At 37.8% G+C, this 964894-nt stretch overlaps 20 protein-coding genes and 1 long non-coding RNA gene across 24 annotated transcripts; 9 read left to right on the top strand and 12 right to left on the bottom strand.

Moving 5' to 3' along the window:
• Positions 1 to 13590: 13590 nt before the first annotated feature.
• Positions 13591 to 28409, bottom strand: LOC134672059 (splicing factor Cactin-like). Of its 2 annotated transcripts, XM_063529959.1 has the most exons (8): positions 28295 to 28409; positions 27874 to 28203; positions 20530 to 20767; positions 19922 to 20096; positions 19237 to 19436; positions 18811 to 18906; positions 18576 to 18665; positions 13591 to 13836 (listed from the first exon to the last, which is right to left on the bottom strand). In XM_063529959.1, coding segments are annotated over exons 1-8 (1164 nt in total). In that variant the 5' UTR covers positions 28297 to 28409; the 3' UTR covers positions 13591 to 13803. The 2 variants fall into 2 exon arrangements, with proteins under 2 accessions (XP_063386029.1, XP_063386028.1); XM_063529958.1 differs by having other exon boundaries at positions 13591 to 18665.
• A 5094-nt stretch (positions 28410 to 33503) lies between these two features.
• Positions 33504 to 62973, top strand: LOC134672116 (inhibitor of nuclear factor kappa-B kinase subunit epsilon). The gene is made up of 9 exons (XM_063530030.1): positions 33504 to 33956; positions 34044 to 34535; positions 35037 to 35264; positions 37852 to 38139; positions 38248 to 38460; positions 46690 to 46889; positions 59700 to 59886; positions 60534 to 60665; positions 60957 to 62973. The coding sequence occupies exons 1-9, from the start codon at positions 33702 to 33704 to the stop codon at positions 61146 to 61148; spliced, it is 2187 nt and encodes a 728-aa protein (XP_063386100.1). The 5' UTR covers positions 33504 to 33701; the 3' UTR covers positions 61149 to 62973.
• A 29-nt stretch (positions 62974 to 63002) lies between these two features.
• On the bottom strand, positions 63003 to 506466 carry LOC134672067 (protein VAC14 homolog). Of its 3 annotated transcripts, XM_063529967.1 has the most exons (15): positions 506452 to 506466; positions 71554 to 71712; positions 71302 to 71452; positions 69803 to 70033; positions 69151 to 69368; positions 68744 to 68864; positions 68273 to 68396; positions 67838 to 68067; positions 66993 to 67119; positions 66431 to 66536; positions 65881 to 66055; positions 65512 to 65630; positions 65199 to 65278; positions 64849 to 64996; positions 63003 to 64432 (listed from the first exon to the last, which is right to left on the bottom strand). In XM_063529967.1, exons 2-15 carry the CDS (start codon positions 71652 to 71654, stop codon positions 64297 to 64299), a joined length of 2067 nt encoding a protein of 688 aa, XP_063386037.1. In that variant the 5' UTR covers positions 71655 to 71712; positions 506452 to 506466; the 3' UTR covers positions 63003 to 64296. The 3 variants fall into 3 exon arrangements, with proteins under 3 accessions (XP_063386037.1, XP_063386036.1, XP_063386039.1); XM_063529966.1 differs by lacking the exon at positions 506452 to 506466 and having other exon boundaries at positions 71554 to 71737; XM_063529969.1 differs by lacking the exon at positions 506452 to 506466 and having other exon boundaries at positions 67002 to 67119; positions 71554 to 71737.
• Positions 72936 to 99117, top strand: LOC134672172 (E3 ubiquitin-protein ligase AMFR-like). Its single transcript, XM_063530072.1, has 10 exons — positions 72936 to 73375; positions 82250 to 82507; positions 87162 to 87314; positions 88286 to 88438; positions 90642 to 90778; positions 95923 to 96033; positions 96402 to 96553; positions 97960 to 98060; positions 98367 to 98566; positions 98958 to 99117. The coding sequence occupies exons 1-10, from the start codon at positions 73079 to 73081 to the stop codon at positions 99115 to 99117; spliced, it is 1722 nt and encodes a 573-aa protein (XP_063386142.1). The 5' UTR covers positions 72936 to 73078.
• On the top strand, positions 91806 to 92472 carry LOC134671663 (uncharacterized). Its single transcript, XR_010099245.1, has 2 exons — positions 91806 to 91966; positions 92127 to 92472. It is a non-coding gene; the product is annotated as an uncharacterized LOC134671663 (long non-coding RNA).
• Positions 101783 to 102353, bottom strand: LOC134671662 (dolichyl-diphosphooligosaccharide--protein glycosyltransferase subunit DAD1). Its single transcript, XM_063529491.1, has 2 exons — positions 102071 to 102353; positions 101783 to 101967 (listed from the first exon to the last, which is right to left on the bottom strand). Exons 1-2 carry the CDS (start codon positions 102276 to 102278, stop codon positions 101837 to 101839), a joined length of 339 nt encoding a protein of 112 aa, XP_063385561.1. The 5' UTR covers positions 102279 to 102353; the 3' UTR covers positions 101783 to 101836.
• Positions 102464 to 103375, top strand: LOC134672055 (proteasome subunit beta type-1). The gene has a single exon (XM_063529953.1). It carries the CDS (start codon positions 102584 to 102586, stop codon positions 103280 to 103282), a length of 699 nt encoding a protein of 232 aa, XP_063386023.1. The 5' UTR covers positions 102464 to 102583; the 3' UTR covers positions 103283 to 103375.
• On the bottom strand, positions 103462 to 106950 carry LOC134672053 (trafficking protein particle complex subunit 11). Its single transcript, XM_063529952.1, has one exon. It carries the CDS (start codon positions 106784 to 106786, stop codon positions 103478 to 103480), a length of 3309 nt encoding a protein of 1102 aa, XP_063386022.1. The 5' UTR covers positions 106787 to 106950; the 3' UTR covers positions 103462 to 103477.
• On the top strand, positions 107095 to 108234 carry LOC134672052 (SAP30-binding protein). The gene has a single exon (XM_063529951.1). It carries the CDS (start codon positions 107209 to 107211, stop codon positions 108064 to 108066), a length of 858 nt encoding a protein of 285 aa, XP_063386021.1. The 5' UTR covers positions 107095 to 107208; the 3' UTR covers positions 108067 to 108234.
• Positions 109108 to 146104, top strand: LOC134672086 (zinc finger TRAF-type-containing protein 1 homolog). Its single transcript, XM_063529993.1, has 6 exons — positions 109108 to 109495; positions 111162 to 111400; positions 115337 to 115548; positions 116088 to 116248; positions 143508 to 143710; positions 144345 to 146104. The coding sequence occupies exons 1-6, from the start codon at positions 109283 to 109285 to the stop codon at positions 144370 to 144372; spliced, it is 1056 nt and encodes a 351-aa protein (XP_063386063.1). The 5' UTR covers positions 109108 to 109282; the 3' UTR covers positions 144373 to 146104.
• On the bottom strand, positions 148171 to 154644 carry LOC134672274 (WD repeat-containing protein 89). Its single transcript, XM_063530172.1, has 8 exons — positions 154396 to 154644; positions 154030 to 154253; positions 153748 to 153923; positions 151882 to 152043; positions 151323 to 151424; positions 150697 to 150788; positions 150254 to 150356; positions 148171 to 148311 (listed from the first exon to the last, which is right to left on the bottom strand). Exons 1-8 carry the CDS (start codon positions 154542 to 154544, stop codon positions 148171 to 148173), a joined length of 1149 nt encoding a protein of 382 aa, XP_063386242.1. The 5' UTR covers positions 154545 to 154644.
• LOC134672114 (translin-associated factor X-interacting protein 1-like) lies at positions 160355 to 166812 on the bottom strand. The gene is made up of 11 exons (XM_063530028.1): positions 165675 to 166812; positions 164375 to 164509; positions 164045 to 164220; positions 163647 to 163822; positions 163212 to 163338; positions 162904 to 163012; positions 162533 to 162696; positions 161730 to 161925; positions 161295 to 161447; positions 160752 to 160929; positions 160355 to 160527 (listed from the first exon to the last, which is right to left on the bottom strand). The coding sequence occupies exons 1-11, from the start codon at positions 166608 to 166610 to the stop codon at positions 160355 to 160357; spliced, it is 2523 nt and encodes an 840-aa protein (XP_063386098.1). The 5' UTR covers positions 166611 to 166812.
• On the top strand, positions 168042 to 247262 carry LOC134672272 (ran-binding protein 9). The gene is made up of 14 exons (XM_063530170.1): positions 168042 to 168289; positions 225307 to 225471; positions 225929 to 226119; positions 230674 to 230858; positions 231307 to 231419; positions 232430 to 232587; positions 233143 to 233230; positions 234103 to 234234; positions 236829 to 236900; positions 239613 to 239811; positions 239947 to 240055; positions 241164 to 241275; positions 241640 to 241804; positions 243034 to 247262. Exons 1-13 carry the CDS (start codon positions 168124 to 168126, stop codon positions 241771 to 241773), a joined length of 1824 nt encoding a protein of 607 aa, XP_063386240.1. The 5' UTR covers positions 168042 to 168123; the 3' UTR covers positions 241774 to 241804; positions 243034 to 247262.
• Positions 221045 to 221781, bottom strand: LOC134671661 (uncharacterized). Its single transcript, XM_063529490.1, has one exon. It carries the CDS (start codon positions 221713 to 221715, stop codon positions 221068 to 221070), a length of 648 nt encoding a protein of 215 aa, XP_063385560.1. The 5' UTR covers positions 221716 to 221781; the 3' UTR covers positions 221045 to 221067.
• LOC134672119 (esterase E4-like) lies at positions 255799 to 261756 on the bottom strand. Its single transcript, XM_063530033.1, has 3 exons — positions 261570 to 261756; positions 256614 to 257857; positions 255799 to 256014 (listed from the first exon to the last, which is right to left on the bottom strand). Exons 1-3 carry the CDS (start codon positions 261729 to 261731, stop codon positions 255801 to 255803), a joined length of 1620 nt encoding a protein of 539 aa, XP_063386103.1. The 5' UTR covers positions 261732 to 261756; the 3' UTR covers positions 255799 to 255800.
• LOC134672072 (neuroligin-3-like) lies at positions 271918 to 286777 on the bottom strand. Its single transcript, XM_063529974.1, has 4 exons — positions 286665 to 286777; positions 284105 to 284290; positions 280049 to 281316; positions 271918 to 275277 (listed from the first exon to the last, which is right to left on the bottom strand). Exons 2-4 carry the CDS (start codon positions 284273 to 284275, stop codon positions 275094 to 275096), a joined length of 1623 nt encoding a protein of 540 aa, XP_063386044.1. The 5' UTR covers positions 284276 to 284290; positions 286665 to 286777; the 3' UTR covers positions 271918 to 275093.
• Positions 294526 to 300006, bottom strand: LOC134672076 (acetylcholinesterase-like). Its single transcript, XM_063529977.1, has 3 exons — positions 297219 to 300006; positions 295137 to 296416; positions 294526 to 294739 (listed from the first exon to the last, which is right to left on the bottom strand). The coding sequence occupies exons 1-3, from the start codon at positions 297390 to 297392 to the stop codon at positions 294577 to 294579; spliced, it is 1617 nt and encodes a 538-aa protein (XP_063386047.1). The 5' UTR covers positions 297393 to 300006; the 3' UTR covers positions 294526 to 294576.
• LOC134672085 (cholinesterase 1-like) lies at positions 300055 to 302759 on the top strand. Its single transcript, XM_063529992.1, is given in 4 exon segments — positions 300055 to 300234; positions 300538 to 301850; positions 302074 to 302203; positions 302205 to 302759. Coding segments are annotated over 4 exon segments (1665 nt in total). The 3' UTR covers positions 302247 to 302759.
• LOC134672071 (esterase FE4-like) lies at positions 302871 to 305825 on the bottom strand. Its single transcript, XM_063529973.1, has 3 exons — positions 305628 to 305825; positions 303980 to 305286; positions 302871 to 303513 (listed from the first exon to the last, which is right to left on the bottom strand). The coding sequence occupies exons 1-3, from the start codon at positions 305787 to 305789 to the stop codon at positions 303345 to 303347; spliced, it is 1638 nt and encodes a 545-aa protein (XP_063386043.1). The 5' UTR covers positions 305790 to 305825; the 3' UTR covers positions 302871 to 303344.
• LOC134672073 (cholinesterase 1-like) lies at positions 310120 to 314555 on the bottom strand. Its single transcript, XM_063529975.1, has 3 exons — positions 313770 to 314555; positions 311070 to 312343; positions 310120 to 310758 (listed from the first exon to the last, which is right to left on the bottom strand). The coding sequence occupies exons 1-3, from the start codon at positions 313947 to 313949 to the stop codon at positions 310590 to 310592; spliced, it is 1623 nt and encodes a 540-aa protein (XP_063386045.1). The 5' UTR covers positions 313950 to 314555; the 3' UTR covers positions 310120 to 310589.
• A 340201-nt stretch (positions 506467 to 846667) lies between the features above and the next one.
• On the top strand, positions 846668 to 963790 carry LOC134672093 (transcription factor sem-2-like). The gene is made up of 2 exons (XM_063530001.1): positions 846668 to 847051; positions 957706 to 963790. The coding sequence occupies exons 1-2, from the start codon at positions 846926 to 846928 to the stop codon at positions 958423 to 958425; spliced, it is 846 nt and encodes a 281-aa protein (XP_063386071.1). The 5' UTR covers positions 846668 to 846925; the 3' UTR covers positions 958426 to 963790.
• The last annotated feature ends 1104 nt before the right edge of the window (positions 963791 to 964894 follow it).

The following is a 964894-nucleotide window of genomic DNA, read 5'->3' as shown; positions in this document are numbered from 1 at the left end:
AGTTGTTACTACTTGGTATATTGAAATGTTTTTTATTTATCAGTACTCTAAGGTTATTTGGCCTATCATACCTATTCAGACTTCCCAGTTTATGTCTATATTCTAATATTATCGCTAGCTTCACTTTATCATATACATTCATTATTTTACAATGCTGAAATAACTCTTCATAATTATGTTTATATTTATATTTAATTTTTAGTGGTACAATGGATTTAAGAATTCTTACCTGTAGGCTATATATTCTTTGTAGGTGAGTTTTGTGGGTTCTACCATAGCTAGATATCCCATAATTTATTACAGAGTCAGCCATAGCCATGTATATCAGGCGGAGTGTATTATACGGCATTTTGTTTTTAAGTATTGTTAGATTACTGAATACAGCTCTTAGTCTCTTACATACATGGTCAATGTGCGGGCTCCAGTTAAATTTATTATCTATAATTAGTCCAAGGTATGTATGCTGTTCTACTATATCTAGAGCCTCACAGTTGCAGCTCGAATCTGACCCATGCAAACAAGAGTGTTTGTGTGCTATAATCTTGGGTACTATGTCAGTTTTGATGTAGGGTGACCTTATATGCAGTATTTTGGTTTTTTGGTAGTTGATGGTTAATCCTGCGTCATGGGACCATTTGCATAATACATCAAATTCGCGCTGCATTCTGCGTTGTGGCTCTAAGATGTCCTTATCAGCTGTTATTAGACAGGTATCATCAGCAAATTGGTATACAGCGGCCTCCCTGAATATGTTACACATATCGTTGACATAAATTAAGTACTCGGTTGGTCCGATTATCGAGCCCTGCGCTGTGCCTTGAGTAGACTGCAGCAGCTCGCTTTGTTCTCCTGCAATACTAACCGTATTGTACCTATTTGTGTGATAGCTTTTTATCAAGTTCAGAGCCGGCCCCTGTACACCACTTTGTTGTAATTTATTATATAATTTATTCAGATTTAGGGTATCAAATGCTTTGCTGAAGTCAATCATGACTGCTAGAACATGTTTTTTCTCATTAAGGTGCATATTAATCTCGTCTGTAAATTGTGCTAGTAGCTGGGTAGTGTTTTTTCCCTTTTGGAAACCAAATTGTTTTTCATGTAATATTCCATTGCTGGACAGAAAGTCATTAATTGATTTACCTAGGTGTACATATAAAGCACTTTTATCAGGTAACTCATTAAATATAACGTATGTTACTATTGCAGAAATTATTAGCTCTATGTATCTATACGGTGCAAGTGCAGTAGCATCAGTAAGAGCAAAAGCTTTTAATATGAAGAACAGAATTAGGTTTGAACTTATTCCTAAAATCATCAGTAATACTAACTCCAACAAGGAAGGCATATGCCAATAAAATAACAAAGGTGGAGTGGAAAAAATTGTTGTTGTTAGAGCTGAGTAAAATAATATACTTATTATTGTCTCCTTCATTACAAGCTTCTTATTAAGTACATCTAGTATAGCGAAGATTAATGCGGATACAATAAAAATAAGAATTTTAGGATTAAAATCCTCACTATAAGCTTTAGTAGTAATAGCAATACCAATAAAACCAATGACAGCTACTACCCATCTTTGCCAAATTATATTTTCTTCCAGAAAAGGAATTGCAAGAAGCATAACAAATAATGGTATTGAGAAACCTATAATTGTTGCAGTTACGCAGCGTCTTACGTAGGCGACGAACGCGCGAACGCGGCGCGGCGCGGCGCGGCGCGGCGCGGCGCGGCTAAATCAATCCTTTGATGCACATAGAAGTGTCCTACGTAAGCGATCTCGTTGCGAACGCGGCGCGGCGCGATTTGCACGCGAATGTCGGGCGGCGCGGCGAGAGGCGGCACGAAAAAAACAAACCGTTGTTGCATATGGAAGTGTCCTAGGTGAGCGATTTTGACGCGATGGCGGCGCGGCGCGGCGGCGGCGCGGCGCGGCGCGGATCTGGCGCGATCAATCTATTTGATTTTTAGACGCGAATATGACGCGGCTAGAGGCGTGGCGTATATAGAATTACCGGCTTTGATTTGATTAGTCGACTCCCGTTTGATTTCTTTATAGGTTTTCCTGTAATCAATAGGCACAAAACTAAAAAATATTCAAATTCGCGGAAATTGGTATAAAAGACGTAACTCCAGTAGCGTCTATGGCACTTACGATCCTATCCCGTCGTAAAGCCAATTTTTGCCAAAACGGAATTAATACCTAATAATAAGCAAATTAATTAAATAACCACCCGGGTAATTGTGTACTTAGTTTTTGAAGGCGGTGCCAAATCAAAATGCCAGTAAACCAAAATTTCAGACAACGAAGAACGCTGCACGTACTTGCATAAAAAGACATAGTTTACTCATAATTTAAATACGAATTTTCTAATACACCGTGTCTGCGTGCGGCCAAGGCGGTCGGACTCGGGAGTGTCTCCCTAGTCGGACAAGGCCGCCGCGCCGCGCCGCTTCGCTGTGGGAGTAGGACAAACCTATACGTATCAACGTTTTGTTTCTTCCTCACCGCGCCGCGCCTCGCCGCGTGTTCGCCGCGCGTTCGCCGCACCGCGCCGCGCCGCGCCGCTTCGCGAAGTGTGAGTAGGACACACCTATACGTATCAACGTTTTGTTTCTTCCTCGCCGCGCCGCGTCGCGCCGCCGCCGCGCCGCGCCGCCGCCGCGCGTTCGTCGCCTACGTAAGACGCTGCGTTACTATTGGGCAAATAGTCAACCCATAGGTCCATAAGGTCATTCCACAAAACAACAATGCACCTCTAGTTATTTGAATAGATATTCGACTTGTTTTACAAACTCCTATTCCATAGTAAAATATAAAAGGTATAAGAGTAATAGTGCTAAATAAAAAACGGAAAAAGATTATCTCAAAACTTTGAAGGTGTAAACCGAGACACTTTGATATAGTATCATTAACTACACTACTAAGTAAGCTAAGTATAAACCAGATAACCCCAAACAAATAAGCTCTTAGTCTGTGATCCATAAAACTCCAAATTTAATATTTTATGAGATAACTTTACTGTACAAAAGATCAATAATAGAAAAGGTTTCTTCTATCTACTGTTTAACCATATTCATAAATAATTAGTAGAAATAATTTGAGAAGTGTTATATAAAATGCAGCTTTATTGCATAATTTTAATAAACAGAAATGCTAACTGATTTTTTTGTAATATATGATAATACTTGCGAATACTATCACATTATCAGGAAAAGTAATCGGGAGTACTGACGGCTGTGGCGATTTTACCAACTAGCTCCTCTGCTAGCATTAGCAATATGTGTTTTCAGCATCAATTTTAAAAGCATTAAATTTGAAGTTTATCAAACAACACGAATTAGCAGCAAAACTTTATGAAAATGCTTCAGTTGAGTCAGCTAAACAAGGATTTAGAATGGTTAATATATTGACTATTTTTACTTGTATCTTAAACACAATTCAATTTTCACAATCACTCAACTCATCGGCAGTTAGGCCACTTGCTCGCACGATAATATCAATAGCAATACCTGCCTTAACTAGATCTTTTGCAACCTTGATTTTCTCTGCTTTTTTAACTTTTTCCTTGCCATTTTTCATACTTTCAGATAGAGATTTGACTAGTGATTCTTGAATCTCACCTTCTCTGTACTCATCCATTAAACTCAATAGCTTTTTGCTTTCTCTTGTTTTAGGTAGCAGAACTTTAATATTCACTGATAATTCTCCTGCTATTTCATATAATTTATCTAATGATATGGGCAGTATACCCTTTTTCATATTCGTGTATTTCCTTGAGTGTTAAACCAACTTTGTTTGCTAAATCTTTTTGAGTATACCTTTTTATCAATCTCCATTCTCTTATTCTTTGCCCTATTCTGTAATATATAGAATCAGTGCAGATTTCTTTCTCTGTATTATCATACTCGTAAATAGATAAGCCCGTTGCCTGGGAAATAATATCAGTAGAAACTCCTTCTTTCACTAGATTTTTTGCTATTTCCAACCTTGCTTCTTCTTGATTAATTTTTTCACTAATATGGACAAACCTGACTAATGAAGGTACTATTTTACCTGACTTTTGATTCTCATATATTTTTGCTAGATAGAGTATTTCTTCGTCTTCATCTTTATATTCTCTTACTACTACTGATTCAGGTAGCAGATCTGTAACACTAGCTGATAATGCTTTTGCTATTATATATAATACTTTAACAGGAATAGCGTTATAGCCACTTTCATAGCTGTTTACTTCTTGGTATGTTAAACCTATTTGACTTGCTAATCCTATTTGAGTATGACCTCGCATTAACCTACAATTTTCTATTTTTTGTCCTATTCCATAACTAACATTGCTTGCAGAAACAAACACATATACCTCCATTTAAGAAAAAAACTTTATTGCTATAATTTTTTTACGAGCTATCCATCTAAAACCATATCAATAGATAAACCTACCGCTTGCAAAATAATATCAACAGGAATTCCCCCTTTTACTAGATCCTTTGCAACTTTGATTCTTTCCGCTTTCCTCACTTTCTCCTCACAAATACGTATCCCTTCAAACAAAGATTTTATTAGTGCATGACGTAGTTCTTGGCTCTCAATTTCTTTGTATTCTTTAATCAAATCCGGTAGCTCATTTTCCACTTTACTACCTTCATCTTCCTCTGTTAGTAGATCTGTAATACTAATCGATAATGTTTCTGCTATCTCATATAATTTTCCCAGTGGAGTAGCTACGCGTCCTTGTTCATAGTAGCTCATTTTCCACTTTACTACCTTCATCTTCCTCTGTTAGTAGATCTGTAATACTAATCGATAATGTTTCTGCTATCTCATATAATTTTCCCAGTGGAGTATCTACGCGTCCTTGTTCATAGTAGCTCATTTTCCACTTTACTACCTTCATCTTCCTCTGTTAGTAGATCTGTAATACTAATCGATAATGTTTCTGCTATCTCATATAATTTTCCCAGTGGAGTAGCTACGCGTCCTTGTTCATAGTTGCTTATTTCGTCACGTGTTGTACTCATTTTCTCCGCTAAATCCTTTTGAGTATACTCTCTCACTAGTCTCCATTCCTTTATCTTTTTGCCTATTTGGTAGTAGATAGAACCAACTTTTTCTTCAACACATTCATCAGCAGACAGACCAATTGTTTTTGCAACAATATCAACAGAAACTCCTGCCTTAACCAGACTCTTTGCAATTTTTATTTTCTCCGATTTTCTACTACTTTTCTCACTAACTTGGACAAATTTGGTTAGCAAACAAAACATCTTACGTAACTCCTGATCGTTAATCTTTTTATATTCTCTTACTAGATTTAATATTTCTTCTTCATCTTCAAGACAGCTTTTTGATACAGGTACAGGAATAAGATCCGTAATACTGATTGATAGTGCCTCAGTTATAGCATACAACCTTTCAATTGGAACTCTACGATTCCCTTTCTCATATCACCCAGTATTTTACACCAATTTTCTCTGCTAAATCTTTCTGAGTGTACCCTCGCTCTAACCTCCAGCTTTTTAATTTTTCTCCCACTTTATAATCTAGACTTTTTTCCACAAAAAGAACCTTGCATATAATATTTTCTATTATAGCTCAAAGGCTCCAGATATAATAGCCAGACTCTGGAACCTTTAAATTGATGAATTAAAGTGCCCTACAAGTTTCTTTACTATTTTCACGTACTTTGTCTGCCCATGAAAACAAATTTTCACTTACTTCCTTCTGCTTTTCACTCCATATGCCACATCTAGTGAAATTACCTTTCTCTACTGCTTCTTTAACTTTCATTCTACCAAAAAGGCAGTTTTTTCCAATTTCTTCGCCTCTTTTTTGCAACTCAGCCCACATTTCCTTATTTGCTACTCTAACCTGCACCTGATCTGCCTCTTGGTACAATATAATATTTAGCTTACCAACGCTTGTAGGAAATTCTAACATGACAGGGCTACCATCTGAAATATCAGTATAGTTTCTTATACCTCCCTTCTCACTTTTAACTTCAACTGCATTATTGCCAATTTTTAAAATATTACTTCCTAACTCTCTGTTTGCTTTCAGTACTTTGGCAACTTCTACCTTGCTGTCCTCAGAGAATTCCACAAAGTTATCTAAGTGGGAAAAGTCGCCTCTCCCCACTCGACTTCAGAACCGTACGTGAGACTTTCGCCTCATACGGCTCCTCTATAATTTGGTGCTTGTCATGCACACTTTCTATGTAATTCATCGTGACAATGTCCATGTAACAAGGATAAATTCCTTTTCATATTATTACGTCTGTTTCGGTCAATATGATGTGTTTCTAAGATATCATCATTTTTAAACCAAAGTTGACAATGACCACATTTACCTTGTTGTAACTTCAACAATTTTATTACTCTTGGAGGTTTATCTGGTATCTTCCTTAAACGATTACCCCAATAAACCCAATCACCGTCATATGGAGATTTGGTTCTTTTCACTTTGACATGCCTTTTAATAGCATGATCTCCGTGCTTAATAAGAAGAACTTTGTTGTTTGTCATAAATCGCCAATTATCGTTTTTATACTTTTTAAAGTATTTATTTTTAATCCAGTATCTTCCTTTGGTTGGGTGCCTGTAGACTCACTGCCATTAAGTTAAGGGAAAGAGAAGTTAAGATTGGACAAAAAATTTGAAGTGATTGATAATTGGGTAGGTAAAGTTTTTTGAAGATAGGCAAATTATATTTTTTCCCCATAGTATTCATTATAGCGATCACGGAAATGCAGCTCTTTTATTTTTATATCATTTTATTGATTAAATATAATTTTTTAAATGATCGATATGACGTTTGTGATGTGAAATGGCAGATTCGAGTAATTAATTCCTTGGCGCGTAGTAAATGGGACGAGATAGAAAAAAAATCGATGTCAACTGTCAGTGTCATTCTTGGAAAATAACTTGCAAATAATTGGAAAATAATGGTCGGACGAAACATTTGTGTTTTCTTGTAATTGGATGTCGGTGTGCTTTCTAGAATAAGTATTTTTAACGTCCCTAGCACGATCAACACGGATATTTTGATAATGATAACGATTGCTTTCGACTACTTGGCACTGCTTCTTGGAGAACATTTACACATTAACACCTCCACCACGACTCTTGGACTGCTACACGAGTCATTTTGGATCTCAGTATCAACACAATAGATGGAGACGATCCCGGAAACGTTCGAATGGAAATAGAATATTACAGAGATGAACTCAAAGTGCGTCGTACCGTCTTGTAGGAAGTACAGACGTTACTTTCCAAATTCAGCGTATTTGAGCACACCAAAGTCTTTAACAGCGATTCGGTGCCAAGTTTTGAAGATATATTGGCCAAAATGGTAACTTATACGTTTGTGAGGACTATATAAACGTGATTGTTGTATTATACATACATAATGATTAAGATTGTAATAGTGTTAATAACTAGGTCGTTATTGGCTATTATATATGGGCTCGGCAAGGTGTTCACAATATCTGAACACGCACGCCCTGATAATAGAGGCGTGTTCAGATATTTATGAGCACCCTAGCTGCACCAATATATCTGATGGCGACTGTACTTTAGAAAACTTATAATATAAATCCAAAATAATATAATATAAATCCAGTAAATTTCGTTTCGTTTTATTTTATAAATCCACAAATTATTATCCTTAAGCATTAACATTACAACAGTATATAGGATCACGCTGTGTGGCGTGCCCTTGAAGAGAGTTGAGAGCTTCAAATATGGTCAATATGGATAAGTATGTCTGTAGGGTAAATGTGCTTCACGTTTGGGGCCTGTTTACATATTGATTAGTGTTGATTGCGGGTTTAATACATTTGCCACTATACACAAGTAGCAAGTGTATCAACTCGCAAAAAGACTACATTTTTGCTTCCATTGAGGTATACATAGTAAGCACTATTCTCAAATTATGTGAGGAAATAAAACAAATTCAATTTAGTAAAGCGTATTTAATAGGGGTAAAGTGACGCGAATACAATTAAAAAAACAACGCATAACTATTCTTAGTTTATATTAAATGTAGATGGCTTTTTAGTTTTCACTTGGTCACAGAAATACGCTAAAAACCACTTTCAGAGTAGGTGTTTCTTGCGTTTTGGCTGTCCTTCTTGTGTCCTTCCACAGCATGAGCATGTCGTAAGTCCTGTTGTATTTGTCCCAGGACTTAGCAGGAAGCTAGTTATTCATTATTAAGTTTGCTTCTGCTTTAAAATGAGGCGGTGCATGCCGTCTATTCCAGGTCGTTTTCGTTTGAACTTGAACTCATTTTGTTTATTACGAGTATTAAAATAACAAGCGGTAACTTATTGAGTATTGCACAACGAATAAACTTTGCCGCCTTTTATTTGCATATTTTTTAAAATTATATTACCATAGATACAAAGCATACGGTACGCGCATGCGTCAATCCGCGCGCACCGCGCAGAGCCCTTTCGCGGTGCTAAAGCGGTATCCAGACGGGACTGATCAAATCGGTCGATTTGATCAGAAATGAAATTGGCGTCAATCTCCAATTTTAGATTTATGGTGATATTAGACCCATTTAAATTGAAAAAATGCCCCATAACGAAAATACTAGCCTCACAAATTGGTGTTCTTGTGTCCGCACCTCATTTTATTGGTCATTATCGGCGGTTGAATTCGGCGAGCCAAATTGGCGTTTGCGTCCGTACGTCCCGATTCGATCGGGCAATTTAATCAGATTGGCGAAAAATTGACTAATTTGGATACGCCTTAAGCAACATCGAGTTCACGATAATTTGACATATAATAATAATAGATTTTTAGCATAAGTTGCATTTCATAAAACTTAACCCAAATCATTTGTACATTTTCAAGTCAAAGATAAAGACATGTTGGTTTTAAAATTTTAATAAGTATAGACCATAACATTGTCATGATCTTGTAACATTGTTAAAATAAGAGAGTCTCCCATTTTCATTTTATTGCATTTTTTATAAAATGTCTTTAGATTCTCGGGATATCTTGGTCCTAATTCGATTGCTCTTTTTTATGGAAATAATTATATCCTTCAGATTCACAGGATGCTCGAGGCTTAGCCGAATAACACTGCAAGGAAGTATGTCATGGCTCAATGGTTCTAATTAGCAATCAGTATAATACCGCCAATGAATGTTTACATCCACCTGAAAATAAGAACAACATTCATAAAATGAGGATAACCACACAAAACTAACAGATGGTTGAAATTGTTAGAAAAAATTAGACCGATTTCTTGTTTACGAACTTAACAGCTCATGGCAATTTAATAATAAAAATCAAAACACAAGTGAAGAAAGTTTTCTGTACCTATGTATTTCACGGATACGTACTCCTGTACGGCCATTGCTCCTCTAATTCAACGGCATTGTGCTTATCACTGTTATGATAATAATTTCAAATTTGTAGAATCTGCTCGCAATTTCGTATGAACTCGCTTATTTTTCTTGCAAAACTCTGTCCAAGGGTCAGCGTAGGGGCCGTCGTGTAGGGGTGGGGAAGAAAACGTTGTCCAATAATTTATGCAGTGCCAAGTTATCGAAAGTAAATTCAATCTTTGTCCAAATACGCGCAGATGTCGTGGGGAATCAGAAGTCCGTGGGTCGTGCTGAGGTCGCCGAAAATCTCAATGATAACATTAATAGCAATTCGCAAGGTAACATGAGGCTTGTCCGTTATTTTTCGGGAATGAGAGCTAAGTGACACTGACAGTTGACATCGATTTTTTTTCTATCTCGTCCCATTTACTACGCGCCAAGGAATTAATTACTCGAGTCTGCCATTTCACCTCACAAACGTCATATCGATCATTTAAAAAATTATATTTAATCAATAAAATGATATAAAAATAAAAGAGCTGCATTTCCGTGATCGCTATAATGAATACTATCGGGAAAAAATATAATTTGCCTATCTTCAAAAAACTTTACCTACCCAATTATGGTAAATACTAGGGTGAATTTTTAAGAAAAGGGAGTCTGAAAAGTGCAAGTTATTTAAAAAAGTAATAATTGCAGGTTATTTTGCAAAGAATGTACTAATGCAATGATACTGAAAAGATATCTTGAATTTAAAACACATGTTTTCTAGCTCTTTTCTGGTAGTTGAGTGAACGAATATCAGATATCTTATGACGATCAACTCTTTTCCCTTTTCTTACCACTAAAGTGTTCATCAAAAATAACTGTGATAGTCGATCCATAATGCAGTCTATATCTGACTCTGTAGAAAAAATATCAAAGGCTAAGTTTTTAATCGCATTAAATGAGACAGATTTATTGATGCTTTTTTTTAGTTTACTATTCTGTGCGCTCAATGTCTCTTCATCATCTTCTATCATGATACTTTCTAGATTACTGATGAAGATAGTTTACCAAAAATCCTGCTTGATAGTTTCAATACTTTTTCCTGTGAAATTCTCTAAATTTAATCTTCCCTTCAGCCCAGAAAAAAATGTTTCTACTCCCCAGCGCAAGTAATATAATCTCTCAAACTCTTCGACTGTAAAACTTTGCTCATCTAACAGAGATGTTACTAACACTTCAACTTCTCCAGAAGAAAGTATTATTTTGACTAACCTGAATTTCATCTCATCAGGTAATCCTAGCTTTCGTAGCTGTCTTGCTACTTTAATAGGTGCGGTAGACATTACCACCGTACTAGATGGGCTTTCCGGCTTAAACATAGCGTTTATTTCATTGAAAGACGAACTTGGACAGCGAATTATATAATTGATTTTCCTTCCTGTAAGCTCAGCAAGAAATCGATAAGATACGTATCCTCTATCACAGATTAACAAATCGTCTGATTTTATGGATTCAAGCATACCGATCGCTAAATCAACCTCATAGCTGTCACCTCTACTTAGCACAGATTTTATTGCAATATTATTTAGCACATCGTAGCAAACTTCAAAGGTTGCACTTGTATAGTCTTCAAATCTCTGGATTCCATTCCATACTGCTCTTGAGCCAAACTCGCCTATTATTTTGTCGCTCTTTGGCAGAATCAGTATTGAAGCATCAAATGGCAAGTACTCTGAAGCCATGGTGGGTTTTAAATTCCTGATCTTGGTAGTATAGGGAAACTATATCATCATTTAACTCTGAAAACGCAGTATGCTTTAGCTTCTTTCTTGCTTAAGTAAATGCACTTGCCGTAATTGTGTAATCTTTTCTTGTATGCAGAACAAACTGTAATAGTTTAGACTTGATCTGACAGGCAAACAAAGTAAGATAAAAATATAGACAAGTTTTAAAGGAGTGTCAGATATGAATACAACACAAGAAAAAATACTAAAACCAAAGTTGGGATTGCTAGAACTTGCAAAGCAATTAGGAAATGTATCACAGGCGTGTAAAGTAATGGGATATTCAAGGGATACATTTTACCGCTTCAAAGAACTGTATGAAACAGGAGGAGAAGAGGCTTTACACGAGATAAGTAAAAGCAAGCCATTGTATGCAAATAGAGTGTCGGAGGATATAGAAAAAGCAGTAGTTGAAATAGCAATAGAGTTTCCAGCATACGGACAAGGAAGAGCAGCAAACGAACTGAAAAAGAGAGGAATTCTCATCTCTGCAAGTGGAATAAGATCAGTGTGGCAAAGAAACGATCTTGAAAATTTTAAAAAGAGGTTAAAGGCATTAGAAGCAAAAGTAGCTCAGGATGGTATCATTTTAACAGAAGAACAGATAACAGCTCTAGAAAAGGCTAAGGAAGAAAAAGAGACCCATGGAGAAATTGAAACAGAGCATCCAGGATACTTAGGTAGCCAAGACAGTTATTATGTTGGTAATATCAAAGGTATTGGACGAATTTACCAGCAAACCTTTGTTGATACCTATTCCAGAGTTGCTTTTGCTAAGCTTTACACAGAAAGGACTGCTATCACAGCTGCAGATCTTCTTAATGATAGGGTAGTACCGTTCTTTGATGAACAGAAAGTATCATTGCTACGTGTTTTGACGGATCGTGGTACAGAGTATTGTGGCAGACCTGAAAATCACGCTTACCAGCTATATTTAGGGGTAGAAAATATTGATCATTCTCGAACCAAAGCTCGTTCTCCACAGACTAATGGCATATGTGAAAGGTTCCACAGAACTATGCAAGATGAATGTTACAATATTATCTTTAGAAAGAAAATTTACGCCTCTTTGGCAGAACTTCAGTTAGACGTAGACCATTGGGTGCATTCTTACAATAGATCTAGACCGCATTCAGGTAAATATTGCTATGCCTATGCAAACCTTTTTTGATAGTATGCATATTGCTTATCAGAAAAATATTGATAGCATTAAACAGGATGCTGATTTTGGTTTTGACTTTGTCAATTCTTCTGTCAGTTAATTCATGCCTGTCAGATCAAGTCTAAACTATTACAATGCTTGTTTTGCCTACTAAATCTTTCAGAGTATATTTTCTCTTTAACCTCCAGCTTCTTACTTTTTGTGCTATTTGATACCTTATCGAGATATTTGCCATAAATATTATACAAGTTAATACTACCAAATAAAGATATACAAAATGTTTGCATTTTAGTTGAATATTTCTTCACAATTGTGTATAATTATTAATGCTTTCCAGGTTAATTTGTTATGGATTTTTCTAAATTTCTTGATGCACGCAACGACTATGCCTTCAAAAGAATATTTGGTACCGAAAAGAATAAAGATATTCTTATTCATTTCTTGAACGATATTTTGGGCTTTACTGGCTTAGCTGCTATTCACGATGTTGAATTCTTAGCTACCATTTTGGACCCTGAAATTGCCGCTAAAAAGCAGAGTATTGTCGATGTTCTTTGTAAGGACTCTCAAGGTTCCAGGTACATCATAGAAATGCAATTCACTAAGACCAAACGCTTCGAAAAGCGTGCTCAATATTATGCTGCTAAAGCCTACTCAAGTCAAGCTGATCAAGGTGATGATTATCATAACCTCAAAGAAATTATCTTTATTGCTGTTGCTGATTGTATTATTTTTCCAGATAAGGCTGAGTACAAATCTAATCATGTCATTTTAGATCAAAATAGCTTTGAACATGACTTAAAGGATTTTTACTTCGTATTCATAGAACTACCTAAATTTACAAAGACAAAAGAAGACCAACTAGAAAATATAGTAGAAAAATGGTGTTATTTTTTCCGATATGCAGCAGAAACAAGGGAAGAGGATCTAGATAAGATAGTTGGTAGTGACGTAATAATAAAACGAGCTTATGAAGAGATGAATAAGTTTAATTGGTCAGAAGAAGAGTTACTAGCATATGAACAAATGAAGAAACGCATAATGGATGAGATTGCTGCTTTTGCTCAAAAATTTGATGAGGGTCTTAGAGTTGGTCATGAAAAAGGTAGACTAGAAGGTAGACTAGAAGGTATCCAAATCGGTCATGAAAAAGGCAGAGCTGAAGGTAAGCAGGAAGGTAGGGAAGAGGGCAAAAAACAGGCTAAAATAGCTGTAGTTAGAAACTTACTTAAAGCCGGCTTATCTGTTGACTTGATAGCCCAATCTACTGGACTTTCTAAAGCTGAAATTTTACAACTCAAGAAAGAAATAGCTTAAAAACTTGGTGATCTTATTAATTGATTATCTTTTGTTGTATCACTTAAATAAGTTTCAGGGTTATCATCTATTACGTCATCAGTTTCTTGCCCGTTTTCGCTCCAGTTTACGGTACTCTTCCGGGTTTTTCTCTTAATTTTAGAATCACCTTGTTGTAAACTACCCAAGTTTTGTTGTTGCTCCGTTTTACCGGATGAATTACTCGATGCATTAGTTACTTTGTCTCCTTTACTAATATTCTGTTTATCTAAAAAAAATAGGAGAAGCTTTTTTAACTTGTTCATGTAATATATCAGATATCTTATAACGACCATTTTTGATGAGATTGTTTAAATATTTTGTTTTGTTTCCCTGTTTATCAAAACAAAGGTCATGCAATCTTTCAAAAATAGAACAAACATCAATTCCTACTCCATGTAGTATTCTAGATAAATCTTTCGGCGTAAAAAGCTTTTTCTCGGCCAAGAAGTGAATTAAATAATTTTCTTCATTAAAACAAACTTTATGAAAGTTTCTTAAAATAAAAGTGGCATTATTTCCCGACATGGATAATATATTAGATAAATCACTTGGCGTAAAACCTGCCTTACGAAAGTCACCTAAAAGCTGTGTTTCGTTTCCTTTCTCATCAAAACAAACATCATGAAAAATTTTTAAAGCAGGGCAAATATTAGCTCCTGCTCCATGCAATATCTTAGATAAGTTACTCAGCGTAAAACTTTCTTCCTCGCTTAAGAAACGATTTAAGTATCTTTTTGTGTCTCCTATAAAACAAAAATCATGAAACCTCTTCAGACTCTTTTCTAGATTATTCTTTGCTCCACTCAACATACTACATAAATTACCCGGCCTAAAACCTACCTTACAGAAATCATCTAAAAGTTTTGTTATTTCTCTTTTCTCATTAAAGCAAACAATATGCAATCTTTTTAAGATAGAAGAAGCACGAGCTCCTGTTCCACATAATGCAGAGGATAAGTTACTTGGCCTAAAGCCTGCTTTATAGAAATCATCTAAAAGTTTTGTTCTTTTTCCTTCATCATTAAAACAGACATTATGCAATTTTTCAAAAGCATATCTAGCTCTAGTTCCTGCTTTACTTAAAATACTGGATAAGTTACTTGGCTTAAAGCTTTTTTCTCCACCTTTTTCCTCAATAAAAAAGTGCTTTAAATGCTGTTTTCTATTTCCTTGCTCATCAAAAAAAGTATCAAATAGTTCTTTAAAAGCTTTAGAAACATTAGCTCCTGCTCCATGCAAAATACTGGATATATTAGTTAGACTCATTCCGTCTTTTTCTAAAATTTTTAAATATTGAGTTTTATTTCCTTCTTCATCAAACCACAGATCATACAAGCTTTTGAAAGCTGCTGCAGCATTAACTCCTGCTCCATTCAAAATACTAGACATATTAGTTAGGTTTATCCCTTTTTCTTCTAGAGTTTTTAAGTATTGAGTTTTATTTCCTTCTTCATCAAACCACAGACCATATAAGTCTTTGAAAGCTGTTACAGCATTAGTCCCTACTCCATGCAAAATACTGGATATATTAGCTAGATTTATTCCCTCTTTTTCTAGGGTTTTTAAATATTGAGTTTTATTTCCTTCTTCACCAAACCATAGGTAATATAGATTTTTAAAAGCTGTTGCAGCATTAGCTCCTGCTCCGCCTAAAATACTGGACATATTAGTTAGACTTACTCCTTCTTTGTCTAGAGTTTTTAAACATTGAGTTTTATTTCCTTCTTCATCAAGCCAAAGGTCATATAAGTCTTTGAAAGCTGTTGCAATATTAGTTCCTGATCCACCTAAAATACTGGACATATTAGTTAGATCTATTCCTTTTTCTTCCAGAATTTTCAGATGTTGAGTTTTATTTCCTTTCACGTCAAACCATAGATTATATAAGTTTTTAAAAGCTGTTGCAGCATTAGTTCCTACTCCATGCAAGATATTGGACATATTAGTTAGACTTATTCCTTCTTCTTCTAGAGTTTTCAGATATTGAGTTTTATTCCCATTTTCATCAAACCACAGATCATATAAGCCTTTAAATGCTTTTGTAGCATTAGCTCCTACTCCATGCAAAATACTGGACATATTAGTTAGATCTATTCCTTCCTCTTCTAGAGTTTTTAGATATTGAGTTTTATTTCCACCTTCATCAAACCACAGATCATATAAGCCTTTAAATGCTTTTGTAGCATTAGCTCCTACTCCATGCAAAATACTGGACATATTAGTTAGATCTATTCCTTCCTCTTCTAGAGTTTTCAGATATTGAGTTTTATTCCCATCTTCATCAAACCACAGATCATATAAGCCTTTAAATGCTGTTGCAGCATTAGCCCCAGCCCCACTTAAAATACTGGACATATTAGTTAAATTTATTTTTTCTTCTCCTAGAGTTTTTAAATATTGAGTTTTATTCCCATCCTCATCAAACCACAGATCATACAAGCCTTTAAATGCTGTTGCAGCATTAGCCCCAGCCCCACCTAAAATACTGGACATATTAGTTAAATTTATTTTTTCTTCTCCTAGAGTTTTTAAATATTGAGTTTCATTCCCATCTTTATCAAACCATAGATCATGTAAGTCTTTAAATGCCGTAGAAGCTTTAGCTCTTGCTCCACTTAAAATACTAGACGTGCTAGCCAAATTTACTCCTTTTCTTTCTAGAGTTTTTAAATATTGAGTTTTATTTCCTTCTTCATCAAACCACAGATCATATAAGTCTTTAAACGCTGTGGGGGCTTTACCTCTTGCTCTATTCAAAATACTAGATATATTAGCTAGATTTATTCCCTCTTTTTCTAGGGTTTTTAAATATTGAGTTTTGTTTCCCTCTTTATCAAACCATAGACGATATAAGCCTTTAAATGCTGTATGAGCTTTACCTCTCGCTCCGCCTAAGATACTGGACACATTAGTTAAGCTTATTCCTTCTTTTTTCATGACTTTCAGATATTTTTTTCCTTCTCCTTTAATTAAAAAACTTAAGAACTGATTAAATGCAGGTGTTCCTTTTTTACCAACCACACTTTTAGCAAATTTAATTTCTTCATCAATGTTTTTATTTTGAATTTTCTGATAACTAGATCTATTATTTTTTATATCTTCCAAAAGCTTTTCCATTATTCCTTTCGTAATAGGGCCAAATTCATGAGATTCTGACCAACGTAACGCTACTTCATGTAATTTCTCGTAATTATATGGAATATCAGACTTACCTATCTCATTTCTAATAACACTATTCAAATTTTCCCTATTAGGTTGGTTAACTGCAAGTATTAGTTTATCTAAAAATTTCTCTTTTATTTCTATTTCATTATCATCAGAGAGTCTTCCTTTCTCTTCTTCTTTCTGCAAAGAAGGTGGAAGCTTTAATAGACTTAAAAGTTTCTCTCTTGTTGTTCCTTCTTGCACAAATTGATAAAGACCATTCCCATTTATACACGAACAATTTCTTAAAATTTTATATCTTTTTTCTCGAATATCTATACTATCAAATTTTAAAGGATAAGAATCTTTAGATTGCCCTTTTTTTAATTTTTTTTCTTCTGTAAGGTCTAGATCTGCATCAGTATAGATAATAAAATATTTTATATCCTTATCATTTTCTAATTTTTCAATGAAAAGAGTAAAATATTTATTAATAGAAAACGTATTCTTTCTTTCCTGTCTTTTGGAGGGAAATAACTGATCATAACCAATATTACTATCTGCATTATGAGCTTTTACATAAGTAACTCTATCTTTATAATTAATAGTAATATTATTAGATGTATCACGGCTTTTTTCCTCAAAACTTATGGAAAGCATGTTTTTATTCAAGAACATTTCATGCAAGAAGAGTATTAATAAATTGAATTCATATATAACTCCAGATATATAATTCTTAAGTTTTTTATCCTTTTCTGGAGCTGTTAAATCACACAATATTCTTTCTTGTAATGCTATATAATCGTCTTGAACTTTACTATTTTTTTTTATTTCGTTTTTAACGATGTTGTTCAGTTCTTCTCTATTAGGCTGATTAACTGCAAGTACTAATTTATCTAAAAATGCTTTTTTTGTTTCTTTTTCAAACTCTTGAGAAAGTTTTCTCCCTTTTATTGCTTTTCGCATAGCAGGAGAAAATTCTAATTGTCCTAAAAGTTCTTCTCTTGTTGCATCATCCTGCAAAAACTGATAAAAACCACTCCCTTGCGTATTATCATTTGTAAACAAAAAGTCTTTTAAAATGTCACATTCCTCTGTATTTATGCTATCAAATTTAAAAGGATAAAAATTTCTCAACTGTCCTTTTTTTAATTCCTTTTTTTCTGTAAGATCCAAGCCTGAATTAGTATAGACAATAAGATATTCTACATTATTTGATAAACTATCTGATTTAGAGATTAGATGTTTAACAAAACTACCAAAGTAACTATTAATAGAAGAACTTCGTCTTTCTTTAGTAAATAATTTAGCATAGCTAATATCATTATCTATATAATATTCGTCTACATTTTCAATTCGTATATGAATAGACTTCTTTTCGTAACGAAGAACAATATTACTAAACATATCAATTTCAGAATCTTCAAACGCTAATGACAATGAAGGATATTTATGTTCATACGTAGACTTTCTAAGTGAGCAAAGCACTGACAAGTCTAATCGATACATAAGCCCTATCAAATGATGAGGAATGTATTGCTTAGTTTGACAAGTATTATCTAATTCATTCTGTCTAGGTTCATCTTGTAAATCACTAGGAGATTCTAAATCTTCATTATTAGCAACATTTACATCCATGCGCGCCCTTTTTGGTGCTTTATTATCTTTATCCATAACAGAACGCCCACGTTTTCTACTTGTTTTATGATTTTTCTTACCTGGACCCCTTGAATGACTACCTTGTTTATGCGAGGGGTTTTCAATATCTTGTAATGGTGTAGAAATGTAAGATTGAGAAATATTGTTTGAATTTGAACCTACCACATTACCGTAAGCTTCCTCTCTAGAAATCTTCTGCTCGATCTGCGATTGTAATGCTTCTAGCTGTGCGCCCGTCTTGCCTTTGAAAATCTATAACAAATATACCACGTTAATATATGCGTCCGACTTTAACAAAAGCCGGTTTTTTTTATTGCTGAAATAGTCTAAGAACCACCACATTTCAACCAGTCAAATGAAGTCATAGCGAAATAAAAATAATCGATTGATTACATACCTGTGTGACGTCATCGGCCACGCTCTGGTGCACGGTGTCCCGATGTACCGCTTCATGGGGCTCTGGTGCAGCTCTCCGTAGCTTCGCTAGCTCGTCCTGTCAAACAAAAGAGTTAGATTAGCTTTACTTTCAATAAATCTTGATTTGATTCACAACATTCAACTGGTTCTGTATTTTGTTATAAGAGTGAAATTTCCCCTCATGGGCCACCATTATTTGTAGAAATTAAAATTAAATAATTATTTATTTCAGAAATTAAAGAGCACATTTTGGACAATCGTAGTTGTCATCTTGATCCTGAGATAAAAAAATATTAAAAGTGTTAAATTAAAACATATCTTGTCCCAGATGTGGCAGATGTCAGAGTTAGTAAATAAAATATAGGTACTTTGGTATTTGTATGAGGCTCAATATTATTATTTTTACCTGCACAATGGTCTCCACATCCTTCCAGTACCTCTGGTTTTGCTCCTGCTCTAAAGACTTGTACACAGCGATGTCAGCCAACAAGTCTTCGAGGTCCGGAGCTTGGAGTCCGTTGAGGTAGGTGTAGGGCTCGTGCATTTCGAGCGCGTCTACACACTGCTCTGAGCCCACGTACCAAGCGAGTAGGTCGATAGGCTTCGCTGTGGATATAAGATGGGCATTAGTATTAACATAGCGTCAATAATTGTTTTATGTTGCTTCACCTAAAAACTAACTTCCAAATAAACAGCAGTTTAGAAATATCTGATACGAAAAGTTTTTTTTCTAATTATAGTTCGTTTTTTTTAGCATTAGAAAGAACTTGCAAGAAGGTAAGCGATCTTGACATGTCTTTTAGTTGAAAAACGCTTTTTAAAAATCAAAAACTATTACTTATGAAAGCAGAAGAATATAAATGATCGTATTAGATTCATAATTGTTACATATTTGCCGTAACTTATATTTAAAATGTGTTTTTCAATTAAAAGACACATCAAGATTGTTTACCTTATTTCTAATGCTAAAAAAAACGAACTATAGCGAGGGTAACATACTCTGGTACAAGTGAAACGCGTCGTACCACAGTTCTGCCTTCCAAGTTTTGCCTCACTCTCTAATATTCCTGTTAACTATAGAATAAACTTACCTCGTCCATCACGGATGCGGATCTGCGAGCGCAACCTAGCTTGTTGTAAATGGAACGCGTCTTCCTGCCGCGCCCACGAATCAAACTGCGCTGCCTCGCGCGCCCTGGCCGCGGCTGCTGTCTCTGCTTCGCGAGCCGCGCGCTCTGCCTCGCGCTCTAGTCGACGCTGCTTCACCTACAGGGCAGGAATGTGGATGTGAAATATGGACACAACACTTATACGCAAAATTATCTTGGCAATTCTCCTAACTGGTGGCCTGAGCAGGTTACTGAACTCACAGTATTGACAGCCAGAACCACAGAATTAGAAACAACTATCAAGCATGGAATCAACTGGTGACAGAAGCCACCAGTTTTCAAGATAGAATTGACCTTCAGTAATTGGTTATTGTTTAGATGAGTTTTACTAGTACAGATTTTTTTACAAATACTGGGAGTATTTAGTAAATTAGTACATGATTAAAGAAGTGATGGCTTTATTGTAAAAGCCAAAGAGAAAAATACTTAAACACAAAACATGTTTACAAAGTTACTAATATCCCATACATAAACATGCAGGTGCCATTTCATTTCATCTGATCAAAATATCCACTAAATTCAATATTTACCTTTTCCAGCTCAATCTTATTCTCAAGTTGCTTCTGCCGGTTCATAGCTTCAAGCTCATCTCTGCTGACCGCCTTCACACCTTCCTTAGCCAGCTTCTTGGTCCACACGAACGAGTGTGTGAGCGCCGAGTCTCCGAACGGATTGTCTTGGTTGGTGTAGCATTGATACTCGTTGTCCCAGCCCATGCGCTCGCGGCGTTTGCGCTCTTTTTCTTGCTTCTCTTTTAGACGGCGGGCTCTGTGTATATAAAGTTCAGATCATCAAATAATACTTCAGACAAAAAGTAAGGCAATGGCTCTATTTTCTAGTTACTGATATAACCAGATGTCATAAAAAGCAACACAAAAAAAAGAAATTTTCTGTTACACTTAGCACACAGACATAAGAAAAACTAGTAGGTATTGCAACACATAGTGCAATAATAACTCAAGTATGGATTTTTGTGAGTTATCCCAAAAAATGTGAACAAATCGTCGCCGTAGAGCGAAAAGTCACCAAATCGTTCATTGGTCATTTTTGGTTATGAGGGTTTAAAGAAAAAATAATTAAAAAAAAAAATACTGAAATTATCTTAAGGTGGTTCGCCTAGGTTACTCAAAACTTAACTCTCGCTAGATGGCACCACTTTTGCAAAATTTCAGGTTTTATTTTTTTGTGAAATGGTCATGGTATTTGTATACTTAAAAGTATGTTTCGCGCACTCTTTAAATAAATATTGAACAATTAAAGTAAACATTGAATACTTCATTGTGCAAAAACCACCTTTTTAATTCGACGGAGTGTTGCTGTCACGCTTTTTCCTAGTATTACTCACACATGCAAACAGTGTTTCCGTGATCCTTGTAGTAGACAATTTCACACAACGTAAGTATGTTGCATTGCAATAGCGTAACGGTATGTTCGTGGAAATAACTACGTGCAAGAGGATTGGGGTTCAAGACTGGTGCGAGTAGGTAATTTCTTTTTGTTTCTCCTTTGTGTTATCTTACCTTTAAACGAGCAATTATTATATATATGTTACTGTAAAAGCCCGAAGTACGGCAAAACCTAGGATTTACCGGTAAAACCTAGGTTTTACCGATGCCGATCGGTAAAAGCCCGAAATGTTAAATCTTACTAGTTTACTTCGGGCTTTTACCAACACCGATATGGTAAATCCTAGGTCTTACCACGGCAACCGGTAAAGTTTGAATCATGCACTGATTCTTGAGATTATTAGATGAAAAGTAGGTAGGTTTGGATCTCCCGGTTCTGCTGAAGGTGAAAGAGAACTCTACTAGCCTGCATCGTGGCTAGGCACCCAGGTTTAGGTATAGTTAACTTTAAAACCGAATCTGCAGCTGGCCACTTTATTGAGTAATAGAAACGCGTTCCGTATGTGTTTCGCTTTCCAGATGACCAGGGTGCCTAGCCAAGGTGCCAATGGTTTACGCTCCGTAGCGACTGAGGCGCAGCCGTGTCTGTCGCATTAATATGGCAGAGTGATAGAGAGAGGTATTACCCTAACGTTCGCTACGGAGCGAACGACTGGCATCATGGCTAGGCACCCAGATTTAGGTATAGTTAAGATTACCGCCGAATCTGCAGCTGGCCACTGTATTGAGTAATAGAAAAGCGTTCCGTATGTGTTTCGCTTTCCAGATGACCAGGGTGCCTAGCCAAGATGCCAATGGTGTACGCTCCGTAGCGAACGAAGCGCAACCGTGTCTGTCGCATTAATATGACAGAGTGATAGAGAGAGGTATTACCCTAACGTTCGCTACGGAGCGAACGACTGGCATCTTGGCTAGGCACCCAGATTTAGGTATAGTTAAGTTTACCGCCGAATCTGCAACTGGCCACTGTATTGAGTAATAGAAACGCGTTCCGTATGTGTTTCGCTTTCCAGATGACCAGGGTGCCTAGCCAAGGTGCCAATGGTTTACGCTCCGTAGCGACCGAAGCGCAGCCGTGTCTGTCGCATTAACACATTCAACACCAAGAACCCGACTGTCGGGTACACTGTTCGTAGCGACTACGCGCTACATACGGCGAAACCGTGGCTACGCGCTACGAGCGTAACCCGTAGCACTTAGTGGTAATGAATGTGTTAATATGGCAGAGTGATAGAGACAGGTATTACCCTAACGTTCGCTACGGAGCGAACGACTGGCATCTTGGCTAGGCACACAGATTTAAACGCTTTTTAAAAATCAAAAAACTATTACTTATGAAAGCAGAAGAATATAAATGATCGTATTTGATTTATAATTGTTACATATTTGCCGTAACTTATTTTTAAAATGTGTTTTTCAATTAAAAGACACGTCAAGATTGTTTACCTTATTTCTAATGCTAAAAAAAACAAACTATAGTAATAATTGTGTTTTTCATTCATAGACAAAATCCATTATTTTATCCACAGGAAATTTTATATATCTCTTTTTTATTGCAGTGAGGATGTCCTGATTGTAAAAATAAGAGAGATTAGGTAGAGTATAATTTCTAATTTTCTTTGTCAAAAATAAACGAATACGTGTAGCCCATACCATACTTAATCAATCGATTTATGATAATAAGAAAAATTAAATAAAAATAAAAAAACAATACGAAATTTAGATGTAACAAAAATACAAAAAGTTATGTTCCAGCATACAATTGACTGGGGATCGAACCGGGAATCTTCCGTTTGTAAGCAAAAAAGCGACTGTTTACATAACACGCCATGATAGTTCTTAGCTAAGCTGACGAACTTCGGGTACTTATTCTCGCTTAGGTCAATTAAGTACCTGTCAAACGTCAGTGTCAACAAAATTGCACTAAACATGACGGCACTCCAAATTCGCGCCGTGGTCAGCCCGGCAACGTCGGAAATGGTATGGCAACGTCGCCAATGTATCTGTACACGACATTTGTGACACACACATACGTAAAATTGATGAAAATTTAACTATGATTTTTGCATGATTTCTGTATGAAACATTGTTTTCCTGTTAATTTCGCGCAAACGAATATTCGAAGGAAGATAAATGCGGAAATATTTATGTACTAATAGTGTGTAGTTACTTAATGAGCTTTGATTGAATTTTGTATGAAAATCGAACCACCTTAAGATAAAATTGTGGTTTTATATGTGTTTATTCATTGGAAACTGCTATTCTTTGGGCTCAAAATGGATTTATATTATTCACACTAACGATTTAGGAGCTATAGGCGATAATTAATTTTTGCCCTTAAATATTACACCTTAATTATGACTTAGTGATTTTTTGAACGAAGTTATTGATTTTTTGCCCACATTTTAGTGCGTCTAGATTTAACTAAGTAAAGTTAGTCGTATTATGACTGTTGTGATAAAGTGAAAATACGTGTTAGTTAAAACTACTTACTATAATATTTTTTTGGATTCTGTTTAATTTAAGGATCAAATGAAATCACGTCATTTAAAATTATGCGAACACTTTATTAAAACAAATCAAATTAAAATGGACTACAAATCAAATAAAGTTGACCTACAAATCAAATTAAAAGGACTGAACACAGCAGATGCTGGAGCTGACTCATACAAATATTTCTCCTGAAATAAGTCCTCAATCTCCAATGTCTATGTTGCTTCTTTGTCTTCCAGGGTAGCTAAAAAATTCTGAAATAGATGCAACTAATTAGTTACTAAGCCAATTTGCGGTTAAGTTGGATTAGTTACGTTTAAGGGATCATCACGTTAGAACGAGGGCTTAGCGAGTCCAGGCCGTTATCAATGCGCACTGAAGAAAATACCACCCTATTACAATCGCATGTCGTCGGCCTGGACCGTTCTCGGGCCGAACACAGCACGTTACCGTTCTAGCGTGAGTCATCTTTAAACCAGTACGGTTACCATTACCAACGTAATTTACTTTCTATACATCCCGTTTGCACTAATATGCGAGTGCGAGCGAGATGTATAGAAAGTAAATTACGTTCTCGACGGCGTTTATGTCAGTGACAAACTGATGGTAACCGTACTGGACCTCATTTAGCATGATGCGTAATATCAAGTGGTGCATGACATGCTCTTATGTATGCGAAATGATTGTTGATGATCGCTTTAATGATGATGCACCTCAGACTCTCACCTTTAAGTGTTTATTTTATTGTATGCTTCTTTAAAAATTAACAGCTAATATATTTATATATGTATTATGTTCGCGTGCAAAGAGAGTTGAAACGCATGCTAGCGTTACACATCAGCACACAGCTTCCATACGGCTAAAATAGTCGAATTAAGAATAGTGCTTCCGTGGTACATAATGACAATGACATTATTTTTAAATAAAAGGAAGTATATTATAAAAAGTTATCACCGTTTTCAGCACTATGACATAATTCGGTAATCGGTTAGTGATATTGATGATAAAAACACAGGCTTGTTAAACACACAACACAATGCAGGCAACACCAAGTACGGTCACAAAATTTAATTTACAGTACATATGGTGCTACATTACCGCACTAGTGCGATAATAAGCACATTACGTAACTATGTCAAAAATTTGACGGGCCATATTATGTACTGTAAAACGTTATACGATACACGTGCGAAAAGGTAATTCGCAACTCGTGTCGATTTAAAACACTCCCTTCGGTCTTGTTTTAATTTATCGCCACTCGTTTCGCATTTCCTCTTTTCTGCACTTGCAATGCAGCGTAATGTAGGTACTATTCTTCCACACTTCGTACCTTTGTCACAGTGACAAGTTGACAACCAATAATGAAAGCCGCCAGAAATTTCATGTTGTTCTCACTGTGACAAGGTACGAAGTGTGGAAGGAATTAAATTTCGTGACCGTACAATCATCTTAAATACGGATTATTATATTTTAGTAAATAATTGAGTAAACATGTAATGGTTATTGTAGTACGAGTATGTAAAAAAGCATTTTGTTATTAGGCACACACACCCACAAGCTTTAGTAATCACACCGATATAACAAAATTTTACTTGTTTCGTTCCACATAATCCTGTTCCTTTTGGCTTACCCGATACAAGTACTTCTAAACTTGAATCTATGAAATAGCATTTCATTTTATAAACAGTTTTTGATAAAAAAAAATTACAATATAATAACAAACTGACACCAAAAACACTTACCTCGTTATCCAAATCATCTTTCTTTTTTATCAAATCCAAGCGCGTGTCGTACTAAACTTAATCTCGGTACACGCAATTATTATGTAGCAAACAGTAACTACACGTAACTAGCAAGCTACTGTTACACATGCTCTAAAGTATCATGCTAAAAAGCGTGCTATTAGTATGCTCAATACGAGCATGCTTATGAGCAGTTTACATTTGCTAGCAATAGGTATGCTAGTTTTAAGTTTGCTCCTGCATAAGCATGCTCAAAGCAAACACTTCAATACACATGCCATTTTATAGCGTGCTCTCTCGCTCTCTGTCGGTTCAAATAAAGCCATGGACAATCAAACAGCTATCCGTATGGAGCTGAATAAGATCATCCTTTTGCTGGCGATGCAATGCATCCAGAAGCTTATATCAGCTCGACAAAAAAAGAAAAGAAATAGAAAGATTTGGGTCCGTGATTGGATATCTAGCAGACAGGACTTCGGAGCAAGTGCTCAGTTGCTTACAGAAATGCGAATAGAAGATGCTGCGGGTTATAAAAATTATTTGCGGATGCTACCGCATCAATTTGACTTTTTACTCTCTCAAGTTGAAAGCGCTATACAGAAACAAGATACTAGCATGATCAATAAGCAAACCTGTTCACACGCGCTAAAAGCACTCCCCCCTCCCCCTCTCCATCCGCGCTGCAGGTAGCATGACCAAAAATCGCACGACCGTTGATTTTTGAGCAAACTCAAAATGAGCATGCTCATTATTAGCAATGTTTCGACACACATACTACTAAGTAGCAATTGCTCAATAGTGGCATGCTTTCGTGCTAGTAATCAGCATGTGTAACAGTAGCTTCACTGTCGGCTCATGCGCAACTACTTACTGGCAGGTCGACGCGGCGGAGGGAGCCGAAGCGGTCGGTATCGGTGCGGAGGACTGCGGTACTGGGCGAAAAGTCACCAACTTGCGATCGAATTTCAACCAAATCACGTCGACGTACAGTACAGTCTTTATTGTAAAATTAATTAAATATGATTAATTATTGTATTATATATTTTTTTGTAGGGCAAAACTCATTAAAATTGTATAATTAATTATCGCTTTGGTTAAATGATATACATTGCCTTACAACTTTGAATAAAAAATAACTAAATAGAGTTAGTTAATTTTCGCTTTCACACTTTTGACATACCAGGTATTCAAAAAGTAACTAAGTAAATTAAGTGACTTTTTGAATGAGGTTCTTCGTGGTTAAATAGTTTAGTAATACTTAGGGAAAAAATAACTAAAATGACTTAGGTACGCTCCTAAATAAGTTACAAGAAGTTTAAAAATGTATAACGGAATTAGGTATTTTTCGACTAAAATATTGAATCCCAAGTGAGTTTTTAGTTAGTTCTTTAACTTTGTAAAATTGATACTGTGATCTCTATTGCTACCGCAATAAGACTGAAATTTGGAGAAAAAAAATGCGATTTTGATGACATTATTAAGTCAATTTTGGCCATTTTGTGATTTGGTGACTTTTCGCTCTACGGCGACGAAATATACAAATGAATAACATTATGGTAGGGTAAGTGCGTCAGTTAACTGTCCAATGCTTACTGCTTACTGCTAGCCTTTCTCCGCAGACGTTTTGTCTGGTTGCCCTTGGCATAGGCCTCTCCCATATTCCTCCACGCGTCTCTGTCCAGAGCCTGTCTTCTCCACAAGGCTCCAGCCACCTGCCTGAACTCGTCTTCCCATCTCATTTTTTGTCTACCATCATTCCTTTTTCCGTCTTTTGGGTACCATGTTGTGATATCTTTTGACCATTTTTCTCTTTTGTCTCGGAGCATGTGGCCAGTCCACTTCCACTTTAGTTTTTTCATAGTGTGGTTTACGTCGATTATTTTTGTTCTCTTTCTAATGTCCTCCAGTTTTATTCTATCTCTAAGTTTAACCTTCAACATGCTTCTTTCCATACTGTTCTGGCATACTTGGAGAGCTTTCCTTTCCTTGACAGTTAGGGCCCATGTTTGACATCCATATGTAAGGCAAGGAAGGATACAGGTGTTAAATACTTTGGACTTAATATTTGTTGGTATTTGGTGGTCCAATGCAGTGGACAGAAACAGGCACTGGATGGTGTACACTTACCTTTCATGAGTTTTAATTAAATACCTTTTAATTAAATACTCAGAGAAATGAGGATTTAAACAATAAAGAAAAAGCTAAATCCAAAATATATGTACTAAAACTTTACCGTTTCTCCTCTGGAGTCTCATTAGCCTTCTGCAATTCTTTCTGTTTCTTCCTCTCCTCTTTAAGCCTGAGGCGCTCCGCCTCCAGCCGCTGCAGCAGCCTCAGCTCCTCGTCCGTGTCACTACTACTCGACGAGCTGCTGCTCCTATTCTTCTTCTTCTTTTTCTTTTTACTTTTCTTATGTTTACTCTTCTCCCTGCTGGGTGACCTGTGTTTTGATGGCGCGGGTGATCGCGTTCGCGACTTTTTGTGTTCTTTTCGTGAGCGATGGCGCTCCAATGAGAGGCTGCGTGAACGCTCTCGGCGTCTACTCACGTCGTGCCTTGAAGACCTGCAGGAAACAGCAGATTAAAAGCATTAGATTGCAATTAGAACATTGTTTAGAAGTTAACATGTGAATTATTTGATGATGTAGTACTTACATTTGTAGTTATTAATGATCCTTATACGTCTTAATATATTACTTTTAACATGGCCATTACACAAAAAATGTGTATTTCAGAGATTTTAGAAAATATAACGCAGAATACAGCAGCCATGGACTTATAAGATGGACTGCACTGTCACTTTTTTTGCCATACTAAATTGAACTTTATCACCGAGCTAGAAAGACGTTCGTACCAGACTAGAGAAAACGGTCCACTTGAGATAGCAAAGGTGGGTCGCGGTGTTTCACTCGCACGTGTTGCCAATGTTAAAAATATACCATTGTGGTAGTATTCATATCAATATACTACTCAAATTAAATAACTTCTTATATTATTTAAATGCTATATTCAGAGTAAGGTTCTGATAACTTTTAAGAAATTTGTAAATAAGTATGATGTCAATATTATTATCTGATTTAACCAAGCATGTGGACAACAAAAAAAACATTAATTTTGGTGTGGTAGACATTGTAGAAACTTTGAATGTTAATTGGTATCCCTATCGTCATGACATGTTATCAAAACACGTGAATGCAAAATTTCCTAAAAATGGTGAATAAATGTTGCGTTAAAGGTTGTGGGAGTGAAAGAATTTCTAATTGTGGAATATTGTTTCACCAGTGGCCTATTTTATAAAGCTACAAGTTACAATTTACAAGCGGAAGTCTCGTTCTAACACATAGAGTTAGAAAGAGACTTCCGCTTGTAAATTGTAACTTGTAGCTTTATAAAATAGGCCACAGGAAGCCACAATTATTACATTTTGCGATAAGAATACAAGACAACATTGTCAAACTCATTAGGGTGACTATGATGTCGGCACGATGAGAATCAGTGTTACACAATTTTTATTAGGTACTTAAGTAAATTTATATAAATAGGTATGTATTTATTTCGGCATGTTTAAATTGGTGAAATGAGAGCCAATACAGAATAAATAATTGCCAAAATTGAAATCCAAAGTCCATAAACATTACAGACATATACTGGGTCAAGCAAATCTTGTCAGTAGCAAACGGCGGCAAATTTAAAAAATCGCGGGTTAGCAACACTGTGATCGAATAATTCGAAAATCGCGTGTCATCTGTGTTTTATCTGTGGAATGTGGATCGCGAATGACAGCCATCATCTTGTTTGTTTACAATGGTTTACAATGTTTACATTCTGAATCGATTCTATTTCAAGAGATATTTCTGCTGTGTCACCATTAAATACCAATATATTAAATAAGACTGTGCTTAATTAAAGCTAAGGTGCCTACAATGCCTACAGTGCCAACTGAGAAATCTAATAAAATATGAAAATCCAATATGACATCTACCTGCTGAAGCAATGATTTTATTCATACATTCTTGTTTAACGGCATTTTATTTTGAGATCTTCAAATTAGTTAATCATTTTTATCAACATCACACAACACACCGCTTTTAAATTGTCCGTCCATACGTATTAATAACAATTTCAAACATTTTCAATAGAGAATCCGCGAGTGACAATTTGAATTGACGTACGTGACAAGGCGCGCTCAGCGGAAAAAAAAGTTTTGGTTCGATGTACATTGCTGCTTTTCTTAGCGCAATACTACTCTTTGAGTGTTGCCCTACTTTAGTTTGCTTTACATTGCTACTGACAAGATTTGCTTGACGCACTATATTTATGCATTGTTATAATAATAATAAACACATTGATAATAAAAGAAAAATAGAACTTTATCGTAATTTACTGACTTTTGGGACGATACCAGAAACGTTACTGGGAATTTATCCTCTTTGGAAAATTTACTAAGAACGGCACATCACTAATTTCTTTACATTTCACGACTCTTCTCTTTTCGCACAGGTGGCCTAGCACCGTGAACACCGAAGTTCGCAAATTACGGGCATCTTTCTCTTTTACTCCTATAAAGGAGTAATTACAGTAACAGAGAAAGATGCTCGCAATTTGCAAACTTCGATGTCTATGGTCCAGTGACAAGCGTCCTAGTTAAAAACGATAGCAAGCGGGCGTAGCGGACCCACGCGACCCTCAGGCAGTTACGAATTTGCCCTAAAACCGAGTTGGCCCGGGCCTAGGGCGGCCAGATATTTTGGGCGGCAGTCTATATGATGGGTGCTGAGAAAGGGGGGGCGGCTAGAGCTTGCTATGTAGGGCTTGGGGCCTAAGGCGGCAAAGACTGTATGTAATTCCTCCACTGTCCTGAGAGCCTACCCCGTTGCGTCTTTGTCGCACTTGTAAATTCGTACGTAAGTGTGACAGAGAGGCAACACGTCGAACATGGTTCACAGTAGACCCTCTGGTTCTGTCAGCATATTTGTCTCTCTATCTCTCTCACTCATACCTGTGTTCTTGACAGACGTTACGGCGGACCACCTTCCTGACGATCGACCATGTTCGTGGTCCAGTACCTACGCCTACTAGTAACAGCTTTTTTTCTTCACTTGGTCCCTCAATACTGAGGATCGTGACATCATATCCTTCTGTTGAAGACTAGGTTCCTCCATAGGGTTCTCTTCCTCGCCAAGCGCATGGCCTCGTGCAGTTTTAATTGCATAGGTGCCGTAATGTGAACACACCATTTAGAACAACTAAATTAAGTACCTAAGGTTGTGTGAAGCGTTTTACAGAAGAGAAAAAACTATATCCATCCCTTTTTAGGCGAAAAGACAGTATGATTTCTATTACTAATATAACTATGCACGATTAAGAAAAGATCCTGGTCAAACTATATATTTAAATGTTATCCTAATATCCCACATACATAAGACGTATGGTCACCCTAATTAGAAAGAGATACAACGGCCCACCTTGACTATCTCATGTGGACACACTTTTTGGCCAATGTCCGCCATCCAGTTAACTTTCTATGTCCATGACAGCAGCCGAAGCCAAAGAGAATATAACCCAAAGAGCATATAACCCAAGGGCCCAACCTTTTCTGTTCTCTTTCACGACGCAGCAACTAGTATCATTTCTCTCTCCTCGCTCTTTTAAAATGCCGTTTGTCAAAAAAGGACAACCATACTGTTGACAAGGTGGACTTCAAATCAAGTGTTGCCTTTCTTGATGCGCCCAGGCTGTGTATGTGTGCGTAAAAGCGTATATGTGTGCTCTTTTAGGGATGTGAAAAGTCGATTTTAATCATGTTATATATCGATAAACGCTACACAGCGGAACGAATTAGCGATTAATTGAAGCTTCAATATCTTCGTTAAACATAAACATAATTGAAATGCTAATGGATAATTAATATATTATAATATAATAATATAATTCAATTATTGCGGAACACCTATTTTAGGAGGTATTTATGTACTTTAATTAAATATCTGTACTTTTCCTGTACGGTAGACACCGAATCATTGGGTATGCAGACGACCTAGCCCTCCTGGGAGAAAACGAGGCGGATGTCCGTAGGGCTGCTCAGAGCCTAGAGGAAGAGGCAGTGAAGGTTGGCCTACGAATTAGTCAGGAGAAAACTGAGTACCTTCATATGAAGCGATACAGAAATAACTCTATTCGTAGGAAAGATCTCACTATAGGACAAACCTCTTACAAAGGTGTAGAGAAATTTAAATATCTTGGGTGTATCGTCACAGACAGCAATCGGAGGGAAGAGGAGATCCAAACCCGAATTCAGAACGCTCTCCGGTGCACAGCTGCTCTTCACAAAGTGTTGGTGTCCAGGCTAATGACCAGAAAGACGAAACTCCGTATATACAAAACTATAATCAGACCGATCTTGATGTACGGATGCGAAGCCTGGACCCTAACACAAAAAGAGGAATACGCACTGCTGGTGGCTGAACGGAGGATCTACCGGAAGATACTGGGACCCACTCGCGGAGAAGATGGCTCGTGGAGGATACGCAGGAACCAGGAAATCGAAGATCTAGTGGCCGAGCCCAATATAGTAGGAGAAACGAAAGCCTCAAGACTCCGATGGCTCGGGCACGTGGTCCGTATGGGTGAAGATCGAGCGGTTTGGAGAGCGTACTCGGGCCGTCCGGATGGTCGACGACCGGTTGGGCGTCCTAGGTATCGCTGGTGCGATGAGGTCGTGAAAGATCTGAACGAGCTCGGTGCCGTCGATTGGACAGAAACGGCGCTAGACAGAGAAGCATGGCGTTCCTTAGTGTCAGAGGCCAAGATCCACTTCGGGTCGCTGCGCCACGGCAGTAAGTAAGTAAGTACTTTCCCTTGGTTCCCTGCTGGGGCGTGACTATAAAATTGTGATCTGATAACCACAATAAAGAATAAAAGCGTTTTTGGTCATTTTAGGTATCGTTAAGCCTTTGAAGTAAAATTAAAATTGCAAGAAATGTCGATAGTTTATCGATATGACTTTATCGACATGGCTACAGCAACGTGGGCCGCATTGTTAATCGTACACTAAACAAAAGTGGCAACAGTGACAGCTCGCTGAGACACCGTCTATATATATATTATGTCTATGATATAGCCACTACGTTCGAAGCAAAGCATCTGCCATAGACATAATATATATATAGACGGTGTCTCAGCGAGCTGTCACTGTTGCCACTTTTGTTTAGTGTACGATTAACAATGAGGCCCACGTTGCTGTAGCCATGTCGATAAAGTCATATCGATAAACTATCGACATTTCTTGCAATTTTAATTTTACTTCAAAGGCTTAACGATACCTAAAATGACCAAAAACGCTTTTTTTCTTTATTGTGGTTATCAGATCACAATTTTATAGTCACGCCCCAGCAGGGAACCAAGGGAAAGTTCAGATATTTAAATAAAATACATACATACCTCCTAAAATAGGTGTTCCGCAATGATTGAATTATATTATTATATTATAATATATTCATTATCCATTAGCATTTCAATTATGTTTATGTTTAACGAAGATATTGAAGCTTCAATTAATCGCTATTTCGTTCCGCTGTGTAGCGTTTATCGATATATAACATGATTAAAATCGACTTTTCACATCCCTAAAAGAGCACACATATACGCTTTTACGCACACATACACAGCCTGGGCGCATCAAGAAAGGCAACACTTGATTTGAAGTCCACCTTGTCAACAGTATGGTTGTCCTTATTTGACAAACGGCATTTTAAAAGAGCGAGGAGAGAGAAATTATACTAGTTGCTGCGTCGTGAAAGAGAACAGAAAAGGTTGGCCCGGTGCCAAGAACTGTCACCCTATGTCACCCAGTTTATCTGTCAAATCGAAATTTGTTGACGAAAGTCGAAAGCGGAGTGAACGTAATTATTAATTGGAGTAATAACTGGACAATGTTTATTCAGTTTCTACATTAAAATTTACTTCTAATAACTAGCTCCTCGGCCCCATGGTTTGAAGTGTAGGCTCCGTCTTTGGAGTAACCTAATTTGTAACAATCAGTAGTGCAGTGTAACTTTCGAAAATGTCCTTCCTTCGGGGCTCTGAGAACTACGTGTGGTGCACGACTAGCGTGCTAGGTAAAGGCGCAACGGGCGCTGTATTTCAGGGTGTCAACAAGAACAACGGCGAGCCCGTAGCCGTGAAAACCTTTAACCAGCTGAGTCACATGAGGCCTCATGATGTGCAGATGCGGGAATTTGAAGTGCTGAAGAAGGTGAAACATGAGAACATCGTCAAGTTACTCGCTATTGAAGAGGAGCAAGAGGGCCGTGGCAAGGTATATAACTAGTTAATGCTTTAAATTTTGTTCTTGTTGTCATTTCTTTTATCTTTTACTACTACTATCAAATGTTTTCATGTCAAGGTCATTGTCATGGAGCTGTGCACGGGTGGCAGCCTCTTCAACATTCTTGACGACCCGGAAAACACCTACGGCTTACAAGAACATGAGTTCTTACTTGTTTTGGAACACTTGACAGCCGGCATGAAACATTTACGTGACAACAATCTAGTGCATAGAGATTTGAAACCCGGAAATATTATGAAGTTTATCAATGAGGATGGAACTACAACATACAAACTTACAGACTTTGGAGCAGCTAGAGAACTACAAGAAGAAGAACAGTTTGTTTCTCTATATGGCACAGAGGAATACTTACACCCAGATATGTATGAGCGTGCAGTGCTTAGGAAACCAGTGGGGAAGAGTTTTGGGGCCACAGTGGACTTGTGGTCTATTGGGGTGACTTTGTACCATGTGGCGACAGGCCAGCTGCCTTTCAGGCCATATGGGGGTAGGAGAAATAAGGAAACCATGTTTTATATCACTACTAAAAAGGCTTCAGGAGTTATAGCTGTGAGTATATAAAGCCTAAATATTTATACAGGGTGTCCCAGAATTCGACGTCAAGCCGTAAACGGATGATAGACCAAGTCATAACAGTTATCATAAAAATACAAAAAAAAATCCAACTCATGTTCTTTAAAAATTATGGTCACTTTAAAAATTCACTAAAAAATCCACACCCTGTAATTATTCATTCAAGATTACACAATAATAAAAAAAATTAGAATAAATTATGGAATTTGTAGTAACAAGAGTTAAAGAACCATTACAGGGTGTGGATTTTTTAGTGAATTTTTAAAGTGACCATAATTTTAAAAAACATGAGTTGGATTTTTTTTTTGTATTTTTATGAGAACTGTTATGACTTGGTCTATCATCCGTTTACGGCTTGACGTCGAATTCTGGGACACCCTGTATATATAGAGTTACCTCTAGCAATTAAAATGCTAGAGGTATTGAGGTTTAGTATGAATATTAATTCACAATTTCAATCACATATTTTTATTTAAGGGCACACAAACAACAGAAAACGGCCCCATAGATTGGGCCAGAGAGCTCCCATCCCACTGCCAACTAAGTGTTGGTCTCCGCAAACTGGTGACACCATTACTAGCAGGGTTACTGGAAGTGGACCCGCACAGGATATGGACGTTTGAGCGGTTCTTCTCCGAGGTGCAGGCTGCCACCTCCACTACGGCTGTACATGTGTTCCATGTTAACAAGGCTTGCAGTGTTAAGGTATGTTACAGTTTTATGTAAATTAGTTGAAAATTATGACTGTAAAAAAACTTATTTATTTTCTCAATGTTAAATGGGAGAATACATTGAAATGATATATATTTTATCATCATCTGAGAACTATAATGTAATTCAAGCAAGCTAATAGCTAGGTTGATGAATACTCTCAACTAAAGAAACCAGGTCAAACATGTGGTTTTGTGACGTAAAATATTTTCAAATCATCTAAAACACATCCAAAATGAATTTACAGGTTACATATTTTATAAGAATAAATAATCTTGGCTCTGTAAAGAGTACCTGATTTGACTATTGTGTAAATGTAAATAAACTTAAGTACTACTTTTATATAAAACAACAATAGCCTACACTGTTTGTCCTTACAATATAGTATTGAGTTTAGCTGAGTGTGCTTAAACAACAATGCTCTTTGTTGCAACACTCTTTAAGTTACATAATATAATTTTAACACAAAGCATATCATTGTTTTTGTATTAGAACAATGATTTTCCTAAATTATTTGATCAATAATAAGAAAGCTTGTGTTGAGTGTAATAGGTAACACTCAACTAAATAGTTTATTTAGGGAGCAGGCTTACTTATTTGAGTATTTACTCAAAAACTAACTACTTTTCATAAGTTATACATCCTTCACGCCAATATAAATCTTTAGCCTGTTTTGTACTTGAAGTAATTGAAGGATATTAATTATAATAAAGTTTTAAATTCCATTTATACATTGAGGGTTTCAATCCATAAAAACACATATCATCACCCACACTGTGAACTGTACAGTCACCTGCAATAATATGTTACACAACGAAGGCCACAAAAGCATCTAACACGATCTTATTTGTAGAGCCGTAAGAGCGTATTACATATTTTTCTGGCCTCCGAAGAGTAACATATTATTGAAGGTGACTGTACATCGGTGGACCTTATGCCTTTTGTAATAAGGTCCACCGAAGTACAGTTAGGAGTGTTGCTGTTTGTACATAATCCAGTGACCCACATTCATCTCCAACTCTCTAGTTTTCGAGAACGTAAATGAGCATTCATGCATGCTGAATGTGTTTTCATTTACGAGTGTGGTTGTAAACATGAGCATCTAATTTCCCGGGCATGAATCAGCGTCATTATCATTAGATTACGCTTGCATAATTCATGGAGCCCTGTAATATTCCCGCAAAATGCGACCGCATCGACACAGTTATAATTATAACTTGCGACCAGTCATTTAACTAACGTTTAATACTACCAGGGTCCGTGTACCTAACTGTTCCTATGTAATACTATGTATAAATAGTAACTATAATCATAATAACATTGATGACACGACGTTATGAATTAATTAATTTATAAAGTGCTCATGCATTTTTGCTGCTGGGTATCTTGGATGTCTTGGATGCAATATAAGATCTCTATCTCTATCTAGTATTGTATACATATATCGTACTGGCTTTCCAATGAATATGACGGACGTTAGCCACTGTTCCCATGATTTCCAAGAGAATGTTTGACTAATCATTATTTTTTTTAGTTAATACATATTGTATTTTAAACGTTAACACAATGACGGTTTGTTACTGACATTGCTGTTTTTGTACTTGACTATCGGAAGTTTCTGCGCTCGCTATATAAGAGCTGATTAAAAGTAGATAAATGTTCCCAAAGTCGGACCAAAAAAAGTCTGCAGCGGATTTGATAGCCCGCGCAGTGCAAGTGTCATTTATACGTCATAATTTCATAGAAGTTTGACGTTTAAAATAACACTTTCACTGCGTGGGCTATCAAATCCGCTGCAGACTATTCTTGGTCTGACTCTATAAAGTCTCGATACTGCGTAAAGTGTTAGCTGTGGTTGCGCAAGCGGCGCAAAACAATAGCTCACCTTGGCGGAAATTTGAGCGGCCGCGGGTGAAGGCTGATCGAAAGGCTATGGATTATGGATGCCTCGTTTACGGCATTTCGTTTTTTATTTAACTAGGTACTTAGTCATAGTTCAATTCTTTTGTAGAAGAATTCTTATTGATATAACGCTTTTATCGCGACCTGTAGTGTGTTATTTCACTTATTTCATCACCTGTTCATACGGCCACCTTTGCTATCTGTCAGCAGATCAGCTCGATGTCACCATAAGTATTGTATCGCCGAATCGAACGATAGGAAGGGCTAATATTTATATAGCTACCATCAAGACCTTGACCCACACAAACATAGACTCATATATATAATAGATACTATATAAGCTTCTAAACTTTGTGAATTTATCTGTATATTTGCATGCTGTTTTGTGATAGCGATGAAGCTGGAACACTTATGAAGTTATGAACCGAAATTAAGACCTTCAACTAAACTCCTATTCTGCAGATAAATGAATCTGAATCTGTAAGTTTTACAACAGTAAGTAGGTACTCTCTGTATGTGGTGACAAAAACTTCGGGTATTATTGTTTTGAAACCGACACATCGGCGATTCCAACACATATCGAAATACGCAAAATAGTAAACTGTCTAGTCTTAATGAAATTGATAATATTTAATTAGAAATCCGCGATGCGATGGTTATTTTCTCCCTTGCCCGTCAGGTATTCATGAAGCCCGAAGACCGTTTCGAGCAGCTCCAAACCGCGCTCCTCGAGCAATGCGGCGTCGTCGCCGAATCACAAGTTCTACTCTACGCCGACCGTCTGTTACTCAGCGAAGTAGACGAGAACACCCCCGGACGGAGCTACCCCGCCACCACCGCCACTGAACCATTACTGTTGTTTAACAAGAGCTCAACGAGTGTGAGCTTAGCGCCGGAACCTGATGCGCCCAAGTTTCCAGTCTTTCCTAACATCGTTTCTGTTGAAAACGACGCTAGTCAGGCTAAGGTAAGACGTTTACACATATACGGTTATAGACGCATTGTCTGAGAAACTTATCTCGTAGCACCGTAACTATCAGTATTGAGTATCCATTTAATACTTTTTTTTCCGTAGACGGCATGTAGCGTAGGCCACGTGATTAAGCGGCGAGTGGAAGCGCTGGCCGCAGCCTCGCAGCTCTGCGGCGCCGCCGTGGCGCGCTGGGGAGCCCTGCTCGGCGCCCGGCTGGCCGCCGCGGCGCAGCGCACGGACGCGCTCGCCGCCCACGCGCAGAGGCTCCACGATGCGGCGAGAGCGCTCGATCTACTGACGCAGGTACAGAATACTGCCCTACTCACACAGGTGCAAGATACGCACCCTGGACCCCTTGTCGCCCGGTTGATGGTCGCTTCGCAGCGCACGGACTCACTCGCAAATTACGGAGATTACGTCCTTAATTCCTTAATCGCGATTATATGTAAGTTTTGTCAGGGTCGCCATGTAAAGAAAGGAGTTGGAGTCGAGTGCAAGCGAGAAAATATAAAAGATATCTATATTACCGCATTCTATTCAATTTTTAAGACAACAGTGATTTTAGTCATTGAATACATGAGTGTATTTAATAGATTATAGAAACTATTCAAAATTTCATCAACATCCAATTTAAATCATAGCTCAATAGTGGGACCGGATTTTTGCACTAAAAGTTTTGATAATTCTAAAGTTGAAAAAGTGATACTTATCTGATATAGGACACATTTTTAAGCATATATGCTATATATGATGAAAAGTTAGAACGAGCGTTAGATATAAATTAGGTATTTATATATTTTTAGTAATGATTTTTTAATATTGAATTAAAGTGCAATGTTTAAGTTCCATTGTTTATAATATGTATGACGCTTTATAATGTAAAATTATTAGAAATTTTTTTAACGTGCTTCTTTGTCAAACTACAATTAGCTTATTATTTTGTCGATATTGAATTAAAGTTTAATAAATCCACAACAACATATCTAAATTTATAAGTTAATAGGCAAGCTAAAAAGCTAGAAGAATAAGATATATGCTATAGAATTAATATACGTTTTTTGTCCTATAAGATCTAATATTGAATTAGAGTCTGTAAAAATAAGTCTATTACTATAAAATAATATACGCAGCCATATTATGGAAAGTAAGAAATTTCTGTGTGTAGCTTGCATTGTAATAGTAAAATCTAGTTAAAAAGGCGCGAAATTCATACATACGCCGCGCTGGTCCGTCAGTCGCCGGCGCGGCGCTCGAGAGCCTATCATAGCCTACCTATACCTCGCCCCTCGCCCCACCTCCCGCTCAGTAACACTGTCTGTCTTTTCTTATCATTCATTTGTTTGTTTACCGTGCACATATATAAATTAGATGCGGACATTACGTGAAATTAAAATATCTTATTAAGTAAAAATACCTACAGCTGGTCAATCAGATCTTGTCAGTAGAAAGAGGCGGCAAATTTGAAAAATGTAGGTGCGAAGGGATATCGTTCCATAGAAAATTTGAATTTCGCGCCTTTTTTTAGTGACAAGATTTGCTTGACCAGCTATATTTCATTATCTTGACTAATATTGTAATAAAAATGTACAAGATATTCACAACTATTTTTTACTATACATAGTTTGTCAAAGGACTGTCTCATTTCAAACATAGACAGGGAGAATCATCATACTATCTTTGACTTACACTAGTACTAGCACCCAAAAGAAAAGGATGAATATAGTTTTTTGTTTTTATTTACTGACAAATTGGTTTGACCAACTATACCTATTTCTGGTTCCTATTGTCATGTCCTGTCCTATTCAACGTCAATATCATAATATGTATATTATAAACCAACTGATCAATATTACACGGTAGAGTCTGTGCGGAAAGAGAAGAGTCGTGGGATTTGAGGGCGCGCCAGTACTATTTTATGGTTTTTGCTATGCTGACAACACTGGTCACGTGATTATAGTACGACACTAAAGTTCATGATACTTGAATCCCTTTTGTTCCGGTTTTTTACCACGGCTTACTAAACGGAGCCTGGTGGTGGTGTCGGCTCGTCAACTCAATCCTCTGATTTAGCGCAGGCACTAGTTTTCTTTTTAAAACACACTTGTTTTTATGTCTCAGATACTAAAAAGTGACAGTGCGATTGACAAAACTGCTAAAACTAGTTAAGAATCTGCCCAATACAACTGTAATTTTAGTACCAAACAAGATAGAGTCTCATTTTATGCACTGCCTAATCTGCGCAGTCCAACAGTTATTAAAACCGGGTAGATCGGGTAGAAATTGGGCAATAGAACTGTAATTTAATTGGGATATATTTCACCCATTGTAAACTTGACTTGTAATGTATGTGTACATTATTAATAATAAATATGAATATGAATAAAAATAGTGCATAAGTAGGTAGGCCTTATTGGGATATGTCCGGTTCTCTCATCTCACGATATTTTACTTCGCCGAAAAGTCACTGTTAAATATGAAATATAATTTCGTAACTAACAGAACCTACAAACAAAGAAATATTTTATTAGAAAAAGTTTTATGCAGAACCTAGTAAACGAACTTACAAATAAAGAAATATTTTATTAGAAAAAGTTTTATTCTTTGTAATCGAAGTCTGAATTAAAATATTCAATGTCACTTATGTTTGAGCTACCTTCAGAACAACCAGAGACACTCATAGAAATAGAACTATCTTTATCTGAACTGGATGTGCTTGAATCCAGCACGTAGATTACGAATTCTTGCATATCACCTACTTAGCGGTCTTTTATTCGAGATACCGTAGGTACTTTTACACAATCCTGAAAAAGAAATTACATATAAATATGCATAAAATAGCAAGTATCAAGACTATTTGTCAGTTATTTTAAAGATCATGAATGACCTGCATATTTATGAAAATTAATATATTTTGAATGAATATACTTACCGATTATGTACCGGAGACAAGTTACTTAGGGGGCTTATTAAATAGGTAATTATTTAATATTAAATACAACATCAATACCCGCGAATAGCGGAAACACGTTCCGCGACTTTTTGTAAGTCGATAGTCGGCTTTTAGCCGTTTTCTTCCCGCTGACAAAACCGAACAATGTTAAATATAATTTTCCTTGTGGTTTTATGTACGGTTTTATCGTGTTTTGAAAATATTATATACATATAACTTGCGGTTTTTGTTAATAAAAATATACAATGACAGAAGTTTGTTTACTTTTTACAAGACAGGTGTCAAAGGTTTGATTGCCATATAAAATTTAAAATGTTAGTTCCCGTTTCTGCCACGACTCTTCTCTTTCCGCACAGACTCTATACATCCTGAATATACAATAAGGTAAGTGGCCTCACTTACCTTATTGTATATTCCGTGTGGGCCGTATATGCCTATATACAGCCCACCTTAAATTAAAATGGTTTTTTTTAATAAACAGGATATGAAGTATGAAAAACTCACTCAAATAGGTTTCTCATTTATTTAAGTTTCTTCATTATACCAAAATAGTTATAAAAATATCACGATACTCTTGGAAAATATACCTTTTATAAAAGTCCTATTATGGGCCTTATTGAACACTACCAGTGTATTACTTAATCCCGCAAAAAATAATCATTTTGACTGTAGGTAATAACAGATTTTATTGTTTTTAACTTAAGAGTTATACATATACAAATAACAATATTTGATACTTCATAACAGGAGGATTTATTTATAATAAGTGAAAATAATTATTTTGGGTCTTAATAACTAAAGATATAAAAATTGTCTAGTTTACGCGAAAATAGTAGGTAACTAAACATAAATCTTTATTAGTTACAGTAGTCTCATCTTTTAACATCTGGGGGCACGGCAGTGCCCCCGCCAAGACGAGAAAAGCGCAAGGGCACTATCTACCTTTTCTCGAAGCGCTTAGTCGTTTTTTGGAACCCTCATAACTTGGGGTTGGATTATACCAGATAAACAAAGTTCTCGGACTTATTAAGCATATCAATTGCATAGCTCTTATACTTTAGATTTTATTCATATCTAAAAACTTCGATTTCGTCACTGACTCACTCACTTGATGATCATCAATACCGGGTACTTCCTGAAGTCCTCTAAGAAGCTGAAATTTGGTATGTAAGATAGTTTTAGTACACAAACAACAAATAAATTCAAAAAAAAAATTATCCCTAAGGGGATGAAGATGGGGTTTAATTTTGTATGGGAAATCAATAATCGCTGAACCGATTTAGTTGAAATTTGGTATGTAGATAGGTATTGTTATGGGGAAGGATATAGAATAGATTTCAACCTCAAAGTTTACCCTTACGGGGTGAAGGCAGATTTCAACCCCAAAGTTTACCCTTACGGGGTGAAGGGTTATATGGGGAATCAGTAAGAAGTACAGAGCGTGTAACAGATGCTCCCAGATACTTATTTCAGGATTTTTAATAGTAAATCACCCCCAACCCTTTAAATTAGGGGATGGAAGATTGTCATAAACAACTTACAAAAAGAAGTGAAATCCCATCAAAAACATTTTGATGTACAATGTTGCCCAAACGAAACCATAAGGCTCGCACTGTCGCACTGGAAGCTTGGCTCGACAAGAGATCTGACAACTTTTTGACAGTGCGAGTCTTATGGTTTCGTCTTAGCAACAAAATTTACATGAAAATGTGTTTGGTGGGATATTTTTTTACAGTAAAAATATTTATTCGTAACAGTAAGTATTATCTTTTAACATAATTTTTACAGTACATCTGGTGCTACATTACGACCGGTGCTATAATAAGCACGGTAAAACACTCCCTTTGACCGTGTTTTAAAATTCGTCACTCGTTGCAAAATATCTATTTTTCGCAATTCTATCGTAAAAGAAAAGAAAACTAACGAAGAGGTTTTACGCATACGAGGGCCGCACTGAAAGTTTTGCGTAACTTTTGAATAAAATCTTTTATAACCATAATAATACATTTATTGTTTCTCAAAATGTTTCCCTTTACATTCTATGCACATATTCACTCGCTCAGACCATTTTTGGAAGCATGAGGCCCAATCACTTGACTGCATGTTTTCGACGTGGTGATGAAACGTAGTAACTGCCTTATCCGGGGTCTTAAATGTCAAACCCCAAATTAAATCCTTAATTTTGGGAAATAGATAGAAGTCACAGGGTGCAATGTCTGGATTATAATCCGTATAAGAGACATTTTCCACGTTTTCGTAATTAAAAAATGTTTTTGCCTTTATTGCGGTATCGGTGGACGCATTATTATGACGCAGGAGGATGCGGCTTCTCAGTCGTCTCTCGCGGTCTTTTTCAATGACTGCGGGCACACAAATGGTAGTGTACTACTCAGTATTTAACGTTCTTTTATTATTTAAAAGTACGGTACTAAAAAGTCGCGTTTAAAAAAAACAGACGATCAAAATGTTTGGCAACGCTTTTGGCTTGTTGAACTTCTATGGGCCTCCTGTCACCTTCGAAAGACCCATTGACTGGACTAATGCCTTTTTTCCGGATCGTAGCAGTAAATCCAGATTTCATCTCCTCTAACGATGTTATATACAGCATTTGAACTTTCTTGCTTGTACTTACGCAGCATTTCTCGGCACCAGTCAAAAAGTACCTGTTTCTGGACTGAAGTTAATTCGTGAGGAATCCAAAGACAACAAGGCTTCCCGACTTTTAAATATTCTTGTAAAATCTTTTGTATTTGTCTCATACCTATCCCTAATTGTCCTCAAATTTCGTCATAGGTGATTCGTGGGTTTTCTTCAATGAGTCGTCTCACAGTAGCCACGTTTCCTTGAATGATCGCCGTGGACGGTCGACCTTCACGAAAATCATTATCTAGAATAATACTGTCTCTACTAAATTCACCATACCAACGCCTCACGATGCTCAGATGTGGTGCTTCAATCCCAAAAGCAAAGGCAAGCACTACACTCTTGCGGAGTAAGCGAACTTTTAAAATCATAACAAAATCATAGCTCTAAAAATATTTTCGCGTTAAAGCCACGTTCAACGCACTGACTTACTTTGACAAGCCATTAAAAACAAAAGACGATCGATTTGTCGCCAACATTTGTCACATTCCATAATCAAAAGCCTGTATTTTTTTTAAATATACAATTCATAATTTAAATGTTTACCAGTGGCCAGTAGTGCAAAACATTCAGTGTGGCCTATGTAGTAGGAGAGAGGAGGAGTTTGTTAAGAACTATAGACAATAGAAGAGGAAGGATGCTTGGGCACCTGATACGACACGACGAATTTATCAAAAACATCATAGAAGGGAAAGTTGAAGCAAACAGGAAGAGGGGAAGACCAAGGAGAGCGTACATGGATTAAATAAAGGAAAAGATCAAAGTCGTGTCGTATCGGGCTGTCAAAGAGAAGGCGGAGGACCGCCAAACATGGAAATTGCTCCACCGACAAGAGTCATACTCTTAAATATATGATGATGATCGTAAATACCTACCTATGTATTAACAAAAAAAAGTCACTTGTAATTAGTTACTGCCTTTAAAAAGTATAAGTGCCTCAATGTTATTAGACTTTTTGATTCTTTAAAACGTCTTTAGGTCAATAAAGCAAGTGAAAAATTATTAGAGTTAGACCAAGAAAAGTCTGCAGCAATTTTGACAGCCCACGCAGTGCAAGTGTTATTTATAAGTCATAATTTCATAGAAGTTTCTTCAAATCGACCTTATTAATAAGAGATTAAAAATATTGAAAATTATCTTAAAATATTTTAATCTAATATTTAATCTCATACGTTCAATAAGGCCCGGGACTAGACCTTTTTACCTGCACTGACAGTGGGCCTTCTTAGCAACAAGTACAAATTCAGAATAATTGGGAATAATAGGGAGCAACTGCTATTTTTGAATGCTGGGCCTTGTTACCCGCCGGGCCTCATATGCCTGCACCTCACCTACCTTATTTATTTGTTTTACAAGGGGAAAAGTTGTTGATTAACCGCTCGTGCTAATATTGATACCCAAACAAGCGAAACATTTTTTTTTATTAAATAGGAGGCAAACGAGCAGACGGATCATCTGGTGGTTAGCGATTACCGCCGCCCATGGACACCCGCAACACCAGAAGGGTTGCAAGCGCGTTGCCGACCTTTAAGATGGGGGTCTTTGAAGGTTTGAAGGTCGTATCGGACAGTTCATTCCACAGTTTGGCTGTGCGAGGCAGGAAGCACTTTCACAAATTCAAACATTCTAAAATTGAACCACGAGCGTAGTTAGTGGTTCGTAAAGTTGAACCTTGAGCGTAGTGAAGGTTTCAAGGGACGAAGGTTAAATAAAATTTTCACCACATCAGCTCGTAAAGGCCCTCTTGATTGTTCGTAACGGATAAGAAAAGTGGCATTTAATTTGATGCAAATTTTGAGTTGTTACCGTAGGTAAATTGGATAAGTTGTTTGGTAATATTGACTTTAAAATGATAAATATTGAATAACGTCAGTTTGAAATTGATTTTATGATAAAGTAAATATTATCGGAGATGATCGCTCTTAAAAAATATATGTCGCTAGTCATTTATAACCTAAAAGCGCCAAATTACGCAAAATTATATTGAAATGACACCTGTGTATTGAATTTGAAGAATACTTTAACAAGGGTAGTTATCTGTATGACAATGCACCTAAAATAATTTTCAAATGTATCTATTATTTCTATAACTACTTAACACGATAACGAATTCTACGTAAACGAAACCGCGGGCAATCCCTAGTACATAAAGAAATAAATAAGGGAAGGTAAGTTTCCATTAGTGTACTGTGTAAAATAACTATTTACCATTGATAATAATTTTATAAACGCTTTGCGTATTTTTAAGGGCACCGCGCTAACCGCTAGCCCGCGACCGTCGATCGCTGCCTCCTGCCACGGCGCACAGCGCCTTAATATAAGCTCGGAATGCATACTTACGTATCAGTATTTAGTGTCGCCGTGATTTTATATTTCTAATCTTTTGTGTGAGAAGTAAGATCTTTATTATGACCGTGTAATATTAACTCTACAAACTTTAATTCAATATTGGCTATACTGCTTAACGAGAAATCAATATCTAGACAAGCACATTGTCTACATTTCTAACTTTTTACATGTATACTAAGTTGATAGATAATATCGTAATTTTGCAATATCAGCTACTCTAATTCTGTATTTTCATAATAATTCCTGTTTTTACGTTCACCAGAAAGCAGCTGTTCCAGATTTCTAAAAACCGAATAGTGTGAATAAATTAAAGTGTTATTGAATATGTTAAAGTTTTTTGTAACTTTAATTTTATATTTACATAGTTATTTAGCAAAAATTGAAAATTTAAATATGGCCGAACGCTCCACCTAAAATTTTCTAACTTTTTACATGAATGTTATTTAACATGCTTACAATAACATATCAAAAAAGAAAAAACTTTAATGTTATCAAAACCCATTTTTGTTCCACCGCTGGTCTATCAGTGATGTTTTTTTATCATTATTATTATTGATCAGGTGAACAAGCACCACGGTGGCGGCGCCGGCGCCGGCGCGGAGTCGGAGCCGGAGTGGTCGGCGATGGCGGGGCTGCTGGCGCGCGAGGCGGGCGCGCTGCGGGGCGCGGCGGGCGCGCTGGCCGCCAGACACGGCGGCGCCGGCGCGCCCGGCCTGCGCGCCGAGTGGGCCGCCGCCGCGCGCCAGGCGCCCTGCGTGCACGACCAGCGCCTGCACACCCGCGCCAAGACCCTCGTCGAGCGGTGAGTACGAGCCGGAGCCGGAGTGGTCGGCGATGGCGGGGCTGCTGGCGCGCTGGCCGCCAGACACGGCGGCGCCGGCGCGCCCGGCCTGCGCGCCGAGTGGGCCGCCGCCGCGCGCCAGGCGCCCTGCGTGCACGACCAGCGCCTGCACACCCGCGCCAAGACCCTCGTCGAGCGGTGAGTACGAGCCGGAGCCGGAGTGGTCGGCGATGGCGGGGCTGCTGGCGCGCTGGCCGCCAGACACGGCGGCGCCGGCGCGCCCGGCCTGCGCGCCGAGTGGGCCGCCGCCGCGCGCCAGGCGCCCTGCGTGCACGACCAGCGCCTGCACACCCGCGCCAAGACCCTCGTCGAGCGGTGAGTACGAGCCGGAGCCGGAGTGGTCGGCGATGGCGGGGCTGCTGGCGCGCTGGCCGCCAGACACGGCGGCGCCGGCGCGCCCGGCCTGCGCGCCGAGTGGGCCGCCGCCGCGCGCCAGGCGCCCTGCGTGCACGACCAGCGCCTGCACACCCGCGCCAAGACCCTCGTCGAGCGGTGAGTACGAGCCGGAGCCGGAGTGGTCGGCGATGGCGGGGCTGCTGGCGCGCTGGCCGCCAGACACGGCGGCGCCGGCGCGCCCGGCCTGCGCGCCGAGTGGGCCGCCGCCGCGCGCCAGGCGCCCTGCGTGCACGACCAGCGCCTGCACACCCGCGCCAAGACCCTCGTCGAGCGGTGAGTACGAGCCGGAGCCGGAGTGGTCGGCGATGGCGGGGCTGCTGGCGCGCTGGCCGCCAGACACGGCGGCGCCGGCGCGCCCGGCCTGCGCGCCGAGTGGGCCGCCGCCGCGCGCCAGGCGCCCTGCGTGCACGACCAGCGCCTGCACACCCGCGCCAAGACCCTCGTCGAGCGGTGAGTACGAGCCGGAGCCGGAGTGGTCGGCGATGGCGGGGCTGCTGGCGCGCTGGCCGCCAGACACGGCGGCGCCGGCGCGCCCGGCCTGCGCGCCGAGTGGGCCGCCGCCGCGCGCCAGGCGCCCTGCGTGCACGACCAGCGCCTGCACACCCGCGCCAAGACCCTCGTCGAGCGGTGAGTACGAGCCGGAGCCGGAGTGGTCGGCGATGGCGGGGCTGCTGGCGCGCTGGCCGCCAGACACGGCGGCGCCGGCGCGCCCGGCCTGCGCGCCGAGTGGGCCGCCGCCGCGCGCCAGGCGCCCTGCGTGCACGACCAGCGCCTGCACACCCGCGCCAAGACCCTCGTCGAGCGGTGAGTACGAGCCGGAGCCGGAGTGGTCGGCGATGGCGGGGCTGCTGGCGCGCTGGCCGCCAGACACGGCGGCGCCGGCGCGCCCGGCCTGCGCGCCGAGTGGGCCGCCGCCGCGCGCCAGGCGCCCTGCGTGCACGACCAGCGCCTGCACACCCGCGCCAAGACCCTCGTCGAGCGGTGAGTACGAGCCGGAGCCGGAGTGGTCGGCGATGGCGGGGCTGCTGGCGCGCTGGCCGCCAGACACGGCGGCGCCGGCGCGCCCGGCCTGCGCGCCGAGTGGGCCGCCGCCGCGCGCCAGGCGCCCTGCGTGCACGACCAGCGCCTGCACACCCGCGCCAAGACCCTCGTCGAGCGGTGAGTACGAGCCGGAGCCGGAGTGGTCGGCGATGGCGGGGCTGCTGGCGCGCTGGCCGCCAGACACGGCGGCGCCGGCGCGCCCGGCCTGCGCGCCGAGTGGGCCGCCGCCGCGCGCCAGGCGCCCTGCGTGCACGACCAGCGCCTGCACACCCGCGCCAAGACCCTCGTCGAGCGGTGAGTACGAGCCGGAGCCGGAGTGGTCGGCGATGGCGGGGCTGCTGGCGCGCTGGCCGCCAGACACGGCGGCGCCGGCGCGCCCGGCCTGCGCGCCGAGTGGGCCGCCGCCGCGCGCCAGGCGCCCTGCGTGCACGACCAGCGCCTGCACACCCGCGCCAAGACCCTCGTCGAGCGGTGAGTACGAGCCGGAGCCGGAGTGGTCGGCGATGGCGGGGCTGCTGGCGCGCTGGCCGCCAGACACGGCGGCGCCGGCGCGCCCGGCCTGCGCGCCGAGTGGGCCGCCGCCGCGCGCCAGGCGCCCTGCGTGCACGACCAGCGCCTGCACACCCGCGCCAAGACCCTCGTCGAGCGGTGAGTACGAGCCGGAGCCGGAGTGGTCGGCGATGGCGGGGCTGCTGGCGCGCTGGCCGCCAGACACGGCGGCGCCGGCGCGCCCGGCCTGCGCGCCGAGTGGGCCGCCGCCGCGCGCCAGGCGCCCTGCGTGCACGACCAGCGCCTGCACACCCGCGCCAAGACCCTCGTCGAGCGGTGAGTACGAGCCGGAGCCGGAGTGGTCGGCGATGGCGGGGCTGCTGGCGCGCTGGCCGCCAGACACGGCGGCGCCGGCGCGCCCGGCCTGCGCGCCGAGTGGGCCGCCGCCGCGCGCCAGGCGCCCTGCGTGCACGACCAGCGCCTGCACACCCGCGCCAAGACCCTCGTCGAGCGGTGAGTACGAGCCGGAGCCGGAGTGGTCGGCGATGGCGGGGCTGCTGGCGCGCTGGCCGCCAGACACGGCGGCGCCGGCGCGCCCGGCCTGCGCGCCGAGTGGGCCGCCGCCGCGCGCCAGGCGCCCTGCGTGCACGACCAGCGCCTGCACACCCGCGCCAAGACCCTCGTCGAGCGGTGAGTACGAGCCGGAGCCGGAGTGGTCGGCGATGGCGGGGCTGCTGGCGCGCTGGCCGCCAGACACGGCGGCGCCGGCGCGCCCGGCCTGCGCGCCGAGTGGGCCGCCGCCGCGCGCCAGGCGCCCTGCGTGCACGACCAGCGCCTGCACACCCGCGCCAAGACCCTCGTCGAGCGGTGAGTACGAGCCGGAGCCGGAGTGGTCGGCGATGGCGGGGCTGCTGGCGCGCTGGCCGCCAGACACGGCGGCGCCGGCGCGCCCGGCCTGCGCGCCGAGTGGGCCGCCGCCGCGCGCCAGGCGCCCTGCGTGCACGACCAGCGCCTGCACACCCGCGCCAAGACCCTCGTCGAGCGGTGAGTACGAGCCGGAGCCGGAGTGGTCGGCGATGGCGGGGCTGCTGGCGCGCTGGCCGCCAGACACGGCGGCGCCGGCGCGCCCGGCCTGCGCGCCGAGTGGGCCGCCGCCGCGCGCCAGGCGCCCTGCGTGCACGACCAGCGCCTGCACACCCGCGCCAAGACCCTCGTCGAGCGGTGAGTACGAGCCGTGTACGGTGAGTAGGCACATGACGTGTTGGGTATTAGGGTCAACACGTCATGTGACATTTAGGTGACATTTAATAAATAGAAAATATATTTAATAAAATAAACAATAATTCTAAGTACATTTCATAAAGGTCACCTAAATGCCACTCACGTAGGCCACTAGTATATAAGCACCAATTTACTCAATAAAGGAGTTCAGTATTCAGCAGACTTTCATAGTATTATTTGCTACCCGAACGCTCCACATTACATGGCGACCCTGCCAGTGGAACTGCTCAGCAGTTCTGGTATCACCACCTTCCGAATCGTCTAAGTTGCGCCGTCCAGCCATCTAGCCAGCCAGCCAGCCACCCAGTCAACCAGCAAGCCAGCTATCCAGCACCACTAAACACAGCACTAGACCCTGAACAACTATGGAACCGAGCACAGCTTCAGCCCAGTGCAATACGATCACAGTAGCAATAACGGTAAATACTGAAGGACAACCAACGAGAACAGCAAGATGGACAAGGAAGCAGCCACATACCCGCCGTCGATCCCAACCGCCAACCCTGCCAGTACAGCGTACGACTCAGCACACTCAGCAACACCACCAAGCCACGTCAAGGAAGAAGAATAAGGGGCAAGCCACACGCCACATTCAAGAAGACCAGGAGGAAGACTGGACGAAGGTACCAACATCAGACTAAATAGCCTTCTTTACACATTTTTTTTCTTTTCCCTCTATCTAAATTTATCATTAAGTATCTATTAAATCAAATCTATAATCTTAATAATGTATAAACTATTCTTTAAACATGCAGATATTGCAGATACGTCTATGAGCGATATTTCAAATTCTATTAATTTATTAATTATAATTAATTTACGATTACTACTTGATGACGAAAAGCAAAACATGAATATATGTTAAAAAAATATATATTCACCAGTTGACCACAAGTAATTAATTTTAAAGTACATCCGAAAGAGTCCAAGTAATTGCCGAAATATAATAAATTTAAATAATACCTACTTAATATTTAACATAAAAAAAAACCCAGTAAAAAAAAATATATATATATAATTATGTACGTATAGATAACATTAAATATCAAAAACTTGTTAAACTAAAACAATTAATAACGCAAAAACATTTTCTGATATCCATCAATAATTTCAACCAGTGCATCATTCGTTAATTAAAACAAATAAACAAAAATTTAAACAAACAATACACATATAACGCGTCGCATGGTTAACTCAAAAAACTTTACACAATCAGCAACATTAAATATCAAACACGGGGGTGCATTCCATTATTCCCATCTTTGCAATTAACGTATATTATATATTTTAAAGACTATAAAAGAAATATAAAAAAAAACACCCGTTACTAACAATAACACTAACATTAACATCATAATATCATTATTTAGCTTCGTTAAAAACAAAACAAAAAAAAAACCTAACAGTAACTTTGACTAACTGACAAACACTAGAATCTACTATTCCACACATTAAACAACATCACTTATGGTCTATTCAAATTATTATCCAATTTAACGTTCAAAAATTTAGCTTTCACACCATTTGGTTTTCAGTAGGTAACATATTTAATACATTTTTGCAAATGCCCTCTTAAAAAATTAAAAAAAAAAAACCTAATCAAATCATTTCACTATTGCAATTTTATTAACCAAACAAACTTTTATTGGTAAAATAGAAGTATTTTACATGTCAACAATTTATTCCTAAATACAAAACACATTAATATTTTATACATGAAAACATTGCTTACACAGAATATCATTATTATATTAGGACTAATAATTTCAACTTATAATAATTTCAATATATTATAAAAAATTCATATATTTAAATAATTTTATTTTATATATTTTAATACCTTTAATGCGATTTATAATCTATTTCTTTTTAAATTATTATTACTATCCACTCAATTTAAAAATTTGACATCATTTTTTTTTTAATTAACAGTATAGCTTATTACTATGACATGTCATGGTTATCGTCAATCAAAATGTATAGCCAATCTGAGTAATTTTTTTTTCCTAAAGTAAATAAATAACATTCTTACATTAACTTACATTTATATATCAATATTATTCAAGCCACGAATCTACTACTTAACTAATTAATTATTGCATAAAAATAAGAAAATACCATCGGCCACTCACCACTCTCATATCCTTATAATATTCAAATATAAAGAATAATACAAAAATTAAATTAGATCATTAATATTCACATCTAAATAATTGCCAATAACAACAAAACATACAAAGTAACACATAACAACACTAAATACTAATCTATTTAAAAATACGATTAATGGAATGCACCAGCCTTGTGAAGGCCGCGTCACGCGTACTCGTCATACGTCACCCAATACGGATGCAACACATGCTATGTCATCTTAAATTTCGAGTACATAAATTAAGGAAAAAAAGAAAGCAATAAACAGTTCATACATTTGACGCATTATTAGAGTTTTAAACTAAAAAATTATTCACAACATATGATATAAAAATTAAGGCATCAATTAGGTAATACGAGTAGGTATAAAATAAATATAATGAAAGACAAATAAACAAAATAAAAGGGAAGGAAAAATCTAAACATCACATTGAAAGAGCTAAATCAGATAAGTGTTGCAACCAACAATTAGCCTGATCAACTAAAAGTTATTGTGACTCTTATATGCTTTAAGTTTTCAAAGTGATGATTTCCTTTCAAAACGGGGTAGCTCGTGGAAATAAATAATGTAAGCAAGGTACACCAGGATACAATACAACCAGGCAATAACCCTTGAAACCTAAACAATTCGAGCGAGCTCTCAATTGCAGCGGTCCTTGGGCACACGGAAAGGTTTTTTGTTGTTCCGATGTGTGAAAACAACTGTCTGGCAATGCATATTACGCGTAATATGTATCAGCGCGCTATAATAAATAATAAATTTTTGTATCCTCAATAAATATGTTGTATGTAAAAAAGGTCGGCCGACCGAGAGCGCTATTGAAAGGCGCTGTGTACTTTTTAAAAGACAGGTGACAGGTATCACAAAGTCAGCTTACATTATTAGGTCACAATGCAGACATTACAAAATGGCTCATTGGCGATCAATTCCTACAAAAATAAACAAATTTTCCACAAATCACGAGCAAACTAAATTCTAAAAAAAAAATAAAAAGATAATAATAAATGAAAACCCCAGGGAAAATAATAGACACTATAACACAGAAAAACATTTTTTTTTACAAGCACTGAATCCTTGAGACATCATGATACGGTCGAGTTACCTAGCATGAAGGTCCTTGGACACATAGTATGTTTATTAATATAGACATGTGTTAAAAACAGCCTGTAAAAAAATATATATATATACCTATATACATACAAATATCAAATACAGCATTATACTAAATAAATAAATAAAATCAACTATCAATCATAAATCAAATCATAAATCATAAATCAAAATAGAAAAGAAAATAATTAATTAATACAATAGATGATATACTAAATATATTTATGAATAAAACTAAATTAAGACAAATAACATTAATTATAAAAAAAAACGTAATACCAACATTAAATAAATACCTACAATTGATAATACAGTGATAATAATAAACAAATCAATTAAAAAAAAAACGAACTTAATTAAAATAAGTTAAATTAATGCAAAAAAATCATACGTGTAAAATATAAATACAATACAAATACACTTTGTATTGTGTCCATAATATGTATAATAATAAGTTAATGACCAGTTTACTTGTCAAAGAGAATTCTCAAAGATACCTAACAACCTATTTGCCATACCTACAATAGGTCAATGTATAAAAAAAAAACAAACAAACATAAAATAAATAAAATAATACAAATAATAAAATAATAAAGTATTATATTATACTACAATACGAGTTTTTCGTCATCAATGTAGAAAAATCATTTTTAACCACATAGTCATTAATGTTATTATTACCCAATGTATAAAAGAGCCATATACTATTATTTAAAATCAGTGAACAAATATTAGCATTAAGTAAGAACAGATTGTAAAAAAAAAAAAACCCCCAGTCATACAGCACTAAAATAAAACAACACACATATTAATGCAACCATTCCATAGTCAATGACATATTATAAAAATTATATATCAAATTCTCAAATTATTATATTTTTCGGCATCTAAAAATATCAATTTACACTAAACCGTAATTTTATATAACAAATAAGACCCAATTTATAATTTTAACCCTTATTCCATAGAACTTAAGTATAGATCGCAAAAGTCCCAGGAGGACGCTAGACATAATTTAATTAAGACAAAACAAGTTAAAAAATAAAAATATACAAAAAACAAAAAAAATATATAAAAAAAAACATTCATGTAACTATAACGTAGGAGACTTAATATTAAAAAAAAAAGGAAGATAGAGATAACATGGACCCAGTATACACGGAACCCTACACAGTAGCACAACACCAAGGTCAAACATTAAAATTATTAGTATCAGGAAAAGAAAACATTGCACACCAAAACAGAACAAAGCACTATTACCATTAAAACTCACCTCTTCGGCACACCAGACACGAGAAACACATACACACACAAACACACAAGTCAAATTCAAACGTAATTGCAAGTTCCATGATCGACACAAATCCGCGAAGTAAGCGACAGAACTGATCTAATAATCTAACAATCCACATTTCTTATTTTACAAAATGCAATTTAAAACCGATCACATTTAAACTTACCAAGCCGACAGAATCCATAAAAGGATCTCCATCTTCCTTATTAGAACATAAGAAAGCAAGCAACGCATTGTTTACAGTATTATATCTAATGTCACATAGGAATAATTGTAAGACACATACTAAATGTCAATACCGCACTTTTAGCTATAAGATAAATATAGTCATGTAACCTTTTAGGATAATTAATAGCAGAATAAGCAAAATAATAAACAACGACACCAAGGTGTTTATTGTAATTAAATAGCAAAGTAGAAATACGTAACGGGAAGTGAAAAGCAAGTATTGTAATTACATTTAGAATATAGAGTAGATAATTTTAAAACCTATTAATCTGTCATATGTTAACCAATTTTTTATTTTTTATTTATTATATGTTAAGTGAAATATTTCCAACATTGTAAACCTTTAATTGTTTAAACCGTAATTTATCTTTAATCAACTTATTAAAATGATCCGTTAAATTATTTTATTTAACAATAGATACCTAATTAAAATCATATTCTAATTAATATTTAAAATAACCTTGCTTGTTTCTTTTTTTTAAAGGTAGCTTTAGTGTCTTTATTTGTATGTGCATATACGTTTTGTTTTAGATTGTAAGGTTGGCATGTATTGGAATATTTTGAAATTAATGTCTTAGATTAAGTTATTATGTACACTGAAATTACGACAAAAATATATTGTAACCTATTTTTGTCTCAAAAAAAAACGGGGAAGGTGTACGGTGAGTAGGCACATGACGTGTTGGGTATTAGGGTCAACACGTCATGTGACATTTAGGTGACATTTAATAAATAGAAAATATATTTAATAAAATAAACAATAATTCTAAGTACATTTCATAAAGGTCACCTAAATGCCACTCACGTAGGCCACTAGTATATAAGCACCAATTTACTCAATAAAGGAGTTCAGTATTCAGCAGACTTTCATAGTATTATTTGCTACCCGAACGCTCCACATTACAGCCGGAGCCGGAGTGGTCGGCGATGGCGGGGCTGCTGGCGCGCTGGCCGCCAGACACGGCGGCGCCGGCGCGCCCGGCCTGCGCGCCGAGTGGGCCGCCGCCGCGCGCCAGGCGCCCTGCGTGCACGACCAGCGCCTGCACACCCGCGCCAAGACCCTCGTCGAGCGGTGAGTACGAGCCGGAGCCGGAGTGGTCGGCGATGGCGGGGCTGCTGGCGCGCTGGCCGCCAGACACGGCGGCGCCGGCGCGCCCGGCCTGCGCGCCGAGTGGGCCGCCGCCGCGCGCCAGGCGCCCTGCGTGCACGACCAGCGCCTGCACACCCGCGCCAAGACCCTCGTCGAGCGGTGAGTACGAGCCGGAGCCGGAGTGGTCGGCGATGGCGGGGCTGCTGGCGCGCTGGCCGCCAGACACGGCGGCGCCGGCGCGCCCGGCCTGCGCGCCGAGTGGGCCGCCGCCGCGCGCCAGGCGCCCTGCGTGCACGACCAGCGCCTGCACACCCGCGCCAAGACCCTCGTCGAGCGGTGAGTACGAGCCGGAGCCGGAGTGGTCGGCGATGGTGGGGCTGCTGGCGCGCTGGCCGCCAGACACGGCGGCGCCGGCGCGCCCGGCCTGCGCGCCGAGTGGGCCGCCGCCGCGCGCCAGGCGCCCTGCGTGCACGACCAGCGCCTGCACACCCGCGCCAAGACCCTCGTCGAGCGGTGAGTACGAGCCGGAGCCGGAGTGGTCGGCGATGGCGGGGCTGCTGGCGCGCTGGCCGCCAGACACGGCGGCGCCGGCGCGCCCGGCCTGCGCGCCGAGTGGGCCGCCGCCGCGCGCCAGGCGCCCTGCGTGCACGACCAGCGCCTGCACACCCGCGCCAAGACCCTCGTCGAGCGGTGAGTACGAGCCGGAGCCGGAGTGGTCGGCGATGGCGGGGCTGCTGGCGCGCTGGCCGCCAGACACGGCGGCGCCGGCGCGCCCGGCCTGCGCGCCGAGTGGGCCGCCGCCGCGCGCCAGGCGCCCTGCGTGCACGACCAGCGCCTGCACACCCGCGCCAAGACCCTCGTCGAGCGGTGAGTACGAGCCGGAGCCGGAGTGGTCGGCGATGGCGGGGCTGCTGGCGCGCTGGCCGCCAGACACGGCGGCGCCGGCGCGCCCGGCCTGCGCGCCGAGTGGGCCGCCGCCGCGCGCCAGGCGCCCTGCGTGCACGACCAGCGCCTGCACACCCGCGCCAAGACCCTCGTCGAGCGGTGAGTACGAGCCGGAGCCGGAGTGGTCGGCGATGGCGGGGCTGCTGGCGCGCTGGCCGCCAGACACGGCGGCGCCGGCGCGCCCGGCCTGCGCGCCGAGTGGGCCGCCGCCGCGCGCCAGGCGCCCTGCGTGCACGACCAGCGCCTGCACACCCGCGCCAAGACCCTCGTCGAGCGGTGAGTACGAGCCGGAGCCGGAGTGGTCGGCGATGGCGGGGCTGCTGGCGCGCTGGCCGCCAGACACGGCGGCGCCGGCGCGCCCGGCCTGCGCGCCGAGTGGGCCGCCGCCGCGCGCCAGGCGCCCTGCGTGCACGACCAGCGCCTGCACACCCGCGCCAAGACCCTCGTCGAGCGGTGAGTACGAGCCGGAGCCGGAGTGGTCGGCGATGGCGGGGCTGCTGGCGCGCTGGCCGCCAGACACGGCGGCGCCGGCGCGCCCGGCCTGCGCGCCGAGTGGGCCGCCGCCGCGCGCCAGGCGCCCTGCGTGCACGACCAGCGCCTGCACACCCGCGCCAAGACCCTCGTCGAGCGGTGAGTACGAGCCGGAGCCGGAGTGGTCGGCGATGGCGGGGCTGCTGGCGCGCTGGCCGCCAGACACGGCGGCGCCGGCGCGCCCGGCCTGCGCGCCGAGTGGGCCGCCGCCGCGCGCCAGGCGCCCTGCGTGCACGACCAGCGCCTGCACACCCGCGCCAAGACCCTCGTCGAGCGGTGAGTACGAGCCGGAGCCGGAGTGGTCGGCGATGGCGGGGCTGCTGGCGCGCTGGCCGCCAGACACGGCGGCGCCGGCGCGCCCGGCCTGCGCGCCGAGTGGGCCGCCGCCGCGCGCCAGGCGCCCTGCGTGCACGACCAGCGCCTGCACACCCGCGCCAAGACCCTCGTCGAGCGGTGAGTACGAGCCGGAGCCGGAGTGGTCGGCGATGGCGGGGCTGCTGGCGCGCTGGCCGCCAGACACGGCGGCGCCGGCGCGCCCGGCCTGCGCGCCGAGTGGGCCGCCGCCGCGCGCCAGGCGCCCTGCGTGCACGACCAGCGCCTGCACACCCGCGCCAAGACCCTCGTCGAGCGGTGAGTACGAGCCGGAGCCGGAGTGGTCGGCGATGGTGGGGCTGCTGGCGCGCTGGCCGCCAGACACGGCGGCGCCGGCGCGCCCGGCCTGCGCGCCGAGTGGGCCGCCGCCGCGCGCCAGGCGCCCTGCGTGCACGACCAGCGCCTGCACACCCGCGCCAAGACCCTCGTCGAGCGGTGAGTACGAGCCGGAGCCGGAGTGGTCGGCGATGGCGGGGCTGCTGGCGCGCTGGCCGCCAGACACGGCGGCGCCGGCGCGCCCGGCCTGCGCGCCGAGTGGGCCGCCGCCGCGCGCCAGGCGCCCTGCGTGCACGACCAGCGCCTGCACACCCGCGCCAAGACCCTCGTCGAGCGGTGAGTACGAGCCGGAGCCGGAGTGGTCGGCGATGGCGGGGCTGCTGGCGCGCTGGCCGCCAGACACGGCGGCGCCGGCGCGCCCGGCCTGCGCGCCGAGTGGGCCGCCGCCGCGCGCCAGGCGCCCTGCGTGCACGACCAGCGCCTGCACACCCGCGCCAAGACCCTCGTCGAGCGGTGAGTACGAGCCGGAGCCGGAGTGGTCGGCGATGGCGGGGCTGCTGGCGCGCTGGCCGCCAGACACGGCGGCGCCGGCGCGCCCGGCCTGCGCGCCGAGTGGGCCGCCGCCGCGCGCCAGGCGCCCTGCGTGCACGACCAGCGCCTGCACACCCGCGCCAAGACCCTCGTCGAGCGGTGAGTACGAGCCGAAGCCGGAGTGGTCGGCGATGGCGGGGCTGCTGGCGCGCTGGCCGCCAGACACGGCGGCGCCGGCGCGCCCGGCCTGCGCGCCGAGTGGGCCGCCGCCGCGCGCCAGGCGCCCTGCGTGCACGACCAGCGCCTGCACACCCGCGCCAAGACCCTCGTCGAGCGGTGAGTACGAGCCGGAGCCGGAGTGGTCGGCGATGGCGGGGCTGCTGGCGCGCTGGCCGCCAGACACGGCGGCGCCGGCGCGCCCGGCCTGCGCGCCGAGTGGGCCGCCGCCGCGCGCCAGGCGCCCTGCGTGCACGACCAGCGCCTGCACACCCGCGCCAAGACCCTCGTCGAGCGGTGAGTACGAGCCGGAGCCGGAGTGGTCGGCGATGGCGGGGCTGCTGGCGCGCTGGCCGCCAGACACGGCGGCGCCGGCGCGCCCGGCCTGCGCGCCGAGTGGGCCGCCGCCGCGCGCCAGGCGCCCTGCGTGCACGACCAGCGCCTGCACACCCGCGCCAAGACCCTCGTCGAGCGGTGAGTACGAGCCGGAGCCGGAGTGGTCGGCGATGGCGGGGCTGCTGGCGCGCTGGCCGCCAGACACGGCGGCGCCGGCGCGCCCGGCCTGCGCGCCGAGTGGGCCGCCGCCGCGCGCCAGGCGCCCTGCGTGCACGACCAGCGCCTGCACACCCGCGCCAAGACCCTCGTCGAGCGGTGAGTACGAGCCGGAGCCGGAGTGGTCGGCGATGGCGGGGCTGCTGGCGCGCTGGCCGCCAGACACGGCGGCGCCGGCGCGCCCGGCCTGCGCGCCGAGTGGGCCGCCGCCGCGCGCCAGGCGCCCTGCGTGAAATATCAATATTGAATAAAGTATGTGTGTTACAGATTACGTGAGTCTTGGCAGCACCTGGTGCGCGACCGCGCCACGCGCGCGCTCACGTACAACGACGAGCAGTTCCACGTGCTGGAGCGCATCACCGTGGCCGAGGCGGGGCGCCGCGTGCGCGCGCTGCTGCAGCGCGCGGCGCCCATGGCGCGCGCCAGGGCCGACGCGCTGCACGACTGGTACCAGGTCAGTTGCAGCTCGTGTTTCAACTACTTTGAACACTTGAGTTCTTTTTTCTTTCAAAAAACGTATTTTTTACTACGTACCTAAGTTAGGCCGGTTCTTGCCAACTATTTACCATCTTGCATAGTTAGGGCTCCCCCTACATCTAGCGTCTTTCGAGCGTCGGCGTCTACTACTCTATGGCCGCTGCTCGACGCAACGTCGACGCAACTGCGCAGCGACGTCATTTTCCATAGCGCTGACCAGACGCCGACGCTCGAAAGACGCTAGATGTGGGGGGCCCTTACTTGTACCAAAGAGGATTTGAAGTAGAGAGTTACTGTCATGGTAATTTATGTAGCTACAGTTCATTTACTGCCATCTTTCGACAGAAGATTAACACTGTTTGAATACCATTTGACTTTGATTCTTATTCTTTAACTGATATGTGTTAACTTTTTAAATATTAATATTCACGCCATCTATTAACTTAACACATATCAGTGAAAGAATAAGGATCAAAGTCAAATGGCGTTCTAACAGTTTTATGTTCTGTCGAAAGATGGCAGTAAATTTACAGTGGCTACATAATTTACTTTGACAATCTGTCTCTATAGACTTTATTCTCTTTGCTGGTACTGTTTTAAAGTCGATTGTCGAATTGTCTTCAGGTGGCGCAAACAGTGTGGCTTCAAACGTGCATATTGGACAAGGACGCGAGCGGCGCGGAGCTGAAGCTGTTGGCGTTGGCCGCCAGACTACAAGACGCCGAGCTAAGAGCTCGTGTACAATTACAAGACCATGTATGTATACCTGTATAACCTTTTGTACGAAGAATAATACTGATAGGCCATTTTTGTGTGATTTTCCAACATTTAAAAAGGATTCATTTTGCCTATCTTGTAAACCACCACTCTTTTGTGTTCGTTTGTGTTTTATGGCATATTTAATTTTAAATAATTTTAATCTTTTCATTAAACTGTTTTTTTCTGTGCCAGTAGAGATCAAAGTACTCATATGTAGCTAAAATGTCCTATACAAATAACACACCGCCGTTTACACATAAAATAAATAATGACTGTCGAACTTTTCAGCTAAACAACAAAGTAGCGGATCCTCCCTCGGACAAAGCCAAAGAGGCGGCGCTCGGGCGCGGCGGCGTGTCGGCGGCCGGCGCCGGCGTGCGCGCGCTGCTGCTGGCGCACGACGACCTCGCCGCCGCCGCCGCCGGCAACGCCGCGCTCGTCGCCCGCCTCGCCGCGCTCGCCGCCGACCTGCAGCCTTAGCGCCGTCCCGAGTTCCGGCACGGTGCCCGGTGCCCGGTCCGGTGACGATAATACGGCCCACAATCGTGTGCGACATCGCAACTTTACTCTAGACCAAAGTGACGAATGTAAAATCAGAGACGGTCAAAGTCAGCGCGTGGTTAGTGAATCCGGTGTGCGATACGGTCGCGAGCCCGTAGTTGAGCGGAGTGATGACAAATGTCACGGCCCGGACGGTGAACTTTGCGAGAATAGTGCAGAGTGCAATGGGAATTATGATGATAAACTTGAGTGTGAACAGTGTAGTGAAAGTGATAGTAAAAAACTTCAGGACCGATTTAATTATGCAATAGAGTGTAATGGAAACGATAATTCTAAACTCTCTGAATGCAATGGTAACTATGCTAGTGAAACAGACAGTGAAACGACTACAGACAGTTTGAGTGACAGCGAGACTCCGTCTGTGACATCGGGTGTTGGGACGGTGATCCATGGGTCGGTGAGCTCCAGGGATGTGACCTCGCTGGATGAGGAGGTCAAGGAGAAGAGCCGAAAGTCGGCTTGTGTTGTTACATAGAAGAAATTAAAATACTATTAGAACTTGCCATTTTAATACATATTGGCAAAAATTACTGACGATATAAGGTCAGTCTTGAAAGTTGGTACATAAAGTAAACCAACTTGAATGTGAAATGCTAGGTCAAATATTCAAAACCCTTACAGGAAGATTGATCTGCATTTTTTTTATTAAAGGTTGTTTACAGTACGGTGCAACCGACACTAAACATGCCAACACAAGTGTTTTCAGATGAAAAATATTTAATATTTTAAAAAGATTTGAAACTATTTTTTTATGAATTATAAAAAATCGAATCAAATATTATATTTAAGTAATAAAGATCTCTTGATACATCCTTCCAAATAGTTCCAAGAAGTTTAAACTTCCATTTATTAATTATTCGAACTGAGAATAGATCTCAATCATGTATTTATGCTAGGTAGCAAAAGAGTATGAAGATATTTTAGACACTATCCAAAAAGCAATAAGTATATTAAGCACATTGTAGAATTTACAAACCAATAAAGTATAGTTTAAGGCCAGGATGCCAAAATCACCTCAATTTAATTAATTTATTGCACTAACTATTTTGTAAAAAGACATGTAGTGTAATAAGTAGGAAGATTTACTTAACTTGCCCCCATTCATAAAACTTTACAAGGCTCTTTTAGTTAATTCATGTTTTATCCCTATTAGTTGTGTTTGCTCAGAGCAAAAAAAGGTCAACCACGGCGTTGCATGAACAAGAGATTTCCTTTAGCGGGATTGGTCCTTAGGACCCATGGAAAGATTTTCTAAAACTCGCTTGCCTCGCCCGGGACTCGAACAGACTAAAAATTCCAATAAATAAAAACTCGCAATTTATTAATGTTAATGATAACATTTCTCCAAAAAACATTAGGTCTTAACACTCGTCTGTCGTACAAAATATCCATAAAATCTAATATTTAGTACTCAAGATTTTTTTAGACAAGCCAAATAGAAGAAAAAAAGAAAAATTCTTTGAATGCAGTTTTGTTTCTTTTTAAAAATAAAGGAATGTCTCCTTTAAGTAAAATGAGCCAGCTTAAGGATTTAAGGTAGTTTCTCTCCAGGGCTTATCTTTCCACACTGTATATTTGCAATGGTGCACGAGTAACATTTCGGTAATATTTTTTTTTAATTTTTATTATATAAATGTGAGTATTTCTATATTGAATTATCATAAGAAAATGGTTTATTGTAAAAAAATATTTTAATGTAAATAGTAGTACTTATACAATAAGTAAATAAATGAATTATTATAAAGATTCTAGTTTGAATAATAAAACACAATGTGGAATGTACACATAATATATTTCTGTTTTAAATAACAGTAATAAAATAATTTATTGAGTAACCTAAGCTTAGGTACATTCAGCCGTTGGCTTCATTACGCTTTTCCTATAATTATAAAACACATTCCGACAGGGAATTGTCCTCTTTTATAAACATTTATGAATTGTGTACGGGTGATCAACCATATCTACTAGTGCATTATTCATTTTTTTTTCACAAATATCACCTCAGGTACGTAACTAAAAACAGAAACTGAAGAGGCCAAAACCCATGTCATTGAAACATAATACAAAAAGTACGAATTCATTTCATAATCACGGTATCATCACAAAATCATGAAAATAAATAGATCATTGATTTCCACAGAAAAATCGATAAACAACGTTTTGTTCTTATTGTATAATGCCAGTCATTGATTCAATAATAATTACTTAAATATGCTCAATTCGAAAATTAAGCTAGTACACTAAAATAAGGTGACTAAAATTTCGGTTTGACCCTTTAGTAGTAAGACAACAAATATGTAGTTTACCTAAAATTAAATCTTTACTAAATACAAGCACCGCCTTTAGCCGACCATCGGTGGACCTTATGTTGTTGCAATAAGGTTTACGAATTGTCAGGTGCAGGCAATATCTTGGTATTGTATAAGGTTAAACTACAAAATACCTACTAGTATTATTATCATAAGAATGAATCCGAACGATCTAAGCATCTTTATTAAGCTGCTATGTATGTACGTACATATGTACGTTTTCATCACTGCAATGTAAAGCATTTTTTACATCGTAAAAGCATCGTTGTAGCATTTTAATGGCGCCTACGTAACCTAGAAATACATTTTGCCCGAAACGCCGGAAACAGAATAGAGTCGGCGTGACCGTCTAACAATATGTTCAATTTACAAAAAGAAAACTTGATAGTCTTGTCGTAATTTTATAGCATCTACTTTTTATTTAGTAAACAAACTGATCTGTCTAATTTGATTTGAATTAGGTATAACTACTTAACCTCGTAACGTTTTGAAGCGCCCATGATTCGAAAAGATTTTATATCAAAATGCACTATTAAATGCGTCAATTTAAATGAATGACATAGGTACTCGTACGTTCATACGTTGTCAATGTAGTATCGTATTTTGCGATAATCGGGAAATATATTCAGAGTGCTAAAACACAACTAGCGGTGTGCGGCAACTGAATTTACTTAAAAACCTAGCCACAAGAGGAGAGTTATGTTTCTGTCTGATACTTGTCTGATACTATCCTATTCTATCTGTGAATTAATTTCCCGCTATGAATAAGCGGGGTCTCGCCTGGGGCGCTCCACGAGGCGGTAGGCGCGGTGCGCGGCCTGCACGCGCCGGAACTCCCGCAGCAGCGCGCCGAAGTCGATGCCGGGCGCCGCCGCCCCCGCCGGACCTATTGTTCTGTGGACACAGTCAATTTCATTCTATGACAAACCTAAAGAGCAAATACCTCCAAAAACAAGTATACTTAACATAAAAGGAGGATAGTTAAATAAACTAAGTGTGGGGGGGAGGCCTTTTCCCAGCAGTGGGACACCTTATAGGCTCGTTAAAAAAAGGCGACTCCGTGTCAGTGTGATTTATACGTAATACACGGAGTCTGTGAATTAATATTTCGAGTTTTTCTCGAGTTATTGGCTCGCTTATTAAATTTTGTTGCTGACGGCGTAGCGGCCAAAAACCAATCAGAGGTGCTTACAAGTAATCTACGTTTAAGAAAGCAAATGTATGAAGAAGAAAGTGCCGATTCGATTTGGTAAGGCGAACGTTAAAAGAATTGCATTATAATAAATTAAGTATTAAAAAAACGATCGTACAGTGCTGGTCTGTCAGGAGGGGGTGCACATTGCAACCGCCGGCGCAACGTGTGGAAGGCCTCACTTTGCGGCAACAACATCAGTAGACCGTAAAGCGCACCGCGCAGCTCTGCACTTTGGGATCCGCTTAGCAGCTCTAGGCGCATGTCTGGAAATTAAGACAGGTGAGTACGGCATCTAATGGGATAATCTTGTCGGCGTAGGCGTAAAGTAATGCGCCAATTTTGCCAAATAAAAAAATATTTTACTATTTTCCGTAAAACCGCACTGAGTGTGTAAGCTTATATAGGTATGTGAGAGGAAATCTATGGTATGCAATGTAGTAATAAATAATAATCCTATTTACTCACAAGCGAATATAGGTGACTCTATGAGTTGCACAAGCTTGTCTAACTCTGTTAAGAATTCCACTGTGATTTCCAGTTCGCCACTAAATTCTAGTTAAGGAATAATATAGAAAATACACACACCACCACTACTATTAACCATACACTTATTGCACAGTTCAAGAAACAGATCAAAAGATACTATCACTATAACAGACGAAACTTAGCATGATGTCAGGTCATGTCGTTACGCTGTTTAAATAGCGTTAAAAAAATAGTTTTTAAAGTTATTCATAAAGTTCTACATTTCTATGAAGTGATGATCAGAAAAGGATACAAAGTGGATATGAGCGCATTACAGTGCGCGTAATTGTGTGTAAGTAGACACAGTGCGAGCAGCGATACCGGCGAGTGGCACCAGCAGCGGTACAGCCCCGCGAACAGCTGCTGCGTCGCCTGAGGACCAAATATCAACATTTTGAAACTGCACTTCGGTCGCCAGAAGGCGTTAATATTATTCTGCAATTTTATACTGGCACGCCGATCTTTTAGGCGGCATCGGCGTTTTCATTTCGACTTTTCGTCATTTGGTATTTCTTCGTGTGCGCGCAGATTTTTTACCAGCATCGGCGTTTTAATGCTGACTTTATCGTTATTTGTATCAATAAAAAAAAAAATTAATTATTTTATTAAATAATATTGTTACCGGCGCAGTAAAATTGCGCAGCTGTAGCCTCAAGTCCTGCAACTCGGCCGCCGTGAGCAGAATAATGCTGAGTACGTCCACTACGGTGGCCGCGAATTTCAGGTTCGGTTCGTCTACGAGGATCTTCGATAGGGCCTTGTAGATATCCTCCGCGTTTAGGAGAACACATAGTTGCCTGTAACAAAGTATAGTTGCCGGTAAAGATTAGATTTATTTATTTCAAATTGAAAATTACTTATTTCCTTCACTTAGCACGAATTTATAAAAAGATCGGCTATCATATAAAGAAAATAATAATATAAATATTCCCTTGAGACTTCCCAAAATGTTTTTAAATTGTATTTACCGAAGACGCTGTGAACGTAAAAAATCATCCAATTTTAGTATGGACACGCCGACGCCGTCAAACATTCCCGCCGTAAATTCCAAATAAAGTTGTACGTTCAAAACATACACTTTGGTCAACCAATAGTTTGACACTACCATTTCACTAGAAGAAAACGTATATGCGTTAATGAAGTTGCCATGAGGTATTGAAAGAATTTTGTACCTAATTATAAACGCTCCCCGGTCTTCAAGTAAATTTTCATCAGCAGCTAGCAGCCTCAGTAAAGCTTGTAGGAACTTGTAATAATAGGGACTGGATTCTAAATCGCCTGTAACATAATTATTAGGATTATTAATTAGGTAGCTTTTATGAAATAAAAGTAGCTACTAACCACTAAAATTGTCACTGTTATAAAACAGTTACTGAAGATTTACTACGGTGGCTCCAATAAGGCACAGAATAAATAATAGTAAATAATAGTACTTCAAGGACCAAGGTACAGAAGATTCACTCTCTAACAAAACGATTCTGTTACGATTAGGACAGATATGACCGCTAGGTGGCGACAGCGCTACGCGCGGCTTATGGATAGCCACCAAAATTGGTGTGGGACGGATGTACTTGTAGCTGTTGCAAAGCGACGAAATCGCGGAGTGAGCCACGCCTGTCCAAGGTTACATCCTCAATAGGATAGGATGTAAGTCGAGGAAATTAATCATAATAATTTTTCCTAGCCTATTAGTTAGGTTCTCCCAACCTTTATCTGATTGACTATTACCCGTACCGGGACTACCAGGAGTGCAGGTGCAGATCTCGGCGGTGACGGCGAGACTGCGGCGCACCACCTCGTCCGCCGCATCGGTCAAACTTCCAACTGCGCTCACGAATACTTGGCCCGATTGTGCTGACATCTACAGCAAGGGACAATGGGTAAGTTTTTTGTCAACATTTTCATTTTGGAAACAAGCTTTTATCGCCAACAAAATAAACTTTAACGATCTTAGGAACTGTTTTATCACCTTGTTCCGATGTCCACATAATATTGCATTATTGGTATCCTCTTTATTTATTTTTTCGTCTTAAGTTAGGTTATTTATAATATGAATATAAAAGTAAAATATAAAGTATTAGTATTATCATTATCATCCAGGTTTCAAGAGTATACCAAATTTGAGCCCTATCGGATGTAAGGGTCATAAAATGGTTTTAATTTAGCTTCCATGATTTGACTCCTATTAAGAAGCAGTGGTGGCCGGAAGCAGTGGTGGCCGAGTGGATATGACGTCTGACTTTCAATCCGGAGGTCGCGGGTTCAAATCCTGGCTCGTACCAATGAGTTTTTCGGAACTTATGTACGAAATATCATTTGATATTTACCACTAGCTTTTCGGTGAAGGAAAACATCGTGAGGAAACCTGCATACATCTGCGAAGAAATTCAAAGGTGTATGTGAAGTCCCCAATCCGCATTGGGCTAGCGTGGGGACTATAGGCCAAGCCCTTTCGCGCACGAGAGGAGGCCTGTGCTCAGCAGTGGGACGTATATAGGCTGAAATGATGATGATGATGATGAATTTGTTATATCTATTAGATTTTTATGTTGACCCAATAATTATTTAGGATCACTCACTTGATTAGGCATCTTATTGTAAAGATGCAGGAACCACTCCAGCGCAGCCACCTTCGTATGCACCGAGCTGTGGTGCACCATCTGTATGAGTATCCCGACCACTGCGTCCAGGTTGATGCGGCCTCTGTCTTCCTCGTCGCCTTCGTCTGGTCCTGGGGATGATGAGGGGGACTCCGCTTCCACCAGCTTGGTTAGCTGCATGTTCACTATTGTGGCGGTTTCTCTGATGCCTGACGTTTGTTGTTAAGAACTTTAGTAAATTTGTGGGTCAATATACGTACTCGTACGTCAATATTGTCATTTTTTTTATTTCGTCCAAAAAAGTACTTATAGTAGAAAAATAAAAAAGTTAGTAGTAATCGTTGAAAAATATACTACTGGTATGGTATGCTAAACGGTAAGGTTACTAAGTTATCTGAGTGAGGTAAAGGATACTTCTTCGCGGCTCGTCGGAGTAGGCGAGGCAGGGCAGCGCGGCGGCCAGCACTCCGGACGCGTAGGGAAGCATGGCGGGGCCGGCCAACTCCACGAACTCTTTGATCCACGTAATCGCTGTCAACTATCAAAATGAAAACAATATAACTTTCTCATTTAGTCATTGCTAAAAAATCACTATCGATAAAGAACCAGAAATCTCAAAATTAAGCATTTTTAACTACGCCATCGAATCAAAAACCTCAATTTTCTTAAGCCTCAAAATATATCTTTGAGTACTTTTAAAATTTTATTTCGCATTCAACTTTTTGACGGTCCCGCCGACGCCGTTATACGCCGCCGCCGAAAATATGCAGGTCGATGAGGTGAATTTCCAAAAAACCGTACGTTTAAAATAGAATGATAATAATTCATGTCATTTATAGTTAAAACCGCGGTAGGTTGACAGTTCGTTTTTTGAATTAGGCCGACCTGCACGAGCTCGTCCGGTGATTGCGCGTGCGTGATGAGTATGTTGATCATGGCGGCGAACTCCACGCGCGCCGGCTCCTTCTTGATGCTGCGCAGGAACTCGCCCAGTTGGATGTCACACCTGTTCAGAATAAAAAAATAAGTTGAGAAATTTATTCAGAGTAACACTACTTTTCTTAATACGAGACATAAAAGAGCAATTAGCATCTAAGACAATTAAAACCATTGAGAGTACATTACGCTGTGATAATGACTCAAAGTAGGTATTTTTTTGTTTTTACTATATTTGAGCTTATGAATCTTAACACAGCCATTACTTATATATTTAATTAGTAATTATGTACTAATAATTCTTTACTGACAGTGAACTTGTCTTTGCTATAATGAATGTAGAGAATATAACGTACATGCGGCGGATCTCTGCGTGCACGTCACCCAGCATCACGAGCAGCGGATCGAGCAGCTGCGGCAGATGCTGCCTCAGCGGTAACGCCGGCACGGAGTCCAACACACTCAGCCACGACACGCAGAACTGGCGCGCGGCCGCGTGACGCGAGTACATGCGCTCGCGGAGCATCGGCACGAACGCTGACACGGAGAAGTCGGGGCTTTCCGTCACTATCTCCTGCAATCAAATAATTACTTGTTTATTGACCACTGGATGAGATTTCGCTGGAGGATGATTAAATATTAGCAGTTTGAAAGATTTGTTATATTTTAGGGTAAGATTTTGTAAAATCTTGTAAAAATATAATTTAATAATTTGTTTTTGTCTAGAAGTTAGCTCCGTCACGGACCGATTTGATTACAAAGCCGGTTAGCCGGCGCCGTATAGTATTCGTGCTCTATCCATTGTTGATCGCGTTTCATATGAATTGTATAGTGACGCCGCCGCCAATTTATTTTGTCCACCACGCCGTCTCCGACTAATATATAAAAAATAATAATAAATACTTAAGACGTAAAATAAATAAAGAGAATAATTTTATTTGTTTCACAGCCATGCTTTGCTGAAGTTTTTCAGACCAAGCTTTGTATATAACTTTAGATGTGTTGTACCTTGACAAGTCGGTCCAGTAGTTCAGCCCCCTGTTTAACTTGCGGTTCCGGATCAGCAGCCAATTTCGCCAGTGCGTCGAATAGAAGAGGGAAGTGTGGCAGTGCAGCACCTCGGGCCACTTTAACCACGTTGAAGAGTGCCTCGGCTGCTTGGTAACGCACGCGAGACTCGCTCTCGCTGAAGCAGGCCACGATCGGCTGGATCAGCTCCGGCAGGTATGCTATGCAACCCTGCAGACATTTTTGTAGTTAGTATTAAAATTGCCCAATGAAACAGTGATAATGAAACTACCATTGAATAAAGTAACTTTTTGGATTATGTACTTGTACTCAATTCAATTTGCATAACTCAAAATGAAAAATATGAACCCATGTATAGGATCATAATTAATTAATTTATGAAAGTGCCCATGCAATTTTGTGTCTTGTTGAACATATCTATTTTTTTATTGCCAGGTATAGTTCAAAATTCAAAAAATTATAATGAAAGAAGGCCTCAAAGGCTCTTTCACATATCAGTACAGTCAAAATTTGGAGGTGTCCAGGGGGAGAGGATCGAGCTGAATCTTACCAAATATCGATCATGAGGGGATGGGGAAAAGGGGTAAATATTAAAAATATTATACTGTCAATTATTGCCTCGGCTAATCTTTACTTTATGGACCCACGATTTGGAGGCTGTCTTTGGTATGAGGGGGTAGAGGGTATAAAGGGCTACCCCCCAGTCCAACCCCCATGGCGAGGAACCCCATGATGTTTATGGAGATATCCATGGGTAAAGTTTGTATGAAATTACTATGAAATAAAGGAGAAATGTCATAGCAGATGTCGATAGGTGCCGTTTAGTGTTAATTTACGAGTATATTACCTTTTATACTACACCACCATCCAAAAACTCAAGGTCACGAAATCTTATGGTTACCAAAATCTCAAGGTTTCCAAAATTTTTGGTTACCAGAATCTCAAGGTCACTAAAATATTTGGTCACCAGAATCTCAAGGTACCCAAAATGTCAAGGTCACTTAAAACCGAATCAGAGCACCCCACTATCCACGTGGCCTTGTCTGTCCTACCCCTAGAGAGCAATTCCAAAAACGGAGGCGCGGAGGGAGGGCAGCCCTCACCCACCGTGACAGAGCGCAGGAACGAGCGAGGCGAGCGGCTTAGGCTGGCGACCAGTAAGCCGAAGCTGCGGAGCAGTGTAGTGAGCATGCTTTGTCACGCGAGGGCGGAAGGGCTGCTCTTCCGCAGCACCGGAGTTAACCCAGATCCAACAGCTTCACCCCTCCTCCCTTCAAAAATTGCTGTAATCCCTTATTTCTTAGTAATTCTATACAAACTTTAACCATGAATATCTCCATAACCATGTGGTTCCCCGCCATGGGGGTTGGACTGGGGGGAACAGAATCTCTTCTATGAAGAATTTAAAGCTTAACATTTAGTCTTCATTGTGAGTATTAATAGACAAGTATATTCATATGAATGCTAAGTGTAGCGACCTTCCCAAGGCCGACAGCGACGGAGGAGAGGCCCATGAGTGCCCCATTTTTAACATTGGGGTTAGTAGACGCCATCAGGTCTTGTCCCAACACCCGCACCAGCCGCTTGATCTGGCTCGTGTTGTTTGCGTCGCTGAAGTCCTTCACCATCCTGCACACACAATACCACACCTCTGCTTCAAACTGAACGTCATCCACCTTAAACTTGTATAAAACTATAACAAACAAAGATAAATTAGGACAAAAACAAACTTTTCTATTTCGACTCCCGCGAACTTCCTTTTATCGTATAGTTTGTCACATAGCCCACGGACGCAAGCTATGCTCAGTGGCGCGTAGTCTCTCTCCGACATTTTCAAAGATATAAGATTGTTTCAAGACATAAAATAAATAAATTCTTTGGGAAAAAATCTACATTGATGACTACAACCGCGGCCCTAAGCAAATGTCATAGTGACAGTACTCGTTCGTTGAGAAATAGTTACGATTAAGCTGATTTCAATGCAACAAATTTAAAATAACAAGTACAAACTTTTAACATGATAATTGTTTTACAGTTGGAGTGGTGATGTAATTATATATTTGCTAAAATTACATTTTGATTAAATAAATGAACATAAGTATAAAAATATATTCGATCGAAAGTAGTAAATTTCTAAACGAAATCGTATGATGTCTATTCCTACGCCCGACACTAGGAGTTTCTCCGTTCCAAGCAAACAAAATTTGAATGTGTATTGAATTTTTTTGAGATAATATGTTATGTACCTATAGTGTTAAAATTTATTTTTCAATCTAAATCAGCGACGGTTTTATACAAAATATCATTTAAATGAAAAATCCGCCATAAATTGTGCTATCAAATTGTACCGTAGTACGATGTTTTTAATGAGAACGTGTGAATAACTCGGCCATCTCTCACTCGCACTTGTCATTCCTGTTTATCTGACGTCAAGGGCCCAACCTTTTCTGTTCTCTTTCACGACGCAGCAACTAGTATCATTTCTCTCACCTCGCTCTTTTAAAATGCCGTTTGTCAAAAAAGGACAACCATACTGTTGACAAGGCGGACTTCAAATCAAGTGTTGCCTTTCTTGATGCGCCCACCCTGTGTATGTGTGCGTAAAAGCGTATATGTGTGCTCTTTTAGGGATGTGAAAAGTCGATTTTAATCATGTTATATATCGATAAACGCTACACAGCGGAACGAAATAGCGATTAATTGAAGCTTCAATATCTTCGTTAAACATAAACATTATTGAAATGCTAATGGATAATTAATATATTATAATATAATAATATAATTCAATTATTGCAGAACACCTATTTTGGGAGGTATTTATGTATTTTAATTAAATATCTGAACTTTCCCTTGGTTCCCTGCTGGGGCGTGACTATAAAATTGTGATCTGATAACCACAATAAAGAATAAAAGCGTTTTTGGTCATTTTAGGTATCGTTAAGCCTTTGAAGTAAAATTAAAATTGCAAGAAATGTCGATAGTTTATCGATATGACTTTATCGACATGGCTACAGCAACGTGGGCCTCATTGTTAATCGTACACTAAACAAAAGTGGCAACAGTGACAGCTCGCTGAGACTACGTCTATATATATATTATGTCTATGATCTGACGATTGGCTGATGTGTTATTAGCTCGCAATAGTTCGATAAAACTGCGTGCAAACCATTAATTACGATCAAAACTCATTAATACAGTGTTGTAATGTGTAGTGGGACGTAGTGTCGTATTGATATACAATAGTGTATTTTTAAGATGCCTGTGACACTTATAGATCGGTTGCCCTTGCCGAACCTCAAGGTTTATACGGCGGCGAGTGTTTCCCTGCTGTCTGTGGCTGTGTACTATGCGTTGAGCGTGACGGGCGAGGCCGGCTGGCGAGCCAATGCGACGCTGGCGCGGCCGGAGCCCCCGGGCGAGGCGGGGCTGCAGCCCGCGGAGCGCCTGCAGCCCGCAGCGGGGGCCCCTGAACTCCTCAACAACTCGCGGATCATCTCCGAGCAGGTGGCCGACGTACTGGCCTTCATGATGCAGGAGCCACTCTGTATGTGGGTAAGTCAACAGCCATGCTCATTAATCCAGTACATATTATTAGAAAGTTCTCAGCTGACTACTAGTGCTGTAACTCAGATCAGGTCAATAGATGAATCACGTCAGTAAGCCAAGTTTCTTCTCAAGGAAAACAGTTAATTATCCTTATTAGGCTCTTGTAGAATAGTTTATAATGGAGCTGAATAGGAATTTCAATAGATTGCAACGTGTTTTGTTTATGTCATGCATGTATGTAAACAAATTATTGTTTACAACTTGTTTAGTTATGAATGGTGTTCTTAATTATAGATCCAAATAACAGTTTTAATTTTCTTTATAAATAGTTTTATGTATTATTTAATGAGTAATCAGTATGTTTACATATTTATATCTTTTATCTTATATTTGTTGAAAAGAAAGGGTTTTTTCACAAGTGTAAATGTCACCCTCACTATTACAGCAAAAAACCAAGACACAAACAAATCAACTCTTATTATTTATGACTAATGCCCAGATTAACAATCTCATACTTCCTCATTGCTTATTTTTATTCCGGGAGGGCTAAAATTAATTTAGCTTCACTTTAGTCATCTGAATTACAATTTAATTAATTAATTTATTAATCTCTTGAAGGGTCATGTTCAACCGGTTTAAGTTAACACCTAATTATGAATTTCAACTGTTGTTTTGGTTCACTAATTATCAGTTGTATAATGATTGCATTTGCAAATTGTTAAATAATAAGTTATTGCACAAGTGTAAACTCATTTGCAGGAAATTGCAGATGTATCAACATTTTATTAATTTATGTGATTATGTTTAACATAATGACAAACTAAAGTGGTATTCATTTAAGAATGAGATTAGAATAAACTGAAATGTCATCATCATCATCATCATACAGAAATAAGCCCTTTCTCTGAAGATTTTTAATCATTTAAATATTTGTTTATAAAGAGTATTATATTTATACCATGAAAAAGTAAATTATGCAAAGTTTGAAGACATAGGCTGGTGATTCATAATGGGCCCATACCCTACCTACCTAAAAAGTTATTACTTAACAAAAAATATTTTTAGCATTAGAAAATACCATGTAACAGTATTACAATTTCTTCTTCAACATTATCTTTATCAATGATGCAACACCTGTATTATATAATATTACACATTAAGTAATTTTATATTGTTTCCTGTTAACTGATTCACCTTGAATATGTATTGGTTTAACTTAGAATCAATTAACTTTAAATAACATTAGTGAATAAACACATCTATTTTGATTTGATTATGCAAATGCTAATGTGGATGAAAAAGTAGAGGTAACATTAGTATGTCAGTTTATCATAAGTGTTTAATGAATGTTCATGCTGCTGATAATAGATAAGGTTTGTACAAGGCCTACCAAAGGATTCCCAGAAATATTATATAATAGTTTTAAAGAGTACTGCAACACTTTTATGTGGCAATTAGTTGTTTTTGACTGTGTTGTTAATAGTGTAATAAAATTCTTAGGTATAAAATAATACTTTGCATCAGTAGCATACGTTAGAAACGGTAAACTAATGTGTGCACAGTCTACAATTTTAAATTTTACGGTTTGTGCACATTGTTAATAATATAATGTTCAAATAATTTTATTTCAGAACAAAATTAACAATAATTTACTTTAAAACCGGAGTCACAGCCTGACCCTAATTTACATATAAATTGCGTAATAAAAATGTACTAAAAAGTGACCAATCGCTGACCGCAAGTCACCGTCACGCGAACACGCGACGTTGCGTTGTTTCATGATAAAACTGCGTATGTTGGAGTCAGTCGGCGACCATTGACACAATTTATTGACTAACTATAAGCCTTATTGCATAGATATACGGTCTATTCAGGGTCAGTATTGTGGTGCTGATACTATTACTACCATAGGTGAAGAACACACGGACCGCCCGCCGCGGCAGCTCTCGGTCGAACGGCTTGAAACTTTGTATCACGGTGTAGAAACTGTAGGTAATCCGAATAAACCGGACCGGACATAGGACCCCGCTCCACCGCGCGGACGAGCACCGGAGCAGCGGCGTGCCACACCGCTCCGTGTGTTCTGTTCTTATCTTTAGTCCAGGGGTTGCCAGCAACATTTTTTTTACGTGCATACACAGCCTAGAGTTCACTTACCATTTATAAACCTTACCAAATGAGATTTTACCAAATGTGTTTCAACACAGTAGTACAGATGTTACCGTCATTTTTTTGAAGCCCCAGAAGAGCGAGTTCCGTTGTTCGGAACTTATCTTTCAATCAGCTATCGCGGTTCTGAGCGGTCATTTGCACACATCTAGAATCTAGATCAGCGGTCGGCAACCCGCGGCCCGCCGACCTCTCGCTTGCGGCCCGCGAGCTACCTGACTATTTTGTATGTAATTCTGACGAACGACAATGTCTGCAAAGTCACAAATATTACCAAAGTGCGGCCCGCGTCATCTTCGTTAACTACTATGTGGCCCTTGGCTGCTAAAAGGTTGCCGACCGCTGATCTAGATCATACTATTCCAGAACACATTCTAGAGTTTCTAGACTAAATATCGGGACATAAATACTAACATAAAGTAATGTAATCATAACACACATTTGAACAGCTGATAACATAAGTATAACAGTCCAATATCAACATTATCGCAGAACCAAAATATATTTGCTCGCGGCCAAAGTTTGTTTATATCTTACGACATTGTGACGTCACTATACACGTCACACTATCACATCACGAGAGTCTTATCAGCACTCTGTCCCATTCTATCCTTAGTCTGGGGGGATCGTGTGAAAGAAATAGAACATCGTTTTGCGACGGTTATGCCCCTGGTTATTTGCCAACGCAGTTATTGTGAAAATGTCGTATTTGTCTACAAGTCCCATTGAAACATACGTCCTGGCGTTACTAAGACGCACATAGTGCATTTCACATATAGTGGAAAGATGCCAGAATTTAATGCAACTGTATAAGCACTTAGGGCGTTTTGCTTTCAGATATTGTGTTGGCAACCGCGGTGATAAACAAATATACTTACATTGTTTCTTGACTATTTTTTCCCAAACAACATCCAGTAAAAAAATAATCACTAGTGTGACTAAAGTGACTAGCAGTGGATTCCAAAAACTGAATCGCCTAAAAATATCATATTAAGTTCAACATACGCAAATAAATAAACAAATGCACCAAATTTCCTGAGTAATTCCACCATAGAGGAGAACAGTCGGACAGACATACGAAAGCGTTTTTGTCTTAACTAACATGGAGACTTTATAGACCTTCGCTCTCGCTCGGTCGATTATAGGAACGAGCTCTGTTATATCTGGAATAAAATAGAAGCCAGATAACAAGCTTCAATACCTCAGTTGGTTAGAGCGATTGGTCCGGTATTCCAAAAGGTTGGGAGTTCCAATCTTGCATGAGCCTTGCAAGATTCGAACCGTGAATATTGTGCTCTTTCGAGAAAATCACAAAACAAGCGATTTTGCGTATTTCTCGTCAACTATATATAAATTGGCATACACGACAACGATAAGAATAGAAGCTAGAACACGTAATATTGTTAATGCTGCGTAGTTTTTATTTTAGAAACACTCTGTGTGTTGCATGAAAATAGTAAAAGTTATGACTCTAAACGGTATACCTATGTCAAATAATTAATCGACCACCAGTGCGAGCGAGATGGACTGCGATCGAGTCTATGTCTATGCACTTATGCAGTCACTAACGTAAACGTGAAGTGACAACTCGTGGTACGGCTACTTGAATAGGTACGTTTGCAAGTCTTGTCTTGCCGCGATGGTGCGACACCAAACATATGTGAAGAACTTTTATAAGATAGAAGGCAAACGCCTGATTTTCGTTATCCTGTCTCTCCAACTCCATTCTCTAATCCAAATAATGCCTTTCAATCGACTTCAAGACCACATTTCAAATGCCTCCATTGTATTACTGTACCTTGAACGCCAAGAAACATATTACTGGCAAGTGCCAAGTCGGGGTAGACACTTTTACAGACAGTCACTTAAAATCGAGGAGCTATTGTACTTTGGCCTCATAGCAGTAACTCTTAATTGAATTGATTTAATTGTTATCAAAAAGTCATTATTATCGTAACTACAGGTCGCTCTCGGGTTAACGCGAAATTATAAATAATAATAACTAGGGATTTCTCCGCTTCCTCGTCTAAACTAGCCGTTTCCTCGGCTTCGTCGGTAAAGTGTTTAATATGCTAATTCTACACTCAAGAGCAATGTAGATGAGGTATATTCATCACATTTTATACAGTTTGAGATAAATCAATATTTACTGAATACGATCAAGTATATCTATCTTGGCATATAAACATTTTCTAAAACATTCTAATGGTTCTTCTGCAAAAATGTTTTATATCCCTGATGTTTAATTCCTGAACATATAACAGAGATACTTTGAAATTTTCTACACATATTTCTCCTTCCCTCACTCTTGAATTGTAATATCATGTTAATAAACTGTATTAAATATATCCTAATGAAAATCCTTGAAGGATATCGTACAAAAGCTAGTAAGTTTAGCCCTGACTAACCTTACGTAGGTAATATTGTTTCTTATATTAGTTATGATACAAGCCCGTAAGTATTGTGTATGGTCAGTGGTCACGTAAATGGTTTGAGCTAATAGACCGGTCGGCCCCGTTCTCTGTCACTGTCACTTGATAAGTAGACTTTATTTCTCTTTTTTATGTAAATGATAATGTACCACAGAACTCTTTGTATGCACATGAATTCAATACCTGATTTTATAAGGTCCTGCATAAAAACCTAACAATTGCAACCGATCGATCTAACAATAGGCTTTTTTTTCAAATCATTGTCTAAACTCATATTGATTGAATTCATTAATTGACACTTCTTTCTTTATCGTGTGAGTATTTTTAGTATCTCTATATAACACTGCCTTGTCAGATAGTGTAGGAACACTATTAAGAACACTATGTAGGAACATTTGTTAGCAAAACCCTCTAGAGGTTCACGCTCCGAACTCCGAACCATTTGCGCCACAGACCAACCCCTAGGCGGTTTTCTGTGATTTGCACACTTCACTTGCACACTTTTAGACTTCCACTACACTTACTAGCTAAAGGTTCGGAAAATAACGCCTAAGACTCCGCGATTAAACGTTGCTTAAACTGGTTAGTCATTACTTTCACTATCTACTAGCCAGTCGCGGTTAATTCCGTTCATACCCAGACAGAAGATATATAAAACGTACATTTAGCGCCTCAATACAATAAAGCTGATAACCCTTACCTTACGCAACCTCTTTGCAACTGTGTAAAGTTAAGATGACAAAGTTTTCTTGGACAATTATAAACAAGACATTGTGTTGAGATCAACGGAAAGCACGATAAACAAAACAAACTAAGTACCTACAGTGGAACCTGGATAATTGCAATCTCAAGGGACCGGCCAATTTTTCTCAATTAACCAGGTTTTTCATTTAAGCAGGTCGTGTCAATTAACGAGGTTCAAAAAATCGTTGTGTCAATTATAGAGGTTTTCATTAATAGAGGTTGCGTTCTGACAAATTTCTTTTATGGAGGTGCAAATAACCATTTTAAGTAGATTTACACGCTTACATTCTATATATTGCTTCCGTCTATACTTGCACTTTTACACTACATTAATTACCACTTTATTTTCTTATCATTTGGGTTTAAAAAATTCCCTTGAATTGTAGAAGAAAGTTTTATTAGAATGTAAAAAGCATACTTTGTTTTTTATTGATCAAAACTATTTCACCTACTACAGGCTGTGATAGATACCCAATAAATAAATTAAAGTCTGGATGGAGATATAAATAAAATGATCATTGCTATTAAAATATTGTTTCTGCTGTATACAACTACATTATTTCAATTACAGAGGTAATAAGCAAGACTCGGTTCAATAATAGAGGTAAAAACAAGAGCAAAAATAACGGATTTTTTTAGCACAGTGTCAATTATAGAGGTCTTAAGTTGCGATGTGGTCAATTATAGAGGCAAAATTACGAAAAGCACTAAAATCTAAATTGCAATTATAGAGGTTCCAAAATTTCAATTATAGAGGCCTTTTGGTCTCAAGGGACCGGGACCGGACTTTTGGTTGCAATTATTGAGGTTTTCCATTTATCCAGGTGCCAATTAACCAGGTTTCACTGTATATCGTACGGAATGAGCTGAGGAAAACACATCTAGGAACTTTAAGACACAGAATAAGTTATACATACCTAGTTGCAAGTAAAATAAACATTATGCTTATACGGTTATTGAGCCAACGTAATAACTTTCTATAGGTATAAGATATGTAACGTATTATTAAGTATACTGTTTGGCAATAACTCTCACTTTTCAATAGTGAATGAATTCATCGTGGGCTCGCTTGAGAGTCGAGAGCCCTTTCACATTACTGAGGGCCAGTTGCACCAACCACACTTGACTGACTGATCAAGTGATCAAACTTCATCAGTTTACTATGAAACTTTTCATATAATATGTAATTTAGCGAACGATTTACCATTGACAGACAGTTACCCTTGTGTTAGACTTTGTTTAGAAACGGAAATATGTAACTAATTGTCATGTTCCACACCTAAAGTTAAAGTGACTAACCAAGAGTACCTTTGACTGGATCAAACTGGGCTACACAAGTACACACACAACACACAATATAGGTAAAATAATTTTATTTCTGCCCTCTAGATTTTTAATTTGTGTGTCTTGCATTCTTGCCTTGTTTTCTTATTCAACTGATGAGTGATATTGCCTCAAGGATAAAAAATTACACCATCCAACATGGGAATTATAGTTTTTACTGACTAGTCTGAAGTGTGAATCATAACAATTACGCGTGACCTTTGCATGCTAGGTAACGTATTTTTTATTGCCGCTTTTTCCCCATCATTGGTTGTTGAAGATATGTTATCAGTATAACAATGCTCAGAGGGGCTTGCAAACTTTTTGTTGCACTTTCACCCTTATGCAGCTTGCAAAGGGTTCACCCTCCGAGAAGTTGAAAACCGTTTGGCACGCACTTGACGCACTAGTTGGTAAATCTATATCGCAGAGTAGCACTCGGCTATTTCAAACAATCAGCAGCCGAAGAGCTTAGTTGACCGAAGCGAAGCGAAGGTCTACGTTTTGACTCGGGCGTTTTGCTTTTGTATGTCCGGATGTTCTCCTCTACAGGTCGCAATTCTTAACCGATTCTCGTGAAATTTTGTAACCGAATTCTATGAACCGATAAAATTTTTTTGTCGAGCCATTTTTTGAAAATTTTTCAAAATGGAAAAGTTGTGATAGCTCGCACTTATACAAATAGTCGAATCGGTATCATAAGAAAGTATTATTTTTGAGACATGTTTATAGACTAAATGTCAAAAAATTCTGAAAATTTATTTCGCTGGTTTTGGAGGTAAGTATTAAGATATTTAGTTTTGTATGTCCGGATGTTCTCCTCTACAGGTCGCAATTCCTAACCGATTCTCGTGAAATTTTGTAACAGAATTCTATGATTCAATGAAAAAAAATTGTCGAGCCGGTTTTTGGAAATTTTTCAAAATGGAAGAGTTGTGATAGCTCGCGCTTAAACAAATAGTCGTATCGGTATCATAAGAATGTATTCTTTTTAAATAACCCTTTACCAGGCCAAGGGAAATATTCCACCCACATCTTATATCGGTTACCGTAGTCAGGTTTTAACTCCAAACCACCTACAAAATATTTTGTCAATCCCTGAAAATATTATTTTATGATCTTCATTCACAACACGCTTCTAAATTGCGTAATATATCTTTGGCAGCCATTTCAATTCACTTGAACGCTAATTTCAGCAAACTACGGAGAAATTCGAACACTTTCCATAATTTCTATGAAACAGATGTACATAGATCGAACAATTTTTTGATATTTTGTAGATTTTGAGTGTTGAAAGCAAATGTAATCGTAAACATTGCTAAATATTCATGCATTATTGTGTATGACCAGAATTAGGATGTGGGTTGACATTATCCCATGGCCTTATTAGAGTTTAACTGTGTGGGAGCTATTTTTCCCATGGCCCGGTAAATTGTCTTGTCATGTCATAAAAACTCACGTAAGTAATAAAACAGTTTTTGTGTTCAACCTAGAGCGAATTCATGTGGTTCGTAGGAGATTTGGAGTTAAACCTTGACTATTATAACCGATATAAGATGTGGGTGGAATATATCCCTTGGCCTGATCAAGAATATAATAAGACAAAATCTAGTATGACAGTTCATTACTTAGACAGGCGATGGGATAACCGTAACCCACATTTTTATTTCTGGTTTAGAGGAAGATCTCCGACTTTCATAAATACATTTTTTACAAGGCGTTCAATACGGTTGCAACAGCATATAAAGTACGTATTAAGACACGCTGGTTCTTCGGGGCCTGGTAAAGGGTTAAGACATGTTTACAGATTAAATGGCCAAAAATCAGAAATTTTATTTTGCTGGTTTTGAAGGTATTAGATATTTAGTTTTTACTTGAGAATGAGTAGCTAAATTTCGTCACCTTATGTAAGAACTATCATAGTGTATTTTGCAAACGTTCGCTTTTTTTGTTTGCACGGAAGGTCTGGGTTCGATCCCCAGTAATTATATGCTGGGATATAACTTTTTGTATTTTTTACACTTAAATTTCATATCAATTGTTGTTTTTTATTTTATTTTATTTACTCAGTTTTAAGCTCTGCTCGCGAGGTCTACAGCTCACAGAGCCACTAGTAAAATAATTGCTCTAAGCTTCGCCTAGAGGATTCCTAGTCTATGACCTACCTATGTTGGGTGTGCGTGGTTGTAATGTTGACTGTCATTTGTTCCAGACCGTAATCAACATGTCGTACTGCCTGCTCGCGCTGCTCGGGTGGGGCGTGCAGCGGCTCGTGTTCGGGCGGCTGCGCGTGGCCGAGGCGGCGCGCGTGCGCGACAAGTTCTGGAACTACGTGTTCTACAAGTTCATCTTCGTGTTCGGCGTGCTCAACGTGCAGTTCGTGGACGAGGTGCTCATGTGGAGCTCCTGGTTCACCGCCGTCGGCTTCCTGCACCTGCTGGGCCAGCTCTGCAAAGACCGGTTTGAATATGTGAGTGGTTTACTTGACAAATTACATTGGCAAGGCTGAGATCCTTTCTGATGATGGCGTTTGATCTTGAGTTTATTGCAACACGCTATGTTGGATCACATTTGACTAAATAGCATTGGATTCTAATTCTAACTGATGGATCACCTTGAATCTTGTGACATTTACAGTTAGTTGCACAAGTGAACCAATGTTCACTACTTTGACATGTACCTTTACTTTACATAAAAACGATAACTAATTAATTTTATATTTCACTATTTTCTGTTAGTGTACTATATAGAGATGGTCTGCCATTACATAATTACAGATTGAAGCAATGCATTTTCTCTATAAGGTCATATTAGTATTGAATCAATTTTGCTCCGACCTCTTTCGATAGCAGGCCGTTTGATTAATCGGACTTAAAACTAAACTTATATCCGATGTGCATTTATTTTAATGATGTGTCATGATATCATTCACGATTTCTCTTGAATTGATTGACTTCGTTGTTAATTGAAAATAAAACGTTAGCCATGAAACCGTTTACCAAGCCTATCAATGATTTGATTAAAAAAATGTTGGAGGAAGGGCTGTCGACTAGGAAAATAGCCAAGAAATTAACCGTAAGCCAGTCGGCTGTGCAGAGAATAAGACAAAAATGTACAAAACCTTTGAAAAAGAACAGTGGGGGGCGAACAAAAAAGTTAAGCCCGCAAGACACGCGTAGAATTGTACATTATATGGTCACTGGCGAAGCAAAATCCACATCGCATGCCGCCTCACTCTTACGAAAACAAACAGGAAAGGTCGTAAGTAAATGGACAGTGATAAGAAGTCTTCAGGGTGCAAAATTCCGAGCAGTGGAGAAGAAAAAGAAACCGCTTATTAGTAAGAAAAATGTAAAAGCTCGACAAGCATTCGTGAAGAAGTACGAAACGTGGACAGAGGAAGACTGGGCGAAGGTAATTTTCTCAGATGAAACTAAAATTAACAGATACTCAACGGACGGCCGTCAATGGAATTGGAAAAGAGAAGGAGAAGGGATGAATGTGCGAGATTTCATACAAACTGTTAAACATGGAGGTGGTAACATCAAAATGTGGGGCTGTATGACTTGTTTTGGACCTGGTTCTATTCGTAAAATTGATGGGATAATGAACAAAGAGATCTATCTTGACATATTAAAGAGGCAGTTAGGGGAAACGCTGGAGAATATGCCGTTCCCAGTCAACGAAATATGGTTTCAACACGATAATGACCCTAAACACACTGCAAAAGTTGTTAAAAAATGGTTGTCTGAACAGGGTTTTCATGTGTTAGAATGGCCAGCTCAAAGTCCCGATTTAAACCCCATCGAAAACCTATGGTCTATGTTAAAAAAAGCGTTAGTGAATAACTACGACTCACCGCCATCGTCATTACACATATTGTGGGCTCGAGTTCAAGAACAATGGGAGTTACTGTCGCCTGCGTACTGTGAAAAAGTAGTAAAGGGCATGGGTAAGCGTTTGGCTGCAGTAAAAAAGGCCAAAGGACTATGGACAAAATATTAATAGTGTAAAATTTCTCATAAATATATGGTGCAATACTGATTCAATGTTTATCTTACTAGGAGGAGCAAAACTGATTCAATGTTAATTTGAGTATAAAAGTTTATTACAGTGATTTCAAACTTAATGATTACACTTAAATGTAAGTTAATAGTGTACAGTTTCTTATAATAAAAGTATTCAAGCGAGACTGTTTATCCCTTTAATTTTTACACGATAAATATATGAGAGTCATTGACATTGGTTCACTTGTGCTACTAACTGTATATATTCAGGAAAGTACGTGACATGAAGATCTGGGACGATAATTTGTCAAGGTATTATCAGTTTTTAAGCGTCCCACCACTGCGCACACCGCACAGGCGTCCACTTCAATGACTGTTTATATTGGGCTAGTCCTCAAACTAGCTCCAAATGTTATAAAAAATGTAAATATGAATACAACTATAGCGTGCTTTATGACTTTTATGAGACAGCTAAAGAGAGTAAGTATTAAGGTACCTAGATTATTAGAACTCAATAATAGCTAACTGACGAACTAGAAACACAATATCTAACAAACACAGATTTCAAAGACACGCAATGGCTAAAATACGATACAAAACATGATATAACATGCAATACCTTTAGTTCACTAGGAACGTTAAATTTGCATAAACAAGTTCCGCCAAATGTCGTGAAGATAAAAACATTGCGTAACGAACTAGTCTAGCACTTGTTCGTTACCTAGGCGAACCGGACGTAAAGGCTCATTTAGAGGGTGCGAGAACTCTCATGCTGGGGCTGTTCATAAATTACGATATATCATCTACTTTTGACGATTTATTGACACCAAAAATCATGCTTCGAATGACCCCGTTTCCTCCTACGTCATGCTACCATCATCCGATGTCTGAGCCAACCATTTGAAATTACGTAATTTATGAATAGCCCCATATATGTATGTAAAAGCGGCCTGCCCCGCTCACGCGCCGCCCGCAACACGCGCCTGTGTGTCGGAGCCTTTATAGTTAAGATGATATGTGATCACGATCGGAACCGAAGAAGTAAAAAACATTGGCATTTGCAAATTTGTGACCTCGAAAGGGAGCAATGATACAATCCGCTCTTCACCTTGCCGGGCGATTTGTGCGTAGATTAAGACCTCGGTAAGGTCATTCTAAATATTACATCTAATTTAAAGTTCCTGTCGTGATATTGTCTGCCTTGAGCGACCGCGTATGTGTGAAGACAACGATATGGCATAAATGATCATGTGACAGTTAATGCTAGTTAATAAAAAGCTTGTAAAAAATTATGGAGAGCGTTTCAGTCGAGTACCGTATTTAGGCAACGAAGCTTGCTCAGTGACTAAATTGCCTAAGTGAGGTACGAGATGTACGGCGAGCTGTGATTGGTCAATTTCATTATAGTGACTAAACCGTATCGCAATGAATGTTATAGTTGAGTTGGGAGCCCATACATTAAATTAAAAGTACCCAATTGCAGTTTGGTACTCATACGAAATCTTAATTCAAGAATTATAGTCGACGAGTAGAAATTAGTATTTTATACAATCGTGATAACTTGCTAGTTGTTATACGCTACTTCTTCAAATTCCAATTCGCAAACCTTGTTCCAAAGACAAAGGTCCGGTCCGGAATGTTCCTGTTATTACGTATAATATATGTGCATATTTTAGTTAAACGGAAGCAGTTGAATAATGTTTTCTAGCTTGCTTTTTGATGCGTCTTATTAATAAAGAATAATGCGTTGTTTACGGTTTTGCGTCACCTTGATCCTGATCCGATTCCCAATTGTATGCAAATGGAAGATATTCATTGACGCGGGCGCATCGCGAAAAGGGCAATAACATCCGCATAACACTGGTAATAAACCTATATTTTATCTATGTGGTGTACAGTCACCTGCAATAATATGTTACACAACGAAGGCCGCAATAATATCTGACACAATCTTATTTGTAGAGCTATGAGAGCGTGTCACATATTTTTGCGGCCTTCGAAGAGTAACAATAATAAAAAGAGTATATAATTATAAGTCTGTTTATATATCGCTGTGATCCAGAAATTCCTGAATCAACCCCAAAGTATTGTATGTAAATCGCTGACGCAAAGTATAATGCGGATATAGGTATGATATAATAGGTCGGAATTCGTACCTCGATTAATAGGTCAGGGTCTAGGTCCTTGTGACAATCGGCAGTTTATATCTAAGAGGAGTTAGGTAAGCGTCCCAGGGCTCGATGCTATGTACAACAATAGTTGGATACCCTCTGCTACCATCTCTATTGCTAATTGGTTTAGTTTTAAGGGTGACATGTACTGGGACAGTGTGGAGCTGTGGAGCACTCGGACTTCTACCTAAGTTAACACAATACAGTGTCAGGATTTAGGAAGGAAGAGTACCTATACGTTTTGTTTAAAGGTCCACCGATAGTATCTAATTAAGAGAGTTACTTTTAGTAAATACTTTGTTTATAGAAAATGAATGTCTAAATAACGTAAACGTGATATGGTCCGTAATAAAGCCATAATGATAATGAATTCTCAAGTCACGTGCCGCGACCATTATCTCAGTTCACAACCGAGGCCCTAACAGATACAATTAAGTGATCAACAGTAGACTCTATCTCCTTGCAATAAGGGTTACAAATGGGAAAACTGTGGTGCCTAATGACAGTTATTACATACAATAAAGAATGGGCACTCGGCCATCTTTAATGAACTTGTTCCGCAGGAAAATGAGACATTTTCCTTTTTCGAGCCCGGACTTTGGTATTGGTGATAAATGTTATTTAACGGTAAACTAGACGTTAGCTGATAATTGTGATATTAGATGCGGAAGATGAATAAGAAATAGGTGAATTAACTTTAATGTAGCAATTTAATTGCAACTTTCAACGTTATCCATGCGATGTTACTCCTTATATCAAAAATTGTAGAAATGTTATATCAGCGCGGCGGCCGTAATAAGGAACAAGTGGTGAATTCAATGATTATTAGGTTGACAATGTTGAGATAATAAGAATAACTGCTCGCAAAACCTTCATTATAAATCCTTTTCCTCCGCTAATTCTAGATTATTTGGCAGCCAGTATATAATTTAATGTTCTGTTCCAGTTATCGTCCTCCCCGAACTCCGCGCGCTGGGCGCACGTCCGTCTAGCAGCATTGCTGACGGCAGTCGCAGTAGCAGCGCTCGGGCTGTTAGCGGCCGCCGCGATATGGGCGCTGCCCGTCGCCAAGGACACGTTCGCGTTCATGGCCGCTGAGGTGAGCTGCAGTCTAACTAGCAGCATTGCTGACGGCAGTCGCAGTTGCAGCGCTCGGGCTGTTAGCGGCCGCCGCGATATGGGCGCTGCCCGTCGCCAAGGACACGTTCGCGTTCATGGCCGCTGAGGTGAGCTGTAGTCTAACTAGCAGCATTGCTGACGGCAGTCGCAGTAGCAGCGCTCGGGCTGTTAGCGGCCGCCGCGATATGGGCGTTGCCCGTCGCCAAGGACACGTTCGCGTTCATGGCCGCTGAGGTGAGCTGTAGTCTAACTAGCAGCATTGCTGACGGCAGTCGCAGTAGCAGGGCTCGGGCTGTTAGCGGCCGCCGCGATATGGGCGCTGCCCGTCGCCAAGGAGCCAAGGACACGTTCGCGTTCATGGCCGCTGAGGTGAGCTGTAGTCTAACTAGCAGCATTGCTGACGGTCTGCGGGTTCAATCTTATCTTCTATAGCAGCCATTCTCAAAGTGTGTTCCGCGGAACCCTAGGGTTCCGCAAAGCCTCTGTTGGGGTTCCGCGAAAATATTTGTAAGAAAAAAACCAGCTCTTCTAAAGGTATATCTGGTCCACAGTGATGAACAAAAATTTATTTGGGGCTCCGTCAAATATTTCGCTTGTCAAAAGGGTTCCGTCACCAAAAAAGTTTGAGAACCGCTGTTCTATAGAATGTAAAATAAAATATATTTTATGATGCTAAAGCTATACAAGGTTTAACTTACCAACCTGGATAGGAGTCAATTAAACGGTAGACAGAGACAGATGTTATAATCATCACATTATGTCGCTCACTAAACGTGCGAATAAAAGCATGTTCAACGCTGTCTGTCTAAAGTGTCGGCATAGAAAAATCTCGATCATCGCGACTCTCTTCTTATTGCCGGGTAATCGGACAGCTGCTACAGTAACTGATACTCGTACTGAACTATCACGAGCGTTAGGTATACCTTCTTACAAACCTTATTTCTTCCGCAGTGCATCCTGGTGCTAATAGGTGCCGTGCACGTGATGTCCCGCTACGTACTCCGCCTCTTGGACTGCGACGCGTCAGGCCCCCCCGCCTACTACACGCACCTCGCCTTCGACTCGGCCGCGCTCGTCGTGGAGGCGGCCCATGTGCTACATATGGTAGGTACATCAGTCCTGGTGCTAGTACAGATCTCTTGCTATATACTGAGACTCTTCGACCTCCGCCGCGACTCGACCGCGCTCGTCGTGGATGCGGCCCATGTGCTCCACATGGTGGGTGTTATTCCTGCAGGTAGAGGTGTGATGTCGCCACATACTGATGTTGGACTGCAACGTCACGCAGCGTACTACGTAGGCGAACAACACGCGAACGCGAAGCGAAGCGATGCGGCGCGGGGTGAATCAATCCTTTGATACCTATAAAAGTGTCCTACGTGGGCGATCTCGTTGCGAACGCGAACGCCTTGGGCCCGCCGCGCCGGGCCGCGTCGTGTTCGCGAGTTGTTCGCTTACGTCATGGCTCCTCTACACCAGTGTTTTTCAAACTTTATGGTGTCACGGCCCTTTATGACCACAAAATTTTTTTCGCGACCCCCATACCCCGTTTTCTACGTTTTTCTATCTATATAGATATCTATAGAGTCTGTGCGGAAAGGGAACAGTCGTGAAATGTAGGGGATTCCATACATTCTACGGCTCTTTTCTTTCCGCACAGTCCATCAATGGTCGATATCAAAACAAAAAAAACCGGCCAAGTGCGAGTCGGAATGGCAAAAAAATCACGTTTGTTGTATGGGAGCCTCACTAAAATATTTATTAAATATATTCTGTTTTTAGTATTTGTTGTTATAGCAGCAACAGAAATACATCATCTGTAAAAATTACAACTGTCTACCTATCACGGTTCATAAGATCCAAAAAAGCGTTTTGAGGAATTAATTCCCAGCAAGCTGGAAATCATTTTAATATCTTCATTTGGTCCTGAGTTTGCTCCATCCCAGGAGGTGTGGATTAATTTTCGAAGCCTTGGGAGATACATTTTACCTTGGATTGAATTGAGCCACTCCAAATAGAAGGAACCCACCGTCAAAATTAACATCACTACCAGCAAGCTTGTTGTGGATCAGACATTGGTAAAAATAGTTCGGATTTTAACACGAAGTTACCAAAAAAAAAACAAATTCAAAGTGGCTGCCATTTTTTACGATGTATGACTAGGTACTAATTCATATTAAGGTACTTACTTTTCGGATCCTCAGATATCAATTTTTATCATGATTAGAGCAAATTTTCCTTCCGACGTACCGTTTTTGAACTATACAAGCAAAAAACTGAAAAAGAGCAGCATTTTTTCCACAACTCGTGGAATGGAGCAAACTCGGATTACACTAAGGACCCCGCAGCAAACATAGGGAAAAAGTGGTTTCAGTTAAATCTCACGAAATTTTAGTATGATTTTAATTTGGCTCTCCTGATTATTTTTTTGTATGGGCCCAACTCTCTCGGAAGTATACTTTCAGAAATAATCAAGTATATAATTTTCTATTTACGCGACATGTTTTCTAAAATCGATATATTGTTATGACACGCACTGACAGTTACTGACGTTATAAGGTGCAGTTACCAACTGTCAGGAGGAGGATTTACGTAAAAATGGTTAACAAACACATATTTTGTATAAAACAATTACATTGATTATTTCTGAAAGTATACTTCTGAGACAATTGTGCACATACTAAAAAATAATCAGGAGAGCCGAATGAACATCATTCTAAAATTTCGTGAGACTTAACTGAAACCACTTTTTCCCTATGTTTGCTGCGGGGTCCTTTAGAACCAAATGAAGGTATTAAGACGATTTCCAGCTTGCTGAGAATTAATTCCTGGAAAAAATCTAATTTGACTTGCCTAACAGATCTTAACTTATTTAACTTTTTAATAAATACAGTTTACCTATATCTAAGAATGTTTTGTTTTATTGATATGTACGTTAACGACCATTAAATTTTAAAGGGTTGGAATATTTTTAAGTAAAAAAATGAAATCTGCTTTCCATAAGTTTCTTTCAAAGCTGAGCTTCGCGACCCCCCTGGACAAGTGCCGCGACCCACACTTTGAAAAACACTGCTCTACACGATGGACTAGCGCCGGCCACTCCAAGGGACGCAGTCATGCGGTAGAATGAGATAGCAATATCGCTTGCTCCCTCTAACGCATAAATGTGTCCGTTGGAGTGGCCGGCGCTGGGCCATCGTGTAGAGGAGTAATCAGACGCAGCGTCAGCCTCGACTACCACACACACGTCGCCTTCGACTCGAAACGTCTAATGCAGTCTGATGTGAATCTTTCCTAATGTTACCAGGTGCTGTGGAGCAACGTGCTGCTGAGCATGGCGTCGCTGGTGCTGCTGCTACAACTGCGCCATCTATTGCAGCAGTTGCAAGCAAGGCTGAGGAGACATCGCAGATATACTCGCCTGCAGGCTCACATGACTACTAGGTATCACAAACATATCCTAGTCATAATTTATTTATTTCGGCCGTTAATATCGCCCACTGCTGACCATAGGCTAAAAACTCAAACATTTAGCAAATATGCTATAAGTATGCATGTTTGCATGTCAAGATGCAATTTTCATACATGCAATAAAAATAGATCGTCCACTATTATATTCAATTCAATTTATTTATTTAAAATACTACAATGGCCCATAATAATGGTAAGTAACAATTAAGATTAAAAATCAATTATACAATCAATTCAATGCGAATATTTATAATTACTTTCCACTCCCAAAATAAACCAGATCTTATGACTTATGACATAACTTCGAATGGAAAATAAAATATGCAAACAGATGGTAATCAGGTAAAAAAGTGGTGATACAAACAAGACGCGTCATCCCAACCCAACGTACGCTTTTACAAATTTTATTATTTGTTGAACTATTGATAAACTATCAATACCTAAGTAAGTAGGACGTATTTGATGATTAACGATTCGTTAAATTTATTTATAAGTTCTCGTGGTTCTTTTTGTAAGTATAGTATAATTAGATGAAGATTGTTTCGGAAATACTTATTAGTTGAGATGATGTTGTACGGACTATGCATGAAAAGATGGACTAAGGCTACTAGGAAGTGTAATACCTACGGTTGTAAACGTATAATAGGTACTTAACATTATACAATTGGGATTGTTCTTTTTTTTTAGACACACATTTTTATTTTATTTTCTGAAAATATAGGTTAATTTAAGATACTAATTTGAATGATTTAGTAATTCATGGCTCGGTTGAATATTTATAATTTTTTGAAAATATGAGATACGACTTTTCGTAAATTACATGTCGTCGGCTGTTTGATAAAGCACAAGCAACAACAAGCATTTAAAAAAATAGTTGTCATTGTCAATTCACAATTGATTGTAATGTCACCTGTCGACAATGTCAGTGTCACAAGTTTCTATAAATAATATCGTCTGTCTGGAATGGAAAACTTGTTTAATTTGATTCCCTAATTAAATCATTAATTTCAAAATACCTACGCTATAAATTTGTGAAAGCTGATTCCAGAAATCTGCCTAAGTTATATAATATAACTTAGTTTTATTGGAGTATGTATCCATATAGCTTCCAACTCCAAGCATAACTTGGCTGAAATACAACAGGGGAGCAAAAATACAAATGTAAGTTACATCATAATATATTTTAACTGATTCGATTTGTAAGATTGGATTCATAAAATCGTGGGTACTTTCTACCGGCTTGTCACCATTGTTTGGATATTGTACTATGCTACTATATTAGGAACATGCCAATTTCGCTAATTATATCCTATTATTTCAGGTCATCCTGTGATTCCTATTGAGATACAGCTGTGGGATATGTAATGTACAAAGGAGATTGATTTTGTTAAGGCACTTGGGCCCAGAACAAAGTTGAGCATTTTGTTTTGAAACGAACGTCATATTAATTATTAATCGTCGTAATACTTTACTACCGTAAATAATGCCTGGGAACAGAGTAAATAACAAACCATACACTTCTCTTATGGTTGGTCAACAAGAAGCCATCATTGTCAGCTGCTCGTGCAGAACATGATAAACATACATATATGTAAAGTTACTATTTTTATTTTGGAAACATATATGCATATATTTCCTAAATTAATAAAAAAGTAGGTAAACCAAAACATGTTTTATTATTCACAACTCTTTATTAACTTGAGTCTTGTCCACCATGATATCAGTAGCTTGAACCGCAACATGTACCTGGAAATTAGAAATTATATCTTTAAAACAGTTTCAGGCTGAATTTTGAGTATGGCTATGTATTCTTGTATATTGTTTCTTTCTAGTAGGCACCATCTCTGTTTAACGGTTTGCCTTTTGATACTCTGGCTACATTACCATGGAAAATAAGTAGGTAAGATGACCCTACCAACATTAGAGCTTTTAAATAATTGTAGTAAAATATATATATAATATTAATTTTATACTTACATCGACGTGATCCTCACAACAATACTGTGTGTAACACTTGAAGTAGGTAAGTATTCTAAGTTTAATTCACGGTATCATCACGGCATCTTTCACGTCGTAGGTCTTCGTGGATTCGAACTATTATTTTTGTGAATCATTCCCACACGTAGAAACAAGGTTTATTTATGATATATTAAGCAATGAAATCTACTGTTTAGGTATCAATTATAAATCAAATCGTAACAAACCAGCGCAGCGGTTTAACTGAAAAATATGCTCTTTGACTGAAAATTTTAATTATGACAATCGATGACAATGATAACTTTGACAATTACGTGAGTGACGGATTTATTTACTATGGTTCGATAACTTTTATTATGCGATGACTTTACATTCAGCCCAGGAGAAGGTCAAACTAAGGTCATAAGGATATTTGTTGAAATATCTTCAATCCTCAATTATTATATCGCAGCAAATGTCGGAAACTGTTTAAAAACCTTATATCTCGAAATGGTTTTCGAAATAGAACATTTGAAAAAAAATGAACAATCCTAATTGGAATCGTTTTACTGCAGTCATTCAATCAGTTTTAATTTTAATGAATAAAATACACCACGGAAATAAAACCGACCAACATAGCGCTTTCTATGATTTTAAATCCACACAAACTCATATAAAAGAATTACTACAAACTTAATACAAAATCGTTTTAACCTTTAAAAAGTGACTTAATATGTAACTCGATAAAATAGTCTAACGATATAATTAACGATTCATAAATATTCACAGTCAGTCTGTTATTTTTATAACAAATCGATCCATAATCGATTCTAAGTAACTTCATCACGATGATAGTTATTTGCGACCGCAGCCAGGGATTCGTCATGACACCGCAGTGCCCGATAAGTAATCTGTTCGGCCATTAGCATAATACGTTACCTTACCTACTACTCGCCGTGATCAAGTTAATGTCGTATTGATATGCGTTGCGCAACTTTTTTCCCATTGTACTAAGATCCTAAGACTTCTACCAAACTATCCGTACATACGTTGAAATAGAGTTTGACTGTAGTTAAAATATTAGAATATTAAAAAATATGGGACTTATAAAAAAAAGAACCTTAAAACACGTTTAAAGAATCCTATATCTTTTATCTTTGTCGGTCCCTCATTATTGAGGATCGTGACCACTTGGTGTTGCAGTTCCTGTGATTTGACTCCATGGGTCTCGATCTCCCGTAGCCCCCATCGCTTGACGGTAGATGTATGGGCGTTATAAATACCTTATTTTATTATTATAGAAATAAAACCTATTGTTTCGTTATATAAATAGAAAAATAAAGATTTTTACCTTATTAAAAAACCTATTATTGTTCTTGCGAGCCGATTGTGATCTACCCAGAATTCTTTTCTTTGACACGTTCATCGCCTTCTTAAACTATTGATGAGTACCTATATCGCGATTCTGATATACGTTTTGAATAAGTAAATTCCTAATTATACCCCAAAGTAGGATACCGTAGTAAAGTATAGCCTGGGCGTAGGCATAATAATAATAATAATAAGCCGCTCACACCGGTGTTGCCCTTGAGCCATCCTAGATGTCGCTTTTTTGTGGGGGCCCATCTTGTGAGGGCGAGTCACCGTCTGCCGGAAATAAAATTGCATACCGTTTTATTAGGCAGGCGTCCGGTTTTTTACCCCATAGCTCAGTACTAGTCCATCGCTTTCACCCAATAGCCTAGTTCATTTTAGATTTCATCAACTCTCAATAGCCCTTACACCCTGGCGGGTGCTGCCTCTGCGTGCGTCCCATGACACGGGTAAGGGCAGCATCCGCTCGGTGTACCCCTTACATTTCATTAAAGTGTCAAAAGGGCCTCTACGTGTTGGCTTCGGCTCCGCGCACGCCTCCCAAAGGTCCGGAACACCATTGTTCCGTGATGGGAAAGACATACAATAATAATAATAAAATGCTTTATTGCACACTACAAAAGAAATGGTACAAAAGTATGAACAGGTACAAATATGTAGGTAACAACAGGCGGACTTATCGCTAAACAGCATAGTAAGCGGTTAACTTATAACAATTTGTAAATATATAGGTTTAAAAAAAAACTCCAACAAAAATTTATTACATTAAAACAATCATAAGTACATAGGCAAAGGGTTAGGTAATACATATGTGGGTAGGGTAGAAAAGTGGTTTCAATCGATGTGTGGAAGGGCGGCACCGTCGTCGAACCCAAGCCACCTATATATAGGTTTTTTCATTCAAACAGCGCACATAAATCTTAATAATATATTTGTTGTTAATATACCATCGTTGTTTAACAATATTTTAATTCTAACAACAAAACAAAACTTAAAGAATTTTATATAACAGAAAAACAATCCTTTCAAAACTTGAATAAATTCCGGTAGGTGAGTGCGTCAGCGCCTCATTACAGTAATTGTTTATTTATTTATTGTAATTAACAGCAAACAGTAAATAGACATTTAACCTCCAATAATTAAAATACCACTTGTTGAGGTGGAAACATTCGACAACTGGTTATGGTTGCGTAAATATAGGAACGAAATGTTTATGATAATTAACTAATTACATCAAACATTGTCTATGTTGTAATTAATTATGACTAATGAGTTTATGACGGTATTGACCGGTCGCGTAAGTCTGAGGAATGTTCTAATGAAAAATCTATAATTACGTAATTAACAAAAAGAGCAAACTCGGCAAACAGACGATTTGATAAAATAAATGAGCATTCCTTAAATATTTAGGACTTTAAAAACAAGGTTCGTAAATTTCTCTATTTGTGAGGAACTTTTTAACGCATATGTCCTAACGTGGAGGAAACGAGGGGAGGCCTTTGCCCAGCAGGTGGACACCAAAGTAGGCTAGGTAAAAGAAAAATGTCCTGATGCCTTGAATAAGTCTGGATCGACTTTTTTTTTGTGTGTATTGAAATGATATACTTTCGAGATACTCCCGTTGACATCATATAGGATCTGACGATGGATTTCCGGAGAATAAAGGGAATTCTTTAAATATTGTAGGTTGCAGGTCCACGAAAAATGACTTTAGTATTTTATTAGATCTTGTGGTAGAATAGGAGCTGAGTAGAAAGTTTTCTCAAATGTAATGTCGTTTGTTACAGTTATCCGATGGCGAGCAAGGAGGAGGTGGAGAAGAATCAGGACAACTGCGCCATCTGCTGGGAGCCCATGAAGGAGGCGCGCAAGCTGCCCTGCGACCATCTCTTCCATAAGTAATTTCTTTATCTCAAGGCGTCTCCGCCATTTGCTTCGGTTTACTAGGGTTCACCACATTTCTTTTCGCCATGCATTGTTTTCTTTATTAGTTGTCAAGCGGACCCCGGGCTCACATGAGTCGTGGCAAAATGCCGGGATAACACGAGGAAGAAGAAGATGCATTGTTTTCTTTGCACCACATTTATTGACATCGAATGAAGTCGCTTTTAATTCTGAATGAAATCTTCCTATACGTAGTACTCCTCGCCGTGTCCGTAGACAGCGACTCCTCCAATTGTTTTTATTATAATGGCGAGGCGGTGACACGCTGTATCTCGTCGGTTTTGTATATTTGTGTGTCTAATTGAACCACCATTGTTTGCAGCTCGTGCTTATGTCAGTGGATGCAGCAGGACGCGTCGTGCCCCACGTGCCGGCGCGCGCTGGCGGCGCGGCCCCCCTCACCCCCCTCCGCCGCCGCCCCCGCCCCTCCGCCGCCCAACATGGCGCCCGTCAACCACCTCTTCCAGTTCCACGGTGAGTCTCGTGTGTAGCCGCCGCCGCCCAACATGGCGCCCGTCAACCACCTCTTCCAGTTCCACGGTGAGTCTCGTGTGTAGCCGCCGCCGCCCAACATGGCGCCCGTCAACCACCTCTTCCAGTTCCACGGTGAGTCTCGTGTGTAGCCGCCGCCGCCCAACATGGCGCCCGTCAACCACCTCTTCCAGTTCCACGGTGAGTCTCGTGTGTAGCCGCCGCCGCCCAACATGGCGCCCGTCAACCACCTCTTCCAGTTCCACGGTGAGTCTCGTGTGTAGCCGCCGCCGCCCAACATGGCGCCCGTCAACCACCTCTTCCAGTTCCACGGTGAGTCTCGTGTGTAGCCGCCGCCGCCCAACATGGCGCCCGTCAACCACCTCTTCCAGTTCCACGGTGAGTCTCGTGTGTAGCCGCCGCCGCCCAACATGGCGCCCGTCAACCACCTCTTCCAGTTCCACGGTGAGTCTCGTGTGTAGCCGCCGCCGCCCAACATGGCGCCCGTCAACCACCTCTTCCAGTTCCACGGTGAGTCTCGTGTGTAGCCGCCGCCGCCCAACATGGCGCCCGTCAACCACCTCTTCCAGTTCCACGGTGAGTCTCGTGTGTAGCCGCCGCCGCCCAACATGGCGCCCGTCAACCACCTCTTCCAGTTCCACGGTGAGTCTCGTGTGTAGCCGCCGCCGCCCAACATGGCGCCCGTCAACCACCTCTTCCAGTTCCACGGTGAGTCTCGTGTGTAGCCGCCGCCGCCCAACATGGCGCCCGTCAACCACCTCTTCCAGTTCCACGGTGAGTCTCGTGTGTAGCCGCCGCCGCCCAACATGGCGCCCGTCAACCACCTCTTCCAGTTCCACGGTGAGTCTCGTGTGTAGCCGCCGCCGCCCAACATGGCGCCCGTCAACCACCTCTTCCAGTTCCACGGTGAGTCTCGTGTGTAGCCGCCGCCGGCTGTCCGCTGCTGACCAGGCACCTAGCCGAGAAATAGGGGCCTTCCTCATTACCCGTCGATCATTATTCTTCCAGCGGTCAACATTCTTGTCAGTACCTTGGTGAGTTACCCTGCTGGATGTGTTCATTTCTCGTAGAATTATTTACCGGGTCAGAAAGAATAAAATAAATAAAAAGACTGGCTAAACTTGGCATCGTCCGTCACTTTCTCCCCGCCGTAACCGAGCGACGTGCCACGATACCGAACTCTTTCATAAAATTTAGAACTAATCGTACTTATTTGTTTTACATCTTAATTTGTCAGGCGTTTGACCGACGCAACGTATTAACAATTTCAATTTTATCATAAATGTCATAATATTGAATTTGTCAGGTATTATTAAATGCACCAATAAACACAAAATTACCGTTTATCATCGATCCAAATGGAGTATAACAAATAAATATTATTATAGGCTCTCGATACGTGTCATGGCTGCCGAGCTTCTCCGTGGAGGTGACGCGCGTGCGCCGCGAGCCTCTGCCGCCCGCTCAGCTCGACGCGCTAGCGAGACAGGTCAGTTACGTTTTATTGTATTTTTCATTTAAAAATCTAACGAAGGGCAGGTCTGTCGAGTTGAAGGCTCGTTGAAGTCTTTTATTCTGTTGTTTTGTTATATGCTCGTTGTGATACGTGTTTGGAGAAATTCATTACAGTTCAGTAATGGGTTTTATAATTAATTTATCATAGTCAATTTAGTCTCCCATGAGCCGTGGCATAATGCCGGGATGACGTGAGGAAGAAGAAGTCTACGTAGGAATTTCAAATATGTAAATCGGCGCGGAGAAGAATAGTGTTGTGTATGTATGAGTTTTTGTGCAGGTGCAAGCGATGTTTCCGCACTACGGGCTGGCGGCGCTGCTGGCGGACCTGGCGGCGACGCGCTCGGCCGACGTCACCGTCGACAACATCCTGGAGGGCCGCCTGCCGCCGCCTCCCCCTCCCCCTCCCCCCGCCGCGCCCGCCCCGCCGCCACCCCGGCCCGCGCCACCGCCACTAGTCGAGGAGGAAGACACTCAGCAGTGAGTACCCGCCGCCTGTATTTCAGACCGAGTGTGCTCATCCTACGGGTTCGCGTAGAGATCAACCCTTTGGCAATCGAACCTGCGGCCCGCTTATTCGACGTTATCAAATAAATGTTTCACGGTTTTCAAATAAATGTTTCGAAATTTATTTACCAAACGGAATCACATTTTGGTCTAAACCGTAAAGCGAACATAAACTAAAAAGTAAATTCTGTAATCTGGAATTTGAAACGAAATGTTTATTACCAAACAGTACCAAAGCTAATTTCACAGTCAAATTTTTTTTTTTTTGTTATTCGAATAAAAAATATAAATTATTTCATCTAATTCTAATTTAATCGAATCTTAAAAATAAAGTTACTCTAGTTAATTTCCTAATATTTTTCAGGGAAATCACAACAGAATTTCCTCAAGACTCCTCCGAACGCGAATCTAACCTGCAACGACGCAAACAACTACTACTTGCGCGAGCGAGACGCCGCTACCTCTCCCGTCCCGCTACCGCAAACGCTGATAATCCTGCCTCTGCTTCCACACCTGAGAGCTGAGTCACACACACACAGACATAACTACAGAAGCGACGCGAACATTGTACCTTAGTAGAAAGTAGCTGAAACTCGCCGTCTCTTTCTTACTTTTAATATTATCCCACTACAAAAAGAGATGGTCTGAGTTAATTATTATCGTCAGCTATCTACTTTGTCATTTATTTTTTGTCGTCAAAATCATTCATTAATGTGAACCAATCGAAATATTTATGTAACGAATTCGCATATATACCATCGAGTGACTTTATTGGTGTTCGGTCACTTCGGTCCCCATCAGACATATTGGAGTGGCTGAGGTACTCAATAGTCCATTGTTACGGAGTAAGATTGTGTTGCTATTGTTGCGATATGTTGGTCACTTTGGCTGTCACTATTTATTGATGCTGACTGTACGAGCTGCCTGAGATTTTATAAAAACAAAGCAGAGGTTTCCTAAAGTATAACTCTGGAAAACCCACTTGAATGTCGCGCCTTTTTCAACTGACAGAAAAAGGCGCGAAATTCAAAGTTTCTTTAGGATGACAACCCTTCGCGCCTACTAGTTTGGCATTGAAAATTATACCATTAAAAGGTTCTCATTTGACAATTAAACCAACTTTTAATTGCATAAATGCACTATACTAACCAAGTGTTTTTTGAACATCTTAGTACAAATTTAATTTCTGGTTGGAAGTTGGTGTGCCAAGTAAGAATACATGGTTATGATATTTTGACTTTATATTATTAAGACAAATATTACACCTCCAATGCGACCAACGAAGGACCTGGCAGATATTTGTGACGTTCCAAAAGGCACCGCCCTATTGGTATCAATAAGGACGATTTCTAATTAAATTATTATGGTAGCAACATCTTATTGACTACCGAAAATGAGCTTTACTTTACTTTAGCTTGGAAATGTCATAATTATCTCTAGAGTATGTGACCGTTTTTTCATCTTTTGTGATAATTTAGTTAGTTTTAACAAAATAATATTAAAGTTATATAATGGCACAATTACAATGATCCAGTAAGTGAATACATCTGATCTGAATATACAATCGCAAAAATCAATTAATTTACTATTTATAAACCTTCTTGCATTGAAATAAGGTCTACCAGCGATTACAGGCTGCCTCTGTCAGTACATTGACCTTCCTGAAGTGATTGTATGAGTATCTATGTGATTGAGCCATTACATTACTTGGGTAGTGTAACGAAGAGTTCGGAACCGTTATCTCGCTGCTTGCTCGTGACGTCACGTCTCGGCGTTTCGGCCCTAGGGCTTGTTGCTTTTAGCGACAGAAAGTTTATTTTTCTAAGTCTTTGAGAGTGTATTTTTATATTGACAATGTATAAATTTCGCGTCCATATTAATGAAATGTTGATCATTTCTCTCTACCCATTCAACTAGGTGATTTGGGGTCATGATCCCGAATGTCAAAAATGTATTAAGATGGTCATACTGAAGGTTTCCCATGGGACCAATACGAAGATCATGTAAAAACAAACCTACTCCTGGGCCTCCCACTTGTTTCGTCTATTTCATTAGATTTTTTTCGTGATTATGTGCTTAGTCCCACAGGGAAATTTGACTAGTATGAGTATAATACATATTGAGTATGACCACTATAACCTTGACAGTCAAGTGTGACTATCTTAACACATTTTTGACAGTCAGGATCGCAACCCCAAAATCACCCAGTGTTATTTATTTAAGTTTTTTGTGGCAGCAAATAGTGCAGTGTTGCTGTCGCGTCATGTCACCGCTTACTGCTTCACCTTGACATGTCCAACTAAATGTTGTTGTGGTTATAAATGTAGGGCCCATGTTAGAGGCTCTGGACTAACACCATTTTGAACATCTCTTTGGACTTGATGTTGAATAGTTTTAGTATTAACAGTTTTTTAAATTATAGACTATTTTTAAATCATGGGTTTTATATGGAGTAAATTTTAATAACATTTAAAATGCAAAAACTGAAATAATACACTATTTAGTCTTTCAAATGTATCTGTATAAAACCCAGTTTTAAAGTTAAATATGTATGTTATGAATTATCATCACCTTTTTACGATGCTTGAATTTTTTTAGTCCAATTGGACATAATTTAACTATCCCATATGCCCTAAGCTTATATGTATCCTGCAAAAAAACTAGGTTTCAAAATACTATCTATAAATATATAAAAAATTTAGGTTCCAAATTCTTTAAGTTTGTATAATAGCAGATTGATTTATAACTATAATTCTAGATTATTTAGTACTTAAAATTGTTGGCATTCAGTTACAGCTAGCCCTTTGATTTATTTACAATTATCTTTAAGGAATATTGTTTGAATAATTATTGTAAAATTGATTCAAGACTAGTCAAATAATTAAAATGAAAAGAATTCAATTGAACTTGTTTTTGCTCTACCTAATTATTTCCCAGTTTGTTTTTGGTAATGCAAATATGTTGATACATTCCATTCAACCACTTTCAAATACAACTAGTTGGAGAGTTTATCTAAATTACCCCATTAAACTATGAGTTATTTGAATATATAAAAGTTACACAAGCAAGCTAAGCGCTGGGCTCTGTAACATAATGTTAATGTCAGATATTTTTACTCACTGCCATATAAGATCAACAAGCAGCCCTACCCTATATTACTGAAGCTGTGTTGATGAAAATAAATACGTGTTAGTAATTATAACATGTATTTCTTATTAAATATAAAATTTATTATAAATGAACTTAACCTATGAAGTTGATGACAACAATGTGCAAAACAAGGTGAGCGAATATGAAGTCGGCGAAGCCGCGCTCGGCGCTCAGTCCTTGGAATTCATTCTTGTTTTCGGGATTCACCTGGAGCCTCAGGCACACTGAAAACAGAAAAACAATAGGGTGAAGTCGATTGATTGATTGATGTAATTAACTTACGAACTTGTTAAGTTTAGGCTAAAAAGCAATGTCGCATGAACTTACCGGCGAGCACGAATGAGCTGACTGTGGAAATGAAGCCGCTCAAGAAGGAATTGAATGGGAATGTGCCGACTAGGCAGCAGTACACAAACTGAATCACGGCGGTCAAGAAAATGTACAGTAGGTAGGCGTCGATGATTTTCAGCTTCTTGGATGTCTTGGTTGAGTACTCCTGGTACAATTTGGGAATTACGGACATTAGAGAGGTCATTTTCGTGGAGTTTTAACCAATTCGTGAATAAAGTCGGCTTTTTCAATAAACTACATACACGTCATCCACGAATCATAGACAGATGAATTTTTTTTAACCAAATGTCAAAAGCTATGTTTGAGACATGTTTATAACCATTGCAAAATAGAAGAAAAATATCCTAATTGAAATTATTTTGTTGGTAACACTGCATTAAATGTCAAATTTGCAATAGCTGCTTGTGCGTGAATTTGTGCATGTCATCGAATTAAACAAAGTTTTGTACTCATTTCAATAGCCCGATTAAATTTTAATATAAAACAACAATGTTGAACGTCCAAGGCAACTTCCCTGAGTACGCGGTACCCGGCGCCGTGCAGCATCGCTTCGAGCCGTACGCCGACAACGGCGGCAGCGTAGTCGCGATCGCCGGCGATGACTATGCCGTGATCGGAGCGGACACCCGGCTGAGCACGGGCTTCTCCATTTACACGCGCGAGCAGAAGAAGCTGTTCCAGCTGTCGTCGCGCACGGTGCTGGGCGCGACGGGCTGCTGGTGCGATACGCTGACGCTCACGAGGCTGCTCGCGGCGCGCATGCAGATGTACGAGCAGGAACATAACAAGCCAATGACGACCCCCGCCGTGGCGCAGATGCTCTCCACCATGCTATACTACAAACGATTCTTCCCATACTACATCTCTAATGTGTTGGCTGGCTTGGACGGAGAGGGCAAGGGTTGTGTGTACAGTTATGACCCCATCGGGCACTGCGAGCGCTCAAACTACCGCGCCGGCGGCTCTGCGGGCGCGCAGTTGCAGCCCCTGCTTGATAACCAGATTGGTCTGAAGAACATGCAGAATGTAACTGAAGCGCCTCTGCCTAAGGAAAAAGCTCTGGCTCTTATCAAGGATGTGTTCATCAGTGCGGCGGAGAGAGACATCTACACTGGAGACAGCATTTATATCCTCATAATCACAGCTAATGGCATTCAAGAGGAGAAATTTGCCTTGCGTAGAGATTAAGCAATCTATATTACTAAATAAACTATAAAGAAAAATTGTATTGTATGCAAACCTTGTGATAGGTATTTTTAAATAAATAACATACATAACAAATAACTGCATTTATTATTTAAATAATAAGGTAACTACAATAAAACTAGATATTTGTTTAATTATTTACATTCCAATAAAAACGAAAGTAACATCTCATAGATTTTATTTCTTGTACTTAGGCATAACAAATATATTATCAGGAAAAGTTTTGTCGAACATCTCCCGGAGCGCGTCTTGTCCAGGGTGGTCTCCGACCAGTGCTGCTTTTAGCCTTGGGGGTGACGTGTTCCCAGCTACCAGTGGGTGGATGTTGTAACACACCTCTACACAATCTCCTGGGGGCACTGTAACTGACAGCTTCCTATACCCCGAGAACATGTAAGCATCAGACCCTTCAACTGTTAGCATGAGCCTCACAGGGCTGCTTGACTTTCCGTACAATATGCACTTTAGTGGCACGGAAGTCTGTAGCTCTACTACTTCAGGATATTTGACCTCTACGGCTATGGGACACTCTTCAATAGGCAGGCTGGATAAGGCAGTACTGCTCATCACACAGTGCCCGGTTGTATTACTTTTCCGCCGCCATTTGATATTATATAATCCCACCCTAGTGGGATGATCTTTGGGCTTGTATTTCGCTTGAATACAGATAGCGTCCACAGCCGTATTTTTCTCAGCTACTTCTAAATTACTAATGCAAGACTGCGGTTTGCTCTCATCGGCGTATTTGAAGCAATCAACTACTTCTAGCTCCGTATCTACTATCACCAGATCCCAAGGACTTAGGATTTTAACATTAGGCATGACAATAAGAGGGTCATCTATAAAGCACTTAGAGATAGGTTTGAAGTTCATAGCAACGAAGTTTGTAGAAACTTCAAACGGCTTTACTACGGGTATTTTTGTCGTAAAGTCCTTGACACATTCTAGCTTGGAGACTTCTGGAAGATCAATGAAGTACGAAACTTTTATTTGGACAGTGGTTGTGGAAGTTCTGCTAGTCTTCAAAAAGAATGTGCTGGAGTGTGTGGAGGACTTGTCAATGCTACCAGGTGATATCTGGAGAGGCTGGGTCTGAGGTTGTCCCGCTATAAGGCTTAGCTCGGTGACCGCCTCGGGGTTCTGATTATCAGGAGTGCTAAGCAAGGAAACAGTGATTTTGACGTCGTAAACAGAAGTGTTTTCGTCGTTTGTTATGGTGAAGGTGGAGGGGAACCACTCGCCCTGCAGCGCGGGGTTCTGGTTGCTGACGCTGTTGGACAGGCGGCACTCGCGCGCCACGATGTGGGCGATCGTCGAAGGCACGATGCAATCAAACTCGTAATCAGCTTTAGGGCTGTGTATGAAATGTAGCAGCTCAGGGTGGATAGCTTCCATGTTCTTATTCTCTTCCATTTTAAAGTTCATGACGATTTTCCGTTTCTTATCATTATCTAATGCGAAGGAAATATTTTTGATCGTAATTTCTGAGCCGTTATCCTTGGAGTTGCATTTGAATTGGCACAAGAATCTCTTTACTTTACCGCCCTCTAGCGTAATGGTGCTGCCGCCGTCTGTTATGGGAATCTCGATAGTTTCCGTGCGACTCGAAACTGTAACTAGAACTTTCTTGACCACGAGCGTCGTAGCGTAAGAGAGTCGCACGTAAACTCCGATTTCGATGGTTTCGTCCATTTTGTATTTCTGCTGGGTGAACTTTGGTTTAACCTCGAGGACGCTGGAGATGTTCGCCATGTCGACATTGACGGTAAATGGTTCGCGCTCGGCTGCCGCCCGCCAGAGGTCGGCAGCACGCGCTGCGGCCGCCGCGGGCAGGTCCGGCTCTGCCGAGGGGACGTCCAAATTAAGCACAGCCATAATATTCTTGAATATCCTGTCCTTATCATTGTTTGGCACTTGAATGTGTTTAGACAAGGCTTCAAGAGACAGTTGGACGTAGTCTTGCACCACAGCAGAGAGATATGCGCACTGTAGCGCGCGATTTAGCACGTGCGACGCAAGGAACCACCAGCGCTCGCGCCGGTAGTCCCACAGCATGTGGCTGAGCAGCGTCAGTGCCTTGCCGTAATCCGCGCAGTAGTAGTACTCGTTCGCCATCTCAACCACCAGCTGTTTTCGCATGCGCGGCGAATGGAACGTCTTGAACTGCGAGATAGCACTGCCTAGAAAACTGATAACCACTGTAGAGTGATTGAAGATTCTCTCGTTGTATTGCAGTGCCTGTACAGCAGCTTGCTCTCTCTGGGGATCGTGAGGGTCGGCGCTGAGGCGACCAGGCCTCCATGGCCTCTGTCCATAAAATTCTACAATACCTTCTAAAGGATCAGGCGGGGGAGGATACTGGGTTGCCTCAGCACAGACTGACCGCATCGCCTGTCTCCTCTTCACTGTGAACTGAGCCGCATGCTGGTAATAGAAGCCAGGGTGTTGTGACTGTATTGCTGGAAGCCCTGCACGTATTGCTTCATCGAATAACTCTCCAAAGGCACTGTACTGTCTCGCAATCCATGCATAGTGTTCAAACAGCAGCTCTGTAGGGCCAATTCTATTTTTATACCTCTCAATGTGTGTTTTGAGCTGTGCTATAGCATCTCTTGCCATGTTTAAGGCAAATAATAGTTTACAGAGCTTGTAGTTGATGTAGCCCGCTACAGTTCTCACCTCGTGCATGTTGGTGTCGACTGCTCTGGTTTCCAGCAGGTTGTTGTAGGCATGGAGATAGTGCTTGTGTGCAGTGCTCAGGTCCTGTTTAAGTTCATTCAGGAAGCCTAACTTAAATTGGTGTCTCACAAAAAGATACTGGTGTGTGGTTTTGTTGAGGTGATCTCGGTGTTGCTTTATGTTTTTAGTTTCATGATGATAATAGTTCTGTGCAATATCGTAGAATGCGTTTTCGAGTCGCACTATGTATCCCATGAGATGATCATTGTGTGGTAGTACAAAAAGTGCCTTTGACTGAATTTCGCAGGCGGCACAGAGGGCCTGCGCGCGCTCGGCGCCCAGCATGTACTCGGACGGCGGTGGTGTGAGCCCGTCCTGCACCACGACTACGGCGACGCGCGTGGAGTGGCCCTCCACGGCCGCGCGGATGCTCTGCACTCGAGACGCGCACTCAATAATTTTCTCGTTCCACTGGGGGTCATTCCACTCCATGTCATAAAAAATCACGACGACTGAGGGCACGAGAGCCACGCGCTTCTGAATCCAGTTCTTCTTCAGTATGCCCTTGGGAATGTACCATTCGTAAGAGTTCCGCTTTGGCTTGACTACGGGAAACTCGAATGTATTCTGCAACAGCTTGAAGCGCACCGCGGCGCGCTCGGCACGGCGGTTGTTGCTGAAGGCGTCCCATACGGCCTTGTGCACGGCGTTGTTCACTGTGTCCAGCCCAGAGAGCCCTACCAACGCCAGGGGCTTCAAAATGATCTCGGGCGGAAACTCCGTCGGGTCACTTGGCTGCGTCGCCATCACGCTGCTGTTGTGTAACTACTATCGACACATTAACTAAGACGATCGCTAGCCTATCACTTTGTTTAAACGTCTCACTGGAAGCGTATCATTATTTTTCATCAATAATTTCTAATTTCTACATTCTCCAACACCTCCATCATTCGTCAAAATGACAGTCAGCAGTATTGCGTTCCGTTCTACTTCAATTGAAAAAACCGAAACGGCATTACCGCACTGCGACAACTGCCGTTACTGAACGAAAACAGTGATCCACCTATTCAATGCAATTCCTAAACGCATTAAAAAAATAACTTGTCAAAATATTTGACGTTCACGTTAACATATTCTGCCATGGCATTTTACTATTTTGTTAAAAACTTTTTGTAAAATTGCCCAAATTCATTTCCTCACTGTGTTTTACTCTCAAATATTAACTCACTATGACATCCCAAGCCTTAGCTTCTCTCACAGCGACGTATACTGATTCCGAAGGCGAGGAAGACATCGAGGAGCAGACCCCCGAGAAGGATGAAGCCAGAACTCACTCTGCGCCGCCGAGTCCGCGGCGCGCCACGGACGGCGACGGCCCGGCGTCGGCGCCCATAAGCCCCAAGAAGCAGCTAGTGTCCTACGTCGACGAAACGATGGTGTCGGACGAAGAAGCGCTTTCACCGGCCCCAGGCAGCCAGGACGACATGCGGCGCCTCTCCATGGAGACGGACACGGACGAGGCGGTACCACGCTCCGACCCCGACGACTCGCAGGACGGCGCCAGCATCCCCCCCGAGCCCGCCGGCAAATGCCCCAAGGAACTCCAAGATACTATTGCCAAGTTCTACAACCGTATGCTCACAGAAGGTCTTGACATGAACCGTATAATTCAAGATAAGAAAAACTTCAGGAATCCTAGTATCTATGAGAAACTCATTCAATTCTGTGATATCAATGAGCTGGATACAAACTATCCACCTGAAATCTATGACCCTTTAAAATGGGGCAAAGAATCCTACTATGATGAGTTGGCTCGGGTTCAAAAGCTAGAAATGGACAGGAGAGAAAAGGAAAAGAAAGAGAAGCTAGCTAAGATTGATTTCATATCTGGAGTGGCCAAGAAATCAGAGAGTGATGATGAGAAAAAGCGGAAATCAAAATGGGACCAGGCGGCACCTAATGTCGGATCCAAACCTACCATAAAACAGCCCGGTCTGTTGCAGCAGCCCCTCACTAGCAACGTCACTGGTACCAAGGGCACTGTTATATCTGCTTTTGGATCTTTACCTAAGAAACCCAAAATTTGATTGGATGAATAATTTGTTTGCAACTTCAACTGAGCAGTGCAAGTGAGGTTAGACATTTCTGAAGAAATTGTACTTTGTATGTAACTGTGGAATTCATTTTTGTAATTCTGTGCTCTATATCTTATTTATAAGTATTAAACATTAAAATATTAAATTTATTACAATGTTTTGCTTGTTTTGTTTTAATTCCTTACTTGAGTAGCTTATTACTAACATTGCATGTATTCAGGTTCTATGTCAATAACAATATCAATTAATATTAAATTTAAAACTGGTTTCTCAGGAATTGTTCAACTAATAAATTAGACAACATTTATCAACATGCAAAATCTAGGTCATCATCAAGCTGCATTCACGAGAAGACTCAAACAAAAAAGTTTATTTTTCCTAATGTTGGTCAACATTTCTAATCTATTCATCCGGTAGCCCCCATTCGCACGACAGCTTTTTTAACGCGCGTTGAAAAAGCGCTTGAATCTTGAATTTTCAATTTAACGACCAAGGCTTAAAGTCGAAAATCCAACAACGCTTGATAAAAAGCGCTACCGCTGTCGTGTTAATACATACGGGTTATCATAGAGGTACCTAGTGTACTACACAGACTATACTAGGTCTATGCGCCCCGCATAGTATGCGGGTTATCCATTTGTGTCATTCAAACGCTTTTTTAACGCGCGTCAAAAAAGCTACCGTGCGAACGGGGCCTATAAGCAGGGGTGCGAAGCTCCTGACTTCGGCCAAACTCGGCTCCGCTCGGCTCAGCATTGCTCCGAGCAATTTTTAGGGTTGGCACCACTTGACTTCCTTTTGCGTGCACGACCACAGATAAGATAATCACTTGAATTTTGACAACCCTAAATAGCCGAATGGGATAGTGTCATGTATTAAAAAGGGATAGCATGATTCGACCCTGAACCGCTGTCAAACTTCGGTTTTGTAGGAAGCTTCCTTTCTGTACGGTAGTACTATTATTTATTCTGTGCTATAAGTTTCTCAAACTGCTCTATTTTCCAAGTAACGTAAAATGGAACGTTTCGTCGCGTTGCGCAAAAAACACACAGGGTGGAGGGGGGCGCTATATATACAAACAAAACACGTCAATTTTATATATGTACTTTGCTTTATCTACACAGTGCAACGAAACCTTTGTTTGTGTTCATCATCTGGCGCAGTTCTCGGTTGTTTTGATTAAATCTGTGTTTGTTTACGTCGGGCAATGGCCGAGGCACCCGAGAGCGAGCCCGTGCCCTCCGCGAGCACCGAATCTGAGATCGCAGCCGCCCCTCCTGATGAGAAAGACGAAGAGGGCCCGCTGCCCGAAAAGCGCAGAAAGTTAGATAAAGAGACGAGCGAGAAGCTCGAGCACAGGCTGGGCGGCATCCTGTGCTGCGCGGTCTGCCTCGACCTACCGCCCGCCGCCGTCTACCAGGTATTCCTAAAACAGCTGATCGCCACGACAAAGCCGTCAGCTGTTTTACCAAAACATTTTCTATTGCATCCTCTCTTTGTTACGTAAGGGCCGGGCTCGCGAAGCGCGCCGTGGCGACGCCTACACGGCGCGCGGCGCGTGTCTCCAATTTGTGGCCGTAAAGTATTGTTATGGCGTCATGATCATGAACCTTTGTGAATGTATGTACGTCGTAGTCGCAAGCGCGCGCGCTTCTGCGCCATTGCCCTTTGTTCCGCCCTTGAAGGGCGCATTACAAAACTGTAATTACATTTTAATGCATATTGTGTAATTGGGCGAGTATTTGTATATTTATTGTTAAGACTGCTAGACTATGTACTACACAGGTAGATGTAATGGACCTAGCTGTATGGACTCTTGTAGCATTTCAATTGAATAAAAAAATGTTTAAGAGATTTGGCCCTTTTTCATTTAGAAACCCTCCCCTCATCCCTCAGACAAACATCAACAAAATACAAAAAGAAAACTCTTTTAAAATTACATTATTTGACATTCCTAGAATTTTATTTGTTTTTATAATATTTCAAGTTCTTGTGAAATTTTAAATACTAATTTCATTCATTAATAACAATGTTGGCAGTCATTATTTTATTACAGTTTAATTGATAAGTGAATATGAGTTGAATATTTATTAAGTATACTTTTTTCTTGAATCGTGTAATTCAATAATTTTAATGAAATCTATAAAATTGATATCATCAGTACTAAAAATACTTTATGAGTTTTATGACTCAGACTGTGACACAGAAAAATAGAATTCTTCTTTGTTTTATTAAGAGTTGTATGAACACTTTTATCTATTTATTTTCTGTTCCAGAGGTATTCCTATGCATTAGTTTACTTTCAGGGGCCATGCAATGAAGGTCCGAGGTAGTCGACAGGAACACATCAGCATTGTTCTATACTAGAAAAGATTAAAACCGTCCTGTCAATATTTTTGTAACTCAAAGATATTAACAGGATTTTACACATTATATAGCAGATCACATGATTACACCGCAGTTCGCAAAAAAAAACTACATTATAAGAAATTGTTTAACTGCATTTTACTACTAAAGGACAGTTAAACAATTTGGGATTACAAAGTTTAAATTTCGAAAAAACATTTAGCCACACCATGTTTCTTTCTAATTAAAATGTTTTTCTGATAATTTTAGCCTTTCCATGTACTTGTGCAATTCAAAGTTGGTAATTGGTAATATTAAAATATGTGTATAGGTCCAAGTTTCTCTACTTAATCTAAAGTTATTCCCTTAATTTTGTTTAACTTGAAAGTAAGGTTATCATTCAAATATACCATTATTTTAACAAGTTACAGCTACATTACAAAACATTAGTTGCATTTTCTCATTTGTTGGTAATCTGTTCAGCATTGTGGTTTTATATAATAGCTGAACAATCTCTATGATCACCTCAAAAAGAGATGGCTGAGTTATTTTCTATTACCACTTTTGAAAGGGATCTAACAATTGAGAAAATGTAACTTCTGCTAGCTTATCCTCTAGCCGCCCAGATGCCTTGTATTTTTAATATTTTTAACAAATCATAGTTAAATACAGTTTAAATTTCTGAGCGGCTAAAGGTTACTTCCAACTGAATCCCCCGCTGAACAATCTCCCACCCACAGTGCAGCAACGGGCACCTGATGTGCGCGCCCTGCTTCACGCACCTGCTCGCCGACGCGCGCCTCCGCGACGAGGCGGCCACCTGCCCCAACTGCCGCGTCGAGATCTCTAAGACTTCTGCCTCGAGGAACCTGGCGGTTGAGAAGACAGTGTCTGAGCTGCCTTCGGAGTGCAAGTACTGCGCTCAGGTGTTCCCGAGGCATTCGCTACAGCATCACGAGGAGAAGATCTGTGAGGACAGGTCAGTCATATTCCTTTAGCAACTACCGTAAGATCTCCTTTGGTCTTGAGAAACCTGGAATTCTTATTGAACTAAAATATTGGGTGACATTCTTTCAAAATGGTATGCTTGGTAAAATTATTGTATGTAAGTTTATATTATACCACTCAATTTTTGAGTGTTCTGTGTCTTAAACAGAAACGGAATGACCACAGTGTGTGGCTATATTCCACAGAGAACGTGACGCCTACGTTTTATTTAAAAAGCTGTCATCTAATAATAATAGGCCACTTTTGAAATAAAACGCATATACCTATAATGTAGTTATCGCAAAGATTTCTGCGCCTATCCTCTATATCTGTGTAGGCATGTATGAGAAGACGTTGACCGCATGTAACGAGATAAGACCACATGCTAGATTTCTGTAAATATATACTCGTACCTACGTTTCAGTGAATACTGCTAACTAGTATTATGTATAAGATAGCGACTGTAACTTCAACTTTTTGCAGCCCTTCGCAAGGATTCGTATTCATTTGGGACTCGAAATAGGTCTTTTACGTTTCCACTGAATTTTTAGGGTGTTTGGGCGTTGTAGGTAATATTGATGTTGCAGTCTTTCCATTTGTATATTTCCTTTGCATTTTCTTGATTAACTCTGTTTGATCCTCTTCTACTTTTCAATCATCTTCTCCTGATGAAACTTAGCTTTACACTCTGTTCTTGTTCTTGTTTTATATACCAGTATACCTTACTAGTAAAGGTTGAACTATCAGGATGAATCAAAGGTAGCTACAGTGTACATGTACCATAACATATACCGATACCGACATACGAGTATACCGATGTACACTTACGAGTGTTGCTGTTTGCACTAACAGCAATTTAAATGCTGCAATTAAGCTAAAATAAATGTATGATGCTTTTTTAATTTATAATATTAAAGACCTTTAGTTAACCACATTTAACGCAAATATAGAGCTTAATTTACTTATTACTAAACTATTAGTAGTCAATAGGCGAGTCCAAATAGACCGAGCTCCTTCGCGCGGCAAGTTCCTCGCGAGGCGACTCGTTCTGTGTGGACCCGACTAAGGGCCAGTTGCACCAACCACATTTGACAGACTGATCAACGTCAGCCGGCGCGCCCTGGCGCTTTACTATGAAACTTTCCATACATAAAAATTTAGCGACCTCTTTAATGATACGAACAGTTTGGTGCAACCGACCCTAACAGTGTCGACGATGGTATGTTCCCCCAGGCAGTACAAGTTCTCCCAAGTAGTAGTGGGCGCCCCGCGGCGCTCGTGGGGCGGGCTGGGGCGCCTGGCGCAGGGGCTGTACGCGCTCGTGGCGGCGCTGCGCCCGCGCGGCTCCGCGCCTCCCCCGCCGCCTGCCCCACCCGCGACGCCGCCCAGACGCAAGAGGTACCGGGACGCATCACCAAGCTTGGACTGAACTTAACGGGGCGTATCTTGGCGAACTTGAGAAACCACCATATACTGCTTAACAAGATTGATGTTTTAATCGTGATTGTGCTTTGAAATGAGGACAATCACAATAGTTTCAGACGTATTTTATGCCGAATCAAAAACAATTATTTAATCAGAAACTATTTTAGTTGATAACTTTAATGCTTGCACCAATTCTAAACCTTGCAGGGATGCGTTTGCTGCCAATTTAAAGAAAGAGTCATTCAGCGCTTCCGATTTAGAATTATACATACCTATTTATCTTACTTACCTCTTGGTTTATGTACTCGTATCTATACCTATCTATCCATATTATAGGTAGGTATTTATAATCTCGTAAAAGCGTGAGGAGACTATCTTTTAAAGTGAGATATGAATACATACCTATAAAGTCTGTTTTTATATCCCAGATACTAATATGACAATCCGAATTACCCAATTTACCCATTCTGCCCAATCGAACTGATATTTTAAAGTGTGCGATATATTAAAAGAAATGTTTAAATACTTTAACAGATAGCCGCCCCCTGCATTCTGAACTTGCATACGTATAAGACTTTATCAGTGGAAAGTTCAAGTTCGCCAATGTATACCCGATGTCCGATATGTAATATATAACATACATGTAAGGCTCCCTGTTCGCCCACTAACGCTAGGGGATGCTTGTCCGCTTGGTGACTGCGTGTCGGTACGCATGCTCTGTCTGGTAGAGCAATCTCTGTGCTTGTCTTGTCTATCTCATGTATCTATGTGACAGTTGCATCAAGTTTTCAAAAAGTTGGAGAAGTCCAGTGGGAAATTTCAGAAAAACTTCGCAGGAAATAAAATAAAATTTCACTTTGGAAATGAAAAATTACAACCCCCGTACAAAAATATGAGAAGTTCTGAATTTTTTCCTCGTGGAAATTTGGCATTTTGGAAACTTTCCGACGACACACTAGTACTCTCATAACTCTTCTATGTTTTATTTTATGCAAGAAGGTATCAGTTAAGATAAATTGAACATTAAAAATTGAAATAGGATTTTTTAGCCCGTCTGACCCAGCACCGACTTTGCAGTGCCAAAGTGGCGATGTGCGAGTATAAATTTCAAATTTCTATAGGTTTATGGTGGCATGTACGGTCACACTCTGTCCTTGTAAAAATCTGTGCAGAAATCTGCTTGGTTCGACTATATATTATGACTAATGCCGTAGGTAGAGGCGGCGGGAGGAAGATGATAACTGGCGGAAATAATATTGAAGAAATTTAAACCTTATACAATTTTATTTTAAGTTAAAATTTCTTAATATCTCGAGTTATCAACTTCTTCCCGCCGTGTACTAAAGGGCGATGCATTTTCTATCACTTTATTTGTATTTATCTAATATTCTGAGATAATCTGTGTTGTGCTATCGGTGTCTAATTTTATTGCATATGCACTCACTTATTAGCGAATGCATTGTAGCGAGACTTCAGCTTGGCTTGGCATTTTAGCCACGAAACGATCTCTCAGGCAGCCATATGTATATCGGTTAAGAGAGGGCGGATAACGCAAAATTGTACATTATTTACGTTTTAATGTCAAAATGCCATAAGAAAATCACACGGAAACTAAGGGTACTAAGACTATTAGTAAGGGCAGGAAAGATCCGCGCGATGGCCATATCTTCCTTCGCATCAGGCGACGTTAACTATAAAACCGTATACGCCATAACATGGGCTCGACAACTCCACGCCTTTAGGAAATTGTTAAATACCTTTACCCATTGTAATTGTCACGTTCGATAATCATGAATATCATGATGGTTGTTGAAATTACGACGCGCCATATCCATACTGATGAAGTTTGCCTTTGTTTATGTAAATCGAGAGGGTCCACGTGTCTGGCGAATCAGTGGCGAATGATAACACGCGCTGAATGGTTTTCATCGTTATCTAACATAATTACGTGTAGATAGTAATCTAGGTACCTAAATACCTATTATACGACTTAGTTCACTTCGTAAACCTTTTTACTGTGGGTCTTTGTTTGTCTGTCGGCGTGTCTTCGTTGGCATTTATGTCTATCTTTTGCATGTACATACATATGTTCACACTTACAACACAATACTGAGAGAAAAGGATAACAAAAACACACTTAGAATTACAAAAATAAACTTAATCCGGGGACAAGGAGAGTTAATAACTAATAGGAACAAATTGACTTTTGCAATTTCTATTAGTTCTTGCAATTTCTATTATCTGTTTGTTGAAATTAGATTTAGGATTACTGAGCTGTTTGTAGAAATAAATAAACTTTACAGAAATAGTGAAACGTCTATAATTATTACTAAACTTCATTTTTTCCCCCAGTACAGAACTGTTTTTTAATTCCTGGTTTAGTTTACTAATGATTTTTCTCTCATAGTGAAGTTATTGAGCTTATTGCGAGGCTATTTCGATTTGTAGGCTCCCCATTATGAGACGCAAATAAATTTATTGTATTATTTCCCGATGTCCCCAGACTGACGGGCTGCCGCTACGCGTCCATTGGCTGCGGCTGGCGCGGGCCGGCGCACGAGGCGCGCAACCACGAGGCGACCTGCGCACACCCCGGCAAAAGCGCCGCGGAAGTCGTCGACGTACTAGCTGAGAGAGAAAAGGCGGCCAGGGAAGCTAATGCGGTCTACACGCAGGTGTTAGATTTGCTCTCGTATGAGAAGATCACCATCAATGGTGAGTAGATTAAAGATCATACTTTTTTATGGCGAGGACTGCAATCATGAGGCGACCTGTATGGAGATGGAGGTGGTTAAAGCAGCAAGGGACGCCGTGGTTAAAGCAGTAAGTGGAATATACGCAGGTCCTTGCTGTCACGGCAAACAATACGTAGCCTCTGCGAAAAGCTAAAAGTCAAAAGGCCTGCTGGCGAGGCTAATCTCGCATCAGGAAGGTCAGGAAGGCATCTTTCTCCTTTAGCTTGAATTCTATAAACTCTTCTGCAAACTGCAAACATATTTAACTTCGTCAGCTAGTTCAAATATTATGGAGTTGCCAATCTAAAATTAATTTACAGATACTTTAGTCACATTTGAAAAGTTCATTTTTTTATCAAAATATGTGACGTTCCACGGCGAAAGGCACCTTATGGCGGCTGGCGCTTACGTCGCATAGCGCCGCAATAGCATTGGAGCAGCGTTAATAATAGCGTAAGCGCCAACCGCCATAAGGTACCTTTACCCGTGGGACGTCACATATCTTATCTGTGATTGCAGATCTGCAGTTGAAACCGTACCGCACGGAAGAGTTCGTGCACAAGCTGTACTACGAGACGTCCCGGTTCAACGCGTTCGGCCACCAGTGGGTCGTGAAAGCCTTCGTCAACCGCAACCAGCGCGACCCCACGCAGAGCACGCAACGCGAAATTACATACCAGGTAAGATGCTAGGGGTGACAATAAAATATTTATCTTATCTTTTGCTAGACCGGACGGGGCCTTCATACATATTTTCTATTTTCCCTTAGTCGCTGTTACTAAACTCGCTAATTAGCATTAGAGTACTCCCTACCTTTATATGGTTCTAGAGTCCGTGTAAGCTGACTTGCATCGGCTTGAACAGTACAGAGTGAGGGAGTGTAGTGTAAAGACGCTCCCTCATGACAAAGCGTGGCAATGTCTTCATTACTGTAAAGGTGGTGACATTGCGTTCCGACTGAACATCTAGCGACCTTCACCAAGGAGGAGTTTTGGCCGAAGGGTGTCAAGTTCCGGCGGTTCCGCGGCCGGCTCCCTGACACTGCGGGGTTGCGAACTGCGTCGCAACCATAATTGTGTTTTTAGTTTTAAGATATATTTTGTAATAATATGTATGCTAGTTTTAAGGTATTTATCTATGGGCCAATAGTTGCCTGAAAATAAATGTTTTCATTCAATAAATGTTTTCATTGCAAATTCCATGCAGAGTTAGCTTGGTCCGACTAAGCCGTTTTCAGTCCGTAGTCCAATGAAAAATTAAATTAAATATTATTTATTATCAGGCAACTAAGGCCCGTAGATACATACATACCTTATAAACTAACATACATACAATTAGTAAAAATCTTACAAGCTAAAAATTATTTCTGCGACACGGCGGTTTTAGTTGTGTCGCATGTTTCGGTGTAGGGTTTGGCAGATTCCCACGGAACCAATCCAAATGATTAAGTTGTTAACCCTTTACCTACGGGTGTCAACCAGAGTTGCCAGTAAGGCAACACCGCTGCAGTACGGGTGTCAACTATAGTTGATCGAAGTAATGGTCATGTTCAACATTTTTTTTAAACAAATCGAGACCTTGTGGCTTGGTAATAGCGGTCACATTATGCACTGTGATTAGTATAGATACAAAGAAATAAATATCATAATATTTCGGTAGATGGCTCTGACATAAACATAATTTTAAAATTACCGCTTTTTTGCTGGCAACTGGAGTTGACACCCGTACTACAGAGGTGCTAATAATTGAATTCAATATGGCGGACAATAGTGTTGTTTTCAAATTTCATCAACTTCTTGTAGTAGAAGAGCCGGCCGCAATTTTTTTAACCGACTTGATACCACGATGAAATACACAATGGGAAACCATAAAAGTGATGCTAAGTCCGAATTCGATAGTCTGCCACGGCGGAACTTGCCGAAAGTACGAAAAAGAAGGCCACTTCCGGTGCGAAAAAAGGGGGCTGATTTAACCCATCTGATACCGAAATAATAATTATGGCAGCAGTTAGAAATTTACATGTAGACACATAAAAGCGAAGTCTGCCAGTATTTTTTTAAGCCGGAAGTGCTTGGCAGACGCTCTCAAAGGTGGCCAACGGGACCCCTAATTTAACCCATCTGATACCACCATGAAACCAATTCCAGTCGGTAGGTATGAACCCTCATGTCAGGAATATATAAGTCTGCCAAGGCTATTCCTGCCGAAACACCTTGGCAGACGAGATTATGTAAGCAAGGTCGGCATCGGTTACCCTACACTAACCCATCTGATACCACCATGAAACCAATTCCAGTCAGTAGGTACGAACCCCCATTTTAGGAATATATAAGTCTGCCAAGGTTTTTCCTGCCGAAACACCTTGGCAGACGAGATTTTAAGCAAGATGACCATCGGTTACCGTACACTAACCCATCTGATACCGCCATGAAACCAATTCCAGTCGGTAGGTATGAACCCTCATTTCAGGAATATATAAGTCTGCCAAGGCTTTTCCTGCCGTAACACCGTGGCAGACGAGATTATGTAAGCAAGGTCGGCATCGGTTACCCTACACTAACCCATCTGATACCACCATGAAACCAATTCCAGTCGGTAGGTATGAACCCCCATTTTAGAAATATATAAGTCTGCCAAGGTTTTTCCTGCCGAAACACCTTGGCAGACGAGATTATAAGCAAGATGACCATCGGTTACCGTACACTAACCCATCTGATACCACCATGAAACCAATTCTAGTCGGTAGGTATGAACCCTCATTTCAGGAATTTATAAGTCTGCCAAGGCCTTTCCTGCCGAAACACCTTGACAGACGAGATTATGTAAGCAGCATCCGCATCCGAGCGATCCGTATTTTGGAATTATACAGATTACGGACATTATTAATAGCTGTAGCTGTAGGCTTATTTATTACTTTATGATTATACATATTTGTATATTATTATGTTATTAATAAAATATATTTATAATTTATTAAACCTAAACTTAATACATTGGGAATTCATTACCTGCTTACGGCAGTAGTAGGGATTAGTGGGTGAGTTCTGGCTCACTGAGCCAGGCCAACATTACAGTCCCTCCCCCTTTTTTCCCTTGTTGAGGCCCTGCAACCTTGCCTTGAACCCAAACTAATGTCATTGTAGCTCGAATCTAACCTAATCTATTTTTATTGCGTTTAAAATATTTCAATTATCTACTTTTGCAAAGTTAAATGTTGTAATCTCTATTTCGCAAAATGGAATTTTAATGTGACTTTAATGTATGTGCAGTCTACTTAGTAATTGGGTTTAAAGATATAAAAACACACATTTTATTTCCTATCCTAAGTATCCTATCCTAAGTTTATTCAAATAATATTCTGAACATATATAGTAACATCATTACTTATTCTGTGTACAGTGGAGAAAACGAATGAAATCATGCAATTTGATTTTGCTATTTTTAAATAAAGAGTAACCAAACAGTATTTTCCACAGTTGTTGGTAATGACCATCTCTTACAATTTCTCTTCATGAACATTTTATGATACCTAACCTAACCTTCCAGTTTTCGCCCGAATTAATCAAAAAATTCACCAACACCATTTACACCAACCAGGCGTCAGGTGGCAACCGGCCGGAAAACACATAGCCAAACAAAAACCTCTCCAAATACCATGAAAGTACACCAAGAATTAAATGCTATAAAGGTTAGGGCGTCCCCCGTAAGCGACGGTCAGAGGCTATCAAATGCGAATGGAAATGCTAAGGCGTACCCTGTAAGCGACGACAGACACTGCGCAAATAAACTGCGCATAGCTACATGGAATATTGGTTCCCTGACCGGACGTAGCCAAGAACTGGCGGAAACCTTACAAAGAAGAAATATCAATGTTTGCTGCATCCAAGAACTAAAGTGGAAAGGCTGTAAATCCCGTGACATTGGTAGGGGTTACCAACTTATATACAACGGAACGACAACCAAGAGAAACGGAATCGGCATTGTCCTGGACAGTACACTTAAGCAGAGATTGATTAACGTAAACAGAATCAGCGACAGGTTGATGTGCATCAAACTAGCCCTGGATAATGGCCCTGCTTGGAACATCATTTCTGTATATGCCCCACAGATGGGCTGTAATACAAGCGAGAAGGAGGAGTTTTGGGATGACCTGGATGATCTCCTGCAATCTCTGCCCAAGGGGGAGGGACGATTGGTGGCTGGCGATCTAAATGGCCATGTGGGCCATAAGGCACCACCAAATTCAAATATTCACGGCAATTATGGCTACGGGACCGTAAATAGCCAAGGCACCACCATAATGGAGTTGGCGACCCAGTTCGATCTTCCCATAGTAAACACGTATTTCAAGAAAAGGGAAGAACATTTGATCACGTACAAGAGTGGAGGAAAGCATTCCCAAATAGACTACTTCCTCTGCGATAGATCTTTTTTGAAATACGTAAAGGACTGTAAGGTTATTCCTGGCGAACCTCTTACAACGCAGCACAGAATTTTGGTGGCCTGCCTCACTCTGCCGAAATGGTTCGCTAAGCAAAAAGTGCAAAAAAGCCAGCCACGAATAAAATGGCAAGAACTGTCTAATCCCGTAGGCGATATAGTCAACAGTAAGATAATAGAATATCTAAAGAACGATATAAGCGAGGCTCCTAACAACGCTAGCACAATTTGGCAAAATTTTCACAATTTCTGCACCGTTACTGCTAAAACCCATCTGGGAATATCGAAAGGCTTACTAAAAACAGATAAAGACCCAAAATGGTGGGACGATAATGTAAGGAAATTGTAACGGTGCGTGTAACGAAGCGTTACACTATCGACCTTCATACTATTTCTGGCACCATACAAATTCTAAATTCCTTTTTGAAATTCAAATCCTATTCCAAATTCCATTCAATGATTTTTATTTTCAGTTCGATCACATACTTTGATCGATAAACATCATTTTATCTAACGGACTGTACTTCCCAAGTTTCTAAACACGACCGTTTAAGTGTGATTTTTATTAGTAAACGTAATAATTCATAAGTGCGTGCAGTTCAGTATAGTGCTCGTTTTGTGGCCCTGCACACCTTCCAGATATATATCTACATCATCACCAAGGCACATATTGTAAGTTATTTGATTTCTAACCTTCTGAATTACGAAAGTGTTTTTATACATACCTTTCTGTTAACACGTAACCTGTATTGTTACAGGTGCCTTTTTATATAATTAATAAATACCCATCATCGCCCTGGTTCCCGACTTTGATTACCTTCCATCATCCTGGTGAGGCTCCCATCTGCCCCCTCACACTGGCGCCATCAACGTGATCAAACCCACCCGCCCTACGACGCAGAGCAGCCCTTCTCTTCGTGCCTCCTCCGCTACGCTCGTGCTCCTACTCCACGCCGACGCCTGCTACTTTTTGAAGACATATTTTTTTTTTATCAATTTTATATATCTTGTAATAGTTAGCATAAGATTTTTTTCAAAATTCTAAAAGGTTATAGTCGACCCAACTCAAATTTTCGCAATATCTCTCGGCCTAACATCATTTTATTTAATTTTCTATTTTACAACCAACCTTTTAACTAATCCTCAACCGTTTAACCAAAATTCCCCCCTTAAATAACCAATTACATATACATCTATCATCATTCATCATCTTATACCAATTTATCTATATCTATTTTCTAATCCCTATTATGCCAACGTCCTACGCTTTTTGTCGCGCCACGTAACAAAACTCTTAACATAGTGATTACACAAAACATCTATCACATACAATTACACAATCCAAGATTTCCACTGAAATCTCACAAATTGGTTTCAATCCTAAGTGTTTTTAAAACTCCTTGGAGTCACTGAAGTGCGAACCAATCCTGACTTACGGCAGTACTGTTGGAGATAATCCGATAGCTTATCCTTCACCCGATTAAATAAATATACACAACTAAGCCTAATATCACAATAAACTTCTCCTTCGATTCAATAAAAAATAAAATTTAATAACTACATATTTTATTTATATTGATAACATCAATTATTCTCTTCGTGATAGGTATCCACTTTAATAAACAATGAATCCAGCACTATTAAATAAACCTGAACTCATCTATGAGCTCAAACTCAGGAACATTCAGTTCCCAGCCACCGCGCAGGCTGATGATTTAAGACAGCTCCTCACTCCAAATTTATTCGCGGACCCGTGTTCGAATCTCTCCAGCCCATATGATCTTGAACAGGATATCACCGAAATTAGCAGATGCCTCACAATAGTTTCTTCTCAGCTACAGCTTGCGACCACCAACCAAGCGAAGCACGATAGAATAGCGGTTTTCTTATTTCATTTATATAACAGAATAGAACGTCTCTCTATTACCACTGAATTATCTCCAGAAATTATTGACAACTATTCGAAAATATGCGAATTATTGTCAAAATGTCAAACAAAATTTAACATGTCACAACCGTCAACAACAACGTCAACTTACGCGTCAGCAACCTCTTTGATAGATGATTCCACAAATTTAGACCTACTTGCTCGAAAATTAACCAACCTCTCTGAAGCAAAACCAAGCGATTTTAAAAAATTCAACTATAAAGGCGATAGTTGCCCTTATGATTTTATTCGAAACATCGAAGAGTTTGCAATTGCGCGTAACATTGACGACAAACGCTTACACAAATATATATACGATTTTTTATCAGGCACTCCTTTAGATTGGTATAGGTCAAAGAAAACAACCCTTACAGATTGGAAATCATTTAAAACCCACTTCTTAAAAGATTTCGAATTGCATGACCATGACCACAACTTACTACAAAATATACATTCCCGTAAACAAAAACAACATGAACGAATAATAATGTATTTTTCAGCCATGGAAGCCCTCTTTTCCAAATTACATGAACCCCTTTCTGAAAAACAAAAAATAGATATCCTCCGTAGAAACATGAGCCCTTATTACAGTTCCAGATTAGTTCCTACAGATGTTACGTCTATAGACACATTATTCCAATCGTGCAAATGGTACGAAAGCTGTAATACTACCTCTACTTATAGCTCTAGCAACTATACCAACATTCAACAAGATTCTAACCATACCCCCCCTTCCCAACCGTACATACCACCATTCCCATTTAATAAACCGGTCCATACTGTAACAGCACCACCTTCTACGTTACGTTTAGTGATGGGTAGGACATCAATTTAAAATGAGTTTGTATGAGTACCTCATTTTCTAAAATGAGGTGTTACAATGTCTTACTTCAAATGAGGTGAGGTACTAGCATATTTTCAGCGTCGACTATTCCATTAACTCCAAGGGCAACAAAAATATTTAATGTATATACATATTTATGTATTCATCACTTCCTTTATAAATAAATAAGTAGTAATATTTCATTGGAGTGCAATTCTGGAGGTTAAGAATAGAACTTTTAGGAGAAAGATAATTTTAGAATCAAACTAAGAACATAAAGTACCTAACTTAATTTGCTGCTTTTATGAAACTTGTTCTAATGTAGCTCTTTTTTATTGTTAGATTGTTTAGACCTCCTCCTTGCTACTTGATATAATTTTAAGTATAATAATCACTAGCGACCCGCCCCGGCTTCGCACGGGTTAGCAAATTATACACCTAAACCTTCCTAAAGAATCACTTTTGATAGGTGAAAACCACATGAAAATCCGTCCAGTAGTTTTTAAGTTTATCGCGAACATACAAACAAACCCACAAACAGACAGACGCGGCGGGGGACTTTGTTTTATAATATGTAGTGATATATTTCATAAGTACCTATTAACCATAAAACTACCACAATTTTTAACAAACTAAGGAGAACAAATTCAATATTTTCACAATCATTATTATATAGAAGTGACTAACTTACCACCTATAATTTAACAGTAATATCATCAATATGATAATAAACATAAACAAAGCACCAATCGAGCCGGCCGTACCGTCTACATTTACACTTCATTTTTTCATGCAAAAGGCACCAAGGAAGATCCGCGGGTATATTTACTGGCGAAAACTATGTCCATATTTTGTTATGATTATAAGAATTATTACTAGGTATTAGGTATTAGAGAACTAAAATTAGCTCTAGAGAACTAGAACGAAGTACGGACAAAATAAATATAAATATGTCATAATCATAACTTGTCAGTTCGAAGACGTTTACAAAGAATGTTAATAAAAAGTATTGCAAATTCAAATCGGTATAATTTACATCTACATGTTTATTTTACCTATGCAAATTATACTTACTTTTTATTTAATAAACTTGAAACTTATTGAAATTATCATAAATTGTGTACGCTACCGTATTATATTTCAATAATATTTTAGTCACTTAAAGGATTTCTGTTTCTAACCAAGCTTCGTAAATGCCCGCCTGGTATACAGAGGGCGTACCGCGAACCAAGTTCGTCATGTTGCCTCCCTGTCACACTTACGTACGAATTTACAAGTGCGACAGAGAAGCAACACGTCGAAATTCGTTTTGAAGATTGATTTATCGCGCCATTTTGACACGTAAGTTAGGATCAAAAAGGCGTAAGATGTATGAAAGCTTGCAGCGCTTACGCTTGTTGTCTTTCGTGTTTAATTTTTAACGTATTTTCGGTGGTGACGCGAGGCGATATTGAAGTACGGCGCGTGTCTGTCTCACTCCCTCTTTGGATATTTCTAATTCGTTGTTTCATTTTGAGGTATTCATGTCACAAAGAGCCGGTGAGCGGTACAAACTCAACGCTTTTCTCGGTGGACCTTTTGTCGTTGCAATAAGGTTTGTAGTTCGGCAGTTGACAGTGTGGACCATTACCTCCATTACTCGTTTCTTCATTTGAGTTTCGAGTGTCGGCGAGCGGGTGAGGGGTGAGCACCTCGAGCGCCTCGCGCGATCCAGGGACTCTTTTGCGAGGTTATGAGGAGCGTATGAGTTTTCAGGGTCGCGAGTGAAATTGAAAGGATAAGAGTTTTTTGAAATTTGAAGTGTGTGAATGATTTGTGTGGCAAGAGGTGTTTGTGATGCGCGCGAGTAAATGAGTAAAATGAATAGAGGTGTGATGTAAGACATTTTTACGGTATGAAGTACTGCGACAAATTAACAAAATGAGCGGTACAAATGAGGTGCTTCACGAGTGAGCGACTCAACACTAGTTACGTTACTCCTGTCCGCGTTGCAGAACAAACGATCATTCTTTAGATATTTGTACAAGTAAAAATATAGTATGCTTCCGCTGTGGCAAACAAAATGTCACTTTTGCAAAATGTACAGTTTGCCATAAATTTCCAAAAAACGCATAAAGGAGAAAAGTAACTTAAATAAAACTACTGCTACAGAATGGAACCAATGGTTAGATACCATTAAATTATTTATGTCATCATACAATACTACATCAGCACTTTTCACTCAAGATCCATACGATGAACGACCTTATGTCAACATCCAGACAAATAATTTAACTTTATGTGGCCTCTTAGACAGCGGCAGTGCTTTAACTATTTTCGGAAATAATTCCCATAAAATTCTCTTATCCCACAATTTTACCATAAATTACGACCATAAAGTCGTAGGCTCTGTAGCCGACGGCTACCCTATATACTCTATTGGTACAATTCAACTACCAATTTCGTACAAAAATATTGTGGCTATTATTACCGCTCATGTTATCCCTACTATAAAGCAACCCTTGATTCTAGGCACAAATTTTTGGAGAAAATTCAATATAGCTCCCCACATATTACCTGACATAACGTCATATTCTGATAAACATATAGATACCCTAGTTATTTCCACCTGCGACCAACACATCACTAATTATGACAACCTTTCTGAAACTCAACAGTTAATTTCAGATACTATTATTGAAAAATTTAAAAATATTTCAACAGAAACCAAACCCTTAGGACGAACCCACCTCATTGAACATCACATAGATACCGGTGACCATCCACCAATCAAACAGCGATGCTATAGGCTTTCTCCAGAGAAACAAAAAGCTTTATGCAAAGAAGTTGATGAAATGCTAAAGCTTAATGTTATCGAACCCTGTGAAAGCCCATGGCTAAACCCTGTCATAATAACTCCTAAAAAAGATGGAACGTGGCGTTTTTGCATCGACAGCCGTAAACTAAATTCGATTACGCGCAAAGATGCCTACAAACTCCCACTCATTTCTGACATTCTAGATAATCTAAAAAATGCTAAATATCTATCATCGATAGACATAGCAAAAGCATTTTGGGAAATACCCCTACGCCCTTCTGATAGACCTAAAACTAGTTTCCATGTACCCTCAAAAGGCATGTACATGTTTCGCGTAATGCCTTTTGGATTGACTAATGCCCCTGCTACCCAACAACGCTTTATGGATGCGTTATTCCCTTCTGAAAACCTTGATAACTCAGTATTTACCTACTTAGATGATATTATCATCATAAGTAATACTTTCGATGAACACATCACTTTACTTAATAAAGTTTACCAAAGGCTAGTACAAGCCAACATTACTATAAACTTCCCCAAGTGTTCATTTTTCAAAAAAGAACTTAAATATCTTGGTTACATAGTTAATGAACACGGCTTTCAAACAGATCCTGACAAGGTTAAGGCAATACTTAACATCCCACCTCCCACAACTCCTCGAGAAGTTAAAAAGTTCCTAGGTACAGCAAGTTGGTATAGACGCTTTATCCCCGATTTCAGCACAAAGGTTGCACCACTAACTAAACTTACCTCCACTTCCAAAAAAGCACCTCCATTTAAATGGACATCACTAGAAGACAATGCCTTTAAATCCATTAAAGAAGCTCTAGTCTCTACCCCTGTTCTTGCTTGCCCAGACTTCTCAAAACCCTTCGCAGTCCACTGTGATGCATCCAGCTTCGGCATCGGTGCCATGCTGACCCAAGAATTTGATGGCGTTGAGAAACCCATTGCTTATATGAGCAAATCCCTAACTGGTCCCCAAAGAAATTACTCAATTACAGAAAGAGAACTCTTAAGTGTCTTACTAGCCCTAGAACATTGGCGTTGCTATCTTGACAACGGCTTAAAGTTCACAATCTACACAGACCATTCCGCATTACAATGGTTTCTCCATCTAGATAATCCAACCGGACGTCTAGCCCGCTGGAGTATTCGTCTATCTACATTTAACTTCGAAATTAAACATAAACGTGGTAAAGATCATCTAATCCCTGACGCTTTATCACGCTTACCTTCAGTAGACGTTATTAACTACAATAGTTCTAATACCAATGACGACTGGTATAATAATATCTACGCTAAATGCAGTTCTAACCCCAACACCACTCCAGATTACATAATACATAATAATAAATTATACCGATACTCAAAAACCCCTTCGTTACTCCAATCAGAGTATAATTGGAAAGAAGTTATCCCACTAGAGTACAGAATACCCATTATCACAGAAAATCATTCCACCCCAACTTGCGCTCATTTCGGAACATTTAAAACATACAATAAAGTTAAATTGAAATATTTTTGGCCAGGAATGTACAAAGATATTTCAAATTTTATTGCCAAATGCGAGACTTGCTTAGCTTGCAAACACCAAACCCAACTAAAACTTGGCCTAATGGGTAAACCTAAGCAATGCTCTCGACCCTTTCAATGCATTTCAATAGATTTGATCGGCCCCTTGCCTACTACACTAAAACACAACAGATTCATCTTTGTCGTTACTTGCTGTTTTTCAAAATACTGCCTCCTCTTTGCGATTAAACGTGCTACGTCATCAGTAATCGTTCATATTCTAGAAAACCTAGTTTTCCTAGTGTACGGAATCCCACAGACCATAATTCTTGACCATGGTCCTCAATTCGTTAGTCAAGAGACAACGGATTTATTCCACTCCTATCAGATCCCAAAAATACACTATTGCGCAATTAAATGCGCCCAACCAAATCCCGTGGAGAGATATAATAAAGTTGTTACCACAGCAATATCCTCATTCATACAGGATGACCACAGGAATTGGGATATCAACCTACATAAGATACAATTTGCTATTAATACTTCCGTAAATGAAACAACAAATTATACTCCTTCTTTCCTTGTATTTGGTCGCGAATTAGTCACATGTGGATCAGCATACGATAAATCTGATCTCACAGATGATATTATATTCGCGCCCAGAGACGAATACGCTGATAATCTTGGTCTTCTCCAGCCTGTCTTCTCCGAAGTACAAGCCCGTCTTTGGAGAGCGCACCAAACCAATTCTTCATCGTATAATAAACATCACCAACATTTCGAATTCAACGAAAATGACATCGTCTGGAAACGAAATTACGCAATTAGTAATTCTCCTAAACACTATTCTGCTAAACTTGCACCCAAGTTTATTAAATGTTCTATCCTAAAAAAAATATCACCCTTAGTATATGTCCTACAAGACATGTCCGGCAAAATGCTCGGACGATGGCATATTAGAGACCTTAAACCTCTCCCCAAAATTCTAAAATAAATAATATACTGTTTTTCCTTAATTAGATTCTTATTTGGCCCAAACTTAGCTACTTTTCTCCTAAGCTCCTAACTTGTAAAATACTGTATATAATGTTATACATTTATAATTATATCTCATCCCCATTACACATTTCGGACTCATTACATTTCGTACATACCTACTTAGTACGAATTTATACGTTCATTTATACTATTTAATTTATATAACGTTATATTACGTTCATATAACGTTATTCAAAGCTAACTCTACCAGAGTTAGAACAATACTTATTTATATATTCCTTCCCTTTCCATAACGTTCATATTTACGTACTTAGGTACATACGTACCGTACAGTACATTTATTAATTCCATTAAGGAATTATCTTATGATATTTTGTAGTAATCCTACATTCCATACGGCATTATTTTGTTGAATAAATTTCAACAATCGTACTCTTTGTAGGTACACATTATTGTAGATATTATATTTAGATTCATTAATATTCAGCGGGTGGTTACTGATTAATAAGCCTTAATACTAATGGAGAGCGATTTAATGAGTACGTCCTCTACTTAAAGGAGTACTCTATTGAAACTTATTTTGGTTAAACAATTAACCAAAATTTTATAAGATGATGTATGAATGACCTTTGGTATGCATGTTTAAATCGCCTCTCTTGTATGATAAACATTGTATATAACATCCCCACCTTCTAAATTTATCACTCATACCCATATTCATTACATTATATTTACATTACGGAAAAATCCTTTGGCCATAAGCCCCAGGATTTTCCCTTCCAGGGCGACCCCGGTAGTGTAACGGTGCGTGTAACGAAGCGTTACACTATCGACCTTCATACTATTTCTGGCACCATACAAATTCTAAATTCCTTTTTGAAATTCAAATCCTATTCCAAATTCCATTCAATGATTTTTATTTTCAGTTCGATCACATACTTTGATCGATAAACATCATTTTATCTAACGGACTGTACTTCCCAAGTTTCTAAACACGACCGTTTAAGTGTGATTTTTATTAGTAAACGTAATAATTCATAAGTGCGTGCAGTTCAGTATAGTGCTCGTTTTGTGGCCCTGCACACCTTCCAGATATATATCTACATCATCACCAAGGCACATATTGTAAGTTATTTGATTTCTAACCTTCTGAATTACGAAAGTGTTTTTATACATACCTTTCTGTTAACACGTAACCTGTATTGTTACAGGTGCCTTTTTATATAATTAATAAATACCCATCATCGCCCTGGTTCCCGACTTTGATTACCTTCCATCATCCTGGTGAGGCTCCCATCTGCCCCCTCACAGAAATCACTTATAGAGAAAAAACATGCATTTAAAGTCTGGCAGAACACGGGGTTGGACTGTGACAGAGATACATATAACATCCTTAAGAAAAAGGCGAAGAAAATGGTCGCTACCACAAGAGCCAGTGCCCAAAACAACTTTTACAAAAAACTTGAAGATGCTAGATAGATAGATAGATAATTTCTTTATTCATACCCACAACATACACGGCATTGAAAAAGTACAAGACAAGAACATGCAAAACAACTTAATTACTAAAAACTATTAACTATTACACTAAAAAATTATGAAGCCATGTGTCGTGGCACAGAAAAGGCGCTGGCTCAGCATTGTGATGCGGCAAGCCACATCGCTGGTATTCTGCCAGTACCTTACATACAAATATGCAACGCTTATTTAAAAAACAGTTCATTGGTACGAGAAATATAAGACAAAAAAAAAACTACTGTGCAATTTGTGTGTGATGTGTACATTATTGTGTGAGTGTATGTGTGTGTGTGTGTGTATCTTTGGACATTTGGTAACGTTATAGTATTAAAAAGTGCGGTTGGCTAAGTAAAAAGTCATTTAAGGAGAAAAAGAAAAAGAAGGGAGCAAGAGTGAGCTTAAGGCATATGCTATTTAAAATTGTTGCTTTTGTTGGTTAAGAAGTTGAAGTCGATGTTTTATTTTGAAAGTCGCTTTGCTCTTTAATTGACGAATTGGTGGTGGTATATTATTCCAACATTTGGTTGCGCGGTACCGAAAACTCCCTTTAAAAGCGGCAGACCGGTGCTGAGGAACCTGTAACACTATCGCTCGTGACGCTCTCATTTGGTGGTGAATGTTACTTTTTGAAAACCATAGGAGTTTCTTATAGAGATAAGACGGCTGCTTGGTTTGAATTGTGTCGAACAGCAGGCAAGCGAACATAAGCTCTTGGCGAGCAGCCATTTTTAACATACCTGCATTGTTCAAGAAAGGTGTGACATGCGTACGAGGGGGTATTTTAAAACAAAATCTGGCACAAGCATTCTGAACCCTTTGAATAAGACGCCACGACCGAGCGTGAAGGCAAGAACCGTAAGCTGCAAGACAATAATTAAGTTTTGATAAAACAAGAGCTTCACATAGTCTCACTCGCAGGGCTATAGTAAGAAAATTTTGAATATTATATAGGACTTTTAAACGATAAAAGCAATTTCGAACAATGTCCACCACATGTTTTTCGAAACGCAGATTTGTATCCAGCAAGAGTCCAAGATTTTTTGCTGCGTCGACACGATCCACTTTCACGTCATCAATCCTAATGTTTGGTTGTTTTGCAATGATGGCATTAGTTTGATTTAATGATCCAAGCACCATATATTTAGACTTCATAGGATTAAGGACCAAGCAATTCGCAGAGGACCATTCTGAGAGTCGTTTCAGATCCTCATTTAGCTTTAAAACCGCGGTAGCGAACTCTCCAGGATGAAACGATAGAAAAACCTGCAGATCATCCGCGTAAAGATGGTATTTACAGAATTTTATGCAGTTGATAATATCGCTGCTGTACAAAATGAATAAAAGAGGCCCCAATATTGATCCTTGAGGCACTCCTCTCTCCACAAGAATGGGATCAGACACCAAGCAATAACCATCGTTTTTTGTCAATTTGACTATTTGCTTTCGGCCATTAAAATAACTATGGAACCACCGTATGGTTTTGTCGTCAAATCCATAGTATCGTAATTTTGAAAGCAAAAGTGGAACATTTATAGAGTCGAACGCCCTGGAGAAGTCCAACAAAACCAAGACTGTACCCTGCCCAACGTCCTGTGCAGCCAGGATCTCATCTATAACATCGAGAAGAGCTGTAGTAGTGCCTCGTTTTTTCCTAAAACCTGACTGCTTTTCGGGTAGTATGTTATTAGAATCGAGATATTTTGAAACCTGATCATAAACTACTTTTTCCATTATTTTAGATAAGTAAGGCAAAATACTGATTGGGCGCAGGTCTTTCAGATCCTTTGGATCATTTATTTTTGGGATCGGCCGTATAATAGCAGTTTTCCAAACTGAGGGTACTTCAGACGTTAAAATTGAAGTATTTATCAAATCTGTAATAATAGTCAAAGTTTGTGGAAGAGTCATTAAAATCATGTCAAATGTTATTCCGTCGTGGCCCATAGCATTGGATTTAGTTGTAAGTAATAGTTTTGCCACTATGGTCTCGTCGATGGTACTCAAACTGAATGTGGAGGAGTTGTGCCGGTGGTTATCAAAGTATGCCAGTGAGGCATCATCCACAGAAACATTACCCGGAACATTTAAAAAGTTTTTATTTATATTTGAAGGATCATTGAGATCCTGTGGCAATTCAAAGTTGTTCTTAAAATCTGGAATTACATGATGCTTTAAATTTTTCCACAGAGTTTTAGGTTTATTTAAATTATTATTAATATGTTGCTCAAAATAAGCTTTTTGTTCATAGTACAGACTAGTGTTTACCAATTTTTTCAATGTCTTATAATTATGTTTGTCCGATTCGTCCTTACTCTGTTTAAATTTCTTTTGCGCTTTGTTACGAAGACTTATCATATACCGTATGTTCTCAGTGAGCCAGGGTTTGGGTGCCACTTTTATTACTTTCTTTTGAATTGGAGCTAAAAAGTCAAGAATTTCCAAGATATAATCGTTAAATAATGCCAATTTGTCATCAATATTCTTTAGAAGAGAAATATGATTCCAATCCAACTGTTTTAGATAAGTGTTGAAGTTGGACTGCTCAATTTTATTTAAGGACCGACCGTAATAAACGGTTGGGGGTACCTTGCATGTTTTAACGTTTAAGTTTATGAAAACCATTGCATGACCGCCCAATTGCTCAATATGGTCCACCTCAGCATTGATTATGGTAGAATCCGTGCAAATAAGATCGATAAGCGTAGAACTATGGTCAGTAAAATGAGTTTGCTCTGTTATATGATTTATTAAGTTATTACACTCTAAAAATTCTTGTAACCGCTTAGTTTTATTATCATTCACATCTAACATGTTAATGTTGAAGTCACCGCTCAAAATAATACGGTCGTATGAGGAAAATGACACAATTGTTTCGCTTAAGGTGTCCAGAAATACATCTATACTTAACCATGGTGGACGGTAGGCAGTGCCAATAATAAAACGAATTGAATTTATTGTAATTTTTAACCACATCTGTTCAACGTCCGGGTGGGAAGGGTGATCACAATTTCGAACATTTAAACCATTCTTAATATAAAAACCTACTCCCCCGCCACCTTTCCGCGTGCCAAGCTTACGAGGGACGTGGCGTGGCGTGGCGTGGTTGGTGCTACAACCGGAACCGAGATATTCAAGCTAGCTAAATGCCGTAACAATGCCACTAAAGATATTAAACACAACAAATATATCAAGGATAACTCTGGAAGGCTCTTGACCTCCGACGGGGATATAAATGGTAGATGGCTCGAGTATTATCACCAATTGCTTAACGAAGAATTTCCACATAACAAGCTTACACCACTTTTACCCATCTTGGGACCTGTCCAAGATATATCAATGACGGAAACTAAGATCGCCTTGTCCAAAATGAAGAACAGGAAAGCTACCGGACCCGACGAAATACCAATCGAAGTGTGGAAAAAAACTGGGTTACCAGGGGTACAGTGGCTCACGAAGCTAGTTAACACAATATTTCTTAGCAAACACATACCAGACATGTGGAGATCTAGCAATCTAATACCATTCTACAAGAATAAGGGAGATGTGGCAAACTGTGGTAATTATCGGGGCATTAAACTCACTTCGCATACCTTGAAACTGTATGAAGGTATACTCGTTGACCGACTTAAGAAACTGATTAATATAACACCGAACCAATGCGGATTCAGTAGCGGAGTGAGCACAATAGACGCAATCCATACGGTCAAGATCTTAATCGAGAAATACAAATCCAAGAAACAGGACCTTCACATGGTATTTGTTGATCTTGAGAAGGCCTTCGACCGTGTACCACGAGAACTCATTTGGCAGGCATTAAGAGCGCAAAACATCCCAGAACATTATATAGAGGCTATACAGGACTTGTACCGGGACATAACGACCCGAGTCGTAAGCCCTGCAGGCGTCACGGGTGACTTCGAAGTTAAGGTTGGTGTGCACCAAGGCTCGGCACTAAGCCCCCTACTCTTCAACATAGTCATGGACTATTTAACTAGAGATTTACAGAAACCCGCACCATGGACACTGTTATACGCGGATGACATAGTCTTGATTGCCGAGTCCCTCCAGGACCTACAAGCTGAATTAAATGGGTGGGTAACAGCCTTAGAAACACAGGGACTTAGAATCAGTCGGGAGAAAACCGAATATATGTTCTGCCACTTAACAAATACAGGGCTAAGTACCACTGCACCGCCGTGTATCGAAGGAGTCCCACTCAAGCAGGTGGAGTCGTTTAAATATCTGGGATCTATAGTGTCACCGCAGACTACCGCAGAGAAGGACATCCAGCACCGAATCTCATCAGCCTGGCTTCAGTGGAGATCACTCTCTGGTGTCTTATGTGATCCCCGAATACCTATAAGAACTAAAGGTCAGATCTATAAACAAGCCGTAAGACCAGCGTTGTTATATGGATCAGAATGCTGGGGTTTAAGGAAAGCTGACGAGCAAAAACTTCACACTACTGAGATGAAGATGCTGCGCTGGGCGGGCGGCGTCACCAGACTTGACAAAGTACGAAACACATACATCAGAGGAACATTTAAGGTCGCTAACGTCAGCGACAAATTGGCGGAAGGCCGCCTACGCTGGTATGGCCACGTCATGAGACGTGATGAAAGCCACATGACAAGAGCTGTACTAAACATAAGGGAGGGTAGCCGAGGCCGAGGACGACCCCTCATAACTTGGAGCAGCACCGTTAAAAGAGACATGGATATACATCATATATATTTTTTAGGTTTGTCATTCTCTTATTTTAGAAGTTGAAGGGGGGGGGGGGTGCACACAATTTACCACAAGTGTCTCTCGCGCAAACTATTCAGTTTAGAAAAAAATTATATTACAAACCTCAATATCATTTTTGTTTTGAAGACCTATCCATAGATACCCCACACGTATGGGTTTAATGAAAAAGAAATTTTAAGTTTCAGTTCTAAGTATGGGGGACCCCCAAAATTTTTTGTTTTTTTTTCTATTTTTGTGTTAAAATCTTAATGCGTTTCACAGAATACATCTACTTACCAAGTTTCAACAGTTCTTATAGTTTCGGAAAAAAGTGGCTGTGACATACGGACGGACAGACGCACAGACAGACATGACGAATCTATAAGAGTTCCGTTTTTTGCTATTTGGCTACGGAACCCTAAAAAGGAGGTATTAATTCGGTTTCGGGGCGCAGTACTGTGACGGCCCTGCTTGATGTCACGGACAACATTCTTTGCTCACAAGATAAGGGTATGTGTACACTGCTTGTGCTACTTGATTTTTCCAGGGCATTTGACTGTATTAATATAGACCTGTTACTATCAAAGCTAAGTTACTATGGATTTGATAATAGTGCTCTGCATTGGTTTCATAGTTATCTCACATTGCGGCACCAATATGTAAAGCTGTCCTCAAGTGATGGACCGGCCAAAGTCTCAGGAAAAATGCCCCTTTCCAGAGGTGTTCCGCAGGGGTCGATACTCGGCCCAATCCTGTTCATCTTATATACAGCAGACATACCAACTCACATCACACACTGCAAGTATGTATCATATTTATGCAGATGACATACAGATATATATTACTTGTAAACCTTCTGAAATTGACACTGCTATTCAAAAACTTAATGTAGACCTTGCAAGTATAGCCTCTTGGGCTTTAGATAATAGTTTAATGCTCAATCCTTCTAAAACAAAATATCTAATATATGGCACCAAAAATCAGCTGAACATAATCAGACCTACTGTAGATCTATTCCTATCAGGTGAACCCATTGAACGCGTATATGAGGCTCGAAATTTAGGCTTGATTATGGACAGCGAACTTAGGTTTGAGAAACATGTTACTGAATTTGTTAGAAACTGTTTTTACAGGCTCAAACTACTATATAATATACGACCATTTATCAACGAAACCTTGCGCACTCAGTTAGTTGAAGCTCTTGTTCTTTCCAAATTAAATTATATGGATTTAGTGTATGGTCCACGTCTCCTATCAAAAACAAAGCGACTTATACAGAGGGTGCAAAATGCTTGCGCCCGGTTCTGCTTCAATATCCCACATAGAGGCCATGTGACTCCTTTCTTAAATAAACACAGTGTTCTTAAAATGCTGCACCGTCGAAAGCTTCATCTAGCTTTCTATTCGGCATTGTAAAATACAAATCTCCGTCATATCTTTTTGAGAAGTTGTCTTGGATGTCCACTCGTAGATCACTTGGCGCACGTAATTGCAGCGTGCAGTTGGTAACTCCTCGACATGCTACAGCTGCCTTCCGTGGGAGTTTCAAGTACATGGCCACCCGTTGCTGGAATAACATTCCACCCCCTCTCAGGAACCTAGAAAGTATTATAAGTTTTAAAGCCAAACTCAAAATATTCACACTACAACACCAGCGGCAACAGGAAACTTTAAGGCATGACACTAGTTGCTTTTAAGGTAATTACTGGCGAATATACAGTACCGGTCAAAAGTTTAAGTTCACTCTGCGAAATAAGGTTATCATATGTAATTATGCTCAAATATAGAATATGTTTTGAATTTCAAACGTTTAATTGTTTCCACGACTACCAAATAACAATAAAAATACCTCTTGGAGGAATCGTTTTATGTTATTCGGAAAATTTGATCCATTTAATATTTTTGTTCCGTATTTCCTATGAGATTTCGTGAAGTTAGAAATCATTTAAAATGGGTCGCAAAGCCGATTTTAGTGTCGAAACTCGTGCTGTTATTGTAACTCTGTCAAATGAGGGCTACACGACGCGGAAAATCGCTGAAAAAATGAAGGTTTCTCAAACCGCTGTCGTGAGTACTTTGAAACGAAAACAAAAAACCGGTCTTAATTGCAGTCGATCTCGATCAGGTAGGCCAAAAGTCACGTCTAAAAGCGAAGACCAATTTATTTGCGTGCAGAGCAAACGCCAACGTACTCTAACTGCTCCAGAAATTTGCGAAGAACTCAACGCCACCCGAGAACAGCGAGTATCGGTTTCGACAGTGCAACGGCGTCTGCGAAACTATGGTCTAAAAGGTCGTATTGCTGCCAAAAAACCCTTGTTACGTAGTCAGAATAAAGTTAAGAGGTTGAAATGGGCCCAGAAACACAAAAACTGGACGTCTGAACAGTGGTCTAAAGTTTTATTTTCTGACGAATCGAAGTTTGAAATTTTTGGAGGGAGACGTCGTCAATATGTTCGACGACAAGTAGGCGAACGAATGATAAAGCAATGCGTGATGCCAACAGTGAAGCACGGTGGAGGATCAGTTATGGTCTGGGGATGCTTTGCGGGTGATAAAGTTGGTGATCTCGTGAGAGTCAATGGCATAATGGATAAGAAAATGTATTATAACATTTTGCAACGTCACGCTTTTCCATCTGGAAAACGGATTGTAGGCAGAGGTTTTGTTTTCCAACAAGACAACGATCCCAAGCATACGTCGAAGTTGTGCAAAAACTACATTTCATCCAAAGAGAACCAAAAAGAATTAAAATATATGGATTGGCCTCCTCAATCGCCCGACCTCAATCCGATTGAGTTGTTATGGGATGAATTGGACAGGCGTGTGAGAAAAATGCGGCCAACTAATAAAGAACAGCTTTGGGAATACCTATACATTTGTTGGAATAAAATTTCGACATCAACACTGCAAAAACTAATTACGCGAATGCCGAAAGTGTGTATGGCAGCATTGAAAGCAAAAGGCGGATATTTTGAAGAGTCTAAAGTTGGCAAAAACTGATCTTTTTTTATTTAATTGTGGTTTTAAATTAGAGAATTACCTTTAATTTATTATGTAATAAAAGATTATTAAATACTTTTATTAGTACATTGTGTTATAGCTTCATTTAACCGAATTTACAGAGTGAACTTAAACTTTTGACCGGTACTGTAACTACTCGTCAATAATTATATTAAGGTAATTATAATTATAAATAGAATATTTTTAGATTGAATTTTAATATGTATGTCCTAAATAGCAAGCAATTGTATAATAATAAATACCTGTTTTTATGTCCTTTCCTCACTGTAAGTAACCCAATGCGTCTGTATGTATAGTTTTGCTGTCATATCCCTTCTTTATCGCTGTCTGTTTGCGCGTGTGTTTTATCTGCCTTTTATGTAAGAGATATTTTCTTGATCTCTCCTTCACTTCTCACTTTGGTAAACAGAATAAACAGTGTGTTTGGTAACCTTTTTTAACGTTAATCACGTATGTAGTCTTATTTATTTATGTTGTTTGTTTGTATCCGAATATTTGTAATGTTTTCACAGTTATTCCATGTGTTTTATGTTTGAAATGTTCTAGTATTCTCAATTGTTATTGTTAGCACCCTGTCTGCGCGGCATTGCCTTTTAGGTTATCTGTCATTTGTCACACCCGTAGGCCAGATGGCGCTGGCAGCCGCCGCATGATTGCGTTCAGTTCTACGAGGCCGTGCCGTACAGCTGCGATCGTGGCCCACCAAAATGGACTCGCCGGAAAACCAGCGCCGACTCTCGGGTCAGCATTATGCTGAGGCGAGCCCATTTCGTGGTAAACAATTTGTAATTATGTTTGTATTAAAAGCCTTGCATGTTACTTTTGTATGTACACTAAGTTTATCACGAAAAATAAAATAAATGATTTATGAAAATGTTTTTTTAATGTTTGATATCTCCGTCATTTCGGGATCGATTTTGAAAATTCTTTTTTTAGTTGAGTTGTAACTTGTAAGTATATACATACAGATTGGTTCCGTCTTTGTCAAAACCCAATACTGATGGTGAGATTTATGAGGAATCGAGGGCACTCTTCAAATCTTCTAGGTGAATGAAATGATGATGATGATCCTTCCGGCCGATTTCGACCATGGCGACCACTTCGACTCCTAGTTAGCTCGGCACTCGTGCGCCCGAATATGGCTGACATAGCCGATCTTGGAGGTGAACCTCCGCGCACATTGAGGGCACGTGAGAACACCAGCCACATAGTGGTAGTGAATGGAAGCAGGCTGGCGCGCTTTCAGATCATCGCGTTGTGTCGAGGTCAACTTTACGTTGCTTCTCGAAATCGCGCACTTTGTCATGCACCAGCCTGCGCCACTCAGGACGTTGTGCTACATATAGTAGTAGGGTGGTTCACGTTTGTATGGGAAAAATTCAAACTCTAGCTAGAAGAAGCGGCACCCCCTTATTTTGTTACATTTATTATGTTGACAAAATACACCAAGTTTGTAATCTTATCTTAACTACAAGGGGGTGCTCAAACACTTAGAAATTTTTCAAATTGTATGAAATCCAAAAAAAATAAGTTAATAAAATTCTGAATAATACTCTTTTTTTTGGGTTTCAAACAACTTACAAAATTTCAACGTGGTGAGGCGTCCCCTTGTAGTTGAGATAAATTACGAAACTTGGTGTATTTTATCAATATAATAAGTGTAACTAAATAAGGGGGTGCCCCTTAGGAAAAAAAATGTTTTTTGAACCACCCTAACATATAGTGATACTGGTGTTTTTATAAACAAACCAAGCATTTACATTCAAAATTGTGACATTTGATGAAGTGAAACTGCTGATGATGATCAGAATGGAACTCTTCAACGACGCATAGCTCATGTTTGGGGATTTGTCCTCTTCGTTATGTTTGTTAAGCACGTTAGGTTTTTAAGTCACATTTTCGTCAAGCTCAAGTTCTAATGATGGGACACATAAAGAATCGAGGGAACTCTACAAATCTGAATGGCATTGTATAGTGACTTTTGTATTTTCATCAGGCAAACAAGGATTTACATTAAGAACAGTGGCATTTGATGAAGTGGTATTGCTGATGGTGATCAGAACGGAACTCCTCGACGACTTGTCTTTTTCTAATTGATTGTTAAGCAAGTTACCCCACTGGCAAAACAAGCAAGATTTTGAATTCGACTTCTACCTGAACCTGGACCCGGACGCGGACCCGGACTCGAGATCGCGAATTCGGACACGGACCCGTTTTCTATTTGGTTGGTGTAAATGGTGTTGGTGAATTTTTTGATTAATTCGGGCGAAAACTGGAAGGTTAGGTTAGGTATCATAAAATGTTCATGAAGAGAAATTGTAAGAGATGGTATCATTACCAACAACTGTGGAAAATACTGTTTGGTTACTCTTTATTTAAAAATAGCAAAATCAAATTGCATGATTTCATTCGTTTTCTCCACTGTACACAGAATAAGTAATGATGTTACTATATATGTTCAGAATATTATTTGAATAAACTTAGGATAGGATACTTAGGATAGGAAATAAAATGTGTGTTTTTATATCTTTAAACCCAATTACTAAGTAGACTGCACATACATTAAAGTCACATTAAAATTCCATTTTGCGAAATAGAGATTACAACATTTAACTTTGCAAAAGTAGATAATTGAAATCTTTTAAACGCAATAAAAATAGATTAGGTTAGATTCGAGCTACAATGACATTAGTTTGGGTTCAAGGCAAGGTTGCAGGGCCTCAACAAGGGAAAAAAAACTGGTCAAGTGCGAGTTCGGACTCGCGTTTCAAGGGTTCCGTACATCACACAATTTTCAACAATTTTTTTTTGTACATCAAACGTGACGTGAGTGAAACGTCTTGAAAAACCCGAATGAGTCAATCAAAAACCAGGTGTAACATGAAGTTTTCTGGCGTGGTGGCTTATATTATCTCTGCAACTATGCAAAGTAGCTTAGATAGGAAGATTAAATGCCGAACAGTAGTACAAGGTGTCCAAATGCGAAGCGCAAGTGTTTTAAAAGGGCGAAGAGAGATAATACCTACAGGGTGGCCAAAAAATAAATGCATTCCCGTAGCCGGGGAGGTTTTCGGATTATACTGAGCTTTACAACTTTTACTATGGGACCCCAACCCCGAAATCGCGAAAAAAAATGTATCCTCCCGTAGAAAACGGACCAGCCAAAATGTATGAAACAGCCAAATTTTTCCTCGCAATTTCGGGGTTGCACGTTGGCAACGGGAATACACTTAGTTAATTTTTGGCCACCCTGTTTAGTGCTTTTTAAAACACGTAACAATAGTAACCTAATCAATCAGTACTACACTTGTACCAATGCGGCTGTGTGCCAGATACAGCCTATAGTCACACCAATAAAAGTCTGCAGCGGATATGATAGCCCACGCAGTGTAAGTGTTATTAATACGTCATAATTTTATAGAAGTTTGACGTTTAATATGACACTTGCACTGCGTGGGCTATCAAAATCGCTGCAGACTTTTTACGGTCTAGTCGTATTTTTTGTCGTCATTCCGACTCATGCTTGAAGTTAGCTTCAAGCGTGAGTCGTAATGGCACGCCTCTTCGGGACGCTTCGGGCCTTCGGCCTTATGCGGATATCGGTCTAGGGCCTTCGCAAATAGCTGTCTACATCACGTTTCACTTAAACTATTGCGGCTGTGTCCCTAAAAAACCTAAACCGCATTTTTGTTCTTAAATCCGACTCACGCTTGACGGTAGATTTCTAACAGGTTTTCCTGTCATCGTTAGGTAAAGGACTATTATGAGTAATTTTTTCAGAATTTTAGACCCTGTAGTTTAGGAGATAGAGGGGGGGGAATGGTCATTTTTTGTCTTATTTCTTGAATAACTTCTAAATTTTTTATTGTAAATTTATAAAAAAAATATATTTGAGATTCTCACAATGAGCTCTTTCGTTTGATATGTAACACGACATAGTTTGCAAAACTTTGTTTTTAAATTTTATCTTTTACCCCCCAAAAGTAGCCCTTATGTTTGAAATTCATTTGTTGACGTTACATATTCGTCTTTGGGTCACAGACTTACATAAGTGTACCAAATTTCAACTTAATTGGTCCAGTAGTTTCGGAGCAAATTGGCTGTGACAGACGGACGGACAGACAGACGCACGAGTGATCCTATAAGGGTTCCGTTTTTTCCTTTTGAGGTACGGAACCCTAAAAAGGGGGAGGGACTGTAATGTTGGCCTGGCTCAGTGAGCCAGAACTCACCCACTAATCCCTACTACTGCCGTAAGCAGGTAATGAATTCCCAATGTATTAAGTTTAGGTTTAATAAATTATAAATATATTTTATTAATAACATAATAATATACAAATATGTATAATCATAAAGTAATAAATAAGCCTACAGCTACAGCTATTAATAATGTCCGTAATCTGTATAATTCCAAAATACGGATCGCTCGGATGCGGATGCTGCTTACATAATCTCGTCTGTCAAGGTGTTTCGGCAGGAAAGGCCTTGGCAGACTTATAAATTCCTGAAATGAGGGTTCATACCTACCGACTAGAATTGGTTTCATGGTGGTATCAGATGGGTTAGTGTACGGTAACCGATGGTCATCTTGCTTATAATCTCGTCTGCCAAGGTGTTTCGGCAGGAAAAACCTTGGCAGACTTATATATTTCTAAAATGGGGGTTCATACCTACCGACTGGAATTGGTTTCATGGTGGTATCAGATGGGTTAGTGTAGGGTAACCGATGCCGACCTTGCTTACATAATCTCGTCTGCCACGGTGTTACGGCAGGAAAAGCCTTGGCAGACTTATATATTCCTGAAATGAGGGTTCATACCTACCGACTGGAATTGGTTTCATGGCGGTATCAGATGGGTTAGTGTACGGTAACCGATGGTCATCTTGCTTATAATCTCGTCTGCCAAGGTGTTTCGGCAGGAAAAACCTTGGCAGACTTATATATTCCTAAAATGGGGGTTCGTACCTACTGACTGGAATTGGTTTCATGGTGGTATCAGATGGGTTAGTGTAGGGTAACCGATGCCGACCTTGCTTACATAATCTCGTCTGCCAAGGTGTTTCGGCAGGAATAGCCTTGGCAGACTTATATATTCCTGACATGAGGGTTCATACCTACCGACTGGAATTGGTTTCATGGTGGTATCAGATGGGTTAAATTAGGGGTCCCGTTGGCCACCTTTGAGAGCGTCTGCCAAGCACTTCCGGCTAAAAAAATACTGGCAGACTTCGCTTTTATGTGTCTACATGTAAATTTCTAACTGCTGCCATAATTATTATTTCGGTATCAGATGGGTTAAATCAGCCCCCTTTTTTCGCACCGGAAGTGGCCTTCTTTTTCGTACTTTCGGCAAGTTCCGCCGTGGCAGACTATCGAATTCGGACTTAGCATCACTTTTATGGTTTCCCATTGTGTATTTCATCGTGGTATCAAGTCGGTTAAAAAATTTGCGGCCGGCTCTTCTACTATTGTCGATATGAGAGTACGGCGTGGGAGTGTTTGGAGTGTTATTTTTAGTGTTTTTTACCGTTTTTGGTTCAAATATTGGAATTTAACATCTTATGAAATCATTATTAGGTACTATTGTACCTAATAATAATTTCACCACAATCCTAACTTGTTAAATTTCAGTTTAACATTTACTAGGTTATCGATATATCGACAAATGTGTCGATAGACGCACATCACTATTTTCCATAAGTGGCAAATTGTTTTCGTGCAACGTTTTTTGTGATTGATTTTTATGCATTAATTTCATAATTATCGTTATTTAAGTGTTTATTTGTGTTAAGTATATTATAAACTAATGTTTTTAAACGTAAACTTGTGAGATCCGCGAGTAGTAACTTAAAAATCTTCAATTTCTTAGTGACTGGTATATTGCTTAATAGCAGAAAAAATAGTGAATATTATTACTCCAAGTGATTATTTATTGATTAAGCACATTATACTTATTGTGTGTGTGAAGTTTTAAGTGTGTAGCTGTAATACATCAAAAGTTACAAGTAAGTGAAATAATGCCTAACCGCTGACTCTCGTCAAAACATGCCCGTATTGGGCGGTGACGGAGCGATTAAATAGCCCGTAGGTAAAGGGTTAAAGTAAAGCAACGAAACGGCAGAAATATTTTTTTGTAAATCTAAATCGCAATCGCATGTAATTTCCAGTTAATCCTGAAGAGCAAGACGCTGTCGCCCCTGCACGTGCAGTGGGTGGGGCTGCGCGGGCCGTACGGCGAGGCGGGCGTGCGCGCGCGCGTGCAGCAGCACGTGTTCGCGGACGACGGCCCGGAGGCTCCTCCGCAGCCTCTACCGCTGCACGACCACGCCGACACCAACAGACTGCTCGCTAACAAGGCCATACACTTCAGGTGACCGATCAGAATAAATATAGAGCTGCGACTCGCCCGTCCCGACATCGAATGCGTCCTCGTCTATAACACATCACAAATCACATCACGCGAACTAGGAAAATATAAATAAAAAATCCTATACGGCCATTCTGACACTGAACGCGTCTCCAATTTAGACGAAATTAATAACTAGCTTAAATCTAAAATTTACAATTCATCGTTTTATTCAAATCATACAATTACATAAACCATGAATACAACTAAACCTAATAGAAATTAAAACTTATACCTAAACATATTCAATCATCAAATTAATAAATTAAAAAAACACAAGTCAAAAACAAAGCAGTCAACCGTCAGTCAAATATTCCACCCCGCGTCATCCCTGGCGCAAAGGTGCCCAAAACGCTTGCCGCATTACCGCGCTGAATCGCGATGGACAACCTCTGCACCAGGAATGACCCGGAGCGGGGATCCAGGCCTCTATCTCGCAATCGGTTCCCAACCTCCTTAAAAAACTCTCTAGCCTCTGAGCACCAACAGCCAGCCGTTTCGACTGCCAGAGGCACAAACAAATAGCCGTCCAATTTAGACTGCAAAAAATATATGTACAAGTGTGGACAAATAATAAAATACCGCCCTATCGTTCCAGACTCATAATGTTCCTGACGTCGAAGTGATCAGCTGGGCCCGCGCTCGGGCAGCGGTTCCTGCAGCGCACGCGCCGCATCCTGCTGCTCGTGCGGCAGTACTGCCTGCTGGTCGAGGGACAACTCAACCGATATACTCCACGGGAAATACTTCCGTGAAACCACCACAGACGTCTGGACTTAGAGGGTCTACTGCCAATGTCGAACAATCTCGTTAGTATCTGCCTCTATCGATCGTTCGAATATGCAAGATAGACAGGCAGATATAGGCAGACCGTAAAAAGTCTGCAGCGATTTTGATAGCCCACGCAGTGCAAATGTCATTTTAAACGTCAAACTTCTATCAAATTAGGACGTATAAATAACACACTGCGTGGGCTATCAAACCCGCTGCAGACTTTTATTGGTGCGACTATAAATTTTATTTTTTCAATATTGACAGTAGGCCCTCAGAGCCTGATTATTTATTGGATCTTATTAACGTCTATAGTTAGTAGTCGTGAGTTATAGGACTGACTAATTTCCTTGACCATGGACAGATTAATAGCCAATGGAAGACGCACCCTACATAAGCTGTAGTTATCAGAATTAAGAACCTTTATGTAACGGAAAATAATTTCTAATCTATGGCGCCTGGTTTTTAGGGTTCCGTACCCAAAGGGTAAAACGGGACCCTATTACTAAGACTTCGCTGTCCGTCCGTCCGTCCGTCCGTCCGTCCGTCCGTCTGTCACCAGGCTGTATCTCACGAACCGTGATAGCCAGACAGTTGAAATTTTCACAGATGATGTATTTCTGTAGCCGCTATAACAACAAATACTAAAAACAGAATAAAATAAAGATTTAAATGGGGCTCCCATACAACAAACGTGATTTTTGACCAAAGTTAAGCAACGTCGGGAGTGGTCAGTACTTGGATGGGTGACCGTTTTCTTTTTTGCTTTTTTTGTTTTTTTTTGCATTATGGTACGGAACCCTTCGTGCGCGAGTCCGACTCGCACTTGCCCGGTTTTTTTCTTTACAAAATAATCAGATGCCCAAGGTCGGTATTCCAGCTGTCCAATATCTTGGTCCAATGTGCATTGCGTCTCACTCTCTCATCAAGCAAAATGTGAGATGCAAATACACATTGGACAAAAAAAATTTACAGGTGGAATACCACCCATAGACAATAACTGAATTTATTCCGATTTTTAGGATTCCGGTTTTTAATTTCTGATAATTTCAGTCCGTGTAGGATGCACCCGAAATCGGGTTTTAAATTCAGGTGAGTCTGTGATGCTCCTACCCTAATACACTTGTCCATCTATTCCCACAGATAGGCTTTCAATACTATCTCCTTACCCTTTTTATGTCTTGTCTGTAAATATTTATGTTTTTAGGGTTCCGTAGCCAAATGGCAAAAAACGGAACCCTTATGGATTCGTCATGTCTGTCTGTCTGTCCGTCCGTATGTCACAGCCAGTTTTTTCCGAAACTATAAGAACTATACTGTTGAAACTTGGTAAGTAGATGTATTCAGTGAACCGCATTAAGATTTTTACACAAAAATAGAAAAACAACAATAAATTTTGGGGGTTCCCCATACAGAACTGAAACTCAAAAATTATTTTTCATCAAACCCATACGTGTGCGGTATCTATGGATAGGTCTTCAAAAATGATATTGAGGTTTCTAATATATTTTTTTTCTAAACTGAATACTTTGCACGAGAGACACTTCCTAAGTGGTAATATGTGTGCCCCCCCCCTGTAACTTGTAAAATAAGAGAATGATAATACTAAAAAAATATATGATGTACATTACCATGCAAACTTCCACCGAAAATTGGTATGAGCGAGATCTAGTAAGTAGTTTTTTTTATACGTCATGAATCGTGAACCGCAATTTTATTATGTTACTTGCTGCTACGGAACCCTTCAACTTCATGGGCGAGTCCGACTCGCACTTGGCCGCTTTTTTCTTTGTCATAAGCCGCTCTCTGACGCTTTTATTAGAAACAAACATCTCCTCTACCGATATTACCAAAATGTATAGTGATCAGTATATATATATTATGATTATCTATGGGTTTCATTGTCTATGGGTTTGATATTACGGAGCGGAAATTGCCAAACTACAGTCAAAACGTTTTTATGCCATCGCCTTAGTATTTTATATAACTAAGTCGCGTAAAATTATATGAAACGGGCTTATAGCACTGAACAAAAGTTCAAAACATATATTTTATTTTTGCGTACTTTGTCATGTAAAATATTATTGCAGGCACAAAATGTAGGAAGTAACTTGTCGGTATGTTTGTATGTGAGGCGGAAAACTGAAGTTTTATGTTAATGTGTATGTAGTTCTCTAATATTTTTGTTTTAGAGAAATCTTGACTGTTGATTAAATCATGGTTTGAATGACTTTACATCACTCATTATACTTTTTCTTTCTTTTTTTAAAATAAAAGTGTTCGAGATTAGACTATATTTGAGTACAAATTTACATTAATTGGGATTTAATTTTTAGGCTAATTTTATGTGTGCCGTCATAGAGTAATAAATGTTTATATGAATAATGCATGGAAATGGACAGAATTGTGAAATGAACTTTATTTAGATAGAGCTTAAAATTATGATATCTCATTGATGTTATATTTTAAATTGTATTATGCTTTATAAAGCAAAAGATATTGTTTATATCGTTTTGAAAGGAGTTCTGTATCGGGTCGAATTAAGAGATTATTATTAATGTTTAGAGTTTATTTTTCGGGTCCTTTTCACGAAGGTGCAACTAGATGGCGACACCGGCGTGTTTTATTCAGTGTTGCCATTTCATATTGCAAAAGATTAACTTTTTTTTAATAGTCTTTCCAACTGTCATTATTTGGGCACGAAATTCGGTCAAGGATGGCAACATTGATTAATTATCTGCCTTTTATAAGACTGAAATGGTTGGACGGACTATGAAATTTAATGTGAAGTAAAAGAAATATTGTTGACTTGGTGGTAAAACCTTTGTGAGACGGATTCGTATAGATGTGTGCGTGGTTTAATGTATTTACACTAGTGTGAGTGTTCCGTTAGTCGTAACAGAATGAATTTGCGTTTATTCATATTTGGCTGCTTAGTGGATAATAAAGAGATAAGTTATTGAATTATTGATTTTAATTTATGCCCCAACACTGATATCATTACGTTTTTAGCGCCTTGCCAACGAGCGTTGACAGTTACTTTAAAAAGCTCGTATCTTGTAACTTGGATGGTGTCCAATGTGTATTGCGTCTCATATTTTGCTTGATGAGAGAGTGAGACGCAATGACATTGGACAGGTGGAATGTCCCCTTATGTGTTGCTTTGGATGGGTATATTGAATGGGTAATTTTTTCATTGTATTTCTAAGAGAAATTTATCTGAACATACTTCTTAGGTCTTATGCTAACCACCGTTTAAATATTCTGTATGTATTTTATACAATCGTGATATAATAGAGAGCTTTTCAGTCGAGTACCGTGTTTAGGCAACGAAGCTTGCTGTTGGCTAATAGGTCAAGCAATAAGAAGGTATAGAGGGAAATGCTAGGAACACAAGAAGTGAGGTACGAAATTGAAAAGCTTGATTATGTCACCATTGTATACAATACTATACCGCGGCGAGCTGTGATTGGTCAATTTTATGATAGTTGACTAAACCGTTTCGAAATGAATATTATAGTTGAGTTGGGAGCCCATACATTAAAAGTACCCAATTGTAGTTTGGTATACGAGATCTTAATTCAGCAATTAAAGTCGACGAGTAGGAAAAATAAAATAATGAAACAGTAGTATATTTATGTACAATATATTGGTCAGTAAGGCTTGTGGCGCACCCTCATCTTGTGCATGGAGCTGGCTAGCTTGTGTCCGAGGCCGTTCTGCTCGGGGGACTCCCCGCGCGGGGCCCACACGCTGATGAGGCCCGACTCGCCCGTCGTCACCAGGATGTCCCTCTGTGGACAATCGATAAATATCAGGGGAGGGGATGTGTTACATAATTAACATAATATATTGTATCACACCGTAGAGATATGGCGCAAAGAACAACACGCAAAACAACAGACCACCTGGGCCCAGTTTTATAAAGTTACAAGTTTACAGGCGTTTACTGGCAACACTTGCACCGTTTTTTACAATTTGCGTTTTATAAAAGTACTGTGTTACAATTTTACAGGTTACAGGTACAAGTGCCTGTAGCTCAACCATAGACGAAAATACGGGAGTTTTATAGTTTTAAACTCATAATCGAACAAGCGTTTTATAAAAATATTGTAAATTACAAGTGTAGATTGGTACACTTGTAACAAAAACTTACATACGTCTTGAGTCCTGTAACAGCACAACAGCAGTTACTTGTAGACTCGTTTTCTGAGAGATTTTAAACTTTACTCTTTATTGTTAAGCACCAACGCCAACGATTGTGCCAGGGCATGCATACTTTTCCATGCACCTTATCAGTTTTTGTTAATGTATCTGAAATATATAGTAAATAGGAAATAAAGTGACAATATGTTTGATATTGATTTTATTGACGATTCGTTTTATTTTATCTACTAGGAAATGGTAAGGGATTATTGCCGATATTTGTCGTTGATTTATTAGCATTCGTCTCTTTATTTAAGTATAGTGCATTCACATTATGGTAAAGTGTACTATTCATAATTTTCGATACACACCGTATTTATCTTTGAGCCGCTACCGAAACGATACATTTTAATGTAAGAATGTGAAAGAGTACTTATTTACATGTTATTTACTTATTACTTAAATATTTCATTAAATCTAACTAAATCTGAATCTGAAAACGGCCCAAAAAGTATATCCTTGGCATGGAACGCCGCTCTCAACCACTCGATTTTTCCTTCATTTCTGGCCATTTTTCCAGTAGTCAATATTTTACAGCAAACAAAAACACATAATTTAGTAGAGAACCGAGTATCTATGACACACGTTTTTTTTTTAAATAGTGATGTCCTTCACACCTGTAGATTTCACATGTAATCGAGATTGACCGTGGTTCTTTACAACTGTAATTATTTATGTGTATTTATAAAACACCTGTAGCCGTTCACAGTGCATTACAGGTGCCTGTAGCCTGTACTCTTGTAACCTGTAACTTGTAACTTTATAAAACTGGGCGAAGTTGAAGTTGTTAGAGCCATAAGTTAAAAGAAAAAAATAGTAGTTTGTGTTACAAGGGATCAAAATGATATATTTCCGTCAAGGGCGTACTGCATTGTATCCTGAGCGTAATGAAGGATTCAAGTGTTAACGCCCAAGACGAAATAATTTTGATACCGTGTGACACATACTGCTTTTCACACCATCTATGAGGAAAATAAAAAAAACTTAGTGTTGACACAATCTGATGCTTAAACAGATTATTTAAGCTCTTAGAGGATATAACCAACGGAGACGCCATGTCTATAATTTTCGGTACAAAATAGTCTGCCGTTTTTTGCGGGGGAGGGGTATCAAATGTATACGTAACCTAAACATAGCCGTGTCAGATAAACGTCAGTCCATACATGTGGTTGACATGTCGTTGACCATTGGCCGCCTATTTTCGACAGAGGGGAACGCCTGTTAATGACCACTCCGTTGGTTATATTCTCTAAGTTTAAGCTAATAAAATAATGTACAAAAAAAATTAAAAATAATGTGCTTGAACAGAAAAGTGTCACTTTCTTCCCTGATAGGAGGGATCAATCCTAGCAGGGAAGAAAAAGCTCATTTCCGAATAGGTGGTGTGAAAAAACAATTACTTCTACAGTTTTTATGCCTATCAAAATTGAGCCATGTAATCTTCATAACAAATGCTCCATTGAGCGTGAGAGAGAGTTGTCGGAAAGAGAACATGAAACCTAAAAGCTGTGTGTTGTCGGGTGTACATACCTCTGCATTGTAGGCGCAGCACCTCACGACCTGCTTGTTCCCGGCGAAGTTGGTGGTCGGCTGCAGCTTCTTACTGGTGGCCGTCACCGAGCGGAGGACGCTCCTACAACATTATTTACATTTACAAATACTCTTTATCGCACACCTCAATAAAAGAAAACAGAAACACAAGCAGAGTTAAACAACGGGCGGTCTTATCGCTAAAAAGCGATCTCTTCCAGACAACCTCTGGGCAGCGAAAATATTGTCTTAAGGTTTAAGGTTTTGCCGTAAACGTTTCATATAAAGCTGCCTTTGCAATAAGTTGCTTGTTTTTTGCAATAACATTTAGGAAATGTCAGTTAACAGTGTATATGTTTCACATAGATAGAGGGAATCCTGTTTTTCATAGCCACCTGATGATATTGTATCACGGCGTGCGGTGGTAAACGAGAAGGCCTTACCCTGTGCCCGCGTGTGATCCGGCTAAGATGACGCACTCGCCGTCGGCCGAGCGGTACGTGTCCACCAGGTAACAGTCGTCGCCGCGGCTACGCTGTAAACACAAAGTTATTAATTCATTTGGTGACCTTATCTCAATAGACGCATAGCAAGCTGCCTCGAGAGGAAATTGCCGCGCGAAGCAGCTCGGTCGGTGGAGACTTGCCTCGTCCGAGGCAATGCGGCCGCGAGTGCGTTTACTTTGCCAAAGGCACGTGTATACGGCTCGGTCGGCTCGTTCTGCGTGGTCCCCGCCTATTAAAATAAGGCTTATGGGCAGTCGGCAGTCAACGATTTATTTATTTAATCTTTATTGCACAAAAGAAAATACCATCGTACAAAAGGCGGACTTAATACTATGAGGCATCCTCTACCAGTCAACCTTCGAAGACGACGGTATACGGTAGCGGCTTAATCTAGTTGTACTATAAATCGAACCGTGATGGGCAGACACTTGGCAGATTTTACGTTTTCCAGTAAAAAAAAACATTTATTCAGAAGAAATAAACCCTATTTTACAAACGTTTTTCTTCTGCCAAACTGCAGGGCAGTTTGTTGGCAGAGGGAAGGGGAAGGGGAGTTAGCCTACCTTGATGGTCCGGGAGATCTTGTCGCGGTCGTAGCTCCGAATGAGGTCGCCGCGCTCCGTGTCCCACACTTGCAGGTCGCTGCTCTGAGTCACGCACGATGCCTGCCGTGGACAATAAATAATTGCAGATGGATCGAATATCGAAACATATCCTAAGTTTAGGAATTTTTAAGTTAGCTCCTTGATGAAATTAGTCTAAATCCAATGTTTAACTGGTTATCCTTAACTTTTGTTGCCTAGGTGTTAAGAAAAAAATAAGGAACACAAGCAGTAGGGATGTGTGTTAGAGTGGTATTCCGCTTGTCCAAGATCTTTGTCCAATGTGTAGTTGTGTCTCACATTTTGCTTAAAAAAAGGTGACATGCAATTCAAATTGGACAAAGATTTTGGACAAGCGGAATACCACCCTTATGACCAAATTTTAAAGCTAAATGTTGTTTAGAGCTTTGCATACAACATAACATTAATTTTATTACATATAAAAACCTATATCACCAAACTGTGTAAGTTTGACTAGTCTTTTCTATAATTTAGAGTTTTCGAGTGTTGCATCGTATACCTGTGTGTCACTAAGCCACGTGATCTTCTCTATAGAGTTCTCCACATTGAGTGAGTATGTGAGTGCATCGTCTTCATTGGGCTCCATGATGTTGAAGATGTTGAGAAGTCCATCATCTGATCCAGATGCTAATATGCTGGGTTTTTTCTTGTGGAATTTCACCTGGAATAATAATGAGACTTTTAATTGAATAAAAGGTAAAAGACTTTTAACAATGTTGTTGCTCATAACATAATAGAGGATCGGCACTGAATTTACTTAAGTCCTACTTAAATGGTAGAATACAAAGGGTCGATGTGAATGGACAGCGATCACCTGGGTCATTGGTCTCTATGGGTGTACCACAGGGGTCAATATTGGGGCCTTTCCTGTTCCTTATTTACATAAATGACTTGCCATTCCTTGTTAAGACCCACCATGATATAGTATTGTTTGCAGACGACACCTCACTTATTTTCAAAGTCAAACGACAGCAACAAGCTTACAATGATGTAAACAATGCTATTTCAAAAGTAGTAAATTGGTTCAATGTTAATAATTTAATGTTAAATGAGAAAAAAACTAAATGTATTAAGTTTGTCACTAGTAGTAACGTAAGGCATGTGCAAGCAAGTGTCATTGTGAAGGATGAGGAATTGGAATTAGTTGATAGTACAGTTTTTCTTGGTATAACTTTAGATTCTAAACTCCAGTGGGGTCCCCATATTGCTACTCTTTCGAATAGACTGAGCTCTGCAGCTTTTGCAGTGAGCAAAATCCGTCAGTTAACTGATGTGAAAACAGCTCGATTAGTATATTTTAGTTACTTCCATAGCATTATGGCATATGGTATTTTACTGTGGGGCGGTGCTTCAGAGATAAATACCATTTTTGTTCTGCAGAAGAGGGCTATTCGAGCAATATACAAAATGAATCATAGAGACTCACTTAGAGATAAATTTAAGGAAATTGACATAATGACAGTGCACTGTCAATACATTTATGAGAATATTCTGTATGTACATAAAAATATTGTAAATTTTAGGAAAAATTGTGAAATCCATAATATTAATACTAGAAATAAACATAAGTTCGCAGTGCCCTTCACTCGGCTCCATAAAATTAAAAAATCATTCATGGGTAATTGTGTAAGATTTTATAATAAACTTCCAAACCATATTACTGAATTATCTATTAATAAATTTAAGAATTATGTAAAGCGTAAACTTATTTCCAAAGCTTATTATACCACACAGGACTACATGAATGATAATACAACGTGGGATTAATTGTTATTCGAAATTATTATTTATTTATTAGGTATATTTGATTATTGATGAGGAAATTGATATTCCGATGTAATACTATCTACTTGTTTGTTACTTATGCTTTTTTTGACATTTAGATTTTATTCTAGAAATTCTAGACTAGTATTTTTTTATACAATTTTTTTTTTAATGTTTGACGATCCTTTTGTGAAATTCTTAGTGTTAAATTTGACATGTATAATAATCCAATTTTATTATGGAATAATATTAACATCAATAAATTGCTCTGATAATTAGATTAAGATTAATTACGATTCATAAGAGCTTGTTGCTAGGCCTACATGAATAAAGTATATTTTGATTGATTGATTGATTAACATTGAGACAAATTTTATAATCACTAAAGAAAAATATACATAAGAGTTTGATGTTTTGGTGTAAGAAATTAAAAATATGGTACAATGAATATGTTTTCTATTTTTCTTTCTAATGGCTGATACAACTGTTATACAATATACATGGTGTAGCAGAATAGCACACGCACACTTTTAGAACTCTACTAACACATTGGTCATTGAAATTGATGAACACAAATGTAGATTGAAGATTGAACACTCACCTGAGTGATATCATCAGTGTGTGAGTTCCAGTAGCCGCCCAGAGGCTTGGTTATGCGCTGATCCCAGAACACAAGGTACGCATCATTCTGCACTGTCTGACTGCCAGCACAGAGTACTCGGCTGTTGCAGGACACGTCCATGCACAAGTATGGACGGACTATCTGCTCTTCCTCATCTGGAAAAATCAGGTTATGTTTTATTACATTTTTACAATGCATTTTCCCTCTAACTTACGCCGTAAGTGCCGCGAAATGTGCCCTTTTATGTGTATCTAAATCTACCTTTATACTCCTGCACACAGCTCCCACTAGACCTCGTGTCCCACAACTTCACCAGCCCGTCCTGCCCACACGAATGCAGGAGGTGCTCCTCTTTATGCAAGAACACCACATCCGTCAGCTCCTTCTTGTGGCCGCTGAGCTTGCACACCTTGCTCAGCGACGTGTTTGTCAGCTGGTATACCTCGATACTGTTGTCTAATAGAGTAACGGCTACTTTTAATGACCTGGAAATCAAATTCAGATGTAAACATGTGGTAAACGTTATAAGTGAAAAAGTATAATATAGCTAGTAATGTTCGTTTATTATCGCATAAAATTAATTGGAAAATGCTTTTAAAAGTTTAACTGACATGATTCAGTACTCACTTAGTTGTGGCTAACTTATTTATATACGATTTCTTAAGCGACACTGCAGTTTCTGTTAATAAATTGTATTTTTTACTAAACAATTGTTCTATCTCGTCTGCCCCTACTATGTCTCGGTCCTCCTCTTCTGTGTCAATTATGTCTGCCATTCTTTGTAGATTTTAAACGTAATTTCATATAAATTTATTTGAAAAACTGCATGTAAACAAATGTACACAACACGTGTGTAACTAGAAATTTCACGTCAGTTTGACAATTGACATTTTTTTTTTTTTTTTTAAATTTATTGAAGCATTGGCAACACGGCCATCAGCTTAAACATGAATATTACATAAACAATTATAATATTAGAACCTTAACTACATAAAATATTACACACACAACTTAAAAAAACTATCAATCCATATAACAAAAGTGTCGGACATTTACAAAAAATACAAACAACAAATTACATAAAAAAAAAACAATTAATTATTTACAAAAGGCCGAAAGTGTTTTTGGCAAAGTCAAATATAACTTTATATAATACAAAGTGCCTTAAAAGTTCTTGTACGGATGTTGGAATTTTTGTGTTTTTTAATACGTCACTACAAGTGCAAATAAATAATAATCTCTGAATATTAAAAATGGGGCAATTAAAAAATAGATGGTCTAAATTACAATTTTTAGCGGGACAAAAGTTACAAACAGAAGTAGTTGATAATTTTAACCTAAGAAGATGGGCTGGGAAATGGCAATGGCCAAGACGCAGCCGACACAAACTTTTAATAAACTCTCTGCCTGAGTAAACGTTCCCTTTTTCGAACCAGGCAGAGGTTGACGGGTCGGGCTGAATCTCAGCCAGCCATTTCCCTTTAATATTTCTGGAACTATTTAAAGAAATTTTCCACCGTTTTAGCATGATATCTTTAAGAGATTTGAATAAATCCGTACGAGGAACTTTAAAACTACAAATTTCAGAATTCACTGTATGTTTAGCAAGAGAGTCAACAATTTCATTGCCCAGTACACCTGAATGACCAGGAACCCAGCAAAACTCTACATTGATTTTACAGTTAGATAGATCATCAAATAGCTTTCGCAACTCATAAATTAAATAATTAGCGTTTGCTACAATTTGTTTTGATGAAAGAGCTTGAAGAGCACTCATAGAATCAGATAAAATCAAAAAGTTATGAGACGCAAAATCATTACACTTAATGTACATCAAAGCATAAATCATGGCTAGAATTTCGGCTGAATAAATTGAAAAATAAGTATTACAGGAAAATACTTTGCCTGAATTAATAGAAGAATCATAGAAAGCAAAGCTAGTGCGAGTATTGGTTTTAGATCCATCAGTATAGATCTTAATATAATCAGACTTATCATTTAAAAATTCGTAACATTCATATTTAGATTTAAAATTAATTATAAAAACCGGAATATCTCTCATTAGACAATGGTAGCTGTAAGTAAAACAGGGCAGGAGTTGGTACCAAAATACAGTATCTTGAAACTCAAAATTTAAATATGTAATCGATTCGCTTAAGGTGTTACTAAAAGGCATTGATATTAAATTATAATTGGGAACAGTAAAATCCTCCAAATATCGACTCACAAGAACATTATCGGAACTGACTAAGGAAAGGCAAAATTTGTCAATAAGGTAAGTTCTCCTTATAAATAGTGGCGGAACACCGGATTCCACTTCTAAAGAGTTTATAGGGGAAGACATCATAGCACCAGTGATAATACGTAAGGCTCTATTCTGAATGACATCCAACTTTTTAAGCAAATGACTAGATGCGTTAGCATAGAAGATGCACCCATAATCAAATTGACTACGAACCATAGAAATGTACAACGTTTTTAATATCTTTGGGTCAGAGCCCCAAGTGACTCCGACTAATGACTTCAAGACATTTAAGCGAAGCTCAGCTTTTTTACAAATATACTCAATGTGCTGAGTCCAAGATAATTCAGAGTCTAATATTATACCTAAGTATCGTTCAGAAGTACTAAATGGTAACAGAGTGTTGTTAAAATAAACTTTAGGGCGAAATATAGAAGCATGACTAAAAATCATAACTGAACTTTTTGCTACGTTAACTTCCAGTTTAAGTAGATTATGTAGTAAATTATATATAGTTAATAAGCACTGATTCATTATAGTCTCACCGGCTGAAATATCATCACAATCTAAGTATATAACTAAATCATCAGCGTAAAAGGAATACTTGACGTTCGTAGGGATACGTTTCATAAAGTCAACGAGGCTCAAAATAAACACTAAAGGAGAAATAACAGACCCCTGCGGAGTTCCTTTGAAAGTAGATTTGGGGCCATATAAATTATTTTTTATTTTAAGTGAGACACAGCGGTCATTTAAAAAATTGAAAATCCAATACAGAACTGATCCAGAAATACCAAGGTTGTGTAAACTTTTAATTAAATATTCATGATTAATGTTATCAAAGGCACCTTTTATGTCCAGGAAAACTGCTAAAGTTAATTTATTATACTTCATATTGTGTCTGATATCACCTAATAAGCAACCCAAATTATACATAGTATTTTTGCCTTTACGAAAACCAAACTGTAATTCTGGAATCAAAGAATTATGTTCAATAAACCATTCAATCCGATTCTTTAACATAGTTTCAAATAACTTAGCAAAACAAGAAGTAAGAGAAATGGGTCGATAAGCATCTAAACTATTAGAATCCTTATTTGGTTTTAAAATAGGAACTACAAATTGAACTTTCCAGATAGGCGGGATTTCCTTATGTAACCAAAGCTGATTGTAAATACTAAGTAGAATTTTCTTTACATTAATAGGTAATTTTTTAATAACTGAATATGGAATGAAATCAGGGCCAGGAGACGTGTTCTTTTTGTTTTCCAAAGAAGCTTCAAATTCATAATATTCGAAGGAGTTGCCGATCCATCGAGATATTTCGGAGCCTTCAGAGGCAAAAAATAAATCTAAAGTATTACGATCAGGGTCAACGCCATTAGAAGAGGCAATTTTATCTAAAAAATCACGAGCATTAGAAGGGTTGTCCAAAAATTTGGATCTTGTAGTGTTATTGTTTAATTTGGCAAACTTAAATCTTTTAACATGGTCCCAAATACGCTGCAAAGGAGTCATTCGGTTAAAGGAAGAACAAAGTTTAACCCAACTCAATTGTTTTTGTTCAGAAATAATTCTTTTCTTTCTAGCATCAAATTGTTTATAAAGCAAATAATTCTCCAACGTAGGATACTTTTTATAAGAATATAAGGCATATTTAGACTGATTAACGGCCCGAGAGCACAAGTCATTCCACCAAATAAGAGCTTTTCGTTTTTTAGTATGGCAAGCATACGATTTCTTTGGAAATGTCAACAAAATGTCACACAGAGATTGCATGAAGTTACTGTAACTATCCAACGGATTAGGTGCTAGTACAAATGTGGCAAATTTTTCGGTGCAAAGTTTAGAAAAGGTTTCCCAGTTGATTTTATTGAAGTTTATATTTGATACTGAAGGAGGAGTAACGGTAGAAGAGTCGATATCCAAATGCTGTGGAGAAGAGCGGCCTACATCATTAACAATAACTTTAATTAGAATTGGGAAATGGTTACTACTTAAAAGGTCATCGTGGACAGAAAATGAACAACTAGAACTAACCGCCGGCGAAGCAAATACTAAATCAAGAGTGTTACCTTGTTGACCAAACGGGGCAAAAGTGGTTTCAGAGAAATCATTTAAACAAACTAGGTTATATTTGTCTACAAAAGAACTAATAACATTGCCTCTACTGTTATTACGACGGCATCCCCAAGCTGAATTATGAGCATTAAAATCGCCTATGAGCAAGTAATTTCTACTGGTAATTTTAGAAAATGAATCAAGTAACATTTTTAAATTGAATTTACCATTAGGAGGGGGAGGTATATATAGACAGAGTATCTCAATAACAGTAGAGCCAATGATAACAGACAATAATAGGTTTTGAAAATGATAATTGGAAGGTGTGTTAATCAGAGTGAAAGAAAACTTATCTTTAACTGCCACTGCAATGCCACCATGAGGACGATCAGAATCTCGGCGCACAATTCTGTAACCTGGTAACTTAAAAGATTTGGAAGGTTCCAACCATGTTTCATTTAATAAAATTATATCAATGTTATTGCAAGAAATAAAGTGTTTTAATTGGTCTATTTTAGTGATGATGCAGCGTGAATTCCAATGAAAGATATTAAGGCTATCAATGTTAGTATCACTATACATTATTGAGTAGATAGATTACTAATTAGAGTTTCTTTTATTACCTTACTACATATAGGAGCATCAATATTCAGTTGTTTAGACTGAATTAATTCCAATAATGTTTTAGTAAAAACATTTAATACCTCGTCAGAATTAATCAACTCTGTAAACAGAGCTCTCAAATGAGGCCGCTGGGGGGGCTTTTTGACCTGTAGGTGTGACTGTGGTCTGGTAGGAGCACCGGGAGTAGCCGGAGCCTTGGCCGAAACTGTTGCATATGTAGTCTTCCCGTTTATTCTATCCTTCACCTCTTGATTTTTAGCAGCTTTGACAGGACAGATATTACTTACAGCCATGTGAGGGCCGCTGCAGTTGACACATTTTAAGTTGGATTTGTCTGTACAGTCCTTGAATAGATGGCCAGCACCACAAATGGAGCATACCTGGGGGCTCCTACAGGAACCACGTCCATGGCCAAACTTATAACATACGTAGCACTGGCGAATTGGCTTCACATATTCTTTAACATCGAACCAGATGTAATCATAGGTTACATGATCAGGCCGTAGCGAGCCTAGAAACGTAATCAGAACTGTAGGCGTAGGTAAAATTGAGCCATCAACAGCATTTTTCCTTGTGAATCGCTTGACTCCAATGATCTCGGCACTCGACTTCAGGTCCTTCAAAAGTTCTTCTTCTGTAATTTCAATTGGCACTTTAACTATCCCTAAGCATTCTAGGTGATCATAAGGGATTCTAGCTTGCCAGCTATGTGACTCCTGCATCTGGGTATTTAAAAGAAAGTTGTTGGCATCTTTCTTGTTAGTGAAGAAGACTTTGATCATGAAATTTCCAATAGGTTTAACATGGCTTAGGCCAAGACACGTTTTCAGGATACCTGTGGTCTGCATCACATCAATTTTGGTATTGGGCGAAGACATTGACAGTAAAATGGGGTATTCTTTCTTATTGTCTTCTGTGTACATGTGAGTATAGTCCTTAAATAGGCCTCTTTTGTTGGATATAAAATTTGCCGCCATTTTAGTTGGTGGAGACTGTACCCCTTCAACAGCTTCACCCGATTTGCGTTTGGCGGCATGCGCCTTGCCGCCGCTATCTTTACCCATCACCCAAATACTTCAACTCGAATTACTCGAAAAATGGATAAATTTAATCAAAAGGGCTATAGAAAGAATTTACAAAAATAATTTCAAAAATTCCGCCTGATGTCGACGAAGTTCCCGCCCTTTTTTTTTCGCGTATCGTATCGTGTAGCCACAGATAAAGAATATCGAATCGTATCGTGTATTTGTCATACACTGAAAAAGCGGCAATCACAATTGACATTGAATGGCTGAGTGTTGCACCTTATCGGTAAATACCGAAATAACCAACTTACTCTGTTCTAGTCGGTTTTAAATGTTGCTTAAATAGCGTTGTTTTTTTTTTAATTAATTAATAATTATTTTTACAATTTTAAAATGCGGGAAACATAAATTAAAAACTTATTAATATTCTTATTTATTATTTTGGATTATAGAAATATGATTGATAATATATAGTCTGGTCTGGCAAACCCTTTCCGTCAGTAGAAATAGAAAAAAGCGGCAAACTTAAAAATGTAGCCGCGAAGGGTCTTTGTCCCTTGTCCCATAGAAAAATTGAATTTCACGCCTTTTTCTACTGCTGACAAACTTGTTTGGCCGGCTGTAATAATACATATTATTTGTAAGTAGTTCTCCGATGCGTGCTACGAGAGCGCGGGCCAACGCGCTCAATGTCCCCAGCGGCGAGTCTGGCGGCCAGGGTCCGGAGCGGCAGCGGGCTGATGCTGCTCAGCTCCGAGACTTGGTCGGAGAACGCCCAACGGATGTTGCGGTCCATTCGGATATGATCTGAAAAAGTATTACAATGATGGCTCGGTAAAGGCCTCGTGATAAGAGTAGTAGGTATATGTATAGTTTATACATGGTGAGATAAATCTTAAGTAGACACTGATAACAACGTCTGAACAATATCAAATTATTTAGTTATTATAATAGGTAAGTAATTAAGTCAATATTTTCCAAATTTCCGTGTTGAATGTATTAGCAATAGTTGCAAAGTCAAGATTGAATACCTATCGCCGGGTCCACAATAGCGAAGGCCCGCTTGAGTGCGTCCACGGTGATCATCTTGCTGCCCTGCCCCTTGCCGCCTAACTCCGCCAGGACCTCACGCAGGTATTTGTCCTGAGCTTGTTGCCGTTGTCGGTACAGCTCCCGCGCGAACTCTACGCGGTCGAAGCCTTCCTCGTTCTGGTGAAGGGAACAATGGTTAAGAATAGAAAATACCAGAATCCTCAGAGAGATGGACGGATTTAGGGGCATCGCAAGTATAACGTCTAGGCATCAAGAGTTAACGTCCACGAAGACTGTCGCAAAAATTAAAATTCGAAGGTGAAGTGTCTTCATTTCTATTGTGCTACGTAATACCTGGTAATTCGCAGGTATTCTAACATTGGTTTAGTTATCATTTGTTTTTAAATTCTAACCTAAACAATCGAAATCTATTTTACTTACTAGAGATCAAGTCAAGGTTGGGTGTGGTGGGTTGGGTATGTATATATAGTTAGTTAGTATAGTTATAGTTAGTTCAGGTGGGAGTAGGCCTCAAAACTTGCCTCTTGGAACAGTTTGTCCAGGTTAACTTCGATGTTGTTCAGTTTCAGCTTCAGCTGCTTTCGCACTACGTCGCAGAGATTGCGGATGTCCACTTCGCTCTTCAAAGGAAATTGTGCTTTGGCTACTTTCTCGAAGTCTTCTATGGAAATAGTCTGAAAACAAAGTCGTTAGGATATATTTGTGTGGCTTCTCTGACACAGTCAGGATTAGAAACATTATTTATTTGGAGAACTCTTCACTATAATCCTGAAAAGACAGTTGGTGAATTATTAATGACAACTTGACAACTTACGAGTTCCCGCAATCCGACAGCGATAGGTGACCAGAGAACAATCAAGCAGTTAATCTTTATCCCGCCGCTTAACTGTACGGCGTCTGCTGCTACTACCGTCGCAACCAAATCTAGAGCAAGAAAGGTGCATATTCTGTCTCACCTCTCCATCCTTGCTGACGCGATACAGCTGGTCCCTCAGCGTCTCCCACTGCGCGCGCAGCGACCAGTAGATGTCCTCGCTCAGGTGTCCGTGCAGCACGCCCCAGAACAGCTTCACTTGCGGCTCGTCCAGCATCTGCTCGGCGCCGGCGCACAGGTTGTATGCCCATTCGGCACGTACTGACACTTGCTGGTATCTGGACAAAATTGGGTAAGAACTTGAATACCTAACTGATCAATAAAGGAGTTACATATATGTTTTTGCACGCAAAAATAGCTCTGTTTTACTGTGTAGAAACTACTTAATAAACATGATGTTCAAATATTCTCATTAAGGAAACTGTAAGTCTAGTTTTAAGAAAGGTTCCAGTGTTATATATAACTATGAAAGACTGTTTGTTTCTTAAATAAATAAATATATATCCCCTGCTGATTTTTCGTCAAACGCTTCCTGCTGAGAGGGAGAGAAAAAGGTATATGTTAGGTATTTCCCTGTTCTTAATAGCCCCTTTAGGATTCATGTGGCAGTGGTATAGTGTAAAGGTGGACAACCTTGACATGTTACAATAGCTACACAAATTGACTCACTATATGGCGTTGGAGAGATGTTGCAAAACCAACTATGTACTTAAGCTATGCTATAATCACCAAAGAAAATGAAACCACCGGCAACATCTCTATGGAGCCTTCATCATGAATCATGACCACCAAGATCGAGTGATCGTTCAGAGTTCAAGAATATGATGACTCGGTACTCAACAGTATGATAACCGCGTCAAATACAGTGGTGCGGTTTCGGGTTACCTGTCCTCTAAATACTTGGTCAGATACTCTTGCATAGGGATGGCTTGTCGCCCCTTGCCACGCCACACGTCCGTTATAAGCACGCTCACTTCACGCCGGGATAGTCGTATGTTGCGGACCTTGCCAGTGTAACGCAGGTACGGAGGGATTGCAGGATCCGTGCCCTGTGTCCAATGAAATACATTAGTGCCGACTGCAGACTATGCATTCGCCAATGTGAAAAACCTCTTAAGAAGGAAAGTTTTCCAAGCGGTACCACTACTCTTAAGTTCAACACCGGCAACACCAAAGCAATAATAAAAGGTAGCAATGGACATTTAGCTGATTTAGCATTTAAAATAGTATTGTTTATCTGTAAATAAAATATTTACTAGGCCATCAAAATATTCCAAGTGATCACTTTCTGCAGCCGGTCCCAGCTCCTTCAAAAGCACTCTGAGAATATCTCTCGAGGACAGGCCACTTGCCAGCTGCCACCATCTGGAAAGATTTATTGAATGGATACGTATGTATTATACAGGAAACCTAAATGATCTATAGTGTCCTCCATTCAGAGGTGATCGACCGTCAGAAGCTGTCTTGATCGTTAAGCGTCCACATCACTTTAGGTACCTATTGCTTTAGAAAATTTTCTTGTTGACAAAATATAATATCTCCATAGTTATCCTAGAGGTCTAACCTCTCCCGGCCTCCGCTGATGAAGTCTGCGCAGATCTCCCACCGCGGCCGCGGCGTGCCCGCGCGCTCCAGCTCGCTGCACCGCTCCTTGCACTCAGCCAGCTCCTCTTCGAGGCTTTTCTTGCTTGCTGAACAGTAAGAGCAGGAGTTAATATGATTTGAGTTTCTATAAGAAGAGTATTATGGTGCCGTGCCTGGGTAATATCTCATGCGCTTAATTCTAGAAGTGTTATTAAAACTTGCTAGATGCTACAACTACAAACATCGTATACGATTTGCACATCATACTCTTTGCTACCTACACCAAACCATTATGCTACACCTAAATCACAATTAGAAATTAGGCTCCATTATTCTTAACTTTCGGAACACAGCAAGTCCATGAAGTTTTTGATAAGCTATATGAATTGTCAGTTAACAGAGTGGATGGTAATACCTAAAACCTTCTTATATTTTTCCTGCAATGCCCCCAGTTCCGCCTGCAGCTCGCCAGCCCGCTTGTCGAGCTCCGACCACTTCGCCTCCAAGCTATCGAACTCGCGCTGCGGGACCGTTTGCGCGTATTGCTCGGACATCTTGTGGAGCTTATGTTGGGTTGAGGATAGTTGCTCCCTGCAACAAATACAATGGACTGACAGTCGATATTATTAAGTATTGTACCTACTGACATTGCTAAAGTCCTCCCCTGCTAGGATCTTGCTAGCTAAGTCAAGTGCGTGAATCAATGCGTTGCCAACTAAAATCGCTGTAGCCAAAACAAGTCACTGCAAAAATTAGACTTCGACAGAACTTTATCGCCGATTCTTAAGTTATGAATCGTCGAAGCGCACTCACCTGCACCGATCTAGTGCGATGCGCAGTATGACGGGGTCTTCATGAGCGGTATCAGCAGGAGCGCTCTCCAGCTCTCGCAGACGTAGCTGTAGCGACAGGTTCTCGAAGTAGAGCGTGTAGCGTGCGTCACGCTCGCGCGCTAGGCTGAGGTATTCGGAAAAGTGTTCGTCTTTTATCTGCAAAAGATTTGACTATAAGGCAAGATGCATCTAACAAGGACAATACCTAAGTAAAAGGTCTCCTAGAACAATTAGATGAGGGTTTCAAGGTAAATAAAATGAAATAGAGATGTGTGACAAAAGACGTTACAGAAAGTGAATGCGTCTCAACCTTTCCAATTTCCTTCTTGAGCTTGGAGACGTGAAGGGTGAGCTCCTGGTTCTTGGCAAGCAAATCTGTCTCCTTCTGCAGCGCCTTCATTTTCTCATCTCTAGCTGCCTTGCGCGTCGATATGCCGAACACTCTCTGGAATGTACGGACTTTAGAATATCTCACTCGCTTTTACGGGAAATTCATTGCTACCCGAATGGAGTTAACTCTACACATCCCCGCTACTATTGATGCTGACTTTACTAGTAGAGCGCTAGAACCTATACCTACCTACTAACAATATGAACAATAAATATTATGTTTGAGGCATAATTCTACTTAGTTACGTCGGTACATTTTAATTTAAATCACATAAAGCTGTGATAAATCTGTCTGTCTGGGTTTATCAGATTTCTCAAGTTTTAAAAACAAACCAAATTTTAAGATTAGATTACACACAGACAGCCTACTCGGTATTATCATATCACGTTTACGATTATGTCATATTGCAACGGAGATAACGATTACATAGTTTACATACATGTAAATGTCATACCTAATAAAAACGTTATTGTGTTGCTAACTCAATTACACCATCTATTTTTAGTTAACTCTTTAACCGCCAAAGGCGGCAAGGCAAAATAAGCCTTCATGCAATCTGACAAGGTTCATGATGTGCCGCGCACCGCGCGTTCAAAAAGTATAGACACCACATAAGCCCCAACTGTACGAACACTGTTAACAGACCATCAATGGACCTTATACCTTTGCGATAAGGTTTAAAATAGCCATTCAACAACGTGGATGATGGTGCATATAAATATGTGAAGTGAAAGTAGTTTCACTACACGATAAGTAGGTCAAAATTCAATTAATGTGAGGTATCGGTCGGCGATAAAATGCTTCAGTAACGAATAACTAAGTGTTGCTTGTCCATAGGTACAAGATATATTTTTAGAACATGAGAAGTAAATGTTTGCTATTTGTCTACTAAATAAACTACTGCAGTTACTTGAATGATAAATACTATATTTAGTTTAGATGATAAGACCGAGAAATAGTGTGATGAAAATACATATTTAGACTAAAACTAATGTTTGATTTTTGATAACATTTTTATTACAATGTAATAACAATCAAAGTTACAACAAATAATACTTCTTAGAATAAGTCATGATAACATTATTAATTACAATGTACATTATGGAGTATATTAGTGAAGTTAGGCGCATGTTGAGTGTAGTACTTGTATAGAGAGCCCTGTGTGCTCGGAGATATGATAAACAAGTTTCTATTGTTTCTTATCACACCAGCTCTGTACTTGTTTGCGTATGCTTTTAATATCTTCTGCATACGTCCTGCAGCAGCCTCCAATGTATTTAACACCCAAGTCTAACCATTCATGGACATAATGGTCCAATCGTTGCAACTTGTCACCCTCAGTCCAGCCGAGGTCCTTGTGGTACTTTTCTCCTGAATTCGGGTATACTATAAGGGGTATAGGTATCATCCTGTTATCGTTTATGCCGTCTAGTAAGTGAACAATGTTAGCCGGAGCTGTACAGTTTGCTCCAACAGCTATAATTTGATCTGGATTCAAATCATAACATTTCCTTGCAACGGTTTGATAATCTTCACCATGGGAAATATGTTTCTCATCTTTACAACTGAATGACAGCCATGCTTTAGTTTCCGGGTAGTCTTTTAACAGTTCAACAAGCATCACAGCCTCCTTTTCACATGGCACTGTTTCAAATGCAAGTAGGTCAACTCCAGATTCTATTAGAGCCTCAATGCGAGGTCTATGCCAGTCTCTCATAGTTTCAGCCGACGTGGTGTCGGCATAGGCGCCGTTGTACTCTGAACCGTCGTGTAAATGCGCGCCATATGGCCCCACCGACCCAGCTATCAAAGGGTTTTGATTTGAAGTATTATTATTAGCATATTCCTCAAGGTATACTTTCCTCGCCTCTTTTGCGAGTCCCACAGCACTTTTGATCAAATCTAAGCCAGCTTCAGGCGATATACCAAGGTATTTTACAAACCCTCCGACGGAGGCCTGATACGTGTTGGTCATGATGATGTCGGCGCCAGCCTTCAGGAAGTCGAGGTGTGTCTTGTAGACATCGCGCGGGCGGGTCTGCAGGAAGCGCGCCGTCCACAGAGGGTCACCGTCGACGTTGTCGCCGACGTGGCAGGACAGCTGCGACGAAAACCCACCATCCAAAACTTTAATCTTGGACGACGCATCTGCCATATTTCGCGCTACAAACGTTTGTACAGTACAAAATGTCAAATGCACTTCCGCGGTTCCTTAGAGGGAATGAGCCGAGATAGTTGAGTGTTTCCGCTTATATTATCAATCGTTTATCGCGATATGTTTGGTTTGGAAAATGTAAACAAAAATAAATGATACGAAAAAAGTGAACGTCACATAATGTCACCTTGACAATTGTCAAAACCGGTTTCTTGTTTAAGGCATGATTTAAAACGACTGCGGTTAGTGATGTGTTTAATTAAGGGGAAGTGCTGCAGTTAAGACTGTACTGGACAAGACATACATGCTGTCCTTCTCTATCGTACTTACATCTTGAATCAAGAACTGTGATATTCGTTCATCTCTGACAAGAATGGCATTATCGTAGGCTTGTTTTATGTCAGTAAGCGTATCTGAATACGTGACGCTATATTTTATGAGCTCATTAAAAGCTTCCCGGTAAATCTGAAACAAAATAATATAGTAAACTATCCCAGTTCAATATAGTAGTAGTAGTAAACTCTTTATTGTACAAAAAGACATATTAAAAATAACATACAATTAGCAAGAAGTACAAAGGCGAACTTATCCCTTTGAGGGATCTCTTCCAGTTAACCTTTGAGTAGATGAGAGGAGAGAGTGAAAAGAGGGTGACAAATGCAGCAAAATGTACAACAAGGTACCAGAAAGATAAAGGATATAAATACATACAAAATTTATAGGATAAACATACATATATTACACAAAAAGGAAAGGGACAATATAATAGTGTCTATAGACGACCGCACCGGATCGCGACCTTGGTGCGGTGCGGCGCACGTACGATAGTGTGTAAGGTGGTCCGCCGTACGACCGATAATGATGCAGCTATAAGTGAGTGCGAGAAAGAGATATTTTGACCGCACCAAGGTCGCGGTCCGGTGCGGTCGTCTGTAGACCAACTTTAGTGAATAAAAATACGCCCACCTCAAGCACTTCGTCGTGATATTGCTGCTGCGTTTGTAAAACTTCACTGGATGATTTCTTAACATGTTTTAATTTTAATGCCACTGAAGAGTTTATCTCTTTTAAATATTTTGGAGAATTATTTCTGTCGTTAGTCGTCATAACTTATGTTAAAATAGGCAAAGTTACCTAGAAACTTTTAAGTGGTTTGTTGTAGTGATTATCTCGAGATAGTGTGATTAACATTGATAAATTGTACAAGTGAAAAATTGATTGAGCAATGCATCCATTCGACATTTTAGCAAATCTGCTACAAAAAGTAGCACTCAAATATATGAAATGTTGAAAATTACTATAAAGAGGCTTCGCGGCTTCGCTTCTTCTATTTTACTTTGGTAGTTGAGGGTTGAGCGGTTTACGGTTTTTCCGGTTTTGTCTATAGTCATGGCTGCGGTGCTGCCACCTGTGGGGCGATAGATGTAATGTAGTGGATGTGACGTCATTGACATTACTGTCCGACGGGAATGGGAAATCAGAAATGGCTGCGATAGGTAGTGGACGGGGAACGATGGATTCCCAAAATCAAGTGCAAAGTGATACAACTGTAGACCGTTTAAAATTACTTTATCCAAATGTGAATGAAGAAGAAACCCCTTTGCCGCGATCATGGAGTGCCAAGGACAAGTTCAGCTACATCGGGCTGTCGCAAAATAATCTCCGAGTGCACTACAAAGGTAGGAACTTTCGTTTGTTTATGGATTGAGTAACTCGCTAAACTTCATTAAAACACTTTATACTTAATCTGATATGCTTGAGGACGCGAGCAACTGCGTAGTTATGTTGCAAAATATCTGACGTGTCATAAATCTCTCGTAGAGTTGAGGCATCACATACAAACGTAGAGTGTAACAAAGAAATCAGCTGATCGCATACTTTGCATCAACACTTCTAAATAAATGATGACTACTCGGTCCCGTAAATTCTGCCTGTAATCGTGTTTGTTGCGCGTTTAGTTTCGTTAAGAAAAAGCTAGCATTGGCCTAAAATGTTAGATTTCTTGCAAAGGTCTATCTGCGTTCATAGTTAATTCTAGTTTTACTAGTTAACGAGATTGAGATACAGGAGCAAAGGGAATCTGTTATTCAATGCCACAAAACTTTGGGATCATGGAGTGTTCTTATGAATCTAATTGATTCATGTCACTGTTTTTCCTTGAGACCTATCAGCAATAATCAGATAAACACAAATTACATTAATGTCAATAAGATGGTGTTCAGAGTAAGTCATTTGACCCTGATAGTTATTTAGTCCTATATGATTACAGTTAAATGTATTAATATTGTTAGTTGTTATGGCTTGAGTGGTATTTTTCACATTATTATTATAATCACATCGGAATCAGTGTTTTCGATGCTCTATAATGATTTTGGTGGTAAGTGTATGCTTGACCAATTTGCGGTGTAAGATTTGATAAACATACATATTGCATCATAATTAGCAATCTTATCATTTATTCACTGCATTAAACTTAGACTAGTTTGTATGAATTTATTAGAAAATAAATTATATTTATGGTAGGTTTCCTTTTTGCATAGGTATCATGTTTCTAAAGCATTAAAGCATACTTTTTTATATATCCTCTAGTGACCCAGAGACCTGTAAATAGGTATGTCCTTCAATACTTTCTATTTTGAATCTTTATTTTAACACATTCGGTCGAACAAGTAACAACGTCTATAGATGTTGCCTGAAATATCTTAACAACAACTTAATTGAGTTTGCGGGTCTGAACGTGTTAACAAATCAAAATTGCAGTTGGCAAGATTTGAATTCACGGCAGCTAGAGGATATTTACTTATATCATGATGATGCAGATATTTATTTTTATTAAAAACAACAATAGAGGAGGTATGCATAGGCCATACCAAGGTTGAATGTTTTGCTTTATGAACTTAGAACAATAAATATTTGGCAATCCATTAACATTCAACACAATAAACACCACAAAGAGAAGAACATATTTAATCTCATAGCATGCAAGTGAGGGTCATTAAGTTCACAGTACGTTTTAGCCCATTAGATGACGGGTTTTTAATGACATCAGTATTTTGTCGGGTCCTAACCTGCACCAAGCGCCATCGCGGTCGGCAGGGGTTATCATATCTCAGATAAGGTTGCTGCGGGCTGTAGTAACCTTGAGTCCATTAGCACTGGCTAATTCTGCTCATGTTTATTTTTAATTTAATAGGTATTATTTGTACTATCCTCTAAAAAAAAATGTTGACCAGAATTGTATTAACATCTCTTATGAGTCTTATGACTCTGCAACAGTGAATGAGGAGTTGTCAGTTTGGTTTGCAGATAAAGAAGAGATACTTAGCACAAGGAATTTAGTACATTGACCTCCTGTTTCTATCTCTATCGCACGGAGACATTAACAGCAGGCATCATGAGCCGAGAGAGAGGAACAGGCAAGGCGTGTCAATGTATTAAATTCCTTGTGCTAAGCCTCTTCTTCAGTATAAATTAGGATCCATTAGTAATGCTCATGTAAGATTTAATATTTCTGGAAAATAAGGATTCTGGCCATCTCTATAAACTACTTATGTCTTTTTACGCTTTAAACTCCACTGTTATCTTTGAAACAAGTAAAGTATAATAACCAAGTTTTGTTACCAACACTAACTGCTATTAGTACCTATTCCAAAAAGGCCTGAGTTAAACTAACACAAAACAAATTATCTGGAATAAGATGTATATACATTAAATTACAATATAAATTATTTTTAGCGCTTCTATACCTACGAATTTGTTATGATTGAAAAACAAGTATTAATTATACACAAATGCTAGACATAATATTGATACAAACAAAAATTAATAAGTGTAGCCTAGCCTTTGATGGCGTAAATTCACTTCAGTTTGTTATCTAGTTGCACTTTGCGCTAGTTGCGTATTATCTTTACTCAATATGTAAACTGAAAGTGAAGCGACGCAACGCAATAACAAACGAAGCTAGTCAGCTTTAGGGCCTATCTTCTCCGTACTATCTGGTGCTGTCCTGCTCAGGTGGCCGAAGAACTAAGTATGCATTGGTGCAAACAGTGGAGAGCCTCGTTAAGATATATCTTATCCTATAAAACGAGGCTCTCCACTGTTTGAACCAATACATACTTATCCTATAAAACGATAAGATATATCTTATCCTATAAAACGAGGCTCTCCACTGTTTGCACCAATACATACTTAGTTCTTCGGCCACCTGAGCAGGACAGCACCAGATAGTACGGAGAAGCTTCTGATCACTGGCCGCATGCCAGCAAAGCGTGGAGGTATGGCCACGCGCTGGGCGGACAGAATAACGTTAGAGATAAAAGCCACATTACAGGTCATTTGAACTAGCATACACCGAGCCATTGTCTAATAAAACATGGTCTTCTTTTCCCAGAGTGACACAAGCCTACGTCACAATAACATGGCCGCTGTATATAGCGCTATCGCTTATTATCATATAGCGCTGTCGCATGATGACGTAGGCTTGTGTCAGTCAGGTGACCTAGAGAAGACGGGAAGAGAGTACCAGGCGGAGTATATTATTATACCATGCACCGAGCCCAAGATAGAGCGGCTCTGAGAGCACTGGTGAGGAGTGATAGGTACGTTAGGTACGTAATAAAGGTACAGTCAGCAGCAGAAGTTGCTAAGCGGGCCAGGTGCTCAAAATGATTTTGACGCGACTTTATTGTTAAGGAAATAAGAGCGTGTCAAGGTAAATTTGAACACCTCGCCTGCTTAGCAACTTCTGCTGCTGACTATACTTGGAAAAACAACATTATAAGTATTATAACTAAGTAACTAAGGCAAGTTTGAAAAGTTACGTAGTCAATCAAGTACCTATACTCGTATCGTTATGCCTATGCCTATTTATTATTTGACACGCTCTGTGACAATTTTTTCTATAAGTACTATAGGTAAGTGTAGGTGTCCTATGTGACGTTAGATGATGTCACGTGCCAAAGACGATTTAACGGTGTAAATAACTATCAATTAGTTTTTAGGGTTCCGTACCCAAAGGGTAAAAAAGGGACCCTATTACTAAGATTCCACTGTCTGTATCTCATGAACCGTGATAGCTAGACAGTTGAAATTCTCACAAATGAAATGATGTATTTCTGTTGCCGCTATAACAACAAATATTAAAAACAGAATAAAATACTCATACTCATTAAATGTTTAAGTGGGGCTCCCATACAAAAAACGTGTTTTTTTTTTGCCATTTTTTGCGTTTTTTTTTTATTATGAATGGGCTTACTCATGGCCACAGACCAGAGGCCAGATGGCGTAATGGTACGGAACCCTTCGTGCGCGAGTCCAACTCGCACTTGGCTGGTTTTTTATAGCACTATTATTCGTCCAGTAATCTACCCGCCCAGTAACAGTCCCAGTCCAGTAATAAGCCCGACTTGAGATAGGTAGTGATCATTTTAATAATTACAAAATAAAAAAGTATTCGTAGTTAGCGACAGAAATCGTCTGCTGCTGCTGCTGTCTGCGGTCGGGTTCCTATGCTGGTATCTTTAGGCGCTGTTAGCATTCAAAAGGTTACCTTTTCAAGCTCCACTTGGAACTAGAAAGAAACATTTCTATTCCTCTAATGCTCAAAGGAAAGACTTCGCATGACCAATGAAAAGTAATACGGTTAAAGTAGCCTAATCAAAGGGCCACATTCTCGGGACCTCGGAGCCGGATTACCGATTCACGCCAATTATGCTCGAATGGCCGAGCATAATCGACTGTAGAATCGATTTCGTATTTTGTACAATACGTAATTAATGAGCTTTTGATCTTGCGAATCCCCATGACTTCACCATTTTGAAATTTTTTCAATAAATTAATCGGTAATAAAAGTATAATTAATCATCGAACCTGCTCACAAATTTCACACGGATTCTGTCCAGGAGCGTGAGGAGAGCTTCTTAATTTTTTATTTAATTTTCAAACATGTACCCAAAAAGCCTGTTCAATTCAACACAAAAACAGTCCATTTGATCTAAATCCACATGGAATTAAGGTAACAGCTGCAAAATCCGTCCAATGGTAGTTGGTCGCGTTCCAAATATGCCCTCACTTCCAAAAAGTCGCTTTTACACCTGTTTAATTGGCAGTCTAATAATAGTTATCATTGTTATCAATATCTATGTTCATGGTTCTCAATAAAACTCTACTGTATTTAATTTGTAAACAATAGAGGAAACCATAATAGTAGTGTTGATCTGAAATCCTTGATTTATTCTGATGTTCTCATAAATCAAGCACAAGAATGAGAGCTATTATTCCTTAGTCATTGAGTAACCAACGCATGGGGTTTAAATTCTACTCTTCTATAAATGGGTTCATTACATACATGAATGGCATCGTGTGTACAAGAATGAGAGCTATTATTTGTTATCCAATGAAATGAAAGACATAGGAATTTCTCTCGTTTCATTAAATTTAGTAAAGCGTGGCTTGTTATTCCTGAATCAATGTAGGTTTAGGATAAATTAGTCTGGCTAGGTAAGCAAGCACTAAGCATTATGTCCCTCTGCGGTATAACCGTAGATTTTACGAGGCAACTTTTGGAGCGAGGCTGCCACGGCGCACTGCGGGACTTAAGGCCGAGCCACACCGGCTGCGTGTGCAGCACGTTGCGTGGCGTGCGCTGCGTGACGTGCGCAGCACCCCTGTCACACCGGGTGACGCGCACGTCACGCAGCGCACGCCACGCAACGTGCTGCACACGCCACGCAGGCGCACGCTGCAGCTCAGTCATGCGTGCAGTAAAATAAAATACTCCTGCGACAGTACCTACATCATGTTATTATAACTCCCGTTGCAAATGGAAGCTGCTCACCTAATGCCGCCATTGCAATTAGAAGAAAAAATGTCTCATATTTGAATCGAGATAGTTGAGAGTACATAATATTGTTCACCGACGCAAAATAGTTCACAATACAACAACCTTGTTTTCCAATAGTATCGTTAATACCTAAAATCGATTCTTTCCCACAGGCCAAATTATTTTTTTAAGACGTATTTGTGGTAATCTTTGTGCTATATTGTATATATACATTCATATTAACGAAAGATTTTAATTAGTTTTTCTTTTATCACTGAATCCGTATTAAAAACCAGCACGCGCACCGGCCGAGTTGTAAATAAATACAAGTGGCTGCGCGTGTACACGCACAGCACCTATGCAGCACCGAGCTGTGCGTGTCCGAACCTGCTCGGTTCGCCCTCTCATAGGGAACGCAGTTAAACACAACGTCATCACTGCACGCAACGAAGCGACGTTGCCGCTCCGCTGCGTGGACGCGTGCACGCAGCACGCAGCCGGTTTGTCTCGTCGGAGCTGCGTTGCGTACAAGTCACGCGTACGCGCACGTCACGCACACGTCACGCAAGCGGTGTGTCCTCTCTTATGAGTTTTCATATTCTACAACGCAGCGGGACGCGTACGTGCACGCGCACGTCACGCACACGCATCCGGTGTGGTTTGGCCTTTAAAGGTCTGCTGAATGTCGAACTTGTCCGCATGATGGAGACAAATTTCAATCTGATATTAAGGCAGATATTGTTGCGTGCAGATAGAGTTTAGTTTGGCATGTATGGAATCCCACGCGTTGCCAAAAGGCGACGGTAATGTTTTTGTGAATACATGCCTTTAGATTCATTCTCGTTAGAAACATCCGTTCCTACACATTTGATACGCCTGGAGCACACAATAGCAGGATACCGTAGCGAATACAGCTGGCATTTTGACACGTTGTATACCCCTTTGTACAGTTAAATTTGTCCCGAAATTCCTGCTTTTCCAACAAACAATGCCTATTACATTTTAGAATTTTCATACCAGTTTGCCTCCTAAGTCGATCATCGTCTTGCGGAGACCACAAATGTCTGCTTCAAAGCCTTCTGCCGGGACGTATCGACCCGCCGGTTGTTGACCGTGCCGAACCTGCACTTTCCTAATTCCGCGTCTAGACTCAGGGCAAAGACCAGACAACAATGCAGCTCTTAATGCAAATAACTTGGAATAGTCTGCGTTTTATTTCGGTCGGTGTTGGTCCTTTGAACGCGGGGTTGTCGACCGACAGTTGATCGACGGGTTCTCTGCCGATGGCCTGAGCGATGGCGTGTCCGCCACACAAATATCTGAACACGCCTCTATTGTCAAGGCATTAGAGTGCGCGTTCAGATATGGTGAACACCTTGGCCGCTCCGATATATCTGATGGCGAATGTACACACGGCAACATTGCTGGGCTTTTTCACATTCACATAAAGTCTAATTCTTTAAATCTTGTAAGTTAAACCAAAGTGGTTTTAAACGCCTTATCCTTATTTACAGTTTCTAAAGTATTGTTAGCTACCAAAACGGAAGTTTAACCCTTTGTGGGCTGTCAAAGCTCGTAAAAGTTGGGATAAACCATTAAGACCGAGAAGCAGTAATGAAGGCTCAATCACGGGTATTATTAATCTAGCGTTCGCCGCTCGAGACCTTCGGCCGGAATTAGTATAGTAGCGACGCAGAATTTTAATGCGAGCGACATGGCAACGAAGTGACTTGCCTTTTTAACGCTGTGTTTTGTTTACTATTGAGTCACAGTTAACTGTCTGCTTTTGGAATAAAACTGCGTAAATAGGATAGGTTATACATTAAATTGTATCCGATTAAGTGGCCATTTATTGTCCGGGCAAGAAAGGGCAATAAACGAAACTACAATGTCAAGTAAAGTCACACGTAAATGTTTACGTAGGTATTCTAGTCAATAACAAACGGAGGGATACGTCGGGATTTTTATATAATACACTAATATTGGTTAGGTACACGCCACACGTACACGCTCAATGGTATTTTGTTTAAAATGGTAATTGCGGAAACTGACTGATCGGGACCTAGCCAAAACAAAAGTCAAATGTATCGGGATGACATGCTACGAAAAGTCGCGTGACAGGTCGTTTCAATCTATCAAGACAAAGAGTTACCTAATTCAAAGCTATGGCCAAGACTAAGCTTTGAATTAGGTACCGCTAAAAAGATTGACACTGATATCGGTAGCAGATTTCATACAAGTATCATGGAATTGCCCATCTGGACGAGGTGCGGGCCCGCGATGCCTATATCCCGCTGGACCGGGTTCATTGACCTGATTACTCGCACTCGCCGACTATTGGCTCGGCTTAACAAGTTAACACGAAACCCGATCGGTTGTTGTGGGAATGTTCCCGAATTTGCATAAGTCTTGTGCGGGAATTAACATTTCAATAACTCGCCAAGGTGAGCACGTGCTCAGGGAGCGATGATCCCGGCTTTTAAAACGTAAACAAACTTTTTTACGCATTAAGTATAAACTTGGAGAATTCATGTCATGACACAGTTGACTGACTTTTACTGCAAGGAGATAAAGTTGGTCACTTTTAGGCGATTTATATTTTGATAACTTCATTCTTCGTGTGGTTTATTCATACGACATCCTTTGAAGGAGTGTTTTTATGTTGAGTAGCGTACCTAGTGTATTGTCATTTCAAATAAATAGAAAGCGGTATCAACGAAGGTTTATATTAATTATGCTTCTCTCGCCATATTGTCTGGACTGAACTTTAGTAGAAATGCTGTCTACTTACAGTATACATACCTACATGATGCATGTAATTGTAAGTCGCGGCCTCTTAGGGCCTGTTTACACATTGAGTAGTGATTAGTGTGAGTTCGTACATTTGTCACTAATCTCAAGTAGCAAATGTATGAACTCACTAAACACTATTAATCATCGTGTAAACACAAACCCCTAACCCCTTACCGTTTCACGATAATTCTCGTATAACGTTTGTCAAATGACAAATTACGGGAATAGGGTCGAGTTAGGGACTTCAGTTGCTGGTGCGTCGTGTGTAATCAAATCAAATGCCATCTCGGCATGTGGTCTTGCACTGGTTTCAATTAGGTCTGTCACTTTGCTAAAGGGTTTAATGGGCAATGTTACCTACAAACGAACCGCAATCATCGTGCGTCTTCCTCGCTTTGTCCCGGCTTTTCTTATCGGGGCAGCACTATTGAATATGATTGAATACCCCAACAAATGGATGTTTTTATGTGATTACATATTTTGATTGGTTTGGCGTAGCTTTAGAATCTACAGAACAGCTCTGGACCAATGGAATCATATTAAATTGAAGCAGCAATTTGAGATGGATCCATGATAGATCTGTCCTTTTTACTGAATACTGGTTTTGTAGCATCCATTTGTGTAGCGGTGCGGTGTTGATCCGTGCCACACAACACAAGGTCACTTAACAGGACTCGTTCTGTCATCGCACGATGGCCTAGCCCTAGGGTTCATAAAGGATGCACGAACCTAAAACACTTCCAGGACAGTAGCGATCGATCGTGTCAATGTACGTCTAGTCCAGTTTGCGACATTGCTCTTGTAGTTACAAGCTGTCGGAAACCTTTTTAGTTCATAGTTAGTTAGTAGTATCATTCTGTAGTTTATGTCGGTGGTTCGTTTCAGTGGAGATTTTGTCACTCGGCATTTATCGTATCGTATCACATGTCATGCCATGCTCCTGGCAACCCCACTTCTAACTTCTTAATCTACTAAAAAAATAAATGTAAAAATCTAAAGGAGACTTAAAAGTACTTAGGTATCAGCGAAAATGCGTCGTTGAAAATTCTTAGCTCTCTTCTTATTTTTTATTCTTACTGTAACTAGAGTCTGGCTAGCCAAAAATTGTTGACAGATATTTCGTTGTTGTATCACCAATTGTCTATGATTTAAAAAAAAGCTAAAAGTGAGTTGTCAATTTATGTCATTCATTCAAATTGTTTGCGGTTTATAAGGGGTTTATTGTAAATAATATTAATAATTTCTATACTGAGTGATGTTCGCAAACTATTATTTAAGCTCGTAAATAATTACGACAATGTGCGAAGTCGACGTGTAGCGTTGTATAACGAAAAACTGCAATGTTTACAACTCCTAACCAAATGTAAACAAATTAGGAGGTTGGTGCTCTATAAATATTTTGATACTTTAAGTACTAGTTCTAACATTTGCCTATTACTTTGATTAAGTACGTGAATTTATTAATGCCTGAATCTCATAAATAGGACAAGTGTTTAAAAAAACGGATAAACTAAAAGTTCTGAAAAATATCTATAAAATCTAAATATTGGAACGTAAACATATGTGTATGTTGTTGACTGTACTTTAAATAGTGGTAGAAATTATGTAAGCTGACTTTGAGTGCACGTAAACTTTTATTTAGCTTATTTCCATATGAAATGAAATGAAAAAATATTTATTCGCTAACAAGCAATATTTAACAAAATACAGGTTGGTGTCCCTTTTTAAGTATAAAAATACCTGTGTTAAGGAACACCGCTCTTCCTTAGTGATTAACTACAAGCTAAAAGAAAAACTATGATGATAAGTTTAATAACAGTAAAGTAAATATAGGTACCTTACTTGTGCACAGAATACCAAAAATATTATCTAGTATCAAAACTATAATTCCTACTAAGCAAAGTGTGACCAGCCCTAGATTTTTTGAATTTCCCGCCAATAATTTAGGTAAAATTTCAGTAGCCAGACTCTAAAACAATTCATTCAGCCACCCTTGCCAACCGAAAGGAAACTGTTTTCAACGAAGTCTCATTAAGTGGGTGAAGTATACGAAAAAAGCCTTAAATGCCCTGCGCGTGCAATATAATAATGCACTCAGAATGTTGTTGGGGCTGCCCACATGGTGTAGCGCATCGCGCATGTTCGCCGAGGCCCATACAGACGATTTCCATGCGGTTATGCGAAAGAGAATCGTCTCGATGATGGGTCGGCTTAGGAGCAGTACCAACAGCATTCTGGATGTCATTGCAGAAAGGCCTGAGAATCCTATACTGGCGCATTGGATTCGCCAAGTTATAGGCTTTCTTAAATTTAGAAAATAGATTAGGTTATAGTTTAATGTATGTACATATACTAGGTGTAAAAATTAACATTAGTTCCTAAGTTATACTAACAAATATGGATGCAAATCTGAAATAAATATTTCAATTCAAATTAAACCCCCACGCACCCTACAGTGCGTGAGTGCATTTACTGAATCCGCCTAAAGACTCTGGGAGCGAGGCTCTCTTTCAATACTACGCTTTATAATAGCTGTTACAAGGTTCATTTTAACTTGAGATAGATAGAGAAGGCTCGACTTCTTATTGACGCATGCCGGAAAATTGGCCCTGAAATGTGCCGTTCAGTTAAATTATACGAACGCCGGTTCTCTTTAAATGTGCACGTAAATGCTCTGTATGTACCTACAGGCTACATTCAGTGGCGGAATTGGCTGCGCAAAAGAACATCCCCCAAGAAATTATTTTAGGATTGTTCTCTTCATATTAGATTCGCGGGTCATTTGCAATACAAGCAATGTTTTGCTTAACTTTAACAAGATTTCCCCAATCATCACAAACAGCCTGATATTTTTTACTAAAAACAGGATCACGTAGTTTATTGTATTCCCACATGGAGATTCATGAGTGCCTCGTTCATTCGCATTCAGACGATCCTCATGAGTGCCTTTTTCCTAAATACCTAGCCTATGGCAAACAGCGAACCTTTTATACGTTGGTTCAGTACTTTCATTTAATTTGTGGATATACACCGTAATGAATATAGGAACCCGGCTCGCCAATGATGCCCGCGGATATTTCATTACGCCCGCTGATATCGTGGCAAAAGGATTCCGCTGAATGCCGTACCCGAGCTCATGTCATTCCCCAATTCGAGGCCTTTCAATTATGCTGTACTGTCATATACGAATACAAGTACCTACTGGCGTTTGTGAAGCAAAAGTTAAGCCTCAATTAGTATTCAGAACAGTGAATTTTTACAGGGATTCTGAATATGTTATGAATACAGTAATAAGGGTTGAAAGGTCAGATAGCAGTCATTTTAAGCATATTGCTTGATCCAGCATGTCCCGATTAGATACAGAATATAGATACCTTAATGGACTCTAGTTTTTGTTGGACTAAACCAGCAAATCGCAAAATAGAGAGCTAATAGAGAGATGGTGAATTTAGACGACTTTAACGACAAAATATTTACGAATTGCGTCACATCGAATCTGCTACATATTTTTAGACAACGTGCACATACAGATAGGAAACGTATAAATTATATTAATTTAGCATGTCTTGTGGTATTTTGTGGTATGTGGCCTCGCTTCTTCAAGTAGCGCACAAATGACGACGGAGAATGCCTATTTCAGTCAACTAAACTTGTGTCGCACAAAGTTAGTAACCTGAATCTTCAAAAATTGGCAACAGCAAACAGCAACACTCCTAACTGTACATCGGCGGACCTTATTACAAAAGGCATAAGGTCCACCGATGTACAGTTAACAGTGTGAGCGATGGTACACAAAGCGACGTTTTTACCGTTCCATCATAAATGTAATTCGGCTACCCTTCATCGTAGACTTCACAGCAATTTTGATTATTTCATACCTATCTAGATCGCAGACAATTTGATTGCGTTATGGTGGCCCCATGCAGTTTAATTTATTCTGAGGCGCCTCATTTCGTTGGGAAAATACGTGCTATCCGTAATTATATCGAATACGTGCGGAAAATGGCTCAACCAATTGATAATTCAACGCACGTAATGTTGATTAAAAATGCGGTGTATTTTAATGACAAAGCTCAACCTCTTGTCTCATGAAGTCATGACAAGAGGCTATTTGAGGGCAGGTTTAGGACTGAGCTTTAGGTTATCAACAATTATTTCTTAATTTAAATTATTCTATAATTTTTTTATAGATAATTTTATTCTCTGTTGTTTTATTGTTTTAGTAAAAGGGCCCATTAAGCCAGCCACAAAAATGAAGCCACTAGACATCCATGTATAATTTAATTTTCAAGCGGATGCACAACGTCTATCAACGTAATGTAGCATAATTTACGGTTATACGACAACCTGCTTTCTTTTTATTGTTCACGGAGCTTCATTATATAGAATTAAAGGTACAGCTTTTTTCAATAATGGAGAGTATTAACAGTCTCTTGAAGTACTGTGTGTATATTGCGTCCCGTGACTCCCGGGTCCCTAAACGTAGGGCATTGACTCTTGGGGTCACGCTGGGATCCCCTCGTTCGCTCCCCTGCTATTCAAATGCAAGATGTGTGTTGCAGAGTTCCTTGTGCATGTGTTTTAATGAGTGGTGACAGGTAGGGGCTATTATTTTATATATTTTTTAAAATTATCAGCGCACACAGTGCAGTAAGGTATCATTAGTAAATGGACCGGGCAGTGTCATTGTTAGAAGGAGTATGTTTGTTGAAGTAGTTTGCTAACATTTTGGCAATAACAAATAGGATATTATCGAAGTAATATCCGGAGAGCTACTTATTTAGCCTCTAGTTGAGTTTTGTTAAGACAAAGTAGCCAAATATTGTGCATTCTTAGCGTTTGGAATGGTTGTTCAAATAATACTACAAAAATAATAGACTAAGAAAGGACTGTTAAGATTTGTAAAGATCAATTGTTGTTAAACTTTTTCCCACTATAATCTCATTACATTATTCGTAACGTAGCAGCTTGGTAAAAAGACAACAAAGTACAATCGTCCGGTATAAAATTATTGATTGACGTATTACTTTCGACAAATTACCGTCGTCCACTAAAGGCTTGAATTATGTGTGGAACACATCTTCAAGTCACTAATTATTTCACTAGTGCTGATACGTCAGTCAGTCGATATTGATGAACACAATAATCGGCTGTAACACACCCGACATGGGTAAATCCGTCTCAGTTTTCCTTTATCTCCCTAAAGACAGCTCAGTAAAGAGCATTGTTGCTAATAGATCCCTTGTCTGCCGTCCTTTCGTGATTCTTTGCTTCATTACAACCTCTTACAATCTTTAGACGAGTTACATTATGTTAAAGGTCTGAACCTTGTTAAACGTTTTTAGGTCTACAAAGTACAAATGTTTACAATATTTACGCTGACTGCATCGCATATAAGCAATTTAGTTAGTTAGTCCCTTTGTAGGGCTGAAGTCGGCACTGACATGCAAGTGTAGGTAATAGAGTGTGGTTGTAACTTCATTGCCGCTTTCAGCTTTTGACGTCGCATGTTGTAGTCCACCATACAGAATGCACGAATAGTATTTATATGTCTCGAATTTTGAATGCAACGAATGCTGAATGAATGGAATTACTTACAAAAAAGTTTGGGGAATATGAATTGGTCAGGCAGTTGTGTTGCGTGTGATCTGTTTATACGATGCGATAAGTATATCTTCCAATGGCAATAAAAAGTCTTGTTTTCCACTTTAATTATCAGGCTTCGTAATCTTGTAACTCCCTCATTTGAAGGACATAAACAGATTGTGTTATGTAAAAGTACCTTCGGATTTTAGCGTTTTTTACAGTCAGCATCAAATATATAGTGGCGAACAAAGTGACCAAATATATCGAAACACATCCTTTTTTCTATGAAAACAAAGGTGTGTTACGATATATTTGGCCACTGTGGCCGTCACTATCTATTTGTTGCTGACTGTACTTGACTCTAATAAAACTAATGTACAAACGTGACGTGACTAAACAAAATTACAGCTGTTTTTCCATACACTTAGCGCCTAATAGCGAGTTATCTCACAAAGATAATAGTTGATGGCATTACAGATTACACCATGATACCATAATTTCCTTTTTATTTTTATTCGTTTAGCGACTGCCTGTGCAAAATTAATTTGCCGGTTATTGTGGAAAGATCGAATCCCTCGATATTGACATGTAGTGCTGGTTTTCCAATATATTTAATCAGCGTGTCTGAAAATGGGGATAATTACCACTGGGATGAAATTAAGTTTTGATTTGGGTAACAGGTACGTTAGATTTCAGATTTCAGATAATTTATTCGTAAATATCACATACATATTTATAAGTCACATAATAGGTACACACAGTTCATAATTAGTCAATTAATTACATTATAAGGTTATATTAAGCGTAATTGGATTTAAAAATATGATATTAATTACAATACAATAATAATTGGCCCGCGGGGCAGTTTGTGGCGAGCTGTCGAGGAGTAACTATAGCCCACGGACCCGAGTGCTCCAGCTCCGTGTACTGAGTCGCTCACGCCAGTGTTGCGCCTGGCCGTCTTTACGATGGCGCCTGAGATGCCCATCTAATGAGTGGCGAGTCACCGCCTGCCTCGATAACACTGTATAACACAATGTTATGGCAGGTGTCCGGAACTCTTAGCAATAGCAATAACCCAGTCTTATTTTTCACCCAAATTTAAAAAAAAATCGTGATGCGTGATGCTGATGTGTTAATGTTTGTGATGGTCACTAATAAATGTATTTATTTTTAATTAAACAAATGATCATAACTCTAAACCCAAATTAGCCCGAGGCATTTTTCCAAGACATTTTTGTTGTAAAACAAACCCCAGGCTCCAAGATGATGTTATAATATAATTATGCCTTTAACTTGTACGAGTCATATTTACCGCTTATACCTAAACTCGTTTTTCGAATTAGCTAACGCTCGGTGGGACGAACCGTCACGTCTCCAAGAATGCAAATCTACTAATAAACATGCACTCTTGTCTAGACAGAGTCGTGATGACGTATCCTAGCCTACTTCCTTCAGCTATTTTTATTTAGCGACTGTTATTTTTCAACTGTCTTCCCGAATAAGGATTAAATCTACCTTTTAAATTAATTTTCTTTTCTTTTGCCTATGTAGACTAACCACAGATATATGTTATGGGATCTTTAAACTCCTTCACGTGATGGTTGTTTTGGATAAAGGTTGATAAAACTGCTCCTTCTTCAAAGTTAACACAACCGTCTGACCGAAAATATTTCCAATAAATTTGCATTCGTCGGGTGTGCATAGACACGTCGGGTGTGCATGGACGAGTTTCGGTCCAGAGTCTATTTGTTATGTCCTGTGTAAAAATTGACTTTAAAGTTTAGAATATACACAATTACACAGACTTTTTTCAGGCCCAAAGTAGTCGTCTAATGTTTTGTGTTACCTAATATTGCTCAATTTATGCCACAACCAAAAAATATGACGTCTCTTTCAGAAACTAAAACGTAAGATGTGTTAGAAGATTATTTTGATTTTATACAATCACTTTGTTTACATTACTCAGTGTTCATTAGCTAGTTAGACCCATCCCTCTTACCATTGTATACATATGCTGAATTATTCCAATACCTAATTATGCAGTCTGGTCCCTTTCCATCTGCCTAAACTTCAAATGACTAGCGAGGAGTCCATTGTCTCGTTAAACTGATGAGCTATCAGCTCAAGTGCACACTGTTAACTGACGATTCGTATACCTTATTGTAAAGACATAAGGACCATCTATGGTCAGCTCACAGTGTTGAGTGTACTGGAACGCCAATGGGCCACGTCTCGCCGTCTGGACCCTAATTGTTCACATTAGAGTTGCTCTGTCGATTGTCAATCGATAAGTGGTTTCAGTTTAGATAGTTATCAGTGGTACATTATTGTTACACGTGTTAGAGTTAGCATCAGTATTGTGTTTCGTAAAACCATTATCTTAGTGCAATGGAGGAATGAAAATGATGAATGAAATGTGCCAAAAGAAGGAACGTTACCAAAGTAGCAAAGATTTTTACATTCACATTACTGTTTCGGAAATTCTTAAATTTTCGATATGATTTTTTTTTCTTTTCAAATAAAAGCTTTGTTTTCTGTAATATTTATAGTAATAATATTAAATTTTTCATTTTGGTAACTACATTTGTAGACACGTTTCGATGTCTGGGTCGTAATTGTTCACATTAGAGTCGATTGTCAACCGATAAAAGTGATATAGAAATTTTATTAGGTTATCTATAGTAGACGATTGTTATACTTAGGACGAGCGTGCGAATATTGTTTTATCTCCTTTTTTCGGTAAAGATTTATTAGGTCACCTCAAAGTTCTGTTTAGTCGGAAGCATTCTAATCGACACAGACAAGTAAGACATGAGACGGACAGAACTTCAAACCTCCTTAGCGCTCAATAGTCGAAATTATTCTGGTAAGGAAAGAGGGTCAAAGATTATGTCCAGAATTTTTGACGTGACGTCGAATTATGGAAACCTTTTTCTTCAATAATTTACTTGAAGCGAGGTTTGTGTTACTGCCCGAGTGATCTGCGAATAGTAAAGCATTAACGAGGGAGCCGAGCAGCTTATGAGAGCATTACTGGAGTCTATCCTATTACGGAGCCAATTAGCCCGTCGCTGCGTTGGACGAACGGTAAAAAAGAGGGCTTTTACCACTCCGAGTTGAGAGGGGTTACGTGTTTTAGCCAGACGTCTATCTCAAGAGAAGAAAAGAAACCGATTTGTATATTACAAAGTTGAACCTTTTAAAAGATGTACCTTTTTTCGGCTACTCGCAATCTAAGCAATCTTTCTCTTCTTACAGTTGCGTTGTATTATTTATTATTTTCTCATTCTGACTCGTCAGGAGTTAGCAACAGTTTCAGATCTTGATAATGACATCTTACGACAAACGAAAGAGTCTAAGGTCCACCATTCCAATTTTGTAGCCGATCTATAGGTAACTGAAACTGATAACAAGAGTAAATTTAATTTTAAGTTCACTTCAACAAAGCCCATATTTTATGAATCGCAGGAACCAGAGGATAGTCGTTCGTTCTGCGCCACTTAACGATTGAATATGCATTGTTCTCTTGCGCTTGTTACATTGTTTTAAACTACATATATTTATCGCTGCTCTTCGCTCACAAATTGTGCATACTTGATGTTACATTACATTATCCACGCTTTTTCAACCATTAGGTTGCGACGCCTCTATAACGGGATCGCCAAAATCTCTCTCTTTTAGTGCCTCTCCAACTAGTGAAGGTTGGCAGTCAGCTCCGCATATTTCTTCCGATCTTTGGCAAGGTTGAAAAGCTCATCGGCTCGGCTTTCTGATTCCGGTCCATTCCCCGAACATGATGTTACTCGTAAGTAGCCACGATGTCTCTCTACGACCAGTGCCTCTACTATCAGTTGGCAGAGTATTTTTCACTTACTTTCAGTGAATAAACGTGCCGTGAGTCACGTTTTACGTTTCTTTACGGTCTTATGTACCTAACTTCACTCCACTCCAAACGATGCTGTCCCTTTCTAAGTATACTAAAAAACAGAGCAAGAGTTATCGGAGTTTTATACAGCGCCTCTAGGATTCACCTAAAGAACTAAATAACAAAATTGACACATTTTCTCACGTCTACGTAATTTACTATCTATGCATCTCGCTCTCGCATATTAGTGCAAGTGAGATGCACAGAAAGTAATGTTACATATACTGATGGCAGCCGTGAATATGGAGGGTAGAGGTAAGGAGAATCCTTTATGACTTTATGAGAAAACTCCTTTATGGGAGAATATTTGCAAAAACTGGGCACGCTGTCAGCTATTATAATTTTTCTAAATCTCTCCAGAGTAGCGAAAAAAAGAAAACCCATAAACCTAGTTTTTCATTGTATCAATACCGTACACAAATACCGTGCACAAGATGGACGGACGACCTTGTTAAAGCCGCCGGAAGACGCTGGATGCGGGTGGCTTCCAACCGGTACGAATGGAGGTCCAAGGGGGAGGCCTATGTTCAGCAGTGGACGTCTTATGGCTGAGATGATGATGATGATGATGAATACCGTACTAAAAATCATGGGGAATGGAAGATACTCGTATTTACAAGTGGAAAAACGTTTTCTCTTTTTGTATGGACGATTACGTAGTATACTTCCCTCTTAAGGTTTTTGACGGACACTTTTTCATTATTAATTACATGGAGATTGTATTCCTTACCTCTACCATCCACTAAGAGCATTTAGAAGGGAGATGTCGTCGCTGTCATTTTCTTTACAAAACAGCCTGCTGATTTTTGCGGGGGAGGGGACGTCAAATGTATTGCTATTTCTACATGATTTGTAAGGTACAAATAGCCATGTCAGTCCATACAAAAGTTTGCACAATTGTGCAAGTTTTTCGGCAGAGGGGTAAGTAATAATGTCAACAAAAAAATTAAGAGTATACCTACGAGACTACTACGACTATGATATTTGATTTATTCGGTTGTCAATATAAAACAAATGTAGGTGTTCTTTCTTCTCACGTATGAGACGCCATTACTATGTAGTCTTGCTTGAGATTAATAAACATTACCTATATGGTGTTAAAACAAGCTTTTCTTTCCTGCTTGGAACCCTAATCCTAAATCCTAACAGTAAGCACTCAATGGCCACTCCAGTTATTAAATGCTCTAAGACCAATTTCGTCACTTTGTTACTGACTCAACCTTCATTCTACAATTTTTTAAAGATGTGACGTTGCCATAGCTACGGAAATAATAAACACATCAATGTTAGTAAACAATGTATAAATTAAAATATATTGTATTCAAGACAAAAATTGCAAAATATGATAATTACGTAAACATCATTAATAATAGAGTTAAAATTATGACTTTGCGTGTTAAAAAATAGGAAGCAAAGTATACGGCGCGATTATACAGGCTACTTTTGGCTACATATTTATTACCTATAATGAAAATAGTACACACATGAGAAGAAATCTTAAAATATTAAAATAGGTATGTATTATAATGGTCCGCATCATGACAGCGGCCGTCTCCTACTGCTAAGTAACATTATCTAATAGAGTGTGCGGAAAGAGAAGAGTCGTGAAATTTAGGGGAGCCCATACATTATACCTACGACTCTTCTCTTTCCGCACAGACCCTACGTATGACCTTAATAGCGATCTTAATTTTATACTACCTATAATACCTATATGATCTCGAGTATATTTCAGTGCCAAGCGCCCCATTTCCAATACGAAATGAACCCACGCAGCGGGTTTTTGGCAATAAATGTGTTTTAAATTTTCAGATTCTGAACCACCAGTAAAAGTTTTTGAAGAAAGTTTTATATTTCTTGTTACCAAGTTGACATGAAAAACGAGTACCTACCAAACACAATAATTTGAACAACGGAAAATAAAATAATACTTACTTAGTAAAGAAAAATAAATAAACTCACAGAACATTTGTATGTTTTATTTTATTTAAGAAAATAATGCTTAATAAAATACGTAGCAATTCTTGTGTACTATGTGTATGTTCTTACTATGACTGTGTTATGTGCACCCAGCAACAAAAACAGCAACATGTCTATGTACCGCTCGTTGTATTGAGCCTTAATTCTTAATACATATGTAACTTCTACATGCATACGCATGCATACATGATGCAATCCGGGTTTTCAGGGAAATGTTGTTTTCAATCAGCTTCTTGCCTAAAACCAAAAACTGCTCGTAAGCAATGTGATTTTCGCAAATGTAGCAGTAGAAATAGGAAAATATGATGTCAAGTATAACTCATTACCTTTGTACTAAATCAGCCTTTTATCGAACTATTAATTGATTTATCCCTTAAAGTTTTGCTTGAAGTTCACATACTGTTATAAATTTATACATATTACGTTGAAAATTGCATTAATATTCGTGAAAAATCTGCGTATTTATTGTGTTTACAAGTTGACAGAAATGTCACGTTGGAAACGCACGTATTTTTCCATAACATCTGTCAAGTTTACTCGCGTAAAGTATTTACGCAGAATAATTCTGGCTCAGTTTTCATTATATAATTAGAAAGAGAGCGTTTTAGGTGTGAAGTTAGGCAAGTATGGAAAACTCGCGTAAAAACGTTTGTAACTCATGGTACAAATTGAAATTTTTAGTTCTTTACGTGACCGGTAGAGGCACTGTACAATTACTCCATACATTTTCCTTAACTTTCTCACTATCTTCACTTCTCACTGTCATTCACGGAACTCATAGTAGAGCTACAGAACGTTTTTTTGCTATTGCAGTAGTTTAGCCGTGAAAATGAAAAGATAAAGTCAGGCATACAGTTCCTTTCACATTTATCATATCAGTAGATACCTACTTATGTATTAAAGCATAACCGCACCAATGTGGCGATAATGGGTAAAGCATTGTTCCAGATCCACTGTTTATTTTATCACATTTACATACATTCCCTAGCTTCGGGTTACTTGCATTCAATGGAATCAATAATTTGCCTGTGTTTTATTGCATACCACTTTAAACCTTACTGCTCTGATGATAAGATACACATACTAGCGTTTTTTAGCTTGTGTTTCTGCCCGGCACAGTATTAATTTATTTATGCATTCTTTTGTTACAGTAGCTAAAGATAAAAACTTAATATACATGAAGTGGTTAGTGTATTTTATATTATATAATTTATATTCGTAGACGAGTTGACATTGATTTGTCTCTGAGGATAATATAAACATTTCTAATCAATCAATAAAAATAAAAACAAATATTACTTCATGCATTGTATGCAAATGTTACTTAAGAATTTTACTTTACCGAGATTTATAAATATAATGTTAGTCTGTCTGCCTTGCATACAGTGGCGGATTTGCCCTAAGGCACAGTAGGGCCTAGGGCGGCCAGATATAAAGGGGCGGCAAATTGTGACAAATAATTCGCTGATGGTAACAAGAAATAACTCAAAATGTAGTCAATATTATGGGTGCCTTGAAAGGGGCGGCTACAGGGCCTGGGGCGGCAAAGACTGCAAATCCGCCACTGCTTGCATAAGTTGACTTAAGAGACAGAAAACGAAATATAGGTAGATAGGGCCCTCAGTTGCCTTTTCATGGCTAAACTTCTCCACTGATTTTCCTTAATGACTCTTAAGCCTGTGAGTGGCCATATTTTATTGAAAATACACCCCAAAAGCCTGGAAGGCAGGGGATTATGACCCAGGTCGAATCTCACATGGCGACGCGGCGGACACATTCAAGTAGTTTAAGCATTTCGTTTATTTATTGTAATATTTATATTAGACATGAACTGAATTTAATTCCTCCTGCATCCAATTAATATAGAGCCTCTGTCGCAATCAAACATAACAGTTTGATTATAACATGCTATGATCAAATCAACTCGCTATTGGTGGCCTAATGAAAAGTAACCGAGTGGGAGCGAAGGGCGCCGCGGGCGGAGCCGGGTCACGGTCCCTAGCTTACGAAACTTACGGCTATTACTGCTTCCGCATGTACAAATTGTACAATTGGCATCATAAGTATCATAAGTTCTAATCTAAAAGTATTGACTCTGTGAGCGGTAGCGGTAGACCTCGCAAAGACAAAGAAAATGCTCACCAAATTTAACGAGAATCGGTTGAGCTGTGCGATATGTAAAAAAAGCAGGAGAAAACTTAAACAGAACCATTAAAATTACAAAGTCATACATTATTAAGGCAAGTCTCATTTAAAAACCTTTCGGCCTTTTAAAAGCGCAGTCTCAATAATTTATTTTCTTTAAAAGGCCCATAAGATACACACAACTTCTAACAATCAACAACATTTTGCAGTCTTGAGAAAACAAAATTAAGTTGCACCTAAGATGACAAATTATAATTTTCTCTGAGCCCTACTCGTACCATTATTAGACTGTTGAGTTATTTCTAGTCCTCGTTCAAGCCCTATGAATTGTAGACAAGAAGAAGAGTAGATAAAACTCAAGACAGACAGGGAAATGAAAATAAACCTGTACTTAGTAATCGCGAAGGTAACTACAAAGACAAAGCAAACCAAGCATAAAGGCTTGAGAGACGTCACGACGTTTTATACTCGTATTGTTGAACTTCTAATAAATACTATTCAAGTGTTGCTACTTTGTCGATGCGATACATTTTCTTGATGGTATTCTTGCATCTCTACTTCAAATGATTTGAAGTGTACCTAAACTATTTAATTTCCTGGCGCGCTGTTAAAACTGAAGGTTTTCCGTAAGACTTAATTGTTTCAAGTCACAATATTCTAAACGTCGGTTACCGTTTTGATCACGCAATTCACGAAGTTTCCTACATTTTCATTGCCGTAATCGATAAATTTTCTTTGAAGATAATGACGATTGATTGATTGTTCCCATTGTTTGCTGAACTTGTTATAAAGGAATACTAAAGTTGACTGAATTCACTGAATATGATCTACACATATCTATTGAGACTGTAGAAGTGTAGAACTGTAGATAATCCAAATTATATTTAACTAAACCAATCTATAAGCTGTAATGCATATACAGTGGAACCTGGATAATTGCAATCTCAAGGGACCGGCCAATTTTTGTCAATTAACCAGGTTTTTCATTTAAGCAGGTCGTGTCATTTAACGAGGTTCAAAAAATCGTTGTGTCATTTATAGAGGTTTTCATTAATAGAGGTTGCGTTCTGACAAATTTCTTTTATGGAGGTGCAAATTTAACCATTTTAAGTAGATTTACACGCTTACATTCTAAGTATATATTGCTTCCGTCTATACTTGCACTTTTACACTACATTAATTACCACTTTATTTTCTTATCATTTGGGTTTGAAGAAAGTTTTATTAGAATGTAAAAAGCATACTTTGTTTTTTATTGATCAAAACTATTTCACCTACTACAGGCTGTGATAGATACCCAATAAATAAATTAAATTCTGGATGGAGATATAAATAAAATGATCATTGCTATTAAAATATTGTTTCTGCTGTATACAACTACATTATTTCAATTACAGAGGTAATAAGCAAGACTCGTTTCAATAATAGAGGTTTCAACAAGAGCAAAAATAACGGATTTTTTTAGCACAGTGTCAATTATAGAGGTCTTAAGTTGCGATGTGGTCAATTATAGAGGCAAAATTACGAAAAGCACTAAAATCTAAATTGCAATTATAGAGGTTCCAAAATTTCAATTATAGAGGCCTTTTGGTCTCAAGGGACCGGGACCGGACTTTTGGTTGCAATTATTGAGGTTTTCCATTTATCCAGGTTCCAATTAACCAGGTTTCACTGTAGCAGGTTTTGTTAAAATTGCACAGGACAAAATCCGTATTTTCCGTAAAAAAAAACTTATCCTATAGGTCAATCATTCGAAAATAATATCTCTATTGTTAAAATGTGTGGTTAGTAGAAACGTCTTAAGGTATTTGTAGAGTTTGACATTTTAGGAACAGGACTTTTCAAATTCAACCATCTACATGAATGCTGTGCAATCGATTTTTTTCCCTAAAATTACCAGAAATTTACGGCTTTCTGTACCGCTTAGCAACAAAGGATCCCTTTGTCTCAAGTCAAAAAGCCCCAAAGGGCCCAAAGGCCCCTGGAGATTAAATGCGCATCCAACAACAAAGCCACAGAGGGCCGCAGAATCGATGCTAAAGGGCTGTCCTTGCTTGCGAGCGGCCGAAATGGTGCATCTAGCAACTGGGTCAAGCTCGGCGCGGCGGGTCGGCTGCCACGTGTTGCCCCACTCCCCTCACTCAGAAACAACCTGAAACAACTCCTCGCGGAGTTAGCTTTAGGTATAGATTCCTTTGAACTGCCTATTCACATTTGGCCTTGCCTGTCGCCCGCGCGTCTCGACACCCATTCCATTATAAACTTTGATACGTTGTGAAAAGATGCCATTTAGTACGCATACCTGAAAGCAGTTCGAATGTTTTGATGGTGTATTTGCATTATTACAAAAATACGGAAGTCAGGATAGGAGGTGTTATTTATGTTTGTTGTTATGTTAAGTAATACACAATACACTATTGTTGTTTCACTCAACGTTAACCTTGTACTTGAGATTGCGTCATATCATGATCTGAAAATTGTTTAACGGTGACCTACTTTCTTAGTGGAAACCAGTACATCAAGTCAGTCATGAAGTTGGCGTCCCAACGGGCTTGTTTCGGAGAATTAGCTGTTTATGGGTTAACTGGGATCGCATGATCGATAACTATGTAAAATGAATTCTGCTGTATATTTATTTAGCACGAAATGCAACCCAAGAGCTACGGGATACTATTCAATTTGTAGCCTCTATCAAGAAAAAGGTCTACTTGAGTATGTTTGTACAATCTGACTCCAAAACTTGCGATGTTTTATGTCGAACTATCAGTTCCTGAAAGTTAATTAACCCAAGTATCTAACAATCCAGTCCCAATTACTAGTTAGATGTTCGTTCGTAAACCTATTTCTGTTTCCCCCAATGTTTATCAAACGCTGCTTCCCCAAGTTTCCAAATAAAAACAAAGTGGCTTATCGTCTATTCGATTTTCCCGCTTCCGTCAGGGAGGAAATATGAATAGCTTGAGTTAACGGTGTCAGAGCGACGGCGTAAACAACTTTCCCTGCTGGCATCACGCAGGGAGCTCTCTTCTCAAAATTATATGGTCAATAGATATACATAAGTATATTATTTCGTCAAGTCATGAAGTCAAGTATGAGTGCATTAGAGAAAGTAAGAGGATTCTTATTCTAAGTTCTAATAACCGAGTGTAAAGTCAATTAATTCGTATGTAAAATGGGTATGTTTACTGTTAGTACATAACTAGGTACATAAGTGTTTTGTAAAGCGTCATCTAATTTGGCCGCATTTGGCTTTGCCCAGCTAAATGCCTAAAAGTTGAGCTTACCCAATCAGAATTACTTGGGACCCAAGTTTATTTGCTAACAGCTCATGAAAAGCCCAGCTCGAGCCAAAATCTAGTTCGCAAATATTTGTCCAGACACGACCAATTTCCAACAATAGGCTGAATTTGGTCCGAAATCCGGATATTTCGCCGTGACATTATACAGCTAAGCAGGTGAATTGTGCAGTTATCTTGCCTTTCAGTGCCCCAGTTGCGGGGGCCTTGACCGCCCCTCCCCGATGAGGGGGACGCTTCGGCACATTGCTCCTCAAATTTATGTCTTGGGGGCTTAAATATGATTCACGGGTAACGCATCCCGAATTACTTGCTCCCTTTCGGTAGTTGATTTTTGGAATTTTATGAAGGCCAACGAAGGATATTTATTTATGATAAAAATGTAATATTTTGAATATACGATTTAAGGATGTTTTTCTCCTGAGTACAATTTTTATAAAGTGGATATTTACAAAAATTTTATCAACCACTCTTGAGAGTCCGTGTACAATGTACATTAGGTTGTACACATACAGAATAAAACTTTTTGTAAATCATCAATCTTTATATGGTCGTCTGCTCTTTCTGAATTGAAAATTTCTTATTCTATACGATCAAATTATATTTTATTTTATACCGTCACATTAGTGCCACCCATTAAGCAAAGAGAAACATCTCGAATATCACTAAATATAAACTTTAGTACGCAGGAATCCAGAAACTTCTGGCGCCCGTGCCGGGTAATTAGGTTCCACAGAATGAGCAAAACTGTCGTTCTCTATTAAATTCCCGTCGTATTTATAGTCCACTCCGTTTAGTCGCTTCGGAAATTCATAATCTCCCGTGGTCTTTCTTTGTTTCCTCAATACCAGAATAGCAACGTTCTAAATTATATTTACAATCAATTTGTTTTCTACATTGAATTGCGTCATTTGTTTTTGACAAACATGAAATATACATTACAACAATATCAGATTTTGAACATGATGTTATAAATGACGGATTCTCTTTTAGGTGACTACACAAGAAGAGTCAGAAAAAGATGTACCCAATCCTAATAACGCAGGTATTTAGCTTTTTTATTTAATTTTTTAGCGAGCCTCTAATACCTGCGTTATTACTGTTATTAGTATTGGTTACACCTTTTTCTGGCTCTTGTGTGTTTACATAACCAGTGTCATAAATTTCTTCTTTTTCATTCTCTATTTCCACTTCTTTAATATGTTTTGTGAATAAATTATCTTATATTCGAAATGGTGTTTATATTTTTAACCTTCTTGTTACAGGTACATATTCTGGTATACCGCAGATAGCAGGAACATGTATTATAGTCGACACAGTTAAGTGACTAATCGTACGCCTTTTTGCAACGACATAAGCTCTACCCATGGTCAGTTAATAGTGTTGTCGTTAGTATTTGTTGGGCGGAGCGCCGATAGTACGTTATCGTAGGGTCGGTACAGCTTATTTATAGATTTCAGAATTATTAGTCGCTTCGTATCGAACCTCAGCGTACTTTTTTGTACTAGGTGAATTTAATAATCATTTTGGTTCAAATATTCTATTCCTCCGCAAATATCCATTGATGTAAAGCAATATGACTATCCTCCAGAAACACCTCATACTCATGTTCTAAACACATCTCTTGTTTAATGTTTAAACTAAAGACTAGCTGACTTACTTCATTAAATACATTAAACAACACATAAAACAATAGGAGCCAGTAAATAGAAAAACAAATATTTTTTATTTACTCACTATCTTATAAATCAAATAACGCAGCCGTACAGGAAGTTCACACATAACAACTACTGCATTAGTTAAAGATATTGTTATTCCATCACCGTCACCAGTTGGCATTGTTGGCAGGTTGGCAATTTTTGCAGTCTCGCGACTCTTGCACCGGCCAGACTCGATGTCTCCGTTCATGTATTTTTAACTTCCCCGAGCTCCTCGAACTTGCCTTGTTTGCATTCCGGCCAATAAATTGCCAATGTGTTTCACTTTATCACTGGAATATACATATGGAGACGTTCTTGAAAGAGGGGTCAAGAATACCGTAATACGACGAAGACACATATGGATTGAAATGACGCAAATCACGCAAAAGATGTCAATACAATTGAAAATCAGTAGTCTGCCAGCAGCAATGATTTGACAGAAATATAGTTTTAATAAAGTTTGTTATTTCCTCATTTTGAAAATGTTCAACGGCCTTTTTTTCTCAAAAGGAATCCCCTTTATACAGGACTGGTGTTTGGCATAATCCCATCGAATCCGATATTTTGTTTAGGTTTTTCATCATGTCCACAGATTAGCGAGCGATGTGGGTCGAAGCCAACCAACCGCAGGTCAAGTTCGCGCTGGTCGCTTTGCTGGCAAACGATTGCGAATCTTATTACGTTGGCTAGCGAGCCAGAACTCCTTAACCGCGAAATCCTCGGAGTCATGCGTTGTTTAACTGTATTTGTAGCGTTCTACGGTCATTAATATGCCAGTTTTATAACCAGTTTTGCGAAACACAAAGATGCAGCACTTGACTGTCTTTGGTTGTTTCTGTTTAGGGGATAATATCAAGTGGATGGGCACGCATATGGTCATTTATATGCGGCCACTTGTCACTTTTCAAATTAAGCAGGTTTTACGGAAGACCTGCTTATTTGCTCCATTTCTCGATTGGTAATTCTCTTTTGTTTTCTATAGAGACAATAATATAATAAGGTTTGTTTATCTAACACTATTCGGGAAATGGACCCTTTTGTGAATATGTCGGATATGGCCAATTTCTTTATTCTTTTCATACTATCTCCTTTCACAGTCTCCTTTTTTATCCACTTGTATTTTAGTTGTTTTAAACATATTATAATTTAACTTTCGCCGTGTCACCCCTATATCTACCTACCATTTCAAAGATTGCGATTGTTTCTGGGTCCCAAGCCGTTTTCATCAAGGACATAGCGTCAGCTTTCCCGGGGTCGATTGCCCGGATCTCAATATAAATGTGTGTCAAGGTCGGGTCAGCTATAGCGACAAAATTTTACCTGTATTTTCCATCTCAGTTATAATATTAAGTAGGTATATGTTTTCCTCTTCCTATAAGCCAGATACAGCGACTGTGAAACTTTAGGAAAATCTGAGCAGAAATTGAATTGCCTTACTGAAGGTTTAAGCTACCTATAGAAGGATGTATTCATGTCCTGTCCTTTGAGACTTAGACTGCCGACGCTCGGATGGTTTCTTTACTCGACGATAACGGGAATTCTTTACAGGTTCTCCTGTCTATTAAATAGTAGACAAGCTTGTAACTATGTACAAAAGTATGTTATAATATCTGGGACACTGTTGCCATATTGAAAATACGAGTAATTCACATTTCATTGTTTTACGAAGTTGTATAACCATGTATTGTAATTCCAAATCTTATATATTGCAGGTCATTCTTTGTGGTTAGAAAGCTACTAAACGTCTTTTAGGACCACCCTTCCAGTTCCCTTAAATGTCGTGTCACTGCTGTTTCAGTTTCGTCGTTACTACCTGCTGTCACGGCATCCGTAGCCAGACTGTACGAGTAGGTACGAGAGACTTTTCCATTTCCATGCGAAGGAATTTCTTACGCGGATCAATTGCCAATCGCTATTGATTTTTAGGGTTCCGTACCCAAAGGGTAAAACGGGACCCTATTACTAAGACTTCGCTGTCCGTCCGTCCGTCCGTCCGTCCGTCCGTCCGTCTGTCACCAGGCTGTATCTCACGAACCGTGATAGCTAGACAGTTGAAATTTTCACAGATGATGTATTTCTGTTGCCGCTATAATAACAAATACTAAAAACAGAATAAAATAAAGATTTAAATGGGGCTCCCATACAACAAACGTGATTTTTGACCAAAGTTAAGCAACGTCGGGAGTGGTCAGTACTTGGATGGGTGACCGTTTTTTTTTTTTACTTTTTTTTTGTTTTTTTTTGCATTATGGTACGGAACCCTTCGTGCGCGAGTCCGACTCGCACTTGCCCGGTTTTTTTGGTAGTCCTTGATGTATGGCCTACAGTTAATCCTGTTTAACTTTAAATACCGACAAGTCCCAAATGTTGCCGTTTCCTTTTAACAGCTTTTTTCTGCCCCTGCCGACCCTCGTTCGGAACTTTGAACAAAACTTCCTATTTACTTTTATTATATTTTTTGTCCCTAAAGATTTGGAACAAAATGATGTGGATTTTTTTCATCAATTTGACATAAAATACACAAGAAAACAGTGAAGGTTTAAATGTGACTTCTACAATTTTATCGCTTTTCTGCAACTTGCTAATGAAAAACAACAGGACTAGGATAGCTGTCCCGTCAGTCCCGTGTCTGTTTTCCAATAAAGGGACAGCCAGGAACGTTTACTCCCATCGTCTATCTTTAGATTTCCCGTTCAATCGTTTTCCGATTTCAAGATTTTCAATAAAGATTTCGCTTATAAGTTGCAACGGTTCAAATGACGCTAAAGGCGATATTTATGAGACTGGACGGCGAGCTGTAACGTTAGAAGTCTCCTTGAGCGCGATCTGACACCAATCGGCCGCCCCTGGGGGCTGTTTCTAGGCTAACCTAGACTGCTCTTTACAAAACATTATCCCTAAGACCCCTGTTTTCTTACACACGATATAAAGTGCCGCCCTGTACGTTTCTGGGTCACCAAGATTTAATTCATTTTGAGTACATCAGCTTGTTGAGTAAGATTATGGCGGCATTGTTCTTGGCTTTCATGGTGACCTATTTTGCGCGTGTGCACAAAGGTTTATTGAAAAACGATATAACAGTCCAGTTGTAAGTTGTGTATACCGCAGTCAACTTGAGATTCTGTTGGCATTTTCGTTCAATACAGTTAATGTATTGGGCCGAGTTATGTGGCAATCCTTGTTCGGTGCCATTTTTCACAGACGTGACCGCTTTGAAAGCTGGCCGAGACCCCGACTCGGATTTTGCTCAGTCATTTGACGTTAATTTAAATCGGAATGATACTACGCTACGTTTCAGAGCAAAATTTAATTCGCAAAACAACATGTAACTGACACATTATATGATTATACCTCCTCCGTTTTGCATATCACGTGAAATATTTAACAACCACACGCAACTATACGTAGTACATAGTCACTACATAGTACAAAAAGCAAAAATATATTTATGAATATCGCTAAATTTATTACGGAAAGCATTTATCAGATTATCAATATATAAAAGATGTGTGTTCTGCATATTTTACATTTTGTATTGAGCGATTTATTTTAAGTATTTTGCATTCTATCCTCCCTTCGTCGTCCTTAGCGCTTTTCCTGCTTATCTCTTACCTGATCCTAAAATTTGGAGTACTTTTTTCCTCACTGTTTACTTATCAGATCTTTCAACTAGCTTGTTATACTTTTTCCAGTTCCTGTTGTCATTTTTTCTAGGGATGAAAATGTAGATTTTTTTGCCCTACAGCGGCCGTATAAGCGGACGTACGATATGTACGTGACATCATAAATATGTGTACGTTTCTGCGCTCTATTGCTCAGAAATAAGGTTCTAAATTGGTTATATATTTATGTTGACTGAACACCGTAAATGTCAGTTTGAATCTTGTTAGTAATTTCCATCCTGTTAGGCCTAAAGTCGTATCTTCACTCGGTTCCCATCCGCATATGCTGTTTCTGCTCGAGTTGGTGACATGTTCCGCATGTTCGCCACTGTAGCTCTACTATGAGTTCCGTGAATGACAGTGAGAAGTGAAGATAGTGAGAAAGTTAAGGAAAATGTATGGAGTAATTGTACAGTGCCTCTACCGGTCACGTAAAAAACTAAAAATTTCAATTTGTACCATGAGTTACAAACGTTTTTACGCGAGTTTTTCATACTTGCCTAACTTCACACCTAAAACGCTCTCTTTCTAATTATATAATGAAAACTGAGCCAGAATTATTCTGCGTAAATACTTTACGCGAGTAAACGTGACAGATGTTATGGAAAAATACGTGCGTTTCCAACGTGACATTTCTGTCAACTTGTAAACACAACAAATACGCAGATTTTTCACGAATGTCAATGCAATTTTCAACGTAATATGTATAAATTTATAACAGTATGTGAACTTCAAGCAAAACTTTAAGGGATAAATCAATTAATAGTTCGATAAAAGGCTGATTTAGTACAAAGGTAATGAGTTATACTTGACATCATATTTTCCTATTTCTACTGCTACATTTGCGAAAATCACATTGCTTACGAGCAGTTTTTGGTTTTAGGCAAGAAGCTGATTGAAAACAACATTTCCATGAAAACCCGGATTGCATCATGTATGCATGTAGAAGTTACATATGTATCAAGAATTAAGGCTCAATACAAGGAGCGGTACATAGACATGTTGCTGTTTTTGTTCCTGGGTGCACATAACACATAGTAAGAATAAGACATACCGCAAGACCTATTATAATATTTACACAAGAATTGCTACGTATTTTATTAAGCATTATTATCTTAAATAAAATAAAACATACAAATGTTCTGTGGGTTTATTTATTTTTCTTTACTAAGTAAGTATTATTTTATTTTCCGTTGTTCAAATTATTGTGTTTGGTACCTAGGTAATCGTTTTTCATGTCAACTTGGTAACAGGAAATATAAAACTTTCTTCAAAAACTTTTCCTGGTGGTTCAGAATCTGAAAATTTAAATAAGATTTAAACACATTTATTGACAAAAACCCGCTGCGTGGGTTCATTTTGTATTGGAAATGGGGCGCTTGGCACTGAAATATACTCGAGATCATATAGGTACTATAAAATTAAAATCGCTATTAAGGTCATACGTAGGGTCTGTGCGGAAAGAGAAGAGTCGTAGGTATAATAATGTATGGGCTCCCCTAAATTTCACGACTTTTCTCTTTCCGGACACTCTATTAGATAATGTTACTTAGCAGTAGGAGACGGCCGCTGTCATGATGCGGACTGAAGCGAACCATTATAATACATACCTATTTTAATATTCTAAGATTTCTTCTCATGTGTGTATTATTTTCATCATAGGTAATAAATATGTAGCCAAAAGTAGCCTGTATAATCGCGCCGTATACTTTGCTTCCTATTTTTTAACACGCAATGTCATAATTTTAACTCGATTATTAATGATGTTTACGTAATTATCATATTTTGCAATTTTTGTCTTGAATACAATTATATTTTAATTTATACATTGTTTACTAACATTGATGTGTTTATTATTTTCGTAACTATGGCAACGTCAAATCTTTAAAAAATTGTAGAATGAAGGTTGAGTCAGTAACAAAGTGACAAAACTGGTCTTAGAGCATTTAATAACTGGAGTGGCCATTGAGTGCTTACTTAATTGAGTCATTCTATGTAATCAATGTATGGGAAAATGAAACAAATTAATATAGTTTTCAAACCTGTGTGACGTGATACATCTAGGTGTACTGTTTAAAATTCACCACTCTCCCCCCCCCCCCCTCCACCTGACGCTCGACCCCCCCCCCCCACCTTGAAATGTGTCCCCGTTGGTAGTTTTTTGGCATTCTCACGAAAACTATAATAGATATCAAAAAAGTGTCAAGGACAGAATTAATCCTCATTAAATTTAGAACAAAAATGGTCTTATGTGTTTTATTATAAGTTGGACGGTATTCAAGCTATAAGTACTTGTATAACCTTAAAATAACAAAATAACCATACTAGTATGACGAAATGCAGAATATCTTCAAAACGGCTTGACCGATTTTAATAAAATATACCTAAAAAATCACCGCAGTGAAGCCAGCTATCAAACAAAAGAAACTACATCAAAATCGGTTCATCCGTTTCGGCGTTACGAAGTCACAGGTAAACACAGAAATACAATTTTTTTTCAACTGCACCCAATAATTTTGTAAACCGATTAATTTTGATCAATTATTTTAATGGGATCATGTCCCTTGAAGTTTTAGCTTTACGAAAAGTTAAAAAACATGGAAAACGGCCCAGTATTTTTCAAATTATCGGCATTTTCCCGATTTGTGAGTGGTTTCGTGTTATCACGCGCACGAGTTGCCCTTGACCCCTATAAAACGGGGGGTAGGGGAGGGGTTGTTATCAGTCACTTATCAGAAGTTGACCGGTACACATATCCGCATATTTTCCCGTAAAGAAGACCTGTCAAAAATGGAAACCACTGAAGCTGAAGTCCGCCAAGTCGTCCAGCTCAGCTCCTGCAAGAGGGGCGTAGCTAACGTTCAGTAGCTGCCACGCTGAATTTAAGTCAATCTACAGTTTGCAGAGTTTACCAGAGGTTCCAACGGACTGGATCCTTTACTTCAAGACCAAGAAGCGGCCGCAAAAAGTGTACATCAGAGAGGGACGACCGCTTCATTGTCGCAACATCTCTCCGAGATCGACACCTGACAAGCGTTGCCATCCAGCAGCGTCTGCGTGAGATACGAGGAGTGGCTGCCAGTGAGTGGACAATAAGAAGAAGACTTAAGAAAGCGAACTTGACACCCAGGAGGGTCGCGCCACGGCCCCCGCCAGGCACGAAAACCAGCTCTGTTCGCGCGTCGTAGGAAACGTCGTCCCAGAACATCACGGATCCACCGCCATAGGCGACCCTTTCGGAGAAGCAACATTGGGCGAACCGTTCTTCTGGCCTTCTGTAGACTCTTCCTCTTCGATCACATCCATTCAAGCATATTCTGCACACGTCCGAGAAGAGAACTGGGGTCCATTGCTCAATGGTCCAGTCCATATGATTTTCTGCAAACTCTCTTCGGGCTGTACGGTGTCGCGCCAGCAATCTGGGCCCCGTTGCAGGCCTCCTGGGTGTCAAGTTCGCTTTCTTAAGTCTTCTTCTTATTGTCCACTCACTGGCAGCCACTCCTCGTATCTCACGCAGACGCTGCTGGATGGCAACGCTTGTCAGGTGTCGATCTCGGAGAGATGTTGTGACAATGAAGCGGTCGTCCCTCTCTGATGTACCCTTTTTGCGGCCGCTTCTTGGTCTTGAAGTAAAGGATCCAGTCCGTTGGAACCTCTGGTAAACTCTGCAAACTGTAGATTGACTTAAATTCAGCGTGGCAGCTACTGAACGTTGGCTACGCCCCTCTTGCAGGAGCTGAGCTGGTCAGCTGGACGACTTGGCGGACTTCAGCTTCAGTGGTTTCCATTTTTCACAGGTCTTCTTTACGGGAAAATATGCGGATATGTGTACCGGTCAACTTCTGATAAGTGACTGATAACAACCCCTCCCCTACCCCCCGTTTTATAGGGGTCAAGGGCAACTCGTGCGCGTGATAACACGAAACCACTCACAAATCGGGAAAATGCCGATAATTTGAAAAATACTGAGCCGTTTTCCATGTTTTTTAACTTTTCGTAAAGCTAAAACTTCAAGGGACATGATCCCATTAAAATAATTGATCAAAATTAATCGGTTTACAAAATTATTGGGTGCAGTTGAAAAAAATTTGTATTTCTGTGTTTACCTGTGACTTCGTAACGCCGAAACGGATGAACCGATTTTGATGTAGTTTCTTTTGTTTGATAGCTGGCTTCACTGCGGTGATTTTTTAGGTATATTTTATTAAAATCGGTCTAACCGTTTTGAAGATATTCTGCATTTCGTCATACTAGTATGGTTATTTTGATATTTTAAGGTTATACAAGTACTTATAGCTTGAATACCGTCCAACTTATAATAAAACACATAAGACCATTTTTGTTCAAAATTTAATGAGGATTAATTCTGTCCTTGACACTTTTTTGATAACTATTATAGTTTTCGTGAGAATGCCAAAAAACTACCAACGGGGTCACATTTCAAGGTGGGGGGGGGTCGAGCGTCAGGTGGAGGGGGGGGGGGGGAGAGTGGTGCATTTTAAACAGTACACCTAGACGTATCACGTCACACAGGTTTGAAAACTATATTAATTTGTTTGTCTGAAAACATATAATGACTGTATTAACTGTTAGGATTTAGGATTAGGGTTCCAAGCAGGAAGGAAAAGCTTGTTTTAACACCATATTGGTAATGTTTATTAATCTCAAGCAAGACTACATAGTAATGGCGTCTCATACGAGAAGAAAGAACACCTACATTTGTTTTATATTGACAACCGAATAAATCAAATATCATAGTCGTAGTAGTCTCGTAGGTATACTCTTTATTTTTTACCTGACATTATTACTTACCCCTCTGCCGAAAAACTTGCACAATCGTGCAAACTTTTGTATGGACTGACATGGCTATTTGTACGTTACGTACAAATCATGTAGAAATAGCAATACATTTGACGTCCCCTCCCCCGCAAAAATCGGCAGACTGTTTTGTAAAGAAAATGACAGCAATGACATCTCCCTTCTAAATGCTCTTAGTGGATGGTAGAGGTAAGGAATACAATCTCCATGTAATTAATAATGAAAAAGTGTCCGTCAAAAACCTTAAGAGGGAAGTATACTACGTAATCGTCCATACAAAAAGAGAAAACGTTTTTCCACTTGTAAATACGAGTATCTTCCATTCCCCATGATTTTTAGTACGGTATTGATACAATGAAAAACTAGGTTTATGGGTTTTCTTTTTTTCGCTACTCTGGAGAGATTTAGAAAAATTATAATAGCTGACAGCGTGCCCAGTTTTTGCAAATATTCTCCCATAAAGGAGTTTTCTCATAAAGTCATAAAGGATTCTCCTTACCTCTACCCTCCATATTCACGGCTACCATCAGTATATGTAACATTACTTTCTGTGCATCTCACTTGCACTAATATGCGAGAGCGAGATGCATAGATAGTAAATTACGTAGACGTGAGAAAATGTGTCAATTTTGTTATTTAGTTCTTTAGGTGAATCCTAGAGGCGCTGTATAAAACTCCGATAACTCTTGCTCTGTTTTTTAGTATACTTAGAAAGGGACAGCATCGTTTGGAGTGGAGTGAAGTTAGGTACATAAGACCGTAAAGAAACGTAAAACGTGACTCACGGCACGTTTATTCACTGAAAGTAAGTGAAAACTACTCTACCAACTGATAGTAGAGCTACTGATACCTTTGTGGCTTGAAACGTCATGTCACCGCTAATTCTTTCCGTTAAGCGACGCTCGGAACTCTCACTATACGTGTGTAATCTAATTTATAGTAATCGTTCACCGTAAGGCTGCAGTAATAGTGTGAGTGGGGTCTCTAATTATGTATTTATTTACTAAATCAGTATCATGTGATCACAGGCTAGTTTCTAAGTGTTCTTGGTGATGGTTGCCGGTGCCGATCCATAGAATAACCACTTATTATTAATGTGGTTACATTTTTAAACCCCGGGAATTGTAAAATGGGTAATTCAGCATGTTGCTGAACTGCATAACAGTCCAGCGCTGGTCTTTCGTTCCATTCCATTTAGTGATCCAAAAGACTCGAGCCCTGTTAGCTCTTTTTTTAGGGCTCGACTCATCTCTTGACGCCTAAAAGGCTAAAAAGCCTTTTCTATTTAATTATAATTAGTAAAATAGGCTTTCAGCCTTTTAGGCGTCAAGAGATGAGGCGAGCCCTAAAAAAAGAGCTAACAGGGCTCGAGTCTTTTGGATCACTAATATCATTGCAGCCGTGAATGTCGCGGTGTTGTCAATCTTTTTGAACGATTTCACCCTTCTGTATTCGAATGTAGACAAACCCGTATTCCATCATGTTTCTCCTCTTCTCATGTTAATTGTTTCACAGACAAGATAATCTTAACCGTACAATATATGTACACGTCCTACTTTACAATTAGGCCGGTTTCGCCCCAGCTCGTAATGAGATCTTCAAAATGTTAATTATTCAGTCCCTGACAAACTCTCAGCCTCTTCTGTGATGATATTCCCATTTCCAAGAGTTGATCGCTCGAAAGGACCACTATAACTATACCTCGGTAGAACGGGCATCTGTGCTAGTTATTAATTAAATATCGACTCAAGTGTACGATATCGATAACGATACCGACAAATCATGAAATCACGTTAAACCAAAGGTCCTTCAAGAGTAGAGGGCAGCTAAGAATAACAAAATTAGTTTCGCGCTCTTGCAATGCAAGAGCTGAAGTCTTATTAACCAAAGGAACGGGTCACTTCGTATTTAAGTTTTATACAATGGGGCCTCGTTTGTTTAAACTGGATCTTCCATTAACATGACTCGCCAGTGCTAGTAAATAATGCAAACACGAGTCTGCTTTAATTCTGCTCGTAATTCTGTTTATCACCGTTTACTCCATTATAACGTTACACGTCTCTCGTGTACGTTTTTGGTTTGTGTGAAAATGTATTCAGATTTAGGGCTGCCATCCTATAGGTATTGCTGATGATGGACAAGAATGTCAAACAGATACTGACAAAAAAGGAGACACTCTTTTATTGCTTCTTATCGTTTTGCATGTCTATCAAATACTTCTCGAGACCTTTCTAATGAAATGAGCCTAAACTCGATGTGTTTGTGTTTTTCCATTGAAAAATTCCGTATGCTACCTTTTGATTGTATCATAAGATCAGATCCATGTTAGTAGCTAACCTAACCATGTGCAAACACCTGCCACGTGTTGTATCAATTGTTCCTAGATGCAGGGTTCCAACTTGAGCCATCTACAATCACCGACACGTTTTCTATTTGATAAACATCTTTGCGTGGATATAACATTTATCATTTACTAATAGTGGCTGCTCAGTAACATCTGCAGTTCATTTCTAGATTGGTAGGTATTAGACTAATAAAGCCCACGACGAACTTTACATTGGTTTTCCTTTAGCACACAATAATAATATGACTTTATATGTTGTTCTGTTTGATGATATCGATATCGAATCGATATATGGGCGTTTGGAGATTCCTTTATCCGCAGAAGATAAAATAGAACGAAAATCACACAAAGTAGGTAAATACTAAAATAGCAAGACTGTGTAAAACATAAATTGTCAATAGGCTTCGACAAAATGATAGTCTTATTCACCAATTTTTTTATTGTTATGGTGTGTACTCATCTTGATGTGCCTATCTACTACATCAAGATTTTATGCATAAGTAATCCGATGTTAATTTGGTACTAATAGAGGATCCCTTTGTCTAGGTCTTTTTAATTTAGTGGTAATTTAGCCTTAAAATTTAAGCATACCTACATTTACATTTTTACTAACATTATAAGCATAGTATTGTAGTATGTAGTTATACATCGGCTCCATAGCACCACTTGCTCTTCGCTCGTACGCAGCGCTGCGCTGTGGATGGATGCATGTCGGACAGATAAGTCGACGCTTTTAGATTGGCATTATACATTTACTTCTATCCACAACTTTATAATGCCTTATCGACGCATTGATATTTATCGATATCGATGAAAAACATGTCAGAAAGTTCAAAATACTTGTGTTCTCAGTTGTGGTTAAAAGTAAAAATACAATATGTCTATGAGCTTATGTTCTTGCAAGAATTGATTCTGTTCTTCAGTTGTTCCATGGTTTTATTGTTACAAACTAAAATTTAATTTAATTTTAAACAATGTCGTCTGTCGCTACGAAACCCACTAATTTTATACGCCGCTTGCTCGAAACTTTAAGAACTCGTTTAGTTTTAAAATTCACTGTTTTAAAAGTGGTACCATGTTGGCCTACTTTGACAGGATCGATACTGACAAAAAACGTCCTAAGCTCATAGACACGGATAGTATCATTTGGGAGAAACGCAAATGGTCATACGATTATGTGACTCCGGCAATCCACTTCCCTATTTGCTCAAATATTCTTGTTGCGTCTCTTTGAAAAGACACAGAGCCGTATTTGCGAAAATAAGGCAAAGTGAATTGCTGGCTCAATAACTCGCCATAAAATCGTCAGATTTTTCGAGTGTTTCGTAAGGGAGCTCGATTTATTTCATGGCGATGCTACTTCCAATCATTTGCGCTCCTGGGGGTTTACCGCGAAATCGAAATTCGTGTCACCTTTTCTGTAACTCCATTACAACAAGAGTGAGAGTTGGAAATAATTTCCGAATTTCGATGTTCGCGATATACTTCGGATACTAATCCACAGATATCTTCGTTCAGGAATCATCGTGTAGCCAGAAGCGTAAGTGGTGTATATGGGGCCCCAACATGTTCTGTATAATGGACCGTGGTTTTCTCTATTTGTTGGAAGGTGGGACGCAGGGTCCGGGACGAAGACCCCACCTGCCATATCTCCACTTACGCCTCTGGATGTATCGTATGTGAATACTATAATATCCTTAGGACTGCAGCAAATATGTGTTTATCGATATCGATACTTTAAATAAATGCGCGTCACTCCTTAGTTGGAGCTTTTTGTAATTTTTGGGACGTGTCATTTTCGATCGATATTAGTAAAGACTATGCTAAAGTCTAGTGTTTTCCCTTAATTATCTGTGACTAACTGCTTGCTATCGTGCTTTCCTTAAGGCCATCATTTATACGTGACGCTTCCTGCAGAGGGCCTACCGCGAACACCGAAGTTCGCAAATTACGGGGAACTTTCTCTTTACTCCAATTAAAGGCGTAATTAGAGTGACAGAGAAAGATGCCCGCAATATGGGAATCTCTGTGTCCGCAGTAGGCTCTCTGATCGTTCGTTCGACTTTACAATACAATTGTAATGACGCATTATAAATGAAGGCGTAGGCGACGAATATCGCAGTTTACTGAGATATATCTGGCATATCTTGGCAAATAATGTCGCTGAAAACAGTAAAATCGCATCTCATATTAGCTCGTTCGCCCCAGTAGAGTGATGTATGCAACGGAATCTATAGACTTACCCGATTTTTGTGTATTAAATATGTTTAGGGGCTAGTCAACTGCGCTTGCGTTGACTCTGCTGTATTTTTCGTTGCTTCGTGCCTCAATGGTTTACCCCTATTGTTGCTTCACTATAATATGTCCTTGTAATATTTTCCTGTCTTCTAGATTTTATTACGTGTGTATATTTTCCCGGTTCACGTATCTTAGTTATATCATCTCATCCGTGACGATAAATAACCCTGTCAAACGCCGCAACGAAGATTGCACATGCACATCCTTTATGTTGTATTGAAAACCTATTAGCACCAAAAGAGCTGGTTGCACCAAGTTTGTTAATATTCTGAGTTACGTTAACTGTCGTTGGTGCAACCGGACCTAAGTCCTCTGGAGGCTAACCTGGAAAGCACATGAGTGAATCACTAGTTGCCATCGTCACGTAGTGTTGGTTAAGACTAGAATTCTTTGAGTTCTCTGCTTTTAGACTGGACTCGGTTTTTCAGATTCTTATAATTAAGTTGATGCTTAAAGCCGACCACTGACTAACAGGCCGCCGGACGATATCGGCCTGTCAGTTAGAACAAAAATTTGACAGTTCCGAACAACTGACCGGCCGATATCGTCCGGCGGACTGTTAGTCAGTGGCTTTAGTCCTTCTTAACTTGTTAGAGATCAGATTATTTTGTAGAGACTTGAGTCCCTTTCACATCAACTCTCAATCTATTTACAAAAATCAAAATGCAATTGTCTTAATCTTATAAAATTGTTGACGAAGTTTTTATTCGGAGGCTCGAGTGTTTTTGAGTTGCCGGAGGGCTTCGTTATTTTTCTTTAATACTTATATGACATAAATAATCGCTCATTAATCTCATCATGCACGCCTAAAATAGTTTCATTTACAGTAGCAGAAGCGATTCCATTTAGCTTTAAGTCCCCTTCCAAACCATCTACTTACTCGAACGGTGGGAATACCGCCAGGGCCGCGGTACGCGTATGAGAAGCGTACTTCTAAATCCGTCCGCGAAAAGCCAAAATGGCGGCATCTCGCCTTCCGCTTTTCGTATTGTTCTAATCGATTTTTAATGCCTGTTGCATTTTTAGTGTTTAGTTAATATTGTAATAACCTAAATCACTACTCGCTACACGCTATCCAAACCTTTAATGCTAAAAATCCCCTAATAAACTTTGCTGAGTGAAGACTGCACCAGTTGTTGGCCCAATCTAAACCTACCTTTACTTTACCCTTCTTTTTCCGGAAGCCGTATAGAAAGTAATCTTACTTTAATTGAAGTAAAACTAATTGTATATTCCTCTATGGACTCTATATGGTATACCTACCTTCACAGCGTATTGACTACAGGATGCTGCCTGTTTCGAATTTCGCTGACGTCTGAGCTGAACGCAATTCAGTGGTTTATGGCCGGCGCCCGATCCAGTTTGTTTATGCAGCTACATTTCTGTCAGCCTACGTTTAATTAATATGGAATATTTACAGAAGGCACATAGAGAGGTACTTGGAAATTGCTCCACCGACAAAAGCCAACTCTTGTAAGGTGACATTCCTTATGAAAACATGACTTTAACTGGGACTCTTTTTTTTTCTAACTATATTGAAAAAGACCTTTTTTATAGGCTGTTGTGACACTTGTGACCATCTCATATTATTATGATACATTCAACCGTTAAGTCATTCGTTAAGACCTTGGGACGTTTACAAATACAGCAGGAAATGACTGCCTCGTAAACTTATTTGTCTATTTATCTCTACTGGTACACTGAACTGACATATCGTAAACCTTATTGTCAAATATATAAGGCCGAATGAAGGTCAGTTCAGATTGTTGCTGTAAGAACACGTGTCTTCACTTAATACCTCATTAATAAATAATAGATTTCTCTGTGAACGTATTCTGGGGTTGGTTTTTCCTAATTTGAGTGGAAAAGTCCCGGTGTATTAGTCATGGAAAAGCTTTTTCCATCAGTTTTGTTTGCTTGTTGTTTTTTTGTTTATTACAAATCTTACACTTTTAAATGTATCTAATGATGTCTAATAGCCAACCAGTGTGGCTACCACCAGTTTGGCAGTGATATAAACGCTATCAAGAACGTAACTTACTTTCTATGCATCTCGCTCGTACTCGCATATTAGTGCGAGTGAGATGTATAGAAAGTAAATTACGTATACGTTGGCGTATAAGTTAGTTTTGACACTGTCAGTCACTCATGGTACGGGTACAGATTATTATAACGTGTCGTGATGTGCAAAAGTGAGGTACAAGTCTGGCAATAATACCTATACGATTAGGCTTTGTTGAAATTGAAGCCTTCAGGTGAAATAAATCGACGTGACTTTTTGACTTGTGGTTTCATGTCTCATTTCACTTGCTTCCAGGAACTCTGTTTGTAATTACGATTGCTATTTCGTATAATATCAGCTCCTTGAGTGAGGTGAGTGCTCAAGCAAAATATTATAAGTAAGATGGAATTTTGAAGGCCTACAACACTGTCTTGTCATAAAAAATAAAAGTAAAATAAAGTATATAAAAAATGTCCTATAAGTATATAATATTTAGCGGAAAACTATGGCTATCAAATTTGCACATATTATATCGCAACACATTTTTTTTCATACGAATAATAATGTGTGAATGGGGTTGGCCGGTGGAAGTTTTTAGCAGATGGCGCCATCATAGCTTGCCCCGTCAATCCCTAGAATTATGTCAAATTTTTGTTTTTTTAATACCCTGGATGCCAGCCCTTTAAGCCAAATCTCATAGAAAAAGGAGCAAGCTATGATGGCGCCATCTATGCAAACCTTTGACAGTTGCCAACCCCATTCTGTGTCGTTATACATATTTGGCTGCCAGTATCTGTTTGACGCTGACCGTACGAGCTAGATGCGGACCAGATTTTAGACCAAGTTTGACTATTCTACTACGAGAATCGGAGACCATTATCAGCTTTCCTTGAATCGTTCGCTAGCTAAGCATCGTCAATACACGAGAGCCGTGGAAGTCATTAGGGGCGGTGACTCAACCTTTCCCAAGTTATCGTGGGTCAAGACTCGAGAGCGGCCGTTGATCGCATCAGTCGTGTTGCACACTTTATTTTATTTACGGAATCCTTTAATCTTTCGGCTTTATCTTTTATGGTTTTATGTGAATTATAGCTGCTATTTCGGCGAGCATTTCATTTGCTTGCAATTTTGTATACCATCTGTGTATTGGCAGAGGAAAACTAGTCTGAAGGAGCATTCCAGAACATTCAGCATACCTATATTCTCAGATCACCTAGCTGAAGTCGCTAGTCCATTACGACGAGCCAGATGGTCTACGGTAGCAGCTAAGTTGTTTATCGCTACGGATAAAGTACCCATTAGGCGACTCACGTACTATACTTATACTGTAGCCGGATATGATATCTTTATATGTATTTACGCGCCATCATATTATATCCGAGGAATAAGTTGGAAGTGCCATCCATTGGTGAGCTTTATTCTAATCTCTGGCTCCTGCACCTCTAAATATAGCGTAGTGTAGTTGGACCCTTGTATTTAAAATTGTACACTAACACTGTTTTTTATTTTTATGTTATTTCTACTCAGAATCACGAACTTTATCGATCTTATAGTATGAGAAAAATCGTGTCGCAAGATTTTTTTTATTTCCATTCATAGACTTTGTATGATGGTAACGTAATGAAGAAACGAATATAATGCTTGGAAATTTTAGTACACTTTATTTCTCCTATCAGGATCGAAGGAGCTTATGATTTTGATTAGAAATAACATATTTGAAAAAAAAAAAAGTTGTGGTGTACATCTTGAAATAAATAGTGTCATAGTCGTCATAGACAAGTGATATAGGTGTTATTATAGTATTATCCGCACTAGAGCTTGAATCATCTTCGCACACGTGCCGGGTCGGTAACCTGTTGTTTGCTCCTGCGCAGCCCGCCATTCACAACGCTACCATCATCGCAGTTCTCAAACAAACCACTTAAACTTGACCCTTAAATCAGTGACAACCTGTTGTGACAACCGTAGAGTGGTTATACTGGTTTAATCTATCTTTGACTTGGCGAGCAGCTGGAATAACTTTAAATCCAACCGCCCACTTGTAAAGCGATGCGTAGTAGCACGTAATGGGTAAACTGAACTACGCCGCCATTGTTACGGCCCAGCGGTTTGTTGGTAAACTCAACAGATATTTTGGTCGTTTTGGAACGACATTCGACAGATGATGTTTGCTCGAATGCGTAATTCGGTCAGAACGAGTGAAAACGTGTAGGTTGTTTTTTTTTGTCTAAGAATTTCAGTACACCGCTCGCGCTTTCATCTTGTAAGTGTAGAGAAGACCGTCTACCTGGCAAGACCGTCCACAAGCTCTGTCATCGCTTCTAACCGTTGCGTACTCTACTTACAGCAGGTTGGTAGAGCAGAAGGAGCGAAGGTCTTCCTTTCTGACAGCGTCTGGGAGAAGTGGGTACCTACGGTACAAAAAGGTACGAGACTTTTTACCTTATGGTGGACGGTCTTCCCAACAAAAATGTTTACGTTTACTTTATTATCCCGTTTTCGGCTTATCTACTAACAGCTACATTTTTAATTAAAGGGCCTTATGTCTTTGAGACAAGAATTGGAAATGAACATTATAAAATAGGCGATGGTATATGGCTTTAATCTCCCAATCTTGCTACGTTATCTTAATTACGGGCCTGAAAAACCCATGTCCATGTTACCCAATAGAAAAGGTAGGGTTAGGGACTCGGGAAATGAATTGTCAGTCCCTTTCGGTCCGATTGCCCTTTGCTGCTAAACTCAATAATAAAATGTGTTTATTTACGAAGCAAATATCGTAGTGTTGTGACCTTGTTCGATATCTCGTGACGTCGTAGAATTTCGACCTTACCTACACGGATAATTGATATTCGTATCTAAGTATTGGTAGGAAATGAAAGTGTGGTTCTGCCGGTACAGTTAAAGGTTTTCTGCTTTATTTCAATGTATAAGCACGATTAACTAAGCCTAATCAGCTGATCACCTGATTCGCTCATCAAGCCCCGATTAAGGCTTTTTTTATGAATAAGGCAGAAAGTATGTTGACGGTCAATTAAGTGGTGTAAGAGGCTCTTAATACCTACAGTTTATCTTTTACTCCAATTAAGGCGTAATTGGAGTGACAGAGAAATCTTTCTCCGTCACTCCAATTTGCGAACTTCGGTGCTCGCGGTAGGCCCTCAGTTATATGCGCAATGTCATTAAACTCTTCTTTGTTTGCCAAATATTTTAAAGATTTCGCTGTATCTGAATTTTTTATTGATTTCTTCCCAGAACTTGGCACTGAAACGTTCATAACAGGTCGAAGCCGGATTGCAACTGAATTTAAAATTAGTTGAACCTGCAGGCAAATTCCAACGCACACTCAAATCAGAACCCCTAGTGTAAATTACATTCGGTAGCGTGACGTGCGTTCGCGTTTGCGTTATGCCTATTTTTGTTCATGGAATTTTGAATTGCGCGCCAAGCGGGACGTTTTTATCAGGAAACCGTGCGTCTGCGGCCAGCCTAAGAACATCTTACGTTTAGTAAAATTCCCTGACTGCAATGCATCCTTATTAGTTCTCGCATCTAGCCAACTATTTGCTCGTTCCGGCGTTTGCAGCCTCGGCATGCACCGTCAGCTGTCTAAGGGTTTGTGACGTCAGCGACCATTATAGGACCTAGTCCATTTCTCCACATTCAACCATATGTCTTAAATAACAAGGTTCAATTTACAAATGGCGATACGCGCAGCTTAATTCGCCTCCGATATTGAATCGCTGAGTAAAGTTATGGGATAACGGTAGGACAATCAGCTTCGTCTATTGCAAATATATCTGACAGTAGTTTATTTAGGCTCCGCCATTTTGAAAAAGTTCCAAAAACTGAATCGCCCAAAAAATCTATTTATGCCTACAGAACCTGCGCACAAATCTCAGAAAATTTCACGAGAATTGGTTGAGAAACGCGATCTGTAGAGGGGAACTTCCGGACATAAGTAAGAATTTTTGCTTAAGGTGAGGTATGCCCGGGGAAAATTTTCAGATTCTGTCAAATTACCCCATTTCACACACAAGCACACGTCACGCACACTACCTCACTTTACCGGGACAGGTCAGTGACCCATCCTATTTTTTTTTAAGATGCAAATGAGAGTATTTTGAGTTTCGTCTTAACAACTAGCCTCCTTTGAGGAAGAGAAACTCTAAAAAAGTTCCATTGAAAGAAGGAAGACAAAACAATATATTTTATGTTGCTCTCCTTGTCTGTTCATGTCACATGTGACGTACTTAAATGTAAATTAACTAAATAATCGAATTCATTAGATACTCGAACTAAATAAACCGAATAAATACAGAAGTCGTCAAATGAAAAAAGTTATTTAGGTACTACTCTAATTAATAGGGCTTTCGATAAGGCACAAATCAATTCAATGACAATTTCATTAAAATCATATGTGTATTCCGATGATATTATTATTATATAACTTACCTTAGCTTAGCTTCAATTTGTATATATTTAGTTATACTACCTAGCTACTAAGCAAAATTTGCATGCTTCTTCAAGTGAAATATAGGGGAGAGCGGGGTCAAAGGTAACTGCGGGTGGAAAGTAACTATTGCTCTGTAGGTTTATCTAATAGACAAAATACCACTCCGCTGCTATTAAGCGATAGACAGTGGTGCCCCCTTCACTCAGTCAGCGCATTCAGTCGAAACGAGCGCCACGTGCTATTAGGTTGTGTGAGAGGACGCAACGTGACGCAAAATTTTTCGAATCAAAAGTACGTTTTTTGACTTTTAGTTCTTTGATATTTATGTTGTATTAAAATTCATACATTTTCTGAATATTTGCATATCCCCTAGAGTGGCATTGTCTGGCTAGGTCTCTATGGTGGCGGGGAGCCGGGAGATGGACAGATATAACAAGCCGTTGAATGGCGGCGCCTCAGATTTAACGGTGGCTTGAGGTTGAGTGGTGCGGCAAATTTAGAAAAATATACGTCAAGTGGCGGCGCCTCCATGGGTGGTCATCGCGAATTTGACGTGTGCTAGAAATTTGACCAATTCTCAAAAATATGTATGATTGAATTGAATTCAGCATAAAATAGCTTTTTTGATTGTATAGGTACCAATGAATTTCATTATATTTATTTGAATTATGCTGGACTTGATCAAATCTCATATTACCAATAATTTTTTCTTTCATGTATAAAAATATGTATAATTAGGAAATAAAACAATTGATTGAAATAAAGCAGTCTTTATGACAAAACATTACATTTAACACGATTCACACAGTTTATTTCACTTTTTATCACTGCATATTCCATTTGTGTACCTTTGTAAGGACAATGTTGTTAGCAAATAAATTTCTGGTTTCTGAATGTTCGCGGCTCGACGGTCGGTGCGTACGAGGTCTGGTGGGGCGTGAACATCACGCCATTTCTAAAAAACATTATTTTACGCGGGAATTCAACCTTTAAGGAATACCATCCTTGTTTAATGAAGAATGCATCTTGCAAAAGTGAGCAAGCAAGGCATAGTTTTAATGGTTTTATTTTAGGCGCAAAATACGGCGTCGCACAGAGGCCGGGAGACGGTCTCTGCCACACTCTGGGCTTGTTGTGACGGAACCGTCTCCCGGTTCACCGCTAATTGGGGAGTGTCTGGCTCCCGGCCTCTGCCACGCAGGGGCATGTTTTAAAAATGGCCGTGAGGCCGGGAGCCGGAGGTGGGAGGCCCTGCCACCCGAAGGGATATTGATTAGATTGATTGCAATTTATTTTTCTCGCACACGTTGCGTTTCAAATTCAAAGATATCTTTCATGTTTTCAGAAAAATGCGGTCGGGTACAAAAGTAACAAAGCCATACAAAAGTAACATTTACATCCCATACAATATACCTATTGGATCTATGCCATATTAGTAAACGATGTATGCCATATTTGTAAGTGAAAAAACTCTGACCCCTGAATTATCTGATTAGATAACATGTTTATAAGACAATAATTGATCTCATCACTTGAAATAAAAACAATTTCTAACGAGGAATTAATATATATTTGTTTTCTTAAAATACTAATGTTTATGTAGTTGAAATGCAAATATTAAAGTGTGTTATCAATAATAATTTACATAATTAGTAGGTACTTTTAGGGTTCCGTAACTCAAAAAGAAAAAACGGAACCCTTATAGGATCACTCGTGCGTAGGGGTAAAACCGTGCGTATTTTATAAAACCGGTTTTTCGGTTTTTGTGAGATTGCAAAACCGGGTTTTCGGTTTTTTCGGTGATTTCGATCTTACGTATAATTTGTAAAATAAGCAATTATTTTTAGGTTCAATGTTTTGATATTACGTCTTCCACGACATTTCTATTTACTTTACCAAGACCATATCATTAAATTAATCCAAATCCATCAATAAAGTTTTTAACTAAGCAGTAATTCTAAACCGGTTTGCCTAAGCAACCTATTATATGACAACGGTGTTGACATAGTCCTCCTTCTGGAAATACACCGCTGATGATGCCCAACTCGCTAAACGAGATAAAATACCGGGATTTGATTTGGTAGCGGCATTATAATACCATAAACAATTAATATAGAACTTCGACATGCGGCCGGTCTTCTCTTACTGCCCTGGTCAACGTGATTTCAAATAACATCGATGGCAACAATATCGCCACCACGATTATTCAAATCGGCGGAACGCGGATATGCAGCATATATAATCCTCCACGTAGCTGCTGGCATACTCCACGCCTTCCTTACTTGGAACACCCATCCCTTTACATTTGAGACTTGAATAGCCACCATACCGGCTGGGGATAACGGAAATCTGACGCCAACGAGAAGGCGATCATGGACTGGGCAGATAGGAACAAAACAACACTGTTTTAGTCGTTTCTCACAAAGGCAAAGGAACTTTCAAATCAGCTCGATGGAGAAGTGAACCCGGACCTAGTCTTCACAACAAGAGCAATAGACGGTACCCCAGTGGCCGCCGAGCTGTACGCGCTAGCGGATTTTCCACACTCTCAACACAGCCTAGTATTTGGTGTCATAGGTCTGAAAAGGTCTGAGTCGTATCCTGCCTAACACCACATCGCGGAAGTTTGCTTATGCTGATGATGCCCTTGTGACACAAAAAGACAGCTTGAAAATTGAACTAAATATCCTGGAAAAGGACCTGGATCTATTAGATGACTATTTCTCTCAGTGGTGTTTGTGCCCCTGCTCTTCCAAGACCGAGGTGTTCTGCGTTCACCAGTGCAACAAACTAGCCAACACGGAGCTGATATTAAAATTCAGAGGCAATCTTCTCCGACACAACTTTCTTCCTAAATATCTCCGAAGCATCCTGGATTGAAGCCTTAACTTCAAGGACCATCAAAGCAGTCTATCTGCAAAACTGGGCAAATAGATATAACGTTGGAAACTAAAAAGCTGTTCATTTATACAATTAGTGCGTATAATGTATTGTTTTTTTAATTTGCTCTTCAAAATAATGAAACTATGTTTACAAAAGTGTAAAATCGAAAAACTCGAAAAAGCCGGTTTTATTAAAGTAAAAACCCGGTTTTGACAATTGGCTGTAAACCCGGTTTTTCCGGTTTTTTCGATTTCGGTGAAACCGGGTTTGTGACGCCTACTCGTGCGTCTGTCTATACGTCTGTCACAGCCAATTTGCTCCAAAACTATTGGACAAATTAAGTTGAAATTTGGTACACATATGGAAGTCTGCTACCCAAAGACGGACATGTAATATAAACAAATGAATTTTAAGTATAGGGGGCTATTTTAAGGGGAATATGAGAAAATTAGAAAACCAAGTTTTGCAAACCATATCGTGTTACATATTAAAAGGGCTTATTTTGAGGATCTCAAATATATATTTTTTTATAATTTTATATAAAACAGTTTAGAAATTATTTAAGAAAATAGGCAAAAAATGACCGCCCCCCCCCTTATCTCCGATAATATAGGGTCTAAAATTTTGAAAAAAAAAAATACACAACCTTCTACCTTTAGATGACAGGAAAACCTATTAGAAATCTAGAGTCAAGCGTGAGCCGGACTTAAGAAAGAAAACGCGGTTGGGCTGTTTTAAGGACACAGCCGTAATGGTTTACGTGAAACTAGCTGTGGACAGCTTTTTCGAAAGCCGATAGCCGAGCTACGCGTAGGGCCGTAGGCCCAAGCATCCCTCAGAGGCTTTTTAAAACGCACGGCCGAAGGCCGAGTTGCGGGAGGTTAGTGCTCAAACACAGAACAATTATAGTTCAATTGTCTGAATGCGAAGGTCGAAAGCCCTGAAGGCCCGGAGCCTCCGACAAGTGCATGCTCCCCTGAAAGGAGATTGTCGATTTTGTTCTATCTTTTGCTAAGGGGTCATCCATTAATTACATTACACGTTTAGGGGGAGGGAGGGGTCAAGAAAATGTGACATACTGTGACATGGGGGAGGGGGGAGACACAAACTTTGTGACGTCACTTTAACTTCATCAGTAACCGAAAATTTATTTAAATTATTTTATTCGCTGTACATTTAAATAACAAGTTTTTAAAACGATAATCGTTTTTATTCGTTTAATTTTCTTTCCTTAGCAGTGTTGGGTTATAAAATTACTAATATTTCATCATCTCAGCCATAAGACGTCCACTGCTGAACATAGGCCTCCCCCTTGGACCTCCATACGTGCCGGTTGGAAGCGACCCGCATCCAGCGTCTTCCGGCGACCTTAACAAGATCGTCTGTCCATCTTGTGGGTGGACGTCCTACGCTGCGCTTGCTAGTCCGTGGTCTCCACTCGAGCACTTTTCGACCCCATCGGCCATCTTCTCTGCGTGCAATGTGGCCTGCCCATTGCCACTTCAGCTTGCTAATCCGGTGGGCTATGTCGGTGACTTTAGTTCGTCTACGGATCTCCTCATTTCTGATTCGATCACGTAGAGAAACTCCGAGCATAGCCCTCTCCATAGCTCGTTGAGCGACTTTGAGTTTTGAGATGAGGCCGATAGTGAAAGACCACGTTTCGGAGCCGTAAGTCATCATTTCTAATATTTATATCGTCAAAAATATTTTGATAAAATATTTACAATACTTAGGTGCTTACTTAATTCGATTTGGCGATTTCGTAGAAAAAATGTGACGTCACACTAGGGGGAGGGGTTTGCCAAATGTGACCAAGTTTTTTTTTTTTTTTAATTACGAATGGCCTTACTCATGGCCACAGACTAGCCGAGGCGTAGACGTGGCCTACGATGGAGCGAGCTCGCCCAGAAGGTGCCTGTTCACTCTTGATTTGAAGGTTGCCGGGTTATAAGAACACGGAAATATAGACGCCGGCAAGGAATTCCATTCCTTGGCAGTGCGCATAAGGAAAGTAGAAGCAAAGCGCTTCGTGCGAATTGGTGGAATATCTACCAAGTAAGGATGGAAACCGGCCGTGCGTCTGAAATGTGACAAGGAGGGGGGGAGGGGTCAAAAAACCTAGAAATTCGTGTGACGTAATTAATGGATGACCCCTAAGCGATTGGGCCCAATACCTATACATTACTGGAAAAACGCGTGAGAAGTCTGCAACTAAGCGTGAGCAGGTCTTGATAATAAGAATTGTGGATAAGCTCTGTCAGGGCCACAACCGCAATTGTTTACGTGAAACGTGGTGCGGACAGCTAGTGCGAAGGTTGATGGCCAAGCTCTGCGTTGGGCCGAAGGCCCGACGCATCCGAGAGAGGTGCACCTCCACGCAAGGTCGAAGCATGACCTTTAGGAGGTTAGTGCTCAAACAGAACAAATAATTGGTTTAAGTACGAGTAGCTAAGTGAGAAGGCTGAACTGCCGTATATCGCGACCATCGAATTTCGCAAATTGCGGGGATTTTTCTATTACACCAATGAAACCGTAGGTAATTAGAGTGACAGAGAGAAATGCCAGCAATTTGCGAACTTCGAGCTTCGATTTCCGCGGTTATAGCCCTGTTATCTTGAATTAACAGAGATACACCTAACAATGAAAAAAAAAATGTAGGCACTATGCTTAACATAATACTTGAACAAAAAAAATGGGTAACTAACTATCCTAAGATAGCCAGCTGTGTGTGGACAAATTGAATAAACAGTTGAATGTACTTAAGAACTTCGCTTTGCTCGCTCGTTCAAAAATGTGTGCAGTACGGAACCCTTGGGACGTGAGTTCGACTCGCACTTGACCGGTTTTTATTTTGATTTGATATGTCATATTATATTAAATTACAGCCCACTGTGTCTTGTTACTTTTGACCCACAACGTGTTACTTTCTGCACGCCAACGGGGTGATTAGTAACAAAAAAGGATTTTTTAAAAACAAAATACACAATTATAATGTTAGTCAAGACGTTAATGTATAGATCATGCACTGACGTTATATATGATACTTTAAACTCATCAAAATAATAAGGGTTAACCAGAAACTAAGGTCAAAGTACAAAGTGTTACGTTTCTCCCCGCTCTACCCTACGCATCCAAAATTACTGTCCACCTATGTTCATCACTATACATATGTATTTTTTGCAAATAAGTATATGGTTATCTTTATCAATAAATTAAGTCCTGGCAGGGTGGAACTTTCATTTTGGCGGATTCTTTCTCTCTGCATCTGACTGTACCTATAGCTGTTACGGCAATTTTTTGGTAAACTTACGGTTATATGTTCAGACTCTGAATCTCTATAGTAATTTAAGACGAAAATATTTAAAATATATGGACATACCTCTGGTCCTTGAACTACGTCCAAAGAGAGGTATGGGAATGGGAACTGAGAATGACATCTCGCTTCGTGTGGTAGGGCACAGCACAGCGGATGTCATTCCAGATCTAGAGCAGAGCTCAACCTTACAGAAATCTGCAGCCAAATAACACTAGCACTAGACTCTACTCATAGTGTCCTTCCTGCCGGTGAGTATGGTTGCCAGTTATCAACGAGGGGTGCGGAGTGTTAGACTCGGCAACGCGCATGGAGTTGCAGGCGTCCAAAGGCTACGAAGATTGCTTATCATCAGACGGGCCGGGCCGTATGCTTGTTTGTTAGCGACGAGGTATCTTCTTCTTCTTCCTCCTTGACCTTTTCCCATTTACTTGGGGTCGGCCTTTCTTGTCCTTTTCCTCCATAATCCACGATTTTTGGCTATTTCAGCGTCTGTATTTACATCTTTCATGTCTTTTTCGACTGTCGTCAGCCAGGTGGCAGGTGGTCTTCCTTTTCCTCGTTTTTGTGTCGGCATATTTAGGGCTATCTTAACCATATGATCTTCTGGGCGACGTAGAATATGCCCGTACCACCGGAGACGATTTTCTTTAAGTTTATCAGATATTGGTGCGACTTTGAAACTCCCTCTAATAAAGTCGTTACGGATTTTATCCAACAGTGTGACTCCTCCTGACCAGCGTAACATGCGCATTTCTGTAACATGCATTTTATTTATTTGTTGTTTACATGTTGCCCAGCATTCCGAGCCGTATAAGAGAGCGGGTCTTATTGCACTTTTATAGATTTTCCCTTTTACTTTTATTGGCATTTTCTTATCGCATATTACGCCAGTCAGTTCTCTCCATTTTTGCCAACCTACTGTGGTTCTATGTGTGACATCTTTATCGATCTTGCCATCGTTGCTGATAATGGATCCTAAGTATTTGAACTGGCACACAGTAGGGATTTTTGTTGCGCCGATGTAGATCTCAAAGTTGCTGGCGTCGGAAGTGCCATCAAACACACACGACATATGTTCAGTTTTCTTTCTACTAATCTTGAGCCCATTTTTTTCAAGTGCATCTATCCAGGTGTTAAATGTGTGTTGGAGGTCGTCTATATCCTCTGAGATGAGTGCAACATCGTCCGCGTAAAGGATGTTCCAAGGTACGGGTTTTTGGCAACTTTTCGTGAGGTAGTCCATTGTTACATTGAAAAGTAACGGGCTGAGTGTAGAGCCCTGGTGGACACCGGTTGTTATGGAGAAACTATCACTTCTACCTGCTGGGCTCACGACTTGCGTCTTCACATCTGTGTACATATCTTTTATTAGCGAGATGTAGCTTTCCGGCACCAGCTGACTTCTCAGTGCTTCCCAGATAAGGTCACGAGGGATATGGTCGAAGGCTTTTTCCAAATCAATGAAAATCATGTGTAAGTTCGTTTTGTTGGCTTTTGTCTTCTCTAGTAGTATGCGTATAGTTTGTATAGCATCCGATGTTCCTTTTTCAGCTACAAAGCCACATTGATTTGGAGTTTGGTGTTAGCGACGAGGTATAAAAAATAAAATTAAATATGCACAGAATATCATTGAATTAAAAACTTTGTTTTATTTTATAGTAAATTAGTATAACACTCGATACACAGGCAATCACAATCCAGGCCGCAGCGATTTTGGGCTGTAAGCCTCGTAGGCCAGTAGGTATATATCGGCCTCACAAGCCGCAAAAACTCGCTAGGACTGAGTCTAGACCGTAGCCGTTTATTTATTCTTGATTTCATGAAGGTTTGCAGAACAGTACGTAACCGCATTATACATCTATCTTAGACGGACCTCACAGCACCAAAACAGGTTTACCACTGCACGATTTTCAAGTAGTACACGAAATATTTACATAATGTTCCGTATTAATAGGTAATATTTGAAGATCAAAAGTTCTGTAACATAAATACAAGATCACAACATTGTCTTCACAGTTCATTGACGTTGACGTACAAAAGTACGTCAAATAGGTATGCAATATTAATACCAGCATAATGAAAATTAATTCCAATCAGTAAGTATGAGTCTTCAAACTTTTTTCATTCTAAGCCGGGTTTCAAGGAGCAAATTACTTAAATGATATTGGAATCGTATTGTTTTAAGATAGTTTACTGCCTTTTTCAACCATTATGCCCCAACAAATCAAATCTAAGATGAGACTCGAGCTCCATCTGATGATAATTATTTACCCTGTTTTTTTAAATAGTATTTGTCTACTGGTATACTTTTTCGTATATGTATATGATTTAACGTCGAAATAAATGCCAAAATCAACTGTCATTTTAATTAAATTTGCGATACGTGTGCTTTGATCCGAGCCCAGCGGGCATCTGATCAAAGAAGTTGCGTGCACGGAACCGCTGATATCATATTTTCGAACTTATTGAAATTAAAAAAAAAAGTAATCCTGGTAGTCGCTCAAGCATACAATTGCGCGTTATTAGAAGCAATTTTCATATTTTTATCTTTTGTGCACAAATTGTTACGAATCTTGAAAGTCCGTTTTAGACCTATGTTCGTGATCGTTTTCTATCGAGCAAAAGTCAAAAACTTAGGATTCTAATCACTCTAATCAGTAGAAAAAGCCCTCAAGTTTGCTAATTGAATGTATGGCAGCTGTATCGTGATCCAAAAAAGAGCTACGGCTTTTAAAAAACTCCGTTTTCTGAACTCACTGCACCTTAAACGTAAACGGAGATCTTCGCTTGGGTCTGTAAGCAAAATATTACTATAGGTAGTCATTCTTTGACTACTAAGAAGCTTACAAAACTTCTTTCTCCCTTATTGCTTATCCTGAACGAATTAAGAACGTGCAGGCACTAGCTAGCGACACTTTAATACAATAGACGTCAGGCAGATGAAGATAGGGGCGGTTTCGGAATTCACTGCGATTACGAAATTCGGGGGGACTTATTGTTGTTTAAGCACGCACAGCTGCTTTTCTTTAAGGTTAATGTTGGGTTGCATAACTAACATTTAAAGTAATAAGTGACTAATGCTCCCAGAAGCCGAGGTTTAAATTATCTGATCTAACTTGTCTTGTTAATTTTGTAACGATCCACATGACGTCAATCGCAAGCGCCAGTCATTTTAAATAAAAGGGACCAATGTGTTAAATATATTTTTTCTATTTCTTCAAAAAATATCCTCAATCTCTACTTGAGTCAAATGCAATACCAATACACAGCTATCAACAGTGTGTCTAATTGATATCGGATATGGAATCGTGAAGGATGCGTGTAACATGAGCGAGGACGGCTCTAAGTGGCTTGTTGCGATCCAACTGCAGAAAACTCTACACTTTAAGTATTTCTGCAAGTTGAAGAATGCTGTGTTGTTTATAGCTTCTGTGGGATCAGATACGTAATGTGAGGAATGCGTTGAGTTAATTTATAGATTAAGTAAGTACACTTATATTAATGAGACCATTGTGATTCCTTTAATAACAACAGCGACCAGTGTTATGGGGCGAGCGAGTCGAAAGAAATTTTGCCTCGGTAAAGTTGGGTTTCCACTCCGAAATTCCCGTTGATGATTTGGTGTTTTCTGTAACGGGAAAAATCTCTAATGGCTCTCGAAATACGCCATTCTGCAGATAATTCTTCTGGTAGAAAAATGATTGGGGGTTTTTATTGAATCATTTGGCATAAGTACTTTCGGTTTTAGAAATATATCATCTATCAAAAGCGTTATCCATGCTAGAGAAAGCCATTTGTTCTGTCTTGGGGACTCGGCCGTGTCACTCAGATCAGTCGACAGGATTTTAGTACTTTAACAAATGCAAAATTTTATAGTTTACATTGTTAGTGCATAACCTGTAAACTAATAAGTTGCAGCAACCTTACATGCTGACCGTGTGTTACATCACGCATGACAATGGCCATTGTTAACTAAGAGCTAAAAGACCTCCTGTCCGAGTCCTGATATTAGTCCTATCTATCTTAGTTCTTAGTCTTCAGCCATACTAAATAATGTTTCGAAACTTCTTTCGCACTCAATCTCAAGTGCATTTTGTAAACTGCTTACTTAATAATAATTGGCTACTTTCCTACTAGTCAAATCAGCTTCTTTTTGAGAACTGTCAAAACGATTTGCTAATATGGAATTTATATGAAAACGTGTGTAGTGACGTCAAAGTGAACTCGCCTACTTTCTATACTTCCATCCGATTTATTAAATATAAATTATGTTTAAAAATAACTGCTATCTATGTTTTTTTTTTAAATTATCTGGTGCTTTATTTCGTGTACGGTGTGAAATAAATTATTTTAAGTATAGGAAAGTACCCAATTACAGTAATTTTTTCTTATATATTTTATCGGATTGCGGCGTCTTAGGTACCAGCATCTCTGCGGCATAATCGAAATACTAACATGTCGCTACAGCCTAATTGTAAACTATTGCTCATGGCGCGACTCCTGACAGTACTTTTAATGCTGCTTGAAAAATTTGAGCAGCAGCATGATTAGAAGTAGGAGCATGAGGAAAGCGTTTACACGGTGTCTCATGTTCCCTGCCCTGCTTATTTCACTAGCGTGTGTATCATATATCAGTATCTTATTTCGCGATGTGTTGTTGCAGGCCACGGCAAAACACACAAGGACGCGGCGAGTGTCCGCGCCACACACCCCATACCCGCGGCCTGCGGGCTGTACTACTTCGAGGTGCGGATCGTGTCCAAGGGCCGCGACGGGTACATGGGCATCGGGCTGTCGGCGCACGGGGTCAACATGAACAGGCTGCCAGGTGAGACACACACACATACACGTACCCTACACACTTACAGCATAACATTATCACAGTACTAAGCGAAGCACTTGAAGCAAACGGCTATAGTATTTGGTGAAGTCGTGCGTATCAATTGTATTCAAAGGCCACGAGGAGGAATATGTGTCCATACAGGCATATGGACATATATTTAAAGAAACGAGGCTCAACTCGACTGTAGATACGTATATATATCAGAGAAGTAGTCAAGTAGGTATGCGTGGGCTTCCATGAGCCATGGCAAAATGCCGGGATAACGCGAGGAAGAAGAAGAGAAGTAGGTATGCGTGTGTAGAACTTTTAACTACAGAAAACTAAAAATGTTCCTCCAATATATGTGTTTTTTGACATTAGAGATATTGAATTCAATTGAATATCAAAATTTACGCAACGCAGCATAAAAATAATCCTCTAACTAGAAGAAATGATGTTCCAGGCTGGGACAAGCACTCATACGGGTACCACGGCGACGACGGGCACTCGTTCTGCTCGTCCGGCACCGGGCAGCCGTACGGGCCCACGTTCACCACCGGCGACGTGATCGGCTGCGGCGTCAACCTCGTCGACAACACCTGCTTCTACACCAAGAACGGCCACCATCTGGGCATCGCCTTCCGGGGACTGCCGGTCAGTGCATACACTTATCAAGATCATGCCACTTAGGCTCCGGTTGACGCCGTACGTCACGCTGTTTAAAAATGTCTCTATCTTCCTATACAATGTGACCAGGCACGTACAGTCAGCAGCAGAAGCTAAGCGGGCGAGGTGTTCAAAATTACCTCACGCGCTCTTATTCTCTTCACAATAAGTCGAGCCAAGATAATTTTGAACACCTCGCCCGCTTGGCGACAATTGCTGCTGACTGTAACGTGTCAACTGGAGAACTAGGCTTAAATATATGTGCGTCACAATGATATCATACCCAACTTGGATACGAGTATCTCTGGATATTTCTGAAGGGTGACTTTCAGGAGCGTAAAAATTCAAAACGAGTGAGAAGTCATTCAAGGGTCAATATTTCGGTCCTCAACAAAACTGCCAAAGACGTCAAAAGCGCCCGCGGCTACAACAACCCGATATCAACTGTCGGGCATTCCGATTTCGACAAGGTTCAAGATGACGCGCCGCACGGCGTGGCGTTTAAAGGGAACGATTGGCTGGTTCATTCATGTTTATTTTATCTATTTAAACTTTATTGCACAGTAAAAATTGTACAAAAGGCGAACTTAATGCCAGAAGGCATTCTCTACCAGTTAACCTTTGGGCCAAACAGAGAACAAGTAGTAATAGGTGCAAGAAAAATTAAAAGTACGAAAAATTAACTATTAAGTATACATTTTTATGTTGAACAACATACAATTTCAAATATATATATAGCTATAATATACTTACTTATACATACATAATATACTAACATACATATGGGTACATATAATATAATATAGTATTATATATATATATATATATATATATATATATATATACCTGCCTTCAGATTTTTATGAGACTTAGCTAAGAGACTTTTCTAAAAGATGTCTGCGCAACTTGATTTTAAACAAAGTTTTGGTCTGACTTTGCCTTATCTCGAGAGGGAGGGAATTCCAAAGACGAATCGCATGCATGGTGAAGGAGTTGGTCATGGATCCGGAGCGATACAATGGAACTGACAGAGTTAGTTTTCGGGAGGAACGTAGCTCACGGCCTGGCTGTGCGGTAACAAATTGGAATTTAGACCGCAGGTACTCCGGTATCGCTGGGTCGTTTATATGTTGTAGAGCATACACAGCACCCTGAGGCACCTGCGTTCCCGTACACGAAGCCAATTAAGTTTCCGTCGAAAGGCAGAGACATGGTCGTACTTGCGGAGGCCGAAGATGAATCTAATACAGCTGTTTAAAAGTCTATCCAGTCTGTCTAAGAGTCCTTGTGAAAGGTTGGTAAGGCACACATCACTATAATCAATGACTGGAAGCACAAGAGCCTGAATGAGTAAAGTTTTAGTACTGGCCGGCAGGAAATGTTTAAACCTGTACAATGCTCTCAGGGTATTTGTAACTCTGCGACACACGTCAGAAACCTGTGGCTCCCAAGTAAGGCCCCGATCAATGATCAACCCCAGGTTTCTCACTTGGGATGATAGTGGTATTACAGTACCCTCAAAGAGAATCGGTCTTACATGTGCGAAGTCAGAGAGAGAAACTGAACGTGGGCTCCCAAGAACGATAGCCTGACACTTAGACGGGTTGACAACGATCCCGAAATCATTCGACCAGGATGCTATGCTAGAAAGGTCATTATTTAGGCGCAATACAGCCTCATCTATTTCATCGATCTTAACTTGAGTGTACAATTGCAAGTCATCGGCGTACAGGTGATATGAGCAATTTATGAAGGGGGTAATTAAATTAACAAAAATAGAAAAAAGCAGTGGGGAAAGTATACCGCCCTGCGGAACACCGGAAGAGAGATCGCACCAATCAGATAGTGTCCGATTGGCTCGGGTGGCCTGTCGACGACCGCAAAGGTAGGACGCAAACCACTCGGCCGCTGATGATGAAATATTGATATGGTCTAGGGCGGCAAGGAGAAGTTCATGATTTACAGCATTAAACGCGTTTGAAAAATCTATCAAAACGAGAACAGTGACAAGGGATTCCTCTATACCCAGCCGCACATCTTCAATAACCTTAAGTAAAGCGGTAGTTGTACTATGCCCTGAACGAAAGCCTGACTGAAATGGCGAAAGAATATGGTTATTGGAGATGTGAGTGGACAGTTGCTTGTGCACTATGGCTTCCAGGACCTTAGACAAAAACGGGAGAATTGAAATTGGGCGAAATTCTTTGAGTAATGAAGGGTTGGGTACTTTTAAATAATAAATAATCATTTATTTCAGATCAAACAATCCATAGAATTTGTTAGTTGTCTTAAACTACATACCTAATAACTAGTGTTAGTATTAACATTATCACTAATTAACCTACACTACAGAGGAAATGCAGAACACACAGGTCGCCCAGTCAGAACCACCAGGTGCCTCCATATTCGACAGTCGAGTCTATCGGATAATACTTTCAGAACGCTGTTGGGACTACTTCTCGCTCGTTGCATTAAGGACGCTGAACGCTTACGCAAGATAGCATGGAACCCGTCAGTGCGCGCCTCTGCAAACATCATCGAAGCACTGCAGAACCGGGACAGCCCCAACAGCATTCTGAAAGCATTATTATATTGCACTCGGAGAGCATTTGCGGAACGCTGGGTGTATCTAACCCATAGGCTGCTCGTGTAGAATGTCTGACTGTAGGCTTTAAAGAGCGTTATTTTAACCTTGTCTGTACAGCGAGCGAACCTGCGTGCCAGCATATTCCCACGAACCGCCAAAGCTCTCCGCTCTCTCTCCATATCCATGTCATCTCTTAGGTCATCGGTGACAATGTGACCGAGATACTTAAAATGATACACCCTCTTGATTTCTTTCCCATCTAGCATGACTGAAGGAATTTCCTCAGGAATTTTTCTGCCCGCTTTAAAAATCATTAGCTCGCTCTTGGAGGGGTTATACTTCAGCCCATGGGCTTTCGCATACCTCTCACATATCCCAATTAGTTTCCTCAACGCACTGATCGATGGCGCCAGCAGCACCATATCGTCTGCGTAGCTTATATTGTTTATGAACACGCCGTCAATAGAGCAGCCGACATGGGCGCCGCTTAGCTCACCGATCAGAGCGTTAACATATACATTAAATAGCAAGGGAGACGTTAGACCGCCTTGTCTTACCCCACACTCCAGTTTATACGGCTCAGACAGTTGTTTGGCCCATCTTACACAGTTTGTTTGACTTCCGTACCAAAATTTCAACAACTGCACCAACTGACTCGACACGCCCATTGCCCCTAACTTTTTCCATAACAGATTGTATGAAACTAAGTCAAAGGCTTTGGACAAGTCGAGGAAGCACGCATAAACTGGAGTGTTTCTATCAGTATAGTAGCCGACAGTTTGCTTGAGGCACAGAATAGCACTCTCAGTTGATAAGCCCTTGCGAAAACCAAATTGAGCGTCATGCAATTTGACTTGTTCTTCTAAGTGTCTGTTAAGCAAACTGTCGAGTACCTTACCCACAACCGTTGCAAGAGAGATCGGCCTGTAGTTGCCTAAATCGGACGCATCACCTGTCTTGCTTTTTATAATGGGTACGACAAGTGTTTGTGTTAATTGCGGTGGCAGAAACGTATGCACAGTACAAAGTTTAAAAAACATACACAGTACCCGAGACAGATGCGGCCCCGCATGTTGCAAGTGTTCGATGCTTAGCCCATCATGCCCCGGCGATTTACCTCTCTTCATCGACTTAATCACCCAAGCTATGTCCTTCGCGCTAAATGTAAGAGGTTGGCCAGTATCATGACAGGGCTCCACACTTTTGGGAGGGGGATTACGAAAGCACTACGCCACAAGGATGGAAAAACACCTGTAAGCATGGAAAGATTGACGACATGCGTTATAATTAGGGTTGCCAGATGGTCGGGATTTGGCGGGATTCTCCCGATTTTTAGCATGTGTTCCCGATTCCCGACAAAGTGTAAACTGTCCCGAAAAACAGCTTCACGTTATAAAACAATTTCAAGTTCCGAACTGTCGTCGAGCGAGTGAGCTGACGTAGTGCCAATAATGTAAAATATCGTTGTTTTTAATACAATTACTTTAATTTGAATGTATTTTTTTTCCCGACTTAAGTCCCAAAATCCCGAAAAATTGATATTGTTTCCCGATAATAGCGCCTTTCGATCTGGCAACCCTAGTTATAATAGGCACAATGCATTCAAGGATGCGCAATATCATGATCCTGCTTAGCTCGTCATGCCCGATTGCATTTGATTTAACAGAATTAATTATTTTTCGAATTTCATCATCAGAGGCCGGAGTGAAAGTGAACGTAGAACGAGAGGAGGAAGGTAGGGCACGGAGGTACGAGATACTTTTAGATGTAGTGGCAGGGTCTAGCGTAAAAGATTTTGAAAAATGCATGTTTAAATCATTTAAAGAAAATGATGATAAATTGTTAGAATTAGTTGACGATTTCCCTATACCAATAGTTTTAAGAAATTTCCAGGTGTCCGCTGGTGAACATGAAACAACATTTTCTTTTGTTCAAAGTAGTATATCTGTTTCCAGCCCAACCTGTACCCGACGGTGGGCCTGCAGACGCCGGGCGAGGTGGTGGACGCCAACTTCGGGCAGCAGCCGTTCGTGTTCGACATCGAGGACATGCTGCGCGAGCTGCGCGCGCGCACCCGGCTCACTATAGACGAGTTCCCGCTCCCGGACGCGCAGGGCCAGTGGCAGCAGGTGTTGCACAGGCGAGTCTTTGCTTACTGCTCTAAGTTTCACAGACATACTGACATTTCTTCCGATCTGAAGAAGGAACTTGTCTTTGTTGGGATTAGTCCGGTTTCTTCGGCTGATACAGATATGAGAGTCGCATCATAAATAACCGACGAAGTCGAATGCAGTGTTATATATTATATGACAATTAGCTTTTAGCACCCCTGGGGTGATAACTACATAACTCACCCCCGAGGAGTGTCATAGGAGGTGGTGCTTTGCTGGATCAAGATGGCCCGGTCCGTTGGTCGCTATTCCAGAAGGTTTGGGCACTTTCACGATCCTTTTACCAGCGTTTCACCTTGGGTCTCTTGCTGATCACCTGACTAAACTAAGAATTGGTCAACACCTTGTCTTATTAGTACAAAAATTTTGTAATGTATACAGTTCCGTTGATATTTATTGGAGTACTGTGCATTGCAGGATGGTGTCCACATACCTGGTGCACCACGGGTACTGCAGCACCGCCACCGCCTTCTCCCGCGCCACCGGACAACCCATACAAGAAGACATACAGTCTATAAGGAACAGACAGAGTGAGTCACTGATAACATGACAGGCTGACGACGTGAACAGGAATACGAGGGACAATGTCTCTCGTCAGCTTGTGTATACAGCGTGTTTTCTTTAACAGGAGCAATAAATTAAACTGTACCATTTGTTCAGCAACTTTTGAAAATAACTCATGTTTTGATTTTTATTACACTTTAAAGTTTATTCTAAGACGCAATGTATTGCAAATTTTGTTATGTTAAAAGCGTGACAAGTAACGTCAAACACACTGATGTCAGCGTACATTGAAGACAATATTTATTTTGTATGAAAAAGAGGGGGTCTAAGGATTCATAATTTTTGAAAGTTTGAGGAGTACAGCCTTTAGTTTAATTTATTGCTCCTGTTACAGGAAGCACCCTGTATGTTGTATAGAAATAGGTAATTCCAACTTGTCTGACAAGAAGATATGATTCTAAAATTCTGGTCTGGATTTAAACGTTACGGCCATGCCAAGGTCAACATTCCATAAAATTTTACTCCTTTTTATTTTGTTTTGGGTTTTGAGGCTACAATTTCCGAAAATGACCGTTTTGGATTCTGAAATACTTGACCGCCGTTTTTTTTTCTAAAATTCTTCCTTAGTTCAATCAAAAATCTAGACAATCAAAATTACGCTTTAAATTTCTGCCCTTTGTACGAACGTTAGATTTTATTGCCTATCATGGTGTATTCGTTTGTACAGTGGCGTTCAAAACTGTATGGATAGATGTCGACCGTAATGCCTTAATAAATTTAATAATACATATGTGACGTTCCATGGAAAAAGGTACCTTATGGCGGCTGGCGCTTACGTCGCATAGCGCCGCAATAATATTGGAGGGGCGTTAATAATAGCGTAAGCGCCAACCGCCATAAGGTACCTTTACTTATGGGACGTCACATATTAAGGTTGAAACATCTCCATGCACTTTTGAAGGCCAGTGTACTTGTGCTGCAGCTTATTGATAATGAGCATAATAAAATGAAACCATTCGTGTATCGTGTGTTACAGAAGTATCGAAGTTAGTGTTATCGGGTCGCATCGGCGAGGCGGTGGAGCTGACTCGGAGGCTGTACCCGGGGCTCCTAGAGCGGGAGAAGGAGCTGTTATTCCTACTTCAATGTCGGCAGTTCGTCGAGATGGTCAACGGCACGGAGCAGGGGGAGGCTGTTAGTAATATTATCAAATATATAAATATGAAAATGTGAGCCAAAAACGTTACCATGGCGAGTGCTACGTCATGTATGACGTTTCTCTGAGAAAACTATGTGCAAACTTGGTGTGATCAGAGTTTACGTCAACAAAAGAATAGACATTTAAATGCATGCTAATTTGCTAAATTTGTAGATAATCGGTAGAGTGTGTCATTTTCTTAAAATTTTGATATTTCTTATAATACTTCTCAGAAGTTGCCTAATAAGTATTACGTATTTAACATATGATCTGTATTCAAAAAGTTATGTTGTTAGAGAATCGTCATCGTCATCATCATCTCAGCCATAAGACGTCCACTGCTGAACATAGGCCTCCCCCTTATGGGGGGTGAGTGCCATAATCGCCACGCTTGGCAGGCGGGTTGGCGATCGCAGTCGAGTACACCGAATTTAAGGGACGCTGCTGCCCGTCCACCGGTGGTCTTGGACGTAGTTTAAGGACATACCCGGGGTCTCGTATCGGTCCCCGAGAATCGTGTAATGGAGTAAATAACCTGTTTGTTGTTCCAGGGCTGTGCGGCGGCGGAGAACGGCGCCAGCAACGGCGTGGCCACCTCCGTCATCTCGCACACCAGCCGCGCGCCCAAACACACCAACGGTCACTATCGCTGTTTTTACTTTTCTAATTAGACCTTAGAGGATATAACCAACGGAGACGCCATGTCTATAATTTTCGGTACAAAATAGTCTGCCGTTTTTTGCGGGGGAGGGGCACATCAAATGTGTACGTAACGTAAACATAGCCCTGTCAGATAACCGTCAGTCCATACATGTGGTTGACAGTCGTTGACCATTGGCCGCCTATTTTCGACAGAGGGGAACGCCTGTTAATGACCACTCCGTTGGTTATATTCTCTAAGAATTAGACCATCTTGTTTTATATTCTCTGAATCTTCTTTTGGTTTTCTGCTGACGACAACATAAATTTTGTGCAGACCAGCTAAGAGCCAACAGGAGTGGTCATTTCTCCATACAAACGTACTCGACTGTTTCCTCCGCGGTCTTTGTAACTAGAGCAATGACTTTTTCAACACAGATTAATATTGTCAATATCTGTGTTGGACCGTTTTGATTTTTTTGATATTTTTTTTAAGGCACTAGAGCCCTTCAAAAATGGCCAAAATGGCCTAATTGACTATGCCCCAATGAGAGGCAATGGGAGAAGTGGTATTCAAAACTGATATCTATTAGCCAAAAAAGCAAAACGGTCCGACACAGATAATTTCATAATCGTTTAAATTTCCTATGGCTACGATTGGTTAAGTTTTGGAGGAGGAAACAGTCGAGTACGAAACCTCGATTTATGAGATTTTTACGCAGGATTTTTCGCCTAAGCTGCAATTGTCCCTTGTCGACGGATATATTCACCTCAAAATTGAGAACGGGCTCAGCTTCTGTTTCACCTTAAATCATACCCATAGTTTACCTGTACTAAATATTGTCGAAATGACATAGCGTGACATATTCCAGGTGTGTCGGAGGGCGGGTCGCGGTCCGGGTCCGGGTCCGGGTCGGGGTCGGGGTCGGGGTCGGGCAAGGACTCGGACGTGGAGATGTCGCCGGAGCCCGACCACAAGCACGACGCCAACGGCGCGCCGCACGGTACGTGGCTAGGGCACACCACCAACACTACTGATACTGACCTCACTGTCCCGTGTGTCCTTAGGTCTATTTTCAAGTTACATTTCTTTACCATATATGTAAAATAGGTAAAATTTACCTCTCTAAGTGTAAAATCAAGAAATGTCTAAAAAACTAAGGTGTCCGGTGCACAAATATGTTTGACGCGGCGATGACAAACAAGCACTTCGTGCAAAAGAAAATTTACTACAATTATTGTCTAATATGGAAAAGGAACAAATACCATGAACTGTAGAATAAGTGATACCTAAAACAAAGTATGTGTATGTTGGGATCGAAATGGTCCAACCGGCCCAAAATTGGGAGTGATGTAGAGGGTTTCAAAATTTATTATATCTATAAACAGTACACTATACACATAAACAGTTGAAATATTATTTTATACTAGTAATATTAATTATAATGATTTTATTATAAACAATGTATTACTAATGTGTACATTATTATTTGTATGTAATTCCGCATTTGATTTCCAATTATGAATTATTTGCACACCACCCCATCCATACATATAATTTTGTTAGAATCATACAATAACATTCGACATTATTTATTTTATTATTTGCTAGTTGCTTTGTGTTTTACCCGAACGTTACAATAAAGTGGATATCAAATCAATAATAACTAACCACGTTTATATATGATGAAGGCCAACATATTATTATTGTATGCCACAATTGTTTTATATGTTTTATCATCTTATAATTTATTTATTTTATTTTTAACAGAATATTGAACTTAAAATGCAGCTCGCTGCTCAAATTGATTGGAAAATAAAATCCAAAAACCGCGACTTTGGTACAAAAGTCCTTATTTATAGTAAAGAAATTATTAATGGTAGAAAAGATATGAAGTTGAAAAATCATGCTTTCGAGTTTGACTGCTGAAGTAAATAGCGCTGTGCGGCGCCATATATGCCTTGTGGTAACTGAATTGTCGAACTTTTGACTGCCAGTGTTACCACATAGTGTACATGCAAGGAATTACATTTCTATTCCACTTCGTTCCTTGTCATTGTCACAGTAACAATCAGGTCAATTTGAACGTACGCTGTTATCAGAATGACATCTAACTAATATCATTCTGTTTTCGTGCATTTCGCTCGTACTTGTCCATACATTAAAAATTATGATGCCAGTGTACGTTCGAATTGGCCAAAATAATATATGAGGTGAGATCCCTAGCGGCTTTCATATTGATTGCCACTGTGACAAGATACGAAGTAGCATACAAATTAAAATTCTTGTCTGTATGGAGTTTTCCAGTGACATTTACTATAGTTCGTTTTTTTTAGCATTAGAAACATCTTGACATGTCTATTAGTTGAAAAACGCTTTTTAAAAGTCAGTAACTATTAATTATGAAAGCAAAAGAATACAAAATGATCGTATTAGATTCATAATTGTAACATATTTGCCGTGACTTATTTTTAAAACGTGTTTTTCAATTAAAAGACACATCAAGATTGTTTAACTTTTTTCTAATGCTAAAAATAACGAACTATATGTCAAATTCGATTCAGGAATTTTCGTTCAACTGAATACCTCTTCTACTATTAATAACTCTGTGTCGGATAGTGTTGAGTTGGCATGGTTTAGTTGAAGTCCCGGCTTCGTGGCACCGCATTAGAGCATCTCATCGCACCTAGTCGCATGCTATTTATTTACGCTGTCGGATCATCGCTTGCTCGCTAATCTGCGTATATTTTCGGTACAAGATGTTGGTTTCTTAACATATTCTAAATCTTAGTCATCAGTTTCTCTGATAACCTATTTTTTTTTCAACAATCTCTATCCAACAATATTTAAATCTTAGGAGACGGATTCCTGTTTTATCCATCCCAAAGAATCCTTCATTAATAAATCTGTTTATTATCTTTTGATTTACAGTTTTATGTTATTCGTCCAATCCAAATATATTATCCACAATAATATATTGAGAAAAGAACGTTTCGTATCGGAAACCTATACGCAGTGCTTACTTCCTACTCCTACAGCACGAGGTTTTGACCCACTGATGTGACAACTTGACATATACATTATTTGATGCTGTATAAATGTCAATATGTGACAATATGTGGGGTCTTAGGAAAATGTACGTCAGCCGCCGCACGAGAAGACAACCCGTTCCCCGTGACCCGGGTTAATAGTAGTTGGGCCATATTTAATTAATAGCATCGCATTGTAAAAGTAATTTAAATTATTCTCAACAAATAACTTGGAAATTGGTACAAAAGCCGGAAAGGAGGATAGGCCGTTTGTTGTATAAGATTGTATCAAAAAATTTTACTTATGTATATTATAAGGATCGCACATAAACTGTAGGAGTAACACTCTCAAGAGTGCTAAAGCTTTTGTTTTGTCAGTGTTAAAGCTTTCAAAGGTGGCAGACTCTCCAACGAGCATAGTCTCATTATAGTGCAACCTCCCTCCAGTGCCATTGGCCGCTATCTACTATTTAACTAGACGAGTGTAGAGTGTAGTGAGGGGTCGTGTTCCCCGTGCGGCGGCGGCGGGCGGGGGGAGCGGCGCGGGTGACGGGCTGTTGGGTTGTAGGTGCGGAGCCGGTCAAGGGCATGCCCGGCGTCACGGCCAGCGTGCACCAGCTCATGCCGGACTTCCACAAGGGTTGGTATCGACGACGACGTCACGGCCGAGGTCACCTGATCACCCCTCTCATGTCTGAGCAATCCTTGAACAGTGCGACCGTTCGTCGGATATTTCAAATGTCGAATATTTGTGACCAAATGTCGAATATTTGTGACCAAATGTCGAATTTTTGTGACTGAATGTCGAATATTAAAAGATAAATTGTCGATTATGTTACTCAGTGTCTAATAATATGAAATCTCGTTAAATGATTTGTAATTTAGTGTTGAATGTTTACGCGATATTTTTAAATATTTGGGACTAATCTTCTAATACCTGGTCTAACCCGCGAGTATTTTGAGAATTTGCGGCACATTTTAGATGTTGGTTTGGAATTTACACTGTAAATTTGACGAACAGTCGCATGAGTATTGTGAGTGCATACATGTGCATTTATGACGATGAGCATGATCACGTGACTGCGTCCGTCACGGAACGGCCGTTCGGTGTGTTGGTGGGCTCGCTTCAATCTCATCATCCTAATGGACGTCGGCCATTCCTTGACTTATACATATATCATCATATTTAACTTGCTATACTGGCACAGTTAATTAATCATTAGTAAACCTTATTGCAAAGATATAAGGTCTACTATTGTGCAATTAATCTTGTTGTTAAAACAAGTCAATAATGTGAGATGTTTGTAAGACAAGGAATTTGAAATATTAATCTTCATTATCTTTAAATACCTGTTTCCTTCCTGATTGAAAACCCCTTTAAATGTATCAATAACAATTATATTAACATATAAATCTTTTGTGTTTTTATTATTCGTCACTAACTGACTTTAAATTATTATTCTTTTTATTCGAGCACTAACTTTAAACTTCTTCTTAATCTTCCATACGAGTTTATTTTCTTTTTTTCTCGGTTTTAATACTAAAGTCATCGTTTTGTTTAACTTCCTTCTTATTAATATTAATAACCCCTAACTGCTCTCTTTCTCATATTTCAATCTATCTACCCTTCTCTATCTCCCCATATTCCAAATATCATATCACTACTTTCGTCCATCGTAAACCGTAAGTATTCGTAGCTTGGAAACAGTAAGTAAGTACTGTAGTTAAGTTCTAGTTTTGAAACCAGTTGTAACTTATTTGCTTTGAATATGTTTTTGTACTGTAGCTATGTGTCAGTTGAGACTTGGTTTGCATGGTTTCGGAATAAAACAAGTAATTTCTATAGAATACAAAAGTATTCTGATTTTCCTGTGATGTGTCCATATAACACGAAGTTGGTATCGAGACCGTAATAATTCTTCCATCAATCTATACTATACTTATGTGATAAAAATGCGCTTTTTCTGATACATTGCATCCTCCTTGTACTGACACAATGGTCAATTGGTCACAATATTTGATGATAATTGCTGATTTTATTGGTGCAAGTTATATACAAGTGTTACCGTCAATTTACCAATGTCAAATCGCTATGAACACGGGTATATCGTTTGAAACTTTGCTGTTTATCATGACATTATTGAAAAAAAAAATCTGAACGATTTGATCAATAGCAACATTGTAATACTCTAAAAATGTTGTATGGGTGAATTATTATCGATACTTACTCAGTATTCATTGTCGACTAAACTAACATCGATATGAGCATGCAACAAGGTACGTCTCGCATGCCGATATGCTTTATATCTATCTACGTATACATGTAAATGTAGTATCGTATGTATGACTCCTACAGTATCATCATATTATTGGTCTCGGGGCTCAAGTGCATGGGTGTGACGGCCGACCATCCGATCCACTGGTTTTCTTGCACAGTTTCACAAACGTCTATTAGAACTAATGTATTTAAGAGTTGCTATTACATTATGAAAAGAAAGTGGCAGCAGATTTTGTTGGCATTGGATATAATGAACGTTTGTAGAGACACAAGACTGGGTTTTGTAACATTCTTTAGTGAAAATGTATAAATGGCTGAACTTTAGCGGAACCTTGATAACCACACCAAACGTAAGAGAGGTTACCAGTCACATTTTCACGCGGGAAACCTAGTACCGATTACTGGGCTTAATCAGTGTTCTAAACGAACCCCCAACCTTGCATCGTTTGTGATTAATGTTATATCTCTGAATATGGAATTCATTTCAAGACCATAAGTGACCATATAAATATGCATATTTATGGACATTGTGGCATAAAAGCTCTTAGGTCCAAGGAAGATTCCAAGCTTAGTTGCATTATGATTAGAATTGAATTTTACCAACTATCAACACTTTAGTGGTCTTTAGACGCTCATGTATTTATTTAGGCTTACAGAAATGCTTATACATTAACTTACTCAGACGCTAAGACTTTCCAAACGATTGACCTTCTAAAGACAAGTTTTTTATCTCCATTAATTCACGAACTCATTTCAATTTCGTCTCAAGTTAATATTTTGAGGCCATATTTTTCTTTTTAAATCGGAGAAAGACCCAGCTTTCTAGCCATTATTTTATTTGAGGATGTTAATCTCAATTTCAAGCAGTATAATATCGCAATACTTATATTAGTTTTAAATAGCCAGCATATAAGTGATTTATGGATTGATGGCAAAATATGTTACGCTTTATCACAATTGATTTATTGTGAAGAAATGAAGCCAATACCTTAATATAGGGGTAACAAACTGCGTCATTCTCCGATATCACTGTCCAAACCTTCTCGACATGTTGTAACATGATGCCGTGTGCAGACGCAGAGGGTTGCGGCAACCGCGCCTCCGTGGAGAGGATGCTCGCGTTCGGGCGCGAGCTGTACGCGGCCAGCCAGAAGCTGAGCCAGGACAACTACCACAAAGCCATGCTGGAGGTATGTACATACCCCCCTCCCCGTGGAGAGGATGCTCGCGTTCGGGCGCGAGCTGTACGCGGCCAGCCAGAAGCTGAGCCAGGATAACTACCACAAAGCTATGCTGGAGGTATGTACATACCCCCCTCCCCGTGGAGAGGATGCTCGCGTTCGGGCGCGAGCTGTACGCGGCCAGCCAGAAGCTGAGCCAGGACAACTACCACAAAGCCATGCTGGAGGTATGTACATACCCCCCTCCCCGTGGAGAGGATGCTCGCGTTCGGGCGCGAGCTGTACGCGGCCAGCCAGAAGCTGAGCCAGGACAACTACCACAAAGCCATGCTGGAGGTATGTACCAACTACCAACGGTCTAACACAAAGAAACTGGCCATGGATAAAATGTTTTATCCACGGATAATTTTCCTCCTCTTAGGGGTCATCCATTAATTACGTCACACGTTTGGGGAGGGGGGAGACACAAACTTTGTGACGTCACTTTAACTTCATCAGTAACCGAAAATTTATTTAAATTATTTAGTTCGCTGTACATTTAAATAACAAATTTTTAAAACGAAAATAGTTTTTAATCGTTTAATTTTCTTTCCTAAGCAGTTTTGGGTTATAAAATTACTAATATTTATATCGTCAAAAATATTAATAATACTTAGGTACTTACTTAATTCGATTTGGCGATTTCATAGAAAAAATGTGACGTCACACTAGCCCCCTAGGTTTGCCAAATGTGACCAAGTGTGACAAGGGGGGGGGGAGGGGTCAAAAAACCTAGAAATTGGTGTGACGTAATTAATGGATGACCCCTTAGCGCGGTTCCATCCTGAAGGAATCCGGGATCTGCTTTTTGCAACTGTTTCGAAAGACGCACTTTTTGGTCTTTTTGAATGACCAATATCCTAATCAAATTTGGCGAATATTTATAAACCGTTGTTCGGTGTAGGTTCCATTCATTTTTTGGTCACAATTACGCTACGTCTTACGTAGGCGAACAACGCGCGAACGCGGCGCGGCGCGGCGCGGCGAAATCAATCCTTTGATGCCCATAGAAGTGTCCTACGTAAGCGATCTCGTTGCGAACGCGGTGCGGCGCGATTTGCACGCGAATGTCAGGCGGCGCGGCGCGGCGGCGGCCGCTTTCGCCGCGCCGCGCCGCGCCGCGTTCGCGCGTTGTTCGCCTACGTAAGACGTAGCGTTATAAAGTCGAATTTAGTAATGTGACGAATTGTTGCATATTGTGACCAATTGTCGAATATTGTGTCCATTTGACCAATATTTAGATAAACAATCGGCTCTGTTGTCGAACAGTAAATATTTTGACAAATTGGATATAAAGTTCAATTTTTATTGAATATTTTGATGTATTAAATGTGGTGATGATGAATTTAATCGAAAGCGATTTATTTATGAAGCGTAATTTTAAATATATTTTCATATATTCCAGGACGCGTTCAGTTTATTGGCGTATAGTAATCCATGGGACAGCCCCGTGGGCTGGCAGCTCCAGCCCGTCAGGCGCGAGGCGGTGTGCGAGGCGCTCAACTCTGCCATATTAGGTATACTATAATACGAGTATTTATAACTATTATAATAGGTAATTAGTTGTAATGTAAAATATGTTTTTCTGCGGCATACTCGCGACGTAAGCGAAGCGAATTGTCAAAAAAAAATCACGTTCATGTCATCCTGGAAGAATTTTCTAGTGATTCGTTATTTTCCGCTCGGTCGCTCAATCCACCGACCGCTTAAATGAGTCGCCGTACGCCTACCGCCCGCACCGCGCCCGTGCATCGTGCCTCCCCGTCGCCCCCGTACCGCGCAGGCGAGGACTCATTAAGGCGGTCGGTCTATATAGTGGAGGTTTTGATATTTGTACTTTTGTGGAAGAATTCGATGAGGAAATGCTCATGTTATGTCCAGAATCAATGGGCATGCAGTGGACGTCGCCGGTGGAGGCGTGCGTGTCGCACTCTCGGGCGCTGCTGCGGCGCATGTCGCGCGCCGGGCTGGGCGCGTGCGCCTTCGCCGACCTGCCCGCGCTGCTGCGCCGCTGACTGTACACACCCGCGCTCGCTCCCCGGCCAGGTATGCCGCGTGTGCTGACTGTACCCCCCGGGTATATAGCGTGCCCGCTGCTGCGGCGCATGTGGCCGACCTGCCCGCTAAACTGCACACGGGGCTCGCGTCTCCCCGTAATTTTTTTCTACTCGTCGACTGTTCTTGAATTAAGATTTCATATACCAAACTGCAATTGGGTATTTTTAATGTGTGGCCTCCCAACTCAACTATAATATTAATTACGATACGGTTTAGTCAACTATAATGAAATTGACCAATCACAGCGTCGCTCGTGAATCTAATTTAGAATCTTGAGCGCAGTAAGGGATTCAAAAGCGCACGAGATGTAAATAACTTTGATCTCGTGTAGTAGACAAAAAAGAGGGACAGAGATAATAAAACCCAAGAATATCGAACTTGTATTAGACCCCGCATGTTAAAAATGACATTTGACTATAAAGGTCACTTGAATGACATTTTGAGTGAGACAAAATGACTCAGTGAGCAAAATCGCATTTTGCTCACTGTTTTTAAGAAGCAAAGTACCCTTGTTCGAGCTGCTGAGGTGAAAAATTTTGTGTTTCACTCGGGGGTAAATTTTGTTTAACCCTCGTGCTTTGAAACCCTCGAAACGCTCAAAATTCCATTTTTCGAACCACTCGCTACAAGGGGGCAAAGTTATTGTTTAACCACTCGTATTAATATTGATACCCGAGCAAGCGAAAGATTCCAAAATTGAACCACGAGCGTAGCGAGTGGTTCGAAAAATGGAATCTTGAGCGTTGCGAGGGTTTCAAAGCACGAGGGTTAAACAAAATTTGCCCCGGAGTGTAACACAAAATTTTTCACCACACCAACCCGAAGCAAATATTAAATGTAAAATATCAAACAAAATCAAAAAATGTTATTAAATATTTATCATCCAAAATCATCATTTAAAAGTCAATCCTACCAGCAAACATAAGAAAACAACTCAAAATTAGCATTTGATTACTTTGCCTCACATGTGAATAAAATGCAACTTTGCTATCAGTTTTTGAAGTGCAAAGTAAGCCTTTCCGAGCTGGTGTGGTGAAAATAAACTATTGTTGACTCGTAGAAAAAGTATTGTATACATTAGTGATAATCAAGTTTTTCAATCTCGTACCTCACTGTACTCGACTGAAAAGATTTCTATTATATCACGATTGTATAAAGTACCTACTATTAAATCTCTAACTAACACATTTCACACCTAAACATATTTTCGTTTTCAGGTACCAGGCGGCGCCTCCGTGCCCGCGGTCCACCCGCGTCCTCTCGTCGGTAGAGGGCGTTAGCGCCGCGAGGAACGAGCCAGTGTTTAATAACCTATCTATTCTATAAATGCCTATAACTATAACTTTTCACATGTACCACCTATTGGTTTGGTTGTTAGAAGTAGGGTTTTATCGGAGGATGCAAAATGCTCAATAACTGCATATTGTGTTCAAGTTGTTAAACACTGGACCGTTCCGATATAACGCCGACGTTATGTTCGATTGCATAATGAAGTAGAAGCAACACAGTTTGTAAACAAGGCCTATTCCCATTGTTCCCCGCCCTGCAGTCTCTATTGTTCCCATTGGAGATTAACTGGTGGTATCAATGGGAATAGGCCTTAAAGATTAACAATATGATAAAAAATAGCCAAAAGGATTATTTTGAGAAAATACATTTAAAAAAAGCTGCATTTTGATAGAAAAGTTCTGTAGTTTGGTAAAAGAAAGATGGTTTTGAACTGACAATAAAATTATTATGGCCCATAAATTATGGCCCGTAATTATTAAGGAAACATTACATAGCTCTTTTTAGCCATCTCATTACTCATTATCACAACATACTTTCATCAGAGAGAAAAACAAACAAGGAAGGAGGCGCAAAACAGATTTATGAAAGTGAAAGCTAAAATTGCTTTACTTAATGTGTGTGTGTATGTCAGAAAAACAAGATTTTTTGTTGTTGTAATAAAAAACTACATACTTTCAATCTGTACAGTCGTCATCACATATATTGGAGCGGCCAAGGTGCACAAAAATATCTAAACATGCTCTGTAACGTCTTTATAATAGACGTTTAGTTCAGATATTTGTGACACCTTGACCGCTCCGATATAACTGATAATGACTGTACAATCTGCGACCTATGAAAAGCAGTAAATTGAATATGAATAGAACTGTATTTGTTCTGCAATGTTAAACAAAAACTATTACTTCAATATGCAATCCGAGGCGTGGACAGTGACGTGCGGGGGAAAAGAAGCCGAGTGACTTTGTATATAAAGATCAATTTACCTTAACGAATTAACGCACACTCAATGCCTTAAGTGACGTGTGAAGTGAACAAGTGAGTGAAGGAGTTTACGAGTACGAGTGATCGTTGTGGTTTATTTTTAAATAATGACTGCGCTGGTTACGGTGGATCTAGAATTGGTGATCTGTGACATATTTTAACATATTTTATATTAATAGCTGGTACAAAAGTCAATGCATGTAATAATTTATTTTATCGGGTAAACGGTAACTTTTCGATGTCAATGTTATTGATAGAAAAATTGGATATCGTACATATTGACATCCGAAGAAGCGGTACTCTTTGCCTGAGAACCCATAGAATTATTTCAATGTGAAAAAGCTGTACTATTTTTCATTATAGTGTTGATTTTAGTACCAGCAGCTTAATTGCTTCAAAGACTTGCTGTAAGGGTAGATTCAAGTGTGAAATGAAATATTTTTGAATTATTCTAACAGCAGCTCTTAGTAGGCTATAAATCATACAAGTTCCCAGATTACATATTCTAGATTCACCAGCAACCTCCTTGTAATAATAAATAATTGCGTTGGTCCATATTGTTGGTTCGTCAATCAGTTTTTGTATAAGTTTTATGCGTAGGTGTAGACCGGCGAGCGCCGGTCGCAGTTCCCGGTCGCACAACGCTGCAGTCACATTTACTACTTAATCAGCATTTCTATAGAGAACTAAAGAAATATAAATCAGTTGTCTAAAAATCATTTTTGATACAATCTCTTATTGCTGACTGCACTTGTCTTTTAACAGGCACTTAACCAGACAGTTGTCTCAAATCCAAACACAATTAGTTTGCGTTGTTTTACCACAGAGTTCCTAAGGCCATGTTCTGTGTCCATCGAATCAGGCCTATAACCGCGAACATCGAAGTTCGCAAATTGCGGGCATTTTTCTCTGTCACTCTAATTACGCCTTCATTGGAGTAAAAGAGAAAGATCCCCGCAATTTGCGAATTTCGGTTTTCGCGGTAGCCCCTCAGCTCGATGTTACCACAATATCGGTGTCACCCAACTTACATAAAGTGTCATTCTATGGAACTAAATAAACCGCCATATTGAAATCATCATGCAGTGACTTCAATATGGCGGTTTGTTTACATAGTTAGCAAGTTCCATCGAATGACACTGTTAAGTCTGCTGTAATGCTGTCTGTTAAGACAGCATTAGAAGTTGCCAAGCGGGCGAGGTGTTCAAAATAATCTTGACACGCTCTTATACTCTTAACAATAAAGTCGCATCAAGATCATTTTTAACACCACCGCCTAGCAACTTCTGCTGCTTACATGTTAAGTTTCAAAATAGTGAAGGGGTTAAAATAAATTTAAGGGAGGAATACAATAGTACATATAACTTAGTTTACCATAGTCAGTTTTTGTTTGTAATATAATATTAGCACCAATGTGAGACTGCATGCGTTGTGCGTCCGGCTGTACGTGCATAGTGTATAGATATATCTAACAAGAGAAGGACAGAGCGTAGAGTAAAGCAGCGATAGAGCGGGCGGGGCCTCACGTCGATCAAATAGTCACGCGTTTTCTTCATTTATACATCATTTGGCTATGTCAATGTAAATTAACACCAAAATATAAGACTAAAATACATTAAAATCAATATCACTGGCGCTTCTAACGCTTAATTTCAATTTGTATCAACTGATGTATGTAAAAGTATGTTTTTTATGTATGATAAATGCGGAAGGCATGACCATGGCTTATTTCATACATATTTTGTGATATGCGTGATTTTAAATTTGACGGTCGTATCTCTGTCAACGAATACCTATGTAATGTGTTCATAACGTAGCGCTAGTTAATAATTAAAACAAATGTGTAATCATACTTTCACTGGGTTTGTTTATTTGTATACATTTTTTATGAAACCCAGCATAGCTAAATATATTAACAGTAACCTTTTGAACGTCAATGATATCTAAAGTGGTAGTAAGCTATCATATCTAGGTTGTTAGTCTCTACATTTGTACAAACTAAGCTTACACACTTTTGTATCTTCTCAATTTGCAATAAAATATATGAATTTTCTAAGCGTCGTTCAATTGGTTATATAAGAATATATTATTATTCAAACTTAAAGGAATCGCTTTATTACCTTAAGTCAGACGCGGGCCTCGCCAGGATTAACATAGTTATATGATACGCCAGAGTCCTGCGTGTATATGCTTAGTATAGTGCTGCCCTCGCTCCGCGCAATGTTCGCAGGCGCATGGTTTCCCGATGTACCGAGGGGGCTATTCCGCTCTGCGTGGACACGTCGCGGGGCTATTCCGAGGGTGGCGGCGGCGACGCGCTGCACGGATCGAAACCAGCAATAAATTGGGGCGTTTTTAGAAAGGGTTACTTTTTAGCCTTTTGGAAATGTTATGTTATACTTCGAAATATTCGTATATTTCGTTTGTAATCGTAATTTACGTTCTTTAAAAGCTATTATACATATTGGAGAGGACAGAAATATGTTAGTAATCAATGTAATTCTCTGCGGGGGAGTCGTATGCCGAAGTTATAACGACAAACATTTGCCAATACATCATAGTTGCCAAGAAAAATGAGAAAAAAATAATATATGTAGTTCTACTGTTCTAATTTTGGCAGTATAGTAGAGATATAATTGCTAGTTCAAATATATTTGCAATTAATTGTACTTATAGTTATAGAATTATATTACTACCAGTATTTATCGTCTCTAGTGGATGATTATCATATCATATGGTATTAACCTTTTGAACGCCAAACGGCACATCCATTTGCCGTGCCGCTGACGCCACGGGGGTAAAATTTAGTTTTGTGAATAAATAATGCCAACCTAAAAGTGGGGTGTTTTTCGGTATATAATCATCAAAAAACGATCGACGTCAAAACTTAATTTATATTTTTTTCCAATTATAAGTAAATAACAATAACATAACATTTCCAAACATAAAATAAAATAAAACCTATCTCTAAAAACGCCCTCTAGCTTTGTGTGTAAACCTTTGTAAGTATAACGAAGCTTCATGTATATATGGGCGTGTTGTATGTACTGTACGCTTGTCGTGTCGTGTCGTGCCGTGCCGTGCGACGCGCCGCCGCCGGGACTGTAAATGATCCACAATATTGTTCTTATATTGTATTGTTTTCTTTTTTAATAATATATTGTGTTTAAACGGCGTTGCAGCATTTTATTTACCCCTGAATTCTCAACATTATAATCAATAATTATTATGTTAGGGACCCTTATGCACCCTAATAGGTGGAATACCAATTCCACCTATCCAATTTCTTTGTCCAATGTGTGATTTGCGTCTCAGATTTTGCCTAATGAGAGAGTGAGATGGAATGCACATTGGACCAAGATATAGGACAGATGGAATACCACCTCTATAGTACAGTCATTATAGATTTTGACCCGTGAATAATTAGTTCTTGGAGTTTTTTTTCGTAGGTCCCTCGGGGGGGTCACTGGGAGTGTAAATTCAAAAAGTAGGCTGAATCAGGCTCCTGCGTATATTCGAAAAATGTTTTTTTTTCCAAAAAAACGGTTTTTCTTCTATAACTCGGCCATTTTTGATTTTACAGTAAAACCGTAAGGACATAAATTGTAGGAAATTTGATTCTCTACAAGTTAGTCCAGTCATTATATCCAAAAAACCGACCCTTCCCGTGAATAATCAGTTCTTGGATTTTTTTTCGTACGTCCCTCGGGGGAATCACTGGGAGTGTAAATTCAAAAAGTAGACTGAATCAGGGTCCTGTGTATATTCGAAAAATGGTTTTTCTTGAATAACTCGGTCATTTTTGATTTTACAGTAAAACCTTGAGGACAAAAATTTTAGAAAATTTGATTCTCTACAAGTTTGGTCCTCACAATTTTTCTTCTAGGATCGATATTTTGGAAATAAAATTTGAAAAAAGCGACAAATTCAAAATATTTTCAACATCTCGTTTATTTTCAACTTTACGACATAAATGAAGAGGACTAAACTTGTAGAGAATCAAATTCTGAACAATTTTGGTCCCCACCTTCTTTCCCCCAAAATCGATATTTTAGAAATTAAACCTGAAAACGCGACAAATTCAAAATATTATCATTATCTCCTATGTTCCACGCTTTACGGCATAAATGAAGGGAAACAAAGTTGTAGAGAATCAAATTCTGAACAATTTTTGTCCTCACGGTTTTACTGTAAAATCAAAAATGACCGAGTTATTCAAGAAAACCCGTTTTTCGAATATACACAGGACCCTGATTCAGTCTACTTTTTGAGTTTACACTCCCAGTGATTCCCCCGAGGGACGTACGAAAAAAAATCCAAGAACTGATTATTCACGGGAAGGGACGGTTTTTTGGATATAATGACTGGACTAACTTGTAGAGAATCAAATTTCCTACAATTTTTGTCCTTACGGTTTTACTGTAAAATCAAAAATGGCCGGGTTATTGAAGATAAACCGTTTTTTTTGGAAAAAAAACCATTTTTCGAATATACGCAGGAGCCTGATTCAGCCTACTTTTTGAATTTATACTCCCAGTGACCCCCCCGAGGGACCTACGAAAAAAAACTCCAAGAACTAATTATTCACGGGTAGGGTCGGTTTTTTGGATATAATGACTGTACTACTAGGTATATCTGATAACGTGATAACATCTACAGATGCCAAACAAGTCATTTTCAAAATTTTCTAACGGTTACGTGATTTTAAAAACATGACTAAGACTTTCCTAAAGTTAGACTAAGAAAAGTCTGCAGCGATTTTGATAGCCGCAGATTTCATACGTCATAATTTCGTAGAAATTTGTTGTTTAAAATAACACTTGCACTGCGTGGGCTATCAAAATCTCTGCAGACTTTTCTTGGTCTAACTCTATACACCGTGTTTTTATTGAATTCCGTTAACTTCGGGGTATGGTTAAGTACATTTAAAATAACTAAATGGTATAGTTAATTATCAAAAAAAAAAAAATTTTTATGAATATGTTTTTCCAAAAAAATAAAGTTTAAAAAGTAATTAAATGGAGCATATAGCGTTGTTATAACACGGGCATTACATTTAACTCAACCAAACAATTGAAATCTTTGACATATCAATGTCATTTCGAATATCGATCGACCGAGATTGTACTTAAGTTTAGTAGCAAATGTATGAACTCATTCTAAACACTGATCAATATGTAAGGCAAGTGTACACGCTTGTAGAGACCTTATAGGAAAAAAATAAATTATTGATTATCTCCGAAATGGAGTTAATTAGAATATCGGTGTCTTTGAGAAAGTTACTTGATTTAAGCTCAGGAATGCACCCTTGAAATTAACGGAAACAAAAAAAAACACGGTGTACATATTACTAATCGATAAAGAAGTCCAGTAATTTAATTTTCACTTTAATACGACCGAAACAGATGTCTGGTTTTCAATGCTGCGTAGGTACTGGGAAGGATAAGGACCTATTCATATACCTAGGTACCTACTTACAGCTTGATAATCGGTGACAAGGCAGATTCATTCTACTGTGTATAAGAAGGTAGCTATAACTATTATCACGAAATCCTCAGGCTTTAGGCCTGTTGCAGGTGTTTTTTTACGAAAAAACGAAGAAGAGGATGTAGACAGTAGAGCCTATAGATCTCGTGTAATTAATTATCAATATTACTTCCCACCCTTCCAATACTTAAAATTCACGCATTATGGCTCATAAAACCATTAAAATTGAAATATCCCTGTACCATTCACCTGAAAGGCTCAATAGGTGATTACGATAATTTTATGAGAAACCTTTTCGTAGAGAAACGCATAGATTAAGTATTCCCCATGAAATGATATCCCACGACCAAGCTTTTCGGGTTATTCCCACATGTTACTGCTGGGATTTTATTTCCTTACCTTTGACTATTGACAACTGAGGAAAAAAACAGTACGTAGGTACCTAAGTACAAGTATTAGTTACCAACTCCAAACCAAAGTCTTAAATCACCAACTTAAGCTATAGCATAGACAAAGCTATAGGGTATCGTCTTGGGTCGTCTCATTCGTTTTTCGTCAAGTTCTTAAATTAGTCCTATTCTGCTTTCGTCACTCATTCTACATTGAAAGCCACCGACGATTGTAACGAATGTAGAATGAGTGACGAAAGCAGAATAGGACTAATTTAAGAACTTGACGAAAAACGAATGGGACGACCCAAGACGATACAAGCTATAGGTAGATACACGAAAAAAATATACAGTTATAATTTTAAACTAATTACGAGTATAACTAACATATCACCTCAGATAATCACATCACAGTCAGAAATAATTACAAGTCCAATAAAAAATCACTTTCGTGGTAACTCCTCGGATTTTTTCAGTCGTTTCCAATGGTTACAGTTACAGATCAGAAAGGTAACTGCTGAGAATATCAAATAGTTACCAGTGGTAACAACTTGGTTTCGGCTGGGAATAATCCTGCTTTTCATATGAAATAATATCGTTTTAAAGACAACGATTCATTGAATAATTATGTTAATTGCCGCAGTTATGGACAAGGTCGATAAAGAAAGGGAAATGATTGGCGCACGCACCCCGAGCTGACGATATAGTCCGGGGGCCGGCTGCATGAAACAAACCTCATCAAAAAATAGAATATACCTACCCTGTAGAGGTACCTGACATTTAGTAGATTCCAACGCACTTGGTCGGCCTAGGCTTAACCTGGCAGATTTTGTACAAATGGCAAAAACGTTGGACAAAAATTCATCAAAAAAAACCTCATCGAAAAATAGAATGAAACTTGTATGGTAGGATACCTGACCTTGAGGACAGTAAAAAAAAAGTGGTCGGCCTCACCTTAGCCTGGCAGTTTTTGCAGTCCGACCAGATTTATTGGGTCACGTGAGAGCTACAATTTACCTCATCGAAAAATAGAATGAAACAAACGGATTATAATAGCTTAAATAAACCTGTTGACGTATGTCTTGGTCGGCCTCACCTTAACCTGGCAGTTTTTGCAGTCCGGCCAAATTTATAAAAAAATCATCAAAAAATTTTTATCGAAAAATCGTCTGATACTTGTATGGTACGATAGCTGCCTTTGAGAACAGTAATAAAAAAGGGGTTGGCCAAATCCTGTGTTGGCAGGTTCCTGTGTCCGACCAATTTTGTGGTACCACGTGAGAGCTACAATTTACCACATCGAAAAATAGAATGAAACAAACGGATTATAATACCTAAAATAAACCTGTTGACGTATGGCTTGGTCGGCCTCACCGTAGCCTGGCAGTTTTTGCAGTCCGACCAAATTTGTGATACCACGTGACAGCTAGAATAGGACCACACATGCTGTATTCCATACGCATCATGACTTTGTACCTATCTGATGGGCGGGCGTATATGAAACGCCTTCTTGTACGTGCAGGTGATCCAGGTATACACCAAAGCTTAGTTTTCAATCGAACACTTGTAATATAAGAGGAAAAACTGCACGTGATCCTTCCAAAATTTAAATAAATGGTAAAATGTTCCTCCACGATGTTCTCAACGGGCATCTAGACTGCGTTGGATTGCTGTCACAGTTAGGGCTCCGCGCTCCCACGCGCCGAACTCGTCACACCACACTATTCCATATTCCCTGTCATCGTACCAATTATGGCCAAAATTCTATTCTATTAAATTCTGAGTAGAATCGCACGTACCTATAATAAATCGTTCCAAAACATTGACCCTTTCTTCTCCTCCAGACGTGTTTTCAAATCACAAATTGCAAAGCAACTTTCCTGGTAGTCACGCACTATCACACCCACTTACACACATACACCCACCCACCCACACACACACACACACACACACACACACACACACACACACACACACGAACACATAAATTCCAATAAATGCATACAAACTAATAGATTCGCTCGTTTATGTAGGTACTGTATGTATTTTTATTTTACTATTTTTTATTTATTGTTTACGCAAAATTAGAGCTATACCTACTATTTTAGGATTTTTTTTCCAGTTTACAGTTATTATTAATTTTTTCTCTTTTTCCTTGTACCTTAAAGACTTACAAATTAAGTTATATTTACGATTCTTGTACAGCACAAGTTACAAGTCTACCCACAGATGGTTTTTTATTATGTATAAATTACAGGAAGTTCTGTAATTGGCTATGCTATAAGTTCTCATGTTTTTTGTATATTATTTAATGTAAACGCTGTTGAACTTCTCAATAAATATAAATAAATAAAAATACACAAGATAACCTCACATGTATTAAGTGATTATCTTATTGTTATTTCTTCGACTCGCAAAGGCGTTATGTGTCCTTCAAACCATTTGATCTTATACATTTCATCTCTTAATGTCCAGCCACAATGTGTTGCATCAAATTTGATGCAAGTGGATTCTGCCGCACACTGCCACATTGAATTTATGAAAGCCGCCCGTAACAAGCCATACGTCAACAGGGTTATTTTAGCTATTATAATCCGTTTGTTTCATTCTATTTTTCGATGTGGTAAATTGTAACTCTCACGTGGTACCACAAAATTGGTCGGAGACAGGAACCTGCCAACACAGGATTTGGCCGACCATTTTTTTTTACTGTCCTCAAAGGCAGCTATCGTACCATACAAGTTTCATACGATTTATCGATAAAAACTTTTTGATGATTTTTTTATAAATTTGGTCGGACTGCAAAAACTGCCAGGTTAAGGTGAGGCCGACCAAGACATACGTCAACAGGCTTATTTTAGCTATTATAATCCGTTTGTTTCATTCTATTTTTCGATGAGGTAAATTGTAGCTCTCACGTGACCCAATAAATCTGGTTGGACTGCAAAAACTGCCAGGCTAAGGTGAGGCCGACCACTTTTTTTTTACTGTCCTCAAGGTCAGGTATCCTACCATACAAGTTTCATTCTATTTTTCGATGAGGTTTTTTTTGATGAATTTTTGTCCAACGTTTTTGCCATTTGTACAAAATCTGCCAGGTTAAGCCTAGGCCGACCAAGTGCGTTGGAATCTACTAAATGTCAGGTACCTCTACAGGGTAGGTATATTCTATTTTTTGATGAGGTTTGTTTCATGCAGCCGGCTCCCGGACTAATAATTTATATCGAGGGCGATAAATCGAGCTGGGTTGCGATTTTATTACAATTTTGTCAGTTTAATGGTTTGATGAATCCAGTAATATTGGGTAGTTTAATATTTAATTTCTGTCCAATAATGGTACAATTATAACATTTTAAACGACGTCCTATACTGTCAGGTGCATTAAGGTATATATTAGACTAATTAATAATAGACTACTTATGTCGTAACTTTGAAAGCGGATAAATTATGAAAATCTGTAATTAATCGCTTTGAAAACACGCTTCTGTTACAGTGGAGTGGAAAGAGCTTTTAATTTAGTAGACAATTGCAATTTTCAAGATTATCCCGTTTTCAAAGTTACGTGGTTCGTCTTGTGTCGCCTCTCGCTGCTTTCCCCCCCGGGCCATGGCCCCTTTGGCTATATAGAGCAAATACGCCCCTGCCAATATCGAATATCATAACCCAGCCCAGTATTAAGTAGAGAATTTAAAATATAATATACCTAGACTTTCACACGTAGGTACCTAGTCCGTAGTGACACTGTACATATTAGGTACTTGTGTTTTACACTTGTATGTAAGGATATAAAAGCAGGTATATATAGTATAGATCTATAGGTACGTAGGTAGTAAAAAAAAACACATGTTAAGTAAACAAATATAAAATATCTTTTATTAATAGGTCGTAAGTACCTATATAAAAAAGACTTAAAACTACTAGGTATATTAGAATACCCACTATATACCTATAGTAAAACGACTACACATATTAATATTATTTACTTAATGAAAACCTACACGGATAAATTACCTATATTTCTTATTTAATTTATCGCCCGTTTTGGGTACTTCTCATTTAAAACACTTTCTTCAAACTGCCGATATACCTACGGTATCAAGCTTCACCAGCCTTAATAAAATCTCATTCCACTCGTGCATCAAACGAAACCGCCCGGGAGCGCAGTCAAAAATGCACGTATTGGCAAAGTTGGGTATTGAGCAAAGTTGCTTGTCCGTATATCAGGGGCGCGAATAAAACGGGCACGTGGTATCTTGTTGCGATAGCGGTCCGGCAGAAATTGAATGAAAACATTGAATATTTATTCTGAGACGATGCCGCGCTGCAGCTCGCTCGGGGCGCCCAAAGAGGGGCGACGCCAGAGGGGGGCTGTTTTAATGTACAAATGTTCGACTGTGTTTTGCTTTATTAAATGTATATAACGTAGAATATAAATAGATAGTTCTGACCTTAACAATTCTGAACTGTGGATAAAAAAATAATAGGTAGAGTCAGACCAAAATAACTCTGCAGAAATGTTAAATCGTGCAGGTGGTATTTTAAACGTCTAACTTCTATGAAATTATGACTCTACATAAGAAACCAGTAGTAGAAGAAACATGCATCGATTAGCTAACGCGAATGGTTCATGAATCATTTAAAATTACTCGACATGATTTTCTCCATAATGAAGCTTTATCACGATAAAACCCGTAGGTACCTATTAATATTCATAATATATAATCTATCTTCATATGTCCGAGATTTACGAAACTTTTGTAGTTAAAAGCAGTAAGTCACAACCCATTTTGTATTTGAGACAAGAAGCGCTTTTATACTGAAGTTATACGCTCTGCTTTTCACTTGATGATCGGCGTTTATTGCAAGAAAAATATATAAGAATATTACGTAGGTATTTCAAGGAGCTCAGACGAAGTTCGCGTCTGTGGCGCTAGTCTCTGCGCGGCCCGGGATCATCTTGCGGCTCTCCTTTTAATATTTGATCTGCATATTTATAAATCGCGGACTGTTGGCTGTTGGACCCGCGTGTTTGCGGATTTGTAGTTTATTTCCTGCTCGTTTGTGTTACACACGGACAGCTACGAAGGACTAGCTCGTTTGGCCTTTGAGGAGCTTTGGTAGCGAAGAAACGAAATATTGTTTGACTAAGTACCTACTTTATATTCTACTTCAGTTTGAATATTGTGTGCGGCAGATAAATTAAGAATACTAGTTATAGCTAAAGTTGGAATGAATGAGTACCTATAACTAAATAGTTATCAAGATAATTGATCTACTTATGCTAATGCTATTACTATTAGATAATACTACCCTTTTAGAAGATCGGTAAAGTGGCATTCTATGGAACTTGCTAACTATGTAAACAAAAGTCACTTGTCATTCATCATTCAGAGACAATTTCAATATTGTTTACATAGTTAGCAAGTTCAATAGAATTTTAGGTATCTATTTAACTCGTTATTAAGATTACAAAAGTTGCATTATCCACTGTACACACACATCCACTGTACGTCACATACAGGTTGTCCCAGAAATGTGGGACTTGGGTGTGGATTTTTTAGTGAATTTTTAAAGTGACCATTATTTTTTTTAAAACATGAGTTATATATTTTTTTTGTATTTTTATGATAACTGTTATGACTTGGTCTATCATCCGTTTACGGCTTGACGTCGATTTCTGGGACATCCTGTATGTATGTGACGTTCCACGGCAAAAGGTACCTTATGGGGGCTGGCGCTTACGTCGCATAGCGCCGCAATAATTTTGGAGCGGCGTTAATAATAGCGTAAGCGCCAACCACCATAAGGTACCTTTATCCGTGGGACGTCACATATCCCTACTCTTTTCCACAGCGTTCTTCACTTTCACATGGCACGAACCCTTTCTGACCGTATCGGCACAGCAGTTTCAACAGCAGACGGCCTTGATGTGACTCTGGGGCGGATATCACGGTGGACTGGCGATCCAGGCGTAACGTGGGCGTGCTTAGGGATGCGTTGGCGCGCGGCCAGAGTACTGGGAGTAGTGGAGTCCGGTGGGGGGTGGGGTCGCTGGAAAAATTGGTTTTGGTAAGGTATGACTTAGCAACATTACGATACCTATATAGCTATGACGTCTTAGTGACGTAATATGTAAAGTTTCTTTTGCATAAGTCATCATATTTAGTTACTTACAAGTTAATAGTGTCGTGTCATAAGGCATGCTGAGAGTATAAGCCAACATTTTTATGTATCTACATATATCCGTGCAGATGACCACATAGCAGGCGAACTTGCGCAACTCAGTTTGCAGTATCATTAACGAGCTGCGCATTGCCGTTTTGCAATGCATGTTTAAGTTTGTGACTTGGTGTAGGTTTCTAAATATCATTAGTGAAAAAATCATTCGCAAATTGATAAAAGATGATCCATTCTGATTCAATCGTTTTTTTGGATTAAGTGGATTTTTGTGACTGATCACGGAAGGATATCACGAAAAAATGTCAATTCATAGTGATAGTTAATGCTTCTGACTTTGTCGCAATACAAATTATACAGAAAACTGTTAAAGTTTGGGGTAGAAGGCGCGAAATCAAGAAATATGCTCCATTTCCTCGCATTTCAATTCACGCACTAAGTCTGAAGCGAGTTTAAGATTTCACAAAACTTACCCAAACTTCATAAAGTTAGCCAGCATAGTAGTCAGTCGCTCTATGAACAGTCTATCCTCAGACGACACGGGCAGCCCCAGCCCCGCCGGCTTGAAGATGTAGAAGATATCGTCAGAGTGCGACGCGCCTCGCAACCCTGCCTTATACCCGATCAGCCCCTTAGCAAAGTTCCGGCCGCCTTCGTATGAAAATATGTAATTGTACACAGGCGCTGACTTATCCACCATCAGTTTCGAAAACGCATTCACGGATGCATACGCAATCCAGTCTGAGTAATAGTTCACTACACCTTTCACGTTTTTACTGCTAATCTTCTTACCCCCAAAGTAATATGAGCGTAGTTTTTTTACTATCTTCCTCTTCTCTAGTTTAGAACACAAGGAAAACACTGATGGTAGTCTTTGGTCGAATTTTGAGTCCCATTCTTGAAAGTCCCGATCGCTGTTTAGTCCGTAGAACAACATGCCTTCGACGTCTGCGTATCCAAGAACCATTGGGATTGGCCTAAAAGATTCAGACTGAATTACTTTGTAAGGAGTATCCCAAAAGAAAGACTCTGGAAAATTGACATCTATACATGGAGAATATTTGAAATATCTGGTGCTCACTGACCTATCGTGCGTGGTTTTTAATAGATCTTTCAATGTCGCGTTCATAAAAGTGTTGTATACGTCTCGTTCAGTTTTGACTAGACCGAGTTTACCAGCGTCTTCAAAAGCTGGTTTTAAAGGCTCCAAGTTAAACGCCCAAGGGCTTAAAGGGGTTCCGCTCATAAAGATAGCTTTATGAAATAACCCATCACTAGATTTGGAGAGTAAATGCATAGCAGCAGCACTAGCGCCTGCACTCTGTCCCGCTATCGTCACGTTGTCCGGGTCTCCTCCAAACGCACCTATATTCCTCCTTATCCACTTTAGAGCCGCAACTTGGTCTTTCAAGCCTAAATTGGAGACTCCATTTAAGCATAAGAAGCCTAATACTCCGACTCTATAGTTGATAATGACTGCTATTACATTTTTGGTGACCAGATACTCAGGATCGTAGTGTGCTTTAGTGCCGTAGTAGTAGGCCCCTCCGTGGATGAATACCAGGACTGGGAGCTTGGAGCTGGTGGCCGGAGTGTAGACGTCCAGGTGGAGGCAGTGCTCGGAGCCGAGCGTAAGGAAGGAGACGCTCTGTGCGCACGCGCCGAAGCGGTTGACGGCGAGAAACGTGCCGCGCCAAGGAGGAGGGTCTCTCGGAGACTGGAAAGAAAGGAAAACATAAAAGTAAACTGCGAGTAGGTATGACTGCTGTATAGGGAATTCAAAAACTGGATCAGATTGAAAACCGGTTATTTAAAAAACCGGTCAACCGCTTAAAATCTGGTTAAGCGGTTAAACCGGTTTGTTGGAAAACATTTGTAAACGTAATTTTTGTATAGGTACATATTTAGCTTTCCTATATTTAATTTCCATAGCTTAACATACATAGTGATAAGAATATAAAAATAAAATAAAATGGGGTAGGTAAACTAGTTATAATTGACTAGATAGCAAAGACATTTTTTTTTATTTATTTAACATACACACAACCATCTTTACAGGCTATCCTAATTCGACAGTATGGAATTTTAACACAAAAGAAACTAAACAACATAGGTACATTATTACAAATTACAGTAACACAATACATATAACGTGGCCTTTGTGAATTCGTTCAAAGAACAAAAAAACAAATCTAACTCGATTAAGGGTCCGAATTGCGCGCGGAAAGGGGGCCTGGCGAAGGAGTTGCGTTCGAGCGCGCGGCTCGGCCAGCAGGCTCGGCCGCCGCCGCCGCCACACATACCGCTCTGGTACGTTCAAACGCACCTCTGCCAGGACTCCAGGATTGCACAACTTCCCTCGTACCAACTTAAATATATATGAAGCTAGCCCCAGTTCCCTTCTAACTCCAAGTTTATTGTATCCTACCATTTCTAACACGAACAATGTAGGATGCATTAATGGATAAAAAGGGGACATGTGATCAATAACATCTAAGCGACTTAAAATCGTTTTCACAAAGTGACCTTCTTTCACAATAAACTAAACGAGGCTCACTCACTAGGTACACTAAGCTAAATAAAATACTATTTATATTTAACGAGGAGTAGGACAATAATTATTAAATTACTACTCATAAGTGCTTGTTGAACAACCTGTTTGGTTTATAAGTTCTAACACTCGGGCTATATGAAATTATGAATAAAGTAAATTTGAATAAAATGATACAGGACAATATAGGTAGTTAGTTAATAGGGTATTTTATTTTCCTACTAGTCAAATCATTTACTTTTTTAGAACTGTCAAAAAGATTTGCTAATATGGAATTCGTGACGTCACGGTCAACTCATCTACTTTTTATTATATTTCTATCCGATTTATTAAACAGAACGTGTGATTAAAAATAACTCCTATCTGTGTTTTTCTAATAATTATCTGGTGCTTTATTTCATGCATGGTGTAAAATATGTAATTTATTTTAAATACAGCATAATATAATACCCTATTGACAACCTGTAGAGTAATATTTATCATTATGTATTTGAATTCGTTTAATTTCTACTTTAGCCTGTCAGCAAACTTAGTTGCGCAGGGCATCAAAAAATCATAAATTAGTACTCTTTATTATACTGCGGTTTTTTTAATGTCGTCTCGACGCCTATATCGCAGGAAAAATCTTAATAGCGCGAGTCAACCGCGCCGGCCGCGCGGCGCTAGCGACATCTCTCGGAGAACTCGACGCCTTGCTGTTTATAGGGCTTAACCCAAGCGTATACGCCGTATACCCGTTACTTGGCGTGTGGTGCATACGACGCGACGGCAGCAGTTATAATATGTATTCAAACCCATGACAGTTCCATCAAGTCGCCTTTGGATAGAATATAACAAAATAATTGAAGAAATAGGTTTTTGTTGTATTTATATTACTTAATTATATATTATTTTTTTAAATAAATCATAAGAGTTCCGCGAACAGTTTTGTGCGGAGTTCTAAAAATATTTCAAATATTTTAGCAAATGATTTTATAATGAGACATGTAGTAAAGGTTTATTAAGAGTCACATTAACCTAGCCGCCGCCATACAATCGAAGTTACGTCCTTTATAAGAATATAATTTTTACATACAAAATTTCTACTCGTTCTATTTTCTTTGTGTATTATATTCATGCAAAGTTTCATGGTATTTAATTAAAGCATGTCATTGTTAATTCAGAGCTTAATTTCTATTATACGTCGAGTTCATAAATATGTATACATTTCTTCACCTCAACCCATTGCAATAAGGTGAAAAACGTATACATATTTATGAAACCGACTGTATGCGAACGTTTTATTGGTGGCGGGTGCGTGTAACTTTTAAGAAGAAAATGGACCGCTTTTCCTTCCAAACGTAATCCCATTTTACTCTCAAGATATAAACATTAAGAATAAAGATTATAGAGTAACCTCCTTTTTCAAACATAAAACTTAGCAACCTTATCCTACACACTTTTGTTAAATGTCGTCTCTGTCTAACAAATATTCATGTCGTGAAGACAGATAGAGACAAACGATTATCAACGGTTTGTTAAATTCGACAGACTATGATTAATCACCATGTTTTTAACACAATAAGGGTAAATTGAAAAAAAAAACATCACTTTTAAGCCACATATTAACTATAAAAAATTTTGTTTAGAAATAATTATGGTTTAACAATGTTTCTCAGAAAATGTAAGATACTCATTACGAAACTAACATTGTTTATAAACAAAAATGTCTGCGAACATTCTACGTTGCGCAGAACATAAAAAAATTTGCAATATTAATTTATATTGCATTTTGACTTTGACTTTGACTTGAAAGATATTAGTACTGTCGCAACGCCTATGTCACAGGAAAAATCTTAACAGCGCGAGTTAGCCCCGCCGCTCGGTGGGAGCTAGCGACATCTATCGGTGAATAGCGTTAGTTTGAGTTCCGCGTTGCTTTTGTACCGCATTATTAGTTAAAACAAATTTTACGAGGGCTTAAAATTTAGGTGTGGATTCAAATCATTATAATATTGTGTAAAAATATTTTTCATAAAGTCAACATCCAGGGACGAAAATCGGACTTCATTTGTATCAAATGCAATATGTATTTATAATTCTAAAACTCTCATGCTCTCAACCAATTCCCTGTTTGTTAGTCTCCGTTGTTCGTCCATTTTCCAGTACAATATCCTGGTTCGTAAGTTACTTTATTCGTCTTAAATTAAATTAGCTATTCGTCAATTGCCAAGTTCGTTCCAAAGCATTATGCGTTCGTAGTTCGTAACACAAGTCTCTCTAGCTCTACAGTTCTAGTGCAAACAAATTAATTGCTTACGGTCAAAAATATTTATCATGTTTATTAGATTTTTTAATACGACTAACGCTTGATAACACCAAAAACAACACTGAACATTGTTCTGACCCCTATGCCGCGCCGCCCGCGCGGAGCTAGCGCCATCTATCATCGTAATGTTAGACCACTAGGAATTGGTAAGTAAGATGGCCCATAATCACAATATAATTTTTTTAAGTGATGCTGTTTTCACCAACATAATCCAGAAATGATAACGATTAATTAGAGGTTCGTCTCAATTTGATATACTCCAGTAGGTATAGGTGTGTATACATATATTTATCGATGGGCCACTAGATTAGACACACTACACACAAACGTCCTCCGAATGTAGGAAATAAACAAAATATATTAATGTTTAGACCCAGCTTTAATGTGTTCAAAATGCGCATGTTTTAAATGTTATAAACATAAAAAAAATTAAATTAAATTTATTTAATTCTACGAAAAAGTATCGCGAGTCACGATTCCACTCCAATATATCTAGGGATAAAAAGTAATGCTTGTGCATCGCTAAATTACTGTAGTGGATTTATTAAAAACTTGTCATATAACACTTACCTGAAATCTCTCACTGACAGCATAAGGTATCCCATAGTACCTCCGCTGGCCAGAAATGCTGCGGAGTCCCCTCAGCACCCCCTGCTCGACCCTGACCTCTGGGGTAAAGATACACACCACCGCCTTCACGTAACACAGTGCTAGTATAGTCCTTTTTCTCATTATGTCCACTCAATATTATTGTGTACTTGTCGGTGCATTTTGTTTTTCTTGCATTTGCCTACTTAAGGGGTAAGTTGAGTGGTCACATCTTTCCATACTAAGGGGTCATCCATTAATTACGTCACACCAATTTCTAGGTTTTTCGACCCCTCCCCCCCCCCTTGTCACACTTGGTCACATTTGGCAAACCCCTCCTAGTGTGACGTCACATTTTTTCTACGAAATCGCCAAATCGAATTAAGTAAGTACCTAAGAATTATTAATATTTTATCAAAATATTTTTGACGATATAAATATTAGTAATTTTATAACCCAAAACTCCTTAGGAAAGAAAATTAAACGATTAAAAACTATTTTCGTTTTAAAAACTTGTTATTTAAATGTACAGCGAACTAAATAATTTAAATAAATTTTCGGTTACTGATGAAGTTAAAGTGACGTCACAAAGTTTGTGTTTCCCCCCTCCCCCATGTCACAATATGTCACATTTTCTTGACCCCCTCCCTCCCCCTTGACGTGTGACGTAATTAATGGATGACCCCTAAGCACGCTCGTATAACTACTAACGTGATCGTTTCTTTCCACCGTAACGTGGTTTTGAATTCTAGAACAATGATGTCCGTGTCGGACTTTTAGCTTTTTTGATATATTTGTTTTTCATTTACAAGGCAAGATAAGGGTTTAAAAAAAAATGCTATTTAATTTTATTACGATTCCGCTTTGATAGGTATGATTTTGCCGACTGCCATTATAGGCATATCACGCTCCCCAATACCCATACACACGACGCATCATGCCACTACGATCCACTACGATAGGTACCTACACTAATCAAACCTCATCTTAAAGATAATACGAGTATTGTCTAAGAAAACTAATCCAAGAAACACTATGCGACCGCAATATTGTCCAACACGAAACTAAACACAATGACTTCACTTTTATCTGCACTTCCGACCAAACTTGCCTTTTGTGAGATTAAACGAAGTGTGCATCTAGCGAGATGCAACCGCGAGTGCATCGAGGGAAAGTGCAGTGGTTATGCAAGCTGGCTGCAGTGGGCCAGGGTGGGACGCTGATGGCGGTGGAAGGTCAAGATGATCTGGATTCTGGATTTAGAAACAGGTTAGACAATTTTATTCTAATAAGGTCGTAGGCCGTTTGGAAATAATTAGGTATGCTATTGTTAAGTGCCTTTATTAAGAGCCATACAAACCTCCGCTGCCATACAATCGAAGTTACGATCTCATTTCAGGAACAAGTGAAATATTTTTTTAAACAATTCTTGCTAATTTGTTTTTATTTTTCCAGTAAAAAAACTACTAATTAAATTACAAACCGAAATTAATGTCATACCTATAGATAAAGTTTTTCTTCGGACTTATATACACCGTGTTTTTTTTTATTTCCGTTAATTTCAAGGGTGCATTCCTGAGCTTAAATCAGGTAACTTTCCCAAAGACACCGATATTCTAATTTACTCCATAATTTATTTTTAATAATATATCTCCATAATCAATAATTTTTTTTTCCTATAAGGCCTCTACAAGCGTGTACACTTGCCTTAGGGCCGGTTTACATATTGATTAGTATTTAGAATGAGTTCGTACATTTACTACTAAACTTAAGGACAATCTCGGTCGATCGATGTTCGAAATGACATTGATATGTCACATATTTCAATTGTTTGGTTGAGTTAAATGTAATGCCCGTGTTACAACGTTACACGCTACATTTAATTACTTTTTAAACTTATTTTCTTTTTAAAGCAAAAATTTTTTTTTTTTGCAAATTGACTATGCCATTTAGTTCACTTTTACGTACTTAAGCATACCCCGAAGTTAACGGAATTCAATAAAAACACGGTGTATGATGTTTATTTTGATAGATTTATTCTATACTCCTCCAGAACGCAACAAAAGCGCGGAAATGTAAGAAGGACGCATTTCCATGTCCGCCCACTTTATAACAATTAGCGACGGGTATTTTTCTTTATTACAGCCGCCGACTTAATTGCTCTAAATAAATGAATTGTTTGCTGCGTTTGTTTGCACTCTCATTGGCTGAATGTGCTTTAGCTATTTTCTTTAGGAATTTAAGTTAAATATTTAGTTATTTAGTAAGCAGTTTAAACATTTTGACTTGAAAATAAAATCGGGTTTAGCGGTTTACCTACGCCTACATATACATAATATAAGAAGGTGCCGACCGTCCAGTCCAATCTATTTAGTTTATTTTTATTTTTAATGTTTGTATCTACCTTATAAATAAAGAATTATCAATTTCTGTATAATCCAGTATATTAAAGTTGCAGTCCTACCGATTTCCTAACTTTTGGGTCTTTGTCACATATAGTTCTATTTTGCTACATATTCATAATATTCATATTAACCTAAGCGGCAAATGGTGGCCACTTTTTTCGTTTAGGTGACTGATGAAGTCTGTCGGATGAAGTTTGAGTTGAGATCTTTTACAGAGTATATTTTTGCAACAGCGAATATTAGAATAGAATAGAATAGAACAGAATAGAATAAAATACAAAATAAATTTATTCAGAAAACGCTTAAATTTAGATATTCCATGATATTACAACTCTATTACATAATGTCTTGCCATTTTTCATAGTAGGTACAAAAAGCACCGCGAGTAGATTAGCTGGCGCGGCCAAGTTAGGGCCATTATTCAGTTCCATAGTCGTCAGGTAAGTGCGGTTATACGTGTCTTGGCCGACAGCGCCACACGACACAGAAGCACAACTTTTATTACCTACTACCATATTATAGCGTTTCATATTATCATATTGCTACGGTACGTGTAGCGTTTTAGTCTAGGCTGCCTAGGTCAGTTCTAAATTAACAATTTTTATAATTTGTTTTGATATAACCAAAGAGAATTTGAAGTAGAGAGTTACTGTCATGGTAAATTATATAGCTAGGTAGCTACAGTTCATTTACTGCCATCTTTCGACAGAAGATTAACTATAGATTAGTTAGTTTTTTTTAGCATTAGAAAGAACTCCACAGAAGCAAGCGTGCAGTTTTTAACAGGCTCTTTAATTGTTAATAATTATTGAATTATCTAATGTAGCATGGTCAATACAAATAATTTACTTCAAATTATTACCGCTAAAAGTGCCGGATTTGGAACCACAAGCTTACTTCTGCGAAGTTCTTTCTAATGCTAAAAAAAAAACGAACTATAGCTCGTAAAAGTGGGTTTGTTGGAAGTTACGTAAATATACTGTTTTTTAATATACTTATTAACTTACAGGGAACTTTGTTTCTCATGCAAAAAATATATCTAATCGTATCTCTAGGACGCCCATCAAGAGCTATCTCTTCTGTTCCGTGCGTATTGTAACATAGCGAATACAGGAGGCAGTCGTAACTACCTTAAACTCCTAGTAGCGGCAATTTGCCTCGCGACCGGCGGCGGCCATATTGCCAACTTGCCTTGTGACTAGTGTGTGATCAGTGTCATAGTCACTGTAAAATGTGTCGCATCAGCTGTGTTGCCGCCCGCGAGCCTCCCGCGCGCGCGCCCTCCCCCCGCCTCCTCCAAATCACGTCATCGTGTTTACGCGGATGTCGTCGCCGGTCCGAAAGTCGCATCGAACCGGATTAGTGTACCTGTAAAGGGTACTGAAGATCGAGCGGCTCCCAAGGAGAAGCTCCCTGTTGCCAGTGTGGATGAGGAGGATTTCACACTGGTATCGAGAAAGAAGAAGGCGCGCACGGCGCCTCGTAAGACTCAGTGTGGTACCGCCGAACCGGCTAATTCTGGCTTGCGGATTGCTACACCGAGTAAGGCGCTGTACGTATCGCGCCTGCATTATACCGCCACGGCTGCTGAAGTGGTGGAATATGTACACCAGAAGACCGGCTACACGCTGAGGGTGTTCCAGCTTCGATCGCGCCACTACGTGCACTTCAACTCTTTTGTGGTGCGCGTGCCGCGACCGCTGCAGGAGACCATCGAGTGCGCCGACTTCTGGCCGAAAGGTGTCGTCTTTCGGAGGTTCCGGGGCAAACTGCCGAATCCGACACAAGAGCAGCCGATGCAACGGAGCCACGCCGTTTTATCGTCTAAATAGTGTTTAGTTTTAAGTTTATAAACTACATATGTATGTTAGTCTGTAAGGTATTTGTAATATGGGCCTTGTTGCCTGAATTAAATTTCTAAATAAATAAAATAGTCTAATAAAACATGGTCTTCTCTTCCCAGAGTGACACAAGCCTACGTCACAATAACATGGCCGCTATATATAGCGCTATCGCATATTATCATATAGCGCTGTCGCATGATGACGTAGGCTTGTGTCAGTCAGGTGACCTAGAAAAGACGGGAAGAGAGTACCAGGCGGGGTATATTATTATACCATGATCAGTGTGATTGACGTGATTCACTGGTAGAGGCTGCAGCGGTATCATGGTCGCATTTTTATTACCTGTCATGCCATGCGTCACTTTCGCACTTACGCACTTAACGCACTTATTAGAAAGTGACAGGCATAGCGACAAATGATAAAGAGCCGACCCTATTGAGGCTACTTATTAGCCCTACTGATTCGATCGAACGATTGGGAGTCCGATCCATATTTAACATTTTAACGGCTTTGATTTTATTTTGATACGACCTTGATGATAGCTCACGCTGGTTGGTGCAAGCGAAATTAAGTGAAAGTTGTGCATGAGATACACCACCAGCACAGAATAAAAAAACTAAAACCGGGCAAGTGCGAGTCGGACTCGCGCACGAAGGGTTCCGTACCATAAAGCAAAAAAAAAAACGGAAAAAAATGCAAAAAGAAAACGGTCACCCATCCAAGTACTGACCACGCCCGACGTTGCTCACGTTTGCTGTATAAATCACGTTTGCTGTATAGGACCCCACTTAAATCTTTATTTTATTCTGTTTTTAGTATTTGTTGTTATAGCGGCAACAGAAATACATCATCTGTGAAAATTTCAACTGTCTAGCTATCACGGTTCGTGAGATACAGCCTGGTGACAGACAGACAGACGGACAGACGGACGGACAGCGAAGTCTTAGTAATGGGGTCCCGTTTTACCCTTTGGGTACGGAACCCTAAAAAACAATCTATTATGTCAAACGCGTCTATTATGACAGATATAACCGCTAGGTGGCGCACGTGCGAGCAGGCGTCCGTTCCATAGCAGAGCTCAGCAACTACTATGGCTAGACACCAAAATTGGTGTGGACCGTATGTACCTGTAGCGACGCGACGAAATATCGGAGTGAGCCAATTCTGCCACCTTGACTGGTGGTTGTATGATCAAAGTCAGTTCAAAACCATTAACAAATTTTTATATTAAAGTTGACCTCCATACGTGAGTATAAAAAAAGCCATAAATACTATTATTGTCTTGCATTTGAATTGCACCAGAACGAAGTCGACGAAATGTCGATATCTCTTTAAAAACAGAAAACGAGTCCTACGATAGCGGAGAACGTTTTTATAAGGAGTTCTAGTAAAGAGGGGCTATTCAGGATGGAATAGGAATGGGGCGCAACGAAGATATCTTACCAGTACTTTGAGTTCGAGGCGACGATTCGCCGATTGATTTTAGAGGTTTACCCTGGGAAAATACAGTTCTGTAGCCGCCGTGCAGGTCAGGATCTCGACGACTCAAATAAAATAATTTTCCAATGGTACTGGTTAACAAGGGTTTCTTAACTATACGGTTAAATGCAGAAGAGGTGGTTATTGTATGGAGGCTGATGAGTGATTTAGCGAAATTGAACAGTAAAAAACCGGGCAAGTGCGAGTCGGACTCGCGCACGAAGGGTTCCGTACCATAATGCAAAAAAAAACAAATCAAAAACCAAAAAAAAAGAACGGTCACCCATCCAAGTACTGACCACTCCCGACGTTGCTTAACTTTGGTCAAAAATCACGTTTGTTGTATGGGAGCCCCATTTAAATCTTTATTTTATTCTGTTTTTAGTATTTGTTGTTATAGCGGCAACAGAAATACATCATCTGTGAAAATTTCAACTGTCTAGCTATCACGGTTCGTGAGATACAGCCTGGTGACAGACGGACGGACGGACGGACGGACGGACGGACAGCGAAGTCTTAGTAATAGGGTCCCGTTTTACCCTTTGGGTACGGAACCCTAAAAAGGTGGTTTAGATTTAGGTGCCTCTAATTGGCCGCGATACAGGGTATATGGGGCCAAATTCGACACGTACAACTGTCAGATTTCGCATCCACGTCTCATCAACAGTTGATTTTATTGCATACTGAGTGTTGATTCCATCAACGGTGGATAATATCATTTGGTACAACCAAAACTCAACTCTAAACTAAGGGTGGTTCGGTTTGGTTTGCTTGTCACCCTAACTGTGGATTGTTAATGTCAAATTTTGACATTGTACGTATTCGAGAACTTATGATTTTTCCCACATCAACGGGAGATCAACACGATACGTCAAACGTCGCTTGTCGAATAGGGGTCATGGAGCGCTCCCGGCGGCTGCGTTTAGCTACTGCATTAGGAATGTATCGAGATTTTATACGAATAAAAGGTTGCGTTCGCAATAAGTTCAAAGAGCAATATTTAAGGGCAGGGTAGATTATTTTCTGACCAAATTAGGTAGGTAATGTAAATTTGTGTACAAATTAATAGTTTTACATCTCTATTTCCTATTGCCTAAATTCAAACTTTCCACAAAACAAGACAATTTGTGAAAGATTGGCCCATAATATTTATTAGTTTGTGTTTTCAGCCTTCAAAATACTGCCACCATTATACACCGTGGCCTCTCGTCGCACGCCACACGCCGGCAATCCGCAATGGACCGGCTCCGTGACTGCAGACGTCATGTTTACTAAGTAGATCATATATCAGCCTCATCGGCACCCGCTAACAGGACGATGAGATCAAAATACTGCCACCATTATACATCGTGGCCTCTCGTCGCACGCCACACGCCGGCAATCCGCAATGGACCGGCACCGCGACTGCAGACGTCATGTTTACTAAGTAGATCATATATCAGCCTCATCGGCACCCGCTAACAGGACGAAGAGATCAAAATACTGCCACCATTATACATCGTGGCCTCTCGTCGCACGCCACACGCCGGCAATCCGCAATGGACCGGCACCGCGACTGCAGACGTCATGTTTACTAAGTAGATCATATATCAGCCTCATCGGCACCCGCTAGCGGGACGATGAGATCAAAATACTGTCACCATTATACACCGTGGCCTCTCGTCGCACGCCACACGCCGGCAATCCGCAATGGACCGGCACCGCGACTGCAGACGTCATGTTTACTAAATAGATCATATATCAGCCTCATCGGCACCCGCTAACGGGACGATGAGATCAAAATACTGTCACCATTATACACCGTGGCCTCTCGTCGCACGCCACACGCCGGCAATCCGCAATGGACCGGCACCGCGACTGCAGACGTCATGTTTACTAAGTAGATCATATATCAGCCTCATCGGCACCCGCTAACGGGACGATGAGATCAAAATACTGGCACCATTATACACCGTGGCCTCTCGTCGCACGCCACACGCCGGCAATCCGCAATGGACCGGCACCGCGACTGCAGACGTCATGTTTACTAAGTAGATCATATATCAGCCTCATCGGCACCCGCTAACGGGACGATGAGATCAAAATACTGTCACCATTATACACCGTGGCCTCTCGTCACACGCCACACGCCGGCAATCCGCAATGGACCGGCACCGCGACTGCAGACGTCATGTTTACTAAGTAGATCATATATCAGCCTCATCGGCACCCGCTAACGGGACGATGAGATCAAAATACTGTCACCATTATACACCGTGGCCTCTCGTCGCACGCCACACGCCGGCAATCCGCAATGGACCGGCACCGCGACTGCAGACGTCATGTTTACTAAGTAGATCATATATCAGCCTCATCGGCACCCGCTAACAGGACGATGAGATCTTGAACGAGGTTTGAGAATCTTATGGTTGGTGTTATTCAGGTGTTGGCAAATTTTTGAGAAGAGGCAAGGCAGTAGAAATCGCCAGAGGGCCTACCGCGAACCACGTTCGACGTGTTACCTCTTCGCACTTCGGATTTATTTTTTGAAAATATACCAGTGTCTTTTACATATATTGTCTTTTTGAAGACCTTATCTTTAGAAGTAAAGTTTTTAGAATGATTATATCCGAACTGAAAGTTCTTACGAACTTGTTGGAGGAGCGAGTCTTTTATAGAAACTTGAGCCCGTTCTAGTTCCCGAAGGCTCGAAATTTTTGTTACAAATTTTAAGACACGTTCTCCTTAGTAAGGACTTCTTACGTACTTACTTACATACTGGTTCAAATACTTTTTTTAGTATTAGTTAGTAAATATAGATTTTATAACCTTAATTGCGTACTTTTTCCTTATCGTCATGTTAAAATCTTCTACATCTTTAAATTATGGACATTATGGTATACCTACAGTACGTAAAATATATCAAAATCGTTATTCAAGAGAGGACGCCGGGTTCCCCGAATGTTTTTGACCCTACTAGTAGGTAGGTACGATTTATGTCTATATTTAAGTTTTATTAACCTTTTCAATAGGTTTTCAAAAAAACTGGAAAATGGATTCGACTCTAGATTTATAAAATGGTTCTTTTTAGACGCATAGTCTCATAAAATATAATTATTTCTAGCTAATTAAGACTAGTATGACTCATATAATTAACCCCAGCCTGACTCTTGCGTCTAACCGTTCGTAACTCTGATTAACAACAAGGAGAGACCACCACGAGCTATTTAATAATACATTCTTAAATAGCGAGCAGCTGTCATGATCAGAGGCAGCTCGTTACAAGCAAGTTGCTCGCAGCAAGTTACTCGCCCGGCAAGTTCGCGATGCAGTATCGTTTGAAAAACTTTCCCTTTGTGCGCAATTATGTACTCTACTACTAATGTATGCTTTAGTTTAACTGCACTTTTGATAACGGAATACAAAAAATAATAATAGAAACGCTACCAAATGTACATATGTTTATGTTTATGTATACGATATCTTTACGATAAGCTGATGATCAATAGGACGCGTGAACGCCGGCAGTGTGCGATACACCTACTTCCACCTCGACATGCTACATCAGCGTTCCGTGGTAGTTTCCGATATGCAGCAGCAAAAATTTGGAATAATATTCCTCCGCCAATAAGGAACCTGCAAAATGTTAACACTTTTAGATGCAAACTCAAACAGTTTATGTATTTACACCAAAAATCACAGGAAACTTTGAGTCATGACACTAGTTGCATATAACTTGTTTTGTCTCTCGTATTTATATAGACTTACCGTTCGTTTTTGTCCCTTTTGCTTTGCCATATTGCTTCTTTTTTAACTTCTTTATAATTTTAAGTTACGCTTACTTAATATTGTATTGTCCATCTTCTTATAGTTTAATTTTTTCCATGGTGCGACCATGCCATGCCATGCTTGTAGATAGTTTTAGTTACGCAGGTTTGAGGTTATGCAAGTCGCCGCTGGCGCTAGCAGCTGCAGGCAAGCGTTGACGCATGGTATGGTCGCGTTCATAATTTTACGTCTACCATAAATTTTTGTCTATGTTTATGCTTTTCTTTTCATTTTGTTTTGTTTATTTTCTGAATTATTTTTCTTGTATTTTGTAATTCCTGTTTTCTTAATTATTTTTTCTGTGTATCTTTTGCAATGTTTTCAATATGTATCTTTTTGTGTTATCTGTCGTGGCATCACCGAATGGGCCCTACGGAAGACCAGCGCTGGCTTTATAGCTAGCATCATGCTGAGTTGGGTCCATTTCGTGATGCACACTTATTGTTCTTTTCTGTTCTTGCTGTTGTTGTCTGTACATGTTCGTACATGTTTTGTGATCGTCACGAATAAAAATCTTTTATCTTTTTATACCTAATTGTAAATATTATCAATAGCGTGACGTGACGTACTCATTTGCGTTAAGCATTTTTGTATGGGATTTTGAGTTTCTAAAGCATCCCGCTTTGCGCGCTGTTTAAAATCCCATACAAAACGAAACTCAACGTAAACTGTCAGATTTAGAATGTTTTTGTAATAATGTTCTATGATTTATTGTTTATTTATTTAATATACTGCCATGCAATCCAAACTAAGGAGGGAATAAAGAATAGAAAAAATATTTAAAAACGAGTGATGTTCATTTAAAATAACGATTTATTGCACAATTCCTGTATGTCACACAATGGCATTAAATTACATTTAAATATAAATGTTGTATGCTATTCTAGCTTGTTCTATACTAGTCAGACTAGAGATATTATCACACCGTAAATATCGTTCGCACAATAACATTAAAGGTAAAGTTTTATGGACTGAAGCACTATTATTTCAACTCTACTGTATCAAAAAGTATTAGACTAATTTTCCCTTTATACCTACTCAATAGCAATAACAATAACTACAATATAACCAGTGTCCAAGCCTCACACCCATACATCAGAATGGGGCGCATAGAGTGGAGGCAGATCTCCGTGAGTTCGGCGTCGGCGAAAGCTGGCGGGATACCGCTCTGGACCGATCAAAGTGGCGTGCTCTTGTGTTGGAGGCCAAGACTCATTTTGGGTCACCGCGCCAACAAAGTAGTAGTAGTAGTAGTAGTACAATATAACCAGACATAGGAATCCGCGGGGCAAATTGTGAAATAAGACTTTATGTTTGGCACTTATGGTACTAATTACAACAAAATTTAGGCTGTTTTAAAACGATTAGCCAATTAAAAAATTTTTTTTTAACTATTTTGTCGTAATTAGTACCGTAAGTGCACAAACATAGTCTTAATTCACAATTTGCCTGGCGGCTTCCTATGTCTGATTATAACCAATGAATTATGACTTTACAGGCCTGTGCACACCGGCTGCGTGTGCGTGACGTGCACGTGCGCGTGCGGAGTTGTAGTATACAGATCCTTATGAGAGATGGCACACCGCTTACGTGACGTGTGCGTGTGCGGCTCCAACATTCTAGCGCACGCACACGCGAACGTCACGCACACGCAAGCCGGAGTGGCTCGGCCTTACAAGTACACTAAAAAAACTACATATACAGATCACCTTTACTATTGAAGAACCTATTTAGCTATGATTCACGCTAGAACGGCACCTGATGCATTCTACAGTGTGTTACTGACCTGGGGCTTTAAATCCAGTAGTAAGGTCCCATAGTAAAAGTAGCTCAGTTTAGCGAGTAAAATCAAGCCCTGGAATTAAAGCCCCATGGTCAGACACATACTGTATAGAAAACGAATCATCGGACCGTTCTAGCGTTATCCTTTATTGATCATGTTAATAAATATTGTAGTTATATTATACTTAAATTAAATGTGAATAGATTAATAATAACATTGGTAACCAGCAAAGATTCATTGATTGCACAAGAATCTGTAAAGTCAAAGACAAATTAATATATTTACCTTACTTATTTGACAGCGAATTGTCGCTTCGAAATTCTAAGTCTAATAGTCATTTTATAAACATGTTAGGGCGATGTACAGCGGCTACGGCGCCATCTAGTTTAATTGTGAAACTCGGGAGCACGATTAGTTCTAGGTAGGGAATGCAATCCCGCATGAGGAACTCAATCCCGGTATTCCGCGGGATTGCCATATTAAGTCCCGCGGGATCCCGGTATTTGCGGGATCCCGCAAGTTAGTATACAATTTTACGAATTAGTACTAAATATCTTCTTCTTCCTGGCGTTATCCCGGCATTTTGCCACGGCTCATGGGAGCCTGGGGTCCGCTTGACAACTAATCCCATGATTTGACGTAGGCACTAGTTTTTACGAAAGCGACTGCCATCTGACCTTCCAACCCAGAGGGGAAACTAGGCCTTATTGGGATTAGTCCGGTTTCCTCACGATGTTTTCCTTCACCGAAAAGCGACTGGCAAATATCAAATGATATTTCGTACATAAGTTCCGAAAAACTCATTGGTACGAGCCGGGGTTTGAACCCGCGACCTCCGGATTGAAAGTCGCACGCTCTTACCGCTAGGCCACCAGCGCTTAGTACGAATTAGTACTAAATATGAAGGTTGAAAACAAAAAGTAAACTAAAATTAGAAATAGTACATTTTGTATTAAAAGAATACGGTATAATGACAGTAATCAAGAATTTAAAAACGTGTGTAAAGGCTTAATTAACGCGATTTCGTAAGTCCTGTACCACTCGTGGCACACACAATGTTTTTCATCACACCTGTGAGGAAAAAAGAGGGAAAACAATAAAAAATCTGCCTAATTTCGGACGTACCTACATAACAAAATTCCCTGGGTACAATACAAAATTAAGATTTACGGACCGCGTCGTCTACGTAAAATAACACCTTTTACGAGCAAGTGTGATGAAATAAATAGACAAATTCGGGTAAAATGCTCTTCCGTGTCATTACCCCTTTCCTCCGTAGATGCATTTAGGCTCCGTGAAGAATTTTCGCCAGTAGGCATGTGCCCGAGCCTGTGCTCCTTGTAGTAACACGTAAGAACCACGTCGCTCTTCGATCCCGCAAATCCCGCGGGATCCCGCTTAATTTACGAGCGGGATTAATCCCGCAAATTGCATGCGGGATCCCGGTATTTCGGGATCCTGGTATCCCGGTATTGCATTCCCTAGTTCTAGGCTTTACATCTCTACAAACAAATTGTAGTCTACAATCAATAATTCTTTGATGGTAAGTAACATTTCTTTGTGAATTTATCGATTAATTCCAACACTACTTACTAGATGGCAACACTTAACGCATGTATCTTATAGGTCAACCTATACCTATCTAATTTTTTTACTTTCTTTTTTGGTTGTAAAAATAACAACAGTAAAAATCGCATCACAACACTGTTTCTGTTGTAAAATATTGTTAATTTAACAGTCTTCATTTTGCGCACAGCACTATTTTCGAATATTCCAAAACTACTTAAAATTATTAGTTCAATTCGGTGCGAGTGCAATCAATAAATAGAGAAAACCAAGAAAAGTCTGCAGCGAATTTGATAGCCCACGCAGTGGAAGTGTTATTTTAAACGTCAAACTATGAAATTATGATGTATAAATAACACTTTCACTGCGTGGGCTCTGGGCTATCAAAATCGCTGTTGACTTTTCTTGGTCTGACTCTAATCCTGACAAAGGACTAAACATCCTGATGTCCCTGTTTGTAGCCAAGGGTTACTGGGACCCATGCAGTTCTTCTATATTAACTGCAGTAGTCTGTAGGTCTACTCGTAGTTCCACAAGTCTACACCTACAACGGTGTAGTGCCAAAGACCAGCCATTGTTGTTGTTGTTTTTCGTGATCATGAAGACAGAGAAAGCTGCAAGTTTATTGAAACCCATACAGTTTCCTCCTATACTTGCTGTAGGTCTGGTTCCACAGGTCCACCGTCGCGTAGTCCCACAGCCTAGCCGTGGACAGTTGTCCGTCGATGACTAGAGCTGACGGGTTGCTGGCGCGGCCGGGCCGCCACCGGAACGGCAATAGGGGTGATGTCGTTGGCGTTGGGTCACTGAAAATAGATAGAAATAATATGAATAAAGACCTGAACAGCTATCTCGAAAACCGAAATTGGCAAATTGCGGGGATCTTTCTCTTTTACTCCAGTGAAGGCGTAATTAGAGTGACAGAGAAAAATCCCCGCAAACTTCGATTTTCGCGGTTATAGCCCTGGACTCGTTTGCGTGTACTTCACACGTGCGGGTTGTAATATACAAATTCTTATGAGAGCCGGCACACCGCTTCCGTGATGTGTGCATGCACGGCTCCACCATTTTAGCGCACGCGCACATCAACGCACACGCAGTCGGTGTGTTCTGGCCTTAAGTAGTGTTTTGATTTTTACGCGCCATCATTGTTGCAGATGGCGCTATTTATTATGTACTTTTAGGTTTGTCTATGAAACTTGTTATTACACGACTGCCCAAACAAAAAGAGTGTATTGTTTTCAGCGTTCATGTTTGTATGTATATATGTATGTGAGTTTCTTTATTCCACCATAACTTCTGAATGCCTTAACCGATTTAGATGTATGATACATCATTAGAATCCTTACATCATCCCGACTAACATAGGCTATGTGACGTTATTATAAAACCAATATGGCGGACGTAATACACAAAATTGCGTCACGTTTAGAAAAAAAAATCTTGCAATCCTATCGAGTGGGGTCTCAAAATGAAGAGCCTTGAAAGACGATTTAAAATATATATGCAGCATACGCGTTTAAGTCTTATTTTGGTTAAATAAGGATTTACAAAATGTGCTAAGAAAAATAAATCCTTATATCTAATTTAGTGAGCTATCAAATGAAAGGGTATTGACTGGTGATCATAAAAATATATACAAATCATCCATATGATTTGTATATATTTTTATAAGGTAAAAGGAACTAAACACAAACAAACACAAACACAAAACATGTTCTAAATCGCGCTATTGAAATCTAAACCTGTGAACTTCGATTTAAGCGATAGGGTTTGAATAATTTATGGCTTATTGAATTCTTATATTTCTTGTGAATAAAATTGTACTTGACTACTAATTCAACCCGACTGTAAAATAACAGATTTTGATTTAACACTTGCGTAGGTAGGTAGGTACGTACCAACCTCAATCATTTCTTCTTAACTTTTGTACTAAACTAATTTTCATAATAATAAGAAGTATTTAAGTGACAATGTTTATACATATTATGTCTTTCTATACTTGTATAGGTCGACTGTAACAATAGAAATGTCATTCTATGTCTGAACACCAAATTAAAGGCGCACCAAAGGTAAACTTCGCGTAGGGCCGAAAGCCCGAAGTGTCCAAAAGAGGCGTACCTACCTTTAGTATAATATTGTACGCTTACCAAAGCCGACTGCCTTCGGCGCCCTCATACTCAAAACGTTGGGCGTAGCCCGACGTACGTTGCGCGCTGTACGCTTACCAAACCCGGGCGCCTCCGGCACCCTCATACTAAGAGTGTCGGGCGTAGGTAGTCCGACGTACGTGGCGCGTTGTATGTGTTCCATAACCGGGTGCCTTCGGCGCCCTCATACTTAAAGCGTCGGGCGTAGCCCGACGTACGTGGCGCGCCGGACGCGTTCCAAAACCGGGCGCCTTCGGCGTCCTCATACTAAGAGTGTCGGGCGTAGCCCGACGTACGTGGCGCGCTGTACGCGTTTCAAAACCGGGCACCTTCGGCGCCCTCATCCTAAAAGAGTCGGGCGTAGCCCGACGTACAAGACACGCTGTACGCGTTCCAAAGCCGGGTGCCATTGGCGCCCGCATACTTAAATCGTCGGGCGTAGCCCGACTTACGTGGCGCGCCGTACGCGTTGCAAAACTGGGCGCCGAACATACTAGAGTGTCGGGCGTAGATAGCCTGACGTACGTGGCGCGCTGCACGCGGTCCAAAGCCAGGTGCCTTCGACTTTCTCATACTAAAAGTGTCGAACGTAGCCCAACGTACGTGGCGCGCTGCACGCGGTCTAAAATTATGAGTCTTTATTGTGGACCTTCAAACCCTCATGGCCATTATAATAAAAAATTTCTACTTCTTTCTAAGAAGTTATATTTAAAAATGTCGAATATCCCAAATTGTGAACACATCCACACATTGTCCACAGAAAAGAAGCCCGGACGTATTCCGGAACGGTGAGCTTAATTAAAAGGTCCCAGTTCCAGAAGCTAATATCCACATAAAAAAAACTTCGTGGACAAACTAAATGGCCGGGGGAAATTTATATACCTATCTTAAATCATAGTTTTATACTTAGTTTTTTTCACTAAAATGTTTAAAATAAAATAATTAATAAAAAAATTAAAAACACGACTGCTGCATTTTAAAGCGAACTGAAAAGCTAAAAATAATGTTCATATGTTAGTTACATAACTTTATGAATCTAAATTGGAATGTAAATATACACTCACGGTTATTCACAGTAAATACTAAGGGTAATGCTCATTTATGACCGTGAATGTAGGTACGTGTATATTTAATTTCTATTGCAGTCGGGGGACCTTTTGAATGAGATGCACTTAGGCACACCAAGGTCCCCCGATTGTAATAGAAATTAAATGTACACGTACCTACATTCACGGTCATAAATGAGCATTACCCTTAGTATTTACTGTGAATAACCATGAGTGTATATTTACATTCCAATTTAGATTCATAAAGTTATGTAACTAACATATGAACATTATTTTTAGCTTTTCAGTTCGCTTTAAAATGCAGCAGTCGTGTTTTTAATTTTTTTATTACTTATTTTTTTTGCTGCGGCTTATAACTTCCTGATATATCGTCTCCAAGACTTACATCTGTACCAAAAACTTGTGTAAACACCTATGTTTCGCTCGAGGCATATGAAATATTACGATTCCTTGCAAGTGCTCTTCCCGACCTGACTCGACATGTTTGGGATCCCTTGCCCTGGTTTCGTCAGGATACGGTTTTCACGATTCAGATAACATAACATGTATCGATTTGATGATGTCGTTAGGCTATGCATGACCGGGAGGGGAGGACAACCGAGAGAATTCATTCTCATTCATTTTATCCAGACACAATTAAGTATATTATATGTAGGTGACATAAAAACCGTTTATAATCAATGATCTAGATGCTATTTTAAAAGAAATTACCAATGGTGATTAATCTCTCAATATAATAGTAAGTAAAGGTAGTTATGTAACATTGTTTGAAACAAGCCAATATTCTTTATCTTTTTTTCCCTGTTTCTGGTATTTAAACAGTCTTGTACTAAGCACTCCACCTGTACCGACCCGTAATTAATACTCGTACTTACCTCTAATGCATGTAAAACTCCCTAATTCTATATTTTCCTCTCCAATGCATGTAAAATCTCTTTAATGTTATATATTGAGATAGAAAGTAATGTATCTCTATCAAAGAATCATACATTTTATTTTTAAGCGGCTTATTCAAAGAATTTTTTCGCCAAGCGTACAAGTAGATTATGTTGTCATTGCTTAATGATGGTGCAATGCTAGTTTATTTAAATTGCTTGATTGCTACCAATTTCTGCGGCCCCGTTTATACTCTGATTTATACGTACTGACTGACCACAATCCACGTTGATTTTTCTATAGGTAGGCAGGTACTTCCTATTTCGTGCTGTAATATAATTTTAAGTTAAAAGGAATAAAAGTATAGTATCTATCTTCTAGATTCAACCAGATTCTAGATTCAACGGATTATTACTAAATGAAAATATTATATTTTCTTTTTTGTCCCAAATGGATTAGTAAAAAAATAAATTAATTAATGGAACCATAAATCTAGTGCATTACATACCTACATCAGTAGTTATGGATAAAGATATATATTTTATAGAGACAAAATGAACTCTCTAGTGCTCGCTCACTGGTACAACCGCGACACGACCAAATTTATGTGCTGTTTTGTTCTGTTTTACACGAGCTATAAATTTATGGAAATTGTATGAGAGACGTGCCTCGCGGACAAATGAGCGCCACCTAGCGGAGTATTAAACGACTTTGTACGCGTGCGGTGCATCTAGTCGTGTATTCAGGAAAATAGTTCGGAAGATACGATTGACATAGTTTCTGGAATTTGTCTTTTATGCTGACAGTCTTGTAGGTAGAGGTAGGTAGTTTTGTATCGTACCTACTGGTATAAATGCGCTAAAACGACAACATGCTTAAATTATGCATTTTATTGGTGTATTCCCACCCGTCCCCGCCTGGTACAGATGGAAATAGGCGCTACATACAAATCATTCCCATTTGTGCTCCCTTGTATGATTGATATGCCCATTTTATTTTTATTTATTAATGTCGCGTGGCTTTGCGATTATATTAAAAGAAAGGACATAATGTTAATTAATTAATTAAGCTGTCAACCAGCTAATCTCGACGAGTAGGTATGACGTAGGTCTGCTATAGCAGTAAACAAAGTATCTTGTTTTATGTGCAAAATTGTAAAAACACAATGGGAGGTAAAAAGTTGTTAGTTAATTAACGGGCCATTTAAATGTTTTTTAATATTTTGTACCTAGTACCTACCTATATTAATAGTTGTAAGTAGGTACACGCGCGGTATGTACATACCTACTTTACACCTGGCAAATAATACTGAATCTAAAGATGATTACCTAACTTATTAAAAACATGGATCGGTGCATTTTCTTGGTTTCATTTTAAAGTTGCCTGAAGCTCGCTGTAGCAACCGACTCCCATAAATTGGCGACGAGCGATTAGTGACGTTACGTCTGAAAATTGTAGAATAAACTAAAGATAGCAAAACTTACCCGTATTTGGCGAAGTTGGTCCAAAGCGTGACCATGCGCTTGATCATGCGCCGCTCCAGCTGATGCGGGAACGGGATAGAATGAGGCTTGAATAAGTAGAACAGCTCATCGGCATGAGACGCCCCTCCCGTCGCCCCGTACCCCACGATGATCTTCGCCATGTTTCGGTACCCCCCGTACTTGAACAGGTAGAAGTATATCGGCTTATCTGTCGTCTTTGCGTATAAGTCCGACTCGATCACTGATGGAAACTTGAAATGCAAATCTGAATACAAATCCACCATGTTGAGGATTAGTTCGTCTTTTTCTGGGGGAAAATAATGACTCTTTATTATCTCTACTGTGCTGTTCCTATCCAGTTCTGTAGGAAACTCTAAATCTAGATGTAAATTTTCTTTGGGATCTATCGATTTCAGACTATTTCCGTAATCTTTAGCTACAAAGTATATCCCTTCGTTGTCGTTGAAGCCTATTATCATAGGCACTTTGGTGTAGTTTCCAGATTCGATTATACTTGTAGGGTATTCAGTGACTATAGGTTCGATTCCTGGCAGATTTTTCTCAATGCAAGGTACAAAGAGAGTGTCAGATGAGACGTAGTTTTGGTTTTCCAAAGCCTTAACTTTTATTAGTTCGTTTATGGTTTTGTTTCTTAAAATATCGTATATTTCGTAAGGATCTTTGGTATTATATCCGAATTGTTTGACTAGAGCGCTAGCTGTCCTTATAGGATCATGCTGCAAAGCCCAGGGCGCAAGCGTAGATCCACTCTGAAGTATAACTCTATGGAAGAGTCCTCTAGCGGCTTGTGAAAGCACTAAAAAGGACGAAGAAACAGCGCCAGCGCTTTCTCCAAACAGCGTCACGCTATCCGGATTTCCTCCAAAAGCTTCTATATTATCTTTGATCCATCTCAAGGCAGCTACCTGGTCTTTGAGTCCAGCATTTCCCGGCGCATCCTCTGTTCCTAAACATAAGAAACCTTCAACGTTCAGTCTGTAGTTGATGCCAACGAACACAACTCCGTGCTCGACGAAGTAATCAGCTCCATAGAGAAAGGCAGAACCAGTTCCCTCGAAGAAGCATCCTCCATGTATATAGACCATGACTGGGAGGAGTTTTCCCCTGGTCCTGGTGGGGGTGTAGACGTTGAGCTTGAGGCAGTCTGGGTTGCCGATGATGACGGTGCCCATGATGGTCTGCGGGCAGCGCGTGTTGGTGTTCACGGCTTCGAACACGCCGCCCCAGGCTGGCGGGGGCAGCGGAGCCTGGAAGAGGGAACGAAATATAAGAGTTATATGATGAGTTATTATATCAAGAAGCCTTGTGTGTAAACCTCTTTTTAAACGGAAAAGGAATGAAATAGAATATGTAAGTACCTACATTTTTAAGTGTTAATAACTGTCTCATTTTACCCGTGTCTTATATTTATCGCACCGGACTCAAATTGTCCTTAAAACACAAATTCTCTTTAATAAGGAAAAATGCAAATTATCTTCATGAAAGGGTAGAAATTGTAATTATACAAAGTCGACTTTATGGTGATAATCAAATGTCGACAGCAACAGCATTACTGTTGCAACGTTGCTGCGGCAACGTTAACGCTGCCGCTGTCAATCTCAATTTCCTTGATACGTTTTGCTGTCATTTCCGCATTAGGCACTGCAGCTATTAGAAAATGCAGTCCGTTGATCTTCATGTCAAAAGTGTACTCGTAGGTAGATTATGAGGTTGTTCGATAGTTGCTTTTCGTAAAGTGATAGCTGGACTTACAAAATTGCCACCATGGATTACCGGGTGTCAACTAAAGAATAGTTAAACGCGTTTCAAGATTAATTATTCATTAGCTGCATACTTCCACGTTAATTCTCTACGTAATATACTATCAATATTACACAAATTACATAAATTCTATATACGACATCGCCGTTTTGAATTTTAACCGGAAATCCTCCGTCACTCATTTTATCAATGAGAATGACAGTTACATTGCCCGCGTCATCGACGCAGCAGTAACGTTGCAGGCGTTGCAGTAATGCTGCTACAGTCGTTATCCGAATGCTACCTTTAACCGACACGGGCAAGGCAACGTGATGGTATAAATAATGACTTGCCCTGTCGGTAATTTTGCAGTAATTGCTCTTCATTTATAGGTCGTATTTAATAACCGGTAATTCTGGTACCTATGTACAGTATGTACCTAGAAATTATGTTAATAGCAACTGATTATAACTAAGTAGAGCGAGAGTAACAGAAAAAGGGCAAGTTTTATGAAATAATAGCTTTTTCCCGCGTCTTCTGTTCTGTCTAATGATGATTTTGACAAAAACTAATCCTCATCAATGGCATTGACTGTGACGTAAAAATAACAATTTCCAATTCCGCCCAGAGGTTTCAGGAAAGTACTAAAAAAATAAAGATTCCGGTTAATTGGGAAATTCTTCCTTCGACACCTTAAAGTCGGTTTCAAATTTATAGAAATGACAAGTGTCACCTTGCTGAAGGCTGAAGATGTAAAAAATAGACTAAAGTGCAACTATTGGATATATGAACGTAGTCTAATAACTATCAAATTTAAATTTTAAAGAAACCCTTAAGCTACGCTAATCATACGATTTTAAACCATTTTATGCAAAAAATGCCTCACATCATTTTGGAAAAGAGGTGATTCTCTTCAAACTGCTGGATCGATTTTTATCAAACATAGCTAGAACGCGAAAGGAAACTCGCTTACACGTAAAAAAACCGCATCGAAATCGGTCCATCCTTTTGAGAGCTACGATGCCACAGACAGACATTGGCGTCAAAAGTATATCATCCTTTGCATGGGGGTCAAAAATACAAAAAGTGAGTAAAAATACAAGACCTAGAGCTACTTCTTAATAAAAGTTGCTCTTGCTCTAGACTTGTATTTTTAGAGTTATGGCATTTGCCTTATAGTTTCAATTGCCCTGGCCTACCTTATAATGATAATTTGCAATTGCAATGCGACAATGCAATGATGCAGTGACCGAGCAACCTTGTCCTTGCCAGCGGCACTGCCTTGGAAACGCGATTATTCATTTACTGTCGTTTCTCCAACTCGTAGTTTCGTGGTAAGGGCACCTGCGTTTCGACATGTCATGCTATGCGCTCAACGACCTTCTCTTGACCATACGGGTTGCCATCCGCGTAAGTGTCAAATTATATTTCGATAGGTATAGTCCGACAAGAAATTGTAGAAAATGATTGAGGGTGCCACTTCCTACGTCACAATTTTGACGTCATCATCATCATCATCTCAGCCATAAGACGTCCACTGCTGAACATAGGCCTCCCCCTTGGACCTCCATTCGTACCGGTTGGAAGTCACCCGCATCCAGCGTCTTCCGGCGGCTTTAACAAGGTCGTCCGTCCATCTTGTGGGTGGACGTCCTACGCTGCGTTTGCTAGTCCGTGGTCTCCACTCGAGCACTTTTCGACCCCATCGGCCATCTTCTCTGCGCGCAATGTGGCTTGCCCATTGCCACTTCAGCTTGCTAATCCGGTGAGCTATGTCGGTGACTTTAGTTCGTCTACGGATCTCCTCATTTCTGATTCGATCACGCAGAGAAACTCCGAGCATAGCCCTCTCCATAGCTCGTTGAGCGACTTTGAATTTTGAGATGAGGCCGATAGTGAAAGACCACGTTTCGGAGCCGTAAGTCATCGCTGGTAACACACATTGATTAAAGACGACGACATTGACAAATTTTGACGTAAATTGCTGAAACAATTTAGTATGGATTTAATTGTTCCATTTATTTTCTACTATATTATGTCGTACTAACTATCTTACATGTCACTACATATGTAATTTAAGGGCAATTTTATTTTGCTTGACCATACTTTGTATTTATTACATTTTAAATAGCAAGATAAGAATCGTTGATAGAAAACGAACATAGAAATGTATGGAAATAGTCATGTGATTTTATTTTCATCTGTCATTCCGATAAAATCCTTTTTGTTTCGGCGTTTATAGGTGACGAGTGTCATTTGGCTTAGCCCCCAGAACGTCCCGTGTAAGAATCTCACCTTGAATCGATTATCATCGTTGACAGTCCCATAAGGAATACCCAAGTACTCGACAAGCCTGCCGTCGCGCGACACGCGCCCGCGCACATAGCCGCTGCGTGTGCGCACAAGCGGCGCCGGCTGCTGCAGAACTGTTGCTGCCACCAGCGAGAACAGTGCTAGCCACTTCATGTCACGGCCCGCCACCTGGAAAGTACATAATAAAGCTTTTTATTTATATAGGTGGCAAACGGGCAGATAAACCGCCTCGTGCTAAGCTTATCGTCGCTCATGGACACCTGCAATAAATCCGGTGGTTAGGTAATAGGTTTGCGAACGCGAGGTCGCCGGTTCGACCCTGGCAGTGGCACTGCACTGTGCAAATGTCACATTTGCCAATACATTGGTACTTGTATTACAACTTAGAAACAAATGTAGTCCGAATGAACCGACTTGAATATAACAAAGTGAGTGAGTGTCATCATAAAAGAACGTCATATTTGAATAGAATAATAATATGTTGCATCGATTCGCCATTCAAGGCGTTCGAGAGAATTGTGTAAAAAAAAGTTCGTCAACTAGATATATATAACATTATCAAACTGCACAACGGGACTTAATCGCGTATTTAAGTTTTAAGATTTACCTCCGACGTTTCGAGGACGGCGTTGTCCCCGTGGTCTCGGAGAAGACTGCATATATAGATAGATATATGTGTTAAGTATTTTTGACTTGACCAACGTTGAAGCAAATCAAATAGACGTAGATATAGGTATGGACATGGACATACTCGTACTTTCGATGTGTAGAGATACTTACAGAGCTTCCGATGTATTCTATCTCGGACGTCCTAATTATTACAACTGATGTAAGAGTGTACCTAATTATAATATGTACTTATTGATAATTAATAATTGTAGTTATTGATAATGAAAAAAATATAAGCTTTGTAGCAAAGCCCAAGACCAAAAAATGCCCATATTAAGTAGGTTAGTCATATATTATATGTATAACTAAAAAAATGAATAGGTGCCATACTTATTACAGAGAAACATTTTTTGGACATATTTTGGAATTGCGCTTATATTCACCTATCTGTCCATCAACGTTAATCGATATTTGACAAAAAAAGATCGAAACTAAAACCCAAAACAACCCATACACTACACACAGCTTAAAAAATAAAGAAACAGTCAAAATAAATATTCGTATATAATAGTAACCGGTGAGCAAAAGTCGTTTTATTTATTATTGTTATCAGTTCCTAAGTTCATGGCTATGTTTATTTATTTAATACTACATAATTATATCTGTTATCTTTCTATGTCAAGTAAGTATATTGCACCGAACAGTATCGAAGCTAAACACAGTCTCGCTTTAAAAACGACAATCAATAACAATAACTTAACTAACGATATTTGATACTTAACTAATTAATTAATGATTATAAATGAAAAAATAAGATAAAGTCTCCCTTGACTCAACTTAGGGACAATTGAGCTTATTGATCATCATAGGTTTTGAAAAACTCAGGCGAAATTAATAGAGTCCGGCCGAAGTTTCGGTTTTGGTAGGTTTCACCATAAAAATGTTTCGCATTGGCCGAAAAAAATGCGAATCCTTTCGGCCGCACCGGAACTATGTTTTCACCACACCAGCTCGGAAAGGCTTACTTTGCACTTCAAAAACGAATAGCAAAGTTGCATTTTATTCACATGTGAGGCAAAGTAATCAAATGCAAATTTTGAGTTGTTTTCTTATGTTTGCTGGTAGAATTTACTTTGAAATGATGATTTTGGGTGATAAATATTTAAAAACATTTATTTGGATTTGACTTGGTTTGATTTTGTTTGATATTTTACATTTAATATTTGCTTCGGGTTGGTGTGGTGAAAAATTTTGTGTTTCACTCGGGGACAAATTTTGTTTAACCCTCGTGCTTTGAAACCCTCGCAACGCTCAAGATTCCATTTTCGGACCACTCGCTACGCTCGTGGTTCAATTTTGGAATCTTTCGCTTGCTCGAGTATCAATATTAGCACGAGCGGCTAAACAACAACTTTGGCCGTTTGTAAAATAAATAACTATTTCGGTCCGGAGGTACGGTTTCGGCTGAAACAAGTGCAAATACGAACTTAAACCTCGGTTTCGGCAATAAATCCTGCTTCGGTCGGACACTATAGATTATCCCAAAGCGCTATGGGGAGATAAAGGTAATGCCAAATAATTTATGTTCAAAAACAAAAATTATAAACAAGCAATCAAACTTTTATTGATAAAATGGAAGGACTTTATATGCCATAGGATATCACAAAACAAATCAATAAAAAATAAAAAATAAATAAATAAAATGTTATTCATTTAGGTATGAACTCATTAAGTCATTACATTACAATAATAATTACATGCTAAATACTATTTATAAATTAAAGCTATAACTTAAAAAGTAGGTACTAATTAAATTAAATTAAATAGGTACTAATTAAATTAAATAATACTCTACCAATCGTTTTACGTCATTTTACCGTACCGAACATTTTACGTCACAACACTGATAAGTTGATAACAAACCAACACCTACCTATTTATAAGTAGGTAATTCAAAATTCCCATAAATCACTGCACTTTTCCACTATTTTCCACTACGTTTTTCTACGGTTTCTCGTAAGCGCGCGCGCCGGCAGCCTGCCGAGCTTATACTCCTTGTACCACATTCAAACACTTGACTCAGGGTGCGTCTTGCTTTAAACTAAGTAAATTGAACCTTATAAACTGTAGTTAGAATCTAAATTTAAATGACAGAGCGAACAGCGCGCTCGCGGCGCGGTGAGCTGCTGCTATTGAAATATAGAATTTAATAACTGTATTTAAGGTCCAAATTCTTTTGGCCAGTAACACGCGTGAGTCCAGTCCATGTGATCTCGAGTCGAAGGCGGACCGCTGACGCAGTTGCCCACAATTATGCGGAGGTCAGAATGTCGTTAACTTTTTTTTTTAAATTGCTAATGCGCAGGGCTTGTGATTATTTATGCCAATTGATTTATATTGTGATATTGTACATGGTGAACATATTAAACCCAGGCAGCTCAGTTAAAAAAGACGATATCAGGAAAAGCCTTTGTCAAATCAAAACAGTATAGAGAGAATAGAGCGTTTATTCGAGGCAAAATAAAAGAAGAAAATAACAAGTAACATAGCTTAACATACTTATAAGCCACGAATAGGTAATTAAACATAAACCAGTACGTTTTTTTTGGATGTAAAATAAAAGCAATGTATAATAACAGTGGAAAGTTTTCATAATTTTAATAAGTTCTGCTTGTAATTGATAATTCTTATTGTTAAATGTTTTTTTTTTATAAGTTTATACTTAAGTAGTATAGTTTTTTGTCGCAGTTATAAAATAATGATAATTTATAACCCATATTTTACCGATTTTTTGGGTCTGATGTGGTTCTGGAGCCCAATTCGGATGTAGGAACTTGGTGCGGTTGTGCACTGGATTTGATACGACTTTGAAGATCGTCTTGACGATTGGCGTGCATCTCACGCACTTTATCAACAATTGTGAAATCTGAATCAGCTCCTTTTGATATTAAGGAAGTCGTCTGAGTTGACGTTTTGATAACGGCTCGGTGCGATGCGGTAGTTGTGTCACTAAATGGACTTCATATCGATAAGCGCACAATTTTAAGATGTCGCAATCACGGGTTAATGACCTGTTATCACTCTTGTGCGTTACGGTCACGTTTTTCAAGGGCTTTTATTTATAAGTTGTTTATGTTACAATATAACAATAATATAACTTTATTTGGCTTGTATATTAAATAAATGCGCAATAATTACAAATCAATGCGCCATGTGCCGTGTAGGTAGGTACCTTACCTTCTCTTTTTAGGATTCCGTAGCCAAATGGCAAAAAACGGAACTTTTATGGATTCGTCATGTCTGTCTGTCTGTTTGTCCGGCCACTTTTTTCCGAAACTATAAAAACTATACTGTTGAAACTTGGTAAGTAGATGTATTCTGTGAACCGCATTAAGATTTTCACACAAAAAAACAATAAATTTTGGGGGTTACCCATACTTAGAACTGAAACTCAAATTTTGTTTTTCATCAAACCTATACGTGTGAATAGTTTGTGCGAGACACTTCCAAAGTGGTAAAATATGTGTCCCCCCCTCACCCCCCTGTGACCTTTAAAATAAGAGAATGATGAAACTAAAAAAAATATATGATGTACATAACTATGCAAACTTCCACCGAAAATTGGTTTGAACTAGTAAGTAGTTTTTTTTAATATCTACGTCATAAATTGTAAACCGCAATTTTATTATGATACTTGCTGCAGCAGCTGCTGGTACTGCTTTTTTTATATGGGCGGCAAACGAGCAAAACGGCCTTATGGTAAGCGATTACTCATGGCACCTGCAATACTAGAGCGACTAAAAGTGCGTTGCCGGCCTTTAAGATGGGAGAACGCGCTTTTCTTGAAGGCTGGAAGGTCGTTTTTAAACGCCCCAAACTCTTATAATAATTAAAAATTAAACGAAGGGATCTAGCTGTGGTTGATATGCATCTAATTATGTCAAATTATTTTCACTGATGTTAATATCCAGAGAGGAAAATGAGGAGTACGTTTGTTTGAAAAGGCGATTTCGCGGCGGTCGTCCACTTTCGCTTTAAACCACAGAGATCGCAATATCTCTGATAACGGCATATATTCGTCCTTGACAGCAGCCGCGGCCAATGCCGCGTGTCGCAACTAGTTGGTCAATCTTGCGCAGGTTTGCCAATATCGACTATTTGCTGTTCAGTATCGCGGATATGTTTCCTCTATGGAAAGGTTAATTCCGTTTACTAGTCCGACTGCTAATATCTACTAATAGTCTGTTTGAGATCCTGAAAACGGTAAAAAATAAAGATACTACTCCTAAAAATACGTGTGATACCTCATTAGTTTCGTCATGATGTCTAGAAAAATGTATTCGAAGCGTGTATTAGCACACAAAAAATATCAAAAGTTATAAACAAAAAAAGGGAGGAACAAGTAGTTATTTTTTATTTCTCCAATATCTCAAAAAGTATTAATAATTTAAGAAACCAAAATTAAGTTGAAATTTGGTACATATATGTAAATTAGTGACCCAAAGATGGACATGTGTTTTTATAATTTTGAAGTTGTTTAAGAAAATAGCCAAAAAATACTATTCACTCCTTTATCTCCGAAACTAAATTTCGAAAAAAATACACAAAATAGTTCTTTACCAATAGATGACAGGAAAACCTATTAGAAATGTGCAGTCAAGCGTGAGTCGGACTTATGTACGGAATCCTAGAAACGCGAGTCCGACTCGCACTTGTCCGTTTTTTTTCTTTCCTTCTTGTTGCGCTGTGCTTTAATAAATGAAAAGTTTGAAGCAAGGACCTTAATATTAATATCGGATAATTATCATATCAAAATCGTACTTCTGAAATCTGAATACCTTCCTAAAGCAAGGGTCCTTGACATCAGCCGCGAGTAGGGTTGCCAATCGTACTATATTATATAGTATTGTACTATATTTTGCCTCTCTGTACTTATATACTTTTGGAAAAATATATAGTACGCTAAAATACTATATTTTCGATTAAACGTATATTACACTCATGTTTAGTATTTTATCTAAAAGTACTATATTTTTTGAAATGTAGGTACTATATTTTTGATGCCTTATTCTGAAAAATACTATATTCTACCAAAAAAAAGTTGGCAACCCTAGCCGCGAGAAACGCGTTTCAACTCGTGCGCAAGTTTGGCAATATCCAACTGCCCACTTCCCTTTACAATCGGAAGGTTAGTTCCGTTACTTTACGAAGCGGGCTAGTGGTTAACAAGCGTGTCTGAATTTCCATCTGTAATTTAAACCTAACTTAACTTTATTGGGCCCTAATTTTAATAATATGCTTTAGTAAAACCATAAACATAATAAGTATCAAACGTACAATAAAAGATAACCTAAAATTAAAACTAGTTTAGTTAGTTTTAAACTTTTAATAAATGTTAAATCATAGGTAGTTATCTGTTGTACAATCGCTATCAGATATAATGTAGCCGCCAAAGTGCCCAGAAATATCTGAATACCTACACCTTTATTATTCAGATATTTTTGGTTTACACTTTACAGGGTTAGAGGGATTAATAGAATTAATATTTGAATATTTGGAATGGGCTCATAGCCAGTAGCCTGGTTTTGATTTAATCATTTGTTACGGTTTTGTTTTTATTTTGATACGATCTTATCTAAGTCAATGACCTTGGTTCTTTTGTGGTTTGTAGATGCATCGGTACTTATTGCGAACTTTTTATGGCTCTTGAGCGAGCATTGCAAAATGAACTAGCCTTCAGTCTATGTAAAGATGCAATTGAACAAACAATACAAAAGGTAATTTATTTTTTAGAAAATTAAATTCTGGCAACAAGGCCCATATTACAAATACCTTACAAACTAACATACATAATGTATTTTATAAACTTAAAACTAAACACTATTTAGTCGACAAAACGGCGTGGCTCCGTTGCATCGGCTCTGGTCTTGTATGTGTGGATAATCACGGTTCATATCCCGGTCGATACAAGTTTAGTGAAATTACGTAGGTACTCTCATCATCATCATCATCATCATCATAGGCCTTTTCGTCTATATCAGACGATTTATGGTGTAACACCGTAAGTACTCTAGTGTTTTGCTAAATATTAGCTGTATGTTATTATATATTTTTATTTGATTTCTGCAAATCGAAAATATAGGGAAATGATTTTATTAGCTAAGTAGTAACTATGTATGTCTACCTTTCACCATCCCACTAACCCGGGGTTAACCGGTGAAACCACTAACCCGGTATCAAATTGTACTGGTAACCATGGTAACTCCAGGTTTAACCGGTTAATCCTGGGTTAGTGGAATGGTGCAATCGGCGCTATGGCAATTAATTTGTATCCTTATTACATACCTATACCTATTACAGAATGGACCTAGGTCAGGAAATGAATGCTCAAAAAACGTTGTAGAGGGAAATGCTAGGAACACAATTTTTGACTCCGTAACTTTGTTTGGACTAGTTAGAAGGTGAACATATCAAAAGTCCCCGGCTGTAGCCCCGGTGCTGGGGGGTAGAGGGGGGTAAGAAGGTCGAATTTTTCGGTTTTTCATTGATATCTTGGAAACTTTGCGTCTTAGCGACATGACTACTAAGACAAACCGAAAGCTGATAAAATTAGTTACAAGTTTTATCCAGTCAAGTTTTTCGATATCTTGAATAGTTTTTGAGATACCCGCTCTTGAAAGTTTATTTAGGGATTTTAATTTTATCTTGATATCTACATCAGTGAAGCTGTTAGGCCATGTTTGGTATCATTTTTGTATAAATCGGGGGTGCTGAATTCATTTTTGGTATCACATTGACACTATTCCGAAGTAAAACCAAAATTTAAAAAAATATATTTTTTTAAATCCCTCTTCACGCTTAAACCGCTGAACCGATTTCGTTGAAATTTGGTATAGAAATAGTTTCAGTCTCGACACGGGACATAGGATAGTTTTTATAACCATAAACATCTTTTGAAGGTATGAAAAGTGGGGTGGAAATTTGTATGGGGAGTCAATAACCGCTGAACCGGTTTAGATGAAATTTAGGATGGTATACATCTGTGACTTATATGAAAATGATACCAAGCATGACTTCAAACCTTACCTTAAGCAGTATTAACCTCAAGAATTCAGTTTAGTCGACGAAGTTGAATTCCCCCCATACTCCATTTCACAACTTTAAAGGATGATTATTGAGATAAAAAGTATCTTATGTCCTGCCTTGGGACTCAAAATATCAGTATACCAAATTTCAATTAAATCGGTTGAGCGGTTTAAGCGTGAAGAGGAATTTAAAAAAAAAGGTATTTGTTTAAATTTTATATGTTTTTTCTTAGGAATGGTGTCAATGTGATACCAAAAATGAATTCAGCGCCCCCGATTTATACGAAAATGATACCAAACTCGGCCTAGCAGCTTCACTAAGGTAGATATCAAGATAAAATAAAAAGCCCTAAATAAACTTTCAAGAGCGGAAATCTCAAAAACTATTCAAGATATCGAAAAACTTGACTGAATAAAACTTGTAACAAATTTTATCAGTTTTTGGTTTGTCTTAGTAGTCATGTCGCTAAAACGCAAAGTTTCCAAGATATAAATGAAAAACCGAAAAATGAGACCTTCTTTCCTCCCTCTACCCCCCAGCACCGTGGCTACGGCCGGGGACTTTTGATATGTTCACCTCCTAACTAGTCCAAACAAAGTTACGGAGTCAAAAATTGTGTTCCTAGCGTTTCCCTCTATAACTTCTTATTGCTTGGCCTAGAAGCGTTGAAACTTATAAATTTGGTATTGGTATTTATAGACTATGCAAAAGTTTTATATGTACCTATACATAGGTATACCTAATTTAAACTAGTGGTAGTAAAATTAATAGTTGCAACCAGTTATGTACTTACACTTGTCCTATTCACCATCGGCGCCATTGCGAATTCCGCTCGTACTTCAAACACCCTAATCTCACAACACATCACAAGACACTTTAGTCAATAACATATTGCTAAGTCACCAAAACTGTCAATAATAATCTTTACAGCGCCATCTAGTTGTAAAATGAAACGTTAAATAGAAAACAAAAAGTCGTTACTTTTTAAACTTTTACCACAACGCCATCTATCTGCGGCACAAAGACAATAATCAATTATATTGGGTATTTACGTATTTAGGATGATTCGCGAGAAACACATGAAAACCCGTGCGGCGCGTGCGAGGCAGCTTCGATACTGCGCGGGGGCATCTTTCCAATAGGTAACCCGGCGCAAGCGAGTGTTAAGCAAACCAGTATTACACATATATGCTCCCTTAATGACCAATGCACATTTGGCATGAAATTGATTTTTTTGGCAAATATAGCGTAAAGGGTTTTTAATTTTTATTTGTTTAATAGTTATGTTATGATACAGTGGAGAAAGAACATTAATTTAACTCAATTGTATCATTTAATTTTCAGTTGGTTTGAGATGAAGATCGGAACGTGAAAAGATGCCCGAGGTGTCGCTAGAACGACATGGTGGGGGCAGATTTGCGCGAACTCCGAGGTTATGGCTCCTCTACACGATGGGCCAACGCCGGCCACTCCAAGGGACGCATTTATGCGTTAGAGGGAGCAAGTGATATTGCTATCTCATTCTACCTCATGGCTGCCTCCCTTGGAGTGGCCGGCGCTGGCCCATCGTGTAGAGGAGCTATTAAAATTGGCGAGAAGTAGCTCAGAACCGAGAGAAGTGATGCTGTCTTGTGTCGGAGGGCAAGTCTCATTTTGGATCACTGAGCTAAGTAAGTATACGGACCGTCATTCACGAGAGGTGTAGTTATATTTTTCTAAAGATAGAAGTATAGTTATATTGTTATATTCGCCAACAAACTGTCTACAGTTTGGCGAAACTTTTGTATATCTAAACATAAGTATATTTTTTGAAATAAATAAATTAAAAAAAAAATACTGGCGGTTATCGTTTGGAATGTGCAGCCTTTCACAAGTGCAATGCGGCCTCGAGCCATGCGCCAGCGCTGACGATTATGCGCTGACGCCCATGGAACATGGACCCGGTTTTAAAACCGATTCCCGTGAATAGGGATTGATCGTAAAACGATTTTACTTTTAGAAATGATTAAATACTTAAATTTTATTAGAAGTGCTTCTGGAAGAAAACTCTTCCTCTAGTTTTAAAGTCGTTTAGATAAAACGCCGTTGGGTGTTTACCTAATAATATGTTATAAATTATTTAAGTACCTAATTTCCTTAGTTTAGGGATCGGTAAACCCCGGCTCACGGGCCGCATGCTGCAAACAATAGCGGCTCTTCTACGCCCCTAAAATTTTACTAATATAAGGGCTACTCAAAACTTGAGGCTCTTTCATGTCCCCAAAAGTCTCGCAACTGATGATTTCTACTGTAGCTGGCTCTTTTTCCAAAAAGATTCCGAACTATAATGGGAGGACTATTTGACTCGTCAAAGCAAAGGATTTGACCTGGCTACCTTACCACAATGATGACTACTATGTCACACCTGTCGTTTCATCGAATTAAATAGGCTCCCTGATTTTGTGAATGCTTGTAATGTAATGGTCTAATGATATTGCTAGCGCCATCTTGTTTGGGTTTGGAAAACAAACGTGAATGATATTTTTTTACAAAAACTTCCTTATGCACATTTTCTGTTTCAAATTCTATTCTAATAAGCTATAAGTAGGTATTTACTGAGCTTCTTTTCGTAATTATATTTCCAAGAAACGAATAAGTTGAGGTAAGAACTTATTTCATTTCACCTACACGAAACGTTAAATGTTTGAGTTCAAAATAATTAACGAAACTGAAAGTAATTAAAAACATATATTTAGAGTAAAAAACCAACAACAACACAATTATTTTCTCCTAAACTTGTTGTACGTTTGGTTCCAGAACGTCATCGCCTTTTCCTCCCATAGAGGGCGGTAGTGGAAGTGCTTGTCTATGACTAGAAGGCGGGCGTCTGTCCGGGTGCTTGGCGGCCATTTTGGGAGAGACGAGGGCGCTGGAGTCGGGTTTCTGTTAGAGAAACAATCAATATAAAAACAATAACCAACAGTAAAATTCTTGTAGTCCATTGAATTATCTTAGCCAAGTAATTGCAAAGTCTGGCTTTAGTTTGAAAAAAAATTGGACATATTATTCTCCCGATGCCAAACCTACAAAAAAAAATCACAAAAGTTTGACGTTTAAAATAACACTTGCACTTGCTAAGTAAATCGACCATTATACATATATAATCCTTGCAAATTTTAAGGTAGGTAGGTGTTTAATTTAAAGGTAGGTTCCCAATAGGAATACTGTCAGTGTCGAGACTATGAAATCTTGTAACTAGGCAGGTACCTACTAGTATATGTATGAATATATTACTATATATATTTGATGCCAATACCAGCCAATACGTATAGAAACTTACCCAAATTTTGCAAAATTTGTCCACATTCTACTAATAACATCCACTATGTCTTGTTCCATCAAAAAAGCAGTAGGGAAAAGTGGCTTAAACATATAAAAGAGTTCATCAGCGTGTGTAGCCCCAGGGGCTTTCCCCCATCCGCAGAAAAACTTGGCCACGTTCAGCCAACCATCGTAGTCTAATCTATATGTGAATATTGGCTCCGTACTTGTCTTGAGAAGCAGGTCTATTGTGGCTAAGACTGGATACGTAATCCCAGAATCACCTTCATAATGAGAGAACTCCACAATAGTCTTCTTTGAGATTGCTTTATCACCCATGTATAATTGCTTTAACTTATCAGCTATAGCTCTTTTCTCTTCTTCGTTTTTAATGTCCAGATCTCGTGGCAAGGCTTTGTAAAAATCTAATTTAGCTATTGTTGTGCCATTCTCTTTAGCAGTAAACATATACCCTTCTGCATTGTTAGAACCTACTATAATTGGCACTTTATGATAATTCCCCTTAGATATAAGATTAAAGGGTTTATCTGGCAAGAATTGCTCAACGCCTGTTATGTTTGTCTCGACACAAGGCACGAAAATGTTTTCTGATAGGACTATGTCGCCCTCTTTTCTTGGCACTCGAGTTTTCATCAACTGCTGATCGGATTTTGTCATCAATGTTTTGTATAATTCGCTTGTATTGTCTGTAGTATAGCCAAACTGTTGAACGTATGATTTAGCGACTTGTAAAGGCTCAAACTGAAAACTCCACGGAGCCATTGCTGTTCCGCTTTGCATGATGGCTTTATGGAACAGTCCTTTCGACATAGATGATATCAGATGGTAGGAAACGGAAGCTGACCCAGCGCTTTCTCCAAAAATAGTAACATTATCAGGATCTCCACCAAACGCTCTAATATTCTTTTTGATCCATCTTAAAGCCGCAACTTGGTCTTTCAAGCCAGCATTGCCTGGGGCTTCCTTAGTGCCTAAACATAGGAAGCCTAGGATTTCTAATCTATAGTTGAATGTGACGAGTATAACTCCATGCTTGACTAAGTACTCTGGGCCGTAGAGGAAGGGAGATCCAGAGCCATCTCTAAAGCCTCCGCCATGGATGAACACGAGCACTGGAAGGGGTGACTGAGGATGGGAAGATTGGGGAGGAGTGTAGACGTTCAGGACGAGGCAGTCTTCCTGGCCAATTATGATGGAGCTGGTGAGACGTTGGGTGCATTTGACGTTCTCGTCGTAGGCTTCGAAGATGCCGTCCCATTTTGGTTCTAGCCCGGGTGCCTGAAAGATTTGAGAAATATTTTGTAAGTCCCGTTCGTATTAAAAATATCTGGATATAGGTATAGGTACTTAGAGATATAGCGAGCTGCAAAAATGTATTCGATCATAAAGTACTTACTATGCATTATGCAATTTTGTAACTGTGTGTACACCCAGCTGCAAAAGTGCTTGGCCACTTTATGAATAAATTTCATTCATAAATAGTCAACTTAATTTTTGCAACTTGCTGTGCAATAGAAACAAAGTGAACCGTTTTTTTATTGCTCATTCTAAACTTAGCTATTTTGTCATTCACTGAATATTTATAGGACAGTTCCAGCTAATTTCTTTACTACGCCACCGTAAACACAAATGACACAAAATACGTTCTGAAATAGTAATAGAGTAATTTAGTCATTAAGTGCAATTGCTTCTCAATCTATTACGTGAGTAATTGCTAAATGATAGAGTACTGTAATTGGGGATATATTCGTATATTAGTAATCTAGTTTTTTGTAGTATCTCTTCAGAATAAATAATAGTACTATCGTACAGAAATGACACTTCCTACAAAACCGAACTTTGACAGCGATTCAGAGACGAATCATGCTGTAACTTTCTAATGTATGTCAATATTCCTTTCGGCTATTTAGGGTTGTCAAATTTCAAGTCATTATCTTATCTGTGGTCGTGCACGCAAAGCTCAAAGGGATGTCAAGTTGTGCCAACCCTAATAATTGCTCGGAGCAATGTTGAACCGAACGGACTCGAGATGATAAAAAGAGGAACGTATTAGCTTTGCTGAATAAAATAATGATCTAACCTGAAACCGACTATTGACAGTCGCATATGGTATGCTCAAGTATGCGACGTGCGAGCCGTCATGCGCGACGCTCCCGCGCAGTAGCCCGCTGCTCACGCGCAGCGGCGCCGTCGGCTGCCGCGCCAGCCGCGCCGCCCACAGCGACCACAGCACTAGCCACTTCGAGCTCAACATGGTTTACCGGAGTAGCGACATCTGTTGAGAATATAGTGTACAATTATGTGTCTATAATTCAATAAAGTCAGGCCAAGAGCATACACTGTGTGTTTTCATGGTCTGTTTATACTTTAGTAGTTGATGAACATGTAGGTCATGCAGGATTTAAATCAACCACAATATTTGAAATTATAGTTATTTTATTTCACCGAACTCGATTTTTCTATAAAATAGTATACTTGTGATCGCTGGCTATCTCCTACACAGTCTATCTTTCTTTTTCTTAGGTCTCCTACTTTATAATATAGTCAATTTTAACAAACAAAAAAAAGGGAGCTAGTACACTCAGCCGCAAATTTGCATGGTCACTTTATGAATAATAATTTGTACATAGAATTTTGCAGCTCGCTGTTCAAAAAAATGGCAATGGAAAACCACTCTGTATAGCACTATGTATTACCTATTCTGTGCAACAGGTGGAAAGAACGCTAATAAGCAAGCAAATGTGTGTCACACGTTTTTGTCGTGTGTCGTAACCGGCATACAAACAATGATAGCATTGATAGCTGTTCAATAAGTGAGGTGTTTAGAAACTAAAATTAATACCAATACACTGAAGGGCAATAGAATCGAAACACTTTGGTTGAAGATTTTCATAGTCGTTTGTGTGTATTAGTAGGTACCTAAAATGTTAAATATATTTATCAAAAATGACTACCTAAAGATCATCCTTAAATACTACCGGTTTTTTCATACATGATATAATAATATGCATAACTCTCATATATAAGGGCACACAATCAAAGGTAATATTTAGAATCATGAAATGTGATACCAATTTCAACATAATGCTTATTACTTTAATCTGTGTCTTATAACTTAGATATTTTTTCTTAATCTACTTGGTTATTGGTCTTTGTTTACATACCGATTTATTTACCCGCTCCATCATTAACACCAGAAATGTCTATACAATTTTTGAAACATTTCACCCACCTTAAAAATAGGCAACTCAACTTAAATGACACAACTAGATTATCGTAGATCGAACAAAAACAAAATTAAATGAAAGTTACAAACATTGACGATGTACGTTCGCATCGCACCGGTCTTGAGCATGCAATGCCGAAGTGAGTCAATGTACAAATAGCGACGCTCCTGACAGACCAGAGGTAGGCTTTATATCGTTGTAGTAAGGTTTAAAATCAGCTAATGATTTTAACGATGGTAGGTAAGTGCCTGACCGGTTTTGCTAACGATATACGGGTTTTAGTAAACGTCGGAATATAAAGGAAATTACCACATTTCGTCTTTTGGTTTAATCTCTCTTTTTTATATTACTATATTACAAATAATATACCAATGTCAATTTACAAAAATGATCTGTAATTTCAGTAAGAATTGTGTAATAAGCCGCTCTGTAGGTATAATTACCTAATAAAAAAATACTTTTAATTGGCTGACCGATGCTCGTATTTTACAAATTAAAAACGTACGTAACTACGTAATTACGTAAATTACAAATAAAAAAAACCCCAAGCAAACAACGCAATTAAACGGATGAATCGATTTTGATAAAACATGTCATAGAATCTCCCTCTCGATTAGAGATTCTAGTCTGATTGGCGGGCTTAAATGCCTTAAAGTACCAGCTGCTACCAGTTAACCAATGGTCAATCCGTAACGTATATGTACAACCGGAATAAGAACTAAAAGCAGACATAAGATAAAAGTCATATATTAAAGAAATTAAACTATTACAAAAGCATTATAAACTGAAAATAAATGTCATATACTAAGAAAAAGTGACCAAGGCCTCCAGTGCCCCAGGCTGGAATCAGTGGATTTTTCAGTTTAAAATTTATATACATAGTAGTGTTTCTACTTACTTGATAAAAACAAATTAAAATATTTTTCTGAAAAATACTTTAATTTGTTCAAATACTTCTAGTAAAAGCATTATAAGCACAGCATGTAGGTATATATGCTTATAATAGTGTTGTATTAGTTCAAAACACATGAATTAACTATCAGCTCGATCAAATTTCAAGGTTCGTTGTTATCACACGTCATATCCCCGAAAAGTAGTTTGGCAGTCCATCAGTTGTTATTGATTACTTAACCTTAACGTCACTATGTTTCTGCGATTTTTTATTTATTAATATTGGAAAACATTAGAGGTTAGTTTTTACATATATTGTACTTAGTATTTGAGGACTTCATGTACTAAGCAGAGGAGAAAGTAAGTCTTATTTACCTTTTTGATATGTTTGCATATTCTAACAAGATTGATGCTGTATTACATTTGCTTAGAATTTTACTTGAATATTTTTATACCTAAAAATCGAAAACTAAAATTCTATTAATCCCTAACGCCGCGATTCGGGAAATTATCTTTACTAAATCGTATCTAGTTAATCTCTAATTCATTTCCTGAATCGCACCGTAAGTCTTTTACAAAAATTGCCCTAACTCATATAGGTAACAAATTTTCCATAGGTGTCAATGTGAAACAGCCAAACCAACATAATGTATCAACTTTTACTTTTTTTGTGATGTTAAAGTTTGTCATCCATGCGCATGAGCACAAAGTGAGCATGTGCGGTAGCCGACGAATTATAGGTACATTATGTTAAAGAATACACCATAATCTCAACAGATGGCGTCACTCCGGTAAACCATGTTGAGCACGAAGTGGTTAGTGTTGTGGTCGCTGTGGGCAGCGCGGCTGGTGCGACAGCCAACGGCGCCGCTGAGCGTGAGTAGTGGGCTGCTGCGCGGGAGCGTCGCGCGAGATGGCTCGTGTGTCGCCTACCTGGGGATACCGTATGTCACTCTTACAGGTGACAGTAGGTTTCAGGTTCGTTCATTGTTTAACTCAACCTTAGCAGACCCTCAAAAAGGGCCAAACTGTAAACCAGCGATTACACAAGTCTAGCCCATGCTGAGCTTAGTAACCACGGCCAACATGTATTTGAATTGAATCAGAAAAGGTGCAATTTAATCGTTCTGACATTATCATGCTTCTAGGGTCATCGCCATATACTTATTAATTATCTACCAATACATTATACAATATTAATGTAGTAGATTGTAGAAAATTCAACTTGATTTCTTTGTTGTTACTTCGCAAAATACCTACACGTTTTTCATTCTATTTCAGGCACCAGGTTCAGAACCAATTTGGGATGGCACATACGAAGCTATTGAAGACAATGTAATGTGTCTTCAATGTCAAATGAATCCTTTTACAGGAGAGATTGGAAATAAATCTGTGGGTCAAGAAGACTGCCTAAAGTTAAATGTCTACACACCTGCGTTCCCTTCACACTCCATGTTGCCTGTCATGGTGTTTATACATGGCGGAGGCTTCATAGAAGGCTCAGGCATACCTTTACTCTACGGACCAAACTATTTAGTGCCTAAAGGAGTCATATTGGTTACGTTCAATTACAGGCTAAACCTACCAGGATTTCTCAATCTAGGAATAAAAGAGGCTCCTGGTAACGCTGGAATGAAAGACCAAGTGGCAGCCCTCAGGTGGGTTCAGAAGAATATTAAAGCTTTCGGAGGAGATCCAGATAATATCACAATTTGCGGCGAGAGTGCTGGCGGTGCCTCGGTGTCTTACCACTTGCTGTCTCCAATGTCCAATGGACTTTTCCACAAAGCCATCACCCAGAGCGGTTCTTCTCTATGTCCGTGGGCTTTGCAAGCGAACCCAGTTCACAATGCTCACCGAATAGCAAAAAGTTTGGGTTACGATACGGAAGACCCTCATGAGTTGTACAAGATTTTGAACAATCTGCCGTTACCTGATCTAGTTAGTATGAAGTTACCAAAAGATTTAAGACAAACAATATTTTCTGAACTCATTTACGCCCCTAGTATTGAAAAGAATTTTGATGGAGTTGAAGCTTTTCTGACAGAAGAACCATACCAATTATTAACGAAGGAGAATTATACCAAAGTACCATTAATTATAGGATCAACAAATGAAGAAGGTTATTTCTTCATAGGTGTAGATGATGCGGTAGTATCTAAATCTATCCTCGATTTTAAACTCGCATTGCCTAATAATGTTGAATTTCCATCAGAGGCAGAGAAAAAACGAGTTGCTAGAGAAATTAGAAAAATGTACATGGGTGATGAGCCTGTATCAAAGTCGCCCTCAGCAACTATAAAACTTTCAGGATACTACGGGGATCCATTCCTAATTTACCCGTCTTTGGCAGAGACTGAGTTATTACTTCAGTCAACTGATAAACCTATCTACAACTACTTTTTCAAGTACAGTGGCTGGAGGAACGTGGGCAAAGCCTTTGCGGGAAGAAATTTTCTGTCGGAGCCGGGAGCGACGCATGCAGATGACTTGTTTTATTTGTTTCATCAGCCCTTCATGTCATGGTTGGCATGGTTTGACAAGGAAATGATAGAGAAAATGACGACTTTGTGGACTAATTTTGCAAAGTACGGGTAAGTAATAAAGTATTCACCGCTTTATCAGACTACTTATATTTAAATTGTCATTTTGATACCTTTTGAACTTTCGTCAAGGCAGTGAGCCATATTAAAAATCCAGGTCACTTACATTAAAATGCAATGCCATAAAATTTAAGAGCTGTATAGTTAGAGTGATATATTTTTGGCTACTCCTTGGGGAAAAAGGTCAGAAGATTAACCAGGTTTTCTGTTCCAGCGATCCAACCCCTGTAACCTCAGAGCTCCTGCCGCAGCGCTGGCTTCCCTCGACGGCCGCAGACCCTCAGGCCTTTGTGCTGGATCGAGAGCACTCCACCGTCCCTCTGTGGTTCAAGGAGTCGCTCATAAGTATACTGGAGGGACTTGTACTACAAATATAGGAGAAAATGATTGTTGTTTTGGTTCTTATTATAGATGATTATAAAAATTAGATTTACTTTGTTAAAGTTACCTGTGGAGAAACTGTTGCTAAATAAATGTGCCATTTGATTGGCTCACAAAAGCTGTGTGAGTATGAAAAGATAAAATAAATGAAAAATGGCACCGCTTCACAATGAGATTCACCGTTATTTAGTTCAGACATACCGTACTACTAAAAAGCTAATTTCAGCACATTTTGTGTGTAAACGTGACCTTCTGATTCAAATTTAACTTAACAGACTAGCCAAAGACAGGCGTGGCTCACTCCGCGATTTCGTCGCTTTGCTACAGGTAGCTAAAAGCCCATCCGTTCGACCCCAATTGTGGGGTTTGCCATAAGCCACGCGTGGCGCAGTCGTCACCTAGCGGCCATATCTGTGCTGATCGTGACAGACGCGTTTTGTTAGAGAGTGAGACTTCTGTACCTAGTACTATTATTTATTCCGTGCCAAAGATAAGAATACCTACTTACTACAGCCGTACATTACATTTAGGCAGGCAACAAAAGCGAGATGGTACCTAGCGCCTATTACATATTATAAGCAGGGCAGGGCAGAACTATTATCATCTTAAAGAAAACGAAAATTATGTTAATAAAAAGTCTCGGAGTTTATTAAATCAATTGTCATTGTGAACAGAGCTCTTTATTAGGTACATTCAGAAAATAATTTAGCTTGCTTTCAGGGTAAGTGCTTTGCTCAATCAATCTCATTAATAAAATACCTACGTACAGTGCGACATAAAATAGTAGAAATTAAATGAGGGCGTCACTTTCTACGTAACTGTCACACAGTTGACGTAAAATGCTTAAAAATGACAACAACTTATTAGAGTTCGACCAAGAATAGTCTGCAGCGGATTTGATAGCCCACGCAGTGAAAGCGGATTTGATAGCCCACGCAGTTAAACGTCAAACTTCTATGAAATTATGACGTATAAAAAATGACACTTGCACTGCGTGGGCTACCAAATCCGCCGCTGACTTTTTTTCGTCCGACTCTAGTACATTTTATTTCCATTTTATTTTATGTCGTACGTAATTAAGACTTCACGTTTGTACTTAAACATTTATAACCGTCTATACTTAGTGTACAGATCTCTCCAATATTTCAGTGAGTCCTTGAACCACAAGGGAACAGTGGCGTGTTCCCGATCCAGGACGAAGCTCCGAGGGTCTGCAGGGTCCGTGGGGAGCCATCGCTGCGGCGCCAGCTCTGAAGTCGAAGGAGTAGGATCTCTGGAACAGGCAAGACACGGTTTTGACGTTGTCATCTGTTATTATAAGGACGTTTTTAGAAAATTATATGTTACAGGTTTATAATTATAGTTTATTGCGACACATTAAGTTCAGATAAAAAAGTATGCATATATACTACATAAAGTAATGAGCGGCCGTTGGGGTAAAGCATTTAGAGAATTTTGGTTGACAGGTAAAACGGTCACTGATTCAAATACCGCCACTCGTTTCGAATTTCCTCTTTTCCGCATTTGTATCGTGAATAATATTAACTCAGGAGTTTAAGTAGGTCAATCGTAAGTTTTCGATATTATACAGTAGTATATTAGCAGCAGTAGCTGGCAACCTGTATATGGGTCCCGGGACTGGTTTTCTATACAAAATCAGTCCAGAAATCGAGATTTCATGGGACTCGTAATTTGAGCCCCGATGTTCACTCGATAAAATTACATTTCTAAAAACTCACCCATGTTTCGCAAAATTAGTCCACAAAGTCGTCATTTTATCTATCATCCTTTTATCTAGCTTCGCTAACCAGGTCAGGTAGGGCTGATGGAACAAGTAAAATAGGTCATCTGCGTGCGTCGCTCCAGGCTGAGAGAGGAAGTGTAGGCCTCCAAACACCTTGCCCATGTTCCTCCAACCGCTGTATTTGAAGCAGTAGTTGTATATCGGTCTGTCGGTTGACTTCAGTATTAGCTCTGTCTCAGCTAATGACGGATATGTCATAAATGGATCTCCGTAAAACTTTGAAAGCTTCAGTGTAGATGATTTCTTATTTGATATAGCTTCATCACCCATATACATTTCTCTTATTTCTTTTGCAATTCGCTGCTCTTCTGCTTCTGTTGGAAATTTGAGGTTATTTGGTAATGAATGCTCGATTTTCCCGGTGATTTTTGATGAGAAATGTTTCTCTGCGCCGATAAAGAAGTATCCTTCTTCATCCGTAGTTCCGATAATCATAGGGACTTTAGTGTATTCTCCATTTGACAATAACTGATAAGGTTCTTCTGTTAAAAACGGTTCAACATTTTCAAACTGCCTTTCTACACTAGGTGCGTAAACCAGATTGGAAAACAACAGCGTTCGTTCATCTTTAGGAAGTTTAGCCATAAGTAGTTCTTTTATAGGTTTCTTATTGAAAAAATCAAATAATTCATAAGGGTCTTTAGTATCAAATCCAAAAGATTTTGCAACTAAATGAGCATTATATTCTGGGTTGCTTTGAAACGCCCAAGGGTTTAAGGATGATCCACTTTGTGTTATGGCTTTATGGAAGAGTCCTATTGACATTGGAGCTAGTAAGTGGTAAGATACTGACGCGCCGCCAGCGCTTTCACCAAAAATCGTAACATTATCTTGGTCCCCGCCAAAAGAACTGATATTTTCCTGAACCCATCTTAAAGCTGCGACTTGGTCTTTCATCCCAGCATTCCCTGGCGCCTCTTTTATCCCTAGATTCAGGTAGCCTGGCACGTTTAATCTGTAGTTAAAAGTTACTAAAATCACTCCTTTTGGAACTAAATAATTTGGGCCATATACTAGTGGCACTCCCGATCCTTCGATGAAACCTCCTCCGTGTATAAAGACCATGACAGGTAGCTTCTCTGCAGGAGGTACAGGAGTGAATACATTTATATTCAGGCAGTCTTCTTGTCCTGTGGGTCGCCCCGGTAGACCCCCAGCAGGGAGAACGGGACACTGTGGGCAGATGACTTTGCCGTCAAGAGCGTCATACACGCCGTCCCAGGTTGGTTCGGGCCCCGGAGCCTGAAATAAAATGAGACCTAAATTATAGACTCGTATGTATTTCGACTCTAGATGAAGAGAGTTTTGCTGAATTTGCGTTTTTTAGAACTCTGTTCCTGTCTTGTCATTATAAGTTTCCACTCAACTCAACCCCTCCAGGTGGAAAGTTAGAAAGCGGCAAGGCTAGGAAAATTAATAAATTGATGCTAGTGATATTAAATTCTTATTAAATGAAAAAAAATGCATCCAAATCTTGCAAACAATGTATTTTAGCGTTATTTGCGAATGGCGAGAAACTATAATTTTGCATCGCATTTACGAAAATAGGACGCACTCTTGTATTATTATAGTTTGATACGCACCTGAAACCTGTTCTCCGGCGTGACAGTTGCATAGGGTATGCCGAGGAAGCGCAGATGCGAGCCATCCTTGGCCACGGTGCCGCGCACGAGTCCACCGCGCACGCGCACCGGCGCCGTCAGCTGCCGCGCGCGGGCCCATGGCAGCCACTTGCTCATACGCATTGCTGTCAAACTAAAAGGTTATGGTATCTAACTATAGTCTGGCAAACCAGTTTTGTCAGTAGAAAAAGGCAGACATTAAAATATACGAAAGAAAAAGTGATTAAAGCTTCTAGCACCCAGGGCTTCAATCGAGCCTGCATCGTCTGAATAAAAATAGGTATTTTCATTAAATAATTGAATTTGTTTCTTGATAGAAAAAAAAACAGAAATATATTGATTCAAACTACTTGACTCGACTTTTACTCACCAGATTTTCAGGCCATATATAAACGTAAGCTTTACGCGATTAAGTCCTGTGTTAGTTTTAAAATTAAAAGCAGATTTTTTGAACAATATATAGACGCCGACTTTGTATTTTGTACTGATAAATTGGTTTGCCAGTCAATATTCTAAAAAATCTTTGTAAAGCATATAAACTCTTGACTTGGTAGTCGTAGCAAGTAGGTAGATGCATTTAGTAGCAATTGCAATTGCAATTCTGACTGTCTTAATGCACACGCTACGTTTCATAACAATATTATAAAGGTGAATAAAGATAAAGTGTGGTCCGTTCATTTTGAACACTCAACCGCTTAACAACTACTTACTACTATGTCATTATCCACCCTTAATAATCATTGAACCCAAGGTCAAAATCATTAAAGTAAACATAAAACTCTGTGGTTAATACGTTTGTTGTATTACATTGTTGCCTATCTATTGTGATGCAAGTTTCTGATAGTGTCTGTTCGGAAAGAGAAGAATCGTGGAATGTATTGGGCCTCATATGTATTCCACTTTTATTATTTTTAAAATGTTAAGTTAAGCAAATATTTATCCTTTTTTAAGCGTCCTTAATAGTTTTTGTTCAACTCTTTTTACCTTCTTCTTGTCCTGTTTTTTCTGACGTCACTCCGTATTTATGGGTTGTTCTTAAGTTTTTTTTTTTGCCTGTAAGAATAGCGTTATAATTTTTAAGAATATAAGTAAACTCTATATATATATACTTCTCAACTTCTTAAGAGTATAAAAAATACAAGTTCGAAATGTCACGGAACGTGTTTGGTACCTATGTACTTATGATATATGTAGGTACCTATCTAACAATATGTGAAAAACAAAACTTTTACGATTTTATTTTCTGGACGCAATGTAAATAAGAATCACCCTTATTAAATTTGATTTAAAATTCACAACGAATAATCACGCCGCGTTTTGTATACTAATTGGTAGCGGTCCAAAATATACGATGTAATTTCAATCATAATTAACTATTTTTACGGTTTAAATTCAATCAACACATTCTTACTTTAGTAAAACGAATAAACGTTGTGTACTCGCGGTGTAGCAACACAAACTGAACCAGTCTAATCGTCAACGTTTTGTGTATAAAAATACACTCTTAAACAGCATGCATGTGCTGCAACTGAAAATTATCTCTGTGGTGGTAGTAATAAGAGTTTATTTTAATTTACGACTTTTGCGATAGCATGTTATCTGCATTTCTTACTGATTCATGGGGTATGATAGAATTTAATAAGTAACTAGACATTGACTTGATACTTACTCGTACTACGTCAATTCGATGACAGACATGACATGCCAAAAGAATGTACAATCACCTGCAATAATATGTTACATAGCGAAGGCCGCAAAAATATCTGACACGATCTTATTTGTAGAGCCATAAGAGCGTGTCACTTATTTTTGCGGCCTTCGAAAAGTAACATATATTATTGCAGGTACTCTATCTAGACAGTCGAGCTAGATGGCACTATAGCGCGCCATTTTGTGGTACAGTCACCTGCATTAATATGTTACAAACCGAAGGCCGCAATAATATCTGACACGATCTTATTTGTAGAGGCATAAGAGCGTGTCACATATTTTTGCGGCCTTCGAAGAGTAACATATTATTGCAGGTTACTGTACTTAAATTGTGAAACGTTGACTTTAACCCCCTTATTAATAAAAGTTAACAAGTCTTCAATTAATTAGGTATTTTTGTTTTCTTTTTTTTACAAATACAAATAATTTTGAGTCAAAATGACAGATTAAATAATTAAAATTGCTGATTCAGGCTTGCAGTGCGTTTATGAATAACACCATTAATAATTAATAATACATTAGTACTACCAAAGAGAATAGATAGTGTAGAGGGGTCCTGTCATATTAAATTTTGTAGTCACTGTAAATTTACTGCCATCTATCGACACACGACTAAAACTCAAAATAAAGACGTATAAAATTATCAAAAAAATGTATATATATGGATAAATGATTTTATTATTTTTATATCATTTTGACCCATGTTCATTCACTGATATCTACGTGTTAAAATTGTTAATAAATATGAAACGGTGTCGTCACGCCATCTAGCCGAGCATAGTCCAAAGGTGTGTGCGCCATCTATCCGAGAATGACTTATTCTTGATTTCCGAGGCACGGTTTTTTCTTAGACTTTATTCATCTTATACGAAGTTACATATGTATGTCTTTGGTACTACTTAGTACCTAAGAAGCCGTACAGCGACATCTGCTTTTTAGGGTTCCGTACCCAAAGGGTAAAACGGGACCCTATTACTAAGACTTCGCTGTCCGTCCGTCCGTCCGTCCGTCCGTCCGTCCGTCCGTCCGTCTGTCACCAGGCTGTATCTCACGAACCGTGATAGCTAGACAGTTGAAATTTTCACAGATGATGTATTTCTGTTGCCGCTATAACAACAAATACTAAAAACAGAATAAAATAAAGATTTAAATGGGGCTCCCATACAACAAACGTGATTTTTGACCAAAGTTAAGCAACGTCGGGAGGGGTCAGTACTTGGATGGGTGACCGTTTTCTTTTTGCTTTTTTTTGTTTTTTTTTTTGCATTATGGTACGGAACCCTTCGTGCGCGAGTCCGACTCGCACTTGCCCGGTTTTTTATTTTAATCCGACGAAAGGTGAAATAATGAAAACATTTTAAATGTATGTCTAATTATCTATATACGCCTATTTAACGGACGAATAGAAAACAAAATACCTGCTTTATCTACCTACTTATCTGTTATACACAAAGAGAAACACTAGGTAAAGAAATAAATAAATGCAATAACACATTTTTACCATTCAGATAATTGGTAGAGAAGGTCGTTAAAATGACGTAGGTAGATACCTAATCGATAGCTATACTCTCTACACGTGATTGAAATATTATGTTTTTGTTCTTTGACTTTGATTATGATGTCTCTTATCGCCTAGCCGCCCATAAATGGAATCAAGCCGAGACACAGGTAAGTAATTTTGATTTGTCAAAATGATTATTATTTATATATTGATCAAATAAGTAACAGTATTACAGTGTGAAACCAAGGTACTGTGAAACTACACAATAAAAGAAAAGACAAAGAAAAACAATACACATATAAATAAAATATGTTCCTTGGGGTTTTGGAAGGGTGCTAGTGTGGGACGCTACCTGCGTAGACACTCTGGCCCCTTCTCACCTCACGGGAACCAGCAACCAAGCAGGTGCGGCAGCTAGAGCGGCCGAAAACCTCAAATTGCAGAAGTACAGGGGTCTCGGCCCCGAGTATATTTTTATGCCATTTGGGGTTGAGACCCTTGGCCCGTGGGGTCCTAATGCTGTAAAACTTTTTAAGGAGCTTTCGAAAAGGATTGTAGACTTCACTGGTGACCGAAGAGCTGGCAGCTTTCTCGCTCAACGTATTAGCTTAGCAATACAGCGGGGAAATGCTGCCAGCGTCCTCGGCACCATGCCAAAGGGGCCCAATTACTTAGATATATTTTAATTTTATCTTATTTTATTTAGTATTAGTTTTTAGTTTTAATTTAGTTTTATTTTATAGATAAGTTAGTTTATTTTCATTTTTAATATTTGTATCTACCTTATCAATAAACTTTTCACCCAATAAAATTAATTAAACATTAAATATTTATGTAGATTGAAAATGCAATGGAATGGAAGACCTTTTTATAGGCTTCTGGGCAGATAGAGGTTAACATTCTTGTCGCAAAAGACGCAAACATATATTCAACAATCAATATTTGGCCATTGGATTCCAACAACAAACTTATTCTTATTGTAAATATAATTGGTAATAAATCAAATAATAATTAAAGACTAGCACTTCCTCACGACAGTCACATTTGGCTTAGTTTCTGTTTTCTGGAATTCACAATGTGATATCATGTCACCCCAAACTCTTCTGTCAAGTCAAATGTCTTTATACTTCTGGATGATGACCGTCTGACCGAAATAGTCCTGTTGCCCGCGGTATTTCTCTTAATAAATCTCTCTAATAATAATAATGTTCTCTTTGCAACACCTACTTTTTCGATTAAGTCTGTTTCCGCTACCCAAAGGTTGTCTGGAAGAGATCGCTCTTTAGCGATAAGACCGCCTGTTGTCTGCCTCTATATTTAATCAATTGTATTTTTCTTTTGTATCTTTTTACTGAGGTGTGCCAATAAAGAGTATTCTATCTATCAATCTATCTATTTCCGGACTGATACAACATTCAACCCTTCAAGAAAAGAGCGTACTCCCGTCTTGAAGGCCGGCAACTTGCAATACTCTGGTGTTATATTGTGTCCATGGATGGCGGTGATTTTCTTACAATCAGGCGACCTATCTGCTTGTTTGCTTTCTAAACGATATAACAATATTATATCTCGTGAAAATCGCAGAGAGCCATTAGACTCCAATTTAACATGAAATGGCAGCGCACGACCGGTTGGTATGATCCTCGGCCAGTCCCGCCCCCCTATTACCAAATGTTGACGTGTTTCAACCGTGACGTTAATGACTAATCCCATCAATGTGATCTATATTCAGTGTAGACTTCGTCCCAGTACTTGAGCGAGCTACTCGACCACAGCGGACGAGTAGAAAGTTCCTTGTCTATTACGAAGGCTTCGGGAGATGACCGGTTGGTCGGCGGCCATTTTAATGGCAGCAGCTGTGATGTTTCTGGAGTTGGGTCTCTGAAACAATCCAGATGAGACAATCACAAGTACAGTCACATATTATCGTCCGTGTTCATGGTCATAAATATCATAACATTAGACGGTACCGATAATAGGCCGACTATTGTCTTAAGTCAATTTTTTTAAATTATTTACAAACACCGAGAGCAGATAAAATAATATAAAAATATTTAAAATCGAAAACGGAGATATTTTTTTTTTAATTGGAAAAAGGTAAATATTGGACTATTGCTACTACTACTACTGCTGAAATAACAAGTAAACTGCTAACGGATAGATACCAGAAATGGCATCTCTAAAATACATACCCAAACTTGGCGAAGTTTGTCCACATAGTGGACATTTTCTCCATCATTCTCCATTCAAACATATTCGGTATCAAGAGCTGCTCAAATAAATAGAAGAGCTCATCTCCATGAGTAGCCCCAGAAGCTGTTCCAAATCCTGCCCACACCTTGGGAACGTTCTTCCAACCTGCGTAGTCAAATACGAAACTGTACACGGGTTCATCTGTCTTGTTCAATATTAGTTCTGTCTCTTTTAGGACAGGGTACACGAAAAATGGTTCCCCGTGAAACTTGGACAGCTTTTCTAAAGTATGCTCAGATATTGTGACATTGCCTATGTACATTTCTTTAAATCTGCACGCTACTTCTACCTGTTTCTCTTCTGTAGCAAATTGCAAGTTGCAAGGCAACGCTTTAGAGAAGTCCATGTTTGATAGCGTTGTTCTATTCTCGAAGCTAGTGAAGAAATATCCTTCTTGGCTAGTAGTGCCTATCATTAAAGGTATCTTTGTGAACTCCCCTCTCGATAACAGTTCATAAGGTTCCTCCGTCAAAAATGCTTCCACACCTTCAATTTTCTTCTCAACGCAAGGCGAAGCTATCATTTCTGATACAATGCTGGCACCGTGTTCACGAGGGATTCTCGGTGTAACAAGTTCTAAGTCAGTCTTTTTAGCGAAAAAATTGTAGAGGTCATGGGGATCTTCGGATTCATAACCCATTACTTTGGCCAAAGAAACGGCAACTTGTATTGGCGATTGCTGGTATGCCCATGGGGCTAACGAGGAGCCACTTTGCATTATGGCCTTGTGGAACAGATCCTTAGACATTGGAGATAATAAATGATAAGACACCGATGACGCCCCAGCGCTTTCTCCAAACAGAGTTACTTTGTCAGGATCGCCACCGAACGCCCTTATGTTTCTCTGAATCCACTTCAACGCTGCTACTTGGTCTTTTATTCCGGCATTTCCGGGGGCTTCTTTGATACCTAGGCAAAGGAATCCTTGGACATTGAGCCTATAGTTTATGGTGACGAGAATAACGCCTTTGGAGACTAAATTTCTTGGTCCATAGAGTGCTGGCGAGCCTGAGCCTTCCATGTAGGCTCCGCCATGGATGAAGATCATGACAGGAAGAGGGTGGGTGGGGGTGAGAGGGGTGTAGACGTTTAAGGTGAGGCAGGCCTCCTGGCCGCTGAAGAAGTTAGTCCTGATGTCCAGACGTTGGAGACAGCGGATGTGGTCTCTGTCCGCTTCGAAGGTACCGTCCCATTTTGGCTCGGGACCAGGGGCCTGGAAATAAAATTAGACTTAAAATTTTATGAAAATATTTCAGTTTTGTGTTCTTTCACAGGGCGCCGTACTTATGCCCTTAAGGGATTCATGTCGAATTTGAATTAAAAATGTAGGTCGTTCCAAATATGTACGTCAGTCGGCCAGCCAGTCATTCGGACTATGTCAGGTCACCATAGATGTTAGAAGCCCCGAGAGTGTCAGTATCAGTCGCATATTAATATTTGTTAGCATTTTTTGACAACACACCTTAGCGCGATATTAATTGGTGACTTCGTTTTCATCCCAGAGCCCAAATTTGCTTCCAAAGTGCAAGAGCTGAATGTATGAAATAGTAGAGTTCAAACTTGAACAATATTTTAGGATTGAAGAAGCGCTAAAGTCTGACCGCATTTTTATATTCGATTAGTCTATTAAAGTGACATTCCATTTCCAACTGCAGCTGCAATACTGTTCATTTTCTATGGCAATTGACAATGACAGCGACGCGTTTCCATAGTAAAATGAACAGTATTGCAGCTGCAGTTGGAAATGGAATGTCACTCTTAAGGGGCCCACAGACTACCAGTTTGCCGGACGATATCTGTGGCCTATTTTATAAAGTTACAAGTTACAACCTACAAGCGGAAGTCTCTTTCTAACCCTATGTGTTTTATAAAGCTACAAGTTACAGTTTACAACCGGAAGTCTCTTTCTAACCCTATGTGTTAGAAAAGAGTGAGACTTCCGCTTGTAAATTGTAACTTGTAGCTTTATAAAATAGGTCACAGCCTGTCAGTTGTTTGGAGCTGTCAAATTTTGCGTTTAACTGACAGGCCGATATCGTCCGGCGGACTGGTAATTAGTGGGCTCCTTTAGGTAATAGAAGTGGTTTGCTTGTCGGAATGATACGACTCGTAGAAAGCGTTATGTAAGACAAGAAGAACTTGCATTTCCTGTTCATAATTACTTATCACGCGGACGATTCAGCCTTGGATATAAAGAAAGATATTAAATCATGTAGAAATAAAATATAAATAAGTTTTTGGTTTGTCATTTTCGATGAAAGCTTTTATACAAATTCACCTCGTTTCAAATAAATGGTTCTCTCTAGTTCGAAAGATGAGCATTATTGTCTATATATTAACGCATTCTTTTCCAATTTACTGCCAAACAAAACCTATACGGTTTTTGGGGATAACAGCGTATAATGTTTTGACCAATCGTCAAGTTCTAAGTATATGATTGTACGAGTAAGTATATTGTTAATGTTGGCATTATTGTCATATTTCGTCTTTTACTCAATCAAATCCTCTAGTTTGACTTCTCTTTCGGTTACTCTATTAGGCCGTAGTACTCAACCCGGAATTTATATAGCTCCGTGATGCCAGCTCGCTTAGTAGTTTGTCGTCAGTACCGTTACTAATGCTAGAAATGTAATGGTTACCTTAAACCTATTCTCTCCCGTGACAGTAGCATAAGGAATCCCCAAGTATGCTACATGTGAGCCGTCATGCGCGACGCTCCCGCGCAGCTGCCCGCTACTCACGCGCAGCGGCGCCGTCGGCTGCCGCGCCAGCCGGGCTGCCCACAGCGACCACAACACCAACCACTTCGTACTTAACATGCTTTTAATACAGCTTTTAGCGTCCACAATTAGGAACGCGACACTTATGGAATGTCACAGTCGTTCATTTAGTTTTAACGGCTAAACACTAATGTACAGATATTTTATGATAGTTTTTAGTTCAGGTAATTAATGTTCATAGTGTCTGACATAATCGTTTTTTCACTTTTAATTACCTTCTATCTATGCACTAAACAAATAAAATCACAGAACTAAACTGGAGGGAAATGTCACAAAGCGTTTTGCGGTATTTTTTTTAATTTATCCATTTCAACAGGTCCTCACTGGTTCGTCTTCAGGTTTTTCCGCAGTTAAAACAAAAATTACTATTTAAATTGATGTTTTGTAATTATAAACACAGTTTGATTCTTGTTATCACTGCAATCACGGTTAGGCGACATTTAAAAATACTTATTTTCTCACAATATTGTTTGATTACTTTTTATTCCAACGCCTTGACACTGACGTTTCACTGGTCAGTGTGTTTCACCCGACTGCGCGCGGTCAATAAGGTTAATGTGTTTACTAAACATGTTTGTGTTCGAAGCGCGAAAGTTGTCAGGTTGCGCGAAAGTCTGATAAGATGCGCGTGCGTTTGTTGCAGCGATTGGTCGCAGACTGTTTGGTATTGGGTCTTGGGTGGGACTGTTGGTAGGTATGCACTTTTAACTTGTAAGTAGCTAACCGGTTTGTATTGCATACGTACATCACATGCAACACTGATCATAATTAAAGTGCAGCTTAGTGGTTTAAGGTGGAGTTCAACCGAAAAATGTAAACAAATATGGCTAATTTATAATTAATAAAAGAAAAATTATAATACCTTAGTTCAAATTATACTCATAAAATTAATATCTACTACCTCGAAATTCTTTATTTCAACTTAAGATTATAAAGGCCCGAAACTCATTTATTATATAATAAGTTATAAAATGAATATAAAACTAAAATTAACTATAATTACAGTTAACTAAAGCTAAAAAATTAACTGGAAAGTTAATTTGGCTGAACAGAGTTACTTATAAGGGATTTCCTTCGTTGTGATAATTTCTAGATAATTATAATCAAAAAGTAGCTACTGGATCTGTTACGTGATTGCCAACTTTTTAATTTTGCCTACATTTCGAAGAGTTATTATAAGTATGTTCATTTTGGCTACTTTTCAACTCATCTATACTGATAGTTACATTTCGCCAACTTTATGTCATTTAACTTTATTTTTCCTTATTTGCCAATGTTATTAAATTGACCCATTAACAGTCTCTGTTTGTCAATCTATAGACAGTCGTAGATAACACTGAAATGACAAAATTAAATTTATTGACGTTTATTTATTTACCAATAAAACATAAAATACATATATATTTCTTCTGCTAAATAAAATAACATATTTAACTGAATGTTATATTTGTGTCTTAAAAAGTTAATAATCTTTAAAACTTATTGAATAATCGAACTTTAGACAGCGTTTCTAAGTCAAACCGTGCCGTAACAAATTAACTAGTTTGCGCAAACACAACAAATGTAGAGCCATTTTGTTTTGTTTCTTTTTTTTCACTCTCTCTGGTTATAAGAAGTCAAACCTGTTCTGCTAGTTGCTACATGACATAATAGATGATGACCGAGTTTTACCACTTTTAATACATACCTACCTACATATTTATGTCTATAATTTGAACAAACATTTGCATTTATTTGTTAAGAGCGGGCGGCGCCCATGAAAAATTAAATTATTGAACCAAGAAAAATCTGCAACGATTTTGACAGCACTCGCCCTGCGTGTTATTTTAAATGTCAAACTTCTATAACATTATGACTTATTATAACACTTGCATTGCGTGTGTTATCAAAATCGTTGCAGACATATCTTGGCCTAACTCTATGAAAGTATTTATTTTTCGATCAATCGCGCGGGTCGCCTGGCTAGCCTGAGTCATCGCTCTGAAGTGTAAAGCGTCGGGAAACGTTACCGCTGCACATTACGGGGCCGGGCCGGCCGCGCCGATAACACGGCTTATGGTAAACAGCGGCGGGACCGGTTCACCCGGATTTACGGCATTTACCGGATTTTTCCGGTACTGTTTTAATCTTTATTGTTTTCGAGTGCCGCCGGATTTGAGAGGGTTTGGCTTTTCGTTTGTTTATTTACTTGTTTCATTCGGATGACGGTCGCAGTGAGAATGATATGTGTATGTCTGAAGAAGGACGACAACACATTAAATTCAATAACACTCTCAACTCAAATCCGCGCCCTCTACTTAAACGATATTTTCGAATTTCGAACTATAGCGCATCACACAAGGAGCGCTGGTGGCCTAGTGGTAAGAGCGTGCGACTTTCAATCTGGGGGTCGCAGGTTCAAACCCCAGCTCGTACATACCAATGAGTATTTCGGAACTTATGTACAGGTACCTACCCGAGAATCCCGCCAAATCCCGTCCATCTGGCAACCCTAGCTAGGGTGTGGATACTGATTGCTGATGACTACAAGTATGAGCAGCTTGAGCTTGAAGCATGCATTTTTATACCTATCGTAATCACAACTATTAGCACGACTTCACGGTTATACCCAGTGCTGCCAACTGAGATTTAGAAAAAATGCTAGACTAATGTCTAGATTATGCCAAAATTATGCCAAAGAAATTTTTGAAATATGCTAAAATATCACTTGAAATTGGACACTTAAAACACATACATTTTTCAAATTTGCCGCCTTTTTCTACTGACAAGATCTGCTTGACCAACTTTATATGTATATAGACCGTCGACGTCCATCCGTCCACAAAAGTCAAAATTCATATGAAAATATGAACTACATAAGGCGATGGCGCATATTGTTGCTGCCAAGTTAGTGCAAACTTGGCTGAGACTAATTTATGCTAAAAAATATGCCAGATGCTAAATGGAAAATTTTGGTGCCAAAGCGAGTGAAAATATGCCAGGTCTGGCATCATTTATGCCAAGTTGGCAACACTGGTTATACCTACATAACATAAGTTCCATAACCTGCAACTGAAAGCAGATTGCCTAACTATTCACGTGTTTGAGCGCCGTCATTACCCGACAGTTCCATTCACCCGCTCACTCGTTCATTCACTCCGTTCATTCGCGGGTTTGATAAGCGCGGTAAGAGGCTTACATGACGCATTCGAACTACACAAGTTTCAACTGATTTGATATCGTTTTGACATTTACTTGTATCACTTTCAGTACGTTAATGAAGGTTAACAGCCGTATTCGAACAATGATATACGTCAAGTACTAGATATTGAAACGATATGGATGTCTGTGTCAAACAAGTGTCAAAAGTGACGTTTTTGTTTGAAGAATCTAGTATTTGACGTATCTGATTGTTCGAATACGGCTGCAATAGTCTTCAAGTATGCATATTATGCAGTGGCGATGGCGGATCATGATTCTTTAATATATGGCATTTTTATGGTGCTTTATATCATTGGCCCTATCTGTAACCGCGTAAGGACACAAAGCAGCATCTTATACAGATTTGAGAATTTATGGCATCTCCAAGACTCCATCATGCCCCTTAAAATAAGTCCCAACGTTTAACCCTTCAAATGCGCTCCGATAATACATGCGTGTCATATTTCACTCGGACCTTATGGCCGTTTATCGCCACGGCAACTCGGCAAAGTCCATTGAGCCGATATTGCGAGGGTGGATTTAAACCAACACTGTTAATGTACGCATGCCCTAAACAGATAAAAATGGTGACCGTATGTTGGTTTGTTTTTAAGGATAGCTAACTCCCGTTTCTAAAAATAAATTGTCTTATTACCGGTCAAATTAAACTTACGAAATTAAAATTTGAGACCGATACGACCCTCAAACCATCAAGAAAAGACCGTAGCTCCTCCCTTAAAGGCCGGTAACGCAGTTACAACCCCTCTGGTATTGCAGTTGTCCATGAGCAACAGTAATTGCTGACAATCAGGCGGGTTGTCTGCTCGTTTGCCTCCTATATCCCAAAAAACAAGTTTAATTGAAATATTTCTATCTTTGATGAGTTTCGGAGTTTTAAAGGTGCAGTTACGCTGTAGTTATTTGACTCAACTGTACAGTACGGCTACCACCAAATTGACAGAAACGCCATCGTAAACGTAATTTACTTTCTATATATCTCTTTCGCACTAATGTGTCAGTACGAGCGAGATGCATAGAAAGTAAATTACGTTTACTATAGCGTTTATATCCCGGGTATGTCCTTAAACTACGTCCAAGAGCACCGGTGGACGGGCAGCAGCGTCCCTCAAATTCGGTGTACTCGACTGCGATCGCCAACCCGCCTGCCAAGCGTGGCGATTATGGCATTTACCCCCCATAAGGGGGAGGCCTATGTTCAGCAGTGGACGTCTTATGGCTGAGATGATGATGATGATAGCGTTTATGTCAATGCCAAACTGATGGTAGCCGTACAGAGCGCACTAGCGCAGCTTAGCAACAATGGCAACGTCAGAATATTGTAATGCCGTGCAAGATGTTTTGTTGTATTATGTATACTCAAAGCTGCAGGCGGCGGGGTATATAATTATGAAGAAGGGATAACTGTCAGTGATACGTGTCAAATAAGTTTTAGTCAAGTGTACCGTTTTTAATAGTCAAAAGTTAGTAATCGAGCTTGTAGCTATATATATCCTAGCCTAAGTATCATATAGCAGAATAAACCTATGCTCCTGAGATCGACATCGCTATCCAGTTGACACATCTATGGGACAGGACAGTCAGGACAGCTCCGACGATAGCTAGCCGCAGGTAGATAAGCGGAGTTATGCGGGTCCGAATGGGACACTTGCACCAGGGTACCTCGTGTGGGACACTACGGCGGCGGCGGGCGGGTTAATGCTGTATCCTAATGTTGTACTGATACAGTGTATAAACAGGAGAGTTCATTTTTTTGCGATTGTTTCCATATTCATCCCACAAAAGCTTCGTGATTCGTGCATTTTATTTATAAAAATATTTTTATAGTAATTAGAAGTCAGAAGTTTGGAGCATTTTAAGAGCTAGGGATCGATCGATCTAAATATTATTACAACTATATATTTGACACAGTTTGAATAGTCTGCAATAGACTCAGGCCGCGTAGCCAAGATGCCGATCGCTTACGCTCCGTAGCGATCGAAACGCAAGTGTCACTGTCGCACTAATATGGAAGTGTGGTCTCTCTAGACATAATGGTTTTCGTTGTCGAAGCGATAGCGATTGTAACCTTGGCTAGGCCGGCTGGTCAGTGATATTATTGGGAGACTCGAAGACGCGCAACTATACGTCGAAAGAACCGAGCGAGTACCCAAACGTAAGGATAGTGGACTGGAAAATACAAGCTCTATGCGTGATACGGTTGGTGTTAAGATAAAGATAAAAAAGATAAAAAATAGTTTAATCAAGTAGGCATATTTCAATGCGCTTATGAACGTCAAATAAACCTTTACCGGCTCCAACCGTACACCTCTGCCCCGAGAAGATTTAAATCCCCCCTCAATTGGAGGAGGGTATCCCAATATGGGACCGGCAACAAACTCGGCGGGACACATCTTTTCAAAACATTATTACATCTTATAATTAACATGCATTACGAGTAATTAAGAAAATACAATTTAAATTATGTATGTATGTAAGTACATGAAATCACAAATACGTAGCTCTTTCAAAAAACATATCAAATCTTACAAAAGGAAAAGAAAATAAAATCAATAAAAGAAATGAGAATACATATTATATGAATCTGACTGATTGTTATGAGATGCTTTCATACAATTTGATGTGCTTTCTTACCTGAGCTGAGTCACCTTTAACTCTACACATAATACAATGTTTTTAATTGCTACTTGTCGTTATTACAGTTTCTGGTTTGGACCATGCATGTTTGTCTGTCAAGTAGTCCTCGACTCTGTAATAAGTCACCTGCACTAGTATGTCACTCTTCGAAGGCGGCAAAAATACGTGACACGCTCTTAGGGCTCTACAAATAAGATCGTGTCAGATATTTTTGCAGCATTCGAAGAGTAACATACTATCGCAGGTGACTGTACCTAACATAAATTATTCATTATTATTGTTACAAAAGCAAATAATTTACGCATTCACATATTATTTCTGAATTCAATACATACTTCTAATTTCTACTGACATTTATTTTGACATCATTCCGATTTTCGTCGCTCTTTTGTAGCCGCTAAATTGGTACAAAAACTAACTAGCGAACTTTAATCTGTGTGATATAAACACAGCTCAGGCCGCGTACTCGCGTAGCCAAGATGCCGATCGCTTACGCTCCGTAGCGATCGAAACGCAACTGTCACTGTCGCACTAATATGGAAGTGTGATAGAGAGACATAATGGTCCCAATGGACCTAAAGTCTGAAATAAATTATTATTATTATATTGTTTCTCCTTTTTGGACTTCACGGGCCTATAAATCCCGGTCTTTTGATAGGCTTGCGTGGGGATATAGATCCAACACGTAGAGGCCCTTTGGAGAGTTTTAATGTCATGTAGAACACCTGCTGGAACCCGTTCACAGGCGCAACAATAGACACCCGTGAACCGGTCGCAGCAGGCATTGGGGCTATTGTAGAAGAAGTGAACAGTAGGTATACCGGTTTATGGATTGATGTTTGGGTGGACAATGAGACTGGGCTATTGTAAAAGAGGTCCGGACACCTGCCATAACAATGTAAACACCGTCATCGAGACAGGCGATGACTCGCCGCTTACTAGATGGGCCCCTGAAACTGCCGTCGTAAAGACGACCAGGAGCAACATCGGTGTGAGCGGCTCAGGGGTGTCGAGAGGTGTGCGCCGCTTTCTACCCAGTGGCTGTTAACAGCCACTGTGCCAACTCGCGTCTTATGCATCTTTCACTTCCACCCCTGGAGCATATAGCTCTAACGACTCCTCTCTGGACGGCCAATTAAGGCAAGCCAGAGCTGAGAGTCCTGCGGGTCTCCTTGGGGTCCACTCCGACCGACGAAGACACGCCGGAGACGGAGACCCTGGCCGACTCTCGGGAGTACTCGGGTCCGTGGGGTCGTTACTCCCCAACAGCTATTATTATATTTATTTTTGTTTTTTTTTATAATGGTTTTCGTTGTCGAAGCGATAGCGATTGTAACCTTGGCTAGGCTGGCAGGTCAGCTAGCATAAGTTGCGTTCTCGCGCGCGAGTCACGGCTCGATTCGGAAAATGAATTAGATTTCGACTAGACTTCAACAAGTTACGATATGGATATACGATATAATAATTTAAAGATATTTGTAAGATAGATATGTCAAATTTGACGTTTCCGCGATTCTGGAGATCCTGTTGAACGATTTCGACAAGTTATGACTTAGATATCCAAGTCACATCTATTCGATAACTAATGTAGATCTAGTTGATCTCTAAATCGTCTCTAGATCTTGTGATTATCTCGAAATCCGAATAGGCCTGTCACTACGTGAAGTCCCGCTACATAGATGTATGAAGTCGCGAGCACGCAACTCATGCTAGCAGGTCAGCCAATAGAAAACTCGCTGGTCGCCTCTCCTTAGACCACGGCAGACCATTCCACCGGTCAGATTTGCGGCGAACCCCAATAATTCTAGTTTTTAGTTTATCTTGAGAAGGGTCCTAATGACCGCTCTGTGTGGACTTCATAATACATGCGCAGGGAGAGGGTTAATATACAATAAGTACTAGTGTTTAATGGTTTCGGGCACTTAACCCTTTACCGCATATGAAGACATATATGGCGGATACGATATTCAACTTTATTGACAGCTATTAAAGTTCATGTTTAAAACAATATTTTTTGTTAAGTACATGCAGTAAGGGGTTAACTGGAGGACTCATGAAAATGTAGGACCTTTTTATATTACAACATCGTCATTATAAGTTATTACCACAATTTAAATATTCATTACAATATTCAAGAGTATTCGTGAATTATTACGAGAGAGTGTATACAAAGAAAACAGAGCGTGTAGGAGTTTTGTATGTAAAACTTCTAATCGTTTTAACTTCTTTACCAACGAGAACTAGTACAGTCACCTGCAATAATATGTTACTCTTCGAAGGCCGCAAAAATATGTGACACGCTCTTATGGCTCTACAAATAAGATCGTGTCAGATATTTTTGCGGCCTTCGTTGTGTAACATATTATTGCAGGTGACTGTACCAGACATAGATATTAGGTATTTGTAGTGTTGGTTCATTTTAGTGTTCGTGGCCCGAGTTAGCACACGAAATGCATATGACTTTTAGCAATCTAGTGCTTTATTATGTATTAAACAAATAATAACGTGACTATTTAGAGTTTAATTACATTTAAACACAATTATACAACAAACTTAATACAAGTACCTTATAAAATAAATTAACTAAAACTAAACCTAACAAAAAAAACCCTAAAACCTACCTTCTAAGCCTAGGCCCCTCGGCAGGGTGCCCATCGCACAGGCAGCATTCCCGCGCTGTATAGCGATGGCAATCCTTTATATCTATAGCAATCTATAAATGTGGGAACATTCTTGCCGGGTGTTCCACCCTAGCGTCACAATTGGCTACTTTCTTTCTAGTCAAATCAGCTTCTTTTTTAGAACTGTCAAAACCATTTGCTAATATGGAATTTACATGAAAACGTTAGACGTTACAGTCAAATCACCTACTTTTTATACTTCCATCAGTTCCATCCGATTTATTAAATATAAATTGTGTTTAAAAATAACTAATATCTATGTTTTTCTAATAATGATCTTGTGCTTTATTTCGTGCACGGTGTGAAATAATTTAAGTAGAGGAAAGTACATAATAGGGATGTTTCCTGTACTTAAAATAAATTATTTCAAACCGTGCACGAAATAAAGCACCAGATAATTATTGGAAAAACATAGATAGCAGCTATTTTTAAACACAATTTGTATTTAATAAATCGGATTGAACTATAAAAAGTAGGTGAGTTTACCGTGACGTCACTACATTCGTTTTCATATAAATTCCATATTAGCAAATCGTTTTGACAATTCTAAAAAAGAAGCTGATTTGACTAGTAGGAATGTAGCCTATTACATAGGCTACATACCGGCTTAGCTAAAAACAAATGACAATCGTTGATAGAAAATTCCAAACGAAAATACATAGTCACTTTATCGTCTGTATTTTTTTTCTCTGGGTGTTTGTCGATTTACGATTGTTATCTTGGCTTGATTTTTTTTTCAAATAAAGGATGACTCATGTTAGACCGGGCCGTGTCCGGGCCGGAGCTTCCGGCGTATCGTATTCTATGGAAAGCATCACGTGATCGGCTTTCATGTCATAGAAAAGTAAGTGCTAGAAGCTCCGGCCCGGACACGGCCCGGTCTAACGTGAGTCATCCTTTAACCGTACCTACTTTGTTATCTTCAATGTTTACAATAAGTCTTCAGAGGGGCTATCGCGAAAACCGAAATTCGCATATTGCGGGGATTTTTCTCTTTCACTCTAATTACGCCGTCATTGGAGTAAAAGAGAAAGATCCCCGCAATTTGCTAACTTCGATTTTCGCGGTTATAGCCCTGAGTTCTAGGCTCTAGCGTAATGCAGCACTATTATACTGATTAAAATTTTCATGTAAACGTTTTTTACGAGACAACAAAAAAATGGCGAAACAGCTGACAAAGTAAGGGAGGGCCTGAAAGGGACGAAACGCAACTCAAGTGTTTGCTCGTGGTCAACAGACATATATGCCAATAGACGACGCGACGCGTCGACTGCTTTTTTCTTGCAAATCGAGTTATAATTAAAATCGACAAGGCGCATGTAATACCTCTGGAGTAGCAGGCGTCCATAGCTTACGATAACTGCTTACCATCAAGTAGGCCGTATGTTTGTTTGTCACCGATGTGGTCTAAAAATGCATTTATTTCAGACGAATATGTGTCCATAGTTAGTAAAAAGTAAATACTTAATTAACTATATTAGTGCCTAATTTAAGTGAAGCGACCAGTGTCTGATTAGGCTCCTGCACCCCTCCCCGCTACCGAGGAGGCTGTTGCGGCAAGACTCGAACTTGCGACCATCGGAACACCGCGGTCCAATCGCTACTGCCAACTGAGCTACGGAGGCTTACCAGATGTGTGCGAATCTTTCCATTCCTATAATAGGGTAAGACCACCAGTGAATGAACACTTAAGCAATTATCCAAGTTTGAAAAATCATTGCTCAGCATTCATTAATAATTGGAATAATTAACTGCAATTTAATCAATCCTCATTTAATAAATAAGAAAGTAATTTCTGCGATTTTTAATCACTTTCATAGTTTTTGAGTTATACCAGAATTTACTAAAAACTACCCAAAAACCTAATGAATGAACATAAAAACTAGTGAATGAACACCGAAAAACCCAGTGAATGAACATTATTTAACTCTTTTTAATTAGCATAATAAAGTCATTTTTATCACAAACACCGTTTCCGGCTCTATTTTAATAGGTATAGCGGTAGCGTTTATATCTTTTTATCCCTCCATATTGACTGCGAATCGATTAGAATGTAATAAAATGATGGTTATTCACCAATAACATTGAAACCCGTTACATATTAGGAAAAAATAAAATCAACCATTAAAACAAGAACCAACGTGCATATTTTGATGAAAAGGGGTCATGCTCATCAAATAATGCTTAAAATAATAAACTTGTCACTGCATTGTTCGTGGTTACACTGTTCATAGATAGAATTAGTAGAAATGCAATAAATGAACATGCCAAATTTTGTATTGTTCATACATAGGCATGACAAATCTAGTAAATGGACTATAGAAATTTGGTTTGTTCAAATACTGGCTAAATGAATCAGGATCGTTTTCTATACAGAATCACAAAAAACAAGCTCAATACGATTGCGTTTACATATACATTTGGGAAAAAAAATGAAATCTACGCGACACCAGTAAATGAACACACTGTTCATTCACTGGTTTCAGAACATTTGATGAGCCAGTAATGGAACTATAAAAAATAAAGACTTAATCGCATAATACGCCGACAAAGTGTACATAAATAGAAGGTTCAACTCTTAATCTAACCAAATAACTAAACTTTGTACTGGTAAAGATTAAATAAGCACTTCATATGTTGCTCCAAACGTACACTGTTCTTATCTGGGATCTAATATTTCCATACAAAACTTCAAATCCGTAAACTTCAAACGCCAGTGACATCCTAACTGGTCGAAAATAAATTTATTACGGGTTGTCATTGCATAGGAAATAGAGTTGTTAGTAAGAAAAAAAATAAGACAAGTGGAAGAAATTGCTATATTTCTTATTTTAGACAAAAAACGTGAAATTGTTCATTCACTGGGGGGTGTTCATTCACTGGAGGGTTTACCCTAATAAAGCATCATTCATTCATTCATTCCTTCCCATAATGCTTAAACGCCTTAAGGTGGCCTCTGTTTATTAATATATTAGAGAATGGTAAATGCGTAGTCTGATCCCCTCCTTTTGATGCTGACTGAACATGCTTGTTGACATAGTGCATTTGGGTGATCTTTGTTTATACATGTCTGTGTGATGTAGCTATACTTATGCATATTTATAGTTATGGTGCTGTTTGTGTTAATTGGAGGTGGTTGCACTTATATGTAAAGTTTGCCGGCGGAGGGACGCTAAATGACGGTTACACTTAATGGTAAGTAGTTGAAGTTTGTTTGTTTTTAGGACACCCTTCTGTTTTTTGGAAAAATAAGATTATTTTACAGAATATTTACATTGAGTTGGAGTAATTTTGAATAGTGCTCGAGTGGAGACCACGGACTAGCAAGCGCAACGTAGGACGTCCACCCACAAGATGGACAGACGACCTTGTAAGGTCGCCGGACGACGCTGGATGCGGGTCGCTTCCAACCGGCACGTGTGGAGGTCCAAGGGGGAGGTCTATGTTCAGCAGTGGACGTCTTATGGCTGAGATGATGATGATGATGATGATGAATTTTGAATAGAAAAATAATAAGCTTTTTTGTTAATAATTTCGTTTTTGATGAAAGCTTTAATCGCTGACTTTAGTTTTATTTCAACAGCGAACCAAAACTCACCGAGACAAATCTAACAAACCCAAACACAATTAGGTTGCGTTGTTTTATCACAGAATTCCTATGGTTGACTTCCGTGACCGTCATCAGATCAGTTCCATGTCATCATAATATTGCACTGTCATAAGATTTACACATGTAGGTAGGTACCTACGCAAAATGTCAGCTCAATTGGAACTAACATTCTGACAGGGCAAGTTAAGTCAAAGCTTGTAAAAAGCAGCGCTCATTCCGCGACTGTGGTACAGTGTACCTGCAATATGTAATATGATACTCTTCAAATGTATGTGACACGATCTTATTTGTAGAGCTATAAGAGCGTGTCACATATTTTTGCGGCCTTCGAAGAGTAACATATTATTGCAGGTGACTGTACCATCACTCACACTGTTGACTGACAGTTATTAAACCTTATTACAAAAGACATAAGGTCCACCGATAGATGGTTAAGAATGTTACTGTTTATATGTTAGAAATGTAGGATCATCATCATGATCTCAGCCATAAGACGTCCACTGCTGAACATAGGCGGAGGCATGTTTATAGCAGTGGACGTGGATGGAGGTCCAAGGGGGAGCCCGTGGACCTCCATTCGTACAGGTTGGAAGCGACCCGCATCCAGCGTCCAATATGAAGCATCCGAAATGTAGGATATCGGTTACTAATATCCATAGCTCCGTCTGCACTGTCTGGACGAAATTCATTAGATCTCATTACCGGAGACGGATTGCGAGAGCATCGCCGATAAAACCGTCGCGATCCATCACGCTATAGGAGCACGATTCGGGAGTGGTTACACTGCTTACAACGATACAATAAACGTAACGTGTGTAGATGATGATGATGAACAGTTAGTAAGCTGTCAGAGATGAGCGGAGGTGAGAGGAGAAGTGCGAGAAGCAACCAATAGCATTGTTGTCATTGTCTTCTCCGCTCTGCTACATTACAAATGATATTGGTTGTCTTTGTCTTCTCCGCTCCGCTACATTACAATCTATTGGTTGATTCCCGTCTCCTCTCCTCCGCCCTAGTGGAAAGCCTAGCCTTTCGATAGATTGCGTATACGTCCAGGGGGTCTAGCCAAGATAGTAATCGTTCACAGAGAAACGACTTTGACTAATTCGATGTGCGAGCAGTAACGTCGGCAGCAGAAGTTGCTAAGCGGGCCAAGTGTTCAAAATGATCTTGGTGCGACTTTGTCGTTAAGAGAATAAGAGCTTATCAAGGTAATTTTGAACACCTCGCCCGCTTAGCAACTTCTGCTGCTGACTGTACGTGCTTGCACCTCCTAACTATACGAATCCCTTACGGGATTCTTCAGTATGTATCTTACAGTATAAATATTGAAGTTTTTTTTTTTTTTTTTTTAATTATGAATGGGCTTACTCATGCAAGTTTTTTTTTGAAGATTTTTTTTCTTAGAGAGAGATGGTGCAGCGGAATATGAGTATATAAAAAGATCCCTAGTTTTTAAGTTTAAATTCTAGAGTTAGAATGATAGGTAACAGTGTGCAACAACATGCAATTGGAAAATCATTATTTCCCGACCGGCGACTGCCGGAAGAAATTACACAAAGCAACAAGCTTTCCTCTGCCCGGGGACTCTATAGATCTAGATCCAGATATTCTAGATAGTCGTGCTTGCATTGCTTTTACTATTAACTAGGAATGCTTGGTTCGATCAGGGTTTCTTTTGATTTAAGCTAGATTGTGAATGTCTAATAAATAAATCGATTAATATCCATATACCTAATTAAGTACATAATATATATAATAAACATATGTAAAATACAACACCTTCTATACTATATGTTACTAATACATGTACTTAACTATTGCACTCAAGTATAAGTGTTATATGACTATTAATTATTTAACATAATTTCAATATATTTTATTAAATGTTATAAATATATTTACGCTTTCATGGTGGGTCGAAGTTTTAAATAAACTTAAACAAAGGGTAAAACGGGACCCTATTACTAAGACTCCGCTGTCCGTCCGTCCGTCCGTCCGTCCGTCTGTCACCAGGCTGTATCTCACGAATCGTGATAGCTAGACAGTTGAAATTTTCACAGATGATGTATTTCTGTTGCCGCTATAACAACAAATACTAAAAAGTACGGAACCCTCGGTGGGCGAGTCCGACTCCGATTTTTTTTAACCAGTGATTGTACATTTTCCAGCATTTTTGGTGCAGCGGAGTGGTGTTAACGGAATTGGTATAGATAATTTCAACTGAAATGGTAAATTAAGCTGCTTATAACTTTTTTGTTAAATTCCAAAATGTTATACGGAAATGTGGGCTTATTACTTTCCTATTATATATCAAATTGTTAATATAGAATCGGCTCCCGAGCCCAGGGCTATAACCGCAAAAATTTAAGTGCGCAAATTATGGGCATCTCATCATTCTCTGTCACTCTGATTAAGTCTTCATTGGAGTAAAAGAGCAAAATCCCCGCAATTTGCGAATTTCGGTTTTCGCAGTACCTAAGCCCTTAGCAATGCATCATCGACATTTTTTAATAAGCTTCGTCCTTTATTTATCTCTGGATGGTGCCCTCTGCACTTGGGGCCCATAAAAAAGGCCCCGTGGATTGGACGTCGGGTATAGGGGTGAATTTTGTGGGGGAAATACAATACCCTTTTACGAATAATCCATAATGACTTACAAAATGAAATGTATATTCAAGTATTGAAGTTGATTTTAATCATGTCTGTTGGGCAAAATGCATCGATACATATAAATCATCAGTTTATTATATTTTTTTGTTGTTTTTAATTATATATTTTAGTGTCAGTGTTGGTAACTGTTTGAGCCTAGTCGTTAAATGTATTTGGTTAATTTTGTTGTTTTTTAATAGAAAAAAATAACGGTAACAGTAAAGGTAAATTGAATGTCCGAAAAAAATATAAAGACTGTTTAACGCACAAAAAACAAGAAGTAAAATAGGAGCACCATTCTAAGGTTACAAATTGATCTTAATTTTATGTTACGTACCTACCAGCACACTTGTTAACCAATTTTAATTTACTCTTATACCTATAAATGAGATGCATTGCGAGGGATGTCAAAATACGATCAAATTTAGATCAATTTGCAAAGTTACAATGCCGCTCGAACCTCATAAATAGATTGAATACAAATTGCTTCTTTACGGGCTACCGAAAAACAAATAAATAAAAAATCTCCTCCATCAATATTTCATCATTTTAATATCTTGTTAATATTTACTTTTACGAAATTGAAATAAAAACAAACAAACAATTTCTTATAAAATATAGCAAAGTTAGCTTAAACATCAAACTCCAAACCCCTTGCCATAACTTTCCATTCATTAAAATGTATATCTCAATCCCGCCAACAAAGCAAATAAGGTTGCCATTATAAAATAATATAAAATCAAATAAAATCGATCACAATACGAACACAAAGTGCCTGCCAACGACACAATAGCTAAAAAGCGCCACTATAATTGCTACCCTCCTTTGTGACTCCGCGCCACTTCAATTGAAAACCCAATAAAATACCGACTACCTCTTATTACTAGTCACATAAAATTCAAATTTAAATGTCTGTGAGGATTTAAACAGTAAAATGTAAAGTGGTGTTGCATGAAACGTACAATGAGACCGTTCGACGCGAAGAGTGGTCGATTATGTAAATTTTCAAATTTGGAACATTCGAACGAGTTTGTTTTTAATTGTTGGCTGTAAATTGTTTCTTATGTCATGCCAGTTGCAGATATTGTGGAAATAATAACGGAAAAACAAAAGGTTATATACACGATGCTTTTTATAATTTGTAGGTATGCACTCCGAAGCTGTTCATTTTGTCAAGTACTGGTCAAATAGTAGTAAACCCTCGATTTTAGTGTAAACGCGTTCTCCCTAGTTAAAACTATCCTTATTGCCTCAGTACAAACGGCGGCAAATTTAAAAAATATAGATGGGCCAGTCTTCTTAAGCCTAAAAAGGGGGTCAACCTCGGAATGAGAGATAATAAGCTGGAAACTCGTATACACCTTCGTTATGACGTATTAAAGGTTCTTTTAAACGAATTGACTCCCATAGAAAATTTTAATTTCGCGCCTTTTTCGGGTGTGCCAGATTATAGTTTTCTGTAAGGCCTCGGCTACTGAAAAATCCCAGTTAAGACAATTTTTCGCGAATACCCTAGGTAAAAACTAGTATTCCCTAATTATTAAAAAATAATTTTAGTTGTAACAGCCCAGTTGTTAAAAACTGTAGACGTCACAAGAAGAAGGTACTGGAGGGTTTGTTCACTTTCTTTAGTATCTATACTTGGTCAAGCAGATCTTGTCAGTAGAAAAAGGCGGCAAATTTGAAAAATGTAGGCGCGAAGGGATAGCGTCTCATAGAAAATTTAAATTTCGCGCCTTTTTCTACTGACAAGATTTGCTTGACCATCTATACAGGGCGTCCCACGGCTATGCCACATGGGGGGCATTTCACGTCAAGCGGGCAGCGAAAAAAGGGTAACGATCCGGATTTTGTTTATAACTGGGTTAATTGAACATGTATGTGATCTAAAAAAAATGGCATCTTTACTTTTTTTATTTATTGCTTGGTTACGATTATATACGACTTTAAAAAAAATACAAAATCTGAGTAATGGATTTTTCAAATGTCGTGGATGCAAATCATCAAATGCATTTTAAAATAACTTAATGGTGTTTTATATAGAATAATAATGTTATTTCTTGAAAATGAAAAAAAAAGTTAAATTTAATTTTTTTTTCATATAGTAAACTGGAAGTATATATTATAAAAAAATTTTTTTCTAACTTCGCATTTTTTTATTTTTTTTATTTTAGCATAAAAATGTAGTTTATAACCTGGAAATGTTATGTAAAAAAAATTATAGTTGTATCTTGAAATTCGTAAAAGAAACTGATCAAAAAACTATGGTGCTGCACGGTAGTCACGGCACGTTTTCCTGAGTTGTTTCGTAGTGCGGTGATATCAAGTGTAACATATGGTTTATAAGTATGCAAAACGGCTATTACTATTAGGATATTATTAAAATTAAGTATAATACTTCTATATTTTTTATGTTTTTTCATTGGGCACTTGGAATAAGTAAAACAAGAGAGTAGCATGTAATAAAATCTTTTATTTATTTGGTTATTTTAACTACTTTAGAGTCTGTGGTAAAACTGGTCCGTTTTATAGTTATACCCTCAGGTGTCGGTAGAAAAGCGTGGTATTTTTTCGTTCCAGGAATGGTGATAGCCCTGTCAAATCGTGGTTGCAAGAACAGTCTGTGTTGCTGTATATCTTCCTTGGCACAATAAAATACTGCTGTTTCCTTTAACGATGTTCTCGCCCATTCATATAAACGCAAAGGTGTAGTTATTGCTCTGTTTGTTGGCATTTGAAGGCTTGCACGAGTTGCTAGTCTTTTCAGGTTCCCGCCAAGACCATCGCAAGGCCCCTTTCCATGTGAAGTTGCATGAAAATGAATTTCTGCTTCAATGCCAAAGTCATCTTTATAACAATGTATATTAACAAAGTTAAATCTGTTTTTAAAATGTTGTGAGGCTCCATCGGTGCTATACATAATTTTTGTCACTGCAATATTTTTTTCTGAGAGATGTGTGTGAAATATTTTCTGAAATGCGTAAAATGAAGCTGTATCGTGCTTTAGATCATCGGATATCATTACAATGCTTCCGTGTTGTAATTTATTCTGGTCTTTGTAGTAAAATACCGATGTTAGCAGCGTTGACTGATCATTATTCCAATGAAAGGACTGTGCGGAATCTTGTATAACGAAACTGTAATTTTCGGCAAAATCGCATTGGACTAAGATTTCACCTTCAGATATTGTCTCTTTTAGCTGTTTAAAAAAGAGTGCTTGTTGTTCAGCGATATATGCATGTGGTTTTAGGATATCTAAAGCATTACAAAAGCTATCCACAAAGTCATCTGCGGGAAGCACTTGGGTGACTATCGAAAAGCGGTCCGTTCCCATCCATTGTTCATACTGAACGTTTGTGATGTTATTGTCATCAAAAACATTTTTTAAGTGATCCCGAATCGCATCCAATCCAGGACAATCGTTACAACGTTCAGTTGGGGATGATTTAGATGTCATCAAGTGACATTTAGACGTAGGGTTAGGGCACATCATTCTTCGCAGGCACTCTTTATAACAAGCAAGGTGGATGTTGGTTTCTGCAGTAAGTGAATCTATATTTCCTCCATTGAGCATAAGTTTAACATTCTGGTGATATGTACACACACACACAACGTGGGTTCCGGAATCGCCAGCAAGGACACACTGTTTCGGCCTGAGTGTGTAAAACTTAGTTAAGCCTACCTTAATGTCAGGATACTCATTTTTAAACTGTTGATACAACTCATTAATGTTGCACATCAAAAGTTGTTTCTGCAAGTGTGTTCTGCCGTCGTGCGTTTTGACAGATACAAAATCTTTTTTTCCAGGCATAACTCTGCTAATATCTTCACGAAGATAAAATGCTCTGACTAACTCTTCTGTTTCGACCGGTAGCTTACGGCCACTACGGGAATTGGGTGATGCCAAAACGCCAAATTGATCCACAAGTTCCTTAGCCTTTTTAGCTTGTCGTCGCGATGTCCCAAATTCTTCTGCGAGTTTGCTTTCACTCCAAGACTTTGGAGCAATAGTAAGTATTAGCATTTTCTTAGACGCAGATGTAGACGGCTCATTGTATTTCTGTTTCAGCTGACACAGAATTTCCTCATCTGCTATAGCTATGTCTGTTTGAGTAGAAACAGTTTTACGACATTCGTCTTCCGGAACAAATGAATCACTTTCTTGGTGCTGTGAACAATCAGTTGATATCTGGCTACCTTGAGACGACTGCGACTGCACAATATCGGGATTGTTTTCCGGCGATATTTCCTTAGAAAGTCGTATTCTGCAGGACGTGCACACGTAAACAAATGCTGACAATCCCCACTTCTCAGCTAAACTTGTAGAAATTTTTCTCACAATTTTAGTTCTCGGGTGAGATGTTAATTTAAAAGGATTATAACATCGATCACCGTAATAATTCATAGTATTCAAATATTGAATATTATTGCGACTAATAATACGACTAATTGCAGAAAACAGAACACAACGCGGTAGCGGCCTAAGTGACACTAAGAGGTAACGGAAATTCAAATATCGAATGACGCTTGCATAGCGTCACTATCTATCTCTTTCTAGCATATAACGTCGATATGAGGTGATAACTTACTGGTACCAATTATTTAATAAGAGATTTGTTTATTTAATTATGTACAGTCAGCATGTACATGGAGATAAAACATTGCTTCTCATTTTATTTTCGTATCACAAAAGTAAACAAGTGTTTTTCATTAAAATACTTATAACATATTGCAGTGTTTGCCTATGTTTGCCATTTAGACTGCCATATTAAGCAACATTTCCGTACGGAGAGACGCGTAACCTAGCGCAGTACCTTCATACATTGATCACATGTCTTCTACGAATTTCAAGATACAACTATAATTTTTTTTACATAACATTTCCAGGTTATAAACTACATTTTTATACTAAAATAAAAAAAATGAAAAAATGCGAAGTTAGAAAAAAAAATTTTTTAAATATAAACTTCCAGTTTACTATATGAAAAAAAACTTAAATTTAACTTTTTTTTTCATTTTCAAGAAATACCATTATTATTCTATATAAAACACCATTAAGTTATTTTAAAATGCATTTGATGATTTGCATCCACGACATTTGAAAAATCCATTACTCAGATTTCGTATTTTTTTTAAAGTCGTATATAATCGTAACCAAGCAATAAATAAAAAAAGTAAAGATGCCATTTTTTTTAGATCACATACATGTTCAATTAACCCAGTTATAAACAAAATCCGGATCCTTACCCTTTTTTCGCTGCCCGCTTGACGTGAAATGCCCCTGGAGGGAAAGTACCCTGAATATTGTAGATGGAACATTTTACTGAAAGAAGACATTATTTTAATTTAAAAAACAATTTAAACTGCATTCATAGATTTTTAAATAATTACATGATTGAACCGGGAATCAAACCCGCTACATCAGAAAAAAAATCATCCTGTAGCTTTATCATACCGATCGAAAGGCTTCATCATAAGGATTATTTTTTGCTAAATAACATAGTGTCAGAAACAAAAGGAAGACCATGAATTTTAACATTTGATGTGAAATTTAGCGAAATAATCAAAAGAGTGCGGCTATGTATTCAACAGATTGAGACTCATTTTGAGGATTAATAAATTAAATTGATTAATTTGGAATTAAAAATGTTAAAATTCATGGGCTTCCTTTTATTTCTGACACTATGTTATTTAGCAAAAAATAATCCTTATGATGAAGCCTTTCGATCGGTATGATAAAGCTACAGGATGATTTTTTTTCTGATGTAGCGGGTTTGATTCCCGGTTCAATCATGTAATTATTTAAAAATCTATGAATGCAGTTTAAATTGTTTTTTAAATTAAAATAATGTCTTCTTTCAGTAAAATGTTCCATCTACAATATTCAGGGTACTTTCCCTCCATGTGGCATAGCCGTGGGACGCCCTGTATATAATATTAATTTCGTTTTATAAAGCGACCATATCTAAGTAGACTAGGTACAAAGCTGATCTTTACACTCGACTCTACAAACATAACTCTCTCTAATGAGCGCTCCATACAAAAGTATTAATTATTTGTCCGCTCGACAGATTACTGAGATTAATCGTCATGGCGACGGTTCACGGTATAATAGAACTGGACTAGTGATGGGCATGGGAATTTGCCTTAGTCATATAGTTAAAATTTACTCTTTTGAAAGAAAGGAAGAAAAAAAATGAAAATACATTTATTTAACATCGATATTGTACAAACATATGACAATACTATACAAATAACACATACAACAAAAACTAGATATATGCCAAACAGGATTCCCACTCAGCATATTGCCACGGCAAGCCATGACGCTGATTTTCAGTGGGTTCAACTTCAAACAAAGCTACAATTAAAGGCCTGTGCACACCGGCTTGCGTGTGCGTGACGTGCGCTAAAATGTTGGAGCCGCACACGCACATGTCACGCAAGCGGTGTGCCGTCTCTCATAAGGATCTGTATAATACTACAACACTGGACGCGCACGTGCACGTCACAAGCCTTAAACTAAATAAAAACGAATGACAACACACACGTAAAACATAGATTATAGAATACCGACACAATAAATTATATATAAATTAGATCAATTAGACGGTAGTATAACATTTTTCCCTATCATCATCTTCCTCGCGCGATGTCTCGGCTTTAGGCACACGGGAGCTTGGGCTCAGCTTGGCAACTAATCCCAAGAATTGGCGTAAGGGTAACATTCTTTTTCCAACGACAGCTGCACTACTGTCAATTTTACTATGGAAATTGACAATGACAGCGACGCGTTCAGTACCGGTAGTGCAGCTGCGGTTAGAAATGGAATGTTACCATAAGTAAGCACTATTTTTTACGAAAGCGACTGCCGTCTGACCTTCCTACCCAGAGAGGAAACTAGGTCTCATTCGGTTTAGTCCGGTAGTCTTACGATGTTTTCCTTCTGAAAAGCGACTGGTAAATAAATATAAATTGATAAATGCCTGGTAGAGAATGCCGTGTGGCATTAAATCCGCCTTTTGTCTCTGGATATTTTAATAAATAGATAAACTCACGAACCGGGATTGGGCTGAACCATGCAATTTTTACCTTTTTCCATATGTTAACAATAAAAAATATTTTTTGATCGTAGTATTTATTTTCTGTTTTTTCGAATTCAATGTTCAAATTTCTCGAGGAAATATTTTCGTAAATAATCAAAGACATGAGTATTTACTTCAGGAACAACATACGCACATCACTATTCCGCCATTCATTCACTGACCGAATGGTTTGCTCGTTATTTGAGTGAATGTAACTCGAATAATTGCGAGGGGTTTAATTTTGCTTTGATTTGCGGTATCATGTTTAGTTTCATCTGACTCAATGGCAGTTTGATTCGTATTGGTATTATTAAGAAGCTTATGTTTGCACAGTCCAATGGGGAAATAGGTACCTATTTAAAGCGTATTGAAACTCAAACACAATGAAATTTGCAACATATGACGCAATTATTAAGGTAAACGTACTAGTGCTCGACATGCTAATGCTCAGTAGATGATATCTTGCTCTTGCTGTCACTATCGACAATGACTTAAGTATAAAGATACAACCTTTACAACTTTTAAGAAAATAGCGTATGTCCATCTTAAAGGCCGGCAACGCATTTGTATCCCCGCTGGTATTGCAGGTGTCCACGAGAGATGGTAACTGCTTACCATCAGGCCCCTGTTTCACCAACGTGACACTCGTGACAGGTGCGACGAATTGTAAAATCACTGTTGCTGACGTCACAGGCATCCATAGGCTACGGTTACCGCTTACCATCGGGCGGGCCGTATTCCTGTTTGCCACCATCATTGTATTATTAAAAAAACTTTATGATATCGAAAAAAAAACAGATATTTATCTTGCTAAGTTTATGACAATTGTCACAAGAAACACTACAATTGTCACGAAATTCCGACATATAACTCATTACCTGTCAAGAATTACCTACAATTCTTCTAAATCTTTCACAATTGTCAGAAACTTCGCAGGAGAAATATCTGTTTTATTCCGATATAATAAAGTTTTTTTAAATAATACAATGATGGTGGCAAACAGGAATACGGCCCGCCCGATGGTAAGTGGTAATCGTAGCCCATGGATGCCTGTGACGTCAGCAACAGTGATTTTACAATTCGTCGCACCTGTCACCGATGTGAAATTGGGGCCAGGTTATTCGTCTGCTCGTTTGCCTCCTTTATAAAAAAATACTTGGCTTAGCACTTCGCATGGTTGCTTGTTCCGACTCCAGTACGTGAACAAAAAATGCCTTCTTTTTTAAAGTCGGCTAAACTTGCAATACTCGGAAAATACCTAATTTGTTTTCAATAAAATCTCTCCCAAACTGAGCCCTCAACATAAACCTATTCAGCCACTATCAGATTCCAAAGGCTGCCAGGCGAAAGTGACACTTCAGATGAGGGGGTTAAGTGCTTGTTTGCGTGACGAGGGTGTCGGGGATAATGAAGATGGCTGAAAAATGGCCGCCTTTTATGTTGGCTGTTCATGAGCAAACTATACTGGCAAACCAAAACTTTGCTGAGCGCGGAATTAACATTTTCTATTGGTGAACCCTTTGCGTCTACATTTTTCAAATTTGCCGCCTTTTTCTACTGACGATTTTTAATTATAGATATTTAAAAAAAATCCCCTTTCAAGTAAAAAAGGTTTCAGATCGACTCTATTATTTTCTTATATTGTCGTCGGATACTGCGATAGTAATTTTCCAAAAATAATTATTATAAAGTCTGTTGTTTGTATGTTAATTTTAAGTTTGTATGTTTCAAACCTTTTTTGAGCCATGCATGTAAGTTGATAGATTTAAATAAATACAATACAATTTATTTATATCAGTACAAAAACATATCGATATCGACAATACCTACTCAAATCGCAATAAGGCTGTAAATATATATATGTCCCCGTCTGCCCGTGAACAGGCGCATGTACCCAAGCCCTTATTACCTATGTATGGCGGATTACAGACTTTTATAAGGGCCGGGTTACACGGGGTAATTGTATAGAGTTATAGTTCGTTTTTTTAGCATTAGAAAGAACTCCACAGAAGTAAGCGTACAGTTTCTATCAGCCTCTTTAATTCTTAATAATTATTGAATTATCGAATGTAGCCCGGTCAATACATATAATTTACTTCAATTTATTACCGTTAAAAGTGCCGGATTTGGAACCACAAGCTTACTTCTGCGAAGTTCTTTTTAATGCTAAAAAAAACGAACTATAGTGTGCCTAATGCGGTTTTTATATTCGGCTTAACCTGGACCCTTTAAAAGGACATGTACACTTCAAAACGAGTTTACGGGGAAATTGGACCTTTTGAAAAGATAAATAGTTCGGTTTTCACGAGAAACTAAGAGGATGTTTAGGATTAAAAGTATAGTCTGGGTATGTTACTATGTCCGATATACAGTGAAACCTGGATAAGTGAGATCTCAAGGGGCGAGCAAATTTGTCTCACTTAAAGAGGTTTTCCACTTACCCAGGCTCCCAGTTAGCCAGGTACAAATAAATTTCTGTCTCATTTACAGAGAATTCCATTAATAGAGGTGAGAATAGAGTATATTTCAGTTATAGAGGTGGTTAATAGGGTATTTAGTAATTATCTTTAAAAATAAATAAGGTAAAATAATCCTTGTCCCTAAATATTTTTTTAGTCTGTTTAAATATTTCTTTGAATTAATTTTGAATGATTCTCCAAAGGATAGATATTTCAAAATTAAATTAAATTTGATACGGACTTCAATGCGTATTAGAAATTTAATAAATGAAAAATTATTTTTTCGTGTTACTTATCAAAATTTCAGCTTTCGTTTCGATAGTTTTAACTACTTACATAAATTAACTAAATCAAACTTGAAGTTGTTTAGACACAATTAGGCAAATGCGGAATTTGTGGATTGACTAAGAGTTAGTAAGAATACGGGAATTGTTCAATGAAGTCCAAGTTAGAGAGGTCATAGATTGACGTTATCTCAGATACAGAAGTCAATTCCCTATATAATTCCAAAAAACAATTAGGAAAATGTAATCTTATAAATATAGTCTCAGTAAAAGAGGTAAAATACACTCTCTGTCTCAGTTATAGAGGTAAATGTGACTATAAAATCACAATAACGAATCCCAGTTATAGAGGTTCGTTTTTTCTCAGTAACAGAGGTAATTCAGTGCTAAGGTGTCGGGACCGCACCATGAGTCCCAGCTATAGAGGTTTCTCACTTATCCAGGTCCCACTTAACCAGGTTTCACTGTAACTGCCAATTTCCAGGAAGTAAATGAGCCGGTTTACACGTTTCTTTTTATTATTAAACAAAAAACAGTACATAATAACGAACGTAAGAAATAAATTTAACATTAAAATTAAAACTTAACTATAAATCTTAAAGTAAACTAATAAATAGAAAATGCTTCCTGTTTGTTTTACTTTCAATAATATTTAAGTAAAGTTTACTGTTAATTTTCAATTAATGGTAGGTAAGTAATGCAGAAGAATAATTACCGATATGAATGATCCAAAGTGATAGTTTACCTTGTGTTTTATTGAAATTACACTTATCTATATTGTATTGTAAAGACAAGGGAACTCTATCTATCCACCCTTTACCGAAATCTGACAAAAACAAAATTCGACAAGGAAAAAATCTACCCATTTATAGTATTAATTGGTAGAATATTTTTCCTTTCCTGCCCAACATTGGGCGATGCCCAGTGGTCCATGTGCCCAATGTTAATTGTGTCTTGAGCCCACGTAACGCACAGTTGTCTGTCGCGGGCAATTGGGCCCAAATGGCCCGCGACTCATTTGAGCTGTTTGGACGAGGCAAAGGTTATGTTGCAGAGGAGGCACATTATTACAAATATGCTATTTGTAATGTGTGTGTGTGTGTTTGTATTTGTTATTTTATTTGTGTGTTCATCACAAATATTTGTTTCTGAGTTATGGTTGTTTCCTATGTATATAGTATTTGTGTAATATATTCTATGTGTATTTTATATATATCGTCGCCATAATACCCACAACACAAGCCTTATTGAGCTTATTTACTATGAGACTAGGTCGATCTGTGTAAAATTGTCCTATAATATTTATTTATTTATAATACATATTACCCTTCTAGGGTCCATGAGGTACATGTATAATGCTGTAACAACTCATGTTTTACCATGATGCAATAAATGATTGATTGATATTCATTGATCTGCGCAATTATCCATTTTTCTTTTAAGTTATTTGAACTGTACAATTATTTCATATTTAATTTTTTTTTTCGTATATGCACAGATACATTACACGTCAAATTTTTACGAGAAGTTAAATTTTAAGTATTCTGAATTAAATAAATTGAATTGAATTAAGTATTTGTGTGGACCCACTGGACCTCTAACTATTTCTCTGTCAATATACTACCTATATGTATAAATTCTTGATTCGGTCGTGGACTCTTGGATAGTCCGCAAACTATGGCTAAGTACTACATTGCCTCAGAGAGGCATGCATATAACGGACTATAAACCTATTTTCGAGCTTTACAGTCTGTCAGTGACTACTCTCCGCTAAACTTTGGCTGCTACATTGCCTCCGTTTTTTTATATATTTTCCTAATAAATACACTCTTTTGACTTGTTACGTTGTTACTTTTACTTTTTTATTTCTCTAATAATCCGATATCTAGGTGAATGGAATCTATTTTATCTGTTGTTCTTTTTTATAAGTACAAATAAATAAATAGAATAACAAATGTTTACTTTTGCTCGTAGTTAGGTGTAAACCCAAAGAACTTGACTATAATTTAAAGAAAAAACGGGTACTTATTCGCGTAAAACTTACGAACGTTTCGAACGTGACGTTACGTTCGTGATAGTTCATAAATCATTTATTTGTTTTAAAATTATGAATGAAAATCGTGTTATTTTAAATCAAATTAACTCAATGCTCCATTTAGATTAAACACGCTATATCTAGGAGCCACATATATAATAGATAGGTACAAATATATTCTCTACGATCTGGGGACCTCTAAAACACCATAACATAAGAAATAATCCCGATATTAAATGTGGGGCAATAACTGCCCCTAAACAACGCCCCCCGCCGGGTTATCTATGGTTATGGGGTCGACAAATTACAGCTGACTGTACAAATGTGAAGTTGGCTATTTATGAGAGCTAGTTTTGGATTAGTTTTGATATGATATCACTACGAGTATACTTTAACTATAGACAATATTATGTATTATAGGTAAACTATTTATCATCACCATAAATACTGTAAGGGCATCTTGGGCACTTGCATCATCCTACTAACCCGGAGTTAATCGGTTAAATCTGGAGTTACAATGGTTACCAGTACAATTTGACACTAGGTTACCGGTTTAACCGCTTAACCCCAGATTACTGGGATGGTGCAAGTGGGCCCTATAGCAAACCGTTACGTTACTGCCCATAAAAAATGTTCCACGGGTGTCACATCCAAATTGACTTTACTATCATAATATATTTTATCTACGCACATATCATTACTGCTCTAAAATGCATTCAGAAACCGTAGGAAATGACCAGCATTATCACAACCAATTTTACTATGAGAATTTTCTTATCTGTGGTAGTAGGTAAAATTTGTACTTTAAAGTTATAACTTTACAGATTTTTGTAAGGTTATGAGTTTTAAATTTGGAACAGCTGTCAAAACTCAAGTGGGTGTCTATTCTAGTATCCATAGATATTAAAACAATTAGGATTGTTCATTTTTTTTAGACCCCCATTTTTATTTTATTTTCTGAAAATATAGGTTAATTTAAGATACCAATTTGAATGATTTAGTAATTCGTGGCTCGGTTGAATATTTATAATTTATTGAAAATATGAGATACGACTTCTCGTAAATTACATGTCGTCGGCTGATTAGGATAATGCACAAGCAACAACAAGCATTAAAAAAATAGTTGTCATTGTCAATTGATTGTAATGTCACCTGTCGACAATGTCAGTGTCACGTGTTTCTATAAATAACAATCGTCTGGAATGGAAAACTCGTTTATTTTGAATCATTAATTTCAAAATACCTACGCTATAAATTTGAGAAAGCTGATTATAATATAACTTAGTTTATTGGAGTATGTATCCATATAGCATCCAACTCCAACCATAACTTGGCTGAAATCAAGGGAGCAAAAATACAAATGTAAGTTACCTACATCATATATATTTTAACTGATTCGATTTGTAAGAAGATTGGATTCATAAAATCGTTACAAGCGTCCATTGCTAAAGGTAGCTTAGCACCCAGGCGGTGCTTTCTACCGGCTTGTCACCATTGTTTGGATATTGTACTACATACTTATACTACTATATTAGGAACATGCCAATTTTGCTAATTATATCCTATTATTTCAGGTCATCGTGATTCCTATTTAGATACAGCTGTGAGATATGTAACTGCACTTGGGCCCAGAACAAAGTTGAGCATTTTGTATTGAAACGAACGTCATATTAATTATTAATCGTCGTAATACTTTACGACCGTAAATAACGCCTGGTAACAGAGTAAATAACAAACCATACACTTCTCTTCTGGATGGTCAACAAGAAGCCATCATTGTCAGATGCTCGTGCAGAACATGATAAACATACATTTAATGTAAAGTTACTATTTTTTTTGGAAACATATATAACATATTTCCCAAATTAATAAAAAAGTAGGTTAACAAAAACATGTTTTATTATTCACAACTCTTTATTAAGTCTTGTCCACCATGATATCAGCAGCTTGAACTGCAACATGTACCTGGAAATTAGAAATTATATCTTTTTAAAGCAGTTTCAGGCTGAATTTTGAGTATGGCTATGTATTCTTGTATATTCCTTCTTTCTAGTAGGCACCATCTCTGTTTAACGGTTTGCCTTTAGATACTCTGGCTACATTACCACAGAAAATAAATAGATACCACGACCCTACCAATAAAGTGAGCTTTTAAATACTTAATTGTAGTAAATTAATATTAATTTTATACTTACATCGACGTGATTCTCACAGCAATACTGTGTGTAACACGTGAAGTAGGTAGGTATTCCAAGTTTAATTCACGGCACCATCTTTCACGTCGTAGGTCTTCGTGGATTCGAACTATTATTTTTGTGAATCATTCCCACACATAGGAACAAGGTTTTTGATATATTATTAAGCAATGAAATCTACTGTTTAGGTATTAATTATAAATCAAATTGTAACAAACAAGCGCAGCGGTTTAACTGAAAAATTTTGTTATGACAATCGATGACAATGATAACTTTGACAATACGTGAGTGACGGATTTATTTACTATGGTTCGATAACTTTTATTATGCAATGACTTTACATTCAGCCCAGGAGAAGGTCAAACTAAGGTCATAAGGATATTTGTTGAAATATCTTCAATCCTCAATTATTATATCGCAGCAAATGTCGGAAACTGTTTAAAAACCTTATATCTCGAAATGGTTTTCGAAATAGAACATTTGAAAAAAAATGAACAATCCTAATTATCGATACGAAACGTCAATTCGGTATATTTTTGACGTGAAACGTCTTTAAAAAGCCGTAGTAGAGGTGCCGGACCAAAAACCAAGTGTAACGAAAAGTGTTATGGCGCGGTGGCTTATATCTCAGAAACTATAATACCTACAAACATAGTTTTGATATAGATATACAGGGCGTCCCACGGCTATGCCACATGGAGGGAAAGTACCCTAAATATTGTAGATGGAATATTTTACTGAAAGAAGACATTATTTTAATTTAAAAAACAATTTAAACTGCATTCATAGATTTTTAAATAATTACATGGTTGAACCGGGAATCGAACCCGCCGCACGAGAAAAAAAATCATCCTGTAGCTTTATCATACCGATCGAAAGGCTTGATCATAAGGATTATTTTTTGCTAAATAACATAGTGTCGGAAATAAAAGGAAGCCCATGAATTTTAACATTTTTAATTCAAAATTAATCAATTTAATTTATCAAATGCTCAAAATGTAGTCTCATTCTGTGGAATACAAAGCCGCACTCTTTTGATTATTTCGCTAAATTTCACATCAAATGTTAAAATTCATGGTCTTCCTTTTGTTTCTGACACTATGTTCTTTAGCAAAAATAATCCTTATGATCAAGCCTTTCGATCGGTATGATAAAGCTACAGGGTGATTTTTTTTCTCGTGCGGCGGGTTCGATTCCCGGTTCAACCATGTAATTATTTAAAAATCTATGAATGCAGTTTAAATTGTTTTTTAAATTAAAGTAATGTCTTCTTTCAGTAAAATGTTCCATCTACAATATTTAGGGTACTTTCCCTCCATGTGGCATAGCCGTGGGACGCCCTGTATAGAATAAAGTAGCCATTACTCGGAACAGTACGTGCCGCTGACATAGATGGCGCTGATTCTGCGCTAGAGACGACGTATTCGGAGCTAAAATGACCCCTATTTTCAGTGTTCATTTAGTAATGACTCATCAGCCCATTAACCGATTTCGGTAAAATTGGTGCCATTTGATAGATCTTATTTTATTTTAATGAAATATGAGTAAAATAAAGTACGTGGAATTATAATAAGCTGCTAAAACATAAAAATGTGACAGTTTTTACAGAATTTTTATCACTGCTCTTGTTTGAGGCCACCGTGTGCGAAAAATAGGGCGCAAAACTGACAAAATATACCTGAAACAGTAAGATAAAGCTATAACGGTTCTTTTAATACCACATTTACCATAGTAATACATGCTCATCTCCTCAAATAATGCATTAGCATCTAAGGCGGCGCGGCGGCGCGAGTTACTTTGATAGATCACATATAACGTATGACGGCTGCTTGACAATCCCGAGTTCCTAATGCTAGTAAGTATATAGTAATCTTAGTTAGGTACTTTCTGATGTAATGGGTAAAACATAATTGAGAAAAGGTCACTTCTGTGGACAATAGGTACTATAAAAGGTAACGACTGTGGTTCATATATATCCCGTTTTTCTCATTTGAGTCTCAAGTATTGAATGAAATATTCTGTCTGTAAAGGTGCTGCGTAAAAAAATGCTTTTAGATTCCCTTAAATGCGATGGCTACAGGAAAGACACGAACGAGTTTGCTATAAAACGTGTATTACCCGTATAAAATATCTATTCTCGTAATTTTGGTGTGTTATTTACACAAAAAATTGTACCTAATCGTTACATTCATTACTCCAAAATGAATTGATCATTTAATTATTTAAATAGGTGTGACGCTGTAATTAATTATTTTAAAATCACCCATCAAATGCTGCATTCAAGTTCATCTAGATACAGTGAATCATTATGACCCCAAATAATCTTTACAGATAAAATTTAGATATTATCCAAAATTATTATAATACATCACGCATTCGCGAGATGTGCGACTTCCGTATTCAAACAAAAAGCAATAGTACAAGAGTCTAACTAAATGCGAAGGTCGAAGGCTGCGCTCTACGTAAGGCCGAAGGCAAGAAGTGTCCAGGATGTCAATGCTTTAACACAGAACAATATTACAAGTGTCTAAATGCGAAGGCCGAAGGCCGAGCTCCGCGTAGGGCCGAAGGCCCGGAGCGTCCAGTCTGTCAGTTCTGTGTTTAACCACTGACATCCTGGACGCTTCGGCCTTCGCATTTAGACACTTGTACTATTGTTCTGTGTTATAGCACTTAAATCCTGGACGCTTCGGGCCTTCGGCCCTACGCGGAGTTCGGCCTTCGGCCTTCGCATTTAGACACTTGTACTATTTTTCTGTGCTAAAGCACTGATGTCCTGCACGCTTCGGGCCTTCGGTCCTACGCGGAGCTGGGCCTTCGCATTTAGACACTTGTACTATTGTTCTATGTTAAAGCACTTAAATCCTGGACGCTTCGGGCCTTCGGCCCTACGCGGAGCTCGGCCTTCGGCCTTCACATTTAGACACTTGTACTATTGTTCTGTGTTAAAGCACTAACATCCTGGACGCTTCGAGCCTTCGGCCCTACGCGGAGCTCGGCCTTCGGCCTTCGCATTTAGACACTTGTACTATTGTTCTGTGTTATAGCACTTAAATCCTGGACGCTTCGGGCCTTCGGCCCTACGCGGAGCTCGGCCTTCGGCCTTCGCATTTAGACACTTTTACTATTGTTCTGTGTTATAGCACTTAAATCCTGACGCTTCGGGCCTTCGGCCCTACGCGGATTTCGGCCTTCGGCCTTCGCATTTAGACACTTGTACTATTGTTCTGTGTTAAAGCACTAACATTCTGGACGCTTCGGGCCTTCGGCCCTACGCGGAGCTCGGCCTTCGGCCTTCGCATTTAGACACTTTTACTATTTTTCTGTGCTAAAGCACTGACATCTTGGACGCTTCGGGCCTTCGGCCCTACGCGGAGCTCGGCCTTCGGCCTTCGCATTTAGACACTTGTATTATTGTTCTGTGCTAAAACACTGATGTCCTGGACGCTTCGGGCCTTCGGCCCTACGCGGAGCTCGGCCTTCGGCCTTCGCATTTAGACACTTGTATTATTGTTCTGTGCTAAAACACTGATGTCCTGGACGCTTCGGGCCTTCGGCCCTACGCGGAGCTCGGCCTTCGGCCTTCGCATTTAGACACTTGTACTATTGTTCTGTGTTATAGCACTTAAATCCAGGACGCTTCGGGCCTTCGGCCCTACGCGGAGCTCGGCCTTCGGCCTTCGCATTTAGACACTTGTACTATTGTTCTGTGTTAAAGCACTAACATCCTGGACGCTTCGGGCCTTCGGCCCTACGCGGAGCTCGGCCTTCGGCCTTCGCATTTAGACACTTTTACTATTTTTCTGTGCTAAAGCACTGACATCTTGGACGCTTCGGGCCTTCGGCCCTACGCGGAGCTCGGCCTTCGGCCTTCGCATTTAGACACTTGTACTATTGTTCTGTGTTATAGCACTTAAATCCTGGACGCTTCGGGCCTTCGGCCCTACGCGGAGCTCGGCCTTCGGCCTTCGCATTTAAACACTTGTACTATTGTTCTGTGTTAAAGCACTAACATTCTGGACGCTTCGGGCCTTCGGCCCTACGCGGAGCTCGGCCTTCGGCCTTCGCATTTAGACACTTTTACTATTTTTCTGTGCTAAAGCACTGACATCTTGGACGCTTCGGGCCTTCGGCCCTACGCGGAGCTCGGCCTTCGGCCTTCGCATTGGCGGTCCACACCACGTTTCACGTCAGCCATAGCGGCTGTGTCCCTGATACAGCCACTCTCATTTTTTTTAATATAAACCGTACGACATTTGATGTCGAGTGGCATGAGAATAGGGACTTCATTCTTTTGTCTATGAATTAAAAAAACTACGGATGCGTGACATTTGTGAAAAAAAGTTTTCATTTACCGCCATTTGACTTACAGTTTCATCTTTTAATTACTTTTAGGTTATAAAATTGATTTGATAGTTGTTTTTAAACAAACTTTAAGCAAAAGTATCGTGTAAAATGAGTGATAAAAAGATATTTAGGAGCCGCCACCTCTCAAATCTGCGAGTTAAGTCAGACAGCAACGATGGATGTCGGTTGAAATATGAGGTTAGTGAATATATAATAGAAGGTAATAATATGTGTGTAGATAAAGTAGTGTATGTAACTGTACATAATAAGGCATTAAAACACTCGTGTGATCCTTAAACCCACACTCGTATTTTAATGCCTTTCATTATGTAGCAGTCACATAAACTACTAATAATTTGTATGTAGTGTAATGAAATGATATTAATGATCAAAGCTAGAAAAGTTATCGTAAAGCAAGGTTAAATGTGGCGCCTGAAATTATTTTCGTAGAAAAGTTTCACTAACGCGTATTGCTCAAATTTATAGCGTTCTACATAATGATAATTAGAAAGGCCCCCGCGGTGTATTGGGATTATTTGTTTTCCCATCTAGTTTTTCTCGAGTGATAAATGTCTATTTTCATGCCAAGAATTTCTTGCCAGAAAACCTTAATTGTGAGTAAATCTGTGAAATAAAGTTACGGCGGCTGGTTTTTCGCTGCATTTTAGAAATCCGACCAGAGGGCTTACCGCGAAGCATGTTCGACGTGCTGCCTCTCTGTCGAACTTGTAAATTCGTACGTAAATGTGGCAGGGTACGTAAATGCAACACGTCGAGCGTGGTTCGCGGTAGGCCCTCAGGGCTACAACCGCGAAAATCGAAGTTCGCAAATTGCGGGCATTTTTCTCTGTCACTCTAATTGCACCCTCATTGGAGTGAGAGAGAAAGATCCCCGCAATTTGCGAATTTCGGTTTTCGCGGTAGCCCCTCAGGGTGCATAGACACAAATAGCGTTTCGTTACCTACGTTTTTCTGCGAACGCTTGTCACCTTGGCTGTAGAGAACAGCCGGGCATACATATATACCGGAGCATCGCCGTAGCTAAAACGGAGACGTTCGCTTTTGCTTGGTTGGCTTTTGGTTGGCAGATTTGCTCTAAAGTGTATATGGAAATGATGCATCCTCGGTGCCCTAGAATTAGCTATTCCGCACGAATGTTTAGTATAAATAATTGGTTCTTCCGGACGTAGGAGCCAATCAAATTACTCCACTTGTTAGTTGATTGCACACGGACGTGGAACTACGAAGATGGGTCTGGACACATCAGTAATGGAGCTGGCAACTGTCAAAAGTTTGTATAGACAGCGCCATCATAGGTTTTACCTGTCTCTAGTTCAGTTCTGTGTTTTGGCTTAAAATACTTTTAAAAAAAACACTATTAGTAGGATAGGTAAAAATCTATAAGTACTAACGCAGTCTGTAAAATAGTACGACCGGACAATTTCATTCCAATATTCACACACACAGTTGACAACACTATATGGTCTACAATATGGGTATTGAATAAAAATTTAGGTTTGTAAAGGGTTCACCACGGACATTATTTAGGTGTCCATAGGCTACACGTAGGAGCCAATCAAATTACTCCACTTGTTAGATGATTGCACATGGTCATGGAACCAGAAAGATGCGGGTGTCTGGATACTGCATAATTTTTTTGGAAGATGTCAATCGATTCTAGAGGCATTGTATAATTTCTCCATACAAATCTGTCTTGACTTGAGTAACGTACAATTGGCAATCTCATGGTAAACAAGTTGGAAATCGCAAAAATGAGAAAATAAAGATAAAACATCTCTGATATTCACTACTTATTTTCCTTTTGGTTAGTTTAATTTAGTTTTGTAATACAAAATGCACATTTAATGCCATATGAAACAAAACAATATTCATATGGATACGTTCTAAATTGAAAGATACAGCGTATTAATTGCAATTTCAATTTTGACTAAATTTACTTTTACTTTACTTTAGATAGGCGGACACAGAGGGCCTACCGCGAATCACGCTCGACGTATTGCCTCTATGTCGTACTTGTAAATTCGTAAGTAACGGCGCGATTCGGGAAATGAAATAGATCTCTACTAGACCTCAACAAGTTACGATATGGATAATTTAAAGATATTAAATTTGTAAGATAGATATGTCAAATTTGATGTTTCCGCGATTCTGGAGGTCCTCTTGAACGATTTCGACAAGTTATGACTTAGATATCCAAGTCACATCTAGTCGATATCTAATGTAAATCTAGTTGATCTCTATATCGTTTCTAGATCTTGTGATTATCTCGTTCCCCGAATACGCGTGTAAGTGTGACAGGGAGGCAACACGTCGAACGTGGTTTGCGATAGGCTCTGCTTGGATGTTGTACATCATCATATCAGCCCTTTATCGCCCACTGCTGAGCATAGGCCTCTCTTCTAGTACGCCACTTATCCCGGTCCTGAGCTAATCTCATCCAGAAGTGACCCGCAATTTTCCGGATGTCGTCCACCCAACGAGCCAACGGACAGATGACGGACGAGATGAGAGAGACGAACGGATGATGTACAGTAAAAATAAATGGATTTAGCAATTCTGGTATCACAAAGGACATCCTCAATTTTTATTAAAATCGAATTTGATTCAGCAAACTTTTTAATCCCGATTTGTTGAAATTATATGGAATCGCCCTGATGCCGCATCCAAATTCGGTGTGTGTAGGGCAGATTCTTAATTAATTTACTAGTTCTTGTTAGTTATAAAACAGCGCGGTCCAGTCCGATTGGCGCTTTTGTTCGCCTGCTCTGTTTTCATACGGATCTAGGAGGAATGTTTGAAAACAAACGACATAATGCAGCCCTGCAGAAAATTATGGATGGTTTTAACCACGTGATAAAATAACTGTCACTTTTTAACACCGCGCGATACAAAGTGACGGACACCGTATTGTCACGCTATCACGTAGACAAAAACGACCATTGTATCCGTACTGTAATGTCTTTTTCACCACACCAGCTCGGAAAGGCTTACTTTGCACTTCAAAAACTGATAGCAAAGTTGCATTTTATTCACATGTGAGGCAAAGTAATCAAATGCACATTTTGAGTTGTTTTCTAATGTTTGCTGGTAGAATTGACTTTTAAATGATAATTTTGGATGATAAATATTTAATACATTCATTTGGATTTGATTTGGTTTGATATTTTACATTTAATATTTGCTCTGGGTTGGTGTGGTAAAAATTTTTGTGTTTCACTCGGGGGCAAATTTTGTTTAACCCTCGTGCTTTGAAACCCTTGCAAAGCTCACGCTCGCTACGCTCGTGGTTCAGTTTTGGAATCTTTCGCTTGCTCGGGTATCAATATTAGCACGAGCGGTTAAACAACAACTTTGCCCCCGTGTAAAACAAATAACTATTTTATTATAGGTATGTATAGGAGGCAAACGAACAGACGAATCGTCTAATGGTGTGCAAAGTGCGTAGTTTCACAAGAACACGCAAAAAAGGCACTGCATGATAAATTCTGACGATAGCCTGTTTCTTGGAAGCCAGTCGTCAAAGTGGCCTAAAAGCCTATATTGGGTTACTAAAACACGTTGCCTTCTGAATTATTGAAATATTTGTAACATGTTAAATGTGTCGCTTAACTTCAAACTCGGGTAAATCCATTGGACCCTCTCAGCAAATATCTACCCTATTACGTTTTCTTAATACCAAAATCGCATAATCTGACAGATGGATTTACCCAAGTTTGAAGTTAAGCGACTCAAATGTTCTTCGTTTATATATTTTTTACTCATGACAGAAGCGAGACAATATCTATGTTATTTGTTTGGTGTATTGAAGACCCTAATGATTATTGGATTGTTACATGTTTTTGCAATGCCATGAAAAAAGTACATGGAAACCAGAAGGAGACAGAGAGGAGAGTTGTGACATTGTCGATTTTTTTGGAGTCTATGGACTATTTAATAACGAGTTCGCAATAGCGCGCGTTAGGACAGTCATTATAGATTTTGACCCGTGAATAATTAGTTCTTGGATTTTTTTTTCGTAGGTCCCTCGGGGGGGTCACTGGGAGTGTAAATTCAAAAAGTAGACTGAATCAGGGTCCTGTGTATATTCCAAAAACGGTTTTTCTTGAATAACTCGGTCATTTTTGATTTTACAGTAAAACCGCGAGGACAAAAATTTTAGAAAATTTGATTCTCTACAAGTTTGGTCCTCACAATTTTTCTTCTAGGATCGATAGTTTGGAAATAAAATTTGAAAAAAGCGACATATTCAAAATATTTTCAACATCTCGTTTATTTTCAACTTTACGACATAAATGAAGAGGACTAAACTTGTAGAGAATCAAATTTTGAACAATTTTGGTTCCCAACTTCTTTCCCCCAAAATCGATATTTTAGAAATTAAACCTGAAAAACGCGACAAATTCAAAATATTATCATTATCTCCTATGTTCCACGCTTTCCGGCATAAATGAAGGGAAACGAAGTTGTAGATAATCAAATTCTGAACAATTTTTGTCCTCACGGTTTTACTGTAAAATCAAAAATGACCGAGTTATTCAAGAAAAACCGTTTTTCGAATATACACAGGACCCTGATTCAGTCTTCTTTTTGAATTTACACTCCCAGTGATTCCCCCGAGGGACGTACGAAAAAAAAATCCAAGAACTGATTATTCATGGGAAAGGTCGGTTTTTTGGATATAATGACTGGACTAACTTGTAGAGAATCAAATTTCCTACAGTTTTTGTCCTTATGGTTTTACTGTAAAATCAAAAATGGCCGAGTTATTGAAGAAAAACCGTTTCTTTGGAAAAAAAACCATTTTTCGAATATACGCAGGAGCCTGATTAAGCCTACTTTTTGAATTTACACTCCCAGTGACCCCCCCGAGGGACCTACGAAAAAAAAATCCAAGAACTAATTATTCACGGGTAGGGTCAGTTTTTTGGATATAATGACTGTACTACGTTTGTTAGACCAAGTTACGAGGTAACAAATGCGCTCTGTTGCGAGCTCGCTAACAATGAATAGTTCCAAAAAATCGACGATGTCACAATGAGAATTGAGACAGAGGAGTCTCTGTCATAATTTACTTCGGTCTCTCCAATACATTTGCTAGAGCAGACTTCAAGCAAAACGTTAAGGCTCCTCTTCACGTTGGGCCAACACCAACGCCAACGAGGGACGCATTTATGCGTTAGAGGGAGCAAGTGATATTGCTACCTCATCCTACCGCATGGCTGCGTCCCTCGTTGGCGTTGGCGTTGGCCCAACGTGAAGAGGAGCCTTTAGACAAGTCCGTGTCCGTGTCCGGGCCGGAGCTTCCCGCGCATCGTTTTCTATGGAAAGCATCATGTGATCGCCTGTCATGTCATAGAAATGTAAGCGCGGAAAGCTCCGGCCCACACAAGGCCCGGTTTAACGTGAGTCATCCTTTACAAGTTTCCAAAAACTTGCGTGTGAATGGATTTTCATTCATTCGAGTAATAAGTACCTACCCATGCACTTCTGCAGCTGAGTGTATATCTATGGCTTACTTTCAAATGTACCTACTGTAGGTATATCATATCAGATATAGCCTTTAATATGTAATCGGGATGAGATATATTGGTCATTAACTATGAATTTAATATGCCTATGATGGCCGTCTTGTATGCTATTGTGTGAAGGATAGGGTGACAAAGGCGTCTGTGTTTATAGGAATTTCCCGCTTCACGAAACTTAAGGGGACCTTCGCGGGAAAGATTGCCTAATACTCCCATATGTACATTTGCACCTAAAAGTGATAAGACTTATAAACTGACGATCACGATGTTGTCATAAGAAATTATATTCTTTGTGACAGGGGTCTACGGAGGCCCATAATTCAATTTGTTTGACCGTGCACGTGCTTATTCCTTATCCTTTTTTCTAAGCAAAATATGAGCTTGCGAGATTGTAAGAAATTGGTAAATAAACTTCCTCCTGAAGACTTATGATGGTTGCGACTGTATGATATTAAAGGAAGAGAAAAGTCGGACCAAACTAACTCTGCATGGCATTTGCAACAAGTGTGGCAATGTCGTCATTAATGTGTTTCTATGAATTTATAATAATACTCTTGTTGGTGGTGTTGGAATGCAGCGGATTGGCCCCATACTTACAGGGCAAAACATTTCGGATCCCCGAGAGACCTCCCCGAGGAGGACCTCAGGGGAGTAGGAACTCAACATCAAAGGTTTGATAGGATTCCTCGAGGAGCTGGGCTGGCAGGACTAGCCCGTCCCCTATCACGTAAAATAGGCGCAAGACGTTAAGTTGCGGAAAATCGCCTGGGGCCAAATTCGACATGTACAACTGTCAGATTTCGCATCCACGTCAAATCAACAGTTGATTTTATTGCATATTGAGTGTTGATTCCATCAACGGTGGGTAATATAATTTTGTAAAACCAAAACTCAACTCTAAACTAAGGGAGGTTCGGTTTGGTTTGCTTGTCACCCTAACTGTGGATTGTTAATGTCAAATTTTGACATTGTACGTATTCGAGAACTTATGATTTTCCCCACATCAACGGGAGATCAACGCGATACGTCAAACGTCGCTTGTCGAATAGGGGTCCTGAACTACAAATACAATAACACTCTCTCACTTTGTTCTATTCAAGATACGGCCCAATTTGAACTATCTTACGTATCTTACGTCAAATATTGAGGTAATATTTGGCGTATCTTAAATAGAGATGCAACGGATAGTTGTTTGGCCGGATACCGGATACCGGATATTCAGCCTGATCATCGGCCGAATTTCGGTTTTACAGGTTTGACCTGTTTCCTAGTGAACGTTCGCGCGGACTTTTCATAGGTTCGAAATGAGTGCGCGTGCAAGTCAGTGGAATGTTAAATTGTTTTAAAATAATTAACAAGTACGATTAAGATCAAGACTGTTTCTTAAATCCAATTAGTTTACTCCGAAATCAAGCAATTTTACTATCTGGTATCCGGCCGGTACATTCCCGGATAGGCCGGATACCGGATAGTAACCGAATATCCGGTGCATCTCTATAATCTTAAACTTAAAGTTCGAATGCAGACGAATGCCGTCAGTGCAGACGGACTCTACAAAATTTGAAGGCCCCTTAAGTTGTCGGCTAGTGTTATAGCAACTGTGTAGGTAGTTAGCAAGCACTAATTATCCTAATAAGCGATTATTCGCCTCAGTAGACGCCCACTATGCGTCTATGTCATTACGTGACTGCCTAACGCCAAGAGGGCCTGAACGATTTTGAGTTAAACGTATTTATACGTAGATACATTCCAAATAGAACGTTATTTTGACATAGATAAAGTACAAAATTGAATTGTTTTTTTTTTGCAAATAAAAAAGAGAACCTTGTGAATTATTTAGGCTTCGGTGGTTGCTACCCACATTTGTATTACCTAACCCTTTGCCTATGTATTATTTATGATTGTTGTAATAAATGCTTTATTCTATTTGCTATATAGGCAGTATATAGGTATGCCAACGCTTAGTATAAAAACGAAACCAGATGTTCGGTTTTTGCGTGACTGAGTAAAATCAAAATCCAGAAAACTAAAATAAAATGATTTGCTTTTTATTGTCATTCCTATTTTCACTTGTGTTTTTATTATAAAAGTATACAGCCAAGATTTACCTAATTGTTCTAATGGCTATTAAAATATTATCCAAATGCAACAAATAAGAGGCAATCGTATCACCTCTCCATGTTTTTCCTTTACCGGAAGAGCCAAGAATATCAATGGCGGAGAGTGGAGCTGGAGAAGTGTCATACTTCCGGTACAGGCAGGTAAATAAGTGGGCAATATCGCGAAGCTTCTAGACGGTTAGGCTGACTGTACATTGAGACGGAGATTAACTCGGTTGTAGCAGTTCTACCACAAAAATAAGTGTGAAAGTTGGATATTTGATGTTCCTTAGGTACCTAAATAGTCGAACGAATTTGAAAGATTCGCATGCACTGGCACACATAAAGTTCTATGAAGTCGGGTCAAACAAAAAAACTTATCCACATGAAAAGGTACTCCTTTTATTTGGATAAGTATGATAAAATCATTACCTACAGTCACCACAATGAATTGTTATGCTATTTCTCAGGGTTCTTGCCAAACAACGAATTTAGCTAGGACCCTAAATAAAAGTAACAAGTAAAAACTAAATATCTTAATACCTCCAAATCCAGTGAAATAAATTTTCTGAATTTTTTGACATTTAATCTGTAAACATGTCTCAAAAAGAATACTTTCTTATGATACCGATACGACTCTTTGTATAAGCGCGAGCTATCACAACTATTCCATTTTAAAAATTTTCAAAAAATGGATCGACAAAAAAGAAATTATCGGTTTATAGAATTCGGTTACAAAATTTCACGAGAATCGGTTAAGAATTGCGACCTGTAGAGGAGAACATCCGGATATACAAAAGCAAAACGCCCGAGTCAAAACGTAGACCTTCGCTTCGCTTCGGTCAATTAAAATGAGTTTTTGGCAAAAATTTAATTTTTGGTACAAGCTTTTATAGCTGACTCTTTTTTCATACAGGCAATTAATACTCATCGAGACATTTTAGCATTAGGCTAGCGTGGGGACTATAGCCCTTCCTTTGACGCATGAGAGGAGGCATGTGCCGAGCAGTGGGACGTATATAGGCTGATTATTTATTATTTTAACACAATTAGGTTGCGTTTAATAAATGCTTGTAATAATAAGAACAAACTCGCTAAATAATAAATATGCTCCCTGTACACTACCAGGTTAACCCACAATAATCTCGCGACAGTCGCACTTGCTTGCGACTAATTGTCGCACCTGACGCAGGCGACAGGGAAATTAGACAAGCAGTCTAGAACTTGCCTAGGACTTGGTTATTAGCCTCGTAAATCCCTCAGTTTTCTGCGTTCATGTGTCGCGAGCATTCGGTTTGAATTAAATCTATACTTTAGGACATTTAGGTGATAAAGCACTATTTCTAGTTGGTAATCAATTAAGGGGGAGACCTATGTTCAGCAGTGGACGTCTTATGGCTGAGATGATGATGATCAATAAAATAAATCTAAAGGATGACTTACGCTAGACCGGGCCGGAGCTTGTTATGTCGGACGCCTCGGCCTGGGGACCGATTTTTGAATTTCGATCGCTCGAGTGACGAAAATAGGTGGAAAACGCCGAAAAGCTCAATTATGAAATACGAGCGATCAAAATTTGGAATCGAGTGGCATTGACCACTCGATTTCAATTCTATTAGTAGAATTTAAATGCCTAGTAGTGGAGATATTATTGAACGATCGGCTACCGGCACGGCCCGGTCTAGCGTGAGCCATCCTTTAAGGTGACGTTCGGATGTCATCAACAGCTGCATTAACTGTTGCGGTGTCATTCATGCCGCCGCTGTATCTGTCAATTTCCTCCATAAAATTAGTCACGATCTAAATTGTAAGTGTGGTGCTTATGATTTATCGGAATCGTTAATTTTTGTAATGTCACACAGAAAAGACGCTGATTTCCCGAACGTGTGTTGACACAAATACCAAATGTATGCAGTTGGCTTCAGGAAGTGCAACTACTATGCACATGAGTACCTATTCAAAACTAAACGAAAGGGATAAATCATAAGCACTACACTTGCACTTTACAAAGGCAATCTCCTAAAGTACTCTCTAGTGCAATGAAACGGGTACATTTTGCATAGAAACACTAACAAAAACACGATTCCAAGTTGACTATATTTTAGAACTGAAACGATAAGAGCTAAAATGTTCACGAACATATTTGTTTACACTTTTAGCTTTTATCTAACATAAATTGACCCATAAACTAATTGAATCCTTAATGGTGTCGTATGGATTCAAAATATACTAGCGTTATTCCTGCAGTCATGCGACTCGACACTGCTTTTGACTGTATTGCTGCCGCACATGTCAAAAATCCGGACAGAAACATCGATTTTGACATTTTGCGGCAGTTAGCGCTAACCTAATACCTAGCGCTGCAGTAGGTAATGAATCTAAAGTGGCGTAGTCTGAATTAAGATTGTCCCCAAATTTTCAATAAAAACTTTTATTCTGGTTTACATTTGTAACTTCCTGAGTAAGTGTAAACCACGGCCAGTGTAGTGGTTGGACATAATAATATTCTCAGAGTTCTTAGTAATAGAAAGCGTTCCTAAAATGAGCGAAACTCGGGCCGTTTAGAACTGGCGCAGTAGTTAACTGGAAGAGATCCCAGAAGGATTGTTAGCCGTAATGTTGCTTATGCGCATTCGACGTAAAACATCAACTACAGAAACTTTGGACATCTCAAGTGATTGTAATTAATTTCAATTTGTCTAAAGAGTCACATGAATATATTGTAATGTTTAGATAGTTATTTCGTCTCTGATATTTATCCAAGTAGCAATAATATGGTGTTAATTACTTTGTAATATTTAATAATTAATTGCAAAACATGCTGTGTACACTTGTTTTGGATCTCGTGCTAGATTTAAGCCATAATGTGCAATTGTATCACCCATGATACGATGCCTGTTTGGTGTACCTACCTAATAAAGTAAAGCAAAAATTAAAAATCCGCCGCCAAAATAGACTGCTCTAATTTTGAAAGGACTTGTTTTTAAATTACATGTAACCTCGCCTGAACATTAGATAGATAGATAGATTTATTTATTTCATAATACAGATTACATTATAAATTGCATTATATATATATGTTGCTAAATTTTTTATACAAAGAAAATAGAATGAGTAGAGGTTTTGTATGTAATACTGTGTAAAAGTTTGCGCGTAGACTGTTAAAGGCAAACGCCCCAAGGCCCCTTTTTACACGGTACCCCGCAGTTGACCTTATTTCGCGGGTCACACTTGTACGCTGCATTGCGTAGCGCGTCACTGCAATAAATCCAAGGATTTGAATAATTTAACCAATCCTGCGCAAAGGGATGTGATTGTGTTGCGAAAAAACAGAGCTCCATACATATCTTTATTTAACTTTGGTAGTACGAGTATGTTACTCGTAGTTTGTTTGTTAAGGTAAAATTTAGTACGGTATCGTTTATTTTACTTTACTACATTGTAGTTAATCTGTTGATATACATATTTTGCACTCGAGGGTCCTAAGATTAAGTCTAAGAAGGGTGCTAGCATGGGGTCTATAAAATTGATGTGCACCTACTGAAAATAGAATTTTGAAATATTAAAACTTGTCTATACCGTTTTTTAGCACTAGAATTAATGAAAAAAGGCATTAAAACTGTGCCTCCAGTGTAAAAGGGTTAAACTCAAAAAATGTAATTTTTCAGTATGGCCGAAAAACGTTTCAAACCGTGTTTTCTCTGCATTGTTTCTAAAAAAATTAGGTTTTTGTTTTTAGTTTAGATAGATTGAGTCATGAATTATAACTTGTCATTTAAATTAACCTGACTTATGTGAAAGTAACGGAAATATTGGCTTTCAAAAACAACTTATATCCCTTTTCACAAAAATAATGAATGTGTGAAAAGGTTAAACTGCACTTTCTCTAGTGCTGCTAAAATCTTTTTGAACTTTTGTGTTGTGTAAAGAAACCATTTTGGGAACTAAATATTGCATTTTTTTTAGATCGATGGTACAAAAAACAAACCAAAGAGAATAATATCAATGTAATTAAAGAGTGACTTAATATATTTAATTACTCTGTTGAAATTGTGAATGGTTACTGAACAGAGTAATGTTGTACTGTAGTAGTATATTGTACTGACAACAGAGCAGTTGTACTTGTTTGTCTTACTTCCCCATCTTTGTTTTTTTTTTTGTTTTTGTTGCATAATTATTTCATAATCAGCCTTTTAGATGTCTTTTCTTCTACAGGACTTTCTTTTTGATATTTGACTTCCACCGTTTTGCACTAAAAAACATTATATGGAAAGGAATCTAAGTGAACATTAACCATAATCATTAACTCAATTTAGCGAAACTAGATGGTGAAAAACGGTCAAAGTAAATTATTTATACCCCTTTACACATCATGACATCTTAAAAAATGTTTGTGAATAATAAAAAAACTTAAGGTTTACCGTCATTCACGAACTAGACTCGGTAGTTGAAATAGATCTAAGTGAATTTTGATTTCTTTACACCGAATGTTTCTTGAAATGTAGTTTATTCATTAAGATTAAACTTTACTTTAACTATCGTTCGTAACACGATTCTTAAGTACCAATTTTTTAAATGAGATTATATAAAAATAAATCGTTTTAAGATTTTTGGCAAACTTAAACCCTTTTGCACAATCGATATCTCAGCAATTAGAAGTCGTAGGGCCGTGGGTGTCAGCACAAAAGATGTAGTTTCATGTAATAAACCTTGTACTGGCAAAATTTGTAATTTGGACAAACTCGAGTTTAACCCTTTTACACTGGAAAAATATTAACTATTACTTATGGAAACCAAAATAATGTAAATTCTACATGAAATTAAAGCTCTCCAAGGGGCCTCTACGTGTTGGATCTATATCCCCACGCAAGCCTATCAAAAGACCAGGATTTACAGGCCCGTGAACCCTAAAATGGAACACAAATAATACAAATATGCTAAATAATTGTTACATATTTACTGTGACATGTTGTTCAAAAAAACGAAGTATAGCCGCGCTATTTCATAAATGGGAGTTTCATCCCGGGTTCTTTATGATCCAACCGGAAAAAAGATAAGGAACATTTTGGCAAATATATTTTTCTTTTTAACCAAATTCAAAAAGACTCTAAACATTATATATCATACGCCCCAAAAATAACATCTCCGTCAAACGCATGTTTTCTTAAGCATACAGGGGGCCATGTCCCAAGTGTGTGTATTTAGTATACCGCAAACACATGTATTAAACATGCCGTACCTGAATTCTTATTCCACACAATTACCGAGCTTTCGTCTTTAGGAAACCATCATATTTCCGATCATGTGTATACAGAGTGGCAGTGTCATCGGGTACTTTATTGTAAAATGAAAAGATGTGATGTTGACTATAAGAAGAATAATACTACGAACAAGTAAGAATGAAATTGTAAACACCAATATCACGTTAATACTTATCATAATTTATTTTGCTATATATTTACATAAAAAAAATCGGGGGACTGAGTTTTCTAAAGTTTTTTGAAACTTTTTTCTACTTACTTCCACATTTAAAAACTTGTGATTGTTTTAAATTAATTAATTCGCAGGCAGTTGGTAAAAAACAAAATATTATTATGTACATCCCAACAACGCGACGGATGTATTTTCTATTGATTGGCCCGGCCCCGGCCCGGTCTAGCGTGAGTCATCCTTTACCTACTGCCTCTCAGTTCAAAGGTTGACTTATAAAATAACAAATAATTGACAAAACTATTTTTCAGAAACTTAGTCACTCTGTTCTCCATAGATTTGTTTATCACCACAAGCGATCAAACTTGTTGAAAATTTATAAAATGACTTGATTGAAAAAATCAGTCTGGCCACCTTAAGAATCGATATTGAGCAAAAGTCAGGACGACTCCAACTCTCGCCTGCTCCTGCGATCGGAACAGCTGCTATCAGAGCTTTGATCTACCACTTTGATGTACTGATTGAGAACTTTCCCAAAACACAAAGCGTCATAACTCCCCGTAAACCCTTTCTAAAACCAACTCAAACTCTATTACGCTAAGGTACATTTTCGAACGGAGCTATCACTTTCAGTTAGGGTTGCCAAAAGGGGGAATATCTTGTGTACTTTTTACGTCATACGTGATTTTGTAATGAGCGTCGGGAGCGCAAATAAGTGTATCATTACACGTTCCTTTTGCTGTTTGATGTGTTCTCTTGGGGACGACGTGTTCCATCTCGTTTTTCCATGTCTCAGGATATCGCTGGTTTAGATAAATATAAAAAATAACCTTTAACAAATACAGAACTGACTTTACGGAGCAGTGTGCTACGTGTATCAATTTTCTCGTCGTCATTGGCAGCTCTTTTCTACAACAGCAAATGTCCGTTTCCGGGACGAAATGTATAGGAATAAAATAAGAACTAAAGCACCAAGGGCATAAGTATTTAGAAGAGTTCTCTCGATTTCTCCAGGATTTCTCTTCTATCATCATCATCTGCTAGTAAGAGTTGCCTTTTCGCGCACGAAAATACATATAGCGCGACTTCAAGTATGGGGATGATGTCGCGCGCGAGAACGCAACTCATGCTAGGAGTTATCACGGTTGTTCGTGATGTCTACAGCTCACAACGACACTTTTTGAGAAAAACTAATATTTACCCCCTTATTCATAAACACGCTACAAACCTCAATTAGTTAATAATCGTTTGTCTTTATCTGATGCCATTTTGACTTGTATTTGTAAGAAAGGGATAAGTAAATCATAACTTTATTGAATTGAAAACTTCTTTAGCGGCGCTGAGCACTTTTTGAGGTGGGGAAAAAATGATAAACTCGATTCAGCGTAACGCGTAACGTAACGCTGACGTCATGTGTCACGGACTATGTTATTCACCAAAGAACTTTAGTCATAACGTATCATAATCAGGTGAGTTATTTAAAACTGGACTTTTATATTAAGCAATAAAGCTTAATGTTCTAATCTTGTACGGGCTGCAATACGAGGATCCCACAGTTACGTTATAACTGTATATCACTCAAAAATTCAATAAAGCTACATCTTGATGAAATCGAAGAAGTGAAGTACTGGTGAATAAAACTCAAAATATCACGATGACATTTAGATGCGAGGTCTGCAAGGTAACTTTACAATTTCTATTCCAATTTTAAACAATTAACGCTACAAATTTAAGCTCACCGGCTAGCCATTTCGGAACTAAAGTTTTTCAATAGAAAGGAGGATGGGTCAATTATACATAGTGCTGCAGACATTTTGGACTAGTCATTGAGTTTTCACTTCTGTCAGCACTCCCGGAGTGCAACCCGTTGTTTTTTTTAACTAAATCAGGACCGTAAAGTTTTATGAATAAGGGGGTTAAAAGATTTGAGTTTCTTGCGCCGGCATCTTCTCAGGGCTATGGTGTGGTGTTAGAATCGATTGTAGTTTAGTTAATGACTGTACTGAGCCATTATTGGAGTGGTGATATCACGGGCTGCCATTAAAATTAATGAAATCGAGCCTCTGCGGTTGATATTTGACAATATGTCGGAAATTAAACAATAATATTATGCTTCAGTAAGTAAATAATGTTACTCAGTTAATGGAATGCAAATAATTTGTCATGGGACAGGAATTTTTTGTAACCGCCTTTTTCAATTTGTGCTTATTTGTTTGTCATGTGTGCTCATTAATAACGAATTGCAATGTTAAATTGTATTCCATAAAAAATATCCCTAATTTAAAAACGTATATAGTCGCACCAATAAAAGTCTGCAGCGGATTTGATAGCGCACGCAGCGTAAGTGTTATTTATACGTCATAATTTCATAGAAGTTTGACGTTTAAAATGAGACTTGCACTGCGTGGGCTATCAAATGCAGACTTTTTACGGTCTGACTACACCTAAATCCTTACTTTCAGTACCATTACGTACTGTCACAGTGACAATCGATATGAAAGGGACCTCATACTACTTATTGTCATTGTGACAAGGTACGAAATGGTACTGAAATTAATGACCGTGCGATACACCTTTCTGCGCTCCAAAACTAAATTACCACATGTAGGCTTAGGGTTGCCATACGTCCGGATTTGTCCGGACATATCAGGATTTTTGACCCTTTGTCCGGATTGCGGCCGGACTTGGCCGGTGACCGGATTTTTAGGAACGACCTTATAAAAAAATGTTTAATTATATATTTATTACAAAGTTAACACAGTTTTCATGAATGAAAGGATACATAAAAGTATTAGTAAGTAATCAACGAAAAAAATAATATTTCTTTCAACGATACAGTACATCGCAGAGAGCAGCGCGCCGCCGGGGCGTCGTTCAAGCTACGCCAAATTTCTGTTACAAGAAATGTCCGGATTTTTAGGGTGATGTCAGGATTTTTATCAGGACATTTAATTCTTCCATATGGCAACCCTATGTAGGCTTCGAGCAACACCGGCTTGTAACATTCTCCCCTCTCTCTTCTCAACTAACCCTACTACCCCTACTCAGCTAGACCTAGACCTGCCTAAAGTACTAAAAATTCCAATAAGAAAATATAAAAATCTAAAATTCTTTAAAATACCGTAAACCGTAATTACCTGTACTAGTTATTATAAAATAACGCAAATAACCTAAATAAATTCTAATTAAAGAAGTTAAAATCTTGAATTGGATCAGTAGATTGGCCAAATGATCATCTAATGTTTATGTAGAACCCTTCGTCGTAACCGTTAATAGTAACCAAAATCCTTTTCGCATAATAGGAAAGAGTTTTGAATAATACGCCTATAAATCCTAATAATGTTAATTAATTATTAAACCATGAATTATCTCAGAGTAAAATATGTCATAATTTTAAGAATCATAAGATCATTGCAGGTTATAATAATGTTTGACTTTATCAGATTAAGTCTGTAATAAAATGTAATCAATAAATCAATAGTAAATATGTCATAATCGAATAAGTCTGTAGTATGTCATAGTCAAATTGTCTGTAAAGTATGTCAATGTATGTAAAGTTTGTCAAATGTAATAGTCAATTGGTCAAAGTACAATTACTAATAAATGTCACAATATTTTGTTTTTGGGGTATAGATGTCGCCCGCCTCCGCGACACCCGTGATCATCATCCAGTTGCAGGACAGAATCCCCGCCCCAGTTCTGAAGGAACTATATTGTGGTCCAGAAGGGACATCTTTTAATAATGACAGGCCATCACCATCATTCGACCATATCATTATTTTGTGACATTTTTCGTCAACAATGAGAGGATATCAAAGGGACAATTTAACATAACGAAATACTGGTAGTAGAGCAGCAGTATTTGATCCACTCTAATTCTCCAGAACTCTGCAATTTTGTAATACATTTTAGTAATCAATGAAGTAATATTAACCAAACTATAATTGTAGTCATTTTGAATCACACTTTCGGACCAAAATAAACCACGGATCTTGCATCTGCCTCGATCTAGCCTGGATAAATCACTCATTGATATAATTTCAATAATATATATGACCCTGTATTTTTAAGGTCAAGTGTGAAAATCACAGATAATCTGCAGAAAACAGAATGTAATCATCATACAAACTGCTAAGGGACAGGCAAAACAAATATTTCTTTGTAAGCAAATTGATTCTACAATACTACATTATATTGTGGTTATTAACTTTAGTATTTCCCACAATATATTTCTACCAGTAGCGTTGCAAGGGAACAAATATATACAGTCATGTCATAAGTAGTCAAGTTTGTCAATAAGTCATAAATAAGTATATGTAATAAAGTCCTAACAATCCCTAACCCCAAACTACATCCTAGCTAACTCTAAACTGAATTTAACCCATAAACCCATAATAATGAACAACAAATGCAATAATATAGCCATAAATGTATCGAAAGGGAACCTAGCTATCTACTGTAAATATCTAATGGCTTTGATATATTAAATTTATAAATCTAGATCAATTCTACAAAACCCTAGACCAAACAAATAAAAACCTAGCCCTAACAGCTATACTATCCAACTATTCTACCGAAATATTTGCAAACTAGCATCCCGGGATGCACATTTAATTTACTCGCGCAATTACTCGATGTGCAATGAGTAATTTCTAAGCTATAGCTAACTAAGACGAGTGAGGAAACTCGATTTCGTCTAGACCCTATTCCTCGTGTGCTAGCCATACTTTCACACAGTGGGTTGGGACAGCGAAAGTAAGGCCGGAAAGGGGTAATATAAAACTGAATATATAAGTATATAGATACGGGATAATTGGACTAGAACCTGGCTTCTTTAGGAGGTCTAGATGACAACCCAAATCTTCCAGATCCTAGGGGGTGAACCTGTCTTAATAAAAGCAGGAACTGCCAGGCCCCCACCTGGTTTTTATCCAAAACACCGCAAGTTAGTAATCTGCGCTGTAGTTGCCACCGTTAGGTTACCTGCACAACTTACTAACCCCCCAACACTATGTTGGATCGGAACTAGTTCTCTCTATCCCATAAGTATGAACGAAATAACTCACTAAACTAAATTAAAATTAATATATAGAGTATTCCAACCAAGTTCATTTCAATGCTTAATATCACTAAAATAAACCAGGCCAAAACACTACACATATTAAACACAATTAAAACACAAACTAATTAATGTTCACTGGAAACAACTCAAGACTATACAATATTTAAGACTCTATTGATTTGTAACCTAGACTTCACTTAGTATATTGTAACACACTAGCGCTTGTCTGAGCACAAATCAATAAATAATTAAGAAAACTCTATGAACAAAATTAACTTTACAATATTAAGAAGTCTATTGATTTATAATTTAAACTTTACTAGTACAATATTAAATACTAGCACTTGTCTGAACCACAAATCAATAAACAACACAAAAAGAATTAAACCCACTAAAATTAACACAATTTAAATTTACTTCTCTAAAATTATTCAAGTAAAACCCCACAACAAATTACACTATATTATGCTCCAATCCAAACTCTACCAGCATCATGAGAAACTAGCAAAGTTCAGACTAGGACACAATATAGGCAACCTAGATAGACCTAGCTCCCTAAGCTAGAGAAACACGTCCGACGGTCCGCGGAAGGCGACCAAGAATCATCTCCACCTGACTTTATGGACCCCTACTATGATCCTGAAACCCCACTTCCTTAAACCTGATTGGTATTCCCAATAACCAATACTGAATTTCATAATTTCGTACAATCCTCTCACTAATTACACCTTATTCCCTAATTAAAATAAGGTCCAAATTGACCTACTTTGGGGTGTGGTTTAAACTATTTCTTTTACGCCTATGGGATTGACACTACAGTTTTTTATTCTAACCGCCTTTGTTTTTCTATATGACACATATTGACCCGCTCCGCCCTTTTGTTAATTCTTTATAATATGGTTCAAATTTGCATAGAATATTTTAACCAAAACAAACATTATTCATCCATTTTACGATGACGTTTGAAATCCAAGTCGACACACTTGAAACTTAAGAAACCAAACTGATTTTTTAACAGAATTTTATACCACAAAAGCGTTATGACATTGAAATAAAGTTCAAATTATTTTATGAATAAGTTTCTTAATATTTTGGTTTACTATTAATCACTAAGCTCTTGAAAACTATACCTAGAATTTCAGACGAAATGGCTTACTTGAGATATGAGAAGAAATATTACCGTGGGACACAATATTGAAATTTAACCGACTTAAAAATAGAACAATACTATGTTCACATATAATGTTAACATGGAAGGAAGCCGCTGACATGTTACAATCGCCTCCCAAAATTTGCTGTAGCTTAAATATATTAACTATATATTTGCGAAAGTAAATTTTCGAAACAAAACAAAACAATAAAAATAATATAAATTAAAAAATGATGCAATTTGAATATAATAAGAACCCTTTTAACATTCTTCCCTTCTGTGTGTGCCCTTTTTTTTTGTTGCGGCTGTGTGTGGTGTGTGTTTAAACCAAACTAAAGAATGGACATTTCTGAAAGAATAAGTTTCTAAGTTCAAACATGTTAGAAATAAACAATTAAAAAACGCAACCAGTTCAGCTTGCCTCAACAAGAAAATAGAAGTTGTGCTTGTAGGACATTTGTCCTAACCTTCTATCGATCCTAATGATACATACGACGTTTCCGACTTTATGTCTATATTTTAGCGACCAAGAAAGGAACAGACGTATCTCTTTTTAAGACAAGATTGAACCTTTTACCAAGGAGCACACTTTGCCACTCGAGGGATTACTATTCTTTAAAAGATTTAATTCCAACACCGTAACTCATGACAGTCATGACTTAAATCTTCAAAAAGCCTTTCCCAGATTGGAGCATGCACATCAATAACGGGACGTTAAAATAAAAGATTAAACTATTGTTTAACCTTTCGCTTCTACAATGAAGCGCTAAATAAATTGAATTATTATAATTTGTTAAAATTCCTAAATAGTACTGACCAATAAAAAAGCACAACTAATCAATAAACTGATTCGAAATGAGCTACATAATACATATTATCATTAAAATTAATCTAAGCTCACTTCGCATTATGCTTTTCCATGAAGAAAGCACTATGACGTCACATTAATGATGGGTGTGTGAGTTCTAGATCTGATGTTGTGTGTAGTGTAGAGATAACACGGAGGCAGTTTAAAATCTGCAAGTATGCTCTTTTTTTTTGTAGCGAGCCTAACCTAACTCCAAACTACCGTGTTACCTCCCTTGTATAGTGTAGTGTTCCAGTCAGAATGTCAAAAGAAAGTATTTTGATTTTAGTCTTGCTATTTTCTCAGGGCCCTACATACATTTTTTTTTTTGTTTCACCAAACATTCGTCATATTTATGCTTCAACATTCTCACTTTCACACGCCCCTGAAAATCTAACAAAACTTTCGCTAGTAAAATAATTAAAATCAAAGAAATGTTAATAATATGTATTTTTTATGAAAATTCACTGTTAGCAAACATACAATCAATACATCTATAAAAAGGTTTTTTTTTCTCTATTACTCATTTGAAAATACTAAAGCAATATACTACATAGTCAAAGTTTATACCATCTTGTAAAAAAAAAAACTAAACTACATCTACTTGCTATAAAATATAACTATGGAGAGCCAAGCAAAATAATAATAAACATATTAAGCTTTGAATTTATTTAAAATTATTTATTTAAAATATTTCTGAAAAGAACCAATGGGATAACCAAATATAAAAATAAATAAACTTTAAACTATATTTAGAAATTACTAAAAATTCAAAACGTAAATAAAGAATAACTAATATGTTTGCAATGTAATATGTAGATAATACATTATTAATATTTCTATTTTAACCTAACCTACTTATTGACCAATATAAAGTACACATTGAAATTTTAGTATTTATGTTTATTTTAGTCTATATTTATTAATTCACATGTAATTAGATCAAAATGCAAAACCAAGTTACCTAAACCAAAACTTGTCAATCACTGCAAAAATCGACCCTATTAATATGTGTCATAAGCTACAACAAATTACCTGTTTGCTTAAAAGTCATGGAAATAAAACTATTTAAGTCAAACGCAAAATTGTGGCTTATAGAAAAATATTTTACTGTATTATTTACTCATAATTATTCCTAGCATATATGAAGTAATTAGTAAATTATATGTGCGTGAAAAAATGTAAGTACCTTTGAGACTACCTGAAAAGGTATTCTCAAAGTAACTGAACGTGTAATTACATATATACTATGTAACCCGATTCATATCTGATATAGGTACCATAAGAACGTTGAACTTTAAAATATTGATTACTAATTTATGTTTTAATTTATTTGATATCACTTATAGCTCAAAAATTATAATACTATTAACAACCTATTTTTACACATAAGAAGAATAATAACAAAAGTTATAAGCCACTTCAATAAACACTAATATATAAAATAAAGCAATAGATTAATCGCGACTGAGTAACTCTCGCATTCCTATACCTACTCAAAGATTTCGAAAATAAATAGATAGATTCATTCATATAATGCCGAGCGAATATGCACCATACTGTAATGTGCACAAACTCCATTGCGTACCAATAATCTAGCCCACTTCGTTATGTTCATAAAACCCGTCTATACGAAGTTATCTATAAGTCAATGAATCTATCCTACCAACTTTGTCAAAAAAGTTTGTTTAATAACGCAGTGTTAACAAGATTGAAAGTAACATCCTATTATATTAGTGAAATATATAATTAATGTTCAATTATGTATATAAGGAATTAATTAATATACCTTGATGAATTAGACTGTTATCGTAACCAAATGTAGTGAATCTATTAAAATAAAGTTATCCTAAAGCACTAAGCATAAAACCAACCCTTAGATATGTAAGTAATTAAATTTATTTGAATTAATTCCAAACGCTATTCCCTACATTATAAAAAAAATAAAAACATTTAAACTTTAACTTTGCGCGACAAAGCACACTCCTATCATATTGCACTCAAGTGGTTGGCACAACACTTTTTGTAATTTCTTTGAATGACTTAAACTTTAAACTCAAATTTCAGTCAAGTGGCCGGCGCGACGTGTTTTTGTTAACAGTCTAACTATTCTCGATAACTTTTAAGAATGTCTCGAGTGACGCCGATAACAAATTAACCGTAAACAAACAGAGTTAAAATAATGTATTAACTTTAACTTTGGTCTCCTAATAAGCAAAAATAACTGCATGATAGGTAAGTAAACTAGTAATACTTCTAAATGACTAACCCTAGTATAATTTTTAAAATTTTATAATACTACACTTTGATCGAACGCATTAATGAAAATGTACTAATAGTATGTATGTATGTATGTTTATGATTTATATTAACAGAAATACGAGATACAAAGTTACAAAGTAAATTAATGCAACAAAATGAACTTATCCCTGAATAATAATCTCCCTAGTTGTACAATTTTGATAGGTAATTAATAATATTATGTATAGTATATGACCGAATTTTAACAGTTATTAACTTTTATTTATGAAAACAAATAAAATGATAAAATGATGACGTTTAAAAATTTGCTACAAAAACAGGTAATTCATATTATCTACGTATGTTCAATCGTGATACTATCGTAATAAAATGTACCCGTATTTTTTTTCAACTTTTATTAACTGACTGAAACTATAAAGATGTCAATATTGTCCTAATGAAACTGAAATATTGAACACATATGCCGAAAACTACAATACTCAACTAGCCTTACCAGTTGAAAATGATAATGTTTTGTGATTAGTTAATTATACTAAAATATACGTACTAAAACGTTTCTAATTTTGATTATCCCTATTTTAAGCTACGGCATCTAGGAGTCGAACCCAGATTTTACTTATTGTAATTACACAACCGACTTCAATACAAACTTAGACATATATGTAATATAAACGAACGTAAAAACGTATTGTGAAATTAGTTTTATTACAATTTGATGAACTAATATTACACAAACTAAAGCTAAACTTAACATGGTATCATTATACGCTTAGTGAACCTTTTATGTTTAATTTATATAAGACGAAATAATATATAAATATATAGACTTGTGTCTATAATTTCTAAAATCTACATTGTACATATAGAGTTCAAATCAAAATCTAAAAACAACAAAATTACAATTTTAGACCATGTTAAGCATAACTACGTACGCCTCCCCATGTATACAACTTTAATAATTTTAGCACTTTACTGCACTAACAATTATTTAATTATTACAAAATATATATTTTTTTTAACTCAAGTATTTAATCGCGTAACTAACATGTAAAAGCCATGACTAAATTGGCATACGCATAAAAATTGTACTAAACATAAAAATCATAAAACCGTTCTTAATTCACTCAATAACTCTATTCCATAATATGCTATCCATTTTCACGACAACAATTGTGTTGTTATAATCAACCGTTTACACTAATCAACTATAACAACAACTTTGATCCAAAACAAGACATGTAACTCAAAATGAAAATTAGTAACGTTAATCAAAACAAAAAAAACCAAATTAAATAAACTCGCGGCACAATTACAGAAAAATATGAATTATTATAAAATATACATAATAAATTAAACTTTATCCTGGACTCAGGCAACAATTTGAATAAATATACGAATTATTATAAAATAATAAACTTAATCCTGGTCATGCGAACCAATAGTACAAAAATATGAATTATTATAAAATATATATTATAATAATTTTATCCTGGTCACGGCACCAATTGTAACATTCTCCCCTCTCTCTTCTCAACTAACCCTACTACCCCTACTCAGCTAGACCTAGACCTGCCTAAAGTACTAAAAATTCCAATAAGAAAATATAAAAATCTAAAATTCTTTAAAATACCGTAAACCGTAATTACCTGTACTAGTTATTATAAAATAACGCAAATAACCTAAATAAATTCTAATTAAAGAAGTTAAAATCTTGAATTGGATCAGTAGATTGGCCAAATGATCATCTAATGTTTATGTAGAACCCTTCGTCGTAACCGTTAATAGTAACCAAAATCCTTTTCGCATAATAGGAAAGAGTTTTGAATAATACGCCTATAAATCCTAATAATGTTAATTAATTATTAAACCATGAATTATCTCAGAGTAAAATATGTCATAATTTTAAGAATCATAAGATCATTGCAGGTTATAATAATGTTTGACTTTATCAGATTAAGTCTGTAATAAAATGTAATCAATAAATCAATAGTAAATATGTCATAATCGAATAAGTCTGTAGTATGTCATAGTCAAATTGTCTGTAAAGTATGTCAATGTATGTAAAGTTTGTCAAATGTAATAGTCAATTGGTCAAAGTACAATTACTAATAAATGTCACAATATTTTGTTTTTGGGGTATAGATGTCGCCCCGCCTCCGCGACACCCGTGATCATCATCCAGTTGCAGGACAGAATCCCCGCCCCAGTTCTGAAGGAACTATATTGTGGTCCAGAAGGGACATCTTTTAATAATGACAGGCCATCACCATCATTCGACCATATCATTATTTTGTGACATTTTTCGTCAACAATGAGAGGATATCAAAGGGACAATTTAACATAACGAAATACTGGTAGTAGAGCAGCAGTATTTGATCCACTCTAATTCTCCAGAACTCTGCAATTTTGTAATACATTTTAGTAATCAATGAAGTAATATTAACCAAACTATAATTGTAGTCATTTTGAATCACACTTTCGGACCAAAATAAACCACGGATCTTGCATCTGCCTCGATCTAGCCTGGATAAATCACTCATTGATATAATTTCAATAATATATATGACCCTGTATTTTTAAGGTCAAGTGTGAAAATCACAGATAATCTGCAGAAAACAGAATGTAATCATCATACAAACTGCTAAGGGACAGGCAAAACAAATATTTCTTTGTAAGCAAATTGATTCTACAATACTACATTATATTGTGGTTATTAACTTTAGTATTTCCCACAATATATTTCTACCAGTAGCGTTGCAAGGGAACAAATATATACAGTCATGTCATAAGTAGTCAAGTTTGTCAATAAGTCATAAATAAGTATATGTAATAAAGTCCTAACAATCCCTAACCCCAAACTACATCCTAGCTAACTCTAAACTGAATTTAACCCATAAACCCATAATAATGAACAACAAATGCAATAATATAGCCATAAATGTATCGAAAGGGAACCTAGCTATCTACTGTAAATATCTAATGGCTTTGATATATTAAATTTATAAATCTAGATCAATTCTACAAAACCCTAGACCAAACAAATAAAAACCTAGCCCTAACAGCTATACTATCCAACTATTCTACCGAAATATTTGCAAACTAGCATCCCGGGATGCACATTTAATTTACTCGCGCAATTACTCGATGTGCAATGAGTAATTTCTAAGCTATAGCTAACTAAGACGAGTGAGGAAACTCGATTTCGTCTAGACCCTATTCCTCGTGTGCTAGCCATACTTTCACACAGTGGGTTGGGACAGCGAAAGTAAGGCCGGAAAGGGGTAATATAAAACTGAATATATAAGTATATAGATACGGGATAATTGGACTAGAACCTGGCTTCTTTAGGAGGTCTAGATGACAACCCAAATCTTCCAGATCCTAGGGGGTGAACCTGTCTTAATAAAAGCAGGAACTGCCAGGCCCCCACCTGGTTTTTATCCAAAACACCGCAAGTTAGTAATCTGCGCTGTAGTTGCCACCGTTAGGTTACCTGCACAACTTACTAACCCCCCAACACTATGTTGGATCGGAACTAGTTCTCTCTATCCCATAAGTATGAACGAAATAACTCACTAAACTAAATTAAAATTAATATATAGAGTATTCCAACCAAGTTCATTTCAATGCTTAATATCACTAAAATAAACCAGGCCAAAACACTACACATATTAAACACAATTAAAACACAAACTAATTAATGTTCACTGGAAACAACTCAAGACTATACAATATTTAAGACTCTATTGATTTGTAACCTAGACTTCACTTAGTATATTGTAACACACTAGCGCTTGTCTGAGCACAAATCAATAAATAATTAAGAAAACTCTATGAACAAAATTAACTTTACAATATTAAGAAGTCTATTGATTTATAATTTAAACTTTACTAGTACAATATTAAATACTAGCACTTGTCTGAACCACAAATCAATAAACAACACAAAAAGAATTAAACCCACTAAAATTAACACAATTTAAATTTACTTCTCTAAAATTATTCAAGTAAAACCCCACAACAAATTACACTATATTATGCTCCAATCCAAACTCTACCAGCATCATGAGAAACTAGCAAAGTTCAGACTAGGACACAATATAGGCAACCTAGATAGACCTAGCTCCCTAAGCTAGAGAAACACGTCCGACGGTCCGCGGAAGGCGACCAAGAATCATCTCCACCTGACTTTATGGACCCCTACTATGATCCTGAAACCCCACTTCCTTAAACCTGATTGGTATTCCCAATAACCAATACTGAATTTCATAATTTCGTACAATCCTCTCACTAATTACACCTTATTCCCTAATTAAAATAAGGTCCAAATTGACCTACTTTGGGGTGTGGTTTAAACTATTTCTTTTACGCCTATGGGATTGACACTACAGTTTTTTATTCTAACCGCCTTTGTTTTTCTATATGACACATATTGACCCGCTCCGCCCTTTTGTTAATTCTTTATAATATGGTTCAAATTTGCATAGAATATTTTAACCAAAACAAACATTATTCATCCATTTTACGATGACGTTTGAAATCCAAGTCGACACACTTGAAACTTAAGAAACCAAACTGATTTTTTAACAGAATTTTATACCACAAAAGCGTTATGACATTGAAATAAAGTTCAAATTATTTTATGAATAAGTTTCTTAATATTTTGGTTTACTATTAATCACTAAGCTCTTGAAAACTATACCTAGAATTTCAGACGAAATGGCTTACTTGAGATATGAGAAGAAATATTACCGTGGGACACAATATTGAAATTTAACCGACTTAAAAATAGAACAATACTATGTTCACATATAATGTTAACATGGAAGGAAGCCGCTGACATGTTACAATCGCCTCCCAAAATTTGCTGTAGCTTAAATATATTAACTATATATTTGCGAAAGTAAATTTTCGAAACAAAACAAAACAATAAAAATAATATAAATTAAAAAATGATGCAATTTGAATATAATAAGAACCCTTTTAACATTCTTCCCTTCTGTGTGTGCCCTTTTTTTTTGTTGCGGCTGTGTGTGGTGTGTGTTTAAACCAAACTAAAGAATGGACATTTCTGAAAGAATAAGTTTCTAAGTTCAAACATGTTAGAAATAAACAATTAAAAAACGCAACCAGTTCAGCTTGCCTCAACAAGAAAATAGAAGTTGTGCTTGTAGGACATTTGTCCTAACCTTCTATCGATCCTAATGATACATACGACGTTTCCGACTTTATGTCTATATTTTAGCGACCAAGAAAGGAACAGACGTATCTCTTTTTAAGACAAGATTGAACCTTTTACCAAGGAGCACACTTTGCCACTCGAGGGATTACTATTCTTTAAAAGATTTAATTCCAACACCGTAACTCATGACAGTCATGACTTAAATCTTCAAAAAGCCTTTCCCAGATTGGAGCATGCACATCAATAACGGGACGTTAAAATAAAAGATTAAACTATTGTTTAACCTTTCGCTTCTACAATGAAGCGCTAAATAAATTGAATTATTATAATTTGTTAAAATTCCTAAATAGTACTGACCAATAAAAAAGCACAACTAATCAATAAACTGATTCGAAATGAGCTACATAATACATATTATCATTAAAATTAATCTAAGCTCACTTCGCATTATGCTTTTCCATGAAGAAAGCACTATGACGTCACATTAATGATGGGTGTGTGAGTTCTAGATCTGATGTTGTGTGTAGTGTAGAGATAACACGGAGGCAGTTTAAAATCTGCAAGTATGCTCTTTTTTTTTGTAGCGAGCCTAACCTAACTCCAAACTACCGTGTTACCTCCCTTGTATAGTGTAGTGTTCCAGTCAGAATGTCAAAAGAAAGTATTTTGATTTTAGTCTTGCTATTTTCTCAGGGCCCTACATACATTTTTTTTTTTGTTTCACCAAACATTCGTCATATTTATGCTTCAACATTCTCACTTTCACACGCCCCTGAAAATCTAACAAAACTTTCGCTAGTAAAATAATTAAAATCAAAGAAATGTTAATAATATGTATTTTTTATGAAAATTCACTGTTAGCAAACATACAATCAATACATCTATAAAAAGGTTTTTTTTTCTCTATTACTCATTTGAAAATACTAAAGCAATATACTACATAGTCAAAGTTTATACCATCTTGTAAAAAAAAAAACTAAACTACATCTACTTGCTATAAAATATAACTATGGAGAGCCAAGCAAAATAATAATAAACATATTAAGCTTTGAATTTATTTAAAATTATTTATTTAAAATATTTCTGAAAAGAACCAATGGGATAACCAAATATAAAAATAAATAAACTTTAAACTATATTTAGAAATTACTAAAAATTCAAAACGTAAATAAAGAATAACTAATATGTTTGCAATGTAATATGTAGATAATACATTATTAATATTTCTATTTTAACCTAACCTACTTATTGACCAATATAAAGTACACATTGAAATTTTAGTATTTATGTTTATTTTAGTCTATATTTATTAATTCACATGTAATTAGATCAAAATGCAAAACCAAGTTACCTAAACCAAAACTTGTCAATCACTGCAAAAATCGACCCTATTAATATGTGTCATAAGCTACAACAAATTACCTGTTTGCTTAAAAGTCATGGAAATAAAACTATTTAAGTCAAACGCAAAATTGTGGCTTATAGAAAAATATTTTACTGTATTATTTACTCATAATTATTCCTAGCATATATGAAGTAATTAGTAAATTATATGTGCGTGAAAAAATGTAAGTACCTTTGAGACTACCTGAAAAGGTATTCTCAAAGTAACTGAACGTGTAATTACATATATACTATGTAACCCGATTCATATCTGATATAGGTACCATAAGAACGTTGAACTTTAAAATATTGATTACTAATTTATGTTTTAATTTATTTGATATCACTTATAGCTCAAAAATTATAATACTATTAACAACCTATTTTTACACATAAGAAGAATAATAACAAAAGTTATAAGCCACTTCAATAAACACTAATATATAAAATAAAGCAATAGATTAATCGCGACTGAGTAACTCTCGCATTCCTATACCTACTCAAAGATTTCGAAAATAAATAGATAGATTCATTCATATAATGCCGAGCGAATATGCACCATACTGTAATGTGCACAAACTCCATTGCGTACCAATAATCTAGCCCACTTCGTTATGTTCATAAAACCCGTCTATACGAAGTTATCTATAAGTCAATGAATCTATCCTACCAACTTTGTCAAAAAAGTTTGTTTAATAACGCAGTGTTAACAAGATTGAAAGTAACATCCTATTATATTAGTGAAATATATAATTAATGTTCAATTATGTATATAAGGAATTAATTAATATACCTTGATGAATTAGACTGTTATCGTAACCAAATGTAGTGAATCTATTAAAATAAAGTTATCCTAAAGCACTAAGCATAAAACCAACCCTTAGATATGTAAGTAATTAAATTTATTTGAATTAATTCCAAACGCTATTCCCTACATTATAAAAAAAATAAAAACATTTAAACTTTAACTTTGCGCGACAAAGCACACTCCTATCATATTGCACTCAAGTGGTTGGCACAACACTTTTTGTAATTTCTTTGAATGACTTAAACTTTAAACTCAAATTTCAGTCAAGTGGCCGGCGCGACGTGTTTTTGTTAACAGTCTAACTATTCTCGATAACTTTTAAGAATGTCTCGAGTGACGCCGATAACAAATTAACCGTAAACAAACAGAGTTAAAATAATGTATTAACTTTAACTTTGGTCTCCTAATAAGCAAAAATAACTGCATGATAGGTAAGTAAACTAGTAATACTTCTAAATGACTAACCCTAGTATAATTTTTAAAATTTTATAATACTACACTTTGATCGAACGCATTAATGAAAATGTACTAATAGTATGTATGTATGTATGTTTATGATTTATATTAACAGAAATACGAGATACAAAGTTACAAAGTAAATTAATGCAACAAAATGAACTTATCCCTGAATAATAATCTCCCTAGTTGTACAATTTTGATAGGTAATTAATAATATTATGTATAGTATATGACCGAATTTTAACAGTTATTAACTTTTATTTATGAAAACAAATAAAATGATAAAATGATGACGTTTAAAAATTTGCTACAAAAACAGGTAATTCATATTATCTACGTATGTTCAATCGTGATACTATCGTAATAAAATGTACCCATATTTTTTTTCAACTTTTATTAACTGACTGAAACTATAAAGATGTCAATATTGTCCTAATGAAACTGAAATATTGAACACATATGCCGAAAACTACAATACTCAACTAGCCTTACCAGTTGAAAATGATAATGTTTTGTGATTAGTTAATTATACTAAAATATACGTACTAAAACGTTTCTAATTTTGATTATCCCTATTTTAAGCTACGGCATCTAGGAGTCGAACCCAGATTTTACTTATTGTAATTACACAACCGACTTCAATACAAACTTAGACATATATGTAATATAAACGAACGTAAAAACGTATTGTGAAATTAGTTTTATTACAATTTGATGAACTAATATTACACAAACTAAAGCTAAACTTAACATGGTATCATTATACGCTTAGTGAACCTTTTATGTTTAATTTATATAAGACGAAATAATATATAAATATATAGACTTGTGTCTATAATTTCTAAAATCTACATTGTACATATAGAGTTCAAATCAAAATCTAAAAACAACAAAATTACAATTTTAGACCATGTTAAGCATAACTACGTACGCCTCCCCATGTATACAACTTTAATAATTTTAGCACTTTACTGCACTAACAATTATTTAATTATTACAAAATATATATTTTTTTTAACTCAAGTATTTAATCGCGTAACTAACATGTAAAAGCCATGACTAAATTGGCATACGCATAAAAATTGTACTAAACATAAAAATCATAAAACCGTTCTTAATTCACTCAATAACTCTATTCCATAATATGCTATCCATTTTCACGACAACAATTGTGTTGTTATAATCAACCGTTTACACTAATCAACTATAACAACAACTTTGATCCAAAACAAGACATGTAACTCAAAATGAAAATTAGTAACGTTAATCAAAACAAAAAAAACCAAATTAAATAAACTCGCGGCACAATTACAGAAAAATATGAATTATTATAAAATATACATAATAAATTAAACTTTATCCTGGACTCAGGCAACAATTTGAATAAATATACGAATTATTATAAAATAATAAACTTAATCCTGGTCATGCGAACCAATAGTACAAAAATATGAATTATTATAAAATATATATTATAATAATTTTATCCTGGTCACGGCACCAATTGTAACATTCTCCCCTCTCTCTTCTCAACTAACCCTACTACCCCTACTCAGCTAGACCTAGACCTGCCTAAAGTACTAAAAATTCCAATAAGAAAATATAAAAATCTAAAATTCTTTAAAATACCGTAAACCGTAATTACCTGTACTAGTTATTATAAAATAACGCAAATAACCTAAATAAATTCTAATTAAAGAAGTTAAAATCTTGAATTGGATCAGTAGATTGGCCAAATGATCATCTAATGTTTATGTAGAACCCTTCGTCGTAACCGTTAATAGTAACCAAAATCCTTTTCGCATAATAGGAAAGAGTTTTGAATAATACGCCTATAAATCCTAATAATGTTAATTAATTATTAAACCATGAATTATCTCAGAGTAAAATATGTCATAATTTTAAGAATCATAAGATCATTGCAGGTTATAATAATGTTTGACTTTATCAGATTAAGTCTGTAATAAAATGTAATCAATAAATCAATAGTAAATATGTCATAATCGAATAAGTCTGTAGTATGTCATAGTCAAATTGTCTGTAAAGTATGTCAATGTATGTAAAGTTTGTCAAATGTAATAGTCAATTGGTCAAAGTACAATTACTAATAAATGTCACAATATTTTGTTTTTGGGGTATAGATGTCGCCCCGCCTCCGCGACACCCGTGATCATCATCCAGTTGCAGGACAGAATCCCCGCCCCAGTTCTGAAGGAACTATATTGTGGTCCAGAAGGGACATCTTTTAATAATGACAGGCCATCACCATCATTCGACCATATCATTATTTTGTGACATTTTTCGTCAACAATGAGAGGATATCAAAGGGACAATTTAACATAACGAAATACTGGTAGTAGAGCAGCAGTATTTGATCCACTCTAATTCTCCAGAACTCTGCAATTTTGTAATACATTTTAGTAATCAATGAAGTAATATTAACCAAACTATAATTGTAGTCATTTTGAATCACACTTTCGGACCAAAATAAACCACGGATCTTGCATCTGCCTCGATCTAGCCTGGATAAATCACTCATTGATATAATTTCAATAATATATATGACCCTGTATTTTTAAGGTCAAGTGTGAAAATCACAGATAATCTGCAGAAAACAGAATGTAATCATCATACAAACTGCTAAGGGACAGGCAAAACAAATATTTCTTTGTAAGCAAATTGATTCTACAATACTACATTATATTGTGGTTATTAACTTTAGTATTTCCCACAATATATTTCTACCAGTAGCGTTGCAAGGGAACAAATATATACAGTCATGTCATAAGTAGTCAAGTTTGTCAATAAGTCATAAATAAGTATATGTAATAAAGTCCTAACAATCCCTAACCCCAAACTACATCCTAGCTAACTCTAAACTGAATTTAACCCATAAACCCATAATAATGAACAACAAATGCAATAATATAGCCATAAATGTATCGAAAGGGAACCTAGCTATCTACTGTAAATATCTAATGGCTTTGATATATTAAATTTATAAATCTAGATCAATTCTACAAAACCCTAGACCAAACAAATAAAAACCTAGCCCTAACAGCTATACTATCCAACTATTCTACCGAAATATTTGCAAACTAGCATCCCGGGATGCACATTTAATTTACTCGCGCAATTACTCGATGTGCAATGAGTAATTTCTAAGCTATAGCTAACTAAGACGAGTGAGGAAACTCGATTTCGTCTAGACCCTATTCCTCGTGTGCTAGCCATACTTTCACACAGTGGGTTGGGACAGCGAAAGTAAGGCCGGAAAGGGGTAATATAAAACTGAATATATAAGTATATAGATACGGGATAATTGGACTAGAACCTGGCTTCTTTAGGAGGTCTAGATGACAACCCAAATCTTCCAGATCCTAGGGGGTGAACCTGTCTTAATAAAAGCAGGAACTGCCAGGCCCCCACCTGGTTTTTATCCAAAACACCGCAAGTTAGTAATCTGCGCTGTAGTTGCCACCGTTAGGTTACCTGCACAACTTACTAACCCCCCAACACTATGTTGGATCGGAACTAGTTCTCTCTATCCCATAAGTATGAACGAAATAACTCACTAAACTAAATTAAAATTAATATATAGAGTATTCCAACCAAGTTCATTTCAATGCTTAATATCACTAAAATAAACCAGGCCAAAACACTACACATATTAAACACAATTAAAACACAAACTAATTAATGTTCACTGGAAACAACTCAAGACTATACAATATTTAAGACTCTATTGATTTGTAACCTAGACTTCACTTAGTATATTGTAACACACTAGCGCTTGTCTGAGCACAAATCAATAAATAATTAAGAAAACTCTATGAACAAAATTAACTTTACAATATTAAGAAGTCTATTGATTTATAATTTAAACTTTACTAGTACAATATTAAATACTAGCACTTGTCTGAACCACAAATCAATAAACAACACAAAAAGAATTAAACCCACTAAAATTAACACAATTTAAATTTACTTCTCTAAAATTATTCAAGTAAAACCCCACAACAAATTACACTATATTATGCTCCAATCCAAACTCTACCAGCATCATGAGAAACTAGCAAAGTTCAGACTAGGACACAATATAGGCAACCTAGATAGACCTAGCTCCCTAAGCTAGAGAAACACGTCCGACGGTCCGCGGAAGGCGACCAAGAATCATCTCCACCTGACTTTATGGACCCCTACTATGATCCTGAAACCCCACTTCCTTAAACCTGATTGGTATTCCCAATAACCAATACTGAATTTCATAATTTCGTACAATCCTCTCACTAATTACACCTTATTCCCTAATTAAAATAAGGTCCAAATTGACCTACTTTGGGGTGTGGTTTAAACTATTTCTTTTACGCCTATGGGATTGACACTACAGTTTTTTATTCTAACCGCCTTTGTTTTTCTATATGACACATATTGACCCGCTCCGCCCTTTTGTTAATTCTTTATAATATGGTTCAAATTTGCATAGAATATTTTAACCAAAACAAACATTATTCATCCATTTTACGATGACGTTTGAAATCCAAGTCGACACACTTGAAACTTAAGAAACCAAACTGATTTTTTAACAGAATTTTATACCACAAAAGCGTTATGACATTGAAATAAAGTTCAAATTATTTTATGAATAAGTTTCTTAATATTTTGGTTTACTATTAATCACTAAGCTCTTGAAAACTATACCTAGAATTTCAGACGAAATGGCTTACTTGAGATATGAGAAGAAATATTACCGTGGGACACAATATTGAAATTTAACCGACTTAAAAATAGAACAATACTATGTTCACATATAATGTTAACATGGAAGGAAGCCGCTGACATGTTACAATCGCCTCCCAAAATTTGCTGTAGCTTAAATATATTAACTATATATTTGCGAAAGTAAATTTTCGAAACAAAACAAAACAATAAAAATAATATAAATTAAAAAATGATGCAATTTGAATATAATAAGAACCCTTTTAACATTCTTCCCTTCTGTGTGTGCCCTTTTTTTTTGTTGCGGCTGTGTGTGGTGTGTGTTTAAACCAAACTAAAGAATGGACATTTCTGAAAGAATAAGTTTCTAAGTTCAAACATGTTAGAAATAAACAATTAAAAAACGCAACCAGTTCAGCTTGCCTCAACAAGAAAATAGAAGTTGTGCTTGTAGGACATTTGTCCTAACCTTCTATCGATCCTAATGATACATACGACGTTTCCGACTTTATGTCTATATTTTAGCGACCAAGAAAGGAACAGACGTATCTCTTTTTAAGACAAGATTGAACCTTTTACCAAGGAGCACACTTTGCCACTCGAGGGATTACTATTCTTTAAAAGATTTAATTCCAACACCGTAACTCATGACAGTCATGACTTAAATCTTCAAAAAGCCTTTCCCAGATTGGAGCATGCACATCAATAACGGGACGTTAAAATAAAAGATTAAACTATTGTTTAACCTTTCGCTTCTACAATGAAGCGCTAAATAAATTGAATTATTATAATTTGTTAAAATTCCTAAATAGTACTGACCAATAAAAAAGCACAACTAATCAATAAACTGATTCGAAATGAGCTACATAATACATATTATCATTAAAATTAATCTAAGCTCACTTCGCATTATGCTTTTCCATGAAGAAAGCACTATGACGTCACATTAATGATGGGTGTGTGAGTTCTAGATCTGATGTTGTGTGTAGTGTAGAGATAACACGGAGGCAGTTTAAAATCTGCAAGTATGCTCTTTTTTTTTGTAGCGAGCCTAACCTAACTCCAAACTACCGTGTTACCTCCCTTGTATAGTGTAGTGTTCCAGTCAGAATGTCAAAAGAAAGTATTTTGATTTTAGTCTTGCTATTTTCTCAGGGCCCTACATACATTTTTTTTTTTGTTTCACCAAACATTCGTCATATTTATGCTTCAACATTCTCACTTTCACACGCCCCTGAAAATCTAACAAAACTTTCGCTAGTAAAATAATTAAAATCAAAGAAATGTTAATAATATGTATTTTTTATGAAAATTCACTGTTAGCAAACATACAATCAATACATCTATAAAAAGGTTTTTTTTTCTCTATTACTCATTTGAAAATACTAAAGCAATATACTACATAGTCAAAGTTTATACCATCTTGTAAAAAAAAAAACTAAACTACATCTACTTGCTATAAAATATAACTATGGAGAGCCAAGCAAAATAATAATAAACATATTAAGCTTTGAATTTATTTAAAATTATTTATTTAAAATATTTCTGAAAAGAACCAATGGGATAACCAAATATAAAAATAAATAAACTTTAAACTATATTTAGAAATTACTAAAAATTCAAAACGTAAATAAAGAATAACTAATATGTTTGCAATGTAATATGTAGATAATACATTATTAATATTTCTATTTTAACCTAACCTACTTATTGACCAATATAAAGTACACATTGAAATTTTAGTATTTATGTTTATTTTAGTCTATATTTATTAATTCACATGTAATTAGATCAAAATGCAAAACCAAGTTACCTAAACCAAAACTTGTCAATCACTGCAAAAATCGACCCTATTAATATGTGTCATAAGCTACAACAAATTACCTGTTTGCTTAAAAGTCATGGAAATAAAACTATTTAAGTCAAACGCAAAATTGTGGCTTATAGAAAAATATTTTACTGTATTATTTACTCATAATTATTCCTAGCATATATGAAGTAATTAGTAAATTATATGTGCGTGAAAAAATGTAAGTACCTTTGAGACTACCTGAAAAGGTATTCTCAAAGTAACTGAACGTGTAATTACATATATACTATGTAACCCGATTCATATCTGATATAGGTACCATAAGAACGTTGAACTTTAAAATATTGATTACTAATTTATGTTTTAATTTATTTGATATCACTTATAGCTCAAAAATTATAATACTATTAACAACCTATTTTTACACATAAGAAGAATAATAACAAAAGTTATAAGCCACTTCAATAAACACTAATATATAAAATAAAGCAATAGATTAATCGCGACTGAGTAACTCTCGCATTCCTATACCTACTCAAAGATTTCGAAAATAAATAGATAGATTCATTCATATAATGCCGAGCGAATATGCACCATACTGTAATGTGCACAAACTCCATTGCGTACCAATAATCTAGCCCACTTCGTTATGTTCATAAAACCCGTCTATACGAAGTTATCTATAAGTCAATGAATCTATCCTACCAACTTTGTCAAAAAAGTTTGTTTAATAACGCAGTGTTAACAAGATTGAAAGTAACATCCTATTATATTAGTGAAATATATAATTAATGTTCAATTATGTATATAAGGAATTAATTAATATACCTTGATGAATTAGACTGTTATCGTAACCAAATGTAGTGAATCTATTAAAATAAAGTTATCCTAAAGCACTAAGCATAAAACCAACCCTTAGATATGTAAGTAATTAAATTTATTTGAATTAATTCCAAACGCTATTCCCTACATTATAAAAAAAATAAAAACATTTAAACTTTAACTTTGCGCGACAAAGCACACTCCTATCATATTGCACTCAAGTGGTTGGCACAACACTTTTTGTAATTTCTTTGAATGACTTAAACTTTAAACTCAAATTTCAGTCAAGTGGCCGGCGCGACGTGTTTTTGTTAACAGTCTAACTATTCTCGATAACTTTTAAGAATGTCTCGAGTGACGCCGATAACAAATTAACCGTAAACAAACAGAGTTAAAATAATGTATTAACTTTAACTTTGGTCTCCTAATAAGCAAAAATAACTGCATGATAGGTAAGTAAACTAGTAATACTTCTAAATGACTAACCCTAGTATAATTTTTAAAATTTTATAATACTACACTTTGATCGAACGCATTAATGAAAATGTACTAATAGTATGTATGTATGTATGTTTATGATTTATATTAACAGAAATACGAGATACAAAGTTACAAAGTAAATTAATGCAACAAAATGAACTTATCCCTGAATAATAATCTCCCTAGTTGTACAATTTTGATAGGTAATTAATAATATTATGTATAGTATATGACCGAATTTTAACAGTTATTAACTTTTATTTATGAAAACAAATAAAATGATAAAATGATGACGTTTAAAAATTTGCTACAAAAACAGGTAATTCATATTATCTACGTATGTTCAATCGTGATACTATCGTAATAAAATGTACCCGTATTTTTTTTCAACTTTTATTAACTGACTGAAACTATAAAGATGTCAATATTGTCCTAATGAAACTGAAATATTGAACACATATGCCGAAAACTACAATACTCAACTAGCCTTACCAGTTGAAAATGATAATGTTTTGTGATTAGTTAATTATACTAAAATATACGTACTAAAACGTTTCTAATTTTGATTATCCCTATTTTAAGCTACGGCATCTAGGAGTCGAACCCAGATTTTACTTATTGTAATTACACAACCGACTTCAATACAAACTTAGACATATATGTAATATAAACGAACGTAAAAACGTATTGTGAAATTAGTTTTATTACAATTTGATGAACTAATATTACACAAACTAAAGCTAAACTTAACATGGTATCATTATACGCTTAGTGAACCTTTTATGTTTAATTTATATAAGACGAAATAATATATAAATATATAGACTTGTGTCTATAATTTCTAAAATCTACATTGTACATATAGAGTTCAAATCAAAATCTAAAAACAACAAAATTACAATTTTAGACCATGTTAAGCATAACTACGTACGCCTCCCCATGTATACAACTTTAATAATTTTAGCACTTTACTGCACTAACAATTATTTAATTATTACAAAATATATATTTTTTTTAACTCAAGTATTTAATCGCGTAACTAACATGTAAAAGCCATGACTAAATTGGCATACGCATAAAAATTGTACTAAACATAAAAATCATAAAACCGTTCTTAATTCACTCAATAACTCTATTCCATAATATGCTATCCATTTTCACGACAACAATTGTGTTGTTATAATCAACCGTTTACACTAATCAACTATAACAACAACTTTGATCCAAAACAAGACATGTAACTCAAAATGAAAATTAGTAACGTTAATCAAAACAAAAAAAACCAAATTAAATAAACTCGCGGCACAATTACAGAAAAATATGAATTATTATAAAATATACATAATAAATTAAACTTTATCCTGGACTCAGGCAACAATTTGAATAAATATACGAATTATTATAAAATAATAAACTTAATCCTGGTCATGCGAACCAATAGTACAAAAATATGAATTATTATAAAATATATATTATAATAATTTTATCCTGGTCACGGCACCAATTGTAACATTCTCCCCTCTCTCTTCTCAACTAACCCTACTACCCCTACTCAGCTAGACCTAGACCTGCCTAAAGTACTAAAAATTCCAATAAGAAAATATAAAAATCTAAAATTCTTTAAAATACCGTAAACCGTAATTACCTGTACTAGTTATTATAAAATAACGCAAATAACCTAAATAAATTCTAATTAAAGAAGTTAAAATCTTGAATTGGATCAGTAGATTGGCCAAATGATCATCTAATGTTTATGTAGAACCCTTCGTCGTAACCGTTAATAGTAACCAAAATCCTTTTCGCATAATAGGAAAGAGTTTTGAATAATACGCCTATAAATCCTAATAATGTTAATTAATTATTAAACCATGAATTATCTCAGAGTAAAATATGTCATAATTTTAAGAATCATAAGATCATTGCAGGTTATAATAATGTTTGACTTTATCAGATTAAGTCTGTAATAAAATGTAATCAATAAATCAATAGTAAATATGTCATAATCGAATAAGTCTGTAGTATGTCATAGTCAAATTGTCTGTAAAGTATGTCAATGTATGTAAAGTTTGTCAAATGTAATAGTCAATTGGTCAAAGTACAATTACTAATAAATGTCACAATATTTTGTTTTTGGGGTATAGATGTCGCCCCGCCTCCGCGACACCCGTGATCATCATCCAGTTGCAGGACAGAATCCCCGCCCCAGTTCTGAAGGAACTATATTGTGGTCCAGAAGGGACATCTTTTAATAATGACAGGCCATCACCATCATTCGACCATATCATTATTTTGTGACATTTTTCGTCAACAATGAGAGGATATCAAAGGGACAATTTAACATAACGAAATACTGGTAGTAGAGCAGCAGTATTTGATCCACTCTAATTCTCCAGAACTCTGCAATTTTGTAATACATTTTAGTAATCAATGAAGTAATATTAACCAAACTATAATTGTAGTCATTTTGAATCACACTTTCGGACCAAAATAAACCACGGATCTTGCATCTGCCTCGATCTAGCCTGGATAAATCACTCATTGATATAATTTCAATAATATATATGACCCTGTATTTTTAAGGTCAAGTGTGAAAATCACAGATAATCTGCAGAAAACAGAATGTAATCATCATACAAACTGCTAAGGGACAGGCAAAACAAATATTTCTTTGTAAGCAAATTGATTCTACAATACTACATTATATTGTGGTTATTAACTTTAGTATTTCCCACAATATATTTCTACCAGTAGCGTTGCAAGGGAACAAATATATACAGTCATGTCATAAGTAGTCAAGTTTGTCAATAAGTCATAAATAAGTATATGTAATAAAGTCCTAACAATCCCTAACCCCAAACTACATCCTAGCTAACTCTAAACTGAATTTAACCCATAAACCCATAATAATGAACAACAAATGCAATAATATAGCCATAAATGTATCGAAAGGGAACCTAGCTATCTACTGTAAATATCTAATGGCTTTGATATATTAAATTTATAAATCTAGATCAATTCTACAAAACCCTAGACCAAACAAATAAAAACCTAGCCCTAACAGCTATACTATCCAACTATTCTACCGAAATATTTGCAAACTAGCATCCCGGGATGCACATTTAATTTACTCGCGCAATTACTCGATGTGCAATGAGTAATTTCTAAGCTATAGCTAACTAAGACGAGTGAGGAAACTCGATTTCGTCTAGACCCTATTCCTCGTGTGCTAGCCATACTTTCACACAGTGGGTTGGGACAGCGAAAGTAAGGCCGGAAAGGGGTAATATAAAACTGAATATATAAGTATATAGATACGGGATAATTGGACTAGAACCTGGCTTCTTTAGGAGGTCTAGATGACAACCCAAATCTTCCAGATCCTAGGGGGTGAACCTGTCTTAATAAAAGCAGGAACTGCCAGGCCCCCACCTGGTTTTTATCCAAAACACCGCAAGTTAGTAATCTGCGCTGTAGTTGCCACCGTTAGGTTACCTGCACAACTTACTAACCCCCCAACACTATGTTGGATCGGAACTAGTTCTCTCTATCCCATAAGTATGAACGAAATAACTCACTAAACTAAATTAAAATTAATATATAGAGTATTCCAACCAAGTTCATTTCAATGCTTAATATCACTAAAATAAACCAGGCCAAAACACTACACATATTAAACACAATTAAAACACAAACTAATTAATGTTCACTGGAAACAACTCAAGACTATACAATATTTAAGACTCTATTGATTTGTAACCTAGACTTCACTTAGTATATTGTAACACACTAGCGCTTGTCTGAGCACAAATCAATAAATAATTAAGAAAACTCTATGAACAAAATTAACTTTACAATATTAAGAAGTCTATTGATTTATAATTTAAACTTTACTAGTACAATATTAAATACTAGCACTTGTCTGAACCACAAATCAATAAACAACACAAAAAGAATTAAACCCACTAAAATTAACACAATTTAAATTTACTTCTCTAAAATTATTCAAGTAAAACCCCACAACAAATTACACTATATTATGCTCCAATCCAAACTCTACCAGCATCATGAGAAACTAGCAAAGTTCAGACTAGGACACAATATAGGCAACCTAGATAGACCTAGCTCCCTAAGCTAGAGAAACACGTCCGACGGTCCGCGGAAGGCGACCAAGAATCATCTCCACCTGACTTTATGGACCCCTACTATGATCCTGAAACCCCACTTCCTTAAACCTGATTGGTATTCCCAATAACCAATACTGAATTTCATAATTTCGTACAATCCTCTCACTAATTACACCTTATTCCCTAATTAAAATAAGGTCCAAATTGACCTACTTTGGGGTGTGGTTTAAACTATTTCTTTTACGCCTATGGGATTGACACTACAGTTTTTTATTCTAACCGCCTTTGTTTTTCTATATGACACATATTGACCCGCTCCGCCCTTTTGTTAATTCTTTATAATATGGTTCAAATTTGCATAGAATATTTTAACCAAAACAAACATTATTCATCCATTTTACGATGACGTTTGAAATCCAAGTCGACACACTTGAAACTTAAGAAACCAAACTGATTTTTTAACAGAATTTTATACCACAAAAGCGTTATGACATTGAAATAAAGTTCAAATTATTTTATGAATAAGTTTCTTAATATTTTGGTTTACTATTAATCACTAAGCTCTTGAAAACTATACCTAGAATTTCAGACGAAATGGCTTACTTGAGATATGAGAAGAAATATTACCGTGGGACACAATATTGAAATTTAACCGACTTAAAAATAGAACAATACTATGTTCACATATAATGTTAACATGGAAGGAAGCCGCTGACATGTTACAGGCTTGCGACACGAAGTACATATGTAGGTACGAGTATGTGTAGGTACAATAGGAAAGTAAATGGGGCATACGAACATGTGGAGCTAGGGGTATGTATATAATATGTCTGTAAGTAGGTAATAAAGGCAACATATTGCATATAACAAAGTAGGCACGCTACACGGTACGTAGCAAATATATAATAAACAAGTATGTATAACGATAAATGTATCTTTAAGGGATCTTTTCCGTATTTTCAAGGGAATAATTATTTCCCGTTGGCGCGTATTTGCCCTCGCCGGAAATAAAGTCGTGAACGTATGCAGCTCCTAAACCTGTAACGTTGGCACTAACGCCATCGTAACTCGTGTGGGCGCCGCGTTTTTACAGGGCGAAAGCACGACATGGACGCCTAGATATACGTGTCTTCGAAAGTGTTAGAAACTTTTATTGACCGACTGCTGTATTCGAACTTCAAGATATTCACAAGAGACGACACGTTCTAGATCCATTCTAGTTAGATACGTTATAGTTTAGATATCAACTAATTCCCTTTTGCAGCGCAATTCGGGCAACCAATGTCATTTTTACGTTAGATAGAGTAAGATATCTATCAGATGTGAATTGGATCTCTAAGTCATATCCTGTGGAAATCGTTCAAGAGTATCTCCAGAATCGCGCAAATGTCAAATTTGACAGGTTAGATCTTAAACATATCGTTATCGTATCTTGGTGATGTCTAAAAGATGTCTATTTCAAAATCCGAATCGGGCCCCGAGTGAAGCTTGGGCTAAATTGCTTTCGTATGTGACTAGATCAGGGTTCGGAACCGGTATTTTAAAAAACCCCGAAATAGCCCAATATTTACAATGATTTTATGCCCTGTAAGTAGGAATGAATCATGTACGAGTATTTATGTAACAACTTCGTATAGATTGTTCCATTAAAAATTAAAATAATAAACCAAAGAACGAAAACGAACGTGATGATAACGGTATTTTTGTATGGAGGGTATTTGCTCCATACAAAAATACCGTTATCATCTCCATACAAAAATACAGTTTCCGACCCCTGGTCTGGATGTTCTCCTCTGCAGGTCACATTTCTTAACCAATTCTCGTGAAATTTTGTAAGCAGGTTCAAAAATAAATATATTTTTTGTCGATTCAGTTTTTGGATTTTTTTCTAAATGGTGGATGGAGCCATGGGGATTTGCGAGGTCTACACCTCACAGAGTCACCAGTTTTAATAGTCCGTTAGTTAATACGGTCTGAAAAAATCCAGTTAAAACTAGTTTTTACCGAGACCTTACGGAAAACTAGTTTTAATTAGTGAAATCGCGTTTTCTCAAATGCTATCACGGAAAACTAGTTTTAACTAGAGAAAACGTATTGTGACTAAAATCGGTCTGGGTACAGATGGTGGATAATAGTAGGTGTAATATAAACCGATAGAAGATAATATGTAGGTATCTGTAGGTACCATAATTATCTTTCCCAAGCAAAATGTGAGCGCTTTATGTAGGAATAAGAGGAGGTAAATAGAAGCGAATTTAAATAAAGTCGGGTTTGAAGATAACTGCCGATGCCTCTTCAGGGAGACATAATAAACTCGTGCTGCAGAGTCGGGTGCGGCCCGGTGTGAGCGGCCGTATATGGTACCTATCTTTAATTACTTTGTACCGCTATATTTATTTATTTAAACTTTATTGCACAAAACAAAACTAATCGTACAAAAGGCGGACTTAATGCCAAAAGCATTGCCTACTCAACCTTAAGGCAAAGCAGAGAAATTGTATGTATGAAATTCGTCCGAAACACACGGCGTGATTCGGGAAATGCATTAGACATTCACTAGATATGAAATAGTAACGATATGTGACGTTCCAAGAAAAAAGGTACTCTACGACGGTCGGCGCTTAAACGCTATTATTAAAGCCGCTCCAATATTATTGCGGCCATAAGGTACCTTTTGCCGTGGAACGTCACATATCGTTACTATATCATATCTAGTGAATGTCTAATTCATTTCCCCAATCGCGCCAACATTTAAGCCATTGACTATCTGACTCGCCGTAAGAGCGTTTTCACATTATCGGAACCCCGAACCGGTTTCGTACAAGACCGAAAAAGTTTTCGATCGCAACTGGTTATGTACGAATCTTCGGTTACGTACGCGGCCGAAGGGATCCGATCTGGTATCGGATGTCGGAAGAAAGTCAGTTGTAATAAATATGTGTTTCTCTGTATTTATTTACACATTTAATAAATCAATATCACTAAAAAACTATAGGCAACACAAAAAAGGCGAACTTATTGGCAATGACACTCTCCCGCAGCTGTTTTTATCATAGGCGCTTTTCAACATCCGATATCGGAAAGCGCTTCCGTTATCGGATGTTGGAAAATGGGGCTTAAATTTAGCCATATCGGACCAATAATATTTGTTTGTGTGCGTATATGTGGGCATACTGCCGTATTCGAACTTCAAGATATTCACAAGAGACGGCACGTACTAGATCCATTCTAGATACGTTATAGTTTAGATATCAACTAGTTCTCTTTTGCAGCGCAATTCGGGCAACCAATGTCGCTTTTACATTAGATAGCGTAAGATATCTATTAGATGTGAATTGGATCTCTAAGTCATATCTTGAGGAATTCGTTCAAGAGCATCTACAGAATCGCGCAAATGTCAATTTGACATGTTAGATCTTAAACATATCGTTATCGTATCTTGGTGATGTCTAAAAGATATCTAATAGATGTCTATTTCAAAATCCGAATCGGGCCTTCTAACATCCGATATCGGAAAGCGCTTCCGTTAAATTTAGCCATATCGGACCAATAATATTTGTTTGTGTGCGTATATGTGGGCATAATGTGTAGGAATTGTAGTGTGCGTGACCGCTAAAGATGGCATCCGGGCTCGCACCCGCGGCTTGCCTAGTAGGATCAGGATCCTACATCCGATATTGGATCGGACAATGTGAAAACGCTCCAAGTGAGGCCGGCCCCCACGGCGTCGTTACTGGCGACGGTTATTAACGCCCACGCCCAATTATATCTAATTCTAATTGTGTTTACGGCACCGATAACGGGATCCTTATTATTTTTCGACTTATCGGCCGTTTCGAGTAGGTAGTGTTGACATGCATTCGAGTCTTAAGAGTCTGAATTAAAAAAAAAAACTGTTTTTTTAAACTACACTTAACTGTTTTTACTTAACTGGTTTACTCTTTTCTTGAAGGTTTGAAGGTCGTAGCAGTCCAGAAATACCGCGGGAGATATTCCTTCCACAATTTAATATTATATAACACTATTGTAAGACGTCGTGTTAAAATCATCAAGAAGGTAAATTTAAAGAGATCAAGTCTTCAAAATTATACTCGAGTCTAAAAATGAGGTCGAGTCTTTCGTGAACAGTGAAAAGTCTCGGGTTTTACCAGCACTAGTTTTGACTCAAAATCTCGCCAAATTGTTTCATTCATGATTTTCTGTGAATTGCTATTCATTATCGTTGGAATAATTCCAGATGATAATTGGATAAAATAACGAACTTATTCAGAACATCAAGAATTCAATGTATTTTTTTATTTTTTATTTATTTTTTAATCTTTATTGCACATAAGGAAATACACTGTACAAAAGGCGAACTTAATGCCATAAGGCATTCTCTACCAGTCAACCTTTAGGCAAAGCAGATAAGTTGTAGGCGGTGCAAAAACATGTAGTAGATGATACAATTAGGTACCTGTACGAACACAATACAATCATAATAAATACACTAATATAAACATACATAAATATAAATAATATTGATACGAATACATATACCTACTTACATATACATATACATACATACATACATATGAAATCAGATGAACTTACAAAACAGAAACATTCAAGATTTTCCAGTACTGCCAGCAAAGTGCTCACTTAAAGATTTTTTAAAAGCAAATCTGTTCGGACACTGTTTAATTTTGACAGGGAGACTATTCCAAAGGCGAGCTGCCTGAATTGAGAAGGAATCGGACATATAACCAGTTCGGTGAGATGGTATAGACAGAGAAAGATTGCCAGAAGAGCGAAGCTGACGGACACGAGAGACACCATAGTAGTGGAAGAAAGATTTTAGATATTCGGGGGACTGAGGGTCGTTAAGAACAGAAAAAAGGGTGCAGAGCATGCGAATTTTGCGACGAATACGAATAGGAAACCAGCCAAGTTTAGAGCGGAATGAGGAGACATGATCGTATTTACGGAGACAGAAAACAAAACGAATGCAATTATTCATTAAACGATCTAATTTATCCAGGAGCTCTTCATTTAAGTCCGGATAACACACATCACCATAGTCGATTATTGGCAGTATTAAAGTTTGTACGAGCAATATTTTTGTTTTAATTGGTAAAAAGTGTTTAAGCCTGTTGAGTGCATGAAGAGAACCAGTAACTTTACGGCTAATTTCGGCTACCTGTGTCCTCCAGCTCAGGGTACTATCCAGAAAGACACCCAAGTCTTTTACACTTTGGCTGTAGGGAATAGGCGTGCCATTAAAGTATACAGGAGGTGTAATATCGACTTTAAGGAGCTGTCGGGCGCCGCCTATGACAATGGCCTGACACTTGGAGGGGTTAACGAATAGACCGAACTTCTCAGACCAATGTTGTATGTGTCTGAGATCCAGATTTAGCTTATTAATGGTGGCAGTAAGGTCGGCAATGTTACACTGGTCATAGAGTTGCAGGTCGTCGGCGTAGAGATGGTACGAGCAGCGAAGGTCTGGAGTGATAAAATTGACAAATATAGAAAATAATAGGGGTGAAAGAATACCTCCTTGTGGTACACCTGTGGCTAAGTTACACCATTCCGACAAAATGCGGTCGACACGTACTGCTTGCTGACGTCCACACAGATATGCCGAGAACCATTTTAAGGCACACGGCGACACATTGAGGTGCTCAAGTAGGGCAAGGAGGATCTCATGGTCGACAGTGTTGAAAGCATTTGAGAAGTCAACGAGGACAAGTACTGTGACCATTTGATTCTCCATGCCCCGCCTGATGTCCTCTGTCACTTTGAGCAGTGCGGTACAGGTGCTATGTCCCGGTCGAAAACCAGACTGAAAGGGGCTCAGAAGTTTGTGTGAGAAAATAAACCTTGACAGCTGTTTATGAGCCACCGCTTCAGCGATTTTCGACAAAAAAGGGAGTATAGAAATAGGTCGGAACTGACTAACCAACGAAGGATTATTTGTTTTAGGCAGAGGTATGACAAATGCTTTGCGCCAAAGCGACGGAAATTCACCGTTAGAGAGAGAGAAGTTAATAATATCAGTCAGCATGGGAAGCACGCAGTCAAGGACAGACACTATCATATACCGACCGATATCGTCGCAACCAACAGCTTTTGACTTAATGGACTTAATAATGGTCCTAACCTCCGATTGAGTAGTGGGTGAGAAAGAAAACGAGACAGTGTCAATTGAAGGTAGGGCCAAAATTTCGAAAATGGTATTGATTTTAGCATTACTATCAACGGATCGGGCAGACGAGAAATGCTTGTTAAGGTCAGAAAGGGAGAAAGACATACCGTCAAACTGGTTAACGGGCTTGCCAAGACCGAGGGATTTTAAGAACTTCCAAACGTCGGCCATGGAAGAGGAGGTGACATTCTGATGGATATACCGCCGCTTCGCTGAACGCACCATCTGGTTACACCGGTTTCGTGCAGTCTTAAAGAGCCCCCAGTTTTCGTCTATGCGATCACGTTTAAAGCGTTTAAAGGCACGGTCTCTTCTACGCATAGCCATGCGCACACCGTCAGTAATCCACGGCGCTGGAGGCCGCTTAACCCTAACCCTGTGCAACGGAGCATGTTTATCAAAAGTCTTTAAAATTGCATCATTGAAGAGACATACTTTGGTTTCCGTAGTGGTAGCTGCAAGTACAGGGGACCAGTCAATTGCCGCAGCGTCACGCAGCAGCGCGTCAGGGTCGATTTTAGCGAAGCTACGAATGTTTATAATGGCAGGTTTACACTTGGCCGGTTTGATATTATAGGACGCGAAAAGCAGGTCATGGTGTGAGAAGCCGGGTGCAGGAAACTGGCCGTGTTTTATGATATTGCTAGTGCAAGAAGTAAGTATTACGTCCAGCCAAGTATCAGATGAAGCAGTATGATGAGTAGGAGCTAAGGGCAGAAGAGACAAATTAACAGATTGAATTAAAAAATTTAGTTTACGGCTTTGTGGAGTGTCCTTACACAGATCAGTGTTAAGGTCACCCATAATGAGGTGATGTGTGTAATCCGTGCTCAACGATTCAAGGGCTCTCTCTAGGTCGGAAAAATAATCAATTGTAGGGGGACAGTAGACTACGCCTAGTACAGCCTTGACTCCTTTAACATTCACCTCAAGAAATATCCATTCCGCAGCACCAGAGTAAAGAGAAGGAGATAAATTTAAGATTTTGTACGGAATGTTACTTCTGAGGTAAATGGCAACACCGCCCCCGCCCTTACCGGTACGATCGTTTCTAATTAAAACAAAACCGGGTAGGGGGTAAGATGAGGAGACAAGGGTAGGCTTCAACCAACTCTCCGACACAAGTATCGCGTGAACGGAATCGGTCTGAAATGTATCTAAAAGGTCAGTAAAGTGAGAAGGGATACTTTGGGCATTTATATGACACACATTGAAGTGTTTAGAGTTAAGAAATTCGCGTGACACCAAAGTACCCAAATTGTGAGAAGTGTCAAGTGAGCTTAGTGAGATAAAAGCTGAGCTATCATTACTGGCAGAGTAAAAAGTTTCATCATCAGACATATATATAAATATATATAAATATAGGACAAACACAAATAAGATAATATAAATATGTGTACGTACGGAGAAAAAAAAAAAACTTAACTAAATATTGCTAACTTAAAATATAGGCCCAACTCTGCTAATCCTGCCGATTGTTCTGTGAGAAAAAAGTACAAAAGGAAGAAAATAAAAGTAAATTTACAAACAAATCTTAAAAGTAGATAAAATTAAACCGTTACCATTAAGAAAAATAAAGGCATAAACTCATAACAAAATCAAGCGATAATGACAGTAACTCGAACATGCCAAGTCGAATTGACAGATTAGAACATAGGTGTCAAAATACCCACTAAACGTCAAATGAAATGCAAAGCAAAAATAAAAGTTAAAGGGGTACGACACAATTTAAGATTAAGTACCGTGCAAAACTTGAAAAGTTAATTTTAAATTGAAAACAATGCAAACGGAGTAATCATAAAGTATCAATTACAGAAAGAACATTGTTAATTTCGCGTCATATCAATAGTGAACTAGGCTACCGGCTTTTCACGCCGAGACCGGCCGGCCTGACCGCCGCAGTCACCAGCAGTCCTGCTCTGCTCCTCGGTCGCATCAGGGTCAGGTGTCGACGACGACTGTGGCTGGGGCACGTTGCAGGGCTCTTTTAGACGATCAATGTCTTCGCTTGACTCGACACGCTCACGCACACCTGAGGACAGCCTGACAAAGATGTTCCCGTCGAGTGACCAGCAGCTTTTCATGCCGAATGCCTTCCGCGCCTGAGTGAACAATTCCTGTCGATGCGGTGTAAGGAACTCTGATATGGCAAAAGTAGTTCCCTTACACGCCGTCTTCTTCTGCCAAACCAGGGACTTTAGGCGCATGTCTGCAAAGCGTACAAGAATGGGTCTAGCCCGGCCCTCGGACGGCTTACCCAGCCTGTGACATGCCTTAAAAGAAACAGCAGAGACATCGGGGATCTTGAGTCGCTCTGTCACAATACTGGTGATTGAAGAAACTGTATTTTCACCTGGATCCTCCGGCACCCCTTTGAAAAGAAGATACTTTCTTCTATGTCTCATCTCTAAGATATCCTGAGTTTTACTGAGAGCATTAATTTGGCTTCGTAGAAGTTTCAGCATGCCCAGGGTGTGATCTTTGAAGCTGGAGAATTCTTCGCTCAAACTACTAACCGTGGCTCTAGATGCTGGTGACTTCATTCTAGCCTCAAACTTAGAAAGCATCTTGTTCACCGACTTCTCCAAGGACTTTTGTGTCTCTGCTATTTCACTGTAGCTTGCCATATTTGATGAGTTGTACTTGAAGGTTATGTTTTTGACACTTGTTGGAATCAGCAGGATTAGACAGTGCTAAATGTTAAGACTTACTGCATCTACAGTGCTGCAAGTATTTATTCAGTGTAATTATGGACTAAACTTTACTTCACAGTGTTTAGAAGTGTAAATTGTAAGTATTTCACAATTATTTAAATAAATTCTCTAGAGGTGATGTATTACTTTTTTTATGTCTACCGCCCAAAAAAGCGGACTTTTAAATGGACCTTAAAATATAATTTAAAGAGAACTTTAGCGTAGGACAAATTATGGTCCTATTTTCGTATCTATAAGAGTTTTCTCTGCCTAAGGGACCATTTTTCTATTACAAACTAGAGTTAGACCAAGGAAAGTCTGCAGCGATTTTGATAGCCCACGTATGAGCACCTGTTATTTATACGTCATAATTTCATAGAAGTTTGACGTAACACTTGCACTGCGTGGGCTATCAAAATCGCTGCAGACTTTTCTTGGTCTAACTCTATAACTATATTTTTGTCTACATGAGTGATGGAATGACCGTCATATCGAGGCAGAAATATTCAGAAGATGTCCACACATAACGTGGTGACATATCTCATCCATATCGTATCTAAACGTAATATTTGACTTAGGTATCTTAAAGTTCGAATCGGGATTTTTATCATTTTATAAAGGGTCACTGCCCGATTCGAATTTTAAGATACGTCAATTAATAGATCTAGAAACGGTATGGATTAGATGTGTCCGTGTCAAAAGTGACGTGTTTGTTTGAAGAAACAGTTGCAGTTGACAACTGAATGACAAATCCATGATACGAGAAGAATTTCCAACATCATTTCTAGAACACGGTTGATAAATGCAAAAATTAACACAATCAGCTGAAATTGATTTCAACCCCTATCTCCCCGAAACCCTGCGAGCCCCTCGGGATATCTCGGGGAAGGAAAAATTGAAATTATTAATTCACCGCCGGGTGCCGAAATATTTGACTTTAATGAATGACTTTAAAAGGATAATTAAATGATTCTTTCCTTTCATTTGAGGAGGTGAAAAATTATGAAATAAATAATGTGGTGTTCTTGTGAAGTTTTATGGAAAACTTTCTTGTAACTGTTCTTGTATTCATGTTATAAAGGCGAAAATAACTCTGTCTTCTCTTCACGAAAAAGCTCAAATTTGGTAATAAGATAGTTTGTGACCCGAGGAGGGGCAATAGGATAGTTTTTACCAATCATCATCATTTCACGCAGACAATGTCGCAGGCAAAAGCTAATTGTAAATGACTTCACCACACCAGCTCGGAAAGAATTACTTTGCACTTCAAACGAATAGCAAAGTTGCATTTTATCCACATGTGAGGCAAAGTAATCAAATGCAAATTTTGAGTTGTTTACTTATGTTTGCTGGTAGAATTGACTTTTAAATGATGATTTTGGATGATAAATATTTAATAACATTAATTTGGATTTTATTTAGTTTGATTTTGTTTGATATTTTACATTTAATATTTGCTTCGAGTTGGTGTGGTGAAAAATTTTGTGTTTCACTCGGGGGCAAATTTTGTTTAACCCTCGTGCTTTGAAACCCTCGCAACGCTCAAGATTCCATTTTTCGAACCACTCGCTACGCTCGTGGTTCAATTTTGGAATCTTTCGCTTGCTCGGGTATCAATATTAGCACGAGCGGTTAAACAACAACTTTACCCCCTTGTAAAACAAATAACTATTTATCGACTGGGATCTGGGATATATGAACCGCGATCACCTTTCGTATTGTTTTAGAGCTCCCGATATTTTGACGCAGTTACATGCATCTTGTTCACGGGTAACGGGTATAAGTCTCGTGAAACTAACCGAGAATCATTCACAACTGTAATTATTTTGTAAATAATTAATTAAGAGGGCGTCGAGGAGGGTAAATTTTCAGATTCTGTCAAATTACCCCATTTCACACACAAACGCAGCTCACACACACTACCTCAATTTACTGGGACAGGTCAGTGACCCCTAATGTTTTTTTAAAGGTGCTGTTTCGAGTTTAGTCTTTTTATATAGCTTTCCTTGTTTGTTCATGTCATGTCATAGGTATGTGACGTATTACTTAGGTAATTAATTATTTTCGTTATTGACTTTTATTTGTATTAAGATAGGTACAAACGGCGATGCTCTTAACTGTCCATCGGTGGACCTTATGCCTTTTGTAATAAGGTTTACGAACTGTCAGTTAACAGTGTGGTCATGGGCGATGGTATGCGGTTTGTAAACATAGTCCGAATTTACCTACTCGAAAAAAGTGGACTATGTATATCTAAAATGATCCCCTCATTAGTTATAGGGCTTGTAATATTTTTTTACAACTAAAGACGCTTATTATATTTCACTTATAACTTAATTGATAATAAGGCTTTAAAAACCTCTAATAAAATTCAGGTACTACATATGTACTACATTTATACTTTTGTAAGTCAGTAAGTGATGCTTATCGGGAAATCAAAGAACTCATAATTACCTATATAAAAATAATTAAATTTACTATTTCGTCTCACGTTCAATGAGGCCCGGGGCCGGGCCTTGTCACCCGCACAGACAGAGGGCCTTTTTAGCCCAAGTACAAGTTCAAGAATAACAGAGAATATAGTAAGTATAATTTAGTTTATTTATCTCAATTATACAATTTTCACACAGGTAAAATGTACATACATTTCAGCTTGTAGGTACTTATCATATAACGATCGTTTTTGTTATAAAAAAATATTTATTTATTACACTGTGCTAAACATGATAACAATATGTTATAATCTAGTTCCTTTTTATCCTATTCAGTTCACATACATTGTTCGTGGGTAATAAGGCCTACAAAATTTCCCTTTAGGCCTTATTATCCTTCATCTGGAATTAATTACGCCTTAAATTTAAAATGGTATACAGGGTGGAAAGATAAGTCGGGCCCTGGAGGGAGCCTTAAATCCTTAAGCTGGCTCATTTTACTTAAAGGAGACATTCCTTTATTTTTAAAAAGAAACAAAACTGCATTAAAAGTATTTTTCTTTTTTTATTCAATGGCTTGTCAAACGAAATCTTAAGTACTAAATATTAGATTTTATGGATATTTTGTACGACAGACGAGTGTAAGACCTAATGTTTCTTGGATAAATGTTATCATTAACATTAACTGATCTAGAAAAACGCGCATTTATGAGTTTTTAAACGTTTTCCAAGCAAAGCTCTGTCTCGTAGATATCAATATGTAAAGTTACAACAAATATACTTACATTGCTTACTTCTTCTTCCGGTACAACAGCTATACTTACATTGGTAATCTCTATTACATAATTTCGTATCTTTGGTCGTGCGAATTCTTGGTCCGAAGAAGCCGTTTGTTGCGCGACTGACCTTTTTTTAATGTTATAGTATTTATCCTTGCGTTTACCCATTGTTATTGCACGGAGCTTATTTCCAAACAAAATATAAAACCGGACAAAGAACGTGCAAATTTATTCTAAGACACGTGTGACAGACAAAGAGCATATAATCACACGTGACAGAAAAAGTTGGTAACCGCATTGACATATTAGAATTAAGAAAAATATAAAGTACGATCCAGTAAGGCTGTGGTTCATACTACTTTATACGGGCCCGACACTATCATGAATGACAAGACTTATCATAACATTCCAACGTTTGGTCCAGTTCGGTCATGACATTGCAAAATCTCCTCAGTGACGAGGCCTCAAACACTTATCAGTATTTTACAATACTGCTTACAGCTATTTAATTGTTATTTTAACTACTATTCTTGAATGCTGGACCTTGTTACCCGTCGGGCCTTATATTCCTCACCTAACTTTAACCTTAAATTTCTCTGTTGCCTTTAAGAGGAAAAATAGGAAAAGCCTGATTCGTTGTAGTCCAGTTATCTGGCTTTCGAAATCACTCGGTTTTATAGCTTGAGCATCGATTTTTTTATATAAATTTTACTAAACGCTGACACTCGTTCATCTCATTTTAGGTACAACTTTGCATGAGTGTATTTATTATATTGTAAAAGATTTCAGATTTTCAAGGGTGACTCGTTGTAAACACACTCTTTGGGATAATAGTGACATTTATTATAAAAAAAAAATATCAAGAGATGTGAACGCTAGCGACTAAACGGTGACTGCCTTTTCCGCTGATTTTGCTCGACACAAACGATTTATAAACGGCAACTAAGCCACTAGTATTGGGTTACCTATAATCATTTTTCCGTGAATGTACTCGTAAACCTCTATCCGTTAGTATGCGATTCATTAATGGACGCACCATCGGGACACGGTTCTTTAACACGTAATGTTAATAATCAGTGAACATCTTTAATTACGCTCAAATGCTTAAGTTTCAGTACAGGTAAAAGTACATATGAGCTGTACTTTTAATTGTTAGTACAATCGGCATCAAATAGATAGTGACGGCCAAAGTGACCAAATATAGCTATAGGATCTAAATGTGGACGAATAAGGTCAGGTGAAGCATATAAGGCCCACCTTTATTTTAACTGAAATAGTTCTATTAATAATCAGGATATTATTACCAAATCAATTCAATATAGATTTCTCATTTGTTCATGTTTCTTCATATACCAAAATAGTTATATAAATATTCCAGCGCTTTTGAAAAATACACGTTTTATAAAAAAAACCGGGCAAGTGCGAGTCGGACTCGCGCACGAAGGGTTCCGTACCATAATGCAAAAACAAAACAAAAAAAAAGCAAAATAAAAACGGTCACCCATCCAAGTACTGACCACTCCCGACGTTGCATAACTTTGATCTAAAATCACGTTTGTTGTATGGGAGCCCCATTTAAATCTTTATTTTATTCTATTTTATTATTTAGTATTTATTGTTATAGCGGCAACAGAAATATATCATCTGTGAAAATTTCAACTGTCTAGCTATCACGGTTCGTGAGATACAGCCTGGTGACAGACAGACGGACGGACGGACGGACGGACAGCGAAGTCTTAGTAATAGGGTCCCGTTTTACCCTTTGGGTACGGAACCCTAAAAACCATAGCATGTTGGTTCGGAACCGGGCCTTGTTACTTGCACTGACAGTTGAACACTGACTTGAACAGAAGTTCAAGAATAACAGAAAATATTACCGGGCCTTATTAGCTTTTATCATGAATTAATTTCATCTTCAATTTAAAATGGTCTATAGTAAAATAAGGCCTACATGAGTAATGGAAAAACAAATTGTATTTTATTTAGAAAGTACTTATATGTTGTTCATAATCTTCAGTAAGCTGACTTCTAAGAGTCTATCTATTATAATTAATGTAGATTGACAGTTTACTTAGCAAATTGTACTTTTATACCTTTAGGTTTTATGTCGGAAGTATTTCAGCCAATTTGTACTGAAACAAGCATTTGAGCGTAATTAATGATGTTTACTGATTGTTAATCTTAAATATACCTATTATGTAGGGCACTTAAATTATTTTAGCGGACCGAGCGGATATGTATGTTTGTAGACCACTTATTTATTTAAATAATTAAATTGTAATTCATTCAAAAAAAGGTTATTAAATGAGGGATATAGATACCTCACCTACCTTATTACAAAGCATTACAAAAATGTCCAAAGGCCAAAGCCACGCTGATAACTGGGGTCCCTTTGTTTCCCATAAAGTTTTAAGTCATAATGTATTGATTGTCATATTATCGTTAGTCATAAAACTGAAACCGTTAACTTTTCAGGATTTTTGTAACGTTATTCTATAGATGGGTTAGGTTAGGTTAGGTTTGTTTTATGCCAATCCTGAAAAGTTACGCGTTTTTGAGAAAAACCAATTATGACTAACGAAAATTCGGACAAACAATACATTATGACTTAAAACTATTTGGGAAACAATAGAGACCCCTGATAACTACATAAGACCTCATAAATACCTATAAATAAACGTTCACTGAAAAAACTTTAAGGCATTTCTGATAAGTAATTATTTTTCGTTACTGAGTTATCGTTTTGCACCGAATATCAATGAAATAAAAGCACGTTGTTATTTGATAGATACATTTATATAAACATCGTCACATGAAACCAATATAGGTACTCGTAAACCATACCACTGCGATGGAAATATCGTTCTATCAACTGATAATATAGCCACAAAAACTCGCTGAGACTGCAGGTCGAGTCTTGGTTTCAATTTCTTGATGATATATCATTGAATTAACTTTCAAAGCACGTGATAGCTCTCAGAATAGCAACAAAACTGGTTGAAACTAAAAATTTTATTGCTGATATTATGTGAACAACATTGTTTCGTCTTCATAAATAAAATTTTAATAATTTATATTGTTTACGTTAAAATGTGAAGAAATTTGTTGATAAATTGTCTATCTAGTATATTGACATTATGTCATATATGTTTTTAAAATGACGTAATATGAATGCCAGCACAATGAAAATTTATTCCAATAAGATAAAACAAATCTTCAAACTTTTTTAATTTTTAGTGAATTAGGAAGAAACTAATTACACTGATTTGGTTGTGTTCGTATATATTTTAAATAATTTGTTATATTTTTAAAGTATTATGACTTATGAATAAAAACAAATCAAAATTTTAATGACTCTGGATCTCCGTGTGACATTATTCATTTACCCTATTTATTTTGAACACAGTTTTTCACTGGTATCATCATTCGTATACGGACATGAATTTCTGTCAATATATATGACAAATTGAAATGTCAATTTGGAAAAAACATGTACGCGTCCGCTTCCAACGGCCCACAGCGGGCATCTGAGGAGAAGGAGAATTTGACAGATATGGCGGATGTATGGAAATTTTACGAAAGTTTACGTTTACGATTGAATTTCTCTGTAGCCTTTAAGAGGAAAAATAGGAAAAGCCTGATTCGTTGTAGTCTAGTTATCTGGCTTTCGAAATCACTCGATTTTGTAGCATGAGCATCGATTTTTTTATACAAATTTTACTAAACGCTGACACTTGTTCATCACGTTTTAGGTACAACTTTGCATGAGTGTATTTATTATATTGTAAAAGATTTCAAATTTTCAAGGGTGATTCGTTGTAAACACACTCTTTGGGATAATAATGATATTTATTATAATTTTTTTTATCAAGCGATGTGGACGCTAGCGACTAAACGGTGACTGCCTTTTTCGCTGATTTTGCACGACGCAGTCTTAACGAAGCAAGGCGGCTGGCAAGAGCTGGATCAGAGTTGCCGCAAATCGTGCTCAATAGCGTGCAATAGGAGAGGCCTATGTCCAGCAGTGGACAAGAGTAGGCCGACGATGAAGTAACGAAGAATGATTTGCGGCAGACTCTTTTACCCGTACCACCAGTTTTAACATTGACATATTGGCTCGCGACTACGTAAATTACTTTCTATACATCTCGCTTGCACTTATACGCGAGTACGAGCGAGATGCATAGAATGTAATATCACAGTATAGGTACATGTTTGAAAACTTACATCTTGTTTTTATTGTATGCTACTTTCATGTGTTTTTTTTTTCATTTTCTTATAACAGGACGCAAATATTAAATTTCTATTTTCCCGCAGAGAAAAAAGATTGTTTGCAACAATAATTACATATTTTAGGGTCCCCAAAATGGATGACCACGTACACAAACAAAAAACCAAACTATCACGTTTAAAACAACAAGGTCCTATCTGCCTCCACCTCTATACAAAACTGTCTTAAATATCTAAACAGATCAATGGACAAAATATCCATAAACGACCTTAATTTCTACGCTATAAGGCCGTGTATACATATTTTTGACGTGTGATCCGTGTCGTTGTTTTAGAGCAGGCCTGTACCTGTCTCGGTAAAACAACGTGATTGATGTATTGGTCAGACTCCGTAAAATAGGGGAGGAGATGGATTGGGCTCTTTAAGTGGTTATTGTTTGTAAACCATATTGCGTTGTCTACTTAAAAAGTTAGGTTGTGTTAAGATATGAGATTAGAGAACACCATACCAAACTTGGCCTAGTAGCTTTTATGACATAGATATCAAGATCAAGTTGAGCCCCCCCCCCCCTAAAAAAATACATTTTATTTACAAAATCTCGGTGGCTCCACTTCTTAAATCCATCCTTGGGTCCTAAGGACCAATCCTGCCAAAGGAAAGCTCTTGTTCACGCAACGCCGTATGTTAGGCCCAGCACCTCACGCTAAGATGAGGTGGTGAAAAAATAACTTTAGTGCTACTTGTGTAGACATGCTGGCACCGTCCCACCTCCAACGGACTACTGTAAAAGCGGGCGGGGCGGGGGAAAGCGCCGAAATTCTAAAACGTAACAAATATAAGAGCCTCAGTAGAGAGTACCATTTTGTACCATTTGGAGTTGAAACTCTAGGTCCTCCACCAATGGGGTCCCAGCGCGCATAAGTTGTTCGCAGAAATAGCGAAGCGTCTGGTTGACGTAACTGGTGACCGAAGAGCTGGCGGCTACCTTACCTCGCACAACGTATCAGTATTGCGATACAGCGGGGAAATGCCGCCAGCATCCTTGGTACAATGCCTCAGGGGCCTATTTTAGATTTAAGCTAGTTATTAATTTCGTTTAGTTGTACCACTGTATATATATTGTACTTTAATTAGTAACTTTTTTTTATATTAAGATAAAAGATCCTACTTATAATAGCATTACTCGAAAGAATTTCGTACTTGAATATAAAATAATGAAATTCAGTAACCCGCAATAAATTCAAACAAGACAAAACATATCAACTTTAAACAACGCTTAAATTCTCTTTAAAAGAAAATTTATTCATCGTCGATTCGTTAATTTTTCACCAACTTTGGCAATTAAACAAACTCAGGACAAAGAAGTCGTTGAAAAAAGAAAATAATTACTTTCTTAATGACCATCGCGCCCAAAGGTACGCACGGGAAGTTTGCAAAGAAAAACTTGAAGTATAAAAGGGAGTGAGGGTGCGTCTAGTTAACTTTTTAGTTAAAATTTTTGAAATATTTAAGCGGTTAGCGATGTTTTTGGCCCCCATGTTTTAAAGATTAACACTGGAATCTTGGATACAACAGAAAACATGGTGTTTTCGTCGAGAGTGTAAAAGGAGAGCGTGATCGCGAGGGTGCGGTCTAGTTAACTTTTTAGTTAAAAATATTGAAAGATTTAAGCGGTTAGCGATGTTTTGGGGACCCATGGCTTAAGGATTTTTGATGATCGCTTCTTACCGCTTCATTTTCGTCTTTTTAAATATTTCGAACTATGTTGTTTTGACAACACTTCACTAACTAACCGGGAAAAAGCGCTACTAAATCATTACTGACCCATTCCTCAGCTTCACACTCAACGCGCAATGATCCCCCGTATTTTTATTTACGGCCTGTAATTAATCAACCACTAATGGTTGTTTTCTCGGACTAATGACGTGGACGCAGATTTCTAATTGATGCGTAGGCTCCACTATGAATTATCTTATTCCTGGATTAATGGTCCCAGTGGACCATTGGCTACGGGTCGGTGGCCTTGCTAGCTCTTGCCTCATTTCTTTTATGTACTTATAATAAGGTAGTAAAATCCTACGCTACTTATAGTCTGTCAAGCCATTTCTGTCAGTAGAAAAAAGCGGAAAATTAAAAAAAAAGTTGGCTCGAAGGGTTATAGTCCCGTAGAAAATTAAAATCTTGTGCCTTTTTCTTCTGATAAAGTTGTTTGACAGACTATAGGTAAGTAGGTATATTTTTTTTCGGCCCATTGAATTTTCCAACCAACTTAATAGCATAATTTTTAGTTGAGATTGTTGAGAAACATCGCTTACCTAATTATAATTTCATCAAATAATTTCATTATTTGATTTGGTCAAATTATTATTTCGAATAGGTCAGTAAGTATGCTAAATTATAATTTGCCAAAGATTCCTGTGCAGACACCTTGCTTTTAATTGCTCAAATGAAATTACGGGATACTTGTTTAGTAGGTAAGGGATAAACCATTTGAATAGTAGTTAGTTACAAGGGATCAAAGTGGTATATTTCCGTCAAGGGCGTACATTGAATCCTGAATGAAGCGATCCTCACTACGTTCGGGATTCTATTCTATCTCCTGAGCGTAATGAGGGATTCAAGTGTGTTAACGCCCAAGACGAAATAATTTTGATACCCTGTGACACAATAATAAATAAATAAGGCGGCACCCTAGGTTAGGTTTTTTATAATGTGTTTATATGTATTTTTTATTGTTTTTTAAGTGTTTTTATATTTTACTTTTATATTCATATTATAAATGACCTAGCCTAAGAAGAATGATAAATAAAGATAATAAATAATAAATAAATATTATAGGACATTTTTTTTACACAAATTGACTAAGCCCCACGGTAAGCTCAAGAAGGCTTGTGTTGTGGGTACAATACTACTTTTCACATCAACTAATTTAAGCTAAAAAATAATGTGCAAAAAAATATAAAAATAGTGATGCTAGAACAGAAAAGTGTTACTTTGATCCCTCCTTGCAGGGACGAAAAGTGCCGCTTTGATACCTCCTAGCAGGGAAGAAAAATCCCTTTTTCGAATTGGTGATGTGAAAATAATATTTTCGCCGATAGAATGTAATGAACCATAAATGGAATAATAATAAAAACTTTGACTTTCCAGTTACCCTAAAATGATCATAGATCCTAATAGATTATTAAAAAAATAAGCTAAATTCATAGGCATACAGTGATAATAAAATACGTTAGGTAGTTACCTACACGTCAAACTAACCCCACTATTAGCTAAACCAGACGGACAGTTAGCGGCGAACAAATACCCATGTGTGCACTATTCATTCATTGCTACGAGTATGTGCGGTGGACGATTAAATTTTCCACTGCCGTATTCGAACTTCAAGATATTCACAAGAGACGACACGTACTAGATCCATTCTAGATACGTTATAGTTTAGATATCAACTAGTTCTCTTTTGCAGCGCAATTCGGGCAACCAATGTCACTTTTACGTTAGAAAGAGTAAGATATCTATTAGATGTGAATTGGATATCTAAGTCATATCCTGTGGAAATCGTTCAAGAGTATCTCCAGAATCGCTCAAATGTCAAATTTGACAGGTTAGATCTTAAACATATCGTTATCGTATCTTGGTGATGTCTAAAAGATATCTATTTCAAAATCCGAATCGGGCCTCCAGGCATTTTGTACCTTTACAGCGACGAAAAATATTTAAAACAGTTAAGATAAATGACAGAACTCGTCATCGAGTTCGCCTTTGTACACATTTACTGTATTCTCTCTGTGTTATGTACTTGTTTTGTGCAATAAAGTGTTTACTACTAGGTACTACTACTAGAACTCTTAAAAAAAAACATACTACCGAAATGTGCACTCCTTTTTGAATTTTGAATTGTAAAAACTGGAGCAATTATTGTCAAAATAAACAGCAATTCAAGTTCAATTAATATTGAATTGTTGAAACAATGCCGGACCCTACTCACTCTACTCAGCAATTTGATATCCATTGAGACGTTAAAAAGGAACGCCTGACACCCAGGCTCTGGGGTCGTATTCGGGTTGCTTTAATGAGATGTTGCGACATGATTAAATTGGACAAAGGTACTATACCAGTCTACACCGGCATTACTGCAGCGGTATATTTATAAAAATAATAATTTCCCAATAAAATGGCATTAAATATTTCCTGTCTTGTTTTTTCTTCCTCCCGTTATCCTGGCATTTTGCTATGGCTCATAGGAACCTGCGGTTCGCGTGGCAACTAATCCCAAGAATTGGCGTAGGCACTAGTTTTTACGAAAGCGATTGCCATTTAACCTTCCAACCTAACTAGAGGGTAAACTAGACCTTATTGGGATTAGTCCGGTTTCCTCACGATGTTTTCCTTCACCGAACGACTAGTAAATATCAAATGATATTTCGTACATAAGTGCCGAAAAACTCATTGGTACGAGCCGGGGTTTGAACCCGCGACCTCCAGATTGCAAGTCGCACGCTCTTACCTCTAGGTCACCAGCGCAAATATTTCCTATCTGGTAAGGTACATTGCCTAGATGCCTGATGAGATCTAACAGTTTCTTATGGTTTTGACACGTCCTTGAGTACCTATTGCCTTGGCGATTAGCGCGCATCTCACGCATGACTTTCACTTCATTTCTCATGCACCAATTAGTGAGCGAGCTCGTCGTATCAAAACCAGGTCAAAGCGATAACAGATTATGAAATCTGAATCAGGCTCAAGGAATAGAATGGAGTCGTCCTTTAATTGGACATTTTGACAGTTTGACAATTCAGTTATGAATTCGGTCGGCGCACTCCATCATTTAGAGAGAGACGGTTCGAGATTTCTGTTTGCACAAATGGGAATAGTTCTGTTCTGTACTTTAAATCCTTTTTTGTAGTACAAGAAGGTATTCTGGTTGTAATATGTAACAGGTTATGTTATGAATTTGATGTGGATTTGTTATAAATATGATCTGTCAGTGTCAAAAATGTCGTTTTTGGTCGAAGAAATGTCGCTTTTGTCACGAACAAATCCAGATCAAATTAATTACATTTAGAATATGCCTTCAAGTTTTTAATCCGCATTGGGCTCGGACACCACAGACCCAACCAAATGTAATAAGACAACTACCTAGTGCCAGAGATATTATAACATGTACCTAAAAAAACAGTTTAACTGATTCCATGGAGTTACCAAAATCAATGTTTTTTTTTTTTATAAATTTTGGTAACAATTGAATTGTTATTCAACTCCATGGAATCAGTTAAAATATGACGAATCAAGTCTCAAGTAAAACCTTAGATTCGTAAAATATTTTTTTTAATTGTTTATGAACTTATGAATTGAATTGTAATGAGTATAATAAAACATGAGTTGCAATTACAGTGCTCCTCTACTTGACTTTGCATTACATAAATAAAACTTGCCTTTAATATAACTTTTATACTACTTTTGCTTTGTTTTCTTGTTTTCTTGATTACGCTTTTGTAAAGAGCTCCTATTAAGAGGTATTTCTGTGAAACCTGTGTACGGTAGAAAATATTATTTGACATTTTCTTTCATATAAATTACTTCGTCGAATTAAAAAAAAACTTTCTTTTGCACATGTTTAAAGTCACATGTTTACTTTCCTTTACTTTCGAAATGAAAAGTAGAGTGTTCAAGTGAAAAATGACATATTTCTGTGTAGGTTTAAGACTTTTTAAGTCTCTTTCTGTAGCAATTTTTAAGGCACTAGGCACTTCCATTTTTTAGGGTTCCGTATTCAAAGGGTAAAAACGGGACCCTATTACTAAGACTCCACTGTCCGTCTATCTGTTTGTCACAATGAGATACAGCCATCTCATGAACCGTAATAGCTAAACAGTTGAAATTTTCACATGTATTTCTGTTGCCGCTATATAATAACAACAAATACTAAAAAGTACGGAATCCTCGGTGGGCGATTCCAACTCGCACTTGTCCGGTTTTTTTTGCTTACTGTTGCTACAGTGGAAAAAGCTTGTAGTTTAGTATATACTTATATGCAATTTTCTAAATTTCTCCGCATTCGTATTGAATTGAATTGTCATTTATTCACAAAAACATATTATGGTACATGAGATGTTACAATAATGATACTGAACCTTAATACATTCGGCCGTTAGGCATGTGAAAATTAGAGTATGTTTAACCTAGTTAACTACCTACTTAATCTAGTGCATGCATATTATTACTGATTTAAATAAATCTAAGGTACCGTTAATCGGCACATTGGCAAGCGACAGGTATTTATGTGCGGGTTGGGGACCCAGCTTCCGTTCTCAGCGTATCGGGTGTTAGCGGCTGCGCCCGCGCTTCAAGGGTTCCCTACAAATATAATGATTTTCAAATTTGCAAAACACAAATTTGAGTCCTTAAGACATAAGTCATAACATACTTTAAGATTAAGAGATACCGACACCATATAGGTACCATATCTAATATTAGTTTCACTTGCACTTGTTTATCCAGCTCTTTATTTTTGTGATATATTTTTTTTATGTGGGCTAAGGAAACTATCCAGACACCAAACATAATGCGGCGTCAAGGCAAAATAAAGGCTCGAAATAGATGGCGGCACGACCTTGACGTCTTTCGAAAAGATTGACCTAATATTCCTAAAGACCGATATGCGCGGCCTATGTCTAGCAGTGAACGAGAGTAGGCTGATGATGATATGCATGGAATTGAGAGAGTGAGGCCTTTGCTAAGCAGTGGAACACAATACGCTGACAAATAAATAATTATTTTTTTTAGTATTTTTTTTTCTTTAGGTGGGAGGAAAATATCAAACACTAGCAATATTAGCATAGTTCCACAATATTACTAAGGAAGTGCGCTGCCTAAAGGCTCGTTCACAAGGGCCCCTAACCGCGGCCGGATTTCACGGCTCGATCGTCTTTACGCCCCTTATTTATACCTTCCGCCGTGCAATTTCCGTGCTAACACTATTGTACTGAGATACCTTTAATTTTTATGACACTCGTCGTAAATAGTGTCTTGTCATTGCGTTTGTTGTGTTGTGTGTAGTGGACAGGATGGAAACACAGATGTATAATGACACTTCCGCTTAAGGCACTGGTCCCACCGCGAGCTAGTAAGCTATGAGCTATCGGCTATAAACACGAACAAAAGATAAGCACTCCCGTGTAAATAAAAGAGACACGGCGATATTTATAGTTACTCGCCCAGCGGTGAGCTATAAATATCGCCGTGTCTCTTTTATTTACACGGGAGTGCTTATCTTTTGTTCGTGTTTATAGCCGATAGCTCATAGCTTACTAGCTCGCGGTGGGACCAGTGCCTAAGATATTGAAGTTTGCAAAAAAGAAGTCGTCACCTAGGTAGGAATTTCATTTACTTTAAGACACTGGACCTACTTAATCGTTCTGGTTTGACCCATTGGTTGACTGGTAGAGAATGCTTAAGATACTTTTGAGACTTGATAGCGGCCTCTAACAACCGCTTGAATGTGCTAAACGTAAGAATAGTGGGTAGGAAAATTAAGTAAGTATTATGCATAGTAATACGAGTAGTTAATATTTTTATTGAAATAAACTTGCACATTTTTGCTCTAGTTACGGAGTTACACAAAACCTAAGGCCCCCCCCACATCTGGCGTCTTTCGAGCGTCGGCGTCTGTCGGCGTCGGTCCAGCGCTATGGAAAATGACGTCGCTGCGCAGTTGCGTCGACGCTGCGTCGACGTTGCGTCGACGTCGGCCATAGAATTGTAGACGCCGACGTTCGAAAGACGCCAGATGTGGGGGGGACCCTAAACCTTCCTAAAGAATCATTCTATTGACAGGTGAAAACCGCATAAAAATCCGTTTAGCAGTTTTTGAGTTTATTGCGAACATACATACACACAAACGGACAGACGCGGCGGGGGACTTTGTTTTATAAGGTGTACTTTAGTACTGATTTAAAAAGCGTAACAAATAACATTGATTAACAGGTAACAGCATGAACTTTCTTAATTTAATGTCGCAATAAACAAAACAACTGTTTGCTGTAAACGGGACTCGAACCCAATGTGCCGGAATAACGCGCAATAACCAACTTCTATACAACTAGTTGGCTTAGGGTGACCATGCGTCCCGGGAAGTAGGTATATGTCTCGACTTGAAGCATCGTGTCCATACATTCTACAGTGTACGTGGCATAGTCAAGATGACAATCATTGATAGGATACTCCAATCGAAATGTATAATGTGTGTATGGCAATAGTCAATTGACTTTTCACTGCATCTATCATACCGATACTTTTTCTTTTCGTTTGGCGTTTGGCGATGTAAGATGGTCAACTAGGCCCCTCGTAAAAATGCCCTGTATTGTTTAAAAAAAAATAAAGATGATTTTTAGTGCCCCGTACAAAACTTTGTTCACTGAATACTTATCTTAGACGGCGAACTAACACCGGAATATGCACAACGATTTCAAAAAGCGGAACTCAGCCGTTAGTTTGCTTAAAGGTGAAGGACTATTTCCAACGACAGCTGCACTGACATTCATTTTACTATGGAAATTGACAATAACACCGACGCGTTCAGTACCAGTAGTGCACCTGCGGTAAGAAATGGAATGTTACCATTAGGCGGCGCCAACATGGCTGTATTCAACATCTGAACGTCACCTTTAGAGCAGCTTTGAGCTTTCCTTTTGCTCAACTGTCCCGGTAAAATGCTCAATTGTCCTGGTCAATGTCCCATGCTTGTGGAAACCCTAAACCATGTAAAAAGTCGTGAACTTTGCAATTTACGTACTGAACCATGTCAACAAAACGAAATTACACGCGAATATAGCCTTTATATGTATGAAATTAAGGTGGACTAATGTCTATGTGTGTAACAAGTATAAGGCACAAAATAACAATAAAGGGGGTAATAAAGTAAAAACCTTGTTTAGTGCCGAACATAAAGTAATGCTTCGGTAAAAGAAAACATCGTAAACGGTTAAGTCAAGTAGGTACTGGGGTACAAGTGATGGAAGGAAAGATAAGATGATTAACTTATCTTTTTTGTAAGATAGTATGAACTATATGAAAATAAAATAAAATAAATGAAAACATACATGTTTTCGTTGAGAGCCCTTTGCAAATACAGTCTAGTTTCGGGTGTATTTTTTTCATGACATTTGCCCTTGATTAAAACTTGTAAAATTCAATATTAAAAACTACAATTTTGAGTCCCCCTCTCAATATATGCACGTTATTCGTTCATGCCAACACAATAATTCAGAATCAGAATCATTTATTTTGCTAGATCATTACACGGATGGTACATTTTAGTCTAAGTTTACGATAAACTTCAAATTTAAATATACTTACAACTATATACACATTTAATCATAAAATTTCGTGAAATATTTCATTGCCGTAATGAAATCCGGGACACCATTTCAAAATTTCCAAACCGCTGTATCGTATATTCGGGCACACCCCCACACCAATCACGGTTGTCACTTATTGAATTTTGTTGTGCGCGGAAAGTTCCGATAATTCCCCAGATTCGCAACTTTGTCAATTTCCGTAACTGGGTACATATCTCGATGGAAAATTGGGGGAGCGACAAAGGTTGACGAAATAAGTTTTCGCACAGGTAGCGTTTTCAAAGTTCCAGAATTGGACTAGGAGGCCAATTCGAGTTTAGCATTCCGATATTCGTATGGTGTCATTTTTTTACCATTCGCCTGTCCGTCTGCCTCGCTCCAATACGTACACACAGATAATTTAAAATATTGCTTTGTCACCCGAGGGATATATTAATATATCTATACATCTTATAAAACAAAGTCCCCAGCCGCGTCTGTCTGTATGTAGATATGTTCACGATAAACTACTGAACAGATTTTCATGCGATTTTCACTTATTAATAGAGTTATTATTGTGGAAGGTTTTTAGTATTTAATTTACTATGGGTAAGCCGTGGGAAGCCGGAGCGGGACGCTTATTTCTTTATATGTATATAGACTATATAGACCAATTTTTATACTGCATATGTTTGTGCCCCTCACAATCCCGTCTTAACAAATGCTTTAGAATGCGAACTGTAGAAATATATCTCTATTTGGAAAAGTATTTTAGGGTGACAAATTCTATTGGTGAGTAGTTGTCATTCTAATTGATAGTGTCTATACGAACAAGTATGAGCGAATAGCAAAACAAAATGATATGATTTTCATAACGAAATGTTAGTTCGCATTGACCTCCATCGGAAGTTTTTTAAACAGCTTGTTTAAAAAACCACCAATCAGATTATATTTTTTATGTTTGATTTTGATATTAGATTCCTTGCTTCCAAAACTGCATGAGGTCGTGGGTTCGATACGAAGCAATGAGTTGAATTTATGTACAAAATATCATTTGATATTTATCAGTTGCTTTGCGGTTAAGGAAAATATTGCGAGGAAACCTGCATACATATTCGAGGGTCCCGAGTAACCCTGTAGAATATTAAATTTTTGTAAATTGCGGAATTGGTAACGCATTGGACAGGTAGTCCAAAGATGTGGGTTCATGTCCCACGTTGACCAAGGTTGATCATCGTTGATTTTTTCATTGTGATTCACATCTGTACATACAATTTATATAATTGCAAATGTATAAATAATTTATAAGTAGGTACCTATTTGAAATCCTCGCAATTAGACTTCTCATCTTAATGTGTCACTACATCTGTATTTCCGATGAGGAAGCAATAATATACTAACATGGAGCTGATCTGATGATCCAGTCAGAAGGTAGCCAAAGAAACTTTTGATGGAAATACATGTTACATTGAGTTTAGTCTCATTAAAAAGATAATATCTCGAGAACGAGAAGGACTTGATACTCTTGATAGACATATATGCAAATGAGAAAAAGTACAGACGGCAATAACACATTTTTGACGGTACCTAGCTTGTTTCTTTTTAAGGTACAGGTCCCTAAAACCAAACAATCCTTCCACGCCGTGGTATTTTCTAAGTCCAATTAGCAAACAGTGGCGCCCAAATGTAATAAAGCAGGAGCTGTACGGAGCTGAAAGAAGTCGTTAGCAAATCGCCGCGTCGGCGGCCCGCCCGCCTTACAACACACGACCACAAGATAATATACTTACTAGAAAACTAATTACAGATAAGGCTAATTTCAAGAAGACTGTCCACAGGGAAGACCGTCTACTTATACGCTCTTTCGACGATTTTAGCTCTCGCGTAAGTAGGGCACCACTTTACTTACAGAGTCAAGATCGATAGAGCAAAAGGAGTGAAGCTCTACCCTGTCTGATACTCGTATGTATATAGTTCTAAACAACCAGATTTAAATTTCAATTATATAAATACAAGAGTTTGTTGCCCTATGACTATCTTCTCAGGTAGGATGACTGCATGTGACCGCTTCTCTGATATTAAAATGACTATTTTCTTATTTTTCTATGAAAATATTTGCAATAGGTACCTAAGTATTTAACTAAAGCTATGACCCTTCCTACTCGTACATAACTTTGCCACTATGTACGTAATTTTATCTTTATTAAAGGCATGATGATAACAGTTAAAATAAAGTAAAATGTATTGTCAGTCGAAAGGTATAAAAGTCCTTCCATACGGTCCGGAAAAATCGCTGCGTCAACTCGAACCGTCAGTCGCCGCCAACACTTATTGCTATTAAATTGAACGTTTCTTTCGCGACTTTACAGCGTTTCCAGAATAGTTTGCGGTAAAGAGCTTTCCGAGATTTTGTAGGGCGCCTGCTTTATACAATAATGATGGAGAAACTACTTGAAGCTACCTACATATATACATTTTTAAGGTTATATAATCTTAACAGCAATTAAAGTGTGAAAAATGTTATTAAATGCATTCATATGTCTAGATAAGCAGTCTATGTAACTATACATAATTACAATTAGTTATTAAAACACTTGCGTAATCTTATTATGAAACTCACTTCGTTCATTTCATAAACTCACATTCATATTTTGATGCCCTTCATTATGTAACGGACACATAAACTACTATAAGAGTGTTTGTGTGATTTGGTTGTTATTTTAATGTTAAACAATCTTATACCACCAAATGATACCACACATTAAACAGTCTGCCGTATTCGAACTTCGATATTCACAAGAGACGACACGTACTAGATCCATTCTAGATACGTTATAGTTTAGATATCAACTAGTTCTCTTTTGCAGCGCAATTCGGGCAACCAATGTCAATTTTACGTTAGATAGAGTAAGATATCTATTAGATGTGAATTGGATCTCTAAGTCATATCCTGTGGAAATCGTTCAAGAGTATCTCCAGAATCGCGCAAATGTCAAATTTGACAGGTTAGATCTTAAACATAACGTTATCGTATCTTAGTGATGTCTAAAAGATATCTAATAGATGTCTATTTCAAAATCCGAACCGGGCCCAGTACCTCACTATCTCATCAACTACAACCATATCTATAGGCTTTACAACCGGCCTTGCTCCCAAGGGCCTCAGTTCGATTCCCGGCCACCTGCCTCGTAATTTGCTCGGTAATCTGACTTAGATTTGTTGTTTCACCATGTTTTTGCTCCGGTTGATTTTGTTTGTTCAGTTTTGTTTGGCGTGGGTTTGAGAAACGGGAAATAGTGTCAACAAACGAAACTTTCGACCATAAAACTATAATGTAAAGGCGACAATTTAACTACAGGTTGGCCGAAAAATACCATTAAGAAATATTTTTAAGCATTTTTCCAATAGCCTATATTGTGTCCCACGGCTGGGCAAAGGCCTGTCTTTCGCCCCTCGTCACGGCTTTGTGCATGCTCCCGCCAGTCGCCACAAAATGAGCCCAGGTCGTTTCGCCATCTTGTTTTTGGAATTTTTAGGGATATTTTTTATTTTTTCTATTCATACATCGGAATACAGATTTAACAAAAGCAAATTCAGCCAGCCAAGCAGCCATTCCACATGATAATCCCCATTTTCTTAACGGCCTATTTAAATCTGTTTCGGCCAAGTTCGAACCTACATTATCTCTCCACTCCGGCGGTTTGATGCCGAATTATCGTCGTTTACGAGTTACGGGGCTTCTGCATGACCAACTTTCAACTGCTACGTAAGATTTATATCACCAACTTAATTATACACACCTTTAAACCGAAAATTTTGATTTAAAACTTTATAACAATACAGCATAAGATCTACAGTTAATGTTTTGGGAATTACTGAGTGAAAATGTATTGTGGTTTTGCGACCCCTAAAGGTAGATTTTATTTCCTTACTGTGCGTTAGCTTTATATTATTTAACTTTTTTTTACTTATGGTGGGATTTGCTTTTTAACGGATTCGGTTGTTTCCGGGGTGTTGAGTAAGTAGATGTTTTTATGATGTAGGAAGCAAAAAGCAGAGAAATCTATGTCTATAAAGTTTTCAGGAACCGCATGTTACGACCGCCATTGAGGCACCATGGCATACTGTTTGCATTTATTTCATTTCAAATAAATTAAGGTCAAATGAAATTCCTTTTTTCAGAGATGTTCAAATGTAATAATGCCTAAAATTTAATTTCATGTCATAATTAAGCAACATTTTCACCGATAACTTTGTTTAACAAAACAGTATACTTACATATAATTATGTATTGCTGTTCGTAATTTGCGGTTTTAGAAAGCATCATAAGGAGACTAGAAAATGTAAATACAGGGGGTCTACCGCAAACCACGTTCGACGTGTTGCTCTGTCGCACTTGTGAATTTGTTCGTAAGTGTGACAGGGAGGCAACACGTCGAATGTGTTTCGCGGTAGGCCCTCAGATGTCATGTTAGTCACAATGAAAAAATCAACGATGATCAACTCTATTCTAAATGTGGTACGTCTCACAATAAAAAAGGAAAAAAAATATTAACATCATATAAGGAGTTTATGAAATGTGGGTAGATAAAATATTTAACGTATTAATTTTAAAGGTTAAGTGTTTCATTTAAAGCTCCTATTTCCATGGCCAAACGAAGGCCTAAGGTCGTTAAGGAGTCTCAATTTATGAATGGACGTAACAGACTCAATTTTCTACACGTTTACGCCATTTTGTATTTAAATGCAACATTTTCCTGAAAACTGTGATTACGATTGCTGCCTGAGCATTTGCTCTGTGAAACCAGAAATCTCAAAGACATAACCTAGAACTGGGACAGGTTGTCGCAAAAACAAACACGGTGAAAAAGATGTAAACTTATTTGGGTTGCCGTTAAGAATTTAAATCAGAAATAAATATAAATTAGCAATAACGTAAGTCACGCTCCGTGATTGCGGAGCCATTTAGGGTTCTAGTTATATTGGTTGTACAATACTTACGGTAAGAAAGCTTAACTTAGCTAGAATCATAAATGGCCCAACCATCATGGAGCGTGACTGCATAAAAGAGGTACCGTCTTTCGACTTTAGACTACCTACGGACGTACGGACATTCACCAACCTTACTGCCAAACTACCGCAAATGTCCAAATCGATGTCGCTGCCCAGTTATTTGACATTTGTCACGCTGCAATACAGTTTCAGCAGTAAAGCAGATATAGTATGAATTCGAACATCACTTTTAGCCCTTTTAGGGCGTCCTGGCTCGGGTGCACGGACCGGGTGCCATTGCCATTCCGCCACCGTAAGTAAAATCCGTCGCAAGCGTCCGCGCGAGATCGTAGTTCATACCAAAGAAAATTTGAACATGGACACTATTCTCTTTGCTCATACTATTTTTCGTTATCCCGCTCACCCGCTCTGTCAAACATCAAACATCAACATTTATTCAGCAAATAGGCCACATGGGCACTTTTACACGTCAACATTGAATTTACATAAAAGCAAAAATAATAACATCAACAATTTTATAAAATAAAACTAACAATTCAATCTAACGTATTAAAATTACTAAGAGATGTATATGGTCTCTTAATGTCGAATTACATACAAAATACAGATAAAAAAACACAAAAAAATCTATAATATTTAGTATTTAAATTCTGTGCAAGTGTGCAACCGCGCCAGCTATATAGCGGACGCCCGCGCCCTTTTTAAGAGATTATTTATATTTGGACACCAAGAATGTTTAATTAAAATCATATTGAATAGTCGCCACCTATTTATTGCATATTCGAGGCAGAAGCTAGCTACGCTACGACGACAGCTCAACACCGCTACAAGAGAAGGCTTTCGGAGAGCGAATAAATTACTCATTAGCCATTCGCGTTGAGGTTTTAATTACGAATAAGTCTTAATTAGGGGGGCCTTGGCTTTTAATCGACACTTGACAAAGTATAACCGAGGTTGTGTAGGGGAAAGTGGGATTTAAAGAAAACGTTAACAGAAGGCACATTCACAAAATTAACGTAAGAACATCGTCAGAAATGTTATAAAAGTAATTATTCCAAAATATGTGAAAAATAGGGCAAGTTCCGTGGAGACCTAAGCCACACATTAGTATGGCTCATTTTGAGTAAGTACCTACGTACTGATTTGGCAGTCCCATGCATCCAACCATTTTAAATATCACCCCTTTTTTTGAAAATTCTATACTACCTCTTACAATCCTTCCTCCTTCCAATTCAATTCAATTCAATTCTTCTTCCTTTAATGTACTTAGTTTAGTTATGTAAGCCTGACCTGTAATTTATATTATTAATAAAGTATGAGTATGAGTATGAGTACAGCTTGTCCGTTTCAGCTAGGTACCTACTAGGATTTTTTGTGTTTTTTTTCAAGGGTAAACTGATTTTTGTGAATTTGGCTAACTTTGACAAGCCACCAATGAGATAATATTAGCTTGGTACTTACTTCTAATTGTATACAAATATTTGAGCAAAGACTAATACTTGTTGAATGAATGTACCTATGTTTGGTCGCCTAGCTGTCTGGCGCGGTAACCTGGCCTGTCTCATCGCTACCTACCGTGATGTATGGCTATACTGTTGTATGGTCGCCTCGCCGTCTCAATGCCCAGCCGGTGATGTATGAATGTATGATGTATGAGTATGTATGGTCGCCTCGCCGTCTGGTAACCTGGCCCGGCTTACACGCGCCGCCGCACTGTCATGGGTTCGGATCCGGTGTCGGCACACTACCCTTAGCGAAACAGTATGGCAAGGTTTATTCATATTCATTCAAAAAATTCAAAATTGTACGTGTCAAAATGAAATGTAATAACTAAGACGTTCATTAAATTACAATACAAAAAAACAGACACATTACACTACAATAATACGAGTACGTATTTGCCCCAACACTAGTTACCGTCAGATTCTGGTTTGTGGTTTTCTTGCATTAGAAGCATGTGTAACTGACCATCTAGCATCGAGTCATGTGCAAGGAACGCGAGTCATGCTATAGAATCTGGTATTAAAAGTATTAGTCCTTAGCTACAGCGTCGCTGTAATCATAGTGATGACCTGTCTGGCCTAGTGGGTGGTGACCCTGTCTATGAAGCCGAAGGTCCCGGGTTCAAATCCTGGCAAGAGCATTTATTCGTGTGATGAGCATTGATATTTGTTCCTGAGTGTATTCTATGTATTTAAGTGTTTATAAATATTTCTTATATGTATCGTTGTCTAAGTACCCAAAACACAAGCCTTTTTGAGTTTACTGTGGGACTAAGCGCCGTTTGCACCATACCAGTAACACGGGGTTAACCAGTTAAACCTGGAGTTAGCATGGTTACCAGTATAACTTGACACTGGGTTAACGGTTTAACCGGTTAACCCCGGGTTAGTGGGATGGTGTAAGTAGCGCTTAGTCAATTTGTGTACCTAATAAATAATCTTCTATAATAAAAAAAATATAGTACCAGAGCTACAGTTGAGACTATTTGGGTCTCTCCGATGCGTTCTAGTCGAGCTTACTGTTCTACACGGGGTACTGCGGAGGCCGGTCGCTAACTAGCATTAACAGTAGTCTTTAAGCTACGGCTTCGCTGTAATCGATTCCGGACATCTTGTGTGAAGTCCAGGAATGTCCAGGCTTTCAAGGTGAACGGCTTTTTTATGTGCCAATTACATTTAAAAATAAATGTAATACATTTCTTACCTAAACCGAAAACCGATAGGACGCCGCCCGGTCGGTCGACCTAGGTATCGATGGGCGGATGTGGTGGACGCTGATCTGGGGCCAAATTCGACATGTACAACTGTCAGATTTCGCATCCACGTCTCATCAACAGTTGATTTTATTGCATACTGAGTGTTGATTCCATCAACGGTGGATAATATCATTTGGTACAACCAAAACTCAACTCTAAACTAAGGGTGGTTCGGTTTGGTTTGCTTGTCACCCTAACTGTGGATTGTTAATGTCAAATTTTGACATTGTACGTATTCGAGAACTTATGATTTTTCCCACATCAACGGGAGATCAACACGATACGTCAAACGTCGCTTGTCGAATAGGGGTCCTGCGCGAGCTCCGGGCAGGCGTGACTCACTCCGTGATTTCGTCGCTTTGCTACAGGTAGCTAAAAGTACATCCGTTCGACCCCAATTTTGGGGTTTGCCATAAGCTGCGCGTGGCGCTGTCGCCACCTAGCGGCCATATCTGTGCTGATCGTGACAGACGCGTTTTGTTAGAGAGTGAGTCTTCTGTATCTAGTACTATTATTTATTCTGTGCTCCGGGTTGAAGACTGGCGAGAAACGGCACAGCCGGCCCAGCCAAGGTTATAATCGTTATCGCTTCGACAACGAAGAGCATTATGTCTCTCTATCACTCTTCCATATTAGTGCGACAGTGACGGTTGCGTTTCGATCGTTACGGAGCGTAAGCGATCGACATCTTGGCTACGCGGCTAGGACCGGGATCAGTGGCGAGCAGTCCTGCTGGAGACCAAGACACAATATTACTAATATTTTATTTAAGCAAATAGTTTTGTTACCAAATAATTAGGTATATCTGGTAATTTAACTGTTATCGCAATTACTACACCCTGTTCACTTGTTTAGGAACCAACAGTAACTTCTTAAGGCTCCTCTTCACGTTGGGCCAACGCCAACGCCAACGAGGGACGCAGCCATGCGGTAGAATGAGATAGCAATATCACTTGCTCCCTCTAACGCATAAATGCGTCCCTCGTTGGCGTTGGCGCTGGCCCAACGTGAAGAGGAGCCTTTACACTTAAAGAAACAATGTCCAAAAGAATTCACTCAGAAACTCGGTAAACAAACGATCCATCAAAAGCACAGTAAAACGCTAAATGATAATTCGCGAGATGGCCGCGCCGTTTCCGTTTCCTACTTCCGGTGACGCGCATTAGCCATTAGCATGGCTGTGACGTCACATCCGGCTCGAATTGTTTCGATAGAGCTCCAACGAGGGTAGCGGGGTCACAGATGTATATTGAAGTAGACCCCACTAAAGCACTTATATTTACCGTCGCTTATTGATTTCACAGTAGTCTAGTATGTAAATAAAGAAGACTGACACAGACCCCATACAACACCGCAAGAAACGTCAGTGTTGTAGGTGAAAGCGGCCACGCTTTTGCTATTTATAATTTAAAACTTATATTGGGACTGGGCAGGCCACGTCTGCCGCACGCATCTGGATAGATAGGCTAGTATAGCCACCAAATGGATGCCGCAAATAAGCACGGACGTGGCAGACCCAGACGGAGATAGCGGGACAACTTAGACACTTTCATTACACTGAGAGAAAAGTACAACAAAAATACACTTAAAATTACAAAAATAAACTTAATCCGGGGACAAGGAGAGTTAACTAATAGGAACAAATTGACTTTTGCAATTTCTATTAGTTCTTGCAATTTCTATTATCTGTATGTTGAAATTATATTTGGGATTACTGAGCTGTTTGTAGACATAAATAAACTTTACAGAAATGGTGAAACGTCCATAATTATTACTAAAACTGAGTGATATTAGGCGATTTTAACTTGTCCACTGTTGATTGGACACCTAGTAACTCCGACACACAGAATTTGCAGGCAGTAGCTGACTCCTCGTGTGGCATTAAACATGTTCTTACCGATTTTATGGATTTTTGCGATCTTAAACAATATAATTACGTAAGGAACTGCAAAAACAGAATATTAGATCTCATATTGTCTACTAGGCTAGTCTCAGTGGAAGAATGTGATGATCCATTAAGTAATGTTGACCATTTTCATCCTCCTCTAGAAATATTAATAAATTTAAATCAAGAAAGTACCTTGTCACCATGTCCACACCCTAGGCCTAACTTTTATAAAGCAAATTATGAACAAATAATTAAATATCTTAACGAATTTGACTGGTTGGAGATAATGGAATCCTGTTGTGATGTTAACGAGATGGTGCAGAAACTTTACGAAACGCTACAGTTAGCTATTAAAAAGTTTGTTCCTTTAAGTAAGCCCAAAGGAAACAAATACCCACCGTGGTTTACAAAAAGCCTTATAAGAACAATTAAGGAAAAGTATAAGATTCGTCAACGGTATAAGAAATATCGTAATCCCTTAGATTTGGTTAGTCTCAATTTAATTAAAAAACGATGTAACGACGGAATTATTAGTTGTTATAACGATTATTGCAAGAATCTTGAAAATAAAATAGCCCAGAGTCCCAAATATTTTTGGTCATATATAAAGCAGAAAAGAAAAAATAAAAGTACGATACCATCTAAAATGAACCTAGGCAGTGATCATGCTATGGATAGTGCCAGTATCTGTGAATTATTTGCTAAAAATTTCTCATCTATTTACAAAACACCTGATGTCAATATGGTAAATGCAAACACTATACAAAGAGATTCAACTTTGACAAACTCATTAGGTATTTTTTCAATCGCGGAAGATACGATCTTCTCTAAAATAAAAACGCTAGACTTGTCTAAAGGCCCAGGGCCTGATCATCTTCCCCCTATTTTTATAAATAAATGTGCAAAATCCCTTTTGATACCACTTAAAATCATCTTCAATAAATCTCTCGAAACAGGCATTTTTCCAACCACTTGGAAGGAAACCAAAATTGTACCCGTTTATAAAGATGGTCCAAAAACTGATATTAAAAACTATAGGCCCATAGCCATCTTATCCATTATCCCAAAGATATTTGAGTCACTGGTTTACCCAAACCTATATGCTCATTTTAAACAACAGTTAACCGACAAGCAACATGGTTTTATTCAGTCGCGATCGACCAACTCGAATATGGTAGCTTTTGTTGAGAAGCTTGCTGAACACATGGATAACCGTGTACAGGTAGACGCGGTATATACTGATCTCAGCAAGGCCTTCGATAGAGTGAATCACGCTATTTTGTTGAGCAGACTTTCTGAATGTGGAGTAGGTGACCCCTTACTGGCGTGGTTCAAATCATACCTAACAAATCGAAAACTCCATGTTTCTATTAACGGAGAGTTATCTAAACCGTTTTTTGCCACATCTGGGGTACCGCAAGGTTCGCACCTAGGCCCCTTGCTGTTTCTGATCTTTATCAATAGTATCGTGAATTGTTGTTCATACTCGGAACCATACCTGTACGCAGATGACCTAAAAATAGTGCGGCCCATAAAAACTGATGTAGATAGGTTACTTCTACAAAGCGATATCAACAGACTGCACAGCTGGTGCTTAGAAAATAAAATGGAACTAAACCCTAAAAAATGTTACCACATTAGCTACACACGTAACAAAAACACTATAGATTCAAAGTATAACATAAATGGAGAGCAGTTGCAAAAAGTAAATACCATACGTGATTTGGGTGTTATAATGGATAGTAAACTAACCTTCAACGCTCACTATGATAGTATCATAATGAAATCGTCTCGAATGTTAGGATTTTTGATAAGAAACTCTATACATTTTAAGCACGTTCGTACCAGAAAGATACTTTATTTTGCCCTGGTGAGAAGCGTTCTAGAGTACTGCTCACAGATATGGTCACCCATCTACGAAGTCCATAAGAACCGCATAGAAAAAATACAAAGACGCTTTTTGACTCATTTAGGGTTTGTATCGCGTAATGGACATAAACTACGGTCGTACCAACAGCGTCTTAAGTTCTTCAATGTTTCAACGCTAAATAGTAGGAGAAAAATGCTTGATCTAACGTTTTTTTACAAACTAATAAACCATAAAGGAGTGGATTGTCCAGAACTGCTTGCAAAGGTTAACCTTGCCGTTCCTTCGAGATTGCCGCGCCCTGGTGTTTACAAGCTGTTCGAAGATAGGTTGAGAAAATCAAACTTGGGGCGCAACTCGCCACTATCTAGGTTTTATCAAACTTACAACCATCTCCCGAACTCCTTGGAAGTTGATATACTTGGTAACAGCCTCATAGATTTTAAAAGAAAAGTGCTGAAGTATTTCAGCTCCCTGGACTCCGGGAGACGGTAATGTGCATGTTGTGTTATACTGCAACATTTAAATTTAATAAATTTACACTGTATTTCCATCTTCCTGCATGTTTTCCTCTTAATTTTGTCTCTGTTCTCAAAATAATGTCAATGTTATTGTTAATGATGTCCTATTTCGTCGCTTTTCTGTCGCAAAGTGCGAATGTATTCCAATTAATTAATTCATTCATTTATACATAATTCTCTCCTATTAAAAAAAAAAATATTTGTTAAATTTTATTTATTAATAGCTTAAGTCTAAATGTCCTATGTACCTATATTGTATGTCCTAAGATACTGGTGCAAGCTGTGGTTACCTATAATTGGACAAACGTCTACCTTTAATGTTATGTAAGCTACTGATTCTTTTTTCTTGATGTATTGTCTGTTGGTGATCCTAAATAAATAAAAAAAAAAAAAAAACTTCATTTTTTCCCCCAGTACAGAACTGTTTTTTAATTCCTGGTGATGATTTTTCTCTCAGTGTAGGTAATATTGGCCAGAAAAAGCTCAACAACGGGAGTCGTGGAAATCAAGGGGAGAACCCTTTGCCCAGCAGTGCGACACTATAATAGGCTATAAAAAAAAAGTTTGGACTAATCTAACCGCAGTTTAAAGCATTTTAAGTACCTACTTGAAACAGGATCACACTCTTGCACATAATGCCTGCAGTTTTTCATGAGCAATCACGACAAAAACAACATTAGTTAGTGGTAGATGTAAAAGATTACTTACTTAACCATTGGATAATACGAGTTTTTTCATTATTAAATGATTTTTTGTGAATATTTAATGATTACGTGTAATAAAATCATGATCATAACTAATTATTTATTTTATTTCTATATGGCTCACATACATACTCGTACATACATATTACCACGGCAAAAAACTGTCTGTTTGCGCCCTCAGTATTTTTTTATGCTTGTATGCATCATGAAATTGCTAGATGTGATGCAAGCGACATCTATTCAGATGATATGTCTGTGGCCTCGGCCGTAAATCTATTTTATCAAGAACACAATGTTTCAATACTTCTGGGGGGGCTACTTATCTACCCCTTTGTATCGTATAAATTAAATCATGATCTATTCTTTAAGTTTCATGTTAGCTTTATCGTGAAATATGGATTTCTATGTATGTCACTGTGGACCCCTGATTTTGGTAGGTATAATGCGTTTTTCCCTAGTTGAAGTTGAAACGAGTTTTACGTATCGCTTCATTGAAAACGCGTTTTCACGTGTTAAAACTATAGTTTCCGAAAAGCCTCGGGAGAAACTATAGTCTTAACTGAGATCAAATACTTAGCAAAAACAAGTTTTGAATGTAAAATTCCAATTATCTAGAACTAGTTTTCACAGAGACGTTACGGAAAACTAGTTTAAAGTAGGTAGTGAAAACGCGTTTTCACCAAGGCATTTCAGAAATCTAGTGAAAACAGGTTTTTACGGTAACATATAGGTATGTAAATATGGCATGTAAAAAATAGAATACTGGGTACCTACATATATTTTTTTATACCACGTAGGTGGCAAACAAGCATACGGCCCTCGTGATGGTGAGCAGTCACCGTAATCTATGGAAATCTGCAACTCCAGAGGTGTTACATGTGCGTTGCCGACCTTTTACTAAAACCTGTGCACTCCTTCACACACACGTAGGTACATGTACACACATTTCATTCCATTTCTACACGTATTTCGTAGCAGCTCGTCCTCTAACAGAATAACCAACACGTAATCCCTTATATTTCCCCCTACATAAAACGTAAAGATTCCCCTTTCCGCCCTAGCGCAACTAATCCCCCGTCCACATACCTACCACGAACATCGACACTCGAAACTAGGTTTTCATCTCTCTATCACTCTTGCTTCAAATGATAGAGAGGCGAATAGACGAACAAATAAACCAGTTCACAGTAGTCCATCGGGATTATTCTAAACACTTGTAAATAAATTAGTGGCTCTTATTGGACGCGATGCATTGCTCAATAATGCATCTAGAGTCGGAAAAGATTCTCCTGTACATATTTTCAAAGGGGATTAGAAGAGAAATTACCTACATTAGAAAACTAAGACTAAGAACTGTAAAGATTTTTAGTTAATGTGACGTCTATAAAGGCCGGGAAACAGGGGATAGGTAGTCGGAAATAAAAATACTAGCCAAGCCGGAAAATAGGGGATTGCCGGACATAAGAGAACTAGTCAAGCTATTAGGTAATTTTTAATTAGATAAGGCTGGCAATATTCTAATTCCGGTCGAGGTACACAGCACGCATACACGTATTAGACGTAATAGTTCTCACAAAAAAGCTTGGAAATACATCAAGTAATAAAACGATATCTTCCAAAGAACCTCACAACATTCATAAACTTGCGCGTATTTCAAAAGTATTCTCCTAAAAGTAATTATTTTCCAATATCTTTCCATTTTCACACTAACCTTATAAAACAAGAATCGAGGGAGTAAATAATTCCTCACTTTTTTGCAAGAGACGTTTACGAGAAAAATAGGTAATTGAAATTCTCAATAATTTATTATTAAATAATACCATGTCTGTTACTTTGGACGGGGACGTGCACTAATGGACATTAAAATGGGTTAATATCTTAGGTTAATATGTTCATATTTAATAAATAATGGTAGTTGACGGCTGAGGTACTGTAAAGGTTTGCAACCTTTACAGCCTTTTTTAATCTGTGACTGGTTACTCACGAGATTTAAATTTAGAATATCAGCCCGCTGTCAAATAGAACGCGGTGCGGAATTGGCATTCGATTAAATAGAGGCAGCTATCGAGTGTAGATATTTAATTGTAAAACTAGCTGAAATATATATATCGAACAGAAGAGACCATATTTTTATGCCCACAGCGTCCAGGAGGACTAAATAGAAATAAATATGTGGGCTAAATAGGAATTTAGGCCGTCCCCTTTACAGAACACCCAGTTGCAAAAGTGCATGACCACTTTATCGATGAATTCTATTCCTAGTGTGTCCTCGAAATTTTGCAGTTCGCTGTACATTTCATAAAGCTACAAGTCACTATTTAATAATATAAAACGGCTACAGCGACCAAAATGCCTTTCACCATTGGTTGAGCGCTTATCAAAAAACATTTTACGTCTGTAATCTTTTTATTTGTAGCTTTATAATAAGGAGGCTTAATTAAAATTGTAATTACAGGTTATAAATTTGATCTAGAGTTAGACCGTAAAAAGTCTGCAGTGATTTTGATAGCCCATGCAGTGCAAGTGTCATTTTAAACGTCAAACTTCTATGAAATTATGATGTATAAATAACACTGACACTGCGTGGGCTATCAAAGCCGCTGCAGACTTTTATTGGTGCGACTATAGTTTGTTATGGACATTATTCGATTTTTTAAACATGCAGATACGTCTGCGAGCGATATTCCAAATTTTTTTATATTAAAGGAAAAAATGGAAAAATTACGCTTCCGGCAGGACTTGAACCCGCAACCTCCACAATCCGTGTGTTAGCTCTGCCAATTGAGCTACGGAAGCCTACCAGAATCTTGCGAATCTTTCCATTCCTTCCCTTATGTATACACGCCTTTGGGGTGGCGTATAGCGACATCTACCGAAAGACGATTACATCTTTTAATGGCACCGGAGTCTCAAGTTGCATTGAGAATTCACCAGTAACAATGTGCTAACCCATACTAAATCAATTTTTTAAACATGCAGATACGTCTGCGAGCGATATTCCAAATTTTTTTTATATTAAAGGAAAAAATGGAAAAATTACGCTTCCGGCAGGACTTGAACCCGCAACCTCCACAATCCGTGTGTTAGCTCTGCCAATTGAGCTACGGAAGCCTACCAGAATCTTGCGAATCTTTCCATTCCTTCCCTTATGTATACACGCCTTTGGGGTGGCGTATAGCGACATCTACCGAAAGACGATTACATCTTTTAATGGCACCGGAGTCTCAAGTTGCATTGAGAATTCACCAGACAATTCAATTGGCAGAGCTAACACACGGATTGTGGAGGTTGCGGGTTCAAGTCCTGCCGGAAGCGTAATTTTTCCATTTTTTCCTTTAATATAAAAAAATTATTCGATTGATCTAAACTTCACATAGGTACTATGTGGGTGACAATGCAATATTATGGTATCAACTAGCTGATTTTATGATGGACACAGGAGTTGCTCATAAGAATTCTGTGATAGAACAACGCGACCTGTTTGGGGTTTGTTAGTTGCTCTTTGAACGAAAAGTACCTTCAGTCAACGACAAAATTTAATCATAAATGAAATTTTTGACAAAAAACTTTTTATACCTACCTAAAGTGCGTCGCTTAACTTGCTCGGCAGTGTACCAGCAGCCCTAATCTTGTTGTCATTGAAACGACTTACCGATTTAATTTATTAATAATTTATATATCTAGAGTGCCCCGTTTAACTTGCACGGCAGTGTACCAACAGCGCCAGTAATCCAATCCGCGTGAGGCCCGAATCTTGTTGTCGACGAAACGACTTATCGATTTAATATTGACAGACGGTTATGCGTTTACGGATACCGATACGTCAGTCAATATTACGGAGGTGTGAAAGTGTAATGTCGCTTTTATACAGGGTGATTTTGGGGTCGTAATCCTGAATGTCAAAAATGTGTCAAATTTTCCCAATGGACTAGGTACCCACAAAGTAGCGAAAAAAACGTAACACGATCCCTGTCGGTCGGTGTGTCGGTTAACTGGAAGAGATCCCATTCAGGGATAAGTTCGCCTTTGTTGTATTTAATTGACTCTATAACTGTGTTTCTCGTGTTTTTATTTCTATACACAATAAAGTAAATACATACATACGATCCCACAACACGTATACTCTGTATTTTTAAGTATTTAAATAAAAATAAACAAAATCTACCCTCAAATGGCTCGTTAAGCCAGTTGAGGGTAGATGAAAACATTAAACGTACAAATAATGAAGGTTAAAGTCAGGTCGTTCAGTGACTGATTCAGGCGGTTTTGTATTTGGTTGGTTACCCAATAAATGTTATAACTACCCGAAAATGTACAAACTGTTCACTTTTATTTAAATACCTAACGATACAGTCTCTTCTTCCTCGCGTTATCCCGGCATTTCGCCACGGCTCACGAGAGCCTGGGGTCCGCTTGACAACTAATCCCATGATTTGACGTAGGCACTAGTTTTTACGAAAGCGACTGCCATCTGACCTTCGAACCCAGAGGGTACATTAGGCCTTATTGGGATTAGTCCGGTTTCCTCACGATGTTTTCCTTCACCGAAAAGCGACTGGTAAATATCAAATGATATTTCGTACGTAAGTTCCGAAAAACTCATTGGTACGAGCCGGGGTTTGAACCCGCGACCTCCAGATTGTAAGTCGCACGCTCTCACCGCTAGGCCACCAGCGCTTATACAGTCTATAGTATTAAAAGGATGATTTGTTAAGACTTTCCTACTTATTACCATTATTGAAATAACTGGACGCAGAAAATGTCAGCAATTCCCACCGTGTCTTTCTAAATGTAGTGTGTTTGTTTTCTACAATAGAAATCTTCTTCTTGTTGTGCCATGTCCTCATCGGACGTCGGCGACCATCTCTCGGAACTTATTCCTATCCTGTGCCATTCTGCTCAGATTGGCAGCGTCATTAATATGAGTCCAGCTTTTAATATTATCCATCCAGGCTAGCTTCCTTCTTCCTCTACCTCTTTTGCCCTCTAATTTGCCTTCTAGTATTTTCCTTAGAATTTGATATTTATTGTTACGGTATATATGTCCAAAGTATGAGATTTTTCTTTTCTTTACTGTTTCTAAAAGTTCTAATTTTTTCTTCATTCTTTGCAAAACTTCTACATTGGTTATTCGATCTCTCCATGATATTTTCAGCATTCGTCGGTAGAGCCACATTTCAAAAGCGTTTATTTTTGCCTCTATGGTTCGATTTATGGTCCAGCCTTCGACGCCATACATAAATACAGACAGCACGTAACATTTAACCATTCTCCATCTGAGTTTCAGGTTTATGTCTTTGTTGGTGAATAGCTTGTTCATTTTCATGAATGTGCTTCTTGCTATCTCTATTCTTATACGTATCTCTTTCCGTGGGTCCCATTCTTCGTTAAGAGAGCTTCCTAAATACTTGTAATGTTTGACTCTTTCAAGTGGCTCGCCGTTGATAGACAGCGTAAACAAAGTTTTGTACGGAACACTAAAAAGAGTACAAACTAGTTTCCTATATATTTAAATGTTCATATAGTGAGTTTTTTATATGTTATAGCCAGGATGACAGATGGAAGATGGACCAGCAAAATCACTAAGTGGCCAGGACCATATGGGAAAAGAACAGCAGGAAAACCCAAAAAGAGATGGTCAAAGGATATTATAATCATAGACATAGCCGGTGAAAATTGGGCAATTAAGGCCAAAGACCGAGATAAATGGAAAAACATGGAGGAGGCCTATAAGTCCACAGGGGTCCTTAATATGACTAAATATATTTAAATTAGAGTTTAACACATTTAAGGAAATAAAAAAAGGCTTTAATAATAATTAATAATAGTGAGTTTTTTTACCTTATATGACGTACGAGTATATTAGATAAGATAATACGCAGCTTCGTTTTCTTACTCTTGAGAGTGTTTGCGGCATCTAGTTCGATCTATGGTCTGTGTTTACACGTGTAAGAAAGCTGGTGATTGCCGAAATTAATTTATGTTTTCGCAGGTAGGTATTTCTTAGGAAGGTTTATCCTAAATACCTATTTAACAGACTTTGTTAAGTAAAAAGTATTGATTTTATATTTAGACACGAGCTGACTTTTAGGTACCTACTTTCTAGACTTTAGGCAATAATTCCACATTGTTTTTTTTTTCAGTAACAAATCTTAGGTACGCGTAACAAATTAACAAATACATGGCTTATTTTTAGGGTTCTTTGGGTACGAAAGGGTAAAAACGGGACCCTATTAGGTACTAAGACTCCGCTGTCCGTCCGTCTGTCTGTCACCAGACTGTATCTCATGAACCGTGATAGCTAGGCAGTTAAAATTTTTTAATTTTTTTTTTTAATTTATTGAGAAAACCAAACAGTCATATAAACATATCAAAAATACAATACAAGATGTACTGCAACAAAAGATACAATAAAAAAGACCTGGAGGTTCATAAATTATGTTAATTATGTTTTTCATAGACGATGTCTTTCTGTTGCCGCTATGACAACAAATACTAAAAACAGCAATATATATAATAAATAAAGGGGGAGGCCTATGTTCAGCAGTGGACGTCTTACGGCTGAGATGATGATGATGATATAATAAATATTAAAGTGGGGCTCTCATATAACAAACGTGATTTTTTTGCCGTTATTTGCGTAATGGTACGGAACCTTTTGTGCGTGAGTCCGACTCGCATTTGGCCGGTTTTTTTCTTTTTCCGTAGAAATTACCAGAAAAAATTAAGAAAACCTGTTGCCGGTTCAACATGAATATTACGCATTTCAAACACCATAAATACCATAGCGTAGAAAATAAAAATAAAATTCCCAGAATTTCTTGTCCATCACGCCAAGCCAAAACCGGGAAACATTCCATGCTCTAAAGGATATAATGTTCATACGAAAAGTTCCAGATATGAAGACGGATTCTGCTTAAAAAAATTGGATGATTTTCATCTTTTGATACGAACTTGAGCCGTGTCATCAGGTATCTTACGATTCTTACGCGCTCTTGATTCCATTTTGTCGGCACAAAACAATGCTAGCGGCAAAATCTATATTAGGGTATCAAAGAATGTAGTCTTAAGCTCTTTTATATTCTTGACATTTTTCGAATGTCTTAATTATTGAAATTAATCCCTAGGTACTACTGCGTTTTATGTATTGTGACTAATGTGTAATATTACTAATGTATTTTATTATTTTTATGTAATTCCATTATAATTTTTTGTTATTGGATAAGTCTTTATTATTAAACATACAGTAATAACATTTGGAACAATAGAAATTAATAAAAAAAAAATACTATAAATTAACTTAGAATTAAAAATTAATAATAAATTAGTACCTACCTAGAATATTTACAGTATAAAAACTTAACCCAATCATAACAGATATGCCCCGTCTAACAGCTCGGACTGCGGCAAGGACCCCATTACACTGGCGGCGTTACCTCTCTGTACCGCTAGGGCGATTCGCTGAGAGAGGTACGCGCCAGCCCTACGGTCCCCTGTGGAATCGACCAGCCGCGCCGACAAAGCCTTCATGAATGCCTTCATGTCAGATGACCAAGGTCCCAGAGTCTCAACTGCGAGCGCCGCAAACTCATAATCGTTAACTAACGTCGAGTATTTGCGACGCTTGAGAATCTGGGCCTGGTCAGCCGCAGCACCAGCCTGGATGCGGGTCGCCCCGATGTGGGACTGTGCAAGCGTGTCAACGCACGTCGCGTCCCACACCAGGGCTCTTCCTAATTTCCACGGCACTAACGTGGCTCCGTCGGGACGCTTGCCGTCGTCTCTAGCCATGCCCACTGGTTCTAAAACTGCAGGCACAGAGACGGTGGCAAGCGCGCGACGGACCAAATCGTTGATAGTGCCGTGGCGATATATGCGGCCGGCGCTTTTTGCACAAGATAGGCCATGTCGGCCCAGCTGGTCCACGCTATGACTTGTTAGTTTAAAATAATTGTAGGTATAAATTTTGCATGCCAGCTACTGGTGAAAATTTCACCAGTAGCATTTAATGTGTGCTTCACTTATAATTGTTGACCATCTATTGTATCATGTTTTAAGCAAAATAAATGATTTGTGATTTATGAAAGGTTTTTCTCCTGTTTCTGCATTCCCTAATATTTTTTGTCATAATGATTATTTGCGTCTGGTCAACTCTATTGTAACACCTGCAGAAGAGTCTTTAAGACTAAGTTCGGCCTGGCCAGCCACATTCGGGCCCATTCGTGTACATATCATGTAATCCACCTTTCTGTAACACCTATAATTATGCAATAAATTATTATCTTATCTTATCTTTTAACAGGCATAATCCGTAATTGCTGAGGTCGCCGTCATCGAAATCGATGAGGAGGACTATATTTTCTGAGGGTTTACCGCGAACCACGTTCGACGTGTTACCTCTCAGTCGCACTTGTAAATACGTACGTAAGTATGACAGGGAAATAACATGTCGAACGTGGTTCGCGGTAGGCCCTCTGGCCGTGGCGTGTATACTATTTTGTTGTTCGACGGAGCCGGAAAGCGGCAACTTCGTTTAGCGCCGCGGGCCGAAAGTTGATGCTTGCCGGCCGGAGGGCAGAAAAAGTCATTTTAGGGATAGCGAGGGCGACTCTTAGCGGCATACGCTGATTGGTGCAGCGGCGAAATCATGGTCGTATCGAAAGAAACTAAAAATGATACCGAATTCTTAAAACAGAATCGGCTACGTAGCGTTTAGAACCAAGATGGCGGATAAAACGGGCCGTAAATCATAGGGCGGAATTCCTAAGTTACCGTTTCCTGGCCGAGAAATATTGTTGGCGCTGACGGTATACTGTGGGTTTTGAAGAAAAGCGGCCAAGAAAGTAAAGGTGTTTGAGTAATTTTTCTGGAACCCTTTTTACGATTTAACATTTAAATCTAATAGTTTTTTGCTGGTCTGTTTGTGGGTCAGCAGTTTAATTAAGTGACCATCATAAAGTGGTTAGAAATTCTAATGACGCTTACAAAAATAATGCGAACATAAACTATTTAAAAAATCTTATACTTTCCTACGCGTAAGAGTTGGGTTGATTGTAAATCGCTACATAACAATATGTACCTATATTGTAAAATGTTTTATTCTACTAAAACTTTGAAGCGGTACCCATAATAGTACTTGTGCAACATGGGGCGTAAGTTGAATATTGTAAACGAGAGTAAGTTAAATCGCGACGGCTTGCCGGAGCGATTTACATACTCGAGTTTGCAATATTATTACGCCCCGAGTTACACACAATGTTTTTCATCACACATGCGATACATAAATTAAGTATAAAGACAAAAAACTGTTAATTATGGCACTAGAAACTTCATAACTAGGGAAAACGCTTTTTCTATAACTCCCGCTAAACCTGCGTGCAATTTCACATTTACTGAGCGAGTGTGATGAAAAGTATTTAACACTAGGGTAGGTACGTGATTTAATCGACTAGATAATATCGGACAAAGTAACGAGATTGATAAAGTACATTCTCACTCCGTTCACTGTCAGGATTCGAACCCACGACCCTACGGCTAAAAAGTTCCCTAACGACCTTTTCTTCGATGGACGTGGATGGAATAACGCATGCACACATTATACGTAAAAGCAGTAAGTTTATACACACACCAACACTCTTAAGAGCCAACAGGAGTGGTCATTTCTCCATACAAACGTACTCCTCGTTTTCCTCCGTGGTTTTTGAAGCTAGAGCAATGATTTTTTCAACACAGATTAATATTGTGAATATCTGTGTCGGACCGTTTTGCTTTTTTTGATATTTTAGTTTTTAAAGGCGCTAGAGCCCTTCAAAAATGGCCAAAATGGCCTAATTGACTATGCCGCAATGAGAGGCGTGGCATTCAAAACTGATATCAATTAGCCAAAAAAGCAAAACGGTCCGACACAGATAATAAATTGGTTAAGTTTTGGAGGAGGAAACAGAGGAGTACGAAACCTCGATTTTTGAGATTTTTACGCAGGTATTTTCGCCTTGTCCTTATCGCACTACTTTTAGGTGCCGCTTCCGTTAGCGAGACGGGTATATTTACCTAAAATATTTAAAACTCAGCTCCTGTTTCGTCTTAACTGTCCATCGGAGGATCTTATGCCTTTTGTTATCAGGTTTTCATCACACTTGCTCGAAAAATACCTTATTTCACGCAGGTGTACTGAAGGACAAAGGCCTGTATTGTTCCGGGAGTTATGGATTGTGAAAGAAAAGCTATAACTCCCTAGGGAGCTATAGCTTTTTTTTTAATTATGTCACTAATTCATGCGAACCATGTAGGTCATAAGTAAAATACTTTATTTAAAGTCAAGGTATAAAGGAGTTGCACTCTTAAAATACCGACGTTTATTGTTTAATATTTTTGTTTATGCTTCAAAATAATTTGATTAAGTATGGCTGAATGTCGATGAGTCTGTGCCTTCGATGCTCACAAAAAATTTCAATATGGCGGACGAATGTTTGAAATGTCACCGTATTTAAGAATGACCTCGCATAAAATTTAGTTTTTTCTTTGCAAGTGTGATGAAAAACATTGTGTGTAACTCCGGGGGTAAGAATATTGTTAAGTACTCGAATTCTTAATTCACTCCAGCCTACAGTTGTCGTGAATATGATAGACTCTCGTATAATATTCCAATTACCCCCCACGTTGCACAATATTAATTTTTTTTTACATGGAATGTATTTACTTTATCTACAGTAAGCTTTACTTTGAGTTTTTTTTCTTCAATTAATTTGCTTCTGAGTAAAATGGCTCTGACACACGATAGGAACAGACAGACGGCCGGACGGAGAAACGGACATGACGAAACTATAAGGGCTCGGTTTTTGCCACTGTGGCTGCGGATCCTGGACGTGGATAATTATCCACTATGTAGTAGGTAACTGCTTAAATTTCGTTGAATAATAATAATAATTTAGCCTATATACGTCCCACTGCTGGGCACAGGCCTCCTCTCAAGCACGAGAGGGTTTGGGCTATAATCCCCACGCTAGCCCAATGCGGATTGGGGACTTCACATACACCTTTGAATTAAAAAAAAATTCATTGAATATTCTTTCAATAGTACATTACTACAGAGGCCGGGACGAAAGGGGTTGCCGGCCGAAGACATATAGATAGGTCTGAGGCGGGCAACCCCATTTCCCGCCGAGGTATGTATAGTGCTTTTCTCAAACATGCAATGAAATAAATTAAATAAAAAATCCACGAAACCCAAGTTTTATTCATAGAAAAAACTAAAAGTAAACTACACCCAAAATATAACTAACACTTATCACGCGTATGTTTTACACGAGTCGTGTATTTTTAAATAAATAAATATCCTTACTGGCTGATATTTATACTAGCGCGGCCAATCTCCTCGGGCTGTCAGTGTGACGTAGGTAAATTGTGTCGCTGCACTGTATCGCCAATAGCCAATACGGTAGGCTTTCAGCCGAGGGGCTTTTAAGGCACGCTCAGACATGTTGCGAATGCAGGTTTGTTGTTTTACGGCGCGATTCGGAAAGTAAATTACCTTTTGTCGTGGAACGTCACATAAATTTACTATTTCATATCTAGTGAATCTCTGATTAATTTCCCGAATCGCGGCGCCAGCCGCCATAAGGTACCTTTTGCCATGGAATGTCACATATCTTTACTATTTCATATCTAGTGCATCTCTTATTCATTTCCTGAATCGAGCCGTTACTCGCACTTTCTTTGAGTTGTAGGTAGGTACTTATAAATTCCATTCATAAAGTGGATATGCACTTTTGCTGCGTACGTAAAGCTTAAATTGATCGTGTACACTATACATGCATGCGCTAAACTGTGGAATGAACTGTCGCTCGAGGTATTTTTGAACCGATATTTACGAAAATCTGCAACCCCGTAACCCCTCCTCTGGTGTTGCAGGTATACATGGGCAACGGTAATTGCATACCATGAGGTGATCTGCTGGTTTTCCTAGTATAACCTAAAAAGAACAACATAAAATAAGCTTAGTCTCGCCAAAACCAAGTCTGAACAGTCTCTTCGGCCAAGAGTAACTGCTAAAACACGTAAAAAAATATATAATATATCTTAATGTCATCGGGATAAGATTCAAAATAGAATATTACAGAGTTGACCTTGTAAGTTTTAATGGTTTTTCTTCCTTTCAAAAGACAGGGTAACAAGACTGGCAAATGTTGTCAACATTCTGTATGGGAAGGGATTAAATGTTTCTGCGATGTTTATATTTTTGACGGATAGAAGGCAAAATAATTACCACGCGTATTCGGGAAACGAGGTAATCACAAGATCTAGAGACGATATAGAGATCAACAAGATTTACATTAGATATCGACTAGATGTGACTTGGATATCTAAGTCATAACTTGTCGAAATCGTTCAAGACGACCTCCAGAATCGCGGAAACGTCAAATTTGACATATCAATCTTACAAATATCTTTAAATTATCCATATCGTAACGTGTTGAGATCTAGTAGAGATCTATTTCATTTCCCGAATCGAGCCGTACATATACTTAAGTAATAGAATTTGTTTTTCAAATGATCAGTGAGTTCTTACTAGGTTACATCTTGTTTTCCACGTTTTTGGGGTACATAAAATTTTTGTTTGCGTTAGAAATAAGATAAACAATCTTGATGTGTCTTTTAATTGAAAAACTCATTTTAAAAATAAGTTACAGGAAATATGGAACAATTATGAATCTAATACGTTTATTTATATTCTTCTGCTTTCATAAGTAATAATAATTGATTTTTAATAAGCGTTTTTCAATTAAAAGACATTTCAAGATCGATAATCTTCTTTCAAGTTGTTTCTAATGCTAAGAAAAACGAACTATAGGCCAGTGGCGTAACGTGAACTAATCTAGCCGTGGGCGAAGTCGCATCTGAGAAGCCCTTTTCTTTCTATGTGCCCCAACGAAGGGGCCTCGCGCGTGGCCCCTTTGGGTGAGAGGCCGTGGGCGCCGGCCCACTTCAGCTGTGTTGCCGCCCGCGAGCCTCCCGCGTGCGCGCCCTCCCCCCGCCGCCTCCAAATCACGTCATCGTGTTTACGCGGATGTCGTAGTCGGTCCGAAAGTCGCACCGGGTTAGTGTACCTGTAAAGCCTTTACAGTAAACAGTAAAGGGTACTGATCGAGCGGCTCCCAAGGAGAAGCTCCCTGTTGCCAGTGTTGATGAGGAGGATTTCACACTGGTATCAAGAAAGAAGAAGGCGCACACGGCGCCTCGTAAGACTCGGTGTGGTACCGTCGACCCGGCTAATTCTTTCTGGCTTGCGGATTGCTACACCGAGTAAGGCGCTGTACGTATCGCGCTTGCATTACACCGCCACGGCTGCTGAAGTGGTGGAGTATGTACACCAGAAGACCGGCTACACGCTGAGGGTGTTCCAGCTTCGATCGAGCCACTACGTGCACTTCAACTCTTTTATGGTGCGCGTGCCGCGACCGCTGCAGGGGACCCTCGAGTGCGCCGACTTCTGGCCGAAAGGTGTCGTGTTTCGGAGGTTCCGGGGCAAACTGCCGAATCCGACACAAGAGCAGCCGATGCAACGGAGCCACGCCGTTTTGTCGACTAAATAGTGTTTAGTTTTAAGTTTATAAAATACATTATGTATGTCTGTAAGATATTTGTAATATGGGCCTTGTTGCCTGAATTAAATTTCTAAAAAAAAAAAGACTACGCCCACGCCACTGTACTAGGCTATAGGGCAGACTTCAACACCTTTTTCTTAAACAGAAATATAATATTCATATATAGTAATTGAGATATATTATGTACAATAAAGGGAGATAATTTGAAAAATCCTTATAAGATTTTCATTGAATTCTGCCTTTGCAAATATACCTTATCCAGTTTCTGTGTTAATTTTTATAGCATTTCCCCTTGATTAGCACGTGTGAAAAAAACAATATAAACGGTACAATTTTGCGTTAGCCTCTTATTAAAGTACTATTAGTGTTGCTATTAGTACTACATTATTTACCTATGTATACACTTTGAATTTAGTTGTAATTGCATAACTAAATAGCTATCTACGGTCAATTCCTCATTTAAAAGTTAAATTAATATTCAGAATCACTTAACCAAATATATACATCTTTCTAATTTGTATCTTACAAGCATTCTCTTTAGGTTCAAAGTTAAATGTAACCAGGTATACAATGTTAAATGTAACCAGGCAGGTATACAAAGTAAAAGGTCTCCCGATATCATATTTTATGATTTGATTACGCTAGGGAAGCCAACAACTTCGGAAAGTAAATATAAAGCTATTTTGCGTCGTATCTACCGTTAATATGTTAAAAGAGTGGTGTTTGTTTGTTAGTTTGATAATATTATATAATGCGAGCGATACTATACATATTCAAATTAATTAAATCAAAATTAAATACTACAATTATTCAAATTAATTCAATATACATACTAAAATTGAAAAAACCACAGCTTCAGGCTAGATTAATTCAAACTTAAGACCTTTAAAAGAAAATGCCAGGATTTTTGTCAAGTTATTATATTTTTTCCTCCCCAACCTCAGTAGAAACGTAGTAAGAATATATTTCCAGATAGACAGAGCCGTGGGGCGCGTGTAGCGAGGTTGTTATCGTTCGTTAGTCTTACATTATTGGGACGCAGCCTGTAATTGGTACACAGAAATACACCCGAGCAGACAACTTTACACAACACGACTTTTTACACATTTTTATTTAGCTTCACTGCGTATTATATATTGTTTGTTTCTTTTGTATATTTGATTCACATCTTGTAATTTATATTTTAATAACTTTCTGATATCTGATACAGTTGAAATTTGAAGTACCTACTTCCTTATTTCCGATGACGATCCCATAAAATTCTGACATGAAGCTGATCTGATGATGCAGTCGAAAGGTTGCAAACAGAACTTCTCGATGAAAACACGAACACATGTTTAAGTTTGTGACACGTCTATGTCACCTTGTCCGCTGCCATGACTTTTTAGAGGGCTTTTTAACTGACAAGTACATAGCTAATAAATAGATATTTTCCTTTCTTTATTTCTCTGTCATATCGTCCCCGTGTTATTGTGTCGTCAACGTCATCTATAAACCGTTTAATCCAATTTACTCCTCCACAGGCCCAATTAACTCACCCCACGTCAAACACTTAAGTCTAGCATGCCTGAGTTTTGTCGCCTCCGTGTCGTGTCCGTGTCGTCACCTTTAAAAGTCCTCAACTCCGTGAATCCTCTTCCACAGGGCTCGTTAACTGACATTCACGTCGGATATTTTCGTCCGCCGCTATCATTTACTATGTGTATGCCAAATTGCTGTTATTTCTCTATGATTGGCTGGTGATATGGTTTTGTATAAATTAGCGTTTTGTGTTCTTGTTCGGTTATTGGGTTTGGCTTAAATTGGGTTGTAAAAATATATGAGCTATAGAAACACGTTTATATTGTATTCAGTAAATACTCGAATATCATAAACCGTAAAATCACCCAACTGTTCAAAAGCTCCCAACTATGGTCCAAAATTAACGCCTAACCCAACTTTGGTTCGTTCAGGTATGACTACTATTAGAATGTACATACTAGTTCTGAAAATATTTTTTCTGTCTGTCTGAATATCCCAACCAACTACGACTATAAATACCACATATTCTTAGGTTTGTCAACTCAGTATAGGCTCAAATAAATTAACATATGTTTTACTAAAAAAATACTTACGATTTTTATTATTCCCAGTAAATTAATGGAGTACACAATGTATCATTTTACATTCTAAACATCGCACTATTGACGTGATGTCACAATTATTACTGTCATAATACCAATAAAATAAAATAAAATAAGTGACGACTATGTAGAGTCTATGCGGAAAGAGAAGAGTCGTAGAATGTATTGGATCCCATACACGACTCTACGCAATACATTACCGCTCAAAAAAATCTTAAAATTAATTTCACTCTGTTTGTTGCCTAAAATAAATATCTCTTACAATAGTTTTATTAACTGAAACCAACGCCTCGATTCAATTTGCGGCTGTACTAAAAGTACACGTAGTATTAAGACTCCGTATTCTCAACTTCACAAAAAACAATAACCACACATTCGTATTTGGAATGTGTAAAATTCTGCAGGTGTTTTATCGCCGACACGCTCTAGCCTTCCTTTCCTGCTACACTTCCGTTCGGTTCACCAATTTACCCAGCACGTGAGATCAAGGGAACGTAGCGAGTAGCGACGTGACATGCTTCCTAAAAACTACCAGCACTACTAGACCCATACTCCCCCCCTGAATTTCCTATAGAAATAGAGGAAAACGGGGATGGAAGTAACAGTGGTATGGATCTAGTGAAAGTGGTGGGTGACAAAAAATAAGTTTAAAACTCCTATGGGTGTTAGGTAAACGGTGGAATTGGTCGAAAATTGGTGGAATGTCTTTGCGAATTAGGAAGTAACACTATTTTGGTGCGATTTTCTGTTTTAATGGAAGTCACAAGAGTTCTGTTTATTTATTTTTTTTATACTTGAAAGCGTTTTAAAATAAATACAGGCTATGCATAATTTTTCGCAAACTTCTGGGTAACCGATCTAGTTGATCTAACCAATACATCCTTGTATGATCCATTTATTTCTAAAAAAAGCTGTTTTCTTCTTAACTGTCACTGAGATCTAAAAATCTTTCAAAAGTTTATTCTTGTTTTTAGGAAGACGAAAAATCTAGACAACAACATTAGAACGTATCTGCCCTAGGAGCCTAGCTAAGGTGACAACCGCTTGCACTACCACAACGAAAAGCTTTGTGTCTCTCTATCACTCTTCCATATTAGTGCGACGGTGACAGTTGCGTTTCGTTTGCAGGTTCGATTCCCGGCCTATACCACTTTGTATTAATATATCAGATAATCTAATAAATATGCACTTAAGACGTACAGATAGTAATGAAATTATGCCTAAATATGTCATTGACATGCGTAGCGTTAAATTGACCGGATCGAGCATCGAACGCGACCCCTCGCGAGCAGGTCGCCTGCGACTAATTCAATTGCCCCAGATTCCGATTACAATTTGATAGTAAAAGACGCGAGAAGTATAACAAACGGCACCCGTAGTGTAAATTTCAGTAGATAATACTCCCATCTTAAAGGGCGGCAACGCGCTTGCAACCCTTCTGGTGTTGCGGGTGTGCCGGGTGTCCATGGGCGGCGGTCGTTACGCTTACCATCAGGTGATCCGTCTGCTCGTTTGCCTCCTATTTTATATTAAAAAAAAAATAATGTGACGAGCGTTCGCGTGTCTATTCTTGTACAGGATTTTGAACAGCGCACCAAGCGGGACGTTTTCGAAACTCATTAGGAGTACAAAATAAGACTTAACGCAAACGCGCAGGTACGTCCGTCACACTTTAGAATGAAATTTTCACTAAAGTGTCGTTCTATGGAACTTGCTAACTATGACATCTATTATACATCTTTTAGACATCACCAAGATACAATAACGATATGTTTGAGATCTGGAGATACTCTTGAACGATTTCCACAGGATATGACTTAGAGATCCAATTCACATCTAATAGATATCTTACTCTATCTAACGTAAAAGTGACATTAGTTGCCCGAATTGCGCTGCAAAAGAGAACTAGTTGATATCTAAACTATAACGTATCTAGAATGGATCTAGTACGTGTCGTCTCTCGTGAATATCTTGAAGTTCGAATACGTCAGTATGTAAAAAGTCACTAGTAAATTCATCATTTAGAGCCAATTTCAATATGCCGGTTTGTTTACATAGTTAGCAAGTTAAGTTCCATAGAATGACACTTTAGGGGTAAAAGGATACCCATAACCCGTCTCTATTTAGCCAGATAAAAAGCCAGTATATTCACGTTTTTGCGTTCTTTATAGTTAAAGGGGGATAAATAGGCGTCGTTGAGCTGAAACGCGATAAATGCGATATATCGCAGGCTGAAAATGCGATTTTTCATAGCACGCGCCGTCCTGCGCTTTATTCTCTTTATATCTGGGGATACGTTTTAATCCGCAGCAAAAGCGGTTCGATTAAAAATGAATAAAGGAATAAATGAATGCGTTGCCTATTGGGTCTTAATTCGAATAAACGTTCCTAGAATTTATTTAAATTGGTGCTTATATAAAAATCTAGTATCAATTAAAATAAATTCTCTCTCTAGATTGAAGTAAGTTAAGTGTGGTATTAACACATTATACAATTTACTGTTTTATTTAAGTGTTCGAAATAAATGATTTTTGATTTTGATTTGATTTGAATTGCTGCAAAAGCCAGCTAAGAGCATGTCAGGCCATGCTCTGTGTAGGGTTCCATAGTTATCTTACTGTCTAATAATAAGGTATCATGAAGGTATGTACATTACAAGAATTCTGATGTCCATAACTATAATACTAGAAATAAAAACAAGCTTGCTATCAGAAAGTTTCGTGTTCGTAAAGTACAGAAGTCATTCGTTGGGCAATGCATTCATTTTTAAAACAAGTTACCTGAGGATGCTTTAAGATTACCCTTTCCAGCTCTTAAGAATTACTTAAAAAAGTCATTGATGTTGAAGGCTTATTACAGAGTCGAGGACTACTTGACAGACAAACATGCATGGTCCAAACCAGAAACTGTAATAACGACAAGTAGCAATTAAAAGCATTGTATTATGTGTAGAGTTAAAGGTGACTCAGCTCAGGTAAAAACCACATCAAATTGTATGAAAGCATCTCATAACAATCAGTCAGATTCATATAATATGTATTCTCATTTCTTTTATTGATTTTATTTCTTTTCCTTTTGTAAGAATTTGATATGATTCTGAAAGAGCTACGTATTTGTATAAAGTTATGTACTCACTGAGTATAATTGCATGAATTCTATAGTAATTTAAATTGTATTTTTCTTAATTACTCGTAATGCATGTTAATTATAAGATGTAATAATGTTTTGAAAAGATGTGTCCCGCCGAGTTTGTTGCCGGTCCCATATTGGGATACCCTCCTCCAATTGAGGGGAGATTTAAATCTTCTCGGGGCAGAGGTGTACGGTTGGAGCCGGTAAAGGTTTATTTGACGTTCATAAGCGCATTGTAATATGCCTACTTGAATAAACTATTTTTTATCTTTTATCTTTTATCAAGCATAAATTCGCAGAGTTTTGTACGTTATTTACTGAGAACGGAAAACTTTTTGCGATAACTCTATATTTAATGGCTTAACCGATCATTTTCGCTATAGGTTTATTGAATTTTTTTAATAAGTTTTATTTTCACGATTCTTTTTCATATTTTTCTGATCCACAATTCAAAAGTTAGAAATCTCATTTTTTTCTTTCGGTGCGATTATTTCAAAAAATATTTACTTTAAAACGTTATTCGTTTTGAAATGTATCTACCTATCCAACGCCCTATACTTAGGGTTAAAAGAAACAATTTCTTCCCCACTTTAACGTGTAGGTTGCCTTAATTTTATTTCTAAGTTTTAATTATACCGCTTTGTCGGTGAAATCGGTATGATTCGTTTATATATACATAATATATTGCAATTTTCTAGCACTAACTATCACGGAACAAACCCGCACGGACAGACGGACAGACAGACGGATGGACATGGCGAAACAATAAGGCTTCCTACTTAGTTGATTGCCGCTGTGCTTACAACGCGAATATCTATCTCAGATAAACTCCCTATATATCCCACCAAGCTCACAATATACCCTAAGTCCAAAGTGCACTCTTTAACAAGCATCCATTATTTAGTAGTTCGGTAAAACTACTGAAATATGGTCGAACGGACTTTTCACTGGAAAATGCCAAAAAATGAGCCGGTTTATCTGGGTTCAGGCCCTAAGTTATGGTCGACTGTAAGCCTGGAGAATTCAGATTTTAAAAATATGTTATCGATTTGATAACTCGGTCTTCTAGCCTAGTTGGTTGGGCTTTCAATCCCGGTAAGAGCATATACAGGGTGATTCATGAGACGTGAGCAGGACTAATCCTGCACACTCAGTAACTGATAATTGATCGATCACCGTCGTATGTAGGTGAAACAACCACACTTTTTCTTATTTTTCAACTTTTTGGTGAGAGCAAATTTAATTCTCTACAATCATGGTCAGCCTACAAGACCTAATTAATAAACATAAAACCTCTTTTACGAAGAAAATAAAATGTCAAACCTGAGTGAGATACGAGTTTTCAAAAGTAAGCAGACCGTGATGACAGTGATGACATTCAATTTGACACAGAATATGGCTAGTTTAGTATTCTAATGTTAGGGTGACCATCTATGTCGTAAATAAATTAATAACTTTTTTTTTCAACACGACCAGAAAATTAACGTTAAGCTCACTAATACTGATAGGAAACAGTTGCTTATAATTTACGAAATGCACAGTGTTAGTCCTGCTCACGTCTCCTGAATCAACCTGTATATTTATAAATATAAAATATATATAATATAAATATAAATTTGTGTGTTCATCACAAATTTGTTTCTGAGTTATGGATGTTATCTACATAGTTATGTTGTAATTTTGAAATTTGTCTTGGGCATTCAAGTAATATATCTATGTCAGGTAATAGGGTATACAAACTTCTACTTACCGTAACTTCTTTGTATAAGAATTTGCGACGATAACTAGTACGAAACATAATATATGTTAATGTAAATATGTATTCATGCCAAGTTTCATGTAAAACCATATCGTTTTAAAATAAGACCATTACTTTGATTGTATGGGAGCGGTATTTCAGAGGTAGGTTCGTGAGACTCTTAACCTACAGGGTAAATAGCGATACCTATAGGCTACATTCCTACTAGTCAAATCAGCTTCTTTTTTAGAACTGTCAATACGATTTTCTAATATGGAATTTATATGAAAACAAATATAGTGACGTCACGGTAAACCCACGTACTTTTTATATTTCAATCCGATTTATTAAATACAAATTGTGTTTAGAAATAGCTGCTATCTATGTTTTTCTAATAATTATCTGGTGTTTTATTTCGTGCACGGTTTGAAATAATTTATTTTAAGTACAGGAAACATCCCTATTATTAGATACCTATGGCTGTGGTCTTCTATAGTTCATCGTATCAAACATTTGCATATTTTTAAATTCCGAATGCCACTGCTGGGTTTAAACATAGAGCGGCCATTTCACTTCATTCCAGTTTTGCTGACGAAGTTTGAAATTAAAAAATAACATTGGCATGGTTGGGTACGGATATGTAGCAAGCTTGGCAAGTTATTTTATTAGTATGGTGCGATGTTTAAAGCGAATAAGCGTACATATTTTTACTCACACATATTTAACTCTGATTTAAATATGTGAATTAAACAAGGTTGGGGCGACCAACTGGGAGACGTCCTGTCGGAAGGCCTAGGTACCGATGGATCGACGAGGTCCAGAAAGACCTGTGTGGCATGCAAGCGGCTGAATGGCGTCAGATCGCACAAGAGAGGAACGAATGGCGCAATCTAGTGTCGGAGGCCAAGATCCACTTCGGGTCGCTGAGCCAGCGAAGTAAGTAAACAAGGTTGGCCCTGGCACACAAGCAAAAAAAGTAATTGTTAGATTATTAGTATTATGGTGAACCTAATTAATAATTAGTAATATATTCAAATAGTTTTTTTTTGCGCTACAAAGGTAGAATTATTTATTTTTAAGCAAACAGTTAAAAATACACTACATAATCTAAACATAAAACGAATTACAAACTAAACTTATATATAAATGCGAGTATATGTGCGCTAATTTTTTGACTAAATAGTACTCTATCCCGGAAATGCACTTGCTCATTAAATTATTAGGGAAGACCATTTTCGCGTAGCGGCACGGGATCAGAAAGCTATTCTCAGTGCCCCATTAAAAAAATCCGACCTGTATATCTGCGAAACGGCCAAGCCACATATTTTGACTAAGGTGTAGAGTTTGTGAAGTTAGGGCTTGTAGAGTTAGAAGTTTGGCTCTTCAACTTTTGGATTGAGTGACTGCGAGCCTTATGGTTTCATCTTGGCAACATACATACTAATTCGGACGTACTAAGCCAATTTTACTGTAGTACATCAGTTTATGCCCGGATTACCGCTTACATATTACATTAAATACTAGACTCGATGTTTCAATAAATAACACAGTGAATTACATTGAGTATTGAAGTATATGGTTCAATAATTTTCATTCAGTGCCGCTTTCAATAAGGCTTTGCCGCGGGCATTCCATTTCGACATTAGCTTAAGCCTACGAATTCACTGTAACATGCACAGAGTATTGATGCCTGCAGCGGGGCCGCTTGAACAAAAAACGACTGTTACGACATTCACTGTAACATGCACAGAATATTAATACATACAGCGAAGCTACTTAAAAAACGCTGTGATAGTAATAACATTTGTTGAAGAGTTTGCATTTGAACAAGAAACGCCTGCTTGGAAATACATTTTATTTCAACATTAGCGGAAACCTACGAATTCCCTGTAATATGCACATCTCATCCTACAGCGAAGCTATTAAAACAGAAAACGTTGATTGAGACACATTCTTTTCTAACAATAGCTTCAAGATCCTAGGACTTCACTTTGACATCAAAAATCGAAATTTAAAATTATGATATGCAACCATCGTAGGAAGGTAAAATTGTCCAAGGTAAGTATTAGCAGCGGTATCCAGTAAGCGAAAGCGGTCGAAACATATCATTAGATATAAAAAATCACGCTGATATTATAGAAACTAAATACCACATTAGGTACCGTAGCAAATCATAGGATTGAGTGGCGAATATTATGACCTCGGGGTAACGAGGGAATATTATTTACAGCGGTTTTTCTCCCACCACATCCGCTGTTCTACTCTGCGCAAAACGCTGTTAACCTCTAAAGTAATCCACGTAATGTATTGTATTGTATTTTTTTTCACAATGGCTGCCGCAGACAGCTGAAGGTTACATGTTCTGCACTGTTCAGTAATATGCTAATTTTATGGATTATACATGAAAAATGATGTCTGTGATTTAGTTGTCCTCTATATGACACGTTATAAAACTTGAAATAAATACCGTAAAATGGGGTGAGTAGGGACAAAATTGACATTCAAACCTCGTTAAACTTTATTTTTACACGTGGCAAACTGATTTTTAAATGTTCCAGTCGGTTGAACTTTAGTTTTTTTAATAATTTTGTGAGTTCCATTTCATAACTTTAAAGATAAATACGAAATAGTAGGAAATCTCAGCTCACCCCGTAGTAGGGGTGAGGAGGGATATCCTACTAAGGTGAGTTTTGAATATGGTTTTGTTTTGGGATTATGAACATAATAATAGCTTGATTTTGTTAATACAATATATAATATACGTAGCAGTAGTTTGTAAAAACCAACTCACCCCTCTGTCATCCCTCCTCGCCCCATTCATATCCCAACTGCCCTCGTAATCCCTATTCACCCCATTTTAAGGTACGGCATGTAACTGAACATATAGCAATTACTCAAATTCGTTAATGTTTAGGTCACTCTGAGCAACTTTTACTATGGGGCCAACCCCGTAATCGTGAAATTTGACTCTCCCATAGTAAATTTCAACATCAGTACGGCTACCATCAGTTTGGCATTGACATAAACGCTATCGTGAACGTAATTTACTTTCTATATATCTCTTTCGCACTAATATGTCAGTACAAGCGAGATGCATAGAAAGTAAATCAGCAGTACAGATCAGCAAAATGTATGAAACAGCCAATTTATTTTTTTAGTTCAATCCTATCTAATTTTTATATCAAAATGTAAGTTTAAATTGACCTCCAGTGTGGCTTTCACCAGTTTGGCACTGATATAAACGTTATCGAAAACGTAACTTACGTTCTATGCATCTCGCTGGTACTCGCATATTAGTGCGAGCGAGATGTATAGAAAGTAATTTACATTACGTAGATGTTAGCGTATATTATGTCAGTTATGACACTTATGACACTGTCCATCGGCTCGATTCGATCTTTAAGATGTTTACGTCAATTTGATATGTCTAGAAACGATATGCATTAGATATGTCAGTGTTAAATGTAACGTTTGTTTAAACAAAAACATCACTTTTGATACTGACACATCTAATCCATATCGTTTCTAGATCTATTAATCGCCTATCTTAAAGTTCGAATCGGGCCCATGGGCCCTATTCGGATTTTGAAATAGCCATCTATTAGATATCTTTTAGACATCAGCAAGTTACGATAACGATATGTTTAAGATCTAACCTGTCAAATTTGACATTTGCGCGATTCTGGAGATACTCTTGTACAATTTCCACAGGAGAGATCCAATTCACATCTAATAGATGTCTTACTCTAACATAAAAGTGGCATTGGTTGCCCGAATTGCGCTGCAAAAGAGGACTAGTTGATATCTAAACTATAACGAATCTGGAATGGATCTAGTACGTGTCGTCTCTTGTGAATATCTTGAAGTTTGAATACGGCAGCATGTGTCTTTATGGTACGGGTATATCTATTATTGACCTCTCTTCCACAGTTCGCTTCAGGCGATGTGCTACGGACTACGCCGTAGATGCCCTACACCCGTAGCGGCGTAGGCACATGCTACGATGTGTATATGTATAAATTTTAGAACCTCAAAATATAAAACCTACCAAAGACCAGAAGACATCTATAAAAAAAACAGTAATACCTACCTTACCGTTTATTTTTTTATTTACCAATATTTTAAAATCACACACTACCAAATATTTCAAATAAAACCAAACAGATATACAGGTTGTATCACAAAACCCGTTTATGGGGCAAAACTGACGATTCCCGCATATGGCGTAGTTGGGAGGCATCGATTCTCTCCTCTATTATTAAACGTCATGCATAAAAATATCCCCCTCGCGAAACGGGGGTGGGTAGGGTTGTATGTTAGTTTAAGATATGCTATAGAAAACATCGTGTTGCCAGATTGTAAGCGGTATTTAGATTTTATATAAATGTGTTAGGATTATTTGAAAGTTTATATCAAGTGCCTCAACGTAATTTAAAGTCTAACAAATTGATAACAATAAACTACTATCTGAATAGACGTCTATGTTAATTGTGAACTTACAAATAATACTTTATCATCACCAGCGTACTCTTACAACTCTTGCAAATTTCATTTCATTTCATTTCATTTCATTTCATTTCATTACTAGACTTACGATACGGATAGCAACAAGTTACGATACGGATCTTCTTCTTTGTCCGTCCCTGCTCCCGTTATCTGGGGTCGGGTCTCCTCACACTTCTGCGCCAGGCCCATCGGATCCCGGATTGTCGGTTTTGGCAATTGGGCTTTCTTAAGGTCTCTCTCGATGTTAGACCACCAGGTCAATGGCGGGCGGCCGCTACAAGTTACGATACGGATAATTTAAACATATTTGTAAGATAGATATGTCAAATTTGACGTTTTCGCGATTCTGGAGGTCCTCTTGAACGATTTCGACAAGTTATGACTTAGATATCCAAGTCTAATCTAGTCGATATCTAACGTAGATCTAGTTGATCTATAAATCGTCTCAAGATCTTGTGACTATCTCGAAATCCGAATAGGCCTGATAGTCTTCTCGTTGTTTTAGAAATGTGAAATGGAGGGTTTTCAAAATGTTCCCATGAAATCAATGTATTATTTTTTTGGACTTTTATTGCCAAACCTTACAGTTATTTTTGACATCTATGACACTTGAAATAGACGCCAAGGAGTGACGTAAATGTTAAATGAAACAGTCGTGAACAAATTGAGTAGGTAATAATACCTAATATGAACGGGAATTTTATAAGTGGAAATGCATGAGAATTTTCTCATGACTCTTTCCAGAAATTTTGGAATTTTCAAGAATTTGGGTTAGTTGGGTACCAAAGGATTATTATGAGAACTGAGGACTTCACATAGGTAGTTAGGTACCTTTGAATTTATTATTTGAGAAGATTTATGTATGCAGCATTAGGTACACACGATGTGTTTACCTTTCCCAAAAACCAACTGGTAAATACCACATCATATTTCGGACATAAGTATCGAGAAACTTTTTTGCAGACAAATACTCAGTAAAATTTACCAAATCTTTCACTGTGCGACAGACTTAACAATAATTTGAGTTTCTTCCAGGTCGGTGCGAGCGTAATAGTAATTGGAAGGGTGTGGCCAGGAAAACACAGTTTATGTGCCGTGCGTACAGTAAGGAACAGACTGCGTGAGTTTCTGATGTTGGGCGATTTAGGAGTGATAAATAATAATTAATAAATATTATCTTCTCTTCTTCTCAGCATATTTGCGTCCACTGCTGAACATATGCCTCTTTCATGGATTTCCATGTTGTTCTGTATGCGGCGGTTCTATGCCAGGTCGGCCCTGCCGTCTTTCTAATGTCGTCCGACCATCTGGCTCGTGGTTTTCCGTCCCTCCGGCTTCCCAGTCGAGGTCTCCAGAACAGTACTCGCTGTTATAGGACATTCTTACACAGATTGACTAAGTCCCACAATAAGCTCAAGAAGGTTTGTGTTGAAGGTACTCAGACGACGATATATATAATATATAAATACTTAAATAAATAGAAAACCCATGCCGTGCACATGGCCATGACTCAAGCACAAATATCTGTGTCATCACTCAAATAAATGCTCTTACTTGGATTCGAACCCAGGACCACCGGCTTCACAGGCAGGGTCACTACCCACTAGGCCAGACCGGTCATCAAATCCTGAAAGCTTTGTTGTAATTTAGTCACTAAGCTATGATTTCAAATATAATTTATTCAAGGTGGACAAATACGAGTAAGTCGATAAAATATAACCGCATAAATAGACAGCCAGTTAGAAAAATATGATCATCGCGTGATGATAACTGTATCTATAGGTATTTAAATAAATGTAAAAAAAAATCTACCCTTAAATGGCTCCTTAAACCAGTTGAGGGTAGATGAAAACATTAGGTACATATTCATATCGACTCCATAGTTTTCTTTTACCTTACCATGCGATAAAAAATCCGAGGCTTGCTCATAGCTTCAGTGTAGTTCGTTAAAATGTGCTTGAATGAAACGTTTGACAATTCATCACGGGTGTCTAACAGTTGCCGCCGCCGTTAACTTTGATCAATTCGTTACGCATGGTGCAATCCTTAATACTGGAGTCAGTTATGTAACGCTGCCATACATGATCCAAAAAATTTTTATTAAGCTATGAGCTTCATCACATCTGATATTTGAGTAATTCTAAGCATTTCTAGCGTGAAGTGGGGGGGAGGGTGGGGTACAAAGACGGCCGCCATCCGTCATCTTTAAAAAAAATCTACTCTGATCCTGGTGGGTACTAGGGCAAGTTTGGTATCATTTTCGTATAAACCAAAGACGTAGAATTCATTGCTGATATTTGTTTTTTCAATTTCATAGTAATTTTACAAGAAAAACGTAAAAAGGTGAAAAATTTGGTTGGAGATTTTTGCTACGCGGAGCCGAAACTACAAAAGATAGAAAGTTGAAATTTGCACACTAGATTACATTTATAAAGTGTACAAGAGATAAGAAGCGATTTTGAGAAATTCAACCCCTAAGGGGGTTAAAAAGGGGATGAAAGTTTGTATGGGGTTCAAGTTTTATTTTAAGCTAGGAATTTGAAACTTCGTAAAACGATATATTATTAAAATACAAGAAAACTAATTTCAGCGTTTTTGAAAATTCATCCCCTAAGGTGGTGAAAAAGGAGTTGAAAGTTTGTATGGATATCAAAAAAATTTTCGTACGCGGGACTTGAATCTTTGTATTTGGGGATATTATTAAAAGACAGGAAAAGTAATTTCAGCGTTTTGTAAAATTCATCCCCTAACAGGGTTAAAAAGGGGTTGAAAGTTTGAATCCATTACAAATCCGAGTAGACACACATTTCTTATTGGCTCCCAGGCTTGAAATGCTTAGAATTACTCAAGGAACATATGTGATGAAGCTCATAGCTTAATAAAAATTTTTTGGGTCAACTTTATAACTGCTTCCGCTATTAAGCAGTTATTCTTTGAATATTCGCCCCTGCTACATGCCTCACCCTGTATAATCTCCACTCCCGTTCCACACTCTACAATTATATCTAATTCGACGAGCTGTCAATCTGTCAGCGCCATGTTTAATCTAAATTACGGCCGCGCCCAGTGGGCGGTTAGATGGACAAAATAAATTAAACTAGTAAAGTAATTTGTTCGTACATATGAGCCCTGATGCGAAGTTCGTCTAGTAACACACGTCATAACTATGACATTTATTCTAATTTATAAATTAGAATACTTACATAAAATAACTTAATTACAATCTGGACGTGTCGCGTCGCGGGAATGAGAAATTAAATATCATTTGATATTTATCAGTCGCTTTTCGGTGAAGGAAAACATCGTGAGGAAACCAGACTAATCCCAATAAAGCCTAGTTTACCATCTGGGTTGGAGGGTCAGATGGCAGTCGCTTTCGCAAAAACTAGTGCCTACGCGAATTCTTGGGATTAGCTGTGAGGCGGACCTCAGTCTCCCAGCATGAGCCATGGCGAAAATTCCAGAATAACGCCAGGAAGATGAGAGAAGATAACTAAATTCATCATTAACTATCTTATGTACGAAATATTATTTCATATTTACCAGTCGCTTTTCGATCAAGGAAAACATCGTGAGGAAATCAGACTAATCCCAATAAAGCCTAGTTTACCATCTGGGTTGGAAGGTCAGATGGCAGTCGCTTTCTTAAAAACTAAATTCTTGGGATTAGTTGTCAAGCGGACCTCAGTCTACCATGAGCCGTGGCAAAATGCCGGGACAACGTGAGGAAGATGATGATGATAAAATAATTTAATTTGATTCCTAATATATTAGATTTCTCAAAAATAGCGAAACTTTTCTACTAGTGGTATTTGATAATTAGCAGTACGCAGTGTGCACACGCTCCACTGCTGTGCAATGAGGCGATCAGCCGCCGGCGACTGATTTACGCAGCAATGGAACACGCATTAGGCGATGTTGACGGACAGATGGCGTCGGCGAATGGTGACCAAAATGCCACAGTTAAAGAGAGGCGTCATCTTCGAGCGCGAATCCTCGAATCTAGAAAAACCTAAAGTGCCATTCTATGGAACTTCCTAACTATGTAAACAAAATTCACTAGTAAATTCATCATTCAGTGACAGTTTCAATATGGCGGTTTGTTTACATAGTTAGCAAGTTCCATAGAATAACACTTTATTTAGAATATAATAGAAATAGAAAAAAACATAGTGCAAAATAAAGTGTCACGAAATAGCCCCATCTCAGCATGTTGCTGCCGTTGCTGGCGACTTCCAGCGCCTATTTATAACTACTTAGTTTTTATTGCATTAATCAATCAATCAAACAAAGCATCTATTTATTAAGTACAGAGAACTCCATAGAAGTAAGCATGCTGTTTTTATCAGGTTCTTTAATTGTTATGGAATTATTTAATATAGCATGGTCAAAACTGATAATAAACTTCAAAATTGTACCGGAACAAATGCCTGATTTTGAACCCCAAGCTTACTTCTGCGAAGTTCTTTCTAGGTTCCAGGTCTAAAATTGTCTAAATACTAACACACTAATACTTCACTATGTGTTTTATGCCGTTTACTTAAGTATTTATTATGAAACAATAAAATTTTTGTTCGTGTACAGGGCTCATCTTTTATAACTCAAAGCACTTACTTAATTACCTAGGTATAAGTAACGGTGGAAGTATGAAGACTACGGTTGTCAAAGTTCTAGCGACGCGGGTGCGGACGCGGACAGTTTGGGAACTCAGTGCGAACACCCATTACTTGTGTGTGTAATGGCGGACACTAAAAATATACCTAAGCAGAATAAGTTATACTATTCCACGTTTTAAATGAATATATTCGTATTCGTAAAGCATCATCTTACAAAATAAATATCAGATTTTTTCAAACCATACATTGCATTTTTTATCTTTGGAATATTTTTATAAATTCTACACAAATAACTAGCTCATTGGATAGGTAAAAATATGGCTATAATACCTAAGATGATAACGCAATGACAAACAAAATAAAAACTTAGAACACTTTATTTCTCTTTTGATAATCAATGAATAGACCTCATGATCTTGAATACTTATTATAAAATTTCTTTAACTAAATAAATGTGGCATGTATTTTTCTCAATAAAATGACCCAGGAGTCAGACCTTGCAAATGAATGCCAATTTGATCAAATTTTACACCTTTCGTACTTTTAAATTGGTACAGCCATCAAATATACCAGAGCGGCCAAAGTGCTCAAAAATATCTGTACACGCACCGCTCCTTAGAGCTGATTTAGACCGCTTGCATTGCAGACTGTTGGTTACGTTCAATTGAATCGACCGATCAAAACCCGGAATATTATCAAACTCGCATGCGAGTTCTCGCATCGTCTAAATGAGCCCTTATACTCATTTAAGCACGCGCTTGGCCGCTCCGATATCAGGCGTGGCTCACACCGCGATTTCGTCGCTTTGCCACAGGTAGCTAAAAGTACATCCGTTCGACCTCAATTTTGCCATAAGCCGCGCGTGGCGCTGTCGCCACCTAGCGGCCATATCTGTGCTGATCGTGACAGACGCGTTTCGTTAGAGAGTGAGGATCTTCTGTACCTAGTACTATTATTTATTCTGTGCCGATATACTCGTATCTGATGGCGCCAGTACGAGTGACCCTGCTAGTATTATTGTTCAATATTCGATATATTTTGCCCTTTTAAATGTCCCGATGTGTACCCCTGCTTTAGTGCGATGATCATCTCAGAAGTTCTCTAATTGCTCTAAAGGGTTGTCTTTTGACATGTCTGTTGCCCCCAGTAAGGAAGAGGTGAGCTTTTGTCCCCTCCATGATCAATGTTTCTCTATTTGGGCGAAAAAGTACCGACGCATTTGGTAAAATATCTGGGAGACCGAGCTTTGCTCGGAAAACGAACAAAAACTCAAAAATGCGGTTTATCCGAGAGATAAGACATAGCAGGATCGAATTTTCGCCCCCGAAAACCCTCATATAGCATATTTCATCGAAATCGTTAGAGCCGTTTCCGAGATCCCCGAAATATATACATATACAGTGTGTTTTTTTTTAAGTGGGACAGTATGGGGAAATCCCAAAGTATAAGAGATACAGGGAAACTGTCTTAGGAAACATTAGGTACTTTTTTGTGAAAAAAAAAATGGTATAGTCAAAATTTTGGTCAAGTGTGAGTTGTCCCTAAAAATGATTAATTTTGATGAAATTTTTTTTTGACGCACATCTACTCAGTTTCATGAGGGGATCATTTTATTGTATGGGAAGAAAAAAATCGGGACAGCAGAAGTTAGTCAAATTTAAGAAAATCGTTTTCATTTTTACAACCCGTGTAAATTGAAAACCACTGCCCACTGCAAGGTTTTTATTTAAAAAATATTGCCTATTCCAGTTTTACATTTGAATTTGGAACACTTTATTTGGTTTAAAAAGGATTAAAATACTTTAAGATATTCTTACGCGAGCCTTACCTTACAAATCTAATTTAAAAAAAAAAACAAATTTTAAATTTGGAACTTCTTGAAACAAACAGTATTTTACTTGATATTTCATTGTTTAAAGTTAACATTATGTTAAGTTTTCGTCATGGAATTACCAAACTCGCATAAAGTAGATTTAATTGAAGCGTATTTTGTAAATTATCGTAGGTCTGTGAATGCGTTACAGTGGTATCGGGAACGTTATCCGGACCGCGATCAACCGGACCGCAAAATTTTTGACAAACTGGTGAAAAATTTAAGAAAGGGAGGCTGTTTTAAATTAAAACGGAAGAGACGAGCCACAGTAATAAATGAATTTACAACTATCGCAATCTTAGGATATTTTGAAGCCTACCCAAAAGCCTCATTGAGGGAAGCTGCTAACACTATCGGTGTGCATAAATCTACAGTACGAAAGGTATTGAAGGCTTACAAGTACAAGTGTTACATAGAAGGTCATCTTGTACAAGCATTGCTTCCAGGAGACACTGACCGGAGATTAGCATTTTGCCAGTGGTTTGTAGCATGCTCGATTAGAAACCCGTCTTTTCCAAGCCGGATTATTTGGACAGATGAATGCAATTTTTCAAACAATGGCATGTACAATAGAAAAAATAATCATTTTTGGGCACGTACAAACCCCTTCCGAACTACGGCAACCCATAACCAGGTCCGCTTTTCCTTTAATTGTTGGTGTGCAATATTAGATAATAAAATCTTTGCCATTAAAATTTACCATGGAACATTGAATAGTCAAAAATATCAGGAAATATTAAACATGGCTGTGGATTTAGTAGATATGGCAATTCCATTAAATAATTTGAATAATATCATCTACCAACAAGACGGCGCCCCTGCCCACAATAGTATCGCTACGAAACAGTTTTTAAATGAACATTTTCTTGATCGCTGGATGGGCACAAATGGCCCTATTAAATGGCCACCACGTTCACCCGATTTAACACCGTTGGATTTTTTCATTTGGGGGTACCTTAAAGGTCGAATTTATGCAGATACTTACAACTCGGTACAAGAGTTAAAAGACGCAGTGCATTATCATTTGAACAACATACATCACAACGCCTTGTCTAAAGCTACCAGAGGTGTTCTGAAACGCGCTCGTGCCTGCATTCGACAAGAGGGAGGCCACTTTGAACATTTACTTTAATGTAAAATTATTTTATTAAATTTACCTAACTTCTGCTGTCCCGATTTTTTTCTTCCCATACAATAAAATGATCCCCTCATGAAACTGAGTAGATGTGCGTCAAAAAAAAATTTCATCAAAATTAATCATTTTTAGGGACAACTCACACTTGACCAAAATTTTGACTATACCAATTTTTTTTTCACAAAAAAGTACCTAATGTTTCCTAAGACAGTTTCCCTGTATCTCTTATACTTTAGGATTTCCCCATACTGTCCCACTTAAAAAAAACACACTGTATATATATATAATAAAAGACCTTATTTTGAAAAGTGCAAGCACATTTGCTATTAGGTGCTAGTGATTGCGCGCGCAACTCGCGCAATAAGCGAAACTACCGCGCTTATTATACGTGGTACCTACACACTGGCGTCGAAAAACGCGAGTATTATATAGCCTCCTGAGTCCCCGAGGCCCTTATAAAGGATTTAATCCAAATCGAATTTCGAATTTAAATGGAATACAAGAAGGTTCCAAATTCAAAACTGCAATAATGACAAGGGGGACTCGGGAGGTTAGAAAGGTTGTCTAAAAGTTAACTTGTAAGGGCCACTTGCACCATCCCACTAACCCGGGGTTAACTCGTTAAGAAGTTAACCCAATGTCAAATTGTACTGGTTACGATGGTAACTCCAGGTTTAACCGGTTAACCCCGGGTTAGTGGGATGGTGCAAGAGTGGCCCTAAATAAAGTAGGTGTAAGGTATGTAAACTTTTCCAAATTTGTTAGTGTGCGGTAAGTTATTTATTTATTTAAACATTAATTATTGCACAATACATGAAAGTACTTGATTTGAAGTACACCTTGTCAACAGTATGGTTGTCCTTTTTTGACAAATGGCATTTTAAAAGAGCGAGGAGAGAGAAATGATACTAGTTGCTGCGTCGTCAAAGAGAACAGAAAACGTAGGGGCCTTGCGCAAGTGTAAGGTTTAAAAAATATTTTTGGTGTATTCCTTTTGGTTCCCGCCTTATGAAATCGAGTAAATTGAATTCAACGACAGAAATCAAGAATAATTTGTTTTTAACAATTCACTTACATCATTTTCTATAAAAAAAGGATCAACGTGGGATTAGTAAAATTAAACAATTACCAATTGTTCCAGGCGAGGAAATAAAGACACTATTATTCCATTTTGTTTCCACCCAGTTGTTCGTGGGACGGGGACGCAGAGGAGTACACCACTTTTCTGCACTAGAGCATAAACGTATCACTTATTTATTTAATCGTATGGCATGGTATGATAAACAGAAAACAACAGTTATAAACACAGATTAAGTCCAATCAGCCACTTGGTGGCCTCGTCGCTAAGAACGATCAGGTCTTCAGGAGGTCCGTTGGCATAGCGCGTTATGGGGCAATCCTCTATAATATGCTGGATTGTCTGTACAGTCGCGCCACAAATGCAAGCCGGGGATTCCACCCATCCACAGCGGTGTTTGTAGTAAGCACAACGACCATGGCCAGTGCGAAGTCTGTTGAGGTTGCACCAGTGCCGTCTTGGGAGGTCAGATCCTTTGATTATGGCACCTGGGGTGATTCCGGAGCCCAGCTTTCCCGCCATCAATGAGTTCCACGACTGTGACCACTCACGCTTCAGGTTGAAACAACTACCGACAAGGCCCTTGAAGATACTGTAAGGGGCATTCCTAGATTTCAAGCGACAGTTGGCTGGGTTCAGAAACTCCGCATAAATTGGTAGGGCTGGGTTCTTTTGGATCTTTGCCGCTTCTCGCATCAGGGCCTCTTTCCTTCTCAAGTCTGGCGGAGCGATCCGAGAAAGCACTGGCAGCCAGTGGGAAGGGGTTGAGAGTAGCGTACCGTAGATGAGTCGCATGGCCCTATTCAGCTCAACGTCTACTCTGGCGGCGTGGGCACTCCCCAACCATGCCGGTGCGCAATATTCAGCCGTGGAGTACACCAATAACAGAGCAGAAGTTCTCAGGACATCGGCACTTGCTCCCCAAGAAGTCCCGCTTAATTTCTGAAGAATGTTGTTTCGGGTCTGGAGTTTACGAGCTGTGCCGGTAAGGTGTTGTTTATATGTAAGGGATCGGTCAAGAGTGACTCCCAGGTATTTTGGGGAAGAATTATGTTTTAGTGGGGATCCTTCAAATTGCACCTTAAGCTCCTGCGTGGCACATTGATTGGTCAAATGGAAACAGGATACCTCTGTTTTGCTAGTGCTGGGTGTTAGTCGCCATATCCTGAAGTATTTAGCCAGCACCTCCATATCGCCGGATAGTGAAACCTCTAAGTTTTTAAAGTTTTTGTGCTGATTCACGAGGCAAATATCGTCAGCGTAAATAAACTTCCTGGCAGTGGTATTAGGGAGGTCGTGGATGTACAGGTTGAACAAAATGGGTGCCAGTACTGATCCCTGGGGGAGGCCGTTGCTTAACACTCTGGTGTCGCTAACTGCCGAACCTAAGTACACGTTGAACCGCCTCTGAGAGAGCATGTTGGAGATTAGCTTGAAGATGGTCAGATTAGGGACGGCTAACAGTAGCTTGCAGAGTAACCCCTCCCTCCAGACGGTGTCGTAAGCAGCGGTGAGGTCGACAAATACAGCCCCGGACTTTAGCCCTTTCTGGAAACCGTTTTCCAACGTATCACTTTCTGCGCACCTTTTAGAACAACAACGACCCCCTTTCAGAGCATGAGATATGAAAAATAATAAACCTTCGTAATGAAAATAAAACAACACAAATTTTTAACTAATTCGTTAATTCAACATTCTTAATAATGTTAATCACGTCAACAATAATTATAAACACATATCCAAGACATATTAATCAATAAATCTATTATCTAAATTTATATCTCTCTAGCGTAGGTGTGCAAAGTATTTTTTTTGGTATGTGTAATCATAATCACGACTGAATTTGGAAACTCTGCTTTTTTAATGGCAGACATACTCGTAATGCCAGAACGAAGGTTTACTTGCTACTCGGGAAAAATTTATCATTATAACACTTTTTTGTCTGTCTTTTCCTTTTTTTTAATATTCAAAAGTTATGATACCCTAGTTATGAGACTTACTCACGGTCCTACCCGTAGTAATTACCTCAATTAATTTTAAACCATATTCAAATGGAACAGAGTTGTATTTCTTTTGTTTTGTTCGATTTTAAAACAAAGGAAATTCATTATCTCTTTTTCTAAATTTCAAATTCAACCATTTTTTTATGTGGCCTTAGGAAGATACATAGACACTCAGTACGTACCGCTAACAGTGCCTCTACTATCAGTTGGCAGAGTATTTTTCACTTACACTCGGTGAATAAACGTGCCGTGTGTCACGTTTTACGTTTCTTTACGGTCTTATGTACCTAACTTCACTCCACTCCAAACGATGTTTCCCTTTCTAAGTATACTATAAAACAGAGCAAGAGTTATATCGGGGTTTTATACAGCGCCTCTAGGATTCACCTATAAAACTAAATAACAAAATTGACACATTTTCTCACGTCTACGTAACTTACTATCTATGCATCTCGCTCTCGCAAATTAGTGCAAGTGAGATGCACAGAAAGTAATGTTACATATACTGATGGTAGCCGTGAATATGGAGGGTAGAGGTAAGGAGAATCCTTTATGACTTTATGAGAAAACTCCTTTATGGGAGAATATTTGCAAAAAGTGGGCACGCTGTCAGCTATTATAATTTTTCTAAATCTCTCCAGAGTAGCGAAAAAAAGAAAACCCATAAACCTAGTTTTTCATTGTATCAATACCGTACTAAAAATCATGGAGAATGGAAGATACTCGTATTTACAAGTGAAAAAACGTTTTCTCTTTTTGTATGGACGATTACGTAGTATACTTCCCTCTTAAGGTTTTTGACGGACACTTTTTCATTATTAATTACATGGAGATTGTATTCCTTACCTCTACCATCCACTAAGAGCATTTAGAAGGGACATGTCATCGCTGTCATTTTCTTTACAAAACAGTCTGCCGATTTTTGCGGGGGAGGGGACGTCAAATGTATTGCTATTTCTACATGATTTGTACGTAACGTACAAATAGCCATGTCAGTCCATACAAAAGTTTGCACAATTGTGTTTTTCAGCAGAGGGGTAAGTAATAATGTCAACAAAAAAATAAAGAGTATACCTACGAGACTACTACGACTATGATATTTGATTTATTCGGTTGTCAATATAAAACAAATGTAGGTGTTCTTTCTTCCCGTATGAGACGCCATTACTATGTAGTTTGGCTTGAGATTAATAAACATTACCTATATGGTGTTAAAACAAGCTTTTCTTTCCTGCTTGGAACCCTAATCCTAAATCCTAACAGTAAGCACTCAATGGCCACTCCAGTTATTAAATGCTCTAAGACCAATTTTGTCACTTTGTTACTAACTCAACCTTCATTCTACAATTTTTTAAAGATTTGACGTTGCCATAGTTACGAAAATAATAAACACATCAATGTTAGTAAACAATGTATAAATTAATAACGAAAACATGGCAACCGATCAACATGTCAAAGTTATTACTCTCCTATATATTTTAATTAAAAAATCATATATGCTATAAGTTTACCAATATCTCTCAAGATTCGATTCGCAATAGACAAGTGGCATCGCGACACCGTCTCTGCGGAGACCGCAGCGCGGGCCTACGGCGCCTGCTGATATCTTTACGTTTGACATTTGGTGTCATGAGTGAAAATTGAAATGTTTACAAATAAATTTGCTTCTATTTAATAATCAAGATTACAATACAGCATTAAATAGTGCGAATACGAAATACGGTGAATCAGTGCATCTAATATTTTCACGTTTTATCCTATCTCGGTCCTATACTTACATTCTCTTTAGTACTTAGTGTGCCCTTTTCCGGAAATTTTGTTCAAAAGATACATTGGAGTGGCGGTGTTTTTTATTATTTTTGTATATTTTTATTTCTTACTGTACTTTAGTAATAGCTTTTAGATTAATGTGTATATAGTAGTTAGTGAATGCTTCCCAGCCCATGTCGCAGACTCCATCCTCATCTGCCCACCAAAATGTCTCTCACAACAGCGTCACTGGAACCCTCGTACAGTGCCCGCTTTGCCCCCAGTCCCGCCTATACAAAGGAAGCACGGGTCTGAACATCCATATCACGCGCGTCCACCAAACTCAGACACAATGCGCAAATACAGCGCCAGGACCTACCCATATCCCCGTAAACCTTAACACACCGGACTTAGAGACAATAGATAATTTTCTAACCTGGCCTGGCGAACAAAAAAATGCGACTGCCATCGTCAGAAGAATTCCAAAAGGAGCACGTATCTCAGTGGCAAACGCTTTAAACCAAACAATTTCAAAAACTGTTAACGAAAATACTGTCGATAGTTGGATCCAGCTTTTCTCTTTCAGTTTCAAAATCCTGCACACCGCCGACAGTGAGGGCAATATATCTCTCACGCAAAAAATTAAATCGAATTGCATCCACCCCACAGACCCAGCTCCTCGCCCTCAACCAAATCGTGGGGCGAAAGACGAATCAAAATTATTTAAAGTAGTCGAGCAAAAAATCATTGACGGGAACATTAAGGGAGCCGCTCAAATGCTATTTTCCAGCGACGTTGTTGCTCCAGACTGCCCTGACACCGTCGCAGCATTAGCGTCAAAGCATCCACTTCCAGCAGCATCCCTCCGCCTGCCTGAACCCCCGAAGCCTGATGCACCACACCTGGTTGCTAATAAGAAAGATGTGCTGGCCGCAGTTATGTCTTTCAAAAACGGCTCCGCCGGTGGCCTTGATGGCCTCTCGCCACAACACCTAAAAGATTTGCTATGCGGTGCCACCGGTGACGCCGGCGAGCGTCTATTGGACAGTATCACCCAACTAATAAATCTCATGCTGTCTGGTAAAGTCTGCAGCGAGGTCTTAGGAATCTTATATGGAGCAAATCTCTGCGCCCTTAAAAAAAAAGACGGTGGCATAAGGCCTATCGCTGTGGGCTTTACCTTTCGGCGTATTTGTTCTAAAATCTGCTGCAAACATATTTTTCCATCCCTCACCAAAAAATTTCAACCTTGCCAACTTGGTTTCGGCAGCAAAGGCGGCTGCGAGGCTGCTGTTCACGCAGCGCGCGCCTTTGTCGATGACGACTCGTGCGAGGTGCTGCTGAAAGTGGACGTGAAAAACGCCTTCAACTCCGTCGATAGAGGCGCCCTACTGACACAAATCCAAGATGCCACACCTCTTATCTACAAATACCTGTGGCAATGTTACCATCAATCCACAAACCTCCTCTTCAAAACCCATCGCTTGGCATCAGCAGTGGGATGTCAGCAGGGCGATCCACTTGGACCTGCTATATTCAGCCTTGCCATCCACCCCATAATTTCCAACTTAAATTCAAAATTCAATTCGTGGTACCTGGACGACGGAACAATAGGTGGTGATTGGAGGTCTGTTCTAGATGATTTGAGAAGCCTAACCGACTCTTTCAGTACGATAGGATTAGAATTAAACTTTACAAAATGTGAACTGTATATAAATAATCATCTCCCCACCACCGACCTACATAACATTATTTCGAATTTCAACACTTTAGCTCCTAATATCAAAATCGTAGATAAAACCTCTTTAAGACTCCTTGGTGCCCCAATCTTCCCAGAATCCATAGAACCTATCATTAGCGAACATCTAAATACTCACAAAGCTTATTCGGACCGCCTTCTAAAAATTAGTGCACACATGGCGTTAGTAATCATTAAATTTTGTCTTTTCGTGCCCAAATCTACATACATACTTAGATGCAGCCCCGTCTGGAAATACCCTCATCTCATCGAACCCCTAGATTCCGTCCTTAAAGTTACACTTTCATCAATCCTCAACGTCAACCTGGACAACCGCGCCTGGACCCAGGCCTCTTTGCCAATTCGTCATGGCGGCCTGGGCATCCGGCAAGTTGTCAGCGTCGCCCTCCCAGCTTTTTTGTCCTCTTTCCACAGCACGCAAGATCTCGCCAATAAAATTTTTTGCCCTCCTTCCGACAATATCTGCATCCAAATACAGAACGAGGCCAAAATTGCTTGGACGCAAGCCTGCCCGGAAAATCCAATCCCAGCCTTCGTTCAGTCACAAAAACTTTGGGACGAGCCCCTCTGCAGAGCCACCCTAAAGGCACTTATTGATAATACTCAAAGTTCTGCAGAGCGCGCTCGTCTCCTAGCCGTATCGGAGCCAGAGTCAGGGCTCTGGCTTCATGCATTGCCATCCCCCAACATAGGCACCCTCCTAGAAAAAACGACCCTCACACTCGCTACCAGTCTGCGATTGGGGGTCAAAACCAATGAGCCCCACCGCTGCCGCTGTGGCTCCAATGTTGACGAGCTGGGCCATCACGGCTTATCCTGCCAGAGAAGCGCGGGCCGCATCTCTCGCCATGCCTCCCTGAATGATGTCATCCGGAGGGCGCTTGCTTCCGTTAGCGTGCCGGCCATACTTGAGCCGAACGGTATCGCACGTGACGACGGCAAGCGGCCCGACGGAATGACACTTATTCCGTGGAGGCTGGGGAGGACGCTTGTGTGGGACGCCACCTGCGTTGACACGCTGGCGCCGTCCCACCTACAGGCGACCTCCGTCAGGGCGGGAGCTGCGGCTACAACCGCAGAACAGAACAAGCGGCGCAAATATGCTGTCCTCGGTGAGGGATATATATTTGCGCCATTTGGCGTAGAGACTCTGGGACCGTGGGGGCCTAGCGCAAAAGCCTTATTTAAGGAAATGTCCCAGCGTCTCATCGACACCACAGGTGACCAGAGGGCTGGCAGCTACCTCGGCCAGAGAATAAGCCTGGCCATCCAAAAAGGAAACGCTGCCAGCCTCCTGGGCACCATAACAAACGAAGGCGACCTGGGGAGCATTTTTTATTTATAAGTTCTGTTAAATTTTAGTTTTAATTTTAATGTTGTTTTTATTATCACTTTATTTGTTATTGGTAAATAAAATTTTACAATTAATAAAATATATTGTATTCAAGACAAAAATTGCAAAATATGATAATTACGTAAACATCATTAATAATCGAGTTAAAATTATGACTTTGCGTGTTAAAAAATAGGAAGCAAAGTATACGGCGCGATTATACAGGCTACTTTTGGCTACATATTTATTACGTTTGATGAAAATAATACACACATGAGAAGAAATCTTAAAATATTAAAATAGGTATGTATTATAATGGTTCGCTTCAGTCCGCACCGCCTACTGCTAAGTAACATTATCTAATAGAGTGTGCGGAAAGAGAAGAGTCGTGAAATTTAGGGGAGCCCATACATTATACCTACGACTCTTCTCTTTCCGCACAGACTCTACGACCTTCGTATGACCTTAATAGCGATCTTAATTTTATAGTACCTATATGATCTCGAGTATATTTCAGTGCCAAGCGCCCCATTTCCAATACAAAATGAACCCACGCAGCGGGTTTTTGGCAATAAATGTGTTTTAAATTTTCAGATTCTGAACCACCAGCAAAAGTTTTTGAAGAAAGTTTTATATTTCCTGTTACCAAGTTGACATGAAAAACGAGTACCTACCAAACACAATAATTTGAACAACGGAAAATAAAATAATACTTACTTAGTAAAGAAAAATAAATAAACTCACAGAACATTTGTATGTTTTATTTTATTTAAGATAATAATGCTTAATAAAATACATAGCAATTCTTGTGTAAATATTCTCACTATGTGTTATGTGCACCCAGCAACAAAAACAGCAACATGTCTATGTACCGCTCCTTGTATTGAGCCTTAATTCTTAATACATATGTAACTTCTACATGCATACGCATGCATACATGATGCAATCCGGGTTTTCAGGGAAATGTTGTTTTCAATCAGCTTCTTGCCTAAAACCAAAAACTGCTCGTAAGCAATGTGATTTTCGCAAATGTAGCAGTAGAAATAGGAAAATATGATGTCAAGTATAACTCATTACCTTTGTACTAAATCAGCCTTTTATCGAACTATTAATTGATTTATCCCTTAAAGTTTTGCTTGAAGTTCACATACTGTTATAAATTTATACATATTACGTTGAAAATTGCATTAATATTCGTGAAAAATCTGCGTATTTGTTGTGTTTACAAGTTGACAGAAATGTCACGTTGGAAACGCACGTATTTTTCCATAACATCTGTCACGTTTACTCGCGTAAAGTATTTACGCAGAATAATTCTGGCTCAGTTTTCATTATATAATTAGAAAGAGAGCGTTTTAGGTGTGAAGTTAGGCAAGTATGGAAAACTCGCGTAAAAACGTTTGTAACTCATGGTACAAATTGAAATTTTTAGTTCTTTACGTGACCGGTAGAGGCACTGTACAATTACTCCATACATTTTCCTTAACTTTCTCACTATCTTCACTTCTCACTGTCATTCACGGAACTCATAGTAGAGCTACAGGTGTGGTATAGGTTTTTGTCACCGATTTTCCTCTTATCCCTACTTTTTACCACAAAATGCGGTTGAAGAGAAAAATCACTCTTACTAATTATTAAATCAGTATCGTAAACAGGGCTCGAAACCGGTTTTTTTAAATCTCAAAATAGACCAATATTTTTATACTCTTTCCGGAGGGCTAAATCATGTATTTAGGTAACGACTTCGTATTTTTAGATTGACCCATCAACAATTAAATAATAAACCAAAGAACGAAAAAGAACGTAATAATACCGGTATTTTTTGTATGAAGAAAAAACCGGTTCCGAGCCTTGATCGTAATGGCCTGTGCACACCGGCTGCGTGTGCGTGACGTGCATGTGCGCGTGCGGCGTTGTAGTATACAGATCCTTATGAGACATGGCACACCGCTTGCGTGACGTGTGCGTGTGCAGCTCCAACATTTTAGCGCACGCACACGCGCACGTCACGCACACGCAAGCCGGTGTGGCTCGGCCTTAAAGCTGCAGTTTTTAACGCAAGTGTGGAAGCAAAGCGCTTCCAGAAGCACAAATGTACTCGAAGCGAATTACAACTTTCCACGGCGGTGTAGCACTCCTGGGTTCGTGTTCTCATTGCTAGCAAGAACATCGCTTACTGCCGTATTCGAACTTCAAGATATTCACAAGAGACGACACGTACTAGATCCAATCTAGATACGTTATAGTTTTATCAACTAGTTCTCTTTTGCAGCGCAATTCGGGCAACCAATGTCACTTTTACGTTAGATAGAATAAGATATCTATTAGATGTGAATTGGATCTCTTAGTCATATCCTGTGGAAATCGTTCAAGAGTATCTCCAGAATCGCGCAAATGTCAAATTTGATAGGTTAGATCTTAAACATATCGTTATCACCAAGTGGTTATGTCTAAAAGATGTCTAATAGATGTCTATTTCAAAATCCGAATCGGGCCCAAATACAAATTATATATTACTTAAAACCAAAATATTACTTTGCTAATCTTTGGTTTTTTATTAATATGGATTTCCGCAAAGTAACGCCTGATTCTACGAGTATTAACATAATTATTTATGGTGTGAATCGCGTTGCAATTGGCGTGCATTCAGTGTGCAGTTCTCATACAAATTGCTGTCGGGCTGCAGCCTGTCTGCATCGGCCCTTGGTCGCACTATTGATACTGGACAAGCAATCTTTTTACAAGCTTTTATTTAGTTTCACCTGACCGTTGTCTGTCTGTCTGTCTGTCTGTGTGTAATCAAATCTTGCAAGTTAAATTTGATCCACTTCCCGGCTTCAGATGCTGAAATTTTGCATGTATAAATCGGATGACAATGCAATATTATGGTACCATCGAGCTGATCTGATGATGGAGACAGGAGGTGGTCATAGGAACTCTGTGATGAAACAACGTAACCTAATTGTGTTAGGGGTTTTTAGAATTGTCTCGATGAGTATTAGTTGTCTGTCGTAAGAAAAGTACAGTCAGCGATAAAAGCTTGTACCAAAAATGATTTTTTGCCAAAAACTTATTCTGGATCCTACCAGTCGTCGACTCGTCGAACCTAGGTTAGCGTTTGCAATAATACCCCTGTAAATGGCTGACTACAACAATAGGATGGTAATAGGTAAGAATGAGCAATCATAAACATCTACACACTTTTCACCTTACATCGCTGGTATAAGCCGAATATTTGTTTACATGTTTTTGACACTTTGGGCATGGGAGTTATGATTGTCTAGCTTGCAGTGACTACAGATCACTTAGCTAGTAGATGAAGCAATATAAGACGTCGTCGCGTTTTGTCACTATACATTGGCCTGCCTATAAATAAAAATAAATAAATAATAATAATAAATCATTTATTTCAGGTCTTAAAAAACCCATATTACATATACATAAAATAAAATAAAATTAAGACCGTACGAAGTGGAGGAGAAAATGTTAGAAAGCGGAGTCTGGGCTCCGATGCAGTATTAGCGACCTACCGACATAAACTGTAAGAAATGGGAGAGATTTCAATTTCAATACTGTATGAGAGCGGTATTTACGGACGGATAATGCGACCATCCAGCCATCAAGAAAAGATCGTATTCCCAACTTAAAGGCCGGTACCGCACTTTCAACCCCTCTGGTGTTGCAAGTGTTTATGGGCAAGGCTGATTGCTTACCATCGCGCAACTTTTCTACTCGTTTGCCTCCTATATCATAAAAAATGCGGTGTCTAATCAGTCTATGATGGTAATCAATGTGAAAACGTCATCAGATTTTGAAACAGCAATTTTTATAAATAAGTGGGCGTTATTCGAGACAATGTTTTAGAAATTGCCTTCGTTTTCAATCGGCTACGTCTTGAAACTCTTTGAAATTAGATAGTGTTTTCAATATAAACTGAATTGGCAACGTTTGATAAAATTGCTGACGAAAACAAAATAACTCGAGGGCGTTCTGAGAATATTGTCTACCTACTGTTGATTTAATTAAATATCTAAGTAAGTACTTGAAAATTGTATTAAGTTGACACTGATATGAGTATAATAAATAATAAATAAGGTTGTTTTATGATAATAAGAGGCAAACGAGCACACGAATCACCTTATGGTAAGCACTTCCCGTCGCCCATGGACACCTGCAACACCAAAGGTTGGTTGAGGTTGCGTTGCCGGCCTTTAAGACGGGAGTGCGTTCTTTTCTTGAAGGTTTGAAGGTCGTATCGGTCCGGAAATACCGCGGGGGACAGTTAATTCCACAGTCTAGCTGTGCGAGGTATTAGCATTTTATATTCTGTACTAGTTTTATATTATTCCAAGCTTAACAACGTGACGGCTTAATAAAACAATATGGCTAGTACAGTGTAGCAACGTCAGATGATTGTAATATTAGTTCTAATGACACTGATATATGTTATCTATGACATTAGACTTTGCCTGTCAACTGCTGAAAGATTACCGCTAAAATGAGAAATCAACTTTGTAAAACTAATATTAATTATAAACCTGTCAAGAAAAACATCATCTTTATATTTGAGAGCACCATAAGAATCCCCAGGACCAGGCCCACAGGGTGGGCTAACAGAGGCAGGGAGTTTATGTAGAAACGTACAGTTGAGGACTGACAACCATCACCATAATTCATACCATTCACCATTTATCACCATAATTGTACCTATGTTTTCACAAATAAAAAGATTCTGATTCTGATTCTGATTCATCTCTAAGTGGTGAAGATTGAAATGTTATCGCGTAAAAGATGACTCACGTTAGACCGGGCCGTGTCCGGGCCGGAGCTTCCGGCCCATCGTTTTCTATGGAAAGCATCACGTGATCGCCTGTCATGTCATAGAAGCTCCGGCCCGGACACGGCCCGGTCTAACATGAGTAATGGTAACATTCCATTTCTAACCGCTGCATCACTACCGGTACTGAACGCGTCGCTGTCATTGTCAATTTCCATAGTAAAATGAACAGTAATGCAGCTGTCGTTGGAAATGGACTGTCACCTTAATTCTTAAAGCGATGGCGGAAAGAAGCGGTAAGCGGTAATATTCATGAATGTACCTACAATTATCCCAGTTAACAGAAAATAGGTACATTTGTTGCCTACACTTATGTAGAAACTAGAAACGCACGACACGAGCCGTCAACACTGGAAGCCAGTTCATCAATAAACTCTGGTGGCAGCGGTTTTCATAATTACGTACCATGTACCTACCTACTAACCTCCAGCGCAGAATAACTACGGAGCTATATCGCTATGTATGGGGTTCTTCAAAAAAGAAGTGTACCTACCTACTATAGTTTTTAAAAGGTAGTCAACGCGCATGTAATACCTCTAGAGTTGCAGGTCGCCATAGGCTACGGTGACTGCTTACCATCAGGCGGGCCGTATGGTTGTTTGCCACTGACGTGGTATAAAAAAGTATTAGTTCTGGGAGTGACTCGTATCATAGCAACCCTCCCCCAGTCCAGATGGTCGCAGTATAAAATCCAGTTCTCCCCTATAAAACCTTAATTACAACCATCGAAAAACAAACCGCCAGCGGAGCCCGACCATAAAGAATTTTCAATTTTTTCACCATTCATTACACACCAACGACAACATCCGGCCGCCATATTGGATCGTTGCCCGCTCGCAATCTCAACCGGATATGACGATTTGATTTCCAAACAGGGAGTTATTACAAAAGCAACAGGGTGAGGGTGAGTCTAACAGTCACTTGGACCGATGTAAAAGTATCGTTCGGATTCAAACTATACCAGCGTTACGAGCCAACAGGAGTGGTCATTTCTCCATACAAACGTACTCGACTGTTTCCTGCGTGGGTTTTGATGCTAGAGCAATGATTTTTTCAACACAGATTAATATTGTCAATATCTGTGTCGGACTGTTTTGTTTTTTTGATATTTTTGTTTCTCAAGGCGCTAGAGCCCTTCTAAAATGGCCTCATTAATTATGCCGCAATGAGAGGCGTAGTATTCAAAACTGATATCAATTAACAAAAAAAGCAAAACGGTCCGACACAGATTATATCATAATCATTATGATTTCCAAATTTGGTTACGATTGGTTATGTTTTGGAGGAGGAAACAGTCGAGTACGAAACTTCGAGTTTTGAGATTTTTACGCAGGATTTTTCGCCTTGTCCTTATCGCACTAGTTTTAGGAGCCGCTTCCGTTAGCGAGACGGGTATATTTACCTAAAATATTTAAAACTCAGCTCCTGTTTCGTCTTAAGGATGACTCACAGGCGAGGTGAGCCGAGGCGTCCGACATGTCATTTTCTATGACGGTTGCTCGGTGACCATATGGTGCTTTCCATAGAAAACGAAGCGCCGGAAGATCTGGCCCGGCCCAGGCCCGGTCTGGTGTGAGTCATCCTTTACCTAAAGGATGACTTACTGCTGCAGTAAAGCGGCGCGAAATACTGGGTTAACGGTTGAAAAGCTATCACACAAATAGGTACAATACGGTTAGTATTGCAGGAGAACAAAGCGAGCTGCTGCAGTCTACTCAAGGCACAGCGCAGGGCTCGATAATCGGACCAACCGAGTACTTAATTTATGTCAACGATATGTGTAACATATTCAGGGAGCCCTCAAGCCTCAAAAAACTCACTCAAGTAAGCAAAATGCGGGTTAGAGTGGGTAGCGCCCTCACAGAGGAGTTTGAAGTCATGACAGGGCTCAAACAGGGCGATGCACTCTCGCCCTTGTTGTTCAACTTGATACTTGAGTACGTCATCCGGAAAGTCTTATTGTATGTCGGGGGAGTTGAGTTGAACGGCCGACACAAAATAGTAGGATACGCTGACGACCTGGCCCTACTGGGTGAGTGTGAGGAGCACGTCCGAGGAATGGCACAAACTCTAGATGAGGAGGGTAGGAAAGTGGGGCTTAGGATCAGTCTGGAGAAAACGGAGTATCTCCACATGAGAAGACGGAGAAGGATACGTAGAGACGGGTTAACCGTTAACGGGAACTGTTACAAGCGCGTATCAACGTTCAAGTATCTCGGTTGCACAATAACAGACACCAACCAGAGAGAAGACGAAATCGATATCCGTATCCAGAATGCCCTAAGATGCTCAGCGGCTCTAGCTCAAGCTCATCAGCAGAAGAACCAAGATTAGAGTCTACAAAACCGTGATAAGACCGATCTTGGTATATGGATGCGAAGCGTGGACGTTAACCCTGAAGGAGGAAAACAAGCTCCTGGTGGCAGAGAGGAAGATCTTTAGAAAGATCCTAGGCCCTACAAGACGTGAGGATGGCTCTTGGAGAATGAGGAGAAACTTGGAGATTGAAGAACTGGTGGGCGAGCCCAACATCATCGGCGAGAGCAAGGCTGCTCGACTTCGCTGGCTCGGCCATGTGGAGAGGATGGGAGAGGATCGTGCGGCTAAAAGAGCTTATCTGGGGCGACCAACTGGGAGACGTCCGGTCGGAAGGCCTAGGTACAGATGGATCGACGAGGTCCAGAAAGACCTGTGTGGCATGCAAGCGGCTGAATGGCGTCAGATCGCACAGGAAAGGAACGAATGGCGCAATCTAGTGTCGGAGGCCAAGATCCACTTCGGGTCGCTGAGCCAGCGAAGTATTCAGGGAGGCCGCTGTATACCAATTTGCTGATGATACCTGTCTAATAACAGCTGATAAGGACATCTTAGAGGCACAACGCAGAATGCAGCGCGAATTTGATGTATTATGCAAATGGTCCCATGACGCAGGATTAACCATCAACTACCAAAAAACCAAAATACTGCATATAAGGTCACCCTACATCAAAACTGACATAGTACCCAAGATTATAGCACACAAACACTCTTGTTTGCATGGGTCAGATTCGAGCTGCAACTGTGAGGCTTTAGATATAGTAGAACAGCATACATACCTTGGACTAATTATAGATAATAAATTTAACTGGAGCCCGCACATTGACCATGTATGTAAGAGACTAAGAGCTGTATTCAGTAATCTAACAATACTTAAAAACAAAATGCCGTATAATACACTCCGCCTGATATACATGGCCATGGCTGACTCTGTAATAAATTATGGGATATCTAGCTATGGTAGAACCCACAAAACTCACCTACAAAGAATATACATATAGCCTACAGGTAAGAATTCTTAAATCCATTGTACCACTAAAAATTAAATATAATTATAAACATAATTATGAAGAGTTATTTCAGCATTGTAAAATAATGAATGTATATGATAAAGTGAAGCTAGCGATAATATTAGAATATAGACATAAACTGGGAAGTCTGAATAGGTATGATAGGCCAAATAACCTTAGAGTACTGATAAATAAAAAACATTTCAATATACCAAGTAGTAACAACTATTATGGACAAAGAGTCTGGTCGAGTTACTTGCCACACATCCTAAATAGTCTTCCTAGACATATAATAGATAAATTACAAGATAAGCCTCATAAGCTGAAACTAATGTTAAATAATTTTTAAGAAAAAAAAACCGACTTCTATGGGGCCCGGTGAAAGATTATGGTAGATGGTGCACCGTGTAGAAAAGGAGGTAAAACCAGTACTTTCTAGTAGCATTTCGTTTCCGTAAGGGTCGTAGTTCTAGCCTAACCTAACCCACTTCTCTGATAGCAGTTCGGTTCTGTGAGGATCGCAGTTCGAACCTAATCAAACCCACTTTTCTAGTAGCATTTCGTTTCTGTAAGACTCGCAGTTCTAACCAAACCTAACCCACTTTTGTTCGGTTCTGTGAGGATCGCAGTTCAAACCTAACCTAACCCACTTAACGGCGCATGCGGTGCGGTGTACGGGAGTTTGAGCGGGAGGGGTTTGGCATCATCATACCCACATTTTATGGTAGGTAATCATAGTGGTTTATTTAGTTTAGGTATCATAGTGGTTTTCCGGGTCAAGGTCCGGGTCTCTGAGTCAGAGTCCGGGTCCGAGTCCCGGTCCGAGTCCGGGTCCGGGTCCGGGTCCGAGTCCGGGTCCGAGTCCGGGTCCGAGTCCGGATCCGAGTCCGGGTCCGAGTCCGAGTCCGAGTCCGGGTCCGAACCGGATCCGGTTCCGGGTATGAGTCCGGGTCCCAGTCCAAGTCAAAATCGAAATTCGAAATCACCAAACATGTACTATGCGTCGTTGAAGAGTTCTGTTCTGATCATCATCAGCAGTTCCACTTCATCAAATGCGACAGTTTTTAATGTAAATGCTTGATTTTATGATGAAAATACAAAAAATTCTATACGTATGCCTTTAAGATTTGAGGACTTCCCTCGATTCCTTATGGATCCCATCATCAGAACTCGAGCTTGACAGAAATGTGGCTTAAAAACTAAACTTGCTTAACAAACATAACGAAGAGGACAAATCGCCAAACGTGAACTATGCGTCGTTGAAGAGTTCCGTTCTGATCATGATCAGCAGTTCCACTTCATCAAATGCGACAGTTTTTAATGAAAATGCTTGATTTTCAGATGAAAATACAAAAATCTCTATAGGCATGCCTTTAAAATTTGAGGAGTTCCCTCGATTTCTCATGGATCCCATCATCAGAACTCAAGCTTGACAAAATTGTGGCTTAAAAACTTAACTTGCTTAACAAACATAACGAAGAGGACAAATCGCCAAAGGTGAACTATGCGTCGTTGAAGAGTTCCGTTCTGATCATCATCAGCAGTTCCACTTCATTAAATGTCACGTTTTTGAATGTATATGCTTGATTTGTTGATAAAAACACAAAAATCACCATATGTATGCCTTTAAGATTTGAGGAGTTCCGTCGATTCCTCATGGATCCCATCATCAGAACTGGATTTTGACAAAAACGGGACCAATCTGTATGCATATACATACAATCAAAAAAATAATTTTCAAAATCGGTCCAGTAATGACGGAGATATGGAGTAACAAACATAAAAAATAAAAAAAATAAAAATAAAATAAAAAAAAACATACAACCGAATTGATAACCTCCTCCTTTGGGATTTGGAAGTCGGTTAAAAACAACAGGTAATACTACCACGGTCCCGACTTTTGGACGTTTGAGCAGAGTTGTAAAGGAAATATGTAAGCTAAATTAGCCCCGGCTTGCCTATATATATGCTTGGATATGTTTGACGCGCCGCCACTGATAGGCACTTTAATTATTTAAATACTGCGGAATGGAGTATCGTGACAAACCATTCTGGTTTAACGATGCTTTTGGATCAAAATATTATTAGTTCAGTCATTATAGATTTTGACCTGTTAATAATCAGTTCTTGGATTTTTTTTTCGTAGGTCCCTCGGGGTGTGTAAATTCAATAATTTTTAAGAAAAAAAACCGACTTCTATGGGGCCCGGTGAAAGATTATGGTAGATGGTGCACTATGTAGAAAAGGAGGTAAAAACAGTACTTTCTAGTAGCATTTCGTGTCCGTAAGGGTCGTAGTTCTAGCCTAACCTAACCCACTTCTCTGATAGCAGTTCGGTTCTGTGAGGATCGCAGTTCGAGCCTAATCAAACCCATTTTTCTAGTAGCATTTCGTTTCTGTAAGGCTCGCAGTTCTAACCAAACCTAACCCACTTTTGTTCGGTTCTGTGAGGATCGCAGTTCAAACCTAACCTAACCCACTTAACGGCGCATGCGGTGCGGTGTACGGGGGTTTGAGCGGGAGGGGTTTGGCATCATCATACTTTATGCCTACATTTTATGGTAGGTAATCATAGCGGTTTATTTAGTTTAGGTATCATAGGGGTTTTCCGGGTCAAGGTCCGGGTCTCTGAGTCAGAGTCCGGGTCCGAGTCCCGGTCCAAGTCCGGGTCCGGGTCCGAGTCCGGGTCCGAGTCTGGGTCCGAGTCCGGGTCCGAGTCCGGGTCCGAGTCCGGGTCCGAGTCCGAGTCCGAGTCCGGGTCCGAACCGGATCCGGGTATGAGTCCGGGTCCCAGTCCAAGTCAAAATCGAAATTCGAAATCACCAAACATGTACTATGCGTCGTTGAAGAGTTCTGTTCTGATCATCATCAGCAGTTCCACTTCATCAAATGCGACAGTTTTTAATGTAAATGCTTGATTTTATGATGAAAATACAAAAAATTCTATACGTATGCCTTTAAGATTTGAGGAGTTCCCTCGATTCCTTATGGATCCCATCATCAGAACTCGAGCTTGACAGAAATGTGGCTTAAAAACTAAACTTGCTTAACAAACATAACGAAGAGGACAAATCGCCAAACGTGAACTATGCGTCGTTGAAGAGTTCCGTTCTGATCATCATCAGCAGTTCCACTTCATCAAATGCGACAGTTTTTAATGAAAATGCTTGATTTTCAGATGAAAATACAAAAATCTCTATAGGCATGCCTTTAAAATTTGAGGAGTTCCCTCGATTTCTCATGGATCCCATCATCAGAACTCAAGCTTGACAAAATTGTGGCTTAAAAACTTAACTTGCTTAACAAACATAACGAAGAGGACAAATCGCCAAAGGTGAACTATGCGTCGTTGAAGAGTTCCGTTCTGATCATCATCAGCAGTTCCACTTCATCAAATGTCGCGTTTTTGAATGTATATGCTTGATTTGTTGATAAAAACACAAAAATCACCATATGTATGCCTTTAAGATTTGAGGAGTTCCGTCGATTCCTCATGGATCCCATCATCAGAACTGGATTTTGACAAAAACGGGACCAATCTGTATGCATATACATACAATCAAAAAAATAATTTTCAAAATCGGTCCAGTAATGACGGAGATATGGAGTAACAAACATAAAAAATAAAAATAAAAATAACTAAAAAAAAAAAATTAAATAAAAAAAAAAACATACAACCGAATTGATAACCTCCTCCTTTGGGATTTGGAAGTCGGTTAAAAAGTACTACTTGAACTGATTAATTTAGTCAAAAGCTAATTTAAAATAAATACACATTATATAAATTAGATTAAAATATAGTAATAATAATGTCAATGATGTAACTATGAGAAAACCTCTCACTTAGCTAATAATCTATTATAATGTAGATTAGGTTAAGTTAGTCCTTAAAAAAATTGTAAATTTTATTTATAATAAACAGTTTAAATTTAATTTAATTTTTTTTTTTAACCGGTTTACCCCGGTTTGGTGCAAGTGGCGCTTAGAGTTAGGGTAACATTCCATTTCCAACGACAGCTGCACTACTGTCAATTTTACTATGGAAATTGACAATGACAGCGACGCGTTCAGTACCAGTAGCGCAGCTGCGGTTAGAAATGGAATGTTACCATTACTGGTATTATTTTGGCGTTGGACTCGCCTACACTCGCATAATAATGCAAATACGCGGTGCACACATTGCCAAGGCGAGTGATATATTACACGAGTTAGCGCTGGAATTAATTACTTTTGCTAAAAAATTGCGATTGTGGCGAGTTTTGAACAGACAGGCGACACTTCATGACCATGGCCTAACAGTTGAGGTCTTTTGAAACAAAAAATAATTAACTTTAACGCGTGTCACCTTAAAAAGCCATCAATGAGCTTTTTTGCAACAGCAATGCGGTACATTGCTGCTAAAAATGTAGAAAATATCGGGTAGCAATATTAACATTGATTTCGACATTCGCGGCAGTAGGTAATGCTGGTGTACCAAGTCTGAATCTAAATGGTACCTTAAGTCGTACGATGCCCAAGGCGCAAAAACGCTTATAAAGTGTTATGGCGTAGGTAGGTACGGAACACGCATTTAATAGTTATTTACGATACAAGTGCGGAAAAGAGGAAATCGGAAGGTTTAAATCGACACGAGTTGCGAATTACCTGTTCGCACGTGTATCGTTTTGCAGTAAATATGGCCCTTTAAACTTTTGACATACACACGAAAAGTGCTATTTTACGCACTAGTGCAAAATATGTACTGTAAAGAAAATATGGCAATACTTTATCAGGATCTAAGTAAGAGCCACTTGCACCATCCCATTAACCCGGGGTTAAGCGGTTAAACCGTTAACCCAGTGTAAAATTGTACTGGTAACCATGGTAACTGCAGGTTTAACCGGTTAACCCGGGTTAATGGGATGGTGCAGTGGCGCTAAGAGAACTTATTTATACGCTTAGATTGGTTCTTGTCCATTTGAGATCACGCCTTAAAGACCAAAGAATATTGCTGCTATTTCGTCAAATTATCAGGTTACATCCGAAAAAGTTACCGATAGCTAAAAGTCGTTTTCAACGCAACCCTTTAAGCAATAAAAGTACCACTCAGAATAATAATATTCATTAATACCCAAATTAAAATGCTCAGAACACTACAACCTTCAACCTTATCCGTTCGTTATAAGGACTGTTTTCTAATACATTAATCCGTCCATAAATTGCAAGAAAGGCCATGTTTAATAAAGTTTCTAAAACCTCAATAGCCTTGTCTTGTCCGAATTTATTTGGGGTAAATGAATTTCATCCGTCCGCTGGGAGGCATTTGCCATGAAATTAACTAAGAGGCCTTAAACCTGCACTGTGTACTGAGAAAACAATTCAGCCATTATGAAAACTCGAAGCGGGTAGGCGACATACGGTGAGCAAATACGTATGGCACCGTTGGTGGTATAATTCTGAAACGTAAGCCGACCACTGACTAACTGGCCGCCGGACGATATCGGCCTGTCAGTTAGCACAAAAATTTGACAGTTCCGAACAACTGACCGGCCGATATCGTCCGGCGGACTGTTAATCAGTGACCAGCTTTATACCTACGTTCATGAGCACTATTTTGATTTTAGGTACAATTCAATGTTTTGACATTGTTATGATACGTCCTTAAGTGTGACAATGGATATGTATAATTGCATATTCTGACTTTAATGGGTTGCTTCAACGATAGCCTAATAGTAAAATGTGTATTGGGAACCTCATACACACCGAACTTCATCGTAGATAAATATTTCGTACCACAAGTATACCGATAAACTCTTTGATATCAGCCAGTATTGATGATTAAGATGAGAACGGAGCGGCAACGCTAAAACATTGCTAGTGCCTCTCGGCCAAGAGCGGTACCATCCAAAATAATTCCCCGTATATCGCCTTCAGCCAAACTGATGCTAATTAATATCATCATTCGGATCCGCGGCCCACGGCTGATTATTATTACAAGGCTCCGACTTTGACGATTACTAAGACTTAATTAAACAATAGCCTATCACGTATTGGGGATTTTACTCAGAGTTTACTTCATCGATGAGTTAATGGTAAATGTCAAATGATATTTTGTATACAAGCTCTTGATGAATGACAGGATATACGAAAGGCAGAAACGTCCCAAATATTTCCCCGTGTGTCGCCCCCAGCCAACCCGGTGCTAATTAATATCATCGTTCGGATCCGCAGCCCAGGGCTGAATATCAATACAATGGGAGCTGCATGTTCCGACTTCGCGCACTGTGTGCCGTGTTATTTTGGTTCACCCTCGTTTCTAGAACCAGTCAGGTAGATAATTTCTTGGAACTGGTAAAATCAGTGTTTTAGGATCAAACGAAGAGCGATGACTCCTCTGAAACGATAAATTTTCGCTGAAAATATATTAAGTCGGTAGATCTAAAGGTCCTGATGGGGTGTTTGTTCGTTTCATATAAAACATAATTATTGAACCTAATACACAAAAAAACCGGACAAGTGCGAGTGTGACTTGCCCACCGAGGGTTCCGTTCTTTTTAGTATTTGTTGTTATAGCGGCAACAGAAATACATCATTTGTGAAAATTTCAACTGTCTAGCTATCACGGTCATCATCATCATCAACATTTATTCAGCAAATAGGCCACAAGGGCACTTTTACACGTCAACATTGAATTTACATAAAAGCAAAAATAATAACATCAACAATTTTATAAAATAAAACTAACAATTCAATCTAACGTATTACAATTACTAAGAGATGTATATGGTCTCTTAATGTCGAATTACATACAAAATACAGATAAAAAAACACACACAAAAAAAATCTATAATATTTAGAGGTGTAAATGTCTCTAGGTGTCAGAACTATAAGATTATATAGTTTATCAAGTTATCCTTAGAGATGTATAAGGTCTCCAAGAGTCAATATCCTGTATAATTAATACATTCATAAAAGAAAAGAAACATACGAGAACAGAATGAGGCGTCTCACTGTAATTAATTAATAAAAGTTACTAAGTATAGTATATATAGCTAATAGCTCGTGTTAGCTTAACAGACCAGTCTCCACAAACAGCACCCGTTCACGAGTATGACGCGTATCTCAGCCATCGCCTCCCTCAACCTTCATTCGGGAAAGTGGCGACCCGATCAACAACGCCACCGTAAGCAAAGACTTTTAAGCGAGCATGACATGTTCAAGCTACCGGCCTATATTAATATTAAAATAGTAATAACATGTAGCTGTAAGGCACGGCATTTTGTGCTCATATGTTACATAAAAAGACAGTAATATAGCTTCACATAATTACTAGCCTAAGTTGACTTAGAGATGTAAAGGTCTCTAAGTGTCAGAAACATTAAAAATATAGGTAAGTATGTACAATCAAAAATAAAAATCAAATAAATAAATATGTACTTAAGGTTCAAGGAGATACGGCCTGGTGACAGACAGACGGACAGTGGAGTCTTAGTAATAGGGTCCCGTTTATACCCTTTGGGTACGGAACCCTAAAAACTACTTATTCAATAATTGCTGTATTGGGTTGGGGATTTCACACAACTTGGAATCTCATAGCAACTCTGAACCCTTCGACCCACAACACCCGAATTTAAAATCCGGCGACAAAACCACTTAGTTACAACTGCTAACCAAGAGCACCAGGTACAGAAGGTACCATTAAATTTACCTTCAGACCAATTCGAACGTAGGTACAGTCAACTGTAAAAGTATGGGTGTACAGACAACTTTCTCAAAAATATGTCCCATAGCTCTTAATTCACTGACATTAGAGTTATGGGACATATTTTTGAGATGATTTATACATACATACATATAATCACGCCTATTTCCCGGCGGAGGGGTAGGCAGAGACCACGGATTTCCACTTGCTACGATCCTGACATACGCTTCCTTCCTCCCTCCTTCGCTTCCTTCACATTCATAACATTCCTCATACACGATTTGTACACCCATATTTTTACAGTTGACTGTACACTGACACGTAAATTGCTCATATATGCAGCTCTCCTTGCGAGAACATAACCGTGGTCGAAAACACTTATCATTAGTTTATGTAGTTTCAGCTGTCTTTTTCACCTTTTCATTAGTTTCAAACTACAACAATATAATGACATCATCAGATCTATTTTTAACATCAAACAGCCGCGTTAACTAAGGAACATAATACATCGCTTCAACATAAAGACAACATACATCTCCGGATCTCCGCCTCTCAAAAATAGCTTAACTTTCCAGAAATTTTATTTAAAATCCACCGTTTTCAGTCAAAAACATGTTAAATGACCTTATACAAGCCAAACAAGATCATTTAGTTAATTCTTTGTGTATCATTAATCAGAGTTTAAATGCCTTATTGAGGTCACTCTGACACCTTATTTTGATTCCAAACATATTATTATCGCCTTTGTAGTCTTAAAAATCTTGTCACCTGCGATATCTCAAAAGCGGTTTAGACCAACTGAAAACTGACCTTAAAACAAGGGGATAAGCTTTAAAATTGCTTGGGTAAACGAGTATAAATCACACTCTTACTTTATTTATTGACTGATCAAAGAAAATCTTCTGCTAAATTATTTTGCCGGTGCAACCGCAGTTGCCTATCAATTTTCAGCTCAAACTCTTTTTAACAAAGACTGAATGGTGTTTTTTAAACCGCAAAATAAATTTGGTTTTACAGTAGTGACAAGTGTGCATATGTTGAGTGTGAGTCATAAGTGGGTCAACCTTTGTTTGTATGAGTCATTTTCACGGTGCAGTTTTAACAAGATTAACTAAATCGATAATTTAGTCATGCGGCTAGAAATGTATTGAAAGCGGCTATGAAAACGTTTCTAGTTGTTTAAAAATGAAAAAGTACAGTTAGCAGAAACCTGGTGTATTTCCGGACCGATACGAACTTCAAACTTTCAAGAAAGGTATAGTATCCACTACTCCCATATTAAATGACAGCAACGCAACGCACTTACAACCTTTCTGAAGTAAGAAAGTATAAGTAATATATCTTCTTCTTATTACCCGACTGCGCGAAGCAAAGGAGGGTAATGTGTTTATTGACAAATATATTGCCTCAAAACTGCAACATTGTAATAATTACTCACACCTGATAACTAAGATATTCGAGCTACTTTTGAGGTTTGACAATTTAAACTAAAGTTATACGCATCAAAAAAATCGTCCGTCGTGTAATGCGAATAAATCTCGGGTAATTTCAATAATGGACCCTGAAACGACGGGTTTATGGGAAATTTACTGAAATACCCGCCCTTTTAAAATAATTCGGAAATATCCGAATACACGTTAGGTACATGTTTTTAAATGTTAGGCAATGCGCTTGTGACACCATTTTAATCGCCACCATCTTCTTTTACAAATACATATTTCATTGTAGCATAGTTAGTCCATCTGTATCCAATTTATGAAACTGTGTGAACCAATTTAAAACAACAATTTTCATCATTCAAACTCAATCCGGCAAACTGTATTGACAAACTCCATTAGGGAAAAAACGCAATTCAAAGCGTAAAGTCCTTTGATACATTCAGAGAATTCAGAGATTGATTAAACAGAAAATAACCTAAAAGGGATCTAGCTAAAGAATAATAAAAAACTGGCCAAGTGCGAGTCGGACTCGCGCACGAAGGGTTCCGTACCATTATCTATAAAAACGGTCACCCATTCAAGTACTGACCCCGCCCGACGTTGCTTAACTTCGGTCAAAAATCACGTTTGTTGTATGGGAGCCCCACTTAAATCTTTATTTTATTCTGTTTTTAGTAATTGTTGTTATAGCGGCAACAGAAATACATCATCTGTGAAAATTTCAGCTAGACAGCTATAACAGATCACGAGACAGACGGACGGACGGACGGACGGACGGACGAACAGCGGAGTCTTATACTTCGTTTTTTTTAGCATTAGAAATTAGGCAAACAATCTTGATGTGTATTTTAATTGAAAAACACATTTTAAAAATAAGTTACGGCAAATATGTAACAATTATGAATCTAATACGATAATTTATATTCTTCTGCTGTCATAAATGATAGTTCCTGATTTTTAGTAAGCGTTTTTCAATTAAAAGACATGCTCTAAAATTGCTTACCTTCTTCCAAGTTCTTTCTAATGCTAAAAAAAACGAACTATAGTAATAGGGTCCCGTTTTACCCTTTGGGTACAGAACCCTAAAAATGGCGGAGAGTATATCGGGCTATGATCAGTGCAGGATTCCGTATAGCGAAAGCAGTTATAAAGTTGACCCAAAAATTTTTTATTAAGCTATGAGCTCCATCACATATGTTCCTTGAGTAATTCTAAGCATTTCAAGCCTGGGAGGCAATAAGAAATGTGTGTCTACTCGGATTTGTAATGGATTCAAACTTTCAACCCCTTTTTAACCCTGTTAGGGGATGAATTTTACAAAACGCTGAAATTACTTTTCCTGTCTTTTAATAATATCCCCAAATACAAAGATTCAAGTCCCGCGTTCGAAAATTTTTTTGATATCCATACAAACTTTCAACTCCTTTTTCACCACCTTAGGGGATGAATTTTCAAAAACGCTGAAATTAGTTTTCTTGTATTTTAATAATATATCGTTTTACGAAGTTTCAAATTCCTAGCTTAAAATAAAACTTGAACCCCATACAAACTTTCATCCCCTTTTTAACCCCCTTAGGGGTTGAATTTCTCAAAATCGCTTCTTATCTCTTGTACACTTTATAAATGTAATCTAGTGTGCAAATTTCAACTTTCTATCTTTTGTAGTTTCGGCTCCGCGTAGCAAAAATCTCCAACCAAATTTTTCACCTTTTTACGTTTTTCTTGTAAAATTACTATGAAAATGAAAAAACAAATATCAGCAATGAATTCTACGTCTTTGGTTTATACGAAAATGATACCAAACTTGCCCTAGTACCCACCAGGATCAGAGTAGATTTTTTTTAAAGATGACGAATGGCGGCCGTCTTTGTACCCCACCCTCCCCCCCACTTCAGGCTAGAAATGCTTAGAATTACTCAAATATCAGATGTGATGAAGCTCATAGCTTAATAAAAATTTTTTGGATCATGTATGGCAGCGTTACATAACTGACTCCAGTAGTAGCAGATTAAAAATAATCTTTTGAGCAAAATCTTTTCAGATTAAAAAAAATGGATTAAGATTAAGACTATTACAGCTGCAGTCGACTGCATTACTGTAGAAAATGTCAAAAAGGTCTTTAATGGTAACATTCCATTTCTAACCGCAGCTGCACTACCGGTACTGAACGCGTCGCTGTCATTGTCAATTTCCATAGTAAAATGAACAGTATTGCAGCTGTCGTTGGAAATGTACTGTCACCTTAAATATTAATTTTGACTTTTCCTGTGCGACATTATTGCCGCAAATGTCAAAATTAATGTTGATGTTCGGTTTTTTCACATTTGCGGCATTTGACAATGTCGGCCGTATATCAAGAAAAGTCTGTAGCGATGTTGACAGCCTACGAAGTGCAAGTGTTTTACGTCATAATTTCATAGAAGTTTGACATTTAAAATAACACTTGCACTGCGTGTGCTATCAAAGTCGTTGCAGATTTTTCTTGATGTAACTCTATACGTTTCAATTATTTTCTGCACATAGACATGAAGAGCCCTTTCACATATGAATAAAAGGGTTCCATGTTGACTACGGAGCCCTAAAATGGCCGTCGTTCGCAATGGCGTTTATTTTTCGGTCATTTCGGGTAGTGTGATACCGTAAGCGAGTTTTAACTGGTAGTTTCAAATACACATTCGAATGCATACATAGTCCGGATACTGAGGAATAATCTGGCGTGATTTATAAGCGGAAGCGGGAGTAAATCCCTCCTCAGTATTACTTATAGTGCATTTATATAATTGTCTGTAACTGCATGCAAATCCCATGTTAAATTCCTTTGGTCATAGTTGAGTGCGCTCAGAGCATAAAAAGGTCAACCACGGCGTTGCATGAACAAGAGATTTCCTTTAGCAGGATTGGTCCTTAGGACGCAAGGATAGATTTAAGAAGTGGAGCCACCCAGATTTTTGATGCAGGTGGGGGGTGGGGGTTTAAGCGTCTACGATGTCTGAGGTTAATGATTCTTTAAGTTTAGGTTCTAAGTCAAGCTTAGTATCATTTTCAACTAAATCAAATATGTAAGCATAGATTTCATCGAAATCTGTTCAGCGTTTATTGATTTCCCATACAATCCTACACCTTACCTTTCATTTTTAAGGTATTTTTTTGGAATAAAAACTATCCTATGTTCTTCCCCGAGACTCAAACTATCTCTATACCAAATTTTATCTAAATCGGTTCAGCGGTTATTGAATCCCCATACAAATTTCCTCCTCCCTTTTCACACCCTTAAGGGATGATTTTTGAGATTAAAAGTTTGCTATGTTATTCCCTGACTCACTTTCACACACATTCCCGGACTCAAACTATCTCTGTACCAAATTGGTCCAGCAGTTTAACCGTGAATTAAAAAAAAAAAATTTAATCATATTTTATGTGTTTTTACTTCGGAATGGTGTCATTGTGATATCAGAAATGAATTCGGCACCCCCGATGTATACGAAAACGATACCAAACTTGGCCTAGTAGCTTAAATGATACAGATATCAAGGTCAAGTTGAGAGCCCCCCCCCCCCCCCTAAAAATTTACATCAAAAATCTCGGTGGCTCCACTTCTTGAATCCATCCTTGGGTCCTAAGGACCAATCCTGCCAAAGGAAATCTCTTCTTCCTGCGACGCCGTATGTTAGGCCCAGTACCATCCGCTATCAGTTAAGAAATACAATAAAGGGGCCAATATAATAGTAGTTTATGTGACTGCTACATAATGAAAGGCATTAAAATACGAGTGTGGGTTTAAGAAACGAACGAAGTGAGTTTCTTAAAAGGATCACACGAGTGTTTTAATGCCTAATTATGTACAGTTATATACACTACTTTATCTACACACATATTATTACCTTCTATTATATATTCACTAACCTCATATTTCAACCGACATCCATCGTTGCTGTCTGACATAACTCGCAGATTTGAGAGGTGGCGGCTCCTAAATATCTTTTTATCACTCATTTTACACGATACTTTTGCTTAAAGTTTGTTTAAAAACAACTATCAAATCAATTTTATAAACTAAAACTAATTAAAAGATGAAACTGTAAGTCAAATGGCGGTGAATGAAAACTTTTTTTCACAAATGTCACGCATCCGTAGTTTTTTTTAATTCATAGACAAAAGAATGAAGTCCCTATTCTCATGCCACTCGAGATCAAATGTCGTACGGTTTATATTAAAAAAATATACCGAATTGACGTTTCGTATCGACAATTGTTTTAATATCTATGGATACTAGAATAGACACCCACTTTAGTTTTGACAGCTGTTCCAAATTTAAAACTCATAACCTTACAAAAATCTGTAAAGTTATAACTTTAAAGTACAAATTTTACCTACTACCACAGATAAGAAAGTTCTCATGGTAAAATTGGTTGTGATAATGCTGGTCATTTCCTACGGTTTCTGAATGCATTTTAGAGCAGTAATGATATGTGCGTAGATAAACTTACATTCTGACATTCTAAATAATATCATTTCATTATTATCGGCCTATCATTTCGCTCGTCCTTTCCGTACATGTATTGCGCGAGCTAGAGTTTAATTTGAAACTTTGTATGACTTCGAAACCATTATTAGGAATTAGATATGGTGTTTGGTGGAAAATCACTGTTTATTTCTATCTTTCTATCCTAGCAATGTTTGGCATGTACCTAGGGGAATATTGAGTTAGTGATCTAGCTAGTCACTTACAGAAATCTTAGAAATAATGCATGTTGTCTCTAGCTCAACCTTCAACTTTCGACGAAGACAGCGCTCCGTTTTTGTTGCAAATATTCCCCCTATATTCCTTTCTTTTTCCTCGCGTTATCCCGGCATTTTGCCACGGCTCACATAGGAGCCTGGGGTCCGCTTGACAATTAATCCCATGATTTGACGTAGGCACTAGTTTTTACGAAAGCGACTGCCATCTGACCTTCCAACCCAGAGGGGAAACTAGGTCTTATTGGGATTAGTCCGGTTTCCTCACGATGTTTTCCTTCACCGAAAAGCGACTAGTAAATATCAAATGATATTTCGTACATAAATTCCGAAAAACTCATTGGTACGAGCCGGGGTTTGAACCCGCGACCTCCGGATTGCAAGTCTCACGCTCTTACCGCTAGGCCACCAGCGCTTTTCCCCCTATATTCCTTTATTCCACATATATTCCTCATCCACACAACAACGTGTATACATCTACATATACACGACGATTTATATATAAATAGGTACAGATTTGATATACATACTAGAAAAGAATACATGACACTTTTTATCCAGTAATTCTAGCTAATGGGCTGCATTTTACTTAGTACTTAATTCGCTTTAAAAAAAACAAAATATAGGTACCTAATTGGAGTTTTACTATAATGGATAAAAACAAGATTTCAAATTCAAATATGCTAAAATGACTGGGACTTAGGAGGCTAAAAGCGAGCCTGGGTATGGAGGGCAGTTTAACGACTTCAACACAGAAATGACGCAGGCAGACGAATAATTTCTAATCCGCCTGGCCTCTTGTGACTTGGACCCCAACAAAGGTCCAGCATAAACGGGCTCCACAGTTTTCAGCGCTCGTTTGAATGGGAATATCTTTATTTAGATAACCGCCACTCCGCGATATTTCATCCCCAGATTACCCCATTGATTGGCCTTTTTTGCCGTTATCGGCTGGATTTATGCTCATTTTGTTTATTTACTTGGGATTGTACTGAATTATTTGGAGTTTTAGGTACTTAAGTAATTGTGTTATGACGGAGGACATAAATGAAAAAAAAAACATACCTAATATGTACTCTTATTTGCAATAGGCGTCAGCATAGAGTAATATAAGTAAAGAAATAGTGGTAATGGTAACATTCCATTGCTAACCGCAGCTGCACTACCGGTACTGAACGCGTCGCTGTCATTGTCAATTTCCATAGTAAAATGAACAGTAGTGCAGCTGTCGTTGGAAATGGACTGTCACCTTAACTCCATACATCAGTTTTCTTACCGAAGCTCGCGTTATTTCGTATCCGCCTATCCGTCTATATCTACTTGGCCTGCAACACTTCGTTTCTCGGCCCTCTATAGTAATGTACTATTAACTAGGAAAAACGCGTTTTTACTGTAACATATATGTACCTACACTTCGGTTCAAAGAAAATTGATCGTTTCATTAAGCAAAGTTACTTTAAAAAAAAAATCGGTTTAAATACGTTCAGCGAGAATATTTAAAATATCTTGAACTGGACCGGTGAACGAGAATCATCAAAAATTTAAATTATTTTCCAAACCCTTGCACTAAATAACCAGAGTTAATAAACCAAAGGAAACCTTTCCAAACCTAACACAACAGGACTATATTAGCCGTAGATTTATCGTCCGTCCGTTTGTCAATGTGGGAAATTAATTAAGGCGAGGCCACCGGTTCAGACGGGGCCGGTAAAATATTGGCGGGGCTGACAATATGTGATATGCAGGGTTTGGGGTCTGACCGGACCTTCGGGTGCATGTTTTGGGTACTATGTCATGTGTTTCTTTTGGAACGACAAAGATTTTAGTTGTGTATTTTTGTAACGCATGAAGCTTGTATTTAATATATTTATATTTAATTACACAATCGGGTTACCGCGATATAACTTCATTGTTTTTACCTTAAATTCTGACGTATCAGCTTAGTTGCACCAGCACCAGTCAAAACGTCGCAATTTAAGGTAAAAACAATGTAATTATATGGCGGTAGACCCATTTGGGTGTAATTATAATTAAATGTGTAATTAAATATGTAAAAATATGTGTGTAGTAAATATGTGCAAAACGCGAGAGTTTAAAGTGTTATGATATACAATACTCTTATACGGCCCCGACACTATCATGGATACTGACATTACTTTGACGGAATGACGTTTTTAGTGATAGTGTAGGGAGTGTCATGAAGGAATGACGGCAAGGAATGAAGTTTATTTTAATAATTTCCGTCAGTATTGGAGTTATGTCAAAGTAATGATACTAGAAATGACATTATACTGACAGTGAATTGATTGGAATTATGAAATCAGAAATGACAGAAAGAATGATGGACGATAATGAAGTTATTAAACATTTTTAATATTTTTGAAGAAATGTCAAAATAATGACATTATAGACGTGCGCGCCGACCTAAAATTTGCCGGCGGCGGCGCGCCGGGGGTTTTTGGTCGGCGCGGCGCGGCGGCGCCGGCGTGTAGCACATTTTTTCATTTAGGCATTACCTACTAAAAACTGCAAAAATTAACTATCTATAGTTTTTCACTAGCATTATACTTACGCACACGCTGTTCCCGATTCTAACATACATTTTTTTTAAACAAAAGGGGGCCTGTGGGCCCGATTCGGATTTTGAAATAGACATCTATTAGATATCTTGTTGACGTCACCAAGATACGATAACGATATGTTTAAGATCTAACCTGTCAAATTTAACATTTACGCGATTCTGGAGATACTCTTGAACGATTTCCACAGGATATGACTTAGAGATCCAATTCACATCTAAATACCCTATCTAACGTAAAAGTGACATTGGTTGCCCGAATTGCGCTGCAAAAGAGAACTAGTAGTAGTAGTTGATATCTAAACTATAACGCATCTAGAATGGATTGGACGTGTGCGCCGCGCTGGCGCGCCGCCGCCGCCGGGTTTTTTGACCACGCCGCCGCCGCCGATAAATGATCGGCGTGAAATCGGCGTGACCTTGAGTGTTGTTAATTAGCTATTCCAAGTTGGTTTTTGGATTACAAAATGGATTTTTTGTATTATTTATGTTACAGTTGTCAAATATACATCAATTTTAATTAAATGAAACTGAATAGCCAGTTACAGAAACTACTTGACACACCAATTAAAGTAACTGAGTAATCCTAAGTATTCACCGTCATCTGCTAACGAACGAACGAAGACTGCTGCTAGTGCTGCCTATACCTTGGACAGCTACAAGAACAAACCCCTCCATTCTCAAAGAGCTCTATATTGCCACTCATCTCTTCCTAACATGCCATGGGTGAACCCTTAGATTCTTCGGACATTTTATCCAACGCATGATGTGGAGAAACACATCAATTTAAGCTGAATGAATGGCAAACGTGCTCGAGTTGGAGCATGTGCGAGATGGTCGAACGCTATGAAGAGGTCGGCTTGCAGCAGTCTGGACCGTGCAGTCCATAAGGCTTATGACCGCATGAAAGGAAGACAAATTACATGTGGTCGCGAACCTCAGTAATGAGAAAACAAGAAAGAAGGTAGTCTCGGAGAGCCTGGTGCTTGTACGACAAGCAAACCATAAAAAAAAGAAGCCATAGCAGTCCACTATAGTCTAGCAAATGTCAAAAATATGTGGAGTTCTGTTTTGTTAAAGTACGTCATTTTTTTAAATAGGATAAGCCATGGAAAGCTTGAGAAAACGGAGAGTTACAGATCGGATCGAAGGGCATTGGGACCAGGTAACTTCTTAATGCAAGCCAGTTACTAGGGAAAATAAGTTATTATACCTATCCTATATTCATTTACAAACCCTATTTTACTCATAGCATATTCAAATTATACGTAGTTAACTGACCAGTAACCTGCATTGATAAAATTTTCAAGAAAAACAACAAATTAATGTTTTTTCTTAAGAAACCTGAAATTCAAGGTCTCGCCGAAAACACGTAGCCGCCGTCGATTTTTTGGCAAACGCCGTCACTGATCTTTTTTTAATCGGCGCACACATCTAGAATGGATGTAGCTGTCGTCTCTTGTGAATATCTTGAAGTCCGAATACGGCAGTGTCTGTCTTCGCGCTAGCCACCCCAAACCACTTTTTATAAGTTTTTTTGGTCTAGATAGCAAGATATTTGTTAGTTCATGATTGTTCAGGCCTTAGGGCCCCGATTCCTTAATTTATTTTTTATTTTTTTCAAAGTGGGGTGGATGTCTTCACTGAGTTCACGCTAACCACCCCGCCCCGAAATCAGCCAAATTAACTATTTGAAGTCATCGGGCGACGTTAGTTCACGTTTTCTCAGGCATTAAAATCGTTAGGATCTCATTAGATTTGCCATAAAAAAATAAAATCTAAAAATTCATATATTTGGCCGTGCACCGGCGCGCCGAGTGGATGAGCCGGCGGCGGCGGCGCGTAAGAAAGGCGGCGCGGCGCGGCGGCGCCGGCGCGGCGCGCACGTCTACATTATACTGATAGTGAGTGGAGCGCATCACTCTAATCCCTCATTCCGTCATTTAAAGTACTTTAAAAGAAGGTTTTATACTAACAAGAGTCATTACTGGCATTTAAATCAATAAGTGAAGTATACCTACTCTATTATCATTGCTCTAAAGTTTATTTTCACTTGACTCTCAAGAAAAAAGGAAAACATGCAGAATACGATGCATAAAGAAAATCTCTGTCCCTTTCTAAAACTTTTCCATACATGAAATAAAAATTAAAAACCTTTTATTTTAAGTTGTTTACAACAATTTAATTATATTTTTACCGGGAAACGCGAAAATCGAAATTTAGTTATCTGCCTTTTTATCGTTAGAATATGCAAAAGTGAGGATGACGATGATGAAAAGTGATAGAGAGGTTAGATAACGAAATTTCATGTTTCGGGGTAGACCCCCAGATTGTGATGGATTGAGGTAGTGGCGCCCCCTACGCAGAGTTTCGAGTAATATTCCCTATTCAGGGAAATAGAATAATATTACGCAATACTCTGCGTAGGGGGCGCCTCTAGCACATACTGAGGGCTTACCGCGTAATTTCGTTTTCTGCCTCTTTATCACTCTTGCGTATTCGACCGTTAGAGACTGATAACGAAATTTAGATTTTCGCATTTCGAAGTAGACCCTCTGAATTTGCTAGTGGACCCTACGCCGACTTTTGCGTAATATTCCCTTTTGCGTTTTATTTCGTGCATGGAGTTCAATATATTTTTTAAAATATGGTCAACATCCCTATTTCGTATATTCTGTATATGGCCTTATATAATAACATGTTGTAAGTATGCACCTATCCTATAAGTAAACTCCCTGGTTTATGGCATTATTCATAAACGCGTTACTGGCCTGAATTAGCTATGAGTAGTTTTCATCTTCTCGTTTTGGTCTTTATCTCTCATTTTGACTTATGTATTTGTAAGAAAGGGATAAAACATATTAACTAAATCAGGCCTGTAAAGCTTAAAATGTTTTATGACTAATTGAGAATGAATAGTTAGTGTTTATGGTTGAATGTTCCATATAAGACTATCCCGTTCGACCTTGCATTATGACGGACTCTTTTATTATACCTCCTTACTTCGAACCTCCACAGATATTCTTTTTACTAAACGTCAGGTCAACCGCAGAAACCCCGACTAGTTTTAATCAGCAAAATCCTAACCACTTTTTTAATAATTATGTACAAGTATTAGTATTTCGGATACCCCAAAAACCTGTGTCTTAAAAGTCCTTCCCTCAGCATAATATATATTAGAATGCGACAGAAAAATGCGGTACTAAAGACTTTTTCATAAGGATCTGAAACGAAAAGAGATACTCAGATAAAGTTCGAAGGAACACAATATAGATCTTTAAGACGAAATAAATTGCATTCATTTTTCTTCAAAACATCAATTAAATTTCTGCCATAGCCGTTTTTATTTTACTAACCAAATAAAAACAAAGTATTTTTATTATAGGTAAGTTAACTATGTAGGTTACATATCAGGTACCTTTTTTCTTAACCAAATACGTATACATTCTTACATAAAAGAAGAATCCAGTAGGTACAGTCAGCGTCCTATAGTAGGTAGCATCCAAAGTATTCAAATAGTTCGGTACACCATATAATAATAGGTATGTATGGCGTACCGAACTATTTGGATAGGTACTTTGGATGCTACCTACTATATTATGATGCTGATCGTACTTTAAGAATAGTTTGATTCCCGGTTCGTAGTAAGAATAAAAAAATATATTTGGATACATTTTTAACTACCAATCTTTCACACAGTCATAACGCACGCACGCACGAAAAGGTTGAAACAAATAAATATTCTTTTTAGTTACCTATTTCTTTTTCTGCATTTTTCTGGCTCATCGGGTATAGAGTTGCCACAGTACATAGTATAGTTACGACAGGTTAGAAATATTTGAATCGATGCTTGAATAATGTCTTGGTTTTGTGTTCTTCAAAACGCACACTACAACATAACTAAGAACGGTTAGGAAAATAATAACTTAAAATCCCCGTGACAAGTAATGATGAAAATACTGATAGAAATACTGATAAGTGTGTGGGGAGATTTAAGAATGTCATGACCTGACTGGACCAAACGTTGGAGCGGCATGAAATTTCATGTCATTGCTAATGATAGTGTCGGGGCCGTATTATATATTATGATATAGGTATTTATGTTTTAAGGTCAGTTACGGCCTGATAATCCTGATATTTGAGAACGTCACAAATTTGCTAAAGATACTTACGATATGGATCGAATATGTTAGTGTCAAAAGTGACGTTTTGTTTAATACTGACATATCCGTATCGTATTTTTAGCAAATTTTTGACGTACCTTAAAGTCCGAATCAGGCCGCTAGTCTGTAAACTCGCTTTGTACTTTGGCATAGGTAAGGAATGAGAAGAGAAAATTCGTACTTTCCTAAATAAATACATAAATCTTTGTTAACTTTTACCTGCCCGATTCGAACTTAAAGATACGTCAATTAATAGGTCTAGAAACGATATGGATTAGATGTGTCAAAAGTGACGTTTTTGTTTGAAGAAACGTCACATTTGACATTGACATGTCTAATCCATATCGTCATAGTAGACTGCTTCCCCTACGTACGTAAGGAAACTACGTAAACTGATCATTGATCATATTACTTATATAATTATCTGTTATTACCTTCACCTCATTATAATATCCATTCTGCATGGTGCACATTGCACTCGCTGCGCCCTCAAGGGTATGTTCTGACCGTTCCGACCGTTCCGTACGATCGGTAGGACAGGCAAAGACACAGTGTGTATGTTATACAGTAACTCAACTAAAGCTTTAAGAGTAATTCCTGGAAGGCTCTCTGAAATCTATCGATTAACAAACGGCTCGAATCGGAAAATGAATTAGATTTCTACTAGACTTCAACAAGTTATGATATGGATAACTAGCTGCTGCCCGCGACTTCGTCCGCGTGGATTTTGATGTTGGTCGCTTTTTTTTGTAATCGGCTATTGTGCCTTTCTAAGAAGTTTCAAAACCATTTGTAATGGATTCAAACTTTCAACCCCTTTTTACCCTGTTAGGGGATGAATTTTACAAAACGCTGAAATTACTTTTCCTATTTTCGAATAATATCCCTAAATACAAAAATTCAAGTCCCACACTCGAAAAAATGTTTTTTTTTTTTTTTTTATTATGCATGGGTTTACTCATGGCCACAGACTAGCCGAGGCGTAGACGTGGCCTACGATGGAGCGAGCTCGCCCAGAAGGTGCCTGTTCACTCTTGATTTGAAGGTTGCCGGGTTATAAGAGCACGGAAATATAGACGCCGGCAAGGAATTCCATTCCTTGGCAGTGCGCATAAGGAAAGCAGAAGCAAAGCGCTTAGTGCGAATTGGCGGAATATCTACCAAGTAAGGATGGAAACCGGCCGTGCGTCTAAAAGTCCGATGGTAGAATGGGGACGGTGGAATGAGCTCGTGTAGCGTTGATATCCATACAAACTTTCAACCCCTTTTTCACCACCTTAGAGGTTGAATTTTCAAAAACACTGAAATTAGTTTTCTTGTATTTTATTAATATATCTTTTTACGAAGTTTCAAATTCCTAGCTCAAAAGAAAACTAACCCCATGCAAACTTTCATCCCCTTTTTAACCCTGTTAGGGGATGAATTTTACAAAACGCTGAAATTACTTTTATTGTCATCTAATAATATCCCCAAATACAAAGATTTAAGTCCCGCGCTCGAAAAATTTTTTGATATCCATACAAACTTTTAACCCCTTTTTCACCACCTTGGGGGATGAATTTTCTAAAACGCTGAATTTAGTTTTCTTGTATTTGAATTTGATACTTTATTACAAAGTTTCAAGTTCCTAACTTAAAATAAAATTTGCACCCGAAGACGAACTTTCATCCCCTTTTTAACCCCCTTAGGGGTTGAATTTCCAAAAACGTTGCAACCACTTTTTTTGTAATCGGCTATTATGCCTTTCTACGAAGTTTCAAAGCATTTGTATTGGATTAAAATTTTCAACCCCTTTTTAACCCTGTTAGGGGATGAATTTTATAAAACGCTGAAATTACTTTTATTGTCTTCTAATAGTATCCCCAAATACAAAGATTCAAGTCCCGCGCTCGAAAAAATGTTTGATATCCATACAAACTTTCAACCCCTTTTTCACCACCTTAGGGGATGAATTTTCAAAAACGCTGAAATTAGTTTTCTTGTATTTTAATAATATATCTTTTTACGAAGTTTCAAATTCCTAGCTTAAAAGAAAACTTTAACCCCATACCAACTTTCATTCCCTTTTTAACCCCCTTAGGGGTTGAATTTCTCAAAATCGCTTCTTGTACACTTTATAAATGCAATCTGGTGTGCAAATTTCAACATTCTGGCTTTTGTAGTTTCGGCTCTACGTTGATGAATCAGTCAGTCAGTCAGTCAGGACACTTGCATTTATATTATAAAATAGATTTAAAGATATTTGTAAGATAGATATGTCAAATTTGACGTTTCCGCGATTCTGGAGGTCCTCTTGAACGATTTCGACAAGGTATTACTTAGATATCCAAGTCACATCTAGTCGATATCTAATGTAGATCTAGTTGATCTCTAAATCGTCTCTAGATCTTGTGATTATCTCGAAATCCGAATAGGCCTGAAAGCCTGTGTTGCGGATTAGAGGAATCCTGTAGCTGATTTGATTGTGTAAGCACTTGACGAATCCTGCGTTGCTAATCACGAACTATGAATGGGCTTGTTTTATTGTTAATTTAAATAATTAATGTATTAACCGATTCTTAAAATGTGTATACCTATACCTACGTAATAATCCGATATAATATACAAACATATGTATATGTATGTATGTGTATATGTATGTATTGTAAACATTGTACAATTGATTTATTATGTTTAACAGGATAGGATATCCATAGGTACTAAAAAAAACGCTTAATTTGTGCTTCATTTTAAAACAAGCCTCCGCCCTTTATACACGGAACAGTAATCCAAACCTTAACCTGAAAACCACAAATATTGAACAAAATAATTAAATATTGATTTGTTCCCTTACTCGAGTTACTGCCCTAAACTGTCGATGTACTGACTGTGTACATTATAGTGGGCAAGCGGAGCGGTTACTGACAGAGCCGCAGGCCATGCGGTCTCTATAGGGTTGATATCCCTATCAAGATGCAGATGCGTACATATACCTATGTACACATAATATGTAAACACAGCTACCAGAGTGTAGCTGTATACATGTTGCTCTGTTTTAGTCCCAAGCCTTGGTAATAAACGTTCCTAGTGAATTCAAACTTACGCGTATTATTTGCATGCAATTAATGTTCTGCCGCGAAAAGAAATACGTAAATAAATAGAGTTACACCAAGAAAAGTCTGCAGCGATTTTTATAGCCATCGCGGTACAAGTGTTATTTTTTACGTCATAATTTCGTATAAGTTTCCGCGGGCTATCAAAATCGCTGCAGACTTTTCTTGGTCTAACTACATATATAACAAACCACCACCAAAACGGTGAAAATATATACTACATATTATAATTATGATCTTACAGTAAACGGTCCTTCACATTTTCTCTTAATAAATGAGCTTTACTATTTAAGCTCCATTCAAACTTTCTTTAAATTCATTACAAAGCCCTGACTTTTCGCCCGATCCTTTCAGCGCCCTAATTAAATCAAAAGAAAAGACCGCAATGTTCTAATACCATCAAAACATCTTCCTTCTAATTTGCACCGATGGCTCGAACCTAATTGAATCTCCCTATTTCATCTCTTTCACTCGTATCTTTATTGGAATAAGAAAGAAAGGGGCAGAGAGTTGATTTTTGAGCTTGGCAGCATCGCCGCAGGCCCCCGCCAAGTTTTTAACTCAATCTATTACTGAGTTATCAAACAAAAAGGTTCACTGCATATAATTTGATCAATCCCGAATCGGTTGTTCTTCTTTGGGCTTTTTGACTTGAACTTGGATCAATAAGTCGTTAGGCAGAAAATAATAATAGTATATTTTTATATTTATATTATAAACAACCTAACTTAAGACGTCAAGAGGTCAAGGATATGGCTTATGAGAGGGAGAAATGGAAAATACTCCACCGACCTTTGGAAAACATATTTAACTTGTCAAAAAATAACCTCCTTAGGCCCACTTGCACCATCTCAATAACCCGGGGTTAAGCGGTTAAACTGTTAACTCAGTGTCAAATTGTACTGGTGATCATGGTAACTCCATGTTTCACCGGTTAACCCCAGATTAGTGGAATGGTACAAGTGGGCCTTATTCGTTAAACCTACCTACCATTTCAGCTTCAGCCACCACTGGATTTGGTTAAAAGGTTAGTTAGGTACCATATACTCGTACGTATAGGAACCTATTCTATATTTAAAAAAAATATTACAGTAAAACTTTTCAATCCCAAGTGCCATAATAATAATTAAAACACCTTTCTCATTTTTAACAATCCTAAACTTTTAATCCTTCTATGCCACTCTTCAACTTCGCTCCAACTACCAACAGAAAGCTCAAACATCCCAAGTTAAAGAAAAGCTTGTAAAAATGGTAGTTTTCGGAAAGTTGCAGAAGGAAAGTGGCTCGACCGCCGCGGGCGAGCGGCAAGACTGGCAAGTGGGAAGTTACTTGTGATCGCTGAAATCTTTTTGTCAGGAAATCGGGAAGTAAGTTTGGTGCAGGGATAGTTACCTATAGGTAAGATTTGTATGGTAGTATTTGCCCGCGACTTCTTCCGTGTAAAATTATGTGTACGTTCTCGAGATCACACTATAGCTTCAATTTCCATAACACAGTTTATCTAAATTGATACTATAACTATGAAAACATTAGAAGGCTCTTTGATAACATATCCGATACATAACGTATCCTTAGATAATTTTTGACGTATCAGGCCGTAATTCTGTTCTTACTAATTGACTATACATAAAGTGTAATGCCCCAGGATTTGCAGGCGCCCATCATAGGCAATGGAGCTTACCATCAGAAAGGCCGTATGCTTGTTTGCCACCGACATAGTATTAAGGGAACTTTAAGCGACGACAAAGCACGGCGCTCGGCGTGCAAATGCGAAATATCATGAGACAGTTTTTCATACTAGAGATGTCAACTCTCAGATAACAAATGTGTCCCATAAGCGCCAAGGCGGCGCAACCGTCGTGCACAGAGGGACCTATATCCTACCTACTCGTAGGGATTGCAAATCCGAATCTGTTTTACAAAATCCGGATTTTCGGATAATTTTCAGGCCGAAATCCGAACTTCGGATAAAATCCGGATTTTGGGAATGTTTTCTTGGTACCAGGAATAAATTAAAAAAAACGACTTTCTAATAAGAAATTAGTCTTTTTATTTACTGTAATAGTCTTATGCAATGGCGTAGCTAGGTGGGGGCGGCGGGGGCGGCCCGCCCCGGGTGTCACCCATTTAGGGGTGACACCCGACCGTGAACATCAGTAGTGTCATCTATAAAAATTCGTAAAACTGTGGCAGATTGCACAATCGCCATTAAGGAAATAATATACAACATGCCCAAGAAGAACCCGAGAGATTTTGACAGTGTGTTCCTGTCAGGAACTTCCTGATCAATATTTAAAGACTAAAATGTCCTATAAACTGTTTTGGAATTCGCCTAGTTTCAGAGTCCATGTACCACCACCCAGCTAACAAAAAAACCTTTTTGATTGTTACTTAGTGTAAAATGTTTTTTTAATGGCGATGTTGTTATTGTTTGTCGTGTGGTTGCCGGTTAAGAATAGCGCCAACCTATCTCCTCCTTGGGTGTCGTAAAAGCCGACTAAGGGATTATACTGTGACAGGTCTAAATAGAACCTTTGATCAGTCACAATATGTTACTTTCGCTGACCCTAACTGCGTAAAGGAGCGGCTCTCAGGGGTGCCTGGGGGTATGGTTGGTAGTACAGCGTAGCTAGCCACCAGCTAAGTCCGATGGACTCGCTAACAAATTACGGGTGTGGTCCTCCAACATAGTGGGGGTTGTGCGGCGGGTTAACACCCCTCCCACGGAAAAACTAATTCGTTATGAAACCGACACAAGAGAATATACGATCTGATCCCAAAACAAACGACAAATGGCATGGCATTAAGGATCTCCGATTAGCCTCGTGGAATGTGCGTTCTCTTTATAGGCCTGGCGCTCTGTACCAAGTAAACAGTGAGCTACTTAAATACAGAATAGATATAGCCGCCCTTCAAGAGGTCAGATGGCTAGGCCAGGGAGAATGCGATGTTGATAACAGTTCAATTTTGTTCTATAGTGGTGGTGACGCTGGACAACACAGATCTGGAACTGGTTTTATGGTAAAGAAAAACCTGGTCGGCAACGTGATTCGATTTGACGCAGTGTCCGATAGAATATGCGTCATCCGTATCAAAAGCAAATTTTGTAATATTTCAATTGTAAACGCGTATGCCCCTACGGAAGTATCCGAGGACGAAACGAAAGATGCTTTCTATGACCACCTGGAATCCGTCTACGACCAACTACCAAGCTTCGATGTCAAAATACTAGTAGGTGATTTCAATGCCAAAGTTGGACGTGAGGAAGCGTTTGTGCCTACGATTGGGAAGCATAGCAAACATGAAATTTCGAACAATAATGGTGTAAGACTCATAAGTTTTGCATCATCAAAGGCAATGGTCATCAAAAGCACTATGTTTCCTCATAAAGACATATACAAAGGCACCTGGAAGTCGCCCGACGGTCACACAGTTAACCAGATTGACCATGTTGTTATCGATGCTAGACACAAGAGCACCATACAAGATGTAAGAACTTTTAGAGGAGCAGACAGCGACCACTATTTAGTAGGTATTAAAATAAAAGCAAAGATTAGTTTAGAAAGAAAACAACGCATCCAAGGCAATAATAATATCAATATTGAAAATTTAAAGGATCCCAACATAAAAGAAAAGTTCCAATTGGAACTAACCAACAGATTCAAAGGACTGACAGTAGACGACGATATAGATAAAAACTGGGAGGTCATGAAAAACACAGTTAAAGAAGTTGGACTGAGAATACTTGGGAGAAAGGTAAAGAGCAGACGGAAGAAGTGGTAGAATGAGGAGTGTAAGAGAGTAACAGAAGACAGGCGACATTACAAACAACTGGCCGAACAGGATAGCCAATGGAAAATACACCATGAACAGCTACAGAAAGAGGCGAAACGGGTCATCAAAAGAGAGAAAAGAAAACATCTTGAGAACTTGGTCAGGGGTATGGAAGCTTTCATGAAAGCACAAGAGACCCGAAAATTTTTCCAAGAGGTGAGATCTTTCAGGAAGGGTTACCAACCCTCTACACAGATGCTCATTGATGATAGTGGGAACCTAGTAACATCACGTGATGAAATTGAAGGTATGTGGCGGGATTACTTCGAACGTCTGCTCAATTGTCCTCCTATAGAAGAGCAAGCCTCGCTAACAACAGACGACAATGACCTGCATGTAGAACCTCCTTCGTTCGTAGAGGTACACAGCGCTATCATTAGGCTAAAAAACAATAAAGCTCCAGGCATTGATGCATTGCCTTCCGAGGTCTGGAAGTATGGCGGAGGGGCTGCCCAATCCAAACTATATGAGCTAATTCTCAGAATCTGGGAGCTGGAACGACAGCCCCAGGAATGGAATACAGGTGTCATCTGCCCCGTGCACAAAAAAGGCTGTAGGAAGAAGTGCTCGAATTACCGAGGGATCGCTCTGCTGCCTACGGCGTACAAGGTTTTGTCGTATGTGCTATTAAAAAGGTTAAAACCGTACGCGGAAAGAATCCTAAGCGATTTTCAGTGTGGGTTCCGCAAGAATCGTAGCACAATCGACCAGATCTTCCTCCTCAAACAAATCATGGAGAAAAAATGGGAGTACGCTCAGAGCATCCATTCGTTATTTGTGGATTTCACAAAAGCATACGACAGCATTGACCGGGGCGCCCTGTATTCCATTTTGAGAAAGTTCCATATTCCCAAGAAACTTGTAGATATGATCCAAGTAGCCACTAGTAAAAGCCAAATGCGCGTTAGAGTTGGTAACGAGTTGACGGCTGCTTTCACGGTGAGTACCGGTCTGAAGCAAGGCGATGCCCTGTCCCCTATGCTTTTCAATTTGGTTCTGGAACATGTTGTTCGAAAACTACTCACGCTTGACATTGGAGTCGAACTGAATGGAAGGCATAGACTGATAGGGTACGCGGATGAACTAGCCTTGCTAGGGGAAAACCGAGAAGAGGTAGAAATATCGGCAAGTGTCTTGGAGCAAGAAGCAGCAAAAGTGGGTCTCAGAATCAACCATGATAAATCGGAATACCTCCACATGAAGCGGTACAGGGACAGTCGCACCCAAAGACAGAACCTACTTGTGGGTGAAAACACTTACAAAGGAGTGTCTAAGTTTAAATACCTTGGGTGCACTGTTACTGACACACATACAAGGGAGGACGAAACCAACATCCGAACTCAAAACGCCTTACGCTGCAGTGCTGCGCTCCATAAGGTTTTGGTGTCCAAGCTTCTCAGTAGACATACTAAGCTACGGATCTACAAGACCGTGATCCGCCCCATTCTGATGTATGGGTGTGAGGCTTGGACACTAACACTCAAGGAGGAGGACAGCCTTTTAGTCACAGAACGTAAGGTGTTAAGGAAGATTCTGGGACCCGTTAAAAGAGACGATGGCAGTTGGACGATCCGAAAGAATGCCGAGATAGAACATCTGATAGCCGAGCCGAACATAATAGGTGAGACCAAAGCGCATCGTCTCCGCTGGCCTGGCCATCTCGAAAGGATGGGTGAAGATCGGGCAGCCAAAAAGGCCTACTTGGGTCGACCAAATGGACGCCGTCCTGTTGGTCGTCCTAAATACCGTTGGGCAGATAGAGTGGAGGCAGATCTCCGTGAGCTCGGAGTCGGCGAAAGCTGGCGGGATACCGCTCTAGACCGATCAAAGTGGCGTGCTCTTGTGTTGGAGGCCAAGACTCATTTTGGGTCATCGCGCCAACCAAGTAAGTAGTAGTAAGTATGTTGTTATTGTTACTATGGGACCTAGTCCAAATATCCTTATTGATAGAATGTAAAAAAGTGACAAGCACACTTTGCAAAAACTAGGTTTCACAAAAAAAGTTTAAATTCTTTTTGAGTGATAGTTTTACAAATAAATAGAATTTATATTTTATCTACAAATACGTACCTACAAATAAATCGAAAAAAAAAATTTTTTTCGCGAAATTGACGTAATCTCTTTTAATATATTTTCCTTCTTTTAGCCTCGGAAATGCGTGGTTAAAATCTCCCGGGTTCCTCGTGGGCACCTGGTATGGAGCAATAATATGTTGGCGCCTTGTAGGGTATTTTATTCAGAAAGGTTTTTTTTATTATGTGATTATTTCTGTAATTGAGAAACCATGTCACTGTTTCTAATTGGGTGACTCTGGACTATTTGAAATCATTGCGATATGGGATTTTACAGAATCTCTTCCACATCTTGCACTTGGCAATAAAAGTTTTTAATTTCTTTTAACATAAATTATTTGTATATCTTTCACGGGACAATGATGACTCGGACCTTTGGGAGGCGTGCGCGGAGCACAAGCCAACACGTAGATGCCCTTTTATAGCCGGGTACTGACTGAGCGAGCAGCCTCGCGAGGCAGCCTCGTGAGGCAAATCCTCGGTCAGTCAGGACGTGCCTCGCCCGAGGCAAACGCATGTCCGGCCTCGGCCGAGCACGCCTCGGCCCGAGCCGAGCGTTGTCGGTTTTTTGTCCATGCTCAAAGGCACCTCAGTAAGTTTACTAAGTTTGCCGCGCTCACTCAAGATGGTTGTGTTTTGCCTCGCTTGTTCGCCGCATGTTAGCGCCATGGATAAAGAACAGTGCCTTAAAATGATACAACTATATGGTGAATATAGACGTTTATGGGATGCGAAATGTCCCGATTATACTAATAGAGGACTGGAGGGCTTATCGGTGCGCGGCAGCCTCGTGCAACAAATCCTACTGACCGAGGTTGCCTCGCGCGGCATTCGGCCGAGGCTGCCTCGCGGGGCTGCTTGCTCAGTCAGTACCCGGCTTTTGTTGCACGAGCCTGCCGCGCGCGGAAAAGCCAAGCCACGGTGACGCCTGAGCCAAACATCGAACACTCAGTTTAATGTGAAGTCACACAGACACCGCGCTTGTCATGAGGCTGTTCAAGGCCCAAGGCCAGTGAGTGAGCCAGGCAACCCCCCCTCTACCCGCTTGACGCGTATTTGCAGTAATCAGTACATTTTAACGGTACAAAAGGTAATTGTATAATAGTTTAACAAAAAATCCGAAAATTCGGATTTGGGTTGAAAAATCCGGATTTAGAAACGGATTGAAAAATTGGCGGATAATCCGGATTTTCGAAGTTCGAATAATCCGGATTGCAATCCCTACCTACTCGTTGCTCTCTTTTTCATACATTAAAGAATGACTCACGTTAGATCGGGCCGTGTCCGGGCCGAAGCTTCCGGAGCTTACTTTTCTATGACATGACAGGCGATCACGCGATGCTTTCCATACAAAACGATGCGCAAGAATCTCCGGCTCGGACACGCCCCGCGGTCTAATGTGTAGGACTGTAGGTACTGTAGGTAGCTACAAAATTTCTATGAAAAAAACCCGATAAATTTGTACGATTTTGAGATGTGCTTCTTGCCTCGTACAACTTAATTGTGGAATGAACTTCAAATCTTGAAGAAAAGAGCGTACTCCAATCTCTAATGCCGAAGATGCACTTTTCTGGTAGGTATTGCGGGTGTCCTTGGAGCATGTATTTGCTTACCTTCAGGCGATTCGTGTGTTTTTTGATATTATATAATAAAAAAATGTTTATTGCATGAGAATTGATTAAGACCCAGAAAATCTAGGTGGGTACAGGTACCTAATCTCGTCACCTAATTATCTTGAATTTAGCTACATAACGAAAATTCAATGGAGTACTCACAACAGACCTTTACTGGACGTAAAATACGAGTACATAAGCTTGATAACATTTGTATTTGAGCATCTTCCGAATATTCTCCCGTCGAGTTTCCGTCTGTCTGTCAGGCCGCAGCGATCGACTGGGAAATTCAATGAACATCAGTTTAGGTTGTTTGTACAATGTATCTAAGCAGACATGAATATAACTTGCTAAAGATTTTGCTGTATATTGGTACCTTTTATGGCTCCTCTACACGATGGGCCAGCGCCGGCCACTCCACGGGACGCAGCCATGCGGTAGAATGAGATAGCAATATCACTTGCTCCCTCTAACGCATAAATGCGTCCCTTGGAGTGGCCGGCGCTGGGCCATCGTGTGGAGGAGCCATTAAATGTAGAGTCCCTCGTGGCACAATACACGTGGGGTCATTTTTGAGCTCTTGTCAGATTTCTATAGGTAGTTATTCTACCTAGTTGCTTAAAGGATGACTCACGCTAGACCGGGCCGAGCCCGGGCCGGGGCGTCCAACATGTATTTTTAGGGTTCCGTACCTAAAGGGTAAAACGGGACCCTATTACTAAGACTTCGCTGTCCGTCCGTCCGTCCGTCCGTCTGTCCGTCTGTCACCAGGCTGTATCTCACGAACCGTGATAGCTAGACAGTTGAAATTTTCACAGATGATGTATTTCTGTTGCCGGTATAACAACAAATACTAAAAACAGAATAAAATAAAGAATTAAATAGGGCTCCCATACAACAAACGTGACAAAAGTTAAGCAACGTCGGGAGTGGTCAGTACTTGGATGGGTGACCGTTTTTTTTTTTGCTTTTTTTTTTGTTTTTTTTTTTTTGCATTATGGTACGGAACGGCGTGCGCGAGTCCGACTCGCACTTGCCCGGTTTTTTTTTATGACGGCTGATCGGTGATCGCGTGATGGTGCTTTAGAAAACGAAGCGCTGGAAGCTGCGGCCCGGCCCAGCCCGGTCTAGCATAAGTCATCCTTAAAAATCATGTAACCGGCTTTCTTTCTGCTTTTATAGACCGATTAGGCCCCGTAGACAACTTGCCAATCGCTAACGCTCCGTAGCGAACGAAACGCAACTGTCGCTGTCACACTTAATATGAAAGAGTGATAGAGAGACACATAGCGATTCGATAGCGAAGCGCAAGCGACCGTCACCTTGACTAGGCCGCCAGGGGGCTTAGCCAAGGTGACGATCATTAATAGAAAACGCTAATCAAAACTTAAACAATGGTCATATGACTTTTCGTAGCATCTGTGAACCCGATACATTATTTCTTTTCGTTTGGCGTTTGTACATGTGCGATTGTCACCTTGGCCAGGGCCCCAGATCATTGTCTAGACCATATAACACATCCTCGCCCGAGGGGCCCCTAAATGCACCCCCACTCGTGACGAATGAGCGGAGCCAATGACATGATTTATTCGCGGGGGACCAATTCGACGTGGTACAGGTGGTTGCAGAAGTGGTAGCACATTTTATTATTCTCTTTTTCGAGACTTAAACACTACACTAACAGCAGGTAAACTTTCAACCAGCAACCGGCTTTTTTTCCTCAGACCAGGCAAATCACGGTCTAGACACTCTAGACCATGTCACATCCTTGACCTAGGGGCCCCTAAATGCACTAACTCGTGACGAATGAGCGGAGCCAATGACATGGTTTATTCGCGGGGGACCAATTCGACGCGGTACAGGCGGTTGCAGAAGTAGTAGCACATTTTATTATTTTCTTTTTCGAAACTTAAACACTACACTTAACCAGCAGGTAAACTTTCAACCAGCAACCGGCTTTCTTTTTTTCTCAGACCAGGCAAATCACGGTCTAGACACTCTAGACCATGTCACATCCTTGCCCTAGGGGCCCCTAAATGCACTCCTACTCGTGACGAATGAGCATTGACATGATTTAGTCGCGGGGGACCAATTCGACGTGGTACAGGCAGTTGCAGAAGTGGTAGGAGGTTGTAGTCTTTTAATCTTGTTGCGTTGTTGTGGTCTTGTTGCTATTGTGTTGTTGTTTGTTGATGTGTAAATGCTGCATCTCATTGGAGGCACTCTTAAGTCGGCGGTAGAAACGGCTGATAGGCTCAAACACGCCAATTACTCCACCTTGGAAGTGGCGTATTACGATTTCGTACCGATCGCTGTGGAGAATGCTGGACCCTGGGGTAACGAGGCTCTGGAGCTTTTTAGGGAGATGGGCAGGCAAAGGTAATGATCCCCATTCTAGGTCTTGGACTTATAAGTTAGTACTTTCTTAATTACACTTATTTATTTATGCTCTGCTTGTATTTCTGTTTTCTTTTGTATTGTCTTCTTTTATTGACGTGTGCAATAAAGAGTATTTGCATTGTATTCTATTCAACCGACTCAAGAGCGTGAAGCACGCATTACGCCGACAAGAATAACTAATTATAGGTACCTACTATTTTAAGGACTTGTATCCCCGAATGTACAGCCGACCACGTATTGGTTTTGGAACAAAATGGCTGGACATGATTTTTGCACGCCTCGGTCTAAAATAATATTCTTAGTATTAGTATTTTAATTTACCGTGTCGCCACAAAATGAACTCCTTTGTTTTTTGTGTAAATGCCCCAGTATTCCCATACAATCATGATCATACATCGTTATCGCGGGAGCAAATACGATTTGACAATACTGAAAGATTATAAAAAACAGTCAAAAACAGAAATGACATTCGTATAGAGAAACGTTTATACCTACGACCTTAAAATGTATAATTATTTTATTGAATATCAATGCTATCTTACCTCCATACTTGACTTGATTGGTACTTAAAAAGATTACCTATTAGGTACGCAACCTTATCAGTCAATTTAGACATTTGTCAATCTTGACTGATCTTTATTTGTAACAACATAATCAAATAGAAGTTGCCTTTAAAATGCCTCGAAGGAAAATAACATGTGATGAATTTGTGGGGTTGTTTATACAGGATTATCCTGAGCTAGAGGCTCGCGATACAAATCTATTTTGCTCGAAGTGCAATATTAGTTTTTGTAAAACTAAATCTTCCGTGAAACGTCATTTTAACTCTGAAAGACACAGTTCTCTCAAAAAAGATTTTAGGTTGGAACTGACAAAATTTCTAGTAAGCTGTAACATACCGTGGTCTCAAATAGAGAACCCTGTATTTAAAAATTTCATTGAAGATTGTGTATCTGGAAAATTTGAAAAAACTGTTCAGGTCCCTTCAGAATGTTTGCTGAGGCAGACTTGCGTGAATGAATTATACGACAAAGAGATGGATATAATTAGAGACGAATTAAAAGACGCGTATATATATGTAAGTGTTGATGAAACCACAGATGCTATAGGTCGTCAAATCGCTAACGTTATAGTAGGTGCTATGCTTGAAGATGATGTTGGAACTCCACACGTGCTGTCAAGCAAATGTTTAAATGAAACGAACAATATCAGTATAACTAATACTGTAAAAAATGCCCTGGATGATTTGTGGGGCCCTGGTCACAATAAGCATGACAAGGTGTTGTTGTTATTGACTGATGGTGTGGGGTATATGTTGAAAGCTGGCAGAAATTTGAAAACACTTTTTCCGAACATTGTCCATGTTACATGTTTAGCCCATGCTCTTAACAGAGTTGCCGATCAAGTTCGTGTTCTTTTTCCAGAAGTTAACCTATTAATTTCAAATGTAAAGAAAGTATTTCGCAAATCTCCGAAAAGAGTAAAAGCATTAAGAGAAATGTTTAATGGAATTCCTTTGCCTCCAAACCCAACAATTATTCGCTGGGGAACATGGATCGAGGCTACCACTTACTACAACAAGTATTTTGATGAAATAAAAAGCGTTATAGACACATTTCGTAATTCAGACGCACAGTGCATCGTCAAAGCAAAAAAATCTTTACTCAGTGCAAAAGTTCGAAAAGATGTAAATTTCATAGCAAAGTATCTGCAAGTAATACCAGATGCTATAAATAAACTGCAGTGCCAAAATCTATCTCTTAGTGAAAGTTTGACCATAGTACAAAATACATACAAACATATATCCAAATTAATTTTGAATAAAGATGGAAAACAGATTTTAAAAAAGTTCAAAGTGGTTTTGCAGAAAAATGCCGGATATGAAGTTATGAAAAAAATGTGTGAACTGATATCGGAGAAGGAGATAGTACTAGATTCAACGATATATCTTTCTACATTTGATTACTTCCGTCGTTTTAAAAACGCACCCATTACAACAGTAGCAGTCGAAAGATCATTTAGCCAATTAAAATGGATATTTACTGCACGACGCCGCAGATTAAGAGTAGAAAACATAGAGAAAATTTATGTCGTATATTACGAAAATCACTTAAGATCAACAAAAATTAAATAATGTTGTACAAAATAAATCATGAATATTTATTTGATATGTCGATTCCGGGTCATTATTTACTAACAGAGTGTAAAGCAAGATTTATGAACATTATGCAACAAAAACTTCGTGCTATGTATGATGAACTTCTTGGAGGCTTATAATGTGTAGGCAGAAAGGTCTGTTTTTACTAAACGGGCAGTCTGTTTTACCACTTCTTTAATAAATTTATATTTGCTCCCGCGATAACGATGTATGATCATGATCCATGGTTATCCCATATCTAGGTAGTAGGTACTTATCAATTTATTTATTTATGCCATTTATAGTAGGTATAAATATGACATTATAAAAGAATTAAGACCCTGATGTTTTCTGATACCTAGATCTTTTTAGCCGACAGTGCGATGCAAAGGAGTGTTATGTGTTGTCCCTTTGTGGTACCAAGACCAAACGCGTGGGCCATCTTTGATGATTCTCAGCTATATCTATTGACTTGTCTCAATAGTCCAAGTATCACTAAAGACATGAATTAAAAATAAACAATCAGGCGTCAATCAGACGTTATATAGCTAGGAAAAGTAATCAATAAGCCTTATTACTTCTAGATAAGGTCTATCAGTGGTAGTTTAAGTGTTGTTAGTATAGCGGTGACGAAACGTCTATGAAGAAGGGCCCGTTGTGTGGATGCACGTGTGGGTGGAGCGAGTCCATTGCGGGATTCGTATCAGCCATATTTATATCCTGTTTTTACGTACTTGTGTACGTACTCAGTAGAAGAGCGTTTTCCAAAAAAAATTTACATTTCATGTCTTCAAAATATTGACCTCTAGAGTTCATTTTACTCAGAATAATTTGTACATTCACGCCTCATACATGAAAAAATTTTATAAGTATACCTACGTAAAAGTCAGACCATTTTTAAGGTATATCAAACTTACAGATGTGCATGTTGGGGAAAGTTTTCAAGGATAAAATCTCGAAAAATTCCAGAAAAAATGGTTGTCTGTAAAGTCGGTTTACGGACGATAATTTTGCGTGACAACGTCATAAGAAAACATTACCCTTACATTACGTAACGTTACCATGGAGATCTGTCCACAACGTTACCAAGAAGATCCGTCCACAACGCGACACTTTTTCGTGCACGCTACCGATGTTCATCGATTTATAAGACGTGAAAATATCACAGAAAACAAAGATAACTTTCATTTAGAAAATTAATAATTTCAATTGTCATTTATCTAATACTCTCCGACGACACGTCAGTGAAGTTGAATAAATTGTTCTCAAACTTATTAAAGCAGCAATGAAGAGAGTAACTCGTAAGTGGGTAATTGTATCGGGAGCGACTACGAGTAATTGCGCTCGCGCACCAGATGCGCACCAATCCTGTTGGTCTTGCGCAACTAGGGCAGATCTACACGGAGATGGTATTACCAGGGAGGGCCTAGCTAACATAACATTCACACACAACACATACAACACATACACATACGCATACATAAATACATAGATATTCGTTAATAAAAATCGTCAATCAAGTTTGGAATAGGTAGTGTTTGGAAATGATCACGTGTGGTAAAAACAATGAAATTATATCGCGATAGACCCGTTTGTGTTACGAGTATTAAATATGATCGCGTGACTTTTAGACAGATAGATAAACAATTTATTCATTTCCATAACATACATGGTAGATATTTAAAAGAAAGGTTCATTAAAACGAGGCATAACGAGGTCAGACTTTTCGTCCGCAACTGTCATCCTCACAAATTTTTACTTTTCAATTGACATTTGTCGATAAATAAGTAGTTGCCATCTAGGCTACGGCCGATTAATCAAATGTACAACATTCATTCTTCACACTTTATGAAATAACTATTAAACTTCACAAACACAATTTGCTAGACAAGTATCAAATATGCCTACTAAACACATTTATTGCGATTTTTTCATTTTCATATTTTAATCCCACTCGACATCCTGCCACTGGCACTATTGCTGCAATTGGCATACAGCCAAACCTAAGCTAAGTCAGCCAAAAAAACACTTCACTCCAGAACTGGCCGTGACATGTCGTCACTTTTGTTTTGCTCACATTCAATTCAGTTCAATATTTCATGCAAGCAACACAGAGGCTTTTTAAAACCATTTCAGACTATACCAGCAATGCTGCAGTAACGCAGCGCGACATTGCTGCCGTAAATGTCAAAAACCCAGGCGGCATTAATTGCGACAAAATTGCAACAATGTCGCGACGCATTACTACAGTAATGTAATGCTTATGTTTTTTTTTTTTTTCTTATGAATTCGTGTAAACTATAAATGAAATGAAATGACTTTATTTCAGGGAACTACGGTATTATGCGACCCCGCATTGTCAGGGAACCGGCTCGGCTGCGGAACCGCCGGAACTCGACACCCTTTGGTCAAAACTCCTCCTACTCTCCTCCTCCTCCTCAATACACTTTGAGGCGTATCCTTCGGTTATTAATCTGGACCTAATCCTCGGTTATGACTTTGAACTGGATTTTGTTATTGATACGATCAGTCAGTGGCAAAAATAACGTTTGTGGTGAAAAAATATCATTAGATCCAGTTTCGTGTAATAAAATCAATTAAGATTAATTAAGATCATTAAATTTATTTAGAAAACAAAAACTTAATTATACCAAATATAGCCACGCGCATAACTTATGTAATCAAGACGCAAGTCCTAGAGGTGTATCATCTCTATAAATATCTCCGCTAAAACTAATGCGTGACATTTAACAAATGGTGTGCCTTAGTAAAATTTTAATAGCCCCTTAACAAGCGTCAATGTATCCACGCGCAATAAAATATGTCGAATGCGCCATATATGTCGAGTCTATACGGTTGCACTTCTAATGAGGTATTTGTAGGGTTATTTACTAATTATGATGTGTCGATTGAATAAATGGTTAAACTAGATATACTGCCGTATTCGAACTTCAAGATATTCACAAGAGACGACACGTACTAGATCCATTTTCCATACGTTATAGTTTAGATATCAACTAGTTCTCTTTTGCAGCGCAATTCGGGCAACCAATGTCACTTTTACGTTAGAGTAAGATATCTATTAGATGTGAATTGGATCTCTAGTCATATCCTGTGGAAATCGTTCAAGAGTATCTCCAGGATCGCGCAAATGTCAAATTTGACAGGTTAGATCTTAAACATATCGTTATCGTATCTTGGTGATGTCTAAAAGATATCTAATAGACGTCTATTTCAAAATCCGAATCGGGCCCCGACTTTGTTGGTAACTGACGTCATTTAATATTTATTTTACAAGGGGTGAAACTTGTTGTTTACTCCCGCCTGCTAATATTGATAACAGAGCAAGCGAAATTACTATTTCATTTTTTTATTCGGGGTGTTGCTATTTCTACTCAAAATTATGAGCTTTTTTCTTCTAATGGGAGAAAAAAGAACCGGGCAAGTGCGAGTCGGACTCGCGCACGAAGGGTTCCGTACCATAAAGCAAAAAAAAAACGGAAAATAATGCAAAAAGAAAACGGTCACCCATCCAAGTACTGACCCACGCCCGACGTTGCTTAACTTTGGTCAAAAATCACGTTTACTGTATGGGAGCCCCACTTAAATCTTTATTTTATTCTGTTTTTAGTATTTGTTGTTATAGCGGCAACAGAAATACATCATCTGTGAAAATTTCAACTGTCTAGCTATCACGGTTCGTGAGATACAGCCTGATGACAGACGGACGGACGGACCCTTTGGGTACGGAACCTTAAAAAGTGTCCGATTCCGATCGTTTCCATAAATCGTTCACTTTCTTTCCACTATCGTCATACAAAGTCAATAAATAATTGTAGGTAACGGAATGGTAATAGTAATACATATAAAAATTGGGACACATTTTTTCTTTTAGGATCGAAAGAGCTCATGATTCTGAGGAGCAATAAGGTAAAAATATCAAAATTTTAACCTTAAATAATATTACCCCGTCGTCAGGCGTGGCTCACTCCGCGATTTCGCGCTTTGGTACTGGTAGCTAAAAGTACGTCCGTTTGACCCCAATTTTGGGGTTTGCCATAATACGCCTCGCGTCGCCGCTAGGTCGCTGTCGCCACCTAGCGGCCATATCTGTGCTGATCGTGACAGACGCGTTTTGTTAGAGAGTGAGTCTTCTGTACCTAGTACTATTATTTATTCTGTGCCGTTGTGCGAGTAATATATCGAAGAATATTAAAATTATATCTCTAAAATACGGTAAATTTTTAACACAATGTCATACTAAACCAAACCATAGAATCGTAATTACTCTAGGGGTATATTTATTTAGACACGTATTATATAACTTATTATTGCAATTTGAACTGTGCGCGACGCACGTAAAATATGTTTTGACATCAATTTAGTTTCTAAATTCGCCATCTAGTGCGATTATCCTGAAATACGGATAACTTCAGTTAGACTGCGCATAGTGAATTATTTTCGAAATTTAGTAATCACAACATAAGGCAGGGATACACTTTCACTTACTTATACATATTAGGTACCTACTTAAATTACCTATACCTCTCGCGTCGAATGATGCTACCTATGACAGTTTATTTTTATGTGAAGTAGGGGTAACGTTAAATGTTTTTAGTTTATTTTTTGAAGTTTAGCACATTATTAGAATCACGAGCTCTTTCGGTCCAAATAGGAGAAAAAAAGTATCCCAAAACCTCCGTACATTTTTTCGTTCCTTCTATTTCCATACAATCATAAAAAGTCTATTAAAAATAATAGCAAAATGAAAATAATAATCTTGGCATACTTCTCAATCTGCAACGAAAGTCTGGGTCTTGCTAATGTAGGTACTAAATTATTTTTGATTGTGACGGCTCGCCCTTCAATATATGACGTTATCTATAAAAAGGGACTTACTTGTCGATGGCGCTTCCGCCATTATTAACGATGCTCCGATATGAATACAACGGCTCCGTGCAGCGTAGGCGTCATCTCCAATAAAATTTTGTCCCTTTTCAAAAATGTACAGTCTGTCTAGTCGTCTTGTGCCTTGTTCGGCTGTCTGTCGTGACTGATCTGATTTTGTCCTCAGTTTGTCATATCTAATTTTGATTTTAAATGTCTGTAGTTCCAAATATGTATGTCAGTCAGCCAGTTAGTCAGTCGGTCTATGTCAGGTCGCCACGGAGGTCGAAAGCCACGACAATAAATAATGGCATAAATGTACCATCTAGCGAGGTGATCTTTGCCACATTATGCCACGTACAAAGACGCAACATCTCCTCAGCTAACTTCAGATGATTGCATCAGCCGTATATAATAACTCGCACAATGCACAACTGCATCTCATTCGTACGTGCATATTTATATATGCAGTGGAACAAGTTGAATTATAACTTAATATTAGAACTTCTTAATTTCTCTCGGGATCATAATCAGAATGTATTTGTAAACAAAGTTTGTATAAAATATATATTCCTAGTTTCACCTTTCTTAAGACCCCATCAACGTGAACACTAGCGCCACTGCAAAATAAATTGCGGTTTACGATTGATGACGTTATAAAAAAAACTACTTACTAGATCTTGGTCAAACCAATTTTCGGTGGAAGTTTGCATGGTAAATGTACATCATATATTTATCTTAACTGATCACGCAGCATGCACATTTAAAAAATGTGATTTAGATAATGTCATGTAAATTGACAAATAGGTATCTACAGACGGTGATGTAGGTATCCTAATTCCACAAATTCGTAACTGCACATATTCTTTATTTATTATTTATTATAAACCAGAGCCGCTTTCTTCTTAGTCAGATGCAAAACTTTGCTTAAATTCTTAAACTCTACAGATTAGCATCCTTCCAGCTTCATATTTATTGAAATTCTAATAAGCGGTTCTGCCTGTGTATTTTACACCAAATAAAACGAGTCGAGTGCGAATTAAATTTAAACTTATTATTTAATCACTCAACAAGACCTATTTGATAAAAACCAAACATCTGTAGATTTGGGAATCTGTAGGACTGGAAATCTGTTTGACTGGGAATCTGTAGAATTTGTGGAAATGGGAGTCTGTATAATTGCGAATATGTAGAATTAAGATTCTGTAAAATTCAAATTATGTAGAATTGGGAATCTGTAAAATTGAAAATCTGTAATAGAAATCTGTAGAACTGGGCCTAAACCAAGGTTTTGACGTATCTTAAAGTTCGAATCAGGCCGTATACATTTGAAATTAGTTAGGGCCCGGAGCCGTACTACTAATAGATTTGCTAGAACTTTGTTATGACAACTCTTTTCGGTAATCATTGTCATTAAGCCGACATCGGAACCGAATCCCGATACTAATGGATAATGGGATTAATGGGTCATTACGTGCTCTCAAAACTTGGTCCGACCCAAACTATGATAAATTGTCTCCCGAAAGGAAACAGTCACATGTCAGTCTTTATAAGGTGCATTGGGGTTATTCCGTGTACAGTACCGGTCAAAAGTTTAAGTTCACTCTGCGAAATAAGGTTATCATATTTAATTATGTTCAAATATAGAATATGTTTTGAATTTCAAACGTTTAATTGTTTCCACTACTACCAAATAACAATAAAAATACCTCTTGGAGGAATCGTTTTATGTTATTCGGAAAATTTGATCCATTTAATATTTTTGTTCCGTGTTTCCTATGAGATTTCGTGAAGTTAGAAATCATTTAAAATGGGTCGCAAAGCCGATTTTAGTGTCGAAACTCGTGCTGTTATTGTAACTCTGTCAAATGAGGGCTACACGACGCGGAAAATCGCTGAAAAAATGAAGGTTTCTCAAACCGCTGTCGTGAGTACTTTGAAACGAAAACAAAAAACCGGTCTTAATTGCAGTCGATCTCGGTCAGGTAGGCCAAAAGTCACGTCTAAAAGCGAAGACCAATTTATTTGCGTGCAGAGCAAACGCCAACGTACTCTAACTGCTCCAGAAATTTGCGAAGAACTCAACGCCACCCGAGAACAGCGAGTATCGGTTTCGACAGTGCAACGGCGTCTGCGAAACTATGGTCTAAAAGGTCGTATTGCTGCCAAAAAACCCTTGTTACGTAGTCAGAATAAAGTTAAGAGGTTGAAATGGGCCCAGAAACACAAAAACTGGACGTTGAACAGTGGTCTAAAGTTTTATTTTCTGACGAATCGAAGTTTGAAATTTTTGGAGGGAGTCGTCGTCAATATGTTCGACGACAAGTAGGCGAACGAATGATAAAGCAATGCGTGTTGCCAACAGTGAAGCACGGTGGAGGATCAGTTATGGTCTGGGGATGCTTTGCGGGTGATAAAGTTGGTGATCTCGTGAGAGTCAATGGCATAATGGATAAGAAAATGTATCATAACATTTTGCAACGTCACGCTTGTCCATCTGGAAAACGGATTGTAGGCAGAGGTTTTGTTTTCCAACAAGACAACGATCCCAAGCATACGTCGAAGTTGTGCAAAAACTACATTTCATCCAAAGAGAACCAAAAAGAATTAAAATATATGGATTGGCCTCCTCAATCGCCCGACCTCAATCCAATTGAGTTGTTATGGGATGAATTGGACAGGAGTGTGAGAAAAATGCGGCCAACTAATAAAGAACAGCTTTGGGAATACCTATACATTTGTTGGAATAAAATTTCGACATCACCACTGCAAAAACTAATTACGCGAATGCCGAAAGTGTGTGTGTGTGTTGCATTGAAAGCAAAAGGCGGATATTTTGAAGAGTCTAAAGTTGGCAAAAACTGATCTTTTTTATTTAATTGTGGTTTTAAATTAGAGAATTACCTTTAATTTATTATGTAATAAAAGATTATTAAATACTTTTATTAGTACATTGTGTTATAGCTTCATTTAACCGAATTTACAGAGTGAACTTAAACTTTTGACCGGTACTGTATGTTTACCTATATATTTTTTATTGTGATAGTCATAATGAAAAGAGAATACAGAATAATAACACACATTACATTAGGTAATATTATAAGTGATAACACGCCTTCCTTCCTTGGCACAGTCGCCATGAGATATATCGGAGCGGCCAAGGTGTTCACAATATCTGAACACGCACTATAACGCGTTGACAATAAAGGCATGATAAGATATTTGTGAGCGCCTTGATCGCTCCGATATATCTGATGGCGACTGTACTACTACGTTTGGTACAGTCGCCTACAATAATATGTTACTCTTCGAAGGCCGCAAAAATATGTGACACGCTCTTATGGCTCTACAAATAAGATCGTGTCAGATATATGTGGCCTTCGTTGTGTAGCATATTATTGCAGGTGACTGTACTTCCTTACTTGGTTCCTTGGTACGTTGCCACAAATACCTAACACTATCCCCCCTAATTTAGCTCCAAATTCCAAGCCAATGACGAAAATCCCGAATTATAATTAGTACAAACAATACATTCAAAACTATATATTACATTTACCTAATACTATGTGAAGTCAAACATTTGTTCCATTACCAATTTAATAATACACCTATTAACATCCTTAAAGTTAAATACATTCGGTTGAAAATAGCTTAAGATGGAGATTATTTAAGTTGGTGCTAGTGATGTATAGCAATGACGAAGCATTGGTTTTAGTATAGAAAAACCGGACAAGTGCGAGTCGGACTCGCGTTCCAAGGGTTCCGGACATAGGTAACTCAATTTTTAACAATGGATTTTTTATATGTGAATCGCGACTGAATTGCCTTTAACCCGTAGGGGTCGGATCCAAAATTAAGTAATTAGTCCGACTCACGCTTGACTACATATTTCTAATAGGTTTTCCTGTCATCTATCTATAGGTAAGGACTATTAGTAGTAAGTATATTTATTGTCATTTTGTTTCAAAATTTTAGACCCAGTAATTTTGCAGATAAAGGGGGAATGGTCATTCTTTGGCTATTTTCTTAAATAACTTCGAACCTGTGTATATTAAAATTATAAAAAAAAATGTCCATCATTGGGTCACTAATTTACATATGTCTACCAAATTTCAACTTAAATGGTCTATTAGTAGTTTCCGAGATAATAGGCTGGGACAGACAGACAGACGCACAAGTGATCCTATAAGGGTTCCGTTTTTTCCTTTTGAGGTAAGGAACCCTAAAAACTAAGAAATAATTAATAGTGTAGAATGACATAATGAGAGTTTGAAATGGTTTATGGCTCTGTCAAAGCGCGTGACAGACGCCCGCTGCGCGCGCATGTTTTTTGTCAATTCACCCATTTGTAAGGTATTTGAGTTAATGATGCAATCCTTGGGATGTCATATTATATTGTTAATAGTATTCTTAAATAGGAAACAATAATTAATTGTTAATGTTATGAGTTTGTGGATTTCGTTAAATGTAAAAATCTTGCCCAGCAGGGGCGAAATTGGACATTGTTTTTAAGTAGTTTGTGACATCGCCTTGAGTTATCGCAAAGTACCAATTAAGTACATAACATATACAGGGTGGAAAGATAAGTCGGGCCCTGGAGGGAAACTACCTTAAATCCTTAAGTTGGGTCATTTTACTTAAAGGAGACATTCTTTTATTTTTAAAAAGAATCAAAACTGCAAATTTTCTAAAACTCGCTTACCTCGCCCGGGACTCGAACCGGCTAAAAATTCCAAAAAATAAACACTCGCAATTTTATTCTACTAGTTGATATAGTTAATGTCTCGTCTGTCGTACAAAATATCCATAAAATCTAATATTTGGTACTCAAGATTTATTTAGACAAGCCAAATTGAAGAAAAACAGAAATCTCTTTGATGCAGTTTTGTTTCTTTTGAAAAATAAAGGAATGTCTGCTATAAGTAAAATGAGCCAACTGGATTTAAAGTTAGGTATTTTCCTTCCAGGGCTCGACTTATTTTTCCACACTGTATAGTACTATATTAATATAGGTGGCCGTACTAGACGTGTAGTACGGCAAAGTTGACGCATTATCCACGTAGGAGCAGTTAAAGTAATTACAATACAGGTGGGATGCAGCGGTAAAGAGCATACGCGCCCAAACTTGCGCTGAGGATCGCGCGAAGTTTTCGGGGTACCACAAGTTACAAGATATAGCGGCTTAATACATATTATTAATTTTGTCTAAGGTTTCTAAAAGTATAGTAACAAAACCCGCAGAGTTGGTGAATAAACACACAAATAGAGACACACAATACGACAAGATACAGGGCGTTCGTAGTTTTGTGGCTCCTCTTCACGTTGGGCCAACGACAACGCCAACGAGGGACGCATTTATGCGTTAGAGGGAGCAAGTGATATTGCTATCTCATTCTACCGCATGGCTGCATCCCTCGTTGGCGTTGGCGTTGGCCCAACGTGAAGAGGAGCCAACCTAGGACCTTATTGGAAGCTTTAAATAAAGTGCTAAATGGGTTAATCGTACACACAGAAAAAAATTTAATGTCTCTAGTGTGTCCAAAAGTAAAAAAATAACAGAGCCTAATTTTTTGTTGTCTCGTAGGTATATCGCATAAAACCGGTCCTGATGTATTTTCGTGTGTACCAAAACTAATGACATCTAAGTATTTCACCAACTAACGGAACAGAAAAGATAAACAAACATAAATGCGTGTATGACCCAAATATTAATTCCAAGCTTTATCCAAACTAGGTATAATATAACACACACGCCTCAGCCCACCGCTAAAACCGCGTACGTCTGAGCCAACATTATTAATGAGCCTAATATGAAAATTGTTGGGCCAATAACGTACGCCAGGCACGTACCCGCTCCGTAATTTCAGACATGTCGACTGTATGGAGTATTGTGATTTTGGAAGGGATTTTAATGTTATAAAACTTTCGAAGACCCAGCAATGATAACTGTATAATAAAAGGCTAATTATAAAACAACTTTAACTGATTTGCAAGACCGAAGTGATCCCATAAGTGTACCGCAAACATAGTTTTGTGCGCTACACTAATAAAAAGTTATGTGATCATACTTATATTATATATAGATGGTCAAGCAAATCATGTCAGTAGAAAAAGGCGCGAAATTTAAATTTTCTATGAGAAGCTAATCCCCTCGCGCCTACATTTTTCAAACCAAGTTCTTGACCAAGTATATTTTTTAGTTATGATTGATGTATACTAAAAAAATACAAGTTTTCGTAACTCAATGATATATTATTTAGGTCATGTACCTACGGAATAGGGTTCTCATCATCATCTCCTCCAAGCCGTTTTCGGCTACAGCGACTGCTATGCTACAGCTGAGAGCGTCGCTGGTGCGCTCTCAGGTGACTGACGTAGTACCTAGCCAATCTTTGCAGCATGTGCGGCCACATTCGCTGCAGGTCAGCACCCCTCCACGTAATTATACGTGACGGCCACAGGTGGTCTGGCCTTTAGCTCGTCAGGGTTCTACTTATCCACCAGATACCGAATCTGACGAAAAAAAATCGTTAGCAAAATAAATCAGGCCATCTTCTTCTTCCTCAGTCCCTCATAGCTGAGGATCGCGACCATGTATGCTAAGTCTCCACCGTGTGCGATCATAGGCCATATGGGTCACGCACTGCATGTTGCCGCCAACCACCCTCTACACAACATCAGACCATCTCGTGGGCGCTTTTGCTTGCCCTCTATTTGCCCAAAATATTCCATAATATTGCCAAATCAGCCCTTACGGGCTGATTTTATTCCGCCAACTCCACCTTACACGCCTACCGTTTCACAATTCATCAATTCACAGTAAATAGCGCAAGTAAATACTTTTTCAGAGCGACAAAAACCACAACGTTTTTCAGCCGTGCGTGACAATACGCTGACGCGCTGTAACGGATGAAAAAATTGTTGTTGTTGTTGTTTATTTGTTGCATACAATTAACACTTACAGTTCAACCTTACGTGCTAATTGGAATTACATTACTTAATAGCTAGCAACATGCATTATTCGAATAAATGAGTGAATATATTATAAGTAACTACATTCGATTTAAATCTATAACACATTACTGACATTACATTAGGAGTATGACGTTATTACATAAAAGAGATCAAGGGAGTAAAATAATTGATTAAATGTCATTGAAGGATAATTAAACTGTGGGATTGCAATAATTAATTAAATGTCATGTATATAAATAAATCAAGGAATTGCAATAATTAATTAAATAAATTGCGTGCCTTCGATATGATAACATGAAAAAAGTTGCCATGAAAAAAACTTAAATTGTCAACTGAAGCGATATCGTGGCGATGAAATGGGGGTGATTGGGGAAACGATTTAAGACCGAGAATAGAAATGTGATGTTGATCCACATAGATATTCGAGTCAATTCAATCTTATGGCTCATCTACACGATGGGCCAGCCCCGGCCACTCCAAGGGACGCATTTATGCGTTAGAGGGAGCAAGTGATATTGCTATCTCATTCTACCGCATGGCTGCGTCCCTTGGATTGGCCGGCGCTGGCCCATCGTGTAGAGGAGCCATTAGAGTGATATGGCTCCAACGATACTGTCGATGATTTCGCCAACGTCAAAGAGGGATCCACGTGGGTTCGTGGGATCGAACTAACTTATCATATGTATTAACTAGAGATGCAACGGATAGTTGTTTGGCCGGATACCGGATACCGGACATTCGGCCTGACCATCGGCCGAATATCCGGTATCCGGCCGCCGAATATTCGGCCGGCGGAACTATACCTACATTTCGGTTTTTCAGGTGCGCATTCTGCAGGTTTGACCTGTTTCGTAGTAAACGTTCGCGCGGACTCATTTCTAGGTTCGAAATGAGTGCGCGTGCAAGTCAGTGGAATGAATAAATGGTTTTAAAATAATAAACAAGTACGATTATAACCGTGTCTGTTTCTTAAATCCAATTTGTTTACTCCGAAATCAAGCAATGTTACTATCCGGTAGCCGGCCGGATAGTAGGTCACTATCCGGTATCCGGCCGGATAGTAAAATAATGGCCGGATAGGCCGGATACCGGATAGTAACCGGATATCCGGTGCATCTCTAGTATTAACTTAAAACTTAACGATCCAATGCCATCAAGATGGCGGTCGACAAGAAGCCCCGACATTTGAGTCGCTTAACTTTAAACTCGGATAAATCCAACTGTCAGATTGCGATTTTGGTATTAAGAAAAGGTAATTAGATATTTCCTAAGGGTCGAATGGATGGAAGTTATCCAAGTTTAAAGTTAAGCGACACATTAATTACTATTTTATACTATTTTAGTTTAAAAAATGAAGAATGTCATTACAAACGTCATATGTGACGTTCCACGGCAAAAGGTACCTTATGGCGGCTGGCGCTTACGTCGCATAGCGGCGCAATAATATTGGAGCGGCGTTAATAATAGCGTAACCGCCAACCGCCATAAGGTCCCTTTACCCGTGGGACGTCACATATTTTCATAGAAATTTTACATTTATTATGACAAAAAAAATGACTGCCACTACATGTACTTGGTCACTTTCCGAATTAGCTTGGTTCGAATCTCTCGACTTAAGGCCTAATTAAAAACCTAAATGTAACGTTATCTATGAAAAGGGACCTTATTGTCGATGGCGCTTACGCCATTATTAACGAAGCTCCCATATGAATACAATGCCGCGCGACGCTGTGCGGCGTAAGCGTCATCGACAATAAGGTTCCTTTTCATAGATAATGCCCCAAATAATCCGTATCGTATTGTATTGTGTATAATCTCGTTCCTCAAAATTGGCGCGTGCCCGCGTCATCCACGTCAACTCGAATGAAAATTTTAGAAACTTTTAATGGCGTAACTCGACCGGTGAGGTGGAAATTACACCAGCGAGCAATTATCTACTACACTGACAGTTCGGGGGTCGGAGCTGACAGATGTCATCATGACAAATATGTAGACGGAATGAGTGGCCAAAAATATGTTAACTCAAAATATAGCTTGACCTACTTTTTCATCGATAGCTGATGTAAGAGAAAATCAATATAAATAATTGTGGATAATCTTACACAGATCGACCTGGCCCCTACGTAAAGATTGTACTATGACGAAATAAGTTCTTTTTGAGCAAGACAAGTGTGATGAGTGAGTGTGTGAGTGAGATGCATAGAGAGTAAGTTACGTTCACGCTAGCTTTTATGTCAATGCCAAACTGGTGGTAGCCGTACACAAGTTTGTACACACACAAGTTACAAATGCATTCCTTTTTTTCCTTTTATGTATATTTCATGGCTCCTCTACACGATGGCCTAGCGCTGCACTATGGAATGGGACACGTATAGATTCGTATCCACCATCGCTGGCCCACTACCTTTGATGTGAGGACGTAAAACCGACACCCTGGCCATCCCATCGCCATCCCGCCGCGCCATAAGCCATCCGACACCACTACCCACTCTACACGCTGGCCCAGCTTAGTGTGCCAGTACGATGGCCCATCGTGTAGATGAGTTATTAATTAATGGGAAAAGGCACATAATCATATAAATATAAGTTTGAGTAGGTACACGAGCCACTTAGCATGCTTAATCACCTTCACCTTACTTCTTCAACATCTTCGTTTTCTTTAAATGACTTAAACGTACACTTTGCCAAGCCTTCTTCATTAGATCCCGCTACTAAAGTTCACAGTATTTCCCTTATCAATGCCTTGCCCTGTATTTCTAATAACACTTTTTCATTCACCCCGGTCACAGATGATGAAACTCGCAGAGTAATAATGTCTGTTAAATCTAACGCTGTAGGTCACGATGAGTTAAGTAGGACGATGATTTTGAGCATTTTAGAATGTATCCTCCCGGTTATAACCTATGTTATTAACCTTTCAATGTTTTCTGGGGTTTTTCCTTCGCTATGGCGTAACGCATATGTCATTCCACTGCCTAAAATTCCTAACCCCAGTTCACTTAAAGATTTTCGTCCCATTTCAGTTCTCCCCTTTCTGTCAAAAATCTTAGAAGCCACCGTTCATAAACAGTTATCCCACCACATTTTCTCTAATCAACTGCTTTCGCCATTTCAGTCTGGATTTCGCCGTGGCCACAGTACCTCTACCGCCTTGCTCAAAGTGGTCGAAGATGTGAGGGTCGGTATGGACTCTTCGCTCCTTACAGTGCTGGTCCTTATCGACTTCTCTAATGCGTTCAATGCGGTAGATCATGATTTACTTTTGGCTTCTCTCAAACACGTGAACACTTCATCATCTGTGACTGATTGGTTTGCATCCTATCTCCGGGACCGTCATCAGTTAGTTCGGGCTGAGAGATCTTTTTCGGATTGGTGTAAACTCCAATCTGGGGTTCCACAGGGCGGCATTCTCTCCCCTCTGCTCTTTTCGATTTTTATTAATCTCATCACCACCAAAATCAAATGCTCTTACCACCTGTATGCCGACGACTTGCAGCTCTACACCCAAGCTAGCGCCGAAGATCTGGATAAAGCTGTCGCCGATCTAAATACTGATCTTAACCACATATCTGCATGGTCGCGCTGTTTTGGCATTGCAGTGAACCCTACAAAATGTCAGGCTATCATACTTGGTAGTGCGCGCTTGCTTTCTTTGACGGACACGGCATACTTAGCCCCAATTCAGTACGAGCAAGTCGATATACCTTTTGTGCCGCAAGTGAAAAACTTGGGGTTGACCATCGATAGCGGACTGACTTGGGATCCTCAGGTGTCTGGCGTTTGTCGTAGAGTGACTAATACTCTTAGAGCACTCTATCGGTTTAAATATTTTCTCCCGACCTGCACCAAGACTCTTCTAGTCCAAGCCCTTGTTCTACCCATCCTGGATTATGCTGATGTGTGTTATAGCAATCTCACCCAAGCTTACCTAACCAAGTTCGATCGGTTACTAAACAACTGCATCCGGTTTGTCTTTGGACTACGAAAATACGACCATATCTCCGCTTATCGCAAAAAACTTAACTGGCTCCCTATTCGTGAACGTCGTTCCTTGCGTATTCTCTGTACTTTGTTTTCAATTCTATTCGATCCTTCAACCCCTGATTATCTTCGTTCCAAATTCAAATTTGTGACTCCGCGCCCCGGCACAGATCTCCGAACCTCCCGTAGCCTTCAGCTCATTGTGCCTCGTCATCGTACAGGTTTCATGTCGAATTCCTTCACCATCCAGGCAATCCGGCTGTGGAACGATCTTCCTCTCTCTATTAGACAGGCCCAGAACAAATTCTCTTTCAAGCGCATGTTGCGCAAGCATCTGTCGGACCAGGTTCATAAGTCGTCCTCATGATGTTTACAGTGGGTATATATATATATATATATATATATATATATATATATATATATATATATATGTATGTATATATGTATTTATATAAATATATTTATATATGTGTATATATTTACGTACTTATATTTATTTATTTATGTATAATATTACGCATCATGTATATATATAATGTCATATATTATAGTTTAGTGTTTTTTTTTTCTTCTTTCCAAATTTACTGTAACAGTATTCTGAGCCTGCACCAACTAGATCTTTCGGTTTAGCCCATGGTTGACTGGTAGAGAATGCCTTCTGGCATTAAATCCGCCATTTGTACTCTTCATGTATTGTGCAATAAAGTTTAAATAAATAAATAAAAATAAATAAATCACATTAATTACGCACCCCAGTCAATCAGAACCAATAAGGAAAAATCGCCAATAATAGCATCAAGTCACAAAACAGATAGGAACAGAAATCAATCTACATACAAAGCGCGCTCGAGCAACGCACACATAGACACTGCTCACGGACACGATATCTCAGACCGGTTGGGACCACTGCGAGCGCGAGTGCCATCCGCTTGAGACACGCGTCTGTGAACTTTTTTGTGCAATAATGGAGAAACAAAAAGAAAAGTTATTATAACTGGTACAGTGGACGGTTGTTTAAATTCAAAATTAAACGGTGAATTGTCGTTTTTTAAGCTACCAGTGGTTTTAGAGAGAATGCGTATGCGAATTTATTACATTGTACATGAGAATGCGAATTTATTAGACTCTAAAATATAATGATCGTGCATTTCGCCAATCTCGAAATATATTTTCAAAGCAAGCAAGATATTTTCTGGGACGAATTTGTAATATAACAATGACATTAAAATTAAAATACCTATTTGAGTTATTAATGTTATTATTAATTTATATTTACATTCTTCCCGTTTCATCCTCAACAATAAATCAAACAACTAGATACGATACGATAGATACGAGTGCCACTACCACGATAGTTTTTTGTGCATAAGCCATAGTTCGCAACCCTAGAGCGACCGCCGAGCGTAGGTATGAAAAGTAAAGTACATACATGTGATTGACTTCTGTACTTATCTGTTTTGTGATCAAGTGTATATGGGCGTGTTTTTACTTTTTATTGGTATTACTTACACTTGCGGACACAGAAAACGGCCTCCTAGCCTAGCCGGTGACCCTGCCTACGAATCATGCTATTGAGTTATGGATGTTTTCTATGTATTCAAGAGATAACTAACCTCCCTTGCATAAAAATTTGTTTGCAGAGGGTGTCAGCTATCTTTGCAGTGTAAGTACCTACTGTAGTATATAATTATTGTTATATCGTCGCCTAATGCCCAGAACACAGCGGGGCTCAGTGTTGCCCACTCGGATTTTGAAAAAATGCTAGACTAATGTCTAGATTATGCCAAAATTATGCCAAATATTTTTGAAACACCTATGCTAAAAAATGCTAAAATATCACTTGAAATTAGACACTTAAAACACATACATTTTTCAAATTTATCGCCTTTTTCTACTGACAAGATCTGCTTGACCAAATTTATATAGTCCGTTGACGTCCATCCGTCCACAAAAGTCAAAATTCATATGAAAATATGAACCACATAAGGCGATGGCGCATATTGTTGCTGCCAAGTTGGTGCAAACTTGGCTTAGACTAAATTATGCTAAAAAATATGCCAGATGCTAAATGGAAAATTTTGGTGCCAAAGCGAGTGAAAATATGCAAGATCTGGCATCATTTATGCCAAGTTGGCAACACTGGCGGGGCTTAGTCAATTTGTGTAAAGATGTCCTATAATATTTATTGTATATTTATATACATTTTAACAAGGTATTGCTTATTATGCATTTAGGACAGCTGTTCAAAATAAAAAGCCCCTTTTACACGACAACCATCAAAAACATCGCCCTATTATATTGCCACAATTTCTACGGCACTTAATGCAAATCTAATAAGGTCTGTACACAAAACAGATAAGTACAGAAGTCAATCACATGTATGTACTTTACTTTTCATACCTACGCTCGGCGGTCGCTCTAGGGTTGCGAACTATGGCTTATGCACAAAAAACTATCGTGGTAGTGGCACTCGTATCTATCGTATCGTATCTAGTTGTTTGATTTATTGTTGAGGATGAAACGGGAAGAATGTAAATATAAATTAATAATAACATTAATAACTCAAATAGGTATTTTAATTTTAATGTCATTGTTATATTACAAATTCGTCCCAGAAAATATCTTGCTTGCTTTGAAAATATATTTCGAGATTGGCGAAATGCACGATAATTATATTTTAGAGTCTAATAAATTCGCATTCTCATGTACAATGTAATAAATTCGCATACGCATTCTCTCTAAAACCACTGGTAGCTTAAAAAACGACAATTCACCGTTTAATTTTGAATTTAAACAACCGTCCACTGTACCAGTTATAATAACTTTTCTTTTTGTTTCTCCATTATTGCACAAAAAAGTTCACAGACGCGTGTCTCAAGCGGATGGCACTCGCGCTCGCAGTGGTCCCAACCGGTCTGAGATATCATGTCCGTGAGCAGTGTCTATGTGTGCGTTGCTCGAGCGCGCTTTGTATGTAGATTGATTTCTGTTCCTATCTGTTTTGTGGTCTGTATCTCAGGCTTCTCTCGTTCAAAACAATATCGAATTCCAAATAAGGTTCGTTACAGACCCAATTATTGGCTGTTATTGATATTTTTGCTTCCGTATTTAATTTTAAATTATTGGAGGAAACCTGCCCCTTTGTTTATTTATACCTACATGAGGTAAACGTACTGGTGCTCGACGCGGTCCCAGTACATGTCACCTTGAAACTTAAGTAATTGTCAATAGAGGTGACAGCAAGGTGTCATCTATTGGGCATTAGCATGTCGAGCACTAGTACGTTTAATGCAATATTCACCATAGGTCTCCCACTTGTTTGAGGCTGTTGGTAAAGATGGTTTAAGGTAGCTGAGGTTTGAGAGCAAAACTAATGCGGCGCGATTCGGGAAATGAATTAGAGATTCACTAGATATGAAATGATGTCCTCCCAGACGTATCCGTCGATGGCGACACCCGGACAAATCAGTATCAGGTATTCAGTAAAGCCTGACGTGCATGGGCTCGAACGTGACTTGCGAAACCGAGTTTTGTTTTAAACTTCCGGCCGTAAAGCTCGCCATTTGAGTCGTAAGTGTATGTGTAGGAGGGCTTGGGCCGAGATTTTCGAAACTGGCGTTTAGCGTCAAGATCTTCGAGGCGTGCACTTTCGAAATCTTTGAGACCAGTGTTGACCGCAGTTCGCCAGTCCGATCTCCGAGTTGCAAGCTCCTCCCACGCCTCACACGATATGCCGGTGGCCGACAGGTGGCGTTTCAGGACGTCCTTGTACCGTAGATATTGTCCACCGGCCTTGCGTTTACCCGAAGCTAGTTCGGAGTAAAACACAACTTTAGGCAATCTTGATGGTGGCATGCGTACAAGGTGTCCACACCAACGCAGTTGACCATTCATGAGTAGGCATTCCATACCCGTCATGCCAGTGCGACGCAGAACCTCCGAGTTTGGAACACGATCCTGCCATCTCAGCCGAAGAATTGCCCGGAGACACTTTAGATGAAAAGAGTCTAGACGTTTGACGTCTCCCTTGTACAGGCACCAGGTCTCCGAAGCATAAAGCAACAAAGGTAAAATTATTGCTTTGTAAACGGCGAGTTTAGTGCGGAGGCTAAGGTCGTGTGATTTCCAAACTCGTTGATTGAGGCCGCCAAAAGCTGCAGCAGCTTTAGCGATCCTTGAGGATATCTCGGACTCGGGACGATTGTCGCTCCGCAATAGACTCCCAAGGTAACGAAAAGTTCCTACTTCTTCTAAAGCGTTGCCGCTGAGGTAAACAGCAGCGTCATTCGCAGATTTGCCTCGTGCAGGTTGTTTAAGAATCTGGGTTTTCGACGCGCTGATCACCAATCCGAACTTACGACAAGAATCGTCTAAGTTGTCCAGATACCTTTGCAAATCTTCTAGGGTATGTGCCATAAGGCAAACGTCATCTGCGTAGAGAACTTCTGCGATTACAGTTGAGTGGATTTTTCGCTTAGCTCTGAGTCGCGCAAGGTCAAAAATACTTTTGTCCATTCGAGAATTTACCATGATCTGATGGTTACATTTCTGAAGGGCATCGTTCATTACCGCGGAAAAGTAAATAGCAAATAGGGTCTGAGATATGAAATAGTAAAGATATGTGACGTTCCACGTAAAGCGTAAGCGCCAGCCGCCAAGGGGCCCACTGATTAACAGTCCGCCGGACGGTAACGGCCTGTCAGTTAGAACAAAATTTTGACAGTTCCGAACAACTGACAGGCCAATACCTTCCGGCGGACTGTTAATCAGTGGGTCCTAAAGGGGCCCACTGATTAACAGTCCGCCGGACGGTATCGGCCTGTCAGTTAGAACAAAATTTTGACAGTTCCGAACAACTGACAGGCCGATACCGTCCGGCGGACTGTTAATCAGTGGGCCGCTTAAGGTATCTTTTGTCGTGGAACGTCACATATCTTTACTATTTCATATCTAGTGAATCTCTTAATCATTTCCCGAATCGCGCCGATGGATAAATTTAGAGGAACGAAAAAAAATGGTTTAATATTAATATTACGCAATACCTACTCTGCGTAGAGGGCGTCACTAGGCCAATCACATGGCCTACCGTGAAACACGACAATCGAAAGATCGTTCTCTGCCTCTATCACTCTTGCTTATTCGATCGATAGAGAAGCAGATAAAGAAATTCACATTTCGCGGTAGGCCACCTGTAAATAAACCGGCGCCTTAATGCATCAATGTCATAGTGAAAACTTGTCAAAATACTTATTAAGGCCTAGTATGTATAAGTTACTCTATGATTTTTTTTTAAGTAAAAGTAATGATATACATGCATTTCTATTTTTAAAATAAAACAGCATATAAATAAGTAAAGTCAGAATTTTAAGTAAATCGTTGTTGAAAGATTCATATAATTTTTTTATTATGTTAAAGGCCCAATTGATAAAATACTTTTCATTCATAACAGAGGTAAAAAACACGAAAATAAAACCTATGTAAACGTTTCTAAGGAACATAACAGGGTAAAAAGAATACCTATTACTTTACACATGAGAGACTATCGCTCGGTGAAAATGCGCGAAATGATATTTTTCTACGGACCCCACCTCTCCCCCTCTTCCCCTAAAGTAGGCGATGAATCACTTTAGCGCACATCACTCTATCTGTTGTGAACGCACCTGACTAAGGAGTGGGGAAACGAGGGGAGGTGAAAACATTGATAAGTATATTATTAAAAAAAATTACTTGAGAGTTGCATACAACTTCGTGAATGGATTGGGTTGGGCAGCGCGATTTAATAGATGCTCAGAGTAGCCTAACGGCTCGATTCTGAAAATGTATTAGATCTCTACTAGACCTCAGCAAGTTACGATATGGATAATTTAAAGATATTTGTAAGATAGATATGTCAAATTTGACGTTTCCGCGATTCTGCAGGTCCTCTTGAACGATTTCGACAAGATAGATATGTCAAATTTGACGTTTCTGCGATTCTGGAGGTCCTCTTGAACGATTTCGACAAGTTATGACTTAGATATCCAAGTCACATCTAGTCGATATCTAATGTAAATCTAGTTGATCTCTATATCGTTTCTAGATCTTGTGGTAATCTCGTTTCCCGAATACGCGTGTACCGTGTAGGGATGCGTTGGTAAAATTTAGTTAGTGTACAGACAGAAATGAAAATATTAAAGAAATGTTTGTAACTTTTGTTAAGTTACTTAAAAAAATTTAGATTTTAATGATGAAAATATTAAATTATATTCTTCTGAATTTTATCTGTAAAACTTATTTGAGGCTTGCTTGATTGACTTTGTTAGGATTCATTAATTTTATCCTATGATCACCTCGGTTAAAATTGACTAACGAAAAATTAAATAAAAAAAAATCCAAGACGCGTCGTCATTGTGAACGGGTCCTCAGCACTCGTAGGATTTACCTATAATAGTAGGAATCTAGGTTTCTTGAAACATGTCTGACTTGTGACTAAAAATACGTGAGTTACTTCAACCATTACTCACCGAAACCGTACGCCTGTACGTTGCCGTCCTCTTAAGCAGGCCACTGACGAGCCTTCCAAATGGATGCCGTTACAATGAATTCATCCAAATGGACGGCATCCTAATATTAAACATTGTACGTTTTTGACATTCACGGACCGATTCTGGATTGCAGCCACGCAATTTGGACTGTTGGAAGGCTCGTCAGTGGGCACCTTTAGATGTGAGTACGTTATATTCTTGAAGATTTAATAAAATAAAATAAGACATGTCATCTCCACCATGTTCACATATTTACTCCCCCGTATTATGTTGAACTAAGCGATCTCCGTATTCAAAAAGTTGATTTTTCTTGTATCTGGTATAATCTTGTTTTCTTTGCCATCACGATGTAACATATTTCCCTAAAAGTAACACAAATCCGCCGCCAAAAAGGCGCTCTTATACAATCGTTATGCTCTCATTATAAACCGATGCTTAAATGACATAAAACTGAAAAAATATATAAATATGGTTTTATACAAAGAAGAGCGCGTAGATGATAATTGAGTCATTCTATGTAATCAATGTATGGGAAAATGAAACAAATTAATATAGTTTTCAAACCTGTGTGACGTGATACATCTAGGTGTACTGTTTAAAATTCACCACTCTCCCCCCCCCCTCCACCTGACGCTCGACCCCCCCCCACCTTGAAATGTGTCCCCGTTGGTAGTTTTTTGGCATTCTCACGAAAACTATAATAGATATCAAAAAAGTGTCAAGGACAGAATTAATCCTCATTAAATTTAGAATAAAAATGGTCTTATGTGTTTTATTATAAGTTGGACGGTATTCAAGCTATAAGTACTTGTATAACCTTAAAATAACAAAATAACCATACTAGTATGACGAAATGCAGAATATCTTCAAAACGGCTAGACCGATTTTAATAAAATATACCTAAAAAATCACCGCAGTGAAGCCAGCTATCAAACAAAAGAAACTACATCAAAATCGGTTCATCCGTTTCGGCGTTACGAAGTCACAGGTAAACACAGAAATACAAATTTTTTTCAACTGCACCCAATAATTTTGTAAACCGATTAATTTTGATCAATTATTTTAATGGGATCATGTCCCTTGAAGTTTTAGCTTTACGAAAAGTTAAAAAACATGGAAAACGGCCCAGTATTTTTCAAATTATCGGCATTTTCCCGATTTGTGAGTGGTTTCGTGTTATCACGCGCACGAGTTGCCCTTGACCCCTATAAAACGGGGGGTAGGGGAGGGGTTGTTATCAGTCACTTATCAGAAGTTGACCGGTACACATATCCGCATATTTTCCCGTAAAGAAGACCTGTGAAAAATGGAAACCACTGAAGCTGAAGTCCGCCAAGTCGTCCAGCTCAGCTCCTGCAAGAGGGGCGTAGCCAACGTTCAGTAGCCGCCACGCTGAATTTAAGTCAATCTACAGTTTGCAGAGTTTACCAGAGGTTCCAACGAACTGGATCCTTTACTTCAAGACCAAGAAGCGGCCGCAAAAAGTGTACATCAGAGAGGGACGACCGCTTCATTGTCACAACATCTCTCCGAGATCGACACCTGACAAGCGTTGCCATCCAGCAGCGTCTGCGTGAGATACGAGGAGTGGCTGCCAGTCAGTGGACAATAAGAAGAAGACTTAAGAAAGCGAACTTGACACCCAGGAGGCCTGCAACGGGGCCCAGATTGCTGGCGCGACACCGTACAGCCCGAAGAGAGTTTGCAGAAAATCATATGGACTAGACCATTGAGCAATGGACCGCAGTTCTCTTCTCGGACGTGTGCAGAATATGCTTGAATGGATGTGACCGAAGAGGAAGAGTCTACAGAAGGCCAGAAGAACGGTTCGCCCAATGTTGCTTCTCCGAAAGTCGCGCCACGGCCCCCGCCAGGCACGAAAACCAGCTCTGTTCGCGCGTCGTAGGAAACGTCGTCCCAGAACATCACGGATCCACCGCGATAGGCGACCCTTTCGGAGTAGCAACATTGGGCGAACCGTTCTTCTGGCCTTCTGTAGACTCTTCCTCTTCGGTCACATCCATTCAAGCATATTCTGCACACGTCCGAGAAGAGAACTGGGGTCCATTGCTCAATGGTCCAGTCCATATGATTTTCTGCAAACTCTCTTCGGGCTGTACGGTGTCGCGCCAGCAATCTGGGCCCCGTTGCAGGCCTCCTGGGCGTCAAGTTCGCTTTCTTAAGTCTTCTTCTTATTGTCCACTCACTGGCAGCCACTCCTCGTATCTCACGCAGACGCTGTTGGATGGCAACGCTTGTCAGGTGTCGATCTCGGAGAGATGTTGTGACAATGAAGCGGTCGTCCCTCTCTGATGTACACTTTTTGCGGCCGCTTCTTGGTCTTGAAGTAAAGGATCCAGTCCGTTGGAACCTCTGGTAAACTCTGCAAACTGTAGATTGACTTAAATTCAGCGTGGCGGCTACTGAACGTTGGCTACGCCCCTCTTGCAGGAGCTGAGCTGGACGACTTGGCGGACTTCAGCTTCAGTGGTTTCCATTTTTCACAGGTCTTCTTTACGGGAAAATATGCGGATATGTGTACCGGTCAACTTCTGATAAGTGACTGATAACAACCCCTCCCCTACCCCCCGTTTTATAGGGGTCAAGGGCAACTCGTGCGCGTGATAACACGAAACCACTCACAAATCGGGAAAATGCCGATAATTTGAAAAATACTGGGCCGTTTTCCATGTTTTTTTAACTTTTCGTAAAGCTAAAACTTCAAGGGACATGATCCCATTAAAATAATTGATCAAAATTAATCGGTTTACAAAATTATTGGGTGCAGTTGAAAAAAATTTGTATTTCTGTGTTTACCTGTGACTTCGTAACGCCGAAACGGATGAACCGATTTTGATGTAGTTTCTTTTGTTTGATAGCTGGCTTCACTGCGGTGATTTTTAGGTATATTTTATTAAAATCGGTCTAGCCGTTTTGAAGATATTCTGCATTTCGTCATACTAGTATGGTTATTTTGTTATTTTAAGGTTATACAAGTACTTATAGCTTGAATACCGTCCAACTTATAATAAAACACATAAGACCATTTTTGTTCTAAATTTAATGAGGATTAATTCTGTCCTTGACACTTTTTTGATATCTATTATAGTTTTCGTGAGAATGCCAAAAAACTACCAACGGGGACACATTTCAAGGTGGGGGGGGGTCGAGCGTCAGGTGGAGGGGGGGGGGAGAGTGGTGCATTTTAAACAGTACACCTAGACGTATCACGTCACACAGGTTTGAAAACTATATTAATTTGTTTGTCTCAAAACATATAATGACTGTATTATGATTTTGTAGGTATGTAAAAGTTCTACTCGCTCCAATTTCATTATACCTATTACTACTTCTATCAGCGAAAACTTATTTCTGAAAGAATACTTCTGAGAGAGTTGTGCCCATACAAAAAAATAATCAGGAGAGCCCAATTAATATCATACTAAAATTTCGTGAGATTAAACTGAAACCACTTTTTCCCTATGTTTGCTGCGGGGTCCTTTGTAGCATTAATTGTTTAAAATTCGAATAGAAATTGTAAAGTTACCTTGCAGACCACGCATCTAAATATTATTTGGTCATGATATTTTGAGTTTTATTCAACAGTATTAGAGTTCACTTTTATTAGCGATTTCATCAAGATGTAGCTTTATTGAATTATATTTGAGTGATATAAAGTTAGAATGTAACTGTGAGATCCTCGTATTTCAACCCGTACAAGATTAGAACCTTTTTCATGTAATGTCATTGAGTTTTTCTTTATTGATTTAAATGCCATCTAAATGAGTGGCCATCTAAGCCTTACGGTCATGTGATCGCCTTACGCTGTATCGAGTTTATCATTTTTTCCCCACCTCAAAAAGTGCCCAGCGCCGCTAAAGAAGTTTTCACTTGAAAAATTCAGCAAAGCAACTGGCAATTAATGTCCCATCAGGGGGATTTAGTCAAGGATATAATATACAAAAAAGATAAATCACTGTAAGAAAACCAGATAACTTTATTAGCAGGCAGAATCTTTGTAAAACAGAGGCGTACATAGCGGCTTTCTAAGTATCCTTAAAATATATTTTTGGTGTCGCAGACTCATCGTATTTATGTTAAAAAATATACTCGTTATGAATAGTCAATTAGGTTTGCGCATTTTCTTCGGGTATAATGTTTTGAGGATTATCAAACTTCTGATTGTTTACATGTTCGGATAGATTATGAAGGAAAATGATAAGGTTTATCAAAAAAGAACTTGTTGGGCAAGATTCAAGAATGACAATGAAAAAAAAAACCGGTCAAGTGCGAGTCGGACTCGCGCACGAAGAGTTCCGCACCATTACGGAAAAAAAACCAAAAAGAAAACACTTTTGTTGTAAGGGACCCCCACTTAAAGATTTATTTTATTTCGTTTTTAGTATTTGGTGTTATAGCGTCAACAGATATACATCATCTGTGAAAATTTCAACTGTTTAGGTATCACGGTTCATGAGATACAGCCTGGTGCTGTCACCAGGACGGACAGCGGAGTCTTATATTAGGGGTGGGGTACCTTTTGGGTACGGAACCTTAAAATAGCTGTCTTTTTGATACACGGAGATTGTTTTAGGTAAATTTGTGTTTCTTATCTTGTCATTGTAATGAAATATCATCGTTAGCTCGTATGCACAGATATAGTGAAGCTTATATACTTAAAGTTAATTGATTTGTGCAAAAGGGAATCAAGTAAAGGCATATTTGCACAATCTAGATCTGTTCTCGTTTGAGACAAACCCACGGGACAGTAGTAAACTAGATAGAAGTACCTAGGTTTAATCTTTGACTTCCAGTTTCTAATGTATTCCTAAAGAGACAGTCTTAATTGCAAGAGAATATTATAATGCACTTTTTTTTTTGTTTTTTTTTTAATTATGAATTTAGACAATAATAAATTTTATTCAATTTTACGCGCCGAGATGCGCCGGTCGTTTCCCCAGGCACCATTCTTTGAATGAAATAGTCCGTCGAGCGATGCTGTCGGTGGGCGTCCCGTGCCTCCTCGAACCACCGGGGCTGTCTCGAACAGATGGCAAACGACCCGACGGGCTGACGCTGGTTCCCATGGCAGAGAGGGCGGTGTCTTATATGGGATGCAACTTGTGTGAGTACATTTGCTGCATCCCATGTAGGACACACCGCCAAGTCGGCAGGTTCGGCGGCAGAGACTGCCGCCAAAAATAAGCGACAGAAATACTCTGCCCTGGGAGCCACGTACGACTTCGTGCCCGTCGCTGTCGAGACAGCTGGGCCCTGGGGACGGGAGGCACGAGAGCTTTTCGGGGAACTTGGAAAGCGCCTCAGAGAAAAGGGGAATGACCCCCGTTCTGAGTCATGGCTTGTCCAACAGGTCTCCATCGCCATTCAGCGGGGTAACGCTGCTAGTGTGATGGGGACCTTTGGACCCGGCATGGCTCAGAACGGGTTTTAGTTTGTTAAGTTTTATACATACATACATAATATGTAAAATTGAATAAAATTTAAGATACTAAATAATATTATAACATAATGATTTAAAAAAAAAAATTATGAATTTTTAACTATGATAACATTATTTTATGATAAGAGCATACCTGGGCCGCCCAGCAGAAAGACGTCGTATAGGACGCCCCAGGTATCGTTGGTGCGACATGAAGGAGGCGGTCGAGTCAACAATTGGGTAGGTAAAGTTTTTTGAAGATAGGCAAATTATATTTTTTTCCGATAGTATTCATTATAGCGATCACGGAAATGCAGCTCTTTTATTTTTATTTCATTTTATTGATTAAATATAATTTTTTAAATGATCGATATGACGTTTGTGAGATGGAATGGCAGGTCCGAATAATTCCTTTGCGCGTAGTAAATGGGACGAGATAGAAAAAAAAACGATGTCAACTGTCAGTGTCACTTAGCTCTCATTCCCGAAAAATAACGGACAAGCCTCATGTTACCTTGCGAATTGCTATTAATGTTATCATTGAGATTTTCGACGACCTCAGCACGACCCACGGACTTCTGATTCCCCACGACATCTGCGCGTATTTGGACAAAGATTGAATTTACTTTCGATAACTTGGCACTGCATAATTATTGGACAACGTTTTCTTCCCCACCCCTACACGACGGCCCCTGCGCTGACCCTTGGACAGAGTTTTGCAAGAAAAATAAGCGAGTTCATGCGAGATTGCGAGCAGATTCTACAAATTTGAAATTATTATCATAACAGTGATAAGCACAATGCCGTTGAATTAGAGGAGCAATGGCCGTACAGGAGTACGTATCCGTGAAATACATAGGTACATAAAACTTTCTTTACTTGTGTTTTGATTTTTATTATTAAATTGCCATGAGCTGTTAAGTTCGTAAACAAGAAACCGGTCTAATTTTTTCTAACAATTTCAACCATCTGTTAGTTTTGTGTGGTTATCCTTATTTTATGAATGTTGTTCTTATTTTCAGGTGGATGTAAACATTCATTGGCGGTATTATACTGATGGCTAATTAGAACCATTGAGCCATGACATACTTCCTTGCAGTGTTATTCGGCTAAGCCTCGAGCATCCTGTGAATCTGAAGGATATAATTATTTCCATTTGTTTTGTAAAGAGCAATCGAATTAGGACCAAGATATCCCGAGAATCTAAAGACATTTTATAAAAAATGCAATAAAATGAAAATGGGAGACTCTTATTTTAACAATGTTACAAGATCATGACAATGTTATGGTCTATACTTATTAAAATTTTAAAACCAACATGTCTTTATCTTTGACTTGAAAATGTACAAATGATTTGGGTTAAGTTTTATGAAATGCAACTTATGCTAAAAATCTATTATTATTATATGTCAAATTATCGTGAACTCGATGTTGCTTAAGGCGTATCCAGATTAGTCAATTTTTCGGCAATCTGATTAAATTGCCCGATCGAATCGGGACGTACGGACGCAAACGCCAATTTGGCTCGCCGAATTCAACCGCCGATAATTACCGATAAAATGAGGTGCGGACACAAGAACACCAATTTGTGAGGCTAGTATTTTCGTTATGGGGCATTTTTTCAATTTAAATGGCTCTAATATCACCATAAATCTAAATTTGGAGATTGACGCCAATTCATTTCTGATCAAATCGACCGATTTGATCAGTCCCGTCTGGATACCGCTTTAGCACCGCGAAAGGGCGCTGCGCGGTGCGCGCGGATTGACGCATGCGCGTACCGTATGCTTAGTATCTATGGTAATATAATTTAAAAAAATATGCAAATAAAAGGCGGCAAAGTTTATTCGTTGTGCAATACTCAATAAGTTACCGCTTGTTATTTTAATACTCGTAATAAACAAAATGAGTTCAAGTGACGCAAACGACCTGGAATAGACGGCACACCGCCTCATTTGAAAGCAGAAGCAAACTTAATAATGAATAACTAGCTTCCTGCTAAGTCCAGGGACAAATACAACAGGACTTACGACATGCTCATGCTGTGGAAGGACACAAGAAGGACAGCCAAAACGCAAAAAACACCTACTCTGAAAGTGGTTTTTAGCGTATTTCTGTGACCAAGTGAAAACTAAAAAGCCATCTACATTTAATATAAACTAAGAATATGCGTTGTTTTTTTAATTGTATTCGCGTCACTTTACCCCTATTAAATACGCTTTACTAAATTGAATTTGTTTTATTTCCTCACATAATTTGAGAATTGTTCTTACTATGTATAACTCAATGGAAGCAAAAATGTAGTATTTTTGCGAGTTGATACACTTGCTACTTGTGTATAGTGGCAAATGTATTAAACCCGCAATCAACACTAATCAATATGTAAACAGGCCCCAACGTGAAGCACATTTACCCTACAGACATACTTATCCATATTGACCATATTTGAACCTCTCAACTCTCTTCAAGGGCACGCCACACAGCGTGATCCTATATACTGTTGTAATGTTAATTGCTTAAGGATAATAATTTGTGGATTTATAAAATAAAACGAAACGAAATTTACTGGATTTATATTATATTATTTTGGATTTATATTATAAGTTTTCTAAAGTACAGTCGCCATCAGATATATTGGTGCAGCTAGGGTGCTCATAAATATCTGAACACGCCTCTATTATCAGGGCGTGCGTGTTCAGATATTGTGAACACCTTGCCGAGCCCATATATAATAGCCAATAACGACCTAGTTATAAGACTATTACAATCTTAATCATTATGTATGTATAATACAACAATCACGTTTATATAGTCCTCACAAACGTATAAGTTACCATTTTGGCCAATATATCTTCAAAGCTTGGCACCGAATCGCTGTTAAAGACTTTGGTGTGCTCAAATACGCTGAATTTGGAAAGTAACGTCTGTACTTCCTACAAGACGGTACGACGCACTTTGAGTTCATCTCTGTAATATTCTATTTCCATTCGAACGTTTCCGGGATCGTCTCCATCTATTGTGTTGATACTGAGATCCAAAATGATTCGTGTAGCAGTCCAAGAGTCCTGGTGAAGGCGTTAATGAAAATGTTCTCCAAGAAGCAGTGCCAAGTAGTCGAAAGCAATCGTTATCATTATCAAAATATCCGTGTTGATCGTGCTAGGGACGTTAAAAATACTTATTCTAGAAATCACACCGACATCCAATTACAAGAAAACACAAATGTTTCGTCCGACCATTATTTTCCAATTATTTGCAAGTTATTTTCCAAGAATGACACTGACAGTTGACATCGATTTTTTTTTCTATCTCATCCCATTTACTGCGCGCAAAGGAATTAATTACTCGAATCTGCCATTTCACCTCACAAACGTCATATCGATCATTTAAAAAATTATATTTAATCAATAAAATGATATAAAAATAAAAGAGCTGCATTTTCGTGATCGCTATAATGAATACTATCGGGAAAAAATATAATTTTCATCACACTTGCTCGGAAAAGATGTATTTACACGTAGGGCTTGCGGGCGGGAAATTGAAATTTTCGCCCTAGGGCGGAAAAAATCTTTTCCGAGCAAGTGTGATGAAAAACACTTATTTACACGTAGGGCTTGCGGGCGGGAAATTGAAATTTTCGCCCTAGGGCGGAAAAGTGTTTTATACAGAAGTTTGTTTTTATTAATTCTCCTTTTTTTCCTTACAAGTGTGATGAAAAACATTGTGTGTGCCACGGGCGGTAAAGAAATTCCGAACTCGTGAACATTTTAAGCCCTCGCTTCGCGTCGGGCTTAAAATTGACACTCGTTCGTAATTTCTTATTTCCCGCCCTTAATACACAATGTACTATTGCCTATCTTCAAAAAACTTTACCTACCCAATTGGCGAGAGGTCGCACAGGACCGAGAAAAGTGGCGCTGTCTTGTGTCGGAGGCCAAGTCTCATTTTGCTGAGCTGACTGAGCCAGCGCAGTAGGTGAGTAAGTATGATATTTGAAGCAAACGAGTAGACGAATGAATCAATTACTTACAGTCGATCATGGACACCTGCAATTATACTTACCTACCACAGATTCTATAGAAGGTAATTTATAATAGGATTAAGTAAAAATACTTACTTACTGCCGTGGCGCAGCGACCCGAAGTGGATCTTGGCCTCTGACACTAAGGAACGCCATGCTTCTCTGTCTAGCGCCGTTTCTGTCCAATCGACGGCACCGAGCTCGTTCAGATCTTTCACGACCTCATCGCACCAGCGATACCTAGGACGCCCAACCGGTAAGGGCATAACGTTAAGGGGTAAGTAATAATAACAGTAAATCTATAGCGAAATTCTTTTACGCTACATAAAACTTCTAACGCGGGGTACAATTTCCACTTTAAACATATCCCGCGTTATAAAATTCCCAAAGTGAGCGTATACCAAATTGGTGCGACTAAAAGCGTCACCCGATCGCAATTTGCGCTCGTAAGCGACGCGGATACTGTTTCATACGGACATGTTTTTATGTGGCGAGACGCGAGACATTTTACAATTTTTTACTTAAAAATTACCCTCATGCATGACTTAAAAAAAAAATATTATTTATATCGTTGGAACAACGGAAAATAACAAATACTTTTATAAACCTTCCCATAATATTATTAAAAATATTTAAAACGTTGAAAAGTTTTGAGCGGCTGATACGCTCATAATTTTTGGCGCGAATTCGACAGAACCGATGACGTCACTCGGTGTGAACGCAACTGACGTAAGTAGCAAACTACTTAGTGGCGAGTCAGGTCAAAATGCCACCTCTTTCCGAACAGACTATACACAATGAGTCGACAAACATTCAGTACTTCATAGTACAAATTTGAATTAACGGCGCGATTCGGGAAATGAATTAGACATTCACTAGATATGAAATAGTAACGATATGTGACGTTCCAGGACAAAAGGTACCTTATGGCCGCAATAATATTGGAGCGGCGTTAATAACAGCGTAAGCGCCAACCACCATAAGTTACCTTTTGCCGTGGAACGTCACAATATCGTTACTATTTCATATCTAGTGAATGTCTAATTCATTTCCCGAATTGCGCCGTAAGAAACGTTTTCGAATAAACGAAAAAAAATCAAGATGGATGGGAGTTAATCAGTACTTTTACTTTCATAATAATAGGTACGTACCTACTATTATTCTCACCGCTCAGTTATTAATAGTCCGCGTATGTAGGACTCTTGTTGCGCCGCCATTACTTGACATAGACAAGGGCGGTATTCTGTACATTTCGTGATTATTTTTTCAATATTATATTTATAGTTGTCCCCCTAGCCTAGTCAAATCCCGTAAAGTCAAAATCGTGCTAAAATTTGTATGTGTATTTATCACGAATACTTATTCCTGAGTTATAGTCGTTATCTGTATCCAAGTACCTATATGTAAATTGTCGCCTAGTACCCATAGCAGTATATATGTCGGCGGCCGATCGTAAGATCAGGCATATCGTGAAATTCCTAGGCATACCGTGAAACGTAAAAATCTTTGACTCGTTCTCTGAGTAGAGACGGAGCCCCACTACGTGGGGCTCCTATTTCTGGGTTGTTTGCCCTTCGGGCATCTGAAGCAACCTAACGAACCTATCCTACCTATATATTGGTTTAATGTGACTATCGTCAAAACATTACACAGGAACATTACGATCTGCCTGATCTTACGATCGGCCGCCGACATATACAAGCTTTGTGTAGTTTGGGGCTGGGACAAACTGTATAAGATTGTCCTCAATAATTTAACGAAATACCGACGTATGAACAGAATACCACCCGGATATTTAGCATGCGCGCTCGAGAAGAGGCAGTCGTTAACGCGGCCCCCGGGGGCCCCGGGGCCTCACAATGCCCTAAGACTGCACCAGACCTAGGGTTACCAGACATTTCGCTTACATATTTTGAGATATATTTACATACTTTTGACGTGATAACGTCTTATAAATTGATGAACACCGGTAGCATACACGAAGCCAAAGTATGCAATATCTCAACAATGTTTTCTTATGACGTTATCACGCAAAATTATCGTCCGTAAACCGACTGTACAGACAACCATATTGTTTTAGATACAATGTTTAACACAAATAATAGGGATCCGTTTAAGGGCATATTCGGTATCAATAATATGAAACTACCTAGATAAGGACATTTTTTTCTGATTTAACACTTATGTATCTTAAGTAGGTACCTACTCTTAAAGTATTAGGTAAATAACTTTAATTTTTGAGATCATAAGCGTGTACAAACCAACACGAATATATACTAACTGGACACTAAAGTATTAGAAGGTTTGCCTAAAAAAAATCAGTCAACCCTACGCTTAAGAGACTGCACGAGTGCACGTGCCTATCCTGATACCTTTTAATGTAAACAGCAGTTCAATTATATTACTTGATGTCCATTGCTGCTTTAATAAAACGGTTGTTAAGAAGTGACGCGGCATCGCAGCAATGAACGTACAACATTTATAACTAGTCATTACAGGTATATCAACTTGGTACAAGGAAATAAGACTGCTACAACTGAAGTGCATTGCATCTCTTTAGTTTTAATTCCATTGCGTTTATTTTTAAGATAAAAATATATCAGTGCTACGTTATGCGTCAGTGTATACAAGTGTTTCATTTGCATCAACGGAGCTAAATGCACATAGTATCCATTGCTGGCATTATTTGATAATTTTATTTCTCTTCTGAATTAAAAAAGAAATGGTTGCTATTATAATGGTTTTAACAATGATAAGTACTTAAACTGAGTGGACATTTTTTTTATAAGTGGATCCTTGGATCTGTTTTGTATGGGGTTTTATATAATTTTATGTCGAGTTGAGGGTCCTTAAAGATGACAGTACAATGTTACAAGCTCGAGTGCGTTTGCGATGTTTCCACATTTGAGAACAATAATTATGACTATCTTAATGTTAGTCTGCTCTTGAAGTTTCAAGGGGTGCTTGTGTTTTTGGATTTTGTGCGTAATTAGGGATTTTCCATATCTGATATACGTAACCCAGGAGACAATACAAATTGAGAGCCCTTTCCAGAAGGAAAGGGCTCTTAAGTCAAGAATGACTTAAGTTGTTGTGTTACCTTCATACGTTTTGTGAATATGAAGATTATAGTTAGGATCTTCAGAGAATGTCAAGAAATTTTGGCAAATGCTGCGCTGTGACATCTACTTAGTTTTATTCAACGTTGTATCAAAGCTGTTCTCTGATTGCCTAAGCATGCATGCCATACGATTAAACAAACGTTCTATTCAACGCGGAAATAACGCGGAGTTATGGGCACCTTTGCACTGCAAGCGACCAGCCCAGCGGCTGTAGCATGGTCGTTTTATCACCTGTTGCGTCATGCGTCACTTTCGTACTTTTGTCTGTGCTTTAATAAGTTTTCTTTACTTTAGTAAGTTACCTATCATAATACTTATGTATGAATGTATGGAGACTAACATTTCTTAATATTATGTACTTCTAATTTTTATTTATTTATTTACGTCCCTGGGTTTAACTTTGGATTCCAGTTTACAACATCATAACCATGAAAATAATTGTTTATTTCTACGATATTTTATGAATAACATACCCACCGTACTAATAAAGCGCTAAAAATCCATTCATCTATGAGCCACCCCACCATAGCCGGACAGGCAGACGAACTGACAGCCGTGACTGATCGGGATTCAAATTATTGCTGAGGGCCCGATTCGGATTTTGAAATAGACATCTATTAGATATCTTTTAGACATCACCGAGATACGATAACGATATGTTTAAGATCTAACCTGTCAAATTTGACATTTGCGCGATTCTGGAGATACTCTTGAACGATTTCCACAGGATATGAGTTAGAGATCCAATTCACATCTAATAGATATCTTACTTCTCTAACGTAAAAGTGACATTGGTTGCCCAAATTGCGCTGCAAAAGAGAACTAGTTGATATCTAAACTATAACGTATAGAATGGATCTAGTACGTGTTGTCTTGTGAATATCTTGAAGTTCGAATACGGCAGTGAGGCCCGTCGATAGATGGTGGATAATAATACGCGGGGCTAGTTCGCTATGGGACATACAGGACAATTCGAACGTGCAGTCAAACCGATGTTTGTCGTCTCAGTTCTTCAACCAAAAACATCACTTTTGGCACAGAATAAATAATAGTACTAGGTACAGAAGACTCACTCTCTAACAAAACGCGTCTGTTACGATCAGGACAGATATGGCCGCTAGGTGGCGACAGCGCCACGCGCGGCTTATGGCAAACCCCAAAATTGGGTTCGAGCGGATGTACTTTTAGCTACCTGTAGCAAAGCGACGAAATCGCGGAGTGAGCCACGCCTGGTGGAGTCAAACCGATGTTTGTCGTCTCATTTCCTCAACCAAAAACGTCACTTTTGGTACTTGACCGATCAGAATAATATTGAAAACAGATTGAATAACTAAATCTCGAATCGGCCTAATGGTTATACAAGTTTTTTTTGTTAAAATAATTGATATGATTCAAATATACCTACCTAAGTTTGATGCCAGGTACACGTTCGAATTGGCTAGTTAGTTAGTTTTCTAGTCGATTTGTAATTATAGCAAATATAACTAGAGCAAGTTATTAATATTAAAATATAATAAATCCTGATTTAATTCGATAAATAATAGCACTCCCGTTACTTAAACACTACTCTTGTTGTTGATTCAGCAACTGAAGCATAGATGGCGATAGTAGTATCATAATATCAGTTATAACTTTTTTGCATAACTGTCGTAGCACTCTAATCTAAACTTATAAGTGTAGGATACATTTTTAGTTGACCAAATAAATGCGCCATTAAAAAGCTTAGCGGAGACATTTATTATTTACTTTCAATATATATTTTTAAATTTGATCGATATTTCATACATTAAACTCTGAAAGTGATTTCTGGTTATAGGGTACATCGCCAATTACTAGCCACCCCCCAATTACTGGCCACTTAATTTGATTTCTATTTATAGGTGAACAAAGTTCATTTTAGTATATAAGGTACGAAAATCCAATTATTAGCCAGTTTTCAATTACTGGCCACCTATTCCAAAAATGAATTCTATTTACAGATAAATAAAACTCATTTTCAGTATAAGGAAAATGGCCAGTAACTGAAATTTATCCACAACCCACTCGTTCAATAACTGGCCGCCTCTTACAAAAATGAGTTCTATTCACCTATACACAGAATTCATTTTAGTATAGGTGGCCAGTAATTGAAAACTGGCTAATAATTGGCGATGTACCCTACTTGCATTCTTTTCAATATACGTACCTACTAAATAATATTCTAACTCTTGTCGGCTGTAATACATTAGGTAATATAAATAGTTACTGCATCTGTCCACAGATGTCGCAAGTAAGCACTATTGAGATTTCAATTAAATGTTATAACAAGATTTCATCAATTTCATGCTGTAAATTAATGCTATCTGGCTGTTATTTTAAATCCTGTATATTTCATTTTAACTTCATATAACTTTAAATTTAGAATAAGAAAAAAATGGTAACACAAAAAAATTCAAATGGACATTATAATATTACCTGATGTTATCATGTAACAAGTTATCATATCTACACTCACAAAACAAAAGTACATAAACAAAAAAAATACTGATATAAGCTATGTACCTACCTACCTATTATGTAAAAGAAAACATATAACTTCTCAGTTGACCATGCACACAGCAGCAAAAACCTCCAGAACAATTTTATACTGAAATCATACAGATGTATATAATATTGCTACTAGGTACTTAAATTTGAACCACAACTTGATAAAATTGCCTCTCTAAATAATCCCTTTCAAAACACGGCCACGCCACTCGGCCCAATCTTTTATATTTATTAAAAAGAAAAATAAACCCAAAACTTATTAACGACCTTTTGACCTCTTTAGCCCCACTCAATTAAAGCGCTGTACGATTCTACGATTGTGTAAAAATTAATATCGTTCAACGAAAAAGCAAAATGGACTGAACAAAAATAAAAGAAAAAAATATCAAAACCTCCTATCTTAAACACATTTGCTATTGAAATCACGACCTTATTTTAAACTCTTAAGGTTTAAAGTAGCGGGGTGTGCGGGAGAGAGGTACAAGTTTGGGAAAGTCGCCGTTATGGAAGGGGGCCTGACATCTGAAAAAAACGCCTCTTCTGACACAAGTGGCAATTCTGCTGAAATCGTTTCCCAGCGAATATTAGGTGCGTGGCCAGAGAAGTAGCGGAGTCTTAGCCTTCAAGAGCGGAAGCGATTTTACCGATGATATTTTACGACTTTTTGAAAATAACTATAACTGTAACTTTGAATGATTTTCTATAATGGCTGCGAGTCGAGAGAAACTGTTAGTGGTTTGTGAGATGATATTATTATTTGGTGATTGCATTATTTATGGATTTAAAATAACGTGCTGATAATTTTTAATTGTTGAAAACTTTCGGGTTTATTTTCATATTGATATATTTCTGCTGGGAATACTTTCCCATTATTTCAGCTGATTTCATGACTACTAAAAATGTGATTTAGTAAATTATAAAAATGTAACAATCAAAATTCAGAACAAATATTATTATTCCTAGTATTTATTTATTTATTTATTTAATCTTTATTGCACAAAAGAAAAATCTTATAGTACAAAAGGCGGACTTAATGCCATAAGGCAAATAGTATCGTTACTGTAATCGTGTTTTACGAAAACTAAATAATACCACGAAAATTAAAGAATAAAAATCACTTCATTACATTTTCTCCGAAGCTAAAAAATACCGCTACTATTGTGGCCCCAAACAGGAAAGATTTTTATATTAGTAAAAAGCACTCGTTAAATTTTCAAGTAATTGCCAGACGAGTGTGGGCTTTTATTTATTTCCTAAACTCTCATTACGGAAAACAAGCGCCAACTTTTATATTAATGATTTTCTTTGGATAATTTGATATACTTGGCCGGCGCTCTGTCGTGCGCGCTTTTATGTAGGTATATTTAAGGATTTTTGACATTTTGTAGTGAATAATGAGAAATCTGTATAAAAAATTAGTAACTGTTTATATACCTACCCAGGTCTAGAATATCGATTCTAGACCTGGGTCTAGAATATCGATTCTAGACCTGGGTCCAAAAAAAAAAAATAACGGGTAAAAATAGTCCAATAATATTTATTTATATCGATAAATAAATGTTATTGGACAATTTTTACACAGATCGAGACAGACAGACTGATCTAGTTTCACAGTAAGCTCAATCAGTACGGCTACCATCAGTTTGGCATTGACATAAACGCTACCGTTAACGTAATTTACTTTATATATATCTCTTTCGTACTAATATGTCAGTACAAGCGAGATGCATAGAAAGTAAATTACCTTCACGATAGCGTTTATGTCAATGCCAAACTGATGGTAGCCGTACAGGCTTATGTTGTGGGTACTATACGACGTAGTTATTACGACCATATAAAAACAGTACAGTCTTCAAAATAATTGACATGAAGATTTATTTATACGTTTTAAATGAAAACACACCTCAATGCGTATATAACTGGCAGATGATGGCAGATGTGAGCAATGTGTCAGTATTACGAGCAACTATTTATGGGTATTTAATTTGCGGGGAATCGAACCTGGTACCTCGTACCTACGCATGGTGGCGTTAGTGCTGGGACAGTATCGACGATAATGACGATAAAATTAATAAAATTAGGTAACTTGACTTATCGTAGTAATATTCAGGGCAATTATAGTGCTTATTAACTAACATTTATAACGGGTCTATCGCGAATTAATTTTATTATCTTTATTTACCGACGTTTCGACACAGGTTTTGAGACGTCGGTAAATAAAGGTACTTAGGGCCAAGTTGCACCAACCACATTTGACAGACTGATCAACATCAGCCGGCACGCCCCGGCGCTTTACTATGAAACTTTCCATACATAAACTTGAAATGAGTAAGTACGTTTTTGACTGACACATTGTCAATCAGATGAACAATAAATTGACTTCGTTATTGTTTAGCTATTATATCTTCACGATTAGATTTAGCTAAAATTTATATTTACTAATGTATAAGAAAACGCTCTAAAATGTCATCTTTACTCGAATATTGTGGCAATTTTCCGTTTTTGGAGGTACGTGACAAACACGTATACTGCTCTTGCTGTAATCAAGATATACCAACGAAGGTAAGCAATATAAATAAATAAATAAATAAATAAATAAATAAATATTATAGAACATTCTTACACAGATTGACTAAGTCCCACAGTAAGCTCAAGAAGGCTTGTGTTGTGGGTACTCAGACAACGATATATATAATATACAAATACTTAAATACATAGAAAACACCCATGACTCAGGAACAAATATCTGTATCATCATACAAATAAATGCCCTTACTGGGATTCGAACCCAGGACCATCGGCTTCGCAGGCAGGGTCACTACCCACTAGGCCAGACCGGTCGTCAAATATTAAATAAATATTAAAAGACATTTATTCGTGAAATTTATTTTATTCACTACATCACCCTACCACCTGTATTATTAATTCCATGGAGTTATTTACGATTATTTTGTTACTTCATTAATACTACGTTGTTACTACATGTCACACGGAAGTTTAAATACAAACTCAAACATCATCCTGTGTGCAAGATTACGTCATTTTTACGTCATCCGCACTTTTTGTCCGACCCCTGAATTTAAAATTATAGTGCTTTTGTATTCGGAACTTTATTTTGTTTCTAAGTATAAAACACAAATTTAATTTGTACCTACTTCCTACTTGTAGAGTCACCGCACGGGATTGTTGTGCCATTAAGGGCTTTTGCTAAATTAGAAATTCTATAGCGTAAGTATTGAACAACCAATTTAGTTAGGACCCTAAATGGCCCAACAGTCGCGGAGCTAGATGGTACAAGCAGGCGTGGCTCACTCCGCGATTTCGTCGCTTTGCTACAGGTAGCTAAAAGTACATCCGTTCCACCCCAATTTTGGGAAAAGCCATAAGCTGCGAGTGGCGCTGTCGCCACCTAGCGGCCATATCTGTGCTGATCGTAACAGATGCGTTTTGTTAGAGAGTGAGTCTTCTGTACCTAGTACTATTATTTATTCTGTGGTACAAGTAGGGACATGGGGACTGAGAAGGTTACGACAGAAAATTACCTATATCAATTAGAATTTACATTTTTGAAATAGAGTGATTTTTCATTTGTCTACCAGAAAAATTACTTAATCTAAATTATCGATATTTTTAACTCACGTTTCACAACACAGCACTAGGCAGCTGTTAACTCGAGTACTTCAAAAGGATAAATTACGCACTTATCTTACATCTATTGCGGATTCTAAAATACCTAGACGTGTTATTTGTTTAATAGAACTTATAAAAACCGGCCAAGTGCGTGTCGGACTCGCGCACGAAGGGCTCCGTACCATTTACGCAAAAAACGGTAAAAAATCACGTTTCTTGTACGAGTATGTTATACTTAAATATTTATTTTATTCTGTTTTTAGAAAGTATTTGTTGTTATAGCGACAACAGAAATACATCAGAAAATTTCAACTGTTTCGGTTCATGGTTCATGACATACAGTCTGGTGACAGACAGACAGACAGACAGACGGATAGTGGAGTCTTAGTAATAGGGTCCCGTTTTTACCCTTTGGGTACGGAACCCTAAAAACTAGGTCTAAAACTGTTTAGGGCCGTAGGGCACGTTTTAAAACTTGGGTTTTTATTATAATTACTATTAAAAACAGTGTAATTACCATCTATATTTGTAATAAGTAGTTAGAAAAACAAATAAGTACCCTGTTTTTACTTCAGTCGCCTTCAGATATATCGGAGCGGCCAAGGTTTTCACAAATATCTGAACAAAGCCTCTAAATTATCATATCGTTAGAGTGCATATTTAGATATTTTAGAGCACCTTGGCCGATTCGATATATCTGATAGGGATTATAGTTATAATGTAATTTTTATTACACACATTGCTTGTGTTATTTTATGATTTAATCTCAATGTATATGGATGTAATTATCTATTTTTATACATAATTCTTAAGTACATAGTATAAAGACATATAAAGGGCTCTACATGGTGACTTCGGCTCTGCGCACGCCTTCCAAAGATCCGGAACACCATTATTCCGTGATGGGAAACACATGTAATAGTCATATGAAAAATAATTTTAAAATATGTAAAGGATGACTCACGCTGGACCGGACCGGGGCTGGGCCGGAGCTTCCGGCGCTTCGGTTTCTATGGGAAGCACCACGTGATCACCGATTACCTGCCATAGAAAATGACGTGTCGGACGCCTCGGCCCGGGCACGGCCCGGTCTAGCGAGAGTCATCCTTAATGCACCCGATCCGATAAAAATATCCACTCATGAAATACTGACACCAAGATACGATAACGATATGTTTAAGATCTAACCTGTCAAATTTGGCATTTGCGCGATTCTGGAGATACTCTTGAACGATTTCCACAGGATATGACTTAGAGATCCAATTCACATCCAATAGATATCTTACTCTATCTAACGTAAAAGTGACATTGGTTACACGAATTGCGCTGCAAAAGAGAAATAGTTGATATCTAAACTATAACGTATCTAGAATGGATCTAGTACGTGTCGTCTCTTGTGAATATCTTGAAGTTCGAATACGGCAGTAAGCCACTTTCCCTTATTAATTACATACACGGTAACCATACAACTCTCAGTCCTTAAATACCATTGCGTACGTTAACAGAAGCCGATGTTCAATAATTAGAGCTTACTAGACTTGAGGCCAACAACCCCATTTCATTCTAAAACTAACTTTATATCTAACAGTATAAAGTCCCATTTCATTTGTCTGAAACCGCAGGTGACAGCTTAAACTTGTACAAGCTGTAAGCGATCTTATTACTATGGGTTAAAGTTGGTTTTGCATTGGTGGGGATCGCAGCTGACAGCTCACAGCTGATGCGCGTGAGTCGATCATCTGGACCAGGTGCGTGTGACAAGTGCAGTGTGTGGGGAGGTTGGGGAGAGTTGGATTCATTTTAAGTTTTTTTAAGCTTATTAAATTTATTAAGAACGGATCACTACGTATTTGAAATAGAAAAAAGCGCTTGACATGTTTCACTCCGTACCAAGGAGTGCCATCAGGAGCATCATATTTAATATATATATATCTGTGTTTCACGGAAGTGTTGTTACTCAAATTGTTTTAAGCCTGATATAATTTGGTTGGTTTGACAACCATCGAGCCTATAGTCGGTATTAATCCTGCCTATGAAGCCGATGGTCCTGGGTTCAAATTCCGATACGGACATTTGTTTGTGTGATCAGCACGGATATTTATTCCTGAAGACATGAGTTTTTCCTTTCTATTTAATGAGTTTTCTTTATATCCAAATATTTATAAATATTTTATCTTATGTAGGTATATTTTTATCTTTGTCTGAGTACAAAATAAGCCTTGTTGAGCTTACTGTGGGGCTTAGTCAATTGACTGTGTTTGTAATACTTAATAATTATTTTAGGGATTTTAGGGTGTTAAGAAATTTTAAATTGCAAATCGGTATTATTTCTACTTTGTGTATTAAATTCAGCAAAATAGAAATTGGAAAATTTTATAGTATTATACAGTTTTATCATTTTTATTGAAGAAACATCTTCAACGTGTTGAACTAAAAATAATTTTAATAAATTCATTATTTTACAGGTAGGAACGTGAATGTTTAATGTTATAAAAATTGGTTGTCAACGACAAACTTTTCTTGTATTTGGCAGATTTTATATTTTCTTACTATCATTGAATAATTTTACGGTTTAAATTCGATTTTTTTACTATATTTAGGGTGCTTAAATACTATGGTTATATTGTAATTATTAAGAAATAGGTAACTTGTTAATGTTTTCTAGTTTTAACATTTAGTTCGGTTCTTAATATAAATGACAAAACAATTCAGTTTTATTGCTTATTTAAATTAAATGTTTTAAAACTTTATACAACATTTAAAACTAAACATCGTTAATATTTATCCATCTTCCCCAGTCTCCCCTTACTCGATGCGCGTACGCACCTCAAACCGGCTACATTTTGGCCAATTAAAAAAAAAACATATTTGTGAATGAAGTTCATAACGGCTAACTGTCATAACGGGTCGGCATCTGGCCAACAGCTGATTTTGACATTTGTGCACTACCTACCTACTCGAAACTGGATAATGGCCGTTTGCACATTTCGATACTTGAATTGGCGTTACAGTTGGCCATTGAAAAGGTTGAATAAGTTTAGTACCCAATACCCCTGAGCTGTTACCGCGAAAACCGAAATTCGCAAATTGCGGGGATCTTTCTCTTTTACTCCCATGAAGGCGTAATTAGAGTGACAGAAAAAAATCCCCGCAATTTGCGAACTTCGATTTTCGCGGTTATAGCCCTGGTGTAAAATTTCATTCGATAGCGTGACGAGCGTTCGCGTTTGCGTTGCGTATTTTTGTAGGGGATTTTGATCAGCGCGCCAAGCGGGACGTTTTGGAAACTCAAAACCCCATACAAAATTACACTTAACGTAAACACGAACGTCAATCACGTTATCGAATGAAATGTACACTTGGGGTAGGTACAGTCAACAACAGAGCTATGAATACAGGCAAAGTGTCAAAAATATGTATACAGTACTTTATTGCCTGTACATTAAGGTCGTGTACACATATTTTTGGCACTTTGCCTGTATTCATAGCTCTGTTGTTGACAATACTGTTGTTTTTTACCTACAGAAATAGTCATGATTTAAAGAGGAACTTCATTTCTGTAGGTAGGTACTATATCAGACCTTGTCATATTGTCAATACTTAAAACGAGACCCCTGGGGCCCTGGCGTCTTTGATGTCGTCAACCTAAAGGTACAAATACAAAAAAAGTAAAACCCTTTTGTTGTGTATGTTAATCCTTTTATTTGATAACTCCTATCACTGGCTCGGCAATGCCCTCGCACAATAATGAACTCCACTTCCTTGATCGTAAACGCATAGCCCGCAGCCATCGTACCACAGACAAGTGAAGTCCTTTTCACGGCTTTCCCGCCAGTACAAGGACACACTAGACAGCGTATGTATGCTATTTAAGCCACTCGCATAACCGCATACACTACATCCCTCCCTTGAAGTTAAATTAGATAAATAACAACAAACATATTGTGACCAATCAATATATTCTACAATACTAGAATCAGTCTCCAGGTTAACCATTAACACTGCATATTATTTTACTTTTACAAGACTTTAAACAAGTATTATATTTTTTATAAAGTATGAATGTAATTAACAACACAAACTAACAAATAAGTAATAATAATAATAAACGAATAATGGCACAGTAAATCACAGCTCATTATTACTATCACCTTGTTCCCCACCAGTTCCTTCTTCCTGGTCTTTCCTCTGCACAGCTTCCCACTGTCCTTCTACTCTTTTCAGGTGAACTACATTTCTCCTCAGTACTTGCCCAGTTATATCATTTTTCACTGAGATGTCGCCTCTGGTAGCACTTTGTACCGTATGAGGTGTTGGATTGTAGTTTGAGCTGAGTTTATGTCCTTTGTCCATATTCTTGACATATACTTTATCTCCTTCAGTTAGACTAGACTTAGTAGCACCTCTTCTTTTGTCTGCATATTCTTTCCCTTTTTCTTTCTGTATCTTATCACGCTCTCGTACACCCAGGTCAACAGTAGTGTTTTCAAATCTATCAATAGATGGAATTTTATCTCTTTTCTGCCTTCTAAAGAACAATTCTGATGGTGACTTGCCTGTGGATGAATGGGGCGTACTGTTATACATTAATAAGTACTCCATCAAACTTTCTTTAATGTCCTTTTTCTCCAAATGACTGATCTTGAGGCGTTTCATTATGTCACGATTCTGTCTTTCGACCTCTCCGTTCATCTGGGGCCAATACGGTACTGTGTTGTGAACGATGATATTGCATTCTTCGCAAAACGATCGAAACTCTTCGCTCACAAACTGCCGGCCGTTGTCTACAGTTATTGAGACAGGGTAACCTAGCCTGCTAAAAATTTCTTTGAGCAGCTTTATAATTTGACAACTGGTTACTATCTTGCTGATTTTAACTTCTTTATAGCGGCTGTAATAATCTACTACCACTAGCAGGTAGTCATTGTTAGGTAATGGTCCTAAAAGATCCATCGCGACATCAACCCACGGAGCTAAAGGAAGTTCGCGTCTCTTCAGGGGTGTTGGAGGATTTGGTAGTCCTACAAGGGTGCAACTCTTGCAGGATTTAACCAAATTTTCTGCATCCTTGTCGATTCTTGGCCACCACACCTTTGACCTGAGCCTACCCTTCATTGCAACAATCCCAGGGTGGCCTTCGTGCGCAGCGTCCAGTACTCCTTTCCTCAATTTCTGAGGTATCACAATTCGGTTTCCTCGAAGTAAAATATCACCGTAGAAACATAGCTCATTCTCAAATATTTTATAACCTTTGACAGACTCATTCCATTCTTTTTCATAGACTCCCTTTTTAACGCCTCTTACTTCTTCATCATTCACCGAAGCTTCAATAATGGCAGACATTGAAATCGCATGTGGTCTTGCTTGCTCGACAATTTGATGTATATGTTCGTCTCCTCCTCTAGATTGTGCATCTATCAATTTGCATAGGCGAGATAACGGATCCGCGATATTCACCTTTCCTGGCCTGTAGATTACGTTATAATCATATGATTGGAGTCTCAGCACCCAACGTTCAATGCGTGCACAAGGCTTTGATTTTAGTCCAAACAATATTTCCAATGGCTTGTGATCTGTAATGAGATCAAACTTCTTGCCGAAGAGAAATATATTAAAATGTTCAACAGACCAAACTAGTGCAAGAGCCTCTTTCTCCGTTTGACTGTATTTTCTTTCGCAGTCTGTTAGTGTCCGGTTTCCATACGCGATTATTCGCGGGCCATTTGAATCAGTTTGTATTAGAATAGCTCCAAGGCCAACAGGGCTCGCGTCAGCAATAACTTGGGTTTTGTCATTAATATCGTAATATCCTAGCGACTGTATTTTGCTTAGTGCCTCTTTCAGCTCTGTAAATGCCCTGTCTTGTTCACTAGTCCAATATGGTTTGATGTCAGCCTTTTTTCCCAGTTTTTTCCTTAACAATTCTTTTAAAGGTTCCGTTCTGGTGGCTAAATTAGGCAACCACTTGTTTACATAATTCACAAGTCCTAAAAAACTCTGTAGTTCTTCTATTGTTGCCGGAAGCCTGAAGTTAGAAATGCTCTCCATATACTTTGGCAATGGTTTCACTCCACTTGGTGATAGTTCGTGTCCCAAGAAATGGACCTTCCTTACCTTGTATATGCACTTCTGTTCATTGAGTAGTATGTCATTCTCCTTAAGCACTTTCAACACCATTGCCAGTCGCATGTCATGTTGTTCTTCATTGTCTCCAAAAACTAATATGTCATCTATGAAGTTTAACACTCCGTCACATTTAACTAAAAGCTTTTCCAAAACTTTTTGAAATATCTCTGGAGCGCAAGAAATTCCAAACATGAGCCTTTTATATTGGTAGAGCCCTTTAGCTGTTATAAAGGTGGTTATGTGTCTACAATCCGGGTGTAATTCCAACTGGTGGAAAGCGTCCTTGATATCAAGCTTACTAAAATATTTAGCTTTTCCAATTTCCGGTAATAGTTTATCCATACATGGCAAAGGATGATTTTCCCTTAAAATAGCGGTATTGGCACGTCGCATATCCACACACAGCCGCAAATCTCCATTTTCTTTGCACCGTTTCCGGGCACCATTGGAGACACCCATCGTGAAGGTCCATTAACTTCTTCAATGATGTCTCGAGCAAGTAAGTCTTGGATCTTGTTCTCAACTTTTTGTTCTATAGGTAATGGTATTCTCCGGTATGGCTGTGATACTGGTTGTACACTCTGGTCAATAGGGATTTCTACCAGTACATCCTTGAGCTTGGGAAACGGTTTTGAATTGACATCTTCATCAATTTTATTCACATCTACACAAATTTTCAAGACGCCCAGACGTGTTGCCGTTTCTCTGCCTAACAAGTCTTGCGTGCCTCCCTCAATAACATAAACTGTTGCATATTCTTCGCGACCATTTGCCTTTATTATAGTTTCAAATGATCCTTTAACATTGAGTGGAGTGTGACTGCCATATGCCATAAGAGATCTGGTTGGGTTGGATGTTTGGTTGGTTGCTATAGCTCCTAAACTTTTCAAGGTTTCCCAAGTTTCTCCTGTAATAAGGTTGGGCCTGCAACCAGAATCAACCAGCAAATCAGTCTTGATTCCACCCAAGGTGCATTCAATTATGGCATCGTTGTCAATATTAAAAACATAATCAACTTCAACTCTTGCTTTTTTGTTTCCCTTTATGTTCTTACTTGAGTGATTATCCAATTTCCTTTTCATGCCACTTGTTCTGCAATATTGACGGAAATGTCCCCTCTTGCCACAACCAAAACAAGTTTTAACCAATGCAGGACACTCTTTGCAATCGGTTTGATGGTTCTTCTTCCCGCAACGTCCACAAAGTATTGTATCACTTTTTCCGTGTGTTTCTTCTTTCCTAGTTCTGTAAGCACCATCCTTCTTATTTCTATTGTAAATGGCATTAACTTCTTGGTTTTCTTGCTTATTATCTGAGCTTCCTTGTTTTTTATCATATATTTCTAATTGGTCATTGACTACTTCTAATGTATTCGCCTCAGTCACTATCTTTTCTAAGGTAATGCTGTCACCTATTGTGAGAATCTTCTTGCGTAGTTCAGCTGAATTACATTTTTCAGTGATCTGGTCAATCAAGTGGTCATCTTTTTTATCGAAACTGCATTTCTCAGCTTGTTTCCGAAGTCGGACTAAAAAACTTTCAAACTTTTCTTTATCTTCTTGTTTGATCAGTCTGAAAATGTGACGCTCAAAAACCCGGTTAGTCTTGGGAACGAAGTATTCATCAAGTTTTTTTATTGCTGTGTCGAAAACATCTACTCCCGCTGCAGCTTTAACCTCTGCACCAGGTAAGTTGTAGTAAATATCTTGCAGGCTTGTTCCCCCGAAGTGCAGTAATGTGGCTCGTTTCTTCACATCTGATGTGACATCTGTGGCATCAATATATATAAATAATGACCTCTTCCATCTCTCCCATTTGCTGCCGATGGAACTTCGGTCACCATCCAAGTCCAGCCCCTCCAGGGTCAGCAATGGTTGTTGAGTCATAGTAGCGTAATCCTGTTACGGCAACCTGAAATATCAAATTAGTTCGTAACCAACAGGTTAATCACCTGACTGTTTTCAATTTAATGAAGGTTGTCAACCAGTTCCAATTTAATGGAGGTGTTCCTTTGAACCACCAGACTATTTCCAATTTAATGGAGGTTGTCAACCAGACATTTCCCAATTTAATGGAGGCCATGCCGACCAATTCCAATTTAATGGAGGTATTCATTTGAACTACCAGACTATTTCCAATTTAATGGAGGTTGTCAACCAGACATTTCCCAATTTAATGGAGGCCATGCCGACCAATTCCAATTTAATGGAGGTATTCATTTGAACTACCAAACTATTTCCAATTTAATGGAGGTTGTCAACCAGACATTTCCCAATTTAATGGAGGCTATGCCGACCAATTCCAATTGAATGGAGGTATACATTTGAACTACCAAACTATTTCCAATTTAATGGAGGTTTGTCAACCATATTCAATTTAATAATAAGTTTGTACTTCATTAAATAACGTAGAATAAATATGCGTATTATTTGAGATGAACTCCGCTGGAAAATAAGAACTAGACATTATAATTTTGATTTTTATTACACCTGCTACACACCATTGGCAATAATGACACTAGCAGTTCAAATGTAACATTCTCATGATAGATTGCAATATTTGCAATAACTAAATAAATAATATGGATTTATAACAACCCGGCAGCCATTTTGTATATATTTCACATGACTGTGCATCCTAAGAGTGAATAAGTATAACTTTATTATTTTAAAGTTGAATGACGTAAACTAAAAAAACACATATTAAATGCAATGCTAACATTGAAATTAATAACAATGTACGAATCTCAATTGAGAATGCAAAATGAACATTGTTTTTTACTATTTTACGCTGTCTAGGTCCTCACTTGTTTGTATACAAGCCGGGTTAAACAAACCCAACTTTTCCATTAAAAAGCCCACTTACATAATGATATATGGCATTTAATGGTAAAAACGATCAAATTTATTGTACAAATAGTGTATTGTATATGAGGCTTGGCAATATAACGATGTTATTTTAATTTTGGAATGCATTTATAACCTAAGTTTTTTTTTTTGCCGAAACTGGTCATCCATTTCCTTGAGATTTTAGCAATGAAGCTTACCTTTTTTTTTCTCGTCGCCACTTGTTGTGTATGTTAATCCTTTTATTTGATAACTCCTATCACTGGCTCGGCAATGCCCTCGCACAATAATGAACTCCACTTCCTTGATCGTAAACGCATAGCCCGCAGCCATCGTACCACAGACAAGTGAAGTCCTTTTCACGGCTTTCCCGCCAGTACAAGGACACACGAGACAGCGTATGTATGCTATTTAAGCCACTCGCATAACCGCATACACTACACCTTTTCAATTGAAATTTGTGTTATTATGCTAGGTAGCTATACCGAGTGAAGTTGTAAAATATCAAAAAAGAAAAACTCTAATATCTATTACTTACTAAACTGTATATACATTACATATAAGTAACTGATAGAGTTATATTTCAGTTACAAACAAAATAATAATAAAAACAACATTAAAATTAAAACTAAAATTTAACAGATCTTAAATTAACATAGGTATAGGTATAGGTAAAAAATGCTCCCCAGGTCACCTTCGTTTGTTATGGTGCCCAGGAGGCTGGCAGCGTTTCTTTTTTGGATGGCCAGGCTTATTCTCTGGCCGAGGTAGCTGCCAGCCCTAATTAATTACTGAATACATAACTAAGTAATTTTGGTTATCTAGATATTTATATAAACTAATTAGTACTACAAAACAGACCCTTTGACCTTCACGACCAGTTTTATGAAACTTTCGCCAATGAATGCCTGTCATGATCGGAATTATAACACGATGTAAATACCAAACAATACAAATTACACGTACCTAACAAAAAGCCGTATCTCCCCATGAAAATTGTATAAATATACGACCTTTTTGACTATCAACAAAGTGGCGTCCAAAAGGTCGTATCTCGCTATGAATTAGTATGGAGATATGACGTTTTGATTAGAACTTGGCAATAGACGTGGGTCTAAATAAATATTCTGTCTAGACGTACTAATTATTTACACCTTTATATGAACATAATAGTTCTTGAAGGTAGTTAAGATAGTTATTTCTTGGTTATCATTGGAAATGCCTGTTTTAGTAAGTTTAATGATAATTAAATTTTGCCACGAGAACTAGATACTGGGAATTTCATTCGATAGCGTGACGAGCGTTCGCGTTTGCGTTATGTCTATTTATTTTGTATGGGATTTTGAAAGCGCGCCAAACGGGACGTTTTGGAAACTAAAAATCCCATACAAAATGACACTTAAAAATGCAAACGCGTACGTTCGAATGAAATTTACACCAGGGGTAAAGTATTGAATGGGTAAAGAGTTTGAATTGGCCTGCTCTGCTAGTTATATTAACGAAACTTTGCTCTTATTAAAAAGAAGTTCTGTCTGAATGCGACACATTTCTAAGTAATTAGTTACTTATTAAACCTATTAAAAGTGAAAGGTTAAGTATGAAATAATAGCCCTTTTCAAGTTTTATAGTCAAAATTAGAGGCATTTTACCACGTGCTCACATTAAGGATTATTAAGGACAATTCTTTAATGCCTGGCGGTATTCCAAATGATAAGAAAGTCGATCACTCGCTTCAGGGGCCAAACTTAGGGCCAATACAACCCGACTGCAATTTGTATGGAACTGCACGCCAACTGGACGCCAACTGCAGTTGGGTTGCAGTCCGTCTGTAGCGGCCCTTAGCCTAGTTATTTGAACAATCCGTCAAAAACTGATGTTAAGACACATGAACCTAACCGCCGTTATACAATCGAAGTTTTACTCTCTTTTTTTTATTATTTTATTTATTTATTTATTAACATAAAAATATACATCTTATACAATTACAGTGTCCCACAAAACAGTTTACACGGTTTGACTGTGGGATCGTGCAGTCTCTACTCTCTTATATTAGAAAAAAAAAGTTAACATCTATCATTAGTAATAATGCTCATCAATTGCTACACGCGATTTACGAGGTAACTACGCAGCTTTTTACCAAATATTACTTTATTGGCTTATTTTAAAATAACATGACATTTTTGACATAAACATTCAATTTTCGTCGTTAGAAATTGTAATACAAACAAATATTATCACTATCAGGTGTCCGAAGAAACCGGTTTGTTTGCCGAAACCGCATGATTTGATGCTAAAATCTCCCAAAACTTATACATCGGCCGAACACTACCACAATATAGTTTCGGCGCAGACAAAAGGTTCGTCAGTTTTTTGGCCGAAAGTTCGGTTTCGGAAACCGAAACTTCGGTCGAACACTAATAATATCCGATTAGTGCTCGCTAAGTATCAGGAATAACACAGGGTGATGACTTAATTCCACAGGTAAAAGTAAAGGGGAGTTCACACGGGACGGAACGCACGTGCGTTTTGAACGTGCATACTTAATGTGATAATGTGCTATTGTGCGATTCTAAGGGTGAGAGCGTTGACATTAGGGGTAGTGTAATTGGTAATGCGGGTTTGACTTGTCCAGAACTTTTTTTATAACACGTTATTTCAATCCGGAGGTGGCGAGTTCAAGCCCCGGCTTATACTGTCGTCATCAGATACATAGGAGCGGCGAAGATGCCCACAAATATCTGAACACGCTACTATTGTCAAGGTGCAAGTGCGTGTTCAGATATTTTTAGCACCTCGGCCACTCCGATATATCTGGCGACTGTACCATTGAGTTTTTTGGAACTTATGTAATAGATAATATCATTTGATGTTCACCTGTCCCAAAAATGCCTAATTTTCCTTTGGGATGGAAAGTCAGATGGCAGTAAGTTGCTTTCGTAAAAAAAAATGGCTTCTATTAGCCTAAGGAATTGTGGCAAAAAGCCGAAATGACGCGAGGAAGATGATGCATTTCTATTTCTTACAATTGTTCATAAAATTGTAACCGTTTCCTAAAATGCAATTTACATCACAATTTATTTACGATGCACTGTATTTAAAAATATCTCTGTTTACTATTTCACAACAAAGAAATTATTTATAAAATAGGTCATAATCAATGGACAAATGTAACCTGAATCACAATTACATTACTGTTCGAATGTTATAACTAATGTAATGAAAGATAGGCAACTTTGTATGTCCAATTGCTCATGAATCTTGCCTATCAGAAGTCGGAGATCAAATTTACTAGCACTATACTGACATGTCAGATCAGATGATACAAAATAACAATGTTGCACTTACGAGTGATATTCAAAATTAATTCATTTGGTACAAGCCGGGGTTTAAATAAATTATCTAAAATATTACATTAGATATCTCTGTTTGGTCCTATGGTTGATTGGTAGAGAATGCCATTTGGCATTAAGTCCGCCATTTATACATTGTTGTATATATTTTGTGCAATAAAGGTTCAATAAATAAATTAGATTTAGAGATAAAGGAAAATTACAGTAATTAAAAAAAACTGTTTATCTACACAGAAACCGTAATTAACGGTTTTTGAACACGTCATAGAGGATTTTTGATATTGCAAGAACAAATTAAATTAACTTCTTATGAAAATATTTTAATTTGTGTTTTTTACAAGTAGTCACACTAATATTTATTTCGTTTATGATTTCTGATAATATACGTGTGTGATTAATGATATTTTTGCCACTTTTGTCAAGTCATATTACGAGCTTTGAAAAACAAAGTTGAACACTCATTATCATTCGCATACAAAATTAAATTTAGAACAATATTGAACTAACTCTTTTGAAATTGTTACCCACTCGACCGACAATAGTCAAAAGTCGAAGGTCAGTGACCCGAGCTTGACGACGCGTGTCAAATGTGCGCGAGCGCACGTGTATTTACCGTTTTGAAACCAAAAAACGCTCAAAACTCGACTTTAATAACTGCAAAATAAGGTTTGTGTGTGATTTTCGAAGGGGAAAGTTAAGTTGGTGTTTAGTTCAAAAGTGAGATGCTTTGATTTGATTGTTTTTATTCAGCAGTGGAAATGTTTAATTACGCACATATGTTCGAAGTGAGGGCGGTATTACGTAATGGTGATTGCTATTAATTTCTATTCATAAGATTTAATTGGAATATTTTTATTGATTGCCTAATACATGATACATTGTTACAATGATTATGTTACAAATTGAAAAAGGGTTGGGACCACCTAGTAAGTATAATTATCCTAGTAAGTGTCTTAGGTAACTACTTGTGACAGGAGACCCCGCTCTTCCAGCAGCAAGCTAAAGGGTATACAAACCAATACAATACTCGTTAATTATGTCGGTACAGAAAGTAATATATTAAAATTAAAAGTGCGTTGCCAGAAATACGCTCTTTCTTGAAGGTTTGAAGGCCGTATCGGTCCGGAAATAGCGCGGGCGATAGACTACTACTATAGTACACACACACGCACACATAGTAGACACAATAATTTGTTATATCTTTGTGTGTGTGTAAAAAAATAATTATAGTGTTTAGTCTATAAGTTACGCATCAGTTGTCTAGGTGTGATCCGGGGTTGCAACCAGCGACCTTCAGTTTGGAAGACGCACACCCCATATAACCATTCCAGTCGCAGAATCATCAAAATGGTAACTAAATGTCAGATGTGTCGTAACAGAGTCCACACAATGTGTCTAGAATTGTTTCGAAACAAAGTGTCGTCGCCGTGTGTACACTTTTCCGTAACAAGGTGTCGACACATTTGTGTGCACTTTGCGTGCGGTTTGCGACTAAATCTGACAGCAAATTTGTGACAGCAAATGTCAATATAAAATACCTCTTGAAAACCAAGGTTTGTCAAACTACTATTAGTGTCTCGTGTGCTCGTAAGTAATTCTAGTAAGTCATCATGGGCGATGCAAATGATAATAATCGACCAAAACCATATAAACACCCAACACCCGTCAACCTTTTACAGAAAAGTTTTTAAAGAAATGCAATAAGCTACTTAGGTCAGCCAACGAATGCTCCAAAAAGTTGTAGAGGGAAATGCTCGGAATACAATTTTTGACTCTGTAACTTGGTTTGGACAAGTTAGGAGGTGAACATATCAAAAGTCCCCGGCCGTAGCCCTTGAGCGGGGGAAGAGAGGGGGCTTTGAAGGTCCCATTTTCCGGTTTTTCGATTATATCTCGGAAACTATGCATCTTAGCGACATGGCCACTTATACAAAATGCAAGTTAATTTAATTTGTTACAAGTTTATTCAGTAAATTTTTTCGATATGTTGAATAGTTTTTGAGATATCCGCTCTTGAAAGTTTATTTAGGGCTCTCAATTTTATCTTGATATATCTACATCAGTGAAGGTGCAAGGCCGTGTATGGTATCGTTTTCGTATAAATCTGGGTTGCTGAATCCATTTAAGGTATCACATTGACACCATTCCACAAAATAAAAAAATATCTTTTTAGGGTTCCGTACCTCAAAAGCAAAAAACGGAATCCTTATAGGATCACTCGTGCGTCTGTATGTCTGTCTGTCTGAATACACAAAATAGTTCTTTACCTATAGATGACAGGAAAACCTATTAGAAATGTGCAGTCAAGCGCGAGTCGGACTTAATGTACGGAACCCTTAATACGCGAGTCCGACTCGCACTTGGCCGGTTTATTTTAAACTCCTCTTGACGCTTAACCGCTGAATCGATTTCGTTGAAAGAAATAGTAGAAATAGTCGTGGTATAGAAATAGTTTGCGTCCCGGAACAGGACATAGGATAGATCTTATAACCAAAATCATCTTTTGAAGGTGTGAAAAGTGGCGTGGAAATTTGTACGGGAAATCAATAACCGCTGAACTGATTTATATTAAATTTGGGATGGTCTACATCTTTGATTTAGTTAAAAATGATAAAAAAACATGACTTCAAACCTAAACTTAAACAGTATTAACTTCAAGAAGTCAATTCTGAATTCCCCCCTACACCTCATTTCACACCTTTAAAGGATGATTTTTGAGATAACTTATTATGTCCTGTCTCGGGACTCAATATATATGTGTACTAAATTTAAATTAAAACTGTTCAGCAGTTTAAGCGTGAAGAGGAGTTTAAAAGAAAGTATATGTTTCTACTTTGGAATGGTGTCAATGTGATACCATAACTAAATTTGGTACTGCGAATTTATACGAAAACGATACCAAACATGGCCTCGTAGCTTTAATGTTGTAGAAGTCAAAATAAAATTGAGAGCCCTAAATTCTTATTACTTGACCAAACTTGTGTAGAAGGAAAAGGAAAAATAAAAGTCTTCGGCAGGAATATAAGACACAGATATAATTTTTTTTTTGCGTTACTATTTCAATCATCAAATATAAACATACCTTGATTATATTATTCTAGTGAGATCCTCACAGATAAACAAAAACATTTACTTAAAAAATTACAAGGTCGAAATGTCACGGAACTTGTGAGAGTAATATGTGAAAAATAAAAACTTTTATGACAAAAAAATCTGGACACAATTTAAGAAGCATCCCATTGCGTCGAGGAATCATCTGTATTTTTGCTTGTTTCATTACCTCCTCGCTTCTTTTTTTGTCCTTTGTATTCTGTAGCAATTTGTTAGATCTGAAAATAAAGATAACTTGCGTCGTCACGGATGTCGATTTATAGGTTTTAGGGAGTGCAGAATTCGAAAACGATGATCATTTTATAATCCAAGATGGCGGCTACGTATTTTGTCATAAAAGTCGTCATGAATATCGTTTTATAGGTTTTAGGAAGTGCCGATTTCGAAAATGATGACCAGTTTGGAATCCAAGATGTGTGCCGTGCACTTTGTCATAAAAGTCGTCATGGATATCGCTTTATAGGTTTTAGGGAGTGCAGAATTCGAAAATGATGACCATTTTGGATTCCAAGATGTCTGCCGTGCACTTTGTCATATAAGCCGTCATAGATGTTAATTTATAGGTGTTAGGAAGAGCAGATTTCGAAAATGATGACCATGACCAACAAAACGACATCCATGTCGACTTTTAACATAGTGCATGGCCGCCATTTTGGATTCCAAAATGGTCATCATTTTCGAAATCAGGGCCCCCTAAAACCTATAAAACGACACCCATGACAACTTTTATGACATAGTGCATGACCGCCATTTTGGATTCCAAAATGGTCATCATTTTCGAAATCAGGGCCCCCTAAAACCTATAAAACGACACCCATGACAACTTTTATGACATAGTGCATGGCCGCCATTTTGGATTCCAAAATGGCCATCATTTTCGAAATCTGCGTCCTCTAAAACCTATAAAACGACATCCATGACGACTTTTATGACATAGTCCAATTAGGAGTGCCACAAGGTTCTATTTTGGGTCCATTCCTGTTTTTGGTTTATATAAATGATTTGCCATGTGTAGTAGAAAATCTTTGTGAAATTGTTCTTTTTGCTGATGACACATCATTACTTTTTAAGGTTGATCGTAAATCTACCGATTACAGTGTAATTAACAGCACACTCGTTAATGTACTAAACTGGTTTACTATGAACAATTTGCTTCTTAATGCTAAGAAAACTAAATGCATTCGATTTTCTTTGCCGAATGTTAAACCAGTCGATACTAAGATACTTTTGAATAATGAATGCTTAGAGATGGTAGATAAAGCACTGTTTCTTGGTTTAACATTGGACAAAAATCTACAATGGAGTCCTCATATAAGAACACTGGCAAACAAATTAAGTTCGGCCGCTTACGCTGTGAGGAGAATTAGACAATTGACTAATGTTGAGACAGCTCGCCTTGTTTATTATAGTTATTTTCATAGTGTAATGTCATATGGTATTCTGGTTTGGGGCAAAGCAGCTGACATACAGACTATATTTGTCTTACAAAAGAGAGCCATTCGTTCTATATATAATTTAAGGGTGCGTGAATCATTAAGAGAACTTTTTAAAGAAATTAATATTTTAACTGTAGCTTCCCAATACATATATGATAGTATTATTTATGTTGTTAAGAATCTAGACTCCTTCACTAAGAATTCTGATGTCCATAACTATAATACTAGAAATAAAAATAAGCTTGCTATCAGAAAGTTTCGTGTTCGTAAAGTACAGAAGTCATTCGTTGGGCAATGCATTCATTTTTATAACAAGTTACCTGAGGATGCTTTAAGATTACCCTTTCCAGCTCTTAAGAATTACTTAAAAAAGTCATTGATGTTGAAGGCTTATTACAGAGTCGAGGACTACTTGACAGACAAACATGCATGGTCCAAACCAGAAACTGTAATAACGACAAGTAGCAATTAAAAACATTGTATTATGTGTAGAGTTAAAGGTGACTCAGCTCAGGTAAGAAAGCACATCAAATTGTATGAAAGCATCTCATAACAATCAGTTAGATTCATATAATATGTATTCTCATTTCTTTTATTGATTTTATTTTCTTTTCCTTTTGTAAGATTTGATTTGTTTTCTGAAAGAGCTACGTATTTGTGATTTCATGTGCATATATGTTTATTTTTTATATCAAATTCTATAAAGTTATGTACTCACTGAGTATAATTGCATGAATTCTATAGTAACTTAAATTGTATTAATTACTCGTAATGCATGTTAATTATAAGATGTAATAATGTTTTGAAAAGATGTGTCCCGCCGAGTTTGTTGCCGGTCCCATATTGGGATACCCTCCTCCAATTGAGGGGGGATTTAAATCTTCTCGGGGCAGAGGTGTACGGTTGGAGCCGGTAAATTTATTTGACGTTCATAAGCGCATTGTAATATGCCTACTTGAATAAACTATTTTTTATCTTATCTTATCTAGTGCATGGCCGCCATCTTGGAATCCAAAATGGTCATTGTTTTCGAAATCTGCGCCCCCTAAAACCTATAAAACGACACCCATGACGACTTTTATGACATAGTGCATGGCCACCATTTTGGAATCCAAAATGGTCATCATTTACTAAATCTGCGCCCCCCAAAACCTATGAAACGATACCCATGATAACTTTTATGACAGTGCATGGCCGCCATTTCAGATTTCAAAATGGTCATCATTTTCTAAATCGGGGCCCCCTAAAACCTATAAAACGATATCCATGACGACTTTTATGACAATGACATAGTGCATGGCCGCCATTTTGGAATCCAAAATGGTCATCATTTTGTAAATCTGCGCCCCCCAAAACCTATAAAACGACATCCATGACGACTTTTATGACATAGTGTATGGCCGCCATTCTGGATTCCAAAATGGTCATCATTTTCGAAAGCGGGGCCCCCTAAAACCTATAAAACGACATCCATGACGATTTTTATGACATAGTGCATGGCCGCCATCTTGGAATCCAAAATGGTCATCGTTTTCGAAATCTGCGCCCCCTAAAACCTATAAAACGACACCCATGACGACTTTTATGACATAGTGCATGGCCGCCATCTTGGAATCCAAAATGGTCATCGTTTTCGAAATCTGCGCCCCCTAAAACCTATAAAACGACACCCATGACGACTTTTATGACATAGTGCATGGCCACCATTTTGGAATCCAAAATGGTCATCATTTTGTAAATCTGCGCCCCCCAAAACCTATAAAACGACATCCATGACGACTTTTATGACATAGTGCATGGCCGCCATTTTGGAATCGAAAATGGTTATCGTTTTCGAAATCTGCGCCCCCCAAAACCTATAAAACGACACCCATGACGACTTTTATGACATAGTGCATGGCCGCGATTTTGGATTTCAAAATGGTCATCATTTTCTAAATCGGGGCCCCCTAAAACCCATAAAACGACATCCATGACGACTTTTATGCCATAGTGCATGGCCGCCATTTTGGAATCGAAAATGGTTATCATTTTCGAAATCTCCGCCCCCCAAAACCTATAAAACGACACCCATGACGACTTTTATGACATAGTGCATGGCCGCCATTCTGGATTCCAAAATGGACATCATTTTCGAAAGCGGGGCCCCCTAAAACCTATAAAACGACATCCATGACGACTTTTATGACATAGTGCATGGCCGCCATCTTAGAATCCAAAATGGTCATCGTTTTCGAAATCTGCGCCCCTTAAAACCTATAAAACGACACCCATGACGACTTTTATGACATAGTGCATGGCCGCCATTTTGGATTTCAAAATGGTCATCATTTTCTAAATCGGGGCCCCCTAAAACCTATAAAACGACATCCATGACGACTTTTATGACATAGCGCATGGCCGCCATCTTGGAATCCAAAATGGTCATCATTTTTGAAATCTGCGCCTCCTAAAACCTATAAAACGACACCCATGACGACTTTTATGGCATAGTGCATGGCCGCCATTTTGGATTCCAAAATGGTCATCATTTTCAAAATTGGGGCCCCCTAAAACGTATAAAACGACATCCATGACGACTTTTATGACACAGTGCATGGCCGCCATTTTGGATTCCAAAATGGTCATCATTTTCGAAATCGGCACTCCCTGAAACCTATAAATCGACACCCATCTCGACTTTTATGACAAAGTGTTTGGCTACCATCTGCATGCAAGACATTTCTATTATTTTTACGTACAAAAATGGCCCCCTGTCAACTTCCAACCGAGATTTAATCGATAATTTATTCGATTAATGTTCAGATTAATTCAAATTCAATCTATGTTAGGTCGACTAACCTAATCGTGATTAAAATTTGAGGATTAACTTTTTTTATTCCATTAATTAGCGCCACTTGCACCATTCCACTAACCCGGGGTTAACTGGTTAAACCTGGAGTTACCATGGTTACCAGTACAATTTGATACTGGGTTAACGGTTTAACCGCTTAACCCAGGGTTAGTGGGACGGTGCAAGTGGGCCTTAGTCGAATAAACAGTTAATCTATTAAGTCCCATCTCTGACCACGTCATTTTTACACTTTGAGAATATCTGAAAACAAATGAACACAAGGAGCCATTTTGCAAATCGAGTAACTTTGTTATTACTTTTGACAGCGCGTGTCATGTGTCTACACAGAGTCGACACAAAGTCGAAACATTTGCGACTACTTTGTGACTGCAATATTTCTCAGCCTTAAACCATATTTATACATCATAATTAACAAGTTTCGTATTATGTAAAGCGTTATTTCTGTTATCTAAGTATAGTATACGCATCGAAGTACTAAAAATGCATCAAATTATATATTTATGAACACAAGCACTGAGAAGTAAACAATTTCATTTCCGGCTAAACTAAAACAATGTGGTGGCGCGTTGATTATATTACACTTAGTTTATCAAATCACTCGAGCAGTTTAATTCCCCATAATAATTTAAGTCCTATTGTAATATAAATGCAAACAATATATAATTACGTCTTGTAATCCGTTTTAGAGATGGCGTATTAATGTCACTTATTTTTATTTAACTATTTTTCCATCTGACAGTTTCCATTTGACAGGAACAAAATGAACGAATGAACGAATGATTTTGGCATAAAGTAGTCGCAAACTAGTAACAATGTGTGCACACGGCGACCACACTTTATGTCACTTTGTGTCATGTGTCGACCCTTCCCCATTTCTGGTAACTGTGTCGACACGGCGACGACTCTGCGACTGGAATTGTGACCGAAACAGACGGTGTCGACACAAGATGTGTCTACACCGCGTCGTAACGGCGACTGGAAATGGTTGTATGGGACCTTTCTCGGCTAGCAGTTAATACTTAATAGCAATAACGATAGCAATATCAATATAAATCACCTTTCCATAATGAGACAGTAGTTTAAACATGTAATAGTAGGTTGTTCCTATGCCATGTGTTACACAAGCGGCAGTTTATTACCCACATGTGCATAAAAAATAAATATAATGCGAGTAAAGTCGGGTTGCAACATTGTATATGTCAGTGATTCTCAAAGTTTGCACGGAGTGTCGGAGCTCCCTGGAGCACCTGGAAGCCAATTTGAACGTACATTTTGACATTAAAATGATGTCATTAGAGTTATCATTCGCTCGTGCATTTCGCTCATATTATCTTCTCCGTACATGTATTGGCGCGAGCGAGGCACACGGACGATTGATAGCTAAATAACATTATTTATATTTTTGATGTTAATTTGCTTAGTTTAGGTTATAAATATCTATTTCAGTAAAAAAAATTGCGTCAATCATTAGCAAAAGTCACCTAAAAGCTAGGAAACTAGAAAATCTTCAATAAAATGATTAAAAATCAAATGATTATTTAAACAGTTAACCTTCATTATTTTAAGGTTAAATCCCTTTTATTTTTAAGAAAATTACATGTTTATTTCATATTTTTTTTGGAGGAAATAGCCAAAAATCTACTTTCAAATAAGTAATAAACATTACCCAGAATACATATTTCTGGCTCAAATTGCTAAGGGACCTAAAAACTGTTTTTTCAAAAAGGGTTCAGTCGCCAAAATAGTTTGAGAACCACCGGCAAGCATTGGGGTTTGGTGTGAACCACAATTTTTGTTATTAATACAGGTTTACTTTATGCTCTCCCTTGCGGTTTTCAAATAATTTATGGCATTTATTTAAAGGTGTAGGTAACAACTTTTTTCGAGAAGCAGTCCACATAAAACGACAACTTGAAACTGCAATAAAATTTATTTATTAAATCTAAAAACAAATCGGTCAAACAAAAAAAAAATCAATTGAAAATGACAACTATTTTTTAATGCTTGATGTTGTTGCTTGTGCTTTATCAAACAGCCGACGACATGTAATTTACGAGAAGTCATATCTCATATTATTATCAATAAATTATAAATATTCAACCGAAAAACAAATTGAGGAAATACGGCCAGCCTTCTGGGCACTCCCAAAAATTTATATCAATTAAAACTAGTACCAGACCTACACATGCGAAAATAATGTTACCTATTTTAGCATTTCGTTTAAAATCAGACCGTACTTAACTTAGATTGTATAACGGCAGCACATAATAAATAATAATTAGGTAAATTACTACCGTATAGAAAGGATACTTCCTACAAAACCGAAGTTTGACAGCCATTCAGGAACGAATCATCAAGCTATTCCTTTCTAATGTATGGCACTATCCCTCTCGGCTATTTAGGTTTGTCAAAATTCAAGTCATTATCTTATCTGTGGTCGTGCACGCAAAGTGACGTCCAAGTGGTGCCAACCCTAGTAATTGCTCGGAGCAATGCTGACCCGAACGGAGCCGAGTTTGCCCGAAGTCAGGAGTCTCCCCACAGGCGGCAGCTAGATTTAACCCTTTAACCATTTGACATTCATTTGTAGTCATTCGATTTCGAACCGTAATTCTTGTAGTAGAGATGCGTTTTTAGGGTTCCGTACCCAAAGGGTAAAACGGGACCCTATTACTAAGACTTCGCTGTCCGTCCGTCCGTCCGTCCGTCTGTCACCAGGCTGTATCTCACGAACCGTGATAGCTAGACAGTTGAAATTTTCATAGATGATGTATTTCTGTTGCCGCTATAACAACAAATACTAAAAACAGAATAAAATAAAGATTTAAATGGGGCTCCCATACAACAAACGTGATTTTTGACCAAAGTTAAGCAACGTCGGGAGTGGTCAGTACTTGGATGGGTGACCGTTTTTTTTTGCTTTCTTTTTTGTTTTTTTTTTGCATTATGGTACGGAACCCTTCGTGCGCGAGTCCGACTCGCACTTGCCCGGTTTTTTGTTTTAATTATGATGGCAAATGTGTTGCCGCTACGGACTAAAGGGAGAATGTTATCAAAGTGCTTAAAATGTGTCTAAAGTTCTGGACATGGTAATAAGGACATCGTACATGGTAATGAACACACCTCGACGCAATTATATGCTCTCAACTGTACATAATATACGTATATTATTACCTTACTCTGTTTACTATGATGTGGCGATTATAACACCGGGAAACCCAGGTAAATGGAATCTAGAGGGACGGGACTCACGGGACTGAAGAATCGGTTAAGAAAAGCGATCTGTAGAGGAAAATAGCCAAAAATAATAACTCACTGCCCGATTCGAACTTTGAGATACGTCAATTAATAGATCTAGAAACGATATGGATTAGATATGTCAGTGTTAACAGTAACGTTTTTGTTTGAAAAAAAAACGTCATATTTAACCCTGACATATCTAATCCATATCGTTTCTGGATCTATTAATTGACGTATCTTAAAGTTAGATTTGGGCCGTCAAGCTAAAATGGAGATGCTGCGTTCGATTGGTTAAATTAGCAATTTTACTTGCAGGGAATTTAACATATAAGTCGGGAATTGTGGGCGTATCATGCTATCTGCAGCACATCAGAACCTTCAATCGTGGATGACGAGGGCCTTCAATGAAATACGTTGTTCAACTCACAATCTTTACTGCACAAGACTCATTACAAATCACAGCACGCGATACGTTTCTTATCTTAAGCAAACCAGTGGATTTGACCCAGGAGCCGCCACAGACGTCATCTTCTCCCATCCGTTCTCATCGTCCTCCTTCTGAAGATCCATTGACAGCATAACTTCAATTATTATTGTTCTGGGCTTCAATTGTTTTTAACAGCGCGCTCTATGACGTCTAGGCGGAACTGCGTCGAACGCCACTCGGTGTACGTAACACCCTAGTTTGCTCTAATTGTCAAGGTTTGCATGATAAAACGCCTCTTGAGGGCGATAGATGGCACATTTCAGCCGTTCTCCGACACGGCCCACCTGACATTGTACGGGTCCCTCCGTACATTATCCTCCTTTGTGACTCTCACTGGTAGACTAGAGCGAAGATCAGATTTCTTCTTCTCCCAAAAGAGACTGTAGAGCGCAGTTCATCTGCACCACCACGGCATCCTGACATTGTATGCATCACTGCATACATCTGCGGACAGAATACAACAATCTGAGGTATCTAAGCTCAATTGCTCGGCCTACCTGACCAATGTAAGTTTTCCCATAACTTTTGAATACTGACAGGTAACTCTTTCAATAACACGCTCATAGATCATTGTCGTGAATGGACAAGTCCAGCGCCACCTTCTCAATAACAGTACCAACAACTTGAATTTACAACATCTTGGTTCCAACGCACAGCTAGCCTTATCGCCTGGCCGAAACCCCGCAGTTGCAATTACGAATAGGACTGTGCCCTCCAGCACCCAGCCCTCAAACGCCCTCTGAACAACTCAGGATCCGGTTGCAACCACCAACTCATGTGATGAACCTCTCAAATAAACTATTCTCAATGGTATCATTATTACTGTTATTTTGAAAGGGATGTGAACTTCACGTTTTGTCTCTTATGTCAATGTCATAAAACCAAACTGCTTACTTAGCTATTATTATTCATGCAATATGCAAAACTGACAGCAAAAATGCCTAGATAAGATTCCTTCAGCTTTTATGGGGTTAAAGTTATTTTTTAGGTTCTTCAAATAGAATCACGCAATTTTAACACTTTTCAACGAATACAGTTACAAATCATAAAATAATGGAACCAACTCACGTGATTTCCAACCTCCAGTGACAGTCTAGCAACCAGTAAATATGCAGCTCATCTCGGTTTCTGTAAACAAATTAATGCACCCACTTTTTTGCAACCGCAGCTGCAAACCGTGCGAGACAGGAGATCTCGCAGCAACTATCTTCATTCTTCATGCACAGCAGAGGACTGTAAACGTGTTAACTTAGATTTACCTAAAATATTTACAACAATTACAACATTTCCACGAACATTTCACACAGCATAACTTAAAAAGCAATACAAAAACTTGATCACAATTTACAAAATATCAAATACGTCAACTGTCATTTCACTTCAAATATTTTCCATCATGATACTTCTTTATTTTCCACCAGCGCCAGCATGAGATTTTTTCATTTTCTAAGGCCTTTATAACTCTTGAATTAAGGAATGCCAGGGATATTCAAATTCAGGGCAGATTTTCGGGACCTTCAGTCCACCTTCATTTGGCAAATTTGAGCTTCAAAGAGGAATTCCGTAGCGAATTCCGTGTGTTCGGCCGCACTTCTGAAGTCGGGAATTGTGGGCGTATCATACTATCTGCAGCACATCAGAACCTTCAATCGTGGATGACGAGGGCCTTCAATGAAATACGTTGTTCAACTCACAATCTTTACTGCACAAGACTCATTACAAATCACAGCACGCGATACGTTTCTTATCTTAAGCAAACCAGTGGATTTGACCCAGGAGCCGCCACAGACGTCATCTTCTCCCATCCGTTCTCATCGTCCTCCTTCTGAAGATCCATTGACAGGATAACTTCAATTGTTCTGGGCTTCAATTGTTTTTAACAGCGCGCTCTATGACGTCTAGGCGGAACTGCGTCGAACGCCACTCGGTGTACGTAACACCCTAGTTTGCTCTAATTGTCAAGGTTTGCATGATAAAACGCCTCTTGAGGGCGATAGATGGCACATTTCAGCCGTTCTCCGACATATATGTAAAAATTTAAATTATTTCACTACTTTCATAACTTGGTTTTTACAGAAACTGAAATGTTACTTTTGAATGGTAGGTACTAAGCTTATCACGAAAAAATAAATGATTTCTGATTTATCAAATTCTGTTGCAAAAATATGACATTCATTTAGCTTATAGTTCGTTTTTTTTAGCATTAGAAATAAGGTATAAACAATCTTGATGTGTCTTTTAATTGAAAAACACATTTTAAAAATAAGTTACGGCAAATATGTACCTAACAATTATGAATCTAATACGATCATTTATATTCTTCTGCTTTCATAAGTAATAGTTACTGATTTTTAAAAAGCGTTTTTCAATTAAAAGTCATGTCAAGATCGCTTACCTTCTTTCAAGTTCTTTCTAATGCTAAAAAAAACGAACTATAGAAACTAGTCAGCAATGGTTGCTAATTCATTAAATATACTGCCCGGTTCCCATTTACTCAGGTTTCACTGTGCACAAACTAGTAAACCCACGATCATGGCCCAAGGTGATGATAACGGATCTTTAATGTATTCCATAATTATATGTTTATCGTATACCTACCTTAAATGGTTTAATCGACTTTTTTCCGTGGCCCGTAGGTATTTGTACGTACTCATACTAACCCGCAGGTACTCATACCACAGAATAAATAATAGTACTAAGTACAGAAGACTCACTCTCTAACAAAACGCGTCTGTTACGATCAGCACAGATATGGCCGCTAGGTGGCGACAGCGCCACGCGCGGCTTATGGCAAACCCCAAAATTGGGGCCGAACGGATGTACTTTTAGCTACCTGTAGCGAAGCGACGAAATCGCGGAGTAAGATACGCCTGCTCATAAAAATTAAAAGTACCTATTTACTATGAATAAAAGGACAATTTTCCAAAGATCGACATACTGCCGTATTCGAACTTCAAGATATTCACAAGAGACGACACGTACTAGACCCATTCTAGATACGTTATAGATTAGATATCAACTAGTTCTCTTTTGCAGCGCAATTCGGGCAACCAATGTCACTTTTACGTTACATAGAGTAAGATATCTTGTAATTATGTTTGTATTAAAAGCCTTGCATGTTACTTCTGTATGTACACTAAGTTTATCACGAAAAATAAATGATTTATGATTTATTTATGATTTATATCTATTAGATAAGAATTGGATCTCTAAGTCATAACCTGTGGAAAACGTTCGAGAGTATCTCCAGAATCGCGCAAATGTCAAATTTGACAGGTTAGATCTTAATGTCTTTGACAGGTTAGATCTTAAACATATCGTTATCGTATCTTGGTGATGACTAAAAGATATTTAATAGATGTCTATTTCAAAATCCGAATCGGGCCGAATCTTCCTGCAGAACTAGTGATATCTATTGTAGTGATATTTATTTATCACTATTAAGTAAATATAAAACATTAAATTAGCTTACAAATAATAATACAAACTATCTCTAAACTAAATAAACTTAAAATAAAAAGCCTATAAATAAAAAACGTCCCCCAAGTCACTGCCGATGGGCAGTGTGCCCAGAAGGCTGGCCGCATTGCCACGTTGTATGGCAATACTTATGCGTTGAGCAAAATACTGGCCAGCCCTCTGGTCTCCTGCGGCATCTATAAGGCGCTCCGCTAAGGCCCTGTATATACGGCGCGCACTTGGCCCCCATGGCCCCAGCGTTTCGACCCCAAACGCCTCAAAAATATAACTACTGCCAAGGGTGGCATATTTGCGGCGTTCTTCTGCCATGGACGCGATTGTAATAAAAAAGCGGTAAACAGTCAGTTCTGTTTTACGACGAAATAATTAGCGTTCATAATAACTATAATAAGCGTTCACTCGTGAGTCATTGCGATGCGTCAGCTCAGCTCAGTGCGTACAATAGGGTTGCCAACACCAACCAAACTTAAACGATAGACTAAACTTACGAGGATACGACCGCTTCATACAAATGTAGTCCACATTTCCCTCTTTTAGATATTGGATGAAATATGTAATTACTAAGTAAGTTAATAATAACATTCGGCGCACAAATTACATACACAAATATGTAATTACTAAGTAAGTTAATAATAACTACGAGTAAGTTAATAATAACATTCGGCGCGATTCGGGAAATGAATTAGAGATTCACTAGATATGAAATAGTAAAGATATCTGACGTTCCGCGGCAAAAGGTACCATTGCCCCGGCTGAATATTGGAGCGGCGTTAATAATAGCGTAAGCGCCAGCGGCCATAAGATACCTTTTTGTCGTGGAGTGTCACATATCTTTACTATTTCATATATACTGAATCTCTAAATCATTTCCCGAATCGCGCCGATTATCTGCGATGCATCAGCGCACCTTCGCTTAATATCGGTTTTCGGGTTATCGGTAACTCCTCCGATACAAAGATGTTCAGAAACGGCACATGAAAAGATGCAACATCGAGCCCTCTCAGTGGGAAGGTTTGGCAGCACAGCGTCCTGAGTGGCGCAGGCTGGTGCATGACAAAGTGCGCGATTTCGAGGAGCAACGTAAAGTTGACCTCGACGTTAAACGCGACGAGCTAAAAGCACGCCAGCCTGCTTCCATTCACTACCACTATGTGGCTGGCGTTCTCACGTGCCCTCAATGTGCGCGGGGGTTCACCTCAAAGATCGGCTACGTCAGCCATATTCGGGCGCACGAGCGCCGAACTAACTAGGAGTCGTAGTGGTCGCCTTGGTCGAAACCGGCCGGAAGGATCATCATCAATATCGGTTTTCCTAGGATAGCGGTGCCGTCATATAGCGGCTGTCTCCATACTAATTAATACGGCTAAATATGGATGTCGTAGAATTTGTATGGAGATGGTCGCTCGCAATGCTATCCTAGGAAACTAGAGCATTATGGTAACATTCCATTTCTAACCGCAGCTGCACTACCGGTACTGAACGCGTCGCCGTCATTGTCAATTTCCATAGTAAAATGAACAGTAGTGAAGATGTCGTTGGAAATGGACTGTCACCTTTAGTGCGTAGTTGTATACGCAGTACAATAGGGTTGACAATGGCAACTCAACAAACCTAAACTATACGATAGACAAAAGTTAAGTCACACGAACATGCCGTCAAATAGCCCCTCGATCCCATACAATCGTAGTTACGCTCTTGCTCCAGTTTCTTTGCAAAAAGGACCCTGCTATTTATACCTACCTCATTTAGCTCATTACTGAAATTGTGGACCATATTTGCGGTGGACACTAGACTATAGTTTGGTGATTTTACCCTACATCGAAAACGACTTTTGGCAACCCTATTACTTGTCACGCACTATCACTCCACAACAGTGTATCTCAAGCCGAATATTTTCCTACCTCGTCACCTTTCTTAAGCCATAAATACTAACCATACCAACCCAAGCCAAAATCAAGCTTGCTACATTCACTTAAAGTCTATTACAACTGCGTTATTTAACTTTGTAAAAGTTCTAAAACAACTTTATAGTTGCGTTTGGTGTACGGGAACTTTGATTTTATTACAGTGAGTTAAAAGTTGTTGTGAATGCATTAGTTTTTTGGTACAAAATAAATTATTACCACACATAATTTTAATGTGACGCATCAATCTCTCTATGTCTTGTATGAAAGGGATATTTAAATTTGAGGGGTAATAGTTTTTTCTTATAGTTCACGTGTGCTGGTGACGTAATGTGCCGGTATTGTGCTTTTGAGATACCTCCATAAAATTAGATTATCTAATAAATATGGTTTCTTTATGTATTAGCGTGCTTTTTTCGTGTAACAATTTTATTTTTTACAGCAGGCGTATTATGGATGGTTTTATCCACGTGATAAGATAACTGTCATTTTTTAACACCGTGGGATAGAAGTGACGGACACCGTTTTATCACGCTGTCACGTAGACAAGAACGACCATCATATCCGTACAGGTAAGTAGCAGCTTATGGCTCCTCTACACGATGGGCCAACGCCGACCACTCCAAGGGACGCAGCCATGTGGTAGAATGAGATAGCAATATCACTTGCTCCCTTTAACGCATAAATGCGTCCCTTGGATTGGTCGGCGTTGGTCCATCGTGTAGAAGAGCCATTAGATATGGCCGATTTTTTTGTCAAATTGTTAAATTCCCCGTCAATGCGATGGTACTAAAGTCTTGACGTACACCTACTTCCCTTCAATAAAAGTAAGGTGTCCATGTATCCAATGGTTATTCATTTTAACAGCCATTATTAGTTTTACTTGCGTACCTACTTAGTCATAACTTATAGCTGTTTTTTTATGCGTCTAGATAAAATTGGCCGTTTCTTTTAAGAAAGATTAAAAACTTAACACGATTAGGTAAGATGGAAAGGTTCTACATAATATTAATAAAAATCCATTAAAGTTATTACATTTAATGACATAAAAGGTATAAAATATAGTGACATGTTATGAGGTCACTAAGTAGGTAATTTAATCGAAGTAAGTTAAGTAGCAGCAGGTGCTGATAAAATGCATATTTTTCCGCCAAATCAGCATGAAATGACACTTTTTACAACAGCTGCCTACTTTCACATTGACTTTGCTGAGCCCATTTACATTATAGGTACATACATACCTATATACCTACTTATGTAATTACATCAGGCGGTCTAGCATAAGTTGCATTCTCGCGCGAGTCCATAGGTACTTGAAGTCGCGCCATATTTCATGCTAAAAGGGGGGGGAAGGGGCTGCGTCAGGGGGAGGAGATGGGACACTAGTGTGCGTAAAGCACGTTACCCAAAGGTATCATAGTACATTAATTGAATCCTGGCTATAATTTGTTTTTCAAAAAACACAATGTGACCGAATCAAAACGCGAAAATCTAAATTTAATTATCTTCCTCTTTATCGCTCGAATACGCGAGAGTGATAGAGAAGTTAGATAACGAAATTTAGATTTTCCTGTCTCGCGGTAGACCCCCAGATTGTGATGGATAGTGGTAGTGGCGCCCCCTACGCAGAGTTTTACGTAATATTCCCTATTGCGTGGAATTAACACACATACCTTTTTATATGTAAACCTTATACTTAACATTTATATTTTTAACGAACCTGCTTCAAGCGTTATAAGTGAACCATTTGATATGTAACATGATACATGTGATACCATATCAATTCAATAGACAATTTACATGCACGGCGCATCTGTCCGTCCGTCTGTGCGACGCAACGTGTCTCGACAAGATTCTGATAAGAATTATTTTAAAAAACAACGTAAGTGTATCTCTAACTTTACCGAGTTCAAGCCAGATGATCCGTTCGAAAATTGACCTTATTTTGTAAGCAGGAAGGTTCAAATTGTAATGAAATTTTTAAAAGTTATAGAACGATTTATGATTTTAACTATTTGGTAGTTAGGATGTTTTGTTTTGAGCAGAATTTGTACTGGAGGCTATTTTGGAACGAAAAGGGTAAATGTATGTGCTCTTGATTGTATCTGTAGATTGCAATAGAACTATGTGAACGCTTTTTTGTTTTTAGGGTTATAGCCTCAGGGCTTAAAAGGGATCCGTTACCAAGTTTTCCTTTTTTTGTCCTAGTAAAACGGATATCTCTAATATACTGAGTTACAGGCCAATTCGAACGTACACGGGTCACAGACATCAGAATGATATCTCTCAATGATGTTATTTATGTAGTTATCGTGCGTCTTGACCGAGCCATTACATGTATACGAGCTGCATTTCGCTCGTACAGTCAGCAGCAGATATACCTGAGCGGGCAAGGTGTCCAAGAAAACATACTTATACACTTCAATCGTCACAAAAATAAGGACATCTAAGTTGTCATTTTCACGTAGGCTTTCAGTTCGTCACATATACCTTAACATCTGAGTTTTTCTTTAACACATACACCCTTATTTAATCATAATGACAATAACGGTTAAAACATCAGTGGTAACTAAGCACTCAAATTCAAGCTGCTGTCATTAATACCTACACGCACTGCCAATCACGTACGTCAGCAGCCAGGGTGCCACCAGTTGCTAAGCAGTTGTTATTTCAATGGTAACTAAGCATCAACATTTTATCTGTTTAACTTTAAAATAAATACTGTAGCACTACGAATTGACACCTCCTTTCTTAAAGAAGTATTTTATCGTTAAGTGTCAAACTTAGACAATAAATAAGTAGGTTCTACGAGCATGATCGGTTTTTTTTATTTTAACTGTCATATGCGGCTGTTCTTCCAAACCTTAGAGCATATTATATACCTATGTTAATATATTTATTTAGCCCGCTTATTGTACTAAAATATACTATACAGGGTGGCCCATTTAGATCGGCCAGTATGGGAAAATCTGATACTATATAATAAGATTATACACCGATCTCTTCTTAGGAATCATGTCATCGATTTTAGTAACACGAAATACTGCATTCATACATTAAAAAAAAATGTGTACTCAGCTCGGGAATCGAACCCTGAACGTTTTGAAAAATAAAACTAAGACTATTTCTATTTAGATATCGATTGTGTAGGTCTTAAGCAGTAAATGTTACTATGAAACATGATGTCTAAAATTAATAAAATGCATTGTTTTCATGTCCTTTAATTTAATTTAGTAAGTTTTCGAAGAGACCAGTATTTTTAGGGTTCCGTACCCAAAGGGTAAAACGGGACCCTATTACTAAGACTCAGCTCTGCTGTCCGTCCGTCCGTCCATCCATCCGACCGTCCGTCCGTCTGTCACCAGGCTGTATCTCACGAACCGTGATAGCTAGACAGTTCAAATTTTCACAGATGATGTATTTCCGTTGCCGCTATAACAACAAATATTAAAAACAGAATAAAATAAAGATTTAAGTGGGGCTCCACTACAACGAACGCGATTACCGAAGTTAAGCAACGTCGGGCGGGGTCAGTACTTGGATGGGTGACCGTTTCTTTTTGCCTTTTTTGCATTATGGTACGGAACCCTTCGTGCGCGAGTCCGACTCGCACTTGCCCAGTTTTTTTATTTTTTTGTGTTTTATCCCCCGAATCAAATAACGAAGGAGAAAATAATTGAATTGAAACGTAACACGTTCACTGTCCCAATCTGACATGTAAACTTTATGGCTTTGTAATAGAGGCTAGCCGTGGCCCCACGTGAGGACCACGGGTAAAGGTGTTAAACATATCCAACCTAGCAGTAAATATCAAATGGCATTCCGCGCAGGAGTAATCTAAGTAACGCTTACTGCGGGTTCAAACCTACAAAGTCCTGATAGAAAGTCGTACATATTACGCTACATCTGACATATCTTCAAATATTATATAAACTAATGCGAAATTAACATAAAACCAGAAGACACAAATTAATAATAGAAATGAAACCCAAAAAAAAATAAAAAGCTGTAATCTCTAGGTGCGTACCACTGAGATTTGAACCCGCGGTCTCTGCTTTGAAAAGCAAACGCCTGTTACTGAGACCACAACGTGCCTTGACAATTGGCTCTAAATTCAGCTTCAGTTAGCTTTTGCTATGTGTCATTCGTCTTGACGATTCTGTTAAAAGAAATAGTTTGCAGTAAGTTGACCGAGAGGCTCCTGTCAAATGGTTGAAGGGCAAAACGTGAGATAGATGTATGTGATGACAAGACTGTACTGCTTTCGATGATTGTCAAAACGCTTTACCTGAAATTAGCATGGCTATCTTTCATTCAATATTCGACCATACTTGTATGCTTTAAAGTCTATTTTTCCATATTGTTCAGATATATTTGACACGTTGACCGCTTAGATACCATTGGTTTTTTGACGGCTAAGGTATCAATGACTTGTTGTAAGTGTAGAAATTAATGAATAGCGACTGTTAACATATTTGTGACACGTTGAGCGCTCACAAGTAAATACTACCATGACAGTCAACAACTTTTTGACAGTTTAAACGTTTACCTCTCTTTGAGCACCTGGAGTGTATAGCGACTTCTGCTGCTGACTGTACATGTAATGGCTCATTATTGAATGACATCAGTTAGATGTTATTCTGATGTCAGATTTGTCAGAATACGATCGGATTGACCTGTTACTTTTAACGACTCAAAAATTCGCAAAAAGTTAGCTCCATTATTATTTAATACTATATCTTGACTAACTTCACCCCTTGATTTCGTTCGCGTAGGATAAAGATTATCGATAAAAACTAACTTATGTCCTTGCTCAGACCTCAAACTATCTCTATACAAAATTTCATCTTTATTGGTTCAGCGGTTTAAGCGTAAAGGGATTTTGCCCAGCAGTGGAAAGGAGAGAAACTGCATAGGACCGTGATCGCGAGCAGTCGTGTTGGAGGCCAAGACACACTTTGGGCGGGCCTGGCTCACTCCGCGATTTCGTCGCTTTGCTACAGGTACCTAGCTAAAAGTACATCCGTTCCACACCAATTTTGGTGGCTAGCCATAAGCCGCGCGTGGCGCTGTCGCCTCCAAGCGGCCATATCTATCCTGGCCGCGTAGCCAAGATGCCAATCGATTACGCTCCGTAGCGATCGAAACGCAACTGTCACTGTCACACTAATATGGAAGGGTGATAGAGAGATACAATGCTTTTCGTTGTCGGAGCGATAGCGATTGTAACCTTGGCTAGGCCGTCTGATCGTAAAAGACGCGTTTTTCTAGAGAGTGAGTATTCTGTACCTAGTACTATTATTTATTCTATGCTTGGGGTCGCTACGCCAGAGGAGTAAGTAAACTAAGTAAGTTAAGTGGAAAGGTAAACACTGTAAACAGGCCTGTAATGATAATGATGTATAATAAATAAGCAACAGGTAATTAGGCACCTACTGCCAGATTTTTTGTTGAGAACAAGACTATAATTAGGTGCAATGATGGCGCCCGAGGGAAGCCCGAAAGGAAAGACCCACCCACGGAATTTCCTTGATTAAGACGTATAAAAATTCAATATAAAAGGTACAGTTTCGCGTCTCCTCCCTCTTAAAGTTAGGTCATCTTTGAAGTAGAGTACTAGATCACTTATCCGCAGGTGTTATAGTTAGAAAGGATCATTAGGGCATAAAAGAAATAACATTTATAGCTGTCATTAGATATTCAGGGCAATTTATCGAAAGGCAATTGGTGCGGCACCTGCAATAGTTTATTATTTTATTAATTTGCATCTTGAGTTAACTAGAAAAAGTGTAATAGTAGGTAATTGTATAATAAAAGAAGAAAGTTGTAATGGATATAATTAAACCTTTTTATAATAGATTTTTTGTTTAGAGCTTTTACATACCTATTTAGTTCCACCTGTCTCTTTGCCTGTAGGTACTCTAACGAATCCGCATAAGTACAGTAACATTGGTGACAAATGCTATGTTATACCATTGGTACAGTCAGATCATTCAGACTTTATGATCATCATCATCATTTCAGCCTATATACGTCCCACTGCTGAGCACAGGCCTCCTCTCATGCGCGAGAGGGCTTGGGCTATATAGTCCCCACGCTAGCCCACTGCGGATTGGGGACTTCACATACACCTTTGAATTTCTTCGCAGATGTATGCAGGTTTCCTCACGATGTTTTCCTTCACCGAAAAGCTAGTGGTAAATATCAAATGATATTTCGTACATGAGTGCCGAAAAACTCATTGGTACGAGCCAGGATTTGAACCCCGACCTCCGGATTGAAAGTCAGACGTCATATCCACTCGGCCACCACTGCTTCAGACTTTATACTCGTACGCATTTAAAGTATTTACTATTATCTAACAGCTTAACAAAAAGAGATGTCTACTAGTTATGTAATGTAGAGCAATTAAACTGTAACAGTTTTGAGCGCGAACTGTAGAAACTTATTACTAATAAGAAGTATTACTGTATGTATGTACAAGTAACTTATACATACTAGGCCTTAAACAGTTTTTTGACAAGTTTTCACTATGACATTGATGCATCAAGACGGTTTGTTTACAGGTGGCCTACCGCGAAACGCGAAAATCGAAATTTCCTTATCTGCCTCTCTATAGATCGAAGAGGCAAGAGTGAACCGAATTTTCGATTATCGTGTTTCACGGTAGGCCATGTGATTGTGCTAGTGCGGCCCTCTACGCAGAGTTTTGTGTAATATTCCCTATTGGAAAAGTATTCCAGGCATTCCAGGCATAGTTTAGAAATTCAGTAGCTAAATATTACGTTAACCGTTTCTTCTAAGCTTGACATAATCGTTATTGAAATATTGTTTGACGACCGACCGGTCTGGCCTAGTGGGTATTGACCCTGCCTGCGAAGCCGATGGTCCTGGGTTCGAATCCCAGTAAGGGCATTAATTTGTATGATGATACAGATATTTGTTCCTGAGTCATGGGTGTTTTCTATGTATTTAAGTATTTGTATATTATATATATCGTTGTCTGAGTACCCACAACACAAGCCTTCTTGAGCTTACTGTGGGACTTAGTCAATCTGTGTAAAGAATGTCCTATAATATTTATTTATTTATTTATTGTCACAAAGAAAATATAGAAAAAAACCTCAATGTAAAATAAGACACGTATTTTCCTGTCAAAACAGCGCCGCTATCAAATTCGAATCCACAAAGCTAAGGTGCACCTTAATCGACAAAAAGCTCGTGCCGCATACAAATTATACGTAACATATTCACGTCGACTGTACAACAGGGGGAGGTATTTCAAACGCATGCGCGAGACAAAACCACTTTACTTTAAACTGAAATAAATGTCATATACTAAGAAAAAGTGACCAAGGCCTCCAATGCCCCAGGCTGGAATCGAACCAGCGTCCTCTGCTGTCGCGGCAGGTGCCTAAGCCACTTATAAGTAGTGTTTCTAACTTGGGCCGTGGTGTCGTGACGCTCACAATCTTTTTAAGGGCCTAAAAAAGACTGTTTGAAACCACGGGTGACTCTAGGGCTGGCTCATTCCTAGCTATATATTCCTAGGTAATAGGCATAGCTATTCAGCGTGGAAATGTAGCCAGCCTTATGGGCACCCTTCCGCAGGGGACAGATCTGGGGGACCTAAGGTAGGTGGATAAGTTATATTTATTTATTTTATTAGTTTTAATTTATTTTTATTATACTTAATTTTAATAATAGTTTGTTTCTACTTGATAAAAACAAATTCAAATATTTTCTGAAAAATAATTTAATTTGTTCAAATACTTCTAATAGCACTTTATTTTACTTTACTTTTACTTTTAACTTTGCGCCATCGCTCTACGCGACAACATTTTAATCTTCACCACTTAGATGGTTGGCAGCAGGGATTGGATATACCGGTAGGTACCGGTATTGTTTGTATGGGAACAAAACTGGTATTTTTAGTTTTTTGTTAATTATTTCATTTCTAACTGGGCAATCCAATAACACGAAGTCACAAAGAAAAACACAACTGATCCCTACATTTGGAGTTTAAAATAATTCGAAATAAATGGTTATTGGTAGTTTTTGCAAAGAACCGGTTCCGATCCTTGGTTGGCAGTTCTCAACTGTGCGTTTCTCCGGAAAATTTCTGCCTAAGTACAGCTGAACTGGAAATAAACTGTCGCCCGCGGTATTGCCAAATCGGACTAATACAACCTTCAAGAGCATACTCCCTTAAAGGCTGACAACCCCTCTGGTGTTGCAGGTGTCCGTGGGCGACGGTAATTGCTTACCATCAGGCGATTTGTCTGCTCGTTTGCAAAAATTTTAGTTATATGTTTTTATATGGCATTGTTACACTTTTTAATCAATTTTAAAATACTATGTAGAATTTCAAACTAGACTCTATTGGCAAGAGCAGACTTAACTAAAACGTTAGGTTAAAGTTGACTCGGCAAAAAATCGCCTTTTGTTTAATTTGGTGATTTAATCCCTTAGAAAGTCTAATAAAAACGTTATTCCTTTTATAAAATTTTGTTACCAAATCTCAAGACCACGCTATATTGGTTCCTTGAGAATACTCGCTCGCGAACATATTCGCTCCACCTACTTTTACAACGCAAAAAGCTGATCGTCCCATCCATCACAAATTGAGGGGCTGCGCCGGGATTTGTAAGGTGACTTCCAGGGCGTGCTCGCACTTGGCTACTACTGTACGGTTACCATCAGTTTGTCACTGACATAAACGCCGTCGAGAACGTAATGTACTTTCTATACATCCCGTTTGTACTAATATGCGAGTGCGAGCGAGATGTATAGAAAGTAAATTACGTTCTCGACGGCGTTTGTCTGTGACAAACTGATGGTAACCGTACTGGTAAGGTTTTGCAAATAAAACCGTCGAATAGAAAAATAGTACCTATATGTGACGTCCCACGAGAAAAGGTACCTTATGGCGGTTGGCGCTTACGCTATTATTAACGCCGCGCCAATATTATTGCGGCGCTATGCGACCTTTTGCCGTGGAAGGTCACATATACACCTCGGCCAGTAAACAAGAAAGCCTCGGATAGCTTCGCCTCTTCCGACAATTCATGTGATCTGAGACATTTCTTAATTTACTGCCCTATAGGTAAGTAATATAATTATTACCTATTACCTTTGTGCCTTGAAAACGACGTCGTCAGATAGTCACATATATGTTATGTGTAGGTAAACATAGATAATTGTTTTGTAAGGGCCAAAGTTGTTGTTTAACTCCTCTAACGCTATTAATACTGGTCATCCAAGATTATTATTTTATTCTACCAGTCAGCATGAGGTTGAATTCAAAATTTTCATGCAACTCACTTTAGGACTCTTGTAGATTAAATACAATTTTCTCATCAGTTTTCGAAACATAAATAGAGCTTTTATGAGGTAGTGTGGTGAAATGGTATAAGTAGGTATTACATAATATACCTAAGGCAGTAATGTTAACTGCCCGAGTTTTGTGTAGCTACTAATTTTCTGATTGACGAAGCCGGAAAGCGGCAACTTCGTTTAGCGCAGCGTGCCGAAAGTTGCTTTCCGCACGGAGAACAAAAAAAAATAGTCCCTCAGTGTGAACATCCTTTTGGGCCGTGTACACATCCCCGTAATGATGTCGACTTCCATTCAGAGTGCGATATTAATTCCCTCCGTGACCCCACTTGCTCGATTTCGGAGATAATGTGTTTGCAGATAACGTGGGGTTATGGTATAGACCACCTCAATTAACTATCAGACGGAGGTCATGAGACAATCAAAGTCACTCATAAGTACTCCCGTTCCCGTACCTTCCCGCAAATTTTGTATGGGTCGCGCTTATTTCTGCTTGGTTTTTCTGGGGTTTTTATTATAGTAACTCAGTATAAATCTCCGCCCGGGCCATGTACAGTCACCTGCATCCTGCAATAGTATGTACCTAACTCTTCGAAGGCCGCAAATATATGTGACACGCTGGCTGTACAAATAAGATCGTGTCCGATATTTTTGCGGTCTTCGTTGTGTAACATATTATTGTAAGTGATTGTACACATCCACAGATGTAGTGCATAATTATTTACCATCGTATTTTCTCGGAAACGTTTATAGTATTGGTCATGCTACTTCAGTCAACCTCAGTACTTTTTGTACCCAGCCGGCGTATTATGGATGGCTTTATCCATCTTTGTCCACGTGATAAAATAACTGTCACTTTTTAACACCATGGGATAGAAAGTGACGGACACCGATTTATCACGCTGTCGCGTAGACAAGAACGACCACCATATCCGTGCAGTGACTGAAATAGTAAAGGCACTTCGTAGTTCGTACGTTTCCATGAAAATACTCTCTCTCTTCTCTGGAAAATAATTATGCACTACATCTGTATCGTAATAATGTCGACTTCCATCATTGAGAGTGCGATATTAATTCCCTCCGTGACCCCACTTGCTCGAATACGGAGATAATGTGTTTGAAGATAAGGCGGGGTTATAGTTATCTATGCAGAAGGTCGAGATCTTACCTTCTCAATGATCTGATCACTAATCAACAAAAGATCTCAAACTCTCGAGTTTCAGGGATCAGAGGGCCACCGCGAAACACTACGAGTAGATTCGAAATTTCGTTATCGCCTCTATTGTTAAAATATGCAAGAGTGATAGAAAGGCAGATAACGAAATTTCGATTTTGGTGTCGCGTTAGTTGGGTAGTTTTTAGGATTCCGTGCCCAAAGGGTAAAAACGGGACCCTATTACAAAAACTCCGCTGCCCGTCTTTCTGTCTGTCTGTCCGTTTGTCTGTCACCAGGCTGTATCTCATGAATCATGAACCGTGATAGCTAGGCAGTTATAATTTTCACAGATGATGTATTTCTGTTGCCGCTATAACAACAAATACTAAAAACAATATAAGTAATACTTATCCAATACTCGTACAACAAACGTGATTTTTTGCCGTTTTTTGCGTAATGGCACGCAACCCTTCGTGTGAGAGTCCGACTCGCACTTGGCCGGTTTTTTGGTAGTAATTTGAGGCGAATGGTAGGTACAGTCAACTGTAAAAATATGGGTGTAGCCAACTTATTAAAAAATATCTCCCATAGTTCTTAATTCACTGACATAAGAGCTATGGGACATATTTTGAGATGATTTGTGCACCCATATTTTTAGAGTTGACTGTACCTAAATAATATATTTTACGCTATCGCTAAAACAACCCCTCAAGACCCACCTGTACCTTTGAATCACAACCCCAAACATGCGGTAAATAGCAATAAATAAGCCATTACAGCTAAATCTTCTAATTGTTTCTGAGATCCATTGTCTTGCCGTATTGTGCGTTTGAAATATGGTTCAATTATACCTGAGTTATAGGAGGCAAAAATGTGAGGGAAGGCTTAGGCCTCATATTTGAAACTTACAGGTAAAACGGGACCTAATTGCGTATAAAATAGATTTCAAATTACCTCCGACGTATCGAGGACGACCTTTGAGTACGAGGGAACACTGCCTCTGGTAGCACCCCTGGAGTTGCAGGCGTCCATAGGCTGCGTTAAGCGCTTACCATAATGGCTGTATATTTTTTTTTTTGACATTTAGATTTTATTCGAGAAATTCTAGACTAGTATTTTTTATACAATTTTTTTTAATGTATGACGATCCTTTTGTGAAATTCTTAGTGTTAAAATTGATCTGTATAATAATCCAATGTTATTATGGAATAATATTAACATCAATAAATTGATCTGATAATTAGATTAAGTTTAATTACGATTTATAAGAGCTTGTTGCTAGGCGTACATGAATAAAGTATATTTTGAGTTTGAGTTTACCATGAAGTGGTATAAAAAATTCTAGCCGTAGGATTTTTTAGAACTAAATAAAGCTCTATACCTGTCTCTCGCTCTCAGTCTAGACCAGCGGTTCAACCTTTTATTAGCCAAGGGCCACATAGCAGTTAACGAAGTGGACGCGGGCCGCATTTTGTTAATATTTATGACTTTATCAGACATTGTAATTTGTCAATATTACATAAATACAAAATAGCCAGGGAGGCTCGCGGGCCGCAAGTGAGAGGTTCGCGGGCCGCTGGTTGCCGACCGCTGGTCTAGACTGTCGTCTCGAGTTAGTGGTTAACCCTGGGATTAGTAAAGCCTGACTAGGAATATAAGTATGCTAACGCGCGATGTTACGGGATTTCACTGCAACTAATTTTTTCATACTAATTCATATGTCGTATAAGGAAATCAAGGAGGCGGCCCCGGATAGAATCAAATGGAGAGAGCTACACCGACAAGAGTAGAACTCTTCAATGTACGACGATTTATACTGAACTGTCACCCTATACCACAGAATAAATAATAGTACTAGGGACAGAAGACTCACTCTCTAACAAAACGCATCTGTCACGATCAGCACAGATATGGCCGCTAGGTGGCGACAGCGCCACGCGCGGCTTATGGCAAACCCCAAAACGGGGTCGAACGGATGTACTTTTAGCTATCTGTAGCAAAGCGACGAAATCGCGGAGTGAGACACGCCTGGTAGTAGTATTTTTTGAAAGAAATAACCGGTTCCGAGCCTTGAAGCCTGATAGGCTTTATAGTAATACTACAAGAACACACACAAGTTGCTTCTAAGAAGTATTAGTGTTGTTGTTCGCGGTGAAAATCGTCTTGTAGCCGTTAGTAACTAATACCCACGTTAACCGCATTAGCTAAAGAATAACGTAATCCGTAAATCGGACAACAAGGGCGTTGACCTTTTAGAGGAGTTAGGGTACGAGCGCCTGATACTGACACTTAAATTGTATAGGAGTGTAGGAGGAAAACGAGCAGACAAATCGCCTATGGTAAGCAATCATCGTCGGCAATGGACACCTGCAACACCCCAGAAGGATTACAAAGATAAGTGCGTTGCCGGGTTAAGCCCCGGTAAGATGGGTGGACGCTTTTTTTTGTAGATTTCAAGGTTGTTTAGGTACAGTTGATGAAAACTTTTATAGGTGGCAATAAAAATATGGCTGACTTTAATGTATTTTCTGCCCGATTCGAACTTTACGATACGTCAGTTAATAGATCTACAAACGATATGGATTAGATAATTATGTCAGTGTCAACTGTCATGTTTCTTCAAACAAAAACGTCATTGACACTGACACATCTAACTCATATCGTTTCTAGATCTATTAACTGACGTATCTTAAGGTTCGCATCGGGCAGTATGTATCTAGATACTAGATAGCACATTATAGCATATGGATGGATATTATAATTATGTTAAACTTAATTTTTAGGCCAACCGTTAATGTTATCATTATAATACTTATTTTACACTTTACACATTACGTAACTATAATCTTTGTAAATTGAAAAAACTACGTATATATTTATGACTGACATGTTAATTTAATTACAACTAGAGTAGTATAACTAAAGTATAATTAATTAAAGCTTAATGTACCGAGGTAATAACTAATGTGATCATAACATTGATTATTACACTACTCTAAGTGCAGATTTTAGCGCGCTAATTACCGAATAATAATTATGTTAATTATACATCAAACACAACTCCAATAAGGTTCAACTATTACCAAATACAATTATATCCGGGTAAGTATTCAGATTTGACAAGTTGTTATATTTTTGATATTGTTATGAACTTGACACGACACAGAGATATCGCACTCACCAAAAAATGCAAGCGCATTATCTATATCTACCTAATTAAACTAACCACAAAACAATTATGGCACCATACTAGTGTAATGAATCAAAATCCTTCGTACAATCAATTACCTTTATTTTACTCTAAGTTCTTACTTAAACACTTTCGACATTCTTAATTTAACAAGCAGTAAGCCTTCCTAACTTCCTAACTCCGGTTCAAGCACCAGAGCGAGAATGCCCCTTCCATCCCATGGTAAGTTACATTTATACTTTTTCATCATTTGAATTGGCGGGTAGGAGAGAAGGGTCATTTTCGCGACTACCGACAGATTAATTAACAAATATTCGGGTAAAAACAAATCAGATTTCTAATCACTACCCACTGAATACCATAAGTTTAACATAACTCACATAAAATAATTATAATTTATTCTTGAAATCTTATGAAATATCACACTAGTAAATACCATCCACGTTTACCAGTCAAACCACTCAAACACAGAGGCACGATATTAGACTTTATCTGTCATCGTGTCAGAGTGGTGTCAGATACATTGAAGTGGAAGGTATTCACAAATATCTTAACATTACTGTATTATTAAAACTTTTATTACGATAGTTTGAACAACTTGGTCGTTCCGATATACATACCTGATGGTGACATCATAATAGGTAAAAACTTTTTTAATACAGTTGCTCAAAAAGTGCTACTTTACGTAGCTGTTTAGCGTGCGGAAAGTTGGTTATCTCGAACTAGTGCTTTTTACTTTTCCAATTTTTTTAAATTTATACTTGTTCCAATTCACGACTACTTATTGATGAGTGTTAATATTAGTTTCCTTTAAACGTCGTAATCAGCATAAAAACCTACCGTTAATGTAAGAATACGAAAAATATTACATATTTCATATTTAATTACTTACCTCTTCATCATTATAACACGTTTAATTTTTAATATTCAATATTGAAAATTCCGTTCTTTATAAGTTGACTGAATGGAACGGAATAGCTGTCAAACGCCCATAGATATAATATACTTAAAGACGACGTCTAACCGAGCTGTCACTGTTACCACTTTTGTTTAGTGTACGATTAACAATGTTTTTCTTATTTTTTCGCAACTGTATTAAAAAACGTCGTTCGATACACGTGCGGAAATGTCATTCTTCACTCGTCCCGAGTCTTGCCACTCGCCTGCGGCTCGTGGCAAGATATCTCGGTACTCGTGAAGTAATGACATACCTTCCGCACTAGCATCGAAATGTACTATTTTTTTGCGCAAATGATTGTATCAATAACAAAACCGTAACAGATTTTAATATCTGAATAGCGCCGGTTTAGCACATAACGTATTTACTTACTATTAATATAATAATTAGTGAACCGGCTGTATTCACTTATGGCCGGATATGAGATTCGCAGCTATATTTACAGTTTGATTGTGTTTGGTTTGATGCTGAGTTTGTACTGCGTAAAATTTACAATTTATTGTATGTATACCTATACGAAAAATATGAACTATTTATTTTATTATTACTTTTTATTAGGGTACCTAACACTCCACCTGTCTGTCTATTTGTCTGTCTGTCTGTCACCAGACTGTATCTCATGAACCGTGATAGTATTTGTTGTTATAGTGCCGCTATAACAACAAATACTTAAAAGTACGAAATCCTCGGTATGCGAGTCCTACTTGCACATGCCCCGTTTTTCTAAAACCGTTGAAAATATGATCTTAATACATATTTGTAAGATGTATTCGTCAAATTTTGTAAATTAATAGTGTGTCACATGAACGCGCATTTACCCTACAACACATTCGACCTATTTTCCTTCAGACACATGCGTCGGATTACCGGGTGTGAATGTAAAAGGAATAATGGCCTCGGTGACGTATTGTGCGTTGTTTGTTGTCAAATAAACACTAGGGATAAAAGCAAGCATAGAGACAGGGTAATAATAATAACATAACGAGATAACCGCCATGTGGGATGTTGACTCGACGATCATTGGGCCCGATTCGGATTTTGATATAGACATCTATTAGATATCTTTTAGACATCACCAAGATACGATAACGATATGTATATGATCTAACCTGTCAAATTTGACATTTGCGCGATTCTGGAGATACTCATGAACGATTTCCACAGGATATGACTTAGAGATCCAATTCACATGTAATAGATATCTTACTCTATCTAACTTAAAAGTGACATTGGTTGCCCGAATTGCGCTGCAAAAGAGAACTAGTTGATATCAAAACTATAACGTATCTAGAATGGATCTAGTACGTGTCGTCTCTTGTGAATATCTTGAAGTTCGCATACGGCAGATTGTCCCGATAGTCGTTTCAGTGAACGCCTAATAGCGAAGAGTCTCGACCAACATCTTGAGAGACTCTCGCTAGGTGGTTGGATCAAGACTCAGATGCAGAAGGCGGTGATCTAGGACACGGCGCGGATAGTCCACTGGTTGCTCCTTCGTCTGCGGCCCTGATCACCGGTAGCTTCATATCGCGGCAGAGGCATATAAATAAATGTATAACACAAATGTGTAATGGGTGCAAAACGTAGTTATACAAGTCCTTTTCTTTTTTCTTTACTAGTTATAGCGCTTTATTTTCAACTATTTTTCCAAGGGATAAAATCTCTATTGATTATTTAACCCTCACAACACCATATACTAATGACCCCGCCCACTGCCCACTGCCCACCGTTGGGAAGCCGGAAAGCGCAGCATTCCCGGATATTGCCCGCTCGGCAATCACTGATTTCCGGTCATACGCCAATAATTCTCGGATCAGTCTGTTTGTGCGTTCTGTTGATACTGTAGGGTTGTTTGTTAGGGTTTATCGGGTTTTGTCGGTACCATAGACCTAGTATTAGGTACATAGATGAGCTATACGCGTGCCTCAGTGAGGGACAAAACATACGCAAAGCGACAATATTAAAAACACGTTTTAACATTCTTGACAACATACCAAAAACAATCTACGTAGTTCGGTCGGGTTATTTGTTGCCCACCATAAACCATACTAAATTTTTGGTGGGGAACAAACAAAAAGTGAGACTGTGACAAGGACAAGCAATAATACCGCTTTCTCTGCTACTCCTACTGAAATTTCCATTAGTGTATCACTTTCGGTCGTTTGGCCCCTCCCCCGTGTCATCTCTATATTGTACTTCTATGATCGGTACCTAATATTGATGTGCGTGTAACCCATAAATAGGTACCTTACCTACAAGCCCATGTCGATAATAGTGTAAAAAACATACAATTTTATAAATGTTCTTCTTCCTCGTGTTATCCCGGCATTTCGCCACGGCTCATGAGAGCCTGGGGTCCGCTTGACAACTAATCCCATGATTTGACGTAGGCACTAGTTTTTACGAAAGCGACTGCCATCTGAACTTCCAACCCAGAGGGTAAACTAGGCCTTATTAGGATTAGTCCGGTTTCCTCACGATGTTTTCCTTCACCGAAAACCTCATTGGTACGAGCCGGGGTTTGAACCCGCGACCTCCGGATTGAAAGTCGCATGCTCTTACCGCTAGGCCACCAGCGCTTAATAGTCCACCAAGTTCTGAACTGAACGCAAATGCGTTAATTTTGACCATAGTTGGGAGCTTCTGGTCTAAACTGTGAAATGAACTGTCGCCTGCGGTGTTTCCAAACCGCTACGATCTTCAAACCTCAAAGAAAAGAGCGTATTCCCATCTTAGAAGCCGGCAACGCACTTGCATTGCAACTTGCAACCCCTGGTGTCCATGGACGACGGTAATCGCTTATCATTAGGCGATTTATCTGTTCGTTTGCCTCCGATATTAAAAAACATGTTTTAATAACTTATTTTTTCTAATTTGAGCGTTGGTACCTATTTAGCTTTTGCTAATAAAATAAGACTAATTATTTGAACAAAACATAACTAAGCACTCCATTTAGCACCGAGTAAAGCACTTGCTCCGAGTAAACATAGATATGTTGCTGCCCTAATTCCGACCATTTTTATTGTCTCATTAAATATGCTAATACTCGGCCCGGTGGAACAAAGTTTAACTAACCGTTAATTAAAATTTTAATTACTGAGCTTATGGCTATTTTAATGATAGTTAACTAATGGATTTTTAACGATGGTTAAAAGCTTGTTATTTCACTTTGTTCCCAAAATGTGAAATTTGGTTATTATACCAAATACAGAGTGTAAAAAATAGTTTTCTAAAATCTAGTACATAGTAGAAAAAACTCTATTGCACAAAACAATTACATAACACCGAAAGAGTACTAAAATGTCTACAAAGAAGAACTGATATAAGAATTTTCACATAAAAGATTCCAGAAAATGCGGAAATGATAATATTCTGCTTTGCTACGTTTGACTCTTAGGGCCACTTGCACAATTCCCTAACCCGGGGTTGACCGGTTAAACGGTTAGCCCAGTATCAAGTTGTAACCATGGTAACACCAGGTTTGACCTGTTAACCCGGGTTACGGATCATCCATTAATTACGTCACACGAATTTCTAGGTTTTTTGCCCCCCCCCCACCCATGTCACACTTGGTCAGATTTTGCAAATCCCTCCCCACCTGGTGTGACGTCACATATTGTTTTCAACGAAATCGGCAAAACTAACTCGGCATTATTTTTTTTATAAAAAATATTATTGGTAAAAGAAATATTAGTAATTTTATAACACAAAACCAATTAGGAACGAAAATTACCTACTTCCAAAACCTCATTATTTAAATGTACAGCAAATAAAAAAATATAAATTAATTTTCGGTAACTGATGAATAGTGATGAAGTTAAAATGACGTCACAATGTTTGTGACTCCCCCCTCCCCCATGTCACAACATGTCACATTTTCTTGACCCCCTCCCCCCCTAAACGTGTGACGTAATTAATGGATGAATAGCCTTTAGTAATTCTCGTGGCGTAGCACAGTGCCACCGGCCCCTTTCGCGTGTTAAAAATACATACTCAGCAATGTGCAATTAGTTTTCTAAACACTGACTACGACATTTATGATCAGCTTGTTTTGAAGCTCTGATCAAGATACGTGTGAAATATGAAGGGTTATAAAATATTAAAAAAAACGGGACAGTTTGTTCTCTATGGTTAGTAAGTTTGAGAGAGTCATTGGCTCAGGCACAGAATAAATAATAGTAGTAGGTACAAAACGTTCACTCTCTAATGAAACGCGTCTATTAATGGTAACATTCCATTTCTAACCGCAGCTGCACTACTGGTACTGAACGCGTCGCTGTCATTGTCAATTTCCATAGTAAAATGAACAGTATTGCAGCTGTCGTTGGAAATGGACTGTCACCTTATTTAAGACAGACGTGACCGCAAGGTGGCGCAAGCGCGAGCAGGCGTCCGCAAATAAACAATCATTCATTCATTCCGTTTCGTAGCGGTGCGCGGCAACTAAAACTGCTAGACACCAAAATGGGTGTGGCCGCATGTACTTGTAGCGACGCGACGAAATCGCGGAGTGAGCCACGCCTGGCTCAGGTAAGTCAGTACCTAGTAAAAACAGTTTTGCAGCCAACTGTCTTATCCTAATCAGATACATCGGAGCGGCAAGGACGCTGACAAATATGTGTAATTGTGTACACGCCTCTATTGTCAAGACGTTAGAGTGCGTGTTCAGATATTTTTGTATGTGTTTGTAGATGGTGTCTGGCGACAATGAGCGACTTGCGACGGCAGCAACGATACCCATAGGTTAGAGCGATCGGACCTTTCGTACCCACCTGTGGTTGTCGCTGCCGCCGTCGTTAGTCGCATAATGTCGAGCCGTTACACTGGTGACTCCATAGCTCGTGAAAGGAATAAGAATACTACTACTATACTAAACCCTTTTCTATACCGGTTACCAGGACAAATATTGGTCTGCAGGCCCCCGTGGTACGAATATGCTCGAGTTACAACAGTCTTACCATTCACAAAAGTTCCATTGACATCTTTCATGACCGTCTACCCACATTTAAATCTAAGATATTGCCAAAAATAATATTTAGTTCCAAGAAATAAGTATAATCTGTATTAAATTATTAGTATTTGTAATTATTTGTTTAAGGATTGTCGCAAAATTGTAAATAATGTATATAGGTATTAGTTAATTATTTAAAATTTAATGTTTTTTTATGTTTTTATAGTTTAAACTCGTTCCCAATATTATACTTAGACAACGCTATGTACTCCATAATTGTCGTACTGTATCAGGTGAAGTACTTTGGTTCTATTGTAATGCAACATATGTAATACATACGATGTGGTTGTACTTAATAAAAAAAAAAAAAAAAAGAATACTTTAACAGATGTGACGCGAGTCGGAACCGAAGGTGGCGTCATTAATAGCGGTGGGCCAGGAGGTTTTAGGTGATTAGTTTAGGATTACTTTTGTTTAATGGGCAACTATAGTATTTAAGGGATTTGGAGGATTTAGGGTTTTTATGGGGCTGTAACTGTAACCCATACACGTAAATCCGTAAAATACCAGTCGCATGCCGAAGGGCAAGTGTTGTGGCTTAAAATAACGTTTTTTAACTAGATACGCCTCGGCTAGTCTGTGGCCATGAGTAAGCGCATTCATAATAAAAAAAAATGTACTTTATTTTGCACGGTTCCTGTTATTATGAATAGGTTTTCATCGTTTCTCAAGCCAGGCAATGTTGAGGAAGTGTATGGTAACTCGCACATTATGAGATCGAAAAATCACTAAAAATATACCTAGGTACCTACTTTTGTCGAGTGTAACTGCTAATTGATACCATAAAGTGATGGCAATAACTACATATTATTTTGTGCACCAAGTAAATAAATATTACCTTCGCTTGCAGCATACAGAAATAATGATTGTCTATACGCTGCTATTAGGGCCACGAGTATAGCGGATAGCGATGCCGCGATAAGCGGCGATGACGGCGAGCGGAGCGGTACAAATTACAAAGCATTTGTCAACTTTTTCATAAGAAAATAAAAGACTGTAGCGTCAGCAAGATATCTAGGATAAAATCTGGCGTTTTTATTTATTTATTTAAACTTCATTGCACAAAATATATACTACAATGTACAAATGGCGGACTTAATGCCAAATGGCATTCTCTACCAGTCAACCATGGGGCCAAACAGAGATGTTTTTCTGTTAATGTTAAAATATTCGTCGTCTAGTGGTGTCGATTCTTTTAGCTACTAATTAGGGCAGGGGGCGCATAGTTAACACCAATCGAAGCTTAAATAATGTTTGGATACAGTCACGTGACTTTTGGTAGCATCTAACTATCATACTGATTCTTTTGTCATTTCGTTTGGCGTTTTTCGATGTAGGTACGGTTGGCAACTTGGCTAGGCCTACAAGTAAGATAAGAGTTGACAGTAGGAAGAAATTTCTACTTGTACCTATTTCAAAAATCAAAACTTTTTTCGCTTTTTATTTAAGATTTAATTTGTACATTTATTCACATTTTAATTGAACGTTACAAGCGGGTTGCACCACGCAAAATCTTCGAAATGCAGATGTCGGTCGACTCCTAAAAGTCTGTAATCGTCCTTTAAAAAATATTAATAGTACCCCTAAATAGTTGATTGTTTATCTATTCTCTCGAGCAAATTTAAATAACTTCAATAAACGGTTCGGCGCAACTGTTTTTTTTAAGTTTTTTTTTATTATATATATATATATGGCTGTTTTTCCTGACCGTACCAAAACATCGGTCACCAAGTAGCATTCAGCTTGCATCTTGATTGCACGAAACGCTGAGTAATCATAGAAACTGTTTACATTATGCTAATACCGACAATTAATAACCACCCTTAACTACATGAAGCTTTTATATACCTTTGCTACTAATCGCTTCGTATGGCGATAACATAAAATTTAAATATTTGAAAGTAAATACTTTACGTTACTGTAAGTTTTAAGAAATTACTACTGTACGGTTACCATCAGTTTGTCACAGACATAAACGCCGTCGAGAACGTAATTTACTTTCTATACATCCCGTTTGTACTAATATGCGAGTGCGAGCGAGATGTATAGAAAGTAAATTACGTTCTCGACGGCGTTTATGTCTGTGACAAACTGATGGTAACCGTACTGTTACCTCTACTGTTAGCGCGACGTGACGTACGCGTTTACGTTAAGTGTGATTTTGTATCTAATTTTGAGTTTCCAAAACGTCCCGCTTGGCTCGCTGTTTAAAATCCCAATCGTTAAACTGAATTAGGAGTATTCCATGAAATTGTCTACCGTTTGTCCCGTACAAACGCGAATTTTCTGAAGATTTTCAGGTATAAGAGTTTCCTTTTCAATGACAAATGGTCAAAAATACGGGCAGAAAAATAATCGCCTGCTTTAAATGCCCAAAAAAAAGTCGCAACACAGGAAATAGAATGCGTTTGTACGGGACAGTCCGTGGAATGGTTCATTATGTACCTATATGTATATGAAACAAGTGTTACGCGTCAGGCCTGTTAAGCTAACAGTTTTATTTTATTTATAAGTAAATATCCTGCGAAAGTGGCTACTAACCTTATCTTTGTATGACGTCGAGGAGTTTTTTAAATTACCGTATACATAGGTTATAACTTATTAATACTCATATGTACGTTGTATTAACATATACTTAATGTAATTATTGTGTTTATACGAATTGTAAATGAATAATTAATATAAATTAGATCTGTACTACATGAAATGATATACTACGACATTGAAATTGTACCTATAATAGACATTTTGACCTGTAACTTCTGTGTTATTAATAGATATTTGTATTTGTATTTGTATTTGTAAATACAACAAGTCGAGCCTGCCAGCCTGTAAATACAATACCTGGGTAAATAAGTATTACATTACAATAATTGTCAAACCCGGCCGTTGCTCGAGCACTTCATTCCGGACAGGTCGCGTGCATTCCAAAAATGCATCACAATAATATATGCATAAATGTAATTGCGAAGTGCATGAGCGGTGGTGGTCACGAATCGTGACAATGTGGAAACGTGGATGGGTTAATTTTTATAACACCAAGTCGGTGGCAAAAAGCATAAGACTCGCTTGATGACAATCAGCGCAAAATTTTGATAGGTAGGTATTTTTAATTTTTAGCTTTAGTTATTTTAATTGTAGCTAATTTTAGTTTTATATTTACTTTATAACACTTATTGTATCGGTTACTGTAGTTTATGGACTCTTGAGTTGTCACATGAGCGTGTACAACCCGTTAAATGACAATGGACATTACCAATTTTAATCTTTAACAAGCAGAAACGATTAGTATAGGTAGCACATCGTAACTGGTGAATTTCCAATATGACTTGGAACTCCGGTAGCCGTTTAAGAAATGTAACACTCTTGCGGTAGATGTCGCTAAGGGTCCCCTTGACCTATAATATGGTGGAAAGATTTGCTGGCTATGGATGAGGTCTTGGTGGCTCAGCTGGCAGAGCGCTGGAGTATCGATCCAGAGGCCGTGAGTTCAAGTTTCACCCAAGACAGTAATTTTTCCACTTTTAAATGGACATTACCGTTGCGACGTCGTTGTTGGACTTGTTGGTTCCGCTGGATTGAACGTCATAAATTCATAATTGCAATAGTGATGTAGCGGCGAACACAAGTCATTTTATCAAGGAAATTGTCAGATACAGCGGCTTTGATGCCACAATAGTAATGCAGCTGTAGTTGATATCCGAGGGTGACCTTAATGCAGCTGCTGTTGGTATCCGAAGGTTACGTTTACGCTGCTGTAGTTTCTAACCTTAAACTTAAGGCTTCACTTAAGCTCTGTTCCCTGGGATAGCGGAGCCGTCATATAGCGGCCGTCGCTAAACAAAAAAATACGGCTAAATATGGATGAGTAGTATTTTGTATTGACGGGCATTTCCATTTAACTTGTACAAGTTAAGCGCTACTTAAGTCTTGTTTCAGTAACGTCTAACCGTTACATTTCTGACAAAATGTATGGGATTTGACATTGACGATTAATTACGTAACGTAACGATTGCTAACCGGCCGTCAAAGGTGTTCAATTAAGTGAATATGCCCTGACACGGCCGCTCTCTACATGACGGCACCGCTATCCTATGAAACCAGAGCTTTATTAACCATATTATTACAGGTAATATTGTCTCGTATCCGTGTAGGTACAATTTTTTAACTCCCGATTTAGTTCCCCGTATCAAATTAATCAAAGTGCCTCAATAGTTAGCGTCACAATGTCGAGCACGCTACAACAAGCTTTCGGCCAAAAGGGTGAAAGAGTCGGGTTCGCAACGGCAACAGAATGCTTTGTAGCTCATTTTTTTAGTCAGTTTTATATTTTTTTTGCTGTTGCCTGCTTTATTCGCTAGAAACTCGATAATAGCATCCACAAACAAATTATACCTATCTATTTTTTTAATTAAAGGAAAAAAAAGTTTAAATTCACCGGTTCGGGCAAGATTCGCAGTTGCGATAGTGATGTGCCGTTACCGTAAATAACGAGAACACAGAGAATCGTCGAGTAATTTACGCGGTAACGTTCTCCGTACGGGTAATGATCGAGAAAGTTGTCAAAATTTTCCTTTTTTGAAACTTTTTTGTACAGAATTGTTTTTTATTTAGTTATTACTACCTGTACTGAAATTTTAAAAAAAATCTGCCAATAGGTACTAGTTTATTACCAAAATTACCGTAAATTACCGCCGTAAATTACGGGAAACCTTCTTCGTGAATGTTACCGGGTAAAATTTCTAATAGAAAATTTAACTGTTTTCGATGATATAATAGGGATGTTTCCTGTACTTAAAATAAATTATTTCAAACCGTGCACGAAATAAAGCACCAGATAATTATTAGTAGAACATAGATAACAGCTATTTTTAAATACAATTTGTATTTAATAAATCTGATTGAAATATAAAAAGTAGATGAATTTACCGTGACGTCACTATATTCGTTTTCATATAAATTCCATATTAGCAAATCGTTTTGACAGTTCTAAAAAAGAAGCTGATTTGACTAGTAGGAATGTAGCCTATTAGATTGTTGTGGTGAAATACATAATAATAACTAATTATTTTACTTATTATTGATAAGTTTTAGTTCGATGTGAAATTCACAGTATTTTAATGGCATCAATAAAAACAAAACTGCGTTTTAAGTATAATAATTCAGTTTGATTAAACAATATCCTTCGCAAAATGAATAAAATTATTCTTTTATAGGTACCGAATAAGTGATTAAAGATTAAATTCGTCGCAGCACATTAAATATAATCAACTTAAAAATAATGCAGTTTATACAGTGTAATCTAAACGTCGTACATATTTCAATAATTTTATACATTGATATGTAAGTAATGCATTGATGTGCAAGGAAAGTGTTGATTAATAATGGATAACATTAAAACTACTGTGATTTTAAGATATTTTATTACACTTCGTGTTTGTTTTAAGTTAAAATGTTATTTTTAAACAATGTAAGTGCTTATCAGCTGCATGGGGTCGTATTGTATTACTTATTGCAGGTAAAAATAAAACACGTGCAAACTGCATTTCTTGGTTTGGGTATTCGCGGATTATAATGGCTCCTGATTGGTCCTCACCCTTTATCAGTTGGCTAAGTCGTGTCTTGGTGGGGAAAGTGTGTGGACGGCGTAGCATAGGTCATAATATGGTACAGTTTAGTTCATCTTGAAGTGACCTACTGTGCATATAGTAAAGTGTTGTTAGAAGCTGAACAATGAGGCCAAAAGGCAAAGTATTAGACTATTTTAGAGAAACTACCGAAAACGAACGAATTAAGTACAGTTGCTTGTTTTGTGACCATGTGTACACTGCCAAGAATGTCACTCGTTTCGCTCAACATTTGGTTAAGAACTGTCAAAAGTATCCTGGTGATGTTAAAACAGAGTTCAGAAAGAGTGACCCACAGCCGCAAAGCAATGCTCCTACGGGTGCTGAGAACAGCTTTGGACGATCTACAGAACAGCCCAATGGTTCAGCTGTAGACGAGGTAAGCTTATAAGCCGTAATTATTTTATCAGAATTTAAACCACTTTTTTTCGAACCATGTTAATCAAGCCTTAAATTTGTTTCAGAAAATAATTCAGAAGGCTTTTGCAAGAGCAGTTTACGTTACGGGCATGCCATTGTCAATATTTGAACATCCTTTATGGATTGAAGCATTTCATCTTCTGAAACCAGACTTCAAGCCCCCATCACGCAAGATTATTTCCACTACACTTTTGGATGAAGAGTACAAGGAAATGAATAACGTGATCTCAAAAAAAATTGAGCAATCTAAGGTTTTGCATTTAGCGGTGGATGGATGGACAAACATCAGGAAAGATTCCATAATAAACATCATGGTATATACTCCAACACCATTTTTTCACACGTCTATTGATGCCGAGACAAACAGGCACACGGGAGAATATTTAGCTGAAAAAATATCGGAAACTATGGAAGAAATTGGTAGCGAAAAGTTCCTCGGGATTATTTCGGACAATGCTGCGAACATGAAAAAATGCGGCAAACTACTAATGGATAAATATGAAAAGACCACATGGATTGGATGCCTTACTCACACATTAAATTTGCTTATAGCAGATGTATTGAAAATGCCCGAAGTACATGAAGTGTTTACGATGGTAGTTGGTATCGTAAAATGTATTTTAAAATCCAATATATTTTGTGCAGAGTACAAAAAAATTGCTAGTGACAAATGTTTGAATGTGACTTTAGTGTTGCCTGTGAAAACGAGATGGGGAAGCTACTCACATTGTCTCGAAAATTTTATGAAATCGAAAGAGATTTTGCAAACAATGGCAATCAACGAAAGCAACAGGGATTTACAAAAGTTCAAGAGCGAATTGTTGGACGAAAACACATGGAATGTCGTTGAGAAACAAATCATCCTTTTCAAGCCCATTGTAAATTGGATTTTCAGGCTTGAGGGAGACGCATGCACTATTCATTTAGTGCCTCAGGCTTTAGAAGAAGTAGAGAGTACTCTGGTTAGTGATGTGGCTAGGCAAATATTCACTGAGGAACATTATGCCAGTACTCTTCAAAAATTCCGAGACAGGAAACAAAATTGTTTAAAGCCCATTCACTTGGCCGCAGTCATCTTAGATCCAAAAAATCAAGGGATATCTTTAAATTCAGAAGAGTATCTCGATGGCTGTTCTACAATAATGGACATTGCTGAGTGTGATGCACAAACAATCCTGAAAGAAGTATCGGATTACAAATGTCGGAATGGTATTTTCGAAAAAGAATTTGTGTGGCAAGCCGCCCAGTCTATAGAGCCTGTTGCATGGTGGCAATCACTATATCCAAATTGTGTTTTGGGAAAGATAGCTCTTAAGATTTTATCAGTGCCATCAACATCTGCGTCCGTGGAACGATCGTTTTCTACATTCGCAAATATTCATACCAAGAAAAGAAACAGGTTGCTGACAGAACGATGTATGAAAATATGCTACATATCACACAACTGGAAATTACTACATCGAAAAGGCCCACAGCAGAGAACTGACACCGCCATGGATCAAAATGACATTTCTGGAAGTAATTCCGAAGATGACCTATCCAACTCTTCTTTTGAATTCGAACCCATTGATTTCGTATCAGTGTTCGACGAATTTGACGAGTAATCAACAAGGAGGTCAATTAAGGCCAACAAATTAAGCAGTGATATGGTTTAATTTATTAATTTATAATGTATTAAAATATAGAAGTATTATTTTTGTGGCTAACCAATAGTTGATTCTATTTTTTAAATTTTTGCTAGTTAAGTATTTGTTTTATATGTATAGCTGATTTTTGTATGTACAAACATATTGTTTCTTACACATGTATACTGTAAAGATGATTATTTTTAAATATCCTCGATCGTTGATGTATCTTTTTTTGTGTACATAACATGTTGTTTAATACTCATTTAGTCATTTCATATATGTACTATTATATTGTCTTTTTTTAAATTTTTATTTATGATTTATTATTATTGTTGATTACACTTTTAAAAATTATGTTATAAATCGGCCAAAATGAACAAATAAATCTATTTACAAACATACTTAATTGTGTATTATTGTATTTTTATGAATATATAGCCTTTACTTATTGCACGGATACAAATAATGCAAAACATTGTCATAATATAATTTATAAAAATTTAACACGAGTCAGATAACATAACTTCACTTAAAAGTAACGTAAACATTAATAAAATATTTTAAAATCACAAAACTTGTAACCACATTTCAATCTTAACTGAATATCCTTAAGGGGTAAGTTACCGAGAATTCTCGGTAATTTACGGTAATTTTCACCAGTGAGAATTACTGTAAGTGCGTAATTTCTCGGCGGCACATCACTAGTTGCGACCTTTTGGAAACTACTCGTCCTCTAATTTTTATTCGCACTAAGTACGCAAGAAATCAGAAATCCTTATTATCTATAAAGCCTATCAATTTCTTCATGCATCCACCGGCTTAGGGGGTGGATTAAAATGTCAGCATGAAGCCATTACTAGATCGATCGGCAAGGTTGTCAACTTGCCTGTGTTTGAATGATTAGTTATTATTATTACGTATGCTAATTATAGTCATCTAATTAGATAAACGTCGAATAACTTTAGAATCGAATAATAAAATCGAGTAATGTCAGTTTAACTGACATGTTTTTAAAAGGCTCATGATTTTTCTACGAATTTTAGTACACAAAGTGTGCTCATCGCTTATGCGTATACGCATACTTTGCGTCCCTTTATTACACTTATATACGTACACAATTTACCGAATTATACTATAACAATATAAAAAAAATGTATCTAAGAAGCCAACATATTTGACTGAACCATTTGAGTTCTGTGAAAGTTGGTAAGCACGTCTATCTAAAAAAAACATAGCTTATTAGACTGACATAAATACTAATTATGTAGGTATTGTGTGTTAACTTAATTAGAAAAAACGTGCACGAAGGGTTCCGTACCATAAAGCAAAAAAAAAAACGGAAAAAGCACAAAAAGAAAACCGTCACCCATCGAAGTACTGACCACGCCCGACGTTGCTTAACTTTGGTCAAAAATCACGTTTGCTGTATGGGAGCCCCACTCAAATCTTTATTTTATTCTGTTTTTAGTATTTGTTGTTATAGCGGCAACAGAAATACATCATCTGTGAAAATTTCAACTGTCTAGCTATCACGGTTCGTGAGATACAGCCTGGTGACGGACGGACGGACGGACGGACGGACGGACGGACGGACGGACGGACGGACGGTTAACCATTACAGTCTGCAATAGGTACTCGAATTTATTTCATGATTACTTAAGAAAATATTATGCATACAATCATTTATTTTGCTATACCTAGGCACATAATTATTGAATTAATTTTGCTATTTGCATGTCTAAATTTGCCAGCGCTTTAATAAAATATAAATCATTACATTATGTCTAACATTTCCACAATCAATTTTATTTATGTTAAAATGAAAGGAATTATTATGAAATGCACTGTATACAATATATTTACTTTCAAATGTATCTTAGCATGACAGCCCTACAGGTATTATTCGTGTCTGGCGAGGATTGAAGACCAATTAGAGCCGCTCTCAGTCGTACACTTGGGAATAAGGCATATAGACAGACAGACATACTGTGTATCGTTCAAGTTACGTAGGAGCTAAGCTGGGGGCCCGATTCGGATTTTGAAATAGACATCTATTAGATATCTTTTAGACGTCACCAAGATACGATAACGATATGTTTAAGATCTAACCTGTCAAATTTGACATTTGCGCGATTCTGGAGATACTCGTGAACGACTTCCACAGGATATGACTAAGAGATCCAATTCACATCTAATAGATATCTTACTCTATCTAACGTAAAAGTGACATTGGTCGCCCGAATTGCGCTGCAAAAGAGAACTAGTTGATATCAAAACTATAACGTATCTAGAATGGATCTAATACGTGTCGTCTCTTGTGAATATCTTGAAGTTCGAATACGGCTGTGAGACTTTGGCTGCCTTGGATATGTATAAGCACATAATAAATAGAACGTACGATAACTTAATGTATGTTTCAATATTTTCAGGTATAAGAGCTATGATTGACGACTTGACGTATAGTATGACATATGATAAGCTAATACTTGGCTTGTAATAAAATACCGGCCAAGAGAATCGGCCTGATTCGAACTTTAATATACGTCAAAAATTTACAAAATTTACGATTTGAATCAGATATGTCAGTGTCAAAAAGTTAAATTTTTGTTTGAAGAAAGAAGGTATCTTAAAGTTTGAATCAGGTCACATGTCGGGTCTTACTCAGTGAAGGGTTACTTTTACTATAGGACTAACCCTAAAATCGGGGAAAATTTTTTGGCTGTTTCATAGAAAACGTTGACATCGTCGCTAAAATGTATGAAAAAGTAAAAAAATTTACCGGGATTTCTGGGTTGGTGCCATAATAAAAGTAGCTCAGTTTAGCGAGTAGAATCGAGCCCTGGATTTAAAGCCCCATGGTCAGTAACACCCTGTAGATCAAAATAGGCTAAACGGGGACTATTTGTAAGTATGTAGTAGTAAATATTAATAGGTAGGTACATAACCACTACCACCAGTTTTGACATTGACAGATACGCTCGCGTCTAAGTAACTTACTTTCTATGCATCTCGCTTGTACACGCATATTGGTGCGAGATGTATAGAAAGTAATTTACGTAAAATCAGTGACATTCGCCGCCGCATAACTGCCGCGATTATGACGTGTGCGTCACTTGTTTTATCAAGGTTATTGACAGATAAGTACAGCGGCAGCATCAACGCGGCTACAGTAATGTCGCAACAGTAATACAGCTGCAGTCGACATCAGAAAGTCATGTTTAGCAGGCGTGGCTCACTCCGCGATTTCATCGCTTTGCTACAGGTAGCTAAAAGTGCATCCGTTCCACCCCAATTTTGGGGAACGCCATAAGCCGCGCGTGGCGCTGTCGCCACCTAGCGGCCATATCTGTGCTGATCGTAACAGACGCGTTTTGTTAGAATGTGAGTCTACTGTACCTAGTACTATTATTTATTCTGTGTCTTTAGTGTAACAATCCTTTTTTGACCGCAGCTGCACTACTAGTACGAACGCGTCGGTGTTATTGTCAATTTTCATAGTAAAATGAATGGTAGTGCTGCTATCGTTGGAAATGGACTGTCACCTTAAGTGTTAAGTGACCAATCTTGCCAGTTGGGCTTCTAACTCAACCAGTCAGGGGCGTCACTCCTCCTGACCTTTCGGCCATTCGCAGCTCCCTTCGGATCAGCATCGCTCCGAGCAATTATTAGGATTGACACAACTTGACGCCCCTTTGCGTGCATGACCACAGATAAGATAATGACTTGAATTTTGACAACCCTAAATAGCTGAAGGAGATAGTGCCATACATTAGAAATGGACAGCATGATTCGACCCTGAATCACTGTCAAACTTCAGTTTTGTAGAAAGTGCCCTTTCTGGACGGTCGTACCTACTATTATTTATTCTGTAAGTCAACCAGAAGGGGGAGGCCTATGTTCAGCAGTGGACGTCTTATGGCTGAGATGATGATGATGATGAACTCAACCAGAAAGTATTCCGTTGTTCCCTTAAATATTCTGATGATTGTAAAAAGTCGATGGAATGCGGTACAATATGCCCAATATTGAGTGCAATCCGTCATAGTTGCACCGAAATTGTTGACAACGCGCGTGAAATGTAGGAGCACGAACAGTTTAGGAGTCCATTTGTTAATATTACTCGGAACCGGCAGAGAATAATGCACGAAGAGACAGGACAGTCCTTACTAATCATACCGGGTGTGGCCTGTAACACGAGCAAATAATTAAAACATCGATTGTACTCCTCAAACGGTGACACTTTTGTTCAACAACTTTTAAAAATTATGAAGTATTTAGACTCCCTATTTTTCATACAAAATAAATATTATCTTCAATGGACGCCATCGCCACGCCATATCATTGTGATTGACGTTGCTTGTCACGCCTTAAACATAACAAAATTCGCAATACATTGCGTCTTAGAATAAACTTTAAAGTGTATTAAAAATCAAACCACAAGTTATTTTTAAAAGTCGCTGAACAAATGTTGGTCAGTATGAGGAATACAGCCTAATTATTTGCTCATATTATAGGTCACATATTATTTTATGAGAAGCCTTATCAAAAGAAAAGGAAAAGCGAAAGTTAGCAAATCTGAAAAGTCTCTTAGAATACCTATACGTATTTTTTACATGACATTAATTTCGATTTAACATTAGGGTCTCCCCATTGTAAAGCTCTCTCGCTCTCCCTACATTGCATTATCTACATTTTAACTGCATTATTTTGCTTTTTTACTGGAAAAGCCAATTTGAGCATACAGTACAATCCGTTTATTATGACTCCGCTTATTCTGACCAACCGCTTACTATGACGTAATTACTGTGCGAAGTTTGGTTTTCATATAAAATTCTTTGTGACAAATTCGGATAAGATGACTTAGCTTATAGTGACAAATCGCTTACTATGACCTAAAAATCCTATTTCCACAAAATTATGTCCGGTTATACTGACACATTCGCTGGTTTTCGTGGCCGTCACCACGTCTTTCCCTGCGAGGACGTTTGGTGCGCTCGTGGCGTGTAAGGTATTTTAGTTTTGATTCTTTACGTTGGAAAAAATTGACTCCAAAATCACTGAGGCTGCATGCTTATCTAAAAGGTGTCTATCTACTTTCAGTTATTCTGTAACCCTCTACCTCCCCACCCTGTGTCCCAGCGGATGCCGCACAAAAGCTCGCCTTGTCAAACGAGTCCTGTTTTTGCCCTCACGCACACTCGTGCGCACACGCACACTGACGCAGGCGCGTGTGTGCGTGATCAGCTGAGCGGGCAGCTGTGTTGTTAAAATAGGTTATAAGGGAATGTGGGTGATAGTCTGTTCGTAAGAATTATTCGTAACGCAACATGATTGATGATTATGATATGACTCTTATCTCTATAGAAATTGTAATTATATTACAAGACGAAAAAGCCTGCGTAAAAATCTCAAAAATCGAGGTTTCTTATTCGACTGTTTCCTCCTCCAAAACTTAACCAATCGTTACCAAATTTGAAAATCTAAATGATTATGAAATTATCAGTGTCGCCTTATATGCGATTATATGCGATTGCCAAGTCGTTATATGTATTACAAATTAAAGATATCTTATTGATACTGTTTTAACACCCCCTGGCACTGATTAAAATAACCAACTTGGTTTCACATTACATCTTAAAACTTTTTTGTAGTAGAAGCGTTGCGAGACTTGCACCTTTTACATGTAGGTAATGTTTTTGATGGGATTACCCATGACATTGTACGATATCTGTTTAGTGTAACTAATAAAAAGAGAGAAAAAAATTGCCTAAATATTATTATAAGTTACTTATTTTTATTTGTTATATAAGCGAGTACTGTAGTAACTATGCCATATTGATTAATAATATGTTGTAGCTAATTAAAACATAATAATATTTTATTACTATACAAAAATTTGAACATCGGTTTGTAACAATAGAATCGGTTTTAAGATATTGATTAAAATTTATTTATTTATTACATAAATTCATTTACTTATTAAATTACTCAATGAGGTCAGCTACTTCGTTATTTTTTACAGAAATCTACTCATGAAATGTAAATAGTAATAGTTTTACGCTTTTCTATTAAAATATAAGCGAAGAGGAATCCCAATAACTTGGAAGATTGTTATGAAAGTGCGGTAATAAAGTACCCAACAACAGTTATCTGCCTCAGTAACTTAGCAGTTAGTTATCTGCCTTATTACTCTTAACTTTGTAATTCTAATTAATGCAGTACTTGATCTGAAGTGCGTCGGTTTTTCGAGAGATGGCGCTAGTGGTCTTGATTTGAATGCAAAAACAAGCAGAACTTGGCAAATTGGAGTTATTTTTTATTTGCTACATTAAGAGTTACAATTGAAGTATATGATTGTGTATGTAAGTAATTAGGTATGGTATGTTTGTATTGTATGTTCTCGTCGAAATTATATTCGTCATAACTTTTATATTATTGGATTTTTTAACGTTTCCAGGTTATAGCACTGGACTTGGCGTATTATTTGTCTTAACATACTTGTTATAGTGAATTTGTTCTCTCAACTGTCAAAAGTGACATTTCTTTAACTATCTAAATAGATCTCCCATACGCAAGAAGAAGCTAAGCATGCCTAGATTTTAACATTATTCAAACACACCCTTATTTTTTAGTGTGTATAGATCATTTTGACCACCTCGCCCGCTTTCTAACTTCTGCACTCTATAACCTACCTTTTACATGACGTATCGGTTAAAATGGCCGTTCCATCACGCATCAGTCAGGACTCAGGTCACCGCCTGCACCTTGCCTCCCGCTGCGCTTTTGAAAAAAAGAAGTCGACGACGAAACACGACTTCTGTCCTGCTCGCACTCGAGCTTACATGTGTGTGGGTGTCTCGCTTGTCGATCTTCTTTTTATACCCCTGATTACGTTGCTCTCAACTCTCAACAGGGGTGCGGTTTCGAACGCTTGCAGAGCGAAGGTGAATTTAAACCAATTTTAGTTGGTCTTAATTGAGAATTTCGTACTATAGTTGCTCAAACCAATTTCTCAGTCAGTAAGAAACAGGAAAACTATATTCATCCTTTTCTTTTGGGTGCTAATACTAGTGTAAGACAAAGTATGATTCTCTCTGTCTATGATTGAAATGAGACAGTCCTTTGACAAACTATACCTACTCATACGTAAGAGTGTCGTAAGCTTACGACACTCTTCATGGTAAGCAGTTACCTAAGCCTATGGATGGTTGCAAGTTCAGATAGTCGTATTTATATGTGTAGATAATAGGTATCGAGTTGAAATTACAACCATATATGTATGTACTTAGGTCGACAGTCCCTTGAAGTTGTAAAAAAATAAAATTTCAAAGTTAACGTAAAAAAAGATACAGCCGTTTATGCCGTAAAAATGTACACCTATTTTGAGTTTTAACACTCTCAAGGAAATCAAAATTCATAGGGTACTTCCCGTTGACCTAGAACTATGAAATTTGGCAACTAATATCTTCTTATACTACAGGGAAAAATCTCAAAATCAAAAGATTGAAAAAATAATAAGTAAAATTTTTACGGAACCCTCGGTGGGCGAGTCCGACTCGCACTTGTCCGGTTTTTTATATGACAGGCAATCTTTTATCATTGTAGATGATATTCTGTCGCTGCGAGTGACATACATTGTCTTATAAATAACAAATTCTTAAAGCTTATAAGTCCTTCCAGTATCGACCCGCTCTATAAATAAAAAATAAATAAAATTCATTTATTTCAGACTAAGGGTCCATACATGGGTAGTGAACATTAAAATCTTATTATTAGTGTTAGTATGACATAAAAATAGACGGTCTAAAACTAAAAAACCGGGCAAGTGCGAGTCGGACTCGCGCACGAAGGGTTCCGTACCATAATGCAAAAAAAAAACAAAAAAAAGCAAAAAAAATAACGGTCACCCATCCAAGTACTGACCACTCCCGACGTTGCTTAACTTTGGTCAAAAATCACGTTTGTTGTATGGAAGCCCCATTTAAATCTTTATTTTATTCTGTTTTTAGTATTTGTTGTTATAGTGGCAACAGAAATACATCATCTGTGAAAATTTCAACTGTCTAGCTATCACGGTTCGTGAAATACAGCCTGGTGACAGACGGACGGACGGACGGACGGACGGACGGACGGACGGACGGACGGACGGACGGACGGATGGACGGACGGATGGACGGACGGATGGACGGACGGACAGCGAAGTCTTAGTAATAGGGTCCCGTTTTACCCTTTGGGTACGGAACCCTAAAAACTAGACGATGACTGCATGGGGCCGCTGCAACAGCTGAGCATGGGACCGTTTTCGCGCTCCATAAAAATGCTCAAAATATAACAATAAGCACGCTCTATGCAAGCATTCGGAACACACCACACACACATGCACGTTTGTTTATTGTACTTGCGACTTGGAACAGACGGAAAAAAACTAAGTTTGATGTGATTTTTCTAACGAATCGCGTTACGTGTGCGGGTTGGAGGTTTCTGGGGGCTTTTATTTAGTTACCAAGTTGGTTTTGGGTTAGAAATGGACTAGTTTTGGCTGCGATTTCACTCTTACAGATTTAGAAGTTAATAGAGTTTGCATGGGTAAAAAAAATTCATAACTGTCCAGTGACATTAATTACTTATACATATATGTAATTATCCCATATAAAAAAGGAGATTGTCAAGCCCCATACAACATCGCGAGACTTGTCTATGTTGTAAATTGTATAATTTTATTTGTACATTTTATTTATTTATTTGCGTATAAAAACTGCCACCTCATATCTGTAATTTCAAAACGTAAAATTGGACTTCACTGACCTCAGTTACCTACAGTCACAAAAGAATGATAAAATTATAAATAAAGCATGTTGAGCGTTTAGAATGTTCATAATTGTGAAAACTAGATGGCGCCATTAAATAAGAATAAAGAATTCTTCAGACCAGCCATTATCCAAATCTAACACAAGCAAAATAAAAAACAGGCCCTTAAGGTCAAAATTTTTGAGAGCGTCCGAAATTAGTAACCTAACTTTTAATTTACCTACCTACATAAAAAGTTTTAATTATGTACCCAGCTCATTTATATATTTTCCGTATTTCAGTTGCTAATTGCGTACTGTAATACGCTTTGATAATAATGCACGTGAACGGCCGCGGAAATTCGTAATTATTCAGAAAATGGATCCCTTTGATGTTGCCGCTGTTAATATAATTTGACGTTTGGTTAATTAACGCATATGTTTATGTGTTTGCAAATTTTCGAGTAATGAAACTGATGTTTTGATTTTGAAAAATGGTGCAATAGGAAAAAAAGATAACTATATGTTTTTACAAATACCACGAAACGATCTTAAGTAATAATAAGTTTGTTTAATGTGACTGTAGATGGCGTTCAAATACTCAAATATTAATAGAGTTAGACCAAGAAAAGTTTGCAACGATTTTGATAGCACACGCAGTGCAAGTGTTATTTTAAACGTCAAGCTTCTTTGAAATTATGACGATAACACTTGCACTGTGTATGCTATCAAAATCGTTGCTTTTTTGGTCTAACTCTACGGTTGATATCGGAGTTATATTGCACTAGCTTTTGCCCGCGACTCGGTCTGCGTGGCATAATGATGATGATTGATAAAATATACCATACGTCCTTCCCCGGGCCTCAATACCAAATTTCATCAGGCAGAGAGAGTTTCTTTCGCATTTATAATAAATATAATAATATATGTATTAGTAGGGGTTCTAAGACTACCTAATTTATTCTATAATTGGGTTATATATTTAAATTACTTTCCCATTTTCCCTACAAACTCAAACATTTTTACTTTCCATATCATATATTATCACGACAATCACCACGAGACGGCAGACGCATAAAAAAGGAAGAAAAAACCACAAGCCGTCCTTGAAATCATATGGGCGCGGGCGCAACAGCTGATGCTACCTGACACTGGCCATGGGCCACACATACACATCTGCTATTGACAGCCTTACAACCAAACTTAAACTCTATGGTACAAGAAGTAAGGTTCCTTTTGGAATGTTCCGCTTATCCGCACGCATAAAATATGATTGTGTTAGTGATGGATATGAAGAAAGGGATTTTGAACTCTGTTTACATGCAGTAAGGTTTTATTTTGTAGACAGGTATTGAAGCATGCGTTTGTATAGTTTATAGGTAAAATAGGGTTGCCGCTGGCTGTCAAGTAAAAAATTACTTTAGTAGTAAATTGTTAAGGTTAATTTTAAAATGAATGTGTGTGTGGAATGGTCTGGAGTTCTCGTTTTTTTAACTTCCCGGTATTGTATGAGTATTTGAATTATTGGAAGAATATGGACGTTTGTGAAAGTAATGAGTGTTTGGGACTTTAATTAAGGTGTTATTTACCGGTTATGACTGACATTTCTATAGAGCAAAGGAAAAAAATATCTATCCACTAGTAGGTAAAAATACCACCAGCAAACTAGTTACTACGGAAGTACCCAGCTCACTAAGTGGCAGGGCTAAAGATCGTGCCAATACATCTCATATTGGATAATTAAATTAGAATTAATCGCATTTTTAGGGCAACATTGAAGCAAATCGTCCTATGTTCCCATTTCCCATGTTTCAATATACCCCAGTCTCCCCAAATCGTTTAAAATCAAGTGACAAACTGACAAATCGACAAAATTAATCACACCCTAGGGCCCAGATGGGCAGATCCATCAACGACAATGTTGCGTTACAATTGTCATGTCAATATGTCATGACTTGCTGGTTTGAAGGCAAGAAACACAAATTGTTATTGTATGAATACTGAATATCTTCTGGTGCCTTTTCTATCAAAACTACAATGTGATTATGGCGATTTTTGCCTTGTTACCTGTACTCTTCCCAACATGAGTAACAAACGTGTTGTTTGAAAAATAAAATTTAAGCTTTTATTTTAAACTTACAAATTTTATAATGTATGTACTTATGCAAGTTAGCTGCAATTTCCATTATTCAATTAAGCTGAATAATATCTAAGTTGGGGTGACAATGCAATATCATGGTAACATCAAGCTGATCAGACGATGCAGACTGGAGGTGGCCATGAAATGTGTGAAAGAACGCGATCTAATTGTTTTTGGATTTGTCAAAATTCTCTTGATGAACATTAGTTGATTAATTGAGTATGATTATGATTATTATATATTATTGATATGTTTAGTATTTATGTATGTAGCATGTATTTTATTTTATAATATTATTTATGTATTTTATTTACTTTTGGACGTTTTGGTTAGTTTACTTTTAAAATGTTACTGTGCATTCCTTAAGTTTGTCTATCTAATTTGAATTCTCCCCTCATCTACTCGAAGGTTAGCTGGAAGAGATCCCTTGCAGGGATAAGCTCGCCTTTGTACCTTTATTTCTGTAAATATTATGTAAACCTGTGTTGTGTACAATAAAGTGATTACTACTACTACTACTACTAATATTAATATTAGTTGCCTGTTTAAAAAAAAGTACAATTACCGGTAAAAGCTTCCATGTAAAAATGATAATAAATTTTTAGGCATGCTTTTTTTCGATATCTGTATTTAATTACTCAATCCCTTCAAATTAGAAATTAGTTTGATTCGAATTTTACAGACAATCTGTTTTTGCTGGGTAGAAAATCTATGCGTACAGTTGTAGTGTATAATTATTTTCCATTGTATATTCACGAAAACGTACGAACGTGTCTTGCTATTTCAGTCAGTCTCGGTACAAAAAGTACAGAGCGGCTACCGCGAAAACCGAAATCCGCAAATTGCGGGGATCTTTCTCTTTTACTCCAACGAAGGCGTAAATACGCCGTGTGCCTGCTATACTGCCACAATTCAAAATTTTTGATTTTCTGGATTATTGCAGATTCGTATTCAAAATTGTTCAATTTACGACTTTATTTCGAGAGCCATAGCAAAAAAGGTCTTTAAGAGCCTTTTTCTCACAAGTGGCCTTATGCATTTGACCATAAATTGTCAGACAATTCCCTGCAATACAGCCACTTTTGAGTTGTGGCTATAAAGCACACGTTTTAAATGAAGCTTTTGAGTTGCGTCCTAGAAAATAATAATTAGCTGAGTTACACATATTATATTATCGCGTACAGTGATCTTGTTCTTATCAAAGTTGATATAAGTTCAAAAACTAAAACCCGACTACTGCAAATCGCGCTCTAAAAAGTATGAAACAAGATAGAATTCTTATCTGAAGTTATCAAACAGGAAATATTATAAATGTTATAATTTTTTTAATAAAAAAATACAACGTAATAAAATATATTACATTTTTGATATATTTACAGAGATATTCAAAGGATCGCCGTGCATGGTCGTATGCCACGATTATAAATTTTAAGGTAAAGTGGCATACGACCACAGCTATCCTCTGAATCTCTGTAAAAATATAAATAATGTAGTAAATTATACATATTACGTTTATTTTTTTATTAAAAAAATTATAACATTTATAATATTTCCTGTTTGATAACTTCAGATAAGAATTCTATCTTGTTTCATACTTTTAGAGCGCGATTTGCAGTAGTCGGGTTTTAGTTTTAGACTTATTTTTTATTTAATTAATTTTGGGGTCATGACTTCGTTACTAACGACCTATTCGAAGTCACTTTATATTACTTTTTCGAGGGCATCCCCAGTACAGAAATACACGCAGAGCGCCACATATATCGGGCTGCGCTATCCTTTGGCATGGAGGCGCTTTCGGCGCCCAGCTTTGGAACGTGTACAGTGCGCCTCCTACGTCGGGCTACGCCCGACTCTATTACTATGAGGGCGCCGAAGGCGCCCGGCTTTGGAACGCGTAGAGCGTGTCTTGTACGTCGGGCTACGCCTGACTCTTTTAGTATAAGGGCGCCAAAGGCGCCCGGCTTTGGAACGCGTAGAGCGAGCTTCGTACGTCGGGCTACGCCCGACTCTTTTAGTATGAGGGCGCCTTCGGCGCCCGACTTTGGAACGCGTACAGCGAGCTTCGTACGTCGGGCTACGCCCGACTCTTTTAGTATAAGAGCGCCCAAGGCGCCCGGCTTTGAACGCATACAGTGCGCCTCGTACGACGACGGGCTACGCCCGACGCGTTGAGTATGAGGGCGCCGAAGGCGCCCGGCTTTGGAACACGTACAGCGTGCCCGCACGTCTTTTGTACGGCTGTTTCATGCATTTGCCCGGATTTGGTAAGCGTCCAGCGTGTCACGTATGTCGACACTTTTAGTATGAGAAAGTCGAAGTCGCCTGGCTTTGGACTGCTTGCAGCGCGCCACGTACGTCAGGCTACGCCCGACTCCTCTAGTATGAGGGCGCCGAAGGCGCCCGGCTTTGGAACGCGTACAGCGAGCTTCCTACGTCTCTTGTACGGCTGTTTCATACATTTTGGCTGATCTGGACTTCTATACCTATTCACGTTATAAAATATTGCAGGTCATTAAAAAAACACTATGTTTATAGCGGCCAAACAAATTTATTTTGCAAATACCTTCTTGTATCGCCGTAGTCGGGTAATACGCGGATAGAATCCAGAGCGCTTGTAGATTCGTAGTTCGAATTACCTACCCGATAAATTAATGTTTCATCGGGTGCATGCAAGCAAAGCCGGTCGCAAAAGCTAACAATATTTATATATTTGAAATGTGCTAACTGAGCTCTTTCAAATGATATACATCACGTTATCATTACTTATTTTTATTTTTTTCGTTCGTGACTTTATGACCTCTAGAGGACGCCTTGTTCATTTTTTTGTGACTTCATATAGCCTATAACCAGCGGACGATTAAGATAATTCGAATGACATATCGTTTGTCAAATTATAATGTGTACTTTAGAAGTTATGAGGGAACAAATGAACATACATACATACATACATACATACCCACATACATACCGGTCAAAATCATAACCCTCCTTTTGCGTTGCCGTAGTCGGGTAAAAATAAAGGGATTTTAACTATTTTGGTGTTTTTATTTATATTTGCAGGGTACCTTTATCCAATAATTTTGTGTTTAAATTTGGCCGCATCTCAAAATCTTTAAAAAACGTTTCTGCAATACGGCCACAACTCTAAATACCTGTCTTTCGGGCCTTGTGTCTTAAAAAATATACATTTCTTTTAAAAAGTGGCATGGTCATAAGGAGGGTTATATCATTCCGAGTAAAAAAAGCTAAATTTTAAATTCATAGACCTAAAACTAAAGGAGTAAGATCCTATTAAACACCCTGAACTATACTCTCAAAACTTTGAGACGCGATTTCTCGAAAAAACGGTTTTTTGAGATGTGGCAGTGTAGCAGGCACACGGCGAATAGAGTGACAGAGAAAAATCCCCGCAATTTGCGAACTTCGATTTTCGCGGTTATAGCCCAGATGTAGTGCATAATTGTTTTCCATCGTATTTTCTCGGAAATGTTACTATGAAATAAGATGAAAAAAAATTGTGCACTACATCTGCATCTAAATCTATTCCAACCATACCCTTCTCTCTTCCACTTCCAAGATTCTATAGACCCTATACTCTCCGTCTGTATAAGTCAGTAGCAAAGAAGCAGGTAGAATTTTTTTTCAAAACCAGTTGGACTGAAATAAAAACATAACTCGTAAAGATTAATGGTGCAACAAAAGATAAGGGGTTTCGAGATGTAATAGAGTTTTTGTAGATGCCTTAAATGTTAGGTAAGAAGCTTTTGCGAATAGATCGCATGATTATGAAAGTAGAAAGATTATGGATTAAAATCAAAGTTCTTTTAATATGGGTCGATTAACTTGATTACGAAAGGAAGGGACCCGCGCGAAATCGCCTTTTCATACAAACGTAGTCCTCTGGATGTTGACATTTTTGAAAATATTTTGACACAATTTGTTGTCACTCATCAGTAACTTCATGAAACTTCATTTGTATCTGTCCCAGTTCTATTTAATTAATTTACTACTACATTATTTCATTAATATTCATAAATGATCAAAGACGGCGCTAGCTGTATGCTCGACGTCTTATTCCTACAAATGCTGGTATTTTTACTAAAAATATTTTATTCTAAGAACTAATTTTTATATCGGAATTTTATTCCACGAAACACGTTTTTAATAACAATCTCGTTATTAAGCACATATTTATAGGTACCTACTGACCTTTTTCTGTCCACTAACAGAATATTTGAATTTTTTTCATGATAAAGAAGGTTTTATCTGCTTTATACTTAACAGCAACTTATGATTTTTGACCACCTATTAACAACATATGAAAGTTAAATGTAGTAAATAACTATAAACATATACCATTTAGGTACATAATATAATTATTATGAAAACAAAAACAAGTCAGTATGTACGTCTGTCTATGATACTTTCAATGTAATTTCTCTGAACATTTTGATAACATTCCCCGCTCCGCTACATTCACATCGTCCTCAGAACTCAGAACACATGTAACTTTATATGAAATTTGTTTTGTAAGTACATTTATTTAATTTGCCATCTCCTTTCGTTTCGACTAAGATTTGACGAGAATAATTGTGTTATTTGATTTGTGACATTGCTTTTGGAGAAGTTTTGAAGGTAATTATTTTGGATAAGCCGTAGATGTTTATGCCTGCAAATTCCTCATTATATTAATACATTTGGAAGGGAAGAAAAAGGAAGTATAATCCATCTTAGAAGCACTTTTAGAACGCAATTTATATAGTGCCCTTTGTAATCAATATAAACATACCTGATATAGATTCTGAAAGTTTAACTTTTCCTTTTGTCGATTCTTTTCCGTAAATATTAATTAAATAAATATTAAAGGCGTGTTTTCATCATATTTCTCCACCTCTCCTCCTGAAGGTGGAAGATGATCGCTGAGAGAATGGACAGCTCTATCCTCGCTCGCTAGATATCCTAAGTTGTATGTCAATTTCTAATTATAGGTAGTGATACTTTCTACTAACATAGTTAATATAAGTTCTTATAATATAATAGGCCTTCATCATCTGTGTCAAATGTTTTAAGCAGCATCCTGGTTACTACACTTGCGTTCGTGGCTGTAAAGCCCTATACGAGAGAGGATTCCACGGATAAGTTCGTACTAACGTAATATACGGATGTGAACTTGATGAAATGATTAGTAGACTAAACGTCAGAATCCCGGCACTAATGCGGCAGCGAATGTCACTCAATTTATCAAGGAAATTGACAGACACAGTGATAGCAACAACGACGCCGCAACAGTCAGCTGCAGTTGACATTCGAACGTCAACTTATCGCCGCGATAAATGCGTTGCGTTGTCGTCACGTGAATGTCACCTTTACTGAATAAACACTCACAGACAGTCATTTTGTCAAAGAAATTACAACATTCATGTAGTAAATAGATTTAAGACATCCCTAACAATCACTGTGGCTTTTAGTTCCAATAATAGCCCAAATTCTATAAATTAAACGCACAAACAAAAATTCTAACATCGTTCCTACATCTTTTTAAATGACCCTACGCCAAGAACGAATCCACAAAAAACGTCTTAACTTTACTACGAATTCAATGGCACTTACGACCTTTTCGTTCAAGTGGAAACGCAAGGTCTTAAAACCTCTGAAGGGTAAACACAAGCGAAGACTTCACACATGGCCCGGAGCAGAAAAAAAAACAATTTACGACGTATTGTGAGACTTTGCCAAGTTAATTCCAGTCTTAAGTGCAATAGATAAAGCTCAAAATTGATTAACTAGGAATGTTTGTAAAGAAATATCAGCTGTTAGGACGAGTTTCGGAAAGGGCAAAGAAGCGGAATAGATAAATACAGCAAGAGCACTCTCTTTAAAATGTGTATTTGCGTATGTGTGTGCAGTACGTATGTGAAGAGAGAACTCGCTGTTTCTGTGTTAGTTGTTGTATCCTGTTTGGGATAGAATAACATGCGATAATGTTGAAATGTCTTTTGCAATTACGAATGTGGAATGGAGAGTTATTTTCATGTTGAATGTTGAGATCAAAGTTTTGACTTTTGAATAAGATGCGATTAAAATTAGCGAAGCTTCGGAGCCTTAACTTTTAAAGCTCGATACTGCTTGACTAGTCAGTTATTTATATTATGAACTTGATAAGACTTTATAAGGTCTTTTTGCACTTCGTCTCTCCAGCGGTACCTAGGACGTCCAGACGGTCTTCCAAAGGTACGCCAAAGTATGCCCTACAGACGTCACGTCATTACCCATCCGGACCACATTCCCGAGCCATTGGAGTCTGGGCTTTCGTTTCTCCTATAATATAGGTACCTTTACTTTTTGTTGAGGTAGTGGTAAAATGCGTTACGCGTTCCCCCGGCCTGGGGACCCATAGGGGGATATGTGGGACTCCCTCCTGCAGTCATCCTCTCCTATTTAGAGGGGGAGAGGAGGTATACCGGATAAAAGAGTAAATGCCACTCCGCCGTCACCCTTCTTACCGTTTTGAAGGAGCCATGGAACCTATTCTATATATCCTCATTGATATATACGTAAATACCATGTATTCTGAATTGTGCCTCTAATTGACATCGTCTACTTTGCATCAACATACTTCCATCCCCTCCGAATTAAATATTTTCTAAAAATATTAAATACAATATAACTCATTCAAAATCACTAGAACCCTCATACAGGAGGGAGCAAAATAGGGTCATTGTTTGACAGCCGGCACTCGCCACGTGATCCGAGTGGGGTGGACGTGGAGGTCGATGACTTTGGTGAATAGTGAATAGCAATCATTAAAGCGAATAATAGATATGCTTAGAAATCGAGTGGAAGTCAAGAGGCAGTGTTTAGTTAAGCTCTGCCTAGGTGTAAGTACCTACTCTGATGTTAAGGCACTGGTCCCACCGCGAGCTAGTAAGCTATGAGCTATCGGCTATAAACACGAACAAAAGATAAGCACTCCCGTGTAAATAAAAGAGACACGGCGATATTTATAGTTACTCGCCCAGCGGTGAGCTATAAATATCGCTATACTAGCTCGCGGTGGGACCAGTGCCTATTGATTGAACATAATATTTCAACTAGTTGTATAAGCTTCTATTTAACTTGCCGTGTTGTTGGGTCACTTGAGTCAAATCTCGGAATATGAATGACATTTATAATTAATACATACAAGATAGGAATAAACAACAGGTGGCCTTATCGCTGAAGAGCGATCTCTTCCACACAACTTTAAGATAGTGGAGAAACGATAATATTAAATCATCTATACATATAATAAAGCTGAAGACGGTCGAAAGTCTGTACATGGAAGATATTTGAAAAAAAGTTGGCTGGGGATACTTAGAATCGATAACAGAACACGTTCCAAAAGTTTTTAGAATTTTTGTCTGTTTGTCTGTTTATCTGTTTATCTGTTTGTCTGTTTATTTGAACGCGCATCACGTGAAAACGGCTGAACGGATTTTGATGAAAACTTTACTAATCTGTTGAGAAAATTCCCGGCCAGGTTATAGGCTATAAAAAATCAACCCCTAAAAGGGGGGGTAGCCACAACACTCGATTGACTTAAGTTTGCCCCTGAATCTTATGGCGCTACTTAGGAAGGAGAGGCAAACTTTTTTCAAATATGTGCTACCACTATTGAGTGAGTACCCTGGTAAACTAACAGATGGCGCTGAATTTAATACGTTGTGACATGAATAAGCCACCGAGGAAGATTTTGCCAAATTAACTCTAAGTTTAGAAGAGGGGTTACGGATATCAACAAATTTAATTGAATAATTATGTTGATTTAATAAATTAATAATACAACAAAATTAAACGACAGTAAATTGCCCCTCATTGCACAGTGCCATCTTTTGGGGAATTGAGTAAACATTAAGTAATCAAGAAAACTAAAAATGAGTTTACATAGTTACGTAGTGGTAAAATAAACACACATATCAACACGCGTATAATTGCAAAATTATTTATTATAAATTTTCTCCATCATTAATTATACCTAATCGTAATTATATCGCACCCATATCAATTCCATATTCATACGGAGGTATCGCCTCGCACTTTAATAATGGCCATGAAGGTGGGTACTTTGAAAAAAAAAAGCATTGACCTATGTCGTTTGCAGTGCCGGATTAACCCTTTTAAGCAAAATAAGCACTTGCTTAAGGCCCACGTCTAGGGGGCACCAAAATCGTAGGCAAAAAACCGGGCAAGTGCGAGTCGGACTCGCGCACGAAGGGTTCCGTACCATAAACCATAATGCAAAAAAGGCAAAAAGAAAAAACCGGGCAAGTGCGAGTCGGACTCGCGCACGAAGGGTTCCGTACCATAATGCAAAAAAAAACGAAAAAAAAACGGTCACCCATCCAAGTACTGACCACTCCCGACGTTGCTTAACTTTGGTCAAAAATCACGTTTGTTGTATGGGAGCCCCATTTAAATCTTTATTTTATACTGTTTTTAGTAATTGTTGTTATAGCGGCAACAGAAATACATCATCTGTGAAAATTTCAACTGTCTAGCTATCACGGTTCGTGAGATACAGCCTGGTGACAGACGGACGGACGGACAGCGAAGTCTTAGTAATAGGGTCCCGTTTTACCCTTTGGGTACGGAACCCTAAAAAACGGTCACCCACCCGCAAGTACTGACCCCGCCCGACGTTGCTTAACTTCGGTCAAAAATCACGTTTGTTGTATGGGAGCTCCACTTAAATCTTTGTTTTATTCTGTGTTTAGTATTTGTTGCTATAGCGGCAACAGAAATACATCATCTGTGAAAATTTCAACTGTCTAGCTATCACGGTTCGTGAGATACAGCCTGGTGACAGACGGACGGACGAACGGACGGACGGACGGACGGACAGCAGAGTCTTAGTAATAGGGTCCCGTTTTACCCTTTGGGTACGGAACCCTAAAAAACGCGCAGGCTGCATCAGCATTGCAGTCGTCGTGGAGTAGGTACCTATATGAAACTTTTATACGTGTACAATTACCCATCTAATAACGAAGGGTCGTAGGGATCAAGTAAGAGAGTGAGGGTACGTAAGAACATCTCCAATGTAGGCTTTCGATTTGACCTTACGCGGAGGCCCTTAAAGTCATGGAAAAAAATCTTGCTTTCGGGCTTGCGGCCAGCCGATTTTTTCGAAATAGGATACCGATTTTATAGCGAATTTTGCTCTCTTGCACGCCAGATTTGTCGGCCAATCCAAGTTGCTCCTTAGCCGCGATCCTGAGACCTTTTAACTGCCAAAGTGTTATAAGGGGCCCCGTGAAAGCCGAAAACTAAAAGCATCCTATCAAGTAGCGCTTTCGAGTGAAGCCAAAGAGCGAGCACTAGAAGAGTCGTGATTATGCAAAAGCCTTATGGCAAAGTTGATCTTCTGTCTTAATTACACTTGGGCGTGGATCAAAATCCAAGCTTTCCTCTTTCGCAGCTGGGCCTTCTGCCTTGCTCGCACTTTACATTCACTTGGTCAATTCCAAGCTCTGCTTTCTTGCATCTTTTCTGTATGAAAACAACCTCGCTGAGACCCTTAAATATCGAATCCCATGCGAAGCTAGGCTGATAGAAAACTGTCTCATCCCTTCTCTGTGTAAAATCCTGGATTCGCGCCTGGTTGGGACTAAAAGTAAAAATGTACAACTGTCTATCAAATTGCGTTTTATATATCGAAAAATTTTCGCGCTCGCTTCGCTCGCGTATTAATAACTTTCTCAGGTATGACAACTGCAGCAGCATTACTCTGATGCAACGTTACTGCTGCAGCACTGTCAATTTTCGTGATAAAATTATGTGACTGATTTCCATACTAAAAGTAAAAATGTACAACTGTTTATCAGATTGCGTTTTTATATCGAAAAATTTTCGCGCTCGCTCCGCTCGCGTTATTAATAACTTTCTCAGATGTGACAACTGCAGTAACATTACTCTGATGCAACGTTACTGCTGCAGCACTATCAATTTTCGTGATAAAATTATGTGACTGATTTCCATACTAAAAATAAAAATGTACAACTGTTTATTAAATTGCGTTTTTATATCGAAAAATTGCCGCGCTCGCTTCGCTCGCGTTATTAATAACTTTCTCAGATGTGACAACTGCAGCAGCATTACTCTGATGCAACGTTACTGCTGCAGCACTGTCAATTTTCGTGATAAAATGATGTGACTGATTTCCATACTAAAAGTAGAAATGTACAACTGTCTATCAAATTGCGTTTTTATATCGAAAAATTTTCGCGCTCGCTTCGCTCGCGTTATTAATAACTATCTCAGATATGACAACTGCAGCAGCATTACTCTGATGCAACGTTACTGCTGCAGCACTGTCAATTACTCGCTTCGCTCGCGTTTTCAATAACTTTCTAAGTCAAATTGCGTTTTTTTTTTATCGAAAAATTTTCGCGCTCGCTTCGCTCGCGATTTCAATCACTTTCTAAGATATCCCGACTGCAACAGCTTTACTCTGTTGCAACGTTACTGCTGCAGCACTATCAATTTTCGTGATAAAATTATGTGACTGATTTCCATTCTCAGCTGGAATGCAGCAATGAACGTCACTCAACTTACCAAAAAAATTCAATTTAATCTCAATGACCCTAGGGAGAGGGGGCACCATGGTCTAGAAATGCTTAGGGCATCAAAATATCTTAATCCGGCACTGGTCGTTTGCGGAGTGAAACGATTTGGGACTCGCATTTTATACGCATTACCACCAAAAAATCGAATCATTCGCGAAAGTCTCGCAACGCATTGGGGTTACAAGGGGCACGCGGTCTTCCTCAGGAGTCTGAAGAAGACCACGGTGAGTGGCGCTCCAGCCAGGCAGGCCGCTTCGCTTTCGCTCGCGCGCCTATTCCTTACTGTATCATCCGATATAGGTACATCTACTACTCTGTCGTTTAAATCACGTGTAAAATTTGAATAAGGGCGAAAAAACTATTGATTTTGGAGTGTAGTTTTATTTAGTGGTACCTAATTGTAAAATGTTTTATCTGGACTACAGTCCTCTAGCATATCCATCTGTCAACTTTACTTCAAGTTCCGCCTTCAGGGGAGAGGGAGAGAAATTAGGCTTAGAAATAAGCCGCTTACTGACACAGACCGAATTCCACGCGGGCGGAGCCGCGGGCACAGCTAGTGCTAGAATAAATACCCTGTTAGTATTCTATATGTACTACGACACTTGGCGCGATTCGAGAAATGAATTAGAGATTCACTAGATATGAAATAGTAAAGATATGGGACGTTCCACGGCAAAAGGTACCATTGCCCCGGCTGTATATTCGAGCGGCGTTAATAATAGCGTAAGCGCAAGTCGCCATAAGGTACCTTTTGCCGTGGAACGTCACCTATCTTTACTATTTCATATCTAGTGAATCTTTAATTAATTTCCCGAATCGCGCTGACTGTTTAATAGCATAAGGTGTAATGGGGGCGAATCGCGCTGACTGTTTAATAGCATAAGGTGTAATGGGGGCTGTACATACTCGTCGAAAGCCTCTCGTCGTGAGTCTCGTTTTCGGTTTATCTCGGGGTCTCAGGGCCCGATTCGGAATGTGAAATAGACATCTATTAGACATCTTTAAGACATCACCAAGATACGATAACGATATGTTTAAGATCTAACCTGTCAAATTTGACATTTGCGCGATTCTGGAGATACTCTTGAACGACTTCCACAGGATATGATTTAGAGATCTAATTCACATCTAATAGATATCTTACTCTATCTGACGTAAAAGTGACATTATATATAGTTGCCCGAATTGCGCTGCAAAAGAGAACTAGTTGATATCTAAACTATAACGTGTCTAGAATGGATCTAGAACGTGTCGTCTCTTGTGAATATCTTGAAGTTCGAATACGGCAGTTAGTGTGTACAGCCGGCACAATATTTTGAATTTCCTCCATGAGAAATTGTTTATAAAACCATTTAAGAAAAATATGTGAAAAGAGACGATAACTCATTTAAGCCTAATTACTAATTAAAAACGTAGGTAATCATGCCTAATAGGATTTTAAAGAATTACCTACCTACTCACTAATAAAACAACCTCCGTTTTTCTACCAAAAGCTTCATGTTAATAATTCAATATTGATTTATGGCCAAACCTTCCCAACGGTGTAATTTTTTATTCACTTGTGCATCCCTAATTTATACTTAATCAAATTTAAACCTTAATTCAAATTGTAAAGAGTTGAAAATTGTGTACCTCAAAGCTTGATGCGTTTAGTTTTTACATTGCTCGTCTCAAAAGTAAAAGATACTATCGGCGCTTTGAGGATAGTTCAAATTTGAATCGTAAGTTTTAGTTAATAAAGTTTATTTTCCTTTAGTGTTTTGCGGGAAGTTGATACATTTTTATTTGAAAATCATGACTGGAAGAAGGCTTATTGTCCAGGCAACAGGTAGTTCTAAGAAAAGGCAGCCGATTTCTTGGAATAGTTTTGGCATGACCCTGAATTATTATTACTATTCACTATTAAGTATTATGATAAATAATAACACGGAGCGATTTGTATTAGTCACGGATGAGACGAGGTTTAAGATGATTCGTGTGCAGGGAAGAATCAATCAATCAATCATTTATTTATTTGCAGATAAAACATAGTAGGTACAATAACTACACATCAAAGGCAAAACACCGGACAAGTGCGAGTCGGACTCGCCCACCGAGGGTTTCGTACTTTTTAGTATTTGTTGTTATAGCGGCATCAGAAATACATCATCCGTGAAAATTTCAACTGCCTAGCTATCACGGTTCATAAGAAACAGCCTGGTGACAGACAGACGGACAAACGTTCGGACAGTGGAGTCTTAGTAATTTTTACAAAGTTCCGTTTTTACAAAGGACACGGAACCCTAAAAGTCGACTAGTGTTATGGAATCATTGGAAGCCTTAAGGTTCGCATTACTGCTGATTAAATCGATTAATTTAATTTTATCAAGGAAATTGACAGTGAAGTCAATAGAAATCCTTTCCTGAAGAATTACAATTACGATTCAATTTATAATGTATTATCATTATCACTCTTACTACTGGATCCATATATTATACATAATTCTCATCATCCTGTTCTTTTTATCATTTATAGCTATATATAAATCATCTCAAAAATGGTCCGCAATCATCGTGCGGATTCTTATTCAATAAGATCACGATTTATATTGAGTATGCTTGGACAACTGGATCAATGCAATCTATACGTAAGACTTGACATAATACGAAACAATTCTATGGTCTAGGAGCATGATTCAGATTTACCAATTTGTTATGGTTTTGACTGATTTTGATACGACCTTGAATACTCGCATCGCTCACGCACGTAAAACATGATATATCTGAAAGAAGAAGAAAGAAAATACATTTATTTAACGCCACAACATGTTACTGATATTACACATCGAAAAGAACACATACAGACATAAAAAAACATTGGACGCTAAAATAGCACCCACTCAGCATAATGCTGTGGCAATCCGTGGCGCTGATTTTCAGTGGGCACCTGACATAAAACTATGACACGAATATGAATTATCTACCAATCGGTTGAGTTGGTTTGAAAGTACGTCTTCTGACTAAATTATAAAATAAGTTACGTTCAGTAAGTAAATATGAAATAAATAACTATTAGTCCTATTTAGTCTCAGGACAAAACTATTTTTTACTTTAGTAGATAACCACCGCACAATTACTTCAGAAAAGAAAATCTAACAGTAGGTACATTCAGCATTAATGGTGGAACATGAAACAACGAGCCTAAAGTATAACCCACCCTGGAATTCTTTCCCAAATAAATATATCTACAGTTAGTGTTCAAAACTTCATTTAATACCGCTTGTGGGTACAGGTGGGTAGGTAATAGGTGGGTACCTATTACACTAACATACGGCCTGATTTGAACTTTAAGATACGTCAAAAATTTGCTTAAGTCAAAACAAAAATGTCAGTTTTGACACTGACAATTCCTATTCATATCATATCTTTATCAAATATTTGACGTAACGTAGGTATCTTAAAGTTCGAATCGGGCCGATAATTGTAATTACGCCGTAAATCATTTACAGTCGAGGTCAAAGATATGTTTACACTTTTGCACCTTACTCCTTTTTAATAAGGCGAAAAATGTAAAGATATCTTTGACTTCGACTGTACTTACTCTTTATGAAACTTATTCATTCTTACGTAAACTCAATCGTACATTCGTTCGTTCATTCACACTAACATCTCCAAGTTTAACTTCACTCAAGCCAACTTGACATAAAACTTCCAAAACCACAGACAAGAAGGAACACCAAATAGTTTTCAAATCAATAACCGCCAAAGACAAACTTGGAAGTCAATAGAGCAAACTTGAAATATTCAAAAAAGGTTTTGCTAAATAAAATTTCGACTCACGAACGCGTCGCAACTGCCAAACTTCGGTAGTGAGGGGATGTGATTATGGAATCTATAGTATTTGGCCACTTCTTCTTCGTCGGTATCACTCTTGACAGAGTGGTCGTGGTCATCACTTCAGGTGTTGGTGGCAAGCTTCACAACACGTCGCCACTCTTCTCTGATGGCCGCCTTCCTCGTGCATTCATGTAGGGATGGTGAGCCATTTACTGCCGCTCTTATCTGGTCAGTCCACCTCATAGGCGATCTTCCTCGTGGCCTGGTACCCTCAATCTTTCCCTCGACTACAAGTCACCTCCTCGGCCACTACTTATATTATAAATGCTCCCTTCTCAATGAGATTACTTCAAGACCGGGACAAGTGGCATACTAGAAGAAAGGCAGTAGGCGATAAAGGGCTGATATGATGATATAATTATAATGATATTACAAAACTAGGTTTTGCGCTCAACTTTGTCCACGTAGAACTTGTAAAGGTGAATTCGTATGACGACGTCTTCACTGCTCATCATCATCATCGTCAAAACGATTAGCCGCTATAGAATCTATATGAAAAACAGAAAAATGACGTCACGGCCCAGTTGCCAACAGTATATAGTTCTTTCTGATTTATTAAATAGAAATTGAGTCTGAAAACAACTGCGCGGTCTAGGCTTCTCTAATATTTTTCAGGTGCTTTATTTCGTGCATGGTGTGAAATAATTTATTTTGAATACCTACAGGCATCATACCTATTTTCCATCAATTTGAATTATCCTAATGAAGTTTAGGAACCGCGTCCCTTGGTTCTACGAGACTAAACAACTTTTGTATACAGTACGTTAAAGTTTCTGTTTTCTCAATTATTGGAATAGAACATGACTGGTAGCAGCAGCAGTACAAAATCAAAGGGCTTACCGCGAACACCTTCGACGTGTTGCTTCTCTGTCGCACTTGTAAATTCGTACGTAAGTGTGACAGGGAGGCGACACGTCGAACGTTGTTCGAGGTAGGCCCTCTGTACAAAATCTCCCAACGCGAAACTTAGCCAAACACTAGAGAAACGAACCCATTTACTAATAAGATTCTTACCTTACCAAATGTATAAAGGTTCTCTAGAAAGTTCCAAACGTCAAGTAAACGTATTTAGGTACGAGAAAGTTCCGAATACTTGTAGTTGAAGAAAACTAGACATCACTACTAAACTTCTAAACTCAACGACCATAAACCTCCTGCTAGCAACATCTGTTGTATGGACAGACGGACCAACTACACTTTGCATCAACTACGAACTTTAACTTCATACAAATAAGATAGAAGATCCTTTGTTCAGTTGTTTTTAGAAATAGTAAAGACTTAGCTTCGTTCAAGACTATAGACTTAGCAAAATAAAGGGAACATTTTAGAGAATGCACATTAAAACAATGATGCGATACTTTTGGGCAATGATTTTAATACTTTTGGAGTCTCATTCTCTTTTAGTTATTGTTTTAGAGGACTGAAATAATTATTCCAACAAAGTTGAATGAATAATTTTGGTAACTAAGTTTAAAGTTATGAAATACTCGAAGTTATAATATTCTACATAAACTTACTAATTATAAAGGTTTTTTGAAGGTAAGTTTGTGATTCTTGAAAATGACGAATTATGCTTCGGACGACTCTTCTCATAATTTTTGACTCGATGATATATGATGATGATATATTACAACATCACCTGACGACATTTCAGTTTAATAAGCTACAATGCATGTTAGCTAATGAAGCAATACGGCGTTCATAGGCTTCGTACAGATTAATCAAAGCGAAATATTCATGCCGACACATGCCATGAAATTATAATAAACCGGCTGACGAGGACTACGGGAGAAGCGGCAGCGAGAATATTTTTAGGAAAGCTTTCTTCTTTGTGAGGGCCAGAGAGAATATTTTTATGTTGGTTAACCATAGGTATTTAAATACTATGTAACTTGTAACTGCAATGTTTGTGGCGGACTCTCAGCAACAAAGCACAGTCACCTTGGTCGCAACGGCGTTGATCTTCACTTCAACTTCAATTTTTTATATTCATTCTTCCATAATACCTAGAGTGCTTGTGGTAATCATGTCAGCTATTGGTGGCAAGCTGACATGTTACATTTTTCCACTGCATCCGCATCTCACACAATGTTATGCATGTTCCTCACCCTTTTCCCTGTAATTTTAAGTCTCTATAAATAGTTGGATTTCTGGATGGGCAAAATGGCTAAACAGGTGAACAAAATGTGACTCAATCAGAAATGAATGGCGCTGAATAATGCTAACTTTATTTTTTCCTGGCATATTATGAGGTCAAAAACATTGTGTGTAACACAGGAGGAATTAAAATTGTCGCGCATCGGGTTTCTGTTGACTCTCCTTAACATTTTTGTCCATACCTCTCTATATCCTCTCTTGCACAATTAACAATTCTGTTGCTCTAATGAAAACAAGTACGTCAATGCAAAGCTCAAATGTGAAAGGGTATAAGTTCCGTGTAACATTTGTTCTCCTATCCTAGATATTTCACCAGACTTGTAAGTAGGTACCCCTTTTTGTAGAGCCAAAGAATTAATACCTCATTTTCCGTTAGTCGCTTGCCTAGACACCACACCTCACACGAGGGTTTTAGAGCACGGGTGTAAAACAATACATCCAATGGAATGCCTCTGTCTGCACAATTAGTCTTGTGCGAATTGTGACCCCGCGTGCGTCGATACGAGCTTCAAATTGCTTCATATTGGATTGTCATATGTATGGATTTGCATCGAGACGTTTATTTAGTCAACGCTGCGTCAATTAATGTGAAGGATGAGAAGGAAGGAAGGAGAGAGATGCCTTTGAGTCAGAGATGAGAATTGAGCGGAGATGAAATGAAATGAAACATGCAAGAATCAATCAATAGCATTCTTTCTCTGCTGGATTACAACAAATGCTATTCCTGCACATCTCTCAACTCCGCTCATTTAAAGAAAGGTACTCTAATGAATGAATGAAAGAAAATCTTTATTTTCAGGCAACTATTAGACCATAGATAAATAGCTTAAAACTAGCATACCTATATATTATTATAAAATATATTTCAAAACTAAAAACACACATTGCAATGCAATACAGTTCGCAACCCCGCAGTGTCAGGGTGCTGGCCGCGGAACCGCCGGAACTTGACACTCTTCGGCCAAAACTTCTCCTTGATATCCTCCTCCTCCATATAAATTTAGGTATGTTGCTGCAGTAATTATTATGAATTTATTATTTAGTTTGATGCTATATTTTTTGCTACTCTTGCCAAATCAATCTTCCCAAACGCCATCTATTAGCCACGCGCGCAAAGCTAACTCTATACTCATTAATCTTTGACAATGCGACCAACATTAAGACAAGTTAAACAGTATCCAGTTAACCAACAGTTAAACAGCAGTGAATGATGTAATTTGTTTAAGAGATTTGTTGCACAGTGTATCGCTTTGTCCCTAGTAATTAACTTGAATGTAGTTTTGTTTAAAACGGGGTTATCTTTAGCTGTGAAGGATAAAATAAATATGACTGTGTACTGAATGTTACTAGTGGGTATGCATATGTATTTAGTATTATTTTACTTATTTAATAACTAGCCTCGAACCGCGAGTTCGTCAAGCAACCAAAAGTCTTTAAAAACTTACAAACCCAATTTTCACTCGGTTAATAGTGAAATTTCCAAAAATATTGTCTTGGTGTGGAGCTACAATATTTAACCTCTAGCCGCCCAGAGACCTATAAAAAGGTCTCCTGTTCCGTTCTAATTTGAACTTTGTGTTGACAAAATAAAATTTAATAATGCTTGGCAAGGTTTGACGTATAGGCGGCTAGAGGTTAAATAATTTAAATTTCCGTTTTCTAAGTTTAGTCTGTCCGCATGTCCTACGATACACCTTGTCCTGCAAACATATTTTTTATGTAACTAAATATCAATTCCTTTTATAATATCCATATACCAAGGAAAGATATTTAATATAATAAAGCCTGCACTAATCTAACATATATTTTTGACCTAAAATTTGATTGATAGGGAATTCCTTGAATTGTCCTTTTTTTGTTATTTCCATCACGAAATCTAATTCAAAATCGCCAATTCTACAAGTCAATATCCTGAATTTAACACAAAACAAATATGAAATCGCATCAGCTTCAATATGTAATATGTATATCTTTCAGATACCTGTAACACAAACAAGTTAACGCTCCATGAAAACCAATCACTCGGATATTGTTATAAAACAATAACTTCGATTAAGGCTGCACGTGTTTAATTGATAATGGGGCTGTCAGACGCAGCTCATACGCTAACTTTCAGCTTTAAAAGCTCTTCCAGATAGATTTAGGTTAGTTCAGATGCGACAGATAACGAAATCTGAGATATTGGAGATTCATAAGTGCATTATAATATGACCAAATTGATGAATGATGACTTTCAGTGGCTAGCTGGCTAGTAGCCTTACCGTGGTACCACTGCTAAGATTTTTATGTCTCGGAGTGATTTTAGCTAAAAATATTTGCTAACACAGCTTTTTTTTATTATGAATGGGCTTACTCATGGTCACAGACTAGCCGAGGCGTAGACGTGGCCTATGATGGAGCGAGCTCGCCCAGAAGGTGCCTGTTCACTCTAAGTTTTGGTAGCTAAAAACACATTGCTATGGTAGCTAAAAACTTAGTTGTCCGTATACTTTTGAAGGTTTTTAGCTACCACAACTAAATTTTAGTTACCACAGCCAAGTTTTTTTTCCGTGCACGAGTTCTGCGTAACTTACTTTCTATACATCTCGCTCTCAGTAATATGCGAGTACGAGGGAGATGCATAGAAAGTTAGTTACGCACACGCTAGAGTATTGTCAGTGTCAAACTGGTGGTAGCCGTACGGATGGCTTTTATTATCATAGCCCGGTTTTTCGGGGGCGAAAACGTACTAATGCTTGTTTTACAATAATTTACAATTAACTACAATATTTTCAAATAACATAACGATACCGTTATATGTTATAATTTAATCGACATTAAACCTTATAGAAACTTAGAATAAAATGTAGCCTAAAATTAACTACTGTTTTTTGTAGGTATAAGTTTTAACCTTATAGTAAATTTCACTTGTCCTCGCATTATTTAAACGTCAAACCAAATTGCACCCGTCAAACCAGGGTATGCTTATCACCTCAAGTTTTATAAATGCATTGACTTATTGATATTATATTACTTCGTAAAGACGGGTCTTACGGGCATTAAGAATAGTGCCAGTAGAGCGATCACGCACACGTATTCGAACCAATCCTTCACGCCACACCACAACGCGATTGGTCGATGAGTTCGCAGCACGCGCGCGATTGGTCGCAGCTACATGATTGGCTCGAATTCGTGAGTGACACCGCTGAACTATCACCATTCTTAGTGCCCGTAACACCCGTCTTTATAAGTCAATGGATAAATGCCTTATCTACGCCGCGAATTCATCTAAAATAACATTTCAGCCTTCCTATACAAAAGTGTTGGACGTCTGCGAGCCAGATTTCAATTAACCTAACCCCTTAACGTCGTGATAGTTCCGAGTGTGTGCTTGTCAGTACATCTTGTACTACAACTGAGAAATACTTGTCTATATTGCCTTTTCAATTAAATATCGTTCCTATCGTCATTTTTTATTGGGCCCGTGGCTGAAACTACAGTATTATACAGACAAACGTCAATCAAAAAAATAAAAATATACCCCGATACATCCCGTTGACAAATGCGAGCGAAAAGTCACAAGATCCACAAATAAACTGAATTACTTGTCAAGCCTATTCCTCAAAATGATAGCATTTTACCCAATGAAGGTTTCCGCAATCGAGATTTTCACTAGATGGCAGCACCGTGACGAGAGATCTTTTTGACAGCTGCTGTCAAAATCCACCAATAAAAAAAACATGGTTAAACATGATTGGTGGATTATGACAGCTAGAACTCTCGCTACGGTGCTGCCATCTAGTGAAAAACTCGATCGCGGAAACCTACTGAAACAGAAACTGAGAGACACGAATGATTTAATCACCAATTCGGTCGCAGCCCGGGGCGTTGCTAATTGAAAATACCTGTCGCTCTGACTGTACTTAATAGTCGTCGGTAAATAGGCCGCTGTTGCCGACTGTACAAATAGGGGCTTGTGAAGGAAATGGAGACTGAGGGCCTACCGCGAACCAGGTTCGACGTGTTGCCTCTCTGTCGCACTTGTAAATTCGTACGTAAGTGTGACATGGGAGGCAACACGTCGCACACACAAACTAGCTGCAGCCACCCAATCGAAGTTACGCTCTCATTTAAAAAACATTGTGAAATAGGGGAGATTAGTCCAAAACCGCGTCATAGGGTAAAACTAGACACGGCAGTATGGCTACGTTGATAGTTTCAGATTAACGAACCCTTTGGTCACTGTTGTCAATCATCTTGTTTAGCTTAGAATAAATTTAAAAGTGGAAGCTAAGCTCGCCCAAGACAGTAATTTTATTACACTGTGTTGGCATATTATTTTTTCTTTTCTTGACTTATTATAAAGAAGTTATCGTTTAAAAATTAAATATCACTTTTCAAATACATTTTCATCAATACTTGCGCAAGCTAAACCGGACCATTCAGAAACGTGTAAACACAACACTTCATAAAAGACGAGCCATCGCGCCATATTGATTTACTACCACGTAAATTTAGGCGGGACCCATTAAAAGTAAATCAAAGTGTGTTGTAAATCGTCAAAGCTTACTCTAAAACCAATATAACATGACCTTTTTAAAATCTACAGCGACCCCCGCTTGGTTATACAAATGTACCTTTAAAGGGACGAAGGGGATGCCAGGCTAACATGGACAACAAGTGCGGTGCGGCCACGTAGACCACATTTGTGCAAGCATTTCTGTGCTAGCGGCTTAGGACATAAATCTGTACTATAAAACGTTTCTTTTGGAATAAGAGTTATTTTAAAGTTTATGATGAGATGTAAGGTTGATGTGTAGAAAGTATACGTTTATGTCGTAAAGTTTCTTAAAATAGTTATATTAAATATGGTATCTATTTAGCCTAGTCGGTAGTGACCCTGCCTACGAAGCAGGAGGTCCCGGGTTCGAATCCTGGTAAGGGCATTTATTTGTGTGTTTATCACAAGTATTTGTTCCTGAGTTATGGATGTTTTCTATGTATATAAATATTTATGTACAATATAAATAATTGCATATTACTTATATATATCGTGGTGGTGTGGTGTTGTTCCAGAACAAAAATAGTCGACGTAGCTCGGAAAGCGGCCAAGCTGAAGTGGGACTGGGCTGGTCATGTCTGCCGAATGCCGAGTGAGCTGTGGGCCAAGATCGCCACAGAGTGGCAGCCCAGATCAAAACGAGGATTTGGCAGACCACGCCGGCGATGGCGAGACGAGTTAGACTCCTTTTTAAAGGAATGGCCAGAGACTGCACAGGATCGGGAAGACTGGAAAAAGTGGGGGGAGGCCTTTGCCCAGCAGTGGGACATTATAGGTTCCCAATAATAAAAAATATATATATCGTCGTCTAGTACCCACAACACAAGCCTTATTGAGCTTACCGTGGGACTAGATCGATCTGTGTAAAATTGTCCTATAATATTTATTTATTTTATTATAATAATATATCATCATCATCATTAGTAATACATAAAACTTTGCTCATGTCGGTGGAACAATCGCCTATACTTTCTTTCGTGGGCCAGTCTTGATTTCCTCTTACCACGCATACTTTTACACTTGGCTAAGATAGGTACGTAATTCTAGGATTTCCTCTTTTTCTCGTAAATATAAATGTAAAATATTTTTAATCATATTAACAATACTCAACAATAAACAACGTTAGTAAACAAAGCGCGTAATAACATGTACATAAATACTAAGTTATTTTTATTTCATGTAAAATAAAGGAATGTTTTAACTTGTATTTTTTTCGCATCATTGTAAGGGCTGACTGTACGCTTTTAGTACAAACAGCAAGTAGAATCCGAAATATCTTATGTAAGATGTTAAATATTTATAGTTAACATCAACATGTACATAAAAAGTAGTTGGTTTAAATAAACATGTTGGATCCTTGAAATTTGTTAAGGCTGGAACGACACGTGCGACCTAGTAAATAGTGCGGAGAAGTGTCGATAAATTATCGATAAACTTACTATAGTGGAATTCGGGATAGCTAAGGAGAGCACAAAGCGCAACAAACCACTTTCAGCAATATCTTTATGACCACCAGAAAACAAATAGGTATTTTTATGACCACTAGTAAACAAACGCATTATAAAAAGTGACAAATAAACATAGCCAGTAAAAATATATATTATTATACAAAACCTACTTGCACCTCACTACGTAGGCAACTGATTCTAAATATAACATCATAAAAACTATACTTAACTTTTTCGTCCTTGCTTCTGTTGCAATACTTAATTTACGATTTCTGCCAACTGGTTTAAAACGTACTGTTATCCTATTGTGGAAATGAAACTCAATCATTTAAAATGGGCATAATCAGATGAGCAAATTAGGTCCTTATGTTAAACTGAAGCTCAAGGCTTCACTTCGCTAGGTTTACCAGCATGTTGACCTTATAAGATCAAAAAACAGTAACACGCATAAAACATGAGGAAATATGTTAATAAGCCATATTATGTATCATCATCATCATCATCTCAGCCATAAGACGTCCACTACTGAACATAGGTCTCCCCCTTCTTATTACAGTGAAACCTGGTTAAGTGGGACCTGGATAAGTGAGAAACCTCTATAGCTGGGACTCATGGTGCGGTCCCGACACTTTAGCACTGAATTACCTCTGTTACTGAGAAAAAACGAACCTCTATAACTGGGATTCGTTGTTGTGATTTTATAGTCACATTTACCTCTATAATTGAGACAGAGAGTGTATTTTACCTCTTTTACTAAGACTATATTTATAAGATTACATTTTCCTAATCGTTTTTTAGAATTTTATAGGGAATTGACTTCTGTATCTGAGATAACGTCAATCTATGACCTCTATAACTTGGACTTCATTGAACAATTTCCGTATTCTTACTAACTCTTAGTCTATCCATAAATTCCGCATTTGCCTAATTGTGTCTAAACAACTTCAAGTTTGATTTAGTTAGTTAATTTATGTAAGTAGTTAAAACTATCGAAACGAAAACTGAAATTTTGATATGTAACAGGAAAAAAAAATTCATTTATTATTTATTAATTTTCTAATACGCAATGAAGTCCGTACTTATCAAATTTAATTTAATTTTGAACTATCTATCCTTTGGAGAATCATTCAAAATAAATTCAAAGAAATATTTCAACAGACTTAAAAAATATTTAGGGACAAGGATTATTTTACCTTATTAATTTTTAAAGATAATTACTAAATACCTTATTAACCACCTCTATAACTGAAATATACTCTATTCTGACCTCTATTAATGGAACCCTCTGTAAATGAGACAGAAAATTATTTGTACCTGGCTAACTGGGAGCCTGTGTAAGTGGAAAACCTCTTTAAGTGAGACAAATTTGCTCGTCCCTTGAGATCTTACTTATCCAGGTTTCACTGTATATATAACTTCAAAGTATTACAGCACAAGCTTTACCTTGCATGGCATTCGCAATGACAAAGTGTAATAATGCCATGATTAATGTCAAATTTCTATGAAAAGATGACGCTTACAATGACACTCGCACACTTTCTTCTGTTCAAGTCGATACAAAGTTATGAGGACTCTATAGATTATGAATTATGAGTTATCGATATTAACACCGACACTTGCCCCTCCCTTTTATCTCATTTCGCCGCCATACACTACGCGTGTGCGATCAGAACAATAGTGCGGAGCCCATACAAATATTAATTAAACGAATTTGTGACGTCATTTTAATCAAATCTGCGTAAATTAGTATTTTGAAGCCTAGCGTTATAATTGCTTTCAACTTTACTTCCAACGTTACCTACTTGTGATTGTGACTTTATGTAGAATGTTGGAAAAATAATTTTCATAAATTATTTTTTAACGACTCGCGTTTTGGTGTTTCCTCCGGCCAATTGTTCAGGAAGCTGTCCAGGTCATCCCGCCATCTCCATTTAGGCCTGCCCCGTCCACATCCCTCTGCCGGCATCCACTTGGTGGTTGAGCTAGCCCACCTCTCCGGATGCATGCGGTAGACGTGACCGGCCCAGACACCAAATCGGTAGTCATGGAAATCAAGGCCTTTGCCCAGCAGTGGGACACCCAAATAGGCTAGTAAAAAATGTGTAACGTAAAAATGAATAATTTTCCCATGGGACGTCTGTACTAATATAGACGAGACGAGACACATAAAATATGATATTAAATTGACAACGTGTAGGACGTTCTTTTGGCTGTCTAGGGAGTCAGACAGTCAATACATACTTATATAAATATTTTACGTAGGTACTTATGTAATATTCATTGAGCCTACTTACGTCACACTTCTAGTCACAGACTCTCATGCGAACTGTATTCCCCACGCTGCCACAGAATAAATAATAGTACTTGGTACAGAAGATTCACTCTCTAACAAAATGCGTCTATTCCAACATATATGACCGTAAGGTGGGGCAAGTGCGAGCAGGTGTCCGTTTTGTCGCGGTGCGCGGCAACTACTATGGCAAGACACCAAAATTGGTGTGAGCCGCATGTACTTGTAGCGACGCGACGAAATCGCGGAGTGAGCCACGCCTGACGCTGCCCCAATGTGGCCTAAGGATTACACAAGTACACATAGATACAACTTAGATTCTTTTCACAGACTTATATGCAGGTGTACTCACGATGTTTTCCTGTATTCTGTTCTTCATGTACTCGTATTCTGCAAAAAGATAAAATAAATAAATAAATATTATAGGACATTTTTTAAACAAATTGACTAAGTCCCACGGTAAGCTCAAGAAGGCTTGTGTTGTGGGTAGGTACTTAGACAACGATATATGTAATACATAAATACTTAAATACCTACATAGAAAACAAACATGACTCAGGAACAAATATTTGTATCATCATACAAATAAATGCCCTTACCAGGATTCGAACCCGGGACCATCGGCTTCATAGGCAGGGTACTACCCACTAGGCCAGACCGGTCGTCAACAAATGAAAGAAGTTTTGCCCAAGTTGAAACAGAGACCTTTGCACTCAAATCCTATCTTTGTTAGAATTACAATAAACTCATTAAAAATAACAAAACTAGGTAAGTAACATGATCGTTACACACTCATATTTCTAAACAGAAAACAAAGAAAATCAAAGTTCAGTCGATCAGACAATGGTGTTATTGTTACCGTAATAATACAACGCAATTGGAGATTTATTTGTTAATCATGTTTTCTAAACATTTCTAGTGCGCACTAGGTATTACGTTTGTACCTAATCATCATCATCATCATCATCATTTCAGCCTATATACGTCCCACTGCTGAGCACAGGCCTCCTCTCATGCGCGAGAGGGTTTGGGCTATAGTCCCCACGCTAGCCCAATGCGGATTGGGGACTTCACATACACCTATGAATTTCTTCGCAGATGTATGCAGGTTTCCTCACGATGTTTTCCTTCACCGAAAAGCTAGTGGTAAATATCAAATGATATTTCGTACATAAGTTCCGAAAAACTCATTGGTACGAGCCAGCTAGGATTTGAACCCACGACCTCCGGATTGAAAGTCAGACGTCATATCCACTCGGCCACCACTGCTCCTGCCACGCAATACGTAGATTGAATTAAATACCTACTATATGTAGTTATCACACGACGTTTCTATGTCGAGGGAACGCTGGTGGCCTAGCGGTAAGAACGTGCGACTTTCAACCCGGAGGTCGTGGGTTCGAATCCCGGCTCGTACCAATGAGTTTTACGGAACTGATGTACGAAATATAATTTGATATTTACAAGCTTTTCGGTGAAGGAAAACATCCGGAAAGAGACCGGACTAATCCTAATAAGGCCTACTTTCCTTCTGAGTTGGGTTGGGATCGGACCCAAACTTTTGACTCAAAAATGCCTAGTAACCCTGGGTATATGTGTATGGTAAAGACGGGTAATACCTGTGTTAAGTGGATTAGTATGATTTAGGAATAACTGGCGAAACTGAGTTACCTAAGTACCTATAGTCTGACAAGAAATTGTAGAACATTATTGATGGCGCCACTTCCTACGTAACTGTTACATTTTTGACATAAAATGATTAAACATGGAGTATGGTTTTTTTTTTAGTTCCATTCTATTTAATTTCTACTGTTTTATGTCGCACTATACCTACCCATATCACGAGCCCATGCACGTCAGACTTTACCTCCTCCTCAGTCGTTCACTCTTGACAGAGTGGTCGTGGTTGTATGATGAGACGTATCTATCGTGGATAACGCAGCCCTCGCAATGCGCCTCCATTTGCCACGGTCTTCGGCGTTACGGGAACATTGGACAGACTTTACTGAATGTCGATACTGATTTGTCCGGGTGTCGCCGTCGACGGAAACATCTGAGAGGACATCATCATCATCATCACCTATATCACGACTAGTTTCCAGAATAAAGGACGAAACACGAAAACACTCAAAATTAAATGGTCATCATCTGGTAAATATCACACCTTATTACCTAGAAACTCTACAGATGCGACTTGTTATCATTGATCGTGATTGTATAAGGTTTACATAACCTGCAATTTGCAAATGATTACAATAGCCCAACCCAACCGCGGGTAACATATTCCCACATATGAAACTTATCTACACAGCCCCTAAATAAATGTTTGCTTACTCTATCATCGCGCGTACAGGCGTCTTATACAATATACATTGACTTGTTTAAGTACAGTCAGCGAGATTATGCTGAATTCTCGATTTCAACCCCATGTAGTCCTAAAACATCTTACCAAAAGGGTTTTGTTGGGTTCCAATATGGCTAAATTACAGATATTATTCAATTAAGGATCAATAATCCATAATGTGGTAGATTAGATACATTTGTGATATAGAGAGTGTGCATGAATTATGGGGGGCAGCATAGGAGCCGTCAGAATTAGTATTTTCTATGGAAAATTTAAAGGCATATTACATATAGATGCATAATGGTAGTGGAGGGTGTTATTGACACTGCTGAGCCGACACCATTCTTGTTGCCCGTAGCCCCGTAGGGCCCGTCTTTAAGTAATATAAGTCAATGGTATAAACGTACAGTTGAGGACCTAAATCATCTGGGTGGTGAAGATGGAAATGTTATCGCGTAAAGCGACACTCAGCCGTATTCGAACAATGAGATACGTCAAATACTAGACATTGAAACGATATGGATTAGATATGTCAGTGTCAAACAAGTGTCAAAAGCGACGTTTTTGTTTGAAGAAATGTCAATTTTGACACTTGTTTGACACTGACATATCTAATCCATATCTTTTCTAGATCTAATAAACTGACGTATCTTAAAGTTCGAATTGGGCCGACTATTTTACTATATAGTCAAAGTCAAATATACTTTATTCATGTAGGCCTAGCAACAAGCTCTTATGAATGGTAAATTAAATAAGTACCTATATTATATTACGCTACTTATCAGAGCAATTTATTGATGTTAATTTTATTCCATACTGATTAAATTTAGTATAAGAATTTCACAAAAAGATCGTCAAACATTAAACAAAATATATAAAAAATACCAGTCTAGAATGATTCTAGAATAAAATATGAATGTCCATAAAGCATAACAAGGAAGTACATACATTGTAATATCCATTTCCTCATCATTAATCAAATGTTTTATCATTCATGTAGTCTTGTAATAAGCTTTAGAAATAAGTATAGAAAATAGAAAAGTCTAATATAGAAAAGTCAACAGTCGAATCCTTTCAATCGTGTAAACACTGATACGTACGTCGTACGGTCGCGTGTGACGGTTGCAACATCGATCGACGCCATGAAATATGCAGACCAATTACCGCCCCGTCAAAAAGGTGCGAGCCGGCTGCTTTCAGAGGGTTCCGGGGTATATTATGGCTTAATTCTCATTTGATCATCATCATCATCTCAGCCATAAGACGTCCACTGCTGAACACAGGCCTCCCCCTTGGACCTCCATTCGTACCGGTTGGAAGCGACCCGCATCCAGCGTCTTCCGGCGGCCTTAACAAGGTCGTCCGTCCATCTTGTGGGTGGGCGTCCTACGCTGCGCTTGCTAGTCCGTGGTCTCCACTCGAGCACTTTTCGACCCCATCGGCCATCTTCTCTGCGCGCAATGTGGCTGAAGCAAGCTGAAGTGGCAATGGGCAGGCCACATTGCGCGCCACAATTCTCATTTAAAATTTAAAAATTCAAAAATATTCTGACTAATAGGCCTCAAGGGCTCGTTTACTAGTCAATACAACATTTATTACATTTACAGTAGATTTTACCGTAATAGTGCCAAGCAAAATAGATAAATTAGTAGCGACCCGCCCCAGCTTCGCACGGGTTAACAAGTTAAGTATACACCTAAATTGGGCGCTAAAATAGGATTCTCGCTCAGCATAACGCCACCCGCATAATTGGACCCGGGTATGTCCTCAAACCACGTCCAAGACCACCGGTGGACGGGCAGCAGCGTCCCTCAAATTCGGTGTACTCGACTGCGATCGCCAACCCGCCTGCCAAGCGTGGCGATTATAGCATTGATCCCCCAAAAAAGGGGGAGGCCTATGTGCAGCAGTGGACGTCTTATGGCTGAGATGATGATGATGATAATGCCACAGCAATTCTTAGTGGAGTCCTGCCTTATAAACTACGAATTAGTGGCGACCTGGCGACACATACGTACAGAAAAACACATGTTACATCAAATAACAGGCAAAAAACAGACAAAAATAATACCTAATATTACTTATCATTTATCAATAATATAATATAAATATTATAGGACAATTTTTACACAGATCGACCTAGTCCCACAGTAAGTTCAATAAGGGTGGGTACTAGACGACGATATACCTATTATACACATATATAAATACTTATATACATAGAAAGCTCAGACACAAATATTTGTGATGAACACACAAATAAATGCACTTACCAGGATTCGAACCCGGGACCTCCCGCTTCATAGACAGCGTCACTACCGACTAGGCTAGGAGGCCGTTAATAAACAGTAATAAAATATTAAACAATCATGGGACCCGGGTATGTCCTTAAACTACGTCCAGGACCCGGGTATGTTCCTAAACCACGTCCAAGACCGTGGACGGGCAGCAGCGTCCCTCAAATTCGGTGTACTCAACTGCGATCGCCAACCCGCCTGCCAAGCGTGGCGATTATGGCATTCACCCCCCAAAAAAGGGGGAGGCCTATGTTCAGCTGTGGACGTCTTATGGCTAAGATGATCATGATGATGAAACAATCATGAAAACAAAACAAAACACATATACAGGTCAAACATAATATTCTGCCGTCGCCACAAACACCAGCCCAACCCTGAAACGCGAAAGGTACAATTAGCGTCAAAATCGGCGTGAAAAATCTACTGTCAGTGTCGTTTGAGTATGATTTATTCAACTGACTGTACCTGTAATAAGGGGGCTTGGTTCTTACTTGATTCCGCAATTAGAATTGATATTTGATAAATGATAGTTTACTACATTTGAAAGCATTGGAAATTGGTCGCTATATATCAAATATTTCATAGAAAGTGAATCTTGGTTTTTTTGCTCAGAGCTCAGATCAATTTTCCTCACTAGTGTTTTCGATTTGTAAAGTTCTTTATTTTAGATTTATTTTTATTTAGTGTCGACTATGTTACTATTTTTAAAACGTAGAAAACTACTTAGCAATCATAGGTCAAGTCAGAGAATAATTTCAGAGAGCGGTTAAAACCGCGCACTACCCAAAAATGTATCAAACTCCTATTATTGTTATTAACACAAAACTAAATTATGGTTGGTGAAATGTAAGGACACCCTCAAAATACTTCAAAGTGCCTTTGCTCTTTGGAGTTTGAATACAAATATAAGAAAATAATACGCAAGTAGCAAACGTACGGACTTGCAATAAACACTATTCAATCTGTAAACATGGCAATCAATGCCTAGCTAAGATGCAAATCGTTTCCGCCAAAGCGAACGAAAAGGTAATCTCGCTCTATAACTCTTCCACATGAGTGCGATAGAAACATTAGCGTTTCGTTCGCTGCGGAGCGTAAACGATTGGCATTTTTTATCCATTAAGAGATTCAACAATTAGGTACCTATTTTTTTAACAAAGACCGATAGTTCGAAAAGGACACACCATCACCAAATGTAGATAAAAAGCGCTAGAACTATTTCTTATATCAAATAAAACTTACATAACACATTTTTCAGACATTTCGATTTCAAATCACTCCAAAAACAAATATAATATAATAATATGTACGTACTAATAAAATCTGAATTTTATCATTTGAAAATGTCACTTGGCCTTGTTTTCATTTACCAAATAAAAGACATTCACTGCCATCGTTCAAGAGGTTGATTCTAATTTACCAATTTGATATGAGAATGACACGACTTCCAGTGCATTTCGCTCTCAGCGTGAGTTCGTCGTCGAGGTCTTGTCAACACCGTAACAAATTGTGAAATCAGAATCGACCCTACCATAAAATAAAGGGTGATTTAACAGCTCCATACAAATCCCAATGCCACAGAAGCACGATAATTTTCGAAACAAATTACGATCGTGGTCAATTTGAGATTATGAATTAAATTACGTGATGCCAATCTGACACGTAGGCTGTTGTAATAAGGACTAAATTGGTGAGCTGCGTAATTCGAGCAAGGTGTGTCAGATGCGGCCATCTTGAATTTATGGATAAAGACCAAGTAAATAAAGACTGTTGACGTTAAGAGGTTTCTTAAAAAATGGGTACAGCGTGCACCGTACAAGCTGAACATGAACTAAGTGGGATAGAATGGAATAGAATAGGAAGTTTTTATTCGTAAGCACAGAAACAGAATATAAAATTACCTATATAGAAAAACATACGAATAAGTGCCATGAAATATTAGTCACATCTCAGCGTGAGGCTGACGACTTCCAGCGCTGATCCTCCGATGCGAATCTCACGACAGATATGTATAATATGAGAAAAGATGATTATAGATATGAGAAAAGCCATCAGTAACTTCAAAGTTTGAAGTTAACATTGCAGTCTTTCTTTAAATGGACAGCTTTTCGCAATATAGGTTCAATCTAATGTAAATTATTTAAATAAATGGTTGGGAAATGTTAAAGTACTAATATTTTGTTATCTAGTACAAAATGAGTTGAAACTGAGGACGAAAATCGGGACTCGGAAACAGTGGTAGCACCCCTAGAGACTTTTGTCCAGAACTCTGAAATCTATAACATATCAAAACGTAAAGATATTTAACTGAAATCACATTTTCCATACTTTAGGTCCGGAGTCCTTTTACCCCTGAAATCTGTCAGTAGTCTTTAATACCTACATGTCTTTGAGCTGTTCTTTTAGGATGCTTAATTTCATCACAGAGCGCCAAAAGCATTTGAAACGATATTATCTGAATTTATTCGTAATTTAATACGACTAATACAGAAGGATAATATTATTGTTGCGATTGCGAGGCACAGTTGTGTAATGTTTCCTTAAAATAACAATAATATGGGTTGTGATTGTACGTCTGTGTATTTAGATTTCACTCAAGGTCTCAACTTGTCACGCGATGAAGACATATATCTATGATTTTACTAAAAGCACTTTATCACAGTAGGTATAGTCAAAGCATTTAATTTCCGTAACATTTCGAATATGGTCACAATGACAATCGATATGATAGTCGCTATTTACTGTACTTTTGTTTACCTATTTATTAATTTAGACTATTTCGCAAAATATATATACAATGATTCGCAAATGGCGGACGTAATGCCAAATGGCATTCTCTACCAGTCAATCAAACAGAAACACATACAGTTAGCGCGTAGATAAGAGAAATGTTGAATGTACCTATTTATTTAAAAAAAGGTAAACTGTACTTATAATCTACAATGCATATAATGTACCTACATAAAAAATACTATTTCATATTTCAATAATAAGAGAAACACCTAAAATATGATATCGAAGCCAGAATAATACATAGTGCATTAAAAAATATCTGCTTTCATACGAAATACGAGCACTACAATATTCCAATGTAATTCAATATCGAGAAATCTCTTTTATTTCTCATTTTAAAATATCCCGAATACCATTCAAGTAGTTTTCGTTCGAACAGAGAGAAAAGGGAATATTAAATAAAATTGGACGCGTAAAAAACCAGTAAAAACCGGTAAAAAACCGGTTATAATCCGACCAGATCCGGTTTTCACGCGTAACGCGAAGCCTCCATCATAGATTACTTCAAACAGCCGAAATATCACTGAAAAAAAAACTTTTCTGAATAAAAAGGGACTTTTGGCACTTGTGCGATTTTGTTTTCTTAGAAGCCAACAAACTTTATCTAGTTATATCTATATCTAGCTTATGTAGTTATATGGACGAAGGATTGCATAGCATTCCAAATTTCCGATACTTGAACAATGTTTTGAAATTAATGGTTGACATGCAAACTTTTCAAGCTTCATTTTTTTTAATTGGCGAATCTGTCATGAAATAATCTATGTACATGTTTCAGGGGGAAAAGGGGAGAGGAATTTCAAAAGGGTATAATCCCCTTGTTTTTGAAAAACACCCATTGAAACTGTTTTGAATAATTTATTTTAAATAACACGGCCGGATTATGAAAACATTATTTTGTAAAAGATTATTTTTTCAATTTTATTAGGCTTTGCTAAGGGGTTATTTTATTGTTCATTTTTAATATTTAATTTAATTCTGCTTTCTATTTACATGCCAAAGGTTTAATCGCCCTGTTTAATGTTACAGTCGTCATGAAATTCGTAGATTACTTGTTGAGTTCGATTCGATCGTTTTATTGTTAGACTTTACTCATCATACGGAATTACATAATAATTATATCTTAGATCTAATCTATCTACTCTGTATTTGAGAAATACCATAGAAATATCAGTAAGGAAAGAATAGTAACTCCATACATCAGTTCTCTTACCAAGACGCGAGTTATTTCGTAGTCGACTCTACATAGCATCATTGACATAAATAGGAGCGAAAAACAGGTAACCTTTATAATACCTAATTAAAAGTTCGAAAAAATCAAACGTAGGGGCAAAGCTGTACTTGATATAGAAGAAGTTGTGTAAAAATATTTTCAATAACGTTGATATCCAGAGGAAAATGAGGACTACACTATGAAAAGGCGATTTCCTCCTCCACTTTCGTCTTAAGCTTTTCGACAACGGTAGATTTTTTGGCGCATAGTTTGATCCGATACTTTGGATGCTGTCTGTACGTAAGACGTCCCTTGGACGATCGCGATGATTGATCAGATAATACGTCATATTTCGTTACCGGCTCAAAAATTTAATAACATTTAATAAGGTAAGGTTCCTGTTTTTATAATCACTGACGCAAATGTCTTTCAAATTTTGAAGCTACAATGGCCTAAATTCAACGAAGGCCATATGTGTTATGTATAGGTATGAAATATCGAAGGTTTTCTTCACCCGGACTTTCGAGAGTCAATTAAAATGGTTTGTGAAACGAGCGTGGCTAATGCGCAGATTACCGGTGAATCATGCGCACGGCCAGTCCTTACCGCTGGTTGGTGCAAGTGTTAAGCGAACACCCAGCAGGCTGGTTTTCTACTGAGGCAGAGACATTGACATAGATGTCTAGGGACTGGCTTTACGGGCAATAATAATGAGGCATGACAGGGGCCAGTACACCGCTACAACTCAATTGGTTGATGAGTTCGCACCACGCGCGCGATTGGTTGATGAGTTCGCATTACGCGCGCTATTGGTCGCAACTAGTTGCGTTACACTGCACGATTGGCTGGAATTCGTGAGTAACACCGCTGAACTAGTACCATTATTCAAAAAAAAAAAAAAACAAAAAGCATTTATTTCGTTAAATAGTATACAACATAACACATTAATGGTTGGGACTTCCTAGTAAGTATGTATGATACCTGTGACAGGAAGCCCCGCTCTTCTACATTTGTCTAGTACATTTGTACACAGTTAACGACAATAAAGTCTAACATTGTGCAAACGGCTATTATTTTAAGTACTTAAAACAAAATAATAACTTACGTAATATTATTATAACATTTCAATATTTGTATTATTATTAACATTTTAAATTCTACTTTATATTCAAACAAAAGAGAAAGAAGTGATTAGTTTACAATGCATGTATGTGTGTGTGTGTTTGTGTGTGTGTGTGTGTGTGCGTGCGTGTGTGTATGTGTGTGTGTGTGTGTATGTGTGTGAGTGTGTGTGTATTGTCAGTTACTAACGTACTCATCATCCTAATAGAATTTCTGTTTCGTCGTATGTTACATTTTTTAACCAATTTATTAGGGCTATTTTACATTCATACCAAGGTAAACAGTAGATATTAATTTTTTCGTTTATAATATTATAAAGGTGTATTGATAATGCCTGATATTGTCTTCTTCCAAATTTAGATTTACAGAGCACTGGAGGGATAACAGTTTTTTTACGTCTACGTGATAAGATCGTTGTATCAAACTTTACAGTTTTATGTACTCGTAATACCGCCGCTGTAATATATAATTTTCTCATAGTAAGCTGTTCACTAATTTTATAAAGTTCTTGCGTTGGATAGCGATATGGTTTTTGGTGCATAACTTTTAGCATTATTATTTGTTTGTCCTTTCCACATCTCGGGACCATGGGATCCCGGACTTTTGGGAGGCGTGCGTGGGGCCGAAGCCAACAGCGCAGAGGCCCTTTAAGACAATTTAATCTAAAGGCAAGGGATACACGTGGCGGATACTATCCCCGAACGCACAATGTGATACATCCGGAGATGGTCTCCGCCAGGTGCAAAGACTATTGGAGTGCAGCACTTTTGTGCTGCGATGGGAACTAAGGTCATGGGCTATAGATTTGAAAGTCCGATGGACTGGATAATGGGCTATGGGAGAGACTAGCGGACACCTGCCGTGACAATCAGTCTCAAAATTGTGTAAGACAGGTGGTGACTCGCCTACTCATTTAGTGGGCCCTACAACGGCCGCACGCACAGTGCGACAATAGGGCAACACTTCGGAGCGGCTGTAAGGTTGTCGAGAGGTGAGTCTGCGGTAGCCAGATCCCGGTGATCCGTTCAGCAGGCCGCCGGCGTTATGACATTTTACACCAACCTGGAGCATAGGTCGCGCTCTTGCGACTCCACTCTGGCCGGCCAATCAAGGCAAGCACAGAGGCGAGGGCCAGATGACAGGGCCCTCTGGAATAGGGGTCCGCGGTGTCGCCACTCACCGTCAGCTCGCCACAAGCTGCCCCCGCGGGGGCATTATTATTATTATTAGTGCCCGTAAGGCCCGTCCTTAGATAGTATACGTCAATGGGCAGAGATGAAAGGAAACGTGCGAGAATCAACCAATAGCATTGGTTCTTTTTTTCCACTCTGCTGGATTACAACCAACAAGTATGTATTATCTCAACAGTAACGCAGCATCAGTAGCCACCTGAACGTGTCATTGTTAAACTCCTTGATAAACTCGATTAAAAAATATTTATCTTTTAATTAAAGTTTTCCACTAGTTTACTGGAAAGTTAGCTTTTGTTCTGTAAATGTTGTATTAACCTGTGTTCTGTAAAGTTATACTTCTTCTTCCTCGTTTCCTCATGACTGAGGGTCGCGACCACATGAGGTCATTGTTTTGTGCTCCAAGGCTCTCCATTCTGCACGATTTTCCGCCGTCCTAATAAAAGGCGCCTGGTAGATCCCTGGCAGACCTTTTTCCAATGTCCACCCAGCGGGTCGGTGGATGTCCGCTACCCCGTCCTCCATTCACCAAGCCAACCATAATGCGCTTTAGCATTAGCTACATAACGTGATTACTAAGTGTATAGTCAAAGAACTTAATTTCCATAGGCACAATTTCGTACCTTGTCACAGCGAAAATTCATTATGAAAGTCGCTAGGGACCTCATACTATTGTCACTGTGACAAAGTACGAAATGGCACTGAAATTAAATTCCTTGACCGTACTACCAAACTTCTCTTGTCAGACCTATCTATGGTAGACGATGTCGATCTCGCATCGGTCTATTCAGCCATCAAAAACGGTGTTACACCATATATAAATCGTCTGATATAGACGAAAAGGCCTATGATGATGATGATGACTACCAAACACAGAATTTTATTATGACTTCAAACTTGTAACTTGCACCGCCGTCTAACGCTATCTCCGCTTAGTCATATTGGTTTATCGTCACGTACGTAAACGTTATCAGTTGCGAATTGGGTTAGACTTGTGCTCGTACGTTTATGTGCCGGGTTTTAGGTAGCTGCCTAATTGCGGACCGAATCGGACCGACGTCACATTTGATGATGGTTCATCATCATCATCATCATCTCAGCCATAAGACGTCCACTGCTGATCATAGGCCTCCCCCTTTTTGGGGGTGAATGTCATAATCGCCACGCTTGGCAGGCGGGTTGGCGATCGCAGTCGAGTACACCGAATTTTAGGGACGCTGCTGCCCGTCCACCGGTGGTCTTGGACGTGGTTTAAGGACATACCCGGGTCCTGTACATAGTTTAAGGACATACCCGGGTCCTGGACGTAGTTTAAGGACATACCCGGGTCCGATTGATGATGGTTGCTTTCTTATTTTTGGTAACCTGATACTTGAGCGAATTGACGTTTTTGATTTGGAAAAGTAAAATTAAATTCCTACTCCGTGGAGTAGAATAAAAGACGAAAGATGCTTGGACAGCTGCTACGACACGACGAACTTATCAAGAATATCATTGAAGGGAGAGTTGAGGCAAGGAGACGGAGGGGGGGGGACCAAGGAGAACGTACATAGATAACATAGATCAAGTAAAGGAAAAGCTCAACGTCGTGTCGTATCAGGCTGTCAAGGAAAAGGCAGAGGACCGACATGCATGGAAATCGCTCCACCGACAAGAGTCCAACTCTTAAAGATATCATGACGGAGTAGAAGTGTGATTCTTATTTAACTGCATGGCCGCAACTCAAATTCAAATTCAAAATATACTTTATTCGTGTAGGCCTAGCAACAATCACTTATGAATAGTAATTAGGTATAACATTGGTACATATTATCTTAATCTAATTTTCAGAGCAACTCTGGTGCCAATGCCGGTGCCTACTTATATCCATCTAGTGATTTGTAGCTAGGTAGTCATCGAGTCACTAGTCCAATTTCCCAAACAGATAAACTACAAAATGTATTTCGCAAAAGGCACGTGCTACGAATGACACAGCAGAGCTATATTGACTAATCCACCACTAAAAGGGTTTAAACTCCATAATTGTTGAAAGTTACGTCTGTTTGTCACTCGGTATTTAGGTATGGTCTCCCATACACGGAACAATGGTATTATTAATTACGAAAACATAATTTAATCCCATATCATTATTATTATAGTTTGTCAAAGGACTGTCTGATTTCAATCATAGACAGAGAAAATCCTACCTAAAGAAGTACTACCCAAAAGAAAAGGATGAGTATAGGTTTCCTGGTTTTTACTGACTGACAAATTGGTTTGACCAACTATATGTACCTACTTAAGCGTAGACGAATATCACCAGTTGTGTGTCGATCGAGTGAAATTCCTAAGTAGTACAAAACATTCAAGTTGATAAACAGACCAAGCCAGTCTGTCTTCAAAACCCTTAAACCAAATAAGGTAAACGTACTAGTGCTCGACATGCTAATGCCCAATAGATGACACTTTGCTGCCACCTCTATTGACAATGACTTAAGTTTCAAGATGACATGTACTGGGACCGCGTCGAGCACCAGTACGTTTACCTTAGGTAGTTATTCAAAAAGAGAATTTGGTACCTATTTCGAAACGACTTCTGTGATTTTACATTAAAACTATGTATTGTAATGTATTTTTTGTGATTATTTAAATAATTGAAAGCACAAGAAGATAGCTCTTGTTTTTTTAGTATTTTTCCGCAAATCAAATTTCATAGTCGTTTCCAAAACCATAGATGTCGTCAAGATAAAACATTCTTACGGCAGTATATTTTGCAAACGTTCTACTTGATAAAAAATGTTCATAATCGTTGTGGAAAAAAAATAACTTCTCTTTAGAATTACCGTATGGCTAACCCTTTGATATAATAATCATGAAGACTGCAGTCCGGCAGTCGGTAATTGCAGTCTAACTGCAGCGCAAACAGACTATACCGTCAACATTTGCCTTGTAAGCGGATACACGGAATAGTTATCCATGAAGAAACAGTGTAGGTACTTAGGTACACAATATATGTTTTTATATCTATACCTACTATTATGTAGGTACTGTTTTAAAAAAGCGTATCAGACTTGATTTTTAGTTGTCGCCAAGTACCTACACCTATCATATTATGCTGTGTAACATGTACGAGTATGTTTAACCCTAGTATCACACGTGTGTTACTACAGGATCAATATGGGTCAAATTGTTTTGCATCAATTTGTTTTATTATGGTGGACGATCGACTGGTTAAAAAATATTGTGTTCCCATACAATGTTATGCTGTACCTACGCTGATGTGTATGATGGTATCATTAGGGGACCGAGACCATATTCAGACAGAGCATATATTAGACCGCGGGCCAGGAAGAGATATTTTATGAAAAATAGTATGTGTTAGCTCAATCCGGATGCGATGACTTTTTTACTTGTTTAGGTAGTTGCCGTTCCTCAATCCACCAACAACGGAGCGGCAGCTGACGACGAGGGTCTTACACACTGCCCTTAACCATCTTACAAGTTATCGCCTGGTATTCGAATAGTGATGAATACCGACGAATTAAGCGACTTGCCCGCGGTCTATGTGCAGTATTAGGTGTAGGTAATACGTAGGCAGGCGTGGCTCACTCCGCGATCTCGTCGCTTTGCAACAGGTACCTACAAAAGTACATCCGTTCCACACCAATTTTGGTGGCTAGCCATGAGCCACGCGTGGCGCTGTCGCCACCTAGCGGCCATATCTGTCCTGATCGTAACAGACGCGTTTTGTTAGAGACTGAGTCTTCTGTACCTAGTACTATTATTTATTCTGTGACGTAGGTACGGTAGTACCTATAATGTAAACAAATATTAAATATTCCACAGTAAACAAAGCATGAGAAAAATAAGAACGTTTTAATTTTTTTACTCATTATTCATCGTATCGGTAACTAGACGAGAACGCCCGAAGCAACGGCTTAATGGATACATTTAAAAGCAAAAAACCTGGATTTACTTAAAACGTTCGTGCTTGATTTTAAAATATATTTATTGTACCCACACAACACATCCGTTCCGAATAAAACTCATCTACGTTGATATGTAACCAATTTAAATTGAGCTTTCAACCTCAAACATACACCCGAAAAATCAACACAATCGTATGTCCCTAGAGAGGAACAAGGGATCCATATAAATTGGTTCATCATATTATATGTTTTCACTTTATATATGAGATGTTGAGAGCGCCCAGAGGCAATGCAGTACAGTGATTTTTATTTTTATTTATCACTCGCTATGAACTGGCCTTAATCAATACTTTGTACGCTGTAAAAATACGAAAAAACGTATGTGGATTACCGTGAAAGCCTGCTTTTGTGAATTTTAAAGTTATTGGGGAAAGGGAATTGTGAATAATTATTGATATCGGATGCGTTAATTACCCTGCCGAAATCACTGCATAAGTACCTGTAGGCATTTATGTCGTTTAGGTACGATTGAAATTAAAAGATCATTCTTGCATCCCTCTGCACCTTTAGTCTCTAGTCTAGTCCTGCCTGCTCACGTCTCCTGAATCACTTTGTATACATACGGCAATTGAATATTTTTTTTTACTAGACGCTTGGTGATTGGGCACAGGTGGCCTATTATTTTAACTTTTACTTCTTTTTTTGTTGTTGTTTGAACCTACAGCGATTCTACTTTACTTGTATCCCTTCACCTACGCAAGTGTACATTTAGCCAGCAGCGTCTACTTTAATTTGCCGTAAACCTTCGTATAACGGCTAACTTAGCCTTATCAGCGCCCTCAACATCTGTAATCTAAACTAACTGCATTAATTTAGATCAGGTGCGCGATACATCGCAAGGGGTCGATTAAGTTGTCTGTCTTCACGTCAGTATCGCACACGCCTGAGCGACGCACGAGCGGAGTGATAGGTGGAGCGAGAAGCGGGGAGACCAGGGGAGCGGGCAACAAGCGGTAGCCAAGATAAACTAACTGCATTGTTAGGGCGATACATCGCAAGGGCTTGATTAAGTTGTCTGTCTTCACTTCAGCATAGTACATGCCTGAGCGACGCTTGAGCGGAGTGATAGGCGGAGCGAGAAGCGGAGAGACAAGAGAAGCGAGAAACAAGCGTTAGGCATAGGCAAGATAAACTAATTACATCATCAGCGCGATACTTACATAGCAAGCGATTAAATTGACTGTCTTCACGTCAGCAGCACACCCGAGCGGTGTGATAAACGGCGCGAACAGCAGAGAGGCAAGCGGAGCAGCGGGCAATGGGTGTCAACAAAGATATACTAACTGCGTTATAAGATCAGTGCGATTTCTGCTTTCGTTTAATACTTTTGTACGTCTGTTCGGGCAGCCCGTTGTTTCTCTCCAGGTCGCATTTCTCAACCTACTTTAGCGAAATTTGTTAGTAGATTCGATAATAAGTCATCATCATTTCAGCCTATATACGTCCCACTGCTGAGCACAGGCCTCCTCTCATGCACGAGAGGGCTTGGGCTATATAGTCCCCACGCTAGCCCAATGCGGATTGGGGACTTCATATACACTTATGAATTTCTTCGCAGATGTATGCAGGTTTCCTCACGATGTTTTCCTTCACCGAAAAGCTAGTGGTAAATATCAAATGATATTTCGTACATAAGTTCCGAAAAACTCATTGGTACGAGCCAGGATTTGAACCCGCGACCTCCGGATTGAAAGTCAGACGTCATATCTAATCGGCCACCACTGCTTTTATAATATATATAATAATGTATTACTATACTACTATTAATATAATGTATACACCGATAATAAGTACTTATCTTTTATTTATTTCAAAGTGGTGGATATTGATTCGCGAGGTCTGCAGCGCACAGAGCCACTAAGTGCCACTTGCAACATCCCACTTACCCGGGGTTAACCGGTGTCAAATTGTACTGGTAACCATGGTAACTCCAGGTTTGACCGGTTAACCCCAAGTGCAAGTGGCCCTAAGTAAGTAGTTATTCACGGCTCGATTCTGAAAATGAATTAGATCTCTACTAGACCTCAACAAGTTACGATATGGATAATTTAAAGATATTTGTAAGGTAGATATGTCAAATTTGACGTTTCCGCGATTCTGGAGGTCCTCTTGAACGATTTCGACAAGTTATGACTTAGATAGCCAAGTCACATCTAGTCGATATCTAACGTAAATCTAGTTGATCTCTATATCGTCTCTAGATCTTGTGATTATCTCGTTTCCCGAATACGCGTGTTAGTCGCAATTTCTCGCACTATGTCCCCACCATAGCATTAATTTGATGAATCTCCACCTGACCGCACGTTTAACGCGGTGCTGGGCCACGGTAATTGAATGGCCGCTATTATTTTATAGGTGCGGAATACAATTAACTGACACCTACAGGATGCGGGATGGTCACAATATGTAGTTAAATTGAAAACATCAGTATGTAATATAATTACAGTAATATTATATTACTAGTTTTTGCCCGCGACTTCGTCTGCGTGGAATTAGTGACAGCAGCTAAAGTAGGTTTAGCGCCTGGATAATGCTAATAGCAATCATTCAATTCGCGCATTGCTTACTTCAATTATTAGGCAATGGATTATAATTAACTCTTTCAATTCCACCCCCCTTTGCCACTCTCTTCGGGGGTGATTTCCGACATAAAAACTATCATATGTCCTTCCCCGGGACTCAAAACTATCTATATACCAAATTTCAACCAAATCGGTTCAGCGGCTTAAGCGTGAAGAGGTAACAGACAGACAGACAGACAGACACACTTTCGCCTTTATAATATTATTAAGTATGTATATGGATTTTCATAGGCATGTGCAATATTTAATTAAAGTGTCATTGTGTCGCTAATTTAAAGTACGAAAATGGAAATGTACGCCAAGAATTTTGTCAATTTTAGTTGTACACTAACATAGCGCCACTTGCACCATCCCACTCGGGGTTAACTGGTTAAACCGTTAACGGCGTTAACCCAGTGTCAGATTGTACTGGCACTCATGGTAACTCCAGGTTTAACCGGTTAACCCCGGGTTAGTGGGATGGTGCAAGTGGCGTAAGCCAACCAAAGAAAGCGAAAGGCAACCTAAGGGTTGGATTGGAATTTTATGACTTCTCTACACGATGGGCCAACGCCGGCCACTCCAAGGGACGCAGCCATGCGGTAGTATGAGATAGCAATATCACTTGCTTCCTCTAACGCATAAATGCGTCCCTAGGATTGGCCGGCGTTGGCCCATCGTGTACAGGAGCCGTTATATGTACCTTTAAACGACCAATTCTTGTATATTTATTTATTTATATATTACGGGGATTTCGGAAACGGCTCTATTTCGATGAAATTTGCTGTGTGGGGGTTTTCGGGGGCGAAAAATCGATCTAGCTAGGGCTTACCTCTAGGAAGACGCGCATTTTTGAGTTTTAATATGTTTTCCGTGCAAAGCTCGGTCTCCCACATATTAAGTATTTAAGTATGTATCACCCAACTATATTGTTGTGTTGAAAAACAACAATTTTCACGTAAACCTTCAGCAAACACCTCAATTTTCTCCTCAAACTTTGGTTACGTTTGAAAATAAGTTAAAGTTGGTGAAGAAAAGCCATTTCCCTTCAATTTGGACACGAATGAGGTTTAACCTAGAATTAAACGTTCAACTTTTTAATGTCGCTGCCTATGGGTGCAAAACGCGAAATATAGGGACTTGGCTAAATTTGTGACTTTTAAATTATGTTTTATGATGGAGAGAAAAAAAATAGTTTATTAATAACGAACAAAATTAAAAATAAAACTAAACATCAAAGTTAAAACTAAACTATAACAAATCTTAAAGTAGGTACATACCTAAACCTATAAATAATAAACCGGGCAAGTGCGAGTCGGTTTCGCGCACGAAGGGTTCCGTACCATAATGCAAAAACAAAAAACAAAAAAAAGCAAAAAGAAAACGGTCACCCATCCAAGTACTGACCCCTCCCGACGTTGCTTAACTTTGGTCAAAAATCACGTTTGTTGTATGGGAGCCCCATTTAAATCTTTAGTTTTTTCTGTTTTTAGTATTTGTTGTTATAGCGGCAACAGAAATACATCATCTGTGAAAATTTCAACTGTCTAGCTATCACGGTTCGTGAGATACAGCCTGGTGACAGACGGACGGACGGACGGACGGACGGACGGACGGACAGCGAAGTTTTACCCTTTGGGTACGGAACCCTAAAAATGCTCCCCAGGTCTCCTTCTTGCGTTATTATGGTGCGCAGAAGGGCAGCCTTACCTTTTTCGATGGCCAGACTGTTATTTTTATTTTTCGTCATTCGTCGTTTAAAAAGGACGAAATTGATTGCTAGATCTGATCTCTTTTTTTCTTCTTGTTTTCTTTGCTCCATACCTTAATTACCTCCCTCCCTCTTTTTTCTAATTTACTGACTTTACGACTTCTTTTATCGGTCGTTGCCGTTGGGTTAAAAACATTTTTATAATAAAAGTGACTATAGGCGACCTCATGGTCTTAGACGCTTCATAAAGAATCTGTGAAAAATGTCTTGAAGATTAAAAAGAAACTTTTTTCATGATTAACCTCACACTATACAGGGTGTCACCGTCTAGCGTGACACAATCCCATAACACGTCTGTCCTGTCACCCGACTATTTTCTTATACAGTATTTGCTTAATGCCTGGTGACCCAATTCGGGGTTTAAGTGTCCTTCGGGAACGCAACCATTAGGGGGTTGCGTTAATTTTATAAGGTTTTGGGGAGTAAAGGAATCTTGAAATTATATTTCTGCAATTTTTTCAACATTCTAAGCAAAGTAGTTTGAGATGAAGTGGGAAATAGTTTGTTTTTGCCACTTGTTTACGTATTTTCCTAGCTTTTTGTTGCATTCAATTATTAACAAATCATAAAATAACTTTTGAAAACATGGTCAGTATGAAATATTATTATCTACCTTAGGGCCGATACAAACGGACTGCAATCCGACTGCTATTTGTATGAGAACTGCACGCCCACTGCATGCCAACTGCAACCAACTGCAAAGTTGCAGTCCGTCTGTACCGGCCCTATGTTTATCATGCATAATTTCGAATTCCTAAACCAAACTTTTGAACCTTCATTGTCGTTCACCGTTCTAAATAACATTGTTTAATCTCGTTATCAGAATTAAATATGTACATGCAATATTTTAGCTTTCACAATGAACAAAAAAACATAAACACTTCAGCTTTTTCAAAACCGGGATCCATTTTTCCGCTACAATCCATTAAAAAGGCCATTGAAGTAAATTATAACAGATATGTCTTTTAATTAGATTTTCACCATTGTTTTTTTTTTGTATTGTTTGCAATTATTAATCTCACAGTCTAAAATCCCCCTTTCCAATCATACTGATGTTGCGGGAAACAAAATATTAACTTAATTAATCTTTAAATACAGGGTGATTTTGTTATCACTGACAAAACATTAAGGGTTTTCAGAAAAAAAATGTATACCAGTTACTTTTTCTCGAAAAAATCGTCAACTTTTGTTTTATTTGGACAAAAGTCACGAGTACTAAAGAATGAGACAAAGAAAAAAGTGTCCCCAGTTTTTCATACAAATTTTGGGTGTCAGTTTTGTAACGGTCCATAGAAAATGTAAGTACTTATGTGAAAATACGTTACAAAACTGTAATTTTTTAGGATACTTTTTTTTAATCGATAGTCCTCGTGTTTAATTTAATTACCCAAAAAATAATCGATTTTCGAAGAAAAGTTAAAGGTACACTTTTAAGTGACAAACTGCCGTACCTATTCGAACTTCAAGATATTCACAAGAGACGACACGTACCAGATCCATTCTAGATACGTTATAGTTTAGATATCAACTAATTCTCTTTTGCAGCGCAATTCGGGCAACCAATGTCACTTTTACGTTAGATAGAGTAAGATATCTATTAGATGTGAATTGGATCTCTAAGTCATAGTATCCTGTGGAAATCGTTCAAGAGTATCTCCAGAATCGCGCAAATGTCAAATTCGACAGGTTAAATCTTAAATATATCGTTATCATAACTTGACGATGTCTAAAAGAAATCTAATAGATGTCTATTTCAAAATTCGAATCGGGACCAAAGGCCCATGTAGGTCATACTGAACAACTTTTAAACCCCGAAATCGCGAAAAAAATTTCTGTTATCTCATACATTTCGATGAGTCAGATTCAATGTTTTCTATAGAATGGCTGAATTTTTTTTCGCGATTTCGGAGTTTGGGCCCATAGTAAAAGTTGTTCAGGTAAAAAAAAGGCTGTCTGTATTTATTAACTCTAAGTATGTTTTTGTTAAATATATTTTAAAAAATATAGATACCATTTAAAAAAAAATAAAGAACAAAAATTTACTTCGTAATATAAGCTAATCGTATGTTCTATTGAATACATGAATTCATATCGGTCAAACCTTTAAACCATAGATTTATTTCTATTGTGTTTAACTTACCCACATATCTAACTATAAGAAAAGCATGTTATAATAATTAGATAATTAATGTAAACGAGGACAAGGGGAATCCTGTTCCACCGTGATACAGTTTTTACTAGTACGGGGATCAGATGACGCTTACTCAATGTTTCATTGCATTTACCTTAAAAACTTAAGTGTACAAGTTATTTACAATGTTAAATTCACCTTGTATCATTCATTACTTGTAAGCAGTTGTGAGCTATAATTTAGCTAAATAAAGTTATAGATGAATATATTAAAATAAAGTAGACTTTATTTTAAAGCATCTAAGTTTAATTTAAAATAACAAGAAAGTTAGTTAAGCCGTTTTGAACCTCAGTAGAATATACCCTGAGGCTGTGCAATGAGTGAACTAACTATTCGTTTTTATTCATTGTTTTATTTTTCATTTTATTTTAATGTAAACGTAACGTATTGCAGCTAAATGTGTTTTTTCGTATGTTGATTCAATTTTGTTTGAATCTGAATAAAATGGCGGATATGAGTGTATTTGTTTTTGAACAACCCCTTTGATATTTAAAGGGAAATGAAATGAAATGAAATATTTGAGTTCTCCAATTAGCGATGCAAAAATAACCGATAGCGTAATACTCGGATTACAGTTTTTTACACACACGGAATGAATATTGAAATAAAGAAGAATATATAAGTACCTGTACGATCTAGCTATCGTACAGCGTAGGTATAGCGTACACTGTAGCAATGCCTTATATGTATATTATAAAGAAATATTGGAATATTGAAATGGTCTCAAAGAACCTGATGGTAAATAACTATGTATACAGCTCAGCGAAAGTTGACCAGTGTAGACTATGGACGCTGAGAACAATACGATATTTCGCACTATCGATTAGGCTAGGGGGCATTTTCAGTCGCATTGTCTTTTTGTTACATTTAGGGCGTGCCGTGCAGACCATAAAGAGATGGTGGGATGTCCTCGACGCTTATCGCAGCGACTGGCGGGAGCTTGCACCAAACCGTGATGAGTGGCGGAAGAAAGGGGAGGGGGTGGGACACAAGCTATTAAAAAAAAACCTGTTGTTTCGCAATGATTCAATATTATATTATGATTTTTTAACAAAAAATAATATTTAAAAGAAAATCATCTGAAAACTATACCATTACCTACCATAGTAATAATAATAGAATTATCTACTAGTTTATAAATGTTACCAAATAATACACCAAACCGAACAGTTAACATGCATAGCATTACACTCAAATACATACCAAGAAATAGAAGCAATAATTTAACATAATACAATAACAAAACAAAAGCAATGAGACTGCTTCAAAACATCACAAATATTATTACGAAGCTTATAAAAATAAAATATCTTCTATCAAAGGATATTGTAAAGAAAATATTCCCAGAAAACATTCCCAAGTGGAACACAACCATAACCTCCCCCCACACCTCCCCAACCTCCTTAACCCAAAAACTGCTTATTTGTCAACTACCCTCCAACCCAACGCATAAAGTAGCCCGGCTCGCTTCAGTGTCACGTCCACGGCATCGAAACGTCGAGGGCATATCGTTTGTCTACTTTATGTGAATGCTGCAGGCTCTGGCTAGTTGAAATTAGGGTTACCACTCTCGGATATTTTTTTTTGCACAAAGAAGTATACTTACTCGTAGGTACCTATATTTATTACAAAAGTAAATAGTATAGTATTTTTTACTACAACAGAAAAGTACGTGAATCAATTGAACATCGAAATTTCAGGGACACAGGATTTTGTCTTGGTTTGGGAGAATATTGGGCTAAAATATTTTTAATTACTTAAGTAAGTTGTCGTTTAACTTGTTAATATAAATAAAAACCGGGCAAGTGCGAGTCGGACTCGCGCACGAAGGGTTCCGCACCACAATGCAAAAAAAAAAAAAAAACAAAAAAAAAAGCAAAAAAAAACGGTCACCCATCCAAGTACTGACCCCGCCCGACGTTGCTTAACTTTGGTCAAAAATCACGTTTGTTGTATGGGAGCCCCATTTAAATCTTTATTTTATTCTGTTTTTAGTATTTGTTGTTATAGCGGCAACAGAAATACATAATCTGTGAAAATTTCAACTGTCTAGCTATCACGGTTCGTGAGATACAGCCTGGTGACAGACGGACGGACGGACGGACGGACGGACGGACGGACGGACGGACAGCGAAGTCTTAGTAATAGGGTCCCGTTTTCAGCCTATATATGTATGTTACCCTTTGGGTACGGAACCCTAATAGGGTCCCGTTTTCAGCCTATATATGTATGTTACCCTTTGGGTACGGAACCCTAAAAACTAGGGTTTTACACTAGTTATTTAAGTACATTAGGATAACATAGCTGTTATTGCTCACATTAATTCTCAATATTAATGTCTAAAGACTCTAAAGTATTCATTTTTAAATTTGCCATAAAACATAAGTAATGAAAGGAATACAAATTACAACTAGCACAAATAAAAATTAAAACTATAAATTTAAGAAAACAAACCGCTCGATAATAAAGTAATGAATATTAAAATTGCTCTATTAGTTTAAACTGTAAACATCTGTAAACATCGTCAAATCAAAATGGGCATTTACTATGAACAGATTTCAAGCTGATCTAGAACCTAACAAAAGTAACATTACACCTATTCAATCACATTTACACCGACGAATTTATTTTATTACCTCTATTTCGCGACTTTCCGACACAAGTTGTGTGTTGACACTGGTCGTGGTGGCGATTAAATATTTGAACACATATTATAATAAAATAATAAATAATAAAAATTAAAATGCGTTTATTTTCAGACAACAAGGTCCATAGTATTGTTAGTACGTACTTAAAATAACAAATATAAACTAAAATTACAACTAAAAAAAAAAAATTATATCACGCGTAAATTTTTTAATGTAACATTACACCTAGTTTAAAAAAATAAAAGTAGTCGATATTAAACTTATGTGAGACATATTTTAAATTGTTTATACGACAACGGTTTCACTCACTTGAATTTTTAGTCGCTAATGGCAAAATAAAAGTAGGTATATAACAACATCATGCAATTCATGCAACCATCAAAGCGAGTCAAAGTCGCACATCAGTTCACGTTGAAATCGAACCTTTTTTCATCACCGACAACCCTAATGCTTTTACTCCATTCGGGCTTTACAAAGCTCCGTGCTGTTCCGGAAAAAATGTCGAAATACCAAAAAAATATTGTCCGTATCGGCAATAGTGGAAATCTCTTCGTTGTTTAATATCCGAAGGATATGAGGGTTCCGTATGTGAAATTGAAATGAGTTTATTTTATTCTCAAATTATAAGTATTTCAAAAGTCGCCGGAAGACGCTGGATGCGGGTCGCTTCCAACCGGCACGTATGGAGGACCAAGGGGGAGGCCTATGTTCAGCAGTGGACGTCATATGGCTGAGATGATGATGATGATTATTTTATTTTGCAGAGTTTAAGTTTAAAGTTTAAAATAGGAAATATTACGCAAAACTTTGCGTAGAGGGCGTCACTAACTCAATCACATGGCTTAAAGTGAAACACGACAATCGAACGTTCGGGTTTTGCCTCTCTATCACTCTTGCCTATTCGATCGATAGAGAGGCAGATAACGAAATTTCGATTTTCGCGTTTCGTGGTCATCATCATCATCATCATCTCAGCCATAAGACGGCCACTGCTGAACATAGGCCTCCCCCTTGGACCTCCATACGTGCCGGTTGGAAGCGACCCGCATCCAGCGTCTTCCGGCGACCTTAACAAGATCATCTGTCCATCTTGTGGGTGGACGTCCTACGCTGCGCTTGCTAGTCCGTGGTCTCCACTCGAGCACTTTTCGACCCCATCGGCCATCTTCTCTGCGTGCAATGTGGCCTGCCCATTGCCACTTCAGCTTGCTAATCCGGTGGGCTATGTCGGTGACTTTAGTTCGTCTACGGATCTCCTCATATCTGATTTCGTGGTAGGCCACCTGTAAACAAACCGCCTTGATGGATCAATGTCATAATAAAAACTTCGTCAAACTGTTTAAGGATTATAATTATGTATAAGTTACTCTATGGTTTACTAAACAAATTAGTGCTGCACTCTGGCGGCAGAACATTGCATTAATACTCCCTATTGCGAGGACATGGAGTAGAGGCCTAGCGAGCTTGGTCTCGTCGAATATCAAATAATGGAGACTTCTAGTGATCAAAAGGCTCACCAGTATTTGATACCTATTCTACGGATATTGATATTTGAATGGTTTTTTCATTTTCGCTCTCCCTACCTATCCCTTACAACAAGGTTTGCACATATCCTCTTGTCTGGTATGACTGGTATGGTATGCGCAGTGAGCTCACAGCTCGCGGTATTCCAAATTAAACGATTTTGATCGTTGGCGGCGCTTAGTTGCGACGCAAAAAGGCTGTGTGCGATCAAACTTCTGTAAAAAAATCGCTGACATGTGCGTTGTGCGACGCTAGGCTAGGAAGACAGATACCTATAAAATTAAAATTTTGAAAAACCCCTACGCATTATGCCAAAAAAAATCATTTTATACCTAAAATACCTGACATCATACTCGAAAAAAAGACCTGATAGTCTCAAACTGTTTGATTGATTTCTATCAAATATAGCTACAAATCATTGCAAGGAAACTAGCTTTCACGTAAAAAAACCGCATCGAAATCGGTCCATCCGTTTAAGAGTTACGGTGCAGATTGGCGTCAAACATTTATATGTTTGACGCAAGGGTCAGGGGTGTTATCACCCCTCTTTTTTACATCGGGGGTTGAAAAATAGGTAAGCGACCTGACCTATTTTTAAAAGGGTATGTTATGTCTGGTTGTGGGGTATCGCTGGGCTTCATATTGGGGCCTGTTCACACATTGATTAGTGTTTATTACAAGTTCAGACATTTGCCACTAAACGCAAGTATAGCAAATGTATGAACTCGCAAACAAGACAACGATAGATTGTTAACCAAGGGACGAAACGCACTCATTTCTGCCGAGGTAGTTTTATCTGTTTTTTGAATAACATGACTAAGTATAAATTTTATAGTATTTTATGAGGGAACTATCAAATTAATAATTTAGGCAAAAGTGTCGTTATTTATGGAATGGGAAGTCAAATATCAGAATAGAAATTGCATTTATACACAAATTTCAATTGCGTATCGTAAAAAATCGTACTTGGAACCTAAAATGCTCTAGTGCAGAAACGTATGCATATGATTTGGTACGTTTAAAACTCTAGAGTCGATTCATACATTTGTAGTCAAACGTGTAAAATGTACATACATCTGTATTCAATAAAAACGGACAATCAAACAACTTGCATACAAATCACTGACCTACCATACACGCTGCATGAATAAATATAAACCCCACATTAACCACTTAAACGTACTTTTGCAACCTTTTGCTTTCGCCAGTTTTCAATACAAATGCTTTAAGCTAGTGATGCGACGAATACGAATATTCGTATTCGCTGAATATTAAAATGGTATTCGTACCCATTTTTAGTACTTACTTATTTAAAACTTTAACATATTGAAATAAGCCTATTGTCGATGTCGTATATAACAACGTAGTGAGTGTTACAAAAAGGTTGATCGTTGCGTCTTGCGATGATTTCATACGACGAGAGTTACAAGACACAAAATACTGTAGTTGCCAAGCACAGACAAAACATCCTCCAGACTTAGCATAGCCGCGCTACCCCCTCTGCCACGCATACGGTAATTTTACTCCATGTTCGAGTCGAAAGTGTCTTTGTGTGACGTTGATTTGACCAATCACCAATCACGGCACGGGACTTCGCTCACCTCGTCCCACCCCCCGCATTTTTGGCCACATCGGTTGCATTAAATAATTGCTCTAAACTCGGTCTCGGCCTATTAGTTATAGTATAGTCTATGTTGCCAAATAAATCATAAAATTAATGCATTTAGCAACCTAAATGTATCCAAATGTGTGTTAAAAACAATAAGTATTTATTTTAAATTGCATTTCTAGGTTACACATTTTCAACATATTAAAACGTATTTGAAACTGGGTCTATCGCAAATTTATTTATAAGAAGTTTTAAATGTTACACTTTTATCAATTTTATAATACATAGTACAGAGTTAATTGAAGAATAAAATGTCATTGTGTACGAATATTAATGTTATGTTTATAACTAAGGTTTATTTGTATTTGCCTATGTCACTGTATCATAGTAATGGTTAAGTTATTGTACCTCAACATTCGTATTCGTAAAATCAGGAAAGTGCTTTTCGTATTCGTATTCAAAAATGTAGTATAAGTGACATCGCTACTTTAAACTCCACATTTCGCTCTGCGATTTCAATGGCCACTGCCCACTCTAAAGCGCGATTGAAAATGTTAAAAAGTTTTTTGTCAAAGGCCATCTGTGACCATCCAACATTCAACTCTAAAGCTAAAGATGTAAGGTTGATTTCAGAAAAGCTTTGAGGCACATTAGCACTTGAAGTAGCTGGATTAATGGAAGGTTTTTTTGAAACGTTTTAGGTTTCGTTTAAGTGTTTTGTCAATAGTTTCTTTAGTGGAGATTTGAATTTAAAATCAGTATTAATGTATCGACCCTTAAGAATCAATACTGTCTAACTAACATTTTTGACGTTTTTTACCTTTTAATGCAATTAGGTGCAGAAAAAAAATAACGAATAGCATGCCATAATTGTCTAAATTTTAAATTATTTGTTACTTAGACAGTATTGATTCTTAGGCGTCGGTATACTGCTCTCTTCTTACATATAAACAGAATAGAGAAGCTTAACTTGAAGCCTACAAAACATCAAGTGTGGTAGGTACTCGACTAGGTATTATAAAATACAGGCAGACCCACTCACAACAGCTAGTTAAGTCCACATGTGGAGTGTTTTCAGCTCTTTCCATACTTCGCCTTACTCCCCCACTCCGCTCGAGCATGTTTTCAGTTTCACTCGGTAATACGCACTGCTAATTGCCTAGATAATTATGTTTCTTAGTTAGTACGCTAGCTTTATAGGTCTACTTAACTGAGCCTGTTGGTAAGTTATCAATGACATAGTTAATTATAAGCCTTTAGCTTTTCTGCGAGCGACTGATAAGCATTTGGTTATGTTAAATTAACATTATTTAGTTTTGTTTTTGATTTAGATTTTTATAGTACCTAATCATAAGTACATTGTTAAAAAATACACATTTATATTTAATACATTTTGAATTCCAAGTTAAGAAATGCTTAAAATTGCACTAATAAATATTGTGATGTGAGTAACACGGACTATGAATAAATATTAGATTGTAAACTCTATTTTAGTCATAGTTACAATCTGAGTAAATTCGAGTGTCTTTTTAACTTTCATTAACAATTTTGACCATATGCTAATCTTCTATCAAAACTTAATACATTTCCATGGCAAACTCTGCTTTGCAAGCTCAATCTCCATTGAATTTGTATACTGGCCGCAAAAACTCAATTTAGAAACCATGTTTAACATCTGTAAGTGCTCCAAATAAGTTTTAAATGAATGCTGTTCAAAGCTCTAGTATTTAAACAATGAAACCTCGTATATCTCTCAATTTTGCAATTTAATGACTACCTTAACTCATTGTAACAGGATTTTATTTTCAAGTAAATGTTGATGGTTGTTAAAAGCTCGCGAAGGATTATTAGGTAGCTATTTATCTTGCATTTTGTTTGCAGCTTAAAGGATGTTGCTTTGTGCAAACGCTTCGTATGCTTTTGAATGTAATACAGAAGAGTAAATATGGTTTGATAATACTTTAGAAGTTCATAGTCATCGGCACAGTCTACATCAGTTACCTACTGCAACATCATCAATAACAGTCAAAATATGTCCCTCCATTGATTATTAGTATTCATCTAAGTTTTTTTTTCAGTCAAAATATGTCTACAAACTGCTAAATTGACAGTCTTTTTCTTCTTTCTCGCGTTATCTTGCATTTTGCCACGGCTCATGGGAGCGTGGGGTCCGCTTGACATCTAATCCAAAGAATTGACGTAGGCACTAGTTATTACGAATGCTACTGCCATCTGACCTTATCGGGATTAGTCCGTTTTCCTCACGATGTTTTCCGTCACCAAAAGGTGACTGGTTAATATCAAATGATATTTCGTACACAAGTTCCGAAAACCCTTTGGTACGAGCCGGGGTTTAAACCCGCGACCTCCGGATTCAAAAGTCGAAAAAACTGTTGTTGCAGTTGCAGTCCATTTGAAACATTTATATTGGTACGCTTTGTGAATTGTTTTATGAATTGGCTGTAGCCCGGACCGTATTAAACTCAGCTGGGTATCGTTACACGGGTTCCGATGAGTCGAGTGCTTTTTACAAGCGAGAAGATGTGAGCGAAAACATATTTATCAAGCAGAAGTTATCAGGCAGGTAATCTGCGAGTAGGTGATGATTAGTTCAATCTAGACAAACTCAATGTTACTGAAGGAACTGAACATCTAACGCAGCCCTAAGCTGACATGGTATTTTAGGCAATGTATCCCAAGTATGTTGCTTTCCATCAGAAAAGGGTTCATATACTTCATGTGCATAAGGACCTTGCCACCAGCTTATGCACATGAAGCTATATTTATGAAGATAGATACATACAATAATTTACATTTCGCATAACCTCTTTGAGTGTGTAATGTATTATAAGGATCCGATTTTTTACTAGTAATAATTTAGCATTTTTTTCAAGAACGATATTTTTGCTATACACAACCGAGGTTTGAAGGCATAGTTTTTGACCACCACATATGAAAGGTAAATGCTATAAAAATACAACATTTCATAACCAGACATCGTAAATGGTGTTAACGCAATTGGTGTAAACAACCCTAATGATTAATTAGCGTTAATTACGTTAATATTAACCTTAATTTACCATTTTAATAGGAATTATTTATCCTCCTGTCCTTTTTAAATTAAATAAAAATATGATATTTATTTGGTAGCATACAATGTTTAGGTAATGGGCTAGTATCTCTTTTTAAGTATTTTAAATACTTGTATTAAGAGAATACCGCTCTTCCACTATAGGTAATTTACAGTTTATTTTTATGCTATTAACATTAGTGAGATTAGGGTAGAAATTATTGCCGTTTAGAATTTGAATACAAAAGTTTTTGAATTCAAAATTCGATTTGGATTAAATGCCTTTCTAAGGGCCTCAGGGACTCAGGAGGCTATACCAATTCCGTTAACACCTCTCAGCACCAAAAACGCTATAAAATTTACGACGTCTGCTCATAATTTACACCACACCTCAAGTGGTCAATTGTTCCGTGATCCGGTAGCCTCTCTTGTTACATTTGATTTGTTTTTTCTACTTTGGCAACGGAACTAAGTTGCCATTATAAATCTTCTTGTCGATACATTGTTTCCAGTTTCGGCTAATTTAAAATGCTCTGCTATTCGATTTAGGATAGGTACTTATTGATTGAAAGGAGATATTTTGTACTCGTTTTATAAAATATAGGAATAGGGCTTTTTAAGAACTTATAGATAATACGAGTATATCATGTTATGCTTTGGAAGCGCTGGTGGTCTATCATTTGATATTTACCAGACACTTTTCGGTGTAAGAAAACATCGCGAGAAAACCGGACTAATTCCAACAAATACTATATTATATTGAACTATATTTATATTTATAATCTACTTCACCTTAGACATTTATAAACTTATAGATACACGTGTCATACATCTACTCAAAACCACAACTAGTCAACTTCGCTTAAAATTCACACGATTCCATACCATAATACCTTTGAGATAGGCTTCATAATAGCGTAATGTAAGTCAGTACGCAGGATATCAGCGCACGCACACCGCACACCTGACGATGTATCGGCACGTATTGATCACTGACGTAGGAACGTATTATGCAGGTTTAAAATAAGAAGCGCTGGTAGCGTAGTGGTAAGAGCGTGCGACTTTCAATCCGGAGGTCGCGGGTTCTAACACCGGCTCGTACCAATGAGTTTTTCGGAACTTACTATGTACGAAATATCAGTTGATATTTACCAGTCGCTTTTCGGTGAAGGAAAATATCGTGAGGAAACCGGACTAACCCCAATAAGGCCTAGTTTCCCGTCTGGGTTGGAAGGTCAGATGGCAGTTGCTTCAGTAAAATCTAGTGCCTACGTCAATTCTTGGGATTAGTTGTCAAGCGGACCCCAGGCACCCATGGCCGTGGCAAAAATGCCAGGATAACGCGAGGAAGAAGAAATGCCGAGATAACGCGAGGAAGAAGAAGAAAGTAAAATAGTTTTTTTATTATTAAATTCTGGAACAACTGGTTCGTGTCATATATAATTTAAACCTATTTTTAGTCAAGGCTGTCAACGAAATATCCCCATTGTCCATACAACTTTAATAAGCCTTATGTGGTTTCATTTATCCTTTGGGAACGGAACCCTAAAAAGTATTGTTTAGTTCTAATCATAATGGGTTATTTTATACAAAATGGTCTAGATTGAATAGCCGGGTATGGTATAGCTATCCCCCTATATAGGTTGACAATAAAACTTAACTAGAATTTAACAGTATTATTGCGCCATATTGATTCAGAGTGTTCTATTTTCTAGACATTTAGGGTCTATTACTTAAGGCATACGTCTACCATAAAATCTATTACTAGTGCTTTAAGATGATTCACCCACTAGATGCAGTATTCTAGGAAATAAATACCACGCATTTTAGATGTTCCTGCTCCGAGAAATTAGGATTAATCCCTGCCGCTTCTTTCCATCATCGCTTCGTGACAACATTTCTATCTTTATCGTTTAGACTGCTGGCATTCCTCAATTTTGCTTTTTTCTAGAAACGCACAGCAGCACCTAAACTGTGAACTGTCTCCCGCGGTACTTCCGGACCGATACGGCCTTAAAACCTTTAAGAGAACTATGTCTCTCTACTCCCGTCTTAAATGCTGGCAACGCACTTGCAACCCCTCCATTGCTATGGCAGGTCATCATATGGCAGGGCTATTCGTCTGCTCGTTTGCCTCCTATATCATAAAACAAGATAGGTAGATACTCAAGCGACCGCTAAATTTGATGCGCGTTGTCTATAATTAAACTTAGTTTTTTTTTCAAAACGGATGGTGGCTCGCGACGTCTCATTTACAGCTCATATAGCATAGTGTTTGTAAATACAGATTTGTTTTGTACTTAGGAACTTAGGCATAACGACTGAACAGATCTGTGTGAAAGTAGACAAACATTACCTAAAAATTGTGTGACCGTGTTTAATATGTACATGAAATGTTTGTATCCCGAAAATTATAGATTGAAATGGACAATCGGTCATAACTAAAGTAAAGTAAATTAAAAACAAGTGTCATAATGTATCTATAGTATGTAATCCAATCTTACAGAACATAAGAAATCAATTAAATACCCGAGGACCCTTAAAACGACAGCCATTATTAAACATCTTTAGTACATGGAGAAATAGGCCGTCGTCCCAAGACTGTAAGCATATATTCATTATTCGTGTACATTATGAGCTCAGTTAATTATATGATATAATGACTTAGAAGGTACCTAATGAAGTTTAAGTACGATCGGTACTTGAACTAAATTGGTACTAATATAGGTATCTAATTTCTAGATTAAAGTAATGTCTCACAATAAAGTTATAAAAGCTACGTCATAAAAGAGAAAATAGATTAGGTACCTATTTCGATCGTAATATGCACGCTAAATAGCAATAGATGTCGCTATTGCTATTTAAAGCTAAGAATGACTAATATTTATTTATTATTTTTAATTTAAACTTTATTGCACAAAATACTAATAAAATGTACAAATGGCGGACTTAATGCCTAAAGACATTCTCTACCAGTCAACCATAGGGCTAAACAGAGATGTAATAAAAATGGTGCGAGAAGAAAGGTAAGAGAATTTAATTAGGAACTATTACAAACTTCAACTAAAAAAATAAACAAACTACATATATATACAATACACAGATAAAAATAATAAAAATATACAATGAATTATTAAACTATGTGAGATATGCAATATAGAGTATTATAATTATTGTTTCTCCTTTTTGGACTTCACGGGCCTATAAATCCCGGTCTTTTGATAGGCTTGCGTGGGGATAAAGATCCAACACGTAGAGGCCCTTTGGAGAGTTTTAATGTCATGTAGAACGCCTGCTGGAACCCGTTCACAGGCGCAACAATAGACACCCGTGAACCGGTCGCAGCAGGCATTGGGACTATTGTAGAAGAAGTGAACAGTATACCGGTTTATGGATTGATGTTTGGGTGGACAATGAGACTGGGCTATTGTAAAAGAGGTCCGGACACCTGCCATAACAATGTAAACACCGTCATCGAGACAGGCGGTGACTCGCCGCTTACTAGATGGGCCCCTGAAACTGCCGTCGTAAAGACGACCAGGAGCAACATGGGTGTGAGCGGCTCAGGGGTGTCGAGAGGTGTGCGCCGCTTTCTACCCAGTGGCTGTTAACAGCCACTGTGCCAACTCGCGTCTTATGCATCTTTCACTTCCACCCCTGGAGCATATAGCTCTAACGACTCCTCTCTGGACGGCCAATTAAGGCAAGCCAGAGCTGAGAGTCCTGCGGGTCTCCTTGGGGTCCACTCCGACCGACGAAGACACGCCGGAGACGGAGACCCTGACCGACTCTCGGGAGTACTCGGGTCCGTGGGGTCGTTACTCCCCAACAGCTCGCCACAAGCTGCCCTGCCCTTATAATTATATTATTATGTTAGTTGCATAGGTAACACAATTCTGGACCACAAAGTCTCTTTAATAATAATGAGACAACGTTGTCCTCACTATGGTTGCTTAAAGTAATATTCCAGTAATACTTATGATATAAAAGGTCGTTTCATTGTTTTTTTCTAGTATCTGCCTAAAAATTGTAATGTCGCTTAAAGGGTTTCTCTGGTTTTATCTTAAGGTCACTTTAAATTAAACGACATTTATATCAGAAGATTCTATGATTTTTTCAGTAACGTTACTACTAATAATTAGGTATTACAATTTAATAAAATACGTTCATAGATCTGAAGTCTTTAAAACAACTAGAAAAAAAGTTACGATTTTTTTTTTTTATGTATACTTTTAAACGCTCTTCTGTTAAGTTAGCAAAATGTCGCTTAAGGGGTTTCTCCTTTCCATCGTCGATATGGTTTGCAAGGATTTTAAGAAACGCATGAATTTATTTATTTAAGTGGAACTTCGGAACACCTCATTCAGGTCAACACTTGTGAACACACGTGTTTGCTCACATCAACAATCGCACATTAAGGCTTCACCATTTGGTTCGAACCATAAAATTTTAATACCAAACTCACAATTCAGAGAAGGGAATAAAACTTCTTTAGAAGTGTACAATGAGATTGAGCGCTTTGGAAATAATTTTACGAGCAAAAAGTGACGGTAAATAAATGCTGGATTTTTCTTATGGTTCTGTGTAGTTAAAGGTGAAAACATTATTTGGACGAAATGGCTAAAAATAGGAATGATTTAAAAGTTCAGTACAGTAAGAGGTATAAAAAAAGTAACACATTTGGGCTTTCTAAAATCCTAGTCAAACAGTTATAGAGCTTGATCGTAATTATAAATTTTTAGTCGATTTTTATTTTGTACTCAATATTTTTTCGTCAGATTTTGATTGGTGAATAAATCTGATGTAGTTGCCTATTCTGTGCATAAAAGGCGCAATTTCACTGTGTGTTCTAATATATATAAAAAATCTTCCACTGAGTTACCAAAACGGTATTATCGTAACTCAACGGAAAATTTCAAACATTTTTTGTCCCCATTTGGGATTTCTTATTTATTCCGCCCACATGAGGAGAGCTGTTCAACCAAGCCAAAATTCTGTGTGTATGTACAGTGGCGTTCAAAAGTGCATGGATATGTCGGCGGCCGATCGTTAAATCAGTCATATCGTGAAATCCCTAGGCATATCGTGAAACGTGAAAATCTTTGACTCGTCCCTTGAGTCGACGGAGCCCCGACAATCGTTAAAACATTACACAGGAACATTACGATCTGCCTGATCATACGATCGGCCGCCGACAGATAGATGTCCACTGTAATGCCTTAGTATTACGCTTGAAACATGTCCATGCAGTTTTGAACGCCACTGTACAAATGTCCCAGTGTTTTTGACAGCTGAAATACATGGCGCTGTTAGTTTGAATATGTATTTCTCGAAATACAATTTTTAGTCTTAACGTTTCTAAAACAATTATTGAACCTTTGTTATTACATTTGCCCTATGGCCCGATTCGAATTTAAGATACGTCAAATATTACGGCTAGATACGATATGGATTAGATATATCAGTGTCAAATGCAAATGTGATGTTTCGTCAAAAAATAACGTCAATTTTGACACTGACATATATCGTCGGGTGACAAGCAAAAGTCACTAACTAACATCATTCATCATTCTAATGTCATTCATTCAGGAGGTCCCGGGTTCGAATCCCGGTAAGGGCATTTATTTGTGTGTTCATCACAAATATTTGTTCCTGATTTCTATGTATATAAGTATTATATATGTGTATATTATATATATATATATCATCGTCTAGTACCCACAACACAAGCCTAATTGAGCTTACTGTGGGACTAAGTAGGTTGATCTGTGTAAAATTGTCCTATAATGTTTATTTGTTTATTATTGAAATTATTGGACAATAAACCGTGTTACAAGTGTAATAAAGTGCATTGTTACTTTAATTTTTTGATAGTACTTAGTGACTTTTGCTTGTCACCCGACGATATAATCCATTTAAAAAATCCTATCTAGCAATAATATGTGTAACAAAATTACATTGTATAGCATATAGAGCATAATACTAACAATGATGCTCTCCTGACCGATTTCGGCCCCAGCGACTGTGTGCTCTGGACTAGGCAATTTTTAGCTCGTGTTATTAGAGTGTAGCTGATCCACTCTCTGATGCGCTCTTAGGTGGCTCACGTACCCTATCTTCTTGCTAAATACTCGAGCGCATTTTGGGCACGTCAGCACACCACCTACATAGTTGTAGGAAATTGAGGTTGTCGGCCGAGTCTTAAGCTCATCACGTTTTTTGTCGAGCTCACTGCGGCGTTCCGTCTCAAAAATGTTAACTCTATCATTAATGAGGCGCCGCCATTCGGGCCGCTGCGCTGCCTTCCTCTCCCAGTCAGAGGGCTCTAGTTGGCATCTCTTCATATGTCTTTTCAGAACATCCTTATATCGTAAGTACTGGCCACCGCTTTTACGCTTACCATTCTGGAGTTCTGAAAAGAAGATACGCTTCGCCACTCTGTCTTCTGACATCCGAGACACGTGCCCACACCACCGCAGCTGCCGCCTCATCAGATACACCTCAATGCCTCCGACATTTGCGCGCCTCAGGACGTTTGTGTTTCTGACCCGGTCCGTCCATTTGATATTCATAATATCTCGGAGGCATTTAAGGTGGAATCTGTCAAGTGTACGTATATGCTTACGGTAAAGGACCCATGTCTCAGATGCGTACAGCAGGTTCGGCAGCACCGCTGCCATGTATACACTAATTTTAGTGGAGAGCTTCAGGTCATGGGAGCGAAATACCTTTGGCCGGAGTTTCCCGAACGCCACAGCTGCAGCACCAATTCTAGCATTTATTTCAGCATCTAGGTCGTACTTTGCTGTTATCGTGCTACCAAGATACCTGAACCTCTCCACCCGCTTCAACATCTCGTCACCGATACATACACTCGCATTTGGTTCGTTGTCAGGGACGTTGGCCATGACTTCCGTCTTTTTGACATTTATTTTAAGACCAAATGTAGTGCAAGCATCATGAAGACTTGACATTAATCTTTGTAGACCTTCCGCTGAATTTGATACAAAGCATAAATCATCCGCGTACATAATTTCTGTCATTACAGCATAGGATACTTTGGTACGGGATCTAAATCTTGAAATGTTGAAAAGTCCTCCATCCATGCGCAACCGAATGCCTATGCCTTCTGACAAGTTTTTCATAGACTCCCGAACAACAAATGCGAAATAAAGTGCAAACAGAGTCGGTGCAAGAACGCAGCCCTGCTTGACTCCGCATGAAACGGAGAAAAGCTCAGACTGTTCGCCGTTGATAGTAATGCAGCACTTCATTTCATCATGTAGGAGTCGTAGTAGTTTCACAAACTTGTCAGGGCATCCAAGCTTTGTCAAAATTGTCCAGAGTGCTTCGCGGGGGACACTGTCGAAGGCTTTTTCAAGATCTACAAAACATAGGAACATAGGTTGAAGTTGCTCTCTGCTTTTTTCAAGCAGTTGGCGAACGGAGAAGATGGCTTCACATGTCCCCCTATCCGGCCTGAACCCAAATTGGGTTTCGGGTAGTATAGTTTCCGACAATGGCAGTAGGCGGTTGAGGAGTATTCTAGCGAACACTTTTCCCGGGGTTGAAAGTAACGATATGCCCCTATAGGAATTACAGTCGGAACGGTCTCCTTTGCCTTTGTACAGGGAACATATTCGGGAGATCTTAAAACTTTCTGGTACATGCTCCTCATCCCACATACGCACAAAATATTTCCATAAGGTGTTATGCAGATTGTCACCTCCGTACTTAAGCAACTCTCCGCAGATATTGTCAACACCTACCGCCCTTTTGTTTTTCAATTGCTTTATAGCTACTATAGTCTCCTCAAGCGTCGGTGGATCGGCAAGCTCTGTTTGTGGCGGCGACTGCGGTAGTGAGTTAATAAATTCAAGATCTGCTTGTCGATCAACGTTAAGCAAGTGACTATAATGCTGTACCCAACGATTCATTATGCCCGCCTTGTTGGTTAGTGAAACGCCATCACTCGATTTTATGGGAACAGAGCAGTGGCTTGCTGGCCGTATCAGCTTTCGGACTTCGCCATAAAAAGCTCCCAGCTGGTTGGTATCCGACAGCCATTGCAGTTGTTGAGACTTTTCTTGCCACCATTTATCTTTGGCATCCCTGGTAAGTTTTCTAATTCTAGCGCTGCTCTCTTTAATGCTTACTAACTCTCCTACTTGTCCGATACCAAAACTTTGCCTTTTGAGAAGGTCTCTGTGTTTGTTAAAGGCCTCAGTGAACGTCTCGTCATACTCATCAAACCAGTCCTCCTGTTTATAGGGTTTGAGGCCCAATACCTTAGAACTAACTTCCATGAGATTTGTAGACAGAGTCTGCCAGGATATTTCAAGAGCTTCACTTTGAACATCAACTGAAGACAAAACTTCATTTACGGCTTCAATGTATACCTCTCTTGTCGGAATGCATTGAAGGTTTTCTATATTCGTGCGCACAGTTTTTACAACATTGCGCCTAGAAGGCCGACGAAGACTTATGTTAATTTTAGTTAGCACAAGTCGGTGATCAGTCCAGCAATTGGCGCCTCTCATGACGCGTGTAATATTGACTTGACCAATATCTCGATGTCGCACAATGGCATAGTCAATGAGGTGCCAGTGCTTTGAACGAGGATGCATCCAAGTAGCCTTGTGCTTAGATGGCAGTCGGAAAAAGGTGTTAGTTATGGACAGGTCAAATTGGGCACAGAGGCTGAGTAGAAGTTGACCATTATTATTCATATTCCCGATGCCATGTCTACCGAGTACGTTAGGCCAAGCCTCGTAATCACGGCCAACTCTAGCATTGAAGTCACCCAGTAGCAATATTTGTTCGCGAGATTTGACTTTAGAAAGAGCTTGCGTAAGTTCTTCGTAGAATTGATCCTTAATGTCATCGGATTTATCTAGAGTTGGCGCGTATATGCTAATGACATTTAGAAAGTTATTATGCTGCAGGTATACTCGCAGTGAAATCACACGGTCCGAGGTGTAAACGGGACATTCTTCTAAACGCTTAGCTATTTCATTTTTTATGGCAAATCCGACGCCTGAGCGTCTGGGGTCATGCGCAGCGGTACCTTTCCAAAAGAATGTGTAGCCGCCGCCCTTCTCCACTATCTCTCCTTCATCAGCAAGATGTGTTTCGCTGATCGCAGCTATGTCAACATTGTAGCGGCGCAGCTCTCGTGCCACTATAGCTGTTTTCCGCTGCGGACAGGAATTACAATCACGATCGAGAAGAGTGCGCACATTCCAGGCACCGAAGATAAGGTTGGTTGATTTAGGTTTATTGGTAAACTTATTTTTCGTATTTCGACCACGTCAATAGGGATGCACAGGCAGCCGTGGTTACTACCTCCCTAAGTTAAGATGGAACAAGCAGTTTTTTGGAGCACCTTTTCTAGCTCCCTCCTCGGCTGAGCGAGGAAAGCAGTGCCTCCCTAAATAGGGCTGCTTTGTCGCGCGGGGTGCTGCCCAATTCGCGCTGTTGTTCCAGTGCAGCGCAAAAACGACCACTCTCCCCGTGCCGCCTGTGTGCAGGTCTTGGACAAAGCCCGACTTGCAAAGCCAGACCTTTCTACCTCAACCCATCGCCACAGGACTTTTCATGTTCATTTTGCCAGTACCCAGAAACAGTCCGCTGCGCAGGATATATTATGGTGCGTAAGTGCTCGCGCAAGCACAGACGCACCCTCTTGTCCCTACCCCTCTTGTTCCAATGGAACGGATAGCCGCTACGATCGGAGAGAAGCAGAGATGCAGTATCTAGGTAGCGATAACAGGTCTCCTATCGCTACCCTTCAGGCCATCCACAATTGCCTAGCTGCCTCGCCACCGGTGGTGGACTGCTACGCAGCCGAAGCAGACACTATGCACTATGCGGGGAGCGACCGCAAGGCTTAGGTGCAAGCACCTAAACCCCCCTCTACCAGGTTTGGCCCACGAGTCGACGTGGTTGCCCGGGGTGTGGCAGCTGCGTGCAGACAGCTACGAGGAGCCACTGGTGAGAGTTCATGGGCATCAGTGATTTTAACTAGGTTGTCCCCCGCCAAAAGGCCGACTGGGTGGATCCGACACTGAAAGCCCAATAGTTTATAAGTCATAGTCGTAAGTACTAACAAAAATGATCTCAGTTGGTCCTTAAATAAATGATAATAATAAAAAATAATAATATTTGACGTATCTTAAAGTTCAAATCAGGCAGCTACATAATATTTCTTTGCCTCTTGATCTCTAAATCCCTCATTAAATCATGCAAGTTAAGTCATAGTCGTAAGTACTAACAAAAATGATCTCAGTTGGTCCTTAAATAAATGATAATAATAAAAAATAATAATATTTGACGTATCTTAAAGTTCAAATCAGGCAGCTACATAATATTTCTTTGCCTCTTGATCTCTAAATCCCTCATTAAATCATGCAAGTGCATTTCAAAGATGTTACGGCAGTAATTTATACTCATGCGTCGTTTATGTCAACTTCGCTGCGCACGCACGTGTGAATCAGGAACCACAGATCAACGAAGTATCGGACAATGCAGGCTAAATTTAGGCAGATAAACACTTAAATGCTTTGACGTTGATGACCGTCTGAAAATTAGGATGATGAAACGGCAAATCCTGTTAACCTTTTTTGTAACCTTTTTTGTAACCTTTTTTGTTTTCTCCTTGTTCGATTTGTTGCTGTAAGTTTTGTTGCGACAATAAATGACTTTTTATTTTTATTTTTTATTTTTTTAAGGCACTGTTTAGGGAAACAGACTGAAAGGGTTCAGGGCAGACAATTTAGAAAAAGCTAGGGCCTGCGCCGAGTCGCCGAGAGCCCAGGGATGATAATGAGACTTATGGTACCTAACATTCCATTTCTAACCGCAGCTGCACTACCGGTACTGAACGCGTCGCTGTCATTGTCAATTTTCATAGTAAAATGAACAGTAGTACAGCTGTCGTTGGAAATGGACTGTCACCTTTAAACTTCACACACACTAAGATATTCATCAAAATTTGATTAACTAGTTTCTCGTAATATATAACATCACGGAATCAAACGGTACAATGATATCAAAACTATACCTAACAATTGTAAAATCTAAATACCTATCCTCTAGCCGTCTATGTCAAACCTTGCCAAGCAAAATGAAATTTTATTTTGTCAACACAAAGTTCAAATCAGAATGGAACAGGAGAACTTTTTATAAGTCTACTACTAGGTACTAGCCAAGATGACAATCGGTGATAGAAAACGCCAGTCTAAAGGTTAAATAATATACATATATTGTAAATAATCTGACACTTCCAAGCATCTGTCATCCTGACACATTTTTTTCGTTTGTCGATATACGATTGTCATCTTGGCTAGGTTCTCTGTGCAGCACCATTTACTTCAGCTGCTACTGAATACTTCTTTGTTCTCTATAGTTTTCCCAAACCAACTATGTTAATATTTTATATTTCATATTTACCTTAGTTGCTTTTGACTTTGATAATTTATTATCAGACATAGAAGTTATTGTGGCAAAATAAAGTGATTGACAAAATTAACTATCGACATTTCTCTTATCGATGTAACTTTATCATCGATTTTAACACTGTATAATAACATAGCTATCGCGAAGTACACGACAGGTTCGATATCTTCTTTGATATTTTAATTGTTTTCTGTCCTTTGGGCGTTGTATACTAGAGTTTTTGTTTTATTTTCTAGTACACTAAATATAGTAAAAAAGAAATTATATATGTGCCAGTTTGTAATTGATTTGCATTCTTAAAATTTGTAGGTTATTTACAGCAAGTAGAAGTTACATCTTTTAATTATTAATCTGTCACAGACTTATCGATAGCAGATTTATCGATGTTTCATTTTCTCAAACACTCGATTATGCCACAAAAACTTCTATGTCTGTTTATTATACAAATAAATATTTCGACGGCGACGGTTTCATAGTGCTAGTTACAGCAATTTTATTACTTAAAAGCTCCACCCAGTAATAAACTTGCTAAACAAGTAGACAACTACTTTTACTATTACTATTTTCTAAATAAAACTTGCTATTTATTCTATTGATCCCTCAACCACGCCCTAAAGCAGGAAATCTAAAAACTAAATAGCATTTTATGACCCTATTATTCTATTCGCTGACAATACGTGGTGTAGGGATCAAACTACATAAATATATCTACGAAATGTCGTAAAAGTGAATGTTAGTGTCAGTTGTATCACGAATTATTAGAATACAATAGAATATTGACACACAGATTCCCGTATGATCTTTATTGAAGTTTTTTAAAGATTTACATTTACCAATTTGCTAACGCCAAACGTGATGATCAAAAATAAATATTTGGAGACAATCTTACACAGAATAATTCTGTGTAAGATTGTCTCCAAATATTTACATATTTTTGATCAGATCTGATCGACCTAGACTGAAACTTAGCTAAGCCTGGGATACGTAAACCTAAATCTGAGCCCTTATAAATTATATTTTATATACCTACGTATATGAGATCCATCGCAGTTTTATTGTTAAAATTAGCATGGTTTTCACAGCGACATAAAGTACCTATTCCCGTACTGACAATAAATAAAATTAAACTAATATTGGTATTATACTTACACAGATTATTAATTTTATTATCATTATATTGTGTCCCTACCAGCCACTGGGTTACGGTCCAAGCTATAAAACCATAACTAAACTTTTATTACAAAACAGCGTAACTGTATTCGTACTATTTAGACTTACTACGTTATTGCTAGTTGGAAATTTTATGACACGGTCGAATAAAATGATTTTATGCATCTCAAAGGAGATTATCTGATCGCTATTGTGTTATTAAGTGTTTTAATCGTGGGAACGCTTTGTTATATTAGTATGGGGGACAGTGGGACAAGTATAGGTCGTAAAGTAGCCCTTAATCCAGAGTTTTATGAGTAACGGTTAATTTCAGCCACTGGGCTGGGTGCGAGCTTTACCTGGGTCGCGAAAACCATATGTAGAAATTTTTACTAAACCAAAGAGTGCTCGGAGGAAAAAAAGAAGGCTATGAGCTAGTATGGCAGAAAGACAAGAAACATAATCAATGCGATAAAAAATAATGCTACGTATGAAGAAAAAAAACTGGCACTCGAAAGAAAAAAAAATCGATTACTCCACCAACAAGAGCAAGGCTCTTAAAATTATGATAATGATGTGCAGTTGCCCCAACTTTCTTACTTTCAATTGCCCTGGCTGACCTTACAGGGTTTTTAAAGTACCTCCACACCAAAAATTTGAGACACGTAATTGTTATTTTTTTTTAAATAGAATCAAGATATTTTTGTTTCATTTTTTGCAAGCATCACACGTTTATCCTCTAGCCGCCCAGAGACCTATTAAAAGGTCTCCTGTTCCATTCTAATTTGAACTTTGGGTTGACAAAATAAAATTTCATTTTGCTTGGCAAGGTTTGACGTATGGGCGGGTAGATGTTAAAAATATTATTAAAAATGTAACAAGTCTATAAATTAGGGTATTCATACATAATGTAGAAAGAGGCCTACTTTGGATGTGAAAAGGCTGTTAAAGAAAATTTACAACCGGCATTAACTAAGTAAATATTAAAAATCTACATTTTTATGTACATACATTTACTTCATATTGTCATATTCAAAGAGTGGTATAGGTCTTTATTTTTTAAGCTTTAATGAACAAAACTGGAATATTTTGTTTTTACTAGTATTAGAACAAATTAAATTATTTTCAGGAAATATTTTAATTTGTTTTTATATCAAGTAGAAACATAATTATATATTATTATTATTGTGCTATTTATTTCAGTTTATTTTGTTTTTGTTTCATCTCGATAATATATAAATATCAAATATCTTTATTTCACCAAAAAATATTTCAGTCAGACTTATGATAATTTAATGTGTTTATAATACTTATATTTTAGTTATAAATTATAAAGAAAATCTCAAAAAATCGACCACTCGATTTCGTGTATTTCGTTAAATAATATCTCCACTATTAGGCATTTAAATTCTACTAATAGAATTGAAATGGAGTGGTCAATACCACTAGATTCCAAATACAATCGCTCGTATTTCAAAAATTTGCATTTCGCCGTTTTCCACCGATTTTCGAGTGACGAAATCGAGCGATCGAAATTCAAAAATCGGCCCCCTGGTTATCTGCATTTGTTAATGTAGGTATATGATTTGTCAGTGAGGTGAGAAATGTCACTTTTGACGCTAACAGATCATATCTAGAACCAAGCTCAGATCTAATTCATAACCTATTACTAATATGCCTAAAGCTTTATTTTTTTTTACCTATCTTTTATTTCGAAAACACGACACGGTTAACATTCACCAAATACCTTTTTTATTTTATTATGCAACGACCCAAAAAGATACATAATTATATCCGGCAGGTAGCATCATCACTACGCCTAATTACCAACGCTCCTTGAAAATAATCTCCAAATGTGCTTATAAAGTATACCCAACAAAAGCGGACTACGATATATTAAAATGGTCGGGCCATAACATAAACACGCCGGCATATACAAGCCGGCATTATCATATATGTATAATATGTCGGTTTGTTTACGACTTTCATTACACGATATGAGCTGTGGCGGTTCTAAGTTTGCGCGTTGTGTTCTTTTAAATGTGGAAATATTTGAGGGAAATTCTCTATTGAAAGAAAGACTTAGTTAAAATGTATATTTATTGCGTGCGCCTTTTTTAAGTTTGTGCGTTGGAAATTGTGTTCTTTTAAATGTTTTTTATTTGTTGAAATTGTTAAGCAAGATATAGGCAGGTAGGTACTATTAACATTGTATGCATAATAGGTACATATATTAAAGAGCATTTTTTTTAATTTTTTTTTTATTTAAGTTTTTTGTTTTTTTTTGGGCTAGAGTAATGACTTAAGATTTGCAGTTTGCATAGTACCTACAATTTACTTTATTAAATACCAACGAATTATATTTTGGTATTTAAAACTCCCTTTCTTCTTTTTGTCCCTACAAGTTCGCCTTTAGGTACATATTTTGTTATGTCCTCTAGTTTTGTAAAGAGTTTTACTTCTACTGTTTACTCATTCTTATATAATAAAATAACAATAAACACTTTTGCAAGAACGGTTATAAACAAAATTGTGTAGGTATACCTAACACTTAGTGCCACTTGCACCATCTCTTTAACCCAGGGTTAACCAGTTAAACCGTTAACCTAGTGTCAAATTGTACTGGTAACCATGGTAACTCCAGGTTTAACCGGTTAACACCGGGCTAGTGTTTGGTTCAAGTGGCCCTTAGATAAGTAAGCCCTGGCTTAGTTCAAGACTTAGTAGAAATATGTGTTGTCCCCCGATTTGAGTTATTACATTTCCCCGACCCTAATATTTAATCGCCATACCAATTTTCGCTCCCAGCCAGGTTTCTTTACGATGTCTACCGTCCACTAGATAATTCGTATATTATTAGACGTACCAACCAACATAAACACCATTATCTTTCCTAAGCCTTATTGCATTGAGTTAAGGTCTAACAACGATCAGTGTGTAGATCGTAGGATAGGCTACACATAATTCACTGATCGAATGTAGTCTTTATTGAAAAGTCATAAGGTCTATCTTTGGTCAGTGAAGCTGACACGGTGCGTAAATTACGCTATGATATAGCCGGGATACTGCCGCCTGCGGAAGATGACCATTGCACGCAGGGTTGTAGAGCTAGCTAATAATATATATAGACATGGCAACAGGAACATGTTTATATGTATATAAAGGCGCAGCCTTTTCTTGAAAAGTATTCTAGAGGTCGATTTTTGCTCCTGTCATCTCAGATAATTATGGGTGAATATGGTATCAATGCATTCAGTTTGATGTCTTAAACACAAATATATGAGATGAAAAGCGCGAGTGAGGGTAGTTGCTGTGACGTCATAAAGTCGGCAATACAATTCCCTAAATTCGCTTTTAGTAAATAACTTCGCCTTAACTAATTAATATGTAATAATGTTAATATAAATTGTATGATGACCTACACAACTTTTAGAATTTGGAATAAAGATTGGCATAATTTTCATAAAAAAATGATAAGGCGACTGGAGTCCCCAGCTCGGCCCCGCGGATATTGCCGATTCCCGGACATTACAGACTTGTACAGTGGCGACATCAACGCTACCGCAGTAATGTGGCAACAGTAATGCAGCTGCAGTTGCTATCCGAACGGTACCTTATCTTATCTTATTATTTTCGGAGAGCCATCTGGATATACTTTGACCCATAGGGATCTTTTGAGATAAAAATATACTAAACGTTACCTTAATGCCAGTTCTGTATACGTTTATCTCTACTTAACCCCCCTGTCCGTAAAGACGACAGTAAACAAAACTGCCCCCAGCTCGGCCCCGCGGAAACTGCCGATTCCCGAACATTACCGGCTGTGCGGAAGAGGGTTGTGTTTTAGATGACTGCTGTATTCCTTATTTATTTACCTACAAGGGATGTAAGGTTGGGTAAGATAAGGAATAGAAATAGGTCGGGAGGAGATTTCAAATTAGGCAGGTGTATATGAGTTACTTATAGAAGTGTGTTTTTTAATGTTATGGTCTAATAAACAGATTTGGTAAAAAAAACCGTATCTATATCTGTAAAAACCCTTGTTTTTAGAACCTTAGGTCCATACATTCCAATAATTAGTTTTAAAAGTGCGATTACACTCATTAGACATTAGGTAATTTTTTTTTAAATACTATAATGAGACCGTAATATTTCCAATGCAAGGAATAATAACGAGTCACTCACGTTTTATTGAAAAAAGCACGACATATTTCTTAAAAACAATCTAAAATTTTTAGATAACTACAACAGGGGTCCGATTCTCAAAAGCTTGTAGGTAACTTACAAGTTACAAAGTTACGGGCCCCAGGACTCACGACTTAATGAGGCATTATTTACTATTAAAATATCTTGGTTATTGTAGAAAAATAAATCAGTCTCTGCTAGTTAAATTCCGATATTTTTCATCGAGTTGGTTTTAACAGTGTGCCTATTGAATAGTTATAGTTTGAGTTCATTGCCAAACAAGTGAATGCTGCAACAGTGAAATTTTCATCAAACTTTCCTCGTTACATTGTTTTGTGAAATAACTTTGCATGGATGAAATGTTTTCGTTAGCTGACCTTAAATAAAATAGTTTCAATAGGGTGATATGGCCAAAATTGTTGAGAATAAAACAAAATTTTAAAAATAAGGTTTTTACGTGATTTAGATTTTATTCACTTTGTTGGTTTAGAATCATTAGTTGAATAAATAAATGTCTAAACATTTGCTGTCTGTAGTCAAGAAATATTAAAACCGATGTTATTTTAGTGTCGACTTTTTTCGTTAGATTTAGTTAAAGTTTAACTGTTTTGAAGAGCTATTTTTCAGACATTTAGGTACGGTAAAATTGCGCTTATATTGAAAAGGATGGGAACTCTATCTATCTACCAAATTATATTATAGACTGCATAATGTATTGATCGTATCACATTGTCATCAAAAAGACAAGCAGTTAACGATTTCGTTACATACCATTGAACCAACGAATTAGCAAACAAAAACGGCTTGATTTTTAACATCAATGGCTTCAAAAATTACGTAAATTATGCAAATTCATTTTTTGGCCGCAAATTGGAGTCACGAGTGGGAATTATAACATTCCCTGATTTGTTGCTGTGTACGGTCGTTGTCACAAGCACTTTTAAAAAGCCTACGTTTCAAATAAAATCCGAGTGGTGGCTCAGAGAGACACCCAGCGCACCAGGCTGGGCGTCAAGCACACAGACTACAAAGAGATGTCAAGCATCAAGACCGAATGAGGAATGTCGAGATCCGACCAAGGTAAGGAGACCACATCATAACAAAATAAAATTGAGTTGGGGGACATGGTGCCTGGCAGCGTGATGGCAGGTGGACCAAAATGTTATCGGAATGGTATCCGCTTTCGGACGAAAGGAGCGCCTGGCGCCCGTTGGCTCGTTGGGTGGATGATATTCGGAAGATTGTGGGTCACTTTTTGAAGAGATTAGCTCAGGACTGGGACAAGTGGCGTACTCGAAGGAAGGCCTATGCTCAGCAGTGGGCAATAATAGGCTGATATGATGATGATGATAACCGTTCCAAACGTGGTTTGTAAAAATTATGAACTCGACTGTACCATCGTCTACACTTTAGTTATTTCTGACAATCCTAAACCTTATTCCAAACACAGAAGGTTGAAAATGTTCAGTTAAAAGTGTTGTTACAGTGGAATGTCAAATTACGTTATTGTGTTGAAGAATTCGGGACAATTTCGCGTGTCGATTTTCTGGAATTCTTGAGTTGGCGGCTTTTGGCGTTTGGTGTCTTTTGACGTTTTGACTGAGTTAAATGGGGTTCATTTGCATTAAAATTTCATGTTTTCTGGTTATTTGTGTACACTTTTACAAATTTCTGTCACAATGAAACCAAAAATATCTTGAACATCATTTAGGGAGGTAAATTGAGATTAACTTTTCATCGAATTTTAAATTGTTGTCGATTTTTTGTTGGATTTTGATAAATATATGTATTTGGCAGACTTGTAACACTCCCGAATAAAAAGAAAAATAAATTTTCTCTTAAATAGAGTAATTTTCCGTTGATGTATGAATATAATTTATATCGTAATAATGTATCTCAGAGTAAGATTTTTTGAAATTTTGAAATTGAGCTGATAATTTAAGTAATTTCCATAGGGAAGTCCCCGCCGAATTTTATCGAAAACTGAAAAAATAAAAAAATATAGCAACAAAAAATCTCCCCTAAAAGTCTATTTACATTCTTCAGAACATAAAAGAACGCTTTATAAAAACAAAATACTAATAAACAAAGTAATCTTCCGACGCACGCACGAACTCGCTTCATATTTCAGATCGTAAATATAAACGGCTTTTAACCAGATCAGATTCGAACCTGAGACCTTAAGTTCACCGAGTCATCACTAAGCCACAGATAAGGGCATAATATGGGCCCGATTCGGATTTTGAAATAGACATCTATTAGACATCTCTTAGACATCACCAAGATACGATAACGATATGTTTAAGATCTAACCTGTCAAATTTGACATTTGCGCGATTCTGGAGATACTCTTGAACGATTTCCACAGGATATGACTTAGAGATCTAATTCACATCTAATAGATATCTTACTATATCTAACGTAAAAGTGACATTGGTTGCCCGAATTGCGCTGCAAAAGACAACTAGTTGATATGTAAACTATAACGTATCTAGTACGTGTCGTCTCTTGTGAATATCTTGAAGTTCGAATACGGCAGAAGGGCATAATATGAGTAAAGTTAGCTGCACGCGGAAGATCACGCGTATAAATCTTAGGGCCGATTTACTGAGGACAGTTATACTGCAAGTTTAGGGCGATGAGCGGAAAACAAGTACTAGTATTACTTACATACATAGATGGGCATTATTAGAATAAATTGTCATCGGAATATGTATTCGAATAAACAATAATTCACGATATTTTATTCACGAAAGAATTTTTATCGCGAATGATTTATGTGGCAATTCATTCCACGAATAAAATATTCCTCGAATAATTTATTTGAATAATTTTATTTTCACACATTACATTTTCAATTATAAAGACATATCAACTATTACTAGAATTAAAAATTAAATATAAATAAATTAGTACTAATTTAAACTACCTATAAATACACTAAGTATAAAAAAACCTATAAAGGACCCAATCATAAGAGAAATGCCCCGTCTAAAAGTTCGGCCTGCGGCATGGACCCCATTACACTGGCGGCGTTACCTCTCTGTACCGCTAGGGCGATACGCTGAGAGAGGTACGCGCCAGCCATATGAGTAAGAATCATCCGGCAATTTTATTCGTTATTCGCGAATAATTTCGTAATTTGAATACATTTCGCCCATCTTTGATTACATATTAGTTTTCATCATACTTGCTTGCAACGGGTAAAATTCCACGTAGGCTGATAGAGTTAGACCAAGCTAACTCTGCAGCAAATTTGATACCACAGAGCGTGGAAGTGTTATCATGAACGTGAAATTATGACTTTTAAAAGAACACTTCCTAGGTCTAAGGTCTAACTCTAGGCTAGGAGAGTACCTATGTGTGAAATATAATTGGATGTTTATTTACCTGACCTTATTTAAATGACACTAAACGTACTAATAGGACTATTACTTCAATAAAGAATTATAAACCTTATGCAATTAGAACACAGTTGCATTTCTTCACTTAATACAATTTTATTACAATTAAATATACGTATCTAATCATCATCATCATCAGCCTACTCTCGTCCACTGCTGGACATAGGCCTCTCCTATTGCACGCCATTGAGCACGATTTGCGGCAACTCTGATCCAGCTCTTGCCAGCCGCCTTGCGAAGGTAACCTATCTAATACCATTTCAATATTAAATATAGACCTGAAGAGAATATTACACTATAGTGTAATATTCTGGTTCATAAATAGAAAAATACAGTAGGTAATTTTAAATAAACTTAAAATTATGGCGCCTGTGCCTTAAACTCCATAAAGCCTTATAAGAAATGTCACCGCGTGACCAACGCGGCGCCGCTACAGTGGCAGCAGCTTTTATTAACCGATTTCAAACAAGTAAGTCGATTGGCAATATAGGTACCTATATATAAACGGCGCGATTCGGGAAATAAAGTAGATATTCACTAGATACGATATAGTAAAGATTTGTGACGTTCCACGTCAAAAGGTACCTTATGGCGGCTGGCGTTTACACTATTATTAACGCCGCTCCAATATTCAGCCTTCAGCCAGGGCAAAGGTACCTTTTGCCGTGGAACGTCACTTATCTTTACTATTTCATATCTAGTGAATGTCTAATTCATTTCCCGAATCGCGCCGAAAGTTTCATTAAATGTTTGTCGAATTCTGGTGGTGACGGAAATTCTACCGCAGTCGCAAACATAGGTATTTTATGAAAAGGCTTTTTTTATTAGCCTATAGGAGTATCCCACTGCTGGGAAAAGGTCTCCCCTATTTCCCACTATTTGGTCCTATCCGATGCACACTCCGCCACTCTTTACAAATGTTGTCAAGCTCGTCCCGCCATCTCCGTTTTGGTCTTCTTCTGCCTCGAGATCCGTCCTGTGTGTGGAAGGGCTTTTAGGCTTTTTAATCGTTATAAAATAAAAAAAATTGTTTAATATGTAGGTGCAGAAATTCATCGAGTCAGGTACTTCGTGAATAAAAAACGGTTTTGGCAATATTTATTTTATTAAAAAAATACAAATGTGCTAGATGGTGATGATTATTGTAATTTTTGAAATACGGTGAGAGGGTGTGTAGCTACCTACAATATTACGGATTTAATTAGTTGTAAGAAGGAAAAAAATTAGTAAAAATAGTATTGCTTATAAGTACAAAAAAGAAAGCGAAAGCAAGGTTGGTTGTTTTGAATTTCGTGTAAAAGTAGGTTAGAATAAGAAATTGTGACCCGTAAAATGATAGTAATAATATAATGTAATTATCTATCTAAAATTAATTAATTAGGTACCTCACATGTAGCAAACGAACTCGTCCATCTATTGGTCATTTTCTAGCCTCTCCAACGATGTAATATTGTTCCCCATTTGTCATTTAAGATGGCGTCATTAACCAAATAAAATAGTCCGCAAATGCGTCCACTGTGGCAGGGATGCGCGTACGCACGTGCAAGTCGTGACGAGTTGACGCCCGCCCACCTTTTTGTGGTACGTCACTGCCGAGGTAAACACGCACTCATAAGTTTCAACTGGTTTTCTAGTAGGTACCTACTCGTATTATTTTACCTGACTATCGGCTCGATTCTGAAAATGAATCAGATCTCTACTAGACCTCAACAAGTTACGATATGGATAATTTAAAGATATTTGTAAGATAGATATGTCAAATTTGACGTTTCCGCGATTCTGGAGGTCCTCTTGAACGATTTCGACAAGTTATGATTTAGATATCCAAGTCACATCTAGTCGATATCTTATGTAAATCTAGTTGATCTCTATATCGTCTCTAGATCTTGTGATTATCTCGTTTCCCGAATACGCGTATATCTGCCCGATTCGAACTTTAATATATGTCAATTAATAGATCTAGAAACGTCAGTGTCAAATGTGACTATTCTTCAAACAAAAAATGTTACTTTTAACACTGATACATCTAATCCATAATTATCGTTTCTATGTAGATCTATTAACTGACGTATACCTACGTAAAAATCTTAAAGTTCGAATTGAGCAGTATCAGGTCAGTCCGAACATACACGGACATCTACATAAACGATACCTATCATTCAGTAATCGTGCATTTCGCTTGTACGCGTCCGTAGATACATGTACAGTCACCTGCAATAATATGTTACACAACGAATGTCGCAAAAATATCTGACACGATCTTATTTGTAGAGCCATAAGAGCGTGTCACATATTTTTGCGGCCTTCGAAGAGTAACATATTGCAGGTGACTGTAATGTCGCAAATAAGACGCAAGATAAATCTAAATTATATCATTTCTCGGTTTTGCATAATCAAAATTATATTACGTAGTAAACTAAAAACTTACCCGCCTTTCAGCAATACGTAATACAGACTTAAAGGGTTGGCAACGCGCATGTAACTCCTCTGAAATTGCAGGCGTCCATAGGCTAAGATAATCAGGCGGGCCGTATGCTTGTTTACCACCGATGCGGTAATAAAACATGGTTAAAACTAAAACAATAAAATGCACAATTACACGCATTCCATATTACGAGCAAATACTTAATTTTTATAGGCCATTTTAAAAGCCCATTGAATGAGTCAATTAGTTCGGACCATTTTTAGAGTTCCGTAGCCAAAATGGTAAAAACGGAACGCATATTGCTTGGCCATGTCTATCTATCCGTCCGTCCATCCGTTCATCCGCCTCTCCGTCCATATGTCGCAACCATTTTATACTCGAAAATCACAAGGTAAGTATATTTAATTTTAAGAATTCCGTACGTACCTATACATATTTTGTGAGCCGCTACTGACATGTAAATAAAAGAGGAAAAAAAACTGAATTAAAATTTATGTATGACTCATTTGATAGATTTTTGGCTATTTAAAAGTTTCGTTTTTTTTTTAGTTATGAACCGGGAGGACAAAAAATATAGAAAAACAAAGCTGAATTCATAATTATTTTACACGATAATTGTTTTCAGTAATCCTTCAAATACCTACTTTTCTTCTTTTTTTCTAAATACCTACTTACTTTTCTTTTTATTAATATGACGTAGATAAGGCCGCGATGATGTATCATGTAAGGGTGTATGTACCCTTATGCTTGTATAGCGTTTTTGTACCGTATCTAAGATGGTATGGAACGGAACCCTCAATTATGCGTGGTCCGACCCGCACTTGCCCGTTTTTTTAACGATGTCTCGTGCGATCTTTTGAACCTCGGGTCAAATCGTGATCGTAACCATATCGTTACTCTACAGATATCGATATAGAGACTTTTATGGCTGTAGGTAAATGAGCACATGGGCCACCTGGTGGTTTATAGGCTCAGCATGATTGCAATCAGATGATTTTATGGAATTATATATTTCTAAGGACTAGAATGAAATGATGTCATGCTTCTGTTGTTTATTGCTAAACTATTCTGTAATACCTATGATTATCACCAAATCGGCCAAAAGATGTCTAGTAATGTTGAGCATAACTGCACGATTCGAACTTTAAAATACCTACGTCAAATATTAGGTACGTCTAGATACGATAGGACTTTTATTAGATATGTCAGTAATCAGTATCAAAAGTGACGTTTTTATTTGAAGAAACGTCACTTTTGACACTGACATATCCGATCCATGTCATATCTTTAGAATTTTTTTGTCATATCTTAAAGTTCAAATCAGGTCGTTATAGTATTTTTCAATCTGGAAAAGTATGATGATAGTTGTCAGTTCAATACAATTTTGCGACATTTGGCATTTTTAGGGTTCCGTACCACAAAAGGAAAAAACGGACCCTTATAGGATCACTCGTGCGTCTGTTTGCCTGTCCGTCTGTCACAGCCTATTTTCTCGGATACTCTGGACCAAAAAAGTAGAAATTTGGTACACATATATAAATTAGTAACCCAAAGATGGACATGTTTTTTTTTATAATTTTTAAATACATTGGGTCAAAGTTATTTAAGAAAATAGCCAAAAAATGACCACCCCCCCCCTTTATCTCCGAAACTACTGGGTCTAAAATTTTGTAAAACATACACAAAATAGTTCTTTACCTACAGATTGTCATCATCAATTGTCATCTGAAAACCTATTAGAAATGTGCAGTCAAGCGTGAGTTAGACTTATGTACGGAACCCTAGAAACGCGAGTCCGACTCGCACTTGGCCGGTTTTTAGGTTATAAATTGTATGGAGGTGACATCTATCATCGTACCCTTCCAGTTTGAAAAATACTATAGTACCCTTAGTATCCTTTTATCTATGTCATCGGCCATCGCCAAAGATAACTCAACCGTCCCATTCTACCAAAACTCAATTTCTCCAAAACACCATAGCGAAAAAGAAATACACGAAAAGTGTTTAGGTAAGGGGTTCGATCTGGGGCACATTTGACTGATAGCCGATGTAGCGTCCGCAAAACTGCTGTAATAAGGGCATACCTTACGATAGATAAGTGTGGGGAGCGTCAGCAGAATAAGTTGGATAATGTTTAGGAAAATTTTGAAATTTTAAAAGGTTTGTAGGTTGAATGATTTGAGAAGTTAACTAGGTAAGGTGGATAATGGTGATTCCGAACACTTCAGAATATCTGGTGAATCTGAAAATCAACCATCAAATTAGAGCCCATTTTCGGAATTTCGCTTTAAGTATTCGGATATACCCTACGTTACGTCATATCATATCATCATATCATATCATATTTATTCATCAACAATACAAGATTGTGTTTGAAATGCACATAAAATACAATTGCAATAAAATACAATAGAATAAACAACATTTGAAAATAATAATAACAATAATAGTAAGCACTATATAGTAACATATTTTAGCCATTATATGTATATAGGACGACATTCAAAGCTTATACACTAACTAAACTAAATCAGTATCAAATAACTCATCCAAGCTATAAAAACAACCTCTTAATAAATATTGCTTCAGTTTTTGCTTAAAGATAGTATACTTGGAAATATTTTTCAAATGCTGAGGCAGGTTATTAAATAAATAACTTAACATATTTCCTGAGGCATATCCAATTGTAATAGGTCATGAATTTGATCTGAATTTGTTATGCATATGATCTGTAAGTGTCAAAAGTGACATTTCTTCAACCAGAAACATTACTTTTGACAGTTTTATCACAGAGTTCCCATGACCACCGCTTGTGTTCATTACCAGATCAGCTCGACGATACCATAATATTGCATTGTCACCCACGACCGCTTAAATGAGTCCTCACCTGCGCGGTACGCCTACCGCCCGCACCTTCCCCGCCACCCTTAGTCGTCCTACCCTGTCGCCCCCGTACCGCGCAGGCAAGGGCTCATTTTAAGCGGTCGGTCTATACATTTGTAAATGAAGTTCTTCCAATTGAATAATGAAAGTGAGTAAATTTGGCTTGCAAGATTTGATCCGAACAACATACATATACCATCGGACCATGGACCCTATGTCTTTTGTAATAAGGTCCACCGATGTACAGTTAGAAGTGTTGCAGTTTGTACATACTTATATACAAACATTGCAATAAAATATATATTTTTTAAAAAAAAAACCTTTTTTGCTACCAGTCCTAATAGGGCGAGCTGACCGCCCCCAAGTGAGATATCCCACGACCTGCCCTCGCGCACATAAATCTGCAAATATGAACCGACTGTGTAACCCTACACACATACACATATTATGTGTGTATAGTGAACTATCTAAGTTAATTTATAGTATTTTTTTATTAATTTCTATTGTTATCGTATGTGATTATTGTATGTTAAATAAAGAGAGTATAATAAATTACATTAAACACTTTTAATGTATCTTAGTTAGCCTTATTTATAACTTTTCCAAATTTTATATCGATAGCGAAAGTAGTTTCCGAGATATTTAGCGATGTGAGGATGTGACAGACGGACGGACAGACACGCACAATAAGCTTACAAATCTAAGCTAATAGTAATTTATGACTGTACATTTCAAAGGTAAAATCAAATCAGCAAAAGAGTAGTTCATTCATAGTAAAAAAAAAATTGGTGCCGATCTGCCGATTGACTAAAAAGTTATTAAAGTATACATTAATTTCATTATTCCATTTATTTTTAATGCTGTTAATCGCTTATCGACCTTAAATGAAACATTACGTTATCCAAAGATCCACACAACCTCATCAATAATCTGGCATTTAAGTTTATCCCACTTTTCATACCCGTTCGCATCTCGGCCATTAATCTCTGATCCGTATCTGGTAATAGTGTGTATCAAGGTCAGATCTCATGGACCTTTTTATGATTTGGGAGTTTGTGGTCGAAGATTGAGATAGGATGTGCACGATTAATGGTATCGATTTACAGTCGGACTAACTCTGCATGGCATTTGCAATGACCAAGTTTAGTGTGGTAATACGAGCCCCGATGCGATGCGATGATTTCGTCTAGTTCCGCGCAACAGTTTTGTTTATTTTAATAAATTTTACACATGAACATATAATGACCCAGTAATGGGAACCATAATAGCAATGTTTAATGTAGTTTATTTTGATCGTATAATAAAATTGCATGAGACTTTTATTGCTGAAAAAAAGGAGTTTTCAAAAACGTTGTCCAAATCATATTGTCCTCTCTTACAGCACTGCTGCATGCATAGGCTCGAAACAAAATTTTCAGTACATTGGCAGAGCCCTATTGCTTTCCCTGGTAATAGCCCTTTTCACATATGTTGTAATCCTACCCGCCAAAAAAAAAATCAATAATTTTTTTCTTTCAGTACAAACGGTATTTCTTGTACTTGGATTTAGTTATTGCAGAGTAGGTATTACCATATAAAATTAAATTACATTAGTATAAGCATTAAATATTAGTAATTTTTAAACAAAAACATTATTTTTGAACAAACGCGAGAACCTCAAAAAATGGGGTCACCTGACGAAAACATATGCATCGGGACTCGTATCATCATTGATATACCTAACACTTAACCTCGCGTTTTGTACACATAATTAATGTCATTAACGGGTCTAACACGAAAGATCCCGCGGGGTTAAAAGGTAAAATAATAAAATTTAATCTCGTTAGACCCGTTTTTTTTTCTTCGCCTATTTGTGAGTCCCACTGCTGGGACATTAGACATTAGAGACCCGTTAATGACATTATGTCATCATTGATGTCAAATTTCTACGAAAATATGACGTTTTTTATGACACTCTCTCACTTTGTTCTATTTAAGCTTAATCGGAATCTGTTTTTGATATACAGGGTAATTTTGTTATCTTTGACCAGACTGAAAGGTGAAAATATGTAGGTAGTGTAGGTACATATTATTTATGCAACCAAGGCGAAGCTAAAAGCAACAATTGGGTATGATTTTTGCAGTTTCTTTATGTAAGTACAATGTAGATTTGTAGATATTGATTTGGGTTGGCTAGTGGGTGTTGGTGAGTTTGTGTGTTACACCGTAGATTCTTAACTATTAGGCTAAGTTTGATTAATCTGGTGTTTATCAATTCAATTTAATAGCTCGGTTATAAGAGGTACCTAGGTCATACTGAACAACTTTTACTATTTATTTATTTATTTAAACTTTATTGCACAGCACAAAATACAAATAAAATGTACAAATGGCAGACTTAATGCCTAAAGGCATTTTCTACCAGTCAACCATAGGGCTAAACAGAGATACTATCTAACCCCCTTAAGTGAAGTGAACCAGAGTCAATGTTTTCCATAGAACAGCAGATTTTTTTTGCGATTTTTCGCGTTTTTGACTTACATAAGTAGATTTGAACGAGAATGGGATCCCGATACAAATTCTACGGACGATTATTATATTATATTAATCACATATACATTTTTTGTAATATTATATCACATTTATCTATTATGAATCTCAAGTACTGAAAAACAGTATCCCGCCTATAAGGATTTTATTCGCTTAACTATGCGATTCTACAGGAAAGATGCGAACGAGTTAAGCATAAGTTCTACTAATAAAATGTGTATGACCCTCATCGAAAAACCAATGTTACATTGTTACAAGTGTTTGAATCATTCCTTTTCTTCCAATATGGATAAGGAAACCATCAAAATAGAAGAAGCAACCAACTAACACCTGACACATCATCATATATCAGCCAAAATCTTAAAACGTACTTACAAAGAAATAAGCACAACTTGCCTTTAACTTGTTATCAATGATCATTCCTTTTTACTCCATCTATCAGCGTTCGTTTGCCACCTTTGTATTGAAAACGTCGATTGATTGACATGAATCTAGAGCCCATACTTCTCAACGCAAATTAAACCTCATTCATTAACGATAGAGATTATAATCCATTGGCACTAATGATGCTTCAGAATCCACAATTTTATAAAGCAAAACAAACCTAATGCATTAGTGATAAAGTTTTAAATCAATTGACACAATGCTTCCTACAAATTGTCCGAGTACCGAAAGCGTTATAGTCATAAAGCAGCCTCTTTTCATAAAACTATCTTAGACCAAAATATTTTTACTGTTGCTTATTTCCAATTTATCTCTTATTGGTTTGGTTTAAGAGTCAAATTGGTATGATTTTATAGTTTATTGGCAGTAAATAAATCTTTGCACCATCTATTCACTTCGTCAGAAAGATTTATAAGGCATTAGACGACAAATTATGTTTTGTGCGTACTCTATTTTTTTTTTATAGGGCGAGCGAAAGATATTTTATTGATTCTTTGATTCATACACCTTTGTAAGTGATCGTTGGGTTATAAAAATATACATTTATGGATCATAAAGATATATAAAATATAGTTTTATTGACCGTTACAAAAGTGCACATCGTTCCGTTTCATTAGGTACCTGCGTATTGTACGCGTAAAATATTTTAATGTATAATAACTGTTTTTAAGATATTTCGATCATATAGGTTTATGGTATCTTAATAGGATAAGTGGGCTTTTTGTACCCACTTATGGACATTTTAGCACTGTCCCACTTTACTAAAAACATTTTAATACTCTAAATAAAAGTATGTAGATACCTTTTATAAATTGTATTCAGAATTATAATGAATGACGTTCTCGGGTATACATAAATATTATAATATTAAGGTTAATTCTAAAATTTATGTCTAACACTCATAATTTCATAATTTTACGAAAACTCACGAATATTTTTTACAACCGCTGCAATATTGCTAATTTTGATAATATGTACCTACATATATATATAATCACATAGTAATCAATAGAATTACCGAGAAATACCCGACATAGTAAGCTGATCAAATACCTAATGTACAAAAACTAGCCGAAAACGTATTTTAAATTCAAATTTCACCTAACATTTCAAATCCAAAATCTCCCCGGCTTTATATATCGAACAGCTAATCAAACTCACCATTGACATGTCCAAATTACTGAGACCCCTTTTGATTCCGCAACGCTCTTTGAAGCTTAGGATTTGTACGAATTGAGCACGCAGAGACGTGCCAAAGCTGGATGGCCGACACATTCCTAGAGAATTCGGCCAGTATAACACGGCCTACCTGACTCTAACACGTCCCTTGGTGTTCGCCCGCTTTTAGGTTTAAAAAAGGATGCACGGAAGGTATTTTTAGACTGGTTTTCACTGTGTTCTAGTACAATGAATTGCATTAAGCGACATGGCCTCGGCTATGAATGGATACAGTCTGATGGCTGGCAGTTAGTGATGCGTTAATTTTGGCCGTAAATTTGTAATTATGTGCAGCGATGCGTTTGTTGGGATAATATTTGCGAACGCAACAGCAGCATCAGAATTTCAGAAAGTTGGTGTCACTTTGACACCAAATATCGCACCAATATTTAAGTACGAGTGTGATACGTTACGGATTTAGTCAAATCGAAGTCAATTTGAATTTGAATGATTTTGTTAAGTTCGAATGTCTATCCGTGATTGTATTACTAAATTACGATACATAGAAAAAGCGATTAGAAATGAAATAAAACAATGAAATTAATTACAACATATGACTAGGTAACAGTTCGGTTTAAGACAATGAATTTTTCATGTAAAAAACTAAAACGGTTCATATTGTTGTGTTTAAAAGGAAAAACATTCAACTTGGTACAATTAACGGTTTAGAGACAAAAACAATGTTTCAATTACTACGCTAAATAAATACTTGTATTTTTTTGCATAATAATAAATACACCACTTGTCAAAGTAACTACAGAGCCAACGATATAATTTTCCACTTCTACCATACTGAAATACTCCATGATGAATTAATACCTTCGTTATTCTCGTGTAAATAATTATCCCCTTGAAACATTGCAAAATATCACGTCAGTAGTTTATCCCAATTAGTCTGCCTCAGCTGTTTCTGCTTACTTTCCGCCCTAGGGATCAAAATAAGTGACCCGTCCTAAGCAATCACTTCATAGCGAGTCCAATTCTGTATTCTTAAATTGATTAGATTTTTAAATCGTTCTGATATGACCTTGAGTTCGGTCATGAGACGCCTATTTCACTACGTTTAATTGTTAGGATTACACCAATGTAATTGCACCTTTGGGTTGAATTTAGTAGTTTAGTGCACATACATAATTTATTATTTAATTATTAACTTACTTACGGCCAGTCTTATTCCTGTCATATGTTTTAATGGTGAATCGTCAGTTAAAATAAAATGCTCTTTTCAATTTAAAATTGTTTTCTTTATTTAATTATATCAAAAAATTTACACCTGACACTGATAAATTACATTGACATTGACTTACATTTCTGGATCCTTGTTGGACTAGTCCATGTGGTGGTCCACAGTGGTGAAACATGGCCAGGCATCATGTGCACCAATAAGTGCAAGCGAAATAAGTTATGTTATAAGACGACTTCACTTGCATTTCATCAGCATTTAAATGTGACGTTCCACGGCAAAAAGTACCTTATGGCGGCTGGCGCTTACGTCGCATAGCGCCGCAATAATATTGGAACGGCGTTAATAATAGCGTAAGCGCCAACCACCATAGTACCTTTATCCGTGGGACGTCACAAATATCAGTGTGAGCCTTAAACAGTGATTCGGTCAAGGTCGTATCAATATAATGAAAAGCATATCCAATTTGAAATACACAATCGGCCTCAGCAAATAAATATTGAGCTTTAATTACTGCCCGGGACATGGTAAGTAAATTAAATGTAAATAGAACGGTACATGTTCTCTAACAACTTTACCAACATTTTGAGATTTTATGTTATTAGTCCGTTTCTAGAGCGGTTCAGTAAAAGGAAAATTTAAGCCACTTGAAAAAAGTTGTCAATAAACTAAATGACTAACATCTTTGAAACTGAAGTTTACAGGGTGACGCCAAAATTTTCTTATTTATTACTTATACATCTCAATCGTCCAAAATGTCATCAAATATTTAAACTACAGTCCTTAAAATAAAACAAATCGTATTATTTTCAAAATATTTTTCCTCAGCTTTGATACACAAATGTAAACTATTGTTAAAATTATCAATAATCATAGAAAATACGTAGTTTGTGTACCTTCATGCAAGCTAAGCTATTCTTTCCTGCCACACACACACATAAGTAAGTGCTATACACATCAAAGTAGTAAGAAGAAAGTTTTTCTTACAAAAACACACATCAAAGCACTCTCCCAGGGCAAATATAAGTTGCAAGTTCCATTATAAACAGATCAAACAATACTGCCTGGAATTAGACTAACAAAATCTACGTACGTGCAGACACAAATAAGCGGGCGGGGCCGCCTCTCAAACCGTACTATCAGTATCCTACCAGATTTTATATATCTTATAAGCAGACTTTTTGGTGCAGCCGAGTGGTGTTAACGGACAGTCGTATTCGAACAATGAGATACGTCAAATACTAGATATTGAAAAGATATGGATTGGATATGTCAGTGTCAAACAAGTGTCAAAAGTGACGTTTTTGTCTAGAGAAATTTAATATTTTTTTCTATTTGTTTTTTTTTGGAAAATATTCATATTGTCAGGATTTGGCATAAATAAATTAAGCGCCAGTAGAGTCTATGATACTTAAGACTATTGTGAGTTCGCTGTGATGGTGTCTCTTTTAAGATACGTATTTTGTGCTTCGCGTGAGTTCGACAGCTCACAGAGCCACTAGCTTAAACTGTGTACCTTTAAGTAATAATTCCCAGTTTTTTTTTATTTTAAACTATCTAATGATATTTCGTTTCGACTCAATCCCATTTTAAAATGGATTTAATAAAATATTTCTGATAAACTCAAGTTCGGTGTGAGCGGTGTCCGCAAATCGTCCGCCCCGTAGTTTGATATTCCATCACGAGAGACCCGAGGCGTTTGCACCTCCGCTGCTACGTGCGCCGGTATACCAGTAATAAAACTATACATAGGTAATACTAGGTGGCTCTGTGAGCTGTAGACCTCGCTGTAAGCTTCATAATATTTAAAAAAACTTCTCCCATTTTGAATATTTTCCAGAAAACTAAATGGCAAAAATAACTTCCTAACTTACTGCTGTGGCACAACGACCCGAAGTGGACCTTGGCCTCCGACACCAAAGACCGCCATGCTACTCTGTCCAAAGCCGTTTCTGTCCAGTCGACGACGCCGAGTTCGCTAAGGTCTTTCTGCACTTTGTCTCTCCCGGTGCCTAGGGCGTCCAGACTATAACTAAGTACTCCTAACTCTTATAATAGTAAAAATATCCAATAAATGCAAACGAACATTGATTAATAAATAGTGTAAGAATATTTTCCATTATGTCAATATTCGGGAAAGTAAATGGGAACTACGTGAGGAGAAGTGGTCACGTGACGTCACCCCCTTACGTCTTAAAAGGAGTATTAAGAAAAATCGTTCTGATCCAGACATAAAGCTCCCGCCTCATTACACCAAAAAGCATTAAATCAAACATCTCTGTCGATAATCTGTTAAGGAGAGGCTTTTTTACCAAATGACTTTTATAATATACGATTTCTAACGTTTACATTATTCATTCATTCATTATTTATAGGTAGATAAAACATAATATTTTACAAATTATAAAGTCGATATAGATGGTGTGTAGATGGTCATATGCTAAAGAAAAAGTGATCAAGCCCTTCAGTGGTGGAGGCTGAATTCGAACCGGCTACGTGGCTAACTAGGCCTAGAACACCCCGTTACGGTGGTACCCGACCCGAAGACTGAGCGTATTTGCCCAACTCTAGGGATCCACAGATTAGATGTTAGTCGCAAAAGGTGACAGTTCCGAACAACTGACAGGCTGATATCGTCCGGCGAACTGGTAATCTGTGGGTCCCTTCAGGAACTTCAGGGTTACGATATACAACTTACTTGCCTCTTTGATGATACGATGTAGCGAGAAGGATGGTGCTGCCATCTATACAACGAAAAGTAAAATAATATGTTTTGTTCTGCGTTGTCAATAAACAATTGTCACTGGGCCCGGGAGTTTTTTTGTTTACGATATGTAGACGGCAAATAAAGCAGAGTGTGCAGCGCTTTTGATAGATAGCCCACGCAGTGCATGTGTTATATACTTACACGTCATAATTACATAGAAGTTTGACGTTTAAAATGACACTTGCACTGCGTGGGCTATCAAAATCGCTGCAAACTTTCCTCGGTTTGACTCTATTAACAATCTCATCAGAGTATCGTGTCGTATCCGTCCCGCGCCCACTAAACGCTTTTCCGTATTTGCAGTCATTTTTCTTAACCGAACAACAATAAATCACCATTTATCCCTACATTAGTTCGATTGAGTGATTCCATTACTAGTTTTTACATAAAATATCAATTTTTATTAAATAACGATCGATTCACTCACGCACTTTTTGTAGTGTTTGTTTACGAAGTACAGTCTGCAGCAAAAATATTTTGGATATTTTAGCCTACTCTACTGACAAAAATATTTGTTTACTTTCTTATTTTCAGATATTTTATACGTTGTCACACGGCCCGATTCGAACAATTCTTTAAGAAGTCACAGCGGTACGATACCGATCTGTGTTAAAAGTGGCGTTTTTTGAAGAAATGTCACTTTTGACACTGACAGATGGGTATCGTACCACTGTGACTTCTTAAATCATTGTTCGAATCGGGCCGTATGTTAACGTTCTTACACTTTTACTTGTTTCTCTTGCAACAACAATGCGTCAGTCCAATCCGTAACAACCAATCAACGCTCGTATTTTACAGCCAATCGCGTCGCTTCTGGGACGAATACATCGCCGTGTGCCTGCTATACTGCCACAATTCAAAATTTTTGATTTTCTGGATTATTGCAGATTCGTATTCAAAATTGTTCAATATACGACCTTATTTCGAGAGCCATAGCAAAAAAGGTCTTTAAGAGCCTTTTTCTCACAAGTGGCCTTATGCATTTGACCATAAATTGTCAGACAATTCCCTGCAATACAGCCACTTTTGAGTTGTGGCTATAAAGCACACGTTTTAAATGAAGCTTTTGAGTTGCGTCCTAGAAAATAATAATTAGCTGAGTTACACATATTATTATTATCGCGTACAGTGATCTTGTTCCTATCAAAGTTGATATAAGTTCAAAAACTAAAACCCGACTACTGCAAATCGCGCTCTAAAAAGTATGAAACAAGATAGAATTCTTATCTGAAGTTATCAAACAGGAAACATTATAAATGTTATAATTTTTTTAATAAAAAAATACAACGTAATAAAATGTATTACATTTTTGATATATTTACAGAGATATTCAAAGGATCGCCGTGCATGGTCGTATGCCACGATTATAAACTTTAAGGTAAAGTGGCATACGACCACAGCTATCCTCTGAATCTCTGTAAAAATATAAATAATGTAGTAAATTATACATATTACGTTGTATTTTTTTATTAAAAAAATTATAACATTTATAATATTTCCTGTTTGATAACTTCAGATAAGAATTCTATCTTGTTTCATACGTTTAGAGCGCGATTTGCAGTAGTCGGGTTTTAGTTTTTGAACTTATTTTTTATTTAATTAATTTTGGGGTCATGACTTCGTTACTAACTACCTATTCGAAGTCACTTTATATTACTTTTTCGAGGGCATCCCCAGTACAGAAATACACGCAGAGCGCCACATATATCGATCGGGCTGCGCTATCCTTTGGCATGGAGGCGCTTTCGGCGCCCAGCTTTGGAACGTGTACAGTGCGCCTCCTACGTCGGGCTACGCCCGACTCTATTACTATGAGGGCGCCGAAGGCGCCCGGCTTTGGAACGCGTAGAGCGTGTCTTGTACGTCGGGCTACGCCTGACTCTTTTAGTATAAGGGCGCCAAAGGCGCCCGGCTTTGGAACGCGTAGAGCGAGCTTCGTACGTCGGGCTACGCCCGACTCTTTTAGTATGAGGGCGCCTTCGGCGCCCGGCTTTGGAACGCGTACAGCGAGCTTCGTACGTCGGGCTACGCCCGACTCTTTTAGTATAAGAGCGCCCAAGGCGCCCGGCTTTGAACGCATACAGTGCGCCTCGTACGACGACGGGCTACACCCGACGCGTTGAGTATGAGGGCGCCGAAGGCGCCCGGCTTTGGAACACGTACAGCGTGCCCGCACGTCTTTTGTACGGCTGTTTCATGCATTTGCCCGGATTTGGTAAGCGTCCAGCGTGTCACGTATGTCGACACTTTTAGTATGAGAAAGTCGAAGTCGCCTGGCTTTGGACGGCTTGCAGCGCGCCACGTACGTCAGGCTACGCCCGACTCCTCTAGTATGAGGGCGCCGAAGGCGCCCGGCTTTGGAACGCGTACAGCGAGCTTCCTACGTCTCTTGTACGGCTGTTTCATACATTTTGGCTGATCTGGACTTCTATACCTATTCACGTTATAAAATATTGCAGGTCATTAAAAAAACACTATGTTTATAGCGGCCAAACAAATTTATTTTGCAAATACCTTCTTGTATCGCCGTAGTCGGGTAATACGCGGATAGAATCCAGAGCGCTTGTAGATTCGTAGTTCGAATTACCTACCCGATAAATTAATGTTTCATCGGGTGCATGCAAGCAAAGCCAGTCGCAAAAGCTAACAATATTTATATATTTGAAATGTGCTAACTGAGCTCTTTCAAATGATATACATCACGTAATCATTACTTATTTTTATTTTTTTTCGTTCGTGACTTTATGACCTCTAGAGGACGCCTTGTTAATTTTTTGGGACTTCATATAGCCTATACAGTTGTATACAGATGCCCTTTCAACGCCTGGCACTATCCCGGACTGGCAGGAGCTAGAATTGGAACCCATGATCCTTCGCTCCGAAATATCTACTGCTCTACAGTTTCTAAAGAAGAAGAAGGCGCCAGGAAGCGATCAAATAACAGCAGAAGTACTTACAGCTATGGGGGACCTGGGTGTAGCGACACTATACAAGATTTGCTCACACGTCTGGCAATACGGTGATTGGCCACAGGATTGGTCGGAATCCGTTATACTACCGCTGCACAAGAAAGGGTCAACCAAGAACTGCAGCAATTATCGAACCTTGTCCCTCATATCACATGCCAGCAAAGTCTTGCTCCACATTATCAACAATCGCATCCGCTACTACCTGGATTGGCAAATCCCGCAGGAGCAAGCGGGTTTTGTGAAGGGCAGGGGCACTCGGGAGCAGATTCTCAATGTCAGGCAGCTCGTTGAAAAGGCATACGAGTTTGATACGCCAGTGATAATGTGTTTCGTGGACTACAGCAAAGCGTTCGACTGTGTCAACTGGAGTTGTTTATGGAAAGTCCTACAAGATCTTGGAGTACCCCATCATCTCACCGCCCTACTTCGCACCCTGTATGGCTCAAGTCAAGGAGTCGTAAGAGTCGATAAAACGACCTCAAAGCCCTTTAAATTTCAACAAGGAGTTCGCCAGGGATGCATTTTATCGCCCATTCTGTTCAACGCCTATGGAGAGCACATTATGAGACGTCCCTGCGAGAACTGGGAGGGAGGCATCGCAGTTGGTGGTGTAAAAATCACCAACTTGCGCTACGCCGATGACACTACTCTGCTAGCAGCAAATGAGTCGGAAATGGTTGCACTTCTAAACCGAATGGAGCGGATTAGTGAGGAGATGGGACTTTCCGTAAACAGGTCCAAAACCAAGGTCATGGTGGTGGATAGAACTGGGAAATTGGCACTCACTGGTGCGTTGGGCCTCCAGACAGTGGACAATTTTATCTACCTAGGCTCCAACATCAGCAACAATGGTTCGTGCGAGAAGGAAGTGCGCAGGAGAATTGGCATGGCCAAGAGCGCCATGTCTCAGCTTGGAAATATCTGGAAAGATCGCAGCATTTCCGTAAAAACTAAAACCAAATTGGTACGGACTCTAGTCTTCTCAATCTTTACGTATGGCGCTGAGACGTGGACGTTGAAAGCTGCTGACCGCAAACGCACTGACGCTTTCGAGATGTGGTGCTGGAGAAAGATGCTTCGTATCCCCTGGACAGCATTTCGGACTAACGTCTCCATACTGAGAGAACTCAAGATCTCGTCGCGGCTGTCATCTGAATGTCTACGCAGAGTCCTTGAGTACTTCGGACATATAGCAAGGAAAGACGGTGACAGCCTCGAAAAGCTTTTTGTGACAGGCAAAGTGGATGGGAAAAGGCCTGGGCGTGGACGCAGTCCAATACGTTGGACCGACCAGATCCGCACCGCTCTTGACTCCACAGTCCACAGGGCTCTCCATACCGCCAAGGACAGAACCAGATGGAGAGGAATTGTGAAAGAGAAGGTGATTCTGAAGGGAGGTCACGACCCTCATTACTGAGGATAACGACGCAAGGAGGAGGATAGCCTATAACCAGCGGACGATTAAGATAATTCGAATGACATATCGTTTGTCAAATTATAATGTGTACTTTAGAAGTTTAAAATTTTTTATCATCATAATTACCTCGAATTTTAATTCACAAATAATTAAGTAAATATAAAACATTAAATTAGCTTACAAATAATAATACAAACTATCTCTAAACTAAATAAACTTAAAATAAAAAGCCTATAAATAAAAAACGTCCCCCAAGTCACTGCTGATGGGCAGTGTGCCCAGAAGGCTGGCCGCATTGCCACGTTGTATGGCAATACTTATGCGTTGAGCAAAATACTGGCCAGCCCTCTGGTCTCCTGCGGCATCTATAAGGCGCTCCGCTAAGGCCCTGTATATACGGCGCGCGCTTGGCCCCCAAGGCCCCAGCGTTTCGACCCCAAACGCCTCAAAAATATAACTACTGCCAAGAAGAACTACTTTAGAAGTTATGAGGGAACAAATGAACATACATACATACATACATACATACCCACATACATACCGGTCAAAATCATATCATAAGGAGGGTCCTTTTGCGTTGCCGTAGTCGGGTAAAAATAAAGGGATTTTAACTATTTTGGTGTTTTTATTTATATTTGCATGGTAACCTTTATCCAATAATTTTGTGTTTAAATTTGGCCGCATCTCAAAATCTTTAAAAAACGTTTCTGCAATACGGCCACAACTCTAAATACCTGTCTTTCGGGCCTTGTGTCTTAAAAAATATACATTTCTTTTAAGAAGTGGCGTGGTCATAGGGAAGGTTATATCATTCCGAGTAAAAAAAGCTAAATTTTAAATTCATGGACCTAAAACTAAAGGAGTAAGATCCTATTAAACACCCTGAACTATACTCTCAAAACTTTGAGACGCGATTTCTCGAAAAAACGGTTTTTTGAGATGTGGCAGTGTAGCAGGCACACGGCGACATTTTTATACCGAGCTAAATTGCAACGCGAACAGCTTGGATACAATGTTTTAAATGTTTGCCTTCTGAAACGCAACGCGTCTAGGGTTTGCAATCCGGATCCAAAATGTATGAAATTATCCGGATCCGGATCCGCGGATCTTCCTTGCATTTCGGATCCGTCGTGCAAACCTAACGCGTCCAAAAAGACGCACCCATACAATCGAAGTTATGCTCTCATTTTAAAACGACGAGCTTTAATTACCTACATGAAACTTGGCATGAACATTTTACGTTAGGTACTTACATACATATAATCTATGTCTAGTTTTCGTTACTAAAAATTGGTATACAAAGAAAAGAGAGCGATTTGAGTTAAGACGAAACAGGAGCTGAGTTTTAAATATTTTAAGTAAATTTACCCGTCTCGCTAACGAAAGCGGCTCCTATAAGGACAAGGCGAAAAATCCTGCGTAAAAATCTCAAAAATCGATGTTTCGTACTCGACTGTTTCCTCCTCCAAAACTTAACCAATCGTAACCAAATTTGGAAACCTAAATTATTATGAAATTATCTGTGTCGGACCGTTTTGCTTTTTTGGCTAATTGATATCAGTTTTGAATACTACGCCTCTCATTGCGGCATAGTCAATGAGGCCATTTTGGCCGTTTTTGGAGGGCTCTGGCGCCTTAAAAAACAAAAATATCAAAAAAAAGCAAGACGGTCCGACACAGATATTGACAAAAAAATTACTGCTCTAGCATCAAAACCCACGGAGGAAACAGTCGAGTACGTTTGTATGGAGAAATGACCACTCCTGTTGGCTCTTAAAGACAGGTTCTTGCGTTTCCGTGAAAATACGATGGAAAATAATTAATTATCCACTACGATACAATCTGTCTTACAAAATAATCACTTACCCCCTCATTCATAAACGTGCTATACCGGGTGTGACCTGTAATATGAGCAAAAAATTAAACTGTAGCCTGTACTCCTCATACTGACCAACATTTGTTCAGCGACTTTTAAAAATAACTTGTGGTTTGATTTTTAATAAACTCTAAAGTTTATTCTAAGACGCAATGTATTGCGAATTTTGTTATGTTTAAGGCGTGACAAGCAACGTCAATCAAAATGATATGGCGTGGCGATGGCGTCCATTGAAAATAATATTTATTTTGTATGCAAAATAGAGAGTCAAAGTACTTCATAATCATTAAAAGTTGTAGAACAAAAGTGTCACCGTTTGAGGAGTACAATCTATGTTTTAATTATTTGCTCATGTTACAGGCCACACCCGGTATAAAAAACCTCAATTAGCTAATAATCGTTTGTCTCTATCTGTCATTTTGCCTTATGTATGTAAGAAAGGGACGGAACATGATTTAACTACATCAGCCCGTAAAGTTTTATGAATAAGATGGTTAGTGTTTTCTTAAATATTTAACATTCGAAGCAAAAAATAAAATGTCATTTAACTATTCAAGATACATATAGAATACAACCCAATCACAACAAATTGCAAGCAAACCCGGCCATTACTCAGTCAAGCAAAACATTCTTCGTATGAAAATACGGGACTAAGCAATGAAATATACAACCATAACTTGCTGATATATAACTATCGTAAACTTAGGAGATATACAGGCCAGTTATTCAGGGCCGTTGGAAGGGAAAGAATTGAATATTTTATAGCGCTATATGTTACAACGTGGACTAATTATTAAAATGGATTTGTTCGCGTCCGTATAGTTACTTGATACAAAAAGGTTTACTAAATATCTCGCTAGATGTCGCTGAACAGGGCGCGTCGATTCGTACGTACGTACGTATCTCACTAACGAAATTCTTACCGGGTTTGTTTTATTTATACTTATAAGGGTCGGGAATTGTTATTTCCTTTGTCATGCTCTGAAAGTAGGTAATTATAAGTTGTCTATGGAGTGAGCAGAAAGTGATATGTTTCTGCTCTAGGGCGTTTTACTTTCCAAGTACCTTAGTTTTTAATTGATTTTACGATAAGTAACTTAAATTGGGTTTTAAATGCATTTGTTAATTTGTTGTACGGCCGACGTCAAAGATATGTTTACACTTTTGCACCTTACTCCCTTGTAATAAGGCGAAAAATGTAAACATATCTTTGACGTCAACTGTACAATTTCTTTATTAATTGAAAGTTCCTTAAAAAATTAATAAATTCTTAAGTATTCTACTTTCGTAATGTCGAACTCTGCTGAGAGGCACTCGTTTCAGTGTCAGACTATACTTAAACTACCTCGACTCAAATGGGTAAGTGCATGCCATCCCTTTAAACTCACTTTCTCCCACATGTTAGATTGGTTTTATCCTGTTTTATTGTTTTAATTTTTATTGTGTGTTTCCTGGTTGCCCTGAAAACCAGCGCCATGACTAAGTATCTTAGTCATCGGCATATGCTCAGTGGCATCCATTTTGGTGTTAGAATATATTAGAATAAGATGTGTTATAGGTTAAGTTTTATGTTTTACACCAAATAAAGTATTTCTATTCTATTCTATTCTACAGTGAAACCTGGTTAATTGGCACCTGGATAAATGGGAAACCTCAATAATTGCAACCAAAAGTCCGGTCCCGGTCCCTTGAAACCAAAAGGCCTCTATAATTGAAATTTTGGAACCTCTATAATTGCAATTTAGATTTTAGTGCTTTTCGTAATTTTGCCTCTGTAATTGACCACATCGCAACTTAAGACCTCTATAATTGACACTGTGCTAAAAAAATCTGTTATTTTGCTCTTGTTTTTACCTCTATTATTGAAACGAGTCTTACTTATTACCTCTGTAATTGAAATAATGTAGTTATAGACAGCAGAAACAATATTTTAATAGCAATGATCACTTTATTTATATCTCCATCCAGAATTCAATTTATTTATTGGGTATTTATCACACAGCCTGTAATAGTTTAAATCAATAAAAACAAAGTATGCTTTTTACATTCTAATAAAACTTTCTTCTACAACAAGGGATTTTTTTAAACCCAAATAATAAGAAAATAAAGTGGTAAAATTAATGTAGTGTAAAAGTGCAAGTATCGACACAAGCAATATATAGACCAGAAACCCAGATCGTAAGCGTGTAAATCTACTTTAAATGGTTATTTGCACCTCCATAAAAGAAATTTGTCAGAACGCAACCTCTAATAATGAAAACCTCTATAATTGACACAACTATTTTTTGAACCTCGTTAATTGACACGACCTGCTTAAATGAAAAACCTGGTTAATTGACAAAAACTGGCCGGTCCCTTGAGATTGCAATTATCCAGGTTCCACTGTATTATATTCTTGGCTAACAATTTACTGTAGTACTTATATTGGCATAATTTGTCAATTTTAATATTTGTTCAATCTATCATTTCATTATATTGCAAATTTGTTATTTGAAAGACTTTCACCGGCTGTGCGGCGTCATTTTGACGTACTCTCCGTAAACCACAACGTCATACATTTTACGTCATTAAACCGTTTGACGTCACCCGTGTTATTAAAACCGTGACGTCAGAGTTGCAATAGATGCGCATAGGCATCAAAACATTCGAGAATGCGGATGCTGTTTGGATTTGAAAAGCAGGCGTTGACGTTTAGACCTAGTTATTAGAAGACATCGTACATTTTCCAGCATTTTTGGTGCAGCGGAGTGGTGTTAACGGCATTGGTATAAATAATTTCAACCCTTGATTAATTAGCGTTAATTATGTTAATATTAACCTTAATACACCATTTCAGTTGAAATTATCTATAACAATTCCGTTAATACCACTCCGCTGCACCAAAAATGCTGGAAAATGTACGATGTCTGGTTATTAGTGCGTGGGCGTTGCTTTAAATTTGACAATTCGTTTTTGGAATTTAATCGATTTCATGTTAGAAAACAAAGTCTCACGAAAACAAAAAGTTTTTTAATAAAGGACTTCAAAAAAGTGGGGGTGTAAAAATATCAGGATCATTCTTGTGTACATACACGAGTGGCCAAGCTACGGCATTGTGTTGATAATTTTAAGAATGGTTTGCGTTTGTGTATCACTGCTAAAGGAGTATATTTTGAAGATAATACATTAAGTTTTAGTTAAGTGAGTCCTAGTTTTTATTGCCTTTTAAAAAGATGTTTAAAATATTACAAAAAAAAAGTCTACATATTATTCAACAAATTTTAGTCCTTATTTCAAAATATTGAATAAAAATAACATTTCACGTTTTTTTAATTAAAGACTAGCACGCGTATTCGGGAAACGAAATAATCACAAGATCGAGAGACGATATAGAGATCAACTAGATTTACATTAGATATCGACTAGATTTGACTTGGATATCTAAATCATAACTTGTCGAAATCGTTCAAGAGGACCTCCAGAATCGTGGAAACGTCAAATTTGACATATCTAACTTACAAATGACTATACCTTCTCGATATCGTATCTTATTCATCTCTAGATGATCTCTAGTGTTAAAGTTAGAATAGGGCCGTAGGTTTTTAGCATAAAATTCCCACATCTTTAAGAAAAGCGATTCCAAATAAAATCCTGAGCGCAACACGGTAACGAAAATGAAGCAATTTTAGCATTTCCACACTTGCGTCGGTCATATACGGCGCGCGATTACACTGCGGGGCACACGAAATGATACACCGCCTAATTTGGACTGTGATTTTATACTTTGCTGGTCTAAAGAAGGTACTTTTCAACCTAGAGGGGATACTAGCTGTAAGGTTGTTTTGTACCTGTAAATCATTGTTGGTAGGATTCCGGATTCTAACTCACGATCTCTGATTTGAAAGCGCCTAGTTGCTGGTTCTTCATTACATCTGCATAAAAAAAGTGTTGGTAATAGTTTTAGATTTCACGTTTTTATAGTAAAGCCTGAAAAGATTATATTTGGCCTTAGGTACATGTGACAGTTACTTGTGAATTATTTACCTGCCGTGTCAACGACAACTTTCAAAACATTCGGTCTAATTCGAACTTTAAGATACGTCAAAAATTTGCTAAAGATACGATAATCCATGTCGTATCCTTCTTAGCTTTGACATTTCTTTAAGTTCGAATCAGGCCGATTATCTACTGAAATACTACGCAATCCTTCGTCATTTCATTGCCTTAAAATCCTTAAATGTTTTATTATATTAAAAATATTTTTTCTTGCATCTTTGACAATTGTTTTTGGTATTTTTGTGTTTCAATAATTTATAATTAAGAAATCTTTTCTTCTTGTTATCTGTTGGTGTTGTCACAGAGAGTATGGAACTGGCACAGAAAATCCGCAACATGGCGAAGACCAAATAAATAATTGTACCCTTTATTTTGCCCCGCACTGCATTTGGATTTATGGTGCTATTTTTATTTTCCAACCACGCTGATTTATTACACTGAGTGGTAAATGTAAAATGGTAAATGGTAAAATGGATTTTGCAACTTGGAAATATAGACTGAAATGTTAAATGGATGCTGTGCTCGTGCCAATGATGGTTATAGTAAGGGATAAATCAAAACTTGATAAACAATGGCTGGTCATTTCGCTTTTTACTTTTCATGTGTATAGCAAAATAACATGTGATACAGTAGTGTATTTGACTAGTTTTTTGATATATTGCTTTTCATCCCTTGGTATGAATTCTTCGTAATTTCAATAATTTTTTTACAAACATGCTACAGATTTCGTCGCATAAAAATCAATGATGACTATCCACAACAGGTTTTATCCATCTTAATATCTAATTAAGCCACTTTTTTATGATTTTATGTCATAATAATATGTAATTCTACCAAGTAAAACGGTATCTTGAAAATTTGCCGAATGTTGGTTGCCGTGGTAAATCCGCGAAAAGTTAAATAAATAAATATTATAGGGACATTCTTTCACAAATTGACTAAGTCCCAAGGTAAGCTCAAGAAGGCTTAAATAAGAAACAGGAAGGAAGGAGTTAATTGTCGAAAAGTTAGAACAACCCTTGAAATGCCTATTGATGTTGATTTTTTAAAACTGTCTCCTAACTACAGAAGCCATACTACATAAGTGTAGATTTCATAACAAAGCTAGTAGAAATCACGAAGACTTAAATAAAAAAAAAGGAACGAAGGAGTTGCCGAAAAGGCAGAACACCCCTTGAAATATTGATGTTAATTTTTTTAAACTATCTCCTAACTACAGAAGCCATACTACATAAGTGTAGATTTCATAACAAAGCTAGTATGGTATCAGCATCATTTGCAGAGCTATAGCTATTATAATAATAGCAAGTGCGGGCTCAGGATTGGCCCGAGGGATGTCAGACATGCGTTGCTTCATCGCTCTTTGTGTACCGTCAAGTTGAAAGCGAGAGCGGACTTGTTAAATTGTCTATTTTTTCTACAAGGGTATAAATTTATTTAAGTATTTATTTAGAAATTTAAATCAGGCAATATGGCTCATATTACAAATACCTTATAGACTAACATACTTACATTGTATTTTATATACTTAAAACTAAATAAACACTATCAAAACGACAAAACACTGACAAAACGGCGTGGCTCCGTTGCATCGGCTGTGTGGTGGCGTTGAAGTTGTTGTTTAACCCTTCGTGCTAATATTGATATCCGAGCAAGCGGAAGATTCCAAAATTGAGCCGCGAGTGTAGAAAAGGTGGTTTGAAAAGTGAAATCTGCAGCGTTGCGAGGGTTTTAAGGCACAAGGGTTTGCAGAACAAAGTTTTTCACACCAACGTGAGGAAAATACTGTAAAACATTAAAAATCTAATGTAAATGTACACTTTTAAATATATATCATTCAAAATCATCACTTTAAGGTCCATTAACCCCGGCCACCAAGAGAACCAACTCAAAGTTTTCATCAAATTACTTTGCCACTCTTAATTATAAATACAACTTTCTCATCAGTTTTTGAAGAATAAACACTAAACACTTTTACGAGCCGGTAAGGTGAAATTTTGGCATTTTGCCACGGTTCATGGGAGCCTAGAGTCAGCTTTAGCAACTAATTGCAGGTATTGGCGTTGGAATTGGCTTTGCCGAATCTATTCGATCAAAAAGTTAGTCACTTGCACAGCGCACCAACTCCTAACGGGCTTTAATACTAGTACGTAGATAAAGTGGTACAGGTTTATTTCATCGGACTTAGCTTTGCCTCAGTTCGGGACTCGAATTCTGAAACTAATTGGACCCGTCTGTCTTCAGGCATTACAGTGTTTCAGCCTTGTTATGAATTCTATTCTATAATGCTGTTTTAAAAATTTAAAAGGCGTCTGTGAATGCTAGATAGGGTTTAAGTCGGATTTAGGTAAGTTTGCTTTTTATTTTTCTAGGAATTATTCATATTTTATATGAAAGAGAATGTCTTATTGTTCAACATATTTTGCATTTGTGATCATTTAGAAGCATTTGATTAAGTTAATCGTGGGATGATGTACTATATTGTAGAATTTGTAGATAGTATATAATGTTTAACTGAAATAACACAAACAAATATAGTAAATTAAACTTAGGATTTAATGGTACAGTTGGTTTTAGGAGTGCTCCAAGGGTCAGTCGTAGGTCCTTTTTTATTTTTGAAATTATATTGGTATACCCATTTATCTTTGCAAACGGAGATTTGTTAAATGTTGTCTCGACCTGCATTTGCCACAACGTTGAATATATAATAAGAAATTAATCAAGCCTAATAATTCATGTCTCGTTAAGTGTTTAACTTTCTTACAATTTTTTTTTTTTTTTTTATTATGCATGGGTTTACTCATGGCCACAGACTAGCCGAGGCGTAGACGTGGCCTACGATGGAGCGAGCTCGCCCAGAAGGTGCCTGTTCACTCTTGATTTGAAGGTTGCCGGGTTATAAGAGCACGGAAATATAGACGCCGGCAAGGAATTCCATTCCAATTGTACAAAATAAAGTGTCTCGAAAAAAATGTTGAAGACATTTATTGCAACGATACTTTTTAAATATTAAATACCTATTGTTCATATTATAAACATGTTCAAACTCAGAATTTAATCTCGCTTGTAAGAGAAACTCAAACACGTACGTAATAATACTCATAGTAGCTAGACCAATATCGAATAGAAATTACGTGAGCAGGATTATTCTATGTTCGAAGTTTAACTTGAATTTAGATTCCCTTTATGAAACATAATATGGCAAGGCTATTCAAATGTTTTGAAGCCTTACTTGAGCTTATATGACTTGATACGTGAAATGAAAACTTTAATAGAGGTACGGTTTTACAGCTTAACTTTGGAACGATGTTTGAATTTACGCTTCGTGGAGTTTGGAGTCATGAAATATTGACATTATGATGTATTTCAAGTTTCACCTTAGTTTAAATGGAGGTATGAAAACTAAGAATTACTTAATATTTGTGGGTGGGTCAACTATTTCTTATTGTTATTCAGTCCCTTCAGCTAGGGCAAAACAGTGGCACACTTCGTTAGAAGTGTTATACCGCGTTCTACTAACATCCTCAGGATGTAAATCTTAATTTATGCGATTAATATTCGAATTATAAAAATTCAATTAAAATAAAATAACTTTACAATCAAATAGTGCATAGAATCAGGCGTTACTCTACAATCATTCAACTAAAAAAAATCTAGAATCATTGATTTGGTACAGCACGCTATAATTGGTCTTACTTCGAAGATTTTATAGGTCCATAAATATTTTATTATTTAGATTAATTACCTGCATATAATTAATTAATTCATGATTTCTAGCTAACATATGGTCATTTATATCATAAATATTAATAATAACGGGATATTTACAATAAAATAAATATATGGGGTATTCGGTTTTAATTTAAAATTTATAATTTTATTCGCGCACGAAGGGTTCCGTACCATAATGCAAAAAAAACAAAAAAAAAGCAAAAAAAAACGGTCACCCATCCAAGTACTGACCACTCCCGACGTTGCTTAACTTTGGTCAAAAATCACGTTTGTTATATGGGAGCCCCATTTAAATCTTTATTTTATTCTGTTTTTAGTATTTGTTGTTATAGCGGCAACAGAAATACCTACTTACCTACATCATCTGTGAAAATTTCAACTGTCTAGCTATCACGGTTCGTGAGATACAGTCTGGTGACAGACGGACGGACGGACGGAGGGACGGACGGACGGACGGACGGACGGACGGACGAACGGACGAATGGACGAACGGACGAACGGACGGACGGACGGACGGACAGCGAAGTCTTAGTAATAGGGTCCCGTTTTACCCTTTGGATACGGAACCCTAAAAAGTACAATTAGCGGACGTAAATTACCATAAGGCATTATTTACCGTATTATGTATATTATTTATATTCATATTGTACCTAAACAGGTATAAAGAAAGATGGTGGTTAACTTAATTGCTCAGCTAAACCTAGCATAACAACTAGAGTATCAATAAAAACTATTTAAATGATACTTAAAATGCCACTATCAAAACTAATAATTCACTCACACGCCACGCAATTACAGGTGACCTAACTTGTTAAACTTGTAGTACTAAAAGACCTAAGTACAATGACCTACCTTACTTTTTAGGTCTTTTTGTAATAATATGTTTATTGCGTGGCTTATACGTGATAAGACGGACATCTGCGTTTGCATATTTATGGTTTTAAGACAGATCGTTATCAACCAAAAATACCTTAAGGTACCATTGAGTTTCAGACTGCAGACTGCACTAGCATTACTGCAGCAGTGTTGCAGCGAAACATTGCTTGTAATGGCTCCTCTACACGATGGGCCAACGCCGGCCACTCCAAGGGACGCATTTATGCGTTAGAGGGAGCAAGTGATATTGCTATCTCATTCTACCGCATGGCTGCGTCCCTTGGAGTGGCCGGCGTTGGCCCATCGTGTAGAGGAGCCATAATGTGTGACGTACACACGTCATACGTCACACGTAGTACACACGTCATGTGGCATTTAAATATATTTGATTAATAAACATAGGATATCAGATTACATTTCAAATATACAGGGTGTTACTGACCATCGGGCTTTAAATCCAGGGCTCGAAACTCGCTAAACTAAGCTACTTTTATTATGGCACCAACCCCGAAATCCCGAATTTTTTTGTACTTTTTCACACATTGGCTGATCAGATGTCGACGTTTTCTATGGAAAAGCCAAAAATTCATCCCCGATTTTAGGGTTGGTCCCATAGTAAAAGTAGCTCAGTTTAGCGAGTAAAATCAAGCCCTGGAATTAAAGCCCCATGGTCAGACACATACTGTATAAACTAATAACAATCAATCTATTGTAATACTGACAACCTTAAATGTCACACACGTGCATGGAGTGACGTATTATAACTAGTATAATATAAATAACCTGCATTTCTCTACCTACTAGTGGAAATTTTTGGTACAGTCGACTGTAAAAATATTGGTGTAGCCAACTTATACAAAAATATGTCCCGTAATTCTTAATTCACTGACATAAGAGCTATGGGACATATTTTTGAGATGATTTGTGCACCCATATTTTTGCAGTTGACTGTACAGAGAAATTACAGTGAGTCGAAGTTTTACACCCTAAAATACTTCTACTCCTCAAGTACTTAGGTATCTACACCGTGTTTTTATTGAATACCGTTAACTTCAGGGTATGGTTAAGTACGTTTAAGAGAACTAAATGGCATAGCTAATTTTTCAAAAAAATATTTTTTTTTCCTTTTTTTGAAAAAAAAATTAAGTTTAAAAAGTAATTAAATGTAGCATATAGCGTTGTTGTAACACGGGCATTACATTTAACTCAACCAAACAATTGAAATCTGTGACATTATCAATGTGATTTCGAACATCGATCGACCGAGATTGTACTTAAGTTTAGTAGCAAATGCATGAACTCATTCTAAACACTAATCAATATGTAAACCGGCCCTAAGGCAAGTGTACACGCTTGCAGAGGCCTTATAGGAAAAAAAATAATTATTGTATATCTCCGAAATTGAGTTACTTAGAACTGAGAAAGTTACTTGATTTAAGCTCAGGAATGCACCCCTGAAATTAACGGAAATAAAAAAAAACACGGTGTATAGAGGCGCGCGCGACAACGCATGTCATGCTATGGTATACGGTCAGTTAACGTTAGGTACAAAGTTTTCTGTGGGTACAAATTTTGAAATAGTATTTTATGCAATCGTTATTTAAGAGAGGTCAAAAAAGGCGAGTGGCGTGAGTAACAATTTGAGGCGAAGACGAAAATTGTTAAATAAAAACGCCACGAGTATATTTTGACTCAGTTAAACAACGTTGCATGCAATACTTTTTCTACGACCAAGCACTTACTTTGAAATAGAATTGAAAATTTAACAAATCTTTTTAATTCGAGAAGTAGCACAAGTGGAGGGTACGGGCGGGAAAAGAATGAATGAATGAATTAAATTAAAAAAAAACATGTCTAAGGTTCACTTATTTGTCAGAGATGACATATAAAATAAGGTTGGCAACACTGTATTTCATTCAATATTTTTTAAGCGGTCATTACACGAAGTATCGTAAAATCGCCAAAAAGATACTGCGTGTATGCACAAATTCTTTTTTGGGGAATAGACTAAAGACTTGTCTTGACAACTATAAGGTAGGGTTTTAAAGGTGTGTGCACGACCCTTTAAATGACAAATAAAAGTACGAAAGTAGAAAATAGTACATTACTACAGAGGCCGGGACGAAAGGGGTTGCCGGCCGAAGACATATAGACGGCTGAGTGAAGCGAGGCCGGATAGGTCTGAGCGCGGGCAACCCCATTTCCCGCCGAGGTATGTATAGTGCTTTTCTCAAACATGTAATGAAATAAATAAAATAAAAAATCCACGAAACCCAAGTTTTATTTATAGAAAAAACTAAAAGTAAACTACACCCAAAATACCTATAACTAACACTGATCACGCGTATGTTTTACACCAGTCGTGGATTTTTACTACCCGTATATTTTCATGTACCTATCTTTGATTTTTTCGCTGTCGTTTTCGTCACATAAGTTTACATAGTCTTTCATGTTGATATCATGTTTCACATACATCGTCGCTTTATGCATGGACTAAATAAGTATAATTTCCGCAGTGTTGACGATTTTGTAGTTACTTTCATTTCTTTAAAATATGCCACAAAACTGTTTCTAATAAACTGTACGCCATTTTTCTTAGTTTCTCAAATAATAAAATTGCCATAAGCAGCCATATACATACCTACTTCGTCTTTGACTTGGCGGCAGAGGCAGTAAGTTATTTAAAATCAATTCTGCTTACGCTGCCAATTCCAACTCCTACGATTACAATTAATATTAATTTCATTATTTTGTCGGAACTCATATTAAAGTAAAAAAATACAACAACGCACCATAAATCCAATAAAACAGAAATACAGAATGAAAATTTTTCAACTTTGCCTCCATAACAATTTAAAAAAAATAACTACGCGTGTTTGAGTAGACCTTTTTACCGCTAAGGTTTATATTATGAAATATTTTAATTGTTTTTATTTGTGTAGTTAAATTTATAATTTAAAATTATAGAATTTGGCTAATAATGTATTATATTTTATTATGTTCATGTTGATTTTATACAAATAAAACTGCAAATTATAGCAAACATTGTTTTTTGTTTTTTTTTTATAGGCGTAGTGGCAGAGTGTCGTTACGAACCATAAACCAAATACTGCCTCTAGTTTTTTTTTAATGGCTGAATGCCACGATGCTGTGTCACAAATATCTGTGAAATGGAAATTAAAAAAGAGGACTTTGCCGGTCTAGGCCTGCAAGATTTGTATGAAATTCCATTATCTACCTCTTGTCCTAGCCGCACCTGAAACGTCATACTTCGCAGCCTATTATAAGGAACATAACCTCAATATTCCATTGCATGTTTGAGAAAAATAATTTTCTGACATCAAATAGACAAGCAAAGTACTAGGAGCCAATTAGCCGAACTAAAATTGAACCACCTTTCCAATCCTTAGAAAACATTAGTCGTACAATGAACGCCATTTGTTATAATTAATAAACGGTTACTGTCAGCGTTGCATCTTGAATGGCAAGTTCTAAGGCCTGTCCACACCGGATGCGTTGACTGCACCGTGTTGTAATATACAGAACTTTATAAGAGACGGCACACCGCTTGCGTGACGTGCGTGCACGTCTGCATCATTTTAGCGCACGTGCACGTCTATGCACGCACAGCCTGTGTTCTCTGGACTTTAAAGGACTAAGGGTAACATTCCATTTCTGACCGCAGACTAGTACGCACGCGTCGGTGTTATTGTCAATTTCCACAGTAAAATGAATGGTAGTGCTGCTGTCGTTGGAAATGGACTGTCACCTTACCACGATACAACTGTGCAGTTTGCAGGAATATAATTTGTTAGAAAATTGTTGTGTACTTTATGTTAAATAAAAAAAAAAGTTAGTTTCACTTCTTAACCGACTTTGTCTTTTTCCCAGTAGGTACCAGGACTAAAACCACGATAACCTAAGTTCGCAAATTGCCGGCATCTTTCTCTGTTACTCTAATTACGTCTTCACGGGAGTAACAGAGAAAGATGCCCGAAATTTGCGAACTTCGGTGTTCGCGGTAGGCCCCCAGAGTCGTACCCGAGTATGCTTACTTTTAGTCATATTGTCATTCAGATCAGGATCTGATGATGGATCCTAGAATGAACGATGGTAAATACTTACTCATTGTATAACCTCCTTATTCGTAAACGTTTACTAAAGTTGACAAGCCGATAATAATCGTTTGTCCCTTTCCATCATACCAATACGTCGGAAAGGGACAAACGATTATTATCGGCATGTTAACTTTAGTAAACGTTTATCAATAACGGGGTAAGTCTAGCTAAAACGCACACTGTTGCGACCTAGTTTCTAGTTAATAGATTCCAAAAAATCGACGATGTCACAACTCTCCTCTGTCACAACTCACCTCGGTCTCCCCTATATGAAACATGTCTAGACAAACAATTATCAAAGTCATTAGGATATAATTACTAATTATTCTCCTATATAAACGATGGCGCTAAAAATTTCTAGCTAATGAGCATGCAGCTTAACTATACCAATTAAATCAATTGAGACTTTTATACTTTTCTAAACACCATTTATCCTATTTCACACTCATTCAAAAATACACCTTAATTCCAAGTATTAAGGTTGAAATTCGAAGTTGTGTAGAATCATAGTTAAGCTGTTTTGAAATGAATTAGCCGTTCGTTAAGCAATGCAGCAGAGTCTGCGCTTGCACATACACCTGTCGGTAGATCGGATCTAGACAGGCTATACAGGGTGCTTCGTCCTTTGTATAAGTACAAGCTCGGGATAGACAAGCCCTATTTTGTCTTAGTTAGGTCTGAGTATCCTGTCAGTCTATCATAGATGTACAATAATATAGAGATGACACGGGGAAGGGGCCAAACGACCGAACGAGATGCACTTATGGAAATTTCAGTAACTAGTAGCAGAGAAAGCGGTATTATTGCTTGTCCTTGTGACAGTCTCACTTTTTGTTTGTTCCCCACCAAAATTGTAGTATGGTTTATGGTGGGCAACAAACAGGTAACCCGACCGAATTACGTAGATTGTTTTTGGCATGTTGTCGGGAATGTTAAAACGTGTTTTTAATATTGTCGCTTTGCGTATGTTTTGCCCCTCACGGAGGCACGCGTATAGCTCATCTATGTAATACTAGGTCTATGCAGTCTATAGTTTAAATAGGTTCAGACAAAGATATAAGACGCAACGCAGACGAATCGCCCGATGGTAAACAATTACCAAAAATATCTAGAAATAGTAGTGGTAAAGTAAACACTTTGCACAAAACAAGTACATAACACAAGCAGAATACAATAAATTAATGTGTACAAATACGAACTTCTTAAATCATTTTTTTTTAGTTAGCCTGTTGTGGTGTCCCACTGCTGGGCAAAGGCCTCTCCCCCTGATTTCCATGACTCCCGTTGTTGTAGTGCCTTCTCCTGCCAGCCACTGATGAAGGCGTCCAAGTCATCCCGCCATCTTTGCGGCATCCACTTGGTGGCTATACTATCTTAAATTCTAAGTTAAGAAATTCTTTGTATCGACTAAATTAGAGAAAAAAATTTACGCGATCTCCCGGATAACAGACAAATTCGAGTTTTAGTTATTATCCGTTTTCGATATGATATTGATCTGGTAGTGTCAAAAGTGACATTTCACCAATCAAAATCGTCACTTTCGAAACTGTCTCACGCGGTATTTCCGGACCGATACGCCCTTCAAGAAAAGGTCGTACTTCCATCTAGGCCGGCAACGTACTTGCAACCCTCTGGTGTGGCAGGTGTCCATAGACGACGTTAATTGTTTACCATATCAGGCGAATCGTCTGCTCGTTTGCCTCCTATATAAAAAAAAACAACGGGTTGCACTCCGGGAGTGCCGACAGAAGTGAGAACTCAATGACTAGTCCAAAATGTGTGCAGCACTATGTATAATTGACCCATCCTCCTTTCTATTGAAAAACTTTAGTTGCGAAATTGCTGGTCACTGAGCTTGTTTAAAATTCGAAATTCAAATTTGTAGCGTTAATTGTTTAAAATTCGAATAGAAATTGTTAAGTTACCTTGCAGACCTCGCATCTAAATATATTTGGTCATGATATTTTGAGTTTTATTCACTATAGTACTAGAGTTCACTTTTATTAGCGATTTCATCAATATGTCGCTTTATTGAATTATATTTGAGTGATATAAAATTAGAATGTAACTGTGAGATTCTCGTATTTCAACCCGTACAAGATTAGAACCTTTTTCATGTAATGGCATTGTGTTTTTCTTTATTGATTTAAATGCCATCTAAATGAGTGGCCATCTAAACGTTACGGTCACGTGATCGCTGTCTCGAGTTTATCATTTTTTCCCCATCTCAGAAAGTGCCCAGCGCCGCTAAAGTAGTTTTCACTTCAAAAATTGAAGAGGCGTGACCTAAAAACATTTTTTGCTTCAACTTTTTTTATTTAAACGTAACACAATTATACATTTCTATTCACGTACGCACCATGTAAAATAACTTGTACTAAATTAAAATAAAAACAACATAAAGTACAATAACATGGGGTCAAAGAAACTGACTCCCAAGGGTCCATTAGTAATGCCATCACGTATTATAATAGTACTTTATAATACAATAAACAATTATCACGATTCTGGGACAATATGGGACATACTAGAATCAACAGTGTCTCAAACTCCCAAAATATTTACAAAATTAATCAAGCTGGTTATAACACCCTTAACGTAATAGACACAAGGTTTAATTTTGAATGCAGCATTGTTAGTTATGTTTGTAAAGAACGGGTTAGCGTGAAAACATGACAACCCCAAATTGAACAAAAAATGGGTAAGGGTGAGTCGGCGGTAAGTGAAGGGTTCTGTATATTAAACGGGGGTTTACTAAGTTCAGTTTACCCTTGTTTTATAACAATGTTCTTGTTTCAGATTAAGAGACACTGGGCCCGTTACATTTTCCAATAAAAAAAAAAACAATTTTTATAGAAAAACATAGTGGCGTTCATTTTATTAACACTCCATATCAGAAGATCAGGTATACAGGCGAAACATAGACGTATTTTCTTTTGCTTGAAATGGCACCCAGTAGAAAACAACATACAAAATATACAATACAATACAAATACTCTTTATGGCACAGTACAATAAAAGAAAATAATGCAGAAAGAAAACCTGCCTGTTGATTACCTCTACTACTTATGTTGCTGTTTAATAAGCGATCTCTTCCAGGCAACATTTTGGTAGGTAAAATATACCGTGTTTTTGACCAGCTTAGTCAAACAAAACATTGAAACCCCCAAAAATGCAATTTCAAGGACCCTTAATCCATAGGCACCCTGTAGTTTACAAAAAGACCCCTTAAACTAGTTTTCCGTTCCTTCCACTAGAGTGCACCATAAAAACGAGAGTTTTTGATGTCAAATAAACTGTGATTGAATACATTAATGCCCAGTTGCATCTATTGTGGTACAAATGCGTACCACTTTTGTTTCGGTATGTATTTGAATGGTACAAAAAAGGGTATGGGAACTTTTTAAGGGTCAGATTGTGGACTTCAAAGATTTAATTTTTTTAATTCTAATCATGGCTGAGTGGAAAAGCAAATATAACATATGGTATGCTTAAATAAGTTTAGAAAGGAAGGAAAAGTTTCCTCCAAATTCTAGTGTCCCAAAAGCCAAACATAAAACGCTAAGGTAAACTTTTAATTTTGTACCAAATTAATTGACTTAAACTTAAAATTAAACTTATCAACTGAAAATTAATTCCTTTAAGGCATTATTTTACTTTGGTTTGGCAAAGTCATTATCAATTAAGGCGGAGTTCGAAAGTGGCTTAAATGTCTAAAATTACCCAATATTGAGTTGTACGGTTTCGAATTAATTTGTTTTTCTAGTCGATTTTTAACTCGATGTCAGTTTGCCTTTGGCTTTTGACGAAACGACCTGACAGGCCTTGAGGGGTAAATTAAAAAGTTTTTATGGAACTGGAAACTTTTTATTCAGTTGCTATACATAGTATACATTAAACTTAGGTACCTAATTATCAGAGCTCGGTGGGGGTGAGCTGTTTTCAGAGTTTGCACAACATGGACATGCCTTGTCATTCGATGGTATATGTGGTGTAATTTAATAAGTAAAGAAATTATTTTATTTAGGCTGCCTTTCCGCTACGATCTTTACGTTGTCATTAAAACAAATGAATTTTATACCAAGCTTTTTTAGTAAACGTCTTCAAATAATATGTATATCCATCCATATGCTAATATTAAAGTTTATTTGTACTTTAGGCATTGTCATTTTAGTTTAATTATAATGAATACAGTCTTATTTTAATATTTCTTTCTAAGGTGTATCTATATTAATATCTACACTTGACATAAGTGACGTCAAAATGGCTCACCCCTGCCGAGCTCTGCTAATTATTTTTTTGCGTTAAAATTCTCAGCTGTAGGTACTATAACTTTATTATCATTATTAATGTTAAAGTTTTAACGGCAATTTAGTTCTTACTTTAAACATGAAATAATATCATTAAATGTTGGTGGATCCTCTTAGTCACAGCCATTTACCTAAGATGTTCTCTGAGCGACTATAATATTGCCTATAGGACTTTCGTAGTACCTAAGCATAATTTTATTGTTTGATTTATTTTAATTTATTTTATCAATCATCATCATAACTTAAGAGCTTGCTCTTGTCGGTGGAGCAATCGCCAATCATTTCTTTCTTGTGCCAGTCTTTTAATTTCCGCATACGACGCATTATTTTTTATTTCAATTTAATATATTTTAATTTTATCTTATTTTATTTAGTACTAGTTTTTAGTTTTAATTTAGTTTTATTTTATAGATAAGTTAGTTTATTTTCATTTTTAATATTTGTATCTACCTTATCAATAAACCTAAAGTTTTCTTGTATTTGAAAAAAATAATAATAATAAAAATAATTCATTTATGTTTCATTTGTTTTGTTATTATTTTTTAATTAAACTTGTATTTGTAGGTACATAGTTTTATGCGTTAGCGTTTCCTCTTATGTATTAAAAATGCTTGTCCAAAACACTCATTTGTGCTTTAATTTCGTCCTTCAGGAAGCCCTATTGTGCGATGGCCACACATCTTTTCCAGAATAAAATTATCCCCTTCTTTTGGAACTATTAAATTTATTTGTGGCCGGCCCTTGCAGTAAATAACCGAATTACCATAAGAAACGGTCTCACCGCACTTCGCTACTGAATAAATTAACTCCATTTTACTTTTTTAGGGGTCCACAATGGGATACGACTTTTTTTTCGTAATGGGATCATATGGGGCAGAATTTAGGAAGAATGCGTAGCTCAAAACGTAGCTATAGGGCCCGATTCGGATTTTGAAATAGACATCTATTAGATATCTTTTAGACATCACCAAGATACGATAACGATATCTTTAAGATCTAACCTGTCAAATTTGACATTTGCGCGATTCTGGAGGTACTCTTGAACGATTTCCTCAGGATATAACTTAGAGATCCAATTCACATCTACTAGATATCTTACTCTATCTAACGTAAAAGTGACATTGGTTGCCCGAATTGCGCTGCAAAAGAGAACTAGTTGATATCTAAACTATAACGTATCTAAAATGGATCTACTTAGTACGTGTCGTCTCTTGTGAATATGTTGAAGTTCGAATACGACCGATAGCCTAGAAATACGTTGACTACTTATTTTGTTTTTACGGTGGCATATTGCGGCAGGGTTTAATTATTTACTTACGTAATAATTGAACCATAATTTACTTTTTTGTAGGTACCTACTTAGTGTTCGTTTGTCTATCATGTTTTATATGTAATGTACCTACTCAATTGCTCAAATGCTGACTGGAAGAGATCCCTTATATGGATAAGTTCGCCTTTGTACATTATATATATTTTGTTTCTTTGTAATTTAACCTCTCTTATGTACAATAAAGTGTTTACATACATACATAGATGCATATATTATTGTTGATAATGTGAACACACTTTGGCGTTTGCGTTTTGTTTTCGTTAAATGATTGTAGTTTTTATTTTAATGACATTGTGTAAAAGACTTTCAAGTAAGAAAAATGTATTGAAAAAAATGTCAACGTATTTTGGGCTCATTCTGTATAACTAAGTTGAACTTTTTTACTAACCCAAGCCGAATAGTTTATGTAATACAGTGGAACCTAGATAATTGCAATCTCAAGGGACCGGCCATTTTTTGCCAATTAACCAGGTTTTTCATTTAAGCAGGTTGTGTCAATTAACGAGGTTCAAAAAAATGTTGTGTCAAGAGGTTTTCATTAATAGAGGTTGCGTTCTGACAAATTTCTTTTATAGAGGTGCAAATAACCATTGAAATTAGATTTACACGCTAACGTTCTGTGTTTCTAGTCTATAAAAAAGCTATATATATATAATATAGTTTCTGTCAATACTTGCACTTTTACAATACATTAATTACTACTTTATTATCTTATTAATCGTTTGGGTTTAAAAAATTCAATTGAATTGTAGAAGAAAGTTTTATTAGAATGTAAAAAAGCACACTTTATTTTTGATTTTAACAAAACTATTTTACCTACTAACAGGCTGTGATAGATACCCAATAAATAAATTGAATTCTTAATGAAGATATAAATAAAATGATCATTGCTCTTAAAATATTGTTTCTGCTGTCTACAACTGCATTATTTCAATTATAGAGGTAATAAGTAAGACTCGTTTCAATAATAGAGGTAAAAAAAGAGAAAAAATAACGGATTTTTTAACACAGTGTCAATTATAGAGGTCTTAGTTGCGATGTGGTCAATTACAGAGGCAAAATTACGAAAAGCACTATAATTTAAATTGCAATTATAGAGGTTCCAAAATTTCAATTATAGAGGCCTTTTGGTCTCAAGGGACCGGGACCGGACTTTTGGTTGCAATTATTGAGGTTTTCCATTTATCCAGGTGCCAATTAACCAGGTTTCACTGTATTAACTCTAGCTATTAGAAGTAGGTTATAACGAATCCGCCGTCAAAAAGCTTGACTAGTGGTGAGCGTGAAAGGTTGACTGGTAGAGAATGCCGTCTAGTATTAAGTCCGCCTTTTGCCACTGTATATTTTTTACTGTGCAATAAAGTTTAAATAAATAAGTAAATAAAAAGCCGCTCCCATACATATAATCGAAGCTACGCTCTCATTTTAAAACGGCATCTGCATATTGGAGTGTTTAAAACATAATTATATTTATGGCTTGAAATTACAATTTTTAGCAACGAAAACTTAAATAAGTAGCTAATGGTATAAACCTTTTGAACGTTCCAAATCCGGAATCGTAGATAACTGAACCAGAAAAACTGTAATAAGCACTATAAAACAAAATGTTGCACAAGTACTTAGAAATGCATACATATTACGCCTATAATTATACCTCATCACGTTGTGATGCGTACTGACATTCTACTAGGCACGTGAATTCGGCATTGTTTACAAACCTCTCAAAACTAAAGTATTATCCATGGAAATGACAACTTTAACTTCATCACTCAAGGTTCATTTTCTTTTAACATTACACAACATTTTTAAGAGATTGGAAAAACAAGTGAAAAACGATAGCTTACTTCGAGAATCTCTTATCTTGTATCATCGTTGTTGAAAAGAGAACTTTAAATTGTAGGTGTTAAGGTTCCTTTTATATTGACGGGCAAAAATGTTAGGATTTCTATAAAGTTTCCAATGAAAATGTAAATTTTATGAGGCACAAGCCTTCAGGCGCGTTAATAGATGGCATCTCTGCTTTTTTTATCTAAATTAAAAATCTGAGCTTATTGAGGGTTACGTGAGCTTCGTTAGCCGGTTTCGTAAAAGGAGGGTTTGTTTATATGTGTTAATTTAATTTATTAGAGTGCTAAAGCATGCCTGCTGAAATAGCAGAGGGGTGAAAATGGGATAGGATATGCCAGGTAATACTGGTAATCTAGGAGAAGCAGATGAAATCTAGTATCTGCCAGAAGCCAAAGTTGCAAGATGTCTTTCAGGCCAATTTGAATGTACCTCCACTGATCACTATTTTACATTATAGTTCACCTTATTTAGACAGCCAAAAGCGACAGAAAGCGACCAAAAGCACGAAAAAGCGCCAGAAAGCGACCAAAAGCGACCGAAAGCGACCAAAATCGCCCGCAAGCTGATACAAGAGAATATTAGCGTCAGACAGTTGCAGTGTTAACAAGTCATACAAACCCTCTTATTTAAAACATTATTTATTTATTTTAAACTATATTGCAGATAAAAGAAGTGCAACAGGCGAACTTAATGCTACTAGGCATTCTCCATGCACCAGTCAATTATAAGGCTAAAGAGAAATGCGTCAAGGTGCAGTGAGAAAAACAATCCAAATTATGAGCTAACACAAATTATGAGTTATTATGAGTTATTACTAACAAATAACATATATCTTTTCACTCTGAATACACTATATTACACTTGCATTAAAGGTTACCTACCGACTAATTCCTACTAGAGTTAGACCAAGAAAAGTCTGCAGAGATTTTGACCGCACACGCAGTGCAGGTGTTTTTTTAAACGTCAAACTTCTATGAAATTATATTGGACTGCGTGTGCTTTAAAAAATCTCTGCAGACTTGTCTTAGTCTAACTATAGTCCTGTATAGCCTGTCCGATTTCTAAGATCAAGTTCGCTATAGATTTATTTAATATGGCGATGGCGTACTTGATCTTAGAAAAGCGGACAGACTATACATTATTATTTATTACTTTAGCGACCAAAAGCGCCAGAAAGCGTCCAAAAGCACCCACAAGCCAATATAAGACGGTATGAGCCAACGTTATTGCGTTAACACTGGCCATTAGTGGCAGATGCCCGTAACTTGATTTAAGAAGAATCGCCGAAATGGACGGGACAACTTAATTTCTGTTGTGGACTCCGTGTTTCCGTTGTCGCCATTGATATTTTCTTTAGCTATCATAACCAGGGGATACTTTATCACATTCATCATCATCATCATCATCTCAGCCATAAAACGTCCACTGCTTAACATAAGCCTCCACCTTTGGGGGGTGAATGCCATAATCGCCACGCTTGGCAGGCGGGTTGGCGATCGCAGTCGAGTACACCGAATTTGAGGGACGCTGCTGCCCGTCCACCGGTGGTCTTGGACGTGGTTTAAGGACATACCCAGATCCTGGACGTAGTTTAAGGACATACCCGGGTCCATTATCACATTATACTGATAATATTACTATTCATATAGGTTTATATACGACGAAGTAACAAGTAAAATTAAAAAATATCGTTATAAAACGTGTGTAGCCACGGATTGTGAGAAAACATGTCTGAGAACGATCGCTAGAACACCTTTTTCTTTCTTGATCTCACTTATAGTTGCGTCCTTAGCGGATTTATCACGTACCCACTCGATCGAACATGAAACATGACACACATGACACTATACTTAAGTACATATATCAAATTAATATTTATAAGTTTTATAACATAAATAAATTGTGACGTGACGTGACATGATTACTTGGAAACGGTTCCGTAATTTTTCCAAGGCTGCCGTATGAGCAAATAATAACATAAGAGCTTCTAGCGAAACCGCAAATATATATTATATTCATTAGTTGCATAAATATCTATACTACTACTACGTCTGACGTGAGGCCTGGGGTCATTACTTCTTTCAAATATCACATATCTCTTTCAGTTAATACCGATTTAATATTAGATTATGTAATTATTCATGTGGAACTCGAAGCTTGCAACATCGCTACAGACTTCAACTCATCATCATCATCATTTTAGCCTTCAGTCGCCCACTGCTGAGCATAGGCCTCTCTTCGCGTACGCCACTTATCCCGGTCCTGAGCTAGTCTCATCCAGAAGTGCCCCGAGATTTTTCGAATATCATCCACCCAACGAGCCAACGGACAAAAGCGGCCACCAATCCGTCAACATTTTGGTCCTCCTGCCATCACTCTGCCTAGAAACGTGTCCCGCCCAACTCCATTTAGGCTTGGTGAGTTTCAAATAAGCACCAAAATGTAACTCCCACTTTTAAATAAGATAGAAAATGGCTGTTTTTAAAGACAATAGTTTTAAGTAAAGGAAAACTTCGCAGTGGAACTTTAATTCTGGAATTAGCATAAGCTCATTCTGGGCACACTTTGGTGCTTTTAAACGCTTTAAGTTCGAGCTTTCATTACGTCTAACTTTTATTGGGGCGTGCATATTCATAGGATTACTTTCGTTTGTTGTTTTTAAGTGTTTTTTAGGGGTCTTCAGGGAGTTCAATTATTTGGGAATGTCTGTACAGACTACAGTAGCCTTACCAGCGGGCGTATTTTATGGATAGCATTATCCACGTGATAAAATAACTGTCACTTTTTAACACCGCGGAATAGAAAATGACGTATACTGTTTTATCACGCTGTCACGTAAATAAGAACGATCATCATATCCGTGCAGGACAGCCTTAACAGTGTCTAACTGACATATTCGCTAGCGTGTGCGTAACTTACTTTTTACTAGCGAATAATATGTCAGTGTCAAACTGTACCCGTACCCATAAGTCACTGACAGTGTCAATACTGACATATGTATAAGGTAACGTGTACAGATGTAGTGCATAATTGTTTGCCTTCGTATTTTTACGGAAACGCACGAACGTGTCTTGCTATTTCAGTCAGTCTCGGTACAAAAAATACTGACGTTGACTGAAGTAGCAAGACACATTCGTACGTTTCCGTGAAAATACGAAGGAAACTAATTATGCACCAGGTACATCTGTATGTAATTTACCTTCTATACATCTCGCTCGCACTAATATGTCAGTACGTATATTACGTTTTTGCTTTATAACTATAGTTCGTTTTTTTAGCATTAGAAAGAACTTGCAAGAAGGTAAGCGATCTTTACATGTCTTTTAATTGAAAAACGCTTTATAAAAATATAAAACTATTACTTATGAAAGCAGAAGAATATAAATGATCGTATTAGATTCATAATTGTTACATATTTGTCGTGTTTTTTTAAAATGTGTTTTTCAATTAAAAGATACATCAAGATTGTTTACCTAATTTCTAATGCTAAAAAAAACGAAGTATACCTATATAAAATGCATATAAAACGGGCAATCTAACCTTCGTTTCTAATGATTCACCCTCGCCATAATTATTATGACTTTCTGGTCTCATGTTATTTCCGATACCCGCATATTGAAGGCCATGCTGTCGAGACAGTATGAATCACTTACTGCTGTTTTAATTTAGAAATGACTGGTGCATTTTGAATACTATATGGAGATACGTCTTTTTTGTATGCATACGTTTATTGGACAGCGGAATAGGTACCTATTCCTAGTTGCTAACCAGAGTATGACTTGTGAGTGTAAAATAGAAACTATCAGAAAAAAACCGGCCAAGTGCGTGCCGCACCATGCATATTAGCGGATTCCAGAACTTCATACAATAAACAAAGCCATACCTACATACAAGCAAGTAAGTAAGTAAATACTTTATTGTACGAAAAAAAAGGAATATTGGTTCCATCACATAAAACATAAATGTGTGGTACAAAGGCGAACTTATCCTTAAGAGGGCTCTCTTCCAGCAAAAAGCGCGAGGCGTATTTTTCGGCACTTACGTCGTTTAGATAATAAGAAAAGTTATTTGTAAAACATCTCATGTCATGGCTCAACCGATCATTATAGGAACCTATTATTAGGTAGGTAGCTATTATTCAAAATAATTTTCGTGGAATACACGGTGTAACATGAGGAAACCGAATAATTTTAACAGCGTATTCCTGATCATATTTAGAGACAAAAATGTCCTTTAAACTTTTTTGAAATTCGCCTAGTTTCAGAGATATTATTAATAAAAAAAAAAACAAGTTTTTATTGTTACATAGTGTAAACGGCCTTTTTGATGGCGATGTTGCTGCTATGGGACGTAGTCTAAATATCCTTATTGATAGATGTCAAAAAGTGACAAGTAACACTTTGCAAAAAGTAGGTTCTACAAAACAAAAATGTAAAAATCAATTTTAAGTGACAAGTTTACCAATAACATTTATTTTTTATGTGCAAATACATTCAAAAAATTGAAAAAACAAAACAAAAATAAAATTTTTTTTTGGCGAAAATGACCTATACTCATATTACATTTTTTACTTCTTTTGACCTCAGAAATGCATGGTTAAAATTATTCGGTTTCCTCATGTTACACCGTGTATATATTTTTTTATTAACTTCAAATTATAAAGTTCAAAGTTCAAAGTTTTTATTGTATATAAGAATCAGTTTACATTGCAGGTCGAAAATACAATTACACATTCGTTACACTGAGACTTTACCTTTTCAGGTGTATATACATACATTTGGAAAATATTTATATATTATCTAAATACTACAAATACTTATGAGTAACTTAAATAATCATTAACACAGTAAAAACATTTTTCAATAAGCCACATTTTTGTGTTTGACTTGAATAGTTTCTGATCCATATCTTTAAAACGGTCAAGTAACTTATTTTAAATTGTGATACACATAATATAGGCGTTTTTTGCAGTGAGTGACAAGTTTACATATGGTTTTGGCAATCTGTGTTTGTATTTAGGTCTAGTTACGTGGGAACCCACTGAGTTATTATTCGTGAAGAGGTATTTATATTTGTGGACGAAAATAGAAACTTCATAAATATAGAGACTAGGAAAAGTAAGAATGTTATGTTTTATAAAATATGGACTTTTCAAACTTTTATTGTACTTACAGGCCAATTTTAATGTGCACTGACATCAGAATGATATATGAATGATGTTATTGAGCTGTCGTGCATCTCACCCGCGCCAATTTATGTACGGACATTGGACAAGTACGGGTGCAATGCACCATAACCGATTGATATCAGATGCAATTCTGATGTCAGTGTACGTTCGAATTGGCCTGTTAGTTAAAGTAGGTACCTATCTATGTACCTATAATAAATAACACTCAGGCAAATAATTAGTTACATGAGGTAACAGCTAAAACATATATTTTTTTACTATTTGGCCACTTAATTTGAGCATCTTAGCCAAATCTAGTTGCAAGATGAGTCACTGCAATTATGTTCAGCATAAATATGCATAGCGTGTACAAAATTTGTTTTTTTTTTGCGTAACCATAACACTTCTACTGTTTAGCTGACCGCTAGGTGAGTCACTATAGGTAAGTATGGCAACATAGCAACATATTTCATCATTCCATAAGTACATACAAACCAAAGTGCAAAGTTTTTCAAGTGTTTTCGTGTGTGTTGATATTAACAAGCTTTTAGTTAACTTGTTTGTTTGTATGTAATATATTTATGTTTGTTCGGGTCAAATCTTGCAAGTTAAATTAGGCCCACTTTCCATAAATCGATAGAGTTGAAATTTCGCATACACGGTTGGGTGACAACCACAGACAAGATATCCACCAGACTGAGCATAGTTAGTCGCGCTACCCCCTCTGCCATGCATACGGTAATTTTACTCCATATTCGAGTCGAAAGTGTCTTTGTGTGACGTCCGTGTCTTTGAACGGACCAATCACGGTACGGGACTTCGCTCACCTCGTCCCGCGCACCCCCACATTTTTGGCATCATCGGTTGTATGAAATAATTGATCTAAACTCGGTCTAGAGGATTCCTAGTCTATGGTGACAACGCAATTTTTAGGGTTCCGTACCCAAAGGGTAAAACGGGACCCTATTACTAAGACTTCGCTGTCCGTCCGTCCGTCCGTCTGTCACCAGGCTGTATCTCACGAACCGTGATAGCTAGACAGTTGAAATTTTCACAGATGATGTATTTCTGTTGCCGCTATAACAACAAATACTAAAAACAGAATAAAATAAAGATTTAAACGGGGCTCCCATACAACAAACGTGATTTTTGACCAAAGTTAAGCAACGTCGGGAGTGGTCAGTACTTGGATGGGTGACCGTTTTTTTTTTGCTTTTTTTTGTTGTTTTTTTTTTGCATTATGGTACGGAACCCTTCGTGCGCGAGTCCGACTCGCACTTGCCCGGTTTTTGGTCCCATCGAGCTGATCTCATCATGGAGACAGGTGTACTCTGTGATAAAACAACGCAATCTAATTGTATTTTGGATTTGAGAATTAGGATACGACAAACAAATTTTGAAAACAATTAATGATTTGGAATATACTTTCCGGCCAACCTCAATTTCCTAGAACTATACAGGTGGTGTGCTGACGTGCCCAAAATGCGCTCAAGTATTTAGCAAGAAGATAGGGTACGGGAGCCGCTTAAGGGCGCACCAGAGAGTGGATCAGCTACACTCTAATAACACGAGTTAAAAATTGCCTACTCCAGAGCACCCAGTCGCTGCGGTCGAAATTGGTCAAGAGAGCATCATCATCATCAATAGATAATATATTAATTAATTATATCATACCTGTTCCATGCCGATAAAGTTTATTTAAATTTATTTAATTAAAATCGGCCTTATAATAATAGTTCATTTTCATGAAAATCAGCTCAAAAACTCATAACTTTTCCTCCATTAGTGTATGTAGGTACCTACCTAGTCCCTTTTTTAGGGTTCTGTACCCAAAGGATAAAAACTGGACCATATTACTAAGACTCCACTGTCCGTCTGTCTGTCACTGGGCTGTATCTCATGAACCGTCATAGCTAGACGGTTGAAATTTTCACAGATGATGGTGATGTATTTCTGTTGCCGCTATAACAACAAATACTAAAAAGTATGAAACCCTCGGTGTGCGAGTCCAACTCGCACCGGTTTTACTACTGTTTTCTAATACTTACCTAACTCGGTGACTCACTGTAGGTAAGTATAGCATGGCAACTCATTATTCACGCTGGATACGCTGATACAAATGCGCGTACGCATCCAGATGAGTCACTTGCGCTGTTTACAAACTACTACGTTAGTCTTATATGCCATATCTCCATAATAGTTTGGTAATACTTAAGCCTTTCTGGTTACCTGGATATATATCTATAATAGTTAAATAATACTTAAATCTTTTTGGTTCGATTCGAAATTCTAGACTTATACGTTTTATTTCTATAAGTAATAGTTTTGAGATTTACACCAGTTTGACATTTCTTCTTCGCCACTTAGATGGTTGGCAGTCCTCAACTGTGCGTTTCTCCAGAAATCCCTGCCTCGCACAGCTAAACTGTGGAATGAACTGTCGCCCGCTGTATTTCCGGACCGATACGACCTTCAAACCTTCAACAAAAGAGCATAATTATACTCCCATCTTAAATGCCGGCAACGCTGACCATCACCTCTGGCGTTGCACCACGGTAATTCTGTACTCGTACCATTAGTTAATTCGAAACACGATGAAAAAGGAACACCATTTTTGGATCATCATCATTGTCATGGTGATCTTTTGGTGATCCGATCTTGGATCTAGGCCTCTTCCCTCTTCTTTCAATCTTGTCGATCTTATGCCCGATTCGTCCACGCATTTACGGATAGTTCGCCTAAAATCTGGTAGAGTCGGACCAAAAAAAGTCTGCAGCGGATTTGATAGCCCACGCAGTGCAAGTGTCATTTATACGTCATAATTTCATAGAATTGTGACGTTTAAAATAACACTTTCACTGCGTGGGCTATCAAATCTGCTGCAGACTATTCTTGGTCTGACTCTAAGTAGTCGAGTAATTCATAAAGTACAAAAGGGTGAGGTCAGTTATCCTATAAAAATCACAATTAAAAGTTGGACCACCCACGAACGATCATCGTTTATTGGTCACACTAGTTATCTCTATGTTGATCCAAAAATAACAGGTACTTAGACAAATCAACGAAGATTTGGTACTCTACAAAATTCTATCCGTACCTATTATCCTGGGGTAATTTAAAAATATTTTTTTGTGTGTTAAATTTATCACTTAAAACGAAAATAGTGAGATACATTTAGTTAGAAGATGTTTCTGAGTATTACTTCTTTACATTCTTGTCATTTTTTCCTTCCGCTTTGCAGCTAATATTGACACCTGTCACTTCACTATATAATTTTGTCATTTACTGACGTAATTTATGTCTTCTATTATGTAAGAGGCGAATCATATTACATACTTATATCAAAAAAATCCACTGGAATGACTTATTTTTGCAAATGAATCTTCTGTTTAAATAATTGTCGTACATCGGTATGAAGCTGCAATTAGTGAACCAAAAAATTCCCTTTAGATCTCTCTTATTATTATACTTTATTCATTAGAGGTACATATACGGTACAAAAACATGACAAAAACAACTTAAAATTACAATTAATCTAAATACAAACTATTCTAAAATAAAACTGAACTCCTCGTAAATCTAAAAAAAAGCCCCTACGGCAAGGTCCCGAAGATGCTGGCTGCGTTACTTGGATCTATTGATGGAATCTATAGAGATCAAAGACTATTTTCGATTATCCCCATTGATTAGACTAACATACGCGTAAACAAGACCAGTAAAAATAAAGCTATCAATACACCGAAACACGCCTCACCATCACGCAAAAACATCTGCCATCGAGAATCAAAAACGTCGAAAGTCGATACAAGAAAGGAGTGCAAATAAATTAGTATTTTGTTGTTGCGGCAAGAGAAATACATCATCTGTGAAAATTTCAACTGTCACGGTTCATGAGATACAGCCTGGTGACAGACAGACAGACGGGCAGACAGACGGACAGACAGACAGACAGAGAGTCTTAGTAATAGGGCCCCGTTTTTACCCTTCGGGTACGAAACCCTAAATAGTATAATATACCTAATAAAATAAAATAAAAATAAATAGAGACATTTACATCTCTAAATTACCTATAGATTTTTGTTTTAGTGTCAATACTAAAAGATTATATTATAGTTTTACCTAAAAAACAAATCAAAACCTTTGAACCTACAAACTTGCATTCTCATAAGCCCTTTTGCTTTTACTTCAGCATATTGGGTTAAAGCACCACCCAGGCTCAAACAGTCGTAAGCGCCGTGTAAATTAGTTTGAGTTACAACCTTTTAGTTACAAGCCAGTTGTACAGTTACCGTTGATACGAAAGGTCGGTTTCGTTCCCTATATGCTATATGTTATATGCTATATGTATAAAGTTGATCTAACGATTGTTAATTATGATGTTATTGGATATTCGCACGAAGTTAAGAGTGCTATTACATTTCGGGGTTGAGCGAGTTTAGGTATTTTACGCGCTGCGGCAGGCCGTGCGAGCTCAGTATTCCGATCCTTTCTACCACACTCGCAGTACAATGATGGATTAAACATTCTTGATCCTTCGCGAAGCATATTGAAATCAACCATAACAACACTAACTGTACTTATAAAGTCCTAAAACTGTTATTTGGTAAGTACGAAAATACTAAATGCAGTGCAAATGTACATAGGGGCTGTTCATAAATTACGTCATCTATTATTGACCCCCCCATCCCTCAAATCATCCAAAAATCATGCTTCGGATGACTCTGTTTCCTCCTACGTCATGCTACCATCATCCAATGTCCAGACCCCCCCCCCCTCCTCCCATTTGAAACGACGTAATTTATGAATAGCCCCATACTCGTACTTATGAACGTATATTACTTGAAAGAAATTATAGGTACTCGCTTATTTACAAGAAACAAGTTACAAGAAACTGAAGATACACAGGGTCTGATGATGGAGCTGGAAGGTGGCCACGGGTATCAGTCTATCATGTAACTAAACCACTTCGTGTTTGGGCTCGTTTGATCCGTCTCAACAAGATCTTTGACACTAGGTGATACTCATGCAGAGTCTGATGATGGAGCTGGAAGTTGGTTACCGGTACCAATCAACCATGCAACTGAACCACTTCATGTTTAGGCTCGTTTGACTAGTCTCAACAAGATCTTTGACACTAGGTGATACTCAGAGTCTGATGATGGAGCCGGAAGGTGGTCACCGGTACCAATCAACCATGCAACTAAACCACTTCATGTTTAGGCTCGTTTGATTAGTCTCAACAAGATCTTTGACACTAGGTGATACTCAGAGTCTGATGATGGAGCTGGAAGGTGGTCACCGGTACCAATCAACCATGCAACCACTTCGTGTTTAGGCTCGTTTGATTCGTCTCAACAAGATCTTTGACACTAGGTGATAAACCAAACACGAAGCCCAAACACGAAGTGGTTCAGTTATGTGATAGACTGGTACCCGTCGCCACCTTCGAGCTCCATCATCAGACCCTGAGTACTAACTTGTGTCCAAGGTCTTGTTGAGACGAATCAAACGAGCCCAAACATGAAGTGGTTCAGTTACATGATAGCAGTGTTGGCAAAAAATCAATTCGAATTGACGATTGACGAAACTAATTCTAAATCTACTGATTGAAGATTGACGATTACTAATCGTTAATTCGAATTGATCGGTCAATCCTCAATCGTCAATTCGGATTGACGATTACTTTGTATGTACCTACCTGATGTCCTTTTTATTTAGGCCATTTTTGTGAAACTGACCAAATGCGTTCAAAAGCGGTGTCTGAGTTTACCAAAGGTTCCGAAACATGTTTCCGACGGCTATATGAAGGATGTCCTTTTTGTAACATTTTCGGGACTTTCCTTGAAATTAACCGATAGCGTTCAAAATCGATATCTGAGGTGCCCAAAGGTTTCGAAACTTGTTTCCGAGGGAAATATTGAGAGATGTCCTTTTTTGGGACATTTCTAGAAATTACCCGATTGCGTTTAAAATCGATATCTGAGGTAAACAGAGGTTTCTAAACATTTTTTCAACTGCAATATTGAAAGGTGTCCTGTTTTGGGACATTTTAGTGACATTCTTTGAAAGTGACTGATTGCATTCAAAATCGATAGCTGAGGTGCAAAATATGGTTTCAACGGCAATATTTAGATTCTACACTTTAGCCGCGTACTTACTTTACTACCTGCATTACGCCACCCTGCTGAAAAAAGGTCATTTCTCGGTATTGCCGTCAGAAACATGTTTCGAAACCTTTGGGCACCTCAGATATCGATTTTGAACGCAATCGGTTAATTGGAAGTAATGTCCCATAAATGTCCAGAAAATAAGGAAACTCCGTCTGTATTGCCGTCGGAAACATGTTACGGAACCTTTGGAAATCTCAGATATCGTTTTAAAGTGCCAACGATCAATTTTAAAAAATGTCCCGACATGGAAGGGACATCCTTGAATACTGACGTCAGAAACATTTTTCGGGACCTATGGTCGACATCGATTACGAATATGAACGTAATTGGCCAATTTCGAAAAATGTCCCTAAAAGGGACATCAGTCAATATTGACATCAGGAACATGTTTTCGAACCTCTGGGAACCTCAGATATCGACTTTAAGTCCAGTAAGTAAGTCCCTAAAAAGGACACCTTTGAAAACTAATCTTAGGGAAGGGAAAGGGACCCTAGGTTAATCTAGATTGAGAATTGATTTAATCCGAATTGAGGATTGATGCGTTAATTCCAATTGATTCAATCGGATTGACGCGTCAATCAGAATTAAATCAATTCGGATTGACGCGTCAATTCGATTGATCAATCCGGATTAATTTAGTTCAGATTGATGCCAATACTGCATGATAGACAGGTACCCGTCGCCACCTTCGAGCTCCATCATCAGATCCTGAGTACTATCTTGTGTCAAAGATCTTGTTGAGACGAATAAAACGTGCCTAAACACGAAGTGGTTCAGTTACATGATAGACTGGTACCCGTGGCCACCTTTCAGCTCCATAATCAAACCTTGTGTATCTTCAGTGTCAAAGATCTTGTTGAGACTAATCAAACGAGCCCAAACACGAAGAGGTTTAGTTGCATGGTTGATTGGTACCGGTGACCACCTTCCGGCTCCATCATCAGACCCTGAGTACTATCTTGTGTCAAAGATCTTGTTGAGACGAATAAAACGAGCCTAAACACGAAGTGGTTTAGTTGCATGGTTGATTGGTACTGGTGACCACCTTCCGGCTCCATCATCAGACCCTGAGTACTATCTTAAGTCAAAGATCTTGTTGAGCCGAATCAAACGAGCCCAAACACGAAGTGGTTTAGTTGCATGGTTGATTGGTACCGGTGACCACCTTCCGGCTCCATCGTCAGACCCTGAGTACTATCTTGTGTCAAAGATCTTGTTGAGACGAATCAAACGAGCCCAAACACGAAGTGGTTTAGTTGCATGGTTGATTGGTACCGGTGACCACCTTCCGGCTCCATCATCAGACCCTGAGTACTATCTTGTGTCAAAGATCTTGTTGAGACGAATAAAACGAGCCTAAACACGAAGTGCTTTAGTTGCATGGTTGACTGGTACTGGTGACCACCTTCCGGCTCCATCATCAGACCCTGAGTACTATCTTAAGTCAAAAATCTTGTTGAGCCGAATCAAACGTGCCCAAACACGAAGTGGTTTAGTTGCATGGTTGATTGGTACCGGTGACCACCTTCGGGCTCCATCATCAGACCCTGAGTACTATCTTGTGTTAAATATCTTGTTGAGATGAATAAAACGAGCCTAAACACAAAGTGGTTTAGTTGCATGGTTGATTGGTACCGGTGACCACCTTCCGGCTCCATCATCAGACCCCGAGTACTATCTTGAGTCAAATAAATACATATAGAATGTCAGGTCGTTTCAAATATTTTTAATCCTGTCCGGTAGAGTATTAAACTGTACCATTACAAATTATAATACTATAAAAACAGTGCTAGGATCAAAGTTTCTCGTTGCGGTTTACACGCACACAGTATAGCGTTTTACACGGCGCCCGCCGCACACAATGATAAAAAACCTCGTCGTCGCCGTTGAAAATGTGCGGAGCCGACCGACACACGTCCTGCCTGTACAAGCTCTGCCGCGGCACTGAGCTGGCGAGCGCGCGTCATCGGTAATATAGAGTAGTTTTCAAAAAATTGCCAAAAAATTATAGTAGAATTTCATAAACACTTATGTATACCAACAGTTTAAGCAAACGTTGCAGATTGCTTGAGTATGAAAATGACTTCGATATTAAGTAGATTTTCGTAGAAATTGACACTTGTTTCGGAGAGAAAATTGAGTTCGTTTTACTTTGATTTTCTCTTTCTCAAAGGTATGTAGGAAAAATATCGTTTGATATGCCTAAAGTACAGGGTATTAGTAATACAAAATAGCCAGGTTTAGCAGAGTAAACTTCTCAACATTTCCAAATAAGAGCTTGCCGTTCAGTGCTTCACGGGGTTTTTCGGAAACGACCATCAGAAAAAAATTCATTACTAATTTAATAAGTCCTTTTTCTAATATTTACAACGATATTTAAAAAGATAAGAAGACGCTTTTACTGGAACAAGTACTCATTGTTTCTAATAATGAGCACAAAGTCCTGAATTTCGTCGACTAGTATCATCAATTTTGCATTATTTCGACTTTTCTTGTAAGAGCGCTCTTAACAAACTGATCAACGTCACGCAACAGAGATCTTTTAAGCATCCCATGCTATAAAAATTAAGCGAATGCTTTTACGGTGACAGACGATTAGGTGCACCGACCCTAAGTATACTCAGATTTAAAATTTGTTAAATGCTTTTTGCCAATTAGTACGAGCGATCGTGTCGTATCAATCTCTGTTGTCTCGGCTATTAGACACCGTGAGATACCTAACCCCATTTATTTAGCTTTTTGATGAAGATAATTACTTATCATTCAGATCTGTAACGAAATTAAAAGTAAGTACTTATTTACCTGTATTAGGCAGTATTAGGGTTCCAATCCGCGATTTCATTTTGAGAATAATCATTTTGCTACCATTACAAATAGCAACTTTGTCGCAATAGCTGTCAATGTAGCCTTACTCCAAATACGTCAAATTAGTACAATGATACAGTACTAAACTTTCCTGACGATTACAAAACCAATAGAAATGAGTCAGAAACTAACAATCAGAGAAACAAATTCAAATATATATATTATATACTTAGCGGAACAAGTAGCTACAGCGACAAAAAGCGAACATTAAACTTATGTACCCACACAAATTCACCAACATAATATCTACCGTATCAACCCATCCTAATATAATCCTTATAGCCAAAGAGTTAGGTTTATATCAGAACGACGCGATTAGTTGAGATGCGATGTGTTGAAAGTAAGCGGGGATATGCTATAGTTAGGTATAATAGAAACACGTTTCGCGTAGTACGGTAGCGATCGAATATATTGGCGTGTTTAGAGAGGACGACACGACTCCGATGCGGACTCTGACTTTTTGTAACTTGCTATTTATTTGAAATAATTTTTAAGAAAAAAAAACCGACTTCTATGGGGCCCGGTGAAAGATTATGGTAGATGGTGCACTATGTAGAAAAGGAGGTAAAACCAGTACTTTCTAGTAGCATTTCGTTTCCATAAGGGTCGTAGTTCTAGCCTAACCTAACCCACTTCTCTGATAGCAGTTCGGTTCTGTGAGGATCGCAGTTCGAACCTAATCAAACCCACTTCTCTAGTAGCATTTCGTTTCTGTAAGACTCGCAGTTCTAACCAAACCTAACCCACTTTTGTTCGGTTCTGTGAGGATCGCAGTTCAAACCTAACCTAACCCACTTAACGGCGCATGCGGTGCGGTGTACGGGAGTTTGAGCGGGAGGGGTTTGGCATCATCATACCCACATTTTATGGTAGGTAATCATAGTGGTTTATTTAGTTTAGGTATCATAGTGGTTTTCCGGGTCAAGGTCCGGGTCTCTGAGTCAGAGTCCGGGTCCGAGTTCCGGTCCGAGTCCGGGTCCGGGTCCGGGTCCGAGTCCGGGTCCGAGTCCGGGTCCGAGTCCGGATCCGAGTCCGGGTCCGAGTCCGGGTCCGAGTCCGAGTCCGAGTCCGAGTCCGGGTCCGAACCGGATCCGGGTATGAGTCCGGGTCCCAGTCCAAGTCAAAATCGAAATTCGAAATCACCAAACATGTACTATGCGTCGTTGAAGAGTTCTGTTCTGATCATCATCAGCAGTTCCACTTCATCAAATGCGACAGTTTTTAATGTAAATGCTTGATTTTATGATGAAAATACAAAAAAATCTATACGTATGCCTTTAAGATTTGAGGAGTTCCCTCGATTCCTTATGGATCCCATCATCAGAACTCAAGCTTGACAAAATTGTGGCTTAAAAACTTAACTTGCTTAACAAACATAACGAAGAGGACAAATCGCCAAAGGTGAACTATGCGTCGTTGAAGAGTTCCGTTCTGATCATCATCAGCAGTTCCACTTCATCAACTGTCACGTTTTTGAATGTATATGCTTGATTTGTTGATAAAAACACAAAAATCACCATATGTATGCCTTTAAGTTTTGAGGAGTTCCGTCGATTCCTCATGGATCCCATCATCAGAACTGGATTTTGACAAAAACGGGACCAATCTGTATGCATATACATACAATCAAAAAAATAATTTTCAAAATCGGTCCAGTAATGACGGAGATATGGAGTAACAAACATAAAAAATAAAAAAAATAAAAAAAATAAAAATAAAAAAAAACATACAACCGAATTGATAACCTCCTCCTTTGGGATTTGGAAGTCGGTTAAAAATAAAACCAAATCGGCCTAACCCAAGAAACCACAAAAAAAAATTCCTAAAGAATTCAGAACCTTCTTCGAAGTTACTAACCAACTCAAAGTCAAAATTTTAATATGTAGTAAATATGTACGTACGCTATTTTACCACCAACTTGGTATTAAATGGTTTTTTTATGATATAGGAGGCAAACGAGTAATAATCGCCTGATGTTCAACGATTACCATCGTCCATGGACACCCCCAACATTCAGAGTTGTGTAAGTAACAAGCACTTTTCTTATCTTCAAATGTATATATACATTTGAAGGTCGTATGAGTATCGGTCCGGAAATACAATAATTATTATACGACAGTAGGGTACTTATTTAATAGTACATTATTGTCGAGGCTCGGAAGTAGGTACTTGCAGGCTGAGGATTCGTTTTAAACGGACGACCTTGGGAGTCCGTTTAATTGAATCCGAAGCCAGCAAGTAGCCTTCCAGCCGAGTCATATATAGTGCTTTTCTCAAAAATGGTGCAAGAAATATAATATCATAGAAATATTTTACAAAAGCAACGTTCTTACATATATATTTTGACAGAAAAAAGCCCTTGCCGCCTTATTATCTTTTTTAATAAAAAAATAGAAGTGTATTTTTCTGCCAAAAATACGCCAACCTATTTGAGACATCTAAATAGTCGCGGTACTAATCATCTGTTTGGCTGTTTAATGGGCCTGTGCCTTCATTTGATATGGCCATTTCAACTTTTAAAAAGTTTGGAACTCGACAAATAATGGAATTTGTATGCAACATTGCAGTCCCAAAATCGAGACTGCAATGTTTTTAACTTTTTAATTTTTGACTGACCATAAACTACGCGCTTCGCGACCTATTTTTTAGACGGCAAATTCGACTTTGCCGTCCATTTTTGAGAAAAACAAATTATTTTACACCATGCATGAAATAAAGCACCAAAAGATTAATAGAGAATCGTTCACAGCAGTTATTTTTAGACACAATTTATGTTTTAAACCCCGTATAAAACTATAAAGAATATGTTTCATATAAATTCCGCAGTAGCAAAATCGTTTTGACAGTTCGAAAAAAGAAACTGATTTGACTTAGCAGTCAAATACCCTGTTGAGGACTGCCAATCATCTAAGTGGTGAAAAATGGAAATGTTAATTTTCCAAACTAAAACTAAAATGGAAAAATCGTGCAGTGTAAAATTGTGAACCGGTTTTTATTAGCACATGGCAGTGGCCTGAGCAAGCTCAGCAACAATGGTTCATTGGATAAGCTTCGTTACCAGCTTTTGGTTAGCGAACTAACGAAACCTCGCGCTGCCCAGTGTTCTTAATAAAGGACACTTTAATGTTTGCTTTTTATTAGCACATGGCGTGGCCTGAGCAAGATCAGCAACAATGGTTAATTGGATAAGCTTCGTTACCAGCTTTCTGTCAGGAAACGCTGAGGTTTTTTAAATTAACGGAGTTATTGAGGTATTTATTTTTGCTCTAAGTTATAGGTATTTTTTTATCAAAATTAAAAAGGCCTTATTTTTGAGAAAGGTCAATCAGCAGTCGTTTTTTAGGGTTCCATACTCAACGGGTAAAGACCCTATTACTATGACTCCGCTGTCCGTCTGTCTGTCTGTCTGTTTGTCTCATGAACCATGATAGCTAGGCAGTTGAAATTTTCACAGATGATGTATGTCTGTTGCCGCTATAACAACAATACAACAAACGTGATTTTTCCCGTTTTATGCGTAATGGTACGGAACCCTTCGTGCGCGAGTCCGACTCGCACTTGGTCGGTTTTTAGAGTTTCGTGGTTCGTAGTAACTACCCTTAAAGGTGACGTTCGGATATCTACTGCTCCTCCATTACTGTTACGGTATCATTATTTTCGGAGCTGTGTTTGTCAATTTCCTTGATGAAACGAGTAACTGAATAAACGTCATAATCGCGGCAGTGATAAGGAAAAACTACTCAATTAAAAATATAACTAAAAACTCTACGCTATTTGCCAAAAAAAAAAAAGAAATTTATGCCAAAAATAGCTTACATCATTTTGGAAAAGAGCTGATACTCTTCAAACTGCTGACTTAAGTTCTATTATAACTTAAACTAGGTATATAAAGAAGGCAATTCGCTGTCACGCAAAACCGCATCAAAATCGGTTCAACCGTTGGTGAGCTGCGATGCCGCAGACAGACATGCGTTAAACATTATTATAACACATATTTTTGCGACTTAGGTTAAAAACGAGAGACCAGGCGAAGCAAGACCTAAATAATACCTATCTAGTCTAGAATGCCTGTGTTCAGTATTCCGGCCGCAAATGGCCCGCTCTCGTGGGATTCAGGCACATTTACTTTCCGGAGTCTAGACTTCGCCAGACCTTGAAATAACGTAAAAGCTTCTAAATTATATATTCTGCCTAGCACCCGGAAAGTAAAATGGAGGTAGATGTCATTTTCATTATTTACACTAGAATTAAATTTGAACAGTTCATTAGTTCTTTGAAAATACATAAATAGTACATAATTGTAATGGGACAATGTTACACAAATAGACCTAGTCCCACGATGAGCTCAATGAGATTTGTATTGTGGGTACTAATAGACGACGATATAATAATATAATAGATACCTAGACATAGATGAGTACTTAAAAAATACTTAGAAAACATCCATAACTCTGTAACAAATATTTATCTATGAGTAAAAAATAATAAATGTCCTTACCAGGATTTGAACCAGGAACCTGTTTCGTTGGCAGGGTCACTAACGACTAGGCTAAGAGGCCATTATAATGTAGATATAAATGGTTTTACAATTACTTAATTCTTAATTTAAAATCTGTGAGTTTGTACAGCTAGCTCTTTACCTACAGAAAATAAACTCAAACTTCTTATACCTACTCGTAGCTGTAGAAACTTGCTAATTTCTAAGTAAGGTTAATTCTACAAAATTTCTGTAAACATTCGCGTGAATTTTCAAAAAGTTTCTGTTGGATTATTATCCTTATGAAAATTGCAAAAAGCTTTTGAGTACAAAATAGAAAGCAGGTACATAACAAGTAAGTAAATAAAGAGTAATACATATACATACATTTCTTTTAGATCTTAATAGAAGAATATAGCTCTTAAAGTAAGATAAGTAAAGTAAACAATAAGCATTCTATCTGTTTCAGATAACTTTTGGCTGTGTATCGGAAACTAATGTAAGATAATTACGATCTTTTAAAGAAGTTTGTTGAAAAACTTGAAGATGTTTGTTATAAATAAAATAAATTGTGCTACTTACCAATTTTTTCAACCAATGAACATATTTTTACTTGTAAGTACACCTAACTACTTATTATAAGATTTAATAATTGACAATAACTACTTGAATATTTTATAGCCAGAGCTAACACACTTTAAAAAACAAAAACAATCAAATCGATAATCTCCTCTTCACGACCGGTTGAAAATAGATATACTGCCGTATTCGAACTTCTAGATATTCACAAGAGACGACACGTACTAGATCCATTCTAGATACGTTATAGTTTAGATATCAACTAGTTCTCTTTTGCAGCGCAATTCTGGTAACTAACGTCGCTTTTATGTTAGATAGAGTAAGATATCTATTAGATGTGAATTGGGTCTCTAAGTCATATCCTGTGGAAATCGTTCTAGAGTATCTCCAGAATCGCGCAAATGTCAAATTTGAGAGGTTAGATCTTAAACATATCGTTATCGTATCTTAGTAATGTCTAATAGACGTCTAATAGATGTTTATTTTAAAATCAGAATCGGGCCCATAATATGTAGATCATTTTATTGATCTACATTATGCATATAAATGATCAACACAAAACAAGCTTCCAGTGGCGCTTCATTACTTAATACAACTTTATGGTTAACTAAACTCATTTAAAAGTCAATCTGATTATAATATAATTATGTGGGTCACGATATTGCCTTTTCCGAATAACCTTTTATATTGTTTTTATCTTCTATAATTAGAGCAGTTCGTTTTTAGTGTAATTTATTATCAGAAACATGCCTAATCTGATCTATTCTACCGTAATCATAAATACGAGTTTAAGTATAGAGTTTCGGTTTATTCTTCTTGTGACTTTCGGCTTTTAACTTTTTATGTGACAAACTTCTTGATCACCTTCGGGGGTTAGAGGTGGCAAGATATTGGCAAAATATTATCTAGTTATGATCCCTTCACACGATAAGACAAATGTGACAAATTTGCATAGGAAATTAATTGGTGAATGCTTGTTGTTGAAAATACTTAATGTAAGCCTATATTTTCTATTTGAAACGTAAATTGATTTAAAACGTAAATTAATTTAAGAAATTTACGAAAATACAGTGAAAAATTAAGATTGTAGATAATGTTATGTAAAAACAGCACTTTTTTTTATAAAATTGTCTTACCTAAAAATCTTTATGATGTTTCATAAAAAGTGGAGAACTATAATACATTTTTTTCATTTATTATTTGACATTCGAACTCACGAAATCTCAGGTGACTGTTAGCCCCTCTCTAAAATCCGCTATTGGAACATTTGGAACCAATCACTGATATTATTCCCAATTTAATTTAATTTGATCAGTAGGTATAGTTTTTTAGCAAAATCGTTGCTGTACTTTTTGCACTAAGCTTACTAAATCGCTCACACAAACTTTAAACACATAAACGTATCTATAACAGAAGGCAAAAAAAGACACAAAAAGACCAAATCATTCTGCGTAGTTCGGTAGTGGGACACCCACTCTCAAAAACTGGTTACCACTATCAAATGCACGCACGCAGCACCTTAATTTCAAAGACTTTAGGGTCATTTTTGATTGGCGAAGCTTTTGTGTAACTTTGTAGTGGCCAGTCGTAAAGGGCACTGCTTATAAGGTCTATAGCGTGTTCTTAATTGAAAAGGTAGTATGTTGTTTTAATTTTGTTTGGAGTTACGTCGTTTTGGAATTGATGGTAGTTTGATGTTAGTGTGGTGAAATTTGAGTTTCTTTAACAGCCTCACGTTCTGAAGGATGCAGTGGCACGACTGTTGATGTATATGTTTTGATTATAAGGAATTAGGTTTTGGTTAACTTTTTGGAACTTTGGTTTCTAAACCTGGATTTGAACAACCAATACTCGCGAGTGAGGTGAACTTGGTGCATAAGGACAATTCATTTTGTGCTCCTTAGAACAGAAATAAATTGTGGACATATCAGATAGACAGTCAACCAGACAGTCAGTAAGCTAGATTAGTTAGTAGTTTTATGATCATATTGTATTGAAAATTATTGTATTGACATAATATTTTATCGCTTAATAAAATTTAACCTATGTCAGGCAGACAGACAGAATTACTTTCGCATTTACAATATTATTAATATTAAGTAGTAAGCCTCAATATCATGCATAATATTATCCAGTATTCTACAATCATTTAACATCCATCAATCAAAATCGACGCACACGCATAAAAACTGTCATTACGAGTACTACTGTCAATGACATAATAGATAATACAAGTGATTAATGTCAAGGAAATAATCAGTCACACGACAGATGTCCAGCTTTGTACAGTAGGTACTAAAAAGTCTAGAACTAGTTTTGTAGGTATAGGACTAGTTTTTACGTGAAGCTGGAATGGTTATGGGCTGTCGTTAAACGTTTGTTTTTAGGTAATCTGAGAGTCAATATTTTTAAAGAATAGAGGTAGGTATAATTATACCAAAGATACCAAATCGTTACCAAAGGCTGTTTAAAACTTTATCCGTAATAGTCATCATCATCATCATCATCTCAGCCATAAGACGTCCACTGCTGATATAGGCCTCCCCTTTGAACCTCCATTCGTACCGGTTGGAAGCTACCCGCATCCAGCGTCTTCCGGTGACCTTAAGGTCGTCTGTCCATCTTGTGGGTGGACGTCCTACGCTGCGCTTGCTAGTCCCTGGTCTCCACTCGAGCACTCTTCGACCCCATCGGCCATCTTCTCTGCGTGCAATGTGGCCCGCCCATTCCAACTTCAGCTTGCTAATCCGGTGGGCGATGTCGGTGACTTTAGTTGGTCTACGGATCTCCTCATTTCTGATTCGATCACGTAGAGAGACTCCGAGCATAGCCCTCTCCATAGCTCGTTGAGCGACTTTGAGTTTTGAGATGAGGCCGATAGTGAAAGACCACACGTTTTGGAGCCGTAAGTCATCACTGGTAACCGTAACTGGTATCCGTAATAGTAGTCTGTTAAAAATAAGTAACTACCACCTGAACTTTTAACATAAGTAGGTTAATATGTTTCTTTATCTCATTAAATTTCTAAAATCATTTTATTTTTGTAGAGGGCGATTCAAACTTTATAATCTTTTTTATAGTTGTTATGAAAGAGTTATGGATATAATCACCTGTTAGGAGTTCAATATGACATTTCTAGTCCACAAAAATAAAATCTGAAATAGGCACCGGCGTTTAGGCGTAAGTAAAACTAAATTTCGTAAAAAAACAGCAAAACTTCATCCCCTGTCCCACGCTTCTCGTTTCCCGTGCGAAATTTCCGCTTCCAAGTATCGGAAGGACGTAATCAAGTGGTTTTTAGGAGCCCTTTTTTATATACCTAATACACTTAATTGTAGTATAGGTACAATCCATAACAAATACAGGATATTTTATCAACTTTTTAACTTTCAAATTAATTTAATTTTTCTGTGCGAAGTCATTATCCTAATTATTTCGGTCCACTTTCGGTCAAACTGAAAGAAGTATGGAATAATTTTCTATAAACAATAATTGCGAAAAAATGGCTGAAAAATATATGAGCACATTTTCTAGCACATTTACAATGCAAGTTCAAGTCAACCTGTAGCACAAGGTGCACATGCACTAAAAAATTTAATGAGCTAAACTATCTAATTCAAATAAAAACTAAACATGTGTACGAGTAGAAGTAATAAAGAAATACATTTTAATCTGTATCTTAAAACCGATTTTGTTGATTACTAACCGTTCTGTTGTTGGCCGGTGTAACACATAGGTAGTTCGTCCTAATTTTTGTGTCACGTTATACAAAGTCTGTGCACCAAAATCTGACGACGGTTTAATAATTAAGCGTCCAGAAAACGTTCATTAAAGCGACATTTTCGCCGCAAAACTATTACTGGCCGAAACTTCTCGATACATGCTCGCTAATGACGCGACCAGGAAACTCATTTCGCGTAAATAATGGTTTGGAGAACACGACCCGCGGAGTCTTTCGGAAATGAAAATATAATACTAGGCAATTTCAACTTCTCACACTACTACACTACAAAACGCGCATAGAGGCACACTGCCCGATTCGAACTTTAAGATACGTCAATTAGTATGTCTAGAAACGATATGGATTAGATATGTCAGTGTCAAAAGTGAGGTTATTGTTTGAAGAAACGTAGAGATCTATTAACTGACGTATTTTAAAGTTAGAATTGGGCCGACAATCCACCTGATGATGCCGACATGGCTCCCTGCTTCAGGTGCGGGTCCCGCATTGGCTTATACAGCCACGAGAGACGTCCCAACTAGCAAATCTATGTGCTATAAAAGTTGAGAGCACGTTTTTATTTTCGCTTTTTGGTGCTATAAACGGTGTAAAAACAGTCGAATAAAAGTCCTGTAAGCGTTTACTCAACGCGAAAAGGCGCACTTATACAGACTAAAAGTGTTATAAAAATAGAGTAAGCGCTGTATAAGAAGCAAATCGATGCTGTAAGAGTTGAGTAAAAGTTGATATAAAGCGCTTCTAGTGTTTTAATAGCAACGATAGTGCTTTTATTCGATTATTTGTTCTATAAACATTATCAATTTGCTATTACTCAGTGAAAGTGTTCTATAAAAGCAACCGCACTGCTTTTTCTCAGCAAAAATGTTTCGTAAAAGTAGCCGAATTGCTTTTACTCGGCATTTTGAATGTGTAAGAGTGCTGTAAATGCTTTTATTCAACAAATATGTGCTAAAAACGATCTCAGGTAAGCGATTATATTTCAATTATTTGATTAAGTTTGAGGCCTAATGGTCTTCAAGTGTCTAATAAAACAAAAAGGTACTTAAGTATTTTTTTACTGCTGTCATCCATGACATTTATTTTTACCGTGATTGTGTACATAAGTTTTTACTGTCTGTAAGTACACGTAATACAGTAAAACCTAGCGCGAAAAATACTTTATTGATAAAACCAAAGGCACTGGTTCATATATATTCATGGGCCGCCTATTTTCTTAAATTTCAATAAAAAAATATTAATTAAAATAAGTAAAAATTTGCTTACACGATCTAGTTTCTGTTATATCTCATTAATTCGACTATAAGTCGAGTAACTGCGTTTACTGCTACACTTATAGCACATGTTGTCGCCATGTTTATGGATTTATAGTCCGGTGGCCGACTGCATGAAACCCTACCTGATAAAAAAATAGTATAATCCTACTCTGTGGGGGTAGCTGACTTTTAGCAGCTTCAACTGCTCTTGGTCGGCCGTGGCTTAACTTGGCAAATTTTGCGCAAATGGCAAAAAAGTGGTACAAATATTCATCAAAAAAACAAAAGTGGTCAGCTACATCCTGTGTTGGCAGGTTCCTGTGTCCGACCGAATTTGTGGTACCACGTGAGCTACAATTTACTTCATCGAAAAATAGAATGTCACTTGTATGGTAGGATTGCTGCCATTCACATTTTTTTTAATGCGGACGGACTGCAAAAGCTATCAGGCTAAGGTGAGGCCGACCAAGACATACGTCAACAAATTTAATGTAGGTATTACAATCAGTTTTTTTCATTCTATTTTTCGATGAGGTAAATTGTAGTTGTCACGTGGTACCACAAATTCGGTCGAACACAGGAACCTGCCAACACAGGATGTAGCTGACCACTTTTGTTTTGCTGTCCTCAAAGGCAGCTATCCTACCCTGCAAGTTTCATTCTATTATACGATGGGGTTTTTTTTTTGATGAATTTTTGTGCCACTATTTTGCCATTTACGCAAAATTTGCGAAATTAAGCCGCGGCCGACCAAGAGCAGTTGATGCTACTAAAAGTCAGCTACCCCTACAGAGTAGGATTTTCTATTTTTTTATCAGGTAGGGTTTCATGCAGTTGGCCACCGGACTATATTGAAACGTACAACATAGCTGACTTGTGCTGTTAATGTAGTTCAAAACTCTTTAAAAGTACTCTAAGCTGAATACATTTTGAATAAAACCTGTCAATACACTTCAGCTCCTATAACAGCGGTTTGAGCCCCATTACCCGAATTATGATATAAGCGCGCTGTTACAGCAGCATTGTTGCCAAATGGTTATTGGATTGCTTTTAATAGGCTTTTATAGCAACAGAGAAGAGAGTTGAGTAACAGTTGTATTAAAGCGCCTTATTCAGACAATTAGCTATTCTATAGCTGTTATATGATTTTAATAGAACAATTATGCTGAATAAAAGTGATTTAGTAGCGCTAATTCAGCATTTATTAAAAGGTGGAATAAAAGTGCTAAAAGATAGTGCTATAAACGTTTATACGACATGATTATAGCACTAATTAGCGAAAATTGCTAAATAGTCGAGTTAACCGCTATTATACGATATATTGGTGTTTCAACAACCGTAACTCGGCTGTTATACGATTACAGGCTGAGTAAATCAATTCTTATACGACTATTTTGCTAGTTGGGGTTGTTCCTTGCTTACAGACTCTGCATAAATCATCTGTCAAGATGTTAAAGGCCTGAATTACCTGAATGATTCGAGCAACACCGGCTTCCGACACATCGGAAGGGAGGGGCCCAAGCGATATCTTACCGTACAAATCATTCTGCCATTTTTTGCGGGGGGAAAGGTGCACACGGTCGCACTTCTCACACACTTACATACAAAATCCAATCTGTATTGACGACACAAATACATGGAAAATGACACACGTCAAAGACAAATCTTGCAAACCTCGATCTCTTTTGTACGGACGAGTGACAAGTGTCACAACACACACACTAACACATTTTCGTCGAAGTATTTTGAGAGATAAGAAGTCGGATTTGTCGCTCGACTGATCCGCAATTTGTACTGGGCGAACAAAATCAATAAATCCAACAATTACATGAGACTAAAATATAATAATTGTGTTTAAATTTAATTAAACGTATGATATGTAAAAAAAATATTACATGTGAAATGTAACACCCTCTTTTTGTAAATTTGATGTCCCAGAACTCTTTTTACGACAAAAAACTGAGCAATTAGGCATTTTTTCTCCTGCTGTGTTCACGCGTGCGTCTGGACTCGGTCAAGTGCAACTAGTTTTATTACCCGCGCTAGATTAGTTAATCTTGTACCTCGGCAGAGGGGAAATAGTGCGAATGCCGCCTCCCTTCCGTGTTGCTCGAAGCCTGAATGAGATGAAAGGGTATTTGACTGCTAGTCAATCAGTCTCTTTTTCCGAACTGTCAAAACGATTTCGCTACTATAGAACTTATATGAAACACTAGCATGTGTCGTCACGATCAAATTAACCACTCTTTATAGTTTTAACGGGTTTTAAAATAGAAATCGTCTCTAAAAATAACTGCTGTGTACGTTTCTCTATTAATCTTCTGGTGCAATAATTTATGTATTTTAAATACAGTGAAATACTCTATAGTTCGTTTGCGTTAAGAATGCAGTTAAGGATACGTGGGTGACGTCATCTCCAAGCTTAAATGGAGTTGGGCGGGACATGTTGCTAGGCAGAGTGATGGCAGGTGGACCAAAAGGTTGACGGATTGGTGGCCGCTTTCGGATGAAAGAAGCGCCTGGCGTCCGTTAGCTCGTTTGGTGGATGACATGCGGAAAATTGCGGGGCACTTTTGGATGAGACTAGCCCAGGACCGGGATAAGTGGCGTACACGAAGAGAGGCCTATGCTCAGCACTGGGCGACTGAAGGCTAGAATGATGATGATGATGAAGAATGCAGTAAAGTCATCGTTGCCCGCCGGCCAAGCGATGCTCTTAACCAATCAAATCGTTCGAAACAAAATTAACCCATAAGTTGTTATTGTTAAGTAACAATAATTTAACACCAATGAAGCGAAGTATGGCGTCAATTGGTCACTGTGAATTTGTTTTTTTAATTAGGGACTATTTGATTGGTTACGGGCATGGTTAGGCCGGCGGATAATGATGAATTTAATATAATTAAAAAAACTTAAAACACTTCATTCAATTCAAACACTCATTCATTAGTGTGTTACGCTAAAACGTCCACAAACAAGCAAGCACAGTGAGTTAAGGTATCAAATCTATAATTTTTACCTATACAATTCCAGTATAATTTTGTAACATTAAATACAGTTAGTAGAATGACGCCGGTCGAGCTTGCCTCGGGGCAATACTATTTCCTCGATTATCGTTGCTCTATGGAAACCAGGCCGCGTAGCCAAGATGCCGATCGCTTACGCTCCGTAGCGATCGAAACGCAACTGTCACTGTCGCACTTATATGGAAGAGTGATAGAGAGACATAATGCTTTTCGTTGTCGAAGCGATAGCGATTGTAACCTTGGCTAGGCCGGCAGGGCGGAATACTATCTGTCGTTAATACAGGGATTTGCTTTCTAATGCTCAACTTGTGTGCAAGAAGGAAAAATTTCCTCCAGCGAACGCTACGGCTGTGGAATGAGCTCCTTGCCTCGTTTCTCAAAGGACTACAGAATGGGGGTTTTTCAAAAAAGGAGGGTACATATCTTTGCAGGATCTACAACGAGGATATGGCACTTCTGGGATTGCAGGTGTCCATAGGCTACGGTGACCGCTTACCACCACGCCGTATGCTTGTTTGCCACTGTCTCGGTATAAAAATAAAAAGGCGTCTCAAAGTTCATTTAATACCATGAGTATGAAGACAAACATGGAGGTATAGCTTGCAGGCGGATTTTTGGTTCGTCTTAACAGACAGATCTGACGGACACATCTGTATGTTTACGCCTAGCAATACACTGTCAGTCTAGCTGGCCACAGAACTAGCTAGACATATATGTTGACAGAACCACAGAACTAGCCAGACATATATGTAGATAGACGACGTAAACATAGATTCGCCGGCAGCCGAGTGTTAAACGGATTTATTGGTTCACTGGATGCTTACAGGATTACGGTAATCCTGTATTCTGTATTAGTTTCACGTTAAATACTGTGTTTACGTTTAATGTGGATAGGTACGTAATCGTTAACGATGTTTAAACATTGACGAAATACTTAGTGTGGTAAGCTAATCAAAAATTATCTTGAAAATATACGTCCAATGGGCATGCTTCTACTTGATTGTATTTGTACTAAAAAAAACCGGTCAAGTGCGAGTCGGACTCGCGCACGAAGGGTTCCGTACCATAATGCAAAAAAAAAAGGAAAAAAAACGATCACCCATCCAAGTACTGACCACTCCCGACGTTGCTTAACTTTGGTCAAAAATCACGTTTGTTGTATGGGAGCCCCATTTAAATCTTTATTTTATTCTGTTTTTAGTATTTGTTGTTATAGCGGCAACAGAAATACATCATCTGTGAAAATTTCAACTGTCTAGCTATCACGGTTCGTGAGATACAGCCTGGTGACAGACGGACCGACAGACGGACGGACGGACGGACGGACGGACGGACAACTAAGTCTTAGTAATAGGGTCCCGTTTTACCCTTTGGGTACGGAACCCTAAAAACTGCTTTATTTTGCGCAGGACTAGGAACCGGTTTATAAAATACCGGTATTTACCGGTTTACTTCGGGTTTCTTTCGAACTTACATAAGAACGTGAACATTTTAAGAACTTTATTGTAACCTAAATAAATCGGTTTATTCGACGAGCGACGAAACGCCTTGCCGGCTTGGTGGTGTGCCACTACTAGACACCGACATAGGAAGAAACTGGTTTTTATTGTTCTAAACCGGTTAATCTGTCAAGAACTTTGTGGAAATGTTTTTCTAAAAACCGGTTTGCGCCAAGTACATGATAACGGTTTGGAAATTTAAGCGAATTCCGGGCCTTGATTTTGCGGTCCCTGAAGGTGAAATTTGGGTTAATTTTTTAACGATCTCTGCATGGATGAAGGCTAGTTATGTATAACTGAAATGTACTAGTAGCTCAAATATCAAGGCTTCGTTTCCTCGACTAGCGCCCCGCGGGTTACATGCGTTTCCAATTATTGACGCGCGGGGCATGTAAGCGGATATGCGTTATTATGGGCGCTCATAGGAACGGGAAGCGGTATTTATATTCAAGCAAATCCTTGATGAAAGCCTATATAATATAAATAGGCTAAGAGTAGTTTACGTACAAATCGTAAAACTTAGCTTTTCATAAAATGTACTTATGTGTTGATCAAATGATCAAAAATCGTGGGACAAACCTCAAAAAAATCTGCTGTCTCATAAATTTCAATGAATCAGATTTAATGCCTTTTTATAAAACAGCTGATTTTTTTTCGCGATTTCAGTGTTGACCCCATGGTAAAAGTTGTTCAGTATGACCAGCCCTAAGAGTATGGTCAAAGATAACAATTTAAGCCTGTAGTTCTAGAAGAGAAAAATCCCTCTAAAAAAATTATAAATACTGAAATTCGGTCAGGATGCTTAATACCAGATCAGATTCTTCAAATAACGGCCAAAGTCGGTATATTTTAAAATGACTTACAGTGCAGATATTTCATATTAGGTATATGAAAACCTAAGAATTTATAAGGCATTCATTTATATTCAAAGGGTCGAATAAACAACGTTTCAATCATAGTAAAACACACTATAGCGAGACGGTCGCTGGTAGGTATACTATACCTACTCGTACTGTATTAAACTCGGGCCCAGCCTAAGGCATCGGGAACAGAGCTCCTCACAAATCATCAGTGTCTATGTAAACGGACCAGTACCAGTACTACCTACTAGTGCCAGTATAAAGGACGACACACGTTAGACCGGGCCGTGTGTGGGCCGGAGCTTCCAGCGCATCGTTTTCTATGGAAAGCATCACGTGATCACCTGTCATGTAATAGAAAAGTAAGCGCCGGAAGCAGGAAGTAAGTCCCGGTCTAACGTTAGTCATCCTAAATTTATTCTTATATTCTTAGGGTCCCGTACCCAAAGGGTAAAACGGGACCCTATTACTAAGACTTCGCTGTCCGTCCGTCCGTCCGTCCGTCTGTCTGTCACCAGGCTGTATCTCACGAACCGTGATAACTAAACAGATGAAATTTTCACAGATGATGTATTTCTGTTGCCGCTATAACAACAAATACTAAAAAAAGAATAAAATAAAGATTTAAATGGGGCTCCCATACTACAAACGTGGTTTTTGACCAAAGTTAAGTAACGTCGGGCGTGGTCAGTACTTGGATTGGATGAGTGACCGTTTTTTATGCATTTTTTTTTGTTTTTTTTTTTTTTTGCATTATGGTACGGAACCCTTCGTGCGCGAGACCGACTCGCGCTTGCCCGGTTTTTTATGATATAGGAGACAAACGAGCAGAAGAAACGCTTGATGGTAAGCAATTAACATCGTCCATGGACATCTGCAGCACTAGAGGTGCTGCAAATGCGTTGCCAGCTTTTAGATGCTCTTTTCTTGAAGATTTGAAGATCGTATCGGTCGAGAAATACAGCGGGCGAGAGTTCATTCCACAGTTTAGCTGTGCGAGGCAGGAAGTTTCTGGAGACACGCACAGTTGAGGTCTGCCAATCAAGTGGTGAAGATGGAAATGTTATCGCGTAGAGCAATGGTGGAAAGAATCGGAGAGGGATTAAATTTTACCAGTTTACCAGTTAACCGAAAATAGTACAATTGTTTCCCACAGTTACACTTTTTTAGGGTTCCGTACCCAAAGGGTAAAACGGGACCCTATTACTAAGACTTCGCTGTCCGTCCGTCTGTCACCAGGCTGTATCTCACGAACCGTGATAGCTAGACAGTTGAAATTTTCACAGATGATGTATTTCTGTTGCCGCTATAACAACAAATACTAAAAACAGAATAAAATAAAGATTTAAATGGGGCTCCCATATAACAAACGTGATTTTTGACCAAAGTTAAGCAACGTCGGGAGGGGTCAGTACTTGGATGGGTGACCGTTTTCTTTTTGCTTTTTTTTGTTTTTTTTTTTGCATTATGGTACGGAACCCTTCGTGCGCGAGTCCGACTCGCACTTGCCCGGTTTTTTTTTACATTGGTTTCACGTTTTACACCTAGCCAAAAAATAGGTAAAAACTGTACGAGTAAAACACCGCTACTGTTTTAACATTCGTAAGCAAATTTGGAGTTTACTACCTACTTTTAATTCTTAGTTTGGTAATTATTATACAATAAACTATAAATACCTACACTAAATCGTTCCCGCACCAAAAAGCCCTGTGTATGGTTATTAAAATAACACAAGCCTTCTTGAGCTTACAGTGAGTGGGACTTATAGACCGGGAGATAGTGACACATTTTACTGGGTCATTTGTACCAGTATGGCGGTTCGTCAGGGGTCTAAGCATGTAATGAAGGAAAGAAAAATGATGGTCATAGCGCTGGTACCGGCGGCCCAATCGCGTGGGCGTTAGTCGAACGTGTCGGATAAAATACGAGTGTCGAACGATTTGTTCCACAAAAATCCTCGTATTATTCGATAGTCCATAAAAAAGAAGTAGACGGTAGCGTAATGCCATACTTCTCCGGTGTGACTTACAGCCCGCCATACTGAGGCGAACACGTTAATTTAAAAACAACAATTCAATCATTTGTGCCAAGCTAATTTTTGCACAGGTGATCATCGTCGAGCAGCCATTCATGGACATCATCATGCCATACTTTTCGGATGGTTCCAAATGGCCGCCATACCGCCGCAAAGGAGTTAATTTTTTTTTATTGCTAAACGATTTGTACCAGTATTGAATTTAAAGTTTTGGAAAGTATTTGATAAAATGTGACCGTTATTATAATTGCCATACTTATAGTAGGGGGAAAAAGTGCTGCCATACTTGAAAAACTTATTTAATCGACACGTTTCAAAAATACGACTATGTATACGTAAAATAATTTTTTACAGCATGGCATCATCATATTCTGTTTGTTTGGATACAATTATACCTAAAAAAAAATATTTCAGATTATAACTACGGGGCGGGCGACTGTGAGACTTAAGCCAAGACTTAAAACAAAAAACAATTTTTTGACGTTTTGTACCAGTATGGCATTTGGATTTTTGGAAATTGTATGATGCAATGTGACCATTATTATATTTGCCATACTCCTAATAGGGGAAAAAGGGGCACCATACTTGAAATAAAAAAAAAATATTGTACACATTTGCCACCTCCTACAGGTATGGCATTATGAGATTTCCATTTATGATCACACAGAAAGTCTTGAAAAAAAATTACAAGATGGTACAGATCGTTTAGCAATAAAAAAAAATTAACTCCTTTGCGGCGGTATGGCGGCCATTTGGAACCATCCGAAAAGTATGGCATGGTGATGTCCATGAATGGCTGCTCGACGATGATCACCTGTGCAAAAATTAGCTTGGCACAAATGATTGAATTGTTGTTTTTAAATTAACGTGTTCGCCTCAGTATGGCGGGCTGTAAGTCACACCGGAGAAGTATGGCATTACGCTACCGTCTACTTCTTTTTTATGGACTATCGAATAATACGAGGATTTTTGTGGAACAAATCGTTCGACACACGTATTTTATCCGACACGTTCGACTAACGCCCACGCGATTGGGCCGCCGGTACCAGCGCTATGACCATAATTTTTTATTTCGTTCATTACGTACTTAGACCCCTGACGAACCGCCATACTGGTACAAATGACCCAGTAAAATGTGTCACTATCTCCCGGTCTATTAGTCAATTTGTGTAAGAATATCCCTATAGTTATTTTTTTTTTGTAGCCTATTTGAGTGTCCCACTGGGCTGGGCAAAGGCCTCTCCCCTTTATTTCCACGCCTCCCGATTTGGTGCTTCCTCCGGCCAGTTGTTCAGGAAGCTGTCCAGGTCATCTCGCCATCTCCGTTTGGCCCTACTTTATTTTATTTTTATTATTTATTAAAATAAATAAAACAGAAATAGGCAGAAACGGAAATAAGAACTTTGTTTTTGGGCATTCTACAAAAACTTATACAGGAGATGAGTTAATATTGTTTTACTCTTAAGTGTCACTTAATGGTCCTTACCCTTGAGGTCTAGTTATACTAGGGTCACGTTCAAATAGGGAAGCAGGTTTTGTGAACACGGGAACTGCACAAAGGCCCTGTCCTGTGTTTTGATGCATCTCAGTTACAGTGTTGTAGTCAGGTATCAAAGGAGTATGGGTGGATTAATTGGTAAAGGGTCGGGTTTCCAAGTGATGTGTTGTAATCATTTATCCTAATGCTTTTGATGCATTTTGGTTAGATAATGTAAATGTAATTGTAATCTTATAATATCGGCTCGATTCGGAAAATGAATTAGATATCTGGATAATTTAAAGATATTTGTAAGGTAGATATGTCAAATTTGAGGTTTCCGCGATTCTGGACGTCCTCTTGAACGATTTCCACAAGTTATGACTTCGATATCCAAGTCACATCTAGTCGATGTCCAATGTAGATCCCAAAAATCTCTAGTTCGTCTCTAATCTTGCAATTATCTCGTTTCCCGAATACGCCTGTATGTATATTTATGTGTTATCTGTCGTGGCATCACCGAATGGGCCCTACGGAAGACCAGCGCTGTGGTTATAGCTGCATTATGCTGAGTTGGGTACATTTCGTGATGCACACTTAATGATAATATATCTTCTTTTTATGTTGTTATTGTCTGTACATGTTCGTACATGTTTTGTAATCGACACGAATAAATATATTTTATCTCATCTATCTAGTACTGTATATGCGTCGAAGTCTAGTCAAAGGTCCATTGTCGCTGACAGAGTAGACCAGGGCTCTGGCCCGCGAAGCGTTTTAATCCGGGCCGACAGCGGTCCAATCCGGCCCGCGGGAGCCAGGCACCTGTGTTCAGCCCTAACAGCAGTAACCAGATATATACACCCCCCCCCCACCCTTGGACACCGACAGACCTGACATTGGCCCGCGCGAAAATTCTGAGGCGCAATATATGTCAAAAGCTTGGAGACCCCTGGAGTAGACTGACAGGGACTTTTATGCAAACTGGGAATTGTTGAGGCCAGCGGTCGGCAACCAGCGGCCCGCGAACCTCTCACTTGCGGCCCGCGAGCCTCCCTGGCTATTTTGTATGTAATATTGACAAATGACAATGTCTGATAAAGTCATAAATATTAACAAAGTGCGGCCCGCGGTCCACTTCGTAAACTGCTATGTGACCTTTGGTTGCTAAAAGGTTGCCGACCGCTGGTTTACTTACTTATTAATCACGTTAATATTTCCAAACGTTTTTGAGATACAGTTTGTTAAACATTAGTGCAAAAATCTGTGTTTCAACTTTCAACACTAGCAAGTAAATAAGTTTGCAGGCTTGTTACTGATATAAAATTATTTACTTTTTAATCCAGCTTTACGATTATAATAACCCACTCGATTGTAGATCACTTAGACAAAACTATCCTTTCAGCTCGGTCTCTACAAATTTACGTAAGTATGTAAGTTAGTAGCTTTAGCCCAAAGCTTGCATAACACTGATCACGGTCACTCTGATCATCAGTGAGTAGCTTTTGAGCTTTAATTGGGTGATCAGCACAGTGAGTCACTGTCAGTGACCGGGGATTTAGTTGCAACGCCGCGGAATCTAGTAGAATTTTAGGGTTCCGTACCTACCTCAAAAGGAAAAAACGGAACCCTTATAGGATCACTCGTGCGTCTGTCTGTCTGTCCGTCTGTCACAGCCTAATTTCTCGGAAACTACTGGACGAATTCAGTTGAAATTTGGTATACTTATGTAAATTAGTGACCCAGACATGGACAATGGACATGTATTTTATTAATTTAAAAATACATAGGTTCGAAGTTATTTATGAAAATAGCAAAAAAATGACCATCCCCTTTATCTTCGAAACTATTGGGTCTAAAATTTTGAAAAAATATACACAAAATGTTCATTACCTCTATAGATAACAGGAAAACCTATTAGATATAAACAGTCAACGTGAGTCGGAATTATGTACGAAACCCTAGAAACGCGAGTCCGAGTCGCACTTGGTCGGTTTTTTGTATGGATACGGGACTACGGAAGTAACGGAAGTCAGCCCGTATTATCGATTGAATTTTTCACAAAAACGTTATATTTTGAAATAAATTACCTACCTACTAAAACATTTCATAAGAAAAAAAAACATTATTTACCCCTAGTGGCTACCAAATCCCCGATCACTGCTGATCACCCAATTAAAGCTCAAAAGTTAAGTCCAACTCGCACTCCAACTCGCCCGAGCACTCGCCCGGTTATTGGGACTTCTTACTTGTTACGTGTTCGAGTGGATAGTTGTCTGATCGTCATTTGTTCTCGCTTCAGGCAACGCTTCTTGTGAAAAAAGTTGGGGAAGTCTTTCGCTAGGATTTTGTTTGTGAGGACTGATTTTAAGTTGCGTGCCCTTCAGTCCCTTAGGGCTCATCGTCTAAAATGTGTAGAAATGAACTTTATAATAAAGCATACCATAAAATGTGTAATATGACCAAACATGTTATTAATGTGTAGGTTCCCTAAATATAACTTGTTTTCAATAATGTGAGTACGGGTACCAAAATAAATGATTATAGCTGGAATTTGGCTGGTACATAAATTTAATTAACAAACACTCAAATTAACTAAATTGATCACAAACTCAATTGCAGATAACAACTAGTGATAGTTGTCATTACTTAACAATTTCACATATGTAGTTTTGTCACTTTCACAGAAACAAAGTACATATTATATTATTTGAAAAAAGAGTATTTTATAGCCATTAAGTCGCATGTGACAATTGAAGCATTTCCACATCCGCTCTTTTTCTTTCAAAATAAAACTACGTGTTTCTACAACGGGCCATTTCATCACCTACTATTTGAACTACGGTTCAAAATTACAATGGAAACCACTTAAACTTACCGTTGATTCGACTACCCGTATTACATTTTAACTAAATCCAAATACGATTTCAAACTACATTAACACGATGTGGTAAGGTTGAATATTGTGTGGTTCAAATGTAAATGGATATTGAGATAGAAGTAACTTTAAAATAAAATAGGTTAATAGACTTTTTAACGCCGAACTTAACGTTTGTAGTTTGTTTAACCATAATATACTTACTTAAGGGCAAAGATTATAAAATGCAGATAGTACAAACATTATAAACTATCTGTATTACTATATGTATAAGATTACTTATCTCTCCGAGTAACGCGAACCTATCACCATTGAAGTTTTTATTTAATAAAATTTATAAAAAAATATTTTTTTCTGTGAAAACAATAATTAAAATATTTTGCAGTAGCAGTTGCAAGTCGTGCTACTTTAAATAATGCCGTCTGCATTGTTATCGCAAATGCCAGTAATGCAGTCAACTACATTGCTGTAGGAAACGTCAAAAGGTTTTTTAATGAAAAGGTTTATATTAATTTTGACTTTTTCGTTTTGCAGCGGAACTTCACTATTTCAGATTTCAGACAGATCATTTATTCATAAATATAACATATTTATAAGTCACATAAATAGGTACATACAGTTCATAATTAATTCAATTATTTACATTATGTATTATTTTATCTTAAAATTATTACATTCCCTTGTTTTAAGCAGACATACAGTTAAGTTAATGATATTAGAAAAAAATCTTAACAACAAGTAACATACCCAAGTAAATACATTTAGTTTGATTAAATTACATTTCACATTCATATATTTCCCTAAATATATTCATATATTTGCCGCTTTGTCGTCTAAATAGTGTTTAGTTTTAAGTTTATAAAATACATATGTATGTTAGTCTGTAAGCTATTTGTAATATGGGCCTTGTTGCCTGAATTAAATATCTAAATAAATAAATAAATATATACCTATATATTATGATTTATTATAGACCGGTAGTTAATGTGTTAGAGTCAACGGGTTGGTCATTTGCAGAAACTCTTAGACAGTGTCACATCATTATGACGAAATCAAAGTTGCTGTCTGTATTTTCAAAATCCGAACGCTACCTTCATAGGTCTCTCGGCTCGATTCGGAAAATGAATTAGATCTCTACTAGACCTCAACAAGTTACGATATGGATAATTTAAAGATATTTGTAAGATATACTTAGATATGTCAAACTTGACGTTTCCGCGATTCTAGAGGTCCTCTTGAACGATTTCGACAAGTTATGACTTAGATATCCAAGTCACATCTAAGTAGTCGATATCTAATGTAAGTATAGTTGATCTCTATATCGTCTCTAGATCTTGTGATTATCTCTTTTCCCGAATACGCGTGTCTATCCATAGTTATCGCGTCGCGTCTGACTGTTATATTCTTTGACCCGAATGTAGCAGGCATGTGACATTTTATAGGTTGGTTTTAGCTTATCTAAACAGAAGCTCGTAATGGCGACTTTCTCATTTTAACAGTTCTCTGACAAATTATCGAACGTTATGACAAATATGACTTATATGACCTATGATTTGTTCCTTTTAGTACTACTATAGTTTGTCAAAAAACGTTTTCTGCCAAAGTTTACATGATTTATTTAAGATTAAGTACTTACCCTCTCTTGTGTGACACATAAAATCGCAAAGTGCGCAAATATAATCATTACGTGTAAAAAAATGCAATTCTTGCAACAAATTTTAAATTTACCAAGTCGGTATATTCAAAACCATGAGTTTTTCGGAACTTATGTACGAAATATCATTTGATATTAAATATCATTGGAAACCGGACTAATCCCAATAAGGCCTAGTTTACCCTCGGGGTTGGAAGGTCAGATGGCAGTCGCTTTCGTAAAAACTAGTGCCTACGTCAAATCTTAGGATTAGTTGTCAAGCGGACCCCAGGCTCCCATGAGCCGTGGCAAAATGCCAGGAAGAAGAAAGTATATTCAAAACCATCCTATCTACCGGTCCATAGAGCTGAACTATCATACCTAACAATACCTAACAAATCAAACAATGATCGGTTAAATGATTAAGTAACCTAACTATTACAGTGACCACATCAACATTACAGACTTTTTTTAATAAATATTGTCTTATAGAATTTCTTGGAGTGCCCGCTCTAAAATATCTATATTTTGTTTTAATTATTACTTATAACCTAGTTAGCAGCTCTTAAAATACACCTATATTCCTCATTTAAATATACCTATAGATATACAAATAGCTGTGACAGATGGACTATGACAAAACTACAAGGGTTCCGTTTTTGCCATTTTGGCTATAAAAGCCTAAAGAGTAGAAAATATAAACTTAAGTAAATAAAGTATTTTTTAAGTATGTCTAAGTTGAAAGCATCAAACTCGTGCGCATAAAGATAACCCATGATGATTTACAACAACTCGTTAATGAGCGATTGAGCAACCTTCATTAACTCAAAAGTGCTTGAGCTTTATCTTTATGCCTCACCAGCTATATTCATAAACCTACTGAGTTAAGAACTGACTTAAACAGAATAAAGTGAGGAAATGTCATTACAAACGTCAGATGCTCATAGGAATAGGAATTTGTCATTATTTCATTAAGGATGGCATTGCCACATTTTGTCGTTGCAAATGTCATGCAGATTACATCTTTTTAACTTACTGACTACTTTTCTTTATCAGTTCGACTAAAGTTATGACTATTTTATTACTACCTATGGTTTTATTTGTATATTATCAGTTTTAAAGTGAGTTGTACTTTGTTTAAGTTATTTAGTGGTGACACTGACAACGTTACAGTACCTAAAGGCCTGTGCAGACCGGCTGCGTGTGCACTGAGAGAAAAGGACAACAAAAACACACTTGGAATTACAAAAATAAACTTAATCCGGGGACAAGGAGAGTTAACTAATAGGAACAAATTGACTTTTGTAATTTCTATTAGTTCTTGCAATTTCTATTATCTTTTTGTTGAAATTATATTTGGGATTACTGAGCTGTTTGTAGAAATAAATAAACTTTACAGAAATAGTGAAACGTCCATAATTATTACTAAAACTTCATTTTTTCCCCCAGTACAGAACTGTTTTTTAATTCCTGGTGATGATTTTTCTCTCAGTGTGCGTGACGTGCACGTGCGCGTGCGGTGTTGTGGTATACAGATCCTTATGAGAGATGGCACACCGCTTGCGTGACGTGTGCGTGTGCGGCTCCAACATTTGACATAGCTCACGCACACGCGCACGTCACGCACACGCAAGCCGGTGTGGCTCGGGCTCGGCCTTAATAGCGAGACAAAAGACTGTTTTCGTGGACGTGGGAGTATCAAACTACATATTAAAAATACAAACATCATTTAACTTTAGGTTTTCTATGAATTTTAGCAATAAATATCCCATGGTACCAATGTTTTCCTTTTAAACATATATTTTTATTTTCCAATTCAAATTATACGTCCTTATATCGGCTTATGACGTCCTCTTTTCACAATAAAAACAAATTTCCTAAATGTATTCACATTGAGATAGTTCTGACGTTTTTACACTTATAGCTCTTCTTAAAATAATTATTGCACAACCTCAGAATAAATGATAACGATGTGGATGTGGATAAATAAAGAATAACTGCCTACTAAAACGTAGTTTGTTTTAGTCCCCTGTGCATACATACTTAAGCATATGTTTGCGTACCAAGTTTCTACAACCCCTAAAATCAGCCACTAAAATTCAAAATTGAGTAATTTCCTTCAATTCCTACTAATTACCAAAAAAAGACACGCTTGTCGACAATGTAATAACGTCAGTGTTTAAAACCCATTACAAAACTAAATTAATTACATCAAAAAAACATTAGGCCTACACCTGCATTCGAAAGTGGCATTTGCATTTCGGCCCTTATGCATTTAAATTGGGTTTTTATATGTGAACAATACATTTGGGTGTATTTTTTCAATTTAATAAGGCCGCAAGTGATATATGAATTCAAAGTGCAGATACGGCCTTTTTATTTTCGATGGGGATATAATGTCTTCAGCTGATAGTCTGATAGCGTAAAGGTGGTTACTTGATAAAATAAATTAAATTTATCGAGATATATATGCACGTTTTTGTGTAAGTATAAGTTCATACTTAAGTCCTTGGTAACAGTCAGTTAAGACTTTTTACAGGTTAAAAAGAAAATGTTGGCATAAGTGCCAAAAATGTGCATGGTCCGTAATTGTTTGACCTACACTTCGTAATTATGTCATTATTAACGTATTTTATGCTGTTCAAGGTCGATTTCATTTGAAGTAATAAGGACGTATCTGCAATGAGCATAATCATAAATCATAAGGACGTATCTACAAAAAAATTTAACAAGCTGTTTGTTAAATAATTAGCGTAGGTTCCAATAATGATAAATTCGATAAGTAGGTATTACTATTATTACTTTACGAACATGCCCTATAGATTCTTTCTACGAAAGTACCATACGTTTTCGTAACTTGGGGGAATATTTTTAGAACATACGGTGAAATTGTGCTTATATAGTACAGAATAGGAAACTCTCTGTCCGCCAAATTTTATCGAGACGAAAAAAATATCGGTAACGAAATAAAAGTCGGCCTATAACTGTCCATAATAATATCATGAAATCTATCCGTTAAATGTATAGGTAATGATCAAGCTTAAAAAGCATAAAGGCGTAATATAGCACCTTAAATGAAGCTCTTAAACTATTTTATTCAAACGTAACACGTACCTAAACCATATTTTGTATGTAAATTCGTTACACGTAGTACCGGTAATTATACCGGCATTTAGTTATTATTTACCGGTAATTACCGAAAGTACAGCGAGTGGGAGTGGACGGCTCATTTATATTCACATTTATGTTTTCTAGTATTTACCAAAGCGGTGGTGGTCGAGTGGATAATGACGTCCGACTTTCAATCGGGAGGTCGCGGGTTCAAATCTTGGCTCGTACCAATGAGTTTTTCGGAACTTATGTACGAAATATCATTTGATATTTACCACTAGCTTTAGCAGATAGCCCCCTCTGCAGAGCATGCATGGAGGCAGAGGAGACAGCCGCCCACGTCATTCTAGAATGCCCAGGGGTGGCAAAATACCGGGCACAACACCTCGGCTCACCGGGGTCTCTTCCAGAAGTCGTCGGCAACGTCAAGGGTCTGCTTCTTGGTAGAGTTGGGTTGGCAAGAATAGTGCCGCCAACCCATCACGCAAAATAGCCGCAATAATATGACGTCGAGTTGCGGAAACCAAGCCCGCGAAAACCTATAACCTATATACCACTAGCTTTTCGGAAAACATCGTGAGGTGTATTTGAAGATTGTGAAGTCGCCCATCCGCATTGGGCTAGCGTGGGGATTATAGGCCAAGTCCTCTCGCCCATGAGAGAAGGCCTGTGCCCAGCAGTGGGACGTATATAAACTGAAATGATTATAAATTATTATTGTAGTATTCACCATCGTTTGAAAGGTATGGAATCGATGTTGGCAAAGAGTATATAGACAAGTGGTGGAGAAGATTATCTCCATCTGACTTTTAATGTAGGTAATCACACACCACACTCTCTCTACTCGTAAAGGCTTTATGTATTAATGAAATTTTGGACGTGAAATCTGATAATTATCAAAATTCGACTCTTCAACGATTTTTATTGAAATTCAAATATCAACAGATATTACAAGAAAGAAATTGCAATGTAAATTAGAATTTCTTTCTACTATAATGCATGTTATCATAAATTTATAACGTTCAATATCAACAACTTAAAGTTCGTAAGAGCACAGACAGACCCAACATACGAGTAGGTACATCTACCGTATAATGGTATAATTACCACATTCGCAAACAAGTATATCAGGTAAAAAATAGCATTTTCGCATGTCCACGGTGTGTTTGCCGTTGTACCAATTATGACGGCCAATACATTGATTGTGCCCGGTGCTTCCTTTGCTCTCCAAATTGCTTACATTCACGTTATGATTTGATAATTAACTACAGCAACTAAGGGCCCGATTCGGATTTTGAAATAGACATCTATTAGGTATCTTTTAGACATCACCAAGATACGATAACGATATGTTTAAGATCTAACCTGTCAAATTTGACATTTGCGCGATTCTGGAGATACTCTTGAACGATTTCCACAGGATGTGACTTAGAGATCCAATTCACATCTAATAGATATCTTACTCTATCTAACGTAAAAGTGACATTGGTTGCCTGAATTGCGCTGCAAAAGAGAACTAGTTGATATCTAAACTATAACGTATCTAAAATGGATCTAGTACGTGTCCTTTTGAATATATCAGATCAGACTCGTTTTTATGTTGCTGGACTAATCCAGCTGGAGCAATCTATGCGTCCAAAGTTAAAACGGTCGTTTTTGTTTTGAGTTCATAGATCGATACGAGTATCTCAGTACTCGTGAAGTAATGACATACTGCCGTATTCGAACTTCAAGATATTCACAAGAGACGACACGTACTAGATCCATTCTAGATTCGTTATAGTTTAGATATCAACTAGTTCTCTTTTGTAGCGCAATTCGGGCAACCAAAGTCACTTTTACGTTAGATAGCGTAAGGTATCTATTAGATTTGAATTGGATTTCTAAGTCATATCCTGAGGAAATCGTTCAAGAGTATCTCCAGAATCGCGCAAATGTCAAATTTGACAGGTTAGATCTTAAACATATCGTTATCGTATCTTGGTGATGCCTAAAAGATATCTAATAGACGTCTATTTCAAAATCCGAATCGGGCCCATACTTTCCGCACTAGCATCGAAATGTACTATTTCTAATATAACATACTAATTTAATTTTATAACCAAAACTATTTCCTCTTATCATCACGGCTACTCACGACTTCCGGCCACTTACTGACTCATAATTGAATATTAAAAACGTTGAAACGTTACAGAATTTACTATTTCAACTAATATAATCTCAAAACAAATTTAATTCCACGCGATTGTATCCCTTATTACTTACGTTATACGGCTTAAAGCGGTGTGCGCATTTTTATACATTTGTAAGTTGCAATGGAAGGAACTCAACCCTTTCGGCATTATGGTGGAGATATCGTTGACTTATTTTGATCCTTATTTCGTAGGAGTAAGGCCTAGATACAGTCAGTTTGATGTTAGTACAAAACAATGGAATATTCAAACTATTTAATTAGTTATCGTCGGGACATCAATCAACGCCGACGGTGTTTGAAAAAACGGGAAAGCGTGAGACGGGTTTAAGATATTGGTTCTTTTTTAGGGTTCCGTACCCAAAGGGGAAAACGGGACCCTATTACTAAGACTCCGCTGTCCGTCCGTCCGTCCGTCCGTCCGTCCGTCCGTCCGTCCGTCCGTCCGTCCGTCCGTCCGTCTGTCACCAGGCTGTATCTCACGAACCGTGCTAGCTAGACAGTTGAAATTTTCACAGATGATGTATTTCTGTTGCCGCTATAACAACAAATACTAAAAACAGAATAAAATAAAGATTTAAATGGGGCTCCCATACAACAAACGTGATTTTTGACCAAAGTTAAGCAACGTCGGGAGTGGTCAGTACTTGGATGGGTGACCGTTTTTTTTTGCTTTTTTTTTCGTTCTTTTTTTTGCATTATGGTACGGAACCCTTCGTGCGCGAGTCCGACTCGCACTTGCCCGGTTTTTTTAAATCTTGTGTTAAACGATTTGAATTTTGATATACTGTTTGTATTCATAAATTAACAATTTCAATTGATTTTCGAATCGAGAGTGGAATTTTAAAGAAGTTTACATTTCCGATGCAAATTTATTATTAAACTATCAAATTACTGGCCTACTAAACATTGTATGTTAAACACTTAGAGTGACATTCCATTTCCAACTGCAGCTGCAATACTGTTCATTTTACTATGGAAACGCGTCGCTGTCATTGCCAATTTCCATAGTAAAATGAACAGTATTGCAGCTGCAGTTGGAAATGGAATGTCACTCTTAATTTAAAGAATCTTTGTTAGCTATAAAATAATTAAAGCCTTACGGCAGTGTGGTAACTAACAACATCAGGTAAGTATCGCACCTTTAGAATTATACTGACCTTATCCAAAATTTATGGATTTTGAGTTTCACTTATAAAAAGTCCTAAAATGATGAACCTCATCGAACCTTAATACAAAAGTGGCCCAATACAGCGTAGAAAGGGATAAACTAAGACTTCGGTCTTTTTTCCCCTCCCTCTAACTTCGCGTCATGTTCGGTTTGAGCGAGACGCAAGCAGTGATATGTCGCAAGTGTTCTGAGCAGGTCGTTACGTGTTCGGTTTTGTGGCGACGCAAATAGATTTGAGTCAGTTTAGTAACAAAAATAAATTAAGTAGACATTTTTATTTTTAATACAATAAAGGCTGAATTCATATTAAGTTCATTTCATACCAAAATTGCTTTGTTACCATATGACTTGTTTAGCTTTAAGACAGTCTTTGATTAATAACTAGTTCGATTTAGACGTCGCAATCATAAATGGGTTTATATAATAATAAAGAATAATACTTATTTAGAGTGTTATCCAGGATACCGTCTTTTTTTTAAATAAAAATGACCATATCAGAGTGACCATTTAAGTCATGTGTCTGTGTAAATTCCAATATTTGTTATTTAATTTATAAATGGGACTTTTTATAAAACCAGTTAAAATGACAAATTAATTGCTATAAATATTTTAATTAACATTCTAGGTATCTAAAATCAAAAGAATTGAGCTTCCCATATAAACATAAATATAGAAAAAGAAAAAAGGGCGGATTATATTTTAGATAAACTGAAAAAAAAAGTAGAAGCCAGGTGAGACTGTATATTATTATTTACATAACTTACATATACAAATTATCTACCTACACTTAGTCTGATAGTTTTTTTTCAGGATAACGATGTCAGCAGTAAACAGCAATTTACTACACGGCGAGGACAGCAAAAGTTTGAAAAAATCAAAGTGTCTGATATTAAAATTGTAAGTATTTGGTTTACAAAAATAATATATATTTAATGCTTATTACAACAACAGTTGTTTCAGGTATTATAGTTATTAAGTCAACAGGTATTATAGTTACTATAATACCTATTACTTATTTTTCAGAACACTGCTAATGATGTAAGACTATCGTTGGCGGATAATACGGACAAGGAAGTAAATAATTATTTTTTAACTATTCATAAAATTGTTAAAAAAAAAAATATTAGAGAGCTTTAATTAAGCACTATAATTTTAAAAGTTCTTTCACTGTTGAATAATATTTTTAAGAAATATACCTAATAAGTATTTGTGTTTCAAAATAATCCTGACAAGGAAAACAATTCGTCAAGTTACTGTCAATAATAGACCGCTCTCCGGAAAAATCCAGTCCATACATTGACCCAAAGACGTTTCTTGCTTGCAATAATATTGAGGTGAGTTTATAACTTTACGATATATTATATTATTATTTATTTATATTAATTATTTATTTTCTTTATATTAATAGATAGATTTTATATGTCATTCCCTGGCGAGAATTTAGCAGAAATTAATCTTGTTATCTGTGTTTGCAGATAAACGTTCAAAACAAAATCGAGGATATTGCTCAGAAACCAAATGAATCAGAGTTATCATCATCTCAGCAGGATGTTTTACGAAATAATACGCCACAATCCACAAGGGGTTCTATCTGTATCTAGCAGTTCATCATCTGATAGTTCCTCCTCTTCTTCACGTAGATCATCATCTACATCTTCCACATCGAGCACCTCTGCTTGTATGAGTAATTCAAACGCATATTCCACCATAGATGGGCCTTCAACATCTAAATGCACAGGACAAATTATAAGCAGTAGACCTACAAAGAATTATCATCAATCACCTCTAAATTCCGATGAAAGCGATGTTGACTTAAGTGACTCAGACCTGACTTACTAGATAAATATATTCGTAGCGAACATGTATCGTACGTATATCTGATTCTAGCCCCAGTTCTAGTTCTTCGGCTCCTTCCAGATCAACTTCCAGGGCATCCAGAGACAACGGTGAGTCAAGATTTCCCAAAGTTTATGATTATATTGACAATTATTAATAAGAAACAATTACAATGAGCATAAACATAACTACAGTGCCTATTATGTGATCTCTTTAGTAGAGTATATTTGTTTTAATGTTTAAATATTTTTTGAGGTAAGTATTAGTATTATATTAGATTTATTTGTTAACGGTTGTTGTTTAAGATGAAAATCTTTTGTTTAAAGTGTGAACATAAGTAGTTATGAGTGATCTCAATAGGTACTAGAAAAGTGATTAAGTAGGTATTTTACTAAATTTATAATAATATATTTTAGTAGTCCTACAGAACATCTATCAGAATGGACAGGAGCATATTGTTAAAATTAGTTTAAAGTATTTAGACTCCCTATTTTTCATACAAAATAAATATTATCTTCAATGGACGCCATCGCCACGCCATATCATTGTGATTCACGTTGCTTGTCACGCCTTAAACATAACAAAACTCGCAATACATTGCGTCTTAGAATAAACTTTAAAGTGTATTAAAAATCAAACCACAAGTTATTTTAAAAAGTCGCTGAACAAAATGTTGGTCAGTATGAGGAGTACAGCCTACATCTACAGTTTAATTTTTTGCTCATATTATAGGCCAAACCCGGTATATTTTTAGAAGGATATTTGATTTGTTGTTATGATTGTTGTTTAAGATGAAACCACCTTTTTGATTAAAAGTAAATCATGTTCGACTATTGTTATGTTTCATTAAAAATGGAAAGTGTCCCTTAAAACATTTGTAAGTTTACTATTGTATTGACTTAACTTGATATGATACGTTTTGAATGTGTTATTGTTCAGCAATATTAAGACCTATGCAAAAATAGGTCTTTAAAAAAAATATGATTTCAGTCGTAAAGAGACCTAAAATTGACGCACTTTATAAAAAAATTAAAATAAAATAATTAATACATTTATAATACGTGTTTATGTGTAAAAGCGTGTTAAGAAATAAGTAAAGTTTAATTAAATACAAGTTGTAACAACTATTTCTCAATCAAAGCTTGGTAATCTTTATTTTTCTATGGAATTTATGAACCCATCAATCTTTATTTAACGTTTCCCAAAAATTTGCATTTTTCAATTTGGTCAGTATAATTCTAAAGGTGCGGTATATCAAGTAGCTAGCTACATAATTTTGACGACCCGTCTGGCCTAGTGGGTAGTGACCCTGCCTATGAAGCCGATGGTCCCGGGTTCGAATCCTGGTATGGACATTTATTTGTATGATGATACAGATATTTGTTCCTGAGTCATGGTTGTTTTCTATGTATTTAAGTATTTATATATTACATATATCGTTATCTGAGTACCCACAACACAAGCCTTCTTGAGCTCACCGTGGGGCTTAGTCAATTTGTGTAAAAATGTCCTATAATATTTATTATTTGTATGTCTTTTCCATATCTCGGGACCATGGGGTCCCGGACCTTTGGGAGGCGTACGTGGGGCCGAAGCCAACAGCGCAGAGGCCCTTTAAGACACTTTAATCTAAAAGCAAGGGATACACGTGGCGGATACCATCCCCGAACGCACAATGTGATACATCAAGAGATGGTCCCCGCCAGGTGCGAAGACTATTGCAGTGCAGCACTTTTGTGCTGCGATGGGAGGTAAGGTCATGGGCTATAGATTTGAAAGTTGGATGGACTGGATAATGGGCTATGGGAGGAGACTAGCGGACACCTGCCGTGACAATCAGCCTCAAAATTGTGTAAGACAGGTGGTGACTCGCCTACTCATTTAGTGGGCCCTACAACGGCCGCACGCACAGTGCGACAATAGGGCAACACTTCGGAGCGGCTGTAAGGTTGTCGAGAGGTGAGTCTGCGGTAGCCAGATCCCGGTGATCCGTTCAGCAGGCCGCCGGCGTTATGACATTTTACACTTCCAACCTGGAGCATAGGTCTTGCGACTCCACTCTGGCCGGCCAATCAAGGCAAGCACAGAGGCGAGGGCCAGATGACAGGGCCCTCTGGAATAGGGGTCCGCGGTGTCGCCACTCACCGTCAGCTCGCCACAAGCTGCCCCCGCGGGTTATTATTATAAAATTATGATGCTACTTTGCGGGATTAAGGACAATACGTGCCTTTGTCAAAAATATTAAGGGCCATGTATTGTAAAACGTACAATACTGGTGCGAAAAGGTAATTCGCAACTCATTGCGTATTTCCTACTTTTCGCACTTGTATCGTAATACTATTACATTGATTTACATAACATTTGCAGTTACATCGGGGGGCACGGCAGTGCCCCCGCCAAGTCGAGCGCGAAGCAAACACTGCCGTACCATCCTTTACTGGAACCATTTCGCCGCATTTTCAGGCCCCTATTTGAGAACCTCTGGATAAGACCAGAACGCAGAAATTTTGGTCATCCAGTAAGCTATAATCACATACTTAAAATCCAAAATTTCAAGTCTGTAGGTCATTTAGTTCCGAAGTTAAGCGAAAGCAAAGTTTCGCATTTATGAAACTCACTCCTGATCATCAGAATAGAACTAGTACTTCCCATAAACTCAGAGAGCTGAAATTTGGTACAGAGTTAGGGTTTAATGGCCACATAAAGGGAAAACCTAAAAATATTGCAATATCAGTCACGTTTTAAAGATCTAAGAACTGCATAAGTAAGTTTGTAATCCCATATAAATATATGATATTACAAAGTTACAGTTGCAGTTCCAACAAATAGTAGGTAAAGTAAAGGTACACTACGATGTACGATGTGAGTATGAATGAAGATATGTTTAGTTATGATATGTGTATACATAGTATGGGTATAAGTACCCGAAAAGAAGGACTGCCTACAAAAAGAGATGAGATCCCATCAAAACCATTACATGTAAAAAGGTGCAAGTCTCGCAACGCTTTTACTACAAAAAAGTTTTGAGATGTAATGTGAAACCAAGTCGGTTATTTTAATCAGTGCCAGGGGGTTTCTACAAAAAGAAGTGAAATCCCACCAAAAACATTCTGTAAAAAACTAGCCAAGTCTCGATGGAGCTGCTTGTTTATCTCTAAAAAGTAATGAAATCTAGACAAAGTCGTGCCAAGTCTAAGGTTTCTTACTGCGATTTCTTTATTATTATAGTTAATGTTGTGTGACTTGGCCGTTGAAGGGTACACAAGGGTACAAAACCAGGTGCTCCATGACACCATTGCACCAATCTGTCGCCAGAACCGCTACCCATTGACGATGGAAAATTGCCACTTGGAAAACGTTGATTCAATAACCAGTCAATTGTAGGCTTGATAAAGCTGCGTATTTCAATAATAATTATGTACGGGCGAGCCTGAAACAAACACTTCTTTTTGGTGCAATGGCAGATTGGTGCAATGGTGTCATGGAGCACCTGGTTTTGTACCCTTGTGTACCCTTCAACGGCCAAGTCACACAACATTAACTATAATAATAAAGAAATCGCAGTAAGGAACCTTAGACTTGGCACGACTTTGTCTAGATTTCATTACTTTTTAGAGATAAACAAGCAGCTCCGTCGAGACTTGGCTAGTTTTTTACAGAATGTTTTTGGTGGGATGACATTTTACACTTCCAACCTGGAGCATAGGTCTTGCGACTCCACTCTGGCCGGCCAATCAAGGCAAGCACAGAGGCGAGGGCCAGATGACAGGGCCCTCTGGAATAGGGGTCCGCGGTGTCGCCACTCACCGTCAGCTCGCCACAAGCTGCCCCCGCGGGTTATTATTATAAAATTATGATGCTACTTTGCGGGATTAAGGACAATACGTGCCTTTGTCAAAAATATTAAGGGCCATGTATTGTAAAACGTACAATACTCGTGCGAAAAGGTAATTCGCAACTCATTGCGTATTTCCTACTTTTCGCACTTGTATCGTAATACTATTACATTGATTTACATAACATTTGCAGTTACATTGAGTTTAAGGTCGTATTTACTATATTTTAAAAAGTATAAACAATATGTACCTATGTAAATACGATGATGGGGTGGTCCCTAAAATATATGTACCTAGGTATTTTCAAGTCATAGTTACAATGACAATTTATTTTAAACTACCTATATTAATTCAACAAAATTCAACACAGTAAATATTTACTATTAGTACATATTTATTAAAAATGAGTTAACGGAACCCTAAAAATAGCATAAACTGTCCGACGCAAGGTCTCGAAGTAATAAATTAACCCTGCCACAGTCGCGGCGTTTGACTAGAAATTTTAATTGTCAGTTTAATTCATAATTTACCTGTTTAATAGTGCACTTTTTGTTTTGTAAAGGCTACAAACACAACTCCTTATGTTTGTTAAAGTTAATAATTATCGATTGCTGTACTAGAGGGGTTACACTAAGAAAAAAACCGGCCAAGTGCGAGTCGGACTCGCGCACGAAGGGTTCCGTAATATTACGCAAAAAAGGTAAAAAAATCACGTTTGTTGTATGGAAGCCCCAATTTATTGCCGCACTTGTCCGGTTTTTTTTTACTTTTTTTACACTATTAGTAGGTAAAATGTTCGATTAAAGTATTAAAACACATAATAACAATTGTTTTTCACGGCATTCCGAATGGCTACGACTCAGAATTAGGAGTTGTTTCTTTGACTCGGTGTTACGAATTTTAATACTGCTGGTCACGCGAACGTTTTAGGGTTAAGTCGAAGTGGATGCATAGAAAAATTTGAAAACTGCGTGTACAATTTTATGACAAAACTGTGCATAAAGATGTGTGGCCAATGAAATAGATATGATGACGTTTCCCGCGGTAAGGGCCCCCCACATCTAGCGTCTTTCGAGCGTCGGCGTCTGTCGGCGTCTGGTCAGCGCTATGGAAAATGACGTCGCTGCGCAGTTGCGTCGACGCTGCGTCGACGTTGAGGCGAGCAGCGGCCATAGAATTGTAGACGCGACGCTCGAAAGACGCCAGATGTGGGGGGGCCCTAAAGCTGCAGCAGCAATGCGGCTTCGCGCGTCGTCGCGGCTTCGGCACCGCAATACATCACTCATGACTGAAATTTAACTTTAAATAGTGAATCGAAAATCTAATAAAGAATATAAAGATACTGTACAGTTAGTAAATTTTCAATTCTTCAGGGGTGCACAACCTTTTTCACTTATAAGATATGTACTAGATCCTTTTTCAGGACTCAAACTATCTTCATATCTTTCATCTAAATCAGTTCAGCGGTTTAAAGAAGTAAAAACAGATATACTGTCAGTTAATATCTTTTTTTCCATATTAAAGTAGGGATACTTAATTATGTTAAAAAGTCTAGAAGAGGTTGAGTGCCTACGCAGAACCTAACTACGTTAGAGGCACTAATTAAGACTAGTACTTGTGAAAGAGCACTTGAAACCTTCAAGCTTGTTTGCAGAAAATTATTAGACTTTTTTTAATTAGATTTTTCGACTCATTATATTACCTACTAGAGATTTACAGAAAAACGTTCGTTTAGATGTTTTAACAGTTTGAATCTATATAAACATTTTTGAATTTATATTGTGTATAGAAATTAAATAGTCTTAATTCAGATTTTTTAAATTATCAGTCATAAACAGCCTTACACCTCAAATAGTCGTTTTCATTTTAAATCGTTTTATTTATTTGTTTGCTATTCAATTAAATCTTTTGAATGACAAGTACATTCAACATTCATCAGCTACGAATTTCAAAAAATACGCCCCAGTCCCTTTCAACAGACTTGTCAGAGAAAGCGAAGAAATTAATGCGAAAATTTTATTTTCCAAAGTGTATTTTTCCCCCTAAATGTGATTTGATTACGACAATTGGCGAAGGCACCCTTTAATGCCAAAGTCACGTCTCCCAAAGGATTAAAGAAAACAATAAAATACCAGCCTTTGAGGTATTTGCGGGAATTAGCAGTCTTGATGGATATTTGAAATATTTTTTTAATAAATAAATATCGTGTTAAATGGTTGTCAACAGCAGAAACGAATATCTTTAAAAAAATAAATTTTAACACCTAAATTGATTTGGACCCATAAAAGATGTATTAAACTCAGAGCATATAATAAGTTTGATTTATAGAAACAATCGGAGATTGCTTGTCGCTTCTTTCGTTATGTCAAACGTTTTTTGACAGTTTAAAAAAAAATATTAGAGATTATTGGCAGTGAGATTTAAAAAAAACTAAAATAAAGATGAAATGAACTTCTAAAATATATTCTATACTCGCTCAATTTATGAAAATAACACCTAGACACACATAATAACGGCTCTATCTAGACTTCATAACTAAAGAGGCAATTAGTTATTTTCAGGCTAGTTCTGTTATGGATCTCGCAAAATGGTCCTAAGACCCCGCGTACAAATTGGTGTACATATTCCACATTCTATTTTAAACTTTTGTTGTAACTAAAAAAACAAAACAACTGGGTCTCAGGAGGTTAAGACGAAAAGAATTACAATCACAATAAATGTATTGTTAGCAATTATAATTACAAATTGGCGCTAGACACTTTATTTTCAATGGCGTATTGGAATTAACATTCCATGTAACCATTACGTTGCGACACCTATACTGTCACAATTAATTCATTTATTAGACACTTAAACAAGAGCAATCAACCAAATGGAAGAACGTCTTAAATTATACAAACTTAAGTGTAATGAAACTGGGTACATTTCCTATGAAAATACGAACAACTAAAAGCTACGCTCATTTAACCGTCACGAGCAAATACCATTTCTATCTTTGATATAAGGACAGCCCCGTTGTCTTAAGCAACGTATTTCTACCTTTTCGATTGTCAGCAACATTCAATGCTAACTTGAAATGCGTTTGGTAACCGTCAGGAAACAGCCTATAAGACTTCTCAGCTGTTTTTGATAAGAACACGGGTGTTAAGTACCAGTGTAAAATGACCCCCAGATTCATACGCCCCTCTCATACCATGGAACGAATTTAAATAATGGGATTAATTCATTTTGAACTTTCCGATCGATCATCTCCAAAAATATTTACTAGGCGTAAATCACAAAACATTAGAAAAAGACCTATATTGAATGGTCTGCAATATGTAGAATTCAATATTTTGTACCTTGAATTGTCCGAGTAAAATGATATACCTACGGACAGACAGACGGACGGGCGATGGCGACCGATGGCCTGATTAATAGACGGACATGATGAAACTATGTGAGTATTCCATTTTAGCTACGAAACCCTAAAATGAGTTTACGTTGTAAGTACCGTTTTTATAAAGTCAGCATCTTGCATTTGATACACATCTAAAGCAGTGCATCGGCGTCCATAGGCCATAGAACCTTACCATAAAGCGGTCCGTATGCTTGTTTACTACCGTCGTGTTTGAACTTGGCAAGCAATGAGAATAACGCAATACGAATGAACTTAAGCTGTTTTTCACGGACTGTCAAAAGGCATCCCATAGCCATCCAGAACGGGAAGAGGGGAAAACAATTCAAAATTGAAATTTCATTGGTCCTTCTTCTTTCGAGAACGAAATTGGTATTCGCTCCGATGAACAGAGGCTTGTCAAGTATTTAATTTAAATGAAGGGCCAAAATAATTGTGCCAAGGGGTTGCCGACCCCCTCCTGTTTGCGTTTGAAGTTTTGTTTAAAAATATTGAATTGTGATGTAAATGGTGGATATAATTAACATTTATCTATTTTGCATTTTGTTTTCTTCACAGAGGATTACAGCTAAAATACTTAAAAGGTGCCTCTGGTATACCGGGTGTGGCCTGTAACTGTAACACGAGCAAATAATTAAAAACAGATTGTACTCCTCAAACGGTGACACTTTTGTTCAACAACTTTTAAAAATTATGAAGTATTTAGACTCCCTATTTTTCATACAAAATAAATATTATCTTCAATGGATGCCGTCGCCCCGCCATTATCTTTGTGATTGACGTTCCTTGTCACGCCTTAAACATAACAGAATTCGCAATACATTGCGTCTTAGAATAAAATTTAAAGTGTATTAAAACAGAAACCACAAGTTATTTTTAAAAGTCGCTGTACAAATGTTGGTCAGTATGAGGAGTACAGCCTACAGTTTAATTTTTAGGGTTCCGTACCCAAAGGGTAAAACGGGACCCTATTACTAAGACTTCGCTGTCCGTCCGTCCGTCCGTCCGTCCGTCTGTCACCAGGCTGTATCTCACGAACCGTGATAGCTAGACAGTTGAAATTTTCACAGATGATGTATTTCTGTTGCCGCTATAACAACAAATACTAAAAACAGATTAAAATAAAGATTTAAATGGGGCTCCCATACAACAAACGTGATTTTTGACCAAAGTTAAGCAACGTCGGGAGGGGTCAGTACTTGGATGGGTGACCGTTTTTTTTTTTGCTTTTTTGTTTTTTTTTTGCATTGTGGTACGGAACCCTTCGTGCGCGAGTCCGACTCGCACTTGCCCGGTTTTTTGCTCATATTACAGGCCACACCCGGTATAAGTACGGCGCGATTCGGGAAATGAACTAGACATTCACTAGATATGAAATAGTAATGATATGTGACGTTTCACGGCAAAAGGTACCTTAAGGCCGCAATAATATTGGAGCGGCTTTAATAATAGCGTTTAAGCGCCGACCGTCATAGGGTACCTTTTTTCTTAGAACGTCACATATCGTTACTATTTCATATCTAGTGAATGTCTAATCCATTTCCCGAATCGCGCCGGTAGTCTCAGGAATATTATGATTTTAGTTACAGGTTATGAATTAGACATTTCTTCGACCTAGAACGTTAATTTTGTCAGTCACAGATCAGATCCCACTAATCCAGATCTAATTTATAACCTGTAAGTTATTAAAATCAAAATCTAGGTTTCTAAATAACGAGATAGAAATAGTGTCAGAAATCAGAAATACCTACCTACAGGACCATATTGTATATAGACATTAAGTTAGGCTATAGTTTATTTTTTGCCTGCTGTAGTTGACATCCGATTGTCACCTTAAGCGACAATAATATCGCGTTCATGCTTTTGACATTGACCCTTTGACATTCTAGACACATCTTTCCCCTTCAATTATATGTAGGTATCAAAGAATTTAATTCCCGACCCATTTGGTACCATGTCACAGTGACAATCAATATGAAAGTCGCTGAAGACCTCATACTATTGTGATTGCGACAAGGTACAAAATGGGTCTGTACTTATCTTATCAAACCTGGCGCGTAAATAAAAATGGCGTGCAAGTCCCTGCGAGTCGTAACTCTTAATTGAAGGTATAAAAACTCTAATTGTACATTTAAATTTATTACCTTGAAACACGCGTCGCTATCTAGAAAAGCGATCGCTTCCAGACAACTAGTTTTGACCGCCGTGACAGGTTACATCAAAAGGGTTTTTTTTACATTTAATTGTTAACGCTTTAGCACCAAAGTGTGATAAGTCCTTTAAAAAGAACATAGTTCAATTCTGTACTTTACTGCTTTGGAATAAAGTATATATATTCAATTAGTTTTCTAATATAAATCCAGCCCATCTCTAAAGGTACTTACATACCAAAGTGAGAAATCCGGGTGGTAAAATAGATTTTGGCAATTTCGCCAGCAATGCAGTCAGCAGTAATGTTGCCCTGCATTACTGCGGCAGTAATACCCCTGACTGCATTCAGGTGATAAGATAAAGATAAAGATAAAAAATAGTTTATTCAAGTAGGCATATTACAATGCGCTTAATTATGAACGTCAAATAAACCTTTTCCGGCTCCAACCGTACACCTCTGCCCCGAGAATATTTAAATCCCCCCTCAATTGGAGGAGGGTATCCCAATATGGGACCGGCAACAAACTCGGCGGGACACATCTTTTCAAAACATTAATACATCTTATAGTTAACATGCATTACGAGTAATTAAGAATTTAAATTACTATAGAATTCATGCAACTCAGTGAGTACATAACTTTATACAAATACGTAGCTCTTTCAGAAAACATATCAAATTCTTACAAAAGGAAAAGAAATAAAATCAATAAAAGAAATGAGAATACATATTATATGGTGACATTAGAATATCAACTTTAAAGGATATTACCTACTTATAGGGACCGTGCGCGTTGGAGGGTCTGCCATCTTGTGGCCTGAGTCGGAAATATATGTGCACATGTACATTGCCAAAGCAAGTGCTACCATCTACCGTTCTCGTCAGTATGCTTCCTTATGCATTGTGGATTCTGCCATCTTATAAACCGGAAGCATAAACGCACACATTTACGCCCCGCACCAAAAATCTGACGGCTCCTATGCTGCCCCCTATAGTTCATGCTCGGGGCCTATTTAGTTATTAACTAACCTACTCACTATACATGTCACTGTGAAATTGTATGCATGTACCTACCTAATACCTGTTGACTTATATGATAAAACACATCTATTCAACTGCAAGAGTTCATAAAAAACATGACTCACTTAAAGTGCACTCATTTGGAATCAAACCGGACCCCTCTGTACATGACACGTTACAAACAAAACATTTCAACGTGTTACGTAATTCGGCTATTATGAGATCCAATCTTTTTCCTGTGTCCTCGGTAATTAGACATGGGGACTATTGTGCGTTAGTTTGTGGTACAGGTGTGGAAGTCAGGAGAAATAGGAATTATGAGAGGAAATAAGAATGAGAATAGGTAAGTATATCGATATTTAATTGGTATTACAATACCAAAGTATAATTATGTCGGCGGCCGATCGTAAGATCAGGCAGATCGTAATGTTCCTGTGTAATGTTTTGACGATAGTCAATTAGTCACATTAAACGAATATATAGGTAGGATAGGTTCATTAGGTTACTTCAGAGGCCCGAAGGGCAAACTGCCCAGAAATAGGAGCCCCGCGTAGCGGGGCTCCGTCGACTCAGGGCGTTCCCTGAGTTCGAAGTTCGTTCAAAGATTTTCACGTTTCACGATATGCCTGATCTTACGATCGGCCGCCGACATATATATTATACGAGTATTGAAGCCTTGAATGGTAACGACCACAGTAGAATCTTACAAACAGGTACTCATTTTATCAAGGAAATTAACAAATCCAGTGGCGAAAACAACGACGCCGCAAGCAGCTTCAATTCACAAATCCAAACGTTATTTAGAGAATATTACAAAATACACAACCGCGGTTAGCGCGCTATCATTTGCTAACATTCAATAGGCCGCATGTTGTTTTTTTAGTATAATTCGGTGTCTCACTGCTGGGCAAAAGCCTCCCATCGTTTCCCCCCCCCCCCTATCGTTAGTATTTTCCTTCTGTTTGGGGTAAAATGCATGCAAGTCGTCCCGCTATCTTCTTTTCGGTTTGCCCGCACCCCCGGCCTGCACCATCTATGGTGTTCCGTGGGTCCGGTAATCATTTTGGCCCACCTTTCCTGACATGTCCAGTCCCGCTTAAGCTTAGCGAATTTTGCACCTACAATATACAACTCTAGTTCTATAGCACAACATATTTTCTGCCAAAATATAATAAAAAACTACAGTACAAAATAGAATCTGCTTTGTTTGAAAAAATAACACAATTTTACTTTGAAACATACGCCACCATACAAAGCAAGCTAATAAGTTATGCTAATCGCACATCAGCATACATTTGTCTTGACCGTAGCTAATGAGTCCACTTTAGGCGCCTACAAATTTTCACGGCTGTTAATTCTCGGACCACTATATTGGTTTTAATTTACAATGTTCCATACTTATCAAGATGGGGAGATAACAGTGGTAGTAGGTAGGGTTGTGCTGTATTCGACCGTTTTACTTTATTTTTTTGTAAGGATACTGACCAAATTTTATCTGTTTGCTTTTTTTTAGTACAATTAAGGTTTGAAACGAGATTTACAAACATTTAGAAAAATCTTTACTTACTAAACGTATATAATTTTAAAACTTACCTATTTAACTGAACAAATTGCCTCACGAAAGCTGTTATAAGAACATAAGGCTAGATGAAAAGTTTTTAATAAAGACAGGTATCTAATCAGTTGATCCAGTTTGTTTTGAGAATGAAACGTCTATATGGGACCCATTGCATTACAGTACATTGTGCAACATGGGGCGTAAGTTGAATATTGCAAACGAGAGTAAGTTAAATCGCGACGGCATGCCGGAGCGATTTATAGACTCGACGTTGCAATATTATTACGCCCCGAACACACAATGTTTTTCATCACACTTGCGATACAAAAATTAAGTATAAAGACAAAAAACTGTTAATTATGGCACTAGAAACTTCATAACTCTCTAGGGAGAACGCTTTTTCTATAACTCCCGCTAAACCTGCGTTCAATTCCACATTTAGTGAGCGAGTGTAATGAAAAACTCATTAAAGCAATACAAAAGTCAGAAATTACAGTCAGAGTCTGACAATCGTACTACGCTTATCCGGGAATTGAGGAAATTAAATATAGGATAGCTGATGAGGAGAGCAAACGAAAACAGATGGCTACCAGAGCAAGATATTTATGCCAACTAAAACAAAATATTATTATAGCAGTCGTGTTGGAGGCCAAGACACACTTTGGGTCGCGGCGCCAGAGGAGTAAGTAAGTAAAACAAAATATAAAATAATATCTCTATTCTATTCTATTACTTACATGCCCACAAGCTGTTAACTATTGCCAGTAGGAAAGAAAAATGTACAGTTCGCGCGAACACGCTAGTTTTCTCTCCTGTGGGCTATAGTTAACAGAAAATTAACCTTTACAGCCCTTAACTCTTGTGTATGTCTACAGGAAAGACGCGAACACAGTTTTGTGTTTGACCCTATTGTGTTTTTTAATTACTGCGTCGAATGAAGAATAACCCGTGCATCACGGATTCACACATAATCACATAGCTCCAGTGATGGTGATAGACCTCTATTATCACATCACACACACACATACATACACATACTCGTATGAACCCATCTAATGTTTGTCGGGTGTTAGTGGCTGCCATTAAGAGAATGGTTTAATGTATAGTAATATAGGGCCTGGAAGGTCTGGGATATTGTTCGTGAATGAGGTAAAGTCTAATAACCACAATAATACGGACAGAGGGACCTCGATTATCCGAACCACTTAATTGTGACCGAGACTAGTTCGGTTGATAATAATTCAGTTAAGTAAATAATTATATTATAAAGTAATTATATTTAAAAAAATACATAACGGTACTCTCTTACGTCATAAATAAGATAAATAAAGTGTAAGAAAAAACGTGCCTCGGAAATCAAGAAAAAGTAATTCTCGAATAGATGGCGCACACACCTTTGGCCTATTCTCGGCTAGATGGCGTTGACGACACCGTTTGATATTTAACAATTTTAACACATATCAGTGAAAGAACATGGGTCAGCATGGAACAATAAAAATTAAAAATCAGTTATCCGTAAACATATTTTGATTAATTTATACATTTTCAATTTTATTATAAGTTTTAATCGTGTGTCGATAGATGGCAGTAAATGTACCGTGACTACAAAATTTACTTTGGCAATAGCCCTCTATACTATCTATTCTCTTTGCTTATAGTAAGTTTCACATGACCGCGTCAGACCAAATTCCACGAACCGGGATATGGCAGGGCAGGACCAAATTAGCAAAAGACGAAAAAGAAACATATTTATTTAGAAATATAATAAGATTAAATAAAATACATGAAAAGGTATATTTGCACAGATATTTGTATGACTGACTAAAAGGGTATTCGTTATTTATCTCATTTTACACAGTATAATATTTTTCCATTCAATAACTAAGATACCATTTGGGCTACAATTCTAAGAAACCGTACTAAAGCTCCCTGATGAATTACTAAACCATTTCTGATTCCTTTGAGCCTAATAATCACTGAATCGGAATAAATCTAAGATTAATTTTGATGTACAATTAAAGGACCATTGAAAATGGATGGAGCTTAAATAGCGGAATCGCAGGACGTTAACACGTTACGGCTTTTATAACCTCCTGAGACCCAGAAGCAATTGTTTTATTTTTGAAATTGGAACCCTTACTTCCATAATTAAAGTTCAAAATAGATTTTGGAATATGTACAAAAAATTGAACGCAGGGACTTAGGAGGGTAATGTCGTTTTTATTTATGGTATATTTCTATAGTGAAGGTTTTATTTAGAATTCAAAAGGTTATTTACTCCTTTAAATTAATTCATCATTTATTTATGTAGCCAGAATTGTAAGAATTTAAGAAGTCATTTGAAGGATATATTAAGATACCCGAAGAACAGGCTAAATTGCTTCAAGTAGGTACTAGATAATTCATAATTAACTGACGGACCTGCATAGCATAATATTTATTTAAATGAGTCTACGTTGAAAATACTTTTAAATATTTCATTTATACTGTTTGAATGCAGAAGCACCTGTTTATAGTAATTATAAACTGGTTATCAGATTACTTCTAGTATAACTCAAAATATAATCAAAAGTAAATTGATATATTTTTGCCACTCTTGCCAAGGTTACAACGTTCGTAGCTAGTGTCATAGAGGGGGTATAGCGTCGGCCGCTACTGTTGATAACATATTGAATCAAGCCAGGCATAGAAAATTAGGGCAGTTTTTAAAAATCAATATAGCCCCATCATCGGAGTCGTCTCGTAGTCGCAAGCACTAAACGTCCTATATACGCCACGATTCTCAGTAATTTATGATAATGTTTGAAGTCGCATTGGAGTGGAAATGAAGTGGTGAATGCTTAATATTTCGTAAATATCCCCGTCTCGAGAATATCTCTCGACAATCTGCATGTTTAGAAATTAAATGGCCTATTCAATCGCTGAACGCTATTCTTTGGACGCTGATCTGCACGAGCTCCAGGCTGAGACTGGGGAGAAACGGCACAGGACCGGGATCACTGGTAAGACTGGCAAACAGTCGTGTTGGAGGCCAAGACACACTTTGGGTCGCTGCGCCATAGAAGTATAGTTTGTAGCTTTCTAATAGACCCCGACGGCTAATCCTTTGTCTATTGATAAGTAAAAGCGCACGTGCTTCTTACTTGCAAAAAAGGGTCTTAATTATTCTATTTGGCACCTGAGCGCGGGCTAGTCCAACGCTCAAAAAACCAGTGTAGGTGCGCTCTCCGATAACGCGCCTCTGTTACGGGGGGGTCTATTAGAAAGCTACAAACTATATCTAAAAAAAAAGAAAGTAAGTATTCAAATCGCCTAGATTTAGTTATCTCTTCTTCTCAGTCGTTATACTCTTTGCAGTGTCGTGGTCAACTGCTGACATCAGGCACAGTAGTTGCTTAAGTCCCGTTGCGTTGTATAAGTAATTTAATACCTAACAATAAGGATATTGTGAGTGTGTGCTGCCGTGACGTCGGAAGCAATTTCGCTTGTACCTACAAGCTACCAACTACTAGCTGGCAACTAGGTACCTACCTAGTGTTAGGGTATGACCTATCATACCCTTCCTGCCCTTATTAGAATATCATTATCATTATTTCTACCTCTCTCAGAGATAACAACCGAAATGAAACAAGCAGGTAAACTGAAATCAAGATGGATCTGGGTGGCGATTCTCGAATTTTAATCGCTCAATATCATTATTTCTACCTCTCTCAGAGATAACTAACAACCGAAATGAAACAAGCAGGTAAACTGATATCAAGATGTATCTGGGTGGCGATTCTCGAATTTTAATCGCTCAATATCATCACTCGAAAATCGGTGGAAAACGGGAAAATGCTATTTTTTTTAATACGAGCGATAAAAATTGGGAATCTAGTGGTATTGACCACTCGTTTTCAATTCTATTAGTAGAATTTAAATGCAAAGAAGTAGAGATATTATTGAACGAAATATATGAAATAGAGCGGTCGAAATTAAAAAACGTTCCGCAGGTAGCAATGTACAAATTGCAGAACATTTCCAAAAAGCGGAAACGTTCTCGAGAATGTTCTCAGAACATTCCTGCAACATGGAAATTATTGTTTAAACAAGAGAATATACTTGAAATAAAGTTTAAATAGGCATAACTTAAAACTAAATGTTATTATGCATATATTATTGTCTATTACAGTTAGCTATTTTGTTGATGTGATAAATTTACCAATAAGTTGCTTAAATTCTCACTGTATATCAGAGAACATTTCGACTTTCGACAATTTTTTCCAAAATTATTTTTTTGTTTCATTAGAATCTAGAGGCCTCTATCTCCCGCCATGCCAAATCTCAGCGCGCTCGGACCAACTTGAAAAAATTAAAAATAAAAGTCGGCCATTTTGATTTTTTTTAATGCAGTTTGTTTTGTCTTGGGGCCCTCTATGACATTTGGTCGAGCACCCCCCACCTATCACGCACCGTTTAAAAGTTGCCATACAAAATAAAAGTGGCCAGTTTTCCCGTAATTATAGCATTTTTCCAAAAAAAAATTTTTCATAGGGGACCCCGAGATTCCGTGACAAAAATTTCAACGCGCTAGGACAAAATTAAAAAAGTTTAAAAAAAAAGTCGGCCATATTGAAAAAAAATGGCGGCGTCAAAATCTGCCGGGGTCCCTCTATGACATTTGGTCGAGCACCCCCCACCTAAGTCTGACCGTTTGGCCGGGCCGTCATACATTTTTCTGACCGGAAGCGGACGACCAAAAGTCGGAATTTTCTGGGGGTAAGGACTACACCTAAACTATCGTGAATATTCATGGTATAAACCACGATAAATAAATAAATTCTCGTTCTCGAGAACATTCTCAGAAGTTACCGAGAATTTCTCATGTGGAAAGTTTCGCAACTTTGGAAAGTTCTCGTGCGTGCATTGCTATCCGCAGGTCTAATCCCAACAACAAACAAAACTCAGATATCTTTTATTCCATATGCATCCCAGTATCTCCACCATCTTATTGCTATTTCTATAGCTGTGCAAATAAACACCGACACGACACCTTATGTGGACACATTCCCCTTAAGTCGACTGTCAATATTTGGGTAGCACACCTCATTCCTTCTAGAACATCTTGTTTAACATACCGATGAAACAACCGATTATAAACTCTATTATAATAGCAATAAAGATGATCTTAACCGCATGGAAAAGTTGGGAGATAACATGTAAAGGACAGAAGCAGTGTAAATTGTGTTTATTTTTGAGTTAAAGGAATTTTAATCTTATAAACAGAGTGATAAGGTTCTTATTTATGATTTATGCAAGCTTAAGGGTTGTACTGTTAATTATCATGTGATATACGAATTGGGGCGTAATTAGACTTCTGTACGCTATCTCATTTACACATAAGGGGAGGATAGGAATGCATGTATTCATTAAGGTTTTGGATGAAATTATTCAGGCAGTATACTTTTTTTTTTTAAGAAAAATACCGAAAACAACATAGATAGCCTAGCTATAGGTTCTGTGTTATCGTATCAAAGCTGCCTCAACTAGCTTTAATGAAAATAATATATCTAAATATTATGTTTTTAAATTAAAATCTTTTTAAATTGCAGAATAAGTATTTATCGTAAGGCCACTAGTTGCCTAAAATAAAAATGTTTTATTTAATTCAATTTCGTTTCATTTCGCTTCGTTTCATATAATTTCATAAATCACCAGTTGGCAGACAAATTAACAAAGTATTTGGAGTAGTTGTGGACACAAAGCACTATTTCCTGGAGATATCCTGCAGGCGACGGAGGCCCACAATTACGGGGCTGAGGATTTCATTGCCAAATATTTTCCTTTATCCGCCAGGGGGCGGTATTAGTGAAGAGAGATTGCGGTTTTGCCTAAAAGTTCGGCCCCATTACTTATACAGGGTGGCTAAAAATAACTGTATTCCCGTTGCCAGGGAGGTTTTGGGATTATACCGAGCAACTTTTACTATGGGACCAACCCCAAAGTCGCGAATAAATATTTGGCTGTTTCATACATTTTGGCTAGCGGCTTTCGATTCTCCAATGATATTCGGCTCGGACACCAGATCTCCACGTAGCCCGTGCACGTAGCTCGGGCACGTAGTCCGTATGGGGGAAGATCGCGCAGTATGGAGGGCGTACTCTGGAGTACCAAGTGGCCGAAGGCCGTCTGGATGCCCTAGGTACCGCTGGAGAGACGAAGTGCAGAAAGACCTTAGCGAACTAGGCGCCGTCGACTGGACAGAAACGGCTTTGGACAGAGTAGCATGGCGGTATTTGGTGTCGGAGGCCAAGATCCACTTTGGGTCGTTGCGCCACAGCAGTAAGTAAGTATACATTTTGGCCGGTCCATGTTCTATGGGAAGGTAAAATTACAACCAATGCCATTGATGGATTCCCACGTGTCTCCTTTCATCTCCATGCCAGTATTAAGGGCAGTATTAAATTGAAAAATTTGTTTAGCAACTCTAGCCGCTTGTCTTTTATACCACCCTCCTTTTTCCCCCAGTCTTCATTATTGAAAGGTCGCAATATAACCGCCCCCGCCCGTCGTCCCGTAATTAGGACATCTGTTGTGATATTACAGAGGTGCAGAAGCTTCAAACGTATTGATTTTCAGCAGGTGGACGGATCAAACGAGGCTCTCACGAAATGTGCGATTAGTTTTTTTTGTTAAGAGGAAAAGGTACGGCCGCTTTTCCATACAAACGTAGTCCTCATTTTGCTCTCTGGGAAACTATTTTTGCTTAATTTTTTGTGATGTATATTACCATAGCCTTGTAAGACCCAAGGCGATTTTGGCGCTTTTGAATTTGGAAGTTTCTTTTTAATTTGTACTTGTACAAGTACACGAGGACTTACGAGGATAGCTTTGCCCCTACGTTTGACTTTTTCGATTTTTTGATTATTGTAAAAATAAGGAGCGAAAATCAGATTTCATACAAACTTTTAAATGCTCTAACTGTTATAATAACTAAAAAATCTAACGTGGAAGCATAGCTATTGGTTGATTTACAACAATGTGTGTCAAAATATTTTGCTAATATCCAGAGAGGAAAATGAGGACTACGTTTGTATAAAAAGGCAAAATTTCGCACGGGGGTCCACTTTCGTCATAAGTGCAAAGGAATACCTCCTAGGCCTCCTAGGCTAGTTAGTTCGTAGTGACCCCGCCCATAAAGCAGGTGGTGAGGTGATCAGATCCTGTTACGGGCATTTATTAGGAATTATTTTGGTATAAAAATTTTGGTCATTCGATCTTTTTGGTCATCATAGTCAGGACTTCGAGTTTCGTAGGTTTAAGTCAGCTATTTTTCGATCTGCACCTTTACATGTGGGATATGATATGATATGGCTATGATATGGGATAATGAGCTGAAAGCACGCCAGCCTGCTTCCATTCGCTGCCACTATGTGGCTGGTGTTCTCACGTTCTTCACCTCAATGATCGGCTAGGTCAGCCATATTCGGGCGCACGAGCGCCGAGCTAACTAGGAGTCAAATTGGTCGCCATGGTCGAAATCGGTCGGAAGGATCATAATCATCACCACATTTTTTAGTAGGTACTTGAAGTACTCGGGTCGTTAACTTTTGATGCTTTGTCCACAGGAGTGACCTTCTCCTGAAATGTGTTTGACCCTAATATTACAGGACCACAGCGAAGAGCATATTAAAATTTCTGCCGTTTACTGTGAATCACCTATTTCAAATTATGGACTATAACATGAAAGTATAAAATCAAGATTCTGAAGATTTTACGAGCGTTTTTGAAGAGCCAATGGGAGAGTTCAAGGAACTTTCCTAATTGGTCACTCTATAAAATATGTCGCAAAATTTGAATTTTATATGAGATTCCTCTCGTGTAAAATTGCTGACTGTTAGGTACCTCCATAAATTGTATGATATGTTTATAAAAAAGCAGCTACCATAATGTCTGGACCGTAAATTATATTTATATTGGAAATTAGGTACTTCTTCTAATATCTAAACAGAGCAGGGATCGGAAATTCGGAACCGGATTTTTTGCAAAAACTTCGAAATAACCCTGTTTTTCGAATTATTTTAAACCCGAAATTTAGTACTCAATTGTGTATTTAGGTTACGAATTTGTATTAGTAAATTTCTCAATTAGAAATGGAATAATTAACAAAGAACGAAAAAATACCGTTTTCGGTCCCATACAAATCATACCGGTCTTCGATCCCTGACAAAGACATTGGATCGGATCGGATTCTAGAGGTCAACATTTTATGTCAGGTTACCCTTACCGGTAATGATTTGAAGAACACGGTTTGTTATTTCAATCCTTAGCAAACTCTAAATCAGTGTTTTTCAAACTTTTTCGAGACTCCCTTAGTACTAACAAAATGTTTCGCTTATGTATTGTTTTAAGGCTGGCAGAGGCTTCGCGACCCTCAGGGGACGCGACCCACAGTTTGAAAACCACAGCTTTAAATCATATCTTTTGATTTATTTTTGCGAGTTTTTTTATAGGTGCCTAGCAAACAAACATCGGCCCGTCTAATGGAAAGCGGGCTCCGCAGCCTATGGACGACAACGCAGAGGTTGCCGACGCGCAGTTTTTTTTTAAGAACCCTATACTGTAGAACCTAAACCTGAACTATGGAATGTATTATCGCTCGTTGTATTTCCAGACCGATAGGCTTCAAACCTTCAAGAAAAGAGCTTACCTACTCCCATCTTAATGGTCGGCATCGCACTCACAACCCCTCTGATTTTGCAGGACACACTTGTTGACTGCTTTGTCATAAAAAAAGTAGTATCTTAAGAACCTCGACAAGCCATTCCACAGACGCAGAATAAAACTTTTTAATTTTTTCTTCAGACGTTGACAGTGGCCCAGAATTCGGGAGTTCGGAATGTCCTCTAAAACAATAAAGGTGGATTGGTCTTCATAAATTGTTCGGCCCCTAAGAGATTCTGCTGGTTATTTATGTCTGAAGTTTTGTACGGAAACACAATACAAGGCGGAGCGGTAGAGGAATGTTGTTTTATTTTACATTTATTGAAAAGAAGCACATCGGATGGAAATACATAACTATAAATAGAATCACTATATTTCAGACGAACCCACAATTTTGGAGGACTGCAAATAACAAATTGTCTACAGAGATTTATTATTCGTAAACAGCTATCAAACCTACTCGTAACAAGCTATCCAGAATCCGTCAATTAGTATTTCGGTTTGTTAGAAATATAGCAAAGATTGGACCTGGAGATCAGACTTTTCCCCTCCCTTTTTGGGGGGTAGGCACGGTACGATCTCGTAGCTACTGGACCAAATCAGCTTTGTTTGACCTTAGGAACAATCGTGCCAAGCGGCATCGCCTGAGTCAAAAGTGCATACTCACTGCACTCACTTAGCTTAAAAGCTCAATTTCAAAATATATCTAAATTTTGAAAGCTTTTATCTCAAAAACTGTTCAATCTACAGAGACAGTTATCTCGTATTGTAGTAAATTTAGCCTTCTTTAAAAACGTCTAAGAAAGGTACTATCAAAAACTAGTCCTTTAGGGTTAGAATCGCCCAAAACTAAACAAAAACCGAATTTTTTACAGGTTTTTCGATTTTTGACAAACTTGCGTTCGACGCTTAAGGTCACAAACTTTGGCCAACATCATAAATAAGTCTACGAAAAATGAGTACTACCGGATTTGACGCAGAAGAGCCACGTTACAAAATTCTACAATTTCACTGGATTAAACCTACACCTACCTATGTTCGAATGTACACATGAAATCCAAGATTTCTCTACTGTTCCTCCGTTCTCTGTTACTCGTGGATTCAATTCCTGAATTATAAAACGGCCATTATAACAGCGGATTAGCGCAGTAAATTGATTCTTCTCCGGTCTCGGGGCTTAGCACGGATTGGGCTTTTCTGTTTGTTTGTCTGTTCTACTTCTTTACTTGCCGATTTAGGCCCTATCTTACTTAAGTAAGTAAGATAGAATACACTAAATACGCAGTGTTTCTTTTATTAAGGTTCTCCTTCTTTTAGAAATCATCTTCATCATCGGCCTACTCTCGTCCACTGCTGGACATAGGCCTCTCCTATTGCACGCCATTGAGCACGATTTACGGCAAATCTGATCCAGCTCTTGCCAGCCGCCTTGCGAAGGTCATCCGATCTAGTTTGAGGGCGTCCGTCAGTCAAGTCAGAAAAGGAACTCGGATTCTTGATGGCGTGGTTTAATAAACTAAGATTGTACTTGGTTTGGTTGGACTTAATTGTAGGTATTTTCTATAAGTACGTACAGCATTTTGAAATCTTTGACTTTGCCTTGGTACTTGATTAGGAACTGTACGGATTTTCATGCGGTTTTCACCTATCAACTGAATGATTCTTGAGGAAGGTTTAGGTATATAATTTGTCAACCTGTGCGAAGCCGAGGCGAACCGCTAGTAAAATATAGAATAATAAAAGATTGTTTTTGTTCAAAAGTTCAATTTAATAAGTTTAGTACCTACTACAGAAATTTATTTATCTCCTACCATAATATATACTATCGACTTAAAAGATATTGAGACTTCGCTATGCCCCGAAGCGTGTACTACGACACCGTTATACTTATCATCATTAAAAATATAAAGATCAAAGATAATGAAGACCCTAAACGTTGTGTGTGTACACAACACAGTTATGCAAGCACCCAATTTACAAAAGATTATGATACTTAGTAATAGCTAAGTGGCTTAAGCAGTAAAAGTAACTGGTAATACTTAACAGAATCTAATGCACATACAATCTAGTTCATAAATATGTATACAATTTTGCACCTTATTGCAATGGGTTAAGGTGAAGAAATGTATTCATATTTCTGAACTCGACTATACAAATAGTCATTGGTTGTCCAGTAAGAAACTTGAAAATTATTTTCCTTACAAAATGATGTTTTTAAAAACCTACATGCATCTTATTGCCTGTGAATAAAGGTGAAAGTGGCTTGAAATACTCTTTGGCAAGTTCAAAGTTAAGTTGGTTAACCTAGCTTGGTTATTTGGAAGAGATTTCTGGGAAACTACCAGTCATTCTGAATCATGATGGCGTGATGTTATAGTCATATAGCGAATTTAAGGGGATTTTAGTTAAAGTTTTGTAAAAATTTGAGGAAACGCTGTAAACTGTCTTTAAATATACCTACATAAGGCTTAATGGTAGGTAAGTACTTATAAATAAGATCTAATAAAATTACGTAACTGGGCCGATTTGAATTTTATTGACGAATTTTCGTTTTCGTTATTTTATATTTTTCTGAATGAATTTTGTCTAATTACATATAATTAGATAAAATTCATTCAGATAAATATAAAATCAAACCATGTGTAAAAAAAAATCATAATTAGAATTTTCTGTTGAATTACGAAAATAACGTCCGTTTTCGTAACTTTAGGGGCAGATTTTTAGGACAAAATACGATGAAACTACGATGAAAAAAGTGAAATTTATTCGGAAAATTTTATCGAAATGTGACGTAAAAAAAATCAGATATATCGGAGCGGCCGAGGTGCTCAAAAATAACTCAACAAGCACTCTAGCGCCTTGACAATAGAGGCGTGTTCATATATTTGTGAGCACTTTAGCCGCTTCGATATAATATATTTGACTGCGACTGTACTTACATCGTCCCAATAGGATATAGCAATATTTATATCCTAATATTGATAGAGCAATGAGGCGCCAATGCAAAATAAACATTAAAATTAGGTCCTCCAATTTAGGTTATAAATAGGTTATTATTGTTATTAATATAACGGTCAATATAATATTCAAACAGTACAAATTGTGTTCAAACATTGATAAATATAATTTTTGTACCTACATGTGTAATTGAAATGTTTCTCGTTAAAATGGTATTATCAGACTGTATTTGACTTCTAGGCCTATTCGAACGTACACTGACATCAGTATGATATTTGAATCATGTTATTTAGTTATCGTGGGTCTCACTCGTGGCAATATTATCTGCCGTATTCGAAATTCAAGATATTCACAAGAGACGACGCGTAGGTACTAGATCCATTCAAGATACGTTATAGTTTAGATTTCAACTAGGTCTCTTTTGCAGCGCAATTCGGGTTTACTTTAGATATCTATTAGATGTGAATTAGATAGATATCTAAGTCATATCACTCATATCCTGTGGAAATCGTTCAAGAGTATCTCCAGAATCGCGCAAATGTCAAATTTGACAGGTTAGATCTTAAACGTATCGTTATCTAATCTTGGTGATGTCTAAAAGATGTCTAATAGATATCTATTTCATAATCCGAATCGGGCCCTATGTACAGTGTACAGATAAGTATTATGAGTGAAATGCACAATGACATCGTTCAGATATAATTCAAAATAGATAGGTACCTCTTTGCCATTCAATATTTGTGATAAACAGCCCTTAAGCAGATTCGACCCCAGAACTTCTTTCCACCTTCGTAGTTATTCAAAGCACTACCGATACGGGATAATCTACTTAATTTACCAGTGACTTATCAAAATATTGAAATTACCGATGTCTGCTCATGAAGCCGATCACTGACTAACAGTCCGCCGGACGATATCGGCCGGTCAGTTGTTCGGAGCTGTCAAATTTTCGTTCTAACTGACAGGGGGCTGATTTTTGAAATTCGCCCACTCGATTTCGTGTATTTCGTTAAATGATATCTCCACTACTAGGCGTTTAGTTAAATTCTACTAATAGAATGGAAATCGAGTGATCAATACCACTAGATTTCAAATTTCGATTGATCGTATTTCAAAAATTATCATTTCGCCGTTTTCCACCGATTTTCGAGTGACGAAATCGAGCGATCGAAATTCAAAAATCGGCCCCCAGGCCGATATCGTCCGGTGGCCTGTTAGTCAGTGGTCTGCTTTACATGTAGGTACCTATTTGAATTGGAATAGATAGGTCTCTTAACCAAATGATGTTATCAGTTGTACATATAAATTAACATAAAATGTGAGTGCACTTGATTTACAAGAACATTATCATAAAATTATCACATTCATGGAATGGCACTGAAATCTCATCCGTTCTGAGTAAATTTTATGTTCTAAAGTTCTGGACAATGACCATACAACGAAATATTTATCTGGTTAGGGAAAAATAGGTACTTAATACTGAATCTAAGATTTTTCTTGCTATGACTACTGATTAATCTTTGAAGCTCTATGATAAATAGATATAATGCATTTTAATTAATATATATATGAACTGATTTTTATTAATCGTTGATAAAAAAAAATGGCGGATAGATATAGTGTTCCCTATTATTTATTGTGTACTTGTGTAGGTACGTCGTGTGCGCAATTTCACCGTAAGCGCTGAAAAATCTACTACTGAACTATGAAAATGTATGGTAAGTATTTTGATCACTCAATGAAAAATTATACATTCTTACTGTCCGTTTGCGTTCTAGACCATCCGCGAATAACCCCGAATTGTGATTCACTATTCCACGAATATTAACGATAAAACGATAAAAATATTAAAGATTCGAAGCTTTAATAATCCCGTCTTTATTGTTAATACACTTACTGCCGTATTCGAACTTCAAGATATTCACAAGAGACGACACGTACTAGATCCATTCTAGATACGTTATAGTTTAGATATCAACTAGTTCTCTTTTGCAGCGAAATTCGGGCAACCATGTCACTTTTACGTTAGTTAGATAGAGTAAGATATCTATTAGATGTGAATTGGATCTCTAAGTCATATCCTGTGGAAATCGTTCAAGAGTATCTCCAGAATCGCGCAAATGTCAAATTTGACAGGTTAAATCTTAAACATATCGTTATCGTATCTTGGTGATGTCTAAAAGATATCTAATAGATATTTCAAAATCCGAATTGGGCCCTTAAAAGCATAAATATAATTTAATCTAATTCGGCCAGTGTCAATAGATTATCGGAAACGCAGAAGACAAAAGCTACACACGCTATTATGTTTTCTTAAGAATAAACCTAAGCCAGCTCTCACCCATTGTATTCATTACCTTAAAAGGTCACGATATCTTTAATCATGACAGCATCGGAATCTGCAGAATCCACTGATAAGGCTACCCAGAACCGTATCTCGAGTATTCTATACGTAAACAATCAGTCATAATGTATGGAATAGTGACCTTTCTAGATAGTAAGCGTGGAATTTCTTATTTCAATATGATATAAGAAGAAGTCATTATCTAAATAAGTGGAGAATTGTCTATTACAATATACATCATCTTTAAAAAAATACCTTTAAAAAAAAGCAAACCGACATAAAAAAGACAAAAAAGGTAGGCAAAAACCTATTATGTATCCACTATGTGAGTGTCTCTTTATTATGCGCTAGCAACTTTATTGGTATGTTTGAATTGAAATCGGTGCCAAGCCAAATCTTAAAAGCATCAACACACTGTCGAACCGAATGCCGCCCCTGATGCGATGCGGTTCCATAAGAAGGAAAGAAAGCTGTACCTACTAGCAAATATTAGTTGTTTCGGGGTATTATTGACCACTAGGTACCTATTATTGTAACTATTTGGCTTAGAGCACCGACTTGTCTTGAAACATATCAGTTACTATGCACTTAAAGGACCTATATGCCCTGTATTACATGGCCTTTGGACTATGTAAACTATGTTTATGTTTTGCTGTTATTATTTAACCCACTATGTAGTGACTAATTATTACGAACGAGGAAAACCGCACTATATTAGGCACCAAGGAAGAGAGTACGGTTTCCGTTCTAGAAATATGATGATAATTTGTATGTTGATTATAAAGGTGACATTCAGGTAGAAACTGCAGCTACATTACGGTAAAAAGTGACATTCCATTTCCAACTACAGCTGCAATACTGTTCATTTTCTATGGAAATTGACAATGACAGCGACGCGTTTCCATAGTAAAATGAACAGTATTGCAGCTGCAGTTGGAAATGGAATGTCACTCAAACGCGGCAGTAATGCGGCAACGAACGTCGCTTTGTGTCAAGGAAATTGACAGAAACAGCGCCAGTAAAGTTCGCCGCCGCATTCTGTCGCGATTACGACGTTCGACGTTCAATTCGTCACTCATTTTATTAAGGAAATTGACAGATACAGCAGCAACGACGCAACAGTATTGCAGTTGACATCCGAATGTCCCACTGTTGGGCAAAAACCCTTTACGGGCCACCCACACTAGCGTCTTCTGAGCGTCGGCGTCTAGTCAGCGCTATGGAAAATGGCGTCGCTGCGCAGTTGCGCCAACGTTGCGTCTAGCAGCAGCCATAGAGTTGACTATACACCGACGTACGAGAGACGCTGGTGTGAAAGACACCTAACTTCCTAAAAAAGACCCCACACTAGCGTCTCCCGAGCGTCTGCATCTAGTCAACTCTATGGCTGCTGTTCGACGCAACGTTGGCGCAGTGACGCTATTCTCCATAGCGCTGACAAAACGACGCTCGAAAGCCGCTACTAGTGTGGGGTGGCCCTAAAGGTTGGGAATCATTTAAGGTAAAGCCCCCTCCAGACTATGTGCGTGAATCGCGGCGCGACGTCGCGGAGCGAACATATCGCGAAGTTGACGTATGACCCCACACTCGCACACTTCACGGCGATTTCGCAGTTTGGTTTGCGGCAATATGACGGAAAAGCATCAGCTGGGGTGTGTAATGTTTAATATAATTATAAAAAAACTATCATACATTTGTTATAACGCCATTTGATATATTATTGTATGTTATAATGTAATTTTTATCATACGTTTCCTTTAAGAGTGCTATTACATTTCGGGGTTGAGCGAGTTTAGGTATTTTACGCGCTGCGGCAGGCCGTGCGAGCTCAGTATTCCGATCCCTTCTACCACACTCGCACTACAATGATGGATTAAACATTCTTGATCCTTCGCGAAGCATATTGAAATCAACCATAACAAAACTAACTGTACTTAACTTATAAAGTCCTAAAACTGTTATTTGGTAAGTACGAAAATACTAAATGCAGTGCAAATGTACATAGGGGCTGTTCATAAATTACGTCATCTATTTTTGACCCCCCCCCCCCCCATCCCTCAAATCATCCAAAAATCATGCTTCGGATGACTCTGTTTCCTCCTACGTCATGCTACCATCATCCGATGTCCAGACCCCCCCCTCCTCCCATTTGAAACGACGTAATTTATGAATAGCCCCATACTCGTACTTATGAACGTATATTACTCGAAAGAAATTATAGGTACTCGCTTATTTACAAGAAACAAGTTACAAGAAACTGAAGATACACAGGGTCTGATGATGGAGCTGGAAGGTGGCCACGGGTACCAGTCTATCATGTAACTAAACCACTTCGTGTTTGGGCTCGTTTGATTCCTCTCAACAAGATCTTTGACACCGAAGATACACAGGGTCTGATGATGGAGCTGGAAGGTGGCCACGGGTACCAGTCTCTCATGTAACTAAACAATTTCGTGTTTGGGCTCGTTTGATTCGTCTCAACAAGATCTTTGACACAAGACAGTACTCAGGGTCTGATGATGGAGCCGGAAGGTGGTCACCATTACCAATCAACCATACAACTAAACCACATCGTGTTTAGGCTCGTTTTATTCATCTCAACAAGATCTTTGACACTATATAGGTGATACTCAGAGTCTGATGATGGAGCTGGAAGTTGGTTACCGGTACCAATCAACCATGCAACTAAACCACTTCATGTTTAGGCTCGTTTGACTAGTCTCAACAAGATCTTTGACACTAGGTGATACTCAGAGTCTGATGATGGAGCCGAAAGGTGGTCACCGGTACCAATCAACCATGCAACTAAACCACTTCATGCTTAGGCTCGTTTTATTAGTCTCAACAAGATCTTTGACACTAGGTGATACTCAGAGTCTGATGATGGAGCTGGAAGGTGGTCACCGGTACCAATCAACCATGCAACTAAACCACTTCGTGTTTAGGCTCGTTTGATTCGTCTCAACAAGATCTTTGACACTAGGTGATAAACCAAAGACTGGTACCCGTCGCCACCTTCGAGCTCCATCATCAGACCCTGAGTACTATCTTGTATCAAAGATCTTGTTGAGACGAATAAAACGAGCCTAAACACGAAGTGGTTTCGTTGCACGGTTGATTGGTACCGGTGACCACCTTCCGGCTCCATCATCAGACCCTGAGTACTATCTTGTGTCAAAGATCTTGTTGAGACGAATAAAACGAGCCTAAACACGAAGTGGTTTAGTTGCATGGTTGATTGGTACCGGTGACCACCTTCCGGCTCCATCATCAGACCCTGAGTACTATCTTGTGTCAAAGATCTTGTTGAGACGAATAAAACGAGCCTAAACACGAAGTGGTTTAGTTGCATGGTTGATTGGTACCGGTGACCACCTTCCGGCTCCATCATCAGACCCTGAGTACTATCTTGTGTCAAAGATCTTGTTGAGACGAATCAAACGAGCCCAAACACGAAATGGTTTAGTTGCATGGTTGATTAGTACCGGTGACCACATTCCGGCTCCATCATCAGACCCTGAGTACTATCTTGTGTCAAAGATCTTGTTGAGACGAATAAAACGAGCCTAAACACGAAGTGGTTCAGTTACATGATTGACTGGTACCGGTGACCACCTTCCGGCTCCATCATCAGACCCTGAGTACTATCTTGTGTCAAAGATCTTGTTGAGACGAATAAAACGAGCCTAAACACGAAGTGGTTTAGTTGCATGGTTGATTGGTACCGGTGACCACCTTCCAGCTCCATCATCAGACCCTGAGTACTATCTTAAGTCAAAGATCCTGTTGAGCCGAATCAAACGTGCCCAAACACGAAGTGGTTTAGTTGCATGGTTGATTGGTACCGGTGACCACCTTCCGGCTCCATCATCAGACCCTGAGTACTATCTTGTGTCAAAGATCTTGTTGAGATGAATAAAACGAGCCTAAAAACTAAGTGGTTTAGTTGCATGGTTGATTGGTACCGGTGACCACCTTCCGGCTCCATCATCAGACCCTGAGTACTATCTTGTGTCAAAGATCTTGTTGAGATGAATAAAACGAGCCTAAACACAAAGTGGTTTAGTTGCATGGTTGATTGGTACCGGTGACCACCTTCCGGCTCCATCATCAGACCCTGAGTACTATCTTGAGTCAAATAAATACATATAGAATGTCAGGTCGTTTCAAATATTTTTAATCCTGTCCGGTAGTTTATTAAACTGTACCATTATAAATTATAATAATATAAAAACAGTGCTAGGATCAAAGTCTCTCGTTGCGGTTTACACGCACACAGTATAGCGTTTAACACGGCGGCCGCCGCACACAATGATAAAAAACCTCGTCGTCGCCGTTGAAAATGTGCGGAGCCGACCGACACACGTCCTGCCTGTACAAGCTCTGCCGCGGCACTGAGCTGGCGAGCGCGCGTCATCGGTAATATAGAGTAGTTTTCAAAAAATTGCCAAAAAATTATAGTAGAATTTCATAAACACTAATGTATACCAACAGTATAAGCAAACGTTGCAGATTGCTTGAGTATGAAAATGACTTCGATATTAAGTAGATTTTCGTAGAAATTGACACTTGTTTCGGAGAGAAAATTGAGTTCGTTTTACTCTGATTTTCTCTTTCTCAAAGGTATGTAAGAAAAATATCGTTTGATATGCCTAAAGTACAGGGTATTAGTAATACAAAATAGCCAGGTTTAGCAGAGTAAACTTCTCAACATTTCCAAATAAGAGCTTGCCGTTCAGTGCTTCACGCGGTTTTTCGGAAACGACAATCAGAAAAAAATTCATTACTAATTTAATAAGTCCTTTTTCTAATATTTACAACGATATTTAAAAAGATAAGAAGACGCTTTTACTTGAACAAGTACTCATTGTTTCTAATAATGCGCACAAAGTCCTGAATTTCGTCGACTAGTATCATCAATTTTGCATTATTTCGACTTTTCTTGTAAGAGCGCTCTTAATATATTGTGATTTCATCTAAATTGTCATGATATAATGCCTAATGTGATATAATTTTCAAATATTATAAAGACATGTTTTATAATAACATTTGTTATATTATATTTTTGTATAACGTAATACTTCATACAATTTCATCAAGTATAAATACATACACCGTGAAATTTTAGTGGTTGTTTTCCCGCGGCAGGGCGATTTGCTATCGGTAGTACTTTCGAATTATAATAGACAAACTTATAAATAAACTGTTTTCAAAAAAAAATAATTACAAAAAAATAACCTAAACTCGAACAAGCGAAAAACAATAGTAACACACCAAAAACTGCAAGTCGACGACAGTTCCCGATATTGTAAACAGATAAACAAATAAACAAGCACATGTTACTTTTTTAAACTGTGTAACAGGCTAGAGTGCTTTACTGTTTGACAACAAAATTAAAATTTACTTAGTAGTCATATGCCTTATGGGAATATAGTTCAGAGCCGGAAACCGCTACCAACTTTTAGTATGTTGTTGGGCATAGCATTGGGTGTCCAAAACTGCCGGGAGACGGCGGCGCCGGCCATCTACTTCAGCGGAATGACGTCATCAAAATGACTCCCGTTTCGTTGCGAATATTGCATACTGCACCCAAATTATGCATAGCACATACACGTGTGGGGTATTAAATGAAAGCCAATTAAATAAACTATATTTTATTCATACAAAGTGTATCAAAATATGCAACAGTTTAAGAAAAATTTACAAAATAATAAAAATTACGTAAAAAAATATTCGATTATTTGGGTTTTACAACCAAACCAAAAGTCGGACGATAAAGCAATGTACTACAACATTAAAGATGACGTCACAAGCCATACACTGATATCAATAAAATCAAAATTGAACCAAATATGTGGAAATTATGCATCAAAATGTAGGTATTTGCCCATACAAATGCATAAAAGTTAAAAAAATCAAAATTGGTCATTTTCAGGATAATCCGCATAAGCTTCTAGTATGTTATTAGCAATATGACCTGGATTCTAAAACTGCCGGGAGACCATCTCTGTTGTTCCTCAGTTACAAATAATGACGTCATATAAATAATCACTGCCGAATTTCGTAAAATGTAAATTATAGCTATGCCACGAGTCTCACATACACGTGAGTTACATGTAATGAAAGGTTATTAAATGTGTTATGATTCACTTAAACATTGTTTGTAAAAAAAATGTACGGTTTCAGAGCTAGAAACAACGAAATACCACTTTTTATGGAAAAAGTAGATATGTATCAATTTTATAGCTAAACTAAAACCGTCAAAAATTTTTTGCATATAATATTTGAAAAACTAGTTATTCAACTATATATCACAATTTAAATTTTACATTTCCGACAAAAACTGTGGAAGGTGTGGAAAAAAAACTAAAGCGCCCCAACAATTCTACCTTAATGCGCTCATATTATGCAAGGAATAGTTCTATTTATCGAGTATTAAATGAATGAACATTACATAAAATACATGAAAACGACATTTTCGAATGGAACCATAATTAAAAAAATAATTATTTTCTTGATAAGTAAGCAATATACTGTTTCTTTAAGTACCTAATCTCCTCCTTTCAAAGTCGGTTAAAATGTAGCTTTTGTGACCTGAGCTACAAACACAAATAAATTGACACCTAATTTATCAAAATCAGTTCAGTAGTTTCATTCAAACAGTACCTACACATGCACGCATAGATAGCAAATTCTGCCGTAGTCGGACAAAAAATAATTCAATAATTAGACCTTTACTATTATGGCCTGGCGTGGCTTGGCATCTAACGTTGAAACCCTTAGGCCGTAGATGTTAGCAGGCCTAGCGGGCGTCGCCTCGATGAGTTAGCAAGATGCCTTATGGAGGCTTCGAATGATCAGAGGGGTGACCTGTATTTCGGAGGATCAGAGGGAAAATTCTGCCAGCCTTCTCAGCTCAGCCTTGAAACCCTTGCACCAATCAAGATTCCACTTTTATAAGAATACCCAACTTATCCAGAATAGGGCAGAGTGACGCTCTTTTGTGCCAGAGGCCAAGATTCTCTTTGCTTTGGGTCACTGAGCCAGTGATGTATGTATGTACGAGGCTAATCGAGGCTTAAATATATAATTATGTATCGCATTAAGTGAACTGATATGGCATTTACCTCGATAAGGCATTTTGTATTAGGCATGTACCTACGTACTGACATGTAACTTTACATTTCTCTAATAATGTAGCGTTAGGCCATGACAATAAGAGTCTATTTCATATTAATATTTACCGCGACTACAGCAGGAGCTGCTATCTGCGTATGTAATTATGTATTTTTTACATGAAACAACTGAACTGATTTTGATAAATGAGGTGTCAATTTATTTGTTTTTGTAGCCCAGGTCACAAAAGCTACTTTTTTACCGACTTTGAAAGGAGGAGATTAGGTACTTAAAGAAACAGTATATTGCTTACTTATCAAGTAAATTATTATTTTTTTAGTTATGGTTCCATTCGAAAATGTCGTTTTCATGTATTTTATGTAATGTTCATTCATTTAATACTCGATAAATAGAACTATTCCTTGCATAATATGAGCGCGTTAAGGTAGAATTGTTGGGGCGCTTTAGTTTTTTTTCCACACCTACCACAGTTTTTGTCGGAAATGTAAAATTTAAATTGTGATATATACTTAGTTGAATAACTAGTTTTTCAAATATTATACGCAAAAATTTTTTGACGGTTTTAGTTTAGCTATAAAATTGATACATATCTACTTTTTCCATAAAAAGTGGTATTTCGTTGTTTCTAGCTCTGAAACCGTACATTTTTTTTACAAACAATGTTTAAGTGAATCATAATACATTTAATAACCTTTCATTACGTGTAACTCACGTGTATGTGAGACTCGTGGCATAGCTATAATTTACATTTTACGAAATTCGGCAGTGATTATTTATATGACGTCATTATTTGTAACTGAGGAACAACAGAGATGGTCTCCCGGCAGTTTTAGAATCCAGGTCATATTGCTAATAACATACTAGAAGCTTATGCGGATTATCCTGAAAATGACCAATTTTGATTTTTTTAACTTTTATGCATTTGTATGGGCAAATATCTACATTTTGATGCATAATTTCCACATATTTGGTTCAATTTTGATTTTATTGATATCAGTGTATGGCTTGTGACGTCATCTTTAATGTTGTAGTACATTGCTTTATCGTCCGACTTTTGGTTTGGTTGTAAAACCCAAATAATCGAATATTTTTTTACGTAATTTTTATTATTTTGTAAATTTTTCTTAAACTGTTGCATATTTTGATACACTTTGTATGAATAAAATATAGTTTATTTAATTGGCTTTCATTTAATACCCCACACGTGTATGTGCTATGCATAATTTGGGTGCAGTATGCAATATTCGCAACGAAACGGGAGTCATTTTGATGACGTCATTCCGCTGAAGTAGATGGCCGGCGCCGCCGTCTCCCGGCAGTTTTGGACACCCAATGCTATGCCCAACAACATACTAAAAGTTGGTAGCGGTTTCCGGCTCTGAACTATATTCCCATAAGATCGAGTTTAACTGTTAGTTATCTATGGCATCATACGTGATTTAGCTGTTTTTCCATTTTGTTTTATTGTAAAACCGTAAAATATAGCTGCTTAATATAATATAATCATAATAGAATTAGTATTTATCTTGCCACAGAGGAGCCAAAATATCGTGTAATGTGGAGTCTTGCAAGTTCGCGCTTCGCGTCTCCTTTGACGCAGGCCGAAATACCGACAAAAAACGGAGAACAAGGCGCGAAAGCATGAACATTCTGCGAAATCGACGCCACACTTGCGTTCGCGGCTTCGCCCGCGATTCACGCGCATAGTCTGGAGGGGCCTTTATATACAAAGTGTTCATTAGTACACAGATGCTGCGTCATCATTTGTGCGAGTAAGATTTCGCGTTTATTAAATATAATAGCCTGATAATGATGTGTACATAGGCGTTTCGTATTTATTTATTTATGTCATCACATTCCATACGTGCATGTTCATAATTTGTATTTGTCATGGTTTTGTTTAGTTGAAAACAGTGTACTTACAGTGCTCATAAAGATCTACACAGTAGCACAGAATAAATAATAGTACTAGGTACAGAAGACTCACTCTCTAACGAAACGCGTCTGTTACGATCAGCACAGATATGGCCGCTAGGTGGCGACTGCGCCACGCGCGGCTTATGGCAAACCCCACAATTGGGGTCGAACGGATGTACTTTTAGCTACCTGTAGCAAAGCGACGAAATCGCGGGATGGTAAGATGCCAGTCACTTTCGTAAAAACTAGGCAATTCTTAGAATTAGGTACCTATGTGGCAAAAAGCTGGGGCAACGCTTATGTATATCTGGTTTTTTCATGCTAAATGACCCGTTTTTATTTTTATATAGTGTATTTTTGCATTATTTGCACCTATTGGTTTGAAATAAAAGTTATATAACAAGAATCGTGATATTGGCACCTGGGTGTTTTCAGAAAAAATACCTAGTACCATTCACTTTTTTCAAAAAATCATCAACTTTTGGGTTGTTTAGATTCAGAATCATGCGATTCATGCGTACTACGTGGATAAAGAAAAAGTGTCCCCAGTTTTTCATACAAATTTTGGGTGTCAGTTTTGTGACGGTCCACGCAAAATGTACCTATGTGAAAATGCGTTACAAAACTGACATAATTTTTTGGACACCTTTTTTTTCTTTTTAAATCGATAGTCCTCGCGATTCAGAGTACCTAGAAATAACCCAAAAGTTTATGGATTATACACTGTAAGTGAAAATGCGCCCAACTACAAGCTGAAATGGATCTAAGTTCAAATCAAGCAAATATTTGCTTTAGCCGAGAGCCGAATCCACGACCCAGCTTTAACCAGGCCAACGACCTAGGAATAAACCGATCAATTACTGAACCAATATTAATGAAGTTTTAATAATAAGACAAACATAACTTCGCACATACAGCTTTCTCACGCATATCAATAACTAAAACTTTAATTTTCAATGGATTTTAAAGCTTATGTAGTTGATTTAAGTTTGGTTTTTAAGTTGGAAACATAAGTGACTGTTTAGGTATAATTATCAGTTTGCTAAATATGTCGGTGAAGATGATAACACTAATGTGTGGTCAGTGAAGAACCGTAGTGTTAACTATGACCATAAATATTTCAACTTATCGAAGTAAGTACCTCCTACAAGACGCCCGTGAGACTCAGACGGTTTAAAAAGTACTTATTTAAATAGGTCACTCACGAAATTCGTCCAATATACATATACATTATATTAAGTCCCCAATCCGCATTGGGCTAGCGTGGGGACTATAGCCCAAGCCCTCTCGCGCATGAGGCCTGTGCTCAGCAGTGGGACGTATATAGGCTGAAATGATGATGATGATGATTATATTAAATACACTTTTGCGGCGGTCATGTCGCGGTGGTAGCGCTGCAATACTTCTGACGTCTCGATTCGAACTTTAAAATACCTCAATTAATAGATCCGGAAACGATATAGATTAGATATGTCGTGTCGTGCCAAATGTGAAGTTTCTTCAAATAAACACGTCACTTTTGACACTGCCACTAGATGTGTCCATCCATGTCGTTTCTAGATCTATTAAATGACGTATCTTAAAGTTCGAATCGGGCAGTGAGTCGACTGCATTACTGCAGAAAACGTTAAATATACCATAAACTTATCGATAAAAAGACCTTTTTGACGTTTTCTGCAGCAATGCAGTCGACTGCAGCAGTAATGTCGCGCTGCAGTACTGCTGCATTAAAGTGTCATTCTATGGAACTTGTTAACTATGTAAACAAACCGCCATATTGAAATTTTCTCTGAATGATGATTTACTAGTGACTTGTTTACATACATGCCTATTCGGATTTCGAGATAATCACAAGATCTTGAGACGATATAGAGATCAACTAGATCTACATTAGATATCGACTAGATGTGACTTGGATATCTAAGTCATAACTTGTCGAAATCGTTTCAGAGGACCTCCAGAATCGCGCAAACGTCAAATTTGACATATCTATCTTACAAATATCTTTAAATTATCCATATCGTAACTTGTTGAAGTCTAGTAGAAATGTAATTCATTTTCCGAATCGAGCCGATAGTTAGCAAGTTCCATAGATTGACACTTTAATGTTGGTTTGATTGACTCTTACGGGTAGGTACCTATATTTTGAATAGGCAAGTATAGTTCGTAGTTTTGTAACTGAGCCCGAGCTAATCCTGTTGTCTATTGTTAAGTAAAACCGCTCGTGCCACGTGCCACAACCACCTGCATAAAAACCTGCGTAATACGGTTACTGAGTGCCGGCGAGTCGAACACTACAGAACCAGTCTAAAATGTGTCATCGAGATGCGTAACAAAGGCGCGTTATCGGAGAGCGCACCTGGACTGGTTTTTTGAGCGTTGGACTAGCCCGCGCTCAGGTGCCAAATATAATGAGTATGACCCTTTTTTGCAGGTAAGTAGCACGTGCGGTTTTACTTAACAATAGACAATAGGATTAGGCGCCGAGCTCTGTTACAAAACTACGCACTATAAAAGAAAGATACCTACTTAGCGCATACCGACAATCGGCACCGGAACATTTTTATGCAAGCACCCGCATACGAGTAGGTATGCGTATTAACTATTACGCGGTAAGATAAGGGTGCACTTTGCAATATAAAATGTCAATGTCAAGTTTTCCTGATTGCTTTTTTTATGCTAAATAGCGGAAGCGGAAATTAATTCATTTCCGTTGTGCGACATAGTTTAATGAATAATGACGTTATACAAAGCTAATTGTAAATAGAAGTAGGTACCTACATACTAACTAAAAAGAAAACCACAACTCAAAGAATCCATAATAACAACTCTTCGATAACATAGCAAGCAACAGAGTGTGGAAACACCACCATGCCCACCTTATGGGAATACCACGTACGTTACGTAGGTACTTACGTGAATTTACCACTTTTTGTTCTTTAAGTAGATCCTGCTATCCTAAGGTTATCTGGTAAAGATCGCATACAGCGATATGACCACCTGTCGCTACCTTTATTAACATTGTAAATCTGTTTTTGAATTTATTTTATTAGGTATAGGTATACATATATTCACTTCACTTCTACTTATGTGTTAGTCCTTATCGAAACTCGTGGGCGAACGATCTAGCGCACATATTGACGTCCTTATCTAGTGCAAATACTCGCGGCGGGTGAGAACAGGCCAGTATGACCATGTTAGCGGACTGGGTCAAAGGTAGAGGTTATGCGGTACAAATTCAAATACTCTTTTCTGCCCTATTGCCGGGAAGCTTCTACTTTCGGTCCTCTACGCCAGTGGTTCTTAACCTTTTCAGTCCGGTCACCCCTATGACTAACTAGGGAACCTGATTTTACCCCTCCTCCCAATGGTAATAAAAAATAAAACGTGTACGTTTGTTGTATTGTTATAATTAGGTTAGCTATTACCCCCGTAAAATACCAGTTTTACCCCCACGGGGGTAATTACCCCTAGGTTAAGAACCACTGCTCTACGCTAACAAAGTTGCCGTTTTCCGGAAAGAAAGAAATGTCGGTTTCGTCTCGGCCGACAATTACATTTAGGTCGGTAAGTAAATAAGAACGCCTCAGGTTAGGTACAGTCATCAGCAGAAGTTGCTAAGCGGGCGAGGTGTTCAAAATTACCTTGACACGCTGTTATTCTATTAACAATAAAGTCGTGTCAAGATCATTTTGAACACCTGGCCAGCTTAGCAACTTCTGCTGCAGTGCTGACTGTACCTAACCTGAGGCTTTCTTATTAACCTACTGGCCATGGTATATATAAGTACTATTTTCTGCTCGACCGAGCCGAAAAGCAGCAACTTCGTTTAGAGCAGCGTGCCGAAAGTTGGCATTTTCCGGCCGAAGGTCAGAAAAAATAGTAATTAAATGTAACATTCTACCAACACTAAATAAATGATTTTCAAAGTTTTTAAGATAACGGCAACCGGCGACACCGGGGTGTAGAGGGATGACTGGGGTAAATTGGAGCAAAACTTAAAATGTGATTTAGGTACAGGACAATTTCTTAAAATAACACTCAAATCAATCGATTGGAAATAATAATAGATTTTGTATTATGTGTGGGCATTTTTTTAAAGAAGTTGTCAGGTAAATCACATTTTAAATTAAGTCCCTATTCACCCCATCCATCCCTATTCACCCCAGTTGACAATATTATTTTTTAACAGGTTGTCAAGGCACTTAGTAACATCTCGTCAATCACTTAACTAATGATAGTTTAGTCAATTAAAAGTAAATTAACGAGCCCAGTTCTAATGACTACGTTATCAGATTCAAAGTTAAACGGCCTGATTAACTGTTACAGATTTTACTGTGATACTCATTTGTTACAAAATTATTCAGCATCAAAATGTTAAGATCACTGAGAGTTCTGTGATAATGACTTAAACAAGTATTTCTATTTTTACATTTTTAAGCTTAAGAAGGTTATCGCGAGGTCTATAGCTCACAGAGCCTCTAGCATTATATTTGCTATGTATACATACAATTGATACAAAACAACAGCAATCTCCTTTCATTGTCACAGTATTACGCTACGTCTTACGTAGGCGAACAACGCGCGAACGCGGCGCCTGACATTCGCGTGCAAATCGCGCCGCACCGCGTTCGCAACGAGATCGCTTACGTAGGACACTTCTATGGGCATCAAAGGATTGATTTCGCCGCGCCGCGCCGCGCCGCGTTCGCGCGTTGTTCGCCTACGTAAGACGTAGCGTTAGATTAGCCTACAAATCGCCCTCTACTCGTAATAACACAGAATTGCTAATATTACATTACGCGGCGCTGTGCATTTTGATTCCATGTTGATTTAATTATGACTTGATGTGCTCTGATCAAATATGGACCCTTGTTTTATATTGTCTTACTGTACAAAGGTATATTTGATACAATATCTTTCTAAAGATAGGTAATGTTTTTTTAATGCAGTTGCTCAAAAAGTGCTACTTTACGTAGCTGTTTAGCGTGCGGAAAGTTGGTTATCTCGAACTAGTGCTTTTTACTTTTCCAATTTTTTTAAATTTATACTTGTTCCAATTCACGACTACTTATTGATGAGTGTTAATATTAGTTTCCTTTAAACGTCGTAATCAGCATAAAAACCTACCGTTAATGTAAGAATACGAAAAATATTACATATTTCATATTTAATTACTTACCTCTTCATCATTATAACACGTTTATTTTTTAATATTCAATATTGAAAATTCCGTTCTTAATAAGTTGACTGAATGAAACGGAATAGCTGCCAAACGCCCATAGATATAATATACTTAAAGACGACGTCTAACCGAGCTGTCACTGTTACCACTTTTGTTTAGTGTACGATTAACAATGTTTTTCTTATTTTTTCGCAACTGTATTAAAAAACGTCGTTCGATACACGTGCGGAAATGTCATTACTTCACGAGTACCGAGATATCTTGCTCTCGGGACGGCGGCTCTAAGACTCGGGACGAGTACCTTCCGCACTAGCATCGAAATGTACTATTACAGTACATACTATGGTCCTATTTTTCCGCACTAGTGCGTAAATTAGCACTTTTCGTGGATGTCAAAAGTTTAAAGGGCCATATGTACTGTAAAACGTTGTACGATACACGTGCGAATAGCTCGGTAATTCGAAACGAGTGGCGATAAATTAAAACACGACCGAAGGGAGTGTTCTAAAACGACACAAGTTGCGATTTCCTCCTTGCTATCTGAAGATACTGTATTGTTAGGGTTCCTTACCTCAAAAGGAAGAAAGGGAACCCTTATAGGATCACTTTGCTGTCCATCCGTCCGTGTGTCTCTTAAGACCCTTTTATCTCGGGAACGCGTGGAGGTATCGAGTTGAAATTAAAACCGTAGGTAGGTATACTCAAATCTCAGTCTCTTGAACATTGACGTATCTCTTAAAACTGTAAAAAAATTTTAAGTTTGAGTAAAAAAAAGATGGCCGTTTACGCCACAAAAAACGTATATTTCGACACTCTCAAGGGAATCAAAATTTATAGGGTAGGGAGGTACCTACTTACCGTTGACTTATAATAAAACTATGAAATTTGGCAAGTAATGTTGTCGTACTACAAGTACGAGAGAAATATCTCAATACTATAAATTTAAATAAATATATATAACTAAAATATGAAAAAATTTAAATCTGTACGGAACCCTCGGTGGGCGAGTCCGACTCGCACTTCGGGTTTATTTCAATAATGTTCCAAAACCCTCATTGGCACGAGGCAGGTTTTGAACCCACAAACTTGGGTTTAAAGGCCCCACACTATTGCACTTGGCCACCAGCTGATGATAAGTACTAAAGCCATATCATGACTCATTCCCTATGTCTAATCACTTAAATCTTCATCAATCGTATGTTCTCATTTTACTTTACGTACTTGACTTTGACCTTCCCAAACAAAAAGTGTACATTATTGACAAAGAAAAGCCTTCCGTATGAATCAATGATTGAATCATCCAATTTTTGATTACTCGGCTCGCTGTAGCACGTGGGGATGGCGTTATGCAATGTTGCGACAGTAATGTCCCAATTTTTTTTAGGTGAAAGTTTTCTTGTAATGCTGGTAATGATAACCCACGTTCGTGTTGCATACAGTTTTATCAAATTTAATGCTAATTTTCATTCGAAGTCTTTCTAAAGAGGCCGTTAGATAAATAGACTCGGCTTATGCTATAGTTAAATCAAAAACGCTCTTTGAAAATACAATGTATATAGAGTTAGACCAAGAAAAGTCTGCAGCGATCTTGATGGTCTACGCAGTGCAAGTGTTATTTATACGTCATAATTTCATAGGAGTATGACACTTGCACTGCGTGGGCTATCAAAATCGCTGCAGACTTTTCTTGGTCTAACTCTATAAGTACCTACGTGTCTTTCTTTATTAGATGTTTTTCCTAAGTGTTTTTGTATAATGCATAAATAAAATTAATGAATAGGTAGTCAAATAAGTAGGTTTATTATCATGACATGTCACAACTTTTGATGAATATTGGCATTGCCAGTGACATTGAGACTGACCTAAGTATTTATTTCATACAAAAAAAACTAATTAAATCCTGTCATAAAATAAATTTAGAGCAAAAAAATCCTGACGCGCGACCAAACCCGTGAAGTGAAAAAGCGATGATTTCATTTTATGGTTTTATGTGTTGCGTTCTCACATTCCATTTTTTCCTTGAGTCGAAAAAAGCCTGGTTAATTAATGATATTGTATAACACCTTCCCCATACACGCTTAGGTCGGTAAGAGTCTAATGTCATGACACTCATGACTTGTAGGTACCTTGACCTAATCGCATTCATGACTCAAACCGACATTTGATACTGAATCGTTTGGAACAGTATGCCTTCCGTTTCAATTACTTGTAATAATAAACTTAAAACTTCGTAAACACGCCATGTAGAGTCGAAGTGCCTAGCGCCCTGTTCGACGTTTTCCCTCTCCGTCGCACTTGTAAATTCGTACGTAAGTGTGGCAGGGAGGCAACACGTCGAATGTGGTTCGCGGTAGGCCCTCAGTACGGCTACCACCAGTTTGACACTGACATATTCGATATCGTCTTTTATTTCGTTTCGTTCGATAACTTACTTAATTTCTATGCATCTCGCTCGTACTCGTATATTAGTGTGAGCGAGATGAATAGAAAGTAAGTTACGCAATCGTTGCCGAATATGTCCGTTTGACATCGCTAAGGCAGTCGTGGTACTTAAGGCTATATTTCCTCTACACGATGGGCCAACGCCGGCCACTTCAAGGGACGCAGCCATGCGGTAGAATGAGATAGCAATATCACTTGCTCCCTCTAACGCATAAATGCGCACTACAGATTTAAGCCGACGTTCGGATGAAATTCCTTGATAAAAAATTAGAGGGCTTTCCGCGAACCACGTTCGACGAGTTGCCTCTCTATCGCACTTGTAAATTTGTCCGTAAGTGTGACAGAGAGGCAACACTTCGAACGTGGTTCGCGGTAGGCCCTCAGTAATGTTATAAAAGAAACTACAAGAGTGCTCGTAAACAACACATACAACAGTAGGGGAGACCGAGGTGAGTTGTGACATTGTCGATTTTTTAAATCTAATAACTGTTAGTGAGCTCGTAACAGTGTGCGTTTGTTAGCTCGCAACTTGAACTAACAAACGCGCGCTATTGCGACCTAGTTTTTAGTTAATAAAAAAAAATCGACAATGTCACAATTCTCCTCTGTCACTACTTACCTCGGTCTCCCCTAAATAAATAGATAAATATTATAGGGACATTCTTACACAAATTGACTAAGACCCACGATAAGCTCCAGAAGGCTTGTGTTGTGGGTACTCAGAAAACGATATATGTATATAATATATAAATACATACTTAAATACATAGAAAACATCCATGACTCAGGAACAAATATCTGCGCACAACACACAAATAAATGCCCTATACCGGGATTCGAACCCAGGACCATCGGCTTCGCAGGCAGGGTCACTACCCGCTAGGCTAGGCCAGACCGGTCATCAAAACAACAAAACAGTAATAAGCAAATAAGAAAAAAAATATTCTCGAGTTTGCCATTTTGAAGTCGAACCGGAAATCCTAATTGTTACCTAGTTAATGAATACATGCAAATGAGCAAGTCAAGAAAGGTGTCAAATGTCATCCGTAAAAGTAATTAATCCATGACTCTATGACATGCCCTAATGTTACTGAGTGAGTCAACCCGATATTCGACACCGAATTGATAGTAGACAATGACATGTTAATAATACAGATTGCTCTCCATAGTCATTACACCCTCTCAGCTAGCATAGAATTATTTACGTGTAACAACCTATTCCTTTGACTGAAAAAACATGCCGAGTATTTATTAACTAATATACATTATAAAATGACATGATGGCAAGCCCTCGACTGGAATCCCCAAGGAAAGAGGAAACGTTGCCGCCCAAAACAGACCTGGCGCCAGACTATTGTTGCAGAGGCGAAGGCTTGTGTAATACAGATTACACTTTGGTCTCCATTACGTAAACCCTCTCAGCTGGCATACAATTATTTGGGAGGATATCTTTCTATAATATGTAAGTGGTAAGTTCAGAACTTCGGTACTTAATGAAATAATATATTCTATAAATATTTTATTTCAGTAAGATAATAATAATGACGTATGATCTAAATTATTTATGTATAAAATTAAATAACTATTTTTTTATAAACGGAGTATGACATCATTTTTAGGGTTCCGTACCCAAAGGGTAAAACGGGACCCTATTACTAAGACTTCGCTGTCCGTCCGTCCGTCCGTCCGTCCGTCTGTCACCAGGCTGTATCTTACGAACCGTGATAGCTAGACAGTTGAAATTTTCACAGATGATGTATTTCTGTTGCCGCTATAACAACAAATACTAAAAACAGAATAAAATAAAGATTTAAATGGGGCTCCCATACAACAAACGTGATTTTTGACCAAAGTTAAGCAACGTCGGGATTGGTCAGTACTTGGATGGGTGACCGTTTTTTTTTTGCTTTTTTTTGTTTTTTTTTTGCATTATGGTACGGAACCCTTCGTGCGCGAGTCCGACTCGCACTTGCCCGGTTTTTGATATTACTGTATTACATATGGCTTAGCTTTAAAGCTGATCACTGACTAACAGTCCGCCGGACGATATCGGCCGGTCAGTTGTTCGGAACTGTCAAATTTTCGTTCTAACTGACAGGCCGATATTGTCCGGCGGCCTGTTAGTCAGTGGTCGGCTTAAATCGCACATTTTTAAATATTACTGTTTTATATTTGGGATTTTTTTTTAAGTGTTTAGCTAATATATTTTTTTTAAGTGTTTAGCTAATATAATCGAGAGACCTCGCTAATCGGAACTATAATAAGGACCCTAAGCACGAAAATTTTCGTAGGTACATTGACCCGCGATTCTATATCACTATCCAGCCGATGAGCCTGCGGTCAGTGCTCTAATGCGCGAGTTGGAGAGCGAAAAATGTATGCGCATGCGTCAATGGGTCAATGATGATTAGAAGTCTATATTATTTACCTGTCGTGGTAAGTACTTGATATAATTGTGTTATACATATTGGGCGAGTTAAGTAGGTCAGTTCGTAATAAAATTAGGTGTTCATTGATATACGATGTATTGTTTAGATTGCTTTATTGCAATGGCTTGTTGAAATGGGAGTTGTGAATATGAATGCTTATTTTGTATTTTGTACTGTAGGTATTGTAGGTAGGTAAGTGTTGTTTAGAATACCAAATAAACCGCCTTATTTATAAAAATGTGTTAATTAGGTTTTATTCCTTTCTTAATTTAGTATTACAGATTAAGACAAACGATTAAAATGTACATACACTTGGTGTTCAAAAGTGCATGGAAATGTTTCCACCGTAATACTAAGACATTACGGTCGACATCTATCCATGCACTTTTCTAATTGAGGCTTGTAGGACGTTTATGAGTAACGCCAAAAGAAATTAAAAGAAAACACATAAGTCATGTTTAGGGGTCATCCATTAATTATATCACACGTTTAGGGGGAGGGAGGGGTCAAGAAAATGTGACATATTGTGACATGGGGGAGGGGGGAGACACAAACTTTGTGACGTCACTTTAACTTCATCAGTAACCGAAGATTTATTTAAATTATTTTATTCGCTGTACATTTAAATAACAAGTTTTTAAAACGATAATCGTTTTTATTCGTTTAATTTTCTTTCCTAAGCAGTTTTGGGTTATAAAATTACTAATATTTATATCGTCAAAAATATTTTGATAAAATATTAATAATACTTAGGTACTTACTTAATTCGATTTGGCGATTTCGTAGAAAAAATGTGACGTCACACTAGGGGGGGAGGGGTTTGCCAAATGTGACCAAGTGTGACAAGTAGGGGGGAGGGGTCAAAAAACCTAGAAATTTGTGGGACGTAATTAATGGATGACCCCTTAGTACCTACGGCCAAGGAATTTGATTTCAGTGCCATTTCGTACTTTGTCACAGTGACAATAATATGAGGTCCCTAGCGACTTTCATATTGATTCTCACTGTGACAAGGTACAACATGGTACTGAAATTAAATTCTTTGACCGTACAGTCGCCATCAGATATATCGGAGCGGCCAAGCTGTTCACAATATCCGAACAAGCACTCTAACGCCTTGACAATAGAGGCGTGCTCAGATATTTATGAGCACCTTGGCCGCTCCGATATATATGATGGCGACTGTACCTACCAATTTATTTGCCCCAAACAATCATAAGTTTACCTGCAAGTAAACTATCGTTCCTATCCGTCATTTCTTAGAATTAGATAAGACCCCAAACCACAGAGAAATAAATACATAGAGTGCTCACTCCATACATCACTTTTAGTGCCAAAACGACTATTATTTTCGTAGTCAACATCTAGCATCGAGTAGCGGAATTATCGGTACTGCAAATATATCTGAACACGCACTCTAGCGCCTCGGCAATGGAGGCGTGTTCAGATATTTGTGAGAGTCTCGGCCGCTCCGATTTATCTGATGGCGACTGTACATGTAGGTACGGATAAGTACGAGCGAAATGCACGATAAAATAACTTAATTCAAATATAATTTTGTTGTCAGTACGTTCGAATAGGCCTGTAAAATTGATACTATTTTAGTATATAGAAGCGCTCACGAGAGGTCATCCCCTTTCTTAATTAAATCTAAAACACAAAACACCAAATCCTCAAACAAAAACCGTATTAACGAAATAGGTAAATAAGAACAGTGGTCGACACATGTGATAATTCAGAAGTCGGGCTCTTTTTGCCGGGTGTACCCCCCCAGGAACTGCATCTCTGGCCGTAGCGAAACACGGAGAAAGATTTGTGTGGATACGATCAGGATTCCCATCTTCACCAATGAGATAGTTGACACTTCTCAACTGTGCATTTCTCCAGAAATTTCCTGCCTGGCTAAAGTTACTGCTGGATTCTAACTTTAAGATACGTCAATTAATAGATCTAGAAACGATATGTATAAGATGTGTCAGTGTCAAATGTGACGTTTCTTCAAACACATACGTCACTTTTGACACTGACATATCTAATCCATATCGTGTCTAGATCTATTAATTGACGTATCTTAAAGTTAGAATCGGGCCGTTAGAAGTGAATGAATTGTCGCCCAGTGTTTCCGGACCGATACGACCTTCTAGGAAAAATATTAAATAAAATATCCACAATATTTTCCAATATAAAGGATACTACAATAATACTATATAACTAATAACTATTAAAATATCAGTTACAAAAAGTCAGGTGACAAGCAAAAGTCACTAACTAACATAATTGAAATGATTGGACAATAAACCGTGTTACAAGTGTAATAAAGTGCATTGTTACTTTATTTTTTTGATAGTACTTAGTGAGTTTTGCTTGTCACCCGACGAAATGCACTGGAAATATCTGTACACCTGGCTTTATGTTGTAATTCTGACCTCTATGTTATCGCATCGCATGCCAACGAGCACAAGATTCTTTGACCACGTTATAATATAAATTATGAACATGCAATTAAAGTGCGCTTGGTACGAGCTCTTCGATATTTCTGTATAAAGCCGAAACGTGGATCCTGTAAAACAGTTGGATTAGAAAAGAAAAGAAAGAAACTGCTTAATTAAAATGAACATCATCACCAATGTGCCGATCACATTTAAATGCATATAAAACTTTTCACCAGCAACCTCCAACCTCCTCCTGGCTTTGCTCCAGGCAACGATGCAGATCGCCGAAGATCGAGAGGCCTGGAGAGCAGTGGTAGGAAGAATAACCCATAGGAGTCACGTCCCTCAGACGTGAGGTCACGACCACGAAGAAGAAAACTTTTTTACATGTATTTAATACCATCGTACTCTTTTTGTGTTTGCATTTAATATCAGGTTTTATAAAATCAACCAAGATGACAGATATAATAATAATAACTGACACACTTAAGTAACCAAAGATACAGGTTAAACATAACCATTGAGGAAGCACGTACACCCCCAGTTGGCCAACTCGCTGATAAAACACATAATACGATAGCGTATCAATGCCATTCTTTCGTTCCCTTTGACAAGCATGTCCGCGCGAACCGGTTATACTCGAGCGAGACAGAAACATATCCCAATTGGAGTGAAAAGGATGGAAAACTGACAGGGAGCACAATACAAACACGGAGAGATAACCTATGTAATATAGTTGATGCAAAGGGCCTACTGCATCAGAATCCTTTCCAATCTAAATAGCACTGTATTGTGTTCAAAATAAGGTTTAGATTTAAATGTGACAGGGGATTGATTTAAGGCTTTTTGTAGTTTAAATTGGGCCTCGATTCTGATCGTGCTTTCTAAGAGTGCTGACATGAAATGGTCGATTTATTCTATCAGTAATTTTTGTACAAACTTTGGGGTATTATGGCTACCGGTGGCTCGACAACCGGTCCGGCCTAGTCGGTAATGACCCTTCCTATAAAGACGATGGCCTGGGTTCGAATCCCGGTAAGGGCATTTGCATTTTTTGGGTTTATTTGCATGATTTTGCAGGTAAATAGTTGCGGTGTCAATAGACAAGGCGTTAGCCGTAAGGGCCAGCTTGAAAACTAACGACTATTACCAGTCATACCAGTACGTGAGTACAGTTTTTAGTAGTAATAGTTCAGTTGAAATAATATAAAAATATTTTCTATAATATTACACCCAAAATAATATACAGTGTGTATCAGAACTATCAGAACGAAAGGCCAAGAAAGAGACCCATTAATGTTTAGGCCATACTGAGCAACTTTTACTATGGGACCAAACCCGAAAACGCGGAAAAAAAATGGACTCTCCCATAGGAAATTTCAACATCAGGCCAGCAAAATGTATGAAACATCCAATTTTTTTCTGCGTTTTCGGGGTTGGTCCCATAGTAAAAGTTGCTCAGTATGACCTAAACTCCTAAACATTAATGGGTCTCTTTCTTTGCCTTTCGTTCTGATACATACTGTATATACCTAATGTCATAGCTAACCATCCAATCATTCTTAGCTTAAATTATAATCAGTTCAAACCTCAAAAACTAATACCATCATTCAACTCTCAACTCAAGCTTTAGTCATCATAATAAACCCCCACTCAAAAACCAACCTTAACACAGGTATACAAAGTCTCAAATCCTTTAGATCGGTGTTGGAGAGAAACCTCGCTTGACTGTAAGTTTATGCCTTCGGTCAAGGATAACGCAGTGCTTTTATCGGATAAAAAGACGTAAGCGACATAGAAATTGTATGGACTTAGGACGTTTTTAAAGAATTTTGCGCTGGAGTAACGGAGGGGCCGATGCTAGGTCCTTGGTGTTAAATAAGTGTTCTATGGATATGTCGGTATATTTATTTGCAACGCACTGTGTGGAAAGTTAGAACGCTTATTAACATGGGTTTATCTATGTGTGGTTGCTTATCAATATTATAATAAGTGCTTTTAAAGACAACAACAGTTCTGTGCGTAAACACAGTCCATACCTTTAATGGGCATTTAAAAAATGATAATATTTCATGATTGAAAAAAAAGTCAACCCAATTAATATGATCTAAGGTAGCTAAGGTATTACTTGTACCTTATACACTTAAACGGAAAGGAAATACCTAAACTATCAAGGTTTCAGTTTTAATTTACTACATACTAATTCATTAGTTATGCAAGCTTACCAATTGTCAATTTTATTTAAGATATAAAACAATTAATTGTCAATAATTGGTAATAATAATAAAAAACATTAAAACTAACTATGAATTAAAGATTTCAAAACTAAACTAAAATTTAAATAAACCTAGGTACTTAAAATTTAAACTAATATTATTTCACGCAGACGGGGTGAAGCTATAGTGACTATATCAATTATAAAATGACCACTATATTATAGTGGGAATGAAATACTATTTGATACAAAATTTCTGGTTACTTGAGAATCCTTTATCATCATCATCATATCAGCCAGAGGATGTCCACTGCTGGACATAGGCCTCCCCCAATGACCGGTCTTGCGCCACCCGCATCCAGCGGACTCCCGCGACCTTTACCAGGTCGTCAGTCCACCTTGTAGCACCTTGTTGTTGTATGTTGTTGTTGTTGTTGTATTGTTGTAACAGGCTAAATAAATAATAATTTAACTAAAGGAAACCGACAAATTAAGCGACTAAGTATACCGCTGAGTAATAAACAGTTAGGTCGTGTAAAAATAATTATTTACAAATAAATGCTCTTTAGAATCGTCATTAGATACCGCTGTCCCGTTTTGATGCGGTTTTTCTTAAGGTTAATAACGACGTACAACTAAATTAAATGTTAATAAGTTCTGTTAAAGTGAAATAGGTACTAGGTAATAGGAAGGTGCTTTTTAGCGATAAGACCACCTGTTGTTTAACCTCTTCTTCCTGTATTATTTGTATTGTTTTCTGTAATGAGGTGTGCAATAAAGAGTATTTGTATTGTATTGTACTAGGTATACTTGGAAGCGTTTACAACATTAATTTCATATTTAATAAAGATAACAATGAAACCTATATTTAAAACCAACTTTATATTAATAAACTTTTAACTATTATGTTAAGTATAGAGAAATAAATGAATAAATAAATTTCACTTCATTATCCTAAGAAGAATCGTGATGGCGCGATTCAGGATTTAAACTATCAAGAAACCAGCGCCATCTAGTGATCACTTCGACAAATAACTCAGCTAAACAACTTCGATGCGGCATATCATGTTTATTCAGCATAAATCAATACGGTGTCGTTGTCATTATTGTAAGAGCGTAGGGTCTGAATCCTTGACATTTGCGAGCAAATCACTTAGACACGACTTGTATTCGATGTAGCGTCGGCAACGGTTTAGGTCTACTTTACCAACAATTTCATTTAGTTTCATCAAAGACATATGTAACTTCGTATCTTCTTCCTCGCGTTACCCGGCATTTTGCCAAGGCTCATGGGAGCCTGGGGTCCACTTGACAACTAATCCCATGATTTGACGTAGGCACTAGTTTTTACGAAAGCGACTGTCTTCTGACCTTCCAACCCAGAGGGGAAACTAGGCCTTATTGGGATTAGTCCGGTTTCCTCACGATGTTTTCCTTCACCGAAAAGCGACTGGCAAATATCAAATGATATTTCTTACATAAGTTCCGAAAAACTCATTGGTACGAACCGGGGTTTGAACCCGCGACCTCCGGATTGAAAGTCGCACGCTCTTACCGCTAGGCCACCAGCGCTTCCATACAGCGCTTACATATGTAACTTCGTATAAAATGAATAAAGTCTTAGAAAAAAACGTGCCTCGGAAATCAAGAAAAAGTCATTTTCGCATAGATGGCGCACACACCTTTAGCCTATGCTCGGCTAGATGGCGTGACGACACCGTTTCATATTTAACAATTTTAACACACAGATATGAGTAAATGAGCATGGATCAAAATGATGTAAAAATAATAAAATCATTTATCCATATATATAATTTTTTTTCATAATTTTATACGTTTTCATTTTGAGTTTTAGTCGTGTGTCGATAGATGGCAGTAATTTTACTGTGACTACAAAATTCACAATGACAGGACCCCTCTATACTATCTATTCTTTTTGGTTTTATGGTGACACTCTGTCGTCATCATGCGACTTCCAAACTATGGGTGCAAATTGATGGTTTATCCCCTAGCCGCCCAGAGACCTATAAAAAGGTCTCCCGTTCCATTCTAATTTGAACTTTGGGTTGACAAAATAAAATTTCATTTTGCTTGGCAAGGTTTGACGTATGGGCGGCTAGAGGTTATTAATCGATTGTGTGCTAATCGATTTTTTAATACTCCGTTTAATCAATAATCTTTTTAACAAATTAATCAATTATTTTTGATAAATATGATTGAAATGAAAAATCGATATATTTAAGTAGATCGATTCGTGGAAATCCGGGCTCACAGAGAGGTACTAGTTTTCGTTAAGATACTCGTATGATTCGAATCTTTTGAAACTCGAGTTCTGTTCAACTTGTAAAAGACCCGAGTCTGTTGTAGAGACTTGAGTCCTTTTCAAAGAACTGTCTTTTTTATACATTTTATTTAATGCATTGTCTTCAAGTATAATTCATGGCTCGAATTCTTATGAGTTGCACTTAAAAAAGATTTCTATAAACGAGTCGACTCGAGCAGTCTATTTGCCTGTCGGTACCGAGGACTGTAATCCAGTTTCGTATGGAAACTATAATTACGTTATTATATTTACTATAGTTATTAATATCGGCACTTGACTCAATGAAAACGTTTGCATAATAATCATATTTTACTGTTGCCCGTAGATCTGCGTGATATAATATAATATAGTTATCATACAATTTTCAATTCATTGAAATGAGAATATATATATATATAGGTCCTTAGACATTTATAATTGCGACTGTACATGTTTATTAATATACTTACTTCAATTATAATGTTTTTGTGTGAATAATTGTTCAAACGATATTTTTGTTTCGAATTTCTTTTAGGTAAGTAAGGTTCTGATGGTCAAATATTGACGTTTGACAATTCATCATTAATTGGAGTAAAAAGAAAGATGGCCGCAATTTGCGAACTTGTTCGCGGTAGGCCCTAAGCAAGTCACTAGCGGCACAGAATAAATAATAATACTAGGTACAGAAGACACACTCTAACAAAACGCGTCTGTTACGATCAGCACAGATATGGCCGCTAGGTGGCGACAGCGCCACGCGCGGCTTATGGCAAACCCCAAAATTGGGGTCGAACGGATGCACTTTTAGCTACCTGTAGCAAAGCGACGAAATCGCGGAGTGAGCCACGCCTGCTAGCGGCCCGATTCGACGAAGATACATCAAATATTACGTCTAGATACAATATGGATTAGATATGTCAGTATCAAAAGTGACGTTTTTGTTTAAAGAAAAGTCATTCGGTAATATTTCACGTATCTTAGAGTTCGAATCGGGCCGTAGGTGTAAATACTTGTAGTATGTACATGTACAGTCAGCAGCAGAAGTTGCTAAGCGGGCCAGGTGTTCAAAATGATCTTGACGCGACGTTATAGTTAAGAGAATTAGAGCGTGTCTAGGTAATTTTGAACACTTCGGCCGCTTAGCAACTTCTGCTGCTGACTGTACTGTGTAACTCTCACTAAAACTGAGTCTAATCTTTCTCTTTGATGTTAGTAAACATGATACCTGTCCTTAATCTACATTTTCGCACCATGCGTACATTATTTTCGCGAAATCACTGACGTAACTATATTGATAATAAAGATGAGATGTATTCGTAGAAACGTTATCAGCCACTCAATTCGAGGATGTCCTGATTCTCAAGTGCTTACTTATTTTAATAATAATGAAAAATGTAACACTCTGATAAGCTAAATAGGAACTGTATTTGATAAACGCAAATCCGGTACCTAATGTTTTTAATGTACAGTTAGCAGCAGAAGTTGCTAAGCGGGCGAGGTGTTCAAAATGATCTTGATGCGACTTTATTGTTAAGAGAATAAGAGCGTGTCAAGGTAATTTTGCACACCTCGCCCTCTTAGCAACTTCTGCTACTGACTGTACCTACCTATAGTAAATTAAAGGGCCGATTTTTAGGAATGATTTTTTTTATTGAATAAATAGTCTTACCGATTCTGTAGGTAGTCAACTGTTAAAATATATCCCGTAGTTCTGTTCTTAATTCGCTGTCATAAGAGGTATGTGACATATTTTTGAGTATGATGTGTGCACCCATATTTTCACACTTGACTGTAACATCAGGCGAATCGTCTGCTCGTTTGCCTCATAAGAGGGTCAAAATTATTTTAGTCTTGTTTCTGACCACTCTGTCACGCGTTTATTGCTTATTTTTAGCTATAGATTACGAGTATATTTAATATGAAAAAAAATACTGATTTAAACTTTCACGATGATTAAATATTAGTGTATTTTTAACTTGAGCCAGTCTTCTCCGAGACCATGGGGCCAACGCCGTCATAGAAACGTCGGAGGTAAATATTAAAACTTAAATACGCGATTAAGTCCCGTTGTGCAATTTCAGAATGAAAAAAAAAATCATCATCGTCATCATAAATTAAGAGCTTTGCTAAAAACATAAAAACTAAATTTCTTCTCATTCATACAACAAGCTCCACTCCGTCACATTTTTGGGGACAAAAAACCAGACAACGAAAATAATTTTGACCCAAAAAATACATACAACGGCACTACCTACTATATCTTATAAGGTGCAGGGGGCAAGACTGCGGGAAAATTTCAACTAATAGAAATATCTTCCATGTTTTACATTATTAGGGAATGCAATACCGGGATACCAGGATCCCGAAATACCGGGATCCCGCATGCAATTTGCGGGATTAATCCCACTCGTAAATTAAGCGGGATCCCGCGGGATTTGCGGGATCGAAGAGCGACGTGGTTCTTACGTGTTACTACAAGGAACACAGGCTCGGGCACGTGCCTACTGGCGAAAATTCTTCACGGAACCTAAATGCATCTATGGAGGAAAGGGGTAATGACACGGAAGAGCATTTTGCCCGAATTTGTCTATTTATTTCATCACACTTGCTCGTAAAAGGTGTTATTTTACGTAGGCGACGCGGTTCGTAAATCTTAAATTTGTACCCAGGGAATATTGTTATGTAGGAACGTCCGAAATTAGGCAGATTTTTTATTGTTTTCCCTCTTTTTTCCTCACAGGTGTGATGAAAAACATTGTGTGTGCCATGAGTGGTACAGGAATTACGAAATCGCGTTAATTAAGCCTTTACACACGTTCTTAAATTCTTGATTACTGTCATTATACCGTATTCTTTTAATACAAAATGTACTATTTCTAATTTTAGTTTACTTTTTGTTTTCAACCTTCAAATTTAGTACTAATTCGTAAAATTGTATACTAACTTGCGGGATCCCGCAAATACCGGGATCCCGCGGGACTTAAAATGGCAATCCCGCGGAATACCGGGATTGAGTTCCTCATGCGGGATTGCATTTCCTATACATTATTAACTAGAGTCACACACAACACACACAACACATCTTTTTCGCTATCTGGACATATATGAATATGACACTCTAGTTTATAGTGTAAAACATGGAAGATGCTTCGATTAGTTGTAATTTCTCCGTAGTCGAAATTGTCCCCCTGCACCTTACTAGGTAAGTATACCGGGTGTGGCCTGTAATATGAGCAAAAAATTAAACTGTAGGCTGTCTGTGTAGACCAACATTTGTTCAGCGACTTTTAAAAATAACTTGTAGTTTGATTTTTAATACACTTTCAAGTTTATTCTAAGACGCAATGTATTGCGAATTTTGCTATGTTTAAGGCGTGACAAGCAACGTCAATCACAATGATATGGCGTGGCGATGGCGTCCATTGAAGATAATATTTATTTTGTATGAAAAATGGGGAGTCTAAATACTTCATAATTTTTAAAAGTTGTTGAACAAAAGTGTCACCGTTTGAGGAGTACAATCTATGTTTTAATAATTTGCTCGTGTTACAGGCCACACCCGGTATATAAAGCCCATAGCTTTCAAAAAGCTAACCAACTCCTGCGGTTGCCTCGCACGGACTCGCACCGCACATGTTATCCGAAGGTCGATTTGACGGCCAAAGACACGCCAAGTCGCAAACTTTACCTAACAGACAGTATAGACAAGTAAATTACTAAGACTGTCAATGTACATACAAAACGTTTTTCGCTCGCATAGACTAGGAATCCTTTATGGCTCCTCTACACGATGGGCCAACGCCGGCCACTCCAAGGGACGCAGCCATGCGGTAGAATGAGATAGCAATATCACTTGCTCCCTCTAACTCATACATGCGTCCCTTGGAGTGGCCGGCGTTGGCCCATCGTGTAGAGGAGCCATTAGACCGAGTTTAGAGCAATTATTTCATGCAACTGATGATGCCAAAAATGCGGGGGTGCGCGGGACGAGGTGAGCGAAGTCCCGTGCCGTGATTGGACCGTTCAAAGGCACGGACGTCACACAAAGACACTTTCGAATCGAACATGGAGGAAAATTACCGTATGCGTGGCAGAGGGGGTAGCGCGACTATGCTCAGTCTGGAGGATGTTTTGTCTGTGGTCGCTCGTAGCGAGATCTCACCTGCCGGCCTAGCCAAGGTTACAATCGCTATCGCTTCGACAACGAAAAGCATTATGTCTCTCTATCACTCTTCTGTATTAGTGCGACAGTGACAGTTGCGTTTCGATCGCTACGGAGCGTAAGCGATCGGCATCTTGGCTACGCGGCCTGTATCGGGACCATGAGTCACTGACAGTCTCAAAACTGAGCGGCTACCGCGAAAACCGAAATTCGCAAATTGCGGGGATCTTTCTCTTTTACTCCAACGAAGGCGTAATTAGAGTGACAGAGAAAAATCCCCGCAATTTACGAACTTCGATTTTCGCGGTTATAGCCCTGACATAACCAAGTCAGGGTTTTAAGCACTCCTAACTGTAACTGTAAAAGTCCTTGGTGGAGGCCTTCACCCGATGAGGAGTTCTTGTCCATCACAAATAATTATAAGTATATTTAATAATACATATGTGAATAATTGCTTAACAATAACAATAAATAATACATTATATAAATACTTATAAATATATGCCAACTTATTTTGTTGTAATGTATGTTGGACTTGAAATAAAAGGCTTATTTATTTTTATTTATTTTATTAACCGTAACGGATCACTACCCAGGATACCGTAACCATGACAACGAGTGACAAGAAAAAGTTGATACACCCCTGGTACCTGGGACCCAATACCGGTATATTTTTCATACAAATAAACCGGTATTCAATTTCGGTATCACGGTTGTTTATGTATATTTATGCACATAATTTAACTAATGTGATAAATCATTATGCTTACCTAAATACTATTGTATAATATCAGAGAATTGTGAAAGGTATAAGATATTTTGATTTTTAGTTATACCTACCGGTAACCAGGCCTCGGAACCGGTTTTTTTTTTAAAACCCGAAATAGCCTAATATTTTTAATTATTTTATGCTCTTTACGTAGGACTGTATCATGTATTTAGGTAACAACTACGTATTATTAGATTGTCCCATTAAAAATTAAATAATTAACCAAAGAACGAAAAAGAACTTTATAATACCGGTATTTTTTGTATGAAGAAAAAACCGGTTCCGAGCCTTGCCGGTAACGGTCCCTGATACTAAGAAAAATTTGGCCAATGAAACATTGCCCAAAAATATTTCGAAGCATCCTTGGCGTCTTTCAAGTCTCTCTCTACATTATAATACTAGTCTCTGCTAAACCCCAATCCCTGAAAGACCTTAAGAAATTCGGCCATAATTGCACAGCGCGCGTCAAACCGGCGGGCCCAGGAGGCCGATTATATTATAAACATTTGATTAAGGTTGTATCCAGAGCTCAGAAATGATGAGCTATTTGCCTAATAATATGACGTAAGACATGTCAAAATATAAGATAAACATCTCACCCTGTCCGACCTCTGGTTACTGGTGGTGGTGGAGGTTCTGGTGGTCTGGTAATTGGTGGTTGGTTGGGGGTTGGCTGGTCTGGTGGTTGGTGGTGGTGGATCTTACTTTGATACAACCTCGACTTTTGTTACTAAGCATCTCACGCGCACCAAAAAGTGCGAGCATAGTTGAGCATACTACATACTATAGAACAATTCACAAACCTGCTAGTGTGACTTGTATTGTTGTGCGCGACTTAAAGTATGGAGTCGCGCACGACAACCAGGTCTCAGGTAACGACAGCAGGTCTGATTGCATTTAATTACCAGGGTGCGAAGCCAACGTTTCAATAATTGTTAACGCTCCGTACACTGTAACAGTCGCACTAATAAGGAAGAGTGATAAAGATAACTACGCTACGCTACTGAGCTTTAACGATTGGCACATTGGCTAGCCTGGTTGCTTTTCATTAGTACCAATCAGCGTGAGCCGATAAAGCTGATTGGTCCTCATCAAAGGTCTGACTTTCCATGATCACATTGTTGACGTGTGTAAAAAGGCTAATAAAAACCTAGGTTTTATCATGCGGACCGCTTCCCAGTTCCGAGACACCAGGATTGCTTTGGTCTTGTACAATGCTTTTGTCCGTAGCCGGCTGGAATTCAACTGCATCGTATGGGATCCGGATGACCAAAAGTACAGGGATATGATTGAGAGAGTACAAAAAAAATTCGCTCGGTACCTCTATAAGAGGCTATATGGCCGCTATCCTTTTCTCTATCCCTCGTTGTTCGTGGCAGGTATGGTCGGATTGGAGACGTTGGAGTTCCGGAGGAAAATACTTCTCGAGATCCACTATATCTTGCTTTTCCGGGGTAAAGTGGATAATCCTTGTGTGCTCTCGAGTATACGGCTGTTCGTCCCCACCGACTATGTGCGCGCGGGCGCTCGACGCCGGCATGCGTTGTTCGCAGTCCCCGCGACGCGCACGCAGTACGCGCGCAGAGCGCCCACGTCGAGAGCTCTCACACTTCTAAACGGTATAGTTGGCTCGGTCCAAGATGCTGACCTTTTTAATGATAACTTGGGTGCTTTGTACTCAAAAATATCTCAATATTTAATTGTTTTTATCGGACGTCCCTAGACTAAAGCGGTTGGTTGATGATTATGAATTGTTTCTTTTTTGTTTACTTGTCTGTGTCTTTTTACTTGTCTTGTGTATTTGTAAAATATTAATGTTTGTCAATTGACATGTTTTTTCCATGTTCTGGCGTTTGGTTTCCGCTGTAAGCCGAACATGATTGAAAATAAATAAATAATAATAACGACCCCACGGACCCGAGTGCTCCCGAGAGTCGGTCAGGGTCTCCGTCTCCGGCGTGTCTTCGTCGGTCGGAGTGGACCCCAAGGGGACCCGCAGGACTCTCAGCTCTGGCTTGCCTTAATTGGCCGTCCAGAGAGGAGTCGTTAGAGCTATATGCTCCAGGGGTGGAAGTGAAAGATGCATAAGACGCGAGTTGGCACAGTGGCTGTTAACAGCCACTGGGTAGAAAGCGGCGCACACCTCTCGACACCCCTGTGCCGCTCACACCGATGTTGCTCCTGGTCGTCTTCGCGACGGCAGTTTCAGGGGCCCATCTAGTTAGCGGCAAGTCACCGCCTGCCTCGATAACTTGTGTAAACATTGTTATGGCAGGTGTCCGTACGTCTTTGTAATAACCCAGTCTCATAGTCCACCCAAACTTCAATCCATAGACCGGTATACTGTTCTCTTTTTCTACAATAGCCCCAATGCCTGCTGAGACCGGTTCATGGGTCTATTGTTGCACCTGTGAACGGGTTCCAGCAGGCGTTCTACATGACATAAAAACTCTCCAAGGGGCCTCTACGTGTTGGATCTGTGTCCCCACGCAAGCCTATAAAAAAACCGGGATTTACAGGCCCGTGATTCCAAAAAAGGAGGAACAAATAATAATCATGAAAATCGTATCAAAATACGATGAAAAATGTGTTATAACAGAATAGGCCTACAGGTTTCTCTCAATAAAAAAGCATTACGCTAAGTCGGGTGCCAGCTGCCGTGCGGTTTGTGGGGGGAGAGGGGTTTGATGTTTTGTGAAACTGAAAACGATATATCATTAAATAACATCACCATTCCACGATTTACTAAGGCAGGTTTACTCGAAGGACTACAAAGGGAAGTCAGTGTGGGGGGAAAGGAGTATTCAGGTTTCTGTAGGGACAGCAACGTAACATAATACACCTTTGGTATTTCAGGCGTTTATATGCCACGGCAACCACTTATCATAAGACAAGCCATGATCGTTTGCCGACACAGAAGAATTGGCGCAAACACTAAGTTTTTATAAAGCCTTTAACCATAATCTAATAAAACATGGTCTTCTCTTCCCAGAGTGACACAAGCCTACGTCACAATAACATTGCCACTTTGTATAGCGCTATTGCGTACTATTATATAGCGCTGTCGCATGATGACGTAGGCTTGTGTCAGTCCCGTGGTCGGAAGAGAGTACCAGGCGGAGTATATTATTATACCATGGCCTTTAACGACTTTTTTTGCTTTTTCACTTTACAGTTAAAAGGGGAAACTATAATAAGCGTTTTCCTTCAAAGACAACTTATTGATAAATTTATATCATATTGCAAACATATATACAACATGTAAAAATATTTTTTATCAATAAATGATCGTATCGTATCGTATAATTTAATAAATAACACTACTTAACATACACCTAATCACATTATTTTACTACATACATTAGGAAATTAAATTAAAAAGCACGAAAATTACCCGCCAGCTCCCAAACTACAGGGCTTTTCAAATATTTATTGCTGGTCACGAATTAACCTGCGTCAGGTGGTCGTGCTGCCGTGACGCACACTAGTGCGATAGTTTTCAACTAAATAATACGTAATTCATGAGTTTGCTACACTTATTTCGATAATTGTTATTAATTATGAAAAACAATAAAAGTGAGTATTGTTTGTAGTTTTTGTTATAATTATTAAATACTTGGCGAATGAAATGCTAGGACAGAAAAAGGGAAGGTTATGTTATTGTAGGTAATCACTAAAATTTGGAATATATTGTAACTTAGTGTTTATAATACAGCGTACCTATGTTTTGAATTCTGTTCATACGTGAATCTATTCATTTATAGTTCAGGGTGGCCAGTTATTGGCTGGTGGCCAGTTTCTGGCGAATTACCCTATTCCAACATGACTTTTCTTATTGTTAGATATGTGTCATAAATTCATATTTAATTCTCATAATTACTCAAAAACAGATTTACAATGTAAATAAAGGTAGGAACAGGCGAGAAGCGATCTCTTCCAGACAACCTACTTGAGTTGCCACTAACCGGTATTCATAATGACCTCAATAACTAGAAGTACCTTTGGCAACACTATCCTAATGTCCAGAGTGGTCCCACCAACTAGTATTGGAAAACGATTATATAAATCAAGTGAGGGTCGCTGCAGTTCGGGAGGTGGTAAAAACAATATTAGTGGGAACGGGAGATTTCTTCAACACATTCATTGGCACTAAGGGCCCGATTCAGATTTTGGAATAGACATCTATTAGATATCTTTTAGACATCACCAAGATACGATAACGATATGTTTAAGATCTAACCTGTCAAATTTGACATTCGCGCGATTCTGGAGATACTCTTGAACGATATCCACAGGATATGACTTACACGCGTATTCGGGAAACGAGATAATCACAAGATCTAGAGACGATATAGAGATCAACTAGATTTACATTAGATATCGACTAGATGTGACTTGGATATCTAAGTCATAACTTGTCGAAATCGTTCAAGAGGACCTCCAGAATCGCGGAAACGTCAAATTTGACATATCTATCTTACAAATATCTTTAAATTATCAATATCCTCCTCAATAACTAGAAGTACCTTTGGCAACACTATCCTAATGTCCAGAGTGGTCCCACCAACTAGTATTGGAAAACGATTATATAAATCAAGTGAGGGTCGCTGCAGTTCGGGAGGTGGTAAAAACAATATTAGTGGGAACGGGAGATTTCTTCAACACATTCATTGGCACTAAGGGCCCGATTCAGATTTTGGAATAGACATCTATTAGATATCTTTTAGACATCACCAAGATACGATAACGATATGTTTAAGATCTAACCTGTCAAATTTGACATTCGCGCGATTCTGGAGATACTCTTGAACGATATCCACAGGATATGACTTACACGCGTATTCGGGAAACGAGATAATCACAAGATCTAGAGACGATATAGAGATCAACTAGATTTACATTAGATATCGACTAGATGTGACTTGGATATCTAAGTCATAACTTGTCGAAATCGTTCAAGAGGACCTCCAGAATCGCGGAAACGTCAAATTTGACATATCTATCTTACAAATATCTTTAAATTATCAATATCGTAACTTGTTGAGATCTAGTAGAGATCTAATTCATTTCCCGAATCGAGCCGTTTGCGATCCGATTCACATCTAATAGATATCTTACTCTATCTAACGTAAAAGTGAACGAAAGCGAAAATTGGCAGTCGAAACTCAAAAATCGGCCCCCTTGTTAATAATTGGTTATACAGGATGTTTGGTACATCGTTTGCGAAATTAAAATAAATGGCAGATTATTCTCATGAGAATAATCTGCCATTTTAGGGAAGAAATAATTTTGCCCTCGATTTTTTCACTTCTACACGCGTAACAATTTGTAGATAATCTACGAAAAACATGCGTAGCTATGAAGAAAAAACGTAAGCAAATATTTTTATTCTAGGTATGAGAAGATAGCATATAACCTAAGTATCTGTCATTTGAATTTGGCAAACTATGTACTAGTATATACCAAATTACATGATCTCTGCGATTGTAATATTGACTTTATTTCGCTTATTATTAAGGTCGAAAATCAAATACTTACCTTAAACCATCTGCGAGCACAAATTAACTTTGATATAGGTACAGTCAACAGCAATAGTTGCTAAGCGGGCGAGGTGTTCAAAATGATCTTGACGCGACTTTATTGTTAAGAGAATAAGAGCGTGTCAAGATAATTTTGAACACCTCGCCCGCTTTGTGGGTGTCATTCTGAATCCCTAACAACGTTTGTCCTAAAATCGCTTGCCCTAACTGGTTTGTCCTATTGGGCACATGCCCTAACGATCAATTGTCATAACGATTATTTTCCATAATGTAAGGTTCTGAAAAATGGTTAGGTTTTAATTTGTACTTGCTGCCACAAAAGTGGGTTAGGTTAGGGTTAGAACTGCGACCCTCGCAGGTTAGGGAAAACAAAATTAGGGTTTTTAGTGTTAGGACAACAACTGATCATTATGACAAACAATATTAGGAAATGCAATGATAGGAGAAAAGACTTAGGGATTCAGATATAGATCCCCGCTTAGTAACTTCTGCTGCTGACTGTACCTACCTGTACTTATATAAAGGCCTTGGCTGTGAAGTTTTCAATGTCAATGTAAAAGTTACCAAAGTTTGTAACTATTACGCACCCTGTAATTTGTTACGTAACAATAATTTCATATAAGCTACTTGGCTTTATTGTAGAAGTTAAATATTAATAATGTCGATAAGATTAATTTTTAATTAGGATCAATTTACAAGTTTAGTTAGACTTGTGAAATTATTTCCAAGTATTATAGGTACAGTCGCCATCAGATATATAGGAGCGGCCAAGGTGTTCACAATATCTGAACACGCACTCTAACGCCTTGACAATACAGGCGGGTTCAGATATTTGTGAGCACCTTGGCCGCTCCGATATATATGATGGCGACTGTACATATAATATATGTAATATTATTACTTTGTGAATTTAGGTTATTGAGAATATTTTATGAAGAGGTTAAATGAGTATAATTTTATTGTTTAGAGTCGTTTTTATTTTGTTTAAGGTGTCCAATAAAAAGTTATTTCATTTAATTAATTCTTTACGATTAATAAATCAAATAAAATGCCTAACATTTAAATTACATAAATAAATAATAGTTTATTTTTTGTGTGCCCCACCCACACGTTTCATTAGGTAAGTATATTTCGATAAAAACATGGAAATATATACCTTACTATATATTTTCTATAAAAAAAATATTTTTTAATTGTGACACTATTTATTGCAAGTTTTGTCATGACGACTATTTTTTTATTATTATTTGGCCATTAATTAGGTCCGTTAAAGTATATTTTACTACATACTTATAGTTTGTTTTTTTTAGCATTAGAAAGAACTTGAAAGAAGATAAGCGATCTTGACATGTCTTTTAATTGAAAAACGCTTTTTAAGTCAGTAACTATTACTTATGAAAGCAGAAGAATATAAAAGATCGTATTAGATTCATAAATGTTACATATTTGCCATAAGTTATTTTTAAAAAGTGTTTTTCAATTAAAAGACACATCAAGATTGTTTACCTACCTTATTTCTAATGCTAAAAAAACGAACTATTTATTTATTTATTAGTCAAATAAGTAACACAGCATTACAGTAAAACCAAGGACTGTGAAACCACAAAAAAAATACAAAGAAACTACAAATAAAAACAAATAAAGACAAATTAAACATTCGGTTTGGGCGACGACGTAGCAGCGTGGCTCCGTTGCGTCGCATCGTCTTACTTGGTGTAGGAACTACATATAAGCATTGCATTAAAATATAAATGATTAAATAAACTTATTTGATTCATAATATTTATACCCACCTAACAGTAAAGTTGCAAGCCAGCAAGTTGATTGTTATGACTAGCTATATACCTATGAATCATTAAACCGATACCTTTTTGTTAACCTTGAAATAATAAGATAAATTAATGTTTATTGCGAAATTAATTAGGTCAGTAAGTTATAATTAATATGATAAATTATATATAAACTCTTGTTAATACCTACAAGAGAATCAGAAATGTTGTTATTTTAAGTATATTCAGTTAAAAACATAATGTCCAAAGAAAAACCAAAAATCTATTAATTTTAACTAAAAGTCATCCATATACGCCCTTTAACTAACTTCTTGACATTTCTCCTAAAACATACGCTAAATAAACAGTACCTATGTGTTCATGATGTAATTAGTCAACACGCATGTGACACCGTGCGTCCCTACGCTACCATTAAAACCTCGCCATTGCCACGGATGACAAGCAATCGTAAATATGTGACGCTTATAATGTTTATGTCTAAACGCAATATGCAGCGTGCGTTCGCTTCGAGCGTCGTTGCCCGAATGGCGGGCGCGGGGCGCGCGGGGCGCCTGCGCCCGCGGGGGGCGGGGCGAACAGCTGAGCTGGGTATATTGACAGCACGTTGCTTGCCATCCAGTCGGTCCGCAGCCTTCGCGGAGTGCGAACGTCACAATTGATATGATCACCGCTCGCAGCATATGAACACACGCTGCGGTAGGGTAACGATAAAATTATGACTTTTGGAGCTAAAGAAGACGTTCGAGTAATAAAGGAGTTTCATAGGATTGTTTCAAGGTATTGGGAAATCTCCGGTGCGAGTGCCGAGAGGCGTGAAAAACTATAAAAACAGTGTGACTGTGTTGTGTTTTTTTTTTTAATGAAAATGGTGCCCCAACAAGTGTCGGATGTTCGGTCCATATCGCCGACTTCGAGCGCCGGTCCGGTGTTCGGTTCCCAGTTGGTAGACAAAAACTCGTCCACACCTTATACGGATGCTACACAGGTAAGTTTTCACTTTAGTGAAAAATTGGCAAAAGTGTGGAAAAGTGATCAAAATAAATTACAAGTCAAAAATTTCATCGACAAAAATTACTTAACTTCGAATTACATTGAAATTTAAAAATACATTTAAAATGAAATAAATAAAAATTTATGTACCTACAAGTAAAATCAAAACAAAAAACGAATTTCAAGATTTAAAACTTAAAAACACAACTGTCGAAACAAGTCTAGGTTACCTTCAAAACAAAAAAAAAACAAATCATATTTTCGCGAAAACAAAAATATACAACTCAATGACATTTAAACGTAGGTAAGTAAATAACAAAATTCTATTCCGAGTTTAAATTTTGAGACCGTAAAATTCTAACAGTTTTTTTTAAACGTGTGCCATAGACCATGACTACCTACGAAAAAAAGTGATCTACATTCGTAATCGAATGATTTGAATGTTTATTTGTAACGAGTGAAATGCGCAGTAAGTTAATCGTTTATCACGCCGTAAACATGTTTTTGTGATAATCTACGCGAGAAAATACTATTTAGATAAAAATGCGGAAAAATAGATACAAGTAAATAAACTCGTGAATAAAATTATTCATAGGCGTGTTGTCGTCGCAGCGAACGGAATGAATACGAATGAGGCCATATTTTTGCATTTAAAGGCATTAAAATACAAATTAGTTTCCGCACATGCATTAAATCCAATGACACACAAAATACGAAGGTGATCTTCGTCCTACAATTTTTTTAAACGCCATAGTGACAATCTGTGGGACAAAACGTATTTACTACATTTTTGCAAAATTTCAACTGTTTCTTAAATGATGTGAATGTTGTGATCCACATTATCCACAAGTTTATGTAATAAAAAACAATTTAGTGCCGAAATATAGGTACATATTTTATAAATGTACCTATGTGCAAATAGCTGTTCGAAAATTTGTGCAAGTGCCATCCTACGAAATAGTTAGGTATGACTTAGGGTTTTTCTCATTATAAAAATTAAGTTTGCGTTCAAAATTTGACATGTGGGCCTTTTTTTACCTCTTATCACCTAAATATTATTATATTAAATAATATCAACAACTAAAGGTAAAAAAATACCTACTATCAAATTTCGCAATTTACTTCTCCTTGTCTTGGGCCTTGCATCTGACTGATGCCTTGAAATAAATCCTAGAAACGAATATTATTAACATTATTAAAGTAACACACCTATATAAGCAATAAAATATTAAAAACGTTATTAAATTACGCATTAATCATAAGATTGCACATAAACAATAAAATTCTAAGTGATTTAACATGTGCCTCTTAGAATCGCACGCTAAAATTGCATTGAAATAATTTTAACAGAAATATAAAATCGGCGTTTTAATGGAAATCCAAAACCTATTTTGAAGTCATTAAATTTGTTGACGGTAAAGTCTAGACATAGTTATTAATACATAGGTATGTCTTTAAATCAGTGAAGTTCTAATCTAACCTATGAACGATAACGACCCTAAACGAATGAACGATACACTAGGGGTTAACGTTTAGATTTGTTGATTGTAAAAGTTAAAAAACCGGGCAAGTGCGAGTCGGACTCGCGCACGAAGGGTTCCGTACCATAATGCAAAAAAAAAAAAAGAAAACGGTCACCCATCCAAGTACGGACCACTCCCGACGTTGCTTAACTTTGGTCAAAAATCACGTTTGTTGTATGGGAGCCCCATTTAAATCTTTATTTTATTCTGTTTTTAGTATTTGTTGTTATAGCGGCAACAGAAATACATCATCAGTGAAAATTTCAACTGTCTAGCTATCACGGTTCGTGAGATACAGCCTGGTGACAGACGGACGGACGGACGGACGGACGGACGGACGGACGGACAGCGAAGTCTTAGTAATAGGGTCCCGTTTTACCCTTTGGGTACGGAACCCTAAAAAATCGTTTATAGATTAGGTACATAAATATGTGTAACTTCAAGTTAGTAAAACTAAAATAGCTAAAATTAAGTTTATAATTTATATAAAGTAGTGTGATTACTTAGAAACACAAATAAAAAAATATTTCATAATATAATTTGATTTGTTTCCTAGTTATCTTAAATACCTGTTTATTTTTTACTGATTTTAAATGTAATAAAAATCGTGGTAAGAAAAATCGATGAACTGGTAAATAATAATGGTCATATTTTGACTGAATGTGTTAAACACTACAAGAAAAGCAAAATAAAAAAAACTGTAGGTACGAGTGCATCATCAGCGTTAGGGATAAAAACGAACCTAACACGGCCCAACAAATTGTTTTAACTATAAATAAAGTACTACGCCATACATTTTTTACGCAAGAAACAAATGAGCGTTCCATACTATTTCCTATGGGCAGTACCTACTTCATAAAAAACTGGCTATAATTCGCGAGAAAACCTTGAAGTGTTGTGAACTCAAGATATTTGAGTCATACTCGTGACGAAGTTCGTGAACTGTCCAAGATTAACGTTCACAAGAGCGATGACACGACAAACAACTTTTCAAATTATCGCACTAACCGGTGATATGACGTCGCAAATGAAGCGATATCAGTCACAACAATCGATAAAACGAGAGGCACTGCCTATCCGCGAAGCGAAATACGTAAAATGCGCCCAGGGTACGGGTGCATTAACATTTTCAATGTCAACCCGTAATATTTTTAGCTCTGTCTGTGTGTGTGTGCCTCGTGCCGACAAGCGTGTTTGCTTGTCTGTGCAATGCGTGCTCGCGTGCATTCAACTCCAAAAGAGCATTAAAGCTGAATTTTATTCTACACATACGTCTGTTGCTCTTAAACTGTGAGTGGTACTAGGAAATGATAATCTTAGGTCATTCGCGCTTGTTTTAACTCAACGGAATATTCAGGAAAGTGCTTAGTCTTGACACGATCACCGTAATTAGCTCCTGGGGTTGGTTAGGCCTTAATTAACAGCCACTGAGCGAATTATCAGATCATAAAAATCTTAATTGCGTAGAAACAAATGGGTTTAATAAAGTTTTGTTTATTTACGCTAAAGTGCATTAAAGACGAATTACAATTTGTATTTATGTATGAATGTTGTTTAGAATTGCTAGAGCTATTTATATCTCATAGACCTAAAATCTGTCTATATATCTAATAGGTATATCTTTATAGAGCTAAAATGTTACCTGCTGATCTTTTTGTCAAATTTGTCCTGGACTTGATAAGTCTTCTACCAACCTCCAGACATTGATGATGCTAACATGTCTTTTTTTGTGTTTAATCTTAACTAGAAAACTTCGCGAGATAGATTAAGTGTTCATAGATTTATAATCTAAAATTGATAGCAAAAAAAAACAACTAGCGAGTCAGTTACTCTTAGTGATAATTATCACGCGGAAACGATTAAAACCATTACTACAACATAATGGATTAACTACAATAGCTTAAGAAATTAGCGACGTTCAATCATCACGATACGCGATATCTAACAAAAACAACGCAGTTGCACAATCCCAGTGAAGATTGATAAATCATGATACGAGCTAAAAAATAACAATGGAAAAAAAACTTACAAAAAATAACAAAATTAACTTAGGGCGGAGTCTCGGGTCATTATAATTTGAACCGAGCGAACTGCGGACTTGTTTCTAGTCGGTTTTTGTCGTTTTTTGCTAGCGTAGCGCTGTTGCCGGCCGCTCGACTATACCTTTCCACCAAGGTTGATTCACGCCTCCTAGTACCTTTAACACTATTGTCCGCTTCAAAGCGATTGTTACATTATACAATCGAAACTGAAAAACCCGCCTCGCCAGCTTTTAATTTACTTTAAGCACTTCCTAGAAAGAAAAGGCACTTTGTTAAGCCCGACGCTAAGTTTTCCTTCGTGTTTGTCTACTATCGTCGGTTTGCTTACAACTGCTACTCACGAAATGCCCTGTTTGAGAATTTCAGCTATTCCGATTACATTTTTACTTCAAGTTTCGAACTTCTGTATATGCGAGGGGTTGGCATTAAATTTCGGAGCGTTGTATAGGGGTAATAATTTAACTTTAAGAGCGCTGGTAACCATTCGAAAACAATTCTGTGTTAAAATCCTTTCCTCGCATAAGTTTATCGCTTAAGTAAGCAAATTTATGTACCCTAATGCAGTGTTGGCAGTTCTGTGCAAATCAACATTTGATTGTAAAATACGGACCTATGTCGGCAAATGCAATTTGATCTACACTTGTGGGTGGTATTTAATGGCACCATTATATGCCGGGGAACGGCGAATGTTGCCCAAGAAAATTACCGCTCAAGAACAGACGTGTCTATCAAACTCAACAAGTACACAGGTTATTGAATAGTCTGGGTGCGGTGTTTTTGAAAAACAGCAGCGCGAGTTCGCGGTCTCGCGGCGAATCCGAGACTTACCAAACTCGTGACATGTGAAAACAGAAAGTCGACACTGCAAATAGCAATAAATTCCGGGCCCGTTTGACGCGGACTGAAAAACGCAAGAACAACTTCCATGGGAAACAACAAAAATAAACCAATATATCCTTCACTCCTGTTTTCCGCATACGGGTTCATTTACTCAACGGTAAACAAGCGTCGGTTTTACAAAATTGGATATTTGAACTTTTCAACGTTAAATGTGATTACTCGCTTTATGCGAACCTAGTTCACGTTTCATGTTATTAGCTGTTTGAAATGGAATTGCGTTTGTGTTCGACTGAATCAAGTCAAGAGGCCTAATCAGAATGACTTCCATCAACAATTTCTGTAAGTCTCGTTAGTGAAGGACGGTGTAATCAAAATTCATTACACAAAATGAGCGCGGGCCTTCGGAGATACCATTTAGGGTGTTTATTCATGTATTCCGAACAAGTTCATTTCAGACATTTACTCCTCCAAGTCTTACCCCATTAGCGATTTATGTATGCTGATTGGATCCCCAAAAACTTGCCCAAGTTTCACGGCTCCCCTTAAGTCGCTGGCTTGATTAGGTGTTTTTAGACGAAGCAACTTTATTGTGGAAGTTTGATTGGAAAGTAATGGAAGGTCGGCGTCGTGTTATCGCTCCGAACAACGCGCCGTTAAATCGTAAGGATGTTATTTGTATTATTGCTTTTCGATGTTATAAATAGCTGGGTCCTCAAGTTGTTAAGTGCCTTGTTGTTTTTACTTAGCTACTTGTAATGGGCCTACGAATCACGTTCTTATAGAGCTTTGCTGTTTTCGTCACTCAAGAACGTTTGTAACTCGATCTTCTCTCGACAAAGCTTTAAATCTTGACATGACATCGTAAATATTGGGTCTCCGTTGACCCCATCAGAGTTGGGCAAAATGTAATCGACTGACGATTAACGATTAAAATTAACCGACTTAATCGCGAGCAACGATTAAAAGTGACGATTAATTAATTTTAGTCGAAAAGCTCCGACTAATATTGTCACGATTAAATTAATCGTCGACTAATTACCGGCGATTAATTTTTTTAATCGATTAATTAGTTCGATTAATTTTAGCAATAAATATGGTCTTTTTAACCGACTTTAAAAAAAGAACGAGGTGCCTAATTCGTCTGAAACATTTATAAATAATATAAGTAACAGACGAATTTTTATGTATGTTCACTTGGAGACTATTAATTTCGACCGTCTTCGAATTTTGTTTTTGTTTGAAAAGGGATGTTTTAGAGTTCGTCCTATTTTGTTATCAATAAAATACTGAAATCGCTATAGGCATACCTGAAGCAAAATTATCATTTTTTTAAACAAACACGTGCATTTGCTCTCGAAAGGTACTTACTATTGTGCGAATTATATAGACCGGCTGACGAAAATATAATAATGGCATTTTAAGCTCTGTAGGCAATTTTTTTTGTTAAAGGTTGTTTTTATCTCGGGTTATGTTGACAGTTCTTAAGGTCGTATAACAATGGCAAATTATGGATAAACGGATTGTTATCTATTTTGCAATTTCTAGTCCTGTGTAAACAATAAAACAAACCGGCAAAGAGTACGTATGCTTAGTATTTTATGTCACTGTATTATATGCCACGTGTTATTAGTTTCTCAACTTACCCAGGTGTTTAACCCTTAAATGCATGATTTTGTCTTTTTGCCGGAAATTAATATATGTATCACATAATTGTTTCCTGATTCTAGGAAAAATGGTAAAAAAAATATAGCATCGATTTTTACTGCGAAATCAGTGTTGGAAGTTGCATAGGCTAAATCATATTTTATGTAAATATATAATTACATACTAGTAAGAGATATAGGAAAAATCTTACTGCCATCAGAAAGGTATACTATTTGTGATATTCCTATGATAAATTCTTGAAATATAAAATTATTACAAACCCCGAAAAATGTGCCCAAAATCACATTGTAAGTAATTACTGCATTGACAAGTTGAAACCTTATAGAAAACAACTGATAAGAGGTAAGTAATGTGTTTGCTCTTTCATACACATACGTCGTTCTCTTTCTAATTTTTATACCTGCGCTACAAGCCCTAAACCCTTACCTATAGTTCGTTTTTTTAGCATTAGAAATTAGGTAAACAATCTTGATGTGTCTTTTAATTGAAAAACACATTTTAAAAATAAGTTACGGCAAATATGAAACAATTATGAATCTAATACGATCATCTATATTCTTCTGCTTTCGTAAGTAATAGTTACTGATTTTTAAAAAGCGTTTTTCAATTAAAAGACATTTCAAGATCGCTTACCTTCTTGCAAGTTCTTTCTAATGCTAAAAAAACGAACTATAGAGATGCCGCGCTAAGTTATCCGCATTATTATAGTAACCAATGTAACCATCTTATATTATTGAAGCACATTTATAACACTGGAATGGTTTTTAATGTGTACGCAAGAAGTTTTGATTTTTAGTTACATACAAAAATGACCACCTGTCTACTTTCAATCGAGAGTTAATCGAGAAATTTAATCGATTAATATTAAGATTAATTCAATTTCAATCGTATGTTAGGTCGACTAAATTAATCGCGATTAAATTAATCGCCGATTAATTTTGACGATTAACTTTTTTAATCGATTGATTAGTCGATTAAAAAGTTAATCGATTAATGCCCATCTCTGGACCCCATCGAGGTCGCCTGCAATTTTAAAATGATAAATTTCATGACTGGTTTTTAAACACGAGATGACACGGTATACTCGACACTTTCGAATTTTCTCTTTTATTTGCATGCTCGCTGAAGGACATGCAATTAATAATTTTAATAGGGCTCGGAACAATATGGGCTTCATCTAAGGCGATTGAGGTATTATAATAGTTCTACAGCCGTCGTAAACCGGTATTTATAAAGCCTTTCAGGGTAGTTTAATTATTAGTGCACGCACACTCAATTCCGTTTTAAGCGTTTATATTAATGGCGCTCGGCATTTTTTGATAATTTTATGCGTTAAATTTTCATAATTTGTAGAACATTCTAATCAAAAGAAACATGTTGGTCGAGTATATTTTTTAGTAATTATGTGTATTAGATTTTTTCTGTAACTTTAAGAATCTAAACTTTCTCAAGTTTTGAAAACGAATATAATCTAGATCAAACATTCCCTTTAAATCTTTCTAGAACTCTTCAGAACTATGGTTAGTTTCCACACAAATCTAGTCTATTCCTTCGGTTAAACTTTAATCGGCACAAGACTAACATTACCGAGAACCAGTTCCGCGCCGAGTATTATCGACAATGACCTTTGCTTAAATCGCTCACCAAAACCGGTACCGGACTCTCTTTTTTAGTTTTTGTTGTTTTGTTATTAAATCAGACGGGTACGGTATGATTTTGTTTAATGTTGATAGCAGCCCTACCAACCTTGACTTTCGTTTTGTTCACATTTGAAATTATTTCATAAGTAATAATACTCTTATGGAACTTAAATGAGATTTGTTGTTGACCCACGTCTACACAGAACATTACTATCACTGGATTTTATTACCTACATCGTTTAAAAATAAAACGTCTTATTACGTTTAAAAATGAAATGTGTTTCTTATTACAAATTTTATTTTACCATCATGTGTGAATTCTTTTACATTACCTGCATCTATACTTCTTTATATTTCTTCGCTTAATCTAGTTGAAAATTCACTTAACTTGCGTTTATCTTTATCGGAATTTTGCACCGCAGCAACTTTTGTATCGCACAAGTTTGCGTGTACCAACTTGCTTCGCCTCAATAACCGGCTGAATTAACTTGGTTTATAAAAATCTGCTGGAGTCAGGACTTGGAGTTTGATACTTTAGAACCCTTGTATTCCAGTCTGGAATATCTTTGATAGTTTCAGCAGGAAATTAGATTCCTTGCGCTGCTTGTGCTGACGGGCCTGGGGAATTTGTTAGGTTATCTTATAATAGAATTCTGTAATATCCTGTGCTTACTGCTAAGAGTGGCTTAGACGAAAGTTTGATTACGATAGTTAGGCTTTGATCTCAGAAAATAAAAAAGGAACAATGAATACATTTTGATGAATATGAATAAGAATATGAATATTATAATAATGACTGTTTAAATCTAAATACCTTTGCTTTATTCAAAGTATCAGCTTTTTTACTTACCTCTTAAGTCAAATGATTATTTGGGCATCTACCAGACAACCAAATACATTTAAAACAGAAAATCGAATTGAATTTAAAGCCAACTATGACACTTTAAACATTCCCGGAGCTTGTATTTCCAAAGCCGTGTAAAAAGTGTTTGAACATAAAAAGCCGTTGGCAATAGTTGGCTGGCGTGACTCCTGAGTAAATCTTTTATACGTCGGGCAAATTAATCACCCGCCTCGAATTTCCATTCTGCGAAGTTTTATCAAAACTTGGTACACTGGTGGACGGCCACTTTTTAAACGGTACGTGTAGATTTTTACTTTTTTGAAACTTGAAATTGAATTTATTAGCTTAAGTCATATCTTCTTCTTTATAAGCTCGTAAATTCTTCTGCTATTTGTTTTCGGATTAATCATTAAAATTTTATCTACACCACAAGCATCGTCTAAAAAATCAACACAACATCATTTTAAAAGTAGAACCGCATAATCCAAAGCTACAGATTTAATCAACCGACGCGGGCAATACTTAAAACACAATATCTCTGATTTATCAAAAGAAAGCCTAGCAGTAGGACGTAATAAAGATGATGATAAGCAGCATATATTGGAACTGGAACTATTTATCTGCAGTAAGTAAATTAACGATTTAAGCACTTGAAACGCGGCGTTTAGGTACCGGGCCCCCTAACCCCAAACTAAATTGCTTGCCCTAAATTTGCTACCAAAAGGAATCATCAACAATTATTATAATTTCTGATTTCTGTACGTTACTTGGCAAACGCCGGGTTCTGGATACCATCCAGCCTGAAGTGTTTACTTGGTGCTACTAAATTTAAGTTTAGTCTCAAAGGGGTTCAAACGAGCTAAGTTTAGTCTTAAAGCTAAAAGTTTCGAGATCGTTGCTTGAAAAAATGCTTTGGGGATCCAGTTTTATGCGGGGCTATACTTTTAATCATTTTGACGGACGAGAAAATATAAAACAACTTTACGCTTTTTATATTGAGTCTACTTGTGACAAATTCAATTTAGTAGGATATATTATTACAAACAGACGGCGACGACAAGCAAAAATCGAATCACGATCATAAAAATTTTGATAGGAATGTAGAATGTTTAAAAAATAGTGATTTTACTAACAAAACTGATCCAGGAAACGATTTCAACAAACCCTATACTCCACTAACCTATACTCCACTCTAATTAATAATGAAACCCTTTTAACTAAAACTAAAACATCGGAAATCCACAAGGAATGCAGTGGCCTAATTGATTGAACTGTGGAAAATAAACAAGGGCTCGGAAATAAAGATTCACTTGTGGAGTTAGGTAATTGGGAAAACATCACTTTGGTAATTTAGGGTTCCGTCGAAATACTCTTTTGGTAAAACTAAGTGTTCAACTCAGAGAAAACATAGGTATAAAAAAGGGTTCCAATTGAAGACCCAACAGCGACAGATACGATTATAGATAAAGAACCTTCTTAACTACCAATACTACACATGGAAAGCATAAGCAGTTAATTACAGTACCCTACTTATTTTAAAAAAATGAGGTAAATTGATTTCGATTTAGAACTTGAAACTTCGTATGAATATCGCACAAAACAGTTGTAAATATGTATAAGTCGTTATGATGAAACTTAATTTAGGTCTTCCTTTAAGTCTTTCAAATAGTGTGATGATTTTTGCGTAGATAAGAAAAGCGGTAACCTGGTCCACTATTTAGTTCCGAAACAGCTGCTAGACGTTGTACAAAAGCATACGGATCCATCCATAAAATCGTCTCACGCTTGACCGCACACACAATCAGATTAGGTTTCGCAATATTCTTTTTTCGGGCCAAGAATAATAGCTTAGACATTCAAACATCTTGCTTGTTAATGGAAAGCAGGTTATTCCTATTACCGACTCGAACCGATAAAGTAAAGAGGATCATATGGAAACTCTTTACTTATAAGGTTTTATCTTATGATAGTTTTGTATTATTTTCTTTCTATCTTTTGCCAATTTGCGATTTAACATCCATTACTTTTAGTTTATTATTGATATGTAATTGCGACTTTACTTTCATTCATTATTTTCTTGGTAATTGGTTTATTTATTGTAATGAAATATTTATCAAACAACAATGTCGATTATATTTCTATTACGTTAAAAGCAAAAGCTATTATCTTTCATTATTATATTACATATTTTAAACGGAACAACGGACGAATCCATATTACATATTAATTGAATTATTCGAACATAACGAAACCTTTCCTAATGCCTGACTTGTAAATTAATATAATTAGCAAAACCTTATGTTTATATCGCAAAAATTATATCTATTTTTTATACCAGTATTATAACTACATGATAATATTTCTCTATCCAGATCTTATTTCTATTTTATGTTATATTAAATTGAACCATAAATTAGACATTAAATTATACGTTGTTCATTTATAGTTCCACTTCTGTTACTTCATAAGCTTTCCAATATAAACTAATTAATAATATTGGCTTCCCTTTATCTTGCATAATATCGATTGTCCGAAATACACTTCGCATAGCAGGTTTCGCAGAAACATTTTTAACCGAATGATACTTTTGCATAATTGTATAATTAGCATAACTGTCATGTCGCATAACATTCATTTGGCAGAATTTTGAATAGCAGAATACTACTATCGTCGATTTTACATACGCAGAATTGTATGTAGCATAAATTACATTCCACCGAATTTCTTATGGCATATTGCTCATATTGTAGACTTGAATTTCGCAGAATGTTATGCAGCAGAATAAAAGTTCTGCCGAAATTGTTACCGCATAATACTCATGTCGCTGACTGAACCTACACAAAAGGAATTGCTGCCAGAACTACAGGTTAAGTTAGGTTAGAACTGCGACCCCTACATAAAAGGAATTGCTGCCAGAACTATAGGTTAGGTTAGGTTACAAATGCGACCCCTACACAAAAGAAATTGTTGCCAGAACTGTAGGTTAGGTTAGGTTAGAACTGCGACCCCTACTCAAAAGAGGGTGCGTAACGGTCCATATAACAACTTTTGATATATTTTTAGTCGATATAACGATTGAGGGACATAATGCACTTTTGCTATAACAATACATGGTATATTCTTAAAGAGTCTAACTATCGTCAAGTATAATGAACTTGTAATATAACAACTTCTAATCTAACATTAACAGCGTATATAATTAAGTTCGATATAACGCTCAGTTGGCATAATGTAGTACTGGTATAATTTGTAATATTTACTACTATTATAACAACCTACGTATTCGAACTTAAGGCAGGTCTCAGTTAGGTACGACGACGAGCGAAGCGAGGAGGAGTGTTAGGTAGAACTGCGACCCTACAGCGCGCGAGCCGAGCGAGCGAAGCGAGCGTGCCGCGGTAGCGGCCGGCGAAGCGCCAGAACCGACTTTTTTTATTATAACCTCAACTTGAATACATTATACCATAAATACTTATAACAAATATTCATTATATCCAGTAAACGTCATATCGAATAGCTTTTATATCGATTAAACATTATATCCCATGAAAATAGTTATTTTGTTGTTATATCAAATGTTCATTATACCGCTTAAGTGATTATACACCATGAAATTATATCAAAAGTTGTTATAATTTTGAAAATATATCAAAAATTGTTATACGGATCATTACACACCCCTCAAAAGAAACTGCTTCCAGAACTGTAGGTTAGGTTAGGTTAGAACTGCGACCCCTACTCAAAAGAAACTGCTTCCAGAACTGTAGGTTAGGTTAGGTTAGAACTGCGACCCCTACGCAAAAGAAACTGCTTCCAGAAGTAGTGCTAATAGTATTTGTGCAATTTACGCTTTATACGAAAGTACTATAACATAAATCGAATTACAATCAAGAATTAGCAAAATATTATTCGATTTTATATCTGTATGCGATACCTATTTCGGCGAGAAACTAACTATCCATCAAAATATTATTCTCATCAACAGTATGCCAATGAATTATTCTGCCTAAGGAAATTGTGCGAAAAGACAGTATGCCAAGTACATATTATGCGACGCAATTTTCGGCAAATCAATTATTCGATTATAGTATTATTCTTCAAATTGAGATTATGCCATTGCATTATTCTGCTTTACAAAATTGTGCGAAACAACAGTATGCCATGAAACTTATGCAAAAAGTAATTCTGCGAAATGATGATTCTGCCAAGGGTTGCTATGCGAAAGTAAAATATGACAATAAATTTTATGCAACATATTAGTAATCCATGGCTTCCCTTTATCTTGCATAATATCGATTGTCCGAAATACACTTCGCATAGCAGGTTTCGCAGAAACATTTTTAACCGAATGATACTTTTGCATAATTGTATAATTAGCATAACTGTCATGTCGCATAACATTCATTTGGCAGAATTTTGAATAGCAGAATACTACTATCGTCGATTTTACATACGCAGAATTGTATGTAGCATAAATTACATTCCACCGAATTTCTTATGGCATATTGCTCATATTGTAGACTTGAATTTCGCAGAATGTTATGCAGCAGAATAAAAGTTCTGCCGAAATTGTTACCGCATAATACTCATGTCGCTGACTGAACCTACACAAAAGGAATTGCTGCCAGAACTACAGGTTAAGTTAGGTTAGAACTGCGACCCCTACATAAAAGGAATTGCTGCCAGAACTATAGGTTAGGTTAGGTTACAAATGCGACCCCTACACAAAAGAAATTGTTGCCAGAACTGTAGGTTAGGTTAGGTTAGAACTGCGACCCCTACTCAAAAGAGGGTGCGTAACGGTCCATATAACAACTTTTGATATATTTTTAGTCGATATAACGATTGAGGGACATAATGCACTTTTGCTATAACAATACATGGTATATTCTTAAAGAGTCTAACTATCGTCAAGTATAATGAACTTGTAATATAACAACTTCTAATCTAACATTAACAGCGTATATAATTAAGTTCGATATAACGCTCAGTTGGCATAATGTAGTACTGGTATAATTTGTAATATTTACTACTATTATAACAACCTACGTATTCGAACTTAAGGCAGGTCTCAGTTAGGTACGACGACGAGCGAAGCGAGGAGGAGTGTTAGGTAGAACTGCGACCCTACAGCGCGCGAGCCGAGCGAGCGAAGCGAGCGTGCCGCGGTAGCGGCCGGCGAAGCGCCAGAACCGACTTTTTTTATTATAACCTCAACTTGAATACATTATACCATAAATACTTATAACAAATATTCATTATATCCAGTAAACGTCATATCGAATAGCTTTTATATCGATTAAACATTATATCCCATGAAAATAGTTATTTTGTTGTTATATCAAATGTTCATTATACCGCTTAAGTGATTATACACCATGAAATTATATCAAAAGTTGTTATAATTTTGAAAATATATCAAAAATTGTTATACGGATCATTACACACCCCTCAAAAGAAACTGCTTCCAGAACTGTAGGTTAGGTTAGGTTAGAACTGCGACCCCTACTCAAAAGAAACTGCTTCCAGAACTGTAGGTTAGGTTAGGTTAGAACTGCGACCCCTACGCAAAAGAAACTGCTTCCAGAAGTAGTGCTAATAGTATTTGTGCAATTTACGCTTTATACGAAAGTACTATAACATAAATCGAATTACAATCAAGAATTAGCAAAATATTATTCGATTTTATATCTGTATGCGATACCTATTTCGGCGAGAAACTAACTATCCATCAAAATATTATTCTCATCAACAGTATGCCAATGAATTATTCTGCCTAAGGAAATTGTGCGAAAAGACAGTATGCCAAGTACATATTATGCGACGCAATTTTCGGCAAATCAATTATTCGATTATAGTATTATTCTTCAAATTGAGATTATGCCATTGCATTATTCTGCTTTACAAAATTGTGCGAAACAACAGTATGCCATGAAACTTATGCAAAAAGTAATTCTGCGAAATGATGATTCTGCCAAGGGTTGCTATGCGAAAGTAAAATATGACAATAAATTTTATGCAACATATTAGTAATCCATTTATAATGTAGCATAAATATTTAATAAGTCACGTCGATAATTCTAGATTAAACTTCGTCATTTTATTTGAAATCTAAATAAACGATATCAAACGTTTCATTTTTAAGATTTTCTTTTTTTTAATACCCTAAGCAATAAACGCATTCGAAACCCGTACAGTCACTGATATTGTCTAAACTGACATACGCTAACGTCTACGTAATTTACTTTCCATACATCTCGCTCGCACTAATATGCGAGTACGAGGAGATGCATAGAAAGTAAATTGCGTTCTCGATAGCGTTTGTCAGAGCCAAACTGATGGCAGCCACACTAGTTTTGCATGGTTTCTACAACAGGTTTTAGATCTCGTATAACTCGATTTATTATCATTTGTACTGTTAATGTGATAATATGCTTTGAACAAACACGTGTCGTATTTGCATAGATATTGAGATCGCATTACAACATGTATTATAATGTCCCTTTTATATAACTGTAGGTATTCTAAGGGCAAGCGTCTTGTCAAATTTTGGCGACGCAAAGTCGCGTCGCGTTTACGCACTGGTTCCTAGAACTTTATTAACTATATTATTAATTATTTCTACACGTGTATTGTAAACAATAAGTTTTCAACGGTAAACAATAATATCGGTTACATTATCGTCGCTAATGTGTATTGAATTACAGTGTTCTAATTAACTTTGATAACAGCGAGTATATGGACTACGAGTGTATTGTACATAGGAGTATAATATATATGTGACACGTGTTAATATAGTACGTACAGGCGATAAAATCATGTCATATTAAATTTGTACGATTTTTTTAAACAATTTTGACCAAAATAGTAAACAAATACTGTTGATTGACGTTCACAGGACTTAGGGTGACATTCAAGAATTTAAAAGTATAAGTATGTATATGTTATTACTCGTTTCGCATTTCGATCGCATCAATACCTATCACGTGATTGACGTGCAAGATACATTCAATATTACGGGCAAGTCATTTCAATGAGATCAAATTGATATATAAATGTAAAACTTCGAATCGGCCCCTTATTATTAGTTGTTATTCTTATTAAATATTAATAACATTATGTAACATAGCAATAATCGACTGTGCAGTCTTCAATTCACTAGTGCTAGCAGTCGTCGCGCGTCGTAGGTCGTAGGGTTCCGTTCCGAGTTTCCGACCATCGGTTGGTTACTTTTTTTAAGTGTAATGGCTCCTCTACACGATGGGCCAACGCCAGCCACTCCAAGGGTCGCATTTATGCGTTAGAGGGAGCAAGTGATATTGCTATCTCATTCTACCGCATGGCTGCGTCCCTTGGAGTGGCCGGCGTTGGCCCATCGTGTAGAGGAACCATAATATCAATTTCAGTTTATGACATCATATAATAAGTTTATAAGAAACCAACCTAAAAGCTAGAACATTTCCTTAGGCTGCTAATGCCCCCATCTGTTCGTAAGCTTTTTTCTAGACTGCAACGAGGAAGCGAAGTAATAATAAAAACAATTGCTCGGCCTTGAACTTACTACGTTTAGTCGCTCGCCTCGCTTGAACCGGTCCACTCCGCACTCTACGCTAAATTGAACACGATTTTTATGTCTTTTTAATTTTATGGGCTGCAAGATGCAAGTTTCTAGAAGGATTTTTTTTTATTAAAAAAATATACATTAATATCCATGTGGCCTTTTTTATAATACGTTATGTATTTGTTGTGTCGTTGTAATATTTCTTGTCTAATTTATTTAATAAATTCTGATCGCGACATATTTAATCAGTCATGTTCTAGAAATATTACACTGTGCGACTTTCGATTATAACAATTAAGATGGTAGGTACAGCAAAAAAAAGTAGTTTTTTAAATTAAGTTTGATGAAACCCATTATTTGGCTTGTAGGTAGGTAATGAAATGGCTCGCTTTTATAGTAGACATAACAATTGTAAAGAATCAGGATTCTGAGAAATCTATTCACATAAATATTATTATGTATATTATAAGGCGTTAACTAAATCCCACCAACTAATTTGAAAACAGTTATAGGTATGTATTTATATATCAGAAGTTTTAAAGGATTAAGTAATCCATTACAATCAATATATTCCTAAATGTTTAACTGACTTCAAAAAAAGGAGGAGGTCAACCTCAGAACGCCGTCATCGTGAACAGATTTGGAAAATTATTTTTTTTATTGAAGTCTGTCTATTTTTGTCAAAACTCATACCTATTATTTCCTGACGATGAGATCCATGAGGAATTGAGGGACCGTCTCAAATCTTGTAAGTGATTTTTGTATTTTTTACAAACAATAATTGAGTAGAAAAGGGACCAACCCGTACAGACCGATGTAGTTTGGCCCCAGGCTCCAAATAAGGCGAGAGCACGGATACCTTGTTATTACTAGTTTAAAAGAGACGGGAAAACGCGGGCCTTAACAACGTGCCCTTACATGTTTCCATTAACCCCCTGCGGCGATGTCATCACCATGTTTTTGTGAACTAGAATAATATGTAGTTCGTTTCTTGACTGGAAATAATAGTTCAATTGTTAGTTTTTCGGTTTAGTGATTTCATGTGGAATGTTTAATCGTGATTAGTATAAATAAGCTTTAGATTGTATTTTTTTGCTTTTTCAGTGGGTCAAATAAATATATTGGTATGTAGGTATACAATAACAATAAGTATACAATTCAATATAAAATTGTATTTACTTATAGGGTAGATTAAAGATACATTTTCGTATGACTTGACAAAATGTTAAACTTCAATCAAAGTAATTTGTAATTAGTTTTTATGTAGTAAGTAGGCACAGTTCGTCAATACATACATAGGGGATTATCCAGATCAACAATGTATTTGAACAAAATAACACCTATGTTTTATTTTAATATGTCAAATACTTATTAGCAACATGCTGAGTTGTGACCCTTTTATGACATTTTTCACTAAATGTTATACATTGTATATTTGTCAACATGTTTTTGTCATTTGTGTTTGTTTGTCATAAATAAATGTATTTCTATTATATTCTATTCTACTCTATTCTATTTACTATTTAGTTCCTTTTCATAAGTGTATATGTAATTGCTTATTAAATTCTCAACATCCCTGTTGAAATGATTTACCTTTTTATATTTAATGTCTACACAGTCTTTACAAACAGAAATTCACACCACTAAAAACATCGGTACAAAACAATTACTCATTAATAAGTGAATATTTAATAATGTCTAAATATATAATTGTGACGGTTGTCGTAAAATTGAGTCAGAAACGTCAATTAAGCCAAAATTGAACGTTCCCGAGTCGTGAACGTGTAATTAAAACGCTCTAGACGCGTTGGGGGGGTTAACTCCGTTACCTCATATCTCTCTGAAGACTCCATCAAATCTCGACTCTATCTCCTTGTGATAAAGTCTAATTAGAAATAGATTGAAACGAGATATGAGCGTTTGTAAGTTATTAGTATTTTGTTGTTAAGAATTTTGTACACGAAAGGTGTTTGGATCAATTTAGTTCTTTCATTAAACGTAATTGAGAAATACGTTTTTGGGCACAATTTGGATTGACAAAATTACAATTAAGTTGATAATTAGAAAATCTAGGAGTTGAGTGTTAGATTAATTAAAACTGCTTTAATATACCTATGCTATGCTAGAGGATCCGGATTCAAATTACCAGAAGTAATATCCAAGAAAACATTTATTTTTATATATTTCTTATTTACATTATTGAAATTGTAAGCTTTAAAAAGCGATGAAGTAATCTGTAATCCTGTAATGAATAGATAAATGGTTAAAAGTTCTACCAGAGACTGACAGTATAAAATTAAATAACTTTACAACAATATTTGAAACATACAAATGACGTAAAGGACAAATTGCGATCAGTAAAAGTTTTCCAAAAATAAGCTTCAAGAAAAACAGCGAGTTCACTTTTCCAGCCTCAAAGTCTTTCATCCGCCGTATTTCGTTCGCTTCTCATTCACGCTCATTTCCATATCTGGTCCTTTATAAAAGTTTGTCCTCGGCTTTTGGAAATTTATTAACTTTCTATGACGTATGTACATTTTACTTACTTTTGTAAAAGGTATTACTTTTATAATTAAATTATTCGAAAAATAATTCCATGAAGAAATTCAATATTAATAATTTTCTTTTTGATTTAAAAATTGACGTATTATATGATCTTGATTACAGTACATACTGTTACGCAGAAAATATAACTATATTTACAGTTTTCTTAGCTACTTTAGTTCAACAAATCAAAATCCCTTCACATATGAAATGAATTCAAAGTGCCTTCGTTCAAGAACTCCTTTATAAATCCCAAAGTATGATACATACGAGTATAAACATCATACTGTAGTTTTTATGCAACGTACATTAAAGCGAGTTTTTTTTTTCAGTAGGAAGTCACTAAAACCCACCCTTGCATTTCGCGACAGTTCAAATGTAAATACTATATTTTTTCTAGACCCAGACGTTTAGTTAACCGGCCAATAAAGATAAATCAAGTGCGGCAAGGGAATTGAAAAATACCGAGATCTTTTTGCCAAGAAAAATGTTTAACAAGCAAGAAGCAGACAGTGGCGCGAAACGACGCTGTTTAGCCAGAAAAGCATGTCCCTTACGACAATTTGTAAATAAGACGTAACTCCATCAGTTGTTGTAGCGAAAACTATCGTGCGTAAAAGGTTTAAAGTTTAAGTTTGCTTAAAATACCTAGACTTATATAGTATTTTGTTTTGTTTCAGGTTTGTGCAGTTTTTTGGAACTATCGGAGAGAAAAAGGTATTTTAATGCTAGGAATTTAGCCTTTGACGATTACTAAAGAGAAAAACGAGCGGCAAACTTTATGTGATCATTTATATTTAATCTATAAACAAAATAAACTCTCTAGATTAGACTAACTACAACAGACTAAATTTAATTAAGGTAAAGACTTAGTTGAGCTTTATTCAAACTTTGAAGCATGTTTTTATGACTAAAGGGTTGAATGGACATAGATAACCGAGCCATTATTTGCTCACGACGTCCAAGGCGTGAGAACTTCAAATTTATTAGGGTCGCTAATGATCCAAGTTATCTCAAACTTGGACTAATGATACAAGCCTGATTTACAAATGATATGCACTTTACCGGTTGACGTTACCAAAATCTCTGTTTGAGCTTAAACTTACTCGTATGCCGCTAGCTTAAGTATTAAGTTGGAAAGGCAAAACGCTTTGCTATGTTGTGTCGGTGTCTATAAAATGTTGTTAGCTTAGTTATCATTACTTTAAATGTAAAAGACGGTAGAAAGAATTCACATAAATACAATTACCTGTTACCTGGAATATTGAATGTTATGTTGAATTTTACGTTTAAAATGTATTTATTACTAAATTATACTGGGTATAGAATTACCATTATGTTTCGTAATAGAATTTCGTTATATGTAAACTCATAATGATTCAAATTTTAATTCAATGAAATGACTTCAAATATTTTCATTAAAAAGTGTTTTAAATAGTCGTAGTAGTAGATACTAACAAAGTTTTCAATTGCAAACAAAATGAAGTAAAGGACAAATTAACACGTAAGCACTGAAACAAGAATTACCCGTCTAATTGCAGTAGGTGTAGAACAAAAAGTCTCAATAGCGAGTGACTCGTTCACTAATACAGTGCCAATATTTGCCCGCGCCGACTCGCCGGATATAGTGGATCAGGACGCTGTAAGTGCCATTGACTTTACAGAAACCTTTAAAGCGTTTAAACTGTGAAGTGAGTTAGAGTTACGTAACGTTATGTTAAACGTTATTTAATTATGTGTAGTTCTTAGTTGCTTCTTATGCAAGTTATGTTTTAGATAGTTAAGTACTTAAATACTAGTAAAATACTCGTATATTGGAGGAAAATGAATTTCACAATATTGTGAAACGCTTTTGAAATATAGATTGAAGATGAAGGGATTATTATATTTGATAACGTCCATAAGAGGATTGTTATATACAACTTAATTTTCACATACAGGGTCATTTTTGACCGTCAGACATATTATGCGAGGTGATTAGGTAGGCCACACTTTTTCTATGGGACCAACTCCGAAATCACAAATTATCAAATTGAGTTAAGTACTTAAATGAATAGTTCTTTTTCACTGAAATTTGATCTGGATTTATTATGTCCGGAGCAAATCAAATGTTATCAGAATACGTCTTAAGAAAACATTTCCGAAATTGTCCTTTACCCCGTTTTGTCATGCCGCAGTCGTTGCACAAACATTGTCTGTTCTTTCGATGCAGTCCCGAGGGGTGTAATGGCGTTAGGTCTTGAGATATTGTGGAATGGTAATGCTCAGCCGCTCTAACTTTGCAGCTGATATTTAGAGTTCTGCGGAACTAACACGTTTTAGAGCTGGGGAAGATTCGTTTTATAAAAAGTATGCTAGTGTAAAGTTTGTGTTATTTAAATAAGGTTGCTGTATTAAACAATTAAATATCCATTCTGAAAACTATATTTGTGTCGCTTAACTTCAAACTCGGGTAAATCGGTTCGACTCTCTCAGCAAATATCTACCCTATTACTGTCAAAATCGCATAATTTGACGGATGGATTTACCCGAATTTGAAGTTAAGCGACTAATTTTTAAAGGAACAATAAACGAAGAACATCGTATAGGAACGATAAAATATTTTAGTCTAATTCTGTGCTAAATTATCTTGTAATATGACAGTTACATGACAGTGACAGTTACAACAAGCAGTCTAACATGATATTTTACGAAATTACAAAATGAGTAGGTACGCTAGAATTGATATCACGGTTTGCTGCGATAAAGCGTGTATTCTTTGGCCCGCAGTTCACTCGATATCGAACGTTGATAGTCGATTTGAATGTCTGTCAGACGTTTGATAAGTGGAGTGCTATCCACAATTTGCGGACTCGCTAGTTATAACCCCCCTATCATCAGCAAAAGCTATCGCCCCAGGCGATTGGGAAACGCACACGTGAAAATAAATTGACACTTGAATAAAATTACGAGCCCCATAAATCGGAAAAACCCACTTCATCCAGCGAAATAAAAAGTTCAATTTGGTACAACAAAGTATCGTGCGGGTTCATGCGTCGCATCTGCGTCCGTTCGGACTTATTGATTGTGAGCAGATGCGACGGCCTGCAGCGGGAATGCATCCGTTGCCGTCAAAATATTCCGATGAAAATTCAAGAGAACAAGGCGTCCCGCGGGAGCACTACAAGGAAGTTCCTCCGCGTAAAGAATTGCCAAAGTTACCGCGACGTCTCGACATCGCTTTGAATATCAACTCTGACTATATCGACTCAACTTCACTAACTAGACTTGTAATGACGCAATAGTTTTTACAATTGAGGATTCCGCTTGCGAACGAGATCGTAGGGTCGTATTGAGAGTTCCTTCCCGGCCCTATTGACTCCGTAATGTCTCTCATTTCCCCTACACCACGGGATAAGAAAAGTTCCGATATCGCCGACAAGGAAATGAAAGTAGGCCTTTCACTCGCCCGCTGAACTTGGTACCTTTGATCTTTCATCCAAAAGTTCGAGTTAACTGGAATACAAAGACAGTCATGGCCATCTGTTTAGTACCCTTAGTGTCGACTAACTAATTCCAAGTTTAATGAGAAACTCGTCTGTAGGAATAATTCGATTGCGAGATAATTTGGACGTTTGGTTCGTTTACCTTTTTGATGTCGGGCTAAATTAAATTGTGTGCGGTGCAAGTACAGTTAGACGGCGGTGATGAATCATCTGCCATAATGCCATCCTCTGCCCTTTTCTGTATAGCTATCATTAGTGTAATTGCTTCGCACCAGGCAGAGCCATCGATCCGGCCATTGTGCGCCGTCGAGCCAACATATCAAACAATTTACTTACAAGACGGCTATGATTTCTTTATTACGCTTTTATCCTTTTGTCCGCCACTCCACTTCCTTCTCTGATATCCGTCTCCGAGATAGGTGATATTGAATTGTGAAATGTATAAGGTATTCCTTTTATCTCGCGGGGATTTGTATATTTACAGCGTGAAAAGTGATTTAGGGAAGTCCATTTCATAAATTGGGTATTCCTACTGTTTCGTATATTTTCGTGTGAAATCCGTTTAAAGATTAAAACGCGAGCTCGAGGGAGATTTCCGTAACGCTCACAAACATAAGCCGCATTAAATCAGTTCCAAAAGAATTGTGTTCCAGTTCCCTGCGAGTAAAGCACTTACGGTAATGTATTTATAATTACGTTTCTATGTAGGCTTCGGTCGTGACAACTCTCGAGTTTCATGTATCCATTTGTAGTTATTATTATAATACGAACCATGACCGTATGAAGAATCGAATGCTCCAAATCAGCTGCAGTATCAAGTTTTTAAATACAACTTGTTTTTTTTTTAAGTCATTTGTAGCGTAAAGTAACCTCAGCTAGGTAAGTTTATAATGATACTAGTTTGCTTAATCCATACCGGATTCGCCGTCATTCATTTTACTATCAAGGATAAAACAGATTATTCCACTGGAGTGTTCACGCGAATGAACATTTAACAAGGTAGGGAGGTTGATAATTGTATTCCTGGTAGGGTGCTATATTACATACGTGTGTAATTATTGCCGACCGTGGCTGGGATAGGAGGGCGGCGCAGTCCGCTTTCCCAGGCCTCTAAATGCTCCGTTAGGACAAACACAGTGCGTCAGCCTAGTATTATACTAGCTATACACGGAAAATTACTGTAGAACTGTTTTTTGTTCCCATACTGTACGTTGTTATCTAAAATTACAGGTTAATCTGCGCTGATGTCATTTGGTTGTATCGACCATTTTCGAATTGATTGGCTTGTTCAAATTCGTTAATCCCGGGCTGTTTTTGCAACTAATGGTCTGTATACGCTAACCATTAGGCGCTGTTTACCGTCTGCTTTGGGCTTGAGACTTTGCTGTTTTCTATACAAATAGGGTTTTCGAGTTCGGTGTTAGCTTTGGGTTTATCTTGGCAATGTTGTTTTACACTTACAATTAATTCGGCTTGTTAAGTTTGCTGTAAATAGTTCCAACTTTACTTATAATTAGGAATATTTTTCTTCGTAGTTAACGAGGTGCTATAAATATTTAGCCATTTAAAATTTACAGACATATTGTCGTAACTGTCGTAAGTAACAATAAAAAAATTGACGTAACATCGCTTCGGTACTTATATCCGCACGAAAAAGCAGTAAAATGCATAATATATCATTCGGCGGAACAGTAGATCATTACGTTATTTTACTTTAAGAGCTAACTATCCATAAATTTAAACTACGTAGGCAATTAGCGTAACGGACAGCCGATAAATTGTGACTTACGTTACATGTACGTTAAATCAAAACAGTGTAAATGCCAACGTAACATATGTTTCTAGTGACATTTTACAAAATAGCATGACAATTAGGGACTTGTAACTGATAAAAACTGCTAATCGTCGTTGTTGAAATTTAGTATAAAGAAAAAAAATGTTATGGGTTAAAACAGTAGCATTTTAGCATTAAAATCGGAGTGAAAGTAAGTATAACGTCAAAGCTCGAACTAATCTTGGCAATGCAGATTGAACGCAGAAATAGAACGTGGAAAGCTACACGTGTAGGGTACTACGCAGAACTCACAGATTAGATTATGACTAGAGGGATCACTTCAATAACTCAAGGCGATAACTTAGATTGGCTGCGAAGGACAAGGTGTGCAATACGTTTTTGTGCAACTGAGGCAAACAAGCGTAGGTACGGCACGTAAAATTGTAAACGTTAATAAAATAATAGATCCCTAAGGTAACCTAAGCTTGTCTGGAAGACATCGCTTACAGCGACAAGATCGCCTGTTGCTACTTTTATTGACATTTGTTTTTATTTGTAGTACAATAAATTTACTTACTAACTAATCTCAAATTAAAATGGCATTTTATACAAAAAGATCTAGCCTAAAGGGAACAACTCCTGTCTCAAGAGGAATCAATTTTCTTTAAAAACTGCACATCATCATCTCAGCCATAAGACGTCCACTGCTGAAAACTGCACATACTTTTTTTAAACTCAACACGGAAAACTATACCTTATTAACAATCTGAAATATTCTCCGCTAGAGTGTTTTAGAATCAATAAATTCGTAATAGCAATTTTGCTTATCCGTTTCTATGTAAAATACCTGTTTTAGTATGCAATAGATTTACGTTTGCATGTATGACTCAGCCGGTAACCTATGAGCGTACGAGGTTATTTAAAGTATATCTTATCTAGCGGAAACTATGATAATACTAAAATAATAAAGATGATCTAAGTTGTCGGGAGGATTTCTTAGAGATTAATATTTGGTTTAGTATTAGTAACGATGACTTAACTTTAAAAAAAGTAATGAAGGTTAGCTGTAAATGCCAGTTCATAATTTGCATAGATTGTTTGAGTAAAAAATTTATTACAAGAAAAAATACACACTGGTTATTTCGCAAAATCGGCGTAATTAATTTGTGATACCTATTTTAAGTCGACATTTCTGTACTTATCTAACAAGGTAGTCGAAAGAATAAAAAGTAGATGCGTTGCTGAGTAAAGTGAACAATCTTTCTTTGACATACTCTATGCGTACACATGTATGGAATTACTAGTATTAGATAGACGCACAAAATGACTACTTAGTACTTTCTAGTTAGGTCTAGAAACTACGCTTCAAGCGTACTTTATTTTAATTACAATAATCCTTCGCTTTGAGATTTCAACGAGATTAGTAATGACTGGGTGTTTTATATATTTAAGTGTTTTAAATATAATTATACATGTAACAGTCCTAAGGCAAAAATATCTAGCTATTATGTAGGTAGTTACGTGGATGTTTTATAATTTAGTCAAAGATTATCCTTTTATTTATACTACGTCATTGCCAAACCACCTGATGGTAAGGAGCTACCTTATCCTATAAACGCATGGGACTCCAAGGGTGTAACATGCGTGTTGCTGACCCTTTATATCTGTACAGTTGCACACTTTTTTTAACATGCTGACTCTGTAAAAACTTCGGCAAATTATACTCCACAAAAGCGTAAGAGGTAGAAATGGCTTATTTTAATTAAGTGTTTTGTAGTACAGTAATATTTAGGTGATATTGGTGTTTGCTGTATTTACAACATATCGGTGGACATTTCAAATGTCGTATGGGACATACGACAACATGTCCCTTACGACATTTGAAATTTCTTCCGTCGATATAGAGTAAAGAAAACAATACGCATCCAACGAAAACATAAGTCACAAGGATCTGCTTATGTAACATTACAGTAACACCGCACTATAAATAGCATTATTGACATTACTCTTCAACGCTCCTTTGATATAGACGTATATATTCAAGTATTTACTCAGCGATTCGATAATCTTTATTTACCTAAGCTTACAAACATAGATTATACTCTATTGCCTCTTGACATCGATTTGAATTTTTCATAAAATTCGAAATGAATGACGGAATTGTGCGTTGTATGTAAATTATCATAACAGATATCGCTATCTGTTTACAGTATAGTTTTTCCTGGAATATATTCAATTATATTTACATATGTAGCATATGCTTTTGCGCATCAATTATGTTTATTTCATATTCGCATGATGTGTAATTAATTATTTAAAATTTTCTTCATTTACTCGAAAACCTAAAGTCCTATGTAACGTATTAACTTTATAACCTTGAAAAAATTTTAAAATATCTATTGACATATTATTTTTGGACATTGAGTTGCATATCTACTTATTAAATACCTATTTTAATACCATACCCCTAGAAACTAAAATAGAGTGGCAAAATAATATGTCCCTTACAACAAACTCTTTGTATGTTATTCAACTGTACTTTACAACAATCTGCCACCGTAAGAGGCCAACCGCAAAATCGATTAAGCAACCAGTAATCATCATAAGTGTCATTAGATCATACAACTTTTTTACTAACGTGACTAATGCTTGGAAATCACAATCTTAAAGATACAGTGGAACCGGAAGTATAAATGACTGCGTTTTATACCCAACGGATACCTGGCCCCGTGTTCAACTTACCACAAGAAAGTATTTACGAGAAACCAGAATAAGCGTGATCTCTGGTTACCTGTATTTGTTACTTACCTGAAGTTTATATTTATACAGGTTTTCGGTCTCAGTTACAAGAATACGAGGCCTGTTTTGGCCGGAAATCGAAACCGATCCGGTGCCACAGCAGGTATCGTCTCAGAATGTTAAATTCATCTTATGTTTCATGCGAACACTCTGTGACCAAACCCTTAGTTGAGAATGATTCTCACAGTAAAATAGTTTCCAACGCAACAATAGTCTAAATTGTTATCAATAATTAACCTTATTAACGGTCAGCTGCCAAAGATCAAGTGTATATCTATCATACACAGCTTCATTATTTAATAGTGTGTCTATTAAACACTGAACAGACATTAGGTCTTCATTACTAATGCTACGGTCTCGGCCTGTACCTAACTCACTGTACTGACATAATGCTTATATAATAAATGTAACATTACTCACGTGCCCATATCAGCTTCTAGAATAAGCGTATTATTGAATACCGTTTGATATTATTTTGCTTGCTAAGTGCTAGTGAATGTATACTATTCTATAGGTAAAAAACTTAAAAAAACATCACTCTTGTATGTTTTTATATTGTACACTACTTTTGCAATAAAAATAATATTTGCTTATTTACCCAATTTTCGCTAAATAAACTTAAATGTCCGTTACACATTTTGAGTTTTTATTTTACGCTTTTGCTAAAAAATCACATCATATTGACTTTAAAAGCGATACGTAGTATGAACATACTTATAGCTAATCTAAAGACCTAAATAAAATATTGTTATTATTGCCACATATTTAATGATATATTCATATGGTCCGGCATATTATTCAGGCTACTGGGTTGAATGACAATAAAATATTATTTACGAGGCCAATCCCCGGATTCTCGAAAAAAAATTGGCAAACGTATGCCAATAAGTTAAGAGTTCCTTGCTCCAATAACCAGCGATACCATATATTTATTTTATTATTAAATAAAATTACCAATTCATATAGCACATTATAAGAATGGTCATATTTTGCTCCAGATAGAAATTATATTTTTTAACCTAGCTGTTAATTGTTAGACTTTCTTCTGGAACTGGAATAGTTTTATACCATTATTATAATAATTACTATACGAGTATGTGTAATAAAATATGCAAATCGAATGTCAGTAAAAATAAATAATAGTTAGGTATCGATATTTTAAAATCAATGGGCGTAAACGACATTTTAAGATAAGATTATGCGTAGAAATATAAACATTATTGTAATCAACACAAAATACAAACCGGATGTTGTCTAGACCAAGATCTATTTAGGAAGTTTTTTTTCGCATTAATTAAAAATTGTATTTGATTGTACCGAAATGTTATTTTATTACAAACCATATAACATATTTATGGACATTCTAAAAGTTTGCCAAATCCAATACGGAATGCCGTTTCTATTTCTGTCTTCAAATATGAAGACATACGAGCATGACCAGTAACCTGGAGTTGTACATTGATCCCGACCCATGAGAATATCAAAACAGGATCGTAAAAATCACATTTCATTTGTTATTGTTAGTCATTTCTCGGCGCACTCGAATTGACGTGTTGAGTGCATTTCCACGCAAAATGCATTTTACGTCAATTGGGTGTTTATGGAAAATCGTCATAAATTATTTCAATGTACTCAGGATTATTGACTATTTGACGGAACGTGTAAGAACATTATAAAACTGTTTATTGAAAAGCAAATATCAAATATGACGTAAGTGCAATGTTTAATATGCTAACGGAAGTAAAGGACTTTTATTTCAAATGACAATAATTAAACGAAAGTACTTTGTCTGAAACTAATTAGACCTGTCTGAATAAAGAACTTAAATTCTGGCTTAAACGGTGTATTACTGAAGCTACAAATTACAGGCAGGTCCTAGCATTTTTGCTGCCAAGAACTTGGAGAAAGGGGGGATAAAGCCACCCCTATTAATTAAAAACTAAATTATAATAAATCTATCACAGATAAGATCTCACAACGCTGACTAGAACTTAGACTTCACTAAATTCTACAAATCTAAGACATTACTCCATTTCATTCCTATTTCACGTTATCTCGGTAAAGAATTGACCGAAATAGAGAGAGAACGCTATAAATCCGAAATGCATTTCTAGTTAGGGTAGAAAGGGACGTAAGAGGATGTCGATACGGCGCGACGTGGGTAGAACTCCGTGCCAAAATCTGGATTTATTGAGACTAACTTAGTGAGAACGTTTAGGGAATCTAAAATAGTATTAATACCTTTCCAACTGTACTATTAGCAATGTTGAATAGCGTGTGACTACGAAAACGTGGTGACTATACGAAGACTTACAGATGCTTAGAAGAAATCCATAGACATCTCATGGTAGAAATAAAAATTCTAAGAAACATAACCTGGTTGTTAAGAAATGTTGTATCACGTAAAAAACCGGTCGAACAGCTGATGGCCAGGCTTCAATACTACCCCTGCCCGAGGCAAAAAACATAACAAGTCTCGAATTACCTGCCTGGGAGACCCTTACAGGTATATGACATCACAAAGATATCTATTCAACTGCATAAAGACGTAACTAACGACATTCGATACGCAACCGTCAATAAGGATCCCCGTCCTTAACCGCAAAGATAAATTTGTTCAAACTAGGGATGTCACTTACCACAATTTCGAGAGTTTACTGCTTTTTTTTAAGGAAGTGGGTAATCATCGGTTGTAAAACATCTTAATAGTAGAATTAGTGTACTGTCATAAATTGGTATGAAAAAACGGTTTTACTGCGCTTTATTACGCGGTGAGTGAGAGTTAAATTTAGTTCGGGAGGGTGTAAGATTGAAATGAAATTTTACTTGAACGAAACTGGAACTCCCCAAGCAAGGGGAGAGAAAAAAAAAAGATATTTATATTTTGTTCAATAATATATTTTAAAAGTACTATTTGTAGTTATTAATCATTTTAACAATAAGTTAAGTTTTGATTTCTAATGCTGACATAGTCAAATGAACACTCGGATAAGATTTATATGTATATTTCCAAACGTATTTCGAAATCTATAAAGTAAAATGAGACAAATCAAACATTGTCTCTTACGTCTTTTTTAAAACCTCATATAATTTACCTACTAACGGTTATAAGTACCACGTAGTACAGGAAACCCTAACATCGTAGTATTGACCGTTGCGCAGTTTCATCACGCGCCGTATAAATAAACTACCACGTGTGCGCGCGCGCGCCTCGTATAGTACTGAGCGCAGCGGAGGCGTAAATTAACTAATCTAGAATTTTATAAAAGAAAAATGATTTCTAAAATCAAGTATATAAAATATGATTACTGTCAAATAACGGGGTTGTCGAACTTTTACCTTATTTTATTAGATTATAAATAAATGGAGGTCTAAAAATATTACATACACGTCATTCACAGCTTTTTACCGTTCAGAGCAGAAACTAGACTACCTAATTAAATAGGAGAATATTTAGAAACTGGTTTCCAAAGGGCCACAACAAAAAAAACAGCTAAATTAAATTGCCCTCCCTTTTCGTTCATTAGTCGAAGTATCTTCAAATTACATAAATAACAGCGTAGTCGTAAAACTTCGAATGGCTCTCAGCAGAATTCTAGGCACGTTACTAATTAATAACCCATTTAGTTTGATAATGAATATGTTTAATTAACGAATCGCTAGCCCTCGATCACTGTGCCAGTAAACGTATCGCATATGGCAGATAGCAACGTGCAATAAACATATAATATTATTATATTCGAAACATTTGACTAGCTATATCGAGAGCGGCTTATATTTGTGTCGTAATTAGGAAAATTCCTTACTTAAGACGGCACTTACGACAAAAAGAACCTCATGAATATTCTTTATACTCATTATAAGCAATATGTTCCACTTGTCGTGAATATCAGGAACAAAAAAGTGCATTTTAGATTTTTTATTTTATTATCTTACATATGCATTTTATTTTCATTAGTGCTTTCTTTTAAAATCAGGGATGTATAAACTATAGTAACAGGTGTAAGTGCGTTAGACACCTGCCCGTGCTATTTAGACTAACTCAGTGTCACCTCATAGCTCTAATGTTAAAATAAAAAGGTCTTAACAAACACATTTATTCTATGTACATAAGTTCTTTTGTATTCACAACAGCCATTATTTTTGCCTTAGTCAAATTCCATGAACGCATTTTGTTTTGCTGTAACAAGAATTACCGTCTCCAAACAGAATGTCGTAAGTGCCATATACTTTAATATGGAGATACGCCATTTTTTATGTATTTACTACTCTTTAAAATTTAGTGGATGTTAGATCATTTCCAAGTAATGAAACTCAGCTGAGTACATTATCAGTATTATTGTGGTTAAGTGGTTGAATAATTTATGGTCATCCAACTGTCGGTAGGTTAGTGAGGTAAATGAAATGTACAGAATAAATACGCACCTAACGTATTATGTAGGTAGGTACATTTAATAGGTCAGAGGCCATGTTGGGTTTCATATTAAATTGCCACTTCATAAAATAAGTATAAAACGAAAGTAAACATTTAAAAAGTTGAATCGAATTGTTTTAATATCGGCCGGAACCGAACCTTCGGCCGATCATGATTTTTAGTTACGCCGAAACCTGGCAAAACAGAAATCGAAATTTATGGCCGAAACCGAAACTTTCGTAAACTAGGTAATACTATGGAATAGTTACGAGCATCAAAACAAGCATGACTAACACACAAACAACACACTACCTAATACACACAACACAACAAACTAACATTCGTCCGATAATCCGAGCATTGTTGATTTTGCATTTCCTTCATACACACGTGTAGTTTTTAGGGTTCCGTACCCAAAGGGTGAAAACGGGACCCTATTACTAAGACTCCGCTGTCCGCCTGTCTGTCAGCAGGCTGTACCTCATGAACAGTGATAGGCAGTTGAAATTTTCACAGACGATAGTATTTCTGTTGCCGCTATAACAACAAATAATAAACATAAATTAAAACAAATATTTAAGTGGGGCTCCCATACAACACACGTGATTATTTTTGCCGTTTTTTGCGTAGGAATGGTACGGAACCCTTCGTGCGCGAGTCCGACTCGCACTTGTCCGGTTTTTTTTATCTTCGAGTGCCACGTGCAGTGATTGATATGTTTGTTTTCAGTTCGGTTAAAACAATGTTCCACGTTGATCATTATTGAGTCTTATTGGGACGACATACGGTCCTCCAATGTTCAGTCACGTCACTCATGATGTTGCTGGGTTTTAGAGCTCTTTACTTCGCACTTGGATATTACTAACTTCCTACTTTTGAACCGTATTGCGACGGGATAAAGTCTATTAATGGTGAGTAATTTCTGTTGCTGCTGCTGGTAGTACAAGAGCTTCAACTTGCGTTTTTTAGAAATTGAGCCTATGAAATGCTTGTTTGCGTCATTTGTGGTTATAAGTAGGTAAGACAGTGTTAAATGAACGAAATTTATTAATTTTTACGGTTTTGACTTCTTGTTAAGGGACTTAATGCGTTATAGCATGCTCTACTACCCAACCATTTAATCTAACAGAAATTTGGTGCGCAAGATCTTCAAAATATAGACGATATAGAAGACCCAAATTAAAATTACCATACAATTTACCTTTTCAGAATTTATTGCAACTTTCAAACATAAAATTTGGCATTTCTCTACTAAAATGTTTGTATGGGACGCTAACGTTGATTTATATTCAGTTTTACTGAGATCATAAATTATTATCAAACCAAATAAATCATTTGAGTCCTTGTACCCGCATAAAGTGATAAAATATGTCGACACGTCTGATTTTATTTTACAGAAATTCAAATGAAACTAGATAAATGTGTCTTTTTAAATAAAAAGGTTAGCTTTTTGAAAACTGTTTCAATGTTAGTTACTTTTGAAAAAGAAAAGACATTATGAATCTTCTTCTTTTCAAAAAATTTAAACTTTAAATATTTTTTTTTTTTTGATTTATTTAAGGTCGCTTTTTAACAACAAAGGTCATTAGCGACCACAAGATAATTACAATTTTTTATATATATCGATCAATTTTATAAATCTAAGTACATGTAAATATCCGTCATTTAAACAATCATTTAAGGTTTCAGGCAACTTACAGATTTCTTTTTCTTTCTTATATGCTAAACACTCAATTAAAATATGGTTCACAGTCAACTCCAAACCGCATTTATCACATTTATTTTTTTCAGTCTTAGTAATAAGATAGCAATGGGTTAAGTTTGTGTGTCCAATTCTCAACCTAGTAATAGCGATCTGATCTCGTCTACACGTGAAGGGTATCGGTGGGGTTTCAAAAACTGATTTTCTAACACACGATAATTTACTTGAGTTACCATTTTTCCAATAATTATTCCAAAATGTTTTGATAGCTGAATTGATTAGTTTTTTAACTTCAGGGTAGCTGGATTTAATTGAATAGTCTATCTGTTGATTTTTAGTAGCGTTTTTAGCTTCAATATCAGCTTTTTCATTTCCAAGAATCCCTTGATGTCCTGGAATCCAAATTAATTCAATTCTGAAATGATTTTCTAATAAGTCAATAGTTTTTTGTTTAATATGTAAAACAAGTGGATGGGAGTTCTTGGGATTCTGCAGGGCCATTAAACATGATTTAGAATCAGTGTAAATTACATGTTTCACCAGGTTAGAATCTTTTTCAATTAGTTCTATAGTTTTAAGAATTGCTATCGCTTCACAGGTAAAAATCGAGCTAAAATCATGGAGTCTATAATTGTAGTGATTGTTACTAGATATAACTGCACATCCAGATTTGTCATTCATAACTGATCCATCGGTATAATAAGTTTTACAGTCTTCAAAGCCAGCATTAAGTTCATTAAACAGATTTTTATAAATAAATTGTGCTGTTTCACTCCTTTTATTTTCAGCTAATTCAAGATTTATCGGCATTTGAAGCTGTTCCCAAGGCGGAACAGTAAGTAATTTTATTGGATATAATGCTGGAATAGTGAGATTTAACTCTTTTAGATATCTTGCTACTCTAATTTTGAAAGGTTGATGTAAACCTGGATGAAAATCAAATTCATTATCAGTAACAGATTGATTGATGTAGTCATTATATGTAGGACAATTTGGGCGTGATAAAATTTTCGAAGCATAAATCAACGAAAGTGCTCTTCTCCTATATTTAAGTGCAAGATATGGAGAGACCGTAACATCACAAAGGCAACGAAGACTCGCCTCGTAAGATCTCTCGTTTTCCCAGTGTTGCTTTACGGTGCTGAAACGTGGACAGTGAGAGAGAGTGAACGAAAACGCATAGATGCTTTGGAAATGTGGTGCTGGAGAAGGATGCTGCGAATATCATGGACTCAGCGTCGCACTAATATATCCATTCTCCAGGAGCTCAAAGTTACACAAAGACTTTCGGCAATCGTTCACTCTCGTATCCTTAGCTACTTCGGTCACGTTACGCGCAGGGAAGACGACGCCATGGAGAGGCTGGTAGTTCAAGGCAGAGTGGATGGAACAAGACCCAGATTACGGCCTTCAATGCGCTGGACCGACCAAATTAAAACTCTCACCGGGTCACCTTTAAATCTGTGCGTGCGGAATGCAATAAATAGAGAAGCATGGCGGGAAACAACAAAAAAGGCCGTACAACGACCTCAATGACCACGACTGCTCTGACAAGAGTATCCGACTAAGAAGAAGATATTTAAGTGGCATTTCACCCGACTCTGCTAATATACTATTTACAGGACTTGTACGAAATGCACCAATACTAAGTCTCAGGGCCGTGTTTTGTACACTCTCAAGTGAATTCAAGGTTCCAATATTTGCAGAATCATATAAAACTGAACCGTAGTCTATTTTTTGTCTGATTATGCTACGATATGTGTTTAAAAGGCAATTTCTGTCAGAACCCCAAGAAAGAGAGGATAATGTTTTAATTATGTTCAATCGATTAATACACTCAGATTTCAATTTATTAATATGTGTTTTCCATGACATTTTTTTGTCGAACGTTAATCCCAGTATTTTAACATTATTAACTTCATTGATTAAATGTTCATTCAATGATAATTCAATCGTTTTGTTTTGTTTTTTCTTTTTTGTAAATATAATGAATTCAGTTTTAGTTTTAGAAAATTTAAAACCTGTTTTACTTGACCACTTTTGAAGATTATTTAGAGTATTTTGAATTAATTTAGCTGTAGGTTCAAGTGTTCTGCCACTACAAGTGATTGTTAAATCATCTGCAAATAAATAACCTTTTACGGGTTTATCAATAACAACGAGTACGTCATTAATAGCTATCAGAAACAAAATAACACTCAGAACTGAACCTTGCGGCAAACCGTTTTCCACTGAGACTGTGTTAGAAAGAAAATTATTTATTCTGACTCTGATAGTTCTGTCCGATAGAAAATTTTTAACGAAGGCCAGTGTGTTACCTTTGATATCAAGATTTTGCAGCAGTTCAAGTACTCTGTGCTTCCATACCATTTCATAGGCCTTTTCAATATCGAGGGCAACAGCTATTACTGAATTATCACAAGCCAGGGCGTTTAGAACTTCATTTTCAATATTCATCAGACAGTCCATTGTCGATCTACTTTGGCGAAATCCATATTGAAAAGGTGATAAAAGATTATTTGATTCTATGTACCATCTGATTCTTTTGCTAATTATTTTCTCAAAAATCTTACATAAGTTGCACGTCAAAGATATAGGACGATAACTTCCTGAAGAACTCGGAATTTTTCCAGGTTTTAAAATTGGTATGACTAAAGCTTCTTTCCAGCTATCTGGGAACATCTGTTTCTTCCAAATGTAATTATAGAGGTTTAATAAGTAATTCAAACCACTTATAGGAAGATGTTTTATGATGACATTTGGAATATTGTCTGGTCCTGGACTAGTATTTCCTAATTGTGGAAGGACTGACAATAACTCATGCATGGACAGATCCTTATTTATTTTATTAGAATTATCAGTAATATCAAATTTACTTTGAACCTCTTGTGAAGCTTTAAAATTATTAAATTGTTGATCATAATTAGTAGAACTGGAATTTGAAGCAAATGTCTTAGCCAGTAGATCTGCGTTTGCAACAGGATCAGCACTTAAAATTCCGTCTAAATGTTGCAATACTATAGTGTCCCATCTAATATTTTTCTTATTAATTTTTTGGATCTTTTTCCACAGAATACCTATTGGTGTTTGACTATTAATAGATGAAATAAACTTTTCCCAATAATTTCTACTACTGTCTTTAAGTAATCTTCTAGCTTTAGATCTCTTTTTCTTATAATCAATTTTTAATTTTGAATCATGATCATTCTTAGCACATTTATAATATAATCTTTGAGCCTTTTTTGCTTCTTTAATAGCTATTTTACATTCTTCGTTCCACCATGGTACCAAGTTCTTTCTTTTACAATTGCCTGAAGACTTAGGTATACATTTTTCTGCTACTTCCAAAATAAAATTAGAAAAATTGGTAACTATGTCATTAATAGTAATGTCGGTATCGTGATCCAAGTCAATTAATTTACTAATATTGTTATCAATTTCTTCTCGAAATTGCGACCAATCAGCTGCATGGAATTTCCATCTTTTTGTCATACTATTGGAGGTAGGTGTTACATCATTGACTAAGGATTTAACCAAAATTGGAAAGTGATCGCTGTCATATAGGTCATCAAAAGCATTCCATTCAAAATATGAAGCAATATTTTGTGAAGCTATTGTTAGATCAATATTACTTGTGCGACCTGTGCTACTATCAAAATGTGTGGGTTGATCTGTATTTAGTAAGACTATGTTGTCATGAGAGTCTAACCAATCGGCTATTATTCGACCTCTAGTATCGCATCTTTCTGATCCCCAATAATAATGATGACTATTAAAGTCGCCTAACAAGATGAATGGGGGAGGTAGTTGATTGACTAAATCATTTAAATCATTCATATTTAAGGAACTACTATTCGGAAGATATATACTACATATTGTAACTTTTAAGGGAAACTTTATTTGGACTGCACAGGCTTCTAAATGTGTATTTAAACGAACTTGTTCTGGAAAAGTGTAGGGTTTCACGAAAATAGCTACTCCGCCACTGGCTCTGTTACCTTGTAACCGGTTTTTAAAGAAGTGTTCAAAACCTTTTAATGACGCACAATAATCAGAAGAGAAATTAGTCTCTTGTAAGCAAATACAGGTTGGAGTTAACTGATTAATTAACAATTTAATATTTTCTAAACGTGTAAAGTACCCATTCACGTTCCACTGCAGTATATCCATAATTATCTATAGTTTATATTTATGTAATATAAAATATATATAGATATAGATATAAACTTAACCTAATTATACAATTACCATTAAACAGCTGTTTCTGTCTTTAAGATCTCGTGAAGTTTTCTTGATAGGCGCGAACATCTGTTTTTCAGGCTTTTGTTCATTTTTGCATGTAGGCTGTTGCACATCATAATGATGTCTCTAATATTATCAGTGTATGAATGAACTACTTCTTTTACATTTTGTTTGCCACGTGTGTTATCCAGTAAACTTTTAAATTGATCTATGTTTAATGGAAACTTGACTTCTTCGCTCAATTTAATCATTTCTTTTTCTACATCTTTCCAGGCCTGTTCTTCATCCTTCGGATCAGTCTTCTTCAATTTTTTTCTTAATTTTTCTTTCCTTCTACTTCTGTCCAATTTTCTTCTAGGGATACATTACTAAGGGTTTCATCGGTTTCAAGGTCATCAGAATCCATTTCTCTTGGTGCCATCGATTTTTCTTGCGGGAGTGGAGGGTAAAATGGGGTCACACTCTCTAATTTTGACGATTCTGTTGTGGTAGGTGAATGGACCCTTTTAATGCCTTGTGGAGTTGGCGGAATGAGGTCGTCGTTTCTCTCGAAAATATTCATTAATTCTTCTGCGACTGCTTGTGGGTTTACTTCACTGTTGTGAGCAGTGTTTTGTTGACAGTTTTTAGCTAGATGCCCAATACTATTGCAGGTAAAACATTTAAGTGAGTCAGTGGAGATATAGATCCAATAATTTGTATCCTCAAAGGTTACTTGGAATGATTCAGGTAGATGTTTTTCATCCTCAGGGGTGACGTATAACTATCTTCTAAAACTTAACACATGAGAGAAACCTGGTTCCGTTACGCCGGTTTTCATGAAGGTGATAGGAGACATTATTTTTACATTTAATTCTTCGAACTTGTTTTCTATAACGTTATGCGGGATGACGGGGCATACGTTCGATAAGACGATTCTTTTATTTCTGGTTACTAATGGTCTTATCTCCAGCTGTTTATCTCGGATTTTCAAATGTTTTTTTGTGTCTATGAGATTATCAGCAGTTGTCTTGGAATCCATGTATATACATATGCGGGCATTTGATATACGGGAGATGAAGCGAATAGAGGTAGATGGTACGATAGACGATAACGCCACCAAATAGTCTTTTATTGTAATGCCGTCAACGGCGTCAAGAATAATTGCTTGATCCTTCTTGGGGAAACTTGCAGTCGAAGTTACATTAGCATAACTAACGGGATTTTGAGAATTGGGCTGTTGTTGTTCGGACACTTGTGTTTTAGAAGACGTTGGGGTAATTTCGGACGTTGGGGTTTTTTGGGACATTGTGGGGATTTGGGACATTGTGGATTGATTCATTTCTTAATTAAGGCACTCCTGTTAACAGGAGCCCTTGCACCTTCACTGCACACCACGGTTTGTTTACGTTCCACTAACAATAACACGGTAGGTAGTTATAAAACTCGCATTCACTGAGGTAATCTAGCGGCACGCGCGTCCGCAGTGGCCACAGGTGCAAGACTCCTTTAAATATTTACATTGAATAGAAACTTACTTAAAAAAAATGACGTAAGCATATGTCGCAACACAAAAAAAGGTACAAACAGTTTTTGGCTTTCAAATCATGTTACCTACCGTTTTTAAATCTAAAACTTAAATTTTGATATCCCCTAAACTAAAAGCCAATGACATTTCCTCGTGTAATCTTCTTGCTTGACTTGATTTGTTTGTTTTCGTAGCCTTAATAACCATCATTGGTTTCGATCCGATGGCTGCTCTCACCGGCTGATTAGATCGAGGCTTCTGTCCAGGGTGCGTAGCCAATGTGCTATTGTAGCCAACGAAACGCTACTCCCACTGTCGCACTAGTAGGGAAGAGTGACAGAGAATAGAGATGGCTACGATACGCTCCGGAGCATTAACGATTTTCACGTTGGCTACGCGCTCTGGCCATCTTGTTAGGACAGTTAGCAAGATAGAAAAAAACAACGAGCATTAACAGTGTCGCGGTCAGTAAAAACTGTATATTTTTTACTGACCGCGACACTGTTAATGCTCGTTGTGGGCGTAACTTCCTACTTTTGAACCGTATTGCGACGGGATAAAGTCTATTAATGGTGAGTAATTTGAATTTGTGTTGCTGCTGCTGGTAGTACAAGAGCTTCTTGCGTTTTTTGGAAATTGAGCCTATGCAATGCTTGTTTGCGTCATTTGTGGTTATAAGTAGGTAAGACAGTGTTAAATGAACGAAATTTATTAATTTTTACGGTTTTGACTTCTTGTTAAGGGACTTAATGTGTTATAGCATGCTCTACTACTCAACCATTTAATCTAACATAAATTTGGTGCGCAAGATCTTAAAAATATAGACGATAGAGAAGACCCAAATTAAAATTACCATACAATTTACCTTTTCAGAATTTATTGCAACTTTCAAATATGAAATTCGGCATTTCTCTACTAAAATGTTTGTATGGGACGCTAACGTTAATTTATATTCAGTTTTACTGAGATCATAAATTATTATCAAACCAAATAAATCATTGAGTCCTTGTACCCGTGATAAAATATGTCGACACGTCTGATTTTATTTTACAGAAATTCGAATGAAACTAGATAAATGTGTCTTTTTAAATAAAAAGGTTAGCTTTTTGAAAACTGTTTCAATGTTAGTTACTTTTGAAAAAGAAAAGACATTATGAATCTTCTTCTTTTCAAAAAATTGAAACTTTAAATATTTACATTGAATAGAAACTTACTTAAAAAAAATGACGTAAGCATATGTCGCAACACAAAAAAAGGTACAAACAGTTTTTGGCTTTCAAATCATGTTACCTACCGTTTTTAAATCTAAAACTTAAATTTTGATATCCCCTAAACTAAAAGCCAATGACATTTCCTCGTGTAATCTTCTTGCTTGACTTGATTTGTTTGTTTTCGTAGCCTTAATAACCATCATTGGTTTCGATCCGATGGCTGCTCTCACCGGCTGATTAGATCGAGGCTTCTGTCCAGGGTGCGTAGCCAATGTGCTATTGTAGCCAACGAAACGCTACTCCCACTGTCGCCCAAGTAGGGAAGAGTGACAGAGAATAGAGATGGCTACGATACGCTCCGGAGCATTAACGATTTGCACGTTGGCTACGCGCTCTGGCCATCTTGTTAGGACAGTTAGCAAGATAGAAAAAAACAACGAGCATTAACAGTGTCGCGGTCAGTAAAAACTGTATATTTTTTACTGACCGCGACACTGTTAATGCTCGTTGTGGGCGACAGTAATCTGAACAAGTTTATTCCGACTAAAGATACCGAAGCCTAATTGAATTTCAATAGTCGCGTAACTTTAAGGCGGAGAGGTTTAAGTACAACCCACGTCCATGGGCGGCGGTAATCGCTTACCATAAGACAATTCGTCGCTCGTATTTTTTTAGGACTATTTTACACAGATCAACCTATATTTTGGTTGCCTCATCATCATCATCAGCATAAAGAAAATCGGGCTTTGTACGGGTACAGCCTATGTAAACAACATTTCCACAACTGCGACCAAAACAACTAAAAATCTTAGCGAAATTAAATAAAAATATATACCTACAAAGCACAGATAGGCGTGGAAAATCTCCCTTGGTTTAATCTAAAGCAGTACCTACCATGAAATTGGATCAACATTCTATTTCAGTCGCCTGTACCGATTACTTTCACACGAGCTGGCAATTCGGACCATAACTCAAATCTTATATTAAATTAAAAAGTTTCACCGATCCGCGCCAAGTAAAAAATCTTGTCCGGCCGTCCGGAAAGATTACCAAGTTTCCAAGTCCCGAAATCTTATGAGATACCCTTAATGGTTTTAGCCAAAAGGCTAAGTTTTAAATTTGTCTAGTGAAATGTGTAAGACATGATGACATGTTTGTGAATACGCAAATAAGTTTGAAACTGAAAGTCATCGTTATCACTTCATAACTGCTGAGTTTCTTGTGACATCATTAAAAATTAAGTTAAAGTTAAGTTTGGTCAATTTAACATTTTGCCTAGTAATATTTTGACTCGAGCCCTCGGGGTGATGTTAGAGGTAACGTAGACAAGTTTCAAGTTGAAAGTTTTAACTTAATTTTTTGTCCTGATACTTTTTAGAGTTTCGTAGCCGAAATAGCAAACACGTATTAAGATACGTTTTTGCTATTTTGGCATTTATTATTATTGGCATCGGCTATTATTTTGGCATTGCGCTTAATCTTTCCTTCTTGATATACCACAGTCATCCGATTTTTGTCTTTGACCGGCCGCGTAGATCAACCAGATGATTGTTGTCTTAATGTCTAAGCCTTAGCTTCAACAGTTACGCCAGTATTTGCTCTCAGATAACCACAAGGCTGAAAGTCTCGTAAATATTGACTCAAACAATATTTTCTTGCGGGCCACTTCATGTCGACATCAGACTAAATAAAACTAAATCCATTAAAGAAACCGCTAAAGAATTGAAGGGAAATATTGAAAACGATTTTCATTGGACTGGAAATTTTCAGAGCTTAGAATTCAATTTGTAATAACTGAAGGCTCTCTTATTTACCTACAGGAGATTAATTTGAACTTTATTAATCTCAATACACGTGGATTTATTCTTAGTAATATTAAACGTTAAAGGTACATTTAGATTCTTAAATGTTTGATGACCAATCACACAAAAATTACTTAAGCTAATTAATTATCCTAAATTCATTACATTGTAAATACGCGTAATTTCATTTTAACGGAAGCAAAAGAAGTCATGGGCAAAGACACAAGCCTAAAACTAATAACGGAGAATTATTTCCTAATGGTCTAAATTCAAACTCGATTATGCGGAAAATTTAAAAACTTCACCCACATTTTTTCATGGTCTACGATTTCGAATCTATATCGCTTCCTGCCACGCCCCGAAACGTTATGGTCTATCGTCTTCTTTAAACGAAGTCATTAAGGCATTAGAATTGTATGTGTATGGGTTCACAGAACTTGATTCCCCTGAGTACTTAAATTAGGGCAAGATCTCGAGATAAAGCTGTTTGCTCCGGGTTTTAGGAAGTGTATGACGAAATTCTGTGACTAATTTGAATGTATAATAGATTAACACTATAGCGATGTAGGGTTGTGTGTACCTAGTTTCCCTTTTAGTAAGTTTGTTTAATTTGTTTTGTTGGGCTTATTTGGAACCCTTTTGACATTTAGAATGATGAAGGTAGGTATTGTTAATAAGGCTGAAGGGGCTCCTAAATTTAGAATTTACTTAATTTATCATGATCTTTCTAGCATTGTCCCGGCCTCTTTTGCCATTCTTTAATTAATTACCAAGAATAAGCGTATTGCTCATTTGATAAAATTCTGGGTTACCTACCTATTATCAATTCGCCTATAGAAACACCTGCCTGCATATTTTTTGCTGTACGCGTCGCGATTTAGCGAAATGTACTAGAAACATCTGGTTTCTTATTTGTACAATTGTGCAAACAAATTTACAGACCATCTGAATTGCATTGTGAATAAAATAGTTCTTTTTCGCCTATTTCGAGTATTCCGATTTCCCGTACTACTTTTCTTTTAACATTCTTTATTTTAAATATTTCATGAAAATACTATTCCTCTTGACATTTTCTTAATAACTTCTTGGGTTTTGCTTATTTGCTTTTTATCTTTTACTTAAAAACAAAAACAAATTTTTTAGTTAATAAAATATATCACATTTTAAAAAGTTATCTTAATGAGCAGCTAATGTTAAAGTTATAAATACTGAAAGTGTTATACATCCTGCCAAGCCGCAAATCCGCTAATAAATTTAGTATAACAACAATGATCATAATAACATAAAAGAACCATAAGGGCAATGTAAAGCGCGGTAGCGTAAAAATAAATAAAAAGCAAACGTTTTTAAACGAAAACATATTGAAGAAGATAAGAACACGTTTTATTGTACACGGCATGGGGGCGAAAGCATATGAAAAAAGTCCAATACATTCCGTACCGATATCGTGTTACTTGAAAAATATTTCTATTTGTTTTTCTGTTGATAAAATCAGAGTGGAAATAAGAATGGAACGCCTTGAGCTTTGTTACACGCTTTTATTCTTATATGTTTATAAACGTCTCTTTCTCAATGTTAAATGTACCTCTATGTTTTTCACATTCTTGTACAAGGTCTCTCTTGTTAAAATACTTAGAACTCTAGCTTATATAAACCTTGAAATAATTATTGTTACCTTTGCACACCTTTATTTGAGAACAATCGTTGTCTTAATACATTCAGTCCATTACCATTTTAGAGTCCAGCGACATATGTGGCATCTAATTACGATATGTATCTCATAGAACAATACATCAAAACGTCCTGTAAATATCTGATGTTGCTACCTGTCTTCATCAATTACGTTTTTATCTTGAACTTCTTCAATATTGTCTAACTTGATGGATATACTTTAAATACAGGGAGTTTATCCTTTTTGATATGGTTCCTAATAAAGCTTGGCAGCTTGAGATACCGTCACTTTGAATTATAATCGACTTAGAAGAGCTTTATCTTTGACTGCTACCGGTAGCCAAAAGCTTATTACACTTTATTTACAATTCTTGCGTTATCTCGTGGTTTATTACCGTTAAGCTACATATCAAGTATACAAACAGAATTAGAAACAGGGTTTTTTGGTTCAAACGGTTCTCAATTGTAAACTAGAATTAATTGGTCTGCTTGTATCATTAGTGAAGCAATTATAGTTCGAAGTTGTTATTCTGGTTCGGTTTTATGATCGAACTGGAGGCGATGCGATTGTGATTCGTGATTTACAACTAAAATAAAATGTTTTATGGACACTGTTGCACTGGGCCAAATCTTCCGTTAATTATAGAAAATGAGACGATGCAGATTCATTAAACGCTATTTAAAAAAAGGTTCATTATGGAAACTGTAAATAAACCGTTAATAACACAATTAATTCGGTGAAATTATGTATCGAAAATGTTACAGACTGTCTAATGTTAAGAAACTTAGCTAATCTTACAAAGTTCAAAATTTTTATTGTATAAAAGAATTATACAAATAGTATTATGTACTTCCTTTCATATAGTAAACTACCCAAGAATTCTACGTACGCCCACGAGATTATCGAAGTGACTAACCTCTAAGGGGTCAAACTAAAAATCTGATACAGACGTGATAAACGCCTATATGATTTCGATAAAAAGTCAATCAAACTAAGGAGATAAATATCAGAATACATGTCGAAAACGGCCCCCGTCCAGAGCTCGATAAAATTGTATAAGAGGATTAAAAGATTTATTGTATAAGCCTCTTCAAAAGATATTTTTGGGTGTCCTCGTTTTGTTTTCGTCTTGTCCGTATATTCCGTAGCAACGTGATCGCGCATAACTTGAGCAGCGCTTAACGCATTCGTACATTTGACTCGCATTAAATTTCTGTTTGTGATATTAAAGTGGCTGATGGTTTTTTCGTGATAAACGTTTTAATTGACGGTTAAATGTCACCTCATGTCTTCAGAACTGCGTAGAAATAATAGTATTATGATAATAATTAAAAAACGTTAAGCTTCTCTTTAGCGCACGGGCCTTTCCACGGTCAAATATTTTTTTACATTTAAGTACTTGTTATTACAACACATTCCTATTTTAATATCTATGTTGAACAATAAACTAACAAATGAATTTATTTTTCCAGGTAAACACTCGTGTATTAATGGTGAGACATTGCAGTTCTGCGTTTTCCTACATACCTGATAGTCTTTCTTGGCTAAACAGTAACAATAAATTCACAAGAACTTTGCTCGCTCCACTACAAACTGCTGGTTGTTTTACAACTCATCCTTTTAATGGCCGCTATAAATTAGCCTGCCCGAACGGACTTTAATCAAGTATATAGGTTCAAAGCCTGGCGGGGGCACAATCATTGCAATTTGTCCACTTACGATGAATACTTTTACGGCCATCCACTAAATTGACTCTTTTAGCAGGTTATACACCTTAAATGGTATCCGTTTTTAGGGTTCCGTACCCGAAGGGTAAAAATGGGACACTATTACTACGACTCATCTATCCGCCTGTTGTCACAAGGCTGTAATATCAAGAACCGGGACAGTTGAAATATTCACAGATAATGTATTTCTGTTGCCACTACAACAAATACTAAAAACAGAATAATATATTTTCGCCGTTTTTTGCGTAATGGTACAGAACCCTTCGTGCGCGAGTCCGACTCGCACTTGGCCGGTTTTTAAATTAAGTGCTTTAAGTGGAAGGAAAATATGAAAAGCATTTTCGACTTTATCATGATCAAAATCACCCTCGCCATATTGCGGAAAAAGATGCGTGCTAAAATATTCATCCATGATGACAGGGTGATTTATGTACAGAATCAGAGTACCTATCTGGTCAGGGTACTATCAAACTGCCAAGGGAAATGAAGAAAAAAATAAAATTCCGAGCCAACATTTCAGCAAGTTCTTGGCAAATGTTTTCGGTCTGTAATGTAACAGGATTTCAATTAGGGCTTAAAACAAAATGGCTGTGTGAACTCATGCGATCCCCGTATTAGCTACTTTTAAAGAATCTTTTGAGAACTTTCTAATTACTTCGCTCGTTGCTTGTAAAAAGTTACATTAAGGAAACTTTGTATTTTTACATCCACATCAATCTTGTTCTGTGTTGTTTTAAAGGACTTTGTCTAAATCCATTATAGTTTGCTTTAGGTACCGCTTTTATTCCGTCTTGAATGATGAGCTATTTCGACGCGGTTGTTACTTAGGTTTACTTTTATAGTGCTATACGAATGCTCCACGTTTTATCTGTGCACACAGCAACAACAACTGATACTATCGAAAATAATGCAATTGATATCAAAAACGATAAGTGTATCAACAAGTTTGCTTTCTAGATAATGTGGTAGAGAGCAAAGCACCGCAGTACCGCATGTCAGCCCATTTATCAGTAAAATATAACATTGACTAAAATTAAAAGGTAAAGCGGTTTCCCTGTAATATTCCTTCATAGTGATAAACTAGTTGTAGTAACGACTACGTAATTGATAAAACGTATGCATAAAGATATAATACAAGATAATTTATATGCAGAATTTAGGGTGGTTCAAAAAAATTTTTTTTTTATTTTCCGACGGGCCATCCCCTTATTTTGTTACACTTATTATGCTGATAAAATACACCAAGTTTCGTAATTTTATCTCAACTACAAGGGGGTGCTCAACCACTTTGAAAATTTTGTATGTTGTATGAAAACCAAAAAACAGAAGTATTTATTATTCAGATTTTTATTTAAGTATCTGTTTTCACATTATTTGCACATGTGATTTATAAGTTTTTAAGTAGAAAAACAGTTTTATTTCTATTTTTTATAATTTTTCGAAAAGTAAGATTTTTAGAATTTCACCTAAAAAATCATAAAAAATAGAAATAAAAATGGTTTTTCATCAAATAACTTTTAAATCACACTTTAAAATAATGTGAAAACTACTACTTACATAAAACTGAAAAAAATAATAACTTGTTTCTTTTGGATTTCATACAACTTTGAAAAATTTCAAAGTGTTTGAGCATCCCCTTGTAGTTGAGATAAGATTACAAAACTTGGCATATTTAGTCAACAGAACACGTGTAATAAAATGAGAGGGTGCCGCTTTTTCTAGCTGGAGTTTGAATTTTTCCCATACAAACGTGAACCACCCTAATGCAGATACACATGTGGCTATCGGGAAATAATGGTCGAGATCATTAGGAATTAAGCTATTAGGAGAAAATTGGAATAGAAAATGTCAAAAGTAGTAGGTACTTAATGATATGCTTTCTAATGGATAAACTGGCTTGCATTCACAAGCATGTTTGAATAAAGCGAAGCAAAAGAGGCGAGAATAAACGGTCTGTGTTAAAAGCGGAGCACTTGAATGAGATACTGTAGAAGATATAACTATCAAAGAGATCGTACATTACAGTCTCTTATTAGATGACACGTAATTTAATATAGGACTCCTATCCGAAAAAGCAGGTACGATGAAAGATTTAATTAACGTTAACCAGCTCTAACGAACTAATCTAGGTTTAGCATTAAAACATTACACGTTTCCTGCTCTGTTTTTAAAGTGACAATGTTATTCGCTCCACGACTCTAAGTAGCCACTTCCTCATTAAACGTTTCGTTATTTCTACTCTTCAAGGTACGTATTAATAGGCTAGTTTATCTCTATTACTCTGCTTATTTACACTAACAACTGTGTCACCGATGGTAGGTAAATGATGTTTAAAGTGTGTTTCTCATTTAACTTTATACGCATTTGATAGAGCGTCCAATGAATTTATGGCTGCTATTTTTGTGTAGGCAAAAAGAGCGATTTATGGAGATTTATACCTGTGTAAGCTTTTATTGGGATTCAGTCTGTGAAGATCTTAATATAGAAAGTAATTTCACAGCTCGTGCAGTTCTCGCGCTGCCTTGTGCAAGTCGTAAAGGGCGCCAACGCCTTCTACGAGAATCCATCAACACGCTAGTTGTAATAACAAAGACTGACTAAACAATTTTTGAAAGTTCCCCAAAGTGATGAATAATTTGAGAGGCGCTAACTTTTAGTTACGAAAACAAAGTTATTTGATGTTCCATCTGAATTATCCAGGAAATAACAAACAGTTACAAATAATAAACAAGTAACGTAACAAAATGAAACGAGTCGTCTATTGTTTATTATTTTGAATCCCCATTATTGTACCCATCGAATTTCCATCAGTCAAAGTCTTGACAAATTGAAACAAACTGCAAAGTTGAGTTCCAAAGTTAGCGGGTAACTGCCTCCAAATGGGGGCGGGATCCATTAATTCAGTGTAAGAACTTGAATTAAATCATTCGAACCGTTGGCTCGTTCAGGGTATTTGTCGAAGACTTTGTACACCGATCCAGTTTAAAAATTTAATTTTTAAATTGTTCAAGTATTAGTTGGTAACAACTTTGTAACCAGATTGCATCGCTCTCCAGAGACTGAAGCATCGAACATTAAGACGACTCGCTCTGCCTCTGCCCACTCAATACTCTTTAGACCGTGATTTAAAACAACAAGATGAAAAAACGCTTAGGATCCCAACCCTTTGGATCACAATTTTTTCCCTCGACAAATTATGAAGTATAATGAACCAGCAGGAAGTAAGTTTGCATTAAGTATTCGCATTTCCAGAGCTGTCTCTGTCGAGGCAGTTAAAATTTCACTTGGCTAAGCAAAAATTTCTGTCCGCTGCAAAAATCTTTCCCCTTTTTAGGGAGAGGGGAGTAGCGAGCGAATTCTTGCATAAAATTTACATCGAGCGGTCCATACAAATTACCATTTCACTTCTTACTCTGATTAAATGTTGTAGAAAAAATATTGCTCTCCAAATGGAAGAGAAAATTCTCGGGTTTCGACTCATTAAAATTGATGTTTTGTTTTCTTTTTTTGCGTTCGCTCAAGAATGATTTGCTTAGTTTCGCATCTGATTTGTTTTTGCTCCGAGACGAGATTTGGATGATTGTTTAATTATGTCCATTAATCATAAAATAATTTCTGTTTTTCTTTTGTACGTTTAAGTTAAAAACTGCCCGGGACGTGCAAAAGTTCCATTAACAAAAATGAAAATGGAAGCGCGAGCCACTTTGACCGCAAAAAGAACGCCACCGTAATGTCCAACTTGAACGGAGCAAGACTTGGCAATGGCCGTAGGGATGCTGTCCAAAAAAGGTGTATGTTACAACGTCTTTCACGCAAAAGTGTGAGAAAACAGTGGAGGCGAACTAAAGATATTTGGCAGCCCTTTACAAGCTAATGATCCACTTGATTGCGGTTAAGTGTCGCCATAAAAATGTCCGATTGTTGCCAACTAGGAAAAAACAGTTGCTATTCTAAAGTGCTTCCTGGCAGAGTCCCGATATCATGAGACAATTGCCTTTAGGATCACTTAAAGCGGCCGGGAATTGATGTTTTCCTTGTGCTGTGCGAACTTTTGTTTCGTGAAATTCAATTTCAAGGATAGTTTTTTCCCCTCCTTACGCTCATTGCCGTTTATGTTATTTGAGTTATAAAAGAGAAGTAAAACCATCGAGCTGTAGCTAGAGTAAGAACATTACACTTTTGAAACTACGTCTGTAATATAGTTGTATATTAGATTCCTAGACAATTTCATAATCCTGGCAATAAAAGTAATAGTGGAAATAGTGAAGACGCAGTCAATCCAAGTGCCATTTGCTAATTAATTAAAAATGTTTTCTAGCACTTAGAGTAAAAACTTTATATACCAATTTTTTATATTTAAAGTATTTACTGGATGTAATTTAATAAGTCTAAAATATAACGTTTCAAAATTCAAAGCATATTCAAAAGTCAATGTAACTGAAACCTATCCATCTCCGAAGTTAGTTACATTCCAATTTAATTTCCTCCTTGAAATATCTAGAATTACGAATCTATTTCAAATTCAAAATGTAATTTACTGAAAAGCAGAAATGTTATTATTTCGCACAAGATATACCTACTGTCACCTCCGTCATAGAACTTTCTCGAATTTCTAGAACGAAACTTGGGTCTGTCATTAAAATTCTGTAATCAAAGTTCAGAGTTTGCCGAGTCAACATTAATGTTACGGGTTTATTATCAAATTTTAATGATCATGGTGTACATTTTCTCATTTAATGAAGATTCATTTTCACCCAAATTGTTTCCTAAAGCAAAAACTTTGTCGTTGTTTTCTTAAACATATCCGAGCTGATCCTTTCGTTTAAAATGCAAGACCCCAATATCTTATGCTAATAAGGTTCCCCGTCTAAAAGCGGCTGCCCTGTTTACTATAGTGCAAAATCATGTCAGATTTCTAGTAAACCTAGTGGGTGAAATAAGGTTAAGTTAGGCTCTGTTAGTCTGATCGAGTTTGGCCTCAAGCAAAATCTGATTCTCTTATCCGAAAATCAATTTGGTCCGTGACTATCCTGTCTCAATAGTGTAGCTTGTACGAAATAGACGTTGTTATTTTGTCTGATTTGGATATCGATTTCAAAATCTCTTGTAGCTCCGTATATATGTAACGGGTAATGCATTACCCATGACATACCTATATATTATTTAGTTGTGTGCCTTTTAAATTTTGTTTAAATAAAGGAAATTAGAACGGCTACCATGAGCGGGTTGGCCTAGAGGTTATGTTAGTATCATTGCGAAGGTTAAAGACGTCGCGTCAGCTAAAATCCAGTCTCAAGCACTTGGCCCAGATTACTTTTACTTTAATTTAAAACATATTTGTTATCTATTCCATTTACATCTATATAATTATGTATTCATTTTAAATTACGTTACATCTAAATATATTTAGAGCTTCCTCTTTTTCAAAATTTGCCATAATTAATTTACATACGTCCCTACAAAATTATCGACTTAACTCAGTCCCTCGGCGCCTTCGGCATCTTTATTAAAAAGTTATTGTGACCATCATCACTTCACGAAGTAATATAATACTTCGCATCGGTCGAATAAACGTTTCAATATTCGAGGGTCTCATTTATCACAGTAATTGACAGCAAGGGGAGGATTCGGACCGTGTCCCCCCCCACTGGCGCGTTTTATTTTGTTTTCTCTCAAATAATTTGGTGATCAGGAATGAAGATTAATACTTATCTTTCTTTTATTACGATAACTATATTGGGAGTGTTAATCTGCAATGCTATTGGTTTTTATACTCACAATTATGTGTTTGATGACTTCTTGATAAATCTCTTTTACAGTAGATACTTATTTAGATTTAACATGATCATTATTTTTATCTTTTACTTGTTTAACTTGTTAAAAGTTTGCTAACCTTTCTTCAACAACAAATTCTTGCCTCTTGCCTAATACCCGGCGTTTTCGAGGCGCAAATTTATTCCTAATGGTCTAAAGTTTAACGTTTAATCGTCTGTACTCATCCAGGCTCGAAGATAACTGATGGTAATTTGAAGAAATTACTTTTCTTTTTAATTATAAAATAACCTTTATCTTTGCGGGATGTTTTAATGAGCTATTATCAAAGTTTATTCTCCAGACATGCTTCGTGTAAATTACCTTTTAGATTACCGACACATTATTTAAAATTATAGTCGTTTAATGTTGACTATCGCGTTCATAAAAAAGAATAAGGAATAACATTTTTTACGACATTACTCCTATTGCAGCAGATTTATCAGTTACAACTAATTCCCAAAATTTGCTAGAAAGATGTCTGAAAATTGCTAAATTATTCTCCTAGTATGCTAGAAAGTTGTCTAAAAGTTGCTAATATTGTGTGAAAAAAGTTACTGAGATTTTTTTTTTGCTAGGTACATGCCCCTAAAAAGTTGCTAAAGTATTACCAAAACTGTACTATGATCAGTGTTTAGAATTTAATAAAATGTATGGAAAAAGTTATTAAGCCTGATTTTTTAGTGCTACATGCGCTTCAAAAGTTGCTAAACGTTGGCATTTATGTAACACCGTAATAAATGGTTCCATCGACCTCTCCGAAATGATAAGAAGCCAAGAAATTCAGCAGGATGTATGGTTTCCTGTCTATTTTAATTACGTCTATAAACCCCGGGCCAATCACATCTGTAACTCTGTCCCTTTCGCTCGCATCTTCATTCCCCGCCGAATGAGGGAGAGGATTTACTTGACAGATTACTTTTTCTTGTTTATGGGCATAGATTACCGCCCTCAGATTGAACGTTATGAACCGTTTACTCGTACGTTGAGAGTCATCTCAGTCGTATTAAGCGCTCTTATTGCATACCGCGACTTGCGCAACCTAACATTCTATATTATTTTATGCTGCAAAAGCCTTATGTTATTCTTGACTTAATTACTGTTAATAATTATGTATAATTTTCTCTTAACAAGGCCTAGGTGACATCGCGTTTTCTTATTTGCTTTAGCTGCCATGGGAGAGAGGTTATTTTCCAGTTAACAGATTTCAAATGTCACTAACCCACAGATCTAGAATGACGTTGGCATTTAAAAATAATTGAAGTATGCAAAAGGGAAGCCGTCACGTACTTATATAATTATTTCATGGGTGCAAATGAAGCAGATTTCAAATAAAAAAATGTGACCACTTTTGAGCTTCATAGCGGCCGCTAACGGCTCCATGAATGAACCAAAACTAAGTCACGGACCAAAACGAACTGGAACCTACGATAAGCAAAAGCAAAAACAATGTTGCAGCGCGACATTACTGCCGACCGCAATTTTACCACAAATGTTAAAATCGACGTGGCTGTCCAGATTTTTGCCATTTGCGGCAGCAACGCAGTCGACAGTAATGTCGCGCTGCAATACTCGTACTGCAGCAGTTATGCCGCTGTAGTCTGAATCCGAATGGTACCTTAATGCCCCATCTAGTGGACGGCTCTGTGTTTATAGGTTTTTCGTATCGGCACAGTATCGGTGTGTTTACGGAAAAGTTCGCTAGAGTAATTTGGGAGCAATTTTTATTAACTTTGCGAGTTCGCTTTTCCCGTTCGACTTTTTACGTTTTATTACTGCACACTTGCTTTTATCGGTTTTTAAATTGGTGACCAAGTTTAGTGTGAGTTGGATTCGCGCTCTGAGGGTTTCGTACCATTTTAACACTTCTCATGCCTTTCATTAAGACTTGTGCTTTACGGTTCTTCAATAACGATAACAGTGTTGCCACTCTCAATATAATTTTTAGGTTGTTTAATGTATCTTAAGCATACCTATATTTTATAATAGCGTAACTTGGATTGTATGGGAGCGGCTTTTTAGCAGCGTGTTGGTGTGATAAGGTACGGAACCCTATAAAAGTCTTTGAACTTACAATACAAGTCGAATACTGAGGTAAATGTAGCCATAACGTGACCTCCGCCCACGCTGGGCATAAATTAGTTTTATTATCATTGACATGTAATTTTGAAACACCATTATACATTTTAGCATTAAACATGAAGCGACAAACGTGGACGTAAAAGGTACGTTCGAAATTTAAATATCCTTTTTAACCGACCGTCAAAAAGAAGGGTTATGATCTTATGATTAAGGCAGCGATGTAAGTACCTACACGTATGTAGGTATGTATGTCGTTTGTTCCATCGTAACCAAAATTACTAAACCGATTTTGATAGTTAAGGTCTCAATCGATTCGTCTTTATAGTTCGGATGAAAAGTGCTACATTAATAACCAATTTGCAAAAAGGTCTTATAAGAAAAAAAAAGTTTTTTTTTCGTAATGAGAACAACAAATAGACGAGTTAAAATAATCTTTTCACCACACCAGCTCGGAAAGGCTTACTTTGCACTTCAAAAACTGATAGCAAAGTTGCATTTTATTCACATGTGAGACAAAGTAATCAAATACAAATTTTGAGTTTGTTTCTTATGTTTGCTGGTAGAAATGACTTTTAAATGATGATTTTGGATGATAAATACTTAATAACATTCATTTGGACTTGATTTGGTTTGATTTTGTTTGATATTTTACATTTAATATTTACTTTGGGTTGGTGTGATGAAAAATTTTGTGTTTCACTCGGGGGCAAATTTTGTCTAACCCTCGTGCTTTGAAACCCTCGCAACGTTCAAGATTCCAATTTTCGAACCACTCGCTACGCTCGTGGTTCAATTTTGGAATCTTTCGCTTGCTTGGGTATCAATATTAGCACGAGCGGTTAAACAACAACTTTGCCCCCTTGTAAAACAATAGTACATTTCGATGCTAGTGCGGAAGGTATGTCATTACTTCACGAGTACCGAGATATCTTGCCACGAGCCGCAGGCGAGTGGCAAGACTCGGGACGAGTGAAGAATGACATTTCCGCACGTGTATCGAACGACGTTTTTTAATACAGTTGCGAAAAAATAAGAAAAACATTGTTAATCATACACTAAACAAAAGTGGTAACAGTGACAGCTCGGTTAGACGTCGTCTTTAAGTATATTATATCTATGGGCGTTTGGCAGCTATTCCGTTCCATTCAGTCAACTTATTAAGAACGGAATTTTCAATATTGAATATTAAAAAATAAACGTGTTATAATGATGAAGAGGTAAGTAATTAAATATTAAATATGTAATATTTTTCGTATTCTTACATTAACGGTAGGTTTTTATGCTGATTACGACGTTTAAAGGAAACTAATATTAACACTCATCAATAAGTAGTCGTGAATTGGAACAAGTATAAATTTAAAAAAATTGGAAAAGTAAAAAGCACTAGTTCGAGATAACCAACTTTCCGCACGCTAAACAGCTACGTAAAGTAGCACTTTTTGAGCAACTGTATTAAAAATAACTATTAAAATGTTTTGACGTGTAATGTACTTACCTGCCTAGCTGTCCATGCAACATACAAAATAAATAAATATGAAAATACTTATTACAAAATAGGCTACGCAACTAATTTTGCAACCCATATCGAAATCTTGACATGTCGCCAAAAATTTTATCAAAAATGGCCAATATATATGCGAAGGGCAAAGGAATATAGTAATATTGCAAATCGCAAGACCTTGACTACTAGAACCGCGATTAAGTCAATAAATGTCATAGCGTTTATAATGGTATGAGTATAGAGGTGAACTGCTGCCTACGCGTTGGGTTTAGTAAAAGACGAGTGAATAGTAAAGACTTCTAATACACAGAGAATCAGAGATCCTCGTCCATAGATGGCGCTACGCGCCACTGTTTTACGATCATGACTATATTTTACAGGTGCTAATGCTATGCATCATTACGCCATCTAGTAAGCGATTAGGATTTAAAACAGAAATCGAGTTTCCTATAACAAAATGTATATTTCTGTCAATTCTTGTCTACCTACCTGATTTGAATGTAACAGTCTGTGTTTTACATTTGTGACGTTTGCAATCAAAGGGTACCTCATCGTCGGTTGTCGATAAGGTTGATTTCAAATTGAAGCCATATGGATTTAGCGCCTTATTGACAACCGACAATAAGTACCCTTTTGATTGAGAATGGAACATTTCTTTAGACTGTTTGCTTTAAATTAGTTTTATTTAAAAATAATTTAATATTTACTTAGTCAGTTCTGTATTTATAATATTATTGTTTGTATTTATTTTTATCAAAAAAGTCTGTATACTGAATTTTTAACTAACAAGGAAACCAGTCTATAAAATACTTGTCTTTGCTTCTAATATTCATTTTCACTAAGTGAGCTATGAGACCCGATAGCCTGGCGGTTGTGTTGAGGTACAACCGATTCTCCGGTTAAGCAAGCTTAGGTGTGGTCAGTTTTATGATGGGTGACCGCTTTAGACATTTTTTTGTTCTAAATTAATTAGATGATTTGCGTAGTTATCTTTTTTTAATTTTGAGTTAAATGAAGTTAAAAAAGGCAGAAATATAAAATGGTGTAAGAAAATATTTCAACAGTGAATACCGGGTGAATTTAACCGCGAGGCTCGAAATTAAATAATTAATTCTACTACACACTGAATATTTTTCGTCTAAAATTATGAAAATAGTTTTAGTATACATGCATCTACACAAAGATTATAAATTAAGGCAAGATTTGATCAAATACTTAGTCTATCATGCGTCAGCCTATACCGTAGTTAGAAACTACTCAGTAAAAGTATAAAAAGTGGGTATAAAAAGTCACGTACTAATCGCTCTTCAGTTTTATAGGTCGTTATACTAATAATTTTACGAAAGGGAATCGTGAGAAACGGGGTCAGTCGCCTTTGAGCCGTTTCCATGGTAACCTTCTTGCCGATGTTACAATATTGCGTAAATATTTTGTTAACACTTGGTATGGAAATTTGAGATTAGGCGCGTCTCATGTTGATTTAGTTCCAATCTTAATTTTAGGTATTGTTTACAGTTTGCCTATCTAAGGTTTATACTGTGAGGGATTAAATATATAGTAAGATATAAAATATCTAGTAAAATCAGAACATACAGAGTGATTATGATTTGGGGCTATTTTTGGTTTACAACGCTTTATGGGAAGAACCAAATGAAAACCGACAGTTTTTACGTTAAGTACGCCTTTTATACACGTGTTATGGTACAAGTTACTTCAGTAAAGTCCGAAACACCCAAGCACGTGGTGTTAAAACATTCACAAATACAGACATTAGTAAAACTACGTAATAACTGTTAACTATAGGTACGTCTTATCAAAAGCAATTATAAGTCGTTCAGGCTATTTTTCCGTATGTAAAGTTTTAGCTACCTGTTATTAAATGTTTATCTGTGGATCGTAAGTGGGTGTTGTTAACACAAGGCAGCCACTGTGACCTCACGGTTGAGGTGAAACTTCAACTTAATTTGGTTTACTATGGACCTTTAAATGTGAAGAAGGTCTAACGTTGCTTAAGAATAATTACATTTTATAAGTACTTAGAACTTAGAATGTTAGGGATGAATGTTGATGGACGAAGAGCGGATGGTAGACCCAAAAAATGATGGATGGATTGTGTGAGAGAAGATATGAGAAAGAAAGGAGTGCTGAGGTGACAGGAGAATGGAAGAGAAAAACATGTTGTGCCGACCCCACATAACGTGGGATAAGGGCAGGGAAAAGAAGAAGAAGCTTAAGAAGCTACTTAGAACGATTATTAGACTTAAAAAACTAAATCTATATGTGAGTGTTAACATAATGTTTAAATTAATAGAATAATACTGCATGATGTGATTACTTTTAAGTGGGTAATCAATCATAAATGTGCCCTTTTAGTATGTTAATTAATATGTAATCGTTTTTAGGGTTCCGTACCCAAAGGGTAAAACGGGACCCTATTACTAAGACTTCGCTGTCCGTCCGTCCGTCCGTCCGTCCGTCCGTCCGTCCGTCCGTCTGTCACCAGGCTGTATCTCACGAACCGTGATAGCTAGACAGTTGAAATTTTCACAGATGATGTATTTCTGTTGCCGCTATAACAACAAATACTAAAAACAGAATAAAATAAAGATTTAAATGGGGCTCCCATACAACAAACGTGATTTTTGACCAAAGTTAAGCAACGTCGGGAGTGGTCAGTACTTGGATGGGTGACCGTTTTTTTTTTGCATTATGGTACGGAACCCTTCGTGCGCGAGTCCGACTCGCACTTGCCCGGTTTTTTCTGTTGGTGATCCTAATAAACAAATAAATAAACCTTAAAGTACTTAAATGAATGATATAATTTTACAATACTCACAGAAGAACTTTAATGTCTCATGAAACGTTAAAATCAGAAAACAACAATTCAATATAATGACAGCAATCGCCAATCAACCAGTAATTTATTGATACCAAATTAAAACAAATTGGTACGAAATTTAAATATAACTTACATTGGCAATGGATCGTGTACCATACATATTCAGGCTCATATTTACATACATTAAGCATTTACGTTTCATTACGCATAACTCATTTCGTGTTGATATAATAATTGTTTATTACACTATGTAAGGCCTGATTCGAAACAAATTTGACAAATTCAGAGTGATTTTTCTTGGATATTTTCTAGCTTACTTTATATATACACTACGACATTATAATTATCAGAATCACAAAATTATTATACCAAAAAATTTTTTTTTATCAATTCTAAGATGATCAAAAAAATCAAATAAACGCCGCCGTCTTTTTAATTAGGCGCCAAATTGCTGTCAAAAACTTGATAAGTATGGAAGAAACTTGCACATAACTAATTTCCAACATAACCTGTTACCTAATATTATACCAATACTGAAAGGTAATTTCATTGCAATATCCATGAAACAATGAGGATCTAGACATATCTTCAAATATCTGGCGTATCAGGAATTTCGTCGATGTGGTGTCAGTTACCGGGCATTGGTTACTTTTCGACAGAGAAATCGACACCAACATCACTAAAAGAAACGGTTCGCAGCTTTAGTTTAATAATGCGGATTTCCAATATTACTTTGATAATATTTGGAGATGATCCACGATGTTTATGAGGCAATCAGCATGCTTAAGCCAGTACCCTCGAAATCGGACCAAAAAACTTGATTCAACAAAGTCCCACAGTATTGACCTATTGAACGGTATGGAGTGGAGTGTCCAAGGAATTAGTTCGTTAAAACAACAAAAACTATATGCAATATAATATTTCAAAATAAACATTGTTCTTGATAGGACTCAAACTAAGAAACTGTCAAAAAACACTGTCGGATGTATGATGGAGGGCATACAACAAAACTAACGACAGGAGCGGGAAGAAATGGAAAATGATGAATTTACTTATAAATAACAATTTTTAAACAAATTTTCAATAAATTATGGAAAAACAAATCTTGATTCAGCTAGCTTCAGTACCATTAATAGGGTTTTCAATTTGGCAGATTGAATTCGAATCAGGCCTTACTTTGTTGGACAAACACAGAATATATGGCTTTGGCTACGACGTATAAGTATAAATTTCTCTTTACATTTCTGTGTGGCTTAATAACAAGAGGTTAATACTTAGCATTCATATTTACCGTAGTAATGTACGGTGAATTGTTAATGTCAGGTGACAATTGTCAGCGTAAACAGGCGCCAGAAAAGGTCTTTCCTCAAGGATCTCCATTATCTCCGTTATTTCTAAAAACATTACATATCCGTAATGTTTTATTTCTTATAGTCCCATCTGTTTCAAACATCCTGTATATGTACGTTTTTAAAGTTAACTTCTCTATCTGTTCTTGATACTTTTTCTAATTGAATTCCCTGTGTTTTGTATTAAAAAAAATACCACAATTCGAGTCTAATGCATTATTTAACCAGTTCTCACATTACAGCAAAACAAAATGGAACGCAGATAATCTGAGATTCTCAAACCTACAATGCCCTATTGGCATTGACTCCACACAACTAATAACCCAAAACGGAAGTTAACCTTATCATACGTAACACGAGATCTCGAGATTACTAGCAAATTACTATTAACCTCGCTTACGAAATCTAACACATGTCAAATATATGTATACAATTCTCGCCTTATCACAATCACACAAGGTACAAAATAGTAAATATAATTTTAACGGCGACCGCTTATAGGACGTACGCCCCTTTTTCTTAAAATGCGTTTATGATAAAAGGGTTTTCATTGTATAATATTTTCAAGGAACTTAGTCCCTTTTGGTATTGTGTCAGTCTGAGTACACCTTAGAACTCTAGTGTGCATAAGTAAAGCCATCATTTTGTAACTATAAATTTTATTATAAGATTATGCCTTGATAAAAGTCTTGCTTAATCGAGCTTTCACTTCGAATTTGTATCCTATGGGATCGAAATTTCCTAAACATTGGTTTATATGTCACCAACCCCGCCTTGAACTATAAGCAGACCTCTAAAACTGGACCTTTTAGGGTCCACTACAATGTTATCATAAAATACGATTGAATTTAACTATAAAATGCTCAAAAAATGTCTGCGTCGGTCCGCCAAAACGTGTAATTCCTTATGAACCGTAGCGTGTCGAGCAATCTTCGACTTGAAAATAGGTACGAGAGTGTCTTAATACCTACATACTCGCTGTCTGTCCAAAAGTATTCTTTTTCAAAAAAATCTAAACCCAACTATTATATTGTATTTATTTACATCAAGCAACATACATGGCTCATAAAAGCTTTCAAACAGACTTATAATTAAAATACAAACTTGAAATCAAAATATTAACTAACTTATAGGACACATGTCAAAATATATAACAATCAAAATTAAGAATAAATAAAATATTTTTATTATTGAGACGTTAACATGTCTTGATGATTTTGACTTACCTGCTAAGGCTATACTAGTTATACTACTCTAACCAGTTCTAACAACGTGAGTTACAATTATCGACGGTTACTGTCCTAACCTCGAAAGTGTAATATTACAATGAGGAAGTCTGGCAGGATTTAAGGTTAATGCACCTGATTCAAATTTAAACCACCAATTGAACAAACAGATAGACTTTATCGCTTAAAAAATAATGTTTGCTTCGAGAAACTATTTTTTATGCAGTACGTTGACTTTATTAGAAGAGTATTTAAGGAAAAATAAATAAGTAAAGTGTAGTTCGAATTTTTATAGGTAACGAATATTTAAAATTAGAAGGAAGAGTCTTTTAGTAACATTACAGGAAACCTTATGAAATCCAATTATTTATTTTGTGGTACACCACAAAATAATAATAATACATCTTATCTATTGTCCACACGGAAGCCTATCAAAAGACCGGGATTTACCCAAAATGGAGTTACAAATAATACATCTGACCAAGCAAGATCAGACGATTGCACTAAAAACCAACCTTTTTGAGAAAAATCTACGGTTAAACAAGAAGTCAATAAAATAATTATTTATTGTGCTCTGGGTGGGGCAACATACAGTCCACATGGCTTTTGCTTATGACCGTACAAAATGGAGACAAATTACATGTGGTCGCGATCCTCAGCAATGAAGGAACGAGAAAGGAGAAGATAATATAATTTCCAAGACAAAAACAACGTTACATCTTTTTGGTGATGCATCAAAAACGACGCTAATTTTAGTTGTAACAATGTAACTAATGTATGTAACAAGAAATAAATACAAGACATAACAAGCCAGCCAGCAGTAAACTCGACCGAACAAAATGGAAGTGTTAACTATAATACCCGTCATAATTGGACTGTACACTTTTTACTTGTTGTAGCCACTAAACACAGTGGACGATCTTCATTAACTAAATCACGCACTATGCGAAGCGTAAAGCGATGATAGTGACGAGCGATTAGCGGATTTATGAGCTTGTAAAAACGCTAATAATAAAAAAAACAACATAAAATATGATAAGAAAATGTGATGAGTAACTAATGTGAAAAGCTAGGTGACTTAAATAGTTATTGTGAATACAAATTGTAATATTCTTGAATTCACAATATGTTCCAAGATATTGTACATTTCCTATAAAGTGCTTCTAATATATCCTTTTAACATTTTGACTATTATTGTGACCTAATGATTCAGTTGGTGTATAGCTAATGATAGCAAGCTGAACATGATATCTAAAGTTTTTCTAAAAGTACCATTTATTCATTCGTTTCAAAGTCCAGCTGAAATATTATATGAATAATCGCTCCTCACCTCTCACACCACAACCTTATCGTCTAACCTTTAGTTTAGCATTCGTGTTTTTTTTTTAACTCATTTCGTAACAATATAACCATCCATTGACCAGATAAACATCTCCAACCGAATTACATTGCGTGCCGCCACTACCACGTTTCCAAATCTGGATAACCTTACAACCCAGCCAAATGAAATAGCGTTTCTATTATGTGCGCTCCCTTACAATTTACTGCTTTGCAAAATGGCCGCATTATCATATTTTTGTAGAACAATACACCCGTTCATAGTAATTACTACGTCAACGAATTTGTACGAGATGTTTAAATGAGATGTTGAAATACTGGTTAGATTAAGTTAAAATCGGGCGAGATAATTTGTTTCACGTGTGGCTGTTAATTTGGTCCGTTAACGTTGTGGAGCACATATTTTATATTTAGTTTTGTGCCTATATGTGTCTCTACTACTGATCACGTTACAGATGGAGATTATTTAGTTAGAATATAGTATATTTTATGTTCGTATGTTTACTTATTTAATACCTAGTCAACAATGTATTAGAGTTTTAGGGATTTGTATGACTACAAAAACTTTTGCTGTTAAGGACCTACCTACTTTACCTAAAGGCATTTACGTTTTCGCGGATTTCGTCATCTACTTCCTTATGCAAATCAACATCCAAAACATCCTAATAATCTAAAGTTAAAACGATCTTGTAAAAGTACAAAGCCGCTGGATTACTTGCAACTTTTGACAGTCATTTTCGAAAAAGTTGCAATCGAAACAGCTACAGAATTCATAAAAACTTGTTAAACAGTACACGTAATTCCTTTAGCATCGTAAGTATCAAATGTACTTCGTGTTTAATCTAAACTAGATAATAGTTATTACCAAGGTAACTTTAAGAAGGAAACGTACCCGGTTACCGTTCACGAACTGAATAACCTTGGGGCTCACTTGAATTGCCGGCAGATATATGCTTTAATTCCAAAATGTAGCAAGTATATTTAGATTCTGGTGAATTAGGACTATTTTGAATTAAAACGGTTTATACTCGTAGTTAACTTTATACTTGATTACGAGCAGTTTTAGTTTTTATGGTTAAATCATCAAGAGTTTTTGACCTATTTTCAATTAACAAGTTAGGTTATTTGATTAGTTAAATCTAGATTTGCGTTACAAATTTTTTTTGATAACTTTTGCAATTTCAATGTACATTTATAATATAAATATTGATATTATTTCGGAGATCATTAAATTTAATCATACCTACTACAACAGAGATTATTATAAATTATTTTTAATTTAGCCATCAACAAATTTAAGTCAATATGATGCTAGAAAAGTAAACAAAACAGAGAATACAGAAAAATAAAGTATGTAATACTACTTATGTTGAAGTTTAAAAAAATATAAAGTAACAGGCTGAAAGCGATATCGTCCAGACAACCTTAAGGTAGCAGAGTGTATACGCTTAGAACTCAGCGTGCCCAATCTTGCATGAAAAACGAACGGGTGACAAAAACCCATCCTCGAGTCCGAACACCTCCCAATCGATATCCATCCGAGCGGCATAACAACCGACTCCTACGAAACCTGATCCTTGTACCGTGCAGTAATCGGGCCTTCCACGCCACTGGCCCATTACACGTATCGCTGATCGCCGGAGATTGAAGATATTTTACAATTTATATCATTTTATTTGGATATTATCGGTATTCCCTATGGCTTCACCGGGTTTAGGTTTATCAATTTGATACCATTTTTATTATCAATGCGAATTATTTTTCCATATGATTTATATTCGTCTTGTGTTAATATTTTAAATGAAGATTACAAGTTTACAACCACTAGGAATTATACTGTACTTATTACAGTACCTTAAGACACTACTCGATTTATATGAAACTTACAACCTTTCCATTTGTTATATTTTCTACTTTCAATATGATTATAGTCAAAATAGTATAATTTACATAATTGCATATTGTGTTCTCCCTTATCTACATCCGTTTCAATCTCCAAATATTCCATACGGTATAAAAATCTAATTATAAAATCCATATTCATGATGTTTACACCGCCTAAGCTCAAAATTCATAATCGTTTATAAATCCTTACTTTATTTGCATTTAACATTAACCTTCTGCTATCAGCCACATTAATATCACACCCACGGCCCCAAGTTACCTTATAAAGCAGTTTGGCGTTAGCTATGTCGAACACGGCCAAATTTCATCAAATACACATCATTCTGTACATATATGGAGAGTTATTATAAATTATAATGAGTAAAAAAACTGTTTATTTTAGAGGTAATATATTTTTAATATTATGCGTCATTAAGTAGAACGTGTGTGATTGTATCCTTATAGCAACACGTCTTGGAACATAATGCCAAGTAGGGCAAACGGTTTAGGAAATATTGATTTTGAATGTATTTGATAGTTTTATTTATCATCGTTTTTGGAGCTATTAGTTATTCTAGTCGTATTATTCATCTTGCAGGTGCAAAATAACTTTGCATATCATTTATAATATTTATGTTACTGATATCATTTGTTATCAGCTTTATAAACTAAATTACTTACTTAAATTACAAGGAAACACTACTTACTATAAATTTTGTCTAAATATGAATGTCCGAATGAATTCTATTCATAATGTGCCCATGCAATTCTGCAGCTCGCTGTATGATACTAAATCATTTTTGCGTTAGAACTCTTTTCTTTAAGATTTCTTCCATTTGTTACAAAAGTACGTTTAAAATATAATAAAATCTTCAGAAAAAGCGAAAGCTTGTAATAGAGTATGTCTCACCAGGCTTTCAAAGGCTCCGTTAAATGTCTATTAAAAAATAAACCCGTGTTTAAGCAACCACCTTTTCCCCACAGGCGTAAATATTTAAAAACCTAATATTCGGTGTGAGCGATAAATATTTGATAAGGCTTCCCTTTATCTTGCATAATATCGATTGTCCGAAATACACTTCGCATAGCAGGTTTCGCAGAAACATTTTTAACCGAATGATACTTTTGCATAATTGTATAATTAGCATAACTGTCATGTCGCATAACATTCATTTGGCAGAATTTTGAATAGCAGAATACTACTATCGTCGATTTTACATACGCAGAATTGTATGTAGCATAAATTACATTCCACCGAATTTCTTATGGCATATTGCTCATATTGTAGACTTGAATTTCGCAGAATGTTATGCAGCAGAATAAAAGTTCTGCCGAAATTGTTACCGCATAATACTCATGTCGCTGACTGAACCTACACAAAAGGAATTGCTGCCAGAACTACAGGTTAAGTTAGGTTAGAACTGCGACCCCTACATAAAAGGAATTGCTGCCAGAACTATAGGTTAGGTTAGGTTACAAATGCGACCCCTACACAAAAGAAATTGTTGCCAGAACTGTAGGTTAGGTTAGGTTAGAACTGCGACCCCTACTCAAAAGAGGGTGCGTAACGGTCCATATAACAACTTTTGATATATTTTTAGTCGATATAACGATTGAGGGACATAATGCACTTTTGCTATAACAATACATGGTATATTCTTAAAGAGTCTAACTATCGTCAAGTATAATGAACTTGTAATATAACAACTTCTAATCTAACATTAACAGCGTATATAATTAAGTTCGATATAACGCTCAGTTGGCATAATGTAGTACTGGTATAATTTGTAATATTTACTACTATTATAACAACCTACGTATTCGAACTTAAGGCAGGTCTCAGTTAGGTACGACGACGAGCGAAGCGAGGAGGAGTGTTAGGTAGAACTGCGACCCTACAGCGCGCGAGCCGAGCGAGCGAAGCGAGCGTGCCGCGGTAGCGGCCGGCGAAGCGCCAGAACCGACTTTTTTTATTATAACCTCAACTTGAATACATTATACCATAAATACTTATAACAAATATTCATTATATCCAGTAAACGTCATATCGAATAGCTTTTATATCGATTAAACATTATATCCCATGAAAATAGTTATTTTGTTGTTATATCAAATGTTCATTATACCGCTTAAGTGATTATACACCATGAAATTATATCAAAAGTTGTTATAATTTTGAAAATATATCAAAAATTGTTATACGGATCATTACACACCCCTCAAAAGAAACTGCTTCCAGAACTGTAGGTTAGGTTAGGTTAGAACTGCGACCCCTACTCAAAAGAAACTGCTTCCAGAACTGTAGGTTAGGTTAGGTTAGAACTGCGACCCCTACGCAAAAGAAACTGCTTCCAGAAGTAGTGCTAATAGTATTTGTGCAATTTACGCTTTATACGAAAGTACTATAACATAAATCGAATTACAATCAAGAATTAGCAAAATATTATTCGATTTTATATCTGTATGCGATACCTATTTCGGCGAGAAACTAACTATCCATCAAAATATTATTCTCATCAACAGTATGCCAATGAATTATTCTGCCTAAGGAAATTGTGCGAAAAGACAGTATGCCAAGTACATATTATGCGACGCAATTTTCGGCAAATCAATTATTCGATTATAGTATTATTCTTCAAATTGAGATTATGCCATTGCATTATTCTGCTTTACAAAATTGTGCGAAACAACAGTATGCCATGAAACTTATGCAAAAAGTAATTCTGCGAAATGATGATTCTGCCAAGGGTTGCTATGCGAAAGTAAAATATGACAATAAATTTTATGCAACATATTAGTAATCCATTTGATAAGTCGATTCGCTCCGAAGAAAATTTCGGTGAAACTTCGTTGCGTGAAACTTTTTCCACACTCATAAAAAGGGAGTTTTTCATATTCCGCGGCTCTGAAATATGTTAGTACGGGGGCGTCATAATGCATAATTTTATTTGTCTGTCCTAGAAACGGACTTTATTTGATTAATCTGAACGATGAATCTTGAGTGACCATAAAAGTGCGGTCAGAGATACGTGATGGTAATTTTCATAAGTTGTAAAAGCCATAAGGTGCAGACAGTCGTAAAACGGGACTGAAAAACTTGACGATCCTCAAGTAGATGGACCCTTATGATGTCGTTTAGAATAATCATAATTTAATAATAAACTTATGTTAATCAAGTCTTTGCAAGTCAAACGTCGTACTTGATCTAGCAAGGACAGAAACATGCATAATCTTTAGACTAGCATTAAAGTTGTGTCTACCTTCTTAGGTCTGCTGGCATGATTAAAACATGACTTCGACATTATAGTATATCTGCTGTAATATTATATCATAAATCTGTGACTTTTTGATTTCATTTTGTCAACAAATCAAAAAATTCACAAAATGTAAGTACCAATCGAAACCACTACCTACTGAACGCTCAATTAACCAACCCATGTCAGCTCATATTGATAAATTATAAATCCTTTAATAAGGCTTTGAGTAATCTGACACATAAAAGCTTCATTAATGTTGAAGTTCATATCACAAATGAGCACTTTATATGTCAGAATAAAATTCGATTAATTTCGTGAGCAGAATAAAAACTGGTTCAAGTGTCGTTCCTTGAGGCATACTAAGCGCCATTTGCACCATCCCACTAGCCCGGGGTTAACCGGTTAAACCCTAAATCTAGTGTCAAATTGTACTGGTAACCATGGTAACCCCAGGTTTATCCGGTTAACGCCGGGTTAGTGAATGGTGGAAGTGGCCCTAAGTAACCCTCTTGAAAAAGTCTTATTTTGAAATATTTGCTTGAATTCCGATACCCCATTCACAGGCAATGACCATTCTGGAGGCTTCTTTAAATCTCAATACTCATAAAAAGACGCATAAAAAAGTTGCTCCCAAAATATTCCAAAGCATTGTTTTTTATCGTTCTTCTTCCCATTCTGTCGTGTAACTTGCAAATGCCCCCATTTCTGTTATATATACATGTTAAAGAGCATTCTCCTAAATTCTGCAAATGCTCTTTTCGACAGTTTTGGTGCGTTAACGTTAGAGTTCCGTTTCCAAAGGGTACTAAAGAGGCCCTTTGTTGCACAGAAGACATCAAATACATGGATACACTTTTCGCTTTAATGCAACACTAAATATAAATATAAGGTACGTACATATGTCTGATATGAATGGTAATTTTGATGTTAATGTTGAAAGCGTCTACAAAATATGGACTGTCATATTGTTTATCCTCATAAATTATAAGCCAGTCGCACAAAATATCTGAATTTAATAACTTAGATCGGTCTTTAAATGTGTCATCTAAGGTGATGGTTTTTAAGTTAGGTACCTATGTGAGAGGAAGTGTCTGTAAAAATTATACCACGGAACCTACGCTATTTTTATTGATCTCAGCTTCTTTTTAGGGTTCCGTACCCAAAGGGTAAAACGGGACCCTATTACTAAGACTTCGCTGTCCGTCCGTCCGTCCGTCCGTCCGTCCGTCTGTCACCAGGCTGTATCTCACGAACCGTGATAGCTAGACAGTTGAAATTTTCACAGATGATGTATTTCTGTTGCCGCTATAACAACAAATACTAAAAACAGAATAAAATAAAGATTTAAGTGGGGCTCCCATACAACAAACGTGATTTTTGACCAAAGTTAAGCAACGTCGGGAGGGGTCAGTACTTGGATGGGTGACCGTTTTCTTTTTGCTTTTTTTTGTTTTTTTTTTTTTGCATTATGGTACGGAACCCTTCGTGCGCGAGTCCGACTCGCACTTGCCCGGTTTTTTCCTTCATTTTCATAAAGGTGCGCGTAAAACATATGAATCGGAAAACTTGGCATTATTATAAACTTTCTGGTTGTATTGTCAATAAATTCCTTGTGAAGCGTACCGTGTATGGCCCCGTACATTTTGAGTATCAGTGTTTAGAACAGGGGTCGCAGATTTCGTCTAAAAAAGTCATAGGATCTATAGAGCTACGGGGCGGTTAAGACGTTTTGGTTTTGGGGGTAATGTGGCCAGGGTAGGAAGTGGTTAGAGGGGGTGAAGGGGGTGCAACGAAGCGGAGAGGGGAAGTCACGGTACGGTTAATAATCGGTAGGATGACTGCGGTTTAAACGCGTGGAGTTAAATTATATTACCAACTTAGTTTATAAATTCGTTCCGATTTCAAATTGTTTGATCTATTATCTTTTTTTTTGTATTTGATTGTAGTTTCTTAAGTATAGCCGATAATTTATTATAATATTAGGTTGAATGTATAGGATTGAGTCAACTAAATCGCGTTGATAAACAGTAACCACTTAAATATACCTAAGTAGATAATCTAGCTTTAAATTTGATTAATATACCTACAAGATATACATAAATCGGTTTTTATCTATTTACATTTTACTAGCTATGTATTTTGCTTACCTTAGGGCCACTTGCACCATTCACTAACCCGGGAGGTAACCGATTAAACCTGCAGTTACCATGGTTACCAGTACAATTTGACACTGGATTACCGGTTTAACCGGTTAATCCCGGGTTAGTGGGATGGTGCAAGTGGCGCTTATAGGTTTACTTAGAGTCATTAATGTCATAATACTGTTTTATTTTACTGTGAGTTCATAACTTCATACGTAGCTCAACTAAAATATTCACTCCAAGATTTAACTTTGAAACTTAAGAATATCAATCCAGAATTTTGATACGTGAAAATTGGGAACTTATATTATCTTTGTGCTGAGAATTTTGATGTCAGCACTTATTATGGAAATAGTTACATTAAGTTTAACATAGAAAATGAGAAAACTATAGAAATAAATATAGGTACATTATTTTTATATTCATGTTAATACAACACACTATGAATTTGTCGTACACATGTAAAATGTATTGAGCCATATTATATCTATGAATGAATGAATAAATAAATAAATAAACAAATAAATATTATAGGACATTCTTACACAGATTGACTAAGTCCCACAAAGCTCAAGAAGGCTTGTGTTGTGGGTACTTAGACAACGATATATATAATATATTAGTACATTATTGCAGAGGCCGGGAAAGGGCAATTCGTGGATGAGTTTCGATTTTGTCGGACGACGCGAAGCGGAGTCCGACAAAGAAGACGAATCCACGAATTGCTATTCCTGCCGAGGCATATATAGTGCTTTTCTCTAAACATGCGAGGAAATAAGCTAAAATAATTATTATTTAAGCATCAAGCATCACTCAAATCAAACCTTCACATCCAAAATGTCAAAAAAAAATTCCCTCTTTAATTAATTTTTAAAAGTTAAAGGCACAAACTTATTCTGCCATTCAGTACCATTCAATATTCGTTCATTCAATATAATTGCGCAATATAGTTTGTCAAACCAACTTTTCAGTCAGTAAGAACCAGGAAAACTACACCCATCCTTTTCTTTTGGGTGCTAGTACTAGTGTAAGACAAAGATAGTATGATTCTCTTTGTCTACTTATGTTTGAAATGAGAAAGTCCTTTGACAAACTATGTAAGCTTTATGAACACGGATGAGATTTAAAAAATATATAAAAATAATCTTTGATTTTATTAAGCAGTATTCGCACGATCATACACGTGAAATGATAGCTGATCGGGTCGTGTAGAAGCGGCTCGCGGCAATAATAATTGGCTGCTTGCGTTTTTTATTATTAAAAAGTAAAAAACACTACAGTAATAAGTTATTACTGTAGTGTTTTTTTACTTCCCGTCCGCTAGAACAGGACAGCGATAGTTTGATGTTTTTTAGTTAGAGTTTGACATTAACGAAGAACTTCCCGTACTATTTTTGCTACAGTAAGGTGAACATTTCCGAGCATATTGGAGAAAAAATACTTAAATACATAGAAAACAACCATGACTCAGGAACAAATATCTGTGTCATCACACAAATAAATGCCATTACTGCAGGGAATGAATGAAATGAAGTTTTATCATGTTTAGGAAAGTTTCAGTCAATGGAGGTTCCATTTACTGTATAAGATGGTTTTAAGTGTAAACACACTATGAATTTTATTGTCCACATGTAAAATGTATTGAACCATGTTTTATCCATGAATAAATGAATGAAATGAATTTTCATCATGTCAATGGATTTCAGTCAATGGAGGGTCCATTTATTTCACTGTATAAGAAGATTTTAACTGTATTCGTGATTAGACTGTACTGACGTCGATGGTAATCACCAAACTAGATCGGAAACATATCAGAATACATGAATGACGTGACATTTCCATCCATTATTCAAACAAAATGTATTTTTTCTCCCGAAAACTGGGTGGATTTTTAAAATTTTGGTCGGTCGTTCAACCGTTTCACTTGAACCTACTAAAAGTCCTAAGTGACACTTCTTGTATAATTGTTTCATTTGACCATAAATCTTATTCCTGTATCTTTAAAGTCTAATTTTGTTAAATGGTCTTCATTGTGAGGTGATTTGTGATGGTTTTTACGTCAATTTCGCTTTTTAGTCGAGTCAGTTATCTTCAAACCGCGAATAATGCTGTTGCGTCACGCCTATTTACAGATTGGTGACTTACTTCGTTTACAGTTAATTTTTAAACAATAGCCGCCATTTTGAAGTAAACTGCCTATAACACGTGGACATAGGCCAGGAAATGTATTCCATATTTTTAATTTTCTACATTTTTATGAATTTGATACACTTGTTGTGGCTAAAAATGTGGTTGCTGCAGTTTCTTCTTACGCTTCTACTTGTGATAGTATTTTTCTTTTCGTTTTTCGTTGTGTTCTTGTTTGTAAACCATCTTCCAACTTAGTATTAACAAATAAGTGTTAGCAGTAAAACAGGTATATTTATTTGAGCTGAATAGGTGAAAATAATTTCTCTCATCTACATCATTCTATCTTCCATATTCGCTTTTATTTGTTTCCCTTCAAACTCAAAAAGCTTTACCATGTTTTATCACAGACAAAAAAACTATTTATTAATGTCTATTTCTTATGTTTCAGGTAAGAAACAACACATCAGTAAGTGTATCATAAATAATACAAATAACTTTCCCTATCCCCGAATCGTTTTCTTGACAGCCGATAAATGAGTATGGCGCTTATGGTGGGTATTAGGGTTCTGCGAAACACCCCATTTGGGCTATCTGTCAGTTAAAGCCCGTAAGAATGACTAGGTAAACAATCTTTTTGTGCCAAATTAACTTACGTTACCTTCATAAGAGCTTGTTGCTAGGCCTACATGAATAAAGTATATTTTGACTTATGCAGAAGCTACACGGTCTTATATATGCGTCTGGAAATATTCCAAGAACACCCTTTTTTTAATTCAACCCTCAATGTGACCAAATTTGTTTGGCCTTTTTTAAACAAGAAGGGTTGGTTGTCTTATCATTTACCCTCACTGAGAAGGCTTTTATTTACCCAAAATTAACTAACAAGCTTCCAATACTCTTATAAAAGAAAATATCGAAAACCCTGCGAAATCGAAGAAGTGTCTGAAAACGGATTGGGGCTCTAAGGGCCGGTACAGACGAACTTCAATCCATCTGCAACTTGTATGGGTGCATGCTGACGTTGCAGTTGGCGTGCAGTAGGCGTGCAGTTCCTATACAAATTGCAGTCAGGTTGCAATCCGTCTATCAGCCCTGAAGCAGGAGCTAAACATGCAACCAAAATAAATATAAGATGTTATCAAAATAAACATTTACTCTTGTATTAACTTGTTTGATACCTGCAGCAATGTTTTACATCGACATTTGGCATGGCAACTACGAGTAAATCAAAAATTACAAATACGTACATCAGAATTCTCTAGAAAATATCTTATTTCAGTATCGACTAAGTACCTACTGATGCACGAGATTTTTCTACATTTTCTAGTTAATTAGATAACTTTCTCAAAAAATCACGGGACCCTGCACACGTGTCTCAAACTCGTTCGCATCCAAAATGAAGTTCATCGGCCGTTCGGATATCCTGAATAATATATGGGACAGAAACCACGCGATTTCAAAACTCATACGTCAAGGCATAATACTTCAGCTGCGGGATACATTTGAATTGTTTGAATTGAATGAGTTGAATCGGTATTTTGCAAGGTCGGACGGTCAATGTACCGTACACAATGTTAACTTTGTTCAATGTAAACCGTATTCCAAAGATACTAAGGACTACCATTGGTCAGCTCAGTGTTAGTGACTGATAGCACAGTAGGCGGTTTGAGCAATTCGCGAGACTAATAAAAATAGGTTATCAATATACGCAGTTTTGATGTGAGTGTATCAAATATGAAACAATTTAAATGTTTAGTTTATTTTGAAAGGCGGTGTAATTCTTATCGAGTTTGGGAATTAGAGCATGTCATACCTACCTATAGGAAGAAAATGTTCTTATATTATGTTATTATAGTATTTATGCATGATAATACATAGAATGATAGTTACACTGATACTCTTCTTGCATATGCCTACAAATTAAATTAAATGTGTCAAATTATAGGATGCCACAAAATTAAATTTAAATTTCATATTTTTTCGTACTTAAATCAACTTTAACACCTCCATCTACTTTAAATTCAAAATCCATTTGTTCGGCATCCCTATTAGACTAATTTGAATTTGTATCTTCATTGCAACACAGTTTTATCTATATTTCTAATGTCTTATTAGCCTAAGGTCTTTTATTTAGCTATAGCCTTTTTTACCGCCGATAATTTTGCTCAGTCTATCACATTTTGATCGCGCAGCGCGACTGGTCCGAGAGCAATGACTTTTGACCCCGCGGCGGTAGCGGCGAATTAATCGTCTGGTCTACGTTTTACGCTTAAAGCGTCATATAGAAATGATTTCTATGCAAAAGCGTACAGCGTACATCGTCAGTCGGAGACCAAGGTGTAAAATTGATAACGTTTTCAGCACCAGGCCTAATGTCACCACTGTGATAAATGTTACCAGTAAATGACAATTCGCTGTACGTATAAATATGTCAGTAATTTTGAAAATTGTCAGGTTCGGTTAGGTCATGTACCAGAGTTCGGACGTGATCAATGACTTTTGACCCCGCAGTAAGCGGCCTCATGAATCGCTATAAAGGTATACCTATATCATTGTATTTTTTAGATCTTTTTCAGTAGGTACTTAATCTACCCTATTTAAAACGTTGAATACAACGATGACCAACATATAAAATACGCAAACTGATATGATACAATCTATTAGTCAATAATTTGATTACATATGACAACAATCCCACTATTTCCCTCCACACCTACCAAAAACAAGAGCGGATCAGGTCATTGCCCTGTCATTTACAGCCAGAATGACTTAACTCCTTGCACGCGATTATACTTTTTATTTGCAAAGGCTTAGTTCCTATAATACTGTGAACTCGTTTTGACTCTCTCTTAGACAGTATTTTTTGCATTGCCCTGGGTCAGGTCTAGTTGAAACTTGCTCCAATAAGAATCAATGGTTATAGTCGAAATCGACGACGCTGTAATAATCCACTTAAAATTCCGATTTTATTGTCTTAGTAATAAGATTCAATTTGTAATAACTTCTCTTATCGGGCACTTACGATTAATACAGTATAGTGCTAACCTTATGCAATTTTGTGCGGAAAACCAACTAGCGGTCATGAATACTTGGTTCCAGCAGCATCCGAGACGTCTCTACACGTGGACTTCTCCCAATGGGAAATATAGGAACCAAATCGATTTTATTTTAATGTGTCAACGTTGGCGATCAGCCATATTCGCCTCAAAAACCCGACCAGGAGCAGACTGCGGAAGCGACCACCAGCTTCTTACTGCAAAGCTCAGGATTCGCTTAAAGAATACCAAACGAGCGAACCTGAAGAAACCGGTCCAACTTAATGAACAAGCGCGAATTGAGTTCCATGACAAACTCCAATCCAAGCTCCAGGATACAACTTATGACCCTTTTGAGTCCGCCGGGTCAACTTGGAATCATTTCAAAACCATGGCCCTCGAAACAGCTAAACTAGCTGAAGCTGCCCACAAAACAACACGACCTAAAGCCGACTGGATGAGCACCGAAACCTGGGATAAAATCAACGAAAGGAAAGTTTGCAAAGAAAATGGCCTGCACTCCGATCAGGATAGATCCAGATACTCGGAACTCCATAGTGAGATCCAGAGGCTTTGTAGGAAAGACAGGAATAACTACATCAATAGGATATGCACCGATCTAGAAAAAGCATCACAGACAGCGCACACGCGGGACTTGTTCCAGAAGGTTAAACTACTCGCTAGCGAATTCAAACCGAAACAATGGACAATTGAAGACGAGAATGGTGCCACACTAATGGACAAAAGTGCAGTCCTAGAAAGATGGAGGCAATACTGTCAGCAGCTGTATAGTGATACCATTGAGGAAGACACAAATCCAAGGGATTACGTAGAAAAGGAACCAGACATTCTTCTAAGTGAGGTCGAATCAGCTATTCAGATGCTGAAGCTCAATGCTTGCGGTAGCGATGGCATAACGGCACAGATGCTGAAAAGTATAGGTGTCGAAGGGCGGAAAATCATGCACAAGATCTGCGAGAAGGTCTGGAGAACAGGCGTATGGCCCGAGGACTGGACCGAATCCACAGTAGTACCCCTGCACAAGAAAGGTTCTACGCGCAAATGTGAAAATTACCGCACCATATCGCTCATATCACATGCCAGCAAAGTCTTCTTGCGAATCCTGAACAAGCGGCTAGAGAACTATATTGCCAGGCAAATACCCAGGGAGCAGGCAGGATTTGTAAGGGGTAGAGGTACTCGGGAGCAAATACTCAACGTGAGGCAATTGATTGAGAAATGCAGAGGGCACGACGTCTTTATGGCTATGTGCTTCATTGACTACGCAAAGGCTTTTGATTGCATCAACTGGGGTAAAATGTTCAGAGTAATGGGCGAAATGGGGATACCGCAGCACCTAATCTTTCTTGTGCAAAACCTATACTTGAGCAGCGAGTCTAGAGTGCGGATAGAGGACACTGTGTCACAACCCTTTAGAGCTGAACGAGGAGTGCGGCAAGGTTGTATCCTGTCACCGCAGCTGTTCAATCTCATCGGTGAACACATAATGAGAAGGGTATTGGAAGGCTGGGAGGGGGGTATCCAGGTTGGTGGCCAAAAAATCAGTAACCTCCGTTTTGCAGATGACACGACTATAATAGGTGCCTCTGAAAACGAACTTGCACTGTTGCTGCGAAGGATTGAGCTCGTCAGCAATGAGTATGGTCTTAAAATCAACAGAAGTAAGACGAAGTTGATGTTTATTGACCGCCCTGGTAAAGCGCAGAGAACATACGAGTTGCACGATCTGGAGGTGGTTCACAAGTTTGTGTACCTGGGATCTCAAATAAGTGACGATGGGGAATGCGGCTCAGAGGTAGTTAGAAGAGCACAGATGGCCAAAGCTGCGGTGAAAAGACTCGAGAAAATATGGGATAACAGAAGCATAAACCGCAAAACAAAGATCAGACTAATGCGGACCCTTGTTTTCTCGATCTTCTTATACGCGTCCGAGACCTGGACCATCAAAACCGAAACCCGTCGCAGGATAGATGCGCTCGAGATGTGGTGCTGGCGGAGAATGCTCCGGATCTCATGGACTGAACGCCGTACAAATGCATCAATTCTCGACGAACTTAATATTACAACGAGGCTCTCCACTGTTTGCTCCCAACGTGTACTTGGTTTCTTCGGCCATCTGAGCAGGGCAGGGCCAGATAGCCTGGAAAAGCTCCTTATTACTGGCCGTATGGCAAGGAAGCGTAGGGGTGGACGTATGGCCACGCGTTGGGCGGACAGAATAACGTCAGAGACAAACGCCACATTGCAGGCTAGCATGCACTGGGCCCAAGACAGAGTGGCTTGGAGAGCGCTGGTGAAAAGTGTCCACATTCGTCACGTCCCTCAGCCATGAGGATACGACAAGGAAGAAGAAGCTAACCTTATTTAAATTGAAACTTTTATTTCTTAGGTTCAGAAGGTTATCTCTATATTCCTTGGAGGCGACATTTGATCTCTAATAATGAATTGGACACGGACTAGTTATAGAGTCATGGGTTATCATATAATACGGTAAGGCCATTAAACGGTAAGTAGGTTAAATATCTTTTCCTTGCTTGAATGCTCTTGAATAAATGTCTGAATTATTATTACGTACTTTTTCTATTTTAAATAGTGTGGAGAACTATTAAAGAGTCTACCACTTATCTAAGGCAGTTAGCAAAGTTGCGGTAATTTTATAGTACATAGAAGGTAGCTGAGTTTTGGGACTAAAAAAAATGTACATATAACATCTTTGCTTACTTTAACATCAGTACAAATCAGCTTCATACAGCGAAGCATTCAACCGGTCCGTAGCGTCCATTACTTCTTACAAACCGCTTTAGTTTACCTATAGTTTGAATGTGGATTAACGTCTGCATAGTCGGAAGTAATACATAAATCGGAGAGCCATCTAAAATGTCCCGATTCGAAAAAGCATTAAAAAGCCGGTGAACGGATTACAGCAACGTCAATCCTCGTTTAATCTACGTTTATCGTCGCATAGCAGCCGGTAGCCAGCACCGATGGACAATTTAATCCCCACGTTCTATGCGAGATTTCGTTTCAATAACAAAATCGACGAGTTTTTAAACGACAGTGCCACCAGCCCGTAATGAACGGTTAAGGAATTAAACTGTTGCGTGCGAATTTTAGAGATATTCCAAAGGAGAAACTCCAGAGCTTGAGATTTGTCCGCATAATCCTGCCAAACTCATGAATCAGGATAAAATAGCGCCGTGGAATAAGCTATAACTCGCAGACTAACCCATTTTACGAGGCCGAATCACTTAAGACAATAAGGTATCATTAAGCACTCGAGTCAAGGATTATAAACATCAAGTTAAACCTTCGGATTAGAACTAGAAACCTGATATCAGCGACTTTAAATCGGGACACTAAACATCAAAATAATCTCTCCAAACATCAAGAATAAGCGAGAAAGTTGCACATTTGTAGATTAAGGTTGACAATAACTCCCAGGCGACAGATTAATCTAAAGTGCGCCCGTGAAAGCGATATGACGTCTCTTAAAAGGTTTAAACTAACATATTTGCGAAGTGAAATGTCTTGACATATAAGATATGTTCCTACAATATACGTGACCCGTCGAATCACGAACGCGACTTATTTTTTCCGGATCGATAAAAGCTCTTTTACCTGTATTACGAGACAACGGTATATATACGAGAGATTTATTATAAGTTAAACAGTCCGGGTTGGAACATTAATCTTCCAAAGTAATGCTTGACTAAATTGTTTTAAGGAAGCACGACTGACAATCCATTTAGATCTCTTTTGCGAAATAAAAAGGCTGGACCTAATGAAGCGACGGGAGCATCGAACCAAACTAATGTTTGGAATTTTAAGAGCATCCCGAGCGATTTAACTTCGGAAAACCATATCTAAATCTCGAGCGTCCCTGGCAATATTTCAAGAGAGCACTTAAAATTTTTGACATTAGTCCGGTGAAATGAAAAATAGGAGTCCGAACACAAAAATAATACGAAATATCAAGTAGTGTTAGCTCAAGTATTAATCAATGTGACCGCTCAGGCGTTGACATAATTGTGCTCCCGAAAGACTTCGATACAAATGATAAATGAGCTCTGGCTAGAATCAACACGAACGCTTACAAACTTTTACAATTATCGACTACAGAAATGTAATTTCAATTTTTCAACTTCGATAACAAAGTTCCATTCGGTCGACTCAATTCGTGTAGGTAAATTCACGTTCAAATATTCGTGAACCGCTTATTAGAATTCACGTGTATTAATATGTAGGTTGTTATCGTTATTATTTTCTAATCTCAATCAAACTGGTCACATTTGATTGACGTCTCTGATTTGTTAACATCTACCTTATTGTTTGTACGTCTATGATTTCATAATTTATAATGAGTTAATATTTAACTCTTTGTGTTTTGATTAGTTTTGCTTTCATCATGTGTATGGCTATTTGAACTTTTAATTCGATGTTTTTGTCCGATCCGTTTCTATTAGCGATCTCGTCTATAGAGTTAGTCTGAGCCTGTTAATTCGTCGTTTCGACACTCATACTTCGCTTTGCTGGCTCGGCATTCTGCAGAGACTTCATTTGCTCTCAGCGAAGCGAGATATATTGCCAGACGCAAAAACATTTCGACGCTCAAATCTCGATCTTCGAAACCCCTATTTACGCTCGCAGGTATCCTAACTGCGAGCGAAGTTTTTATGTGTGTGTTTTGTATTATTTCTCTGAAATTGGAAGCTGCACATCTGGTGCAGGTCGGCCGGCCCCGCTTTTATTGCCCTGTTATGACTGCAATCCGAATCGCGAGCCGGGCCTGTATTTTACTTATTTTATTTATTAACACTGCGCTGCGGTAAATTAAATTTTGCACTCGCGTATTGTTTGTCGAAAAAATGTGATTACACGTCAGGTTTCCCGATGTGAGTTGATTAGCAAAACCTTTTAATAAACTGGAATCTAATTTGTGCTTCCGTGCATTTTCTAGGGTAGCAATATTCCTGAAACCACCTAACGTGATTAAGTTGGATGCCTTTTTGACGCGCCGTAGGGGCGATTTCATTTCTCAAAGTAACTTTGCAAAACATGTGAGTCTCGAGCTCTTTGCGATATTATATCTTTCTGTAGGTCTAGCGAGACGAGACCTATGCTTTGTTAAATTTTAACGAGATTGTTCCTCACAAATATTCAAACGTGACTTGTGCTAAGTTGATTTCATTAGGAAGAGAAACAAAATAATCTCCGATATTATTGATAATATTGTTTACGACTAAATAAACATTGCTTTAACGATATGCAAAAAAGATAAAGACAAGGTTGCCGGTTGAATAACCTTTCGCATTTGAATTATTACAGACATGTACGTAGACAATGTATGCACACAAACAAATTGTGGCTAACCTAACACACTGACGGCGTATGTATATGTATGAGTTCACGGAACACGACACGACTGGATGACGACTTTTAATAACCCAAATAACATATTTAATTAAGTCGGTACAGTTTTTTCAACAATAGCGCAAAGTAATCATTTGCTGTGGTTGTGTTCTGAATACGGAGTAATACAATTAGAGTACTCTGCGCTAGGATTATCTCTGGCAGTAAATGGAAATATAAAATTCTCTTGCATCTTTCCTGCTTTTTAACTGCATAATGAAACAAAAGCGCATCCAGCGTGCAGATTACGTAGCTCGAAATATCATTAACTTTGAAACATTTTTAGAAAAATAAAAGACGCAAGGGAGCGAAATATAAATTGTGATGTTACGGCGCTGACAGCTGCCGACGCGGCGCCCATATAAACCTCATTTTTCTGTATATACCAGGCCAATTACAGTGACATATCTCGAGGCACGTCGCTTCCAGTCGGATGCGATCACTGTATCTTGGAGCCGTTGCCTCGATGATACGCCGAGCGATAACTTTATAGGGCATTACCCATCGCTCGCGTCATGTTTGCTCGATGATTTATCAGTTTTATGTACCGCGAATGCTCCACGCTCAAACGAAATAGGTTTTTCTCCGGAAATTCAGTCTCGCTCCAACAATATGCCGCAAATTGAATTTGAAGTGTAACTTGTATAACTCACGTAATTGGCGAGAAATCCGAAACACAATCTCCGAGTCAATCTAGAGACCGCAGCAATAATAGGCTCTCTAACATTCGACTTAATTTCGGTTCAAACAGTGCACGGCCCCAATTGAATCTGAGTAATGCATCATTTGATTTGAAGCGTTCGTTAGCTGCAAATAAATTGCAGCGGAAGCGAGGTCGACTGTACCTAACACTCAGTTCTGACTAAATCTCCATAGTCAAATTATTCACTCGTGCAATCCAAGTAAAGCCCCCTCCCAACATGGCTCCGGCGTTCGTGTAATATTAAATTATAGTGGCCCAAGTAAGGCATTTCGAAATGGAAAATTGTATCCAGCCAGTTTTGTTAGACCAAAGAGAATTTTGCCGTTTATTTTCTATAAGTTCCTATTATAAAATTCTGTTTTATATGCTCGTGAAATCGATCAGACTTTTGCATAAGTAGTAGCGGGAAATAGGAAGAGTTGTCTAGACTGGTTATTAATGCTGCCTTTTAGAGGTCGGGAGGTAGGGGAGATAACAACATGTGTACATGCACGGGACGTTATCCAAGTTAAAACAACGCGTCGGATGGAAATTGCGAAATATGAGCAGGATCACCGTGTCATTGTCTTGGCTGCAGGGAGAATTTATCACTGTGTCTGCTCCGCTCGCTTGGACAAGCGGAGTTTAGGGCATGCTGAATTTGCACTAACAGAATTTTGGCCGGATTTGCGTTTGGCTATTAAACGAGGGTCCTGAAGATTTGAATCCTATAAAATTTCTTATTTCGAGGTTCAATAAAAACTATTTTTGAATAATCTGATTAAATTTACGGTTCGACTGTTTCTTTTTTGCTTTATCTGTTTACGTTCATAGTTCTTTGGCCCAGTAACATTGTGATATTGTACAAGACATAGGCATAAAGCAAGGTTAAATATATTTATTATACTTGAAAATCCTTGTAATTATACATTATAGAATCTTAGACGAATATCTCGCTTTAAAGAAGTCGGACCGGGCTCAAAACTGCTCCTATGTAAAGTTTAATGCTCAAGGTTATACCTAAATTGCTTGAACTTATTTCGAAATTCATTTTAATACAGCGAAACATGTTCAAACCATTCCTTGCGTAACGAAAAGCCGGGGCGAAAAAACAACAATGGACCAAATCCTTACTTTTAATTTATTCGGCTTCCCTTGCGGACTGGACGTCATTTCATTTCGTGTTAAAGCAACACGTTTATGCTTTTATTCGTCCGCTGGGACTCTAAAGATATTTTCGTTTTGAGCAATTAGTCGCTCTCATTTCCGGGAGTTTGAACCTCAAATTTGTTTGGCTTTAAGTTTAGTGTTTATCTGAAGTTCCGAAAGGTCTGGTAGATAAGCTGCTTCATTATCCTGATCTGAGTGAATTCACAGAGTAAACTCCGGGTCCCTATTAATATTTCTTTATAGCACTTCTCTGTTGCGAGTTGAGAAGTTTGATATTTAATGTGAAATAGCGAGGTAGTAAACCGTGGCTGTTGTTTATATGCGCCATCAAATGTAGATAACAACGAGTTTACATCCAGAGTTTAAGTTAGTGTCATTGTTTTGTAAGTTACAAGTCTAAGCGACATCTCACAATAGCTTCGCTTTAACATTCATGAATATCATTAAGCCTCCCCCTGTTTTGAATATTGTCAACCTCTTTCCGAACTGCGGAGTTGTGTTTATGCTTATTGCCTTTTGGGGAGGAGATTTTTCGGGAGGAAACTTTACGGTCATTACTAGATTCGTAACTAAACAATGTGCCGTCCCGGCGGGGCTCGCTAAAAGAACAAACGGGTATTCAAAAGCAATAAGCTTCTATTTGAAAACGTCCCAAAAGGTTTACTATTACAACAGACTCGATAGCGACCGACATGCAAAGCCGGGCGTTTAAAAGAGGAAGGAATAAAGTAGGAGTAGCTAAAAGCAAACAAGAAAGTTGGCTCGGAGCAGGCGTTCTTACGGCGCATGAAATAAGTTCTCCGTGGACATTATTTAAGTTGCCAGTGCAGTAGGCACTGTATTAAACGTATCAGAGTAGTTTTTAAAGTCGCCCTGTCGATGCGGCGGGCTGGTCGACCGCGAAACCGCCGCTCGGCGCTCTTGCCAACGCTGGAAAAATAAAACTCCGGCAACAGTTTGTTGTATACCAGTTCTACAATCGATTCGTTAACTATACGCGTTTTTCACTCAACTCCCTTGTTGTAGAAATTAAATCTGTTTCAAAATTATTTTCAATATCAAAGTTTGGAACGGCGGTCCACACATATTTCCCTAACCCAAGGTCCCCATGAATTGGCTCGGCCTGATATTTGCCAAAATTCCCGTCCCCTTTGGGACAATTTTGACAAATAGTTGTTAGACTAATAAATTTTCATTGAAACCTCTATAAGTTTAATGGCGCGTCAGCTGAGCCTGAATTGGGACGTTTGAGGAAGTTAGAGTTAACTTAATTATGAGTTGAATTAATCTTGACTTAAGTATTATAACTTCTTAAGATGTCTTCGTCGCTTTGCTTTGATTAACGTTGTGCCGTATATGTTCTTTATATAGCGAACACCTGCTCATTGAGAGGAAATCATTATGTGTTTAACTTGTCATTTGGAGCCTTAAGTGTCCTGTCCTTAGCATCAACTTTTACCGGACGGGTCTTTATTTTTACTTCAATAAACACTGTGAACTGCTGGTCTTTACGGCTGGAATTGGCGCTGTTTTTACGCGTGCAATGTTCAAGGCCCACCTCGAAGCAAAAATTTGCATTAATCAAATCACTTACGTGCTAATGTATTCCCTCGCATGCCTTTTGATCGTATCTAAAGCCTTGTTTTTTACAGTGGCGTTAGTTAGTGCACCCAATTATTAGGAGATCCCATCTTTAATGGCGTGCCCCCTTATGTTAATTTTCTCTTGTTTTTTCTGCTTGCCGTTACTGTGTTTAATGCTTTTGATTTTCCAACTTAACGAGTATTTGTATTTTCAACATTAACACTATTCTTATAATGGATTTCATACATTCAAAGCCTGATATGAATCTTTAATGCTGTCTTTTAAAATGCGCGTCAATATTTCATATTTAAGTTTCACATTTATTTATAAATATTGTGTTGCACACGGAATTTTTCCTCACATGAAACTCGATCTTAATAAAAATTTAAAGCATTATATCCAAGCACCGCAATAATTGCAATTCTTACGTCAAATATACTGAAACTGCAGTCGTTAAACGAGATTTAAATTCATACCCCACTACAAACGGGGGTTATTCTGGTGCAGTTCCGCGATATACTGCTCCTGCAACTGTTATTGCCGGTATTCTGCTCAAATGACAGGCCAAATGCAGGCATTATATCCACCACCTGCTCCGTTGGCATGATTTCGAATAGCTGTATTACTTACGAGCTCTAAAATCTTGAATTAGCTTTATGGTTTTATTGAAAATGTACATGTGTTAGATTTTGCATCAGTTCCGTGTATGACTGGATACAAATTTGATTTCAGTAGGTAACGAGACTAAATGCATATATGTTAAGTGATAAAACATTTCTTAGAGTGTAGTAAAAATAAGTAAATACGCTCGTAATCAAAATACTAAAATTACTCGAACATTCGTAAATGTATTTATTTATTTTTTGTTTATTAAAATGTAAATAAAAGATATTTGTTCCAGGTTGCTTGAATTGTTGGAAATAGAGTTTTTAATATTTCTCAGCGAATTCAAATCCATCTAAGCTTCAGCTTTCATTTAAATCTGAATTGGTGTTAGCGAGAGCGATTTCAATCTAAGTGCATTTTTACAAGCCATTATATTAATGGTTTAATCTCTACCATTTCCAATATTAGCAAAGTTTTCCAAAAATCCTTGTTAAGCATGCTTCGAAGTAACATCGTCAAAAAGGGGTCGAATTTATTTAATAATGCTTTCAGTAAGAATACTTCAGTTCTTTTTATATCTTCATAAAACTTGCTCACAGAGTCCCCTGAGCCTCCCAGGCACCTGCACGTAACTCGAAATTCCTATGGGCAAAAACTTCAGAAGTCGAGACACTGAGCTGAAATTACAAGAGTTCGCGCAGAAAAATTTCACTTTAAAATTAGTTACTCTGATATTACGCTGCAGTTAAAAGTGGGTCCGTTGGGATTTCAATATTTACTGTGAATAAGTTTGGATTGGTATATGAATGGTACAGTACGTCTGTGAATTTAAATGTGCGCGTAGTGAAAACTTGGTTCAATTCCAACGATTTACAAAAAAAAAAACTAAGCATTTTAGTTTATGTAAATAGTTTCAAAGTTGTCGATACGATCTTTACCTGATATTGTATTAGCTTCTATTTTTAGGAATTTATGTTGTGGTGTACCCTTTAATTCATCAATGTCCAAAATACTGACTCGACATAACGTTTAACCATCTACATATTTGCATATTTTTTCTAAACCATTGAGCGGTAAAGAGGTTGAAACTTAGGAGATAATACTTTATGTTCATTAAAAGGTAAAAGGAGTTAAAGAATGAAATTCATATTAATTGTAAAGCTTTATAACTTTTATATTTAAAACACGATTCCGCAGTATCTGAACTAGTAAAAAATATAATATAACAGTAACACAATGCCGTCAGCTCTGTAATTCTCATTCTCTCTTGTTATTTCGTTTGTCAACTTCATTACTCCGTACTGCTTTGTGAAGTTTAACTTCAATTTGAGTTCTGGTTTATTTGTACATCATCGTATTTGCTCCAATTTTAAGACTATTTGCACTTATTAGTCTTATTACCAAGTCATTTGTAAAAACAATTTTTATCTCTGTAATAATCTAATCGGCGATGAGATTAACATTGTGTTTCTTATAATAGAAAAATATTGTTTTTATCCGAAGGAATCCCACTTAGATCAAACAATCTTCTTCCAATAATCTGACATAAAATTCACTTCAACCTTTTGTGTTCAATACATAAAAGAGAATTCTAGGTAAAGTTGCGAAGCCTTCTAGCTTCAATCTAAGTCTATACCGAAGACATTGATCCTATTTCTCCTAAGACCCTTTGTATGTTTAAGTGCGCCTTTGTTATGTTAAGTAAATGTGTCAGACTTGTTGAATAATGAGTCTTAATCCTTAGGTACTAGAATTTAATCTCCGTTAACTAAACGCCCAAATTCTACAGATGTCGATTCTCCAGGCGACTGATTTCTCAAATGTACTTGAATTCTCGTATTGACTTCACCTTTCTTTGTAACAATCGTTTTGTCAAAAGATCTAAAAGATTTGAGCTCAATATGGGTTTTTGTTGATCGGTTGATTAAATTGACATTTTTTATGATTGACGGAATGTGAACCCGGTTCTTTTAAATTATGCGTTAAAATTTAAGCTTTTTACAAAAATGAAGGTTGTCTCATCAAGTGAATAATTTCGCTTTTAACACTAAAACATCTTTGTTAATATTATTGACTTGTTACATCCTAAATTAAATACTGTAAGCATAATCTAATAGTAAATTATTATACAAACATTATTACGTCTTCGGCAATCCCTCAGTCAATTATACAAGTTTCGTTGAACAGTTGTCAATATTGTTACCTATTGTTACTCCAAGTTCTCTGATACTTCTGATTCTTTTATACCCTTTCTTTTCATAGCTGGGGATCTAAGGTCCCGTTTTCTAAGGGGACCTTGCATTTTGGAGACAAAGCAAACCGCTTGGAACAGGTGTTCCTGGGGGTGATCTGAGCTGATTAAGCCCGGTTGCCAAGAGGTTCCCCCCAGCAGGTGGGCAGGGGAGGGGGGGGAAAAGCGCCTCCGGCGCGCCTCACTCTAAGCTTTATATCTGCATACATCTCGTTACTATATCAAGTTTGGTGTCTTTTTCGTGTAATTCGAGGATGAAGAATTCATTTCTGTGACTAAATTTTCACTCACCCATACAAAAAATTCGAGAAATTCAACATTCAAAAAATTTCATCTCATTTTTTTTTTCGAAAATCTTCTACAAAATTTAAACTATGAGGATGTGCCCTAGAAAAAAAATACCTGTGAATAGCCCAGTTATCCTACTATACAGAATAGTAAACATGTCAAACATATTTTCATAACTTTCTTTAAAAAAAAATGTTTTGTGTCGCGCGGCGTACCTGCATTGTAAGAGCGGTATGCAGCGTTTAGGATTTTTAAGTATGTTTAGATGATTTCTGATAAGCTGTTATTCTTCTGGTTGTAGATTACATCAATAAATTACTTCTGGACGTGATATATATACAAATATAAATTAAATATATAAATAGAGATGTTGGTAAAACTTTCGCTAATAGAGTTAAGTAATTATAAATGTGATAAAATTAACATAGGAGATGTTTCTTGACAAAAAATGCTGGTTAAAATAAGATATATATTGTTCGCAATTACCACTACAAGCCCATTGGTCCGTGCATTTTAGATTTTTTAACGCAGTGGGCATTTTATTTTGTAGCGGCAACGAATAAGCTCTTAATAAGCAGCAACCGCCGCAGGTAGGTTTGTACATATGGGCTCCTAATAACCATTTTATTTGGACCAGCCCCAGTCAGCAGGGCATGATAGCTGTTGCTGAGGGGCTATAATGTGTCCCCAAACATAGACTAAATCATTGCGACAAAACTGAAAACCGCCGTTTCGCCGAAATATTTTTTATGTTATAAGATTTTACTATTGAATGTATGTTAGTTTATAAGGTATGTATCTATAGGCCTAAGTTGCCTGATAATAAATGATATTTGATTTATTTTGATAGCCTCCTTCGTAAACTGCACGGAGAATATGTCTACGTAGGTAGCGCATCTTCCATTGGAGGCAGATTCTCTATCGGAGATTTCTTTTCGTAAAAAGTACTTTTCGGCACTCTTTTACACTCGTAGTTGTACCTGATCTAAAATCAGTAAAAAAATACTATGCATTTTTTTAAATAACATCTAGGGGCCAATTCACACCTCGTAATTCAAATCTGTCCATACTTACTATTGTAAGACTCTTACTTGTCATACAAGACAATAACAATATTGGCAATGCCTGCTCAATATTGCCTCGTTTGCCGATTTAAACCCCTCCGTTACGGCAGGAATGACAGGATATGGGCTTCAAGCTTGAAATACGCTTTTTTCCCTTTCCACACAAAAAGAAACAGTGTCGCAACCTGAAAAGGCGTGGAAGACTGGCAAGACTTCTGACCTTTCTGGTCCTGTAAAATAAATAATATTACTATGCGTTTCAAATAAAATCATAATAATATATCTAAAGAAAGTTTTACCTATTGCCCAGATGAGCTGCCTCGTACTGCGATGTATATTTTACAGGACCAGAAAGGATAGTAGTCTTGCCATTCTTCCACGCCTTTTCAGGTTGCAACACTGTTTCTTTTTTGTGTGGAAAGGGGAAAAAAAGCTTATTTCAAGCTTGGAGCGCATATGCTGCTGTAACGGAGGGATTTTTTCTTTGTTACACTCTTGATAGAGTGGTCGTGGCCATTATGTAAACTTTTGAGCGACTCATTTAACGACACGTTGCCATTCCTCCCGTAGAGCTGCTTTCCGTGAGCATTCGTTTACTGTGGCCATCTGCACGGTCCAGCTCATTAGAGATCTTCCTCTAGCCCTGTCACCTCTCACTCTTCCTTGCACAACTAGACGTTCTGTGGATGTTCCGTCTCGCCGAGACACGTATCTAAAGAAGTTGAGTACTGAGTTTTGCCCGTAGAAAGCAACCGCTCTTTAATGCCAAGTTCCTCAAGAATTGATGCATTGGTCTAGAACTCAGTCCATGATATGCCCAGCATTCGTTTCCAGCACTACATCTCTAGTGCATTCATTTTCTGTTTTTCGGATGCCCTTAGTGTCCATGTCTCAGCAGCATAGAGAAAAATGAGAAATATGAGGGTTCTGACAAGCCTGGTTTTAGTGGTCCTTGTAATGTTCCGGAGGGATTTAAATACGGTAAACAAGGAGGCAATATTGAGCAGCCAATTTTGGTAAAATTTGTTATTGTCTTGTATGACAAGTAAGAGTCTTACAATGTTAAATCTGAACAGATTTGAATTACGAGGTGTGAATTGGTCCCTAGACATTATTTTAATACTGTGCATTTTGTTACTGTGTTCAGATCAGGTGTGTAAATAAATGAGTGTCGAAAAGTACTTTTTACAAAAAAAAAAATCTCCAGTTAGAGAATTTGCCTCCAATGGAAGATGCGCTTTCACATAAACATATTCTCCGTGCAGTTTACTAAGGAGACTATGTTGGGGGACAGATTATAGCCTCTCAGCAACACCTACCATGCCCTGCTGACTGGAGCTGGTCCAAACAAAATGGTTATTGGGAGCCCATATGTACAAACCTACCTGCGGCGGTTGCTGCTTGTTTAGAGCTTATTCGTTCCCGCTGCAAAACAAAATAGGGAGGAAAGGGAGGTGCAACTGCGTTAAAAAAAAAAAATGCACGGACCAATGGGCATGTAGTGGCAATTGCGAACAATATATATCTTATTTTAACCAGCATGTTTTGCCAAACATCTCCTATGTTAATTTTATCACATTTATAATACTTAACTCTATTGGCGAAAGTTTTCCCAACATCTCTATTTATATATTTAATTTATATTTGTATATATATCACGTCCAGAAGTAATTTATTGATGTAATCTACAACCAGAAGAATAACAGCTTATCAGAAATCATCTAAACATACTTAAAAATCCTAAACGCTGCATACCGCTCTTACAATGCAGGTACGCCCCGCGACACATAACTTTTTTTTTTCACAAAGTTATGAAAAAAAATGATTGACAAGTTTACTATTTTGTATAGTAGGGTAACTGGACTATTCACAGGTATTTTTTTTCTAGGGCAAAACCTCATAGTTTAAATTTCGTAGAGGATTTTCGAAAAAAAAAATGAGATGTTTTTTTTTGGATTTTGAATTTCTCGAATTTTTTGTATGAGTGAGTGATAATTTAGTCACAGAAATGAATTCTCCGTCCTCTAATTACACGAAAAAGACACCAAACTTGATATAGTAGCGAGATGTATGCAGATATAAAGCTTAGAGTGAGGCGCGCCGGAGGCACTGTTCCCCCCCTCCCCTGCCCACCTGCTGGGGGGGACCTCTTGGCAACCGGGCTTAATCAGCTCAGATCACCCCCAGGAACACCTGCTCCAAGCGGTTTGCTTTGTCTCCAAAATGCAAGGTGGGGGACCTTAGATCCCCTGCTATCATGACATAAATTACACTTGACTTTGAAAGGACTGTAAAGAATTGTACCTAACGAGATAAAATTCAGTAATGATTTTTATTTGATTGTATTTGTTAATAAATATTTTGTCATCTTGTAATATTTTAAGTTTTAAAGTATTATATGTTCATGCTTAGCTAAGATTAGGTATAAAATTGTATTTTACTTTACTCCAACCTTTTACAATACGAAAATCTTTAACCGCTTTTGTCTCAAGTTTTATAAGGTTATAAAAGAGGGTAAAAATGTCATAGTTCCCATTAAACTCTCTCCGTGTAAAGTTTACGTTCGGAATAAGCTGCCGGCTCCCGTTTGTTTGCAAGTGACGTTAATCTTACGGACGGGGCACACTGCCATAGCGGTTTTAATACTAACAAGGCTCAAGGCTTATTGTAAGCATCACGTAAGCATGTTGAAAGCATTAAAGTTATCAACTCTTAGATTATACATCTCGATACTTGTAGTGGACTTCTTAAAATTCTCCATTTGCAAACATATGTAAGATTTTCTCCACTTAGTTCGTTCATGTGCAATCGTGAATTACACCGCTCATTTCTTTTCCAAACAAGCTCTTAATTCAAATCTGTGCATTGATAATGTATATTCTTGTCCAAATTGACTTATAATTATGCCTCTAACTAAAATTAGAATGGAAAGTAGGTATATTTAGAATTATGATTGCCTGTATTAATGAAATCTTTTTAATCATGACAGTGACAAAACTGCAGACAGTTAATATCGGTGCAAGCGTTAAAGCAATCAGTCAACTTGCCAATTAAGTAGTTCCTGACATTTAAGTTTAAGTTTAGTGCTTAGTGTCAAAATCGATATTAACTGACAACGGAGATTGAATAGTCAATTACTAAAGCAAGTGAAATGAGGACAGTAATAGTAATGACTGTCAGTTGCCTTTCCTGTGCTGAAATAATTAGTGTTTTGCAAGAAAGCCCTTTCTTATTAGCTCAGTGATAAATAAAATCTATCAAAATCTGTTTATTAGGCATTATTATCGCATTTTTACCGTTTTTGGTTTGTTATGTAGTTACATATATTAATTTCTACATCGTAATTGATCGCTAAACATGTCACATTGTCACATCACTATGTTCTTATCTTTGTTCTCTTTCCTAATTAATAAGAAAATATTATCCTTAAGCATTTTAAGCTCTGTAACGAGATCAACCTTAATTTGATTCTTATCTTATACCTACCTAATACCATCTTGTCTTTTGTCCTGCATATCTTCTTTCCTGCGTCCTTGTCTAATCTTATTTTTTATACATTATCCCAGTATTATCTATCCAGGTCGCAGTGTACCCTTCCCGTAACACAAGCGTGTCTGCTATAATGTTATTGCAAATTGCATCATGGCTGTGTGTTCCTGATATTCATACTTCTGCCTTTATTACTGCATGTTTTATGTGAACGCTACTTTCGTACTAGTCGTTAAGTCCTGGATAAATTGAAGGTGTTGATATTGTTGCTTATATTATCTTTGTTTTGATATACTTTATGGTTTGTCGCGTGTGTATATGAGAATTTTATACCAGTTCCACTTTGCAACTGAGACATGTTGTTATAATGTTCCGTATAAGTAATGTGATTTGGCTTTATGTGATGGAGGCTCTTCATAGCTACTAGAAATTCTATCTTTGCAAATTTAACTAAATCGAATTTGTTTACATCCTTTATAAATAATGAATATATATTTCGTTAAAAACATACTACATATCTTAAAAGCAGTTTCATGAAACCCGTATAAAAACGTGTCAACTAGCATTGGAAATGAAATTTTACGGCGTTGTGGCTTCTAAAAAAATTAATATGATAGATCCGTCTGTAGATATATTTTATTGTTAACACATAGTAAAAATTTACATATGGCCACCTAGTAGTTGCGGTCAAATCGCGATAATTTAACTCGTGTGGTAGAGGTCTACTGCACATACTAAATTTAAATGTATACCGGTAAACATTACCACACACATAGGTGTTTTATAAGTAGATAGACGATTTAATAGTATTTACTTTATATGTAGATACCAAAGCCATCAGCAATTGCCAATAGACGTACTAAAGACGTAATATACTCAGCTTATCATTAGAAAATGATTTGATGAATGGCTGATATAGAATTACTGTTTTTTAAGCCATAGTAAGCAATGTACTTATAGATCTAGATTTTATTGCCAAATCTAATTATTCCGTAGAAATACTGTGTGTATCGTGTCCTGTGTTTAATGTTAGTAATCGCCAGCATTTACAACCGATATCTCAAAAAAGCTCCATAAAAGTGGGTACAGGGCGGTAGAAACTCTACCCTATTAGGTTTTACTAATGGTCTGATAACTTGAGGTCCCAGACTTGTAACACGAGCATTAGTTAATCCATAGAGACCAAGACCCGAGGTCATCGTTGGTGCAAGTCAAGTTGTCTGCAATTCTGTACATACTTTAAAGAGTCGAACGCCCAAACGAACCAGGGCTATAATCGAAGTTCGTAAATTGCGGGGATTTTTTTCTGTCACTCTAATTACGCCTTCATTGGAGTAAAAGAGAAAGATTCCCGCAATTTGCGAATTTCGGTTTTCGCGGTAGCCGCTCAGCGGGGATACCGCGAACTACATTCGAAGTGTTGCCTCTGTCGCACTTGTTAATTCGTTCGAAAGTGGTTCGCGGTAGACCCTCAGTATACGCTGCAGAGATTTTTTCAAGAGACTTTAGTATGAAGCTCTTCATAAAGGGAGTGTTCGGCGCTGTGGAAAAGGTCGGCAACTCGCATAAGACACCCCCAGAATTCATAGGCATTAGTTAACTACTTACTAATAGAGGTAAATCTGATGGAGACGAAATAAAAAAAGGGGAGAAATCCACATAAACATAAACTTAACATTCTCAATGTTTTTGGAAATTGCTATATGGATATGCCGCAAGTCCTAAATGGCGCTGCCCATATCTTAGCCGTTAGAGTGCTCTAAAATACGTTAAATGGATGTATCTTTTAGCAAAAGCTATTCAATATAGCTAAGTACTTTAGTTAATCCTCTAATTTCCAAATCAACTTTTAAAATATCAGTCAATTTACGCTGGATGTCCTCAACTAGACTCAGCATCCAACGACAACGTGCCGATCAACGCATCGACACAAGTTTCAATAAGCAGCGTGTGGCGAGGCATAAAAAACGTTCTATTAGTAGTCTGCGGCCGTGTCGTACGTGCGCGGGGAGGGAATTAGTGTTGCCTAGGCCTTTGACGGCGCAATGCCAGAAGTGGCAGTTGTTTTTGTACGCTTGAGACTAAGTATTAGTCGAAGAAAACTTGTAAAACTTGGTGGGTTTCTAGCACAAAACTGACACTGTCGCCAGCGGTATTTCTAGACCGATAGGACTTTCAAACCTTAAAGAAAAGGGCGTACATATACCCATAAAGGCCGGTAACGCACTTGCATCTCCTCTGGTTACTGTTGTCCATGGGCGACGTAATTGCTTACCATCGGGCGATTCGCCTGCTGTTAAGGTATAGTTTTACTTCAGGAGATTAATAGAAGTTGCGCGATTGTTTTAAATAAAAGGTAACATAGTTTTGGGAGTAATATAAATATTTTTTGATTTAATAGTGTTTAATTTTTAGTAACTCAACCAAATACAAATCAAGTCTTCAACCAATCCGTAGTTAACCATAGTAACTTCTTACCGACCGCCTCAGTTAAGTGATAGATTTATATTTAAGATACGTTTTCAAAAGGATGTAACTTTTTATCATTAAATTAAAATTCGGATTTGCATTTAATTTCAACAACATGCTTCGCTTGAGATGATTATCCAAATTACGATCGAATACGCCGATAAACATTACATGTATTTTGTTTGTTAACTTTAAGAGTGCTATTACATTTCGGGGTTGAGCGAGTTTAGGTATTTTACGCGCTGCGGCAGGCCGTGCGAGCTCAGTATTCCGATCCCTTCTACCACACTCGCACTACAATGATGGATTAAACATTCTTGATCCATCGCGAAGCATATTGAAATCAACCATAACAACACTAACTGTACTTAACTTATAAAGTCCTAAAACTGTTATTTGGTAAGTACGAAAATACTAAATGCAGTGCAAATGTACATAGGGGCTGTTCATAAATTACGTCATCTATTTTTGACCCCCCCCCATCCCTCAAATCATCTAAAAATCATGCTTCGGATGACTCTGTTTCCTCCTACGTCATGCTACCATCATCCGATGTCCAGACCCCCCCCCCCCTCCTCCCATTTGAAACGACGTAATTTATGAATAGCCCCATACTCGTACTTATGAACGTATATTACTCGAAAGAAATTATAGGTACTCGCTTATTTACAAGAAACAAGTTACAAGAAACGGAAGATACACAGGGTCTGATGATGGAGCTGGAAGGTGGCCACGGGTACCAGTCTATCATGTAACTAAACCACTTCGTGTTTGGGCTCGTTTGATTCGTCTCAACAAGATCTTTGACACTGAAGATACACAGGGTCTGATGATGGAGCTGGAAGGTGGCCACGGGTACCAGTCTATCATGTAACTAAACAATTTCGTGTTTGGGCTCGTTTAATTCGTCTCAACAAGATCTTTGACACAAGACAGTACTCAGGGTTTGATGATGGAGCTGGAAGGTGGTCACCATTACCAATCAACCATACAACTAAACCACATCGTGTTTAGGCTCGTTTTATTTATCTCAACAAGATCTTTGACACTAGGTGATACTCAGAGTCTGATGATGGAGCTGGAAGTTGGTTACCGGTACCAATCAACCATGCAACTACACCACTTCATGTTTAAGCTCGTTTGACTAGTCTCAACAAGATCTTTGACACTAGGTGATACTCAGAGTCTGATGATGGAGCTGGAAGGTGGTCACCGGTACCAATCAACCATGCAACTAAACCACTTCGTGTTTAGGCTCGTTTGATTCGTCTCAACAAGATGTTTGACACTAGGTGATAAACCAAACACGAAGCCCAAACACGAAGTGGTTCAGTTATGTGATAGACTGATACCCGTCGCCACCTTCGAGCTCCATCATCAGACCCTGAGTAGTATCTTGTGTCAAAGATCTTGTTGCGACGAATCAAACGAGCCCAAACACGAAGTGGTTCAGTTACATGGTAGACTGGTACCCGTGGCCACAGTCCAGCTCCATCATCAGACCCTGAGTACTAACTTGTGTCCAAGGTCTTGTTGAGACGAATCAAACTAGCCCAAACATGAAGTGGTTCAGTTACATGATAGCAGTGTTGGCAAAAAATCAATTCGAATTGACGATTGAGAAATGACCGATCAATTCGAATTGACGATTGACGAAACTAATTCTAAATCTACTGATTGAAGATTGACGATTACTAATCGTTAATTCAAATTGATCGGTCAATCCTCAATCGTCAATTCGGATTGACGATTACTTTGTATGTACCTACCTAATGTCCTTTTTATTTAGGCCATTTTTGTGAAACTGACCAAATGCGTTCAAAAGCGGTGTCTGAGTTTACCAAAGGTTCCGAAACATGTTTCCGACGGCTATATGAAGGATGTCCTTTTTGGAACATTTTCGGGACTTTCCTTAAAATTAACCGATAGCGTTCAAAATCGATATCTGAGGTGCCCAAAGGTTTCGAAACTTGTTTCCGAGGGAAATATTGAGAGATGTCCTTTTTTGGGACATTTCTAGAAATAACCCGATTGCGTTTAAAATCGATATCTGAAGTAAACAGAGGTTTCTAAACATTTTTTCAACTGCAATATTGAAAGGTGTCCTGTTTTGGGACATTTTAGTGACATTCTTTGAAAGTGACTGATTGCATTCAAAATCGATATCTGAGGTGCAAAATATGGTTTCAACGCCAATATTTAGATTCTACACTTTAGCCGCGTACTTACTTTACTACCTGCATTACGCCACCCTGCTGAAAAAAGGTCATTTTTCGGTATTGCCGTCAGAAACATGTTTCGAAACCTTTGGGCACCTCAGATATCGATTTTGAACGCAATCGGTTAATTGGAAGAAATGTCCCATAAATGACCAGAAAAAAAAAAGGAAACTCCGTCTGTATTGCCGTCGGAAACATGTTACGGAACCTTTGGAAATCTCAGATATCGTTTTAAAGTGCCAACGATCAATTTAAAAAAATGTCCCGAAATGGAAGGGACATCCTTCAATACTGACGTCAGAAACATTTTTCGGGACCTATGGTCGACATCGATTACGAATATGAACGTAATTGGCCAATTTCGAAAAATGTCCCTAAAAGGGACATCAGTCAATACTGACATCAGGAACACGTTTTCGAACCTCTGGGAACCTCAGATATCGACTTTAAGTCCAGTAAGTAAGTCCCTAAAAAGGACACCTTTGAAAACTAATCTTAGGGAAGGGAAAGGGACCCTTTCTTATCTTAGGGAAGGGGAAGGGGTTAATCTAGATTGAGAATTGATTTAATCCGAATTGAGGATTGATGCGTTAATTCCAATTGATTCAATCGGATTGACGCGTCAATCAGAATTAAATCAATTCGAATTGATCAATTCGGATTGGTCAATTCGGATTGACGCGTCAATTCGATTGATCAATCCGGATTGATTTAGTTCAGATTGATGCCAACACTGCATGATAGACAGGTACCCGTCGCCACCTTCGAGCTCCATCATCAGATCCTGAGTACTATCTTGTGTCAAAGATCTTGTTGAGATGAATAAAACGTGCCTAAACACGAAGTGGTTCAGTTACATGATAGACTGGTACCCGTGGCCACCTTTCAGCTCCATAATCAAACCTTGTGTATCTTCAGTGTCAAAGATCTTGTTGAGACTAATCAAACGAGCCCAAACACGAAGTGGTTTAGTTGTATGGTTGATTGGTACCGGTGACCACCTTCCGGCTCCATCATCAGACCCTGAGTACTATCTCGTGTCAAAGATCTTATTGAGACGAATAAAACGAGCCTAAACACGAAGTGGTTTCGTTGCACGGTTGATTGGTACCGGTGACCACCTTCCGGCTCCATCATCAGACCCTGAGTACTATCTAGTGTCAAAGATCTTGTTGAGACGAATAAAACGAGCCTAAACACGAAGTGGTTTAGTTGCATGGTTGATTGGTACCGGTGACCACCTTCCGGCTCCATCATCAGACCCTGAGTACTATCTTGTGTCAAAGATCTTGTTGAGACGAATCAAACGAGCCCAAACACGAAGTGGTTTAGTTGCATGGTTGATTGGTACCGGTGACCACCTTCCGGCTCCATCATCAGACCCTGAGTACTATCTTTTTTTTTTTTTTTTTTTATTGTGAATCAAGAAACAAACGGTCATTTACATTAATGCGTAATGGTTTAACATTGCATCTTAAGGTTAGACCTACAGTTTCCTTAATTGAATATAATCGTGCTAAATTTTTATACACTATGGTTTTTCTTTTACATTTTTATTGCTACAGAAAATACAGAAGATCGGTGCTTATTATTTCTCTAATTATTAAAAAATACAAACTTGTTTAACTGCAAAGTTATTAACTTACTATACTATACTAACTAAATATACGCCATATACAAAATATCTAGTTATACATATATTTTACTTAATAAAATATATTCCTAGCTATATTTTCTTTCACAAACAAATGCTTTTTTTATGGAGACTATATCACAGTAAAAAACATCAATATTACAGAGATTTAAACATTCGTTATAAAGTCTACAGGCACGCCTTATAAACATATTTCGTGCATAGCAAGTTCTGCTAAACGGGACAGCAAATAACTCCTTTTTGCGACATTTGCGCTGACGCGCACGAGGGACTTTTATATTTATTTTTTGAAGTAGTGAGGGAATCTCCAATTTAGAATTTAAGATTTTATAAAGTAAGACCGAGTCTACGCAGTCACGGCGGTCTTTAAGAGACTGAATTTTATGGTATTGCAATGAGGAGGGGTAATCAACATAATTTTGTCCAGTTCTAAAATCTAACGTTTTTACAAACTTCTTTTGAAGCCTTTCTATTCTGTCAATATGGACAGCATGAAATGGCTTCCAAACAGCACACGCAAATTCAAGACGACTTCTTACATAGCTGTTATAGAGAGTTATGTAACTAAAAGAATTTTTAAAGGGTTTGCAGACTCTTAAGATGAAACCTAATAGCTTAAACGATTTAGCAACTACATTATCAATGTGAGGAATAAATGACAACTTAGAATCCATTATTACTCCTAGATCTCGAATTTGCGTTACCCTATTTAATATTTTACCGGAAATTGTGTAATTATGATCAATATTTTTCTTTTTCCTAGAGAAAGTTATAATGCTACACTTTTCATTGTTCAAAAATAGATTATTATCAGTACAGTATTTCTCTAAGTTAAATAAATCCTCTTGTAATAAATAACAATCTGAAACATCTTTAATAATTTTAAAAATTTTGGCATCATCAGCGTAGAGTAAAACTTTAGAGTACTTAATGTAGTCGGTTATATCATTAATATATAACACAAAAAGAAGAGGCCCCAAATGGGATCCCTGTGGGACTCCTGAAGTGACGACCTTGTACTGTGATGTGTAACCGGACAATACGACTGCCTGAGTCCTAAATTCGACATAGGATTTAATCCATCGAAACAGATCATCTTGTGTCAAAGATCTTGTTGAGACGAATCAAACGAGCCCAAACACGAAATGGTTTAGTTGCATGGTTGATTAGTACCGGTACCCACATTCCGGCTCCATCATCAGACCCTGAGTACTATCTTGTGTCAAAGATCTTGTTGAGACGAATAAAACGAGCCTAAACACGAAGTGGTTTAGTTGCATGGTTGATTGGTACCGGTGACCACCTTCCGGCTCCATCATCAGACCCTGAGTACTATCTTGTGTCAAAGATCTTGTTGAGACAAATCAAACGAGCCCAAACACGAAGTGGTTTAGTTGCATGGATGACTGGTACTGGTGACCACCTTCCGGCTCCATCATCAGACCCTGAGTACTATCTTAAGTCAAAGATCTTGTTGAGCCGAATCAAACGTGCCCAAACACGAAGTTGTTTAGTTGCATGGTTGATTGGTACCGGTGACCACCTTCCGGCTCCATCATCAGACCCTGAGTACTATCTTGCGTCAAAGATCTTATTGAGATGAATAAAACGAGCCTAAACACAAAGTGGTTTAGTTGCATGGTTGATTGGTACCGGTGACCACCTTCCGGCTCCATCATCAGACCCTGAGTACTATCTTGAGTCAAATAAATACATATAGAATGTCAGGTCGTTTCAAATATTTTTAATCCTGTCCGGTAGTTTACTAAACTGTACCATTATAAATTATAATACTATAAAAACAGTGCTAGGATCAAAGTCTCTCGCTGCGGTTTACACGCACACAGTATAGCGTTTTACACGGCGCCCGCCGCACACAATGATAAAAAACCTCGTCGTCACCGTTGAAAATGTGCGGAGCCGACCGACACACGTCCTGCCTGTACAAGCTCTGCCGCGGCACTGAGCTGGCGAGCGCGCGTCATCGGTAATATAGAGTAGTTTTCAAAAAATTGCCAAAAAATTATAGTAGAATTTCATAAACACTAATGTATACCAACAGTATAAGCAAACGTTGCAGATTGCTTGAATATGAAAATGACTTCGATATTAAGTAGATTTTCGTAGAAATTGACACTTGTTTCGGAGAGAAAATTGAGTTCGTTTTACTTTAATTTTCTCTTTCTCAAAGGTATGTAGGAAAAATATCGTTTGATATGCCTAAAGTACAGGGTATTAGTAATACAAAATAGCCAGGTTTAGCAGAGTAAACTTCTCAACATTTCCAAATAAGAGCTTGCCGTTCACGCGGTTTTTCGGAAACGACCATCAGAAAAAAATTCATTACTAATTTAATAAGTCCTTTTTCTAATATTTACAACGATATTTAAAAAGATAAGAAGACGCTTTTACTGGAACAAGTACTCATTGTTTCTAATAATGAGCACAAAGTCCTGAATTTCGTCGACTAGTATCATCAATTTTGCATTATTTCGACTTTTCTTGTAAGAGCGCTCTTAACTTAACACCATCGCGATTAGAATAAACAACTTTCAAAAAAATGTAAACTTTGAATAAATATTTTTAATAAATTTCGTGACAACGAAATATTAGGAAGCGATAAAGCTAACCCTATAATTTTTAGTCGTAAATATAGCTAACTGCACATTACAAGTGTTAGTTACTTCCTTGTACGGTTCTACTCTATGTCAACCTTCGTTCGACCGCTCCAGTAGAATACATTAAATTTGTGTGTAGATTACCTATTATAGAGGCCGTATGAAGTATATGTAAATATTCTTTATATTGTGCACTATAAATTTAAAAATACACAGAAGAAATAAGTACAAGTTTAAGACTAAGGAACAACAGGTGGTCTATCGCTAAAAAGCGATAACTTTTAGGGATAAGTTTGCCTTTGTACGGGTCTATATTGGGTGGCATAATAATTGATTGTCCTAATGTAATGTTACGCATAAAACTCATTACCTCAAATTTTTCAAAATTATAATACAAACCTAACCTGACGTACCCTATTCTACACAACCTGATGCAAATTATTTTTGGAAATACTTTCTGTTTCAGCTGGACAAAAATTATGCGAAAAGAGTTTTAAGCGTAACATTACATTAGGACAATCAATTACTATGCGACGAGATAGACACCGCCTAATTATATGCTACATCTACGTACAAGCGATCTGTGAGAATACATTAAACTCAGGAAATCACGAGCCGACCGATCGCCGATTTATCTTCCCAAATCGTAAATTCTGCCGTAATGATATTTTGCATCCGCCATTTTGGTACAAATAGTTGCGAAGTTTTGCCGTAAATCAAGTTATGGCGTTTTTTAGTGGCTATTTCTTTTAGTTATTATGTAGGTACATTATTTGTATAGTAAATTATTTATACCTGTAGGTACATTATTTGTATAGTAAATTATTTATACCTGTAGGTACGTACTTGTAATTTTTTCTAGGTACTTACAGGACGAAAAAGAACATTATTAAAATAAAGATTGTCCCTTACAGCTTCCAGAGAACCTTTGCTTTGGGGTAACAACACAAAATTAAACTTCAAATCGAACTTAACACCACGGTCTACTTTTTAATTATGTTTTCTAACCTTGAAAAGCAATATTAATAATCCATACAGCAATAACAAATCGAAGTAATTATATCCACGGAGAAACCTTTCCATCCAGTTTCCATTCGTACCATTTCACCCGAGATAAGTGGCTAATAATCGATAATTGTCGTGTTGCGGGTTCGAACCCGGCTCGGCCACGTTTCTAACTTGACCTAGTCACAACTGGATTATGCGTTCAAATGATGTTATCTTAATATATAAGTTAGTTAAGCATAGCAGAAAACAGAAGGTATACGATGAAGAACAAAAAAATCTTCAAATAATGTGGCTGATTCCGTCATAGGTACTATTCCGTCTACGAGCGTATATTTTTTGGATTTTCAATCGTAGAAAAAAAGCCATGCGCTTTTAATTGCTGAAACTAAAAGCGATCGCTGCTTTGTCGACGAAATTATCAATGTTGTTCGAGAAAAACGCTAGTGGACTGAATAGCCCCTATGACGAAATTTCTTGTTATGAAACAGTTATGGATATGATCTGTCAGATATTTCTGGTTGAAGAAATATTACTGGTTAGTTACCGTATTTGATTAGACCTCCGACTTTTTTTAAATTTAACGGTTAAGGGGAAGAAAAGTTTAAATAACTTCTGCGTGAAGTGAATCATTTCAATAATAGGAACAACGCAAATAAATTATTCCGTGTATAAGTGTTTTGGTGCGTTCATAAAGTACCGTATTAAAAATAACTTAACTGCCAATCGACTTACGTTCTTTTTATAGATCAGTGACACAAATACATCTATTTAAGTAAAAACGATTAAATCGCCCTTCACATTTCATGTCGTGGCACATTTTTTGTCTATTTTAAATCACGTCCAACGGTCTAGCTTGATATTGCCTCAATCATCGAAAAAACCTTTAAATACATATAATTGTACGCTGCCGAAAATAACATTTAAGGTCAAATATCAATAATAACGGCCGTTTCAATGGTATCATGGAGGAGCCAAAAAGCTGATAAGTGTTATTATTAGAAAAACGTATTATTGTTACTAATTAAGTGGTTTATTTAAAATTTATTTTAAGTCATAAGTTCTCAGCGGCATTCTTTAAGACATTTTCTCTAGTGAATATTAAAATATTTATATAGTAATAAAGCAAACTCCCGACGATATGTGTAGTGTTACAGAGAAAAGTTTTATTACGCTACGTCTTACGTAGGCGAACAACGCGCGAACGCGGCGCGGCGCGGCGCGGCGAAATCAATCCTTTGATGCCCATAGAAGTGTCCTACGTAAGCGATCTCGTTGCGAACGCGGTGCGGCGCGATTTGCACGCGAATGTCAGGCGGCGCGGCGCGGCGCGGCGCGGCGGCGGCCGCTTTCGCCGCGCCGCGCCGCGCCGCGTTCGCGCGTTGTTCGCCTACGTAAGACGTAGCGTTAGACCTACTAAAGCCGACTACTGCATGACTAACAGCCATATATTCGAACAATGAGATACGTCAAATACTAGATATTGAAACGATATGGATTAGATTATAAGGATAAGTTCTTTTAGGGATAAGTTCGCCTTTGTACATAACATCTTTATTTTTGTTTTGTTTTTGTCCATTTTATGTAAACCTGTTTATGTGCAATAAAGTGACATACATACATTATGTCAATGTCAAACAAGTGTCAAAATTGACATTTCCTCAAACAAAAACGTCACTTTTGACACTTGTTTGACAGACATATCTATTCCATATCGTTTCAATATCTAGTATTTGACGTATCTCATTGTTCGAATATGGCTGTAACAGTCCGCCGGACGATATCGGCCGGTCAGTTCGGAACTGTCAAATTTTTGTTCTAACTGACAGGCTGATATCGTCCGGCGGACTGTTAGTGGTTGGCTTAAGGAGAGCTTACAAAACAAATCATTAAAGTTTCTGGTTAAACTCTGTAACTAATCAAAGGGCTTACAGCTGCGAAAATAATTTACCAAAGAACCTTAGCGATATACTTCCTCATTGATTTGTGGTTATTACCCTCCCAAATAACTAGACGCAGCGGAATTACACATTCTGTTGTTTAGAGAAAAAAAAACGGAAGTGCGGGCTGGTCTCGCCCAGAGGGTTCCGTACTTTTTAGTATTTTAGTTATATTTATTTAGAGATCACGGTTCATGAGATACAGCGGGTTAACAAATTATACAATTAAACCTTCCTCAAGAATCACTCTATTGATAGGTGAAAAGCGCATGAAAATCCGTTCAGTAGTTTTTGAGTTTATCGCGAACATAACAAACACAAACAGACAGACGCGCGGCGGGGACTTTGTTTTCTAAGGTGTGTAAAATTTGTAGGTAAGTACCTATAGGGTTTAGTGCAGTTCTGCTTACGATACTAATGTCCCAAAAATACATGCGTGGTTTTTGATGTAAGCGGGATTAAAATTGCTCTCAGGCAAGCTGCGTAAGTGCAGTTAATGTTTTCTTACGTTTAATAATAAAATTCACAGACTTGCTTTTTATCTAGTGGTTTACTGAATTTAATTAACATTTTCCCTCATTTTGATGATTTATTCATAAATAAACTGCTCCAGCGGACCTTTTATGACTTAAGCAGCAGTTATAATAGTAATGCCGAAGACATAAATTACAATGGCGCCCTGGGGCCAGTTTCGTAAAGATCGTTTACGGAGCGTTCAGCAAGGTCAAGTGTGCGCCTCTGGCGATCTTTAATGATAGGATAAAATTTATAAATCACTCTTATAATTTTAGAACACTTTTTATATTAACGACAGCTGTTTATATAGCCAAAACTAAGTATGTCTAGAATTATTTGTACAGCGAAATCAAGATGATTGTAACTTCATGAGGATTTGTTGTTTCATTATTTTTTGTGGCCATCTTTTCTGTCTTTACAGTCTTGCATTGCCACTGGATCATTCATAAAGCAAATTTTATACATATACTTAAGTATGTGCCTAGTTGTTTACCAAAAATTATTAGTATAAAATTTTTAAAACAGACAAAATAAATATCAATAGACACTTATTAAAATTCCAAAGTACTTGCTTTTTCCAACCGAAATAATTTAAAAAATATGTTACATCGAAACACGAAAGTTACGCAGCAAGATAAATTGATATTTCATACTCATCGTAGATCGTACTAGATTAGTTCACGATCATAATTCATGTAGGTACCTAAAATAATTTCGACCGTGTTTTATTAATCTCACTAACAATACACTCGCACGTGTAATCACGTCGTAATCATCTGGTTGAATTATGGTATTGTTAACACCGACCCACAAATAATAGCTTGTTTGCCCATACCATTAGACCCGGAAGGTGAACCAACAACAAGAAAAAAAGACTTATAAGAACCTAAAACTATGCGACTTACTTCGTTTTTGCGTATTAGAGAAAGAAGCCTCCAAACCTTTGGAAGCGTGATCGACTAACATTTGTTCCCCGTGTAAACAATCGCAACTGAGAAAAGCCAGAGAATTATACGACTGACTTGTATTTATTTACCCGTCATACGTTGCAAAAGGCAAATACACCCGAGGTGCAGAACACAGTAACTCAGCAGTGTAAAAACATGCGTTGGCTTCCTCTGTTCGACTGCTCGTAAATTTTGATCGAGTTACATTTTATGCTTAATATTAGCATCTTGTGGTTAACTTACCGGTATAACAAGTTTCTCGGTTTGATTGTATAATTTGATTGTTTAGTTTTTTTCATCCTTTACGTTTTTTCTAGGTCACATTTGGAAAGGCTTTTTTGTAGGCCAATATAGTTTTATTTTCTGTACCATTGAAACAGTGAGTTCAATAGCTATTCATACATTGTTATTACGACAACCCATGATTTGTACTTATGACCTCTCTGACTTTGATTCATTTCACTCATATTTATGAAAGTACACACGGCGCAGCGTTACTTAGGTACATTCAAAAAAGCTGCAAACCAATCTGGTCTTTAATGGGGACCGTTTACTGCATACAACAGTTTGGACGCCTACCTGTTAATGCATTTGACTTTGTTGCCGTCTGTACCTAAGTTTTTTTTATGATTTATTGATTTTGATACGGTTCCAAGGCATTAAAATGGCTTTTATGAGTTTTAAAATAACTTTACAGCCTTGTTCGAATAGGTAATGTTAGTAAAATCTTTCGTTGCATTATTGGAATGACTAAAAAGGTAACGAATCTGTTATTATCAATAATTTAAATTTACGCAAAAAAAACTAAGTATAGTTACTACGTATATAAACGTATTTTGTAACATAGTATTATATATAGTTAAATTGTATGAGCTGTTACTTGAATGGCGGTTACGTTCTTTACGCTCAATTACATTTTTTTGTTAGAAGAGTTTTAAAACGACCTAATTTCATACACGCCTCGGCATAATACCTTCATTAAAAACGCTTGTCGGCTGTAAACCCTGTCAAATCTCGATCAAAAGAACTTTTGTAATTTCGTAATTCATAGACTTCCATTGAAACTACCATCGCTATTTAACGAGAGTCAAAAGCTAAAGCCTTTGACTTTTATCGTTAGATCTTTTTGTTATTTTATAGTCTCCATTGAAACTCAAATGTTTTATTTAACCTTGCTATGAATTTAGAACATAACTCAGTTTCTGTGTGTTAATTATATTTATTACATAAATATGACAAACGTCTCAAGTACAATGATTACGAGCAAAACGCTAGCTGACGAGGTTAAAGTAATTTGTAGGACCCGGTAAGCGAGTCCAAAACTAATGAAAAGAACCGCGCTAATCAAGAAAGACGTATCTCTATATACATTAAAACGACACTTACGACGTTTCTGCTAAGGAAGTCAGAATAGGCGTACCACCCATCCGTTGTTTCGAAACGCTCAGGGTTAGACGCTACGTGCTTGACGGATCAAATCACATTCTCAACAAAAAAACGCCCCATTTTATATTGAGTCTTTAACATTTTCGACCCAATTAACTCGACAGTATCTCGTAAAAACTGTTTTAAAGACGTTTTTGCGGGATCACGCTTAAAAATTCATTGCAATTTGGTTTATTCGAGATTGACCTTGCTGAACGCGGTAACTGCATTTAGCTTTTTTTTTGGCTGATACGATTTTAATGCAACTCACACAAGTCTAGATATTTTTTGTTGTATGTTAAATCTACGACTTTAGTAACCAAGTTTAAGTTAGCTCGGTTCTCATATATTGTTAGTTTACTCGTATTTTAAAAATTCGCCTTTAGAATCACGAAGCGAGACATGTGGGCCAAGGTTTGTTCATATAACACGTACGCTTAGGTTAAGGATTTTTATTAGCAGCGGCAAAAAATTAATATGTATTTGAAAAACAAATTAATGTAGTTAACGTTATTAGTCGTTTTATTTGGGTCAAGAAGTAAATAACTTAGCTTCTGCTCGAGACCTCACAGACTTATTAAGTTCATAATATATTATTGAAGTACCACATTTACAACAATTTCGGTGAACACAAGTCAAATAGTGCCTATTAAATATTACACACGCCTTGCTCTGCACATTATTTCAGTAGATTAAATAAGGTAACTTGATACGTATAAACGTAAAAGAACGAAAAATATAACCCAAGTGTAAGCCCGCTATAACTAAGTCTGTTTACAATATTCATAAGCATTAACAATACAATACTCAACATTTTATTCGCAATAAAAATGAAACGGCACCTTTTACGGAACAAAAACACAACACATATCAACTTCTTTAATATTCACATCGTGTGCCTATATGAATAGACGATTATGGCGAAAAGAGGTCAAAAGTAGCTTTAGAAAGGGGTCCCGTCGTGACTTCGGTGCATTAAACTAGACACGTGTAGGCAACAGTGACGATGTCAGTACTGTTTTGTGTCAAGATAGCCTAGATTTGGTCACACACATGAAACTTTACGAGGCAAAATCTTATTTTAGTGTTTTTTTTACGGTACCTTAATTTGGCGCTTACAACATAAGAAATGTTGACGTATCTGCTTAATCGATGTAAGGACCCTATTGGCTACACATTTAACTAAACCTAAACTTTGTGCTTATTAATGTTAGCACTGTTAACAATTATAAAGTTGGTTCTGACGATCGCTTTATATTACAAAAAATGATTTTGTATCAAACAGAAACGTATGCGAACGATGCTATTAAGCTTAGAATAAATTTAAAACTAGAATAATTTACTGTCTTGAATGAGACACTTATTATATTACATAATAAATACTTATTACTTTTATTACGGTTTAAAATTGTTTCAAAAACATAAAAGGAATACATCCAATCAATAATTATTTATACCTAGAAATCCGGTATCCAAGAATTTACATATAGCAAAAACTGTCAGCTAAAGACGTAACGGTAGCAATATTTTATTTCCAGCTTCATTAGTAATTCGTTGAAATAGCTGTATAAACTTACGACATCATCAAACGGTAGTTTAATAAAAAGTTACAATCATATAAATTAATCCTATAAGCATAATCAGAGCCTTATAGGGCTGCATATAAAACATATGCTTCGATGATACGTCAGTGCTCATTATGAGTTCCTTAGAATCCTATTACGGTTTTTAAATGGCTCAGTAATTTTCCATTAAACGTAGCTGATGACAGATGCTATATTCACTTTGCTAAAGGAATTTTTACTACTACTTTATTATTAAACAGCAGTATGAGACACGTCTCTGCCATTTCGCCTTTATTAAACGAAGCAGATGCGCTTTTCTTGTTTTATACAGTTTTATTCAACTGAAAGTTGTAATATTTTTGCATAATATGTTAAAGCGATGTGTAAAGTTGTCACGTAACAAAATATTTCTAGAAATCCGATGGATTTAGAACTTTTCTCACTTCCATAACTGAAACGATTAAGATCACTCAACATTTTTCAAGTGTTATGAGCTCTAAGGCATATTTCTGTAAATAAACTCTTTGTAAATGAATCTAAAAGATTAAAAGTATATTAAGTTGACACGATATACAAGCCTATATGTTAGGTATACACGATATGAAAGGTGCATACATATATGTTAAACAAGGAAGCCTAGAGAAAAGGCTCAGAGACATCGCAAGGCAGGAAGTGAATATAAATTGCGAATAAGTCAAGGATTCTAGATGCAGAGATGTGCACATCAACTTTATACTGCTACTTTATTTTATTTTGTCCTTTAACTTGGGGAAATGAAGATTTTGATACAATTTTTTATGACTGCAAATGGATAATGCTGTTAAATTTATCTAAACGGGTTTCTAACACTACTTTTAAATCCGTGATGAAATCTAAACGTAAATTCTAGAAAAGGTGAGCTAATTTAATAAAGCGCAAGATGTCGAAAATTTCCAATTTCAATTCCTTACCCCGTAAAAGGGGACGGTTTTAATAAAAAAAGTTTCATTTCGACTATTGTTACTCATTATCTGAAAACACAAAAGGTATAAAGAGCTCATCTGGCGTCACGTATTACAATGAACCTCTTAATCGGGGTCCGATCCTTTTGTTCAATGCCAACTCGGAAATGTCCTACATCTTCATTAATATTTCCTTCCGACGCATTTGTACTATTTTTGTTAATTTCTTCCTTCATTGTACCAGCCTGTTTTGTGCAATTTGTCTATTTGAATGCTTCATGGTTACTACAAATGAATTTACGATTGATTAGATTTGAACATGAAGTCATAAAAAAATAATTAAATTAATCCCTCAATTTTAAATCAAATTAAAATCTCGTTAAATTCACGGATTAACGACTTCAAATCCGTATTTAGAATCTTCGATGAAGTTCTGACTATTCGATATGCAAGACATACGATATTTCGAATTGAAAGACGTTTTTTGTCGTGTCTGTAGATTCACTTGACATTTATGAATAAAACATAGTTCTAGGTATAGTTTGTTTGATCGTTGCGATACGGGAGCCATTATTAAGAAGATATATTTCAATATATTTTTGCAATATGTAGATTTATAGTCTTCAAAAATCATCATTAAACGAGAGTTTTTCAATTGCTTTGTAGTAATTGTTGCATTATACAATAATTAAGCTAGTGTTATTAGTGTGTTTATAGGCTATTGTTAGATTTTTTGCTGTTATTTCATTTTCTATGATAGAGACATCCATCGCAATTATGGCATGTTGATATACTTTACAATCTATTATGTGTTCATATTTTTCTTCTAGTTTATATATTCTCAACAGTTTGTTAAACTCTTAGTTAAAATGTCGTACATCATCTAAGGAAGTCGTAACGAATCTTAAAAACGGAAGTTAACCTCGCTAAATCTCCGGAATCGAGCAAACATGTCCAATAACGCGGAACTTAGAAGGCCTTGGTCAGAATCAATAGTTTGTATGACCATAGATTGAACATTGTCTGATCACGACTTATTCCGTTTAGGGTAGCCAGGCAAAGTGATAAATTATAGCCCTTTAATGATTTCCTGGATGATAAAAGCGTGTTTAAAGGCAAGAGATTTTTCTACTTCAGTTTCCTGAGATTGTGAAATCAATTACGCATAAGCATGTGCCGCTGTTTCTATTGAGACAAGTTGAAACTTGTCTTGATACGTTTAGATATTATTCCGTTAGTGCGGATTTCGAATAACTATACTTGTTTTAAGTAAAGCTTTTCTTCCAAACTCTAAGAAAATAAATAGGTAAATATAAATATTATGCTCAATATCTAATCACAGAACCATGACAGTTTGTAGAGGAATTCCACATAAAATGTAAGTCAGCACTAGAAAGGGATTCTTGATTCAAATCACCCTTATAAGGGTTAAATTGGGTATGTCTAGGGGAACTTCCTTGTTTTTGAATTTAGAAAATGCCCTTCGGGCTCACGTACCGATGTAAATAGAATGTAGTGAAACGTATACTGTTACTAAATCACTGCCAATTTTCATTTTATAAAATCTACTCTTTAAATCCAGCGTAAAATAAGACCAGTAAGGCCACTAAATCTTCGCGAGAGCGCGGATGTCTTAAAGTTAAATAATATATGGCATTTTATACTTTGTACGGCAGTATGTGTATTATTCCGTCGTATACAAGGGCGTCCAGTTCGGTTTCCTGGCTACGTCACTATTCAACGAGTAGAAAGATTGCGAATATAATTATAAGAGGCACGGCTTTGGTGCGTGACGTTGATTGTTCTAGAGTTATTTTATAAATAGATGTCTTTACTATTATGTTAATATTTTTTCTAAATTACTTTTACTAGTGCATTTACTTTAAACGCATCTTAAGATGCTATTTCAATCTTAATTATAACAGTATAAGGATTATCTTAATTGTATAATGTTTTTAATTTAATGATTGTTCTGAAGTGCAGTATGATAGTATAATCACTATAATTCATGTTTCTGCTTCGTTTATTTGTATGACTTTGAAAATTTGCTTTATTTCTTTGGCAATGATATCATATTTAATGTAACGTTTTTTTCTCCACCTCGAGTTACATGCAACGGTCATATTTTTTACCGAACTGCATTCATTAACTAGTATAAAATTGCACCCTGACTCACTTCTGTCGGATTACTCGTAAATGTGATTAATTACTAATTGGCATCAAAAAAATGCATACAGCCATAAAGTTTACAATCTAAATGTAGACCTAATACAAATTGAGCAAAAAAACCCCGGTAATAATAGTAACCCGAATTTTGGTTGCACGGCAAAAAGCTACCTCGGCTCACCTTGAGCTCCGAGTGGGCGGGCCGAACTTGATTTAGTTGCCATCTGACAAACCCTTTTTTTCTCCTGAATATAAATAAGACGAACAAAAAATATAAAGTCACGAGGTTTTTTCCCTCGAATATTCCCTCGGGACGGCGGGAGGAGTTTAGCGAAAGTAAGATTTGAATAATAAAGCGCCGTATTCGCTTATGGTCGTACACGGCGTGGTGTTGTTTTTATGTTCCTCCGCGATAGTGCTCCAACTTTCCCCCCTCGCTAAACCCTGAAATATGCTCTCCATTTCGGCGGTAACTTTGCAGATACACCCCTAATCCTTTCGCATCTTCGGTATAACGAGGAAAAATAGATAACGCCGCCCTTGTAACGCTGCTCGCTTCCTACGTGGTTTGATAATGGCTTCCTGTGTCCTTACACATCCTCGTCAATGTTTCACACTCCGATCGACGCGGAAGCGGTCAAACGAAAGAACTCTGTTTATGGCCGTTGCCAGATCGGTAAAAACTAAAAATAGACACGAATTGGGTCAGTTAGCGAGCGAATTATCCACTTCATCTTATATTCCAACTGCGTTATAAAAATTTCCATCTGTCAGTTGAATAGATTGTTTAGACTGGTTTGTAATAATAATTCCTTTGATAACAATTTCATTAATAGTAAGGACGCGGCCTAATGGTGCAAAGCCATGCATACTAATTCAAGGCGAACAGATTTTTGCTGGCTGCGGCAGATGGGGCATGCCTGAAATATTAATCACCCAGACTACAATTAACTGATTCTACCTCCGACATGAATACTTTAGAGCTGTAAAGGCCTTTGAGACTTAACTAACCATTTGTTTCTCTTGTCCGCAGACGAAGAAGAACAACCCCAACCACATCAAAAGGCCGATGAACGCGTTTATGGTGTGGTCCCAGATCGAGCGCAGGAAAATTTGCGAACAAACCCCCGATATGCACAACGCGGAGATCTCTAAAAATCTGGGCCGCGTTTGGAAGACCCTTAACGACGTGGAGCGTCAGCCTTTCATAGATGAAGCTGAAAGGCTCAGGCAGCTACATATGAGGGAATATCCAGATTATAAATATAGGCCTCGCAAGAAGGCAGCCAAGCCCGCGCAGCGTACTGGAGCAGTCTCAAAACAAAAGCGCAAGCAGCGAGCCGATTCTAATAACAATAGAGGAGTCTCTAGAAGACGGTCGAGGCCTACACCTCCGTCCGTCCCTAGCGTACCAGTAGAAACACCAGCGCCTACACTATTGCCGTTACCAGCATCTCCAGCAGGCTCTCCAGATTCCCCAGAATCCGCCTGCTTTTACGAAGACAGCAGTCGCCGAGAGCAATCAGACCTCACCGATCTGTACTCTATCACGGACCTGCTTCCACTGCCGACGGACTGTGAGGTCGACCTGGACGCGCTCACGGATATGGAGTCGTTCGAAACGGCTTCGTCTTCCTCTGGCTCCCACTTCGAGTTCTCGTGCACGCCGGACGTGTCTGACATGCTGAGTGAGATTGGCGTGGCGGGCGACTGGGTCGACCACACGTTCTCGTCGTACCTCACGTCCTCTTAGAGCGCGAGCGGGTCGCCACGGCCGCAGCCGTTCCACTGATCTCATGCGTTCGGCCCTGTGCCCACCAGGCCGACGACGCGGCGACCGCTGCCGCCCCGCCTAGAGAGTGCCTACATCCAAAATGACGTGTCGATTTGGATTCAATGTACAAAGTTATTTAATAAGGATCGAGGGTGAACTTTTGTTTTAGTGATCAACCAACCGTTCGCGGTCGAATTCTTCATGAGTTTTTAACTTTGGTTTCTTTAGTTTGTTTAGAAATAAAATCGAATGCTCCGTGCGACGACGTCGCTATCGTATCGGGTTTAAAAACATAGGCTGTGAGTTGGTTCTCGTTTTACGTCGCTTTCGTTTAAATTTAATGGGGGTAATTTCCAAAGATCACGGCACGTCTCAGATGCGTATCAGTACAGAATCCGTCTCCTCTCCGTCGCTGGTTGGACCGGTCCGGCCCGGTCCGAGCCGGGTCCGGCAGTCGCGTCCGTGTTCTATACGTGTACATTACTCGACTTGGCTTCTAGTGCATGCTGAACCGATAAGTTTGCGGGAAACTACACTCTTTATTTTATTAACAATTTGTACTTTAAGGGTAATCGTCATTTTTACTTTGGAAGTGTCTTAGATGAAATAATTATGTATCATTCGATGAATAGAAAAATAAGACTAGAATAGTCGTTTGTCTTGCGTTCCATTTACTGTACGTAAGTTCACTTTATAATTTGATGCACGTAGATGATAGTTTGAGAATTATATTTTTTACGTCGGAAGCTAATCGGTATGTCATTGAAAGAATTTCGGAATGCGGGAATTTTGAGAATGTTATAGAACGGGTAGAGCCCCCACTGTTGTCCTTTTGTAAACAGTCGCGCGGTCGCTTTTGCAGCTCTAAGATTTCATTTCGCCGCGCGACTTTGTAAAGTAGGGGCTCACGGGTGAGATTTCTATTCGAGTTGGTATTGCTATTATGTATGTTAGAATGTTAAGGTAAGATATAATCTCTGTTCAATGGTAAGGCATGAAATTAAAAATGTATAGTAACGACGGCACCCAAGATTGATGCGAAGGGACACTTTTCTTTCTTTCTTCACGCAAATCTTTTGAACACAAACGTCTATAGAAAGATACATATCAATAAAGGGATGTATTGTATCGCGGGACGGTGAAAATAAGTCGGTTCGACATATGCGTCAGGTTTCACTCAAAATGTTTTGCTATTTCAAACTCTGTGATTTACTTTATGGATTTTCTAAATTGTAAGGTTCTAGTGGAGACTGATAACGCTATAGATTAGTTTTAGCCGCGCTAGCTTCTCAGAATTTTAATTTTTAAAACTGGTCGTGATTATACGGTGCCGTCGCAGCTCTTTGTGATTAGGTGCGATGCTTCTCATTTTTACTTAGTCTGAGTCAAAACGTTGAATAACGATTACTTTAAAGTTAAAAAGCATTTACTTTTTTAGTCTGCGTTTTGTTTTGAATTTTGTAAAAGATTTTGTCTTACCTAACTGAATCACAAAGAGTTTCTTGAGCACTGTGTAAATAAATTCACTTTGTACCTACCTATTTTTGATAATTTGCGTTATTGTGGGAATCTGGCCACGTTATCAAATAATGAAATTGATGATAATGATGCAACACATGATAATATAACTGATGATGGTGAAGTCAGTATAGAGATAGATGACGAGGCAGAGTCCTACAGTAGTGCAGAAGCTAAATTGTAAATCGTCGCTAAAGTCTGTCAATTCATTGAAAATGGTGTCAGTTAGTTAGAAGGTAATGTTTACAAGATAATTCCGCAGTCATGTAAGTCATTAAGATTGATCCTTCTAAAATTACTATTTCAAGTGAAATCAATATTTGTAGGATATCTGTGTCCTTCATAAAGTAAGGGATCCGTTGTGGAAGAAAATGCTTTACCAATATTATTATATTCTTATAAATATATATGTAAAAAAACGAGTTCATGTATAACTTAGTAAGTGTCTATGAAATCCAATTATTTAAAATGCATAAATACATACATGTTATCTATACATTAATATTACTGCAAAACTGTAAGTTTAACTGTCTTGTGTGTTCTAGGGCGATATTATTATATTAATAATACAGTATAATAATGAAAAGGGAATAAAAAAAATTGTGCCTAATAATGTCTTGGAACTCTTCTATGTATATTTTAGTGATGCTCAACAACTATTTTTAAGCGCGTAGTGTTCTGTAGATGCTGTCAAAATATCTAATAATATATAATAAACTACAAGTAAGATTTCCTTTACGCCAGATATGCATTTTCTACTAGTTTTGCTTTATTAATAATAATCATATTGGACCTTGAAGAAATTATTACTTTTTTTTATAAAACATTAAACATTTTGAAATAGTTTCTTTAAGGTCATTGTAAAGTATATTTTTGCTACGTAAAACGTCCCTCCATAATTTTCAAAATTTTGACAATAATGTATTGTTTCCATCACATTCTTGATCTGGACTTGCTCTTCATAAATAAATGCTAAGTTACTCTTTTTTTTTACTTTTATACGCTGATGCTTTTATTTCTATAACAAATACAAAATTGTAACAAAAATACAAAATCCAACGAGAAAAAGCAATACTTAAAAGTCTTATAGAAGAGTAGAGAGATAACGCTCGCAACGCTCAAATTTAGAATTTAATATGTCCTCAGCTAATGAAAATAACTTAATAGTAAACATTATTACAAATTTTAATGAAATGGTTCATTTTGATCTTAACAAATATAAAAAATCTATAGCAATCATGATGGTACACCATGACAGAAAAACACGACCTAGTAATTTTATTAGTGAGGAAGTAGATGTCGCTACCCACAATCTATTGCTATAAATTGATGACTAGTTATGGTAACAATAGATTGGGGTCTTTGGCAATAATAAATAACCCCGAGATATCGATATACACAACATCGAATTTAACGTCGTAATTAGCGCTTCTTGTTGTGGTTCTGAATTGGAATTATCAGGGTTTGATGTTTCTTTTTTAATGATAAGATGTAACTTTGAAAACTCGAAGCCTTCCTTGGTATGTCCCCTAGAATTTGATCCTTTGCTTCAAAGCAGGCTTTCTTCGTAGCGCATCTTCTAATTGAAGGTATATATAAATCTATTGCGTGTAAATAAGTACCTATTGAAACTGTTAATAATAAACGTCAAAATAAAGCGATACTGTGAGAAAAAATAGAGGGTATAAATAAATATGCGTCTCTAAAATAAATATCATAGAGGACGTAGTTAGTTGTTGTAGGTTATATATGTAATTAATAATTGTTGTACTTCATTTAACAGCTTTGGGCTTGACATCCAAGTAAGTAGATGAACCCGAATATAGCAACACATAGGCCTCCCTAACTTTAACATGTAAAATAAAACTCTTAAATTAGTGATTTGTACATGCGATTGATCAAAATGTTAGTGATTTACTCACAGAACTGAAAAGTTGAAAATATTCTCGTTATGTTATGTGTTTGAAAATTGAATCGTAATTATATCTCTCTGTATAATATGTATGTATCACAATTGTTGATTTAATTGATAAGTCTCTTCTATCGTAAGAATTGTTTCCATATTTCGTCTTTGAGATACAACGAAACTGTATTTTCTGTTTCTTCATCGTCCTGCCCAGCACAACATGTAACCTTTTAAAATATTATCTGGTATCTAATTGGTGTCTATAAGATGGTAAAATTAAACATAAATAACCCTTGTATTGTATATCAACATCTGTAGTGGATGCGTATTATTGTAATAATAATGTTATTATCCGATTCGTTGTTGACGTAGCTGTGTCATTAATGATAATTGGTATAACGATAAAGCTAATGATAATGATAAAACAAACAAAAAATTTCGCACAATCTGAGTCAAGGAACTAACATAGGTTAAACAATAATAGGTAGATATTAATGATTATAATTAAGTAACAGATATACTTGCAGTAATAGACGTGATCGATATTGAAGATTTTAGTTATCAAGTTTACATTGAACATTTCGTTCACGACTATCTTTCCAAGTCCACTCTTTACATGCTAGTAGGAAGAAGACGTGCATTGGAAGGTCTGGATGTAAGAAATGCAGATGAACTAAATACCCTCGTAATAAATGCAGATGATTCTGTTTCAGTCACTAAAGCTTAAGGAGACGATCAAAATGTTTTTAACGCTTGGATCTTTCACGTAGTGTTCAATCGTTGCAACTCGAATGAGTTTTCTAAGCATGGTAAAGAAGGTTGTTAGTATTTTGGATTTCGACTTTATTCCAGTTGTTTTACTGTAAATAAGATTTCGTTGATCAAATTGATTAGGAACAAAAATGTTGATAAAATGGTCCACTAAACTCTATCAAGTACTATTAAGGTAATTTTAGTGTTACCGCATACGTATACTTTGAAATTGGTGTGCTTAAACATTGATTGCTGAAATCTTTTGAAAAGTATAATATGCCAAACTTAATCCTACTTTTGTAGCTAGAAAGCAAGGCTTTAATAAATATACTGAATTCGACTGATAACATTCTCACGTTATTACTTTTTCTGATGCTTTACTTTCATTCTTTTGCCATTGGACTATGTAAATATCTTGTTAATATTTCTTCTTAAGGCCACATTTTGTTAAGGATTTTGAGAAATTTGTAACTCACACCGTACAGTGTGTTCCGAACCATTCTAGTCTTTTTTAAGATTTAGAACATGTACTTTGTTTCTAAAGTCTTTATACTCTTCGTTGGAGTCTAGCGGAGCGTCATGCCTTGTTGCTTTACCTTCGATGATCGTAGTGGCCTTTATATCATTGATACCTGATTTTATAATTCAATTTATACCAAAAATAAAAATGAAGCTCTTAGAAACCGTTACCGATGGATCTCTTGTAAGCTGACCGTTATTCACTCATTCGGCTAACCAAATATTGGGGACATGTTGTTTTCAAATGTAATTGGTTCTAAAGTATTGTACATATTAGTGGTCAGAATTAATTTAAGATGGAAAACAACGCACGTTTCTCTTAAACGAATCAAAGATTGCCCCAGCGGGGTGTATTTTATAATCTTTTGTCCGGCAATAGTTTAAGAGGTTTTTATTTCTATTTCTAAGTTATTGTCGAGGGCAGGGTTCGCCATTTTCCCCTCGACCGTTGTATAAATTATTGACGTGTATTTCTTAAGATATCTACTATAATTGCATATATGTACGTAGTCGTTTAAACTGTTAAGTATGAATAATAATACTGTAGTTATGGATTTAAGGCAAACGTGTACATTTTGTATCGTACTTTGTTTCAATAATGAATATATATTATTATATGGTAAAAATAAATCATCCAGTTTTTTAAAATTACCAGATTTTCAATTTTAACTTTCCCAATGTTTTATGATAAGTAAGTAAAAATAATTATTAATTGACAAGGCTTGTCTATAAAAGTATTTAGTTATTATAGCAACTGCGTTGTATTTATAATATAAATACATTTTCTCTGGAAGATTATATCTTGTCAATTTTAAATTGTTTTTATCAACACGATAAATAAAATGCAGTACTAAAGTACTATGCAGTAATAAAAAAACTAATCATTATAGCTTAAAAATTTAAAAAGTGCCTAAAATTCACGGTAAAAGATATGTGACTAAGCATTAAGACGTTGGACTATTTCAATTTAAACGTATCTTTAATGTTAGTAGTTTACTGTTTTGCAAAGCCGTAGCGCACTTTTTTAAGTATTTTACACCAACTTAGGGCATTCTGAAATTTCCTGGACTGGCCGCTTAGAAAAAATAAGTCGTCTCATATATCAGAATCCAGAAATTTTCAGTATGGCCCATGTATAATTGAACGAAAGTACATCTACTGGATCAATATGTTCACGCTTATCATACATGACATGATAATGTAGCAATGCTTCATTTAAAAAAATGAACTTTATATCTTGCCATATGGCGGATAAGCGCGATCATTATACGCCTTCTAATTTACCAGCAGGTTTGTCTTCACATCTATCAGTAAACGTCGTGTCGTTTATGGCGAGAATTTCAATCGATAATTATGATCCTACGTGTTCGGCAGCTAAAGGGTTAAGTATATAATATATAAGAAGGCAAGTATCGAATAACGCGAAGTAAGTATTTGATCTAAGTGTTCAAAATTAATTAAAGTAGTTCCAAATACGAATGGAACGTACAGTACAAAAACTATACTAAATAGACCATTTTTAGCGGAAGCAGTTATAAAGTTGACCCAAAAATTTTTTATTAAGCTATGAGCTTCATCACATATGTTCCTTGAGTAATTCTAAGCATTTCAAGCCTGGGAGGCAATAAGAAATGTGTGTCTACTCGGATTTGTAATGGATTCAAACTTTCAACCCCTTTTTAACCCTGTTAGGGGATGAATTTTACAAAACGCTGAAATTACTTTTCCTGTCTTTTAATAATATCCCCAAAT

Source organism: Cydia fagiglandana, chromosome 16, assembly GCF_963556715.1.
Source record: "Cydia fagiglandana chromosome 16, ilCydFagi1.1, whole genome shotgun sequence".
Taxonomy (NCBI): Eukaryota; Metazoa; Arthropoda; class Insecta; order Lepidoptera; family Tortricidae; genus Cydia; species Cydia fagiglandana.
The sequence above is the reverse complement of the archived record's forward strand: the minus strand, read 5'-3'. Positions and strand labels throughout refer to the sequence as shown.

What these genes read in the sequence shown, in the direction of transcription:
- LOC134672059 (XM_063529958.1), bottom strand. An exon ending in CCGCATCCGTGATGGACGAG is followed by an intron (nt 19,437 to 19,921) that starts GTAAGTTTATTC and finishes TTATATCCACAG; the next exon opens with CGAAGCCTATCGACCTACTC. An exon ending in ATGTGGAGACCATTGTGCAG is followed by an intron (nt 18,907 to 19,236) that starts GTAAAAATAATA and finishes TTTGTTTGACAG; the next exon opens with GACGAGCTAGCGAAGCTACG.
- LOC134672116 (XM_063530030.1), top strand. Translation starts at nt 33,702, where the DNA reads ATGTCCTTCCTTCGGGGCTCTGAGAACTACGTGTGGTGCACGACTAGC. An exon ending in ACAAGGCTTGCAGTGTTAAG is followed by an intron (nt 35,265 to 37,851) that starts GTATGTTACAGT and finishes CTTGCCCGTCAG; the next exon opens with GTATTCATGAAGCCCGAAGA. An exon ending in GCCAAGACCCTCGTCGAGCG is followed by an intron (nt 46,890 to 59,699) that starts GTGAGTACGAGC and finishes TGTGTGTTACAG; the next exon opens with ATTACGTGAGTCTTGGCAGC.
- LOC134672067 (XM_063529967.1), bottom strand. Translation starts at nt 71,654, where the DNA reads ATGTCGGAGAGAGACTACGCGCCACTGAGCATAGCTTGCGTCCGTGGG. An exon ending in CACCGGACGAGCTCGTGCAG is followed by an intron (nt 68,397 to 68,743) that starts GTCGGCCTAATT and finishes TCATTTTGATAG; the next exon opens with TTGACAGCGATTACGTGGAT. An exon ending in CTCCGACGAGCCGCGAAGAA is followed by an intron (nt 68,068 to 68,272) that starts GTATCCTTTACC and finishes AACAAACGTCAG; the next exon opens with GCATCAGAGAAACCGCCACA.
- LOC134672172 (XM_063530072.1), top strand. Translation starts at nt 73,079, where the DNA reads ATGCCTGTGACACTTATAGATCGGTTGCCCTTGCCGAACCTCAAGGTT. An exon ending in AGGAGCCACTCTGTATGTGG is followed by an intron (nt 73,376 to 82,249) that starts GTAAGTCAACAG and finishes CATTTGTTCCAG; the next exon opens with ACCGTAATCAACATGTCGTA. An exon ending in TCGCGTTCATGGCCGCTGAG is followed by an intron (nt 87,315 to 88,285) that starts GTGAGCTGCAGT and finishes TTTCTTCCGCAG; the next exon opens with TGCATCCTGGTGCTAATAGG.
- LOC134671662 (XM_063529491.1), bottom strand. Translation starts at nt 102,278, where the DNA reads ATGACCTCTCTAATGTCCGTAATTCCCAAATTGTACCAGGAGTACTCA. An exon ending in CAGCTCATTCGTGCTCGCCG is followed by an intron (nt 101,968 to 102,070) that starts GTAAGTTCATGC and finishes TTCTGTTTTCAG; the next exon opens with TGTGCCTGAGGCTCCAGGTG.
- LOC134672055 (XM_063529953.1), top strand. Translation starts at nt 102,584, where the DNA reads ATGTTGAACGTCCAAGGCAACTTCCCTGAGTACGCGGTACCCGGCGCC.
- LOC134672053 (XM_063529952.1), bottom strand. Translation starts at nt 106,786, where the DNA reads ATGGCGACGCAGCCAAGTGACCCGACGGAGTTTCCGCCCGAGATCATT.
- LOC134672052 (XM_063529951.1), top strand. Translation starts at nt 107,209, where the DNA reads ATGACATCCCAAGCCTTAGCTTCTCTCACAGCGACGTATACTGATTCC.
- LOC134672086 (XM_063529993.1), top strand. Translation starts at nt 109,283, where the DNA reads ATGGCCGAGGCACCCGAGAGCGAGCCCGTGCCCTCCGCGAGCACCGAA. An exon ending in GAGAAGATCTGTGAGGACAG is followed by an intron (nt 111,401 to 115,336) that starts GTCAGTCATATT and finishes CGATGTCCCCAG; the next exon opens with ACTGACGGGCTGCCGCTACG. An exon ending in AACAAGGCCATACACTTCAG is followed by an intron (nt 143,711 to 144,344) that starts GTGACCGATCAG and finishes CTATCGTTCCAG; the next exon opens with ACTCATAATGTTCCTGACGT.
- LOC134672274 (XM_063530172.1), bottom strand. Translation starts at nt 154,544, where the DNA reads ATGGCAGACATAATTGACACAGAAGAGGAGGACCGAGACATAGTAGGG. An exon ending in CTGTGTGCAGGAGTATAAAG is followed by an intron (nt 153,924 to 154,029) that starts GTAGATTTAGAT and finishes TGATTTTTCCAG; the next exon opens with ATGAGGAAGAGCAGATAGTC. An exon ending in GGATCACACGCGGGCACAGG is followed by an intron (nt 150,357 to 150,696) that starts GTAAGGCCTTCT and finishes ATAATGTTGTAG; the next exon opens with GAGCGTCCTCCGCTCGGTGA.
- LOC134672114 (XM_063530028.1), bottom strand. Translation starts at nt 166,610, where the DNA reads ATGGCAGATGCGTCGTCCAAGATTAAAGTTTTGGATGGTGGGTTTTCG. An exon ending in TTAAAAGCATACGCAAACAA is followed by an intron (nt 164,510 to 165,674) that starts GTACAGAGCTGG and finishes CGTACATTCCAG; the next exon opens with AGAGTGTTCGGCATATCGAC. An exon ending in ACCAAGTATTTAGAGGACAG is followed by an intron (nt 161,926 to 162,532) that starts GTAACCCGAAAC and finishes AATTTTGTCCAG; the next exon opens with ATACCAGCAAGTGTCAGTAC.
- LOC134672272 (XM_063530170.1), top strand. Translation starts at nt 168,124, where the DNA reads ATGGATTCCCAAAATCAAGTGCAAAGTGATACAACTGTAGACCGTTTA. An exon ending in CATGCCGGACTTCCACAAGG is followed by an intron (nt 236,901 to 239,612) that starts GTTGGTATCGAC and finishes TGCCGTGTGCAG; the next exon opens with ACGCAGAGGGTTGCGGCAAC. An exon ending in CAGCCAGAAGCTGAGCCAGG is followed by an intron (nt 239,812 to 239,946) that starts ATAACTACCACA and finishes GCCATGCTGGAG; the next exon opens with GTATGTACATACCCCCCTCC.
- LOC134671661 (XM_063529490.1), bottom strand. Translation starts at nt 221,715, where the DNA reads ATGTCGTGTGTGTTTGATGGCACTTCCGACGCCAGCAACTTTGAGATC.
- LOC134672119 (XM_063530033.1), bottom strand. Translation starts at nt 261,731, where the DNA reads ATGAGAAAAAGGACTATACTAGCACTGTGTTACGTGAAGGCGGTGGTG. An exon ending in CTGTCAGTGAGAGATTTCAG is followed by an intron (nt 257,858 to 261,569) that starts GTAAGTGTTATA and finishes CTTTCTTTCCAG; the next exon opens with TCTCCGAGAGACCCTCCTCC. An exon ending in GCTAACTTTATGAAGTTTGG is followed by an intron (nt 256,015 to 256,613) that starts GTAAGTTTTGTG and finishes CAATTTTTCCAG; the next exon opens with CGACCCCACCCCCCACCGGA.
- LOC134672072 (XM_063529974.1), bottom strand. Translation starts at nt 284,275, where the DNA reads ATGAAGTGGCTAGCACTGTTCTCGCTGGTGGCAGCAACAGTTCTGCAG. An exon ending in ACGATGATAATCGATTCAAG is followed by an intron (nt 281,317 to 284,104) that starts GTGAGATTCTTA and finishes TCCCTCTTCCAG; the next exon opens with GCTCCGCTGCCCCCGCCAGC. An exon ending in ACCAACTTCGCCAAATACGG is followed by an intron (nt 275,278 to 280,048) that starts GTAAGTTTTGCT and finishes ATCTATTTTCAG; the next exon opens with TGACCCAACGCCAACGACAT.
- LOC134672076 (XM_063529977.1), bottom strand. Translation starts at nt 297,392, where the DNA reads ATGTTGAGCTCGAAGTGGCTAGTGCTGTGGTCGCTGTGGGCGGCGCGG. An exon ending in CTGTCAATAGTCGGTTTCAG is followed by an intron (nt 296,417 to 297,218) that starts GTTAGATCATTA and finishes CAAATCTTTCAG; the next exon opens with GCACCCGGGCTAGAACCAAA. An exon ending in ACAAATTTTGCAAAATTTGG is followed by an intron (nt 294,740 to 295,136) that starts GTAAGTTTCTAT and finishes TTTCTCTAACAG; the next exon opens with AAACCCGACTCCAGCGCCCT.
- LOC134672071 (XM_063529973.1), bottom strand. Translation starts at nt 305,789, where the DNA reads ATGCGTATGAGCAAGTGGCTGCCATGGGCCCGCGCGCGGCAGCTGACG. An exon ending in CGCCGGAGAACAGGTTTCAG is followed by an intron (nt 305,287 to 305,627) that starts GTGCGTATCAAA and finishes ATTTTATTTCAG; the next exon opens with GCTCCGGGGCCCGAACCAAC. An exon ending in ACTAATTTTGCGAAACATGG is followed by an intron (nt 303,514 to 303,979) that starts GTGAGTTTTTAG and finishes TGCCTGTTCCAG; the next exon opens with AGATCCTACTCCTTCGACTT.
- LOC134672073 (XM_063529975.1), bottom strand. Translation starts at nt 313,949, where the DNA reads ATGTTAAGTACGAAGTGGTTGGTGTTGTGGTCGCTGTGGGCAGCCCGG. An exon ending in CGGGAGAGAATAGGTTTAAG is followed by an intron (nt 312,344 to 313,769) that starts GTAACCATTACA and finishes TTTTATTTCCAG; the next exon opens with GCCCCTGGTCCCGAGCCAAA. An exon ending in ACAAACTTCGCCAAGTTTGG is followed by an intron (nt 310,759 to 311,069) that starts GTATGTATTTTA and finishes GGATTGTTTCAG; the next exon opens with AGACCCAACTCCAGAAACAT.
- LOC134672093 (XM_063530001.1), top strand. Translation starts at nt 846,926, where the DNA reads ATGAAAATGGTGCCCCAACAAGTGTCGGATGTTCGGTCCATATCGCCG. An exon ending in CTTATACGGATGCTACACAG is followed by an intron (nt 847,052 to 957,705) that starts GTAAGTTTTCAC and finishes TCTTGTCCGCAG; the next exon opens with ACGAAGAAGAACAACCCCAA.